Source organism: Bradysia coprophila, unplaced genomic scaffold (assembly GCF_014529535.1).
Source record: "Bradysia coprophila strain Holo2 unplaced genomic scaffold, BU_Bcop_v1 contig_138, whole genome shotgun sequence".
Classification (NCBI taxonomy): domain Eukaryota; kingdom Metazoa; phylum Arthropoda; class Insecta; order Diptera; family Sciaridae; genus Bradysia; species Bradysia coprophila.
In genome coordinates this window covers 4836196-5989628 of record NW_023503409.1, presented here as the reverse complement: position 1 = coordinate 5989628, position 1153433 = coordinate 4836196, and the positions used below count along the sequence as shown (strand labels likewise).

The 1153433-nt window shown below is 34.1% G+C and overlaps 70 protein-coding genes, 7 long non-coding RNA genes and 1 other non-coding gene across 140 annotated transcripts; 36 read left to right on the top strand and 42 right to left on the bottom strand.

Annotated features, from left to right (window-relative positions):
• Positions 1-118: 118 nt before the first annotated feature.
• On the top strand, positions 119-1101 carry LOC119073717 (trypsin 3A1-like). The gene is made up of 2 exons (XM_037179340.1): positions 119-233; positions 295-1101. Exons 1-2 carry the CDS (start codon positions 192-194, stop codon positions 946-948), a joined length of 696 nt encoding a protein of 231 aa, XP_037035235.1. The 5' UTR covers positions 119-191; the 3' UTR covers positions 949-1101.
• Positions 1058-2444, bottom strand: LOC119073713 (probable inactive serine/threonine-protein kinase fnkC). The gene is made up of 2 exons (XM_037179336.1): positions 1552-2444; positions 1058-1481 (listed from the first exon to the last, which is right to left on the bottom strand). Exons 1-2 carry the CDS (start codon positions 2401-2403, stop codon positions 1329-1331), a joined length of 1005 nt encoding a protein of 334 aa, XP_037035231.1. The 5' UTR covers positions 2404-2444; the 3' UTR covers positions 1058-1328.
• Positions 2445-6040: 3596 nt separating this feature from the next.
• On the top strand, positions 6041-6952 carry LOC119073205. The gene has a single exon (XM_037178515.1). It carries the CDS (start codon positions 6041-6043, stop codon positions 6950-6952), a length of 912 nt encoding a protein of 303 aa, XP_037034410.1.
• A 3498-nt stretch (positions 6953-10450) lies between these two features.
• On the top strand, positions 10451-12635 carry LOC119073699 (polyubiquitin-like). Its single transcript, XM_037179299.1, has 2 exons — positions 10451-10646; positions 10774-12635. The coding sequence occupies exon 2, from the start codon at positions 10780-10782 to the stop codon at positions 12568-12570; it is 1791 nt and encodes a 596-aa protein (XP_037035194.1). The 5' UTR covers positions 10451-10646; positions 10774-10779; the 3' UTR covers positions 12571-12635.
• Positions 12636-57767: 45132 nt separating this feature from the next.
• LOC119073712 lies at positions 57768-58908 on the top strand. The gene is made up of 2 exons (XM_037179334.1): positions 57768-58803; positions 58872-58908. The coding sequence occupies exon 1, from the start codon at positions 57781-57783 to the stop codon at positions 58801-58803; it is 1023 nt and encodes a 340-aa protein (XP_037035229.1). The 5' UTR covers positions 57768-57780; the 3' UTR covers positions 58872-58908.
• Positions 58909-71397: 12489 nt separating this feature from the next.
• Positions 71398-76763, bottom strand: LOC119073203. The gene is made up of 4 exons (XM_037178513.1): positions 76656-76763; positions 76561-76594; positions 76046-76487; positions 71398-74651 (listed from the first exon to the last, which is right to left on the bottom strand). The coding sequence occupies exons 1-4, from the start codon at positions 76761-76763 to the stop codon at positions 71420-71422; spliced, it is 3816 nt and encodes a 1271-aa protein (XP_037034408.1). The 3' UTR covers positions 71398-71419.
• Positions 76764-92393: 15630 nt separating this feature from the next.
• On the bottom strand, positions 92394-93237 carry LOC119073724. Its single transcript, XR_005087075.1, has 2 exons — positions 93036-93237; positions 92394-92960 (listed from the first exon to the last, which is right to left on the bottom strand). It is a non-coding gene; the product is annotated as an uncharacterized LOC119073724 (long non-coding RNA).
• Positions 93238-111392: 18155 nt separating this feature from the next.
• LOC119073703 (chorion transcription factor Cf2) lies at positions 111393-131736 on the bottom strand. The gene is made up of 3 exons (XM_037179303.1): positions 130484-131736; positions 112649-113630; positions 111393-112505 (listed from the first exon to the last, which is right to left on the bottom strand). The coding sequence occupies exons 1-3, from the start codon at positions 130740-130742 to the stop codon at positions 112142-112144; spliced, it is 1605 nt and encodes a 534-aa protein (XP_037035198.1). The 5' UTR covers positions 130743-131736; the 3' UTR covers positions 111393-112141.
• A 23212-nt stretch (positions 131737-154948) lies between these two features.
• Positions 154949-172524, top strand: LOC119073727. Its single transcript, XR_005087078.1, has 3 exons — positions 154949-154960; positions 160924-160928; positions 172399-172524. It is a non-coding gene; the product is annotated as an uncharacterized LOC119073727 (long non-coding RNA).
• A 31258-nt stretch (positions 172525-203782) lies between these two features.
• LOC119073698 (piggyBac transposable element-derived protein 2-like) lies at positions 203783-206355 on the bottom strand. The gene is made up of 3 exons (XM_037179298.1): positions 205934-206355; positions 205679-205789; positions 203783-205645 (listed from the first exon to the last, which is right to left on the bottom strand). The coding sequence occupies exons 1-3, from the start codon at positions 206107-206109 to the stop codon at positions 204073-204075; spliced, it is 1860 nt and encodes a 619-aa protein (XP_037035193.1). The 5' UTR covers positions 206110-206355; the 3' UTR covers positions 203783-204072.
• A 16295-nt stretch (positions 206356-222650) lies between these two features.
• On the top strand, positions 222651-268375 carry LOC119073701 (zinc finger protein 181). Its single transcript, XM_037179301.1, has 4 exons — positions 222651-224343; positions 264210-265031; positions 266262-266484; positions 266558-268375. Exons 1-4 carry the CDS (start codon positions 224040-224042, stop codon positions 266823-266825), a joined length of 1617 nt encoding a protein of 538 aa, XP_037035196.1. The 5' UTR covers positions 222651-224039; the 3' UTR covers positions 266826-268375.
• On the top strand, positions 229945-231992 carry LOC119073705 (SET domain-containing protein SmydA-8-like). Of its 2 annotated transcripts, XM_037179310.1 has the most exons (5): positions 229945-230372; positions 230438-230770; positions 230824-231050; positions 231121-231729; positions 231770-231992. In XM_037179310.1, the coding sequence occupies exons 1-4, from the start codon at positions 230032-230034 to the stop codon at positions 231702-231704; spliced, it is 1485 nt and encodes a 494-aa protein (XP_037035205.1). In that variant the 5' UTR covers positions 229945-230031; the 3' UTR covers positions 231705-231729; positions 231770-231992. The 2 variants fall into 2 exon arrangements, with proteins under 2 accessions (XP_037035205.1, XP_037035204.1); XM_037179309.1 differs by having other exon boundaries at positions 231121-231992.
• A 44274-nt stretch (positions 268376-312649) lies between the features above and the next one.
• On the bottom strand, positions 312650-341303 carry LOC119073697. Its single transcript, XM_037179297.1, has 5 exons — positions 340888-341303; positions 315958-316396; positions 314514-314755; positions 314222-314442; positions 312650-314165 (listed from the first exon to the last, which is right to left on the bottom strand). Exons 2-5 carry the CDS (start codon positions 316361-316363, stop codon positions 313067-313069), a joined length of 1968 nt encoding a protein of 655 aa, XP_037035192.1. The 5' UTR covers positions 316364-316396; positions 340888-341303; the 3' UTR covers positions 312650-313066.
• Positions 341304-344198: 2895 nt separating this feature from the next.
• Positions 344199-347656, top strand: LOC119073695 (CCAAT/enhancer-binding protein zeta). Its single transcript, XM_037179295.1, has 8 exons — positions 344199-344560; positions 344618-344732; positions 344792-345145; positions 345209-346408; positions 346469-346787; positions 346852-347028; positions 347112-347347; positions 347416-347656. The coding sequence occupies exons 1-8, from the start codon at positions 344315-344317 to the stop codon at positions 347646-347648; spliced, it is 2880 nt and encodes a 959-aa protein (XP_037035190.1). The 5' UTR covers positions 344199-344314; the 3' UTR covers positions 347649-347656.
• Positions 347657-347688: 32 nt separating this feature from the next.
• Positions 347689-348971, bottom strand: LOC119073715 (iodotyrosine deiodinase 1-like). The gene is made up of 3 exons (XM_037179338.1): positions 348472-348971; positions 348186-348413; positions 347689-348122 (listed from the first exon to the last, which is right to left on the bottom strand). Exons 1-3 carry the CDS (start codon positions 348854-348856, stop codon positions 347851-347853), a joined length of 885 nt encoding a protein of 294 aa, XP_037035233.1. The 5' UTR covers positions 348857-348971; the 3' UTR covers positions 347689-347850.
• A 6354-nt stretch (positions 348972-355325) lies between these two features.
• Positions 355326-357040, top strand: LOC119073714. Its single transcript, XM_037179337.1, has 2 exons — positions 355326-356244; positions 356940-357040. The coding sequence occupies exons 1-2, from the start codon at positions 355358-355360 to the stop codon at positions 356950-356952; spliced, it is 900 nt and encodes a 299-aa protein (XP_037035232.1). The 5' UTR covers positions 355326-355357; the 3' UTR covers positions 356953-357040.
• Positions 357041-359256: 2216 nt separating this feature from the next.
• Positions 359257-376928, bottom strand: LOC119073704 (calcium-binding mitochondrial carrier protein SCaMC-2-A). Of its 4 annotated transcripts, XM_037179304.1 has the most exons (8): positions 376488-376908; positions 374404-374530; positions 374255-374342; positions 374077-374188; positions 373077-373202; positions 361882-362040; positions 361252-361819; positions 359257-359942 (listed from the first exon to the last, which is right to left on the bottom strand). In XM_037179304.1, the coding sequence occupies exons 1-8, from the start codon at positions 376710-376712 to the stop codon at positions 359749-359751; spliced, it is 1599 nt and encodes a 532-aa protein (XP_037035199.1). In that variant the 5' UTR covers positions 376713-376908; the 3' UTR covers positions 359257-359748. The 4 variants fall into 4 exon arrangements, with proteins under 4 accessions (XP_037035199.1, XP_037035200.1, XP_037035201.1 ...); XM_037179305.1 differs by lacking the exon at positions 373077-373202 and having other exon boundaries at positions 376488-376928; XM_037179306.1 differs by lacking the exons at positions 373077-373202; positions 374077-374188; positions 374255-374342; positions 374404-374530; positions 376488-376908 and adding an exon at positions 369166-369631.
• A 525-nt stretch (positions 376929-377453) lies between these two features.
• LOC119073718 (adenine phosphoribosyltransferase) lies at positions 377454-378742 on the top strand. The gene is made up of 4 exons (XM_037179341.1): positions 377454-377622; positions 378032-378269; positions 378333-378411; positions 378468-378742. Exons 1-4 carry the CDS (start codon positions 377531-377533, stop codon positions 378611-378613), a joined length of 555 nt encoding a protein of 184 aa, XP_037035236.1. The 5' UTR covers positions 377454-377530; the 3' UTR covers positions 378614-378742.
• Positions 378743-380898: 2156 nt separating this feature from the next.
• Positions 380899-404673, bottom strand: LOC119073696 (LON peptidase N-terminal domain and RING finger protein 2). Its single transcript, XM_037179296.1, has 8 exons — positions 402930-404673; positions 386324-386442; positions 385261-385392; positions 384882-385197; positions 384679-384809; positions 384350-384605; positions 383806-384284; positions 380899-383732 (listed from the first exon to the last, which is right to left on the bottom strand). The coding sequence occupies exons 1-8, from the start codon at positions 403561-403563 to the stop codon at positions 383532-383534; spliced, it is 2268 nt and encodes a 755-aa protein (XP_037035191.1). The 5' UTR covers positions 403564-404673; the 3' UTR covers positions 380899-383531.
• A 12198-nt stretch (positions 404674-416871) lies between these two features.
• Positions 416872-416942, top strand: Trnag-gcc. The gene has a single exon. It is a non-coding gene; the product is annotated as a tRNA-Gly (tRNA).
• A 20243-nt stretch (positions 416943-437185) lies between these two features.
• LOC119073721 (galectin-3-like) lies at positions 437186-437928 on the bottom strand. 2 transcript variants are annotated; one of them, XM_037179344.1, is made up of 3 exons: positions 437771-437928; positions 437463-437709; positions 437186-437420 (listed from the first exon to the last, which is right to left on the bottom strand). In XM_037179344.1, exons 1-3 carry the CDS (start codon positions 437819-437821, stop codon positions 437275-437277), a joined length of 444 nt encoding a protein of 147 aa, XP_037035239.1. In that variant the 5' UTR covers positions 437822-437928; the 3' UTR covers positions 437186-437274. The 2 variants fall into 2 exon arrangements, with proteins under 2 accessions (XP_037035239.1, XP_037035238.1); XM_037179343.1 differs by having other exon boundaries at positions 437186-437709.
• Positions 437929-444446: 6518 nt separating this feature from the next.
• LOC119073723 lies at positions 444447-465613 on the top strand. The gene is made up of 5 exons (XR_005087074.1): positions 444447-444590; positions 446399-446400; positions 448135-448144; positions 455417-455421; positions 465602-465613. It is a non-coding gene; the product is annotated as an uncharacterized LOC119073723 (long non-coding RNA).
• On the bottom strand, positions 446164-487213 carry LOC119073708 (thyrotroph embryonic factor). 17 transcript variants are annotated; one of them, XM_037179328.1, is made up of 5 exons: positions 486526-487213; positions 449990-450153; positions 448270-448492; positions 446586-446827; positions 446164-446516 (listed from the first exon to the last, which is right to left on the bottom strand). In XM_037179328.1, the coding sequence occupies exons 1-5, from the start codon at positions 486623-486625 to the stop codon at positions 446430-446432; spliced, it is 816 nt and encodes a 271-aa protein (XP_037035223.1). In that variant the 5' UTR covers positions 486626-487213; the 3' UTR covers positions 446164-446429. The 17 variants fall into 17 exon arrangements, with proteins under 17 accessions (XP_037035223.1, XP_037035224.1, XP_037035211.1 ...); XM_037179329.1 differs by having other exon boundaries at positions 449990-450138; positions 486526-487210; XM_037179316.1 differs by lacking the exon at positions 486526-487213 and adding an exon at positions 471876-472540 and having other exon boundaries at positions 446164-446528; positions 446586-446845; positions 449999-450138.
• A 2718-nt stretch (positions 487214-489931) lies between these two features.
• On the bottom strand, positions 489932-522314 carry LOC119073706. Of its 2 annotated transcripts, XM_037179311.1 has the most exons (6): positions 521765-522314; positions 519211-519258; positions 495773-495916; positions 494909-494926; positions 494580-494818; positions 489932-490942 (listed from the first exon to the last, which is right to left on the bottom strand). In XM_037179311.1, exons 1-6 carry the CDS (start codon positions 522092-522094, stop codon positions 490261-490263), a joined length of 1461 nt encoding a protein of 486 aa, XP_037035206.1. In that variant the 5' UTR covers positions 522095-522314; the 3' UTR covers positions 489932-490260. The 2 variants fall into 2 exon arrangements, with proteins under 2 accessions (XP_037035206.1, XP_037035207.1); XM_037179312.1 differs by lacking the exon at positions 519211-519258.
• LOC119073722 lies at positions 499280-501837 on the top strand. The gene is made up of 5 exons (XM_037179345.1): positions 499280-499338; positions 501048-501202; positions 501265-501375; positions 501442-501504; positions 501564-501837. Exons 2-5 carry the CDS (start codon positions 501136-501138, stop codon positions 501767-501769), a joined length of 447 nt encoding a protein of 148 aa, XP_037035240.1. The 5' UTR covers positions 499280-499338; positions 501048-501135; the 3' UTR covers positions 501770-501837.
• LOC119073726 lies at positions 504029-504351 on the top strand. The gene is made up of 2 exons (XR_005087077.1): positions 504029-504153; positions 504219-504351. It is a non-coding gene; the product is annotated as an uncharacterized LOC119073726 (long non-coding RNA).
• Positions 522315-523326: 1012 nt separating the features above from the next.
• On the top strand, positions 523327-526183 carry LOC119073707 (ADP-ribosylation factor GTPase-activating protein 1). Of its 2 annotated transcripts, XM_037179313.1 has the most exons (6): positions 523327-523676; positions 523891-524429; positions 524493-524697; positions 525080-525139; positions 525490-525686; positions 525753-526183. In XM_037179313.1, the coding sequence occupies exons 1-6, from the start codon at positions 523617-523619 to the stop codon at positions 525976-525978; spliced, it is 1287 nt and encodes a 428-aa protein (XP_037035208.1). In that variant the 5' UTR covers positions 523327-523616; the 3' UTR covers positions 525979-526183. The 2 variants fall into 2 exon arrangements, with proteins under 2 accessions (XP_037035208.1, XP_037035209.1); XM_037179314.1 differs by lacking the exon at positions 525080-525139 and having other exon boundaries at positions 523430-523676.
• A 3564-nt stretch (positions 526184-529747) lies between these two features.
• LOC119073719 (U3 small nucleolar ribonucleoprotein protein IMP3) lies at positions 529748-530649 on the top strand. Its single transcript, XM_037179342.1, has 4 exons — positions 529748-529986; positions 530056-530267; positions 530332-530507; positions 530576-530649. Exons 1-4 carry the CDS (start codon positions 529850-529852, stop codon positions 530594-530596), a joined length of 546 nt encoding a protein of 181 aa, XP_037035237.1. The 5' UTR covers positions 529748-529849; the 3' UTR covers positions 530597-530649.
• A 1846-nt stretch (positions 530650-532495) lies between these two features.
• Positions 532496-533427, bottom strand: LOC119073716 (60S ribosomal protein L6). Its single transcript, XM_037179339.1, has one exon. The coding sequence runs from the start codon at positions 533372-533374 to the stop codon at positions 532580-532582; it is 795 nt and encodes a 264-aa protein (XP_037035234.1). The 5' UTR covers positions 533375-533427; the 3' UTR covers positions 532496-532579.
• A 122-nt stretch (positions 533428-533549) lies between these two features.
• LOC119073700 lies at positions 533550-552807 on the top strand. The gene is made up of 7 exons (XM_037179300.1): positions 533550-534459; positions 534523-534629; positions 551161-551344; positions 551399-551618; positions 552028-552206; positions 552270-552412; positions 552476-552807. Exons 1-7 carry the CDS (start codon positions 533836-533838, stop codon positions 552711-552713), a joined length of 1695 nt encoding a protein of 564 aa, XP_037035195.1. The 5' UTR covers positions 533550-533835; the 3' UTR covers positions 552714-552807.
• Positions 537549-549587, bottom strand: LOC119073711 (carbohydrate sulfotransferase 11). The gene is made up of 8 exons (XM_037179333.1): positions 548650-549587; positions 544138-544288; positions 544012-544078; positions 540339-540483; positions 538801-538956; positions 538681-538730; positions 538341-538619; positions 537549-538274 (listed from the first exon to the last, which is right to left on the bottom strand). The coding sequence occupies exons 1-8, from the start codon at positions 548782-548784 to the stop codon at positions 538172-538174; spliced, it is 1086 nt and encodes a 361-aa protein (XP_037035228.1). The 5' UTR covers positions 548785-549587; the 3' UTR covers positions 537549-538171.
• A 4459-nt stretch (positions 552808-557266) lies between the features above and the next one.
• Positions 557267-567366, bottom strand: LOC119073694 (transcription initiation factor TFIID subunit 4). Of its 4 annotated transcripts, none has more exons than XM_037179292.1 (12): positions 567029-567366; positions 563903-564551; positions 561966-562130; positions 561730-561906; positions 560825-560986; positions 559767-559967; positions 559590-559703; positions 559215-559514; positions 558502-559155; positions 558268-558441; positions 558011-558136; positions 557412-557942 (listed from the first exon to the last, which is right to left on the bottom strand). In XM_037179292.1, the coding sequence occupies exons 2-12, from the start codon at positions 564179-564181 to the stop codon at positions 557790-557792; spliced, it is 2505 nt and encodes an 834-aa protein (XP_037035187.1). In that variant the 5' UTR covers positions 564182-564551; positions 567029-567366; the 3' UTR covers positions 557412-557789. The 4 variants fall into 4 exon arrangements, with proteins under 4 accessions (XP_037035185.1, XP_037035187.1, XP_037035188.1 ...); XM_037179293.1 differs by having other exon boundaries at positions 560825-560983; positions 567029-567358; XM_037179290.1 differs by lacking the exon at positions 567029-567366 and having other exon boundaries at positions 557267-557942; positions 563903-564709.
• LOC119073725 lies at positions 563182-563895 on the top strand. The gene is made up of 2 exons (XR_005087076.1): positions 563182-563395; positions 563477-563895. It is a non-coding gene; the product is annotated as an uncharacterized LOC119073725 (long non-coding RNA).
• A 2558-nt stretch (positions 567367-569924) lies between the features above and the next one.
• On the bottom strand, positions 569925-580871 carry LOC119073500 (sensory neuron membrane protein 2). Its single transcript, XM_037179015.1, has 9 exons — positions 580676-580871; positions 580444-580601; positions 580235-580382; positions 578457-578723; positions 578163-578392; positions 577893-578092; positions 571123-571238; positions 570397-570522; positions 569925-570339 (listed from the first exon to the last, which is right to left on the bottom strand). The coding sequence occupies exons 1-9, from the start codon at positions 580853-580855 to the stop codon at positions 570139-570141; spliced, it is 1626 nt and encodes a 541-aa protein (XP_037034910.1). The 5' UTR covers positions 580856-580871; the 3' UTR covers positions 569925-570138.
• On the bottom strand, positions 571721-574675 carry LOC119073456. Its single transcript, XM_037178951.1, has one exon. The coding sequence runs from the start codon at positions 574579-574581 to the stop codon at positions 571987-571989; it is 2595 nt and encodes an 864-aa protein (XP_037034846.1). The 5' UTR covers positions 574582-574675; the 3' UTR covers positions 571721-571986.
• Positions 575375-576114, bottom strand: LOC119073652 (lysozyme c-1-like). The gene has a single exon (XM_037179251.1). It carries the CDS (start codon positions 576031-576033, stop codon positions 575464-575466), a length of 570 nt encoding a protein of 189 aa, XP_037035146.1. The 5' UTR covers positions 576034-576114; the 3' UTR covers positions 575375-575463.
• Positions 580872-583817: 2946 nt separating the features above from the next.
• LOC119073607 lies at positions 583818-585586 on the bottom strand. 2 transcript variants are annotated; one of them, XM_037179182.1, is made up of 3 exons: positions 585460-585586; positions 584608-584834; positions 583818-584541 (listed from the first exon to the last, which is right to left on the bottom strand). In XM_037179182.1, exons 2-3 carry the CDS (start codon positions 584827-584829, stop codon positions 583942-583944), a joined length of 822 nt encoding a protein of 273 aa, XP_037035077.1. In that variant the 5' UTR covers positions 584830-584834; positions 585460-585586; the 3' UTR covers positions 583818-583941. The 2 variants fall into 2 exon arrangements, with proteins under 2 accessions (XP_037035077.1, XP_037035076.1); XM_037179181.1 differs by having other exon boundaries at positions 583819-584541; positions 584608-584846; positions 585458-585583.
• A 2746-nt stretch (positions 585587-588332) lies between these two features.
• Positions 588333-592872, top strand: LOC119073684. Its single transcript, XR_005087064.1, has 2 exons — positions 588333-588448; positions 592728-592872. It is a non-coding gene; the product is annotated as an uncharacterized LOC119073684 (long non-coding RNA).
• A 1803-nt stretch (positions 592873-594675) lies between these two features.
• Positions 594676-598022, bottom strand: LOC119073489 (sulfite oxidase, mitochondrial). Of its 2 annotated transcripts, XM_037178995.1 has the most exons (8): positions 597924-598022; positions 597748-597853; positions 597475-597650; positions 596381-596510; positions 596138-596319; positions 595901-596057; positions 595514-595829; positions 594676-595445 (listed from the first exon to the last, which is right to left on the bottom strand). In XM_037178995.1, the coding sequence occupies exons 2-8, from the start codon at positions 597792-597794 to the stop codon at positions 594738-594740; spliced, it is 1716 nt and encodes a 571-aa protein (XP_037034890.1). In that variant the 5' UTR covers positions 597795-597853; positions 597924-598022; the 3' UTR covers positions 594676-594737. The 2 variants fall into 2 exon arrangements, with proteins under 2 accessions (XP_037034890.1, XP_037034889.1); XM_037178994.1 differs by having other exon boundaries at positions 597748-597967.
• Positions 598023-601563: 3541 nt separating this feature from the next.
• LOC119073202 (histone H3.3-like) lies at positions 601564-601974 on the top strand. The gene has a single exon (XM_037178511.1). It carries the CDS (start codon positions 601564-601566, stop codon positions 601972-601974), a length of 411 nt encoding a protein of 136 aa, XP_037034406.1.
• Positions 601975-603528: 1554 nt separating this feature from the next.
• Positions 603529-605057, top strand: LOC119073543. Of its 3 annotated transcripts, none has more exons than XM_037179094.1 (2): positions 603529-603978; positions 604063-605057. In XM_037179094.1, exons 1-2 carry the CDS (start codon positions 603688-603690, stop codon positions 605026-605028), a joined length of 1257 nt encoding a protein of 418 aa, XP_037034989.1. In that variant the 5' UTR covers positions 603529-603687; the 3' UTR covers positions 605029-605057. The 3 variants fall into 3 exon arrangements, with proteins under 3 accessions (XP_037034989.1, XP_037034988.1, XP_037034987.1); XM_037179093.1 differs by having other exon boundaries at positions 603529-603999; positions 604066-605057; XM_037179092.1 differs by having other exon boundaries at positions 603529-603999.
• Positions 605058-606286: 1229 nt separating this feature from the next.
• On the bottom strand, positions 606287-623807 carry LOC119073567 (gastrula zinc finger protein XlCGF52.1-like). 2 transcript variants are annotated; one of them, XM_037179124.1, is made up of 4 exons: positions 623642-623807; positions 623461-623516; positions 621893-623000; positions 606287-606694 (listed from the first exon to the last, which is right to left on the bottom strand). In XM_037179124.1, the coding sequence occupies exons 3-4, from the start codon at positions 622960-622962 to the stop codon at positions 606679-606681; spliced, it is 1086 nt and encodes a 361-aa protein (XP_037035019.1). In that variant the 5' UTR covers positions 622963-623000; positions 623461-623516; positions 623642-623807; the 3' UTR covers positions 606287-606678. The 2 variants fall into 2 exon arrangements, with proteins under 2 accessions (XP_037035019.1, XP_037035020.1); XM_037179125.1 differs by having other exon boundaries at positions 623456-623807.
• On the bottom strand, positions 608332-635480 carry LOC119073542 (autophagy-related protein 13 homolog). 2 transcript variants are annotated; one of them, XM_037179089.1, is made up of 7 exons: positions 635201-635480; positions 613309-613518; positions 613087-613237; positions 611757-611955; positions 609662-609800; positions 609348-609578; positions 608332-609283 (listed from the first exon to the last, which is right to left on the bottom strand). In XM_037179089.1, the coding sequence occupies exons 1-7, from the start codon at positions 635345-635347 to the stop codon at positions 609053-609055; spliced, it is 1308 nt and encodes a 435-aa protein (XP_037034984.1). In that variant the 5' UTR covers positions 635348-635480; the 3' UTR covers positions 608332-609052. The 2 variants fall into 2 exon arrangements, with proteins under 2 accessions (XP_037034984.1, XP_037034985.1); XM_037179090.1 differs by having other exon boundaries at positions 635210-635480.
• Positions 616118-642827, top strand: LOC119073691. The gene is made up of 4 exons (XR_005087071.1): positions 616118-616127; positions 619093-619098; positions 621591-621602; positions 642464-642827. It is a non-coding gene; the product is annotated as an uncharacterized LOC119073691 (long non-coding RNA).
• LOC119073555 (arrestin domain-containing protein 1-like) lies at positions 635948-638187 on the bottom strand. Its single transcript, XM_037179111.1, has 7 exons — positions 637917-638187; positions 637724-637852; positions 637072-637280; positions 636804-636998; positions 636544-636732; positions 636246-636477; positions 635948-636175 (listed from the first exon to the last, which is right to left on the bottom strand). The coding sequence occupies exons 1-7, from the start codon at positions 638029-638031 to the stop codon at positions 636051-636053; spliced, it is 1194 nt and encodes a 397-aa protein (XP_037035006.1). The 5' UTR covers positions 638032-638187; the 3' UTR covers positions 635948-636050.
• A 1678-nt stretch (positions 642828-644505) lies between the features above and the next one.
• LOC119073439 (fibrillin-1) lies at positions 644506-683808 on the top strand. Of its 5 annotated transcripts, XM_037178926.1 has the most exons (20): positions 644506-644898; positions 652755-652958; positions 660866-661028; positions 661194-661381; positions 665067-665183; positions 665229-665450; positions 667156-667281; positions 669146-669403; positions 672457-672878; positions 672938-673256; positions 673317-673517; positions 673575-673913; positions 675684-675881; positions 675942-676266; positions 676330-676466; positions 676523-676659; positions 676717-676819; positions 676880-676998; positions 683042-683126; positions 683378-683808. In XM_037178926.1, exons 1-20 carry the CDS (start codon positions 644844-644846, stop codon positions 683464-683466), a joined length of 3807 nt encoding a protein of 1268 aa, XP_037034821.1. In that variant the 5' UTR covers positions 644506-644843; the 3' UTR covers positions 683467-683808. The 5 variants fall into 5 exon arrangements, with proteins under 5 accessions (XP_037034821.1, XP_037034820.1, XP_037034819.1 ...); XM_037178925.1 differs by having other exon boundaries at positions 661194-661380; positions 665102-665450; XM_037178924.1 differs by having other exon boundaries at positions 665094-665450.
• On the bottom strand, positions 678229-730458 carry LOC119073457 (fibrillin-1). 3 transcript variants are annotated; one of them, XR_005087045.1, is made up of 14 exons: positions 730034-730458; positions 703872-703992; positions 702866-703066; positions 702528-702685; positions 699623-699878; positions 695100-695380; positions 694837-694950; positions 691971-692252; positions 691692-691817; positions 686758-686988; positions 686440-686691; positions 686241-686380; positions 684964-686114; positions 678229-678239 (listed from the first exon to the last, which is right to left on the bottom strand). XR_005087045.1 is itself a non-coding variant. In XM_037178953.1 (14 exons), the coding sequence occupies exons 1-13, from the start codon at positions 730083-730085 to the stop codon at positions 685938-685940; spliced, it is 2391 nt and encodes a 796-aa protein (XP_037034848.1). In that variant the 5' UTR covers positions 730086-730458; the 3' UTR covers positions 683826-685802; positions 685912-685937. The 3 variants fall into 3 exon arrangements, 2 of the variants coding, with proteins under 2 accessions (XP_037034848.1, XP_037034847.1); XM_037178953.1 differs by lacking the exon at positions 678229-678239 and having other exon boundaries at positions 683826-685802; positions 685912-686114; XM_037178952.1 differs by lacking the exon at positions 678229-678239 and having other exon boundaries at positions 683826-686114.
• Positions 730459-730953: 495 nt separating this feature from the next.
• On the bottom strand, positions 730954-736425 carry LOC119073536 (protein henna). 2 transcript variants are annotated; one of them, XM_037179079.1, is made up of 7 exons: positions 736356-736425; positions 732297-732730; positions 732104-732243; positions 731948-732040; positions 731627-731889; positions 731338-731567; positions 730954-731272 (listed from the first exon to the last, which is right to left on the bottom strand). In XM_037179079.1, exons 2-7 carry the CDS (start codon positions 732698-732700, stop codon positions 731110-731112), a joined length of 1293 nt encoding a protein of 430 aa, XP_037034974.1. In that variant the 5' UTR covers positions 732701-732730; positions 736356-736425; the 3' UTR covers positions 730954-731109. The 2 variants fall into 2 exon arrangements, with proteins under 2 accessions (XP_037034974.1, XP_037034973.1); XM_037179078.1 differs by lacking the exon at positions 736356-736425 and adding an exon at positions 735261-735482.
• A 10198-nt stretch (positions 736426-746623) lies between these two features.
• Positions 746624-752329, top strand: LOC119073469 (circadian locomoter output cycles protein kaput). Its single transcript, XM_037178973.1, has 10 exons — positions 746624-747570; positions 749211-749359; positions 749432-749613; positions 749669-749789; positions 749846-749941; positions 750008-750322; positions 750390-750687; positions 750747-750888; positions 750948-751172; positions 751226-752329. The coding sequence occupies exons 1-10, from the start codon at positions 747503-747505 to the stop codon at positions 751802-751804; spliced, it is 2175 nt and encodes a 724-aa protein (XP_037034868.1). The 5' UTR covers positions 746624-747502; the 3' UTR covers positions 751805-752329.
• Positions 752330-753203: 874 nt separating this feature from the next.
• On the top strand, positions 753204-765584 carry LOC119073602 (LHFPL tetraspan subfamily member 3 protein). Of its 3 annotated transcripts, none has more exons than XM_037179176.1 (7): positions 753204-753534; positions 755632-755931; positions 757025-757158; positions 757222-757348; positions 764292-764432; positions 764591-764692; positions 765137-765584. In XM_037179176.1, exons 2-7 carry the CDS (start codon positions 755790-755792, stop codon positions 765337-765339), a joined length of 849 nt encoding a protein of 282 aa, XP_037035071.1. In that variant the 5' UTR covers positions 753204-753534; positions 755632-755789; the 3' UTR covers positions 765340-765584. The 3 variants fall into 3 exon arrangements, with proteins under 3 accessions (XP_037035071.1, XP_037035070.1, XP_037035072.1); XM_037179175.1 differs by having other exon boundaries at positions 753530-753654; XM_037179177.1 differs by lacking the exon at positions 753204-753534 and adding an exon at positions 753550-753569.
• Positions 759917-764252, top strand: LOC119073498 (G-protein coupled receptor Mth2-like). The gene is made up of 2 exons (XM_037179013.1): positions 759917-760174; positions 760253-764252. The coding sequence occupies exon 2, from the start codon at positions 760576-760578 to the stop codon at positions 762220-762222; it is 1647 nt and encodes a 548-aa protein (XP_037034908.1). The 5' UTR covers positions 759917-760174; positions 760253-760575; the 3' UTR covers positions 762223-764252.
• A 1821-nt stretch (positions 765585-767405) lies between the features above and the next one.
• Positions 767406-770099, bottom strand: LOC119073529 (alpha-1,3-mannosyl-glycoprotein 2-beta-N-acetylglucosaminyltransferase). The gene is made up of 9 exons (XM_037179068.1): positions 769473-770099; positions 769173-769405; positions 768908-769106; positions 768769-768847; positions 768554-768703; positions 768356-768460; positions 768199-768289; positions 767950-768123; positions 767406-767879 (listed from the first exon to the last, which is right to left on the bottom strand). The coding sequence occupies exons 1-9, from the start codon at positions 769735-769737 to the stop codon at positions 767766-767768; spliced, it is 1410 nt and encodes a 469-aa protein (XP_037034963.1). The 5' UTR covers positions 769738-770099; the 3' UTR covers positions 767406-767765.
• A 6180-nt stretch (positions 770100-776279) lies between these two features.
• LOC119073630 (protein swallow-like) lies at positions 776280-777374 on the top strand. The gene is made up of 3 exons (XM_037179221.1): positions 776280-776438; positions 776518-776839; positions 776922-777374. The coding sequence occupies exons 1-3, from the start codon at positions 776407-776409 to the stop codon at positions 777267-777269; spliced, it is 702 nt and encodes a 233-aa protein (XP_037035116.1). The 5' UTR covers positions 776280-776406; the 3' UTR covers positions 777270-777374.
• A 1203-nt stretch (positions 777375-778577) lies between these two features.
• LOC119073467 (ubiquitin carboxyl-terminal hydrolase 38) lies at positions 778578-783033 on the bottom strand. Its single transcript, XM_037178971.1, has 7 exons — positions 782875-783033; positions 782565-782722; positions 782364-782495; positions 782105-782295; positions 780396-780686; positions 780139-780323; positions 778578-780071 (listed from the first exon to the last, which is right to left on the bottom strand). The coding sequence occupies exons 2-7, from the start codon at positions 782704-782706 to the stop codon at positions 778832-778834; spliced, it is 2181 nt and encodes a 726-aa protein (XP_037034866.1). The 5' UTR covers positions 782707-782722; positions 782875-783033; the 3' UTR covers positions 778578-778831.
• A 2823-nt stretch (positions 783034-785856) lies between these two features.
• Positions 785857-787935, top strand: LOC119073506 (parafibromin). Its single transcript, XM_037179022.1, has 5 exons — positions 785857-786084; positions 786202-786307; positions 786374-786962; positions 787020-787589; positions 787664-787935. The coding sequence occupies exons 1-5, from the start codon at positions 785954-785956 to the stop codon at positions 787840-787842; spliced, it is 1575 nt and encodes a 524-aa protein (XP_037034917.1). The 5' UTR covers positions 785857-785953; the 3' UTR covers positions 787843-787935.
• A 1887-nt stretch (positions 787936-789822) lies between these two features.
• LOC119073528 (facilitated trehalose transporter Tret1-like) lies at positions 789823-792648 on the top strand. 2 transcript variants are annotated; one of them, XM_037179067.1, is made up of 5 exons: positions 789823-789975; positions 790847-791027; positions 791084-791367; positions 791625-792465; positions 792548-792648. In XM_037179067.1, the coding sequence occupies exons 1-5, from the start codon at positions 789888-789890 to the stop codon at positions 792552-792554; spliced, it is 1401 nt and encodes a 466-aa protein (XP_037034962.1). In that variant the 5' UTR covers positions 789823-789887; the 3' UTR covers positions 792555-792648. The 2 variants fall into 2 exon arrangements, with proteins under 2 accessions (XP_037034962.1, XP_037034961.1); XM_037179066.1 differs by lacking the exon at positions 792548-792648 and having other exon boundaries at positions 791625-792527.
• A 1263-nt stretch (positions 792649-793911) lies between these two features.
• LOC119073625 (5-formyltetrahydrofolate cyclo-ligase) lies at positions 793912-799037 on the bottom strand. Of its 4 annotated transcripts, none has more exons than XM_037179212.1 (5): positions 796597-796708; positions 796403-796520; positions 795605-795718; positions 794537-794678; positions 793912-794209 (listed from the first exon to the last, which is right to left on the bottom strand). In XM_037179212.1, exons 1-5 carry the CDS (start codon positions 796683-796685, stop codon positions 793935-793937), a joined length of 738 nt encoding a protein of 245 aa, XP_037035107.1. In that variant the 5' UTR covers positions 796686-796708; the 3' UTR covers positions 793912-793934. The 4 variants fall into 4 exon arrangements, with proteins under 4 accessions (XP_037035107.1, XP_037035110.1, XP_037035109.1 ...); XM_037179215.1 differs by lacking the exon at positions 796597-796708 and adding an exon at positions 798778-799037 and having other exon boundaries at positions 793935-794209; XM_037179214.1 differs by lacking the exon at positions 796597-796708 and adding an exon at positions 798620-798648 and having other exon boundaries at positions 793935-794209.
• Positions 799038-799098: 61 nt separating this feature from the next.
• LOC119073431 (transient receptor potential cation channel trpm) lies at positions 799099-854031 on the top strand. Of its 7 annotated transcripts, none has more exons than XM_037178905.1 (37): positions 799099-799906; positions 817010-817301; positions 820504-820560; positions 827473-827555; positions 831451-831613; positions 831786-831926; positions 833242-833314; positions 836509-836668; positions 837283-837419; positions 839240-839331; positions 839788-839852; positions 841040-841187; positions 841262-841605; positions 841680-841781; positions 842104-842290; positions 843328-843397; positions 843492-843798; positions 843862-843886; positions 843944-844096; positions 844263-844328; positions 845745-845801; positions 846079-846108; positions 847571-847717; positions 847797-847872; positions 847935-848016; positions 848082-848272; positions 848337-848344; positions 848404-848541; positions 848602-848701; positions 848770-848891; positions 851046-851169; positions 851259-851491; positions 851565-851750; positions 851812-851952; positions 852013-852421; positions 852483-852769; positions 852891-854031. In XM_037178905.1, the coding sequence occupies exons 2-37, from the start codon at positions 817272-817274 to the stop codon at positions 853695-853697; spliced, it is 5541 nt and encodes a 1846-aa protein (XP_037034800.1). In that variant the 5' UTR covers positions 799099-799906; positions 817010-817271; the 3' UTR covers positions 853698-854031. The 7 variants fall into 7 exon arrangements, with proteins under 7 accessions (XP_037034800.1, XP_037034799.1, XP_037034802.1 ...); XM_037178904.1 differs by having other exon boundaries at positions 851046-851178; XM_037178907.1 differs by lacking the exon at positions 844263-844328.
• On the bottom strand, positions 812468-814447 carry LOC119073490. Its single transcript, XM_037178997.1, has 2 exons — positions 814173-814447; positions 812468-814115 (listed from the first exon to the last, which is right to left on the bottom strand). Exons 1-2 carry the CDS (start codon positions 814314-814316, stop codon positions 812568-812570), a joined length of 1692 nt encoding a protein of 563 aa, XP_037034892.1. The 5' UTR covers positions 814317-814447; the 3' UTR covers positions 812468-812567.
• Positions 854032-858209: 4178 nt separating the features above from the next.
• On the top strand, positions 858210-859248 carry LOC119073606 (diaminopimelate epimerase-like). Its single transcript, XM_037179180.1, has one exon. The coding sequence runs from the start codon at positions 858280-858282 to the stop codon at positions 859102-859104; it is 825 nt and encodes a 274-aa protein (XP_037035075.1). The 5' UTR covers positions 858210-858279; the 3' UTR covers positions 859105-859248.
• A 35-nt stretch (positions 859249-859283) lies between these two features.
• LOC119073446 (integrin alpha-PS3-like) lies at positions 859284-864175 on the bottom strand. The gene is made up of 17 exons (XM_037178939.1): positions 863852-864175; positions 863372-863609; positions 863183-863312; positions 862871-863119; positions 862319-862810; positions 862065-862253; positions 861833-862009; positions 861559-861774; positions 861370-861502; positions 860939-861307; positions 860813-860882; positions 860627-860752; positions 860370-860568; positions 859927-860244; positions 859789-859867; positions 859580-859721; positions 859284-859511 (listed from the first exon to the last, which is right to left on the bottom strand). Exons 1-17 carry the CDS (start codon positions 864025-864027, stop codon positions 859395-859397), a joined length of 3420 nt encoding a protein of 1139 aa, XP_037034834.1. The 5' UTR covers positions 864028-864175; the 3' UTR covers positions 859284-859394.
• Positions 864176-864804: 629 nt separating this feature from the next.
• Positions 864805-865919, bottom strand: LOC119073644 (FMN-dependent NADPH-azoreductase-like). Of its 2 annotated transcripts, none has more exons than XM_037179243.1 (4): positions 865798-865919; positions 865391-865538; positions 865099-865335; positions 864805-865038 (listed from the first exon to the last, which is right to left on the bottom strand). In XM_037179243.1, the coding sequence occupies exons 2-4, from the start codon at positions 865506-865508 to the stop codon at positions 864806-864808; spliced, it is 588 nt and encodes a 195-aa protein (XP_037035138.1). In that variant the 5' UTR covers positions 865509-865538; positions 865798-865919; the 3' UTR covers position 864805. The 2 variants fall into 2 exon arrangements, with proteins under 2 accessions (XP_037035138.1, XP_037035137.1); XM_037179242.1 differs by having other exon boundaries at positions 865677-865800.
• A 4210-nt stretch (positions 865920-870129) lies between these two features.
• LOC119073447 (integrin alpha-PS3) lies at positions 870130-878049 on the bottom strand. Its single transcript, XM_037178940.1, has 15 exons — positions 876901-878049; positions 874466-874703; positions 874271-874400; positions 873472-874209; positions 873158-873349; positions 872921-873097; positions 872647-872856; positions 872383-872515; positions 871798-872160; positions 871654-871723; positions 871470-871595; positions 871227-871407; positions 870768-871155; positions 870567-870708; positions 870130-870507 (listed from the first exon to the last, which is right to left on the bottom strand). The coding sequence occupies exons 1-15, from the start codon at positions 877077-877079 to the stop codon at positions 870406-870408; spliced, it is 3369 nt and encodes a 1122-aa protein (XP_037034835.1). The 5' UTR covers positions 877080-878049; the 3' UTR covers positions 870130-870405.
• A 1735-nt stretch (positions 878050-879784) lies between these two features.
• On the top strand, positions 879785-880520 carry LOC119073201. Its single transcript, XM_037178510.1, has 4 exons — positions 879785-879806; positions 880025-880126; positions 880189-880339; positions 880384-880520. Exons 1-4 carry the CDS (start codon positions 879785-879787, stop codon positions 880490-880492), a joined length of 384 nt encoding a protein of 127 aa, XP_037034405.1. The 3' UTR covers positions 880493-880520.
• Positions 880521-882784: 2264 nt separating this feature from the next.
• On the bottom strand, positions 882785-887459 carry LOC119073487 (maltase A1-like). Of its 2 annotated transcripts, XM_037178992.1 has the most exons (8): positions 887376-887459; positions 886368-886642; positions 885639-886274; positions 884999-885224; positions 884822-884929; positions 884268-884764; positions 884079-884213; positions 882785-882946 (listed from the first exon to the last, which is right to left on the bottom strand). In XM_037178992.1, exons 2-7 carry the CDS (start codon positions 886613-886615, stop codon positions 884093-884095), a joined length of 1836 nt encoding a protein of 611 aa, XP_037034887.1. In that variant the 5' UTR covers positions 886616-886642; positions 887376-887459; the 3' UTR covers positions 882785-882946; positions 884079-884092. The 2 variants fall into 2 exon arrangements, with proteins under 2 accessions (XP_037034887.1, XP_037034888.1); XM_037178993.1 differs by lacking the exon at positions 887376-887459 and having other exon boundaries at positions 886368-886661.
• Positions 887460-889277: 1818 nt separating this feature from the next.
• LOC119073485 (maltase A1-like) lies at positions 889278-892459 on the bottom strand. Its single transcript, XM_037178990.1, has 6 exons — positions 892086-892459; positions 891358-891993; positions 890360-890585; positions 890183-890290; positions 889629-890125; positions 889278-889574 (listed from the first exon to the last, which is right to left on the bottom strand). Exons 1-6 carry the CDS (start codon positions 892331-892333, stop codon positions 889379-889381), a joined length of 1911 nt encoding a protein of 636 aa, XP_037034885.1. The 5' UTR covers positions 892334-892459; the 3' UTR covers positions 889278-889378.
• Positions 892460-894722: 2263 nt separating this feature from the next.
• Positions 894723-897755, bottom strand: LOC119073571 (luciferin sulfotransferase-like). Its single transcript, XM_037179130.1, has 6 exons — positions 897201-897755; positions 896900-897134; positions 896644-896842; positions 895556-895682; positions 895390-895484; positions 894723-895125 (listed from the first exon to the last, which is right to left on the bottom strand). Exons 1-6 carry the CDS (start codon positions 897295-897297, stop codon positions 894826-894828), a joined length of 1053 nt encoding a protein of 350 aa, XP_037035025.1. The 5' UTR covers positions 897298-897755; the 3' UTR covers positions 894723-894825.
• Positions 897756-899354: 1599 nt separating this feature from the next.
• LOC119073518 (follistatin) lies at positions 899355-917144 on the bottom strand. 4 transcript variants are annotated; one of them, XM_037179048.1, is made up of 9 exons: positions 916906-917144; positions 915052-915305; positions 913980-914162; positions 913362-913906; positions 913162-913300; positions 910031-910279; positions 901077-901198; positions 899645-899816; positions 899355-899583 (listed from the first exon to the last, which is right to left on the bottom strand). In XM_037179048.1, the coding sequence occupies exons 2-9, from the start codon at positions 915107-915109 to the stop codon at positions 899549-899551; spliced, it is 1503 nt and encodes a 500-aa protein (XP_037034943.1). In that variant the 5' UTR covers positions 915110-915305; positions 916906-917144; the 3' UTR covers positions 899355-899548. The 4 variants fall into 4 exon arrangements, with proteins under 4 accessions (XP_037034943.1, XP_037034945.1, XP_037034942.1 ...); XM_037179050.1 differs by having other exon boundaries at positions 899355-899562; XM_037179047.1 differs by having other exon boundaries at positions 916584-917138.
• A 7962-nt stretch (positions 917145-925106) lies between these two features.
• On the bottom strand, positions 925107-926822 carry LOC119073527 (solute carrier family 15 member 2-like). Its single transcript, XM_037179064.1, has 4 exons — positions 926667-926822; positions 926348-926576; positions 925939-926293; positions 925107-925871 (listed from the first exon to the last, which is right to left on the bottom strand). Exons 1-4 carry the CDS (start codon positions 926773-926775, stop codon positions 925119-925121), a joined length of 1446 nt encoding a protein of 481 aa, XP_037034959.1. The 5' UTR covers positions 926776-926822; the 3' UTR covers positions 925107-925118.
• Positions 926823-931513: 4691 nt separating this feature from the next.
• Positions 931514-934155, bottom strand: LOC119073497 (angiogenic factor with G patch and FHA domains 1). Of its 2 annotated transcripts, none has more exons than XM_037179012.1 (10): positions 933943-934155; positions 933772-933871; positions 933486-933706; positions 933320-933427; positions 933139-933220; positions 932523-932683; positions 932122-932458; positions 931953-932058; positions 931793-931892; positions 931514-931724 (listed from the first exon to the last, which is right to left on the bottom strand). In XM_037179012.1, exons 1-10 carry the CDS (start codon positions 934081-934083, stop codon positions 931545-931547), a joined length of 1536 nt encoding a protein of 511 aa, XP_037034907.1. In that variant the 5' UTR covers positions 934084-934155; the 3' UTR covers positions 931514-931544. The 2 variants fall into 2 exon arrangements, with proteins under 2 accessions (XP_037034907.1, XP_037034906.1); XM_037179011.1 differs by lacking the exon at positions 933139-933220 and adding an exon at positions 932885-933083 and having other exon boundaries at positions 933943-934154.
• A 314-nt stretch (positions 934156-934469) lies between these two features.
• Positions 934470-963279, top strand: LOC119073430 (nuclear pore membrane glycoprotein 210). Of its 2 annotated transcripts, none has more exons than XM_037178902.1 (26): positions 934470-934669; positions 935000-935277; positions 935337-936003; positions 936070-936318; positions 936386-937661; positions 937720-937858; positions 937921-938024; positions 938091-938180; positions 938245-938432; positions 938498-938594; positions 942912-943044; positions 943109-943315; positions 943449-943559; positions 943623-943748; positions 943860-943972; positions 944035-944121; positions 944945-945211; positions 945403-945528; positions 945660-945765; positions 948105-948319; positions 948413-948649; positions 948804-948950; positions 949322-949604; positions 949688-949732; positions 960962-961048; positions 961111-963279. In XM_037178902.1, exons 1-26 carry the CDS (start codon positions 934506-934508, stop codon positions 961209-961211), a joined length of 5643 nt encoding a protein of 1880 aa, XP_037034797.1. In that variant the 5' UTR covers positions 934470-934505; the 3' UTR covers positions 961212-963279. The 2 variants fall into 2 exon arrangements, with proteins under 2 accessions (XP_037034797.1, XP_037034796.1); XM_037178901.1 differs by having other exon boundaries at positions 943860-943976; positions 944039-944121.
• On the bottom strand, positions 938933-941027 carry LOC119073655 (ras-like GTP-binding protein RhoL). Of its 2 annotated transcripts, none has more exons than XM_037179256.1 (3): positions 940806-941027; positions 939333-939559; positions 938933-939240 (listed from the first exon to the last, which is right to left on the bottom strand). In XM_037179256.1, the coding sequence occupies exons 1-3, from the start codon at positions 940916-940918 to the stop codon at positions 939026-939028; spliced, it is 555 nt and encodes a 184-aa protein (XP_037035151.1). In that variant the 5' UTR covers positions 940919-941027; the 3' UTR covers positions 938933-939025. The 2 variants fall into 2 exon arrangements, with proteins under 2 accessions (XP_037035151.1, XP_037035152.1); XM_037179257.1 differs by lacking the exon at positions 940806-941027 and adding an exon at positions 940689-940720.
• Positions 963280-984169: 20890 nt separating the features above from the next.
• LOC119073657 lies at positions 984170-985650 on the bottom strand. 3 transcript variants are annotated; one of them, XR_005087056.1, is made up of 4 exons: positions 985314-985626; positions 984988-985247; positions 984678-984941; positions 984170-984605 (listed from the first exon to the last, which is right to left on the bottom strand). XR_005087056.1 is itself a non-coding variant. In XM_037179258.1 (4 exons), the coding sequence occupies exons 1-4, from the start codon at positions 985314-985316 to the stop codon at positions 984580-984582; spliced, it is 555 nt and encodes a 184-aa protein (XP_037035153.1). In that variant the 5' UTR covers positions 985317-985650; the 3' UTR covers positions 984170-984579. The 3 variants fall into 3 exon arrangements, 2 of the variants coding, with proteins under 2 accessions (XP_037035153.1, XP_037035154.1); XM_037179258.1 differs by having other exon boundaries at positions 984995-985239; positions 985297-985650; XM_037179259.1 differs by having other exon boundaries at positions 984995-985247; positions 985314-985635.
• A 27571-nt stretch (positions 985651-1013221) lies between these two features.
• On the top strand, positions 1013222-1144827 carry LOC119073590 (zwei Ig domain protein zig-8). Of its 2 annotated transcripts, none has more exons than XM_037179164.1 (13): positions 1013222-1013877; positions 1032992-1033046; positions 1052078-1052129; positions 1078921-1079015; positions 1102732-1103298; positions 1109449-1109576; positions 1111088-1111162; positions 1120145-1120312; positions 1133154-1133288; positions 1133995-1134157; positions 1134224-1134274; positions 1137243-1137354; positions 1137592-1144827. In XM_037179164.1, the coding sequence occupies exons 5-13, from the start codon at positions 1103232-1103234 to the stop codon at positions 1137608-1137610; spliced, it is 918 nt and encodes a 305-aa protein (XP_037035059.1). In that variant the 5' UTR covers positions 1013222-1013877; positions 1032992-1033046; positions 1052078-1052129; positions 1078921-1079015; positions 1102732-1103231; the 3' UTR covers positions 1137611-1144827. The 2 variants fall into 2 exon arrangements, with proteins under 2 accessions (XP_037035059.1, XP_037035058.1); XM_037179163.1 differs by having other exon boundaries at positions 1111088-1111177.
• Positions 1069882-1073245, bottom strand: LOC119073451 (aminopeptidase N-like). Its single transcript, XM_037178944.1, has 6 exons — positions 1072084-1073245; positions 1071973-1072022; positions 1071270-1071911; positions 1070453-1071202; positions 1070117-1070192; positions 1069882-1070060 (listed from the first exon to the last, which is right to left on the bottom strand). The coding sequence occupies exons 1-6, from the start codon at positions 1073221-1073223 to the stop codon at positions 1069926-1069928; spliced, it is 2793 nt and encodes a 930-aa protein (XP_037034839.1). The 5' UTR covers positions 1073224-1073245; the 3' UTR covers positions 1069882-1069925.
• On the top strand, positions 1086105-1088825 carry LOC119073454 (kinesin heavy chain-like). Its single transcript, XM_037178950.1, has one exon. It carries the CDS (start codon positions 1086221-1086223, stop codon positions 1088816-1088818), a length of 2598 nt encoding a protein of 865 aa, XP_037034845.1. The 5' UTR covers positions 1086105-1086220; the 3' UTR covers positions 1088819-1088825.
• LOC119073650 lies at positions 1099540-1100279 on the top strand. Its single transcript, XM_037179249.1, has 2 exons — positions 1099540-1099718; positions 1099778-1100279. Exons 1-2 carry the CDS (start codon positions 1099625-1099627, stop codon positions 1100266-1100268), a joined length of 585 nt encoding a protein of 194 aa, XP_037035144.1. The 5' UTR covers positions 1099540-1099624; the 3' UTR covers positions 1100269-1100279.
• A 6473-nt stretch (positions 1144828-1151300) lies between the features above and the next one.
• LOC119073561 lies at positions 1151301-1152891 on the bottom strand. Its single transcript, XM_037179117.1, has 3 exons — positions 1152375-1152891; positions 1152254-1152310; positions 1151301-1152033 (listed from the first exon to the last, which is right to left on the bottom strand). The coding sequence occupies exons 1-3, from the start codon at positions 1152801-1152803 to the stop codon at positions 1151377-1151379; spliced, it is 1143 nt and encodes a 380-aa protein (XP_037035012.1). The 5' UTR covers positions 1152804-1152891; the 3' UTR covers positions 1151301-1151376.
• Positions 1152892-1153433: the final 542 nt, after the last annotated feature.

The window sequence follows — 1153433 nt, the reverse complement described above, 5'->3', positions numbered from 1 at the left end:
CAAACTTTCCACTCACCAGGTGATCTAACAACCGATACCTAATAAAGTGGTAAAATCGTTGGATTTTACTGAACTATGGAAAAAATTCCATTAAAATATTCGTCTATCCGCTGTATCCATAGATACTAATATAGACATTCGCATGTAAATTTAAGACGCTTATTTCGTTCATAATTTTTGACTTGAACAGAATGAGAGTATCTATCATATTGTCGACACTGTTGTTGAGTCAGGTATAAGTGTACATACATTGTGTGCTGAAATTCTGTAAAGTTAATTGTGGTTCCTGTTTAGGCATCAATTGCTTTTGGTACGTATACCGTACCCATTCTAAGTAATGGGGAATTTTTATGCAATGGAGCTATAATCCACAACGCATACATTGTGACGACAGCCAGATGTGTTGCTGGAGCAAAACAAAGCCAACTAATTGTTAGAGCCGGAGCGGAAGACTGCAACAAAGGCGATGGAGTAAAGACTGAAGTTTCCAAAATTATTACACACAAAAAGTTCAACGAATCAAGCCATGAATACGACATAGCCATTTTGAAGCTCAAAGGATGTCTAGCTATTTCCACTTCAAATATCGACGTGATACCCATATCAGAGAAACGTACGTCCGATGAAAAATGTTTATTAACTGGATGGATATATAGCAAGAGTGTTCCTGTCCATGGGTCATTACAGTTGAAATCAGTTAACGTTTATCGTAGATCAGAATGCGAACGAGTGGCTGAAGTAAATATAACCAAACGAATGTTCTGTGCGGCTGGAATAGCTAACGAGAAATGCATTGACTTTGCCACCGGAAGTCCATTAGTTGTTCAAGGAAAGCTCGTTGGAATTAAGTGCTTTGGTTTTCAATGCAATCAGAATCGACCAGACGTTTTCACTAATGTTGCTGTGTTTGGTAAATTCATTCGAAAAGTTATTAAACGGCTGTCTTAGTGTAGTTTGGTATTTCTTGAGCGACTTTCATTGTCGCTAACATAGTACGATCATCAAAGAGATGATTCTCCTGATTCGGTTGAATGAAAGGCAAGACTTAGTACAAAAGACTTTGGTTTTTAAATATATTTTCAACCAAATAATAATCCTTAAGAAATAAAATTTGACTTAAAAGTTAGACCTACAAAATTGTTAGAAATGAAAACATTAAGAGCTAGAACTGGACTTTCAATTTTTTTAGTTTTAATAAAATTTAAAGCATCCTTGACTTATGAATTATTTAACAAAAAAAATAATTTTCACTTGCAGCGATAACGCAACATCGTTATAAACAAAAAAACAGGAACAGTTGGACTATCAATATCTGAATTAAACGAAGCTTACGGCAAATAAATGGGAAATAGTTGAGATGGAAGTAATGGTTCTTTACAGGTCGGACAAATATTTCTGGTTGTAACGGCTCTTTCGATACAAAACTGACAAAATACATGACCACATTCGGTTGTTCTAACGGGTAGTTCCAGTAAGTTTTCCTGTAAATGGTTTGGGTATATGCAAATGGCTTTAGTATACGCAAAAAAAAATAAAAATTTCTCTTCATACCATGCAAATCGGACACTCGGTAGTTTTCTTGGTTCCAATGCCAGTCGTTTTCTCCACAATCATTTCTATGTCGAAAACAATCGAACCGTTTCGGACAAATGATTTGCCCTCGTCTAGTAGGTCGTCCCAAGTTATAAAGCTTCTGCAACCGTGCGATACAGACTTTCGAGAGAATTTGTGCTTTTTGCTGAATTGCCACTGGTGAGGGCGCTGCACTGGATCGAATGATTTCAATTGAAAACTGGCTGCGGCCTGACACGACCACCTCTTAGTATCGCTGTATGCGCAATTCAGCATAACAGCCATGACCCTCTCTTTATCAATTTTTCGCGTGTAGACTTTAATACGCCATGGTATGCCGGACATTTCGAACACCGGTGAAAGAAATCCACACGAAGCATTTATGTTGTCAATCGTTAAACGAACGAATGTCAATTTCTTGACCAAATCATCCGACAATTTCATCGGCAAGTTCGCTTTAACTTTTACTTCCAAAACAATGGAATTGTTCTCGACGTAGCTCTTCGCTGGATCAAACAAGTCTTTCAGTGAAATAAATTTTTTAAATCCATGACTGAGATGTTTAGCACTAAACTCTCTAGGCGATTTAAAGGATTTTTCGTACGCTTGCCGACACAATGAAATTAGTTGCACTCTACACGATGCCATGCACGACCAATCTGCAGATTTATCCTTATTTAGGCTTTTCAGATATACGTTTAGTGCGTCCTTACGTTTATGCACTTTAATTTGCCATTGCAGACCGCGTAATTCAAAAATTTCCGAGAAAAATAAATTTTTCTGCTTAATTTTCACGATAGTAAAGCGAAGAGTTAACTGTGGAACCTCCATTTTTGATGATCACTTTATAACTGATGCTTCTTCAACGAAATTGAATTTAGACTCGTTTGTCGAACAGAGACAAATCCGTGTGAAGCAGTTAGACTGCCGGACAAAATATATCTGTGCATGTACAAATGTGCTACAGGGTGTCTCACGTAGGACTGTACTAAATATTAATCACTGCAAGAACAACATGCTTAGGTCTTATCATCTTTCTTATATGAGGAAAGACCAACCAAACTCTTTACTTCGGCATTGACATTTTTTGTGGAATGAATTTGATTAAATTCGCTTTGAATAGCTGAATGAAATTTGTGTTACGGATCATTCATAAATTAGGTCACCCTTTTTCAGTGTTGTCATCAAAATTAAATCTTAAATAACTTGAGAGGTACACGACCTGCAAAGTTAAAACTTGGCTCTAACCTCCAATATGTGAGGATAGAGCATATAGTTTTAACTTCAGAGAGCGCGTATTTCTCGCGTTATTTAGGATTTGATTTTGATGACAGCACTGAAAAAGCGTTACGTAAAAGCCTACTTTGAAATAAGTGACGTTTTTCGTTTTTCAGCTCATATAAACAATTGTGTTTGAAGCACGTTTTCGACGCCCTCAGCATGTAATAGTATTTTACATGACTAGGGATAAAAAGATGAAAAGTAGAGTTTTCGTGTGAATTTTGTTGATCCGAGACGAAGCCAAGGTTAATAAACACACGAAAACGAGACTTTTCATTTTTATCCCGAGTTATGTAATGGATTTTACATGCTGAGGGCGTCGAAAGAGGTGCTTAAAACATGGAAAGTACGGTTTTCGACGCATGTAGCATGTAAAATACTATTACATGCTGAGGGCGTCGAAAACGTGCTTCAAACATGAAAAGTACGGTTTTCGACGTATGTAGCATGTAAAATTCATTACATAACTCGGTATAAAAATGACACGTCTCATTTTCGTGTGTTTATTGAGCTCGGCTTCGCCTCGGATCAACTAAATTCACATGAAAATAGTATTACATGACCTGGTATAAAAAGATAAAAAGTACAGTTTTCGTGTGAATGTTGTTGATCCGTGGCGTAGCCGAGGTCAGTGAACACACTAAAACGAGAATTTTTATTTTATCGCGAGCTATGTAATGGATTTTATCGCATACGCGGTGTGATTTCCCGAAAAAATTATTCACCTAGGATATGTAAACAAACATTATACTTCTGTAAATTGTCAAAGTGTCATTCGCATATCTTGTTGTCTCGTTTTCGCTTATGCGATAAAAAAGAATATGCACGTATAACAAGCCGTCTCGGCAAGCCTCGACCGCCTTGTTATACGTGCATAATATTTATTACATGCTGAGGGCGTCGAAAATAGTGCTTGAAACATGAAAAGTACGGTTTACGGTGCATGTAGCATGTAAAATGGTTTTACGTCTTTAAAGGGTGCACATTGTTTACCGTAAAAACAAGCGAATTTGTTTGAATGATTGGATCATCTGAAAAACAAATGCGCCACTCATTTGAAAGTCACCGACTGTAATTTATGAATAATCCCTTAAAGTGAGAGGATTTAAGAGAGGGAATTACAAAATTTTGGCAATCGTGAGCCACATTTAGACAATGTCTAGCCTATATAAAATGAGTTTTATTACACTCCGAAACTAATTCTCGTTATAATCTGCTAAAAGTACTCTGAGTACATGTAAAACGGTGCCTCCAAATCAATTTTTTATTTCTTTTTTTAAACATTAATAATGGCAATACAGTTGCAGAACGCCATAAGATGTTTATAGACAACAGTAATGTATTATCTATCTACACTCTACAGATATACGTAAATGTATGCAGTATGTATTATTTCTCTTTGAAACAGTCTGACTGTCAAGACGAATAAATTTTTGACATGGAATAGAGAATTTATAGGTAAGTAGAGATTATAGTCGTGGGGCGCATACACCACCTGTTCGAATAAATTTCTTTAAATGAATTTTAACTTTGCGACAAGTTTTATTTTTCTATAAATAATGCAACAGCACATTTACCTTAGCAGAAAAAAAAAGTTGTTCGTCGAGATCTTTGTGGAATATTGAAGTCAAAATTTCCGTTTCTTTTAATTTTTCTGAAATTTACCATGAATTCCATACATTTCATATTTCGTACGATCGGATTGTCAAAAGATAAGACATAAAGTTATAAAGCTGCACGTTACCAATTTATTCGAAACAAGGAAATCCAGCCTTACATTTCCTTTCACGGGGATTGGGTCTGAATGTTTTCAACTCTACGTCTATATATTTCCAATACTGACAGCACGCTCTGCCTCACTTTGTCGAATCACTCCATCCCTATTGAACGAAGACTTTGGTAACATTTCATATTTTGAATAAAAATAAAATCGAAGCTAAGTACAATGACATTCAACATTAACGTTACACTTTTTCGTTTCGACTTCAGCTGGTCAGTTTCGCTGTTTTCACAGAGATCAAGATGTGTACGAATGATCGACTGAATGAAGGAACAGAAAATACCCTTTACAGTTCCTACAATAACTAGAAAGATTAACATACTGGGACAGTTGTTATTCGCATAGCATCTGAACATGATGCTATGATATTTTTTAATAGATGCCAATGGAAGTAGGTGGGACAAAGTGTTCGCCTAGTTTCTCCTTGGAGTACTTTAATAAATAAAAAAAAATATATATTTTTGGAAGAGTGGTAACCTGGTAAAACAGTATTTTCAAAGTAATTCACTTCTTTCAAGCAAAAATTGCGAACTGTTCGGAAGAATGTATGCTGACCAATCCCTTCACAATATGTACTAGATTATTCCAATTCCAATTATGAACCGAAGTTACAGGATTTAGGTGCCATTGATAGAGTAGAAGTGCGCAACAAAATATGTAATGCGGTTACTAATTTCAAGAAAGCACCCAATAGATATGGTACAGTTGACGAAATCATCAAAGCTAACATCATTGCAACGAAACAGTTCTTATACCAACATCCAGAATTGTTAGTGCTGAATGCGGACAAAAGCAATGTTACTGTTGTAATGGAAAAAACCGAGTATAATGACAAGATGATGACTCTGTTGAATGACCGTACAACATACACAGTGCTGGAACGTGATGTCAGCAACCAGATTCAGTTCCAATGCAATGCTCTTATCACGAAGTGGGAAGACCATCAATATATTACCAACAATGAAGCAAAATGGATGAGAACATACAACAGTGTTTGTGCTAAAATTTATGGTTTGGTGAAAGTACACAAATCAGGGTACCCGATAAGACCAATTGCATCCAGCATTAATTCACCTACATACCAGCTTTCTAAGATGTACAGCAGGATTCTAAAAAAATGTGGTAGGAAAAACGTACCGGTCGATCAAGAACTCTACTGAATTGGCCAAAAAATTACGAAAAGTTAGACTTCCACGAAATCATGTCTTAATATCGTTGGATGTAGTATCTCTCTTCACCAAAATACCAAGCGAATTAATCTATGCAGCCATTCATAAAAAGTGGAGCATAATCAAGAAACACACCAACTTGCCGAAAGATGATTTTCTAGAAGGTTTGCGTATAGTAATTGAAAAGTGCTGTTTTCAATACGAAGGAACCTTTTATAAACAAATTTTTGGCGCACCAATGGGTTCACCGTCATCATCAGTTTTTGCAGATTTAATTCTTGAAATTCTGGAAGAAGTGGTCATCAATAAGCTTGGTTTCAAGCTACCTTTCTTCTGGAGATATGTTGATGATATACTCACAGCGGTTCCAGAGGACAAAGCAGATCAGATTCTGAAAGCATTTAATGACTACAACCCACATGTACAGTTCACCATTGAAAAAGAATCCAATCAAAGAATTTCGTTTCTAGAATTGGTTATCATAAGAGACGGTTGTAGTATTAAATTGGATTTGTATCATAAACCATCATGGTCAGGTAGATACATGAATTTTGAATCACACCTTCCATTGGCCTATAAGAAAAACACAGTCGCTTTGTTGACTGAAAAGATTTTGGTACTATCTGACCCAGATTTTCACGAACAAAATTTCCAATTACTAAGGAACACGTTGCAGTCTAATGGATATCCTAGCAAATTGACGGAAGACATCATTAGTAAAACGAAGTTGAAGATTGCAGAAAAAGACAGCCGTTCAACCCACGATCCACTACCAGCTCATGGACTACAACATGATAAGCCAACTGCAGCAATTCCGTATTCCAGAGGCTTGTTTGAAAGTCTGAAATCTATTTGCAAAGAACATTTTACAACAGTTGGTAGAGGTGACAACAATGTTAAAAAATATTGTTTCAGCATACTGAAAGACAAGACAGTCAAGTTGGAACAATCTAATGTTGTTTACAAAGTCACATGCTCTTGCGATGCCATTTACATTGGACAGACGAAGCAGAAGTTGAAAAGAAGAATGTACCAGCATAAATACAACGCCAAGATCAAGAACATTGATCATAGTGCCATCACCGAACATGCTGTTACATTAAATCATGAACCGAAGTGGGACGATGTAGAAATCCTCGAATTTGAATAGAACAAGAAGAAACGTTGTGTTTTAGAAATGATCCACATAAGGAAGAACCCAAATTGCATCAACAAACAGAAAGAATCAGTTTTTCTATCGACTGCATACAATAACATCATTTGAATTGTCGCACCGAATGAGAATGCCATTAAAGTTTTGTTAGTCGTACTTTTGTAAAACGGATGGCAAAGCTTTTCTAGGAAGTGGTTCTTTACGTTTTCAAAGTTACTGTTGTGATTTTGCCGGTTGTTGTGGAGGAGTTTTTTTCTGATTTTATTAATGTTTTTGAGGAAGTGTTTGTTTCTGTAAGTTGATTTTGCTAATGTAGTGCGAATAGCATTTTCTTATAATCTGTTTTATTTATGATTAATGCAGATGGAACATACACAGAACCTTTGTTGTGGGCAGTTTTTGCTATTTTGTACGAATGTAATTATACATAGGTACGCTGTGTCTCTTTATACAGCTATGATTTGTGTTGTTATCAATGAATTATTTTTGTTACAGCCCTGATGATGTTCTTGAATTAAGAACGAAATATATTGGCAAAAACTATTGTCTTTTGGTTGAGCTATTCCGACAATCTTAATATATACTAGATTATTGTTGATCCGTTTCAACAATGATCCGACAAATGTACTAGAGTATGTACAAAAACTAAACTAAAATAATTCTTGATAGCTCGACGAAAGGACCAGTGAAATAATATATATTTTTCGTAGCTTTAAAATAAAATAGGGAATGCAGATCATACTAATGTTACCTCCACACTGGGCTCTGCATTTGTTTCGACTTTATCTGAACCAGTTCGGTAATATTCGTTGATTTATGTTTGATTGATTTTCTCATTTGAAAGCTTGACAAATAGATGGACAAACAACATGATGTTATATACATTCATGCATATATCCATCCATACGTACATATCGACAATTTTTACACAACCATTTTATTTCTGATATTTTTCGAATCAAAATCCTCATCCACAATTTCAACCTCACCATACAAAATACATAACAATCCATCCTCCAGTAGATGGTCCCAGGAGATGATACGCTTCCTCCTGAAATATAATATATATCTGTATATAGCACGAGTGTAAATACACAACACGCAAAACAAAGGCTTCAATAAAAAAGCGTGAATTTAAGCGATTGCGGATAGTCCACAGAGAGATTTCGTGATGTTTGATATATGTTTAAGCAAAATTTATTTATGCGAATAAAAATGAGTTTTTTTTACGCAAATAGTCTGGGGAACGAGGAATAATATTTATATTGGGATTGGGATTGGAAAAAAATGGGAAAGGTACTGAAAACAATACGTTAGCAGAAGTGATGGAAAGTAGAGTAGAATGCTAGCTAGATCAATTTACGTCTAAAAGCATCGGCATAATCTATCTGCAAGAATTCAAAATGGAATATTAACACATTATGGAAACTTCTCATTCGAAATATATCAATGAGAATATAATGCAAAGCACATCCTTCACCCCTTTTTCTGTCCCAAATTTATATTATGCTTCATACGTACATAAAATGTACTGCCTATGCTGTATAGCACAAAAGTAGCAATCCGTGTCACAGCTAATTGCTATGTGACTTCCGATGATATCAATGATATCAACAGAATGTGTACTGGATAAGAGAATGAAATGTATTTTGTACGATTCGTTTACTTTCTCCTATACTTCACCATTTTCTGCGACAATTTACAATCAAATGCGAAGTTTTCAATTTTAAATGCGAGCTACGTTCATTGAATAACAAATTTTCATTTGAATGATGAACACAAAGGTATTGTTTGTTCTGCGTTTTCATTCCGCAGGTAATATATTAAACGAGAGCAATGATATGAATGTTTATATGGGATGTGTGTACAGTCGGGATGAGAGTTAATATTATGATCTCCTTATAGTCAGTCGGTTGTATATGTTGTACTTTACTAATTTGTATCTAGGCATGTGTACACCTTCGCTGAAATATATTCAATTCTCTGATCATTAGAGCAAAACGATACGAGAGTATTCAAAAAAAATGTTAGTCAATTTTAGCATTAGAAGCACGAATTACGTTCAGAATGTTCGACTTCAAGTGTACGACAATGAGAATAGTTGAATTTAACTGGAATAGTTCAATCGTTAATTGGTTGTTTGTGGGGTTGAGACGTTGTTTTTGAACTTGAAAGAATAATGTTGTAATATTCCCAGCAAGCAAAACGTGAAATAACTGACAAAGAAAACCAAGCTTGATGGCATCTCGTAATCCATTGTACGAAAGATTTGAGTTTTCTTTAATTTAAAACAGTGAGATCTGCAGTTGCGGTGAGATCCGTCAATTTTCAAACATAATTCATTGTATTCACTCCACAAACGCTATCAAAGTTAGTCGCATTGGTTTCTCACAACGAGCAGCCAAACTCATCTTTTGATATCTTAAAGGCCGACAAACCGCCACATCGATTGGAACGATCACCAGCGATTTCTAACGCATTATTGTGGGAGTAGCGCAAGGTTCTATAATTGGCCCGCTCCTGTTCATTATGTACAGAGCCTAATAAGTACTTCGCACTCGATGTCATAAATAACTATTACCTAGAACGATAATCTCGATGTTATCCCTCTAGGGCAAATTTGTTTACCTGTTCTCGGCAGATAATAGTAGATTATGCACCTCTGTCTAAAATGTTTATTTTGACGATTTGGAAATTATGTACCGAGCCGAAGTAGGTATATTCCATCTGTCAAAGTGACGTTTTAGACGTCAAACATAAGAAATCTTTCAAGTAATCAGTAATTTTGTTGATTTTTCTTAAATTGTTTTTCACGAACTGGATTTTTAAAAAAATAAGGAAGAATTAACGAAATTACCGACCGTTTTACAGAATACGTCAGAATTGTCAAATTCCATCCTTAGAGACATAACCTCATCAATATTTATATGAAAACCGATCTCTACGGATGAAATCGTGTTCGTTAGGCCCAAGGTTCTGAAAGAACAGGTTAAGACAGCACAGCTCTGAGTTGATCACGAAGGCGGTGCAACACAATTCACGCCGTAAGTGCGGTCGAAATTCAAAATGGAAAGTTCGGAGGTCGTTCTAACGTAGCGGCATTTTCATGGAAGCGTTGAAATAACTATTTCGGTTCACTTTTTCATCGAATCGTTCACCTAAAATTCTAATTGAGCAGACACTTTGTTGGCATCGGGGAATCTGACACATCATCAATTTGTATGGTGTGCCAGATTACCCTGAGCCACTTTGTTCACGTTTGAAACTAGAAAAAAATGTTTGAATGGTTTTCTTGTAAAATAATAAGCGCAAAAATTTCCGCCACACAAGAAACAATTATAATTTCACGTTTTATACATTGGGAATCTATAAAATTTAACGTTTTTGTTGATCCTGACCAAACATAAAATTAAACGGCGGCCCAATAATTTCAATTTCAATGTTTTTCCTGTTTTTCACAGCGTTGACAGTGTAGCTGTCAGTGTTCGTGGGCGACACTATCACTTCTCTGGCTTCATCATCTCAGTAACATTTTGCAATCCGTTTTTTGCATCACGTATAAAAAATGCGCAATTGATTGAATACGTCCATTGTTTCTATATATATTATGTGTCGGATCATTTGTGTTTAACAAATTTTAATAAGTCGTCATCAAAAACCAATTTATAATTTTCGCGAGAACTCATTCGATGTGCGTACATACCGTAAAATTTATGTTTTCATTCAATTGAATTTTAGTTGTCCATTTTATCATATGACGCTGAAATGCTCACTCCGTCTATCCCAAGTATCTAACCTAAAATATTTTTGTTTGACAGTTCATCATGAGAGCGTCGTTGAAGAAAAACACAGACTGTGTAACCTTACCCGTAGGTGGTTCAACATTCGAGATATTTTACCACAATAAGATATTGGGAAGACTGCAGAAAGCCGCACTGACATTTGGCCCAAAGCCAAATATCTTCTACGCCCTCTTCAAGGAGAACGATGTGGACTTTGAAATTCATGTAGCCAACAAGGATCAAAGCAGACCACTTTGTTATTACATGAATGTTAACAATGAGGAAAAGGGCTTCATTGTCGATGAAAATTCAAATTGGGCACTCAAAACGATGCAGTCAAATGGCAACAACTTCCGTTTCGTTCGTCAGTCTAGTGAAGCGGGAAAAGAGCTGGTCTCGACGGCAGCTACTGCGCATAAGCTGTCCTTTCGAGAAGCATCAACTCTTGTCAGTCAAATGAAGTTTCAAGTCAAATACGCAAAGCCAATTCGCAGCCTTTGCGTACAAGTCAAAGTGGTCGACGAAGTTGGAAAAACAATCTGCCGTCAATTTGATATGAAATCGTCAGACAGAGTCGGCGATTTGAACAGACTGATGACAGAAGCAATCGGAAAAAAGATTCAAGAAATCAGATGCAACGACGAATTGATTAGCAAAAATCAATTCTTGGGAGATTTTGAACAAAACATTTGTGCCGGCGTCACGTTTGACATGAAATACCACAAATCGATTTATTTGAAGACCAACCGAGGCAAGCGAATTCGTTTCGACATTTTCCCAATGGATACATCCAAGACGTTGAAAGTGAAAATCGAGCACAGAACTGGAATTTCTGTAGATCGTCAAACACTCTTTTACAATCGAGCCATTCTTGATGGTGATAGAAAATTGTTCGAATATGTTTATGGCGACGGTGACAGTATTGATCTCGTTGAAGATGGAATCACAATCACTTTGGAGTGTAAGGATCAGAACATCTGGAAGAAGCGAGAAAATACATTTTTTGTCGGCCGAACTGACCAGATCAATGTCTTAAAACGTAAAATCCAAAACGTTCTGGGAATTCGTCCAGGTCTTCAATTTCTTCAGCTGGGAAATCTAACCCTTGCCGATGAAATGACGTTCAAATGGTACACCATCGAAAACGGTGACACGATTCACCTAAGCTACGATCGGTATCCAGTTTGTGTCTTCGGAGCTCTCTACAAACGGCATCAGTTGGAGGTATCTCCTCTCGATAAGATTGTACACTTGAAACGTCAAATTGAGAAAAAGTTGGGCTTTCCTCAAGTTCAGCAAGGATTGACATTCAAATGGAAATTGTTGTCCAATGATGACGCGACGATTGAGGAGTCCGAAATCACATTTGGTGATTCGCTCTACTTGGCTGGTTTCATTAAAGGAAATGTGCCAATATTTGTGAAGACGTTGACTGGGGAAGTGATCACATTGGCAGTTAAAATCGAAGCAACGATTGAAGACATAAAGTTGATGATTCAAAACTACAAAGGAATTCCTCCAGATCAACAGAGACTCATCTTCGCTGGAAAGCAGTTAGAAGATGGACGAACTGTTTCTGATTATAGCATTCAAAGGGAGTCAATGTTGCATTTGATTCTTCGACTTAGAGGAGGTGGTGGATGCAACTGTAAAACTTGTCCTGGCTGTCTCTTTTCCTTGAACAATGAAGAGCCGCTAGTCTATCCGGTGGGTGAGAGAGGAGCAATAGGACAAGGCGCCAAATCCGAGCAACAATTCCGATACGGTTCCTTCGACGAAGATAAGTCTATTGAGATTGAAGAATTTATCATAGAAATGCGTATGATGAACTAAAATACCTTCAATGTAAAATAACAAAAATTGTCAAACTTTTTGGAGCAATAATAAATACAGATTTGTGTGGATTTTTCCGATGTTTGGTTGATGGAACGAAAAATTTACACTTGCAATGCCAATTAGAATTAGTCAGACACTCGATCAGTTTCGACGTTGAAGCGACTTCTAGCATCACCTCCGTTGCTAATGGTAGACATTCGTTTCGTCAAATCATTTCTTATAATTTTTATGCGGTAATTAGATTCGATTGACCATGTGCAGAAGATTGGTGATAAAATGGTTTCTAAAAGCATTGACAGATGTTCAATTTTTGAGTGGTAAAAGGTCCAAATAAATTCAGTTGTCTCTGTTCTTAAGAAGAAGTTGCATAAACTTACTCGATTATCGGTTATCCTTAAAGCTTATGACTTCACCAAGTTCAAGGACTGACTATTTCGTCATTGTCACTGCGGCATGGATTTCGTTGAACAACCAATTTAGTCTCATCTGACGGTAAAAATAGCTCCAGTTCATGAGAATACCATTTTGCAGTATTCGGATTCTTCGATGCGCACACTTCCAATGAACTTTACTTTTGAGGTCATCGTAAAATTGATGAAAATGGAACGTCTAGTTAAATACTTTGGCGGATTCCGTTTCGATTCAATTCACAGATGCGTGTCACTTCGGCTCCAAAAAATACTTTTTCCCTGTGATACACTTCACAGTGATCGTTAACTAATATCTTCCTTTGTAGCAGGTTCAAAATCTTTTTCACGTCTTGGGCATAAATTACGGAATTTTTCTCATAATTTAGGCCCTCAGGGCGACAAGCGAAAGTGCCTAAGGTTCACAGCAGATGCGTATACATCTCTTCATTTAAGGGGCCGAAAACCCGAGGACAAAGAATTTTCAAGAAGAAAATCCCCTGGGAATTTTCAAAGATTTTCCTTTCGTTTTCCCAGGATTTTCAGAGGTTTTCTTCTCGATTTTGGATGATTTTTAATTGTTATTAATTTACCAAGGGTGAAAATAGGACATTGCAACGGCTTGTTTACGGCTAGAGCAAAACGATGGTCTTAATTCGCTCGAGTTGAAATTTTTTATTTTTCCCCGAGGGGAACACCTAATTTTTCGTTCCTGCGTGCGGTGAATAACCGTTTTTATCGACGAAACAAACACATTAACGTGTTATATTTCACCATTTTTTCAAACCCAAAACAACAGTTGCAAAGACATAAAACTTGTTCACATGGGAAACAAGAGGTAAGAAAAATAAAAAAATTTCTCACCTGAACTGTCATCAGAGAGAGAGCGTCAACATTTGAGTGTAGAAAATTAGGTTTTTTTAAGACGCTTGGATGAAAAAAATAATTTTCTAATTTTCAAGCATTGATTTGATTTTCTTGAATATTTTAAAGCATTTTATATAATTTTGCGGATTTTCTACGAATTAGAAGATTTTCTTTCGTATAATTTTGCGGATTTTCCGACGCAGTGGAAATTCGTTGATCGGGAATAAAATATAATTTTCGGTAGTTAAGATATTTAAATGATAAACATTGTAAATTTGCGTGGCATAAATGTATTGTCGACGGTGTAGCATCCCTTCAATTTAATTTTGCTATTTATTATTCAAACCTAGTGAATTTTAGTGAAAAATATTTTCAATTTAATTGTCACGTGTCAATAATATTCCGCAATTTTGTGTGCCTAATGTAATTGATTTCAATTGGTAAATTATTGAAGTTATTCGGAAAAGAATATTTAATAATTTCTGTTTTTCAAAAACATTACCATCAATAACAACATTTAAATGCAATCTCGTTCCATTGTATCAAATCAACTTCACCAGTGTTCATATATATATAGTTGAATGTTTCAAGCTCAGTATACGCCACCCACCAGCCCCTAATTGTTTATTGGAGCTATTATACGGATACACAATTTACATGGTAACATCATCAATTCGGACCATTGCACGATTCTCTACGCTTTATGTGTAATTGGTTGATTGTGGTTCATTTAGAAAAATTTAAATTGAAAATGTATAAGCCGTGTCTGTATGAATGTACACACAGTGTGTACACACACATGTATACATTAAGTGTCAGCATATTCAAAAATTCCAATTAAATTTGTTGATTTTTTTAATTTGCGCGTGCATTTATTTGCATATATACCAGACTCTCTCGTATTTGGCCATTTTTCTCTCTGCGCACCGCTAGTAACGATTGAAATTATAATTTAATTAGAATCGACGTTTTTCTTTTCCATTCAACCAAATTTACTGACACAACAAATGGGGTTGAAATTTGGTTGGGGTATTTTTGATCTGTTTTTCAGATTTGAAGAAAAATTAACGTTTTTCGTAAATGCTATGAACAAAATCTGACATAAATTGTAGTACGTATACCGAGATAATGCATACACAATGTGTATTACACATCGTCATATTGTTTATTTAATTCACGTACAAGTTTCTTTAACTTTTCTTTTTAGAACTTTTACTTTACAACCAACGTACGTTAAAAGTTGGAAGGCTTAAAGTTCTGCAGTTGCAAAATTAAAAAAAGACGAGAAGAAGAAGAACTTAATTGAACATTAAACTTTAATGAATGTGTAGCACACATGTTGATTTATACTTTTCGTGCAAATATTTTATCTCAGAAAAGATGTTTTCAGCATCCAGCCGAAAAGAATGATTAATATTTCTCCACGTTCATTAACCCGTTCCATTACACCGTTCATTAAAGTCCGCCGAAATGGGATATCTTTTAGTAAAGACTAATTTTAACACGAATAGAATAATGTTTGCTTTTTCCAAGGTTGTCTATGAGAAGGTTACGCCAACCGCCATTTTTTCGCTGTGGCCGTATCGTAAAAAGAAAATGGCAGCTATCGGTAAATAAACTGCATTTTAAAACGAAATTCCAACTGGACAAATATTTTGTATGAAAATTACACCAAAGTTCAGCGGATGTTTTGCGATAACAGCCCCAATGATCGGCGTAACCTCCTCATATAAAACCTTCGCTTTTTTGAAAAAGTGCGAATAGAAACCCCGATCCAGGATAGTCTTTAATTGTATTGTACATTATTTGCTATTCGAATGTTTCGGTAAAATAGCACAGACTTTTTTTTGGTTCTGATCATCTGGCTATTTTTAAGAGCATCAAAGGTAACCGCGGTAAAATTACTTATAGACTTACTCACGATATCATTTAAGATTTTACTTCAAAAATGTTGAGTGTTGAACACTCGGAGAAATCGAGGGAATGTCGTTTTCAACAGATTCTACAAAATTTCTAGTCTCACAAATTCGACATCGATATTGAATGGTTTTTATTTTTTGTGTAACACAAATTTCAACTGAAAAATACCAAAAATTTCATTCAATAAAACTGTCAGATCCTTAATAAAACAACAATGTGATAATTCAATGCATTTCAAGCAAAAGTGATCATAAACGACAACTGCCAAATAGATTAGTATTTTGTATAAACGCTTGCTTTATAAGCAAGAGGTCCATGGTTAAAATCTCCTTGGGGGCTTTTTTCATATATCATTCTCATATCATCTTTTCAGTCTTCATGCACAAAAATTGATTCCGACATCTTTCGGTGAAAGTCCGAAGCAATTCAACATTCAGAATAGTTTTTACCAAGGTAAATATAGTGAGGAGGTAATGCCATTCAGACGCGCGGCCTAGCACATAAGTTCGATGCCAATGACATCTTTTTTTTAAAATCGGTCGACTACGATTTGCTTGTATTTCACACAAAAAATTTCACTATCTCACAACAGATGGCCAGACTTTCTATTTAATTTTTTTGCTTTCAACGAAGGGATGAGATGGCGTTTGTATCGAACTTTCGTGCCACCGCACACTGATTCGGTTATATATAGCAGTACCTCCTCACTATATTTACCTTGGTTTTTACAATGTTTGACAGTTGTGTGAGTCACACAGTGTGACACACTGCCAAGTTTCAGTACTCTGTTATAGAGAGAAACGAGCAATTTTCGGGTGACAACTTTCCAACCGATAAACGCACCGCATTGTAACTTTTTACGTCAAGATATTTATTTGTAAGTGTTTTTGGTCCACATATTTAACACATAGAAATGCATATGGAACGAGTGGAACAAAGGAATAAAGCGAATGAGAACGTAAAATAAAAACTTAAAATGCGATACGTTTAGAAAATCTCTAAAAAAGAATTTAACTCGAATCTTAAAAAATGAGCTGCCATCATGTTTTGAAGCAAGGTGCAAAATAAAAGTAATAAGAACATTAAAACAGGTTCAGGCTCATGACAGACTCGATATCTATAACTCCTTTATCGAACGCTTCCAATTTAAAAACAAGGACATCGTTTGTATTAATTGTTTAGACTTAGTCAACGAAACCTACGAAACATTTTTCCAAAAAATTGAAAATCAGAAAAACATGTTACGGGTTAAAATATGTGAAAAGTATTTATCGAAATAAGAAAAGAAAACTAGCATTACAACACACCACCTCAAGTAGAAGATGTAACGTAAAACGACAGCAAATTGTGCAGATAGTTTGCCATTTTGTTATATCGTTTAAATTTTTGCAGTTAGATTTTCTTCAAATATTGTGTAAAGTTATTGGATTGTTGGAATAAATTGTCATCGAAAGGAAAATATATATACGAAGGATATTTGCGAATCTACTTGCTTTCTGTAAAAAAAACATGCAAATTATACGTTTCAATGAAGATTTTTGTTACATTTTTTTCGTGTAGAGCTTTTTTTCGGATAGCTGATTGTGTTGTGCCATAGGAATGTACATTTCACCGATTTTTATTTTAATAAATGACATTTCTATTTGAGAACTATAGATGACAGTAGTGTATATATACGCATAGCAGAGAAACATCTATAAAATAAATTCGAATAAACAAAAGTCGTCTAGATTTGCATCTTCACATAAACACAAAAATAATTTACTTTAGTTCGTAATGCTTTTGAAAATAAAACATTTTCTCATCCGCCAATGCCATATGAGGAAAGGAAAAAAAAATATTTAAATAAAACGAGTCATTTCATATTTATATTACCAGCATACAAATATATATGTATCTTACACAGAGAGATTTCGTTTTCCTTTCTTTTGCGTTTTCCACTCTCCATCATATCAAAAATATTGTTATTTGAGAAAAATGATATGCCATTGGATGAGGAAGTTGTTGTTTTTGATGGTTCTTTTCAATGTTTATGGTGGTGAAAAAAACAACAACTTAATGTTTTGTATGGGGGACCATAAAATATGATGGTTGAGATAATAAAATCTGGAAAGTCATAAAAACTATGAAAGAAAAAATATAAAACACTCACTAACATGACTAATGACTTTCCATTAAACTTATGACCTAAAAATGCCTACAGGCTAATCATAAAGCAATAAAATCATATTTAAACTAAAAATATTTTATTTTCCATCTTTGCTGCAAGTCATCGTTGAATCAGGGATTCATTTTTGTGTTTTTTTTTTGCTCTGATCTATTATTTGCAAATTGTTTTTTCTTATTTACATCATCAGCAATAATTCGAATCGTTGTCTATCGTGCGAGCAATCCTGCTAAAAATTCTAATGCAGCACACGTACCCTTAGACTGCACTACATAAATACCAACAAAGTTTGCTGTTAATTTAGCTGATCATCTTGAATTTGAATACAAATATCCTAGTCATAAACTGAAACTTTCGAATGATTACGTTGATATAAAGATAGTCGAGGACATTCATCCAGAGAAACTACAACAACTCTCGCATATAAATTTGGTATTTATCTCCAAAGTAAACACTTAAATTTGTTTAAAACCAAAGGCACAAAGAGTAGCAGACACAAAAACACCCCTCAAGATGCAATTGAGATGTTTGACTTGCAAATTTGGGAAACTGAAAATTTATCTGAAATACGTTCATTTTCACGACGTGTGTACTAACTACGTACTTGCGACGGTATATATATGGTTGATATTATGTGTACGTTAACTGGGAATGTAAATATAATGCTGGCACGTAGAGAATATTCATATTAAGTATATTGTAAAGTTCCTTAAAGGTTCTGCACAAATTATTTTGGCTGAAACTAACGTCTGGAATCATCATTAGTATGTCGATTTAAGATGTTTGGCAAAAAACTATTTTATCAAGAAATTATTTATCACCCATTCAAGGAAGAATCATGTCCGGGTGCAAATAGTGTATAATGGGCTGGTCAAACCATCGATTAACGATTTCACTTGAACAAAGACATAAAATATCTGTTATCGATAACGACGACAAAAATAATGACAAGTTCTGTGTAATATGGTCCTTTATATTGTAAAATGCATGTTCAAAAAATTGAAGTACAAGATTTGAAATCAACCGATTAAAAATACTTTGATCGATGGAAGTAATAGACCCGATAGTAATACTGGTCTGTAATAGATTAACAATGGGGCAAATGATGAAAATGGTACTTCTTTTCTAATAGCTTCCCGCTGCGCGTGAGCTCTGGTGTTGCTTTTAGTACGTTGCAAAATTTCGCAACTTTAAAACGAGCTCCGTACCGTACTCGTAAACTTTGAATTTTGAACTAATTTTTCAATGCAACTTCTCCAGTCTTCGCGAGTTTGCTTAGATTTCTGAGTGATGTAGGCATACGATTCGGTTGACACTAAAAAAAGTTTTCTACGTCTTCTTCAATGAAGTGATGTGCCTGATGATATGCCGCAGTTCGCAGGCAGTCCTTTTCTTCTTCTAAGCCGTTAGTTCCCTATAATCTAACGGTAGTCGTCAAATTTGCCGAAAATAAAGCTTGATTGCATCCACACAGTGCTGACCGTAAAGCTTGATTGCATCCACACAGTGCGGGTAGAATTCCATAGCTTCAAAAAATAATTAAATTCGTTGTGAATATTATGATACAGCACTGACCAGAAACTGAATTTCGAGTTCTTGATACCTTCATAATCCATTCCTGCGACAGTTACGTAGAAACTAATACTAATTTTACAAGATCGAAGCATTGCGAAAAACTGTTAGTGGACTTGAGGAAGTACCTTTGCCTCTGCAATTTTAAATGTCATACAAACTTTCGTACATTTGAACAAATGCCTAGCTCCCCACATCTAAACTATTTTTGTAAACTCTAAAAAATACGGGTGCAAAATTTTAGCCCTCCGGACCAGTAAAACTCCATTCCAGATGAATTTTCGACTCTTACTGTAACATGAACAGGCCTATTGGCCATAGATGACTTTTAGCAAACAGGTATATCCACTGGCAATGAAAGCTTTATCTTCAATCGTCGATGTCAAAATATAAAAGGAAATGTGCTCTAACTACCAGACAAGAATGTAATGTAAAAATGAGAAAAATGTGTAACGTGGATGACGAAATACTCGCTACGCGTTAAAGCTCCGAAAATTTCATGTAAACAATATTGTTTAGATGCAACGCACAGTGCGTCGCGCACTTCAAGGATATATAAATAAACAACTTGCTTTGGAAACTCGCCTTTGGCTTGGATATCTTGGATATACAAACTCCACACTCGTCAAAAAGACATACTTGTGAGTTTGTTTTTATCACAAAGTTGTTATCTCGTCGTGTAAGGAATTACTTTCAATGAATCCTACTAGTTTCTCGATATATTTTTCACACCCTCGGATTGGTACATGTCTTCCAAATCGTCATAAGAATAAGACAGAAGTCAATAATCTACTATTGTCTGAATAATAGCGAGAAGCGACTGGTCAGGCAATGATATTTAACTACATACATGAAGTATTCTTTTGTGAACTGACTTTCACAACATTTTGTGAAAATTTACTTAATAAGCAGTATCTATTGTACGCGTTATTACCAATAGGAAACCTCTCGTCTCAGATTCATATATTTAACAACATTTATAAGAGAATAATTTACCTTTATTACTCAGAAATAATTTTGAAAATCTCTTCTACCAAGAAAAATCAGTTTTCTTGTTCAGTTATGAACATTGAAAGGCCATATAAGTTAACCGTTTAAAAGGGAAGCTACAGCATTTCCACTGAACTCATTCAAATTTATATGCACTTTCATTTCGGTTCCGTTTTCCCTTTTTTTCTCGTTCAAGGGTAATACACCCCCGCATTTTCATTAAATATAAAAAATCAAACAGATATGGGCAGACAAAATAGAATTCATTTTTTGCTGGGTACTTATACATATTTTGTATGAATAATTTTACAGCCTGTTTGGCGGAACCGGCGGAACTCACTATAACATATGATTTTTGGGTATTCGAAAAGTATGGCATAAATATTTCTTGTTTAATGCTGTACACCAATAAGATTCGTATCCCCCGACCGTATATGTAGTTTCAGTAGTAATATCATATGAAATATTTGACGACTGGTTAAAATTTGGGAACGGGAAGCGTATCAGGCTAAGTAGCATTATTTACACAATGCGAATTTTGCTTTTATTTTTCTGTATCTATTTAATAATAAAATGTACTCGCTGTCTCTATACATGTAGTACATTCACCATCAGTTAAATGAAACAGTTTATACTACTCATTCGTTGATTTTGTGAAAAGATTTCAGCATGAATAACAATTTATGAAAATTTTGTATATATTTTTAGGTCAATGACTACGATTTTTCCTCTCTTTTTTTCTGAACAGCGTACACATTATATTTCAATTACTTAATGAAATTTTTTGGTGGAAATTTGCATACATTTTATGGTTTTATTTGAATAAATATTATTAAAGTGCATTATACCATAATATGCTCTCTGTGCTACTTTATGATCTTTCATGTAAATAAATCACTCTTCTTATAGAAACTGATAACTATATGGACATTTCCGACAGCGATCCGTTGGCACGGTAATCGATTTTACAAGGCAGGAAACCTTCATTAGTAATATTTTCCATTTTATTAACTTTCTATTTTTCACATTTTTGACCATAGAGAATTAGTCCGATAAAGAAAACGTCCAAGAACTATTTGTAAGACTTCCTGGTTGCGTCTTTTTGTATTCAATTTCACTGTGTTCCTCAATTTTATGTTTGAAACACTAAATAAAGAAATCTTGTGGCCATCGTTGCATAGTTTCTACATTTGTTTTTTTGCAGTTAACATCTTTTTTTTATTGATTAAACCCTAAATTTGTATCAAAGCATGAAACAAATTCCACCCATGGAGTGGCTTCTATTCTTACCAAAAATTGCCCTATTATATTTATCCAGAACCATGGAAACTGGCCTGATTCAAGAGAAACAGGAGAAAAGTTAAAAACTTAATTAAGGAACAATTCAACAAATCATGAAATCAGAGTATATACAAAATCTCGTCCAACCGTCCGAATTCATCTTCTCTAAACGTACCCATAGCACAAGCTGCATTTGACCGCTGTAAAGCAATACCTATCCTTTGCTTCAAATAAGCCTTACATCTAGTTTCACCAGTTCTTTCAGAGATCCAATTGCAAAGAATATCCACGAACCGAACAGCTTCCTCGCACCAAGGACCTAGCGTCTCTACTGTGAATGGTAAAATGAAATAACCTTGGTCGGAAAGCTCTTTGTAACGGTTTAATAGTTTCTGCACAATTTAATTACCAGATGGAATTCGATTTAATTTTTCAGTTACAGGAATTTGACAAACTGACATCTTTCATACACTGTTTCAATAACAGGCGATTATAGTAAACGCTCCTCTGTATTCTACTGATATGCTACACTGCCATAAAAGAGTTGAAAGTGTTAACTGTTTTGAATAACTTTGTCTCAAGTTTATCTACAATGGGTGGCAGCAGCTGTAGCGTCCTATAAGAAAAATATGTTGCAGTCATTATAGATTACTCTGATTCCAGACTTGAGACAACGCACTTCAAGCAAAGGTATATTAAACAAATTTTAACTCTGTAAAAAAAACTGTAACAAATTTTCATATAAAATAGGCTCTATTTGGCAGTTGTCACTCGAAGCGCTTTTGCTTGAAGTGCGTTGTCTGAGTTAAAGTTACAAAAAACAGATCCAGGTGCTTCGGTTCGACCTGTAGCGTTCCATTATAATATCACATTTCATGATAAGAAGTTGTGAAGTAAAAGATTTTGCAACAAACAACACTACAAAATACTTGAAACACTAGAAGTAACTAGAAGAATTAACGATTATAACGTGAAACGTTTGAAAAAATTAAAATCTATTGAAATGCGATTTTGAGAGAACCCGTAAGAACCTTAAAGGAGTAAGTTGAAAAGCTTTTGTTCGTAATATAAGTAAAAGATCGGAAATTTACGTAATCGTAAATGTTTCTGTGATTTTCTTTCTTTAAAGAAAGAGACAAATTGTTAAAACCAATTCTACACATTTTTATCTTCTATAATTTTCGAGACGACCGAAGACCGCTAATCATAATTGTACGTCTAAATAACAATGTTTCTAGTAGTGTGCTTAACGTTGACTGGTTAATCCAAGTTTGAGATTAAATCTCTTCAGTTACAAGATCATCTTCTAGATACTTACTTACTTACCAATGTGCAAGAAACGTTCGTCGAATAAAAACGAAATCACAAAACCGTAAATCAATGAACCATTTGTTAAAAAAAACTCTTTTTAATCAAAGTAATACGCAAATCGATCGAAGTTGTAAGAGTTTACGGTCTCACGCTCTATTCGTATTTTCTATTTAATTATTTATTGGCGTACAAATTGAACCAATCTCTCTTTTCCATTGTATGATTTATGTTATTGTCTACAGCAATAATTAACAAATTTGGCCTCCAGCTGCGTTATAAGTTGACACTAGCCAGAAGCCATTGTGTCGGTTCTGTTGTTCTAATATTTATTTAAGCCACCACCATAGACGATTTCATAGGCGCCTCAAACCATAGGAAATTTGTGTTTTACGTTGTATTTCTGGTATTGTATGAGTAGGAGGGTACAGCACCAAAAAGAATTTATTATGAATTTCGGTATCATCTAGATTTGAGCAGGAATTCTGTGTATTTTATTGTTATGCCGTTTAATGGGGAATGCTTCGAATGCCTCAATTTCAAGAAAATTTTAAATATTTTGTCGAATTGATAATGTGTTGTTTTTAAAATGGTGGACATCTATAAAGTCATTCGATTCGAGAAAAAAAAATACTTTCCACACCATACATGGGAAAAAATGGGGTAGTAGTAAATGTAGACATTGGCATATAAAATGAAAATTGTTTTCTCGATGGTGAGGAATTTTTTTTTTTTTTGAATATTCCTTTGTTCAACAGAAATCAAACAATCGTTTCTTTTTTCATTTCAGTTTTTTTATCGGGAAAATGGGGGGTTGGATTATTTATTTTAGCTTATTCTCTCATTGATGAATATATTTTAAGGACAAAGATTCATTTTGAAATTGTTTTTGTAGAATTTTTAATTCGTCTTTTGTTTGATGAGTTCTTTCTTCCTTTCATTAGTTATTTCCATTAAAAGCGTTTTTTGTAATCGAAAATGTGCATGATGGGGATGAACGGATGTAGATTTAGAATTTTTGGGCAAAGTTTATTTAACCTAAGAAAATTTTAACATTTGTAAGAGAAAAATGGTTACGCTTTCACAGTTGAAACAATATTTGGAACTTTATTTTGACGAGAAGTGATTTTAATGAAATTATTCTGGAAAGCACCCCTTTGGCATTACTACTCATTTAAAAGAACGGCATATCCGATACAAAACAACATACATACGACAATATTTTTGACGAAAAAATGGTATCAGGGCTTTCACAAATTCGCGACGTTACACCAATTTCTTCGTATAAGCAAAAGTGTACGCAGAAGTTAAGTAATTTGTAAATGGACAATACTCAGAAAATTAAAAGTCGTTGTTTTATAGATTAGATCACAATCAAACGGCACCAAAATTGTTTAAGTTTAAGTTCATTTAGTATGTGAATTTCGGATTTATGCTGGGCTTTCAACTGTAACAATATCCATAATCTAAATCTTTGAGAAACGACCAATTATCAGTTACCAGTTATCAACACAAACAAGCAGCGGCCTACCAAAGACGTAGTCTCATATATTTAAAGAATTGTTCAAATTGATGAAGTAATAGATTTTACTACAAGCCCAATGCTATACTTTACCCAAAGTCAGTAACAGATTTAATGATTGTACTGTGATACTTTTGCTGTTTCTAAATGATTAAAAGAATATTGGACATAGGAGAGAACCTAAGAACTAATCACCTCATGTCTTCTTGGAATTTTTACACGAATAAGCATTGCATCAAGAGTCACCCGCAACTGTTGTCCACATAATATTGTTCCAAGCAACAATTCTCATTTCATTTGCATTTCGGACGCATTAGTTGTAAAACGTATAATTCATTGAACTTACTACATTTATTGCTTGCATGAAAAGCACCTCCTTATAACTTTCCTATTTAGCGGAATATAAATTCAAATTCCAACATTAAAGTGGAGAGTAACTACCTCCACACCACAGGCGTTTCTTTTGTAAACGTTAATAAAACTCCAAATAAAAACGCTTATCTCAACCATATAATGTCTTCCAGCTATCTATCATCGTAAGCGATTAAAGAATACTTTCATAACATAAAAAAAGACAAAAAAATATTTCTCTCATAATATTATACGATCAGCAATTTTTACTGCTTCTAACTTGTTGGCCATTTTTTTTATGTTGCGTTAGGTAGATTATTATACACCTTCAACGTGTGCACCTTTCATTTATGCCTCGCTTTTTGCACCCCCTATTTATCTCATCTCGTACGGGCAATAAAAACGGAAATTTATCGTTCAACATTATATTAGTTGATAATTCAAAAAGTAACTGTTATGGCCTAATTATCCTTATACCCTTCAGTTGAAAATGGTTGTATTTCCCATGTACAGAAAACCGATATTTTTTGCCGTCTGTTTTCACTGCTATGTCGTATGAATGGCGTTATATGTACGGTACCGCATCCGGAAAAGGTGAATCATAAACGGAATCTTAAAACACAGATTTTACTTTAAATGTTATGTGTGCGTGTATGGATGTATGTGTGGCGAAATGGTGATAGACAAAAACAAACACAAAACCTTTTTTTATTATTCTCCATGAAGGGGACTTTGATTCAAAGAAGTTGTTATGCTGACCAATCGAAATTTAACATGCAGCATTGACATTGCTCGCCTCATATACGCTGTGTAAATGGGAACCATTTAAGATCCATAAAAATCTGTGGGGTCATTGCCAATAAACGCACCCTTTTTTTTCCTTGCTTATAATATATATGGCTTTCAGGAGAGATGACCTCGTTTATTATACGTGAACATGAATGGATATATAATGTTACTGTTGGAGTTAGTTTTAGTTTTACGATTGTGTGTGGTTGACGTTTGGACAATTTTAACGCGACAAAAACCAACTTTGATTCTTTCATTAAAATTGCGTGCGAAAGGAAGCATTGTTTGTCACTAATTACCTACCTCATTACACTGTTTCCTAACGTAAGTTACTGCTTACAGATGGGGAACACAACTGTCGAATCTTTTACTTCTTCAGGTCGAACATTTCCATCAGATTGGTGAGAATCTTTTACTCCAATATGTGAAAACACAAATTTTGCAGTGTAAAATCAGACTAGCAAATTCCAATTGTAAATACTTATTCAATCTAACACTGCACTGGTGTCGACACTGGCATCGCCAGACGATAAAACTGCAAGGACTATTTTTGAAAAATCAATTCTCCATATTTTCCTAAATTTTCACAAAAATCGTCCCTGCATTCATGTATCCAAAAAATATGACACTCATGCAATCGTTATTCTTGATATTGTCATCGAAACTTCATCACCTATCATAATCGTATGATAAAAATCCAAAGCATCGCACAAGTTATCCCTTTTTCGTCAGTGTACGTAAATGTTTTTACAATATCAATAAAAATGACACCTTTTACTCTCAGCCTCCAATGAAAAATCTAAAATGATTCAGAACGTACCTAAACATTAAATATTTAAAGTGAGAAAATTTACTTATGCTTGTATCCGCAATTCAAATGCGGAACTCTCAAATATCATCTGGAATGTCGGGGGCAATTTTCCAAACATACATAGAAAATGGGGAGTCTGATTTGCCATTTTCGAGATGTAAATACACTTGTCTGAAGAGCTAAAGATGTACACGACGTAACGTATTTTGAAGGAAAATGTGTACAAACGAATGTGTATAGATATGTAACAGAACGCAACATTTTTGCTCCAACTTCCAACGTTGTATGTATAAATATTACACGGGAACTACATATTAAAATATGTGAATACCGAATTACACGTATACATCATGAACAAGTCTAGAACGTACCTATATGCCAAACTGAAGAAGGGTTGAATTTTAAAGGGGGGGATTGTAAATAGTAGAGTGGATACCAGGATGTGAGTGGAAAAGTTGTTGAGTGTTTTGGCATCACATTTTATTGGATATTGTTGAAATTACAGCAATTTCTTATATTACAAAAGCTTTAAAATTTGATGACTCAATGAAATGGTTTTTATTTGTGTTGGCATCAGAATAACGTGGAGTTTTTCTGTTGCGCAAATTATTCGTTGAATTTGCCATAAATATGTAGTTGAGGTCTGAAAATGTTCTGCATAAAATTTGGTTCTTGGTACGAATTGTACATTTGTTAAATTGGTAAAATAATTTATACATGAAAGCGAGGTGACTTAATGCCACCCACTTTTCAAATTGCATTAGCACCATTTATATAAATGTGCTATGGTATCTTAACATGCAGTTACGAAGTTTGAAAACTTGCATAAAGTGACAAGCAAAACGTGCCCAAAAGGCAGCCTACGTTTGCATAATGTAATACATAAAATCAACTCGTCAAGGCGGGTATTCACTCTTTTATGAGTGGTTTGTTGCAAATGTGTTGTTTTAAACTTAAGTGTCTCGTCATTGCGCGTCATTGTCTATACTATGGATTATTGCTGTAGATATACCATTGTGGTGTCATTCATTGTGAAATGTACGCGTAACACTAGAAGTTGCATAAATAAATGTTCAAACGCTGTTTCATGAGCGTCGAAACAGACACTTCTTGAAACGTTATGTTCAAAGGTACATAGGGCTGGTATCTCTTTTTTGAAGTGTACATAATGTCTGTCTTTTTTGTCTGCATACCAACACACACGCAAATCATACAATGCATTTACTTTGTCGATATTTTGAATAAAGCTTCAAAGACACTTTCTGGTATAAAGCACTTGCTATTCAGGTAGGTATTAGTTTATGTTCCAATTAATGTGGGTGCTTCTGCAGACAGACTTAATAAGACACTAAATCATCACCGCCAACAAAGGAGGATTGCAGGAAAAATCAGGGGAAGATAATCGTGTCTTTGAGGTGCAAAAAGAATTTTCAAGCATTTTCACACAATTTTTATGGGTTTAAAGGAATTTTTTGAAGTATTTTCAACGAATTTAAGGATTTTCTAAACAAAGGATATTTGGGTGAAAAGGGATTGTTAATGTTTATATACCCCTGAACAACAACAGGTACGAACATATGGACACAACTGAAGAACAACAACATTAGAGAATAACTTATTTATCTTTAACGGTTGTGAAGAATTCATGGCAATGAAGTCTCCCAAGTCTCCTTATTGTCAATGGCTAATTACAAAACACTTCGTTTGATTCACAATTTATTATTATCAATGTCCACGTTAACTATTCCCTGTTACATGATAGGATAAACCGTTAACCATCAGCCCAATGTTTATTTTGAGTTCACACTTCAATCCTCAAACAAGACACGCCGCTCCACCATAGGGCTTCATCCATCGCCAATTGAGATGGTATTCAAATGTGTAACTAACCAAAATGTGAAGTACAAGTCACACATTACCCGACTCTTTACTTGCTACCATCTGTGTTTATCTATTTGCCTTTCTGAATTTTCATGCAAAAGTAAATAGGACATACGACTTTTCACCGACTCACAGTTGTTTACAATTCGGTCTTGTTACTTACTGACCACGATAACACTTTTCAACAGTTTATTTTAGACATTGAGTCATGGTTTTATAAATCGTTGAATTCGAGTTTGCTAATTAATTGTGGTTTGTCCTATCAAAGTGCACACTGCACACGTTACGTACACATCTATCGAACTGAAAAACGAACACTAGCCGAACATCACTTAAACATAATTTATGTACGCATTTGTTATTTGAACGGTTTTATATGCAAATTACCTGTGTCCATTGATAGAATACTATATTTTAATTAAAATTTTGATAAATATTTGCAATTAACTTCAAATAATAATTCAATAGAAAATTAAATTCAGCGATTTCAGTTGATGGAAATGTTATTTTATCTACTATACGCTACAAAGGCTAATGTACGTAACGTAAATAAAATTGAGGTGAAAATTATATTTGGTTGAAAGTGACAGTGATATACGTATGATGTACAGGAATTTTAGTAAATAATTTTGATGATAATGGCATTGTGGAGTGTGGACTGTTAATTGGGTGAATCAGTGAAGCACTGAGCAAGGGTAAATCGTTGACATCTTATTTACCACCTACGTCACTGGGTAATCTAATTGGATCGTAAAAGAAATTTTGAAAAATCCAACATCCCGTAAGGCCTTGGGTACTGGGTGTTTAGTGACGAAGAAAAGAAAATCGATATATTAGGATAGTCGTACATGTATACTATTAGTGAATTATAAACGAAATGAAAGTAAAATGTTATATCGTTTATTCACTCACCAAACATGGTTGCAATGTATATGCGGAGTACTAACGTAGCTGAAAAACCAATAATATTCTACGTTCGCAGCAATTTAAAATTGGTTTTTTCAACCGGAAAAATTGTGAGTTTGTCGCTTAAATCAAATGGCGAACAAAAACGCATCAAAATTTATGTATACACCTGAGATGTAAGAATCGATATAAACGCGATGTTCGTTCAAGATTAAAAGTTTATTTGTGAGCCCGAAAGTGCTGGCGTCAATACAATATATGAAAACATCCAGTTCCACATATATTCTTAGACTCGATGAACTGCAAACACAGAATGTAGATTTACAAATAGGGCATGAAACCTATTCTATCGTTGTGCCTGTGCCAAAGCATAATGATATTGTGTGTACGACCCGTATCACATTATAAGAGTTATGCTGCAGTGCACTTTCAAAAAGTTAGATTTTATTTATTTTTCTGTGACAAAACTGTGTTGTTTTCGGAAAAAAAAGGGAAGGAAATTTCGTTCAACTTTTTGTCTTCTTTTTTTTTGCATTTCATGCGATAAAGTTAACGCAAATGACTGAAATATGGACAATTGTGTCAGTTTAATGGTTAAAGTTAGCAATTTAAAAAACGTTAATTGCTTCACATCGCCATGTGCATAGAGAGTACGTGATGTATGAAATTGGCATTATGGTACATTTTCATTGTACATTTTCCGACGAAAAACTTCTCGACTCAAAACCGTTTGTCGATTTGAAAATAAAAATTTCGGAAACAAAGTAAAACATTTTCACACTATTTTACAATGGCACAACATAAAACATTTACTTCATAAAATGGACACAAATTTGGATCGAACAACAACAAACCAGTTGTTATCGGGCAACGTATACACAAACGAACACATAATGTTATAAATACGATACTTTCTGTATGGCTAAAAGGAGTGTCTTGGGGGTTGATTTACGACTTCAGCAATAAAAATCTTTATCGAAGATAATCAAGTAGGGAATTGCGTCAATGCTTTCTGCTTGCAAACATATATTGCAGCAAATCGTCTTGGTTTTGGGGATATTTCCGAAACTTACACAACACCCGTGTTGTAGACACAATACACACAAAATGTATACATGCAAGTGAATCAATCCAAGGATCAACAATTAACATGTATCATTTAATCAACATAAAATTCATTGGTCAATATTGATGATGTATCCCCATTTTCCTTGATCCATTTTCCCCATATTACACAGAGTGTACTCTCGCTCTCTCACATACATAATCTCAATTTCAATTAAATTCAATTGCTATCATTTGTCGATCCAATGTATTTTTGTTTTAACCCCTTTTAATTCTCGGTCATCAGCTTTCTAAATAGAGTGAGATTAAGATTAAGTGACGATTTGGGGTCGTTGATGAGACATTGAGTAATGTCTTCATTGAGTTGATGTCACATTGGAAAATGTATATATGCGGAGAAGAACTTTTTTTTTGGTTGTGTTATTAAGTGGAAAATGTGCGCTGAACCGATTTTTCTCTTAATGTTGGAATGACATTTAAAAATGGAGAGAAAAGTTACAAGGTTTTGATTTTCTGGCTTTCAACGTGACGAATCTGGAAACAGTTTTAAAGTATTAACCACCAAGTATTTTGTTTAGTGTTTTGCTTCCTCAAGTCAGGTCACAGTTTTTCGGAGGACTAATTGCTATTTTAGCTTGGACCACTCGGAAATCTGAGTTATCTGTGACTGACGACGAGAAAATAAAAAAAATAGAACTTGATAATTACACACCTGACATACAGAGAGCGCTGCGACTTGCTATTTACTATAAGTGCAGAGAGTAAAAGAGAATAAGCAATCCAATTAAACAACGGTATTTGCCTTACAGTAGAGAGTTTGAGCCAATCAGGTGATATTATTTGACTCACGGGAGAGAGATTTCATGTTATTTGCACTTGTCTTATACATACTAGAAACCACTATCCTATCTTACTACCCAATAATCTACATTTTTTAGTGGATGGGTCGTCACCAGACACAGAATTTTCATCCTTCGTCCAAAAGATTATTTGACTCAATATCACGTTCAAGGGTAGTGTATAAATCGGAAATTTACTTTTCGGCAATTGAGCGAAAAAATGAAAATCAAAATTTTTGCTCTTGAAAAATGTATGAGTACTCAGCCAATGAATTTCCATTCCAGTGCTAACAATTTACACGATACCGTTATCTGTTATCGATAAGGACGACAAGCTTTGGATAATATGGACACTATTTAGTGGTCACCTTGGTCCTCTTTTGTTTATTGTTTTTGTCAATGACGCCACGTCAGTGTTTGCTTCAGCCAAGTTTCTGTTGTTTGCTGATGACTTGAAGATATTTCTTCGTGTGAGCTCTATACTCGATTGTGTGTTGCTTCAGCGTGACCTTGACGCACTCTCTCGCTGGTGTTGCCGTAACCGCCTTCCGCTAAATGTTGATAAGTGTAAGGTGATTTCCTTCCACCGATCCAGAGATACAGTGTTGTTCAACTACTGTATCGACGCTTCCATTTTGTAACGTGTAACATGTGACGCTTATTCGCGATCTTGGAGTCTTTCTGTGCACTCAATTTTAATTTTCACTTTGAATATGTTGTACCGAAAGCGTACTCGATGCTTGGATTCATGAAACGAATGTGTTACGGCTTCATCAACTTGAGAGCGCTTGTTAGTGTCTCCTGTGCACTCGTTCGCTCGCATCTAGAGTATGCCTCAGTTGTATGGTATCCCTGGCAAACCGACAGAGTAGCCATGGTCGAGTCGATACAAAAGAACTTTGTCATTTATGCCCTCCGTAGGACTGTTAGGAGAGACGCTAATTACAGGCTTCCCTCCAATGAGTCTAGGTGTAAAACTCTCGGGATGGAGACTCTGTCGAGGCGAAGGCTAAATCTGTGCGCATTTTTCGTGCATGATCTTCTCAGCGGTCTTATTGATGCTCCCGACCTCGCTTTGATGAAGTTCGTCGTTAACTGATCTTCCAGGTCCCTCCGTTTTGAGTGTTTGCACGTTCCGACTCATCGCACGTTTTACGGCTTTTTCGAACCGGTCCAGGATTTTTAACAATTTTAGTCGTTTAGTTGACCCGCGAGTCAATAGGGCCACGTGTCACCGTTTCATCAAGTCTCTGTCAATTGATTGTGAACTGAAAGTCGCTGTTGGCTCATATGTTTTCTGATACCATAGCCGTGTAGTTGGATGAAGATTGGTTTCAGTATTGCTAAGACGCGATCGTTTATTTTTCTTATTCAAGTTTTTTGTAGTGATAGTTGGTTTTCGTTCTAAGTTTCGTCAGGTTTCATTTGAGGAATTGTCTTGCTGTTTATAATTTTTAAGAGTTTGATTGTTAATCGTTGTAATCGTTCATCATCAGTTGGCAAACATGCTGACGATGATTATTCCGAATAAAATAAATAAAATTTTGTAATAACCAAGTTTCTACCATTTAAAATATGTCTTTAAACATGGTTATTGCAAAATGCTGCTGATGTGGTCCTTTATATAGTAAAATGCATGTTAAAAAATTGAAGTACAAGATTTGAAATCAACAGATTAAAAATACTTTGATCGATTGAAGTAATAGACCCAATAATAGTTGCTTGCCATTTGTAAGAAGCTAATAATAGCAACAGAAAACGGAATTTTCGCCGTATACTAATACTGACCAGCAGTATATGAGTACTCATGTAACGACACACGAAATTAACTCGGTGGTACAATTTCGAATGTATGTTCAACGTGTACATACTTCCGTACACAATCCGTAAGCGTATTGAATACCTAACCGTTGTTGTTGCTGGTTGTGTGTGTTTTGTATTCCGTATTTTGTGCATCCACAGTAACAAAGTATAAGTAACTTGTTAAACGAACCGTTAAGACAATTTGTAAACCCCCCTGCTCGTTAAGGTCTCCATCATATGTATCCGCATCCAATTCCATACAAGGGGAAAGACATTCGCTCTCCACTTTTTTTTAAACAGAGGACAAATAAAAATTACATTTTTCTGTCAACACAGCAATATTTCCCGTGTAAGTTGTGTGCTCGTTCGGATATAAGCTGCTCATTTTTCTTTCTCTCCGTCCTTTTTTTTCCATCCAACTATAGTAGCAAAAGGTACATAACAAATATGAGCCAAGAGTTTTTAAATCGCTTTATTGTTTTTAATTTTTTTTAACATTAAACAGACCAAAAAGAAACAAGAATAAGTCCTCGAATACTAAGGACACATTTCTTTTGAACAAATTTCATAAACAACAACCCTTTTCTCGAGTGTGCAATTTTCAAACACATTTTTTAAGTGAAGTGGATTTGTTTTGTTGTACAAAATATTAAACACAGCATGGAAAAATTCGCATGCAATGCATTTATAGTGACATGATTAGAATTTTTATTCACATAGTTGCATTATTATGCAAAAATCATGTTTCGGTTTTAATTATATGATCACGAATAACTACTCAAACACGTCAACGAAGTGTCGTTTGTGTCACAGTAGATATGTCACTTGGATATAATGTCTGCATATGGTAATTATAATTTGTCCGTGGGAAGTAGTTCGAAATAATTTATTATTGTTATGAGCTGTGTAATGATTGGTGTAGATTTCCATTAGATTATTGCAGGTAAATTCGATATCCATACACCGTCAGATATTATTATGCGTATGTGATTGAAATAATCAATTTGCATAAATAATGAAAACTGCAGGAACTGGTAAATGAATGTTGTGTTGAATGTCATGGATGAAATTTTTACTCGTTGTTTTTTGTTATATTCACCTTCCTATACCTTAAGAACAATTCCTTAATCTTATATTCAGCATTCACCTGTAGCTTAAAGTGGTGCAGCATTCATAGCTTCTACAGCCATAGGTGCTACTACGGTCGACATAGCTAGATAATATGTGAGAAAATTTGTTAAATTTAAATCTTTTAAAATGCGGATTTCGCTCGGAAAAAGTTTCTAATCTCACAGGAAAGTTAAATTCATCATATTTAGTTTCTGATTTAAGAATGATGCTTTGTAATTCCTCAAACATAAATTTCGTTTAACAAATGAAGATCTAGATTTTTATTTGCTGATTTTTTCCTAGAAGCGTGCCTCTACTTGTAACGAAATACAATGATACTGAATCTAGTCTTTCATTTGTTAGACTAAATTTAGTGGGACCAATTAGAAACCACAACAATTAGTCGATGTAGAACGTTATTATAAGTTATTTTCATTTGAATTATATACCAAAAAAAGTTATTTCTTTTAATCATTTTGAAAGTCACTAAAAACACGAATATTTGAATCGAAAATTTTTGTATTTTGATTCAAAATTTCGCGTTTTTCGTGATTTTCAAAATAATTTTGAAAAATTTCTGTAACTTTTTTTTGGCCTATGATATAAAACAAAGTAAATTATAATAACGTTCTCCATCCATAAAAAATATATTTTTTTTTCGTTTGGAACTTAATTCCAATGTTCAGAAAATATGTTGATGTTTATTGACCTCCCTACATAGAAACTACATAGCCCAGATCTAAAAACATGCTAGATTTCCCCTTTGGGTTTGATTATATGTAGGACGTTAATATTTACTTATAATGCCATATTTAATACCCATTCCCATCATAGGTCTTGGGTCAAGGATGCCTCTCGGGGAAGCTCCGGTCTGATCACTACGTTTATTTAGTTCTTTCGTAGCTAAAAATGTAACCAAGAATCACTATTATTTGTATCATCTCGATAATTTAAAATTTACCCATGCAGGATGCACTTGCAACTAAGAAGACGAAAACAATAATCAGACTTTTGAAAATATTGTAACAATTTGGAATGACAACTTTAGCCATGACGAAAGAACTTATGAGACTACGCTGTTACGAATCAACGAACTTTCTTTATAAACATTAACCGTTTTGCTGATATTGTAGGTAATTGAGGTTTCTATGATAATGGCTATTGAAAAAGTCAATTGAATTAATTTTGAACCGTTCAACAAGCGATAAAATTTAATATAAAACAAACAAAAAACTGAACAAAGAATTTAGGTCGACCGGGCTTGGTAACATCGCATCAATTCGGGCTACGGAGTACCTTTGAGTTAGTTCTAGAATGAAGTCAACATTGGGGATTCTGAAGTATACCTTTGAATTCTAGTGGGAAACGAGACCACAATCATTACAAACACGTCATGGCAGAGTCCCTCAAATAGTCGGTACACAGCTAATGTGAAGAATTACGATGTTTGAAAATTTTTCAAAAGATTTTCAAACATCGTAATTCTTCACATTAGCTGTGTACCGACTATTTGAGGGACTCGTTCAAAATCAGTTTATCAAAAATATCTCATTCCAAAATCTTCCAACAACACATGAGATGAATAGGTACTGGTACACACACGATTCAAAATAAAAACGTGTTCAATGGTGAACTTTTTCTTATTTTGCTACTTTTTTAACTTAATTATCATTCGTTGTATGATGTGATACCACAAAACCAACATCATCGTATTCAAACATAGTCAGAATAAGTTATGAAATTTGTTTCATACACCGAAATCTGCAACATCGCTAACATTTCTATTCGTAGAGACATTTCGCCAAGCGCCAGAGACTTTGCATAAAAACAAAATGCTTTATATCACGTCATGAGGGAGAAAGAAATGGCAAAAACCGCGCTTAAACAATTAATCTCATTTATGTTTTCCCATAATTAATTTTAATGTAAAACATACATTTTGCTTTTTAACCACCCCTTCTGCCACCCACTCACATATATTCACATGTATATTATGTTCATAATGTGATTACGTTGATTTTATAGCGTAATTCCATAACGTAACGTTTTTCATGCGTCGGAATAAAGTATTTCCTCTTTCGCATTCACATATTCACACACAAGCATGTATATATACAAACAAGATTATTAACTTTGAGAAACCACTAGCACAAACATTAAAAGTCAAAAAGTTTATTTCAAAAGATCCATTTCAATTCATGTAATGAAATTAAAAGCAACAACTTTCCGTACGAAATTTGTTATTCGAATAAATGTATTGGTATTATGGCATCTAGATGAGTAATCAAATCATCAGAGAAATCAAATTTTTAGCATCTTCTGTTTTTAATCATTTAGGATTTAGGGGTTGGTTGAAGTTATTTGCCATTAATATTTTCGTGGTGAAGTTGCTCTCGTTCTTAATTCACGTATTGACGTGTTGAACAACAATTTTAAAGAAATTTTTAAAATTGAGTGTAGCTTATCCTGATCTTGTTTCATCAAGTCTGTTCTGCCAACATAAATCATTTGATACACGAATAATCCGAGGGGGTAAAAAAACTGCCCCAACCACTCCAATTCTACTATTCAATTCCAAAAAATCAACATAAACATAGCTAACGCCGACCCGTACGAAACACCTATTCGTATCAAAAGCCTTTAATGTGAAACTCTTACTCCATTTCTCTTACTTCATTTTCTTCTCTGCTGAAAAACTATTCTTCCTTTAAAATCACTTACATTATCCACTCTTTGCCTTGTTATCATATACAACTAAATTGCCGGAGGCAATATAGACAGCCCCGTACGAAGACAAATTTCATAAATTCCTATTTAAACAGCTATATACCGCTATATTTAACTATATTTCACTGTAAATAAACATTTCACAGAGGAATATGCTATTATATAGCTCTATATGCCTGTATATAGCTCAATATAGCTGTATATAGGTATATATAGATGTCCATATATGGAATCCCTGAAACCTCTCACACTTAACACATTATTTCCATGTTAACAGAAACTCTCTAAGCATCATTTTTCCCACTTTATATCGTTTTACTAAAATCCAATATGGCCGCCGGCAGCCATTTTGTTAGAAGACCGGAAATAGTACCGACGCTTTACATTCGTTAATACCTTTCAAACAAAAAAAAATTCATGAAATTCGGTCAAAATTTACTCGAGATATTGTCAAAATACACCACGTTCACTGTACTTCCGAGTAGCCAGATAAGAGCTCACTCCAAGAGACCTAGCTCACGCTCCGGAGAACATAATTTCATAAAAAATTTTTTCCTTGATTGGTACGGTCAATACCTATCTAATAAAGCTAAAACAGACGAAATATGTTCAAATGTGGCCGACCTACAAGCAAAAACTGCTTGCCGCCCTGTGCCTGTTCCACACCAAGGGGTCTAACTCACGAGTCGGTCATCCGATTTCCATAAACTTTTTTTTTGTCGATCGGTATTGTAAATACCTTTTATTTGACGTATCACTTACAAGTTTTACGTTTAAATGTCCGGAGATATCTTCGAAAAACCGTAAAGCACTTATTGGGCCACAGCTCGGGAGGGGTCGATCCAAAATCACTCATCTTCGAACTTAGCCTGTCTTTTGACATTACCAAACGGGAAAAAAAAGAATTTTCAAAATCGGATGCGTTTTACTCAAGTTATCGTGCAGACAGACAGACGGACAGACAGACGGACAATTTTTTTTGGCGGATTTGGCATCTCTAGACAACCACAATAGGTTTCCCCTTACTCAAGGAGTCCAATTCGACGTGTTACAAACGTATGCGTAAACCTATAAGACCCCAGTACTTCGTACGGGTCTAAAAATGCAAATAAAACATTAAGAAATGAATCTAAAGCGGAGTCAAGGTAAGCCAAACACTTGTTACTCCAATATTTGCACTAAATTCAACTAGAAATTCCAATATTTCCATTAGCCTGTCCCACAAAATGATCCACACAAATAGATTTTGATTTTCACTTGTGTGGTGAAACCAAAATTAGTATTTTACTGACGGCTAATTCATCTGTTATCGTCAGATATGAAATATGAGCACTAGCTGCCGGAACATACTATATCAAAATACACTTTGAAACTGATGAAGTACAGTCTGTAAAGACTTTTCATATGCAGAGTTAGCAACAGCTGGTTTTTGATTACAAAACAATAACTCTATTTTCACAATATACAATGGGATTCAATAACAAATCTTTTCATGTATGTGTCTTCATCACCAGCTGATCAAAAACCAGCTGTTGCTAGCTCTGCATATGAAAAGTATTTACAGACTGTAGAAAACTTTGGATGAACATGTTGACAAAATATCAATCAAAGGAAGTAACAGATTCGGTAATTATACTAAAGGTGCGTTCAGTCTCAAATATTCATCCGTTTACACAAAAATGTTCATCCGTTTACTTGACAGATGTGTTTTAACAATAGAGAAAATGTGAGGCCACGCCTTTTCTAACACGTGCTCGATTGTTAAAACATATCTGTCAAGTACACGGATGAACTAAACGGACGACTCTGAATTGGGCTTAATGATATGCTTGCCGTCAGTCTACATATGTTTAGTACCGATGGGTTTGCACCACTGTTTCGATCTGTGAGATGATATGATGCTTTGCATTTAATAATGCTGCTACTAACTCATTCGATCAAAGTCAAAATAGCCTCCAAACTTCAAAGGTGTATGCGTGTACGATTGCATGTGTTGTGCGTTTTTATTCACACTAACAAATCATGAATCATGTCTTTACGAAAGAAATGTAACGCCTATTAAGATAGCATTAGCTTCCAAATATTTCTTATGTTCATGCTAGTAGCAGAGCTGTGCATCAGGTCATGACATATGTTTAGATTTAAAATTTAAGATTAATTAAAATCGATGGAATAAATTAGCTGCTTCCATTCAAGAGCAATGCTTTCTGTAATTTGCCGCTACAAGTAAGAAATTTTCGTTTACAGATGCTATCCAGGAAAGAAGTCTCAAACAGAATTAGTTTCCAGCCCACTTACCCTCACAGCGCCATTTTCATCGACACAAAATATGATCATTCATTTTGTTCATCCAATCGTATTTCCAACTCCTTATTCTGAATTATTATCAACCCTCAAAAAATTTCCTATAAGTTTTCCTCCCTGCTTGTTGAGTTAATTGAAGTTTAAGGTTGCGTACTGATTAATTAATCCGAACCTTTTTGGCACACATTTTACATATTTCGAGTTTGTTGTTAAACAATAATAATAGTGGTGTTGATGGAAAAGTTTTTTGGTGAATCTAATTTTCGATGTTAGAGAGTGTGGTATTTTATTTTGAAGGAATAAAGTGAGAGGTTAACAACGGCATTAATGGGTTTTACCTTTCGGAAAATGTTTTGGAGACCCATTATCGAACGAAAAACTTTTCAGATATTATTCAGTTGTTTAATGTAAATACTTACACAACTTTTGCAAGGAAACCGACGAGTGCGACGTTTCAAATTGACGTAAATGTTTACAAGTTGACAATTGAAACTTTGTACATTCCGGGTTTGATTTTTATACTTCCATGTAACTTGTAATTTAATTTCATAGCCCATTTCTTCAGCAGAGGGCTCATTGTGGTGTAAACGGGAAAATAACGTAATGTGATACGCGGAAGCCAATGACACCCAACAGGCAAATTTTGCTCTATATGATGTAAAACGTCCCATATATTTTTATGTAATTTATATTTTTTTTTTCGAATCAATTGATTTGCATATTTATGAGTGTGTATATATGCTTAAAGCTACACTCTCGCTCCTCTCTCTCTGCGTATATATATGACGGCATATTATTATTTTATTAAATATTGGTTTTTGAATGGTAGTTCATTCACCATTTTTGTACTTATACACATTTCATACTCATAAATATATCCACAAATCGACGACCATTATGTTATTGTTATATTTATTATTACAGAGAGGAGCAACAAAAAAAATCACATAAAATAGAATTTATTTTATATTTCCCATTTGAATTTCCATTTATGTAAATATTTTGATATACGCGAAATGAAAGCATTTGCGTCCAAATCATATTTTTGTCGTCATCACGTACATTCCAATATTTATCCATTGAAAATATCTTCTGCCATAGTGATGGTAGTTTATCGAAATACTTGGATTCTATGTCATTTTTATTGCAAAATTCTTTTATTTTGTGTATGTTACCAAATATTTTCTTGTCATGCTGTAACATTTTAATGGAAATAAAGCGAAACCAAATGAACCATTTGCAAATTTTTCGATGAAGGAAACCTAATCAGATTGATTTGATTTATCGACGAAAAAAATTCAACATTATCTGAAGATATGTTGGAGATGTGGGAGAATGCTGTACATATATTCAAAGTCCTATGTTTTGTTATATATTACGATCGAAAATTGATAAGTTAAGACGAGGTCGAAGTTACACGTTACACAAATTTACAGTTCACCAGTTCACATAATATTTTTGATATTCACCTTAAACATCTAGTTTTGACCCGAGAAAAGTTTGAGGCATACGAGGCCGAAGTTCTAGTTTCTAGCCGTACAGTCATCTACTTAACGATTTATCTTTGTGATACCACTATTCTATCCAGTTTTAAACGGATTGATCGTTATTAGAAAATCTATTACTTCCGTTGATTAACATAGTGTGTATGTGAGGTAATAGTACATTTTCTACCTTGGCGTATATTTCGAGAATAACTTCGTATGTACAATTGTATATAACGAGCGCCAGCGAGTGTATATACAATTGTACATAAGAAGTGATTCGAGAAATATACACCAAGGTAGAACAATGTTTTATCTCCTGCAAGCTGATATTTCATACATTAGCGAAATAACCACAAAAATTTGGATTTAAAATTAATTAATTAAGCATGTTGTTTTAAAACGCATTCACAACAAAAAAAACATCATACGGAGAATCCTTTATATACTTACTCACACACATATACTATCCACCTCAACATTTCGTTCAAATCACATCATTCCGACTACTCTGATTATTTGATCGATGTAGAAGTTACTAAGAACCACTACACCAATTGCATCTCGTTATGTGATTTGTTGGCGTAGTGGTCAGCATGTTTGGTTGATATGCTGCTGGTCCCGTGTTCGCTTCCGCCGTTCGGCGAATTTTTTTTTCAAATATGTAGATGGAAAGTAAATTTACCCTAGGTGGGTTATGTGTGAATTATCCAATCGTATAGGCTGTGGTTATGTATGTGTTTGTGTTTATATGCAGAAACGCGTAATGTATGAAATATCAGCTTGCAGGAGATAATAGTACATTTTCTACCTTGGTGTATATTTCGAGAATAACTTCGTATGTACAATTGTATATAACGAGCGCCAGCGAGTGTATATACAATTGTACATAAGAAGTGATTCGAGAAATATACACCAAGGTAGAACAATGTTTTATCTCCTGCAAGCTGATATTTCATACATTAGCGAAATAACCACAAAAATTTGGATTTAAAATTAATTAATTAAGCATGTTGTTTTAAAACGCATTCACAACAAAAAAAACATCATACAGAGAATCCTTTATTTACTTACTCACACACATATACTATCCACCTCAACATTTCGTTCAAATCACATCATTCCGACTACTCTGATTATTTGATCGATGTAGAAGTGACAAACGAACCACTACCGACACCAATTGCATCGCGTTATGTGATTTGTTGGCGTAGTGGTCAGCATGTTTGGTTGATATGCTGCTGGTCCCGTGTTCGCTTCCGCCGTTCGGCGATTATTTTTTTTCAAATATGTAGATGGAAAGTAAATTTACCCTAGGTGGGTTATGTGTGAATTATCCAATCGTATAGGCTGTGGTTATGTATGTGTTTGTGTTTATATGCAGAAACGCGTAATGTATGAAATATCAGCTTGCAGGAGATAAAATCTTTTATCTGTCTAGAACGATAATCTCGAGCTTATCCCTCTAGGGAGTTTTTGTTTATCTCGATATATCTGTTCTCGACAGATAAAATATGATATGCACCTATTGCCAGACTGCTATTTTGACGTGTAGGCATTATGACCCACGCCTTCGGCTAGGGCAATAATGTCCTACATGTCAAAATACCAATCTTGGCAACAGGTGCATAATATATATTATCTACCTAGGCCGTCGGTAGATAAAATAGCGTATTCACCTCTGTCCAAATGTTTATTTAGACACTTGGGGTTATAACTCCCCAAGTGTCTAAATATAGGGTGGGTCGTATTTTCATTTTGTTTTTATTTTAAAAGGCCTGGCCCTAGGCTGTACTCAAAATTGACCAAGGAATCCGAAATAGCAAAAAAAAAATTCCAAAAATTAATTTTTCCCTCTGCCTCTAGGCTGATTTTGATTTTCGGGGTACTAGCATGAAATTGCACATACTGTTGACTGATATCTCGGGCATTTGGGAGCAGAAGGCATTACTGCCAACTGTAGTTAATAGCTGAGGAGTCCAGCTATAAAATACCATAAGAACGTTGTTGACCTTCGCCTTCACTCGGGCAGAGTAACTCTGTCAGTGTTCCCGACTAAGACTTTTCGACAAAAAATTTCAACTTTATATGCAAATAAAATCGACAAATCATGACATAATACGTCGTGTGAGGTATGCCTGAACACGTAATCTCATAGAGAATCCATTGCAGAGAAGTTTGTTGAACGAAATGAAAAAACTCACAGGAGCTCTGTTTTCGAAGCCCAAAGTTGGCAATTTTTTGTTAGAATAAAAAAGTCAAATGAACAAAAATCGACGAATTTACGTTTATTTGCTCAGAAAAGTGTTACTTAGGGTGAATAGGTATAAAACTATCAATTTCACCAGATTAGAACCTTTTACTTTGCATTTTTTGTTCATTTGACTTTTTCATTCTAACAAAAAATTGCCAAATTTGGGTTTCAAAAAAAGAGCTCCTGTGAGTTTTTTCAGTTCGTTTTCAACAAACTTTTCTGCAATGGATTCTCTATGAGATTACCTGTTCAGGCATACTTCACACGACGTATTATGTCATGATTTGTCGATTTTATTTGCAAATAAATTTGAAATGTTTTGTCGAAAAGTCTTAGTCGGGGACATTGACAGAGTTACTCTGCCCGAGTGAAGGCGAAGGTCAACAACGTTCTTATGGTATGTCATAGCTGGACTCCTCAGCTATTAACTACAGTTAGCAGTAATGCCTTCTGTTCCCAAATGCCCGAGGTATCAGTCAACAATATGTGCAATTTCATGCTAGTACCCCGAAAATCAAAATCAGCCTAGAGGCAAGGGAAAAATTAATTTTTGAATTTTTTTTTTTGCTGTTTCGGATTCCTTGGTCAATTCTAAGTACAGCCTGGGGCCAGGCCTTTTAAAATAAAAACAAAATGAAAATACGACCCACCCTAATACACATGGCGACAGAGGTGAATAATCTACTATTTCTTCACATGTTTTAATCTCCATTTTACCATATGGTAGAGTATTTACCGCGTCCTTCGCTTATTTCGGCCACGTCAATAACAGATGAACAACAAGGAGGTTAGTTTGTCTATAGTTCTCATATTACGCTTGATTTCTCACTGTATCAATTTATATTTACAATTAAAAATATTCCTTTAAAAAGAAAGGGAAACCTGTTAATGTTTGTTCAATTTAGCTTACTACGAAAAAAAAACCTGAGTTCAATTTTCAAAGCGATACCATGTGTGCCGAACTGGAAAATTTGCTGGGTTACCGAATCTATACGTATATCGATTGTTGGAAACGGATATACGATAGAAGAATTATATTTTCCAAAAACCTCTTGCCGGAACTTAGGTTACAGAGCGTAACACGTTTGAACTTATGTTATGCTCATGAATATTATACAAAATAAAACGTAATAGGAAATGTTTGATGTTATCGTTTCGATTTTATTGTGAAAATGTGCTTTAAATATTAAGGAAGAAAAGACCTTTAATCGAATCAAGCGTTATAATGTAGGTCGACCCCATTTACCACTGGACTCACATAATGCTGGAAATTAAATTCATAAATTTTTGGGTGACTTTTTTTTTGTAGCACTCGTGAATTCAAATTAAATTTTCTTAGGAAATTTATCTATTTCTCATTTCCGTTAAACTCTACATATAAGTGGAAACCGTTTCTAAATACACGTTTCCAAACAAAAATATTTCTTCCGAGTAATTTATGTTTACAAAAGAAAATGCACTCATGACTTATCGCCATTAAAGTAAATTTATATCGAAACTTTGGAGAGAAAATTTTGTCAAATGAAAATTCGTTTTGCGTGTGTATGGTAGTCCAGAAACTATTCACTAAAGTTTTCGTATCTTTCTTTTCGGCGAAAAAATAGCGCTGCAATAATTTTTCGGTTAGAAAAAGTTAATTTAATTTCCGATGTGAGGTGAGACAATTTACGTTCTGTAGTACCGTTAAAACTAATGACACTATTCGAGCACGATCGGAAACTATCGAAGTTGATTAAAATTTATATCGAATTTCATTACAAATGATTTCGAAATTTACTGGAATTTTAGAAGGGTTTCATAACAGACAATGACTTTGCATGCTATATTCGCGCTTCAATACTTAATCAAAAACGAATAGGTGTCTCATATGCAAATGGTCTAACATATAAATCTAATGTGCTTTTGAAGGCATCCTTAAAACAAAAAAAAACTAAAGAATTGAACGATGAGGCAAACATGAACCATTTAAAATAGAATTTCAAAGGCCGGTGAGCAGAGGCGCCTCTAGCATACTGAGCGCCCTGGACCACTACATTCTAGCGCCTCGTCTTTTTTTTGTAAATATGTTTATATGTCAAAATTTATTTGTAAGGTTAGAGTAAAAAATTGAGATATGCGTTTTCGACTACAAGCAAGCTTTTACGAAACATTACCCTTGATCATATCTGATTCAGTCTTTCAGCATTGAACAAATACCCCGAGAAAATTTTTCTTTCCTTCATCGATGCCTCTCGATGCTTAGCTAAAATTGCAGCCAAAATTTGTGTGTATTTCATTTTTGTTAATATCTTTTCATCAGAATCTTTTTTGTAAAATGTATTCGTTTGACCTGCTTTGAGAAAAGTGAGCAGTTAAATTTAACGAAATTTGCATAAACTGTTCAGTTTTCTCAGAACTGGTCAAATTGCTACAACCAAATCTATTTTCTGTTGAAGCTAACACACTCGTGGTCGTGATTGCTTTTCTACTTTTTTGAATAAGGATTTACTCATAAGTGAGTTGGGGAGGGAAGTGCTATTCAAGTAAACAAGTTTTAGCAAAATCCCCAGAGCTGTTTCTGAGAACCAGCAACACCGCCGTTATTATGTTGTTTACTTGAATAGCACTTCCCTCTCCCAATCCACTTATGAAAAAACCGGGTTGGAAACTTACACGTTTATTTAAAATTCATTCAGCCCCACCGTGGATTCTGGTGGAAAGATACCATCAAAAGTAAACTTAATTCCAGTATTTAAAAAACGCCTAAATGTATGCTTCGTGTACCTGCAGGACATGTAAAACATTTTTTTGAGATACATGAAAAAACTAGGAATTCCAATTAAGGTTAAAAAACTTATTTTTTAGGGACTTCTTTATAGAGATTTCTGAATTTCCAAATCGTCGATTTTCGTCTTTGTTTCACTTTCTCGCTGAATTGCAGCTGTTAGAACACTCGGTTCCTTCGTCGATTAACATTTGTCTGCGCGAAAATAATAAAAAAAATAGGTTAAATGGATCTAGAGACGAGGGGAAAACCTCTGGCCAAAGGGATGGCAAATCATTTTCTATTTCCTTTCAATTCCTTCAATTACCGTATTAATTTCGTTTTGGCGGATCTGCACTTTAATTCCTATTATTTTCTATAGTTCCTATTAATTTCTAATAATTCGACGATATTTTCTGTCCAATTCACTGTCTACTTTTTAGAAACAATTTTCTAAAATTTTTCTTTACTTTTCTTTATTCTGAAAATTTTCTAAGATTTCCTTAAAATTAAAACGAACGAAAACTGTCGATAGTATACTGCAGTTTCATAGGTGCCGGAACATCCAGTAATTAATAAGAATTGAAAGAAATACTAGAAATTGAAGGAATTGATAGCAACTGATGGAATTACAAGGAATTGACTGGAAATACGAAAAATTGAAAGTAAATGAAAGGAAACAATCAGCCGTATAGCCAATACAGGAGATCTGCAGCGAGTGAGAAGATCAAGTTTATTTGGCATTCGCTTAGTTCTTTCGTTCATCCTCCTTATCCGCATTTCCTTTCATTTATATTCAATTTCTCGTATTTCCAGTAAATTTCTTGTAATTCTTTCAATTTCTAGTATTTCCTTCAATTCCTATTAACTAGCAGATGTTCCGGCAATTCCCCTTCGAGGGTGTTTAATTGATTACGCGAGTAGTTTTTCCCTCGTCCAGAGATTATGATCTAAAAAGTGTCATTAGATCAGCAAGTAAAGTGTCTTGAGTCTTGACGATTCTTATTATCATTATAGTGTTTCTTGTGTGGTGTATTTTTCCAACTGTGTTCTAGATCATTTTTCCTCAGTAAAATAAAGTAAACTTTCCTTATATGAAATATATCAGTGTTATTATAGGAAGGCCGCACAGTGTTCCAAAACGTTACTGCCACATTCATAAATCTATTTTTGACATCAGTACGTCACTTTGCGACCCTTTTATGTCCGGAATTACCCTACAGTAACAGTAGACTTTCGAAAAACCAAGAAAAAATTTTGTTGGTTTCTTATAAATACCATAAGGAGTATGCTTGAGGTGTCTCAATGCAAGTTGCAACGTCCTTAGGATTTTTATATTTAACATGGAAAATTTACAAACCCCTCACGGGGAAAATGGGCTCCAAAACCCAAGAAACCAACAAAAATTTTTCTTGGTTTTTCGAAAGTCTACTGTTACTGTAGGGTAATTCCGGACATAAAGGGGTCGCAAAGTGACGTACTGATGTCAAAAATAGATTTATGAATGTGGCAGTAACGTTTTGGAACACTGTGGGCCGCTCAGCGATTTTTTTTTTTGCTTTGAAGCAAAGTATGAAATTTCTGTTCACATATTCTAGCGCCCCATTTCCCCAGCGCCCTGGACCATGGTCCAATTGGTCTCTATGATTTCTCCCAGAGGTGATCAGAACATATTTTCGTATGAAGTTTGTTTAGAATGAAGCGGAAAACATCAATTCACCATATCATTTTAGAAAACACAAACAAAGTGACGGTCCAAGTGAGAAAAGTTCTATTTTTTCCACACGGGAGAGAAAGTGCTGCACTAATACTAGAAATGTCATTCCACCAATCGCCAATTTAAAAAAAAATCCGATGGTGTCTCCCGAGTAATAGTCACCCTTACTGAGATTTAAAATGTTGTGTGCCACTCAGTGATAAATCCTTTTCTCGGACTGCGGCCTCGAATGATAATCACAAATCTAATTCCTACAACGCATTTATTACTCGGTGGCATAATATACCTTCTTTTGGAAATATTTGCAAAAAAATGATAGCAATTCAAGGGGAAATAGGTATTAGCACATTATAGGCATTAAGATTAAACGGTTCTAGGACATAATTGATGTGTGCGGAATGGTATTCGAAAATGTGGAGTACTTTAATATAATTTTTTTTATCTCATTATTTAAACTCTTATTATTATACGCTAACATAAAATGTTCGCTTCCATGGCTTATCGTTTTATTGCACCACACACACGTCGTTTATCGTCTTAAATATTGTTATCGGTTCCCCTGGAATCCTTAAATATCTACACACACGCATTTACACAAAATAATTTTACCTTTTCGCAAATATTATGTTGGATATTTTCGAATACACATTTACGTTATTTGAAAGGAATGAGGGAGCCACAAAATCCGATGAGATATGGTTCAAGTTTTCCCCATATTTGCGTAATAATCGTATAAATGGGTCGTATAGTTTGCAATATCATGTAATATATAGCTTGGTTATTTTATGTAAGCCAACGTTTCGTTATTGTAATATGTATATGAAACATGAATTCAATTTGACTGCCAAAAATATATATAGAAAATAATCCTTGAATAAATGCATAGGCAGAAACCGAACATTTAAGTTCATAGAGTAGTCATACGCTCGTAACCGAACCATATAACATAGAAACCTTTTCACCATCAAATCTATAAATACCTCTCCACTTCTAACTGGAAAGTTGTGGATTATTTTTGTTATTTTGTGTAGTCTCCCATTTTATATATGAATTTTTGGGGTTGTGAATCCGAACTGATATTGCAGATACCTTATAAACATGTCATTTTTGAATGGTCCCATTATTATAAAATTTGGCTTTTACGAGCCTAATCGGCGTTTTATATTCAAATTGATAGTAGGAAATTGTTGGATATTTCAGATTTATGTAATTCTTGGTTATCGTTGCTGGGAAAGATGTATACCTGGCGATGGGTTATTTTGGATATGTGTGGTAATACCACACTGTGGTATAAACGGTATGTAATATAACCATCCATTCATGCACATACGTATACAAAATGCTCCAGTATTTTATGGAGCAAAAAATAATTCAACTTCATCGACAGTATACGACGTTTTGCTGAATAAGAAATCGATTTCTTTCAATACTTGTTCACGACCGTTACCATTATTAAAAAGCCTCTTCCTGATTGAGGTTTTGATTTGATAAATATGAAGTTTACAACGACTTTCTTGATGACGACAATTCCACGTCCTGCAGTACATTATCTCAGCCAAATTATCAGTGCGAAATGAAATGCAATCGCGTCTCTAATGTTCTATTGACTAAATTTGTGTCAGTTTTTCAATGTTCTACTAGCTCGAAATACCTGAAAAAGTCAACCCTACTCTGATTGTACCTATCGAATTGTATTGACATTTCGACTTTGTGATTTCGTGAACTTTGAGCACAAAGAGCCGAAACCCCATTCTCCCCCATCTCCTCTATTTTTACCAACTACTAACCGTACCTTAAAGTTAACAACGGTAGAGACTGCCGAATAAAAAAGTAATAGCTACCTCAACTCACCCTTCCAATTTAAAACTCTCAAACAGCACTCCGTTTCTATATTTAACTTCCAACCTGAATTGATATTAGGCTTCCATGCGTATACATGTCGTATCTAAGTCTGAGAGCATTTCAACCAAAAAGGAATGGTGTGCTGTGTGTAATGTTTGGATTTGCCTTTGTTGTTTCTAGGTTGAATAATGTTTGTGAATGACTGACAAGTGTCAGACATTGTCGTATACTTATTTTATAGACACAGGGCTCATAAGAGGTTGTATGCATGAAATCGAAATATGATCTACATAATTTAGGTTCAGTCTGGGATTTAAAGTTAGAAACAACAAGGTGTAGCCAAGAAATCAATTACTCTCACCGTCGGTTTGTGGATCGAATATGACGAATTCTGGACGAATTTTTGAAGTTCTTTTGCCTTTCAGCAGTGGTACAAGGCCACCCAGATATTCCAAGTAGAGAGTGTAACAGGTACCCGAGCTGAGATTATTTTCATCGTCATGCCGAATCATCGTACAGTGCAGTCTAGTCGAACAAGCTGGAGGCCTACAACCAACAAAAATTTTAAATTCAAATCCATTTGCTGTCCACAGTGAATGTGGTGACCCCCACTCACCCGAATTGTTTGAGCAAATAAATGTCCTATCAGATTCTTTATACGTGAAGGAAGTGGCAGCCTTGGAATATATAATTCAGTGCCAATACAACTCTGGATTTGTAACCGGCACAACAGTTGTAACGATGCGACTCTTCTTGAGACCCAAGCAATGTGCACCTAGATAATTGTAAAGAAAGATAAAGCCATTTTGAAAGCTCACAGCCAGTACAAACGAACGTTTAGCTGCGGAAACGTTAGTAGAAATTAGATTTCTCGATAATTAACTTAGAGACAATTTTCCTTACCAGCATTTGATACACCCGGTTCTGTGTCTTCACCTTCTTCCATTTTAAATTTCTCACAGGACCAAGCCATTGAGGTGATTCCAACATCTGAACACAATTGCACTTGTGACACCATGGCCCCGTGAACATCCATAACGATTATTTGACCTTGTGTGGTACCTCAAGCAAACTTTTGACCGTTTCCTTTGATTGCTTGTAGCTGTCAGTAACTTTAATCAAATCTTCGAGTAATGCAGACACAATTGACATTTTCTTCACTAAATTCAACAGAATCGATCAATTCTGTTTTCACAAAAAAATAAATTAATTTCTTCCATGAAGACTCGCGTGCAACGTTATGTTTACCTCCGATCAACTTTACACCACAATAACCAACCACAAACTGTCAAAATATTAAAAAAAAAAAATCAAAAAACCGACCAAATTTAGAAATCATAAAAATTATTAATCGCTACTTCTTCTCATAGAACAGCTATATAAAGGACATATAATATTTTCATACTGGCATACTTGTTCAATAAGTTCTACTGAACAGTTCATCGACTGCGGTAAGTAGAACACAAGGGTTCGAGTTGTTGAAGTGGATAGGTTGTTCGTGTAGCGGGTGTTTCTTCGGAAACATGTGCCGTAAGCTTACAGCCGCCACTATGGGAAGTGTTGTCGAGTGGATAGGTTGTTCGTGTAGCGGGTGTTTCTTCGGAAACATGTGCCGTAAGCTTACAGCCGCCACTATGGGAAGTGTTGTGGATTAGGTTCTTAGAAGACAGGTTTTGGTTCTTCGGAAACATAACCGCATTCTACCAGCCGCCACTATGGAAACTATTCTTGAAGTGGATTAGGTTATTCAAGGATTGGTTCGTTAATATTAACTGTCGCAGGAAATATTAAAATTCTTTAAATCTTAGTAATGATCTATACATTTAGATGTTAGTCCAGTCGTATTAATTTTTCAATTTTCATTAAATCTTAGTAATTATCTATACATTTAGATGTTAGTCCAGACGTATTAATTTTTCAATTTTCATTAAATCTTAGTAATTATCTATACATTTAGATGTTAATCCAGTCGTATTAATTTTTCAATTTTCAATTTTCATTAAATCTTAGTAATTATCTATACATTTAGATGTTAGTCCAGTCGTATTAATTTTTCAATTTTCATTAAATCTTAGTAATTATCTATACATTTAGATGTTAGTCCAGACGTATTAATTTTTCAATTTTCATTAAATCTTAGTAATTATCTATACATTTAGATGTTAGTCCAGTCGTATTAATTTTTCAATTTTCATTAAATCTTAGTAATTATCTATACATTTAGATGTTAGTCCAGTCGTATTAATTTTTCAATTTTCAATTTTCATTAAATCTTAGTAATTATCTATACATTTAGATGTTAGTCCAGTCGTATTAATTTTTCAATTTTCATTAAATCTTAGTAATTATCTATACATTTAGATGTTAGTCCAGACGTATTAATTTTTCAATTTTCATTAAATCTTAGTAATTATCTATACATTTAGATGTTAGTCCAGTCGTATTAATTTTTCAATTTTCAATTTTCATTAAATCTTAGTAATTATCTGTACATATGCAATGCAATATGCCGAAAAATAAATTAAAACGCACACGGAACAGGAACAAACGACGACGTATATATAACCAAAGAAAAAAAGAAAACGAACTTCGAGACAGCATTCTCAACGTAGTGCAGAAACTAGCAGCCAACGATGATGAATCTCATCAGTATCCGGATGACTATCAATGGTCAGTTGTTTCACCTACGAACAATGATGAAATGATGTCTCACAACAAAAATGCACAAAAAAAAAAATTCCAACGTCGGCTGCAAATAAAAAATATGAACAAATCTGTCAACGGTCCTACCATGGTAAACAAAAAGAAATTGTATTAGTGTGGAACACAAAGATAAGCGACTTGTATCGAGAGCCACTAGACGGGATTGAACCAATATTCAATCAACGACTCAACCAAGAAAGACATGCGACTGAAAGACTGCATACACAACACCGTTTATCATCAGGTGCATCATCTACACGAAAGAAAAAACGTTTGGGTGGAACATCTGAACGAATTGAACCATTGGCATCACAGGAAGACCCAGTCGAACCATTTGAACATCAAGATTCAGTGGAAATAATGGCGTCATCATCTACACGAAAGAAAAAACGTTTGGGTGGAACATCTAAAAAAGTCGAAACAATAACGTCACAGCAAGACCCAGTCGAACCATTTGAACTGCAAGATTCAGTGGAAATAATGGCGTCATCATCTACACGAAAGAAAAAACGTTTGGGTGGAACATCTAAAAAAGTCGAAACAATAACGTCACAGCAAGACCCAGTCGAACCATTTGAACTGCAAGATTCAGTGGAAATAATGGCGTCATCATCTACACGAAAGAAAAAACGTTTGGGTGGAACATCTAAAAAAGTCGAAACAATAACGTCACAGCAAGACCCAGTCGAACCATTTGAACTGCAAGATTCAGTGGAAATAATGGCGTCATCATCTACACGAAAGAAAAAACGTTTGGGTGGAACATCTGAACGAATTGAACCATTGGCATCACAGGAAGACCCAGTCGAACCATTTGAACTGCAAGATTCAGTGGAAATAATGGCGTCATCATCTACACGAAAGAAAAAACGTTTGGGTGGAACATCTGAACGAATTGAACCATTGGCATCACAGGAAGACCCAGTCGAACCATTTGAACTGCAAGATTCAGTGGAAATAATGGCGTCATCATCTACACGAAAGAAAAAACGTTTGGGTGGAACATCTAAAAAAGTCGAAACAATAACGTCACAGCAAGACCCAGTCGAACCATTTGAACTGCAAGATTCAGTGGAAATAATGGCGTCATCATCTACACGAAAGAAAAAACGTTTGGGTGGAACATCTAAAAAAGTCGAAACAATAACGTCACAGCAAGACCCAGTCGAACCATTTGAACTGCAAGATTCAGTGGAAATAATGGCGTCATCATCTACACGAAAGAAAAAACGTTTGGGTGGAACATCTGAACGAATTGAACCATTGGCATCACAGGAAGACCCAGTCGAACCATTTGAACATCAAGATTCAGTGGAAATAATGGCGTCATCATCTACACGAAAGAAAAAACGTTTGGGTGGAACATCTAAAAAAGTCGAAACAATAACGTCACAGCAAGACCCAGTCGAACCATTTGAACTGCAAGATTCAGTGGAAATAATGGCGTCATCATCTACACGAAAGAAAAAACGTTTGGGTGGAACATCTGAACGAATTGAACCATTGGCATCACAGGAAGACCCAGTCGAACCATTTGAACATCAAGATTCAGTGGAAATAATGGCGTCATCATCTACACGAAAGAAAAAACGTTTGGGTGGAACATCTAAAAAAGTCGAAACAATAACGTCACAGCAAGACCCAGTCGAACCATTTGAACTGCAAGATTCACTCGAAATAATGGCGTCACAAACATCGAATGCATCCGATGTAAATATAGAGGTAAAACATTTTCATTATTTCAATCTGTAGGATTTCAAGTTGTCCTGTTCAAATAGAATAACAACATGCTTGACTTAATTGAACTTCTTACTTGCATTAAACGTTTCTTATAAAACGGTCGTGTTTCTTTACTTTACTTCACTGATTCCACTGTGAGAGGAAGTCGAATGTCTACACAATCAAATTTTATTTTAATAAAATAATCCGTTTTTACAGGAACCATTGGCGTCGCAGGAAGTTCCACCAATTCCACTATATCAAATCGTGTGGATGGGTTCGCTTACATTACTTGCTAGTAAAGTCAAAGTTCAATTTCATTATCTTGTTGGCAACATAGATTTAGCAAATAACTCGTTGCCAGTCGGTAAAGATGAATCGGAACCAGAAATATTCATAACTGAATTAATCGATTTAGACAGAGATACATTTAATTTTGTAGTGGAAATATTTAACGTAATTTGCTCAAATTTGTATGGTAATATTATACTTAATAATGAAACATAATTATCTTTTACAGGATCGACAAAATTTCTGTTTGTTGTTAGCCTTCCCAACCGACGTAGACAACTATCTCTTACGACTTCAAGTGAATATATTGCAGTCAGAATTTATAAACTATCTAAACCACCACGTATCTGGTGGAGTAATCAAAATTTATGGAAGTAAAGATAACAACCCATATACAATATTTGTATTCCCATACAATCATGTTGCCCCTTTTTTAACTGCCTTACCAAAAGAAATTAAGAATAATAGCTTAGTATTGCTTATTATTCACGGATAAACTTGTTATAAAAATCACTAAATCTTGTATAAATCACTTATACACTGTTAACTATTAATACAAGAAAATTGAAATAATTAATTTGTTTTTGTTAAAAATCAAATGTGATATAGTTTACTTATACACTGTTAACTATTAATACAAGAAAATTGAAATAATAAATTTTTATTATAATAAAAGAATTCGGTAAAAAACTCTTCGTTTCTTTAACTAAATCTTAAAAAACTTAATTTTTAATTGGGTAAAAGAATTTTAATATTTTATTTCATAAGAAACTGTTTGTTCGTTTAAACATAACCGCCACTAAAACAACCGCCACTATTAGAGGAAGGTTGAGTGGATAAGTTCTTCGAGATTAGGTTGGTTCTTCAGAAGTGTAACCGCCACTAAAACAACCGCCACTATTTTTCACAATCCCTCATTGATTCTGATTCTCGAATTCTAGAAAACAATCAAACCAGTGAAGATGGGTCGCCGCAAAAAATTGGTGCCGCTGCCGGGACAAACAAAAATTACAACATTTTTCAGTAAAGGTGCAATTGAAATTTTCTTTTAAATAATTGTAATTTTTAATTTCCATTTTTACACTCATCACAGTAATCAGTATCAGTGATTCGGATTCCGAGATAGACGAAGAAACGTATTACAACAGCGAAGTAATCAGTATCAGTGATTCGGATTCCGAGACAGACGAAGAAACGTATTACAACAGCGATTGGTCGACGGAGGACAAATCAAAGTTGGAAAATTTACGACGGCAACTCAAGGCTGACTCGGATTCGGATTCCGAGACGATGCCACCATCGAAGAAACCTACGAAGTCAATTGCATTCCCAATGGGAATGACTGTTACGAGTGCTAGAACAAATCAAACACGTCAAATACAGCTGCCAGCCGAAACAAATGGTAAGAATTACTGTTCCACCAACCAGCTCATATCTGTCTAACGATTTTGTTTTTAAAATTAAGTTCCAGAATGCATTCCACACATTCCTGCCGCACAATCGCAAAGTGCCATGGGAATGGCTGTTACGAGTGCTAGAACAAATCAAACACGTCAAATACAGCTGCCAGCCGAAACAAATGGTAAGAATTACTGTTCCACCAACCAGCTCATATCTGTCTAACGATTTTGTTTTTAAAATTAAGTTCCAGAATGCATTCCACACATTCCTGCCGCACAATCGCAAAGTGCCATGGGAATGGCTGTTACGAGTGCTAGAACAAATCAAACACGTCAAATACAGCTGCCAGCCGAAACAAATGGTAAGAATTACTGTTCCACCAACCAGCTCATATCTGTCTAACGATTTTGTTTTTAAAATTAAGTTCCAGAATGCATTCCACACATTCCTGCCGCACAATCGCAAAGTGCCATGGGAATGGCTGTTACGAGTGCTAGAACAAATCAAACACGTCAAATACAGCTGCCAGCCGAAACAAATGGTAAGAATTACTGTTCCACCAACCAGCTCATATCTGTCTAACGATTTTGTTTTTAAAATTAAGTTCCAGAATGCATTCCACACATTCCTGCCGCACAATCGCAAAGTGCCATGGGAATGGCTGTTACGAGTGCTAGAACAAATCAAACACGTCAAATACAGCTGCCAGCCGAAACAAATGGTAAGAATTACTGTTCCACCAACCAGCTCATATCTGTCTAACGATTTTGTTTTTAAAATTAAGTTCCAGAATGCATTCCACACATTCCTGCCGCACAATCGCAAAGTGCCATGGGAATGGCTGTTACGAGTGCTAGAACAAATCAAACACGTCAGGCCACCACATCCAATTTTTCGAATACACCATTACGAGAATATCCAACTCGGATATTCTACAGTAAAACGAGAGTGTCGTCGATATCGTCTAAACAACAGACAAAATCACCAGAGTCTGGTCCATCGTCACTACCTGCCGATTCGATGCCATCACTGAAACGGTCAATAACAATTTCATCAGAGGATGAGGATCCGCAGCCTTCAAAGGCACAGAAAAGAGCAACTCAAAATGGAAGTCAACAATCCGGAGGAAATGATCCGCAGTCATCGAAGTCATCTCGCCCTAGCAAGAGAAAGGCACCGTCGACACCAGCAATTGAACCGTCCGAACCACCACGAAAACGAGCTGGAAGATACACAAAGAAAGCAGATAAGAGGAACGAGTCATTCACCAACGTAAAATGCTCGTTAAATTCAATCGTGCAGGCAGATGCAAGATCCAAATTGATCGTGGAAGTAATAAACGAAATGGCAATCAGAACGACGAAGATCTGCTATGTGGCTTCTTTGATGGTGTTGCATATGGTAAACACGAAATTCGATGAAGCTTGTCGAATTCGGAATTGGTCATTTTTCGGTGCAGGCGACTCAACAACATTTGTTAACGAATGCTTCAAGGCGGTAACCCAAAGTTGTCAACGAAGAACACTAGATCATCCGTTCATGACCGCAAATTTTCGATCGTTGATGACCCAAAATGGTATCGCTTTTGAGGACACAGCATTTCTAAATAATGCCCTGAAATACGTTATTCAGCTTTACGAAACCAACTTCAAAAACAACATCGTTGTCCATGCGAAAAAGCGACTGTTCGCATTAATAAAACTACAAATGATTCGAGTAAATGGTGGTATTCCAGATGCAACAATGAAAAGGACGATAAACAACACACTGAATTTCATGTTCAACCCAAAATCCAAGTGCGGCAAAGATCAAGGACTTATAGATTTTATTCTCTGGTATATACCGAATCCCAATGACATTGAACTCGGATGCACAGAAACTCGCGGTTTCATGAGCCTTTGCGTGAAAGTCCAGTGGTTTGCGTTTGTACCATTATTCATGAGAATTCAGCGAGCAATTGCAGCTTATCAACGTGACTGTCGCCTTAATGGGAAAACAATTCGAGTACGCAACTTCAAAGTGGTTCCGTTACACAGTCACAGACGGAAACATATCAAGATCGACAGTGTAAGTTTTAAACGAATAATGGAACATTTGAAAATACATCCATCCAAATTGAACCCGGCAACTGGGAGACAGAAGTTGCTATCGGATGCAGAATTCATAGATGTGCGAATTAAAGATCCAAAGGAGCCAACCAGAGAATATAATCCGTATTGGTTCAGTTTCTTGAATTGGAATAAAATCAAACACATGGAAAGAAGAAGCAAGGAATTTCATTACGAAATACTCACGGATGGAGTTTCGGTGTCAATTACATTTCGGCGAAAAAATGCCAAACCATTACCAGAATCGTTCGAACAATTAGCGGCTCAGCAGGCGCAAAAGTACCGGCAATTCGGTTGTAATTTGGAAAACAAGTCGTATGATCTAATGGTCGGTGTCGATCCGGGGTATAAACTTTACATCGCGGCGCTAATCAAGGATACACGAACGAATACGGAGAAGCACATCAAAATCTCGTCGAAGAGCTTTTATTCGATGACTCGCCAAAATTACCGTGACAAGAAGAGCAAGAAATGGACGGCTGAATACGAAACTGCAGCGAAATTGGATCGAGAAGATGTCAATGTGTACGACGAATATCCGTCATCACTCACTCCACAATATATGAATTACATCAGTCACTGCATGAAGTTTTTCCATCGAGGCCATGAAATATACACTACGAGAAAATACAGCCGTTTGCAGCTCGATCAATATATAAGGACGCAGCAGTCAATGGATTCCATCGTTCACACATTGACCGACAATGTTGGAAATGGTCGTATACTCGTTTGCATCGAAGGGAAGCCGTTCAACCCATCAAGTCCAATTAGAAAATATCGAAGGTGCCCCGGCATACGTAAACTGTTCCAATGCCTGAAAAAAGTACCAGTTTGCGATGTTATGTTTGTGGATGAGTACAATACTTCGAAAGCTTGCGGATGTTGTTACCGTAGTTTCGATCAGCCGAAACACAAACATTGGGACACAAGAAAAATTCGCCATCGAGTGTGTGACGATTGCCATCCGGATGCTGAAATTATCAGTCTGCCGAACACAATTATAGCACCAAAGTCTCAACGTCAACTGCAAACAGAGAAACGAGAAGTGCGCCATTTGATATATCAAGACAATCCGTCCATCTCCTGGAACGAATCAGCGCAGTTGGCCAACTTAAAGTTCGCATTTCTACCCGAACATAAAAAACACAATCAATTCCAGAAGGTTCCATTCAATCCAGCAATTCACAAGGCCGTACAAAAAACGGTTTGGAATCGAGACATATCGGCGGCGCGAAACATGATTGTCAAGGGAGTTTGTGCACTTAGCAATATCGCGACACCTGCATCATTGACCCGAGCCACCACTGCAACAGTTGCTGACAGTGACACGAGCGATGAAGACTATTAGGTAAATTTACAATATTTGTTATCTCGGTAGAGTCAATCAAAATTAACAATATTTTCTTGAAATTTCAGCCACATCACGCAAATCCCAACAAAATCATCGAATCCAAGTATAAATGGCCTTCTGTTGTGGTAAGTCACAAAAATTTGCATTCGCTTTCACTCCAATAGCTTCATATTTTTTCTTTCATTGCAGTGTATCTATATCATAGGATGTCCGAACAACAAAATTTCCAACATGGTCATCACATCAACATGATCATCACATGAATTTATAAATATTTTAAGCTAACCATTACACTTAGACATTATTCTACACAGTTTTAATGTTAGCAAAACAACTAGTTGTACTAGTTGTAGTACAGGATTGTAGCCAAGTTTGATGTTTTCTTATATTGTTTTTGTTTGAAGTTGATGAGTATTCGGTTACCAATAAAATGCATAAGTCAGTGATTAAAGCTTCTTTGGATAATAATCCATTACCAGATGGGTTTGTGGGTTCAGTCGAACGCTATCATTATTATCTGTGCCAATAAAGAAAGTCGCAAAACAGTTCCCTTTCCACGTGAATTGCTAAATCCATTGAAAAATGTAATATCTGGAAGTTCGCAAACAAAACTTAAAACCAACTCCAACAGATCCACAACAGTAACATCGTCACATATCGACAGAGAAAATAACAAAAAAAAATTCAAATTCGATAAATCCATAAAAATCCAAAACTGATTGTTTTATTTACATGTTCAATTCGTATGGAATTCAAAATGGCTAGATTTACTTGAATAAATTTTGTATTTTATGTCTTTATTACATCTGATATAGGAAAATATCATTTTATAGAATAAATAAAATAAAAATGGAATTTAGAATAATAAAACAAACGATGAAAAAACGGGGGACAACATTTAGGACAAGGACTTTTTACTGCGTTTATTGTTATTTTGAGAAATATTCGGAGTGAGGTGATCCAACAAGTAGTTTCTTTTCGTCGTCTTACATATAGGTATATGAAGTGGAAGCATAAGGAAAAAGGCAACAATTTTCTGTGGCATTCATTTTCTTTGTATTTTCTTCTTTTATCTGTTGATATCAATCGATTCGAATACAGTTGTTTTGCGTGATAGAATCGATTCGAGTTTTATATTTCGAGTTTACAGAACTATAATTGGCAAGTAATTTCAATGCAATTACCCGTCGGTGAATGTCGTTTCATACAGCAAAACTGAAAAGTATCATAAAACAAATGAAGTAAAAGATTCTCTGAATTTATATGAAATCAAGCCGTGTTCACACAGTAGTATCCTTAATTAGTGAAGTGAAAACTGATGTTAGAGCATTGCAGGACCTATTTTTAATTCAAAATTACTTTCAACTTAATTCATTAATTGTAACTTTTTATAAAGAGCCAACTCATCGTAAGAAACTCGTTGTTTTTCTGTTACTTCATTTGTGTGTGTATATAATCACCTAGTGGCAAAATAGTTATTTGTATCACTTGGATTGAAACAACGAAATTACAGTATACGTGTGAACTTGAATGTATAGAAGAAGAATGAGAATAAAAACGAAACCGAAAATACGCAATATAAAGCCGATGTGCATCACACTACTCGTTGATACGGAGAGTAAGCTCCGCCTTCGTATCAAATTTATCTCTTTGACGAATAACATAAACAAACTCCACCATTAAGAAAAACATCGCCTGGATCCCTAGACTTGTTTGCAAGGTCTGCTGAGAGAGAATTAAAAAAGTGTGGTTTCCGATAACTTTTGACGCGTGATATTCAGTGTTTTCATGGTTTGGCGAGTGTAAAATCTATTACTTCAATATTATTTCTCATACATTTGACTATATAAGAGAACACTAGTTCTTCGCTCATTCTTATCATCTTTGTAGATAGCAGATGACTAGCCATTAATATAAGGTTCTATGGACTATGAATCAGATTTTCGTCATTAATCTTATCTTTAGCCAAATTTTGATGTTTTTAGTGAAATTATTGAATTCAACGAATAAACCATGATCAAGAATAAAAGAACTTTCCGACAATCACAACCGATAGATGAAATAGCAGATTATTTTTGATTGATTAGTCGGCAGTTCTTAGCCTGTCGAAAGATCAAATCTCACTAGTCAGAATGTTGATGTCCAAACTGAATGGATAAGAGCCAGAGCCCGAGCATATATTTTTGAAAATGATTCTGGTGGAAAGATATCATGAAAAGTAAACTAAAATCCCAAATGTATGCTTTTCAGCAAAGCATCTATGCCTCTTAATACAATATAGTAGATTACATTGGATGCTGCGGAGGTAGTTCATTACATGAGGGAAAATACAAGTGTAGAGTTCGCATATCCGAGCCGAAGGCGAGGTATGCAACTACACGAGTCAAAATAACCGTTTCCAAAGCTTGTTGCGTATAACCACACTTGTGAGTTCGGCTCGTATCACAAAATTGATTCCGAGTGTAATAAGTGGTTGTAAGCAACAAGCTTTGGAAACGGTTATTTTGACAAGTGTAGAGTTTGCATATCCGAGCCGAAGGCGAGGTATACAACTACACGAGTCAAAATAACCGTTTCCAAAGATTGTTGCTTATAACCACACTTGTGAGTTCGGCTCGTATCACAAAATTGATTCCGAGTGTAATGAACTACCAAGCAGCATCCAATGTATGCTGTTTTATTGCCTATCCACCCGGAATATTGTTGTTACGAGTACATTTTCCCACCTGAGAGTTCAAAACCAAAAGTGTTCCTGGAACACTGTTCCACTAGACAACTGGCAGACTCTTGAATATCAAAAGATTATTCTAAATTAATGCACAATTTCACAACATTTATGTCGCGCTATTTCATTCACTGCCAGACTAATACTAAAACATAAAAACTACCGATACAACAAAACAAACAAAAATATCTGTTGTTGCATTGAAACGTTAAAAAACGAATCTAGTCTGCTGATGAAATCGGCTCACACTTCTTCATTATATTAATCTCGAAAGCATCACTGGCAACACTACTGTTTTGGTAACATGTTGACAAACTACTTCGACTGTTTTGTTTTTGTGAAGTGCTAGATTCATATTTTGCGTAATATTTGTCGATTTTGGTGGTGTTTCAATAAATTTTGCTGTGAAGTGAAGTGAATATATGATAATAAAAGTAAAGGTGTTGATTGTTTTTGAAAATAAGTGAAAATGCAAAAATAAAATTGTGCGGACATTGGTGTTCGTCGAAGTTGAAAAAATTGAAATTATGGCTATAGACAAAATGGCCGTCACTTTTATTTTTGTGTTTTTTATTTCATTTTTTTCGAAAGTTTTTAATGAATTTGCTTAGATTGGTGTGCACTAAATTCAAGTGACAAAGTTTGTGATATCAAAACTAAAATAACATCGCGAGTATTGTTTCGATTTCAGTGTTAAAGAATATTTCATGTGATACATTTTTGCTGATAAGCAATGAAAATCTCCTGGTATGTAATGAATTTTCATATGAATATTCCTTCACTTGTGATGTAATGAAAAATTTCCCATATGTAACGACCGCTTTCCGCGGGTGGGAAATGTACGTGTAACAACAATATTCCGGGTGGATAGGCAGTAAAGTCTTTTTTTTATTTGTTTCAGCAATAAAAATGGCGCATTTCCCGTATAAAATATGCATTTACTTTCATTGCTTAATCACTTTAATCACTCAAAAGCGTAAAGTGTTCTCCGTTTGTGTTTTTAAACTTTTAATTTGACGAGTGGGCGAGGAAGACTATGAGAAAAGTCAGAATCTTAACGAAATTTTCATAAACTGCTACAAACCAATAGTACATTACTATGCAAGGGAAGTAAAGTGATATCTCGTATCCAGATGAGAAAAAGTATCCGAGGGCGGCAGCCCGAGGTACTTTTACTCATCGTGATACGAGATATCACTTTATTTTCCGTGTGTAGTACGACGTTTTACTATGCGAGTGATGTAAAGGTTATTGCCTATACATGTAATAGCCTTATTACATGCACCAGCATAGTAAATTAATTTTTATTGAAACCTAACACGAATTCGTGTTTCATATTTTTGAAAATGTATTCTGTTGAAAAGACATCATAAAAACATAGCTAACGCCGACCCGTACGAAACACCTATTCGTATCAAAAGCCTTTAATGTGAAACTCTTCATTTCTCTTACTTCATTTTCTTCTCTGCTGAAAAACTATTCTCCCTTTAAAATCACTTACATTATCCACTCTTTGCCTTGTTATCATATACAACTAAATTGCCGGAGGCAATATAGACAGCCCCGTACGAAGACAAATTTCATAAATTCCTATTTAAACAGCTATATACCGCTATATTTAACTATATTTCACTATAAATAAACATTTCACAGATAAATATATGCTATTATATAGCTCTATATGCCTCTATATAGCTCAATATAGCTGTATATAGGTATATATAGATGTCCGTATATGGAATCCCTGAAACCCCACACACATAACAAATTATTTCCATGTTAACAGAAACTCTAAGTATCATTTTTCCCAAGATATTTCTATTTTACTAAAATCCAATATGGCCGCCGGCAGCCATTTTGTTAGGAGACCGGAAATAGTACCGACGCTTTACATTCGTTAATACCTTTCAAACAAAAAAAAATTCATGAAATTCGGTCAAAATTTACTCGAGATATTGTCAAAATACACCACGTTCACTGTACTTCCGAGTAGCCAGATAAGAGCTCACTCCAAGAGACCTAGCTCAAGCTCCGGAGAACATAATTTCATAAAATTTTTTTCCCTGATTGGTACGGTCAATACCTATCTAATAAAGCTAAAACAGACGAAATATGTTCAAATGTGGCCGACCTACAAGCAAAAACTGCTTGCCGCCCTGTGCCTGTTCCACACCAAGGGGTCTAACTCACGAGTCGGTCATCCGATTTCCATAAACTTTTTTTTTGTCGATCGGTATTGTAAATACCTTTTATTTGACGTATCACTTACAAGTTTAACGTTTAAATGTCCGGAGATATCTTCGAAAAACCGTAAAGCACTTATTGGGCCACAGCTCGGGAGGGGTCGATCCAAAATCACTCATCTTCGAACTTAGCCTGTCTTTTGACATTACCAAACGGGAAAAAAAAGAATTTTCAAAATCGGATGCGTTTTACTCAAGTTATCGTGCAGACAGACAGACGGACAGACGGACATTTTTTTTTCGCGGATTTGGCATCTCTAGACAACTACAATAGGTTTCCCCTTACTCAGGGAGTCCAATTCGACGTGTTACAAACGTATGCGTAAACCTATAAGACCCCAGTACTTCGTACGGGTCTAAAAATCTAAATTACAGCATTTTAAAAACGCTTAAATGTACACTTTCCATGCCCATAGTGTCATCAGATAATGACTCATTTCCTTTGTTTGCCGTAAGTAAATAAACATTACATTATATTACATCATATCTTGTTGCAACTCCTAGAATTTGCAAATTGATGCCGAAAAAAATGTAGTCCAAGCTGTAAAAAATGCCTCCGAAATAAATTATCAATCGCAACTTCTCACACAAAGAAAGAAAAAGAAAACTGATTTTGGATCACTATTTAAGTTATATGTTATTTTCTGCACACAAAACTCAATGTCCATTTATCATAAAATTGGTTTTTGTTGGTGTGTCGGTCGGTGGCACAAAATTTTGGCAAATGCTCGTTTACGCCATCGGAACTTATTCCAAAATACCCAAAATAATGTGTACAACACAATGAAGCAACATATAAACTGGGGAGTTGTTGCGGGCAACAGAGAATGGGATACACTATGTTGTATGATTGTGTATGGAAAATTATTTTTCAGAGTTCCCGCGTATGGAACGAGATGGTGGGTTTTGATATATAGGATGTTGCCAAAACAGCATAGTCGAACCAACAAAAAGCCCAGTGATTTGAAACAAGCACAAGATTTATGTTTCATTATAGCATTTTTGTATCCTTTTAATGGATAATTTATTTTATATGGTGAATCACATGGATAAATAGGATTTTTGGTTTATTGTGTTCGGTGTGTGGAGACTGTGGAAAAACAGAAGAATGGAGAATGAGCCAAAGGATTTGATTAAATTGTTCTTTTTATAGTATGTGCTGTGCAGTTGAAATTTGGTGGAAATGAAAACTAATATCGGAATGGGCAAACAATTGTGTTCGCAAAATGTACTTAAAATTTTTAATCTCGTTTATGTGATTACATCCCAGTGCCTTTTGTTGTGGAAAATATATTTTATGAATATGATATCTTTTCGCCATAGTAGACCGACATATACATGAAAGTAATCTGCATCAACAAGTTGAAATGGGAGAAATTTAAAATTGGACAACATGATGGAATTGTCTGAATTACGTATTTATGTCTGAAATACAATGTAAATGAACAGACAGATTATGTGAAGTGTAAGTTCATTATGCTTGTTGAGGATAATGCAAGATTGCACTTTGTCTATGTAAGCTGTTATATCAGAATTGTTATATGTACATAATATGCGTACGGCTTAACAGCATTCATATTATAATATACGAAATACAATTCAAAATGTTGAACAGACGACTACCACTGACGATTCTATATCGTTTTCGTTTATTGAACGAGATCTAATGACTCAAGAGAAATGTAATGTTGATATCGAACTACAGCTAGAGATAACAAGACTTATGTTTGGTCAATTGCTATTATCGACTACAACAATCAGCTGTCGAAACCAATATATGTAAACTATTTTGAATTAACATAAAATGAACATGTTTGCGAGCAATATGACATTGTGATTAGATATTAGATTGCCTGGGTTACAAGGGTTTACAATTGAAAGGTTTTGAGTTGGCACTTTGATACACATGTAATACTTCATGTGTGCATATAATGCGTTTGTACTCATTCGGTTCGACGTGCGATAAGACTGGATTAAAGTATGGTCATGTCTTTTGATTGAATTTTAAGTAGTGTCGTATTATAAGGTTTACGCTCCATGCCAATCAAAGTTAATAAACCCTTTGCCCTTTAAATTCACCTTAACAACGAGCTTATTGTATGGAAATATCAATTCATTTCAGACGTTCAGAGAACGGTTTATAGCAAGGTTTATAGGTGAAACTAGAATTCGCTCTTCACTCATCCCGGGTAAAAATAAAAGTCTCCAAAATTTCAATAGTTATTTTAATGTCTTGGGCATAAATTTCTGAATGTTTCTCGTAATTTAGGCTCTCAGCATGAAAAGTTGTATACGCTACGCATCTGTTGTGGACAGTTTATTTTAGACACTTTCGCCATCCACAACAGATACGTACATAACTATAAATAACCTAGGGTAGAAAATAGGAAAATCCAACAACTATTTTTTCCCGAGGTCAGTTCAATGATGTTCATTAGTGCAATGCATAAAAATCATCTTTTTCCACGAAAAGAACACATTAACACATGTATTCGTTACACCATTTTCGAAAACAAATGTGACAGTTCGGTGGTAGAAAATATCTATTTTATATCCTAGGAGGAAAAATGCCTATTTTCTCCACCGAAATGTCATAGGAAAACGTTTTGAGTGGTGAAAATAGGGCTTTTATACCGCTCGTATGGAAAATGCGTAGACTCATGGTCTTATCAGACAATAGATTTCAGACCATGAAACTGCGTATTTCGAATCTTTAAAACTTTTATTTTCACCAGGGTTGTTGGTAAATTCCAGTAAAATTTCGACACAACTTCTTCTCGATAACATCTGAAATCTAGGCTCTGAATGTAGCAGAAATGATACGTAATCAGGCAAAAACCTCTTAGAAGGGGAAAGGGTGACGCGAGTCCTTTACTTACAATCGTACTGATATCAGAAAGGGTCACGCTCAAAGCTCCGATACGCAAAAATTTAACTTTACAACCAATTGTTTATCTTAAAAAAATTGCGCCATTTTAGAATGTCCCGAACTACTCCAAAAATTTTATCAAAATCACTTCTGCCGTTTTCGAGAGAGAATATTGCCATAAACAAGCAAACAAAGGTTGGCAAAATTCATTATTTAAAAATGGGTCAAATTTGTCCATTTTGATACAAAAATCTAGATTTTGAAATGCAATATCTCGGCTAAACCCAAGGTATGGGCGGATGTACAACCGAATCAGATGTGCAGTGGCACGAAAGCTCGCTATAAACGCCATATCTCCCTTTCTTTAAAATCACAAAAATGCTTAGAAACCTGGCTTTCAGAGTAATTAGAGCCAACGGGCTTAGTTCCTAAAAAATTGTTTGGAATTGTTTGTAGTGTGGACTGGCGTCACGCCCGCCAGGTGAATAATAACGTGCGGGCATGATAGTACGTAGAATCAACAAGCGATTGATAAAATTTAAAAATTCTAATTTGAGAGCGATCGGAACACGTAATCCACATCCGTAATAGATAAATGGATATCGTCACTGGCGAGCTAAGGAATATTACCAATGAAAAACACGATTGATTTATTATTTTTTTTGTTTAATGCGACTGGAATCCATGCAAATATTTGAGGCTAAAAGAATGATTCAACGCGACACCAAAACACGTTGAATTCATTATGACTTTCACAGATTTTGAAAATTAATCAATTAAGTAAACACAATATAAATTGTCTGATTGACGAGCATAATAATGGATTATGTTTGTATTTAATGGTATATAATAAACCTAATTGAAGTCGAAATCATCATAGGAAAAATAACAATATTTGATGTATGGTACGCACAGTTTAATTAAATTAAAATATTTAACAATCGTATAAAAACACCCCTCAGATCCATGTTTAGACCCCCAATATAACATCAAAAACAACGTTCAGACCATGTTCCATTTTATTTTATATTATGTGTAACATTGCGAAGCGTCGACTAAATACCCCCCGCACAATATATTTATAGGAAAGTGAATTATTAGCATATGCAATTGGCAACATAAATTCAACCGGTATATTTATGTGCGTTGGGCAATTCGCTGTTTGCCTTAATTATAAGCCATAAAAATAAAAATCGAAAGCCAATTTGTATGAATTGATTTCTGGTCAAATATTATAGCTCATTTGAATTTTTCGTAATCAATTAAATTTGTTGGCAAAATATTATTGAATTTGTTTAATGTGTTGGGCGAGGGCGAAATGGAGAAAAATATCAACGAAAATGGTCCGGTCGAACACCACTGCAGAATATGAAGGTAGGTGTTAGATGTATACGTTATACACACGAAATTCACCATTACACCGTAAAATGGGTAGGTTCATCTAAAAATACAATTTACCACCTGTTAAGTCTGACAATCTAATCAATTATTAAGCCTTGGCACATTAAAATTTTAGAAGTAACAGTTTCATTCAAAGGCTCTTCCGTACAAAATAAAGACATTTTATAGGCAACCATTGGTATAGATGAGACGTTAGAGTTTATTATAACCCTGAAGAGACAAAACACTAAAACATTTAGCAAGACGAAGTCATGATAATGAGTCGTAACATAAATTTTTAATTTAATTGAAATCAGTCTTGTTTAGTACACTGTTACGTAATTATGAATAATTAAAGAGGCTGACAGATTTGCTTCTTAGCATTATTGTGTAGCATATTCTTGTAGCAGCTATACATGTACATACATTTTGCTGGGAACGACAATTTTTTCGTCTTCCATAAATAAATCTAATTGTATCGTTTAATGGGAGCAGCAACAATATTAAGATGCCATCGTACCATAAAGTTTTCGATTTTTTTTTTGTTTCTGTTTGACTTCAAATTAATGGTAAAGTTAATTCGAAACAGACAAAATTAAGTCATTGTTGATGATACGTAGACATAAGCTGTATAAAAGAATGTTGAAAGAGATTTTGCATTGATCGAAAACTCGGTTTGATTGGTATTGATTCGATGTAGTATTTTATTTCTCTTTAATCGAACAACAATTACCTCCGATTATTGCTTTGCGTTAACACTAACTAACGACTCTGTATAATATCTGTTCGGTTTCGAACTCGGAACGAGAGTTACATTATTTATAACGTTGGAATTTTAAAACTTTTCCTTACACACAAACAAATGCAACAATTTTTTCGTTTTTCCTTTTCCATCGCAAAAGTAATAAAAAGAAAATCCAACAAGCTAAAACAAAATAAAATCTTTTCAAATAAAATAACGTTCAGAACACTCGCATGTCCTACTCATACTCTTCAATGTACCCTCATTACGGGCAACTAAGAAAGACACGTACTTGCAGCGTTTCTTGCACAGAATACACACAAGACAAGTATCTCGTACAATATCCATGTATGTATAGATAGACGGGTTGTCGGATGTAACAACCATCATGAAAACTCAGCGAAGCAATAGCAAATAAAAAGACAAATTTAAGTTTCTCTTGTAATATTTTTGGTTAACGAAAAGACATTGAAAAGAAGTGCCATTGCTGCATACGAACGCTGAATACAAAATGACTTTTTCAATATACCAAACACCAATAGAAGAAAAATAGTTTTTCGTTTTGTTCCCTCTTTTTTATATCCTTGTGTATTCGCATGTGATGTCACATGTCTTGATTTGAATAATACCAAAGCTTTTAAAATGTTCCCTGCAAGTAAAATGGAACGAGAGCGAGAGAGGGTGGCAACGAAATCAACGTACACATTTTTGTTTTGACTGTGGGATCGGTATTTTTGTTTCTGGATTATTTGTATTAGATGGATAAAAAGGGTTAAAATGCAATTGAAATGGGGTGAAAATGACAGGTTGAAAGATAATTTCTTTTTAAACGAGATAATAAATTTCCTTAATGTTTTGTGCATTAATCCGTGTGGAAGCAAGTTTAAGTTGGCGAAATGCTGCTGCTGCTAGAGAAACTATTATCAGACAAATTTGTGTGGGAAAGGTCCTGATGGCGAGTTAAACAATTTCCAAAAATTTCATAAACTTTTCACTCGTTTTAGAGCCGGTCAATCGGACATTCTTACTAGCCATTGCTTGGGACTTGGATTTTCACAATTTTCAAAAAGATTTTCGGATATTTCAAGCTTTATACTTTCAACGACCTCATCATGTAAAATCAAACCCTCAGGCTGTTAAATATGAAAAGTCTTGTTTTCGTATGTTTATTGAACTCGTTTACGAATCCAATAGTTATTTGTTAGCCAAGTGAAGAAAAGTAGGAAATTTCATTTGTTGGCCACAAGTTACCCGAGAAAATTAAATTTCCTACGTTTCTTCCCGAGGTCAACACATAATTTTTCACAACAAAGGCCCCGGAGTTTCAGCGTAGTGGACGAAGTAACTATTTTCTCGCATGCGTTGTTCATATTTCCTCAAGTCAGTGACGAAAAGTGAAACTTTTTTTTTGTCGCTTTTGAAAAGAGGATGTTATGCACTTGGTGATAGATAAGATAAGAAGCTTTTTAGGCAAACGATGTGTACACATGTAGTGTCTAATAGTATTTTACATAACAAAGGATAAAAAGTTGAAAAGTAGAGTTTTCGTGTGAATTTTGTTGATCCGAGGCGAAGCCGAGGTCAATAAACACACGAAAACGAGACTTTTCATTTTTATCCCGAGTCATGTAATGGATTTTACATGCTGAGGACGTTGAAAGAAGTGCTTGAAACATGAAAAGTACGGTTTTCGACGCATGTAGCATGTAAAAAGCATTTATCGCTCTGTTACATAAATAGTCATTACATAACAAGCAACACGAAAAATGAGACTTTTCATTTTCAATTTTTCTTGTTTTCCCCAAGTAATTAATACGTAATTTTCGCCTCTACTCCTTCACGAATGCAAATTTCGATATTTTTTAATTCTTAGAACATCACAATTATTAGCTACAGATTATCGTAAAAGTCAACGCGTCTGATGTCTTGCCACAATCTTTACACCAAAAGCGAGTATATTTATTTATTCGCTATCTCTTGCGGAAAAGTTGTCATTTCATGTACTCCAACGGCATGTTTGGACCCCGCGGATTACATTTACTTGTAATAATAACTTTCCGCATATGACGAGAATAAAATACAGTGGATGCTGGAAGCAATTCATTGATTCAGGACAATTTATGACACTCACTAACTTACTTGCAACTCGCTTCGGAAATTGTTATTTTGGGGTTTCAACTCGAATATGCAAACTCTACACTTGTACAGTTTCCAAAGCTCTTTGCTTAAATACACTACCATAAGTTCAACTTGTATCACAAAATTTATTTCTCATGTAATGAATGACTTCCGCCGCATATAACGTAATATACAAGTAGTAATGAAAAGATTGACGTAGGTATCTTTGATTAGGTTTTTTTTTAAATTAATTTATATTGAAGTATATGTAACTATGAAAAGTTGTCATTTACAATTTCGAGGACAAACTAAATATTTTGACTCTTTTTTTCGATTTATAAATATTTTAAGCAATTTAAATGAGATGTTGTTGAGATTTTAGTACATACGATTTATGTGAAAATTATATGAAAATGATATTTTCAACAATATTATTCTTAAAGTACGAATGCCTTAGCTAGATTGATAGATTACAGAGACTACTGTTTACTATCAGAACCGAAAGTGTTCCTCAAACTTTGGGCCCAAAATGCTTACTACTTACTCTTTCTGTAGCAACAAAATCTCCTCAAGAGCCGATGCCACAAATTTCTCGCAACCGGGTCAAGTATTACAAAATAGAAAAATAAAACGAGTCCCTGAAATGTTGCAGTCAAACAGAATAGATATGAAAACAAAACGGAGTAACTGGACAGAAAGGCGAAAATCCACGACAGTCCCAATACGAAAAACAGAAACACTGACAATCGCAATTGAGACCATATCGCCTCATTTTTGTCGCTAACTTTACAGGCAGCACTTTTACTGGAACCTTTAACTAAACTGACAATAACTGCGATGAAGACAACCATGTTAGCAATGACAATTAAAATTATGGGTACCAGAAGGCCGAACCACAAACCAAGACCACTGGGGTAACAAAACCGAATATTTGAAGAAGGAATGTACGATGTTGGGTCGACCGCTACAACAATGAATACAGGTAGCATAGGCATGCCCCATCCGAAGATGGAGGATTTTAAAAGAAAGTTGGCAGTTGCAATCTGATTAAAAACGATCACATAGCGAATGAATTGTAAGTACGCCACGATTAGCATCCAAAAGAACATCACTAGAATCGAGTAGTGCACCAACGCTCCAATCGCTATACAACCGTACAGATTCTTCGAAATGATCGTCAGCACATCGTCGTTTGAATTTATGAAAATCAATAAAATCATTTGAACGGCAATGGCAGCTGATAATTGAAGTAGAAACTTGGAACTCGATTTACTGCGCCAGCTACGAAATATTATTGCAGTTAGAAAAATGCCGATTATTCCTGCTAATGACAATGAACATCCAATCAATGTTATTAGGTTTAAAGCCTTCTCGTCATTTTCGCTGTGCCTATTGTCAGTGTTGACCAAATTACCGAAATGCGTGAGATGTGAACATTCACACAAAATTGTATCCGTTCTTTGAAGAGAAAGATTATTGAAGAGACATCCACTGCCATCCCACTCACTGTCTGATAAGCTCCAATGTCCACAGAATTGTTCGGACGCATAGCTAGCACGACGGTAAAGTGTAGTGTTGGCTTTGTAGAAGAACGGAATTGAACTTGACAATTTCGGATTGGAATTCAAAATTGACAACGAAATGATACTGCCATCGGGATTAAACTGTTTTTCGTCCTTTTGAAATAGAATATCGTTAAAGAAAAGAGTAAAAATTATTTTCGGATTCTTCCACGTTTCAATCAATTCCTGTGGCACGAACGACGCTAAAATTACTTCTTTGTCCAGCAATATGGTCTCTAGTGACCGATTAGGTTTTAGATATTGGACAGCATAACTGAGAAAATCTTCGTCATCTGTTGTTTGATCTGCATCAAATAATGCAATGCCACTGTAACCGTTGACTGAGGGATCAATGATGTAATTGGCTATAAATGAATTTTTTATGGATAAAATTCCAATCGACGATGGATCACGGTCAGGCATATTCTGGGCTTGGTTGATAAGTATTTCGTCAAGTGACGCTAACAGACTGTTGGTGGAATTCAGTTGGCTGGATGTTGTGGCAGCAACATCTTCCGAAATTAACATGAGATCATTGAAAATATCGAAGACATTTTGCAACTCACAGCCTAACAAACCGACCTGATCCGCTGTCAGAAACTCGGAAACTTTTTCAATAATTTCACTAACTATGAAAACGTCAGCTACGTCCAATGTAACATTTTGAAGTGTCGTAGAAAGGTTGGATAAAACTTCCGGTATTTGCTGTGTGGAACGAAAGTTGTTATGTAACTCTGTCAAACTACGACTAATTGCAGTGTGTTTGTTAGGTTTGATCTGATAATCATCCCAGACCGCTCCCTTTGTGCCATTTCTCGAGCATGTGCGCGTAAACGTGAAGTCCATTTTCGACAACTCAATCGTTTCTCCAACCTTGGCAGCTTTCCAATTCAAATTCGGAGTCGCCAATGTATCGGGTAAACAGAATTCTCTAGACGCAATGAGCAGGTCATCGAATGGAAAACCATCAAGATCTGACGGTAGACCTTGCAATACTTTTAAGATATAGTACGTATAGAGTTCATCATCAGGAAGACTAATTTCATTGAATTCACTGTCGTGCGAAATTTCTTCTTCGGTCGACATCATCACATGAAACATTAACCTTACGTTTGGAGGAATGTTATCTGCGGAATCTATGTAACGTGAATCGTCGATTTTTATTGGTGCTTCGCTCAAGAATGAGCTTAGAAATTTATCAAATTTTCCCATTACGTCAAATGGCTGGACACACTCTGCTTCGCAATGATATTGAATATCAAACGCAAAGACCATTCCGAACGCAGCCACACTATTTGATTGGATTAAATCGATCGTTTGAATGAGATGGCCTGAGCACCAGTACGAACCAGCACCGACATTTGCTAACGAAAATGAACCTTGAGAAGTAGCTTCTACATGAACTTCAGCGTAATTGTTACCGATTAGAGCAAAACATAAAAATCCCAGCTGGGTATTGTCTTCTCTCCATAAATTCTCTCGACCAACCACGCGTAGTGTTAATTTAGAGTCGAGAGTGCTAAATTCTAAAATTAATTGACTCAACGTTGGAGTATCATCCATAGCACAAACTATGCATGTAGCACTTTCCTCCCAACTCCATTCGCCTTGAGAATTTACGGTCAAGAAACTATCGGATCTCGATTGAACTGTACTAAGATCCACACTTTTATCCCAATTTGTAAATTTAATCTCGTAGGGATCTGCATGACCCCAGTAATTATACGTTACAACATCACTAAACGGGGATGCCCCAAACAAACATCGCTCCTTCATTGTCAAATTGACGATAGAAGCCAACTGCCGATATATTGTAAAATATTCCACAGTGTCCATGCGGAACAATTTGTTTCCTTCGCAGTGGAACTCTGTAATTGATCCCGGACTATATCCATCAATCGTTAACGGTGTGTCAAAGATTTTTATGGAATAACTGAAAGTGTTGCTGGTTGAATATCCAACACGATAATAGTCTTTTGTAGAGCATCCCATGTCACGAACGAACGAGTTTCTTCTGCTAACACATAGCACGCTATTTATGTTATCACAAGTTTCAAGAGTCAGCTGAAATGGCATGTCAGCGGTACTTTGCGATGGATTTATCGACAAACACGTATCGAAGCACAAATTTTGATAGCCACCGCAAGTAACTTTAAACGAATTGTTGCTTAGCCTTAATATTGAGCCATATTTTGCAGGTAGTAGCCTGAAAATTAAGTGAAAATTTAAAGTTACATTTTGGCAGTGTAAATCTATCATTTGGCCATTTTTTCAACAAATTATGGACGTTTTGGTCACATATAATTTATCACATTGAAATAGTATATTCCATGAGTATCGTATTGCACAAAATCATTTTTTGTAGCACCTAGGCACCATAATAGAGGACGCCAGCTTTTTTGGACGAAAACGATAATGTCCAACAATAACAATAATTCCCAACAATAATGCCCCGTCAAAAATGGCAACCATTGTGAATGCATACACATGGACAAGTAAATTTTCTATTTATTTTTGATTTTTATTCTAAAAGTGCGTCCGGATCTACATTTTATTACTGCAATCCGTAGATCTAATTTGTAGCAAGCTAAAGTATAGTTTCCACTTAAAAAGAGCACTCCGTTTAGCCTCCGTCTACATGACAGTTGTAAAATAAAACAAAAGAACTGTCACGCAGACGGAGTGGAAATTGAATTTATTTCAATTTTTTACTCCGTTTGCGTGACAGTTCCTTTGTTCCTTTGTTGTAAATTGAAACAATTTTTTCCAGCTCAATGTCTGTGTTGCCATTTTTGATGGGACATTATTGTTGGGAATTATTGTTATTGTTGGACATTATCGTTTTCGTCCAAAAAAGCTGGCGTCCTCAAATAATTTTTAAATTAAATTGAGACTTAACTACAGTTTGTTCATTTCATTTTTACACAGTTTCTAAAGATTATCGATATGTCAGAGTTTTAAATGTACCCAGTCAATTAAGTTCTTCCCAAATGGCGCAATATTTGAATTCGCGATAGAAATTTTAAATTTTGCGCCAAAAATTCATAATTTGGGAAGAACTTAATTGACTGGGTACATTTAAAACTCTGACATATCTAAAACTGTGTAAAAATGAAATGAACAAACTGTAACACAAGTGTTATTCATTTCGACACAAGTGCGGAAAAATCATCATTTCCAAACAATTGTGGAAAGATTTCCCAGTTCATACATATATGAATATTAAATAATTTCTTCGCACATAGCACTGCTTCTAGCATTACCACTCGTATTGTCAGACGACCACAAGTCCCCAAATTTTGATACATGAATGCGTGTACACTTGCATAAATGTTGTACATTTGAACTCACACGAAGATAAAAGAATGTTTCCTGTCTGTACCAAAGAACTACAAAGACTATTCTGATTATACTCGAGGGATTGGAAATTGACACCAATTTAATGGAAATAATGATAAAAAATAAAGTTCAACCAGAGAAACCAATTCATCGTCTAGTACCATTCATTCTGATACCATCAGCCTCCAAATATTATCCATGTTAATGCTAGAAGCAGTGCTATGCCACAAAAAATCAATAAAAATGTTAGTTGTTACTAACCATCGCAGTTCAACTTTCTCTGTCGTATTGTCAATTTCGACATTAGGGATCGTATTCTTAGCTGGCAGTCCCACATTTCCCTTGGAAGCATGCGATTGTAATTCTTGTAAGATGTTGAACTGTTCGTCGAAACTTAGATCAAGAAAGGATAAAGAAGATGCACCAGTTTTCAGGCAAAGGTCGGTCCAGGACTGGGAATTTATTTTTTGATAGCACCAGTCACCTATTTTGGATTCGATGTAACCAGGCGGACAGCTGACGTAGTCGTCATATGACTCTCGGTAATACACACATTGCGTTTTAGTATCGTCAAGATTGGGATTCCAGTCCCTTAATCCGCTGTCACAGTTTCTGGCCAGCAATAGCTTCGAACTGGCGATACAGTCGGAGGCAATTTTTTTATCACTTGCAATGGTCTCTGGCCAAGTGATTGGTTTATCATCTTAAAAGTGAAACGAATTAGTTGGATGTGTTCTTTGTTGGGGTGGTCTGAACTTATAATCAAATTTTCTTACCTGGTCCCCAAGTAAGCGTTTCTTCTGGACACCACTGAAAATGACATAGTTTTAAAAATGAAAATTTTTCGGATATTCTCGATATGTTTACTAACGAAATCCGTTCCTGCTACAATTTGTTGACCGATTATAAACAGCACACTGGCAAACAAGGCAAATTCTTTGAATGTAAACCTTTTTGTTTGATCAATCGACAAAGACATTTTACGTGCGACTAAAACAGTTAAAACACCCAACTTCAATCTGCAATTTCGATTCGTGTAAAATTGGTTTGTACCTACTTAAATTGCGATAACGATGTGCAGATAACACTTATACATTCGTTAGAACAGAGATTTAATAAAATTTATACGAATTCAATCATTTGGAATAACAGCCGCTAGGGTACACTGTATATGTACGTGATATTGTACGCAGTAATTGGTATTTATGGTTTTACTATGGGTTGCTTATAATTATAGGTGACGAATGCGTTTTACGTTTACGGAGATTAGTGCCACACATGTTGACATTGACTTACGAAAATTGATCAATTTATATTATTTGCACAGCACTTGTGAAGGATATCATTTGTGTGATTTAATTTATGTCTGATTTCACTGCAGTTTATTTCTGTTGTGTGTGCTGTCGGTCCTTATAAATTGCGGTAATTTGGTCATAAAATTTGGAATATTACGAGCTGAAGTGCTCAAAGTTGTGGTTGAATTATCATTTTTTTTTATTCTGTGAAGTGTACATTAACAGGATGTTGGTTTGTTATTCACGGCAATATGATGTCATATTTTTGCAAGAAAAGAAAAAAAAAATATTTTGCCATTTTGAACTGCAAAATTTAATTTTTTTTCCATAAATTTCTTTACAATTTGTCTTCCCTTCGAATATAAATAAAATGTTCTAACGATACCAACATATATACCTACCTACTCACACACAATAACCGGCACAGCCAACGTCTGGCTTGCGCTAAATGTATAAAATTGGAAAACAGATTTATGATACAATGCAGTGAAAATAACAATTCTTATTTTCAATTCTATTTTGTCCTTTCAATATAAACTTTTCGCCATAAGCAATTCCTTCCTTTACGCATATTGCAAAACGGCAACAACACATTTGCATCCGCACTAAAATTCAAAACTTTTAATATTAAAATTAATCTGCGTCACTGAATCAGAATGTCACTTCCGTCTTTCCTAGCAAACGACATGGTTGGTTGAGTATAAATGTTATGCACATAGTCTGCTCCGGTCCGTTCGCTATTGGAGAGGTTAGTTTTCGGTGTCATCGAGGCATATGTGAGATTTAACTGGCACAATCGTATGAAAGCTGACAGCATTTTGTGCAAAACGTTTCTCTGAATGATGTTGTATGGTACTGGATGTTTATGCTCCGACAATAATTATGCATCCTTCGACACTGTACGGACGTTACTGGCTGTATTAAGAACGTAAGTAAATATTCAATTTATCTCGCAATTAATGCGAATTATATCCATTTAATTCAATCTGCATACATGGAATGTATATTTGCGTATAGTCTTGTGATATCCTCCTTGGATTACTCTCGACTCAATTGGAAAATATTGTAATCCTGATTGGTTTCGTACAGGATAGTACTTGTCATTAGTAGCATGGTTTGCGAAGGAAGTCAGAAGAGGCTAAATCTGGATCTCGCCGGTCCTGTCCGGTCTGTATAAATGGTGTAGAAAAGTATGCAAAATTGCAGTTCGAATTTAATGTTTGCATTTCCAGAGATTGCATTAGTAATGAAAATGATCGAAAAATCAATCAATCTTCATTGCGAAAGCAAATCAATAAACATTCAACACACACTGCATGTGTATATAAATGTAGTCGAGCTCAGACAGTTAATATATGCTGTATGGGTTGTTGCATTATATGAAAGTCACACATGGAAAACTTTCATTGGAACGGGAACATATTTTCGAGTCGAGGTATGTGGTGTTGCTATTAAAAATGAAAATGACTTTATGTGAGTTTATGTTTAAAAGTTTTTAGAAAGTTTTTTTTATAACGTTCTTTCTCCGGTGGCAAAAGGTATGGGTATGAGAGCGACTTTGCCAACATATAAAATAGCATTCATGCGAAAATTCATAAAGAAATGAAAAACGCTTTATAAGAAGATGAAGAAAAGCTTAACCACCCGTCGTTTTATAATATCAATCCGGTGACAGGGAAAAGTGTGTACTTTAAATGTGCGGTATAAGAAGTGCTTTTACTAACTCATCACTTTTGACTTCCGTTATTATGCCACCACAGCGAACATATTATTACTTTAGAAGTTTTCAGAATTGAAAGACTGCAGCTTTGTTCGCCATTCATTCGAAACGTAAATGTCAACATAAAATCTATAATTACTCGTTGAGAGCACAAGGTGTGATCGCTGTATATGTATATATGTACATCGCTGTATATGTATTCGCATAATTATAGTTTTCATTATTCGTTCTCTAATCGCCAAAGTTCTCGGTTTTGAAATGTGTTATTTCATTAAATGTTAAGAGTGGAATTAATGAATTTTAGAACGATTATTAAACTCTTTGCATACGCAGGCACTTTTGATTTTACTGACATGCTTATGTTATCGTTTAGTATATTTTCGGCACACCGTTAACAATAATGAACCTTAGCTTTAAGGATCCATTTCACAAAACTTAATCCATTCTGATTACAATCGTAGTAGGAAAGTTTTGGATAATTTGAAAATATTTCAATTTTTGTTAAGCAAGTGCAACCAACAAACGACTACTTGAGTAATATTAACCACTAAGTCAAAATGAAGGTTTCGATTTATTCCAGCATCTAGTGACTAGTTAAGAAATTCGCCCAGTCCTATACTGTGGTACATACAATACACACTGTCTATTGACGCTAGGCTTGGTTTGTAAAAATTGCAAGCAAATTAAATCTGAAGCTGTTGTAGGCTCTAACATGTTTAGAGCGATTCTTTTGAAAGGTCTTTGCCAGTAGACCTCAAAACAGGCCTCACACAGCCTGGTTGCTGATGGAAGATATCCGAAGGTTGAAAAAGGGTGTTTTTTACCTCATTTATTGGCCGCTATAAATGATCGTTCCGGGTGAGAGTGGGCTCGTTGGCTAAAAAATTAGGTTAAAAAACACCTTTTTTCGACCTTCGGACACCTATCAGCAGGTGTGGCTCGAGACTGTGTGAGGCCTGTTTTGAGGTCTACTGGCGAAGACCTTTCAAACCATGTATATACCCATTCCAGACGAAATTGGTCCGATTTTGATAGGTGGCTTTTCAAAAGAATTTCTCTTAGTCTTTTAATATAAATAATTTAAGCTTGTGACTTCTGTCGTCACGTAACATTGTGATACAAAATCTTCTACTTCATTTGTAGTAACAGAACTTTTACTACATAAAGCTACACTGACCGAAGATCATCGCTTATTTGTGCCGATGCTATCGATAACAGATGAGTATCCGTTTCCGAAGGCTGTTCCACGTGAACCATTAACTCTCGTTTAGAGAATGTAGTTGGTGGTGAGTTCTTATAAACAAAAGTGTGCTATCAACACATTTCCATGTACAAATTGTACGCCTCAACGAAAGTTGTTTTTTGAAAATACACTGAGGTGACACATCCTGTTGATTGAACACTTTATATTTATAAACCAAAATTATTCTTAATAGCATACTGTCACAAAAAAAAAAATAGGAAAAAAAGTAGCGCCATGTGTATTCCATCGGGGCTGGCACTTTACAAAACGGAAGTAAACGTTTTTTTTCGTCGTCGTCATATTGTAATATTAACATCAGTTGATGTTGATGTAATACATAACCATCATAGACCGATATTAGTTTTGATATCGCAATAATCTAAGGAAATCCACTCAGCCCAACCTTGTAAAAGACTTCCTATGCCAGTCCATCATATTATGGTGGAAAAATTATGTTCAAGGGAAATTTTCTTTCTTTTTCGTAATTTGATGTGCGTGGTGCGTGCGTCATTTGGTGAGTCGGCAGAAAATGCTTTCAGGAACAGGAAAAAATCCTAAGTATACATTACACAGCAACACATAACGTTTTGGGTGTATGTAGCATAGTGGAAATAATATTATATTTCAAATACACTCATTTGATGATGTCGATTTGTTTAATTTGTATAGCAGCTACTTGCTCAATTTATTGTTATGTTTCGCTGGAGTGGCAGGAATATTATATTTTATAATTTATTGAATATTTCCTCAATTTCGAATGGCTTACACGTTTTACAAATTGCAACTTAACCGTAATTAGTTGAAAATAATTCAGAAGAATTATATTTAGACGTATACGGGACTGCATGACAAATTTTCGTCATTACTTATAAAAGCTTCGTAGGTTTACAACTCTTTAAAAATGTATAGTTGTGGTGCCGATGGCTGAAATAAGAGTTGTTCTCTTAACGCGTGAAAAACGATTGAAGTAAAAGATTTTATAGTAAAAATTAGTTGATGATTTAAATAAAATCATATCCCAAGACAACTTGTGCTTAGGCTTCCCCTAGCGATTCTGAAAGTACTTTACGAGAAACGAATATTGATATAAAAAAAATCAGAAAGTCTTGTTGGGTAAGCGTGGATTGAGAAAAGAGAAATGATCCAATGATCGGACTTCACCAAATCAGTGATAAATTGAACTTTAATCGTTTTATCAATTTTTAATGGTATTTATTCAGTAGGATTGATGTATGTTATGAGACCGATAAACTAACTCGTCCATATCGTACTCTCAAGGAACAATGGCTCAAATTTTAAGATGAAATTTGCTCTGCCAAAAAAAAAATTATTAAAATTTATTAAAATCTAACTGTAATTAATAGGAGCTGTCCTTAATTACAACTTAAGACAACATTCAGCTTTTAACGATTACAACGTCTAAATAAAAAATGAGAGTTTTCGAATATTTGGTGTACGTACGTCCGTGAAGTTTGAATCCTGCGATGTCGGGCTACTCAAAAATTTAGTAAAACATAAAAAAATTAAATTTTCTGTTATATTTTTCTTCCGATGCGATGGTATAATGCAATGTCATTTCCTCGTGTAAAGCAAGGAGTATTTTTGGGAAAACATTTTCCTACTTTTTCAAAATTTTCCCAAGACTTTTCTTTTTGAAAATTAAGGGAAACATACGAAAATTCAGGAAAATATGGGAAAATGTTTTCCCAAAAAAGGAACCCCGACGAAATCTTATTATACGTAGCTTGGTAATAACTTAAGGTTTATCAGCCCACCAACACATTTTAGGTATTCAAATATGATAAGAGGACGGCAATCTAACATGACATCAGATTATTGTTTTTTCAGCATTAACTCCGATCTCATGTATATCAATGTTACGTTAGCATTCAAGGTCTAAAAACATAAAAAATTTATCAACAAATCCAAAATGAAAAAAACTAAGTTATTCGGCATCGGTACACACACTTTAAACCCTTCTAATGGAAAAAAAACAAAAACTTTTCACTGACTTAACGAAAAGTTTTTCTTTTATTTCCTAACATGGTTTCGTATCATGTATTTAATAAGCAAATACGAAAAAGGACCTTCTGTTGTTTGGTATTTTGTCAGAAAACTTTTGCTCTATGTTTCAGCTACATTTGAGTTTGTATAAGCCGTTGGTATTTCGATTTGTTGTGTCTGAAACAAGATATCTCCGAGAAACGTAAAATACTCTTTTTTTCGGTGCTCGAAAACTATAAATTTGATGTCATATAGCGGCCGGATATAGTGGCCCGGCATAACGATATCAGCTGCAACCTAATTATAGAGGTTTTATGTGCTATACACTCTCGCTCATACTAAATGAAACAAGTGGTTACTGTCGCAGATAATTTACAATCATGGTGAACCATTCAGTTACCAAAAACTGTCGGCAATTTATATTTAATAATAATACCACTAAAGCCAGGCTGAATTAACAAATAACAACACGAGCAATGGAAAGTTATTGAATCGAACATAATTTATATCTCCGAATTTTGGTATTGTTTAACAACATAAAATATAACTAGGAGGATATTTCGGAAGGGTTGTAAGGTTTCAAGGGTGTCACTAGATAATATTTTCGACATTTAAAAATGAGTTGGAACACCGTTTCGTTTATATCATGATATTACCCTATAAAATTTGATAAACTAGCTCGGTTGAACGGCTATTGATTACACACATCAAGTTATCAGAAGTTTAACCGAAAATAATGTTGGCGTCTATTAGCTCTATCGCCCTTATTAATACATAACTTTGTTTTTGAAGTGTAATTCAATTTCTCGCTTTTCTTGTAATCATGGCACAACCAATCGAATACAACAACTAATGAATATAATTCTATATGGTAAGCTAAATGCAACCCCCAACTTTTGGAAACAAAGTTTCTGGTAGTTGTGAAGTAATCTTCTGATTGCTTTATTTATCGAAGATCTCATAATTTTCACTTTAATGAAAAATAAATACTACTCTGACTAATGGGTGTTGTTTCTAGGATGCACTGTGAGTCAACCAATGTACAGCCATAAAATGTCTCTAGTAAAAAGTTAATAGTTTCGTTTTAAGGTGCGATATAGTTACGTAATAGAAGAAAATATCGTCGTAGATGCTAGCAGTGAAAATACATTTTTTTTTTCAGTTGGCAAGATAAAAACATATTTCATGGAAAGGTTAGAAATGCTAAACACCATATTGTCGTAATGTCTAAAAGGTCGAAGCTTTCATTTTTTATACATTTTTCTAGTATGGCTCTAATTCAGTTCTATGAATGTTCCGAAACAAATCGTTGGCCCTTTTGATAGCGTTCATATGGTTTTTTACAGTTTTTACCGAAAATATATTGGCGTACATTTTGAGAGTCCCTATATTCCAACCAAGATTAATAATATAAGATGTCGTGTATTGCATGAGTATAGAATCTAGTGTGTATGCTGGAGAGTATGTATATATGTATATATGCTGGTTGGTTATATTCAATTGTGCCCTTGTTTTTATAGTATCCAATGGATACTTTTTCCATTCGCTGTTGCTTGCTTCATAGTACAGTAAGATTTTGCGCCACCTGTGTCAAATAGGTCAGCATAAATCTTTTTTGTTCGTCCCTCTGCAATTTATATATGAATGAGTAGGGCAATAAAATCAAATGATATCTAATATTTGAGAAAATATCGAAAGTTTTTTTTTATATATCTCGTTGCTTGGGGGTGTGGAACTGTAATATTAATGTTGAAGCATTACAAATTTCTTAGAGCGTTGTATGTTCGCCATTTGTTAGATATTTTTGTGGCAGAGAGCGGGGGAGGCCCGGATATCTACCAAAAACCGTTGTAATTAGATAAAAACGAAATGGAGAAAAAAAACCAAACTTAATTTGTCTTAGCTCTTGGATCCCAAAAATTTCACATTATAACCGAGAACGATACCGAAAGAGACAAACATCTCACCATGCCGCTGTCTCCATGGACCATCCTATATTATTTTCAATTCAAAACCCACTCATCGTACAGTTATCACCTTCAGTTCATTACGAAATTCCTTATTTAAGTACACATTAGCAGAACAATATTCAACAAGTAAAAATGTAAATTTTAATGAAAGCTCATAACACTCTGCCGCATAGACGTAGTAACACATTAATCCTTTTTTATTTTGCACCCTCCATTTTGTTTACACTCATATGAGCATGAACTCACGACACATCAACGGTAATTAAAAAGAAATATTCTGACAAATGAATTCGTTCAGTCATGGTCGTTATATTCATATATGTGTGTATAATTATAATTAATTTAGACATCAAAAAGAAAGGTCTGATTTATGAATGCTTTGAATATAATTTTTCTGTTGTAATTGTGAGCGATGATGAGATATATTGTAAATGTATATTGTAAGCTCGGTAAATATAGCAAAAGTAAACATCAGAATGAACTGTAATTTAGATTGGAAAGAGGTGAATATTGTCTAACGATCTACATTTTACTTCATTTGGCCAAAAATATACCATCATGGTTACCATGACATGGTAGCATAGTGAATCGATTCAAAGAATGTCTTGGCCAAGAATAAGTCAATCAGTTTTACGATTTTCTCATTTGGTTCAAAGCTCCGTCACATTGTAAAAAAGTATCGAAATCTAAATGTAAAAGTGATACTTCTTTTGTTTGAAAATCTAGTACTTCGATATTTTTATCGTACTTTTTTTTTGATATACATAAATGAAAACTAGCCAGACATAAGCGGTTATTCTTATCGTCGTTGTCAATAGCAGATGACTATCCGTTTCTTTAGGATTTTGATATGAATTTAAAAAAAGGTATCTAAATCTGATCAAAAATTGTTTAAAATTGTTTGGGTAAAAAAAATCAACAAAGAACAACGTTGTTTTGCCGTTAGAATTCTAAGGGTTAAAGAGGTGTTCTGCCGTTTTTTGCCGGAATAAAAATTTGTCAAACTTTTTCAAATTTTAAAAAATTTCATCAAATTCATTGTTTATCTTCCTGGCAAAAACTGAACTTTTCAGAAACAGCTAGCATATCTGTCGACAACGACGACAAAAATATCTTGCTACTGTTCGGTCTCTCTTTACGATAAATTGAGTAAAGACGGATTTTAAGGCTGCATGGAACGTATCGTCTGCAAAGTGTAAATTTCGACTTGAAGTTTAACATCAGATTTGACCTAACCAATAGTACTTCGTTTGTTACAATGGTTATAAATTGAGATGGGAAAATCTTTTTGCGACATTCAGTCTGCGTTCTGGCATGAGTATATTTATGTCCTTGCTTCAATAATAGCTATTTTAACGAACTAAGTCCCACCTGTTGGGTGGGTCAGATCCCTTGACTGTCTGAACCTGAACTTCTTAATAGATGTTGTATTGGTAATGATTTATTGGTTGATTAAGAAGAACTACTAGAACGGTCTAAATCTCTCATTTATAATTTAATTCTGTTTAGTTTTACTGAAAATCTTTGTAAAGTCTTGAGACGTTATAAAACGATACTAATTTTTGATTCACAACTTCATTTTCTGTTACTGGCCTGGTTTTATGCTCATATTAGACTGTTATTGTCTATAAAATGATGCATGCCTTCAATAAAAATTAAACTCGTGTAAATTGCACTTCACACTTGTTAATTTTTTGTGGTTTATTCGCTTTTGTTAACAAGACAAAATAAAATAACAAGAAAGACTTATTGAAATAGATCAAAAAATTCGCAACAGCAGCTACATTTTTCTTTAAATCGGTTCAGAACACTGTAACTGGGGTTAACAAAGAGCAGAAACGGCTTTTTCTGAGAACTACTTCCAGATGGTTGAACCAATACAACCCATTTTCGAACTTGACCTGAGGATTTCAATACTTCGTCAAATAAAAAAAAGTTTTTGAAAATCGGTTGAACGTTGCTTCAGTTATCGTGTTAACAAAGAGCAGAAAAGGCTTCTTCTGAGAACTACTTCCAGATGGTTGAACCAATACAACCCATTTTCGAACTTGACTTGAGGATTTCAACACTTCGTCGAATAAAAAAGAGTTTTTGGAAATCGGTTGAACTTTGCTCCAGTTATCGTGTTAACAAAGAGCAGAAAAGGCTTCTTCTGAGAACTACTCCCAGATGGTTGAACCGATAATACCCATTTTCGAACTTGACCTGAGGATTTCAACACTTCGTCGAATAAAAAAGAGTTTTTGAAAATCGGTTGAGATTTACTCAAGTTATCGCGTTAACAACGGGCACAAAATTTTTATATTTATGTACGGTGTATTTGTTTTTGTAAAACCCATGACTTACAGTCAAGGGAATAAGTTAGTTTGACTATTCCGACAAGTCCTTTTTAATCGATTTATTCCTAAAAAATGCACCGAATTTTTATCAGTAATTCTAAACATCTTGCAGAAGGTAAAACCGATTTTTTTTAAAGCGTGAATAAAGGGGCCCTATTTACGGTATAGGAAACCCAATTTTCAATTATTTAAAATGTTTCAGAAATTATTTCTACTTCATTTAAATTCATATTTATTTTATGTGCCTATGTAGCCAATAAACATAATTTCTCAACACCGTAGGTTCATAAAAAGAAACGCAACAGTCGGCCTCTTTATGCAATAAAATAAGAAAAGAAGGAAAATCTCTTGGTGTTAAATTCGCGGTATATTAGTATGCACGAGTATATTACTCAAACTCCTTCTGGCCCCAATCAAGGCAATGGAAAATTGGCTAGGTTTTTAACACAATATGTATATACAACACATTCAATTTTGTACACACACTTTCACACACCAAAGTCTTATTTCTTAAGCAAGCAACAGATATTTTCCCTTCATTCATTACACAACTTTAAATCAAATTTGAGGGTTGGTGAATTTTGGCCTCTTCATGCCAATGTTTGTAGATAACTACACACATTTTTGTATACATATAAGAAAAACACATAACCTTATGTATATACATAACGTGTACCGCAAAGAATTTTCGTTTCGAAAATGTGTATGACTGTGTTGTGGTTCAACTTTAAAGCTCTCATCGTTTTTCTGTGAAAAGTATAGGGGGGAATAAATACTGAACCCCAAAAACTCGCACTGAAAAGATGGTACAAGTTTAATAATAAATTTTGTGGAAATTGATACTCTCTTCAGGAATTATATTTCCATGGATAAGGTAAAACGTAATCAAATTATTATACATGAAGGAATTTTTACTATGTGGAAATTTGCATTAAATATTATTTCATTCTTGTGAACCTGTTGAGAATTGTATTTGTATGCTTTCCGAATAGGCAATATAAAATGAGAAATTTAGAATTTTATAATTAATCCGACCGACGTGGTAAAATTGATGAAAGTTTATATAACCAAAAATTATTTGCGCACCGTGTCGGAATGATTTAATGCATCTGCATAATGTTACCGTGGAATTATTTTGCTAATTGTTCTCAATGGCACCTACTATACGTACAAGAGAGTCCCACTAAATCGGCTAAACATCTGCTATCGATAACGATGTGACAACTAGAATAAGTGATGAGGTCTGGATAGTGTTCTCTTCCATAACAAAATGTATGTTAATAATATTGAAGTAATAGATTTTGTTTAAAGTTCTAAGATATACATACATAGCCTAAATGATTGAATGACTTGTTTGCAATACGCTTGTCATTTCTTTAGTTTGAAGTATCTGTTACTGTTTGATACAAAATCTACTACTTCAATATTTTTATTGTACATTTTGCTATACTTATATAAATGAATACTAGCCAGAGCTCAGCGGTTATCGTCATTGTCAATAGCAGATGACTAATCGTTTCTATAAGGCCTATAAGGAAGCAGCGGCCGCATTCAGGAAATCCTTAATCGAAATCTGATCATAAATTGTTTAAAGGGGTGTACTGCAAGTTCATCCTTTATCTTTTCCTGGTAAAAAGTTAGCTTTTCAGAAAGAGCTAGCATCTGTTATCTGTCGACAACGGAATCAAAAATATCTTCACCGTTCGGTCTCTTTCTGTGTCTTCATTTGGCTATCTGGCTAACAAACAGACTGCTCAAATTATTAAACGATCTTTTCAAAAACAGAAATTACAATAAATAAAAATCGTCCACTCTGTTTCTTCCCAACGTTCCAAGAATGCATGTTGCGTTTACCTTTTGAGCAAAAAGAGATTATAAGGCTAGATGGCACGTATCGTCTGCAAATCATTTCTAAAAGAATAATTTCCAGAAATGTTTGCAACTTAAAACACACGAAAAGACATTCTAAAGCAACAAGAGGGAAATCGTTAATCGAGCGCGATTAGTATTTAACTGACTTCTAGGAGTCGCCCCTACTGAATAACTGTATGATTGATTACAACGTTACATTCGAAACACGGAAAACTCCCGCTACATTCAGACATGAATTTGCTACAGCTATTTTTAATCTGTCTCACTCATCCAAACAAACTGCTCATGCGTCTTTATACAGTTGTGCTATTGATATAAACCATCACAAGTGGACCAGTTTGTGTGAGTGGACCAGCTGATGCAAATTAATGTCTAGATTTCACTGACGTTCCCCGTAGTCTAGATCGTTCTTTGTTGTAAATTTATTTCTTTAACATAAATCGTTCGTCGTAACGTGTTATTGTTACAGAGCCACAAAAAAAATTGCTTAATCTCGCTGACTCATTATGATTACATTCACTTGAATATGGAACATCGTAATATCACAAATTTTATCATTTTTAATAATCATAAATTAAAAATTCATCTGACATTTAATTACAAAAACTGAGCCATTTTTACCATAGGCAAAAAAAAATGAATACAATTTTCCAACCGAATGCGTGCAGCATTTTTTTCGCTTTTCTGAATATTTTTTTTTCTTCATTCCCCATAAAGCCTCAGACGTGAATAATAATACACAATGTTGGTTGGAGTATTGGTGGTGAGTTGTTTTTATTGTTCGTTTACCTATGTGTTGGAATAAATTTCTAAAGAAGTACATTTTTCTGCTTAACCATAACTTCGAGTAGATCCTGCTCCCCTTTTGCTATATTATAAATGTTCATGTAAAGAACAATGCTGGAACGGTGGGGGTATCGGGGAGAATGATGAGGGTAATAATAAACGTGTGAAGTTTTTCGTTGTAATACAACAGGAGTCGCTGTTAAAGCATTTTAGAATGGTCGTGTGGATTGGCTGGTGCGAACGAAATATGAATTGAGGGGGTAATTCGAGCTGGTAGATGATAAACGTAGAGAACATTGCTAATGTTTACAGTGTGCGACTGGAATACTAAGTATGCATTTTACATTGGGGATTTATAGACTGCACTGCTATTGTTGAAACTTAGCTATTTGTTTTTAAGAAAAATTAAGAAAATCGTGTGAAGCGGTTGTGTATTTTAATAAATGTTAGTGTATAAATCTTGATAAATGCGAGGCATGAACATACCAAAATTCATTGTTTAAATTTCTTAATTGTTCTTCACATTCTATTTGCGGTGAGGGTAAATAAATCTGTGCAAATTTGGGAATTTTACTTGGATTTATTAGTCTATAACATATTATTGAATGAAAATATATTTTTGTCTCGATCGTGTTTGTGGATTAAACTATAATAAAGAACAAGCGTATCGATATGCAATCCTTAAATCTGTTACTTCTTATATTTCATGTATCTTTGTGAAATCAAATATTTTACTTCTTTAATTTAACTCCACATTGTGTTATAAAGGGAACACTGCTATGCCCAGGGCCATTCGCATATTTTTCCCATCGTTGTCGATAACAGATGAAAGTTTTATTACGTTTCGTAGAACCTCGCTTCGAACCATTCAAAAGAGTTGCACGTGAAAAAAGAGTCGGAGTTCCAAGATGAAAAAAAAAAAATTCTAATGTTTTGCAAGCGATTACCTGAACGAAGATAGCTTCAAAAGCTGCCAAAATTCGTATGATACATTGTCCAGTTGCTACTCATGCTTGAAGTGCGATGATAAAATGCTAATTAGCCCGAACGAAGTGAGGGCGACAAGCGAAAGTGACTAAAATAAACCGTCCACAACAGATGGGACGGAGAAAAATTCCGAAATTTGTGCCCAAGGCATGTAATATATATTACACACTTGTCACGAAGAAGTCGAGGCTTGCCGAGACTGATAGTGACAAGTGTGTACTCTATTTTATCACATAAGCGAAAACGAGACAACAACATAGAACTGAAATGTAATGTTTGAATTAAACTTCTATTGAAGTAATTTTGACATCCGAACATCCGACATCCGTATGTGATAAAATCTATTACTTCATCATTTTTATCATACATTTAAACAAGATCACATTAGCTATTGAGAATCTGTCACTTGTATCGCCACTGTCTATAACGGTTGGCATAGCCGCCCGAAAGATAAGCACTTTGTAATTGTGAACGACTGAACGTTCAAAGTTCGGGTTCCACCAACGCACTCCAATAACAGGCACAAGAACAGATTTTTTTAACTGTCATTTGGCCATTTATTTTGTATGGAACAATGGAACGTCCGTAACGCAGTACCAACATAAAAAAACTGAATTTATATGAGAATTTTGGACTACTGCCTCGTGTAGGCCTCCTAATCAAATTCTGTTCTCATGCCAGTTCTTGGAGTGCGTTGGTTCCACCAAACCAATTATCATTGAAGGTTGTTGGGGACATATAAGCAGAGACAATAATTGTGTTATCGACTAGACTATGTGGCCTTATTGAATTTTTTTTAGTCAGACATAATCAGTATATTCCCATAACCACTAACCCATACAACTATGCCAAGTTAGCATTTCTTTTTTTACCAGAAAAAAGACCTAATCCTCGCTTAGCATAAAAACTAGAGCGATAATATAACAAAACGAAAGATGCCTACCTATGTAAATTTGGCCAAAATTACCATTTCCCATTTGAAAAATCGCGATTTAAATTGTACAATGACACCACATAATCTATAAAAAAAACCGCCTGTATTCCGTATCGACGTACATTATGGGTCACATCTGCTCTTTTGTCAAATAATTCAGGAGCGAGACTGAAGTGTGCCATCCAGCTGTTGCTCTTTATGTATTCCAATTTTGTGTTTTTTTTTCTCGTTTTCGAAATTCCTTTAAACATTCTGGGTTCGTACACCAAATATAAATACATACACACTCACTCACATAAAAAGTGTATGATTTTTCGTATGCATTTCGTATTAGGAATGCCTTTTCTCCATCATGTAACAGAGGAATGGTATTGAGAGTATAAGTACTGTGCATATATGAACGCATATGAAATTTTCTGTATTGGACTGTTGCGCGTTGTAATAATAAGCACAACAGCAACATATGAGAAGCAGAAAATGTACCGAATGCAGCAACAAAAACGAATTCAAAATCGTAATATAAACGCGAATTTATATTAAAAAGGGGATGTTTTAATAAGGGATGAATGGGATGCTAAGGCAAAACTGTGCATTAAACATGTTTTCCATAATGCACATCGTAATGTATAACATGCATATATAGACGACTCGGTTCTATTCATATATAACACGGCTGCAGAATGTGAGGAAGGGTAGCAATAGCAATGTTTGCACATCATGCATTAAAGAAGAACTTATTTTGATATGCAGCAGTGAATATAATATAATGTGTTTACTTGAACGTCTGTCGGTCTATGCCATTTCGTCTAGCACTAGACTCTTCACGTTACATAAATAATGTGCAGATGCAATTTATTGAATTTAAATTGATTTTTATTAATGTTTGTACCACATCATCTTAACAGCTATAACATTAAGAGCATTTTGATTGATCGTTTTACGGTGTTGGTTTACTCGAGTTTTAAGGTTTCAATTTACGGAGATAATTTTCTATTTTTACGGGATATTGGAGATATTGGAGGATATTGGAGCATGTGATAGATATTTTTGTCCGTCCTAATCATAGGAGAGTTATGTCCACAATGTTCAAGATCGAAACCGTCAGATTGGTGGGAAATATACCAACTATTAGACAAAAAAAGAAAAAGCTCCATTTGTTCGAATATTCATTTTATGTTTATTGGGTGCATGTGGTCATACAGCTAAAAAAATTTATTTTTTAATATGTTTTCCAACTTGCTTTTGTGTTGGCAGTCCCTTCATTATTTTCTCGTGTAATTTTCAAGCTTTGATAATGACGAAATAAGTTATCGCTTCCACAGCGGAAACTGCATCCAGTCCATGATGTTGATGGTAACTCTCGGATATTGGCGCTGGAATGCATTCATCTCTTCTTCATTTAACTCTGTTCGATACAACTCAAAAACTTTCAGATTAGGAAGACATTCGCAAAATTTCGCCATCTGAAAAATAAATGCTTTCACGAGCACTAAATGTTCCACATTTACGAAAAATGACTTGAGTTTAGCCATATCGATATTAAATCCAAAAATTGTCAATTTTTTTAGCTTCTCGAACGGTTCGCGAACTGCAGCTTCGAAAAAATCAAAATTACAAATTATTAACTCTTCCACTGTTTGATGACACATTCTGCTAAACTGGCTGATAACGTGAGGGCGCATCGTATACTCTACAACCACTCGCTTAATCTCGTTTCGGAATGCGCCAAGCGTTTTCAAGTTAATTGTATCGGTAATTCTTCCATAACGCTCAATTCGGCTGTTAGTTGTGGGTAGGCTGTGGCTTAAATAAAAACAAGTTTCTTTGTACCGCAAACGAAATGATGTTTCGGATAAGGCCTTAAATCTGCTGCAAGTGTAGTGGATGTTTGCTAAGTCGTCTGATTGTAATCTCTCGAATATTGCCAACCAACAATCATCGTTGAGTGAGATGCGATTGGTTCGTACATTATATCGTCTTGTTAGCCGGTAACAAATTCTCTTTTGTTGTCTCAGGTTATACATCACTAAGAGTCAGCGAATAGAAAATTAAAATGAATGTGGGATGAACCAATGGATACTTTCTTGCGTCAAGCACTCACTAATTAAGCAATTTGTTTTTTAAAAAGTAAAATGCAACAGTTTTTCCTCTTTAAAATATTAATTTGACCTTTTCAGCGCACTCCAAGACTTCTTTCGATTGTTCAAGTGTTCCGGTTCGAATATTCGAACAGTTTTCGGAATACTATTATTAAGCTGTCAAAAACAAAAATAGATCAAGTCCAAGGTTATTCGAAATGTCGAAAATCACCCACATAGAACTTAAGTATAGTTTCCACTTAAAAAGAGCATTCCGTTTAGCCTCCGTTTACATGACAGTTATAAAAAAGAACAAAGGAACTGTCACGTAAACGGAGTAAAAAATTGAAATAAATTCAATTTCCATTCCGTTTGCGTGACAGTTCTTTTGTTTATTTTACAACTGTCATGTAAACGGAGGCTAAACGGAGTGCTCTTTTTAAGTGGAAACTATACTTTAACCTGAAAACTTGTACAGTGAAAATATGCAGGCACTATGTTCACGTTCGAAAATAGAAGCAAATGTTTTAATGGCTTTCATGTAAAATAATAAGCTTAAAAACTTACGTCATACAAAAAACAATTATATTTTCACCTTTTATTTATTGGAAATCTATTAAAAAAGTTTTTGTTGACCCGGATAAAACACAAAATTAACCGGCAGCTCAATAATTTCAATTTTTTTACAAAGGTTAGGTTAGGGTTCTTTATGGATGACGGTGTAGCTGTCAGTGTTCGGATTTACAGTTACTCGGATTTGATCTATTGCGAACAAAGTAAACTTTATGCTTTCAATGTTTTTCTGTTATTTCATGTCCACTCAAAAACATTAAATAACAGAAATACACTGTTTGGTTCAAGGTTCTGAAAGAACTGGTTAAGACACTTCTGAGTTGATCACGAAGGCAGTGACACGGGTGACACACAAATTTTGACAACTAGATGCTTTTTATTGAACAGCCTCATTAAAGATTGTTTGAAATGTCAACTTGATAAAAATTATATTTACTTTTCTTCAAGTTGACATTTCAAACAATTTGTAATGGGTGTGTTCAACAAAATGTATCTATTTGTCAAAATGTGCGTGTCACCCACCTTCGTAGGTGTCTTAATCTGTTCTTTAAGAACATTGGTTTGGTTTGGTTTATTTTAGTTTTTGACAGCTGCATATTATCCCGAAAATTTTTCGAAAATTCGAACTGGTACACTATACCAAGGTTCTGAAAAAACAGGTTAAGACACATCTGAGTTGATCACGAAGGCGGTGACACACAAATTTTGACAAATAGATGCTATTTATTGAACATACTCATTACAGATTTTTTGAAATGTGAACCTGATAAAAACTATTTTTTTTCTTCAAGTTGACATTTCAAACAATCTGTAATGAGTATGTTCAATAAATAGCATCTATTTGTCAAAATTTGTGTGTCAGCCGCCCTCGTGGGTGTCTTAACCTGTTCTTTCAGAACCTTGCACTATACGACAAATGAAACAAATGCCACTGTAATACATTTGTTCGATTGTTTTGTTTATGTTCTGATTTATTCTTTCTATTTGGAACTTCCTTTGGCCTACGTCACATATCTTTCAGTATTTCATGTCTCCCGCTCTTCTTTCCAGTGATATATTTAACTTCACTCTGGTAAATATCTATGAAATGTCTGACATTTAATGTCATCGCAGTGAAGTTGGTTCACAAAATTATAGAGCGCTGGCATTAGTAATTTCGAATAGAACTATACTAAAATATCATTTGAGCCTTAGCATTTCCGTACTTTCCTCTTTCGCGTGATGCAGTGTGTTTTCCCTTCAACGCACTTCAAGCATGAGTGATTGAGTGATACTCTAAATATAGTACTGAAACGTTCATTGTATCAAACAAATTTTGATACTGCAAAAAAATTGGAAACATACAAAATAGTACTCTATTTGGCGGCTGTCACTCGAAACGCTTTTGTTTGAAGTGCGTTGCTTCGATAATAAATCAATGCTATGAGACAAGTGGGTTGGCCTGACGTAGAGGCACCACATTTTTTTCAAAGTACTTCATTATCTGCGGCTTATTTTCATGTGAACCAACTTCTCATTTGTCATTACAGAACAAATGTCACCATATGAAGTTGGTTCACATGAAAAAAAGAGCGCAGTGACAGTAGTAATTTTATGACATTACTAAAATATGGGAAAACTCTATTACATTTCTTCTTTGTTTCTAGCGAAATGCTGTTTGAAACTAAAGTTCAAATGTAATCGATTTTTGTATGATTCTATTACACTTCTCGTACATACAAATCGAACCAACTTCACTGCTATGACATTTCACCGATAAACTATCAGAGTAAATTTATATCACCAGAAAATAGAGCACAGAGGATGAAGTACTGTAAAAAATTGTGGCGCTTCTTAAGGCCAACTGAGGTCTCCTACATGTGGTAAAGGAAGTAAGTTTCTTCACGAGTTAAATTTCCTATTTGTACATAGTGTATTGATATCCAGAAAACAACAAAATAAAATAAAATAAAAACACGGAGCATAATTTGATATCTCGGGCTGAAGCCCTCGGATACTTTTACTCAGGTGGATACGAGATATCAAATTAATTCCCTGGTATAGTAATCTACTATTTGTTAAGGCAACTGTTGCTACGGAAACTGTTGCTATGAAATCCGTTGCCACAGTAACCGTATGAAGTTTCTGAGAAAATCGCTGATAGCTGTTACATTTCCAGCAAAAATCTCACTAAATGGGAAATTCTAAGCGCCAATTTATTTTTAAAATATATTTTCAAATGTAAGTGTCTAGTCGAACGTTGTACGAAATGCAAACTAAGAAACAGAATGGAAACAAAAATATTCCTAACGCAAAGATCCATCAATTCCATCTAGCTCTCTTTCTCTGTTGCGAATATAAACGGGAAATCTAATATACACTTATCGTAATCCATGAGGATTAAGCTTTCTTCCAATGTGCTTCGCACTCAGCAATATATCTCCGCATACATTGTGTTTGTTCTACTTTATTTGACATTGGTTGGGGTACACCAAAATAATCGAGTAACTCTCCATGTTCGTTATTCTTGTTTCGTACTATCAACTCCATTCTATATCGCAGCAGCGCTTTATAAAACGTTCTATATACATACGGAGATATGCCACAGATGGATAGACAAAACGAATGCGGGTGTCTACTGATGGGACTTAATCTATTTATCGGCTTAGTCTGATATATGGCTATTGAGATATCAACTTAACAACCAACGATAATAAAATTGCACTTGAAATCCTTAATATAAGTTCGATGAGTTGAAAAAAAAATCCTTAGTTAGGATTTAGTGGATAATACTAACACAACACATACAAAATTCGCTTTGTGTATTTTTTTTTGTTGCTCCTGTTATTTTCGCTCGGTTACTGGAAAAGGATAATAAAAGAGGGATTTTTCTGGTAATACATTTTAAACACAAAAATCTTATACACAAATGGAAAAAGTTAATTTAAATTTAATGTACACAATCGAGTTGAAAACACTTCTTTTTTATACATTTTATTGTCCTTTGTGTCTGAATGTCAGATATATATAAATGAAAAATTTTAATTTCCCTTAAGAGCTCCAAATTTTGGGCATTAAATTTTTCCTTTTTTTTTCGAAAGGGAAATTATGGTGAAACAAATCATTTGTAAAGTTGATGCTATCGTTCATACCCTGCAGATATTAGTCAAATGAACTGTGACATGATCACCCTTTTTTTTAAGTTCTGTTAAATTTTCACTTAATAAGAATTGAGAGACGGCATTTTTTTGTTTGTACGACGTCGTTTTCTTTATTAAATTATGAGTAACGTGTACATCGTCTATATCAAATATGGTTTATTGCAAATGCAGTTATGGATCCTTCTTTATACGATTTCAATCCAACTGATTTTCCACATGTAATATCAACATTAAGTAACATTACAACGATTCACGTCATTTTGCCATAACTGAACGAAACTTGCTACTGTCGAAGAGGGAATACAGGCCCACAACTACAAAGAATAATTGGAATTTTCGGTAATTGTAAACTTTCGTTCGTTGGGTGTAACGTTTACATATATTCCAGATGGGCGACCTTTTTCAATTTCGTCAAACTAATAAATTTTTGAATTCATTCCCCGTTGTTATAATTTGTCTGTACATAACAAATTTTATTATTGTGTCAATCTTCGTAGGAAAACTGAGAGACAAAAGAATTTTATTCGAAGATTTTTCTGTTTGCGATGGAATTGTTTTTCTTTTTTATTTGCAGACAGACAAGCGATAAGGTGAGTGACCTTATTTGTAATAGAATTTCTTTGCGATAGCTCCTGTTTTTTTTATTTAAAACTTTATTAGAAGTTGAAGCTCAACTCAATTATCACTTGCGATTACCGAGCAAAATTTCGTTGAAAATGGAACACCTTAATGAATTATCATGATAGTCTTTTTTTACCTTCAGCATGACGCTACTACATTTTCCGTATATATACTCATACTTGCAAAGGTGAATCCATAAAATTTCTTTTCAAATTAATTTATTACAATTTACACAAAATTAATTTTCACTGACTTTTCGCCTGTGTGTTATAATGTCCTATCTTGATTATTCATTATTCAACACTAATTAAAATCTACTCAAAAATTTAATTTAAAATACCTAGGCCTTGTTGAAAAGTATGTAAAAAAAATGTACATGGAGTATTCTTTTTGATGGACATATCACGCTACTGTTATGTAGTTGTATGTGTGATGAAATTCCAGTTGCTTTTTTTTGTTCAGTTGAACTTTAGCGACTTGCGTATGCTTTTTTTTTACATATCCTATACATTTCGACAGTACACATTTTTGCCATGATTAATTAAAAACAAAAAAAAACTCTTGCGCACGACCTTTTTTTATTAAATTTTTTATGTGTGCACATGCATGAAGTTCACAATCATTGATTGCATTTTGTAAATTTGCCACAGGTAAAATAGTTTAAAATTAATTTCAATTACACACTCACCATTTCCATTACAATTAAACATTTAGCTCTGTACTTGAAAGCTTTTCCGCGCTAACAAAATGTGATAAATGAAAAAAGTAAATTGAAAAAAAACATTTCGACGACTAGAGAGATATAAGAGCGTTGGAGTATTGTTGGGTAGCATTTAAGAGCCCTGCTAGATTTTATGTGAAATTATATTGTCGTGATTTTACCATTTTGTTGTTTTTCTAGTCTTTTTGTCCCACTTGCCATCGGTTCAACCTCTTTGACAGAGTTTAAATCCACTGTGATGATAAAAATAAGCGAAAACTTCCGCTTTACGTAGACCTTTGTAGATAAATTTTTGTTAAAATGAATGAAGTAATAGATTTCATGCCAAACGAAATGCTATATTATGAACAAAAGAAGTACCCTTGCCGTTCCAAAAACTTTCTTTCCATTGAAAAACGATGAAAACATTCGAAGACAAAGATTTCTTTTTAATTTTTTTTCGCCTATCCCATTTTGAATGTTCATTAAAACTTCTGTATTTTAAAATTATTGGATGTCAATTCATTGTAGATCGAAGATAAAACGTTCTACGATTTTCGTTTAAGGGACCTCTGGAGTAGACTGGCGGAACAATGGAAATAAAAAGTTTTTTTGTTTTTTTTTTTCTACACTATTTATTATGAAAATATAATACAAAACTTGCTATTTTGTGTTTCTTGAATGGTTTTTCTCATCATCATAAATACAATTTTTTCTTTCACATTTTTCATCAATTTTAAAAAAAATTATTTTTCAACTAAAATTAAATTTAAATTAATTTAAAAATCTACTCTAATTGACAAGAAGAGAAAAAGTGTTAAATGAGTTAACTGAAACCAAAGTGAAGTATAATATTCCGGTTGAAGCACAGTACAATAATAAAATGCTTTTCAAAATGCTTATTGAACCGAATTTTTAACCGTATTTTATTTAAAAAAAGGATGTGAGGTTTAACGTAACACTAAACCAGGTCAGTCAGTAGAAAAGTCAGTTTGAAATAATTTTGAATTAGATTCAAGTAAATAAAAACAAAATCGGCTTTTGAATCGGATATGAATTAATTTGTGCTTCTTATTTGGTTTTATATTTCAATGAAACTGAGAACATTTTTTTCATTTCAGTTACGTTACTGAATAAACTCACGTTATTACAAAAACAAAATCTGTTAATTTTTGTTCAAAATACAAATACGAGTCGAAGGAATTCGAAAAGTTTTAATTTTTTGTTGTAATGGGTTCCAGTGTTTCAGCCATTCAATGCTGAAGAAGATAGAACCGAAAAGGACAAAAAATTGATCACTTTCGGAGAATCCTAGACTGCACCAAAAAAAATGGATTTAAAATATTTCTAATTAAGTACAGTACTTCGGTTTGAAAACTTTTAGTTCATTTAGGTAATTCGTCTTTTGTTGTTGTTGTTTTTTGTATAATTGCTTTAGTTTACGATAAATTGACACAAAACATATAATATTCAATTGAATGGGGGAATATACGTTAGGATCTTTTTTTTTGTTCTTTTACTTTAAATATATATATGTAAGGTATATATATATATTCACTATATATATAAGTATGTAAGGTATAAAGTTTATATTAGATAAATAATTAAACAATTGAAACGGATGTTTTTTTAATTGGATTTTTTATGTCTAATATATTTTTTATATTACTTTCATACGGTTTTTTTTCTTTAATGTTATTTTAATATAATTGTAATATTAACATTGAAATACATTTTCATTTTAAATTTGTTCACCAATTCGTTAATGTTTTACATTTTCACAATTAATTTTGTTTTGTCTATTTGCAATAATCGCTGCCTAATGTTTGTTTTAGTTACGTTCTTCGTCCTTTCTTACTGGTGACCTTTAAATTTTTCTTTTCTTTTTGTCTGCTTTCAATTAAATATTTTATAAAATTTTTTGTTTCTTTTTTTTCTTTTGTTTTCGTTAATATTATATTAAAATATTCATAAGAATCATTTTATTATTAGGCAACGATTCATTTTCTCTTTCCGTTCGTTTCAATCCATTCTCTTGTCTAAAATATCAAACGAAAAAGTCGAGTTTAAAGTTTATATTTTGTTTACGGCATGTTTTTAAAGCATTTTTTTCTCAAGCCTTTTTCTATTAATTTTTCAATTTCTTAATTGGTTTGCTTTTCTTTGGTCTATGACAAATTATTTTAACTAGTAAATCTTATTGAATGTTCATTTTGTTCACCTATATGTTATTGCAATTGATTGTAATAGACCTAATTGAATTTTATCTATTACTCGCTTATTTTGCCGTTTGGCTTTTTTTAGTATGCGATCAGTTCGAATTATGTTTTTTTTTATGTTGTGACCATGTCTGAAGTACTTTTTTATGATGAGATTTTCTTTCGTTATTTCGTAAAACAATGGAAATATTTTTTCTTAGAGAATTTCACTTAAATTTTTGTGTGTCTTTTTTGGCGTCAATTTAGTTTTTTTTTATCAAGTCAGTTTCGTACTATGTAAATTATCATTTTTTTCTTTGTTTCGCTGAAATTAATTTTGTTTTGTTTAATTAATGGGTCTTATCGTAAAACATGCAACTTCAAAAATATATTCCTTTGGTTTTTTTAGTTATGAATAAGTAGATTTTTGTTTTGTTCAAGAATTTTAGTTTAATTTTTAGGAGATTGTTTAACATGGTTATACTTAGCTTTTTATAATTTTCTTCTTCTTCTTCTTCGTTTCGTTCATGCATAATGCATTTATCGATTGCTTGTTGCTTTTTTTTAAATTGCTTCTTTTTTATATCGTCTTTGCACTTCAATCGAACTTTTGCAACGGTTGTTTTTAAGAGCAATCGGATCAACTTTTTTTTAGAACTTATAGTTTATTCGGTTAACAGTTATATGATACGGAACGTTTTTCGGGTGTATAAGCGGAACGGTTTGAACAACATAAAAGCCATATGTTTCGTTTGTTAGTTTTAAAGTTTTGTTTCGTTGAAAATATTTTCTTTTCTTTTTTGAACAGTAAAAAATATCAAATTCCTAAAGTTTTCTAAATAAATTAAATTTCCTTCTTCTTTGATCTTTCCTAAAAAATCTTATTTTCTTTGTTTTCGATTTGGGGGGTGTAAATATCTATACAATCTAAAATACAATGCATTGAATATATATATATTGCTTACGTGTCTACTAATTGCTACATTTTCTTTAAGTTAGTTTAATTGCTTATTAAGTTCTCAATGTGTCGACATTCCCGTGATCTAGAGTATAATATTGTACATGTCTAATTCGTTTTAATCACGGGGCCAACATAATTATTCTTACTTGTCTACATTTTATTGCTTTTGATACTCGGCTATCATTGTGTAATTTGTGGAAATTCAAATGGCTCCGGAAAATGCTCAATATATTCAAACAGAACACATTAAATCATGAGATTCGTATAAATCATCAGTCTAAAAAAATGAGAAAAAAATTATGGTCCCGATAGACGAAAGGGAGTCGGTGGATATGATACAGATTAGAAAGCTTCAAATCCTCTGCCGGTCATTTGAAAATTGTTTAAGGTTTTCACAAGAGGTCAAATTGTTTCAATTTGTGTTCTAATTATTTCAGAGCGTTTTAAAAATTAAGTAGCTCAGCAACTCTGGTCCAAGGATCAATCTAGTTTACAAACAGTTTCCACATTGTTGTTTAGTTATAATATACCCTCTACGATCAAAATTCTCATTAAGATCACCAAATACCGACTTGCATGAAAAATATCAGAATAAGAAGATTGCCATTGAAATTATAAAGCGAAATCAAAACCATTTCCCTTCTTGATTCAAACAAAACCAAGAAATCCTGTCAAACCTCACACCGAAGTCTAATAAAATTTCGTTCATTTCCAACCACTGAAATCCGACACTAATCGATGCACTTGTCGGGGAAATGTATAATTCGTAAAATAATTATTTATGAAATTTCGTTTTCAAATATGAAATCGAATATAAATACAAACGATTCTAATTCAATTGAATCAATTTGCTTATGAACGAAAATGATTTAAATATTATAAAGCATTCATTTACAGCCAGATTACCTTTCCACTAATCAACAAATTATTGCTTTGCCGACAATTTTTTATACTTTCTAAAAAATAATAATAAATTTTCATATACCATAGATGATACACTATAATATCAAATGTTAATTCAAAAAATCCATTTAAAATTTTATTTTTTAAAATTGGCTTTCATTATTGCTAAGATTTTCGATAATTTGTTATTTTGTGAATGTATTGTATTGGTTAAGAATTAGATTAATTAACAATAATTTTGTTTATCGCACCTGGGGGCTCATTCATATTTTTTAATAAAAAAAAAATCACATTCGGGTTTGTTGACCATTTACACTGTTTTTTCGTCTTTTTGTAAATATCTAAATATCACACGGCGAGACATTCTCTCATATCACATTCATACTCGTGGAAAATATATTTTTAAACAAATCGATGATTATAATTTGGATTTAAGTTTAAAATAGAAATTATTAATCAAAAATTTCCATTAATAATTGATAATTATGTGTATAAATATACCGTCGAATATTATTGATGACTGTGTTTTATACCGTTATTAAAGAATTTTTATTTTAAAAATTGACATTATCGGGAAATTGAAGTTTTCATTTTTTTTTTCGCTATAAATTCGCTTTTCAATTGCATTACACTAGAACTTAATAATGTTTCATAAAAAAATTAAATTAATTGACAATATTTTTCAATAATTTTTTTTTAAATTTATTTTATTTTCTTGTTTCAAAGGTACGAGGTGTTGGTATTGATAAAACAAATATTTTGATTCAACATAATGGGGTGACACATATTGTGTGTATACACAAAATCTCTCGTCAAATAAGTATATTAAAATGTACAATCCGATTAGTAAGAATTTTATCCAAATTCACCAAAACAGAATCCATGTACACATAAATGAATGGAATATACACCATTATTATCTGCAAAAACAATTTTGAATAACGATCTTTCACACAGTACATTATTCATCGTTTGAGATTATGCGATGAACGGTGGTATACACATTTATACATCAAAATATTTGTAAATTATCCATATATACAACGTGTATATAGATACGCGTCGCATGTACTGTATATTATACATTTTATTATACACAAAATGCCAAAATAGTTGTATTATTATAATGTTATTGCCTATATAAATCCATTTCGGATACAATCTGTAATTAAATCCAACAAGAAGTGTTTTGTTTGTACTGATTAATTAAACTGGTTGTTAGTGATTTATGTATGTTAAACGTATGACGTTATGAACAGTTTCGGGTGATCATGCAAAATATTAGACGTTAGAGCTGTTATTTGTGGGGAGGTTCAGGTTGAATGTGAACAGATTTCACGCAATGTTTGATTTTAAGTCGGTGGAATTAATCATTTTTATGATGTCGTTCGTCTCTGGGTGTTGATGGGAAAACATCGCGTCGAGATCATCACTAACCGCGTCTTCAACTAATAGAAAATAAAATTACTCTTTTGTGTAAACCGAAGGTAAATATTCTTCCGATTTGCGTTATCAATCCAAATTTATTACTTGCATGAGAAGATACGGATTTTCATTCATATTAATTCGATCATCAATCGCTCGAAAATTTCCCTTAGCCATAAACTAATTGAAAAAGTCTACACAGCAGTCTATACCATATTATTCGAACTCATGGATAGACGATTTTCCTTTAGTCTGTCTACACAGAAAAAAAAACCAGCGAAGACGAGATGGCGAAAAAAATCAATATTTTCAATCAATTCATCAATTCCATTAACAGTGAATCTGAATCGCTTAATTATATTCGATTATATCATTTCAAACAGATTATCCGCCAGCAGAAAATTACAAATCGATTTCCTTATTTCATTGCGTTCTTTGTCTCTACCATTACAATTGACATTAAATTATCAAATTCATTTCGAGAATTTAATTCACTTTTTTCATTAAATGTACACCGTTTATACATTTTATGTAGTATATATGCAGTGCAGTATCGAACAGTCTATACTATATGTATATGGCATCGGTATGGTGATACTTATTACATTCACATAATCATTGCATTTTACAATGCTTCTCTTCAATATTGCCATTTAATAATATATAATTTATATCAATGGAACGTTATACGATTCAGCGAAGTGAAAAACTTGCGTTAGAAATTGAAAAGGAAACGAGAAAGATCTTCCACCGATAATAAAATTGCAAAAAAAAGAAATAATAGAATTTTCGCTGACATTTTTAAACTAACTGCATACGATCCGCACACAATAGTTGGATGCATCTATATACTATAATACGGTGTACATACAATGCAGCAAAGTTAATTTATATGAGATCAGATAAAAGAAAATTCCTTATCTTCTGTGTTCTTGTGCCAGAAATACAATTGAGATTTCGAATATAATTTAAATCTTTAAAGTCACAAACAGCAGCTTTCGGTTCGGCATTATGTGTTTTTTTCTCTCTCTCTCGACCGAATCAATATTAATGGATGACGCGATTCTTAAAGAGGATGCACGACCGCATTGAGACTAAAAAATGTTGAGTAATTTCTCTGCATACATAAACCAAGATTGACTGTTTCGGACCCGTCATTACAGAATTTTCAATTAATTAGAGACAGTCTTTCGACTTATTAACAATAAACCAAAAATTCATGAGACGATTATCACGCTATCAACTGCTATCTGGAAAAGACTTCAGAACTTATAAATCGACCACCCTGATTTTTATTATATCAGTGTAATGACATCCATTTTACCTTCGTATCTTCGATAGCTTTGATAAAATGTTCAATTGAAAACCTCTCCTCCCGACGGCACATTTAACAGAAAAGTATTTCTTTCTTTTTTTTGCACAACATTGCCTGAATCCATTCAATTCAAACGGCAAATTAAAAGTTAGTTGCCTGCAAAAGTAGCTGTGTAATTAGAGTTGACAGAAATTCTTTTTTTCCGTTTTTTTTTCCTATTTCTCGTTTTTCCAACTATATATAACTTTAACTCGACGAGATGCTTTTATTTATTACATTCAGGAGTTGTTAAGGTATTAAATTTGGCATAGAAGCTTGTTAAAGGGAGGTTTTTAACGCGCATTCGGAATTAATTTCACAGACGGTAATGTGGAATGTGATATGCATGCAATAAAAGGTGTTTCGACGTCGAATAGATAGCACGGAAAAAAAGTTGTGCATTTTAATTCACACGAATTATTTGTTGTTAACTTCTTTTTGGAACAGACAATAAGGTGTTGTTGTTATTGTTCAGTCAGTCATGGATACTGTATCCAACTGAATAACGTTATATGTGAGCTCTGATTGAATTTCCATGTAGTTATTCAAATATCTTTGTAAATTAAGAGGAAAGTCAAGTCACTATGTTAAACTTGTAGTTCTACCAGCTCTCGAAGGGGCTAGAATCTTGTAGGGGCTAGAAAATATTTTCAATCGCGAAGCAAACCTCACTTATGTCAACGGAAGCCATTTCTCCTTATTTTACAATACTACGGTTGAAAAATATTTCTAGTTCTGAATTTCGTGTCTAAACTTCACATAACTCAGGATAAAAGCTTAAAGTCATGTTTGATTATTGATCTCGGCCTCGCCTCGAATTAACATAAAATCCATTTCACAGCTTTTTAGCCTTGCTATGTAAGATAGTAAATAACTACTGACACTCAGACTCAGAATGTGTAAACCCCTGTTGTTTGTTCATCGTATTTCGATGAACTCTTGCCGTCAAAGCAGTTGATTCGAAAGAAAATGAAATGAAATTTTTAAATGAAACAAATAAAAAAATCTTGTTGGATAAACAGATGAATTTTTAATAAATTAATAAAATCATAAATTCGTTGTATGCTTGACAATTATATTTACAGGCTAATCTTTATTGTTTTGTCTAATAATACTTAATATCAATACGTAATTAACAACTTTTTGAATTTTTTTTTTCATCATGATCATCATATATGTATTGCTTAACTTTATTGCTTATTTACATGTTGCTTGCTACCATTGCTAAATAGCCGATGTTCCGTTCTTACCAAAAGAAAAAATGAGTGGTAATATTCAAAATATTAAAAAAAAACGTTTAGCACCTATAACGGAATACTGGATGTTTTAGAAATGTTGCTAATTTTGTTGAAATTTCAGTTTTGTTTTTTATTTACAATTTGGTTGTTTTTGTGAGGCTATACATACATATGATTTTAGTGCACCTTTGTAACGATAAATTGGTTCGTTGTATTCAATGAGTTTCGTCTAAATCTAATTTTTACAATTTTTACTTCTAAATTTTGTAATTGAGTATTTAATTTCGGTACTTTTTCAAGTTACAAAATGGTGATCGACTTACTTAATTTTTGGTTTTGTTCTACACTGTATGAAATTTACAACAACAATGGTATGTACAAAGTGGATTGTTGTTGCACAAAATTATTTTCGTTTTTATATCTAAATTACAAAGTAAAAAAGAAATTATTTTCCTAATTTAAAAAAAATTAAATCATTACAAAATATGAGATCAATGTTTATAAGCCTTGGCAACGCTAGGTCTTTATAGTGACTAGATAACTCGTTTACATACTTTTCGTAAGTTTTGTTTTGGTTTTGTATTGGTTAAAGAAAAGTGTTCAAATAATAAACAAATACGTGCGTCACTCTAAGACTCTAACGTCTTCGAATTTAAATAAAAATTACTTAAAGAGGGAAAAAATTCTTCATTTATTTACGCCAGCCATCAACCCAAAATCCATCATTTATTGCACCCAATTCCCAATCCTTTTCCACAATTTTATCATCGACATTTCGAATTTGATTCCAAAACGATATGGCATTGAATAAAATTGTGAATTAAACACACACGACAAACCGGCAGAACTTAATTAGGTACAGTTCACAAACAAAATTAAAAAAAAAAACTTTTCTTCTTTTATTACTCTTTCACATCATGCCTAACAATTTATTAAAATGCAATCCATGGGTTTTCAATTATATTGGCTTTTATAAATAGAATGATCCCCACAAAATGTTATAAGATCTTGGGAAATGCGCAAATATCGAGATATTAAGGCAGCGTTTCTTTTTATAATAGTTCCGTACAATCGTAACGGGTTTCTTATTTCAGTTTTTTCTTCTTCATATAATAAAATATTCATGCAAACTCATCCCAATTAGGTTTCTCTCTTTTTCTATTTTTTTTCATCATCAAATTATCGTCATTTAGCGATACTCGTTTTAAGCGCAACAAACTTTCCATCGTATTTTGCATACACACCTTATATTCAGTGAAAAGAAAACCATCGATTTTTCAACTTATATATCTCATTCTATTCACCGTTTAAATGCGAAAATCTTTTAAATTATCCCATAAATATTTACAAAAATTGTATTATACACACTAAGGAGGGAAAAGGTTCTATACAATAAAAACTGTTAGCGAGCGAGCAGAAGAAAAAAAAAATCACTTTCGAAAAAGAAACACAATTTCCTTAAGTTGAAAGTAAAGCGAACAACGAAATGAAAATACTTGCGTGCGAAATTTTCTATCGTGAAAAATATATTTGAAGAGAAAAAAAAACGTAACAGAAAAAGAAAAATATATAATCTCTGTACACATAATTACGACAATTTTTTACTCAAACATTTGGAATGTATTATTAGATACAGAAGTAGGGATTTTTTTCGTATAATTTCTTTTTTCTCTCTTTCCATTCTATATGGATTTCTTCATATAGAAGAAGTTTTTCTCCAAGGATATATTCACTCAAAAGTATAACACGATTTTTCATTTGTTTTTCGTTTTTTTTATCATTTGCACACCCATTCGCACAACATTCTCACTGAGTACAAATATATTTTTATGTTTAATTCAAGTTTATTTACATTTTCATATTATTATTTAAATTAAATTACACCAAACTATAGAGAAAATTTGAATTGTTATTTTTTTTCGAGGGGTTGCTCACTTTGATTACGCAAAAATTGGATCTCGTCAAATCAGTGAAATTTTGTTGATTACACTTGATAAATTACAATTACTAGTTGATTTATTATGATTAGAAACTGATTTAAGACGTTTGACTTGAGTATTGAGTGGTTAATTAACAAATGGTTAATCATGTTAATCAGCTAACTGAGCAACCCCTCGATTTTTTTTTAGAAATATTTTTGGTGAAAAGTTAGACGGCAGGAAATAAAAATCAATTGGAAATGAATATGGGGAACGAAACTAAAATATCGATTTTTAGGTTTTATCATCATTTTTTTCTCGATATATGCATAGAAATAGAACGGAGATACTCGGTCTGCGGAGTTATTACCATCAGTCAGGAAGTGACAGTGACATTCGGATCAATACTTTTTATTGCATTGAAATAAATGCAGGTACAGTAAGGTATAGATTGATAGAATTGGACCACAAAGGTCGGCTTCATTTGGTTAAGTTTTGTTTCAGTTGACACGGATATTTACAAAAAAGTTTTAATTTAAAAGTAAGGCATTGCTGCCGAGGATGATATTTGATTGCGGAATAAGTTTTTCGATCTGTTACTTCGATTGTTGAGCCCAGTGTTCGTTGATGAATCTTTTACTTCATTTAGTTTAAACAAAAATGTTGCTATATCAAACAACGCTGAACGGAGGTCAGAGTTTAATTTCGTCCTCGTTTCAATGACAGATGGCTTTCAACAGACTTCGGAGAGCTCGCTTTCACTTGAAGGGTCGGACATTTGGGGTCAGGATTTTGCCCAATTCAAGTTAATGCATTTTGAGGTCGCGTGAGAATAAATAACAATCCTCGATGCAAAAGAGAAAAGAAGAGGAACAACGCTCAATAAAATGGATTGTATCAAATTGATATTACTCGCGAAAATTTATCAAAATAATGACACATCGCATTGACGGCGAAAATCAACTTTGTTTTCGATACTTTCGTTCGAAATTGAATGAAATGGTTCAAGAAAACCTTCATATCTCTGTTTACTATTTGGTATGATCGATGTTAAATTCTCCATTCTTTTTTCCATTTTTATGTTTATTTTTTTATTTTTGTTTATGGTTTAAGTTTTCATGTTAAAAAGAATGCTTTTGAAATATATTAATTTCTGGTTATTATTTAACCTTGTCTTGTAAAGATGACACAACAAAATTTATATATTTCACAAACATACGGTGCGGTGTTCATAATATTATTTATGTAAGTTTAGTTAAGCTGTAGCACGCACATAGATTTCATGGAATTGTGTTGTTGGTGGATGCGAATGCTAAAGAGCTGTGTTGAATACCAGCTGATTTAGGGTTGGCAACAGTGCCGTTTGGCAAATACATTACTGTGAGCATAATATATACCATGCCACCAAGAAGGGATATTAATGTATATTGATGTGTTGTGGAATATAATCGAACTTGTTGGATTCATATCGTCATTCATTTCGTAGACTAGAGACGGGAATTGTTACTTATCAACACATTTCCATTCGTTTAATGCTCATTATTACAGCTAGTCTCAGGACATACGTATATTTAGTAACTTTTTCATGATTTTTAAGAACCACAAAAATGATGAAAATTCGCTAGATTTGGCTTAAACTTTCACTGGTTTTTTAGCTCGATCATAATTAACTCCACAAACATTTAAGAACGGCGTTCATGCACTGCTCGTTTTGATTTTTTTGTTAATTCGTTGATCATTTGTAGTTGTCCTTGAAAATTTCTGCGGCAGACTTTCAACAGTACAAATTCGGATCATTTGGTTCGGATTAAATTTTTACTCACTTTGGTTTTCCTACATACTAAACACATTTACTAGGTGACACAACATGTTACATTTAAAAATGATGACTAGAATCGACATAGATTTTTACAAAATAATACTGACGACATTATCCGAGAGTAAAATGAAAATTTCAAGCTAAGGCTGGGCCCATGATCAAGACCCATTTCATTGACATGCTAAATGGACGTTGGGACTGAACTATATACCGTGGGCTATATTTTTTCTTTCTTTATATTTATGTAGTATTTTTCGTATGATTGAACCACACTTCTAATGTTAATTTAATTTTAGTTTTTAGTTTCATTTTTTGGTTTTTAAGTTTAAATTTAAGTTTTTTCTTCTCTAATAATTAACTGGGTCATTTTTGTGTCGTGTATAAAATTCATTCATTGACTAGATAAAAATAGAAATTTTGTTTTTCTGGTAGATCTTTCGATAATTTATGTACATTTCTAATGACTAGATGAATTCTTTTTTTAGAGTGAAATTAAACGAATTCGATTCCACGTAATTTTCTAATTGAACAATTTGCAAATTGGATACGGAGACGTTAATTGAGAGGTGTATGTGTTAACTATACAGGATATTCACGAAAAGTTTTCGTTCGATAAAATTATATTTTAATTTCACTGCGATCGATATTCGATCCGAGTGGAACAAAACAAAACGGGACGCATTTATAGGCGGAGAAAAATAATTTTTTGGCATATTCCACGATTCATGTTATTAATTCCACACGATATCTACGTTGTAATACATATCAGGGTCCCTATTTTCAATCATGGGAGTTGAATCGCTCTGGAAAGTGACGTCATTTTTCGTACAAAACTGACGTCATTTCCCATAATGGAAAATAGGGACCCAGGGGACTAATATTGAGAGATATTTCACTAAATTTCACCAAACAATTTGGTGAATTTTTTACAGAAATTTAGTAAAATAATTCTCAGTATTCTCCCCAGGGCTTATTTTAGAGAATTTTGATTCTGAAAAAGGCTGAGAATTCCGAGAAATTCCGACGCTGATATGGAACGAATTGTATTGTAATCATTGAATATGTTGAAAGGTATTTCCCTCCGAATGTAATAAAAATTTATATTTTCTTCTAAATTTTTAATCAAAAACGCGGTGAAATGGAGTTCACAATTAAAAAAAAAAATGTCGATTTGATTATAACACAAACAACGTATAAGAGTACAATAAGAAAACTGAGTTCTAAATCGGGGAAATTGAAATATTTTCTATTTTCACTTTTATTTATTTAAAAATGGATTTTATTAGGTTGGTTTTAATTGCTTATTTGTTCGAAAATTGCTTTCGTTTTAATTTTAAATGCTACAGTCTAAAGTTCTTAAGATAATAATTTTTTTCTTTTTCGTTGTATGAGAAACGTTGCGTTTATGTTCGTTGTTGAACTCGTTAATCGTTTTTTATTATTATTTTTCATTTAAAAGGAAACTGAAGAAATATACTAGCATCTAGAAGAGTTATAATTAGTTTGTTTGTTGGTAGGAGTTTTTGGTTTTTTTTTTTTGGTTTTTGCTTAGATTAGATTAATTAGATCGAAAATGGTTTTTTATCAAAGAAGAATTATTTCTGTTCAATTCTTAATTATAATGCCTTTTAAAGGGTGTCTATTTAGAGCTAGAATAAGTTTTTAGTTCAGGACTAGTATTCAATTACGAGGGGACTAGAAATTTTTATGTTAAATAAAAACAAAAAGTTTCCTTTTGTTTGAATTTTGTAAATTAATTTTTGTTTTTGGATTTTGTTCGTTGCATTCAATTTTAATAATTCGTTTAAATAAAGATGGACGTCTTGTTCAAACACTAAAATTTAAAAAAAAATCCTTTTATGTTCCGTAATCATTTAACTGTTCAGCTGTATCCGCGCACATCAAAAACGTTGACCGATCGCTCTTTTATGTGTGGCTTTTTGCACTCTAATTTTAAAACTTTTTTTTACATTTATATACAATAACTAGAATATTCAATTTTTTTGTTGTTTTTTTTTCTCATAAACTTCTTACATTTAATTTTCATTTAGTTCATAATTTTATGTATAAGAACAGTATAAGTTTAATATACCACGGCCACCTAATAAAAGCAGCTAAAATTAACACATGTCTAAGTGGTAAATTTACATTATTTCATGTTTGGAGCATTAAAGTCACAAAAAAACATAAACAGAAGAGACATAAACAAGGGGAAAAATAAAAAAATATTTCTCTAAACTCTAAAAAACATTAAAAAATGTTAAAAATCTTACTTCTGTTACCCACCGAATGAGGCCGTTATTTGTATAGTGTTCGTACTTCTGGGCAGTACAATATTCGTTGTCGGATTGCTTTTCGTTGGTAGATTATTATTGCTTATTGTTGGTATCACCACATCGATCGGAAGAGTCGGCGTTGCCGGATTGCTGTTCGACGATTCGTCGATGATGAGTGGACAGTTTTCGTCTTTGAAACAAGCTGATTCCAAGTGTTTGTTTAGGTAGGACTTTAGGGCGAATGTCTTGTGGCACCGTTGACATTCAAAGTTTTTGTCGGCCGAATGAGTTTGCATATGCGCTCGTAGATTCGATCGATCGGCGAATGCCTTGCCACAGTGGGCACAGCCATATGGTTTCTCACCACTGTGAATGAAAGATTTAGATTTAGGTGAGTCACTGAGTTTTCACAATTTGTGCAAAAGAGAACTACTGCAAAATGTGTCCCGGAGAACACAACAAAAAAGTCATCAGACTACCAAAAAATGTAAAATCAAGTTGCTGCTCACCTATGAGAACGCAAATGTCCTTGTAAAAGCCACGGTCTCGAAAATAATTTACCACACACGCTACAACTGTGCGATAGTTTGTGCGTTAAAATGTGCATAGCCAATGCGGGCATTGACACATAAGCCTTGCCACAGGTCATACATTTTTTGGCCGATTGTGAGTCCAGACTGCGATGGGTCTGTTTGTGCCGCGATAAATTGCTCGACGTGGCATATTGTTTGCCGCATTCGGTGCACGTATATTTCGATTTATTTTCAACAGCGTCCGGCGTCACTTTCCGTTTCGATCGACCATCACTGACGAAAAACGCTTCGTATGTGTACGCAACCGTAGCCGAATTGGGACTTTTTAACGGTTCGTCGGCACCTTGATCCAATAAATTGGTTAAATTATTGTTTTCATTTTGAACACAATCATTGTAGTTATTATTGTTGGCCAACCGATTCTCATCGTCAGGTACAATTATTGTTGTTACATTTTGGTGGGGCAAGTGATGATGTTGCTGTTGTTGCTGCTGCTGTTGTAAATCTTGTTGTTGTTGATTATTAGTAATAAGTTGATGCGGCTGTGGAGGAGGTAAAAATGCAGTGGACGCACTTAAATCTAATATGGCATGGGCAGCATGTAAATCTTCTTCAGCTGGTATTCGCATTTCAAACGATCGCGGTAGTATTGTTGGCCTGTCGTCCAAAGAGTATGGCCGATAGATGTCTTTCTTCTTTGGTGGCAATGATAATGCGGCTCCGGTACTTGTGAAACACATTGCAAGCGATTTGTTTCGGTGATGTGTCGGTGTTGTTTGGGGTTCCTGTTTCAGGGTTATGGGACTGTAGCGTCCAGATTCGTCGGGCGAAAGTTGAGTGATAACGTAGGATGTTGTTTGTGACGGATGCGACGGTGATGTCATTACAGTTACTTCATGATCCATTCGTGGCAGGTACGCGGTAAAGTGCATTGGTGAAACATCGTGACCACCGTATCCTGCAAAGAAAAATGGAATAAATTCCAATTAGAATGGCAGTCTGAACAAACATTCTTTGTAAAAAGAAAATTTCGATTTCGTACAATTCACAGTCAGACTGCACTCCTTCTTCTACCATCATACGAACGTATATTATATTTGACGCGAAGTCTCAGTATATTGAGAATGTACACATCTATGCGCACAGTCTATCTTCCTTCATATATTAATCTGAACTTAAAATGAATGGCAATCATCATCATTCATCCGTAAGTTTATTTTATTAATTTTCCGTTGAGTCGTCGGAATTACTATATGTTTTCTCATAACAGTTTATGTACAACCGGATTTATGTTTTCCTCGATTTTCTTTCATTTCTGTGAACTCGATTAACGAAAGAGGTTTTTCTGTTTGGTAAGTTTGTATAAGACTTTCGCTATATACGTTCAGACAACATTATCTTATTCGGAGCAAATTTCATAATTATGTTTGAGTATGAACCTGTCAGTATACATGGGTGTATGTATTCAGTGAAATGCTACCACTCTGTGTTCAGCAAATGAAAGAGATTCTTGGCAGGAAGCATAATCGCTCCCATTACACTTCCGTTAAATTGAAGGCGCAACAAAGGGTACCAGTTCATGAAGATATTTTACAACAAAATCAGTTTACACTGTCAACACATTCTAATGAAAAACTTTGCTGAGCTATATACTGGGCTATAACTTGCCAAATTGCATAATAAAGTTGAAAATACAATTTCAGAACTTGACAAATTTTCTGGTTATAATAACTGATATGATAACATTATAATCACGTAATATACCATCATCATCATCATAGATGTCACGTTAACTCAAGAGCAACAGGTTCACTCTGACCAGAACTGATGGTTTAGACAAGTTACTTACAAATAATTCATCTACCTCAATAAAACTTTCCGAAATTAATTCAACTTTATCCCTCAACCTGAAAGTAATTATATGCAACTAAAAAGCTTGCATGAAGCTATTACTACTGTGCCATACTTTTAAATACAGGGATATGGAACTTTATCGTATGTATTCCATCGTAACGGATAAATTAATTTGTTGCATGTGCTATTAGAATAAAATATGAAAAAAAAAATCCAAATTGCTGTAACCGCGTGACAGCATGTCAACTTTTATAATGTTTAACCACTTTTATGTAACGAATGAATGAGATTTCGGAAAAACGCTAATTTCAATTCTGTGCATATTCGACTGCCTCGCAACTCGCCGTTATACTTTCTATATACGTATATATAGGCTGGGGCGGTTAGACCGATATTTTTATTTCTTAATGAGCCAGAATGAAAATTGCATGTGCTGTGCATTTGGAAAATTACTGTAACAACTCAATTAAATTTTTTTTTCTCTTTGTTTCAACATTTACGACTAGAGCTGCATAAATGACGAATGTGCGTTTTGTTTCCTGGCAAAAATCAATTTAGAATTTACAAAGGGAAAGTGAAGTGGATCGTTTATGGTTGTGTCGCATCGAATAACATAAATTATGTTGTGAGATACATTTTATGCTTAGACGGACAGAATGGTATGCGGATACAAATCATAATTGATGGGAACTAATTGTAAAAGTAGCATTTGGAATAATGTGGTGTATTCAAATGTCGCGACATTCAGTCTTCTATAGTCAAATTGTTGTTTCAATTCTCTGTTATCAATTATTCCGTTGTTTCTAGGTCTATAAACTAGGTCCTAGCAGTCCCAGTGGTATAATTTTTCTGTCACACAAATAACTGTATTTTGGACAACTAGTTACGTAACAACTTAATCACAATATATTTTCTCTGCTGCACCATTGAGTACATTTTCCAATACATCAAATGACGGGAAAAAACTGTACATAAAATCATTCCACACCAATCGATATATACTTTTTATTAAGTGATATACTCACTGCTGATGTATGCCAGAAAATACCAGTGATATTATATATAGCAGTAGATAGACAGATAGGAATCCTTACCAGTATTTCGGTAAATAATATATTTGTATGTGCTTGTTCTTCTCTACGTATATGACGGTTTTTATCAAGGGCAGACTGTATATTCGTTCATACATTGGAAATGGTTAGACACAAAACGAGACGAGAAGGGTAAGTTATCCAGTTTTATACACATATAAATCATAAAAAAAGGAAGAAAAAAAAAGCACTAGTTGCGACTCCGATTGTCATGTTTTTCTATTAACTGAGCCGTAAAACCTATTTTCTGGGAAAAATGAAAGAAACAAAAATGATAAATAAATCTGATTTTCCTTGAAAATCGTTTTTATGTTCGCTGAGCACATAAGAAGATATTTGTAACGAGAGAAAGAAATGAAGAAATTGTGTAAAAGATTTGATCACTGATGTTAACTTTAATAGGATGAAATTAAATTTTAAAATGATTTAATATTTTTGTGATGTAATAAAGTTGTCGTAGTTAAGGGGTGGAAATTGACATAAACGAAATATCGTTTGTTTTCTCTGCTCGTTTTGCAATCAACTTAAAATGGATTTGTTGTGAAAGCGAACGATTTTTTTCGTTTTTTTTATTGTTCACAAAATTAGTGTTCGCTTATGGTAAGGACACTGGATATGCTGGGATGCACGAGATGAAACCTTATTTAAAATAATAAAAAAAAATCCTGACAACGCCAACTTAACATATCGATTTTGTTCAAGAAACTGTAACGTTCCACTTGGTCCACATTCTACAACGAAAGTATTTCGATTTTTTTTCTCTCTCTCGAACAAGACAAGAGCATCTTAAAGTTCATTAATTCAATTTAATCACGTTGTCGAAATGACTGAGTTTATCGAGGAAAACGGTTGGAAATTTTATCTTTTGGTATATTGCCAACTGTTCTTCTCGAAAAACTTATCATTACGATGCGATAGAAGTGCTGGCGATAAGTTGATATTCCTGTTCTTCTTCTTTTATAAGTTTTGTGTCGCACTGCAGTAGTTTTAAGTGGGAATAATAAACAATTTTTTAAGTGTCATTCTAGTTATGGACGTGATCGAGTTGTTTTAGAGAGATTACAGGAATTAAAAGGGAATTTTCTAATTGATTGGCTGATTTAACACATTCGTACCAGAAATAGCAAAAGTACAATTTTATTTGATTCCGACTGACGATAGTACAGTTTACATGTTGCATTATTGTGTTGGCGTGTGGGAAATAGAAATAGAAATTCAAAAACGAAATATGAATTCGGTGTCACATATACTGTCACGATATAATACCTGCTTCACACATAAGTTTCTCTTCTTTCTAGCTTCTTTTTAACCGAAGTCCTAAATTTCAATTTCAATTTAATTTTATTAAAAAAAGGGAATATTTAATGTCGTCCTAATATAATTTATATGAAAAAATACTGCCATCTTCGTGCGCCAAAAAAACTTTGAACCTGTGGACTGTATTTGCATAGCAAAAAATATTTTCCATTTCTTTTCACAACTTCACATAAAAATTATCAGCATCACCAGTCACATAGTTTTTTTGCCACTGAAAATAATTTCCCGTTTTTTTCGTCCTCCCTTCGAGAGGATTATATTTTCTTCTGTCCCAGGGTATTTATATGTGCATCGTTTCCGTTAAAATGAATTTAATTTTGAAAGAATTATTTTCTAGATATAATGAGAATAGTGTTGAAATGGAGGATGTAGATGAGTAGCAACAGTCTGCTTCAATATTAAAATTTTAAATTAATGTGATACTGTTCTATGCTGGTGATGCAGAAAATGATATTCTTTTATGCATTGTTGTCTATACATATATAGCAGACGTACCATACCATGTCGAAATTGACGAATGATGATGGCTATTCATAAAATATTGCATTTTATGGTCTTGTGTTCGGAAAATGTTGAGAAAACTGACGGTGACAAAAAACAAAATTTTAAATTAACCAAACCGAACACTTACTCGTTTCCGGTTAATTTTATGCACAAAAACCTCATTTCCCATTATTACTCATGTTTTAAAATGTGTCACAAAAGTGAAAATTTTTAAACTTTTCCACCGCATACATTTAAACGAGAAGTGGAACAACAACAACAAAAAATGAAATAAAAGAGGAAAGAGACTGCCATCCGAAGCACTTTAATTTATCTGGAGTGTATATAGTGGCAAAGCTTCACAAATTCTATACTGTAGTTTCTATCATTGGGATGTGTGCTCAGATAAATTGTGTGGTGTGGTTATATCAATCCATCCTTATGTGCATTTTGTGTTCGCATTTACATGTCCCCTTATAGCAAAACATAAAACAATTGTGAATGGAAAATTGTGTGGTGCTTGCTTTTCGGTTTTAAATTATACCAATGAGCATACATATATATAGGTGGGTACTGCATATAGCACAGTCTCATATATGGTTGTCTACTTAATGAAAAGCATACTCGTTTTGCATATATTCGACTTCTATAACATGGTACGGTTTGTTTTATATCAAATGCTCTGGTAAACGACATGGTTCTATGGAAACGAAAAGTACTTAGGAATGGTATCAGCTATTCTTTAATTAAACTCGGCCACATTACAAATTTTGCATTTAACATAATAAATGGGATTCTGTATGGTGAATAGATTATAGTTGATCTTTCCAAAACAATTAAAATTGGAATCATGATGCAATTCTGCAAATGTTTCCATAAAAAGCAGAATGCCAAGTGTCGAGCGATGTCAAAACGTTTATTTTCACAAATTGAAACGAAAGCCTAATTAAGCTTTCGTCGAAAAACATTTGTGTCGCTACAAACGTAACACAATCATCCGAATTGAATTTTATTCAAAGTTTACGAAATACGCTAACAGAGTAGACAATGTCGTCTTATCATAGTTAATTATAAAATGGAAACAATTATATCTGTGCGCACCGCCCATGCAAAATTCCACTGATAAATTAGCTTAAATGTCACAGTATTAAAACAATTTTTTTTAACAACTTTCAAGCATAAGACAAAAAAGAAATTCTAATTTGAATGAAAAACTCTTATCATCCCTGTGTCTAAAGATATCAATCAAGAACTTCAAACAATTAATTAGCATGTAACATTCCTCCCTTGATGTTCGCTTATTTTACTTTTTTTTCCATTTCAGTCTTTTTCTAAATCAACATTGTATACCTGTTTGCAGAGAGAAAGAAAGAAAAAAGCAGCAGCACGGATAAGCGTATATAGAAGCGCAACAGTTTTTCATTTGTTTACGTCTACAGAGGTTGAATACAAACATTGTACATAGGTAAGGTAAAATAAAACTAATAAAAAAAAACAATTTTCAACAGGCTTCGGTAGGAAAAACGATATATGAAAAGGTATCAAAATAAATTTCACTCTGTATATTACAAAGGCAGGGAAAAAAAAGTCCCTTTCGAACCGAAGGTACGTATAATATAGAAAAAAACCGGATATGAGAAAAGTATCATAACCTTGTTTTTAAAACATTTATGCATAGTACTTTGCACAAGAGAATATATTGTTTCGGTCTCATCATACATGACATTACAAACAAGATAAGAATGAGCAACAAGCTTTCCGAAACCAAATACGATACGACCAAAAAAAAAAGAAATACGAAGAAAAATTCAGAAGCAAGTTTTTCATTTGAGATATAATCTCATTCTGGTAAACTCGAATTCTGTCATATTTAAAAAAAGAGAGAGTTGAAATTGTAACTATTCGGTGAAAGACGATGAAGGTAAAATGGAAAGTGTTATGGAAAGAATATGTTTTGTTTACCATAAGATTGACTTTTTGGGGAGAGACGAGACGAGTCTTTATTTTTTCAGTATTTTAATATAAATGACAATCGGAAAACATCGTAAGAACATAATCATATTGATATGGTTGTAAGCCGTAAGACCAAAGAAAAATATTGAAAGAAAAAACAGAAGATAATTCAAACAAAAAACAGGATTAGACGTATCAGTATTATAGGTATTTTAATACTCCCAGACTTTATATTCTATATGAGATCAAAAAAAGCTTACAACCGGATTTATGTCAATTTTACCATTATATTAATGCGCATACGGTATACATCCCGTGAATGTTACAAATCGCATTCATTTTCCATATACCGAAACACACATGGAAATGTACAAAACAAATGTATTTTCCACCAGAAAACTCTTATTAAACGTCAATGTTTCTGCATATGACACGAAATGTTTTTCGTTTTCTCAATTTAGATTTTCTTTTTAAGAAAAATTTGCGTGCGGAAAACATGCGAACGACAATATTGGTTTTGCTTCTTCACGCATTTATATACGGCAAAAAAAGCACTACCACACTTTGGTATCGAGTACAAAAAAAACACACACAAAGTATAAAGGGAAATCAATTTGGAGAAGCTTGGTACAAACAAAAGAAAATCCTTAAGCGCGAAATGCTCGTCTTATTATGATTATTTTGTCTTTTCGTTTCGTATTTTTACAATTTTATGTTTTGTAACTTGAATGTGTATAAGTGTGTATATATAGATAGCGAAGCGGTAGATGGAGTTTCCCTTTTGACAAACAGTCTCTTATTTATGCCACACAGAACAACAGTCAAAAGTGTGTCGAATCAGGGTGTTGTTGTTGGTAATGAGATTACACATTAAATACTTGTGGGGTATTTAAAGAATTTATTTGGTTTTTGATTATTTAAGGGCTTTTCTTTTGTTTTTCTTCGAAAACGAATGTAATTTACTGGAAATGATTTGTATTATTTGAAAAGTAATTTTAGGCGGGAATTAGGTTTCATAATCAGGACCAGAAAAATATAATTAAATTCAAGACGAAAATATATAACTTTGGAATTGTTTTTGCCAGGTTCAACAATAATAATTTAACTTTTGTTGTACTTATACACTTGATGGTGGTGAGATTATATATTGTGAAAATCGACTAATTGCCGACCTGATGTTCATAACGATGTTAAATGTGCCAGACGGTTATTTTAACTTTAGCGAAATGAGATCGGCGAATCTACTACTTCATTTGTATATCCTAATGTTTGATAGAAAATCTATCACATCCATGTTTTTATCAGAAATTTCGCTATTTAAGAGTAGTCTAGAAAGCCATCATCTGTTATTATTGACGCCCTTTGTCGACAGCAGATCACTAGTCGTCCAGATGACTATAGATCTCTTTACACAAATTTGTTTCATATCTTTTCCCACAAAGTGGAACTTAGGCTAAAATCGTTCGAAAAGTCGACAGACTAATTTATATAAATAAAATAAGAAGTTTGTTCACCTGTCGATTCATTCTTGAAGTGAACGGTACAAATCCATATTAAATATTTAAATGGTGAACACAACGTAAATATCGAAAATCTTCGATCAATAACTGTAGAAAACGTGACAACTCTTTCGATTTAAACTTCGTAACAGTCTGAAGCTGAAAGGATTTCAATGTTTTCCACGTAACACATCTAGATTTGTATAATATATGCAGAGAATTAGAAAACATTTTTTTTTGTTTATTTCGGCAGAGTTTACCATGTACACAACGGCATTTGAATAGGTGCAGAAAATCAAAAAATTTCGATATAAATATCCATTTCTCCGCTTAAAACCTCTCGTTTTACATTAAAAACCGGTGATGATATGTGACTCTAACCGTATCTAAATGCATATGCTTTGGATTTTATCAGCTCCCACAGTGCCAATATACCAAATGCTTAAAATACATAAAAACATACATAATATCAACATCAACTTTATGCTCAGGTTTTTCTCCACATATACATGGGAGAAGTTAACCGGGGTGTAGAACGTTAAGAGTTATTTGTATAGGAAATTTGCATTTCTCGTTTCTGACTACCAAACCATCCATAGAGATAACATGCAAGCTGAAATTGATTTCTTTTTCTGAAAATACATAAACATGTGAATGCAAGAGAAAGCTGCAGCTGCTGCATCAATTCTATACGATCGTCGTACCGAAGCGTATGTACATGCACTCCTCTACACAGCCATTCATCACTTTGAATTTGAATTAAAAAAAATAATAATAAACCAAGTCTTAATTTCTACGGCATATACACTACGATTTCTATGGAATGTGATGTGGCTTCATTATACACAGTCACTGCTGCAGTCATACGAAACTCCACACAAAACTCTCTCTCACTCATGCTTTGAATCGAAATCTGACAGGTGTGAAATGTGCGACTATAATAAAGTACTATACGTAGCATATTGTGGTGTAGCATGGAGTAGGTACTCTCTCACTTCACTCTGAAATGGTTTTTAGTACTTTAGATTCTAATCTGTATTGTTTATGCTATGCCGTGCACTAATTAAATGTCGGGAGGATTTTCATTATTGTTATTATTTAATGTCATGTCGGGCTATATCTATATATACATATATGCATGCACATATAAAATATACGATAGGAAAACGCGTCTATATACGAAGCGACATAATAACAAGCATGAACCGAAATCACTTCTTCATTTTCCATCCAACATGCACGGAGCTTATATTTTATAAAGCTCATCATCATCATAATGTAGGTAAGTTTTACAATTTACCATGAGCATAATCTATGTGTGGATGATACCAAATCGCATATTGTGTGACAACATATGCATTTTATGATGAATAATTTAGAATTTTGTGTGTTTTCCGCATTCAATTTTTATGGGAAAGGAGTGTGGAAAAACGAAAGAGTAAATTTCACTTGGGTTGATGTCAGCTTTCTTTTGTTTTTACCATGGATACATTTTTGATGATAAATTTTTGTTAAGCTTGTAACTTTCGTATGAAAATTGTTGCTTTCATTTAGGGTAAAGTGATAGCTTTTGGTTTTAAGTTTTTTTTTTTTGGAAAAATGATGGTGTTCGTATAATACACACCATCGGTTTATATAGAACATAAAATATGGATGAAACTATAACGTTAGCGGTGACATGCTGGTGAGAAAATTTTATTACAAAAGTGAGAAAATTATTTAAAATGTCCACTGACATGTAACACAAAGTAATTGCTCCTGGTTGTCAATTTCACCCTTGGCTGACTTAAATCCATGGACGATAATAGTAAAATATTTGTTTAGATTGATCAAATCAATTTAGAATTACAAAAACTGTTGAAGAACTAGCAAAATGTTTAAACAATTGAAGTTAAAGATTTTGAGCAAAACTTGGAACGAAAAAAGTAACAGATTTAATGATACCGCGATACGCTTGTCATTTGTACAAACATTCAAAAAACGTTAGGCGGCTCGGGCATTCCACAATTTGTTTCAGAACAGCAAGTGTTCGGCACATTTCTTAAGATTTACAGTGTTTGCACATATGTAACATTCAACCATAAAGTACATGTACTGCAAACGTAATTTGTAAATATAACAACCCTCATTCGTGCCTACATCTGTCTACCTTGTTAAAAATATATTAACGATAGTAAGTGAATGCCGTACATATACAATATTTATAAACACACTCAACACTCATATTACTGTATAAGTCAGAAATCATCAAACATACAAAGAACCCTACCATGAAAGGGTGTTGATAAATGTGTGTTGTGCACCGTTTTTGACATACACATCTGTTGCACACTTTTTCATATAAATCCAAAATCTAAAACTCCCCCTAAGGGATGTAGAGAAGAAAAAAAAAGAAATCGAAGAAACCAGTACTTGTTTCATGTCTCGCATCACGTTAGATATTCTGTACGACTTGTTGAAAATTTCAACGAACTTTGGAAATTTATTCGTTTATACAAAATCTCTCGTCAGTACAGTGTAAACTGGTGCTCCAACATACGAGTTTGAAAAGAAAATATTCAGAAAATTGGAGTGATTAACGTTGGAAAGTAACGAAAATTTAATACGATAACGTTCGGTCATAGGGATGTTGGTAATTTAATACCTTAATTCCTTAATAAAAATGAATAAATGAGTATGGTCACTGTCTCTATTAAGTTGTTCTCGAACAACGCAAACAGAGACAGTTGTGAAACTGTTTTTATACCGAGAATTGGTATAGCAACTAACAAAACGAAAGTGGTTGACATTATAAATTTCGAATGAATCAATCAATAATGTTCAACACTCTATCAAAATGGTAGGATGATAGGAAGATAAAATTATATGTTCCAAAGGTGGATTAATTTTAGACAATGCCGGTGAATTGATAAAATATTCATCAGAAAGCCCTACCCAATTTCAGCTTAGTAAATGTTCGATATTTGCTCGTAACGGCAAGAAAGGTCTGAGATTCAATGTAATTGCTCTTGATATTTCCGTTAAAAGGGGTTTCATGTCAAATTTACTTGTTCTTAATGTTGTGTAGCATCAGAAATTAAGTAAAATAAATTTACATAAAAATGTTTGTGACGAGGGGGCGAATAGAAAGGTGGCTGTGTAAGAAATGTAAAAATGCGTGAAACATTGTCAACAGAAAGTCACACTAAATGAGATGGATCATCAATCTAAATATTTAAAATTTTCAATGTTATTTCTTTCGGCAATAGGTACGTAGGTACTTTAAGTGATGAAATGATGTGGTATTGTGAAGATGGTGAATTTTTTCTCCGTTTTGACATTCGATTAAGAACTTAAGTCTTCAACGAAGGAAAATGGTAAAATGATTTTAAGCTCAATTTTTGGGGAACGTAAGAAGCTGAAAGAAAGCGTAAAGCTGATAATATTTTCCGTTGCTATTACCGTCGCTAATACGTATCAGAATAGGGCCTTCCACCAAAATTGATGTAGATGGAGCGAAATATTATAGAATTTATTAGACAATCCCACGTCAAATCAAAATAAATTTACGAATAGAAACTTCTTTCGTAGAGTTTGAATTGAACTTCGAAATCAATAAACATTTTTGCTTCGGAGATTATTACACGGTTTCGGGATATGCTGCCTGTTATGAAGACTACAGACAGATTCTTTTACCTTGGTAGTTCGCAGAGCCAAAATGTAAAAAATTATTTGTCATAATAAATGCCCTCATTTTCCTCAATTTTTAGCAATTTCCTTTGATGTTAAAAAGGGACTATACGTTGTCCATGCAAATAATAAAATATTTTTTCTATAAAAATGTGTTGCTCTATGTAGTGTTTTACCACATAAGTGGTGTTTTGCTAGAGAGAAAAAACAAACAAAGGAAAGTTCTTTGCTACTAAGTTCTGCCTGTGATGTTTTACGTAAAAGGTCTGTGACCGCAAAATGTTACTTCTCTGAGTTATGGTTTCGTTTGATGTTCGATACAATTTTTTTTTGTTTCGTTTTAACCGTACCGTGGAGTTAGTGGTCAGTAAATTTTAATTAACAATTAAGGTTAATCATGTTCTGCATCTATTAAGAGTACAGTTGACATATCAAACGCCACAGATGTCAAGAAAAGTTTAATGCTTCAATCAACAAGTGACGAGAAGGAAAGTTGAATAAAAGAGACAAAAATGTAGGAAAGTATGAAAATAGTTAAAATTGATCGACTATCCCCTTATAGGTACATAACTGAAGGCATTGCGACGCGTTGGTTCTCGCGGAAATTATTGTTGAAGAAAGCTGTTGCTTGGAAACTGTTGCTGTATAAATGATTAAGGATTACGATTGTGCCTCAATTTTGGGAGTATCTGGCAACACTACCATGCAACACATTACAACAACGAAAGTAACATGGCTCATGATGTTTGTGTCGAGACGGCGAAGAATAATATTTGCTAAATGAAAATTTCCTCATCAGAAAATATTCCAAATAAACGAACAACAACAAAAGCAAAAGACTAGCAAATAATAAAGGAAAAACCAAAATAGTCAGAAAATCTATTTGTTGAAAATAGCTTTAACTCCGACAGCAACCCATATACGTATACGTATGTATAACGGTAGAATTTCTGGTATATAAACCTTCGATCCCACATCCAAAACTCTGAAGTCATCTGAAAACACAATACAAAGTTATGTTCAATAGAAGTTACATATGCCAGATCCCAATGCACATCCTATTCTCTTCTACAACAACACTTTGTACATAGTTCGGAAGAATAACGAAAATCCTTGATTCTATAGAAGTATTTCTTTATTATTGCGCTATCTCGTCTATGTGTATGCAAAGTCGAGTATATGACTTTAAAGCTCTATTGTGACAATCTTGACACTGTAACAAAGTATATCGTAAGCTTTTTAATAAGAAGATCCTCAACTATATGAAATGTATTTTTATACATTTTTACTTGAGCTGTGAACGAATATACAGTTTGTGATAATAGAATGTGTTTGTGGATGAGAGCTTGGGTATTTTTTTTCTTCTTCGTTCTTTCTCTTCTCTTAAACTCATACCTCCTGGTATTGTTCGTGTAAAATCATTTACATAACTCATAAGTATGCACACAAACAAAAACGATTTACATGAAAAATATCACTAAAGGCTATGAGATCATTGTCTGGAAAATAGAAGAGCATAAGATTTGCATCACTAGATGTATGTACGATTACATACATTCCATTGTTACTGGCAAAAGGGGATGCAACAAGAAATTATATGAAAAAGTTACAAGTGCAGGAGGTGACCTAGCCGACATTATATTAAAATTCAAATTAATTATCCGCATTTGATGGTGTTAAATGTACTAGTTTAGACACCGTACATTGACCTTTTTTTCCCCCGATCGTTACATTTGTTCGAACAAATTTATTGCAACGCACAATCATCCAAATGTACGCGGGCACATAAAAGATGAAACTATGATAATAAGAAACATGAAAATCTTCAGAATCTCCTTGATGCGGTTACACAGCGCTCTTTATAACTAGACAGTTTTCTTATATACTTTATTGTTGTCGTTTTCAGCTTATCATAACTAATTAGCTTGCTTTTTCCATATTTTTTTTTGCTTGCTTTCGTTCGTATAATGAAAATATTTTCACTCTGAATAGAAATAAGATATTTCCTGTCCGTTTTAGTCGTTGACGTTCACTCAGAATGAGGCAAAAAAAAAACTTTTAGTTTTATTACAAAAAAACGAGAGAAAGAGAGAGAAGTGAAATCCTTTTTTTTCGGGTAAGAAAAATTGTCTTTGCAAAATATTATTTGTTATGTAAATTATTATGAGACGGGAACACGAAACTTAGCATTTTTATAGTCTTGTTTTATTACGGTTAAAGTGATATTGTTGCTGCTATGTGTATAATATGCCTCGCTACAACAGGTATAGCACTTTACTATGCCATAACGCTATATATAAATGTTGAATTTTACAAATTTATAAGTACAAACTTCTGTTACCGTTCTATATATGTTAATGTGGAAAACAACACAATGTGTCCTTTAGTGTATTACGTAAATAGTAATACTCAAAGTACCTACTTGAAATTTGTGCACTTTTGGAAAAGTTTATCGTATTCTTCCCTTCGAAACTGCCAACCTGGGCCCTCTTTCCAGTACATATATTTGGATTATTTAAATCACTTCCCGGTTAATGGAATTTTGAATCAAACACTGTTCCGGATAATTGGCCTTGCTTTTCCATTTCCAGTCGGAAAGAAATACATATTATACACCATTTGCGCCAACAATGGGCAAACGCGAAAACGATACATTGTGTCAATACACGCAGCCCTTTAAAGAGAAGCAACAGCTTCGCAAAAAAACGAAGAAATTCACAAAACACCACACAACTTGATCTTCCTCATTTTTGATCCAATTACGTAAAATCTGCAATCAAACTGTGTATATACACACAAAAAAAGCGTCTGTAAATGTAGAGCTATTTTTCAATGCTTTTGCATTGGTTTCTGGTTAAAAGTATTAAGTCCTTATGTAAAGTGGTATACTCGGTCTGTGTGTGTAGATATGTATACATTTCCCTTCTGTAGATTTTTTGTAACTTTTCTGTGTGTAATATACCCGATACCGCATATTTCACTATAAAAAACATGATTTTTCTGAAATCACATAAGGATTTAGACTTTTTGTTATGTACACGCTTCTACCACTCGGTGGATACTTAAATGAATGTTATGTATTCGTACTCTAAATGCTGGTTCTGTATATATACAAATGAGCAGAAAGAAAGCAAGCAACCAACAAGTAAGTACATTATTTACTTAAAGCAACATATCAGAATCGTAACGGGCACATGGTAGTAAGAGTCATGAACGAAACATAAGTTTACGGATACGATCTTTAAGGTTTTCTATGCTTAGTTTAGCATTTTATAATAAATCCTCATCGTCATCCATACAATCTATGCGCTGGCTTTTTTTTATGTGGAAAACATATGTGCATACATAAGTTGAGTACATGATCTGAGAAAATATTTGCCAAGTTCCGAAAAGTACATACATCGAGAACAGCGTACATAGCCGTTTTTTTCAAAGGTTTTTCCTGCATATATTCAATTCACATATCGACCGGCTTTTTTAGGTTTACATATTTACAGATGTATAAAATTGCTATCGAGTCGCGGTTTGTCTGATGTGTTTTTGTAGAGTGAAAAAATAGCATTTTTTTTTGTGTTGTGCAACTACCGGTTCTCTTTTTTGTGGTCAGCCATACATTGCCCCTAACTGTGTAACCTCATTATGTTTGTTGTTGTTTTTTATATATATATTCCTGTATTGACAAAATTCATACTGTGGATATTTTGTCCTGTTTCCACTTCTTGTTCTTTCTACGATCCCGTGCACGTTAAAGGTGTGTGAATATTGAAATTGTCGGTGAGGAAAAGTTGGAAATTTCAACGATTGTCAGACCGATTCATTTTGAAATTAAATAATTAGTTTAATGTTGGTCTGGTCTTCACGTTTTTAATGAGTGTACAGGTTTGGTCTACAATTTAAATTTCAAATTAGTTTCAAATGCAAGACAAAATTACTGGTTGTAGTCTAATCGAATGTAACAGGAAAATTCCATGTTACGTTAAAGTAATGTTATGGTGGACAGTGAATAACCGCCGTTGATAATCAGAACCGTTGAGGGTATAATTTTGCATGAAATTTTCATTTTCATTCAAAACTTTCTGTTCAATAGAAACAGTCAATTTTAAGAATTGGAATTCATGGAATATACAAGCAAACAGGACAAGGCATTACATGAAATTTACATTCGAAATGTTAAATTTAATTGCTATTAATTGTTATTGAATTGTCTCGGATCGACATAGACATTACGCTCGAAAAAGATGAAACGAGGATTTATTCCATGGCTTAACGTCATAGCTTTGCCATGATTTAAAAAAAATGTACCGACGTCATTGTAATTTTTTAGTTCTCCACTCTTGGCGAAGAACAGAATGAAGATTTTGTTTAGTGAGCAATGCTCATTGAACATTGTTTTCCCCCAAAGACTTTTCCAACAATTAAATTCGAATTTAACGCCATTAGAGAATTTGTATATTGAACACCGACGAAATGTACCTCCTCCATATTGGCCCTTGAACGCTATAAATTGTACAATCTATCAAATATATCACTCAGAAAAGATTAAGTATAAGAAAACCATAATTCGCTCTCGGTTTAATTATCACCACCTACTGAGTCCACCCTCATAATCTCATGATCCAAATGCCTGCCAAACCGACCAAGGTAGCGAACGAAATATGTATAAAAAAAAATAACCAAAACAACTTAAAACAAACAAAACAAATAAATTTATTTTCTGTTTTAATAACAAAAATAAGATTATTTGCCATCTCCCACAAGATTTATATATTGTTCACTTTATCGCGCATTCATTTCACAATTTTCTTTCTTTTGGCTTTTTTTTCCTTCTTTTCCTTTTATTTTTCCCTATATATAATACGTAGATCTTATACCCGAATATTACACTTTTCGTCTCAAATTTTGTACAACTTTGACTTCGCACAGAGATAAAAATACCAAGAGGAAAGAAAGGAAAAAAAACTTCTTTCTGGTGAATATAAATGTAAATATTATTCGTTGTGAATATTAATTATGTTTTATTTTGTGCAAGTTTTATGTCGGGGTTTTTAAAGGAATTGTTTACTTTTGAGATAAAAAAAAAAATTGGCTAGAGAAAGTGTCAAGGATTCCTCTCTTCTGATTTCTTTAAATGTTTATTTTATGAACTCTATATTGCCACGAGAACAATTTTATTAGCTGTCGTTATTGTGGATTTTATAACCGAATCGAAAAAAAATGAAACGGTCTCAATCAATATCCCTGAACTATATGTTGTGCCTATGCACTACCACCATCGATGGACTATAAAAAGTTCTACGATCTATATAATTCGAAAAATAAACAACGAAAACAATGACTTTACAATGTCTTTAGTTAATAGTTAAATAAAAATAGCCATTGCCTATACAACTGTTACATCAAATGAAAAAAACTTCCATCAGCCGATAAAAAGCCAATAGCTAATTCAACTTTATTATTTGTGTGTGTACATTGTACATTTCTGAGTTTATCAAGAGAATCGTACACACCGTCAATCAATTTGTTCGATATGGGCACTAAACTCATAATGGAAAACTGAATAATTGATAAACTATTTGCTAATGGCCACGATATTAAATGATAATTGTTTATTCGTGAACTTCTTTAATAAGTATATAGGCCTCAGGTGGATAGATTGATATAGACTAGACGAGGGAATATAAATATTCCAGATACTGAATGGTATATGTTTTCTCGATAGAGTTAAGCTTGCATGAAATTGGTATTTCAATTTCATTTCGATATTTTCGATCATTACATTGTTTTAGTCCGAATGGTATACACGTATAGAACATGTTATGTATCGCTCGTGCAGCTCAAATTGTTACGATTAATTTTAACGATATTTTTATCGTATATTCGATATGACACGGCATATTAATTAGATTATAGTGATCACAAGGATAATAGTTACTTAATTGACTTACCATTATATAGTATAGTTGAACCACGTGTTGCTTCGGGCGAATGGGGTGGTGGTGACGGAGCGGTTTGTCCAGCTGTAGGCGATGAAGGTCCCCAACACGATGCCGTTACTACTGTCGTTTTTCCTGTTGCTACTGCAGCTGCTGGTGCATCACCGACAACATCGATTTCTTCCTCTTCATCCAAATCAAGATTTGGTTCTTCAGCACGATCCGGCCATGGATATGCCTTCCATTTCTTTGCCATCAAACATCGGGGCATTTTCACACAATATGAATTGAATTGGAAACAGTGCAAATATTTGCCACTTTTCGATTGTATTTAATGCAAGATTTCGTTGACTGTTCGTTCAATGGCAATATTATTGAGAACGTCTTAATCGTCGCCTACGTGATTTTCGATGTTTCTTCGATACTGGTACGATGGTCGAGTTACTTTTGGTTGAACTAAATAATTTCGTATTTGTCGAAAAATATTTATTATTAATGTACACCGGTTCCGTCATCCGAACACTGCGAATAAATAAAGTTTCTGAATGTTTTCCACACTTTAAAAACCGAAACTCAATTTAATTAATTTAAATGGGGAATCAGTTCGACAAGTCTATCGAGACGATAATGTAAATTTGATTCGAAAGTAATGTTTAATTCTTCTTCTCTTTTATCTTCGGTCGGCAATCAATCACAAAATGCACAATCAGCAATTTAAATTTCCTCAATCCAGATATAATCAATCATAAACCGCTTCATACAATTTTTATTCACTTTCGTTATGTAGATTCTCTTTTGCTGTTTATCCTTTTTTTATACTTTTGTTGTGTGTGCAACAATCAGTCCAACACCAAACAAAAATTATCGACGAAAAAATGTTTTTTTTTATTATTAAATCAACAACACAAAACAAATGTCTTCACACAATCAATGTTCTGCCACAAAAATATCAACAAAAAGTCGTCACAAAGTCTTTGTCGAATAAATGGAATATTAAAAGTTTGTTGGTTTCTTTTTCGGAAATATAGTGAAAGAATTGTGTGCGGTTGTGTTTTTGCGATTTGAAAAAAATTTTAATATCAAAAATATTGTAACCAAAAAAATGAAAGACTTTTTTGTTTTTTTAAATATTTTACAGTTTTTTTATATTAATGCTGAGTATGGTTTTTTTAGGGTATATAGATTTAAGTTTAAAATGTTTTGAATAATAATTATACAGAGAAAAAGTGCGAACCGAACGCTTACAACCCTTACAGGCTTTTGATTCATCCCCGACTGTGTATCGGCTTTATAAACCGATTCAACTAGTCGAATTGAGTTTTACAGTGGGGATGAAATATCATCGCACATGTCACATGTTGTTTTGTGTATGCGCCCCTTGCGTTTTTATATTTTCGACTATAATAATATTATATCCTTCGTAGTATCATGATATTCTCTCGTATTTTTCATGCTTCCTCTTTCAATGTGTACGTATAAACACAGTGTTATGTTTCATCGGTTTGTTGAATGTTGTTCCTTTACTCCTTGAAATCGTTTTATGAAATACATCGATACGTACCCCAGTTTCACCGCGTTGCTATATAGCGTGTATGGAAACATTTCTCCAGATTTCACTGAGGTTTCCCCTTGTGTTACCACTTTCAACGGAATTATATTGTTGCGAAACAGCATTAATGTGTTGAATACGCGCAACCCACCAGCTGGTGTTTGAACAGTTTTATCTTTAGTTTATGTTTTATTAAATCGTCTTTTTGTTACGTAACTTAGCGTTTAATAACCTTGCACGTTCAATTTGTTTTTTTTTTCAGAGTTGATTTGTTTAAAATTCGTTTGGCAAAAAAATGATCCTTTGAAAAACTACAACATTACCAGAATTGATAACGAATCTGCTACACCTTTTGATCTGAACAATTTCGAGACATTTACACAAAATCTTTTACTTCATTTGTTTAAACGTAAATTTTGCTATTTAAGACGACCGACATTTTATTGTTCACTTTTTGGGTCTATTACTTTCATTTCTGAATATTCAGAATTGTAGATACTCATGGTTATGTGCACCTTGGTTGCTATGAATGATTTTAGATTGAAATTCTTCAGTGAGAAGTGGAACTGAAAATAGTAAAGTTTTCCTAATTGGAAATTCATTTCAATAGTCGCGTAGTTTTGAAGATGCCATTAAATATTGGCGAAACGTCGACATTAAAAACGTGATTTATGTCTGTGACCAGCAAATTTAACAACATTCCCAGATGATCGGGTTCTCTAATTCAATTGCAGGTATCCTACTGAAAGGGAAAATCAAAACGCGATAGAAAGCTTAGGCGCTAAGAGTGGTGAAGGAGCTGTAAACAATATTCGATTTTGATTCAAGATTAGAAACTTATGTATTTTCACACTCAACTGAAATTAATTTATTGACCGTAATTTCTCTGTTCGTCTCTCATTCGATGAACAGTTGTTGAACCCAGTAAATATATAGTTCAGTTTAGAATCACATCTTACAGATTTCTCACCTCCAATGATTCAACTTGAAGCCACCCTGTTCATGTAACTGATTCAGACATTATTCGATCTAAATTAGTTAATTCCTAAACGTGTCCGACTAAGTGTTGAAAAGTTCTGGCACAACGGATCGTTATCTATCACGAGAATTGTCATAGACATCGTTGTTCATAGGAAATTGACAGAAAACGATCAAACATATTTTAACTGACAACAAGCCCATATAAACGAAGCCCAAACACGAAAAAAATCAATTCCGTAAGTGTCAATAAAAGAAACAACTATTAGTCGAGGCAAGTCAACAAATACAGCGACGGCTACATAATCACAATGTAATTGATGTTCTTTATTATACATAACGTGTAATGTAATGTGAGTTTTGCACATAAAAGGATTATCTTAATATGTAAGCATACCCATCTCTCAAGGTATAATGTGCGACACTACAACCTATAGTGAAACTTGACATCACCTTTACAAAAACCTTCGCAGCATATAACATAGGTTGTAGCATATGAGTATAAGTATATATACAAACAACACAGGGGCATACATTACATGGACGATTCAAAATTCTTCTGACGCTCCGATGTAAGTTTATACACATATTTATATTAGACGTGTGTTGCTTTTCGCTTTATTGAAAAGGTTATAACCAACGAAACTATAATACACCACCTCTTCCTATAAGAAGTAGTAGCATTGAGAACATGGATATTACTATATTACTGACATAAGTCTAAGGTGTTTGTTTTTATACGGACATTTAATACGGTGAATTATAATGTGGCTATGATATTATTGGCATTACATACTTACCACATTCTACTGGCTGCATTTCGTTGAACAATGACAAAATTGCAACTCATTTCTACCTCAAACGTTTTCCAGCAATTTAAAATACACTTTGAATTAGAGGAATTTATATTACTGCAGTGCAGACGGTAGCAAATTTTCGAAATATTCCATCTACACTTAATAACAATCTACTTTCTCACAGGTTGATGAGTAAAATAGGGTCGCGTCTAACTTCGGAGTGTTGCTAAGTCAATAGAATACCTAGACCGTGCAGCAATGTCCTAAAAGTAAAAGTTTTTCACAGATAATCAATGCATTATGTAAATCATTGTTTTCACATCTCTATGCTCCCAAAAGCACCGCTTTGTAAACTTTGGATATGGTAATGAATTGATTATGGTTGTAAAAGATATAAAGTTTTTGTTTCATCGAGAAATTGTACGCCTCAACTGAGTGCAAATTATGAATAAAGGTCGGTAATCAGTTCTAATGCCTTTGAGTGAAATAAACTACATTTTAATAGGACCGTCGCCTTCAACTCAGGTAATATGCGTCTTGCAGTTTAGACGATACATTTATTGAGATGATAAAATATTTGACGATCTTTACAATTCATCCTCAAAATACTTCCGATTCGTGTTTGATTGTTTACTCATCCTAAGTAATTACATCTAGGACTAGACATTTGCCTGGGAGATTTCACGCCATTCTTTTGTTTATTACCACAGGAAAACATTGCTGACATCTCTCCTCTCTGCTGCTATTCTTAACTGAATCTCTCTTTTGAAATGGGATGATGGAACACGCGTATACCGATTTACTATAAACAGGACCATTTTGGACTACGTGGTGTAGAAACGTAAATATAACTGTGAAATCACCTTTTCCAGTAATCGCACATAATGCGATAAGGTGTGGCTCAAAATTCCTTTATTTTATACCTTTTTAGTCGATTGAATCACTCCATACCATTTTACCTTATTATATTTTCCAATAAATATCTATTTTCCTCTGCTTTACCTATACAAAAATCGAACTGATTGTGTATAGCGAACTGTATACATAAATCGACATAAAAAATCACTAAGGAAGCCCGTCATCCACAACAGGTTGTAGATATTGCTATCTTTACTACTGTGAGTGATACGCTTAATCGCTGTATGCCATAGTAGTTATGCTTATATGCCAAGCCACAGTATATTTTATGGATTTTTACCAAGTTCAATGATTCGTTTATAATATCCTTTTTGACGTAGCCGGATACACATTAAGATATTTAATACGATTTATTATAGACTTAATTTATTTATTATTTTTTGTTTGTTTGTTTACTCTTTATATACTTTTAATGCATATTTGATCGAGCTAAATGTAAGTTTATCGTGTTTATTTCATCGCTTAATGTTGTTTACAGTTTTCATTTTTTTTATTCCTGTTTTTCCGCACATAGTTTACCAGAAGGTGATTAAAAAAAATCAATCAAAACCGGCGCGGCTGCATGAGGGTGTGTGGGTGTTGTTGATGCCATAAAATTAGAATTTATTTATTCAGTCGAGTTAAAAGATTGAACAAATCATCATCAGACGTACGACCAATCTGACTTTAATGTACTGTAAACGCTGATATCGCAGAAGCGTATATTCACTTGACAACAAAATGTACCTACACAACGAATTTGTATTTTCAACGTTGGTTGTTTATTATTTAAATGAATCGAGCGTTGTAAAGGCTACATAGAGGAGATGCTGATACCAAGAGCTACTCACAAGGTCTAATGCCACCATACTTTTTCCTGACAGTATTGGAACAAAAAGTAGCATGTTGTGGTACAAGTGTTGTTATATTGATTTTTTTCAGCACTAGACCCGAGCGGAGGGAGTATGGAAAACTGGGTTGTGTCGACGGTTGTGTGCTGAAAAAATCTCATTACAACACGTGTAACACATCGTGCTTTGCGTCAACCGAAAATTGAAATAGTTAGACGAGAAAGCACAAAATATTCTTTTGATTGATGTGATAAGTCAAACTAACGAAGTAGTAGATTTTTTATCAAACAATTAAAAATAGTTAAAACAACTGAAGTAAAAGATTCTAAAAAGGGTTGAAAAGTAGTGAAAAAGATTATTTTTGGATCAAGAATTTCGGTTTGACACCTATAGCGAGTTTGGCAAACACAAAATATGTTGTTTGCGTCATTTGTTCAATTGATTTGAAGTTTTCCAGCCGTGAAGTAAATTAAACTTCACCTTTCGTTTTTGAGTAAAATATGTCAGGTAACTGCCTCAAAATCTTGTTGTTTAACACACTAACAAAATCAGTTGAAAATCTCACCTGTAGCAGGTAAATTAGTCTCCAGGTAATCTACATTATCAGCATGTCTGTGAAGTATCTGCGAAGAAAAAATAGTTTTTACAAGAAATGATTTTCCATTTACAAAATCCTGAGAGTTTTCTTCGCAGATACCTTACACACATATTATCTGCCACAGCTGTATCTTTTGTATGGAGCCACAGCTGTTGCAGTTATTATAGATTTCGTGGAGACAAAGTTAGGATCTATAGGTGAGATTTTCAACAGCAGCAATCTTTAGTATAACTTGTCAATTAAAAAAACCCCCATACATAAATTGCGTCCACCGTACATAACAACGTTAATGATACACGTTTCGAATTTTTTCTAATTCATAGAATCTGAATCAATTTTCCGAACGTGTTTAGTCGGGCAAAAAGCAGACACCATCTCTATGCAAAAAACAGAGCGGTTTACCTTCGCTAAATTACATTCGGATAAAAGCGATGCTTTCTGTTTTAGCAATTTGTTCCATATTCCCCTCGCACATATTTATTTAAAATCATAATTGCGAAAATTTCAATTATTTCTGTTTAATTTAATTGCAAACAAAACAGTTCGTACCATGCTTATTTCTATAACCCAAACCCATTCTTGATCCATATTATGTTATATATCAGCTATACACGAAATCATTCTGTGTTATCCACATCCGAATCTATTATTTCAGAATGTAACGAGCAAAGCTACTGTTAAACAATAATACGTCTACGACTTGCATATGGATTATGAACCGTTTCGAAATCATCTAAAATTGTGAAATTAATCTCTCCAGTTGGAAAATGTCTGAAATTTAATAACATAACAAAACGTCTACATATATTTATTCCAATTTAATTAAATCCGTTATTAAACGAACGAAAAGTGGAACATATGTATTATGGATTACACATTTTGGGTGGGAGGATAACCGATCGTAAAATGTATTCTCTGCAAGGTGGGGTTAAAATATGATCGCTGAAATTAATTATCGTTACAGATTCGAGATCCAAAATTAAATATCGATCGTCAATAGAAGATTTTGATTAATTAATTTTGAACAAATGAGTCATACATCTAAATGGTTATCAATGGTAGAGATTTCACGTTACTGCAGATGATCCTTTAAAAAAAAAATTGTGAGATAATAAAGACCATTGAATACTATTTGTACTTTTAGGTAGGTGATTATATGAAGTGTATTTTTAAGAGGCATCCATTTAGTGAATTAGGATCTTAATAGAGATTTTTCATGTAGCTGTTTTTGTGTGTCAAGGGTAAAGAGGGGAGAGAGGTATCCAAAATTTCATGATATTACGTGACGTCATTTGTTGTCCGACCCTCTTAATTAAATTTATTTAAGAAATAAAACGCACACACCTTCAATGGTAACCTATCATTCCAATTTGGTATAGCTCTAGCAGATGTTTATAACGAGAATCCGAAATAAGTGCAACAGACTTTTTAATCAATCGAGACCACGAACGGAGGAACAAAAAAAAATCATAATTTTATAATGCTGCATTGTATGCAGTTCAATTCTCTTCACAAAAATCATCATCACCGCCTTCGAAAAACCACAAAAACCATCAAAAACAAAACGAAACCCAAATAACAATATAATGAAAAGCATAAATTATTTCCCATTAAACTGTTATCGATAAAATCTCTCATATTTCATTATATTCCAAAAGACCCATCAAAAGATTATATTTTTATAATATTCAAACATCCCTTTCGAAGCGAACAAAGCAAAAGCCAAATAAGGACAACAACAACAACACAGGGAGTACACACATCAGACTTTAACACACACAGAAAAAAAAAATGAAACCAGAATGTATAAACCCGATGGAATAGCATAAACCCAAAGACCGTACAACAATGCTATAAAGAAAAAAAAACTTCCTTTCAATAAATTTTTTTATTTGAACAAGAAGTCCATTTGGCTCGTGCCGCGCTCTTTATGAATTGCTTAAAGGTACGTGAAGGTTTATTTTAAAAAAAAAAAATACTTGACCGAACAGAAAGCGACAGTGACCCCAATTTTGATTGGTTCCGCTTCTGCTACCTGCGTCCATATGTTACTTAATATTTTTGATATTTGGTTTTGCAGAATATTCTTCTAGGAATAAAAAGAAGAAATTTGCTGATTTTGATTATTCGGTAAGAAGTTGGATTTTGGTTTCGTTTTTATCGTTATTGGTTTAACATAATTTTTTTATGTTTGCATCAAAATAAAATGGGAAAAAATGGGGAAGTCTGACGGTCTATGATGGGTAGATGGGATGACTAGAAAAGATACAGTTATACCGACACTCAGCCGTTATGGAATAGTGGTTATTTTAGTCATATTGTACGCTGGCATGCTCTCAATGTAATTGTTTCGTGACCAAAGACATCAATGTAGTCAAATTCGGATTTGCTTAAACTTCCCATTATATTTTGGTGGCAATCGAATTGACCAATTGAAACTTGAAACATGGAAATCTGGATTATATTCTACGCTTTTTTATATATATATTGTTCACTGTTTGGCCGTTAAAACTGCGGATTATTATGTTTTTTCATGGCAGAAAAAAACAATCCCACCCTTTAAAAAGGATTAAATCCAATATCACGTTAAACAAAACAGGAAAAAAAGAGTATAATTCAGCATTAACACCACAACATTAATAATTTATTTACATAATTTTATCATGTGGCATACAACATATACAAATCATATTAATGAGATTACTGTAATCCAGTGTGCTCAACAAGTACTTCATACAACCCAATTGCCAGGGTGCCAGGTTGCTGTTTCGAACAATGTTTTTCCATCGTTTCTAACACTCTTTGCCATAGTGTTTTGTTGTGATGTTGTATATCATAACATAAAGTATGGAAGCATGGTTTACATGAAATTTGCCTCAGTTTGTGTTATATCACGGTGTTATGTATTATGTATAATTTGATGGAACATTTTGAGGACTAGGTATGCTGGTATTTATTATATTGCTCAGCCGGTATGTCTATATGGTTGTTGAAGATGAAGCACAGCCACAATATATTCTTGGATTGCATTAGACCCCGTACTTTATTATAATATTGAGATATGCACAAAGGCTATATAGATGTGTAGGGTTGACGATCTGCTAGAGCCTATACAATTAAGTTGAACTGCAGACGATATGGCGGATTTTATATTTTCCTCAGCATTATCATTTGATCTTTATATATCTCCGTTATTTTCAATGCTTCCGTATGGAATAAAGAGGACATTCTATTTATAAAGGTTGGTCGGATCTTAGAAGAGATAATATGAAAGATTTTAATTTATCTTTTCATATCTTCCATGTATGTGTTAACGTTACCAAACAATTACATTTATACGAATTGGAATATCCTTCCGATATCAAAAAAATCGTCTGCTTCCTTTTAAAAGAATCAAAAAAAAACGTATCCCTGCTCTAACCAAACAAAAAATCTGTTATATCCGTAAAACTACCTGAGATTTGTATTCGATTCGAAAATAGGGACAGACAATAACTGTTATCCACCTTTTAAGGGTGCATAATAAACACAACAACCAAACCCTCGGCTGTAAATTACAATATTCTTGATTCGATCTTTTCACCAAAAACAGACTTTTTCTACATTGGTTCGCTTTCTGCATTGTTGAATGCACACCTAATAATATAAACTAGAAAAACTTTTATGTAATATGGTATTATATCCACACATGGTGCATATGTTCGACACGCGTTCAATGTCTCTCCAACAATCGCAAAGCGTGCGCGCAGTTCAATTTATACGGTTAGTTTTACCAATATGTGCGCGGTGAGCTGTTTTAATATAATACAACAGGAACATATGACTACGAGTACTCTTGGTGTTCTTTATAGTCGAGCGCGTCTAAGGCATTTTCGTATGGTATGGGGTATATGGCATGATAAGGATTTTTGTTGAAAAAATTTAAATATTAACCATGAATAGTGAACAAAATGAAAAATGGTTCCAGTTCGAACTATCGAGTTGGGTTATACCCTCTGTTAACTTATTCTAATTTGCGCAGTCAATGGAAATACTACAACGTAATGGCCAAAATTTAATTGGTCTGAAAGGAACGTGCGCGCGTGTGCTAATTTGACTTCAGCGGTTCACTCACGTTCGAAACGTGTGTGGAATAAATTTTTGAATCGAGATCGAGATCGACAATAAACCTAACAAAATAAAAATATTTGTTAAGGACTCAGACTGAGACTGAGACGTGTTTGAGGAATATGTGCGGATTTAATATTCTCGAAACCACATAATATCAGAAATGTTCGAACAAATCACTCAGAAAGATTCAGGACTGATTCCTTCCCATGTAGACGGGAATGGTGTCGAATGTCGTGGAGTGTGGGATGAATTTGATTTAATTTCAGTCATCATTTCGATCTCAAACAGTTTACAAAAGAACAAAATTTCTTTTTTACAACCAGGCGAGAAAATAGTCACTTTCTCACCTCAGCTGAAACAAAGGCTCTCGATTTTTGAAAAACACGATTGTGGAACTCGGGAAAAAGTAGGAAATTTTATTTGGTCGGGTGACTTTCCAACGTTTCTTCCCTCGTTGAACAAATAACTATTGTGTACGCAGACGTTTTGTCCTTACTACCCGGTAGGGATTCCAACTGTTACAAACGCAATATTAAACTTTACAGCCCTCAGTACTTCGTGCTTGATACCCATCCCATCACTTCCGTTTTTATGTGGCACAGTGTCATTTTTGTCACGATCTCACTGCACAGTATCATTTTACAAAGACGAACAAAAGGTCCTTAGTCATGATATTAATTTTACAATTTTAGAGTGCACTTAACAGGGAAAGAGCCCTCCGTTTTATTTTTTTTAAATATATTTTCATAAAATTGTGCACCTGTATTATATTCAATATTCAATATTATCCAATATCATTTAAAGTTTCAACACTCATCTCATCATATCCCGCATTCAGTTTTTTTTTCATATTTTTTCCATTTAAATTTTTTAATAAATTTTTTACTCATCGTGGAAAGCGCATTCAAAATAACTGTTGCGGTAATTAATGCATTCGTTCATATTTTTTGATAAAACATATAGTTATTTGAGCGAATTATTTCTGTATCTGTTTTTACGCCAATTTTATCAATTTACCAGCAATAACGGCAATAATTTGCACTCACTTTTGGAACAAAAACAAGCCCTTGTTTTGACTGTGTATATGGTGCAAATATTCAACCTTTGCTAAGTATGATTTTTCCCATACATTTTACTGTTTTTCATGCACATTATTCGAACGTATCACTTAATCAGATTCTGCATTGCAGTTCCATTACATTTTATCTATCATGAGAAAACTATTTTAAATAGGAGAATTGAATAAATTTAAATTTGTAAACCGCCAATTTGTCAGATAAACATGCATTCGAAGCACGTGACCCGATTGCATGAAGAGTCTCTAAAACACACTTTAATCCCATTTGTAACGGGTGCGTATGCTTATAGGTCTAGAAATGCCAATCATATTTAATTTTTGCATTGTAGAGACGGCATTATGTATGAGACTATTTGAATTCAATAAACATGGATTCAGTTTTAATTCTAATTCATTCAGAACCGCACATTTGTTTTCTGGTCGGCTTAAAATCGAGCATGCTTTTGTGCCTTACTTTTATTTTGTTAATTTATTCAGTCGGATTAAAATTTATTATTAAAAATAATTCAAAAGCAAACGGCAAACGAATGCCTGCCTGATTTAAAGATCGTTTACGAAATCACAAATTGTTCCTCTATTTTTTATTGAAGTCTCACACAGTTTTTTATATTTGTTTCTCGTTTTCACATAGTGAATTTTATGGTTAGACTTAAAGATGTGTTCTAATATATCTTGATTGTTTAAGGCAAGCACTTCGACTTATACGAAAATTTTAAAGGTAAAACATTTCACAGGTGACACAGTCTATTGTCATTAAATCTTGTAATTCACTTGTTTACATTACCGGCTAATGTTTTCCGCGGAATCTGGTACTTCATTAATTTGAATATAGATTTTGTATACAGATGTTTGGGCGGACGTATTTTCAAAGCCCGACTCAGTCTAGTCAAAGTAAATTGAAAACATTTGGAAACATCAAGGAAACATTAGAACAAACTAACTGATTAACTGACTCTTACGGCCATGTGTCAACTTTTAAGCAAGCGTTTGCACAAACGAAAATGAACATATGAAAGTTTTTCTCAAATTGCTTCACAGTCTATGATGTTTTGGCGCAAAATTTGAATACGCCTTAGCGAAATATCATTGACTGGGAACATAGAAATGATAAGTTGGTATGCCTGTGGCGAGATAGAGGGAATCTGAGGTTAAAAATTGTGTACGGTATGGGAGAGAATTACATACGAATTCTCTCAGAGAAATGATAAGTTGGTACACCTAACTGGCACCTAGGTGTACAAACTTATCATTTCTCTGACTGGGAAGCATTTATTTGAACTTGGAACTGGGAACATCGATGACTTTTAAAACTCTTGAAAAACTGTCAAATGTGTCTTTTCAGAATTATAGTAATTCCAAACATACATATGCGACTTGAGTTTTGATTCTTTTACCTATACGAAGTGCAATTGTAAATATCTATATTTGTTGAATTATTAACCATCAGATGGCTAAGCCATCTGGTTAGCTCGAATGCTAAGCATTCATCACATCAACAACTTGTCCGTGTGCCATTAAGACAGCCCTAGTGAGCAAATAAGTAAAGTGTTCTTAGAGCATTGTATTAAATACCACTGTCGTCATGGCATTATGAGAAATGGTATTTTTGACCACTGTCGACATGGCATTATGAGAAATGGTATTTTTGAACTGCCGATTTTTGAATACATCGAAAGACGTATTTAATTTTCTCTCAGCTGGAAACAATTGGCGAATGTCTTGTCATCAACTATTAGATGTCTAGTAGCTAATACTTAATAATTACTAAGTGATTAGAAAAAGCCCGGGGATCGAATCCGGTATGAGATGGCGTATGAGATGAGTGCAACGCTTTATCGATTGAGCTACCTTGCACAAATGGCTAGTTTCTAAATGTTCTGTGTTTCCAATACAAACGCTGAAAATGTTTAAATAATATCTTTTTACATAGCTTAACATAAAAGTAAAAAACCGTGTTATTTCCTAAAAATTCCTTATAATAGTAGCTTCTGATGCTCAAAAATAAGAAAATTGAAAAGTTGTAAATCTGGAACCTCTTCATGAAAATTATTTGATTTTTTATTGATTAAACTCTTATCAGGAAGTTCAAGAGACAGTTGACATATTCCGCAACGACTGCGGCGGTTACATCTACATAACAAGTATCTTGAAAGATCAAAGTGAATTCTATAATTTATATGCTGACGACCTCTAAGTTTTGCAGGGTCTATTTATTTACTGAAATCTACCAAAATTTACAGAAACGTATTGGTAAAAATCTGGTAAATTTCAGTAAATTTGGTAAATAATAGACCCTAGTTGTGATGCCTGTGCGCCATATCCCTAAGTCATCTATTACTTTTGCTTGTAGATTTCAATATGAATAAATCTGAATGAAAGGAAACTTCCATGAACTCACCATGCATTTGAGAATTTCTATTAATTTAGCCAAGATTTAACCGAGAAACAAGATTTCCATTTTGGTTTCGTCTGCAATATGTCAACGCGCGACATGTATTTCAAACTAAATAAAACAAAAGCTGCAACTTTAACTTAAATGCAACTGCTGCGACCGAAGTTATAATAAAATATGATTATTCAAAATAGGAAAATCTTTCGAATCTTAAAAAAAAACCTTTTACTGCTAACGCACAGTTTAATCGAAAATCGTATCAAAACTAATTTCCATAATATTTTTATCCTTCGTACATATTATACAAATTCATCGACCTCATACAGTAATACCGAAACGTTTTTGGTTAAATTCATTTCGAGAATGGAAAGGACGACATGTGTGTGTATTTATTTTTATTTATTTTATTGTTTTTTTCTTGATTTAGTTGCTGTTGCTGAACGCTACGAACACTGTTTTGTATCACGTGTCCGCATATATATCTGTATATTTTATACTCTGCATTAACAAGAACCACCTTTTAAAATGCATGACAGGCTATACCCTGATGTCTGTGTAATGATAAAAAAAATTTCCTCTCTTACGGTACACAACATAACGGGTGTATTATACACTATGTACATCGAGACATATATACACACATTATTGGAGCTGGCAACATCGTTATTCAGGATAGCACTAATAGGTAATCAATAACATGAAATAAAATACAAAGTTTGATGTGCTGCGCTTTATAAAATGTGACCCATACTAAGCAACTACGCTGTAACACATAAATAAAATGCTGAGCTATTCACAAAATAAGAAAATTGATTGTTCAATAAAATTTCGAATAAAAAAAGTTTTTTTTTCTCGAAAAAAAAACCATTTGTTGCTATTGAAACCAAGAGTAGTTGAACTGCAACATTTTTGAAATTTTCAACCACCACCTGGCTGGTTTGGGTTTAATTCATTACATTGTTTACATGAAGTAAAGTAAAGGTAGTCCAACTGAATGAAATTTGGTTGGCAGAGAGGATAAAAAAAATCCCTATGTTCATTACACAGCATAAAAGCAACACAGCAACAACAAAATCATTTGAAAAGAAAGCGCCCTTCTGATTGCGTGCAAAATTTTATGCTGATTTTTTTTTATTGTATCATGTGTTCAGGGGTTTTCAGCACGTGCCAATAAGTCGCTGGTAATAAAACAAGAATTTTTATATTGAACTTAAGAGAATCAACTGCAGTAAAAATGCAGTGTTTTCATACAATTTCATTAAATAAAGAGCATGGTGGATTTTGGTAACGCTGTTCGTATCCTTTGGTTATTACATTTTATATGTGAGTTCCACAGTTATAAAATTTGCAATCCAATTATTGTGTTTCCAAGTATTTTTGATTTAATTCCATTCAAATGACATACCTTAATCAGGTATACATTGTCAGTAGACACGGGATTTCGAAATAATTCCGTCTATTTATACCTATTACTAACAGTTATAGCATCTGGTAACTACAGCAACAAAGAAAAAATGATGATGAGCTGCAATGTGGCCAGTGGTCATATATAGCAAAATGTATGTTAAAACAATTGAAGTACATGATGATGAAACGTTGAACGTACCACTCTTTCGTACCTATACTTTCTTAACACAATAACTGGATGGCCGTTTACGGTCAATGTTGTTTTGGAAGCAGTGTTGTCTATTATGTGTTTCTGTGGCTCTGTGTTTCTTTTGTACAACTTGCTTTTGTTGTATGCGTTAACAATCTTAAGCACTAAAGCCTCCAAATTTGACACTTGTCAATCCAGTGTTCAGGCTAGGAGCAGTGTTGTGGTTTAACGGTCTAGGTGCTGTTGCTAAATGAATTTATTTTATAGATTTTTTCATGTTATTTGAATTTGACTCCGCTTTAAATAATAATAATAAAAAAAATGAACGAGTGTGAAATTTGCGACCAGAGCGAAGCGAGGGCCGTAGTTCACACGAGATTTTTTAATGAAGAGATACACTATTTCTTAACCGGGGGATTTTATAGACAATTAAAATTAAGTTATGAAGGTTAAATTAAGTATGTATTTGTAATATTACCGGTGTTTTGCAGAGCGTTTTGAACATTATCAGAAAAAATAAACGAAGTGAAGTTGTTAATGAGATAGTTAGTCATGTTTTTTGATAATCAAAACGTCGGAGGGAAATGACCCGCCCAACAGGTGGGACCTAGTTTCGTTTAACAAAATAAATGATTTTTGCTGGATACGCGCCTGTGACTAGATACGGAATTAGATTTAAAAGTTGTTTCATCATCTGTTTACCAGAAAATCCAAAAACGTGATGTGATAATAACTAGGGTAACTTGTCTTCTTAAAAAGCTGTATTAGACGATCAGTGGTACGACGGACGCTAATAAAAACTTTTTCTAATTTCGTACAACCGTTCAATTTATTCTATTGAACAATCAAGAAACAAATGGTCGATTATATCAGGTACAAATCTCACTATTCCAATTCGCTAGTAATTGCACACAGGCACATCATTAAAAATGTGAATGAAACGCTTTCTTTATATAGCTTTCGCACTACCAGCAAAAAAAATCATAAATAAATTTGAAAATAATTAGCTTCGTAAACATAGGGAAATTTTTATTGTACGTATACGTACGAAATCATCAAACCATTAAAATTTTAATGTTTACAGCTCGGCCTTACACATCTGTATGCATACCGTATATATATGTATGTACGGTTTATATGGGTACAATTCATACATAATTTACCACACATCTGATATGAATCCTCTACGGTCTAGGACTGACGTACATTTTTTTTTCGTACACATTCATATCATTTTGTATTTGATAAAAAATTAAAATTATGCGAAAGAGTCAAGCAAGGTAAATGCATTAAATATTAAAACACAATGAAAAGATTTTTTCGTCTCTCGCTCCTCACCATAAGGGTTGTTTGGCGAGGATGATGGAAAAGGGTTTTGTATTATTTATCATCGCATATTCATATTTATTAATACGAATTTTTATCACACATTTTTTTATAATGTATCTTTTCGACGTCAACATCAACATTAATTTGAAATAAAAATACTGCACAGCAGCAACAGCACAATGTACGTACGTACACAGGCATCAGCAGCATATATATAGAAACCAACGTAGTACCGGGGATATAATAATATAATTTTGATATATATGTCGGGTGCTTCCATCCCTCTATATAAAATGTATAAGTATTACATAGGATCTCTATACAGATGAAGATTTTCAGCTGTCTGAATTTAATGCTGAAAAGACAACAAACTGTAAAATATTATAATAAATCCGGAACGCGTGGAAAACGGGATTTCTAAAATATTTTTTGTTGTGTCAATAATCACATTTTATTTACTTTCAAAATTTTTTTAATTTCTTTTGTGCATTGCATTTATGCGCATCGAGAGGAAAAACAGGCTTTACGGAAATCTGGTATTTGGATAGTTAATTTTTCGATTCTATTTTTTCAACAATATTTGCAGATGTTTTGAAATAGTTGTACGACCGTGTTCATCACATTAAACTGGAAATATGGGTGATTTTTCCTTAGTGTGTCAATGCTCTTCATAATTTTTGAATATCACTGATATTTGATATTAATATTTAAAATGATCATATGGGTTGAAAAATGAAATCGAGTTCCTGTTTAAACGTGTAGTGCACAACTGGTCGCATTTTAACGTTTAAACAATATGCTTACCATTCTTCATTTTACAAATATTAAAAATTCAACAATTTATTGTTACTCATCCTAACGAAAAGGGGTTCTATTGTTATGCATCTTTTGTGATTGTACTGGTCAGGGAAAAAAATTCGTTTTCACCAAGGCCTAGTTACTTGAATCTTTACCGAATTTAGTAAACAGAACCAGTGATAATATGATGTGACCGTTTGTATAATTGAGGCTCTTGAGATACCATACATGCGAAATGTGATACGGAAAATTGTACGTACAGTGTTTGTATGGACGTACGTCTACACATATACTTAACATAGCCATCGTCGAAAATCCCAGTAAACCAAATTTATTTTTCTTAAAGCCAGGAAAACTTGACTCCAATCGTTTACACCGACCTTCCACCGTGCTACAAGTAAGTAAGACTATTTTTTATCAAAATAGACGACAAAAGCAAGTGCTATCCTGTGCTAACACGTGTGTCTTAAATAGCAAATTAATTGTTGAAGTTACTGAAGTAATAGATTTTGTTTCGATACACTGAAAGTTCCTAAATCAAAAGAAGTAGTAGACGAGGTAATTTTACTGATGATTGTGTTTGCCATGTGTGCAGACTAGACTAACAGTTTTTCGTTTTGTTGTTTCAAATTTGACTTCAAGCATTTAAAGGTAGTTTTCAAATTTAAACTGCATTCATTGAATGAACCAACAACCAAAAATGTTAATAATTCATGTTTAATTATTTTGCACTAAAAAGTATACAAAAATTTATTTCGTGATGAAAGGGAAAATTGTTGAATGTCAATTAACCGCCCAGCGCCCTATACTATTCAGCATAATTTTTCGTTCCCTCTAATAAAATAAAAATGAGAAACGATCGTACTGTGAGGGTATAACTGGGTTTTGTGCATATATATTACGTATCGCAATATAACATTGTTTGCTAAATCACCATTGTAATTTATATATAAATTTAATATTTTTTTTCTCCTATGCATTCATTCAAATGCACTGCTGCACATACCAATTATTTATGGACATTTGTTTATTATTAAATGAGATATATGGAAATTTTGTAACACGTCATAATTTATTTCATGCCACGAACACAACAGTTAGTACGGTTCCATTTAGTAGTTTTATGTTTATGTTTCGTTATAATAAGATACGGTGACTGATGTATATTTATAATAATTTATTTTTTTAGTTTTGAACTGAAAAAAAGGATATCCTTTGCGAGGATACTTTTTTCTGTTTTGTTCAATGTTTTAGATACGGTAGAATTTAGTACGATTGAATAATTTTTTATAATAGGGACTCGTGTGTGGCTTTTTCATAAAAAGGGCCGCTGCCACTTAGAATGTATAACACATCCATAAGTAGGTAATATTTTGATATTAGATTCACATTATGGTTTTCGAAAGAGTTCATTGACACCACATGGTTGAACGGTGGTAAAATGGTAAATATCAATTTCAATAAATTCCTATTCATCATAGATGTGAAAGGAAAACAGTTCCGCAAGTAATGCGTTTCGACAATGACCGACTCGTTTCGAAGAAAATTTCTTTCCAAATTTTTGTAAACGAATGCCGGTCAAACATAGAGAATCTATCAGAAATACTTTTTAAAAAAATTGAGTGAAAACCACAGTTCTGATTTTATGTTTTCAGATTTAGTCTAAAAGTTACCGTTTACCTCTACAGGAAACATCAGTGAAAAGGCATGACTTTGTTTCAGCTATTTTCCGTATAAACAAGTCGTCTATACGTATCATTCGATAAACATTTGTGTTTGTATGATTATATTTAAGGTAAGCGAGGTAGTAGCTGACCGTCTAAGCAATTTTTCAACTTTGGTCATCAGTATCTCAGGATGATTTCGATGAAGCTAAGTTTTTCCTTCGTCAGAATTTAATTTGATCTGTTCCCATTCCGTAGAATATCAGAAATATTGGCAATTAATTAATTTTTATTGTAAAAAACTGATTTTACTGAAGCACTGTTTTTGATGCAGTAGCTGACCACTAAAAAACGGATGTTTTTATACCTGACCAGTCCTGTTGCAGTAGTTGACCGCTACAAAATTAGGACATTTTTCACATTTTTCGCAATAATTTCGCATTATTCGACACATTTTCACTCTTAATTCACTGATACTAACCAATTTCAATGATAAAAACGCATAAAAACACAAAATATCAACGAATTTTAATCACATCATTTTGTACACAACAATGCACATGGAAGGTGAATTTGTCACACGAAGAAAAATGTACGGAATTTGGTGCGGTCAACTACACAAACATGGCATATTTTTGATGCAATGTTTTGACCACCATGTAATTAATCAAATATTAACTTTTAGACGCTATTTATGTTAATAATATTAATTGTCGAACTATTTACTACCTAAAAACACCAAAACTTTGTCCATTAATTATTCTTTTGTCAATAAAAACCTTAAATTAGACCACACCGATCTTACGATTTTCTTAAGAAATGTGCAACTTTGTACTGAGATGGTGCACTGGTTTCATTTTATGGTTTTATCAAATAAGTAAACATAATAATCGCATTATTTTCATGAAAAAATTAATCTTTAGGCTCTAAAGATTAATTATAACGTTAATTTGCGTATTTTCATTTGTAATTGTTTTCCAAAACTGATAAATAATGTAGCTGGTCAGGTACACCTGCACGGTCAGCTATACCCCCGCTTACCTTAACAGCTGAAAAACAGCTGAAGCAAAATGTCTAAGTTAGTCGAAAAAACGTGAAAAGTACAGGATGTGTAATCTAACAATAAGAGATACATCAAACAAAGAAGTAATAGATTACGAAAGGTATCATGTCTGCTCGTTATCATAGGGGTCCGACGCAGATGCAAATACAAGGGAAAAACAATTATCGTATACTACCGTACTTTAAATATTCAGCCAGTTTTTATGTGTTTCCAAATAATTTTATTTTTCTATGAAATAATTGTGAGAAGAACTAATGTAGAAAATGTTTTATTGCTATTTGGAATCAAGATCTGGAGCAAATAGTTCGAGTATCAAGCATACCCGAGAGCATACCACACCATAAGACCATTTTAAAAATCTAGCAGAAATAAACCGAGCGCCTGAAAATATATCATGATTCTGCTGTAAAGCGTACTTTTACAGGCGAGACATGTGTACCTCCTATAAAAATATAAAAATACTATTTCGAAACTAATTCCATTTGTTGCCACTGATTCTCTGTTTTTCTTCCAAGTCTCATGCACAATGAACAAACTCAACATTTATACCATTTAATTATCAAATTACCATTTGACATGTTGATTGTTTCACCACTGTTATGCATTCAAAGATCAGAAAGGTATTTTGTAAATGTTGATTTTAGGTACACGGCAACGAAGACAAATGAATTTATCTGGTTTAGCTAAACCACTTTGATGCCGAAATGCCTTGGTACATTGTGCACATAAAAGGATATAACCATCTCTCTAATGCAATATCTATGTACTTTACTTATCATACTCCACCAACGTATCGTTAAAATGTGTTCGTCATCTGCTATTATAATTATATGTCTACTGTATGTACTGACGGTATAGATGCACATTGTGTTTGAAATAAACTTCAACAAAATACAAGACTTTAATCCATGACCAAATGTGTATAAAACCTGAACTTATAGGATTTCACAAAAAGTTTATGGCACGGGACACAAATGAAATTTGATATGAGAATGGGTTCGGTTTTTTTTTTGTATGTGCATCGGAAGCAGTTTATCGAATGTATCGAATTTATTGTTCGACGGAACTAACACGCATATGAAATTACTTTCGATACTTTGGGGTTTTTATATCCTTTTTTTATAGTGTTTGCTTTGGATTTTTTTATGTTAAAACCATTTGAATTTTTGAGGAAATGTCCATAAATCGGTTTATTGTATTGCTACTACCATTGTTAACAAGTTGATAATCCTCGTCAAACGTTCTATTCATTAAAATAAAAAAACCAGCAGACAATTATATTCATCAATCGACGATACGTTTACTGCCTTATAGGTCATGCCATTTAAAGTTGAATCCGCATTTTATTGACTACGAATACATTGTTGACTGAACCAATTGAATTGCGACATTGAATGAAAGTTGTGGCTACGTGTTTACTCGTCCGGCATGTACTTTGCGTTAATCCGTTCGCTGCAGGTTTTTCAAACCCTATTCGGTAAAATGGGAAGAAAAAGTATTTGTTTTTCCAAAATTGACTATTTTAGTACAGGAAAGGGCAATCAAACTTCAGTCGGAATTTGCTTCAGCTGATTCACTCACACAAACAGCATTGGCTATGCATGCACGTTTATATGGTTCTACGACTACCAAACGCATGCGTGAACTTGTAAATCGGTATAAGCTAAACACTCAAAACCAGTTTTGTTTGTATGAGTGAACCAGCTAAAATTCAGCTGACCCAAACAGCTGAAATTTGGTTCTACATTTTGAGCGAACGGAGTCATTTTTCTGACATAGGGGTCTAGACTGTAAAGCGTCAATGGAAGAAGATTTTCGTATTACATTAGTGAACATACCGAGACCTTATCGCAATAGGCAATAACATTCATAAATCGATTCTAAATGCCCATATCGGCTCACCATGGTAAATCAACTCATTTCACCCCATTTCAAATACGTATACTCATTACTTCCTTCGAAAACAAAATCACACAGCAAATTATCAGCTACACATAATCTTCGCTCAAAGTAATTATTTTCTACAGCACACTTCTGTTCAAAAACATTTCACCGAAATAAAGCATAAAATGTAAAAATCAACCCTCCTGCAGGAAATGACTCAGAAAAACAAAAACTCATATACCAATTCGTATTGTGACCCAAAAAATAGTAACCCTAGACCAAAAAATATAAAATTTTAAAAATAAAATTGATTTCTTTTTATCAAATGCATCTGGTGTCTGCAACAGACCGTTGCACGGAACAAAGCCCTCAGAGGTCTATGAACTCGAAAAAAGGTACATCTCTTTATGTTTCTTACATGTTGTACGTTCGTATATAATATTGGTATACATATGCCATGATGTTGAAATGCTTTCGGTTCTATGGCAGATATTTGTGCCTATACGTGCACATTTTACAGCATCGAGTATCCGATTTCATAGTGTTAAAAGTCTCAATTAAAATTGGCTGTGAGCGCACGACGTGTACATATAAATTATATCCCCGAAAAAGGTGGTTCATTTCATCTGGAAATTTTGAACACATTTTTTTTCCTATTTGTGTTTATTAAATTCATTTCACAAGAAATCTGATCGTCTGGTGATTTTTTTTTTCTCTCTCTGTACTATTTTTGGTTGAGAGTCTATCACAATCAAAAATATTTGTTCAATGAATTTTTGGGAATTGCACACTCACACCATTGATCAAGTTGTACGTATAAATGTGATATACCGGCACTCCTTTGTATTTACGTATAAAGAGGATATATATGTACGTTTATATTGAACAAAACTAAATCTACCTCACAATTTCAGGAAAAAAAAGGAGAGAGACCACTTAGGCACGCTTTTTTTGTATTAGATACGAGGTGATCGTTATCGCTGAATGCACAATAAAAGTTCCCTCGTTGGTTTTGTTTTTTTGATTTCGGTTTGTACGTTTTCCTTAATTAAAATTGTATAAACAGCAAAGAACACTCCTTCACTGCACAAACAACATTTTAAAGTGCTAATAAATAGACAGCTGCACATTATATTAATCTCGTCAGCAGTATACTACTGAGTCGGTAGTTTTGCTGCTGTTACTTGCAATAAACGGTGTTGTGTCGTCGTTGTTTGATATGCTTACTACTCGAAAATCGGAATATTTTTTTTAAATTAAGTATTTTGTTATTAATTTCAACACATTGCACAACTACACTTAGTCTCGGAACTGAATTTTAGAAGAATAATTTTCATATGCTTCACATGAGATTTGTCTTCCTCACAATTACGTTTTTAACCTATTACAGACGGCATGCATATGACCAGTTTTATTATCGGGTCGATTACTTCCATTGATTAAAGTATTTTTAATCTGTTGATTTCAAATCTTGTACTTCAATGTTTCAATCTAACATGCATTTTACTATATAAAGAACCATATTACCCAGAGCTTGTCATTATTTTTGTCGTCGTTATCGATAACATATGAACAACCGTATGTGACAGGTTAATATGACATTTTGAAGCAATGATTATGATGGAGAATTGTCGCACACAAGATCAAACTATTCGATTTGTAAAGTTTGAAATAAAGCTAAAGCTTCGAAATATTATACGTTTCCATGAACTCGAAAAAAGCATTCGTCACTCAGTTACATAGATTACGATTGGAGTTTGTCACGATGTGAAGCTAGGATGCAAACATCGTTTCTGACGTGTGAAATCGGAATAACCAATAATAGTTAATAAATCATCATGTCATCACATATAGCATTAAGGAGTAACATCATCAGAAAATCGACAAACAGGAAAAGTAGACACAAGCTAGTTTGATTAATAAGGCGTATGACGATTTTATTATCAAATCTGGTAATTCGAAATGGTCATAGTTTGAAAAACATAATCTGCTACTTCATTTGACTTCAGTATGCCATAAGAAAATACTAGCCAGAGCTCAACACTCGGCTTCGTCGTCATCGTCGATTACAGTTGAGCCAATGCTCAGAAATCTAGAAAGTGAGGCATACACTGCGAAAAGCTAAATTGTAAAATTTGGATTGTAAAAGATCTCAGTATTGTGTGAGAAAATAGTCATTTTCGTAGCAAGTGTTACAAGTTTGTCCTCTTTGTCGCGTATGTACGACCTATAAAAAAATGTTGTAAGGCTGATTCGGAAACTAGAACGATCAAGACTTATTGGACATTGACATTTTATTCACATTATTTACAATGCTTCATAATAATGACACCTTGCCCTGCCAAGTTTATAGGCTCGAACACAAATGGTTGTCACGCTCCAATGAGAAAGTGAAAACTGTACAGTATCAGGGAAACAATTGTAAACCGACGAAGAAGATTAAATGGTTTGAGAGGGTGTTAAAGACTCCAGCCGCTAATCTGAGAAAATTATTTAATTGGTTCTGTGTCCATGGCAGAAGTTCTTAAGCTAATTTATCAAAAACCAGTACAATCCATATGCCTCCTCACAACCCAACCGTAAGTCAACCCACCTTCTATAATAACAATATTTTATTATAATACGAAACGTGTGCGGATTTATTGTTCGTTGACTGTTGAATGTAATATAATGAAAGGAACGTTTTTTTTTACCCTATTCACTGTGTTTTCTGAATTATACCGTCTATAATTTATCTTTATGGGACGTTATAATATCTGCACTCCATTTCATACATTATGAAAGCACATTATACGAAAATTCTCTTCCTAAATTTTTATTAATATCCACATAAGCTGCTGCAGTTCTTGTTTCTTTTATGTTGGCCAATGCAATTTTTTTTATTATATTCATGCATAGAATTTTGTGTATTTTTCAAGAAGGAAGCATATGCGAGCGAATCATGCATAAGTTTTTATAAATATAAATAATATTGGTAAGTGGGTTAAGGATGAAATGAATAGTTAAAGTACATTTAATTTTATATGTACATATAATAATCGGTTGAAGAAATTTTTATATTCAGGCAACCACCTCCACTTTATCACTGATGATACTGCTGATTAAGGTTTAAGTAAGGAAAAACCAATTTCTCGTTTTAAAAGATTTTTTTTTTAAGACAACGATGCATGCATGCACTACGATGCATCAATAGTTGTTGTGTCAGAACAGATGTTATAGGAATTATTTAAATATATGTACGACGATTATATTAACATTAATGTAGACTTGAAGATCGTAACACTTCAATTACTATATGTTGATCTTAAAACATTATATTCAAGTATACTGTGAGTTTTCAGGTGAGACTCGACGTGATTACTAAATTACTGTATTTATGTTTCATTTCAGGTTACAATTGATATAATCAGATTGAGGTATTCCAAGTAATACTCAAGGTGATACTTCAAAAATGTCTAATAATAATTTAGTGTATACGTTTCTATTCTGAGACAATATTGCATTGATATGTCAGTACACCACACAGTGATATAATAAACAGTGCCATGGTGCTATTCCAACATGGTAAAAAAAGGATAAGAAATTATTATTCTTGCAAATATATTCGCTCTGAAAAGCATTCTGGAATCGCATTTCGAATATCTGTCGAGTTGAGATATTCAAAATTCGAAAATGTAATAATAATGGAATATAGCATAAATGGATACAATGTGGCACTGACATTGTGACAGATTGAAAAAGGACAATCGAAAATGAACATAAAGAGTATATTTATTATAATGTGCGACAGTGCGACAGTTGGTCACTCGAATGTTATTTTTTATTTTTTGAAATGTAATATTTTCTGTTTATTATGTCTCTGGAGAGGTCAACGCTACGATATGGATGTGTGCGTGTATATGATATGGGTGCATTAACGTAATTGTGTACTGAATGGATTTTGAGATAGGCGGCTGCTGCATTTTATATTTTAACAATATTTTTTAACTTTATAAACTGCTCTGAGGATAGTATATAAGTTAGTGTGTCAAATTTTAGAATTATTAATTGAAGAGATATGATGCAGAAGCAGCTGAACCATTAAATGGAATGGTATAATGTGTTCCTACCTTAGATAATAATTTTAGAAATGAAAATTTACTAGTGGAATACCATCTGATTGCTTTTCGAGTCTAAAGTATTCATGCCACCACCGAACGTTCGAAACGGAGTGTAGTGTTTTTGGTATCAATAAAACATTTCAAACAGTCAGAATATTAATCGAGAGGGCAACGATGGTACTTCCAAGTCAAGTGTATGCATCAAAGTTTTAGTTCAGCTATTAATGCGGAACAATCAAATTTTGTAGTTTCCTAAATTTAATGAAGTCTTTAGTGCCGCTATCAGTTATTGGATGCTATTTTGATTGAATTCTCCTAATTTGATGAATTAAATGTTAACCAGATGACCGAGTTCAAATGGTTTTTATTAAAATAGTAATCCATTGTGTGTAAGCGAAATTGCGAAGCGTTTTATATTTTATTAAATTTTTTATTGCTATCGTGTCCATAACATTCATATTCCTTCGAAAATTAATTATCAGTAATATTTTATTTATTCCTCTTTGCAATCGATAAAATCTGCCATTTTATATACGAAAATAAATAAAACACAAAAAATAAAATAAAAATAGAATTCGCACTGCTGCAGTCAATTTTAATATCAAATCCATTTCTCCACTCGTATACATGGTTATTCCCAATAGTGATGATGACACTATAAACCATAAAGAATAAAAATAAATTTTTAATTTGTTTGATGCCACTCTCATTTCATAAAATACAAAATAAAACGAGAGCGAAAAAAAAAGAATGAACAAAAACCAATGCCACGACGAACGAACGGGAAAAAAAAATTTTTACTGCAATAAAATATAAAAATAAAAACGAAATCAAAATAATAAACAGGCATGCATCATCAGCACAAAATCATTTATTTATATTCCATTTTCGGGTAGCATTTTTGCTTTTATTATTACATGGCTGAGTATAAAATAGTTTTTTTTTTGTCTCTAATAAATAAATTTCCATTGATGTCGATGTGGCTTCAAGTATAGCGAAAATCGTATATCCAACATCTACTTGTTTGAATTTCATTTTCCGAACATAAACAATCGTCGTATATATCTATATCTCTATACATATATTTTCGGTAAAAGGATATGAGGAACGTAGCAAACAGGACGCGAATATATTGCTTTATTGTGCTTTTATTGGGTTATTACATGCGACATTAAAACATTTTATATTATTGTTTGTGTGGTGATCTTCTTAACGACGTAAATAATAAGGGGGTGCTATTTCATTTACGCATATGCATACAGCTTAATGAAATTAAATATTTTCGGTACTTTATGAATTAATCATGTTTGATGAATTTATATCTATACACGTCGGTCGGAGTCTACAGAGAATTTTTTTTATTACTTCTCTTTCATAAAATGACGTGATACATTATAGCATCAATCAAATTGAATATTCCGCCAGATATTAATGACTATATAGAGTCAGTCATCAAAATTACTTTCCATTTCAAATATTCGTCAGGTGCTCATAAAAGTTACGAAAAAAAGGATGCAAATAAAAGGTTCAACCAGCACATTACGAACAGCTTAGTTGATTCAACAACGAAAAAAAAAATGAACGGAAGGGTTTATGGCATCATTGTAAAAATTCAATTCGAAAAAAACGTCAACAATATAATGATTCGTTGAACCATCACATTTCAATGAAAACTTCAATCTAACATCCGTGTTATTTCTAACAAATTGTGTATGAAATTAATACAGGACAGTACGGGGTAGAGTTTTGTAATAATGCACGAGGTAATAAAGCAACTTTTCATTTAGGGTAACATGGATTTTAATGATTCATGTCGTACTTTCATTATTATTGAATATATAGTTCCAGAGAAATGCTCACAATAAATTGAAACAATCCAAGCGAAGTATGAAATTTATTTTGTATTTTTAATAGCAACATGAGGTAGAGTTTAATTTACTTCATGATTGACAAACTTATCCTCGGGTTTTTGTTTAGTACTTCACATTTCAATGGGAAAAATGATTAAAAAAATTGTGTCTGAAGTCATTGTTGACTTTGAAGCAAATTTCTGGCGACGAGTAGTTCGCACTAGGCCTCATCGAGGAATTGATTTATATCAACCAACCCACCAATCAATCCAAATTCTTTTCTCTGGAAGGGAATCGACATTAACGATTCAAGAACAAAGATGATCACAACTGGTTAAATTCGTCCTGTCCTGAGGTTCGGGAGGAAGAATTACATTTCAGTAATTAAAACATTTGGGATAAGACAAATCTTACACTGTTCTCACGAAGGAGTTAAAATGAAATTTATGATAAAATGAACTTCTGTCGATGAAACACAAATTGATTTTGTATGGTAATTCCAAGCATTTTTTTTAAATCGCATCTTATGCTGTTCATAATTAACGATTTACCGTTTCTAAAAGTTTCAATTTGGAACTAACTTTAAGTTTTCCTTGAAATAAATTAAATCGAACCGTTTTCGAAATGAATAAGTGTCCAGCGTGTCCAGCCCATATCTACAATGGATAATTAATGCATCGCAAAATATCGCCTCCACGAATGACAAATGATGTCAACTTACTGATTCATTGACGCCAAAAAAAAATTGTATTAAGTCATAATATTTATTGCGTTTTAATCTTATCACAATCATAGCTCAATCTAAATTAAAAATCTACCCAAAAACCAGGTCTAATATTTCAAAAAAAAATGTCAAACATTCTGACCGCAATAATTTCCCTTCAAAACATTTTTTTTTAAATAAATCATAAATGCAAATCGCTTACTCTGCGTGTTCCCATTGCAAAAGCATTTATATCATCACACATACACAATTTTATATGCATAACTTGAGAAGGGTGTCGAATGAAAAATAAAAAAGTAAGAAAATTTCGTTGTAATATCTGCCACATCACAATATATCACATAGTTGTGTGTTGTAAGGAAGAGAGAGCAGAAAAAAAAATGAGAAACGAAGATCTATCTTCAACCATTCTTATCATTCATACACTTAGTATTCACACCAGCGTTTTGGCCATATTTTGAGCACCTGTCTCTGGAGAGCGCCGCTAAATTGTCAGTCTTAAACTTAAAACCGAAGAAGAATTTATATCCGCATGTAACCTGGTAGTTGGTTGGGTTGGTATAATACGTGGCACGATAATGTGAGCCATCGTCATCTATTATTTCGTTTTGGATTTCATCTCAGGGATCTGGGGATTTTAATTTGACATTAATATAATTCATACATTTTATATATCATTGTCGGTCGGGTAGATAATCAGATTCATTTATTATATTTTCATGTGGATCCTTTTTAAACTTTTTTTTGTTTTTTTTTTTATTTTAACCAAAATTTACCGGGCAAAATGTTCCTTTTTTAAATATATATTTTAATTAAATTCATCACAAATTTATAGCCCCAATTAAATGCGTTTAATTGCATAATAAATCAATTTTTTTCCCGTGAAGTTTTATGCTAACATAAAAATTTATTTTTTGTTTAAGTTGTAATTGCTTTGGTATAAATTAATTATTATTATTTTAATGCAATTTATAACACATTTTGTGTAGATGTCGATGGTAGAATTATTTCCGTGTGAGGCTATTTGCAGACAGCCACCACATTATTACCATTTAAAATATTTCTGTGCGAGAATATTTTGCAATTTGCAAAGCTATTTGAGTTATCCATAGAAGATGACATGCTATTTTCTGAAGTTTCACTCATTTTTAGTATCATCTGCGTTATATAACCTGTTACTTCCTTTGTTCAAAACATATTGTAGTATTTAATGCAAAATATTTTACTTCATTTTAGCATACTTAACTTTCAATATATTAGTAGACACATTAACTGAAGGTCTTCCTCCAATTTTGTCTTTTCTGTCGGTAACAGATGATTAACAGTTTCTAAAATTTAACAAGGTCCTCGTTGACTCCAGTGTAAAGGTTACAAATCGTTGCCTATACTACGGATCCTTATGAGGATTTTAGTAGTGAAATTAGCTGATTATGTAATCTGGGTGTGGATACAAATAATTTGAAAAAAGCTGTATACCCATTTGTATTCAAATGAAAGATTTTACAATTTAAAGATAGAAAATTTCGCCGAGGTTTTTCGATTCAGGTATTGTACCTAATATCGAAACAACATTTCCTTTTTGTATAGCTACACTTATTCGTTGAATTAAGTAAGATGTTGAGCGCTTTTCGTTTGTTACATCGGCAATTTTACTCCCTATTTTCTTTATCAAATTGAGTGCAAGTTTTCCGAAAATTCCAGAAGTTTCAGAGGCGACCGGCACGAAAACAAATTGATTTGATAGTTCGGAATAGTGATTGATTTTGTCAACTTCTGCTTTCTTGGCTGCATGTCCTGCATGTTTTGATGTTGAGCTCAAATATGATGGAGCGAAGGTGTCTCTGCACGTATAATCCCAGAGCAATGATTTGCCCTTTGCCCAGGGTATTAAAGTTAATCCGTCTGGCTTCTTTCCATCTGGTCTAGAGCAACCAGGTGGTTCCAAAATTGCAGGTACTTCAGCTGATCGTAGCGATCGTTGAAGGATATTGTTCACCATCGCATGTCTGACTTTTGTACCTTTGGCTTTTGAACAAGATAGCCCATGTCGTCCGAATTCGGTTACTTTTTCTCCATAGATGCACTTATGAGGTTGGACAATGGTCGTACCAAGACGAAGAGACATTGCGATTCTGAATTCGTCATTAGACAAATGTGTTCCCAACTGTGGCGATGGTAATACTTGAAGCCAAGCGCCGGTTTCTGTTATAGAATTAGCTAATATGAAAAAAGCTAATCGTAATACATCGAGCATGTAGCCTATTTTTGAAACTAAATTTGCTTCAGCTGTTTTCATCTGATCCACACATAGAATCAAAACTACGCTTTCCCCGAATAACAATCAAAACTGTTTAAATACGGTTGAAGCTGTTACACAAAAACAATTTACAGTGAACGACATCTCAAATGTCTCACTGTCAAATTTTTCTGAGAATTTTATTGTGTCATTGCAAATTCACAATGACATTCTCTGAAAAAAATGACAGTGAGATATTTGAGATGTCGTTCACTGTAACTGTAAAAAATCGAAATTTTATGTTAGGAATTATGTAGGATTTTAAGAGAATTAAAAAAAAATTGTTCTAATGCCAAAATCTATTATTTCGTTTTTCTCTTCTTTTTTCTTATGAAACCAATGGATGGTCTCTTCAGAAAAAGTACGCTTCCTAAACAAAATTGTTGGCAAAAAAAACTGTTTAAATTGTCAAATCATGAACATTCGGTATGTTGAAAGGATCATCACCCTTTCGTTTATATTAATTTTCTTGTAATTTCATCATCTCTACCATTATAGCGACTTGGTGTCATTTACGGCGAGTGTTTCTGTCGCAAAACTGATAAAGTCAATCTCATTTACCAAGTCGTTCTCATGAAAATAACTACCGAATTGCATGAAATTTAATGAATTTACCAACATCCAAAAGTATTCTCTCTGTCAAATATCCCAAAATTATATTGACGAAATTCTATTTAAAAACTTTTAAACGGAAATGTCAAAATGATTTGATTTCTTCTTTCAAAATAAACAATTTTTCAGCAAAAAAAAAGTTGATTTTCTATAGCCTTCAAGCCATTCTTTTCGATTTCTCCGGTTGTTTCTGTTATTACATTGGTGTTTAGTACATTTTCCATTCTTCAGTTCGGTTGCTACATAAAAAAGTAACTGATAGAAACCGTCCCACGATTTATTGTGTGCAAGAATGTTGAATGAGAATGTTGATTATGCCAACGGTAAAATGAAATTTTACCAAAACGTAAAAAGAGTTTTGTAAGTACACCACATAGTTTAACTTATTATAGCCAAGCTAAATAACAAAATCGTAACAAATGGATGTATACAATTATGAGACTATTCATGGCAACACGAGGCATGGGTAGGCACACAGGAAAGAAAAATCATTGAAAATGAAAATCAAACGGAACGAGAAAAGTTTCGACGTGACCGAATAGTAATCAAAAATATCGTTATATGCCAAGGGCTCAAAGAAAATTGGTTCAAAATTTCATTTGAACTGTCATCAATGAACGAAAATTTCCGATATTGTTTTGTTTTCTTGATGAGAAACCAACTGATTACAGGGAAAAGTGGTTTTACAGTCGTGTGGTGGCAGAAAAACAAAAAGGGGAAGAAAATAAAATCTTTTCTTATAGGAAAAATTCACTTATTTCACGAATTTCTTCGCAAATAACAGATATATTCCGATACAGCCGTATTCGACTTATACAATACATTATGTATAGAAAAGTGATTGGTTGTGCCTGTATGACACAAATTGGCTACATTTTTCTGGGTGGCTGTTACAACAATGAAACAGATAAAATAATAATCAGAAAATACAAATGGAAAAATAAATGGGCAATTTTAGTTCAACCCTCTGAAATTTCATCTTCGTTCCTAGTCTAGTGCCATAATATTTATGATTATTGAAAATTTGTAACTCTTCCTAACACACAGAGATCGATATAATATTCTGAATTGTCGTACAATTCGATATTTCATGGGGATACGAAATGAGACATGACTTCATGCATTCTCTCATTTACATTTGTAACATGGAAATCATACTATGGAGAATATGATGCATATCCGTTAATGGTTTGGCCATTTAATTAAAACGATGCATCATCATCATCATAACTTGGTTCATAGTTGCAAATATCGTACAAGAATCTATTGCAATGGATTGAAATAACATTTTCGGTGGGTAGATGCTACATTTGGCATGGTAATGCCCAGTAATATAGTTACTATACTCCGACTGAACCAACCTGTTCCGAAATGAAACATATTCAATTATTTATGGGCCTTCTCCGGAACACTAATTAAAATCATAAGAATATTTCGTTGGAATTTCAATGATTTGTTTAAGATGTAAAGTTGCGGGCATTAAGGGCACTAAGTGAAGAATAAATCAAAATTATTGATTACAGCCAAGGACAGTCAAAAAAGTGTATTTTTATGATTTTCGTGTTTATCGATTTCAGCTGTTTTAACAATACAAATTACAATGGCAAAACAGCTGAAATCGATGAAACACGTATAGAATAAAAATTCACTTTTTTGACTGTCCCAGGCTGTACGTTCAGAATGGATCAGCTTGTTGTTTTAAACAATAATAATATTTTGGGCGGGGAAAGGGATCAGTTTTTTTTTGCAAATCTATATGTCACAGTTGATGTAATCATTTAGGTTTGAGTTGGAGACACATCAGATTGATGATTGAAGTAAACATGCGAGTAAGCTTTTCTTCTAAGAAAATTCGAATGTCTTAACATGTGACGCATCAAAGAGTGCCAAAGGATTGACTTCCTCTTAACGAAATGATTATTTTCACATCGAAACCACCAAAATGACAACAAATACTACAGTTATTTGTTTAACGAGCCGCGTAGCTCGATTTGGAATTTCCGTTTTTTTTTCCAGAAGTGAACGCAACATTATTCGTCTGTGATCCATTTGTTTCTCCACGAAACAAAAATATTTTCAATTTTCAAGACAAAAACAAGAGTGACAGTTCGGTGGAGAAAATGTCTTTGTCAAAAAATAGGGTAGAAACTAGACAATTTCTATCCCCAATTGTCATCAGGCGAAGCGTCATTAAAACATCCTTTTTTCATGGCGTTTTGAGTGGAGAAAACAAGTTTAATTACACTCATTCAGTGATAAATGCTTTTTAAGCACTAGTAGTGTATTGTCACACTGGGCCTACTGCCTCGACTAAAAATCTAGTTCCTTAATATATATTACACACTTGTCACGAAGAAGTCGAGGCTTGCCGAGACTGATAGTGACAAGTGTGTACTCTATTTTATCACATAAGCGAAAACGACACAACAACATAGACCTGAAGTGTAATTTTTGAATTAAACTTCTAGGTAAGTAATTTTGACATCCGAACACCGCGCGTATGTGATAATAGTAGATTATTCACCTCTGTGCACATGTTTATTTAGACACTTGGGGAGTTATTGCATGAGCCGAAGGCGAATGTTGTAACCCCAAGTGTCTAAATAAACATTTGGACAGAGGTGAATACGCTATTTTATCTACCGACGGCGAAATAATAGCACTTTTTCACTGCTATTATTTCACCTAGGTAGATAAAAAGCTTTTATCGTCCAGTTGTCGGTTGCATTGAAGAAACAAACAACAAATTGTGGAAAATGTGAAATATTTTCCGGATCGCGATGGAGTAAAAGGTCCGAGTGCCTAAAAATTCTATAAAATTGTGAGTTTTCACACGGGAGTGGTTAATTGTGATATCTTTGTATCTAAACAAAGTGTGCAAGACTATGTACAAGAAGACTGTTCTGTAGATTGATTGACGTCAATTGTATGTCCTCTTTTTAAACACACTCAAACTTCAATCAAACAGCACCTCTCCCAAAAACATAAATGTGATTTTTTCTGTTTTTTTTTTCTCGTTTTGAAAAATATGGTGTTAATGTTTATAATTGTTAGTACGGTTGTACCTACATACAGGATAATCGCACATTTTGGAATTGTAGAGCACTTGCGTCCAGACCATAATTACACAGTAAATTTACAAATACAACGCAGTAAGGGGTATATAAATATCCCACACACAGTATATCAAACCAATAATTTCAAACGGTTGTTTTGTTAGTTTTTCCCATGGTATATGGGCATATTTGTTGCTTTGTTTAATTCTTTTTTAAAAGTGTTTACCATCAGGTAATGTTCCAGATGTTATTGCGTGCACTTATTATAAATGAAAATTATATTTTCGATCAAACAAATTATAAATGTCGGTTTACAGTTTGAATGGTGGTTTATGATTGTGTCCTTTCCGTTTTGTTCTTCTCATCGTTAACCGTAACAGCTATGCTATATATGGTAAAACATGTTGTTTTTCTATTGAACATGTAACAATTTTCAGACAAAATGTTTTTATGGGAAAAACGATGAAGTTTCAAACCCCTCAGTGATATTGAGTGGTGAGTGCATCAGATTGTTAATTTATTATTGAAAAAATAAAAAATTCTGACAGCCTATAGCATAGCTGTTAGTGTGTCGATAAAAAGTCCTTTCACAAAATAAATCTTAAAACTATGGCACACTATCACCGCAAATTCACACTCTTCAATCGCAATATTGAAAAGGTATTAATGGTTGTTGCAAAATCAGACAAAACTCATTCATCCCACAACCATAATCGCCATTCAATTTTGATTCAAATTAACACTTCAAATAATTAGTGACCAATAGTGTCCGGGCAAGTACAGCTAGTTGATGTACAAGCCATTGTTATGCAATTTCAAATTCAACTATAATAATGTATATTATGCCGACTAAGCAATCAATTGAAACAGTCAAAACGTAATTGTTAAATGCGTTGCATTATTATTCAATATAAAATGATTTGGTGATGAGGTAGCTGTTATGCATGTGGTAAATTATCGTTATTCAACTAAAACAAAAAAATTGTTACAGGATTATCTCGAGTAGTGCAAGCATGAGTTTATAGAGTGAATCTCATTCCGGTCAATATAAGGCCTCGTCAGTTCGTACGAAATATACTTTTTAAAGTCAATGGTTGTTCTGGCAATTTATGAGAATTAAAGGATAGTTGTATGTGTTCAATGGGCATCTTATACCGATTATGTTGCACTTTGATTTCGATTTTAAACTTTGATATTCTTCTACACGGCAAGCGCATCACGGTGAAACAATGTGATATGTCATTGTTTAAATATTTTTCGACAATGCCAGAAGATCTTTTACGTCACTAGTTTTCACATACATTTTACTATATAAGGTCAGCTTAGAATAGTATCTTTCTATTCCAAGCTCACATGATATGCTTATTTATCGGTCGATGATCGACTATTATTAATCGTATGGCAAGTCCACAATACTTTTATCAAAATTAACAAAGTATTTCACTTAAAGTTCACTAAAGTTGAAGACAATGCGTCTTCACCAACTTTATTAATTATCATCACTTCACACATTAACGTCCAAGCGTCTTAACCAATCAATTGCTTCAGAGGTCGCTTCGTTTAACGGCGCGTCGATGATGGATTGCAATTCGTTTTTAAATGTTTGGTATTCAATTCTCTGCCACTTTACTCTATTTAAAAATAGCCGAAGATCGCTAAAACGGGAAAGAATTATTGAAGTTTAAGATTTCAGTTTGATGTTTCGACGTACGAAGTAGCAGGGCCTATTTTTGGAAAATTCAATTTGCTAAATTTCCCAAATTTGCTAAATTTTTCCAAACATTTGATAAAATTTGCTAAAATTTCCCAAAATTTTCCAATTTTTTTTTAGCAAATTTTGGAAAATTTTGGGAAATTTGAGCATATTTTTGGACATTTTTAGCAAATTTGGGAAATTTAGCAAATTGTATTTTCCAAAAATAGGCCCTGCCTTATAGGATTACGATGCCGTGTGTAATTGATGGAATTCGAAGCAGACGGTAAGGGCAAAGTGTTTGCATATGTTCATAGATGACGAATCTGCAATAAAAATTTTGCCTGTCCGTCTGTCCGTCACGTCGATATCTTGAGTAAATCAAATCCGATTTCAAAAAAAAAAAAATTTCCCTGAAAGATAGTCGAAATAGTGAGGCTAAGTTCGAAGATGGGCATATTTGGGTCGGTCCTTCGTGAGTTAGGGCCACCTAAGTGATTTAAGGTCTTTTGGTGATATTTATGGCAAAATAAACGATGGAAATGTAAATGACACGGCAAATGATAGGTATTGTCAATACCAATCCAGGAAAAAAAGTTTTTTTAAATCGGGTGAGTGGACCGTGAGTTAGGGCCTTAGAAGTGAAATGCTACTAGGGCCATATGTGTATTTTACATAGAACTCGAGTAAATTTCATTCGTTTTTCGTAATTTTTGTTTGATTTGGAAGGTAATCGAAGGCCGAATAGAATGTTGTTGAAAAAAAATTAAATTTGGGTCCTCGGCCTAAGGCCGCTACTAGGGCCTTATGTGTATTTCACATATAACTCGAGTAAATTTCATCCGTTTTTCGTATTTTTTGTTTCATTTGGAAGGTAATCAAAGGCCGAATAGAATGTTGTTGAAAAAAAATTAAATTTGGGTCCTCGGACTGAGGCCGATACTAGGCCCTTAAAAAAAATAAAAATTTTAGGGCGATTTGAAATTTTTGTTTTATTTGAAAGGAACGTCGTACGGGGCTTCGTAATTGCGCTATGCGCAATTTGTAAGATGCACACATTACATAATAATTTTACTTTAACTACATTAACCGGCGCAATAGGCTTACGGTCAAAGTAGGGTGACAGTGCAGGCCCGGACTGGCCATATATGGCAACTAGGCAAAGCACAAGTGCGCCTTTTGGATTTTGCGCCTTTTCAGAAATAAAATGTATGTACTATTGTATCGCTGGTCTAGATGATATTATGAAACGTAAAAGGCGCTAATTGTAATTTCTATATTTTGTCGTTGAAAAACGCGAAAATTTTCGTCTGCGACGCTAATGAAGGAAATCGTTAAACCTTCAACGGAATACAGTTTCACCTTCGATTTCTGTCGAAAGAAATGAGTTTTCTTTAGTTGCTTGACGGGTCAGATTCTTTGACTGACTGTCTGAATTTCGATTTTGGTTACCTTAATTGGAAATGAAACTCATTGAACAATCCATTTTTATTCCATACAAAGAAACACCAAGAAATGTTTTTGCTGTTGTTGGTGAAACTTTGGGATTTTTAAACGGAAAGTTCGGTTGGTCGATTTTAACATGATTATGATTTAGCCTAAATACGACTAAAATAAAAAAAAACAGTCAAGAAGAATCGCCAAAGTAAAATCGCCAAAAAAAATTTCTTGGCGGTTCTTCAGACTTCGGCGTTTCTTCACACTTTGGCGATTTTTCTTGGTGTTTCCTCGTTTTTTGTTATTTTGTTAAATCACAAGAAAAATCGGCAATGCGAGAAGAAACGCCAAAAAATGTGAGGAACGACCAATTTTCCATTCTTGGCGTTTCTTCGTCGATTCTTCTTGGTGTCTCTTCGCACTTTGGGGTTTTTTCAGGTGATTCAGCAAATCAACAAAAGATGATAAAACTCCAAAAACCTCTAAAGTTTAAAGAAGCGTCTTCACATAAGAAACGTTATTTCGTAGAAGGATAAAATGGCTAGGATCTTACGAAGCGCGTTTATGTTACATTTTGTAAAAGGTTAAAATTACTATGATCTCGCGATGTGCCTTTATATTACATTTCGTAGAAGGATAAAATTGCTAGGATCACACTAAACGCTTACGTTTCGTAAATGGATAAAATTCGCTAAAGTGTGATGAAACGTGAAGATATAAACAAATCATTTTTGTGTTTTTTCACACCTCGACGATTTTTTTTGCGTTTGGTGATTCCTCTTGTCGATTGACCATTTTTTATTTGTTACATCGCCAGAAAAAATCGCCAAATTGTGAAGAAACGCCAGAAAGACAAATTTTCTATTCGTGGCGTTTTTTCCCATTTCTTAGCTTTTCTTCCTTTTTCTGACGTTTCTTTACACTTTATGGATTTTTCTTGGCAATTTCTTTTTTGGCGATTCATCACAAGAATACTAAAAAATCAGGGAAATCGGTTTATTAGCGTTTTTCACTTTTAATGTATTTGGTAATTTTCTAATAATTCTTATTTTAATCCTAAGCAAGTTTTCAATAGAATTTCAGCTTCGAACGGTTCATAAAAAAAATTCGCTCCCTCTGCTCGCGTAGTATACTTAACAATTTAGTACTTTTATCAATTCCAACTGTAGCATAACAAACTGTATCCGAAATAATGTATAGGATTTGTGCAAGTAACAGCTGAAAGAGAGCATATGCTTATATTCTTTCTAAATAATAAGTTTTCGTTTTTTGCGCCTTTCGACTCATCGCACAAGTGCGCCTTTTGGGAGCCAGTCCGGCCCTGGGTGACAGACGCACTAGGGTCACGTACGCAATAGATATACGGGTTTGTACGGGGCTCAGTCGCAGCAAACGCTCCGACTGTTCTGATGGCTCGTTTCAATTCAAATTTTAGAGAGCAGAATCGGATTAGTTTGGAAGCTTTTCCAGCTACAGTTTGAAAACTTTAGAACAAATACCGTACAACTACTTTTTTAAGGCCTGTTCAGACGAGACTATCTCCACGTTTTTCAAAATAGCACCACCTCGAAGAAAGAAAACCAAGAACACAATAAAATAATTATCTTGTACTAAAGGAAAACACGCACATAAAACAGAAACTTAAGACGCCTGTAAAGAAAATGAGTTTTTTTTATGAAATAATTTCAGTACAATAAGCATAGTTCGACATCCGACGCAAAGTATTTTATTTTCGATGCAACGAAATAAAATAAAACTTATGTGAAGTTTAAGAGGGGTTACAAACGCTCCGAAACTACTTAAACGTTTATTATATATGAGTTTGTGTATTTTATTTAAAATTTGCATTTCATATACGTATATATCCCATCGCATTTAACCATTGAAATAGCTGCTATCCTAAAATGGTTTTAGATAAAACGAACGCCCAACAACGGAACATATGTAGTTTGTATGTAGAATGACGCTTTAAATAGTTCAGAAAGTTCACTCTTATATTTGAATTTTATTTTAATGAAAATTGTAATCACATTTATGGGAAACTTTTAGTTTTTGAGTGTGCTATTTGCATTTCGTAAAATTTGTGTTCTGTGCAGTTTGTGCTCACCCATTGCTTCGAAAATACATATTTCTGCTGTATGCTAAATTCCAGCACAAAACGATGAGGATATAATGCTATCGTAAAGCTTTTGGGAATGATTTTTTTGGTTCAGTTCTTGTTAATGGTGAAAATATTGAATTGAAATGGTAATAGTTCTTCTATTCTTTTACACTGCGATTATCCTGAGTGCACTATTTGGTTGAGGTGAGTTTCATACATATATATATATGTACGGATCGTTGTTCGTTGTGCAATTGACACAAAAGCAAAATGCAAATTTTTATTCTGTGAAAATGGCATTTATATTTGCGGTTATGATAGAACATCAGTTTTGTAAAGTACTTAATACAACGAGATATAAAGGAATGTGGAAATGCTGAACGGAATACAACGTTTGTACAGAATTCAAATTGATACAGAGGAACAAGTGAATCATTCAACATCAATAAAATACATTTCACAATTCCATTTGAAGTGGGGTGCAGTTGTCAATAGAATTAGCAGATGAGTCAAAATCACAATCAGTTTAATCATTGCGGTAATATGATAATATTATTGTCCATCATGATTCATGATGAAGACGATAAGTCAACAATGAAACTATTATGTGTCTTTCACTTTCTTATGACAATTAGTCATTATGTTCGAGCCATTTTGGGTCAGGTCTCTTGATTGATTAATTTCGATTGAGATCTCTCAAATTTTAACGATTCCAAACGGAGAAATTGTATCATTTCTGCGAGTCGAAGCGTGAGCTGCCATTATCATTTCCCTGGTCCCAAAATAACTGATTTTAATATAAGTTTTTATTTTCGGAGAAGTGATGGCGTATTTGATGTAGTATATCATCTGTTATCAACAGCAATGTCTAAATATAAGCAATAGCCTCCGGCTAATGTGGCCTTATCTAGTGAAAATTATGTTAAAACAAAAGAAGTAAAAGATTTTGCATTCGATGCTTCCAACAAAGGAAGTAAAAGATTCAATGATTATATAGCAATACGAGTGTCGTTTCTAGGAGGTTGATGCAAAAATAAAGATAAATAAAGTCAAAATTGAGGCCGCTACTGAAAGACATCAGATGCAACACATTCACCTTTTATCTTCCAACTCTCGATAGATCTTAGATCAACGTCGATTTGCTTTCTTGCACACATTTCTATAACAATTTATAAAACCGAAAATGTCACCAGAGGCCATCATACACTGACTTCCATTGCCATCATTTCAATTCAAATAATAAAGAAAAGAAAAAGGAAAATTTAAATGGACTGACTCTCCTAACAATAAAAATTGTAAAAACGAAATCGTATTCTTAGAATTGGAGCTAAGTATATAATAAAGTCATAAATCAGTAGCCGGTATCCACAATGAATTTCTCGTAGGTTAAACACGATTTCTCGAATGAATTTTCATTCATCAAATATCGCTTTCACGGCAACAAATAACAATAATCTAATCCACATGCAAGAATAAGTAAAAAAAAAAATCCAACAAATTTTCCACCACAAATTAAAGATAATCATCATTCATCATCTAAACGAAACAGCCATACTTAAAATATTTTCGTTTCCCTCCAATTATAAAATGTGAATTTAATAATAACATGAAACGATATTCAACATTCTAGTTCTATATTATGCCGAAAATCCACAATTTAAATATTTATATATGCAAAATAACACACACAAAATTATTTTCTGCAGTATTTAGTATTATATATTTTAAATTCAATTATAACGTCCAACAACAACCTATTCAGTGGAAAAAAAAAATTGTGTATTCACTACAAAAACAACAACCCGTCTGTGTTCCGGGGTTGGAATGAGTTCATCGGGATTTCGCAAAAGGGATAATACATATTCGGATATATGTTCGTATCTAGAGCTATATCCACAACGATACTCTATATATACATTTGTGATGGAGTGTAGAGATATACCTTTCGTAAAATGATAATTCCGAAAATCCGCCAGAATGCTCTGGAAGAACTCATTTAGAAAACAATGAACAGAATATTTTTGCATAGAAATGATATGCGAGAGGTAAATTAGGGATTTTGTAGAAGCGAAGTGGAAATCATTGTGGATTTACTTAAGAGGAAAAAAAGAACGGTAAAGAAAAAAATTGGGTTTCCCCTGTTTCGGTTGTAACTGTTAAATGTAGCTATTAAATTTTCGAAAATTCGTTCGACTTTACTTGTTACATATTCTTAATTATTTGAAGAATTACTTGAATTGGTCGACGAAGACAGGAAATTGCCTCAAAAAGACTTTTTTTTAAAATTATCAATAGATGTCAACACATCTCTCAGAAACTGCTAGTCATCTGTTATCGACAAAGATGACAAAAAATCGATGTATTCTAGTTTACATTGCTTTACATAGTAAAATCTATGGTAGCACTAACGAAGTAACAGATTTCTATACTTTAAACAAATGAAGTATCGTATCAGATCAGATAAATGAGTAAGTCGCCCTTTACAAAGAGGGAATCTTTTGGATTTCGACTGGCCGAAATCGGCACTATTTTTTCCGGGACTTTTTTACATATGCCTAGTTAGGCCTTGGTGCCTAGGCCCCAAAACCAGTCTCAGATAACTACTAAATATGGGTATCGCTGTAAAGCTGAGGTCCTCCACATTCATAATAAGTAATAATTTAATCAAATAATTGCATTAGTGAGGTCACAGAACTCATCAAAGTTCACCGAGGTTGCTTTGATCTCGAGAAATTTTCCGGAAGTCATATTTTCGTCCGATAATCAGCAAATTTTATTAAATTAATATTTGCCCAAGGAGTATTTGACCTCAGCTCTCCAACGAACCCACACACGCCCGTGTCCTCGTCACCTTACGGAAATGAAATCCGGACTACGAAACCCCATTTTTCGACTTTTGGCCACTTACAACCAACCAGGTATGGAAGATCAAAAATATCTGAGACTGGTTTTGGGGCCTAGGCACCAAGGCCTAACTAGGCATATGTAAAAAAGTCCCGGAAAAAATAGTGCCAATTTCGGCCAGTCGAAATTCAAAAGAATCCCTCAAAATCATTCACCGCCACATGGACACGACCTTGAACTGTTTGATTGCGTTTTACAACCATGGGAGATTGACCAGAATGAATCTTGGGGTGAGCAGACCGATTTTCTACACGACATATTCAAGTAATTTTTTTTTCTTCAAAAAAACACATTTATTGGTATGAATAGTACAATCTTAGCTTGACGTTAATTTATTACTACTGATGAAGTGTACTAATTTCTTTACGAATGCATCGAAATTAGTAAAACGTGAGCGGGTTGACGATCCATTGACCGGGCCCAAATGAAGTGTTCGGATTCCTCATTACGTTAATTCGTGTGGTTTGAGTCGGTTCAGCCTCCTTACTTCGCTTGTGATGTCGAGCAGGAGAATGGCTTCTATGTTGGTGTGGTTTAACAGCCTCGTTTCGTGCTTGATGGCATATTCTCGAATTACTTCGGCTACCCATTTTATTTCTAGATCTCTGTGTATTTCTTTGTTCGTCACAAAACGGTATGCGTTGGTGATCATTCGTAGAAATTTGTTTTGGCATGTTTGGATGACTTCGATGTTTGATTTTTTAGCGCAGCCCCAGAGTGCTGCACCGTACATCCAGATCAGTGCTAATATTGATTTGTAGATCAATCTCTTGCAATACAGGTTCAGTTGTGAGTTGTATCCAACTAGCCAGTACATTTGTCTTGATTTCAGTTTAATTTGTTGAGCTTTCTGTTTCACATGATGTTTCCAGTTTAATTTGTTGTCCAAATTTAGTCCCAGATATTTTGCTGACTCTGCCTGTGGAACTGGATTTCCATTTAGGAAGATGCGGAGATTGCTATTTATGTGACGCAATGCGAAAGTGACGTGATTAGATTTTGACTCATTGAGTTTTATTTTCCAATCGATGGTCCACTGATTTATTTTATCCAATGATTCTTGCAGTTTTTTAACAGCCTCACTATGAGATGAATCCCCGTTGCCATAATCGCTGTGTCATCAGCGAATGTGCCAATGAAAGAGTTCTCTGAGACGGGTATGTCGGCAGTGTATATCGTGTATAGGAGAGGAGCTATTCAAGTAATGCCGAACAGAATGAACCACTATAGAATGCAAGATCATCACGACAAGTACTTTTCCGGTTGTAATATCTTTGATGATTCGTTTAGATCGTTTAAGAGTTCGGTCATGAGTACCGGAATGGATATGGACTTGGATCAGTAGTGACTGGAATGGATATTGGATTTTGATTTCAATTTTTCTTAAAGAATTTATGTTTAGTATTTATAAATGATTAATATGTTATTGGGTCGAAAGGCCTGTTTATTGATCAATAAACAAATAAATAAATAAATAATGCTTTAATGATAATTTATGTTTGCCGCTTCTAAAAGGTTGCAGAGTACATTGCTTCATGACCTGATTATGTCATGTCATCCTGTTTAACAACCGCTATGACCTTTTCCGTTTTTCTATCCTGTCTTAATCCGAGTTACGAAAGTACCAATACGACAAATTGTTATCGTTTCTGATCTTATATACGGTTCCACCATAGAAATTACGTATTTAGTTTCAGAGATCCCAAAATGACAACTAAGCCGGTGATATTGGATTAACCAAAGGCAACAAAATCATGGTATTATTTCAATGTTATATTTACATTGAATATATTCATGACAACACACCAACCATACTCACGAAAATGTGTGTAATGTATGAATTTGTGTCGCGTTCAGATAGCTTCAAATTCGCGCTGATAGTATGCAGATCGTTCCTAATAAGCAAAGCACCCTTGGAACTTTTCCAATGAGCTTTATTCTATGAAATTTATTTGTTTTGAAGTTTTCCATTCAAAGTACTCCACACACACACACACTCTATTCTTCCCTTTTGTCACAACAGAATCCCAATTTCAATGTCATATTATCTACCGCCAGTGTATGCCTTTAATATTGTAATAAAACTTGATTAATTATGCCAAAACATTATTATATTGAAGATGAAAAGGTGGAAAATTTTTTGGCTTTTTAATGTCATCCATTGACATATCGTAATCATTTAATGAAATTTTCGTTTTATGGGGAGGAAATGCGGGATTATCTGTTGAAGATGTCTAACCACAAGGCCTATATAAATACGATATATAGAGGATAGACCTAACATTATACATAAGTTAAAGATACGTTGGGGAGAGTTTTTTTTCTCCATTGAACAACGTTCGATAATAATAAAAAAACGAACCATTTTGATTGAACTGACAATTTTCATTTTTGTAATTTTCGGTTTGATTGATTTGCAGTTTTTTCAGATCTTTCTCGGCATGGTCCCCCAAAAGATTTTTGTTTTCAAACTTATTATAAACGAAGGAAACACACATTTGTACTTTTATCGTTCATACATACTTACTTCGACCTCAAATTGATTGAAAAAAAAAATTGTATAAACGAGCCTCATGAAATCATAGAAACTTTATTTATCTTTACATGCGGCTATATATATTAAAATATCCCTTATGTCGGTACAGACATTTCTTTACTTACCCCATCTTTTAAGCTGATGTAAAAAAAAGTTTTATTCAAACCTGTGAGCTGTGTACACACATTTTCCACAATAAAAAAAACATCATCGTTTCAATGTTGTTGTATGAAAATACATAACACACAAATGGAAAACATTTTCCACATCATTTTTAAAAGGATATGACATATGTGTGCGATATAACCCGAGGTATCTCAATTTGTCATCACTTGTCAACAAATTTTTTTTTAATATTTTCCCCGAGTATTTGCATATTTTTCGACTTGTCTCATGTGACCGTGGTATTAACATACGTGAATTAAAATACACTTTTTCGGTACTATACTTCAGCGTAGCCAAATGATTCTGAGAAGTAATAGTGAGATACTGTATAGTGCGGCACTATCAGCACTATATTCTAAACCATTGCTGATGGTTGTCAGAACATTACTTTCGTCTATACTGTTATACTGTTGCTTTTCAACCGAAAAATTTTAATATTTGATTGGCACGTGCTCTAGCTAGTCTGAAGTAATGGCACCAACAGTTAACAGTTCTTCTTCTCTTCTTCTTTTTCAGCCCGTGTCTGTCCACTGCTGGACGTAGGCCTCGCCAATTCTATTCCATTCCGAACGATTAGTTGCCACTTGTTGCCAATTTTCGCCTGCAATTCTCTTTATACCATTATTCCATCTCTCTGGTGGTCTAATTCTAGGTCGAGTTTTAGGTGGTCTCCAGTTCATAATCTTTTGGTCCAACGTTCGTCCGTCCTTCTTGCTATATGTCCCGCCCAGCTCCACTTTAAAGAAACTATTCTTTCCATGACATCAACGACTTTGGTTTGTTGTCGAACCCATTGATTTGTCAATCTATCTCTGAGCGTAATTCCAAGCATACTTCGTTCCATGGCTCTTTGTGCCACTCTTAATTTATATGGAATGCCACACGTATCGAATACTTTACGTTTCAGACTATTGTTCATTTTGCTTTTGAAAATTAGCCTGAGTTTTCCGAACGCTGCCCATGCAACAGTTAACAGTTACCAACAGTTAATTTTGGAAGTGTTTTTGGTGAAATGAAATGGTTGAAATTAAATTATTTGGCCTTGGACACCGATTTGTATCATAGGTCTATTACAAGGTTATTTCAGCTGTCAAAATGTCATCCAAAATGTTCTCAAAGGCGTTAAGGGTATAGCTCTCGTTCATAGCACTGAACCGGAACAGATTTTTCAAGAGGGGACTGCTGTTCCGTCCTAGAGCTGCGCTTGTTTTGGGCTTGTCAAAAATCGTTTTTTCATACCTAGGACCCGAAAAGAGCGACTTCGTCGCACTTTTTCTCCGTCCAATATGAAAAAATGAAAAATACTATTCGTACCACGGACTAAAAGTCTTTTTTAGAGTATTCGATTCCAGACCTCGCCTTCGGCTCTGCCTGGAAACTTTTGACACGCTAAAAATGACTTTTAGTCCTAGGTACGAAATGTACTATTACAGTACGATGGAACAGACTTTGATTTTCTTTTAATTGAAAGAACGTTGTTGCACAATGTTAGCAGCCGTGCCAAAAGAATAACGTCTGATATGTCAACCCAACAAGTTTCACTTTAAGTGATGGATCACACGGATTTTCTCAACCTCAATGGAAACAATTGGCGCGAATATTTGTGGATTATGTGGCCGATATGTATTACAGTATTTTGGATATCGTTTGGCTTTATACCATGTTGCCTTCGGATGTCAAGGGCAGACAGAGGAGTTTATTGGCTCTTTTTCATAGTCACATCTGCTGCTTGTTGGCTGTTTTGGTTCTGCTGCTATTTATCTCAATTCAATCCGTTGTTCGGACCGAGGATGTACCAAAACACCATTCTGATTCTTGCCCGAGAATGGAGTGGTAAAGCTGTCGTCTAACTTAAAATTTTCTGTTGTATTGAATTCGTTCAAAATATATTCTGTATTGGTGAGCATAACCGTTTCATTTGTTTCATCCCTTGCATTATTTTCGTTTCAAAAATTAGTTATACAAAAAACGAACATCAAGAACAAATTTTCCGGCAAAATTCGCAAAGTAAATATTTCGTTGAAGGAAAGAAGAAAAAAAACTATTGATGACGCAAATAAAAAAAAATGTCAAATTGTCATGGCTCAAGTGAAAATGCCATAAATTTTCCGGAAAACAAAATGTTTAAGCAAGGAAAGACAGAAAAATAGAAAACTTTTTTTTGTTGTGTTGCAGCCCAAAAATACCCATTTTCGTCTCATACACAAAATAAACTCTGTCTCTCTACACCAACATATAGTTTTATTTTAATCATATCAGATTTAGACCTGTTGGAAGAGAAAATAAACGACACATCCGTTTTCGTCCTTTTTTCCTTCTGCTATATACTATGTTTTATGCTATATTTCCACCGAAATAATATATTTTTTTTACACAAAAAAAGGCGAAAAAAGTGTCTCACACTGTGTCGAGATATGTTAAAACGTTTGATTTATGATTTCTTATATTCATACTGTAGCTTGTAGCACATAAACATGTTTTTCATTTCGGAAAAACAAAATACCGAAAAAGAAGTGAAAAGAAAATGTTGCTACACGCTACATATTATTTGCTTAGAAAATCGAAAAGGTGGCTGATGTAGTGAAGGAACTTCACTGAAGCAAAACCACACCTGTCGAAAAGAGAAAACAGCCGCAACTTTCAGGTAATTGACAGCAAAATTAATTCATCTGAATTTTCCAAGGAGACGAGAGAAAACTGCTAGTCAAAGTGCTAGACAATTTACAACGTTGGATGTTGTTTCCATACATTTTTATATTTTTTGATTAAATTGCAAGGATGTATAGTATACTTTATAGGTTTTGAATTTCTTGCTCGCTGCGCTCGCAATTACATTTCTTCCACTTCTATCGTCCATATCAATGGCCTCCGTAACGTAACGTTTGCCTTGAAAAAGCAGTAATGTTCGTTATTACCACCTTAATGAATTTCAAATAGAAAAATTGGCGCTTAACCCGTTACATCTGTTATCGATAACGGCGACAAAAATAATGACAAGGTCTGTGTAAATTTAATCCTTTATATGGTGAAAACAATTTGTTAATTGAAGTACAAAATTTGAAATCAACAGATTAAAAATACTTTGATCGATAGAAGTAGTAGATCCGATAATAATACTGGTCATATGCTTGCCGTCTGTAACAGGAAAATCTGAATCCACCCCTGAGAACAGGTTAAGACCCAGCTGCTGTCACTTAGATTTGAACGGTTCAGTGGATAGTTTCGTGGTGCACGGAAACAATAACTTCGGACAAAATAACTCCGGACAGAAAAACCCCTGTACTCAAGGTACCGAAAGAACAACTAGTTGCAACACATCTGAGTTGGTCACGGAGGAGACGATGGCAGACATACACTTTTCTAATCTCCATCAAACTTAGTAGAGGCAGTGCTCGTGGCGCCCGAAGTGGAACAGAACAAAATGGCGCCCGAGGTCCTTAAAAAATTTAGCTTTACTAAATTGGCGCCTATTTTTCCAATTGCCCAATGGCGCCCAAAAGCTAAAAGCGGCACTGAGTAGAGGACGTTTTGTGTGCTCAAGACCCTATGTAAAATGGAAACTTTTGAGCCTGACCTGAACAAAAATAATTACTCCTCATGAAAAGTCCATGCTCAATGCTCACATATATAAAAATGTTTCAGTAGAGCCGTTGTTATTTTTTTTTTTGAAACGGCTGGCCGCTACTCATTTGTTATCGACAGCGACGACGAAAAATGTTCTGGCTAATATTATCTTAATAAGTTTGCTGCAACAAATAAAGTAAATGAGAAATACTTTGAACAAGAGAAGTACCAGATTTAACTACTATTATCTCGACACGCTTTATCTTTATCAGTGCAATAAAAACTTGCCAAATCACCAAAGAAACCCTCTGCACCTCTCTTCTCTTAAATTGGGGACTGTTCAATTGTTCCTACCTTATAAAGAATTACTACAAATAAGGTTGAAAAATTAAACTGTACACAGACGTATATTTCGGTTGGGTCGATGCAATCTATTGATATAAATTTACAGGAAAAAAAGAACTATCAATCTGATTACTTTTTTGTTATTTATGTACCATGCGTTTAATTTCTATCAATCTCTACGTCAATTACATATAAACAACAGCTATACACAATCGTTAACAAAAATATTTTACTCATACAAATACGTCGTACATTTAAACAACACACCAAAAGCAATAAATTAAATGTTGAACGAACAGTAATATGGAAAATCATTTGTTTTAAAAAGAGGAAAGTTTTTATCAGACAATTTTAATGAGTTTTTCCACGCACGAAATCTAACAATTTCAAGAATTACAGAAAAACGACATAGCTCACCCGTAAATGTTTTTAAAGTTCTACTTTGCTTTTGTATATAAATAGATATTCATGTGGAAGGTAAAAGCTTTAATGGAGGTGTGTGTACACCGGCATGCATCCAAATGTATATAAAATATTGTACGGAGCATTGAGGATGGGAATTGAGGATGGTTGCATTATAGTCTACGGAACGGTTCTGTACAAATTTTTAGCTAAATCGTTGATATGAGGTGGGTGTTAATTTAATAAAATATATATCACTCTCTTCTATGCTTCTATGCAGTTGCATAATAGAACGGTAATTAAGGTTGCGTAAAAACATTATAATGGATCTATTGTTAGAAGCTCATTACATTGCATAAATAGTTAGACATCGCTTCCTGGACTCGGTAAAACATGTAGTTTACGCACGAATGATATTTTAAAAATAGGTTTCAGTGTAACCAAAGCCAATGATTATTTCTGCTATAATGATCTGATAAGATGTTGGCTTTTGATTTTAATTTTAGATGGCCTCGGGTGCGTAATTTTATGCATCTTATTTCACAATTTGAAAATGTATATTTGCTTTTGCTGCATTAAGGAGTAACGATTTTGTATGCAACCATACTGCACGATTCGAAACATCATTGATATTTTGGTAGACCCTCAACTCAGCGGTTTTTTTTTTATTCATCCGAAACCCGAACCGATTTTCCAAAAATACAGAAAGTTACTTCGAATTGAGTACTATGTACTATACCTATACCAGCTACAACCATACCAACAACATTTAATCGAGATGTTCATTTTGAAATGGGATGGTGCATCAACTGCTCGAAATTGAAATGAAATTTCCAAATCAAATTAAATCATTTTTCGATTAAAATTGCTTAGCAAGTCTTCTGTCTTCTCATTTCTAATTAAAACATTTTCTCGTATTGTAGCAGCTATTTAAATTACTTTCGATTCAATATCTCGTTTTGTGTCTATTTCTTGCGCTGCAGTTACTTCAAGTGAAGGTAGTTTCAAAGAAAACGATGAATTACTTAGCATTTAAAACTTGAAATCTGCGAAAAGCGATTCAATTAAATTCAGGAAAGAAGAGAAGAAAAACCAAACTAACGTATCCCACAATACGAGTCGAATTTAGATTCGGCTTATATCATCAGTTTCATCTACTACACCTAACGAAGCTTTTCATGAGGCCACGATTTTTTAGGCGCCTCGTTTATCATCTAGTGTAATGTTTAGGTCTCATCTGAGGATCCGTTAGAGGATCAAGAATGTTAACATGGTTTTGATGTTCAGTCCACATTAATTATTTTCACTACACTCACCTCATAAAGTATGATTCCCTGTATACTCTGATGTACTGCTTACGCGCGCGTATTGTGAGGTGAGACAACTTGTGCAATGTGCATGTAGTGTATGTGTGTTACATGTTGTGGGAAGTGGAATTAATGAAACTTTTGCTAAATATTTTGAGGTGAGTGTATTAGTAAGGACAAGCTTGCGGAGCGGAGTCTACATCTGGTATATCTATATGACTACTAATTTGAAACAATAATTTAACAACTTCTATAACCGTCAAAAACTATATTCAAAATTTATATTCGTTGGACATGGTCGGTTTTCTGCTGAAACTCGACGAAACCTTCAATCTCGTCGGGTAAAAATAAAAAAAATTCAAGATTTTTTTTAGTTCTCCATTTCTCATAAATATTCATAAATTGGGAATACCCAATAAGCAATAAATCTTGTTTTTTTTCCTTCTTCCTTTTTTTAACATGATTTGATTTTTGTCGCGACTGAGATATTTTCGCCAAGCTAGCTATTTGGGGATGTGGTTTCATAATACAATAGATTACGGAGCTGTTACGGTAAAATGCTGGAGACTGAGAGATAGAAATTTGAGCCGAGAATATTATAAATAAGAATGATGGTATAATAGGGAGTTCGGAAATGGTATTGCTGGGTGTTGTTTTTGGTTATGCTCAGAGGGGTGATAAAAATTATCGAAGCTTGTCGAACATATTTCATTTTGCTGTTTGGTATGTAAGTGGAACGAAATACCCTTTGATGGTAGAGAGATCCGTTTTTGTTGTTTAATTTTCTTTCTTTTCTTCTGCAATTTTTGTATCGCAGATTTGTTATCGCATAAAATAGTAATTTTACACCAGCAGCAGCCGCCAACACTTTGATTATATTTTCCGAAGGGAAGATGTATCGGTATGCTGTGAACAGACAACGGCAGTCACAGAGAACGGACGTGTTTATGCGTTGCTCTCTAAAAGTGTTTCTTTTGTGTGGCTGTGTGTGAATTCATTTTCGATTTTGTCTAATTTCTGTGCCAACTTTTACGGCTTTGGTGTTTTTATTTTGCTGTAATGGTTAAATGGTGAAATTATTTTAAAGGTCTTATTAACGAAGTCAAAGTGTTGTTCTCGTAGGTCATTTTCTCTTTGATCAATAAAGTCGTTCTCGCCTCATTGTGCGATATCAACAATTGTGTTATTTCCTTTGTTATTTAACATGTGCTTCGTGGCGTCGGTGTACGGATTAACAATCGACTCTACCAGAAGCTAATGCTAAATTACGTGCTCGATTAATGTACGAAAATGACACATTGCCGTATGGCATCTGGCAGTCAATTTTAGTGCAGGTAAGGTACAAACGCCTCGGGTTCTCATTTGACACCCCAAAACCACATAGCAAATTTTTACAAATTTGCTGTGGTACAATCCCAAGATACAGAAACTATCTTGTACTCCAAAATGACCGCGAGGTTTAACAGATCTATTGATTGATACGTTGTATGGATGTCAAGGGATATGACGAAATACGAATCATTCAAACGCTACAACCTGCAACGCCAGAACGAGTTCAGTCACATGGTGGCATGGCGATTTATACGAAGAGGCAACTCATGGCCTATGGTGATTAGACACTTGCTATTACCTAAAACTAATAGCCGTAACCGTAACAAAGTCGGAAATATCAAAAAACCCAACATTCGCTTTCTCCATAAAAGAAACCATATCGACATAATGTCAATAGTAGAAAGAGCTACAACATGACAATGTTGATAGCGCCATCTTTGGGAAAATGTACAGGTCAATTAGTGATGGTTGTGGTATTCGCATACCACCCACGGCTTGGAGAATTCACAACGTATGGGACGTTAACACACGGTCGATTTGTGAACAATCTAAGTCGGGAGAGATATGATGTAAAATCACAGTCCATATGATCAAGAGACTTGTACAATAGCACAACAGGCCCATCTGAGGCTTAGGTGCTGGGCTTACACCCTCCCATCTAATCTAATCTAATCTAATCGGTATGCTGTCACTCCCTCGACCAATGATGTAATAATATTTCCGCTATTATTTTATTACTGACTAGTAAGCTGAAATCTTGACATCACCTTATCATCGATACAATAAAATAGTCCTGTTGTCCTGTATCACACGTACAAAGCCAACCGAATGAAAAGAAAAGTGGACATCCATTCACAAAGAAACGGAGTCAGTCATACTTTCTTGTTATCATCGATGTCGTATAAATATATATTAAGTGTCCCACATATTAAGACAGATTTTGTTTATCCTGTGGGGAGAAAATTTTCCATTTAAAAGACCTACACATAAAGCGTCGAGTCAGTGATACATTGAAAACATTTTCGATTGTATTTGATATATTCCCAAAATAACAAAAATATTTTATTGAATTAAGGCTACTGTACACATATAGTATATATGTGAAAGGGACCAAATAGCCATACAAAATGAAAGTGAAAATAGAATAACAAAAATGACAAAAATTCAGTTATTTGTCCTGCGAAGAAAAGTTGTTTTTGTGTACAAATTGTGGTATAGCAATTAAGTTCATGACATCATTGTTCCAACCCTAAAATTTCTTTTTTCCGTTCGCTTTGCTTCTGTGAAAATGAACGCCCATTCAGAGATTGATGAAAATTAGGAGGAGAAAAAGTTTTTTTTTTATATTTCGAATTATTGTTGTTGTTATATGTTGATCTTAATATAAAAAAAAAATCCACCTTACTCGTCCCATTTCTTTTTTTAGTTAATAGTCAAGTAAATGTACGATGTTAAAAATGATTGTAAATTCGCACTTATATTGTTCTAATGTCTACGGGGAAAGAAGAAAAAGTTTTTCTTTCGGTGAAAAGTGCTTGGTATTTTTTAACGACTGGCAATAAAATGTGTGCATAAAATATGGACGAAATATTGAGTTTGTTTTTTCACTTTTCGTACACACCAACCAACACAACCAAACAAAAAAATTTATTAAATCACGAAAACCACGGACATGAATCTATCGAATTCATTCTTTAATTTGTTGTTCTGGTTTTACTACTCGCATTTTATCCAAACAATACTTAATGCAAACGGCTAAGAAATATGATATCCACTCGTTCAATTGTAGGAATCCCTAGCGTTTTTTAATTGGACCATCTACAATGGCCAGACTAACCATCCACTTATCTTTTCAACTTTTCATTTCGTCAAATATGCTCCAGTGCAAATCTCTTTTACACAAATGAAAACCTATCCTACTCGGTACACAAATATTGTATGAAAATATAACGATCAGGCAAAAACAAGCTTTTCGACTACGTTGTGTATACACTTAGCGTTTTGGCTTAGTAATGGATAAATATCATTAATTATGAGCTATTGTTGAGAATTTTTTTTTTGTCGGTTGTGGTGTGGAGGTTCTTTTTTCTTATACTTGCTCTCTTCTCTGGTTTATTTTTTTCGGTCACAACAAGTTGATGTATGTATATAACGGTTTTTTTTGCTTGAAAGAAAAGTAGATCATTCATCGCTATAGATGATGAGTGATACTGAAATGGGATGAAATGGAAAATAATATATTGTGTTATGGGTTGTTGAAAGAGGCTCAAGTTTTTTTTCCTATGTGGAAATATTTCGCAACGTAATTTATAAAGACATGGAACTGCTATGAGTCTTTTATGAACAAGACAAATTAAAAAAAAAAACTTTTTCTAATTAATTATATGTTGCGTCAATTAAATTCGGAGATGGATGCTTTCAAGCATTTTTCATGATTTTCGTTTATGACATACACATATTTTGGAACAGAGTGGTCGCACAATATTTCAGGGGTGTCAGAGTTTCGAACAGATTTGCAGCTCTTAGAACAAAGTGTACGTTAAAGTTAATGAAGTAACAGATTGTACACCAACACCAAACGAAAATTTAAACAAACGATGTAAACGATTTAATATGTGGATACGTTTGCTAGCAAAACATTAAAAGTTTGACTACGAATCCACAACATCGATCTGATGACCTTGGACTTATTCCCAAAAGAATTTTTGTCTGGCTTTTTCATGGTATCATAACTTGCGAATCTGGATGATGACTTGGTTATATTCCTGAACTAATTTTCATAGTTTTTGCTTCATTAATTGAAGATACAAATTCATTAGATCTGCCTCACAGATTAACAAAATCGATCTAATGTCATCGGATGATTCGGGTTACAGCTCGCAAAATTTCTTTTGTTAGCTAAACGCACTCTATCGACGATCATTTGTGATTTCTTAAACTTAACCCTAACTCTAAACGCTCTAAACTATACGTTACACTTCTTCCAATTTTATATTTTGCACTCTAATAGTCCGCTTGTATTAAGACGACTGAAAATGAATAATAAATAATAATAATAATAATAATAAAATAAACCGTCCAAAACAGATGCGTATACAACTTTTCAATATTTCGATTGATAATTCGGCATTCTTTTCCCAAACTTTGTAAATCCACGAGTTTAGTAGTATGGCAGAAAGCGATGCAAAAAAGAAGCGGTCGAATCCGATATTTTGAATTTTATATAAAGGATTTGAGACCGTAAGACGTCTCTTTCTGACCTTTTGAGACTTTTAATTTTACTCGGGATACCACTAAACGCATGGATTAGTCATCAATTTGAGCTTATGCATTTTAAGCCATAACATCTATCCAATTCACTTCAGTAGACAGAACGCCAAAATTGTATCTTTTTCAGGAGATTTAAAAATGACGACTTTTTTTTAGATGATTTTCCACTAACTTTGGTATTATCTCCTAACTGATGCTTCCGGTTTTATTTCTTCTGTTTGCAGTCATTTCTGTCTTGTTGTAGCATTGTAACTCATTTGGCAAAAATCGACAAGACCAATGGTTTATTTGTCCGTATTCTTTGCAAAGAAACGTTGCTCGTCTCAAGTAAAAGATCTACAAATGTCAGGTATGTGGAATGTGTATTTGAATTATGATCGTTATAAGAACTATATTTTGTCCAATCCATATCAAATGTTAAAATTTATCAAAACGAGCATTGAAAGGGAATGAACTATCATTTTGTTGGCACATTATATATGCTTTATGTGTAACAATATCTTCTAAAAGACGACAGACATCAAACGTTTATTCATATTAAACACGATTACGAAACCATACAGACAGAATTATGAAATGTTCTTAGCATTATAAACACTCATGAAATGCGTATTGTATCAAACCGAATTAAAAAAAAAATTGTTAAAATAATTCAATCAGCCATCCAACGATTGATAAATGAAACCATAGAACGTACATGATCTACATATATATAAGGGCTGTTCGATTGGATATGGGCATCCATAAAAAACCATTAATATCCCTTGCTTGTGCTAGAAATAAAACGGGAAATAACATTTCCCCACGACGTATTCGAATCGGAGTTTCCCTTCTCGACTTGCTAAACCGGATGTGAATATCGATGTAACAATGGCACAATATCACATTGTCACAAACCGTACATTTTAGTTGTCGATATGTTTGTTATTATGTGAATAATTACAAATTTTTTTTTTTATTAAAAAAAATGAAAATACTTATCGGATATAAAGGATCGGTGGGTTGATTTTTTTTTATATAAAATGTACATGCTCTTATGAGAAGCCTGTATTATTCAACAAATTGTCGCTGTGGCACGACTCAAAGTATCATATTTCGATATCCGTTATGCATTTTGTAATATTTTTGTGATATGTTTGATAGACACGAGTGTTTTAAGGGTTCGATTAAATATTGAGATCAATGAACGTAAAAATTGGTGTATTTACGTTCCTTAATTGTTAAGTCTCGCTTCCACCTAATCATGGTATCATTTGAGTCGATCAATCGTGATGTTTTATTGGAATTCTTTGTCCACTTCTCTCAGCAAGGACACTGATTAGTTTTAGAATTCTACAGCCCGGCAAATATAATTATATTTTAGAGAAACAAGATTCAGAGACATGTAGCACTAGGAAAATGTATTTCCAACTTGCGACATTACTAAAATCAAAATCCAATTACTTCCATTAGCTAACTATAAAGTAGTTTTACTAAGATACTTTTCCAGATAGGTATCTGTACATGGAAATTTTCAAACATCAATATTTTCTCCGCATTCGAACAGCTGAACCACTCAGCACACACACCTGTTTCACACTATATTCCTACATTACATTACATCCTTTTCGCTGTCGTATGCATCGCTATAAGTTTACCTCTTCTAGATGATGTATCTGCGGTAAAATAAATTCAATTAAAATGATTACACAAACTTTCCATACAGAACATTAGGATGTAGTTATGAAGAGAAATGTGCAAAATCAAATTTAACACATCATCGTCGTCTTTACTGTCTTTACTGCAATGTAATTCAGCGTTAATGGATGTAATCATTGCTCTTTGAATATTATGTTGGCGACGTGTTATATGCGGCATTCTACTACCTTTGAGGAGCTCTATGGTATATAACAACAGCTATTTGGTTTTTGGTATATAAGTTGTGTGTGATATGTGCGTAACGACGAAATGTTTGCACAGAAACGTCTTCAAGAAAAATTATTACAGATCTTAATAGACGCATAATCATCTGCAATAAAATGTGTTTAGTGAATAAAGTGGAATAGGTAATATCCCAGAGAGAATACATACATTTTAAACAACTTCCTTGAAGTACAGCAAACATTTTCGTATTATAAAGTGTCTTGTGATTTATAGATGAATATACTAGTAGTTGTACAGACTTAGACACATAGACACGTAGAAATTTTGAAACTTTAAAACCGACATGTAGACTGTGTACTCCAGTAGAGTCGCAAATGTTATCACAAGGATGGCAGTTTAGAGCAATGTTCACACAAAAAATATATGATATTTTGGTTGTCCAATTTCTGCCACTAAAACGTTGTCCGTACATTGTTATACATTCATTCCGTAAATACGGGAAATCGTTGAAGATAATGATTCCTGCATTCCAAAACACTTTTGGTAAAATATCCTTTTGCAATGATTTTTTTTCAAAATTTTTTTTTAACTTTTTACAGACGGCAGCATATCAGCGGTTTACTATTGGATCTATTACTTGATTTGATCTGACTATTTTCAAGAGACAAATCTTTTACTTCATTTTTTTGAGCATAGCTTGTCGTTTCCTAATAAAATCCTAAATGATAACTGACGATAGATGTCTGTAGAAGGTTAATACTAACATTGATTAAATAAAAAAAATGTCCGGCGTATGATTTGAACCCAGGCCATCACACGTATGACACATAGATCGAACCAATTACGCCAACCAGACATATCGGTTGAGGACAGATATCTATTGATATGAAAGGCTAATGATCTACTACATGGAGTCACGAATTTTATATGCAATTGTAGTCTTACACACACACACAACGTTGTTTAAATGTATTGATTGTTGAAATCAATCACATAAACTTCAGCAAACACCATAACGACTACAAAGGTAGACAAGCATTATTCTAGTTTGGCAACATCGATGCGAGCCCCAATTACATTTTTGAATATTAATTGAATGGAGTTTTTTTTTAAACATAGACTTTCGTTGCGCTTATGGTGCACTCTACCATTAAAACATACATCACGTATCACGCCTCAAATGTCTTGACGATCCGATAGCTCAGTCAGTCGATTTTTGCCTGACGTGTTGAAGGTACCAGGTTCAAATCCAGTGTAGGTCATTTTTAGACCCGTACGAAGCACTGGGGTCTTATAGGTTTACGCATACGTTTGTAACACGTCGAATTGGACTCCCTGAGTAAGGGGAAACCTATTGTGGTTGTCTAGAGATGCCAAATCAGTGAAAAAAAAATGTCCGTCTGCACGATAACTTGAGTAAAACGCATCCGATTTTGAAAATTCTTTTTTTTCCCGTTTTGTAATGTCAAAAGATAGGCTAAGTTCGAAGATGAGTGATTTTGAATCGACCCCTCCCGAGCTGTGGCCCAATAAGTGCTTTACGGTTTTTCGAAGATATCTCCGGACATTTAAACGTTACACTTGTAAGTGATACGTCAAATAAAAGGTATTTACAATACCGATCGACAAAAAAAAAGTTTATGGAAATCGGATGACCGACTCGTGAGTTAGACCCGTTGGTGTGAATCAGGCACAGGGCGGCAAGCAGTTTTTGCTTGAAGGTCGGCCACGTTTGAACAAATTTCGTCTGTTTTAGCTTTATTAGATAGGTATTGACCGTACCAATCAGGGAAAAAAAAGTTTATGAAATTATATTCTCCGGAGCGTGAGCTAGGTCTCTTGGACGAAGCTCTTATCTGGCTACTCGGCCGTACGTACAGTGAACGTGGAGTATTTTGTCAATAGAGAACGTCAGATTTTCTTAACGCTAAATGCCACACACTAACGCTAACGCTAAATCCGTACGCTAATGGCAAATGCCGACGATAAAGGCAACATTAACGAGTTAGCCGACGCCATGTTGCTTTTAAATTTAACATCTGTGAGGCCAGCAATATCAGGCACTTTTTCATCTCTGAATATATCAGCAATCGCTGTTTGAAATTTAAAAATTAATTCATTGCCATAATTCTAAGGTCCATTAATATGAGATTCGCCTTTTATTTGCAAGAAATTTACTGAAATTAAAAATTTATTTATGAAATATGGATACATGGTCGGCCATTTTTGATTCCAATTCGAATTGATTCTATTTCATATTGCACTGCATTTGATTTCTTTAATCTAACATCAAAATGGCGGACCACGTATCCATATTTCATAAATAAATTTTTAAGTTCAGTAAATTTCTTGCAAATAAAAGGCGAATCTCATATTAATGGACCTTAGAATTATGGCAATGAATTAATTTTTAAATTTCAAACAGCGATTGCTGATATATTCAGAGATGAAAAAGTGCCTGATATTGCTGGCCTCACAGATGTTAAATTTAAAAGCAACATGGCGTCGGCTAACTCGTTAATGTTGCCTTTATCGTCGGCATTTGCCATTAGCGTACGGATTTAGCGTTAGCGTTAGTGTGTGGCATTTAACGTTAAGAAAATCTGACGTTGCCTAATATCTCGAGTAAATTTTGACCGAATTTCATGATTTTTTTTTTTGTTTGAAAGGTATTAACGAATGTAAAGCGTCGGTACTATTTCCGGTCTCCTAAAAAAATGGCTGCCGGCGGCCATATTGGATTTTATTAAAAGTGATATAAAGTGGGAAAAATGATGCTTAGAGAGTTTCTGTTAACATGGAAATAATGTGTTAAGTGTGAGGGGTTTCAGGGATTCCATATATGGGCATCTATATATACCTATATACAGCTATATTGAGCTATATGCAGGCATATAGAGCTATATAATAGCGTATTCCTCTGTGAAATGTTTATTTACAGTGAAATATAGGTAAATATAGCGGTATATAGCTGTTTAAATAGGAATTTATGAAATTTGACTTCGTACGGGGCTGTCTATATTGCCTCCGGCAATTTAATTGTATATGATAACAAGGCAAAGAGTGGATAATGTAAGTGATTTAAAAGGAAGAATAGTTTTTCAGCAGAGAAGAAAATGAAGTAAGAGAAATGAAGAGTTTCACATTAAAGGCTTATGATACGAATAGGTGTTTCGTACGGGTCGGCGTTAGCTATGTTTTTTTCGTAACATTGCATTCATAACAGAATACGATATCATATTATTGCGAATCATTCACACTCTCCTTATTTTTAACTTGTAATTGCGAATAAAACGTCATGGGAAGGGGTCATTCATAAATGACGTCCACTTTTTCATTGTTGCTATCATAATTAAATCAATAAATTAACAAATATTCGTTGCCGTAAGTCAAATGGGTGTTCTATTGGGCTTGTCTTCTACTTTTAAAATGTTTCTTTGAGTGTATGACAAAAAAAATGGGAATGCATAATAGACCCTGAAGAGTGCAGAAGAAATTGGTTGATGTACTCAACCCTGTGAGAGTTATTTCGGACTGTCTACTCAATGTGCCTGTAGATTGATTTTTCAAGGGTTAAAAGTAGGGTTGCCATTCGTCCTCTTTTTAGAGGACATGTCCTCTTTTTTCGTCTAATTCTTCTTTTTTGTAAAAATTCTAAGAACATCACTTTTTTCACACAACGTCCTCTTTTGTCCTCTTTTTTCTAAAATATTGTTAAATTTTAGCAAAACTCTGTTAAGTTTGGTGGTCAAATTTTACGGAAAAAATTTCGCTGCGCAGCTATTTCTAAAACTACATAGTTTCTACAGCATTCGAATGATATAGTTGACTAGTCCTCGCAGTCAAAAATTCGACTCCATATTTAGGAATTAAGGAAGCTTTAGCATTATGATTGGGAATTTTTATGTTTTTATATGCATAAAATAAGGAGTAAACCAGGAGTATTAAAAAAACGAAATTAAGTTGAAATCGAAACATATTCTAGCAGCAATTTAAAAATGCAACTAAATTGGTGTGAAATAGGCAGAATGTAGGAAATTCGTGAGAAACGGAAAGGTTTTAGAAAATTTTCCTACATTGGTCAGAAACAGTCAGATTTCAGAAAATGTGCCTAGAACAGGCCTAGATTTCTAAATTATTAAGAAACACGTTTCTTATTTTTTAGATTTTTACTTCTTAACAAAAATGGAGTATCGAAAAAAACTTATGAATTTCTTCTGAGATAAGTGCATGTTTGTAGCTTACAGTTCAAGAACTCCAAGTAAAGTTAGCAAAAAAAGTAAAAGAATCACTTTTCTGGAAAATAAGGAAGAATATGAAGGTTTTTATAAAAAAAGGAAAAAAAGGTCATGTTTACAAATGGTACTGAAACCTCGGATTCGCCTCAAACCAAATGAAATTTTAATTTTAACTTTTCTCACTAATTATTTGAATATCTATTGGTCCACATACAATAATAAAAGAGCTAAGACTCTATATTTGTCCTCTTTTCGTCCTCTTTTTCGAATTAAAAGGCGTCCTCTTTTTGTCCTCTTTTTTCGTACAAAATGTCCTCTTTTCGAATTTTCAAAAATGGCAACCCTAGTTAAAAGCCGCTGTCTCTGAAATAAACTGCTATCGGACACCGTTTTTGTGGCGTCGTTCAGTATGTATCCAAATGATAATAAAATGAATGAATGAACGTTTGAAACAATAGAATTTTTGACGAGTATTAAAGCGAATCAAATAGAAAAACTAATGGAAAAGAAACGACGATACCGGAGTCATTCTCCTCGAATTTTCGTATTGATTTCTTGTTATTCAATCAGCTGTTGTCTGAACGCTAGAATACGAATGAATCAATGAAATCGAAATGAAAACAAAGCTCCAAATGCAACAACTTACAAAAATAAACTTCAACCTTTTTTTGTATAACTTAATTATGCTCTCTTCATATTAAGGTACTTATTTTCACTTCTCATTCCATACGAACGAGTGAAGAAAAAAATTCTATTTTTCCTCTCATAGAAAGGAAATAAAAAAAAATCCTTCCACAAAACAGCTCACCAAACCAATTCGTTCGTCTGTAACCTACTTTTTGTATTAAACTAGGAAGATGAGAGGCCAATCAAGTCAAGCACTTTTTGGTTATGGAACTTTTGTGCGCTGCTGTATAACTTCAAGTGTCGAGAGGTTTATTTTATATTGTATTGGGGATAAGGAAAAGAATTTATTCTTCTTCGTTTTTTTACAGTTAGGAGAGAAAAATAAATTATCCGATTGGGATTATAAGATTTTTTTCTCTTTATTTATTTAGTTTTTCTTTAATTTGTGAAATGGCGAAAAGTTGCTCCGGAGACGTTGTTGAATTTGGCGGCATGGCAGCCACCAACAATGTAACTATACTATATATACCGTTCGATGGGATCTATTGCACAATTTAATTGAGTCAAAATGTATGAAAAGCTCCAGCTCGCGAATATGTCCGATCGAACTTTCTACTTATTCTATAACCTTATGCCGCATTGACTGTTCTAAGCCATGTTCTGAAAGCGGATGCGAAAATTGTTTCGCTTTACATAATAAAACATCGTTGCAGTAGATAGAAACGAATTAAATACAAACATGCATACTGTATGGGTGCAAGCTATGTGTACGTATACCCTCCAGAGGAATAATTTATTTAATCTATTTGATGTAAATCAGCAGTGAACAATAATTACTTTTTGCAGATATTTTAGGGCTAAATAAAATCGTAAAATCAAAACTGTCCACGTTTTAAAAGTTGACACCAACAAAATGAACACAAAAAAAACATCAAACTTTCATTAAGTTGATTTTTTGTTGCTCCCTTAACACAAAATGGTTTTTATTTGTGCAATTCTGTTCGTATTGGTGCGGCACACAATCAGTGAAATCATTTTAAGTTCGATCTGTGTGGCAAATGCCAGACAGGAGAAACATAAATGAATGTTTGTATCACATGCATGTACGGTCGATGTGGAACATCTATATGGTGCAACATTACTCTAACATGGTGCGGGTATTTATTTGTGAAAACTCCGTTACAAACTTTGTAAACCATCGTCGTGGAACGTTTTTCGGATATCGTTCAGTCAAAACTGTTACAAGTCTGAAAGTTTCTAATGAGAAACACACTACACGATATAAGTTGCACTTTAAGCTGTTAGTGGAGCTGAAAAATTGTCAACGTGATGGTTTTACAAAAAAAAAAAAAACAAACAAACAAAAAATTGCAACAGAACAAAACGAACACGAACCTTCAAAAGATTTATTTTCTGTTATCTACATGTTTTCCGTCTGATGTGTAACTTCCCACTTCACCATTCAATACACTTATCGCCACAGTTACCTTACTCTTCAATAAAGCCACGAAAGGACACACAATGATTCCGATTCGAATTTATGTGCGGTAAATGAAACATTTTCCATTTTGAGTTCTCTTTCCATTGCCCCTTCATATGCAGCCTCACTTCGTATTCAGTTATTGGGTGGTATAGCAATTGAGAAAATGTTACATGAAATAGGAACGTCGTAATCGAATCAAGGACAGTTGAAAAATATTGGATTGCATGACAAAATTATCGGTGCTAAATTAAGATTGGAATGAGCAGAAACAAAACCAGAATCAACTTGTTGATTTATGGCTAGTCTACAATGAACGTTAGCCATGTTTATGTGCTAATATATAAAAAAAAAATCTACAAAAAATTGCACTGCTTCGCTAATTCGTTAAGGCTTAAAATCCTTAAGGTAAATTCGATATAGTTAGTATCGATGCGATGTAAGTAGTCGAAAACGATGCAGCTTCTGAACAAATGCATTTCGGCCAGAGCATATTATTGGTAATAATTTGAATGACCGGATTTACCTGATTTACCGATGAAAATACCGAAATTACCTAATTTACTGACAGAATTACCAAAAAGTAATTTTGCAGCGCTCCTAGTATTAATATAGAAAATATTTCGAGGATGATGGCATCAGCACAGGCTTGGAATTTCTTTCGTTCAGACATGAGTCAGGCTTTCTTTCAGGAAAGTGAAACTATTGTAACGCTGAACATATGCGGCGTGCAGGTCATACCACTGTTTCCTTTTACGAAAACAAACGTTTAAGGCGTTTTCAGTACGAAGGACACATTTTCCAGGACAGTACCTTATGGAAAGGCAGGTCAATTATCGACATTAACTATTTCCTTTAGCAAAACAGACAACACATCAGCCCACATCCATGAAAATGACGGCTAATAAAGTGCATTGTGTGATTTAAATTATCAGCCTGGTTTTATTTGATTTTAACATTAATTATCGCTCACTTCTTACTATTGCACGGTGCTGTAATTCGTTATCAACATATTGTCTACATTCGCTCCTGATTTTAATTAATGAAAAAGCGGTGGGGATGAAAGTTTTCGGATTTATATCGAATAAAAAAAATGCGATTACAATGTATAAGCCGTAATACTTTAACCACTCTCTCTCTCTCTCTCTCTCTCTATCTCTCTCTTGGATGTTAGATTCATTGCAGCCCCACACTTCGTTCATAAATTATTTATGTAATATGGAAAAGAAGTAAAGGCGAGAGCTTACGTTTCGTGGATAACTTTGGCATATTTACACTTACACCATCTTCACATACAATAGCATAACTCCGAACATGATATTTTATTTCAAGAACTTTGGTGTTGAGTGTGGAACCCATATAATACAAAAAGCTTGGTTCAACCCAAACAAGAACAACTAAAGTATATCTACGATATTTACTGTGTTTATTTACAAAGTGGTTTGCACAAAAGTTTAACTTTCTACTTTTCTGTAGCTACCACCCAGGGGTATTTCCAGAGGTTATAATCCCTTAATTACACTTTAACCTCACGCCAGGAAGACTTTAGTCTAATTATGAATATTTGATAATTTTACGCAATAAATATTAATAAATCACGTAAATGAACAATTAATTACTGGTTTGGTGTTGGATATATACATTGCGGTTATACATTAAAAATCTACATTATGGAAATGACTTGTCGAAATAAAGTTAATGTGTTGATTGTGCGTACATTACTTAAGTGGGCCTCGTTCCAGAAGTGCTTGCTGTTGAATTTGTTTCGGTCAGTGTAATTTAAATCGTTTTTACGCTAACCAAATACCCTCAGAGTGACAGGGTCTTATTTGGAAACTAAAAATGTTTACACTGAACACGTTAGAATTGCAAGAGAAGTAAATTGAATAATTTAGTCCTGAGTAGAGAAACAATCATGCATCGTCGGAAAGAATCGAATTAGCCATCCCAACTGAGTGGCATAGTTTGCAAAAATAAGCGATGATGTTATAGTTGATGAAGTAAAAACGCCACATTTTCTCACCAGATATACAGCCAAAACGAAAACACTTTTTTGTCCCAGTTTCGTCAATTTTTGTTTGACATTATAACATGTTGGAGATCGAAGTCGGACATTGTAAGTCAGTCCGTTTTCTCGACCATTACTTGCGGATAAAATCGACAAATCATGACATATTAAAGTCGTGGAAGGTGTACGCTTATTCCAGAAATTCTTGAAACCTCACCTGACAGATTTCAGAAATTCAGGTTCAGGTCAGGGCAGGTAATCTTGAAAAAAATTACCTGACCTGAATTTTCAACAGGTCAGATTAAATTAGATTTTCAATTTTCCGGTCTGTGGACACTAAATACAGATTTAACAGATCACAGTTGTGTTCAAGAAAATATTATGAACAATTTGAATGAGAAAATGATGAGTCAAATGCAATTTTTTCATGTTAAAGATCATTTCTGTTAGTACCATACATGCATATATTCGTTTCAGTTGAATTAGGTGAACGAAAATATCGAAATTTTTGCAAAAGTGAAACAAAATCTTTCAAGTCACCGATCTTTATCACCGAAAAGTACGTAGCATTCAAAATGAGTTTTTTGCTTCACAATGCGCTAAAAATTGCAATTTACCCTAATAAAACCCGAAAATTGCAATTTTCTACCTTCAAACCTTTTTGTGTCTCAAAGTAAATATTTTTAACAGTAATAAAAAAAGGAAAGCAATGTTACCTGAAAAAGGTGAATTGGTCTTCGAAAATATATAGATTAAGGCGTACGAGGTAATGAGGTATGAGATTATTCAAACTAAATTCAGTCACTATTTTGCTCGGCACAGCAGAGGTTGTCCAATCGTAAGGAAAATGGACAAGTTGACATGGTCGCCTGCCAGTCATAGTTATAGTGGCTCACCACTTCCAAAAGTCATCAATTTTAAACGAAATTGGTAAGTTCTTTACGAAACAAAAGTCCGTCTACAGTCAAAGACAGTCAATTTTCAGCATAAATTAGCTTCAGCTGTTTTTCAGCTGATCCATACAAACAATCACAACAGTTTATACGTCTTTATACGGTTTTACCACTATCGTGCGCGTGCGTGTAGCAGCTTCAACCGTATGAACAAGTAAAACCTGTTTTGATTGTATGTGTGGATCAGCTGAAAAACAGCTGAAGCAAATTTATGCTGAAAATTGACTGCCTTTGACTGTATTTTGTCTAACTCTGACAAATTTTCTGTAAAGTTTAGTTTTTTTGAATTTGATTAAGGAAAGTGATCAATTAAGTGATAAATTCTATAGTTGGTCAGACCCATTTTCGTTTCTTAATGAAAGATGTTCTATCTGAAAGATCAATAGAATTTTCAGATTTCGTTAAATCTAATAGCTTACCGTACTTCTTACGGAACGTCGAATAATTTTTCTTCAAAAAAAGTGCAATTCTGTAAACAAGTTTTCTTATGTCTTCCTCTTACGAAGGTCATTTGATGAAATGAAACGTTATCCGTAAATAACTTTGAGGCAATAAGTTTTCCAAATGTCTTTCGATCACTAAAAAAACAACCGAGAACGAAATAAATTAAGATTAAGAAAAAGGAGATTACAGACGATTGTTGTTTACTCAAAACTATACATGTGTTCGTTCGATACTTGCTGATTCTGATGATTGTGAATTAAATCGTTTTTCTTGGATGACAACTAATCTCTTGCACAAAATTATCAATAGCTTAATGGACAATCTAGTCAGAGTTTGTCAATTAATTAATTAATGACACAGCGTTTTAAATATTTGAAGAATCCAGTTCAATAGATGGACAATTTAAAGATTATTTTCATTTTTTCTCTCTTCTTTCAGAGAAGCATGGAGCAGAACGATCACAATGTGCGACTAAAGAAAAAAAAGCAAAAAGTTGGTCTCGGGATTGGGGTCTAATGAGTTCATTGGTGCTAGTCCCTGTTTTGCTCCGTCTTTTTTTTTGGATTTTTTCAATTTTATATTTTTTTAACTTTTTTTGTGTCTTTTTTGAATATATATTAGGCTTTCTTTCTTATATTAATGCCTTATCATTGCAACGAAACTCTACCAGCAAATCCCTTTTCATCCAACTTCCCACGAGATTCGAACCCGCGCTCTTTGGGTGGCCTGCGCGGTTTTTGACTGTCGATCTCGTGTGCTACCACCTGTGCCACGGCGGTAGGTGATGAGGGAAAGTTTAATTGTCAACTTAAAAATCTACACACAAACACTTGTTGCATACTCTGAACACGAGACTTTCATACACAGAACAGCAGCTATCAACGATATTAATTATTAACAAGTGGACATCACATACACACACATGCACAATCCACATCCAGTTTTCAACAATTGTCCGATTAATTTGTGGATTTTTTATCTGTGTGATTAGGTAGGCAAACAGCATGTGTCTCCAGGGTGTAGTGGTCAGCGTTCCTGACTGATAACTATGGGGTTCTGGGTTCTATTCTCGATTGATCCATTTTGATTTTTTTTGTCGAAATATTTCTTTATGTTTATCAAAGCAACGTCAAGTCAAAATAAGAACCAGTATGTAGTAAAAACAAATTTATCGCAGTTGAATTACCTGAACAGCACCTTTTGCGAGAAACAAATTCTACTAGAGTTAAAAATTGATAATTTTTTTTTAAATGCGCAAAAAAAAAGACTGCTCACAATAATGACGCAGCCAGTAAAAAAAACGATCTTTTCTAAAAAATGAAAATTCAAAATCTTTTCTAATGAGTCATTAGTATTGACATGACACCAGTAATGTATGTTTCACATTTTTCGTTCTTTCGCACATTTTTTTACCTGAAAAATACCAGTCGTGCGCTGCGCACTGTTTCTGTATTTCGGTAAAAAAATCTAAGTTCGCTTAAGTTAATATTTCAAGGTTTGGGAATCTTCAACCCCTCATAGACAGTAAGCTTATCAACATTTTTACAATCGGATCTTCATTTGATCTAAGTATTCGCAAGAGATTAAGTTTAAATAAATATTTTACTTCATTTTTATTGCAAATTCGTTTTTCTCTATTGTAACACCTCGTTAGTCACAATAAAAGAACTTTAAAAAATTTAAAAAAAATAAAAATTAAAAACGAGATGTGGCTCGAACCCGCCACCATCACAAATCCAGTGTCTTAACCGCTGCACCATTCAGACCGATGCTCTTCATTCAACAGGAAATTAATATAACATTAGAGTTATGATAAAAAGTACAAAGTTCAAAGTACAAACTTCAAAGTACAAAGCATTCGTCATAGCATTGGTATGCGTGAGATTCTACACAATAGTCCCAATGTAATCTATGTCAATATGAGAGCATTTTGTCAGTGCACTCAACTAATATCACCTAATATCACAAAAAGACGCCTATTGTCTCAAGTAACTGTGTTTTAAAATTGGATGGTCAAATTATTGGTAAAGTGAGAGACGCTTATTCGGTTACATTGATCAGTTTCATTTAATGGTGTAATGATAGAGTTAATAGTTTCTGTTTTGAATATTTGCTGGTCCGAGGCGGAAGTGAGGAATCAGGCCCGTATCTAGGGGGGTGCAAGGGGGCTGAGCCCCCCCTGAGCTATGAAGAGCCCCTTCTAAAAAGCCAAGATAGATAATGCTTTTTCAATTTATTTTGTAAATGCAATATTACACTCAACACAGCTTGAAAGATTTTTTACGTGACACACTATTAATAGTTTAGAAATCGCCTCCGAATTGCCGTAACTTATATCTCCGAAATGATCGCAATAAAAAGTCTGTTCTGACGAAGTGTTCTGATGAACTTTTGCTGCAATTGACACATTGAGCAAACCTGTTTTTTGTGAAGCTTAAATTGCAATTGTACAAATTCGTAACAATTCTATTTAATATTTCATTCCAGTCGAAAAGAAAATTCTAGTAAAATTCTAAGAGAAGAACTTGCAGGCAAAATTCAGGATTTTCAGACAGCAAAAACTCATGATTCTAAAATGATCTCTTCATGAATGAAATATTTTATTTGACGATAAGTATCGATAATATTTAGAAAATAATTTTTTACTGAATTTTGTGCAACGCTATATTTTATTCGAAAAAATTCACTAAGTCACTTAATTGCAACCTTGTAAGAAAAACGAATAAATTGAAATTCGGCTTTCCAAATTTTCGCATTCCCTTATAAAAAATTTTTTGGGGCTTCAGCCCCCCCCTAATATTCGAGTCTGGCTACGGGCCTGTGAGGAATATAGTACTCAAGATATACATAGAAATGGAAATTACTTTATGTCAAGTAACCCTCTGCGAGTATTTATGTAGCCCTAGAAATGTGTTTCTCGTCCACTTACTCTCTACTTCTTAGAAATATTAAACCGGTACAAGAATGTACCTACGAGTATACCATCAACAAATTATTCCCAATAAAATTTGGATCTGAGAAATGTTCACAAATATTCGTCGATACCATCTACAAAGTATAACTTGGCAAATCTGCGGTACGAATCTAACGACAATATCAAAAATTTTCTTTGAAAAGTATTCGGGAAAACAATGCAATACAAAACCGCTACACAATCATATTATCCTCTGTATGAAGATAAGGAACTAACCGAAAATAGCGATAAGATAGAGGGAATTGTGGTTCGACGGGCTAAATTCTATACAATTCAAGCACGATATTACAACATAAAATTGAAGAAGTATAATAACGATTTAGATGTACCGTACAGAGTAACGTTGTACATTTCTGAGGCGAACCCTTTATCAATGCCTTGTCCGTTGTTATACAATAGGGAAAACAATGTGTTATTTATAAATATTTGAAAGGGGTAAGTGATGGAAGCATCTTTATCTTGAAGTATCATTAAAATTTTTGTTTCAAAATATTTTTTGGTACATTGGTTAGATTGAGGTGTTGAAAAGGAAAAGTTAATCGTGTTGGGTATCTGATGTACTTAATAGAACCTGAAGTGGTTAACTTACCCCGGCTTTTCTCTCTCAATTTTTTATTTTTTGAATCGAGTACTCAATTTGAACAGCATATTTTCAGCAATAAAATTTTACGTCACAAAGTATGGGCGAAATTCTATTAGATGAATGCCTTATTGCCTGATATAATTATTATGTTTCGTACGGTTCGTGAAGTATGAAACGTTACACTGTCGTACTGGTGTCACGCTATCACTCCTATCAATTGACAATACATTTTCAATGCGTACCACCGATCCTGAGGCTTACAGTTTCAGTTGTTAATTTAACTTGGTACGAATATAATCGGTTATCGACAACGACTTCAGTAATAAACGACAATCTCTGACTGATGACGACCTCAATACATCTTTAAAACACTTAAACCAAATGAAGTAATAGATCCGACAGTGAAGCTACTGATATGCTTGCCGGCTGTGAAAGGTTAAGTTCAGCATCAGCTACCGCAACAATTCCGAATTTCCCTTTAACAAATACCTCGAACGTGTTGAAAATGTGCACAATCCGTATATATATCCTCGAAAGCGCTAATTACCTCCGTTTAAGGGATTATCATTAATCACCGCATAATCGTTTCAATTAGAAATTTGTTTTGAAAGCCATTCAAGTTTACGATTGTATCACATTATTGCGTATAGCGTTTCCCTTGAATCGTTGTACTTTGCTCATTTTTGTATAATGTGAAATGTGGGTAACGCTCAGGGCAATGACATATTGGATAGAATGGTAAGAAACATGTAATGTAGATGTCATCATACAATGACCGTGTTGCAAAATTTGATACCAACGAAAAGTTCTATGTTTCACGTAAAGAAAGAAGACAAGATCAACGGTTAACTGGTACATACATTTAAGGAGTACATTTAATATCGAACTAAATATGTGTAGCTCCTTTCGAATTGATTTGATTTTATCTGATCATGCTAGAGCTACACAGATAAAAATTCAACCGTGTGCGACAGTTGATGCCCTCACGCCGCAGACCATTAGTTGTTTATGGTTCTTATCGAAGCTTTGATTAATTTTATATTTTGGTCTGTTACACCACAATTTGCGATAAAGAACGTATTCAATTTCAGCCCGAAAATTTTGTCTTAAAGTTCGCCAAAACCTATTTTTGTACAGACGTTAGAGAGTAGAATCACCGTCTTAAATCCAGTTCTTTGTTTCGGTTTTTTTCAGCCATTTTTCATGGTGATCCATCTAATGCTATATGCTCGTTATAAGCTGCTTTATCTGTTAAATTTTTTATCTGCAATTAGATGATTCCAGCGAAAACAAAAACGAAGAAGCGAAAGTCTACATTTGTAAATCAGCTTGTACATTTCGTTATTTACATTACAAATGTATAACCTCCGTCGGTTAAGGGATGATTGTTATACGTTACGTTCGGTGTGCGTTTTGCATATGAGGGACGAATGATATATTTTCGCTGACTGATGGCTTGTTTGCCCTTTGACTTTGTACAGTAAATGCGGTATGTACACATTGTGCAGATTTATCAAATCTCATTCCAGATTCTCGTCACGTTTTAAGAAATTTTTCATTTGAAAACTTTTACAACCCCCCCACCCCCTCCATAAAACTTCTATAATGTGTACAATCATCAGCGTGTACGGTTATAAATGTATGTATTTCGTCGGTGTGTATTGCTGGTGGAACCAAAGCCAGAGGCACCAATTTCTCTCTGCAATTGACTTGGTTCGTACCCTCATCCTTCGGCTTTATACGTTGTGTATATTAAAATTGTACATGTATACCATGTACAGCAGCAGAGCCACAGAAATGTACCGAGTCACAAGAAGTATGATTTTTTTCGTTAGTTTTTTTTTCTGGATTTGGGAAGGAGAAACAGTGTCAAGGATCGAATTTTGCGTCGAAGGAAAAAAAATCGAAAATGTTATGAAGAAGGAAGCGCAAATTTCCGACATTATTTATGCTTGTTTTTTTATAAACAACGAGAAGGAGAAAAAGTTTTTTTTTACTTTGTATTCCGCACTCTTTTTATTTGTTTTTTTGATTCGTCACTGTTTGTAATGAATTGCAATGATTAAGTAGATAAAAAATTAGAATAATTTGTCAAACAGTTTCCGTTATGGATTTTACGGTATTTTTTTATTTTCGTAAATATTTGCTCAGCATGGTCGTGATAAATTGTGTTTGAGATTTTTCTTTCGACATTTGAAAGTTGTTGTTGTTGTTGCTGCTGCCGGTTTTTGCTTGTTTAATATTTTATGCTGAGCAAGTCAATGTATATGATTGTTTGTTTGTTTACTCTTTTTTTCGCTGATGGCAACGTATAATGAAAAAACAAATTGTTGCAATTGCTGGAAATTAACCCGGCAAAGGCGAAGTTTGTTTTACATTTAAAAAATGCCTCACTTATTTCAATTGAACGAGCTTTAAACACATAATCTATATGATGAACCAGCTCAGACTTTTCTAAATTGAACACCGTTTCACTAAAATGTCAATCATATTTACATTTGGCCGTTCGGTCGGTTTGATTTTTATGTACAAATAAAAGTGTCGAAGATCTACTACTTCGCAAGTGGGATATCTGTGGGTTATCTATTTTAACATTTGTTGAGGTAAGCAGTTTCGATAAAAACACATATTTCTCGGATCTAGGTTTTATTTTTATCAATCCTCAGCATCAATGCGATTACTTCGAATGTCCGTTCCAAAAGGTCTGGTTATGTAGTTGCGGTGATATTTTTACGAGTTTTGGTTTTTTTAACGCGAAAAAACCGCCAGCAAATTTCTATTTCTGAGTTGCGGCAACATTTTTACGAGTTTTGGGTTTTTTAACGCCCATTCCGGCTTTGGATGACTCAATGAGACGGCAATATTTTTACGAGGCTCAGCAAGAGACTTACTGTAACGAAAATTTATATTTCATTGTTGACAGTCAACATTAAAGAATCGCAAGGTTTTATTTACTTTAAAATAATGGAACATCTACGTTATTCCACAAACGAACTGAACTAAATAAAAAAACACTGAGGAAATAACAAGAACGACTTTCAACTGGATCCGCTTTTAACTCCTACAACGAACTACAATAGAAGATTTGGTTTACCAAAAAATTTATTTTATTGAATGATAACAAAGGTGAGTCTGAACTGTATTCATTTTGCTCATTGTTTTGTATGATACGGAATGAAACAGTCGATGCACAAGCCACGATTACATTTTTTACATTCTGTGCGAACTGATGACTTACACCCCTCCAATGCGCATCTTCGTCGTCGTTTATTTGGGGTCGACTGCACGAGATGATTTATTTTGTCGTATCTAGTCTCAACGTTGTGTACTTGTTTCGATGAACTTGGACGGCCCGTCTGCTTAGGAGCCACACCGTAACGTTTCAAATATGTATTGGCGATATCACGTCTGAATTGTAAACTTGTTGCTTTTTTTCCGGTACACTTATACAATGTCCAAGCATTCTGAACTGCTGCATCGATAAGCCATGTAAGCAGGGGCCAGTACCACTTTTTTCCTCTAATACCAATTCGATTTCGAGCCAAATCTTGATCCATTCGATCTGTTCCTCCCATGTACTTGTTGTACATGGCAATGAGATGGGGCTGCTCAACATCAATTTTCCTCTTTTCTTCCTTCGAATACCGAAGTGTTGAGTTCAATGGTTGAACTCCATAAGTTGTTGATGCCACTGAAACGACCGCATTGTCTGTCCATCTGACAACAATTACTCCGTCTTCCTTAGAGATTTTTGAAACGAAGGCGCCTCTACCTTTTTTCTCCATAAGTTTTTTGTCAGGAAGTGGAATATCTTTCGGAATTCTATTAATGCGCATAGTTCCTGTAACTCCGTAGCCCCGTTTTCTCATATCAGTTAGTAAGTTGAAACTTGTAAATAAATTGTCGGTGAACAGCTGGTATGGCAGGTCTTTTTCAGGAAGTAAATCCAGCATATGCACCAACGGAGCTGTAGATTTACCATACTTTTGTGAATAATCATCCATGCCATTGACCGTTTTCTTTCCTTGATAAATTTCGAATTGAGCAAGATAACCGTTTGCTGCATTTAAACACCACACTTTATAGCCAAATGGGACAGGCTTTTCTTTTATACATTGCTTCATGCTGTTCATGCCATAGTATTTTACCATAGATTCATCATAGTTCATGTATTCGGTTGGGACGAAATTATTCAAAAACTTTTTCTGAAGCATAGCGACGACAGGACGAATTTTCCACAGTTTGTCTGTGTCAGATGCCTGAGAATTATCCGCCCAATGAATATACCGCATAATTTGAACGAACCGATCTCTGCGCATCGACTCAGACACTAATCGATTTCCCATATCGGCACCTTTATCCCAAAAGAATTTTTTTCCAGGTAGTCGGTTATATCCTGACAAAATTAGAATCCCAAAAAAACACTTAAGCTCAGGAATTGTAATTTTTGGATCCGGACAATTCAAAAATAGAGCGTATTTCGTGGTTTCCATCTGAATATGTTGCCAAAGTTCATCCGCAAAAAACGTTTCAAACAAGTCGGTTGGGCTCAAATTTTCATATTTGTTATATCTTTGACTAAACACTGGAAATTTAGTTGTCTTTTCGAAATCCCCGTCAATCCAGGTTACTTTCTTCTTGCTGTCTTTTTTTGATTTTGCGCGATTTGTTGCAGTTTTTCTCACAGGTTTCACAGTTTTTTGTTGAGTCCTTTTTCTCACACGCACACCATCTGCTTTCTTTACTATTTTGTTAAGCTTTAGAGTTGAGGCAATATTTTTACGAGTTTTAGTTTTTTTAACGGACACTACACCGGTTCCTCCTCTATTTCTGAGACACTTCCGCTTAGAGCTCGGTTCATCGACTAAACTTTGATCTGCTTTTTGTACGGTTTGGTTAAGCTTTAGAGTTGACGCAATATTTTTACGAGTTTTAATTTTTTTAACGGCCACTGCACTAGCTCCTTCTCTATTTCTGAGACATTTCCGCTTAGAGCTCGGTTCATCGACTAAACTTTGAGGTTTGCGTTTTGTTGATGGTTTAATTTTACGAGTTTTGGTTTTTTTAACGCTCAGCGAGAATATTTCACGATCGGCTTCTTCACCTGAAGAAGCTGCATCCACCGAAGGCAAATGCAGGCAAACATATTCGTAGTCTGTGTTTTGATCGGAATCGCTCGAGTAATCCATTACCTATTATTGAAAGTATGGAAGTCAAGTGATATTGAAACTGAATGGTTTATCGTAAAAACAAATTATATACATACGCTTCAACGACGAATATTAATTTGATTCCCAATCTCTGAACTCTATACTCAAAGTGAACGGCTCAAAAAAGTGAAGTTTAAAACTTTTTATCTAGGGTTACTATGATCAAAAAAATAATTTACTAACAAATTATGGATTGCACCCAGATGGTTGCAATTGCCTTTGCCGGGTTAAGGGGTTTCACAATCAGAATTGATTCGCAAAGCTGCTGTTTCATCGATGCTCACGTACTCATTCCATTTTTCTTAATTAATCCGCTAATTTGTAGTTTCAAAACCGCAATCGATAGAAACTTCTGAAGTGGAGAAAATATTATCCGGAAAACAAGAACATAATATTTGTGTGGAGCATTTGTAACACTCAACAAAATCATCCAACGAAAAGTAATTTTGTTTGCTTCAATTTTACAGAGAGAATCGGTTCGACTGTTTACTTATCAATACCTGGAATTTCGATAATTATTTGCGTCTGCAAAACATTTCCGAAACGCTTCTGCTCAACAAAAATTTCTATTAATTTTTATCGAACATTAAATTCTCGAATCTAAAATTTTATTTTTTTTTGTGTAAAATATGAACCTACGACGACGCTTCTGTGTGCATCGTACGATAATAATTCGCAGCGATATAAATAAAATTGACTCAAGTTATATGGCACTATATAAATTACTACACGAAATGTTAATGTTTAAGGAACCCACTTTTTCACTAGACGAAGGATTCGCTAACGCTAACAAATGAACACAGCAATTATGATTGATTGCAATCTAGAATTTATTCTGCAGAAAAAAGTTATTTTTACATGGTGCTGGATATCAGCTATATCTAGTGTAGCAATTTACTTTTCCAACTATTCACGATTCAGACGAGGATAGCGAAATATGGAGAAAAGTAGATTTAGAGTAATGTTGATGGAAATATTCACTGTTTGTATGGGGTGAAGTGTTATTACACCTGACATTTTTATAAAATGCTGTGATCGGTTTTCTGCGACATAATTGTGTCATCACAAGTGTGATATTAGAAAACTCGAAAAAAAATTGCCACGCATACCGAACAAAACAAATGATATGCAGAATTCGTAGAGCGTTTCACTCCGATAGTGGATGGTATAAATATTAATATACCAAGCAGAAAATTTGTTATAGCATTTTGGCTATGCAAAATAGGAAAACAGTCAAGAGAGGAAAAAATATTGTTTGGTGAAATTTAACTCACATACGACGACACAATACAAATTTAACGTTACTTGTAATCTGAACCATAGAATATACATTATGTGAAAACGTTCCGCGATCTGGTTTTATTGCGGGAAAAAAAAGACGAGAAGAAGAATTTGATTAAAAGAGAACGTTCCATCGTTCACTCAATTAATTCCAAAAGAAACCGAAATTCATTCACCACTTTTCCGATTTGATTATAATACGCAGACAGTGAAAATATTAAAGCAACAGTTTTACTCCATACAACATACCATCTGTTCATTTATCCCATCTGTGCGTTCCAGTTTCAGACATTTCTTCCATTTCGCAATTAGTGCCCTATAGATATAAACACTCACACACATAAGTAATATACATAAGACATAAACCATAAAATATCTGCTCGTAATCTAGCACCAAATTTATATAATTAATTGAATTTCTAACTCTACATGGTTTAATGAGTTGTGTTTTCGGTGCGCCATCATTTATAACCGAAACATTTTCTTGAAAATATAATATTATATCAAAACCAAAACTCTGTTAATTCCAATGCTTTATATATGATAATAATCGAGGTCATTTATGTATTTAAGGGAAAATTTTGAGGTGTTAAATTCGACACGATAAGTTTTCCTCGTATATTTCCTCGCTTTTCTCCGTTACCGAAAAGTAACCATGCCGAAATACTCTCCAACATCCATGAGCTTCATTTGGAATGGGAAAAGGTGGCTTTAGAGTTGTGTGGTGGATGTTTTCGGTTCGGTTTGTAAGTTTTGTTTTCAGCTGCTTGGGTTATTTCGCACACCTCAGCATAACACCATTCTACCACCAAAATTATTGGGCGAACATAGTTTCTCTGTAATCTAAAATGTATATTTTCGTTATATTTTGGAGAAATTATCAGATAATTGGATACATGCACATAAGTTTCGTCTATTTGGAAAAGAAAGTTTTGTAGCTTTGGAACTAGCTTTCGGAATTTATTACAGAAACCCCAACGTAAGATTCTGTTGTTTCATAACACTTAATTGGAATAATTTTCAATGGAATATTGCATTTACCAATCAATAGTTTTGTTATAGACGGTTCGGTAGGCAAACTTTATGCGACATACCATTGTCCTTGTTTTCGCATATTGTCTCAGCAAAATCTTTCGAAGTAAACGCGATTCAGCTTGTCTTCAAAATACTTTCGGAATGATTCAAAGACTCGTACTAATTACTGGAACTGGTGTTGCCATTGCAACTATGGACAGACATTCTACAGTTTCCTTAATATACACGTGTATATCCCTTTATCACTCAAAGAAAACCTTTCAGCGTCAAACATTCGAAATGCTGGAATGCTATAGTCATCTTTGCATGTACAGTACCCACACTTCATTAGCGGCACTCCATATACACTGAATGTTCTCCATGTACGCGAAAGGTACATGGTCGTGTGGGGTGTCATTGGAAAGGTAATTTCATGTACTTTCGGGACATGTAAGGTCCCATTGAGTTTGTTTAAATTTTATTTCCAATGAGGGGCAGTTGAAAAAGGTACAAAATTTAGGGGAACTTCTTTCAGTTGCTCTGCATCTGAAATGCGGCGGCAAACACATAAAGAATCCGAAAAAAAGATCTTTTAAGTGTAAATTATTTCTAAGATATTTGTGTGATCTATTCGGATCGTGTCGGTCCCATAGACACTTTTTATCAGTGGACTATATATACAGTATACATGTAAATTGGTTTTCAATCCTGTGCCCCAATCATTTTGACACTTTAATTTTTCCACACTATATAGGACCTAAAGAGGTTAAGAGGTTCCAAGGCTTCAGTTTTGATACAAACCATATACTATGTCGCCATCTCGTTTCATTCGAATGCAACGCCTGTGATTATTCTTAATATCATTGTGGTTATCCTTAATAGAAATTCGAACATCGCAGTCGACCACCACACCATACAAATATTGTGAAAACAAAATGTCTGTCGTGATAGAAAAATTAATTGTTTTTAATTAATTTCATCAAAATAAAACCTCATTTCAAAGAAGTAAGACCAAATCTTCATTATAAATAGTGTAGTGAGTCGTTTAAACATAGCTGCTTGTGTGACACTGTTGTTGAATTAAAAGAAAGTGAACCTATCTTAAAATATTTGTTTTACCTAGCAGAAGTAAACTAAATGTGAAAAATCATTGTTTTCATCAAGTAATTTACTAAATGTGAGACCTAATTCGTGATAATTAAAGTCCAAATTTGACATGAGATCATGTGTTCATGGCTTGGTCTGGTAGACTTATGTACCTAAATATGGCCCATTTTCTGTTTTCTGTTTTTGGTAGTATGTCTAAACTGAACGCTCAGAGCCTCTCAATGTACAGTGTTATACGTACACTTCATAAATTAAAAAATAAATCCTCAAATTCACCAACTCCGAACAAAATCCTAAAACTGACTAGAGAAAGTTGAAGAAAATTCTATAAAGGGAACCCTCTTTTTTAAAATCCTTTGTCAGTCATATGTTCGATCATTCCCAGAACAATTCGTCATTCAAATTTTCATATTTTCATATCAATTTTGACATCATTTTGAATAACCATACATCAGCAATTTAATAGAACAATTTACGAATTTATCAAAACACGGATACAGTGATATCGTTCTGAATTAATTGGCCTCCCTTTAATTCTTTTTTTCCACAAATTTTCCGTTTTTTTTTGATAAAACGAACAATGATAGTACACGCTTTCACCTAATACGAACGAAATGATTACTGCTTAATTTGAGCAGATTAATTTGTGATTTCTAAGCAACAATTTGAATATTACATTCATTCATTCAGGAACTGATTAGTAATTTGTGCAAGTTCACACAAATTTGGTTTACCTCTCAATCCAAGCTTGGATTTCTTGTAGCGTTGTACCTAATTAAAATATTATTTATCACGATTCCTTCTGGTTTTGTTGCATATAGCCGAATACAACGTTATTCACGCAATGGAATATATTTTAATATTTAATTGGAAGGTACCTGTTATACACAATAAATTTGCGCCATGCGATTAATAATATTTTGAATAGACTTGACACGCTTCTATTATATACAAATTAATGTTAGCGAGAAAATGTTACCGTACATTTTTCAAGTACTCGCGTGTACTGCATTACCATACCCTATAAAATATTTATATATTGAAAATACTCAATAAAAGTATATTTTCGGTGGTACGAAATCGTTATGTTACAACATGGCTATTTATTAAATTTTATGGTTTTTTTATTGAAATCACTTTCAAGTTAATAGGCACGATTTGTTCGTAGATAACATTTTCGTGGTTTTTCGGTTGGATTTATGATGAGGTAACAAGTTGAAATACGCTAATTTCGGCTTCCCAAGTCGAAATTCATTCCGAACAGATAAATATTCTTGATCACGATAGAGCGATTGATAAGGTAAGTTCGGTAAATTGATAAATTTTACCGATAAAATGCAAAACGACACGAATGTTTATGGGTACGAATCGAAAGTGTTTCTTTGTTCTTGTAAATGGTAATGTGCGATTTTTGTTTGTTTTGTGGTGCGACTCACACACGAATTAAAAATATTTGCTAGAATATTTATCAAGACAGAGGTCGCTATTTATCATCAAAGTAATCTATACACTTAACTCTCAGATCTATATTTTCGTGCTATAAGCTATATCCGACGATATTTATACATAGGAGTTATGAACTTCTTTTGTGTTGCGGTAATACACATTTTTCTCAAGAATTTATGAAGTGCCATTTAACTATATATTACCCTACGGTAACACAGGTCCTATAAAACTATAAAGAATTTATTCATAGATAAACTGCAGATATATTTGAATTTAATGCGCCAGAATTTATGGCTCTGATAAAAATGATATAAATTTCACTTTACAAGCAAAAATCCTGTTTGTTTTTGTGTTTTTATATTTTCTCCTTGTTTGTTTATAAGGTGGGTGGTTTGTTTCGTAATCATTTTCTCTTTTTTTTGGAAAGAATGAATAAGTTCTCGGTTGCAGTATAGATGATTAAGTACGAATAAAAATGGTTTACCAAGCTGCAGTGATGTACTATAAACTGTTATGTGTACGATCAAACTATTCATGAAAATTTTCAAAATTTTGTAACAGAAAAAAAATTGGTTACGGTGAAGGTGACTGCATAAATTGTTGAATACGTGCGATGCTTTAGTCTTTGTTGGTTTAAGCTATTTTCGTTTTTATTCCTTTTTATTTCCCATTTAACTGTAAACAATTAGAGGTTAGACTTCTGATGTGACATTAATAAATATTACGTTGGGCTGTATTGAAAAAAAAAAAAAAAACGACGACGACGACGACGACGTAGAAATCCAAACACTTTTATAAACTAACATGTTGAATGACCATAATTCTTATTTATTTAATATTTCTAATTGGAGTTTGTTGACACGAACCACAAGCCATCGCGAGCATTTAATTACATATAAAAGGGGCTTATGTATTACTTAATACTTCATTTCGCTCTGTATCGAGAAAGAATTGTTATAATTCAAATACACGTTATATGTTGCGGATTAAACAAACAGAAAGAGGATAAGCACTGTTATTATCTTTAAAGGCAATATCGAAAATTGGTATGTGAAATGTTTCGTTACCGTCACATAACGGCTAAATATCGGTTCAGTTTGCGTAATGATGTCTGATGGATATTTATGGACGGTATATGAATTGATGGGGAGTTATCAAAAATTTATTGGACATGTTGTCGTCACACAGAATTTTAATACGAATATCCATAGTTTTAGATCTACTTGGGGGCTACCGCCCTAATTCTAATCTATCTACTACCAGAATATGGTTTATGGAAGTGAGTTAAGTCTTTTTTTCTAATAAACTTGCCAATGCTGCATCCATATACTATCCCCAATTTTTAATTTCAAACTCAATTTATATTTCTGATATACGCCCAACGACTACATTACCAACAAAAAAATTTATACTGCAGAAATATATAAAAAAAAAATATTGACAGAATAGTAATCGTTTAGCTCCCCACATCTTCACCACAAAACGATAAACGATGCCAAAAGATAATACCGTGGTTCATCCAAACACACAGCTATATAAACCCGAAAATGACTTTTTCCGCATTTATATTCTGCTTCGATGCTAAGCTCTATAATGTAGCATTGAGATATTTTGTGCCACTGATTTCGTATATATGTGTGTGTGGAACAAAAAAAGTACATTGAGAGTGGCCATGCTGCAGATATTGTAGCTGAGGAATATACGATTTCCAGAACACTTAAAATAATTGATTTGAAACAAAGTGTCACATGTTATATTTGTTATGATCGTTGTAATGGTTTTGTAGGTCGTTTGTAATCAAAAGCACTGGATTTTATTTATTTTGTTCACGTGCTGTGATAGATAATTCGTTTCCAAGTATTGTATGGAACGGAACAGATAAACTATATGTACGCAACGGACTGAAACCGATCGGGAAATTTGTTATTTTAAGAAGATGCTCCCGGGAAGTTAATTGAATTGAGGTTACGCTTTTCCGCATGTTCTGCAGTGTGGTTAAATGAGATAACGAAATCGAAATGTTGTAACTTCCGATGTAAAAAAAACGATTTTGTAAAGTCAGTTTATCAACTCAACTGCAGGATCGTATGCATCGGGATCAATGTCGTTGGACCAACTGAGACCCTAGGAATCCATGTCTGGGCACGTTCTCGTCCACCTATTTTTCCAATTTTCTTTTTGATATATTCTGCAACACTCCATAATATGGGACATGCAATACTCATACTCCAAAATATATAAATGTTCAAACGAACAAGTCGAGTTAACGTTAAATTTATGGCCCAGGTGTTACGTAATTGATTTATATAGGTGCGATTTAGAATGAATGTTGAGTTTATATAGTTACAGCATTGTTTTTGTGTAATATGTTATGATCATAGTGCCGTTTTCATCCAATTGGATGTCAAATATTACACTCCACCTACACCAACGTATTGAATATTTAAGTAAAGTCGGTGGCACACAGGTGGCAGGAGAATTTCTCTGGTGGAAACAACTTTTTGTAGATGACAAAATTCCTCTATCATGTGTATTGTTACGAAGCGGTAACTTTACACACACACAGCCTCCACCCCATGCCCTATTATGTTATGTTCAAAATAACAAAATTTGGTATGAGTACCTGTTCGGTGTATAGAAGGTGATTTCATTCATTTAATTTTAGACCGAAAATTTAATGCAACTAAGGTACCATAAATTAATTCATGTGTCGTATGTCGTATACTCTCTCTCCAGCTACCCCAGAAGCCATGTAGAAAATGAATGCTCGTATAAATCTTCAATATATATATATATACATTATGTTAGCTACTGTGCACATAATGAATATTCACTAAATGGAACCATATATTCACTTTTGTGATTAAGAATTTTCATTTATTCCATTCGACATTAATAGTACTTAGCGCAAAACTACATTCATTTATGGTTATACAGGCAAACACATACTATATGTGGATAATAATTGCCAAGAATTCTATGTATGCCACAACCGCCACAACATACTTTCTTCTATTCATGAAAAGATAGTTCACATTAAGGCCAATTTGAAAAAAAACTTGTTAAAATTACATTCAAATTCTTTTATAGAGCATGATAAAAAAATAGCTGCATTAAATACTGCAATTTGTTGAGAAAAAAAAATTATTGCAAAAACAGCTATCAAAGCTAAAACGAGAAAAAAAAACACGAAGAAAAAAATATAATCAAACCGAAAAAGAAAAACCATTTTCCAATTCAAAAACATTCCAATGAATCAGACTCAAACAAAAAGCCTCCTTCAAAAGTCTCCCTTCGTACAGCAATTTTCATGCACTACAAAACATTGCATGTACTGGCGCATATAATTTAAAGTTTTTTTTTTATCGACAAAAAAAAACCTCCCGTAATGTCAAAATTATAGACAGGCCATGTAACGTGGTGCACGAAACAGTCCATACGGCAGCAACAATCAAATTGAAATTTTTACGTACCTCATGCTAGAGTTGTACCATTCCGCTTAATATGAGTACACATTGGAGGAGTATGAAAACGTTTTATTGTTTGAAAATTCCGGATTTAATATAGTTTCTTATGTTAACTATTTTGGCGTGCCTTATACGTTTTTCGGTGTAAAGCTAAGACGTCGAGCATTAAAATGCAAAAATGGTAGTAAAAATTTAAAATGCAAATAGGAAATCAAATTAAGAGTTTGTAATGAAATGTTAAATAAAAATAAAAAGTTTGACTTTGTCAGTCACATTGTTGACACAACAATGATTAGCTAACGGTTCTTTTTTGTAAAAGAATTTATTCTTTTACCAATTGTTGCTATTCAAATATAATCAAGTCCAAGAATACTTCCTATGTATTTCTTGCATTTGAATTCGGAAATGTTTCTTTCATTCATGGGCTAACATAAAATTCAATGGTTTGCTATAGCGTTCCGAATGTTTCCGTAGGAGCCGTTACTTCTTTTACATATTTCAACAGAATCTTTTAAAAATGCAATGTGGGACATATACGATTCCATTGATTCGATTAAAATGCTGCAGAAATATATCACTAAACAACAAGGATAAAAAAATCAGTTTCGAGGTTAGCAGGTCGCTTAAAAAAATGAGAAACATTTCTGGTCCGAATTTGGTTTGGTCTACTTAAGGGAGATAAGAGTTTATGAGGAATATTTGAGTTAATTCCATAGTAAAAGAGACAAATGGGTTTGCTGGACCGAATACTCGCTTCCTGTTAAAGCTATGTAAATTTGATCCAAACAATAATCTTGTTGTGCTAAAGTTGGTATCACTCGTCTCTGTAGCTTCATTCGTTCCCGAGATATAACTGAAAACCTCATGTGGGTAGACTAAGCCACTTTTTTTGAAAGATACCTTCATAGTGAAAATCTTCAAGCTACTCTACCCACCGCAGGGCATACCTTAAGGAAATTCAATGCTTAAAAATTCCTAAATTTTTCCATCATTTTTTGTTATTTTATCTAAAAAGACAACACAGTGCAGTGTTTTTCAGTTGTTTTTCATGTCTTTGGGATAAACCGATTACGTTGGAATGAGATCTAACAAAAAGCAAAATTTTTAAATTTTGGAAATTTTGAAAATTTAATTTCATAAAATAGGCCCGGACCTACCGACACCAACGCTACTATACTTCGGGTCAGAATTAATTTATTTTTGATGCCAGTAGCGACATCAATATATTTAGTGAATATACTGAATGAACCGAGACTAAAGATGAGTGCACAGTGATATTTTTCACGAACTGTGTACTAGTCTTAAAGATTTTCAATCATGGCGTCATTCATATCTGAATTCACGTTTTTCGATATCATCTGCCATTTGTTATGGTTAAGGACGATATTTCACCATAAAAAAAATCTTTTCTAATAGAGCAAGCTAGTCTCTCATTTTTAACGCTACTCAAAAACAACGGCAGCGGACTGAACCGTTTTTATATAGACAACTGTTCCCTCATATTTTAATAGTCCAACAATTGGGTACAAATTTGAAGATTAATGGTTTACTCGTTATTCGTGTTAAGATGTTTACGGAAGGGGCATTTCATCAAAGGGTTTTACATAACCAGTACCTGTAACATATCAAAAACTTATCCTTCATCCTCAAGCCACTTTTCATGGACATAATCTAATGTCAACCGAAATTCACATTTCCAGCTCGTTCTATATCTGGCATGGCATGGCATATATATATATAGTTACACATCCAAAAGTGACAACCCCGAAAAACACCTCGCATATAGCAGCACACGAAAAGTGAAATATTCGTCGCATCGTAAGACCAGAAACGGTTGGACATTCATCATAATAATGTAATCTCTTTTTGACATCATTTTCTACCTTGTCGAGAAAATTAAGTGAGCCAGAAGTGGTGTTGTGCAGAAACTGACTACATGGTGTGTCGTTTGTTGTTAGACGATGGAGCAAAGTGTAAGGATGGGTGTATTTTATATGGGCAGAGACTACATAACACTACACAGTATATAGATGATGAGGATACTCTGTACGGGTATGTTTCGTTTGTATTACAGCATACCCATCTGAAATGAGAAAATTTGAAAATGGGGCTGCATGATGGGTACACATATAATACACCTTTCATTACATGAAGAGACGTTTTATGTTATTGTTGTAACAAGAAGAAAAGTGTCGCGTTTGTTTGCTGTATATTAGTGAGGAAGAATGGTGTTTATGTCACAACGGCTTTGTCACATAGTCTGTCTTTTCTGTCGAAAATTCACGTGAATGTGTGAGTATGTGGTTGAGGGTTATTTCATATTTGAGGTATAGAAAATTTTGAATGAGAAAAATTGCTGCCTGTTAACATGGGTAGTAGGCATACATTTTATTCGTTTCGTATCTGTATTCGTATCTATAAGAAAACATATATTGTTCGTTCATATACGTAAATGTTACAATCATGGAATGAAACAATCTTGTATTACTCAACAGGAAATTTAAGATACATTTAGACGTGATGTTTCAGTAATTGAGTACCATTGTATAATAATTGTATTGATAATGACTCTCTTCATGGAATTTGTCTTTCAAATTAACTATGCAAATAATTAATTATGGAAAAATGTCGAGCGTTCAACATATACACATTTTATATATAAATTTGGGTCTTACATGTAACTTAGTCGAAATGGAATAAAGTGATGGGAATTCAACACATTGAAAGGAAAATAGGATTGACACTATGTGCGTAGGCTAAAGGATTTAAGGGGATATGATTAATGGATTGAATAGTAAGCATAATGGGTGTGATGGATTTTTTTGGGGAAAAGCCATCATGATGGTATTTGTATTATTTTGGACTTGTTGAATAAATTGAAATTTTTGTTCGTGGTGTTACCCTTTTCAAAATAATACTAAAATGAAGGGTTAAAATTAAGGTTTTTTTGTTGTTGTTTTTATTATTTCTGTTGGCATTAATTATTTCGAATTAGAATTTCGTCAGACAATCATTACGGAATTGGAGGTCTGTTACGCGTTTTGATAAAATAAAAAAGAATTTCTGCAGGTCAACACCACCTACAATCGGTTAGACGCACAATGAAAGCCATGTAATAAAAATCTATATTCAGAGTTATTGGAGAGCCTAATTGAATTGATAAAATTCACAGAATTAAAAAACAGATTCGTAATGTGTTTTTCAGAGCGATGTGCAGGGGTTTCTGATGTTAATTTTTACCGAAAGTCTTTTGTTGTAGTAAATTTTGCGATCGGCAGAACTTTGTTCATGACAACAATCAATAACCTGTTACAGACGGCTGTCATCTGTTATGGACAACGACAGCAATAATAAACGACAAACTCTGCCAAATGAGGTCTTATATAGCAAAAATCGTGTTCAAAACAAATGAAGTAAAAGATTTCTGAAATCAATATCTGAAAATCTTCGATCAAATGAAGTAATAGATTAGATATTAAAACTGTTAGTATGCTTGCCGTCTGTGACAGGATAATAGGACGTTTGCCCACTGAGAGAAAATTTAATACGTCTTTCGACGTTTTCCATTTATATGCAGTTCAAAAATACCATTCCTCATCAGGCAATGGCGACAGTGGTACTTGATACAGTGCTCTAGGAACACCATATGAATTTGCACACGAACAAGTATGGCGAATCATAATCGGAATGAAATTACAATTCATCACTATCCTTGCAAACTCGTGGCGGTCTGCGGTGAAAGCCATCACAAAAGCTAATAATTTTTTTTACATAATCGATGGTTCGGTAGATATGAATGAAATTCCTACGATATAGGAAATCTCAGTTGGCCTGTAGCACCTACAGGGTAGGTAGAGGTGGCAGATTGCTTTTCAGTACTTCATTCTTTCAATCTTAATTCACTCTATCCATAAAATGTCATAGCCGAGAGGCAAATATTTGTAAAGTTCGTTGACAAAAGATTTTCAAGGATTTTCCTATCGTTTCCCAATGATTTTCAGAGAATTTTCGACTGAATCTGGATGGATTTTCAAAGTATTTGTTTTTCGATTTTCAACGATTTCTTATGTGATTTTCTCGAGCCTTTTAGACAACAGTACAGTACTAGAGCCTTGATGATTAGACTTAGGTCGACATTCCATTATTTGTTTGATGTAAGAATAATATAAAACCTGACTAACATAAATGGTTCTGGCTATCTGATGCTTTTGTGGGAGTTCGATAACAACAAAACATATTGAAGGGAATCCTATTTGCTTTGGTTTTATCGATCTTAGCACGTTGGAGAAGCTCGTGGACTCAGTCTGCTTATAAAATGGTAGAGGTTTTTTTAAAGCTTTTTCATGTATACAAATATGGTTACCTTGTTCAACGTACGGGAGCCGTTCTCATTTCGCACAATACAGTGAGTGTATCGTTCTCATTTTAAAAATAACAGATATTTGCTTATCTTCATGATCTATTTAGCACATAAAATAACCCCCCGATTTCATTATTTATACACACAAAATTATACATCCAAGCGAATAAGCATTGTTGAATGTTGGTTGAGCTGCGAGCTCACACACCAAAAAAGTATAAATCACTGACGGACAATACTCCGTTTAAATGGTGGATGTATTATATGGATATATACCAAACCCACTCCACATCATTCATACAAAATGATCACCCTTCACGTACAGACAGCACCGAAACAACAACACAACATAAAGAATATATAAATTAATCTTGAACCATATCTTAATTAATTACCTTAGCACCGTGTGCGAGCGCGATATCAGCTAGAATGGAAATATAAGGTTTTTTGATCGGATTGAGTGTTTTACACGAATAATTTATGAAAAATAGAAATACAAATTAACGCTGTTCTCTGTATCTAATCAAATGTACCGTCTTTGGTCATTAGGTCGTGTGGATTAGTGTAATAAATTATTTGGTAAAAAATAGACAGAATGAGCTTTATATAATAAAACGAAATGAAGGGAAAATGAATGGATGGTGAAGTAACTAACGAAACACCCATAATCAATAAAATTGATATGTGGTGGATGTGTACGATTAAACTATAATAATAAGTGTGATTGTTAGGTTAAATCAATATTTACACGGTTATAAATGACCAATTCAACGTAAAATGAGGGAATCTTAAAAAGTAATTAATCTTCATGTTGGTCGATTTTGATTCATTATTCGTTGTTAGTATACGGAGAATATTTTCCCAATCATCTTCGGGTACTCCATTAAAGGCGAGCTGAAAAAAGTGCCTGGTCTGATATGTTGTTAGATCCGCTACTCGACTTCGAAGCACTCACCGGTTAAAAGACAGGTTTCAGTAGACTACCAAACGGTGAGACGGAAAATCGATTATAGTCGATGTTTCGCTTCATCTAATGTTTCCATTATCAGCCTCCAAAAGATGAAGAAAACTCTAGGTCTAAAGCCTCTCTCCGATCGGCGAATGGCGAATGCAAAGTCTGATCAACTTGATATACGATATTCTAAATCCATAGATAGGTTCAACGTCATGCGAATTTCCTATCATAATAGAAGAGACTATGTGTTAATGAAGCATTGAAGTTGTATCCGCCATCCGTAGAAAATTTTAAAAAGTTGAACATATCCTTGAAAGCAGCACCAACTTTCGTTTTAAAATAAAATGAATGACGAACGAGTAGATTGCAGGCCCACAGTGATTGTTACTTGTTGCTTAGCTACATAAGTTGAAATTTGTTTGATTGAAAATTCTTTAGTCCATCTAGCTTTGTCGGCATGGTTTTTATGCACTCGAATAGTAGATGGCATTAGATTGTTGACACGTTTTGGTGCATCGAGTACATCTCTTCGAAAACATCTCTTCTAAAACATCCCTTTAAAGTTTCTAAACACTTCTGAGCAACTGAAATGTGGAGATAGGATTGAGGAAATAAAAATATTTTTTTTTATCTGTTTGAAAAAAGACCAAAAAGAAAAAGCAATCCCTTCCTCGTTGTGCTAGTTTTTATTTTACCATACAACGTACTCAACCCTCCAAAAAAAACTCTTTTGTTACTGACGACGTTGAAAGTACTTAAAGACAAATATTAACTAAGTTCCTATTGTTTGTGATACCAGAGCATAAAACTCAATGGAAAAGATTTGGGAGATCTCAAAAGTACATTTTCCACACTTCAGCAGGAAAACATACATTAGCGATATTCCTATATATTTCGTTGATAGAATTTATATATTATACGGAACATAACAAATTCCACCCTTTGCATGTTCTGAAAACCAAATCGGGAACATCCTATTCGAAACATATTACTCTATAATGTAGTAAATAGAATATGGCAACGTGTTTCGTACAAAATATCCTTAGAACTGTACAGTGTACATATTTATCTATACATACATTAAAAAGACGGTTTCATTATACATATATGTACGTACGTACATCACCAATAGATAACATAAACATTAAACATATGCCATGCCATGTGAATACATAACCAAGTTTTACGATACTCCTAAAAGTTAGGTGTATCCTATCACTAGCTGTTAAACAATATACTGTTGAATTTGAAAGAATTCCCTTCTCTTTTTATTTGATTTCGACGTTTTAGAGGAAAATTACTTCAGTCAACCAATCTTAAATGTGTTTCTAGTGTTTATAAACGTACTATACACATAGACACCGTCGAGCAACAATCAAACCGTATACTTTGTAGTTAGTATTCCGAAAATGAAAACTGTTGCTTTTTTTTGGGAAAACACGAATTTATATTTTTGGGGTGTGCATGGAAACGGTCTATTTATGTGAATATCTATAGTGAAATCTATACGAAGTGACTAAATTCATAGAGGAAATTTCACAAATAATTAGAAAGATTTTATTGATTTTTAATTGAAAAATCAATAAACTGTGGCTGAATATAACATTCTATAGAACGTACAGTATATTTTTATGAAAATCATTAAAACTTTTGTGTAGACAGGTTCGTATATGTATAAAGGGGGGGTTAAGGATATGGAAAACTAATTTTCCCGTAAAACTTTTCGGTGTACTTATTAAATTCTGATAATTAAGTTTATTATGTTATGATGGTTCAGCCGTGAAAGAGCAAAGTGTTTTTAAAGTTTTCATAGAATTTATGACTTTGGTTTTGTTAAAGTGTATAAGTTTTCGTAAGATTTTATTTTTTATGTGGCCTGATTTTAATTAGACTGAGCTTTTGTACGTATTTATGATAGCACCAGCTATCGTCTTATATATATGCTGCATTAGTTAATTCGCTTCGTAATGAGATGCCGCTCAACGTAAATGATTTGCGGTTACATCGAATATTTTCAGAGAGACAAAAATAGAGTTTATCTCTTCAGTATTGAAAAACTACGGGTAGGTTTCGAGGGAAAGGCATTTACGAACGTCTGATAATTTACATAGACCTGAGACCTGATGTATTTAACGAAAACATTTTTAAAAAAAAAGGGAAAATTAGATGCCGTTATATCCTACCTTCTCCGTTTTTATATTCCCCCTTGGTCAGTTAGAACAAAATATTTGTAACTTAAAACTCTAGAGCTAAGTAGATTTGATGTAAGCATATACGCTACAAAATTGCATAATCACGATATATGTACGTCGTATGAATCGACAATTTTGGTGGTCAAACGATCCTTAGATAATATAATTCAGAGAAAGTAGCTTTTCCTAAATTTTCAATAAGTTTGTCGTCAAAGCCAATTTACTATGTCAAAGACACTGAATTACACAATTTTACGTAAATAAGACGACGACTACGGTCCAGTAAAACGCTGTACATTAGTTTTACGATATTTTCTTTAAGCGAATTAGGCGAATAACATGGAACATATATATACATAGTTTCTACATTCTCTCAATATATATATATAGATGTATATTCAATTCATAAAGTACATAAAAAGATATAAAAATGTTATAGGTTTGCTTCCACATCAACAGTTTTACTTTAGCATAAATTGTGCACAATCAACATGTACCTATTCGCTGCATATATATGTATAGATAGTCAAATTAAAAAGAATTCCATATGAAAAACTGAACAAACATAATAACAACCCTTAGCGAAAAATGCCGGGATGATGGAACAGGATGGCTATTGTTTGGCGCAGTCGCATTTTCAGCGAATTGTTCGTTTGTGTACGTTGAATAGTTATTGCATATAGAAGTGCGAAGCTAGTAGAAGGGAGTGGTACGTCAAAACTGACGCACATCGTATAAATATTAGTTTTAAAACGATTTTTCTATTAAAAAAACTAAATTAAGATCCAGTAAAAGTGTTAATTCAGTTCGTACATTTGATAGTTTTCCGTTGTATTCGATTAAAACACAAAAATACCGAATCAAAATATGGTAAAATTTCCATTTTCATTGGGGTTACATCAATGTGTATTCTAAAGTGTTAACGTGAACTCATTTCTTTTTTATACCCTGTGATAAGTATCTTTCGCTATACTTTGCTATATAGAAAAAAGGGAAAAAAATACAGCATGGCCGCCGGCACTCCTGGCACTGTGCACCATCAATTGGACCGTTCATCAGAATAGAAAGTATATTTTTAGAATGAAGTGCAGCAATACTTTATTTTAAACTGAAATTTATTTGCCGCATTGCCACCATTTTGTGCTACTTGACATTTATATTCAATCGGACATTTACGTTTATGTGCTTTAATAAAAGCTCGATATGGTTTAACCATTTATACAGTTATTGTGACTGGATACAACTTACAACATACCAATCTCTAACAAGTGTCAAAAACAATCCATCAACTCATAATAGCAAAAAAAAAACACTTGTTCATCAGTAAGAGAATATAATATACCTGTGGATTGACTTGTGTAGTAGTCATGTCTACCGTTTGATGGCACATTACAATCCATTCAGCTACTTGTTGCGCCATTTTTTCGGGATATTTTCATGATTGTATTTGGTATTATGAAAAGTAATTGCACGACGGCATAATATTTTCATAATTTTAATTAATTTGCAATTATACTTTCCTGTCGCTCTGTGTTTAAAAAAAAAGCAAAACAAAACAAAAAATTAATTTAACACAAACTCATAAACATTATCGATCGAACCAGAAAACATTTCAGTGTGTGTTACACGTTGTATAATATAACTGAATGTCTATAGTTGATGGGTGAGGGTATTGTGGTACAACAACCACCCTCAAATGTTAGCATAAATATATCCATGCATGTATGTATGTATATGTTACGTACCCCCTTATTATTCATATACATGAATGTTTTGATATAAGCAATTTAAATTTATATTTTTAAAATAATTTACGGGCGAGATGTGCGTGTGATGTAAATAAATAAAATAAATCAAATAAAACATAATTAATTTAAATATTTAAATCTATAAGAAAATCATATACAACGAAAGCAATAACCATCCTGTGACAAAAGAAAGACAAAGCAAAAAAGAAAGTTTTCTTCTATGCCCAAAAGATAAAAATTAAAAAAGAAAGGAACGCAAACCAAATGCAAATTTACTCCAACAAAGTGATACTACGATTAATGGTACTAATTTAAACAAAAAATTTTGGTCAACTAAAAATGCCTCAACGCATCTGCTCGAGAAAAGCTCCATTGCTAAAAGCAAATCCAAAACGTACGTCAAAGAAAAATGTGAACTTATCTTTGAACGGATCGGCAAACAGCTTGAATGGCTTGAAGCTGTCCACTCCCTCAACTATTTTTACCAAAGTGGAGCCCAGTGAAACCACTGACGGTAAATGGAAAGTACCACCCAAGAAAATGCGTAGCACAGGACATGGAAAATTCAGAGAAACGCAGCATCTGACGCGCCAGAAGAATGCGTCACAAATGTATGACGATGATAATTACGGAAATTCTGTTGGTAAGACAAAACAATATTTACTTCTATTTCTACATGTAAACATGCATGCGTAACGAACTTAGACAAAAATAGTTTTTTTTTTGTAAATTTTTAAATAGAAATTTCTGTTTATAATTGTAACAGTCTGATATTTCTCTTTGTTTTGTTTTTGTCAATTATGTCAGACTGTCCTATTCTTAAAATAACGAAAAAATTTGATTTATTTTACTTGTAAACCAAATTAGTACACAAATAATTCTTACGAAGATACTTAAGTTGATGACAAATATAATTGCTAGGGTGCCTCAAACGCCCCGCTACACATTTCATTCAGAAAATTCGTCGAAAAGTCGTTCAAATTCTGGAGTTCTAGAGGAGTTCTAGAAAATTCCAAAGTTCTGCAAAGTTGTAGACAATTGAAGGCAGGACCGCCCCTCCTCATAAAATTTCTGTCTAACTGTTTGAGTTTAACAGGGAAAAAATCATTTTTTTCGAAGAAATAGGAAAAACTGTCCGGAAAATTCGGGATATAAAAAGATTCAGAAAAAAACTCTCATCTTTCATTTGAGCAACGCACTTCAAGCAAAAGTGGTACTCTAAATAGGGTACTGAAACTTGACAGTGCTCCATACAAAATTTTACACTGTAAAAAGAGTGGGGATAAAATTTCATACAAAATAGTACTCTATTTGGCAGCTGTCATTAATAGCACTTTTGCTTGAAGTGCGTTGATTTAAGCCCTTTATCACAAATCACAAAAATTGATACATTGGTCGCCTCTTCATAAATCGCTAAAGTTACATCTACACTGAAAATATTAAATGGGATTGGGGCGAAGGAGATTTTTTTTATATCGTTTTGGTCTCTTAGAACTCCAACGAGTCTCTTTAACTTTGTAGGGAGGGAAAGGTTCGGACTCTAGTGTAAGAATTTTCTTTTGATTTAGAGTGGGAACGAAAAAGGTCTTCACTAAAGAAGTACATGGTTTGAAGTTTGCAGTGTCCCGCTCCAGTCGAACGTACCTGCTGGTCTAACACTCACACAGCCTGTTAGCATATATGAACAGATTTCCGTATACTGGATATTTACTAGACATTGTCTACTATTTCAGTGTCTAATATAAATTTAATTCAATTTTTGAATGGCGCGCAATTACACAAAGGTTTTAATTTGCATTGCACTCACGGAATAAAATTTTATTTAATAAAAGAAATCCAATAAATTTAATGTCTCTGTTATATGCCTAACATATAACGATCCGAAAAACATCGTCCGAGCATATTATAGTTCCAAGTAGCCCACATGGTTATTTTCGAAATGATTTAATCCATTTAAAAAAAATATGACACAAAATTGTGGAATAAAAAACAATTTTCAGATGGATATTTTCGTATAAACAGTTGATTACGAATTCAACGTATGTTGCGGTGCTATTTATCTTCAGTCCAATAACGTTTCAGTGTCAGACTTTAAATTTATAAAATTACGAGAGTTTCATCAAACGAAAAGGATTGTCTATAGATGTTCAAATAAAATGTTGCACTTGACTCGTTTTGGTAATTTAAACGCTAACGCGCTTCGAATGTATAAACTACAATTGCACAACACAGTGAATGATTGAAACTCCACCCGTTATTATATTTGTTACCGGTTCAAAACTGCATTGATAAAGGTTGGTATAATAGCATATTGCAACTCAGGGGATGTTATGGGATATCTCGATTGATTTACACTCTAACATCAGTTCTTTCATCTCAGTTTTAGGAAAGGTATCCCATCTTTTAAGAGTGATATCGCCAAAGCTTCAGGTGATTTTTTTAACTTTGGAAACAAGCGGTCTCCGATTTTAATGAGTGATAGCTCGTTGGATTCGTCTTTCAATTCTAGGAAACACGTGTCTTTCACTTATTCTTTAAAAAAATTGTTTTCTTTGAAAAGCGCTCAAAAGTGAAGACATGTCAGAGGGTACCGAAAACAGTTTTTCGGCAATAACTCAAGAAAAAATTATTTTAAATTGTTGTAATGTTGTACGATTGTCGGCCTTGAAAAGACCTACAGGTGGAGTACACGCACCGCTTGGTGCTAGTTGATCCACTAGAGTTATGACTAGAAATATAGTGAATGTTCGGAGAGTCCGCCTTTTCTGCAGCTTCAATGTACCACGGAGCTGAGTATGGGGTGTTGTAGCTGGCCTCACCCACTATCGTTGCACATATAAATGAACCCAGTACTTTTGGGCTGCAAGCCTACAGAAGTCTTGAAAAAAAAGTTGGTGCCAAAATGTAGATTTTTTCCTTCTGTCTGAGGGCCCAACTGCGGTGGTTCTGCAGAAATTTTCTCGAGCATTCGGCCCCTTACATGAAAATTTGTATATGCATCTGTTGTAGACGGTTTATTCTAGGCACTTTCGCTTGTCGCCCTCCGTTCGTTCGGGCTACCACTCGCGAAATTGCCTAAAATATACCGTCCACAACAGTTACGTAAATAACTATTACAATTCAGCTGCAGTGTGGTTACAACAACATTGAAATGAATAAATCTGTCAAGAGTCTGATCAAAAGAAGTAAAAGAATTGATAAATACTTCGGTAATTTGGAGCGTATAACTCCCACTAACTAGTGATTACACACGGTCTTCAAATGTTGACATGAGGTGTAAAATGTTCATGCTACTCCCGATCATGAATAAATAAATAAATAAATTGGGGTTTCATTCCACCTAAACAAAAGTTTAGTTAGAACCTGCGGCGATAGTATAGTTGAAATCTTTCTGTTACACGCAATAGCTTTGTTCAGTGATTTATAGAAATTTTAACTGAATCTTAACTTGGTTTTGACTTAAAAATTTACTGTGAGATGTTTGCTTAATTCAAGGCAATTGCAGACAAATTTGGATCGGTTAGTATTCCTGACTTCTATTTAAATCCAAAATTATACTTTCACTCTGTCTCTGATAAAGAATTTAGAGTGAGGTCAAACCATTACCTGGCGCAAAAACATTATAATGGATATAGTCCTATCCTCGAGCACTCGTTTCTTTAAAATTGTCGCTGCATTTTGTATTTCGTATGCCATTCTGTTTCGTTGTTGATTTTATTTATATTCGGTGTGCCTTCACTTATTCCGCTTATCTCGTTCCACATAAACCAAGAAATCCTCATCCAACTCCTTTTTTAATGCTATATGGTTAAATGTGGTTATATGCATACAAAAATACATAAAATCCATTGTGTCTGGAGATATTTCATGGCACACAAGGGATAAGAGGATTCTTTATTTTCCTCACACATACATACATAGTATAGATACAGGAGAGTAAAGAAATACCTAATAAAATAATCTTCTTTGCAAATGAAGTACGTAAATTTATGAGTTCCCAGATGGATACATAGTGCAGTCATGGAATGTGCTGTGCTATCCGTAACAGATAGTTGGTAGATGTATACGGTGTAATGAAGGTAAATTGTATAATAGGTATGGAGATTGCAGAGCTTATAACGAAGATCATTGCATTTAATTAAAGATATTCCCTCATCGTGCATAAAGACCGTATACACAATCTATTCTTTTCCATTTTATTTTTTTCAAATTGTACACCGCTTGTACATTCCTTTTTTTCGTTCAAATAATTATTATAAATTACCCTTCCATGGCAATATTTCCATTTTTTTTTTGTCTCTATAACCAAGCTATCCATCAATAAAATCAAGCTCTGACTATGAATAGGCTTGTGATTATTGGTAATCATTCACCATGTATAATACGTACCTTCGTCATATTGATAATAGTTTAATAATGGCCATAATTCCTCGGTGGAAGTATCCTCTAAGTCATGTCAATTGTATTATAATTTATTAATTTGCTACCGTAGCCCTTTTGTGGATCCCACAGCATAATAGTGGATATATACATACGTACAATATAAAACAAGGATGGGACGCAACAAGTCACTATGTTATTAAATTTCAAGAAGTTATGACAAAATAGTTAGTTTCATTAAATAAGTGCGGCAGGGCGGTCATTTCAAGAATAATGAAAAAAGGGTAAAAACGATGAACCTATTGTCATGCAACTACGCATTAATGATGGTATGTTTTATATGAGTTATTCTAATGCTATTTTTATGCTTGTTGTATGATTACGGTCGACTAGTTATAGAATGCGACATTACTTATGTTGGAGGCAGTTCTCGAAGACAACATTGCCATTAATTTGTGCAACGAAATTCATTCGTGTCATTCCTGTGATTTGTTTTGAATTTCCGACCAGTTAAGTGTTGACAAGTAAAATTAGCGTACAATTAATCTTCGATTTTAAACGGCTAATTCTACCAATACTCGACTCAACCAGTATAATTCTAATGTTTTAAATATAACACCAACGTGAAGCCGTAATTTATTGACATAAAGGTGATTCTCGAGGTGATTCTTTAAATATATTTTTTTATCAAAAATATGTTTTTTGCACTATTTATACCGAATTCTACCAACTATTTCAGCGCATGTATTCAGAATATTTAGAATAAAACTTCTTCTGAAGTTTATTTTTAGAATACATGTAAACTAAAAAAAATTATGGTTCGGCTTGAAATAGTACAGCGGCGAAAGATGTTTAATAGTATTTTACATAACAGTGGTTACAAAAATGAGAAGTACAGTTTTTGTGTGAGTTTTGTTGATCCGAGGCGAAGCCCGAGGTTAATAAACACACAAAAATGAGACTTTTCATTTTTATACAGAGTTTTATGTAATGTTGAAGGAGTCGAAAGAAGTGCTTGAAACATGAAAAGTACGGTTTTCGACGCTCATAACATGTAAAAGTGTTTCAATTTCGTTGGTTAGGTGGAACATGATTGTAAACGGAATCTGAAAGACCTAAACTCTTAAATGAGTTTTGGATGGATCATATATAGACGACACAGAAACTTTTATTGCTTTAAGTAGATTACGATTCCAGCAGATTAACTCAATAAAATGTGTCACTATACAGAGTGCATTTTTGTCACTAGTCTCCTGAACAACAACAAAAAAAGTTTTATTGTAATATACTCAACAGCTGACTGTTTATAGCAGAAAGACTCTAGGAGAACTATAATTAGTGGTCAGTAAAATCGAAGTTTCACTACCCCGTCCGCATTTTTTTCGTTGTAAATGTGTAACAATTTAGAGTTTAATGCTCGCAAATAAACTGTAACTTAAAGTCTGATGTCTCAGCTTTCTAATGATACCAGACTCCATGTATTTTGTCTAAGAAAAATCTTCGTTTCAACTTACAATTGCACCAAACTACTCGGATTTTGCCGAATCAGAGCTATGCACTTTTCATGTCTCAAGCACTTCTTTTGGCGCCTTCAGCAATGCTGAATCAGTATATAAAAACTGAAGTCATATTTTCTTGTGCTTATTAGCCTCGGCTTCGCCTCGAGTCAACAAAATTCACTCTAAAGCTGAACCTTTCAACCTTTTATCACTAGTTATGTAAATAAGCGACTATTAGTTATCAATGACCCAAATAGAAGAATACGATCCGAGAACTAAAAACATTAATTTCGATCAATTTAAGTCTGTAACAAGCCGCTGCACTACGTAGAATTTATAAATAAATACGACAACGGTTGAAAGTTTAACCAGATATGTTTGTAGTGCAGACAGATTAGAACGTTCTGCGTTGTTACTAATTACGATCACATACCAATTTACAAAATCGAATAATGCCGGATTATTTTGAAGTAAAACAAAGTTCTGAGTTTGGCCGTTATACCACGGCGACTAAAAATATATTGGCTGGTGACATAATATTTGAAGAATATCCGTTTGTTGTGGGTCCGAAGGCGAATGTGCCACCGGTTTGTTTGGTTTGTTGTTATACAGTCGATGGTAGTGAAAATGGACCACGGTGTCCGAAATGTCGTTGGCCATTGTGTGGAAATTGTATCGGTCATGAGTATCATCTTGAGGAATGTGACTTGTTCGTTCAAAATCATGTGAAATTTGAAGATTTCGAAAGTTACGAAGAACCATGTCTGCAATTGGATTGCATTACACCGTTGCGGTAAACAAAATATTGAATTTTTGTTATTAGAATCCAATAAGAGTTTCTTGTGTGTCGATTTGTAGACTTCTTCTAGCAAAGGATTCCGATCCAAAACGTTGGGATGAAGAAGTTTCTATAATGGAACATCATGAGATGAACCGTCGCAACACAGATCAATGGAAAATGGATCATAGGAATGTCGTTGAATTTTTGCATGGTCCTTGTAAACTGAACGATCGCTTTACGGAGGATTTGATACAGCAAGCATGCGGAATATTACAAGTAAATGCTTTCGAAGGGCGAACTTCATTCGCAGCCGGCTGCAATTTACAATGTTTATTTCCCAAATCTGCTATCACAGCTCATTCATGCGTTCCCAATGTCAACCATTCTATTTATCCCAGTGATCAGTTCAAGTTGGTTAAATTCAATAGTTGTAAAGGTCGAAATTCTAGTTTTTCTTCTATAGAATTACGGTCAGAGCCACAATCGACATTAAAAAAGGGGAGACGCTGTACACAACTTATACTAATTTGATGGTGGGGACGGAACAACGTCAGGACCATTTAAAGAGTGGAAAATATTTTACGTGCCATTGTACTCGTTGTGAAGATCCAACAGAGTTAGGAACACATTTCAGAACGTTCAAATGTAACAAATGCGAACTCGGACTAATTTTGTCCGACGATCCATACGGTAAGAAGAAATGAGATTGCGATTTACAACATCACTGAAACGCACTATGCGTCGAACGTATATTTCACAGATGATAGCAGCAAATGGAAATGTTCACATTGTGAGTTTGCTACGCCAGCCACGTCAATAAGGAAGGTGTTGTCAGTAATTCAAGCTGAAACTGACGCTCTACAAAGCATCGAATTCGGACCGGAACGCCTAGAAAAATGTGAATACGTTTTTCGAAAATACCGTGGTGTCTTCCATCCATCCCATTATCTGTTGACGGAACTACGACAAAACCTAATTGAGTTGTATGGGCGTGTTGAAGGATATGAATTGCAAGATTTGACCGATAATCTACTCGAGCATAAAATGAGCATGTGTCGATCCGTATTGAATGTTCTAAATGTTTTATATCCAGGAAAGACACGAACTCGTGCAATGTTACTGTATGATTTGCATGCTCCAATTGTGCTATCAGCAAAAATATCGTATGCAACGGGTCTGATTCAAGATGACGAACTGAAACGTAAATTACAAGAAGCTATATCCATGCTGGAAGAGAGTACCAATATATTAGAGTGGGAAGATGCGGACAGTGTTGAGTATAATGTTGCTCAAATTGGAAAACAGTCTCTGCTGCAATTAAAAGAGAGCGTCAAGTCAATTTAAAATGAAAACTAGGTACTTCTAACAATTGCGAAAACTTTTGCTAGCGCTGAAGCATTAATTGATTTTGATTTAATTCTTCATTTGCCTTATAAATACGAATATATTCAGCACGTCACACACCTCCAACGGTACTATTGTTACACTAATAACATTAAAATGTTTGTACATGATATTGTAAATAGAATTTGAGATTTGTTCTTTGTTTCATTCATCATTTGTTTCAACTACACAGGTACAAGTATTGTGTAGCAGGTTGGGGAAGTAGTAAACTTATCGATGAGTCAGAGGTCAGGGTTTCCTTACTTACTTACTTTACCGGCGCTACAGCCACTTGTGGGCCTTGGCCTGGTCGAGAATCCGGTTCCAGAGTGCCCGGTCATTCGCTGCACTTTGCCAACCTCTTATTCCCAGCGCCCGACGATCTCATTCGACGCCATCTATCCATCGCATTTTAGGGCGTCCTACTCCTCTTCGCCCTTCTGGATCATTTCGGAATAACATTGAGGGGGCTCTGTTCCTGTCCATGCGTGCTACATGTCCTGCCCACCTCAACCGTTGGACTTTCACCACTGCCACAATATCCGGCTCGCCAAAATCACGTTTCAATTCAAAGTTGTATCGTCGCCGCCACCTTTCGCCTTCACGCATCGCTCCGAAAATAGTACGAAGGACCTTACGCTCGAACGTTAGGAGCAACTGTTCATCACTTCTCTTCACCGTCCAAGATTCGCATCCATAGATCAGAACTGGACGAATGAGCGTTTTGTAAACTTGGCACTTCGTTTTCTTCGATATCAACTTTGAGCGTAAATGTTTGATTAGACCGTAATAGCATCTGCTTGCCGCCATGATTCGTCTTTGGATTTCAGGTGTATTATCGCCATCCGAACGAATCAGCGCTCCAAGGTAGATGAATTCTTCGACTACCTCGAGGTTGTACTCTCCAATGCTTATCACGTCCCCTTGTTGATTGGCAACCGTATTGGGCTCGGCCTTCATGTACTTGGTTTTCGATTCGTTGATCATCAAACCCATTCTCTCCGCTTGGATTTTCAGATTTGTGAAAAGTGTCTACCGCTGCTGCATGTGTACGACTGGCCAGATCCAAGTCATCTGCAAAGCCCAGAACTTGAACTGATCCATTCACCAGTGTTTTGTTGGTTTGGATACCAGCACGTCTCATTGCGATTTCCAAAGCCAAATTGAAGAGCAGGCAAGACAGTGCGTCGCCCTGTTTCAGCCCTTCCCTTACAGCAAAAACGTCAGACAAGTCATTTTGCACCTTGACACGACATCTGGTGCCCTCCAATGTCGCTTTCACAAGACGAATCAGTTTTGTTTCGAAGCCCAGCTCCTTCATCGCAACATACAATTCCCTACGCTTGGTCCTATCGTAGGCTTGCTTGAAGTCGATGAAAAGATGGTAAGTCCGGACTTGAAATTCCCTGCCTTTTTGCAGAATCAGACGAAGGTTGAATATTTGGTCAGTTGATGAGCGATCTCGTCTGAATCCGCCTTGATAATCTCCAATGACTGCCTCAGCCCGTGGATTTAGTCTAACGAATAGCACTCGAGCAAAAACCTTGTACGCCGTGTTAAGCAAAGCAATACCACGGTAGTTTTCGCAAATCATCCTGTCACCTTTCTTGTGAGGGTTTCAGGGTCAGGGTTTCCTACAATTATTGAATTACAACTTCCTTCGTTGTAATACAATTTCAATCAAATTCAACCCACGATGAATATGTGAATGTTGAATAAATTCATGCATGGTACGTATTAGTACGACATTTACATAAAAAGTGATTAAAAGTGGAAAAGTCCAGTTTTCTTGTAAGCCGAAGACAAGATCAGGAATTAAACGTTTACCTGAACTTTCATTTTTATTGCGAGTTACATAATGGATTTAAGATCTGTAATAAGTCCGGTAATACCAGACTCTGGTATGTAAAAGTGATGGACAAAGTCGTTACTTGTAAAACTCGTTTGCTTTAATGAAACTGCCTGCAAACATCATCAGGTAATGAATCAGCTCCGTAGGAATGTTGCGAGTAAAATTCCATAACTCTGCGTTGTCCCAAGACGTCGTCAGTAAAAAAATCTTCTGCAAAAGGAACAGATCGATTGAAATCCATAAAAAATGGAGTGGCTCGTTGGATCTCTGTATCTCTGTCATGAATTTTGATCGAAAATATTGAAATTTAATAATAATTTCTATTAAAGAAAAACACGAAACGTGAGGATTAGACAGGACATTTTTCCGACGTGAGCAAACAATGCAACAACTTAGACGGACGGAAAATGCCAAAACTACTTCAAACAAACCTGTTCTTTCACTGATTAAAGTTATTTGATAAATGGGTCCATGGAATCAACACTGCATTAGAGATTACCCGTATTGAATACATAGTGCGTTTGTACGTACTTTTATGTTTTCCCGGTCTGTGTTTTTTCCCTATTTTATCAAATCGCTGCAAAGCAGCATTTTTCATTTAACGCTTTTTTGTTTAACGTTAAATGTACGCCACAAAATACAACCCATTTATTGCTTCTACTTTAATTTTTTTTTTGATACCAACATTGAAAAATGATACTTTCGCCCCGCATATGAGGGGCGAAAGTAAAAAAATGCATCCCACGGGGAGAAAGTACTTAACGAAGAGCGAACGCAACTGAACGAACAGCGAAAGTGACTGACGTCACAGAAAATGAGAGAAATGAGTCGAGTTGTCAACAAAATCCGCTCATATTATGCAGAATACTTTGATCAAAATTGTAAAACACTGTGCGCCAGTGTTCTTATTGAAATTAGCATACAAAGTTGATACTTTTTGTTACTGAATGATTTGTTAGTTATATCTTAATTTTTGTGTGTGTTATTGTTGTGATGGCTAAATTATTAAATTTTTCATATACCAGGGGGCTGCCGCCCCCTGGACCCCCGCATTTTCTGGCTAAATGCCTTTTTATTTCAACATTTTGTTGCGATGTTTGCGATACGTATCAATTTTCAATGTTGGTATCAAAAAAAATAGTATGAACGACTCGGGCAAAAGTAAAAAAATTCAACCTGTGCGATTAGAGCCCTTGCCTTCGGCGCGGGCTCCAACTCTCGCACACGGTTGAATTTTTTTACTTTCGCCCCTTGTCATTCAATGTACTATTTCATGTGTCGGGGCCGAAAATGAGGGAGTTTCGATATTTTTCTCAGGTTTTCGACCCCTTACATGAAAATTTTTTTGAGTATCTGTTTTGGACGATTGATTTTAGGCACTTTCGCATGTAGCCCTCACTTCGTTCGGGCTACAACAAGCGAAATTGCCTAAAAACAATCGTCCAAAACAGATACACAAATAACTATTTAATTCAAATTATTTTCGCATGAAAAAGCAAATTTTCCACGCGTGAAAAAAAAAAGTTTTTTTTTCACTTTTCAATTGGTCTAGCATTTTTCTCTTTGTTGTTTCATGCCTCTATTTTTTTACATTTATGTATACTGATTTTTTAATTGAAATTAATGTTCACTTTTTCATTTCTCTCTTTTTCGCTATTCATTTCCATATAAATTGTACACTAAATGCAATGGAAGTAAATTTATAAAAAAAGTGCAATTTCCAATGATTCCAATTACCATCCCACTGTTCTATTCACGTCGCTTCTGAAAGTCATGTCATTTTTAATTTAATAAATGTTCACACGAATCACTACGCCAACCTGAAATTACTTAATCGACATCTGTTTCAAATTCACCGCAACCGTTTCTCCTACACAGAACAACATTTTGCACAACTAAAAAGACGAAACGAGAAGAGAAGAAAAAACGTGAACTTCTTCGAATTTGCTTTGATATTTAAATACCTCTCTAGAGATATGCCATGGTAGGAAAACTAAATTTCAATAAATTTATCGTTTAAAATCGTCGTCATAAGCTGTGCTTAATGCTTATAAATAAAACCAGTGAAGCGATGAATGTCTTTCCTTAAGGATTAATAAAAAGCTTGTAAAATGTTTTCATTCATTTTTCACAGAAAGTTTGATTGTAGACTTTGTGTAGAAAGTTCGCAGACGTTGTTTACAGCGAATACAGCGATGATAAAGTATATATAATTCGAACGTATAAGGAAGTGAGGTTGTCAAACGAATTAGATGCTGACGATCCGAAGGAGATTTCAAATTAGTCATGTTTTGATTTAGATTCGGATTAAAACATGCTACCATGCCAGACGTGTTATTTGGTTGAAGACCGTACCCCACAAAATACTAATTTCACTAATAAGAAGCCTAACTATGACTGGAGTGTGACGGAATAAACTAAATAAATATTATTAAGCACAGCAGTTGGTACTATCTAGCTACAATGTGTTTATTTCAACACGTTACAGTGTCATTATGATAAAACTTTGTTGATTAATCAAACGTATTCTTACAGCACTTTGCATGTTTTTGCTCGAAAAAAAAATCCAAAATAAAACTTGACAATCTGGACTCGTATATACGCAATCTGAACAGTACAATAAAGCACGAAAACATAAATCGTGGTCTTCATGTAGATACAGGGAGAGTAAAAACAAAATAAAAAGAAAATATAAAATTTTCCATAATTTGGAAATAAAAAAAGTTGAAATTACTCGTAAACGTCATTGCATAATTTACGAGCGAGCAATACACATCATAATAATTTATATCTCTCACACAGAATTGTTGGATAAAATATTGTCATTACGACTGAAATTACATTAAATTATCTTACTCGTGCAGTTATCATTGTGCGAATAACTATTCACCTTTTTAATGACACCACATTATTACGCTGGAATTAATTTTGTAAAACGCTGTGTGTCTTCCTCGTTTTTAATTAAAAATTATTTATATTCAATGGGTTCATTAATTGTACTAAGAAATCTTTTATTGACTAAATATAGACCGAGAGCCTGTGGAAAGGTCACAGTTTGGAAACCATGCCATAATTGAGGTCATTGAGAGAGTAAGTGTGTTTAAGTACCTGGGTGTCTTGCTGGACGACAAGTTGACTTGGAATTCCCAAGTTACGGAAATGTGTCGCAGGCTGTCGTCTGTCTGTGGTGTTTTGTGTAAGCTCAAAAGGCTGCTACCGAGGGCAGTGCTCATGAAGGTTTATTTTGCCCTTGCGCACCCTATAATTTGTTACCTGCCGGGAGCGTGGGGCACTGCGTGTAAGAAGTCTATCGAACAGCTACAAGTTCTGCAGAAGCGTTGTCTGAAGCATGTGAATAGACTTCCCTTGCATCATCCGACTGTCGACCTGTTTCGGAGATACTGTCCGAGAGTCCTTAATGTAGACAGTATTGTTAAGTATAGCGTTTGCAGCTTTGTGTATAAGGCCATCGGTAAACAGTCCTTCTGTAACATACCCTTCCAAGGGGCCTCACATTGCTACAATACGAGAGGAAAGCACCTGCTCAGAGCATCGGCTACTAGGACGAAGAGCGGTGAAAGGGCGATTTCTGCGTGTAGACTGTACAATTCCTTACCGAATGAGGTTAAGTTTGCTCAGCCGAATTGCTTTCAAGCTCGCCTGAAGGGTTGGCTTCTAGAGAATCAATACTGATATTTCTGTGACATTTGACTGGGATAGTGTCGATGAGTTGATGGATCATCGGGTTTTTTTTTCATTGGATGCTGGATTTTTGGTACGTGAAGGATGCCTCTGCCTCCTAGGCTTTCTCCAGCTTGTCTCCCCATTCCTTTCTGATTTATTATCGTATTAAATTTTTCATTTAATTCTATATTTTTGATTTCCATGCTTTATTTCAAGTAAATTTTTTCCATCCTTATTTTTAGGCCAGCTATTGTAAATTGCAGGTCAAGTTTCATGCTATATTTCAAGGACAATATTTTTTTTATATAATTTTAATTGGTTACTCCTTTAAAGTGTCTCACAGTGGAGAACCGCAATGCGATTTGTTATACTAATTTCATGATGTAGAAATGTTTGAATAAAAAAAAAAAAAATTATAAAAAGTACATTTTGTTCTGTGACTTTTATTTTTGACGATTGACTGAAGACTACCTTGGTACATATACCCATGATAATGAAAGAATCTTTTACTTCATGTCGGTTCTAAGCTTTGTGTATGTGGAATTGTTTATGGAAATTGGGAAAATAATTTTGTGAGACCCATATCATAGTGACCACTATGCTTGCAACATTTTGTACAATTTAAAACAATTATTTCAATTTCAAACGAAAACTTCAATTTCGTTAGCCCCAAGACCATTGAGTATAATCTAAAGTGAAATTAAATCAAACAATTCATCACAATCGTCAGAATCTTTTATCGGAAAACGTGTAACTGAAAAGGCACAAAAGAAAATCATTATTGTTATTTTCCTTCAATAGATTATCTTAACGCGATAGATTCATTAGTAGTAGGCGGAACACTTACTTTCTTTACTTAGTTTCTTTTTCATATTAATAGTAGATTGCATGTATGCGGGACAGTCGGTTGAAATGGTGCTTTAAGGGTGAAAATTATTGTTTCTGTTTTAGGCAATATTTTCACAGTTTTCATCATGCGTTCCGCTTTGACCATTATGTATTTTTCGTCAGAAACAGAATTAAAATCTTAATAATCATGAAGTGAAATATGGTCTTTACACTCTAATGATTTGCAGAATAGTATTGCCACCGATTGCCTGATACACCTGTTACACCCAACTTTATTTTCACATATTTATACAACATCGTTTCTGATCACATTTGTAGTTAGTGCAGAAGGTTTTCATGAATTTTTCTCTCGAAAATTTGCTATGATTGTCAACATGAATGGAAATAATAATTTTGTTACGGCAACAAAGTGCAACATTCAGACTTTTCAATTTTTTATATGTGGTCAATTATTCGAACGGATTCGATAGCCCTGTCGATGACTAAAATGACTGAATGCAAGCGAATAACTACGAAATATTGTGCTAACACCTCATAGTCGGCCCCTCCATTTATTCCTGCAAATGTGATGTTGATATGATTCATTCATATACGGAGTGTTACGTGAAACACGCAATACAGTTACAAAGAAGTAAAACTCGCCCAAGAACTATTCTTCATTTTTCTTTTCTTAGTTTCCCGAATGAAAATTAGTATTTAAAGACTTTAACGTTTAATGTAATTTTGTTCGAATGTATGTGAGCCATGCTCTTGATTTCATCCACGTGTAGCGGGAACTTATTCCTTCTCTGTTTTTCGATTTTATTCGTTTTCAATCTATTAAAATAATTATTTCTATTTTTATGTTTCAGGACATTAAGCTATAGTTAAGTAATGGGTTAGATATATATGTGGGTATATAGTATAAGCCCTTACATACAGAGAGTATTATATTATTATTATTATTCTACCGAAAGACGAAATAATAAAAAAAAAGTTTGATTTTAAGTAGCTTTTTATCATTGTTGTCGGTCGGTGGGTTGGTTATTTTATTGGAAACGCTGGAAAAGGGGTTTATTAATGTAATTTCATTGTAATTAAGTGAGTTATTGTGCGTGGATTTTGAATGAATGGGGGGCCTTTTATGTGATATTAAAACTTAATGACTGTTAGTCAATGTTAAAATCATGTATTAATTTTCTTGCAAGTAATTTTTAGGCATCCAAAGCCGTTTGTGGAGCAATATAATATATTGTGTTTCAGTACAGTGTAATGAGTGTTTATTTTCTAAGTTTCATTGGAAAGTTGAAAGTTTTTCCTTCGCATATTATTCGGTTATAATGGGCATATTGTATTATGTGCGTTAATTTCTGATATTATGTTCAGATTTCGATAAAAAATTACTTTCGAATATTGTACGCGTTTGGCGATATATATCTGCGGGATAATAAAGATTGATTTTCGGTGTTGATTATATTTTACGAGAAATGTTGGAATTCGAAAGCTATGTTGAGCGTTGTAATGACGAGCACATAATATTGTTGAGGTGTTAGTTTTTGCTAGCTTTCAGTCAACAGTAGGAATTACTGAAAGATCGTCTTTTGATCTTAAACGTGATGTGTGACCTATTTTTAGCTGAATGACTTTAGAGTATTAAATATCCAAAAGAAATTCAAAATTAACGGAACACATACGCAGTGTAATGCTTAACATGCTCGATGTTCGTAGCTAGAGTTTTTGCACGATTGCAGTATTGCTCAATGCTTTAAATCAAAAAAGAATATGGTGATCTCCCACCCACAATGCTATAAAAATGCACGATCTTTAGTAAAAAGTGCTCATTCCGCACTACGTTCTTGAATAAGAGCGTAGAAGATGAAGCACGTTGTACGCGCGTAAAGGCGAAATGAAATTGGTTCATAAATCTTTTTAGAGAATTACAAATTTAATGGCAATTCGCTTCGGAAAAAGTAATGAAAAACTTGTTGTACTTTTTCGCGTTCGCTTCACAAATTAAGATTTTTTTTTTTGTTATATCGACCTATCTGTATGTGGATAGGGGAATTATATTTTTTCTTCTTCTTTTTTTCCTTCTTCACCATCATATTTTACCATTGGACATTTAGCTTGTTCATATTCAAGGCATCGTTCAGGAGCTTCATTTAAGTTAATTATAATAGGGTTTTCATGTCTACATTCAAATTGGTTCCACACAAAATTAATTTTATCTTTTTTTATAATAGGACACATTGCCTGTGGCTGAAAATAGAGAATTAGTTTTTTTTTGCATAAAAGGTGGAGGTGTTTCATATTAACCTTCCGTATATATAGGGTGTTCCTGAAGTTTTAATTTAAAAGACAACTGGTCATAAAGGTGTCTAGCAACTCAAAACCATATCTCTAATCGGAAAAATCTTGCGATTGAAGCTGAGAGGAATGCAAAGAAGCTACAACATACGTGGCTTCATTATATTGCGTACCGTTGTTTATTGCAAAAATGTTACATTCGGCAATGTATATATTCAGCATAATGGGCGGAATTTTATCGGCACATTTCTGGTACACATTTAGAGATATTTTAATGCTTCAACGACTAGATATCTGACAAAAAAGACACACAGAAGTACAGCAGCGGTAGAACTTTTTTGTGTTTCCTGTTGAAAATGGAACACGTGCGTGGTATATATTTATTGGATCTACCACTCGCTTTACCATTTTTTTTTTTTGGTGAGAGTGTATACTTATGTATAGGGTGTGTGTGTGTTGGATACAAATTTTCTTTTATTTCTAGACTTGAAACAGCAATAAATTGAATATTTTTGCTGAGTAATCGAAATAATTATGCTTAGGTATTTTCAATCGAACTTAATTTGATTTTGTTTTTTAGAGTACCATTAAGCAATAAATATTTGCGATGTCGTTTGAAAATTACTTTTCGTTTTGTCTTTGAAATGTTCTTTTTTTCGGTTGCTTTCTGCTACATTTTTTTTTATTATGCTAGCTGAACCGAAGTATGTTCGTGTTAAGATTTATTTGTCGCTGTGAGTAAAGAACAATTTCGATTACCAGCACTTTTATTAAAACATGACTTTTACATTACATGGATCCAGATGCGAAAGAATTTCTGGTGCTAAGAAATGTTTTCCAATTTTCCCATGAATGTCCCATTGTAGGAATCGGTAACAATCATTTCCCGCATTCCGCAAATTAGCTATTCATTTTCCAATTTGTTGTGTCCATTGTATGGAGATGTTGATGCAACTGCAGCTGAAACTGCATGCCACAATCACAATTTCATTGCTTTAATTGCATCGCACAAAATGAATAGCTAAATTTATCACAAATTCTATTATCACTGGGTACAGTGTACCCGGTACACCTTTGTATTCTTAAGATTAAATTAAAACAAATTTCCTCGTCCTGGTGCAAAATACTAGAATATACTTTGAGTTTATTCAAATCAAATAAAAAACGTGGCTGTATTTTCTCACCAGGAAAAAACCCTATCAAACCCCGTATACGATATAACACATAGTAATTTCACAGAGAAAATAAAATAACTGTTTTTATGGGTGACACGTGAGATGGATAAATTTAAATAATAAATTGAATGAGAAGAGCAAGAGAAAAAAAGTTCATTTAAATAGAAAAAAACTTGTTGATTTTATCATTTTCTTTCTTTTTCTCCTTTTTTTTATTTTGATATTGTATATACTCCGTTCTGTGGTTTAGTGTTGTGTATAAGACAAACACTTGAACAACATGGAAATTGAGAGCGAAAAAATCTTGTTAAAACAAATTGATTTTAATGAATAATTTACATGCACGATTTAAATGAACTTAGATATGGTGTGCTCTTGGGATTACCATGGATATAACGAAGATTTTCATCTAGGTACCAAAATATGTGACAAATTGAGGGTACAATGACAATAACTGAATTTGAAGTGGGTTGACTAAACTGAGAGCTGAATATATTTTGATATTTTTATTATTAAGTCTACCCAAAAAAGTTCAAGAAACTTCATTAACATATTTCTTTTTGTTTCTTGTGAAGAAGTGAAGATTGTTACTCGGTTAGTATCGCCAGCTGCGTGGATGAACATAATATAAGTATGAAAAGATTATATCGCATAGAAGTGTGTAGGAGGTTCTATATACTTTTGTATATCATGATTAGACGAAGCAAATTAAGCTTGAACCATGTTGGAAAGCGTGACTGACTTCGAATTTCTATATTAAAATGTGACCTTCTCCCCCACTGTTAAAACCTTAGCTCTTTAAAAAGCATTCTCCCTTACTGCAGCACATAGATACACCGCAGTTCATTCAATCATTCAATATTGAGTTCCTGTGGCCATAGTTTCTGGTCGCTGATGACAAAATATTCTGTTGCATTTGCCCTATGTTGGGAGTGGTTACTTCGATTGATGTTGGTATCAGCTCACTAAATAGCGGCTCACGAGCAGCTTACAAAATATTTTAAAGCTTTTTTCATATTTAAAAGCTTTTTTTCAGATTTAAAGCTTTTTTAGGCTTCAAAGCTTTTTTCTAGTGTTTTTCGCCTTTGGTTTTTTTGATTTTTTTTTAGTTTTAACTGTATGCACTCGCAGTATAACTTATCTTTGGTTAAGATTTATTACATCTGAATGACTATTGTCCCGACATCCGTTTTATGGGGTTTATCTATTGGATCAACGCACTTCAAGCAAAAGTGCTTTGAGTGACAGCTGCCGAATAGACTGCTACTTTGTATGACAATTTCTTCCAGATCTTTTTATAGTGCCAAAATTTGATTGATACACTGTCTTGTTTCAGCAAGCTCATTAGAGCTCCGATTTCACTTCTGTTAAATTGTCTTTTGACACGTTAGAGGTCCCACCTGCTCGTTTTTATTGCATTCAAATCTTTCATTACACACAAATCAAAGGTGGATAGAATTGCATTCGAATTTCGTAGTTGATGATCGAAAATATTTGCGATTGATTGTTAGAGGGAAACCATTGGAAAATATTTTAAACTTCTCGTGACTCATGAAATCTTTGTAATTTCTTTCGTAGTATGAATGGAACACAAGTTCATTTTATATTAAGGTCTCACAGTGATTCGTTTTTCTGTGTCAGTATTAGAAACAGCACCAAGGTCCCACATCGATTATTTTCTTAGAAGTGCATGTCACCCCAGAGATACACGATTGGTGTGTAGAAAAGTTTTTGTATCGCTCAAAGTGTACATACATGTGTATATAAAAGTTACTCGCTCTGGTGGCTCATAATTCTCTGCGGGCCTTGGAAAGTAATATTAACATTGTTGTTTTCGTCGTGTTCTTTAAAATTTTACCACTATATCGTGTAAAAAGAATACAACAACTGAACTTTGTGGAGCTCAGACTCAGAACGAAATGCGAGACAATAGAAACGAATGGAAAAGGGAAACTGTATAGACGATTTTGTAATCTCAACTTTTCTTGTAAGTTATTTGTGCTTTTTCGATTTAATAATAATTCAGTAAACAGTCCAGAACACCTGCTTACTCATATACATCTATATCATGTGACTTTGTTTAAGGACATCATTTTATCCTTCTTTTTTAGTTCACTGTAAATTATTTTCTATTTACATACTTTCGTCCCGATTCAGTCTATTTCTACACTCTTTTAAATAGCAAGAATGGATAGACGTTTTGCTGTCGATACTGCTCTCGAAATAAAGCTAACTTTAAATGAAGTCTTTTTCATGTCTGCCCACATGTATAGCCAGCTGTTTAAATCAATACACCGACGAATATTTACCTAAGAAAATTTGCTATACATTTTGTGCTGCATTGTATACACATTTCTCAGTATACTCAAATAATATTATGAAATGCACCACTTGCTTGAAACTTTCATGTGTATACAGAGTGTTGATTTTGATCGATGCCATATCGAAAATTGTACACCGTATTCACTTATTGATGTTTTAAAACTATGCAAATAGCTCAGACTAAAATATATATTCGAATTAGATGTGAACATAAGTGAGGGCGTCGGGGAAATATTTACTGATTTACGTTTACAGCAAGATTTTTTACATTTGATCTTAAGTGAGATGGTATATGCTTGGTATACTATCATCGGTAAAAAACAATTTGTTTTTCGCTCAACTGGCAAATGTGTACACAGTAAATTATCTTCAATTACAGCAAATTACACGACTTACAATCTTTTTTATCGATAAAACTGGAAAACATTTTTACAACTTCTAGCACCTCACAATCCTGTTTGTATTGTTAAGCTATTATAATTCGATATACGTATAAGCTATATCGAACAAAGTCATAAAAAAACATATTTTTCCACCAAACATCACTGTTCGTTGGTGTAATATGGTAGAGAAACTTTTAAGCAATAATTTTTCTCCAGGCTACAAAATTATATTTATGACCACTACTGTGGACTCTGCTACTATATCGTTTAAGAAACATAATACGAATGTAAAAATATATGTGGGTGAAAGCATGAAAGTGGTTTTTAATCACCCAAAGAAAACATGCATTACCAACACTTGTTACAAAATATTTTTCTTCGCAAAACTTTCTTAATTCATTTTCTCTCCACACTAAAAACGTGTGCACAAGCACAACATACATTACAAACAAACAACTCTATATATCGCCATTGCTAACAAAAATCCTTCGACAACAGCACAAATAATAGTAAAACATTTTTCGGACATTTCCACTAATAAAGTAACCTGTTGTTCAACAGGGTCGTATATTAAATGTGTCTGAAACAATTTGTTTTATTGGTATTTCGTTCTCCTTTTCAAAATGAATTTTCCCAAAAATTTTTGGTTGCGCTTTAGATAACAACAGGAGTTTCAACGTATAATACATATAAAAGGATAAAAGAAGCACATCTATACACATAACCGAGACGGGGGTATTATGTACAGCTATCTGCTATCTAATGCGGCTTTTGGTGTTTTCACTATTTATTCTGCTTTTCCATTTTGTTATAAAAAAAAACTCACATTCACTCACATACGAAGGGAATTTATTTAAGGTATAATGGAACATGGAACGATAAGACCATTTTTGTTGTATTGTTGAGTGATTTATACTGTTGTGGCGGTGGCCAACTGAAAGCTACAATTTCCGTCTTTACTGGTGGAACAGTATATGCAAATTGAATTTCCTATTTTGGTGAACGAGAATAAATTAACATTGTCCAAGCTCGTTTCATTATTTTTTATTTAGTCTACAATTTAATGGTTTATTTGATAGCTTTCGGTAATTCATTCAAGTGCTTTCAATCAATGATTGTGTAAATCTGAGCTCATTGTCGTCGGAAATAAGTCACATCAAAGCGACAATTCATCGGTTGAAATGGATCTTCTCGTTGAATTTTATGTTGTTTATTTTTCGTCGTCGTCAAGAAAATTAGTTTCGGTGTTCTTCGAATGCAATCATAAGCAGACACAGATGAATTATACGTACATTCATTGTAAATCTCATGAATTACACAAACGTCTAAACCAGAACAAAAATATTTTCCGTGCAACGATCTCAAAGGCGGCAAACCGAAAGTTCAAAGTTTCAGCACCGATTGAAACTTTTAGTCTTTATATGCAAATTCCGGCATGTGAACCAACACTCAGCATACCCTCACCCTGTACGAAACATTTTACTACATATAACCATTATAAGTGCCACACCATTGACAGCCCTATGGTGGCATACAAAAAAAAAGTTTTTCCTCCATGGAAAAAGTACCAGCTCCAGAGCAAAGTTAAAAAAAATTGTTTAAAAGATGAGATCTTAAGAAGAAACGACAAAGTCTCTCCTCTTAATTCCATTATCCTCATTCTGTTGCATAATTGTATGACTAACTTTTGGCGACATCGCTTCTTATGATATAGAACATTTGCATATCGTTCTCTAGAGTTCGTTTCTTAATAACACGGAGCATATAAGTAGAAATATATAGCCCACTAACTACCTCTTCACCTATATAATACATTATTCGAAATTGCTGTGGAATGCTAGATATTCGAAGAAAACAGAACCGCATACACACACCCATCCAACATTACATCCCAATCCACCTCAATCCATTCACAGAGACTGTCGCACACCAAAAAACTTATTATTCGAATACAATGGAGTTTAAAAACATCATTTTAGCACTTCCCTATGTTCTTTTTATATGCCAGGGGAGAGAGGGTGATTTTTGTGTATATTTTTAACACAGCATAATGCGGTAGTTAAATATATAATTTTTGGAAATTTTGCCATCTTCTTCTTTAATCTCACTTGAGAACTTCTGTAATACTTGTGTGGTATAGATTAAGTATGTAGTTTTGCTCGTTAATTTTTTTCTTGTTGTTGTTGTTGTTGTTGATGTAGAATTGTAATTGCTATGGAGTGGAATGGGATAACATACTGAGTTAAGTTTAGTTTGGTAAAGAGTTTTAAAGAAGCGCAATAGAGCTTTTTTTTCCTTCTTATTTTGTTATGTTCATTTAGAATTCAACTCTTAAAAGTGTTATCTGAAATTGCCAATTTTCTATGAATGTGCAGTGGGATATACACACCAGAATAATGGTTTTGTTCTCTGAATTGGTCTACTTTTTTAAAATGTTAAAGTTGTTTTTGAATGAAATTTCATTTTATGCTGGAAGAAGTGCAGAAAATAATCGAATGAATTGATCAGGAAAACAGACGAGATAAAAGTATTTTTATTTCGACCCAGGCATTATGTGGCTGTACACTTTATTGATTAAATGTAAACGGTTTTTTGCTGTCGAGTCAAAATTATTTTTTTAATGCGATTTCTGCGATTTTAAAATTTCAGTATACACTTACGCTGACGCTAGTGCCATTAAGATAACGTTTCCTTATAAATCGTTTGCGTTAAGACATAAACTCCAAAAGTTCATTTGTTTCAATTTTCGATTCATTGTAGATTATATTGATCATTTCCTTCGATCAATATTAACCTTTTAGATAAAACTAGTTATCTGTTTACCACCAACGACGATTAAACGATGTGTGGTAAAACTGTTGAAGTACAAGATTTTCAATCACACTTTTTTGTGATTTTTGAGCAAAAGAAGTAACGGATTATGGTCCTACAATTGTTATATTTAATAACTTAGTGAAGGAAGGTACTGGCAAGCATTTTTCAGAAGACTCAAATATGTTTATCGAAATAGGCAAACTCCGTTCTACTCAGTCACACACTATAACACTATGGAAATTCGGGCGTTGGCCGAAGGACTTTTTGATTTTGGTATGACTGAAGGGCATTTTAATGTTTTTTTCCTGATATGTAGATGAGTACGTATTAAAAATCAAGCTTTATCTTTTGGAAGAACACCTTAAATTTATTGATAATTTTAGATCTTCTACCTTTTCATCTTTCGGGTAAACAATTTATAAACAATTTACCATTGTGTAATCTGATAGCTCTGCCCGGAGCCAATTTCAACAGAAAAATAAATATTTATCACTTTACGGATTTTAGTCAAATAAAATGCCATCGTATCGCACATGACCTCAATACTCCGGAACAGGAATCAGTTTTTCAATTGGAAGTGGTTTGACTAAAATCCGTCGAGTAAAAAATTAAATATTTTTCTGTGGACACAGTGTTTGTTGCAGCGACATCTTTCAGTGAAATAGTGAACCGTACTCTATCGGTTTAATTGACTTAGAATTTAGAAAAGAGAACTGATGCCGTAGTCCCTCTACAGCGTCGAAACATTTGGAAAATTACGATAAAGGTAGACGTTTCTATGTTCAAATTTTTACCGTCTTCAGTGACGTATTTCTCTTTATTTTTTAGAATCAATTTTGTTATTCAGAGAAGTACGATCGACGACAACGAATCAGGCAGCTTTCAGTTTCGCCCTTACCATAGAGATATACTCGAGAGGTTACTTGGGCTGGGCACCAAGACATGTTTAAAAATAACAGCGCCACCATGTCATCTCTCGAGTGTAACTCTATGGCCCTGACATAATTGCGGTAAATCTACTGCGGCTGATGAATAATGGAAATGTTCTGGTGGTCCGTATTTCGTAATCACACGTACATGCTAACGAGACTCGAAATGATTTAAACATTATTTTTTTTCTCCACAAAGAATCACTCTCTAAATCTGATATTTAATTACAACATTAATATTTACACTTTCAAAACCCAAACCTTCTATGCATAAAATAATTTAATATGTTCCATCTATGCACATTTCGTATGCAAAACACATCCGCATCAAAATATACTATGCATTCAAAATGCATACACAAACTTTAGGCATATATACAGTTGATTTATATTGAATAACGACATGTTGCACATACAAAATGGTATTTTACGAGTCAATTTCCAATTTATATTCTTTATTTATGGTGCAATCGCAATCTAACCATAACAACAGTGTTTATTTATTAGCGAAAACATTAAATTATGTATAATCAATAAAATGGGTATGCACACACACAGGAGAAACGTAGATGTAATTTCATTATATAAACCAAAATAATTAGATAGGATTAATCAGATTAGTGCTCCGGTTTGCCGAAATTTATATGCCAGATTGACTTGGAGACTAATAGAAAATGATATTCAACTCTATGTTTGTAAAAAAGGAAATTCGACCCAAAAACCGAGGCACAGAATTCTACGAATATTCTATTTAAAACACCACTTATGCTGTCGTACCTTTGACCTTTGTTAAAGTATATTTTTAGAGTGCTTAAAACGTCAATCCTTATTATTAAGTAAATGAAACCCACAAATAGATGCCCTTCTAACCTATGCAGGAATAAATATAAGATGAATAGGTAGGAGGCAGGACGTTTCCGAGAAGTTTAATATCGATAATAGAATGTGTCGATTACAGTGCAGATAATGACGGGAAAAAATGACATGTTTGACATACTTATTTACTCTCTATCAAATAACACTTTAATCAAATTGAAATTAATGTGATACTCGTGCATACCATAGCCTTTTACGACGACGAAACGATAAATTCCAATATTATATTTCGATGAAACATTTTTCAAGCTTACAACTGGAAAGATGGATAAATCAACAGTTCTTACATCGCTGAAATCTCTTTTAAAAAAATGATATCTTTATGTAATATCACGGGATATACGAAACGAACAAATGTTCTTTTTTCACTACCCATGTTCACTCACTCTGGAAGCAATTAAATTGTTTCTTTTGTATTCTTAATGTTATTGAAAGCAACTATGTAGAACGGTTGTGAATGGTGTAATACAATCGTGAAGATTATATGAAAATAGGAAAAGCGTAAAAAAAGGAAATACAAAAACAAGGAAAATTGTATTTGCTTCATGTCTAGAAAATAGAGTGTAACATTATATGCTGTGTAATCGGTAGTAGATGCTTTATGAAAGATACGGGCTCTATAAGAAACTGAACTAATGTTGCAAATATCAGAGTAAATAGTTAAGCTTAGTATACTGTCAATAATAATTGCTTTCTTTTCTTTATCGCTATTTTGCTGAAGCATTTTGTTAAATCGAAAAAAAGGAAAATGAATAGTTCACCGTATGTGTAGTATATAGCACGTACATGTGACGATTCCGAATCTTTAAGATAGAAACAAATCTTCTTTTTCATAGCATCGAAAATGGTTTACAATTGAAAAATAAATTAATTTGCAACGTTCGCTGGAACCTTACTGACTTATGACAATGAACTATATCACAATCGATGGTCGATTTTTATAAACAGTTGGACAATAGGTAGCCATTGGTATACACGTAGGTCATCATACACTGTATCAAGGCGTTTTAAAAATTTGGTGGTAACAATTCACAGACAGCAAACGTATCACTAATTCGTCTGCTACTTAATTTAACTATCAACAAAATCTTTTACTTCATTTGAACTAACATGAAATTTGATACATAATACTAAGTTAGTCAGAGATCATGGCTTATTTTTGTCGTTGAAGATCGATAACATATGCTACTATGATACAACCATACATGTATTGACTGTTTTTGATTTGGGGACGGGGAAACTAGCTCATAGTCCAAAAATAACACACTTTTCAACTAAAAAGGCGAAATCACACACGCTTTTTCGCCGTCAAAATTTTGTAAAAGGAGAAAATTAAGTTGATGACTGGGCCAGAGAATCTTTGTTGTATTAAATTTAAGTGTGCGAAATTGTGAAAAATTGATTTGTTAACAAGTTAGCTCAGCCCTGACCACTACAAGAGTTTATTTAATAAGTTTCCTGGTTGCTAAAGCAAGATCGAAGCAAAAAAAAAAACGTTATTATGAACAGCCCTGAAGAATTATATCTTCTTAGAAGATTTTTTACTTTCAAACGATCTATGTGCTAATCTTTAGATGGATTACTTCTCTACAAAACTGCACTATCCTATTATTCATTCGTAGCGTCGCTGAATTCATAGCTGATGTCGGGTGAAATGAAACAGATCATTTTATTCTATTCCCCTTTTCATTGATAATTCAAGCAATGTACACTGTAGAATTCTAGAATCTATAGGTAAATTCACATCAGGCAATTAACGTTGACAATCATATAATTTCTGTATCACCGTCTCATTGTGATAATGACGCACTTACTATGTGTATTTCAGACTTTGTAGTGCCAGCATTAATATTGACTAAGATAAGGCAGAACCTCTGCCTCCAAATTACTATTTTTCGATTACTTGTTTCTTGCCCTAACTTCTCCTCCTAATTAATATGCAAAGCCGATTCGAAGTGTTCAAATTAAAAGGTTTTTTTATCGTTATGCAGATACTTCCCAAAGCATTCAGAACAATTTACTACAGTTTAGAAATTGAGAGACCATAATACAATAACAGCAAAGACTTCACTGTTCTGTCCCAGTAACAGAATGAACAGCAACAGGCACATTTCTGTCGGTAAATGAAGCTAAATATTCGAAGAGTAAACCGCTCCACACACAGCCAACGTAATCAAAGGAATTGTTCGTTATTATAATGTAAACTTGTTCAGCAATAACTTTTTGTGCTTTATAAGTAAACAGCGAATCACCAGGACCTGTGTAAAAAGGAGGGTTATATCAACCCTCAAATTTTTGAATTTATTTTATGGTTTATTTGATTCTCTCATAGAATGTAAGTATATGTAACTTACATTGCACACCTCTGGTACACAATACACAAGACAATATCCTTTGAATTACTCTCAACAATTCTTATACTCACACTTGAAGGATGTATTGTTCACGTTGAGACAACGCCAAATATGAACCATAATACTATATACGAAGTAATTAATTCAGGCTTTTTGTTTGCTTGTAATTTTCATAATCTACTGGGAATTATATGTAGAGAGGCTCGTTTTGGAAAATATGTCTTCAAAATTTAACATTTTGTAAATATTTATATTGTCAAATTGATGATGTCTCCCCAACCTTGAAAATACCATTTTATAGGTATTGTATGGGTATAAGTATTATATGTATCTATGAATCAGTTCAGCTACTGTCTATAAATATGAAGCATGACTAGTCATACATTGACTGTCAGAAATTATTTATTATGAAAATGTGTTCATCATATATGCATATCGAAACGATATTTGTAAAGAAATGTGAAATGTCTGAATTATTCATTTTGGTTTTTCATTTTATAGAGCTGGAACGAAATGTATATGTTGGTTAATTGGACGATCAATTTTAATTTCTCATTTCTTACAAATTAAACAATTACTCCTTACTTGAGTTATTTCTTTAACCTTTTATAAACGCCAGGTCGATGTATCGAAATAAAATGATTAAATCTGTTACTTCTATTGTTGAACGTGTAGCTCAACGTTTGATACGAGATCTTTTACTTCATTAGCTTTAACAAAAAATTGGATAAATAAGTCAATCTTTATCAAATATTGTCGCTTATACTCGTTACCGCTGACGATAACAGATGATTAACAGAAAACAGAATACTTGCAACTTCCTAGTTTTGACAATTTGTGCTAGAATCTGTCTGCATTGTAGAAATTCTATTGTAGTACATGCCGTAGAATTTATGCTATGGTAGAGATTTGTAGCATATTTTGCAATCCATTCAACAGTTAACTATACCCAAACATTTTAGCCAATCAACAAGTTCCATTTATTTCCCCAGCAACACAGCAAATTTTTGCAGAATTATACCAAATTTCATGCAAATTTTAATAAATAACAAACCCATAACCACCGTAATTTATACAAAACAGAGCAAATTAAAAATAATAAATAAATTTTATCGAAATAATAGACAGACGTTTATTATACCAAAAACTGCCACCAAAAATACAACAGAAAAAAAATACCTTTTTCATGGTATCATCTATTTTCATATTAATACCAGAGCTTCGCACAAAGCTTAAACTTTACAATATAGCACCCATCCGCTTCTATCTGTATTGAGGAAAGAGACGGGAAAAAAACCGCAGTTAAGTACATTATTATATTATGCGAGCTCAATTCATTCACCATATTATAAATGAAATTTATTTTTGTAATAAATTTTTTTATAGTACACCTCAAAATGGTTTTCCTCGTTTGGATATCATTTTGATAGAATTATTATGGTAATATTTCGGAATATTAAAAGAAATTATCTCTATACATACACACTACATACGTTTATGTAATGCGAATGAGGTAGATTTTGCAGAAGGAATATTAATTTTTTTCGTTTCGTCTTTACTCTCTTGACTCGAATGAGGGAAGTGGAGCAGACTTAAGAAATGGCTTTATCGTTTGTCTTCTCTTTTGTTAGAATTTCGGAAACATTTTTGGTTTTTCACTGAATGTAATGTTGCTATTGACTTATTGTCTCAAATAAAAATTACTCTAAAATGGGGATAAATCTCTCGGTTGTTAATCCCTTCCGTAACAATGTCACTTCGGAAGAGCTTCTTGTGTAATAATTAATTATGCGAGTGACGACTAGACACCATGCGAGCGCAATAAGTACGTAAGCAACACATTTGTATTATAATTAATTGAAAACAAAGACAATTAATAAAGAAGCTTACAAGGCAAAGGGGGAGGGAGGATGTGACATGTTAAAATCGTATTAACATTAAGCTATTACATCATTCCATCAGCTCAGTGCTCGATGTTGAGTTTACCTTGGACTTTGTGCACATTTTAACAACCTTTTACAAGGTATGAACAATTCTGCAATAAATTCTCTACAAGACTCACTTACTTTCCTACACTCACCCCAATTACATTTGGAATATTTTCTATTTGACTGTTCCCTTCTCTCTCTATATATATTTAACCATCGGTAAAGCAATTTTTTTTCCTCTCATTTCTTTGTTATCTTTATTAGTTAAAAGAAATAGCGTCACGAACAACTCAGAAAATATTATCCTTCAGGCAACCAATTTATTTCTAACGGGAATATGGTGTTATACTTATATAGATTTACTTAGGAAATTTAATATACGACATTATATGTAGTGCCAAACAAAGCACCAACACACATATCTCCCATCGCACACAAAACACACAGCATTCCTACAACTCATCTTATGCCATCGGCGAGAAAAAGAACGAAAAAAAATATTGTGAAGTCGAACGTTGGGAAAAAGAATTGTGTACGGAAAAATTTCGGTGGCACAAACAACACAAAAATATAATCATAAAAATAAAAATTTACGAGTCCAAGCGGAATTATCTTAACTGTTGCTTTTCGGGCGTTAATGAAATGAGGCTGTTTTATTGGCAATTTCAAGTTTTTTGTTGTTGAAATGGAATGTGTGGAAGTTTGTTTTTTTATACGTGAAACGGAAATGACTATGAAGATGGCTTAATGGATATTATTGTATAATCTAATTACGCTTCAAGATGGAGGTCTATTATTTTCTATTCTTTTCGTACGATTCGACCGAAACCAAATTATAAGTGAGACAATCAAGTTGCTGAATTATAGTCCCTTTACTTTTATGGGGTAATAGAATTTTGCGCACATTGAGCCTATACATAATATTTAAGCCCGTCAGTTATGTTGAAATTTTGTATTAAACCAAATTCTTTTGAAGAACACATTGATTTTTTGAAGCAATAAGTCTCTGAATAACGTTTCTTCTGATTATGGTTTGAAGGCCAAGGTATATTCTAGGAGCTGATGTAACTAACATCGCCCCTCTACGTCTAGATCTATGTAAAACTCAACACAAAGTTACAAACAACTTCATTTGAGAAATGTTTCCACCAAAAAGTTATGACAAATTATACAAAACATTAACTCATACTTCAATTAATTCAAGCTTCCCTTCAAGAAATAACGGTGTATTACAATCAGAATAGTTATTATTCCAATTTAAGACTCTTTTTGATTGTTCAGTGTATTTCTGGCTTGGCATCATTATTTCGTTAAGGACTCGCATACAAATTGCAATATTAACCAAATGAGATTCACAAACGAAATCGTTTCTAATCAACCGTTTTCGGTACGACGACTACGGTGTAGGGTTGGTTAAATAATAATAGCCAATAGACATACATACACATTACACGTATAAGAGTGTAGAGGATGACGATAATTTTCGGTTCATTTATAGACTTATTTCACACCCCCATTTTATGTGTGTAGCAACTATATGTACGTTTGCATTGCCGCTATCTATCTAAAACGATAGAAAGAAGTTGCCGTACATGGTTCATAAATCTCATCATTTTCCCAATAGACGAACGATATACGGAGCTTGACTCTTAGACATGACAAAATACAGCGAAGTCTGTGTCACTGAATCAACTCCACATAGGTGAAGTATGTTAAACTAGTGCGATTCGTAGAATGTTGCATTCACAAGCGAAAATAATCATCACAATTAAAATTCAAACATTTGAAAAAACGTTGTTCGAAGTAGTAGTGAAGACTGATTAAAAAGTCCCATTACGTTCAGTTTTTCTTGTGTTACACTCTTCAGCCGTTTTTTCCATGGCTATGAGCAAATGGTAAAAATTTTCTTTGCCAAGAAGATTACAAAAATTGTCTAACGTTAACGTAGAGGGTGCACTGTGCAGCCATTAGAATAAACTATCATTATGCCGACATGAAAACGAGAATATTATCTTCGGTAGAAATCTTAAATTAAAATTTGTCTAAACAGGTCCGTACAGTCACTTTTGTAATTGAACAAAAGATTACAGATTGTTTACAAACAACAATCGTATTCTAACTTCATCTGCTCCCATGCCATGCAACAATGCAACCCTGCAAAGAAGAGACCGGTAATCCAGTGTAAATTTGCTTTTCGATCTGTGTACACCAAACAGGGCTTCAATTTTCCAACATAGACTCACCGAATCGATTCACGATTTGTGTCGATTGCAAAACTCTGTTACAATTTTGGAAGATACCACATCTGGGTATACGCTGTGTCATTTAAATTGAAACCGTACACATAGTCACACACGAGCACTTCAGCATAACAAAATTACATTATCCTATACCAACAATCAACATAAATTATATGATTTGTCTCCGTGATATCCCACTACACGATTTTCCCTTGTAATATACACAATACAAACCACCCTTTTCTTATATTTTGCCATATATCTCTAACACCACTCCACACCCGCAAATACTACACATTTTCAGTTGCTAACCATTTAGAACAGAGCTATTATATGTCCTACGCTTTATCAAGGTGCCACAAAATAGAAGTTTAACCAACAAACTAACGAACTGAGCTCTCCAAATCGCTGATATAAAAGTGTATTAGAAACGAGTTGGAGAAATTGTTATATATCTACCGAAAGCGATGATGATGATGATAATAAACGTTTCTACGTTACTAAATGGAAGATATTGGAATAATCATGACTTCTAATTAATTTCAATCCACAGAGATAAAGGATCATTTTAATCTCTGTTTGATTTTAATCCGAGATAGATTAGATTAGATTAGATGGGAGGGTGTAAGCCCAGCACCTAAGCCTCAGATGGGCCTGTTGTGCTATTGTACAAGTCTCTTGATCATATGGACTGTGATTTTACATCATATCTCTCCCGACTTAGATTGTTCACAAATCGACCGTGTGTTAACGTCCCATACGTTGTGAATTCTCCAAGCCGTGGGTGGTATGCGAATACCACAACCATCACTAATTGACCTGTACATTTTCCCAAAGATGGCGCTATCAACATTGTCATGTTGTAGCTCTTTCTACTATTGACATTATGTCGATATGGTTTCTTTTATGGAGAAAGCGAATGTTGGGTTTTTTGATATTTCCGACTTTGTTACGGTTACGGCTATTAGTTTTAGGTAATAGCAAGTGTCTAATCACCATAGGCCATGAGTTGCCTCTTCGTATAAATCGCCATGCCACCATGTGACTGAACTCGTTCTGGCGTTGCAGGTTGTAGCGTTTGAATGATTCGTATTTCGTCATATCCCTTGACATCCATACAACGTATCAATCAATAGATCTGTTAAACCTCGCGGTCATTTTGGAGTACAAGATAGTTTCTGTATCTTGGGATTGTACCACAGCAAATTTGTAAAAATTTGCTATGTGGTTTTGGGGTGTCAAATGAGAACCCGAAGCGTTTGTACCTTACCTGCACTAAAATTGACTGCCAGATGCCATACGGCAATGTGTCATTTTCGTACATTAATCGAGCACGTAATTTAGCATTAGCTTCTGGTAGAGTCGATTGTTAATCCGTAAACCGACGCCACGAAGCACATGTTAAATAACAAAGGAAATAACACAATTGTTGATATCGCACAATGAGGCGAGAACGACTTTATTGATCAAAGAGAAAATGACCTACGAGAACAACACTTTGACTTCGTTAATAAAACCTTTAAAATAATTTCACCATTTAAACATTACAGCAAAATAAAAACACCAAAGCCGTAAAAGTTGGCACAGAAATTAGACAAAATCGAAAATGAATTCACACACAGCCACACAAAAGAAACACTTTTAGAGAGCAACGCATAAACACGTCCGTTCTCTGTGACTGCCGTTGTCCAACCAATCTAATCCGAGATAAGTCATTGTCACATAGAATTTACACGAGCGTACATATTTTTAGTGAAGAACGCCAGTTGAAAGAGGGGAGACGAGGTGGCGGAAAGGTGAGTGGAGTGTATTTTAGGAAGGGAGATATTTCGGAATATGTTGTGGTTAAAGTGTATCGTGCTCGATTCATAAACGGTTTCAATCAGGAGACCACTCCGAAAGTGGCAATTTCCAAATATCATCTACACATTGAATGCGAAGCAATTTCGTTGCTTTGCTTTTAAAACGAATATAGCACAGACTGACATCATATTCCTTTTCCACTGTTCGAAGGTTTGCTTCTAATGGATAATATGCAAATGATCGAAATCCTCTTGTGTCACTTTATTAAGGTAAATTATGTTGCTAATTTAAAGGAGCCTCAATTCAAATGCGAATCAAAGTAAAATGTAATTATGTTTTAATTGGGACTATTTCGAGTCAATTAAACAAAGGTTTTAATGAAAGATTATGAGAGGGGTTGTCGTATTTTTCCATTTTCATGAATGTTTTTATTCATAATGTCCACTCTTCTGCTTTCGGGTATACATACATTTTCCAGAGGAGAAAGATATTAAAATACACCCTTCCGGTAAATTAATGAATATTATAGAGAGATTCGAAAGACTTTCTTGTGAACCAGAAAGGCCAGAGATCGGTCTAATTGTGTTTTTCTCGTTTTTTTTTTCTCGTCTTCCTTCTTTTTGATGTAATTAGTGCTAATTCTTTTGCAATTGTATATAGTCACAACAGTGAAAGGGTTTCTTTTCGGTAAATTTGTGAGTTATGTTTCGTTAAATGGAAAAGTTTTCTTTCTCTAATTTTCTGGTAAAATTGTCGTGTATATAAGACATAAAGCAGAAATGGAAAATTGTTTTCAATTTGTTTATATTTTCAGGAAAATGAATAAATTCTTTGTGAGATGGAATCGCTTTTACTGTTATGCGTCAATTTGTGAATTAATTGCATACCCTCCACTATTATGTGCACTATCTCGAAGTTATTGAAATGATACAACTCTCGATGAAGTTCCCCCTGAATTTTTTTGTCTTCATTTCATATAATCAACTGAAAATGTTAAAAATGTTTTAATAAGCGCGTGCCAGCTTCTGCTAAATTTTTATTATTTATGTAAGGTTATGCCTTACATGTGGCAATAAATACAGAAAATCGTCTTCATAATAAAAAATTATGAAGGGAACATTATTTTATTGAAAAAACTCCGCAGGCTACACATTTCGAAAGGAAAATGTTAAACGTTCTCTCTCTCTCTCTCTCTCTCTCTTCCCGTACAGTGTGTATTAAGCATTTAGCACCACATATTTAAATATTTCGCGCGAATTTTCCATTAAGCGAAATGAACAGAAATTTCACCCTCAACGGCATGATTGTTGAACATATTAAACTTGAACCCTCAAGTGGCCATGTATTGTATAAAAAAACATAAAAGTGAGCATAAAAGCCATAAAATAAACAAATCGCCCGAAGTGGCGGGAACGGAAACTCAACTCAAGCTAAAGAGATTTGGCGAAACCTACCCAAACTTCTTTCATGCATGAACCCCCGCATTAAAATGGCATTTTCGCTGTGAGAATATGTGAATACATTACCATATGTGTATTCCTGGTATTCCTGTAGTCTACTACACAAACCTGCAATTTATTTGTAACAATAAAAATCATCTCTCACCCCCCGAAACGCATTACCAGACATATCTTCCACCCCAGTTATACCAGTCAGTTTCGTCCCGCATAAGGAATAGCACATAAACTTGAAGCACACAACTTAAAAGATCTTTTTTGTGTTGCTGCAATATTTATGTGATGCGTTTTGGGATCTAAAAGAATAAAATAAATGCTTGGTGAATAAAGAGGTTTTCACTGTTACGTGAGTGTATTTCCAGTTTAGCATTATATTCGCGTAGATATAGACGCTCATTCTGTTCGTATTTTCGAAGACGAAAAAAAAAACAAAACAAAACAAAATAATATACCAAGCATGAAGCTTTTACTCTGTACGTACACTTACATTTGTTTTCCCAGTCTTTGAATACGATTTTAATAACATATGACGATTGGGTGTTCGTGGAGTTCGTCTACTTAAAATAGATAAATAAAAGAATTGATGAAAAGGAATGGGTTTATTTTCGATGCCATGAAAGGTTTCGACCAACAGAGCTAATATAAGAACTTCAAGCGAGGCAATGAAGGAAATTTAAATTTTAGTCGGTTCATTGCAACAAAAAGTTGAAATTGAATTTCAAAACTGTATCCCTTGATCAATCATTCCAGTGGAACAAAAACGACCACAAAAAAACCATGTGCAAATTGATTATTTTCGACTTTCTCCAAGAAACTGCTAAAACTGAAAAATATTATTTTAGTAAGCATACAGTCTGCAGTGAGCAGTGTACACTTTGTAGATTGAAATTCGGATAAAGTAAAATTTTCATAGAATTTTCAGTTTTATATTTTGTCTTAATCAACATTCCAATTCATTGTTGTAATTGAATGTAACAGGTCTTACATGCTTGGGAATGCAGCATATGTTCAATGGGTTGATTCGTTTGCAAGGAGGAAAATCAATACTCTTTTCAGAAGAAATATAGACATTAAGTGCACTAAAGAACCGAACATATACACAGTAAAAGTCTCTTCTCAACGGAAACTTCTTCTGGTTCATAATACAAATAAGTATAATATTTCTTTGCAAACATTGTATTTATAAGAAAAATACGTCTCAACATCTTTCTATCCAAAATGTAGTCAAATATCAACATGAAAATGTACTCTTTAAACATATTCAACTCATTACAACTCGAACGCTTGACAATCTTAACTAACATAATCTTCATCATCATCCAAACCCACCATCAGCTAAGGAAGTTGTTCATTTTGTCATATTGAGCTACTACTATATTTTGTATACTAATGCTACACTATTACATCGCACTGTGCGGGGAAATTTTAATTAAAATCTTTATTAAAATTTGAAAATGTTTTACTTCAAAACGAAATTAATGTTTTACGATCTAAGAAAATTGTTGTTTGCATCTTAGAAAATGAGGATATTGTCGTATATTGTTTTGACTTTGTTATAAATGGAATATTTGCTTTAAATCTGTATTTATTTTCGTTATTCAACATGAAATGGAGTTGGTGTAGTTTCTGTTCTGTTTCAAGTCTTATAATACGAATTTTTGGGTAGTAGTTCATTCATTTCTTTTGCTAATTATTGCTTTTTCTTTGAAGTTTTGTTTGTTCTTCAAAAAATGTCTTTTTCAGTTAAGTGATTTCAAAAAACCTAACCACATAGCGTATAGTCCAGGTTGCCCAGTCAGACGAGCAATGCACTCACTCCAGCTATCACAGGGTTCGACTACCGGTGTCATGAGTGTTCATAATCATAAAGCTATCACAATCATCGAATACATTCCATCTTTGCTTAAAATTGCTCTATCACGTCACAATTGCAATATAACAATTCACAGTTGTTACGCACATGTGACTCTTCATATAACTATATGTAATTCACACATATGCAACTGTAAATTGCTATGTGGATTGACAACAGGTCCGATGAATTTTATTGACATATTTCAGTCTTCACTGGGAACTTATTACAGAAAGAGCTTTTAAGCGACCAGATTGGGTACACATAGTTCACCTTATTCACTTCCAATACTTTTTTAATTTCTAATTTCTAAAAGCCATCGGCGATTTTTGGAGGGTATACAGTAATTGAATCAGGGGACCCTCGTATAAAAATTCGTCTGTACTTCGGGTGTCCAGTATGGCCAATGCGGCACTGTATCAAGTGTTTACTAGCATATGATGATCATATTTTGTACGTTGGTCACTTACCGGAAGGATTTGAAATTTTTTCACAAATTCACCAATACAAAAAATTTAACATATTTCCAAATCCTTCCGGTAAGTGGCTAACGTACAAAATATGATCATAATATGATAGTAAACACTTGATACAGTGCCGCACTGGCCATACTGGACACCCGAAGTACAGATGAATTTTTATACGACAAAATTAAATTAGTTGACTTTTTTCAAATTTTGTAGGCCCTAAACGAAATTTCCCAAAGCGGAAGTTGGCAGTAACTCCAACCCTGCCTTAAAAATGTCTAATTCGTCAGAAAAATTACAATTCAATCAAAATTGAAGCTCAACGAAAGTCGTGGCGCGGTAGGTTTATGGTGTCATGGATAGTAGAGGTCACTATCTATCCAACGACACCCATACCTTCCAAGTCTATCATTGTAATTTTTTTTAAACACTCTCCGAAAGTTGGAATTTGTTTAACCTAAAATAGCTACTGCACCACATACACGAAAATCTCGAAATTCCGAAATCTTTTAAAGGCCAACCCATCATGTGCGCCCTCAACACCAATGCGCTTCACGTATTGTTGGTGATATGCAACAAAAACTATTTTGGTCACCCCAGTGCAGACCATTTTTTCATGATTTCTGGCGTGAAAACATAATAACTTCGAGGAAATCCAGAAATCGCCGATGGCTTGTTTTCCTGTTTCATACAACTTGTTCTAAGTTTTGGCAAATTGACTCTTAAATTTCCTCAATTTTAATACTCGCCTGACTTCTTTCGCATAATTTTTACTTACCCTAACAGTTCTTATTTTATGAAAACGATTCTAGATTATTGAAGTTCAAGCCTAACAGTTCCGAATCGTAGTCAGTCCAGAACACACAGGAGAAACTCTCCGAAAAAGTTTCCTTAGTTCTGGCAGATGATCCCTGAGCTTCATTTCCCACAAAAAAAAAAAAAAACGTTTGTCGTCATTCATAATAAGTTTATCAGGTGAAACAGATGTATCAGAAGCAAATAATCATACTTTTGTAAACCTGACCTGACAATGGAAAATTGTCTTTTGCTCCCCCTGGACGCAAGATAGAAAATCCTTGTTCTGTAGTAAATTGAATTGAGAATAAAAGCTGGGAACATTTTGTCTAGCCCGAAAATTATATTTTAGAACTTACATAACCTATAAAATAGAAAAAATATTGGTCAAAAATTCTGGTCAACTTAAGGTCCTAAAAAACTTTCGTTAATCTATAGAGCTACTATTCATATTGATATTATAACTAATTATCTGGGTAATTGCGGGAAAACAAATCTCTAAAGTCTATATTACACGGAAGCAATAATTGTCTTTCCGAGTCGTTTTATTGTCAAAATATTTCATAGTAAACTTTACATTTTCTCTGGAATATTTTGTTAAAACTTCCGTAACAGAGGCTGCAGCTATTAATTTTCAATGCTGTTATTGACTATATTCACTATTTTTTCACAGTTGATTGACGGTAAAAATTTAGTTTTTCATTTATGAAATTTCCAATCAATAGTTACATGCAGTGCGGTTAAATGTGGCATGGCATGCATACGTATACGAGATTTAAATGCAAAAATAGAAATTTTGTACTTTACGTTAATCGATTAGAAAAATAGTCAACGTACACATTAATGTGGACAAGCCAATGATTTGTTGAACATAAGCAAATTAATAGCCGAGACCGATAAGTGCCCCCATTAATTTCATAATTCCGACTCATATTTTTTATGCTTTTCAAAGGTAATTTTGAATTAAAGACTAAGCTATGACTTCAAAAAGGTATACGGTAAAATGAGTAAATGGCGAAACTACTTCGTTTCGCAGATGCAAGAAGCGGAAAAACTAATTTCGTCATCCTCAGCAAGTGAAATTTAGAATTAAAAAAAAGTCATAGCCCGGAAAACTGATGTAAGTGAGTGCAGCTCTTCTTTTCGGTAAAATTTGCTTTATTTTCACCAATAAACAAATAACTATTCCGAGATACGTAAATAACTATTTTGTTCGAATGAAAAGTAGGAGGGTAAATAGGCAAAGTTTCGAACAAATCAACAGCCTTGTAATTAAATATAAATTACAGTTGAGGCTACTTGAAACACTGTCAAAAATCTACTTACATTGTTTTCTATGTACTGAACACGGGCAAGTGGTTGGGAACAGCTGAAACTGAATAGAAACAGTTTTATTGGGCTCTAACTGTAAATTCTAAGAAATGGAGACTGTCATTTTGATTTTATTGAAAAGTGTCATTATGGGTCAGATCCAAATAGCAGACACCCAACCAACAGACGTTGTGTTTCCTTCGTCTATCCTTTATAATTAAAAATTGGTGAAACCGGGTGGTAGCCTCTGCTACGCGTCCGAACTGTTACAAAGAACAAAACGGATATAAATGGATTATAAACAAATTTTAAAATAAATTATTCAAAATCCGTGAACAATACAAAATGGACGCAGCGTTCAATTATTTTTTTATAGTTAAATCGGAATTTAAATGCTTTTTAAAAGATGTTTATGGATAACGTCAATGACAAGCTATTATTACAATAACATATATTCAATTCATGACAATGCGATACATTTTATTTTATGGTCTTCAATTATTCCAAATTTTATGTAATTTATTTTGAAAAGTTTTTTTTTCCTCCCCCCCACAGAAGAATCAAAATATAGCACCGTAAATGCCAATTTAATTTTTATTAACCATTTCGAAATACAATTTTTTTTCCTTCTATTACCTGCATAATGGTTCAATTTACCACCCGAAAACCCCATATGTTTCAACCACATGCATATTGTGCACTTTGTGGTTTGACGCAAATGCATAAATATTAACTATGGGAAATAATATTACGAGCAAATATCAAACATTAATGTAGATTGTTGGCTACTTATGAAATAAATAATAATTTTGTTGTTATAAAGATTTGTGGTCGACGGGATAGTTTGTTCATGGCTGAATTGTTTAAAAGGGTTTTCTACTTAAAAGGGTATCGGGTTCATTTCAAAGAAAAATGATTTGTGCACGGTGTAGCAATTGTATTTGTGGTCCCACTTTCATATAATTTGTTCAGTTGTAGTGGCTCGATAGGTATTGAATCCAAACATTGTGTACAGATATTTTGATTACATTGCAACAAGAACTCCCCTGTACTGATAAGAAGCCTAACTTTTTTTTTGTTTAATTTCAGACGTTCCATCTGTAACTTCCAATCTAACTGATCAAAATTCAGTAGAATATGCGACAAATGGATCCAAGGACAATATAGTATTCTACACAATATCTCAGCCAAGTAAAATCAAAGACAAACAGCCGTTTTACAAACATCATGACGTCAAAACGACCATAAGTGGTCACAACGCAAACATATCAAATATTAAAGATACCAAAAGCTTCCAATCGCAGACTTCAATCAAACATTCAACTCAGTCGGGCCCACAGAATGAAGTATTTCGGGAACGAAGCATCGAAGAAACTGAAGCTGCTCACGATTTATTGTCATTATCTCAAAGTCTACCACCGCTTCCGGCACCCTGTGTTGTAACAATACTCAATCCGGACCAGAACTATGATCCTAACGTCAACGAGATATCGACCAGTTACGTTACGTACAATAATCAAAATAATACTCGTAGCACCATCGAAATTCATTACAAAATTGACAAAGTTCATGAAAGTGCATCGCATTCGAGTCATCCCCAATTAACGTATTCCAATGACAATAATCAATCACGAGAAAATGTGTCACCACTGACGCCACCAGCATCCGAATCGTCATCTGATACAGAGCAAAGTAGTTCATACATGTCCGAATCTTCCAACAGTACAAAATCGGTGAAAAGAAAATCGAAAAATACCAAATTAAACCGCAACGGCGAGGCAAAGGTATATGCAATGACAATATTCGATTCCGTTATGATAAATGATGGTCGAACAAAGAAGGGTAACGGAGAAGCCGAAATAATTCATGTTGAAGAAAAGCGGCAGGGAAGATACAAATGCCCATTGTGTGGTAAGTCTTACTTTAACTTTTCACTTTCACATCATCCGGACTGGCCATACAGGGAATTCGGGCGATTCCGAATGGTTTTTTGCATTTTTATATGAAAAAGGGTCTTTTGTGAATTTTACGGATATTATCCTGATTTCCCGAAGAACCTTTTGGTAGCCAGACCGGTACTGGGTACTGCGACATTACGCGTTCACGAGAAAAAGAATTAAAACTAATAATGACTGCTTCAATAGTCATATGTTATCGATATTGACTTCAAAAATAATGTCTGAGCAATGACTAGCCTCTTTTAATAGCAAGACGTTTGTTGAGACTAATGAAGTAAAAGATTTTGTTTTTATACGTCAAACAAATGAAACCCAAGATTTATGACAAATTGCGATGCGTTTGCTGTTTGTAGTAGTTTAAGTTACAACGATTGAACAAACATAATAGTTATTTATCTACCAAGGTAGGTGTGAAGGTATTTTTTCGCACTAGATGTCGATTGTCGACCCGAGGCGAAGTCCAGGTCGACAAAACGTCGTGTGCGAAAAAATACCGGCATACCTACCGTGGTAGATACAACGTTTTTCGCAATTTCGGGCCATAATCACCTTTCCAATGCAAAACATGTCCTACATTTTGTTCCAAAATTCTTGTGTATACAGAAATTCATTTGAACGATCAAGAAGGCTGCATTATGATACACATTGCTATGTGATGTAAAGAGACGCGTTGAATGAAATCGAGTAGTCAATGCTTAGTACAATAGTACATATGTACGCTTCAACAATACGTTCGGTATAATTGTGTGACTCTATAGCCGAATGGCTATAGTCGCTGCTTTGTGTTCAAAAACCTTTTGGTGTCGAGGGTTCGATTTCTGGTCAATGCAAGATTTTTATTTATAAAAATTTAGCCTTCGTTGAAGGTAATAGTTTCTTTAGCGTGCGAAAAAAGTAGATATCGCACTGCGTGCGAAAAAAAGTTCATATTGCACTCTGTCCCGGAATACAGTGAAATAAATACCATCAAAACGACATTAAATGGATGCATGGAAAGGTGATGATTATGGACCGGAATTGCGAAAAATATAATCGATTACAAAAAGCCTATGTCTTTTAAATATACAGAAAGCGGTCATCTACTTTGATCGACGACCAACTATGACGATCTAGCAATCTAAGAGAGTCAAGATACAATTTCAGTTGCAGCTCTTCAATAATTATCAAAAATTTCAAATTTCAGATAAACAATATGCTACGTCGAGTAACTTAAGTCGACACAAGCAAACCCATAGAAGTCTCGATTCACAATCAGCTAAAAAGTGTCACACATGTGGCAAAGCATATGTGTCCATGCCCGCCTTAGCAATGCATCTACTCACACATAAACTTACTCATAGCTGTGCTGTTTGCGGTAAACTATTCTCTCGGCCGTGGTTACTTCAAGGGCATCTTCGGTCGCATAGGTAAGTGTATCTAATATCACTACGAACCATTGTTAGAACGCGTCACAATATTTACACGGTCTTTAAATTATAGTGGCGAAAAACCGTATGGATGTGCCCATTGTGGCAAGGCATTCGCGGATCGATCGAATTTGCGTGCTCATATGCAAACCCATTCCATAAATAAACAATACGAGTGTACTAGGTGCCGGAAGTCGTTTGCATTGAAAAGTTATTTGAATAAACACTTGGAATCGTCGTGTCTACGGGATGAGTTTAAAAAATATTTTGAAGATGGTGAAGTTCAGCGCACGGACGACGATGATAATTTTGACGAAGATGAAGATATTATCGTCACGTAACTGAGATATGATTGCAGCAACAACCCATATGATGCTAAATGCAATTCGAAAAGCAATACCTTGAAGATATTTTGGATGAAATTAAGTAAGCAAATTATTGTATAGAGAGAGAGCTTAGACACACCCCCTTTTGTAGTAAAAATTAATTTAGAAATTATTTATAAATAGAGAAAACTAAATATATTTTCATAAAAATTAAATATAAAATTAACAAAAAAAAATAAATATTTAAGCTGACGTAGGATGGAGTATTGTGCAACGAATATAGTAAAGACGTTTAGACGGTCTTTTAGGAATATTTAAATTTTTAAACAGATGATTTTATTAAGAAATTATACTTTCCCATTTCCACTCGATTCAAAAATGTAAACGACATTTACTGGTCTGGTCAGTGGTGAATAAACTATATGAATGGGAATGTCGGGACTGAAAACCGAATGCTATTGTTATTATTATTGGAACCGGATCGCTTACATGTTCTGTCGAATCGACGCCTGATTTTTTTTTTTGGCTCAATCGCGATGGTGTCTGATTTTTTTCTAATAACATTTCAGACCGACAACATAAAGTGTATATCATTCCGCCAAGGGAATGGCTAAGGCTTGATTTTTATCTCAAATTATTACACAACTGATGTAGTAAAATAGTATCTTATGTTACTGCGAACAAAAAGGTTTGTTTTCGACCCAGGTGGTGAAAATTGTCGTCAAAAACAAACCTTTTTGTTCCGAGTGACATACACTACTTTTCATTCAGGCTGGTCAAAAAGTTACATTCCAGACAAAACATAACAACAACACAACAACAAATAAATACTGCGGTATATCACTCACTCATACTGGCGTGAGCAATGGAAGCAATCTACTTTAATATCCAATTTCATATTATTCATAACGTGACGTGAGTGGAAACGAAAAGGTGAGAGAAAAAGTTGTTGTTTTGGCGCTCTATCTGGTGAGAGAATGTGACGTTTTTGGTCCGCCTGAATGAAAACGTATTTTCTTTATGAGCTCTATAAGTGTCCTGAGGGTGTTAATGAGGAATGATGTTTAAGAGTCGATTCGCCAAAGATTCGAACAGTCGGGATTCAAGCCTACAGCGATCCCAACGAGCTATGGCTCAAATGAATCGTCGTTCAATTCTGATATATTATAAACTTTTTTCCCGAAAATTTTTTGTTGTGCTGACATGGCCCTTAGAAAAATCTTCTCCGGAGTTGTCGTGAAAATCGTTTTTTATCAATAGCTCCAACATGCAAAATGTGGATAATGTCAAATTGTGTACGTTTATGAAGGTCGATGAGTTGAATATTATTGACCAACAAATGCCGATGTTCGCACCCAGCCGCCACAACAAGTCAAAATTCCAAAATTTTACCTCATCAATTTTTTGAAAATAGTAAATCGAGCTCAAAGTTGTTAGACTTCACTTGTTGTGGCGGCTGGGTGGGCCGAACTTCGGCGTTTGTTGGTCAATAATATTCAGCTCATCGACCTTCATAAACGTACACAATATGACATTATTCACATCTCGCATGTTGGAGTAATTGATAAAAAACGATTTTCGCGATCACTTCGGAGAAAATTTTTCTAAGGGCCATGACAGCCCAACAAAAATTTTTCGGGAAAAAAGTTGTTTCACGATATTATCAGAATTGAACGACGATTCATTTGAGCCATAGCTCGTTTGGATCGCCGTCGGCTTGAGTCCCGATTCCATATAAGCTGTTCGAAGTTTTGGCGAATTGACTCTTAAGGACAAAACAAAACAAATTTTTTAATGTTTAAGTTGTTGTTCACGACAGGTATTACAATACAAATTGAAGTTTTCATTTGGGGCGAATAAGCAAAACTTTTTGAGCTTTTTAGAGTTGAACACAAAAGTCGTTAATTTTTTGCGTCAGGCATCAAAATCCCAGATATCTTGCTTTATCATGAGATCATTACTAAATCTAGTAATTGAATTTTCAATGTAGTAGTGTTTTATAGTGTTTAGCGCAAGATCTTTTACTTCATAAGTTTGAACCTTACGTTTGGTATAAAAGTCACCTTTCATCATTGAAAGTTCATTATTTTGGGCTGTATGTTGTTAACAGATGTTGAATTTTGTCGCAACTAAATCGTCAAATGTCTATGAAATGATGAAACTTAACATTCTGATTCAGCAAAAGAGCAGCGGTCAATTAAACCTGGCGTTGACTTTACATTCAATTGTCAATGACCGGATCTAATAAATTATTTAATTTCTCGTTGATTTGTATACGAAAATCGTTTTCAAATTAAAATCGCTTGGTTATTACTGAACATGAAAAAACATGTTGCATGCTACAACAGTTATACAAATGAAAATCAAAAACAACATCATGAATATTTCATGACAAAAATTAGCTCAAATCTGAATATTATTAGGATAAAAAACAAATTAACGTCAAATTCTCCCCAAAATAGTGTCAACAAAATTATGTAAAACTCATATGTAATATGTAAATGGCATTCGTTCATATAAAACCTATAAACCGATTACTTATTTGACATCATAAAATTACATTGAAAAGAAGAAAAAAAAAAACTCGAAAAAACAACTCCATGTCACGCAACTTCAAATTCAATCATCCTTGTTTCAAGCAAACATTCTCGTAAATAGAGGTTTGACATTAAACTTTCGGTTTGGTTTTATAATTTACAATCAACCCCATCCGCGTGTGTACACTACACGGTGTATGTTTTTTTAAATTTTCATTTTGAAAAGCCACCTTTCACATTTATACTCCCACCACTTTTCTTTTCAGGAAATTTAATCTAAAATTAAACCAAACACAAAATCAATAGTAACAATAAATTTATAGCGAAGACAATTTTGATTGTTTTTTCTTTTTTTGCTCTGTATATTTTCTGCTCTAAATAATTCCAAGCACATTTCCCGTAAATTTCATTCAGCAAGAAAACAATTTAACGAAGAAAAAAAAACGAAAGAGTGAAACAAAAACCCATTCATGAACTCGGGCTGATTCGGCAATTTTTTCTCCATGCTCTCAAGATCAGAAAACTGATTGCTCTTGTAACAATATAAATAAAAGCAATGATGTTGAAACTATGGCATTTTTAGTGGCTGTTGCACACTATACAATTCCGTTATAAATACGATAGAGAGCAGTGAAATTAACAAAAATGAAATGTGAGGACGAATAATAATTGGTTGAGAGGGTTTTTCCTGCCTGGGTCGGTAAATCATTTCGGTGTTGTTATTGATCTGCACATAGTCGAGTAAAAGAAATTGCTGTGACATGAATTTCGGAAGCAAAAACAACAAAACTCAGACATAATTCAAAATCCGATAGTAGTGACACAAAAAACCTGAAACTAAAATTGAAATCATTCGTGTTATCCTGTAAGCATTGCATTCGTTTCTTCATGATATATATATAAAGAAGCATCCAGAGGTAGAATAGAAGTTCGGTTAAAAGAAGGCTTCATGAAGCAGATCAAATGTATTGTCGAGACGGAGTCCCGCTAAAAAAAATTCAAAGACATTAATTGACAGCCGAATGCTTCTCGAAAATTTTCCACTGAACGGTGCATGGTATAACAAAACAAGCTATAAAGTTTCAGCTTGTGAACCACCATAAAATGAATTGAACTTAAAACCGCAAATTAGAATCGAATTGAAGATTGATTGATGGAACATGAAAACCGCGTCACAATGATAATGAAATTCAAAATCGTTATGTCTATCGAAGAACAGACAAGGAAAAATATTAAACTTTCCGAATCGAATGATATATTCGTTACCGCAACGTCGATGGATAGATCGCTATTTGATTGAAAACTAATAACTGCTTTCTACCTGGCATTGGGTTCGTTATGGTGCAATGTGATACGTGCAGAAATGGTTCATTCCATGAATCTTGATGGAATCGGGACGAGCTGTACAGTTCATAAGCGGTCATGAAATGCATTTTTCTTTTGAAATTTAAATCAAACATCTAGAAGTCTGAGAAAAGTTGAGATACGGGAAAGTGAATCATAAGATTTTTAAGTAGCTCCTTAGAATTGTAACACATACTGGAGCTACGCGGTGTACTTAGTTTAAGAAATTATGTTTAAAAATAAATGAAATTGAAATTGAAGTAAAAATCAAACGAGGGGCTGATGTTTGCAAATTTCGTTGACAAAGGATTTTCAAAAAGACAATCCTCTGAGGATATTCCCATCGTTTTTCAAGGATTTTTCCTGATTCTGGATGGACTTTTAAAGATTCTTCTTCAATTTTCAACAATTTTCTTCTTGTGATTTGATTTTCTTGAGCCTTTAAAATGATTTTCTATGATTTTGTGGATTATCTCTTAATTTGAGGATTTTCTTTCGTTAAATTTGGAAGGATTTTCTTTTGACTGACAAAGGATTCTCAATGAATATTTTGCCCCTCAAATGAAATTTAGATAAATGTTAAGTTAGCAAATGAGTTTCCAGTTTGCAGTTACTTGACTATATATACATCCTTCGTCAATCCATTTAATAATACGCGCCGTTACTTAAATAACCAACGTAGCAGTTTGACCGTGGATCTGACATATTTTCATCTTTTTTGTTCGGCAGCAAAAAAAAACCGAATTGAATATGGAAATAAGCTTTCAACTACTCTATCACACAATACCCCAATATCATTGCCGCATATATTTGCAATTTTTCCATTAAGTTCTCGACATTTCTCGTTTATTCTTCTTGTTATTTAAATTGTACAGGAACATGAAAATACTGATAACTTTTTTCCAAATGACTTTTACAATAATAAATTCTGCACGTTATATGGGTGCATTTTGCTGCTTTCATTTTATTTAAATGTAGAATGGTACAAAATGCAACCAGTAAACTCGGTTTGTTGTTAGATATTATATTCCAAACACATTCATTTCCATGCGCACGGTGGAAAACGAAACCCTCAACTGAAAATATTTGGAAATGGTTCGCTTTTACTTGTATGTACCGACTTACACCGTACATATATAATACTGTCTTTTCGCCGGTAGTAATTCTGTTCTATACACACTGAAGTTGATGATTTATCGAATTAATTTAAATTTTAGTAAATGAGAAGATTAGTTGTTTTTGGTGCAATTTAAATGGCAATTATTTTGTTTTATAGGACGGCGTTCGTATATAATTTCGTTTGTCTTTTGCCAAGGAAAATGTTGGATAGTTTATGGCCAAAAGTTTTGCTTGTTGCTCGAGGGTGATTATAGGGCTGTACATTTTAGCTCCAGCCACATTATAATGACTGGTGTGTGCATTAACTAGTTTTTATGTGTAGTGTAGACTTGGGAACGTTTTTGTTCATTTTCTATATTTGAAACTGAACTGAAAAGGAGAAAAGTTGTGCTATGCAGTGTTTCCAGAAATTATATGGTTTTTCTGTCTGTTAAATTTTTTTTATTGCTGGTATACTGCTAGCAGCTAGAGATTTTATTGGGATCATTGTCATTTACATATTTGTGAGAAAAGGTCATATGGTTAAAAACCACAAGGCCAGACAATGTGACTTTAATTTATGGGCGATGCGATTATTGATGGAAAACAATAAGCAATTCACGTTGATGATAATAATTTTGTTGTTGTAGAGGAGCAAACCGAAAGGCATCGTACAGAATTTTATCGACGCGACAAAATCTTTCACAAAATTAGCAGTCATGCTCTTGCACATTGCTCTATCAGGCGGGTAGAATTAATCACGTTATCCCCATAATTCAATCAGATATGTCAAAGTGAACAAATTTTTATTTTGATTAAAAATCAAATTAGTAAAATGTCGGCCACAATTTCCAACACACAAATTCAATATTCGATGATATTCAAGAAAAAAAAATGGTTCCAAAATTTCAAATTGAACTAAAATCTAGCGAATTCATCTTGTCGCACACTTCCCTCTCTTACTCGACAGAGAAGAAAAAAAATCAATTCAACGAAGAGCGATAACAAAACACTTCATTAGAAGTAATCAAATTAAATACAACCGTCACCATCATCGCCACCCTCGAAGAAGAAAAATGTTTTTTTTTTCATTCATTCAATGTCTATCACGCGAAACCAAAATAAATTTAAAAAAATTTATTTCGTTTTTTTAACTACTCTTTCAATTATAATTATATTTTCATTTCAATCATCAATCTCCTTTTTTTCCAATAATGTTTGTGTTTTCGTCCTTTTAAATTTTTGTGTATAATACCGTTGTTGTATATATTCATCGGCAGTATGGGGCATTGGGATACCACTCTCTTCTGTTCGTTCCAAGTGTAAAGTTTATTTAACCGTACACATTATAAATAAATATTTTATTTTTCTAATTTATTTTCGATGTATCAGAGGTGTATGTACCAACCAAAGTTCTGTATCGACCAGCAAATGTTTACATTTTTAATAGAAGTAGAGCATGCTTCCAGTTTCCCTTTTTCTTTTTTTTTCGCACACTGAAGAAAGTTTTTCCGTTGTGATTGAATTTTCCATATATTTTTCCTTCTCGTAGAAGTGGCCCGTGTCCAAAAGATTCTTCTGACCTATTCAATTCAATTTTCTGCATACAAGATAATTTTTAAGATTTTTTTTTCTATTTCAATAAACTCTCGTCTTATCTCTATTGTAATAGAATTTACAATGCATTCCGAGTGAATAGAGAGCGGAGTATCATCGAAGAATGATGTTGTTCGGGTTTATAAAAAGATTTTGTATTGAACGTTCCATTTCAACGTCATTGAAACTTTCATTACGGAACGATTTTTATTATGTCTTCATCGGATGGAAATTAGGTCACCGGTAGAAGCCACGTATTGTTTTGATTAACCGTATTACTTCTAGTCTCTTGTCTCAGATTTACCAATTATTTCGGATAAGCTTTGCGAGAGAAACTATTCGATTTCCCAGCAAAACAAAAATAAATATAAATTTACGTACGAAAAACCACTAGCCTTCCGTTAGTGTTAGACAAGTTTGTAGACAGTGTATAAGAGAATTCCGGTCATAAATCGATAATTTGAAATGAATGTAAAAACAATGTCGATATGTTAGAGAAGACAATGGTATATATGATGTTTTTGACGTAATTCGTAATTTAAATGTAATATTTGTTCATTGTGCAAACTAATATTTTTATAAATTTTTATGGTAATCGTATTTTATGACAAATGAAAATATGAGAAATGATAAGGAACACCAAAATTTTATACCCTTGAATGAAATTAATGATAAAAATTAAAAGAGAAAAACAAAAACAAAATTAATTGTTTCGAATTTACAAAAATACAACGATCGAAGAATAAATAAGAAGAATTAAGGCAAGATCTGCAGTAAATTTTACAATAAAAATTTCTTTTCCAAAATATATTTAAAAGATACAGAAAAGATCCTCGTACTAACCTGTCGATTTAATAAAAGCAATATCTACTCCAAGAAGAAGAAAAAAATTAAATTTAAATTTAAAAAAAGAGAGAAAACCTATTATAAAACATGTACCACAACATTCACTAAACCTTGTATCAATTATCATCACGCTCAGATAAATTTTCATAGCATGTAATGCTATGCAAAATGGAAAAAGTATCTACTTTTAATCTGCTGTTTAACATAGAAAATTAAATGAAAATTTTTTGGCATTGCATCGGCTAACATGAGACATATTAATTAGCAATTAATTAATCCAGCCAATTTGTAATTTAGAGATTCTACAACATAATTAATTTTTGCTTTGAATATGAACATTTTTTGTCAGAGTCATATGTTTAAAATAGAATTCAATCAACCATAATGTACCAAAAAAAAAATTACGTTTACTATCTATGGAATAAGTTGTTTAGCAGAAAATATTAGAAAAAATAGATAAGCGTAAGAACCGACGCACTATGGGCTTTGTGTAGTTTAGAAATGACATAAAACACTTTTATTTACATAAAGCTAATTTGTGAGGGGAAAGCATGAATAATCGCAAGAGATGCAAAGCAATAAAATTAAATTTAAATATTTTATGAAGTGCGTTTTATTCGATCCAAGTCGTATCCGTGAAACATAACAACGAATTTTATGAGTCAAAGAAAGGTGAGTGAGTATACGAGTGAGATAATGCGGTCAGAGCAGTTTTAACAAATCGATCAAGTTTTTCGACGTGACAGTTTGAAGAATGGAATGATTTTAAGGGATTCATTGTTCAGAAAACTCAGCCTTTTACTCTTTTTAGTCCCTATTCATTGTCTAATTTGATCTCTAGCCTGTCAGCCAGCGAAAAATAAATTAGATTAAATCTGTCACTTCCTATGTTAAAAATACTTACCCTGATTTTTATACATCCCCTTGTTCTAGTAATAGGGCTATGGAATTACTTTTTTTCTGAAAATCCTTAGATACCCAAGCCACAATTAGTCCCGTTTGAAAATACGTCCGCTCTGCATGCGTCACCATTTAACCTTTCAGTGACGACAAGCAGCCTGCTCTCTTCTCTCAGATGGTTTCTTGATTTTTCAAAAACGATGCCTGTACAAAATGTCTATTTAATTTTTCAAAAACGATGTCTATACAGAATGTCTGCTTAAGTATGGTTTCCACTCAACCACTCCGTGTGAGAGCCGTGAGAGATTTGTCTGTCATATGGATTACTCTTTTGGTAGGTGGAAATCAAGCCTTAGGTATATTCCATAATATGGAATCAACTGTATTCTGATCTCACTTTAAAATTTGCTTTCAGAGGGATTCTTTTGAAAAACAGCCTACCGAAATCGGACGCATTTTCCAGTGAACTTTTTTATATGTGCCTAGAAAGGACTTCGACCCTAGAACCCAAAACCACTTTCAAAAAAATTCTTCGAAGCTTTTGTGACTGGTGAAAGGTGATCAAAAACCGAAAACTTGCACTTTTCTTACCAAAATTTCTCCGGGTACACGAGCCGTACAGGTTCGTGTGGGGTGTCATTAGAAAGGTAATCACATGTACTATTGAGCCGAATAGAGACTCATTGGTTTTAAAATTAATCCACACTGAAATATGTGCAGTTGAAGTTTTCAAGCAAAAACTTTCACTTTCCTTTCCAACATTTCTCCAGTTACACGAGCCGTACATGGTGGTGTGGGGTATCATTTGAAAGGTATATTTATGTGCTTTTGGGCCAAATAGAGTCTTATGGGGGTTTGAAAGCATGTACGATTAAATATGAGAAGTTGAAATGTTTAAGTGCCCATATTTCATCGCATATGCATCCAAACCCCATAGGACCCTATTTGGCCCAAAAGCGCATAAAATTACCTTTTAACTGATACACCACACCACCATGTACGGCTCGTGTAACTAGAGAAATGTTGGTAAGGAAAGTGCAAGTTTTTGCTTGAAAACTTCAACTGCACACATTTCAGTGTGGATTAATTTTAAAACCAATGAGTCTCTATTCGGCTCAATAGTACATGTGATTACCTTTCTAATGACACCCAACACGACCCTGTACGGCTCGTGTACCTGGAGAAATTTTGGTAAGAATTTTCGCAAATTTTCGGCTTTCGATCATCTTTCACCAGCCATAAAAGCTTCGAAGAATTTTTTTGAGAGTGGTTTTGGCTTCTAGGGTCGAAGTCCTTTCTAAGTACCTATAAAAAGTTCCACTAGAAAACACGCCCGATTTCGGTAGGCTGTTTTTCAAAAGAATCCCTCTCACCATTTCGAGGAAAAATTTAACGCCAACAACCTAAGCCACCCCAAATTAATGCAACAGTTAAAGGCTCTTATCATTGTAGCGGCATAAATTGGTAGAATATAAAATGACTTCGTACGTTCATTAATAATGGCACTAACACATTTTATCGTTTCTAATTTAAGTCAGTCAACGACCCCCAATTGGTAGAATTTTTACAAAGTATGTCACGGTCAGAAATCTTTAAAACCACAATTCTGTAAATCATTGCAGAAACGCCGGTTTAATAACAAAAAGAACTCAACTTACCAATCCATCTTCATGATTTTTTATTTTTACAAAAAATCAAAGTGCAAAAAAGCGAAAATGTCTCATTTTTCTTACAGAACACTCTGTCGTCTTATTATTACACACATTGCGCTTCAATAATATTTCTATTGAAATGAAAGAAAGCCAAAAAAGGAAAATTTATCGACAAACACTTTATGTGTCTTATGCGAAATGTATTTTTCTTCATGATGGAAACATTGATGGGCTAGAGTGTCGTTTGAAATGAGAGAAATTTCCAAAATTGATAGATATTTTACGTGACGAAAATTTTCGAGTCAATAACAGAGTGATTGGTTGTTGCGGATGAGATGTGTTTCAGATGAAATAAATGCATTTTCCTCGGGCATAACACAATGAATATAAACGAAAAATCTCACAGTTTGTTTGTATCCAATATATTGTCATGTGATTGTATTAGTTTTTGCCAAAGTTTTCGAGATGATATGGGAAAATATTAAGCCGTTATTGCTGCAGATTGTTACAATAATTGAAATATTTGTTGGCTGTAAAGGGTATACATTGGATGCTGCTGTGAATGTTATGCTCCAAAGTTTCCTCCAAGAGGTTTTAAACAAAATGGATTGAATTTCCGACAGTCTGTTATCATTTGTTATGCTATGTTCACAAAAATGAAGTAAAAGATTTGAAATCATACTTTGATAAAATGAAGTTATAGATCCGGTAGTGAGACTGAATAGAATAGAATGGAATTTTCAAAACAATATTGTGATTTTCAGACTAAATACTGCTTCAGAGTCACACTTTTCCAAAAGAAATGACTTAACTTTAAATTCTTCATTTTTCCAGAACGATTTTGTTTGCCGTACAAAAATATTTTGTTACTTTCTAGAGTAAAGGGAAAACGAAAGAAATAGAAGTAAATAATGAAGAGCTGTATAATTAGATATTCATTTGTTATCGATTACAACATCAAATATTAATGGCAAGCTCTGGCTAATGTGCTCTAATATACGCTCTAAAATAAATGAAGTAAAAGATTTTTCAACAAACTTTTGAAACTGTTGTCAAATCAGGTAATAGATTCGACAATAACACTGTTACTGTTGATATGATTACCAATTGTGGCTGTGAAAGGTTTAAAAACATTTGTCTGCCATAATCAATGACGAAGCATATGATAGGTAACAAAAACGATTAAATGGATGACAGTGACCTGACAGCTCAAAGAAGGCAAATTTAACATAACACTTTACACATTTTGTCATTCGCTACATGCATCATTTCAAGAACTATCTCGCTACATTGCACTATAACCTTCGCGTAAATTGTCTCATTTTGATTTTGTGTTATTTCTGGTGAATTTCGCCAATAAACCCGAAATCTAAATTTTGGGTCCACTTAAAATTTACGGTTCCGCTGATCTATCCACTTTTTGGACCCATCGGTTGAGTAGACTATCTTCTTTTATGTACACAAACATGTTTTATGTTTTTCAGCCAAGCAATTCCCATCTAACCGCACACAAAATACTTTTAAAATACATCCTCGTTTACTTTACAACATAGTATCGGAATGAATAATGGACGGATAGTCCGATGTACTTTGTACGTAACGCTCATTTCATAATTTTGTTCTCTTTTTTTCGGTATACACATTTGGTTTCTGTACGTACAGTAGACCAGCAATGCGGTAGTTTTATAAAATACTAGATATTTCAAAGTTCAAAATCGTTATTTTGATATATATAAAACATGAAATTTGTGTGCATACATTGTATGAAATCCTACCAGCGTAGTGTAATATACGGATAGTGTAATATGCGACCACAAGGTTTATAAATCAAATTGTTTTTCGGTTTGTACATAGTTTATATGAAAATGTCTTACAATAAATATCTTTGACTACCGAATGTGGAAGGGAATCGAATGGAGAAATAAGGAAAATAAATTATTTTATTGTTTTCAATTTTGTGTGGCTTTTATAAGAAATAAATATTCCGAATTTCCATAGAATTATGATATACTTTAAGGTATAATAGGTTTTCGGTCGAGCAAAATGCCAAAAAGCTCCTGTGGTATGTTTGTGTGACATTTCTTTTATGTCACCTAGGAGAAAATAAAAATCAAATTAAATTTAAATTTTAAATTATCCACACAATTTCGAAACAAACACCCGCTCACACACATATTTTCACTATTTATTTATGCAGCACGCCAATCGTATAATATAATGCTGAGGCGAATAATTTTCTTCATTGCTCTCCGTAGTACATATAATACCGTCATACAATACATACAGAAAGGACATTTTATTAGCAATTCTAGCAACGTTCATATCAACATTGCCATGCCAGTTTTTATTATTCGACCATCAAGATTCACGGGGTATGAACGTTTCTTTAAAAAGCATTGTGAAGGAATAGAGTATGATTAGAAAAGTGGTAAGTGAAGTCATAAGTTTCTGGTTTCAATAACGAAAATTCAGTGCAACGAAAGAATTTTCTACTTTCGATGTTATTATAAACTGATGGTATAATCTGAATCGCTTAATGTCTCAACATTAAAACGACGCTTAATTGGCCATTTACAGCAAACGTGCGACGCATAGCGGAAATATATCGGACATACTTACGTTCGATATTCAAAATTTTTTCCAACATAGAAAGTGGTGTCATCTGTTGAACATGAAGTGAAAATCGCGAATTCTCAAACTTATTCCTACAAAGTAGAGAACAGACAACAGTTCTGGCGATTTTCAACTTGCCACTTTGACTGATACACGATATATTAACTACGATTTTGTGTCAGCACTTTCTTCGTAAAACGTGGCACTTTGACTGATACAATTATTTTCCGCTACTCGTCGCACTCAATGCAAATAGCCGAAAGCTCTCACTACAAAAAACAATGGTTTTGTTAGTATGGGGCCGTTCATAAATTACGTAACGCAAAAATCAACATTTTTCAGACCCCCCCCCCCGGGTCTGTAACGCTAAAAGGGTCAAGTTTGACCCAATTTTGTTAGAACCGTAACGCTTGCCTCATACCCCCCCCTCCCCCCTCTAGCGTTACGTAATTTATGAACGGCCCCTATATCGCAATGCAGGCAATGGTAGCATATTTCAACACTTCTCATTTCATCTTTTGGCTATCTTTCAAGGATGTGAAGCACCGACCTCGAACGGTACTACATTTACAAAACATCATCTTATTTATTGTTTAACATTTATTAACAGTAAAAGTGTAAAACTTAAGCAGAAAAATTTACACAGAGAGAAGTTTTTTGGGAAAATTCGTTGTGCAGAAGGTATTACATTGTGTAACAATATATGGCAATATGATTGTTGTTAAAAGAAATCGCATGCACTCTGAAATGAAAATGGTTATAAAACCAGATTAGAATGAAAAACGAAATAGGGACGTGACAGTTTTTCATTTTAAATGATTGTTGCTGAAGTGGTTCCACACAGATATGTATAGAAAATCGACGGGAGTTTGGAAATGGAATCGTACAGAAAGTGTATGTGTATGAAAGATAAATCTTTAGTGGTACACAGTGCGTTGCACTCGAGTTTTTGTAGTTAATCGAATTTTCAATTTTGCTTTTGTTGGAATTGACTTTAATTTTGTCCGTGGGTTGCACGGGTTAAATTAAAAGTTAGTTAACCTAGAATTTGTTGATTCAAGTCAACGTACTAATTCCAACACTACTCTCGACGCTCTTCCAACGTAAAATCAAATAAATTCTTATAGAAGTCGGAAAAATTGTTCATTGGTTCATTGCCATATCGTGAGGAAAACAGCCTTCATCGACAAAAAGAACGGCATAAATGGAAAGCCTTTTAAAAACATTAAGCTGCTCCAATATAATAAACAAATTGCGCATTTGTTAAATTTTTAAAATACATAAAAGAAAAATCGAATCGCACTATGTAAAACGCTGCAAAAAAAATCTGAATAAAATAAAATGTGTTATGTATAACGCAGTTATCGCAAATTTAATGTTCTAAAATGAAAAGCTTTTAAGTAAATTTTATTATATTCGCTGGCTGGGATGATGCGGTTATAAACATTTACCCATATTTGCCACATATTTATCACTTTGCGTTTGATCTGTGATAGATTTATGACACACAAATGCAATATAAAATATCAGATATTTGAATGTTTACAAAAAAGCGTTTCCCATGAAGTTATGGGACACTTTACCAGCGAAATAATAGATCCGCGAATGGGTCAATTAATGTTGCGAATCAAATAATATTTAAATTTCAGACATCATTTTATCATAAATCAGGGAGTAGCTAGAGTAGATTTTGATGCAGAGGCTTTTAAAGCATTCAGAGGGCAGGTTTTTTCAGGGGTTTTCGAATTAATAATTATCAAATTTTTTGTTTGAATATTTTCTAGAGATCGATGCAAAATCGATTATCCCCAGCCTATTTTTGGAATAAAATTCTCAAGAAATTTTTAATGGGTTTTTTTTGAATTAAAAAAAATTTATTACAAAATTATTCCAAAACTGTCCTCCTGTCATACGTGATATTATGGACGGCTTAGCATATGTTATCGCAATAAACGATAAAAAGAAGTTATAAATCCTAGCTCACGTCGCGTCGTCCTATATAATAACAAAATGAATGTTAAAACAAATGAAGTACAAGATTTTATTTCAATCTGTAGAACCGTTTTTCCATGAAATATTATTCAGTTTGATTATTTTTCCTACTCTTGCTCATCCGCAAATCGAACCAGACTTTCCCTACGAAACTGTATTCAATGCATATAAGCAATTAATGAAATAACTGAAAACCGAGATAAACACAAAGCTAAAAATTAAATTCGAAAAAAAAATGTTTCACGTTAGTCTAAAAATGTCGTATATTTTATGTCTCGCCCGGAAATAAAAGCCAATTCAATTATTCTAAAAACTATTGACTCACATACATATAATATGTACAATGGAGAGCGCAACATCAGATATTTCATTCAATTTTCTAATAGCAAAATAACATAAACGACAATCGAAAAAAAATTATTATTTATTTACAACACAAGTAAGACTGTGTTTATCATCGATATATGGCATCGTAAAAATTCAGAACAAATCCATAAATCTTTCGAAGAAATTTAATATTAAACCGAAATTCAATAAATTTTTTCCTATGTTCTGTTATTATTGGGAAAATGCATTTCCATGCCATGAGAACTTTGCATTTTATTTTGTAGATAAAAAATGACAAGATTTTCAGATGAAATTATTCTACTGTAAACAAGTTAGCTTAATGGATAGGATATGAACTAAATATAGCAAAACGGAAAAAGAAAAACAGTAAAACTTTGATATTAACTCGTATTATAGTCCATTGTCAACACAGGTCACGGACATTCATCATATATAGTTGGAAGATGAGTACCAGAATTTTTTGGTTTATTGTGTGCAATTAAATTAGTAGAGATAAAGCCCAGACGGCAGTTGCTGTAAAATAAAAATAAATGTAGAGCACAGCAAATACTTTGTTAAAAAATTGAAGAAGTTGAAGAATTAGAGTTTCGGCTTAGATGAGCCGACAAGAAAGATTCATTTTTTATTTAAGTTTTCATTCTACTCGGAAAAAGATTTTACATTTGTTGCAGATATGTAAAATACAAGACTGGTTCCAGTGCACTGCAGGAACATAGGTATACTTAAAAAATCATAGACTATCTTCTCCATAGTCAAGCTCTTCTATCTTAATTAAAAAATGCACATGTGTTTTTTATAACCGTAATTACATGATACCTCCAATAATATCTGCTATATTCACTAGAAATCCGTTGATTTTCAGAAACTTTAGTTTATTGTGCTGAGGAACATGGCGACTCATATAACTTGTTATGAATAGAAGTTAGCATAATAGTTGGGGACATTATGAACAAATTCAACGCGGTGAACGCGGCAACTCTTCAAGGATTGTGTGATTTCCTTCGATTCTTCAAATTATCTCCAAGTCTTTGACACAAAATCTTGTACTTCATTTTGTTTTAACATAATGAATGTTACGCCCACAAGTACTATGACAATATGCCATCGTTTATTCCTTTCGTTGTGATGTAAAGAAACGTTTCGAATGTTTCGAGCAAGATTTTTCGTACTTTGATCGATATAAATGCAACATTTTAAAGACAACTAGAGTAACTTGCAAATTGCACACATGCCCACCAACTATAAATAGAATGTTACCACGATGCTTCGTAAGTTTATCAATCCAAAACACCAATATGGACATTCGGACAACCGTCAACATAGCCGAGCCACAAACAACCCTGCCCAAAAAACAGCGTATAAACACAGGATATGGGATGTTTAAACAAACACAATATATATATACTTGTATGATAGCTTGGTCGCTCCAGTCATTCTCTTTTACAGATTATTTGGATTCAAATTGATAAAACTTTAATGAATTTTCGAATCAGTTTGATCACTGTCCAATGTTTTTGTTCAAATTTGTATTGTACTTTCCGAAACAGAAGTTTATTACATGTATGTAAAATCCGAGTAATTGGGAATGTTGCTAAAATTAATTTAGTTCATGTGAAAACTAACGTTAAAATCAGAATAGAATCGGGATCATAAATTCGTCGCATCGTTTTGTTGAACACATCCATTTATTCGAATTAATTGATAAAATTTATCATGGAAGGGACTCCCATTAAGGGAGTGGAAATGTGCACTTGCTGAAAATTTGTCATACATTGTGGAATATGGCTCGATAATGTTGGGTAGTCGGGTAGTGTTAATTTTCCTTTCTTTTTCTGTTTTTCTCCGATTTCAGATTCATACAAAGAGTAGGAAATTTTTTATGATCTACATATCTACTCTATTTACTGTCTTTTTTGTAGCTATGGTAGGCTGCATAAAATATTTGGATGACCATACGCACCTAATCCTTCGTTAGAGAACCGCATTACGTGCGGCTATTATATAATCTGTTATCGAAAGCAATTAGAAAAGTGAATAATAATCTCTACCTAATGTGGTCTTATTTAGCAAAATGGATGTTCAAAATAGTGAAGTAAAAGATTTTATTGCAACCTGTTGAAAATACTTAGATTAGAAGAAGTTTTAGTTATAGTCAATGCTTAATATTTGGTAACCCAAAAGGAATCAAGATTGCAGCTTCTAATGACCTTTTGAAAAGAAAGAGACGATAGGCACCGGGTGCCAATAGCATATTCGTTTTGAAAAATTACTGCAAATTAGAATCGCAATGTTTTCTTTACTCTAGTGTGACTTTGACATGTGTATTTCTCGAAAAAAAACGAACTTAAATAAGCAGAGTAGGTCTGAGTGTTGGCTTGGTATATGTACTAAGCTTTCAGTTGCAAGTTTGTAGGGGAAAATGTTCGACAAAATTAATTGGAGGAATTATTCAACAGAAAAATTATCAAAAATGTTTATGACTTTTATCAAACAAAAATTCTTTTGATCATAATATAAATGACATTATCAAAAAAAAACCTGAATTCATTCCAATATTGTGGAAATCGTTTGTGGGAAATACTCAAAAGGTCGGTAATCCGTTTAAGTTTATCCCTTGTGCGGTCACATACCTTCGAATTATTTAACAGATAGCTTTTATACCCGTATAGGGTTGACCTCCATTTATTTATTGCAAAATGAACTATTAATATTGATGTCATCTCATCCTTAAAATAAACACACAAAAAGGGTAAAATAAAGTCAATTTTCAACAAATTTACTCAGCCGAAACAATATTATTATTTTTTTTTTCGTTGCTACCAGATGGAAAAATTTAACGGATTTTACGGTGTCTGAATTCATCCCATGAGGCAATTTGTGTATATGAAAAAAAAGAGATTTTTTTGCATTCGAATAGCATACATTTGGTGTTATTTGTTGTTTTTAAAAGGATATATATTTCATTTATGCTTATTTTTTCCAGCAACTGAATCGAAATAATTTCAATTAAACAAATAACCCAAATTTAAAAATATATACGAGCAAACTAAATGGCGTAATAGGATTTAAAAATACTTTATTTTAATCGAGTTTGGTTAAATGCAAACCTGGGCCAGCAGAAACGATTTTGTCCATTTAAACGATTCCAATATCGCACATACACCGAATTAAGCGAAAAACTCTATTATAAATTTATGTCAGATTGAACATCTTTTTGGACAAATTGAATTAGTGCTAAATCAATAACAATTATAAAATGAAATTAAATCGATTGCTGTCCCGACGTTTTGTATCCGTGAACGATTGAATGGATGTTTGTTGATGTATGAATTTATCCGACTGTTTAACCTATTATAAACGGCAAGTAGGTATTATACCACCATAAAACGATTAATTCTGCTACATCATTTGTTTATAGTTGGTATTTGACATCAAATCTTTTACCTCTTCAGTTTCACTAGCCATTTGATTTATAATATTACATTACGTCCGAGGTTCCAAATTTTTATTTTGACGAATGGGGACGTCCCACTCGTCAAAATAAAAATTTTGAACCTCGGCAACGCACTGCTCCTAGCATGAACACTACTTTGACAAACGTCGAATTTGGAGGCTTTTGTGATGAGAGCTACCGCTTACGATTGATTGTATTGTGTGTTTGAACTCACACAACTAAAACAAGTCACCTATCTTCACGAAAGAGACGCAGTGCCTACTGTGACTTCATCAGCCTCCAAATATTTCTTATGTTCATGCTAGGAGCAGTGCGTTGACCTCGGACGTGCAGTGCTTTACCGACCAGAAGCACGTAAAAGAACATGACAACAGACTTTATTTGCGGCGTCATTGTTGGTAACAGGTGACTAGACATTTGCAAATTGTTGAGTTGTAGTTTCAAACTAATTTTATTATTCAGAAAAATTGTAAGGTAATTTATCTCAGTTCGTAAGTTCGTTCTAACGACAAATTCCCGTTTTCCGTGCTATACAAATTTCATAAAAAATTTGGCATAGAACGAACTTCGATTTCAAGGTACCTTGCTTCGTGCTTCCATTTTGTATGGTAGCACGAAGTGAGATTTTCTGAAATCCATACAAAAGCACGAAACGAACCGCGGTCAGCATAGCACGGAGCTGCATCTTCAATAAAATATAAGTTGCTCTTTATTATTAAATCTTTTTCAAGAAATTATTGATTTAATCGTTAATTAATTAAACGAACTTCAAGTTGACACTAAGTCTAAGCCAATTTCATCAACTATTTCCACGCTATCAATACTGAAACTCAAAATTTTGTAAAATAGCACGAACCACGCGGACCACGCTATTCCTCATTTTTTAAATGCTGCTATTCACACAGTGTCCAGCCCGTGGCACGAAATAAGGTAAATTACCTCAGATTCTATTAATTCATTGACCTACAGTAACACAAATATACTGAGCTCCGTGCCGGACATTACAGTACAGTTCGGCTCCATGTTCATTGTGAGCTATACCGACTGACCTGATGGTTTCAAGCCTAATAATACATAATAAGCATAATAAGACATGATAGAGAATTTAAGTTTGACCTGGCCTGACCTTTCAGGTTGACCTGAAACGAACTGATTATCCCAACTATCAATGTTGACCTGACAATACGTGATCTCTAATATTATTCTGCATGTAACTCTGACCAAACCATTCTTAAGAAAGTTTGAGGTTAATCCTAGGTCAGGCTATAACCATACTTCTAGCACGAACACTCATTTTAGGAACGCCAAAAAGCCTTCAAATTTTCAAACATGTATGCGTGTACGATTGCATGTATTATACACCAAGAAATCATCACTCCTATCTTTACGAGAAAATGCAACGCCTATTTTGATTGCATTAGCCTCCGAATATTTCTTATGTTCATGCTAGTAGCAGGGAGCTGTGCTATAACCCAATCTACCCTACCCTGAAATTTTTAGGTTCACCTGACCCAATAGTTACTCTTAGATAAACTCTTAAGGAACGGAGTATTCATAGCCGTTGAGAATGAGACTTTTCCTCAAAGCTTGTCTAAACAGAATCCAAATTTTTCCTTTTACACGGTGTGTTTGAATAGAGTTTTATTAAACATGTCGTCGCAAAATTTGATATTTTTGGATATTCTTAGTCTGCCTGTGACCAAGGTTCCCTAGAGTGCTCTATGGGTGCGATAGAACTGATTGGGGTTGCAATCGAAAGGTTATGGAATTCTGATCCACCTTGAATCCATGAGACACATTTTTTATAACATGACTATCATAATTCCATACCCTTTCAATTGCAACCCCAATCAGTTCTATCGTACCCACAGAGTAACTATAGCTAGTTACGGAAACGGAGAAAATAGTGATCATCTGTCTTTAGTATTAGGTTCGATTCTGAATATTAAATTCATTTACTTTCAAAATAACCTTGAACATAGTGCCTAATTCTAAAAAATAGAAGCAACGAAATTTGATACTATCTGTCGATCTGTAAATGATTCTTTTAGCTTCTTAGACGACGATTCTCGTATTTTCGTAGATCCTACTATTCGTAGTTTGACAGTTGCGTGTATAAAATCCCCATAAGAACATAAGTTACGAATTCTTATTGCGAACGCTACGAGAATCTACTATACGCCCTGTCTAATAAATTTAATATTATTTCCGTTTCTTGATGGAGAAACGGGTCTTTAAAAAAAATTGCATTTTTTGCAATTGTCTATACCGGGAAATTCCAGCGTAAGTCATGTTACCAAATCAAATTTTGTCTCTTTTTGATGTACGAATACGCACCAAAGAAGATGCGAGAAAACATACCGTAAGTCATGTTACCAAATGTGACTATGCATATTGTAGAGCGCCATCGCTACAATAGAATGGTGATGTTGTGAGAGTAAAAGAGAAAAATTTCTGTCACAAAATACGTGGATTTACCACCTATCAACTTAGATCCATCTATAAAATGACTCACTCAAAAACATAATCTCCAACACCAAAATTGGTTCCAGCTTAGCCCGTCACGTAAGGTGCAATGATAAAAAACGAAATCGACTTCAGTTGGTTTATTTCAACAAAAACAAACAAATGACAAAAAGCTTTCGGTCTTTAAATTTTTTACTCAATTTCCATCTTGACGGATGAACCAGCACCGTCTTCTTTGTCTGCATCAGCGTTATCTTCATTTTCCTGCTTCACAACGGCATCCTCACCAGCAGAATCATCGTCCGAATCCACATCAATCCAGCCATTTCCATCGCCCCGCTTTACATAATTCACCAAATCGACATACAACGGGACACCCCGAGCGGCGAATTTCTGGAATGTTGCCCAAACATCTTGGACAGAATTTCGTTCCATCATCACGTAACTGGCAACGGTCCTGCAAGCATGTTTCGTAGGAATTTTACGACCGAATTTATGATGGTTTTCATTGTATAGAACTGGATGTTCCCGAAGTACTCTGGCGAAGAGTTTTTCGAACGGATATTTTCGGTTTGTTCGGCCATCGCGTGATAGACTCCCGTTTTCCATGACGTATCGAGCACATTCTTCGTAGGAGTCGAATGATTTTATCACTTCGCATGGTTTCAGTTCCCAATTCATTTTTCAGGCGTTTCGTATCGTTAAATTCGGTCACTGGCAATTCAAATTTTCAATGCTGCTTGCTACGATGTGGTTACGACTTTTATTTGAGAAAGTTAACTTTTTATACTGGGACGAAATAATAGAGAAAAATCGGAAAAATCTTAAAGAGTAGGTCCCAGTAAAAAGTCAACTTCTTACAATTCACTGAATTTTCAAATTTGTGGAGGGATGAAAGCTCAATGTGCCGTTGGATCAGTTCTGTACCTTGCCGAACTGAAGTTCGCATTCATTTTACTCATAATATTTTGTTATATTGTTTTGTTCCTAACCGAGCGACTTATTTGGGTATTCGAAAAACGTTTTCCTATCGTTCTTTTAATCAACATTACAAAAAGTAGATTTTAGTAGTTCCCGTTTCAAAAAAAAATTGAGTTTGTTTGTCCGCACCTAACATCAATACATCAATATGCATTTTATTTATATCAATATACGTCTGGGGTTGATAGAAAAGAAAAATCGAGTTTGTTTGTCCGCAGCCCTTATGTCGTGTGATCTACTACTATGTAAAACGAAAAGAGTTATTTGTGAACCAAGGAATAGATAAGCTTCTCTCTGGCCGCAAACTTTCGCTCTTGGTAAGATTTCCTATTTCTCCCCGAGGTGAACACAACGTTTTTCATGCTAGCGTTTTGCGAAAATCCGCATTATTGTCCACTTTGAAGAAAATAAAGAAAATAAAATAAATGGCGTGTTTTGGTATTCAGTCATTTTAGGTGAGAAAATGATTATTTTCTCATCCAATATGGCTGAACCCGCCATTTTAGTGGAAAAATAGTTATTTACGTATCGATTGAGTAGGCCGAAATAGTTACGTATTAAGTTTTGTATGGTTGCTTTCGCTTTCGCCCCTTGAATTGACATTTCTTTACTTTCGGTCCTCTTAGCAAGCATACAAATAATTATTTTCTCACCTAAAATGACGCCTCTCAGAATGACAACAGTGGTTATTTGGATCACAAGGGACGAAAGTAATACAATTCAACCGTGTGCGAATTTTGCAGCCCGTGGCCTGGTAAAAATAAAAATATTAAATTAATGACAACGTTCTTTTCTATCACTGAAAGAGCAATGAAAGAGCTCAGGTGGTTGGTTCATCTCCCCACTGCCGTGTAGTTAGTCCGACCACATAGATCGTGCAACGGTGGTTGAGTTAGTTACCACAGAAAGTACTCTGTGGTATATAAGAAAATAGTAGACCTGAATGGTGTGCCCTACACTGATATCATTCAGAACACATATAAGGGTCGAAAGGTGGAAGTTGAGCAGGGAGAGTGAAGACGTTTTAATGTGTGCTTTGAATGTAATCAAGGAGAACGAAAAGGGAGGATTAGGGTCTGACTTACAATCAAATCAAACCAAAATCCTCACGTCCAATGTTCTCATGGGATCGCTCACAGGAGCACGTTTTGGTTACTCAAGTCAAGTCAAGTCAATGGCAACGTTCTTTTCTATCACAACAATCACAGCGATCACAACGACATCAGACGGAACACATGTTGTTGCTGTCATTTACTTTCGCATCCTCGTTTGAGAGCCGAAAGTACTTTCGCTCCTCTGTTGTTGCTGTCATTTACTTTCGCATCTTCGTTTGGAGGCGAAAGTACTTTCGCACCTCTTGTGATGTCGTGGCTTACTGAGAGTTGAATTTTTAAACTTTCGCATCTCATTCGGGAAGCGAAATAGTCATTTTCATGCTTCGGGGCCGAAAATGAGGGCAATTTTTCGAATTTTCTCGGGTTTCCGGCCCTCTGCATGAAAACTCACATGTGCACCTGTTTGGGACGGTTGATTTAAGGCACTTTCGCTTGTAAGCCTCACTTCGTTCGGCCTACAATCCGCGAAATTGCCTAAAATCAATCGTCCAAAACAGGTACACAAATTACAAATTTCGTAGATAGTGTAATGAAAAACGCCATTTTCACCAACGCTTCTAGGGGACAAAAGAAGGATTTTTGCATCGCTGCGCTAGCATGAAAAATTATTTGATCAATGTCACTAATATAATTGTAATGTTTACTTATTAAATTTATTTGGATTTAAAATAATTATTTAAAAAAAAATAGAGAAACGGGTGTGCCACGTTAGCCTGAATGTGGTTCAGGTTCACAGGCAGACTAAGAATATCCAAAAACATCAAATTTGTGACAACATGTTTAATTAAAATCCATTCAAACACACCGTGTCTAGGAATGAAGGTCAAGGCTGTGCACTTTGGTGAGGTCACGCAGATTATGATACGAGGAAGACTCACAACTGTGCATACTAACAATATCATTTGGATTCGATTTTGCTGAATTGCTGTGTATGAATAAGGTATGTTCTCGGCTATCTTATAAGATGGCTACCTGCGTGTCCTCCCCAAATTTTACAGCCTTGATGAATGTAACGTCTGCTATAGCAATTGGTAACATCACATATCTGTCTGTGTCTACAGAGCTTGACATGCTTGCATTCTTGCATTCTGTAAAACCGTGTGTCATGTTGTTCTTAACGTTGTTCAAATGTTGAAGTTTACATTCAATAATTAATTATTTCGAATGGGTAATTGCTCCATACTTGTAAGATTGAACAAGATTCGAGAGTGCATACAAAATGTATATTTTTAATCAAGCAAATTGTTTCCAGTTTCGTTTATGATCTTAGAGCACTTGTTTTGGATAGTTTGAAAACTGGAGACGTTATTAACGTAACGTTAAAACCATTTTCCTTTCAGAGTGCACAGTGCAGTGGTGTGATTGATTTATATATTTTTCCGGTATTACAACGTCCTACTTGGATTTCGGAAGTGAGAATACTTTCAAATTTTAAATACGGAAAATAAAACAGCCTTTAACTCTGTGACATTCTTTAAAATCTACAATGGAGAAAATGGATTTATTCTCCGTTTAAAATGTTAAATATAGAGTAATAGTTGGCAGACACGACTTTATAGAACTGTAGTGAAATAAATTCAGTTCACGAAATCTTATTTTGTGTAGAAATGGTGGAGTTTCTTGAGTTGGTAAAATTTTACGTCCACAACTTTCAGATAGTACGAACTATTCTCTCATTGGTTTCCAATTTATGGCTGTTTGCTTTATGGTTGTAGGTACGGTACACCATTTCATTATAATGATCCGCTTCATCAGATCAAAGTCTGATTTATTTTGACAACATTACAAAAGGAAAAAGTCATAAATCCATCAAAATATCTAATGCGGAAAATTAACTATAAAACAAGAAGCATAATAAACAAACATCGTGTGTGTAAGCTTATTTCTCAGTTTATCCGGTTGAAGCCCATTTCCAGTCCTACTACATACCATAATATACACACAATCCTCTCACATTGTTGTATCCACATTAAACAAATTGAACGATATTTTGTTTTTATTTCCCATAAATCGTCGTCCATGAAAAATGCAATCAAAAAAAGATTTATTTCTTGACATTTTAACTAAAATCGAAAAAAAATATAACGTGATTGTACTGATGCGCCCATATCCTTTTCATTCAATCAGTCATAATTGTGAAATATTATTGTTTATTTGTAGAATATGATGGAGTCCATCTCTCAGTTTTTCTTACAATTTTTAGTTTTGTACTATTCTTCAATGAAAGTAGATAAGTAGGTATGGCCAGTCCATACAAGTCGGAGCACATACGCCATGCAAATCCGTATGTGCTCCGGCTAGAACAAATTTGAACGTTTGGCCATACCTTTCTTTTTACTTTCATTGCTATTCTTCATGTCTCATATGCCTCGTCATTTTTTTTAAATTTTCTTCTCTCACGAAAAAGGTTTATTTTTGGGTTGAATTCTGGTCGTAGTCGTAATTCAAATATGAATTAAAAATAAAAAACTTGAAAATTCTGTACAATTTTATGTCCTTACGATGTTATTTATGTTTATGGCTGAACATGGATGACAAAACAACATCCGAAATATACTGAAAAGAAACAAGAAATGTTGCTTCTTTCATTCATGATCAATAGGGATCCTAGCCGAGCCAATCGGGTACGGGTACATAAAAATATGCGACTTGCTTTTAGACACCCTTGACAATCAATTAATTTCACACGAAAGCTTGAACAAAGAGAGTTCAATTTGAATCGAATGTGTATATTCGATCTCCAGAGTTAATTACGAAGACAGGAACTCGAAATCTCAGGCACTAAAGCACAAATTAGTACGCGATTACTTGCCGATCTTGGTGAGAAAGAATGTGATTAGCCTTGAAGTTTTGGATAATTAAATTTAACTACGTATTTGGGCAAAACCTGTTCATGCTACGAGGGCGAAAAGCTTTTCTCAAACTTTCGTCCACTTGCGTGTAAAGTTGAATACTCTCTGCACGGATGATTTTAGGCATGTAGTAGCAATATGCCCCGTAAAACCAAGGCTGCAAATTTCGGGAGGTCACGCCATTGTATTAGAGAAAAAATAGTTATTTATACAACCGAGTGATTAATGCTTTTTTAGGCACTAGATGTGTAGATTGTCAATCGAGACCGCAGGTCGAGTGTGACAATACACATCGTGTGCCTAAAAAAGCATCTATCACCGAGTTGTATACAACGTTTTTCGCAATAAAGGCAACGGAAGGTCCTAGTTTTCGTCACTTGTTGCGAAAAAATGTTTCCGTATCAGGTAATGTAACAATAAGCTGTGGCCTTATGTGAGACTCTAGACTTACAGTGTGTGCATCATATGTACATCAAAAAAATTATTTCTAATTCAAGCAGCGCCACAAGGACCGCCTCCACCAGGTTCAAACAATACAAATGCCACCAATACAAATGGTTCAATGAAATCATAAAATCAAATATATATTTTTAACCATTTATTTGGTGTTATTTGTAATAAAATTCACTGTAATAATTGAAAACAATTGATTAAAAATAAATATTAAGCTACCGCAAACGTGGTCCTTCACAGAAAAATGTCGAAAAGTGAGATCGAACTTTCTCGAATATACTTTTGTCGAGTCCAATGATTACGGTATTCGATATGTATGACCTTTCATTTACGGATGATTTTATTTAGGTTGTATATAATAATCTTTTAATTCGGCGACTGTACAAAATCATCATTTTTGTGTGCAAAATAATACAATACCGAAATCACGAGACCCAAATAGCATGTAAAACAACACTAGATGTTTTATACTCGAATAACTGAACTCCTGTAACTTTCTTCAGGGAATATCATGCTAAGGCCTAAAATACTAAATCCGTTACAGGGTAAAATCAGGTTCGCATATACACGAAGTAAAGTATGCTGAACCTCTGACCTGTTTCCTGTTTCGAATCTTAAAGTGTAACAAAAACGCTTCGTAAATTCAAAGACACATAAATAAGCTAAAAAATCAACAGATTGTTCGGAAGACAATTACTCAACAGAAACGCAATAAAATGCTAATGTATGTATATCCCCAATAATCCAATAATTTTGTGCGATTTTCCGTAAGTACGGAAAATGAATTCATTAACAAACTAGAACAAAGAGAAAACTCATTCAAATACCAAATAGAAAATACAAATTAACACCCCATTTTGCCATTTCTAATAACCACTTTATAACTTCCATATAACTACACGATAACCACCCTCCGAACTTGATGGTAAACAGTTTACAGACGAAAACGATATTGTTATCGCACCAGAAAATTACAAAATGTCAGCCAAATGAAAATGTGTTTATTCGGAAAAACTTTAATTAATTTATTATAAAATTATAAAATTGAAATTACGTTTTTCATGCCAGAAAATTGTTTGGCATTTTTTTTGTATATTCCCTCACTTCGGTCTCACTTCCTCCACCCCTGTCTCTCGACTCTCGATGCCATGCTTCGCGAGCAAATTCGGAATTAGATTAAAATTTAAACGATATTTGTTCAATGAGTATTCGAATGGTATTTTGATGTTGTTCGGAATTCGCTGCAGGGAAAATTGTTCACAAGTTGATGTAATTTTCCTTTTATGGTTTGTTTATGTTTTCGTACGTAATAATGGAGTCATTCTGTCTGGATTAAAATTGCCAATTATGTTACAACTGTTTTTTCATTAATAATATTTATGTTAGTGAATGGGTATCATAAAGCGAACGGAAACGATTCTCAGAAATGATTGTTTGCCATCACATTTACATTGGTTGTTTTGATATTGTTGTTGAGCGCGAGCGAGCATATGATACAAACTGTGACATAAAATGCAATTGAAATCGAATTTTTTAATTAATAATTCAAATTTGAAGAGCTCTTTTTCTGTGGACTTCGCGGCTGAGTATTGACTAAGCGGACAGGAAAATTGATCAATTACAATCTATTGTCTGGTATATTTTAAAAAATCACCTATCGTGTGCTACTATTGAATTTGTGTGTTTTTCTATGCAAAGTTATCGAATACTTACCACTCGCAATGGATTTATTTATTTATTCAAATGACTTTCGAATATCACATTAAAAGCTTAGTTTACCAAAGAAACATAAAATCAAGAATCAAAATTATATGACAGAGGGTTTCGTTAAACGATTCATTTGATTAATCACTTTTCGTCATACTTATGTCTACCTGCAGGTTTGTCAGCCGATTGATGCCAGTGTCCGTTGTGTTTTGAACGTCCATCAGGTCGCCTTCGAAACGGTGTATCGTGCAAGTGCACCTGATGTGTTCCATCGTTTGCACATTCGCTTCCTGCATAATTTCATTTATGTAGCATGCACGCGCAACAACCGAAACCGTTTCGATCTCTGTTCTTTGTCCTTTGATTTCGTCAGTTGGATCAGCGATGAAGCGTTTGTTGGTTATGGCGATACTCTCCCACCGTTGCTTCGATCGGCTCTTATTTCGTTCATATTTCTGATGTCTCTAAAGAATCGCCAAAATAGATTTCTGGATGTCCACCAGTGTTGGATTGGAGCTGATGCGATGTCTTTGTACAGTACAGGGCCAGTTCATTATCGTTGGCTATGTGTTGACGCTCTTTGATGGCCAACTCATCTGTGGTAATATTATGAGGCGGTATATTGTTCAACGCATAGAACCATAGCACGGGAGTTGGGTCGACTGCATCGATGACGGTTCATAAAGCGTTGTTGATTTGGATATCAACTTTTCCTGCGTGCGCACTTGCCATCCAGACCGGTGCGCAGTATTTTGCTGTAGAAATTACCGCAATGTAGGGAACTAACAAAATCAACAAATTCTTAATGAAAACCAAAACTGTTGGTTAGACACACTAAGTAGAGGATCTTTTCCTAGCTGGGGACCAATAATTCTCGTTTCAGAAATTAGTCACAAAGTTGTGGTTCTAAGGGATGCTTGGGATAGATTTCGCAACTTTTCGCCATTGACAATGTTTTAATCTTCTCTTTCTAACACTTTTTGGGTCTTTTTGTTTTAGTGTTTGCGTACAAGCGCTGAATTAGCCACCTAAAGCGATATCAGCTGTTTTGGAAGTATACACAGGGGCTTGCGTCACCTTTTACTCTTTTAAGAAGGTTCGACTGTATCAGGTACAAAAACAGTTCGTTTTGTTTATACTTTCGGAAATTCAAAACTTTTGCAGAAATTTCACAAGTGAAAAAAAAAACCTGACATAGACATCGATCTCTCGCAAAAAGAAATCTGAGCATAGTCTAATTTCGACCGATTCATATTCAGTCCGACCTATCAATTTTCATTTTTTACTAGAATACATCGCTTTATACTGGTAAGAGTATGCAAAATCATCAGTACAATCTTCGCCAAAATTCCATGTCGTCGAGAACAACGCATACCATGTGACATTCCTCTTTATGACAACTTTCGTAGCAAGAATTATCTGAATAAGCTTTGTGTGCATTGCGTATATTCGAAACAATTTCATAGAAAATTCCATCAAAAGATTTTCTGATGCCTGCTCGTTCCTTTATGATCCGAAATAAAGCAAAATAATGTTTATCACATAAATCCGATTTCATTTAACATCATGCATTTAAGCACTACAATAAAAACCAATCAAATCCGAAACCATATCTTCTCTCAAACCATTTATTGCTTGGTACATAAGCTTCATAATCCTCAATGTAAACCAAAATTGCTAACGACATGATGCTCCATGTATCCCAGCTTATTGTCCCTTTAATTGCATTTGTACAAGTTTAAACACGTGTTTCATTCAATTTTGGGCTATTTGCTCTGTATGACACAACATAATAGAGTTATGTGTAGACGAGGATATATATAAATGCGGTGCACAAAGTGTCCGAATTTAAGGATACCATCACCCAACTTTCATTATTCCATTACTAATCATCTTCATATATGTCTGCTTTATTGTACGAATTGCATATATAAATTGCACATTGAATCTCCACTACAATGTGGATGCTAATACGGTAGCAATATATGCATCGTCATCGTAAGTATTGTTGGCGTATTCCTAATGTAAATGCTGGAAGTTAATTTTGATTTAATTATGGGCTCCTACTCTTCTTCTATTAAAATAAATTGGTCGACATAGAGGTTTTGTGTTGCTTTGGTGGGTCGACTGGTGTATGTGCTTAGAAATCCTGATTCGGTTAAGCGTCGTCATATAAATTTCTATTATTGCTGACCTTTCCATAAATAAGTTTGGTAAGAATAGAATGAGATGAGTCTTTTAGGTGGTTCATATGTTGCGCCATTATAACATTTTAATAGAGGAACATGTTAAGTGGTTCGTTAAGGTCAATAATGGTAGCATAACTGTTCGTTGTATTATTCAATTTTTGATGCGAGTAAATGGGTTGGAATATTGAGTAATATCCACTTTGCTGTCTGCTCAATTAAATTAAAATTTAATTATAATTACAGATTAGAGACGTTTGACGACATTATGATTCTGTAATTATTGTCGTGCTCACAAAGTGAATTAATGGTAATGTCAGTGCACAATTGTGAAAATATTAACAGGAAGAAAGTTATTCATGGGAGAATACCTATAAAGCCAGGGTCTGTCTAGTTTATGCAGAGGTTTATGTATCATTTTATCCATTTCAAAAATGAAGGAGATCGGTAACACGAAGTAAGGTAGCTAATCGAATTACTATGGCTTAAAATGTTCCTTCTAAAATCTAAAATCCTTCTAAACCTTCGGAAGTGATAAGTATTTCCATAATCACTAAATCTGTTACTTCTTTTGTTTGAGGTATTTCCAATGGTTTTTATTGCAAAATCTTCTACTTCAAATGTTTAAACAATTTATTTTCAGTCACATTAACGAGATGTCATTGCTTATTTTAGTCATTGATGTTGATAACAGATGTGATTAGATGATCGTATAATGTTGAGAGAAAAACGATTACATAAAATACTCAAATCGAATGTAGTAACAGATTAGACGATGATCATTATGTGATTTAATTGCCGTCTTTGAGACGGGAAATTTTATTCGAACATTTTTATTTCTGCGATGACTAAACTACTGGATATCCTTCTTTTACAAATATTGTAAGGCACTCGAACATTATTTTCATAAAATTCCCTTTGGCCAAACACTTCGCAGAATTTACACAGAACTATGCGTACGCACAGGCGCAGAATCTACACAGTTTTGTACTCAGAAAATATTATATATATGCACAGAATCTATACATTATGTATGCAGAATGTACACCGTAAACTGAGTTATAAAATGTTTAGAATCTGCCAAAGAAATGAAATCAATGTTAAGGATCTCGTTTACATAACGCGACGGCTAAACCGTCAAAGCTATATGAATTAGGTAAATATAAAAAAAATGTCAAACACCAACGAAACAGCTAAGAACTACAGCAAATAAATTTTATTGTCAAACTTCCTCTCCATTACCTCAACAGTTTCTATCATTTAATAAATTAAAGGAAATCTCTATCGTTTGCGCCTCTGAACAGTTTTTGGAGCACCTTTTCGATAATTGCACCGTTTGTTACGTTCTTCGTTTATAAATTGCTTTGTTCTTCCCCAAACAACTCGTAGTGCTAAGTGTGCCTCGTCAACAGTTATACTTTTGCGAACACTTTGATAACCAGCTCTCATAACTTCTACTAGAAACAGATAAACTTGGTGGAAATTGCCGTACAGAGTTTTGTCATCTGGTTCTCTTGGATCCTTAAATGTTAGGCCCTCTCTAACATCTAATGAAATGAAGCGCCTCAAGTATGCTGTCATTACGACATTGTTGGTTTTCGTTTTACTCGGAGTGCAGAATTCTCCTTCATGACCAACCTTAAAACATTTTTCTTTTGAGAAAGACAGTTACTTTAAGGTAAAGTAAATTGTAAAATTACCAAGAAAGAATTAAATTCAGGATTTTTGAGTTTTTTGGTGAATTCTGCTAGCTCTCTCATACTCATAATTGGGAAATCAGGAACTCTGAACTCTCTTCTTGAATTATATACTCGATGGTCAGATGGCTCGGGTGTACGTCGTGTGCTGTTATTGTTCGATTGGGATATGTCACCAAGTCGTATGAATGTTTTGTTTATTGTGACCTCCATTCTTGTCAAGCGTCTGTCGTTTTGACAATTATTTTTGTAAATTGAGTTTTCCAGTTTGTCAAGTCTGGTTATTATTTCTCTGAAAACATGTTTGTTTTGAAGAGAAGGCGAGCAATTCGGTACTGTATTTTCAGTGTGTTGTTCGCGACAGGAATGAGATGGCAATCGACGATTATTGTAAGAAATTGTGTCCATTTGTTGGTTGGATTTTTGACCACCAAGATCCGATCTTACTTTCTTTGCAGTTTTTTGGCTGCCACATGACAATTGACGGTGAGTGTTCGCTCTTGGCTCTTTTCGTGTTTGGCCGATAGATGACATTCTGATCTTCTTTTTATGTGGCTGTTGTTGGCTACAGGATCGTAATTCGGTTCGAATGTTATTCGATCGCGAACTTTTATCAGTGTATCTCGCACTGAACGCTTGTGTTGACGGTCGTTTCCTGCTGTTAAAACCTGAATGATTTTTACGAGACGTATTCGATTTGGATCTGCTGTTGTTAGGTCGTGAATAACTTCTCCCAGAGGTTTTCGATTTGTATTTGCCGGTGTCTCGTGAACGTCTATGGACAGACGCTTTTGAGGTGACTCGTGTGCTACTGGATCGTGAACGTCCATGAATGGATGCTTTTGACTTGTTTCGGCTGCTATCAAAATGTGAGTGACCAGATGACCGACTTCTCCCGGAGGTTTTCGATTTGGATGTGCTGCAATGTCGTGAACGTCTACGGCCAGACGCGTTTGAGTTTCGAATGCTATTAGATCGTGAACGTCCATTGCTGGACGCTTTTGATTGTTGTCTGCTGCTGTTAGAACGTGAATGACCTTCACGAGAAGATTTTGATTTCAACCTGCAGCTGCTAGAATGTGACCGACCTCCCCCAGAGGTCTTCGAATTGGATGTGCTGTAATCTCGTGAACGTCTATGGCCAGACGCGTTTGAGCTGTCTCGAATGCTGTTACATCGTGAACGTCCAGTACTGGACGCTTTTGATTGTCGTCTGCTACTGTTAGAACGTGAATGACTTTCACTAGACGATTTTGATTGTCGTCTGCTGTTGTTAGAACGTGACCTAGTTCCACCGGATTTCTTCGATTTGGATGTGTTGTAATCTCGTGAACGTCTAGGGCCAGACGCGTGTGAGTTATCTCGACTGCCGTTAGATCGTGAACGTCCATGAATGGACGATTTTGACTTGTTTCTGCTGATATTACGTTCAACAGCGGATGAATGCCTAATGTTGGTGTCACTGGAGTTGCTTGACTGGTTTTGACTGATGGGAAAACGAGGACGTTTTCTACTTTTCGGCGAATGTGTTTGATCCGAACCGGAATGGACGGAATTAACTTTAAAACAATTGGCGGGCAAATCGTCTGAACCAGTTTTCAGTGCCGTTGGATCAATATCAGTTGCTGTCTTATCCCGTAAGTTTTGTTTTAATGTTTTTTCCTTATCCATTCCCGTACATTTCGAACCATCTGTTTTAGACGCAGTGAACACATCATCGAAGCTTTTTGGTTTTTCAAGCGAAAGCACCGGGTGTCGTCTGCGGAATTTAGCGGCAGACTTATGGTCGTCCGAACTGCTGGTGTTGTAAGACTGTTGACATTTCTCCCTCAAAATAGTTCGACCAATACTGTACGTAGCTGATAACATTAAATAAAAGAAAACTCTAAATTTTGATCAGCCCTCAATTTACATATTGTGTAACATACCAAGCTCTCCTCTGACTACTTCGCAATGATGTATTTCCCACGTATTGTCCGGAACTTCTCTTCTTATCGCTCTGGCATATAGAGGTCTTCCTTTCGGTGGAGGCCAAAAGCAATACGTTTTTGTTTCACTTGTAAACCAAATATCCGGTATGCATTCGAACAACAGTTCATTGTTTTCACGGAATTTTACAACAGAATATAGGTCATTACTCTCGATCGAACTCATTGCGTTTTTCGTTTATGGTTTCTGGATTTTACAAAAAAACTTCTCAGCTTTCGCTGTTTGATTTTTTTTACTTAAAAAATCCGTTCAGACAGCTAGTGGCTACTTTGTCTTTTAGTATAATTTGGCTGAGTTAATAGTTATTTGTGTATCTGTTTTGGACGATTGTTTTTAGGCAATTTCGCGAGTTCACTTCGTTCGGGCTACATGCGAAATCAATCGTCCAAAACATATACTCAAAAAAAATTTCATGTAAGAGGTCGAAAACCAGAGAAAAATCTCAAAACTCCCTCATTTCGGCCCCGACACAGGAAAACAATTTTTATTCTTATTTGAATCGCAACAAAGCATACGGGGCTTTTTAAGAAATTTTATTAATTTGTTTGCTTTCGTCGTCTCAAAGACATTCAAAATAAATGTCGGCCGTATATAAGAAACGATCGGCTGATAGCCTTTTGAAAGCAGCAAAAAGAATGATGAGAGAAGAAAGTGTAAACGATTCAGCGACATCTTCCGCTTCTGTTCCATCAGACCTGAACTTAAAAATCATTGAAAACAAGCGAAGTCATGAAATCGCCGAATACGTTAATATGTCACCATCTGATTTTATGGCATGGTGGATGACTACAACAGGGGCTAAAAGAAAAGCTTCAAACATTGTGCTTCATTACTTGAGACATAAATTTGGTGTCAATATTCCAACCGACTATAGAACACTCCTCGGAACGCCGAAAAAACCGATTCCAATGTTAATTTCTCCAGGATCATATATTCATATCGGTGTTAATAGAGCGTTGCATCAGTTATTGTTTGAAGCCACAGAACTAACATCGCCAACAACTATCTTAATGCAATTTTTTATCGATGGCTTGAAGATTTACCACAGTTCAAAAACTGGCCTATGGGTTATTATGATGAACATTCGTAACAAAAAACTGAAACGACGTCTAACTCCAAAAGTAATTGGAGTGTATTATGGAAGAAACAAACCTGCAGATTTCAATGATTTCTTATGGCCGTTCGTGTCCGAACTGCTAGTTCTGCTTGATGAAGGAATTGAAGTTAATGGTGTGGCATTCGTATTACGAATTTTGAATTTCGTACTAGATGCTCCTGCCCGTACATCTTGTAAATGCGTTAAACACATCAATGGATATAATGGTTGCGATATTTGTCTAGCAGAAGGTGAACACATTAATGGGAGAATGACTTTTCTGGATCAACGTATGCCACTACGCAACGACAAGGATTATCGTAATCGTAGATATGAGGAATACCACAAAATGGAGTCAGTTTTGGAAGTTCTTCCGACCGATATGATAATAGCATTTCCTCCAGATTATTTGCATTGTCTCCTCCTCGGAGTTGTTAAGTGGTTTTTGAAATATCTTCTTGGGACTTCAAAGGTATTAAGCACTAGAGATTACGAGACAATCAAACACCGAGTCCAAATTTTTGATGCGACACGACCTGTCGAATTCCAGCACAAGTTACGATCCTTTATTGAAGATCTTGGTGTGATGAAAGGAACCGAATTTCGACAGTATGTGTTGTTTGTTGCCCCACTACTATTGAAAGGGATAATTAGTGAGAAGATGATTGGAAATTTCTTGAAACTCCAAATTGCATCAATTATTTTTACTCATGGACGTTTCGCTCACTATTACAAAGAAGCAGATCTTCTTATGAAAATGTACGTTCAAGAATTTGCAGAAATTTACGATCCATGTCACGTTACCTACGTATTCCATGCATTATGTCACATGAAGATTTTTATAGAGATCTATGGACCTTGGGACAATTTCTCAACATTTGAATTCGAATCATATAATTGTACTATCAAAAATCTACTAAAAGGAAACGTTATGCCTTTGACCCAAATAACAAACAGAATTGTAGAAGTATACAATGCTCCTCGATACATTCCGGATCGATCTTCATCTGTTCAAATCAAAGATCGTCAAGATGACGGGACGTACACTCGGCTGAACTATTACGATCTTCAATTCGACACAAATCGTGAAGGACAAAATTATGTGTTATTAAAATCTGGGTTGGCAGTTAAGTTGGATAGCATATCCCATGACCTAAAAACTGGTAAGGTCATTGCTATTGGAAAACCATTTAAATACCGATCTTCAGTGTTTGATTTGGTTGATACAACTCGTTTCAACATTTTCAAGAGCAGTTGTACTTTTGAAAAGCCGATTTCTTTTGAAGCTCAAGATATTGATGGAAAGTATTGGAAACTTGACATTCCTGATTCAACTCAATCTGCATATTATCCTATTTATGTTGAGGATGGAAAGAATTGTAATAACAAATTAGTTAAATAAAAAAAAGGAATCTCAAGCAATGTTTTGGGTTTTATTGTAACAATTCTTGGTATACCATGTGTAATTGGTTTCTTACCTTCTAAAAGATTAAGTATCCAGATTTTTTATATTTTATGTAACTCAGAATCACAATGTGCAAAATTGGCCTAAATCGTTTTTTGAATCTGGGTGCAAGTACTTTACTAGGCTCGTGATGTGTATTATGACACACGGCGCGCTGCCTCCACATCTAGTTCCTAATAAACTACTTTGCACTTGATGTCATAAATAACCATTCTTACACTAAAAACAACTTCTGCGCTGGTAATGCACACCAAGTTGTAAACTTCTGTGCTTTATTTACGCATAACTCATTCATTTGATGTGCACAGTTTTTATGCAGAGATCGAGAAAATAACGTATTCTGTGTACACTTTGAACGCAATCGCAGTCATATCAGTGCATTTGCAGAGTAGCTCATGGAATTATGTTTATATTATGCGTACACAAAAAAGATTTTTGGCCTGAGGGATTGGTACCAATGGGACATTGAACTTTTGACATTTTTTGTATTTAGATTAAGTATGTTATTGTAAACAAAAAATTGTTCTACACTATTGCCGAAATTTCAAGTTTTTTACTTTTAATTTATATTTCAATTACGACTACGACCCAAATTCAACCCAAAAGCATACCTTTTTCGTGAGAGAATTAAGAAAAAATGACATGAGAAGAAAAGAGAGGCATATAGAGACGTATAGTCTTTTTTATGTTTGACTGATCTTTGAAAATCAGAAAACAATTAATCAAAAATATAAATGTTTATAATTTTACGATAGTGTAGAATAATTTTTTGCTTAGAATAATGTTGTCTATCGAAATTATTGAAACTTCAGTCCCCCATTGAACGAAAATATTGGTAAATTGAATTATTATTAAAAGCTCAAGTAAAAACTAAAATAACGTTCGTTTATTTCCATCCCTATGCAACTTTCAACGACTCAAGACATCTTTGTGAATTCATGATAGGTTACGATCGATACGCATAAATATGTGGGCAACTACAGCGAACTTCATCGAAATTTATTGGAAATATGCTTCAACCGTTTTTAAGCTAATACAAATAAAACTGCTCAAACTTCCCTATTCGGATAAAATAGCTACATTTGCGCGTGTGTAGTGGTAAGCTCGTATGGAGCAGTTTTGTTTGTACGAGTGGACAAGCTGAAAATCAACTGAAGCAAATTACTAAAGTGGAAGCAAAATAAAATGATCGATTCTGAGTGTATACAGATTTGAAATCCAGTATAGTCTTACATACCGCTCATTTGAACCGTTTATGGTGCATTTGTTAGGTTTTTTATCTGTAAACAGTTCCAATGCATACGTATAAGCTCGAGATCGAAGTATAAACGTGTGCGCGCAAGCTCAATACACCGAAAAAACATTGTGAATGTTATGCAAATCGACCAAAAGCTTGTTAATTAGATCTATACTCGTTTTCAAATCACAATACGCTAAAAATCTTAATAATCGATCATTTCAATTTACCCTGCCTTTATCTAAGTTTCATTGACGTTTTTATCTATAAAATTTATCCTTTCTTAAAGGTACTGAGCTCTATAGCGTGCGAAAAAAAATGTGAAAAAGCCCAAGTGCGAAAAAAATTAAAAACACACTGTGAAATAAATAAATAAATAAACCTTCAAAACGACATTAAATGGATGAATGGAAGATGGATGGTAATAAGGTAAAACGAATTATGTATTCAGGTTATATGGAGTGGATGTTATCACTGAGAAGGAATCGAAAAGAATATCAGGACGATTTCAGTGCATATTGTACAGAGCATTTTTGACACAAAAAAGTGCATGTACAGTCGTTGTAATTCCCATCAGAAATTCACTTTTCGTTCTCTTTTTTGAATGAAAAGGTGTCCTCTTTTTGTCCCCTTTTTTGACACCGAAATGTCCTCTTTTTCAAAATTGAAAAATTGGAACCCTATATTAAGCCGCAATCGCTTTTTTTTAAAGAAAACGGTGGTGATGTGGGTCTATTATACAAATCTATTAAACGTTGAGTCTTCTTGCTATTCGATATTTATGCGCCGTCGATAGTAAAAAGAAAACAGTTTCGATAGTTACAAGTCATCTAGAAGTAGAAATCTGAAAGACTTCAGAATGTCCAAGAAATGAATTCTAGATAGTTATATGACACCGACACGGTTCGTTCCAGTTAGATATTATCTGTAACTTTGTTTACAATACATAATGAAAAAGGAAATTGTACTCGCGGTACATCTCCTTTACTATAGTACAAATGGTTTTTTTGTGGTCGTTGTAAAACACACAAATGACTGGTTCGTGGTGTCAGACAGTTAAAAGAAATGTAATTGAAATTTCTTTACATTTTATTTTTGTTTGTAGATCCCGAGTACAGGTTAATATAACTATACATGTAAACAATATCTTTATGATTCAATTTATAATAATAATTTATGTTCATTATTTTGATTACAAACGAGAAGTTTTAGTGAATTGATTTTATTTCGGTTTTTCTTGTTATTTTTTTAATGAATTTATAATTGTAAATTGTATTGTATTGGGCTATATACCTTGTCATATTCCATCGACTCTTTTTTTAACAACAAATCCTGAATTTTATGACCGAAAAAACATTTATTATAAACGAAACAAGTCTAACAGAGAACTTTATAAACAAATTTTGTAGAGCGTTTTTAAACTACGCAATAAAGTTAAATTCAAAGATAAAAATTATTTTCGAGATGACTAACATTAAAACAGAACAAACACGAAGTAATTTTATTGTAATTTTTAGAATATTTCAATTTAGATGTTTATTGCTACTACAAGGACCAAACACACCAGCAAATATTTATCATAATGAACAACAATTATGAGCTAAACGTTTTAATTAAACTTTTGGAAACGGCAGTCGTATCACAGCAAAGTCAAAAAATCTACTACTTCATTTGGTTAGTATTTGATAGAAAATCTATCACTTCAATATTTTTATGATACATTTTGCTATATAAAAGAACGATAGCCTGAGATCATCGATTTTACTACAGTTGTTGCCGAAAGCAGATGACTACCCGTTCCTATCAAGTTATCTTCCTTCATCACGATTTTATCTATATGTAATTATAATCTTTACTTGTTTCACCTCCGTATTAGATCTTTATTTCAAGACAATCGGTATGAACAGAAAGAGTGTCAATACAGAAGCGACCAATGTTTTGTTCCTCGATATTAATATATTAGAGCACAGGTCCATTCTTATACAACTAAAAAAGCTGATTTTCTTCACCTTCGCAGCAATTTTTCCATTCCATCACACTTTCAAAATTCTTTATGCAAACAAATAACAATAAACGATGAAACTTTAGGGTGCTGACTAGTCGTCGAATGAAGATTTTGCACCAGCTAGAAAACAGTGCTACGGTAAATCGTTTCAAAACGGTTTAGATAAATATGTTGTGGTAGGGAATCGTTTATAAATATAATGTATATTATTAAAGTTAGTTCAGTTCAGCATAAACCACGGTCGTTTCTACTTCTCGTTCTCCAATAGGTTATGGGCCCAGAAACGCCTACGTAAACGAAAAATAATATCGTGAATTGTATTTTCTGTTGCTATTAATTCTTTTAGCGTTGATTGTGAAATTATTTTTCAATATGTCAACAGTGCAAAATAATTCTATTGTGAAATTGAAAGGCCGGGAGAATTTCGACCAGTGGAAAATTTCAGCACAATCATACTTGGTTATAAAAGGATTATGGAAGTTTGTTGAAACGACGTTGACAAGTACAGCTACTGAAGCGGATAAGGAATCCGACTTGAAAGCTAGATCTGAACTCATTTTGCTTATCGAACCGGATAATTATACCTACATAGCGGGCAAAAAAACGGCAAAGGATTGCTGGGATGCGTTGCATGAAGCTTTTGAAGACACTGGAACTACTCGCAAGGTGGCCTTACTTCAACAATTGGTCTCACAAAAATTGGAACAACATGACTGCATGGAAAGTTATGTCAACAAAACTTTACTTTTGTCGATAAAAGTAAAAAAGGTTGGTTTCAATTTGGACGATGAAATCCTCGGTTCACTATTATTGGGAGGACTCTCGTCAGACTACCGACCAATGATCATGGGTTTGGAAAATTCTGTAAACTCCAATAATTATGATGAAGACTGGTTTTTTGATAGCGCAGCCACCTCAAATATGACGAAAAATAAGACATGGTTGAAGAACATTTGTGCTTCTAGAAAAAGTGAAATTATTACGGCAAATGGTGGTGTCATGTCGATGACCTGTGTTGGTGACGTAATCGAAAACGTTGTTGTTAACAAAGCATCGAAACATGTTACGATCAAGAATGTTCAATTTGTACCGGATATCGTCGCGAACTTACTTTCGGTCGGACAAATTGTTAAAAATGATAACGTTGTCATTTTCCATAAGAACGGTTGCGAGGTTTATGACCCGTTGCATAAAGTCATTGCCACCGGTAGTTTGGTTAACAATATGTTTAAACTTGATAAAGCACAGTCATCAGATTTTTTGAATGAAAACGAACTTGCATGTGTTAATATTGGAACAAGTAAAGTCATTGCCACCGGTAGTTTGGTTGACAATATGTTTAAACCTGATAAAGCACAGTCATCAGATTTTTCGAATGAAAACGAACTTGCATGTGTTAATATTGGAACAAGAAAAAAAGGCATGAGGAATGCAATTTTGATGCATCGTCGGTTGGGACATGCTAGTTTCAGTAATGTTTTTCTTATGAACAATTTTGGACAACAGGTGAAAGACCTGAAGTGTGTTACGTGTGTCAAGGGAAAGCAAAGTAAATTGCCATATCTGAACAGTGATACTCGTGCTACGAGAATTCTTGAGTTGATACATAGTGACGTATGTGGTCCGATGTCAGTAAATTCATTCGGAGGGAAGAGATATTTCGTGACTTTTATCGATGATTTTTCAAGAAAATGTTTTGTTTATGTAATTGCTCAAAAGAATCAAGTTTTCAAATGTTTCAAAGATTTTAAATTGCTTGTCGAAGGACAGTTGGAACTAAAAATTAAAACATTGAGATCTGATAATAGATGTGAATACAAATGCTGAAATAATTGTCAATCGAAATAAAAGGTAACACCGAGTAACGGCGCTGGGTCAAGAGTTTATACTCAAGACGAAAATCCGTCCAGATAACTTGAGGAAATGCCAGTTATGTAACGGTTGGACAATTTAGAAGCCTATGGTATATCATGTTTTAGGAAAAAGGTTGACTGGTCACTCAAGTAAGTGAAGAACCGATGTGGTCGCTCAAGCAAGCAAAGAACCAAAGAACCAGTTTCCAGTGAAAAATGGTCAGTGACGTACCAGTGGCGGTAAGCTACAAAACGTTAGCTATGTGCCGTAAAAATAGGTTATTGACGGACCAGTGGCTGTGTGCTACAAAGACGTTGGTTTTTACGCAGTAAAAACAACTTTGAGATGGATCATTTACGTAAATTCTAAATGGCTGATCAAAAGAATGCTGAGGAAATCGTCATCAGAGTTTCGCATTAAGGTCCAGGATGGATGTTGCGTGAGAGGGATTCAACAGACAAAAGGGTTAAAATCTGGCGTGATTTTTGGAAGTTTTAGTCAAATGAATGAATCACGAGCAAGGATCAAGGATACGGCAATGCAAACGGTGAATTGGATTTCGGCCGCTCAGTTGTTCAACGTGGAGATTTGGCTGTTGGCATGGAAAACAAATTAATCAAAAATTGTCATCTATGGCCTGTGGAATGGTCAAGAAGGTTGGGACAAAAGGATAGAAAATTTGTGATGCTGAAACAGAAATTTCATTGAGGATTGCCAACCGTAATGTAGAATGCGCTGGTCAAAGTGCATGGTGTAGCATTGGAGGTGAAAAATCTGGACAGATAAAGAGAAATCTGAGGAGATATAATCACTGAGCTACAAAAGGAGTTAACTTGTCTGGACAGATACATGAAATCTGTAGAGATAGTCATCGAGGTCAATAAAAATGCTAACCTGAAGAAGTCATAGAAATGACCATGTTGCAAGTGAACGTACATGGAATGGAACTAGATCAGGACGAGCTGGACATAAACGAGATTATTGGACAATGGCTGTACAGTGGGGTCAAACGTTATCCTGAAATGGGGAATAACGTGGTAAAAAAAAAATAGCAGCGAGCTCAGGCGCTGTGTTTAAAAAAAAAAAACCTGCAACGCGACTAAAGGAAATGTTAGTTGTGAAATAGTGCTGTTCCAAAAATTGGTTGGTCGTCGGACGCAACACAAAAATTAGCAACAATGGGTTTGTATGTACAAGCAACAAATTGGTTGGCACAAGCAGCAAAATTGGTTGGTACAAGCAACAATTTAGTTGGCACATGCAAAAATTTGATGATAAAACAAGAACTGTGTGGACGTCGAGGTAATTGAAATTTATTAATTTAATACATTGGTGTATCGTTTTAGAAAGCAAGAGAATGTCTACTATATCTAGTATATGGGGCGAGAACGAACATTGAGTTTTACACCAGACACACTAGACATACAGATAACATTGGTCAAATGCAATTGATCGAATCAACAGTGGGCAGGTCAAAGACATTGGGCTGTTGTGTTGAAGCTATCCTGTTGAATGATAACTGAGGATAGTAATGTTGCATCTAATAGTGTACTGAAGATTAAATGAGTTTAATATCCATTATGGGAGACGTATTGATATGCAACATTTGTTGAGGTATTCGATTAAGGGGCAGTAAATTGATGAAAATTCGCGTAATCGAATCGATTGAAAATTGAAAGCGGGAAGTAAATTCGTAGAAATTGTATTTGATTCAGGGAAAGTGATTGCAGAATGGATCTGGGAAAAATTGAGTTTAAATTTGTGAATCTGAATCACTGGAATCTAAAGTAGTTCTAAATTCTGAATGGTATCAGATTTTCTGTGAAAATAATCAAATATGTTAGAACTGATATTTGCATTGTATAATGAAACATTTTGAAGGATTAAAATATTCATTAAGGGAAAGTGTTAAAATATCAATCGTGCAATATTTCATTGTAAGCAAAAGCTATATGAAGAGTGCCAAAGAATAGTTCTGAGTGGAAACCGGTATTGAGTCTAATGGAGTTGGTTATAATTTTATGAAAAGTTTTATGAAAAGTTTTATATTATCATTATTGTTTGTTACTCACGATTCAGGGAAAGTGTTGTGGTAGGGAATCGTTTATAAATATAATGTATATTATTAAAGTTAGTTCAGTTCAGCATAAACCACGGTCGTTTCTACTTCTCGTTCTCCAATAAAATACGTGTCCTCGTCGTGAAGAATTAGTCTGCCGCATTGTAATAAATTCAATTCTAACATTCTTAAGAGAGGTTATTCATAAATGAGATTAATATTTTAACAAATTGAATTCGATTATTCAATGTAAACAACAGAATTACAATATTTGGTCCATGTGATCGCAATTACAAAATAAGACACAATTTTCAAAGTAAACAAAATTCGGAATACAACACTTTCAGATCTGAAGATTTTCTTTTAAATTTTCTTATAACGAAAAGAAAATAATTTTTACAATCGATTGAATCACCTTGAGCAGTTTGAGTCATACATCTTCGCAGTTTTTTTTTAGTTTTTTGTATACGCAACAAGTATCTATTTCTATTGAATCCGTTCGTGTGAGCAAGCTAAAATCATAAAAACATTTCCAATGCTCTTAGTCATACCAATCATTGTTTTAAACTTTTAGAGACGGCAAGCCTTTAATCAGAGCCGGATTAATACTTAGAGCGCCACTGGGCTATTTTGTTTCCAGCGCTAAACACATTGTTTAAATTTACAGCGTCAATATTCGTGATTTTTTTTCAGCGCGATTGGGCATCGGTTCAATTAGTCTTTGATTTTACTATTGGATCTATTACTATTGATCTATGTATTTAACTAGATATAGGTTTCGAATCTTTTACTTCATTTTTCTGAACATATTTCTTGCGTTCATAACGCAAGGCAGTAATGATACTAAACTTATCACTGAATATGATGATAAAAAATAATCCTATCGCTTACAGGTTATAGTGTAGAAAGAAGCACTGGCACAACGCTTCCAGATTGCATTCGCGTCAATCTTACCATCAACGTTCTTCCAACGATTAATTTGTCCTGTCAGCTAGGTTTCAATACATAAAGTAAAGTTTTTATGCATTTACTGATGGATTGTTCGGCTACGAATGACTAGGAGTAGATTCACTCCCGAACCGGACATTTTTCTGAGTCCTTTCAGTAGCTGTTTCGAGCAACAGGGGTCGCTGATACAGGGGTCAGAAGATTAACAGATAGTCGTTCTGACTAGTGCTAAGATTGCCTTTCATAATTCAAACGTGAGGGATAGCGAAGTAACTTAACTTATTCTACACTAAAAGTTTGAGACTAAAATGACGAAACTTTATTTTGTGTAATGTTTTCTGTTCCAAATGCTTGAGTAATAGGCTATGGTATACCAGAAAGTTTAATGCGCTTCATTTGACAACATAATACAGCGTTCTATCCAATCAAATAATGAACTCAAATCTCAAAGCAAGAATATTCAACGGACATAGAAGTCAAGTTTGGATACTTTTGAAGCTTTTGTCTCAAATGATTTGGAGATCTAACTAGAACGTCTCGGCAGCAGCGAACACAATGACGTACGGGTGACGTGGTCTTATATAAATGCTAAATCAAACGAAGTACAAGAGTTTGTGTCAAATATAGTTCAAGCTTTCGAATATTTAAGATGTAGTAGTTACACAGGGATATGCTTGACGTTGTTATATTTTGAATATGTCTAGGTCTCGTTCGGGACGTACACTTGCCTTTATGATGATCTTCGGTACAACTACTATTCTTTAAGATTGACCACTTTGGTTTGTAAAAGCGACATTAGAAAATTGTTTTTTGATTATAGCCAGAAGGGCCAATTTTACCGAAATTATCTCTTTAACTTCTACAGTTGTGTTGATGTTTTATCAACTTTTTTTATCATCCATTTCTTCAAATTTTCTTTTCTCGATTCTACAAGGAGGAAGACAACAAACAATAGGTGTTGTTCATCTTTTTTGTTGAATTAATCTCGTTTTTAAGTTGGTCTATCAGTGATGATTTCGTCAAAAATTCTGTTCATTCACAAACAGCTCAAGGTGACATAATGGTCTCTTATTCACTAAATCGGTTGATCAGATTCATAATAATTTGATCGGGCGTACATGTTACTAACGACTATTTTCTTTTAAATATTTTTTTTTACTGATTTGTTATTGTGTTAGAAAGTCACACGTATAGTAGATAAAGTAAATTCTAATTGACTGATAGTCTAGTCAACAGTGTTTTAAAACTAAAAAAGAAAAATTTAGAATTTTTTTTTATCGCATGGTCCCAATGGTTCCAATGCAAAGAACACCCCGATTTGTAAAATAAAATTGACTTTTTGATTTTTGTTTTTTTGTTTTGTAAAATCATGTTCGGAGAGTGTATGCAATCTTCCGCATGCTACATGTCTAATATTATTATCCTCATAACAACGTTAACGTCGATTCGGAGAAGTTTCTTTTGTGTTCTTCGATTTCTGTTTTATTAATTATATCGCAACGCCACCGGATGCAATTAGAATTGTAAGCGTATTTCGAGAGAAAGAAAAACGTTTTATGGTCCGAATGGACATTGTCGTTGTTAGTTCTTAAAGTCTTATGCATGGTTGCCTAGGTAAATTTATAATTTTTTGTTTTTGGCTTAAATGTCGAAAGATTTTAGTGTTCCTTGTTCAATCGATCACTTTGATTCATCGAGCAAATTGTTTTCTGTTTTATTCTTTGCCGTACCATTCACTCATCCATTCATACAAGCTACATATCTCATTATGAAAACTGTAACTGCAACTTTCTACAATTGCACAGCCACTTGATAATGCGCGCATTTCGTTCTACAATCGACGGTGGCTCACTCGGTCGATACGCTTGAGTATTTTGATTAGTTTCCGTACTGTCTGGTAAACGAGTCGAATCAACTGTGCTTGCATCCGAAAAGAAAACAGGACTTGAGTGATCCGAATCGCTGTCACTTAAAGGCTGTAACTTTGGTGCAATGAATTCCTCGTATTTATCGTCGTTCATGCCGAGCCGATCAAAGAATCGTTCCAATTGTGATACGCTATCCATTTTACCTCGTTTGTCCAGCGATTTCACCTGATCACCGGCTGCATTCCGCTGCCAATATCGATCGCTTATGTCGCTTTTCGATCGTAAAATCGGCTTGCGATCGTCTTCACTGCGACTATTTCGATCATTCGGCGACGAGTAGCGTGATCTTTGTTTGATTCGAAAGCAACGCTGTCGCTTAAACGTTCCCAACGGTGGACTTAGTTCAGGCTCCTTAATTATTGGTGGAAGTGATTCGGGTGGTGTCTTTTGATTTGGACTCATTTGCGGATTCTTATAGTACGGTCTTGATCGATCTTCATAATAGCCACGTGACTTATCGTCGTAATCGTCTTGAAATGCTTCTGGGACCTCTGGTGTTGTAAAATTGAGCAGACAGTTGGCATCATTTTGAAGCTTTGCTCTGCACTCCATGCAGTCATATCGCATATTTTGGGGTAAGCCGTACGCGTAATATGAATTTCCACTATGCTGCGTGGATGAGCCACTGTCACGTCTGTAGTCGGTACTTGTATTAGCTGGGTTTTCATTCGGTTGTTGCTTACAGCACGGTTCACTTCTATGTGTGTAGTGACCTGATGATCCTCCAGAATCTCTATTAAACGAACTGCCCGATTTGTTCGAACGATTTCCTCTGCTGCAGCAACTAAGCGCTTCACTGTGCGGCGAATGGCGACTTATTTGAGAGTGTAGATCGGGTAGCGACTTATGACTGTTAATATTGTAGGATGGCGAATATTCTGCTTCATCCGATGCGACAGCTTGCGAATGCGAATAAGATCGTTGGTAACCAGCGTACCTGTCGTAAAACAAATTCATTGCATCGGACCAATGAAAACGTACAAATTAACTGACCTGTTGTTACTAGCACCGTACGGTTTCGTTGAAGTGTTCTCCGCATATTCGGCTGGCGGACTTATTGTTTGGTAATCATCTGTTAACAATAATGAATCATCGATTCCATAGGAATAAATATCGTCATCTGATGCAGGGTGCGGTGGAAGCGATTGAGGTGATAGGAATGCACTTGGGAAGAACACGGATACATCACAATTCGGGTCAGGAAGTACCGTTAACTGGAAATAGAAGAATGTTCATCAATTTCGTCACTATTACAATCGAATTCACCACACCATTCACTACATACCTCTTGATTGAGTTTCTTTGGCGACATGTACTTATTAATATCATAATTGTTAGGGCTATCGGGCTTCATAAATTTCGATATAATATCGACATCACTTGGTGTTGAGTCTTTGTTTTCCGTAGACGTATTTAACAATGAACGCAGTTTCGTTTGCAATATATCGGAATTTGCTGAACCACTTCGTCTTGTTATTGACGACGAACGCTGATGGGGCAATGGTGTTCGTGATGGTGACATCAGAGCTAAAATGTTAAGGGTACAGCATTAGTCTAAATTTGTTTCAATGTTTCCAGTCAATCGGTCTCGTCTAATACTTCTTCACTAAAAGAAGTAAGCCGCACAGAGACGCACAAATTAATCCCTCTGAGTTCCAATAAAAAAATGAGGTTTGTCTGTACGTAACGGTTACGTCCTTAATTCTCAGTTCTCATTTTCAATGTGGAGGAGCTGTACTAAGGGGTTTTCAGATCGAATCGAGTTGATAAACTCGCTGCGAGCCGAAAAACTAGTGCGATTGTTACAGGATTAGTCGAGACCGCCATTACGAACAAAACGAATAAAAATTGAAAATGTTAAACCGCAAAACTGAACTGCGACAGAAATAGCTTCTCTAGAGTCGTTTCAGATGCAAAGCACGGTAAATTTTGGTTTAGAAGCACTCTCTATTCTGCCCTTAAGTATATGGCACTCCAAGGGTTCTGGTCTCGGCTTAAAGCAGACGATCGATTGTACTGATTTTCATTAACCATTTTCCCTATTGGTTATTATGCTTACCAAGGAGGAATTCATACTAAGCTATTCCGACCAGTTATGTCGAATTCCTTGAGTTATGAACTCCTTAAACTTACGAGAAATAAGGAGAACAGTTAATAAAACAGATCGGTAGACCCTTGAGGTTCTTTTGGTCTGTCACCCGAGACTGGTGTACATATTCTTAGGGATACCAATCTTGGGCTTCGCACCTTTGGGTACTATGAACTCGAAGATAAGGATCTATACCATCATTAGGTGGCAATAGTCTTCACGTCTTCTTATCGAAAACATTAAAGAGGGAAAGTAGTAGGGTCAGGGAGGATCTTTGATCTGGGTTCCTGCTTGAAGAAGCCTCCAAAAACTGTAATCAAATCTATGCTTTTGGCATCGGGACAGAGAGTTCCATTTTCTGTTGTATAAACTGTTTTTGAGTCGACATTACCGTACGTATGCAAAACATCGTAACATCTCTCTAAATTAGAATTTTTTGACTATTTATTTGCAGCGATTTTGCTTATTTTCGAACGTGATCTCACAACCCAAAACTCCAACCAAAATGTTTTTAAAAAAATGAAACAAAAAGAAGAATCGATAAAATAGCTGCTGCATAGACTGCATCCAGTTTGCAAAGCGGAAATAAAACATCGGCATCATGAAATACCAAATATTAAATTACAAAAATTATACTTACACGATGTTGAATTACCACTACGGTAATTCAATTGCTGTTGTCGATCCAACACCGTTTCAGATTTAACGTAAAATGGTTTACTCTCTGCCAATAATTCTACAGCTGATTTACGTTTGCTCAGTCGATGGGCATTATGATGGTGCATCAGAGTATGAGCAGCGAAATGGTTCGATGATATTGTTGGTGGATTAGAGGATGAGATGTAGGATGTCGGTGGAAAGATTATGTTGGACGATTGATTTAATGTAGCTGATATAATAGGCGTAGATTGTTGTAGCGCATTCGGAAGGTGATGGTGGGTGGTGATAGTATTTGAATTTGTAACGATATTCGGTGTACCAACATTTCCACTAACCATAATGCGGCTATGATGTCGAGGACTGCCACCATATACGGCTGTCGCCATGATATTCGATAATAAATTTACGTTCGAAAACACCTGAAAAACAATGAGAAACATAAATTAGTACTTTGATGCACAAGGATCAATTTCAGCGAAATGAATCAATTAACTGGTCAACTTCTTGGCAAGAGTATCACTACAAAATCAGTACATCTGTTACTTCGTTTGTGTAAAGTGTATATTGGTTTTCGATAAAAATCTATTACTTCAATAATTTTAGCAAATATTCCTTATTATCTACCTATCTAACATTATCGATAGCAGCTCCATCTGTTTCTTGTTTCTATAAAAATCGCCAAAAAGTTGTGACTTTTACCCGGAAGGACACTCCTCGGCAGTGGTGAAGGTACTTCTTAGATCATAGGAAATACCACGACACTAAAGAACCATTTACTTCCACTTTTGCTACATCGCAACTGAGGAATTTTAGCCATACCATGTCGTTGTCGTAAGGCCAACAAGTGAGCTTGTATTGTAACCATTTGGAAGCGACAACTTCACCTGACTAACCTTCCGCTGATAATTTCATTTTGATTTTAATAAAAAACGTATTTCTAACTTAAATGCCTGCTACCGACCATCGTACAAAAAAAAGCTGGATGAATGTAACATTTTAATCTGTAATATCAGTCACGGTATTGCATTCTTTAAAAAGATTGAACTAAATGAATGATTTTTAATGAAACAATTAGACTTATAAGTGCCGCACGAGTAGAAGCCGACAGTAGTTTTTATTTTCAAACAATAAGCAAAAAGTGAAAAAAAATGGTAATGTCTTGGTTTGCTAGTTTGTGGCTTCACAGTAGTAGAAAGTTAAAATTTATGAACTATCACTCAATAATCATATTTCCTATTAAAAACACGAGTATTGTCGAAGTTCCATTGAAATTGCATAAAAACTCGATTCAATGTTCATTTAATAAAAAAAAATCGCTCGTGTACAGTAATGTGAGCTGTTTTGGTATTTTTGCTGATCAAGTAGTTCAGATCCGATTTGTCGTTTATTTGAGGAAAATGGATATTCGATCGCCATTTCCCGCTTTAGAAAATTCGATATTTATATAGTTGGAATGAATACATTCTATTGCTAAAGAATCATAATTTCTGATTATTCCCTTGACTGAAAGTCATGGGTCTTGCGGATGATAAACACCCTAAAATGTTTGTCACACTTTGATGATTCGTTGATAACACGATAACTTGAGGAATTTTCAACGGATTTTCAAAAACTTTTTTTTAATCGACGGGGAATTAAATTCCTCAGATTAAGTTCGAAGATGGACTATAACAGACGGATGATCGTAGAGATATTCTCAAGAGAATTTTTGTCTGGTCGCTTGATTCCACGATAACTCGAGTAGTTTTCGACGGATTGCCAAAAACTTTTTTTTATTTGACGGGGAATTAAATTCCTCAGGTTAAGTTCGAAGATGGGTTATAACGGACGGGTGATCTTAGAGATATTCTCAGGAGAATTTTTGTCTGGTCGCTTGATTCCACGATAACTCGAGTAGTTTTCGACGAATTTCCAAAAACTTTTTTTTAATCGACGGGGAATTAAATTGCTGAGGCTAAGTTTGAAGATGGGTCGTAACGGGCTGGTGATCTTAGAGATATTCCCAAAAGAATTTTTGTTCTGAAAAAAGTGACCAGTGTACCGAAATTTTCATAAACTGCTCAGTTTTCTCAGGGTTGGTCAAACTGCTACAACCAAATCCATTTTATGTTGAAAGCTAACACATTCGTGGTCGTTATTGCGGTCGTACATACTTGAAAAATGATAATTTTGGTGGAAATATATCACCAAAAGACTATTTAAAAATCACCCAAATGTATACTTTTCAGCAAATCATCGATGCCTCTTAAGTACTGAAAATACGTATGAGCCAGTATATGATCAAGTGCTGGAATTTCTCATATACGTGTTTTGTATCGAAAGTAGGGTACGCATACCCTGGTATACTTTTATATACTTTTAGAGTGATTTTTTTTTGCTCGGATTACAAAAATCTTCTTGAGAAAAGTAGTCAGTCAGTCAAGGGATCTGACCCATCCAAAAGATGGGGCCTAGTTTATTGGTATACAATTTACTAATCTCGCCACTATATTATCCCAAACACTTAAGACTTAAGTAATTACATTTCCTTATGGACTTTACAACTTACATTGTAACATTACATCTCAAACCGAATACAACCGGTCGTAATGAAATGTGTTAAACATAAAAATTTCATTGTAATTACTGAGTGATTTTTCAACAATTTATCAAACCATCACTGAATAAATTTTCAAGTATTTAGTCGTATGGCGAAAGTAAAGATTGTTTTGTTTATAAAAACCACTAACTACCGTCTGGTGATAGTATATATATATTGTTTAACATAAACACTTCTGAACGTACAGTAATTGCGCACATATGTGCTTGAAAGCGAAAATAAATTTTACTTAGAACATTAAAATGGAAATCAATAACTTGCATCGCATTCGATCCACAAATAAACTTATCTTTTATGTAAATATATTTTCTAATGTAAACCATAGAATGTGATAAAATAGGTAAAAAAAACTGTTAATTTTACATGATGATAAATAATCTCAAAAATAAACGTTATGGAAGAGCACGTTTAGTGTATCTGTATAACACCATACCAACAGTATATATATAGTTCAAGTTGGTTGAAGTACAAAAAAAAGAAATCCCAAATATGCGTGAGATGCCTGAGTCGTGGGAGACCGTTCAGTTATATCGAATTAAATATCTCTGCCATAAATTCGGTTCTTTTTACATACATCGCTCCATAAACGTTTTAAGAACAAAATAATTTAGTGTTTAACATCGCCGAAAATAAATATGGAAAACAAAATGTCTTTATAACGATAGGTAGAGTTTGGTACTTAAAATTATTTTTACACAACATTCCTATGTTCAAGCAACGAACGACATATGCGGATCAATTAAATAGTATTAGGCAATGTCAAATTTAGCGACAAGACTACCAAAATGAACAAAGTTTCACTGCAGTTATAATTCACGAAATAAAAACAAACAAATTCTATTTAACGTGCGGTGCACACACAGTCATCAAGCAAAAGACACATCTTGAACGGATTAAAAGTCAAATTAATGTTGACTTTAAATTGTGATGTGATGGGTGTAACATGTCATGAATATTATCGTCACCATTCACTTCTTGTTAGCTTCAAATGTTCTGCATGTAATTTTAATTAAAATGTCATTACGAAAACCATACCCAGTGCAGTGCAGTGCACTCATTTAACTTTAAACAATTTTGTAGTTTTGTGGTTTTCGTTTGGCGCCGATAGCCAGTGGTAGAATATCAATGGAAACGAAAAGGATTCACGTAACAATGTGTCGGGAATTAGCTCGCCATATTACGTCTCAACACTAACTCGCCAAGAGTAGCCAGTGAAAAGTCAGTAATTAAACCTATTTGTGTTCACTCAACCTTTTAAACCTTTCGTTTCATGTCCGTGTGTTGTGGATGGCAACATGTGAAATGTCTTTTAATATAAAATATATTTTAAGTGGTAGCTTTGCATTCAGCTAGGTGACATATGAGACAAATAAATGTACAACGACACGAACTGTGGGTTCACCCTTTATCGATTTTCTGTTACTGTATGCTAAGCTGAACAAATTATAGAACAGGTAGGCAGAGGCATGATTTACGATTAAAAGTGAAAAATGCAATGCATGGAAATGGTATGGTTCAGCTGGAAGCGTTCTTTCCCCAATAGAGTTTATAATAAATTTCCCATCAAATAAATGAAACGAAAGGTTGTATTGTCATCTCAAACCAGTTACCAGTGTAATCAAAAGGCGCTGTCCAATTACATGTTGCTCATTTTTAATTAAATAAAATTTCAAGAATTTGTAAAATGAGATAAAGTTACCACATCAATTTGTCAAAATTAACGTAATGTAATGCGGCTCTAATTGACACTAAAGCTAAAATTATAACGGATATAAGGCAACATCGTCTCATAATTTTTTTTTGTCAAGATTTAGAAGAAAAACCGAGTTTTAATGATTTATTTCGCTCAATTGAACTTGAATCATTTTAATTAGGCAAACTCAAAGCAAAACTCTTGCTTCGATTGTGTTGACTTACAAATACTGTAGTTGGTGGATAGGTAAAAGCAAAACCATTCAATATATTTACCGAAACTTACGGCCCAATAAACATTTTGGGTCACAAACAATTTCTAGCGACCATATCTAGAAGGAGTCATTCATCTGTTATCAGCAAACACGACAAGAATAAGTAGTGAGTGCTGGATAGTTTTATATAGCGAAATGTACAACAAAAATATTGAAGTAATAGATTTTGTGTCAAGCACTCCGCGATACTTTACACAAAAGAAGTAACAGATTTAACGATTCTGTTGTGATACATCTGTGGTTTTATAAACGTAGAGGAAACTAACGAATACATTTTTTTAGTGTAAGAAAAATAGACACGAAGTTTGAGATGAGAAAATGTAATCATTTAAACAAGTAGCAACAACATCTGGTGAACTGACCAACTTCAACAACGATTATTAAGACTTAACGACCGTGAAATGTAATTGCGATAAATAAATCAATCCATTAAATAGACGTGTATACTGTTTCGATACCTGGAAACCATGCTGGAAACTATAGCAATTTTGAAAGATGGCGCAGTAGAAAAAGTGTTGTGAAATGCACAAACAAACTAATGGCCATCTTCCTAAGGAAATCGGTTGAGAAATTGAATAAAGGTTGGTATATATATGAACTACGGACAAAGTAGAACATACTTCTTCTTTCGCAAAGTAAAAACAGTACCGCTGTGCTGTTTCATATATAAATCGATTTTTCTTTTTCAAATAAGCGGAATGAATCGGTCATCGATTTCTTTCCGAAGTATTAGATTCAATCCGAAACACTTTTTCTTTCCACACAAAAAAAGTCGTTCAATTCAAGTAAAACACTTTTTCAAGCGACTGTGTATATTAATGAGCCAGTCAGTCGCTTACTAACCTAACCCAATTTGTAACAAAAGAAATTCACAATTTCTAATTAACTTTGTTCTCACAAGTTCTTCTTCCTCATTGATTTAAAATCTGAAAATTGTTCACATCAAAAACACCGGTGCTACAATTTTTCTTCTTTTTTTATTTTACTTTTTTGTTTCATTACATAATGCATTCTACTACAAGTTTCTTCGTGAATATCTGCACAAAAATAATTTTATATTTTTCATCCATGCGCTTTTGTTTCAACAAGACATACGCTGTGGATGTGTGAAGGCTCATGCTCAATCATTAGACAAATCATTTCAAAAATGGACTTTCCTAACAATTTATTCTCATATTCCACTTCTGCATTTTCGAATATCATTTCATATTGTTACCGCGCGAGCATTGCAGTTGTACATTATTGCACTTATTATAGCTGTGAATGGTAGACGATCAGCAGAGAAGCTAATATTTTCAAATTAAAAACAGCAAAGCAAATTATCTATGTTGTGCATCGCTGTGCAGCAAATTATTTCATTGCAACTTAAATATGATTTAATAGCGCGACTACAAAAATTAAATTTAAAAGCGATTCCATGCGACGAGATTATGCGGCTTTATGAGTATGTATCGTTTGTTACGCACTGATATTAAATGATGTGCATGTGCAACAGGTATACAAATTCTGAAGTAATTATGAGATAGCGGAGTCATCCAATTGTAGGTACCCCGATTTTCAAGCCAACTTTTTCTGGATATTCGTTGTCTAGGTGACGTCTTAGCTGATGTAATAAATCGGAAGGAGGTAAAAATTGTAACAGTCCATAACGGAAAGACCTTATGAGGTAGATAAAACTGTAGAGCATTACGACATTGTTATGGCCACGCTCTTATACCTGGATGGAGGCTTCACTTAAGTGCAACGTTTATTTAATATAACGTTTTTATCACTCTCTGCTCTGTGATGGAATAAATGTTAACTGAATCAATTTTTTTTTTGTGAAGATTAAGGAAATTGGTTTATTGGTAACAGAGAGCATTAAAGAAGCAACAAGGTACTGTTAATTGACTGAGATAGGTTATTCATAAAATTACTTTCAGCGGGAATGCTTTTTTGGTTCTTCAATTCAGTTTGAGATACTCTAATTACTTTAAAAGGAAAAGCCAACGAACTGGAGCTACGTTCTTGTAAATTGTGTCAGTCGACAACTAAATATATTTGTGCGGTCAAACAATGATTTTTTAATGGATATCGACGCAGAGCGGACATTGCATGTAACGTTAAAATCGTTGATACGAAATTCAATTCAAAACAAATCGCCTACCAGCTCTCCGTTCATCCAATAAATTTTTCAACTTTTGTCTGTTTTTATTCAGCCGAATAAAAAGTAACCCAAAACTTATAAGATTCGGTGGGCGTTATTGAACTCTTTTAACTTTAATTAAAGAACATTAAAGATTTTGCCTAAACAATCATTGCTTTTTATTAATGTTAATATAATACCCACAGCCAACGAAATCATGTACACAATCGGAAAAAACTTTTTTTTTTGCTGTTGAACCGAAATTTGTTATATTACAAAACATGTTACGCATGTCATAATTTTCAGTTTCAAACGAATGGCTATGACGATTTGCTATAAACTTATAATTGGTATACGATGGATGACATATAACAATATTGTAGTTATACACTGGGTCCACTTTATTTTTATAGAAAAAATTTATTATTTTTGTTCATTTCATTCAACTTAAACAGAATATAAGTTGAATTTGCTTGGATAATGCTATAGATCCGGTTAATTGACTGACCTCGTCATCATTAAAATGTTAAAATAAATCACCAATCATTGTAACGCATTTGTAAACTATTAGATAATAAACGAACCACATTTTTCAAATCATAAATAGAAAAAATAATTTCCGAAAGGCATTAGGAGAATGTGTAATATCTTGGCCTGTAAGCAGTTGTTCGAATCGAAAAATAGAACAAACTCTTTATGCAGATTTTGTTCAACAACAACGTAAATGAAAAAACCTCATTCATCTTTCGTTTTGATTGTCTCAACAACATGGTGTACGAGATGGTATACGTTCTAAAAAAAAATTAGCATTCCACTCACAATGCGATAAGAAACAAAGGTACAAACAGTTCGGAAACGTTCCAAGAAGAACAAGCCACTCTATGTGAACTATCGCCGATTTAGTTGGCGAGAAAAAATTAATTGATTTTTCTCAGCTCAATGGCGAAAAGTAGAATTTTCGTTGTCTCTACTTCATTGTATGCAACTCGATGATAAACGATTTTATTGCATTGGCGCCTATAACAGGCCAATTATAGCACTCAAATCCACTGAAAATAGGACCATAATATTCCGTTTATAGTCCCTTTCTACACAGAACTTAAAGCGTTATTATTGTAGCCTCGACTATATAATCAGAGCTATTAAAGTAGAGTAGAGATATCAAAACCGACAAATTCGTTTCTTGGCTCATTGTGACGGTGTTATCTTCCTATAGCCCGAGTTCATCCCCGATTCGACAATAAAAATGGAATTCGTAAATTAACAAACGCGCTAAAAAAGTATCAAGACCGCGATCATCTTTCCGTCGATGAATACAATACATCACAGTACTGTGAGATATGCGTTTCGTGATTTGCTGCGTGGACAAAACCAGCCCGATATAAACGATCGCCCAAAACCACTTACAGTGGAGGTGTGACGCAAGTCCTGTTATCCACTGACAAAAGAACTGATATCGGTGTAGGTGACGCTTACAGATTCGACACGCAAAAAGATATGCGTCACAAATGACAGCTGATGACATATTTTCCGAGTTATGGCTGACATAGCTCGAACTTAAAACGCTGATAGCTCCCAAATGGTAGATTTTTGGTGAAAACACTGAAGCACGTGTCGACTGAAATTTGAAACTCTATAAATTTGTCTTTTAAACGAAATTTCTATCTGCCATATTTTCTGAGTTATGGGTCCTACAGTTCAATAGCTTAAAACGCTCCTAGCTCATAAGCTAGCTTATAAGCTTTCATGAAAATTCATTAAAATTGGTTTCTTAGAATTACGTTCTTGACATACCCTGAAAATTTCAGCCAAATCCACCGGTAAATTCAAAAGTTTCATAGTAACAAAGTGACAAAGGGACAAAGGTTGGTAAAATTCATCTTTTTCAAAATGTATGGAAATCAATTTCTTCATACAAATTTTCAAGTTTTGAAATTTAATATCTCGGCCAAATCTTAACCTTATGAGGCATGTGATAGCTCGTTGAACTCGTATAGACGCCTAGATTACGAATAAAATAAGTAAGGGGTAGTAGGAGCGGAGGGGGAAAAGTCAAAAAAGTTGTGTATACATGGTCCATGATGTACAAAAAATTGTCCAACTGCTGAAATGATTGTACCACAAGCACCACTAATTGATTACGCAAAACATAACTTTGTTAAAAAAATATGTAAGTCGTGGTAACGACAAAATCAGACTTTGAATTATGCGGTTCGAATGCGTCCAATGTATCAATACAACTTGCATAAAATCCAGTGTAGTTTTTTAAATGTCGTTATTATGATGTAATGTAGTTAAATTGAGCATCAATTTTAATTTCACAGCAGCCACAAATGTAGCCGGAAACGTCCGATCATTAGACCATTAGTATCAAATGAAAATTATTGTTTTAAATTTATAACGGTGTTTGAAATGATGCAGGTTTTTCTGGAGATTACTTCACCTGACAATAAAAATTTTATTAAACCACTCGTGCTGTGTGCTTACATTTAATAGCCTTAAAAGCAAGAAGAAGAAAATTTCGATAGTCAGGCCAGGTTAATTTTCGCAAAGCACATATTAAAGTTGTCTTTGGTACACAAAAATGGAGTATAGATGCAAAAAGGGGGGCTAACTTAAGGAAGGAACTGACACGTTTTGCAAATTTAACTTAAACTCCACGCATATGTTTATTAGTATTGCTTTATTTAGTTCTATAAGTGCGAAGGTCTAATTTTAACAATCAAACATTTTTAACAAATCAGTTTTAATTTTGATGAATGCTGCTTTTTGCCCAGCATTGCCAGGATTGATTCAAAATTTACAACATTTCCGAACGCAAAACCTATGGCCGATCTTTTGTATTTTTTATAGAAGGAAAGAACGATTTTTTGAGTGAAATATGGTAAACTCTGCAAAGCATGATTTCAGTTCTAACCAAACATAAAAAACAAAATTTGATTTGTGTTATAAACTTTGCCCGCCCACTTTTTTTCGGTAATATTTTCAGATAAAAACATCCACATAAACATTCAACCCTTTCCGTATAATCAACATGTAAAATTAATGGATTATAAGTACTTTATGGAAATAATCCATTAGTGCAGAACGATAAAAAAACAAAAATCTAAAATGTAAAGTGTTGTTGACCGATTGTATAACGCATGAATTATGTATTAAAACAGTATACAGATTTTCTGTGAGTTTAAAAACATTCAGATGACCCGTTAAAATTTAATTTCTTTATTTCTCGAGTCTTGTTTTTATTTCATTTTAAATTATGTTGTTTACCGACTGTTTTCGATTCCAATAAACTTATTTAGCATCATTACACTCTTGTGCATGTACCAATGGTATCAATGAACTAATATTTTGTTATAAAATTTAAAAAAAAAAGAAGAAAAAAACGATGCAACACGACTCGGTTTGTTTGCATATCAACATCGTGTTCTCGGTGAAGTTAAGAATTCAGATGAGTTTTTGTTGTATTATGTGAATAATGATTATATTACAGTGTCAGTAATAGATAAACTTATTCCGATAAAAAAACATTTGTAGAATGTAGGAATTTTGGAGTCTTAAAAATAGGGCAAAACAACTTCGAATGAAAAGAGTGGGTCTTCTTGCTTCTCACGCATAAACGGTCGAATATGTAGTTGATGTTTTGAATGAACTAGTCATTTCAGGAAATACTGCCCGAAGACAATATTATAGAAACGATGAGTTGTGGCTGGTGCAGGGGCTATTTAGTTGAATTTTCAGCGAATTTTGGCGAATTTGGAGAATTTGACGAATTTTGGCGAATTTTGACGAATTTTGGCGAATTTTGGCGAATTTTGACGAATTTTGGCGATTTTTTGTGAATTTATACATGATTTTAAGAAATTTCAAAGAATCGTAGAGCTTAGTTACATATTTTTGGCCAAGACATTCTAGAAATCTATTTTTAACCGGGAAGCCATGATGGTTTTTTTTTGGAAAAACGATGAAAAATGTCCTAATTTTGTGAATTTTACATATATATTTGTGAATTTGGTAGATTCTTGCATATTTTTGTTATGATATATCACAAAACTAGCAAAATATTTCAAAAAACATAAATTTGGAAGAAAATTTTCAAAATTTGAATTTTTTAATTTGGGAGAATCTCGGCGAATTTCGACGAATTTTGGCGAATTTCGGCAAATTAATTCAACTAAATAGCCCCTGGGCTGGTGTTCTCTCTAGTGTATAGGTAATGTATGATAAAATGATTTACTACTCGAAGATACTTTACACCTCGCCTTATACAAATGAAGTAATAGATTCAATGATTTTGTTGCGATATCGAGAAATATCGAGAAATTGTTGTAATTGATGTTCAACTCTACAATTCTCCAATTCAAACTCTATCATCTTATGTTGGATTTCAGTTAATGGCTATTTGATAACACTTGCACTTAAATCGTCATAACACGGCTTGTGGCCAAAGTTGACAACTGTATGCTTTGTACATACCAGTCGAGGCTAATGAATCGGCTGCATATACATGTTTGTCTTTGTTGCACAAAGTTATTTAAACAATAATTAGCGTATGAGACCGTTCTCGTAGAAAATCTGCAAAACAAAATGATCAGAGAGGAGAAAAAAGTTGCTGCCGCCCAAAAGAAAGTTATCAAGGGTGAAAAGCCTGTGAAAAGTAATGTTGCTGAAAAATCCAATAAAACTGCCGCTGTCAAAAAGCGAAGAAAAATGTCAATTGAAAAGGCAACAAAAATCGAAACCGGAAACGCTGAAATATCCACGGAAAGCAACGTCGTTACCCGTGTTCAGTCTACTCGTAAATTACGTTCAACTGGAACAGCATCTTCGGATAAGACTGAAGGTGTTCAATCATCGGTAAACAAGACTTTGGACCACAATAATGAAAGCTCGGTCAAGGTTGTCATTGGTGGATCGACTCGCAAACGACGCATAGGACCATCCCTGAACAGAGACAAACCTTCGTTGGATGCGGCTGGAAGAGCCTCTTCGGATAAGACTAAAGGCGTTGAACCGATCTTGGATGAACGCTCTGACATTCACCAACAGTCTGCACAAGGTGAATGCAGAAAATTTACAAGAAAACGGCGGATTGCATCAGAGAAATTGACTGTTGGGCTTACAAAGCTTTCCCGAGTAAAAATTTAGTTCTCAGTGAGACTGTAAAATGAGCATGATCAACGGTCTCATTTCAGTCTCCTTACGTATTCAGTCTCATTTCATTCTCACTTTTTCTTTTCTTTGATGATTGTTGAACAAATAGTGAACGAGACCGGCCGAGTGGTCTCTTTTTCAATATTTTACGAGACTTTTGAGACCGACCGAGTGGTCTTTCTTGGAATATTTTTCGTTGGACTTTACGAGACTGGCCGAGTGGTCTCGTTTTGAATATTTTACGAGAAAGTAAGAGACCGACCGAGTGGTCTTTCTTGGATTATTTTTTGTTGGATTTTACGAGACTGGCCGAGTGGTCTCGTTTTGAATATTTTACGAGAAAGTAAGAGACCGACCGAGTAGTCTTTCTTGGATTATTTTTTGTTGGATTTTACGAGACTGGCCGAGTGGTCTCTTTTTGAATATTTTAGGAGAATGTTAGAGACCGACCGAGTGGTCTTTCTTGGAATATTTTTCGTTGGACTTTACGAGACTGCCCGAGTGTTCTCGTTTTGAATACTTTACGAGAATGTCAGAGACCGACCGAGTGGTCTTTCTTGGAATATTTTTCGTTGGACTTTACGAGACTGACCGAGTGGTCTCGTTTTGAATATTTTAGGAGAATGTAAGAGACCGACCGAGTAGTCTTTCTTGGATTATTTTTTGTTGGATTTTACGAGACTGGCCGAGTGGTCTCTTTTTGAATATTTTAGGAGAATGTTAGAGACCGACCGAGTGCTCTTTCTTGGAATATTTTTCGTTGGACTTTACGAGACTGCCCGAGTGGTCTCGTTTTGAATATTTTACGAGAATGTAAGAGACCGACCGAGTAGTCTTTCTTGGAATATTTTTCGTTGGACTTTACGAGACTAGCCGAGTGGTCTCGTTTTGAATATTTTAGGAGAATGTTAGAGACCGACCGAGTGGTCTTTCTTGGATTATTTTTCGTTGGACTTTACGAGACTGGCCGAGTGGTCTCGTTTTGAATATTTTACGAGAATGTAAGAGACCGACCGAGTAGTCTTTCTTGGATTATTTTTTGTTGGATTTTACGAGACTGGCCGAGTGGTCTCTTTTTGAATATTTTAGGAGAATGTTAGAGACCGACCGAGTGCTCTTTCTTGGAATATTTTTCGTTGGACTTTACGAGACTGCCCGAGTGGTCTCGTTTTGAATATTTTACGAGAATGTAAGAGACCGACCGAGTAGTCTTTCTTGGAATATTTTTCGTTGGACTTTACGAGACTAGCCGAGTGGTCTCGTTTTGAATATTTTAGGAGAATGTTAGAGACCGACCGAGTGCTCTTTCTTGGAATATTTTTCGTTGGACTTTACGAGACTGCCCGAGTGGTCTCGTTTTGAATATTTTACGAGAATGTAAGAGACCGACCGAGTGGTCTTTCTTGGATTATTTTTCGTTGGACTTTACGAGACTGGCCGAGTGGTCTCGTTTTGAATATTTTACGAGAATGTAAGAGACCGACCGAGTAGTCTTTCTTGGATTATTTTTTGTTGGATTTTACGAGACTGGCCGAGTGGTCTCTTTTTGAATATTTTAGGAGAATGTAAGAGACCGACCGAGTAGTCTTTCTTGGATTATTTTTTGTTGGATTTTACGAGACTGGCCGAGTGGTCTCTTTTTGAATATTTTAGGAGAATGTTAGAGACCGACCGAGTGCTCTTTCTTGGAATATTTTTCGTTGGACTTTACGAGACTGCCCGAGTGGTCTCGTTTTGAATATTTTACGAGAATGTAAGAGACCGACCGAGTAGTCTTTCTTGGAATATTTTTCGTTGGACTTTACGAGACTAGCCGAGTGGTCTCGTTTTGAATATTTTACGAGAATGTAAGAGACCGACCGAGTAGTCTTTCTTGGAATATTTTTCGTTGGACTTTACGAGACTAGCCGAGTGGTCTCGTTTTGAATATTTTAGGAGAATGTAAGAGATCGACCGAGTGGTCTTTCTTGGATTATTTTTCGTTGGACTTTACGAGACTGACCGAGTGGTCTCGTTTTGAATATTTTAGGAGAATGTAAGAGACCGACCGAGTAGTCTTTCTTGGATTATTTTTTGTTGGATTTTACGAGACTGGCCGAGTGGTCTCTTTTTGAATATTTTAGGAGAATGTTAGAGACCGACCGAGTGCTCTTTCTTGGAATATTTTTCGTTGGACTTTACGAGACTGCCCGAGTGGTCTCGTTTTGAATATTTTACGAGAATGTAAGAGACCGACCGAGTAGTCTTTCTTGGAATATTTTTCGTTGGACTTTACGAGACTAGCCGAGTGGTCTCGTTTTGAATATTTTAGGAGAATGTTAGAGACCGACCGAGTGGTCTTTCTTGGATTATTTTTCGTTGGACTTTACGAGACTGGCCGAGTGGTCTCGTTTTGAATATTTTACGAGAATGTAAGAGACCGACCGAGTAGTCTTTCTTGGATTATTTTTTGTTGGATTTTACGAGACTGGCCGAGTGGTCTCTTTTTGAATATTTTAGGAGAATGTTAGAGACCGACCGAGTGCTCTTTCTTGGAATATTTTTCGTTGGACTTTACGAGACTGCCCGAGTGGTCTCGTTTTGAATATTTTACGAGAATGTAAGAGACCGACCGAGTAGTCTTTCTTGGAATATTTTTCGTTGGACTTTACGAGACTAGCCGAGTGGTCTCGTTTTGAATATTTTAGGAGAATGTTAGAGACCGACCGAGTGGTCTTTCTTGGATTATTTTTCGTTGGACTTTACGAGACTGGCCGAGTGGTCTCGTTTTGAATATTTTACGAGAATGTAAGAGACCGACCGAGTAGTCTTTCTTGGATTATTTTTTGTTGGATTTTACGAGACTGGCCGAGTGGTCTCTTTTTGAATATTTTAGGAGAATGTTAGAGACCGACCGAGTGGTCTTTCTTGGAATATTTTTCGTTGGACTTTACGAGACTGCCCGAGTGTTCTCGTTTTGAATACTTTACGAGAATGTCAGAGACCGACCGAGTGGTCTTTCTTGGAATATTTTTCGTTGGACTTTACGAGACTGACCGAGTGGTCTCGTTTTGAATATTTTAGGAGAATGTAAGAGACCGACCGAGTAGTCTTTCTTGGATTATTTTTTGTTGGATTTTACGAGACTGGCCGAGTGGTCTCTTTTTGAATATTTTAGGAGAATGTTAGAGACCGACCGAGTGGTCTTTCTTGGAATATTTTTCGTTGGACTTTACGAGACTGCCCGAGTGGTCTCGTTTTGAATACTTTACGAGAATGTCAGAGACCGACCGAGTGGTCTTTCTTGGAATATTTTTCGTTGGACTTTACGAGACTGACCGAGTGGTCTCGTTTTGAATATTTTAGGAGAATGTAAGAGATCGACCGAGTGGTCTTTCTTGGATTATTTTTCGTTGGACTTTACGAGACTGTCCGAGTGGTCTCGTTGTAAGAAAATATTTTTTTAGATGATGAGACCAACTGAGAGGTCTCATTTCAGAAAAATGTTTTTTTGGACTTTAGATACCGTCCGAGAAGTCTCAATGCAAGAAAATATATTTTGTAAATCATGAGACCAACTGAGAGGTCTCATTTCAGAAAAATGTTTTTTTGGAATTTAGATACCGTGAAAGAAGTCTCATTGCAAGAAAATATTTTTTTTAGATGATGAGACCAACTGAGAGGTCTCATTTCAGAAAAATGTTTTTTTGGACTTTAGATACCGTCCGATAAGTCTCAATGAAAGATTTTTTGTAAATCATGAGACCAACTGAGAGGTCTCATTCCAGAAGAGGGTAAGAGGGTGATTTTTCTCGTCTTGCAATGAGACTTCTCTCACGGTATCTAAAGTCCAAAAAAAACATTTTTCTGGAATGAGACCTCTCAGTTGGTCTCATCATTTACAAAATATATTTTCTTGCATTGAGACTTCTCGTACGGTATCTAAAGTCCAAAAAAACATTTTTCTGAAATGAGACCTCTCAGTTGGTCTCATCATCTAAAAAAATATTTTCTTGCAATGAGACTTCTCTCACGGTTTAGTAACATTTTTCTGGAATGAGACCTCTCAGTTGGTCTCATCATTTACAAAATATATTTTCTTGCATTGAGACTTCTCGTACGGTATCTAAAGTCCAAAAAAACATTTTTCTGAAATGAGACCTCTCAGTTGGTCTCATCATCTAAAAAAATATTTTCTTGCAATGAGACTTCTCTCACGGTATCTAAAGTCCAAAAAAACATTTTTCTGAAACCTCTCAGTTGGTCTCATCATCTAAAAGAAATATTTTCTTACAACGAGACCACTCGGCCAGTCTCGTAAAGTCCAACGAAAAATAATCCAAGAAAGACCACTCGGTCGGTCTCTTACATTCTCCTAAAATATTCAAAACGAGACCACTCGGCCAGTCTCGTAAAGTCCAACGAAAAATAATCCAAGAAAGACCACTCAGTTGGTCTCTTACATTCTCGTAAAATATTCAAAACGAGACCACTCGGTCAGTCTCGTAAAGTCCAACGAAAAATAATCCAAGAAAGACCACTCAGTCGGTCTCTTACATTCTTGTAAAATATTCAAAACGAGACCACTCGGTCAGTCTCGTAAAGTCCAACGAAAAATAATCCAAGAAAGACCACTCGGTCGGTCTCTTACATTCTCGTAAAATATTCAAAACGAGACCACTCGGCCAGTCTCGTAAAGTCCAACGAAAAATATTCCAAGAAAGACCACTCGGTCGGTCTCTTACATTCTCGTAAAATATTCAAAACGAGACCACTCGGCCAGTCTCGTAAAATCCAACGAAAAATAATCCAAGAAAGACCACTCGTTCGGTCTCAAAGTTTTTGTAACAACGGTTCGAAATAAGACCTACACGTAGATATATCCAATTTAGCAACACGCGTAAGGTGGCTGGCAGTCGAATCCCAAAGTTAAGCATCATTCGTCGTGGTTAGTACTTGGAGTGGTGACCGGAAAATACATCACGAAATAAAAAAAAAAGGTAAAAAAATAATCAAATAATACTCAAACTTCTATCATTTCAGCGAATTATAAGAAAAAATGAAAAACTGTGCCATCTGTGAATGCAGGAACAAACTAACAGCTTAAAGACAATGAAATATCTCACACTTGGAAAACAGAAATGAGAGTTCTCAGATGGTCATTAGAAGATGTCAAAAAGAAAGTGAGAGTTCTCAGATGGCCTCAAAAGGATATCGAAAAAAAACTACAAAGAGACTTCTCAAAGAATCTCAGAAAATATCGAAAAGAAAGTGAGAGTTCTCAGATGGCCTCAAAAAGATCTCGAAAAAGAAACTCAAAAGAGACTTCTCAAGGAGTCTCAAAAATATTTTGATAATCTAAAAGAGAGACCCCTCAGTCGGTCTCATAAATATTTTTGAAAAGAGACCACTCAGTCGGTCTCGCAAATTATTTAAAAAAGAGACCACTCGGTCAGTCTCGTAAAATACAGAAGAGAGACCACTCGGTCGGTCTCGCAAAATACAGAAGAAGAGACCACTCAGTCGGTCTCGCAAACTATTTAAAAAAGAGACCACTCGGTCAGTCTCGCAAATACAGAAGAAGAGACCACTCAGTCGGTCTCGCAAAATACAGAAGAAGAGACCACTCAGTCGGTCTCGCAAATTATTTAAAAAAGAGACCACTCGGTCAGTCTCGTAAAATACAGAAGATGAGACCACTCAGTCGGTCTTGTAAAATACAGAAGAAGAGACCACTCGGTCGTTCTCGCAAAATACAGAAGAAGAGACCACTCAGTTGGTCTCGTAAACTATGTAAAAAGAGACCACTCGCTCCGTCTCATACAGTCTATTAAATGATTTAAAACGAGACTTCTCATCGGTTTCGCAATCATCATCATCATCAATTCATCAGTATATGAGACGAAACCAGTCTCAAACGGTCGAAAAGAGACATCTCACCTCCATACAAAAAAAACGGTCTCAAAAGGGGTCTCACTTTCACTTTTTTTTTTACTCGGGTTGAGTCGCAAAAATACCAAAATAAAGAAGGCTGCAGACGAGACTTTCCACTTGAACGATCTGCTCGATGGACTATGTTTTTTGTGCGGTGAAATGTATCAAGCCGAATTACACTGCAGCAACTGTGTTCACATTGGCTGCTCTTCACAGCAGAGTATTGTTGACGAAACTTGCAGTGATTGTACGAATTAAATTCATTTTAATTGTGAGAATTATCTCATTTGAAGCTTTTGTATGATTTAATTGTACTTTTATTCTTCTGAATTTCATTAAAAATGTAAAACTTACAGAATCATGTCTTCATCTTTCTGGAGCCCTTGACTCTCCTCAAATGAAGTCTGTCAAACTACTTCAACAAACCATCATTTAACCAAGCAAAAACACTCAAATTTTCTATTTTTTTCGAAATAGAAGCTGCAAGTAAAACCGAATTTTTTCTCAAAACAATTTTTAGACTACAAAAACACGGTAACAATATTTTTGGTGATATTCGCGTAAAATAATTCGCGTACTAAATCTACTACTTCATCAATTTTAATGCCAAATAAATCAATAACAACGTAAGTCGAGTCCAAACAACTCATTTTCGCGTTTTACCTCGAGTAGAGAAGGTGGTTTCTCGCCTTTAGTCTTATTTGAAATAGTTTTTCCAGTCACTGGATGATTTTTACTGGAAGCCCGACATAGATATGGGGCTTCAAAGTCTTTTTTAATACAATGCATTAACAATGTGAGCAAAACAAACAAAGTTTTAAGTTCAAATTGTGCAGCTAATTCTACCAAAAACCTCGTTCGTAATTACCCCCGCTGACTGGGCAATTTCGATCAGAACAGGAGTACTTGAAATTAACTATAATTAATTTTACACGGTTTTATCATTGTTAATATTAGTTGAAATTAGTAACATAGCTGCAACTCTTGACGGCAAAATAGTAATTGATTAAAATATATAACTTTTACTATTTTATTTTATTCGTTTCTTAAGTGATCGTAATTCCGCCGCTCTCCCCTTTGTACACAGTCCACTTACGAAGAGTAATGAACAGCGGTTTTTGTTTCATCTGAAAGATTTTAAATTTTATTGATTGAACTCTGAACGAGTGCTGTGATTTTGGTTTTAATGTCAACACTCATGTCAACAACATCATGTTAAAGTAATTCCTGTTTTAAATCATCAATCATATCACTAGCAAACCAATAATATATAATGTGTGTACATTAGAAACATGTGGGGAAAGGCTAGTGACCCGTTTTTCATATTCATTAAATTGAAATATTAGCTATTGCCGACAATTCGGATAAGTCGTGTGTTTGTGTTTATTATGTAACGCCAAACGGTGCTGAAATGCTTATATAATTGAAGTAACAGAAAATAAACTGGCAGGGGAACATATTGTTTGGATTAGTAGACTGATGCCACTACTAATCTAATCATTAATTACAATTTTCATTTATGATAAATAAATAATGTTCTGCTGCTTCTACGAAAGCTTGAACTAACAAATTATTGTTGGTAGAACCGTAAATGGTATGCTAAAACGTGTCATATTTATTTCAACTTGTATTTTATAACATCAAAAAACCGAGACATAGATAAAACAATAGAATTTTGTAAGAAGCCACTTATATAAATATTGACATTAAGACCATATTGTTAATTTATCCGGTACGTTGCCATTCACTAGATAATTATTGTATATGGACGTACGTATGCATGCATGTCAAATAATCATATTTAAATAAAGAAGATATTGAACACATCGCATAATATTTAGAAACCATAAAAGGATATGCCACAAATAAACATTAAGTATACCGAACGACGAATCGGCCATCAAGTGGGTTTAAACTTTTTAAAATGATTTTGGCATTGGTTTTATATGCACGAAAAAAAAAGAATTATGAAATATGATAGTTTTCGTAGAAAACCGATTCCCGTTTGGCATCGACCGATCCGATAAATTTTGAAAGCAAAGTTAAACATTTTTCGATTTTAAGCATTCACATCACTTCCGCCACTAGTTTATACGTGGCCTGGAGTTATGTATTTTACCGAATTTTGTGACATGAATAGATAATAAACGACGAGACAAAATATCCCACTACAGCCGTTTTATTAGCGGAAAGGGTTATAGTATGCGCATAATGAGGTAGTTTCCAAATTATGCATAAATTTCGGTTTAACTCAATTACTTATGATGGATGATGGATTCATCTTTATGTTCGTGTTTCTGGGCATAGTCATTATGCCTTTATCACTCAAGTTTAGAGGCTGAACTATAAAACGATTTATTCGTTCAAATGAATAAGACATGCACTGGGTATAATCCGACAAGAGAATCATAAATCAACCAAGTGGACAAATCAAGCAAAGATAATTTTCGATAATTTATAATTATACGAAACGGATGAATCAGAGTTAAGTCTAAATTTATAGCAATTGAGCAATGTTCAATGAGCATCAGACTATATTTGGTTCGGTTTGACCATAATCCATTTAGAAATACATCAAAATAGCGATGTTAGATCCGGTCTGTTAGATTGAAAGAAACATTTTTTGTAATTGTTACACATTTGAAATACTTTTTCTACTCCTCAAAGATTTGCCAGCAATAATGGACTTTTTATTCTGCCAGTCACGAATGTTCCGGTCGTGACGTTTTTGTTTAACAAAATCTTTGCTAAATGTAAAATCATTTTAAAGCACAATAATTAAATGTTTTTTGTGTGCATTTGAATCATTTTTTTTATTTGGATGATGTTTCCATTAGCGTCTGTATATAATTGTGTTACATTTCCAAATTAGAAATATCAAATATCATTAAACAGCAATTTTAGTAATGTTCTGACAAGAAAACTACATGCAAATAATATTTATGGCCGTTGCCTGAATGGCGGGGGAACACATGACTAAAGTGTGTTAATATAAATGAAAATATAAAAAAAAATTCATTGAAAAGTGATCGAAGAAGAGGGAAAAAAAGTCTTTTGAATAATGGTCATTGTTAAATCTAAAAATTGTGAGTAAATAAAATTAAGAGAAAAAAAACGAACTCAATATAGCAAACTTGTAGTACACAGAGCATCGCATTTTGTTTAATTTTAGAAATTTCTCATTACCTAGCTTATGAAGCATGAATGAAAATTCATTGTCGTGGGAATATAAATCATTATTGGAAGCGACCAATTTAATACATTTTTTGTGTAAGAGACCATTCGTTAAAGTAGAATCAGCAATGTGTACGCATTAAAGAAATAGACGGTAGATTAAGCTTTAAAAATTTGGTGTGTACATCAGATACAGACACCAATTGAATGAGCCATAAATTTGCATGTAGCTACATGAGCAATCGACGTGTCTTCAAAATTAATTGACGTACTAATCGTACGATGAGATGCAATACTTATAATTTAAAAAGACAGGGTTCTTGATGTCTATAATAATATCTACTAGAGCAAATTGGAGGCAACTTCAAGCTATACTTAAAAGATGCATCGAAACAACTGGACATTTTTCAAATCGGAATTAATCTGGTAGACATTGCACAGATTTCAGAGCTATTGAAAATTAAAATTCCTTAAACTAGGCCCTGGGTAGACAGTAAAATTCAGTACATGTCCCCACATTTCTACAATGAATAAGTAAAACTACCAACTTCCTTCACGAAAGTATGCTTCAAGTTGCAGTACTTAAGTGGATCGACTCCATTATTATTCATGTCATCGTAATATGCAGATGTACCACAGACACACTGCAAATTTTCAGTCCCCATTTCAAACTAATTTTCAATTGAATATGTGCAATGATTAGCATCTTTAATGCATGCGCTTCTTCAGCACATTAAAATAAGTCATATTTCTAATAACGCGGGCGTATTCAATGTTGGAAAATAAATGGAAAAGCGCTTATTGTTTGAGCACGCTCGACACCACTTTAATTATATCAAAATCAGTAGCATGGTGTATGTCATGCCAAGGAGTGGTGAAATTTTAGAAATGAAAATGAGGACAGAAATTGTTTTTATTTACCAAGAAGCACAGTCATGTTGTCATGATGTAAAGCAAAGAGTGTTATGTACACACAAATAGAACGGGGAATATTTCAAGGCGGCAAGAGTTAAATTGTTCTCAGCGGTCTATTTAATAAATAAATTTTAAGCGACTTCAATTTGTAAATGAACATCGTTTGTTTGGTAAACGTTCCCATCGTCGTTGAACGATAGAAGTCTAAGGAAGTTCATTCAATAAATCAATAACATTGAACAAAGTACCTTTGTTGGAAAGTATTGTCTGCTAAACTATTCTTCCTGCCCATCAATTACTGTTACATTCTTGCAGTAGGAAAACGTAACACAAATGAAAAATGAGTTTGTCGAATTATGACATAAAACTATTTACGACTGTGATTCATTCATTCGGTAACAGAAACATTAATCAATAAGCATTACAAATAGCAGAACTTTCATCTTATCAGATGTATACACAAAGGTAGATTTATACATCATCTTTGACTTGAAGATCGCGGGAACCAGAAATGATAGATACATATTTTGCAGTGAGTACACGAAATGTTCATTTTTCTCCTCTCGGTTAGTGAAAAATAACAACAACAAACATTGTACATAAAATGTATATATTTATATACCGGTACAAATATGATATAACCACCTAATACGTTTATGATGCTTAATGCAAACCAGTTTCTTAAAATTATATTCTTTTATTTAATATTTTTCTTTTTACATTGTAGCTGTTTATATGCTCTTCGTAGTATAGTACTGTTTAATGAAGTGTTCAATTATTGATGCGATAAGTTGAGAAAGAGTTTCGAGTGTCTGATTTTTAATTTATTACATATGCGCAGTTTTGAGATGAATGTGCTCGATTGTAAATGGAGTTTTCTATTATTATCCGGGCGATAATTATTTTTCAGTTAAACAACTTTTAATATGCAAGATTAATTAAGATTATGAAAGTGAATTAATTTATCGGATGTGTGAAAATGAAATAAATCAAAGAAGTGCCGCTCGTTCATTGAAAATATAAATATAAAAACGAATCGAAGTTGCTAACAGAAAAATGAGTACGCGCAAAGATGCACTCTATCGAACGGAATATTCCCAAATCGTTCCAATTGTCAGCAATTTGTGAGAGCACATGTGTACAGCCAGACGATAATATTATTGTTGGGATTACTTATGACAAGCTCAAAATTGGTTTTAATGTGTAATACAAACCTTTTAGAAATGGCTAGTCATATGTTATCGATTACAACGCGACGACGAAAATAAATAAGGGATGAACCTCGGCTATAGTTCTCTTATATAGCATAACGTTTGGTGAAATTAAAGAAGTCCAAGATTCGGTATGAACACTAACCGATATTTGGAACAAAAGAAGAAGCAGATTTAATCGTAATGTTGAGTACCAGTTACCGTTTATGAGAAGTTACATTTTAACTATACTAAACTGATTCTAAAAGTAGAAGAGGGCATGGAAATAAAATGCTGGTATCCTAAACACCAAGCATTTTTTTAAAAAAACGTTTTTGGTGGTCGGGAAATGGAGTCTTTGCTGAAAAATCCACAGAAAAATGTAAGAAGATGAAACTATTTCCATTCCTCTCTACACTCTTTAATGTTGGCTCAGAGGTAAGAGGCCATTCATAAAGTCACAATGACGCACCCAAGCTCCATAATTTGGGTCATAGGTGTACACAGAAGAATGACATATAAGACGCCCCCCGTATGCGATGAATTCTGTGTACGTAATATCTGAGTCTAAAGGCGGAGATATAATTAACGCCCAATATCTGCTCTGTAGTTCGTTAGAAATATCTCATTCAGTTAGGTTTGAGTCAGTTAGGCCAAAAAAGCCCGTTGAAGGTGTTGCGTTGGTATTTAATGTTTTCAGTTAGATTTCAACTAAGAAAAATCATTGACACCGTACCCTATCTAGACTTTCTCTACTTCAATGTCAAGTTGTTTGACTTTATCGTTTTGGGCTACTTTACTGTCATATGTATTACATGCTACATGCGTCGAAAACCGTACTTTTCATGTTTGAAGCATGTTTTTCGACGCCCTCAGCATGTAAAATCCATTACATAACTCGGGATAAAAGTGAAAAGTCTCGTTTTCGTGTGTTTATTGACCTCGGCTTCGCCTCGGATCAACAAAATTCACACGAAAACTCTACTTTTCATCTTTTTATCCCTAGTCATGTAAAATACTATTTCGCTATAGGCTGTGCAAGAGGAAGACGAAACATTCTCGTGCATACTTTTCATACTTCATAAGGATTGACTGGACAGATAAGAAGTTGGTGATTATGCCGAAAAATTTGATTCTTTCCCTGTGACTTTATTTGACAACTGTCACTCAAGCTCCTAGTTTTTTTAGCTTTTTAAATCACCTCCGTAGTCAGCAATCCCTAAGGCTTTACGAAAATCAACTGTCACTAAGATTGCTATTCAAGTTCTTAAATACTCAATAAGTCAAATGCATAAGTGTGAAGTAGTATGGAGTTATGTCTTCCTGTGATTCTCACTTATCTTCGAAATCTTAAACTCTCTGTAACACATTTTCACACGTCAGAAATGAAATGTAAAGTTTTTATAAACTCCAGACGTATCGCGATGTAACCCATTAAACTGCTCTTCCCTTTGTCCAGAGAATCGTACAATATTCTACAACACAAAATCTTTTACTTTATTCGTTTCAACATAAGTTTTGCTATATAAGACCACATTAATGGTTGTTTTTTAGTCTCACTGTGACCTCAATCATCTGCATATTTATTTGTCGTGAGTTGTTATCGTTGTTATTACTTCAGTATACCAATCTCTTTTCTATATTCTATGGTTGCCCTCGACTATAGAAAAAAGTGCATTCGCTTACATTCATGGATGCATTAATGAAGTGTCTATGTGCATAGTATATGTCTGTAAAATGATAACACTATCTTTAGACAGACAACGAGTCGCCATATCGGCTTATATATTTTCTACAAATTTAACTTTGTGCTCATTTCGTCCTAGTTCATTTAACTGAAATTAAAAAATGAACAAAATATGGTCAAGCTCACCTGCAAATTATATTTTCATTATTGACCTTCCCTTCTACGTATTAACACTCAGTCACAGCATCCACCTGCGAGCACAGTTCTTTTTCACCGTACCATCACTACGTTTTTTTCCTCTGTATGATTTCGAATGAGATCCAAAATAATAAAAATCAATACAGCAGCTGTGACGAAAGACACTATTTTCACATCACATCACTGGCATTGCAACATTACAATTGAAGATATATATCATGCACTTAAGCTTTTCGTTCTTTCAATTCAGATCCATCATTATTAATTCAAAAGTTAAAAATAAAAAACATTTCAATTTTCATTTAAAAAAAAACTTATAAGTCAGCACAGACAAAAACAACGTTAAAACACGCAAATGCATATGATGTACGTACTTCTCGTATCGGGTGAGAACTAAAAAAAAATTGTGAATTAAATTGACAGTAACAGCAAACGTATGTTTTTCGGAGATGATGACAGATGGCGTTTGTCAATGAAAAACTGTTGAATTAGTTCGAAGATTTACGGTGATAAGTGCGCCACAATTTAAATATTTCAAATTTAACAATGATAAAAATGAGTAAAGAAGGATGATCGAAGGTCATGGAATTTCGTCGATCATTGGATTACTTTAAGAGAAATATTGAAGAGGCCACAATTTTTTTCAGAACTTCTTTCTTTGCGCTCTACTTTCAGGTGATATAAATTTACTATGGTAAAATTTCCAAGGAATAGTTATTTGTGAACTTGGTTTGGACGATGTATTTAAGCTATTTTCGCGAGTTGTAGCCCGAACGAAGTGAGAGGGAAAAAATCGTGAGAAAAATTTAAAAAAGTGGCCTCGATTTTGGCCCCAAGACATGCAAATGACATAGGAGTGAAGTTAATTCACAAAAAAATAGAGCGCTGACATTAGTAATTTCATGACGAAATGTACTTAGGTGTTGGCATTTTTATTGACAACTGATTCAGAAGTTATTATCAAATCTTGTAAAAGTAGTACACTTAAAAAAATTGACTTTATATCACATTTTCGTTTTCAACAGATTCTACATAATTTCCAATGAAAGTAGATAAGTAGGTATGGCCAGTCCATACAAGTCGGAGCACATACGGATTTGCATGGCGCCACCTCAAACGAACTCATTTTTAGTGGAAATTTGCACTAGAAATGAGTTCGTTTGACGTGGCGCCATGTAAATCCGTATGTGCTCCGGCTAGAACAAATTTGAACGTTTGGCCATACCTATCTATTTACTTTCATTGATAATTTCTAGATCCACAGATTTGACAGTCTTGATATTGAATGGTTTTTTGGTTTGTTTCGTCGTTTGTTTCGACTGGGAAAAAATTCAAATATTTCATTCAATATAACAGCTGTCAGAGTCTGTGGGACTAGAAATATCAGATCCCACATAAAACAAAAATGTGATATTAACTAATTTTTGATAGCTGTACTTACTTCAAGAAAGAGAGGAATTTTAAAAAAAATGGAAAAATCTCTATAACATTTTATGATCTGAGTAAATTTAGACTGAGTTCAAGTCATGACATTGTAGTATATGAGTCTTTTTGCCTGATTCATTATCAATCTTGCGAAATTCGAAAAATAGAAATAAGATTTCTTATTACAGTCGAAAAAAGAAGAAACTGGCACTACAATCCAATCAATGTTATTTATCCCACATGCATTACCAACGTTACGATATTTACGTATTTAACTTGTTTATAACTTGTAAATCGCATGTGGATTAAATAACATCGTTTGGATTGTATTCGTTGAAAAAATTGTAATCTATTTTTCTTCGACAGTAATTATTTACATAGAAGTTTTTAAGATTTTCATTCACTCGAAGTCAAAGTCGAAAAGGTGATGGAAAATTTTTATTTTTCGAATCGGTGATGTCGATGAAAATTTGGGAAATTATAGGCGTGCGTGTGGTATTTAACAATTGGTGAATTTGTTGGAGAATTGAATATCACCAGCTGGATCTGCTAACACACACTTATTGTATGATAAACAATCAAAACACATTCTTAACAATGTGTTTACTTCATTCATACGTGTTATGTGCGCGTAGATGACGTTAACGTAGAAATGCACTGTGTGTAGGTTGTCTTTGAATTGTATACAATACAAAGTGTTTTTGTTTGTACACCAGCTGGTGATATTCAGCTGGTGCTCATTCTGCATATGAGAAACATTTAGCAATTGTAATTAAATTTTTAAATAACGTTTAATCTTCCAACCTGCGAAGATAAAGTAATATCCAACCTTTTTGCGTTGCAATAAAGTTGAAGAGAATCTGTTCGAAATGAAGTGTATTGCTCTCACCAAATCTAGGTCGTAATACGTGCATATGTTAATTCATAAATTTCACCCTTCGGGTCGGGTATGATACCAGTCAAACGTAAAAGTCCGTCAAGCTTCCTTTTTCAAGCAGTTACGATGGCTCTTAACATAAAGAATTGGTATTTATTATATCCTTGATCCATTTCGAAAAGAAATTGAAAACAAAAATTTAATATTTCCGATTTAACTAAGATTTAGGACGTACACACGCAACTGAGACAATTTGCAAACTTCTGATTTTTCACATTGAAAAGACCTGCTTAGACCTATTTTTAGAACAAGAGAACAAGAATTGAATTCCTAGAATTTGGTTAAAGTGAGAGTACTTTTTGATTTTGAATCGACAAAACCAACAAAGCTTCCGTTTCATTAGACAATCTGGAAAAGTAGCAAATTACGTGAACAAAAACCCAATGAAAGTAAATAGATAGGTATGGCCAAACGTTCAAATTTGTTCTAGCCGGAGCACATACGGATTTACATGGCGCCACGTCAAACGAACTCATTTCTAGTGCAAATTTCCACTAAAAATGAGTTCGTTTGAGGTGGCGCCATGCAAATCCGTATGTGCTCCGACTTGTATGGACTGGCCATACCTACTTATCTACTTTCATTGCAAAAACCAAATAGTAATATAACCTTTTCTTTCAGAACAACATTTTCCTACATTCTTGGAGGGATAACCTCGGTTGGCCTGTATAGTTATCGGTATAGGCGCTTCAACTTTTCTTAGTACTTCATTTTTTCTGCTCTATTTTCTGGTGAAAATGCTTCACTCTGGTAAAATGTCACAAAAAGATAGATCGCTGACATTACTAATTTCATGACGAAATGTACAGAAATATATTATATTTGAGCTTCAGTCTCAGCAATGAAAGTAAATGGATCTACTTATCTACTTTCATTGAGTCTCAGAACAGCATTCTGTATGAGAATTAAAACCAAGGTAAATAGGACATGGACAACCCTTCTACCTGTCATTGCTGTATCTTCAAACGCACTAATATTTTGACATTGACAGCCGTCTGTATAACCTCAACATTTAGACACATGGTGTTTTGTTTATACATTTTGTAAGCGAAAATGAATCAAAATATCGTGAAGCAAAAGCGAAATAATTCGCAAAAATCGTCGAACACTAACCATAAAGTGTTTGGCAATAGCAAAGTGAAAATTAGCTCCAACAACGTCACGCCGACGAATTCAAAAATCATTTTTGATGACGATGGAAACCAACAGAAGTCCATCAAAAAAAAAGGCACGAAGAGGCAACATTCTTCATTCTCAGCAAACCAAACCGATGATGTTACCAGCCGATGGTACGAAGAAGTAAGTACTGGTGATGATGTACGATAAACAACATTCGTAATTGATTTATCTTCTCAGTATGCTGCGTACAACACCAATGAGGAACTACTTGAAATGAAGGAGCAAGAGGTGAATGAGCTGGCGAGCACGTGTAAAACATGTTTTGAGAACGAGCTGGCAAAAGCACAGAGCAGTAAATATTTGGTTTTGTCAACAATGACCATCGGACGTTAATCAAACTTTCTTTGATAGAAAACCCTACCGACTCTAAATGGTTGGAAATTGCCTTGCACAAGGGAACGTCGAAAGATCGAGCCAATGCTGGTGCATTGCTAGTACAGACCAATCCATTGGCAAATTTGTCGTCGCTGGAGAAATTAATTGGTCTGACGAAAATTTCGAACAAAACGAGTTCCGAAGCGACTGGAATTATTACGGAATTGTTCATTAGCGCCCTACTCAGTCCCGATCGCAAACTTTTGTCAATACCACTACGGGGTGCCGATTGGAAAGAGCTAAAGAAGAACAGCAATATTGAGAAAGGTGTTAAGGATCGCATATTGGCAGCCTGGCATTTCGAAGGCGAACTGAAAGAACAATATTATGGTACGTTGAACAGTCTGCAAGTGAAACGAACTGTGTGGAAATAGCAAAATTATTTTCTTTCAGAATTCCTGAGGAACATGCAGGCGGCTATACAAGGCAACCAGGACAACAGCAAAAACCATGCTATTGTTTGTACGGCGAAATTGCTTTGTTATTCTCCAGAAAAAGAGCAAATGTTGCTCTCGATGCTGGTGAACAAACTGGGTGATCCATCAAACGTAGTAGCTTCAAAAGCACTCCATCATCTGACAGAAGTTGCGTATAAACATCCTGCCATGTGTGAAGTAATAGCAAAGGAAACGGAAAAATTGTTGTTCCGCAACAACATCACCGAACACGCTCAACATTTTGCATTGTGCTTCCTCGCCCAAATCGCTCCCAGAGGGAACGTCCAACTGTGTACGAAGCTGGTGGATATTTGTTTTTCATTTTTCAAAGTTATGGTGCAGAAAGGAGCTGTTAACAGTAGAACAATGCACGCAATTTTGCGTTGTCTGAAACGTGCCATAGTTGACGCGACTACGGAAGGTTCCGATGGTTCCATTTTAACGAAAGACATCCAAGATACCATGTACCGATTGATTCATTTGGCCGACATTCATATAGCCCTTCAGACGTTCGCGTTACTTCTGCAAATCATGGCTGTCAAGTCCGGAAAGTACGATCGTTATTACAATGCGCTGTACAAGAAAATGCTGGACATAAATTTGGTTAACGTTGGTCCCAAAGCAGCTGCACAGTTCCTGCATATTTTCCATCGGTCAACATATATGGATGCTAATGTGCCGAGAGCGCAGGCCTTTATCAAACGTTTGTTACAAGTGGCAATGTATTTCCCTACGCAAATTTCTTGCGGATGCCTAATTGTCGTTGATAAGTTGCTGAAGTCAAGACCAGAATTATCGAAGACTGTTGAAGCAACCAAAGAGACCGGTGGAGAAACGACGTGGCCAAAGGCGAACGAGGAATCCGATGATGAAGAGCATTATAAGGATGCTGACGCAGATGAATCAGATGAAAACACTGAGGCAGATGCAGAGAAAATGGATCAGGAAAAAAGTGAGTCGTCATGGCACCACGCAAAGAATCTGGCGAAAAATGAAATTGCTGAAAAAGTCACTCAAATTGTTCCAAGCAAATACAATCCTTATCAACGAACCCCTGCATTCGCCGGAGCTGAATTTGTTCTGAAAACGGAGCTACTGAAACTTGCCGACTACTTCCATCCATCGTTGAAAGTCTTTGCTAAGAATCTTATCGATGGTAAGTCGAATTTCTGAACTGGCCACGAGTTCACTGTTGACAGCCACACTCTTATTTCAGAAAAGCCAATTAGTTTCTACGGCGATCCACTCCGAGACTTTTGTCTCACTCAATTCCTCGACCGGTTCGCATTTCGTAATCCGAAGAAACCGTCTGAAGACGTTAAATCGCAATCAATGGTTCATCTTGTGCATAATAAAAATTACACAGCCAGCGGCGGTCGTGGCTTACCAGTGAAAGAACTGACGACATCAAATTGCAGCGAAGATGAGAAGTTCATTCTGGAATATTTACAACAGAAACGAGAAAAACGGGCTGCATTCGCAACTGACGCTGAAGATGATGATGTGGATTCGGTGAACGACGACGAGTTTGATGCGTAAGTTTGCATTGTTGTTTTTTGATGCGGGAGGAGGAATTGTCACTTTTGACTTTCATTACAGGTATTTAGATGGACTCGGTGGAAAAGATGATGACTTGGATTTCATGAATGATTTGGGTAACGAATTAAAAGACGACGCAGAGAATAAGAAAGACAAGAAAAAGAAGCAAAAAGTTGACGAGGATAAAGAGGAGGAAAATGATGGTGACTGGGATGATGAGGATGTCGATGATGCGGGGTAAGTTGTGGAACTTACAACGTCCTGCAACCAACCGACTGACCTGGAATAATTTTTCTTTTCATTTAAAATATTTAAAATAGTGACGGAGCAAGCGATATCGAGAATGATGGCACTATTGATGAAGAGAACGATTCCGATGACGATGGTTCAATATCATTGGCTGACGATAGCGACGACGATGCATCCGTTTTCGATGGTGACGAAGACGATGATGAAAACATTTTCGAAGAATCAGATCCGGAAGATGAACCCAAGTCCAAAAAGCTGAAAGGAATGAGTGGCAAGGACTTCCAGAAAACATTGAAAAATACCGACAGTAAGTGAAATAGTGGTTTGGACTGTTACATTTACACACTTCTCTAACTTATCTCTTTGTTTCTGCAGATATGAACTCACTTTTCGCTGCTGCCGAAGATTTTGCTGAAATGTTGGAGGACACGGGCAAATCGAAAACGCATGGTACGCTAGGAGATATCTTCAATAAAGATAAATCGTCGGAGAAACAGCTCAACTGGGAGCAGAAACGATTCAAGTCAAACAATTATTCATCCAAAAAGCAAACCAATCGGACATTTGGTGGAAATAAGAAGAAATTTGGAAATAAAAAGAAATTTTAATCTGAGAATTTGTCACTGCGCTTTATTGAAACGTTGGGGATGGTAAGTGGACGCGATTAAACTTGTCTCTACCTTTCTTTTAAGCATTGTCAATTGTTTGATGGAAAATCTTTTACTTCATTTGTTTAAACATTTACTGTTTTCATCACTTTTTTGTCATCGTCGTTGACAACAGATTGACTACTATCCGTTCACGAGAAGGTTAATATTTTACTAAAATCTCCTCAAGTGGTTTACGTTTCAAATTCGGCACTTTACAGTCATCAGCTGCGTATCCAACTGGTAATAGAACCAATAACTTCTCGTTCGATGGTCGGTTAAGTAGTTGACGAAGTGCTGGCCCACTGTTCAGCGGGGTCGAAATTAGTGAATTTAAGCCAGCACACTGTAAGGCAGATAGAAGGATACCAGTAGCAATCGAGATGGAAATTTCATTGTAGTAGTGTTGCTGCTTTTGACCATCCGTTCGAACGCCTACGTAATAGAAAAGTCATTGTAATTTGGCTGGCATTACGAAATTGTTAGTTTTGAACGTACCGTACACTTTCTTGAACACTAAGATTAGATACGGTGCATCGGTTAGATATTCTTTGACATGATTCGTCTTCAGTGGCCTCAAATCGGTTGTCCATTTTCGTGACATCCGTTTCGTATAATTTTCCAATTCTTCTTCTTCAATAATGTTGCGAATTTGCTGTTTCAATGTCTGATCCTGGACTACGCAAAACGTCCATGGTTCTGTATGCGCACCACTCGGACCGGTACCTAAACAACTGTTGTTTATACACGCTTCAGGTGTTGATAACCATTTCAATTATCTAACCTGCTGCATGGATACACTTTTCGATGACAGAAATATCAACTTTTCTCGTACTGTACTTGCGGACACTACGACGATCATTAGCAATTTCATAAAATCTAGCCGCACCACCGTCTAATGTAACCTTTGCCCCAGGAAATGGTATGTGCTCGTCTTCTTTCAGGAACGGCGCATACTCTTCATAATTAACGGCATTCTCCTCTTGATACTCGCCAATGTATTCGGATTCGGCCAGAGAACTTACATTGTCGTTGGATGGGGTAGCGTTTTTCTGTTCGCTGCCTTTTCGATTTTCTTTCACATAGATGTAAGTCGCAATCAGCAGTACTACTGGAGCTATAAACATCCAATTTTCGAGAATTACCGACCGTTCGTTTAGATACGACATTATCGGTTGAAAGTGTGCTGGCAACTATCTTTCATTAGAGACTTTTGATGGTGATAATTTTATGAACAACAGCAACGGCGTTACGCTCGGATGGTAATTGTTAATTTGAATCAACATTCGTAAGTCTAATCATTTCAAAATCGGCTAATCATCTGTTAGGGACTGCAAGAACAAAAGTTGTGATGACCTATGGTCAATGTGGTTTTATGTAGTAAAATGAATGTTGAAACAAATGACTCAAAAGTGTTTGTATCAAATCCTAGACGATACTTTGAACAACCGAAGTAATAGATTTACTCAATATACCGCAGTACGTTTGCAGTTTCAAAACGGGTAACATTGTGGACGCGTGTTATGTAAAGCAGTCTATCGATAAGCTTTCGAACTTAAATAAGTTCGTGCGGGTCTGTGAAAGAGATTAAGAAATGTGTTAAACGAATAAAAACGAGACCTAATCTTTTTGAAACTTTCAAGGTTGTTCATGCGTAAATCTAACTTTATTTATACAAATCCATGTAAAGAAGTTTCAGTAACGAGAGCAGAAATAAGTCCAACAAATAGTAAAGTCAAACGATAATAAAAACAAACATCGTAGAAGTCATCTTACGATTGTAAATTATCGCACAAGTCCAATTTTTAATTATGGAAAAATCTGCGAAGATAGGTGTCGTTCAGTGGCACAATGAGACAAATTGCTGTGCAATTTTACTGCTTTCGATATTTATTTCATTAAAAAAACGGATGGCTAAGAGTTAATAACTTCAGTTTGGCTGAGAAAATTGTATCTAACGAATGAAATATTGAAAAATGTTCAAGTGACAGTTTGCAAATGAACGTCCTCATCTGCAGGATGATGAAAAAGTAACTTAATGAATGCTACGCGAAAGCTTCCAATAAGTTCCAGTTTTGTATTTCTGTATGAACACGTCTTATTTACACCAATTCCCTATTCGATTTACATTTGACTCGGACGATTTGTGAATGATCTCTGCAATTATCTCCTCATTATGTTATAATAGTAACAGCAACAGTTGTTGGTCTTGATAACTGGTTTTCCTAACAAAAAATACTTAGCAAAACTCGACTTTGATTATGTGCAATAAGTGAAGTAGTATGGTTGGATAAGACCTCTATGGATGAGACTCACGTTATAAAATAACTGAAGACTGTATGTATTTCTGACAGTTGCAATTATCTTTAATCAATTTTCATTTGAATCATTTGACTTTATTCTGTTCGTGTACCTTTATTAATTTCGACACTCCAACAGAGCGCAACTCTATTTATTTTCATGCTTTGGGGCCAATGAAGGTTGTCCGATGACTTGGCCTTTTTGCATGAAAAGTTGTGTACGTTGTGTGCGAGTTGTATCCCGATCGAAGGAAGTTTTGTGAGACAAACTATTTATTTGAATTTGTCCAGTTTCAGTACTCTATTTAGAGTACCACTTATGCTTGAAATGCATCGGAACAAAGTGTTATTGCTGTAAACACCTCAGTTACATCTTTTCAACCTTGTTTCGTTTTTAGATTCATGAGATTCTTTTCGTTTTTATTTAACGAAAAAGTTTTCAAAACAATTTTTGAAATTATCTAATTCTTACATTGTAGTCTTAACCTTTTAGAAACCTCTTATCGACAACAGCGATACTAATAAGTTCTATGGTTAATGTGCTGATATGCAGTGAACGCACATTTTAGGAGGGTATTACCGGATCATAAAAATAGGACAGCATAAAAGCTTATGTTAATGCTCACGGTGGTGTCGGCGTAAAGTTTAGCAACACAATGTTTATTTGGAAATTCTGGAATATGACCATATCCTCCTTACATACCATCAAAGTAGAAGCTACACGGAAATGGTTGTAATAAGAGTATTATCCCATTTATACACTGCCATGTCATACATTATAGATGGTTAAATTCGAAATCGAAATCTCGATCGAAATACAGACACATAATGAAAAAACTGAAAGTTTTCAATTAATGATTTTATACTGAAATTAACTTTTAAATTCAAACAACAATTTTATTCTAAGACCAACAATCTTCATTCCACACAGTGTCATAGTTTAACTGTTTCATAAGCTAACTCACAAAAATGACGTAAAGTAGATCTTTGTTAACTGAAGCAATCCCGAGCCGTTAGTTAGGGACTGTCCAGAGGAACAGTAGTATGGTGGTTTTCGTGTACCTCATTGAGTTACATAATATTTTTGTTAAATAAATCTGTGCTTTGCGAGCAAAAAATTAGAAAAAGTGCAGGTCAAGAGTTGATGATAAAAATAATCTTTAGACTACATAATTGCATTGCACATTTTCGGACAACAGTCAGTTTCTGAAATCTGTGCAGTGTGGAACTATAGGTCTAACTCTAAAATGAGTTTTCTGTTACATGGACTAATTTTAATCGCCATAACGCTCCAGTTAGCAACAGCAGAGGATTTAAGTGAAATAGAAGGCGCTACAACGTCGATAAGCATTGACAACGACAACAATACGACATGTCTTACTCAGCTTCAACTCGTACTATTGGAAGAGGCTTCAATCAAAGTAGCACTAACTGAAATTGAAGAAGACAACTTGGATTATCTAAGGGACTTTTTGAAGAATTTAAATACACGCGAAGGACAAATAATGGAAAAAATCATCAAGCAAAGTGTAGAGAAAAATTTCATTGAAGCATCCCGATATTATGGTCCTGATGAATTAAGCAGTTGCTTCGAAAGTGGTTTCTTGAAACTGTTAAAGTTCGTGAATCAATCATCCAATGCCAGTTGGAAACTGACAGGATATCAAACATTGTTTAATGAAATTACATTAAATTCAACAACCAGTCAGAAAACATCACTGTTTTTAAGTCTACAACATTACATTAGTCAAGACGAATTAATCAATACGGACGCAGGCTTTAAAGCGTTGCTGAATAACACAGAACGGATTATAGATGATCTGATTCAATCTTCACAAAAGCTCAATTTCAAGTATACAAGTTATAGTTGTAGACCAATAATTCATTTTGAGTATTTGATTCAACGGATCTGTTCAACGTACCCAAATAAAATAGCGCAACTGTGGCAAAACATCATATTGTATGAATATTCCTTGGAAAGACTTCTTCAGTTTGTAACGGTATTAGAGAATAACAATCGAATGAATTATACTTCAGTGGCTATATCGGCAATAAATGGTGAATTAAATGAATTAGATTATTATATGTACAACAATAGGTTACCATACAATACGACGTGCTACCTACACCGTCAATTACATGCGAAATTAAAAACTCTTCCAAAGAATGGCACTTTAAGGAAACTGTTGGGTCAGAAAGAATTTTACATTAAAAATGTGAACGATCAGCAATATTTGGATATAGCAGAAAGACGAATTTTCATGAGTTCAAGCCGGAATTCAATTTGGACAGTCCACATTTCACAGTATCCAGAGAAGGTAGAGATCTATGACAAAGATCGCAAGAAAATTGGAATGAAAAGATGTGATATCCATGAGGAGTGGTATCTAACGGGATCTGATGGATCTGACGTAACATGGATTATTGAAATTGTTGAGGCTGATAAATTCCGATTTAAAAGTTCCGCAAGTGGAAAATACTTACGTGTTGGAAGTGGAAATAAGGTTACGACTTCGAACTTGGATGAAAATGAACTTAGTAAATTTGAATGGATTCTAGAAATCATTGAAATTACAGATTTCTTCGACAAAGAGTACGAGTGCAAAGAAGATTCTCGCAACATTTATTAACATTCATTGGAATCCATAATTTTCTCGGCATTAGTGTTGCTCATAAACTTAATTGCGGCCCAAACGTCCAATATCAGTTAATGAAAAGCATTTTTATTTCATGTATGAATTTCAACTATCGTCTAAGATGTGAATTGATAAACTTTTGATTATTGTTTTTACGAAATAAAATTAACTGTACTGTTAGAAAGAAGAACAGTTTTATTCTCTTAACTCCTTTTTATTTAAGATGAAACAGATAGGATTTGAAGCGAATCTAAGTCACTGTCTCCGAAACATTATTAAATATTCGTAATTACTAGGCTAGCATTTATTCGACGTGATTAGCAATGTAATCGACCAATGGCACAACACTATATTTTCTGGAAAACATACTAATTGTAGGGGTGGCGTTATCTAATATGCAGCCGTTGAAGTCATTTATATGTGGACCAGTGCAACTCAGATTCTTCGGTCTACAGCTCAATCGTCCAAGACACATCCGTAAATAACTACTTCACACCTAAGGCAAAGGCAGTACATAGCTTGATAGGAAAAGTAAAATTAATTAAAAAAGAAACGAAAATCAAACAGAACTAAAAGAGAAGACAAGAAAACATCAATTTTAACGAAGAAGGACAAAGAAAATCGGTAAGAATTACACGGTTGATTTGAAACGATATTAAATAGGGACCGACCACCAATAATTTTTTTCCATATTTATTATGAGTGATGAACAAGAACACAGGAAAAAATTAACACAATACCCTGGGCCATTTCTGAGAACCAGTGGATGCGACTACCGCAAGCAATCAGGTACAGCCTGAGCAGATATTTAAATTGGGATTGGTAAAGGGAACAATTCTAAGATATACCGCGTAATATATCCTTGACAAAGTGACCGAGCCAGACAGTTAAGATTGATTCTAGACGCAGCTAATAAGCTCTTTCGAATAGCGACAAAATTTTTTTGAAAGTGGTCTTTTATGGTACATTTTCAGAGAAGTTACTTTTTCCGCTACCCTTTTTCCGGTGAAATTTGGACACTTCTGGACCTTTCTGGCAGCTTTATTTTAAACCGATTTTTTTGCTAATATTGTAGCCTGAAGACTAAGCTCTACAACTATAACAAACATGCAATTTTTGATCCGCATCAAGTACCGTTGATGATTCAGTTTTTCAATCGAAGTCTCTCTACTCGCAAATCTGGAGCAATCAAAAACGAAATTATAAAATTTGTCCATCAGTCATTATAAATATGAAAAAAAATTATTGGTGGTCGGCGGTCCCTATTTAACCTCGTTTCAAACAAACCGTGGATAATAAGATGGGTGATCGTTTAGGGATGAAGGCGAAAGTCACGGCCAGAGTATGATTATAGGCTCCAACAAAAACTTTTTTTTAAACATTTATAAGTCCAACGCCGCTTTTTCTCAGTCGAAGTGGGCTTAGTCTATGTTAGCCATGAGGAAAGTCCTGCACTGGTAAAAGGTGTAAAGGTGAAGTCACAAAACAATGATTTTAATTATGTTAATTAACTTGCAAAAACTTATCTTCTCTGGATTCTCAAGAATTTAAGGCAATGAGACTTAAGATAGGATAATTGTCTATCAATTTGATGATTTTTATGGAAGGCACAAACTCATTGTATTTCGATTGTGTCACCTACTACTCTTTTGAGGTTTTTGTAGGATATGCATTGATTGAAGCATGTGTAGGATAATAAAACAACTGAAGACTGTATTTTTGGCAGTTCCAATTAACTTTAATCAATTTTCATTTGAGTCGGTTACAACAAGATTTACTTCATTAAAAATACGCTTAAAAATTGGAAACATTTGAATCTTAATCAACATTTAAGAGATGTTAAAAATTTGTTCTGTTCCTACCTAAATATAATTCGAAAATAAATTCAACGCTCTATTTATATATGAAGAGTTATACACTTGGTTGCCGCAAAGTTATTTTAAATAAATTTTTAGGCTGCAGTAAAACTATGGCAAGCGAAGAATAGTTTAATTATTAAAAACAAACTTAGTTAATTCTCTTTAACCTAGTGGCATTGTTTAGTTTTTAGATTCATGCGATTTTTTCTTTTTTATTCAACGAAACTGTTTTCACAATAATTTTTGAAATTATCTAATATTTACATTACATTGTTAACCTTTTAGAAACGGCTAGTCGTTGTAGCGTTATAATAATAAGCGATAATACCTGCTTAGTGTATCTTTCTTACGCTCAACGTTTCTATAAGGTTAAATTAGAACAGAAATCGAAGTACAAATACAGCAAGCAATAACTGAAGTTATAAATGAGAAATTGAATCTGTTACGTTCTTAGGTCTCTTAAAAAAACAAAAAAGAAGTTATAAAATACAATTCTACACACGGACAAAAATATTTTACGAATTTTTTATGCAAAATGACTTGTAATTTATCTTGTTTGTTTGAAACTTTTCATTTTGCCAAGTATGGCATACACCGTGAGGGACTCATTACTTCACTAGCAACGAAAACGTTTCAAATGTGTGTGGCTTGACCACAACTTCTAAGATAATAATAAACACAATGGTCTCAAAACAGTGATTCCCGAACAGTTTAATAAAACAAATCTGTGCTTTTGTGAGCAAAAAAATTAGAGAAAGGTCAGGTCAAGTGTTGATGATAACTCAAAATAATCTCTGAACGACATAATTGCTAGTTTTCGGACAACAGTCAGTGTTTGAACTCCGTGTAGTGTGGTGCAAAAAGTCTAGCAGAAAATGAGTTTTCTACACGGACTTATTATAATCACCATAACGATCCAGTTAATAACAACTCAGGAAACGCATACAACCAATCAATTTCAACAACTGAATTCCACTGATAGTCCCTTAAATATAAATGAATTAGAAGGCACTACGTCGACAAGCATAAGTGGAGGAAACGAGAAATGTTACAAAAACAACAATACGACAAGTCTCACTCAGCTTCAACTCGTACTATTGGAAGAGGCTTCCATCAGGGTAGCACTGACTGAAATTGAAGAAGGAAACTTAGAATTTCTATGGGACTTTCTGAAGAATTTGAATCCGGCCGGTGAGCCATTAATGGAAAAAATCATCAAACGAAGTGTAGAGAAGTATTTCAGGAAAGCATCCATATTATATTATGGTACTGCCGGTATTGCTGAATTAAACAGTTGCTTTGATAGTGGTTTCTTGAAGTTGTTAAAGTTTGTGAATCAATCGCCTAATGCAAGTTGGAAACTGGTAGGATATCAAACGTTGTTTAATGAAATTACATTTAATACAACAACCAGTCAGAAAATATCACTGTTTCTAAATCTACAACACTACATTAGTCAAGACGAATCAATCATCACAGACGCAGACTTCCAAACTTTGTTGCATAACACAGAATCGTCAATAGATGATCTCATTCAATCTTTTAAGCCAAAACCCTCGTTTTTTGATTGTGGTCCACCAATGGTTCATTTTGACTATTTGATCAAACGGATTTGTTTAACCTATCCAAATAAAATAGCGCAACTGTGGAATGAGCTGTCGGAAAGATATTCGATGGAACTACTTCTTCAGTTTGTTATGGAATTAGAGACGAACAATCGAATGAACTATACCTCGCTGGCTATACCGCAAATAAAAAACGAATTGTCGGCTTTCATTTACGACGCCTCACCAAGCAATAGAACGTGTTACCTACGCCGCCAGTTGTTTGCGAAATTGAAAACACTTCCAAAGAATGGCATTTTAAGGAAACTATTGTCACAGTCACAATTTTACATTAAAAACGCGTATGATCAGCAATATTTGGATATGACAGAAAAACCAACCAATTATTATTCAACGCCGACACCTCCTCGAATTTTCATGAGTTCAAACCGAAATTCAATTTGGACAGTCGATTTTTCAAGTCGACATCATGAAAAAAGTGTAGAAATCTATGACAAAGATCGCAGGACAATTGGAACGAAATTGTGTGATGTTCACGAGGAGTGGTATGTAACGGGTTCATCAAATGCCTATTCAATGAATTCTCACACATCATGGATTATTGAAACTGTGGATACTTACAATTTTCGTATTAAAAGTTCCGCAAGTGAAGAATATTTACGCGTTGGACGTAAAAATAAGGTGACAACTTCGGACTTGGATGAAAATGAACTTAGTAAATTTGAATGGATTCTAGAAAGCCTTCAAATTGAAGATTATTTTGACAAAGAGTATGAGTGTAAAGGCGGTTTGATGACTGTAGGCCATTCCAGCTTTAGCGGCTCCACCTCCACCTCCAGTTCTGGCTCCAGTTCTGGCTCCAGTTCTGGCTCTAGTTCTGGCTCCAGTTCAGGCTCCAGTTCTAGCTACAGTTACAGCTCCAGCTCATCCAATATCAGTTAGTAATAAATTTTTTTGTTTCATAGGAATTTCAACTGTCGTCTTAGAAGTAAATTGGAAAACGTTTGATTATTGTATTTACGAAATAAAATTAGATGGGCGCCAGAAGGAAGAGGAAGTTTATTATCTTAACTTCTTTTTATTTAGGATAAGGCAATTTCACTGTAACCGGAACATTGCTGAACGCTTGTAATTATGGCACTCGGTATTTATAAAAAGATCTTTACGCAACTCAGGAAAAAGTTATTCGTCATTTCTCAAAACCTTTGCAAACACATTGTTAATTTTTTAACATAATCCTGCTGCATCCGACGATTTTATAGTCACTCTTAAAAGTTCATGGCAATGGTTAAAAAAACGTAAAATTTCTGTCCGTGCGTTCGTTCTACCTATCTAACATAAAAAAATGTAGTTTTTCTCTCTTTACCACATACCACTGTTACCATCACATTATTTCTAATTAAAATTAGTCTCAATTTTGTCTTCATTGATATGGAGTATATAAGTGAAGACCGAAGCCCGAATTATCGCCAATAAATTCCAATCAAATTTTCTGTTTTATTTTATCGATACCGTTGCATACACCTAATCTACATTTCCGACAAAATTCGTAAGTCTTTCGTACTCCAGCAAACCATGGAAGGCAATTTGTAAAAAAATAAAAGAAAAACAAAACCAAACATAAAAAGGACAAATAAAATCTGTGAGACTTAATGATGGGTGTGTGATCGTTTACGGTCTCACGGATGACAATTACTCGAGAATTTTCACTACGATTGAAAATGTGTTGCAGCCGAACAGGGTAACGACTAGTAACGATTTTAAAGAGTTTTTTTTTTAATTAAAAACAATTGACTCTGACACACAGAAAACGGGAAAATTTACTTTAAATCACTTTGAGGATGTTTTAAGTATAGTTTCCACTTAAAAAGAGCACTCCGTTTAGCCTCCGTCTACATGACAGTTGTAAAATAGAACAAAAGAACTGTCACGCAAACGGAGTGGAAATTGAATTTATTTCAATTTTTTACTTGATTAGGCAAGAAAAATTTAGAATAAATCATCCAAGCGAGTTTTTGTAAATAATTATCTTCTGTTTGTCCTCCAATGAACAAATACCAAGCGAGTTATGTTTGGCCTCCAATGAGCCACGACCGAAATGTTTCTTTATGTACAGCAGTGCGATCAAAGTAGTGCGTAAATGGATTTTCATATTTACGCACAAGTGCGTAAATTGACATTTGTAAAAAAGGAGGATCTCACTGTTGTACATAACATCTTGGTGTTAACACGTTAGTAAAAAGCTCTGTGTTCTATTTCTTATCGATGTAACTCTTCATTCGGATACGGTGTAAGAGTAAATTCTCCCAGGCCCGGACTGGCCATACGGTGAATTCGAGGGATTCCCGATGGGCCTTTTGGGTTTTTGTATGAGAATTTTTAGTTTGTGGGCCTTTTTAAATTGAGTTGCATGGAGCTTCGATGGGCTTTTTCGAGCCAATCCGGTACTGAATTCTCCTGTCAGTTTTAATATTGTTCGCTTGTGATTCCTAGAAAATAATACTGAAGGTTCGCACGTTGGCATTGAAATATTTTCAAGAAAATATCGATTTCTCGGGTCATTGAAGAAAAACAATAACAAAGAGGAACAATTTGACATCGTCGATTTTCGACTTAAGTAAAAGTGACCCGTAGTATAGGCTGGGCGCTAAAGGTAAGAATTTTTCACGTCTCGACACACACTCCCAATTAATATCTCACTCGGATAGGAATTGCTGCAGGCGGGTAAAACATAATCGGATTAAAAATGAAACAAAAACGTAAATAATTTAAATTTTATTTAAAAAAAGAAAAAAAAATCGTTTAAGTGTAAGGAGAGGAGATCTTAAATTATTTTTCCGTTCAAAACAAGAAAAAGAAAATAATTTAACAACTGTTTTGAGTGCACAATGTAGTATAGCTTAACTTATCAAAAGAATATCTCGTCTTTCTCCGTTTCCGAAATTAGAATTATTTTCTCATTACTTTTCTTTTATCACTTGAGAAAAACCATTAATTTTCCATTTTTCCATAAAAACAATAAAATTAAATGCACTGAAAAAAAAAACACCGCACCGTTCAAAGACATACCGTCAGGATTCCCTGCATAAAATAAATCCGAATTTCGTTGTCTTTTTTCTTTTCTTTTTTTCTCTCGAAATACTACAAAATGAAATGATGGAAATTCTGTCGCCCATCAATTAATGAAGAGAAAATTCTAGCTACACAAATTTGTTATATCGATCTAGGATTCCCTCTTTTCATCATTTTCTTTTTGTTTTTTGTTTCTTTTCACAACTGTGTTCACTCCTCCATTTATTCATCGTTCATGTATTGTAAACAACTAAAACAAAAATAAATTAATAATTTTTATAAATTAAATCATTTCTTCATATCGTTCTTTTGTCTAAATTGTTTCCTTTCTTTAGAATAGTATTTTTCGACAGTACATTAGCTATAATTATATCAAGATCGACAAATCAACAACAATTAAAAAATAAGGTCTGCAAAAAGTTATCGATATACGAAACAAAAGTGAAAAGAAATTTAAATAATTTTTTTTTGCTTTGCTTTTCGAATCCTCTTGTTGTTTTCTGCTTTTAAAATAAATATCAGTTTTCATTATCATATGCATGTACCCTAGCACAATGAAATTAATTTAAAAAATTTTCTTTCCTTTCAATTTAACAAAAAATTAAACATATGCCTAGAGAGCAACTGCATCATGTCATATTGACGCCAAGCGCTCGGCTTGTATACTCATAGACGACGTAGCTAATTGATACAGCCGGCAATACTTTGATGAAATTCGGCGTGATGCCTCGATATAAACCGCTGACACCTTCGGTTGCAATTATGCGACGGAATGTACCGACCATTGTATGCTGTGATTTAATGGCAGTCTCTGCAGTTATTACTGAAAGAAAAGAAACAAAGAAAAATTGAAGTTGGGAAAACATTTACGTGTACCCATAAGACGGTAGATTATTGTAAAGTTACAGATCGTATACACATGACTGGCAACTTTTTCTTTATCGAAATGATTATTTGAGGTAACCTTTAACAATCGTTACGCCGTGAGTAAATAAAAAACAAATTTTGCGAATTTATATTCTCGGAATTGTTTCACAGATAACACCGTAGAGGATTTTGCTATTGTTATCAGGGTCAACAGATTTTTTATTTTTGTTGGTTAGATAGAAATGGTACGGTGAGTGTATATTTGTGTGATAATAAACCTAGATTCAATTTAATCAACCAAAAATGTCCGACAATGAAATCTGATACCGCGAACGATAATTTTTCGCAATCAAACACGCATCGCATCAAATCGAAACTGAATAAGGGAGGGACTTATCGATTTTATTCGCGATTTCTTGTCAAATATCAATAGAAATACGAAAAATAAGAAACTCGTACATCGGGCATCCTCAAAATATTGTCTCGTTTAAAAGATTTTACAAAAAGAAAATCGATGAAAATAGCACTTCCCACTCAATTTCACACCCAAATCACATCCACCTTGAACTTAGTCAAATATGGTTTAACGAAGAAAATCATCGTAAAAGTCGTTCATCGGAACATGATTATAGTTTTTCAAACGTCAAATCGCCAACACAAAAATGTAGTGTTTGTTGTGAAAATGTCATAATTTCGGTGATTTCGGTGTGATTTAATTCAGATTTTGTGAGGAAATGTGCTTCTTGTGTTGTTTTTAACAGTTCACTTATCGGTTGACTTAAAATATTCGTCGAAGCAACCAAAATTATGAAAAAAAATTTATGACCAATCATGTAAACAAACAACAATATTGTCGTTTGGTGGGACGTGAGTTGCAGAAGAGATGACCCAGTAGAAATAAAATGACGGCGGTAATCTTAAAAATTACGTTTTAGCGGAAACGTTTTGCTTTAAATGTGTATCCGTTTCCGGTAAAATAAATTAGTGCGAAAGCAACTACTTTTCATGAGCTTTATAATAACACCTTTAGTTAGGGGTGGGTCACATCCCTTATTGGATAATTTCACATTGATGGAATGCGATACGTGATAAAGATCAGATTGCAAAATTGTGATACAAACATACGTGGTCGTCAACATCGTATCAAACAGAATGTAAATAAATTGATTATTTTAAATTGTGCGACTGGGGAGAGTTCAACGAATCTTTAAAAAGCCGGGTGAGTCATTACATTGCATGTAAACAATTCAATCTAAATTCCATACCTTGTGCTTGTAAACGTGTCCGCACCAGCGCCAGTGGATACGAGCATACTTGTCCTAATGTACTTGATACGCTACCGCAACCCAGAAGTAGCCAGAAGCTGGGCTGTTCCGTTTGATGGTGATTCAAGTATTTCTTCTTCAATGTTTCATAAACAGCCAAATCAATACCAGCATACGGGATGATACCCAACAGATTTGGAATGTAACCGCGATAAAAGCTTCTAATCCCTTCAGCGTGATAGATTTTCGCTGTTGCATCCGCAATGCCCTTATATTGGCCTGTCTTTCTTAATGCTAATCGTGTTTTTAATACTTCGAATGGATAAATAACGGTCTGACTGAAGCCGCCAGCACACGCTCCTGCCACGAATCGTTCGTAGATTGTCATCTGTCGCGATTCATTTTGTCTAATCAATCGTTTCACTTGTTCATAAGCAGCAAATTTGATAGCCGTTTCCGGTGCTATTTTAAGGACATTAATACCGTTGCCTCGCCAAAAACTTCGCACGCCGCCCTCCTTTAGCATATAAATAAAACTGTCTGAGATTCTAGCTTTTGTTGTTTGCACCTGAAAAAATGGGAAATTTTAGATTGGCAACCGATTTTGAGGGAAAATTTCGAAATTCTTACTTGTAGGAATACTTTCAGTCTATCTAAAGGAGCTGTACACGTTCGTGAAACTGCACCAGCAATTCCACCAGCTGCCAAATGTCTCCACCATTTGCCCGTTTGCATTTCGTTCGGCGTGAAATCATCGGGTATATTCATGTCCTCTCCAATGTCGAGGTACTGCAGAAGAAAAGAAAACGAAACGATTAAATATTTCCGATAAAAGAAGCGAACCACAAAGCTCATCAACTAATTCGATAATTGCAGGGCCATGAATTTGCAAAAAACAAATAAAAAAAAACAAACAAAAATCGCTTGCAAATTGCATGCAATAAATGAGACTGTCGTGGTATTCCTAATGTCATACTGAAAATAGATTATAATTGACAGACACAATTAAAGTGTGTTCGAATCGCGTTGTTCGAAGTAGATACGATCAAGTGAAGTGATATTAGCAGATACATACAGTTTCAACCAATTATACCAGGTTATATCATTGCATGTTAATACTACCGTCAAATACAATTAGGTTGATAACTGATTGAATGTGCTTAACTGTGGACTGTATCATTTAAGCCTTTAGTGTCTTTCCTTGTTTCACAACTTTTAAGTTCAGAGTTAAACAAGTTGATAATTCAGTCAGTCGATAGATTTGTTAGAACATATTGTAGCTTCAGGGTTTAATCTGATCCTTATTCTACATTGACAAAAAAACCTTGAAAATCTCAACTGCAACGGGTAACTTTGTCTCCAGGTAATCTACAATAGATGACATAGCTGTCGTAGCGCCCCACACAGAAAATACATGTGTGGTCCTGGAGACGAAGTTACCCGTTGCAGGTGAGGTTTTCAAAGCTTTTTTGTTAGTGCAAAGGAAGGATCAAATTAAACCCTGAAACTGTCGTATGTTAGATCTGGCCTTGGAAAACCACCCACAAAAGCATGTTCAAGAGGCTCCTCCGCTTTTTCATAAATTTTTAGTTTTCCGTGGAAAGCAGAATTGGTCCGAAGCTTTTTACAAGGAAATTTTTGACAATATTTTCTCTCTGTTACTTGATGTGAGTTTTAAGAGTGCTATCTAACGATCTATAAACTGTAACAAGAGTTTTCCCAAATTTCCAATATTTTCATAGCGCCAAGAGTCAAGTAAACTTTTCCCAACATTAAACTTAAAATAATTACTTATTAAAAATGTCTTACGGTAGTGTCCTTGTCTCTCATACTTGACACCGACACGTGTAGAACGATTTTTTTTTATTCGCGCTGCTGAACGACACTTCAGCTGTTTAGAACACGCGAAACTATACTAACGATTTTGTCCATTACGCTGTCTATTTCGCCGATAAAATTAGATTATAAGCAACACACTATCTACATCGATCTACGACTATCCAACCGACGACAGCCCCCCTTCGTCGTATATAATAGCAGTAATTGTCAAATAGAAAATCGATACATAATAATGCACAATGTCACGAACAAAAGAGAATCCTAAAGAATTTAAAACATTTATCAGCGCTAAACTATAATTAAATTGGTTCGGAAGCCTTTCCAGTAGCTCTGCTATTTATTCCGTCAATACGATGAACTGAACACTTGAACAGTCGAACCAATTAATTGATTATGTAGATGTGCATGCATCTCAGTCAATAAACTAAAGGTGACTGATTGCGTTTGATACGGATTTTACGTGCATACAACGAAACGAAAAAAAACTATTTTCGTTAACCTTGCTGACCTACATTTACGTATGGATTTTCTCCATTCTCTATGTCATGGAAATGCACCACAACGTTGATGCGTCATGTTGAATTTTATTGGATGGTTAACAGTTATTTTCCGGGCATTAGCAAGAACAGTTCCTTGTCAGTGAAAATCGGCTTTTTGAACAGAGCATACTAATTTGAGCATCATCATTGTTAGTATATATGAAATTGAATTGAAATTACACGTAGCAATCAACAATCAGTTTGATACGTTGTATAGTATACGCGAATTAAATTATTCATTTATACTAAACATAATGTACCAACTACCTCCTAGCTATATATACAATAAAGTAATTGGAACGAACTTTGGTCGCAACAAAGTGATGATATTCAAGTCTGTTTATTAATTTCGCGTTACAATTGACTTTTTACATGCTGATAACTGTAATCGGAATCGTTTTATAACCCAAATGTTTTACATATGTATAAAGTTACATATTCAGTAGTCTGTGTGTCTGTCTGGTGATTTTAATCAAATGTTTGACTAATAAATTTGAAAATATTGATTTTTCACGGAACTCGACCAACTTTAGCCACACTTCTATTGTCGTCGATATATTTTCTTTGTAAGTATGATTGTGCGGTATAGCAACGTTCTGAGATTTTATTTGAATGAGCGTAGTACGTTCGCTTTCGGCTTTGATTATAATCAAGTTATGTATCACCAAGCTTCAGCTGTATGATGTGTCTTTAGGACGTAATTTGTACACATCGAATCGAATTAAGTAGAGCTACGCGTTTAAAAAGCAACATCAAAGATACCGAGACTGTGGTGAGTTGCTAATATGAATTATCAATGAAATGGCACTTCGCAGAAGCGTACCATGGAAATTAGCGTGGTTTGGTGTCTGACTAGATGTTAATTATTAACCATACGAGTTTTCACTACGCAATAGTAAAGTTCATTCAATGGCAGTGGATTTGTAAAAGACGATAATAAGAACAACTTCAATGAAATGGACCTGAGTTAGTTTTTTTTACGAGCTGTGGATATGTGCGATGCTCATTATCAAATCTTAGCTTAAGTAAATGATTCCATTGCTCCGTTGAGCAACTAAACAGACAGATACAGATAATCAATGAACCATTTGATCCTTAATGATTGAAGTTAAACAATTTTTCTGTTTAAATACTCAAAAACAATAGTTTAGTCTACCGAATATTAAATAAAAATTCGGACATCAGTTGCTTATCAGTTCATTTTTAATAATTAGACTACACAAGATACAGCAGCACATATTTCTGTAATAATTTTTTATCAATAAGTATTTCAATTCTGTCTATAACTACATTAATCTAGTTAAAACTGGGCAAACCATTTGTGTATTTCCAGAAATTGAGTGAACTTTGCAACGTTTTTTTTTGTAAACATTTTCGCATTATATACAACCGGAAATTTTAGAGTTTGATTTAGAGAGAAGAAAAAAATTGCCAGAATCTTTCCATTCATAAAAAATAAATAAAAAACAAAAACGAAACAACGATATGAGTATCTACTACTAAGTCAATTAAGGAGCTGCTAATATGTGGCATGAAAGCAGAATTCTATTTACGCATGGAGCACAATTGCGATGCTGCGATGGAAATGTTTAAAGGTGAATGGAAAAAAAATGAATTTCATTGACCTTAATTGAAACGTAACATCCGAATTGAAATTGGGCCCAAAATTTGGGTTAAATTGCTTTACAATTTGGATAGTCAAAGTCGGTATCAAGCAGGAAGTCATAGGACCTGGTCACATTCTGCGATTCATACAATTTAAATTTGTAAACAGATAACATTGCGTACACAATTCTTTGTCTTTGGATTGCCATCAAAACATAAACAAAACTGAATTGTTTAACGAGTGATTCAGCTATATCAAAACCTTTGAGTACAGAAGAAGAAAAATACGAAATTTTGTTTCATTTCAAATTTTTTCTCTTCATTTTATTTGGCCCACGTTGGTCACATGCACTCGCAGACAAACAAGCAGATAATAAATCGTTGTTAATCATGTGACTGTTAATTTCGTTTCAATGGAATGTATAGAAAAGAAAAGCGAACGTTTTTATGAAGCAAAAACGGTGAATGAAGTGTGTACACGTATAAACGAATATGAATACCGGAGACGTCTAGTCAGTCATGTTGGTGTACTTTCAGCTAAATAATTACAAAGATTATAAGTGTTCACCACCATACAACTTATTAGAGCACATACGTTATTATAACACCAGCGGATAAGTGTTAAGCATTGGCGTTTTGTTTGCTTATCTGATTACAGGAAATATTTAACGATACGATAATCTCGATGAGTTCATCAATTTGTGCGATAAAATTAATGGAAACGCGCCAGTCAAAGTCATTGTTTTTTTTAGGATTGTTAAAAAAATTTGCGTAAATCTTACGATTTTGATGTTGTTTTCCAGAAAAGCTGTACAATCAGTATACAGTTCGAAAAAACATTTCTTTCTTATTTCAAATTATCTTCTCTGATTTTGACAAAATCATTTCGTAATGAGACTTTACTCATGCCGATGTTATGTGTCTCTTAAATGCAGTTATTTAATTCGTATACGAAAACCGAGCGGTCTCTTTGCAAACACATTAATTATTCAACATTGTGATCTCATATATAGTTTCTCTTGAATAAGAAATTGATTTGTCAGCACTTTGGGGAAAAACAGAATTCGAAAAAATAGTTTGTTTGTATGCAATGACTCATATTGTTTGTAATACGCTCAGATTTGTGTACCGTAAGAGATAGTACACACCAAGCACGCTCTTATCAAAATGTTAGCATGATTCGGGCATGGTGCCTCTACCTTTTAGAAAACATCACAAAATCTAGTATTGAAGTACAAAGTATAAACAAACATAAGTCTCAATTGGAAAACAGAGCAAAATATTTACAAAAAACATAGGCTAAGCATCAAACGAACGTCAGCTAGTTTCTGTGTATACTACTGGCGTCATCGGTTAATGTTTTCAAATGGAAATTTTCAATGCGACGATATATCATTTAACTATGCGAATATTGAACGTAGTTAACCCGGTAAAACGTGCAAGAAACTTTCGTTCTACGCAATACCGTCACCGGTTTACATCATACAACAAATTTGAATACGATCCGTACTGACAAGGCAAGGTTTAAGTCGCACACTTTAAATCGTGTTATTTTTGTTGTTGGCAAGATAACAAAAATTTGAAACATTTTCTTGTTGCGGTTAATTTGGTTATTATATGATCGAGTTGAATGTTAGATTTTCTGTGAAGATTATTTATTTAGTGTTTCAAGCGAACAATAGGAAACTGATGGTACATAAGTAGTTCGAAAACCTTAATCACCTCAATATGCTTACAAGTGATTATTGCTAGGTACATTATACTCGCCAATGGAGTGGGTTTTTCTTAGCATTTCTGATATAATAAACGATCTCGTCGAGATTGTCGTTTAAATCCAACGCAAATTTGCGATACACGAAGAAAAAAGTTCAATGAAATGCCAAGGTAATTTAGTGAATGTTGTTGAGGAAATCAAGTTCTGCAAATAAGAAAAATCCTTGAAGTTCGGTAATTTCCTTGCAGCACAGAAGCAAATATTGATTTTGCATTATCGAAGAGACATTTCAATTATCACGGAAATGTGCACGGAAGTATATTCTTATCAATTGGCTTGAGACAATAAAAAGAACAAAAAACAGTTAAACGTTTGCGTAAGTAACTGATACATCCTGATACCAATCAATCAGAACTAAAAAAAAACTCATTCATAGAAACGAAACGAGTACAGTGATGGTAAGTAACACGATTACGTTAACAAATATGAAATAAAAGTTTCTGTTACAGGGACACACATAAAATTCATGAATCTATTTGTTTGTCGTTGAGTTAAAACAATAAAAAAAAGTAAATTGTTAGATTGATAACGCCAACACAGCAAATGATAACACAATGTTTAAAGAAATTGTTTTGATGAAATTCAGCTATCTTCTCCATTCAAGACAACAATTTGAGTAAACGTTGATAAGGGCAAATATAAATTCTGTTTTTCCCCAAGTCTGGTTTTTTTATCGTTTCTAATTATACTGCTGTTGAAGTGCATAAATTACGAGTCGCTCTAATTGAACAACCAAATCATATGATGTGTTGTCTGTTGTCAGTATGACTTGATAACGAAAATAATTAATTTTTTTGGACACTCTATAGACTGATGTAACTCTTCGCTGAATAATAGCGAGAAAATAATTTGGTGTTGAGTAACGTAAGGCATGTCTGAGTCTGGTTTTACCACAAAAAACATCTAATGATCCTAGTTGTGATCTAATTCGAACTTATAGCTCGATATTTTATTTAAATTTAATGGCCTCATATTGTAAAACAACAGCGATCTCAACTCGTATACAGTGCTACATGTAACAAAAAAATCCGATCGAACTGTTTATCCAATTTTGCTTTTGGCTGCACTAAATTTTCAATTAATTTGTTGAGTACTTGTGCTCGCTCTAAGATATTACTTGAACCGATACGTACAAGCTTTTCCTGTTATTTTAGTAGTCATTTTAAAATAGTCTAATTATGCTTGAGGTAATCAGGTCAGTCCACTTATTCCAATGCTTGTCAACATTTCTAATTTTTATTAATATTTACTTCCAATCCATTGTTTGAAAGACCCATTTCGTTTCAATAGTTTCGAGCGCTATAAAGAGAAAATGTTTGAAATACCAAAAGCGGACATAATGATCAGAAAGTTGCAGCGAATTTTTCGCTGTAACTATTACACGAATAAGCATTTCACTTCGATATAAATAACCAACTGGCAGCGACACATTATCAAGCGCATTAAAATCAAATTCAAGTTCATCTCAAAGACAAATCTGCTGAAATAATTGGTGGAATTTCAATTCGAAATTGTTGGATAATTTTTCTTGTAAGAAATTGAGGTTCATTGGACGAACCAATTCGAGCTACAGTTTAAGCGGGAAATAAATTCTTTTTTCTTCATTCATAACCGTCTGGAAATTCCTATATGCCTATTGTAAGAAACGAAACCATAAAGAGAATGTAACAGCACATGGCTTGAAATCATATCGACTACTTACGAAGATGTGTATGTGTAACGCACACAAAGCGATATATAAGCAAAGTATAAGATTAAGTAATGCTGGCACCGCTCTACGGTTTTCTACCATAAGTGTGCGGATGGACATTTATCAGAAAACTCATACATCGACAGCATTTCGAAATAATCACATTTACGATTCACGCTCTAGACAGGTTACGTAATTCGATCAACCTTGCTGAACATGATGAATTTTTATTTAAAAAAAAAACTTTTTAAAGTTCAATGTGGTAAGTTAATATAAGTCCTATTAAGTGGGACATTAGGTAATAGAACCGAAATGCTTCAAATATCTATGCGAAATATGTAAGCGGGCTTGGCACAGCAAACCCACTTCTTATTGGTTGCATAAAATCATTTTTTTTAAATGTTCCGGATTTGTTTCGACCCTTAAGAACATACCGACAATTCGTTTATAGTTATATCATTAAATACCTTGTTCAATAGCTCCCGGAATATAATCGCAAAATCATCCAAAATATCACCCGCCAAGGGTAAATTTGTCTGTTCTAATGCCATGATTTTGGAATTCGGAGAAATCAGCGTGTAATTAAATTTAATATCACTATTGTATTCAATAGTTCGGTCACAATTGGTACGCTGAGTTTTTTTTTCTTCTCTTTTTTGGTAATGCTTTCACTGTTAGATAAAAATTCGTTTCATTCAATTCCTTTCACTTTGAAGCCGTTAAAAAATTATTTTCCAAATAAATATTCTCTTCCACTGCCAATCAAAATTATTTCAAAAAATATTTTAAGCTGAAAAACGTGAGTCACAGTTTGGTATATTTCACTTTGTATGAAATTCTATTTCAAACATAAATCAATTTAACCGATACGGTACTGCATTTGAAACACGTCTACCAGATTTGGCACTTGGAAACAGACTGAAAATTTTATTCAAAAAGCACATTGACTGTTAGCGTTTCTCCTCTTTATTCCGCTGTTCACATATATACGTATATAGTATATAGTCGGTACATATATACAACATTACGTAGCCATGCGGTTAGCTCACATATATATGTACATCGTTCTATCAGCTGGCGTGTATTACCAGTTAGCAATATGCCATTAACTTTCTTGTAACTGTGTGAGTGTGTACACTTTTCAGTGGCGGCGGAGTGATTCAGTTTGTTATATATTCATATTCGTTATACGGTGAAAGAAATGGCGAAACGACAACTTCTTGTTGTATCTCGGGGACCGCTGTCAGATTAATTGTATTATTTTTGACAGCAGACACCGAGTTGATTTCCCTTCCCATCTCTTTCTATTTAAACACTGCTTATACAATCTCTAGATCGATAGACGACCAATCCTAATTAAATGTTGTGGACGGGTGTTGTTTGTCACCAAAACACAAAGTTTAACGGATTCGGCTAAACTCGACCCAATGAACCTGAACAATTTCCAAACATTTGCTTCCACTAATTCTGTTTCATTGAGTGTGTCACACTTTTAACGACATGCTTGAAAAGGGATCTTCTAAAACAATTACCGACATCAATATAACAATACAAAGTAAGGGATCGCTACCATGTTAGTCAGATTATCTCCCATGAAATATCGAAAAAAATATTTTCGACAAACTTTCCAGGCTTTAATTACTTATGAGCTTCCGGTGCATCATTTTTTCCCGTTAGTAATGAGTGTTCTGTGCAAATCCATAAATAGATGCGGTAGCTCAACGTATTCCGTTTATTTTTAAATTTTAAAAATTCTTGGTGCTGAAATCATAAATAGAGTAATATCACCGCAACGTCATGGGTATGAAAAATCAACAAATTTTCATAGATTACACGTCAATCGGACGCGTCATCATAAAAAATGTTTTGTTTTAATTTTACAGACATTCTTTTACTGCTGGTTACAGCATCAATGTGTTACACGCGAAATCACGAGGAGAGATGGAATTCCTTAAGAAATTTATTGTCCATTCGAATTTTTTCGTTATAATGAAATGAACACATGCCTACGAATTTAACAATAACATGAACGAAATGAATGTCATAAGGAAACAATTATGAAGAGATTTAACACTAATGAACGAATGTGCATATTATACATGGCAGTATTATCGAAAGAAAAAGAGTTTTTAATTAAACTGGTTTCTTTTCACATGATTTCGGCATGATTTTCATTTGCATTTAACTGAATATGTGGGATAGCCTCCGATATCTATAGCTGAGCACTTATCGCTTTTAAGATATTTCGCACATTTCGATAAAACTCGCTAAATAGTAACACACGCCCGATATCATTTGACTAATGTTCGACGTGCAACGGCTATACCGTGAAGGTTAAACGCGAATTTTGCATAATAATCCTCCTAATTTTTGTCCTATTGTGATATGATTAAGTAAAATCTAAAAATAAATTTTTGCTTCCAAAAAAAGAAAATTTCTAACGCCGACGTTGTTGTAATTGTAGTGCAAAATGGGGTCAGATATTTTGGAATAAAAAAAAACATTTTTAATAATGAAATATCTCAATAATGAAGCTCTTAGCATGTCTTATCACGCGAATATTATTTTTTTGGTACTCGGTTCGATAAAGCGTTCATTTGCTCCAAATTACTTGAAATTAGATTAACGGTTCGCACAAACAATGTACGATTTACTAATTGCGTTTTTAGAGTAGGATGATCAGCGTATTTTCACAAGTCAGACAAGCTTTCAACGATCGACTTAATCTATTAATAGTAGAAAATGTAGGGCAGTTCAACTGAAGTGAGCCGTCTATAGATTTCTATCAATATAATTCAAGGAAATGAATAGGATTGTATCCCAAAGAAGAGATTAATTTTTATTTTCAAGTTCTTCTGAAGAGTTCAATACTAAATGCAGAGGGTCTGAGGGTCATGGAGAATCAAATCAACTTCGCCTCGGATAAATAAAACATGTAAAGTTGAATTTACAATTTATCGATACAGACAGACCCGTAAACAGGTACAGAATTCTCAAATTATGATTATGATAACAGTAAACCGAATTTTTGTTTTTGTTTACTTGTTTTGTTCAACTTGCTCGAACACTGAACATATGGATGACATTGCGTTCATATTGACGCTTTCACATTACTTACTATCACTTCTCAGAAGATCCAAACTCATACACAACTTTTGACCTAACATCAACAACATTTCGTTTCATTTTGCTGTTGTGTACGCGCCGTATCACAAATCACAGTTAATTAAATTACGCAAGCAGAGGCCTGGGAAAAATACAGCATTCTGATTGGTTTATTGCAAAAACAGACCTTGGTATTGAAACAAAAAAAAAATTCTAAAAAAAAGTCTGAAAATTAAGTCAACAATTTCAATGTATCCGCCATATCATGGTATACGAAACTTTATTGACTGATAATAATAATGAATAATGGAAGATTAATTGACGCTTGTTACTATGCCACATTGTCGTCATATTTTGTTGTATTGCTATTTGCAGTGCGTTGAAGAAAATTAAACAGACTCACAGGTTTGTCTATCTGACACGTGTGTAATCGAATTATGGGGAAAACTTTATCATCGTCGTGACTCAAGTGGGAGATAAAAGGAACGATAAAATTTTATGGTTACACCATTGCTAATTAGCGTGTTTAGGAAGTAGGTGAGTGTACAGAATATATGCCGCATTGATAACAAAAACTCTAAATTCCAATTTTGATTGATTTTCGAAATTTCTTCTGAGAAATTGACATCGAATTTGCTCATTCACCTACAGCTAATGGATTACAAATTTTAGCGCAATTGGAATCTAATTCAGTCTGTACATTGAACCAGCGTTCTTATCGCTGGAATAAGCTAACAAGCTAGTGTTGATTCTCACGCGGAATGAATAGACATCGTACACAATTCTGGAAGTTATTATTCCTCTACTGTTAGGACTAGACAAATGTTACTTTTCTCAAAGTTAAGGCAAGGTCATATCACATCAATTAGACAAACAATTACATTCGGGGAAAGAAAACGTTTAAATAATGAATAGAGGCTGCAATACAGGCGACTGTTACAGTCGAACAAAAACTTTAGAAATGATGGGAGAGGAAGAAAGTATCACAAGACCCATGCATGCATAAACCAGTACCATGCATAAACAATCAATAGATAACCTGTAAAAACTCACTTCAGTTCAAATTGAATTTTTGCAATTTATTTTTCGAATCTGGAATCAATTTTCCTCGAAACAATTTTGGTATGTGATTTTGGTGCTGAAGCGCATTTTGCGTGATTTTAAAAAAACATGTAAGATTCTAACAAAGACACGACGAATGATGGATGGTAATTTGTTCATGGATGACAGGCAAAAAGTGCATTGTTATCACTACACAAAACGTTAGCCGTACCTTTTTATTGATTTCATATAAAATTAGATAATTAACTAGCGGCACGAAGTCATTAGTTGCGATATCGCTTCGTATGAATCTCTTTGTACTCGGATTTAAGAGTACACCAAGGCCACTTCGAAAGATCTTTGAGAAGTTGCAAGAAAAATTGTTTTTTTTTAGTTAGTTCATTTAAATTGACTGTGTCTCATTGGATCAATTCTAATCGAGTCAAATGGAAACAAACAAAAACAAATTTCTAGTTGAAATTTATAAATATTTAAACACATAAAAAAATCATAAGTTGCCAGCTGTAGCACATATACCTTGAGCTACACGTTGAACTGCACATCAAAATTCATAGAAAACTTCTAAAATGAAAATACGTCGGACCACTCATACAATCACCCTTCTTACGCATGCTTATACGACTTTACCACCACAACGCGAGTGCGTGCGACTACGGAACTGGTATAACGCCAGACATAAGCAGTTTGCTTGATTGAGTAGACCAGCTGATAAAACAGCTGAGGCAAAGTTATACATAAATTTGATAGCCATTAACTGCATAATGCAAAGCTTTGACAAGAATCCATCGGCAGAATATACGCCAGTAAAGGAAGTAGTGTTGTAGTGTCGAGTGATAACTTAACAAATGTCAAAGTCCGAAAACATTTTCTTTACATACAACGTATTCAAGATGTATAGACTCTATAGTAGAGCATGGTATAGTAAGCGATAAACATTCCATTATAGTTCATCAGAGGAAGCAATAAATCGTTTCCTATGCTAGTAGAGTTAGTAGTCCCAAGCAACAACAAATTGCACAGGAACTTTTTAAAACATTCAGGACTTCGTCATTCAATAGAAATCCTGAGAAATCCTTAAAAAGTCTTTGCATAATCAGAATGCGTTCCTCTTAAAAAACAATCAATTCGATTGCAAAACTCACTCCCTACGAAATTTAAGATACCCCGCCATCATTCCCGCTTCTTAACTTACAAATAAAAATGTTACTTACAGTAGAATGCCGCCAAAATTTAATTAGGCCATGAATGTCAGTTGATGGAGCGAGTAGCAGAAAATCACGCCATTCATCATAACTGATATTGAGACTGCCGTCTTGATCCATTCTACGAGTATAGAATTTGAGATACATAAATGCGTGTGGTTTACTGATTATCTACGCTTCACCTTACCTAAGCAACAGTCGCTTAGCTTCCGTTTTATCCATTTCGATCCCCAAATCTTTGAAGGCCGATATCAACTCTTCCAAATCAACTTTTCCTGAAATATTTTTTTTTAATTAAAATTTCTGATTAATTATCGGCAGCAGCTACGATCGTACCATCTTGATTTTTATCCAAATGAGAAAATTGTAGTTTCAGATTTTTCTCATGTTCACGGACGTAGTAAACAAATTCGGCAAGACCAACATCACCGCTTGCAGTTTGGTCCGATTGCCGGAGAAATGTCTAAAATGTAAATTGAAAAAGTTGAAATTATTCGGAAACGAAACTTAATTCAAGCACTCTTTTTGCCTTTCAGTGTATTAAGCTCTTTTAAGTCAAGATGAAGTGTTTGAAATAGGGATAGTCTGGTTTTGCTATAATCATCATCTTGAATGGTACGACCAACAACATCGTTATTGAAATTTAATTTTCCGTCACATGGAAAAAAATGTGAAATTCGGTGAAATTCGACATGTTTTATAATTTGGAAGTAGTTGTGGTTTGAATTTGATTCCACAATAATTTGAACAAATGAGAATCTAGATTTATATCTTCTGAATTTTGGTATGGCACGCGCTCGCAACAAGAATGAAATACTAAAATAAAAATCTAGATTTTCATTTGATAAAAAAATGTTTTGTGCAATCATTTCCAAGTCATAAATCATAAAACATGTTGAATTAGAAACATTGTTATTTGAGCGGCTAGCTAATGTGAAAAAGAAATTCTAAAATTTTTTTGAGCAATTCTAAAATGTAAACAATCATTTTTCATTAGAATAAAGCGTTACAATTACAGCTCTCATCTAAGTAATATTTCTAAGTCGTTTGTATTTACGTTTCGATTGTTTGTTTTCTGTTCGAATAACTATGTTACTTACGACATCGCCGTTTTAAAAATGCATGACTGTCTAACAATTTATATCTCAATTATTTTAATGTTTACACAAAATGCCATGAAAACTATAGAAGCTGGAAGTAATTGCTTTGAAAGTTTGCTGTTTTTCGTTCCTTTCGAATATTTGAAATGAAGAGAATTAAAAAAAAGGTCGAAAAAGACACAAAATCCGGCTAATTAAAAGTAGAATCAATGGTCTAATGGAAGACAAATGTAAATTTTAACTAGCTGGAAAGGAACAGAGAAGAATTTTTATGAGTCTCGTTCAGTTGCATTCCCATTTTCGTGAAAATTTGCAGCTTCACAAGAAACAAAGAGAAATTGTGGAGACAACATTCTCAAGCAAATTGTCCTGTTCAAGTGAGTAAAATTGCTAGTACAATCGGAGTCCACTGAAGTTTTGAACTTCAACAAATCGTTTACAACTACTAACTTCACAACATAAACGAAGTGCTGTTGTATGGTTTCGTGCACATCTGCTTCGAAGTGTAATTCGCTTCATTACAATCATCGCAGCAACTAATTAGTGCATGAATCCCGCAAAGAATACAAAGAGAATTGTGTTAAAAATAGAAATTAAAGACGAACGCGTGCAACATATACAAAAATCAATTAAAAATAGACCACCGCGTGTTCATTCATGATTCGTTCATTTAATTGAATTTCTGATATGCAATGCGATACGCTTTCACTAACACCAAAAACAGAGACGCTAAAACCTGAATTTTATCTATCGAATTTTCAAGACCAGCATTAGGCAGACCGACGACGCTGTGCTCTATGGACAAAAAAAATTGATAATCTGCGAATTAAAATAATTAAAAAAATCCTAGCTATAGGTTCCGGATTACAGTAAAAATAAACCGTCTGGTCGGCTGATAAAATAGGAATATGCCAAATGCCATGTCAATGGGTAAACATTAAGTCTAATTTAAAAATTATTTCATGAAAATAATCGTCGATTCTGGCAAATAAAAAACCTACCTAAAACAATTCATAATTTCTAAGGTTGTTCACTGACCTTGAGCTCGTGGCACACGAGTTATATCTATCACAGAAAAAAAAATTAATGTCAAAACGTTTTTCGTTTTAATTAGACGTGTATCGCTCGTACTGCCAACACATTGATAACCAAATTTATTTGCCTTTTATGGATCTAAAAATACGATTGATTTGCAAGCAGAAATTCTCCGAAAAAAAATTAATGAAAAATTTTAACTGCATGAAACTGGGTCAAAATAGTCATAAAATTTACTTCCGATACTTATCAAATGTGACACATCCATTTCCATCATATTCATACCTCAGCATATTTATGCGATAAACCCACGTCTTTCAAAGCTGCTGACAAATCAGCAATATCAATTCTACCATTGCCATCGCGATCCAATGTCTTGAACAATTTTTCGAGTCGTTCTTCATCTTTCTGCGGTAGCTCGTGGACGTAGTGAATTGGAGCCAGTCCTTTCGTTTCACTGTGACTGACACCATCCTCAACAGTTTTGTTCTTGGTGTCCGAAGTAACCATGTTTTTGTTGATCAATTTCTATGCACACGCTGACATAAAAATGGTTTTTATTGTCACATTTTCACAGAATGATGACACAGAACGTAGAAAATCGATTCCTAAATGGCTGCTTGTAGAGAATCAGGTTGGTCGTAGGCTCACAAAATTTGCAATTTTTATGCTCAATAGGGTAAACTAAAACTGACTTTCTCAAAAATGTCAAGAACATTCCTTACACTGCTGAATCAAATTGGCCATCAAAATCAACAACGTTTATAGTGCCATCTGTCATAAAATAGAAGATGCTCAATCCTTCAATGGGAAACAATTTCTTTATGCAGCCAAGCTGATTATTAAGATTTTAAATTATGTTTTTCTGTGTTCTTACACAAAGTCTTTTTAATTATCATTAATAACGAGAACTTAACTGTTTATCATCAGAAAAACTAGAGCACAAGGCGACATCTATGTATCATTTAAATGATGACAGTCTCACATCTGTGTGCAGTGCCGCATCAACCATCTTACCGCAAGGGGCTAAGTAAAATTGAACGTCCTAAGTTTAGATGAACAAAAAGCTCAATAAAAATGTGCGTCGAAGATAAATCGACCATACCTTGTCTCTAGTTTCATTACGTGTTATAACTGCCTCCGTATAACAAAAATGGTTTCTTTTTTTTGTCAGACGGAACTACTGTAAGGTCATCATGCCTGATAGACCCGATTCGGCCCTGACTGCATTGAAACTGACTTTGACAGCTACAACGTGTTTTCATAGATGACAGTTTCCATTTATTTGTTTAATTTTTCATTTTACTTCGAGTCGTGTTTGAGTGAAAATGAGTAATTTGACCGATGGACAGAGAATTGAATTGATAAAGAAGAATATTGGAAGTTTTCCTGGTTTCCCCAAGGAAGGAATATTATTTCAGTGAGTTGGAATTTCCTATAAAAACCCCATTGAAGTGGTTGTGTATATTTGATTCATTCAAGATCGTTGTCGTAACAACCACCTTGCTATTTGAGGCTTATCTATGGATGTATTATATCCATCAAAATTATTCATATGACGAAATTCAAATAAAGTCATGAAATGAACAATTATTCTTCTAACAAAAAAGCTAATTTAAATTCAAAAAATCGGTAGTGTTGCTGCAAAGCACTGTGCGTTGGTTGCTGCTATCATCAGTTAAAGGTTATCTAATCGAAATGAACTAAACGAAGAAAAAAAAAACGTTTGAAAGAACTAATGGAACTAATAGACTCAATGCTGCCAGCGCTATAATCTATGATATTAAAATATAGGTGACATACCCTAAAACTTGTGCTTGTATTTTCAGCGACATATTCTCTGCATTAACCTCTGGCGATGTTTGTGTTGCATTGAAGGACTTGCTCGTAAATTATGTCAGAAAAAATCATCCAGACGTTGATGTCATAGTTGGTCTTGAAGCCAGAGGCTTTCTATTCAGTTTATTGCTGGCTGCCGAGATTGGAGTAGCATGCGTTCCGATTCGTAAAAAAGGAAAGTTGCCAGGCGAATGTTATTCATATTCGTACGTGCTGGAATATGGAAGTGTGAGTTCTGCTCGATTAAATTAATTTTTAAAATGTGTAAAGTTACGATTGGATTTTCTATAGGATGAGGTGGAAATTCAGAAGAGCAGTATTAAGGCCGGACAAAAAGTGATTGTTCTCGATGATTTATTGGCAACGGGAGGTAATAAATGACTCAAACTTAGTTGATTTCTCACTAACATTTATGTTCAACAATAGGAACGCTTGATGCTGCGACAAAGCTGTTGAAAATGGCAGGAGCAAATGTCGTTGAGTGCATCGTTTTGATTGAATTGAGTGACCTGAAAGGAAGGGAAAAGATTCCGGAGACCAATGTTCATTCCTTTATTCAATATCCAGTCTAAATGCACAGACTCTAATCCACAGATGACATTCCATTTGAATTAAGGATTTGTTGTTTATATGAAATGGATACATCTTACACGTGTGTTTTGTAAAGTATTATGCATTTAATAGAGATTATATTGAACCGATTCAAGTAGCTTTCTTATTTTCGGTCTTGCCATTTTCCTCCTGGGTAAGTATAATTTTACGCACTCTGCAACTGTAACCGATCGACCGACTTCTGCCTTGGTTATTTGGAACACGTAGAGAAGCGCTTCTGAACTGGTGTTATCTTTGTGGAGCGGATAGAAAATGATAAAAAAATCCGATCGACATGATTCTTCTAAAAAACACGATTCTACTATACCCGAAAAGTCCCGGTCAAAAACTGGGTCAATCCAATCCAATCCTTAGTATTTTCGGACATAAAGGCTGAGTACAAATTTACAATAAAATGTACGTACGAGTTGGTTCGCTTCACTGTCGCTTTCGCGCCGTTTCCTGTAAATCCTAGCTTCAGATTTCTTCAAGCCCAATTGCTTCCGGTTTTGCTAGTGTAGATCAATCAATTTGGTCATTTGCATTATCTCTTCGATATGACTGTTAGAGACTGTGTGGAATAAACAGCACGTAGGGAGAATTGTTTTGAAATATCTGTTGTATACAGAGTTCTGGCAAATTTATGAAGTTAATAATGATAAAGTAGTAAATTTTGCATCAAACATCATCTGCCATTTTTAGAATAATTTGGAAATGGAATGTTGGCCATCACGAAAGTAATATGTATAGATTGTTACTGGTAAAGTTCGAAACATTCAGAAAACACCTGCAACGTCATAAATGTACACTTGACTCTAGTTTCATAACTTCACAGTGAGATCGCTCTACGACGAATTTTACAAATGATAATTCTGTAGGTTTTTGGTTGTTAAATCTTTTTTAGTGAGCCAATAATGATTTAGCAACCGTTTTATATACAAAGCTTCAATAAATAATTGAATTTTAGAAGAAACCAGAACTCCCGCATAAGCCCAATAGTGACACCTACACTAAAATCAGTCATATCTGACTTCTTCGACACTCAACTGTTGTCTATTAACACGAAAAAATCATTTAAGAACAAAGGACACGAAGTAGCTGAGTTACGATTTCGAAAGTTAAATTTTTTTGTAAAATTCGTCGTAGAGCGATCTCACTACAAAAAATCTAACAAAAAGGGATACGTATCATGTTTGGTATCGTTACAAAGCTTAAGGTTAGGGCTAAGCAACTGTACAAATTTTGATTTAAAAAAATAAGTTGGAAGTGTTCCAGCAGTGCTCAAAGTTCGCCAACTGTAGCAAAGAAAAAGATGGTCAAAAATTGGCCATTAGAGACAACATCTAAAAAATAAGTTACTAGTGGTGTATAGGGCGTGTTACCCTCTATCCATATCAACAATCCGAAACTTCCACGGTACAATCCTTTCGACTACTTGGGGCTACAGCTGCCCAACCAGATGTTCCAAGGTGATTTTTTTTTTTTAAATTAAAAAGCTTAGAATTAACCGCTACACCACCGGCCATGGACGACACAGCTGCTGGTTCTCAGAAACGGCCCAGCCGTTCGGTCTGATTTTTTCCTGTGTGATGTTCTTGTCCATCACTGATTAATAATATGAAAAAAAATTATTGGTGGACCGCGTTCCCTTTTTAATCTCGTTTCAAACCAACCGAGAACATTACGCACAGCTGAAGTGGTAGATGTTATAACTTTGGTTAAGACTAAGTAACTGTTTATAGTGGCAGATTTCTTCGGACTATCGATACCTGATTAGTAAGTTTAACCGTCAGAAGTAATAGATTCGATGATTATTCCATACAACAATACACTTACCACGAAGAAGTTAATAGGAATGAAATCCTTAAAATAGTTGATGAGCCATTCTGCAGAATAGAAGGTGAGTAAAATAAAACAGCCAAGTTACATAATAAAAAGAATTTTGTTTTTATTTAAAAAAGAGAATTTAAAATGAATTTTTTTTGTATTTCTTTTGTTGATTTGTTTTAATGATTCACATCATACAAGAATATATATTATGAATAAAAAGGTAGTTTAGTTATGTGTAATCTTGGTTGGTATAATTAATGTTTTTCCTTTTTTTTTTTTAAAAATTATAATAATAAATATAATCTAATTAATTTATTCATTAACTAAGATGGTCGTATAAAAATGTATTCATCTTTAAAATGTATGTGTGTGTGAACGTTTTAATCAAACTAATTTAGTCAAAAAGGTGTACTACACAGGATCATTTTGTTGGTCATTTTTTGTATAGATGTGCTTCGACCCTTAAATTCAATTTTGAAATCATTTTAATAAGGTTTTCGTTTCCATTTTTAATGTTCACTGTTTTATGCATTCCATTAAGAATTTTTAAATGGTAATTGTTTCAAGAAAGAGTTCATACATATCACATAAATATATATTTATTAAAGAATTTTACTAATGGTCTAAAATTAAATATCTTAATTTTACAAAAATACCTCGATTTCTCATTTCATCTGTCCAATATATAGATTTCGAATGATTTACGTTAGAATAAAAGTTGTAATGATTTTCACAAATAGTTTTTTTTTTCTGTTTACAATTTATTTTTGTCGATTGGGTCAGATCTGGAAATTATTTAAAAAAAAGAAAAGAAAAACGCAAAGCAACCAGAAAGCTTTCTTCAAACATTTTCTTTTTCATTATTATCACTGGTACATAGATATAGATATAGAAGACCCCAGTACACTCACCAATTAAACTAATTGTGTTCTTAAGTGAACGAAGACCTCACAGACTCGAATCAAATGAGAATTTTACAGTTTTTTTTGATGAAAATGAAATGTGATCACACGACCGAGCTACAAGGAAGTATATTGCACCCATTACGTTCACTGTACCATTTAACAAACTGAATTGTTGATCTTTTCGTTCGATTGATTTTTTAGAATTTTGAGAACCTCAATAAATGCAAAAAACCGTACTTCCGTGAATTCTTTTATATTACACCCTTGCAACCCTTACTAATGTCATGCTAACATTTCAGAAACGGCGAGCGTATTGCGATATTAGTAGATTACGTCCTTGTTTGATTTTTATTTTGATTTTACCAAGTGTAGCGTTTGCAGGTCGAGCCGAAGCCGAGGTATGCAACCACTCAAGGCAAAATACCAAACAAGTAAGTTATTTTACTCACTAAGCTTCGACTAACTTTTAACGATCATGTCAATGAAGTAATGACTCATTTCCCAGGGCTTGCTGAGTAAAATCTGCTACTTCTTATGATTAAAGTGAAATCTCTTCTTCAATACAAAATCTTTTATTTCGTTTGCTATAACATAAATTTTGCTCGTCGTTTTCGAAAACAGAGAGAAACTTATGCTGAAAATATTTGAGAAAAAGTAAATGTGCGTGGAAAGGTGTTTGACTTAGACATGAAATCGATGATGTCAAATATCTGGCAATCGTACAACTTAAATATTTGTCATTGGAAATTTGCCGATAGAATGTTTCAAAAGTTATTGTAATTGATAGATATTCCATTTGTCAATAGAAAATGTTTAGGACTAGAAATGTTTAGGATTAAAATGTAGCTCGTATGCTAATAGATTTTTGATTAATTTATTGCAATATAGCCGGTATAAAACGTAGCTCGTATCGTACAGCATTAATAGAAAAGAAGAAGAAGAATTAACAATTATGGGAAATATTTAACAAATTTACAACATTTAGTTATTATAATTGATAAGTTAATTCTTTTAACTGGTAGATTGTCTATACGTTTCATTTATTTAGATTTTAATTTTATTGTAGGTTTATCATTTCACTTCTCATTTAGGTTTTACAAAAATTAAGATTAAAAAAACGAAATTGAAAAGAAAAGAAAAGTTACAACAGTCCAGCAAATTGGCATATCGATTGAAGTGGAAGAATTTATGTACAAATTTACAGAAAAACATGGTTGCGGTTGAAGTTGGGCTTTCCAAAGGTCGCAAGAAAATATTTTGATCTTTGGGACTTGGTGTTCCGTGAGTAGCACGCCGTAAATGCGCTTCCGAATTTAAATTTTGGGTGAATTAGTGGATGAACAAATCAATTAAAAAATTAAAAATTATGAGAATTACGTGAATCACTCATATACGACGTTTGATTTGTGTTTGACACTTCAAATTTTGAATTTTGAGCGGACTTATGGCTTGAGCATCAGCATAGTCACAGTCAAAGAAGTATCATGTAATGACATCTGAAGCACTAAACACAGCATTTGTATGGTGCAGGCGATAAATTGTTTTTTTTTTCGTTAACGAAGATTAGTTCAGTTAATCCTCCTTTCAGAAAAAACTAAATTTGAATAGGTTGTGGCGGGTATGAGAACTATCGACAACGTTTTGACTACTTTTTCAATTAACAAAATCGAAATTTCACACAAATTATGTTTTCAACCGGCTTAAGCCGAAAATGTCAAACATTCAGCTGACCATGACCGACATTTTCGAATGGAAAAATAGTTACGGATTGTACGACTAAGAGTTTAAGAGTTGGAAACGTTTACGGTACATTGATGGAATAGATGTTATTGGCAATCTCAGAGTAGATCCTACGCGTATCACTGTAAAACACAATTGACTTTTGCTATGTTAAAATCGTAGAAAATCACAGGAACGTAATGTTGCCAAACAAATAGTGTCATTTCTATGTGAATATTGATGAAAAATTGAAAGTTTATGAATGAATGAATGAATGAATGTAGATAAGACCCATTCATTGACTAGGCTAGGATTTAAAAATAATTTTTTTTTGTTTTTTGTTTTAAAGCTTTACAAGATTATAAGTTTTGTTTCGGTTTTGTAATATGATTTACGGGAGGAGAATAGGGAAGGGGGGAAATATACAAAAAAGTTTGATTGACTTTTACGTGATCTGCTGCAAATCGTCTTCTAAATGCGTTGACGATGATGCTCTCTGGCAACAGTCAATTGCTTGGCATGTTTGTACACCTTCACACATCACATCGACACTCAGGGAACGTCTCTTTTGCGCAGCTACATGTTCCAAAGTCTTATCAATCGCCAGTAGCCGTTTCTCTAATTTTGTAGTGGCTAATATGTCGACCTAATTCGCGATTTGGAGAGAGAAGTAAAAAATTGAAGACTCAGTCCGACAAAATCGAAATGTGCGTGCATACCTTCAGCGACTGGTTTAACGGTAAAATGGCAATTATGTACCACGCCCAAGCAGGACCATCGGTAATAGTTTCCCAATGTGCCTCCAATGTCGGCATGCATCCAAAACTTTTTAAAATCTCTTCTTTGGTATGTTCTGGTAGGCTGTCGTACCATTTGACGGCTTTGTAAAAAACGCTGGAGTGTAATTTTGTGACAGCTTGCAATCGATCGCGACTGATTTTCTCGTCGCAAATGTATTCAACTTTGGCCGTGTCGTAGCCGTCCTTCTCATCTCGATCCAATACTTTGAACCGACGACATCCGACCGTACTTAATATGGCACGACCGTCGCTCAATTGCACACAGTCACGTATGTCCAACATGGTACCGTAGTCTGAATAACGCTGACACACATGCGGCTGAGCATGAGCAATACCGAACTGACGATCACCGCTCTCGATAGCCCGCCGTATCATTAGTCGATACCGTGATTCGTAGACTAGAAATTTATGTGTAACGTTCGATCATCTCAACTTTAATGAATTTTCGATTTAAAAGCCTTACCGAATAGCGGGCATGGAACATATGGAAATGACACAGTACAGATGAACACTGGCACAAATTCTTCCTTTTCAATTTCTTGAAGTTTTCGCTTTTCGTATGCTACTGGAATGAAACGTTGCATTGCAATTTCTATGAATTTTGTGACATATTTGCGAGATAGTGCATTCCGAACGATGTTCATACTGTAATCATCTTCGAACGATGATTTACATAGTGGACAATGCGACGAATAGTACAAGCATCGGTCTAGACAAACCTATATTTTCGGAAATGGAATTTTGGTTAGTTTATTTGTTCGATTTGAAAAAAATTAACAAAATGCGCAATACCAAGCAATATGTATGGCCACATGGAGTAACAACCGGTTTCCACAAAGTTCGATAACACAAGACGCAATCAAAATCAGTAACTTCTACCAGTGACGGATTCACTTTGAGTACATTTGAGGTGGAATCTGTTTCTAATTAAATCAACGCACACACTCGCATTACTATCAGTTACGCCTTTGAATATCGTTCAATCTTCAACTTACTTTGAATTCTATATATTTCTTGATGTATCCTATCTATTAATCCCCTTATCCTAGTATTTGGTCTTGGAATGATGACACTGTCTGTAACGCTATAGCTGTTTGCGCTTTTCAGTCGACGCTCTGTGGAACGGCGTTGACGACATTTTGTAAAGTTAGTTTCGTCTTCTATGCAACTGGAATTTTCTTCATCACAATCACTGGACTCGGCAACGATTTTGCGGTTATAGTGCCGCCGTTTCCGACGACGTCGCATGTATGGAGTGGCCAATGGAAACGGAGAAGATTTGCGAGTTGAGGATAGCAATTGATGAAGTAACTGGAAAAGAATGTGAATTGATTATACGAACGTAAAAATAAGCTAGCTTTGATTAGGGTATACCTTTGAAACCTCTGGTAATATAGGTTGTGAAATAGTCGATATTTTATTCAGCCATGTTGAGACACAGAATGCTATTAGAGCATCTTCCGTTTGGCCCAAGCTCGATAGAGCGTATGATCTACGCAAATGTGCCTGTAAATATGGAAACAATTAATTTATTAGTGGATGGTTCAAAGAACTGTTAATGGACCTAAACGAGAAGCTGAACCTATTAACATTATTAACGTATCATGTCCGACGCAAATACCGAGGAACATTTTACTTCACAAGAACTAAATTCTCAACAACTTAGCTGTTTTCTATTCTGCAAGTATTTTCTAGCACCAATTTGATTGTTCTCCCAATTTTCATTACTTCAGAAGAAGCTGGTCATCTCCTTATCGAAGGCGGGGAGATATATATCAAAATGTATTTTTAAACAATTGAAGTAATAGATTTTCAGTCAAACACTAGGTTATATTTGACGTAAATGACGTAATAGACTTAATTAATATATTGTGATAAGTCTAACGTTTCTGAAAGGGTAAGTCTCAGCTTATGAACCGGAAGTTTCAAGTGTAACTGTATTACTTCAATATATTCAAAAGGATCGTTCTGCTTTACGCGTAAGACTTATCATGAATATCTAATACCTAATTCAATTTTAAATTTTAATCAACTGGCTGGTTCAGAATAGCAAACCAATATTTATTTCCCAATTCAATATGACAAAAATAGAACTTTAACATCCGTGATCCGTGTGCATTTACTTAATTAAAATGCTATTTTCTGAATACATTGTGGTGATGGTAAATATTTAATATTTAATAAATCTCGTACATGAATGTCTACACTACAAGCTAAAAAAAACTCGTTTGAAATGAATTTTACGGTCAAATATAGAGAATCGGACCAGCTATCACACATCGAAAGACCGTTTTTACAAAACATTTTCATTCAGTCTGCGTGCGTAATCGATATACCACAATATTTATTTACCCATGCTATAAATACTTAAAAGAGAGGAGAAGGCAAAAAAAACCACACAAAACAAAAACATTCAACACTACGAAAAATAACTGACCTTGTAGGAAGTTGGACGACTTTTAAGTGCATTGTCTGCATCCGCTAATGAACTTTTGAAATGACTGAGGCGATATAAGACTTCAGAACGTAGTATAAGTCCTTGGTAGTTGTTGGGACCTATAAGTAAAATAATTTATTCTTAAAAACACATTTTCCAAGAATGAAAAAATTTTATATTACTTCGTGTTATCGTTTGTGTTATTGCGTTTCAAAAATATTTCTTAAAATAAATGTAGAAATAAATATTACTCATTTATCATATTATCATTGTACTATATGTAGCCCAGTCCATGTATACAAATATGCAACAAATAAATTAATAACAAAATTTCGTGTGTTATTTTGAAAGATACTTTACGGTCAGAGGTGCGTTCAACTCGATAAAAATAAAGGAATAAATGTAAATAATTTTTTTCCCGAACTAATGGTTGGTTGATGACCTTACTATAGAATTAAACTTTTCTAAATTTAATAAAAACGACTTGCGGTTTATCTTCTCCATAATATGCTATACAATAAGTTCAAAATTGGGTGGGAAATTCGGAATGATTTGACATTGTAAAGTTTTGTTTGTCTGTATACAGAATCTATATTTGTAATCAAGCTTTTCATACAAACATTATTATGGTATGTAAAAGCTCCAATACAAACTCGTCGAAGTTGTGTTAGTATTACGGAGATAAATAACCGCCTTGCATGTGTTCGGACGTTTGATTGTGTGCACATGTGTTTGTTTTATTTGTATTTTGAGTAAGTTTGCGAGTGCTTGATAGGCATTTGAGAATGATATTCTAGAATATGGAGTTACATAATTTAAGGTTTATGTAACAATTTTAACAAAAAAACTTACGTCATAATTAAAAACTAACAAAATCAAATATTGATGAAGTACAACTTGACAACAGTCGAATTAAATAATAGAGATTAGAAGACCTCAATTCGATAATGAATAAACAATTAAACGAAACATTCCGGACGATAAAAACAAAACGATGATAACACACATTTCCGGTGGTATTTAAGGAACTTTCGTCGCCAAAATTAAAGAAATTCTTTCACGTTTTTTTTGTTCTCGAACGAAACGATGATGAAATAACAGAGAAATTTTGTCAATCATCTGTTAGCTGTGAGTCTAGTAAAGTCGTGTCAATATGATACACTCTACAATATAGAACGTAAAATAAACAAAAAAATTATAAGTAAAGCACCTCAAATTAAATTTGGTTGCATCTACTATGACATCTGTTATCGACAGATACGGAAAAAGACGATAAGTTTGGCTATCACAGACTCTTATAGTAAAAATATAAATATGTTGAAACCAATGAAGTAACAGATTTTGTTTTAATCATTTGCAAAAACTTCGATGAAATACACAATACTGGTGATTTTGTTCGGTAAGGAGAGACTTACAAGTCTCACTATTTAATATATATTACGTGTTACGGCATGTTTCATTTTCATTTACATTGCCTAATCACGTAAAGCATTGTACTTACGAGGTTCCAAGTTGTTATTTGACACCCCACTTATCAAATACACAACTTGGAACCTCGGAAGTAATATACTATTACATGCTGAGGGCGTTGAAACATGAAAAGTAAGGCTTTCGACGCATATAGCATGTAATTAACTATTGCACCTGGCACATGCAAATAAAATATAAAAGGAAAAATTGATGAAACCAACTATACTGAAAGTTAATTCGAATTAACTTTTTTAGGATTGCCTACATTCAACAAAAAAGTCTACAGAAGGAACAATTTGAGATACGAAAGTGCTCAACTAAAAGTCACGGAACTCCATCGTATGGTAGATAATTTAAGGAGCCGCAACGACACGAAAAAATTGTTTGAGTACACACTAATGCCGATAATAATCATCAATAACCTAGATTTAAAAAAATTTTCAGAGTCAATATACCACTTCATATAAGCCAAATTATTATCTTTATCGCTCCCAAGTTATGTAAACATTTCTTTAAATCCATGGCGAATCCAATTTTTTTTTTGTGTTATTCAAATGAAAAGTAACATAAATAAAACATTGCTTAGTGGTATTATGTGCTAGCTTACTTCTCAGTTATCTTTGACTCCCAAAAAAAGTGTATTCATATTGAGTATTACATCACCAAAATGTGTATATTTATACACAATTTTTATCAACACGAAAAATTCTTATGCGTACAAAGTTTGTTATACAACAAAAACTTGAAAATGCTTTGCGCTCTCTTTGTGTTTATGTTTATACAATTTTTTTTTGTTAATTAATTTACTATCTCTAATCATAAATAACGTGAACATACAATCAAGTATTTCTGTGTCGACTAGATTAAGAACTTAATTTTTTGTTAATCGGTAATTTACTTCGAAAGTGATTGATTGTTCGGTATTAAGCAATATGTCTGCAAACAGTATACGATATGCAATTGAGCTCTGGGATGGACTAAGAGGGATACAAGTTTTCTCAATGGAACAGTCTTTTGGCGAATACGGACACAATTAATTCTCATCGACTACATGTCGATTCGCTTGCTCAAGTACATTATTTTGTGGTGCAAGGTTTCTGCTGTTATCATAAAGAACTCATACCAAACAAACAACGACGGTATTCGAAGTTGTGTATACGTACAACCATCAAAAATACCGTTTTAAAAATCAAATATTGAAATCTGTTGCGTAGTATCGTGCTGGAAAAATCACCCGAGCGTGAATTCAATTTTCTGCGGGCAATGTATTAAAATAGCGTTTGTCATTGACCTATTTTTTTTGCAAACGTTTTTATTCCCTTGACTGAAAGTCAAGGGTCTTACGCCAGAAAATACCCTAAAATGTTAGTAACCATACAGTGTATGAAAAATTATCAAAACCTTAATTGTTTGTAAGCATTTTTTTTTGTCACGACGATAACTTGAGTAAGTCTTAACCGATTTTGATGATTTTTTTTTAATCGACGAGGAATGAAATTCTTGAGGTTAAGTTCGAAGATGAGCCATGTCGGGATAAGGTTCTGGAAACTATTCCAGAAAAACATGATTTTATTGATAATTGTAATTGATAATACAGTGCTGATAATTGATATTGTGATAATGTGATAATGATAATTTAATGAGTTGTGGTAATATTATATAAAATGTTATTAAAAACGTAGAAGAATGGGATTTCTGAGGTTAAGTTCGAGGATGGGCAATGTATAAGGTGGAAACTATTTCAGAAAAATAAGTAACTGATAATAATTGGTAATAATAATATTGTTCTCTTGACTGAAGTCAAGGGTTTTACGCCAGAAAATACCCTAAAATGTTAGTAACCATACAGTGTATGAAAAATTATCAAACAATTAAGGTGTTTGTAACCAATTTTTTGTCATGACGATAACTTGAGTGATTCTTAACCGATTTTGATGATTTTTTTTTAATCGACGAGGAATGGTATTGTTGAGGTTAAGTTCGAAGATGGGCTATGTCGGGATAAGGTTCTGGAAACTGTTCCAGAAAACAGGATTTTACTCTATTGATACTTGATAATACGTGATATTATACCGCTGATAATTGATATTGTGATAATTTATGATAATTTAATGTGTTGTGGCGATATTGTATGAAATGTTATCAAAAACGTAATTGTTTGTAACCATTTTTTTTGTCATGACGATAACTTGAGTAATAATTCTTAACCGACTTTAATAAAATTTCTTTTAATCGACGAGGAATGGAATTCCCGAGATTAAGGTCGGAAGCTATTCCATTTACTATGTTGATAATTGATAATTATTGGTAATTGATCATTGATGATTCCCTTCACTGAGAGAAGAAGGTACGTCTGTTTTGAATGAAGTCGTTGTCGTTCCTGTTGTCGAAGTTCGGATTAACAGTTAATTGGAACAAACTTTTAGGACTGTCGTATGACTTTTAAGAAAACAAAATAATTTACCGCATTAACTTAAGTATGGTTGCCACTCAACAAAAAAGTACTCCTTGAGATAGCGAACTGTCAAGTAAACAAAGCAAAAATTCATTTTTTTTTTCTTTCACACGGAGTATTTTTGTGGTAAATGGTAAATGGAGAAATAGAAATGGTTCCTAGTGGTATTATTGATATTTAGGTATTTATCTTCGCTCTGGTTACTTCATTTTCGCATTAATGCCACAGCGAAGAATTCGCCTAATTTAAAATACAATGCACTACGGCAATTATTTTTGATTTAATGCCACCACGAAAAAGGCTGTTGGCGCAAACCTCCTTATAATACAGCCTTGGAGACCACAGCGGATCATACTGATACAGAGTGTGAGCTGTGTGGATTGAGTGGAATTCATTGAAAACGTCAAATTCCTAACAAAAAAGACATTTGAAATGTTGGCCACTGTACCTGAAATTACATATACAGTGAGCATATAGTATTACAAAAGTCAAGCAATTCTAACATTAGACAACTCCGACGAGTGTGAAGTTTGCGGCTAGGCCAAACCTAATATTAGACAACTCGTACGAGTGTGAAGTTGCGGCCCGAGCGAAGCGAGGGTCGTAATTCACACGAGTTGCGGTATCATATTGCAATATTAGACAGCTCGTACGAGTGAGAGGTTTGCGGCTAGGCCAAACCTAATATTAGACAACTCGTACGAGTGTGAAGTTTGCGGCCCGAGCGAAGCGAGGGTCGTAATTCACACGAGTTGCGGTATCGTATTGCAATATTAGACAGCTCGGACGAGCGATAAGTTTGCGGCTAGAGCGAATCGAAGGACGAGTTGCGGTATCTTACTGCATTAGTTAACAACTCGGGTCTTATTGGATTATTGCACAATTTGAACTAATACAAAGTGACAACATTTCATTTTTGTAGAAGTAAATGTATCAAATTAAACGAATTGTGTTAGATTATTACATCCATACCGTGACAAAAAGGCTTGGACTTCAGGAATTGCCCATTCTCACCCAGATCAAAAAATCAGTTAAAATAAATTAAGATAATTATAATCAAGGTTCTGAAACAACCAGGTTAAGAAAACCCTGAGTTGATCACGAAGGCGGTGACACACAAAAACAAAATTCTTTCAGAACCTTGATTATAATAGTGTGTAATACAAGGTAAAAGCAAAATGAAATGATCTAGTCTGGTTTTTGACAATTGACATTGAATTGACAAAAAATGAGGCTCGACAATTTTATTTTGCTTTCACTTTAATTAATTATTTTGGAAAAATTATCAGTCAAGGGACCCGACCCGCCCAAAAGGTGGGACCTAGTATATAATATCGTCCGATAAGTATTCGTCACTTGATTCGTCATCTTAAAGGTGGTGAATTAATAAACGAAATATTAAACGATTTGACATCAATTTCCATGTTCGAAAATTCAGTGCTTTTCTTAAAAGTGAGTCCATCAGCAAACAGAATTCGTTTTGCTTTATTAGCTTTTTCCGTCAAGATGACTCATGGCAAAAGTTTTTTTTTGTTGATACAACCGACTTTTTCTCTCTCTTTGTTTTGAAATACTTTTCCAAAGAATGTTGCACACTTTTTGTGGACGAAATTAATAAAATAATATTGTGACAGCGTTGATAGATTGTAATAAAAGTGATGACGTAACATAGCTGTGCCAGGAGTTACGGTCTACATAAAACGAAAGAACAGAAATTGATTTGAAAATAAATTTTATTTCAAATGCGAAATCCAGTTAAGGAAAATCCAGTTCACAAATGGAATAATATTTTCTTAACGATGGGGATTTCACATTGATAAATGAATGAAATATGTGATAAAGAAGAGTAAATTGAGCCTATTCAGCCGTATTATAGTCTAGAACAAACAAATTGTATAATATACTCATGCCACAGAACATGCATTTGGAAATTGAAGGATGATGAAAGAATGTGAATTTATATTGAAATCACTTCAATGCTGTTAAAGTTCTGTGCGTAATGTTGTTATATAAAGGTCATCACCCTCCTAACGCAATTTACGTTTAATCATGTTTTTTGAGACGTAAATGTGCTCAAACACAGTTCGCTCCCACAGAGATTCTCTGCGCTCGTATGCTCTGTAGTATACTTCTCATAATTTCCGACTAAACTTTTGCATATTCAAGCAGATAGCACACCTAATACACATGAACAATAGTGTAGTGTACGATGAGTTGGATACCAGCCTGGCATGTGAATGAAAACGTTTTCATTGTGTACACACTATACACAAATATGTGCGGACGCATTTCAACTACATATTTATAGTTTCATGTGTGTTTACACCACCTTTTATCTGGCTTTGGAGTGGTTTGGCTTGGACACATCACTGTATACAACACATATAGATATCACGTCACTTTAATTATTTCAACTTGAGATAAATTACAAATAAGACTTTGTTTTTGCTTTGACTGACTGAATTGTATCAGTACGTAACCAATCATACCTGTACAATTATTACAGGTAATATAGTCGATTCGTTGAAACATTTGCGGAATTGCATCGATATTTACATGGTCTAGAAACTAAAGCATAGAATATCATATGGTAAATTGGTTCAACTGTAATGTAGGTTAATTTCCAATATCACTTCCCTTACTATATACAACCTTGAACTCAAATACGATTTATTGAAAATATAACGAAGACGACATTATAACATAACTGCATAATGTGATTACAAATTATTAATGTACAATTGGTTTTCAGTCGTTATTTACCTATACAATGTAAGAGCGACCACCAGACCTTCACAGAAATGTCGATAATTGAATGTTATGTGGGGTTGAATGTGTTCGGAAAAAGTAATGATAAACATATAAGACGGCCGTCGTCGAAATGCATTCTTTTAAGTAGTAGACGCACTTTGATTTGTCCAATCATAAACTGATGTTTATTTACATTTTCATTGATAAATTTCTTATCGACCTGGACTGTATTGACTCATAATAATGGTGAAATGATTGTACATGTCGACTCTCACATAAATTTTGTGTGTAATAAATGACCATACGCAGTGCTGCAATAATGCTACGTGAACCGACGATTTGGAAGCAGTTACGCTATCGAGTGGTGGACAGTCGCAGAAATCGCATACCGTGTGATACATGGATAATATGGGATCTATCGTATTCCCAATTGGCAATTGAACGTTGAGAGTAAGTTTGGTTTTTTCGTCCATAAAATATCTCAAGTACTTTGTTAAGGCACAAGCAAGACCGTTTCGTACAAAATTTAAGTCAAAAAGCATCTTCGTTGTAACACATTAAGCTCAAGTGTAACATAACAATTTCACCAGTTTCATGACCCATTCCAACCAGAACATCCAACTTTACGATTACACTGTTTTGCAGGTGTGAATTTGAAATTTTTTACAGCATTGCCAAATAAAAGTTTGCATGTAGTAAGAGATACAGTTTCGCATGTTTTAAAAGAAAAACTTTTTTTTTTGGTGCATGCTGACGTGAATTTTTATTCATATATGCACGAATAATGCAAGAAGTAGCATAAAATGCTTCAGAAAACGCTCCTATAACGTATTTAAAGTGCAATATGTGCTGAAGCTATTTTCTTTTCTCGCATAAATTTGTACGCCAGCTAAAAATGCAATTAAATAGAGAATTAAATTCATTTATTCAAACACATATAGTTCAGCAATTAAAAATGGAACATTGGGTCGGTAGAAAACTTGGTGCATACATTTCCGTTCGTTAGAACATTGTGTCTTGTTATTCATTCTTTTGCTGCACTCATGTTTAAAGCTTTATAACAATCAATGTGTTCTTTCACATGCTAAGTTGAAGTTGAAACGGAAATTTGTTAACCAGTTACGTACGGTAAACTTCTAACCTAATGACGTTTAAATAAATAAATTTGCAACAAGAACTTTTACCGGCAAACAGAAAGTACTTTAAATGGTAATTATTGTCAGATTAAATCGAAATCAATTTAGTGAGACAAAAGGGAATTGCCAAGAAGTTTCAAGAAATGGAATTTTAAAAGCAATCGCTTAATGGTTGAACTTAATTTCCATTCTTTCTACTCGCCAGGAGCGCAGACTTATAACGTACAGCGAAGGCTCGGACACCACTATTCGAAGGTTGATTGACATTGAACACTAGTTCTATTACTGAATGAAACTTTTCTCGTGGGCACCACTATTCTGCCTCACCTCAGTGGTCAAAATTAATAAAATCTTTACCAAAAATCGAATCGGTTGAACAATTCCAGCGTATCTTGTAACTCAGCGCTGGAATCTTTTTTGTAAAAAAAAATTCCTCGCGTAAAGAGCATTAGAGAAATACCACTTCAATAGTTATTTGTTCAACGAGGGAACAAAAGTTAGAATTTGCATTTAGTTAGAATTTACAACTTTTTATACCGAGTTAACTTTCGAAGTGACAGCGGAGGGGAGAAAATGATTATTTTCTAGCCTGCGTTATGAAAAAACTTTTTTGTTGACAATGTCTTACACTCAGTGCATTAAAGCCTCCAAATTTGACACTTGTCAATTCAGTGTTCATGCTAGGATTAGTGCTGTGTCTTTGATATGGTAGGACCGGCTTTCGTTCTGAAATTTTGATCACTGCGTAGCCACTGTGGCTATAGAGTAAACGTATGTAACTCTCTCACAAAATCGTGCTTTGTTTTATATGATTTGTAGGGCAATATTCATAAATACTAATCGGCTCCCTTTCCATTCAAAGCAATCACTTGTTAATACAAAGGCTTTTCTCTCTCGTTTAAATAATTGAAAATAAATTTTTACATAAGAACTGTGTAACATACCAAAAGTAATATGCTTAATCAAACATAAACAATTATTAAACCAACATAAACTATCGCAACATATTCCAATTAGCACAAAGCAAATAAATTTAAATTTTACAATACAAAATTTCATGAGTTCTTTAGCGTTGGTGCAATCGCATACACTTAAATTTTTTATAGTCTGATTTCCTAATAAAACTTTAACGTAACTAGTTGCTGCAAATAGCAACAACAAAAAACATTGACTAACGTTACCATCAACTTTCAATGAACAGTGCCATTTACCGATTTACAAACACAAATTTCAAACAAACAAAAAATCGTTAAAACGAGGTAACAGAAAATTTTGAAATGCACTATTCTGAAATCAATCTCCCGCCATACCCAAATCATTTCTACGCCATATAATGTAGTGAAACATAGCAGAAAATTCAAAATTCTTGTTCGTAGCATTATAATATCACAAGACATAATATTACACTGGTTGCGAGATTTTTCTGCTTTCAATTTACTATTATTTCACATATATAAATGTTTTAGACAATTTTTTTTTTGCTTCTCTCTGCTGTGATATTTTCAAATATGGCCAAGTTATTATATAGCCGACTCGACTAGACGACCTCAATTGCTGTAATAATGAAATGATCAAAAGATTGATTCGAATGGTGTTGCATGGGTTCATGCCTAGTATAATATGAACGTAAGCATATAATAACAACAACGACTGATGGCCGCGCGGTCGGGGAATTGTGCAAAACGCGAATAAAACGGTTGGGTGGTTAAGTAATTATGTTGAGTACCTTTGTTTCACAGATATAAAATAATAAAGAAAAAAAAATGGAACAAAGTAAAATTCATGCTATCTGTGCGCATGTAATTATTAGTAACAGTTAGTGTTATATTTACAAATTACGTATTTTAGTGATGACAGACGGGCGGAGGTGTGGAAAATCCGTCGACTAATTTATTTTTATTACAGGTCAGAGACTCGCCAATGAATTGATTTCTTTTTAGTAGTTTTTAGTCTGAAGAATAAGGAAAGACCAGAGGATCTATGTTGCTTTATCGAATACTGATCCAATGGGCAAATAGTCGTTCATATCGTTGACAGAAGATTTTCTACAAGACAATCCTCAGAGGATTTTCAAAGATTTTTCAGGATGTTCCTACCGTTTTCCATAGTTTATTTACTGATTCTGATTTTTATTTTTCAATTTCCAAGTCCTTTTTAAAGGACTTTATATGATTTTGAGTATTTTCTATGAATTTTAATAAATTTGAGTATTTTGAAGGATTGTCTAATGGTATTCTATTGACTGACAAATAATTTCTATGAATATTTGCACCCCCCTAGGTTTCTTTCAATTAAAGTCGCAACACAAGAGAACTGTAAGTTAGGAAACGTGCATAATTTTTGCTACATTTTATTTCTACGCAAAACCATCCCACTATATGAGTTTATGTACTGCCTTATGCGAAAATGTTACCATAACAAAGATCAATTTTTTTCCAAGTCATTTAACGAAATATCATATTTGAATATCAGATAAGTAAGAGCGAAGAGACATTTCTCTTATATAAAACCAACCATATTGTTTTAAAATTACTCGGAACACCTTGAGCCGAATTTTGTATTAAAAACCAATTGGGTCAAAAAATCGACCACGAAATAATTTTTTTTATTTCAATAACATCCACATAACACAATAAAGCGTAACAGTCGGCATAACATACACACACGAAATAAAAAAAAAAGATGAAAAAAAAAACGAAACACCGGCTGGTATACGGTATATTCATGGACAATGTATATTTTTGTGAAAAGTAGTATAACTTTAACAATAAGCATCTTTTTCTCAATCGAAGATTTGCAATAAATCCACAAAAATGCATATTATGTCAGTAGTGTATGTATAATAATGGACATACCATTTTCAGTTGTTTATTCACTTTGCCATTTTAAAAATTATGAAATCAAAAGTGTTGATTATAAGCACTCGTAGGTATGAATTATGTATTGAGTATAGATACAGGTTACATGGTGAGCATTGAATTTTGAAACTTCTGTAACACTTATATTGAATAATAAGTAATTTCAAGTTTCAGGTGCTAAATGTACGATTATGAACCGAAACCAGCTGGTAGTTATATTTAGCGCCTTCAGCTTCTTAAAAGCCAATTAAATTAATTGCGTTTTACAATCGGTCATAAGAGTAAAAGTTTGCTTGGAATGGGTAGCTCCATTTATTTATGACTAAAATTATTGCCGGTTACTGGCCGGGTACTAAGTTGGTCATTATTTCTCTAATTTTCTTTCCATAACGCGACAAAGCATACAACGACAATTTAGTACCCGATGGCTAAGTTCACACGAATGAGAATACTGCGTGTCATTGGGACATATTTTCGTTTGGCTTAGTTCAGAATAGTTATTTAGAGCGTGCGACTAACAGTCTATATGTACCCATCAGATTCAGTTAAATATTATTGGTTGAGAAATACACTTTAAGGTGATCGATACAAATCACTTCCGCCGACTCTGGCGGTGTAAAACATCGACCCATTCGATTTGCTTCTCCAACAGCTGCATTGATATTTGAAATTTGAATAAAATTTAGAATTACAAAGTACAAAACTTGTGTGTTTCAAATGAAATAAAATCGAGTGTGGAGTGTGTGGAAAGAACGGAATATCGAGATTGCAACTTGAGTTTGTTACAGATTGTTGAAAATAAATATTTGGATCTGAGAGTGAGATCTGAAAGGTAAGATTTATTTTCGGAAATTAATTTTCCTGCATGATATGTCGTGGGTGAAGTTTTAATTAATAAATTATTCACGCAAATTAAAGTCTAAGATTTGTGTTGCGATAATTATTTTAAGATTTAAAAAATTCATAATGCAAATACACTCCATTTGTCTTCAACTTATGAGCCAATTAACACCGACTTAACGCTCGGAAAAATTGCAACATAATGAGCGTCATTAGCATTTGTTTATATATGCTGTTTGCGTTTGCATGAAACAAAATATAAGAAGTAGTTTTTGAAAACTGTGTGCACAAGTTCAACCAACAGTGTCGTTAAGCCATTTTAAATTGGATTGAGTTCGATTTTGTTCATTAGTTTCCAGCTCCGAACAGTTCTGATATGAAGACAAATTATATGAAATATTTAAATGACACGACACCTAAAGCGTTAATTACATTTTCTGTGCTTGACGTGATCTCAACTATTTTTCCTTGTATCTTGTTCAAACGGAAATAAAATTTAAATGAAGAAGACGGTGAAAACACCACTTTCGGAAACTTTATATAAGAAAATTAGTCGTCGACGGAATGTTCTGATTTATACACACCAATCGATAAATCGACATGAAGCCTGAACACCAAGAAAAAAGTGACAAGGCTGCGCGGAATCGGAACAAATACTAGGTCCGTGCATAATTTATGACAACTTTTAATTGCGTAGAATCAAACACATGATTTACTATAAATTCATATTCACAGCGCAGACATGGAAGAAGATTAAAATGGGGAATATTTAATGAATGTTGCGTGTCACGTACGAAACGCTATAATATAGTATGACTCATCCATTCGTCGCATCATTTAACTTTAAAAATTTTCATTTAATATTCCAGGCATGTGTCATATTTTACTGTCTGATTTTATCGCAAATTTTCTTCAAATTATTTCATTCTACGAGCAAATAAAACTCCCTCATCGCATTCATATATCGAGATTTCTTTCTATATTTTCAACTGGAATGTATTATAATTTAGCAGTCAGAAACGGCGAAGCAGCAGCAACAACAAAAACATTCTTATATTCAACCATCCCCAAAGACAGTGTCATAGCACTATAAAACTGTTTTATCTTAGATTTTCCGTTGGTGTGTCTGAAGCATAAACAATTTATTTTGTTTTTGTTTGGATTAAACCAACCTTTTTTGATACAAAACATCACACAGAGAAAAAGTCCCTGTCGCTTCTTTACGTATAAATGTTTGAAAGACGTATATGAACTGTAAAGAATAGATAAACATTATGATCGTCATGATGAGACACTCCGGTTGTAAAAAGCCTTAACGAGACGAAATATAAAAAAAAGTTCTTTTCTTCAAAATATTTCTACGTATAAAATTGTATAAGAGCTAGGAAATATATACATCCAGAATGGGAAAGAAAGTTGAACAGCAAGCATAAAATGGTGAAATATAATTTAATAAATTGCTACAACTTAAAAAAACCTTGTCAACAGTATTGATCATATAATAAAATAGCATTTTAATGGCAAAGTTTTAGGCGTGCTGCAGGGGTGTCTAGTCTATAGACTCAGTATTAGTTTCATCGGAAAAATTTCAGCAGTCTGTTGAAAGCAGATGTGCATTTTATGACTATCATATAAAAATCACTCGGACAATAAATTCGCACCAACGAAATTCAATAAATCGAAGATAGATCTGCTCTAGTTTTCCACAATTTATGGCATTTTAACGTATTTTATGACGATCGAATGGATGGAATATAGTGTTAATGTAGACATTCGGACACGGGGTTCCATTAGCACCAATCAGTTTACCGATTAATTAACTATCAGACAGAAACTCCGCATAGAAATACCGAACTTCCAGAATCCGATTCGATCTGATTTTTCAAAGTGGTTACCCTGTTATACCGTAATTAAACGGAACAATTTAGAGATAAATTGGTCGGTTGCGTTGTGTTCAGTATATTGTAACTACCTACGAATGTTGTTCCGATTAATCACGCTCCTCGGATAGACATAATTTACAACCATTTTACATTAGAAAATGTAAATGAGAAACGTAACTAAAAATACGATGCGACCCCAATACCGGGAGAGAGAGAATTTAATTAAATTGTACCAAGAAATGAAATTGACGACAGCCTACGGGTTTTATGAGCGGAAAATCGACCGAGTCATAAAAGATTTCATTAAATTTTGGATATTAAAAATAGATCAAACATCGAAGTGATTGACAATGTGTTCGTGATGACCGAACCGAATACATGTCGCAAAAGTGTCAAGCGTATATGAGGCCTTATATGGCTGGATAATATTACACTGTGGTACGCATTCATGTGGAAAGGTTTTTTTCGGGGTTTTATCATCGATAATATTCCATTTGTTGGGTATACAATACTGAATACGTACCGTATCGAAATTTAAAATCAATCGGCCCTGTCCCTAATATCGTTACGTATTATGGGGAATTATCGATTTGTCCATATTGAAAATATAACATGATGAGTATGGTGTGATATATCTCTATGGAAATATCAGCTAAACGTTTCACGTACAGTGAACATTACCTAGCATATTTTAACTTTTGTTTAAAAAAAATCAACAACAACAAAACACAACCAATTTCCTCTTAGTAGGTAAAAGTCAAGAAAGTAAAAATAATAAATTCAGTTTCTATTCACTGTCAAGGTCAGACAGCGAAAATGCATGAGGTGTACATTGAACTCGAGAGTGTTTTTGTATATTTTTTTAGAGATAAATAAATGTTTACGTAAGTATTTGTTGTGTTGTGATGACTGTAAGTTGCACACAAAAGTTTATTTTGGTTAATACGAAAACACGATTATTGCAAATAGATAAAATATTTAATATTTCGCCAACGACGCAATTTATCGTTGTTGGAAGGAATTCCATGCCGCCGACAACCAATATAATAATGTTTGCTTTATCTGTTGAAGATGTTTTTGTCGGAACAATGGTTGCAGGTCTATCTTGTCGCCGGAATTTGTTGTTTTTCGAATGGGAAACTCTATAAAGAGCTTAACATAATTGGCGAAAGCAAGCAATTGCACAAACGAACGCCGCAATGTAAACGTTTATCTCAAAATGATATTTGCCCTGTGGTTGTTATCGAAAATAAAGCAAAGTAACAAGATTCGTGTCGAACAAAGAAAATGAATCAGAGAAAAATGTAAAGGAAAGTTCCATGAGCAATTTCTTTTGTGTTTTCTGAAAAGCGTAATTCATTCAACTGAACTTTATTGTCTCCAGTATTAGACTGAGCATCATCAATCAGCTACTCCGATCATTGTTAAGTTTTCGATTAAATTGACTAATTAATTACGTTCGAGAGTTCTGCCACATTCACAACGTGTAAAATGCAAATTGAACATGAAAAATCAATGTGAAACTAGAATTAACGTAGGGAACTTCACCATTCGTTCATATGTTCACTGTCTTTCATTTTAATTAAGGTTCTTTGGGCTAATTAGTAATTACATAACCAGGGATACGTGTTACGGCAATGTAAATGACGTTTTGTTCATAGGAAATATGCATTTACATTGCTTAATCACGCAAAAGTTACATGCTTTTGAAACCTAAAACACTTTTCTTGTTTTCGCTAGGTGTGTAGTAAGCCACTTTCGACTCTAGGGAAAACAAAAACAGGTAAAAACATTCACGTATAGCCTACATTCAGGTTGAGTATGTACGACTCGGTGACAAAGAAAATTTCGTTTGTTAGAAGACTCGTTAACTTTACATTATGCTACTTCTATACAACCTTTGTCACTTTTTCCCTATGCGAATTACTGAATTATTTTCTCTTTGGTAGACTCGAATAGAACGAATAATGCGCGAGCTATTCCGTGGAGTATTTTTCAAAGTTTAGAATAACAAAAATTGTAATCAAAATCGATAAAAGTCTGGGATTGTTATTGAAAAACCGTCAGCAATATTGTAAGTTTCAGTCAAAATATTCATATTTTGGTTGGATTTCAACAAAAACGTTTCCAATAAACACTGATAACATCCAAGTATATACATCCCAGTGAGTGCAACAAAGACGCTTCGAAAACGTGCCTAATTTGTTTATAAATTTAAATCAAATCTAAGTCATAAAAGGTCGATTCAGTTAATGTACAAATACGATTTCTGTAGTACTTTACCATCGTACTGGTTAAATTTAAATTCATTTAAATTGCTGTCGTCAGTGCATAATATTCCGAAAGTAGGTGAATTCGTATACAACAAAGAAATAAAAAAAAATTTGTTTAGACAAAATAATGTTGGCTGATACACGAAATTGATGTAAATGAAAACGGTTTTAAGCATAAGATTACATAACAAAGAAAAAAGTATAACGCAGATTGCATAAATTCTGCGTTTTTTTAACAGGATTATTATATGGGTATAAGTTAAATGCCGAGCCGTCTATAAACAAGAACATATGAAATATACGCATATGGTTTTGGTTTTGTATTCGTAAAATATATAAAATAAAAACTTCGGTTAAAAAAAACAGTATAACCAAGGCCACAACACAGCCAATATCATGTTATCTAACACAATTTTTTTTTGTGTGTGCTGTGGGTTCAGAGAGACCTAAAACGCTTTGAATTCATTTTTATCGTTATGGCTTAGATGATGTACTTATGTGATGTAATATGCAAAATTCACATTTAGATAATGCAATTTGCTTAAAGTTGTATTATTGGCATAACGCGATCTAATTTATACGAGATTAAATGGTTAGACTTTGAAATCAAGTCATTTGGTAACATTAATGAACATCGTCATTTTTTGTCGTATGGTGCACATGTTTCGTTTCTGTTGTGTTGACGCTTGTTCAATTAAATTTAAATCAAATTACATTTGCGCCATGTTGACTGTGTATATATTATTCAGTTCGTATTTTTATAAAAACAATTTTTTTTTGATGATATCAAAAGTCATCTGTTCTGTGTCATCGAAAACGTTAGCACTCCATATATATTGTAAATGAGTCATTCAAAATGATTCTAAGTTCTAACAGAGTTGCGTAACGAATTATTATGTGTCTCATGTTATGTAACCGTTCAATGTATCAATCAACTTACATTTTTCCAAGCTCTCGTTGCACGACTTCAATGCTTCATCCAGAGTATTGCGTTGCATGTAATTGATTGCCCGATCATTCGATTCTGGTGACCACCACTTTTCCACCAGCCTCAACACCAACACATCCTGTTTAAAACTATCACCAAACGTTGAAAACACTTTACCACAGATTTTACATTCGGTTTGGCCGTAACAACATTCACCACAAAATGTATGACCACAGACAGCGGTCACTGGACATTTAAGAATATCGTCACATAATGCACAGCACAGTGGATCACATATCACCGATCCGTTGGTAACACTAATTGATTGTTGAACATTTGAAGCACTATTTTGATGAGATCGATTTTGTTGAGATAAAACGGATGCAGTTACACTGTTTAGCATGGCCAAACTTAAATGATGTAATCGATCCAATGGCACTGAATATCCGAATTGTTGATGAATGTGTGCATATGCATCGAAACTTAATTCGATGCGACCCGTACAAGCCAACGCATCACCGTATCCCATAAACATATCCAGGGAATTGTAGGCATCGTCCTGAATGCATTGTTTGTACAGGTCGACAGCTAACGAATAATCACCTTTGGCAAACGCTTCTTTGGCTAAATCGGAGATTTTTGCCATTTTTGATGCAATTTTATTTTGTTTTGAATTTACGAACGCAAATTTCGATTACGTAAACTTGCACGATATCAACGTTTTTATATAAAACAAAAAATGAAACGAAATTTAAATTCACTTTTCACAAATTTTCTTCTCGATGAATCTCTTTAATTTACTGTGTCAATGCCACATTAAGCACAAATACGCCACAGAGAGAAGAAAAAAAAACTGTTTTATAACCACAATGATTGCATAAAAGCACTTAAATGTTTTCACCGAGGCTATTGTTTATGTACTGCAGTAATAAATCCATACAAATTAAAAAACTCTGATGTCTTATCAAAAATGAGCCAAAAAAAATATTTTCAATAAATTCTTGCGACTATAACAACACTTTATCAATTCTGTTTTGTCGACATGAAATGTGTTTCTCAAGAAAATTTACGCAAAATATCGACACTGAAAAAAAAATTCTTATGTGATCTGTTATTACATAAACATGAGGTGGTTACATATTCAATTTTCACTCTTTCAATTTTTCTGTCAAATATTTTTATTCTGACTATCGTGTCGGATTAACTTGTTGTTTATCGTTTTGATGAGTTTTCCTTTTAATTTTCTTCTTTTTTTAGCTCTCGTACGATATTGTGAATCAGTGTTTTCTACGTACAAATCGAACAAATCGCTTAAACATTACGTCGTAAGTCTTGTTACGTGCACTTAACGATTTCAATATTTACTCATTTCATAAAAGAGCACAATTATTATAAAATCGACGAATTTTTTTTTAATTTATTTTTTTCTACTACATAACATTCTTATGTAACACACGCGGCATCGAAATTTTCAGAGTTATAATGTTTTTTCGACCGAGCAGCTGGAAATTCACTTTTCATTAGAATTTCTATAGATTTTCCAGCATGAATCACTTCGCTCTCAAGCAGACGATTTTCACAAGCAAACAAAGTTCTTTTTAAAATTATTTTAGCTTCACATTAATGATGGTTGTAGATTTATTGAGTGTATTAACTCCCGACACTATATGCTATATTATGATATACTGTCAAATGTGTAACAAATAATAATAAAAAATAAAACTGAAAGATAGTTTGCACTCTAACTTCGGCCGCGTTCGAGAACCTAATGAATCAGAGAGTTTCAAACAAATATTGTTCAGACGATTTCTAGCTACACTCGTTGGCTGTGTTTGTGATTTCACGCACACATCTATCGTTCGAATCAATAATAATTACACACCATGTGTGCTGTGCTCTCGCAACTTTGAGAGTGTTTTTCATTTACAACTCACACATTCAAGAGATTGTTCAATGAGCTTACATTCACGTTCACATTGACATTCATGTTTTCATATTGTATGTATATATGCCTATAATACGAATAGATGAATGAATACGGCTTACACTCTCCGAGTTGGTGTTTGTATTCATTACAAACACATCTACCCGATGCCGATTTGTTTTTCGGTAATGCGATATCTTTTGATTATCAAAAAGAAGTTGAAGTCGAAGATATTTTGAAAAGCTTTGTTTAAGAACATACACACTAGCACAATAAAACCACTTGCAAATTGTTACAGTCAAAGTTTACAAAGTTTTCGGAAAGTCAGACAATTTGATTTTTCAATTTGCGAAATTATGTTCGAAAGATGGTCCCTGATGATACTTTGAAAAGAAAATCCTGAAGTCCATAGAATTAGGCTCGAATTAGTTCTACTGAAGGACAGGAGATCATTCACCGTGGAACGGAAGTACTCTTCGGTCTTTTAACAATATTTTCAGCCATTTCAGATGTAATCGTAATTTACGTGTTTTCCAACAAAAATTTTGGGAAAAGGACAACGATCAAGTATTTGTACGTAAACATTTCGCTGAGCGATGAAATGTTCATTGTCGCATGTTTGACAGAAGTGACAAAGTTGGGGAAAATCATCGTGTCGTCGATTTCTTGGATTGGTGGTTATCATACCCAACAAAAATCTCTTCGAGAAAAGTGTGACGCAGTCTTTGAAATACAATTTCTAAAATGAATTATATCGCTAGAGTTGACGCTTTCAGCTTCGTTACGCAAAAATTAAATTTTACACCCAATTAGTTCAAACAAGCTGGCTTAGGTTTTCTCATCATCTGCCAAATAATTTTTACAAAAAAAAATTTTGACTGGAAACAACCAAAATTTTACCAAAAAAATCTGCGTCGCATGTGGCAGATAAATTTTCTTGCTGGTCTGTTCCTGAACATCTGCCACTTTGCGACGCAGATTTTTTTGGTAAAATTTTGGTTGTTTCCAGTCAAAATTTTTTTTTGTAAAAATTATTTGGCAGATGATGAGAAAACCTAAGCCAGCTTGTTTGAACTAATTGGGTGTAAAATTTAATTTTTGCGTAACGAAGCTGAAAGCGTCAACTCTAGCGATATCATTCATTTTAGAAATTGTATTTCAAAGACTGCGTCACACTTTTCTCGAAGAGATTTTTGTTGGGATATCAGTCGTTTTAGAAGTTTTAGAACACTGCTTTTTATAACAGTTTATAACAGAAATTCAAAAATTTGACGAAATTCGAAAATTTGACGAAATTCGAAAATTTGACGAAATTTGAAAATTTGACGAAATTTGAAAATTTGACGAAATTCGAAAATTTGACGAAATTCGAAAATTTGACGAAATTCGAAAATTTGACGAAATTTGAAAATTTGACGAAATTCGAAAATTCGACGAAATTCGAAAATTTGACGAAATTTGAAAATTTGACGAAATTTGAAAATTTGACGAAATTTGAAAATTTGACGAAATTCGAAAATTTGACGAAAATCGACAATTTGACGAAAATCGAAAATTTGACGAAAATCGAAAATTTGACGAAATTCGAAAATTCGACGAAAATGAAAAAATTTGACGAAATTCGAAAATTTGACGAAATTTAACGAAAATCGAAAATTTGACGAAATTCGAAAATTTCACGAAGAAAGTAATTCTCTTTCTGCCACCATTCAAGAAATATCTCCAAAACCCCAATTGACCGACCCATTTCCAACTTTCGACATTTTTCGCAAATGCCCTTCTTTTCTACTCGTAAAACTCTGAGACTTTGCCGAAGAAAGTAACTCTCTATCTGCCACCATTCAAGAAATACCTCTAAAAACATAATTGACCCAGACCCACCCATTTCCAACTTTCGACATTTTTCACATATGCCCCTCTGTTCTACTCGTAAAACTCTGAGACTTTGCCGAAGAAAGTAACTCTCTATCTCTCATAATCGCAAAAATATTAGTCCTTTCATCCTACGCTCGAGTAGCTCAAAATTTGGTCACTCTAATCACTCTAGCTCAAACGAATCTGACCCGATTTTTTTAATTATTTTTTTGTTTGAATCGTGTTACGAATACCTTTCATTTGATGGGTCACACGCCTCTGTAGGTTTCAATACAGCTAAGCTACAGCCGAAAACGCGTTCCCGACCCTCGAAAACCACACTCAGAAACCACTTCGAGGCCAATAAAACAAAATTCCGGTTTTTCCTGGGGTAATGGCGTATCACATTTTCATTTTTATGCCCACCCTGAGGTTCCTGCAAAATTTCATAGAGATTGGCTGACTAGTTTCCGAGATCGACCGTCGATAGATAGACAGATAGACAGATAGACAGATAGACAGATAGAAACATACAGAGTAAGTTGAAAGATTTTGATTGTTTGAAAAACGTTAATTTGGTGCATTTTCTATCAAAATGACCAACTTCAAAACGATGTATCTCCGGCAATTTTAAAGTTACATAGTCGAGTGATAGCTCGTTTTGCTCGTATTTGAAGCGCGAATAAGATAGAATAGGATTTGTGGTGATACAGGCCAAAGGAAAGAAACTTAAATTCTCGCCTATATATAGTTGCCGCGTCTCAAAAAATTTTCTTCGGTCTTTTTTTGGAAGTTAGACTGCGTCAAGTCCTCCGCTATCGCTCCGGACATGATCCGGTTTTGTAAGTGCTTACACAATGGCATTAATCACATTCAAACGTTTTTATGAGATTGCTTTTCCAATGCACGAAGTGACTCAAATACGAAAAAAAACTGCCCTACATTGTTGGCGTTGGTTTGATATGGGTGTTTTCGATCAGTGTAGTTCTCTATTTTGAAGGATACCAGCAAATTGAAGAATATCACGAAACCCTGCTACTGCAACAATGCTCAACTATTCTTAGTATATAAGGATAATCCATACTTTACATTAGTCGCCTTGGTAGGCGTACCGCTCACATTCGGATTATGTTTTTCAATTATGACCATTGTCATTCTGCAACGGAGAAATTCGCTAATCGGGGATCATGCATGCAGATATGGCTAAGTTAAAGCAAAGAAGGAAAGCCAAATTAAAAGCGACTATTATAATATGATTGTCGTTATGATTTTAAGTTTTATTTCTTGGCTTCCTATATCATTTCTCCAACTCAAGTACACAGTGAATTCGACAAAAATGAAATTCTGTGATATCAACTACAATTTGTTTGCTATTTTCACTGTATTGCTGATGTCATCATTTTGGGTTAATCCGGTGATATATTGGTACATGTGCCCAGATTTCCGTCGAAGAGTTTATCGTATTTTTTGTAAGAGAACTTTGCAGCGTGGTATAGCAAATTATCAATAATAATGACCCATTACCATCATAGAATTGCAAAAATACACAGAAGATTGTGAATGTTTTTTTCGACAGAATTTCAGTGACAATAGAATTAAAAAATGTTTTCGTAAAGAATAATTGTTTCAATGAGACAGCATTCGTAACTTTCGTCGAGTTTGTATGAATGTTCGATGTCGAGTCGATTTAATTAGCAACGTTTTAATTGGGTAGCTAATGAGAACATTTAGAGTAGCATTGGCAAATTATATTATTATTGAAAGAGACAACAGACTCCATTAGACCCATTCAATCCGGTTGTAGACAAGTACTAAAACATAATGAGTTCTAGATATGGCCATCCTATATTGCAAAGTATCAATGAGACGAAAGATCTTTTTTTAACCTGCAGACCAAATCATGTAACAAACTCGATGGCTAACCTAAGTATATGCTCGCTCTCTGTGATCATTTTTGACAATTAATTAATTAATAATGGATTATACCCGAAAATTTTCTCCACTCAGCTAAGACTCCGAAAGCCTTTTTCGGAAAAAAAAGTTATAAATGGCAGTTATTGGGTGTTGTTTTTGGCCAGAACGTAGAGTCGACCAAATAACTATAAAATTAGCTGTAAAGTCGGAAAGACACGAGCAATTTTGCATCGCTGAGACCGACAAATGCACTGCGTTTTCCATTGTGTATGCTAAAAAATCGGACTTCAATGGAAAACGCAGCATTTCAACACCAAAATTGTTCGTGTGCTTCAAGATCATCCCAAGATGATCATTGATTATGGACAAATGTTAGGTAGAGACCTATTATTTATCTCATTTTTTGTCATATTTTTAAAATTAACGCACTTCAATCTGAGTGGTACTCCAAACATGGTACTGAAACTTGACAGTGTGTCACACAACTGTAAAACACTGTAAAAAACCATTTCATACAAAATAGTAGAGCTGCTGACCTCGCTGTTGACTATGATCACTTTTGCTTGAAGTGCGTTGTTAAAATACCTAATTTTGGACGAAAACAAAAAGTTTCTCAGAAATATAGAACAAGACATTAGACGTGTGAAGCCTAAAATATGTTCGATAGCTACCTTGTAATAGTTTTATCCATTCCATTTAACTTTCCGAGGTTAAGCGATGGCTGCTTGTACCTGCTTTCTGATTTATGGCAATAAGAACCCGATTTAATTTTCCAAACACAAGGTTAAGAGCCACTTTTGTTCTACATAATGCACGCTAAATAAGCATAAATATAGCTTGGGAACGAGTACGTATGCACAACAATTTCTTTGTTGTCTGCTGCTACTGGACGACAATGGTTGCGATATATAATATAATGTGATGTATGGCTGAGCACAATGTTATGAACGTATCGGTTGGCTGAGAACCACCAGTCGTTGCATTGTTCAGGGGCTAACAAATCATTCATAATTCGTTGAATATTTTCTTTGATGATCTCATTTTTTTTGTTTTATCCAACCAACCCATATTAATCATATTTTGGGAGTGATACCTGCTCTCGTCATGAATCGTTTTGGTTATATTGCATTACGTGTATTATGTATATAAATAAACTGCGGTTTCACCTATCCAGTATGACCAGTATTATTATCGGGTCTATTACTTCTATCGATCAAAGTATTTTCAATCGGTCGATTTCAAATCTTGTACTTCAATTTTTTTAAACATGCATTTTACTATATAAAGCATTACCCAGAGCTTGTCATTATTATTGTCGTCGTTATCGATAACAGATAAAAAGCCGTATGTGACAGCTTATCACTGCTGTGGTAGCATATTGAGCTTTCGTATATTTCGCTGTGTATTACTACGATTTGACAAAATTGCTTCGTTTTCCACATCAATTTAATTCAATTAGTTCTCTAAAAATAGCATGAGTCCAAATAATCATAAAAATATGTTACATATTATACTGGTGTGTGGGCACAGACGGAATGAATACTACAATTGGAGACCATTCAGTTTTGATGTTAACATAAAAACATTCAATACAAAATGACTCCGTAGCGCATTTTTTCTTAAAGGTTGTTTAATTACGTAATGCAGACTAAAAGACACAAACAAAAAAATCCAATGCAAACATGCTTAATTACTAAAACTTATTAATATCATCTCGTTATATATGTACATTTTGCACAGTCAAACTATCAAAAATTTGTAAGCCATGACCCAAATTGATGTGATGTTGGATCGATGATGTATAAAAACACTGTGTGTGATGACATTATGCTGGTGATTGAAATATTACATATAAAGTATAGATTTCGGCAATGTGATATGATTACATTACATTTCATTATATTATATCGGGTTATCCATAAAAAAAAATCCATAGAAGATGTCCACTTATGATAGTCGGGTCGGGAGGGAGATGCATTAGGAAAGCGATAAATTCGTGCTATATCCCATAGCCGAATAATCTTTTTTCTTCTGTTTATTAATAAAAGTAATTCGAGCAATATTTGCTATAGCTCTTACGTCTGCAGGAGACACAAATGTTCGTTACATTGATTAAGTGAATTATGTGAATATAAGCGTTCGGTATACAGAGATTCTATAAATACAAATAAACAGCTTCGTAATTAATGGGAAAAGTGAATGCTGATATTGTCTTCAACCGAATTAAATTTTAATAAAAAAAACGTGCTAACACACTTGATAAATTGTAAGGTATACTTTGTATGCTGCGTCTGGCAGACATTTAGGAATGATGAGTTAAATTATTTTAGTTGTCTATTTTTATCGTCACACCGCATAGCTTGGCGTCAGGTTGATAATTAACAGGTTAATTAATGCATTAAATATTTTCGGTATAACTTTGAAGCACTGTTCCGTATGAATATCCACTTTGAAATATCAATTTCAACTTAACCTTTTAGAAAATGCAAGCATATCTCCCGTATAAAACGATTACTATCTGTTCCTACGTTCGATCAAAGAGTCACGTATTGTTGAAAATCTTTTACTTCATCGGCCTGAACATACGTATAAGGCCTATTTAACCAGATCCATCGCTTATTTTTGTGGTTTCTGTCGATAACAGATTATTCCGAAACCTGAAACTATTGTTTCCGACAATTAAAACCGTTTTTAGCCCCGTACGAAGTACGAAGGGGCTTATAGGATTACGATGCCGTGTGTAATTGATGGAATTCGAAGCAGACGGTAAGGGCAAAGTGTATGCCTATGTTCATAGATGACGAATCCGCAATAAAAATTTGGGCCGTCTGTCCGTCTGTCCGTCTGTCCGTCACGTCGATATCTTGAGTAAATCAAATCCGATTTCAAAATTTTTTTTTTCCCTGAAAGATAGTCAAAATAGTGAGGCTAAGTTCGAAGATGGGCATATTCGGGTCGGCCCTTCGTGAGTTAGGGCCACCTAAGTGATTTAAGGTCTTTTGGTGATATTTATGGCAAAATAAACGATGGAAATGTAAATGACACGGCAAATGATAGGTATTGTCAATACCAATCCAGGAAAAAAAAGTTTTTTAAAATCGGGTGAGTGGACCGTGAGTTAGGGCCTTAGAAGTGAACTCGAGTAAATTTCATTCGTTTGTCGTAATTTTTGTGTCATTTGGAAGGTAATCAAAGGCCGAATAGAATGTTGTTGAAAAAAAAATTGAGTCCTCGGACTAAGGCCGCTACTAGGGCCCTATGCGTATTTTACATACAACTCGAGTAAATTTCATCCGTTTTTCGTAATTTTTGTTTCATTTGAAAGATAATCGAACACCGAATAGAATGTTGTTGAAAAAAAAATTAAATTTGGGTCCTCGGACTAAGGCCGCTACTAGGGCCCTATGTGTATTTTACATATAACTCGAGCAAATTTCATCCGTTTTCCGTATTTTTTGTTTCATTTGGAAGGTTATCAAAGGCCGAATAGAATGTAGTTGAAAAAAAAATTAAATTTGGATCCTCGGACTGAGGCCGATACTAGGCCCTATGTGTATTTATACTCAATAAATTAAAATTTTAGGGCTATTTGAAATTTTTGTTTTATTTGAAAGGAACGTCGTACGGGGCTTCGTAATTGCGCTATGCGCAATTTCTAAGATGCACACATTACATAATAATTTTACTTTAACTACTTTAACCGGCGCATAGGCTTACGGTCAAAGTAGGGTGACAGACGCACTAGGGTCACGTACGCAATAGATATACGGGTTTGTACGGGGCTCAGTCGCAGCAAACGCGCCGACTGTTCTGATGGCTCGTTTATAAGTAACAACAAGAAAAGGTTTGTAAAGCTTTGTTAAAGCAGACGCAATGTAACTTTTGATAACAACCGCATGAACAGTAAATAAATGCACTCTTATCAAACCAAATTATAAATAAAGTTAAATTAACTAACTAACAAACCCTCAATGCGATAAAACAACGGTTTTAAAAATTCAATTTCCGTTTTCATAATCAGCTTACGAATACACACGGGCACAATTGAAATAATCAGTTATTTCCTACTCAACTAGTTTCGGTTGTATTTATCGTATACACAAATAATGTTATGCCTAATTGTTTTCATTTATTATTGATATGTACCACATATGCAAATAAATGTGGTTCACATTTTGAAAGCGTAACTACATCGAAAATTATTGTGTACTTAGGATTGTATTGATTTTACTGAAGGAGTGGGAAAGAACATTATAATTTTCGATCAACGAACCAAAGTTATTTTTAGGAATTTTAATCCAAGGCGTAAGGCAATTGAATGTAGTCTGAAAAGTCATTTGATGTCTAAATACCGATGCGAATAATTGACACTACTTCGAACAAACTTCATCATTAGATGCAAGGGCTGCGAATAACTGGGAACGTAGGACCTCCGAATTATTGCAGTTTTTCCGAAGAACGTCTTATAGTTCAGATTTTTGCATCTCTTTGCTAATAATTAATCATCTACATCACTGACACTATCAGTTCCTGAATCATTCTGGCACCTTAAATACCAATTTTGCCAACATCTTTTTGGACGATCAAACATTCTAACAAAACGCGGTATTGCTTTAATTTTCAATTATCGTCTTGACTTGTGTTAACGATAGCGATGATAAAAGGAATGAACTTTGTCAAATACCGCCTTATATAAAACTTTATGTCAAAACAAATGAAGTAAAAGATTCTGTTGGAAATATTTCGATCAAAAGAACTAAACAGATCCGAATCAGAAGTTATCACAATTTTTACAAATATCGCGGCCGAAGAACTTTAAATCTGGCGACTGCTATAACCTAACCGAGTGCGTATACACACAGACGAACATTGTGTTCATGAACAAGAATGTTAATATTATCGCTGGAACTAAATGTCGTCGGATATAAAAATGCTAAAATTTTTACATTTTATTTCACTCAAACAACAATAACAAAAATTTGTTTACGACAGAGTCGTATAGTTACCGATATAAAACATTGTGCCGATATATTTAAATATAACAATAAGGAGGTCGCTTATACAACCGACATATATGCAAAGTAAATCGTTTAAATAAGTCGTAATGCTTGAAATGATATCTGATACACACAGAAAGACTCACTAAAGTAATTTTTAATTTTGCATTTGTATAATTTATTGTTAAGGAAAATGCTATTTACAGCCCTACAAAGAGTCCCATTGCAAAGACACGAATATTGCGCCTATATTTACTTCTTGATTTGTTTTTGTAATAGAACCTTCAGCTTTTGTTTGGAAATTTATTGTTTTGAGTGAGTTGTAGGTTTGTAGTCCAGGCCGAAGGTTCGCGAAAGTAAACGTAAACAATCAAGGACGACAATAAGGACACATTTACATATCTGAAGTACGTAACAAGCCTTAGACTTTAATGGGACACATGGAGTAGATGACTTATCTTCAGCATGGATCAACAAATTTCACACAAGAAGCGCTATCCTTTTATCGTCCATAGATATGGAGTGTACTGAGATCTTTTTTTAGATTTATCAGGTTGGGTCGATCCTTTGTTTCTTTCCCCCAAGTGAGATCATACGAAATTCATATTTAAAAAAAAATGGCAAGACAGACTAAGGAGAAGCGAAAACTAGAACACAGGTTTCCCTGTCCAATTATCTTGCGATTTAGCAAATCATTCCCATCCATTTTTATTTTTAATATTCATATGACGTATCTAAAGGGATTTATTATTTGCAGATCTTTATTACACACATTATGTAGTTAAAATATGGCGTGACTACAAAGTCCTGCATAAATTATCACATAAAATTCTGTTTAAGTGGTTTCTTCGTAGTCAAAATGAAAAATATGGTTTTTTTCACAACCATTTTTCATATTCCATGCAAGAATATGTGTGTCTAGGTGTCTGCGGTCTACAATATTTTAATATATAAATTTCACATAACACAATTCTTATGGTATATACACTGTTCATACACGTTCATATCGTAGAGTAGAACAAATGTTTAGTGCTGGCATGTCGAGCAATTTTAATCAACTTCTATGTTTTACTTCGTGGAATTGGTAGTATGAAATTTAAATGCACAAGTTTTAGAAAATCCCATTATATCAGTGTGGGGTTTATATTGTCTTTTGCAAACACAGAATTACCGTAAACCTCGTTAATATTTAATGCGATAAAGTTTATAAAAACAAATGTTAAACCTACATTCGTGCACCATCGAGGGGTAACCGACTCGGGAAATTGACTACACACCCTCAAAGGAATTGCCGGAGTATCCGGTAAATAATTGGAATTGATGGAATTGACCGGAATTGATCGGAATTGACCGGAATTGATCGGAATTGATAGGAATTGACTGGAAATATGTGGAATTGTAAGGAATTGAAAGTAAATGAGAGTAAATGCTGATAAGTGTGATTATCGGAAAGAAGGACCAGCGAATGCAAAACCACACTATTTCCTTTTTGTTTTAATTTTAAAAGCTCCCGCGCAATAAATAACAGTGTACAGTGTTGATCAGTTCCATTTTAGAACAGGTCCAACGTTCTTTTATGTTCAAAATATGCACACTGAAGGATTCTTCTTCAGAGGATTCTTGTGAGTCAGATGCGGAAGAGTTTGAGCCGCAACAAACAAGTGAATATTCGTCGGGGGAATGTTAGGCTGGGGCATTGCCGATGCGAAATGCTCCAGTTTCAAACCAAATTTACAAAAAAATGCATCACCGACAATATCATCTATTCCATCAACTTTTCAAAAGCCTAAAATCTTACGATGTCGATCACTTGAGCGAAACAAAAAATTGAGTGCTTTGGCTTTTGCTGACGTGTGCTGAACAAATCCATTTCCTGTCGAGGTACGAACAACGTTTTGTGCATCGGACAACTGAAATAGACAAAACACAGCAATTTACTTGAAAACATACACACTTCACATTCACCATATTAAATTTAATAAATGTATAGTCATGGAAAAGATCATGTAATTCCTTTCCCGCACCATAAATCGTAAAGAAATAAAGTTTTTTTCTTGCCTAGGACATAAATTACGGAATTTTTCTCGTAACTTAGGCCCTCAGCATGAAAAGTTGTATACGCATCTGTTGTGGACGGTTTATTTTAGGCACTCACTTCGTTCGCGCTACAATCCGCGAAATTGCCTAAAATATACCGTCCACAACATATACGTAAATAACTATTCCTGCACGATATATAGTTCGGGAAAAACTGACATTTCTTAATGAAAAATCATGGCAAAATATGTCGTATTTCAGTTGTCGGATGCACAAAAGTTTTTCGTCATTTCCTAGCTTGGTACGAAAAATACTATTTATCTAAAATAAACAGTGATGTGCGATGTGAAATCATTTTAAACAAAACTGCAGTCAATTGGACGGTTTAATCTAAATTGAAATTGAAAAATCTCTTCTAAAAGTATGACTAAAAATTAAAGATTCTAACAAAATGAGTCACAAATGTAGGACAACATAGTTGTTCCAAATTTTATCTTGATATAATCTGACGATTCTTTTTCCAAAATGCTTAAGGGTTTAACTTTGACTTTAAATTTATATCTATTTGAAAGTATCGAGCAATTATTTCGAAAATTCGTGGAATTGAAGGAATTGATTGAAATTATAGGAATTGAAGGGCGAATCCGGCAAGTAGTGGTGTTAATCCGTTAATTAAAGAAATAAAAGGAATTAAGAGCAATTAAAAGGAATTGACAGGAAGTACCTTTAGAAATTGAAAGTGAATTGAAAGGGAATTGAAAGGGAATTGAAAGAAATTGAAAGGAATTGAACGGAATTGAACGGAATTGAAAGGAAATAGAGCGAATCCGGCAATTAGACGAGTTGGTCCGGTAATTGAGGTAATTAAGCGGAATTGAAAGGAATTAGAAATTGATTTGCCACCATTTTGGCCAGTCGGTTACCCCTCGTGCACCATATTTCGGATTACTCATGTATTAGAAAAAGTACATTAGGCGGTTTTTTTCTCAGTAAACAACGACAAATTCAACGAAAAGGAGACTAAAATAATTTAAAAAAAAATTACTTGCTATGACGAAACAAAAAGCTCACTGGCAGTATCGCAGTATATGTTGTTAGGTCAATTAATACATTCCATAACACAAAAAGATAAAACATTGCCCGCTCGTTATTATTAGAATAGCAAATTTTCTATGCTCGACAGTTTCGAGAACAAAAAGTAGGTGAAAATATTTTTCGAATCATAAGAGCATCGGTGGTTCAGTGGTAGAATGCTCGCCTGCCACGCGGGCGGCCCGGGTTCGATTCCCGGCCGATGCAATAAACTTTTTTTTTCATTGGGCACAGAATGCCGATATTGAAGCTATAGCAAACAAATTTGGTGATGTACAGACCAGGCGACATTTTATAACTTTCAATCATTTCGAATTCTATGATGATTGTGTTTGGGTATATCTTTGCACCGGCACATAAAAAATGATATGAACCTATGTCCGAATGTTTATTGTGACGAGTTGTATTATGAACCGCGCCTTCGGCATAGGACCACAATCCACAACTCGTCAAAGTAAACATTTTTACACAGGTGGATTTTTTTTTTAATTGTTCGTTTAATTAAATCAAGTTTATACAGTTTGTTTACAAATAATTCTTGTTAAAAATAAATTTACAGTCTGCCAGACTTTTCCAAATTTATGTATGAAATTTCATCATTTTAAGTAATACTAGACTTAAAAATTTAAAAAAAATTGAAATTTAAGTGGAATAAATGAAATTGCAATAGGTTTATCATCTTGTAGATTGAAAAAAGCACGAAAAACAATCAATATTCTAAATTTTTTGAGTAAATACTTAACCTAGGGTTACAACAAAGTTTGTTGTGATCAAATCAAATTTGAAAGAAATCGTAATTCTCATAATCAGTTCGTATACAGTGGTCATTTTGGTGATACGAAATTACAAATAGGGATGCGGTTGTGTCTATAATGACAATAGCTTGGAATTATGGCCTCCTAACAGCGAGTGGGGAGGTTTATAGGTACAGTTAGCAATTCTTTCTGCTGAAAAGCTGCCAAATTCACTAATAACGTTGTTATCATGTGAATACGTCTTGCTAAGCATATTCATAGCCAAATCGTACAGGTGTACGTTAAGCCTCGGCACTTTCGTAACTTTGTGCAGTTCTTCAGTAGATAAATACTTAAAGTTCGTTCTCGATCTTCTGAAATTGATTGCCATACGTAGGCATCTATTTTCAAAGACTTTTAACCTCCTAATCAAGTACTTTGGCAAACTATGCCAAACCGCGACGGCATAAGTTTGAACCGGCCTCAATATGGTTACATAGCATAGGTTTTAACTTTAACTTCTTGCGAAATGCCATTATTGACTTTCATGATGGGATACAGTTTATGTAAACCGGTGTTAGCTTTCAGAAGCATCCTGTTCACATGTTCGTTGTGTTTAAGGTTTGGTTGAACGTAGTAACCCAAGAAACGAACGCTATCCTTGAAAGGGATTTTTGTGCCATTCATTTCAATGCCACAAGCTTTTTCATTTTTGGGACGCCCGCGGTTGGACCTCTGAATGAAAAGAGCTTCAGATTTTTCCACATTTACTCTAATTTTCCAAATCTGATAGTATCTGTGCAACTTGTGAAGGTGGCTTTGTACATTTGACTTAGCTCTGCTCAGGGATAATCTCGTAGAAAAAGTACTTGTATCATCTGCAAAGACGGTCAGAGTAGTGTTCATATGCGTCGGCAAATCAATCATGAAAATGATAAAGAGTAAAGGTCCTAGTATGGATCCTTGCGGTACCCCATCATTCACTGTTATTGGGTCGGAGAGCTGGTGTCCCAACTTAACTCTGTAACTACGTCCTTTGAGGTAGGAGAAAATAATTCTGATGAGATAATCAGGAAACTGCAAGTTTATCAGTTTATATATGAGTCCTTCAACCCACATAGTGTCGAAAGCTTTTTCAATGTCTAGAAAAGCGGCTATTGTAAACTTCCCATCGTTAAAACCCATTATTGCTTCTTCAAATAACCTTATGAGAGCATGAACGGTAGAGTGCTTGCTCCTAAAGCCGAATTGGCTGTTTGGCAATAAGGCATTTGTGTCGCAGTATTGTAATATTCTTACATGCAGGACTTTTTCGAGTACTTTACTCAAACTGTTCAATAGACTAATGGGTCTAAAATTTTTTGCCTCGTTAGCGGGCTTGCCTGGTTTGGGTATCGGTATAACATGGGCTTCCTTCCATGAATCAGGGTAGTATCCTATGCTCAGAATACAATTAATCAATTTAGCGAGGAATTCGAGTGCAGACCTGGGAAGCTTTTTCAAGACAATATTTGGGATAGCATCCGGTCCATTTGACTTTTTATTTTTCAAATTTTTAAGAATTATTCTAATTTCCTCAGGATCCGTCAAACGTAGCTCAAACAAATTTGACGATGACTTCTGAGAGAAGGAGATTACTTCAGACAGCACAAGCGCATCAAAATCTGGATCTCCCATAACTCTATTTTGTTTGTGGATCTCGTCGTACACTTTTGCAATAGCATTTGCCTTATCAAATGGATTACTGATAAGGGAACCATCACTTGCCTTCAGCTCAGGCACTACTTTTCTACCATCACCTAGGAGCTTGCTTATATTCTTGTACATCTTTGTATTTGGTCTAATCTGTTTCAACTTATTCATCAGAGTTTCGGAGTTTCTTTCATCAATACTATTCTTAATTGTCATGGCTAGGCTTTTGATTTCCCTCTTTATATCAGGATCGTTGAGTTTACGGCGAAAATGTGCCCTTCTCAATCTCTTCTTTTTGGCAATTAGGTCCATCAGATGTTGCGAAAAATGGTTCTTGCTCGTGAAACACTTCTTAGGGATACATTCATCCATTGCAGAACTAATTGCCTTGGTCAAGTGCTTAACACTCGAATTTATGTCATCGCAATCTACTATAGGTGTAGGATTCAGTGCATCATTCACTAGTTCTTTGAATCTCGCCCAGTTAGCTCCCTTGAACATGAACTGTTCAACAGGGGCATCGTAAGAGATTGAGTCATTGATCTTCAAGAGGTACTGAACGGGACAATGGTCTGGGTTGAGTTCGGTAACACTACTACTATCGACATGAACACCCTTAGCCAGGGCTAGATCTATAGTGCTAGGATTGAGTTTGCTTCTATAGCAAGTGTATGCATTAGGATGGATTAATTGAGCTAAGTCTTCATCAACAAGAAATTTGAATAGGGCATTGCCGTTGCTATTGTTTTCAGAATTATGCCAATAGCAATGTTTAGCATTATAATCGCCTCCCATAAAAACGTTGGAGTGTAAATTCATGAGTTTCAAAAGGTCCTTTTTCACACAGGTGGATAATATTTATTATGTGTGTGGTATGACTAACATTATGCATAAGCTCGGAGAGGGAGTTTGGGTTTATCTTTGCATCGACACATAATAAATGATATGCACCTGTGTCCAAATGTTTATTTTGACGAGTTGGATTATGAACCGCGCCTTCGGCATAGGACCACAATCACCAACTCGTCAAAATAAAACATTTGGACACAGGTGCATATCATTTATTATTTGTTCGTTTATTTATGTGTGATCAATTATTCGCAACCATAGCTTTGTCACAACTAATTTGTTTTCCAGAAAACTTTTCTTTATTCTCAAAGTAAACTAAGTAACAAGTCACCTTTCTGAAATTTCTACCTCTATGGAAATTTCTGACGATCAATAGTTATTTGTTTGACGAGGGAAGAAAAATAGAAATTGCATTTCGAGAGTGTTGTTCAAGTCATCTGAGAAAATGCAATTTCCAACTTTTTCCCGACGAAAAACCCAATGTTTTCACAACAAAGTCTTCTCAAGTTTCAGCGAAGGGGAGAAAACGACTATTTGTGAAAAATTAAAAGTAACTTCTGGTCATTTTCAATGTAAAATGAGACCTTCAAATTTTTCTACTTTTTTTTTTATTCGGATTCACAAAACCACGGCGGAGTAAAATAAACCAGGCAGAAGCGGTCAAATAAGGGACCTAATACACTGTTGAAAAATTTTATTCGCAAAAAATATAGGGCTACTAGATTATTCAGGTCCCTAGTCGAATCAGCGCTCCTGCCTGGTTAACTTTACTCTGTCGTGACAAAACGGAAGTTCTGATGGATTTAATTGGTTCAGCGAGACATCCTTAAAGTCATTATCAAACCTGCGCTATCTCTAGTTCGATATTGGGAAAGCAAAAGAATCTCTAGAAAAATTGTAAGTCATTGTCTTGATAACAAATGAAATATCACACACAGAGGCACACACAGAGCCACACACATAACTAGGCTACCTACATTTCATTGTGTAGTTCGTTTTTCTACTTTCCAATAAAAGTACATAAATGAAAAACACGTTAACCATACTAAATTGATTAAACGTGAATATTTATCACGTTTTCGCAATCTCACATCGCTAGTATTCCACGAATGAACGAATGCAAGAGTATAATGTTCCTGTGGCCCTTTTTTTTTGTTATTTGCCGTCATATTAGGTGTATTTTTGTGGGCGAAAATTTCTACATAAAAAAATGAAATTATCGGATTTCTTCAGTAAAATATTGCTTTAGTCACTCTGGCCTTGTTACTGTATTTTCATAGAACAGTTGTGATGACCTGGAGTTACTTTGCCATTAAGAAATGTAATTAACTTGCTACTTGATCCCTACTCACATTTGTTTTATGGTTGAAGTGCGTTGTCCTCCCAATGGCAATGCCACCAGAAACTGAATTGTCATTGAATGTCTGCGGGAATTTTTCAGCCCCGTACGAAGTAGAAAGGGGCTCATAGGATTACGATGCCGTTTGTAATTGATGGAATTCGAAGCAGACCGTAAGGGCTAAGTGTTTGCCTATGCTCATAGATGACAAATCCCCAATAAAAATTTTGTCTGTCCGTCACGTCGATATCTTGAGTAAATCAAATCCGATTTCAAAAATTTGCCTGAAATTAGGGCCGCCTAAGTGTTTTAAGGTCTCTTGGGTATATTTACCCCAAAATAAAAGATGGAAATGTAAATGAAAGAGCAAAAGATAGGTATTGTCGATACCGATCCAGGAAAAAATTGTTTATTCAAATCAGGTGTTGTTTTTGTTTCATTTGTAAGGTAATCGAACACCGAATAGAATGTTGTTGAATAAAAATTTAAATTTGGTTCCTTGGACTAAGGCGCCTAAGGCACCTAATTCAGCTACTCGGCAATTGTCTATTTTGCATAAAACTCGAGTAAATTTCATCCGATTTTCTTAATTTTTGTTTTATTTGGAAGGTAATTGAACACCGAATAGAATGTTGTTTACAAAATTTTAAATTTGGGTTCTTGGATTGAGGCCGCTACTAAGACCTACGTGTATTTATACTCAATAAATTAAAATTTTAGGTCAATTTGAAATTTATGTTATTTCTAAGATGTAACATATTTCAAAATAATTTTACTTTAACTATACGTTTACGGGCGCATTAGGCTTACGCTCAATGTAAGGCGACAGACGTACTAGGGTCACGTACGCAATAGATATAAGGGTTCCTACGGGGCTCAGTCGTAGCAAACGCTCCGACTGTTCTGATGGCTCGTTTATCTTCTTTATATATTTTATGCAAAACACCATCTCCATACTTTACAACCATCAATGACACAAAATTTGTTCAAACCAATCACACCGAACAACATGTTTCATTGATTCCAAATTGGGATAGACCGGTGTCCAAATTGGAGGTGTTTCGCTTCCGACATTGGTTTGGAGAAATATTTATCGAAAGTAAAATGAAAATGGATCTTCTCACCACATAAAAATTATCCAATTTGTTGCGCTGTGCGTATAAAGTTCAATTGGCATAACGATGTTGAATGTTCATTGTGGAACATATCTTATTTCATTAAATGATTCGAAAGGAGATTAGATTGATAAGGGACATTTCGTCTAACGCTCGCGTTAATGTTTTTTGCTACAATAATTTGATATTTGATGTAGTGTAAAATACTCATGAAACCACTTGAGTTATAGCGGATGTGAAGCCTAATAGTAAAATGAATATTAAAACAAATGAAGTAAAAGATTTTGAAGAATGTGTGGTATCGGTTCAACCATCTGGGAGTAGTTCTCAAAAGAAGCCTTTTCTACTCTTTGTTAACACTATAACTGGAGTAAATCTCAATGGATTATCAAAAAAAAATTGTTTGGTAGAGAATGGAATTCCTGAGGCTACGTACCAAGATGTACGTGTAACGATCTAGCTGCTGTGGATAAACGAATCTTTGTGTCTATTTCAATAGTATCTTTTTTGTTATGTGACTTGCTTTGTAAACGAACCCGAATAAATAGAACAAAAATTAACGAGTGTGATGGGTGGTAGCTTTGCTGCTGCGGTTCTGGTGCATCCTATGATACAACGAATCAGTGGACGTAGATCTGACATGCTTTTGGGTACTCGTTGAAACAACAGAATTTAATGTCGGATTAGACGAAAAAATTTCGAAAGAATCGAATTGGATTGGGAACGAAAAATTTTGTAAAGCTAGATGCCGAATGTTTTGTTAATGTAGCAGGAAAACTATTTTGGTCGGTGGTGTGTCCGAAATGTTCTAGATGTCGACGGAGATGTCCCAGGTGTTCGAGAGGTCGTTGCTCTTGTTGTTCTAGGTTGTCGTTTTCTTGCCGGTGATGGTGACGGTGTAGTCCCTGGTATGGGAAAACGGTAAGTATCATGGCCATCATCCGCACCACCTTCCTCTTCACCGAATAAAAGTTTTTCGTAGAATGTTACGAGATTCTGGTTTTCTCGACGGACCCTCAATGCCACAAATTTATAGTCTTCATTTATCAATGTTTTAACGTGTTCCATAATACGTTTACCAATACCCTTCTTTTGATGTTTCTCGGCAACTCCCAAAAGGTTGACGAACAGTTCGTTTTGACTTGGCCTCTTTTCTATCAGTACAAAGCCCATAATTTCATTTGTCGCGTGTTCAACTGCAGCATACGATGAATTTTGCCCGATTGTGTCGTCTATTGCCTTTTTTGAAAGTGACTCTTCTTCGGTAAATAAATGTTTCATCATCGTCGCAACAGGTCCGACGTCTTCTTTACGCAATAGTCGTAGTGAAAATATTTTGGATTGATTCGTGTCTGTCTTAAATTTCTTTGAAGACTCTCCAGGTTTTTCGGGGTTTGTATGAGATCTTTTCATTTTAGTTAGAATCAAAAATTATCTAAGAATGGCTCGTTACGAAGCACTTTTACAACCTTCGTCGACAATCAAATTTTTCACACTAAAAGTGACTAAAAGTGTTCTGTGGCTATGGTTCCTTAAATTCATACGAATTGACCATGCTGATGCTTCATAGGCAACAACGGACTGGATTTTGGACATGGATATTTTGCAAAATAATTTAGAACCACACAAATAACGGTCAGGAATACCAAAAAGTGAGCAACTCATATTTGAATCTTAATTCGTCGTTTTGTGTGTACTGCACTAGAAACAAAAAGGTGCCTTTTTGACCCAGCTGGTGAAATCCGAGATTGTTTCAACATTTGATTTTCATTTCTTATAATCCTAAGAGCGAAGCGAGAGCCGTAATCCACGCGATTTTCATTTTCAATCCAAAGTGTGTATATTCAGTCCGGAAGCACCTCATATAAAAATATTGTCCCCCTTTACAATAATGATCGTCGACACATACCGTTTGCACAAAAATATTCTAAATTATAATAGGCTTTGTATATTGCCCAAAGTATTCACACAATTCTATTTATAATTTTTCAATTAAAATGCTTTTGTGTCTGGCCGTCAAATTAGTGACGAGAAAAAAGAATAGTAAAGTTCTGCGATCTAAATATTTCATTACGTAATATGGTTTTCAAGCGCGGCCTTTGAAAATTAAAATATTTAGAAACGAAGCGATAAAAAAATTATTGCTACCCATCACAACGAAACAGTTAATGATGTGATTGAACTATCGTACCTAAACGTTAAGAATCTTACATCCGGTGTTGATCTATTTTTAATCTTTTGTTAACCACTGTTTAAGAAAGTTGAATTATTGTAGCAAAATAATTTTATATATTCAATCGAATAGTAAGAATTCTCTCACTGTCTGACTATCACATACCAGACACGCAATGCTAAGTACTCATAGTGTGCACATGCACATATTTCGCTTTTACATACTTTGGGGTACGTTCATGACGGACGTTTGCATTTTATTTAAATTGTTGAGTTCATTTCATCTGCACTTTACCTCTACCTCTGATGTGAACATCCTGTATGTACTATTATTGTTATAGTAGTAGTTATTGTGGATAACTCATGTTAAACAAATTATCTCGTTGATAATTTCTTGTATTAATTTGGCTTTGTGTTGTTACATTGATATCGAACCAAGATATCTTTCAAAAATGGCCAATCATTTGTTATTTAGAGCAACGATAAAAATTGGATAATGTGGTCTTATCAAGTAAAATTAATGATACAACAAATGAAGTACAAGAATTTGCATTTAGGAATGTTTCTGGATATCATTAAACCAAAGGAAGTAAATACAAGATTGAATTATTATAATGTGATACGTTTGTCGTTTCCAAAAGGTTAATATTACTATTATTTGCTAAATCTTTTTCTTCAGATTTTTTCAATAATTTCACAAAGCTTTTTCTCGCAAAAAGTTGGTCAAGTTCATTGAATTGATAATATTTTCACAAAAACAAAATCGCCAACATAACTATTGTTTACCTTAACTAATTTTGTTCGATACGTTTGTATACCACTATGCTTATGATAGCCAACTTAAAAATTAATTTGTATGAGAATTAGATTTTATTAATGCTTGTTGTTTGTTAAATGTTAGCATTTCATAAGAAATAATTCATGATAAATGTTAAAAAATCAGTTAAATTCAGAACTAAATTGAGTGTACGTAAATGATATAATGCACAATTTGTACTGAATAATGAATAATAATCTGTTATGTCATTTAAGTTTTTTGGCATTATGCCTTTGTGCAAACCATCTTCGAATTCACAAAGAACGAATATTACAGAATTCCGAGGGAGAAATTGCTCATGAACGTCCTGTCACAAGGATTTCGAAATTTTGTGTGAAATGCTCAACCAATAATTTCGTTTTATAATTCGTTTTATCCTTCATTGAAACTATGATTTCTCTTGTTCAGCTATTTTAAATGTTACATAAATAAATCGCGGAAAAACACTAAATAGTTGAAACTAAGTAGAAACAGAAGAGGTAGGTCATAACGACCTGTTGTGTCGAAATAAAGATTGAAGATACACCGGTTCGAATAGCACACTAATTGTTTTAGATCGGTTAACCTTATGTAAGGGACTAGTCATCTGCTGCGGACCACGACAAACACAATAGGCAATCGGCTTAGGTTAGTGTTTTCGTATCTAAGAGAGACTTTTCTATAAGGAACGACAAATTATCAAATCTGTTACTTCATTTGTTGTAAAAGTTAATGAGGGTACCTTTAGTAAATTGCCTTTCATACCATAGATTGCAAGCATTATAGTTCTACAATCTGAAAATTGTATTAATTTAAGTCACTCCGACTATACAGAGCAATTACGTACAATCGATTATTTAACCGATTAAACCAATAACACTTTATAATATTATACGTTTTTCTGCAATGTTCATCATAACGCCTGATGTATATAAGACTTATTCCTCTCTCTATCTTACATTGAAAGCTCTACAACTAAACTCTAAATGTTATTATTACAAAACCTAACAGATGAGAGATGTGTATGATATAAAGTCACGTAACATACTCGTATAATAGTATGAAACGCGAGCACACCAAATTCAACAGTTAACTCCAAGCAATGGCAAACCATAAGCAAGCATATAACACGCGCGATATTGAAACATATTGTCTCGTAAACTGAATAATATTTATTTCAGAACAGAAAATTATTCTTATGTAACCGAAAAACTGTTCAATTTAAAGTTTTTTTTTATTTTCATTTTGAATATATAATAATGAAATAAGGTACTCGTAACTTTTTGCTATTGCTATTGCTGAAACAGTTGTAATATATAGAGTGTATGTTAAAAGAAATTTAAGATTTTTAATCATAAAGGCTATAGTATGGCACAGTTGTCAGTCGTATTATTCAATATTTAAAGCTGTAACGTATATCTGGTGGCATTTTTTTTCTTCCTAATTTTTTAACGCCAATTGCACTTTGGATCGAATTACAGCTGCAGGAGTAATAAAGAACTGAAACAAATGTATATATTTTAAGGAATTACAACCGACATTCTTAACGTTTAGATTGCGTCGATTTCCTTATGCAATGCAGTAAATATGGAGCAAAGAACAATTGTTGTGTAGGTAAGAAAATATTCAAACGAGTGAAATAAATGCATGACCTGTGTTATGCGAATTATCGTAATAAAATTTTGCATTCTGAGAACTGAGGAAAAAAATTCGTTTCTATATTTACTTGCAATTAATTTACAAACATGTCCCTCTGTGTATCGACTGAATGTCTAGAGATACATTTAAATTGCAAAAAATCGATTGAAAAATGAGCCATCATACATAATAATCATGCTAACTTATTCGACCACCTACTCACATAACAATATTGTTCGTCGGTTTTTATGCAACACATCGAATGAACATTAAGCAGCGATATGATCGACTTATAGTGGATTTTTGTTTGTTTTTTTGTTCGACAAATATAAACAACATTTTATGATTCTTTGAATATTACGTAACTGAGTTCGACTGCATTAGAATACTGAAATGGATGCATTGACTGTAATGATACTTGTTGCAGGGACTTTAATTATATGTACAAATATGAACAGAAATAAAAATTTTATGCTCTTTGAAACATACACACTAAATCGAATCAAATGTTCATGAGTGCGACGAAAAGTAGACGACTTCTATCTACGTTTATATATCGCATTTATACATACAGCAAACATTTAGGTCAATTCTCATTTTACTTAAAATTTATGTGTTGCGTTTTGCGAAACAGATTTATAATTTTTGAGACTGAAAATTGCATAAAAATTAATTATTTTGATGAGGATGACGTAATCAGTTCGATAACATTGTAATATCTTTCGCAGCTATAATAATTGCTGATTGCAATGCTCGGTTCGGAGCTGATTGACTTATTTCAGCGCAAATGTATTTGAATTCTGCGATAACATGAAATGAATCATCGATAAATCAATAAATCGAACTCCTAATGAGGTAGTAATTATGGTTGTCCTCTTCGCAGACCGACACAAACACATTATTTTGACGTAACGATCGTTTTTAGTTATATCAGTGATAATTAGTCGAACGACTTTTTTGTTCGTTGTAGAGATAAAACATTTTGTAAGTACTGGGTCATTCCAACTTTAATCACACCATTCTCCCTCAGTACAGAATTCAGACGGTAAACATTTTGAATTGCAAATTTATTAGTAGAATGTGATGTCATCGTTACTATAAATAACGATGACGTTCAATCAAGCACGTTTTCAGTTTTTCTGAGCTCTGAACGATTTTCCTATATTGCCAACCAAATTGTTACGTTCAGGTCTCTTAAAATTTCGAATAGTTTTTTTTTCGCTTTCATTCTGTCTCGAAGCGAAGCTCAACTGTCTAAATTTTCTTATTGCTACACAATTGTCAAGTATGTACAGACACACCACAAGTTATTGTCTGTGCTATTTTTGATCTAATGCCAAAAAACGATTGAAGCTCTCGATACAATTTGTGGCGCGTGTCAGTTATAAACGTAAACAAAACACAGATCTTATTGTTTATTTATGTAAGCAATTAAAACATTTAAATATGATGCCGTCCAAGCGAAATATTTATTCGTATTCGCTTCCTCTATGAGTTCTACCTACTGCTGGCTATACGAAGATGAAAAAAAAACTCTATTCGAATCGTGCGGAAACATCTTGTATTCGAAATTTGTTCTTTGCGAACATCGTGTGATGTTAGTGAATTTTACACTTAATATTTCGTACGAGAATTCATTCGGATTATATAATAATGAATTTTATAGAATAAAATTAGCCAGACATGTCACTTACGTTTTAGCGTTGAGTGGGCTTGTCTTGATAAATTTATATTAAATACATTGGTTAAATGGGTCATTGGTCATTTTGCATGAGTCATTTGTATCCAGCAAATAGATTCGCAACCATCGAAACTTTAAACTTTTTGCGGCTGTGTCGGTTGAAACGAGGAAGATTTGAAAATGTTTAGTTCTGCTACTATTTCTAGAGGTTCTTTTGCCTTCAGAAAGTAGGAGCGGAAATAATGCAGTTTTGACAGTGACTTTAAGGACGTCTTACTGAACCAATTAAAATCTGCTCTGAAAATTAGGTTCTGTTTTGTGAACCCAAACATTTAAAAACGAGCCGTCAGAACAGTCGGAGCGTTTGCTGCGACTGAGCCCCGTACGAACCCGTACATCTATTGCGCACGGGACCCTAGTGCGTCTGTCACCCTAGTTGAAGTCAAATTATTATGAAATGTGTACATCTTACAAATTGCGCATAGCGCAATTACGAAGCCCCGTACGACGTTCCTTTCAAATGTAACACAAATTTCAAGTTGACCTAAAATTTTAATTTATTGAGAGGCCTAAGGCCTAGTTACGGCCTTAGTCCAAGGACCCAAATTTTAATTTTTTTTTCAACAACATTCTATTCGATGTTCAATTACCTTTTAAATGAAACAAAAATTAGGAAAATCGGATCAAATTTACTCGAGTTATATGCAAAATACACTTAGGGCCGAGGAGCGGCCTCAGTCCAAGGACCTAATTTTCAAACATTTTTCTATTCGGTATTCAATTACCTTTCATATAAGACAAAAACTAGCAAAATTGGATGAGATTTACTCGATTTATATGCAAAATACACTTAGGGCCGAGGAGCGGCCTCAGTCCAAGGACCCAAATTTCAAACATTTTTCTCACCACATTCTATTCGGTATTCAATTACCTTTCATATAAGACAAAAACTAGCAAAATTGGATGAGATTTACTCGATTTATATGCAAAATACACATAGGGCCGAGAAGCGGCCTCAGTCCAAGGACCCTAATTTAAAACGTTCTTCGCCACATTATATTCAGGCTTCGATTACCTTTCAAATAAAACAAAAATCACGAAAAAAGGATGAAATTTACTCGAGTTATATGCAAAATACACTTAGGGCCGAGTAGCCTTTCACTTCTAGGGCCCTAACTCACGGGCCATTCACCCGATTTTAATAACCTTTTTTTTCCTGGATCGGTATCAACATTACCTATCTTTTGCCGTCTCATTTACATTTCCAACGTTTTTTTTGCCGTAAATATCCCCAAAAGACCTTAAAGCAATTAGGCGGCCCTAACTCACGAAGGGCCGACCTAAATATGCCCATCTTCGAACTTAGCCTCACTATTTTGACTATCTTTCAGGGAAAAAAAAATTTTGAAATCAGATTTGATTTACTTAAGATATCGACGTGACGGACAAACGGACAGACGGACAGAAGGACAGACGGACAGACAAAATATTTATTGCGGATTCGTCATCTATGAACATAGGCAAACACTTTGCCCTTACCGTCTGCTTCGAATTCCATCAATTACATACGGCATCGTAATCCTATAAGCCCCTTTGTACTTCGTACGGGGCTAAAAATTGAGGGTCTCATTTCTCCTTGTACGGAGTCTGAAAATGACTTGAGGTTATTACGCTGCAACAACACTTCGATACACAATGTGACGAATGTAAGTTCTTACAAACATTAAATATTAATCAGGTTTACGGTTCGGTTACTCTGTGTTTGCAAAGGCACAATATAGAACTAAAAATGCCGCCTGGCGCGAATTGAATTACTCGTTTTATACATAGAAAGTAAATGATAATTCAAACGAAGTAAAAGATTTTTCGTCAGTCTGTAGAAAATACTTAGATCAAAAGAAGTAATAGATTCGACTCACTCATGGCGACCGAAAAAATCGAATAATACTTGCAAAAATATAGATAATGACCAGTGAGACCTTTTTCATATGGCTATGATGTGCTTGAGGCGTTGCGGAAATGATAACAATAAAATAAAACTCTTTGTAGCCACTTAAATTTGGCAAATATCCTGAACTTTCCATTGTTATTGATTAATGTTCAGTTTTAACCTCATGAACATTCGTCCTAGTTATTTTTACAGGATGTTTTGTATATTATGCCCGATGGTTGTGTTAATCTTTGGCCATTTCTCAGACTATGCTATCTCAATATCTCATGCAACAGACACTTTCAATCAGGCTGGTGTATTTTGAGCTGAGGTACAGTTTTATTCGCTTGGAAAATATATTCATTTTCCATTCTTTATTCTCCTCTTTGAATAAACTTACAAAATACGACTACGTCATATAGCGATTGTATAAATTTAGTTGAATTCAAGCTGCAGCTTCTTTTGAACGTGATGTTCAAGAAAGTTCGTTTTGATTGTACTCTGTGCTTTACTACAAAAGAAAATGTTTGACGTCAGTAATCGACATCCTTTTCATTACGTAAAATCGTTTTGTACAAAAATAAGCACAAATAAAACGAAATCCCACACGTCGTATTTCGTTAGATAACATTTCTTTTTTGCAGTGATATCAAGTAGCGCACATTATTTTGTGTACAACAACACTCATCGGTATAATAAGATGTGGAGACGGGTGGATATTTTAGATATCGGTATATTCTTATAATACGCACGTCATAGTGTTATTCTAAAAATCCGGCTCAGTTGTTACATATATATAGGGTTAACCTTTCGCAAATGGTTGTAGCATTTTTTGTTAACTTGCATAGCGAATCCACGATTAATTATGGCTGGTCTGGTCGTTATAATAGAATATAAATTAATGAAGAACAGGATTTTATTTCTGTTGTATCGAAATGCTTAATCAACAGATCTATAAATGTTCTAATTACATTTATGTCTGTCGTCTGTGAATGGTTTATGACATTTTATTGGCACTTTCACCTTTCAAAAACGAGCCCTTGGTAGCTATGGTAGGCCAATTAACTTACATTTACCCCATATTCTATGTGAAGCTTGCGTTGGCTGTAACCTGCCTCTGCTCCTTTTCGATGGGAAAAGACAAATAATTTTTGAAGCAACACCAAAAAATGCTACCTCTGCTATATAAGTAGTACGTTTTGTTGGTCAAAAACTATTGTAGTTGTGTACAATCCTCTTACGTAACATCTGGATTGGATCTCAACCTTGTTGCAAAACATAAATTTGTGCAGATTCCATGTGAGGTGCTCGATAAATAGGTAGGTAATAATTGTTATACACCACAATTTAAATTGAAACAAAACAACGTGAAAACCGAGACTATATTCCATTATTTATAGCCAAATGCCTTCATTTCCGTCATCAACCCAAATCACGTGCTGTATTGAATAAACAATTATTTTTCGCACAATATTCAGTGAATTACATAAGATTTTGTTAGGTGCTTAGCTCACCCATTGATTCGTTATGTTGGCTTATTGTCCATTGCTTTAATAATTACACCTATTGAGAGTCTGTTATACAATCAGGCATTTTCAAAGAAATAGCTAGACGCCTTTTCTCATTGAGTGTTACATTTTCCATTCTTAAAGTTGTACAAAAACCATGGAAAATAATTCTTCATCGTAATTTTCAACTTAATTTTAAATTTAAACAAAAAACGCTCGAATCTGTCTTGTTTGGGTTTGAGTTTTTATTATGTTTGATAATAAAAACGAGTTTATTTCATAAGGAGTCACGTAGCAGTGTAAGTCGGTGCGGTTGCACGTTTTGAAACAATACAAACTTCTTGAACATCTGCACAGAAGTTTGCCAGAAGTTGTTGGATTTGAAAATAATTTGCATGAAAATCAACATCTCAACATCCGAAGTGGATGGTACTCTGTTCCCCTATATTTTGAACGAAATGAACTCCAAAATTTAACAAGTTGAACTCGCCTTACCGTCTTATAAATGTCCTGCGTTTATGATCATTAAATCGGTTATGTCTTTTGTTTTGAGAGAGTATCATCGAATGTTTGGAACAAATTAGAGCTGAAAATTTAAAATGGAAAGTTCGAAGAATATACTGCCGTGTTGAACCAGCCCCATTAAGTTCACTGCAATTCATCGTTTATTATTGCCATCGTCGATAACAGATGGACAAATCGATTAATAAAAAAATTCGAATGTTGTTATCGAATTCTTGTAGATTCCTCAGAATAACGATATCGGCTTAGTAGGAAAATTCTTTGGGAAAACAACTATTTTTTGTTCATGCAACGATGCAGACAGTTCTTTCGAAGTTTTCCAATTATAAAAATTATTTTTCTATTTTCTCAGTTAATCAATATGTTTCTTGTTACTTGATCTTTTTTTAATGTAAAGCAATTACAGTATGGATACCACACCAATTGTATCTATAAATAAGAACTTACGTTTTTCATTTCTCATTCTTTCCTCTTCTTTTCTTTTAATTGATGATATATTAAACAAGCACTAATTCTATTCTGTTCTGCGTTCAGATAAATTAGCCGTAGCATTAACTTAATGTGATTTTTAAAGTCAACAAACTATTCGCTCTCTCAAAAAAATTGAAGAACAAATTTAAAGAAAAGTAGAATAATAACACATAACCATAACAATTATAATTATATCACCTAACCATTTATCTTTTGATAGTAAATTATGATTATTTTCTTAAACAAAAATATTTATACATTCTGATGTGTGAAAATGGTCGAAATTATAATTTATGTTTGGGTTTGCGTTAGCATAAAATGTATTAATATCGCCTCGGTTTCGTTTTAAAAATAATTAGTGACTCTGATACACTGACGACGATATTAAAATCGTTCAAATTAAGTTACATAATATCGTCATTGCAGTAAATATTTCAGACCAACAGTATTTACTTCGCCAAAACATTTTTTCCCCTACTCATACTGTGCTAGCTTCTCATGCGAAATCATACGATGCGATATAACATAAATAATGCTAAGTTAACGAGTACAAAATAGCAAACGAGTAAAAAAAAAACTTTCCTAAACAAACTGGAATTGATTTTCATGATTCTTGTACCGTAGCCAAGTAAATAAAATAAAATTTGGGTGAAAAGAATATTTTCTAGGTCACATAAACATGAAAACAGTCGCTGTTGTTTTTAGTTACATAATTTTTCAAATATTTTCCACTGCTCTAGATGACGGCTGCGTTTAATTGGGTCATTGTCTTTTATTGTTTGAAGTATGTATGCTCCTTACTAGTCCACATGTTCACAATCAACGCATTATTCTATATAGGTCGTTTCGTTTTAATAATTCAACAGCAGCCGTTCAACGAAATAACTCCTTTGCGAATACCAGTAAAAATCGATTGGACAGGAAGAGCATACTTTACCTATATATAGGCCAAGTCGTATTACTAAATTATTATTCCCTACAAGTACGGTTATTGCATTTGAAGCTCCATACCAGCCATAAACTTTACGAATAGAATTTTAAACAACATGTACGGATAGGCTACGTGTTCTCGAAAACATTATTTACAGTTCGCTTCCATATAAATGTTAAGCTCTGTTTTGGGAAAATGCAGAGGAAAATTCAGTCAGGAACGTATACGTTTAACCTTTTATCTAAATTTATATAGCAAATTAGTAGACAAGAAAAATAAAATGCAAAAATTGTCGCAAACAACGTCGTATGTTGCAAAAGACACTTAAGTTTTTGTATTTTATTTTTAGACGAGCCGCGTATTGTAGACTATTGATGACATTACGTTTCAACTGACTAGACGAAAACAACACAGTTACAAGTCATATTAATGTTGATATTCGTAATCTCACTTCATTTTGCAGTGGAATTGCTCGGAAACGATATTTTTCATTGAATTTATTGCCAGAATTACTTGATCATTTCCGCAAAATGGCTTGATAAATTTCAGATAGAATCGAATTCATGGCACTGTAAGTACTCTTCTGCAATTTTAATTGAAACATTTATAACATATTAGCAAGAAAATTCCAAATGCAAGTGTGGAATAAAAGCAGTTATAAAAACCGTAATGTTTATTCAATCACTGATTCAAACGGAATGAATATATTAATTATCAATTAGAATTTATGATAGCTTAGTTCAACAGTTTAAAGTATACGAATGTTTGAAATCAAATCTTTTACTTCAAGTGTTTTAGTATTTATCTCATAATGTAAGACAATGTTAACCGGAGGACATCGCTCATTTCTGTTCTTGCTGTCGATAGCAGATAGCAGATACAACAATTTTTTCCAAGCGTTTTTCCCCGTCTGATTAAAGACTCAGCCCAAACAAAATGCTAAAACAAAGGGTGTGACAATGTCTTATCGACCGGAAAATAATTTGCTTAATCTTTTGAAATATAATTTATATTGCGCCCACGCGCACATCTTGTACAGTGCTTCATAATTGCATAATTTAATTATTTTCGAAGATTGAAATAAATTTGTTTTTTCGAGGATTTAAACTCTTACAAATTTTGTACAATTGTGTCAATTTTCCAAGTTTCGATATGAGATTACAATAAATATTTTCATTGTTTGAATGATTTTTTTGAGATTTACATAATTGCAGAGCGATTACAAATAAACAATAAAATGTTCGGTCTACCAATATCTTAGTAAAGTAATGTTTAATAAAATTTTAAATGCTTACGTAATTATGAAAATGCTAATCTGTTAAAGCTCTATTGTTATCCAACAATATTACTCATTTAAACACGTTTAAGCGTTAGCTGGGGCGATGTACGTATAACACATATCAAGTGCTATAATAAAATGTTAGTTAATAGCGTTCCCCGGTGTTTTCTGCCTACAATTATGCGATTATCAATATAAAACTCCAAAAACATCGTATACACTTTACACATGATTATTGTGAAGATTAAGATTTTTAGTTTTTTTTCTTTCGCTTATTCTTCAAATTAAAATTTGCCTTACGTAACTTTTTATATTTGCACGTTTTAGTTTAGATTAAAAATAATGGAATTACAACCGGCTGCGGCTGTCGAATTAAAATGCAAATAGTTTTGATTAACCTTGAATTTAAAATCGTGTGATATTTGAACGATGAAAGAGATTTCCTTGTTGTGTGATTTTTTCTTGTTCGAGAATAAACTAAAATTACTATTAAATCACGACACTAATTTCCGCATATAGAATTTAATGATTTGTGACTAAAGTCCAAATTGTTAATTGAATGTGCCGATTAATGCATAATCCTCTCCTCAGTTTCATAATGCACATTTTTATCATATGTACTAGCTGATTACTTAAACTCGGATAATATAATCAATATGATTATTCGTCCAATCTCCATTTGTTGTGTGGTTAACAAAATCCACACCACATCACACGTGCTTTCATAAACTTGATTCGAAATAAAGTATCTCAATGTTTGCAAGCGGCATAATGAACATTTTGCCTGCATACGTCACAGAGTTCCATGATTTGAACATAATATTCTCAATGTGAGCTATTTCTTTTTAAGCTCTGAGAATAAAGAGCTAAGTGGATGTTAGAACGTGAATCTTAACTCATTGAGGTTGTGTTAGTGTTAACATTTTACTTGAGTATGTGTGGGTTACAATACTCAAGCAGAATTCCAACTTAAATACGTTTACGATTATTGAAAAGAGACATCATGTTGTGTTTGAGGTTTGAATGAATAAAACATGCAAGCAACAACACTGTTAACCTATTTCAATGAAAATCTTGTACACAAAGCTTTATCTAACTTAGTTGATAATACCGGATAAAGCTTCATTTTGAGTAGAACACATTTCGTGACATCTATGTACAGTGTCACTTAACATTGCAGATTTACTTTTTGAATTTGAGTTTCAATTGGCGGTTTACAAAATAATTATTGACAAAGACTCGAATACGACAAGTTATAGACCAACACAACTAAAAGCGTATGAAGAACTTCTTCCAAGTTTTTTACTACGACTTATCATCTGTTGACGACAACGAAGACCGAATTAACAACGGCCTCTAGCTAACGTCATTTATACATGTTCTAACGAATAAAAAAGTTCATTTTAATCTGTAAATTAAATAAAGTAATAGATTCCATAATTATCCCAGTGAAGAAAGTACTCTAGCCACTATATGCCTATCATCATCAAACAGCTATTATTAATGATAATTTAGCATTAGACGATGAATTTAGGCATATGATGTACAAGAATTGAAAAACGTAGCGTCAATGAACGTGGTAATGAACGTGGTAGTAGAAAAAATTTAAATTTTTTTATAATTGAGAAAATTTCACTGTAGTTGATTATGTATATGATGGACAAGGAGGGAAGTTGTAACACGTCACGTTATAAATTTTGATGGTACCAAATTGGAATAATGTTATATGTCCATCCATTAAGCTTTTTACGATGGAAAATAGCAGTCAAACATTTTGTTGAATCAAACGAGTGTTTAAAATCACACAGCCGAGTCGATTTATTTTTACTTTTATTCAAACTAACTAAAATTCATTGTTACACTTCAACAGAACTTGAAGAACCTATTTACCTATGCTTATAATTGGTCTAGGTGTAGTGACGGGATTGACAATAATTGGTCCTCCTGGATTAACTGGTCCGCCTGGATTAACAATGACTGGTCCTCCTGGATTAACTGGTCCGCCTGGATTAACAATGACTGGTCCTCCTGGATTAACTGGTCCGCCTGGATTAACAACGACTGGTCCACCTGGGACAACTCCGCCTGGGTAGTATGGATATTGATAGTACGGATATTGATAGTATGGATATGGGTAATACGGTGCACCATAATACATTCCCGGATAATATCCCGGATAACCTCCGATGAAACCTGGACCAAGTTGGCCTCCGAAGCCACCAAATGAGAATGGTCTAAAGAGGCTTCCAAGCAAGCCAAATAGAAAAGCTAAACATGGTTCAGCTTTGGGATCAGCAACAGGAGATTCAAATGTGACCTTAAAAAGTTTACTTTCCATTAAAACATAAACGATAATAACCAATAAATTAATCCGTTACCTTCGTCAACGCGAATAGAATAATTAAAACAACGAACGTATGACACTTCATCCTAACTAATAAATCAATTAATTGTTGTTGTCAACTTAAAGAATACAGGTAAAGTGATAAGAAAGCGAATTCCGTGGTTACTTTTATAGATTCGACAATGGCTGTTATTGTGAGTCTGCGAAAAAAATGAATGAATTAATCAAGGAAGGGTTTTAACCGTGAAGATAGAACTTCAATTATGGGTTTCATTAAAGTAAACATTTGTTTAAACAAATTGTTCGTAATTCAGTGGCATGTGCGAATTTTAATTTAAATTTTGTTTTTCCATTCGTAGCTCAAAATTATGTGCTCTACTCCAATAACGTAATTTCCCAGAAAAATAGACTTTGAGAATAACCGATTAGATGCGATGATCTGTATTCCGCATTGGTTGAATCTGCACGTTGTTGCTGCTATTCTTGTAAAGGTCGCATCAGTTTAAAGGAAGTTTTTCATATTTGTCTTTCGTGACAATGAATCATCCAAATGGCATAATTGAGGGTATAACGTGACGCAACAGTAAAGATAGTAAAGGTACATGTCACTACTCTTTCCAGCATATTATTGACAGTAAAGACAAAAATAAGCTATGACAGTAGAAGACATAGTCTTATATAACGAAATGGATTTTACGTGCTATTAGGCCCGCTCAGATTCCGGGGATTGTGGGATATTGGGCTAAATAGGCGTTTTTCTGGTCCGGAAGGCTAAAATATTGGACCCATGTTTTTATCAGAATTAAAAAAAATAGTTGGGACATGGGGAGCGAGGCTATTGTACATGCGTCGAAGACTGTACTTTTCATGTTTCAGGCACTGTACATTTCAACGCCCTCAGCATGTAAAAACTCGAAATAAAAATGAAAAGTCTCGTTTTAGTGTGTTTATTAACCTGGGCTTTTGCCACTCGTCAAAATAAAAATTTGGAACCTCGTACGCACAGTGCCTTACGTGCTTGTGGTCGGTCAAAGCACCTAGCAGGGTAATAGAGGTTTTTACACGTCAAATGGAGTAGTTTTTTGATACCAATAATACCATTAGCAGCCTTAATGGTAATTTTCCAATAACATTATGAAAGAAAAAGGTAAAAAAAGGTATGGAAATATTCGCATACTTCGATTAAAGTACTCCTCTATTTTTTTCTATTACCCTGCTAGGTGCTTTGGGTCGGTAAATGCGAAAAATGTTCTCAAAAAATTGCACGTAAAAAATTAAATATTAAAACGAATAAAGTAATAGGACATTATGTATTTGCTGGATAGTTTGTTTATCTTCGGGTGACAAATTTTAAATGGATCAAAATGTTACCTCCGATGCTACTTTCCAAGGAAACTTTTATTCACGACGACGGCTGCCATCTCTGTTTTCGACAACGACAGCAATAATAAACGACAGGCTCTAACTAATGCGGTTTTATATAGCAAAAAGCATGTCCAAAACAAATGAAGTAAAAGATTTCTGAAAACAATATCGGAAAATCTTCGATCAAATGAAGTAATAGATCCAATATTAAAACTGTTTATATGCTTGCCGTCTGTGACAGGTTCAGTATTGCAAACATTTGACGGTGCTAAAATGTAAGAGATTCATTAATTATATTGTGAAACCTCGGCGGTGGTTAAATGGTCAACTGATCTTTAAACGCGAATGATTGAAAAATGTTCGAAAAAAGACCGGACTAAGTACTCTCACTACTAATTTAATTAATTTTACAAGAAACTAGCGTCAGTATCCTCAATTAAGTAGAGTTTGCTGATTTCGTCATAATTTCGTACACGTTTTTCAAAACCTTCACGTTTGCAAGTAATTTGAATAAGCATCTTTCGAGTTTTTTTGTGTGTTCGTAGACAAGTAGTTCGCGTGGAAAATACTCGCATAAAAAACGATTGCTTTTATTGAAATAGTTATTTACGGATCTGTTGTGGACGGTAGATTTTAAGCAATTCCGCGAGTTGTAGCCTGACCGAATTTAGGGCGACAAGAGAATGTGCTCAAAATCTACCGTACACAACAGATGCGTATGCTACTTTTCATGCTGAGGTTCTAAATTGCGAGAAAAAAAAAATCCGAAATGTATGCCCAAGGCATGAAAAAGCATTTGTCGGTTATTTGTTTAACTTCTGTACCTTAACAAGAAGTGCAACTATTGATGTTCCCTTAACAAAATCTTTTACCTCATTAGGGTTAACCTACCACTATTTACGTATGATGATTCTGGTGTTTATTTTCTATGTCGATATAGGAGTATTAAATGCATCGTCTGATTTTAATAAAAAAAAACGAATTTCTATAATTTGAACGTTTATTTCCTTAACCTCATTACAACAATTTTTCAACAATTTAATTTTGTTTATTTTCTAACAAATTTTCTCTTCAAAACACAATTTTCACTTGGGTGGCCTGTTGGACAATTTTCCTTTTCAATTGTCATTCCTTCCTAAACATAATAGAAAAGCTTGAAAAGCCAATTCGACTGAGCATTCAATTTAATTAATTTGTTTTTTCATGTTTTATTCCTTTGTATGGGATTTATGTAGGTCAAAATGGTGGTGTTGATAACAAGTGAAATTTTTTATTACATTTTTCCTTTTTAAAATAAAATTTTCTCTTTTCTCGTGTCGTTTTGTTTTCATAACAGTTTAAATCCAATTTTGTAACAAATTTGTTTTTTCCATCTTCAGTTTGTTAGTAAATTGTTTCTGTATATTAGGCGTAGGCCATTTTAAAAAATTTCACACCAATAGCAATTTAATTAGTTAATTAATGGCTTCTCAAAATGTTTTCAAATTTATTTACTTCTTTTTTTGTCGCAATATATTTGTGTTGGTTTTTTTTATTATCAGGCAGGCACTTCGAAAATTATACATCCAATACAATAACATTTTTATCGTTTTTTTGGTTTTTGTTATAATGTTTCCATTTTTCCCATTTTCTTATAAATCAAAAAAATTCGAAAAATTTGGTTGTTGGTTTTGGAATATAACATCCAGTAATATGTGTGTGTTGTTGTATACTCTGTATAAATTATCAATTTATTTGTGTCTTGGTTTTGGTTTTTTAGTTAATAGCCAAAAATATTCTGGATCGTAATATTTATGTAATATGTTTAACAACAGTTTTTTATATTCAATTGTTTTTTTTGTATAAATATATTCAAATCAAAAGAAAGCGAAGGTTTGATATTCCTGTAGTATTATGTTAGGCATTGAAAATAGTTTTTATTAATCAAAAAAATAATGAAACCAAATCTAGCAGCATTTATGTCAATCAAACTGGTATGAAGGTGGTAAAATTGCAATTACAACTCCAGCAAAACAATTGCTAATCTGCAGCCATACTAATAACAAGGAACGAAATTCACTCATTTCCATGCTGGTAGTGAATCTTTGGTACACAAAGGAACAAATTCGAAAGGGAAAATAAAATAAAAAGTTCTTTGAGATTTTCTCCTTGCATCAATTTGTTGAATTTTATGGATGTCTTTTCATTCCAAAAATAGACCAAAATTTTTTGTAACAAATCAGAAGCGCTAATTTAACACGAACGGATATCATCTGATATCGAAAACGACTTCACGAATAAATGACAAGCTATGACTAATGCATAGCAAAAAAAGTGTTTAAATATTTTGATTTAATAGATTATGAAGTGAATCTCTTGAAAATATTTATATCAAATGAAATGAAGTAATAGATGCGATAGTAAAGCTTTTCTGTGAAAGGTTATTTTGGTTTTATTTAACCGGTGTCTTACTTTTAATGTGCACATGTTGATCATTACTGGCGAAATTGATCTAGCGAAAGTATTTGATTTTGATTTTAACAAATTATTATCCGCATGGCAACAGAAAATATTTCAAATTGGAATAAGATTTAAGAATTTGTTAGAAATAACTTTCGAAAATGATTTGCTTCAAGGTCACTAACAGTGTTGGTACAATACTTGCTGAATTAATCAATAGATTATGAGAGGAAACTAAAGCACTTAGCATAGTAGTACAATATCACTGTCAAATAGAGTAGTTTTTACTCTAATCGCTTGATCGTCAAACAGTGTTAACATGTAAAATTACATGGCACACTGTCATCTCTGTCATGATTTACTAATTCATCTTTTTCTATTACTATGCATGGTACTTCCGAGGAAACCTGACTCCAGTGCAAGACAACTCACATCTCAGCACCATCACCAGATGCAATCTTACACAAGATGACTCAGTTCACTAATGGATTTTAAAAATGTCAATTAGGTTGCAGTAGATACTCTAATGTCTGTCTGAGCACGGAAAAAATTCAACAAAATTTCCATAATAATTATCCGACTTTAAAAATGTTACCTTTTATTAACCATTGTATATAGACTGATGTGCCTTAAAGAGTTACGAATTCCCGTAAATTAAAAATCCTTGTTAGTCAACTCACTAGAAATAAAACTCGTCATATGAATTTATGTTAGCCTTTCCCATGCGACAATCATATCACCAGCTATCACCAATTGATCTCGAGTATAACGTTTAAAATTTGGACAGAACTGGTATATCGATGTTTGATTCAGTAATTTGATAATAATTACCAGCAAAGTGTGCTTAGATCTTGATTTTACTGATGAAATCTGTGGAGGTGATGTCTCTGAAGCTAAAGGCATTGAGCTGGATTTATAAGCATTTATTGCCAATCGAAAATGTGCCCTTTTGTAATTGAACCGGAGCGCGTGTTTGACTTCAAAGTCATCAGCTCTACCAAATTCATCTGTAAAATCAAGATCCGGCCACACTTTGATGGTAATTATTATAAAATTACTTAACCATTGAATGATATAACAGTTCTGTCAATATTTTATACTTTATATTTTATACTCGAGTATAAAAGCTTAAACTCGGGTCGGGAATTGCCTTCTTGTTTATTGCGAGCTTCTTGATTTATTCACACATTTTGCTGGAATAGAATCGACCAAAATTCTTGTCGTCAACAGATGATATGTCCGTCCGTAGAAGGTTTGTGGGATGAAGAAAATAAATAAATAAAAAGAAAACACAAGAAGAAAACATTTGATTCATAAAATTTATATTTACTAATTTCCGATTCAAGTATTTCATCATTTTAAATGATAAAAAATAAAAAATAATAATCTACAACAACAAAAAACAGGGTTCATCAATAAAATTTATAACAAAAAAAAAACTACAATTAAAATAAAGGTAACTAAGAAGAAGATGAAAAATGAAAAATAAAAATAAAAATTGGTTTGTTTTTAAGGAAAAATTTAGTTTTGTGTTTACAAAGTTTTCAATAGTAGTTGTAGCTGTGTGATAAGCTCTTTCTCCCGTCTCCCCTCCATTCTTTCTATCCGTTGTGTTAAATCAGTTTTATTTTATTTACCAAAGTCGTTCAATAAACATTTCAAATTATTTTGCTGTTACTTTTCATCTGCTTTTGTCTACATTTTTTTATAAACTTATTTCGTATTTTTATTGTGTAAAGTGGTGTGTAATTCAATGTTGTTTTTTTATCTGCTAATTACTTTCTTTCAATTTGATTAATTTGTTTGTTTTTTTTTTCAACCTTAAGACAATTATTATGCATGTGGTTTTGTTTGCTAAATATTTTTTTTGTTGTTTGTATTTTAAATTTATTTAATTGAATAAAAAGCAACCATTTTTCGTACTAAAATATTTCATTTTATTTTATGATTTTTTTTAAATATATTTTTTTCAAAAGAAACGTTTAAAAAGGAAAAAAGAAAAAAAGAATTTAAACGAAAAATCAAAAATATCTAAAAACTAATAACAACTAGAGATAATAAAATTTTTTATAAAATTTTCATGTTTTTTATTTTCAATTTTTTTTAATTATTTATTTTATTAACAATTTCGTAAATTTTCCTTAGGTCAAATTTACAATAATAAACAACACCTAACCATTAAAATGAAGAAAAATAAAAAATTAAAACAAAAAAAGAAAAATGAAAAATGATTTCAATGTAAAAACATTTAAACTTCTTTCAAAGAAATAGAGAAAACAAAAACAAAAAGTTCTGTATATCGCTTTATACGTCAATTTTTTGCATATTTAAACAACTGCTCTATGCTATGTGTGTGTGAGTGTGGTTTTCATTATTTTCAATTTAATTTAACAATATTTTTTTACTTTTTTAAATTTTTTTTTTTGTTTAATTTAATAACTTTTTTTTCATTTACTTTTTATTTCATCATGGAACTAAATTAGCGGTAACGAGTTATTTTTCATTCATTTTTTTTTCTTTGAATTATTCATTTGTTTTTCATTTATGTACTTCTTATGTTCTACTAAAACTAAACTAAACTAATCAGGCTACGTAAAACTAACTTTTTTTCAATAATTTTTCTTCTTTTTAATTTTACTATTTATAATGAATCTGCCGATTTGAAAATGAAAATTTATTGGATTTTTTTTCGTCTCCAGAAAAAAGAAAGAAGAAAATGAAGTTGTTGCTACTTGGTTTTCTTGTTGTTGCTCATTTAAGTTATTACAGCTCGATTGAATAAAATTTGTTGCGGTTGCAATGAAATGTTTTAAAGTTGAACTACGTTTCATTTACCGACTATTAACCAACTCTATTATTTCTACTAAAATGAGGATCTGCATCGATAAAATCTTAATAATTATTATCCTACTCACAGAGTGAAAATGTCGAAGAACACGGAACTATGTTTCTAGTTACAAAATTCGAACGATTAAATCTAGACATGAATAATGCTCGCAATTTAAAGTTTGGTTAAAGTTGTTGGGTTGTGAGAAGAGTGTGTAAATTATGTGGAGAACCGTGAGACTGTAGAAGATGCGACGGACTCTGCAGTACAGAGATATTGAGTCGATGGGTGAACACTGGCCGGAAATGTGTGGTTCAAAATGAAAATTCAAAAAGTTTTTTTTTCTGGATTAATTACTCAAACAATTGAATTACAGCGAAGGAAACATAACTTCTAGCGATATCAACACAGTTCATCTGTAGATCATATTCATGAGAATTCCAGATTACGACACTTGATGTAACGCTGATGTCGTATGTGGAATTAATGTAATGAATTCGGTGGAAATTGATGAATCTGATGGCTGTACGTTTCAACCTTTAGAAGAAAATTATTTAAATTGCGACTAGTACTTCAAATAATTCGGATCGTCGAAGCAATTGTTAAATTTTTGCATTGATCTGCTGCATATTTTACTAATGATTTTCTCTTCGCATTGACCTTTTGTCAGACGGTAAGCATATCAGTGATAGGTCCTAGCATAGTTTTTGAATCTATTACTTCATTTGTAACTATTTCATAAAAATTGAAATAAAATCTTGGACTTTGCTATCGATGGTAGACGATGCCGTCCATAAAAGGTTAAGGTTTATTTTGACAACGAAACTTCATTTTCTCGCAGATTTGTCTTGTGGTTTTTTTTACGTCTCTATTTTTCATCTAATTTTTTAATTTGAATTTAAATTGATTTTCATTTTGAACAATTCGGAACTCTAATAAATTGTACTAGCAAATCTAAGTATTTCTTCAATAAAATTAAGTTTTCAATTTTGTTTTATTAAATTTATCTGATTACTTTATAAGTAAACTGTCTTTATAAACACACAATCAAAAAATTAATATTTCAAAAATATTCCAAAACAAAAAGAAAACAGAATTTTCTTCATTTTTCATAAAATGGATCGAATTTATATAATTAAAATAAACTTCAACTCATTTCTCTCTCGTTTTCAATTAATATTTTAATTTAGTTTTATCGTTTTACGTTTTCATTTATTTACAAATTAAAATTTTTTTTTTTTTTTTTTAGTTTTTCATTTTGTTTTTAAATTGGTGGACTTCCGATACCCTCTCTCTGCATCGAACTAAAAAATTGTTGATTTTTTGTACAAGGTAAATATGTGCCGTGCAAACGAAATTTATCAAAAATTTACTTAAGATACAAAAATTATCTCAGAAATCCGATCAAAATGTTGTTGCGTTTCGATGACACAATTTTTTTTCCCAGAATTGATAAATAACACGAAATATGATTACACGAATATCTAATATAATAATTTCACCTAAATATTGATAAAAAAAGAGTTAATTGGCAGTGACTACGAATGTTAAAACAACAGAATAAGATGAAGTGTAAAATTGGGCGAGTTTAAATAGAAAAGAAGTAAATGAACTTAAATAAACTGAACTAGTCGACCACATTCGAATGTAGAGAGGGGATGTGCGGAAAAACGAAATACAATTATTATTTAGTGGGCGCTTAATTTAACAACGAGAACGTTGAGAAATAAAAAGCAGATTTTGCGAACATTGTGTATTAACTAATATCGGTTGCCATAATATCTTTTTTCAAAATATTTTCTTTCATTTTTTCTTATAAACAACAACAACAACTATGTGTAATAATATTCAACCGGCTTTGCATCGTTGAAACAGCACAGAAGTGATTCTTAAAATAGCAAATAATCTGATTATTTCTCCCCCTTTTTGTTAATTCTTTCTTTTGACCCAATTTTTCCTTTCCTTTTATTTTCTTCTTAAATTTTCAATAAAGCACAACGACCAAACTTAATTGAAATTGAAACATCGCAGATGTAATATGTTGATTTGAAAGAATTTTTTTTTAAACGTCCTGGTATTTGGATAAGCGTGCCCTTAATTCCATATTCTCTTGTTTCAGCTGCTCCAATTCTTGGTGTAGGGACGAGTTCTGCAATAACACCTTGTAAATCATTTTTAAAATATTTCTTAGCATTTATGAAAATTCATATAAATTAACCTCTTTTTCCAAATATCTGGCTCGCATCGCAATTTGATTTTCTTTTTGGCGACGTGCGTCACGTGATCGCTTGGCGGCAATGTTGTTCTTTCGTCGACGGGCCCAGTACTTGTCGTCCTTTAGTTCATCTGGAACAAATTGTTTTCGTGACTTTTTGATCATAGGTTGAGGTTTCAATTCTTCGTCTGAGAATGCGCGTGTACGTGGATCAAAATCTCGACCCGATGATGCAAACGAAAACGCTGTAATTGAATCAAAAGCTATAGGATTAGGTTATACAAAATGCGGATATAGTTTGGTTCGTTTTGTTTGTTTTTTCTTTGGTTGTACATAAGAGAATCTCTAATTTGTTCGTTCGCGTATCCAAAGTTGGAACGTATTGCAAAATTTCATTGTGTCCTTTACACTCTCTCAAATATTTCAAATTTATTTTCGAGAAAAACAAGCAGTTAAATTAGACCGAGAATAATCGAGTTTGATTTATGATCCAAATACATTTTTAAGCGCACGCTCTCATCGACGATGTAAATATTTGCTTTCATTAAAAACTTTAACATCTGAAATAATTTCGATTAGTTTTCTATTAAAAAGTATGATTATCATTAGAAATTCTCTTACATTTTACATTTGTAATTATTAAAAATATTTGAAGTCAAATTTTTATACTTATAGTGGTAGACGAGATTCATAGAGAATTTCTCAAGTACCTCATTAATTTAGAAAGATAGAAGTCGAAGAATAGAGCTAGTATATGACACATAAATAAAGTTCTCAGCGAGAAATGCGGAGGTACATTATAGACGAAGGAAATAAAGTCTAAAAACTTGAAATAATGTTCTAATACATTTGCACATTCTCGCTTGTTACGTGTCATATGTTTGATCAACTCGAAAAAAAATTTCAGGAAATACCCCGAGTACTCTGGGAAATTTTTTGTGTGAATCAATCTGAAATCAATTCGTTGCTAAACTAAAGTGTAGATACTTCCATGGAATTATAAGTTTAATCCAATTCGTTAAGAGGCATTGATGCTTTGCTGAAAAGTATACATTTGGGCGTTTCTTAAATACTGGATTTTAGTTTACTTTTGATGATATCTTTCCACCAGAATCTTTTTTCAAAAATATTGGACCGCAATAACGACCACGAATGTGTTAGCTTTCAGCGGAAAATAGATTTGGTTGTAGCAGTTTGACCAGCTCTGAGAAAACTGACCAGTTTATGAAAATTTCAATAAACAGCTGACTTTTCTCAGAGAGCTAGTCAAATGACTACAACTAAACTAATTTTTATTGAAAACTGACGAATTCGTGGTTTTCGAAAACGTTTCTGACGAAAAGATATAATCAAAGATGAAATACGAGACACGCAAATGTAGGCTACAATTTTAGCTAAGCATCAGTTCATTTTACATGTGATATCACCAACGTTACAGAGTTTCTGTTTGGAGAAAAGGTGGAATTGAAATGATACTCTTGTAACGTTCCCCATATAGCCAACCAACGTAAAGATAGCTCCACTTCTAACTGAAAGAGTGGAGCTAAAAAAGTGGAACTGCTGTCCGTCGGTTTTGGTATTTGTGTACTTTACCATTGATATCACATGTGGATTAAATTCGCTGACACTTAAAATTCCACAGCAGTAAATTCTTAACTAAAGAAAGAAATTATTGGAAATTACTTACTTGACTCGGCTGGAGATGGTGGATTTATTGTGTCGGGACTGACACAGTCTGACGGTGATGGTGAACGTTCACGTTTTGTTGTTATGTGACCGAGTCCCAGCAGACTAGCTGAATGACCAAGTGAATCGGACCGATGACCGAGGCCAGTTGAATGTGCCAAATGAGATCCGGGTAAACCATCTGGGATATTATTTTCGGACAGAAATTCGTCTAGGTCGGCGTACTGTACGGAAAAAAGTATGATATCATGTGGATTGTTTTTCGATTTTTTATGTTTACACAAATGTTGTTGATGTAACTAGTTTTGTTGGGGGAAAATTAGATTCGATCTATGCAGTGGACAACCCTGATAGGGCAATTGATTTTCTTTCGGGATGTTTGTAAGTGCTTTCAGGTGAAAAGTTTTACTGGCCATAAACTTTTACGAGTAAAACAGTCACAAGAAAATAAATTAAATTAACTATCCAGTCAAATTTTCAATAACAAATACCTAAATGTATGTTAAGCATTCATTTAAAAGAGCGGCTCTCAAAATATTCAACATTTTTCTTGTTTATTTATATTTTATAGTTGTAATCCTCTTTTCTCTTAATTTTGCTATTTATTATTTAATGAAAATTTATAGCCCAACAAATTGCCAAAAACACATGAATGTTTCGGACTTTTTCATTCACATCCCATGTAGTGTTTTCGTCTTGTAACATTGCTCATTAAAATTGAATAAAAAAAGAGCCAAAATATGCGCGCGCAAATTGAAAATAGTGTCTGATATTTTGAAACACACGTCAGAGTAGTGTACAGAATCACATGGGTTTCTAAATATATTATAGTGGCAGAGCGTTTAAACATCGACGTTCACAGATTTTCTAACATTTCTTTTCTTTGAGAAAATTCTATTTATAGAAAATGTGTTTTCTTCTCAATAGAATAGAAAATTACATAGAAATTTATGGGTGATCTTGAATTTGTACTAGATCAATTCGGTGAGCAGTTGCGTGCGAAAATTCACTGCATAGTGAAGAGATAATATTTGATGATGAAATAATTCTACAGATTTTACCTACGGCTATGTCGAATGTTATGCGAGAACGACGACAAAAAAAGCGATAGGTTCCGGCTGATCTAAGCTTTTATATCGAAATATAGTTCAAACTCATTAATTTATGAGATGGCACGATTTTTTTCAATTAAATCAGGAAGTAACAGAATCGGTAAATCGGTGGTATTGTGCTTGCAGAAATGTTCCGGCTGTGAGCCGCCATTTATATCGTTTTACTGTATGTCTTTATGCAAATAACAGAAAAAAAGGTTTAGGTCAAGATAAGACGGAGAGATATGAAAAGTTTTGATCGTTGCATCAAGAGTTTGAAATCGGTTATTTTAAAAATATTCGTTCTATTACAGAAACTCATCGATGCAGTTTGCAATGTAAGTCTTTCTAAACCTTTTATAAATGGAATCGAGAGGTTAGGCTGTATACCAATTAAATCTGTTACTTCTTTGGATTTGAAGTGATGAGAGGCACGTTAATTTTTATCGTTGTTGTCGACAACAAATGACTAGCCGTCTCTAAATATTATTGTCAAAACTTATTCAAAAAATTTACCGTCAGTATCCTTAAAAATTTGGAAATTCGTGCGCTTGCATTTTCTTATCGCAATTTTCAACAAAACATTTTCTACTTTATGGTTAATCAAATCAAATATGAAAGGATACTAACATGTGTTACCTTGAGATCCGTGTCGTACGGCAACGTTTTATCCCAGAGATTTGGTCCCAGAAAGGCTGCTTGTGCTTCAACATTCCATGGATCGCCATCCTCTTTGAATTTATCATCACCGCAAATGTCTTTGCTGTTCCCTGATTTGCCTGAATATAAGAAAACTGCAATTAATTATAGATAATCGATTCAATGCCGTACTTATTGGTTAGTAATGTATGGTTTAACACAGTCTATAATGTGGATGAGATAATAGAACGGTTGATTTGTTAGTAGTTTTAAATAAAGGCGGACATAAAACTGGAATTCTCAATAGTATGAAATCTAAAAAGTATTTTTCAATTTATCACAAAGATCCATCTGAATTCGATCTGGTAAAATTTTCAACAGTGAAATAAATTCCTTCCTTTCTTTCCATCTCTGGCATATTGTAAAATATAATTTAAAAAAAATATTTCTACAATTCTACCACACCTCAACATCAACATTAAAAGTAATACTCGTACAAAACCAGACCAATGATTCGAAACATTTCTGCAGCAATTGAAAGTGAAATTTCTCTTTGTATGACTTTTCGTATAATATTGAAAACTGTGCTTCCTGCTTCGTCAGGTTCTGTTGATTGAATTTTTCTGCTATTATATTACATTCAGCTGTACTGAATCAGACATGAATAAAAACTATAGCAAGACTCAAGAAGTGGTTTTGAATTAAATATATTTATCGTTCGGAGAGGTATACGATTTGCGCATTACAATAGTCTTTCACAATCATTTTTTCAACAGAAAATTGAAAAATGTTGCAGTTGGATATTTTGAGTGTTTGACTATAACTTTTTGTTGTAGGCAAATCCAATACAGTTCCTATACTGCTACACTCTTCTCCACTCCTTTTAAGTGAGAGATTGTTAAAGGAAACTATGAAATTTTACACCATCATAAAAAAGTGTCTGCAGAAATTCTAAATTAGGGGTTGTACACAAATTGCATCGGTCTTTTAGCGGTTTTTTCCACACAATTCAACTAACTGAAGTACGTACTGTACACAACTGAAACGTAATGAAGACTTGCATTTCTATTTCTAGACATGAAACTGTGTCAACGATTGAATTATGTAAAGTTCACAATAAATTAGGGGCACAATCATTAACGAACTATTCCATAAATCAATATTAAAAGACTAAAAGTTCCATAATATGCAATGCAAAAAAAAATGTAACCCACATCCAAAGGATATTAAACCAAATTGTCATCAATATAATCTAATGATACACATATAATTCAACCGCCAATGCTACAATTTTTATTGTTTTCTTTTCATCAAAATTGATGTGACCTAATAGATAAATATTGAACGAAAAAACATTCAGCATTCGCCTCATTATTTCATTGAATTGTAAATATTAAACTGCATGTGGTTAAATCATATTTTTATTTGGAATCATTTAATGAAATGATCACTGAGGCGAAACCACAGCCACATCATTAATAAAAGCCGAAAAACAGTTTTGAAAAATAAATCACCCAGCCAACATATGTAAGTACTGTAAGTGTACATGAAAATAAAACGAACATTGTATGGAATAACTTTGTGTTAATTTTTGTTTTTTTTTTCTGTACATTTCTGCATTTCCGGATAAGAAGTACTAAAGTAGAAGGCAGTAAAACAATGTATTCGTACGATCAAAGATTATTATTATTATTATTATACGAATGAATATAAACAGAAAACAGATTTAAAGAGACTTGGAAAATAACTTGTAATACTTATGTAACGATAACATTACAATAAACTGAATATAATGTGAGAAAATGGTATTCGACGTGGGAAAAGGGAGTATTTTCAATTGTAATTATTTTTCCGAATAAATATTTTCCATTGTATTGTTGGTGATAGGTAAATTCAGATATATAGAACTTTGACAGCCAAATTAACATTTTTTCTGAATTTTTAAAATGGCTTGGAACACGTGTCCAACGTTTTTCTTTTTTTTTAAATCAGTAAAACACACAGAAATGATTTAAATGAAGCACATGTTCCGAAATAAATATAAAAAAGCTTGAACACATGAAGCAATACTGTCAATTCTAAATGTGAAATATAAATATTTCAGAGATATTTATAAGCGTTAAGGTGACAATGCGATTTGCAATGAAAAAGTACGAGATTATCATTTTTGAAACATGTGAAGAAATTAAGAAATTACATCTCACTAGCACACTTCAAGCAAAAGTGCTTTTAATGACAGCTGTCAAATAGAGTACTATTTTGTATGAAAAAAATAATTGTGTCAAAATTACAGTGTCAAAATTTGTTCGATACACTGTCCAGATTCAGTACTCTTTTTAGAGTACTACTTATTGAAGTGCGTTGATCTCACTCAAACTAATTTTTATTACATTAATAAGATACGGAGGCCGTGCTTGAAATGTTAAAAAAGATGGGGAAAGCACATCGTCCAGATTTTGGTATATTTTGTCACAGTGAAAAGGAAATTGTATAGATGGAACAATGCAGGTAAAGCGAATCGAATTTTTTTCGAAAATATGAGTAGAAACCGAGTAAGTAGAGGACGCAGTAAATGGGCCATAAGACTTCAAGTATTACAGCACACTTCAGCCGTGCAACAAAGATGGATATCTTCTTCTCTTTATCAATTAACCGAAATTTACAACCTTCGCAGCATGTATTGGTGACAAATGAAGATAGCAAATGACTTCAATTATTTATGACCAGATCACAGCATGTGGGAGGAAACAGAATTGAATAATATGAAGAAAGAAAAAAAATAATCATACAAATCCTCATAAACGAGCTTGATTAGAACAAGAAGAAACGAAAAATCAGCACAGACGCTTTAATGTTTAATAAATTTACGATAAAAAATAGTCTGTGACCTTTTGGCATTTAAAACGAAAATTTTGAACGTTGTGCCATTAGAATTAGAGATGCGATTGGGGGACATACATTTTATTTAATTTTAATTGAGTCAGGATTCGTTCAATAAATCATTTATTAGTATGAATTGACACCTGATCTGATTTGTTAAGGTACTACGGGAAGAGTCGTTAGCTGAATCTACGTACATTCTGCAACAGCCATTTCAATCACAAATTGAAATTGGATGAACGTCGAACTAATTTTCTCGTAAATCAATAATTGTCTATAATGTTGTCTGAAAACCACGTATTGACAACACCAAATTGGGCTATATAATTAATACAGCCGAACTTTATCAAAATATACCCGCTCAAAAACACTCTCCTTGTGGCACGAACAAATAAATGTCGGTAATTAAATTGCAAATAAACGAAAGGCAATAAAATTTACTGAATTTTTAATGGAAAGGTTTCAGCAAACAAAGTAATATGTACCGTCCATGTACGTGTGGGCAGAAAGGAAGAAAGTGTACAAGTAAATGCTTGGAACAGAAAATTTATAACGTACAAGAAAATGTGTATACATTGAATGAAACTATAAATTAAATTAAATTGAAAAAGCGAACTGAAAATTATAATCGATCCGCAAGAACCATATTTTGGTGTGCCAATTTCATTCAGTATTCGCAATTTATTCCAATTGCATGTTTTGTTTTGGTTCCTTTCTTCACGTACCTTTTAATACGTAACACAAACAAACATCAGTTGCACTTACAATCGAGTGTATGTATGCAAATCGAATGTTATTTCATGTCTAAGACCTACTTAAAACTTACACCGAAAAATATGTGTATCAAAGAACTAGTTTTTTTTTCTTCATTTTCGAAGCAACGCTATATGACGAAGTTATCTTTGATCTTATTAGATAATTCCATTTGAATAATAACAATATAACCTCAATAAAATAACATAATCGACTCGTGTGACTGTGCAGACTAAACAAATCCAAACATGGTTAAATATATCGAGAGCGAAAGTTCCCAATAAAACTTCTTTTTTTTCGTATATTACATTTAAACTGGTTGTTTTTATCGAAAAAAAATATCAAAAGTGAGTGTTCAAAATTGACTAAACAAATGATTTTTTTTTAAAGCTTTTGGTTGTGTTGAAATATACTGAAAAACTTTCACCGAAATTTTTTGGTTAAAATACAAGTCATGGAAAAGATTTTTTGGCATTTATTTCCTCGTTATGTTTAAGTTATTACATTCAAAGGTTTTTTTGTTGTTGTTGCTGTTGCTGTTGAAAAGAGCTATTATTACGTCTTCTTCGTCTATGGACTGTGGATCCATCGCGGTGTTGAAAACATTATGCAAATAAAACTAGTTTCATGGTAAATCTTAATTCGTGGGATAAATTCTTGTTTGCATAAACATAAACCAGCCAAAAGAGAACCAAAATCAATAACCATAATTTACAGTAAAAAAAATAACAAATCAAGAATCTACCCTATGCAAATATAATCGGCTGTTAAGACTGTTACTGTTGATACAAGCTACAATATTTAAAAAAAAGTATTCGGACGGCTTGACTATTTGGAGTTCGTAAAGACACATAGAATTATGATTCTTCAAGGTTAAATTTACACAATCTGCATCAAATTCAAGCAACACAATTAATTTTTGAATAAATTTCAATTAACAAACACAAAAACCGACAGTTTAACTACTACCTTAAACCAATTTACGGCATAATCTCGCATCTGTATGGAAAAATTTAATCAAAATGACGCTCTGGGTTTTCATTCATAAAAATCATCATGACAAAGTCAAAGTCACATTAGGTTAATTCGCAACGTAGTTTTCTATGTATGCGCGACTATTGTCACTCGAAATTCACAGATCCGTTAGATAGAATTGACAAAAAAAAAAACGAATCGTATCCGCGATAAATTAATCATCAAATTGATTCTCTAATTCGTCAATAGATTGAACGTCTAAAGCCGATATTTTAATCAATCTAATCATCATACTCGTCGTCTAACATATTATTTTAAAATTCAATGCCCACACACCCTTGAGCTAGATTTAACAATTGAACATTAGACAAATGTTATATTGCAGAGAATAGAATAAAAATGCACAAAACCTACATGAAATGCAAAAATTAATTGTATAAAACAAATTTGATCCGAGAGAGCTAATATGTGTCTACCATTAAAAAAAAAATTACTTCTGAATTTATAATGCTATATTCTCGAACATTTAGTTTTGTATATCCGTAATAAATGCGCTATCGTATGCACATAGTTCGAAGCTAGTATTTTAAATCACTCGAACATAGAAATATAATTGGCGGAAATGCTTTGAAGCCAGCATCATTAGAATGCAGAACAGTATATCACATGATAATTTGTCGAAATGAAAAAAAGAAGATTAAATTGGAGTTAGATGATGAATGGCTCAAATAGGCAACATATAAACTCAGCACGTTCAAACTCATCATCATCATGTCTAGTGGCAGGAAGAAGTGCTAAGATTATACGAAGTTGTAGTACTGAGCTATTGTAGTAAGTAGCTTAGAAGAACGAAACTTAAATTATAAACCACAAAAAGATAGGAAATTTTTAATTTCTAAGATTCGCTAATTTTGCGCTGATCATTTTAATCAACAAGTAACGAGTAACTGTGTGATAATGTAATGTAAAATAGCAGTACCCCTTTCAATTAATAGTACCTTTCCTGGCACATGTCAAAGATAGGTTTCCGACGCTAGCAGATGATGAGGGATGGAATCGGAATGTTATGTTTATGTTATGCTTGAAAGCGACGAAATTGTGATATCTATGCTCTATGGTCTATGCTGGGTATGAGACTAGAGCTAGAGCTAGAGAGAGACGTCTAGACCCCGAGGGTTTATTACTTCCCTTTTCTACATTTTGTAATGAAATTGTAAATCCAAACGAAAACTAACGTAATAGCTCGGTTCAGTTTCAAGTAAACGCTACTGAGGATTGATCGTTACGATTATGAAATGTGAGTGAGATATTCGTTCATTCAATGAAATTCATCAGAGCTTGAGGTAATATATATGGGAAGCTCTTCACATGCTGATTGCCAACCTCTCACAGACACAGACAGTTTTACTATTGGATTTATTACATCATTCGATTTTGAAGTATTTTCAGTAGATTGATTTCAAATCTTTTACTTCATGATTTTCGCTATAATAGTTTGATCTTTTATACCTCTGAAGTCTCGTTATCAATAACGGATCTGTAACATGTTAATGTATCAGCTTAAAAAGTGACAAAATGAAACCAAAACACACAAAATATATGACCGTAAAAGTGAGATCATTCAAGAACGGAAACTAATAATTTTTCATTTCAATAAACCAATATTTTAACGAGCCAATTTAATTTGTTGCTGCAATTATCGTAAACGAATACGAAACGATGTTGATTTGAAAGTGTTCTTAGATGACTCAATACCTTTTAAGTCACTTAATGGTAATTTCCAAATTATTAGAAAATTAACCATCCAATTCGAAATTCATCCAAAAATTGACGATTAATTTATGACAAACACCTACATTTTGAAATTTGTTTTCATTGAATTTCCTATTTATTGGAGATCATTTTATTCTCAAATTATTAGAAAAATCATAAAAAAATCTCTTTTTTTAACCAATATGCGGGAAAAATGTAAAAATTGATTGCACTTTTGTAGGTTGATGATTTGCAGTGTTATTTTTATGAGTCAAAGATTTTATTGTCAGTTGTCGTTTTGATTGAAATAGAAAAAAAAGAGTCTCTATAGTCCACGATTGACGTGTATTTGCATAAATAATATCGATAATAATCCAATTATATCATTTTTCATTTAATTGAAAACACAATTCGTCTGTGAAGCACACACCTTCATTCAAGTATGAGAAATGGCATAGATTTTTTGTTGTATTATCTTTCTTTCCAAAAGTTAAACAAAAATATGTAAATGACAATAATTTTGATATCGACGTTAGTATAAATGTTACATCATTAAGTCCAAGACTAATATTTATCTGAAACAAATAAAATTTGTGAGATAAAAAAAAAAGTGAAAGTCCTTCTCTATTCACAAATCACACAAATTTTTTAGCGATTCAACTTATATTTAAATATATCTTCCAACATATAAATATTTAATTGATATGACAATATGTTCCGCGACTCTTTTCACTGTGTTGTTGACAAATATTTAATTATTTACCTTTTATGTAATAGACAGACGTTTAGTCAAGTTATTATATTTCGCAAGATATCACTATTATACATATCTACCGGTTGCATTCTTTTTGCCTTATATTTCCCTCTTCAGCCGTATTTTTCTCGATCTGAGTGATATGTGTTCATAACACACACATATCTACTATCTTATTAAAAACAAAACAAAAAACAATTTCAATATGTCGACAAGTACCTTAAATTGAATTTTAAATGAGTTCAGTAATAGTATGCAAAATATTATCGATATACCGTGTCCCAAAATTCCGAATTGCCAATTGGTTAAATATAAAATTCATCAACAAATTTCACTTTCTTCCAAATATTTTTGTAAGAAATTAACAACTTGACGATAGGTTCGTATGTATTTGCGGTGAATTATTGGTAAGATCTTTATATGAATATTAAAAGCTTGTAGGCTCGGTCAAATGATCAATTAGACATACCATTTTTAGCAAACTTTTTTTTTTCTTTTCACATTACTGTCACACTAAAAATTTATCATTTGATTTCACGTTTTGTTGTTTTGTGTTGTCAATTGATCTGCTGGTTATTTTTTTCTTTCTTTTGTACGAGCAACCAACGAAAAATGCTAATTTATATTACATGACTGTGTGATATTTCAATTTCTTATCATATAAAAATTCGGAAGTTTATTCAATGAATCGATTCCATTGCATAACTTGAAAATATCCAGCAGACAGTCGGTTAATTAAACTTATTTTTCTTTCATTTTGTTGTTTGGCTGAGCAAAGGAAAGTAGTTTAATTCGTTTATATAATTAAATTGTCCGCATGAACAGCTATCGAAATTGTTGACTTGATATAAAAACACGAGTAAAATACAACAAATCAACGAGATATTAATAATAGCATGTCCAGAGTTAGTTGGACTTAGGCCATAAATTAAGGAAGTGTACAGATCGCTACTCCCTTTCGACAAAATGACTCGAATAAAATTATAATTCAGAGAAATTTGTAATGTCGTGTTGAGTAGAGTAGGTCAACAGTAGAGTCGGATTACGCATATCAAACGTGCAACGATAAGCAATAAATATTAATACAATTTGTAATGTTTACGACAGATTTTACATCAATTCGTAATTTCCTGATACCATTACAAAACATTCGACAAAAGCTATGTATTTATTGACCACTCAAATACGATAACACATTTGAACTTGACTTCAGTGAAATTTTTGCTTCATAAAATTAAAAACAACCAACATGTGTTTGCTCTCATTTTTATTATATCGAAGACTATGAATGGAGCCAAGTAAATAGATGTTATATGAAAACGAAGCTTGGTAGTTTAGGAAAAATTTCCAAACGAAAAAAATTTCTTTAACTTTTCTGGTCGCTTTTTTTTATGTGCTCATCGGAAACGATATATATTTATATGAGAACAAACATGTGTCAACCTTGAATTTTTTTTTTCCGAATGATTCATCTACGTCAATCAACGTATTGAATATGTACATAAAATTGTATAGCTAAAGTATTAGCATCATAGACAGAGTACGTAGAGTATGACTACACGAAAGATTTTCTTGTGATCATATTTTAAGATTCTCAATTTTTTTTTCCAAACAATTTATTTGATCAAAGGCAAGGCACTTGTGCAAAGATTTATTGTTCGTACGATGTCCTAACATATTGTATAGATATTTTATTATTGAATTGTCGTTGTCATTATTCAATTCGTAACTAGATTTTTATTGTTATTAACAACATAAATTATGATACAGTTGCATTAAGTTGCTATTGAAAAGAGGTCTTTAATTATCCCGATTTATCGTTCGTCTAATAAATTTCAATTAAAATTTATTTTAAAATGCAATGCCGCTTTTTAAAGTTAAATCAAAGTTATAAAAATTCAATCAATAGAATAAACAAGAAGGAGCCGAAATCTTGACAGACTGATGACGATTGATCGATACGATTGTGAGAGTGGGATATTCTTTCGTTCAATGAAGATCATCAGGACTAAAGGTAATGTCAACATGAAAACCTTTACATGTTCGTTGTTAACCTTTCAAAGCCAGCAAGAATATCCGCAGTCTAATTATTGGATCTATTACTTCATTTGATCTAAGTATTTTCAAGAGATCAATTATAAATCTTTTACTTCATGTTTGTGAACCTGCTTCTAACTGTATTATGACAGAATTAGTTAGAGCTTGCTGAGAACTGAACTAGTTATCTATTGCGAATGATATTGATATATCCGTCTGTAACAGGTTAATGTTTAAGTTTGAAGAATGTCAATCAATATCGAACCCTTTCGAAAACAAATGTAAATATTGTTTGATTTTCCATATACCTAAAAACATTGTTAGTCCTTTCTAAGTCATTTTTCTAGTGAATAAAACTTCATCTTCCCCCCGGCAATATGAACACCAATTCAAATATTATTAATATTCAAATTGACAATAAAGGAGTCATCACTCATCGAAACAAGAGAAAAAAAAATGATTTGGGTGTGTATGACGAGTACAAATCAAACAAAAAAAAGGTTCATCGAATTACAAGTCAAACTCCATTAAGATGGTCCTATTTTACAATAAACCAAAAAGAAACTTCTCCCATAACTTTCGGTTCGAATAAAAACATCTTCCTCGGCAGACTATTACGGATACAATAAAATTTCCGATTTTGGATGAGTCATTCACGAATAGAAAGTTTTCCGCAAACCCAAATCAATGTAAAGTATGATTTTATTCATGAGGGTTGAATCAAGAGGATTTTTGCTTTCTTTTTCTCGAATAGTTTCAGAAGAATAAAAGTTTCTTTTTGGATATACTAAATCTAGAATGCGGCAAACACTTCCGACTATTTTTATCTGTTCATCATATCAAATACAAAAACCCTTTCAAAAAGAAGAAATATGGAAACATTTGCGGAACGATGAAATATTTCTAGTTGCAAGGTATATACCGAATCTGTTTTTCGAGAATACAGGCGTCAAATTTATTATACCCAGTTTTGTTGTAGGAGTCATATAAAAACAGTACGAAAATACAACAATTTCGTTGATTCAAAATTTTACAAAGCAAGTAACCAATGAATCAATTGCCGATCACCATAATCTTTACCAAGTTTTTCTATAAATAATTAACACGAAAAATGTTTAAAAGAAAATAAACTAAGACATCAAAATACAACCATTCCGTTCCATGTCAATCAAAATATGTCGAAAATAAATTCAAACTTTTTAACATATTACTTCAACCCGTCATACATACTTTTCGAAAGGACTAGGTATTTAGAAAAAGAAAAAGAAAAAAGTGTTAAAACTTGCATTACATCACAAATATGGCTCAACTGTCATACAAGTATTATAATTAATAAAAATAAGTATAACATCCATGTCATGTCGTCGCATCTAACCCAGCCTCAGTGTGTGTGCCTATAAACCATATCCAATAGGTAATACGCACATTATCAAACATGTCTTAACCATATCGAGTCTATTGCATCAAAGAAAGTGAGAGTGAATGACGGCACAGCATGCTCAACAGTAATATACGAACGAAAAAGAAATGATTGTGAAGACATACCGAAATGAAATGGAAGAAGAAGAGGGAAAAAAAATTGTGAAAGACACACATATAAAAATTTTCCGACTCAATGAAATGGTAAGTGTACGATATATTGGAAAGTGCATTTTATTCAGTTTGTGTGTTGCGAGGTTACATAACATCTTGATTTGGGTCTGATGGTATTTTTTTTTTCTTTCTCAACCAGTTTTCCGTGATTGCTACACATTTTTTTTCTTATTCATTTCTTTTTATGGTTTTTGTTTTATTTTTAATTTTAATTATAATTACATTGTAAGTGGTAAGTACACGGTAGATAGGTTGGAAGGCTTGTAATGTGCGTTTTTAAATTACTTTTTTTTTCATATATATAAAACAAGCACTGAGCATTACACTTTTTCTTTAATTGGCTCTGTGTATACATTCTTTATGATGTAATTAAACGCGACTCGTCGAATGGATCTGGTAATTTTACCTTATAGCAGAGTTATGCGAAGCTATTAGATTTATGATTTTTATTAATCGACAGAGAAGTAAGTTTTTGTGTCATTGGTTCATGAGGTATTAATTACACGGGTGTATTAATGGTTCGATTGATTGTAATTAATTAGAAATAATTTTCGTATTCGGAATGCACTTCCTGAACATTTCTTTCTTTCATTGAGCTGTGACTCAAGTAATGTGAATATATATAGAGACATTCCGCTTGGAAATCTAATTTATGTTGTGAAACGTACATTCCGGGTGCATGTTGTTTTTCGGAACGATTACACAAATTGATTTGTAAAGCTGTGTTGGCTTACTTATATCACAAGACCAGAAAAAGTCTTCTACCGAAAAGAATGGGTACTATTGATTTAACAGTCTCAAAAGTTCGAACAACGTATACTCACGGTCTTAAATCTATTGTCTTATGAGACGTGAGTGTACAGTTTTCGACCTTCGGGAGACCTTTGTTTTTACCAGAGAGTCAAGAGTTTTTAGAAGAAGAATTGAGATTAATTGCATTTTTCAGAGAGTTTCAGATACAGATTCGAAGTTTCAGACATCCTGCCAATAATCAAACTTCCTAAACCACCTAAAACGTATCTGTTCTATAGAAACTACTGGACGTAAACCGAATTTTTAACTACAGACATGCTGCTTGAGTCAAACATTTTTTTGGTTCCAGTTTTTGACTCGTACGCTCAATTGAACAAAATCAGAATCGTTCCACTTCGTCGAGACATGGAAATGAAATCGAAACTTGAAAATGTAGATAGACAAAACTCAATAGCGGAAGAAAAATAAAAATTTCAACAGAAGCACAAATTCCACTAAGTCAGTATGTGAATACATACAGCATACAGCAACGCTGATGGATACAATCGTTTCTTGATTGTTGGCAATATTCAAACATCGCGAAGATATACGTCAACAGCAAGAAAAAATTAACCACCAGACTAGGTAAACTTGTTTTATACTTAAAATCGACTCCTTTGTTGAATTTATCCATTTATATACGATCAACTTTGTGTATGCGTATAATATATGGCATGTCCAATGGAGAAAGTTTTCGCGCTTACCCAAGCGCTTGTGTGCTAACATAAAACGTATAGTTATTTGTTACCTATACTGCTGAAGAGAGGTGTGCACACGAATGAGATACCATGGAAGAAAATGAAGAAGAAAGAAGTTGCTTAAGTTTAGATCGATCGCGGCGACTATGGAATGACTGAATATTACAACATATAAACTTTGTTTGCAGAAAAATGTCCGGATAGTGGAAATGTAATTGGAAAAAATCGCATGAGTAATACAAGAAAGTAGGTAAACTTCTTTTGAGTAATGTGTTAAGTAATATATTTATTGGCGAGACTCTGTCAGGTATCGATGTGCATATTAAAAATGTAATGCGAAAAAGAAGAAAACTATTTTTTTTCTGTGTTCGCAATAAATGAAATTCAAACTGAGGGTTAGGCGTTAAGCTAATTGTTTGTAAAGAAAAAGTCATTTGTTTATCGAAGAAGTTATCCTGAACACAAATTCTTTTACCGACCATGCTGCAGATATATGTTGCGCTAAAAATTGTTGGTGGAAAAGTTTTGCATGACACTACCGAAAATACTTATTGAATTATTCAAATTTCCACAATAATGGACGGCAAGTTACTTGATAAAACTGGTTCTGTCCAAATTTAAGAATTTGTTAGACATTTTCAGTGGCCTTGGGTGAATGCATGGGAGACAATATTTGATTGCTTCATAGAAAATAATTTCATTTTTAACTCTTAACGAAGCAATAGAGAATATAAATGTAGAATGTCGGAAACTTCTTTCATGTGTAATTATTGTTGACTGTGATAGAATATTTGTTTAAGCAGAAAACACTTAACTAAATACAAGAAATATTTACAATCAATTGATTGATTATGATGAGTTGCAGAATTGCGAAATCAGCGCTGTGTATGCATATGCAATGCTTGAAATTTAGAGTTAAAAAACTGCTGTGACCAACAAAAAATTTTAGATAAAGAAATTGAGTGAATCAAGGGAGGAAGTTCTATTCTTATTATTATAATCCAAATTTTAATTGGAACAAAGTTCAATCGATGTCGAGATGACGTAATCTTTAACTGCACCAAACCATTAGTTAATATTTACTTCTGAAATCTGCAGGCCCGGCTTGCAAAAATAGTTTAATTTATCAAGAGATTATTTTCAGAAAATGATAATGTCTGTAGTGCCTAAACTCGTTACCAGCTAAGTGATTTGTCTTCCACTTAAAAATCTCCAACATGACACTAATGAACCTTGTAAAACTAAAAGTGTAATCAAAAGACCTTTGAGTAGACTTTTAATTGAACGGCAGCAATGTTCATTGTTCGAATGAAAATAAACAATCAAACATATGTCCGCATCATGTTAAGGTAGTTGTTTTCACAGACCTTCAAACGAAATGTTGATGAAGTTTCTTTACAAAGGTAAAAGTGTCTAAATGGCCTATTCCCCGAAAAAAAAACTCATAAAATATAAACCTTTTAATGACTACACAAAAGATATTTAATAGTCGGAATATAATGCTGCTTTTTTTGCTCAACAAACTCGAATTTTATATAACCAAAAACACTTTCCATCTCAAAATATGTATTTTTGGTATACCCGGAAAAGTGAAAGTCTAACTTACAGTCGAAAAACGAAAGTAAAAATTTCATTAATCCGCCATGGCCAACGCAAGTTTCGTTACAATATACATATATATCTTATACACCAATGCATCAGACTGTTGTCTATATAGCATATGTAGCCATACGTAAAAATTGCAAGAAAAAATTGGTTTCGATCAAGGTTTTTTTGAAGAGAAAAGTTAACATTTTTAAAGACTTTTGACTTAGGAACGAAAGTGGATTGAGAAATAGAAAAAGGATCTCTCAACCGTGCAATGCAATATGTGAACGAATCGTTTTACCGTTTAAATAAGCATGATGACGCCACAGCTGTTGAACCTGAAACTGCGTCCATCGATTCGATTCTTCCGTTGTATTGTTATTATTATTTGGAGTATTATTGTTATTATTGTTATTGTGGTGATGGAGTTGCAGGAGCTGGGACGGAGGCGGCAGATTCTGTGAATTGTGATGGTTGTTGTTTTGGGTATTATTGTTATTGCTGTTTTGATTGCTATTTCCTGTTAGATGTGGTAAATTATGAACAACACTTAGTGGTATGTTATTGTTAACAGGTACAGGAGGAGGTTGCATGGACGAGATTATTTGGACATTGTTAATGACACTGTTTTGCATTAGTTGCTGAACATGTTGATTTTGCAATCCATTGCCGATCGATAAGGTGGTTGCTGAAGGTAGTTGCTGGTAATCCATTTTTGTTTCGAATAAATTTTGAATTTTTCTTCGGTTTTTTTTGTGGAAATTGTTCACTTGTTCACTTTGTGAGTTATCAGTTGTACTACTCTGTATGTCTAAGTTTGTATATTTTATTATTTATTATCTCTTGAAATGATTAAACATTCGGCGACCAAGTCGCCTATTCATTTATAAACATAGCACTTATTTTTCTTGCAAAAATACTGATAATATGACCACTTAGAAAAACATTTATTGCAATTGTTTCTAATGTACTATACATTTGAGCATACGTTCGCATCAATAGAAGCGGAGAAAAATTGTTTCGCGACCTTGTGCATGCTATTCCATGCGTTTCAAATTAAAATTTACAAAAATTGCGTTACGGTTGATAACTAAACTATCTTTAGAATATGATTTTGTATTTAAAAAAAACAACACTCGATTGAGTTCTGTTAATCTCTGGAAAACCAGCAAATTCTTATCACGTACACATTATTTTCCTTTTAAATGCTTAATTTGCATAGTAGTCAATTTTTGTCCCGTCAATCAAAATATCGATCGATTGTCCATGGAGACTCCACTAAGGATGAACTTAGTGTTAACAAAACAAATAGCAAAAATTTATTTCAATCAAACCACTGATTTCTAAATATTTAAAATAATCAAATCGGTTATTAATAAAGTCAATTTATTGAATTAAAAATATTATTAAATATTTTTAATCACACCGCACACGCGCAACGAGACTTAATAATCGGTGTAACCTGTCCGCGATATCGAGCGAAAATGAACGAAACGAAAATTGGCGTTTAAGTCAACCGTACGACTATACTCTTAAAGTAAATAAAAACGAAAATTTTATTAAACAAAATGATATGCCGGTGTGTCGTTGTGTATATATAAATGGCATATCCTCTGTTATAAGCACATATACACATCATATTACTTCGAAGATAGAATAGGCCATAATTTTTTTTGGTATATTCACCACATTTCCAACTGTGTGTATATCACAAGAAAGAAGTGAGAGTGAATTTACTTGTTAAATAGTTGGTAAGTAAGAAAAAAACACACGTGGTGGGAGAGCTTGAAGAGAAGAGAACAAGAAATCTTTGAATGTTAACAAGCAATAACAATACTGTTAACTTATTCTTTGTTGTTATCTATCCAACTGGCTTTTATTTCTTGTATCGCATAAAAGAGAATTAACAATCGAGCCGCGTCTCTTTTTAATGGCATTATACATTTCGCAAATGAAGATTGGATTATTAGTCTTTCTTCGAAACTAAGAGAAAAAAAAATTGTCTTCCTTCCCCCGATTCAGCACAGACTTTATATGCTTGAAATGAAAACGAAAGCACTAAAAAAAATTTTTTCCTAATATCTCGCAACTTTTAAAAGTAGGTAAATAAACGATGTTAATATTTTATAAGGAACTGATTTACTTTATGTTTATTGTGTAAAAAAAGTGGATATATATGCTGGCTGACTTTGTATATAAATTAATTGTGTATGTGGTACAATACAAAGCAGTAGAATTAAAGAAATAAGAAAAAAAAGAGTTGAGATAAATATTGATTATGTTTATATTGAATTTTAAAATGGTTAATTTGTTAAAAACGGGTTTGGTATTCGGTAAAGTCCTATGATTTTTTTTTCGCTTATCTTTTATTTGGTTTAATGCTTAAATTCAGTATTTTTTGGCTATATTTGAATAATAATTTTGCATAGAGGGACTTAGACATTTGAATTTATGTTTTTTTATTTTTTTTTATTTTAAATTGCTGGATATTAATTACGGATTTTTTCTTTAAAAAAAAGTACAATTTTTGGATGAGTGGATAGCTGGTCGAATCTCATTGAATTATATTCATCAACCAAAAGACCAAAAGACAAATCCAATGAGTTCATTTTTCTAAAAAAAAATTACCAAGCGAAAAATTTTATTTTCTAGATGTAGGATGGGTAATTGCTTCTGCAGTAACCTTAAAGAATTCATACAAAGAATTAATATGTCAGAAACAGCTTTATCATCTGTTGCCGACATCCATGACAAAAATAAGCAATGACATCCTACTGTTATGTTTTATAGTTTAATATTTATGTTAAAACAAATGCAGTAGAAGATTTTACATGCTTTAAAGACAACGAGATGAGCGAACTTTATTATTTGACAAAATACAAATACGACTATAATAATAACATTTCAACTACAGCAAGAGTTTAGCCTAAGAACGACTTTTCAACTTAATTTAGTGTTAGTTATTTATATGGCGATGGGCGAGCGAGAAGGCGAAAGGAAAACTTATCAAAAACCTTTAGTAATACTAAAGGCCCGGTTCATTATAGACACTTAAATATTCCTTAAAATTACAGACACTTCGCATGTAGCCTCTACTTCGTTCAGACTACAACTAGCGATATTTCAAAAACCAATCGTCCAAAATAGATACGTAAATAACTATTGCATCAAAAACTATATGTAAAGAAAAGTAAAGTTCGACATGTATTTTGATTCGGAAGTTGTTGTGGTTTGTAATTGATTCCACAAGAATATCGTTGAATAAATGCAAATCTAGATGTGGATTCATTTCCAAATCACAGCGACTTCCAATTCTGGTTTGTCGAATTTCATTTTTCTCTACCTGTAGTGCTTTGAACAAAAGAAGTAGACAGATGTTAACGTTATAATGATGGCAATATGAGTAACGCTTCTAAAACGTTAATCAATAAAATTTTGGTCTGATTGGAAAGACACGGGTAAAACATTCGTTGTAATTTTTTGCCAGTTTTTGCCATTCAAAAGAATTAATTTAATGATTTATTTGGTTGAATAAATTATTTTTCTTCATCTTATAACATCGTTGAAACAAAATACGATAGACAACTCTGATTATAATTTTATTGAAAACAGAAACTGAGCGCCGAATTAATAATCGACAACTTGAGAAATTAATTTCGCACTACCTACACTTTTTCATTTATAAAAAAAGTTGATATTGATTCGGAACTTGTTTAGCAATTTCATCAATCACATCAATGCTCATTTAAGTCAAATTTCCTGTTCCTGTGCAATATTTTGAATGGACAACTAGTTAGCTGTGAATTGATATTTTTAGGAAGGATTTTTTTGATAACTAAGTTGGTACCAATCACTTAAAATCAATATTTCAGCCTATTTTCATGTGATGCAATGTTGGCCACATTATTATCCGCCTCTTATGAGCGGCTAGTCATTCGTTATCGAACAATTTAAATACAATGGTGGTGATATTTACTAGTATATTGTTTGACAGGCTACAACAAGCGAAATTGCCTAAAATTGTCTAAGACAGATTTACACATAAATAATGAAGCAAAGGTTAATCAAAGGAAGAGATATATTTAATGATTATATAACGATACCGTTCACGTCTCCATATTCTGTTAGATTTCACTAATCACAGGATTTTAGGGTCTTCCAAACCCAACCCAAGCACTGTATGAGAATAAAAAATCAATTACGATTGCTATGCATTTTAGTCACAACTCTTTAGTTATACCAATATTATTAACAAAACATTTCCAAGCAATACACGCACAATCACGCACAAAGCAATCAACGAAACTCAAAAAAATCGTAAAAAAAAAAGTTGTGACTTTCGTTTTCATCTAAAATTTAGACGATTGTGTCTGTAAAGTGTACTTTTGAAAAGTGAAATTATGGTTTTTTTCTCTTAATTATTTTATAAATCATTGTAAGCACTCAAGTCACACAATGGCTACATTTTGGAGGTCTGTCAATTTTATGCCTGCCTGTAAACAATATTCAGACTCGGTAAGGTTTTTTTTTCTAATTCTCTCTCTCGCTAAAGATTGAATACTTGCACGATTGTTCGGGACCAAGTGGTCAATTGAATTTGATTAACTAAACATGTCACTGTCAGTATCGGTCGTGGATAACTATCCCAGGTCACAGAAGCAAAGTTCAAATATGTTTTATGATTTCCTTTCTTGTACAGCGCCGGTATATACAGTCGGCAATTAATTAGAGAAAAAGAAATATTTACAAGTTTGTAATTTAAAAATATGCGAATCGGACCTAGACAGTCACGAAGCGCATCTTTATGTTTATGTTCGTTCTTCCCACAAAAGCTAATTTCGATAGTATTGTTCAGTGATGAGCAGTAAGATTAATTACTTACTTACTTTTGGAAGATAAAGCATGGTGATGGCGAATGGTTAATCTTAGAGGGTTTGTTACATTTATAAATAATATTTCTACACTGCGAGTAGACACGATTACGGTACGTGGCAGTGGCTTTATTGTGCAATCTTAATTATGTATTCAAAAGGAAAAACATCAGCAGCACCATTTAAGAATGATTATGCTGCTTTTTAATATTAGTTCACTTGTTTAAAGCAGTACGTGATAGGTTTTAAAATTGAAACAGCATACGTGATAGCTGTGAAAACTAAAAATTGGAAAAAGGTTTTTCTGAAAGACTGAATTAGTTCTTGTTTGGTTAGTCATGTTTCGGATATTGGTCATCTATGATCGTATTTCGTTGCTAACCTGTTACAGGCGCAAGCACCAGTATTATTATCAGGTCTATTACTTGCTTAGATCCAAATAATTTTAATCTGTTGATTTAAAAATCTTGTACTTCAATATTTTTAACTTGCATTTTACTACACAAAAGACCATATTACCCAGAGCTTGTCATTATTTTTGTCGTCGTTATAGCTAACAGATGAATAGCCGCATGTGACAGGTTAAGAATATTGACCACAATTTCAGTTCATGTATTGGTAGTAACAAAGATGTCCAAACTTTGCAGCTAATAAAACCGGTTAAAACCGGTTCGTAATTTATTGTATGAAAGTGTTAAATAATGATCTCCATCTATCTGGTTTCTTTAGGAAATACGAAAGACTCTTTTCTCATGGCTAATTAAAAGTTTTGGCAAATTTTACTAGCCACCAATGAAATAAACATTTTGAGCGAAATAAATTTTGCACATTAAACGACCATTTAACATCAGCCAAATCGCTCTGTAAAAATTTATGTGTTTCACAGTTATGATTTGAAACAACGAAACTTTATATCCGAAGAATGGCTTTTTTATTTCGAATTAAAATCTTATGATAAATCTACTTCCGCACTGTATTCCATTTACTTTTCTCATCATAAACAGACAGGGCGTGAAATTTTTCATACCGAAAAACTTGCATTTTGAACCGAAAATTACCATTACGGAATGAATAAAGAAACAATTCTTCAAATACGTTTTGTGCGTAGCATATTGTTAAATGAATTCTAAGCGCCATTGTTGTCCGCAGAGATGACTATTTTTTTTTGTCTAGAGCAAAATTATTAAAGAAAAATATCAAGACGTATGAATAACCTGCGCGCACAGATGATTCATTTCGATAAAGATGTAAATAGTTGGTTTGTGTAGCAGATTTAATCTCGTTGCGCTGCTTGAATCGCAACATCGTGTTTGAATTGGTAAAATTGTAATATAAAACGACTGAGGAAGGAAAAAAAAACTTTTGAGTGAAAGTGGTTTGAATTTTAAGTTTGATTTGGTATATATACCTATATATCTGGCTGGTGTATCTATATACCCATTATGAAGTAATCGCAACAACAACGTTTTGCTAAGTGATTATGGTTTTCGATCATGAACGTTCGTTCTGTTCTGTTACACAATAAATTCATTAATGGGCAAGCAGAATCAATTGTTGTTCAATTCGATTTGGATTACAGGAACTGAAGGGAAGTACAATATCAGTCTCCAAGAATAATAATATCTGAAGTGAATGGGACATCAAGACTCTAACCCTTTTTCTACCTTTCAAAGTCCAATTAATTTTCAACGTTTCTTTTATTTATTACGCCGCAGCAAGCCTCAACAAAGTAAGTAGATTAAAATGATTGAGACAATTGAATGCACGTAATCAGCAATGCCTTCAATTTGATATGCGACGAAGCAAACTTTGAAGAGCACGGAGGACGTTAATGCTTCGGTTACAATTTTTGATCAATCTCTCACAGTTCGTCATCATGCTAGAGTTTCTTCTCGAATTTGATTAGATAATCGATGAATATACCAAAATAAGCTGATTAGTGAAACTTGTTTACTAATCAATTACATTTTGAGTAATATATTGAATGTAGGACAGGAAACACACACACAGATCTAATAAAAAAAAACCGACCTGTGTAATAGTAACAGTGTTCTGTTATCGCTGGAAAAGTAACGAATTGTATCAATAGAGCTAGATGAAGCCTTGGGAGGAGTAATTACTTATCAATTCATGATTTAATATATAAAATTGACTCGAAAGTTATTGACGTTGACGAAGTGAAACGGTTACGATTTTAGGGTTGCCAGTTTTTTGTTTTGCCGGGAAGAAGCTTGAAATGTCGAAACCGTTTTCAAGACAGCCTTTGCTTAGTCCTTATCTATTTCGAAGCAATAAATCTTCAGTAATTGTGTTCGATATCATCAATAGTTACTAGTTTCTGAAAACAAACCACTTCTGTTTTAACATAATCTTATCGAAATTTGATGTTGGGAACGATAAACGACAACGACGAACAAAAGCGGGAGATTATAGTGTTCTCTTATATAGGAAAATAAAGAGCAAAATTAATGAAGTAAAAGATTGAAAAAATAAGAAAAAATCCTGAGACTGGTTACTCCTCGCTTAGTTGTTTGTGAAATTGATTAAACAAATTTTGACACTGAATGTCATAATTCTAACCAACTTTTACATTTTCACCAACACTAAAATGCATCGATCTTAAATACTGATGATATGAGGACGACCCACATTTTTCTATTATTACCAACATCTAAAGCAATCATTTGAGTCTTGAGTATTTCGTGTCCAATAAAGTTGACTCACTTCCGGAAATGGAATTGATTTCGTTTCAAATATGTTAGGTTTCACTTGCCAGAATTTATAAGCTTTTATGAAATATGTCAGACTATTACCATAAGAAGCGCATTCGGAAGATTTTCCAGAATGTAACATGAATAATTCGTATAGCTATCATAACAATTTTCAAAAATATCAGGCGACAGTCCCAAATGATTTGCATGTGAGCTGTCGTAATGAGAACACATTACAATTTCAAATCCCAATTTGATACATTCATTCCCGCAGCCATTTAGTTCAAACTATAGTAGATATGGAACTAAATATAAAAATTAATTCAATAAACTACAATGGAAATTAAGTGTTCATTTCAGACGAAATGGAATTCCCATTTTTAAATTTCAGACTCTGAAGATTGGAAACTAAAGCGAATTGTGTGTACACTGTACATCGAGGGTGTAACAATTGTTAAAAATAAAATTTCGAACCTGAATTGTAATACTGTTTCGACTGTTGGTGTTGATGCTGTTGCGTATTATGGTACTGATGATGATAATTTTGTGCATTTGTCGGTAAGTTAAAACTATTTTCATTATAAATCCGTTGATAACAAGCCATGTTTCCGTAATTCAAGAAATTTCTTTGATGTGATGCAAAGCTGTTAGATATATTTGACGTTGTGTTGTGTATTGGCTGCTGCTGTTGTTGTTGTTGTTCGCTTGTGTCACGTGGCGCAAGCAGATTACTCCATCGATTTCCTGAACCGTTGCCATTGGAATTGACAACTACATTTCCATTAGCCATGTTATTGCTGTTGTTGGTGCTGTTTCCATTATTGTTGTTGTTGGCGTGACTATTATTGGCATTTCCTAGCATTGATTGAACTGAATAAAAATTTTCCATTCCCATGCCATTTTCCATATAGAACGAATTTCCATTGGGCTCGGTTCCCATTTCTTAGCAGTTTATTTCTTTCTTTTTTCTTTTCTTTTTTTTAACTTTTTATCGATTAATCGGTAATATGAGTTTGAAACTGATATTGTTCTTGATGGGTGAAAGGTATTTGCCGGTAAAGGCCTTTCCCATTTTTTTAAAAAACAAAACCACCTGCGTCTGCGACAAACTGACAACTTGAAGATTTAGTAAATTTTAATAAAATTCATTCGATCGTAACAATTACACGCAAAATTTGATTTAAAGATTTTCTTTTATTGTCAGAATTGGGAGGGTTGAAATTTGTAGGCGTTGGAGTAGAAGAACCTTCGGATGAAAAAATATTGACGGAAAGTTTTCACTTGATTCCTAGTTACAAATCCGATTAAACAGAAGTGTAAAAATCACATAATTTTTAAGAAAACAACTCAGCAATTTGTATCGTATTCTCTTTCATCTGGACTTTCCGAAATAACATAAGCAAAATTAAGTGTCGAATTTTCCGTTTGATTAACGTTTTAACCTCTTTTCCGTATCTGTTGCTCTTCCTCTGTTCTCTACCGATTTTTCCGCTTAAGGAAATGCTATTTCGATGACTTCCGAAAATAAATGGCAAATCAAATTTAACTTTAGCGTATTTTGAATGTACCATCTCGTTCGAATTACCTATTAAATCACTATTCAAATATTTGCGTTTACAGCTGCAATCGGTGCAATCAACAGGTAGCAATATACGAAAGTTATTTAGAAACAAAAGGTGCGATCTGTTTTTCTGAGGATACAATAAAAGAAAATCATCAGTTTTTTATGCAAGAATATCATCAAATCTTGGTTCGTTTTAAAGAATTTTGTTTTTTCAATTAGTTGTTAGCAAAAATTACGAATTGAATAATTTAAAGAATAATACGTTTTAATGTTTGAAATTGCGGAATTTGGTGAGTTTAAGACAAAACTAATAAAATATAATGGTTCCCAAAGGTCTGACGTCACTATTTTCGACTTATTGCCATGCAGACTTTCCTACTGAGTCTTCGTTTATATAAAAAAAAAATCGAAATGCGTACCAACGTTTTGCATATCATTTATTTTTTACGCTTAGAAACTTGTTTTACTAAGCTCAATTGACTTTTTAAAATTTCTTGATCACTTCACCCACAATAAACGTGTGAATCGAGAATATTTGAAGTACAGAATATTCGACCAATAAAAGTCGATCTATACTTAACAGAAATAAGAAATAAAAATTGATTTCGAGAACACCTTGCACCTATTTAAAAATGGTTTGCCACCTGCTATCGACAAAGACGACAAACATGCAAACGCCTAACATCTATCCAGATGCTGATGTTCTCTTATATACTAAAACGTAAACTGAGATTAATGAAGTAATAGATTTTGCAACAAACACTAGGCAATATATTGAACAAAAGAAGTAGTAGATTCGATGATTATATGGAAAAGACGTCTGCAAAAAATTAAATGATTTTTTAAACTGTCTATTTGACCTAGCAAACGATTCCCACCCCTCCGACTTCGACGCCGGAGGGTTTCACTCGTCATGCCTTCGTAATCTAGCCCAACCAGGTAATTTACCACACAAGGAGCTGACCTTCAATTGTCATACACTCCGACTAACAACGATATTCAGTTTCTACACATTCAAATTATCTCCAGCAAAAAATTCTCAACCCTCAATATCATCAAATTGGAACAAGAATTTCTTGGCTACCAGGTAGTCGTAGAAAACTATTAATCAAAAAATCAAATCTTCACAACTGCGGGTCTTTTTCTTTTTAATAAGAATTGTATGAATAACACTAGTTCAACTGAAAGAACCGTTTCGTTTCGCAGATCATTCAACATTTCATTGAAAAAAGAAAAGAAAAACTTCAAAAGAAAAGTCTAATTCATGTATCAAAATCAAAAATTTTTCAATATTTTTATTTAATTATGTTCGTTATTTTTGCTAACCACTTGGACTTTGGATTTATTTTGAATTTTTTTAATTTTATTTTATGAAAACAATTAGGAAAACAAGAATTGATTTATTTTATCAGGATGACACTTGATGTTGTGATTTATTTTATTGTAATTATTTTTATGTAAAATTTATGTATAATATGTTGACAAGAAACTTAAACTTTTGGCAATTTTCTTTTTTATTTTTATAAAAATTTATCGCGAGAGTTATTATTATTTCCCGTTGGTGCAATCCAATTCTTTTTTTAAAAATATAAATTTGATCAAAAAAAAGAAAGATTTTCTTCTTCAATTATCAAGATTTTAGATAAATTCTCCTCTTTTTTCTATTAGCAAACTTAATTCAATAGAGTACAGAATGATACTGATATAGAAAATATATTTGTAACGCATACGGTATAAGGTGAAACGGTATGCTTTTGAGGGTGGAGTTCCAGTCACGCGGATAAATAAGTTTATCCATGTTTACCAGTCGTACAATATGTCCGAGCACGTGGCAAACCATGTTAAAATGTAAAAGTATCTATAGAATCACAGGTTTATATTTGCATGGTCTATTATATATTTGAATGAATAACAATTTTTTTTCTCTCTCTTTTTCGTTGAGATTATTTTTATCAGAAAGCATGCTTCAACCTATTTCCAAAAGTGTTTTGTAGAAATAGAGATTTCGCTAATTAAATGCAAGAAATAAAAAAATTTCGGTAACGAATATAACGGTTGATAACGAGACCACGTGAATAAATGTGTTTATTTGTGTGTTGAAGAGACGGAAACGCAAATCTTGTGTGGAAAAGTGAAGAAATTCGATTTAAAAGAAAATGTTTATCACGTGTCCCACCGGTATGTCTCGAATAAAGTCACACATTTTGCCGGTTGTACGTCTGTGTGCCATCGACTGAACTCTTTATTATTATTCAAATGTACCGAATAGGTATTAAAAGACAACGTTTGTTTCAATTCGAACACACAAAAACGCTATTATAAATGTGTAACTCCACCTTTCTCATTTGTAAGTTTTGTGGAAGCAGTAGTAAAATTCTATTCATGTGGTTTAAATTTAGGTTTAGATCTAAATAATAATGCAAATTAATTTGAATATAATGTCGTCGCTAACTCAACGTGTGTGGTTGCGTGGTATGTCTTGTAATGTTATTTTTTAAGTTTGCGGTGAGCGTTAAAGCTCTTAATGCAGTAACTATAAAATGTGAACAGATCGCATCAATCAGTTTCAATCTGCAAAACTGACTTATTAATGTCTATCGCATGGACATATAATCTCCTATTACAATTTGTAGAATGACGTTTTCTACATCTATTAAATGAGTCTTAAGAATTCGTTTTTTATAAGTCTATTCACTTAAAAAGAACAGCAAGAAAAAATTGCGCACCATTCCCCAATGAATGAAATTCATTCTTTCTCAAACTAGTTGATCTTGTTTTTCTTTCTTCTTATTTCATAATATTTAAGTTGCTCAAAAAAATATTGTTACATCTAACTCAACCTTGAAAATGAGAATCAACTCATTATCAGCTCCTTTTTTTTCAACAGTAATTTCATATGCGTCTATATGCAAAGGCAATCGTAATATAAAACCAAGAGTTCATTTGAAAATGTTAAGTCAGCAAGAAATTAAAAAAAAGAAAATCTTATCGCCAGTTCAGTTATCGGTGTAATATAGTAAGAAAGAGTATCATATCGCCTCCAGAGTTATGTTACTAACCTAATGCTATTTTTTTTGTAATCTTCAAAGGTGAACTTTGACTTATTTTGTCTGAATGGTTTTTTAAGTGTTCTTGTAAATTTGTTTGTTTGAAATTTCTTGATTAACTTGCTATTCAGAAAAGTCGAATGATTTTTGTTTGGAATTCAATACATTCTAGAAAAGAAGACTTTCTATACACTTCCGCATGTGATACATACAGCCAGTCAGTTTAAATGCGATTGACCCGACGGATAACGTAATTTAGAATAATTAGATTGATGACACTATGTCCAGTTAATTTAGTACAACAAAAAACGTCTTCGTCTAGCTGTCTAACATATTTATTTAGATTAATGTTTGTTTAATAAAGTATAGCAGTACGTGTTCATTAAACATAGAATTTTTAAGATTCCAAATGTACCAGCGGAAACAAAACTCTACACACCAAAAATGAGACAGAGTAATTAGTGCCGGATTTTTTTTTTTACTTTTCGGCAATAACTAAGTTATTTTTAAATCCAGAAAACTGTCGTAAATATAGAGAGTCCAACTAAATAATTGCCCGGTAATTTTTAGAAATGCAATAAATTGAACCTAATTTTGAAACAATTTTTTTTTGTTGCTCCCACCAACACGGTGATAAATAAATGAATGACTTTTATAATATGCATTACCAGTTTGCATTTGAATGAAATCATAAAAACCGAAAATTTTATTCTTAAGAATTATAGCTACTTCATTTAGTTTTATGTCTGGCATGTTATCAACATTTTTTCGCTCAACCATACTCGCAATTATATTCACGACATATGCCTTTTCTCCTCGGTTTTATTCAAATAACCATATTTTTTATTAACGAAAATAAATACAACACATTGTGTGCGCATGTGAAACGAATGTATTCAATTATTACAAGTGTAAAGTGCCCCATCCTAGCGAATTTTTTGCGCTACATTTACTTTGTACAATACGGTAAATTTAGCTTAAAATAGTTATCAAGTTTTCAATATTATTTATGGTGTACGTTTTCCTTAGCATTCGGCAACAGTTACTTTATCTCTTGCCAAGAACTCTAAATAATTTGGTTCATTCCTTATTGCACCACTGTACACTAACAGATCGTAGATATATCCTGTTAATTGAGTTAGCTAAGCTGATATTTGCGCGTAAAAGTACCACCACCTTTTTCTCGACACAACTCGAGAGCTTTCTTATAATAAAGCTCGTATAATCATATTAAGCACACCTGGCGCTTTCATATGTTATTGAATCATATTATATCAATCAGTGTGTATAATGTATTTCGCTCGTGTGTATGTGCTGTCTGACAATGTGATTCTAATGTTCCTGTCCAATTAAACATGTTCATACATGAGGTGTAATATATTAAAAACACGTGAAATTTTAACGTGATTAGATTTATATTCGATCTGAGCGATCCAAACGATATGAACGGATATAATATCTGAATATATGAACTGGTGTGTGATGCACTCGTTTTTCAAGTTAAAATACTAACATGCAGTTAAATCCGAAAGAAATAATCGGTTTACCAAAACCAAATACTTAATACCAAGAAAATGTCTTATCGCTATTTGGTTTTAATCACAGAAAAAGTCAATCCATGATAAAATGTTCATTTGATAATCGAATATCGTCGGTGCTATTTACAATTGCTTTTTTTTTTTGTTTTAATCAAGAGTAAAATACGGTTTTTAAATGTCTATAAATGGCGTAAAAGCTTCACGGAATTTACTTTTGCGTCATTGATACGTTGAATGACTAAGGGAACGTCAATAGGAAAAACTATATCAAAACTGTTTTGTTCTAACCTTATCATGTTCCGCTGAATATTCTAATTTGTAATTTTGTGAGTTTTATAATTTTGTCTATCCATAGGACTGGAGAGAACAACGAGCTACTGTAGCAATAGCAGTTCTCTTATCACAAGCGATGGAGCTGTTTTTTAGCGATTGCATTAGCATTGGCCAGAAGCTAGAAAAAAGTCCCTTTCGCATAAGTAAGAAATAATACTTTACCGAGCTGATGTCGAAAATACATACAAGTTGAAGTTACCGGCTATAGTTACTTTTTATCACATAAATGGCAAGCCGATTAAACGGGTAAACAACATTAAAGATCTGGGTCTAACGTACAAGAACAACTTTACGTTCAACATGCATTTCGAGCTCTCATCGAATAAAGGACACTCCATGTTGTCATTTATCAAGCGCCAGTGTTATGGTCGGTTTAATGTGGACACAGCTAAGATGCTATACAATTCGGTTGTCCGCTCTCATCTAGAATTTGCATCCCCGATCTGGTCATCTTACCATAATACCCATGTTCAGACACTTGAAAGTGTCCAACGACAGTTTGTACTGTATGCGAACCACGATCGTCATATCGACTCAAGCAACGAAAGTTACCGTATCCGTCCATGTGCACCGAATTAAACTTACAGTCACTGGTAAGACGGCGGGCCAACGCAGCAGTATTCTTTGTACATGATGTGTTAACCGGAAGAGTCAACTCCCAAGCCCTTTGTGACAGAATTACCTTGAATGATGGATTGATTCGAATTTATGATCACAGTCGAGAATACCTGACTTATTCGCCGTTCAACTTTGCCTGTCGTTTGTTCAACTTGGCAGCGATTCACGTAGACCCGACTCTACCTTCGCGAGAATTTCGCCGCATTGTCACGGAACTTGACGATTCGGCGTTTGGCACTTTTGCTACCTGCTAGTATTGATGATCGTTTCGGGATTTTGTTTTTGTTTTATTTTGTTTTGATTTTGAATGGTTCACGGCTTCTTTTATATTTAGACGGTGCCACCCTTGGCTTTTTTGTGATATCTTTGTGATACATTTTTGTTCCTCCGCTAGCTTGCTGGAGAAAGTGCTTTTATTGCCTTTGATGTTATCTTTTTTTACATTTAATTATTTTGTATTTGAATAATGTCGGCTAGAGAATAGTAGCGCCATTCATTCATTCATTATCATTTAGAGAAAAGTAAATTGTCTGGAAAAATATTATTTGATTGAGAAGAAGGAAAATCTGTGCAATGGAAATACCTGTCGAGGCTGAGCAACAGTAACTTTTTTTTAGTCGTGTGACACGTATTGTATGATGTACACTAACTGATTTTGAAGGAAAGAGGTAGAAGGCTGAAGGTGTTTCACTAGAAAATAATTGGTGAAACTCTCCTTAAATTATCCGATCGGAAACGACATGAGCATGGTCAATTTTTCCATTTCCAATCGTTGTTAATGTTGAAGAAATTATGATCGTTTCTTGTTATGTATATGTTAAAATAACGAGTACAAAATAGACATAGAAAAAAATAACTGACCAACATTCACAAACCATCTTCGAACCCATTATACATCGATTTTTCATACATGTGAGTATACATATCTTGCATCACATTTCTGTAATCCACTTTGGCTGCATTATTATTCGTGACGATGGATTTAGTATAACCATTATAATTAAATTTACATGACTGACTGCTATATTATGAACTTTACTATTTGCTATAGAACACAATTTTTGTTGATTTTGCTAAAAAAAAAAATGTATTTCGTTTGTGAAGAGCACACACCAACATCAGCTTCGTCCAATTTATTTCTTTTCAATTTGAACTTTTTTATTTGCAACCAAATTGAGATGCGACGTATGTTTGTCGTTATTCTGGCTTGGCAACGTAACGATTTTTTTTTTGTCATGCAGGCATTATAGATTGATTGATTTTCGACATCTACGTCATATTATATATGCATGAATCAGCTAATTAGAGATTAGATGCTGAGCTACGTGTATTTTGCCTTGTATTATATCTTACGACTGAAATCTCGGTTAACGAATCGAAGATTTTCTTTTCTTTTTTTTAATTAATTGTTAGTTTATTTACTTAAACGGTAGCCCAAAGAAATCTTACTAACACGCTTTACAGACAAATTTCTGTTTAGTCACCATACTAAAAGACTAATTTCAGACTTTAGAGTATGTCATGTTTCAGTGAGGTCGTGTGACTCTTCGAAAATAATGGAACAAACAATTAGAACCCCTTTTGTCATTATATTATTACAGAGGTAAATGTTAACCATCACTATGGTCAAAATTAGACAATCAAATCAAAAACATTGAAAAATAAAACATCATTCTCACCAAAAGCCATATTTTCCAAAAATAATAACAAATCATATGATCTTTATGAGTTCGGTACTAGACGACGGTTTTTTTTTCTATTGCCACACATCCACACATAACGCTGGTTTGAAACGCATACAACTGAGTTTCGTACAAAATTTTAATTAGGAAAATCTAACTCGTGCTATTGCGCATGATTCGTCGACTTACAAATTTATGACGTTGAACTAATTATATTGGTATGCACGTACATGTGTATGTTTGAGCGAGTGTTGAGTTTATTTTCAATTAAAAAAAAAATAGTTAAATTTACTGCGCCAATAATATTTTGATAATAAAAATGTTGAGTTTGAAATACACATCACACATCAATTATGTTGTTTTTTGTATAAAATATTTAGCTACATATTAATTGACAACGAAAATGAAACCTTTTATGAATGCTGTACAAACTAGCATTTATAATAACGTCAAAATAAAATACAATCATAATTTGTATGCTGTTCAGTACGAGAAGCTACGAAAAGAGCGATAAATTGAAGTAAACCTCAATCTGGACTTGAGTGGCTAGAGGGCTTTAAGAAGGTGAACAGCTGATATTTTATAAAATAAATTCGCCGTGAGTTATGCTACTTCCAATGACTAAAAGACGCAGTATGGTATTATTTGCGATAGTTCCTTATCTGCTTTGCTTAAGTCACCAGTACAATGTTTGCGTCTAAGCTCAACGAATCAATGCTCTTAATAGAAATCTAATTCAAAAAAATTCATATCAATCACAACTGGTACCTTGTTTCAATCATATTCATACGTATGAAAATTATACTTTAAATCTCATATTCAATGGTCACGTTGTTGCCAGTACCTTTTCGATGCTGAGTACAAAAAAAGTTAATCATTTTTATAAAGTTTTCAGAACCTATCAACTACAATTTCAGTCGTATAGGTAATCTGACTAGTGTTGGTTTGCTGTATTTTAAACTACACATTGATATCTTTCATATTATATATAGTATTATGCGCAAAAGCACAAAACAATCACATGATACGTACAATTATATTACTGCTTCTGCTTTAAAAAAAAAAGCTCTGTGAAATTCATTAAATCGGACATTCATATACATCATATATCTGGTGTATTCGTTCAACACATGCGATAAACACCAAAGCGAGTAAGAAAATGTTAAAATCGTTCACTTGTCTAGAATGAATATTTTAAATGATATAAATGTACATCGTGACATTCAAATGGTTTGTATTATGTGGTATTAGTATTTAAGAGATACACACGATCGAAATAACGAAAGAAAGAAGAAAAAAAAAACGACTTCGGACTGAAGATTTTTTTCTCCTTTTTTTTCTTAATTTAAATAAGAATGAAACAAGCAAATACGTAAAAAAAATTCTTTCAATTTTATGCATGTGATGATGAGTAGGAAAATGAATTGAATTTAGAATTTAGACAAGTTGGTAATTGTTTGCCAAAAATAGTTTGAATTTTGTATATAAAATAGAAATGAATGTGTTAAACAATACAACAATAAAATTAATTGTTTTTTAAGTTAACCATAGTAGTAAATAAAAATTAATGAAAAAAGAAGAAAAAGTAGAAGAAGAAGAAGAACGCTGAGAAAAGGAAAATTTTCTAAATTTATAACAAACACATTTCATGTTAGCTTGGTGATTCTCTTCTCGATCGTCAGATATAAATAGCCATACGGCAAGTCGATATGTAAAAAAAAGATGTCTCGAACTCAATGGTTGGAGCGTACAAATGTCTTCGAATACTTACATATGCATATACCGATTGTCCTCTGTGTGTTGTACTGAATATTTGAATTTTCAATTTGTTCAGACAAAAAATAAAAATAAAATAAAAACAAAATGCACAGCACTGCAATAATTGCAAATCTGGCATGACGATATGGACGGAATGTCATAATAGCGCATAAAACAAATGTGTTAATAATCACATTCATTAGTCAAATATAATGGTTTTCAAACCAGCACAGCAACATGTTGTGACTTAGTAATTCAAAGTTAATTGCAATGTACCTAATTTATGATCATTTTTACTTTGTTGATATTTTAACATGAAATGACAATGGTAAGTAATTTTAACATTTAAAATGTAGCAATTTCGGAAGGGATGTCAATAAGAAATAAAACTTTTAAGTTAAAAAGATAAGAAGTTGAATTGCATGCTCGGCTTTTCTAACTTTTGAAAGCTGATTTATGGTATGCCGTTTAGGAAAGCTTTCCAGAGATAAACAACGATTAATCTTTTCATGTCACTGAGAAGGATTTAAGGGTTCTTCTTTGTACGGTAAGTACATGTTCCGTCATATTACTAATGAATACGTAGTATTATTAGTAGTTTTCCGGTTAAATGGGCATTAAACACATAATAATCCATCCAATCCAGTTCAAACTGCAATTTTATTTGCTAACAACAGTGTCGAAAAAAACATTGCGCACTGGCTCATATCGTCTAATATAGTGAAATGTTAGTTTTAGCAGGAGAAGTAAAAGATTTTGCATAATTATGTCGCAACTATGTATACTTAGATCAATAGAAGTACTAGATTCGATAAGTATATTGGTGATGTGATTCAGATGTAGTGAATTAAACTTAAGCACTAAACGAACCACCGAGTCACGTATTTTCATTATTTATATTTCATTAAGTATTTCTGTGTCAGCCGTTGTGTATTCAGATAACAGCAGGTATACTGCAGTACAATAGTACAACATAGTAATTGTCGGTATATTATTTTATGGTCGAAAATGCTGAGAAAATCGACGTAATAAAGACGAAATTGATAAGCACAAGACATATCATCATCAAAAAAAAAATATCCGACTTGTGGATCGTATTAAAACTACACCTATAGAGCTACCTACACACATGCGTCACGAAAAAAAATGTGATTCAATATCAGCCGAAGAAAATAAATAAATAAAGAAATGCTGACGAATTTCACGCAACAACGAAATATTTTCCTTGCGTTGATAGATAATTTTCTATTATAATGACGGTTGACTTTTACAAACTCGTTAATATCTTTATGCTGAAATGTATGAGGACCGTGTCCACACCACATTAATGCTAGAAGAATTTTTCTAAAAATATTCATTGTATACGAAGGCTCCAAAACGATATGAAGCAGAATATTATTATTGATAAACAATAATGCCAACGCTTTGAGGATACATTTTTTTTACTTATGTATAATATGCTACTGGTCGTGTATATACCGAAATATCTTGAAATTCGAAAAAGAAAATTCTTGCCGTGCATCTGTTTTCTGTAAGATTATAATCATATTATATTGAGGAGATTGCGGTCAAGTGGTATAAGTTTTCCTTTAAAAAAAAATATTTTTTTTTATTACAAAGCTGTGCTTAATTGGTGTATAAAAAATTAACACGCAAACATTAATTGAAACTAAATGTAACAACACTGACCGTACAACAGTCGGTATATAGTTTGAAACAGTATGGCATCGTGTATTAACTACACTTTATTCTGAAGTAAATTGGTAAATAGGAAAGATTTTATTCACGGAAACATTTCATTAAGCGTACACATCACATGAGCAAAAGGAAATACAAATCATTTTACAACATCTTCAACAATGTTTACTATTTATGTCTGTAGTCTGGACAAATTCAAATGGCATACTCACTAAAAATGAAAATTTTGGTAAATGGGAGACATGGCATTTTAAAATAAACATTTTAGCGTGCCAGTTTTTGCTCGAATTACTTGTTTTTTACCCTCTATAAAATGTATGCTTTGCTTATGTTGAAAGCCACCACAGATTTAATTATTTAAATTTTAGACTCGGAAAACGCGTTTTCCAAAGATTTACCGTTGCATTAATAAAGTTATGAAGACACGAAAAACAACTAATTTATTGCCATCTGACTTATTATATTGTTAAATTTGCAATCAACAACACAGTTAAATGGTTCAATTTAAACTTTGGTTATTACAGTCGAGATCGCACAAAGTTCATGAAGGTGTACAGATATACATCGGTATCATTCTTTTAAATGTTACGAATACTAATGTGCTCAAGTGGCACTCACCACATAAAACTAGTTATGATTGGTATAAATAAAAAGTAATCAAGCTAAACTACACAACATAGATTATTATGTTAATTTGATCTTTGTTGAATTGTTTGCTCGTTGCTAAACAAAAGTACGCGATGACTATGGAAGAGGTGGATATATCCAGTGTTAGAATTAATTAAATATTCATAACATTTGGAATATTTGACCTATCTGGTATTTATTGGCTAACGCCTGATAGTCCACACACACCAAGGCTTTATATGGATTTTGATTTTATACAATCTCGTCACGATTAAGGGAAACACAGGGGATTTCTTTGAGTCCGAAGGGGCGAGTTACAATTGATGATTTAACTAGTGGATGAACTGCTGGGATCTTTTAATGAGAGAAAAGAAAATATTTGTCGAAATTCTTTTTTAGCAATTGTAGTAGCAATACCTTGTGCCTTATTTCACATTACTTTAAAACTTGATTCCTTGGAACTACAGACCAGAAATTCATTTCAATTACTTTAGTGACACCGAAACTGATGTTACTGACAGCAATGACAAAAAGAAGCGACTACCTTGAATAAATGTAGTCTTTTACAGTAAAAGTAAACCTCGAAACGAATGAAGTACAAGATTTTGTATCAAGGTAAAAAAATGAAGTAAAAGATTCTGTATCAAACAATTATCGGTGATACGTTAAACAATAGAAGCAACAGACTTAACGATCCTACAGCGAGACTTATATTTCTGGGGTTAAATGAGCCATTCTGAAACGTTCGCGGTTTCTAGAAAGCTAGCACACCAGATAGATCAAAGTTTGGATATATTCTCAAACCATAGCATTTTTCACAAATATTCGGTTCAACTTACGGTAAAGGTTACATCTACCTTTTGATTTACTTAATGATTAAGATTCTTCCCTTTAAACTGAGTATGTAATAGTTATCAATGCAAAAGCGACAGTTGCGAAGTTTTTCCACTACGACAACTCCAATTTTAATTCATAAACTTGAGATTAATCTGACTGCTATGCAAATCTATATAGTAATTGAATCCAGTAAATGAAAATTTGGCGCAAAATTTGAATTCCCTTGGGGCGTCTACATTCTTAAGTATAGTTTCCACTTAAAAAGAGCACTCCGTTTAGCCTCCGTTTAGCCTCCGTTTACATGACAGTTGTAAAATAGAACAAAAGAACTGTCACGCAAACGGAGTGGAAATTGAATTTAATTCAATTTTGTACTCCGTTTACGTGACAGTTCCTTTGTTCTATTTTACAACTGTCATGTAAACGGAGGCTAAACGGAGTGCTCTTTTTAAGTGGAAACTATACTTTATGCTGATTATGAGAAGAGCCGAAAATGTAAAAGCTTGTATGGAATTGCAATTTAAAGCAGGCGAACACATCACAGGTGAGTATATATCAAATTAGGGTGTTTATTTCAAAAGCTTTCGAAAGCTCAAATGTGGAAATTTTTCTCCGTCATATATGCAAGTATAATGCATGCAAAACTGCTTCAAAAACAGACCTGAACAAAAACATTCAGTTCTTATAAGCATAATTCAATTAAAATTTTATGGAAAAACCGATAAAACTTCCATTTAAATATAGCTGAGGAGAAGTTTGTTCTCTTCGGCCAACATTAAGCTCACAATTTTCAATAAATCCATACATTTATACGAACGCGCAATGTACAGACAACCGCTATATATACACATGCATGCAGTGTATATTATCGTACACATATGTTTCAAGCAGCGATATTCTAGTACGATTTTGCACCTATTCGTACATACCCAAATTAAATCACATGTCTTGAGTCAAAGTCTTTGAATAAATTATTTGTTTTTTTCCTGTGAAATATTTTTCATTTACAGATATCATGCAGTGGAAAAATTCTGCAAGTTTTTCATTCGATTCACATTCTGTATAATAAATCAATTAAATACTCAGCAATTCTATCATAAACTGAGTAATTATATCGGTTCTATCAGCACAACTTGTTTTTAGAACATGACCTTTAAACCGAACAATTTTTTTTTCCTTCAAATGACATGAACACTTCTTCAACGAGATTTCAATTTTCTAGCTAAAATTAAAGAAAATTTTCTGATCCGATGCATGCACTCGACAATAAAACAAATTGGAACAATTTGTGTGAGACATTTTGGCATGAATGTGAAACGATTATCAGCATAAAATTTATGAATATGAAACGTTCCCTATCATCGATTTATTTCACTTTACGGATATTGTGCACACAAATGGAACAGTAGCTGAGATACTTACCATTAATTCCGCTAATCAATGGGTAATTGCTGTCACGACCGCCAATGAGGTTCTTTAATCCAGATTCGATGAGTGTAGGGGAACGCTCCCTGTCACTCATTATTATTATCCGAAATTATGAACAATTGGACAACAAGAAGAAAATAAATTAATTTTCACCAATTTACACTCAAAAAATAAAAACAATTTTTGTATTTTGGAAAAAGTCACATCAGCACACAGCCCACTGATTTAAATTTAAAATTAAAAAAAATGATAAAATGAATTATTTTTTTTGAATCGAAGCCTTTTCACGGGTGGGCTTATGCGGAGCCTTTTTTGACAAGCCCTACATAAACTCTCTTCTGAGTTTGATACAACGAAGTCACTCGCGGGGCGACACAACCGAGTAAAAAACCATTTACTAAAAACCAATAATTTTTTTTGCCCGTGTTTAAATTGCGATATCGCGCGAGAAGTCAACCCGTTTACCGACTCGAAAGAGGGACCTTCCGAAGAAACTTGTCTTCAACTAGAGTTTAAAATAAATATATATTTAAGAACGACATAACAAACACACTAACAACACTATATCACAAGAGTCACTTATATCATATTCTCATATGAATTCATACACTGATAGATCAGAAGAAAAAAAATATTTTATTTCTAATTCTTATTCGTGTATTTTCGGCTCAACCAGCACAGCACAGCAATTAGAATTTATTTTTTTTTACTTTTTTTTTGTTTCACATATTCTCTCGCACAGTCGATTTTTTGTTCCTCTTATCTGTACAATGTATTTAATCGCACACTACGTCAATAGAGAGAAATTGTGCATTTTTTAATACTATTTTTTGGTATATTATCATATCGCTAAACATTGGAGAGAGAATATAATCGAAATGTTTTGCTTCAATGTTGGTAGAAAGCTCTTCAATTCCACATACAAATCAATGGAATATAGGTGGCGACACCATATAAAAACATCGTGCAATGCGCATGACCCTATAATAAAAATATTTTTATCAAATACTAAAATATATAAAAATGTACTCTCCAAATATATAATATACACGTGGCATAGTCTCCATCTATTGAAGAAAGTTCAAAGTAAATAAAAAAATGAAACGAACATACCCAACACTATATACCTCACCTAACCTATACACATTTGCTGGCAGTACGTGTTTCAAAGCTTTTAAAGCTTATAAATTAAGTGTAGATGGAGGTTTGTGCTTCGTATTGAATATATTAAGTTGAAAAAATATTTTGAGTTGAGAATGTTTGAATTTGAGCGCACTTTATAGTCAGATAGATCACACTCTATGAGTAGCATTGATCCGGCTCAGTGCTACTCTCTATGAGGTAGAATTTAGCTATGGAGAATTGCGCATTTATAAATCGAAGCTTGCTGATAAGCCATAGTAAGTAAAAGTATGATCTTGAACGTTCCAAAATTGAAACTCAAGAGCTATAACCTTTCATTCAAAAGACGGAATTATTAAGGCCTTCGAGTTTGTAGTCTTGTAAAGTAAATATTCTTCGAAGAGGTATAATAAATATTGACAGTGAAGTGGCGCTGTCGACATCTCGATATGCTCCCTAACATTATGTATAACAACTTCTAACAGTGACTGACAGTTTGACTACCTCATAGGGTTAAATAGGGGCTCGTGAGTATGATGATTTCGTACCACGACAGAGTAAAGTTAACCAGGTTAGGAGCGCTGATTTGACTAGGGACCTGAATAATCTAGTAGCCCTATATTTTTTGCGAATAAATTTTTTCAACTTATGTCAGTGTTCATTTGAGTTCATTTTCATACAGTGTATTAGGACCCTTATTTGACGTTTCGAAAATGAACCGCTCCTGCCTGGTTTATTTTACTCTGCCGTGTTTCGTACCCTCTTGACATAAAATATATGGGACAAATGACAAAAGTTCACGAAATTGCCATGCTTACGAACTTTACGAGTCATAATGTTTTAACCCTATGAAGAGTGGATTCGTACACTCGCGGAATTTTGAAAACCGACAAATTTTCTGTTTCGTGGTTTCTGGTTTTTTGTGAATTTTGCATGTATTTTTATATGGAGAAATCAGAAACTCAAGTAAAACACACAAACAGAAATTATGTCGGTTTTCAAAATTCCGTGTGTGTAGGAATAAATTATGTCTACGTGTTCTACGATACAAAAATAGATTCATGCTCGTGCATCCTAATATTCTAGCCTTGGACTGACAAAAGGACAAATATTCTTTTCGTTCAATAACTTCGTCTGCAGGTTATTTCTACAATATCTTCACAGCTGCAACCACTTCATACAAGTTACAAAACCTTCGGCTTTGGCACGTATAGTGTAGTAAAGTATTCCAAAGTAAAAACAACAGTGTTTGAAGTTTTCCACTCTTTTTTGCCAGTGAATAACTTATGGATCAATACCACGACAATTGATTATCCTATAGACAAGACTAGTTTTGATCGAACGTCTGGATTTTTCGGTTTTGATTGGATTGGATTGGATTGATTGATTGGATCGTTACACGTACGGAATTTTGAAAACCGATGCATTAAAAAAAAACAGTAAACAAAATAGAAAATGTGTCGGTTTTCAAAATTCTGCGAGTGTATGTTAAAAACCTTTTGACGCCACTGACGCCATGTATAGAATTATACGAATGCGTGCATACAATTCAAAATTTGAACTATGTTTCCGCTTTAGCTTTGCGTATTATCACAACCCCAGCAAACGCTACTATTATATGAAAAATTTGCCAGTTTTTTGTGTACAGTCGGTTTTTTTTAGAGATATCATCGTTTCTCTAGTTCTCTCAATAGCCATTTGAAATAACATGCGAAATGAAAGAATACAGAAAAACGTTGAAAACGATTATGTCTCTTAAAATCCAGAATTCTATATTTTCCCGACTGTAAGATTCCCAAGAACAGACGAATTTTTCCTTTAAATGATGAGAAGTGTTATAAAGGTTATGCATAACCATATACGTATGGTAGAATCGGAGAAAAAATTCTAATTGTACGCCCAAAACCCACTTGAGTGTTTCTATTTGTTGAAATGAGCACTTGATAAATTTAACCAATAACTTCAACAGGTAGATGATTGATGTTTACCTCAACAACATTTTTTATAGGTAACTATTGTCTATAGGTAACTGGACCAATTTTGTGTTGGTGAACAAAATACCAATTTTACCCAAAATGTAATAATTGCTCAATTAAGGCGATTTAATTTCGATTTTTCTTGAATTAAACTTTGTTGCACGAGCTGTTTCACGAAATTGTTACAGTCAATTCAATTCGTCATCGGTGTCGCTCTACTTAAGCCTCTCTGTGTTGGTCAGCCAATTTTCCAATGATGAGATTGACAGTGTTGCAAAAATAATGATAAATTGACACACAAATTACGTTGATTTTAAAGTTTATTTAAAAATGTTGTTTTTTTTCTCTTTATTATTGAATTCCAAGGTCAATTTGTTTACTTTTATGATACAGGATTTGGTTTTAATTAAAATCATTTCATTTCGAATAGGAATTAAGATTATCAGTAAAACTATAATACTAGGAGTGATTATACGAATTGAATCTTACGCACTATCAATGAAAATAAATACATTTCCAGTATGCATTTTTCCGGATGAAATCTACAAAGGAATCTTAGTAAATGCTTTGAGGCTTCGCGAAATTCATAACTTTGGTACCAAAACACCTTCCCGTTCGCTGGGGATAAAATTTAAACCCAAAGAACTTTCGGTGCATCATCTCCGTTGTACGTGGATAAATTTCGTTTCGGCGGTATTGGAGGCGCAGAGTCCCATCGGCGATGAACAATTGGCAGTGCATGTCTCGTCTTACCCATGTAAGATGATGGCATGATAGTGGTGTCATTTGTATCATTATCGTCTTCGGGAATCGTTTCAGGAGCACTGTCAGCCGATCTGTCAGACCCACTTAAAATGGGTGTTGGCAAGCCGATCTCCTGAAATGAATTCATCGAACTGAAGCCACTTTCGTCGTCTGCTGCCGTATTTGTCATTGATTTGATAAAATCTTTTCGATTCATATGCGATGATGGCATCATACAAAATGTAGACGATGGCGACTGATGGTTATGTGTTTCTTCATCCGTTTCGTTTCGGGATGATGACGTTGAATGTACGGAATCGTCTGTACTACTCTGTATAGACAATCGACTTTCACGTGTGTTCATTTTCCGCTGCAATGTGGACTTTTTGTTGTACTCGAAATTTTTGTAGGACTGAGTATCGGACTGGACGTCACTGAGACATGGCTCTTTTAGATTGATCAAATTCTGAGCAGTTCGTAGCAGACGAAATGCTTCTTGCGATAATTTATCCGGATTCAGTTCAATGTTGTGATCGGATGATGGTTGGGTCGGCTTCGGTGAACGACGCCTAGAAGGAGAAAAAGTTATTAGATTTTTTGCCAGGATTACTATGACAACCCTCTTAACTTTCATCAATTGCATAGGGAAATAGTATATTTTGTGACAAGAGATGAAAAGTTGATTTTTTCGTCAACTTCGCCTCGTGTACCGAAAAATTCCACTTTCATCACAAACGACGTTTTTTCATAAAAGTTATTGGATCAAACTGATACATTATCAATGGTTTTCTATCGAAGCCTATAACAGCAACCATGGTAGACAGTAAAACGATTGTTATCAATGAAACAGTCGTCACATATGAGAACAATATTTCAACGTCAGAAGGTTGATGATAAGGCATATAGGCAAGTTCTACCTCACTTTGTTCGTGACCTTAAGTAATCGTTACAGCAAACTATAATCTAGTGGGTAATTAAGTTACATAAACAAAATTTTGATGTTGAGGTAACGAGGTACAACTAGAGATAAACATTGCGAATCGTGTGTGTTTAGATGGAACATTATGTGTACCCACAAATATCTTCAAAACCGTTTCTATTTTCGATTTTCCTTGAAAAACTTTCCGAGTACCGAAGATAAGTGTAGCTAATAACAACGCAATTCGAGGTCAATCTTTTCTCTTGCTTAAATTGTCTAAATCGATATGGTTCAGGTGAAGAGCCACATGAGCTACATTGCAAAAACACAAAGCAAGATAGAATCATATTTTAATAGCGTCGAATCAGATAACCAATCATTATAGTATGAAAAACAATGAAAACAATTTGCTGTTTACATCGATATTGTGTGTTTCGTAAACTCAATCTTTGATGTTTATTGTTCTGCCTTCGTTTCGATTTTAAAGTATTACAAACAGTAAATTACACATATTTGAACAAAACGCCTTTTGCCGCGTCAAATTTTATATAAAGCTCACGCGAACATTAATCGGACGTACGGGAGAAATTAATTTATTTATCCGAGAGATGAAATTTTGTAGTAATAACTCTAATTTAAAATGTGTCTTGATGTTTTGTGCACATTTGTTTTCACACCGCTAATGTGTGTTGTGTATATGAGACACCGAACGAAAATGTTTTATTTCTGGAAACACAAGCACAAATTTGTGGAATTTCAACACATTTCACTGAACCGTCCGTTGAGACGCTGTACATGTAACAGATTAGTTTAAGGCAAAATACTCTAAATTACTTTGATTTAATTTGAGAGAAGATCATTAACCTTAATAAAAATAAAGATTTGAGAACAATAAAAAAGTCTCCGAAAATATGGAAAGTGAACCATTAGTTAAAGTATTGAAAAGAAACGAACTACTACATAGATCGGCAATGTCCTAGATTGGCCTGCAGTGGCGCCACAATTTATAAGTCGTCATTCTTTGCTCTCTACTTTCTGGTGAAGTTCACTCTGGTAAAATATCAATGAATGTCATTAGCAGTGAAGTTGGTTTACAAAAGAATAGAGCGCCGACATGAGTTTTAGGATCAAATGTACATACGAGATGAATTATACAAGAATCTATTACATTTGAGCTCTAGCTTTCCAGTATTTTACAGTAGCGCAGGACAATATATCAGTACAAAATGATTCCCCATCTGCAACGGAAATTCAATGCAAGAATTCACCGCGAGAAATTCGATGGTTAATCTTGTATTTTGGTGTTATGAAAAAAGTGTGATAGATTGAGTTTACTGCTTTCAATCAAAAAACCATTCGAGGAAAGAGATAAAATATTTATTATGAAAAACGCACACAGAATATTTTGTCTCTTTCGAAGAACATTTTATTAATAATTTGGTTAACATACGGGTCGGAATGAAACGAAGTTTACAAATGATAACAGTTTTTGAGAAGCCATCTGTTATCGAGAACGGTGACAGAAAAAGCTTTGAATGACATTCTTTTATTATACTTAAATGCATGTTATAACAAATGAAATAAAAGAGCTAGTGTCAAACGCAAAGGAATTTTTAAACAAAAGAAGTACTAGATTTAACACACTGCCTTTGTGACAAACTCAGAGGTGTCAAAACCTGTTTTTATAGAACATAGCGTCGAATGTCTTTTAAGATTGATTTTTAAAAGTATTTATGAACGCATTATTTGTTACAAGGGTTGATACTCTCATTAATAAATATTTTCTTCTGGTACAGGTCGCAGTCATCTCTAAATCTACAAAACAAATTATTCAATTAGAGTAAAACAGTAGAAATAATGAAATTAATAAAATAATCAGAAATGAAACGCTACACTTTCTGTTTCAGCTGTTTGCTCAGATGGTGCCCGTCTATGCGTAAACTGATGTGCATCTTTTCACTTAATATTTGATTGATATTTTCCCACGATGCAAAAAACGAAAATTAATTTACAAAATCAATGAAAATGTAGAAGACACTGTCTGGTATGCCATATGTGAAAATAAATTTTATCGTGTGGGAGATCTTACAAATTTTCATTTAAAGCGAAAACCATTGAAATGTTGCGTCGTCGTAATGTTCATTTAACCGTAAAAATATAAGTCAAACATTCATTAAGTTTATCATAACACATCTGACACATTGGAATAATGCGAATGGAAATTGCACCATTCCGTCTAATAATAAACCATTTTAAATATTTAAAAGTTTTCCGAAATTGTTCTATTTTTGCCTCCAGACAAGTGAGCTGTATATAATGCACAATTTGTGATCTATAAAACTTCTCGATTTTATTTTCTAAATAAATCATGAAAAGAATGTGAACATTTTGTGGAATAGCCGAAATCACGGAATGCTATAAATTTTAGGTGTTTTAAAATAAAAGTTTTGTTTAATAGTGTCCCATGACGACGGAACGTGAATGGTGTACGAAGAGGCGTTAGAATAATTGTGTTTCGTTAATGATATCCAGTGGTTTTGATTCAATATATTATCAAGAACAGAAAGGGTATCAAATCGAATACAAAAAAGGAACGGTTGTGGTCGACCAATCACAGATACAATATCCGATGAGCTTGCCCTCAAAGACGGCCCTATACATATAGTCGTATAGTCTACCGGTTTATACCAGAGTTCAATAATTCAATAAATAACGAAACGTTCCGGGTATCATTGGTTCAGCCTAATCAACGTTGTTTTAATTAAATTTAATTTTAATAACACTGATCATTGACCCTTCAAGTAAAATCTCGATTTTCTGTAAAATATCTTCTTTTGATGAACTTGGAATGTCAACTTATTTTCGGTAAAATATTTTTATCACATCTCCCTAGGTGGTATCGGATTTTAGATTTAGATGTAGACCGAGATTATATTTATATATTTGATCGTGACGGTGTTTGGATTAATTTATGTGTCGTGTGGCACTCGAATGTGTTTGCGTTGCATGTTGTGTTAATATTAAAAACATCACAGCATAGCGAAGGCATTAGGGCTCATTTATATTAAATCTTTTTAATTGATAAGATCAGGCGTTGGTTGTGAATTTGTATTCGATTTTTCGTCTACAAAAAAAGAAATCCGAAACGGTGTCATATTTCTACTTATCGTTTCGCCCACACAATTCAGTTTACAAAAGATTGGTAATATCATTGCGTTACGAACCGATTTCGGAGTTTTTATATGACCAAGACATTTTTTAGGTTTACGTTGATGCACGTTACTCACCATGTAAAATCTCGAAAATTTGAGTATGATCCAGAAAGCGATGCATTCGATTCCACATCACCGATTTCAATTGACCGATCCATCGTACTGGTTCGCATTCGACTTTTGCCATCGCAATCGTTACCGAAAACGTGATTGATGCTTTTCGATCGACCAATTTTATTGGTCTCCATAGCATTTAGGCTTTGATGGCAACGATCTAAAAATCGCACAACTTCTTCCATAACAGCGTGATACATCTTTAAATGAAGAATATGGCAATAAGAACATAATTATGATGGTTAATGATTCTGGAAATAAAATAAATTCGCTTTGTTATATACGCTTACCTGACGACTGGCTTCAACCTTAAACGAAAAAGAAAAAAAAAAGAATTTGAATTGGGGTCAAAAATGTTGAATTAATGATTACGAAACTAAGAATCATTTAAAATGAAACTGTAGAAATGAATCTTTGAACTGATCGGAACAATCAATGCCATAGGAAGTAGCTGTTTCCTTTTTAAAAATAATTCGAAAGGCGTGTAGTAAACGCATAAGTGGAAATATAAGATGCTTGTTGAACAAAGTGGTAATTTTTATGCTGAACCATCACCGAGTTCAAATTTGTATACATTTTTAATTACAAATCATAATAATTAACGAATTATCTGCTAAACATGTCATTGAATTACGCCCGCTACACCGACACGATACCCGTATTTGCACATGAAAAACATGGAAATTATTTTAACGTTATGTAAATGCTGTAACGGCGGATTCGGTGATTTTATTTCGATGTTAATGTGCGTAATGTCTGCCGAGACGGTGGCAGTCGAGCGTAAAATGCTTGCGAATTTTCTTGTTCATGGGAAAAATTAAATTAAAGTCAAGCAACATACACATGTAAGTGTTTCGTACATACTCCACCTGACCACATTTTATTTTTTAAAAGAAATTCTATTCAATTAACTCAAAATATAAACAATGGGCTCTATCAAACCGGTAACTAGTTTTTTATTTATCAAATATTTGTTCGCGAAATTAAGATTATTTGAAGAAATTGCCAGTAAATTTCCTGTTGAGTTTGTACGTTTTAGTTAATGTTGGAAAGTATTTATCAACCATTATTGCGGCAATACAGTTTTTTTTTTGTTATGTGGAAGTTTTTCTTTCGAATATTAGCTTCGCAATAATTGCTCATTGTTCTCTGACCTGCTTCAATTGCCACTGCAATGAATCAATTTGAGTTTGAAGTAGTGTTTCCTCCACACAACTGTTACTTCCATTTATTCGCTCAGAGCTTAACGTAGAGTCACCCATTAATCGCCGGTTGTTCTCGATAAGGCTTTGACACTCCTGTAAGCAGAAAGAAAGAAATGTTTAGTGTTACAAATAAGGAATATGATAAAAATACACTGAAAAAACCAAGTTTTGGGTACAAAAATATGGAAATATTGCGTGGTTATTTATGGCAATGTATCACGTTCGACAGAGTCAACGTCTAGATATGCAAAATTTCTGAAAATTCATTATTTTAAGTAAAAGATGAATCGTGATTTTCAGATCGAGGGCTGGAAAGTGGAGTTTTCGTGGAGCAGGCGATGTTAATAAACACACGACTTTTTCGAGTTATGTAATGGATCTATGACTGATGGCGTCGAAAGAAGTGCATGAATTATTACAACCTTGTCGAGGCATGAATCATGCAGAAAGCTATTTTATGCCTTGAGACAAAATTAAAAAAAAAAATTCTCGTAATTTGATCCCTTTCCATGTAAAGTTGTAACTTCATTCTGACTGCAACTCGTCCACAATCTACCGTCCACAAAAGATACGTAAATAACTATTGTTATCGGCACCGTAGGTAGTGGGATTATGTGAATTTCATTAAACTATAATCCGCGGTATTTGAATAAAGTTTGAATTCGCATTCCATGTATTGTTGAGAAGTATATGTTTCAATTACTCTTAAGGAATTTGCCAACCAAACAATTCAAAAATTAAAATTCTTTTCTTAAAATACACACCAAGTTACACAAACGGTAAATATTAGTTAAAGTCAACAACCTTTTTTTTCGTAAAAAATCAGAATTTCATTGTATTATGCTACAATATTTTTATAATGTAAACCCATAAGACAACTTCAATTCTTTTTTACTCAACTTTAAGTGCATGTCAGCTTTTTGATATAAAAAAAGTTGTTACATCGATATACACTTAAAACATCACAGGAAGCTCTAAAAAGAGACTTGAACAGACTCTTTATCAATATATCTCGCGATATTATAACGTTCCGACGAAAACGTTGAAACAGAAAAACGAAACTATGTCAATATAATGCAGTGTGAAATTTATCTAATCTCAATAAATGAATGAAGAAATAAGAAAAGAAAAAAAAGGTTTCTCGTTAGAAGACAAGACAATGACGTGAGATCCTTATGTAAGAACAATAGCGGAAGTTTTAACACAACACTTTTCGACATACTAAAAAAATGCACGAGAGCTGTTTTTCTGTTTTATGAGTACCTTTGGTACTAGTTTTTTCAATAAAATAATTTAGTGTGATGGAATGTAACGAAACCTACCGCATTTTTTATTCGAACAAAAAACGCATTAATCAATGAGCCACGGTAGCTTTTTTTATTAATATTATAATTATATTTACCAGAACAGATTTTACTGTTTCAGAATTCTTTCCATCGCATGAAATTGCTAAATTTTCTTTGATCATACAATACACTTAACAATGAATAAGTGAAAAAAAATCATGTTCTTGCAGTTCATTTCTTTCGATATTTCGCGTTGAGTCCATCATAAAAGTATTTAATCTGATTAAAATCATAATCCAATCTTGAATGAAACAAAAGATTTGAAATGATTTATTGATACAACGTCTCCATTAGTTTCATAAAACCCACATATGTTTTCAAGCAGAACAGTTTTGGAAGAAAAAAAATTCGCGTGAAAAGAATTATTGGAACAAGAAAACAATCCCATTATGCGATTAATAAGCTGAAGGTTTTTGTAGATTAATTTTTTTTCTTTCAATTTGAACTTGAAATTTCGCTGAAATTCATTATGTTGAACAAATGGACTTAATTATTTGCTGTATTCGATCCCACACCGTTTGGATTTTGCCAACAAAAGATGGTGCTAATGTGCCGACATCGCAACGAAACCAGGAAGCCCAATGAACAAAGTACAATGGTTCCGCTAAATCTATTTTCAAATATCTTTAGTTCTACCATATTTCGACACCTCTATTTTTCAATCAATTAAATCTCTTTGTGTACGTAGTGTCCCAATAATAATAAAGCGATCGAGATATAAAACGATTCACAGTTGACAGAAAAATTGCTTTAACATTAATTTAGACATCTGACAAGTCAATTGGTTACTATCGTTCGATCAAAGTAAAGTGGAGATAATTTGAAAAGCCAAAACAAGAACTAAATAAGGCACATCAAACAGCCTGGAAATATTGAAAGAATAGAATCCGGTCATTGTAATCATTTGAAGTAAAAAAACCGCCTCGCCACACATCTTAGGTATAATGAAATTCTTAAGATTCATATTATTGATCAGATCTCACTAATGTGAAACTGTACTTAAAACTCATCTTACCAGAATGCCTCGCGTATTGTCTGTACATCAAATGTCTTTATTCAATTTTTTTTTCTTCACTGCATTAATGTGAAGATTATTTCAAAATATGGAAAATTTCATAGTTCAATTCAATTCAGACTTAGCAGACCGAAACTGATTTTTTTTTTTAACCAACAAACTATACCTGTAATGTAATTATGGAGTAACATTAATTGGTTGTACACTGTGTTTCACCATCTTTTTGGAAAACGATCCGTGATCAAATCTGTTCCAAATAAAATCTGAGTAATCTTGCACATAGACGTACGAAGGCACATAACGATTTCTTAGTGTTATAGGAATAACCAACAATACGGCTAGTAAGTTAAGGCAAGCATAAAAAGTTATAATTTCACCTGAACTAAGTTTAAAACACTGATTTGTGTGTCTAGCAAACTTGATGGACAAATATTATCATAATGTTCTTTAAAAACGAATCAACATTTCGTTGTAGCGTGCATGCAACATTACAATAAATATTCATACACATTTCCGCTTATAAATTAAGGGAATTTGCGAATATATTTTTTTCTGTAATGTTGCACACGGTATATGACCAACTACATAGTATGTGTATAAGCTAAGCATATACAAACATTATATGGAATGGATTCATTATTATAAACTTCGCTTCGTTCGTCATCGTCACACAATGTCGTAGAATAGAAATACACTCATTCAACATTGCATGTGCATTTTATTTCAGTTCAGGTAAAATGGAAAATCGTGTATTTTGTAACATAAGATCCATAGTGGTATAGCCCAACCATAATGATAACGAACCACAATAATGTCAATGATAATGGGTTATGCATGCACAGTACAAACAAAATTTAATTTAAATCAAGAATTGAAACTGAATTAATTATCTCTAATCCAATTCCATTCAAATAAATATCTTTACTTTGCAACATATTTACACTATTGTGTCACACATATCCATTGTTTTGTTCCAAGGACATCTGTGTATTTAGAGGACACACATCGAAATTCGATACCTTTATATTGTGCTGTATCTGGCATTATTATTGGTGCATTCGTTTCGTCGGTGCTAGAACCATACGTAACACAAAACGACAAATGGTGAAATAACGTACTATGACGTTGCTTGGAAAAATATAGTCAAATTGAAGGTATAAAATATTCGCGATTTTGTGTATACTTTTGGATAATCCAATCAAACAGTGACACAGATAATTAAATCCAGTTGAAGATATGTCAGTAAATATTACCGTAAAATATGTCGGGTCAATCAATGAAAACATTTCCTAACTATTCACGACACAATTCGGTGCTGTTCTTCACATTTCGTGCAAAAAGAGGCATGTACGCATAAATCGAAATTACATTAGGCACCTATATCATGTAAAAAAAATTAATCCGTTAAAAACTAATAAATTTCACACTCAATGCCAGCCAGTCCATTCATATATAGTATCGCAAAACGAAAATAAATAATTTAAAATTCAAATTTACGGCCATCCCATAGCCACATTATAACAACAACATCAATAAATTTGTGAAATATGTATATCTCTTCAATTAAAATTGTACGGGAGGTTGTTGAACGTAATCTCTCTATGAGTGTAAGAACAGTGAGATATTACACTTTTTATAAATTGATTTAAAGATTATTTTTTTGGGATTTTATTCTTTCTTTGAATATCTAAGAAATTATAATGAGATTCGCATTGTTGTTTTGTACAAACAAAGATATCTTTGAATGTATTTAGTTAAGTACAGGTTGGAGTCAGTAACGTGAACACATATATGAGATAGCACCAACGTATCAGTTTCAAATTTACTTTTGAGTACTTTTTTCCTGTAATATTTCACTACTGGCCTGGGTGTGTAATTAATTATTACTAGGACAGGTGCTATTTGCTATTGATGACCCATACTGCCGTACAACTAAACGTATGAAATTCTGTCACGAAATCGTACAAAGTTTTTTATGCGTTGCGAATAGAAGGAAATAGTACCCCAATACCTGCGCCAATAGACGGCATTGGAAGTAGATGGTATAGGGACAGAGTTTGCTCGCGTAGGTTCCCCTCGAATTAAAATCATGTGCAAGATACAGTACACTGACAAATCTTAAGAGCTTTCGTTCAATTTTGGCTTATCATTTTTAGATACATCTACTGAACAGAAATGATAATGTCTAGCAACAACACTGTTCCAATTACACATCACTTCTGTCTATAATTAGGCTTACTCGACACTGCCTCTTATAATTAACCTTGAGGAACAGCTAACGTATCACAACTGAATCTATTACTTCTTTTGCTCACAGTACTAGCGTTAATATAAAATCTTTTGCATTATTCAAACCTACATTCTTATAAAACCCCATTAACCGAAGGCCATTATTTATTTTGTCATTGCTGTCGTCGATAACAGATGATTAGCAATTTCTAAAAGGTAATACGGATAAACAGATACAATGGTGAATCAATTTATTAAGTTGTGAAGGTTCTTCACAAACATGGAAAGGAAAATCTCTGTTGATTAGGGGGACTGCAAGCATTAGATTAGTGAATATGATAAAGTCACAAGTTGAACTTCGATTCGATAAAATTGTGTTTATTGCATTCAGAGATAAAAAACAATAGGCAAACCGGACGAAAATAGATTGTCCCGTCGAACACAAGTCCCCAACAAAATTTATATGGATGAAATGCTTATATAAGCGTTATAAGTCAATTGTTATCACCTTAAGAAAGTATATTATTATCAAATAAAATGCCTAATCTCTGGTTTCATTAGATAATGACCATGCGCACATTAAATTTTTGCAAAGATTTATTATCAGAAGCCGATATGGTTTCTTGACACCCGATTTCTATATATTGGCCCATTTTGTCGGCAAAAACTCAGTTGAATTTCTCGATTTCTTTTGTGCAAAGCCAAATCGAAGCTCTACCAAAATGTTTGCTTTATTACTTGTTGCCGCTGTTCTTCCATCGATGATTTTGGGACACGCCGTTATCGGATGTATGCAAAAGTTATTTGACATTTTGCTGTTGAAATTTTCAATTATCCAAAAAATTATTCAGGTGGTGGTGGATTACCTCAACCTACTTCACTTGTAATTGTTGGATGCGATGCATCTCCATGTCATGTCAACCAAGGACAATCGGTCACATATACAGTTGGATTCAATCCGAGTAAGAAAAATATTATTAAAATAGTTCGTCTATGAGGTATGGCAATGTTTTACTATTCGTTTCTAGCTGCTGCATCCGCTGGCATGACACTAGCAATATCGTCAACTGTTTTTGGTGAAACAAGAGAAAGTAATCACAGATAGTGTTGCTCACACAATGAGAAAAAATTTAATAGTTTTATATTTCAGTTCCACTCCCACCAGCACTCGCTAACGCCTGCAACACAATGACTCCATCCTGTCCAGTTGCCGCCGGTCAACCAGTAACTCAAACTGCAACTATTCCTGTGTCAACTGAATATCACGACGGTATTCCCGCTCAGCTCAGAGTCACAATGACGAATGCTCAAGGGGCTATCAATACTTGCAATTTGATTAATCTTGTTATTCACTAGTGTTACGGAATATTTGGTGAGATAAGTTTGTTTCAATTTGAAATAAAGACGGAAAATTTCGGAGAATTGTTGTGTTCTTGGCGGATGAAAGTCTATTTATTGCAAATTCTTGGACTTCTGTTTGATTTCTGCAAACAGTGAGCTAAATTTACAAATCTTCCGAGTGAAACTGATGTCGTTCTACATTTTTATGACCTGACCTTTGAATAGAATCATAAAAAACTAATACAAAAAATTCAGTAATAGTTTCAAACCTGTTCGAAAGGCAAACGAACCAGCGATAATATTTATTCTGTGCGAAAAACGTGTGGTGATCAAGCAGAATATTTGCGGTTTGAAAATTTGTTTTGACCTAATAAACCTTTGAAATATTCGTAAATTCATTCTTTTATTGCGCAGTTTCGAAATACACTGATTTTCATTACTTGAATGAATCATTTAGAGCTTGTAGAGTTGGATATTAAATGTCATAAGATTAATATCAAATTTTGGTTCATTAGAATCTGTTTCAGAAACAAATAAAATCCATTTTTTACGAGCATTTCTAAGTTTAGTCACTTGGAATTTGACACTTTTAAACCGTCTTTCCACATTTACTTAAGCAATTCAGATGCAGTTTTTTACAATTTAATCGTTTTATGGAAATGCTGCTCGTAAAAAATAAGTGAAAAGACATAAAAGTAAAAACATTTTCATGATAATTACACCTTATTCGATAGTTGTTCCATACCATTTCTAATAATTAAAATTGAGTTTAAGAAGTCTATCAGCGCGAATTGTTCAAATACACACTATTTATATAAACTAAGCACAACAAGTGTATTTAATTGCAGCAACTTTACATTACAGTACAAACTGGTTCAATTCTTTACAATATCATCACACTGCAACGCGACATAATAAATTTTAATGATTTTCGCAATTTATGGTTAAAAAGTCTGAAAAATGTTTGAAATATTTGCTACCGTTCAGCTCGTTTGAATTAGAAATCTGACAGAGAACTATTTGAAAAATTCCGGTAAAAATATTCGACATAAAAATCGAATCCTTACATCAATGAAACAACACATGAACTTCATTGTGTTGGGACGAATATAATTTTAAAGGCTTGAAGAAGCCATGGTGTGGTCCTGAAATGAAAATTATTATTGATTCTACAAGGCGAAAGAATTATCATAATTCAAGCATTGTTGTCGATACCTATAACGAAGTTTTCTTTATCCAGTAATTTACTGGACTGTACTGTACTTACCACTATGAATACAGAATACTCTTTAAAAAAGTTAGAAACTAAGAAGTAAGTGAACCGCCAGTAATAATTGTAACTCTACAAAAATGGATCTTATAAACCTCGAAGATAAGGACTTTTACAAACGGGATCGAATGCTTTATCTTGATAATGTTGACAATGTTATCGAAAAATTTCTTGAAAAAAAATTTGGCTACTGTGAATTAAAAACAGCGAAAAATGCATGTGAACTTTCCTAAGAAAAGAAAGGTTTTTGTTAACCAAAGGGAGAAAATAGGAAATTCCACCAAGAGCAAAAGTTTGCTGCTAGAGCGAAGCGAGGGCCGAAAATCGCTCAAGGTGGAATTTCGTATTTCCCCCCGAGGTGAACATGCTTGCCAACTCTTCATAGTGGACAAAATTAGGATTTTTGCATCGCTTGCATGTAAAGTATGTACCCTAAGCTGAAGGGCCGGACCTGATGGTCGAATTAAAAATGTCCAAACAAGCAAATGCGGTGTGGTGAGGTGAGAGTAAAATATTTTTTACCTCCTATGTGCTACGAACTTAAGCCGAACTTAAGAGGTAAAATAAACATAATCGGAAAATCGTTGTTTTGAAGAGTGTGGAGTTTGTATGCTGAGACGAAGGCGATCTACTATTATATGGCGGGTCGAAAATCATTGTTTTACTATACAAAGCTTAATTTTAGAAGTCACGTCGGCTTCGCCTTAGATTCACACGATAACTCGACTTTTCATTTTTTATTCAAAAACGTGAGGTAAAGTTAACTTTAATGCACGGATACAAAACTTTACCTCAAATTTTTCGTTTTTGAATAAAATGCCTTACTTGGCAATGGGGTGAATGATGGAAATGGTATTTCTTGTGCGTTTACCGACCTTGGCTACACCTCGATCGGCAAATTTCACACAAGAAGTACCATTTCCATCATTTGCCCCATGGTTAAGTAATGTACTATTATCCCTTGTTATGTTATTATCCCTTGTTATGTAAAAGGCTGTTTCACTCCCGTTAAAAGAACATTAATTGTTTGTTTTTCCATTTGAGTTCTTACAATTTACTTGAAATTTCCATGAATGAGAAAATAATTCATTCTTCAATCGTTTCCATCGAATTAATCATATCGCTTGAGGTAAGTGTGTGTTAACACCCAGTACAAAGATTTAATAATTTTTTTTTCTCATATTCATCTTAAAGCCTAGTTAATTGCAAAAAGAATGTAAAGCGAAAAAAGAACTACGAAAACAAAGGGGATTATAGCGGAAATTCAGTATACTATTGCATTGTGTTTTCTCTTCAATGGGATATCTTAATAACGATAATGGTGAAATACAAACATATAACTATCAAAATGAGATAATTTACTTATAATGTAACATTTCTCTTCTGTATATATCACACACAGGCATTGTACTGCTGTTAATCCATATATTTCAATTGTAATTTTTCAGGTTCTAATTTACTATACATTCAGCAATCAAGCTATATGTTACCTGCGAGGAGCATCTTTTACTCATATATCTGGTCGCTGTTATTCAAATTTAATAATGAAAATAAATTGGACGTGTATAATACGTAGCACCACAACAATGGATGCATAAATTTAACACGACCTTTTAATTAAAATATATTCTTGTTATTATATTAATTTCTGATGGAGAGAAAAAAAAAGTAACGACATGAGAATGTGATTCGGTTATCAATTGTTCGGTTATGTAGTCGATGTTAATAATGAACAAAGATATGTCTGACGGAGATGGTTAATATTTAAAATTAAAATTTTTTAACGAAAACCTAACGTTAAAACCTTTTTCGGTAAAACTTACGGCATCATCACGTAAGAAGTTTAAAATAATGGAAAATATTCATACGGCATACCATCGCATTAATAATTACCGCGCATGTGATGCCCTTTGAAAATAACGAAACGAAAACTAATAATTAAATTTGAAGGCGATGATGTATATCATATATAGACAATATGTTCACCTTACAGATAAGTGTTTGTCGGGTCAAACCGATCGAAATGGTGTGTATCGATTTTAAAATTTATTTAAAAACATTATCCCGCTAACACGAACGTAGCAAAATTGCATTTTTGTATCTAATTCACGTATTAACGGCACGCACACGACTCGCTTGTTACGTTTGATGCAATTTGAATACATAAACGAAGATTGTTATAATTGTTTGGTCAATCACAGCGACACCTTGCAAGTATGCACAAGTTCTAGTTTGGGAAATTAACACTATCTTCTTAACCGAGTGATCAATGAACGGAATGTTCGGATACAGAGATGCTATTTTTCCCTTGACTGAAAGTCAAGGGTCTTACGCCAGAAAATACCCTAAAATGTTAGTAACCATACAGTGTATGAAAAATTATCAAAACTTTAATTATTTGTAAGCATTTTTTTTGTCACGACGATAACTTGAGTAAGTCTTAACCGATTTTGATGATTTTTTTTTTAATCGACGAGGAATCAAATTCTAGAGGTTAAGTTCGAAGATGAGCTATGTCGGGATAAGGTTCTGGAAACTATTCCAGAAAAACATGATTTTATTGATAATTGTAATTGATAATACAATTCTGGTAATTGATATTGTGATAATGATAATTGAATGTGTTGTGGTGATATTATATAAAATGTTATTAAAAACGTAGAAGAATGGGATTTCTGAGGTTAAGTTCGAGGATGGGCAATGTATAAGGTTCTGGAAACTATTCCAGAAAAACAGGATTTTACTCTGTTGATACTTGATAATACATGATAATACACCGCTGATAATTGATATTGTGATAATGATAATTTAATGATAATTTAATGTGTTGTGGCGATATTGTATGAAATGTTATCAAAAACGTAATTGTTGGCAACAATTTTTTTTGTCATGACGATAACTTGAGTAATAATTCTTAACCGATTTTAATAAAATTTCTTTTAATCGACGAGGAATGGAATTCCCGAGATTAAGGTCGGAAGCTATTCCATTTACTATGTTGATAATTGATAATTATTATTGGTAATTGATCATTGATGATTCCCTTCACTGAGAGAAGAAGATACGTCTGTTTTGAATGAAGTCGTTGTCGTTCCTGTTGTCAAAGTTCGGATTAACAGTTAATTGGAACAAACCTTTAGGACAGTCGTATGACTTTTAAGTAAACAAAATAATTTACCGCTTTAACTTAAGTATGGTTGCCACTCAACAAAAAAGTACTCCTTGAGATAGCAAACTGTCAAGTAAACAAAGCAAAAATTCATTTTTTTTTCTTTCACACGGAATATTTTTGTGGTAAATGGTAAATGGAGAAATAGAAATGGTCCCCACAGTGGTATTATTCATATTTAAGTATTTATCTTCGCTCTGGTTACTTCATTTTCGCATTAATGCCACAGCGAAGAATTCGCCTAATTTAAAATACAATGCAGTATCGGCAATTATTTTTGATTTAATGCCACCACGAAAAAGTCTGTTGGCGCAACCTTCTAATAATACAACCTTGGAAACCACAGCGGATCATACTGATACAGAGTGTGAGCTGTGTGGATTGAGTGGAATTCATGTTGGCCACTGTACCTGAAATTACATATGCAGTGAGCATATAGTATTACAATTCTAACATTAGACAACTCCGACGAGTGTGAAGTTTTCGGCCCGAGCGAAGCGAGGGTCGTAATTCACACGAGTTGCGGTATCATATTGCAATATTAGACAGCTCGAACGAGTGAGAAGTTTGCGGCTAGGCCACACCTAATATTAGACAACTCGTACGAGTGTGAAGTTTGCGGCCCGAGCGAAGCGAGGGTCGTAATTCACACGAGTTGCGGTATCGTATTGCAATATTAGGTAGCTCGGACGAGTGATAAGTTTGCGGCTATAGCGAATCGAAGGCCGTAATTGACACGAGTTGCGGTATCTTACTACATTATTTAACAACTCGGGTCTTATTGGATTATTGCACAATTTGAACGAATACAAAGTGACAACATTTCATTTTTGTAGAAGTAAATATATCAAATTGAGAATTGTGTTAGATTATTACATCCATACCGTGACAAAAAGGTTTGGACTTCAGGAATTGTCCATTCTCACCCAGATGAAAAATCAGTTAAAATAAATTAAGATAATTATAATCAAGGTTCTGAAAGAACCAGGTTAAGACAACCCTGAGTTGATCACGAAGGCGGTGACACACAAAAACTAAATTTTTTCAGATCCTTATTATAATAGTGTGTAATACGAGGTGTAATATAAGGTAAAAGCAAAATGAAATGATCTAATCTGGTTTTTGACAATTGAAATTCAATTGACGGTAAAAGCAAAATGAAATGATCTAATCTGGTTTTTGACAATTGAAATTCAATTGACAAAAATTAGGCTCGATAATTTTATTTTGCTTTCACTTTAATTGATTAATTATTTTGGAAAAATTATCAGTCAAGGGACCCGACCCGCCCAAAAGGTGGGACCTAGTTTATTTTAACAGAAATGAGGAGTTACCAATAACATTCTTGTCGTTATCAATAGATCAGTAGCTTAAGTACCTCGACCCAAAATCACTTTCAAAATCGACTACAGCACACTATACATCTCTTTTTTTTAGATTTTACAGCGATAACTTATGTATTCGTGAACCTAATGTTAAATTAATTTATTTTACATGAATTTGTTGAAACGAACCCAATGTGTTTAACACACTCGCTAAACGATTTTATTTTTTATTTTATTTTTAATTCTATTTTGATTACATACTCTATTTAAACCATCGATACGTGGATTAATTTTAAGAAAAAAAAAGGAAATTCCATCGTGAACCAATAAAGCACAATTTTGCACACATAATGAAAATTATACTAATTTGGAAATGAGCAATTTTTTTTACTTGGCATAACAACCGAGATAACGACCCACTTTAAGCATTAGAAAATAATTATAAAGTCATTAGAAATTGTTCACACGCAAAATGTTGTGCATGCTCAATAAGGAAGTTTAGCCATATCATATTCGATAGGCATGATATATATGAGTGCATTTCTGGCGGTTAGTTTTTTTTTTGCTATTTATGAATGTGTAGCGTTTAATTCGTTTGAGAAGTTGTAGTGGTGTGTTAAGTTTGTAGTGTCATATCGGAAAAATTGCATTTACAACTTGGAACTTGATTTACTAGCAGAATATTATTCAATCTCCAGTCTGTATATTATTAATAATGAGAAGCCTGAGTCTAAATAAATATAATTCGCACTTCTTTGTTCTATAATTATGTTTTTAATGAGCAGGTTCAGAGGTTTAATGGGTTTAATGGTGAAAATGTCTAAGTTAAAATATAGAAATTTCGCAGTAATTACGTCATTTGACACATAATAATAAGAAAAGATTTATTGTTAATGAGATTATGTGATCAGAGTTTTTCGATTTTTTTTTTAATGAGATAGGTACGCTTTCGTACAGTAACACAAATATAATTTCGTGTGTCGCAACATTATTATCCAGAAGATTGCTGGCTGTTGGTATCATGCTGAATGCTAGTTTGACATTTATTGAAACAATCGTCTCACAATTCAATACAAATTCCAATAAAAATTTCATTTCATGCACGATTGTAGTATGTTAATATTTAGCACGAGCTCGTAAACAAAATCATACAAAAGCCAATAAAATATAATATTTCGTAGTTTATGTTCTGAGTCGAACTGCATTGGATGCATCATAGGGTGGCAATGCGGAATGCCATTTATCTGATTTAAATTGAAAAGATAATGATGGGCAAGGTGTAGAAAGTTTTTTCAGAGAGAACGTTGGATATTCGCTTATAAAATAGTTTTCAGTAATTTATCATGTCGAATCCCACCAAGATAAAAGAAATGTGATTGAGAGACTGTTCAAGATTGACCTTCGAGGTACTTGCAACAGACTTAAAGTAAAAAGGTAAAAATACCAATTACCAATGACGACGGCCTAGGTGCTTGATTCTGTGTTAAAAATGATAAAAATCATATTCACCATTCAAAACCTGTGCTGATGTCGTGCGTTTTTAATTGGATACTTGTTGTATTTTTAACTTGTTACAGGCGGCAAGCAAACCAGTATTATTATCGGGTCTATTACTTCCAGCGAGCAAAATATTTTTAATTGGCTGATTTCAAATCTTGTACTTCAATTTGTTTAACATACATTTTACAATATAAATGACTGCATTACCCAGAGCTTGTCATTATTTTTGTTGTCATTATTGATAGCAGTAATTTCAAAGTAACATCATCCTGAGCAAAAGAAAAACTTCTTATGAACACCCTGCAATAAAGTTATGCTTCGAATTATGCACAAATTATTGATTTTGATATTGAAAGTTGTTCCAGTAATTTAAACATTATTATTAACATGTTTCTCTATCTCTCGACTGAGGCACGAAAATGGTTTCGTAATCTTTGCATTCCCTTCTTCCATTGCTATCGTATTTAGCTCGTCTTTTACATTGCATTGAACTCTAATTCTGAGGAACGTTTGCAATCTATCGCTTTCATTCGAATCATGCTTGGTGATAATACATTCACAAAACAGAAATGAAAACGGACATCGTAAATTACGAATTACAAAGTGCACTAGAAATTAGTTTTCATTTTCGGGTGTAACGTTCATTGTCAGTCCCAACAACATAGAGCATGTTAACTTTGACAATAAAATTAAATTAATCGGAACAAAAACGTAGACGACCCATGAAATTTATGTCGTTTCAAGTGTACGAGAATCGGTGATAACAACGAAATTATGAAATATCAAATGAACTTGAAGTTTTTAACACGTTTTGAATTTTTGTTTAAATTTTTTAATCGTGTTAAATGAACATTGTTCAGGTAATAATTCTAAAATAACTACATTTTTGTTGTAATACTTGCTTCGATTCATTATAATGTGCCTACCTACCCACAAAATAACAGATTCCTGATTTATCAGCAAAGACTTCACAACGTCGAAGCCAAAATAATTAGAAAAGAGAACCCAAAAAACCATATGCAGTAAAAAGACTCTATTTAATGATTTTTATCAAATTTATAAAATGAAAAATCTAATTTGAATAAACGATTTTACTGTTGCCGTGTACTTGTGCATTTCTATTATTAATTATGTCGGTTAAAATAGAGTCAAGGAATTGTAATCAAGGGAATGCATACAGTATGTGCTCAATATGTAAGAGCGTGTTTAGAAATTGTGTAATTTGCACCATACTACCCCCAAGGAATTTGGACTTTTGAGTTACCTCGGTATGCAGCTTACAGCTCTGCATATTTTCTAAACTTATGACGAATATTTTTGACCTGTTTCTGCCAAGTTTCTAGTGTATCTTATATCAAAAATGACAGAACAAAAACTTAGTGGTACCATTATAGCCGTCGAAATAAAAATTATGTAAAGCAAAACCCTTGCTTAAATTCCCAAGACATTATAATTCTTCAGTGGAAAATTACATTTCACATCCGCAACAGGTGGCTTACTTCTTTATTTCGCAAAACATTTTCTTTCTTTTTATGACCCTCAACAGTCCGGCTAATTATTTTACGGAAATATTCTGTCAATACAATAAAATGTGTTCTAGAAATATGGGAAATAACCCGTATAAATGTTGTTTTGAACAAGTACATTTCTTTATGCTTCGGTAAATGTGTAAATGTGGTTATCCTTTTCGTACTATCTTATTGTACATGCTGTTTGAATGAGCATAGGACGTAATTGAACACAAATAAAGGAGGAAGATATAGAAATAATTTTTGAATGAAATATATTTTGAGAAACAAAAAATAGTTCATTCAATTTCACATGTTTCGGTTTATTCCAAATATAAAGAAAACATGTCTAGATGTCTAGTACTCATGTCAAAATCACAAAAAACCAACAATTACTTTCAAAATCCTTGCACATATTCGTCTCTGTAACGAACAGTTCACAGCAAGCAATTTCAAAATCAAATTTGCATACAGTAAAAATCACCCAGTCAAATCCATATCATTTTTCTTTTGACATTATATATAATGTGCAACAAATGTGCAAGCCCAAAATGTGTACAGTTTATTCTGCCCTGTCTGACATTATCCATAAACATCATATTGAAAATGTACACCACAATCACAATGTTTTCATATGTCGCAATGCGGAATTCTATTTCGAAAAATGCATATACGTACAACGAGCTGCAAAAGTCTTTTTAATTCAATTTGATTTTATGCACAGGCAAAAAGATATGTGTACGATCAATTAATTTTGTGTCAGAAACGATTAGGTTACACTGACAATTCAACGGTTATGGTAAAATCATACAATGAATATTACAGACCATTGAAAATGTACGAAGTTTCTTCGCAGGAATGCTGGTGATCAGTCCAAAACGGAAGATTAATTCAATGTACTTGTATACAGAGTCGTATAAAATGATTTATTTATATAAAAAAGTAATAAGAAAGATACGCTTTTCTTCTAATGAAAATATGCATTATAATGTATGCTGAACATGTTATGGATATTATTGAAGAGCTGAGGTGAAGAACTTGAAAAAGTAAAAAAAAAATGAAGTAAAAAAAAAAACTATTTAAAATGTGTAACGCACTGATTCATTTGGTTTACTTATTGTAAATCGAATTTTATTTAAATTTATGTTTGCCTTTTCTTCAATTTGAATAGGCCTAATGAGAGAAACACTCGTTTTTTCTGAGAGTAGAGAGGTCACCATATGGGGGCACTAAATCGTAATTTGAAGAAATCATTAATCACTTGTTGAAAATGTAATTCTATATTAAAAAACGAATCGACACATTTATTGAAATGGAAGTTTTCGCGATTGTTATTAATCACAAACAATTCATTTCAACGAAACAAAATCTTAAGAATTTTTTCTCTGAAATATAACAACGGTAAATTTATCATGAACTCACACTTGGACATTCCATAACAGTATACGGAACAGGGTATGAAATTTGGAGGACTGTAGATTTGCAATCTAATTTTAAAGTAGGTTCTTACTACAGACAGAACAGCAGGTTTCATACTTCAAAGAATACAGGAAATGTAAGTGAAATTTAGACATGAATTTTCTTCAGATGTTTTTCAGCTTGTCCACTCATCCAAATAAAACTTCTCATACACCTATAAAAATTTTGTCCAGCTCAGCTGTAGTCGTTGTACGAATGTACTGTACAAATTCGGGACAAGTACATTATGTTAACGTAGCAGTAATATTTACAGTACAGCTGTATCAATGTACAGTTGGGCGAACATTGGTTGTCTCATCAAAAAATAAAAGTTGTACAGAAAATATTATTCAGAGTTCATAAATTTTCATCTTTAAACTATTTAGTACGTTTATTTACGTCAACTTATTTAAAAAAAAAAAAAAAACCGCCGTCCGTGCGATTCGAACTCGGGACCTCCGACACTCCAGTCCTCCACCTTACCCATGTCCCAACTCAGTACTTGTGTTTGGAAGACATTATGGGAAAGCTATCTTATAACATCGTACGTCTCCACTGTACTGTCTTGCTGAACATTAATGTTCAGTTGATCAGTATTGTGAAATTGAACTTTAAAAGTTCTCGTATTTTAATACTGTTGTGTGGTAATGTAATTTCCAAATGTTCAAGAAGGAAGTTTTTTTTCTGTAAATTATTTGTTAGGAAATTGTAAGACTTAAGTCTTCTTCTCCTATTCTATAATTCTAAGAATTAATATTTTGAAATAAAAAGTTAAGTTTCCGGCAGATGGGCTTTTGTCACATATTATTTAGACACCCAACAGTCTGACAGAAGCTTATTAAAATTAAGGGTAGCAACATAGTCAATTTTACTAATACGTCATTACTGTCTCGCTCAAAAGCGGTTAAAACGCAACTAGTACTACACATGTGTACGTCAAATTTGTTATCCTTTGTTTGCAGACTTCAGTTTTTTCATTTCATGATTTTGTATGCGAATGAAAACTAAAAGTGAGAAATTTTTCTTAGGAAAAGCTGTTTATTCATTTTTTTTAGCAAACTGTTTGAAAATGTGTTAAGAATCGATTGCGTGGATTTACTTAATCAGTGCCTTTTTCTCACAAGCATCGAGGCTGAGTTCTTTCGCCGGCTACATTTATGACAAAATTCGTGGAATAACGTGTGCTCCTTAAGTGCTAACTTTCGAACAGAAGAGAAAGATTGATATTTACGAATGTCAAAAAATAGGTTTATAGTGTAACAAAATCATTTACCAAGTCATTTATTAAAAAAATTTCTTGAGCCTTCATTATTCAAATACGTTATTATTCAAAACTTGAATTTCTGAATTTAGTAGGGGGGCATTTCGTCAAAAAACGTGATTTGCCTTCCTATGGATTTTATAAAAAATGTTTTGATGGGATTATTTTGAGTATTATTTGTAGTCAAAAAAACACTAATTAGAAAAATTCAAGGTCAACAAAGTTTTTTTTAACAAACAAAATTTCACCCGCCAATATAAAATCAGCGGTACAATATAAACACTTCATTTCTTCCATTATTTTCAACGGAGATTGTGTATAAAATATAAAATTAATTAAACAACACGACATTTACGTGGAATCATCATCGAAAATTAAACTTTCGCGTACTTTGTTAACGTAGGTACTAGATTCGAAAAAACGATTCTTCTTCTTCTTCTACATATACGTCGGTTCTTTATTCGTATGTTCAAATGCACGCATGAATGAAAAACCGACGTATAGAAGAAGAAGAAGAATCGTCATTAAGTGCATCTTGTACTTACCTTAACAAAGCTCGCGAACGTTCATATTTCGGATTCCACGTAAGTGTCGCGTTATTTAATTAATTTTATATTTTATATACAATCTCTGTTGAAAATCATGGAATGTCGCCGAAGAAACGGATTGTTTTATTGTACCGCCGATTTTATATTGGCGGTCGAAATTTTGTTTGTTAAAAAAACCTTGTTGATCCGCGACCTAAAAAATTTCTAATTAGTGTTTTTTTGACTACTAATAATAATACTCAAAATAATCCCATCAAAACATTTTCGCTAATAATTTAGGATGGCTAGACACCAAATGCCCCTCTACTAATTACAAATAGTTCCTAAATTGTCTCGAAAGTTCGTGCAGTGTTTAGTCTCATTTAAAATTATGGAAGTTTTCACGACCACTACATTCAAACTGGCATTCATTCAGCTATAGTGTACATTGTCCATCTGAATGGTACTTTGAATCTGTCACAAATCATGTACTGCTCTGCTGTATAAATTCGGGACAAGTACATTTGTTAACGTAGCAGTATATTTGTTAACGTAACAGAACAGTAGTACATCTTAGCTGTACATAGTACTGTCATTACGTTCAAAATTCAGCAATTACGTACAATATACAGATATGCTGAAAACTAATGTTCAGCTGTGTAGTAAAAAGAACTGCACGGGTACCATACCCAAATATTTTTTTTTATAGGTGTACGTCCTTATACGGATTTACCACTACCATGGGCACCTTTGTTTGTATTAGTTGACCAGCTGAAGCAATTTTACGTATAAATTTCACTGACGTCGACTGTACTAAAAATCTTTCATTCTTTAGAAGGATTAGGCGAGTGGGAAACGACTTGCAGAAATTTTTCGACAGCATGTGCCTATTCATCCTAATTTTCTCTGGTATAAGTTTGTATTTACTTATCTGTTCACACTGCGAATTCCTCTAATTTCTCCAATTTAATAGCATTTACTCGATATTTTACCCACTCAAATTATAATTACTTTATCATCTTTCACAATATTTATCAGTCAAGGTGTAACGGCAAGAATATCAAAATATTTTAATTAAATCTTTTACTTCTTTTGTTTGTTTAGTGTTTTAGTCCTAGTCTTTGCTTAGTATTTATACAAAAATTTTAACTTAGTTTGGCATATTGCTCATTATTGTCATCGTGCCAGTTACCGGTAACAGATGACTAGACGTTTGACGAGGAAATGAACTTCGAAACGTCCTTTTCAGGATGTCTAATATTTGAATATGTATTAAAATCCCAACTCTTTTGGAATGTCATACAAAAAAGAATTTTTAAATAAATCCAAACGTTTTTTTTCGTTTCTTTAAAAAAATTGCATCCGATTGGTTGCAGATCAAACATTGTATGTATACTACTACCGAATTCCAGTCGATAATTAGTTGTAAATCAGTTCCATTTGTGTATACAAACTTGTATACGCAGTTTCAAGCACATGATTTTCTACATATATATTGAAAAGGTGCATGGCTAATCGTATAAAATAGCTGTAAAAAACTGCAAATTACAATCTGCATTTTGTTGAACAAGAAAATGGAAAGTTTTTTGAATGCCAAATAACCAAAGCGTTTAAAATAAAATTGAATTTTTCACGATCAAAACACGTTCATTTTTCGTAAGACAAAATATGGAGAATATACTGAGTTAAATTAGATATTTATTACCGGCGCCAAAACACACATATATGGAAGAGATTGCTCTATTGGTTGTGTATCGACATTATTATTATGTAAAAATATAAACGCATCAAACAAAAAGATCATTTTTCAAACGGAATTTGTATGCATGAAGAAACTTCTTTTGCTTATTGATAAAGAGAAGCATGTAAAAGTTTATAGCTGTGAACATAATGAAAATGAAAATGAAATTAACTACCGATTCATTATTTGAATGAAATTGAAACTTTATCAATGTTAGAGGAGTGTTACATAATTCATTTCCTTAGTTGAGTATGCTATACAGACGGGTATTTGTATAACATCGCGGTGCCGTCGATGATTATGTTATGAAGGTTTAAATTTGGAAACTTTTTGGACCGCACATTAATTTCATCGAAGATGTTATTACGGGCATGACTAGCAGATTTTGACGACTCATATCTCCTAATTGCTCCGTACGATATACATTGTCGGTGAAAAAAATATCAGAAAAACAGCGATTGGGCTGTGGTTCTAAAACCGTTTCGCTTGGATGTAAAAATGGTTCTTGGTATAATTACTATCGGTAATTAGTTAATTAGTAGGGAAAAGAACCAAGAACCAATACTATGTGTGATCGTCAGAGAGAAACCGAACAGAAGCCATGAGACAAGAAATAAGCAACAAAAAATTGTGAGGGCATTATGTTGTACACACATATTGTACAATTACAATAAAACTAATTACATCGAAACTTTATATAGAATTTACTCATATGTTCAACCTAATGGAACCGCATTACGTAGCAGTTTCTCCAACTTGGTTTCTAACAAACACAAAACACAATTAAATTTAACGCAATTTGTCACATTGTAAAGAAATTTAATTGGACTGAATCTTAAATGAAAAAAAGAGCTTGGATTATAATAAAAAGAGGTAGCATAATAGAGCCGAATATAAATATAAAATGCGACCATGTATGCATTATATGTACGACGCGATGTATGTACTTTCTAGATTTTCATTACCTTTTTTTCTTCATTCAGCGCAATTTAAGCCAGATGATATCTTAGCCATGAGTATATTTATCCATTGAATTTATTATTATTTGAAATGATATTTGAACCACCACGAATTAAATGAATGAAAAAAAAAGAACTTTCGTGTCACAGATTTACATACCATACCTAGCTGCACATAATAATATATTTTTATGACAAAAACATTTATGTTTATCTCAGTTATCGCTGAGAAAAAACCAACGAAAATGAAAGTCTTCCATGAGTACACAAATTTATATCATTTGATATGTGAAGCACAACAAAAATTGCATCGCAATGCTTCATCGTCTTTTGCAACCAATTTTTTTAATTTTATTGTTTTAATTCAATATATGGCTTACGTTGCATCAACATATCTTTTGAACATTTCAATGCAACTGCTGCATTACAGATTACCAGCAAAGATAAACATTCAGATACATATATGGACTTTTAATGTTAATTTTAGGTGTGGTACATGTAATAGCTTATGCTACATATATACGTAATTGTTAACGAATCCTTATGCCAGACGTTCAATTTCGATAGTTTTTCAACTACTCTGCAATAAGTTAAATATCCTCAAGCTATGCTTGCAAGACATGACACGCATCTCGAATAAAGTTTTAATAAAAAAAGAATTTTTGAGCATGCAGTACATTCGGTACTAGAACAATGCCACACTCAATCTGTTATTAAACCTAAAGCGGAGTACATTGCGATGTGAAATAAGTAGATAACTCTTGTCGCCCACAATATAATTATTGAATTGTGTCTGTAACCGACATAAAACGGGTTTATTAATACGAAATGTAACGGTTTGGCTATCATATTTTTATACGAATAAAATGAGATTATCCGTAGACTGGTTCAATGTCAACAGTAAGCAATATAAATTTGAATATTAATTTGACATATAAATTATCTGCAAACAGAAAAATCTTGTCCTTAGACGTTGCAATATCTTTCACATGGGCAGTTATTACATATTTTACTTAGACCGAATCAATACTGGTTTTTATCGCATCGTTAATTGTACTTGTTTTCTAAGAGCTATACGCTAAAATGTCGATCAAATGGAATCCCTGTCTATTTGTGTGGTATTGAAATCGATCGTTTCATTGATCTTCGCTTCATTTGCTTGTTTATCAGTAAGAAAAACTCAAACATTCACTCAAACAGATCCAGAAGTTACCATATATAGTCTCAGAATCACCTGTTAACAAAAGCTACAAGGAAAATAAACGGTGGCCCCTGCTGAGTGTATCCTTACATATCAAAGCCTACGTTTGAACAAATGAAGTAAAAGATTTTTATTCAAATTTTAGGCGGTACTTTAAACAAAGAAATTGACAGATTTATTGATTAAATCCCGATACGTAAATCCCGATTTAAAAAAAATCAAATGTAAAAATGTGATTGACCAAGTCACTAGGTGAACATATCGATTTCCTCCAATTTACATTAATAGAGTTGACGACTTCATGTGTGGTCATTCACATCGAATTTTAGGATCCAGAAAATGTGTAATGTCTCGTAAACTTTACATTTGATTCGATAAATTACCATAAATTAACCGTGTTGTTTCGTTCACTATTATCTCTGAGGAAAACATAAATTTCGGAACAACAACCGAAAACTAAACTAACATTAAATCTTCGACGAATCAAAGTGCATTACTTTTATTTGGACGGTTTTTTTTATCAATTTAGAGCCGTACGTATATTTTGAATAAAAGATCACAAGGTTCCTATTGTGTCTACAAAAAATATAAAACTTTTTTTTTCTGTAACGTAAAAAAGAGAATCATTATCTAATAAAAATGTAAAACATGGGACTAAAAACGAAACATGTTAGGGCCTATAAGCGGATATCAACCGTCACACTTCGCAGCTCTTGCGTGAACCGCTCTATGTGCATCGGTGTGTTGTGGAGTAGATAAAAAAAATTCAGAATTTTTTATTCCAACTATTCGTTTTATTAAGAGCAGGGATTGAATTAAATTTAATTCGTGTGTATAAAATGGTAATGGGTCTAAAAATCTACGCATGTTGTTGTTGTTGTTTTAATTGCCGAGTACTTAAGTGATTTTTCTTCTTTGTGTAGTATAATTATGTTGAACTTGTTACTGTGAATGACTTTTCATTTTTTTTTCTTCTTTTTTTCTCTTTTCAGAGAAATATTTCTAACAACCAGATTTCAGATTGTCTTTTGTTACTCATATTTTATGGCTATTAATTTGAATCAACAAAACCTAACAGTTTTATGTTCCAATTATAAAATGCAACCAAGATCCCCTTATTTACACTATGCAACATTATTGTCAATTAACCTTTCACAGGCGACAAGCATATTAACAGCTTTACTATCTGATCTATTACGTCATTCGATCGAAGATTTTCATATGTTGATTTCAGAAATCTTTTACTTCATTTGTTTTTAACATGATTTTTGCTATGTAACACGTTATTAGTCAGAACTTGTCGTTTATTATTACTGTCGTTGTCGATAACAGATGACAGCATTAGTTGCATTAGTTTATATTATGCGCCTCGTAAACAAAGGCATGAAATTCCATTCTCTTATAACACGATATGTGTATAATATTTTGCTGAAACGTTTTTGTATAGTGCAGAGATACATTCCGCCGTCTTGAACTAAATATCTTCTCGTTTCTCGTACGAATATAATAATATTTAACAAAGTTTGTTTATACTAACCTTTCTTAATCGCAAGACCTCAATCTCACTGGATTTATTCTTTGATTCCTGCAAAGAAAAATATACGAAACGAACGTTGTTAAAATGCAATGTAATTTCGAAAAGTAATAAAACATCTGTTGGACTGTTATCATTATAAGAAAAATCTTACAAATTAATTATCTCGCTGTACGTTCGAAATTTTAAAACTTTCAAATAATAGTTTACCGGAAATAGACCTATTGTTGCATCAAATCGACACATATTTAGCAATGCATTTCTACCAAAAATTTTACAAATAAAATCTATTCTAGACAAACATTTGAATGTTCGGCCCTGGTTTCGTTTATAGACAAATAATTTAAATTTTCGAAAATTGTCATTCGTTTCGACTTGATCAAAATAATTCAACATGAAGCTTCATGTAAAATCGATCAAACTGGAATATTTTTCACTAGGCCCATGCATAATAAGAAGGAGTAGGATCTGGTTCTGACACAAATTCCACAGGCTTATTTTTGGTCGGCCATTTTTTCAAAGAATCGTTAGCCCCGAGTTATAATTCTGAAAAACAGAAGACCGAAATCGGACGCATTTTCTATTGGAATTTTTTATATGTGCCCAGTAAGGTATTCGAGGTAAGGTATTGTCTTAGCACAATGGGCCCAAACGGTGGCCCCCGTGCGTGTTTTACTTAGTAAAACAGCTGCATTAAATAAAAAAAAAAGGTATTCGAACCCAGAAGCCAAAACAACTTTCAAAACAATTCTTCGAAGCTTGTGTGGCTAGTGTGAGTTGATTAACAAAAATTTCTCCAGTTACACGAGCCGTACAGGCTCGTGTGGGGTGTCATTAGGAAGGTAATTGCATGTACTCCCGGGGCAAATAGCGTCTTGCATGGCTACAAATTCATCCACACTGAGATATGTACAGTTGAAGTTTTCAACCGTAAAAGACTGAAAACTTACACTTTTCTCACAGAAATTTCTCGAGTACTAGAAACGTGCACGGTCGTGTGGGATGTCATTAGAAAGGCAATTGCATATACTTTTAGGGAAAGTAGAGCTTACGGAAGTTCGGTAGCATCTACGATGATTCAATTAACAACTTAAATATTTCAACTTCTCATAAATCGTCGTAGATGCTTCCAAACCCCAATAACCCTATTTGCCCAGAAGTACATGCAATTACCTTTCTAATGACACCCCACACGACCCTGTATGGATAACTAGCCATAAAAGCTTCGAAGATTTTTTTTGAAATTGGTTTTGGCTTCTGGGGTCGAATACCTTACTGGGCATATATAAAAAAATCCAAAAGAAAATGCGTCCGATATCGGCCTTCTGTTTTTCAGAAGAATCCCTCCCTCTACTGACTTATTTTTTGGCCAATACGTTCTCTAAAACGGCTTTTCCCCGTAACGCCATGACGGCACATTTTTGGCCAAACAAAGACAAAATGTGGTAGACAACATGATCAACATCGTCCATCATTTGGACAAAAATGTGCTATCGTGGCGTCACGGTATACCGGGAAATTGGACTAATAAGCGGGAAATGTAAGACGGCGAAACCAGTTTTCCTGTGTTTGGTTACCGGGAAGAAAACATTATTTCCTTGCACGATTAAACACATTGTTAACTGCAACAAGTGAGTATAAAGCAACTAATGTGTTGCTACCACACTCTCGTAATTCATGTGGTTCTATATATCAAACCGCTTGGAAAGGATAAATGGAAATGTCACTTCTTTTGTGAAATTTCGTGAATCCTGTTGTGTGTTTATTGCTTTCTTACTGAACTCATAAATATGTACATTACACTTCAGTGGTTAATTCTAAAGCATGGATCGCACTACACTCCGTTGGGGAATTGGTTTATCCGTTTGCATGACAATTCAGCAAAAGCCAGTGAATCAAAATGAATTTCTGAGAAACTGTATACGAAATTGAATCGTGTTCAATGTTTCATCGTAAACGGTGGCAAAACGGAGAACTTTTTCGTAAACGGATCCTGTGCGATTCGTGCTTTACAGAAAGTGAGAATGTACGTACATCTGGTAAATCTTTTTCCTAGCAAACGGAGGAAAGTTTTTTTAAACTGCATTTTGTTGAGTTGAGTGAAAGAATCTTACAAACAGACATCTAACGGAATTAAGGCCTCGATTAGTTTATGGGTTATTAAAGAAATATTAGAAAAAATTATGTAAGTTTAAATGGTTTCATCTCAATTTGAACATTTTCATCAAATTACACCAGCATAAATGGTTAGATTTGATTTTAATTTGCAATAATTCATCATTATACCTCTTCTTAAGTACAACAAAAACATTTGTTATAAACTTTGACTGATGCTTGGGTTGTGGTTAAATAATTGTTGATTATTAGGCATATTAGGTAATAATTCCTAATAACTCTCTGCTTTTCCACGAAAAGATTTAGAAATTATTACAGAATTAGCGCTCCAAATTACATAATTAGCCTAAAACATTCCACTCATAAAATAATTTGGGGGACGATTGAGAGTGCAAGAAACCCGTAAATAATGTGAAGGGATAAAATTCATTTAATTATTCACCTGTAAGCGATTGTTTGAGGTATATTTCCGTTTCGGTATGGTTGAGAATGGTTTTTGTGTAGCGGGTAACACCGTCGCTAACATCGTTGATGAATCCATATCTTCCGCAGGTGATGTATCACATTTGGATATTCGAAAACTTAATTCAAAGTCGAGTGATTGACTTTGATTGGTGTTGAATGACAAGGACCGTGCAAATGAACTTTTAAAATACTGACATGATGCAGGTGATTTAGTTGGGGACACGTTGTTTTTCGTATTGTTCGGAGAAAATTCAGAGCTATCACTTTTTGGTAATCTCACTTCACTGTTTTCGAGAAGATTTGCCATAGTTATAGCACAATATGTCTGAGAACAACACAACACAAATTACATCATTTTGTCGTTTTAATTCAAAAGAATATTTTTTACTGAAATATTATAAAAATCAAAACACTCTTAACGGGAAGCACAGAACATTAACTTGTTCGAACAAAAATCTTTTTTGTTTACAAAATCACTTGACCGCTTGAAAAAACACACAGCAGGTAAGACAGAATGCGGTAAACTGATTATTTGAATGCACATTTTCAACTCTCATTCACTGATCCCCTCTCTATTTCTCTCTTTGGCCAAATGCGCCAAGTGTCAAACAGTCATCAATTACAGCTACATCTGTGGGTATATTCTCACAATTATTAGGGACAATTTTTAAAATCAACAATCATCGAAGTACGATGTCATGATAAAATCTCCGTGAAATTGAATGCAGGGTACCAAATGTTGACAAAGAAAATGGTTGAAACTCTGATGTGAGGGCTAAATTATTTCAAGATTTGCAACCCAATTAATGATCACGAATACATCTGCATCCAGCTCTTCCTTTCAATAAAGGATTTCCGAGTCCATACGTATATTAAAAGAACAAAACAGAGAATAAGTTTGGCAATTGAAAGGTCTAACGCAACGAGAGTGATGGGAACCTTCAATGCTTCAGAGTCAATGAAAAAATTCTCATTTATATTTTGTAATTATTGTAATTACTCAACTTTGCTTTGCTTTTGACGTTATGAGTCCCTTTACTTTTGACATTAAGAGTCCCTTTTAACTCTTTGTACACGGAGATTACTACTTATACCCATAATACCCATAATACCCATCATGCATGTTCGGTTTCAAATTATTTTTTTTCCTAATTAAATGTTTTTGCAGATGAGCCACAAACCTAATAACACCCTATCTGCCTCTGAACTACATGACCTCAGCTATCCAATCATTACCATATCACTCGTTAATACAAGAAATAGTCATTTGTGTACCTGATTTGCACTATTGATTTTAGGCAATTTCGCGAGTTGTAGGCCGAACGGAGTGAGGCTTACAACTCGGCTTGCAAGCGAAAGTGCCTAAAATCAATCGTCCAAAGCAAGTACACATGTGAGTTTTCATGCAAAGTCTGAGGTAGACTTGAGCTACGAAATGCAAAATCGGTTGTCTTTGGTAAATTAATAAAATGTTGATCAGAGCAGAAGTAAATGTGGTTAGAAGTTTAAAATATCAATCAATCAGGGACAGGGACAATCAGTAAAAACACCAACTTGACAAAACATCACTTATCATCAAAAAATTTTGAGCCTTTTGAGCGTTGAAGGTTTCATACCAACATGAAGAAAACAAACATGAAATTTTGTAAATGTCAAAGTCTCTTCGCAAAAACTTTTTGTCTTGTCTAAAATATTGTTCCACGTCCTCAACCAAATAAATATGTTAAAACTTAACTTAAATTACAATTTATAACACTGAATTACATCGGATTAGTCAATTGTTTACATTTTGAATTGCTTCGTTTGGTGAATATTAACAGTGATAAGAAATGGCGAGTCCCAGAACCAGAAGAGTTTTACAAGATTTGAAGCAAACGAATGAAAATAGTGTAAGTGAAAGTGTAATTATACGCTTTACGCAATAATCTTCGCGTTTCTTTCTTTATAAAAACAAAAGTGACGGATTTCTCAATACCTAATATTAGTGTCACTAGAGACGTGGCACTAGCTGCCATTGGAATTGAGTTGTCCTTGAGCTCACAACATTATGTTTTTTGAAGTTGACTTTACGTATCTCAAGATTTCATACGTTTTTTCTGACAGAAATGCTTCGAATGTGGAACTCACAACCCCCAGTGGGTGTCTGTAACCTACGGCATCTGGATTTGCTTAGAGTGTTCGGGAAAGCATCGTGGACTTGGTGTTCACCTTTCATTTGTACGTTCTGTGACTATGGACAAGTGGAAGGACGTTGAGCTGGAAAAAATGAAAGCAGGTGGGAATCGAAATGCACGTGAATTTCTCGATGACCAGCCCGATTGGAATGATTCACTGCCGATTCAGCAACGGTATAACAGCAAAGCCGCTGCATTATATCGAGACAAAATCTCAACATTAGCCCAAGGCAAGTCCTGGAGTCCATCAAGTTCGTCTGCTCAAAATTATCAGAGTTCAAGTGTGAACGCTTACGAAACAAAGGGTGGAAATAGCGGATCATTCCAGAATAGTAATTCTTATCAAGATTTCGGTGGTTATCAGGACAGTGGTAGTGGATATCAGAATATGGTCAACACGCCCGAATTTAAAGAGCAAAAAGAGAATTATTTCTCGAAAATACAAGACCAAAACGCTATGCGCCCAGAGTAAGTTGTCACCCTCGGATGTTTCAGTTTCCAGGCTTCTAATCATAAACCGTTTCCATTCAGCAATGTACCACCGAATCAAGGGGGAAAATATTCGGGATTCGGTTATTCTCGCGAGCCACCACCGAAAAGTCAATCGCAAGAATTGATTGACTCAACGGTATCATCATTAGCATCGAGTTTTAGTTGGTTGTCGGCTGGTGCCGTGAAAATTGCTGCAACGGCGAAGGATAGTGCATCGCGATACAGCAATATAGCATCACAAAAGGTAATTTTCGTTAATTGGAGATAGTTTACCTTCAATTGGTAGCCGGGCAAGACCTCGTAAAGAGTATTGTAGTAGAAGTAGAAGATTTTAATCGCAGAATCCTGTAACAAAATGATTCATTACCTGATGGCAGGTTTGCGGAAAACTTATTGACAATTTGCGCAAAATTGTTTGGGCCTTAGTATGCTCAACGGTGGGATTAAAGCCCGAACTCGTATTCGTCAAAATAAAAATGTTCAAACAAAGACGTACTCTTCTAAGAAAGTAACAGATACCATGACTCGTTTCAGACAGGTTCAAGGCGAACTTGTTCGCTTCGGATACTTTGGCTAGGCTGCATTTTTTTCCTTTTTTTTATTTTAATTTATTATTTTCATTTAAGGTTAAAGATGGCACATTGGTAGAAGATTTAAGCTCGCAAGTAACGAATTTAGCTTCCAAGGTTTGTTTTCTTTTTATTTTATTTTGTTTTAAGTGTTACACATCATCAGCACCAACAACACCTAGCCTAATAATTCCGAAATGTTCTGTAAAAGCCACCGAATGTTGAAATATTGTTTTAAAATGTGTGCACCTTACCATTTACACTGATAAGACGATGGTTGCATTCTTAGTCATCTAAGTTTAATTTTGAGTGAAAGAAGGAACAGAAACAACACGCCAATCGTTTATTAAAGAGAAAGGAGAAATGAGTCATTCAGCTTTTCATTAGGCGACGCGGCTGATAATACGAGTCGTTTAAAAATACTTGCTATAAATAAGTCGAATTCACCAAATCTATTCCTTCAATAGGTTGGCGACTTCAGTAAAAAGGGTTGGAGTTCACTATCTGGCAGCAATGTTTCTTCACCGCAAGGAGGATATGGATCTGGTCAAAATGGTGACGCCCCCACGGAAGGATATCAATCTAATCGACATTCAAATGCATACGACGGTCTACCATCTAAAGACGATGATTTCGGCTGGGACAACAATAAATACAATTCTTAGTAGGTTCTTCAATTGTAACATTCGTTTCAAGTAGAAATCATTTTTTTTTTTGTAATTTACTCTAGTCAATCAGCATCTCCGACCACGGAAGACAATTGGAATGGATTCGAGAGCAAAGCAACGGAGAAACGAAAAGAATACAAATCGGAGAACAGTGTCAGTCGAAAATCCACTCAATCAGTTGCGTCTCCCGACTTTGATGGGTTTGATGTGAAAACGTCCAAGCCGAAAACTGTTGCTGGTAAAACGAAAAAAATTGAGGACGACGCCTGGGATTTGTTGAATAATTGAAATGTTTCGTTTAAATTGAATTGATCACTGAAAATTGCTATAGGATGAATTAAACTAAAGATATCTGTCTGTATCATCATTATAAATTATGCCCATTTTAACAACATTATATATGAAGAAGAAAAGAATTTTATTGGATTGATGGAAGTTGTAAAATCAATGTAAAAAGCTTCGGCTCATTATTAAAGTGTCAAAAAAATCCAAACATTTTACGTTTTCATTTCTACATTTCATTGTAATGCAGATGTGAATCTTTGCTGGAAAAGTATGATTCTGCTGGCCTGGAAAGCAGAATTATGAACATTTTTTGATTGGAGGTACTTTTTTTGAAAGTCGAGTGAATCTGCCAATTAGAAAACTCGTCAAAATTGTGTGAAATTATTTCTGTTGAATTTTAATCAACAATGGAACACAAAAACTTGATAACAACTGCAACTTTTGACGCGATATAAATACTGAAAAGTTCATTGATCTAAAGAGCTGTTGTAGGCAGCTGTTCAAACCCACAAACATATATTCCCGTGAAGTATCGCCAAAGTCAAATCGCCAAGAAAAAATTAAATCATTTAAAAAATTCTCAAAAACTGACGAATCGCCAAAAAAAATGCCAAAGTGTGAAGAACCGCCAAGAAAAATCGCTGAAGTGTGAAGAAACGACAAAATGTGAAGAAACGCCAACATTTTTTTTTGGCGATACTTCACGGGAGTCAAACATATCACTTATGTTTTCTATGGAGATGTGCAATATTCGATTACATCAATTGATGAACATTTCCCAAGATCACGTCTTCATGGTCTTTAAGTAGCATGCTTCCCCTTCAAAAATAAGGGAAAATAGTCGCTGGATGATGTTTCCTCGATTGTAGTGATTTATTGTAGTTGTAAGAATCTATTACTATTGATTTATGTCTTTATTTCTGTCTATAAAAACTAAGTTAGTATCATTTATGGTCTGTCTAGAGTTATAAAAACGCGTTGAGTCAAACTATACGACTATTGGTAAGACGTTAAGGCAGTAGCAATTACGTTTTCTTATTATTCTATACTCATCATCAGTCAATCAGTAGGAAAGTTTGAAAGAGCCAATACGAACGACGGCAGCCAATACGAACTCTGTGACTTCTGAAAGAAACGCAGGAGAAGGAAAAAATAATTTACTTCAGATGATGTTTCGTGTATTAACATCATCTGTTATCGATAACGACGGCAAAAATAATGACAAACTTTGAGTAGTGGTCCCTTATATAGTAAAATGCATGTTAAAAAATTGAAGTACACGATTTGAAATCAACAGATTAAAAATACTTTGATCGATTGAAGTAATAGATCCGATAATAATATTGGTGATATGCTTGCCGTCTGTAACCTGTTAACCGAGGCAACGCCAGCAATCAAACGGTAGAAATGTGAAAAATGATGGTTCGAATGGCAATGATAGCAACGATAGCGAATGAGTTTCAAAATTAAAAGATTAAAAGATGCTTCTCTCTTCATAAATTAACATCATGTCTTTGATATAATAATGAACTTTGATAAGTATTGTTAATTTGGTTAAAAAATTCAAAATATTTTTCTTGTGTTGAATTAGAGGAAAGGTCACCATAGTCGTAAGTAAGTTCATAGCCTTCTTCGATATCATCTTTAGCTAACAGCACTTAATGTGGCTTATTAAGGTTAAAAAAAAAATTGTTATGAGATTGCCCGCGATCTTTTAATGGAACAAAACGTCGGATAGACGTTGTGTTTTCGCGCCCCTTTGTTTATTACATTCGAATTCTCAATTTTTTGCGAATATAACGAAATGAAAGAAAAACCAAAAGGTCGGATCGAGGGGTGACGCACTAAGGATTAAATGGATTTAAATCCATTTAATCCCATGTATTTCTTGGATTAAATGTATTAAATGGATTAAATTTGAAGAAGTGCGTGACCCCTCGGGTCGGATAGAAGACTTCTATTGAAAGAAAACGAAAAAAAAGTCTGGTAAAACCAAGGCTGTATACTTTGGATGTCACGCAGATCGCAATTTTATTAGATACGCGGGAACACACCTTTTTACCTCTATACAAGTGGTTGAGAGAGCTTTTGCTGCGTGCGTACGGTTTGTGTTTGGAATTCGGAGACGTGGTAGTACGAGGGAATATGTAAATCGTATTTTGGGCTGCCCAATTATGGAATTTCTTAAGCACCGGTCAATAATCCTCGTCTTCAAACTACTCATCGACAAGTCACCGAGTTATCTTTTTGATAATCTACAACTATCGAGGCGCTCCAGCTTACTAATCATTCCTCGTCACACTACTAGTCAATACAATCATTCATTCTTTGTTGATGCTGTATCGGAATACAACAGGTTACCAAATGTCGTTAAACAAACAGGATCCCTACCATCTTTCAAAAGGCGTTGTCTGGAACATTTCATCAGTCGACAACGGATTATTTGAGTAATTGGAATAAATGTTTCACACCGTCCACTGGTACCATACCATACCATACCATACCATACCTTACGACCTTTACCGTTTCAGTAATAGCACACAGGCATTGTTGGTATATCTTTATCGTTATGAAAGTTATGAACTTATATGTTGTCATTGGTTTTTGATTATGTTGTTGATGCGTACAGTCCGCTATGACTCTTCTTTATTGTCTTTTATTTTTATTTTTTGTTATCTTCAGTTTTTTTTCTATTTTGATTGAGGCTCAAGTTAAATTGTACTACTTTCACTCATTTCTTTCTTGTTTTGTTTATTTAAAAAAAAACGTATACTTTGTTAACGTCGGAACATTTGTATAAGGAGTGATCCTTTTTGTTCTTTGATTACAAATAAATTGAAATTGAAATTGAAATTTTTGATACAAACAAATTCACCAAAATTGAATTGAATTGTATGGTGAATTTTTTGTATGAAATGTGGTGTGTAACCCGCGTTTCTGCATCTGCGTGACCTCCCCAAAGTATACAGCCTTGGGTAGAACTCATCAAATCTAAGAGTTCTAGGAACCGGAACGAGATACTTATCAATTCCCGGTATGAGCAATAATGCCTACGTAGTTGTTCTTTAAAAATGAAAAGTTTTTTTTTAAATTGCCACAATCATACAGATGAAAAATTTTAGAATTGTAACTAGAACTCAAATTAGGTAGGTGGGAATCCTGTCTCATGTCTTGGGAACCACTAAACGGTGCAAGCTTCGCCGGGTATAATTCGACAGAGTTTACTAATACCTTTCTAAATTTCTTCTACTCATAAAAATTAATTAAGAATTGGCCAATTTATTAGTCCACAACGTTGACGAATTTTCCGGAGCAATTTTTCCGAAAGTACCAATACCAAGGACATTTGGACTCACTCAAAAAAATGTTCCACGAAATGTCGGTTTTGGATCACCCTCTCCATAAAAAAGTATTTTACTCTGCCGTGGTATTCGTGATATTCTAGATAATCTTCGAAAATATTTGCTGCTTCACTTGAAACATTCACCTACGCTGATTCGATTTGCTACTTTGTTGAACGATAATATTCCTTTGAATATTTTTATGATAAAAGAACCAGAGAACACCATTTATTCTTGCCGTAGCAGATACATTTTTTCTCAACCTCTCGCTAATAATTTCAAAATTGTGCGCCCAAAAAATTATTCAAATACTGGCGCTCTTTTTACACTTCCAGTGCAGCAAATCGGTTTTCAAACCGATATGGGCGAAACCGATTCTACTCTATTTCAACGATTTCAACCCAGGCGCATGCGCATACATCACACACACTCTTCTCTTTCCGTACGCATACGTCATTTAAAGTGAGGTTATAATCAAAATTATTGTGATTCGCTGTTGTTGAATGTGTGTAGTGATTTGATTTGGATTCGATATGGTACGGAAACTGAAATATCATGAGCAGAAATTGCTGAAAAAGGTCGATTTTATAAATTGGAAAGTTGACAATAATCTGCATGAAGCCAAAGTGTTGAGGAAGTATCATATACGGAAACGAGAAGACTATACCAAGTAAAAAAACCATTTAATTCTGACCACACAAACATTTATTCAATGAAAGGCAATGATTCGCCTCCACAGATACAACAAATTATCCCGAAACATTCGAGAATTAGCTGAAAAAATCAGCGCATTGGATGCGAAGGACCCTTTCCGAACCGAATCGAGCGGTCAGCTGTTGGAGAAATTGTACGTTCTAGGATTGATTCCGACGAAATGGGACCTCAATAACGTCGCCAACGTATCAGCTAGTTCGTTTTGTCGAAGACGACTACCGGTGGTGATGGTTCGAAGTAAGTATTTTCGTACAGTGTTCCGTCGAACTGTTTATCATAACACGATCCAATTCATTTTTAGACAAAATGTCAGAAAACATCAAAAATGCAACAGATCTCATCGAACAAGGACATGTTCGAGTCGGTGCTGAAATGATTAAGGATCCCGCATTCCTGGTGTCACGAACGTTAGAAGATTTTGTTACATGGGTTGATGGTTCAGCGATACGGAGACATATTTTGGAATACAATAATATTGTGAGTTTGGAGTTCGCCGTTACAGCTAGGACGTTTGATTGGACTGATTTTCCTTTTTTCTATTTTAGAGAGACGATTTTGAACTGTAAGATATGGCGTGTAGCTATAAGTTGTTTACCTTTGAATAAATGTTATTAAGTCGGAAAGGTTTTTTGGGTGGCGCGAGTAACGCCTGTTAACAAACTGGGAAGTAATGGAAGCTCAGCTCAGAAGACTGGATAAAACAGAAAAGAATATTTTGATGGGACTTGGTATTAGCCGTGGTATTCTAAGACTCGATACGTGAAAATCATTTCACACATTTCCAGAAACTATTTTTGTTAAAAACAATTCTTGGATTTTTTACACATTATCCTTAATTTTCTCAAAAAATATTTCTCGGAAATTAGTAAAAATTGGGGAAATGTTTTCCCAAAAAATTGTCCCTGCAACATTTCTATGATATAAGGATTGTATACATTCGTGTTGACATTGGATCTATGAACTTATTTGCTAAGACCATTGTACAAAGAACAGATTAACATTAAAAAAAAAATTGAAGACCCCGCAACAGCAGATCTAGTAGCAACAGGGAATAGAGCAGGAAAATTTGAATAAAAGGGTTTCTCAATTCAACAATTTAATTTTGAAAAACTGTTTTTTTACGTTTTACGTAGTATATGGGTCTCTAGTTGGACCTTCAGCTGAGGGTTCAACTGGATCTTTAACTGTACCTTCAGATGAAGATTTACATTTAATTAAAGTTCGAACTCCAGTTGATGGTTTACAGGTCAACTGAAGATCGAGCTTGGGTTGAAGTTGTCGCTGAGTTCCCCCTATATGGATCTAACTAGTACTAGTAACAGGTCTTATTTGTTAAACCTAGAGAATGAAATAAAGCAACAATCTCAATCAGTAACTCCACCACATCGTCAATATCTGAACCTGGCAATGAATGACCGGAATCATCAGATGATGAAGAAGCAAGAGAAGTATTGGCCACTCCACAATGCAATTAAATTCAAAGTACGCTTTTTCTTGGCGTTTCGGACTTGGAAATGCGTCTTCAAAAATTCAATTAGGTGTGTGAAATCGAACAAAAATTTTTCTGCTCACAGGTTGCATAGTTTTCAAATATTTCGTGGTAGAAGCTAACCAAATATATTGGTAGCTACTCCTCGGTACCTCATTTGTTCGTCGACTTCATGGACAACATTATCTGCTTGGAGAAACTATGTTACACTTACAATTCGAGCGTAAAGTTTAAGATTGTAGAATGTATAAATGGATCAGTAGGTAATTTTTAGCGTCTTAGATTTTGCAGATGTTCTAGCATCTGAATAAAACAGAAGTTTCCACTTTACCTGGATGATCGCAACTCGAACGATTTCGGTATTTTATTAATTTTCCACCTTAAAGAATGTAGAGCACGGACTTTACTTTTTTAAATTTCCTGCTGACTTAGATCTAAGTCTCGAGTTCATTTTTAATCAGATTACCATTTACGGCACCGGAAATATACATCTGAACTGGCCCTATTGGAATTCGGGCAATGCCGATTTTTTGTATGAACGAAGGGCTTTTTTCAAATTTTCGATCCTGGGTTTTGATTAGCGACTAGCATGAATCAAAAGCATTATGCGAAGGAAATACTTAGAGATCCAAACTGAACTGCAAAAACGTCGACAGGGTTTAAACAACAGGACAGTCGATCACGACGCTAATTTCTAAAATAAATTTTCATTTGCATTAGATTGATTTTACTTCCGATACTTACCTTAAGGTAACAATCATCAAAATCCCAATACTTACATATCCAGGAATTAATCTTACCTTCTGCCTCAACTTCAACTTCGACGACAGGAAGATAAGAGATAAGATAGAACAGAGACGACCTCGAGCAGACGAAGTTATTGATTCCAGGAACATCTTCTCAAAATTTGAAAAATTTACTTTTCAATCAAGGGTTCGTGGGGGCGAGCTGCTTCCAAAGAATGATAAGTCGACAATTTTTTGTTTTCCTGTTTATTGACAAACCGTTACATTCATCAAATTTTCAAGTAAAAATTTTCGTGTCCAACACTCGTTGCGGCTTAGAACTTCAATCGATGAGGATACTGCGAAGAGCTAAGTGCAAAGTAGCTTCTCAAATAGTTGAACAGCAACTTCTTATCCTTGTGTTGACTCACTGCAGATTTCACAGATTTATCGACAGCTACCTGATCGGCTTTACGTTGTTCCGATGGAGCGTACTTCTCCTTCTTGGCAGCAAAGATTTCGCCTTCACCACGGTTGCGCTTCTTCTTCTGTTCTCGTTTGAAGTAAGCATCGTTGATGTGATCGGGAATGACGACTTTCTCCATATTAATGCGGGTCTGGGTGGCAATAACATAGCGTTGGGAAATGCGACGAATTGGGCAGGAGTTCAACGAGAATGGTCCGGTGATCAACAACAAACCAGATTGAAGAACCTTGAGCACAACAACACGTTTTCCCTTATGCTTTCCGGCAACCACAATAACAACACGACCGGGAATCAATGATTGACGCGTGTTTCGTTTATGTAGCTTGAAGCATCCCTTGGTTGGGCGGTCTGTAACCAATGCTTTGGTTGGGTAGTTGGCCTTGTTTTTGCGTAATTGCACGACACGTTTTCCACCATTGTGAGCGCCGCCAATTTCCTTGACGACTGTCAATGGCTTCTTCGGGACCTGAACCTTCGGTTTCAGTGTTGCTTTTTGACGCCACAATGCCTTGCGTTTATATTGTTGGTGACGCGAATATCTCATTATTCCACCGCTCAGATCGTAGTTGGTGGTTTTACGGAACTTTGATGGCTTTTTTCCCTTTACGGGAGCCTTTTTTACACTCTTTTCAACAGGAGCCATTTGGTAAACACGTGTCTTCTCGTGTCGTTCAAGTAAGAAAGAATGAAAAAATTGCAAATGGCAGAGAAGTACCGATTGTACCGATTCATCGGCGAAGTGACTTTTGTACCGAATGGAATGTGCACTGGAATGTTTTTTGGTGGCGTCACCTATCGCATGACTTCCTGAACTACACAGTCGTTTGTTCTAGTCGTTCTAGTACACAAAATCCGTCTGTCATTTTCAAATTCGAGTTGTTTTCATATTTACGCAGCTCGACCTAATGAATATTTACAATCTGGGAATGATAAAACCTACAGATCATCATATTAGTCCACATTACGCGAGACTGTAAACTGAGAAGGTTTGTTTACTTTTCAATTTTTTGTTTCATCGGATCTGGCATCATAAAAAGTGTGTTGACGAGATTGCCAAAGTTATCATATGGTTTTGTTGTTAAATTTCAAACGAAAGACTGTGCGATGAATCAAGTCGGTATTCCTGAATATTTGAACAAGAATTTAATGTTCAGCAAGTCGGTTCGAATCAGTCCCAACGAACAATGTTTCGATGTAGTCATTACACGCGGACCATGGATTTATGTGACGAAAAACGGACAAGTGCTAAGTGTATGTGATCTTACCGCAACCGTTCTCAAAGACATTGAATGCAGGCAATCCGATTTTTCGCAAGAATGTTCAAAGTTGTACGATTTCGACATTTGTTTCTCGTACGCCGGTAGAGTGAAGAACGTTTTCCTTTTGCTAAAAATGCGAGATAAGTTCATTGTAATGTCCAAACGGAACGATCAGATTACAGTTCACAAACAGTTCGAAAATGTTCGCTTGTTCAAAGTGGAAGAAAAGTTCTGCTCGGTTCATATACGAGTTGAAATGATGGATGGAATTTCTGTGTGCGAGGATTTGTACCGTTTGACTACAGATGATCCTATATTTGATGAGGAACGGTTCAGTGGAGTTGCTAATACAATTTCTAAGAGAATTGCAACGGCCAAAGCAGAACTTTCCACGACAAAGTTAGACGTTCAAAAGTACTTCCATATCCTGGCAAAAGAATTAAGATTCGGTCCGCAGAGACTACACGACGTAAGAACGTTATGGGCTGGGGTTACTGTTGTCATATGCTATCAAACAATGTTTTATTTTCAGTCAGTGGAGGAGAGAGTAATGCTTGCTAAATTCGGTGATATTTGGATTAAACGGCACAACGACATGTTAGTTTTTGGTGTTCCTGTATACAATTGCTGCTATTCGAGGTAAAATACATTTAACAATTTCGTGAGTGAGCTTAACCGTTTACTGTATGAGCAGTATACGAGCACCAAATCTGTCACTTTCATTTTTTGAAATTTTCGCCAAAGAATCTTTTACTTCATCAGTTTTCAACATACAAATTTTGAGATATAAGAGAACACCGGCTCGAGCTCATCGCTGATTTGTGTCGTTGTTGTCGTTAACAGATGAAAAGTTGGACAAACAGTTGTTTTCTTTCATTTTAATCATGTCTTCCAAACACCAATAGCCACCGATAGATTTCCACAATATCGATTGCTTATAAGCTATTTATAATGACATCCAAATGTTATGTATACGTTACGTGTGTCGGTTGCTCTATAAATGCAGAATGTGCAAAAATTTACTTATGTTACACAGTGGATTGAAAATCGTTGTTCAATGCTCTCAATATTTCAAAAATCAATAACGTTACACTCTGTACCGACCACGACGCTACAAAATAATTGTGGAATTAAATGTAGGAAGGTCTCTCTGAATCACGAAATATTGTAGAAAATAACCGAGAAATAGTAAAATTCAATGGAAAATCTACGAAGCCTTAGGCAATTCAAACCGGTCAGTTCAGGTTCAACGTAACAAGGATTTTTGATTTCTGATATAATCCGTATTTGTTGTGTTATTAAGAATTTTTTTAGTAAAATGCACCAGCAGCGAATCATTGTCTTCTTCTCGGTATCCGAAACAGAATTTCTCGGTTCAAAAGGTTGCTCCAAAAACTTCGCGGTGTCGTGAATGTCGCGGTTAGGCATAATTTTAACAAACAATCATTTATAAGTAATATTTTGACGAGTAAATAGTGAGGTTGTTAAGGCTCATTATGTCTCTACGTCCTATTTAGTAGACCAATAGTATCAGTTCACCAATTTCAAAAGAATTTGCTATCAAACACGTTAGATTTTTACATAAAATATGTCTTTCAACACGGTGCGCCAACTTTAAATATAAGTGTCTGATAACAAAAAATTTTCTTTTGTAATAGTGACGAGTGGTGAGTAAGTAATTCATTTATTTATAAATTAGCTCGAACATCTGGGAGATTTTAGAGGTCGGGATGCAATGACTCCTCATAACCACCCATGGTCCGTCGAGTCGCCTAGTGTCCCAATTTATATTGTGATTAGTAGAGGGACTAATTGCAAGATCGTTCGTATAAAAATAGTTACTCTACTCCACCTGGTTCCAGAGCAGTTGCCTTGGAAATTGAAAAAATCACAATTTTCAAAGGATGATAACAGAAAGCCGATGCGATCTGGGAAGTGCATTCGTGCATAACATGTTTGGTATAATTGAAAAGCTTAGACTTTAAGCTAAGTGACAGATATAATTGTGTTGCTCAAAAAGTCTACCGCTAGGGAACAAAGGTGCCCAAAGTTGACCGAAGTTGACTAAAATTACCCAAAATTAACTTTTGTTTAAATTTGGTAATTCCGGACTACTTTCGGAAAATGTTTTATAAGCGTTTGAAATGGCTCATCGAACCTTGCCTTTTCAGCTTCTTACTCACTTAGGTTTAGGCGCACCGTGTCAAGCTATCTAAATGAATCGACGCTATTCATTCCACATGCATTACCAACGTTTCGACATTTACGTATGTATGAATTAGCCATATAGTGTTATAATGTGTAAATCGCATGTGGAATGAATAACGTCGATTGGATTGCAATGGGGGACTGAAGTTTTGACAAGTTATTTTTAATCGACGTAAAACATTATTCTAAACAAAAAATTGTTCAACGGTATGTCTTTAAAATGCACTGATCTTTTCATAAGTTCGTCTAAACTTCGAAACGTGCAGCCGCCCGTAAGAAAATTACAAAATGGCGGCCCTAAAATTTTAATCTGCACTGTTTTTAGAAATTCTTTTGATGTAAAAAAGTCGGCTGGCGGCGGCTAAATGAACAATTTTTGTTTATTAAAAAAAAAAATTCTGGCCTCTGCTGAAAATTGTTGCGATTTTTCAGTAAGCTCAGTTGATGTTATTTTTTATGCGATATCATATTACCTTAGCGTACCTTTCTAGGACGTCGGGATCCAGAGACATTCCCGTTTTAAGTTAAATGGGAGTTGCTTTGATGCGAGCGAGACATGGTGACATATTTCGCCAATAAAAACTGCCTGTATGTTTTCGAACTCGTAACTTCTGCGTACGAGGTGGCGAGTAGTGAACCGCTTTGTTGAATATTGAGTGTGATACCTAAGCGATTGGATGTTCTTCTATCGAATTTTTCATTTATAGCACATTTTAAGGATAAAGGCACAGTATTACAAGCATTCCAAATGAAGCTGAATTTGTTAAAAAATCAACAAGAACAATAGAATCATTAAAGAAAACTTGAAATTTTTTGCGTGAAGAAAAATGAAATCAAGAAATCGAGCCTTCAAAAGGAGGTATTAAATAAAAAAAATTAGAGCTCGGGTAGTCTGTCAAGAGACTCAAGGTGCAATTTACGTTAAAAAATTGAGTTTTAAATAGATTTAATCTAACAAAATTACTCCAGCCGCCGAGTCAGCCGACCTTAACCTCCGGTGGCGGCTAACGGCGGCTAGCCGAGCTCAGCCGACTAAAATCCACGGCGGCGGCCTTTCCAGCCTTATGCGGCTCTCCAGTCTGCTTCCTGATCCTCTATTTAACGCATTTAGTTTATAAAAACAAAAAAAAAACAAAAATTACTAAATTTAATTAACAAAAAAAACTTCGGTCACAACAGCCCGTCGCTTATTTTTCTCATTGTCGTCGATAACAGATGACTAACAGGCGAACTATAAGTTTCTCAAAGGTTAACAAAAACCAGCAAACTAATTTGTAGCCAAATATAGGGCCTCGGGGTTAAACGACGATAAAAACGATTCAAAGTTAACAAAATGAAACAAAGAAATTCTTTTTATCAATTGAATTTTATTGAACTTAATTCTCGCCTTAAAACTACTTAATTTTTTAAATTTCCTTTCAATTAAATTGATATATAAAGTTATGTCATCTTACCAACAATGGGGTCGCTGTTTTAAAATTAAAAATTTTAAAATTGTCTTAAATATAGATACAGAATGAATATAAAAACGAAAGGAAGTTGACATAAAAATTTATCGAATCTATTATTGCACAGAGATCATGTAATTAATAAAAATAAATAAGTCGTAATCTAGCTGCTCTAAAAATATGTTACCCATTCAATGAAGCTTTCGACAGTTATTCAAAGTAACGTATCAATGGAATTAAAAATAAAATAATTCTTAGATCTCATTATAACTAAAATAAAATAAGTGGAAATCGGAATAGGGACATTGTTAGTAAAGACACAATGAAGAATTGGAAACTTATTTACGTTAGTTTTTAACTATTACAATTGATTGCTCTCTGCGTCTACTTCTCAATTTAAATCATAGCTAGGCCGTTTTTCTTGTTATTGTCTCACTAAAATATGTTTTCGTTTTAGATCAACAATCAGTTTTATTAATAAAGCTATCAATGTCACTATAATGTGTATTATGAGCCCAATTACATTTAATTTGTCTTGTCTTTATACTCGCTGGATGGTTCATTATTTGTAACTAATTCTAATTTGAAATATTCATCTGAGCTGTAATCGAACAACTCAAAATCGTATCTGAAAATTGTAATCGGAAGAAAATTAGTTTTAAATCGAATCCATTTTGTGGGTTAAGTAAATTACCTAAAAAATTCGAAAATTCCGTCTAATTGTTCCCTTGTCAATTGAGAATAATATTTTGCTACTAAGTCCTGCGTATTTCTACCTTTTCCGTAGTTTTTCCATTCTGGTTTGATGATGCTGTTTAGATTTGCTTTCGTTATTAAGTACCGTTGATCCTCGTCTAATGTCTCAAATTTTGCTACAATATCGAATTTTACTTGACATGGAGTGCAGAATTTTGTTATCGGAGTCCAATGCATATCGAGCGCATTTTTCTTTTTCACCTCGTCCAATATGAAACTGTATTGTTTTTTCACTCGTTAATAATCAAATTTGCAATTTATCATAATCTCAACGTTACCTAATGAACTCGGAAAATGTGGGACATTTCGGGTAGGTCACATTTTTCTTCTAAATAAGAAAATTTTTCGATTTATTTACAAAATTTTCTCATTCAACGCCAATTTGCAGATTAATTTACCTTCTTTCTGTATCTCTTTATAATTTTATGTCCCAATTTATCGTGCAATGAATGAGGAACAGCATACAAAAGTTTATCTTTATAAGCACTAAGTAAACGTTCGAACGGATGTCGGACAATTAAAAATGTTGTTGAATCATTCATTGCTTTTTCAAGCTGAAAATACAGAAATAAAATTTTTCATTGCATTTGTAAAGAAGGAAGTTTGTTCAAATCAGATTTCCCTCTTCTAAAGGATTCAGTGATAATTTTTCAAGATTAAATGGAAATGGGGGTTGATTGTTTGATAAACAGATAAAGTAAACAATAAATAAATGGAAGCGGGTTGAACAGAGTGTTGTACATCGGTGGGACATATTGAAATTATGTGTAAAACAACCTGTAAATTTCTGTGTAATTGATTTCTCACTAGCGTTACCTACAATTACATTCTACATCACGAGATAGTAGTAACTATTTTGATAAAACTAATTCATTCTTAACGAATCACTGACTTCGTAAACGGTAATTTAGTTCTGACCGTACAATATGATTCAGGCGGTTGGAATCATTACGAATCAATTAATCTAATCGATAACATTACACATAAAAAGTAAATTCGATCAGATTAAATAAATTCGTTAAACTGCCCATAGCCATAGTCACGCAATTTTGGTAAATGAGTAATCTGGTCAGTCCTCTATTTTATTGAAATGAATTTAAAATACCAGCCTTAATGCTATTGATACCATTTATCACAAATATCGAATGTTAAACGATGGTAATTAGGTGTTTCGGTTTTACAAAATATGAATTTTGCTATTGGATTTGACGTCATGAGTCCAGTCAGATTTAATAATCGATTGACTGAACTGACGCTTTGAAAACATATTTTTAATAATTTGTTTCCAATTAAGATTGATTTTGTTTTAGTATAGTGGGTGTTGCATCACGCATAGTAAGCGCAAAGTTTCGCAATTTACTATTAATTTTTAAAGAAATTCACATTGTCCCCCAAAACAACCCCCAACAAAGGGAGTACGAATCGTTTACCCTTTCAGAAATGATAGTCATTTGAATTGTGATAAATCTGTTACTTCTAATGTTCAACGCTCATTTTTCACTTCATTTGCTTAACATTCAATGACCAATAGAACTTAGTGACATATTTTTGGCCGAGACAATCTTCAACTCTTTTCTTTACCATGATGGCCCTTGTTGTCTTCGACATTTTTTTCTTCTTTACATTTGCACCAAAATAAGCTGTCGTGGCGTACTGGGAAAAAATGAATTAAGAGCGCTCACAAATTTTCGTTTTTTGAAATCTTTTTTTGGAAAAAGTAAAACCATTAAAGCATGGAAAAATGTGGTACTTCTAAGGGAAAATTTGGTTTTAAAAAAACGAATATTTTTGCGCACTAATGTAGGCTAAAAATTTGCCAAGGGGTGAGCGCTCTTGGAATATATATAGGAATGCGATTAGAAATCTTCGTTGTCGACAAGGTGTTGAAGTGTTTCCTCATTAAAATAAAATTTAAAAAAAATATTATTCGACTTACCTCACCCTGTGAAACACGTGGATACTTCTTTCTTGCTAATTCTAAAGGAACGGCATTTGATTTCTTTAAAAATTCTGGAGAATAACCAGCTAAAATATTAAAATTATACATCCAGGATGTTGATGCGCTTTTAAAGACATTGCACCTGTAATAAGTAATAATTTGTTAATTATATTCTATGTTGTGGTTTTGATGGCCTTAGTAGATTAACCAATCTACAATCTACAACTTATAATCATTTTTTTTACATTTTTTGTTATTAATATATTGACGATCATGTTATAATATTTGGCGGAAAATGTTACGAACGACGATAATGTTGATGGAAAACTACTTATCAGTTTGACTCTTTTTAATAACGGCAAAAACAAGAATTCGTTCGCGTAAAGTGATACTTATTTTGTTGATGTTTAGATACCACTCAAGCTTGCCAATCAATCGTAAAATAATAAATAATGCACAGCCGCCGCATAATAACGCATAAAACACAACAAAAGTTAACCTATATATAACAAACAACAAAACCGTATCATTAGTTTAACAAGCGGGATATTATTCTATTAAGCTCGATGTATGTTTAAGTGTATTATAACGAAATGCTTGTTTGTTTCGCAGCGATAAGGTCGGAAAACGTAAAATGTGTCCTTTTTATATCGTTTCATATTGTATATGTTCGCCATAAAACCGTTCAATAATGTTACATACACCCATTGAAAGTAATTTACGTTACGAGAAATTTTAATCTCGTACGGTGCAGCTTCAAACGTGTGAGGTAAACCAGCACATTTGAGGTTTTTAATAGAAGTGAATGAACATTAAATATTATCCTTGAATATACAGCGACGGTGATTTAGGTAAAGTGATAGCGTTACATAATTTCCGTTGTATATGGATACGACTGGTTGTTCTAGCGAACTATATAGAGTTGAAGTACACTGTAGGAATTGATCTGTTCAGACTATTAGCAACAACAAGAGCTCGTAAACGTTCTTAGTTTTCATCAGTTGTAATAACTAGCACATCTCTAATGAGAATATCGATTAGAATTCTTGACTTCTTCAATATCTTCAATTGTGAGTTTTTAACCGCTGTTGTTGATGATTAATATGTCAAATCAAAGAAATAAATGTTTCATTTAATTGGGGTAACTTGTATACAAATTGCTGTTTTATGTTTATAGCATTCTTCACATTCAACCCATTTTTCATGAGTATATAAACCATTCCAATAAAGCGATATGCAACACAACACGAATGTTTCCGAACGAAAGTTTTGCAGTCATTAAACTCACTAAAAATACAAATTCATGAAAATTGTCTATAAAATTATTATTAAACATGCCACCGCCATACCACATATATTTAGTTTTAAGAAATGCCACTAATTACGTTTTAATGAACAACTTTCTCTGAATCGCTCCATTCTGTGAATGAACTTATTGGGTCGATAATTTATTATCACCACAGGACTGTTGCAAGTGAAATCTATTTGTTTAATTTATCAACAACAGCTAGACATGTGAAAGCGATGACAAAAATAGGAGCGGAAAAAACGGTAAGGGATGTTAATTTAACATTGTTAAAGGAATTGAAGTAATAGATTTTTTTATATAGTGGAAAGAGCTAGATTACGATGTGATGGTATCGAGATAATCTTGCCGTTTATCGAAGGTTAAAAGACTGAAGTCTGCAATTCGTCGAAAGTAGATATCAGCCAATCCACATAAGACCAGGCGAAGGTGTTTATAGACCTGGAGCCCACAACATTTTGAGTCCCTCATAAAACCACGGCTTGAAACCTATGCCATTTTGCTACACTACACAATACGAAAAACATTTGTTCTACGACTTTTAGATTTGTGCCCTAGTAGAGCCCTAACGAGGATAGACATAGTGTGTATCTTGGCCATCTCACATAGTAGAAAATCCAAATTGGTGTCAAAATGAAGGTATTGGTGCCAAATGGCGAATGAAATTTTAAAATTATATTTTTTTTTAGACAAGTTGAAATTTCGAAAATGTGATGATTATGATTTGTCTGGCACGACAGGTCTTTTATTAAAAGTTTATTTTTAAAATTTCATTCGCCATTTGGCACCAATACCTTCATTTTGACACCAATTTGGATTTCCTACTGCTTGAGACGGCCGAGATACACACTAGGTCTACCCTCGTTAGGTCCCAAATCTAAAAGTCGTAGAACAAATGCGTTTCGTATTGTGTAATGTAGCAAAATGGCATAGGTTTCAAGCCGTGGCCTTATGAGGGACTGAAAGTGTCGTGGGCTCCAGGTCTATTACTATCACAAAATATATAAAAAAAACTTCACCTGGCCATAAAAACAAGTTGAACAATATTGATTTGAATTAGTGGAACAAACGAAACTATTAAAACTATCAATTGAGAAGACCAATAAAATCGTCAATGAAAACCTCAATCATTTTCAATTGATAAAATAAATGTTTCTGCAATTGGAATCACACAAACATGTAATCACTTGCTTACACCACATTCAGATTGAATAAACTGCAGAAATTGAAACAGGGCGATCAGTAAAACACAATTTTCCATCGGTCTAATGGATAATAATTGAGCTGAAGAACAGCACGTAATAACATAAAACATTTTTGGGCTATCCATCTAACTTGTGGAATTAACCATGGTCTATTATTTGCCACTTATATCGCACAGGATCGTTAAGGATTCAACTAAATTTTATGTTCAGTTGCTCAGTTGTATGGGTTTTCATGTATGTAAGATTTGTCTACACTTGATTGACTAGAATGTCGATCAACTGTAACTTTGTTCTAGTGAAAGAAAACATAAGAAAACATTATCGTGATTTAAACATGATTTTTTCGATTGAATATACACGACACCGACACGAAAGCCCCATATATACTTGACATGAATAAATTTGAATAAACGTAAAGAAGATTTATTTAGTAACGAGTGAATTGAGATGTGTAATGGCTGGCAGGATAAATATTTTTTTACCCCGTAAACACATTAAGTTCCAATAGGCGGTTTATTTAGCTGTAGGCGTATGGGGTGAACCGTTAAATATAATCCATTCCGGCAAATCTATTTGATATTGCCGATAAAGAAACTTGTTTACGTGCCTCACAACTATTCGAGGTAACCATTCATATTCATATTTTGTTATCGGTCAACATATTAATTTCCATAAATGTGGAGGGTGTGCATGGCCTGGCTATTTAGCTATGTGTAGACGTTTGGTTTATGTAAAAATTATTTTCTTTGGTACTATTTGCTTTCGAAATGAGCAAAACCAAAATATATTTTAATCTTTTCAATCTTTTAAGTGAAGTTATGAACAGACGACAACGACAAGCATGAAATTAATAGAATAGAATAGAATGTTGTAGCGTCATGACCGGCATAAAACTTTCATGACGACCCGTAATTGCTTAGATTTTAACAGGAAGATATAAAACACAAAGGAATTTTCCTCAGGCTGCGGAAAGCGCAGAAAAACAAACTCTTGAAATTATTCTGTCGTGCATACCGTTTTATGTAATACCTTTTCCCTGCCATAAAATCAAAATTTCATGTCAAGCTTAAAAGTAGTTTTCAAATTTAGTCTAAAAAATCGATTTCAGATGGTAAAAGCGAACAATAAACGAAAACATGTTGTTCCCATTAAAACTTACCAAATTATGTGATATTTTCTATTGACTAAAAATTCCCAAGGATTCGGCTGATGCCATGAATCATTTCCTGTGAATGTTTAAACGTCTGACAGAATTTAATTGCAATAGAAACGATAGAATTCATACCATGAACGTCGAGTCCAAATTCAGTACACTTTTCGGCCAAACGTTCATTACGTTGCGCCATTCGTGCTTCAATCATTTCCATTTCACTTTGTGATAGTGCTCTCTTCGGCAGCTCTTCCGCCATAAGTTGTGTACTGTTCCCATTTTCTGACTGTAAAAATAAAAAGATTTTTTTTCTGTAATTAGTTGAACATAGTTATATGTGGTACTTGTAGTTGTTTGTACCTTCTGCTGTTTTGAAACACAATATAGAATTTTGAAAAAGAGCATAGCAAATACGAAAACGATGAAAACAAATTGTGAAAGAAAAAACGATGTAAAAACAAATGGAAAGCTTTGTTTATTCCCGTGAAGCAGTAAAGCCATTGAAAATTTCTCTTTTTTTATTTAAAATACAATTCCTACAGATTCGTATTATTCAAGTTTGAGATCAACACATCTAATGTAAAGGGTTTACGGTATTATTTTTCCTCTGGCTTGTAAGAACTCTTCAGAAGAACTGTATGTTGAATACTGGGTACGAAACAAAAATTTCAGGCAATCCAAAGTTAGAAACAGACAAATATTTCAGAAATTTCGCTTGAGAGTGACTCACTTGTTTGATACTTTCAATACAACTTTTGCTGCGTTGTTTGGAGTGATTCCAACACTTTTTTTTTAGAATTATAAACATCAACATTTTAAAAACGCTATTCTTTGTGGAATTACTACGGTAGATGCGTAGGAGGCAGTGTAACTGACGAAAATGTAAATGATGCGAAAGAAACACTGGCTGATTAGGGAATACATCACTTCACATAATTAATTAAAATTGAATAAACCACCAAAATTGTGACTCATGTAAACGAGGCACTTTGTGACGAATTTGTTACGTTTGTTTAATTAACATGTAAAAAATTAAAACTTTTCCCCCAGGCTCGTCGTCATATACTTTTCGGCATTGTTGAATGGTTGGAGTTTTTAGGGAAGACACTCCTTTGAGACCCTTCCCTTCACTCTTCAACGAAGCTTATTAATTATCGCTCAATTTATCAATTCGAATAATTCATACCGCTTTTCTAAGGTATGACTTTGAACATGTTCAAACTCAAGGTACATACTTCAATCCTTCAATGAGATTTCATTATAGATATGGAAGGGAAGCAAAGAAGAAAAAAAAATCGATTTTTGTTGAAGTTTTTCATTATGACAAAATGGAAAAATGAGATTTTCGCGAAATATTTTCCATAGTCTTGTCACAAACAGAAATCCCTCCAATACAATAAACATTGTGCGTGGGGTAATATGACGTGTCGTTTGTTTGTTTATTATGCTACGCATGTTATCTTGATGAAGTCCATATCAACTGTCTCTACCATCGATAACGCTTTATTTTAAATGCTACGTTACTTGTTGAATGCCTAATGTTCCTATTTGTGATGATGATAACCTGCTGCAAAAAGTTAATTTACTAGTGAAATGATGTAGTCTCTGTGTGTATACGTTAACTGCTTTGATGAAACCACTAAAAGCATTTTCTAATCGAAAATATTTATGTCATCACCAAATTGATGTAAGGTCAACTAGAATGTATTTCATTGTCGTCCCAGAAACAGACGATATTTAATATCTAAAAGAGAGAATCTGTTTCATAGTTCTATGGTAAACTTTCCGAACTAACTAAACCTCTTTTTTTTTTAACTAAAATTCCTCACATTTTACTGGAACAAATGATGAATATACTACTTCTGGTGTTATTATTGACCTTGCCTTCGGCTTGGATCATTAAATTTACACAAGACGCATCATTACGTTCATTCGTCCCATTGATATGAAATGTACCATAACGAACATCAAATAACCTTTCAGAAACCACAGTTCTTTCTTCAAAATAAGATCTAAAGACAAACACATTGAATAATGAATACCTGAAATGCCTTAACATCTTCGTATTTTGTATGAGTAAAGAATTCTAAAGCCATACAGTGTTACATTACTTGTATAACACAAGAGATATACTCGATATATCGAACGAATATGACGCAGACTTAACAAAACACACAAGTACTTAGAACCTATCCTTAAAATTGCTATTTCATTGCTATTAAGCGACCTAACAACATTACAAATTGACATGCAATCCACCAAATAACCATTATGCTCTCCCTGTTTTAAACCGAACACAAATACTCGTTTAAGATTTCGAACGAAATAGCAAATTAATGGTAGTGTATACTATCAACAAAACTTAAGTCAAATGCTTACATTACATGGTCGCTCTTCATAATTTATTTGATTTGACAAACAAATTAATGGGTCTGGGCGCGTGTTTACAACGGAGCAATAATAGTCGAGTTTATGTTGAACTGAACATAAATTTTCTAAAATTAGTTTATTCAAATAATTTTAATTTTTAAATAGATTAAAATGGAATTTATACGAAGCGATCGCGGTTAATTTGACCCGCAACTTTGACATTTTAATTGAAATTTATCCAAAAAAAGAAATTGATAAAAATTGATAGTGAAACTCATCTCCAAATAAGCGTAATTTTATGCATCGATTCAACTTCTCTCTAAATACATCATCTGTGGTATAGTTAAATAGTTATTTCATTTCGGTTTGCGGTCCCATATTAGATTACCACATTAGATGGTTGTTTTATTAGTATTCGAAGAATTTGGTTGTACCGAATGTTTTGGCTTTGTAATGCGAATAGAAATGAATTCATCTAACACTCTTAACCATCACTGATCGCGTCACATAAATTGATATTAATTAATGGTTTACACAAGTGCCTTCTTTGTACGTAACAAAGATTTACACAAGTGCCTTTTTTGTGAGCATATTATATCGTCGACGATATATTAATATCGGCGCTTAGAATAAATTAGAACAAAAATATTGCTTGTCGATTTTCACGAACAAAATATTTTTGATGTGATAATGGGACTAACTATTCGGCGAGATTTGATGCGATAAATAAAATAGGAAAATTTATCGCTTTATTGACCAAATGAACTGAATTAATTTTCCCTCGTCGCGATAAGCAATACATTTCCCTCTTTAATATTGACAAAGTTATATCGTCAGATTATTAGTTTGAATTTTCTATTATAAAAATGACTGATTGTGCTTGCAACGCATATATTCCTTAGTCTAAAGTCAACATTTTTAACTTGTACACTGTGCAGTTCATAAACTTACGTAACATCAGTTAAAAATCCAATTATAATTTTCATATCGGTTTGCAGAAAAGAAAAACAGAAATTGATATCTATAAGCCCGTTGCTCAGTACCGCGATCACTTATAATTATATTAACTCAGAACACGTAAAAACATTAATCTGTAAGCGATTCCGCTGACTATAGTCTTTGAGCTAATATTGAACCGTTTTATTAGCGATGTTGGGATTTTTCCATAATGACATCAGTCCAATTGGAAAATTATATAAGTCCATTGAAGTGCCGATTAGGTATGTCTAACCGAAAATTCCCAAATATTTTATCACAATTTACTCATCAAACATGTATGGAATGGAAACTTTTTCCGACACATGATCGTTTACGTTTGTTTTAACCTGTAAGCGATTGTAACGATAACAAAATTTGATAAACATTATCGACACAGTTAATCAACAAACAAAAAATGCAGTCACAGCCCAGTCAAGTTGACCTGTTGTAGCTGTAACCAGGGCAGTTGTGAAATTTAGCAATTTCAGCATAATCGTTCTTTCTTTAACTAAAAACAAAATTCTCTGCTATCTATAACCATCGATTATACGACAATATATTTCAAGGCAACAGCATTATTGGCGTGATGTTTGTATAATATATGCATCACTTGACGACGTGCCATCAAGTATCAGCTTCTAATACAATAAAAAATGTTAATTGGGTATTTTGCCCTTTTTAGTGTCTGCTGCTTGTTGTGCAATTAACATGCGACTTCGCTGATAATAAATTATATATTTTGAGCTTACGTTCGGTTCCTATCGAGAATATGTAGAATTTCCGTATTCAGTAAATTTATGCCGACAAGTGCACGATTTCCATACATTGTCGCACATAATTGTTTTTATGTTCCAAATAGCTTTGCCCACGTGTGTAATTTTATTTGTAATACGTTGGTAAATATTTATGAACGTAAGTACAATATTCACTTTTCCAAACATTGGAATTCTCTATCCAAATTCACGTTATCAAAACAAGCTCACAATATTTAAGTTTGTTTACTTTTTACGAGAACACACCAATATTTCTTGCAAAAATATACCTAGTACACACGGTATAAGGTTTGACGTTCATAGTATGTATGCAGTAAACATAGTGGAACAATTGCGCAAATATATTTCGGCTTCTTATAAGTCGACTTATAAAATTGAAATTGTTTTTGGTCTTCTCGCCGTACAATCTTATATGTAGAGAATGGCTTAAAGCTTACAATTTATAAGATGACTACTGACTATACAATGAATTCGTACAATTCTTCTGATAAGAAATAAATCAAATTTTCAAATTTATTATACTTACGATTGGACTTCTGATGCGATAAAACTGATCATTGCTGGTTGCAAGGTAAACCAAGGCTAACGGTAATATAGTTATTGCCGTGAAAAAGAAAATGCATCGCTTAACTGGGCGACACTGTGATCTTTTACTTCTCATTTAATTGTAGGAGATAAGTTCATTCAATAAAATCATTTAAAAAAATTTAATTTCTATTTTTTCACTTGATTAAGTTATTGTGGGTCTGATACTTTTACTCTGTTAACTCGTTCGTGAAGAATATGTAAGTAAGTTAAAAGGTGATAGAACGTAACATATATTCTTGATAGCTTCAATTATTATCACAAATTTTATTTAAATTTCGTAAATTAAATACAATTTTACATTCTAAAAATTATTACTTCTGGAAGACGATTTTTTTCTCTATAAAGACCTTATCATGCGGTAATTCATTCCCTAATATTCAGAGTGTTACACAACATGAAAGCGCACTGAACATACACACTACTTTATTGATATTTTCCTATGCGAAAAACTCTGGTCTATTCTCTGCGAAATATTTATTTTAAAATTTTCTGCAATGTCAGTGTACCAATTATTGCCAAACATTTATTACATTTATGAATTGAAAATGCACAGACAAAGAACTTTACATTGGTTTTCTAATTTAAACACACAAATGTTCTAATTGTTCAAAAGAAATTCACTTTTCCACTAACTTTTACACAACAAAATATAAATGAAAAATCACAGACAATTTTCTTTAGTGGTGCGTCTTGTGAAAAGTTTTGTTACAGACTGATGAGTGAATGGTCAAACCACTTATGAGTTAGAGTGAGCGAACGAAAAAGAGAACGACTTTTCACATGTTCGTTTGTAGTACGCAGGGCTGGCAGCAGTGTGTTATCGGGAGCAGCGATTTCGGATGAGTTTTATTCTCTCTCTTCTCTGTTCTCACATCGAATATTATTATGTATGCAGCAAAATGAAAAGCATGCTTTTCACAGCATGTTTTTCTTATTATTTATCCTGAGTTAGATTCAATGTTCATTGATACTATAAAATAAACGAAATCAAATATTGAGTTAGACAACGGTACTTTGGTTCTTGTTTGTGCTTTCGCAGACCACTTCTATTTGGTTAATTAATTTGAAAGAACAAGTGGCATTTTGTATTCGATATATAACACAAAAATTGGTTGTAGAAAAAACTACATAATTTGCACACGTTTTATGTGTTTTGCACAATATTTGACCTTGTCGTCAACATTTTTTTCCCCGACTATAGCCATTGATAGTCTCGTTTAACGAAACGATAAATAATTGTCATTGATGAATAAAAGATGCTAAATAAGCAAAAAATCATTCATTTTAAAATATATTTCATTCTTCCCGACTGGCATTCACTCGAAATGTTGTTCAGTAATGGTGGTAAAAGATATCGTTCTTTTGTTGGCTTAGTTTTGTTGAGAATTTTTACTCAGATCGATTTAAGTTAACCTAAAGATGACTATGACATCGAAGACAATAATAAGCGACGACGTCTGAGGGATATCTAGTTATATCATAACAAAATGTGTGTTGAAAATAATGAATTAATTGATTTTGTAACCCAATCTCATTCTACTAGAGTTTGCTTTCTTAACCCACACTCAATTATTCGAGGCGCCGATTCTCGAAACATTCGTAACTTTAACAATTCGTTACGTGAAAGTTCTTATGGGATTTTATACATGAAACTGTCAAGTTACGAGTTCTTAGCGTTACAAAGGCTACGAGAATCTACGCCCTGGGCTAATGTTTCGAATTAACTAAAAACAAGAGAGAAAGCAAAGTAAAATCGTTGTCAGGAGTCGTTACAATAATTAACCTGTTACAGACGGCTGTCCTCTGTTATCGACAACGATAGCAATAATAAACGACAACATATGATGAAGTTTTATATAGCAAAAAGCATGTTCAAAACAAATGAAGTAAAAGATTTCTGAAATAAATCTCTGAAAATCTTCGATCAAATGAAGTGATAGTTTAAATAGTAAAACTGTGAATATGCTTGCCGTCTGTGACGACAAATAGATGACAGCCGTCTCTAACAGGTTAACTACAGTTTCGTGAGTAGGAGAGAATTGCCCAGTGTACAGAACTATGTAGAAATCTTTACTTAAACGGTGATTCGTTGCACTGACAAAAAACTAAAATTTACTGCTGGACTAGCAATGAAACTCGTTGTCGAATGATTTAGTAAAATCTCAAATATATCTTGAACTTACCTGTAGGGTGATGTAATCGATCAAATCGTCTGTCTTTCTGATTTTTAAATGCGCATGCAAAAGTTCAATTAGTCAGAACTATTTACTCGGGCTCTTTGAAAATTATTTGATTGACCTAATACTTATATTGTAAAAAGTCATATCCACTTGTTAACAAAAAAAATATTGCTGGCTGCGCAGATCATTATTATATATGCGCTAAATGGCTTCAATTATAACGTTTCTTCAATATTTTAATTAATTTTGTTTCTTTTTATTTGTTGCAGCAAACGGCTGGTTGAAAATGTTCACATAAATCTTCTATCTGATCAACTAAACCATTTCAACTTCACTTATAAACTGTTCAAATTTGAAGTGGACGAAACGGCTGCACCGAATTATGATGATATATTAAACAAAGACGACAGCTTCGTGTTCCCTTCCTTCGAACAGGAATGGCAGCCTAGTGAGGTGAGATAAGTCCAGACGTTTTGTATTTTTTTTTAAATTAATTTGATTCGTTAGAATAATAATTTGCCTCCGGACACTGCAGCCATTATAGTGATCACAACTTCTATTCCTGATTTCGTTGGTTTCGCTGTCTTGGAATTCGCCTGTTTTGTGGAATACGAAATTCACGACGAAGGCCGAGTTGAGAACCTTCAAAATTTCGTGGGAAAAATCAGCATTACCGGCGACATTTTCCACGATGCGAAATTTTTGGTCTCATTTGAAAGGGATAATGGTAGGTACTTTTCCGTACTTTTAAAACGCATGTTAAAAAAATTGAAGTACAAGATTTGGAATCAACCGATTAAACACACTTCGATAGATTGAAGTAATAGACCCAATAATAATACTGTTCATATGCTTACCGTATGTAACAGGTTAAATTTGATCGATTCGGTTCAATCCAAAACACGGCGGAAACCATTAACCCATCCGTGTCGTTTAGCGGGACTGCTTAAGTAGAATAATATTGTCTATCGCGAATATTCAACTCCCTCTCTCGCTTTCCGAAACGTATAAAATGTGTGTATCTATAGCTCGCATTTATTATTGTTGGATGGATAAACAGCGGATATTTATTTTTTTATGATGATGGGGATTTCGGTTTTTAATAGAAATTTTGCTTTCTTTCCATTAACTTCAAGCTTACAAAGACTTGCTGGCTGTAACATCAACATCTCAATTTGTATTCATCAAATTAGTATTCATCGAAACAGCGACGAAAGAGAGTTTTTATGACTTTCTTTTAAATCAGTTGGAATTCAGAAAAACAAGCGAATCTCCAGAAGATAATGCAAAAGACGACGACGACGACGATATGGATGTATGGATATAAAAATAACACCGAAATCAAAATATTTTCCTAATTTCTCAATTTATATTTTAGAAATTCGATTTCCTGTCTACGAACCACGTCTTAAATCACTCGACCGACATTTATTTTCTTCCCAAAGAAAGCAGCTATTGGAGAAACACTTTAATACGTACACACTCTCAAGGACTTGTCGACGAATTGAAGATATACAATCAGTAAGAGCATAATTCACTTCTTTACTGTCGTGATGCTTAAAATATCTTTGATTTTATCAACAGATGCAAGGGAAAAATTGCATCTCTGATACAAACTCTAAAGACGAAATTCAGCAAAGTTGATATTCAATTTGTCGATGCAAGATGTGATGCCGTGAAATTAAGTGTTTTAAGACACGCTTTGCAGAAGGAAGTTCAATTTGAAAACCATCATCTGCGTTCTACATCTGATCTTGTTGACGAAAGTTATGTGAACCAAAAATTGAACAGGGAATTCGAAACCGATGTTGCTTGTACATAGGACGAATAAATAGAATTGGAGAATATATTTTGTCAGACCTCCCACATGTCCGATTTCGAATAAACGATAATAAAATGAATTGGAAAATTAGTAACCAAAAAGACTTGCATTAACAAATTCAGGTAAGACACGATTGTAACTCGGGGGTCTTGGAACATGAATCCAGTGGGCTTGGAAATAGATACATAAATTTGTATCCCCTTACATCCTCATCGTGACATCATCAGTGCTATATCCCCAAATTTCTCTCTTCCTGGAAAGAATGCAAAACTAACAGAGACATTCCTTTCAAACGATTTATTTTCATTGCCTAGTACCTATTAGTTCCTAGTTTTTTTTTACCACCAAATTTCTCAATCAATTTAACTTCTTTGCCAATCATTTCCGAGTTGTTCTGTCTAACAGTAGTTATTAAGTCTTTATGTTATCGCGAACGATTTCGTTAACCCTACCGTTATGTATTATGAGGCTTTGCAATGCCTTAGTACTGCTGTTCAGACAATCGTCTGAAACACATCGGCTGTTTCGGGTGGTGCTTGCCGGCATCGTAATCCTATGAGACCCTTTGTATTTCGTACGGCGCTAAAAGTTTCATGTGCACGACATAATCAGGTATGGACATTTTTAAGCTCATCGTATTTAACAATTCACGGTGAGCTTCTATTAAATATTTTTTTAGTTGAAAGTGACTGTACCTAAAATGTTATTGCTGTTTATGGTAGAGGACTATTCCCTGATCATTTGCCAATAAAAATTAAAACCGATTGTACGGGGGGTTTCTGAGATATATAATTTTTTCAAACTGTTTTTGCTGGTTGATTTTGACTTTTTATCTTTTTCTGGTAGATTGGACATTTCTTGTAGTTAGCTGTATGTCCTTCTTGTTGGCACATTTTGGAGTTGTATTTCGCTTTTTGGTACAAATGTTTGTTGGACGCCTTCCTGCACATTTAACACAGATTGGTTTCCTAGTGCAGAAATTTTTGGGGTGGCCCAGCTGTTGGCACTTTGTGCATTGTGATATTTCTTTATTTTCTTAGGAGGTTCCACGGCAGAGATGTTAGCCGATGTTCGCTTAGATGAAATCTGTTCCTCGGTAACCTTGCAATGGAGTAGGTTTTTGACATTCTAGGAATCACTAAATGCAGAAAGGGGAAATGTCCAAATCTAAAAGTAGAATGAATAGAAAAATCTATTCATTCTGTGTTTAGATTTGGACATGTACCCTTTCTGCATTTAGTCATCCAGATGTCTTTATTGTTATATTTCTGTTTCATGTCCATGAAGAACATATGAAAAACAATATACTATTCCGAACCTGTCCAACAATTACAAAAATTCAAAATGGCTATATGAATGAGCAATCTTATCTCCGAAAAATGATCGGGCGAATGAAATTAACTTCCGGCTTCTGGAAAAATTGTCAGAACAACCGACATGTTATCGATCGATCGACACAACAGTCAAAGATGATGATGCCACCAAATATCCAGTTGAATTTTGGAACTCATTAAACTCAAATGGAATGCCGCTTTACGCTACCAACTTAAAAATTGGATGCATCGTAATATTGCTATTGAAATCAGGTCAAGTGCCGTCAAGTTCTCGGCCAGATGGAAAACTTCCAGACGGAATGACTCTAATCCCATGGGCGAGAGGGAGGTCACTGCTGTGGGATTTTTAATGCAGGGACACTTTTGCGCCTTCGTATCTGAATGGATCATCCAATCATGTCGGTTATGTAGCGAAACAAGTCGAGAGGAAAAAAATCAGTCATTCGAATTTGGCCCATCATTTCATTTTCATTCCTATTGCTACTGAAATATCAGGGGTCATATGAAAGCTTGGAATGGATTTGATAAAAAGTATTGGAAGTAAAATTACTGATGCTACTGGTGAAAAGCGAGCTACATCGTATTTGATTCAAAGAATCAGCATCGCCATTCAGAAAGGAAATGTAGCTTCAATTTTGGGAACAATCCCACCCACGAGAGATTTGAGCGAAATATTTTATTTGTAAATTAATTATCATTACAGTCAAAGGCAGTCAATTTTCAGCATAAATTAGCTTCAGCTGTTTTTCAGCTGATCCATACAAACAATCACAACCGTTTATACGTCTTTATACGGTTTTACCACTATCATGCGCGTGCGTGTAGCAGCTTCAACCGTATGAACAAGGAAAACCAGTTTTGATTGTGTGTGTGGATCAGCTGAAAAACAGCTGAAGCAAATTTATGCTGAAAATTGACTGCCTTTGACTGTATACGAAATGAATAAAAAACATAGCTAACGCCGACCCGTACGAAACACCTATTCGTATCAAAAGCCTTTAATGTGAAACTCTTCATTTTTCTTACTTCATTTTCTTCTCTGCTGAAAAACTATTCTTCCTTTTAAATCACTTACATTATCCACTCTTTGCCTTGTTATCATATACAATTAAATTGCCGGAGTCAATATAGACAGCCCCGTACGAAGTCAAATTTCATAAATTCCTATTTAAACAGCTATATACCGCTATATTTACCTATATTTCACTGCAAATAAACACTTCACAGAGGAATATGCTATTATATAGCTCTATATGCCTGTATATAGCTCAATATAGCTGTATATAGGTATATATAGATGTCCATATATGGAATCCCTGAAACCTCTCACACTTAACACATTATTTCCATGTTAACAGAAACTCTCTAAGCATCATTTTTCCCACTTTATATCACTTTTAATAAAATCCAATATGGCCGCCGGCAGCCATTTTGTTAGGAGACCGGAAATAGTACCGACGCTTTACATTTGTTAATACCTTTCAAACAAAAAAAATTCATGAAATTTGGTCAAAATTTACTCGAGATATTGACAAAATACTCCACGTTCACTGTACGGCCGAGTAGCCAGATAAGAGCTCACTCCAAGAGACCTAGCTCACGCTCCGGAGAACATAATTTCATAAACTGGTACGGTCAATACCTATCTAATAAAGCTAAAACAGACGAAATATGTTCAAATTTAACCGACCTACAAGCAAAAACTGCTTGCTGCCCTGTGCCTGTTTCACACCAAGGGGTCTAACTCACGGGTCGGTCATCCGATTTCCATAAACTTTTTTTTTGTCGATCGGTATTGTAAATACCTTTTATTTGACGTATCACTTACAAGTTTAACGTTTAAATGTCCGGAGATATCTTCGAAAAACCGTAAAGCACTTATTGGGCCACAGCTCGGGAGGGGTCGATCCAAAATCACTCATCTTCGAACTTAGCCTGTCTTTTGACATTACCAAACGGGGAAAAAAAGAATTTTAAAAATCGGATGCGTTTTAACCAAGTTATCGTGCAGACAGACAGACGGACGGACAGACGGACATTTCTTGCTGATTTGGCATCTCTGGACAACCACAATAGGTTTCCCCTTACTCAGGGAGTCCAATTCGACGTGTTACAAACGTATGCGTAAACCTATAAGACCCCAGTACTTCGTACGGGTCTAAAAAGCTAAGAAATTTGGATGGCCCAAAAATGTGTTATGTGTATCTCGGTGCAATGTACTTTATTAGGCTCACGATGTGTATTATGTCGCACGGCCTTCGACCTCGTGTCATAATTACACACCTGGAGCTTAATAAAGCACTAAAAAATACACCCGATGTCATAAATAACTATTTCTGCAACGGCGCTGCCAAAAGCGAACTTTCTCATGCCTGATTTATGATTTTGTACATCTTGCCTTTATATGATGTTCCACATTAAAACGAAAAAAGAAATTGTCTGACTTTTATCAGTAGCTGATCTGGCAAAGCATGTCTTGTAAGGCATTATTTTCTTCTCATATGAAACACCTATTTCCTTACAGAACGTTAGTCTAAAACAAGTTCTTTACTTGTGTCGTCGGATTTGTCGCTGAAAAATCAATGAGAAATCGTGACATTGAGTCAGAAGCTGAGGTTCTTGTAGCGAGGTGTCTGCCAATATTTCAATAATAAAAACAACTGACATTACGAATTGCCCAACCAATTTATCTAATAAAAAATATTTTTTCTTTTCTCTTTTTCTAAACTTCGCAATTTCTTTTTTTAATCGTAATCGTATAACTAAGGAAAAAAACAGAAACTTTTTATTTTTTATACAAATTTTTTGTTGCTTTTGCATTTGTTTTTATTCTTTTTTACTTCTCATTTTTTATTTACTTTTTTTTTCACTTACAAACAACATATAAATTATAATTCAAATCAATAAATTGTATTTTTAGTTTTTAATGTTTTTTTTCTCATTTTTTGAAACAAATTTTTTGTTTTTTTTATTTTTTAGTTAAATTAATTTTCTTTTTAAATTTGTTTTCCTTAACGTTTTCTGATTTTCATTTTTTTTTCTTTCGTCTTCCATTTTTATTTGAATACAAAATTACTCTAGTTAAACTATGTTTTAGATTTTACTTTTTTTTATTATTTTTAAAAACTATAAAAACTTCTGCATTTTCTTGTTATTTAATTATATTTTTCAATAACACTGTTCAGAATAGAAGTTGATTAGATTACATAATTGGGGGAGTTTTTTTGTAATTTTTTTTCATTTTTCTTATTTTCATCTTTTTGTTTTATTAAACCATGAAAATGGTCTAGTTGCTGTACACTCATTGTTCCTTCATTTTCAATCAATATTGTTGTCTCTTGCAATTCTTTGATTTTATTTTTATATGATTAATTCACATCATCACAGCACAGCATACATTATGCATTTTAGCGTTAATCGAAGAGGGGAGAAAAGAACAAAAACACATTTTCAATATTCATTTACGTCATATTTCGATGCGCAAAATAAACATAGTCTAGAGCTCGATAAATCAAAGCGTCCATTTTGGTCGTTGTGTTTTGTGTAACTATTTTCGTGATTCTCTTTTCAAAATTGATTTATAAAAATAAAAGGAAGTTAAACAATTAATTCGACCATAACCGTATTCGAAATCGAATTACAAACAATAATTCATTAAATCATACCCGTTCGACGGGAAACGCATAAGCAGCACTTTACCCACAATCAACATTAGTATCCCTGAAGATACCAGTACTATCAATCACTTGAGATATGCTTTGTACAACATAGAACTTCTACACGTTTCTCGTTCCTGTTCCAGGTAGAAAATCATATCTTTCAGATTGACACGCTTGATGCGCGGTCGAAGTGGAGCGGGTGGATTGCCGGTTGTGCCAGAGCCAGTTGCACCAGTCTAGTGTAGAAAGGGTAAAATTGTTACATACAGAACCTAGAGACGATCGATTGAAGAATTTTACGTACCGTTGACGTTGTGGTCGTGTCACCTTCTAATCGGGGCTTTTTTCTCGGTCCAATTGCTTGTAACGCTGTTAAATTAGCATCTCTTTGCCTCAATTCCTCCATTTCTGCTCTTTGCATTTCCTTCGCCTGAAACAACGTGAAACAGAGGTGAGCAAGACGGCAAAAGAAAAACTGCAACTGTCCCGTTGCGTCACATAACAAAATCTCAAGGAACTTCATAACCTTGACATGTCACTTCCACATAAACTAAAACTAACCTTTGCTTTCAGTTTCGCCTGTTCCGGATCTTCCGTTTTCGATCTAGATTTGGCTGCTCGCATCAGCATTTCCCGTTCTTGTTCCTCATGCCGCTTTTGCTCGGCTTTATCCAATTCTTCTAAAAATTTTATTTGCCCACGAACGTCCTTTGTTACTTCATAACGTGGGTCCACCTACGATACAAGCAATAAATTTTAGATTTGATTCGATCATTACACTAGCAACGAGCTCACCTTAATTATATCAATTCTATGTTCAGCAATCACAGCCAGTTTTTCAACGATATTTTTCAGCCTTTCTTGGGTCGCATGTGATATCAGTACATTGACTTCATTACTCGGCTCCTCCAATCCATGTTTAGCAACAATGTTACGAATTCGTTGTTGCAACGCTGGCAAATGTAAAAATACTTCGTCTTTGCAGGATCTTATTTGCGTACCAATCAATTCGGTAGAGCCTAAAATGCGTTGCGATTCTTCGGCTAGATTTACGCCACCCATAGCCGCAACATCGTTGATATCATCATCGCCATACATTGACGAAGACATTGACGACATAGAGTTCTGATAGAATGACGATGAAGCGGCTTTTTTGTCTTTATCTTTTGTGGTTGCTTTGGATGAGGCTTGAGATGTAACTGGCGTTTTTACAGTTAAGGCTTTCCCAGTAGGTGTTGGAGTAGTCGGTGTTAAACTGGCATTACTACTTGCTGGTCCACTTGAATTCGCTGTGATCTGTTTGATTTGCGTTGATCCAACTTTCATATGTGTGACGGCTGGTGCATTTTTTGGCTGGGCTACTTGTTGTCTGATTGTGGTTGCCGTTGCTTGACGTATCTGCAAACCAGCAGGCGCCCGAGCCACACCGACGATAGGAGGAGGTCGAATCTAGGAAATTTGAATCATTGAAACATGAATCGACCTGACCTTAAAACTGAACAAATTACTTGAGCGCCGCCAGGCGTAAACCCGCTGATTGGAGCACTAACTGGTTGTAAGGCCGGTATATTTTGTTGCATATTTGTAGTTTGCACAATCGTCGTCGTGCTGGGTCGAATTTGCGAAATTGTGGTTGCATTGTTGATTCGTTGATTTGTGGTTGTGTTCACAATTGGTCCGTGTATTCGAACGGGGGCTGTGTGTCGTGTTATTGTTGTTTGGCCAATTGGTCTTTGAATTTGTTGAACCATTCGGACCTGTGCCTGTCCAGTGGATGTTATCGCTTGTCCAATTGGTCGAACTTGAGCCTAATGAAACGGAAACGGCCAGTTGTCGTGACAATGTCGATCGAAACTTAAAATTCGATTCAAGATTCAACTTACTGGAATATTGGGTGTTAAAGTACCAGTAAATGCAATATGGTGAGGTGGTGGTCTGATTCCTTCGATAACTAATTCCTTCGTTACCAGCGATTGTCTCAATAGCGGCAAACTTTTCTGTAAACGAAGCGAGTGGTGTTAGCGTAAAGAAGATTCTGTTGTCCGGCGAAAAGAACGAACCTTTAAAAATCCTATTAGACATGGTTGTGGACTAGCGTTCAGCAAACGTTCAAGGCGATCGCAAAATTCTTCAGGCTCTACATTCGCATCAATCAACTCTTGTATGAGCGTTCTCACATTCTTTTCTACTGGTTTTGGTTCTCGACTCGACAGTTCCAATAAATTAGCTAAGAATTTTCTGCATTTCTCTTTGGTATTTTGCTGAAAATAGTTTTGAGTTTAAAATTACGATCAGATCGATGATTACAACGAATCAATTTTAATGTGTCTCCAATGGAAGTAATACAAAAAAAAAACGGGATAATCGTAGCAACGTTAAATAATCCGGCATACTTTTCTACCGTAACATCATTACCATTATTAGTATTCAAAATTCAAGCTACGGCGAACAAATTATTTTGTTGAATCTCATTAAAACTGCGACCTAGGCGTGAAACAATTAAACAACTTTCTTCTTCACTTTGGACATGAAACTCCAAGTCTTTGACTTTGATGACACCCCTTTACACATTCTTTTGACTGGAGTTTTTAACTGGATCACTTAGGAGGAATTTTGAAACTTGTTCACAATGTTGTTCTTTATCACAATTACCACTCTTATCCATTTCACTGTACGTGCAAGTAACTTTTATCTGACATACATTAGGCTAGAAGTCAGAGAAAAAGAAGAAGAAAGAACTGAAATCGCAATTGAATCTTTGCAGTGTACGTGTATGATGAATCTCTTTTGTCAACTGTTCATATGTATCATATAGTAAGAATAGAATTCGGTGAATTCAGAAGCTTGAGGCTATAAGCATGAAAGTTTAAATTCTTTTAAATACCAACCATGTATCATAACTGAAAGGCTCGAAAAACTTTAATCGAGCGGATTGACACAATACTATGACTATGAATAAAAGCGAAAATTTGATAGTACTTTAAACTATTTGCCTTTAAATCTTTCAATAAGATATTCAAAGTTCTGAGCTATCAAAGCTATCTCGATAATTATGTTAACATAAAGAATGATGTCCGGTCGTAAACTTAAATATCAAATTTTTTGTACACTTCCTTACTTGATTAGCTGGAGTGGCATTCGAAGGTACTGGTGCTACGGATGCGACCGGTGGCGTTGCTACACTAGGTTGTGTCGCTTGTATCGGTGCCGTATGTGTTACTGAATTTACAACTATACTGGTGGCAGCGGCTGATGACACAATCGTCTGTGATTGTTGCTGCTTTCGAGTAAGAAAAAAATAAGAAAAATTAAAAATCAAAAATCAAAAACCGTCGATGTTTTCGATTGAAAACAAAAGTCAAGAGACGCTACAATTAAATTAAAAATCTGAAAGGAAACACAGCTCGAAATAAAAGAAAAAGTCCAATTGTTCTGTAGGATGCAAAATTATCCAGGCAAAATGAAAAACAAAACTATTCGTAATACGTTCAATATGTTTATAATGTACGTGCAACTTATAGCAGAAATGAAAATCATTTTCTTAGTTTCTCAAAATCAAAATTGATTCGATTTTCGTCAACAACAAAAAGATCACAACGTCCGATACGGTTTGTGTAATGGTCGATTTAGTGCAACGGCTATGCCTTCCGAATGTGTATGTGTGTCACTAATCTGCTGTTACGAAAATCAACCATTACGAGCCTCGTATATCGCATGTACCAACCAAATAAGGATTTTAAAGTTCATGCAAATTCGTTTACTCAAAATCGGAATATTTTCACTTCAGTAAAAGAACAACCAAAAATGACATCCAACACAATGTTGAAATCGTTCCAACCGAAAATTACAATCGAAAGAAAAAAAATAATTACAAAAAAAATTGACAATGAAATTAAGGACAATATCGAGTAATTATTATTGAATTTTCAATTGATTTTCATTTACATTTGCCTTCGCTTTCACCTGTTGCTGTGTAACAATTGTTTTTCTGAGTGCTAACGGTGGTCCGGTAAATCTACTTACAGCTGGTACAGTTTGTAAACGAATCGTTTGATTCTGATTGGCTAAATTTTGTTGACCTGGCACAACGGGCGATGGACCGACACGCAACAATTGAAATTGCCCATTTTCCGTTTTGAGTAGAATCGCCTGACCGGGCGGACCAGTCGCTTGTATGTTTTGCAGTTGACTTAGTGTTATCTATAAACGAAATCGAGATGAATTAGATGGTAACAACCGTTTAGCATAGTATCTCTTACCGAATTTGCTTGTCCCGGACGTGCTCCGACCATATGTGAACTACCAATTACAACACGAGGTGATACGGTTGCAACTGTTTTTTGTTGGGTCGGTGCTGTTGGTGTTGATGGTCTCATATTCACTATTTGGACGCCAGGCATCATCGTCATATTTTGATTTGTTCCCTGAAATGATAAAAGAAAAACTGAACTAAGTCAAATGGAACAGCGAAGTAACGTTGCATTCATTCGTTAAATTTCAAAAACTGTTCCAGTAACGTCGGGAAAATAGGACATAAAACTACAATTGGGGTTCACACTTCGTGAAGCTTATCAACAAACATTAGAGTGTCGTAAGCGATTTTGTAGAGAACTGTGACAAGCCGTTAAATGTTCTAAAACAAATATCTCAGGGCGTAGATTCTTATTCCGTTCGTAACTTTAAGAATTCGTAACTTGACAGTTCTTATGGGATTGTATACACGCAACTGTCAAGGCATCAATTGTCATGCCTTCGTAACTCCAAGTATCCGTAACTTGACAGTTGCATGTATAAAATCCCGTTAGAACTGTCACGTTACGAACGTATGAGAATTGAGGCCCTGGGCGTAGATTCTCATAGCGTTCGGAACGCTAAGAATTCGAAACTTGACAGTTGCATGCATAAAGTCCCATTAGAACTGTCAAATTTTGAATTCTTAAAGTTACGAATGTTTCGAGAATCGGCGCACTGGGCTCATAAATTTAAGAATTCATAACTTGACAGTTGTTACTTTAAAAGTTATGAATCGTATGGACCACTCTCAGCATTAAGGTGGTAAGTGTCAAGTTACGAATTCTACAAAATTTGTAATGGTAAGAAAAATGGAAGTAAGCCTTTAGTAGGTGCTCAGAGCCGTATCGTTCCTTTCATCAGACAATATTCGTGTCAATAGGAGGATTATGAAATTTATTTATGACATTATTCGAAAGGTATCGAAAGGAGTCACGATCCCAATAAAATCGACCACAAAATCAATATGATCGTACGACAAGTTCTATTCTAATACAAGGAGGGGATAATTAACAATTTCGGAAATCGAAATAGAGAGCACTAACATCTGTGACAATAAAAAAAATATTTCGCGCCTTTTATATCTCTGTGACACATTCCGCTAGTTGGTGAATAACAACAATAAATGAAACGAAAACAAACAAACAAACAAAAAAAATCTAAAAGAAAGTGCATATAGCACACAACATTGACATTGACTCTACTTGCATAAACTTGTTAAGCAATTCGACAGACAAAAAGGGGTTTTTTCTATGTACTTCGGCTGATAATGTAACTATTTCGACTATGCGCGCACACTCTCTGGTTACGTTCGAATCTCAGCCACAGTCGCGACACAGCAACGGCAGAGAAAACAATAAAACATTTATATAATGACTGTGTGTGGAGTATAACATCAGTGAGCGAAAACAAAAAAAAAAAACAAAAACCGAAAACAATCTGTGGCGATTTGATTAGAATCAATTTTTTCCAATTCTAGAACGGATATCGATGATTGAGAATACAGTGGATGACAACCTCAATTCCGATTTTGGATAAAATGCTCGAATGTGATCAGAAGACGGGCTAATCACCTTTCGTCGCTAGGCCAACAGGTTGTTTACGGTTATCGGAAGTTGAAATGGAGTTGCGGTAGAAAATGTATATCGAAAATGACATCACATAACTCGAATGTTTGCATTCGACACACACTATTTCACGTTCAATTTTTGGTTCGATTGCAATTAACACACAATTTCCACAATGGAAGTCGATGATATCAACGCACAAATGTCGTTAGTTATGTACCACGAAATAAATTGACAAATTCATGTCGAGGTTATCGAATAGCTGGCACTTTTGACTCTCAGACAATTTTTTTTTATTTTCGAAATATAAAAAATGTTGCGACAAGTGTGACCCATACCTGTTTCTGAATAACCAATGTTGGTTGTTGCTGTTGTTGTTGGGGTGCTGTCGTTTTTAATCCGGATGCATTACCACCGACTGATGTCATTCCAGTTGATGATGTTTGAATTATCCCCTGTTGTTGTTGTGTCGTCAATGTTGATAGATTTATTGTTCCATTCGGTATTGATTGACTGGTGAATGTCACTCGATTGCTGTTCATATTGATGACGGCTGGCTGAGAAACACCAGTCTGACTCGGATAGACTAATTTGACGGGCTCATTATTTTTGGACATTATTGTCGATGGTGATTGGTTTGGCTGAAGCTGAGCTTGCTGCTGATGTGACGTTTGATATTGTTGAGAGGTTACGGCCACAATCGAATTAGAAGCAAATGTGTTATTATTTTGTGCACTAATTTTATTATTGCCATTTGAGGCCACTGTTGTTGTGCCAACTAGTAATGGGGCCGATGTTGGTGTTGTATCACTTAAATTATTATTATTCGGTTTAACGTCTAAACTGTTTACGACACGATTATTGTTTAAAGCACTGTACGATGATATTTCACCATTCGAAACTCCATGATGTTTTTGTGAGGAGGTCGAAATGGGGCCTCCATTTGACACTATTGCACTATTATTATTATTAAATTGTTGATTTGCACTGGTAAAATGAATTTGTTGGTGTTGCACACTTGCAGACGATGTAACTAATTGTGTTTCTAGCGAACCCACAATTGCATTAACTGTTGTTAAATCAATGTCTGTTCTGTTCAGAGCTTCATCGAACTTAGACGCCATTTTTATGAGATCCGAACGTAGACTGAATTGCGCATGCTCCCTGATTATGATATAAATCTAGTACGACGTCGGTGAGCGTATGGTAGGCTGGGGTATGACACTTCGAACACACAATTTTCTGGTATGTCGACGAGCAGATTTTTTCGTTTTTCTTAGGTTGAAATTCCATATAGAACATGTGTAATACCGTTAATACAGGTAATACCTTTCAAATCATTACCGACAATACCACAAAGTGTACCGAAATGTTTTTTTTTTCAAACCGGCAGCGGATGGTACCAATTACAGTGCTACATAATGTATAATTAACATCGAATATGCTATTTCGTTTTCAATTAAATTAATTAAAATCTGATTCCTAAAAAAAATCGTTTTATTGCAGTTCGTTCAAAGTGTCACACGCCTGTATGGTAGGGGTAAGCGTGTAGTACTGGGTGTATATGAGTTGTCAGAAAACGATAAGTTCATTCGTAAAGGTGAGTTAAGATGAATCACAACTGGAATGTGCCTCTTAATGAGAATTCGGCATTTATTGCAATTAGGTGCTCTTTGAATGTAGATTTGATTCATATTGGATATGGTATGAAGCGACTGTATGAAAAATAAATGTGACGGAGGGACAGAGAGAGAGAGAGAGAGAGAGAGACCTCCAACTTTTTACGAACAAAACCACCCAGATATGTTATAGAAAAGTTGCATTTGTCTGACAGTCAGAGAAAAAATCCAACAGGTTAGTTCCAAGTAACTGTAAACACGAATGACAATTCGTATGGCCTTGGAACAAACCTATAAAATTAACGAATTAGTGTAATCGGTTTGAAATGGTCTAATGTTAAAGCTGTCGAAGTGTAAACGGTTATGATTCAGTATTTTTTTATTTTTAAAACTGTTGAACGTGTACAGTACTATCAGTATTATGACAATTATAAAAACAAATTATCGTGAGTTTCTTATCATCTGTCGTTTTCCCTCTGTTTTTGTTATCAGCATTTTTACATTTGAATGGAGAAGTGAAACGCTCGAGAGAAATTTTAAACGATAGGGTCTTCGGTATACACGTAGCGATTTCCAATAATATTGACTGTTTTCTACCGGCTTTTCCCACACTTCCACTTACAAAGATGTGTCTAATATACGTCTACTAGATAGATGTTGTTAATTTTTAATCGCCCAAGATTTATAAAAAAAATCTAGAGAATAATACATATTGTATATGTGACCGCACAGATAATAGATTCAACAACGAATTTGTAACCGTGGACCAATGATTATTCGTTATTTATAAAAACGTCAGTCTCGGTATAACATTTGAGATGATATCGGAAAATTAATATGAAAGATTTGTTTCTCATGGTAATTAATGAGAGTACTTTTAAAAGTCAAACGAATCCTTAGAACTAACTGATTTGATTTTGGATTTCGTCTGAATATTCTTCTAAAACGTAACCAAAGTATATGAACGAGGTTACTTGTAAATACGTTTTGTGTGATTAATTGTCTCAACCGAAAAAAAAACCGTCAACACATTGCAGGCAATGATTGACTCATCAAAAGAATTCAGCGAAATTATTACCTAAATAAATTGAAAAGCTTTGGAAAATGAAGTGGAAAATTGCAATGAATGTCAACACAAGGTATGGTCGAATGTCAAACTTTGTATGCAGCGGAGGACATAGCGATTTCATATAAACAAACTCACCTTCCATGAGAGGTGAGTTTGTTTATATGAAATCGCTATGTCCTCCGGTTTGTATAAACAGACCATACCTGGTTTATACTTTCATTGAAAAATTGGACTTTCAAATAATTCAAAGCCAGGAAGACACATAAAATGTTCACATATGTATGTATACGTCAACTAGTTGAAAAATTATTCACAAAAATTCCGATGTTACGCAACCTATCGACACTCATGATCTGGTACATCACGCTACTTTAACACTGTCAAATACAATGCCAACCAAAATTAAAAAAATGTTTAACGAAAGTGCAGTTGTTACATCCTCTAAACGATTTTGTTATAATTTTCTGAATATTTTTTTAGCATGATCTTAAAGAAGGCGGTATGGTTTAACAATTAACTTGTAAAATTATTTATATTTTTACTTCTGTATGGGACACAAATTTCTTGGAAATTAATCAAATTTTCACTTGAAATTCATGCAAAGTTGTATTGTAACACTTATCGCGTTGACACCAATACTAATGCAAACATGTAGTTCGCTTGGCATACATTCATTTGTGTAACATTTTTCCAGCCAAAATGCTCTATCGACTTGATTTAACAACAATTTGATCATTGATTTTACATAAAATTTTCGTATAGAAAATCGAATTTACCACTTGATGCACAATTAGTTACGTCCAATCAATCTATAGTCCAACAATATCACAGTAAACTTCGAAATATTGAATAATACGATGAAAATTCAACAGAAACATAACACCGACGGATCGCGCTTCTACAAATTTTGGAACTATTTCGAATATTTTTCTATTAAACCGGTAAAAATATATGAACCGAAAGCATTTCGTAGCTGATATTTGTTAGAATAATGACCGCGACACACAAAAGACTTTTGTTTTCGGTATAAAACATTGAATTTCTCTCAGAAAACAAAAAAAACAGCTTTTAATGTCGAGATACAAAAAACAGCTATACTTAATGTCACAATCGTTCTTCTTCACTTAAATTAATGTGGATGTACTGTACGTACTGTACGTACACATATGCGTCTTTTTGGTGCTCTACGTACCCATGGCAGCCAACTGTAGAGAATAAATGTTAGAGGCGGCAAAATTGAAAAATAATTCTACGTTCCAGCAATCCATTTCGAAATGATGACTGATGTGTAATATGGTTTAGAGCCTTGAGTCAATATTTGTATTTGGGTTACGCTTCGAATATTGATGTGAGTAGAATGTTCACAGCGACAGGTACGTACTCGGATTTCAAGGAACATTATTATTATTTATTTCGTTTAACGTCGCAGTCTAGTACAGACAGAAAACAATAGATTAGGCGTAGTAATAAAATCATTAAAGGTATGTCATAGTCTATAGATCATTCTGTAGACCTACGTCAAATGGATTCGATTACTTCAATAACACTATCTTTATCATTTGTTCCGGCTGCTAGGAATTTCGCGCCGCGTCCGAGGCCGCGTCATTCAATTATTACAGAATGACACATTTTGTATAAGGAAAATGTCACTTTGGGGATTATTGTGAATGACGCGGCGCGAAATTCCTCAACACCTTTGTTCCATTGGTGAGTAATGTAATAATTCCCTTTACTGAGAGTCAGGGTCTTACACCTGAAAATAGGAAAAATGTGGGTAACAAAAAGGTTCACTGTGATTGGAAAAGTTCGAAATGGTATGAAAAACGTTAAATGTGGGTAACAATTCTTAGTTGAAGGCACGATAACTTGAGTAATACTCAACCAATTTGGATGAATCTTTTTTTTTCAATGTGTGGAATTAAGATTCCAAGGCTAACTTCGAAGATGGGCTATGTGGGATGAAGGATCTGGAAGCTATCCCAGAAAAACAGAATTTTCTCTGGTGATTATAGCCTCAATCAAAAAAGATTACTTTGATGAAATTTGATTTTGTTGCATAGTGTGTGTAAATCGTATAAAGTATGTTCTCGATAGAGTTTATTAAAGAGCAAGTGGAAAGAACAATTTCATCAGTTGATGTCCAGCTTTGAACTGGTAAACATCCACTGCTAGCCAACTATCAAATTGTTAGTCAACTGTCAAGTTGTATGTGAACTATCAAATTTGATAGTCAACTATCAAGTAGGTAGTTTTATATTTCCTTTACAACCAAAGATAAAAATATCAAAATTTTACGCTGTGGGTTCTTTCGAAAAACTTAGATTTAGTTCCCAGACATTGGACTAGCATGTATTTCAGTCATCCTTATTTAAAAAAAAAATCAGCAACTTGCTATCTAGAACAGAACGGCACATGAATTGGGTTGGGCAGCGAAAAAAGCAGAAGCTGATAAATTTGATCATTACACCGATTTGATGAGCCAATTGAAACTGAAAAAACACACGAAAAACGAGCGACGCGCTACTTCATTCAAATATGAGGGTTTGTCATTCAACATGGCAATGTTGCGTCCGTTTTAGGAATTTTGCCACATTCAAAGGATTTAAAAGAAATACATTATTTGTAAACTAATTTGTTAAAGAAACTACAACATGTCGATATTTAGTTCCCAAACATTGGACTAGCATGCATTTCAGTCATTCTTATTTTAAAAAAATCAGCAACTGGCCATCCATCGCTGAAGTTAATTTTATTTTGTAAAATGGATCATTACTGATAGATCTAGCTAAAAAAATCAATGGTTGGATTCTTATGTCTGTTAAATTTCCATTAACAATTTTCATCTCATATTGTACACTATTTACTATAAATTATGAACATTGTTAAAAGCTCCATTTGAATTAAAAAAATAAATAGAAATCACTCAAGACTGAGAATATTTTATTTACGTTTGATTGTACAAAGAAACAATCGGACTCGCACTATTTTTTGGTTCGACTATTACCGTGGATTTACATAGCAACGTAAAAGTGACAGATGCAATGTTTTTTAAATACTGCAACCCGAAATTTCATTCATAAAATTAAAATTATGAATGAAATTTCGAGTTGCCGTATGAGAAAATTTTTGCATCTGTCACTTTTACGTTGCTATGTAAATCCACAGTTAGTGTAACCGTAGTTTAAATACCTTTAAGCGAAAATGCCAAATTGTTTACAAACAGTTAAAAAAAACCTTTATCTACCAAGGTGAAATAATAGCAGTGAAAAGTGCTATTATTTCGCCATCGGTCGATAAAATAGCTTATTCACCTCTGTCCACTTGTTTATTTAGACACTCGCCTTCGGCTCTTGCAATAACTCCCCAAGTGTCTAAATAAACATGTGGACAGAGGTGAATAATCTACTATTATGCATTAAAACAATAAAAAATAATAATATCAGAACAAAAAAACGAAAAACAAAGTCCAACAAAGACTATAATGTGCTGATTAAACATAGTAAGTTGGCACAAAAATTAAACAGGGAATATGATGAACTCAAACAAACTATCGAAGCTTTTGGGAAAAGATAGAAAACTCTGTGAAAAAATCAACAATCCATAGCCTACGAAGTTAACGATAAAAATAATGCAGTGTAACTACACGCAGGCAAGGCCTATCCTATTCTCGATAATTTTTTTAAAATAATTTTGAGAATTTTTTACGACTGAAGAGTGATATCGCTAAAACTTGAGCCAATTTGATAACAATGGTTCGTCGATCCGGGCAAGCTATGTCTCGTTTAATTGTCGTCTTTCAATTCTAAGAAATGCTTTTCATTCCCGCCACAAAATTTCAAAATTAAAATCTACAATAAATAAAGCTAATCATATAAGACATAGAACATCAATGCACAGGCCGAACTGCAACAATTTTATCCGCATTTCGCATTCGCCTTGAAGGTCTGCTCCACAGCTGAATCAGGCAAACAAAAAATATCGTTAGGCCAGAACCTATAGCAGCATAAATTAAAATATTTGCTATGAAGAGCGGTGTAAACATTTTGTCATTTAGCAGCTTAATCATTTTGTCATTTAGCTGCGTACCCTGCGAAAAAAAAATGGTAATTTACGATTTACAATATGTAGACTCATAATATACAACCTCCTCCACCCAAACAATTGGCATCAAGACTGTCTTCAAATTTTTTGTAAAATCAACTTTGTCGACCTTTCGAACAAACATATTAAATTGGGCTCGTTTGTACCCTCTTAATGGGTAGCCGGTATTCTGTATTTGAAAGAAATATCAATAGAAATTTGAGAATCTAGATCTTCGCGTGTAATGGTTTGTGTAAAATGAATGTCCAAAGGTATGCACCGAGTCGCCGAATACTATAAAAATCAATATGATTATGTTTCTGTATCGGTGTTTTTATGGATCAAAAATATTCAATTCAATTATTATATTCAATACAGAGAGTAGTTCTATAGTAGTTTGTCCCGACCCTGCATTTTGAACAAATTTAACTCGTAGAATCGAATTCTCGGTATTTTTTGTTTGTTACATAAGATTTAGCAAAAGAGGTTTTAGGTTTTTACCAACGTATTTGTTTGTAAATAGATATTTGTCTTAAGAGGCATGACCACGGCTGAAATTATAGCCTTTTTCAAAAAAGTACAACTCAATTTTCTAGAGCTGGTCAAGCTGACACAACCAACTATATCCTTTATTGAAAGGTAACCTCGAAGGTAACACATCTCTCTTCTGAAACTTAAAGTCGTACTTTTTGGTAAAAGATATCAACGAAAATAAAATACGAAACACACAAATGTGGGCTATAATTTCAGCTAAATGGTCATGCCTCTTAACGAATAGACTCATACTTACCGGTTCTATGTCAACGTAAGTCATTGCGCGTTCTAGATCAGGCTTCAATCCTTTCACTGTCTGATATTCTGGAGCAGCCTCTGTCATATGTGGCATCGATAAAATAATTGGTGCTCCTTATGACGAATAAACAGAGAAAAATAATAGTTTTACTTTAAACGTGAAAACTGCTACCGTATATAACACATTTAGCTCATCATCATCTCATATCGGTCATAACATTTTTTTTTTTTATTTGTCTTTGGTGTAATAAATAGCGCCGAATTTTAATTCTTTAGTATCTCATTGACCTTTTAGATCATTTTCAAAGCTAATAAAAAAGAACGTAAAATGGTTATCATCGATTCATCATCTGAAAACACATGATAATTAACTGAAATCGATTCTTCACTTGTCTACAATTTTGATAAATTCAAATTTGTGTAAAATCGAGCGAAAACATCACTTTGAGGATGGACGTTTAGAATATTAATCAATCACAGCGTTGAAGCTGAGAACACACGAGCAACTGTAATGTTCGATGCTATAGCAATACACACTACATTCACTGTTCACACTCTAGTGCGAAATAGCACTTGTACTAAAATCAAACTTTTAGTACAGAAAATTTGTATGAAAATTGCTACGATCGACAATTTCAGTTGCTCGTGTGTTTTCAGATTAAAACATTGGGTATTTACGATCATGGTAAAATGACATCATGTGAACGTAAATTCTGTCTCCTAAGTGATGAAAACGATTTTATGGAAATATTTGCTGTTAGAATTTTTAACCCGTTTATTATAATTCACATAAATAAAATCTAGTCATAATATCTAGCCAAGCATCTTGCACATTTTTTTTCTCGTCTGAACACTTTCGATTTCAATGAACGAAAAGATCAAAGAGTCTATCGAATGGAGTCTTTGTTGTTGTTGATGTTGTTGATGTTCGATGGTATTGTATATGTTCTGAAGATGTTAAATTTCTGTTTGATGTTAACGATGATGGAGCTCTTGTAATTCTGTTGTTGAACATCGATACAGAATTATCGTGAGTGTTAATGGATTGATTGATTGATGGTGATTTCGTTGTTGTCGTTGTTAAACGGTTGCTGTAATATGCAGGAAGAGACTGTAATGTTGTTGAGCTTGGCCTTTGACCAAAGATTGATTGATATGTTATATTAGAATTAACTGCAGCTGTTGTAGATTGCCGTATAAATGGACTAATTGATGTTGCTTCAATTGAAGAAATGTAGACGTCAGGTTGTGTAGATGATGGCTTAGTAGTAAATTTATTCTTTTCAACTGTTTCGAATTGTGATTTCGTTGTCGATGTCAGTGAGCTCGATGAAGATATTTTATTAGTGGCAACAGAAGGTTCTTCTGATTTCCGCTTAATTGATTTAATAGGAACAAAGGAGCTAGAGATGTATGGCGTTTTTGTGGATGACGAGCTAAGTGGACGTTTTGTTGTTGTAATCAAACTTTTCAAAGTAGTTGGTGGACGTGTTCGGAATCCATTGAAATAAATATCGAATAAGCTTTGAACTCTTTCGCGTTCACTAAGTATGGTCGACGTCGAACGATGTGTCGCTTCTGTGGTAATTGATGATTTTGGTACGAATTGATTCGAAACTGTTGGAGCTCGTACAGTTGTTGGAGCTCGTACAGTTATTGGAGCTCGTACAGTTGTTGGAGCTCGTACAGTTGTTGGAGCTCGTACAGTTGTTGGAGCTCGTACAGTTGTTGGAGCTCGTACAGTTGTTGGAGCTCGTACAGTTGTTGGTGCTCGCACGGTTGTTGGAGTCGTAGTATACACTTTTGATGTAAAAGCGTTTGTTTCTGTATTATACAGCAACTTAGGCGCACCTGTACTGGTTGTCGGTTGTGTTGAATTAGTCGGTTGTGTTGAAGTTGAGTGAGTTGTAAGTGTACTCGGCTTATCACTTGCCTTTGTAGTTTCAGAATTGATGATATTCTCATGAGCCTCACTAATCTCTGGGCTATGCAATTTTGATGAGTGCTCGGGATCTTTATGAAAAAAACTTGGAGCAGTCACAGCTGGTCTATGGTTTAAAACTGCTAGTGAATTACTGACTTCATTAAAACAACCATCTACGAATGCATCAGATTGGCCTTTACAATAGGGAACATAGACAGACCATGCGTTAAAACCATCTCCAGAAAGCTGCTCATGTTCATCGTATATTTTTTTCATGCATTTTACATCATCAGTTATGTCAGAATCCTCCAATTTCGCACACGAAAGTCCACAAGCACGACCCATACCCGGCGGAGAGCACCAGTAAATATCACTAATTTGAAAGATTCCATGGTCACCACTCCCATCGATGTTCAAATGACCTACTGCTGATGTATTGTACTTCGATTCATGATATGCAATACAAACGTATGTTGGTACAAGTTCTATTGGAATTTTATGTTTCTGATGCAATTCTATTGCAAGCTCACAACGTTCAAATATCTTCGTTTCTTCCGGATAAGATTTAACTTCATGACTAGATGTTGCTCCCGATTTCAACTCAGCATCGTACGAATATGGATCAACCGAATTCAAATCACTATAATCAAAACAGCCTTCGATATATTGTTCTGATCGACCTTTGCAATAGGGCCTGTATACGGACCATGCATTGAAGCCATCTCCCGAAAGCCGTTCGTGTTCGTTGTATATTTTCTTCATACATGCAACATCGTCACTTATATCAGAGTCCTCAAGTTTTGCACATGATATTCCACACACCCAACCTCTACCGGGCGGCGAACACCAATAAATATCACTGATTTGAAAGAGTCCATGATCGCCGTATCCAATTGCCGAGGTGTTATAATTTGATTCATGCTTTGCAATGCATACCCAAGTAGCGATTTGATCTGACGGTAGTTGATGGACATACCACAATTCGCGAGCTAACTCACACCGATCGTAAATTCGATTCTGTTTAGTCGCAATCGCTTTTTTCGCAGTTGGTGTGCTACTCGGAATGTAGTCAATATCGCCGACAAAACAATCGTCAGTAAATAGCCCGTCATAAACATACTGGCATGTGTTTTTGTACGAGGTCCAAGCATTATATCCATTCCCAGAAATTCGCTGGTGTTCGTTGAATATATTCTTGATACATACGAAATCATCAGCCAAATCGTCGTCGAGTAACTGAGTGCATGAAATTTCACAACCATTTTTTTGTTCTTTAGATGAGTTACACCAGTAACGGTCACTGATTTGAAACATTCCATAGTATCCAGTACCATCACTGTCGTAGCCGATGGCTTCACTATCGAATCCTGATTGATATTGTGCTATACAAGCCCATACATTGATTTCCGACAGCGATAGCTTATGTTTGTAACGTAAAGTCCTTGCGAAATCACAACGATCGTGTATTCGCGCACCCGTTATACCGATTAACGCAATCAAACCAACTATTATATGAAGTGGAAGCACGAACATGCTTGAAAATTTCCGAAAAAATTGAAATATTTAAATAAATAGAATGAAGATGCTCATCGTTCGGAGTTCTCAACAAGACTAACCATGTTATTAAGATGCACGACCATCATTATAAATTGTTTATTTAATTTATTGATCGATCGTTTTGGTTAAAAAAAAAGTTGGTAAACGACTTCATTTTCATACGAATTGGTTTGTTAGACGTTTTTTTTTAATAGTTTGTTTATCATACATTCGTACAACGTAAACGCATCTTTTTACTATACGTCTGAGACGTTGAAGGTGGATTAATTTATCGGTAATTAAACAGTTACGTAGAAAATTATATCTGCATTCTAAACACATTCACCTTTGCTAATTAATTGTACAGTGAAAGGAACTAAATTTCCGACTAAATTTCTGTTCTGATGTTCTATTCTTTGTTGAATATATAGTCGACAAATAATCAATGAAATGGCTAATCATCTGTTATCGGCTCAGCATCAATGGCACTGGTAGTGAAATATTATGTTAAAGTGAATCAAGTAAATGATTTCGTAGCACTTTTGATACAATTTAAACAACTGAAGTAACAGATTTGCCGTTTTTTTGTAAATGATAGGTTTTCAGAGCGAGCCAGAGACGAGTTAGACGATTTGTTTATAGTTTTCCGGGTAAACAAAGTTTTTTGTGAGGAATCAAGCAGGAATCAATCAATTTGGAAATACAAAATTGAACTATAGTAGATTCAGGACTAAAATGCGATTGTAATGCTACCGGACGTATTTTATAACAAGGTAGAAATTCCGAACAATAAATTTTTCAAAAATTATTTATTTACAACTTGTCTCTACACAATCACACAATCAACTTTCAACAGCTATGAACATTCCGAACAGCACATTAATTGAAAAAAACAATGTCATCGTTATCTGCTGGTTTACTTTTGGTAGTCGAGACAATTTCATTATTTTTAGTAGTAGATCGATTGTCGTCGTCATCACCGAATCGCACATCAATACTTAATATATCACTGTTGCCCAAATAACATTCGCGCAAATAGTTCACATCCGCATTCTTACATTCTGGCATCCAGGGAATCCACGCACTAAATCCATCTCCCGTTCGTTGCTTATGTTCGTTGTAAATCTTTAACGCGCACATAATATCATCTCGAATGTCGTCGTCCATCAATTTTCTACATGATATTTCGCACATTTTTCCAGAACCTTTCGCATCGCACCAGTATTCATCACTTATCTGGAAAATTCCATATGATCCGACACCGCCTGGACTCAAATAATTTCTGGCCGTGTCTAATCCCACTTGCTGTCCAATGCAAACCCATTTGTATAAATTGTCTCCCGTTATATCTGCATTCTTTAACAGTTTCGCCAGTTCACATCGATCTAAGATTTTCGCGTTTGTTATAGTTGAACAGAGTAAAATTAAAATTGCGACTAATCGAAACATTTTATGGTTTGACTAAATAAACAAGCTAATAAAAACGATCGTTCAAGCACTAAAACGAATCGCAGACTGACAGTGTAACATCGTCGTATTAGGAATGCGAAAGTATAGGGATAGAAAATCTTCTTGTATAAGATAATGACGAACCTACAATAATAATATGGATCGTTTCATCGTTGCTCGTAGACTTTCATTTATTCAAATAAATGAACGTCGACGAATATACCGACAATGCAAAATCTTTTCCTGATTGTAACATTTTCGAGCGCTAGAAATATAAATATTGAACTTGAATTGAATGAAGAGAAACCATGAAACGGGCCTTGTTTCATCAATTTTTCAATATCAATTTTGTTTTACGATAAATACTTCGTCGATATGGTTTGCAATTCGCAAAACCAGTATTTTATTAATGATATTTGTTCAGAAACAATATTTGTACAATAAGAAATTGTCGACAAGTAGTTTTAGTTGTTCTGTTCGTTTACATTGAATCGTTTTGACTCAATCACAACAAATAAGTAAATAACGACGATAATCACTGATCTACTCACTGATCTATGGAATCGACTTTTTTAGAAGAAAGGAACGGAAATCTATGAAAATAGTTTTTGTGACTTTCAGCATAACTAGAGAACATATGAAGTGCTGCCTACACTCACAGAACCTATAGTTGTTAGCCATTCACACTCGTCATGTCAACAGTTTTAATATCGGATCTATTACTTCATTTGATATTTTTAATATTTCCAAGAAATTGATTTCAAATCTTTTACTTCATTTCTCTGAACATGTTTTTATAAATTAGTCATCAGCAAATACAGCCTGTCCTGGCGTTTATTTCTGAAGTCGTTATTGATAACAGATGACTCAACAGCTGTGATACATGGATGATATAAATGATTTTTCTTTATTTAACTTCCCATTTTACAAAGCAAAATCACCTAACATTCTATCTGTTGTGATGGTTGCACTATTTGATTTGTTTCATACGACAAGCTACAATCATCCAATATCGTCCGTTCACACTCTTTCATATCGATCAGACTATTTGACTCGTAAAAATCCTTGAATTCGGTACTCCATCGTCCATTGGCATCAAAAATTTTGCGGAGGCAATTTATGTCATTTCTCAAATGATCGTCCAACATATAATTGCAGGAAACATTGCACACGCTCTCAGATGAATCTAGCCCGCTAGACGCACACCAGGGTTCGTGAATGGCGAATAGTCCGTAGTATGTTTCATTACGCATCGTAACCAAGAACTGATTATTATATTCACTGAGTGAACTGTAACATATAGTCGTGCGAATCTCTGTCTCAAGGAAGCCATTCCCAGACAGTTTTTGTGCTAATTTACATTTTTCGAAATTTCTTCCATGACAAACCGCAATAATTACATTGAACAACAAACTGTATTTTAACAAAGAACTACACACAAAATAAGGTAACATTGTGACCGTTTGCAACGACTGACTGACTGATTGTAACTAGATGATAAAACACCTTAATCCACTGATACATTCCGATTGTCTTATTGGACACAATTATTAAACGGAAATGAGATAATAGCCAAGAAATGCATCTTGCATTCAAGATCCAGGTATATTCGAAACATTAAACTTTCATCAAATAGAATTATTTCGTTAGGAAACTTAATTTTCTAACCTTGACCGCATTCAAACAATAAACTACAATGAACAGATATGTAGAGTTTGTGGTATACATAATAAATGATAAGATGCATTGAAGACCTAGGTCAGTGACAATATTTTCAATTTAATATCGTGCGAACTCATGTGCTCAATGTGTGTTAAGGAAGGAACACTAAATTATTTATCAAAAATAAGAAGACTCACCGTGGCATAAGGATAAATCTAGAACTCCTTTGTACAAGCAGCCATCGTCGTATTTTGGAATTTCCTCTAATCTAGTAATACAGAAGCACTTTGTGGAATATTTTGATCCAATCTTATTGAGAAAGTCATCGCCTGTTTCAAAACGATAGCCGATGATTTTCTGATAAGTAATCGTTTTTCTATAATACAATTGCACGGCGCTACATCAAGTAAACGAAAATATTTTGATTCTAATAGTTGGTTTTGGTAAATTGATTTTTTTATTCTCACCGGCAAATATCAGTAACATAAACGTTCACAGAACCTTCCGGCTTTAAGTGAGGTGGAAACAACACGCCGTCGGTGGCTTTTTTAAACATATTACAACTAGAAATAGATTTCGTTTCGTTGGTCCACAGTGTTAAATGTGGTTTTCCCTCCCATGTTAATATTCTTGATGTTAGTGAGGAATCATTAAATCCTGAAAATATTTTGTATTGTCCGTCGTGTGTGTTATTTTTCTAAAAAGAAAATAATTGAAAATTAATTTGGACCAAGTTCAGGCACCAATTGTAAGTTGTTTACGTAGTAAAAAAATGCGAACTTAAAGCTTCCATCGTTGACTTTTCGAATCGCTTTTATTTGTCGGCGTTTGACAATATCTTCCACTATTTTGCACACTAAAGCTTGTATCTCATCACCTTTCAAACAAAACGATACTCCATCGAAAAAGTATTGTTTCGGTGTGGTTTGGATGTAAAGTGACGATTGATTCGGAAATATGCGGAAAATGTAATTGTTTATCAGTCCCAGTTGTGAATTAGCAATATCTTCGGAAATTTGTAAAACTGCCTGCAAAATGTTAAATTTGGTAGAGATAAAGTAGAGAATCGCTTAACCTTTGAGAAAGGATCAATAACGGGACTAATCATCTGTGCCAGCAATAACAAAAGTGAGTGTTGAACTCCGGTTAACGAAGTCTTACATAGTGTCTTGTGTTCAGCCAACGCACTTGAAGCATAAGTGATCATGGGAGTCAGCTGCAGAAAGTTATCTATTTTACATGAAAATGTTTTTACGTTTATATGATACACTGTCCAGTTTCAGTACTTTAGAGTACCACTCATGCTTGCATGTTTTAAAGATGTAAATAAAGACTGCGTGCTATCTAACAAACAAAGCAACACGACAGAAACAATAAAGTGCGAGACAAGTTATTTAACTAAGAAGAAAGGATTTGAACAAATCCGGTTTTCGTGTGAATTTTGTTGATCCGAGGCTAAGCCGAGAACAAATAACACACGGAAAAGTGACTTCATTTATATCTAACGTTATACGTATAGTAATTTGCTGAAACAGAAGCAGCACAGTTATCGACACATAAATTATTTATCAGAGTATCAACAAGCATAATCGAAAAAAAATGAATGTCAGCCTAACAAAGCAGATAAATTTAAAACGTACACAAATAGTATTCCTGACAAAATTACTTTTCGATTTCCTGACATTATTTCAATCAGACGCTTTAGATTCCCCACAATTGGTGTTCGGTCAACTCTACCATTCAATGTATTTCCTATTGTTTTTACAATTCGATTTATTTCTTCATCTTTAATTTGAAGAAGAACCTGCAATATTCACATTATCATTAGTATGTAAAATGGAAAGGAAATTAAAAGTTTAAGAGTTGGTATAATTCAATATATTTTACATATCTCCACTGTAAAGTCCAATATAACTGTAAATGTGAAGTGGTATCTTTTCAAGAACATGTGGTAAGCTACATTCTCCCCTTTGTCTGGAACTATACGCCACCTCGAACCGAAATACCACTTTACAGATCTAGCTATATAACTATAATGAGAGAGGTAATTTGATATCTCGTATCCAGATGAGTAAAAACATTCGAGGGCTTCAGCCCGAGGTACTTTTTTTCATCGCGATACGAGATATCAAATTATTTCATCATTCTTGGTTTACCAAGCGCAGAATAGTGCTTTACCTTACGAGCGAGGTAAAGAGTTTTCCCTAGGGACGGAAACTTCACTTTACCTCACTAGTAAGGTAAAATACTATTTATGAGAATGTCCTCCTTATAGTTGAGTTCTAGTCGAGATCTTACTTCTTTTTTGTAGTGCTTTTTTAAAAAATAGCCTAGGTATGAACTTTATGTGGTACTAAGACTTCACTTCAGCAGGTACAACGTCTGCTATAATACGCGATTCGCAGAGGGATTTTTAATGATCAAAAGAAAGGAATCAACAAACGTATGCTAGGCACTATAAACTGTTAGTATTCACTTATGGAACTAAACTAGAAATGCATCGATGTTTTCGAGATCTATAATTCGGAATTGTACTTACGTTCATTGCAACATTTAGGACCACAATTTTATCATTTTCTCTGCGCGGATACGACAACTGTCTGTCGAACTTATAAATCTGCTTGGAAGTGTACGTTATGTCCATTTGATCTTTCGAAATTTTTTCCACATTCTTTATTCGGTATTGCCTTTCGAGAATCGAAATGATAGTAAAATGGATAAAATGCAAACTTTTCGGGACGAAAATACTTGTAAACGTATGGACCGATTTCCTGTACAATTGGCAGTGCACCTTTGTGGACCTCATTCGCATTCGTTACATTAAAAATGAAAACTCTAAATTCCATGGGTTGGGGTAGCGTATGCCACCTTTGAAATTGTTCGGAATTTTTGTATAAAATCACATTCTGGAATATGGAGAAATATTCTATTGGCGTTGGCTTTACATCCACATTTACACACAAAAATGCACTAAAAATACCAAATCAATTAATTTATCCACTAAATATGGCATTATGATCCATCCTCCAATACCAGCAATTGCGATCGAAAAACCGCAACATGCACCAACTATTCGATATTTTTTAGGAATTTTTTTCAGAAACACCATTGTCATCCAAACACAAACTACGAATGTTCGTGTGAACGAATAATTTTGCATCGATATTTATACGGATTCGTCAATGGCTAAATGTTGAATGATTTATGTCATGACATAGGTCAGCGATTTGGACGATCACAATCTCGTGCTGTCATCAGCATGTTTTATAAATCAGGTGAGATTATGGTTTCGATAATCCATTTAATTGTTAGGCAAACGTTGGATATTCATGTCATGTTACCTACGTTTTCATGAACAGGAAAGAGTCATAAGCGACATGAAAGCGTCAACTTTTTGCTTGGCTTTTTCATGAAAATCGCAGACATATCTGGCTAGTTTCTACGTACGTTGGGCAACAGGGTCATTTCGATGACTTCGCATGATGATGATGATGAATCATTCTAACTAAATTTTCCCTCTTTTTTTTTACGCTGAAAATTAATCAAAAACTCTGCGTCGTTCAATCCTCAATTTTACGATTGATTAGGAGACTGAACAATGGCTGGCATTTAACTTCATAACTTCACCATAATTAATTATTACGTCACTATCTGAGGGGTACCAAAAATACTCACCTGGTCATTTTCACGTTATTTTTGTTCATTTTCGATCTATTTTTGTCATTTTTGGTCATTTTGTGACTTAATATGTGTACGGCCGCCAAGATCGTCAATATTGCTCCTTCGGACGACTAGCAGGGTAAACTGGTTGATATACTTGGATAAAACAAAACAAAGAGTTCAGTGTATGCAAAAATTCGTGTAATCATTACGCAAAACGAAGGTGATTTCCTTCAGTTGTTAAAACCTAAGACAATATTTCCTTCAATTTTTACCGGCCGATTTCACACCTCTAGACGGTGAGGTTTTCCTGATAACCCGGAAACAAGAAAATCAGAGCGATTTGAAAGCAACATTTGCAAATTCATTTTTGATAGATGCTATTCGCACATTGTATTGTACGAATAGTCACTTTATAATACTGCCACATTATGAAATAGAGTTACTTATTTAAATAACCAACTTTTTGAATCAGTTATTTACTTTGTCCTTATAATCTGCCATTTGTGACGCATTTTTTGCGTGTCGAAGCTGTGGTGCTGAAAACAAACGAGACATTGAAAACGTGTTTTGGGTCTAGTTTTCATTGACAGATGCAGCAATCGCAATTTTCGATAGAGAAATTTCTAACTTTGTATGCTTGCTAAGAGGACCGAAAGTAAAGCTGTCAATTCGCGGGGCGAAAGCTTTCGCTTTCGCCCCTTGAATTGACATTTCTTTACTTTCGGTCCTCTTAGCAAGCATACAAAACTTAATACGTAACTCTTTTGGCCTACTCAATCGATACGTAAATAACTATTATTTGACAGTTGCGACAATTTCGTCATGAAAACAAGGACCAAAACACGTTTTGAATGCCTCGTTTGTTTTCAGCATGAGCGTTACCCCATCGATATCAGTTCTTTTCCCAAGAGCCTTTCACACCGAAAATAATTTTTAAAAGTTCGTTCGTAAAAATTGCTATTGAAATACATAAATGTAACGTATCATTGCATATTAATTCGGTAAAGTTAGAAATAATTTTAAATGATTAAGAAATTCTTCTTACTTGTCAAAAACTTTGCAAAATTAGATCTTTACGCGTATGTTGTTGAGATCTTCCTTCTATTTCATTAAAACAAAAAATTTATTGTTGCATATCCCATTCTAAATACAGGCAACTTTATTCATTTAGTCAATATTCAGCATGCAGGTATAGTTCGATAGGACCATTTAGTCAATATTCGGCATGCAGGTATAGTTCAATAATACATCCCACACCTAATTTGAAGATATAATTCAGCACACAGCAAATATATACCTGGGAACCTCACAATATTCCTACGAGTTGTAGGAACTATATTTTGAAAATATTCATATTAAATGTTTATTGTAATACAGCAGCCGGGTACATTATTCAGTCTGCAGCAAATATGTGCAGCACACAACAAATGTCGAATTTGCCGAATTTTCCGTGTAAATAATTGGTGGTATTCAGCAATTAATTCGCGTAATAAATGAGAACAGTTTTTTTGTAGAACGATAGATTAAAGCTACCAACGTACCAATGCACGCGTGTACCAACTTGTAAAAATCAAAACCCACCGCTGACCGGTGGCGACTCGCTTGACGAACGATTAATGAGAGAACAATTTTCTTACTTTATTGAAATAACTTCTAATTCAGAACCAGTCTCAGAATTAAAATAATCCAATGACATTGCTACATTTCATAGAAAATAAATTCAATTAAATATTGTTGCATATCCCATTCTAAATGTAGACGACTTTGTTCATTTAGTCAATATTCAGCATGCAGGTATAAATATTCCTGTGTGCTGCATAAAGCAAATGTAACAATGGTTCGAAATAAGACTGTCACTATATACAAGCAGTATAGCAGCAGTGGTAAAGTCGTTGGTAGTCAGAAACTGAGGTTAAGCATCGATGTTCGCGGTCAGCACTTGGGTAGGTGACCAGAAAAAACGTAAGCAAAACTTAAAAAAAAAAATCTCCTAACAATTTAATATGAATTTAAATACAAATCTACAGCTAATAACAAATAAAAAAAAATTTAAATTAAAAAAATTGAATTTTTCTAAAGTTTTTTTTTTTAAGTTTTGTTTTGCTTTAACGCGAAAATCGAAAAATAAGGTTGTTTGTTGAATTCTAAAAAATGGCGTCATTTTATATTACAACTAAAAATTACATCCATCACCCAACAACAATATTCATCTGACGGGCATTGTATGATCCTCAGATCAATATGCAGCACACAACTAATGTGCTAGAATCATGAAGCTGTTCCCGATTTCTTCGTCTGGGGTGCATATATGAGTTTTCCGTGTGCTTGACTTTTTCATGAAAATCGCTGACATTTCTACCTATGTTAAGCAATGTGTTCATTTCGATGGTTCATTTCGATGATGATGATGATGAGTTTTAAAAAATTCTACAATTGATAAAAAGACTAAAATTTCTGGCATTTAACTTCTTAACTTCACCATATTTTATTGATTTTTATGTGGAAAAATATAAACTTCATTCATGAAATGGAAACAAAAGATAAAAATTGACGAAAAAAAAAACTGAGATCCAATACCCAACGTTAATCACCCCATTCGATTTTTATTAATTTAAACTTTGAGATAATTTCATTGTCCCACGAATTGCCAACAATTTCTTTAAACTTTTCCACTGCATCATATATTGGAGGAATGGGATGACCATAAATGTAGAGTTCCAGCTCGTCGAATTGTTTGATTCGCTTCTCGTTCGTTTCAAATTCGGACATGTAGTCCTCCAAACAATAGTCCAGCGAAATTTTCATATGCGCATCATAGTTCACCTGACCGTTTTCCGTCTTTATTGTATTGAATTTGGCCTGCTCCAGAATTTGATAGAGCAGTGCTGCCTCAATCAATTGCAATTTTCCGATCAACGGAGTCAATGGAATCAAACTGAATATGCAGCGAGTGGTCATTTGCCGCGGATAGTTTTCTTTGTGGCTTAAGCATTGCTGCGAAATAGGTCTCGGGATGTGTGTACTGCACTTCAGTAAATTGCATGTTAACGATGGAAATAAAGCTGCGATTCGTCGCAACGTGATCGATTTGTTACCGCCAATCAGATATTTATACTTTAAATATTCCACATCCTCCGATGGGAAACTTTGTGCATTTTCACAAAGATAAACTTGAAGCAGCTTCTGTAAAATTAATGGGCCAGAACTATTAGCAATGTTACAGGGCGAATGGAAGCGTTAAAGACATACTTGTAAGTCTTGAAAGAAAATTACTGCATTCGGCTCCAATATTCGCAAGCATTGCAAGAGTTCACTTTTATCAAAATTGTCCCTTGTCGGTAAGACATCGATGTCCTGTATTTCCACATTCGGTTTTGGTTCATCCTGGCATTCAGCTTCGACCAAACTCTTAATTTCGCTAAACAGGTCGTCGACCTCAGACTTTGACAATGGGCTGAGTGTGTTCGCCATTATTTCTGTAGAAGTAAATTGAAAACACAAAATTGTAATTATCTAAAAATGCAAGACATAAACAGTAGATGCCTTATCAATAAACGAATTAAGTGTAATCAAGAAGCGTCAAGTTTCGAGGCTTTAGTGATAAACGCACAACGAAAACAAGTCATCTATCATTACAGCATAAACAAAGAGGCCAACTGTGGATCCTGTGGATTCATCAGCCTCCGAATATTTTCGATGTTAATGCTAGTAGCAGTAATAGAAAAACATTAGCCAGCTGTCAGTTTAAACTTAAAAAAAATATTTTCTTTGAGCCAGTGACCAACGTTGGGTTGACCTCTAGAAAAAAGATGGAAACTTCATGTTCTCGGGTAACAACACCATCGAAATGAAAGCTCCAACTTTATGATGATTCCTAGGTCTTCCCAAAAATGATTTATTTCTACAAAATCATAAAAAACGAAATACTTCCCAGTTTATCTATCATGGTAGTTTAACGCGTGTCGTTTTTGCTCGTAAATATCGGCATGTTCTTTCCTTTATATTTTAGAATTTCTGATCTCGTGATAAACGACAATGATTTATAAAATTGCAAATTTCAGCGCCCATCTTTGCGAATTTTAACGATATACATTTACTTACCAGTTGTTTGTTTACTGATGTAAAGAGCGAAGTAATTACTGGACAGTTGGAATCGGCTTCACTTTCAACAGCTTGTTCATTTTGGTTGTTGCGTCAACTCTTTGTCTCCTATAAATACACAATTTATCATAGGCGTGCTTTTACTACAATGTTCAGTCGCCTTATAGTGTAATCAGGGAATCTGCGCTTGTCGACGCTACACTGAAAACAACTCTTGTGGCCAGTCCTACACAAACGATCTGTTTTCTTTTGTACAAGTTTCAAATTAACCTGTCACAGACGGCAAGCATATTAACAGCTTTACTGTTCAAACAATTACTTCATTTGATCGAGGATTTTCAGAGATTGATTTCAGAAATCTATTACTTTATTTGTTTTGAACATACGTTTTGCTACATAAAACTTCATTAGTCAGAGGTTGTCGTTTAGTATTGCTGTCGTTGTCGATAACAGCTGACAGCCGTCTGTAACAGGTCGTGTCGGTGTTCTGTTGTAGTGTATGTGACCTTTATCTAAGTAAATGTTGACGGGGGTACTCACTCTTGCAGCTTACAAAAATCCAAAGAATATCTATGGGAATTTTGAGATGATATTATTAGAGTACACAGATTCTACTGAAGTTTTTCAAGAAGTCAATTTGAAGATCTTTTGGCTGTTCTTCGAATTTATTTGCAGAAGAAGTTTTAGATATCGATAACATACTAGACAATGATGGAAGAAAAGTTGTATTTCGAGGGTGTTGTTAATTAAAAATTGTATAAACAAAACCAAATTTAACCTAATATCCCGAGAAAATGCAATTTTCAATTTTTCTTGCCGAGATAAACTCAACGTTTTTCAGAACAAAGGCTTCCAAAGTCTTAGCGGATGGTAGAAAATGATAATTTTCTCGCCTGCCAGTGTTATGAAATAGTTATTTGTTCAGTAAGGGAAGAAAATAGGAAATTTAACAAAGAGCAAAAATGGAATTTATTATTTCTTCTCGACGTGAACACAACATTTTATCACATACGCGTGGTGTTCGGATGTCAAAATTACTTCACTAGAAGTTTAATTCAAAAATTACACTTCAGTTCTATGTTGTTGTTTCGTTTTCGCTCATGTGATAAAATAGAGTACACACTTGTCACTATCAGTCTCGGCAAGCCTCGACTTCTTCGTGACAAGTGTGTAATATATATTTCATGCTTGCGTTTTATTTTGAGAAAATACGTATTTTTTTCCACTTTGAAGAAAATATTAGTTATTTACGTATGAAATAGTACATTACTGTCTTGCTGGACAATGTTTGTTGAGGCGTGTGGGAAGGTTGTTTTTCGAGCCGAATGCGAGAATAACATCCAACACGCCTCAACCGAAAATGTCCCAGCAAGACAATACTTTGTTGTCTAGCGACCATAAAATGCGAAAAACCGGTTTTGAGTGAGACAGTAATGAGACGCATTTTCACTGTAAGTAGTTTTTGGGCGATATTCACTACTCGACACTTACACTAATTGTATAATTAGTCTTCGACAGATTTGGGCATGAAAATCAATAACACACATCATATAGCAATGACAAAAGCGTCAGTATATTTGAGAGTGCGATGGGCGGAAAAAATTAATTGTTCGTTCTAATTGGCACTTTGAAATATTTTCTATTTAAAAGGGATTTCTTTAACATTGGATAATAGTACATTTCGTACCTAGGACTAAAAGTCTTTTTTAGCGTCTGAGAAGTTTCCAGACAGAGCCGAAGGCGAGGTCTGGAATCGAATACGCTAAAAAAGACTTTTAGTCCGTGGTACGAATAGTATTTTTTATATTGGACGGAGAACCCTTCGGGTCCTAGGTATGAAAAAAAAAACGATTTCTACCCGACTTGAACAGACTCGGGCAGATGTTGTAAGCTTAATGAATACTGATTGTGAAAATCACCAAACTCTCATTGATCATTTGGAACAAAACCAAATTGAATTCTTCGTTTGTTCGATGACAATGTACATTTACAGCAAAAACTTCGTTTTGGGTGGTTGACATGGCGAGTACGTGTTGTGACCCGTCATGTCAGACTACCAACAAGGAAATGGGGGGAAATGTTCATTTTCTTGTAAACAGATAAATTAGGTGAAAACCTTGGCGTCACACACACACATACCTTGTAAATTTGCAAACAAGCAACTGGAAAAGAAAGGAAATATTTCCTAGACTCTTTCTTTCAGAAATACAAGGTAGTTGTCACTGCGTTGGCGAATTTCTTTTGAACTAACAACTTTGAGTTTGCGGAATCTTTGACCCTTCGAACGGTGGTTTGCTATGTTTTTCTCATTAAACATATAAGTTCTCAACAAAGATATTGAAAAGGTAATGGACATACATGTAGGACTTCAGGTGAGAATATTTTTTCTCCAACAAATTATTTCATTTATTTCCATAACCCTAAATTTGTATCTGTAATAATCGGGAGGTTATTACTTAGTTTGTAACTCGTGATGAAAGTAGAACTTTTCAGGACACGTCGTCGTAACGAAATAGTACATTTCGTACCAAGGACTAAAAGTCTTTTTTAGCGTGTGAGGAGTTTCCAGAACGAGCCGAAGGCGAAAGTGAAAAATGCTATTATTGATAAAATGCTATTATGTCAAGGCCTCATATGCGTATTGATATTAATGATATTCACTATTACAAATTGATTTTCTTAATGAATATGTTCAGTGCTATGACGTAAGCCAGATCTATAATTACAGAAAACAATGAATGTTTAAGCAGCTGTCAAAAAACTTGTACGCGTCGAAGTACGGCCATCCTAGAAATGAGGTTAAGTAAATATTGTGAATGGGATTTGCAACAAACAATTTGCCTTTTCGCTATTTTATATAAAAGAGCTCCGTTAAGTTACAGTTGCAGTTCAGTCTCATCTTTTCGTAAGGCTTTAACTACTCTTTAATATGGATCTTTCGTTACAATCCATGGCAATATTTTTGTTGGAAGTTTTGCTGGCAGCTCAAGTAAGTATCTTTATGCGATAAAGAGACTCATTCTCATTCGTTTCAGTGAATAAATTCAATTAAATTCATGAAGTGTAGTAGATTACATTGGATGCTGCAAAGCGAACAATTTTGTGATTAGAACAAACTAACGAGTGTGTTTGAACAACAAGCTTCGCTAACTGTCTTTTCGACAAGTGTTGAGTTTTTAAATGCGAGCCGAAGGCGAGCTATATACTCTAATTGAAACGACAGTTAGGGAGTGTTCATAAATGACGTTCTCATTATTTTGGTGTTTTTGACACCTTTTCCCACTTTCTGCAGTTTTGAATACAAATTAATAGTTGTCTGTTATTAAGTGTCTGTTTTCACTGACACTTCCTCCCGCCAAACGCAGACGTTATTTTTGAACTATTCCTTAATCCAAGCAAGACATATTTTGCCATGGTTTTTCGTTGATTTTCTGTTTTTCGATATATCGTGCGGGAAAAAACTGCTTTTCTTTACGTTATTGGAATTACATGAATTTTTCCATGACTAATACGATGGATCAAATTCAATATGGTGAATGTTAAGTGTGTATGTTTTCAATGTCCGATGCAAAAAACGTTGAGGAAAGAGCGATTTCAAATAAAGAAACTCCCCACCTCTCAATGATTTTCATTGAAAGGTGACTTTGTCTATATTAAATCGCTATTTCCTCCGGCTTGTATGGACAGACTATACCTAGTTTGTACATTCATTGAAAAAACACCCTAGCTACAGTCGAAGAAATTTAGTTTTCGGGTTTTCCAAAGGTATTAATCTTATTTAACCCACACTTTATCCCACAACAATGGAATCCACAAATTTAAATTTAGTTAACTCAGCGGTCGCAATGACGGCGCTGCAGTCACGATTTCAAAATGTGATATAGGGTGGATAAACTAAATTTTGGTTTTGGTTACATTTTCTCTTGGTTTTTAATTATTACATCAGGCTTCTAAATTAAGAGTACCTTTATGCAATATAAACCGTTTAAGTTTGAAAAAAGATGTTTTGTATCAGTGAACGATATAGGAAAGCGTTCAGTACGTCTCAACATACAAAATAACGTAAAATATAATTGTACATTTAGCCACCCTACGTCCGTCATCGCTTCTATTGTCTTCAAAAACATATTGTGTGCTTGTCATGATATGTATCAGACGTTTGTTTATTTATGTGTCTCATCTAAAATGCTGGCCAGCAAAATTTTGATCATTAAATTCAACGGCAAAATTGATCTAAATGTTAAAGTAATTGTGAATAATAGTGAAGTTAATGTGGTTTTGTTTTCTCTTCATAAAGGAATTTGCATCAGTTCGATGTAAAGTGCGGAGCACCATTAGAAAAAAAAACTTGTCGCTGAAGAATGATCAAAAAGTTGCTGGACGCAGTAGCTACAATTAATGCTTTGCAGGATATAGAATAAAAATTAGAGAAACACCAAGATGCAACACCCATTTGAAATCTTCACAATCATCATTTCAACTAAAGGCTTTTTTTTAAACGAAACGCAGATTCGGAACATTCTTTTTCGCCAAATTACAATTTGGCATAGGAAATAAATTCAACTCTTTGTATAAGTGAAGCTCATGATTGAGCTCAATCATGAAAACAGAATCTGGTCAGGAATAAGATAAGAATATGAATATATGACGAACTTCAAAGTTCCTGATTTATAATCCTGAGATGCCTGCTCATGCAATTATGCGATTTACTGTTTCCAAAGAATTTTAATATCAACTTTTAGACAAAATAACAATTTCCAAGTCTGTTTTCTATTTGATTTATTTGATGTATTTCCGACCTCGTTCTAGGGTAATAAAATTTTCTGTGGATTATTTGTAACTTCATGAAAATATTAGATGGAAAACCTCAGAAACATTCACATAAAAATTATGCTTTCCTAACTAATGTTGAAATAGCCTTTTTGCACTCATTAGGAACTTAGGAAAATAACTACTGGGCAGTCGAGACGGTTTACTTGTAGTCCGAAATTATATTTTGGCTTCGTAGAACTCAGATAAACACAAGAGAGAGGAATTATATGATATGCAGTGCATACTGTCCCGTACAATCTTTTTCTAAATAAAAGTTATAGTCAAATCGACAATATTGTATTATTTGGCGATTTGTCATATTTTGGAGTTTCTTCACACTTTGGCGACTTTTCTTGACAATTCATCATATTTAGTTGATTTGTTAAATCATCAAGAAAAGTCTCAGAAGTGTGAAGAAACGCCATAAAGACAAATTTTCAATTCTCTATGATCCTTGGAGTTTCTTTACTCTTTGGCGATATTTCTTGGTTTTTCTTCACATTATGGCGATTTTTCTTGTTGATTTAACAAATCAACCATAATGATGAATTGCCAAGAAAAATCGATAGAGTGTGAAGAGAAGAAGAGAAAAATCGCCAGAGTGTGAGGAAACGCCAAAGTGTAAAAATACGTTTTTGAAATGTCTCTACATTATCTTTCGTAAAATGATAGTGTCCTCGGGATCTTTCGTTAAAGTATGAATTCCCTAGGATCGAACAAGATGCTGTTACCTGACGTAAAATAAGAGTTTCCTTAGGATCGAACCAGGCAGCATTTCGTAACTTTTATAAAAGGATAGATTCACTAGCTTCGAACAAATAACGCCTTTTAGATAAATTTCGTAAAAGGATAAATTTCCAAGGATTTGTTTAATCACCACGAAGAATCGCCAAAGTGTGAAGAAACGCAACAAAGACAAATTTATCATTCTTTGTTTTTGTCGGCGTTTCTTCATCCCTTGCCAATTTTTTATTTTTGGCGATTCTTCATGGGAATCATGATTAATGACGGCTACGAGCTTTAGCGAAAACGAATGAGATGTTCCGATCCGAATCTGCGAGCGAACTTCCGTTTCGTTTAAAAAAAAGCCTTTAGTTGAAATGATGATTGTGAAGATTTCAAATGGATGGCTCTTGGTGTTTTTCTAATTTTTATTCTATATCCTGCAAAGCATTAATTGTAGCTACTGCGTCCAGCAACTTTTTGATCATTCTTCAGCGACAAGTTTTTTTTTTTCTAATGGTGCTCCGCACTTTACATCGAACTGATGCAAATTCCTTTATGAAGAGAAAACAAAACCACATTAACTTCACTATTATTCACAATTATTTTAACATTTAGATCAATTTGGCCGTTGAATTTAATGATCAAAATTTTGCTGGCCAGCATTTTAGATGAGACACATAAATAAACAAACGTCTGATACATATCATGACAAGCACACAATATGTTTTTGAAGACAATAGAAGCGATGACGGACGTAGGGTGGCTAAATGTACAATTATATTTTACGTTATTTTGTATGTTGAGACGTACTGAACGCTTTCCTATATCGTTCACTGATACAAAACATCTTTATTCAAACTCAAACGGTTTACATTGCATAAATTTACTCTTAATTTAGAAGCCTGATGTAATAATTAAAAACCAAGAGAAAATGCAGCTAAAACCAAAATTTAATTAGCCACCCTATATCACATTTTGAAATCGTGACTGCAGCGCCGTCATTGTGACCGTTGTGTTAACTAAATTTAAATTTGTGGATTCCATTGTTGTGGGATAAAGTGTGGGTTAAATAAGATTAATACCTTTGGAAAACCCGAAATCTAAATTTCCTCGACTGTACCTATTACGCCAACTTCATGTTTGTTAAGTTGCTGAAATCAATGTTATGTGAACAGGTGGTAGCTATAATTTTTTCCGCTTAGTGCTATAGTGACCTGATTATGTAAGGACCTTGGAATATGTCAATATTTCGCAATCGCAATATTCTACACCAGCAAAAAAGCCATTGAAATAGTAGATTACGTTGGATCCTCAAAAGTCTCAAGTGTGTTTTTCCAGCAACAAACTCCAACCTTTTTGACAAATGTATGTTATAATTTCACCGAAGCAGCCTCGTAATATAACACTTAGTTTATTATTTTAAATCTCATTAATGATGAAGGATACAAACTGACATTATCCTTATCCTTTCTGAGTTTCTGTCTTTGGAACATTTTAACGAAAATAGGTTAGAAATATCTGAGTCTAATTTTAGGCTAATTGAACAAATATCTATAACATGATGGTTGTGTTGTATATGAACTGTTTATTGAGATATTTGAAAATAGCTTTTTGCTATATAAATGTGATTTGATCGATTAATTTCTAAAAATTACACCTATTCCTAGTACAATGAAAATGAAGAGCGAATAATTTCAATATATTAATTGTGTCAATAAAAATAATTTCAGCTTATTAACTGCGCACCGCTTGGTGGACTTCCCCTAGACGGCGCACTCAATGCTTTGAAGATAGGTTAATCACTTCAAAGTAAGAAAAATGTATTTTATCGATTATATAAGCAGAAAATAAACTTATTTGGCCTAAGCGTGAATTGTTTAACCTTCTTATTTACTTATTTATGGTAGGTATGTTGTCAACCGCATCAAATTAAAAGCAAGGAAGATTTTCTCGTTCATCATTTATAACACGGTATTCTTCCCGTCGCGTCACTTCGGACGGTTTTACCACGTAGTCTCCGAGGTAATCCGAGGTAGTCTGATTTTCAGTTCAAGGAATTCTAAGCATTGCCTTGTATGTGTATGCGCGTCTCTTCTTCTATAGTACACATGATCAATTAGGAGTCGCAATCCATTCGCAATCGCGTTGATAGTTTTGTAGATCTGGTTGGTGAATGTATCGATATGGGATCAGATTTTTGCTGAACAGAGGCTGAAGATAAAGTTGATAAATCACGCCTTAAGTGCGGTCGAAATTCAAAATCTTTCTCACGCAAGTCTTTCTAACGCAGCGTCATTTTCATACAAGGAAGCGTTGAAATGTATTTTTCGGTTAACTTTTTCATCGAATCGTTCATTTGAAATTCAAATTTTAGGAACGCTTACGGCGTGAATACTTCGCACTTATCTTTAAGTAATTCATCCATCGTAATCGATGCGGAATACTCTGAAGCAATTCACCAGTTCTGAAGATGACTTTTCCCGCAAAATTTGTTGCAACCGTTTCTTGATGTCAACATACACTCGCAATGAGAGCCAAAGACCGGTGACGACCGTTCCACCATGTTCGGTCCCTTAATACCATTAGCAAGCTCTGCTATGAAATGCAGCATATATCATTTTCGTCGCGCTTCTTACCATTCACTTTCACTTTAATAAAGTCCATCTTGAGGTAAATTGAGGTAAAAAACTATTTCGGATTTTAGTAGTTTCACTAAGGAATCACTAGAAGTAGAAGGAGAACAAGTAGTAAGTTATTAACAACGTCAATAATAGAACATTTGATTTTCAAAAATAACGAATTCTAATTTTCCGAGCTATTATTAAAAGGAAAATAACTCTGTTTTGTACAAAGGCCTAATTCCAACAAAAAAAAAACTCTTAAAAGGAAAACTACACTGATTCGAAGGAAAAGTTTATTTTTCCAAACAATTTATCCTCTAAAATGGAACTCGGATGATATATTATACCAAGACGATATTATCGTTTAACTGGACATCATTACCTTCACATGATACAAAAAAATGAAGTCGGGTCTGTATGGTATCATTGTAAAGGTAATCAATCCACTATGTGACATATTAACAAAATGGACATAAGAAACTGTTTCCGATCTCAATATACAGGAAAAACTCTTATATAGCACCTGACCTACAATTCGAAGTGCTCTAACTCGAAAAAGTCTCAAAAGATTCTGTTTAAAAAATTTGAGTTACTCACCCTTAATTAAGTCCATATCAAGCGCATCGTGTAATATTTAGAGGGATTCTTTTGAAAAACCGCCTACGAAAATCGATCGTATCAATTTGTTAAGCTGTTTTGGTATGTAACGATAGATCTTAATACCTACAATTGGCCGAAGAAAAGCGTTAGGATAATTGGCTAAATATTTCAATACATGTGTCAGGTCAAAATGTGATTCTTGACCGTTGTGTTGTAGTAGCAACGAAAAAAATTAAATTCGGAAATGACTTTCCTAACGAATTTTTTAAATTTTATATGATTTTGCACATCATGCCTTTATACATTGTTCCGCATTAAAAAGAAAATAGAAATTGTCTGACTTTTAAGAGGATAGCTGATGTGGCGAAGCATGTGTTGTAAGGCATTATCTTCAAATCTGAAGCATGTCGAAAATAGTGCCCCAGAGTTCAAACGAAAAGTCCAACACAAAAAGTGATAAAATTTATTCAATTTATTCAAAACGTTTGAAAAACAGTAAAAAATCCTCTACCTCGTCCTCTACCAATTTAATTTGACCTTAACTTTAGAGTACGCATTGCTCAACATTCCTCTCAAATTCCAAATATTTTCGAATGACTCCGGCTGCACGTTGTAGGATGAGTCCACAGCCTTCGACCAAATTTCAATATTCGAAGTACCTTTGCTAACTGGGATTTTCGCTGTCCACAATGTCCACGACCAGTGACGTCCGGTTGAAACCGTCGACAGATCATTGCTTTCTTGCTCTAATTCAGCCGTTTGCCACGTTTTCCCACCATCACCAGTGATGTCAACTCTCACGATTTTATTTCCACCGCCAGACCATGCGTAGCCCTTAACCGTAACGTAACCGTTAACCACGTTAACAGCTTCGTCATTCAATGGACTACAAATTGCGGATGTTACAGGCATGTTCTGAATGGCGGGTGATTTCTTAAAATCGACATTGTCCCAGTTCGTACTTGGACTAAAGCCTTTATAATCATCTTTCTGCCAGTGCGAGTCCGATTCTTCTGGGGAAATTATAATTCTACCCAACCATTTAACGTTCCTAGCACCTACTACGCCTGGCACAATGACTCGTAATGGATGACCATGGTCTCTGGGAAGGGGAGCCCCATTCATTTCGTAAGCTAAAATAACATCGCCTCGCGCATCCATTGCCTTTGATAATGTAATCGATGCAGAGTATTTTGTTGATGTTGGATCCTCATCTAATCCTTCGAACTAATCGGGTAAAAGCAAAAAAAAAAGGTATGACTCCCATTGCTGCAGGAATACTGGAATACACTTACATGAACATGTCGGTGGTCATCACTTTCAATTCCCAGGTCCTTCAATATTTCACAAAGTTTTGGTCCCGACCAAATGGCGTTTCCCACGGCAGCGTTACCCCACGATAATCCTTTAACCGCTTTGACTTCGTGCATCTCCGAACGACGATTTCCTCCACACATTATTGCAGCCATTATTGAATATTTTCGGTATTTCCTTATGTCGTCAAATGTGAGCGATAAATGTTTTCCAGTGACCTCATCTTCGACTTCCAGTTCATAGTCATTGACGTTTACATCCGGTACAGGGAGGTGATTTCGAACATAAAAGATTTCCCTGCAAGGAGAAGTTGTGTGGCTTTAGTTTGTGTGTCTGGATTAAACTACGTTTAAAATGGGAACACTAACGGCGGCGTTATGAACTGCTTAATAAGTAATGATTTTGGTGGTTCAGCATTATATGGTCGTTGCGATGTCGGCTGGAGTGCGGGATGCCGTTTAGGTTCATTGGTCCAAGGATCAAATAGATCTTTCGTTCCTACATCATCGTCTGGATTCAAATTACCTACAGAAACGACAGCCAAATTTTGAAAAGGAAAATCATTCAACAAAAGCAGTTGAAGTCTGCGTTATGAGACACGTTACCAATACGAAAACTCTCCAGCAGTGTCAGAATTTCCGTTGTATTGTGTTGTTGATATATATGCCAAAACGGATCGATTGCACCACCAGCCGCTAACATAATTTTATCGCTGCCCGGATGTTGAGGTATAAATTGTGTTATGTCGTACACACCGATTCCATACGTCACCCATATACCAGTTTCTCTGTAAGCATAATTACATAGATCCGACACAGCATTTTTCCATTATTGTAACTTAATCATACTTTGTGTTGTGCCGGTTAACTTCCTCTAATCGGAACGTTGGTAATTCCGATCTGACAGTCGAATGAAATAATTTCGCATCTGGCTTCGCATCTTTCGATCGTTTCCGTTCCTCACAATCCACTTGATTAGCTGAAATTAAAATTTGAATAAGTGTACTGAACCGGTCGGACTGTTATGTAGCCTGTTTTTGTTATCAGCTTAACGAGAAAACTAATGTTCATTGTTATGACGATGCTGAACTTTCAGACAGAAAATGGCAAGCGTATCGCGTTATAATCATAAACTTGTTACAGACGGCAAGCATATGACCAGTATTATTATCTGGTCTATTACTTCCATAGATCAAAGTATTTTTAGTCTGTTGAGTTTAAATCTTGTACTTCAATTGTTTTAACATGCATTTTACTATATAAGAGACCATATTACTCAGAGTTTGTCATTATTTTAGAGCATCATTTTGTATGAAAAAATGTTCAAGATTTTTTTACAGTGCCAGAATTTGTTCGATAAGCTGTCCCGTTTCAGTACTCTATTTAGAGTATCACTCATGCTTGAAGTGCGTTGTTTTTACCCAATCAGCCTACCCCAAATCAATTATACTTTTGTTGTCACTGTCTAAATAGCAAATGATTACAGCCGTGTGTGACAACCACAATATACTTGATGTCTGTGAAAGGTTAACGTGGAAATATCATGCTATGTTGTTTACAAAACGCTTTTCGTTATCAGTATCTGAAGTTAAAATTTTCGAGATTTTTACTGAATAAATTTCGTCTTCATGAAAACACTAGAGTCAATACAACTTATATCTGCGTAATCACATGCAAAGATTTTTTTTTAATTTAAACTTCGTGTAGATCATGAAAAATATTTCCAATAATCTCTTAACTTGTCACAGTCGTCATCTGTTATCGATATCGACATCATGGATAAACTACAAGCTCTGAGTTGGTTTTACATGGCGAATAACAAGAAATGCAGTAAATTATTGGGAATCAATTACGTGAAAGTCACTTAGATCAAATGAAGTAATAGATCCGTTCTGTATGTGAAAGGTTAATCGTCACAATGACAACTGAAAGATAATATTCACCTGTTGAATGTCTATATAAACCATAAGTGGCTGCAACCGATGCTCCAACGATAACCGCATACAATTTTTTGTTGTTGTAAGAGTTCCCATTAAATTGTTCATTTGTGTGGGCCTTGCGATGTGCAGTAAATACACCAGTAGCTGAAATTGTGGTTTGCGTTGATGTTAACCACAACCTTTTAGGTATGAAAGTTATCACCGATTAAACACACACATCAAATTCATATCCAGACGAACATTTTTCTTCTGAATAATCAATTTCATTGAACAAACCTATTATAAAGAAGCAATCCAACATGTCTGTTCGACATTATACGCATTGTGTACTACAACTTTAGCCGATAGTTGATTGTAAATAAATGTTCTGCTAGCGAAACATCTGAATCAAATGAAGAACAACATTTCATTTATCAATTTTTCACTTTGAAATATTGACGTAAACAACAAACCGAGTTTCGCTATAAAGCACGTTCACAAGTAAATTGTAACTAACAGATGATTAAAATTGTATTTGTAGCCGGACGCACGCGTTCGTGTTTTGAATAACGAAAAGAGATGAAAGATATCGTAAAAAAGAGACTCAAAATTCACCGTTAAAAAGAGAGTAGTCTTATATACGGAGAAAAATGTAGATGCGGTTCGCAATATGTCATGGAGATTCAAAATCTTCAAAATGGTATTATTGATAAGTAATGCATTCAGATGGATATTAGTAGATTATTCACCTCTGTCCACATGTTTATTTAGACACTTGGGGAGTTATTGCATGAGCCGAATATTATAACCCCAAGTGTCTAAATAAACATTTGGACAGAGGTGACGCTATTTTATCTACCGACGGTGAAATAATAGCACTTTTTCACTGCTATTATTTCACAGATAAAAATCATAAATAAAAGACATCAGTTTTCTTGGGTGGATCTGACTAAGTTAATTTTTCAATAGATTCTTGTAATTTTATATTTTAATAATACATTAATTTCAGTCTTAGTCAAACGGTGCATCTCAATTATTGCCTGTGCTGAATAACTGCTAGCGTTGACAGCGAGGTTTCTCGAAATTTTTTGACGCTTTTGCTTTCCTGGTCCATAGAGTCAAAAGAGTTGGCAAGGTAAATTTAGTGTGGAGGTAGGTTCGGTTATACATGACATTACCTCCACACTATTTTTACCTTGAGAGTTTGCTTTATCTATGATGTCGTACCCAAAACGTTGAAATGTAGGTTTTCTTTTGAAAATTAACCTAAAATTTGAATGTTGGTGGTTGGTTGTTTTTGTTGATTGAGTCATTTACAAAAATAAATCGTACAAAATTACCTAATTACATCCAATACCGTTAGGAATAGTAGAAACTATTAAAAGCTTGGAAAATTGAAAAAATGTAATTCCAACAAACCGTTTTCAACACTAGACCACTGAAACTAAATGTTAGTTTGAATTGGAATCTAGTTCTTCAAGACTGATTCACAGAAAATGAAAAAGCAAGGATGGAGTTGATTCTAAATTCAGAAGTTAGGAAGTACCGAAATTATTGCAGTCAATCAAAATTTATGCGCAGAACATAAACTGTCTTTATGGTATAAATGTTAAGAAGGATGGATACACGGTTTATCTTGCAACAAAAGCGGAGGATGGATTTCAGATCGTGATAATAAACTCTTTTCTCATGCATTTTCTTCTGTAGGTTTTCTGAATTTAGTACAACCTCCTAATTCATGGAAACCTGCTACAGTGACCTGCAATTCAACGCAGAAACTCTAGTTGCATTTTAGGGACTTTAGGACGTAGTACAATTGATGATTTTTTCTTATTGTAAATATTTGTTTTTGAAAAGTTCGTTTTTTTACTGGTTGCTCATAGCAGCCTTTTATCGCTTTTAAAATTGTGTTCGATATTTACAACGGTATGCCAAGTTTGAAGTCTCTAGACTCACAAACAAACAAACATTAACAAACATCTTTTGATCTAACGATTTGCAATAGAATGATCAAAAATTGTTGATTTTAACAACACTTTTGCTAATATAAAACTGCATTAGCCCCCACATCATCGCTCAAAAAAAGGTCTTCGACAATTTCTGCTCGTAACTGACTGATTCACCCTAATATAGACACGCACTTATCATACGAATTCGTTTATGTTCTGATCACTCTGATGGTATACGTTGGCCGGCTGTGAAAAGATTTAGTTTCGTGATTTGGAAAGGCACAAGTTTGATTTGAAATTGTTATTCGAAGGATCCATTTACGGTAAATTATTCTCAATTTTCTAAAAAAATGTATTTTGCATCAAAAGTTTTTGTAGTTAAATTCGAACATGAAATTATTTATCGTAAAAATGTGATTGATTTTGTTCAAAGGAAAAGAAAGTTCATTGTCAAAATGGTCGTTTTACTAGGCCACGTTTTTCCGACTATTGTTTTCGAAAAGGCCGATGCTATTCGGCACCGGTGTCGAATAGCATGCACTGTGTTGTATGGCTATTCGACACCGGATGCGAATAGACAAACAACACAGTGCATGCTATTTGACACCGGTGTCGAATAGCTAAACAACACAATGCATGCTATTTGACACCGGTGACGAATAGCCACACAACACAGTAGATGCTATTTGACACTGGTGTCGATTAGCCAGGCAACACAGTTGATGCTATTCGACACCCACCTTTGGGAGCCAGAAATAAATTTCGCGCGCGCGAAATTTATTTCTGGCTCCCAAAGGTGGGTGTCGAATAGCATCAACTGTGTTGCCTGGCTAATCTAGACTTCGGCTTGGGATACAGCCCTCCCCTCGAAGATATACAAATTTCCCCACGTTATGTAATAATTTTGCTAGTGATTTGGATTTGGTTATCACTTTGAATCGGCATCTTTTGTTTTTAAGGCCATCGGTAAGTTGTGTTCGCAGTGTATGATACCACACCTGTGGTAAGAGTCAATTTTTGTCACTGCTGTAGCTGAAACAGTGATGGTAAAGTTTTTACCGTCACTGCGAATAGTGACCGTAAAGTAGAAATTCATTTTGAAATAAAAATTGTCCCAACCGGGACTCGATAGCACATGAATCTAGGTCGCTACCAAGTACGCAACGAAGTCATATACTTGCAAATTCAATTTTGATGTTTTCAACTACCTCTCGCCAACTGCGATAAAATGTGTTACGTTCTTGGTGAAGCAAGTGAGTCGTACAATACACGTGTCTGAATGTGTGCGCTCGTATATATCCTCGTGTGAGTGTTATTCCACTCGTTCGCTGCGCTTACTCGATACATAAACAATAAACACTCACACTCTGATATATACTCTTGCACACATTCGAACGTGTAATATCATGACTCACTTACTTAACCAAGCACGTAAAATCTTGGTGACGAGACTTAATGTCCACGTCGATTTCACTCAGGCTGATAATAGCATCCTCGACGGTAAATTTTTCGGTGTTCGGCCGTTAATAACAGCCAGAGGGTGCTAATGTCACCTTCCCAGTGTTGATAAAAACCCAGAAACGTTTAATTATCCCTGTGGGTGTTATAAACGTCTTAGCCAGTATCAATATGGCCCTGGTCCCGTAACTACGTCCACAAGGCACTAATAACGTGCTCCTGGGTGTTAATAATATACAATGTCCTATGTCCTGTCACCAAATCTTTCGATTACGGTTACTGTATTCAAAATTCATGGCGCACGCGATACGTTAGTTTACACTTCTTAGCCTTCTTATACGAAATACCAAAACGGCGGAAACCACTGCCTATTCACATCAACCTTTATCCAATATTTGAATTTCCATTTAATAGGAATTTTAACCATTTCGTCCAAATAAATGACTATGTGATGGTGTCGAATAGCATACACTGTGTTGTTTAGCTATTCCACACCGGTGTCAAATAGCATGCACTGTGTTGTTTGGCTATTCGACACCAGTGTCAAATAGCATGCACTGTGTTGTTTGGCTATTCGACACCAGTGTCAAATAGCATGCACTGTGTTGCTTGTCTATTCGACACCGGTGTCGAATAGTCACTCCGTTTCGAAAAAGATGAATGGATGTCTGCCTCTTGATTAAAAAAAAACGTTTTTATTTCAGATATGGCCCGTACAAAACAAGCAGGTCCGTCAAAAGCGGTAGCTGTCCCACATCCGAAAGAAAAAGAGCAAAGAAACCCCAAGAACGCTCGAAAATCTGATCGTGGAGTGAAGAAACGTCGGTATCGCCCAGGAACCGTAGCACTGCGAGAAATTCGTCGCTATCAAAAAAGTCCGCTCACGCTGATTCCGAAATTGCCGTTTCAACGTTTAGTCAAGGAAATTGTGCAAACTCAAATTGGTGAGTATCGTTTTCAATCGGCGGCTATTGGTGCTCTACAAGAAGCCAGTGAAATGTACTTGACTGAACTTTTCGCACTCACCAATTTATGTGCAATCCATGCCAAGAGAGTTACCATTACACCCAAGGACATGCAACTGGCTCAAAGAATCCGTGGTGAGAATAAGCAATAAATCGTCATATGAAAATTGTTGATGGATCGAAATGTGTGCAACTAAGTTCAAGTGTAAATTTATATTGCGAAGTCATTTAATGGTGAAGTGTTCCCCTTTCGTTCTGATCGTTTATCTTTTTCGAATGTTATTATATTCCTGTTGTTGTTACTAGAATTTATTGTTATCGAAATGATTGTTTATTTTTTGTCAAGTTTATATTGTTATCGGTTGAAATCCTTTCTTTTTTTTTGAATTGATATATAAAAGTTACAAAAAATCACTGAAAATCGGCTCTTTGTTTTTAGACCCGTACGAAGTACTGGGGTCTTATAGGTTTACGCATACGTTTGTAACACGTCGAATTGGACTCCCTGAGTAAGGGGAAACCTATTGTGGTTGTCTAGAGATGCCAAATCCGCGAAAAAAAAAATGTCCGTCTGTCCGTCTGTCTGTCTGCACGATAACTTGAGTAAAACGCATCCGATTTTGAAAATTCTTTTTTTTCCCGTTTGGTAATGTCAAAAGACAGGCTAAGTTCGAAGATGAGTGATTTTGGATCGACCCCTCCCGAGCTGTGGCCCAATAAGTGCTTTACGGTTTTTCGAAGATATCTCCGGACATTTAAACGTTAAACTTGTAAGTGATACGTCAAATAAAAGGTATTTACAATACCGATCGACAAAAAAAAAGTTTATGGAAATCGGATGACCGACTCGTGAGTTAGACCCCTTGGTGTGGAACAGGCACAGGATGGCAAGCAGTTTTTGCTTGTAGGTCGGCCACATTTGAACATATTTCGTCTGTTTTAGCTTTATTAGATAGGTATTGACCGTACCAATCAGGGAAAAAAATTTATGAAATTATGTTCTCCGGAGCGTGAGCTAGGTCTCTTGGAGTGAGCTCTTATCTGGCTACTCGGAAGTGCAGTGAACGTGGTGTATTTTGACAATATCTCGAGTAAATTTTGACCGAATTTCATGATTTTTTTTTTGTTTGAAAGGTATTAACGAATGTAAAGCGTCGGTACTATTTCCGGTCTCCTAACAAAATGGCTGCCGGCGGCCATATTGGATTTTAGTAAAATAGAAATATCTTGGGAAAAATGATACTTAGAGAGTTTCTGTTAAGATGGAAATAATTTGTTATGTGTGTGGGGTTTCAGGGATTATATATACGGACATCTATATATACCTATATACAGCTATATTGAGCTATATACAGGCATATAGAGCTATATAATAGCATATTCCTCTGTGAAATGTTTATTTATAGTGAAATATAGGTAAATATAGCGGTATATAGCTGTTTAAATAGGAATTTATGAAATTTGTCTTCGTACGGGGCTGTCTATATTGCCTCCGGCAATTTAGTTGTATATGATAACAAGGCAAAGAGTGGATAATGTAAGTGATTTTAAAGGGAGAATAGTTTTTCAGCAGAGAAGAAAATGAAGTAAGAGAAATGAAGAGTTTCACATTAAAGGCTTTTGATACGAATAGGTGTTTCGTACGGGTCGGCGTTAGCTATGTTTATTTCTGAACACCACTACCTGGAAGTCATAATATTAACGAAATGGACGAAGTAATCCAAGCTTTATATCAAAATTTCTTTCAAAGTTTATTATGAGATTCAAATTCTGAGACGCGTAAAACTTCTTCCATTTTTACACAAAAAACCGTCCTCGCTTTTGCTCTGAAACTATCAATATCAGAAACAGTTAATCTATTAAATATGTTGTGCATAGTGTGTTCACGTCCCTTGCCAATACCGATTTACCAAGACGAAAATAAATTGTGCAAATCATGCGCATCACAAATCAAACTAAAAGACAATCTGATGAGAGATCTCTGTACGGATGCTGATTTGGAAAGTGCTCAGCGGCAGCTGATACAAGATTTAAATTTGGAGGATGATTTAGAGTACGAACAGGAGTTGAACTATTTGAGGGAAGCGAAAAAGCATCTGCTTTTAAATAAATCGTTAGAGACAAGGAATCATACTGCAGAGAGCTTGAACGAATATGTCCATAATCAATTCGAGAAGGTGACTAAAATCTGTAGACTTTTTCAAATTCATTTGCTCTTAATTACATCCCGACTGTAATAGCAGAAAGCAAGGACGGATACATTGACCAAACCATGTGTGCCCGAATCAGCGAATTTTGAAAAAAGGGAAGAGCATGTGGAGAAATCCTTTTCCAAATTCAATTTCAACGACAGACAGTCCATAACAAACGAACAAAAGCCCCAGCAAGCGTGTGGCTGTGGTCAACTGATGAAAGAGAAAGCTAATCGCCGAGTAGCTATTAACAGAGGGGCGAAATATTCAATCTTAACACTTCAAAGGCCGGATGAAATATCAACTGAATTGCCGGATAAACCGTTGTCAATCGCGTGTAGAGCTATTTTTCGACCGACCCATGCACAGGAAGAGCCAGGCCCACAATTCGAAAAGATTCGTTCCGTTCCCAGAAGTACATCCGGCAAGTGCGAATCGATACCGCTAGTCGGCAACAAAAATCCCTTCATTTGTCCAGTCACATTCTGCAAAAATATCATTCCCGTCTCCGATTTGATCAAACATTTTAAATTGAATCACATCCGGGTGCCTATAGTTTCGGCTGTTCCAGACGCTTGTACAAACCTGTTGTGGGAAGTAAAGACAGATCAATTCGGAACAGCACAATGTTTGATGTTACTCCTGAGTACGGTAAAACACAAGGAAGCCGGAGATGGACATGTGAAGGATTGCTTACCGATCGCAATAATGACGACGAAAGTAAGGCTATCTGATTTGGCAGAAGTGGACTGTCACGAAGAGAGTCATTTTCACCTCATTTGGCTGACAGCAATGAGTTCATCGGTTGAACCTGTCTATTACACAATAACAGCTTGGGATGGTAATGGGAACGTTCATATTGTTAATACGACACAATCATATTCCATTCGTTCGGATCAAAATCCAAAAATGGTTTATCGAAGCGGAATGGTGATGATGTTAACACCCGAACAAATTAGTAGACTGAGTAACAAGAGTCAAGATATGGTTAAATTACAGATTGTTGTTCATTGAATAAACCGAAAATAATTTCGTCAATTGGACACTTAACTCTCCATTATGATGTTGCTCGCTCGGCAAGCTCTTAGTAATATGGTCTTTCATATAGCAAAATGCATGTTAAAAAAATTGAAGTACATGATTTGAAATCAACCGATTAAAAATACTTTCATCGATATAAGTAATAGACCCGATAATAGTACTGGTCATACGCTTGCCGTCTGTGACAGGTTAAAGGAAGTAGATGTAGTAAGTACTATTGGAAAATGTTTTTTTAGACAAATTGGAAGTCCAGAATTGAAAGCAGAGATATAATTCCACCGGACAACAATTTCTAAACGATTATGTAATCTACTGCTAACAAATCAGACAATGGACTCTCAAAACAATTCAGATTCACCAGAAACTTGAATTGAACCTGAATTTACCTGAAACTTGAACATAGTGATCAGGTCAGACCTGAATAGAAACCTAACAGGTATACTTGAAAATTTGAAGGAAATTTCAGGACAATCATCGTCTTCGATAGTTTGCTCTCAATCAATTCTCACTTAATTTGAACCTTGAGAGTTAAGAAAAACTCCGTTAACCTGTCACATAGGGCTATTCATCTGTTGTCGATAACGACGACAAAAATAATGACAAGATGTGGGTAACATGGTAATATGGTAAAATAAATGTTAAAAAATTGAAGTACAAGATTTGAAATCAATCGATTAAAAATACTTTGATCGATGGAAGTAATAAACTTAATAATAATACTGGTCATATGCTTGCCGTCTTTTGTTGTGGAGTTGTGTCGGTGAGTTGTTCTGCCTTTTCAATACGACCGGTAAAAGATTAAGTCTCTTTATGAGATGTATCATTTCTGAACGATTCTGAGCCTTACTCTAGGCTAATTACATTAAGGATCAAAAATCCAAATATCCGACGATATTCGATATCAGCAACTTTTATTGGATAGATGGAACGATACGCTTGCCAATTTGAAAAAGGTTTTCAGTCTTTTAGTAATTGTTTGCATGACGATCTACCTCCTTTCCTATTTTGTTTGTCAGTTTGATCAGGTCAAAAATGTTGCAGCTGAAGATCTAACACGTACAGAACTGTGCAAAAATGTCTTAAGATCGTAAGTTCATTTACTCGCAAGTCAAGATATCATTAGGTAATGCTTCAGTAAGGATAGATTTTGATGTTTCGTACTAAACACTCGACGTCTCGGTTACCTAAAAGTAAATTATTTAAAATAAAAAATAAAAAAACTACGAAAACGTTTGCGTAAATAAGATTTTTTTATTTAATCTGCAAGCTTATTTTTCTCATATTGTATGGGTGGTGATTTAAGTATAGATTTAATGTAAAAAGAGACGTTTTAATGATTTAGGGTTTGTATAGCCGGTGTGTGAGGTACAAAATTTCATTTGATTATTAAATTCAATATTTCTTCTCTCTTTTTCTCTTTTCTTTGCGCAATTTTTACTATCCCAATTTATCTCAATTTATCGAATAACTGTTATCGTGCTTTATGCTTTCGATTATTACTATTTCCATTTTCTATTTCGATTTTTCGGTACAAAAAAGAACATTAAACCATTCGGCTCTATTCAGTCCTATTTAGTCACAGTTAAGAATAATACAAAACGAACGCGAAATTGTAACTGACATTCAATTCGCTTTTCGACTTTCATTTTTAACTCAATTGTGTTAATTTGTTAGAAGAGCATCAAGCTCTGAACAGTCTCTATAGTTTATTTGATGTTATTAATCTCTTAGAAACGGCCCAGCCATCTGTTACGAACATCCACGATGGGTTTTGGATCTATTCTATTATTAATAGCAGGAAAATGTAAAAGTCAATGAAGTAGAAGATTTGTTGTTTGACATTTAAAAAAAGAACAGTTTGAACAATGGAAATAACAGATTTAATTCAAGGATTTGTAATATGAGCCATATAAGCCAGATCGGTTTGCCGTTTGTAAAAGACTAATGTTTTAAGATTAATTAGAGCGTAAAAAGTTCTGTCTTCTTACTTTTAACTTAATTCTAATGAACAATGCACAATGAATGTAGAGAAAACAGTAAACATCTGGATGGAAATTGAATTGAATTTTCTTCGAATTTCTTTCATTAAAGTAGTAAGTTATCGAACCGATTGAAGTTGCATATTGGATATCACATGAAGTCCATTTTATGAAACGAACGAATATGTTTCTATTGTTTCCAAAACGGTAACTCTGAGATCATCCTATCCTTTAACATTTCCATTCAAATAATCCCATTCATTGTCCATCATTCGAATGCCATTATGATAATATGGGTAAAAACTTCAAACAAAACGTCTCGCATAAAAAGCAAATTAAAAAAATTATAAATTTTCATCTTTCAAAAAACCTTTGTATTTAATATAAAAGCCCGTAACAACTTTGCATCAATCTGTTGATTATAAACATAATATTCAGCGCTTAAACTATTTTCAACCAATACAAAAATCATTTCCAATTTCTTCTGTTCAACTGACGACGGGGTTTTATTTTTTGTTTCTTCATCGGAGGGTCTCATTTAAATTGATTTGCTAAAATTTACGCGTAGATGCATGTACATCGATCAATTTCCACTATTTGTACACATTTTTGCTCCAGCTGGTCAACAGTAATTGTTTTACGTTGACTTCATCATTAAGTTATAGACTATTAGGTGCTGGGCAATTAAAGTTTGTTAATAATGTGACAAATGACAAGATGTTTGTACTTTGGTAGTGTCTTCGTAGACCAAAACCGAACAAATTTAAGAACAGAATTCTCTGAATTCGAGATTCCAAATTTCGGTAAATTTCAGAAAACAAATAAATTTTGGGAAAGCTATGGAAATTCCGAAAAAAATCGTTTCTCCAAATGAGACCCATCGGAAGTGCGTTTTTGTCAAACATATTGCTGTATAAACATAAAAATATTTCATGGTCATACCATCAGAATCAGAATAATTAATTCTAAGCAAAATGACTAAACTCGGCCCCAGCACTCGGGCCGCACAGCTCGGCTCTCATCAAAACAAACATTTCCTACAAAATAAAAATTTGTCAAACAAAATTTTCATTTTTCCACGTAGAAAGTTTGCGGCGCGATAGTTTTTTACTAGTTTTAATGGTTTATGGTTGATATTTTTCATAAAACGAAAAATATTTTTTTTTGTGTCTGTTGTTTCGTTTTCTCTTTAACTCTCTTAAGTAATATTAACTGAAGTAATTTTAGTTTAAAAAAATATCATCGATGACAATGTGTCCGATAATAACAATATTTTAAATAGAGCAAATAAATATTCTTCTTCTGATCTAATACAACACTGTGTTCATGTGTAAATAGAGTTAATTGTTTCACATAATTCAGTTTTCTTTTATAAAAATTTAAGCTTTTAAGTTTCTCACAAACTTTTCTTTTAATTTATATTTTTCCATGTTTTTCACATTTTATAAAAATATCAAAAATTTGTATAAAAATTTGTTCTACAGAATCTCTTTTCTTCTTTCTCTCACGAACATTCAAAGAACGACAATTTGGCTTTGTCAAATCAATTAACCGAAACAAAAAAAAAAAAAAACGGAATAAATGGAAAAATTCATAAAATCAACACAAATAAATTAACATTTTTCTTTCTCTCATTGTCTATCTATCGCTGTATGTCTTCTCTACTTGCGCAAGGAACAAATTTCTCATTTCTTTCGTTTTATTAAATGAAACAGTTTTGTATTTTCGCAGACTTAGTTAAGTTAGAGAATTTATATGGCATAGTCTCTCACCATTTTACACATTTTTGCAAAATTTCTCTCACCGATTCTCTCCCTAAAGCATTTTTACAACCGAAAAAAAATTCAGTCAAAAATGAACCAACATCCCTACCACATTTTGCGCATAATTCAAAATCTAACACAAAATCGTCATCGTTTTTTCCTCTTTTTTTATGTTATTGGCATATTCACCATGCAACAGAATACGCAATCAAGACCGTATTGATCAGCAAAAAAATAACAACCAAAAAACCCATTCTAACTATTCGAATTGTTGTCAACGGATTGACTGCATATCGATGTTACTAACGCATCGTAATCGCCGAGTGATGTTTCGAACTGTTCCAGCTGCATTGTCAAATCGTCGACGGTAACTTCCTCTTCGACCGGTGTGTGAGTGAATTCTTGCAGTGGCGGCGCATTGAAACAGTCACGATAAAATTTTGCCAAATCATTCATTGGTGTGTTCGGTGTAGCAAATGGAAAATGCTGTGAAAGAATTGAAACAATGAAACTTTCGGTAAACATCACAAAAAGGTCATAGGAGACGCACCAGTTCTTTCATTAAACGTTCATCTTCTGGCGGTAACTTTTTGCCACCCCGAAACGATCGCTTGCTGTCCAGTACAGATGATGGTGGACTATTTGATTTGGCGATAGCTTCACCGGAGCCCCGTAACGGAACCGTGTTATTGTTCATCGATATGTCAGTTTTTGATGGTGAGACACCTAACTTTATTTGAGATTCGTCGTCTGATTTGGGGGATGTTCCCAGTTCCTCCTCCTACAAATGACATAAATTCGATGAGTAAATTGATAATTCTATGACATCGAACGATCTTCAATTCATCAATGTCTCAAGCTCACCTTTGTTTTCCTTAGTAGCCAGCTGAATGGAGGAGTTTCCGGGAGGATAAAATCTTCTTCAGTATATTGTTTGATCTTTGATGTATCGACGAAGGCACCAGGCTTCAATGGCTTGTCAAGATCAATCACCTTCTTTTCACTGAAAAAGAAATTCGTGTTTAGAATTCACCTTGAAGTAGTGTCACCACGGTGTAATAACTTATTCTATTGCCCTGGCTTACCCTATCTTGTAGTTAATCTTCTACTTCAATGATTTTAACCAATAACTGTCAAAATACCATCTCATTCCTTTATAGAATCATACACTGTTGACTAATTTGGAATGAGCGGGTATTGTTCTAACATGCATTCTGCTAAACAAAATCACCCTAACCAGTACGCACAGTTTATTATTGTCGCTGTTGTCGATAACAGATGTGTGTAATCGTTTACGAAAATAGCTACAACTTATCTAATGAAAAGGTCAGTCTTGAGTTTGTTACAATAGAATCTAAACACAAACAATATAATTACATCTCATCCTAACAATCAAAATGTTTTTACCAAAAAATTTGTATGGAAATTATCCACCTATTGACCTTTATGCTGTGTGTACGATAAAAACAATTGATTATACAAAATCTTTCCAGCAAACACAGAAACAAACTCGTAGCGACTATGTGACCACGTATTATAATATGAAATGACGCATTAGTTTCTGAATAAATAATAAATTGGGATGTGAGATGCATAGCACTTTTTTTCAGTCGACGATAAATATCTGTTTATGACAAAACAATGGATTTGTTGATGTTATAAGCATGAAGTGTAATGATTTCATAAGGAAAAAAATACCGGCATTATTTACATCAATGAATGAATGGGAAGAAAACCCCGATGTCACAGTGACAATCAACTATTTTATATTCTAAAGCAAAAAAGAATTGAAGAAAGAAAAGAAAATTTTCGTTACTGTATTGACGCGACTGTCAAGTACTATATTGCTCTTGAACTCACTGTCCAAGGAATTCTTTTTTTTTTCATTATTCTCTTTCTTGCTATAAATATAATGTGATTGAATGCATGAACTGCAATATTGTATACTGGACTATATACTGCAAATGAGACCCAATTAAAGGTGATAATGTATGCACGTGAATAAATAATAAAAATTTGAATTTGGCGTGGACTTTGTTGTTGCTCTTTTATTTAATTTACAGAAACAGCAACAAAGAATCTTATCGTTCTGATTATTATTGCAAGGAGAACGATAAGAAATATTGGAATTGAAATGCACGACCAAAAAAAAATCGAATAAATTTTTGTTCGATAGTGAGATACCACTTTACCCGATGATATCTAAAGTTTATCGGCACGGAATTTGCCCACTTTAATCGGACAGCAAATTGTGAAAGTATGAGATAATACGAGAAGATATTACAAATGTTGGACATCGTAACAAGAACAAGTAAGACAAGCTGTTTATCTATAGAGTATTTATGATAGAGGATCAGTGCACTAAAAGTGTTGCTAAAGTGTTTTTGTTGCAAATGTAACACGAAGATTGAGTCAGCTATCAATTCTAGGACCTAATTTCGTAGAAACGGTGTGTTTGGCATAAACCATGAGCTTTTTGTTTTACTCTACTATGTAGCAAAATGTACGTAAAAATTGATAAAGTAAAAGAATTCGTATGATTTCGAAGATAACTTAAACATAAGATGTAATAGATTCAATCTCTTAGAAGTAGTAAGGGAATCGCAACAAAATCAGTAAATCTGTTACTTTATTTGTGAAAACTATCTCCAAGTTTTTGATTGTCGAACACTTTGGCAGAGAAAAAAATGAAAAATGCTTGGTCCTCACCGATTCTCTTTAGATCGACAATTTCTTTCTCACATTGGCTTACCACCCACAACTTCCATTCAAAATCAAATACTTCTACTACGTTCAGCGTTTAATAATCTTTTAAAAGCGGTCAACGTATCACCGATAAATCTGTTACTTCTTTTGTTTACGAGATCTTTTACTTCACCACTTGTTTTCATTGGAAGCTCATCGCTTATTTTCGATAACAGATGAGCATAATTGTTGCTTAAAGGTCCGAATTACTCACTTTTTCTTATTGGCGTGATGGTAGCGAATATTCTTTGGACTTAAGTCCTTCAAAAAGTGATCACTTTTTAACATGATGGTATTGTCTCGTCCGGTCTGTGTCGGCGATATGGTCATCTTTGTGCGATATGCCACAGCCATGCTTAATGTACCAGCTGCAGTGCCTAGTTGGCCGACACGTACTTGTTTGAATCCTTCACCTGTGTACACCATTTTCGCAAAATGAAATTTATTGTTCACGCGAATTTCAATGTTAATAACGATATAATTGCACCACGAATAATATTTTAATATTTTAATTTTTTCGTTTATAAGTTCTGAATGTTGTGTGATTTACTGTTGCTTTTTTATTTTGTTATTTTTGCGGAAGCAAGGCAAACTTAATTTTATGTTTAACAATCGACGTGGTTCATTTAAAAATTCCAACTCATCACAATATGTGCAAATAGTTTATAGAATTCTTTTCTATACTGTTTTCAATACTATATACACACAGCCGATACCGACAAAAAATAAAAAATATTTTCAAAAAATTTTATGAGCAACCACTGACTGAGCTACACCGAATGATGTACTTATTCGTACTGACTACTGGCGTCAAGTAATACTGCATTGAATGTGGATATAATAATATTCACAACACGTTGAAATCGGTTTTTTGTCGTTCAACTGAAACACATCTTCGGTTATGCTAATTCGGTATGGAGTGTGCGAAGAGAAAAATGTTAAGAAAACCGAAACTTTCACTGTAACTTGATAAGAAATTTGATTTTCTTTTTTTTACTGTTGAAACGTCAACTGATAACAAGTAATGGCAAAACTTTATCCACTAAACGCTACCTACAATTCCGTTGACTAGACGCGAATTATATAATAAACGACCGACACTGTTTGCATCAAACGTTTAACTGAGCGAATGATTCTCTTTCACAACCATATACGAATACAGCATAGAACTGAGACATTATTTCCACTACTTAATTTGTTTATATTTTGGATTGAATGAATCGCATACAGACTGGTAGATTGAATGTAATATACATACAAACGTATACGTGAACAATATCACGTATGATGCACACAGTGTCGGAGTAAGTGTATTCAACGATTGAACGTGAATGGCCTCATGAATGCAGCATTGCAGCAGCTCAATCAAATATTATTATTTTTTTAAATTTAAACCCACAGACAAACGATTGCCGTCCCCGTATATTTTTGAATCGGAAACATAATGAAACCACGATCGAACAACCAAATGGTATGGATCATTTTCGATTATAATTTTATTGCACGGCGCTACGCAACACAAATCACACAAATAATGTACCCACCTAAATTATGAGTAAGTGGTTCGCCCGCATATACTCGATAAAAAATGTTATACGAATCGGGACTTTGTTTTCGGGACAATTTATAGGCTGGCGTTGCTCTCGTCACGGCTATTAATGATTTCAACAGTATGCTCATACCATTATACGTTTGCTGAGATGTAAAAGAAATTTGAATTGGTAAAGCGATTCCCATCAAAATTTATTGACATCGTCTCATCTTACCCCATAGTGAGCTCTAAATAATGGATCGTTTTGGTCAGATATTATATTCAATGACCACACTTCAAGGCTCATTTTGTCTCCTTCCACAGTTTCCAAAGTTATTTCGACACATAGTGGAAACTTTGCTATTGTCGTATCACCAGGTGTGTTATCTAGTACACGTTTCGTCTCGAGCAGAACGTCTGGCTGGTCTTGAATAGCAACGTTAAACTGAAAAGATAAAAAGGAAAATTCATCAAAATAATTTGTTCGTTAAGCATATTGGTTGGGCTAACTACAAAACTTTAACTAAAACTCAAATGAATACGGTAAATCGTGCAAATAGTAAATGTTTCGGGTTATCGTTTATATCGTACGCACTGATTTTAACATCCTAAAGAAGACTTGCTCTCACTAGCATTGGTTTTTCAAATTGAAAATATATTAAAATGAAGACAAAATCAAGGATTCCGTTGCATTATTTGACTTCTATTTTTGAATTGAGTTTAAAAAAATATTGACCAACCTACATATATACATGAATACATTGTCGCTACGAATGTGGAAGTGTTTGCAAAGACATTCCGCCTTAACAGACGAATGACTGGTTGTTTGGCCTGGATACATGACTCAATAAGCTGTTGTGAAAATTACGTTTACAGTCGAATCAGTTGTAGATCTCTTTTATGATCAGCCGTCATAAATGGAAGTGTATTACGAAAAACAATGTCATTATCTCAGCGCAATAAGACAGTAACACTTTCCCAGTTAAATGTCAGCTCTTTTGATAACTTCGGAATCATTGTGTGCCCACTTATTAAACGTCATTGAGTAAAAACCAGAGGGAATTCCATAATTTTATGAAAACATTTTGCAGAGATAAATTGAGATGATACACTCTCGAACGTTGAGTGAGTCAGTCGGAATGTAATTACATGTTACATTACATTACACATTTGTCGTTACAGTTATACAAATACGAAATTCAATAACATTATGCAAAAAATGTCTCCCGAAATGCGGAGCATTCAACAAGTAGAAGTAGAGAAATATATAAAATTACTGTTGTACTGTGGCACCGTGGGTGTTGAGAAATTAGTTTTTGCTGACGCACAAGAATTTGGAACGAAACGTGTACATCAGAGTGCCAATAAAAATGTTATGTGTTGCGATGCAGTACTCCCTATTATGGCAATATTATAGCATTGGAGTATCTGTTCAGCATGATGGGCTTATTCTCTTTAAATTGATTGATTTATTGGAGATAAATTTCTTTATTAAGTACAAATGGTGACGTTACCGGCAGACATAAAATGTCAGGTTTATTTAATGTAGATGCTAGGCACATTCAGCCATTAATTAGAATTACAAAATCTTATCTAATCTCTGCAAGAAACGTGTAAAAGACTCAGACAATGCATTTTTTTCCTTTTGTTGTCTGAAAAAATGAATTATTTCCAACAAAAGAGAAATAAAATTTCAACCAAAATTTGACTCTTTAAACATCTTCAAAAAAAAGAGCACACGTGAATGCGATACGCTCTATCGGCTTAGTAACAAAAGTGTGCAAATGAAAACAATCTCTGCCGTAATTTGGATAAAAAACATTTTCCAGTGGAAATAACAAAAGAATTTCCAGTAATTGGAAATTGTTTTTTCTTCCGAATTGCGGCAGATCTTGTCTCAGTCGTTGGTATGTTATGGATTTATGTTCTCTTACAGAATTGTCGTATGAAAGCCGGGGTCAAAAGTTACAACGGACGCGATTCATTCTTTTCCTTTTGTTCTAGGTAATGTTGTTCCTCTAAACGACGACAAAAATTTCCGAATGAGAGGAGAGAGGCAGGAGAGAGTAGGTTAAAAAGTGAAATTTCGCTTCTCACCTATGCTTTTAGTTTATCCACGCCCAACTATTGTTTAGAAATAAAGTCTAATAAAAAACCGATTTGGCTTAGCAATAAATTGTACAATTTATCGAGTAAAACAACCAACATTTACATAAATAAAACACGTTACTGCAATTTAAATTCAATAATAACAATAATCATAAAATCCCCAACAATCCAATTGTAGCCGTCATATAGAATGACTTTGAAAACAGCAAAATCCCCATTTCAAAGCCGTAATATAATATACACAAAGTGCAAAAAAGTGTAAGAAAACTTTGGACTTAGCGTAAAACATTTATTACCATTTCTACATAAAAATGTTCTGGTCGTCGTATACATTGTTTCTTGTGTTTACATCTGAGGTAAAAATATTTAAATAATTATAATACCGGTCGATGTATCTGTACTGTATACATTCGTTGTATGTGTGCGCGAATGTGGTTACATTATTATGGCTGCCTCAGACAGTGTAGCCGGCGTTTAAATACAACTCAAAATAAAATGTATTGAAATTGTAAAACGTAAATCGTTGTTGAGATATTTTTAGAAATAGAAGAAAAAAGTCATTGGCGCCCTGAATCTACGCCAAAATATTACTACGGTGAATGATTTAAATGAACTATTAGGATTCATATGACTTCGTGACTAAACACTTCGATAAAATTTATTTGAAAACGACACAAATATGTACCCCATCAGGCTGATCACTTGATTCTCTCAAACACAGATATTATTCATCAAGTCGAAGGTACATTTGTTCACATAATTAAATACCCATATATACTCAATTGTTCACAATGTTTTCGAGTGAGAAGATATTGTTTGCGTTACAGTTCATTTTCTTGCAATCAAAGAAAGTGTAACAAAAATTGTAATTACGAGAATATTATGAACATTATGGAAATGGTAATTGGAACTGATTACTAGCTCGTATTTGTGCAAATATGTACAGTAATTCAAGCTCAAGGTTGTTGTTGTTATTGTTGTCGATGTGCAAACGTGAAATTCATTCAATCTAATTGGATTACTTTTATACGAATTTAATGGTCGGGCTGGTTTAATGTCGCTCATTTTTGCATACATTTTTGTTAATGATCCAAACATCGGACTTTGATTCATGGAAAACATTACAAAAAAATAATAATTTCTGTTTCAGTGATTTTGTTTAAATAATAAACGCAGTGAATGACCTTGAAATGTCACGGCATTGTAGCTAGCTAGAATTCAGTCATTTGATAGTTCATTAAACAGAAACATTTTTGCCAAAGGTCACAGGTCTTATGATAAAAAACAACGCATTCGAAAAATGTTTTTGCAAATTCTTTTTCCATTTACAGTCGGCGACCCTCAAACAAGTGACGCATTTTGTTTCAGCTGTTTTTCAGCTGATCTACTCATACAGACAAAATTTGTTATGCTTGTTGATACGGATTGAATAGGTATTGAACACGTACGCGCATGAAAAAAAAACGTTTAAAGACGTAAGAACACTTCAATTTGTATGCATGGATCAGCCGGAAAAGAGCTGACACAAAATGCATCACATATTTGAGAGTCGCCGACTGTATTTCGACCTGAATTTATATTTTGGTCACTTAAAAATCATTTCATCTACACTTTGAACTTGAGATTTAAATAGTTTGAATTTATGAACAATACACGAAGTTTCTTCCAACATTATATAGGTTGTTTGAGATATCAGCAAACAAGAAGTAAATTCTTATCAGCAATGACGTGGAAATTTCCTATGTACTTCCCTTCGTAAGTCAGAATTCATTAATAGTTTACGTTGCGAGTAAACACGCGTAGGTGCGTTGTTAATCTGCTTTGGTCTTGAAAATCCAAATGATTTTTCATACAAGTATCTTTATCTGAATATTTTGGGAACCGTAAAACTTGGTATTATGCGCGTAATATTACACACAAAGTCAACGAACTTTGTGAAATTTATTTGTTTCGAATTAATCATTCGCATTCAGGACTTTTTATTTTATTTCGATAAATTATGATTTTATAAGACAAAAGTACTTCTACGGCATGGGTAAATATTGTTTTAATTTTTTTATAAATCAAATTGAAACTACATATTCAAAGTATTCGCGCTAATATTCACTTACTGCATAGCAAATGGTACCAACCAAAAAAAAATAAAAATTTCATAAATTCCATACATTTCAGTAGACAGCAAACTGACAAGGTGCTGACAAGGTGCGATTTCGCAGTCAGTGCAAAAATGAATTAATTGTAATTTTATTTTTATAAAACTAATTTGAACGCGTAGATTTTTTTTCAACTTAAATTTTGAATGAACATAGTGTCTTTGATCATTTAAAAATAAAAAACTTTTTGATGCGAATGATCAATTGTAAATTATAAATTACATTTCGTAGAAAGCATAAATATACTCGGCATGATCTGAGGCTTGTATTAAAATGAGGCGCCAAATTAATCAAGATTCGATTTAGTCTTATCTCCTACATTCATTTTATATTTGCCTTTGCTTTGTCACACAAAGTCACAATCGAGATTGTTTGACTTGTGCAAATTTCAACTGAAAACAGTGATAAGCTTTGTGTTTCCATGACGTCAGCACAATCGTGTTTCGATATTCATTCTAAACGTTTTTTAAATTTACATTTCTATAAATATTATACAATGGAGTCAATGGAGTCATTGAGAATTTTCTGTAACGAAAAGTGATGCGTTATCGGTTTTAATCTTTGTATCAGAGGGTTCAAGACACTTTTCTGTTTTACAAAGTCATCAAAAATGCTTGACCACGTGCACAAATGCAATGTCGATGCAAACATAGACAGTGCTATTGGTGTTATATTGCAACGATTCCCCATACAAACAATTTTTTAACAATTTTGTTCGTTTATTTGGTCTTGAGATAAGCCATTTTTTCGACCAATTTCGCCTAATTGATAAGTACACATTCAATTAAATGAGGCTACAATTTCGTAATAGCTACAATTGAATTTTTAGTACGAAAAAAAACGATACAATGTCGTTTGTATGCAAAGTTGTTAAAGCTATCAATCAAAATGAAGTGGTATTCATTATCATTTAAAAAACCAACGAGATAAGAAACCTGTAATTATTATCAGTACTTGTGACCGAAAACCACATAGGCTATTCTAAGACTAAGTTTATCATTGCGTATTTATGGTTTACTTCGTTCTTAGAACAGAAGGTGACCACATAACAATCGGAAGTCTACCTTCGGGTTCAAAGAAAAAGTTCAAAAAAGGTTTTCTTTCAAGCATACAAAGCGGAAATGGTAAAAATTTTGTTTTTTATTACTAAGTAACACCTAGCATATCAGTCGTATAGAACCTGTTGCACATAATCATAAATTCTGAGAGTGTAAGATAGTTAAGCAGGTATACACGGAATCTCCTATATAAATTAATTCGTGGTATTTCATGAAAAAAATTTGTAGGACTAAAAATACTTATGATTACGCCTCACGGGGTTTCAACATTCCATCGACATATATATTTCATACCTTATCAGTTGTAGTTCGAAAATAGATATACCACCTACCTCACTTATCAACAAGTTTTATAGATATAAACAGATAAACGAGACTCGCAAGATATTTTGTAGATAGCGAATGTCCACTGTTGGTGAATACAGACAAAATACGTTGGTCATGATTAGTTGTTATGAAGTAAACAAATTGTAGGTACTTTTATCGCAGCCAATATGTACAATTGTGATATAATATAAGTTCATTATAAATAAAGTTTGCGATTACGACTGTCAAGGACAATGACACTATTCCTATTCCAGAGTGACTAGAATTTTTTTTTAAATTTCCAAACGATTATCTTTTAGTTTTATACACTCATTAAAAAGTCAAATGACTTTGTGTCAATAGCCAGTATTATAAAAGTTGATTGCATTTGAGTAAAATGTTGTTTACTACTCCCAGTCCGTATAGTATTACTTATTAAATTGATTAAAATGTATTTATAAACAAAACCCGCATTCGAACTGGCGTCATGAATCTGTTCATTATAATTACATCAATATCAACTTACACAATGGATTCTTGTTATATGCCTATGATTATGCAATGCAGTTACAAGTTGTTGCAAATTCTTGAAAATTGTGTCCACAAAAACACATTCCGAATTTTGCCAATGCTGTAAGATTTTGTGGTATACGTGACAACAACCATTGGTTCATTTTTTTAATATATATATATATCTGTTTACTGTCACACAGCGCGGAAAATATTTTCGAATTTACATTTTTCAAAACTTGTTTCGATTGATTATTTGCGTCACAACTAATGTATGAAAAAAAATTCATTGACCCTATAACATCGAATAAAAAAGTATTTCGTTCATATTATGCACGAAACTTGATGGCATAATTTGTATTAATTTTGTTTTTATTGGTTGTTTACGCGATGCTTTAATCAACTGTATCATCAGGTTTTTGATAGCTCTATTGCGTCAAGCAATTAAATCGAAACAATGCTGAGGTAGAGCTAGATATGAGTGCGATTGCTATTACCGAGCAAGAATTGTTACAATTGATGCGAGACTTCATCGCACGACCTTACCTCACAGGAAAAAAAAAACGTGATCGCTGAATCAGCCATAGCTCTTAATTTTCATAAATTGATATTATTCAGCAGCAACATCTTGTTATCCTAACGAACAGCGGCAAGTAAGAACTAAATACGAAATAAAAAATAAATACGACATGTGAACTCTTCCGCCGGTAAACGAGTTTTATGGATTAGACCAACTGACTTTATCATTATTTAAAAATCGAGTTAATTTACCAATATTCCAAAAGAGTCGATTGATCATAATTAACTCGAATGAAAACTTCTAAATATCTCTTAAACTTCTGTACGAAAAGTACAGCCGACGTCTCACTTCGTTCGGGCTACAACTCGCGAGATTTCCTAAAATCTACCGTTTACAATAGATATACGCAAATGACTATTGTTTGTGTGACCAGCTGGAGCAAATTCTTGTCTAAATTTCACTGATGTCGACTGTACTTTTCTATTAATTAGAAGTTTTTATTTATATTTGGCATGCCAAGGGACCGAATTGTAAGAAAAATTTTGTCCTGTGGTGGCCGTGGCATGAAAATTTTCCGTTTTCATTTATAAACTTCTAATTACAGAAAAACATTAGGATTTCCAGTTCTTTTAGATTGGTGAAAATCTGAATTTTTTATTTCGCAGATATGAGCAGAGCATGACATTAACATCAACCGTCAGATAAAAAAACCAGCCTACAAAATACCACAAAGAAAGGATAAACATAGACAAATAATTGTAATTAAATCTTGTTTATTATGGGCGAAGCTACTTTACTCAGGTGGATAACACGTCGAGGGATTCTATTGAAAAGGGCATTGCTGAAAAAGGAATTGTTTCACAGTGGACTTGATAAGTTTTAATCCCTTGTGTAGCCATAGCCATTTTCAAAAGAAACACTCGTCTTAAATGAAAACCAAGAGCTATAAGTATATCCATCATTTAATAGAGAATATCAAATATTGTTGGTGCAGGAAGCAGGAACCAAGATTGTGCTCATCGTAAACAGAACAACAAACAAAAAACGAACGACATCACTTTTCTTATAAATTTCAATTAGTTTATTCAAGAATTGAAATTTCGTTGACAGTATACGTATAATAATTGCAATTGACAAGTTAAAAAAAAGTGTACAAAAAATTCCGATCTAAAAATATGTCTGAACTTCCATCAATCAGTAGCTTCTAATGGCACCTTGATCCAGACTTTTTTGCTATTACGAACGCCGTTTTCATGAGTGAATTTATGAGTTTGAAGACTTTTGCTCCTTTTAAACGTTTTGGGACAACGGTCACAGGCGAAAAGTACTTCTGAGTTATGAACAATTTTATGTGTATTCAATGCAAACGAAGTAGAACATCGATGAGGACAAATGTCACATGCGAAGGGCTTATCATCAGTGTGTTTACTACGCATATGAACAACCATGTTCGAAGAATGTTCGCATAAGTATTTACAAATGTAACATTCATAATATCTCTTAGTACCGGTGTTAGTATGGATTTTCGAGTGATCACTTAACCGCATTTTGGATTCAAATTTCTTGAAACAGATTTTGCATCCAAATGGTTTTGGTCCTTTGCATATTCGCTCGTGTGTAGTGCAATGTCCTCTACCACTGAATTTCCGTTTGCATCTAGAACATTCGAATGGTTTCAATTGCAGATGAACGGCTCGCAAATGAGACTGTAAAATTGTATTTTCTTTGAAAGACTTCTCACATAATTCACATTTATGGAGTCTCACATCTGGTTCTGTATGCGTGAATTTTTTGTGGCGCCTCAAAGCACTTTGGGATAAATATTTTTTCGGGCATTCGGTGCAGTTAAACTCAATACCAGTGACATGAGTAAGTTTATGAGAATTCAAAGTGGACTGATAAAGGAATTTCTTGAAACAGACGGTACATTCGAACTTCCGATCTCCAACGTGAGTCACTACGTGACGTTTTAAGTTCGATTTATGAGAAAAAGCCTTTGAGCATACTTCACAGACGAATGGCTTTTCCTTGGAATGGACCAGAACGTGCTTGGTAAGATATGCTTTGTTATTGAAGGACTTGGAACATAAGGTGCAGGCAAATGGTCGTTCATTACTGTGAATAGCCTGTTGATGGAACCGTAAATGATTACTCGAAGTATACTTTTTAGGACATTTGTCACAAGAATATATTTTCGAATGGTTTCGAAGGTGGACTAGCAATACATGTTTCCGTAGCATGGAAAATGTTTTCCGTTCTTTCGAACAAATGTAGCACTGAAATGTGGATCCCTTGGGTAGATGTGTGATTCGTTTACAGCTGTTAGTCTGAATATGACGACTCAAGTCACTTTTATGCAAAAATGATTTCGGACATTTTTCGCATTTAAATGGTCTATCGGTGTAGTGACTTTTCATATGTGATGCAAGAATTACCTTCCTATAATACGATTTATGACACACATTACATTCATGAATATTTTCACGCAATGAATGAGTCGCTTTGTGAGCAGTTAGGTATGCTTTAACCGCAAACGTTTTCGGACATTGTTCACAGTGGTACGGCCTCTCTGAACTGTGTCTCGATCTCATATGATTGAGGAGATGCCCGATTTTCCAAAAATGTCGTTTTTCTTTGCACACATAACACTCGTACGTTTTAGTTTTTGTCCAGAATGGCTCATGCGTTTGTTTGTGTTTTTTCAGCAACGATTCCGTTTTAAATTTCATCGGACATTCAACACATACAAATGGTTTAAGATGCGATGCACGAAAGTGTTTATTGAGATAGTTCTGCGTAATGAATTTCTTTGGACATTGGTCGCACTGAAAAATTTTCTCTTTTGTATGCATCAGCCGGTGAGTGTTGAGGTAATCTTTTCGCGCAAATGTTTTCGGACAAAAATCGCAGGAAAATGGTTTGAGAGAGTTATTAATTTTCGTTTGACCATTTGATACGTTTTTCCCCTCACTAAAAGACGTTTTGGACTTAGACTTCGCAGACAGTAGCACACGATCTGATAATTTATCTACAGCGACGTAACAAGGCCGAAGCATTGTCATTTCTCCATCAATCTGAATTTCCATTCCAAGATCATCGACAATTTCATTTTTGGTCAAAATCGTTGTTTGATACGTCGGCACTATTATTGGATCAACGATGCTAGGTGGCGGTTTATACTCAATATTAATGTCCTCATCAAGGCATTCGCGTTTTAAAATTACGTGCACCATTATTGGTTGATTTCGAGTTTCAACTTTTGTAGCAACGTCTGTGTTGGGAAAAAGGTGAAAAGTCAAGTGTAACGTGTAAAATCAAACGATATCTGAAAAGCAGAAAAGCTAAATTTTTCCGGTCGATGCAGCAGAGCAGCAATAGCATTAAATTTTAAAAAAAATGAATTTATGGCCGTAAATTTTGAAGAAAATAAAAACTTTCCCAAGATACCAAAACTGAGACAATTTTTTATTGACTAGCTGTCACTCATAAATAAGTAAAACAGCTGAGAAAAAACATTTTTAAAAAGATGCAGCGTCTATTCTCTATCTTTAAAATAATAAAACGCTGTACAAAGTTTATGGCCCACGCCAGTTTTCAGGCAAAAATCTGGTCAACAGATTGGAAAACGTTATGTTCTTATACTGCACGCACATTCAGTAATCGACCATTGAAACCTTATCCATTTATAATTTAGCTTTAATGCTGATAGAGTGAGATTGAAAATACCTTACCGCAGGCTTGGTTCGTTCTTGTAAACTTGCTGCGAATCTCCCTTTTTATTTTGTACCTTCAATGAATTTGAAGAGAATTGTCAACTTATTTCGATTACAATTTATATCGTTCAATCTAGCTTCTCGCATTCAAAACTTTCCATTTGAAAGCAATGCTACAGCCAAATGAAATATTGTTTACCTGAATGCTAATGTCGATGCGTTCGTTTACAACTTCTTCAACACTAAATTACACTAATGTTTACAATGTGATCCGTTCGAATGGTTTTCTTAGACTGAAAACACTTGCAAACAAAAGATTTATTCATTCTTTGACGCGCTCACAAATACATTGAAAAAAAAATGGTGAAAGGTCCTTTTGGTTTCGAAATATGAAGATCTCCTATGCCAATTTGTTTACACAATTTCCGGTCTTTCTGAGCATGTATAAGTGATCAGGCATAAAGATAAAAATTCGAAGAAAAATTACAAGGAAACTGTGCAATCCTTCATGAATGTAACCGGCAAAAATGATTACTAATCAATTTAGCGATATTTAGGAAAGAAGAGAATAAGACCGACGGTGTGTATGACATACACTGTATGTGCAATTAAATTCGAAACAAAGAGGGAGCATAGCGGTTTTTTATAAAATGTAAACTGATCATTGACTACGTCCGATCATTTTTTGTAAAACAAAGTTTTGCTTAAACATATCATTTAGCCTCGTGATCAATCTTTAAAATTTCGTCGTTTTTGATCTTAGTCACATAGGTTGAATTTTTACGGTCGATTAGGTTTACGTTAATACTTGCGTTAATATGGTAGTCTAATGTCTAGACATCAGAGATTATTCATCAAAAAAGATGATTTCTGAAAAATATTTTTTGAGATCGTGACTGAGTGTTAAAGCTCCCCGATTATAAGTTTGTACGTTTGCACTATACAATTTGACGAAAATGTGCGCAATTAATAACTCGAAACAAGATCCCTAAATTTCAGATTTATAGATTTACATGAAAGCACAATAGATCATTTTTATGACCTTCTAAACGTCACACAGGATCTCAGAGCTGTCAGACATGTCGAAAAATTTCGAATGAATTGAACGAACGATTTTCATGTGAAAACCAATAAATTGAACGCAGTTAACGTCCATTAATTGAGGTTAAGGACTACTTGACGAAAAATTAAGTGGGGTTACGTTGATGAGTACCGTATAATGAAAATGATCTACAGAATTTGCTTCAGCTGATTTTCAACTTTCACTCTTACAAACAAAACAGGATATAGTTTATACACGAATTTAGCAATACACGCACGCATGTGTAGTGATAGAGCCATATAAACATGCATAGCCAATTTCGTTAGTATGAGTAAATCATTTGAAAGTCAGATGTAGCAAATTTTGGCTGAAATTTGATACCCTAACCTGTACATTGAGTATTAGTTATGAAAGTCCAAGCTGAGCACTCACGAAAGTAAGAAGTTCTGTAAAAACCGATACACCCTAAAACAGGTCACTTTTGTTTAAGAAATTCTGAGTTTTTTTTCTGTCTTCTTTGGTAAAGAAATCGCAGGTTACGAGAGAAAATGTTTCTCAAAAAATCCAAATTTTATTTTCCATTTCTTGATTTCTGCATCATACTATCAACAAAGCCCTTAAACATAAAAAAGGGATAAACCTCGGTTCAAAAGAGTACACCAGCGACTATCAATTCAGACTGAAAAGACTGTGAAGGTGAAATTGATCAAAACTGCGCATCGTCCCACGAATTGCAAAATGTTTATTTTATTGTTCATTGTCTTGAAATGAAAATCAAGAATAACGTAATATTCTATAGAAATGAAACAATAAAATGTCTGCGGTGTAGCTGTAGCTATCCATCCATTGACGTTATAATAAATTAATTTGAAAGAAAAAACCTTACAAAATGTAAAATTAGTTTTTACAGATGTAACCACAGAAACACGGAATATTTTATTGAATACATCGGATTAATTAATTATGACTCACCTAAAAGTGACTTCCTAATTCCTATGTTATACAAAAAAGCTCTACACCCAAATAATAACTTCCTACGAGTAACCACAGCACGTATCAACAAAGTCGAACAACTTATAAAAGATGAAAAGAAAATGAAATTCATTCGGTAAACGTATCGTAGCTTACGTTTCATGAAATAAAAATCAATAAAATAAAATACAAAATAATATGGGAACTATAACATCAATCAAGGTTAATTTTAATACTCTTCTACGCTCAACGGAATTGACCACTAGGAAAATGACATTGTATAAACACCTGGTGGTATTTTGAGGTCATGTTTTGGAAAATTGGTTAAATAATGGAAAACTGTACGTCCCTATTTCTATATTGAATTGTGTATGAGTGATACGCCTCGCTTTTCATACTCCAGTCATAGAGTTTCAATATTGAGAAATAAGAACCTAATCAAATCTATTTTTAACAGAGTTATTAATTCATACTAACCATAAACATTATCGCGCTAATGAAACAAATATAATTGGTTGCCGAAATATAGTTCATAATTCAAAAAAAGATCTAAACGAGTTATTTGTCAGTCGTGCATCGAATTACTTGTGACGACGTCTGACTCCTAACCCATCAAGATAATTCTGGTGTGAACCAACACCCACATTAATGATACATGTAAAGCTGTAATCATTCATAAATTTGTTGTTTTCTTGAGTTTTTAAAGCGATAATAACACGCAAAATAATTTGTTCGGTTCGTCAGACACTTAGTTTGCGAGATTGTGAAATTGTATTATTATACAGGAAGTATTTGTAACAGAAAGATTCTTCTTTTTTTGTTCATTAACATGAATTCTTTTATATAAATAGTTTTACACGAGTTAAAGATAAGAATATTTGATGTTGTGATTAAGGGATTAATGCGAACTTTAACTAAGGCCATGGAATGAAAAAAAAAAAATCAAATTTTACTGAACAAAATTAGAAACATTCGGAAACATACGACCAAGAAGATAATGACAGAATTCCAATTTCGGAAGTATGTAATATGTAATATGTAAAATGAAACTGCTCTATTTCTTCATACAAGAAAATAAATTACTCTGAACCACTTTATGTATGTACACACACAGGAAATGCAGAGGTTGATTGATTTTTTTCTTTTAAATAAATTTCTTATAAAATTCAAGTCAAAACTTTAAGCAGAAACATGTGTAGGTTTTCGATATGATCCGGTCTTGTAAACGAACATGTAATGACTTGCACTGCAAATTCTTATGGTACTTGATGTAACCGTTAATAAATGTTTCGAAAAACACTCGAGGTAAACATAACGTATTATGCCGTGTGGGTAATTGCGTTTTACAGGGTGGATTATCTCGTGCAATATTTCAGTTTTAACGAGAAATTATCTAGACTCCCTAAACTGTATTTTAAGGTTTGAGTTTCTTCGCATGAAAAGTAACTTTCCAATGTCCGTGACCAAATAATATTCGAGAAGCTCGGATCGGGTCTAATTCCGGTCACACGAAATTTAATCAAACATCTCGTGGAAAGATTGATAATAAAATCAAAGGGATTACAGTCAAAGGCAGTCAATTTTCAGCATAAATTTGCATCAGCTGTCTTTCAGCTGATCCACACATACAATCAAAACTGGATTTCCTTGTTCATACGGTTGAAGCTGCTACACGCACGCGCATGATAGTGGTAAAACCGTATAAAGACGTATAAACGGTTGTGATTGTTTGTTTGGATCAGCTGTAAAACAGCTGAAGCTAATTTATGCTGAAAATTGACTGCCTTTGACTGTATGATTTATAGTAAATATTTTTGGCTTTCCATTGCACCTCCAATTCCCACAGTGAGTAAAGTATTTACGACAGAATCACTAAAAAAAGGGTCAACTTAGGATTCAACGTGACAGGTCATTTCTTAAGTTAACCTGTTTAGTGATTCTATATATACGTTACATACTAAGGGAATTGTATGTAAAATGGAAAGACCGGAATCATAAGTTGATTGATTTATTGTCGAGCTTTCTGCGAGGTGTTTAGGTCAATTTCGTATGACCCGAATTACACCCGATTCAAGCTTCATTCGAGGATGAAATAAATCAAATGAATGACTAGATCGGCCCCGGGATTAATACCGGCAAATGACGGGTATAAATGGGTAAATGGCGGATATTGACTCTCATTTCTAACGATTTGCCCCGTCCAAAAAATTAAAACATCAAAATCAACAATAATTTCCGATACGTTCTAAGCATAACCTCGGGTATGACACGTTCAACGTTATTCATCTTTTTATTGATTATTTATCTATATATTGATAGGTTGAGAATATACGTTTCGGTATAATTTTAGAAAATACACACATGCGATCGTCAAATTAAAAAAAAGTGTGCGAATAGTGTCTGTTTTAGTTGTACACTATGATAGTATCATGCGTATTTTGATTACCCACAAGTTACAAACAGATCCAGTGAATAAATAGTAATTTTCTAAAACAGTAATCTATCAAAGCAAAATATGTTTGAACAAAGTGTGGTACCTGAAAACGTTATGGTAAAATATGTAAAATGTTGACAAAAAGAATATTTAAAATTTTCGGAAAATAATCAGAAATAATCAACAAACTCATTTATTAGCAACTGTTTAATACACTAATGAGCTAAGATAGAAAAAGTTTCGATAAAAATATTTTATCTTCAAGGTTAAACATCTGCGTCGTATCATTGAACATAAAGTCCCAATCGAATGAATATAAAATATAATAAAAAAAAATTGTACGAAATTCGCAACACTTAACCTCCTGAAGATGATGTGAAACAAGTCAATAAAAGAACTTCGAAAAAAAGCACAAAAAGTTTTACAAAAAGGTGTATACAGTAAAGAATACAAATTTGTACTAACCGTACACAACCAATTCTATATTGTAATAGGTCAAGGAATTCAGTTTTGCTTTAAAGTGTATGTACGATTAAAGCGACTCCACTATATATACACGGACACCAGTGTTCGTTCCGTTCGTTGTGTAAGCGTTCTGTTTGTGTGCTTTTAATAGAGCTTTTATTATGATATTTTCATAGTTAATTATCTTGTGTTTTTGTTAACAGTTCCACAACATTGTTGCAAGATAATAATTTTTCAACTGATGGGATATTATAAGCAAACAAACAGAGCACAACCTATTTTTAAAGAAACTGTTTACGCTGACAACGTTCCGAACTAAAGAACTTATTTTTGCGAGATGTGACATTGAAGAGGATGCATCTTTTTTGGGAAATAAATTTTGTTTTAAATGAATTTGTGTATTACATTTAGCAGAAAATAAAAAATTAATTAAGGCAACATTGTGTTGGACATTACTTTGAAGACGTAAGTCGCAATACGATGGCTTGCAACAAAAGATTAATTAGACTGAACTCGAAAAGGGAAATATTTCTGTCACTAAATGAAAACTATTTCAATAATGTAGGTGGTGCGACTATTTTTGGGAAATTACATAAATTAGAACACAAAGTATGACTAAAAGTGTTAAATGCGTTGCTACTTTAAGTTAATGTGACAAGAAGACATATTTTGGTCGGTTATATTATGAGCTTAACTCTTTGGTTTATGCAATTTAAATGAACTGTTTTCTAGCTTCCTCTTTTATGCGCAGAAATCATTTCAAAGAGTTCCAAGACTTTTCAAAGGAGTCCTGAATTTACGATCGAACGTTGAATACTGGGGGATACTCGAAATAAAGGATAATTTACGACCTTGCTTAAAGCCTGAGTGAGAAATTTCAAAAACATAAAACACTCAAGCAACTCTTCCGTTGTATGTTGTAAAAAAATCAGGCGATAAATACGATCTAGGCCATCCAAAATAAATGTTCGTATTCTTACAGCGTACTATCAGTAACCAACGAAACGAAACCGGACGCAACAGAACCACTTAAATTTGGTCAATATTAAAAAGAATTATCATTTCAATCATAATCAGTTATACAATACGCCCAAAAGCGACTGAATGATAAACCGCCACAGTAAAATTTATCGCCTTATTGAATTAGAGTGGAAAGTTTTCCCTCTTAAAATCAAACCAGTAATTTGCTACGACTTGAGAATTAACCAATTTGGCAAAATTCCCAGGCTGCGTTGAAAGCGTTAAATTGGTTCTGATAAGCCGTTGTCTTTTAACATTGTAATCTGGAAGTGTTGTCTTGCACAACGTAATATTCTCCTGTCCTAATTTATTACGATAATTCGATTAGCGATTAATGACTTTAAACGTAACATATACGATGTGGTCGTATTACGAAAATCGTGTCAAAAATCTTACAGCAAGTCAAATTAGCCATTACATTGGTATGTATAAATGGCAGATATACTCAGATAAATGAACATAACATAACATCTAAGTGTCTTGAATCGTTACAAATCAACAAGATTTAGTGCTGTGTGAATACAGTTCTCAGACAAACAAAATAATTCAATGTTAAATGAACAACATTCCAACAGTTCAGAACATTTTAATGTAATCTGATAATATAAAAGGCTTGAATTGGATCCGTAACAACATACATTGTAAACCATAATATTACAAAATTATTGTGGTTTTGTATGTGAATTTGCAGTATACAAAGTGAATTCGTTTGTAATCAGTGTTCGAACAAAGTGGATATGTAAATAATAAATGAGTTGAATACACTCATACACTGCACTGGTGAGATGTATTTCGAGGATTTATTCAGAAAGATCATATTCGATGTTTAATTTATGAACCTTTTCGTATCTATTAGTATTGAGAAATAAGAAGAAAATCTATAAACCAACCTAGACTCTAATCGTCCAACGGCTAAGGGGCCGTTCATAAATTACGTAACGCTAGAGGGGGGAGGGGGGGTATGAGGCAAGCGTTACGGTTCTAACAAAATTGGGTCAAACTTGACCCTTTTAGCGTTATAGACCCGGGGGGGGGGTCTGAAAAATGTTGATTTTTGCGTTACGTAATTTATGAACGGCCCCTAAACACTTCTCCTCTCTTGGAAATAAATAAACAATTACGCAAATATTACACTATTGCAGCAAAATTGTTCTTGCTGTTAATTGATAAATAAATACTCTTATCAATACTGTAAAGAACTTGATTGCAATAGTAATGTTCACACCTTTAAGCTGTTCAACTAACAAGAGTCCATTTATTTATTCACTGTTGAAGTGGTAAAACAAAATATTATTTTTCTTATGCAATTTTATTTACTCTTCTCTGTCTTCACAACAAACCGACACGTAATAATGCTGAATGAATACTACAGAGACCAATATTCCGATAGACTCGAATAAAACGACATTCCACGTGAATACGAAAGAATTTTCCATAACAACATAGTTTCGAGAAGCATGCGCCAATTCGCACGTATACCCATAACTTCTTTTCTTTCTCCTCTCCGATTTTTAAAGTTGTTGTCGAATTGGCGGTGTGTTGTTGTTGTTTAAATTACATACAAAATCTATTGAATTAAATGTTATGGTTATGCTGTGTTTTGAGTGAGTCACCAAGGTTTTTTTCGGTATAAACAGCAATGTGTCTGTGAACCAGACAAAATTTTTTGTTGTTTATTGATTTATTGTTTCATACCACGTTTCGATGAGTACATAACCATTTTTACGGCCGAAATTGGAGCACGTTCCTTCATTAAAGAATTAGCTAACCGACCAATGAGAATTTGGTTTTTTCTTTGGAAATTTTTGGGTCACGCTTCATGAAACGAAATGCGTTACGTATTGCATAATAGATTGAAATTGTTAACGTTTCCGAAACTGCTTGTCATCTGTTGACGATAACTACGACAGAAATGTGTGATGATTTTAACGGTATATGGTAAAACTAAATTCGACAAGATATTTTCATCAAACACTGTACTTAAAGCCAAAGAAGTTAACCAATTTATCGTGATACGCTTGACAATCATAAAAAGATATGAGAAATGAAACTGATATGTGCGTAGAAATTACGCATAAGTGTTTATGCTTGACGTTGCATACATAAAGAAAACATGGAAGGAAGTACATCTTCAAGTAATTTAATGTTTTAGTGTTGTCGTCGTCATGAACACAAAGGCTTTCGATAGTGAATGTAAATTATAAACGCGTCTCATTGACTAAAAGTTATTGAACTCTATCTCGGAAATACACACCGACCAGTATAATACTTGAGTCTTATGGATGTATTAATAAATCAAATTCATTCTGCTGCATAAAATTTTTAGAATTAATAAAGCAGGGAGACTGTGCCTTTGTTATAAGTAGTAAAACTGGAAAACTAAAAAATTTCTCCACACAAAGTGGAACGAAAAGTCCACTTTATTATCCAGTTTTCACGTCCACTTAAGTCAAAATCGCACTACTTCTGATAGAGAAAAACGAACAAACAAAACAATCCAAATAAAATACAAATTATTGTTCCACTTAATATTTTGAAGCACAAAGCAACTGCTTTGTAATGAACCAAATTTATTACCGCTGGGTTTGTGCATTAGTCACAAAGACTAGATACGGTTAATGTGGTACACAAACTAGTGTAAGCAGAACCAATGTTCGCAATTTTGCCACAAAGACATTTTCATTCCGTTTTTCATATTGCACTTTCCGCTACAATACCGACTTTACTACAATGGAAAGTCATATGGAATTTTTCCATTAAATATATAAAAATGGCATAGAAATGTGTATTTTAAACAAGAAATGTAGAAAAGGTCGAAGAATGCTACTGATCAAACAGTTGGTGCGATATTTATCCTTTCAGTAATGACTCCGATTCTGACTACGATCACAAAAATTAAGCGACGAGTTCAGACTAGTGTTAACTAGTTTAACCAAATGTGTTTGAACAAATGAAGTAAAAGATTTTGCATCAACCACTTGGAAGATATCTGTATTTTGTAGGGGAGCCATAATTTACACAAAGGACCTGTTAGATTTAAGGGTGATATGGAAATACGTTTGCGGTTTCGAAAAGGTTAAAACGTTCAATCAATGTAAAAAGATGTGTAAGACATTAATTACGATTTACTTCATTCCCATAAGTTGCATAAACACTGTCGAAAGACAGATAACCTGATCATCTTTCGAACAGTGTTTTGTAAACATCAGATTACATTTCTTTTACAAATCTAACAAATTTTCCTACACTTTCTACCTTTTACTCGGCGTATCGGATGATTTTCTGTCTCCATTTTTTTTTTCGTTTACTTCAACCAATGTTTGTCTCACTCACTTACGCTTAATATGTACCAGTTAGTGATCCGTTAAATGGAATTAGTAAACTGTAAACCGTGAGTTCAACTTTACAATAAAAAGTCAACCAGTCGAGTTTACTAGTTTGATTAGCTACGGTAAAAGTAAATTTATTTTCAATTTGCGTGCGCTAGTGCGCTCTACATTGTCTTAACAATATATCAATTAAAATTCCAAACATTTAATTTAATCTCTGAAGATAAAACTCATCTACTCATAATTGAATTTCATTGAGAAATAGCATCAGCTAAATAGGGCGTATCGCCATTTACTCATTCCATACAAACGAACATCCAATAAATAATGACGTAGTGGTATAAGTTACTGCAACTATAAACGCAATATATCCAACAAAATGTTGTTGTTCAACTACCTTTTAATCCATAACATAAATTATAGCAGTTGCTGCTGGCTATACCGCACGTATGCCACATTCCATTGGTCTCTAGATGTATTTTCTTCATGTTTTTTTTTTCATTCAGAAACATGCGTACACAATGTGTGTGTGTGTGTGTGAGCATAATTGTGGTACTTTTTTTACACCATTAACATTGCACGCTATGCGAGAGTGCGATGACTCACATTGAACATAATATTCAGTTTCAATTGAATGACATTCAATGTGCAAAGATTGTATTTTGAGTGAAAACTTACAGTGTGTTTACAATATGTAACGCTGTTTCGTTTTTGTTCGTTTCTTTGACTTCCTTACTTTCAGATTCAAATTTCAAGCATTGCTCTTATAAGCTCATTAACACCTTTCAAAATCAATTTTTTTCTTGTGTGTAAACACATTGTTCCTCAGATTGAAGGCTAAATAGCTCGAATCAATGAAAAATTGCGTCAAATATTCAACGTTGTCTATGACATACGCTAGTTTACATTACTATACATATCATACATATTCAATGTGCGAATCTCAGCTCAAATAGAAAGTTTAGTCTCAAGGCGAAGCGAATATTTTTAGCCAAATTTTTTCTAAAAATAGATTATGATTGGTGTGGGTTTCCATACAGAAACAAGTGTGACAAGAGAAAGAGACGGGCCGCCCGCAAGCCAAGAAAATTGACTCGGTGAACACACATAATGTTTTAAAATGTTATTTAATATCCGTGCATGCTCTTAATTTAAATACCATCGTAAATAAGCTTTTTTAGCGAGTGTGCTGGCAATAATCCGTAATCGTGTGATACATTGTCAAGGAAAACGGAAAACGTTAAACATTCGCACGGTTCTGTGCATATTTTCTTAGAAATGAGATTTTTCTCCTCTCTTTTCGTAAACATTTCAATGACAATGGATTTTCAATTTGTAAGAATATAACAAGATCAAACTCAGTTTGTAGCGCAATCAGCTGATATGGATTCATTAAAGTTGTATAAAACTTAGGAAAAGTTTCCCGTTGAAAGTGATGCCGAGTTGAATAAGGTTAAACTCTAAATGTTTTACGAGTCAAATTTAGGTCATTCTATCGATTCGATTGTAATGCTAGTGTGGCAGCTGAAATATCGTTTTTTGATTAAATTTAGTTGAAGAAATAATTAATTGAAAAAAGGACAAATGGGTCACCTTCACAGACAAAGATTAGACTGTTATCGAATAATAGTCGTCGATAAACTCGTAACCATGCCTTGCCCAACGAATTGTATAAAAATGTGAAACTGAATTGAGATAAAAATTAGTTAAATATCTGGGAGTTCGTTCTGCTTGCTTGTTCATATAAACTTAACTAGCACGATCATAAACAGACCCACAGACATTGACGCCTTAATAACAAAAATGTTTCAGTCGAAAGCCAAAAATCCCTTTTCGATTTATGTAATAGAAATGTTATGCATTACATTGCAGAGATCCACTTAGATTTAGCATCACACTGCATATGGTAACCATTATGGTATAACTTACATACACTCAAAACGCTTATAAGTTTGTTCCGAGCAAATTTCACCACACAGAATTCATTTACTCTTCAAGGTTGCAAATGCACTTTAGCAATACTTTGCAATCAACAACAACTTGTATATAGGGGAATTTTAGTCCTTATGTATATATAGAGGTACGACATCGATAGAATCGGTTTCTCCGTATGGTCAACGAAGACATTGTATGCATACATTTTTACACGTTTCTATTTTACCATAAGGTGATTCATGTTACGACTGAATTCAAATTGAGCGCATGATTAGAGAATTACTAAGTTGTTTGCATAGATAAATTCAACTAAATTGTCATATTGCTGTACTCAAGGAATAATGCAGTTTTATGAATAGATTTCATTGTGTTTTAAGACAATGAATATATATTGACTGTCAACAGAAATGACATATCGAAAACGCGTCAGCGTCTCATTCATCTTAATAAAATGTTTACAGAATTTACAAAAATAAAGGACCCAAACTAAAGTATAACTTGTCTACTTACTACCGAAACCGATCAAACGTAAAAGAATGAAATGATGACTTTATGACTTACAACACTCACCCAGTGATTTTGGCCTATATAGCATTCTGTTCTAATCTTTTCGCCAAGTCTAGATTGAACAATAACTTGTGCTGATTTTAATACTAGAAACTTCAGGTATCTATCTAACTCCCGTTTGTCTTGGATATTTGGCAACATTTTAGCGGATATTATCGACACTTTATATGCACATTTCACGAATTACTAACCGTTCAGCAATAGTTAAAAATTGATTTATTTGTAAGGGCGTCAAAACTTTTGACTGAAATGTCAAATAATTCAGACAAAATGGCTGAGAGCCGCTAACGCAATTTTATACTTCGTCATCGTTCCGTACAGTACCATCGCGCCATGTCATCGCTGTCAGATTATAACTGCCGCGATTTTGCTTGCTGCGTACTTTGGCATATAGGTTTGAAACTGTGATAAATTTCATCGTTTTAAGTAATTTTCGCGGTTTTATAAGGTTTTTCGAGCTCAATTTATTTAAATTGATGAGTGAACTAACCGCTGTGCTCTCGATGCTTGTTTTGTCCTTTTGTTTCTCTGTGAAACGCATCGCCAGTACTAATTTGGGTAGAAAACTTCATGAAAATTGGTTCTGCGTGTGTCCCTTTGCATTTAATATGAAATTGAGTTCCGTATACGTGAAATTAGGACCCGGTCGCCGGTCGCACTAATTGGAACTAATCATCTTCTCACGACTGGTTTTCTTCACTTGAGTCACCAAAGAATCGGGAGCCGAAATTTATGCTCTGGTTCGCTCATTAAAAAATATTTGATTCATTTATTGATTACTCTACGGACGGACTACGTTACATTTAAAATAATTTACGGTAATACTTAAAACAAGCACAAATTATCAGTCCCTCCAATTATTGAAATCTTGATTAGCGTACTTAGTGCCTCTTTTGTAGGTCGGATATTTCGGAACAAAATCATCGTTCGTCGTTACAGTGCGCATGGCTTCTTCATAGGTTGGTGGATCTGTAAATCAATTCATGATCAATCAATCTGTTTACCTGTAACGGAATTTTGTCTTAATGTGTCTAAATACCTGCGTCCGGATACGGAGGAAGATCTGTTGAATTTACACTTATATTCGAAGGATAACGGCGAAGTGGCGTACGTGGGACGCTTGATTCCGCGACATCACTTCTCGATGGCTGTTCAGTGATCACACCACTAACCGAAGCTGAGTAAAGCTCGTCTGTGATCGGGTATGTTCCAATAATTATTGGCATGGTAAATTGAGGATTTTGATGACAAAATCCGGTTATGGCTGTGACCTAAATGGGAAACGAAAGAAAATGTAACAATTTGCGCATTGACAACTCCGTCTCGGAAATATTTACTCGAAGAAAATAGTTGCATCGGCAAATATTTTCGGTTGAGAAGTTTGTTGCCGGTAGTGACGGTACCACTATGTTAACCTTCGCTGATCTGATTCCAATTCGATTGGCACGACAACCTTCAGACCTCCGTTCGGCTACCACCACTCTTTCACATTTGACAACTCCACTATTCGATCGATAAATTGCTTCCTAAATCGTTATTAAGATTGTCAGACAATCCGGGTTGATTGTAATAGAATTGAGTTGATCGTGTGAGTTACCTTAACAAATTGCACTAAAACGTGCAGAACGTCCTTATCGCTTTGGTTAATCACGTCCAACTTTAAATTCATTGTTTGTCCGGGGCAATACCCACTGACGGGTAGTCTGCCGTAGACTTGTAGATTAGAAGTTTTCCAACAGAAGAAAAAACAAAATTGATTGAAGTTGGCACATACTCTCCTTTTCACTGGCATCTAAAATTTCGATTATTTATAAGAAATGGTTCAATCCTACCGACTACCTCATTAGTACACCCAAGTGACTTACTCGGAACGAGATCTGACTGTTCAAATTCAACGGCCATATGACAGTGAACGATTCCCTGAGTGGTTCGATTTTCTGAACTGAGCTCTCAATGTACAACGAAGCAACGTAACGAATGTAGCCATACGTTCCTTCGAAGGATGTTGGCAGTTTACCGGATAACTGAATCGAAAATGGAAAGTTGTTGTCTCCGGCAGGCAAAACAGTGCCGGCTGAAAAGATTGTATTTATTCAGCAATTTTAAGACAGCAAAGCACTAGAATTATTTTCAATGCGATCACAATATGGTATGGAGGTAAATTGGAATGAAATTAATCGAATTATTCCGGTCTTGATGTTTATACAAAATATGGGTAACGATATGGAATGGAATGTAGAAGGGTGAACTAACGATCAAAATAAGCAGTATGCTGCACAGCAATTAAATTAACGAGCGTAACCATAATGGTACTTCAACAAAATGAATTCATTAGACAAACATCCGAGCCTATGACATGATACACTTTAGTACGTGAATTTACCTATTGATTTCAAAGTTGAGCTCCCTCTCTATGGCTAAAATTCATTCAAAAAAAATGTCTTACAAAAACTTGTAGGCTTGTAGATTTAGTAAATATAGTTACGAGCAGGTAAAATATACGGAAAGCATACGAACCATTAGATCGGCTTATGAGGTATATCGTTTCCTTTAAGTATGTTTTGGAACCGGTTAATCTTTCCGAAGTCCTTCGCCTCCCATTGTACCATTTGCAAAATCCCTTTCCAGAGAATTTGATGTAAACGGCTTAAAGGAGATCGATTCCATTGTTACATTTATTCGCAAATTAGTGAATAACGGTAAATGTTACCTTTAACATGAGTGTCAACGGGGAAGAAAATCTTTGCTTGTCCTTGCAACAATTGTCCGCTATAGCAAACCTTAAATCTATTTTCTTCGAAATCAATTGATTGAACTACGGACATGATGGCATTCAGCGTGGGGTTTATTAAAATAAACTGGAGATTGTGATCAATTTCTCTCCATTCGAACAAAAAAATAAATAAAAACGAAAACAAAGTCGATGAATGTAAACAAACGAGTCAGTGTCTGCCAGGTGGTTATTTGAAAGTGTGATTCCTAAAGATGACGCAAATTTCTTGATGATATGCAGATGAGGCGGATGCGGCGGATGATGCAGACGATGCAGATGAAAACATATGTTAATTTTCAACTCTTGGAATCAAACTTTTTACTTTCTCTTGGCGTTTTCAGTTTGAAATTCATTGCACTGCTGACTCTATAATGTTTGGTAAATATGTATATCTGTTATTTAATTGATTTTTTGGGTAGTGAACATTATAAAAATTGAAAATTATTTCGCTCGCCTCAACCAAAAATTAATTTTTCTCGAAAATTTGCTTGAAAAGGTAGGAAAAAGAAGATTTTTTTACCCACCCAAGGAATTCACTACCTGATGACGCGGTAATTTTCATTATTGCTGGGTTTTCTGAGTTCAAAATTGAAGTGTATGTCCCAACATGTTAAAATGTCACTTTGTGGGTTATTGTAAATGACGCGGCGCGAAATTCCTCAACACCGTTAAAACCACAACATAACTTGGGATAAAAAGATGAAAAGTCTCGTTTTCGTGTGTTTATTGATCTGGGCTAAGCCTCGGATTCAGTGCCGCCACATCACACGGCCAAAACGGACATTTGCCTAGGGCGCAGCGATTTGAGGGCGCAAAATTTTGGAAAAATGTTAATGTAAAACGTGCCCTGATTTAAATTTGTTTGAATAACTTCACGCTAGTTGGCATAAATATTCTTGATGTTGGTTGCAATGAAAAAGCTATTCCATTGTAGTATACGTCAAAATTATACTATCACTTTAACACGTCTCTTTTTGATAGACAAATAAAGAAAAATGGTTAAAAAATCTGGATATCAGTTCAGATGTGAAAGAAAACGAAAATTAGACGCACAAGATGAGGTAATTAGAAAAACTATAAAAATTGACGAACATTTTTCAAAGAAAGTTCAAAGCGATGAATCAAAATCCGCAAACGTGGTTGAGGGTACGTGTGAATAGTGTCGACCTAAGTGATGGTACTAATTCTCGCTTCTTTGGTAACTTAAATTTCTAATTGTTGAATACATTCATATTTATTAGTCGAACCGATCCACCAATCGATTCCACGTCCGACGAATTAACACGTCTGCCCATTGATTCACATTCAATAACTTCCGTTGATTCCGTTTCTCTCCAAGTCGCAAGTTTTACAGAAAATTCGGTCAGCTCTGATATCAAATACATCAAGGAAGGTAGTTCACGCAAGAACATTTAAATGACTTGACCACGTATTTTATAAATAAAGACATTACGAAATTTATTGACATCAATGATGTCACACGGTGAGCTTGAAAAAAACTTTATTCGACATCTCGTGGATAAGTAATGTTTTTAGTGGTTTTTGTATAGGGCAGTACCACGAGTAAGAATAACACAACAAGAAAATATTTCGATGGGAAATTTTTTTGTTAGGTTGATTTTTCGTTTTTCTATAATGGCTATGGGAGAAACCACTGGTTTCATAACAGACAAAAGAAAAGACAACCTAGATTTGTTAATTTTTTACTCGAAATAGGGAAATTTGTTCATGTGTGAGATTTATACGTAATCCTATTTCGAGTCAAAAAGCTTCTTTCGGTCTTTATTAACTCCATAAATTATGCAAAATAAATAAAAAATACTTTTTGATAGAAAATAGAAAGCCTTAAAAATTCGCGGCGACCTAGTGGAATAATTTTTGCTTCAAAAACCTTACTATGAAAGATGTTTGTTGATAGTCATAATTGGTATCGTTGTAAAGCTTAGACCTCAGGCTAATCAGAAACTATATTGCGATCAAACAAGTGACCCAGTAGGGTTCAAACAGTCTTCGAAGCTTCCCGCAGGTTTCAAAAAAGCGAAAAATCGATCTAATTAAAAAAAATTCCCATCAAAATATTTTACTTTACTAGTGAGGGAATGTGGCCATTCCCTCACTAGTGAAAACCCTTTCCCTCGCTCGTAAAGTAAAACGCCATACTATACACGTGAAGGAATTTGATATCTCGTATCACGATGAGTAAAAGTACCTCGGGCTGACGCCCTCGGATTCTTTCACTCATCTGGATACGAGATAATCAAATTCCTTCACTTGTATAGTAATGAACTATTCTTGTTATGTTATTCTTACTCGTGGTACTGCCCTCTACAAAAACCACGAAAAACATTTCTTGTCCACGAGAGGTCAAATAAAAAAATTTTCAAGCTCACCGTGGTCATGGAAGGAATTTGCACAAGTAAAATCGAGAAAAAAATTGTAATGAAAAATATAGACTATACATGCCAGTTGAACGTTAGACTTTCACTCGAACTAGACGGGCGCAAAGTCTTTTTCGCCAAGGGCGCCAAAAACCTGGTAGCGGCACTGCTCGGATTTAAATGAAACTTGAGAAAAATCTAGTTATAATGCTGAAAAGCATACATTTGGGCGTTTTCTAAACGCTGGATTTTAGTTTACTCTTTCCACCAGAATCCTTTTTTTTTATTATAGAACCGCAATAACGATCGCGAATGTATTAACTTTCAAAAGAAAATAGATTTCGTTGAAAATTTCGTTAAATTGCTGACTTTTATTTAACGCTACTTAAATGACACATACGTATGTTATTGCGGCCATACATTTTTCAAAAATGATTCTGATGAAAAGATATTATCAAAAATGAAATACGAGACAAACAAATGTAGTCTACAATTTTAGCTAAGCATCGATGCACCTTAACCCGTCACAGACGGCAAGCATATGACCAGTATTATTATCGAGTCTACTACTTCCATCGATTAAGAGGCACCAGCCCTTTGCTGAAAAGCATACATTTGGGCGATTTTTAAATACTGGATTTTAGTTTACTTTTGATGATATCTTTCGACCAGAATCCTTTTTCAAAAATGTACGACCGCAATTCCGACCACGAATGTGTTAGCTTTCAACAGAAAATAGATTTGGTTGTAGCAGTTTGCCCAGCTCTGAGAAAACTGAGCAGTTTATGAAAATTTCGTTAAACTGCTCACTTTTCTCAGAGCTGGTCAAACGACTACAACTAAAACTAATTTTTATTTAAAGCTAACACATTCGTGGTCGGAATTGCGGTCGTACAATTTTCAAAGAGGATTCTGATGAAAAGATATCATTAAAAAGGAAATACGAAGCACACAAATGTAGGCTACAATTTTAGCTAAGTACCGGTGCCTCTTAATATATATTACACACTTGCCACGAAGAAGTCGAGGCTTGCCGAGACTGATAGTGACAAGTGTGTACTCTATTTTATCACATAAGCGAAAACGAGACAACAACATAGACCTTAAGTGTAATGTTTGAATTAAACTTCTAGTGAAGTAATTTTGACATCCGAACACCGCGCGTATGTGATAAAATATTTTATTGCCTATCCACCCGGAATATTGCTGTTACACGTACATTTCCCACCTGCGGAAAGCGATCGTTACATGTGGGAACTTTTTCATTACATCACAAGTGAAGGAATATTCATATTACATATCAGGAGATTTTCATTACATACCAGCAGAATTTCATTACTTATCAGCAAAAATGTATGACATGAAAAGTTCTTTAGCACTGAAATCGAAACAATACTCGCGATGTTATTTTAGTTTTAATAAGGTGGAAGCAAAATAAAATGATCGAGTATGGTTTTTGACAATTGAATTTTAATTGTCAAAAACCAGACTCGATCATTTTATTTTGCTTTCATTTTATCACAAACTTTGTCACTTGAATTAAGTGCACACCAATTAAGCAAATTCATTAAAAACTTTCAAAAAATAAAAAATAAAAACACAAAAATAAGTGACGGCGATTTCAATTTTTTCAACTTCGACGAACACCTATGGCCAAACAATTTTAATTTTTGCATTTTTCACTTTTTTTAAAAAACAATCAACACTTATGTCTTAATTATCATGTATTCACTTCAATTCACAGCAAAATGTAATGTAACACCACCAAAATCGACAAATATTACGCAAAATATGAATCTAGCACTTCACAAAAACAAAACAGTCGAAGTAGTTTGTCAACATGTCATCAAAACAGTAGTGTTGCCAGTGATGCTTTCGGGATTAATGTTATGAAGAAGTGTGAGCCGATTTCATGAGCAGACTAGATTCGTTTATAAACGTTCACGTTTATAAACTCGTGTAGTTGCATACATCGCCTTCGGCTCGGATATGCCAACTTGTCACTTGTCAAAATAACCATTTCCAAATCTTGTTGCTTAAAACCACACTTGTGAGTTCGGCTCGTATCACAAAATTGATCCCTCATGTAATGAACTACCTCCGCAGTAGGGTCGGTCGATTTTTGAATATTTTCCATCCGAGCTTCTGGACCTAGCTGATCCGACTCAGCGAAGTCTAAAGAAAATTTTGAGACCAAAAAAAATATTTCCAAAAATGTTCTATGCTTTGCCCAAGACGATTTTTTGAAAATCTTCTAGTTTTTCGAGGTATCAACACTCTAAAAGCTTTCTTGTCTATGCCAAAAAGTGAATTGTTGGTAGAACGGTCTTAGTATAAAATACGGGGTCTACTCTAATAAACAAACCCAAAAGACACATCCTTTTTATGACGAACATACTTTTTCCGGGTAAACAAGTTTCGCAGGTTTCCGATATTTTTATTTGAGAGAGGTTTCTTTTGCAGATTTTTCCTAAAAATGAGTTTAAATTTTGTCGCACAATAGCTTATTTTAAAGCTACGTTGATAGGGAACCAAGAAGTAAAACGATTTTGAGAAAAATATTAAATGCGGTCGAGTGATCGCCATGAGAGTGACTAAAAATTAGCCATTTTTTGACATACATGGAAAAGTGATCTTCCCTAAACAATAAATAAATCATGTTTTTCATTATGAATATTGTTTTTGGCCGTTAATAACACATTTCTAACCAAAAACAGTTGAGAACTGAGCTTTTTCACGAATATAATTCTTCCTAATAGGCCGAAAATGGCTAATTTTTAGTCACTCTCATGGCGATCACTCGACCGCATTTGATATTTTTCTCTAAATCGTTTATGTTCTTGGTTCCCTATCAACGTAGCTTTAAAATAAGCTATTGTGCGACAAAATTTAAACTCATTTTTAGGAAAAATCTGCAAAAGAAACCTCTCTCAAATAAAAATATCGGAAACCTGCGAAACTTGTTTACCCGGAAAAAGTATGTTCGTCATAAAAAGGATGTGTCTTTTGGGTTTGTTTATTAGAGTAGACCCTGTATTTTATACTAAGACCGTTTTACCAATAATTCACTTTTTGGCATAGACAATAAAGCCTTTAGATTGTCAATACCTCGAAAAACTAGAATATTTTCAAAAAATCGTCTTGGGCAAAGCATAGAACATTTTTGAAAATATTTTTTTTGGTCGTAAAATTTTCTTTAGACTTCGCTGAGTCGGATCAGCTAGGTCCAGATGCTAGGATGGAAAATATTCACAAATCGACCGACCCTACTCCGCAGCATCCAATGTAATCTACTATTTTAATCTGTTGATTTCAAATCTTGTACTTCAATTTTTTTAACATGTATTTTACAATTTAAAGGACCGTATATTACGCAGATCTTGTAATTATTTTTGTCGTCGTTATCGATAACAGACGAATAGCCGTATGTGACAGGCTTAGCGATGAATTTTCTTTCATTTGTTCATTTTTCGTTTGCATTCTGAAACGATCTACCAAAGATTTTCAACATCATCTGATGCATGCAAAAGATTGTGTAACAAACACTAGGCGATACTTTCAACAAAAGAAGTTACAGATTTCATATTTGATGATTATTTGACAATACTCTTTCCGTTAGGAATAAATTAACTTTGTGCCTCACAATCATCACATTTATGAATACAAATTTCCAACTATAACAACTAACCTATATCATGAGGAATAATCCGTTTGTCGATTAATCGCATGTTACAAATAACGACCTGTAATCAATTCAATAATTATTTTCGAAAAACATGTGCTAATCATCTATGAGAAATCATGTCAAATTAGTTTCAAATTCCATGACTTAGTATAATAGCCATGCCATAAAATTCTACACATTTTAGTAGTTGGTATTCAAACATTAATAAAATGAATATGTATTTATCTTTGCAAGTGCAATATGGTGCTAGAACGCGTAAAAACGACGATGCGCTCACTCTGTATGCTAACATGGCATAATAAATCCTAATAATGTGCGTTGATCTAATCTCTTTAACATCTTTTAACTCGATTCGTTCGAGAGTTGAGGAGGTGGATGCGTAAAACAAATATTTCTTTTTCTTTTCTTACTTTTTTGTTTTTCGTCGACTCCATTGACTTCACTTCTATGTTTCGGTTTTTCTAATTCAGTCACCGGCTGACCGTGCGCGATAGATCACATTCAAAATTCCGTTTCGAATGCATACAAACGTTTACTCACTTCAACTATTTTTTTTTCTTAAATTTCTTTTTCATTAAATTCATATTTATGCTTTAAAGATCAGTTTTTAATTACGTACAAACTTTAACGAGCTTTAAATAAAGTAAATTCCGCGGGTAAATTAAAAAAAATAAAATCAAATAAATGTGGAAACATCTGTAGAGGGATGTTTAAATGGGGTTGTGTATGAGTTCATTATTGTAATAATTGAAAATTGTGACATAGAGTGTGTTTTTGACTGAAAACGAAGTATTTTTAAACATGAAATTTAAATCGAAAAATTTAATTTGGATTATTTTACTGTCATTTGCAACATGTAAGTTTTTTTTCCCTTTATTAAACAATATGATATTAATAGTATGCAGAAACAACAACAGCAAAAAAATGCAATTCCATATTCCATCAGCCAATGACTGAAGCAATCTCATAAATTTTTCATTGTTCAACATTTATTTCATGCATAAAAAAGTTTGCAGACAAGACTGCTCTAACCGAAGAAAAATTAGCTGAGAAAATAATAAATTCTTGGCTATAGTACGCAATTTGTTTTGTTTTTGCGAAAGGATAACCAAATGCACTGCACGACCACTTTGAGCTTTTATTGCTGGAAATTCCATTAGTTTGAGACTGGAAGACTTAAGATAATAAAAATTAAAATTTTCATTTAAAATTGAAAAAGAACATAGATTCTGGTGAACTTTTTTTTCTTTTGACATAGGTTAACATTGTCTCTATCTTCAGTTTAAAATTTTATGCTTTGGAATAAGGCACAAGAATTTGTCAATTTCAGTCTCTGGAAAATCGGACAGAACTGGTCAGTTTCAGGCCTTATAATCAATTCAATTGTCTTAGGTCGCGACAGGAGATGCTTTAATAACCCAATTGTTGGTCAATGTTTTTGTAGTTGCATTCCTCATGTGTGTGTGTGTGAGGCCAAGACTCAAAACACGTAAATTTCAGGTTCAAATCGACGGGAACGGATAAACTGACATATTGTGTAAATTCAACGCACTTTTCAACTATACGTGTAAAGAAGAATTCGCACGCTTATTCTTACTGAAATTTTGTAAAAGGAGTCCTTTTAAAGGACACATTGAGTTGAAGACAGAGTGAGGGTGTTCGTAGTATTGAATTTGCGTCTGCGAGATTGTGAAATAGTATTTTTCCTAACGAGTTCTGGAATCAAATCAAAATCAAAAAAGTCCTTTAGCATAAGTTAGGAACAAAGTTTTGTTTATATTTGGCCGGAAATGAGCTACGAAGTCGTGTTATTTCAGCACTAGATAAACAATATTTATTTCGAAAGTGTGATATTTTCACTCTTCGTGTTCTAGATTTTCCGACACCAACCGGACATTATTACCTTAAATTGACCTGTTTAAGTTTTAGCTTCTGATATCGACATAGAACCATCATGTTACTGTTTTCTAAGAGGTGAGGCCTGACACTCATTTCGAGCCCCATTTTTGAACAATAGAATTTTATAAAGCGTATACAATATACATACAAATAACGAATGGATCTGCTACATCTTTTGTTACAAGTATCTCTTTGTGTTTGATACCTAATCTAGTACTTCTTTAGTTTAACATTGCATTTTGCAATATAAGGTGAGTCAAAGCTCAAATTCTGAGCTGAGCGGCAGACAAGAGTCACCAAACCATCAAAATTAGATTCAATTATCAGTTAAATATAAAGTTCTTTTTATTAAACCATTACCGAATTGGCAATGATAAATATATCAATGAGCTTATCAGAGTAATTCAGGATTCTTTTCTCAATCTATTTTGGAGCTTATAGTTCATCAAAGCGCGTAATAATACGATATCTTTCAATATTCACAGCTTATTCTTCTATGGTTACCTAATAGAAGGTAACATAATAAATTTTTCGCTGTATTACTCTAAGCTCTCCTCTTCGCCGAATTTTTAAATGTGAAACTTGTGCAAAAGTAAAACATTTTCATTCAATCTCGTCAGAAAACCTCATTTGTTTTCGTTTTTCATTTTCATAGAAAATATATGGTTGATTATTAATCTGCATAGCATTTAGTACATATGCTCAGCTCATAATAAATTAGTTGCAAGGAAGACTTAAAAACTGAATTGTAAAGTGGAATGCTTATTACATAAAATTCGGAGAAGCACCGAAAGCTATGATGTGTACCTATTCAAAAAATAGGGAATTAAAAAAGCACATTCCAATAACAGCTCTCGTATACTGAAGCAGAAAAATAATAATTTTCTCCACTCATTGTGGAAAAGTAAAATTTTCGTTTCGTTCATTGTGAAACGTTGTATGCAATTCCGAGTTTAATAATTATTTAGTCACACGATGTATCACACTCGGCCGGCGGCCTAAAGACTGCAGTGACAATTACACATGTAGTCATGCACTCGACGCTTAAAATAATTATTTTAATCCGATTGCATAAATAACTAATTTCATCTCCAACCCCAGGGTGAACGAATGCTGAAATCATATTTGAGAAAAAATAGCAAAATGGCAACGGCCGTAAATAACATAATTAGTCGTCGTTGTCAAAGGAAAAAAATACCATTTGAAGTTAAACTTTCCGACGACACTTGACAATTAGGCTCTCGCATATGAATTTATTTCAATTAGGTTCTCTCCTTATTTTATTTTTTTATTTTATTTAGATGTCGAATATTATTTTCAGCGTTTTTATATTCTAACATACATCAAAATTTTGCTTATTTGTTTTTTAATTGTAAAAAGTATTGGTAAAGTTAGCAGAATTACCAACGTTCGTCAACATGCGACCAGCGCGCCATCTTAATTATTCACAAGAAGTTGTTACAATTTACATATAAAAGTATCGGGATGTTTAGCAAAGAATCAAACCAAATATCCTTTAAATTTTAGAATTTGACCCTTTAAATTTTTTTATTTAAATTCGTCACTTTTAATCAATTGGAATTGAAATAAATGCAAGAGCCTTCTTGTGAATAATTAAGATGGCGCGCTGGTCGCATGTTGACAAACGTTGGTAATTCTGCTAACTTTACCAATACTTTTTACAATTGGGAAACAAATAAGCAAAATTTTGATGTATGATAGAATACGCTGAAAATAATTTTCGACATCCAAATAAAATACAAAATTTTTTAGGATAGAACCTATATTCAATTCATCAAATTTAAAAATTTGTAAATCAGCGAATTCTAGTTTCGCCCAACGAAAACTTTATTCAATTGATCTTCAGAATATAAAAACTCTGAACTTCTATCTAATAATATTGTAAAAAGGACATGTTTCAACTGTAACACAACCAGAAACATTATAACCGATGATAAAGTGGACAACTGAGAATTTATATTTACTTTACTTTATACTGTGTTCCATTCGCAACGTTATTGTATGTACCTTACTGACCTACACATAAATAAGCCAATTTCATTCGTAGAAACCACAAAGCGTATTTACATACATAAATATTAAATCATGGCAATATTCATAGAAAGTATGCTGAAAAAGGTACCGACATTGCTAGTTTAGCATTTATTCAGTATATTCAGCTTCCTCTTGTCCATACCGTGATGTATAATAGTTGAACGAATTCATGTTTGTCTGAAGAAAAATGTGATTTTATAAATAATGTCGACAATATATTGTATAATATTTGATTGACGACGCATTGAAACAATATACCGCGAAATAGAGCTTTTTATGCTGCAGAATAGAATAATCAATTACGAGATTAAGAGGTCGAAGTCATATTGAATGATATTTATATAAACACATTTCCGCCTCTGATTTTTTTTTGAGTAGATGAGAGATTTTGTTCTCTAAAACTGTCTGCCATAAATTATGGAACAATTTAATCCTCTTATTTTACTTAATAGTCGCTTTCTGAAAAATTATTATTCCACATTAATATCAACATCAAATTATTAAGCTTTAATTTGCTGAAATTTGTAAAATAAAAAATCAAAAAAAAAATCAGAAAATCTGAGATGACAAAAAATTTATTTTTATTAAATTGATAATAAAAAGAAATCATAGTGAACGAACGAAAATAAATTCTAAAATAAACATAACATTTCTGAACTTTCACATATATTCTGTGAAAAGAATTGAGAAAGAAAGAAAAAAAGAGTGTCTCTAGGCGAGGAAAAGTTATATATCGGAGAAAACAAAACAAAATTTATAAATATATCGTATTTACATCGCATGTATATATACGTATATCTACATATAATATTATAATGAAAAACTAAACAGAATCATTTTGTATTTCTCTTCATTTTCATTTTACATTTCCTAATGTTTGACTTGTTTTTCTCTTCGTTTTTCCATTTAAATTAAAATGCCTCAACCGAAACTGTCGTCTTTCCATTACCCTTCGATCTGTTCGGTTTTATGTGCGATAAACATGTATCGGATTCATTTTCACCGAAAACACAAAAAAAAAACCATCACAGCACAGCACATGTTTTTGTTGATATACAGCGCTCATTCCGATTTCAGACTACCTACACTAAAATCAAATGGTGAAGACCCACTTTGAGAACAGTTTGTTTTGACTATAAATCGAATTGTGCGAAGACTGATGGATTTAATCTGGTGTCACTCCTCCCGTTTCCAATAACATCCAAAAGCTTAATCGCTAATCGTAAAGTGCAACTTAAAGTTTGCTGATCCCATTACAATCATGAAATGTACGGGACAGTTTGCGCAAATGACGTATAAGTTATAAGTCAACTTATAAGTTGGAAATTATAAGTAACATTCCGGAACATCTTGTATGAAGATGTGACTTATACGTCATTTGCGCAAACCGTCCATTGTGTTACTTGTTTAAAGTATCTCCGCTCATAGTTGATAGTAAATCTGTTACTTCCATATATTTCGATATATAACATTTCGGTTTTTTTATTGACCCTTTAAATCGTCTTATACCATTATACCAAACAATCAGTTAGAATGAGAATATACTTATTTAAACGAAATCTGCAGCCATCGCCATATGAACTTGTTGCACAGACATAAACTACGCTCCAGGCGAAAAAGGTTGATTCATTCAGGCGATGAAGATGTCAGCTTCACCAGAGGCGCTTCTAGCATACTGCGCGCCCTGGACCACTACAATCTAGCGCCTCGTTTTTGATTGTTTTTATTTTGTAAATATATTTATAGGTCAAAATTTATTTGTGAGATCAGAGTAAAAAAATTGAGACATGCGTCTTCGACTTCAAGCAAGCCTTTACCAAACACTACCCTTGATCATATCTGATTCAGTCTTCCAGGATTGAACAAATACCCCGAGAAAATTTTTCTTTCTTTAGGAGGCATCAATGCTTAGCTAAAATTACAGCCATTTGTGTGTCACGTACTTCATTTTTGTTAATATCTTTTCATCAGAATCTGATTTAAAAAATGTACGACCGCAATATGTGTTACGAATGTGTAAGCTTTAAATAAAACTTAGTTTTCGTTGTATTCGTTTAACCACTGGTCAATGACCAACTCCAAGAAAAGTGAGCAGAAAAATTTAACGAAATTTCCATAAACTCAGAGCTGTTCAAACTGCTACAGCCAAATCTATTCTGTATTGAAAGCTAACAAACTCGTGGTCGTTATTGCGGTCGTCATTGGTCTACATTTTTGAAAAAGGATTCTGGTGGAAAGGTACAATCAAAAGTAAATGGAAATCCAGTGTCCAAATGTATGTTTCGTGTCCTGCAGCAGGACATGTAGGACATTTTTTTGAGATACATGAAAAAAGCAGGATTCCAATTAAGGTTCAAAAACTGCCAGTCCCTTAATCCATTCACATTATTCTGCGGTTAAGCTCGAAAATAAAAAAAATCCGTTACAGTCGAAATATAGATTTCGGGATTTTTAGAGATACCATCGTTTCTGTAATTCTCTCAAGAGCCATTTGAAATTACATGCGAAATGAGAGAATACAGAAAAACGATGAAAACGATGATGCCTCTTAAAATCCCGAAATCTATGTTTCTCCGACTGTAAATTGAACCAGAGACGAGGAGAAAAGTACATTCCGTTTTGGCGGATTTGCACTTTGATTCCTATTATTTCCTATAATTCCTAATAATTTCTAAGAATTCCACGATATTTTCTGTTACTATCCAATTCATTGTCTACTTTTTAGAAACAATTTTCTAAAATTTTTCTTTCCTTTTCTTTATTCCGATAATTTTCTAAGATTTCCTCCAAATTTAAAGAAAACGAACAAAAACCGTCGAAATTACTGCAGTGTCGTAGCTGCCGAAGTATCCGGTAAATAATAAGAATTGAAGTAAATACTAGAAATTGAAGGAGTTACAAGAATTGACTGGTAATACGAGAAATTGAAAGTAAATGAAAGGATCAATCAGTGAGTGAACTGTATTTTACAAACCGAATAGCTAGGACCGGAAACCTGCAGCGAGTGAGAAGATCAAGTTTTTTTTTTTCATTCGCTTAGTTCTTTCGTTTGTCATACTTATCCGTATTTCCTTTCATTTACGTCAAATTTCTCGTATTTCCAGTCAATTCCTTGTAACTTTTCAACTTCTAGTATTTCCTTCAATTCCTCGTTTAGAGATATGATCTAAATCAATAAAGTAAACTATCAATTTCTACACTGACGGGATGACGATAAAGACTTGAGCGGTCTGCGTAATTTCCTCATACTGTATTCGAAAGATGTCAGTGTTATGATAGGAAAGCCGCGCAGCGGACTTTTTTTTCCTTTGAGGCAACATCCCATGAATTTTCATGCAAAGTATGAAATTTTTGTTCGCATATTCCAGCGCCCCATTTTACCAGCGCCCTGGACCATGGTCCAATTGGTCTCTATGAAGAAGCGCCACTGAGCTTCACATTTTCTGCTCTTTTTGTATTTTGATTAATTTCTTAGAATTGGTTCATTCATATGCGACCATAAATTTGTCTGTACATTTGATATGTGGGAAAAACCTAATTTGAACATAAATCTTTTATCGATTTTTTCAATGTTGAATGTTTTTTCATAAAAATAATTAAATTTCAAAACGCTCACTCTCAAAAGAGAAGTATGGAATTTGAGCTTTTTGCTGAAAAAGGAAACTTAAATTACCTATACTGCAATTAGTGTTTCTTACAAGCATGCCAAAAACTCCTTTTTCCATTGGTAGAGCATATTCTCGCTAATTGAGTCATTAAATTCTCATTGAATAGCTGAAGATACACACAAAAACCGTAAACATATTGTTAAAATTTATCTTTTCAACTACTTTCTGTGTCATAATTTCATAACTTTCATCGTCATCTATGTGTATACAACAATCTTCAATCTTTTCCGTTTATTCCACAGCCCCTTGCCAAACATATATATTATGAATGAAAGAAAACATCATCTTTCTGTGGTTTTTCAGAATATACAAAACATCAAGAACCGTGTCATGTTACAAGTTTACCTAACTAATCATTTTAAAACGCTCTATTCTGTGTATGCTTTACTTGTTCGTTATGTATGCATGGAATTATGGTTTTGGTTTAGTTTATAGGTGATGTTCATATTCGTTTGATGTTTGTTTTGGCTTCGGAGAGACTTATGATTTTTACGTAACAATAAAAATATTGTTTTGTGTTTGTGTAACATTTGTCTTTTCGAGTGCACTTTATCTTTATTGCTTAAGGTTATTCACTTACATGCACAGTCGAACGGTGACATTGATGTTTACTTCAGTAGCAACCAGCTTCCCCTTTTGATTTAAACGTTATTCTTCATCAGAGTCATGTAAACTGAACTCTCTTATTGCTTCATATTTTTATTTCATTTCTTCAAAAATGGCATTTTCATCTGTTTCGAAAGCAGAGACAAAATTTTGGGATGCCATCCCATTATTGAGGTCGTATACAGAGAAATAACAGATTTTAGGTCAATCAAGCCATAACTGAGCGAAAAAGTCACAGTTTTTTTTTTTTTGATTATATCTTGATACCAAAACCAATGAATGTACAGGCCAGGTATGGTAGATTCTTAAAAATCTGTCGATTTATCTTGAAGGCGTTCATTTCAAAATAATATGAAAATGAGTGCGTTTGGATCCGTTTTTAAAATCGTTATGTGCCCTGATTGAAAAAATTAAATTCCTGCTAAGAAATGTAACATGACCATGAAAAATATGTCCACTTTATGACCAGAAAATTTAATTTCAGACGTTGCTAGTGTTCATACAAATTGTGATCGGCCGCCACACTTGGAAAATGGGTGGACCAAACCATTAGTGGAAGATGACAATGGTGATTTAGTTTCTGTAACATATGTGTGTAATGATGGATTCATCTTACAAGGCGAATCAGAACTACTTTGCAATCTGGACACAGACGAATGGCAAGGTGAACCGCCCACATGTAATTCAGGTATGTACAGTTGGGGTGTTCTATTTTTGAGTCTATAATTTGGTACTGTGTTGAAGACGGTAATTGAATACCAATCCATAAGAATAAACTTTAGCAAAAATATTTTTTCTAAATGTTTAGAACACGTTTTAGAAAACTTGCCATTTTGTCAAGTTTCAATTTTAATCCCAATATAAACTGATTCGTCTGAATCAACAGCAAGTCAAGTGAAATTAATTTCATTAAGCTCTTCAAACTACGATAAATTTCATTCAATTTTAACGTTCAGTAAATGTTTACTTCGAACATTAACTGTTAACAACGCTCTTGTCTTACAAGTACCTAAACAGTGAGGAATCTTTGCCATTCTTTCAATATTTCGAATTGAATTGAAACAACAACGGCTTCCGAAGCACTTCGAATTTACATCAACTCCAAACACATCGTCACAAAATATTAAAACCGTTTTCAGCACAAACCTAAGGTCAACAACAAAAGTTCTGATTTTATTTTTTGTGTATGTTTTGTGCCGGAAGTAGTGTGTATAAAACTATCGCCACTGCATTATCCAGATCCAGATTCAACAATGACGAAACATTTCACATAAATATTTCAAAACAAAGGAAAAAGTACATTTTCTCGATTTCAGTGTAAAAATGTTCGTTTTTCCTACGTCTTAATTCGACCAATTTTCATGCAACTTCTTTGAATGTTAATTTTGCTCTATAAAAATCAGGAAATAAATAAGAAAACTTTTACCATCTGATGCACTTCAGTAAAAAAAAAGTGGAAGAGAGAAAAAATAGTAAAGTATTTTAAGAACATTATATCGGTATAGATATTTTAACCAACTATGCCAGTCTCGTCTTTTTCCATTCCTATGAAACTTGCTGGCTCTTCAATATAATACATATTTTTAGCTTCTCTATGTATATAAAATGCACAGAATTATAACATTCTTTAATACCGCGTTTTGTTGGAAAATTTTTTATAAGAATTTCGATATGAAAAACATTGTAAGGCGGAGAAAATAGACAAAAAGTGGAAAAAAGAATCCGATACAAATTAGATGATTAAAAAATGTAGGTCCGAAAACAACTTTGTGTGGCATTGATAAAAAGATATTTTCTCCACAGAAGAATTTACTTCAATTGGGGGAATAATTAGCAGTTCCTGCTTCCCGCGGGTGATGCTCTCAAACTATGTCTTGGAGTGTCACTGTTGAGAAATTATAACATTCATCGTTTAGTGTAAAGTCAATCCAATTTATTTCATCAAATCCTAATCTTAAAAAGAGGGGAAACTGATCCGGAGCAGTCATGGTAGAGGGCCCACAAAAGTCACTATAGAAATACACGTAAAGTCAAAATCCTTAGCTCAGCTTGACATTCAGCTCCACATAAAGTCACAAAGTCATGGTACAGCGTTCTTTGAGGTATGTAGTCGGATGTCTATATCCACCGCACTTCAAGCAAAAGAAATCATAGCGACTGCTGACACTGTCAAGTTTTAGTACCCTATTTTGTGTACCACTTATGCTTGAATTGTTTGTGCTATATCGCTCATTCCAGTGGTGCCTTCAATACATCTGGCCTGAAATTCTATGTCATTTTCGGTAATTTTAGAAGAACAACCTGACCTGAATATGTAGTCATTTCACTAGTGACCTGAATTGTTCATACAAATTTTAAGGAAACCCGTCATGTTTCAGTTTCGACCTGAATACTATATTTAGATTTCAGGTCATTTTAGGTCAGGTCAAAATTTGATCATTTCAGATCTAGTCAACATAATATATATTCCATCTGAAACTAATAGTCAAAATTTCAGCAAAATAAACTGAGCTTAAATTTCCATGGCAGTAATACCAATTTACCGATTTTATTCAAAGTTTCTTAGAGTGAAATAAAACAATCGAACTATCGTTTTCACCTACCAAATGATACCTTTGTGAGCTTTTTAGCCAATTTTCTTTGTGAGACTATTAATTCAATTAAATTATTCGACTTTATGTTTCATTTATTTAAAATAGACAAAACGAATAAATCAAAAACCATATTGCTCACTACTAAAAATGCCAAAACAAACAAATCACTCGTTTGCCATATAAGTATGTACCACAGCTATGCAATGCCATAAAGTGGAATTTCTTTTTAATTATTTATTATGTTCTGGCCGCACATTATGTCATCCATACAACAATTTATTCAAAAAATCTCATAATTTAACTAAAAGTGTCATATAAATGTAAATTGTACTTCAATTATTAGATTCATGGAATCGATGTGATTTTCGTTTTGGCTTGATGCATAATTTATTGAGAAAAGTGGAAATTACCCACGCACAAAGACGCTGAATCGAAATTGTGGTTCGTTAACTAAAAAAAATGGTTCGCTTTCGTGAATTGTTTCCCGTCCAAACGATTCCAACCGATCAAAAGATTAATATTTTTATTATTTGGTTAAGCTTTGAATGACACAATGATAGAAATAAGCTCAAGTGCACAATGCCGACGATGCAGAGTAAATTTTATTGAAAAGTATTTTCAAGATGGAAAATATTGAAATTGAAAATATTTACGACTCTAAGATTCGATAATTTCCTAATAGGAAGTAGAGCTCTTTACATTTCCTGTGAGCACAATAATGTTCAACAAGAACAGGTTGCAGACACTTTAAGAAAATTTCTATTTTCCTCTCAACGGAAATTTAAACGACGACGTAAAGTCCCATCTAAAGAATCGAGTTAAATCACTTTTTACTGCTTTTGCGTGTAAACCGAAAAAAGATTCTGTATTTGATTACACACTTTGTTGTTTAATGGTTTAAAGACGAATGCTGAGTTTATGATAATTAATTGTGTGTCACGTACATCTGCAGAAAATCTTATTACGATTTGCCTTAACATCACCGTTGGTAGCGTGTGTTACTTTATATACATATGATCAAACGCCGCGGCGCTTTACGTAAAAATAAAAATGAAACATCAATTTCCTGGTGTGCGATGGAAGGCATTACATTACACTTGAAAAGCTAAAGTCATGAATAAAGTCTGCATGTTCAACATTCTTGCTGTAACCAATTTTCTTACGTAAACTGCAGTAAGAATAACTTTTATTAAGTTGACTGGAGGTTTTTACGGTCGGTAAATTTGGTCTTTTTGTATTTTTAATTAAATCTGCAGATAATGCAGAGTTACATCCGACAACTTTATTCTGTGAAAAACTTCCTGTACAAGCACTTATGACAATATGTTTACATTTACCGTGTAGAAGAATCTACGAGATTAATTACGATGCGTACAGTCCGTACATTTGTGTTATTGAAAATACTGAATATGAATTTCATTTGACTGTGTAAGAAACAAACGTTGGTCTTTTCCAAATTTTGATAACAAAAAAGATAATTGATAAGTAGGGATGGGAGGCGTTCAAAATTATCGATAACATCAATCGAAAGAAATTATCGATGATCGATTAATCATATCGTTATCGATAATTTAATAATTATCGATAATTATCAAAATATCTAAATTCGATAATTATCAAAATATCGATATTTTGATATTTATCTGAAAATTCATGATAATATACCGATATATCGGAATATATCGATAAATATCGGATTTTCGGACCGAAATATCGATATATCGAATTATCGATATCTTGATAATTATCAAAATATCAATAATTATCGATTATCGATATTTTTTTGATAATTTTCGATAAAAAAAGTCGATAATTATCGATTATCGATAATTGATAATTATCGATAATCATTTTCATTATCGCCCATGCCTATTGATAAGCTTACGATGACGCAGTTACGGAATAGACCGATGCCATGGATGTTACGGAATAAACCGATTCGCAAGTCATTCTGTGTCTTGAAGACTGATGAGTACACAAAAAATTAGCAAAATGTATGATAAATCTAATGAAGTAAAAGATTTTCGATCAATCTGTTAAAAATACATATTTAGATCAAAGGAAGTAATAGACTCGACAGTTAAACTGGTGATATGCCTTACATTATATTATTATCGTTTGTCGTTTGAGATAACTGATTTGAACACCAAATCTGTCGCATTTTTAATCACATAGGTACGAAAAACGAAGCGGCATTTTCTGTTGTGAATCGTGCTCTCAATTTGTACGAAAGAAGAATTAATCGATGATACTCCTCAATGTTTAAACCTTCAACCTGCATGTCCATTTATAGAGCCACATACAAAAAAAAAACGTTTGTGATGAATCTAAAACCAGCCTGTGAACGGTGATATTGTCAAAAGTCTCTAACCCGAAAGAATGATTGTCATGATTTCATAAGAAATATTCTTCGAACATTTTTTTTCTGCATAATCAAACGATACCATTATACATGAATTTGTATTTATAAACAATTTGATCATTTAAATTCCATTCGATAGAAAATAGTGTACCATATTTGGAGGTAATACACCTCTTCTTCGATTTGCTAGTATTTAGAGTATTGAATCTATTTAGACCATAAATTTCGTTTAATGTTGATGGGATTCGACATAATAAAATATATTTTTTAATCTTTCATTATTATTTGATACATTAAAACAGACACTTGAAATGAATATAAATATTGAATTATGAGTTTTAACATTTTTATCCCCGATAATGGAATGTGTGAACCGTAAAAAAATGTTTATGTACTCTGTTCACTTAAATAAATATCGTAAAACACGATGTTTCTTGTAAACTCTATTATTGTTCACTTGGCGCTGGGTACCGTGGGATTTTAAATTTCATAAAACTTTTTATCATCTGTTCTCGGCAACTTCGACAAAAATAAGTCATGCGAGTTGGATTAGTGTTTCTAATCTAGCGAAATATACGTGTTAACAAATAAAGTAAAAGATTTGGTTTGAAAAAAGGTTGGAAATAGTTCAAAACAGCACAAGTAACAAATTTGATGATCTAAACACGATTATTATTATTTCATTCTTGTTGCGAGCGCGTCCCTAACAAAAAATCAGAAAATAAAAATCTTAATTTTCATTCGTTCAACGAAACTCTTGTGGAATCAAGTACAAACCACAACAACCAACAACTCTGTAGTATATTGATATAGTGACATTTAGTCACCCTAACGAATATACATGTAATCAGAAACCATGTCAAATTTCACTTTTGTCTTTTGTACATTACATTAGACAGTGGTTCGTAAAATTTGGTCGAGTAAACCTTTGTAATAGGGATCGTCAGATTGTTCGAACAGAAACCGAATGTTCAACACAAAAGGAAACACAAACGATTTTTTTTTGGCAAATCTACATTGTCCCAAAGAAAAATTGTTGGTTTTTCCGTTTGTGTTGGACATTCCGTTTCTGTTCGAACAATTTGACGATCCCTAATAACGTTTTTTGGTAACCGTCTGTCCCTCGATCGGATGGAATCATTCGTTTTTAAAACGCCAAGCTGAAGAATTGACGCTGTTCGAATATCAAATATAAACTTTTTAAATATTCTGCTGCCAAAGGTTTGGCTTGAATAAGAATCGGGGTCATTAAAAGGCTAAAGTGATGTTGTAGATGGGCATATTGTATGGCTAAATTTGACGACAAAAGAAATCGAGCCAATTTTCGACCAAAATCTTTTCTCTTCATATCCGGCACGAGTAAATGTCTTAGTCGGTCCTGAAGAAAAGTAATTTTTAGCCCCGTACGAAGTACGAAGGGGCTTATAGGATTACGATGCCGTGTGATGGAATTGATGGAATTCGAAGCAGACGGTAAGGGCAAAGTGTTTGCCTATGTTCATAGATGACGAATCCGCAATAAAAATTTGGGCCGTCTGTCCGTCTGTCCGTCTGTCTGTCACGTCGATATCTTAAGTAAATCAAATCCGATTTCAATTTTTTTTTTTCCCTGAAAGATAGTCAAAATAGTGAGGCTAAGTTCGAAGATGGGCGATTTTGGGTCGACCCCTCCCGAGCTGGGGCCCCATAAGTGATTTAACGTTTTCCGAAGATATCTCTGGCCATTTAAAGGCTACACTTGTAAGTGATACGTCAAATGAAAGGTATTTACAATACCGATCAACGAAAAGTTTATGGAAATTGGATGACCGACTCATGAGTTAGACCCCTTGGTGTGAACTTGGTACAGGGCGGCAACCCGTTTTTGCTTGAACGTTGGCCAAATTTGAACGGATTTAGATAGATTTTGCTTTCTTAGATAGGTATTGACCGTACCAATCAGGGAAAAAAAAAGTTCATGAAATTCAGTTCACCGGAGCGTGAGCTAGGTCTCTTTGAGTGAGCTTATATGAGGCTACTCGGCCGTAGAGTGAAGGTGGTGTTTTTTGTTAATATCTCGAGTAAAATTTGACCAAATTTCATGATTTTTTTTTGTTTGAAAGGTACCAACGAATGTAAAGCAGCCGTACTACTTTCCACCTCCTAACAAAATGGCCGTCGGCCGCCATTTTGGATTTTTGTAAAAACAATATAAATCGGTGAAAATAATTCTTACAAAGTTATTGATCAGTGGGAAGTGATTGGTTATGTGTGTGTGGTGTTTCAAGGATCCCAAATATGGATATCTATATATAAATATATATAGTATATTGAGCTATATAACGGTATAGATCGTTATTTTGAGCTATATACTAGCATATTTATCAGTAAATTGTTTATTTATAGGTAAATATAGGTTAATATAGGACTGAGGAAATTGTAGGTCAATTTGAAATTTGTGTTACGTTTGAAAGGAACATCGTACGGGGCTTCGTAATTGCGCTATGCGCAATTTGTAAGACGTACAAATTTCATAAGAATTTTACTTTACCGACGTTTACGGGAAGAGTAGGGCTACGGACGAACTAGGGTCACGTGCGCAATAGATGTACGGGTTCGTACGGGGCTCAGTCGCAGCAAAAGCTCCGACTGTTCTGACGGCTCGTTTAAATTAGTTACTGCCTTTACTGATAGCTTAGGTAATTTGACTGAGTGAACATTGTTGAAACTAAGTAATGTGAAAGTTTCATCTTTGCCTCGTTTCAATGAAAAAGCAAATAACTTAACAACATTGATAGCATTGCAAGTGTGTAGCAGTTAATAAAAGCAACATATTAACTTCTAACACGAATATCATAAGCAAAAAGTTTCTAATAAAATCAACAAGTTTAGTGTATTCTTGTAACTGCAAAAAGTGTCCTTACAGAAAACAAGTTAAAAACATGTATCCGTTTCAAGACAGCATGTGCTGCCATTCCCAAGGATATATACGTAAATAATATCAATAAACTCCAACCTACAGCTCGTTTTAAATTTTCTGCAAAATTATTCGTCGAAGACTTGTGCACATATTAAGAATCAAAAACTCGACACCGACAAAATTCAACGGTTTCATCCTCATCTCGAAACGCGTTGTGTCATCGAGATGCTGTCCAGCAATCAATTATGAATTCAAATCAAAATACTTTGTTCGTTTGTCAAATTAAACTGTTGACACTTTTTTTTACCTAATAGTTCCATAACACATTAGCTGTGGGTGTGTTTATAAAGAAGATGAAGAAGAGAAAAAATTAACGAAAAAAAAAATTACCTCGCGCCTTGTAATTTTATTATATCTTCTGATTTCATCTAAAACAATTTCGGTCTCAATAAAAATAAAAATGAAAGAGCAAATGATGAAAAACGATATATATACTTACTCCGTAGCATATTTTGAGATATTTATGATTATGTTCCTAGTGTATGACAATTTTTATGATATATTTTATATTAGAATTTATTAATATTTTAAGGCATTTTGTAATTTTTATGACATGTTTTTCTTTTAGTAATGACATGGTAATAGGGGGAACATCATCCAAAACAAATTTATGATTTTATTAAAGAAAAATATGAAATATTATTTCGATGGTAATAAATTTCTCTGTTTCATTCAATTAGATCAAACGTCTACCGAACGGAATAGCAAAAAAATTAACATCCACGACATACCAGAAGATACATCAATCGACAGCGAATTTGCTAAATCATTGGACCGATCATGTTTCATCGAACCTCGTATCATGCCACCCGAAATTGAAAATGCTGTCGTTAGAAATTTGCGGTAAATTCTCACAATAAGTTGACGAAAGTAACACCAATCATTTAACACCTCATTAACAACACCAATATTCAAAGAGTTATCTTGATTGTCTGTTCAACCGAACCGAGATACTAATAAATATCTGTAAATGTTTTCTGATTGTGACAAAGTGCTTTATTCTAATAGACGACAAAAAGACGGCCGAATATTCCCAGTGGCTGTTTACACATGCGATGAAGATTATGAGCTCGAAAGCGTAGACAATGATCGATTGTATTGCAGTAAACGTAAATGGATTGGAATATATCCAAATTGTATGCAGTTGGAAGAAACGTACGATGAAAATGGTGAAGAGGAGGAAGAAGAAGACGAAGGTAATTTGAGATTTAGTTGGGTGGCGTATTCAATATTTCATTTCGGAATATTTTCATAGAGTCATTTTCGGCTTACAAATTGTATACACATGTACCGCCATGCCATCAGTATCATTTACATTTTTTATGTTCTTCTATAAATGTCCGCGAATAGCTTTTAGAAACGGATGTTGCTCTCGACAACAAGAATAGTTTATGATCTGTTTGGCTCAGAGCCATCCAATTTTCACGAATTTTCGTGATTTTTGAGATTCAGGAAAATCGTGAAAATATGCGAAAATCCTGAAAAACGTTCTCAAGATTACAAACATTGGTTTGGCTAGTACTGCAGTACTAATGAAGTAAAACATTTGTGGTTTTTCGGTGAGATTTTAGCCAATTTAATACTTTAACCTTGGGAGAAATTTGTGTGAGGGTCGAGCACAGTACGGCAGATAATTTTATGCAAATAATTGAATCGTTATTATTAGCACTAATTTCCATTAAAATTTAAATAGGAAAATGCATAATAAATTACCGTTCGGATTTTCTTAATGTAAAGAACACAAAAGGTACATTAAAATTTCACGCAAATTTATTTTCCCCACGGATTCATTAAGCGAATACATGTTTCATACGCCACATTGTTTTCAGCAATTTTAAAGCCCTAGAAAATTTATTGATTGTACGATGTACAATTACATCGAGTGAAACCAGAAAAACATAACGAATTTTGCTGTATATTGGGTTATACGAATTGAAACTCAGAACTCTATTAATTGACTAGATGAATACTTCATTGGGATCCATCACCCATCATTAGTTCAATATATCGAAGGAAACCAAAAATATCGCATTCAGACATTGTGATTTGACATGATTAAAACCTACCATTGCACCCATTTCATACTCAGTACACCGATCCCTATCTAACCCTTCGTCAGTGAACATTCCACAAAAGTTGTTGCCTAAGTTAATTAGATTTTCGAAATTTAGTAAAAATTGTTTTGATAGACTATCGTTGAAATGTTGCAAAATTATAGAGTATTCTATCATCTATCTAGCTGACAACGAAAATGTACGTACGGGATAAAAATTCTGCATGTCCTGTCGAACAAAAAAATCTCTCGGTATAAGTATACATAACGGTCATACTTTACATCATTTAACAATGTTTGTTCATTGATGTTTTTGTACACTCTATGCATTGTGTATCGAAGCACCTTTTCCGATAATTTTAATAGAGAACGACCGACTAAAGTACATAAGCCAACCATTTTTATTTGATTATGTATTTTAGCATATCATGTACGATTTGGTGAACATTACAGTACTCCGTACAGCTTTTAATACAATTTGAATTTGTCATGATCGTACGGTATGATTAATGTACATGTTCATAGCAAAATGATTTACATAAATTCAGATTATGACAAAAATGTTTGAAACATTGCGTTTGGACTTTTTTCCCGAGTTATTTTCAATTCATTTTTTCATTGTTCACGACTTGAGTGGTATGTGTATATAACAGAAACATTCTAGCTTTGATGATGATGTAGGGCACATGAAACGATTAACAAAATTTACTTTTTTTTGTGGCCAAAAACTCTTTTTTTAGCATCGCAAGCATACCAATTTATTGTCGTAGTCAGTGTCTTTTATTTGGCACTATTGGTCGTTTCTGGTCACTAAACAAGTTCTAGTCAAACTAGATTCCCTCAGAAAATTATCAATCAGTGCTCCACGGCACTTCGAGTACCTCATATAAGGCCAGGACTCAGTTTAGCATAGGTTATAAGCCGTGGCCTTATAATGGACTCAAAGTACCTTGGGGTGTAGTCTCCCAGGCCTATAATTTGTATCCAGACAAAGGATGTTTTAAGTGGTGATGGCTCCAGAAAGTATAGTGTATGAAGCATGTAGCATAGAGTTTTCGACATATGTATCCAAGCAAATAAACTCTGTAGAAAACTATTCGCAGAGCAAAAGGTATCCAAGTAAAACTATTTCATCCAAAACGTGTCAACGAATATCATATCCGATTTTCCTCACATTTCACAATCAAAATCCATTACCGAGTGTCATGCGAGAACTTGTCGAAATCGTAATAACATCAAAATATCAACCTTATATGTATGTACAAGAAAATTTGATTTAAAAAGATGTCAAATGTTTAAAGATTGAATCTAAATGAAAAAGTCGGCGTCTCCATTCAAATTGAAACGTTTTCCGATTTCCCAAAAATATAAAGCGAAATGAGCTGAGAAAAATGCGAAAAATGATAATTTAATTCGAATTCAATGAATTTTCGCAATAGACGGTGTGTGTAAGGGAATTAGGAAAAACGACTTTTCTATGTAAATGGCACGAATTACAATTTGAATAAGATAAAAGGCAGATAGTCCAAAGTTACAATCAGTTCTCCAATTTCTTCACAAAATCTCAATAATCTTTCATTAAATCTTATTCGCATTTTGGGTCAAAATTATATTTCAGTTAGATATATTTCTCCTACTCACTTTGCACATGTGTCTCCCGAGACATTACAGTTCAAGTTACCAAACTGAATTTTCGATTACCTGAATATCAACGAAAACCATCTGGGAATACCACTCGGTTCGGTATCTTAAGATTATCATGCTGTCGTACAAATTTATTGATAAAAATAAGAAAAATCCATACTTATTGTTTAATCCATAAATATAGCTAAGTATATACACGATGTACGGTACGGTGTAAAAGATGAGAATCTGAAAATGAAACTTTCTTCACACTGAACAAAGAAAATCCTGTTGTGAATGAATGGACACTTTACCAGCAATATCTTTCAATAAAAAAATTGTATTAAATACATAATTAATAAAATGGTCTCAGTAGGAAGGCACTTTGCCGTTCATAAATACAATTTTCAATCACTTCACCTCATCTTGCAGCCAACCCACAATCGGTGTATAAGAAAATAATGAAGTCATTATAATGAAACCGGTACTTATTCAAATTCTAATCTCGTATGGTGTGATGTGATGCTACACGATCTACGATCTGAGTACTAATTATGTAATATTACCTTTGCCTTTTATGCCATAATAGTGAATTGATCTTGAAATAAGTTCCGAAGTGTTTATGTTCTATAAAATGTGAATGAACATTTTGTCTGTATAATATCTTCAATCTTTGACATGTTTATTGGTCGATCATAAAAAGAAAACTAATTATGAAATTTCGGTAGCAAACATCAAGATATTAACGTACGGTAATAATAAATTGATTTTTTTCGATTATTTTTCGTTAATTCGAAAATGTACAAATATTTTGATGTTATACGTTCGCTGTCGTTGTGGGAAACGCAACACATGAAGCAAGCAAAGATTCTCTTTCTAGAAATGACTGATTTTATCTGTTATCGACAGCATTGACAAAAATAGGCGACGACCTAAGGTTAATGTGGTCTTTATAATGAAATGCATATATTCAATCGTATGAAGTAATAGATTTCGTGTCATATTTTGATCCAAACAAGCAATAGATTGGGTGATTATATTATGATACGCTTTCCGTTTCTGAAAGATGTACACACTGTAGATTTCAACTCACACCTCCCCATGCACAAACTGTGTACCGAATTTATTGTACTGTGCTACAAACCCGATTTGAATTGTCAAAACTTTTTGATTACATTTCTTTAGAGAACGTTCAATATTTGCAGATTACGATGATAACAACGGTGACGAAGATGATGGCGATGAAGGTGAAGAGGAAGATGCAGAAGAGGATGAAACGGAAGACGGTAATGAAGACACCGAGGACAGACCGGATGAAATTGACAATGACATCAATAACAATGAAATCGATAACAACGAAATCGATAACAATGAAATCGATAACAATGAAATCGATAACAACGAAATCAACGAAATTGAAGGAACACACAAAGATGATCGAGACAAGCCAGAAACCGATCCGTCGACAGTGACCTGTTCCGATAATCAAGGTGGATGTGATCATAAATGTAATGTAATCGACAATCGAATACAATGCGAATGTTTTGCTGGCTTCAAATTGGACGTGGATGATGGCAGAACGTGTCACGGTAATGTTTCAGTTTATTGAACCACACAAGTTAGCATTTTTCGGGTGACAGAATTTCGCTGAATTATTTTATTATTGTAAAAACAAACAATCGGTTGTGAGATTTTCTGAATTTTTTTAATTTATTTTTTTTTCACTTTCATAAAAATAGAACTTTTTCGTTTTCGATAGAAATAACTGAACCACATATCACATTAATTCAAGAGAAGCGAACACTTTACTATTATTATGTGTGTCTTATACATACAGTGCGGCGCCTGTTGATTTAAAATGAGATGATGATGACGAATTAGTGCTAGCTAATAGACCACAGTAAAAAAATATTTTTTTGTGATCTTAAGTCAAGTGAAATTTATTATCTTTTAACGGAGTTTTCTTTTATTAATCTTTTTATTTTCATTTTTGTTATAAAACAACTTAATGATTTCCGGTGCTTTTCACATTAATGATAACAGCTACACAGACCAGGATATAATATAATGGGGCAGATCAAGTGAAATTGTATTTTGCTCTTCGTAGCTAAAGTAAACGACTGCAAGGCAAACAATTCACACGGTATACGCAAAAGGGAGAGTTAAGAACAATATAATGAAAAATATGTGAAAATATATTCATCCTATTGCAAGCAGACGAAAAAAATCTCACGTTTTTTCTCATTTTTCTTTCATTTTACTTTTTAATTTCACAAAGTAGGAAACTCATCCTTGCAGCACACCCCATTGCAAATTCGATCAAGTCGTGACATACTTTCTGAAATTAAAGCTTTCCTGAAACTATTACCGTAAACGTAAAAATTGTCTTCCGGGGCTTTGCACACTCTTTGAAAGCTATCTTTCTTTTAAAATGCTACAAAATGCTAACAACTCCATGAAAATTCGTAAATCATTATGTCTCTGCGAGAAAACTTTTCCCGTTCAATACACAGTCGTAGAATATCCACTTATCCGGAAGAATGCGTTTGTATTGTTATACACATTGCACCACTCTTGTTGTGCGTGTATCTCTGCATAATTTTCACCAAACTCTACAAATAATGTTAAGCACATCAATTGCATAACGGTTTGTCTAAACACGAGTTCCCCAAAATAAAATTGCCTTTGAAATCGTACACTTAAAAAAAATGTCTTTATTCAGTTTAAATCACTTGCGCTATGTGCTATTCTATACCGTCAACGTTTGACAAACGCTCTGCATGCACATAACGTACTGCATTACAAAACAAATGGATTATAAAATGTGAGAAAGATAAACGATGTAACAAATTTCCTTTTCTCGAATTTACATTCTACGAAATTAAAAACAATTAATTTCTCGCTGCCTCGTTGACATAATTTTATTTGAAATGTTATAAAGGACTTAAGTCATTTGACTTATTTATAGGTGTACCTATGTTAACTGGATTATTTATGGGATTTTTTTTCTGATCCAACGCTCAAATTAAATTATTTTTCCACCGTTTTCTTTTAATTAATTAGCTGATCGTGAAAAAAATATAGAATTTCCTCCTACTCAACATTTAAACGTATCACTCAAAAAATTGGCTATAAGCCGAAAACCTTTTTTCTGCAAATGAAAAATGGTTTTTCCTTCTTGAATCAACAGATTTACAGCCATTAGAGAGCCAATATGACATATTATGAAATTGAACCTGCAAAAAAGAACGAAATCTCAATTATTAAAATCATGTTTTTGCTACCTTTATGCAGATATTAATGAATGCGATAACGATAATGGTGGCTGCGAATCAATCTGCATTAATCAACCCGGCTCATTCAAGTGCGATTGTGAAAAAGGTTTGCAAATTGATACAGTCGGCCGAACAAAATGTTTGGGTAAGTGGATTTGTTTACAATATTTTCGAGCTGATTGCTGTGTATTCGAAAAATTCATAATTCCATTCAACAAAATAATTCGATAAAATGTTTTTCCATTGTTTATTACCAACCGCAAGCTTTTAATTAATAAAATATGCCACAAAAAGAAATTAATGAAGCAAAACCTTCAACTTTTTTGTTGTTGTTGTTGTAAAAAATATCTTGCTACGCTGGAGTGATTGAATTGGTTCGGTCTGTATATTGCGAGGTATATTGAGTTCGACAACAATGCACTTATAATTGATATTCAATAGTATATATAGCTTTTTGTTTGACAACTTTTACTTCACCATAAAGCCAAATAGGTTTAATCATTGTTCAAGTTGTGTTTGACTTTTGAGTTATACGGGTTTCGATTTATAAATGTATTTCGAATTTGTACAAGATTTATTATGAATGTTGTTTGAGTTGTGATGCAAAAAATAATCTCCAAATTTCTTTGAACTATAAATCACCTCGGGAACTGAATTATTTAATTTCTTTTGGTCAAGACTTTCAATGGGCGACAACATTCAAGAACTCACACACCAGAGTTATTGATTTTAGGAAAATTCCTTTGCATTTTGAATTTAGATAGAAGAAGGCTCACTTTAGTATTACTGCTTTTGGAACCTTACAGAATCTTGCAATGCCTGAACAAGTTCGAATTATTATATTTTACTGAAAATAGTCATTACAGCTCTACACTCAAATCTAAAGTCTAAGGAAAGTGGTCATTCAATGCTTCAATAGTTTGATGCCCAAAAAATATTTTCATCCCATTCGTAGATAGCAGGGTTGGTAGTGGTTGGTGTAATCGATATTGTCCCACAAAAAATTTTAGTCGCCTAAGATTACCAAAAAACCAATGAGAAAGGTTACAAGTCGTTCATCTTTCGGGGTTGTGTAAAATCAAAGTTTGAAAAATTTCGAGTAGCCGTACCTTACCCTCTTCTTAAGATCACCAAGCCTTACCTTCACTTTCACTTGGACCATCGTTTTATCCTCCTATGAGGTCTTCTCTAGGAACAACAAATAGAGGATTCAGGAAATCAGTTCTAGGGATCAATTCAAATTATTTTCTGTTGCAAAGCCTAAAAATGTGGCATTTTCTCCAGTAGAGAAAATTAATTTTACATAAAACTAAAGAAGTAAAAGATTTAGTATCAAACATTACACGATACTTAAAGGCAGTATCAGATTGAATCTATTTGTATGTGGGGCGACACGCCTACCGTTTAGAAAAGGTTAAATGTAAAATATTGCTTGTACAATTTCAAAATACAATTTCATCCACCCATGCATATCGTGTACTATACGTACTTTAAATAAATTAATATTCAAAAATATTTAAATTTACTTTCGGTAAGTGTAGTAACGCTCAGCTGATTCTTAACATGATTTAACGAAATTAATAACGCTGCTATTTATACTACCAAGGATATGTAAATAACTTACCCGTTTAACGAGGTGCTATCGAGGGTGATATAATACTATTGCATAATGAATTCCAAATTTGTCTCAGAATTTCAAACAAACTTTTAAAAGTTAAATTAAGCCTTTCTAGTCTGTGTTACAAAGCTTTAACTCTGGATTTTTGCATAAAATACATAAAACTCAGGCAAAAATAGTCACCGTCACCAGTGAAATTCAACAATGAATATTTCTGCGTAAAGTTTTCTCGAAAATAACTTCGAAAGTTTTCCGAAAATAAACATGAAAATAGATCAAAAGTTCACTTGTAAACTTTCTCGTAGATTTGCTTTAAAATACTTTTTCCTTTACTTTTTCCACAAATAAAAATGCTTCTCATCATTCAACACTACACATGTGATATACTTAGACATAAATGAATGTCTTTTGCGTAACGGTCATGGTCCATGTCAAGATACTTGTGTAAATACATTTGGTGGTTATCGATGCTCGTGTGAGAATTTGCCGGGTACCAAGTTGGCAAAAAATGGTCGAAACTGTGAAGATGCTGGTAAATGTGCTATCCGAAACGGTGGATGTTCACAGGGATGTGTATCAGCTGCTGGAAGAATTTATTGCTTATGTGAAAGGGGATATTATTTAGAGAGCGATAGGAAAACATGTCAAGGTACGAATCCATTGCTGGACTTTTAACTTCTTTTTTTTTTTGTTCTTAATAGCTTATGTGTATCGTATATTGAATTCACGTAGAATAGATTTGTATCTTATTTATCTGCAATGTTAACGTTGAAACAAAAGGTTCGTAGATAATCTGCACCATTTGGCATAGAAAAATTCTTTTTATATCTACCATCGCCAACGTCGAGTTTTGTTTCAAAATTAAATGTGACTACAGGTAACCCCAACCAAAGTTGTGACTCAATTTTCATCAGCTGGTCCACTCATTTAACCTCACTGGCTTATAACGTTTTTGAACGGTTTTACCACTACCCCGCGCGCATATAACTATTCAACTCGTAAAATCATATAAATAAGGTAGTAAAGTTATATGAGTGGACCACCTGAAGAACAGTTGAAGCAAATTGCACCACAAATTTGATTGAAATTAACTGTAATTTCTGATAACTGGGACAGGATTGATTTTAGACGTAAGTTTTTTGATCTCATAGTGCTGACAGTAATTAGTTAGTTAGTTGGTGAATACAGCTCTGATTGTTGGGAACTGATGTGACCCAGTACTGCTCTGAAAAACTTATTTAGGCTAAGATTCTCAGGTTAACTTAAGGTGTTAAGGACTGATTGCTGATAAGCGATGAATGGAGGTCTATTCAAAGTAAAATGAATGAAAACCCGTTTTAGGTAGTGACAATTTTTGTGTTGAAAATTTTTTTCTGGCACAAATTATTTGGGCTATCACAAAATTTTTTGATATTCGATCAGTTTTTCGATGCAATACAAATATTTGTGCCATCACGAATATTTAGGCTGACCACACTTTTTTTTGTTTGGTTCAGTTTCATCCAAGATCTCAACTCAATTTAAATTTACAGGACCATCTTATAGACGGCAACTGAATTCGCCCTTCAATAAATTGTATTAGGTAGGTGTTTGGGTTGTCATAGAAAGATAAAAAATGGGTGGTGGATGTAAAACAAATAAAAAAGTTGAGATTATAATTTCAGAAAAGGAGATAACCTCAGAGATTATCATGATTATGTATGGCTCTAGGACAGATTCAGCTTCCTCTAAGTGACATGAAAGTCGTCGGATTATTCACAAATCAATTTTCAAATTGAGTGAACACAGATTTTTCCGACCCGCCTGAAATAATAAAGTTACAGAACTCGAAATACATGCACAAGTAGAAAATTTTGTAAGAAAATGTTTAGTAGACTTTCATGATTCTTTGGTCGGAAAAATCTGTGTTCACTCAATTTGAAAATTGATTTGTGAATAATCCGACGACTTTCATGTCACTTAAAACAGCTAAATCTGTACTAGAACCATAAATAATCAGGATAATCTCTGATGTTATCTCCTTTTCTGAAATTATTGTCTCAATTTTTTTATTTGTTTTATATCCAGCACCCATTTTTTATCTTCCTATGACAAACCAAACACCTACCTAATACAATTTATTGAAGGGCGAATTCAGTTGCCGTCTATAATTTGGTACTGTAAATTTAAATTGAGTTGAGATCTTGGATGAAACTGAACCGAACTAAAAAAAATTGTGGTCAGCCTAAATATTCGTGATGGCACAAATATTTGTATTGCATCGAAAAACTGATCGAATATCAAAAAATTTTGTGATAGCCCAAATAATTTGTGTCAGCACAAAAATTGTCAACACAAAAATTGGCACTATCTTAAACGGGGTTGAATGAAACATTTGATTTCAGTTCTCTCCACATGCCGAATTTCCCGCCATGAAAATTCTTATGCGACGATTCAGTTTTATATTTAATTTATGGGAAAATATTATTAAAAAAACAGTCAGAGTCCATAAAATTAACCAGACCACATCCACTGTTTGAGTTTGTCAGTTGTATAAGAACGATAATAGATTTCTCTTTTGATTTTTACTATAATTCAAACGACCAAAATGATAGTTATAATAAACCATTTCGTCTGAAATGTTCTTCTTCCATAAAATATGTTTTGTGAATGTGTGATATTTAACAGATATTATTATACACCAGGAGTAGTTTCGTGGTAACGCCTACGCATTATTATTTCAGATTTCGTCGTCCTCTCTTCTTTATATTCTGAATTTGGCTTGTACCGATTGTGTTAGTTTCACGTTGTTGGTAATAACAAAACATGGCATCGTTGCACCTAGGGCGCACTTGTATAATTTATGCATTTTCGACATAAACCAAAACTATTTTTGTTCTATCACCTGCGAACCTCCTTTTCACGTTCTCCTGAACCCAAGGTTTTTATTTATAAGTTCCACTGACTTAACGAGTCTCCCAAAAGATAGATAAGCGAAGAAATCACTTGCGGTTTCTCTCTTTTTTATATTCCACATATGAAAACTCTACCATCATCATAATAATCTGACTGACGGTAGAACAACATTATTATGGCAATGTTGTAAAAACATTACTACACATGAGAATTCCGATTTCTTGGCATTGTTAATGGTGTGATAAATCAATCAGTTAAAGATGATGTGAGTTGGGTTAGATGGTTACGTAATCAGGTAGCAAAAGATGAAGTTTGGATTGAATTAATTTTGTGTAAATGGTTACGACTACGGGTTTATTATGTTGGTTGTATTATGAATGAAACGGTTATTGGCATTATTAATAGCTAAGCTCTAATCAAAATTGATGGGAGAGATATGATGGCAATATCAGATGTGAATATGTTCTGTAGAGGATAATAGTGATTACAGCAGTAAATTGTCACCTATGAATTATGAACTACCCTCTAATTCAATAATATTCAGTTGAAGATTTCTGTGAACGTTGTGATATAATACGTAGGTTTGGAAATCTGATTGCGATGGAAGGATATTGTCTCCAGGTTTGTCGATTGCTGTTGCCTAATACTGTGACCTTTGTTTTTCCGTTTTACTTCAACTAATTTTTCATTAGCTTATCTAACACAACGTAAATGTTCAAACTAAATTAAATTGCTGATGCCAACGTAACTACGACAACAAATTTCGACAGAACCTTTATGAAGGTGACGATGATTCTATTTTTCCAGACATTGATGAATGTGCCGATCCCGAAATTAGCGCTCAGTGTCGACATGGATGCGAAAACACCCCAGGTTCTTATCGTTGCAAAGAAGACACGACCATAGCTCCACCAAGCAACATAATTGAGGGCGAAGAAGACAATAACGTTGAAAGTTCAAATGTACTGGAGGCAGAAGATGTACATGAAAACGAAATCAATATTTCGCTAGATGAAGACGAACGTGAAGATAATGAAGACGATGATGAAAATGAAGACGAAAATGATAGGGACGATAATAACGAACAGGACAATGAAATCTACGACCAAAATATATTGAAGACTTGCGGTGATGGATACGAACTGGACGAAAATAATCGTTGTGTGGATATTGACGAATGTGCACAAGGAAACACCGGTTGTGAGTTCTGTAAAAATGTGAACGGCGGGGTAAGTAGTTCACATATCGAAGGCAAAGGCTTATAGTTCAACGTTATCCTCACATTTAGTTTGAATGTTTCTGTCCCGACGGTTTCGATATTGCTGACGACGAACGAACTTGTCTGGATATAGATGAATGTGAAATGGAATCTGACTACGATGTTACTGACGATCAAGAAACCTATGCTCAGTCCCCATGTTCACATGAATGCGTCAATACTCATGGATCGTACTTGTGTCTATGTCCTGATAATTTCCATCTGCAGTACGATCATCGCACTTGTATTCGAGATTTCTGTGAACATTTGACCGATGAACTCAATAAAACAAAATGTTCCCATCAATGTCATGACGAAAAAGATGGCTATGTGTGTAGCTGCCCGCCAGGTTTGTAACAAGTTATTTCGTACAAGCTTCAGCAAAAATGTAATCTTTTGCTGGTTGCAGGTCTTCAGCTGGACACTGACTCAAAAACGTGTCTCGTTAATAACAACCAATGTGAACAGGAGAATCATTGTTCACCAGGGGTTTGCATCAACACAAACGACGGCTATAGATGCGAGTGTCCATCGGGATACATTGAAAAGGCGAAACGTTGCCATGACGAAAACGAATGCGAAATAGGAAATCATCACTGTTCTCATGAATGTGAGAACTAAACCAAATTAAAAACTGACCCCGAGACTAAAGATAATCGTTTTTCAGGTAGGAATTTGGACGGTTCGTACGAATGCCACTGTCCGAGTGGATACATTTTAGCAGCAGATCGAAGAACATGTCAGGATGTGGACGAGTGCGAACGCGATGATGAAGGAGACCTGTGTGGAGATATGGATTGTATTAACACCGTCGGCAGTTATAAATGTCAATGTCCTGAGGGAGAAGAGTTAATAACGGTCGAAAGTGGATCGATTTGCCGTGAAATCGATTTGTGTGATTCGGAGACCAACGGAGGATGTTCACACGGATGTAAGACGGAACAAAGCGAAGTACAGTGCTATTGCCCAGACGGAATGAAACTGCATGCCGATGGGAAACATTGTGGTAAATTAAATAAATGCGAGATCAGAAACGGTGACTGCTCCCAGGTCTGTAATTCCGAAGCGGAGGTCTGTGAATGTCATCCTGGCTTTGAGTTGAGCGATGACGAAAAGACGTGTGTAGATGTGAATGAATGTGAACGGGAAAATGGCGGATGTAGTCACATTTGTAATAATCTGTTAGGTAGCTATCAGTGCTCATGTCCGAATGAGGGCCAGTATCTTGTAAATGACGAGAAGACCTGTGAATTCGTGAATGAATGTGAAATAAACAATGGGGGATGTAGCCATAAATGTGAATACAAAAGTGGAACAACACGATGTGTCTGCCCGCCAGGATATCAACTTCAAAATGGTAGTACCAAGAGCTGCGAAGATATAAATGAGTGCCAAACGAACAACGGAGGCTGTTCCTATCAATGTAAGAACTACGAAGGACGTCATGAATGTCTATGTAAAGCTGGATATGAATTGGGACGGGACAAGAAAAATTGCATCGACGTTGACGAGTGCATCGATTTCAATGGTAATTGTACAAACATTTGTCTGAACTTAATTGGATCATACCAATGTGCGTGTGAGACAGGCTTTCAGTTATTCGATGACCAGCATACTTGCATTGATATCAACGAATGTGAAGAGTCACTGAATGACTGTTCTCACGAATGTGTCAACGTGCCGGGAACCTATGAATGCAGTTGCCCCAACGGTTATACGTTAGCAGTTGATCATTTTACGTGTGAAGATATTAATGAGTGTGATACTATCGCCGATTGTTCGCATGGATGCATAAATGAGGAAGGTTCTTATCACTGCACATGCAACGACGGTCACATGCTTCACTCGGATAATAAGACGTGTATTGACATTGACGAATGTCATGATAATTCGATATGCTCACACGGATGCGTAAATTCCATAGGTGGATTTGAATGTCATTGTCCAAATGGTCTGGAATTAGACGACGATTCAAGGACATGCAAAGACATTAACGAATGCCAGTTGGCGAATGGAAACTGTTCACACAATTGCGAAAACGTCGAGGGAAGCTACCGATGTCTGTGCCCCAGCGGCTTTCAGTTGGACTCTGATGGCGTAACTTGCGTTGACATTGATGAATGTGCCGTGAGGAATGGCGATTGTGAGCATGTTTGCACCAATTACGATGGTGGCCATAGATGTGACTGCCTGGACGGTTTTATGATAAAAGAAGATGGGCGACGCTGTGATAGTAAGGATTTGTGTATCAAAGCTAATGGGGGCTGTGAACATATATGCAAGACTGTCGATGATCTCATCCAATGCGATTGTCGCAATGGTTTCAAATTGAATGCTGCGGATAATACGAGCTGTGTTGATATCAATGAATGCGAAAGTAGTCATGGATGTCAGCATGATTGTGTTAATGTTATTGGGTCGTATAAATGTAAATGCCGATCGGGCCATCGGATGAATGATAAAGGACAATGTATTGATATTGATGAGTGCCAGTACTTTAACGGTGGATGCTCAATCATGGCCAAATGCATCAATTTAGTCGGTGGATTTCGTTGTCATTGTCCTGTTGGATACAAGTTAGGTCATGACAAGAAGACATGCGTTGGTAAGGGTTCTTTTTTCTCTACCAGTCTTATGCACGGTTACACTACTGACAATTTAATCCTTCAACTACACAATAAACTCAGCCAAATTACTCCCTTCTCGTAACACACTATCTAAAGAAATCTCTAATCAAAGAGAAGAAATATTTTAACACGTCGTTCTTCTTCCAAAGAAATCAGGGACCACTGCCAGCCATTATCGAAGCCGAAAAATGGAGAGATCAAATGCTTCCGGTCTAGACATAGGACACAACTGTTTTACAAAACGAAATGCACAATAACATGCCAGCCAGGTTTCGTATTAATTGGTGATGAGTTTCGTCAATGCAACGGAACAGGTCATTGGGACCAGGGAAGCTCAATCTGTGCTCGTAATTTTTTTTTTTTTCTTCTGATCAATTGAATCTCTCCACATTTTAAATGGTTCACAGCAAAATTATGTCCTCGCCTTCAAAGACCCAGTCATGGCACATTAACACCTGCAAATTGTATGACAGGGGACACGTTCTCCGGGCAACGCTGTGTGTTACATTGTGATCCAGGCTTTAAACCAATTGATCGACGTACAGCATTCTGTGAACCTCCGAAAAACTGGCTGCCGAATCCAAATTTAAATTGTATGCCAGCGGTAGCAAAATTGGAAATGATAAGGCCGTACATCAAATGTCCTCAAGATTCGATTATCTTATTACCGCACGGCAAGAAGACCATTCATGTTAAATTGCAACAACCAAATACAAACGTTGATTGGTGGAAGTAAGCGCAGACGGTATTTTGGTTGGAATTGAGTGAATGAAAAATGATTTTTTATTTATGAAGATATGTGGACTCACATCCTCCTTGGGGAAAGAAATTGGAAGCACATTTAACGCCTGGAATTCACACAATTTTGTTCAAAGCCAGAAGTCCGAATTCGAATTTGAATGATGTGTGTCGAACAATCATCACGGTAAAAGGTGTCTGATCCAGATCCATTAATAGTCAATTTATTATTAACTAGTTGTCTCTGTAGAAACGCATCCACCCACCGTAGTATTTTGTCCAGAATCAACAGTGGAACATCTTCAACCGAATGAAGATTCGCGCAGCATTTACTTCAAAGAGCCAGTGTTTAAGAGTGAACACATCAAAGAGGTTTACAAGTCTAAGGTAAAATTTGAGTCGAAACATGAGTGAATTGAACTCTCCAGCAATTTCCTCTTCCAGTTGCCGGGTGAAAAGTTTGGACCTGGCGAACATGTCATCAGATATGTAGCGACCGATTTGGACGATCAAAGCACGAAATGTGAATTTACGATATCAGTGAAACGTAACCGTCTCTATCGAATTGATTAACCCGTCCAAAGGAATCATTCCATTTCTTTTTTAGCTTACTATCGACGAATTATTCATCACAACGAGGTCATCAAAGCTAAACCACTAGCAAACCATGAGTCATATGTTAAGTGTCCCGGCAAACCGGCCGTTAAAATAGATACCAATTTCCCAGTAAGTAATTTTCGTGTGTTTTATCGAAATTTTCATCATAAATCGTCCAAATCATCAAACTCAGCATCCGTTAATTTACCGCCAAAGCATTATTTAACATTATTCGTTGATAAAATACATTGATAAGCTGTGTGTGAATGTGAAATTTGCATTTGGAATTTTGTTTTCTAAATCACTGGTCAGTGTGCTCTGTGTGTCGGTATGTGAATGTGAATTGATTTTGTATATGCAACGGAAATAGTTTGGATTGAAAATGAGTAATCATTAGTGGTATTGTTGGACATATTTACACTGTTTTCTGCGGAAACTAGTTAACAATTTGCTACTCGGTGAACCGGTAATACGCAAAATGAGACAGAGAACGTTTTATAATTTCATTTTCGAAATTACACCAGGTGCTGCATTAAAGCTCGGTAGAGTTCAGGTTTTGTCGCGTAGGGAAGTTGCGGGAAACTGTAATAATTTTTACAGTGGATCATCATTAACGATAGGTACAATCCCCCAATTAAAAAAATTAAAGTTGAACTTGAGAAGATTGCTCTGTTAGAATATGGCCCAATGTGAAATATGATCAAACTCGATAGTATGAACGTATTAAGTCTGCGATTTTAAAGACAATAGGTCCAAAAACAAATGTGATTCTCAGACATGCATATCATTTTTCACTAGGGTGGGTCGTTTTTTCCCAATTTGGAAATCCACAAACAGTAGGGTGTGTGGCTCGAAGAGACGAATCGATCTTCATCATTAGTTTTTGATGTCCGATTACTTTTGAATATCCCATGACAACTTTTACGAGTTCCGCGTCTTACTTAGTTTTGAGATTTTTTTTAATTTTCTTTTTTCGTTGGATTCTCTTCAAATAAGTAAGTTGAAGACTTGTAATGATAAAAAGAAACTAAGCGAAGATTTTTGAAAAAAAATGTGCGAAATTGGCAAATTTTCCACAATTTTCACATAAAAGTTCATAATTTCCACACAACTACTGGTTGTGGATTTCCAAATTGGGAAAATCGATCCACCCTATTTTTCACATTTGATTAGTAGTTGCTCATATTTAAGAAATGTGGCAAATGTGCCATATCTAGGCCAGGAACAGTCACAAATCGTTATTTTTATGAGCTGTCATTACACTTCTAGTAGTTTTCTTGCGATGGAAATAAAAACTTATTTATAATTACAGGGTAAATAGTGTTACCCTTTATATAAACGATGTAAAGAAAGTTTTACGTAAAATAATTCTGAAAAAAAGCTAAACATTAAAGTCTTTTGGATTTGTGGGATTGTACACATCGTTAATGACGAGCCACTGACTGTAAAGATTATCAACGATTCCCGCAACTCCCGGGTCTGGTTTTCAATTTTAATAATTAATGTAAGAGGGAAAATTGTTTGGAATCTGGAAGAAATAAGTCGTACAATGCCTAGTATCAGTTATTCGGGTCGAGTCGGCTTTCAAATCTTTCGGGTTCGGGGTGCCCGGGTTTCAAAGTTTTAAGTTGGGTCGGGTCGAATTTCGGAAAACCTAGATCTAGATTTGATCTGATCTCATTCCTCACCTGGGACCTCATCGATTTCCTTAAAAATTTGTATGAATATTTCAGGTTATCTGAAGCCTAACAAGTTTTTGATTACGTCAGGTACTTTTCCAAATTTACATGACCTGAATTTTGGAAGGCATTTTTTTATCAGATTATGAGAAATAAGTTCCTAATGCGAAATATGAGAAGTTTTAGTTTATATGACACATTAAACTGTTATGCGCTTTTTCAGTTGCTATTCATAGGAAAATATCCTTTTTGAGAATTTATATTTTGAATTTTCTATTATTACATGCAATCGTCAATTGTTCAATGGATATATATGGCACTCTCATGATGTTTGTGTATTCCGAACGAATTTTGTATTATTGAAATGATAATATTTTTCACATTTTGTTCCTTTGAAATGTTGATACTTTTATTTCGGATGTTGATACTGGAATGATTTGAAGTGTAGTTCTTTTTAAGCAGAAATAAATTCCATAAATTGAGCCACTTTTCACATATATTTTTGAATTGGTTCGTACGGGATTTTTTCAGTGATTTTTTTTTCGTCTTCTATCTAATTGTCAGCTCGAATATTTTGAAGTCTCTCTCTCTCTGTCTCTCTTTCGCATTTCGGAAAATGTTTTCAGTAGTTTGCAAAACACCTTCCATCGAAAATCGATTTGAAATGTCTGGGAAAGACTTATGTGCAACTCAATTACGTTCTATCAGGAACTCAACTACGTTTATTTCCCTTTGCTCAAGCCAGTTTTTGTTGTAGCAAATCTGATGTGTGTTTTACACACAATTTAAAAATTACAAAATCGATTTTTAGTCGTTTAATATTTGCTCACTGCCATAAAGCAGAATTAAAATGAGAATTTTTTTTCCCCAAAAGAAGAATGTCAACATAATTCCCATTTTAGCATACAATTAATTTTAGCTGCATGTTTACCGAGAACGTTTTTATATATCTACACAACGGTCCCATAGACAATATTCTGTTAATTGCAGCACACAGAGGGACGCTAACACAAATTTTTTTAATGTTAATTAAAAAGGGAAATCTTTTCACTATGTTTGCTGGCCATATATAAAACATTATCGTGCACTTTCATTGGTTGAATTTGCACGTTTTTAATTACATTTTCTGGTATCAAAGACGAAGGACATTACAAGTCGGAGTGATGATTACATACGACTATGTGGGATTCGTAGATTTATTTATGAAATTGCAAAGGGAATATCGTATGTGGTAAATTAATGGGTTTTTCCTCTCGAATGCATCAAAATATTATGCAGTAGATAACATTCATAACACCGAATTCAACCATCATTCGGTTATGTTAAAACAAAATAACAAGTCTCTCAGTGCCAGTAAAATTATGCTTTTTTCTAACATTTTTTTTAAGTTTTAGTATCCATAAGTGTTACCAGTTTAACATACACCAAAACCTTGTGAAGATCTAGATTTAACGAATACAAAATTCGAATCGAAAATACGGATCGCTAACCATCATGATTAGTGTTGCGACAGCAATAAATCACCACACGATCTAACATTATTCGAAAGTACGCTAGCTAACCGATTTCGTTTGGATTATGCTATTGATACTCTTGAGAGATAAACTTTGAATTTTTGTTGGGAATTCCGTTACTTTCTGGAGGAAGGCATTCATATATCAATTGGTTATTCGTTTTCCCTTGACATGGTGTCATTAGACTTTGAAACTGTAGGATTTGCAATAAAGCATCGATAAATGTATTCCATCTTTATATACCCATCCGTCATTATGTCAACAGTGAGAAAGAAAGAAGCACAAGTTATGCAACTGTTGTCATATAACGTTGATAGGGTACAGAAGCAATTATAATTATTTTACGGTAATTCTCAATTCCATGAGTGATTCACTCAGAGTGAAATAATTGAAAAATTGGGCTCGAAACAGGTAAAATTCAGGTCATGCAAAATTAACTCAATCGCAATACTTCCCGTTGCACATATCAGTCCTGGAGTAGTATTCGTAATTGTTAACAGCCTTAAATCCAGGCACCACTTCAGACCTATCTATAGCCTAAAGGCGGTTGGGTTATTTTTGCATTACATAAATTTCACCTGTTTCGAGTCATAAAAATACCTTACGTCTTTGTTCGAACATTGCACTTTCTCTGCCAAGATTACAGCACCTGCTTTGGGTACCAAGAGAAAAAAGTTCTCACACAAAAAAAAACTTTTTAGATTTTTATTACTGCAACAAACTCGACTCTATCCATTTCATAAGAACATTTTAATACAAATTTAATTGACGACCACCGCGATCAGCTTTACTTTTCAAAGCCTTTAGCCACCATCATCTATCGTCTACATAGATATTCAATAAAATGTAAATGAAGAAATCAAACACGCAGAAATCTTTCTTATTAAGTGTTAATGAATTCGTAAAAGTTTATGCAAACTTCAACAGAAGCCATACTTCGCAAAGGTACACACAGAGAATATAAAGCGAGAAATAAAGTGAAAATTCAAATTCAGTTATCTTTGGGATAAGTCTGCGGGTAAAATTGTACACTAAATGATTTTTAATTGGAATTACACCCGGTATTTTAAGATTATTTATAATTTGATGCTCATCAGTGCCGGTCTGTGAAAACGAACGATTAGAACGATTGAGCGTACAAGAAACGTCAGTGAAATTTAGACATGAATTTGCTTCAGCTGGTCCACTCATCCAAATAAAAGTGTTTATAGCTCTTCACACAGGTGAAATAACGACGTATGATCAGTTTTGTATGAGTGGACCAGCTAAAATTAAAGAAACAGCTGAAGCAAATTCTTGTCTAAATTTCACTGACATGTCCTATAGTATAACACTACAGTACAATGCAGAAAAGAATTACTCATTTTCAACATGCGATTTATTCTTAAACCCAATAAGCTTTTGAATGTCATAATATGTGAATATAGAGTTACGTACTTCAAAGAGATTCCATGACCAAACTAAGTTTAAAAACATTTTTTACATCGAAAACGTTTACCTATTTCATTGAATTAATGTGCTTTTTGTTTGATTGATTGTTTTTAATAATAAATTTTGTATTTGTGTTTGTTGCTTGTATTTATTAATGCTTTCTAATAAAACTTTTGAAAAAACCATCTTTGTTTTCAACTAAAAATCTAATTCAAGCTTAAAAAGTGTCATCGCTGAATCCGATTCATCAAAAGTGAGAGTAACAGTGATCCTATATGGAGCTCTCTAGCCCGTTATTTGAGTGGAAATAGATGCAACAATACCAAAAGAATATCATTCGTTTTGAAATGAAGTTAAGAGAAAATAATGGAATGTAGCCCTTCTTTAAATAATTGTATTTTGTCAAACTCGTCTTTATCGAATTATAAATGACATAGTCCAGCAGCATAATTAGTACACATAATACGTTTAAGACCAAGACTGACACCCAAAAATGTAAATTACCATTTATCGTACATTTTATTGTCGCCATAAGGGTTAAATCCTCCTATATTGCTGCGGGCCTGCCTAAATTATAGTGCGTTTGAATTATAGTTAGAAAATCCATTCTCATCCCGTAAACAAGTTATTTTCGTGTATTCCATGTTAGAACATATCGATTTAAAATGAGTGTTCGTCCCATAGTGAGGCATGGAATGAAAATTGAAAAACAACCTACAAAATTATTGGTCATTGAAAAGCTATCAGTGGATTTGATTATCAACAAAATTTAAAAAAAAAGTTCTCTCTGAAATTTAAAATTTATTTTACAATCTGTTCGATATTCGCACTAATATTTAACATGCATGTAGCTACGTGCTACCAATGTATAATTGAACATTCAAAAGTGCGACTTCAATGTAAATTAATAGTTGTGTACGGAATCCCATTGACCACTTACACTCGCACCGAAAACATGTTATTCGTGATGTTGACAAAATTCCAGTGATCATTATTGCCAACACACGTATGCTAATTTCAAACAGCGATGATGATGATTCCATTGCCGTTTGGTGTTTAATTTGAGTGAATTGTTCTCGAGCATAGGTATAAATTGGAATGATTAATTCAAAGGTAGGTAGGTGCTGCGATCCATCCGGAAATGATATAAAGTCACTTTGTTTAATAGCTTCATTTAACATCTAAGCATCGCATTTAAGGCAGGGACTATTTTTTGATCAACACTTTCCCATATTTTCCCACGTTTTCCTAAATTTCCCAAAAAATTATTTTTGGACAAAATTTATGAAAATGTAGAAAAACGTGAGAAAATATGGGAAAATTTTGTCTCAAAAATAGTCCCTGATTTAAACTGTAAATTTGACACGCAGAATATTAATGTTCATATGAGTTGAAGATGATAAATAGCCTACGCTTCATGGATGCATAAACAAGACGAAATATAAAAAAAAACTGACAACCCTATCGCAATAACAATCTGTGTAATGTGAAAAAACAACAAAAAAAATCCGAAAGAGAAAATAACCGCCCTGTTCATTTTATGCACAGATAAACTTATCTCGAGGCTGTTTGATTAAAAATATCAGAATTCCGGCATACAGTCACATTCGCCGACGACATCATCCATCAAGCAGTAAGTAGAACTAAAATTGAAAAAATTTTAACTTTAAAACAAAAAGAAAAACAATTCCGTAATGGATAGTACCACCTATACAATCCATATTTATTAAAACACAATGTAAATCACTGCAAAAATAATCATCTTAATTGTTTCTGAGTTCTTTCGCCGAACCAAACCATTTTTTTTTTACTCTTGATGATTATGTTGTAACATTGTCCTATCGTAATGCATATTATGTTATATCTTAACTCACTCATCTCTAGGTAATAGCGTACTACGACATTACTCATCATGGGACAATCCGGATAAACCGGCATCATTTATTCATCAGTATCGGAGAGGTTGGGATTAAAAATAAAAATTCCGTATACAATTGAGACGCAATGGCGCAACGACGATGGTAAAAGATTGATGTTTTATATATTATATACGGGTACACGTAATGTATCGTTGGATGTATACTAAATTACTAAATGAAAATGAATAAATAAATTCGGCCAGGAATCAGTGAAAGGAAAAGCCAGACACAAATTATTTTATTTTTTTATTATTTCAATTGTGTAGTTTTTATTTGAATTTCTTTTTGTAATTTTACTAAAATTATTTACATTTAATTTTCCTAATGAACTATCACTTACATTTATCTTAAATGCTACGAATGAATAAATTAATTTTTACTTAATTAAATAGCAAATATTTGGTTTTTTTAAATTTTCTTTTTAAACTTTATTGTTGTCCTTAAGCTTTATTATTTTCACCGGCGAACGACATGATCCGTTGTCGTTGTTATATCCCACCCACATTCATACATCTATATCCGAACATTTACAGTGAAAAGCATTTCCATAATAAATATTAAGCTGGTTATGATTATTGTACTTTCTTATATTCTACCCACTCCAAGTTTTGTGGGTTATTGTTTTCAATATTTGTCTCAATTTCTGCTTATTCACGTGTTAAGTATATATCGTTAAATGGAGAAATAAAGAAAAGGGCATAGACTGAGAGCTTGTGTGCTTGCATACCTTTCTCTCATCATTTGACCATCATTTGAAACCTAGTGCTTTATTGCTACACTAATCGATACGAAGAGCTTTTGTTTTACAACTTTTAGTTTTCACTACTAGAAAGAGGGAGGTATTTTTATCATAGACTTATAAGATTTCTTTCTTTCTAGCCACAAAGTATTTCCTTGTTTCAACATTTTCCGATGAATTTTACGTATACTAGAAGTCGCCGAGGTTTCCCATAAGGTCGCATCGGTTAGAGTGAATAAAAGATATCTCTATCAATATCTTAACAACACGCTATTATGCGAAACTTTGACAAGTTTCGTCGGTGTACCCACTGACTTTGAAATAAGTGAAGCATTTCATTTCAGCTGATTTTCAGCTGATCCACTCAAATATGGTTGTAAGTCTTTAAACGATTTTACCATTACCATGCTCATGCGTGTACATTGACCCATATAAGGAGGCATTAGCACATTTGTTTGTTTATAGGTAGATCAGCTGAAGAAAAGCTGAAACAAAGTGCGTCACTCATTTGAAATTCGCCAACTTTAAAATGGATCGGAAAATTTTGAAAGGAATTTGTTTGTAATCTGCTAACATAGACAAAATTCAGTCCTTACGAGGGTATGTCTAGAAAATATGAATTGGGTCAAAATTAAAGCATGGATCCCATAATTACCAATGAGATTTGGAAACAATGATTACGGGTTAAATTATTGATTTTTCTTTTGTACGGCATATGATCTGAAACCAAAACCTACAATTTTGCTATTTCACTATGTGGTACGATATGCCTACCCTCGTTAGAGCTTTAAAAAAAAGATTCGCTGCTCAACATTTTTCGTATTGCACTCAGTGTAATAATATGACATTGGCTTAAAATCACGACCGTGTGACGGACTGATATATGCACAGGCTCTACGTCTAGCAATGTACCTAAAAATACTTAAATATTTGACTGGAAACAATTAAGTTTAATGATATTTCGTCTTTGCAAGCGTTAGTTGTAGGAGTTACCTTAATGACTATTTATACGACTTTTAGCAACTTCAAGCTGCAAAATAGGAACAGGGCACGTAAGGAATGTAAATTATTTCTCTAACAAGATGACCGCAGTAATCAAAAATTAATGATTTTGCTGGCGGATTCGAAGACTATGTAAGTATCTGAACATACGGTGAAATAAACTTGCTTCACGAAGTAAGAGGCGAATGAAATGGTAAATAATTAATTTATTTATTGTATGGACATGGACGTTTAGAGATTCGAGATGGAATTTATTTCACCAATGTTGACAGGACGTTCATTAACAAAAGAAAATTTTTGCGTAATTTTGTGGTTGGTTGGAAATAAATTGAAGGTCCTTTTTGTCTTAGTTTATTGTAATGAATTCGCGACTCAAAAAAAATTCACTTTACATTCTCAGTGTATAGTATCACTTAGTTTGAGTGATCCATTTTCTTCTTCCAAAGTACTTTAAGAACAAACACGATACATTTTAACACTCGAACGATATTGTTATTATCCGCTTTGTTCCGGGAATTCAAAAAAACTTTTAACAGTTTTATTAGCTTTTATCGTGTAAACGTTGCGAAGCACTTGTTTGCCAATTGTTGGTTACAGAAAACTTTGAAACTATTCATTCAGTTGAAATGTATTTTGCTCGTAGCTTCGCCTAAGAACAATGTCGTTAGATAAACATTTCCGTTCCGAAAATATACGCTGTTACAATTACAGTCAATTCCTAAATCAAGACAAACACATCGCATTGCCACTAAACTTACAATATCGCTATCGCATTGAAATGGACTTAAAAGAAATCATAAATCGGTAGGAATGGATGATTTTTGTATTGGCGATTATTGGTGTGATGATGTTCTGGAACGTTTATCGAAACTTCAAAAACGCATTTTGTTTTGTAGCCAGCAAAATCAGTTGCTGTGTAGGTTATTTGATGGCTTCCGACACCGAAATATGTTCCCGCAATCTGTACAGTTACAAAGTTTAATCGGCCAATTATTTGATTTTGCAAATGCACACCGAACACAGAACCGATTTAATCTCGACTCGCTCATTTACTCAATCACACCATTACAGATAAAACTTCACTTACATCGGTATGAGCCACATGGGTCACATTTATGTTGTCTTTGAAGACGGGCTCTTCCCAATTCACTTTCACTCGATCCTCATGGTTGGCTAAAGTTATGCTTTGGGTAGGCGGACATGAGTGAGTTGTTGGAGGCTCACCAGCTTAAATCATAACGGAACGGTAAGTTTCATCAGTTTACTACGCCTAACAACTTTCTCACCTAACACTGTAACCGTAAAGTCACATGACAATGATATGTGCGAAATTGGATGTGTTGCCGTGTAATTTATGTGTAAAACACCTACACCCAGCTCAAATGCCCCATTTTTCACCCAAATTGGATTGGTCACAATATCACGATCCCAATTAACGTCTGTTTTCGGTTTAAGCACTTTAATTACAGCAAATGACTTATTCGGTAACGTTTCATAGATAACGTCTGATGGGCAAATTAGCCGCGGCGTAGGATATTCTTGGAATGTAAGGGTAAATTGAAAAATATTTCAACTAAGCTCTTTCGTTCATTTTCCGTACTTACTTATGCACTCTCCATCGTCTGCACCAATCCATTTACCATTCATACCACATGTCTTTGCAAAACTTCCACTCATTCTATATCCATTGGGGCATATCAAAATACATTGGCTTCCCGGACTGTTGGTTATTTGATTTTTGCCAGAAGTGTAACTAGTCGGTTGAGTACATTCTAAATATCCATGATGTGGTGGAAATAATGGGGGACATGTCACATCCGATGTTATATTAAGTGCTGGAAATTTTTTTTCGTCATTGAACATTTTAAATTCAATTCAAATGATGCAATTGCTTGAATAAGATTCTTTTTTGTTGAAGTGGGACAGTTTTTTTTTTCTCGTATGCATACAGCGCTGTGGAGCGCTTCAATTGCATTTATGGCTTTTAAGATAATTTAACGTATTTTTGAGAATTTGTGAAAACTTTGTGAATACTAAAATTATTTTGAATGTGTACCAGATGGGTGAAAATAATTGATTTAAAATGGGAAAAGTTTTAGGTCCTTGATATTATGATGTGAAGCACTTTTATAATTGAACACGCTCGTCAATGTTAGTTAAAACTTTATGCATTTATACGAGTCAGATGATGTGCATATCAATTGTGATACAGTATTGAACTCAGTTAACTCAAGATAAACTAAAGAAATTTGATCGAACTTCGTTTGTTCAACAATTATTAGAACTGTGGAATTGCAACATTCTTCGAAGGGAAAATATAAGATGAATAGAAACAGAAGTCCTGGAATCAACAACACACAATGAAATGGCATTTTGTTAGTTTTTTTCTTGTTCGATGTAAAGCAAATTACAATCTCGAAGTCAAGCAGAAACGAAAGGTAACTCACAATGCAGAAGAGAAATTCTAAAAATATCCTAGACAATTCTAGATCATGATTTGTTCAGACAGACAAAGAGCGTTAAAAGCTATCGGTGCATACAAAATCACTCGTCTACTATCCTCGGCTGTAGAGAAAAATATAGCAACTTGCTGAACATAAATCGGTCAATTTGGTTTGGGTTACAGGCTACCGTAAATTTCCAGGGAACAAAATTGCTGATACACTGGCGAATTAGTCAAATCAGTTATCGGACCTGGATCCTTCTTAAAAGTTCCACCGTCCTCTAATAAAAACCTTACCAAACTTTCCATGAAAAAGGGACCAACGTTCGTTAGCATCGATTGAACCAACAAAATTATTAAAAATTGCCTAACACCAAATTTTCGATGCATCATTCAGTCATGTTCGTGTCGTAAATGGAAATGAAAAATATTTATGAACAAAATGGACAAAATTTCCAAACGCTTTTAATCAGACTGATTAATGATTGATGAACCCATACACAAACTTTAACGTCATTTATCAAAGCAATTCCATTCTGTTACGATCTTTGTGTAATTGATTGAATAAAAATAATGTTGAACCATCTAAGCGTAAAAAAAGTTTACGTTTTTTTCTGTCCTTTTTTACTTGCTTAATCTCTACTGAAAATCTAATTAATTTGCATCAGCGGAAATTTAATGCAATCGAATCAAAATTTCAGTTTTTTCTTCTCCATTTTTCCTTTGAAAATGGAAAACGAAGTAATCAACTTAGTTCCATGTTTATTTGGTGTGTGTGCATATATAGGTAGTAGTAGCAACAGCAGTGAAAGTAAACACTATATTTCTTGGTGGTATTATATATAAATCAAGTGCGGATTTATTGGTTTCGAATGGATTAAAATTGAATTACCTATGGCGTTGGTGAAGAGAATTACGTAGTTCTACGTCTGTTCATGCCTTTGCATCTTGAAAATAAATTATTTCTTATGTTCACTGAGAGGCGAGGTAGGAGGCTGTGGATGCCGCTGCTGATGATAGCGTTGTACAGATATAAAAACGTTTATAACAACAAACACAATTCATTGTTTATTGTATAGCATTAAGTACACGCTTAATAAAAGTTTTAAGTAATTTATTGAGCTTGAATCCATTTAGGTGGATTCAATGGTTTATTTCAACAATGAGAGGAGCCTCGAACAATATTGTAGTCGGTTATGGTTATGTAGGTGGTGTTATCCGTTTAGGTATTATTTGTGGGAAAATTATTACTAAATGGTTAGTCAAATTAAAACCAATCGGTAGGACGCGAATAATTGATATTCCGAAGAATGTGCCCTTACAATTAACATTTCTGTGCTTCGAGGCACACGGGAACTAGAGAACTATGTTAACATCGCATACCACGGATTGCAAAATCTGTTATTTGAAAGCAGTCTCAAAAATTATTAGATTTTATCGGAGTTCATGTAGAGAGTATTTCATTGATAATAAGTGCAGTAGGGTAGGATTCGATCCTTTGATGGTAATTGACATAAGAGTCAGTACATTAATACAAGAATGTTTGGTAAAGATTCTTGCGTTGTGAAAAATAACCAGTTAAGTATATGAGGGACACAGGATCATGTTCAAGAGGAGACTGGATGTAAAATTTGAAACTAGAAAAATTTACATGAATAATGGCACCCGGTGCCATTAGCCAAAGTATTATAAAGAGACTATTGGCACCGCGAGAAATGTAGAAATTTTGAAACTCATACAAAATGAAAAAAAACACTTAAAATAGATCTGTTAATAAATATCCGTGGAGAAACAATGAGCGAGAAACGTCGAAATTTTTCGAAAACTCCAAAAAAAAATTCGAAATCTTCCAAATTTTACCTCAAAACGTCGAAATTTTCTAATTTAGGAGATTTAAAACTACGAAAATTAAATTTTGCCGCTTCGGAAAAATTTCGGAAGTCAAAACCCCCCCGGGAGGGATTCTTTTGAAAAGCCGCCTACCAAAATCGGACCCATTTCGCCTGGGATTGATATATACATGGTTTGAAAGGTCTTTGCCAGTAGACCTCAAAACAGGCCTCACACGGTCTCTAGTCACACCTGGTTGCTGGTTGAACATCTCCGAAGTTGGTAAAATGGTGATTTTTATCCGAATTTTTTGGCCGTTATAAACGATCGTCCCGGGCGAGAGTGGGCTCGTTGGAAAGCTGAGTTCAAGTAGTTTCGGGTCATGCCTAGTTTAATTCAATTCATTGATATATGTTTGCAGAAATCTGCAAGAAAAATTTTCAAAATCTGTGTGAACTTTAGACAGGTCTGGGCTGGTACTGATGACGCTTAATGGGAACCTAACATGCTAGTCGTAACATACATTGTCTAAGCTTTCCATTGATACCCCATTTGCAGTGCTGGTCATTGCTGGCGAGTTTTACGAGTAGCGGTTGTGCTAACATAAAATTCTGTTATGTCGGCAATCACCAGCACTGCAAATGGGGTATCAATGGAAAGCTTAGACAATGTATGTTACGACTAGCATGTTAGGTTCCCATTAAGCGTCATCAGTACCAGCCCAGACCTGTCTAAAGTTCACACAGATTTTGAAAATTTTTCTTGCAGATTTCTGCAAACATATATCAATGAATTAAATTAAACTAGGCATGATCCGAAACTACTTGAACTCAGCTTTCCAACGAGCCCACTCTCGCCCGGGACGATCGTTTATAACGGCCAAAAAATTCGGATAAAAATCACCATTTTACCAACTTTGGAGATGTTCAACCAGCAACCAGGTGTGGCTAGAGACCGTGTGAGGCCTGTTTTGAGGTCTACTGGCAAAGACCTTTCAAACCATGTATATATCAATCCCAGGCGAAATGGGTCCGATTTTGGTAGGCGGCTTTTCAAAAGAATCCCTCCAGAGGTTTCCAAAAATTTCGTTTCTATTTTTATTTTATTTTGAGATTCATTGTGATAGGCATTTCAGCTCTGGAACGAAAATGAAAGTCACCGGCTCGCTGTGGTTCACTTCAGGTTATACTCTGAGTATATAGAAGTAAAACGGACGAATTAGGCCTTTAGTCCGATCACTAATGGCTTAGTCCAGTCTCTAACGAATACTGGGAATTCATATATTTACGAAATGAAACGTTAGGGCGTTTTATAGAATACTGTGAATTGATCTTTTTGCGTAATGTAACGTAAATGTGCTTTCTAGAATCCTAGAGAATTTCCACCTTTATGTTACATTTCGTAAAAGGATAAATTTGTTAAGATCAAACCATCCGCCTTTACATTACATTTCGTAAAAGAATGAATTTCCTAGGAACATACAAAACACCTTCACGTTACATTTCGTAAAAGGACAAATTTCCTAAGATCGAACAAACTATCTTTACGTTACGTTACATTAAAAGGATACATTCCCTAAGATCGAACAATCCGCCTTTGCGTTATGCTATTTTGTACTCTGCTAAATAAAAAAAAAACCCTGAGCGACTGTGACTCCAAAATATTTCGGCAAAATTCATGAATGCAAATGTGAAATGACGACAAAAAAGATTCGGTCCCTTCACAAAGGTATTTCTATCAAAGCGCACATTTAATTCACCACAGTGATGAAGGATTCATATGTTTAATAGGTATGTTAGGCTAATGTGGTATAAAAGGACAAGAGGAAAAGAGCATGTTTCAAGCAAGAATTTGTAATTAAAATTCCGTCCATATTGAAAATGTTTTTGCTAATTTTACTTTCTTGTTGCGCGATTCCGGCACTACCATTAAAAGTTCATTCAAGTTTGCCAACGCAAACGTTCTACCTTGTATTGTGTAAATCAAGATTTTATTAGCATCTTTTGGGAATATATTCACACGTAACAAATATAAAATTGCGAGTTGCTCGCTTTTAGCAGGTATTCCGCATACGTATAAATTTTGAGCGCGAATGTATAATTCAATTTTCAAAACACACACCGACAATAAAGGTGTCACTGTAAATATTTCATCTGAAATACCGAATTCCAGCATTTATACGCGAGAAATACGTGAATTTATTGCTGAAAATGCACCGAACACAAACATGCAATTAATTACATAATTTGCTCAACATAAACTTACTTATGCACGTGTATTTGTCTTCTGCGAGGATGAAACCAACTTTGCAGTAGCAATGAAAACTACCAACCGTATTTTTGCATTGATCATAACAACCACCGTTCACCTTGCCAGCACATTCATCCACGTCTATAATACGAAAACAGAAAATTTCACCAAACATTAAATTCTTAATTGGAAACGTACATATCAGGAATAGATAGAAACAGCAGAAATTTTCTTTATTTTTTTCCTGTTTTTATTATCATTGCCATTGGCTTGTTATTGTGTATGTTATTATACCTGTACAACCTCGAGTTGTTGTATTGTATTCGAAACCATCGGGACAGAATACATTTTGTATATCTTCATCTTCTGTTGGCTCATCGTCGTCGTCGGTTAGGCGTATATCGAACTCAAAGTTTTCCAAACATTTATATGAGCCAGGTGTATTTTCACATCCATCTCGGCATTGTATATTTAATTTTTCCATTACAGTACGATCAGCACATTCATCTATATCAATACAAGTTTTCCTCGTTTCATCGAATGTCCATCCAGGTGGACATAAACAATATGACCGTCCTATTTTTGAGTAAATAAAAACATTTCAGTTACCCGAAAAAAATGTATTTGAAGCCAGTGAAAGCTTGAACTTGAGCAATGATTATCAGATTTTTGGTTTTCAATTCAAAGCGGCGAAAATCGATTGGAGAATGGACTGGAAAGATGATTCACCAAAGAATAGAGAGTCCCCGAGAGCAATTGAATAATAAATAGTTTGTTGAATTATGAACTTGTGCCTCAATTGAAACTTGAAAGTAATCCAGTTTCTGAAGAGAACAAAGACATTATGTCAAAGTCCTTTAAAACTACATTCATTTCTGTCTAATTTCGCACACGACGAACCATTGCAATCGTAATAATAACCAAACCACCTCAAAAATTATTGCATTTATTTGTCTTGACATGGACCATGTCCATTTCGCAAAACCGACATTCATTTACATCTGCAACACAACTAATGGAAATTTGTCATATTTCATGCTATATATATTTACATGCATAACATACACAGTATCGAATGCGAGATGTTGTGTGTTGTGTGAAGGGAGTGTAGTTTTACTACAATACGGACAAAGTGTATACAGTTTATACATGGAGAAATGGGTGTGAATTTCCTATTTGCCAGGGATCATTCGAACAATCTAACATATGTATATGAAGGAATGCTGTGCGAGTCACATTTAGATTAGGTTTAATTGACTGGAAATGTGATATATGTGGAATGTGGGCATGGAATGGATATCTAAATTGACGAGTAAAATTTATAATTAACACAGAAAGTGGAATTCCTGAGGTGAAGTTATGAAGTTTCATTGTAATGTATTAAGGAATGTTTTACGGCAACAGCAGATGTTGTGCATACACAGCACATATTCATATTCTATGTTTGTTTTGTGGTTTAAGTGAATTAAATAATAACTTTTTACGAATATATCTACGGTTTATTAGTTGGTTTTAGGAACAACACTAATTATGCAAATATTTTACATGAATAAATCTGACTAGATAATTTCCCCCGTTTTTCCTTGCCTTATAAAAAAACGAACAGGTTCGTTCAACTTTCTCCAATTTTTGTTTTACAAAAATCTGTAGTAAATTTAGCTAGTTTAAAAGCGTATAGATTACTTGTGACACCTAATCCTCTGGCGGGTCTGATGTGCGTCACTGCGATATAATTATGTGTATTATAGGGAGAGAAAAGTTAAATTCAACATGTTTTTTGATTTGAGGGTAGTTGTAGTTTATAAATGATTCCGCACAAAATGTCTTCAACAAATGAAAACCTAGATTTTTAATTTTAGAATTTCAATCTAATTGCGTGACTAACAAAAATTTAGAAAATAAAAATCTAGATTCTAAACTACAACAACTTCCAAATCAGAAAACATGTTGATTTTCACTTCTTTCCGTGTATATATTGAATCATATACGAATTTTGCAATGATCTGACAAGATAAAGATATAAGATGGACTGGACATTTGAACAGTAAATGGTCTGTGCCTGTGGTTTCTATATCATACAAAGATATGTAAGAATTGGTTTTGCCTTTAATGTGTGATTGCTTACATAATTTTATTGTACTTTAGGATTAAGAAAAATAGCTTAAGCGGTTCTACGTAAACGAGACATGTAATAAATTGTAGTGTCGTGATGGGTAACCAATAATTTTTTTGTCTTGACGAAGGTATCCGCTGTTAGATTTACCCTCTAAAAAAGCATTTTCACCTTTTAGTTTCAATATATTGATAAAGGCTTTTCATAGAACTAATATATACCTCCTAATGAAATGGATTAATGAAATTAATTAATTTGTTGCGATGATAAAATGCGCCCATTGACAAAGTAATGTCTTCGTTATTCGTTTTTCCGCATTTCGATTCCACTTTTTGTAGGTATATAATTCACAATAGATGCAGACTAAGAAATCACTAATTTAATGGCCAGTGTATCGCCGTATAACGATGAAATCTGTTACTTCTTTTGTTTCAAGTATAGCCAAAGTGTTTGATACGAAACCTTTGAGACCATTGTTTTGACATTATTTTACTATAAAGCTTGGTAAGGAGGAATCTCACGCCGGCGTTATTCACAATTACTCAAAAAGTGACATTTTCCATATGCAAAATTAATCATTTTGTGTACCATTGAGAATAGCGCCGGCGCGCGAAACTATTATGATTAAGATGAAATGAAAAACAAATTTGAAGCGAATACAACAGAACCTAAAACTGCATAATGGACCTATTTTATACCTTCGACTGTCTATATCTGCATCAACCCAAACTTTAGAAAGTTTGCTATGTCTTTGATCCTTCGAAATGAAATATAAACGACAAGAGGAACAAACAAAAATATTTTGCAATAAGAGGACGAATCTGGCTATACCTTTATGCGCTATGCCAGAGAAAAATGGCATAACTCCATTTTCTTTTGATTCATTTGAATAGGAAATGTGTTAGTAATCTAATTCACGTATTTCAAGTGGTAAAAATTGTACTGGGTACCTTTTATCGCTGGTGAAATATTTAATTAAAAGTTGAAAAGTTGGAAATTCGTTCACATTTACGTGAGATGAATAAAATAATATAAATTTAAACTTACCCAAACATATTTCCATTGCTCCATTTCGGAATCTTTTCGGGCACTGATAGGACCCAATGGTATTCACACAATCCAGGTCGCAAACATTATTAAATTCTTCGCACTCGTTGATGTCTGGAAATACACATATGCAAGCAACATATAAAGCAAATGGCTTTTAAAATTCAAATTGGATATATGCAAAATGCAAACTCGATTCCATTTGCCCGTTCCAATCTATGCAAATCCAATTAATCAAATTAAATAGTGAAAATCATTTTTACCTACACACCGGTCATTCCTCATGCGAAATCCCTTATAGCAGGTACAATATTCCAAGCCCGCATTATCTACATGACAAATGTGCTCACAAATTTGTGCCTGTTGGCATACTCTATTCGTATCAGCGGATCGAATACATTTCGGCAATTCTCCAAGCCATTCACCATTTCGACAAAAAACGTTTGACTTTGTTGTTCGCATTTGATTGAAATCGACAATATAGCCATCATGGCATATGTATTGTGCTTCAATAAATGCACTCTTGTTGTCTGGTGTATCGTTTCTGGAAGTTGTTGTACAAATAAACAATCAATGGAATTACAAAAAAAAGGGTTAATAAATAGCGCATTCGAACTAAATTAAAACTTTTCGGGTTATTGTCCGAAGCGAATGTATGTATAATGCTTGGCATATGTGCGCACTGTGCAAGTACGTAAAGGTTTAACTAGATTAAATTGGTATCGGAGGCAATGATGGAACCGCATTCATCAAATTGGTTTGTGTGGCTTTCATGGAATTTTGTTTATATGTGGAACGGACTTTATTAACAACAAACGGATTGCAAAATACTTTATAGAGTTATTATTAAATTGAAACAATTTTGATTTACAATTCATTCGATGAACGAACGCATGAATGGTTCATATTACCATTTTGGGAATTTTAATTTCCTCTTACATTCCAGTTTTTATTTTCGAAGCGAAAATTTGTTTCATCTTTTCGGTTTAATTTGAGCATTTTTTTCTATATGAGTCACTAAATGATGTAAATATGATATAAACGGAGTCCGAAGTAACATTGGATGGTTTCACTGGACCAGCGCTGAAAAGAAAATTCGCTCATCTCGTTGTCTTTATTAACAAACTTGACAAGTATGAAGAGCATATGGAAAAAGGCAAATGATTTCAATGTCCTCTCACTGTATCACTCATAGCAATGCTATAGGTGCCGATCTTTGGATCCCCTGTAATGAGTTTTCTCGTCGAAGTTTTATCTCTCATTTTAAGAATTACCGTCCATGAAAAGAGTGTGGAATCTATTACTATATACATTCCTAAAAAAGTTATAGCAACTGTTTTTCAATATGCTGTAAAATATAGATTCTGTTGTTTAGTCCATATTGTGCCTATTGTGCCAACGTATATAGACAAGTTCTACCATATTTTGTCAGAAAATTTCGATTTTTTTTAATCTTTTCTAATATTTTAGCGTTAAATGGTTTCTTCGAGCATTTAAACAGGACCCAATCTAAATAGTCAGTGAAAAGAATTCCGTTATCTGAACCCATCTTATCAACCCATCTTATCGACCCATCAACGAAATTCATTGTTAAATTGAAATAATTAAACCATAAAGGCAACAATTTCGACGAGAGAGTTCACCCTTCACAAAGGGTGTTTGTAATTTTTAAGCTGAAAAGTAGTTCTGATTGGCTAATACTCTACCCAGACTTCTAAGTCTGTGCTTGAGTTGAGAATGGATTTTTTTTTATATTACTGTACCCGCTTTGGAATGTGAAATTTTTCCTTTATGTTTTGTAATAAATTTTCTCGCAAAATATGAATGCTTTTATTCTAGAGTCATAATACATGAATGATTACATCACATCGACACAACAAACGGGTATAGCAATATTGTTTTCGGCGAATGATTTGCGAAAATTTTTATTACGAAGAAAACTGATTTTTTTCATAAAAGAAAAAAAAATGTCAATTGGATTCAGAAATGATACATATCATTCAATTTTCCTTGTCATGTTTTTCGTAAGAAAGATGACCTTTTGTTCGAAAACAATTTGATTGAATTTTATTTCATTCATCAATGATATCGGATTTAAAATGGAAAAGGGGGTAAGATTTATTTCTTTAAAATTGCTTACATATTTTATCAAAGGTTACGAATCTTTGAGCTGGCATGGTACATGCATACGAAAAGGTTCGTCGATACTATTGTTCCACGTCTTTCGAACTTCAATGGTGTCTCGTTACATTATGTTGTCAGTTATACACATACACGCTGATAGTTCAAAGTTCACTATGATAGAAATACCGTTTTCTATCCAGGGAACAGGCGGATCCGAACCGCACTAAAAAAATCCTGTCTTAAAGTTGGGAACAATTTCCCGTACATAATTTCATATGTTCAAATACGTGTTATGTATCGAGGCATCTTGCAGTTTTTAATGGAATAAACGTTCTAAAATATCTTACGTTTCTGCAGGAGGAAAATTCGTTTATTTTGGAGAAGGACAAGCTTACTCCTCCTCGATAAATGTTCCCGCAGATACGTAATATATATTTCTCACTGAACCCCGGGAAATCAGTCAAAACTCATATCTTAGGGGCTTAGTGAGTAAAATAACTTATGTGATTGATAGGAACTTTGTGACGTTGACGTTGACAGATCTACAAAAAATTGAATTCTTGTCTCAAAATTATAATTCATTACTTTCCGTTAACAGATCTTTCTTCAGTTCTACTCCATTAAACCCCTTCCCGCTTCGCTTTCTAGTTTAAAAAAAAAATCAGCGAAAAATGTATCAAATGACAAATTTAATACATCAACGTCTAAGCAACATATGCGAATGTGGGTGGAATTTGTGGAATGTGTTAAAAAGGAGAAACATTTCTAACTTCATAAGATTCTTCAAATTTTCAGATTTTTTTCTTTTGATTTTACGTTGCCAGTAGCACAAAAAAAGGCAAACGAAGACTCATATTTCAAGTAGTAATTTCTTGCTTACTAGCGCCAAAGTAAAAGGCTGATTAAATTTAGTGTATAATCCGACAAGCCCGTTATAAATCGTCTAATAAAAGTAGGTCTTAGTGTAAAAAGAAATGCCTGAAAGGAAGTCATCTTAATAAAAATGAAATTTAATACGGCAAAAATTATTAAAGTTAATAAAATTTCATGGCCTTAATAACGAACAAGGTTTTCATATTAGCTTTCAAATTTATTCATGATCCCATTCCAGCCGTAATACATATTATCTCTATTATATCTACCCCAACCCCATCATCAATATCATCATTGTAAAATTATCTGACATCATACAAAACAAATTGGGATTCCTTTTTTCTTCTTGCCGAAAATTTTCATATTTACTTTATTACTCATCCGAGCATAGAGTAAAGCCTATACTTTACCAGATAAGAACGATTTCCTCGACGTTTTTTTTTTTTGCTCAATGCTGAGAAAGCCCATTTTATAAACACACAAATCCGACAAATCTTCTCAAATCCATCAAAGTATTAATAATACCTATTTTATATATTATATATTATATTCGAGTAAATAACAGATAAAGTTGTTGAAATTCGTTAGTGTTTTTTGCTTTTTCCTTCTACACTTTTTGTTCTTGAAAAGTTGAAGGAGTTTATGCCATATACGTTGTTGAAATCATTTCAAAGCATTTATATCTCAATTTGCGTAAGGATACACAAAAATTGTTTCACTAAGGATATCATCTCATCTATAACATCAAAAGTCTGTGAAATGTGCATCGTACACTGGCGCTTGTATACATACAACGTTGTATGTACACGTACGGGGTACGGTTTTTTTTTCATCTCTCTGTTTCATAATATTTGAAATTTGCATAGCATTTCATTCATGTATAAAACTGAGGTTTATGAATATAAATCGTAAATTCTATTTTATGTCTGTTCACATTTACTTGGAAACGTAAAATATGAGGATAATACCCCTGAAAAAAATCTGTTTAAATAGAGGTGAGCTTGTATATTACATTTTTGTGTAAGTGAAATGTGATTTATGGTATAAGGGCTGTGTTATTTTGTCGAGAACTCAGTATTACTGTGTGTGCTTGAAAAGTTTATCTTTCTGTAGTGTTCTGCTGTGTTTTTTTCTGTGGTATTTAACTCAATGTCGGTAATGAGATTTTTAAATTGGTTTCCTTTGACAAATATTTAAGCTGACAATTTGGATATGAATGTTTTTCATATTTATCACACACACACACACACACAAAAACGCGTAAGTTTTATCAATACAAACACGGTGCTTCGTGGATATAAAATTGAAATTTGATTGACTGAAACTATATTAAACAAGCAAAATAGCGGTATGGACGGTCGGTTGTAATACAGAAAAAAAAAATAATTTCCGATATTTTTGATTTCCTTTCCATCATGTTGTAAATGTACAAAATGAGCTGTTTTCCTCGTAAAAATTCAAATTAATTAAAATTCGAGCAATGGAAACTCAGCTCATTCTGCCATTTATACTCCCAATAATCGGCATATGCCAAGATTTGTTTTCACAGCATCTACATACACAACATTCTGTGTTTGTTCAGCGTATCAAAACGATTTCATAAAATCTTTCAATTTTAAATTTATTTTCCACGTTAACATAATAACTCCGTCGTGTATTGAAATTTTCCTTCGCTAAGCACTTACATATATACTGATACTCCCGCAATTCGCTTGTAGTATCTTAGCTTTATATTAGCCATGAATTCAAAAACACACACAAAAAAATTTGAGTGAAAAAGAGTGCTCACCGAATATATTTTATGTCTGCATTTGGAATATTCGGTGCTGGTATAAAATCGTTGTCTAAGCATGATAAATCACCCACCGACATAAATTCGGTTACATCAGATCGTTCGGCTGCATTGTCAACTAATCCCATTATCGATTTTTGATTGGCATCGTCCATTGAAGTAATCAGTGGTATTTTATGAATTGAAGTAATGCTGATGTCGCTGGCGCTACCTAACCACGGTGTATTGTGCGACGGCAATGATGATGGTTTTTCTGCGTAAATGGTCGAAATTATTTATTTATGTTTGCTGATCGAATATTTGGGAAATTTGCGGAAATGTTCAGTATAATGTATACGTTAATGTTACAGTATTTCATTCAACGCATAAAAAAAAGCGAATGGAAATTGTCGCTGCCGATAATCGGTTAATTGGGTAATCAAAATGAAAACATTATGTGGGTGGAATTAATAATGTTGTAATTTTTAAAATTGCAAAATATCAAAATTTAATTTCAATTTACATGTTTCAGTCCCAACGGAATGGGGTGCAAATATTGTTTGGATTGAAATTATTGATAATTGGGCATTAGACCGATTTTACATTGCAAATAATTTTTTTGTTTTATGTTTTTAAATGATGTCATACATGAAGGGCTTGACACAGAAGGGCTTGACACGTAACACTGCAAATAAGGGGTCAAACGACAACATCAGTTACGACAACAATTCACGGACACGATTTGTTATTTTATTCTGTAATTTTTACATTTACCGTTCGGTTGAGACGATTAAAGTAGAACCAATTGTAAGTGGAAATGGCTGCAATTCCTAAAATCGCTCTTTTAAATCGAAACAAGTCAGTTTAGGATAAGTCACCAAAAAGATTATGATTCGATTATTTGAAGAACAGAAAGTCTTTGATTATTTTTTTAAAAGAAAAGGTCAATCGAACATTAACTATGTCTTTATGAAGAATGTCTATGAAAAGTTCAAGAAATTTAAAATTGAAAAATACAAAAATTAAAACCATTTTATGTAAGTCAAAAGCCAGATAAAACTTTCCTCGTACCCGAACATTCCTTGGTAATTGTTGCCAAGCAAATCATGCTGGCAATAAAAAACTAAAAATTTCTTTGTTGATACCTAGCGATGCAGACGAGATATTACTGTATACCTACAAAGTTCATTTGTTCATTATAGTTGAGAAATTAATGAAATGTTTTCGTTTTATAAATTTCTTTTTCAATTGTTTTTTTATTTGTGTGCAATGGGTATGAGTATTTCTGCTTTGCGTTGGACAGAAAATCTATTGCATTTATACACACATCCCAGATATCCAGCATTAAATGGCGATATTTGTAGCTGTTCAGTCTGCTATAAAATTGACAGTATCAGTTTACTTAAATGGTTATTTTGTTCAGATTTTGTTGTGAAACAACTGACCTATTTTTTTCTCTTTTTGTATTGAAAAAGAATGGAAACTCCATTCCATATACAAGATAGAGAGAGGTAGTTCGTTCAAGTATAACTTAAATGTAAGTGAGCTTTTCAATTTGAAAAACAAACATGTGTATCGTGCAAAAGTTTTACTATTCAATGTAGAATCTGAAAATTGTTGACACAGACGAATAACTTCATTAATCTAAAGTTTGTTAAATAGTTACACATACGAGAATTCAGTTGAAAAATACAGCGAATTTGTCGTGGAATACAATTTTTTATAGATTTCGCTATAGTTTTTTGTAATCTCTCCTCCCATCCGGTCTGGAAATTATTAAAATTTAACGGTCTTTTCAATTCCTTTGACTACTAAACGTATAAAGACAGATTCCTTTTTTTTAAATAAATATTGAACAACATCCCCATGCGTCAAATGGCTTAAATACTCTCAACACACAGCATTCAAACAAAAAACTTAAAATATTGCCAAACATAGTACTAAAGATGTAATCTCGCCAACGACATCTCTATATTACCTAGCGAAAAACAAGTGAACGAGGATGACTTACTATTGAAATTTTTTATTTAGCTGTCTAGTGGTTCTTTGTTAACGAAAAGCAACTTGTTCAACATATGAAATTATGACGAGTAAAACTTTGCCAGCATATGCAGCAGCATGATACATTATATTCATTTAAGTTACGACGTGAATGCAAGCCAATAAATAAACTCCGTTCTCTGTTTCGGTAACAGGATGACTATGAGTGTATAAAGTTACGCTACACAGACTAATTGCTTCATCCGAACACATATGTGCTCTGACGAAAAGTTTATTTATTCAAAAATTATTAACTTTCTAATTTTCTAAATTTGAATGAACAAACAAAATTCTTGGAATTTTACTTAAATTCATTAGGCACACTGGACACCGGACATATTTACGTTCGACGTGTTTTCGTGCATATTCTCGTGTAAATTACCTTTAAATAATTCATGCAACTCGCGAACAAGTTATTAATTCAACTTTAAAATGTTACCCGACTTAATAAAACGATAATTCGCCCTGCATATTAAATAGGGCGCTAAAATGGTACATTGATACAATGGCATTGAATGTGACTATACCTTAACTGCAAAGCATTCAGTTTTATAACAAAACGGTTGTGTATCCTGGAGCTCTTTTCGACTATTAATAAAACATGATAAGGTAGAGAATAAATAGCCGGGAGAAATTTTTAAAAAATTTGTATAGAAAACGCAGATTCCGCTTGGGAAATCGTTTTGTCTATGAACTTAAAATAAACAAAGAGAAGAGGAGAAAAAAAAGCATAAAATGCCAACGAACAACTTTTTCAACATTCATAATATCATTTTCTTTTTGCTGTGCATTTTGTAGGAATAAAATAGAAAATAAAAAAAAGGAAAACCGAGAGCTGAAAACTTAGAATGAGCGAACGAAAAAATACATTGAAACCTCTTACTTTTTCGATGTTTTCTTTTCCTTTTCAAAGTATCGCTTTTCTTTCCATCAAGTTTGCCTTCTTTAAGCTTGTGCTGTCGCTCCGTTAGAATAGAAATGCGATTTCTAGGTTCTTTCTTGAAAGTGATACGCTTACCATTGATGTTATTATGGTTTTTGCTTAAATTTAAGAAAAAGAAGAAGTGAAATGAATTTTACAGTTTCAATTACTCGGATTTGGAATATAATCTTCAACTTGCCACACCAAAACTGTAAAGCTTTTATTATAAATTCTCTGAGCTTATGTCGTTTCGAAACAGCAACCTATAAATTAACTGAAACTTTTCATTGTATGTATACCTGTGGTCTGCGTATGTTGTTTCGGTCTGTGCCACAATATCACCATCTGTCCCAGTCAATTGATTTAATTTCTCTGACTTTCTGTCATGATGGAATGATATATTTTCGTTATGCATCCGATTATGCAGTTTCCGTTTCAACTTGACACGTTTCGGTTTCTGTGGCATTTCTTCAAAGTTGGCGATGTATTCGTTTTCAAAGCTGTTGAATGGAAAATGTAAAAACTCGTTCCGATTTACTCGAAATTTACAGTATAGAGACACGCAGTGAATAGAAATGCGACTCAAAAAACATCATTAATTCATAATGGAAGTACAGGATTATGATAAAATAATTTAAACTTTCAAAGAAGTGATGTTGATGCCTTTCTTTTCCTTAATTATTATAGGCATACAAACATGTACTTAAACATGTCACTCCTGAGCAGCAACAACAAAAAATGAATATCAAATAGAGGGCTTGATTCTCCTGTTTATTTTTTGTTTGAAACCTAAAGCCAGCCTCTCTTTTTAACATATTCTTTTCTGTCGCTGCGTGAAAGTGCTATGACTTGAATCATAATGTATTTGTTGGTAGCGAGGGGGGTGCCATTTCTTAGAAATATGAAAAAATTTTAGGTCATATTTTCATCTTCGGATGTATGCATTTCGCAACGTAGTGGTTTTCGATCCAGCTAATATCATCGTATCTGTCCTGCTGCAATGGTGGTGACAGGTAATATTTTTTTAAAATGAAATTAACTTTACAACTTTATCCATATTTTACACTGGTGGAGTTATGGCATAGATGCTCGCTAAATTCTTTGGAAATTCCTTTGGTATTATTAAAAGTTAGGACAAAATAAACGCTCCCTTTTATAGTGCATAATGGATAATATATATCGAGAGAAAGCATGTAAAGTTTACCACAAAAAATGTGGTAAAACGTTTAGCACCTGTTTTATTTGTTCGCAAATATTCAAATGACATTTTGCAATAAAATTAAATGAATAAATCTCAAAAATTACCTATCTTTATTGGATGTGAATTCCAACGGTACATCGAAATCATTCTCGTAACCATCGTCATTCCTGGTTTCTTTTAAACGGGAAATTCTTTCAACAAGATTTGCATCCGCACATCCAATAACTGCAATAGAAAATCGATTAAATTTTACATTTTCTCTCCGTAGACAGGAATATTACAAATTTATATTGGTGCACCGTTTATGTACCACACACAATGAACTCTCTTCAATTCTTTATACATAGCATGTACATTTAAAATGAATAAAATTCCAATTTGAGTTACGTTCAAGCTGAACACCTTTTAGGAGGAAAGGATTACAATTAAAAGAAATGGGAGTCGAACATAAATCGGTTTATAAGTATTTTAGTAGATTTTAGATTTTAATTCGAGTACTTTTTCAGAAAATAAATGGTTTCATGGGGAATTGTAATTAGGGAGTGAGCACTGGTCATTTTTGAAGTTACTTTTTGTCGATGGAGAACATTTTTCCAAAGCAATAAATAATTCTTCAGTGTCTCTCGATAATTTAAAGCCAATTTTATGATGATTTTAAACACTTCTCTTGGTGGTTTGCCTCGTACTTCAAGTAAGGTTAAAGATCTTTTTATCTGGATTATTGGACAAAATTATTTATCTTCAACGTAAATCCCTAAATCTAATGAAAGTGGGACGCTTTACACCGGAAACACAAGAGCAATTTTGCGTTGATGTGATCGACAATAATGCGGGTTCCATTGTAATATTCACCACAGACTAAACTGTGGAAAACGCAGCGATACAAACAAGGGATAAAAAGTTGAAACGTAGAGTTTTCGTGTGAATTTTATTGACCCGAGTTTTCAACTTTTACCCCGAGTTATGTAATTGATTTTATCTACCTAGGTGAAATAATAGTAGTGAAAAAGTGCTATTTTGTGGCCGTCGGTAGATAAAGCAGCGTATTCACCTCTGTCCACCTCTGTTCGCCTTCGGCTCATGCAATAACTCCCCAAGTGTCTAAATAAACATGTGGACAGAGGTGAATAATCTACTATTACATGCTTTTAAAACTTAAACCAAATTTTTTGTTTCCCTAGGTGTGTGAAAAGCCACTGTCGACCATAGGGAAATTTTCATCTTGAACACCTTCAAAAGTATCTAAAAAGCCCTATTCTATCTACTCTGTTTCAAAATTGTCTGGAATTCTACACCCAGTAAGAATGCAGCATGAATACATATCGATTGAGGCAAAATATTTTACAATTGGTGGTAGATTGAATTGTGCTAAATATATTGCATATAAACACAAATCAGGAGATTAGATTAGATTACCGATAGTTAAATCCAGGATATTTAAAATTGCACAATAGTCCAGGGCTTTTTTTGGGAATTTTAATTTTTAAGAATTGAAATTTCCAAATGTAAGCCCTGCAATAGTCAGAGTTTTTCAGAGCATCATAGCGTGGAATCTCGTCCTTGCCTGTAAATTCAGTGAATCTTTCTCAAACTAAACCATTAATGTCAGAACATTGATTAGGATTGTTAATCGCAAACGAAAAACATCGTACTGCCTCAAATTACCAACATAGACCTTAAATTACATTTGAAAACTTATGTTGCTTTTAATTCCAAGATCGTTATCAGTCAGTGACTTCAAAATTACATGAGAAATCCATTGAAATTACTGGGTTTCCAAACGAGAAATTTTTATTTCTCTCGTCTTCTTCGTTCTCGTTTTTCTTATTTTTCCCGAACATTCGCCTTGTACAAATAATTTTCAATTTTCTACACCTTCGTAGAGAAATGGTTCCCATGAGATGGTGAGGTGAATAAAAGATAAATATAAAAGAAAACATTTTTGAGCTGCACATACTTTTCCATTCCCATTGGTTGTAAATAATACCAATTTAAATTTAAAGGAAAAAAATTATATTTATTCCGAACATAAAATGGTTAATTGAATTGCCATGATAAAAATTTAATTCTTTTTGTCATCATGTCTAATATCCCGTCTTTATGTGGAGAAGATGCGAAAACACACAATTTGGCTTATTGCTATAGCTCCAAATAAGTGATGAGTCTCAATGGAAGAATATTTGCTTTACCAACACTAAAACCCATCATGAATTATTGAATTTCCAGCGAAACATAGAAAAGCGTTATTAACACACAGAATACGAAATATAATACGAATTTGTAATGTCTGTGAGAGCACACACCATAGAAAACATAAAGAAAATGTAAATTCCACAAAAAAAAGGAAACCTCTCTGGCTATTCCGATTAGAATGAGTAACGGTACAAAATGGTAAGAATAATTGAATGCTGTGTATAGATACAATATTGATTTATACGTAAAGACGTAAAAAAGTCGAAATTCGAGTGTTCTGTTCAAATGTGTGAAAACGGATCAGGTATTTTCAGGTGGAAAATGTGTTGAATTATAAATATTTAAATGCGATTCAACATTTTATTTAGCATGGATTCGGAAAAGTTTTTACGAACGTTGAAAAGACGAAGGAAAAATGTAAGCAGCTTTTTGTATGTATAATGTAAATGTAATAAATTTTTATGTTTGCACAGACCCGAAGCATTGAAACGTGCATCAAGTATTGATGTTAAATGCTTTATAAATACGTATTCAATAGATTCATTTCATCTACTTCCATAAGTGTAAACATGATGTGGTTTCATATTACATTATCGTATCGTCGTTATACCGGCAACACTTCCGCCGGAAGGTTGAGGCTCGTTTTAATCACAGCCAGTGCCGTAGTTCAATGGGGACGTAAGTGACTTTACACTCTTAAAAGTCAATAGCTCACCGTTTGTAAGCTGATAGTAGCATCCTAATATAATAGTGGCGCCCACAATAGCCATGTTGGATTTAGTAGTAATAGTAAATACCTATATAGTCCATATGCTGTATATAGACCACTGTTTCAATCTGAGACACCATTTCTCATCAGGCCATGGCGACAGTGGTATTTGATACAATGCTCTAGAAACACTATAGAAATTTGCACACGAACAAGTCTAGCGAGTCATAATCGAAATGAAATTCCAATTCATCACAATGCTTGCAGACTGGTGGCGGCCTGTGGTAGGCTACCACAAAAGCTAAACAAAAGTTTTGGCTTTTGTGTCTCATCATAAGATATGAAAGTTTGAGAAAGCTTTCTTAAGCTCACGTCATATGAGACACAAAACCCAAAACTTTTAATAATATATGAGTAAAGAAAATAAGTGACGGTGGTCCAGCTCTGACGTAATGTTGGTCTGTATTCACTCGAGTACTTTGTCCAGCAGAGTAATGTTTGTCTTTTCCAAAAAAAAACCTAATTTTATTAAGACAACTGTTTAATATGCAAGACATCTGTCAGCCGTTCTTTTAGTAAACAATTTTTTTTTTATATTACCAACAACTTGAATTCATCACCTTTAAAATGAGGCACGACCCTGATCAATGTTGGATGTTGAACCAATCCTATTTTATTGACAAACATAAAGGGTATAGCACTCTCGGCTGGCAAAAAGGATAACTTATTTAAAAAACAAAATCTTTTAATCATTTCATACCTTGTATTGTTTCGCAAAGAACGGATACCGTCTTTGATAAATCGAAAGAGACAACAAAAAAAAACATAAAAAGGACACGACCGGAATGTCAAAATACCAACGAATCTTCACTCCGTTCCGGATGTTTAATTTCTGAATTGTATTGTTAATAAGGCTATCGTCTAGAATGCCTAAACTGACAACATTTTGATGTAAACGTAGAAACGATCTATTATAAATTTGCAAATTTCTGTAGAGTTTTCGAAGCTTCATTAATTTCACCATCAACTTTTTGATGGAGTGCTATAGATAGTTATACTGGCTTTATCGTACAACAACTCTTGGCGAACGAACATATAAACAGATATTTTCCTGAATATACGAATAATTTGCTGTAAATACAGTACAAGAAAAGCAGAACAATACGTTGAAGCCATCAAAAACAGCCACAACAGCCTCAATTCCGTTAAATACACAATTATACAACTGTAACAATTACTATTTCCATAAAATGCTAAAAGATTTTGAGTTGAAATGTTGAAATGGTGATGTTTGGTTTGGTAAATCCGAGCGTAAATTTCCACAGTAAAATTTGCATTTCCAGGCAATAAAAACAATTATTTATCAAACTATACGTACAGTACATCATGTCTTCATTTCAATAACGAATTTTGCAGACACATAGTCATATAAACGACCTTAAAAGCACTTTTCATTTCTAATTACTTCTTCGTTTTATCATAATTTTCCTCATTTCCATAAATTTTCTTGTAATATCAACAATTCCATTTGAATTACAAAACTTTACAAAGATAATGAAAAACAGTTGAACCAACCGCTTAAGATGCCTTTTCTATTTGTTATACATATAGATACCATACACATTATATCTTAGTCTATCCGCTGCGCACTGAATGTTTATTTATGAACTTTCCTCTCCTTAATGCTATTTATTCGGCACTTCGGTGTGTGCGGATGTTTCATTCTATACATTCCATTCTGGGTTCGTTTGGCATATTTTATCATTTGTCATAATCGTTTCGCTACAGGAATTTACAACTTCTATTGCATAAGATGCTTTCAGTTTGGGATAAAATTTATTGTTTAATGCAATGGTTTGATAAGAACTGACTTTTAGAAGCAGATAATGTTGAAGTAGATGATGGTGAAGGCGAGGGTGAACGAGAATTGCATGTAACCTCTATAGCCGACAACATCTAAGTTGTTCCATATTAATTTTCTTGTTGATTAATCTATGGTATTTAATTTAGTTATTTTGATAGTAGTCATGTAATTGAAATCTATGGACAATTATACTGTAAACAGAAGATATATTCAATGGATCAGCAACGATTTTCAGAACTTATTTTTCAATAAAAAATCAAATTTATAAAGCGGAGAACATGAGCTGAACGTACATTCTTTATGCGACAACGACAATAGTCGAACTGTATGGTATTTATGATGTTGAAAGTATGGAGTGTATTTCAATTTCGAATTGTAGAATGTCAATACAAATTTTTGAAATGCGATGGCCATAAATGACCTAAAATATGGCAGCGATTATACGTTGGTAATATTTCCAATATTAAATGCAATGGACATAAAATATGAAATTAAATTCCGATACGTTTCTGTGATTACAGTCACATTTAGCGATAACAAAAGAAACGGATTTTCTTATATAATCGCCAGGGACTATTTTGGGAAAACATTTTCACTTCTTTTGCCACTTTTTGATATTTTCCATACAGTTAGAGACAGTGAAATATCAGCATTTCAGCTGATACACACAAACAATCAAAACTGTTTATGCGGTCTTACCACTACCATTCGCGTGCGTGTAACAGCTTGAACCGTATAAGCAAGTGTAAAAAGTTTTGATTGTATGTGTGGATCAGCTGAAAAACAGCTGAAGAAATTCATGCTGATTTTTCACTGCCTCTGACTGTACATAGTTGTTGAGAAAATTATGGAAAAAATTGGAAAATTTGGGAAAATATTTTCCCAAAAACAGTCTCTGATAATAACTGAGATGAAGACTGAATTTAGGAAGCAATATCAATGGCCTTTTCAAGGCGACAAGGGTTGTAAATGACATTTAGTTGTCATAGTCGTCATCACTGACCGCAAAGATCAGATGAACCTCTAAGACTGTCTTAGCAGAATGTTTAGAGATAAGCCGATGCATAGTGCTGAGTAACAACCATACAACTCCCTTTTGAAAAATCGATCGAATTAATTTGTTACCACATTTATATGTTCCCGAGCCCCAGTTATGACTTTTTTCAAATGTCTGCATTGAAAACAAATACGATATGTGAATTGACAGGGCCTGTTGGATATTTCATTTGAAACTTAAACATTATGCATTGTTAACCATTTCCACCATTAATTAACGTTCCACTGTCTATCCGGAAAGTCTATCAAATACAAAATCAATATAATGGACGTGGGATGTTTGATTCAGTTTAAGTGAGCTGAGTATAAATTCATGCATGATTGGATTCTAAAATTACGCGTGGATACACATTTGATTCGAAATATTTGCGTAAATGGTTTCCTATAGTTTCTTGAGAGTAAAATCAAAATATTCTCGCAAATGCGAGGAATAGTTACCCTTATTCGCATTCTGTACTCAGTTCCACTTAAATCAAGTATTGTGCAGTTATGTTTACATCTTTCGTATACATATTGTTATTACCAAAATTCAACAAAACTCAACATTGTTTTGTCCCCGAAAACATTAGATGTGACCATTTTCAACCACAATCAACCCTCTTTTTGTCAAAATATTTAAAGCCTAAAATATCGACTACATAACCGAAAGTAGCTTATTACAAACAACAATAAATATAACAAGAGGAAACTCACAGCTTACAAATAACCATTTACCATTATGCGGTGTATCCCTTTGTATTTTATTAAAAAAAAGTGTTTCGATTTCGGCGGCGGTCCCTTTTCCGATTTTCTTCTTCTACATGTAAATTAATTTATGCAAAAGGGATCCGTGTATTGTAAGTACACTTTAACACCCGTCTCTTAACCTTTCGAAATTAGTTTCAAATTGGTTGATAAAACTTTCGCTGTATATTTCCCAAATTCCCTATTTCAAATGTAGATTTATGTGGATACTCGACGTCGATATACATTCCATAAAACAGTCAAGAAGTATTTTATTGTGAAATTGTTTGAAGAATGAATATTAAAGGCATTCTTGTCTGGAATACTGATTCTTTGAATTATGTACAAATTCAAACTTCAGTCGAAACATTGGGTCGTTTGATCAAGTTTATTTGAGAGAATTTATTTTCAATTTAATCGTGTACCGCTTTACCGTAGCTCATATTTTCTTCAATTTCGGATTTTAGTATTCCTTTTAGCACTTAGCTTTCTTTTGGTAAACACGATACAATTCTCATTGAAATACAAATTAAATTCATTTGTCTGGCATTGGTGAAATTTCGAAAAGTTTATTGTATTGTAATTATTAATCGTACTCGTAGAGGGTGATTTTCAGTTTCAACCATTGAACAACAACATCTCAAACGAATTTAAATTTTCAAATACTTTCTGTTGTTCACACAATTTTGACCTAAGAGGATCTAATAAGTTGCATAGCGTGTCATTTATAAAAGTTTGCAGACGACTATGCTAAATTTTTGTAATTTACTTAATAACATTGTTTTGTCCCACGGCAGAGTGAGGTAAACCAGGCAGAAACTGTCGAGGTAAATTTCATTCAAAGAAGGGACCTAGATCCCGTTGAAATGGTTTACGAATTTGTCTTATGGATTGGATATATTAGTAAGCGTTTCACAACAGCATCGAAATAGATGTCCTTAGTGGACACAACGCACCTTCACAAAATACTATATTGCGTACGACGCAGCGGCCAACACGGGAAAACTGAAATACGTAAAGAATAATCGCGACATATCGGCAGGAAGGAAAATTTTAATCAAATGAAATTTTTTGATATTAAACGAAAATGTACCGCTCAATTTACAAGGACAGAAAAAATCAGCGGCAAAAAATCAAATAGATGAAGAGGTAAATTATTACTAATATTTAGCTTATGCATAGCGTGATATGTGATAAGGACAGTCTTTCGGTTTCGACCTTTGAAAAATCACTTTCAAATTTGCATTTCCAAATATTTTCTGTTAATTCACATTCACACAATTTTTCCCTAAGAGTACCGAGTATGTTGCATAGCATGTAATTTAAAAAAAAAAGTTCGCAGACAACTATGTCGACGAAATATGTTAAATTATTGCAATTTACATAACCGAAAGTTAGTTTCAAAAATGCAGCGACACGTTTTTAATTTATGTAATTCACTGAAATGTGTTTTGAATCTGTTTGGGTGTTTTATAAGCAAATTTCTCTTAATATAAGCAAAAAGCTACTACAAATTAACGTTCCAGCCAGTCGGACTATTTATAATCTTCATTTCATTTTTCTTTTGACAATAAATTGCATTAATGTAAGTCGAGTGAATTTTTTTAAAGTTTTTGCGAGGTATTTAGGTGTAGAAGGATTGATTTTAACAAAAGTATTTCACACTTCGACTGCTACATTCAGTGAAAATCACTAAAAATTCGAAGGGCGTCCGCCCTAATGCAATTTCTTCATTAACCTGTTACAGACGGCTGTCTGTTATCGACAACGACAGCAATAATAAACGACAACCTCTGACTAATGAAGTTGTATGTAGCAAAACGCATGTTCAAAACAAATGAAGTAATAGATTTCTGAAATCAATCTCTGAAAATCTTCGATCAAATGAAGTAATATTTTGAACAGTAAGGCTGTTAATATGCTTGCCGTCTGTGACAGGTTAAAAAAAGCACAATTTTACATTCGTCAGAGTTTTGTCATCGACTCAATTAAGTAATTCTTAGTTTAAAATATTTTGCTGCAAATTTTGTACTCGCTAAGGCACTTTCAAATTTTGCGACAAAATATCTTAAACTGGAAACACTCCCAACAGTATCAGCAATCAGCATCGATTACTTTTATAACTCTAAAATATGTTTAGAACTAAAAAAAAACCACTGTAACACCATCTATATTTTTAAGAACGGCTGTCAGCTCTGACCTGCAACGCAAAAAAAAACCTAGTGCAAAAGTGATACCCGATTTTGTGTGAAAACTTCATCCTTTTACTCCTTCAAAGTCTCGCATCTCTTCTGTACAAAGTTTTTTTTTATACGTTGTAGGGCAAAGCTGAACAACTGTGACCTATTTTTTTTAACCGTCCCTGTTCCATTAACAATACTTCTTTATTATTGATTACATCGTAAGACTCATTCGTTTCTATACTCAACAACGTAAATTCATCACTTGAACCTAGAGATACGATTTTCTTACCTCAGACGCTGACATTGTTTCTATGTTTTATTCAAAATAGAATAGATGGATACATAGGTTATAGGTCAAGCGATGAGCAGTTACTCGTGTAAATGGTGTATCGCTCGTGTATTTTCATTGAAAGTAGTATAACTTAGGGCGAGTTCTTTTAATGGTTTGCCAGCTTTAAAACATTTTTAATTAGTTTTCACCAGAAAAATATTATTTTTAGAAAAGATAGTGGGTAACGTGACTTAAAACGATATTCAGGCTGGATTGCTACTCATCTCTGACACCACTTTTCAGTAGCGAAGAATCGATAGGCAACTATGGAATATTAGATGTATGATTTCGACGAATTATTTTATTAAATAAGAACTCAGAAGTTGAGCTCATTTTTCCAGATTTTATCCTTTTAATCTCAAAGTGACTCGTATTGGATATTTTATTGGCGGAAATAAAATCACAAAATGTTCATGTCCCAAACGATTTATTTTATAATAACAAAGAAGTCACTAAATTTAACGACCTCAACGGCGTATTCCGATTGGTTGCTTCAGTATATAAAAAAAGTTAAATTCGGATCATCAAATTAATTTTTACCACTAGTGTGACGATAAAATTGTGTCATAAACACCTTCGCATATAGCCGGGTCGATTTTCATCCAGTAAACTGTTTATGAATGTGGACTGGAACCCGATTTCCGTAAAATATATAATTTATGGACCTAAAAAATCGCCCTGCTTTGGTATGGAGAATCAGGACTAGAGCTTGCTCGTCTTTTTTCAATGATTATGTCGGCAACCAAGCTCATCTTAGTTTCAACAGCAATCATATCTAACTATTCAAATCTAAAATGAAAATATAAAATCCATGCGAAGCAACGAGTTACACCGAAAAAGGGCTCTTCGACAACGAAGGGACCTTCTTCGGGAAATACCGCCCATTAAGAGGCTGGGTCGAATAATTTCAATGTAACCATCTCAATGTCGAAATGGCTAATCGAGATATCGAATTTGCACAAATTAACTTGCACCATTGCAAAGCTGCCACGGCTAACCTTTGTCGCGACATAGCAATGGAGCACACAAGTGTAGTGTTTATCCAAGAACCTTGGACAAATAAATCTATGGTGATGGGCTTCGGCCATCACAGAAATAGAGTCTTCATCGCAGGCAATGGTGGGAGAACGAGGGCGGCTATCTACGTGGCCCCCAAGTTTCAAGCCATGCTAATGCGACAGTTTTCGGACGAGGACACGGCTGTAGTAAGAATATCACGAGACGTTGCTCACGCGGGTGACTTACTAGTAGGGTCGTGTTATATGCCAGGAACGGTGGATACGCCATACACCCAGCTGTTAACTAATGCCATAGAATTCTCTAAGGAAAAGGGTGTGCCAATTCTCCTAGGCTGCGATGCTAATTCGCATCATACGGTCTGGGGAAGCACAAACATAAATCCCAGAGGCTCTCTATTGCTACAGTTCATAGCTGGTGCGGACCTCGATATTTTGAATAGAGGTAATGAACCAACGTTTGTCACAAAAGACCGAAGGGAAGTCCTAGATATTACTCTCGCTTCGAAGGGCCTGGCGAATCAGATTGATTCGTGGAGGGTGTCTTCAACGCCCAGTTTCTCGGACCATAGGACGATAAAGTTCAGACTGAGAAATGGGGCAGTGAAAGTGGTGAAATATAGGAATCCTAGGCGGACAAACTGGGAACAATATAGGGGATTTTTGAGGCAACACGTAGAGGATAAACTGGAAAAAGGGATGCCGAGATCCTCGGCAGAGTTGAACGAAGCTGTGAACAGCATTACGTGGTTGCTGACGGAAGCCTATGAAAGCTCGTGCCCAGAAAGCAAAGAAGTCAGGAAAAAGGACGGCAAGCTCTGGAGCGCTGAGATTGAGAAACTCAGGGTTTCTGCGCGGAGAGCGTGGAATAGAGCAATGAGGACAAATCAGCACGTCGAATGGGCTGCGTACAAGGCGGCTCAAAAGGCTTTCAGAAAGGCTGTTCGAACGAGGGCCAGGGAGGCATGGAGGAGATTCTGTGCGAAAATGGAATATGTCCCCGACTATGCCAGAATCCACAGAATCCTCTCCAAGGATCCCAGGCTCCTCCCGAGCTCCTAGAGGAAACCCGACGGTACGTTCACGGAAAGTGGAGAAGATACGGCAGAACATCTGCTTCAAGCCCACTTCCCTGGCTGTGGAGATGATAAAGTCGAGCCCAGGCCGCAAGATCGTTTTCCTCCATCGGAAGAAGATTGGGCATTGGCTAGACGAATTGTCACTAAGGACAGGTTGAAGTGGGCGATAGGTAAATTTAAGCCGTATAAGTCAGCGGGAAACGACGGTATTTTCCCGGCTCTACTGAAGGAGAGTGGAGAAATACTGTTGGAACCGCTGTGTGATGTGTTACGGAGCTCCTTGGCACTCGGTCATATACCGGCCGAGTGGGAAATAGTGAAGGTAACATTTATTCCTAAACCGGGAAAACCATCTCACTGTGGAGCTAAAGACTTCAGACCAATCAGTCTCACATCTTTCGTCCAAAAAACGTTGGAGAGGCTGATCGATTTTTATATCAGGGATGAAGTGCTGAAGCGATACCCGCTGCACATCAACCAGCATGCCTACCAGGCAGGTAAGTCAACGGACTCTGCGTTGCACAAACTGGTAGCAAAAGTGGAACAGTCGCTCGTAATTGGCGAAGTGGCCCTGGGATGTTTCATGGACATCGAAGGGGCCTTCGACAACACGGGCTTTGACATTATCCGCCGAGCGCTGGAGGAAAGGGGAGTCGGACGTATGGTTGTGAGATGGGTCAGTAACATGCTCAGAGACAGGTCGGTGGAGGCCAATGTGTGTGGTCAGAAGACCAATCTCTGGGTAGCAAAAGGATGTCCGCAAGGCGGTATCCTTTCACCGATCCTATGGTGTATGGTAGTGGACTCTCTCATCAAAGAACTGGTCGATGAGGGAATCTACGCCCAAGGCTACTCGGATGATCTAACGATCCTAGTCAGAGGAAGCTTTGAGAGTACGCTAGGCGATCGGGTCAGAGTCGCACTGAAGATAGTGGAGCGCTGGTGTAACGCGAAAGGGCTTAGAGTTAACCCAGGAAAAACGGACCTAGTGTTGTTCAGCAGAAGGCACAAAGGATCCGACCTCGTGGGTAATACGAGGCTCTTTAATGTTGACTTAGCGCTCTCTTCTCAGGTAAAGTACCTTGGGGTCATACTTGACAGCAAACTCAACTGGATAGCGCATGTAAAGGACAAGGCGCAGAAGGCTCTAGCGGCTTTTTGGATCTGCAGGAACTCCTTTGGGAGGAACTGGGGTCTAAGGTCGCAGGCTATTCTGTGGCTATATGAGGCTGTCATTAGACCTATGGTGAGTCACGGTTCCGTGGTATGGTGGCCTAGACTCGACATCGAAAGAGCTAGGAAGGAACTGGGTGATATTCAGAGGCTAGTATGCATCTGTGTTACTGGAGCCATGAAAACCACGGCGACTGCGGCCATGGAAGTGCTACTAAATTTGCCACCTCTGGACCTGGTAATTAAGGCCAGAGCGTCTGCCACAGCAGACAGGCTAGCGCAAAATGGCTGGTGGACGCCGAATTTCCTGCAGGGGCATGGAAAAATCAGGAACGTGATTGTGAATCCTGTGTTTAGCATGCCTAGGGACAGGCTGACGCCGGTAGTTGACTTTACCAGGAACTTTGATGTTAGGTTCCCAGGCAGACAGGACTGGCTAAACGGCTGGCCCACAGATCTGCATAGGGGAGGTAAAGTCATATTTACCGACGGATCTAAAACCTCGGTAGGGACCGGAGCCGGCGTTTTCAGACCAGAAAGCGAAGAAGGCAGCTGGTTCCACCTGGGTAAGTTTGCCAGCGTCCCCCAGGCGGAAGTCTTCGCAGTGCTCAAAGGAGTTCAAGAAGCTCTGCCTTTGGGAACGCAAGGAGAGGACGTAACGGTCTGTATCGATAACGAGGGGATGATAAAAGCAATATCGTCACCCGTAACGATCTCCAAGCTAATCAAAGAATGTAAAGACTACCTAAACTCGGTGGGTCAAAATAACCGGATTTGCTTGGTTTGGGTACCCGCACACTCTGGCGTGGATGGAAACGAGAAGGCGGATGAGCTTGCCAAAGCAGGCTCTGCTGCTCTCGTAGACGGGCTTGAACCGTACCTACCTATACCCGATTCGATATGCGCAAAAGCGAGATCGAAATGGGTGGAGGGTAAACACTTGGAGCGCTGGAATGCGTACGAGGGAGGCGCTCACACGAAGCGATTCTTCCCGAGGCCGAACGCTAGATGGGCTAAAGATTTGCTCAGCATGGACCGGAAATGCATAAGGAGAGTGGTTGGTGCAATTACTGGACACTGCGGGCTGAATCGGCACCTCAATAAGCTAAGGCTCTCGGCGACTCCTTGGTGCTCCTGCGGATTAGAAGAAGAAACGGGCATACACGTCATCTGTGAATGTCCTAAATTTCTTCAACTAAGACGCAGGCTCCTTGGAGATTACGTCGTACAACCCTCCGAAGTTGTCGCCCTGGGACCTGCCACTTTGGACAGATTCCTGGCGGCGACCGGAAGGTTGTCTTGATTTAAATGATGACCGGGAAGGAAACAAAGGATCACAAGATCTGTGTTTCAAGATCACCTAGGTGATCGTCCCACCCTGATAAATCTAAAATAAATCTAACGAGTTACGTAAAACACTCTACCTCTTAATATTGTTAATTATGTCAGATATTGTGTTCATTATTCAATTACTACAAAAACGTTCAGTACCTTTTCTCCGTAGCGGATATTAGACACCGTAGTTAAGAGACACCGAAATGTAATTTAATTTCCCATGGAGATAAATCTAACTTTTATGTCGAAAACAATCGTTAAAAGCACTTTTCCATTAAAATGTACAAAAACCACAAAACACATAAACATGCTCACACAAATTCGATTATTCTTTATCACCATTCAACATATTGTGGAAAGTTCAACCTTAGAATTGGAACACCATAAATTTTCATAACGGAGAAAAAAAATTTCACATTTTCACAATAAGATTACAGATTTCCGCCAAAAGCCAATAAACACACGTATTATATAGATCTTGTAGGAATTTTTCTTTTTCAACGTCAACGGTATTTTACTGAATAACGGTATTTTTTTTATACAAACCACCCTACGGTTTCGTTTTCGTCTACCAACCCATGACCTGCACCACAAAATGTTACATTCTATTATTTGCACAGGAGAAACAAGTTAAATTAATGTTTTACGCCATATAATGGAGATATATCGGTATTTTGTTTCCGTTCATTTTATAAATGAAATTTTATTTTCAATAAAACTCAATTTTCATTATTTTCATTTATGAAGACGGATCCGCTTTTCGTTAAAAATCTCCACTTTCGTTACGAGATACAAAATATTGATGTTTCAAGAGTTTGTGTGTAAGAGAATGTAAACTGTCACGTAACCGCGTCGTCTCATTAAAATAATTTCTGTCGTTAATTACCCAACAAAAGGTGGAAAGCATATTGACGACATGTGGGTTAAAATCTAATTTCAGTTAAGATTCAACATACGTAAAACGTGAGCGTCACATATAGCAAATAATCCTTAAAAAATAAATTTTGCCGTAAACTCGTTTATAGAGTAGGAATACAACAGTGCAACGTAGTGTAGAATTTGAATTTTGTATATTGCATACGGAGCACAATTTATACAAACTATATTGTACAGGTAAGGAATAATTAACATCATCCCGAAAGTTCCAACCAATTACCTTATATATGAAGAGCATGTAGTCATAAAATAATAGATTGTAAGGGGAGAAATTTACCAGCACTAATTTATATTTGTGTTCAAAAGCGGAACTCTGACTTTATAAAATATTTAAAATTTCAAGATCAAGTTAAGTTTTGGGAAGTTATCACTGATAGTCAATAGCGCAATGTAAATTCAAATTATCTGTACAAATTCAATTAACAGAAAGCATACAATGTGTAACCGGATGGTTTTGATTCGATGTTGTATAATTACATAATGATTTAGGTTTCACAAAGGTGATCATTTTCCATTCAAAGATGTTTTGTTTTCGTATGTACTGGGTTTCTGATGCTGAGCTTCGTTTTCACACTTTTCGTTGTCGAACAATTTTCTACTAATTTTCTACTATAATTAAAATACCAATTGAGCGAATTACTGTCTGATTTCGATTTTCGAGTTTTGGAAATAATAAATTCCCTTGATCCGCTTTTAATCACTCAAAAGATTCCATATGTCAAGCGGAAAATTCATTTATCAATCGCATGGGATACAGGTATAATAACATTTTAAGTCAGATTAAATTTTCATGAAAAATATGGTAAAAAGCATTAAGCTGCTAGAGAGTTCGTCTAAAATTGTTTGTAGATAGTTTGCGCTTATGAACGCATAGTAAGTTAACATTTGTAAGGGACAATGGTTTTGGTCAGTCTTTCAATGAAGCGGCAATCACTTTAAAATAATCCCATTTAATCCAAAAAATAATCACATTCGATCCCAAATAATACCAAGAGTGGTTTTTACAAAATCATCTAGGGTCCTCTTTATTCTTAACAATCCACAATGCGACCAATGTCCAATGAAGATAAGCACCATACCATGCGACCAATTTCCAATGATAAGCTTAAACTTAAGCGCTACGGTAGCACAGTTCATCGGTGTACTTTCGTTTTAGAAGCAGTAGCGATAGACTCAACCTCCCCATTGTGTAAATATGTTGTACATATCACCCTTTCGTATTTTATTTCATTTAGATTAAATTGTAAGCTTATTCAACATGACAAAAATTCATTTCAACAATTTCGGCTGAAAGCTTTTTTTTTAAATCATATCAAAACCAGAATTATGCAATTAAAATTTTGATTTGCATAAAGTGAAAAAAAATCTTGTGATAAACAGCGTTCATTGATTTGATTGGACAACCTATTTCTGTACTGAGGGATTCTTTTGAAAATCCACCTATCAAAATCGGACCCATTTCGTCTGGCATTGATATATACATGGTTTGAAAAGTCTTTGCCAGTAGACCTTAAAACAGGCCTCACACAGTCTCGAGCCACACCTGGTTGCTGGTGGAAGATCTCCGAAGTTGGAAAAATATTTTTTTTTATCCGAATTTTTGGAAAGCTGAGCTTAAGTACTTTCGGGTCATGCCTAGTTTGATTAGATTCATTGATATATGTTTCCAAAAATTTGCAAGAAAAATTTTCAAAATCTGTGTGAACTTTAGACAGGTCTGGGCTGGTACTGATGACGCTTAATGTGAACCTAACATGCTAGTTGTAACATACATTGTCTAAGGTTTCTGTTGATACCTCATTTGTAGTGCTGGTGATTCCTGACATAACAGAACTTTATGTTAGCACAACTGCTACTCGTAAAACTCGCCAGCAATCACCAGCACTGCAAATGAGGTATCAATGAAAAGCTTAGACAATGTATGTTACGACTATCATCTTAGGTTCACATTAAGCGTCATCAGTACCAGCCCAGACTTGTCTAAAGTTCACACAGATTTTGAAAAAAATTTCTTGCATTTTTTGCAAACATATATCAATGAATCTAATCAAACTTGGCATGACCCGAAAGTACTCGAGCTCAGCTTTCCAACGAGCCCACTCTCACCCGGAACGATCATTTATAACGGCCTAAAATTTCGGATAAAGACCACTATTTTCCAACTTCGGAGATCTTCCACCAGCAACCAGGTGTGGCTCGAGACTGTGTGAGGCCTGTTTTGAGGTCTACTGGCAAAGACCTTTCAAACCATGTATATATCCATCCCAGACAAAATGGGTCCGATTTTGATAGGTGGATTTTCAAAAGAATCCCTCACTACGTTTTAAGCGAGATTGGGTGGTTTTGTATAGATTTAGATTATTAGGTAAAATTCTATAGTGAACTTGTGCATTCGTGTATCGTGTAATAGCAAATCACTCTACTTCTTCGGCTTGTTAAAGATCTTTCAATGTTAATGATTAGAACACTTGTTATAAATTAAGTTGCACTCACATGTCTTATCTAATTTCAGATTCAAGATTTCTGTTTTGCTTACTAAGTAATTAATGAAGAGAAGCACTTCTTCCGTGTAACTGCAGAATTTGCTATTACAATCAATATGTAAGGTTTTAGGTCTTATGAAATTAATTGAAGAATCTGTTCACAAATCGTAAAGGTTTGAATATGTGCCTGTTATACAAAAATATCCTATAGCAAGTAGGTTACTCGAATCCTTTCGAATCATGTTACAGAATAATCCCTTTTCTTAAGCTTTATGAAACTACATCTCCGTAAAAACTTTCTTGATTATGTTGTCATTAAAAAGTGTGAAAATGAACTCAGTTCCGATATCACAGAGAAACTTACTTTTCTTTTCGCAAAATTGAAACGAACATAAAATTAGTGTGAATAATCGAGTAACGCTTAAGAGTTTCCTACGAAGGAAAGACATTTCCACGTTGATTGCACCGCCTTTTTGTCTTTTAAAAAATGGGTCGTTGCTCTTGATATATTGTGGAAATGTAATCATAATTTTCGAACGATAACACTCTAGTTAGAATGAATGAATTGAATTTCCAAATCATTTTTTCTTTTCATTATTCTAATGGACTTGAAATTTCAAATGACATAAATTACATAATCGAAATATGTAAATCAAATTTGTGATTTTGTTTATTGAATTGTAATTATGAACCAATCTAATCGTATTGAGGGATTCTTTTGAATTTCGACTGACCGAAATCGGCGCTTTTTTCGGGACTTTTTTATATATGCATAGTTAGGCCTTGGTGCCTAGGCCCCAAAACCAGTCTCAGATATTTTTGATATTCCATACCTGGCTGGTTTTAAGTGGCCAAAAGTCGAAAAATGGGAAAGTCCTGGAATAAATAGCGCCGATTTCGGTCAGTCGAAATTCAAAAGAATCCCTCATTATGAATAGAACATATGAGTTAGTGAATTGAGGTTTTTTTTCGTGGACAGGAAATCACACTTCGCTCGTATGAAAAACTTTGTTTTAGAAATAATAGATTCCAACTCAAGCGAAATTGTGGCCCTCGCTTCGCTTTGGCTACCAAACATCGTTCTTGTTGAGATTTTCCATTTTCTCAGCTCGGTAAACAGATAAAAGAAATAGTTTTGACCCAGGACGAAGTATGTTACGCAGGTCTCCCGGAAGAGACTCGTCATCGGAGAGTGAAAGTTAGGCGAACATTATTCAATGCAAGAAATTGAACCGGAAAGTACATACAGAAATCGCACAGTTCGGGAACAAATTATCTACACCAATTCAGTCCAAAGGAATACCGTTTCGCATCCAGACATTATTGCAGCTCAGCTGATTCTATATAAAGGTAACACCTCACGTTGACAAATACAACGGTAAAGACACCCGAACCTGGTTCAGCGTTACGACGACGACGACGAGACCAAAGACGTAAACACCAGGATTATTTGGTTACATTTTCGATTGCATACATTTTCTCAGAAAATATCTCATTGAGACTCCGCTGGCTTTGAATTTGCGTCACATCTGTGTATAAATCAAGTGCACATCAAGTCGAAATTCATATCGAACTTTGGAATGTAAAATGAAACCCCACTGAATATCTGATTTCGATTCTTGACTTATTTTTAAGCATTCGTTCAGCCCTCAATTTGTACTTGACACTATAAATACAACTCTATTGACAATATAGATGCACCGCACATCGCATTATTACATTGCAATTGCATATTATGCCATCAACGTAGGGCTATGTTGAATTCAAAGATGCTCAGTCTATCGACATAATTATTGAATTTTGATTATTGTTATTGATAAAATGACTTGAAGTTTAGTTTTGTGTGTTAAATTTGGTATGTATATATTACATAAGCTGCCGATTTATTGAACATTCGCAATGTTTGCACAAAGTCTAATTGGTGTTTTGGCGAAGATAATATTTACTTCGACTCGATGTTTGTATTGTTTATTAAGCAGTCGGAAGACAATTTTAATAATAAACTTCAATTATGCTGCTACGGAGATCTATTCAGCCAATGATGCTAATTAAATTTATGTAGACACCCCCCACTGATGTAATAACATTAAGGGCTAAAAATAGTCCTATTTAGTCTTTTCAAAAAGTTTTCAGAGTGATTGTTTAGTATGCATAATAAAACTGGAATGGCAGAAGTGTTTAAAGCTCGATTAAACAAAACGAATTCCTGCAGCGTTGTTTAATCGTCATAACAAAAAAAATGAATATTCTCATAACTTTCAGTTTTTCTTTACATCCTTACTCCATAAAAATATCCATTCGCGGCATATGCTACCCACGTTTTATGTATTTTTTTGCTTTTCACTTATTCAATATAAAAACCACATTTTACATACATTATCCGGCAAACTCTTTTATGTTCACTAAATTGAAGCAACAACTAATTTTTTTTCGCATTTATTTTTTAATTTTCAGTTCCAAACAACAAAAATCGAGTAACTTCTACTCAGTTTTATGGTGAACAATTGTGCATAAAACAGAATGTGTGCCCTATTTTATTTCTGGTTTGAAGCAACATAGATAGCTCTAGAAAATGAAAACCGTAGTGCAATAGCGCTACATTTTGCATTATTTCAACTAAGTGCTTTGTAGAGTGTAATTAAACATTGAAGTGAAAATTTATGAGAATGTCGTAATTTGATGATGGTGAGAATTTTAAGAAAAATATTCTCATTATAATACAACTTGTGGGCGGAATCTGCGCGGGTTTATATACGACGAATAAATTTTCTCTTATGTTAATTTCAGTGAAGGGTAAAACGGTAAAACAGCGATTCCAGCAAAATGTACTTAATGGATTTTAACTATTTTCTGATCTAACCGAAAATTTGAATACTCTTTTCGGCAAATCGACCTTTGATGATGATTTTATATATGAACTAAAATCGGAAAGTTGATGAGGGTTCATTTAGATTTTGTCGTAAATGGTAAACATTCATTCGAAAAGTAAAAATGTCAACCACTATAACTAGTTGTATTTTGACGTTTTGATCTGATGAAAAGTTTATCAATTTGTAATTTCTGGTTTAAATTTGGTACGAAAAAACTACGTTGCTCTGATGTTATGCAAAATGAAATTCGATGTCACTGTTTATGACACAGTTATGTTACGATAATATAGTTGCAACACAAATACGGAGTTGTTTTACAGATAGACAGATCACAGGTACGTAACAAAAAGCATCGCAATCACCTCAATCAAATTATTTAGTGACATATTTCTGGCCAAGACATTCAGGCTTTCAGACATTCAGGGTTTGTACAAAAATGAGTCATTATGACTTTTAGTAAAAAAATAATTTAAAAAGAATGGTTTGGCCAAAATATGTCACTAAGGTCTATGGGTCTTTGGTGACTTTTTCCACTAACATTGACAAGCAGAGATATTATAATTTACTTTCTGTACTAGTTCTACTAAAGAAAATTAAGAAAGGAAAATCCACGCCATTAGTCGTATTAATTTATACGTCAGATTGAGCTTTTTTCTCCTTTGTCACGATCTGTCAGTTTTTCTATTATGCGATTTAGTATGGAAATGAAAACTAAAATTGAGATATATTTGCTGTTTTAAGTGGTTTTTCATATTTTATGGACCAAAATGTTTTAAAATGTGTTTGACATCGATTAACATTAACAAAATAATAAATAAAATAGAATAAAATATTTTCACACAATCTGGTAATGCCAATTGATTCAAAACACATCAATTTATAACTAAATTTTTCAAAACCACAACAAAAGTTTCAAAGAAAAGAAAAACGCTTGTGGACAAAAGTGGACGCAAAATGCAAGCATGAAATAGTATTTTACATGACTAGAGATAAAAAGATGAAAAGTAGAGTTGTCGTGTGATTTTTGTTGATCCGAGGCGAAGCCGATGTCAATAACACACGAAAACGAGACTTTTCATTTTTATCCCGAGTTATGTAATGGATTTTACATGCTGAGGGCGTCGAAAGAAGTGCTTAAAACATGAAAAGTACGGTTTTCGACGCATGTAGCATGTAAAACATTAGGTTCACCTCGGGGAGATATAAAAATTCTACATTGACCGAATAATTTCCGCTCTTGGTGAAATTTTCTATTTTCACCTCTTGGTTAACAATAGGTATTACAAGGGATAAAAAGATGAAAATGTTTAGTGTGAATTTTGTTGATCCGAGGCGAAGCCGATGTCAATAAAACGAAAACGATAGAGACTTTTCAACTTTTATCCCGAGTTATGTTATAGTATGTTACAAGTATTGTGATGTTGATTTTTTCAGCACTAGACCAAAGTTTTCCACGAGCGGAGCGAGTAAGGAAAGTTGGGTCGTGTGCTGGAAAAATCTCATTACAATACGTGTAACACATCATGCTTTGTGCCAACCGAGAATTGAAATAGTCATTTGTGTACCTGTTTTGGACGATTGATTTTAGGCAATTTCGCGGATTGTAGGCCGAACGAAGTGAGGCTTACAAGCGAAAGTGCCTTAAATCAACCGTCCCAAACAGGTGCACATGTGAGTTTTCATGCAGAGGGCCGGAAACCCGAGAAAATTCGAAAAATTGCCCTCATTTTCGGCCCCGCAGCATGAAATAGACAAATGTCCAAAAAATCATAATTTTCATTGTAAACAATCACTCTTCAAATTTGATCGATCACATTGCTTTGCATTTTATGAAACGAATGCTGTCATAACTCATACAAATTCCATAACAACACTGCTTTGAGTGTTGAAATATCCCATCAAATATATGCTGAAATAAATCACTTTACAACACTAAAACTATTTCAATTCTCAGTGGCACAAAAGATTTTACATGCTTTTGAAACCTAAACCAATTTCCTTGTTTTCCCTAGGTGTGTAGCAGGCCACTTCGGACCCAAGGGAAAACAACAGCAGGTAAATAACTATATTCTCGCCGCAAGGACGAAAAATAATATGTGATTTTTCGCTGTATTTCAAATTTAAGTCAAGTCAAAAGACAGAATCACTCCGCCATTTTCGATTTCTGAGCACTTTTAGCGGAAAAATGTTTTCCAAAAAATGACACGGAATTGAAGTTGCTACCTAACGCCTGGTTTCATTCAAATTAAAATTTTATTTCAAGTTGTGAAATACTGCTTGAGCGATGTAATTCATTTTTCATCAAAGCTTTTATATCGAAATGTTTAGGGATGATCTAAACAAAAAATATTCTTTTGATATTTTGTGTGACTTCATGACTATATTATACTACAACATTACACTTTGAACAACCACTTAGTGTTGACAGAAAAGAACTTATTTTGAAAAAAATGCACATAAAAGAAAATATTTTTCGTTGTATCTCGATTATTATTTGCTGGGTAACATCAGTAAAAATAATATCATAATATCAATAGGGCAAAGCTTTCAATAATAATTTATACGAAATTTTTTGTTCAACGTGACAAGAGTCACATATTTTATAAATTTTTCAGTAAAAATTCATATTAAATGTACACTAATGCTTTACAGAACATCATTTATTATTGAAATATAATCGATAATATATTCTCATAAATCATATATCCGATGAGAACCGTTTGCCTGATGTCAATTCATTCATATAAGCTGAACGTTCGGATTCGACAAACATTATATTGGATGGAAAGTGTTTTATAGGAATTCAACGAGATACGATGGGGTGAATAGCGAGAACTTGTGTTGTGTAGGCAATTACGTTAAATAGTTAGCTGCCAAAGAATAAAGGGGCGAAACATTTTATTTCTTTAGAAATTTTTAGTGGAAACGTTTTAGGTTCGAGTTTGGGGACTGTCATTTCCGATTTTTAATGACAAGAGATAAACAACGTCCTATACTTTGTCTTACATTATATGTATATAGAGTACGTGGCCCATTTCCCCTTGCATCCTATAATTTTAGTAGGGCGCATTTGGTTTGAAGAATGTGTCGACTTGACTAACCAGGAACTATTTTAAGGAACATTTTTGTAAAGTTTTGGAAAATTTTACATAATAAAAAAAAATTGTGAAAAATAAGAAAAAAAAATTGGAAAACTAGGAAAGTTTGGAAATATTAGGAAAATTTTGGAAAGTTAGTGAAAATTTGAAAAGCAGAAAATTTGGAAAAAGCGAGAAAATAGTGAAAAGTATGCTAATTTGGATATTTTGAAGTATGGTCACTGGACTGTGATCTGCGGATGCGAAAACCTGACCGTGATTTGCTTATGTAAATTTTACCACAAATCACAATTCTCTTGGACTTTGACTTGCGGTGTAATTTTTACGACGTTTTCGAATACCACTTCATGTGAAATACAACAAATCACGGACACCATTACGCAACTCTCGATCCAATAAAAATATTAAACTTAATAAAAGAAATTCATAAAATATTGATTAATTATTCCATTGACTGTAAGTAAGAAAATACACCCTAAGTAACACGCTAATTAATTAAAAAGCATAAAATTAACGTTCCTAGGCGTTCTAAAGCTTCACAATTTGGGTAGTTGAGGTGTTTGGTGCCTTCAACGAACTGTTCACAGAAGAATGACACTATGACGTCACCCATACACGATGAATTCTGTGCACAAGTATCTGAGTCCTGTAAGGGTACCAGGTAATTTGGCACTCGAAGCAGAAAAACGACTTTTCCCTTTTACAAAATTTTAGTAACAGGAGTTTGAGTGTGCTCCTATAAGACTTGCTAATTTGTAAGCTTGGTTCGGAACTCACATAAAGCATGTGGTCAACACTCACCAACTCACACGCCCACGTGGGGTCTCATGGCTAAATACCCCTTAACAGGAGGCCTACATTCAGAAATGGATAGTAAAAGGCTATAAATATATATAAACAGAATTAAATTATTAATGAGATATTTAGACCGTTCTTCTTATAAATATGTTTTTGTGGCCATCAAAATTATATTCGATTGAAATTAATCAAAAAATCATTACCAACAAAAATTCTATTGAGAAGTTCAGACAGTCAAGGGATCTGTCCCACCCAACAGGTGGGACCTAGTTGATTAATTACGAAGCCAAATGTTCAATCTGCATAATAAAGTTAGCCGTTACTCCTGGATATCAAAGGGTTTTAAGAAAATGACGAACAAAGTTAAAAACTGTCACGATACCACAAATCACCTTATAAATTTAGGAATGAGTACGAATTTGAGAAAAATCTCTCGCTCTTATTCAACCGTGAACTTGAGTTAGAACGTTTTCGAATAAAAAACTGAAATTCGATTTAGCTAACAATTACAAAAAATAAGGGATTATCACATTTTTGTTTTATGTGTGATCTGATATTTCTAGACCCACAGTTTACTGCGACAAAAACTAAAAAACTATTTTATATAGATTCAGATTGATGGAAGCAAGGGGTTTCGGTGGGCTTTGAAATTAGGTTTGTCTAGGTTGCCCACATTGCAATGTCAAACATTTGTCCTAGGTCTTTAATTTGTGCTAGGTGAAGTCCTTTTTCACGAAGCGGTCAGCGTAACATCCCAATAAAAATATCTTAAAATTGTCAATAACGTGTGGCAGTGGCAACGTGTAAAAAATAAAAATCAAAACACACCAGAAACCGGTGGTTATCCACTTGTTAATGTGTAATACATAAACAAATTCCTTAATCTAAGATCAAATGTATGGGTCCAGAAATTATGTAGAATCTGTTAAAAACGAAAATGTGATAATTTCTTATTTCCGTCAATTGTACTGTTTTGTGACTATTTTGAGAAATCTATTTCTCCAAAAAATTTCTAAAATTCTTTAAGTATCTGAAAAACAAAGTTTTCAAATTAAAAAAAAAATCTCAAAAAATTCCTAAATTTCTTTAACAAATCCCAGTGCACACCAATTTCGAGCTTCTATATCCTCTAAAAACCTGAATCAAGTTCCATTTCCTATTTTTACTTTTTCTGATAACACCCAAAATCGAGCTTGCACTCGTTTCCAAAATTGGAAAGATTTCAAAAAAGTTTAAGCTCGATATTTCTACCCAGAGTAGAAGTCTTGCTCGGCAAGAGACTCCGCGATACCAAAAATACTGTATTTGTAATTACACAGCATAAATAAACTAAAATAAAGAATGAAGTCAAAGCTGGTTTAATAAACATGTACTTGTACGGTCATGTACAATTTTCGTTCAAATAGTAACATCTAACGAATAAACAGACACAAATCCCTTTCGACCCACACAAACTCCCTTTCCACAAATAAACATTTGTAATTTGAATATTTTTTGGAAAGTGATATATGGTTAGTGAAATTTCTCTGCCACATTAAACGGAATCTCATAATAAAAAAGCTGCATTCGAAGCTATACAAAAAAGGTAACTGTACGAAGTGAACCTGCATTCCAGCACTACATTAATATTAATGGAGAGGAGAGATATTTCGAAGCATGTAATAAAATTTAATTAAACAAACTTTGCAAATAAAATATTAAATTGAAATTATGAAACTATACTATCCTCGCTTTAGACGTTTTATTCTGACGTAAAATCTCATAAAAACTTCTCATATCCGGATGTGCTGTTTGCTCAAACATTTAAACTCTAACTTCAGCACCAGAATCTCCGCTTAAACAAATGTGGAAATTTTACAAAATTTCAATAACCCTGTGTAAACACCAATAAACTATACACGAATAGCCATATGGCGCGCCAAACCATTTGAACCGCAAATATACGCCATTTTACCAGAGTAAAGCGAGCGAACAAACATTATATTCGACATCCTTTCTAGAAATCACGATGGAAAAAACAAATATCTCCTTTTTTCAACTTTAATCTGTTCAAAAAGTTTTTAGTTTTATTTGCCATCCTTGAGGTAATAGCATTATACCGTATAGCAGGAAAAAAAAACTTTTTCAATTGAAAGTATTTACTGCAACATGGTAACTTTTATAGTTTACCAGCGGAAATGCTATTATTAATACAAATAAAATTTAAACGACAACGGTGATTCATCTACATAATGAGCGGTTGTAAGTCCTATTGCATAAACATTTATCATTCCAGAGCGATGCTATATAGTTACACAAGAAAATAATCCTGCAGGGAAAGCACTATCTAAATAATGAGTGGTTTCAGACTAATTCGTATGTAATGTGTACCCAATTATACAATACTGTGGCTCGTTCTGTCTCTATACTATCTACTTACCATAACAAAATATTGTGATATTAATCCAAACAAGTAGCGTAAATAGATGCATGTTTTCCTTTTGAATATCTAATCCAGTTGGAATTGTTTGTTAATTTTTTTTTAAATTTACAACACTATCACTACCCAGTTGAAACATACACAACACATACTGTCTCTAAAGGGTTATTCTGTTTCAGTTAAATTTACATGCTTTCGATTACTCGAAATCAGTCCAATGAATCAAATTTGTTAAAAAAAAAACAAATTCAAACCAAAAACCCCAAAAATTTATTCCAAACGCACAACAGTATTCTCCTTTTCGAACATTTTCATCGACTTTATCACACCCCGGCTAGGTCTGAACTGAACGCGAATCAAAAGCCAACTGATCTGCATAACACAACAAACTCAGGTTTTATATTCACTTTTCATCATTGCCATATCCGTGTGCTTGTTGTTTTTACCACTGTAACAGAAATCACATCGCTCTTATCAACATTTCTACCGTCGGATGGTATAATGTTGTGTTCGTCGTCCAGTTGCATATTCGACGAGTCGGTTATTCAGGCATGCTCAGTGAGAGCTTTGATATGCAGAGCCATCTTTTGTGACAGTAAGGCAATAGATTCTGGTTTAAAAATTTTGTTCGACGGTACATCGATTTGACTGTGTAATGGTATGAAAAATCTTAATGCTTAAACGACATTCAGATGCATTGAACTTTCTGATTTAATGGGTATCAATGCTTTAATCATTCATTTCTCAGGGTGAAACGTAGTCTCGTTCTTGAATGACCTTAAGTGGAATGATATCTTGCCGCTCGTTAGTTTACGTTGCTTATTACGTGTGTGGGATTAAAAAATGCAGACCGCACACCTTTATTCAGTGATTAGTATTACCTGCAGCAAGTTCTCAGTTCAATAGTAAAGAAAAAAAAATTATTTAAAATTTTTGTTTATTTTGAGTATAACTTTTAGATGATTGATATTACACAGCATACTCATGGCGCTAATCCTAGGCATGTTCTTACAAAATATCTTTAACGTTGAACTTATCGCAACTAAAAAAAGCGTATTCATACCAAATACCAAAACTTAAACTTTAAGTTTTCTAAAGGCATTTTGTAATGTTTGAAATTCCATATTCAGATTATGCATCAAATTTTCGACTTGTGGCTTGGAATCAAGTATCTCAATGCTCTGGGTGTATGCATTGTACCGTACACCAAATGGTCTCGGAATCAGGTCAGCATATTTTCTGAAAAATAATTCAAGAAAAGTTGAAAACAAATTTCAAGTTTTTTTTTATCGAATGTAACTCACTTCAATTTTTCCTTAGCTTCGTCGAAGGAGCTGGCAACATAGTAGATGGGTTGATATTCTGTGATTGGATATTCTTGTAGTCCAGTTTTTGCTGGTTCGAATTCTCTTAATTCTGGCTTTTCAGATAAACAGTACTCAAGCTCTCCGAATGAGGAAAGCAAACCAGCTCCATAGGCTTTAAGGTCACCTTCTTGGCGACACAGACCAAATTCCACAGTGAACCAAAAGCACTTGATAAATTCAGTAGTCAGTTATGATAGAGGAAACTAATTAGAAACAAAATTCTTACGGTCGCCAATTGTTCCACATAATCATCGGGTGCTCCGAGTGATGCCAGACCAATTTCTTGGCAGAATTGGGCGAATGCCTGATCAGCAAATAAAGGTGCATGACCTAGTAGTTCATGGCACACATCTGGTTCTGGTGTGTACAATGGTTTACTTGAATGTCGAATGTATTGCGTACTGTGGAACACACGGAATGCTAGTCCAGCTAGAAAATCTCGAGATGATAGTAGTCCAGCGACTGGACGTAATGTAAAGCCAGTACAATCTGTAAAACCATTGGAAATTGATTATCAGTTTTTATTTGTTTGTTGATGAAATTGAACCTTTTAGGAAATTGGAAACGTCTTCAAGTTGTGGAATGTTGTCTGCCCTATATCCACAATTATCAATCAGCAATGGAAACACGTGATTATGTTCTGTAATTGTGATTCAATATTTAAACCGCACGCACATTTAACAACGAAAAGCTCTCTACTTACCACGACAGGCATGAGTCTTATACAATTTAGTAAGCTTATTGAAAACAATTCCCCAGGTGTCAGTTTCTTCTTTCGTATAGTCTACTCTTGGCAAAGGCTGACCATGTCTGTAGTTGAATGCTATATCCGCGAAATATTTTCTGAAATACCAATCGATTAAAAAGTGGCTAGCGATTAAGGTTTTCTAGAGTACCTTCTATTTCTGTACACCTCGTCCGTAAAGCCAGGATGGTCAGAGTCCAGTTCAGATCCGTAAGACAGAATTTGATTAGCAAATCTGTCCAAATCACGAATTCGTCGAGGAAACCATGGCACGGTACAAACGTTATCCTTGTAGTCACGAGAAATAATGTTGAAATAGTTGCAGAGTTGTTTGAGCTTTTCGATTGCCATTCCCAAATTTCCGCTCTTCGTGTCGCATTCGACAAAGAACTCGTAGCCCGGCAAACGTGTTGAGGATCTTGATTCGATGTGCATTAAGTTGACTTTGTGCTCATCGAACAATTTTAAAAAATTGGCCAAAGCACCAGCAGACTCATCTTTCATCGAAAATATTATGCAGGTATTCTGCGGATCTTCGGAGCTCGTTTTCTCCATGATATAGGAGTTTTCTTTTTTTATTACTGGCTGTTGAATAAGAATTTTTTTTTTTTTTGAAAATTGGAAACGGGCTAGGCGATGTAAACACTTCAACACAAGCGTAAGCTTAATTTAATTATACAGTCTAGATGAATGATTCGAACTCACTGATAATGCTTGCCTTCCACTTCTGCATTTTATAAGGAAACTTACAACGTAAAAAAAAGAATTTGATTACGAAAATGTATTCACTAATTACGATTTAAATGGCTGGGTTTTTTTTTCATTCAGTCTTATGTGTCGATACGATTATTATACGAGTAAAGCAGAACCGCAAGAATAATGTTAAACGGATTGAAATATTTTAAATAATTTCATCATGATAATATAACGCGACACAAGTTCAAAAACCAGTTCCGATGACCTGTTTAATATCGTGACGGACGCGATGTGACCTATCTAATCAGTGTTATGACTTTTATTTCATATTTTTCTATTAACTATTCTTGGCGGGAAATATCGTACGCATTTAAGGGAAATTTTTTACACGTGCTGATAACACGAACAAATTGTGAACAAATTGTTGACAAACAGTTTAATGCGTTTGATCGATACCTTGCCGTTAGAGCTTTTATTTTTAGGCAGTTATATATACGTTGACAACGGAACTAGCGTAATTACTTCATTCACAACTATTACACTACACTTCAAACAGATTATGATTTAGAAGACTGCCGTGGAGAAGCACATTTTCCCTCTACATTAATGATTTCTTTGAAAATATAAATTAACAAAATTAATAGGTAATTGTCAACAGTGCAGTTAGTAGCACTATAATGAGGTTGCATTATAATATTTTCTTATATAAAAGTTTTAAGAGGTGAGTCGATGTTTGTTGCTAGTTGTGTATCTTGCAATATATAATTTGTCACATTCTTTCTTTGTGATTATCTTCCTTTTTTGTTACTCCCTAACCCTTTTCATTACTACCTAACCCATCTCAATTAAATTTCATTTCATTTAAACCTCCTTTTTTATACAATGGGTTCGAACAAAATAAAGAAAAAGTTGGAAGTTAGTACATGGGAGGGAGCAAAACTACAATGACGAGTATATTGTATAGCTTACTTATAGGGTTTCAATTTTGAGCGAGAAAATAATTCTGTTTCACATAAATTTTAACCTGTTACAGACGGCAAGCATATGACCTGACCAGTATTATTATTGGTGCAATGACTTCCATCGATCAAAGTATTTTTAATCGGTTGGTTTTAAATCTTGTACTTCAATTTGTTAACATGCATTTTACTATATATAGGACCATATTACCAAGAGCTTGTCATTATTTATCGTTATCGATAACTGATGAATAGCCGCATGCGATAGATTAAAATTCTTTGTGTAATGGAGTTCAGTCTATTGAATTTTAAATTTGTTTGATTCACAGGATAGGACATTTTTGAAAACTCAGCCGAAGAATCAGCTGTTTTTATTATTAAGATCACTCGGCCTAAGTTTAGTGATAACTTTATTAGTTTATGCAATCATATCATTTAGTAGAGGCAATTTTTGTAAGTTTTTTTCGCATCGACGTAAAACAAAACTTTTTAAATATTAATCCGTGCAGCCGACTACATAAAGTATCCAAATGGCCGACCCAATATTTTTAACTCAAAATGTTTTAAGAAAATCTGCTGATTGAAAATGTGACCAAACATATTGTTCTAGCGGCCAAATAACTCAGACAAATGTTTCCATGATATAGCAGCTATGAACGACCTCAGTCACATTTTTGGAGGCTGTGCAGAATGGGTAAAAATGGGGGTCGTATTTTTTAAACAAAATATTTTTTTTGGGCGCACACCGTAGAACACATATTTTCATAATTCTAAGAATTTTGCGTTTTGCGTTTTGCGTCGATTAAAAAAAAAGGTTATAAGAAGTTGCACCGACTAATTGTCCAACAAATAGATCGGAAACGACGCAACATTTTTTTTATTGAAATAAAGAGATTAAATGCCTACCCAACGAACAAATAAAGAGATCGGACGAGTTTGTGCGTCAGTTCTTTTTAATCTCATAAACAGCCAAAGGAAAATGATAATGTAGCCGAGCAAAACACATTATTATTGTTATCTCTTTAAGGTTAAAACATCATTCATAATTTTTGCCACTCTTATGTAAAGTTTAAATTTATTATTATTATTATTATTATTGATATCTTTGCAAAAAGTTGTTCGCATTGTCTCTGATTCTTTAATATTACGTCGTATGATCGACTTCAGAACCTGTCTGTATCACGTTTCCACATTGCAACAAAATATCGCAACTTTATTTATTATTAAGTAGATATTAAAAATTACAAGAACGTTATACAATAAAAACATAAGTTCGTTATATATGGATCTTGGATCACGGATCACGCAAATGCCAACTTCCTTTAACTCAATGATAATCCCGAAAAAAATGCATCGTATTCTCATTGGTGAATTGATCGTTTAATCAATCGGTTTTGTAAATTTATTTATGAAATCACTCTTACAAACTATATTTTAGTCCATAACGCAAGCACACTTACATGATTTCCTTTCATCATCTTGGCTTCAAGAAAAACTTAAGTTTTACAAACAAAAAAAAAAAAATTGAATAGAAAAGAATAGACGTTACAAAAAAAAATGATGAAAAGTTAGCAGAAAATTACTTATGCTTCGTTGTAAATATGGCAACAAACTGAATAAATTTCAACCGAGCGATATTGCTTTTATAATTTTATTTGCATGTGCTCTGTATAAACGAAGTAAATATAAATGTGTTACATGTACTGTACTCACATCCACTCTGTAAAAGCATCGTAACATCTGTATATATTTATTAGGTTAATAACAATTTCTTCTAATCAATATGACGAGCTTTAGTTCAAAATATTTGTTTGAATTTTGTTTTGCGTATTACCAGTTTTAAGTGCACTGCTACTGCTTGGTCACTGACCAGAGACAAGCCCTTTTAGTTTTGCTATAACATGTACAATTTTTCATAGGATCGACCTTTGATTACCCACTTCTTTCATGTTCTCATGTTTTCATGTTATATAACCCTTGAGTTTCTAAGGATCCGTGAAGCTATAAGTTTGTAAATGTAAAAAAAAACTTCGAATAAAGTGAAAATGTTTGGCTTACAATTGCTTATTTAAGTCGATATAAAGGACATACTAATGGCTTCATTTTGATAAACAATACAGAAGTTGTTTCATTGTCGGTGTTGAATAATCTGCGAATAATGTTTTTTAATGAAAATATTAAAAATGAAGAACATTTATATGAAATTCATAACGAGTCCGAATTCCTGGCTGAAAAATTATGAATTTTGCATTCCTAGAAACTCAATTAAAGTTGGATTATATAATAAATTTTGATACAACGTTCGGCACACGCCAAGTATAGTTAAATGAAAGACTTCATATGTGAGAGTTATATAAGAGTTACTCTATAGAAACTATATATACATTGTTTTAATGAATCTGTGTTTTCCATTTTCCTTTTAGTTTCATCATGAAATAAGTAAAATAATTGAGAATATTTTTAAAACGGAAAAATTAAACGAATCGAAAATTGAAATGAAATTGCAACTTAGTTTAGTGAGATCGAATGTTAATAACGATTTCTGAATAGCTTACCGAAAGATCTGCAACTAAAATATCTTCTTTTAAGTTATGTTTGTTTATAGTCAAAGTTATCTCGCAAAATTTCACTAACAAACTGATATAGAAATTCGAAAAATTATTTATTATTAAATTTTTAAGGTTTACTGACGTACTGAAAGCTAATTAAAAGCAAAACAATAAATCATAAATTATTATTGCTAAAATAACTGTGCGCGATTTCAAATGGCATAAAAACTCATATAATTATAATAGTAATAAGGGTATTCCAAGTCTCAAGTTTATATTCAACAACTGTCAACCACAACAAAAATTTACTCAACGGATTTTCATCAAACGCACGATCCAGGACTACCCCAAAGTAATTATATGAATTAATGTCCAACGAGAATATCAAAAAACACGAAAAAACATTAATGTTCGAGCACTGTGGAACTTAATAATTAATTTTTAGGTATATCAGCCTTATAGTTCCGACAATTACATTTAAGACTTTCAAATGACGCGACAACCGAACGTACACGACATAAATTATACCAAATTAAAACCAAAGTAATTAGTTTTTCAATCGAACCAATATCTTCTGAGCGATATGACTTTATAAAAAAGTTTTTTCTTTTATATGTCGACCACAACGGGTTTTTGTAAGTTTTATCACCCGGCAGATATTAGTCCGATTGAAAAACTAATTATTTTACCGGACTCTTGAGGTCAATTTTTTTGTAGTTGTTGACAGTTGACTTATTGGATATGCTCGAATATAAACTCGAGACTTGGAATACCCTTACTCATTTAATCATTGTGTTTGAAAGTCAAAAAAAAAGTAAATGTCGATCAAGTTAACAAAGACAATCCGGCGTTATAATTAACTGCCGGTTGTTGATCCAAGGTAATTACTGATTTATGAGAAACTATCCGAAGTGTAGGATAATGAAAAGGGAATAAATTTTCGTTTTGCGTAAAGAACTAATTAATCGCGCGGCTTGGAATATTCCAAAGTGTGTTTTTAGGTCAATTTTATTAGCTCTATAATACAAACAAAATAAAGATAACGACATACCCCCAAAAAGGTTTTAAATGTAAACAAATTTAGAAGCGAAAATCGTTTAAAAGAACCAAGATTAGTTCGAAAAATTTTAGACCAGTAAATGTATAATTTTATGAGTGAGAAAACATTTTTAAAAGTAAACAAAAATGGAACTAATTTTACAGGTGAGGTGTGGGTCGAACTCTTTGAATGTGTGCTTTATTTAGCTTGAACTCTTCATCATTATTGTCTGCCTTTGAAACGGTACGGCGTGTCGATTCGTATTGGCTAAGCAAAGCCTATGCAATATTAACACTCCAATTATCACGCGATGTGTATGGTATCATTGGAAGTATCCCAAAGAAAATCAAAATGCAGAAAGTAATAATTATCTTCAAATTTGTCATTTCATTTGCACTGGTAATTATCTTCAATAATTACTCGTTTCATTTTAATTAATGTTCTTCTTGGTCTAACTTAAAAAAAAAATGTTTACGCAAACTTTTGCAGACTCATCCAGTCTCGTTGATAACCTTTCCGGTTACTTTTTTATGCAATTTGTAGATTTCAAAAACCTTAACAAGTAATTTTAAGGAGCTGCTAATGATTCGGTTAACGAACATGATTATAGCTTAACTGGTTTGGTTTCATTCAACAAAAACTAATAACTTACACTTTCCTATCAATGTTTTATATTTGAGACTAGATTGGTAGCTATTTTTCCATAAATTTTCTACAATAAATGTCTGTACGTACATGCACCACAATTTCTTACATGCAGGAACACTATAGCAGACAAAGTTGCATAAAATGTATCACAATCACTGTCTACTGTCTAAGGTTCGGAATTTCGTGTTTGTTGTTCTTTGAATGTTATTTTTTGTTTGCAAAAAAGTTCACCTACAAGGTAGACAAACCTCAGACTGTAATTCTTGATACTCACAAATGGCAAGCGAATGCATTTTACAAACAATTTTATATGATATAACGTTCCTACTATTTCCCACTATAAGTCATCGACTCAAAAGTCTAGTGTGACAAGCTGTGGTACCCTGTCATGTTATACTTTACTGTTGAAAATAAAACAACGATGTCAATAAGGTTATCGAACTATTTATTGCATATGTCCTCAAAAATGTTTCTTTAAAAAATAATTATTGTGCAGTTCACACATAAGCGCCTGAGAAACAGATTGAACTTTATTCACCTACTACTTTAACGCCGGCTATAATGAATAAAGTGAATAGAACTACAACGAAAAGAGAAAATGAATTCGTTTTTCCATAATCTGCTATTGATACTACTAATCTACTAATCTCACTATGATCATGACCGCTAAGACCCCAAAGGGATCCATACATTATCCATAAATGTTCTCGTGGATAGAAGGCACACCTGATGCAATAAAACTATTGTATCACATCAGGTTGGTCTGCTATATATCTACATCAAAACGAGGTCCGACCCGACATTCGAATATATTTTTCGGTTATGTTGGTTGTTCTAATTCAGAATTGTATTCCAAGCATGAGGATTACTACACTTATTCCATGAAAGGTGTCATACCTTGACCGACGGCTTCCTAATGAATGCATTACCGCATTCCCTTGGAAGGGCTGACGTTTGGGGTTTGGGAAAACGTCAGGACTCAGCCCATTACCAGTTAACACTTTAAAAAAATCTAAAACGGTACTGATAGCTAAATCAATAGAACACCATCAATCGAAGTAAATTTTGTTTATAATAGAAGTGAAGGCGTATGGAGGTGGATTACCATTTTCGTGCAGCGAGCTCTAGCAATGTGTTTCTGACGTACCAGAACGAAGGGAATTTGATGTAGAAGAGCAAGGACTGTTCTTCAAGAATGATATGGATGCTAATGTAAGTTAAAATCATCGCTTCCATCGTGCTTTGATTGTCACGTGAAAAATACCGACACTTTTAAATTTAATCATTTGAGTAATCATTCTAATCATTCTTTTGGCTTTTGGCAGCTGCTTTTTTGTATGAAATCAAGGCAGCTGCCTTGATGAAATTGTTTTTTACATGCTACATGCGTCGAAAACCGTTCTTTTCATGTTTAAAGCACTTCTTTCGACGCCCTCAGCATGTAAAATCCATTACATAACTCTGGATAAAAATCAAAAGTCTCGTTTTCGTGTGTTTATTGACCTCGGCTTCGCCTCGGATCAACAAAATTCACACGAAAACTCTACTTTTCATCTTTTTATCCCTAGTCATGTAAAATACTATTTTTGCAGTGTTTTACAGTTATTTGACACACTGTCAAGTTTCTGTACCCTAGAGTAACGCTCATGCTTTTGCTTTTGGACAAGAAAGCAGGAAATTAAATTCAATTCGTTTGGTAAGTTTTACAAGCACGAATTCATAGAATAGATATGTTAGACCAAAAATTTAAAGACTTCAGAATATTTCAGAGCCAGCGTGTCTCATAGGAGTTAGGAGTAACCGACCTATGATTGCATAGTATGCGGTGCATAGTGTTAAAAACGAATAATTAAGTCGATTACCTATTCACAGTGATTTGATCCACTCAAAATTACAGTCACTACATCTACCATGTGAATGAAAATAATACAAGAAACCATTCGAAAACAAATATAAATTCACTGTGTGGAATGACAATTTTCTTAAGGTGCTATTCATGAGAGACGACTACACATTTCTTAAACACAACTGTCTGCGCCTCTATGAAATACGACATATTTTACTCGTATTCCATCTACTTGCTACGTCAGTTACTAAGTTTTGTCCTTCAACCTTGTGTTCAACATTATATAGCCTAGTCAAATGTAACCAATGAACAGTCCCTTGCATGTTATAAATAAACGACGACTTTACAATAAATTCAATAAAAATGGCAAATTTGTCTGTAAAAGAGTTATCACAATTTCAACATACATTACCATAAAATGCATTTTATGCAAATCCCATGCAATATGTGCATTAACAACCAAATAAAACGAAAATCGTTTAGTCAATCAAACTCGTTGATAATCGTGTTATTTTGCTGTTTCTTTATCGTTCCAGCTTCACATCTATATTCAATTGTCACAAGAAATTAGTTTCGAAGTATACACATTGCCGTTCGAACCGTTAATACTTTATAGCAACGTCGACATCAATGAAAATTTGGATATTCTGATTTTAATCTTAAAAATCTAAAAAATTACATTTTGTGAAAGTGGATCTATTCAATCGAATTTATGAGCAACATGTAGTCAATAATTCGTTTATTTAATAAGTTACAATTTTCGCTATATGGCATGCAATATGCATGCTGTCATCGGAAAACTTAATGTGGAAAATCAATAGAATTTTGTGAAATGAATTGATGTGAGCAGTGAATGATTTGAAAGCCATTTTGACTTGCTATCATTAATTGTACAATATTCAAATTATGTGAATTTAAAGGGTTAACGTAAGGTGTTGTTTGATAAAATTAACCACCCAAAAGAATAGAAAATTCTGTTAATTTTTACGCCCACTACACAAATTATTCACAGAACGTCTAGTCAAAATTTAATAGATTTAAATCATTTTTAATGTTGCCAGCCAGTCTCGGTTGCAGTTCAAATGTGGTATAACAAAAGCTTAATATCCACAGTCATTTCCTCCATTTTCCATATATCTATGTTACCATTTATGTTGCGTCCAAAAGCTCCCACAATTTCTAATTCAATGTCAAATGAAAAAAATAAGTTTTGTGAATTACAACACTACAACCGAATTCAGTTCAGACATCAGTTGTTATATTGTCGCGTGTATATCTCGTGCGGTTTTTTTCCATCGATAACAGTTATCAACAAGTTGTTGGCGTTGATTCTCTTCCAGTGTTTTCGAAAAGTGGAAGTGGGTTGATGTGTGGGTGAAGCTTTCTTGGAATGCGATATTTCTTTGTGTATTGTTTCATTCGAAAATCTTTCACTTGTTAATTACTTGGTGGGCTGAGTGTACTACATTTATGTTACGTCCTTTAACAACATTTTCGAATATTAGATATCACACACATTTTGCATAACCAAATCTAAATTCAAAATCTCTTGGGGTCAATATGTATGTTGAACTACAAAAAAATATGTTTTACGGTACACCGCTCTTGAATGTTATAGCATAAAATAAAGAACAGAACATACCCATTCAATAAAAAAAAAACATATTTCCCATATCATTTATTTCCAGAGCTACCACTCGTTGTAGGTCGTCACATATACATCATCTGTTCTTCTAGCGAGGGAGAAATATCACATTCAAACATAAATTTGATTATACACTCCATTCATGTGTGGAGAGTAAGGCGAATCGATGAACTGAAAAGAAGTAAAACTTGACATAAATAAAATGCAGGATAGAATGGGGAGACTATGAAATGGTTTTGCGAAATAATTGACTGTATTGATTTATTGAAGATTTTCGGTTTAGCGAACCTAATGTATATCATCGAATTTTATTTTCCCAGACATATTTCCACATCTTTAAACGCTGAACGTTATTTTCTTCTTCATTCAATTTTCCTTTATTTTTTTTTTATTGTGAGGCTATTAGAGTCAGTACATTTCCAATCACCTGTTCGTCGACTTTTTAACGTTTTCAAGCCTATTAACACTTCACATACGACAAGTATATCATGTGGGTTGTTCGAATATATATCGAATCTAATACTTCCCCGGTGAAAAAAAAAACGTATTTGAGACCCTTTTTGAGACCGAAACTTTTGTATGGCCGTGAGACTACGTATTTCGAGCCTTTGAGAATATTTGAGACCGAGAATTTATCGAAATAGTTCATCGGAGTTCATCCAAAATTCATGAGACGTCTCTCTTTAGACTCATTTGAGGATGTTCTAGTCTGACTGAGTGGTCTGGTTTCGGATTTCCTAGACGTAGTGAGACTGACTGAGTGGTCTGATTTCGGATTTGCTAGACGTAGTGAGACTGACTGAGTGGTCTGCTTTCGGATTTGCTAGACGTAGTGAGACTGACTGAGTGGTCTGCTTTCGGATTTGCTAGACGTAGTGAGACTGGATGAGTGGTCTGCTTTCGGATTTGCTAGACGTAGTGAGACTGGATGAGTGGTCTGGTCTCGGATTTGCTAGACGTAGTGAGACTGGATGAGTGGTCTGGTTTCGGATTTGCTAGACGTAGTGAGACTGGATGAGTGGTCTGGTTTCGGATTTGCTAGACGTAGTGAGACTGGATGAGTGGTCTGGTTTCGGATATGCTAGACGTAGTGAGACTGGATGAGTGGTCTGGTTTCGGATTTGCTAGACGTAGTGAGACTGACTGAGTGGTCTCATTTTGGATTTGTTAGACCTTGTGAGACTGGATGAGTGGTCTCATTTTGGATTTGTTAGACCTTGTGAGACTGGATAAGTGGTCTCCTTTTGGGTTTGTTAGACGTTGTGAGAATGGATGAGTGGTCTCATTTTGGATTTGTTAGACCTTGTGAGACTGGATGAGGATAAATGAGTGTCATAAAAAAAAAACTTTTTCAGACTTCTAATTTTTGAGTTTTTTCTAGACCGTTTGAGACTTCTCTTTTTTCAGTTTTTTCTAGACCGTTTGAGACTTTTCATATTTGATTTCTTTTTAGAACTTTTTTCTTCGTTCGTTATTTATCGGAAGATTTTTTTGTACTTCTATGTTGAGTTCACAGATGGCCACTACCCTTTACTTTTTTTATAATTCGCTAGACCAAACTGACTGAAATTGTAGAATCGTTAGTAATATTTGAATTTTTTTATTTTACCTTTTTTTATTTGTAATGTTTTTTCCGGTCACCCATCCAAGTACTAACCGCGACGAATGATGCTTAACTTTCAATTTGGACCGCCGTCGACGTTCACGTGCTGCTAAATCAGATATATCTATTTGGAGTTCTAATTTTGAACCGTTGCTACAATTTCCGAGGTCGGATGAGCAGTCTCATTGGCAGGCGGCTTGAGACCGAGTGAGTGGTCTTTTTTGAAGAAAATAATTTCTTCAATTACTGAGACCGGTTCAGTGGTCTCATTTGAAGAAAATATTTTCTTTGATATCTGAGACCGGTTGAGTGGTCTCATTTGAAGAAAATATTTTCTTTGATATCTGAGACCGGTAGAGTGGTCTCATTTGAAGAAATCATTTTTTCGATTTCTGAGACCGGTAGAGTGGTCTCATTTGAAGAAATCATTTTTTCGATTTCTGAGACCGGTAGAGTGGTCTCATTTGAAGAAATCATTTTTTCGATTTCTGAGACCGGTTTAGTGGTCTCATTTGAAGAAAATATTATCTTCGATTACTGAGACCGGTTCAGTGGTCTCATTTGAAGAAAATATTTTCTTTGATATCTGAGATCGGTTGAGTGGTCTCATTTGAAGAAAATATTTTCTTTGATATCTGAGACCGGTTGAGTGGTCTCATTTGAAGAAAATATTTTTTCGATTTCTGAGACCGGTTTAGTGGTCTCATTTGAAGAAATAATTTTTTCGATTTCTGAGACCGGTTCAGTGGTCTCATTTGAAGAAAATATTATCTTCGATTACTGAGACCGGTTCAGTGGTCTCATTTGAAGAAAATATTTTCTTTGATATCTGAGACCGGTAGAGTGGTCTCATTTGAAGAAATCATTTTTTCGATTTCTGAGACCGGTAGAGTGGTCTCATTTGAAGAAATCATTTTTTCGATTTCTGAGACCGGTTTAGTGGTCTCATTTGAAGAAAATATTATCTTCGATTACTGAGACCGGTTCAGTGGTCTCATTTGAAGAAAATATTATCTTCGATTACTGAGACCGGTTCAGTGGTCTCATTTGAAGAAAATATTTTCTTTGATATCTGAGACCGGTTGAGTGGTCTCATTTGAAGAAAATATTTTCTTTGATATCTGAGACCGGTTGAGTGGTCTCATTTGAAGAAAATATTTTTTCGATTTCTGAGACCGGTTTAGTGGTCTCATTTGAAGAAATAATTTTTTCGATTTCTGAGACCGGTTCAGTGGTCTCATTTGAAGAAAATATTATCTTCGATTACTGAGACCGGTTCAGTGGTCTCATTTGAAGAAAATATTTTCTTCGATATCTGAGACCGGTTGAAACGTCTCTTTTGCAGAAAATATTTTCTTGCATTATGGATACTGTCTACACCCTCAAGATCAACAACACCAAAAAGAAATGAAACTCATTATAATGAACAGTGTGATATGAAAAACTAAAACAGCTGAAATTGAATTTTCGATGGAAAATGTAACACCGCTCGGTTGCCAGAGCCTTTATGTTTTAAATCTCTAAACCATCCCAACACAATCATTAAATCTGGTACATACTTTTTTCAAAATCCAAAATCTATCACTTGAATATTTTCGTCATTTATGTTTCGCTTCGCTATATAAGGAGAGAGCTGAGACACAAACACATTTATTTCGTCAATTGAAATTTCCCGTCAAACTCCGATTTGAGAAACGGTTGCGTTTTGTCATTTGTTTCCGAGCTAATACCGCTCCTTCAATCTTTTATTGTGTAAACCCAAACGCAAATATTTTTTCAAATTTTCAAGAATTTTTGAGAAATTTTGAGAAAATTTGAGAAAAAATATTCTCACTTTAGGTGATACCGTAGCACTGCTTCTAGCACGAATACATGAGTCCTTCCTTTACGAGAAAATGCAAGACCTATTTTGATTGCATAAGCTTCCGAATATTTCATATGTTCATGCTAGAAGGCAGTATACTTATCATGCGTATACAATGTATACTATATATACATCCTAAACGTTTGCTATTATCAATATTTGCTTGTGATGCAATTTTGCGATAAAATATACAAAATGCTATACATGACCAATTCAATTTCCTTTGTTAATAAAACGTTTGATTTAATTTAAAACAGTTGTCTCACTGGATCTGCAGAACGAACCAAAAGAACGCAAAACCTCAACTATTCGGTTGCATTTATTTTTAAAATTAGCATTTTCTTCGAAAGAGACCACTCGACCGGTCTCAAAGAATTGAAAAAATATTTTCTTCGAAAGAGACCACTCGACCGGTCTCAAAGAATTGAAAAAATATTTTCTTCAAAAGAGACCACTCGACCGGTCTCAAAGAATTGAAAAAATATTTTCTTCAAAAGAGACCACTCGACCGGTCTCAAAGAATTGCCAAAAATATTTTCTTCAAAAGAGACCACTCGACCGGTCTCAAAGAATTGCCAAAAATATTTTCTTCAACAGAGACCACTCGACCGGTCTCAAAGCATTGAAAAAATATTTTCTTCAAAAGAGACCACTCGACCGGTCTCAAAGAATTGAAAAAATATTTTCTTCAAATGAGAACACTCAACCGGTCTCAGAAATCGGAAAAATTATTTCTTCAAATGAGACCACTCAACCGGTCTCAGATATCAAAGAAAATATTTTCTTCAAATGAGACCACTCAACCGGTCTCAGATATCAAAGAAAATATTTTCTTCAAATGAGACCACTCAACCGGTCTCAGATATCAAAGAAAATATTTTCTTCAAATGAGACCACTCAACCGGTCTCAGATATCAAAGAAAATATTTTCTTCAAATGAGACCACTCAACCGGTCTCAGTAATTGAAGAAAATATTTTCTTCCAAAAAGACCACTCACTCGGTCTCAGATATCAAAGAAAATATTTTCTTCAAACAAGACCATTCAACCGGTCTCAGATATCGAAGAAAATATTTTCTTCAAACGAGACCACTCATCCAGTTTCGCACAGTTCACCAATAAATGTTAGCAAAGAGACTACTTGTTCCGTCTCAAGCGATCTGGACATATAACTGCAACGAGACCACTCATCCAGTCTCGCACAGTTCACCAATAAATGTTAGCAAAGAGACTACTTGTTTCGTCTCAAGCGATCTGAGTATATTACTGCAACGAGACGACTCATCCAGTCTCGCACAGTCTGGCGAAATAATATTCGAAAAGAGACTACTCGTTTGGTCTACGGTATTCTCATTTGTTCATCCGAAATGATTTTAGCAAAAACAAAAATATTTTGAGACCTAATTGAGAATTCCAGCAATTTTGAGACTGGAATTAGACCGTTGAGAATACGTATTTCATGGTCTCGTGAGACCGACATTTTCACTGGGGTTAATTCGATCAGCAGAATTAATTTAAATCTTTCACTTCATTTGTTTCAACATGTATTTAGACATGTATGTGGAAGACGTTAGCTAATATTTCTATTTATCGTCATTGTCGATAACAGATGATATAGCCGTCCGTAAAGTATTATTTGATAGCAACGTGAAATTAACAATTTTTAAGAGTTTTATTTCAAGATTTTTTTTTTTAGAAAATGAAAACAAATCCTCAGGTTGCATCTGACGAGCTGTAGTGTTTTTGATCGGATATACATGCAATTGCTCGTATTATTATTTCACTTAGTTTTACCCTTATTAAAGTCTTCCCATTCTGAGAAACCCACAAACGAAATTGTATATTTATTTTGAAACGTAACGAAACCGCATCGATACAATTGTTTAATTAAGTCCTAGCAATGCTATTATCATGTCGCTTGCAATACATAGAAATTGAAGCAAGGGTATTTTTCATAGACAGAAATGGTAAAATGGTAATTCATAATAAAATGTTGTTTATTATATCAATTTCAAATATATACTCTTTGGCATACACAAAGGTAACCATATCGATACTACGGCTGCGTTAAAACTTTGAATTATATAATTCTTCTCCTATGTAAAGGTTCTATTACGTTCAGTTTAATTCCATAAATTGAGTGAAGCATTGTAACTAACAAAGCGAAATTTGAAAAAAATGTGGAGGAAAAAAATGACTGAAGTTCGTCGTTCATAAAAAGTGTTCAACAACTAAAGTGTTCGATATAGAGACCCTATATCACAATGTGAATTATTTTGAAAATTAGGATCATAGTGGAAGAAAAACAATCTAATTAACAGTAATAGACGCTATTCGTGAAAACTACTAATTGAAACTAATTAACAATCGTCGACATAAACTCAACAGTGCAGTTTAACAAAAAAAAATCATAATAAAAATGTACACAGAGCTTTGCTTTGATTCATTAAAAACTTAATTATCGACTCGTTTCAAAGTTTTTTTTTGCAACGAAAATATTACATTTCGATGAGCATTGCATCAACAATTTTTCGCAGAATGGATGATGATAACGACGAGAAAGATGATAGCAAAAGGTAATTAATATCATATTGAATACAAAAAAACTTTTTTTTTATCCGCCGAATGATGGATTAATGATCAATTAAAAAAAAATCTCTCGATAATATCTAACAAACATAACCCTTTCCTCTTCATTGAAAAGCAACAAAAACTTGTAGTATTCTCCCGACACGGTCAGTAAAACACAAATAATTGGAGAAATATAATAAGTTTCAGTTGGCAAATGACGTCATTTTATTAAATTAAGCGAACTAGTTGGTGTTTTACTTGAGTTTACGTAATATTCATGAGACAATGTGGACATTATTTCTATAAAAAAAATTAGTGAAACGCATTAACAGTTTGAATAACATTAAGGTACCAGACGTGTGGACCAAATAAAATTATGAATTCAGAATTATACTTCGTGACCAGATGTTATCACAATCATACCTTATCGTAGATAAGAATAATTGAAGTAATAGATTTTAATAGATCGACCGGAAAATAGAGGAAAACCAAATCCTCATTCAGATAGATTTTTTATCATTTATAAGTAGTTGGTAACAGGATTGAATAGTAATGGTGGTGATTGCTGTGAAAGGTCAAGGATAACAAGAAATGTTCTAGTCGTCTTTACATTAATAATGCTGGAACACTTCAAGTATTACAGGAGAAAAATTAAGTTAGGTTCAACGAGTCGTAGGGTCAAAATTATTTTTCAGTTACTGCACATAATTTACTCTGCATTATTTGTTGTCCTTTATATGCATACAATTCGAACCATACAATACAGTGCGACTTCAACAAAAAATCCAATCAACTGGAGCTCTTGTTACAGAAAAGTTTTAAATGATGAAAATCTGAAAACTTTTTTTTTTAATGAGAGACGTAATCAAGTCTTGTTTTCAAATTTTTAACTCAATTTTTTGACTTTCAATGACTTTAAAAGAGCTGCAAATCATCTGTAAAACTTTTGTCTGCTAGCTATATTCTTTCCTTTTATTCATTCAGTTGTTATTAAGTTTCAGCTGGTAATTTTACATAGAAAACAGAAATTGTATTTTACATGCTACATGCATCGAAAACCGTACTTTTCATGTTTCAAGCACTCGACACCGTTAGCATGTAAAATCGTTTTCGTGTGAAATTTACACGAAAACTCTACTTTTCATCTTTTTATCCCTAGACATGTAATATATATTACACACTTGTCACGAAGAAGTCGAGGCTTGCCGAGACTGATAGTGACAAGTGTGTACTCTATTTTATCACATAAGCGAAAACGAGACAACAACATAGACCTAAAGTGTAATTTTTGAATTATTCTTCTAGTTAAGTAATTTTGACATCCGAACACCGCGCGTATGTGATAATAGTACATTACTTTACCAGTGAAGTAATTTGATATCTCGTATCCAGATGAGTAAAAGTATCCGAGGGCTTCAGCTGAAGCCTTCGGATACTTTTACTCATCTGGATACGAGATATCAAATTACTTCACGTGTAAAGTATGGCGTTTTACTTTGCGAGCGTGGGAAAGGGTCTTCACTAGTGAAAGAAAGGCCACATTACCTCACTAGTAAAGTAAAATACTATTACAGTTAAATGAATTGCGAACATTATTTGCTACATAAGTTTGTAGACGTTTGAAACAAATAATATTCATTTTCAGAAAATCTCGGAATCTTAGCGAGAAAAAGCGTCGGGATCAATTCAATCTGCTAATAAACGAACTAAGTCTAATGGTGTCTTCAACAAACCGCAAAATGGACAAATCTACAGTACTTAAAACAACTATAGCTTTTCTGAAACAGCACAACGGTATGAGAAATATAAGAATTCTTAAGAAAAAACGCAGAAATTGATTCAAGTAAACTTCCCTATTTTATGCAGAAATAACTGTTCGATCTAGAGTCCATGAAATACAAGAAGACTGGAAACCATCGTTTTTATCAAACGAAGAATTTACTCACTTGTTTTTAGAAGCACTGGACGGATTTATCATAGTGTTCTCCACTAATGGACGAATATTTTACGCATCGGAGAGTATAACATCGTTACTTGGACATTTGCCGGTACATCTTGATTAACATTTTCGTTTGTGCAAAATGATTAATTTGATTTTTGTAGAATGATCTTTTGAACATGACCATCTATGATTTAGCGTTTGAAGAGGACCATTCTGATATTTATAATTTGCTTTCAAGTCCATCGATAATGGTAGATCCAGCACATGATACTTTAACTTCAGGTAGAAAAAAGCAAATCTCAACATTTTCACTATTACTGTTATAATAACTTTTGCAGAGAATCAAGTCTGTTTTACATGTCATCTCAAGAGAGGTGGTCTAGATGTTAAGGAAGTGATTTCCTACGAACTCGTACAATTCGTCGGTTACTTCAGTAAGCTTAAATGTTTAAAAATTCCGAATGTCCATAAACTGTAAATGTATTTTCTATGATTAACAGGAAGTGATATTGACGTTGAAAATCTTTTACTTCCGAATGCCAACAGCATTGAGTTCTCCAGCGAAAATGATTCTAGGGTAATATTTATAGGAACAACACGGATTCAGACACCACAACTAATAAAAGAGATGTCAATCATTGGATCCAGTAAAAGTGAATTTACATCGAGACATAGTTTAGAGTGGAAATTCTTGTTCTTAGATCACAGAGCGCCACAAATAATTGGCTATCTGCCATTTGAAGTGCTGGGAACGTCTGGCTACGACTACTACCACTTTGACGATCTGGAAAAAGTTGTAACGTGTCATGAAGCTTGTTCGTTAGATCATTATTAGTTAATCTATTAAATGAAATGCGAGTCTCAATTTTTACTCCTAAATAGTGAAGCAAAAAGGAGAAGGAACATCTTGCTACTATCGCTTTTTGACTAAGGGTCAACAATGGATTTGGTTACAGACAAGATTCTACATCACGTACAACCAATGGAATGCAAAGCCTGAATTTGTGGTCTGCACTCACTTTGTCATCAGTTACGCCGATGTGATGAAACAAATTAGACATTCGGAAACTTCTACTCGAGAAGACGTGAATGATTCTGATAGTATGATGTCGGTCCAGTTGCAAACACCTATTTCAATGGACACAAATTCCCCGTGGAGTTCTCGAGACTCAAGATCTAGGTCTGAATTTGTAAACTTGTGTACGACAATATTCAATGAAGTTGCGCGGTAAATTTTAGGCACTCTGCGACAATGTCACCGGAACACAAATTTAACCGACACAGACATCGATATCACACATACCACGGAAGGGATTCCGATTCTACATCTTTATCAGACTCCCCAGCTAGTCGCTACTCATTGTCCACCCAATATCGTTCGGTAAATTTATCGAAATTTGTGGTAGTACCCTAACATTGTAATCTGATGATAATCTACAGGATAAGAAGCTCCGACCTGGTTCACAGTCGCTTCGCTCTTCACCACAACAACAGCCAACATCACAAAACAATCAACTAGAGTCAATGCATGCGATTCAAACAACCGTACCATCCCAAATTGGTATTCCAGCGTTCCTAGAACCACCACAGTATTTAGCTGCAATTCCAGTTCAGCCCGTTCTAGCGCCCGGTATAACAACAGCAGCAGTCTTGTCACCCATTCAAGTAAGACGAATGTCCACATAACACATCCATTCTGGTACATTTTGCAATTTCAGACAACCTCCGAATTAATTCATCCCAATCTTTTAATGACAACGAGTCAAACACTAATGCATGATCAGTTACAACGAAAGCACGAAGAGCTGCAGGCATTAATTGTACATCAACAAGACGAACTACGCCGCGTTTCTGAACAGCTGTTGATGACTCGATATGGATTACCCATTGTGAATGTAACACTTCCATTCACACAATCCATTACCAACACGGGCTTCGATCAAAGAACGGAGTCACAATACACCCAAAACCATTTAACTGCTGATCAGCCACATTTGCTTCAAGTCGAAACAAACAACAGTGGCCATATATCACCCAGGCACAGTGTGAATAACGATTCAGGATACAATACAATTCAAACGGTGCATTCCCCGTCAAATGATGACATGATATCGTACATGCAATTGACCCCTGTATCGACCGTGCATGTGCAACATAACCATCCGCAGATATTGCTACACGAAAGCATGGCAACGTCGAGAGCTTCTAATCAGAACGAAGTCATTTCTTATCAGATGAGTGATGAACAGGCCCATATTTTGTTTGCGTCTACGAATTCGAATTCACATTCTCAATAAAAGAAAATTGGTGGTAAAGTCAGTGGGAGAGTGTCTTGTAGAGTTTAGATTTTTCCGAGAGACAGAAGACCAATTTTTTGTCATAATGAGTACAACCTTTTAATCTATTCAATCTCTCTCTTTCTCTCTTGCATAGCCAATTTTACAGAATTGTGATAGGCCAATAACTCTTCCAGATAAAAGTAAGAATGGTGCGTGACACAATGTATGGTTTTTATTCCCATCTTCCATGTATTCTTACAGGCATCTACGCCCAGGATATTTGTTTTTTAATCGAATAAAACATGTTAGATATATATTACTACTGTATATGTCGTCATCAGTTTCATGTGCACATTTTCGAAAGGGGATGTCTACAAAATGATAACCAAAATATTATAAAGATACAGTGAATGGCGAATATGTTTCCATAGATGTGAGTATGTTTTATATCAATGTAAAAGAACAAGATCAAAATATAGAGTTGCGATAGATAAATTAAACAAAAATATTTTTAATAATAAATTTACTGATGTCACAATAAAATGGTTAGTTTGTTCTTCAACTTCCATAAAGGTTATGGACTGCGAACTACTGTTATTATGTCATGTCAATTGTTATCAATAAAGACGACGAAATAAGCGATGGGTTGGTATAGCCTCATACATATTAAGGGAGAGAAGTTCGAACCATATTTTACTCACTGCCGCGCCGCCGGAAAATTAGTCATTACTTCATTGACAATAGCGTTTAAATTCGTTTCCTTTAGGTAATTGTTCGCAACATTGTATTTTGAATCGGGTGGTTGTTTCCCTCGGGCTCGACTCGAGCTGCAGACGACACACTTGGCAAAATAAAAAGTTTTAAACAAGTGATCGAGCGAAGTCAAGGATTGATTTCCATTAAAAAAAATTCGTTGTAAGAGAACTTCGTGAAGGATTTTTATTGGTTAAAAAACGAAAGAGATGAGTCTCAACCGATAGAAAACCTTCGCGGTGTTCATTTATGGCGGACATTTTTAAGTGGAAACCAGACCTCATAAAAGAAAATTCGCTCATTGCCTCCACATCCGAACAAAAGAAATGGTTTTCGTACCTCTCTCCGTTAAAGCCAAGTATACAAACAGACGGTAAAATGAAATTTTGACACAAAATGTATGGGCATTCTGTCAAAATTTTCTGCTTGTGTGAAAAAATGAGTGAGAATTTCATTTCACCGACTGGTTGTATACTTCACTTAACATTCGAAACAGACTCAATGAAAAAGTTAGCAAAACTCTGACAACCGTGTTTAACAATATTCGGTTTTCAACGAACACACAAATGCTATGCCCGCAATATCAACAAATAAACAACCGACTACGGAACATAAAAAAGTCTTCTTAACACAAATACAATTGAAAGTAATTGAAGCATGAATTCGTTATGCTTATACAATGCTGGTTCTGACACAACAATCAACTACACTTAAACAAATATTTGAACTAATTTCAAATGATACCTCTATGAATTGAGAAGGATATAGGGAATTATCCCGGATTATTGTTTTCAGAAAAATTATTTTACTTGCCAAAGAAGTTAACACACTACCAAAGCGTAGATGTATCCATGCCAAAGCACGCACACATCAATGAGAGAAACGAAAAATGTTTCATTCACTCATACCATTATCGGTGTAAGTTGTTCATTCAACTATATTGAATCCAGCAACATTTCATCGTTTTAGTTAATCAACAAGTCGCGTACAGAAAGGTAAAAAAGAGATCATTGTTGAATCGGTCTAAAAAGTTGGTTGTAAGATGAAAGAAAGAATGCTGTGGACAATTGAAAATTTTTAGAAATGTGTTCCGCTTTGAAATTTGAATATTGATCGTAGGGTATTGGATATTGCAAATGAAATATTTATTTTTTGCAAAATTGTGTGGTTTTTAACTCATTTATAAACAATAACGGTGGAATGTAAATTTTTGTGGTATAATATACACAAAAGAGATTCTTTTTTCTTTCTACTCATCAATGATGAGAAATGTTTCAACTAAAAATTCTGTGAGAATAAAGTGTTACAATGGCCAACTATACCTGCATAGTTATCATTCGTTCGAAGCTGTAAAATTTGCTTACGCCATTCAAATGAAATGTGTTAAACGTACAACAACAACAAGTTATTGTTGTCTTAACAAATTTACCAGAAAAAAAAATATTTTGAAAAATATGTTGTGTGATGAGGTTGATGAATATCATACCTTGATGTCATCAAAACGATATTATATTAAACACCATCGTTCTTGAGTGTTAAACGAGTGGAAGCCATCTTCAACATTTTAATAAAAATATTCAAATGTGAAATTCATTTGTAGGCCATTTGTTTTGTTAACTCGAAAAATGTGGCGTAACCATACCGGTACAGAGTTTATTGTTTCCAGTCAAAAGATTCGAGATTTCTGATTACATGTGGATTCTAAACAATTGTTGTAATAAGTCAATGAGCTAATTCTTAGACAGGTGCTGAATACTCAATCCAGAATGTAGTCAATTTTTAGCAAACATTTCTCTGAGGAATCATCCATTTTTTCCTCTACAATGAGTAACTAAATAAAAAAATTGATCTTTTGGAGCTCAAAATTATAATGCGAGAGAAAACCTGCTCTCTGCAGCCGTACCTGCTGAACCCTATCTGATATTTGACCTATATTTGCGATTCTGTGTATAGCGAATGTTAGGTATGGTATGGTGTACGTGAAGTAAGATACCAGTCCAGAATTAATGTCTCAGTCCTTGAGTCTCCATTAATTTTTCTAACTTTTGATAATTTTGAAGCATAAAGTCTGTCGAAATGGATCTCATTATTCCATTATGCATTTTATAATCGAATATCTCGCAAGTATCCATTTGTGAAAGGTTGATCAATAGGTCACCCATTACGTTGCACACTTAATAACTAGTTCGATTCTGTTATTTATTTACACTTTGTGCTGTATGAATTGTGCTTTTGACTTTCCACTTTATAAAATAATTTTTTTTTTCTGAAATGGCATTTCAATGAAGAAAAAACGCCAATTTAATATGGAAATAATTTACCAACACACAGAGAACGTAGTCATGATCTAATGGATCATTGGATCGATCAGATAATGATATTTAATTTAAATTGTATTATTATACGACGTACCGGACCAGCTATTGTTGTACAGAGCATATTATTGGGAATTTTATTTCTGAGAAAATTCCGAATAATTCTGAAAGCTCTGGGAAAATTCCAAAAAAAATCAGATTTTTTTTTTTGAAATTTTACGGAAACTGTCAAAATTTTCAGAAATAAAATTCTTAATAATAAGCCCTGACTATGAATGGATTTTTGTGTAACACAAGCAATTGTGGATTCGATCTCTTTTCAAAAAGTGACTTAATTACAAATCTGTGTTGCATTATTATTTTTGGTACTGGTATTGGCGACACAGAGTAGCCAAAATAACTATAATTCAATGCTTTACCGAAATTCGAAGGTTGATGACGGTCGTTTTTTTTTTAATCTTATTAATAAATGGATACCATTGCATTATGCAGGAAATATGTAATCGTACAACAGCAGTCAATTTTCTCTGCTTACCATTTTAATACGTCGTGCATTACTATATCGTAAACAAGCAAGTTAGCATGTGCGATAATTTAAATGTGGGCAGAGATTTCTTAGAATGTAACATCCAATCGATTTCGTTCTTGCAATATTGCTGATATTAAAGAGGATGAAATATCACGATATATGGTTACAATATTATGTAACTTGAACCAACAAAAAACAAAGGCCAATAAATGAATGGATTGTATTGAATTTAAACGTTGTTGTTGCAGCAAATAAGCTTAAATATTATTTACAAAAAAAATGCCATCTTAATGGCAAATTGTTATGGTTAACATTTAACGAACTGGACAAGTGTATATATATGTGATTTGTGAATTCAGTGTAAAACGCTTAAGATAAAAGTGAAGGTAAAAACAACGATACCGTAATGGGTACAAAAATAGAATATGTGGAATCATCTCATCTCTATGCAACAAATTATATTAGAAATTCGAAGGCGATAGCTGTGTTATGGGCGATATTTACCATATGCTATGCAATAATTAGTACAGTGGCTTTCTTAACACCAGGTAAGAATTTGGTTTTTGCAATATAGGACGACAGCATTTTTAAGGGTCTAAAGTCGATCACTGAATGTGCAAAAACTAGGACACACTGCATAAAGTATATTGCTATACTGTACCCATTTAAGGCCAGTTCATACTCGCATACATTTTTGCGATATATGCGACCATGAACTGGCCTTAAGACAATAAGATCGTTTCTGGTACTTCGCGATTCAACGCTATTTTCTCTAAAATAATTTTGTTTTGTTAACAGTAGTTAGGTTAAAATTCGTTCCTCACTTTATTTGACACCAAACCTTTAATTTTGGTTCCTGTCGTCTGAATCTGAACGATGTAAGATAACAGTACGACTAACCTAGTTAGGGCACTTCTACAGCTCCAAAAATAAGTACCAGAGTTCTAGGAATATTTTGAACAATTTTAAATTACCAAATAAAATCACCAAAAATTTCTAAAATTTACCAAAAGTTGCTAAAAATTATCAAATTTACTCTCGGTAATTTCTGGTATATTTTGGTAATTTTCGGTAAGTTTGGTAATTTGAAATTCGCTAAAATAGGCCTTGACAGACCTAACATTTTTCTTTATTGGCAGTGAGGACTATGCTCTATCGGTCTCTATTTCGAATGATATCGCGGTCAAATGTGGGCATTGCTTTTTAAGCAAAAGTGATCATAGTTGACAGCTGCCAAGCAGAGTACTATTTTGAAATTGATTTGTTTTACTGTGTTTTACAGTTGTTTGATGTACTGTCCAGTTTCAGTGCCCTATTTACCACTTATGCTTGTAATCAACGCACTTTAAGCATGAGTGGTACTCTAAATAGTATAGGGTACTGAAACTTGACAGTGTGTCACACATTTGTAAAACACTGTAAAAAACTATATCATACAAAATAGTACTCAATTTGGCAGCTGTCGACTAGGATCACTTTTGCTTGATGTGGGTTTTTAATTCAGTCTTTCGTAAACTAGAGACAATTGACCCTACAGACAATGATGTTATTTCGCGTTTATTAAGATAGATTAAGACTGCTGAGCAGCAGCTTGTGGTCCATCAGCGTTTCTTATATGTATCTTTTATTCACTTGTTTCAGAATGGGTCGGTGATATGGACTCGGATAGTGCCGGGCGACTAGGCTTATGGCAAGTCTGTCAAAAAGATGACACAAGTGAAAATTGCCAAAAGCAATTTAGTGATATGTTATCTGTTCCTTCTGTGCCCTTTCAGGTGAATTGGTTTGAAATTCATAATAACAAGAAGAAACAGAACGACTTTTTTTATATTTTATAGGTGGCAACAATATTTGTTGGAATAGCCGTCATAACTGCAATTATGACGATTTGTTTATTGATCCTAATGTTTTTCATGAGATCAACAACTGTGTTTCATATCTGCGGTTGGATGCAAATATTATCAGGTGAGTTGATTTAATTGTCCGGAATATTTCGAACTAAATATGCTTCTGAACACGACAGAGTAAAGTTATTTTACACTGCCGTGCTCTGAACCATTTTTATTTTATTAATTTTGGGAATAAGTTTCCCGTTTACTTGGATGGGTAATATGTCCTTCGATTCGCCTCAAGTCATGGCGATTAACTTACCTATTTCTTTGACTTGAAAAAAAGGGCTACAAGTCTCAGACACGAAATTGGAGAAAGACTTGTCGTTGCAGACTTTGTAATATAAATGTATGTTCTATGCTACAACATTTTATACGCAGAAATTTATACCAAAGCACTTCACGCTCCATTGTTTCCGGTAAATGTCAGTGGTTCCCGATTGAAAGACAATCATAAGAAATTGGAACGAAAATATATCTGAGATTTCGTAAATATATTAAATGAACGGAGGGCTGAGTGTGACTACATGTCGCTGACAACGGGAACGATGGAGCATACAAGCAAATGTTTACCATTTGAAAAAGTGTCATTACAAAAGTGTAAAGAAAAAAGAAACGTAACGAATGGATGAACTTAAGTGACCTTCAAGTGATGCCCTTTCTCTCTCGCTCTGCAACAACTGAAGGGAAATTTGTTTTCGGTTGCACTTAATGCAAATGTGAAACATTTACATATTTCCCATAAATATATTGATGGTATCGCTGTCAAAAGATAAATTATCGCCAGAAAAAAAACACTTTCATACTAATGAACTATAATGACTGTAACAATGAAAAAAAAGTTTCACTTTTAACAGATTTGTAGCAATTATTGCATAGAATAAAGAAAGTAATTAAATCTTTTAAATGCACTTATAAATACAATATGCAATTTTTATGTTACCGCTCAGTCATTGTAAATTATTACATTACTGTAATACTTAACAATGTTTCGGGTCGCTACTTTTTCTGATGACTGTCGCATCGATGTAACTTCAAGACAATTTTTACGCATTCTCTTAAACTAATGATAGTTATAGTCACTTGATCAGTAGTCTCGCAAAATTTTTTTTTAGCAAGAAGTACGCAAAAAACAAGTCATTGTCAAACCAGATAGAAACTCTGAGAAACTAATTGTTTCTACTTTCATTAATTGAATTGTAGTTTTTAAAAATTCGGATCATTCAATCATACGTGTAGTCACTAATGGTGTAAATCATCGGTGGTCATCTAAATATTTGGTATTACCAAACAGATCTGTTTCAATTTGAAACATTTATCCGGTCTAATGCCAACTGAACTTCAAGACAATTAAATAAATTTTAAATCCGCAATGAGTACGCATAAAATACGATCATATCACATTAGACACCGTGACACAAATAAGCTATTTCTGGACCACAACATACTTACCATCAAACAAGTTTTGTTTCATTTCTGGTTTTTGTTAATTTTTCTTCACTTATATCCATAAATACGTATAATGCGAGTAAAAATCAGTCATCATCGATCCACTCATATCCAATACTTCTGCACCGTGCATTTTATATATTTATATGCGGCTTTGGCATGAGACGTGTTATAAATTGATACCTGAGCGAAACAAAAATTAGAAAGCCCGATTGACTGGAAAATAAAACATCGAGTCGAAGTATAAATATTTTGATTTTATGTGTTTTGAAGTCGTTTCGATTTTCGATATCAGCCCATGAGGTATGCCTATAGATACATTATGACATTGACTTAGAAACTGATGATGAATAAAATTATTTAGCCAGTTTTATCATCGCATAGCATCTTTGGATGAATTTATTTCAATTTGAATACAATGGGGAATCAAGCAATTATACCGTTAGATATGAATAAAATATTTTTTTTAATTGTTTTCACAATTAACCTCGAACTATCTGCAATTTTTGTGGGATACATTTATGTATGCTTCTGTTGATAGTTCTATCATAACTCTATTATGTTTTGCGGATTGATTCTGTTGGGTGTGACAATACTTGGAACTGTTTTCATCAACGCACTGTGCGTTGGTTTTCGTAATACCAAAGACAAAGAGCCTTTGGTAATACCAATCAGTCAAAAAACCCTAAGAGGGTACATGTGACGCAAGTCCTTTATCTTACTTACAAAATAACTGATATCGCTGAGGGTGACGCATTGAGCGTCGTACACAAAAAAGTTTTACCAACAAAAAATTGACTCGAAAAATTTGTGAAAGAAATTTTTATTCATTAATCGTAATACCAAAGACAAAGAGCCTTTGGTAATACCAATTTTTGAGATTCTAATTTCTAGTAGTATAGTAGTGAGATTTCAGAAAAAACAAGTATTACAAGTTTTTTTTTCCTAATTTATTACGGTTTTGGGACGTTCTCAGTTTTCCATAACTTGTTAATTGCTTTTAAACGCATTTTTTTGTCTCCTTTCTGTAAACATTTCTGTAAATCTAACGTTTCACGCACCCATAGAGGTAGGCGCACCTACCAGATCAATTTATAAAATTTGTTGCTTATCACTTCTAGTTTGTTTATTTTCTGTGTGACCTGTCAACTTTTGATCTGTCAGTCAGATGTTTTCGCTACAAATTTCGAATAAGTTCACTTTGTGTCCATGACGGTAGTTTTTATCGTTTTTATTCACATTACGACGAGTAGAGGTTTTCGATCTGTTTTTGATGAGATTGAAGAATTCCGCCGAAAACTACCGAAATTTCCAACGAAAACACCTTACTGAGAGATCAAGTTGACAAGTCACACAGAAAATAAACAAAGAAAATAAACAGAGAAGTGATCAGCAACGAGTTGCGCAATCAAATTTTATAAACTGATCTGTAATATTCGCCAATTTGGTTAGAGTAAGTTAACAAATTCGTATAGAATTCAGAAGCAGGAGTTTGTAGTTAAGGTTTCCGAAACATTTGCTTAATTTTCAGCCTGAGGATGGTTGTAATGCACAACCGAATGCAAGTGGTATAAACAAATTGAAAACAAAACAAAACTCCTTTGTGTCATTGATCAGCTCCAGTCATTACAACGGGAAAAAGAATCTTAAAGTCTCCGCTGATCATTCACAAAAATTGAAAATCAATGTAATTGTTATCGAAATGAACTTTTGAAATCCCTTCACGGTATGAAAAAAAGTGTCATCACAACGAACTGTTCAATCAAAAAAATTTGAATAAATCAGTGTGGTACGGAATAAATTACTAATATTGTACAAAGAGTGTTTCATAGGAAAAAGATACACAAAGGCAACATGACTATTCGACAACGTCACAATAAATACTTCTTCATCGCCATAGCTGTAGTAGTACTAGTCTTTGTAGTAAAATCAAATGCACATTTGGACGATTTAAATAAGCCATGCAAATATCTGGACTCAATTAACATAACTGATGGAGAGGAAAATAAGGATGATGGTAGCATAAAGTTCGAGGGAGTCTCTTATCCCAGCTACTTACACGCAGTTTATGATTACGAATTTGTAAATGAATCGTTTCGACAGCCGGTAGCTCCACATGTGCGTGGATGTACCTGTAAACTGGCACCATGTGTACGAATGTGTTGTCCCCGTGGACAGTATCTATATCGGTCTGTTAATGGGACTAATTGCTATAAAAATGATAGTGTATCTGACGCATCTACAAGTGTAACAAATGACGGACAGAACTTTGAAGACGAAAAAGTCTTTGAAATTTTCAACTATGTCGTCGGAAAACCGTGCCACAAAATCTTCCAAATGAAACCATCAAATTACCCGGAAACCAATACCTGGGTATTGTTCAAAAACGGTAGTATTCTTCTGGGCGACCCGCCATACGAAATGTTGAGCAAAAATGAATACTGTTTGAATCCTATACAACACAACGATACCATCGAAGTATCGCTGATGACTTGCTTTATACCTTATTCAGCTACCAAAGATTCTTGGCTTCCATATGGAATGTTCATCAGCGTACCGTTCCTAGTCGTCACAACACTGGTCTACACCATTCTTCCCGAGCTGAGAAACGTTCATGGTAAATCGTTGGTGTGCTATTTACTTGGATTAATTGTTGGCTATATAACACTCGGTTGGATAAAATTGAATGGGTCGGACTATTTCGAGCCGATACTGTGCCGAATATTGGGCTACGTTGTATATTTCGCCTTTATATCTGCATTCTTTTGGCTGAGTGTGATCAGCTTCGATTTGTGGTGGAATTTCCATGGCATGCAAGGTATCAACAAATTTGATGATTTGAAAAAGTTCTTGGTATATTCGACATATGCATGGGGTTCATCAATGTTTATGGTGGCACTGTGCTACCTAATGGACGCTAGTTCCAACATTTCATCGAATTTCCAGCCAGGAATGGGAGCAGGATGCTTTTTGAAGGCGGATCGGCTGTCGCAGTTCTTATATTTGTACCTGCCAATCATTCTGATAATGAGCTGCAATTCCATATTTTTCATATTGACGGCATTGAAAATACGTAAAGTGCAAATGGAAATGTCAAGAGCTACTGCCAAGGAGGATAGCAAAAGGCATCAAAACCATTCGGATAATGAAAGCGCAAAATTCGTACTCTTCTTTCGACTATTTATCATAATGGGTGTAACGTGGACAACGGAAGTGATTTCATGGATAATATCACCAGGTGGCAGGGGCTGGTATTTTTATGTAACAGATTTAACGAACGCCTTACAAGGTGTCGTTATATTCTTCTTGTTTGTGATGAAACCGAAAGTGAAAGAGCTCATCATAAAGAGATGGAACATTTGGCGTGGAATATCATCGCCACGGAAGCAAGGAACGATTTTGACCAGTGGCACAACTCGATCGACAACTCGAACATCTAATAGAACGTTGAACACGATCAAGCCGAACGAAGTAGCATTGATATCGGATGTGAAGGATTAGAGGAAGAATTGACCTTCCAAACGTCAGACACGATACCAAATATTACCAGTAAAAACAAAGGAGCTGTCAGACACGATACTAAAATCTAACCTTAATACCTTTGTTTGAATTCTTGGTTATGTGTGTTTACCGTTACGTGAAAATGATCTATTGAAGCACCAGTATTTGTATATACAGTAACATCGTTTCGTTGAAAATGGTGCATATTACGCTTTATCTAGTGTGCTTAGTGTGATTTATATGCAGGACTGGCCATATGGGCGGATTGGGATGGTCCTCCAATAACATTAGAAAAGAATATTAGAGTGTAATTGGCGATCCAACCAACCTCTCTCACCCGAACCGCCTTTGGGTATCCAGTCCAGTATATACATATTACGGTGGTTTTCTTTTTCTTTTTTGGTAAAAGTTTGTGGATTGTAAAATAAATATTTTGACAGTAAAAAAGTGTCAAAACCAGAAGAATTAATTTATTTCTTTTCGGAGCTGGCGCAAATTCATCATATAGACCAACATATGAAACTTTGATATTTTTTTTTTTCATTACCAAAAACGAACATAAATGCGTTTGAAGTATTTTTACATAGTCGTCTTGTATGATTAAGAAAATTTATAGTAACAGATAGAGTATACTATTACTGTCTTTTGATGTGGAGGTTTTATTTCGAGCCGAAGGCGAGGAATGCATCTCACACGCTCAAAAACAACAAATTTCACAGCAAGAGAGTACGTTACTTTGCTGTTTTGTGACCAGAAAATGCGAAAAACCGGTTTTGAACAAGACAGTAATGACGTATTTTCTGGCTCCAAGACAGCAAAAATAAATGACGTTGCTCCGAAGATATGACCACGGTTTTTTGCGTGCGGTTTTACTAATGAGGTAATTTGGCCTTTCCATCACTAGGTAAAAATAGCTCGCAAAGTAAAGCCCTCGGAGCCTTTCACTGTGTCAATATCTATTGAAAGTTACAATAGAAATAAATACTAAATAGAATAGTGACAAAATTCAGATCCAATTCAATTTATTCGTTCGAGCTCTTTCGTTTAGCCCAAAAAATCTATACTTCCCACAGAACATCTGAAGAAACTTGACTGTCTTCGTCTTCGTCAAACTTATAAGTTATCTCTGAATGACTACAACGTAGTTAAACATAACCGATAACGACGGCATATTCGTTCTTTTTACCAGTTTACCATAGAGACTGAAATTAGAGGCAGTTGAACATTGTCATAAGAAGAAAAAACCATTTCAACAACGAATTATGAACACAAATTACATAAAAACTCACAGAACTGTGAAAATGGTAACAAGTTCTCATAATTGACGTGTTATAATCTCGCATGGTTCGCATTAACTTTGTCTGTTTGGTAATCATCATTGTAGTTTAGAGAATCGAGCACTCTTATGTCCTAACGTTGATAGAACAATCATTTTTTGGATATTCTCTACAAACCCGTTGTATGTTTTCGATTCTTTCGAGTGAAAATGAACTATATTTTTCTTGGTTTTGGTTTTTCTTATGTAGACAACCAAAGGACATCACACAAAAATGATCTGAAAGATCCGACTACAAACAAAAAATCTCTAGATCTGGAAATGGTTTATTTTAGGTCTGATCAAATGTGATAGAAACAGTGGTTAATTTTCATTATTACGTAAATCAAAATGCAAACGCTAAATTACTAACAAAAAAACCTATGCTATCCATCTAGCCATACACACAATATGATTGTACCTACACAGTATAGTATTACTTACCATGTTGTTACGCTTCGAATATTCGGATACAAAAGAAATGTTGAAGAAATCATTAGACAAGATCGTTTAATTCTGACCATTTTCGTATTTTATATGCCCGATGATGATGGATTCGTGGTGTATGAATAATGAACAAATTGGCTTCCAATTACCACATTCGGTTGGTTGTTAAGGAAATGATTTTTTTAAGTATTTTTTTGTAAAAAAAAACTTTTTTTTATAATTATACTTCGGTTATATATTGTACTTCGGTGTTGTGTAATGTTTGTTCACTGAATTTTTATTAATAAAATAATTTTTGCATTTCCAGCCATCTGTATGATCGTCGGCTGTGTAGCCTTTCCCTTTGGTTGGAATTCAAATGAATTTCGTAAGATTTGTGGTCCTGAATCGAATCGTTTTGAATTGGGACTGTGTGGAATTCGTTGGGCTTATCCATTAGCTATTATTGGTTAGTAGAGTGAATATCTCATTAAATCTGTAAATTATTTTGCTTCAAGTTTCGTCTATCGATTTTGTGCGAAATATTTGCTTTCTAAGACAGCCCTACCTAGACATCAATTAACTTACTTTTGTCTTTTTTCACTAATTATGAACATTTATTTTAAGCTTGTATTGATGGGTGCATACTGGCTACATTGGCATTCATATTAGCCACGCGACATGTCCGTTTACAACCGGAACCGATGTATCAGAGTTCTATGTATAAAGGTAAATTATTAACAGATTTTGACAGAAAATTCGGAAAAGATTTCTTTGTCAATGTTAAACATTCATCATAAAGTATAAAGCTTAATTCGCACTTCACTCCGCTTAAGTATGGTTTCCACTCAACAAAAACAACTGTCAAGTAAACAAAGAAAAAATTTAATTTATCTCTCATATGTAATACTTTTTTGGTAAGTGGAAATCAAGCATTACTCACCGTTTACGTTACAACAATGGAAAGAGAGAGAGAGCACCCTTCATTGTTTTTTTTAAACGATGAGTAAACGGAGTGAAGTGCGCATTAAGCCTGAGTCACAAACTTAGTGAGGAGACGTTGTGACCTTTATGTGGGTGTATCGAGAAGACTTTTAGTTTTTTTTTGTTTGGACAAATCACATCTTACAAGTAGAGGCTTTTAGTGTAATAATTATCCCAAAAAAATTGCAGGTGAAATAAACAATGCTTATTTAACAACCGATGCTGCAAGCATAGCTGGATCACGGAAATCAATGAATCTACAGCCTGTACTGCTAGTGGCCTCACCACATCACAATATGCACGACGATACAATCTCGCAATTTTCCAGTCGCACAGCAACGCGCTACAATCGACCCGACTACCACAATTCCATGCATCAGTTTCAACTGTAAAAGTATTTATTTTCGAAGTTATTTATAAAATTGATAAATTAATGTTCCGAATGTTACGCGTGAAAGCTTCAGCAGAGACTGAAATTAGCAAATAATCGCAAAATAAATTGAAAAATTGTTCTTTTTCCTCTGCCTGGGACATTTGGCTATCAATTAGATTAATTTCAGTTTTATGTGTTAAGACTATAATAGTAGGATCAAATAAATGGACGTCTTTACGATCAATGTGAATTTATTATTATTGGTCAACAGCGAACGGCTAATCATCTGTTCTCGACAGAACTGAAAGCAAACTTGGACACAAATTCAGTTAAGAACAATGGAACCTTTGCGAATTTCTATCCTACATTTAGACAGAAAAATCTTCGTTTTTTGATGATTTCTCTAAATCCAAATCTTTTCCTTTACTAGGGAGGGAAAATTGACTTTTCGTCCCTAGGGAAAAGTCTTTCCCTCCTTCGTAAAGCAAAACTTCATACTACACTCGGGAAATAATTTGTTATTTCGTATCACGATGAGTAAAAGTGTTCGAGGACCTTAGCCTTAGCTCAAATTCCTTCCCTTGTATAGTAATATACTACTTTGAAAGAGTAAAAACATTCAAGCACCTATTCAAAAATTGGTTTGTGAGTCATAACTTAACCCACTTGGAGTAACCTGTGCAGATTACATTAATTCACACAATCTGCAAAGGTTTTGTCCAAGTGGTATAAGTTATCACTGACAATCCAATTTTTCGGTTAAAATTAACACATTTTTTCGTGCTTCAATGGTTTTACTTTTGCAAAAAAAAAATGGATCAGAGAAATCATAAAAAAAATGAATAATTTTGAGCCTAAATGTAGGCTACAAATTTGCAAAGATCACGTTGTTCTTAATATTAACTTTATGGTAAAACGAATGAAGTAAAAGATTTTGCATCAAACATTAGTCGATACGATACTTTGAACAAAGTAAGTCATTGATTGCCAATATAAGACACACGCACTCCTCGGCCGATTCGAAATTTCGCTTGATTTTTCAGGTGTTTTTAAGGGCTTCCAGGCGATTTCGTTTTATCAAATAAAACAGATGTATATGAGGTCGACGTCCTTTTTTGACAATACTTAAACCGAGTATGCATACAACCATGAGCTTGTGCCGAATCAGCAACAGCTGAACATCTCCAGCTGGTCGACAAACACAATACCTTTGTATAGAAAACAATTCAAAGACAAGCTACATATATTCGTTGAGATCATCTATGTGCGCACATAACACGTACGGCTGTAGCAAAATCGTTGTTCAGAATGTGTTTTGATTGTATATTATACAAGAGTAGAGTGTGTTTGTTGATCAGCTGGTGAAGTTCAGCTGTTCCTGATTCGGCATGAGATTATTTTAAGCTAAAACTTGATATTATTCGTAGGTAGACAGTGTTGTCTGTATTAAGGCTATTTATAAATAAAGCTTTACAATCTGAATACCTTAAGGTTCTCTGATAGGGTATCACTTCAGAAAATATTATGAAATTAGGTAATCGCGAGTTTATCAACCTTATTATCACTCGACCATATAAATTGATTGTTTAATGATTCACAGGCAGGCCGAAAGTTAAAAAAAAACCAGGTCATCCATTCATTGTTTTTATTCAATTCAATTATTTTTGTCAATGTACATTCAGGCATAGCTAAATATTAGTTATCACTTCATTTATTTAAAGACATTCCGTCGTGAGTTTAAATTGTTTATGCTAACGAAAATACACAAATATTTGCAAGAAAAGCCACTCCATCTTGACTGGAAATTCTAAGATTTATCGAGTCCCCATAATTCTACCATAAATTTACACCATCCCAATCCGACGAGAAAATACACAAAATTGTGTCAGATTAGGATCCTTCTACACCTGGCCCATTCGGAATGTCAGTCCATCTCTTGTTTAAACAAACTTTCACGACGAATGATTTGAGAGAAATTCACAAATAACAGCAGAACATCACAACACCGTCACCGGCGGTCTAACAAACATTTAATATAACACAGGTGAATTTCATAAATTAAAGTTTTCTTTTGAATCCCGACCCTCCTTCCATCATATATAGTACTGATTTTAATCAGACAACAAAGTGTCTGAGTGGAAAGCAGCTATATCGTAAGGGTTTGTTGAAACAAAAAAAAAATTTATTAAAAAAACTGACAATGTGACTTAGACCGACTCATCGCAATTTGTGGCACACACACATCATCATCACAATCGAATATTAATGCAAAACTTTGTAAACTTACACCGTGCCCGTTCCTCATCACACAAATTTATTTGGAAAAACTAAGAACAAACCACCGATTTTCACGCTCATGTCAACAAAGAAACCGCAAAAGAAAACTCTCAAAAACTTTGTGTTAATTTTACTGCATGCTGATGATGCACTGACAACCAAATTCTGTTAGCTCCACGATAGGTCATATCCTTTCCAATTACTATTCGGTGCAAGATACACGCGCTGATCGTTGTAAAAAAAGGAAATGATTCCATGGTATCCAGTACGCGGTACGCCACTCTAACAATTTTCAACGCAAAATTATTGTTCGACGAACTGATCAATCAAGAATGTCAATCAATCTAATCACCTTAAAGTCGTCCATTAGTCCTAGCAACTTGGCAGTTCGTTTATATTGGTCTTTGGTATTGTACTGTATTCGAACTGGTTCACCTTTTGTAACCACATTCCCTCGTCTCAGTTCCTCAAAGGTTACGACCGGATACGAATATACTTTAGACAGGAATGTTTTGTCATAGTTTTGCTGCAATTAATCGTCAACGGAATTGAGTTACACAATGGGTTAGAACGAAGAGGAAAAGTGTAACGAGAGACCTACCTTCAGCAAGTAAGACAGATCCATTTCAGTGAATGGGACGAAGACTTCGCTCAATTTGATGAATTTTAAATGTTTTTCAAAGAACATTCCACTGCAATGAGTAGAGCAGATATTAATGGAACAGTAAAGGCGACTAGGCAAAAAATTAATTCCTTACTTGCTCACGCCAACTTTTCCAAAAGTTCGAGTCCTTGATATTTCCGGTCTAATACATACTCGGTCCTTACGCTGTTGAGGCTGACGTATCCAATCATCCCAAAATCTTAAATTGATTGAATGTTCGATTAGAACAAAATCTCTTTCAGTTTTCACTCAACCACTGTACGGTCCATGCCAGCTATATCAATAAACTTACGCTTTTGGCCACTTGACAGATAATTCGGTCCACAATTCCTTCGTCAACATCCAACCCAGTCCTGGGAAGAAATCACTTCTGTACAACAGACTGGAAGCATTCTCGTCAATATTGCCAACCTTTCCGTTGTCATTCCACGCTGACACACACCTATAAAATCGATATTTATTGAAACGATTTGCTTTGGTTTAACGAAGAAGAATTGATTCGTTTACCATAGCGATGAGTCGTTTTTCAACAGCTCATGCGTTCCCAGAAAATATTCGTAAAAATCTGGTGAAACATTCAGATCATCTGAAACAATACAAGAATTGAAAATGTGTTCGAGTAACGGTCAAACGTAAATTCTTCTACCTTCGACTATGATCACATAATCAAAGCCTTCACTGAAAACTGTGTTTAACGCCCAACCATAATGACGAGAGATCTTGTAATAGCCTTTGAACTTCTTTTCCTTTGGCGGAACTAGAATATCCGTTTGGTCTGGCTGAGAAATTAAAAAGACCTCCTTGAACGACAATATGACATTTCTGGTCGGCTCGTCGTTACAATCCTGCACGGAAGATTTGATTTGTTTGAATCGTTTTTGTTTGTTTTAAATTCCAACCGAATTACTCACTTGTGACACAATTATGGGAAATTGTTCGGCATTCGGCCGATAATCAACCAAATTTTCCAGACAATTTTTAACCGAAACACGATTGCAAGCAAACACCAGAACTGGTATCACTGGACCTTTGAACTCACCGTTCCCATGTTTCTGAATCAGACTTAAATTGTGACGGTTCGGATTCGGTATGCTATTGTCCACCAGAGATATTTCCTTGACACCATTGAGTCGTTCGCGGTCATCTAGTTGGTTTGGAAAGAAATGTGCTGTAATGGGGCAGCCGAAATTTGTATCTCGTTTTACACATACTTTTTTCAGCGTTTTGAGTTGATGTTGTTGTACTACTGGTCATTTGAAACTCTGCACGACTTTTAACCACACTTACGAACTGGTGTAGTAATATATCATGTTGTTCTGCCTCCTCTTGTATACCTGCTTCCAAATAATTTAACTTATTTTCCATATGTTTGTGTTTACTATCAACTTCGAATGTTTGTCGCATAAACAGTATGTACGTTATTATCGTCCAGACACACAAAAAAGATGCTATCAAAACGGCTTTCTTCGATCTCATGATACAAAATCTTATTACAACTTTTCATCGAGCAGTTCATATCAACAAAATTGATAGCTTAGTGCCTCTTTTGCATCATTATCGAAAATGGGATAAAATAAAAGATTTACGTTTTACGTGACAGAGAAACACACTTTCGGTAACGTAAAGTCAAACACGTTGGGTGATGTATTATCGGTGATGTGGACATTTTATTCCTTGATACATGTCTGTTATCTGACGTATTTTTTTATTTTGTAAAATTAGTTTAGTATGCTAGTAATTAAATGTTATCTGATTGGCAACAGCCTGAGTTTATATAGAAAAGAAAAAGTTGATGTGTGTATGTTTCTTATTCGTTGTCACTTTGACATTTGAAAAGTGTACGCTGCGTATTGTAAACCCAACGAAAAAACCAACAAAAACAAAAGATCCGTTACATGGTTGCGTTCGTTACACTTCTGAGTTTACTTTGCGGTGTGAATAGCTATTTTCCCAACATGAGGAAATATATTGGACAGAGTATTGTAAAAATCGTCAACCAGAGGCGGAGCCGTGCTTGGTAACTCATAGTATACGTAAAATTCCAGCTAACCTACAAGATTTATCCACGAGCTAAAGTGTTGTAATCGACAATTATTAATTTAAATTTTTTTTTTTGCACTTTCAACATTGCGCTTTTTTAAATTTCCTTCGTTGGCTCTTCTCTCAAAAGGTTATCGGAAAATTGGAAGAAGCGAAGGTCGGATGAAGCATTCAGCTAATTGTTTGGTTTCCTTTCGATTATAATTTTGTTGCCTGCCCCCTGCGAAAGTTGAGCATTACATGTACATTTACCCCAATGTAAAATGATCCATTACATGTAGGGAGATTTGGGATATTTTTTTCGTTCCTGCCGCCTACGAAAGTAAAATCAATGGCCAGCCCCCTGCGAAAGTGACTACTTTACATCAAGACAGATTGAAAAGCGAAGGAAGGGGAAATCGATAAGAATAAACACGCACAGAAATTTTGTAAAATTTGAATCATTTAATGCATTTTTAGCAGAACAGCTAGCATTTTACTTGTTAATATTTATCATTAATTTGTTGCATTTATAAAATGCAAAACGCTTATCCATTTGTGCAACAAAATTTTGCGTAGACAATTGGCTGCAGACGGGATTTTGAGAATTATCAACAGTGTCCTCGCCATCGGTTTCACCGTCTGCACCATCAAAATTTTGCGTAGACAATTGGCTGTAGACGTGATTTTGGGAACTATCAACAGTGTCCTTGCCATCAATTTCACCGTCTGCACCATCAAAATCAATATCGTCAGTGCATTTCTCGCTATGCACAGAGCCAATTGAGCTGCTCGCAGTCGAACGGGACATACCAAGCAGTGGAGCATCTGATTGACGTGGATCGGTTGCAATGCGAAAATGGTTCGATTCAGATCGACCTGCTGATTCATTGCCTCGCATACCATAGCCATTTCCAGGGGACAGTAATCCACTGCCAAATGAGTTGCTGGCAATCGAACGGGACATACCAAGCAGTGGAGCATCTGATTGACGTGGATCGGTTGCAATGCGAAAATGGTTCGATTCGGATCGACCTGCTGATTCATTGCCACGCATACCATAGCCATTTCCAGGGGACAGTAATCCACTGCCAAATGAGTTGCTGGCAATCGAACGGGACATACCAAGCAGTTGAGCATCTGATTGACGTGGATCTGTTGCAATGCGAAAATGGTTCGATTCGGATCGACCTGCTGATTCATTGCCACGCATACCATAGCCATTTCCAGGGGACAGTAATCCACTGCCGAATGAGTTGCTGGCAATCGAACGGGACATACCAAGCAGTGGAGCATCTGATTGACGTGGATCGGTTGCAATGCGAAAATGGTTCGATTCGGATGGACTTTCTGATTCATTGTCATGCATAGCACCGGCAAATGAATCCATTGAAGACGAAGTTGACGAACAGTTAATTGAAGATGTAATTGCGTTCCCTGTTCTCTTCTTGTATCCCATCGAATTGTCAATATACATTTCACAAACTTTGGTGGATTTGTGTCCTGTATGCCGTTTCAATGCTTGCTCCAGTGTTTGCGTAAATGGTAGCCGATGATCGGCGAATGGAATGTCCTAAATAATTTGTGTGAAATGAGAGCACTGTTTTGGTTTACTTGTCATTTATTTTGTTAATTACCTGTGTAATTTTGAGGATCCGGCAGGTTTAAAAATTCTGAAAGTTTTTTTTTGAAAGTTTAGAAAGAACCGGTCGGATGTGGCGTGACCAGGACGCAAGCTTTCATATTTTCGCACGTAGTCCAACAAAGCTCCAGTAATGGCGAAAGAATTTTCTTTTCCAGTTTTTGTGACCGTGCGAGGAACAGTGACATAAAACATGTCATCGTAGCGTGCTGATGTCCTGCATCCGAATTATTGGTAGTTCATGTGTTCTACATGCACCGGATAAGCCAAATGCACATACGACCTACAAAATTCGTTACAAAATTCGTTACAAAATTAAAAAAATCAGAAAATCAAGTGAGGTACCTTCACATCCAGCCAAGCGACATCAGGTGCCGTATCCATGAATCGTTGCATTTCAATTTCAGTGAATGTTTTTGCTTGCTTAGGAACATAGTCTTTCGATGCCTGCTTGAGCATTGCAGTCAGCAATCCGTATGTAGATATATCAATCTGATCGTGGATAACCAATGTAGACTTTAACATCGAGTATTTTGACCACAAGGTGGATGCCGCAAACTTCTTTTCTAATTCACTGAAATATGCCATAAGCGTTCTTTCAGAGTTTGATCTCGCTCCTTTACATTATTTCCAGGTTTGAAAGCTGTCGTAAGCTTGTTGATATCGACCGCTAGATTTTTTCAGTAAGAGATTCGTCTTGGCACCGCCAGCAGCTTCAATCACTTCTGGTGGAGTCATCGGTCGATTTTCCTCTTCAAAATCCGACCCAAAATCGATAACATCGTCCAGACTTGAACAATTTTCCATTTTTTCTCCTTTTTTATTTTCTTCGCTGATTTGAACTCGTTGTTAAAAGTGGAAATAATTTTTTTTAGCCGACTACTCTGATGTTAACCGGGATCAAAATAATTATTTTGATAAATTAATTGTGTTACCAGATTTCATGAAATTCCTATGAGGTGTGAGTTGTTGCCATGTTGCCTACTACTGACAACATTTTTATGTATACATATCATTCGGCTTATGGTCACTGTACATGTTCGACAAAATTATTTTTATGATTGTAAATTCTGCATGCAATTTAGTTGATGTATTTTATTCGGTTAAGTGACACTCGAAGATTATTGGTTTGAACAAATATTCCTCTTACTCTGATACATCTCGCAACGCTGAGACTGAGTGAGCGATTGATCGATGGACAAAACTTCATTTCTTATACATACAATCCGTAAACCCCTGTGCCTCTTTCTTAAAACGACAGGTAAAAAAGTCCATTCTAATTCCGAGATTTATCAGAGCAATGTACATGTAATGCTCAACTTTCGCAGGGGGCAGTCAACAAAGCAGTATACATTGGGCCCTGCGAAAGTCATTCATTAATTCGGGATCAATTTGTGAACTCGCAAACTCACGCGTGTGTGTTCCGCTCGTATCACAAATTGATCCCTCATGTAATGAATGACTTTCGCAGGGCCCAATGTAATCTACTATTTGATGCGATCGATACTATTATCTCCAAGTGTACCTTAGGCTCTAGGGATTGCGTAACGCAAAAATTTCGATTTTGAGCAACGCATTCCAAGCACGAGTGATCATAGTGACAGCTGGCAAATGAAGTACTATTTTGGTGCGGTGCCAAAATTTGTATAATGCACTGTCCAGTTTCAGTACACTATCTGGAGTACATACCACATCAGTTCAAAGAGGCATACAGTGAACAAAACGGACCGGAAGTTATTGATTTTAGAACGAACAGATACCTCTTTACTTTGGGAATGAAATATCATTCAGCTCTATTGTGTCGACTCGGCAATGGCTTTTCAATGTTTGACTGTTCAACGGTAGTATCGCCAGTATATTTATGTAACCCCAATCTGCTACTAATTTTAGTCACCAGATTTAGCATTGTTCTCTATCCACACGTATCCCATTTATTCCTACAGTTTCGTACACATAAAAAATCCCTACGAAAGCGGGAGTTTTTACGTTGGTGACATTTGAGTTAAGTATAGTTTCCACTTAAAAAGAGCACTCCGTTTATTCCGTTTATTCAAAGCACCTAGCAGGGTAATAGAGATTTTTACACGTCAAATAGAGTAGTAGTGTGACATTAAGAAAAAAAAGGTGTGGAAATATTCGCATACTTCGATTAAAGTACTACTTTATTTTTTTCTATTACCCTGCTAGGTGCTTTGGTTTTTTTCAATTTTTTACTCCGTTTACGTGACGTTAATTCCCGGCTGATTTTCTGTTTGTGTGATAGTGCATTTTGTTCAGAAATTTCCCGCTATTTTTCTTCGCCTTTTCTCCAAATCACAAAAGGATATAGCCGACGAATTATTTGTTTATTTTATACTATGTGAATACATTGCATGCTCGGTTGGTTTTGTCTATGACTTATTTTTTTAGCATTTAATTAAGCCTTTGAAACACCGTCAGAAACGGACTTTCCAAGAAAACAATAAATTAAATTGCAATTCTCCAACTTAGCAAAATCCGCTAATTCGCCCACCACGGAACAATCTCGTCAACGGTTGCTTGGTGCTTGGACGAGGATGTTTTCACGGAAACAGTTTCACGGAAATAAAGTGCACTGAAAAGAAAAGTTTTTTTTTCGCATTTTTTTTTCGTGAGTCTGATCCCGTGTTTTTTTTAAAATTGTTTTCAAATTTGAATCTGATGGACACATAATCCGGCTACACCATTCGGGTCACAATTCGGCTACATATCAAATGCAACCGATACACCAGCAAGACCGAGAATGCTAGTGCTGCACCAATGAAACAAAACAAAAAAAATATTTCTCTTAAATGGATTATTCCATCACATGTTCTTAATTGTCATTGTGTCTCAGTTGACAAACTTAGAAGTTGTGATGAAACAAGCGTTACACTCTTTCCAACAAAAATTTATGAGCAGATTGATGCGGTCTCACAATGATGCGTTGTCTTTTCCATGCTGAGTTATTCGGTAAATGTCTTTTCGACAATTGCAGTTCTATGTCACAGAAATAAGTTTGGTCTTATAACAAAACCTCTTGTAAATGACCCAAGAAACACGATGTTAAAAAGCAAGCGAAATTTCTCACATTTGACTTGTAGTCCTAATTAGTTATAAGGTATTTTTAAATAACCTCCATACAAACTGCACACACACACTCTACACGTTTTAGTGGTTGGCACACTAATTCCATTTTTGGCACACGAATTCCAATTTTTCCTAATCCCAGACTCTCTAAATACTCTGAAAAATACTCTTCGCCACTTGGCACATACGTTTGAGAGGTTGACACACACATTCCATTTTTGACACACGAATTCTACTTTTCCTATTCCCGTACCATCGAAATACTCTGAAAAACACTTCATGCCACTTGGTACGCACGTTTTGCTGGTTGGCACACGGATTCAATTTTTGGCACACGAATTCCAATTTTTCCTATTACTAGACCCTCGAAATACTAAGAAAACCCTTTCTACTACTTGGCACACACGTTTTCGTGGTTGGCACACGGATTCCATTTTTGGCACACGAATTCCAATTTTTCCTATTCCCAGACTCTCTAAATACTCTCTGCCACTTGTCACACACGTTCTACTTTTGGCACACGAATTCCAAATGTAGCAAACCCTCTAAAAGTTGGCACACAAATTCCGTCATATGCCGAAGTATACAAAATCACTCAAAGTAGCAAATTTTGCGCGTGTGCCAAATTCACCCGTAGAAGGATAATCTGGCACATGTTGGCCCGTGTGCGAGATTATCCGATGCCTAAAAAAGTCCTTTAGCATAAGTTAGAAACAACGTTTTGTTTATAGTGGGCCGGAAATGAGCGACGAAGTCGCGATGTTTTAGCAATAGATATACAAAATAATGACTAGCTATGGTCCTTCATATAATAAATCGCATGTTAAAAAGATTGAAGTACGAGATTTCAAATGAAGCACGACAGAGTAAAGTTAACCAGGCGCTGATTTTACTAGGGACCTGAATGATTTTGTCAGTGTTCATTTGAATTCATTTTCATCCAGTGTATTAGGTCCCTTATTTGACGTTTCGAAAATGAACCGTTCCTGCCTGATTTATTTTACTCCGCCGTGAAATCAAGTGATTAAAAATACTTTGACCGATGGAAGTAATAATAATACTGGTCATGTGCTTGCCGTCTGTAACAGGTTAATGCATATGAGCAAAGGCTCTATAAGGTATAGAGCCTTTGATATGAGGTCTTCATATTATGAGGACCAAAAAAACCAAGGCTCATCTGTTTATTTGTGTTGTTGTAGACCTACAACCTATATTTGTCTACAAAAGGAAATCGAAACTTATTGAAACATCGAATTTGATCTAAGGGACTAAAGGTGGAAGGGATTGCTGGTCCGTTATATTTTTGACAGCGCGCCATTATTTTTAGAGTAAACTTCAGTATATTGTTTTACAAACTAGAAATTACCCCTATTTCTGTGATTAGTTTTAATTTTACAATGGATTGTGATAAGCGAAGTCCATCGAACAGGTATGGTGATTTAAACCATCAATATACTAAACTATATTTATGTTGTTGTATGAAAACGCTAAACTTTCTTCGTCATCAGATATGAATTGAAATATGCATCTCAAGATGCGCTCAACACAAAGAGAAGATATCAACATGTACAGAGCAAAGTCAAAGTATACATTGATAATCTTCGAAAAGAAGATGAAGAACGGCGTAGAGTGAAAATAACGCGTCATAGATCTGAACCATCCGAATTAGCGGAATGGAATAAGCCCGATCAATTGGATCAATCAAGCACCGATTGGAGATTAGTGCTGGAAAAGAAGAATGTCGAATGCAACGAAATGAAAGAGCGATTGCATGATATGAAAACGTACGGTGACACAATGCACGATTTATTAAACGCTGAACGATTGCGGGTAAATTGAAGTTTATAGAGGAACATTGAAGGAATTTTCGGGAGAGGAAACTCATAAGTCCCATATTTTTTCACCTCCACAGAGAAAAGAACTGCAAAAGAAGTTGGACGCAATTCGAAAAGACCTCAAAATTGTAAATAGTTGCACTTGGAGTGATCCAGGTTTCCGAGGTGGCGATCAAATTGCGGAAAACACTAAAATTGGTTCCAGAGGAATAAACACCACCGATGATGTTGGGATGTACATTGAAGATAAAGTTATGAACAACAGCATTGAATGGTTGGGTGAAGTCGGATCAGATGAAATAGTGGCCGATGAAAACGACAAAACAATTCTGTTGGAGCCGGTTGAAGTTCTGGCGGTGAATAAAGGTATGAAATACCGTGTGAAAAAATTATTGCGTTGTTGTACTCCGTGCGTCAAAGATTAAGTTCTAATTTACGTTTTTGATGACTAAAAATGCCTTACCAAGTATAGGAAGACATTTATGTATTTATAAGCTTTGTTCAATAAAGTAGTTTCCTGATGGAGAGAATTTCTTGTGTAATGTGTAATGTTTAACGTCTGCTACAAATCGGATTACAACGGAAATGGAAAACGCAAGGTCAGAAACGCAAAATTGTTTTCGTCTGTTTACGCCATCACCTTTTACAAACTAACAAATTCGCAAGAGGCATACAGTGAACAAAACGGACCGGAAGTTATCGATTTTAGAACGAACAGCTACCTTTTTGGGAGGGAAATATCATTCAGCTCTGTTATGTCGACTCGGCAATGGCTTTCCAATGTTTGACCGTTCCACGGCAGTATCGCCGGTATATTTATGGAACCACAATCTGCTACCTATTTCGCTCACCAGATGTAGCAAAGTCTTTCTGCACATACCCAACGTAAATTATTCATTCCTACTGTTTTGCACACGTAGAAAATCCCACTTTTGTATCGAAGCTGTTCTTGGTTTCTCTGATTTCTGTTATCTGCCATTTGCTAGAGCATACGAAATGAGAGAAATCAGAGAAGAGGAGAGGAACAACTTTAACAGCTAAGATACGAAGGTGGGATTTTTTACGTTGGCCCAGCAGTTGATGACATTTCAGTTAATTTTCATTTCCGACAGCTTTTCTCTTTGTGAGACAGTGTCTTTTGTTCAGAACTTTCCCGCATATTTCTCGTCACTTTTTCTTGAAATCACTAAAGGATACAGTCGACGACTCTGAAAAAAGTTATTCTTTTCGTTTCAGCTGGTTAACTCATACAAACAAAAGTGTTTATGGTTGCTTATTCGGCTGAAGTGGTTACACGCTGCACCGTATAGAGAGACGTAAAAGAAGTTTTTCATGCCTTGGGCATAAATTCCGGAATTTTTCTCGTAAATTAGGCCCTCAGCATGAAAAGTTGTATCCGCATCTGTTGTGGACGGTTTATTTTAGGCACTTTCGCTTGTCGCCCTCACTTCGTACGGGCTACAACTCGCGAAATTGTCTTAAATACACCGTCCACAACAGATACGTAAATAAGTATTGTTTGTATGAGTGGACCAGCTGAAACGAAATGAGAAACTAAATTCAGAGTCACCAACTGTATGCTGGAGATAATACTAGAATGTAATGAGTAAGAACAGACTTTCCTTAAAAATACCTATAGACAGACTTTCCTTGTAAATACAAATAGACAATGGTTCGAATGTTGCTTATACTTCTTCAGAACAGACATCAATGCTACATCGAGACCCCAGAAGTTGTTTTAATCCATAAAACGTTTATTTTTTTTAGAATGTAAACATAAGGAACGTCTGCTACGGTTTAACAAAACTTCACGAATTGCATTTTACAAAAGGATTCATGAGTTGGAAAACAAAAATAAATTAAATTGTAAACCTTAATAGTTATGGTGTCGATGATGGTGGATTAACTTGGATAAGAAAATTTTTCTTTTTTTTATTTAGCCGATGATGAAACAAAAATCAGATGAAAATTATAACAATGAATGGGTTCATAAGATGTAAGGACTTCCGATATCAAACGAATTTCCTCCACAAGAACTCGGCGGTGGTGGTTGATCATCGTCATTGTCCGACGAGAAATTGTTGGTGAAATTGCTTACAGCACCGAATTTCGGTTGACGTAACCGTTTCTCCATCTCGTACCGATTATTTTCGTAATCAACATATGTCCGCAATCGTGTGGGCAAGTCGTTGAGAGACGGATAGTTGTTGCTGTCATCACAATTATTTGGTGTAGTGGCAGCTGAGTGATCGCTCTCATATTCACGTTCGTAAAATAGTACGTATGGTGTGTTTGGCGATCGGAGACTTTTCAATGCCGTAATATTGCATTCGGTAACAAAACTATCGTTAAACTTATACCACCGTCCATCGCCATCGTCCGGTTGATCTGATCCGTATGTGAAATAGTGTCCCGAATCCATACTAACGCCAGAATGAACGACCGCTGCGTATAAACGGTACTGGACAAAGTGCTCGCTGAGTCCATCTTCAGACAATACCTTTACCGATATCTTCGGATTGTGATTGACGTTATGTGTTAATTTCGTGCGCATGTTGATCTTTTTGTCGTATTTGAAATATTTTAGTGTCAACACCAAGTAGCGGGGCGGATTGACAATGTTGATTGTTCGTTCGCCGTCGCATAACATTTTACAAATGTCACAAAAGTATTTATTGTCGGCGTCCAGTCGTTCCATCGAACAGTAGTAGTCCAGTAAATCCTCAATGGAATATTGATGCTTGGAATTCGTCTCAGTGTCCGGAAAAGACAGGTGCAAATCTCGAAATGAATCATTCTGTTTACTGGTCGTACCGCAATTAAGGCACTTGTAGACAATCGATATCGATCCATCGAACGTTTTCTGAACCAACGTCCGAGGTGTTTCCACCTGTAACTCATTCGGACTCAACGGTGCTGTTGAATCTGTACCAGCACTCGACCCACACACATCCGAATATTCGACATGATTCGTACGAATTTGCAATTGTTTGGTTGACGAACTCTGATATGACTTCTCTTGTGTGTGCAAGGATTCCAGTAAATGACCGAGAAATTCCGAACAGTCCTGCTGATGGCCTTCATGAAAAGCTGGTGGACAAGCCGCTTTCAGGATCATGTCCGGTGACAGTGCCGGCCGGTTGGAATGCAATAATAGGGCTAAGAGTCTTTGAATCAATTCGAATAAATTCGATTGGATTTCGATGAACAACATTTCTTGACGAAAGCTGTAACAGAAAATTTTGTTGCTTGAATAGATCAGTCGGTTTTCTCTAAATCTAATATTGAACTTACTGTTTCGTGAGCATGAGGGCCTGTAAAATGCTGTTCATGTAGCAAGTATTTCCCAAATTCTCTAAGCCAACGCGCGCGTTAGTCGTTATATATTGATAGATTGGAGACGTGTCATGCCATGGTTGTATTTCCAATTGTTGCTTATAGTTACTGGACACAGAATAGTTTTTTGATATTATGTTGTCCTGAAAAAAACACCAATGGACGAAGTTCGTTAACATTCTTTCGGCAATTCATTCAAAGCTCAAACATCTTACCAAATCAGAATAATTCTGATGATCTGGAAACGTGTTGAAATGATCAATCAATGCTTTGACTGTGTCAACCAACCGTTGTTGCAAAGCCGGATAGTTACGAAGATTCGACAGCATACAAGGGATTTTGCTTTTGAGTAAATCGAAAATGGTTGACGTGTGCTGAACTGATGTCAGAACGTTGAAAAATATCGGCTCCGCTTGACTTTGAGTAACTGGGAGCACCATACATAATGCAATGTGTTTGATGTGCTTACTCGCGACATCCAACAGGATAGAATACATTTTGTTTTCCTGGAACAAGAGAGGAACGAATTCGTATTAGAAGCTAGTAGTTTGCAGCCAAATGTGATTTACTATATGGAGTGCATACATTGCTGCTGGTACAAATGAAGTAGATTTTAACAACTTGTTGTTTGGAAAATCTTTTATCAACGGCAATTGTATAAGGGGGATTCTTTTGAAAAGCCACCTATCGAAATCGGACCCATTTTATCTGGATTGGATATGCATAGCGTTTGAAAGGTCTTGGCCTGACACAGCACAAACGCGGCATATGAGGCATCAAAGGAAGGCTTAGATAACCTACGCCCTCATGCAACTTCCATTTTATAAATTTTTCTAAAACATATTTCAGTAGAAGTTCGTCTAACTGGACATGCCCTGAAAGTACTTGACCATGACCTCAGCTTTCCATCGAAGCCAGTCACATCCAGATCGCACATATTTAACGTCCATAAAATGAGTCCAAAAAACACCTATTTATCGACCTTTGGCAGGCCTGCTGCCAGCAACCAATGGTGGCTAGAGACTATCTGAGACCTGTTTTGAATTCCTCAGACCTTTCCAACGCTATTCATATACATCCCAGATGAAATGGGCCCGATTTCGATAAGTGGTTTGTCAAAATAATTCCTCATAACGGATTCAATCCGTTGCTCTTTTGTTTTGAAACATCGCATAAGGTCTTGTACTAGATCTTGTGCTTCATTACTTTTTGTTATTTAAAAACGACAAATACATCAAAATCATTTCATTGGTGTAAAGTATGTCTCTGTTGCTTGGTGGAAAATCTATCACTTCAATAGTTTTCACCATACAATCTATACAAGAAAATAGTCGCCGAAGCTCATTGCCTATTTTTGTCGTCATTATCCGTTAGTTGCTATGACCAGCCATTCGTATTCGGTAGTCAAACTACATGACAGGCAATTTTGGAAATATGCAGAGAAGAATACACGCTCATATGAGAACGCTGTCTAATAAAATGTTCCGATTCGACTTATATATCTAAAATTGCAACGATACTACGTACACGCTACAGTGACGATACTACGGTTACGATACAGTGACGATATTACACTTTGCGCGAACAAGTCAGTTGGTCAGTATTCATTTTAAATATTTGTTTTGAGATGAAAACAGAGAATAAAGAAAACGTTTTGTCATAACAACCAAAACATTTACAGACAAAGAGTATCAATGGACTTTAGATGTTTGTAAACAAAATGTGAAATTACGTTTCAACCTTTCACAGATGACGAGCATAAAATAGGGATTACTTGATTTGATCCAAGTATTTTCGTTAAACTGAAACAAAATCTGTGGCTTCATTTGTTACAACATACATTTGCTATATAAAACGACGTGATCTGAAGCTCAATATTTTCATTGTTGTCACAATTTGGTCAATAACAGAAGCAGTCACTTACCTGTAAGTCGCTCAGTACTTTCAGTATCCATTTGTCTAGATTCCGAATGAAGAACGTGAATCGCATCCAAGAAAACAGATTGTTCAGCGCTTTTCTCATGTGCTGCTCATCGGGAAAGATGACATAGAATTTAGGCATTCTCACCATCTCCAATCGATGCAAAATAATTCCGGCAACAGCTGACGGATTATCTGTATTGGACCAATGAAAGGAAATGGTCATGGGACACTCGCACAAATCCGAATCGGTGAACATTTACCCTTTATTAGTACACCTTGAAGTCCGATGGAACATATTTTGATAATGTCAACTTGCTCGGAAATCTTGTTCAGGAATTCATCAACCACGGCAATCTGCTTAATGTGTTCCTGTTTCGGCTGATCAATGCATCCTGAAAATGTTTTACGAATATTTTCATCATTTCCGTTTGATGAGTTTAGATCGCGTAAATAGGTGTCACCTAATAGTTCCACAATCCGGAGAGCAATTTTCGAATAGTCTTGAATAATTAACGCTCTCTGTTCCTGCTCGTTGATAAAATCCAGTATTCTGCTGATGGGATATTTTTCCTCATTTTCGGTGGTAGATTGTTTCACTGCCATTTCAAAGTATAAATTCCTAATAACAACAACAAATTTTCCACTGAATGAGCGATACGTAAAATGTCAAAAATAACAAAAAGCTTTAGGTTACAAATTGTCTGGATGTGAAAAATAGACAATCGACGCCACCGACCACTTATTGATTGCGTTAAATGCACAAATGATTACCTTATTCACAGTTAAGGCCCTGCAAAATTTAGATCAGTCAAGTCTATTTCCGTCTTTTCTTATAATTGCACACAAAAACTCAATGGAAATTTCAGAAATGAAAAATGGATGATCGCAATTGTGAATTTCAAGATTTTTTCCTTGACATTCACGTCAAAAGTACTAGAACGTATAAAGGAACGATACAAGACGGTTCAAATGTCAAACCGGGACTCATGCGACACTTACATATTCATATTGGAAACACCGGCGAAAATAAGATGTGAATGCAGTTTTCCTATAAGAAATCGATTAATATTAAAGAAAACAAAAGCGGTAGGCTTAACGATTATAGACTGATTAGATTATAACTTGCCTTGTGGTTACTTATCATTTTCATATAAATGTTTGACATGACCCCAAAGACAAATTAAAATATCTTATCTAGATATGTTTCCTTCTCTCTCATCATCATAACGGTCTGTAGGTTTGTTCCAATAGAGTAGTATGATGAATAGGGTGGATTGATTTTAACAACTTGAAAATTCACAACCAGCATGTGCATGTGCAGCTCGCCAAAACTAATCAAACTGCATCATTGCTTTTTTGTTACCGAATACTTTTGAGTACCGCACAGCTGGTTGAATGGGTTTGTTAGGCTAATCGTATTTCCTTTCAAAATTTCATAGACAATTTTTTTTAAAAGCCTTGTAGAGGCTGTTATAGACTGAAACAAACATAATACAACTTAATTCGAAAAAATCGGTTCAGTCGAAATGAAAATATCTACGTTTTCTATGTAATTTTGGGAGGCTATAAGCTTTGAACCACTATTTTTACATAAAAATTCCTCAAAAATATTCCGTGTTAGAAATGTCATTTTTCGAATTAGTAGATTCTGATATTAGATTTAGTGTCACTCTACTTTAGAAATATGTGTTAATACTACTACTTCAGGAGTTAAATAAATACATTTGATATTGAAATTTCCAAAGAGCTCTTGAATAAACGTGTTCAGTCAAATTATTTAAGATAATAACACATTTTTGATTTTAATCAATTCTACAAATTTTGACATCCCTGATTTTGTGTTTTGACAACGATTTCATCCACATAGATGAACATAACCTAAGCGTCTTTGTAAATTTTTCGTTAAAATATTCATCAACCTGAAAGTTGAGGTTAAGTTGCCTTCTGTGGATGAAATTTGACATTTCGAAATGACCTTAAACAAACCTACACTTTGCCGATGCCGTAGTGTAATAAATTATTCCCTTTTCTTTTGCTACGTTTTGATCCAAGGTTTTATGTGAGGATGTTTCGCCACTGAGGCCGTTATCGGAAAAATCCTCTTATCTTGCCGTAATTTTCATACAAAATTGTAGAGCAATTCCAATTCAGTTGAAATTTTGTACTAAAATGCAGTTAGAGTTACCAACAGACGCCATGTTTCATTTTGTGATACGGTCCCAGTGGCAATCAGCGTAGCCTCCTCATATACAACCTAGGTTTTGATCAACAATAGATTGTGGGAGTTGTTCAACACTTGGCCGCAGTTTAGTACGATTTAGTACAGCGCTGTCGGTAAATCGGTCTGTATGTATACAAAATTTCATTTGAGTGTGCGTAAAATCATGACTTGTGTTGGTGCATATATCTACACAATGTACGTTCTACACCTCTGACTTGATCACTAAGGCTGTGGTACTCAAATTAAGATAATTTTCCGTGTACTAAAAATCTGTATGGAAAAAATTCACTCAACCATTCAAATCTGAATGCCGACCGCAATCGGACCTAGAACCTATGTAGAACCTCGAGAGTTATGGACGCTACTTCTGTACAAGTATATAAACACTGAAGATAATGCAGACCCTCAGCGGATCGGAGAAATTACAGATCGAAACTTTCAGGTGAATTCATTTTCGTATGTTGTCTAACTTTGTCTTGTGCAACATGACAACCCTAAATCCTTCCACTTCACCCGAGGGGTGACTCACTTCTAGATTAAATGGAATAAAATGGATTTAACGGATTAAATGGAATAAAAATTGGTTTTTTAACGAACTTTATTATTCAAAAAAATACAAATTACGAATATAATAATAATATTTCACTTGCAGTAAGTGTTTAGCCTAAGGACGGCTTTTCAACTTAATTCAGCGTTAATGTGTTAGTTATTTATATAAATGGCGAAAGGAAAACTAGACAAAAACCTTTTCTAATACTTGACTTAACGGAATAAAAATTGGATTAAATGGATTAAATAGGAAAAAAGTTCATTTTACCAAATACTGTAAGTCTTAAAAATTGTTGATTTTGATCGAACCACGTACTACAACTCATACTACAAAGTTAAAAAGCGAAAAAATCCACTTTTAGGAGTTTTTGGTGTAAAGTGGATTAAATGGATTAAATAAATTTAATACCATTTTTAACAAAAAAAATTTTCTATACCTCACGAGTACTTAACTCATTCAAAATAATTGCGGCTTGTCAACTTTCGGCACCCTGGACTTTACTTAAATAGTCGTGGAATGCCTCCAAATAAATGTCTAAAAATCTAGAATTCAGTTTTGGATTTTTATAAATTTATTTGGAGGCATTCCTCGACTATTTAAGTGAAGTCCAGGGTGCCGAAAGTTGACAAGCCGCAATTAATTTCAATGTGTTAAACGAGCTGGGGATCGTGCAAATCTATTTTTCGCAATTACTTTACAAATTTTTCAGGTGGGTAGCCTAATTATTTCGGTAAAACTAAAAATTTTTTTTTGGATTAGATGCAACTTGACGCAAACCAATTCAACATGACGGAGCTAAAATTCACCTGAAAATTTGGATCCGTGTGTAACTGTGGATTTGCATTACCTTCAGTGTTTATACACTTTGTGTACAACGACCGCTACGACAAATATTATGATTGTACTAGCTGTGATACCTACAGTCGTACCAGTCGTACGCCATGTTTCCTTTTTATCTTGGCATGCTTGGCATCCTTGTCATTGACAGTCAGTCTGTCAGTGACAGTTACGCGGTGTTGTTTTATGTTGATTGACTCTACAAGGCTTGAGAAAAGTGAATTTATTTTTGCACTGGAAAAATGGCAGATCCATTGAGTTTATTACGTCAATACAACATAAACAAAAAGGAAATCATAGAACGTGAGGGACAGATTATATTTGGCGAATTTTCTTGGCCAAAAAATGTGAAAACAAATTACCTCAAATATGGGTATGTAAATACGTAATATATGCAGTTCGAAGCCTTCGCTTGAAGTGTGGTTATGTGCTACGTAAACCTTTCTAAAGTTTGATGTTTATTGTGAAATGTCATTTAAAATTGTTACAGATCGGGAAAGAAAGGCGCTCCGCGTGAATACTACACACTTGAGTGCCTTTTATATTTGCTAAAGAATGTCCAACTGCAGCATTCAGTGTATGTTCGTCAGTGTGCTGTAAGTTTATTTGAACGGACGAACAATAACCGAGCAATCTTTTGATATTTCTTTTATGGTTTCTAGGCGGAAGACATACCTGCCGTAAATCGGCCGGATCGTAAAGAATTGTTGGCATATTTAAATGGTGATACGGCGACATGCGCGAGCATCGACAAAAGTGCCCCATTGGAAATACCAACTCAAGTTAAACGACCCATCGAGTCGGATGGGCTAGACAGCATAGCCAAAAAAGCTCGCTATGAAGACACTCAAGTGCAACAAGTTCGTGAACGATTGGCGGCTCGTTTGGATGTGAATAAAAAAGAAGCCTCTGTCAACATCGACAACATCAAGTCTCTGTCGGAAGCGATGTCTGTTGAAAAAATTGCCGCAATCAAGGCTAAGCGTTTGGCTAATAAACGTACGACTATCAAACGGAATGATAACGACGACGCAATGGGAACCGATTTACGAGCAATTTTGGACTTTGATGTCGATTCAACGAAGGATATCATCAGTCGAGAACGGCAATGGCGGACCAGAACCAGCATACTACAGAGTACTGGCAAGATGTTTGCAAAGAATATAATGGCAATTCTACAAAGTGTAAAGAATCGTGAAGAAGGAAAGGCTCGACCCGTACAGCCTCAAATTCGTCTGCCAGAGCCAACACGTAATAATCGAATCGCCTTAAGCCAGTCTCACTTTTAAACCATTTTCATTTTTACAGTTCATCGTCCCACCCCTCAACCTGCCCAGTATAATCGTTACGATCAGGAACGATTCAACAAACAGAAAGAAGAAACCGAAGGCTTCAAAATCGATACGATGGGTACTTATCACGGCATGTCACTGAAATCGGTGACTGAAGGTTCTCAGCAACAGAAAAAACAGCAAATCGCTCAGATGCCACCAGGTCGACCGAAAGAAATGTTGCCAACAGCTCAAGCTCGAGTCATTCCCCAGAATATGAACAAACGACCGTCCCGTACGCCAATCATCATCATTCCGGGAACTAATTCTAGTCTCATCACGATGTTCAATGCAAAGGACATTTTGCAAGATATGAAGTTTGTGACGACGGAAGACAAGAAGGCGCAAGGTTGTCCAAGAGAAAATGAAGTGCTGCTGCAACGGAACAAGGAAGCAAACTGCACTGTCCCATACAGAATAATCGACAATCCTGCCAAATTGACGCCACAAGAATGGACTCGTGTTGTCGCCGTTTTCGTTATGGGACCAGCTTGGCAATTTAAAGGTTGGCCATGGGATGGTAATCCAGTCGAAATATTCTCGAAAAGTAAGTCTACCGTCAATTGATCAGCGGCGAAGGCCTTGGACTGACGAAAATGTTACTTTTTTTCCCCTTTCAAGTTTGTGCATTTCACTTGCGATACGACGAAATGAAATTGGATGCGAATGTTGCACGCTGGGCTGTAACTGTTTTGAATTTGTCGCGCACTAAACGACATCTGGATCGAGCAGTGTTAATGACATTTTGGGAAAGACTGGACAAACACATTGCGAAGAATAAACCCGAACTCCGATTCTGATTCTACGAACTCATAGATTTTGCGTTAATCGTTCAGTTTTAGATTCGTTTATTTTATAGTTTTGAAGTGAATACAATATGATTAGCGAATTGTCCGGCTTGTTTTTTTGTCTCTGTTGTCCGGTTTTCTATCTTACTTTTCTTTCTCATTCTAATTTGTTCGAGACAAAGTTCGAGGATTTTTGCCAGCTGTACATTTTAGTGATGCGAAAAAAATTAGACTTAAGATGACAAAAACCGTATAAATCACAAGAGAATATCAGCACGAGTCACTGCAAAATCAATTTGTCGTCTAGGGAATGCAGTGCCGGGCCGGTTCTTTGGAACCGGTTCTCCGTACTGAAGTGGTGGAACCAGTACTCAGTATCGGTTCTAGAGTATTTTTTGAAACAACCATATTTTAGGTAGTTCCGAACAGAGTACATGCTAAAAAAAGCACGATTTTGAGAATGCTTCCGTCTATTTTTATATAATATGTGTTGAGATGCATTATTAATGGCGCCCGAACTAATATACTTTGCCAAAGCGTGGGGTAATTTGGCACACGGTGCAAAAATACGGCATTTTTAACTGCGTAAAAACTTCATTAAAATTTCGTAAAAGGGATAATTAAGTTGATGATATAGCTTTGCGTGTGCGAGATTGTCAAAAATAAACTTTAAGAATGTCTTATTTTTGCTTCGTGTGCCAGATTACCCGATACCTTCGCCAATACGGATGACACCACGTTTTCTAGACAGCTATCGACCAGGGGAAAATGTTGGTTGAAGGAACCGGTTTCATACTAAAAATATCAGTGTTACGGTTCTCAAAGAACCGGTTTTTGATACCGGTTCTGCATTCCCTAGTCGTCGTTCATTCACGTTTTATGTAAATGCAAAAGAGTGCGTGTCTCTTCGACCTGGTCATTCATGTGATGGCCATTCACAGCGGCCATTAGAAAGTCTGTGAGAGGTTCAATAATTGAAGTTCTTGAACAATCTTATGATTTCAGGATATTCTTTACGTTTTAACCCGTGTCTCCCGAGTAATTTTTGAGTAGAGCATTTTTGACGTGTCGAGGATTCTTCAAACATTTATAGCGGGGAGACCATATCCGATGGGTGCGATAACCTTGGTCATAAAATGTCGACAACAGTCCAAAGTTTGTATGAGATTTTTAGCTACGTTCGATGCTTATACCAGCCAGAATTTAACAGAGTTCTTATCTGCAAATCATAAGTTTTTCCTACCAAATACATTCAGGTTTTGAGAAAAAATTGTAGTTTCAGGTAGTTCCAGGTTGGCTTTAGCCTTTAACTGTTTTATATTTGGTAAAATATTCTAAGAGATGCCTAAGACTTGGAAATAATGTGTTATCCTGGTAACCTGGGATATCGAGCTAATCAGCGGTAAATATGTGACAGGAAATCAGTTTTCAAGTGTTTCGTTACCGGAGAGAAAATATTATTTGCATGCCCGTGCCTAACTCAGCTTATGACTCTCGAGAGATTTTCGAGATTTTGGAAATTAATCAAATGAGCAGAAGGTCTATATTATACAGCCTCACTTAGCGTTGTTATCGTTATCCCTAACGTTTCTCAAAAGCTAGATCATAATCTTACGTTGTTAATCGTATTTACATTATACAATAACTATCTATATAAGGCCTCTTTAAAGCAGAGAAACTTAAATCTTCTCCTTTTTTTTGGTTTACTTTATTTTTATTGAAAAAAGCTTTTCATCCATACAAATTACTTGTAGTGGTAAAAATCAGCACTAACTTCACATCACCTTAATAGTCGTTTTATATTGGCCATACATTTGTTAAGAAATTCTCGCACATGCATCAATCGCAAAATAATAATTCGTTATCAGGCATCCATTTGAAAGATTCAAGAGCGAGTGTTTAATCTGCCATATAATAAAACAACTCTGTTTTACTATCATCGATAAATGCGAACGCGGTGGAGTACAAAAGATGAGTATTCAGTAAAAGATACCTTTCGAATTCGGCAATCAGTTAGTAGGTAGTTAATTTTGGAACGTTAAACAGCGGCTAATAAAATGGACGATTTAGCGTATCAGAAACCTGCCAGTACACTCTCTGATGGCAAGGATCGATACCTTTTCCAATATGTGGTAGCATTTTCAGGTGATTTATAATTTGATTTATTTTCGATAGTTAAGAGTAAAAACGAATGGGAAGATAGCGTGATTTCATCGATATAATGACAGAAATTAACCTTTTGAAGACGGCTAATCATCATCTGTTATTGACATCGGCATATCGTAAAAACTAAAGAAGTGCAAGATTCGATGACAAACATTACGAGTTTAAACAAAATAAGAAACAGTCTGAAAGCTTGAGTGACGATATGCTTGCCCTTTATAAAAGGTTGATTTAATCATCTTAGTTAAGCGTCTAAACGTTTTGTGTAGAAAGCTTTTCTTGTTTGGACATTTCGATTTTTTTTTTAAAGACAAATCTCTTGTGTGGTGAGGTTGCTATTGTGAGTAAGCTATTTAAAGTGTTCTTAACACGATTTTCTGTTCATGACAAAGCTCAATTTTAAATATCAAAAGGTGAACGTTGAAAAACAAAAGACAGCAAAACATAACGCAAAAGAATGTATGAAGCCTCAATAAAATTAGAGGTTCGATTCGAAGAAAAATCATTTATCAGAAATGATTATAATGAATACCTATAAAGCTATTAAGTTGATAAGAACGCTCGTTATCTAAAAAACCCACGCGACGATATAATGTTTTTGTTACAATAATCGTGTTGCATCTCAGAGCTTCCACTCCTTTTCAACCTTTCACAGATGGCCTTCTCCTTAAATGGAAAATATAAAATTGAGAGGCAAGGTACCAGAACGACATACTTTAAACTTATTCTGCTAGATACATCCTCTATACATATTGCTAGACACCGAGAAATACTTAAGCAGAATCAACAGATTTAATGATAATAACTTTAATCGGTTGTCATATTAACTCACATTTTATCTTTACTAATTCAGCTTCCATGCTTTTGTTTTCCTCTGCTATATCGTTTGGTTGGACCAGTCCTTCACTACCATTACTCATGGATGGTGAAAGTACCTATATTCGCATTACAAGTGATGAAGGATCTTGGATTGTTGCTATCTACGTAATTGGAACGATTTCCGTACCGATACCGGCAGCATTTCTGATGGATCGGTAAGTAAATCGCGAATCATTTTATTTTTATGAAATGTAAGATTTATCCTCTGAAGATTCGGTCGTAAGAAAACTCTTCTGGTCGGTTCAGTGCCACTACTGGTTGGTTGGATATTGGTTGTCGTTTCAAAATCAATTAGTTTGATTTATGTGTCACGAGTTTTGTGTGGTTTTTCGTATGGATTGAGTTATTCCGTGTTACCTATGTATTTAGCTGAAATATCTTCGGATAAAATCAGAGGGTCTATTACGATCATTCTCACAGTCATGGCTAAATGTGGGATTTTATTCTCATACCTTGTTGGAAGTTACACATCATTATATACCGCTGCCTTGATCTGTAAGTTAATTTCACTTTTTTAACCGAGCTTTAACCTTTCATAAACGGCTAGGTGATGCGTCATTCCACGATTTAATCTGGTACTTCTTTTGTTCAATTTATCGACTTCTGTCTGGTTGAAAATCATTGAATCGCCTGAGATCATATATTACGGTTGTCGTCGTTGTAAATAACAAAGATTAACCGTTTCTGAAAGGTTAACGTGGTGTTTAAGAAACTCATCTACTATTGACTTCTACATGATTCGTTTTGTTCAGCAATGGCTCCTCCAATAATATTTGTTTCGTGCTTCATTTGGCTACCGGATTCCCCGTACTTTTTGATAGGAAAAAACAGAGGTAAGGAAGCCATTAGAAGTTTGGAAAGGCTAAGGGGCCATAGAGATGTTCAAGCTGAGTACGAACGAATGTGCATTACCGTGAGAAAATCTGAAGATAACAAAGGGGCTATCAAAGAAATAATGTCGCGGAATAATATACGTGCTGCAATTATTATCATGGGCCTGGGTGGCATCCAACAGTTCTGTGGAAGCCAGGCTGTTATATCTTATGCTCAAATTATTTTTAACGAGATTGGAAGTGAATTGGGAGCGGCAGAGAGTAGCTTTATCTTAGCGGCCGTACAGATTATTGCTTCAGCATTTTCATCTTTAATTGTGGATAGATTTGGCAGGAGGCCGTTGCTGTTGTTTTCTGTTAGTGGTGCCGCAATTTGCAATACAATCGTAGGAATATATTTCTTCTTGAACCATCAAGGAAATGATGTTCGTTCAATTTCCTGGCTTCCCATGACGGCTATAATGATCTTCATTGTATCGTACACTCTCGGACTTGCAACTGTTACATTCGTTGTGCTGGGTGAAGTTTTTCCGAAAAATTTGCGTGCAGCTGCAGGAGCTGTATTTACAATATTTGCATCTGTGTGTGGGTTTGCTGTCGCAAAAATGTTTCAATTGGTCACAGACAATGTGGGAAGTCATGCAACGTTCTGGATATTTGCGGGATTCAGTTATCTGTTCATTCCGTTCATTTGGTTTATAATACCAGAGACGAAAAATAAGTCCTTGGACACTATTCTAGAGGAATTGCGGATTAGGAAGTCAGTTAAAAGCTCAATGTGACATTGTTATCGATTACTTAAATATATTTATTTGTGCTAGACTCATCTTTGTTCCTTTTAGGCGTTAGCTTTGGGCTTCCATCAGGACTGTGCAGTTGTGATGACGAAAGTTGCTGTTTGTATAAGTAAATAAAGGAGATTGGTATGTGGGTAATTTCCTAAAAATCCAGAGATTTTTCGAATATAAGGGCCAGTAAACGTGAGTGTAGGAGTTATCCTCAACACCTTTACTGGAGTATTGAGTTTGTCATTGCAAAGACCATGGAATAGCATCGAGAGTTGAGTATTGAACTACTAAAACTAAGGTAAACAAAGGTAATACTTCGCGAAAGAAGCCCGATCGACTTCTTATCTAGGGTCAGGTTCATGATACGAAATACTGTAAATAAACACATAAACTTAATTCTCGTAAACAATGAGATAAGAAATTGAAAATTGGAGATAGAACATTTCAAGTCGAAGATAGCGAAAGAGAAAATATAAAATCTTATCTTTATGACAGTAATTATCTCTTCAAGACCTTTAAGTGGAGGCTCGTCATACTGAACAAAAACCTAATGAATTCAATGTTATCGAGAATGGTATAATGATGGCGTTGGTTTTTGTACAGAATTAACCCAATAGTCTCATAACTACGGATAAAAAGTTGAATTGTTGAGCTTTCACGTGTATTTTGTTGATCCGAGACGAACCCGAGGGCAGTTTGACAAATGTAACCATCTTGAATTATGTGAATGATTTTACATGCTACATGCGTCGAAAACCGTACTTCTCATGTTTCAAGCGCTACTTTCGACGCCCTCAGCATGTAAAGTCCATTACATAACTCGTGATATAAATAAAAGTCTCGGCTTCGCCTCGGATCAACAAAATTCACACGAAAACTCTCCTTTTCATCCCGAGTTATGTAATAGTTGAAACGTCCAGATTTCATGCGAAGTTTGTTGATCCGAGGCGAAGTGGAGGTCAATAAACATGAGCAAACGAGACTTTTCATTTTTATCCAGAGTTTTGTAATGGATTTTTCTTAACTAGTGGTAAAATATCGTGACTTCGTCGCTTATTTCCCACGTCGTTTTGGAAAAACTTTCTTCCTAGCATAGGTTAGGAACCTCTCATCTGCGAAAAAACGCATTTTATCATGCATTAGGAAAATAACTGTTACATGATGTCAACTCGTAAACTAATTCTCTTGTTTTCTACTATAGTGCTGCACTACCACTTTCGACTGGGGAAAACAAAAGCATATGAAACCTATTGCATTCTTGATCTTGACCATCTTGACTTAGACAAATTATAGATAACTTTGTTCGAAATTTCCTCTCTAGGTATAATTACTCTTAGATTCTGGAGTACTTTGAAAAACAGTGTACGAATTGAACAGTTTACGACGCATACTCAATTGATAATAATGAAACAGCTTAAATTCCTCAAAAAGAAACATTTAATCACTCACTTGTAATGACAGAATCTAGTAAAATATCTGTCTCATCTATTGGAACATTTTCGACAACTTGTTGCTTAAATGCAAGTCCTATGAGGATTGTTTTCTTTTCGTTCATTTTTCCGTTCAAATTGCCTCTCCATTCATTTGGTGCTGCACGACCAGGACAAGTGTCGAATAAACCCTGTATATATTTGTCGTAATAACCCATTCCGTGACCCATTCTACCACCACTTTTTGTAAATGCTACTCCTGGCAACAATATCAAATCTAGACCACCTGCAAAGTAAACATGTAAATACTCAGATTAGACCGAATCATATTGCAATCAATAAAACGACTCGTTAAAAAATGATTATAAAAAGTTATTTTCGAACAAATCGTAATACTCCTCCCGTTGGGAAACAGATTAAATTGGCATTGCTCAAAGCCCATGTCTTTCACAAAATAATCAATCAGCGAACACCCCTTATGAATACGCATTGAGTCATATATTATACGAAGTCATTCATTACATCCACACTACATACCAAAACCGTACGTACTTCGTACTGTCGGTAAAATTTATTGAAAAATGTTAATCTCTTAACGACATTATCATTTTACCTGTGAGATTTGCGTTTTCTCTCGAATCACCAGCTCGGGGTTGTTTAATATTCCATTTGGTTAATGGAAGACTTTCGTAGTCTTCAATGTCATTGATTTTTACCATTTTCATTGTTTTACCAGAATAGCTGGGTACGAACACCTAATTTAATGAATGAAATGGTTGTATCAAAATGCGTTCTTTGGGTTTAGTGTGTATGAGCTCGTAACATTCATATTATAAGTTAATTGTGTAGAACAGACGGAATAAATATTCTTCCAAACTTTTCTTTCGCTTTAATTAGAAATGAATGTAATTGTAGTAAAACTAAAGTTCATGTCTAGCTGTAATTATGTCGAAAATAATAATCACAAAATTATGGTAAGGCACACCATTATTATTATCTACAATTATTGTAATGCTTGAACTACGTCTCAATAGCCTACTATACCTACATAAACACACATACACCACTTTCACTTATTTCCTATTTTTGGTCGTGAGTCGTGAGTACTATTCGAGTAGTTCTCGACGTACGAAACTAAAAAGAGTCCACCGTAAATTATTGCACAGATGTATCCATTAATTCATTTCTGTTTAGTGCTGTCCATAAATTACGCCCAGACTCGCAGTTTTGATATCTTACTCGTAAAATTTTTTAAACCCAACAACTTCAATGGGCGCCCATTTTGAAGAGCACTGACGCTTTTACGGAAAATTTCTAGATGAAACAGAGCAATGTTAAATATGCTCAGTCAAATAACGAATTAATAGAAAGTTCATTTCGAATTTGTGATTCGAAATAACTTAGCATCCAGAGTAAATTGTTTTTGGGATCCCCATTCCTCTTACAATTTCGCACAGGTTCAATGACACCTTTTCCTTGTTTTATGGACGCCACGTCGTGACAACCCTGCCCCTAATTATTGTTCGACAAATCTAATCGCAAGTTTATTCAGAAATGCGTTTATGACAAACGCAGTGATTAATTTATTATTTTGTTTCACATAAATTACACGTAGACGGGTACGAAAACTGTACATGGAATAAATACAAAAAGTTATCTTAAAAAAATATGTAAAACTTACCTCCTTCTTTTCCTCAAACATTACATTCAGTAATTCTTTAGTAGACACTTCGCCATCCGTACTTAGATAGACGCTCACACGACTAGATTGTTTGAATATTTCCATCGATGTAATCTGTTAATTATAACTATTTTGTTAAAGTTTCACATGTGTATCAACCACTCGCAGGCGGCAAGCAAATTATCAATAAAATTATCTTTTAATTCTAGTAACCCCTTTTACGTGTTACGGCATGCTTCATTTTCATTTAAATTGCCTAATCACGTAAAACATTGTACTTACGAGGTTCCAAGTTGTTATTTGACAAGTGAGGAATACAACTTGGAACCTCGGAAGTAGTATACTATTAACAAGTTTGTTAAAAATCTATTACTTCATTTGTTTTAACATACATCTTGCTATATAATTATCCAGTTATTAACTCAATTCTTATAGTGCAGTTGATAAGGACCATGTATAAGGGAACGTTTACACTCGTATAAAAGCTGGGCTACCTCTCTAAAAGTTTATTTTTCTCATTGCAAAGCAGGTAAAATTATCATTAAGGAACCTACTGATAATTTTACCTACTTTACAATGAGAAAAGTTAACTTTTAGAGAGGTAGCCCAGCTTTTATACGAGTGTAAACGTTCTCGTATAAATGGTCCTTATTAACTACACTATTAGATGATATTTCAAGTAAGATTAGAGAAATGACGATTTAATCGTGATACGATTGCCGTTTGTAAAATATTGATTCGTTAAAAAATATTTCATTTTTAGGTAAAACGAAGATGTAGAATTTGGACATTTTTTACCTGATGTGTTATCGACGCAGATTGCTTAGCTTGATCCTCCTTCGTCATCGATGCAAGAACTTTTTTTATTTCTGCTCGGAGTAGTTTTTTAGCTGGATTCGAAACGGTCGACATTGTTCTGAAAGGTTAACAATGCTGTTAATGTAAACCTTTATATATGCACTTTATACAAATAATTAAAATATCTGAATTACATTGCGAAACGAACGTGATGAATTGACGAACCAAATTGTGTTATGGACACATTTTTATCATTTTCGTATTTAAGTTGTATTTGTTTCATATCAGATGACTTAATGACCTAATCTAATGTATTTTATGTACGTCTATTTACCAACGAATATTTTTCTGTAAACACTTACAATTCAGAATATGTGTCGTTCAGAATTGTTCATAAACTGCACATTCAGCATTTTCGAAATTGAATTTTTAACTTATTGTAATGCTGTTACTTACAACTTTAACTTTCAAATTTATATTTGGATTTAGATACTGTGCGCATTACTTGTTGGATTTGTTTGAAATAGCCGTTGCATGTATGTGGGTATGTACATACTACCAAGAAGAAAGGTTCATTTTCGCGTTATATGATTTAATGTCTCGCGCACAGTAGCTTCCCATTTTGGTTGATTCGAGGAAACAAAACATTGTAATGCTGTTTTGCGTTTCTATCATCTTTCTTATCTCTTTTTACATCTGATTCTCAAATGAAATCTTTCAAGTCATATGTTAAAATAGATATTTTCCTAGCTAGTGTTGAAATATCGCAAACTTCGTCGCTTGTTTCCTACATAGTTTAGGAAAAGCGTTGTTCGTATGCTAAAATGTTTTCTTAGCGAGTTCGATTCCAGTACTGCCCTCCGTCTCGAGCTGGAAACATCTTATTCGCTAAAAAAGCATTTTAGCATGCGTTAGGAAAATAATTTATTAAGTAACAAAGAAGGAAAAGGTAAAAAGTCGAGTTTTCGCGTGAAGTTTGTTGATCCGAGTTACGGACATTTTACATGTTGAGAACACAAAAAATGCTTCATTGATGAAATGAACGGTTTTCGGTGCAGAATCATGTAAAAAATACATTTTAATCAGATTTTATTAGCCAAAAAAAAAGTTGTTTGCTTAGTTCTTCGCTTGTCGTCGCTATTGATAGCAGTTGAAGCAGGTCCGTAGCATCGGGTGGGCTGGAGATTATAAAAAATCTGTTTTTCTTTTATTTCCTCAAACAAATTTATTTATTTTCTTGTACTGAGACCATGGAATGTTATAAAATCGAAGTCCAGCTACGGGCCTGAGATGAAATAATTAGAACTTCTCATACAAATATGGGATCGTAACGTTTGAGGATATTTGGATAAATATTTACTTACACGCACAATCTGCAACATAAAATTCATTTTTTTTAAACTTCGTTTCGTAACGAAGTTAATCTGAAATTCTTCCGGGTGTATATGTACGAATTTCCACAGACAATTATACCAAGAATATAACAAGCAAAATAATAACAGCCCAGCTTCTGCAATCGTTTGTTGTTGCATATCTCTCGTTACGACAAGTAGAAAGGATATGGTAATGAACATGAAAATAAAAAGAAGTAAAATCTTACGGGACCGACAATTTTCTTTTTGTATACAGTTTTGCAACAATAATATAACTCGGCGGGATTAAATTTCTGTTCAAAGTTATTCGTAACGTTTTATGCAAATAGGATTATCCTTGATCAGAAATATACATTATATCATCGCAAAAGTTATCTCTAATTTACTTAAAAATTAGTTTCGTCATGGAAATGCAATTATAATTCAATTCAAAACCAATGAATTGCAATAATAACGAATATCCTAAAGGTTCCTAGTGAACGATGTTGGTTGAAACCATTTTTCGTGAAATTGAGAATGTATGGCAACTATAGTTGAAATGGAAAAACCATTTTTCTCAAATTTCTTTCCAACTCTTGAGAGTAAATATGAAAATTAATTGACTCGTTTCATAATCTTTAAGCTCGTCTTAAATCTAATCGCTTTTTCTCATATTTTTTTTTTATTATATACACGCGCGATATGGCAAAAAATTTACTTCTATGAAGATAATTCAGCACACCTTAATACAGGCTTTATCAATGCTATCATTTTGTATAGCTTGAGATATACCCGACGAAGATCTGTTGAATTTTGTATCAAATTCACGTACTACACAACAATTTCTTACACGCAACTAACTTACAATCCATTTAACATATACCACCATCCGCTAGACACATAACATAATACACAATCAGAATCAACCCATATTCTGGGTTGACGTACACAGAACCATATGGTACATAAGCAAAAACTGATGAAAACACGTTGTTAGTTCTAAGTTGTACATATTATACGTACCTATAGTAAATAAGTACATAAGTTATGGTTGTAAAAGCATGGTTTGTAGTTGATGCAACATAGCGTTGTCACACTCGGAGAATGTAAACGAGATATTATATACTCAAAGTGTCTAGTGAATATATTCGCGCAAACGCATTGAATTACACAAATATCAGACAACAACTGATTATTCAGTGATATTTTCCACTATAAAATTACCATTTTGTTTATGATTATTAAGTGCTTAACAAGGTCAACCGTATTGTTTAATTGCTTTGCAAAATATTATCAGCTGGCATGGAAATTGATGGTAAAATTTCTTTAAAACGTGACCACTGACAAAACGACAACCGCTGCAAGACAATAATATTTTGTTCGAGAAAGAGAACACGATATATCCGTGCGAATAGAGTCGACCAGCTGATTTTTATTCGGAAAGACCGTGTTACTCACATTTTTATTCAGAAACTGGCGTTCAGTTCCTTTGTGTCTCCGCTAGATGTCGGTTCAATTTTGACATATCGTCTAAACATTTCACTGTGTGAAAATATTGTCATATCTTACTGTAGGAACTGTGTTAAAGACCTGAGATATTTCGTGGTTCTATCAAAATGTTTGTTTAAAAATTCTATTTATCAAACAAAATTTTAAAAAATTGATCGTTCTACGCGAATGATGCTCAAAAAATTGTGATTGCTGAACGGATAAATTTATTTGAAAATATTTATAGTGGAAAATTATTGAAAATTGTGTAACACAAAGTACGGTATTTGGATGGAGAAAAAAATTTTATATGGAAAATGTGAAAATTTACCTGCAATGCACTGATTGTGTTTATGTGAACGAAATTGTTCGTATTAATTTTGGTCAAACTGTTTGTTCATTTCTGTGAATTCTAATAAAAGTATTTTCGCTCTTTTTCAAACTCAGAGGGGTTGTTTGTAATTGCAAAAGCGTGATTCGTGGCTAAGTGAATTTTATGTAACGAATTAACCGTTCCATTGAAAAACAAATCAATCAATTTTTTTTTTAAATTCGTTTTATCGTAAATTCTTTGCTCCACATATGTAAATGTGAAATTCAGCCAAATGGTGAATTCATAATTCTAATTGTGATGTCTACATCTTGATTATAAATAAACAAACATGTAAGTAAAAACTATACTTTTTAGTCTTACATTTATTTTGATTAGACGAGCTAGTTCGACTTAGATTAAGTGTATTGGTATGCGAGTGTTTTAGTTTACAAATCCATCAGTTGGAGCAAGTGTATCAAAGTAAAAAAAAATTTTATCTTTTCATTAATTAATGAGAATTGGCACATTTCTATTATTCGAAATAAATTCGTTTCAAATAGAATTTGTAAATAAATTTAAGGTTTTGTGGAGTGGGCTGTAAATATTACAAAATATCATGCAATTTATGATCGAATTTTTTCGGCTTGGTGGAAACAATCCGATGGAATTGTGTTTGATTGATCAGACTTTCCATTAGAATATTTTCGCGTTTTTTTCTTCTTCTAAACAGCAAACAATTTTGATAAACTTCATGTTTATGAATAGAATTTGAATTTTATAATGTACACAAAAAATAGAGTTTCTTTAATATTGAAAATAAAAATAAATTTCATTTCGGTTTCTTTCAATGTTTTACCGTTCGATACCTATTAGGATTAGTCCAGTTAGTATCGTCAAAATTTAAATTGCAATACAGATATTGCTGCTAAGGAGCTAGTCTTGTTTGCCTAATCTGGTCCACTACTCTGTGATTAGAATAAGTAAATTGTTGTTGTAGAAACGAGAGATCTAATGATTGGATCCTTTGCCTAGAGTTTCGTAAAAATCTTTTACTTCATTTGTTTAGACATACATTTTGTTAAATAAGATGAAAATAATTAGATCTCGTCAATAGTTTTTGTTGTCGATAACAGTCTAGCTGTTTCTGAAAGGTTGAATCGAGGATTTTACCAGCGATCCCTAACGTTATAACTTTATTCAAAAAATTCCAAGTTGTTACGGTATCATCTGTCTTTTTGTTACAGTAACGTCACAAGCACAAGCCGTTCCAAAGCTGTAACGTTCCATTTTTCTTCCTTAAAAATCGTTCAGTATATGTTGATACCGTCATTTTTACAAAAAGTTCCAACTACAAATAACGTTACTGCTGTCGTTCAACCTCGGTGCTACTATGAGCTTTAAATTTGTCATTTGTTACAAATTAATCGTTACTGTAACGTTACGTCAATATACCAAAATATAACGATTGCAATAACGTTATGCCGGTCTTTACATTGCCTCTACTATAAATAAGAGAAGTTCAGAGCTCTTTTTAGTTGATTTCATCTAAAATTGTGTATTTGTCAACCAGATGTGAATTGAGTTCCAGCAAAACCGAGAGACAGAATGTTGTACCAATTAATTTATATAACATTGTGACTGAACTGACTGTTTGTCTACCCTTCGAGCAAAATAATCTACATTTCAACTTATTCACCAATGTAATGCAAATTTTGGCTCTATCTTCAAAACGAAAATTAATTATGTATCACTGCTGGCTGTGGCTAAAACGGTATGAAAATTCTTTGATAAAATATATAACAATGCCAAATTGAACGAATAAAACTTGCTCAACTTGATTTAGTTTGATTTAATAAGAATGGGTGCAAAATTAAAGTTTTATGAAGTTTTTAATGAAAGACTGCATACCCGTTCGAGGAATAATTAAAGTTAAACTAAAATTTTCAATTAATATATCTGGATGCGTTAAGTTTTGGAGTAAATGACGTGGAAATCCGCAAAGAAAGTTCAAGCAAAAGCAGTAAAACCAGTAAAACTTTACGTTTATTAATTAACAATTAATATTCCACTCTTTTTTTTGCCATTCACCCATACCAAAGTAATGGAACGAAATGATATTATTGAATCAGTTGTTGTCGGGGTAATTTAAATAAATTGCCTGAATATTACGCCTGTTTGTAAACAATATATTTATGTGCACGTAGGGTATTTTCACCATTTACAGCGACATTAAACATTTACATTTTACACTAATGCCAATTACCTTTACTCATAAAAAGTTACATTTGCAAATGTTCTCCCTTCATCGTATTGAAGGGTTCGCCAAATGTTTTGTCTGTGTTGCTGTGCGGTAAGATTAGGACAAACTTTGAATTGTAAAATTTGATGTGCTTTCTGAATAGGTTTATGTAATATTTTTTGTGGATCATATTATTGTGTTATGAACAAATGTTCGGGAAGATGCTAAGATGCCAGACAAGAAGAACAAATATTTTTCAATATGTGTCTGTCGTCACAATAAAAAAATAATATTTTTATTAGTTTGCAATTTACTATTGAATCATCACCTTGAACGCCAGTAAATTACTTTCGAAGGTGCATATTTTTCGCATTAAAAAGTTACTGTCTCCATCAGTCAGTGAGTCAGTATAATGACAGTGTACGAAAAAAAAACCGCTCTCGTTTCAATTGTTATTAATAAACGCAGATTGGTTTCATGGAATAAATAACGCCATAATATAGTCAGGTCAATCAATCATTTTCCAAACGTTTTCAATTAGTGCAATCTCAATTAATTATCGATTCACAGGCAAATAAAACCTATCCCCATTATTTTTCGTAACTCAGTTCTCGAATATATTGCAATGTGATGTGCAGCGATTTCATTTTATTTCTGAAAGGATATATAGGGCTGATATCATCGTTGTCAATCAAAGTTTGAAGAGCATAAATGTAAATAATTTCAATGTTAGCGGCATATGGTTGAATTTTGGATTCTAGGATATTACATACCTCTGAGCCGTTACTTTAATTATCACCTCACCCTTACCTTACAAGCGATGAATGTCTTCATAAAAAAATATTCATTCAGTTGGAAAATATACTTTACGTGTTACGGCGTGTTTCATTTACATTTCCTAATCACGTAAAGCATTGTACTTACGAGGTTCCAAGTTGTGTATTTGACAAGTGGGGAATACAGCCCTCCCCTTCGGGTCGGGCTGTAACACCCCACTTATCAAATACACAACTTGGAACCTCGGAAGTAATATACTATTACTGCGGCGTTTTTTTTATGTCAAAGAGTTTTCTCTGATATACCGCTCAACCCATTTGCAACTGAAACCTTAGTTCATAACTTTCAATTTTCCGATAATCCAGTGAACGTCAATGTCGATTTAGAATAGGTGCCAACGAACTCACATAATTTGAACTAATTCTTTAACTAAATTATGAGTTGCAACTATACATAGTAAGCATATAAAAACACTTCGACAACCTTGGCACCAGAAGTTTGCTAATAATGATTTTCGGTTCACGGTTAGATCTATCGAACAACGATAGTAAACATCTTGAAGATTACACCTACTGAATGGAAAACAATCGGTCTATTCCTTTAAATGTTTCCACAAACAAATAAAAATTTGTGGAAAAATAAATCGAAAAAATCTAGAAAAAATATTTTTGTTTCGTTCGGAAATGTGAATTGCGACTTTAGAGAATAATTTTTAATCCATTCGAAATGGATGTTCCAAGACATCGATCTTTATAAACAAAACTGAATGAATTCTTAGTATACAAAAAGTGTGCCTTTGATGTTGTCCGAGCTATGTACGTCGAAAAATGGATATGGATAAATAAGATCGATTCAAAATTGAGTAAATGATTTAAAATCTTATATTGTCTACTACTTGATGCTTGATGATAAATAAACAAAATATTCGTGACGTGTTTTGGTATTTAAAATCCATAAAATATATATTGACGTCCATGACATCATATTTTATTTATCGAATCTGTTATCACTTTATTATGATATTCGATTCTATCTGACTTTATCCAATCGACTAGACTATACGTTCCGAAAAAACATTCTGATAAAATCGAACATTGATATTTACTTACCATTTTACTATTTAAACATGAACGTTTACAAGTAGCAGCAATATATATTTGTGTACTTGTTTTGTTTAAAGTGTGCTGGTATCGTTTTGGTGAATATAAATTCGTATTTACAGAAAGAAAATTCTTAGTGTGTGCGTAGGTCCAGGTTTTCCCTCTTTTTCTACGATTTCTTGTTTGGTAGCCCCTATACTCCACAGACTTTCTTTTAATTCTAGTAATCGTATACATGACTGGGTTGTAATGTGTAGACAGAGCTACACTTATTTATACATAATGTAACATAAAACCGCTTTAAACATGATCCAGTCCGTACGCTTTATACACACTTGTAACTAAAACATGTTGTGAAAAATATAGACTCTAAGTACAAACAATTTCTATGTTTCTAAATAATTAACAGCCACAGCCAGTAGGTATGTACGTGAAACGTTGGAAACGTATGTGAATTTTTAAATATTATATACAATTTTGGATACAGCAAATCATTTGATGTCTAAAGTGTTATTTAACGATTCGCATTTGTCAATCTAGTGTGAGCGTATCTTTTCTTCGACTCAAATTTAGTTTTAGGAGAGAATAAAGACAGAAAATATTCATGCTAAAATCCAAATTAATTTTCAGAAATGTTTTGTCGCAGCAGGAGTCAAGATTTACCGGATAAATCTTTCATCTAAAAATTTGTTATTTTCCTCCATCATGTATAACCACGGTGTGGTTGAATGGAGTTTAATTAAACATGTCGTCGCAAATTTGATATTTTTGGATATTCTTTGTCTGCTTGTGACCCTGAACAACGTTCCACAAAAATTTTTGATTTTCATCCGTGCAGTCCGGAGCACCCGTACCTGGGCTCCCTAGAGTGCTCTGTGGGTGCGATAGAGCTGATTGGGGTTGCAATCGATAGGGTATGGAATTCTAATGGTCATAATACAAAAAATTTGTCGCATGGATGCATGTTGGACAGGTGGCGACTCATTGAAGTTGAAAAATGACGATCTTTGAAAGGTTCTACAGGCGTACATACTTGAGTGACAGAGGTGGTAATTAGATGTACAAGTAGAGGGACATTAGCTCTACCAATATCCAAAAAATATCTTTTTAAATATTCTACATAGCAACTTTATAGTGGTTCAAAATTTTTCTCTCATTTTTGGCCATAGTTGTGAAACTCAGCAAAACAAAACTAAGCAGTTTGGCTGCGAAAAATTATCATGAGTATGACTTAGGTGTTGCTGCGTTTCACAACTATGGCCAAAAATGAGAGAAAAATTTTGAACCACTATAAAGTTGCTATGTAGAATATTTTAAAAAGATATTTTTTTGGATATTGGTAGAACTAATGTCCCTCTACTTGTACATCTAATTACCACCTCTGTCACTCAAGTATCTACGCCTGTAGAACCTTTCAAAGATCGTCATTTTTCAACTTCAATGAGTCGCCACCTGTCCACCTTGCATCCATGCGATAATTTTTTTGTACTATGACTATTAGAATTCCATATCCTATCGATTGCAACCCCAATCCGTTCTATCGCACCCACAGAGCACTCTAGGGAGCCTTGGTCCGGGTGCTCCGGACTGCACGGATGAAAATCAAAAATTTTTGTGGAACGTTGTTCAGGATCACAAGCAGAACAAGAATATCCAAAAATATCAAATTTGCGACAACATGTTTAATTAAACTCCATTCAACCACACCGTGTAACGTCAAGCTGAATATTTTGCCTAGAGTGGTGTTATGCTAGTTTCGTAGTATTCCTGTCAAATCTGTCTGAAACACCTAACAACTGTTTAAGTATTCTGTGTAAGCATATGAAAGCACAAATTTGAAACTGTGATTGCTTACTCGTTAGACAAGAAAAAACATATTCATACGCCAAGTAAATGAAATCTTTTGCTTGATGTTACAGATAATTGTTTCGCTCAAGATTGTGTATAATGTAGCATGGCTCAGTAAACCATGTCTCGCTGCGAAACTTTCGAATTTAGATTTAGGCAAGTTTATTATGATAAATCTAATGAGTTTTGAAATTATTTCCTCCCACTTTTATGAATTTCAATTTGTTCCTATTGTTTTCATTGAAATTGAATTTCATGTTGACACTGTCTCATTTATCTAAACTTACTCGCCAAAAAGTGTCCATGTCGAGCAAACGAACATAAATACACCGAACTCTTCATCAAAATAATTTCCGAAAAACCATCTATCAACGGCATGAACTTTACTAAGATTTCCCACTTGATACGTAAATGGAAGAAAAGTTTCTTGCCCAAATCTAATATGTTCCATCGACGGTTTTATTTCGGTACTTAATCAATCATAATGAGACAGAAGGAAGGAAGTCAGCTTGCTTGTTTGACACGATATGTGTAATACTATAAGCTTGCTGCTTAACATTCTCTTAAACGTGTTTCCTTTAAACATTGACAGGGTTTCCAAGTTTAAGTATGTGGGGTATCATGTTATGTCATGCGTCGATTATAAATTATACCCAATTCAATTTGCAAATACTTGAAGCAAATGGTCTGATCGTTATGCGGTTTATTGTGTTGATAAATGAACTCCCTGAACGCACATTTGTGCAGATATTTACGAATACAATGAACAGAAGATCAGCACAATCACCTGTATTAACTTTTATAATTTCTGTCCAAAATACAAATTGGATTATCGGATAATGGTCGATACCATTTAATATTCAATTACTTTACTACAAGTGTAAAATCGACCGCCGATGTACGTACATTGGTATGTTCAGAATCTACAGAAAATAATTGGCTATTTTGTAGTGTGGACTAAATTATTTATTTAATAGAGCGTGTGTAGGAAATTGTTTCTTTTTTTGTTCCCTGTATCGACGACCTGTTGAAAAGTTTTGCGACTTGTGTGGCGTTTATTTTCCTTGATAGTTCCATTAGTGAGACCAGTGAAAAATAATTCATTATGCATGCTCTGTAGAATTTCACAGCAGAAAATTCTGTTCGTACATGCACTTAAGTACACGAAGGTGTTCAATTGGTCAAAAGGAAGTGGTTGTATTTACAAGAATATTACAATAATATTTTACGAACCGCATGGAATTTCACTTAAACCCAGTGTTTTCAAAAGAATGATGGAAAATCGATTACTTCATTAGTTTAAAGTACATTCGTCAAATCGTCTATAAAAGTCTGCTTCAATTGTAGAACATTTACAATAAGATTAAAATTGAATTAACAATTCACTCAACCATTCTCTGGCTACCACTAAAGCAATAATTCATTTAACAGTTCAATCCGGTATGAATTACATCAAAGCATATCTTGACACACTAACAAACTTTGCACATCGACCCGGAAAACTTTCCAGCAATTTTCAAAATTAAATTTGATATTCAATTAATTGTGGTTCCGGTATAGTTTTCAAAGCTGTACAGTGTTTCATTCGATTTATTTTTCATTTATTTTCTGTTTCCTTGTATTGAAGATACGATTGGCGAAAAATCAGCGATAAACTTGTATAGTATAAAATATACGCCGACGACCTACTAAGCACATTCTATAGTTATCAAATTGTTTAGCGCTTTATTTAATGGTGGGACACATGTAAAAGTTTCGTATAACAAAATCATAAATTATTAGGCTATATCAGCAGCATGTGTCCACAATACATTATACCTCCTTGTGAGTGACAGGGATATATCGATAAAACAACATTGTCTTATACTTTCTATCAATTTGTAAACAAAACATCCATTAAAGCAAATAAAACTGTTGAATTTTCCCATATTTAGCTTACACCAACAGGTGGTATTTTATATTGAATTTGTGTGTTGAAATGTCATACTGTTTGTGATTAAATTATTTATAAAGCCCAAATTGAGGGTAAGATTCTTGAAAAAGAAGACCAAGTGGGTTCAATGTTATTTCAGCAAGATTTTGGAGAAATTGTGTGATATTATAAATAAACACAATTTGGAGCGATGAAAGGGATTCATTTAGTGATTTCAAATACCTAGTTGATTTAGGCATTTAATTTTCAACTAATTTTCTGACGTTGATATATTGCGGAATTTGTACGGTAGACAATTATTCTTTTGAAAATGAAGATACCTCGCCTATGTGTATTTGTTTGGGTAAGTTAGAGAATATTAATGAAATTTGACTCGTGTTTCTTTGTCAGTGAGTTTGATTGGGCTTCCACTTTTTTGTGGAAAATTCACAGAAGAAAGCGGCTTATTCATACAATTGCTATTGCTACCAAAGAGGTTTGATTCTTCTCCAAAGATAAACCTGCAATCGCAGTCTCTCCGTTTAGCTCTCCACCCGTAAGGGCGCAGAGGCCTGAAATATAAACAATTTTTCTTTATGATAAAATACAGTTTCGAGGACAATTAAATTACAGGTTTCGATTAGAATACTAACTAGACTACACCCATTGAATCTGAGGATTCAATAAATTCAATCCAATTCTGTTGCTGTTGTATCATTCCACATGCCTTATCAACGTATACGTATCGTAATGTTTAACTCATGTCGTAATGCATGCTGAATGATTCATAAAATGAATGAGTTGAGTTCTGACCTGAGTCAATTTCTTTCTTGTCATACAGGCGCGCGGAATACAATATGACGATTGGGGGCGAATACAGCTAAGACCAAATTTACAATTTATCAACACTCCTGACGTTGATCTGTAACGCCCAGAGAAATCGCTTGCCCCATACGATCAAAGTAAAAGTCGGCGTGACTGCTCTAACAAATTGACAAGGTTGAGTTAGAAGGATTCCAATTTATAAGGTGTCTTGGGTCTACTAATGTGACACGGTGTGTCTAAGGTGATGTCCAAAAAATTATGTGGAGGTTTGTCGATATTAGTTCTATGAAGCGACAAGTAACACACTTCGTAGCTTCGAATAGGAACATATTCTAAATTATATTTTTGTGTTGCTGATACTGATCAGGAAGAATCATAAGAAACTTCGTTGTTTTGCTTTAAGCTTATCGATACCTTTCTTTGTTTAATTGACACATTCATTGTAAAAGGATAAGGGAAGGCATATTTGCTCACCAATAACATGAAAAGACAATAATTGAAATTGCAAAAAATAACGGAAAATTGAAATCCTTAAAGAGTTTGGCCTCCCATTTTTCATTGGATTAGAAATCATAATAAACCCGAAAAAAGACAAATAGCCCATAAAGCATAGCTACCGCTACTTAACAAATCGAAGAATTATGGCAAGACAAAAAAAAACAAATTTATCAAATATAGTATCACTTCGTCAAAGCAATAAAAGTGTCATTAACACCCTAACAAATTACACCATACGGTAATATCCGGATCCAGAAAAATAAAAATACCTCAAATGCCAGTCAAGCGTATAGAAAAGCTGTCATTGACTCTGTTTGTTCCCTTCGCAGCAGAATATTTATGAACCCAAAAAAAAATTTCCTTCGTGAAAGTTTCTCACCCAGTTATAGTCGACTCGTAATATTTCTTATACATAAATGTTTCCGATAATAAAAACCTAGAAACAGAAAAAGGTTCAACTGTTTCCTTGTCATTGCGTATATATGAATTTTATTTGGATATAAATAAGTATAATTTTGAGTATTTTGTATGTAATGCAGAGGGTTTTACGTATGGCTCAAGATGTATCCCCGCATTCCTAAAACGAAAGTATCGAAAATGTAAAAAAAGTGAAATAAACGATCTTGATTACGAATTAGGTCTCCACTCAATGCCATAATGGCAAGTGGGATTTCGCTTGGAAGAATGATGGAGTGTTTATTGATTGAATTAGTTCAGCTCATAAAATTGATGATTATAAAATTCAATTTGCTTTCGAAAATTCATGGATGAAAACAAATTTAGCGTAACTCGTAATTTCAACATAAATTCATTTTGAAACAATTACACTGGTTGATTCCTCAGGGTCCTGTATTTAAATTCGGAAAGCGTGGAAAGCGTACTCTTATCTACTTAATGAATTAGATTTATATTCCAATTTTGAATGTAATTTTTACTCTAATTTGAGTCAATATTTACAAGCACAGAAAAAAACGGTTGAAAATTTAAAAAGTTATCTTGCTGCTGGTCGTCTGAAAATTTGAAAATTCCTTCGATTTACAAGATTCCTTTACCATTCGTAAAATATTTCATCATTTAAAGATCCATGCAATCCGATGTTACATTATTTAGGTCACAGCAAAAGTTCAGCTAACATTTCGAATTTCAAATGAGTCAAAGGGAAAATAATCAATTAAAGTTAGTTCCTTAACCTGTCACAGACGGCAAGCATATTAACAGCTTTACTGTTCAAAATATTACTTCATTTGATCGAAGATTTTCAGATATAGATTTCAGAAATCTTTTACTTCATTTGTTTTGAACATTCTTTTTGCTAAATAAGACCTCTTTAGTCAGAGCTTGTCGTTTATTATTACGGTCGTGGTCGATAACAGATGACAGCCTTCTGTAACAGGTTAACGTTGGGGGTATGTTCGAATACATGTTAAAGGAATTTCCAAACAACTCCATTCAACAAAGGATAATCTTGAATATACACATTTCCCAACAAATCTTTTAGCTAAATTGTTCTTAATATCTACCAGAATCCTCCCACTTTAAGTTTCTAAAAATTTTCCGTTCAATTACTGGCTTCTTTCTGAGGCATTATTGTAATAACATAAAGTGCCCTACTTCTGGAAATTGTATTTGTAACAAAAGAAGCATGAAATACGTTATCGTGTAGCAATTTTTCCAGAGATTTAAGCCATGCATTGTGTATACCTTAATACATTTTGACAAGACCAAATAAAATACCTTTGCCGTATGACTCATGTCAATTTCGGGGTGAAATGTAAATCCTATCATCAAAGAGCTGCTTCTGAGCTTTATAAGGACGATTTATTTTGAACAGTTGTACAATAAATGTAACCCCCAATAAAACGGGTTTCCCAATTTCGAATGAAATGAGTCGAAATCGAAACATCAATTATCAACATTTTCCTGCATATTCTTCAATCGATTTATAATTAGTGAGCGAAATTTTCATTTTCTACACTATTCGCGTTCTGTGGAAATAAGTCTAAGTAGAAGTAAGAGTTTTCGTAGCAACTTTGTAAGTCATCAAAAACTGATAAAGTTTCACAATCTCTGCTATAACTGAGTACTTTTCGAGAAGCTATAAACTAAAGTTCTTCCATAGTATAAATGTAACGCCGTACACAACTTTTAGACAATTTTACGTATTTCTTTGTCGTAGGCATTGAATGCACAAATCGAATGAAAGTTTTTCACCAGGCAAACACGTGGAAAACGTTTCATCGGGTGTGTATGAAACTTCCGGAAAAGAAATAAACTTTGATTTTGCTAATGCTGCAATCTTTCTAACAAGTTTTTATGGCCTTTGTCGCTTTATGCAGCGAGTTTTGCTACCAGTAATATTCATGAGAATGAAATAATTTGTTTTGTTGCTTTTACTATTCACAATTCATAATATCCTCGCATGTATCCCAATAAGGTGGTTCAAATTTGTATGAAAACTTTTAGTTAGGGTTTATTGGGCTTAATCAGAGAACTAAAATGACCCCAAATGCAGGCTTCCGAAATCGGCTCCAAAATCGGACTTAGTTGTTTTTGTAACATTCAGGTTGTCAAGAACTACAAATTAGACGGAAGGTCCAACTTTTTTTGAAAAAAAAAAAAATTGTTTGGAAAAGAGGTATTTCATTTTTGTACCCATATTCGGGAACTTCGACCTAACCGTGACTGGCCGTTTTGTGTGGAGTTGGTCTTAATCCCATTTTAATCGAGTTCTGTGTGCCAACGACTTTCGAATGGTCCCACACACGCGATATTAGCTAGCGTACGAGACTAATGTTGCCACCATTTTCCCTCAGACGTCGATGTACTCGACAATTTTCATTGCCTAATTTTAATATTTTTCTTATCATGTAAAAATGTAAATGAAAAGGCAGTTCAAAAAACATCTTTCAAACCAACGCACTCCAAGCATTATTGATCGTAGTGACAGCTGTCAAATAGAGTACCATTTCTTTCAAACCTATTTCAGTTTCAGTATATTATTTAGAGTACCACTCACACTCATGCTTGGAGTGCGTTGCTCAATCACATTACATCAATTTCATACAAAAATAAGGCCTGTGTAAACCTTAGAGAAGGAAACAATATGGATCTGAAGTAAAACATACGTAAAATCGAGTAGTGGTCAACTTATAAGGGAAGTACTTCTACTCGTAGATCTTCAAATTTTTTTTTCGCTAATTTAATTTTAGAACCTTTGGACCGCGGATTTTCTGGGTTGTACCATTTCGTATTACAAAAAATCGACCAGTTGTGGACGAACCGACGAACACCCCTAATGAGTATGGTCTTTGTAGATATCGTACAAAGTAAAAAATTAAGATTTCGGTCAGCGTTATCTGTGTACGGATACTGAAGTTCTAGATTTGGAAAAATGTCACCTAATAGTCAGCTTATCAATCGAAATGCGTAATATTCGGATTATTTTCGCATCAATTAGCTAGAAGTGTCTTTTAAAATTTTTGTTCTACGCTTTCCCAGACGCTCTATGATGAAAAATTTTCTTGTAATGTTAGCACCCAACACCCGACACGAAAGTTAACGTCTCTGGGGAATTGCTCCAATTCATAAAGTCTCGGCCTTGCTTCGTGTGGACAACTTACCTTACAAGAGCCGTTCAAGGTTCACAAAAAGTAGACGTTGTGGTCAGGTTTTGAATCAGAGTCGCATAATTGAGAATTGAGGATCAAGGAAAAGTGTTCATTATTTTTATTTTAAAATGTGGTCGTAAAATCAATCTGAACAGTCAACAATGTCTTAAATTGAAACAAAATCAAATTCAGTATAATCTTTCGATCAGTACGGCCGGATATATTCCCAATCGGTGTTCGTCATCACATATTCCCATTCGGTTTTCATTATTCGTCTGCCAACAGCCATTTTCACTCCCAACTTTCGGTCATATTGAATGAAACCGAACTTTTTGCGAACACTTTCCTCAATCATCAACACATCGTGACCAACCAACTCCAAATCCAACAGCGCAACAAACTTCAAATTGATTCCGTGCTCGACAATTAGATTTAGGTCGTAATATCGTTTCTTGACCTCGTACAGTGACCGTAGAATGAACAGCGATTCCAATTCCTTGAAACCTTTCAGAATTCCCACGAACGGATTGTAAAATAAGCGATTCGTCGGGAAAAAGACCAGTCTTTTCAAATGTGGATAGTACGCAACCATTTTCTCTACCATTTTCAAAGAATACGCTATGGGATACGATATCCGGAGTTCGGTTAGCTTGTGGTTGTCATATCCTCGTTTCAACAGCGATTCGCAGTTACCAGTGCGATCTTTAGCATCCCAGCTGATGTCCGCTGCATCCAAATGTACAGCTTCAACGTAGTTGAAATGCTTCAAAATCGCCGAGAATGTGTTAATGCTAAAAACGCAATGGACGGCGATCCTTTTCAAATTTGGAAGCGATCTGGACATTGATGCAATCACATCATCAGGAATACCGAAGCAATGCTGAATGTTCAGTGCAGTGATTCGACTGTTGTCCAACTTAGCTAATTCTCTGAACACTTCGGTACTGTCCTCGTCGTCGCTCCATAGTGTGAGATCGGTCAAATTCTCCAATTTGGTAATTTTTTTAACGGCATCGGTGGGTAGATTGGTAATGCCAATCTCAAGTGTGTGAAGCTTACGCAACTGATCCGTTATAACATTTAGTAGGTCGACACTAATTTTCATTGCAACCAGTCTCAGACTTTCAAGGTTTTTCTGCTTTGCCAACACGGATCCAACGTTCGCGTCTTCGAATTTATCGGCCTGCCATTCCAGAAACTTCAATTGCAAGTGGTCGAAAATAGATGCATCTCTGATGATCATCGCTTTGTGATCGCATACACAATTGCATCTGCACCGCGTGATTGTAAGTTTTGTTATATTTCTCTGCTTTTGGAACAGCTCATATGATCGACTCAAGTGTGAAGCCAATAATGATAGTTCATTCAAAAGTTCATCCGGCAATCGATTGAACATTTCCACGACGTCTGAATTCAAGCATCGATCCATTTGCAATTTTCTCAATCGCAACAAATTCAGCACTTTGTTGTTTTCATCGTCATGACGTGCCTTCTTGGTCGACGGGATATAATTGCAGGAAGCCAGGGAAACCAGCTCCAAATGAATTACGTTTGGAACGAGTTCTATCGCTTCAAGATAGTCCGATCCTTTTTCCGCGCACACACTTAGGTAGTCGATGTTTTCAGTGAATTTCTTCAATACACCAAAGACCACTTCACGTTCCACTGACGCAAAGTTGACCAGAACGTTTCTTATGGGTCGCGTTGTGTTCATCACGCTACGAATGAATCTGTCGTTTTTCTCTTTCGGTTCCTGTCCAAAAACGTAAATTTTATTATAGAACTCACGAAAAGTAGAAATAGTTCGTACGTAAACGTGTAAGATAAGGCGCTCGTCTTTTGCGTCCAACGTACAAACTGCATCGTAGAATCGACGACTGACGAGTGCTACCGATTTATTGTTCGGTAGATAACCTAGGATTTTCAGCAGTAACTCATTTGGCAGTGAATTCATCTTCTTTTTGTCGTATCGGAAAAAATACACGCAACTAACAAAAACGTTGACAAACGGTTGACGGTTTGCTAAGATATATTTTTGCAAGGCAAAATGACAAACCAAAGTTAAAAATCTCCTCTTTCTTGAATGTGTGTGTGTTTGTGTGTAGTTTTCGTGACATATAACGACGTTTTCGTGGCGTAACGTAACTTAACTTAATTTTGACATAAGTTAAAGCGCGAAGTTTTTAAAAGTTGCAGTAAATGTTTGAAGTGTTTTTAATAAAATCATTTGAATTTGATGATTTGCGGTCAGAATTGGTGCATTGATTTAAGGTATATTGTATTTTCGATGTATTTTTAGACTGCAAAACATTACATTGAATTAAACATAAAATGTCACTGGATATATCAAGCAATTAGCAAGTACAATTGTCATGTTTTAATAAAAAAGAAAAAATGACATTACATTTCATGAAATACATCAGTAAGGCTTGATTTTCACTTACCAAAAAAAGTACTCCGTGTGAGAGGCAAAATTGTATTTTTTTCAATTTTTGCTTTGTTTAAGGTGCAAATGCTGTCCTCCCTTCACAAAGCAGGGCAGTCTTAGAGAAGCTCTTTTTCCTTCTACTTTCGTCTCAAGTTTGAAACCTATATCAACTAAAACTAAATCTTCCTCCTGAAGATCATCCAGAAAACCGCTCTTAAGTCACTTAAGTTAAGTGTGACCTCATTGTCACTGCCCCGGCCGCCAAATCCAATCGAGATGAAAATAATCACTTCTGTTGTGGTTGTATACCATTTTGTATCTCGATGAGTAAAACAACATGCAAATGTGTAACACAATTTACTGTGTAGTTGAATCCAATAAAAGTTGTGTTTTGACTTAAAACATTTACAATTTTAGAGAAAATAAGTTTTTTTAATTGGAAATGCAAGCTGTGCAAAATTCCAGTAATGAATGAAACTCTGTTGATGTCTGCGATATCCCTTCACAATCTTCAAGAAAGAGAAGTGAAGAGTGAAATTTTATTAGATTATTTAGTGCTGATTTCCTAGCATCGCAATCAACACAGACATTAAACAATTTTTACTTGAATCAAATGTACAATGTACACCTACCCTACACCCTGCAAGACATGTCGAGTTTCTCTTCTATACCCAGACACATGACAGCATGTTGATATAATCACTTATACTGCTAGCATGGAATAGTTCTCGTAAGCCGTAAAAATGATTAATTTCCCATCATCTTCACTTACGTCTAAGTAAATAGAATTCATAAAATTTGATTTCCCCCAATAAAACTATATAATTTCTTTGAGAAATTGTTTATATAAACCGGGGCGGGCATGATTCGAATAAATATTATCAGTTTAATCTACAAAGCAAAACCTCAATAAACAATCGGAATTTAACGATACAACCATTCACAAATTAAAGGACTCTAATGTATATATAACAAGATGATAAAATAGACAACGAAACATACACGAAACAAAAGCCGTTCCAATCGAAAGGAATAAAAACCTTTTTACGACCCGTAAATCCGCAACAACTTGAAATATTTGTATCTTCTATTCACATATCGACGGGATGAGGATTAGAATGTATCAGTGAGATAATAAAAAGAGATCTTTACTTTAGAAACAGGCATGTTCCTCATAATTTTGACGGCATAAAAACTCTCTTGTCAATAAATTCACAATACGGGCACAATACAAGGCCTATCTATATGTAAGGAAAACTTAACCTTGATAAAAGTACGAAACACAATCTATTTAATAAGAAAAAGTTTTCGTTTCATAAAATCATATTTTTTTTGGAGAGAACCATAAGGCTATTATAACAGATACACGGAATCGCATGACAAAATGTGGGTGGCATATAAAATTTTTGGAATTGAAAAAAGTTGACTTTTTTTTATAGCCTGTTCAAAAGCTCAATGGATTCACCTCTCCACCTGAGTCATAAAAACGTGTTCAACAAATGCGATGACATAGTTGAAGTCAAAGAATTTTTTTTTCTAAATTTTCTTTTGAATGAATTGTTATTGCCGTACACACAGCCCATTGAATTTTATATACATATAAAGTATCTTATGGTCACTCTCTCCAGTCAAGAGGGTTATTATTCGGTATACGATAAAATAACGTGAATGGAATAATGACAATAGTCCCTATAAAAATGAGGAATTTCTTAATTGAGTTCATTTTGCGCCACATAACAACCGCCATATAGATGGTATAGACGTTTGTATACATTGAGTTAAGGAAATTTTAACTGAAGTTTAATATTTGAGAAAATTTAATGGAGCAGACGTTCTCATTAATTTTCATCAACATCACCACAAAAACATTTTGTTATGACGGTCAATTGCAGTTATTTTTATGCTTAAGCTTAGATCTAAGTCCTTTGTTACATTATCTTGTTTAAAATTATTATTTTTATTCAAAAACGTGGGGATAGTTAACTTCAGAGAGCCAAAGCTTTACCTCAGATTTTTGAATAACTTACTTGGCAATGGGGCAAATGATGGAAATGGTACTTCTTGTGTGTTTACCGAAATTTCCTACAAGACGTACCATTTCCATCATTTGCCCCATTGGTAAGTAATGTACTATCATTGTCAAACAGCCAGAATAATTCAAATTTATCAATTGACAATGCTTACATATTAATTACCTTCAATTTCAATCTTGTTTTCAGATATATTCGTTGCGGTAATGGATTCGAAAATCATCCAATTGGAATAAAATCTTAAAATTAAAGTCATGACAATAATGGAAAAGAGAAATGTTGCTGTTGTTGTTATGTCAATATAGAGTTATAGTAATTTTTTTATCATTTCCTGTTGTAAATGTGATTTCTTAGTAAATATGTAAGAACGTTGACAATATATATGAATATATGCTCACAACAAAAGTTTAACGGAAATAACCTTAGCAAGGACCATTGCTGAATAAGGAAAATGCTTCGTCAAAAACGGCAACCAAAACCCGTAAGTTTTTACTTATATTTTATACAAAATCTTATCTACCAAAATATTTTTTTTTTATCTAATAAAACCTCGAATGAAACCAGAATGTAATTAAATAAGAGCTTTCGATGTAACTAATCTTCAAATAAAACCTTTGACTTTTCTTATCTTTCGAAAATCTCAGTATCTTTCTGGTATCCTCTCTCTCTATATATATGTACATTTAAAGCTCCTTACTGAAGTCATCAGATGTGTAATGAGAATTGAAAAAGATAAGAAGAAAAAAACAGAGAAAAGAAAAGAAAAACAATTTTTATTTTACGCTCTTTCTTATCTTCAACTTTCTACAAATGAATTAGGTTAATTAAATAAAACATTTTTCTCGTAGAAACACGCCAGCTGAGAAAGATTACCATTCTATGTGCGAATATGTAGTGTATGTAAATGTTAAACGGGCACAAACAAACAAAAAAAAAATTGTGTGTGATGTGTATACGAAGGAACGTAGAATTTTGCGTGTAGGAATCGTAGTTAGGGTAGGAGATGAGATGACTGAATAGCTTGTTGTATTATAATGTAGAATGAAATATTATTGGAAGCAAAAAGTCAACACATTTGATTTCGTATAGCTTAGAATTCCTCATTAACAGCAAATGGTAAAATAGCAGAAGTCGAAAGATAATTACCGTAAAAGTCTTTAAAATCGATTTAAAAAGTAATAAAAGAGTCGTTAGAACGGGAAATTAGGTTATTCTACAGCGCAATCGCCTAAAAATGATTATAATTGTTAATATATAATCAAATCATGAATTATTCTTATTAATTTAAAAATACATTTTTATCGAAGATTCGTTTCAAAAGTTACCTACCGCACGATGCTCTTCCGGATGATTAATGTGGTAAAATTAATCCCTCTTCAAAATGAATTTTTATTTTTTATTTCGCAGAATATTAGGTTCGTTGGAAAAGAAAAGTTTGAAACAAAATTTCATCCCGAATCATCCGAACAAAACGTTATTTTTGCAATAAGTATGTATTGTAGACTCAACCGAATGGATTCCCTTTTCTGTTGAAAACATGCACACAAAGCATTTATAAATTTCGCTTCAGTCCCATGATCATATCCAAACTTCTATTATTGTTTGTGATTATTGTTTCTACGAATTGAGTCGAATTCATACAATGTATACGTTGTACACACTATGTTACGAGATTTATTCTTCAACTAGTCTACAAAACTAATATTTCCAACATTACTATACTTTCTGAATGATCCGAAATATTGAAACTAATAACGTAAAATATTAATAGATCTGAAATGCTTTGGAATTTTTTTCCCGTATTTATTTCCTTATTTTCGGTTTTTCAATAAATTACTTCAACTATTGGGCTATTTATAACTAAGAACTCTTCGATTAAAACTTTATTCAGTTACATAATCTACTTTGTTTATTTAGTTCAAAGTTAGTTAAATTCTATCATTTTTGATGGCACATATATATTGCAAGTTCATGCAAAGAAGATGTTAAGATCAATTAAGTGAACAGCTTAGATGGAAAATTGTTTGCCTTGGAGAATTTAATTTATGATTTTAATCCGAACGAATAAAATATGACAGATAATGGGCTCCAAATTTTGTTTCTTCTATTTTAGTAGCCAAATATTTTATTTGAATTGGGTCGATTAAGTTCAATAAAAATTAAAATAATTTTTAGAATTAGACTCTGGATAGTTTATTTGAAATAGATTAGAAAAACGGTAACTGGTCAAAAAAAAAGTGGTAATAAAATTGAGTAGCGTCCATTAGTAGGATCTCTTAAATAGACGTTCACTTTGAATAACTGTAGCCAAATTAGTTATGACGATGAACTCGTGTCTGTCTCTAGTGTGTTAACAAACCCATTCATTTCATACGTAATTGTTCCCATTTTTTAGACAATACAAAATGTACACAGTTCACCATTCGTAAGTAAATAATCTGGAATTTTATTTATTGCGACTGTTGAGCTCTTTCAACTTTAAGCTCGATACTAAATCAACTTAGAGAAATCCTTATATAGTTTAGAGTTGTGACACAGTGGTAAGGTAGAAATATAGAGATTTTCTTGGATCGGTATTTTTAGTTGGAAAGTTTTACATGTTTCAGAAGTGTATTTTATACCCTCAACCAATCATGTATTTGTGTTTATTTTGCACGCAAAAAACCCAACGTAGCTGTTTGCAAAACTTTGTTTCGAGAATATAGTCTACCGGACCGAGTACATTCTGTTACTCTTTGTAACGAATGAGATTAAAAATGCCATAAAAGTTGAATATTCGAAAATAAAATTGTCTGGTACAATAGAAATGCCTTGCGGCATCAATCAAGGCGACCGTGAACCAGAACGACGGAACGCATAGTCAAATCTACGAGACTCCGAGTATGATCGTATATGAGGGACGGTTTAAAATTTAATACCGAAATGAAGGGTGGCGCCACCATTTCAGTAAATATTACCTTCATTATCGTTTTGCTCTAACAGAAATGGCGAGGCGTATTTTAGTATCGAAGCTAATGTCATTTATCTTTTATGGAACTACGAAATACAGACACACTCCTAGACTTGCGTTCATTGAGACCTGCGCCCGTTAGGGTCCATAGAGCGCTCAAAAACAAAAGTTTAGAACATAAGTTTTAAGCCCTACTCGTCGTAGGTTCATGCAAAAACCCTGGAAGTCATAGCAAATAACTTGCAACCATGTACGTACAATTTTACCGATTCAGCATAAGACTCGAAACAGGTCAGGTCGACCTGAAACCTGAATCTCACGTTATCTGAATCTGAACTGAATATTGAATTTATCTGATATCTGATAATCATTAACAGCTCAGGTAAATTCAGAACAGTTCGGATTCAAATATTTTCAGGTCGATCTGAAATTCAGGTTCAGATCGAGGAGTTCCTGACCTGTTCCGAGTCTTATTTTAGCAGAAAAACGCTTTTTATTTATATTACTTGCGCCACTATCAAGAGCTATCAACTAATATCCTTTTTCGTATTATTAAGATTCTATTTTATAAATTTTTCGAGTTTTACATTTTTTAAATTGTATTGATAAACAGATGAAATAAATTAATTTTTTTCTCGCATTTTTTTATAGGTTTTTTGCTTTTGTGTTCGTCTCTAATTTCGTTATATTTTTTTCTTTTTATCTACTTCTATGTTTTATTCTGTTACGGAAGATACGATGGGGACTTAAAAAAATCTGTTGGGGTCTGATAAATATTACCGTACCACGGGTAAGAAATGCATCAAAGTGTGATTGTGTTTTATTTTCGTTGTTCCCTTAAAACCCGTAGAGTTTGTAGAATGATGCTAAAAACGCTATGCTAAAACAGTACCGCATTTAGGACAGTTTAATCTTAGATTGCAATTAAATTAAATTTAAAATTTACAAAACTAATCATGCAACTTGTTGAATTGTTTTCAAAAATTAATTCATCTGAAAAAATATTTCTTTGTATTATCATGTAACTATGCTCAATAAACCTTTTAGAAACGGCTGGTCATCGACGTTTGTAAAAGGTGACGAAGAATCACATACATAATGTAGATCAAAATTTTGACTGGAGGAAACGTACATATCGCGCTAAATACTGAAAATATTTATTCTACGCCTTGAGTTCATAGTCAATGAACATACATACCACTCGATGGAATATTTTTTTTTGTTACGAACACCTTATTAAAAACATTTTTAGCTTTTAGAATTTTGTTACGCCTTAAATCACGAATAGGAAATTATATGTGATTTGAATTGTCCTAGATCTGACATAGGACAAAACCAAAATTAAATCATGCATTCGCTTCAAATGATAAAGATTAGTTGCATGTGGTAAATACCGAAACACTCAATAGAGTTTGACTTAACGCACGTCATATGGTGATCAACCGAAGTTTAATTAATCAGAGTCTTTACATGTGTCCAAAAATTGTTAAAATTAATCGCTGATCTACTAATAAAGATCGATGTTGTAAATTGAAATTAATTTAAATAATTTAAAAACAAAATCTCTTTTCGTACAAGTCTCGACGAAAAAATTCAAGACAAACTGTCGCTTTTCTCTTTCAAATGTTTCAATTTTAATTTTTTGATTGAACATTTTCACATCATTTCCTGCCGTAACTAACACGGAGCCTCATTCCGAACGCTCTTGGATCCTATTTCCTATAATCTATATCCTATCCATGAACGCTTTTCGTTTTCACCGCCGAGCATGATGTAGATCGACAGCATTTAATGGCATTCGGATTCGTGCATAGAAATTAATGCGGCATCCTGGTAACCGGTAAATATTTTCGCAAAATATTTGGATAGTGGAAAATTGAGCCATCGTCAAACAAAGCACCATGAAATGTATGGACCGGGAAGTCTGTTCGGATTTTATAATATGGTGTCACTGGCTTAGATGAATCTAGATTTTCAAATGTTGCCGATAAAATTCAAATTTAAACTGAACCAGGACACCTAAACCGGTAACACTTAAAGCTTAAATTTGTCGAGTTTATTTTTATCTAATTTTTCAATACTAATTTAGAATAAGATCAATTGACTCACAGACTATTTATTGATATTAATCTGAATTTATTAAAACCAACACCAATTTGGGTAGCCCTATTTCGCTTATAGATCATCACAATAGGACTCTAATTTTTATTTGTGTAAAAACAATTTTCATTTGAATATTTAATCGTAAAAGTTTAATTTGGTTGTATTTTACGAACGGTAAGCTCGAGACAATGTCGTACTTAGTAGGGATAAAAGTTTACATTAGTCCAACACTCTAACACCCCAACCTTCCTTCGACGTTTAATTTACCTCACTTTCGTATTTTACAGTCTGTGTATGCCTTCATTCGATATTCAATCGTGTATTGACAATAACAAAACGAAATTGTATACGATAATAGACTACGATAAGTATCCCGTTTCTCCATTAAATTTTCACTTTTCAAAACAAAGGGAAAAGCGTAATTATTCGTAATGTCGTATGCACATTTGCATATTTATGTAGTTGAAAGCTTTTCCAACATCATTGAAGCTGTCGTTATGTATATATATATACATTAGACGATATAAGATATTGACGGAAGAGATAGATTAAAGGAATAAATTTCAAATTCATAGACAGAACTGAATATAAAAAGTATTGGCAACCACTGACTGAATTATGTGAAAATTATGCAGGGATATTATCTGATACCAATATGGCGCAATTTGTTTTTCGATTGGAATATCTTTCTTTATAATGGCATATACTGCAATTCACTGGCATTTTGAAACTAATTGATGCTTTAAATTTATTGACACTGTAATTGTATGTTAGTGAATTATTGGATAGACTATTATAATAAATTCTATGGCCGATAGAGGTAGAACAGCAAAATTCATTACATCGATCGTAAATACAAATATGTATCTCATTTAAATTTATGTTTTATACTGGTTAAAGTTGTGGTTAACTCACCCAAATAAAATTGATTCGATTTCCATCAAAACAATCACGAAAATGATAAAATTTCTTCCATGAACACTTTTCCTTTAGAAAATTTTGGTGCATGCGAATGAAAATCTATAGAATTCACTGTCAGAAAGTTTACCAGGTATGGGAAACGTCAGTGAAATTTAGACATGAATTTGTTTCAGCCGTTTTCAGCTGATCCACTGATACCACTCATACAAGCAAAACTGCTCATAAGTCCGTTTTTACGTACGTTTGTATCGGTGGACCATCTGAAAAGCAGCTGTATCAAGTTCGTGTCCAAATTTCACTGACGCCGACTGTAGTTTTTATTTCTAAGCGCAATCATACATTCTCGTTTTGAAATTTTTAATTTGTTAGGTGTGAGGGTGGAAGTGTATATTTTCCATTGTGTGATTGGCTTCTGCTCGGGCTGCGATCACACAAGAGAAAATATAAATTTCCAATCAATTACGTAAGCTTTTTCACTTTCCTCCGGAAAATGAGTTTGAACACTCATGACAGTGAAGTATGAGTCATTTTCCGGGGGTACTATAGATAAAATAGTTTTCAGCTTTTCATTATTGCTACGCTGATTTTTGTCTCAAACTAATTTTGAATTATGTGCTCATTTAGAGAAAATTTTACTTTAGTAAGTTAAGAAGCCATGGTCATTTTCATGTTAACAATCACCCTCTCGTTATTATTTAGGTAGAAAGGAGAAACCTATTAAAAAAATTTTAAATCATCACTAAAGATCAACTTCAAAGTCAAACTTTCATTTATCCTGAAATACAATGTATCATGCACATGTATACAGTGTTGGTTGTGTTCAGCCGTAATTATGTTTGGGTTTAATTTCTTACCTTGAAATTTTAGAAGGTACTTCGCTAGGAGGCATTTTATGTATACACCGAGAGTCGAAATTATTTATTTCACATTTAGTATAAATGTCAAAGGGCAGGCTCCGGTTTCCGTTAACCGAACTCATTTTCCTTCTGTTTCTTTTTTTTCCTTCTGGTTTCGTATAATACATGCAGAGAAACAATCATTTCAATTAAATCCAAATAAAAGTTAGATTTTCTTAGATTGTAGCTGAAAAACCTTTTATTTATTTAAGAAATACAGAAAAAATAAACAGATACAAAGTGCCATCATCAAAAATATAAATATATGTGTTCTTTTCGGCAATACGTTGAGTATTTGGCTACAATCTGGAAATAGCACCGATGAGTAACAAAAATTATCAAAAAATAAACATTTCGTTTAGACTTTTATTTACAAAGTGGTAGGCAAATTATAAAGTAAAAACCGATTTGATTTTATCGAATTTAAAATACATTTTCCCATATTACGTTTAAGGTGTAGCGAAATTATGATAGTTGTAGTGTAGACTGTATTTAGTTTACTTGATGAAATACAAAGTTTTGTGGATAAAATCAACACCAAAGTTATGGGACAACAACAACGAATTGAATAAATATATTTAACAAAAAGGTCAATACACTTAGCCAAAGTCTTTTCAATTAATTTGTTTTCGAACAATAAATTCAACTGAAAACTGAACATCTTCCCGAAATTCGTAAAGTTTAGTCATTTTTAAAAGTAGGACAATGTTCTTAATGTTCAGCTGTTTTTGCTAAATTTACGCAAATTTTGATCGTCCTCTATGAACACATAAAACTTTTAGGTTTATAAACGTCTCAGACTATGTAAAGCTTTTAATTTCTCAACATAAATTGTACATCACCGAGTCATACTGTATAATTTACCGAGGCGTATAAAATTTTAATGATATTATTATGATAAAAACGGCGAGAAGATAACTCAAAGTTAATATTATTTTTTGTGGGATTTTATAATTTGTTTGATGCAGAGATTAAACGAGTAGAGATAATTATATACTATGGCCTAGTCTTTAATTATGACTCGCACGTATATGAAGAAGTCGAGATGTTCTCACTTATTGACCAGCAATTCAACGTCAAAATAATTGTTAGAAGTTTCACTCAAAAACGTGAGGTAGAGTTAACTTTACTTCACTGCGCCAAAACTTTACCTCAATTTTGTGAGGTATCGGCAACGCCTCGATCGTTAAATTAAACACATGAAGTGTAGTTTCCATTATTTGTCGAATTGGCAAGTAATGTACACTATTATCCGAAGTCATAAAATCCCTAATGTCTGGAAAACCACGTATTCCTATCCCATATCCAATCACAAAAGTTGAACTGTTTCTACTTTACTGATAGAAGGATAACAGGCTATATGATACTTTCACATATCTCCCTATGGCACATGCTTACTCCGTTTTAAAACGGTCTAAAACCTTTTTTGTGCAAATTAGATCCAAGTCTTTGTGTTCACATCCAGAACATATAATTTCGGTGGAGGTAAAGCTTTTCACTTCGCTGATTACAACTCTGGTTTTAAAAAATTGCTTACGAATCAGATAAAACAAATTAACAGGTTATTATTCAAGATTCTGTCACTGCCATGTGCGTCAGGTCGGTCCTGGACGCGTTGAGATGATAAGATATCTTCATCACGGCTATACATTTTAAACGAAATGGCCTTAATTTGAGATGTAAAATGCACGTAAATATACAAGCACTGAATTTCGAAAACCGACATATTTTCTGTTCATGTGTTTTACTTGAGTTTCTGATTTCTCCATGTAAAATACATGCAAAATTCTCAGAAAAAAACCAATAAACCACAAAACAGAAAATGTATCGGTTTTCAAAATTCCGCGAGTGTACAACATTTTCAGATTTTTTGCTAGAAATATTTACTATGATGTGAACAAAGTGACATACCTACTACCCTTTATCTAATATTAATGAGTAATTATTCCAAAACACTAGTCACAAGAGGATTTACGTGATAACTTTAGCAAAGTTTTTTTTTGCTCCATCTTATGTTCTTTACAGGCTTTTGCGAATACCTAGCATGGTTTTGTGTTCTATTTCCTCATATCTTGATGAATAATGCAATATTTTACTTGTATTGTTCAAACACAAGGTTTTATCATCGTGTCGATAAAAACTTTTCACTGAACAATTTCCTACGCTGGCTTCCGATGTTCCGATAAGAAGAAATATGGTGATCCCAGTTTTATACTTCTACCTCGACTATAAAAAAAGTAATTTTTTTTATATATCCTTGGCTTAGGTAATAATGAATCTAAATTAACGTATGAAGCGAAGATGATCACCGCGATGTCATTCTATAATGGCATATAAAACATACTAAATACAAACTTGTATTCTAGACTGAAACAATCTTAATTATTTACTACATTGTATACTGTGAGTATATACAAGTAATAAAACTTGGAATGAAAGTAAATGAAAATTAAATGTGATGAACACGCTTCTGTATAACATAAAAACAAACCGAGAAATTGTCACTTCTTTAATCTAACCGAATTCAATGAATTCACACATCATTAATTTATACATGCGACAACCGTATAACTACCTAAAACCTAATGGCATATTTTATGGTATTAAGATATTGAGTGTTTGGATTCTCTCTAATAAATTTGTTACATGAAATATGTTATGTCTTGATAATAAATTTATTGTTTCGTCAATTTAGAAGACGTAAGCTCGTTACACTCATTGTCTCATGTAGGCATAAATTTCGGATGGTTTCAAAAATGCATCCATCAACAGAAACACGAAAAATTAATCGTACTAATTACCGAAATCAATCTTTCATGACTCTTTTACGGTTCAAGTAATGCTGATTTTGGCTAGAACGTGTGATAGATTACGTTTTGACGCTATTGATTTCCATTGTGTTAAATCAAAGTGTTAAATACGATGTCATTATTGATACAGCGGAATGACTTTCAGTAAATCATTTGAATCACCTTTGAACATACTGAAAATGAAATGAAAATGAAAATGAATGATTAGTAATGATCCCGACAATAATTTCTACTCCACTTAATGTTTGTTCTTTCCTAATAAAGGGGTGTCGCAATTGAATACATTAAGAGAAAGCTAATGTAAACGTACGTTATTTACTTAAAAGGTAAACAAAATTAAACTCTAAATCGAAAACACTGTTCATACAATTCTACGTGCAGAAGTCATAGTCATCATACAATGAATCACGGCGCTTATACTGTCTTATACATATTATATATCCAATGTGGAACATTATTGAAGGTGATTTACCGATGCTGCCAATTAGTATAATAAGATGAAATTAAGTGTAAACGAAACAACGCATGACAAAATTTCCGATCATCAAACATGATTCCCAACAAGTGGAACAGTCATAGTCACAGTAAATGGTTCTATATTAGTATATATTTGAATGGTTTGATCATCATGACACATTTTCTAACACAACGTCTACCCGCAAATCACGTAGCACCCCGATATTCATCATAATCAAACTGATTATGCAAATTCGAAAATGATAAACACAAATTATGAATAAATAATTCGGTCTAAATTCGCATATTTTTTCATCCGATTTCATCCCTTTAAAATATCATCGTAAAATGTACGTAAGTACCTAGTACTCCTCAATAGGCAAGCACACATATTTATAGAATTTTAGATTGAACACAGTGGGATAGATAAGCACAACGCTACATTTTTGAACGAACAATAATTTATTTTATTTGTGAAATGCTAAAACAATTTATGTTTCCCATTGTGAATTACAGCATGCTCCCAGAAGTTGGATCGAAGCGAATTTCCAAAAGCGAGACTGCGTTAAATTTATTCCGAACCCAAAGGACGAAACAAAGTAAGTAATTTTGATTCATTAATGAAGCGTAGATGTGTGTTTGTTTTGCGAGTGCTGAGTGTGTGACTTTTAACAAAATTATACATTTTGCGTTGTTTAAACACTCTTGAATATATAATTACATTCATTTAGGTGGAGTTATTATAAGTAATTAATGTTTAAACAACCCATATGTACCCATGTAAATATTTTGTCCCTAAATTTTATGCATAATATTTCGTGTACATGGGGTTAAGACGAGACGTATTATCTAGACAGTTAAGGATACAATCATTTTTCTCGCTAAGGTTACAGCGATGTCTCGAATTAAATGGCTCTATATTTTAACTCATCTAGCATTACAGTGGTTTGGTGCAAATACTTAATAAAGTTTTAACCGTTTTAGTTCTAAATTTAATTTCATTATTCGGAGAACATAACTTTGAATGGCACAACATGATTGTTTTATTGTCAATTTCTGCAGTGTCTCTATTTCTAGCATATTGCTTGGTTATTTCGCGAGTTCATCAATATTTTGTTTCATGTGTTACTTTTACCCCATATCTATTCGACCTCAGATTTCCAATGAAGACATTGTCACCCATATTCCTATAGGAGTATAGGAGTATATTTCGAATTTTGAAGGCATGCCACTGGTCATCTAAGAGGCTGTGAAAAACCCAAGCATAGTAAACCACCTTTGGTCCGACCTCCCATAAGATTTTTCTTAACAAATAAGTGTGTAGCATAAGGATTGGAAATCAATCTGCCATTTTTTTCTTCATTTTGAGTGGCTGTATAAGTTTTGCGAACATTTTGACTTTCTTTTTAAAGGATTTATAGAACTTAGTGCCATATTTTTGGCTGCGAAATTCTTAAAATCGATTTTCTGCCATGAAGCCATGGATAACGACGACAAAAATAATGACAAGCTCTGGGTAACATGGTCATTTATACAGTAAAATTCATGAAATGAACCGATTAAAAATACTTTGATCGATGGAAGTGATAGACCCGATAATATAATACTGGTCATATACTTGCTGTCTGTAACGACCCTCGATCTGTAAATTTCACACAAGAAGTACAATTTCCATCATTTGCCCCATTGCCCAGTAAGGTTTTTTATTCAAAAACTTGAGGTAAAGTTTTGGCTCCGTGCAGTAAAGTTAACTTCACCTCACGTTTTTGAATAGATATTATTTGTTTCAAAGATAGATTGTTTTACGAAATATTATTATCGTCAAAGTTAGGCTATACATTAAACAATTATCTCACTTCCATTTGCAATTTGTTGGTTGACATAATCTTTCAAATCCTTAAAATCCTTCCTCTTCTCATACAGTCCACTCAAACGTGGGTAATCTTTAAACATCCATTTATCGCATCCTGCACACACTCTGAAAACTATCAAACTTCTATTAAACATCTACAGTTGACACAAATGTTCAATCGGGTATTCGATAGAAATGCTTTTATGTTTATCACAAAATGTAAACTAAAGATGCTTTGACCTAGATGAAAATTTCGATATTCTTATTCTATCGATTAACCGCCATGACAAATTTGTTGGCTACCACAATTTATCTTCCAGCTACAGATTCGAAATTTTCAAAGTTGAATTATAGCATGTGGAAAATTTAGACATCATTCAAATTGCTATAAAAAATATAAATTTCCAAATGACTGGCGAAAATCATAAACGAATTCCATGAATGTGAAATTCTGTTTGAGAATATGGGTGAAGAAGCTTGTTGCTTTGATCATTCGAATTCCAATTAAAATTTCATGAATTGAAAACGTTGATCGTATGCTGCAATTGAATCAACGTTTATAGCCATACAATTTGTGTCAACAAACCCAATCATCTATGAATGTGAAGGCAGCCAAAAAAATCATGTAAATTTTGGATACCAGACCTGTGAAGGGTTCTATTTGTTTTGTTAATAAGCATTACAATATTACCTTTTTTGAATACATTTTAACTAGCTGGTCATATTTCGACGCGTTTTTAATTTTGAAATAATTCCCAGAAATAAATTAAAATTGTACGTCCAAACAGCGATCAACGATGTGAATATAGGTCTAAAATTTCTCCATAAATGTTTGCTAGACACAAGCATATTCGCTTACCTACACCCTTAAGGCGTTCATAATATTATTTTTTTTCGGCAAGCAAAGTTTACTCTTCAATTTGAAACAAATTAAATTCTCAAAGACCTTTTTATATTTTCATTATATGAAGTAGTAGCGACGACAGCGAATCGCAAATAATGCGTATACCAAATCCGGTTTGGCATAACGAACATTTTATTGCCTAGGGGAGTCTGTCTCTTCGTCTTTCACAAAACGAATTGACTTTAAGCTTTTTAAAGAATCAAAAGAACGAAAGAAAAAAAATTTGTTTACTGTGAAAATTTCTCCTCGATTTCCGTTGAAAAAATATCATCACTAAACTTTGGCATTATTCGATTCAATGAACAATAAGCTTAATATTATCTAAGCCACATAAATATAAGTAAACCTTTTATAGAAGTCTTTACTGCTGAGCCACTATCTAAAATATATTTTTTTTCCTGTGCAAAGGAAAACCAACGATTTGATTTATTCATTCATTTTTTGTTCACAATACATTTTTCCGTTAGGCTGATCAATCCAAATACACGTCTAGAGAAAGTCCCTATATATTCGTTTGAAGTTAGTTCTGAAAATAAATTTCCAATAAATTGGATTCAACATATTTCCACTTACAACAGACACACAGCAATTTTGTCTTCGAATTTCGCCCAAAAATATTCTACTATACAGCCAATGGCAATAGCTACATATTAAATCCGAATACAGGAGAGATGTTCCATCCTACCAACGAAATGTAATGTGTTCGGGTGCTTCAGCTTCTGTTGATATTGTATTATTTCCGAATGGAACACAATATTTTCGTTTATATATTGTGTTTATTTCGAGGTTTATTTACCTTGAATAAGTTTCGCGCACTTTACATGTGCCATGTTGTACATAGTGTAACATATATAAAGTTCGCATTTTAAGTATTTAGCAATATAGAAAATACCAACTATCGTACACCGCAACCAGTTGATTATATCGACAGTTGTTCGGTCCAACAGACCATGGTATTCGTAATAATAAAGGACCTTGCATACGGTACTCTTGGCCGCCAGTATATTTTCTTTTGTGGTAAATTGCGTGCCGTTGTGCACTTATAGAGCAATTTCTGATATTTTTTTTTGTAAAGGCTAATTTTATGTGCGAGCCTTGGCCGAATTATACTATGTTCTATTCGAATGTAACTGGAATTTTTCCAATTACAAAAGTAATAAAAATTTGATTTTATTTATGTTTCGCATTGCTTTGGTTAAAAATGTGTGTAATGCGGTAAATTTGTCCTCTGGGGGTTAATTTATCGTGTCGAAACATATGTAAGTGAGAAAATTCAAATAAACGGCACGGTTGAGCAATTAAAATAAAGTAAAATCGGCCATAGTGAGTAAGAATGGATGTCATCCATACGCATATTTTATGGCAAAACCTTTGTTCCGAGACCAACCTTACAGTCCAATAAAGTTTTTACTTATTCTGTTTGTAGAAGTTGGATCCCATTAATTTGTTGGAATTATCATATTAATTTAAGCTTAAACGCTGACAAATCAATCACAATTCCTTTTGTTATTGGTTTTAATCGAGTTGTACTAACCAGACTTTAGCTCTATTTTCTGTCGGCTTTTTATTTTCCAGAAAAAGGTCCACCCCGCTTCCTAACATAAAGAAACATTCAATCGGTAATCCTCTTATCGATGTTATCGTTGAACCAAACATGAAAATACAATTCTTGTAATTCGACATTTTCGTCTTCTCAAAATGTTTTCCGCAATAAAATTCGTTTGTTCAATTCCCACAGATGTTGTTGTGGTCAATCACGTACAACCCATCAAACTATACCTGGCATCGAGGCTGGCACACCAGGAGATGTATGGGTACCATACAAGCATACGAGATCACATCCCACAGACGCTTACGGAACAATTGAGTTTCAAGGTGGTGCTCATCCTACCAAAGCACAAGTACGTATAAATATATGGGGGGGAAATGTATTAGTTTACAGCAAATTCCCAAGAGCACATTATATTCAATATAAGTTTCATATGGGAATTTGTCTACGTAAAATTTGAAGAGAAAACATTTTTCTTTCCCATTTAAAGTAAATTTCATTTTATTCTTTTCTTTTTTCCACAGTACGTTCGTCTATCATATGACACCCGACCAGAATTGTTAGTTCAGTTGTTTACAAAAGAATGGAATTTGGAATTACCCAAACTGCTTATAACGGTTCAAGGTGGCAAAGCTAATTTTGAACTTCAGCCGAAGTTAAAAAAGGTAATTGAATATATTGTTCCGGTAGCAAGTCATGTTCGTCCCGGCTACGACTCATTACTTTGTCTTCATTGAATGCGTGTAACTTTCTCAATTTGTTTGAACACAAAAAACCATGCTGAATACAAAGCCATGCTTAATATGAAATTAATGGTCCATCTAATCCCAACCGTTTAGTCAAATTTAAATTTTCACATTGAATATATAATTAGGTTAAGTTCGGATGAAATTAATTGAAACTCCCAACATGGTTGGGTAGTTAATTATATAAACTTAACCAATGAGGAAATTGAAGCAAACAATTATGATATTTCAGTGCTTGGGGACCATTCATTCATTCACATACCACAAAACCAAATGAATGTTTGTGACAAATTTATATATATTAAATAGAGACATATCAATCAATTTTTATGAAAGCTTATTATAATACAGGGGGTGGAGCGTATTAAAAATATCAAACAAAAAAACAAAATCTGTTCGTATGGAATTAAATACATTTTTGTATTTATGGTTTGCGTTATAAAATCGATGACTGATCCGTTTACCATATTTTTGTCACGTTTACCATTGCAACAAAACATCCCTCTTTCAGCAACAGGAAATTAATTTGCAACACTCAGACTATCACCATTGAATAATTAAGGAACAATGATATTAGTTACATCTTGTGTAGATTAACAGGACGGAAATTTGATTTGAGGTCACGTTTTTGGAGGTGGTGGATTCTATTTTAACAGAGGAAAGCGTAGGTCAACATATTATTGAATGTCCATCTGGTTGCAAGTTATGGAGATGTGAAATACAAAAAAAAGTATTTCACCTGTTCAGACTCGATGACAAAAACATATGATGAACTCAGGGTAATGTTCTTTTATATAGCAAAATCCCTGTTCAAATAAATGAAGTAAAAGATTTCGTTTGAATCTGTTTAAAATACTCTATATAGAACGAGGTGCTAGAGGCTTTTCCGTCTATGTTAAAATGTTAAAAGATCGGCTATGTAAAACAATTCCTGTAAATTTGTGATGAAAAAGTGGCTCGATTTTTTTTTCTGGATGTAAAAACTCTTGACACGATAAACACATTTTTGCTCAAACTTTAGTTTCATTTTTTTAAAAATAGAAATCATGTTCACTGCCAAATTTTCTTCGTGATGGTTAGTGGTTAGGGATATGTCACGGAGTCACAATATAATCAAAAAAAAAGTTTTTTTATTCTTTCACATGTTTCCATTACATATAGCAAAAAAAAATATGTTCAACGAAATCTGGGCTCGCTTTGATGCCGTTTTATGTACTTTTTATTATGTTTTCAGGAAATACGCAAGGGTTTGCTGAAAGCTGCAAAAACCACTGGAGCATGGATTTTTACTGGTGGCACCAATACGGGTTTGTTTCTTTTTTAATTTCATTTATCATAAAAACATTTAAGTATACAATTTTAAAACGGCTATCAGCTGTTTATCGGGTAATTGCTAATAAAATAAAAGCGATGAGATTTGCTTAGTGCCTGATTAAATCAGTGAACCTGACACATACGGGCTCATTTGTTATCAATCAACAGATTAAAAATACGTTGATAGATGGAAGTAATAGACCCGATATGCTTGCCGTCTGTAACAGACTAACAGGAAAAAGTAACATATTAACCCAGCGTCCCCAATTTACAGGCTATGTATAATGTATAACAGTGTTCATAAGGAGGAAATGTTCTCATGAAATAAATTCCAGTAATCTTTAGAAACACTTTCATCAGATATTTATTCTGCAATCTGCGAAGCTTGCTTCATAATTACTGTTGATTTCCTTTTAAATCCAAGCGATATCCCATAAGTGGGACATGTATCCTGCAGCATGTTCATTGTGCATTATGCATATGAATACGGCTTTATAGGATCGTGTATGTTGTTTCCACTTGTAGAAGAACAATAATAATTCAGGATTTTGCAAAGCATTTTTAAAACAATGCCATTGAATCACTCCCATGAAAGGCTTTGCTTATTTTTGATTTCTTTAATAAATTACATTTTGAATTATATTACATCAAAAAACAAAGCTTGAAAAATTTATTGCAATGCTCCGTTCAAATGAAATAGGATTTTGCCAACAAAACAAAGACGATTTATGTCAATGATACATTTTCTCTGGGGAATTGTTACGAAACCAGTTCATGTGATCGCATATATATAGCGGATACAAATCAGAAATTCAGTTCCATTGGGGATATACTTTTTTTTTGTTATTAGTTTGAAGAGTTGACAGAGTGCACTTGAGGGTTTCCCATTAAAGTTTCAACAGAGCGGAAAAATTGCTTTATATATTTCTACGAGAAGTTATGAAACAGTTCAGTATAATTGAAATTTAGTTTGATGGGAGAATACTGAAGATTATTTAATTTGGATGCATCTACGAAACAAGGTTCGAAAATAGAAAAGCAATACTCGACATTCAGATTTATGAATAAAATGTTTAAAATGAATATGAAATGAAAGAAATATTTTATGAATGCCACTAGTTCTACCACTTGGCTCTGTTTATTTTTCCAGTTTCTTTTATCCGTGCAATCGACATAGAATCCAGAAAAATGCACTAACAATACTAATAATTTGCGAGCTACTTCTTAGAAGTTTGAGCGTACTTTTTTATGGCAAGTAAAACTTAAATTACCTTCACAACACAATACGTCTTATTATCGTGCTTTGCGGTGGTTGAAAAACACCATGTTCAAATAAACTTTATAATTCAGACAAAAAATATATTTCCCATTTTCAAAGAATCAAAATTTCATTTAAAAAAAAAGTTTTTAATGCTCCGGATACATACCATTCTTTCAGATAGTAACATTTAAAATTCAATTAAAATTTTTTCCTACCCATAGACATTGTATTTTAATATCATCCTAAAAATGAGCCATAAACATTTTCTAATTATTAATTTCATGTTTTTTTAGCATTCATTGTCCACAATCTGATAGAAAACATTTACTGCAACACTCGAAGTGAATGGAAGTCTTTTAAGCAAAATTCAAATTCTTTTGTCAGTTCGATGAAAGCCGGCTCGTTAGTTACTTTTCCGTTCACAGCCGTACATATTTTCACTTTATTCCATTCAAAACGTTCATATTAAAATTAATTAAAATTTTATTATTATGGCTACAAATTCCAATCCGTAACCCTCTCTTATTTGATCAAAAAAGATTCGTGTAGTAATTCTACAACAGACAACGTAACGCTGCCATAATATTCTACTTAAGCAACTGATGTTTACGATGAGTATTGCGATGGGTATTATGAACTTTGAAACAAATGAACAATAATCACAGGAAAATAAGCCTTTTTCTCAGACCCAATTCCGTTTGGAAATTATATACCCAGAAATGGTTTTCCTTACTACTCAAGCAGAAAAAGTAATTTATAATTAGAAGGTGCTCTGTGTTTTAACTCAATTTTGAATTACAACCAGAATAAGTTTAACAAAACATCATGCTACACCTGGGTGGTAATTATGAACAAGGAAAATTGCGAGATTTTTTTTAACTTACACTTTTTGTTACAACACCGACAACACAATGCTCTGTATAAGATCTTGAAAAAAATGGTAGAAATTTAGAAACAGAACGTCTCTATATGAGAAAACTTGGAGTGGTTCAAAAGCACTCTCAAAAATTGTACCATAAATTACATGTTAACACTTTATCTACAGCGTAAGTGTTGCAATTTTCCTTTTTATTTATTCAGACACTCATTTCCATCTTATTTGATAGTACTGAACGTACTCTTACCGTCAGTGATAAGTGTAAAGCCTTTTCATAAGCACGTTTAAATAATTTGCGTCGTTGGAACAATTTACACTCTACTTCGGGAGAAACTCTCTCACCATTCATACTGATTCAGATTGTGTGAGTGTGTTCACAATTGTAGAATTATTTGTGGAGGTGATTCATGTACTGGTGACAAGATTTATTGTTTGATACATTTCCAGGTACATTTCCCTTTTTATGATACTGACTTGAATGGCTAATTGTAATAAGCTTCACATAATTGTGCGAGTAATTGATATGGGAATGGGAATGTAAAATATGAAAATGCACATTTTGCTGTGCTCGAAACGAAATGCTGTAAATTTTCATGGAATTTATTCCGCAAAAATGATTTAACTACTTAAATTTATTAGATTTCCTGTCTGAAATAAAAAATTGTAAATCCCTTAAGATATGAAAGCGGGAAAAATATTCTTGGCACGCAAAAGTTTTCTTTTTATTATCCAATCAAAAGTGCTATCTGTGGCATACGTATCCGTGCGAAACTTTCGTAAAAGTTACGTCCATATTTTTTTTTCTTGAATCACCTAACAACGAATTACCAACTATAACTTTATTAAAGCGAAACCACAAACCAACACAAAATATTTCGAATGCAGTTAAGTGTGCCGCTCTAGAAAAATTAGTTTTCCGAAGCAACTAACGCCAAGAAAAGTTTATCTCCCATTTTGTATGCCGCCGAATGTGCATAATATTCATTAAGATGATAATGTATGGCATGATGATGATCTGTACTAAAGTGTATTCAATTTACAATTCGCAGGTGTAACAAAGCAGGTCGGAGATGCCCTGCTTCTGGAAGGTCAACAAAGAACCGGAAGAGTGGTTAGCATTGGTATTGCACCGTGGGGCATTGTCGAACGTAATCATGAGTTACTGGGTCACAACAGAGACGTCCCGTGCCATAGCATTAGTTCGCCGAGGTTTGTTGTTTCTCATTCATTGTGATAATATTTATGTTATTCTGAGAAACTTTTCGGGTTAAAAATACAAAATTGGCCTGACTTTTCTGTATTTTAAAATATAAATTTGCTTCCGTCCAGGTGCATGAATAGAGAATGTAAAATATATACCTCCGAGAACATAGGCAAATTTAATGTACATCAGTTGCATTGTTTGAGAATTCACACAATTTTATGATGGGACATGTTGGAGCATTCTTATTTTGTCGTTATATCATATGCGACGCACGTAATATAATAGTGCAGCTATTAATCGATTGGAAATTCAGAAATTTATCTATGCCTAGAGGGCTGCTAACAAAAGGCGAACTGATGGCTTCTCTTTTGAAAGTTGTGAATGCATCAATAAGCAACTTTTTTCATTGGCAATCCTAATTGCACTCTAAAGCTTAATTACCTGTCACATAAAGGATTAAAAAAAATCGTTTATTCAACAGTGAAAATGCTTTTTCAGTGCAATTTGTCTGCATGTTCTAAATCGAGTCAATTAGTTCGTTTTTTAATGGATGAAAATGAAAATGTTCACCTGTCTTGCCTACTTCAACCAAATCTAAAAAAAAATTGTAAATTTTCAGGTCAAAATTGGAGGTGCTTAACAACCGACATGCATACTTCCTACTTGTAGATAACGGCACACAAGGACGTTATGGTGCCGAGTTGATTCTTCGACGTAAACTCGAAAAGTTTATTTCAAACTTAAAACTGCATCCATGTAAGTAGCGTTACCGGATTTTTGCTTTTAGTATAGCTCGTACGGCAAACATATCCATTCAAGCCAAAGTTTATTACACCACTATATGAAAACTTTGTATGAAGAATGCACACGGAATGGCTGGAAAATAATGGTCAATAAATAGGATACAAATTGAATTTTTTAAACTTTCTACCCACACCGATACGAATGTTTAGAAAAACAAAATTGTCTCGATAAAGTGGGAGAAAAGTTTGTGCCACCTTTAAATGATGGCATTCAGTATTCAGTCAATTTAAAGGAACGCTCCACTACTATTTCATTTTACTGCATATTACAAATATAATATGAATAGCATGCATCTGTTATAGCATACAGGAAATTGCAGGATCTGTTGGACGATGTAATACAAGCACTACATTATGTTCATAATAATGTGAACGACATATTTCTATGCACCCATAAATCGGTCATATAAACTGAAAGAGTTTTCAAAGTTTTTTTTTTATTACTAATGACTATTACCGATAGTATCGAACTAGCACTTGCAAATGGTAATGGAATTTTAATCTCATTTATTTATCATCATTACTGTTCCTTCAATGCATGTTATTTTTAAAGAACGGAATATGACTTTGTCACAATCAATGCGAGAATCGGGAGTGAGGTAATATCATGTTTAAAATATGGGTATTGTGTTGAGTATAACACTTGTTGATGTAATGATTGATAATTCAAAATGGCATTAAAAGAAGGAAACCATTACGAGTGTACCAGTAAAAATGTTTCCAAAAGGGTGTTCAAAATGACTGTACCAGTGCGAGTATAGAAATGGACTACTTATCGACACCAGTGCTAAAATGAAATCTTCTTTTCGCCACTCGTGCTATAATGAAATTTAACTTAATTAGGCTCAAGATGTGTAATTATTTTCGCACAGTTTAAACATGTTGCGAAAGTTCCATCTTTGGCTTGTGTTGACCATATCAAAGATCAACCCTATATCGTTACTTGAATCTAAAATGGTTATGCCTTAGTTTTCAAGCAAATGCACAAATTACAAACTTTTCTCTAAAAACCTGCAATTATCACATGGCTGCACCTAGTTTGGTAAATAGCCTTGTAAAGTATTTAGCAGGTACGACCGTGCGACGAAACGAACATTAGCTATTCGAACTTTTAAAATGTTAGCTTTTAGTCATGTACGAGGTTTTGCACAAATGTTGGAATTTTCATTTTTCATTTTCCCATGAATTTTTAAAGCTTTTGTGTCTGTTAAAAAAATGCTATGAAAATTGGTAATTGAGGATGTTAAAAAGCGCGTTCACAAAATAAAATTAGGTCAAAGTAAGAACCAGGTATAGCAAGCTTCACTACCTCAGCTAAACCGACAAGCACTTGAAAAGAAAAATATTCTAATGATGAAGTTAAAGCATTGCGCTGCATTTCAAAAGAAACTCATTTAACAGCAAGCAGCATAATAACTCATGCGATTTGTGCAATTCATTTGAAGAAATGTAAACAGAAAATCATCTTTTCAAAATGAATTGAGACTGAAACAAGGCCAAATTAAGAATTATAAACCACTTCGGAGTGTGTATAAATATGAGTAATTAGAATCCATTAATTCCACATTTACGGTGTTCGACATTTATATGTAAATGTGAAATTAAGGTCTTATTCATTAATTAAACACTGTCCTTGCTTCCTTTTAAAATTCATCTATAACACAAATACAAACTTTATATTACTACCTCTGCTCAGTTACCGTACCATAACTGACTATAATATGCATGCAAATGGAAAGCAGTGTTGAAATAAATTAAATTTCTTATTTGCAGTTACCCATTCTAGTACGCCGGTGGTGTGTTTAGTTATTGAAGGTGGAACTAATACTATAAGGGCTGTTTTGGAATATGTTACCGATACTCCGGTAAGCGTTGCTATAATTTACAATTTTATTGATTTTTAAATTGCTCATATTGTGTGTGTATCTACACTATGTACGGTGTGTGGTGTTAGCAAATTTGCCCGAGAGAAAAACTTCTTTGACGAGATATTTAGTTCCTGATAGTTAAATAACATGAAAGATAAATATTTGAACTAATTGCTAGCAGCCAGCACTTTATTAAAACAATTTCTTCTCATTTAATGAAGAAGTTTTACATTTCATTTAATTTTCTGAAGTAACGTTACGAGAGAATTTTGTAAATTTTGCTTTTATCATTTAAGGCTTTGCCAATTTCAATTTCAGATGGAACAAAAATGTTCATGTTTTTCCCATCAGTAGTCTTTCGTTATATTTTTTGTTGTTTGTTTCTAAACACTTAAATTGACTCGTCGTTGAAGTAGATAGATAATATTTAATGAAATTTTATTTTATTTGCAGCCGGTACCAGTTGTTGTATGTGATGGATCTGGTAGAGCAGCTGACTTAATTGCTTTTGTGCACAAGTTAGTATACAATAGATTTTAGTTCACCGTGCATACATCTACTAATCTACACGTTTAAGTTTTACTTGTTTGCCTTTGTGCATCGTGACTATGGGTTAGGTTACGTATAATGGGTTTTGGAAACAGTTCTGCTTCCATTTATGCAAAGTGGTAAAAGGCTGTTAGTTTTTGTTTGCATATCGATGGTGTAACTAATGAAAAGATGTAGATATACGTGACACTGCACCATCAGCTTAATCCACGATATGTGATTCAGATACTCACCAGACATTGCAATAATTGTGTTCGTTACATTTATGAAAGTCTTGTCGATTGTTTTGTCACTGTTCACGATTTATTGATTGTGTACTCAGAGAGTTCGTTGTTTGTGTCTTCGTCTTCAATTTAATCTGAGTCATGAGTCTTCTAGTTATTTGCGAAAATTTGTATTCTTCAAAAATTTATGGAAGCGGTACAATCGGGATGCATTGATGCAACCATATTTTGCAAATCAAAGTGAAGATTTTCTTCTAAAAACGTTTTAATGAAAAAATGGGTTGCATCAAAATCAAAGGGACCATAAATTATTCATTTCATCTCAAAGAATGTGAATATTTTCACCAAGCAAATGAATAAATGATTTGGGGATAAAGGGATAAAGGATTGACCGAGAAACAGTATAAACAATCAAGGGAAAACTGTAATAATGTTTAAATCACCGGCAACACACTCAGCATTGTTTGCCTTTTGTACGAAGCGTGTTGTTATCGTTTTATCAAATCAGAACTTGTTCATAACGTACAACAACCATGATATTATATACAAACAAGTCATTCACATGAATTTCACATTTCAATGATTATGTTCTTGTGTTAGCCGTATCAGCCTAACTCTTGTTGTAAAATAGAACTTTAGAACGAAACAACCCCAAATCACTTGTCTAGTAAAAGCAGATAAAAGTTAATTCTTCACAATCGCACTCATCCACATCACTTGTACAGTATGTAGCTGTTCTGTAGCCGTATTCAGTAAGAAGAACAACTAAGCTTAGATAAGTACCCAAATAGGATAAAAGCCACGTACTCCATGTATACATATCATACCATACACAACAAAAACGTCCTTGTGGTAGTTCGTGTCTCGTCCAAAAAAGAAATGTTTTGCAACAACAAACTTTTATCCTTTTTTTTGCGTTCTCACAAAAAAAGGTACGCTGCTGATGGTGAAGAACAAACAGTATTGGAATCGATGCGAGATTACCTGCTTAACACAATCCAAAAAACATTCGAAGTTGGAATCGATCAAGCAGAATGCTTGTACCAAGAACTGTTACAATGTACCCGAAATAAGAATTTGGTAAAAGAAAAAGAAAACGAACAAAAAAAAATGAGTCCCGGGCAAAGTTTTGATTACCGACGATTTCATTTCAGATAACTGTGTATCGAATCCAAGAAAAACCCGAGGGTGAGGTGCACGAATTGGATCAGACCATACTAACGGCACTGTTTAAGTCGCAGCATTTAAGTCCTCCCGAGCAATTGAGTTTAGCATTGACATGGAATCGCGTCGACATTGCTCGAACCGAAATTTTCGTTTACGGACAAGAATGGCCGCATGGGGCTCTCGACGAAGCTATGATGCAGGCTCTAGAACATGATCGGATCGATTTCGTTAAATTATTGTTAGAAAATGGCGTTTCAATGAAGAAATTTTTAACCATTCCAAGGCTTGAAGAGTTGTACAACACAAAACATGGTCCAGCTAATACTTTAGGGTATGTTGATATTGACAGTGAATGATCGGCCCTAGGGTATGATGGTAACGAGATAACTGTTGTTTAAATTTCAGATTTATTTTAAGAGATGTTCGTCCTCACATACCCAAAGGATACATTTATACGCTTCATGATATAGGTTTAGTAATAAATAAATTGATGGGTGGTGCATATCGGTGAGTAAAATCAAAAGCTGTTGAACTCCTAAGTGGTTTGTGCGCTAGCAATACATCAAACTTATATAAATCCATCAATTAATACTCATTGATTACATTCAAACAAAAAAACAAATAACGAAAAAAGCATCTTCGTTAACTGACCTATATAATCGCTTCCGGCATCGAGTTGATTTTATATTTCACTACTGTTGGGTAATGTTAATGTTGATGATGTGCATCTATTTCGGTTTGATGTAGTGCCATTGCCATTCACAATTTTCATCCTTCTATACATCCACTTTCAACGGTACGTTTGCATCATTATTTTGTGTACACACAGGTCTTACTACACCCGTCGAAAATTTCGTCCAATTTACGCCAAAGTTATGAATAGCTACGTGAATACATATAGAAAATCGTCAACATTTCAACGTCATCCTGGTGCTAATTCAATGAGCCTTTTAGCGGGACTTCTTCCATTTACATCCGAAATGGCTTTGTTTGAATTTCCCTTCAACGAGCTTCTGGTAATTTGATATATTTTTTCACGGAGAATTTTCAATATTTGGGAGATAAAAAGTGTATTCTTAAGAGTGACTAAACAGTTTTCCGATGGACAATAATTAATGTTGAAAATAAATTTTCATTTCTAACGCCACTTGTCAGCATTTATAACTAAAGCTTTCGACACGAAAATGACAACTGATTTATGGAAATGTCTGTGGGTGTCGTTGGGTTAATTATGTCGTTGATGGTATGTTATGAATCTGTTATCGACAACGATAGCAATAATAAACGACAGCCTCTGACTAATGGGGTCTTTTAAGTAAAAAGCATGTTCAAAACGAATGAAGTAAAAGATTTCTGAAATCAATTTAAGAAAATCTTTGATCAAATGAAATAATAGGTCAAATAGTAAAACTGTTAATATGCTTGCCGTCTGTGACAGGTTAAGAAAGTGAAGTGAAAGAAAATGCTGTCGGTTTCGACTTCGATTTGGGATTGAGTAGATTTTCTCTAGACTAACGCGAAATGTTCGACGATTTTTTTTAAAATTTGACAACGTATTTCCAACACAATATCATGACATTCTATGAATTTGTAAAAAAAGTTATCGGAATCATAAATGCTCGTCGTCCTACTATTCATAAAATTTATGGAATGAACATCGACCTCATAAATTATGGGAATGTTTTGCGTTGTCTCGCGTAGGTGGAGAATAGTTTGTACAGTAAAAAGGTTTAGCTCAGCTACAATGCATACAGGACTGGAATTGTTGCTGGCAGTATATGCGATGATAATTGTTGGCTGATTTTCTATTTTTATTAATTTTAATTATATTGATCTGCTCTCAATAGCAACAGTTCTTTTAGTTAAAATTGGGGGTTAATTTCTACCATTCGAAAACTGTTTATTCACTTCTCTGATGTCAGGGTCGGACTGGCTCAAAAAAAGTCTTCGGGCGTCAAAAAGTCTTCGGGCGTCAAAAAGTCTTCGGGCGTCAAAAAGCCTTTCGGGCATCGCCTGAATGACCATGAAAAATAATCGACTCAAATCATTCCAGATATGGGCTGTGCTAACAAAACGTCAAGAAATGGCTCTACTTATGTGGGCTCATGGTGAAGAGTCATTAGGTAATTTTTCCATCCAACGTTTTCAGAATGATAGCATTGGGTCTGCCGTTTCTCCACAATGTTAGAGTGCTACATTTTACCGATTCACTTTCAGCCAAATCACTCGTCGCTTGTAAATTGTACAAAGCCATGGCACACGAAGCAGCTGAGGATGATCTGGACACAGAAATTTACGACGAACTGAAGGCTTATGCTAAAGATTTCGAGGCGAAAGGAATAAAACTTTTAGATTTTTGTTATCGACAAGATGCAGAACGGGCACAACGATTGCTCACTTGTGAGCTGCAGTCGTGGTCAAGCCAAAGTTGTTTGTCACTAGCTGTAGCTGCTAATCATAGGCCGCTGTTAGCTCATCCGTGCAGTCAGGTTATTTTGGCCGATTTGTGGATGGGTGGATTGAGGTAAAGTGGTGATGGTGAACGTAAGATAAATTGTTGATTTAATGTTTTCTTTTACACTTCCAGGACGAGGAAAAACACTAATCTGAAGGTAAGACACCGAATTCGGAATAGTTAAATCTCAGTTTTTATGACAACAATTTTTCAGGTCATGCTCGGTTTGATATGTCCACCATTTATAACCAAATTGGATTTTAAGTCAAAGGAGGAGTTGCAATCGATGCCACAAACAGAGGAAGAACATCTGGAAAATCAAAATTTGGATTACGAAGATCTGGATAAAGCCCATCCCGATGCCGAGGTAGTTATTTTAAAGTTTTATATTTTGTTAAAATTTCATATATAATTCGTCTGGCTAATGAACAAACCGACAAGCATAACAGATAACGTCAGAGATAAAAGAAAAATGAGTTTTCCATCGAGCATCTCTACATCGCAATTATAATTTTATGATTTTTTTTTCGTAGAATCCACCTAAACGGAAAAAATCAATTTCGCTTAAATATGAAATAGGTCGTCAGACGTGTACCCAGGTATTTAGTTAAATGTTCCATGCATCTAAAACAATACGTGTTATTCTAATGTGTATTTTATCTCATTCGTTGTTTTGTATATAATTCTGTGCTGTTGTTTATTCTTTTACAATTCAAATTTTAACTCGTTTTATACTCTGGTTTATATATACTTAATATACCGACCTTATAATATCTGTGCATACCGTACGTGTAATAACTAACCCGATGCTGATGCTGTATAAAAAATAAAAAATAAAAATAAATTTATAATTCGATTAATCTTCATGTTTACAAAGAAACTTATTCGGCTACTACTTAGTCGACATTTTACATTATACAAGAAGTGTATCCCTTTGCCAATTTAATGCCTTTTTCATATTTTATTTCATCCGTTTCTTTATCCCAGAACGTTTCGTCCCTTCGACATCAATTGGAAAACGGTACAATACAAAACGATGAACGGAACCATCCTTTAGGTTTTGAAATCCGGTTTTACATTTTCATATTAAGCAGGAGGCAGATGTGAATGGGGTCTAATGTTTACGCACGACAGCTTTGTACATTTATAGTTTATATATGCTCGTCTGAATTGGCTGATATATTAGGGAGATTGTGATTTTCGCTCATAATTATTAGTCGACGAATATCTTGTGATTTAAGGGTCGACTCCACATTTTTTAACGAAAGGTTACTGATAATTTCCAGGCTTTGCGTTACCTTATGATCAAATGTCCTTGTGATAAGTGACAATCACAATCTTTCTATTAAACGAATAGGTCCATAAATCAGGGACTATAAATTATTATGACTTTGCTGGTGACCTTACGAATGGAATGAGATCATTTTTGATATTTTGTATTTAATGAAAATTCAAAATTGTTGTGTTTAACGAAGCCATATGATATCAACAAAAATAACAGGCATTTTGAAGGAATACCGAACGGTAGTCAGTTCCTAAAAATTACTGTTTACAACAATTTTCCAATTCTCCATGGAAAGTCATTTAAAATCTCTGCCCACAACGTCCATCGAAACTTTTTTTTTGCAAAATTCTGGTAAAATATATTGTGAAACTGTCTCACCCTCGGCGTTAAGCGACGTTATGCTTCATGCCGAATATAATATGACTTCATAGGACGTATTACGCTTGAAACACATAAGAAATATAAAATAGATAGCCGAGAAGGTGATACAATTTCACCATGTAAATAACGCAAAATATTGGTTCGCATTTCATCACATTTCGACTGTTTTGTGTTTATGAAACCATTCGGTCTTCTGTGTACATATACCACTCAGCACATAAATAAACGTAAGAAAAAGAAATTTTAAATGAAAATGCACCGATTTCAAACACACCAGACACAAACATTAGAACAAAACCAAACAAAAAACATTAAATATTCAAGTGAATTTAATTTTTTTGCTTTTTAGGCTCTTTTGGCCGACCCATATCCGATGAAAGACACCAAAGTTCAAGAGAACGGAAAAGTATGTGAATAAAGTTGGTTCGATTTATCTCTTTTTTTAAGTTTAATAATTTTAGAACAATTTTTCCTTCCTTTTACTTTCACATATATAATGTTCAGCATATATCCCCCCATTCAGGTGTTTTTATCATGGATCTCTTTCTCAACAAATTTTTCTACAAAAAAAAAGTTTTTCTTCTCTAGAGTAGTTTTAGTTTGCCATTTTTGTTTTATTCCCAACATTTCAATTCAATATTTTACATTTAGCAACAAAAAACATAATAAATGTTAAATTATAGGTCGGTCTTTCTGGATCGGAAGTTGCAAAAGTTAGTTTCAATTTACATTTATTGCTCGGTAGAATTTTTACATATAGTCGATGGGCACATCCGGAACCAATTGTTTGGAATATTTTTTCTTTTGTTTTTGATTTTTCGACGATATTATAGAGTAGAATGCTTGAGTTGATGGGTACGAAGTTCCTTAGTATTTTCATTTCTGTAATTTTATTCTTCATATTATGTTCATCGATCTCCTTAAAACTTACAGCCTTGAAAGCTCGAATGCAAGTCGTGTTATATTGCATGTACAATACATATTACATCCTCGGTATTTATTACATTGTAAAAGTAACGTTCACGGCCAGAAGTGCTACGTTCGACTCTACTTTGCAGGTGGCGAATAAAACACTAACTTTAGCATGCATACAAGTCGCGTAGCTTAGGTCGATGAAACTATTTTCGCTCGTGTCAATAAACCTTTAAGACTATATAAGTTACCTTTCACAAAACATTATTTCGTTATTGACACACTAATTCTTTCCCTCGAAGTCTCTCTTCTTCATTAATAAACTAAACCATTTACCGATGAGTTTGACTGCTTCTTCCTGTTCCGAAAACTATGAACACAGATTGAAATGGTTTATCGATAAGTTTTGATTCGTTAATGCATTTTTACTGTTGTCGTTCGATGTGTTAATGAATTTCCCTACACCAGATTTGAATTGAGTAACATTTTATATTACCATTCCTCAATGTTGCACGAAATTCAGTTGAATTTATTGAACGTTTGATAAATATTGTTTTCTTGCTAGCGATGCGAAAATCCTTATTTTGTCCACTGAAGCGTTATGAAAATGGCATTTTGTTGTTATTCTGATAGGCGCCATTTGAGGTGAGAAAGTGATTATTTTCTGACCTAAAATGGCTGAATATATCAAAGCACGCTGTTTATTTTATTTTCTTCAAAGTGGACAAAAATACCGATTTTCGCAAAGCGCAAGCATGAACAACGTTGTGTTCACCTCGGTGAGAAATAGGAAATTCCAACTCGAGCGAAATTGCTGCCCTCGCTTCGGTCTGGTCGCAAATTTTCGCTCTAGGTGAAATTTCTTGTTTTCTCCCCTTGGTTAACAAATAACTATTGCAGTTGAATATATTTGCATTTTAAAAATCGAGATTGCTGCATTAAATCTTTCATCATTGAATGGCTTTTATAGCTAGCGTAGACTTTATTCAATTAACCTTTTGCAGACGGATATGGCATCTCTTACAGACAAGGATGACAGAAATGGGAAAATGAAGGGAAATGTTTTGTGGCAATTTGTCGGAAATACTTAGTGCAAAGTGAAGTAATCGAATTAATGAAAATTGATTTCCGTCTGTGAAAGGTTACGCTATTTTACCCTACCTAGTCTGTAAAATGTAACAAATTTCTACTAAACATTTTAGCATTTAGCATTTTACCGTTTAAATTAATGAATTATTCCAAATATTTTCTGAATTCGGTAAGGTCTCACTGTCTGATTCTGATTGTGGTCAAAAGGAGTTCCTGCAAATATCTTATGACTACGAAATTAAGCAGCACCGACCACTTCGTCTTAAGAAGAAAATTTATGAATTTTACACAGCTCCCATAACTAAATTTTGGGCTGATTCTGTAAGTATAGAAAAATTAATGTCTTTGTAGCATCGGCAAAATTATTTTTGGAATTAAAATTGGAATTGGAATGTTCCAGATGGCATACATGATATTTTTGGTACTATTCACATACACGGTTTTGGTGAAAATGGCACCGTCACCAACATGGCAAGGTAAAGAATTATAACAACAGACGGGGGGAGGCGTCTTACTTATTTCTGTTAATCGTTTTTAGAAGTTTATTCGATTGCTTACATAACCACAATGGGCTGTGAGAAAATCCGTGAAATTATCTCTTCGGAACCAGTAGCAATATCGTACGTAAAATCCCTTTTCATGTTTTCGTTTTTTCGTATTCTCATTGACACCTGATCCGATGTAGACATAAATTTGCTGTATGGGCATGGAATATGTGGAACCCGTGCGATGCTGCAGCAATAATATTTTTTGTTATTGGTTTAACCTTAAGATTTAGGCCGAATACGATGGATGCAGGACGTGTGATCTATTGTTTGGATAGTATCTACTGGTACTTACGAATACTTAACATCCTGGGAGTTAACAAATATTTAGGTTAGTGAACCCTAATTGGTCGATATTATCCATTCTAATCGCTTTTTTCATTCCATCAAAACAGGTCCACTGGTAATTTGTCATAAATTCGACACTCTTGGTGTGCATCTTCAATTTTATATTTATTTCAGGTTACCATGATGGGTAAAATGGTTAAGAATATGATTTATTTTGTGGTTCTTTTACTTGTTGTACTGCTCAGTTTTGGCGTGAGTAGACAAGCAATTTTAGCTCCGCATAAAGAGCCCAGCTGGAGTCTGGTCAAAGGTGTAAGTAGCGCCTCGCGTTATTGAATTATTTCAAGCTATTTATCGATGGTCATTCTTTAGGTGTTATATCAGCCATACTTCATGCTTTACGGAGAAGTATTTGCCGATGATATTTACCCAGACTGTGGAGAGAGTCCTGGGCAAATACCATGTGTTACTGGTAGGTTCTTTGATTTTTTTGTGGAAAGGAAAGTGAGCGATTTTGTCTATCACAAATTTTTTTTGTAGGTAACTGGGTGACACCGATTACAATGGCCATGTACTTATTGATAGCAAACATACTGCTCATAAATCTGTTGATAGCGGTTTTCAACAACATTTTCATTGAAGTGAATGCAGTGTCGCATCAGGTAAATGAGAGAAAAAAGTATTTCTTTACGTTTCATGTACATTTTTGGTTTGTTTAGTTTACCATTTTTAATTTGGTTAATTAATTCAGTTTTTAGTTTTCCTTTATTTCTATTGAAAAGCAGCAATATTATGGTAACTTCCAACTTATAAGTAGAGTTGTAAGCCTTGAGGGATGGCTTGTAATTTCTAATTTGACAAAGTCTTGTAAAGTGTTAAGAGTGATATCGCCAATACTTCAGGTGATTTTTGTAACTTTGGGAACAAGCGGTCTCCGATTTTAATGAGTGATAGCTCGTTGGATTCGCCTTTTAATTCTAGGAAACACGTATCTTTCACTTTTTCGAACAAAAATTTACTTTCTGTGAAAAGTGTTCAAAAGTGAACACATGTCAGAGGGTACCGAAAACAGTTTTTCGACAATAACTCAAGAAAAAATTATTTTAAATTATTGTAATGTTGTACGAATGTTGGCCTTGGAAAGACCTTCAGGTAGAGTATACGCACGGCTTGGTGCGAGTAGATCCGCGAGATTTATTATTAAAAATATAGTGAATGATCAGAGAGTCCGCCTTCTCTGCAGCTTCGATGTTCCGCGGAACTGAGTATGGGGTGTTATAGCTGGCCTCACCCACTATCGTCCCACATATAAATGAACCCAGTACTTTTGTGCTGCAAACCTACCGAAGTCTTGTAAAAAAAGTTGGTGCCAAAATGCAGATTTTTTCCTTCTTTCTGTGGGCCCAACTGCTGGAACAGCGTCTGGGACGCTTCTACGGGAATAATTTCATATAGTCTACCATTCTGCTTCCTTATACGTTTCGCTATGTCGCGAACATAGATCGTTACAACATATCCAGTGTTAGTAATTCGAGTGAAAAATTATTAAATTTTTCTAAGCGGATTTTAGTCAAATAAAGTGTTAGCGTATAGCGCATGATCTTAGGACTCCGGAACAGTAATAAGTTTTTCAACCGGACCAATATTTGCTACGGGATGGAAGTTTTGAAAAACGATATGATCAACTGAGAGCAAATGGTTTTCCGAACTCCCATCCCGTAGCAAATATTGTTCCACATAAAAAACTAATTATTGTTCCGGAGTCCTGAGATCATGCCCTACACGCTAACACTTTATTTGAGTAAAATCCGCCGAGAAAAATTTAATAATTTTTCTCTTGATATTACTAACACTGGATATTTTGTAACGATCTATGTTCGCGACATAGCGAAACGTATAAGGAAGCAGAATGGTAGACTATATGAAATTATTCCCGTAGAAGCGTCCCAGACGCTGTTCCAGCAGTTGGGCCCACAGAAAGAAGGAAAAAATCTGCATTTTGGCACCAACTTTTTTTACAAGACTTCGGTAGGCTTGCAGCACAAAAGTACTGGTTTCATTTATATGTGGGACGATAGTGGGTGAGGCCAGCTACAACACCCCATACTCAGTTCCGCGGAACATAGAAGCTGCAGAGAAGGCGGACTCTCAGAACATTCACTATATTATTAGTAATAACTCTCGCGGATATACTCGCACCAAGCTGTGCGTATACTCTACCTGTAGGTCTTTCCAAGGCCGACATTCGTACATCATTACAATAATTTAAAATAATTGTTTCTTGAGTAATTGCCAAAAAACTGTTTTCGTTACCCTCTGACATGTCCTCACTTTTGAACCTTTTTCACAGAAAGTAAATTTTTTTTCAAAAAAATGGCAGATACGTGTTCGCTAGAATTAAACGACGAATCGAATGAGCTATCACTCATTAAAATCGGAGACCGCTTGTTCCCCAATCACCTGAAGTCTTGGCGATATCACTCTTAACTTGTTACAGACGGCTGACTAATTTGGTCTTATATATAGCAAAAATCATGTTCAAAACAAATGAAGTAAAAGATCTCTGAAAATCTTCTTCTGAAAAATGAAGTATTAGATCAGACAGTTAAACTGTTAATATGGTTGCCGTCTGTGACAGGTAAAGCAGATGATATCCATTTAACTCCTTCCTCTGATGAGTACCACAAGACAGACCACGTTATTACTGTTTTTTTCGGTCATCTATTGCCGTGTATTTTGTGTTAATTTCTTATTGGTTAACAAAGCTGCAATCCGGACGGCATATCCAAGCGCAAATTTTCTTTCTATAAACTTAGGTGTGGATGTTCCAACGTTTTACCGTAGTCATGGAATATCAACAAAAACCCGTACTGCCACCGCCATTGATTGCCTTCAGCCATTGCTACTCATTGCTCAAATATTTTATACGGAAAGCGAAAGGTAGAGAATGTCGGTAATACTACGAGCAAAGAAATTGTTTTAGTTATTAATTTTGGCTCTTTTTTTACATTCGTGCCACAACTGAACAGGGTTTGATTTGCCACGTGATAACGGATTGAAATTATTTTTGGAAAAAGATGATATGGAACGTCTGTACGATTTTGAAGAGGAATGTGTGGAAGGATACTTTAGAGAGCAAGAAATTGTGCTCAATCAGTCAACGGATGAACGGATTAAGGCAACCAATGATCGGGTCGAGAATATGACGCAAAAGATTGAAGACATCAATCAGAAAGAAAACATTCAATCGGCAACCGTTCAGGTAAATCGGCTAAATATTAGCGCATTGTATGTTGTGATACTCAGGCCATTGCTTTTCTCTTTCTGCTACTTAGAACATTGATTTTCGATTGCGAAAAGTCGAAGAATCGGCAGAACAAATATTATCTACTTTAGCTGTGATACATAGATTTATGTCGGCGCATACATCTATTCAAGAAAATCTACATGGTTCGTCAAGCAATATAAGCACAGACAATCGTCAAAGAGGAATTACTTACTCTGAACATCAAACACTACAGGTAAGGCAAAACGGTTTCAGTTGACAGAATTCGATTGTAGATAATCGCTTAATCGATTTAGGTAACGGGTAAACCTAAATTCAATCGATCATTAACGGAGGTGCGGCCAGACGCTTACATTTTCGATGATGGCCATCATTTTGAAGTGAGACCGGTGCAAGAAGAGGATGAAGCTGTGGATAGAACTGACATATTACGAGAGGTGACCTCACAAAACGTGCTTTTTTCCGTCTCACACTTCAAACTCTTAAACATTTTCCAGATACCCATAGCAAAAGCGCGGAAGCAGTCGATACTCTCTGAAGATTCCGACATTTTTTGTCACGAAAAACATCTCCATTCGTCTGATACAGTTAAGAAACCTCCGTTTTTGAATATCATCCGACAAGAGACCACGAGCACAGAAAGCAGAGATACGCTAACACCGCTCGAGGCTAGCGATGATCACACATTGGTCGATGATGGTTCTGCGGAAAATATAACGGACTTAAATTTCGAGGCAGCTAAGAGGAATGCAATACGACGCAGATCGATGGCTCGTAGAAATTCAGAGTGCTGTTCGAATTACAACGACATACAAAGATCACAAACTAGTCTAATTGCAGCGGGTGCAATGAGTCGACGACAAGTTAGTTTGACTCAATCGGAACCAGATAGTGGAAATGAGCAAGGTATGAGTGGATTGGGAGTCCTTATTGTTTGTCATCTAAAATCAAATTGTATCTTTTTCAGCTCCTGTTAAAGTTGTATCAGTCAAGCCTAACAGGAATCTTCTAATGAAATTCCACACTCAATACACATCCATTACCGATGAGTTAGAGAACATTTGTCAGACAATAACATCACCAACTCTTTCTATTCGTGATTCGGACAAAACGGTGCATGACATGTCAAAGGCTGAAATTGCGGCACTGATTGAACGGCAGCATTTGAAGGAATGCGAAGAAAATGATTATGTGATGCTGTCCAGATTGTTCTATAACCGCGGATCGATCGAAGAAACAGACGATAATTTTGAGGTAAGAGATTTCGCATACGTGGATCTTCCACTAAAAAGTTGACGTCGCTACTATGAACTTAGACCTTCCTTACCCAGACTATACCCGTAACTCATGCAACAATTTTTGTTTTCCAATTTAGGGATCATCACTGGATCTACCAAATCGACATCCACTTCGTCGTGAAACCGCCGTTGAACTTCCAGTGACTCCATCAAAATCGAATGACCCGGATAGTGATCCAGCTGAGTATGAACTTCGCGTCGACCGAACGTCTACAGTCAATCGCAATTTATCGGCTGATCATTCGACGATCCGAGTCATGACATCCCAAAACTATCTCATCCCCTCGATGTCAGAACCCATTCCTCATCCATTCAAATCGTCTTCAGACAGCATTCAGAAAAATTCTAGCACAGAAACCGAATATTCGCTGCAACCGTACCAAGTGATCAAACAAAGTTCAAATGAAACAAATCCTTCGTTCACTGGATCATTCAACGTAGACAATCCTCTAACACTAGAATTGTCTATCGACACAGACAATAGTCATAATGTAACTGTTATTGACGGGGATTACGTCGATGACAAGGATAATGTACCGATCATTAACTGCAATGTTAAAAAGTTCGGCGAAATTCGCCATTCGATAAATGAGGTGCGCGGTGGTCTGAAGAAACAGTTCAGCATGGATCAAGGTCAATTGTCACCAAAGATCATTGAAAGTGGCGTCCAGAAAAGTTGCTTGAAACCGTCAAACACGAATTCGAAATTGATCGGTGCGTTGAAGGAGAGTAGTTCGACTAGTACGGATGAATCGAAGGATGACAGAACCATTCCAACGATAAGCACAAATTTAGTGCAAGATGAAATTGCCAAATTGTCGTCGAATATTAAAAGTAGTACCGAAGACGATAAAGATCCACCGTATAATGAAACCATGTGCTAGTGGCGTTTATTTTAAAAGTTTTTCTCTCTTTTTTGATTTCAAATCCATTTTTGTTTTATTTTGTTATTTCGTTAGTCATTCTTAGTGATCCCGAATAGATAATGAATAGAACCAGGAGAACACTCTTAGCAAAAATAATAATTATTTTTTTTACTCAGATTTGTGGTTACCGTTCAGGCCAAGTTACTGTCTTTTTGTCATTAATATTTAAGTGAAAGATTTTTCTTTAATAATAATAATTGCCTTGCGTTGTAAATATTTATTTGATTGATTTCGTGTCAGCTAGGTACTTAAATTAGTTTTTAATTTCGTCCAATTTATTTTTATAGTCTTTTGGTTTAAAATATATTTTTTATATTTAATTTTTGGATGGCCTTTTTTGTTGTTGTTGTGGTCGGAAGAAATAAAAAAGGACAAGGCACTGATTGATCGATCCCCTTACACATCAGACAGAGAACTAACACAGCCAACATGCAGGAAGCATTCAAGCAAACCTTTATTACTCTTTACGTCATTCCATAGTTTCCTGCCGTGGCCAGCTACTTTGACATTGAGACCTTATCAACGGTTCCACTTGTGATATTACTGAAAAATTCCATAACTTGAAGACAAACCTTCTAGGAATGACGTGAACATCACGATAAAATGACAAAATCTCTTACGTTCTATAAACAAACACATTCATCAGTAGAATCTACAGTGTAGATATCAAATATGAAAAGCCTGAGACTTAGCAAACAGCTCGGGAACGTTAAACTACTCTGGTCTAAATCCATCTATGGTACACGTCCTCTTGTCCCAGTTCTTTGTTTAAAAAATTTGTCACTCCTAGTATGGCTATGCATACTCAGCACCCCTGCAGAAACTGCCCGTCGTCTGTTATCGAGAACGATGACACACATGCACTGAGCTCTCCCTTGTAGTGAATCATATAGTGAAATGCAAGCTAAGGAGGTAATGTCTTTCAGACGGGTGTCAAAATATTGTGCCTATCTCAAAATAGATAGCCTGAATTTCCATGTAATTGATTTTAATGAAAGGAGTAGATGGCGTCTGTATCGAACTTTCCTGTCACCGCACTTCTGATTTGGTATATCACATCACCTCCCACTTGGCATATTTTTAGAAATTTTAATTCTGAATATTCCGAAAAATTCTGAAAAAGATCCACAAAATTCAGAAATTATTTTTCGACGTTTTTCGGAACTTTTTCAGAATTAAAATTCCTAAAAAAAGCCGTGACCTCCGAGCCGTGAAATGCATGTTAATAACAAAGATTTGCATCGATTATTATGTGAGAGTGAAGTAATAGATTATTGAAATGGTGGTTTGAAAAATTTATTTGAACTTTGTTAATTAATGCACAAAATTTACCTAGGGGAGGCAGATTTGAGTACAGCTTCAAAATGGTAAATATTTTTTTTCCCGTTCTCAGACGACTATTTTTTGTCGTTTTGACGATAGGATAGAATAACGATGAAATTCGCTAAAATTCAAATTTTAAAAAGCAAAAAATTATTTCTATAAAATTTTCTAGCCATGCTTTTTTTTGCTAATTGGGGAACTTATTTGATATAACTACCAACGGTGAATAACGTAGTAAATTAAAATTATGTGTTCAGTATTATACTTCCATTGTTTGCTTTTGTTAATCTTTTATTGTTTTCATAATTTTACTTTGTTTCTTGCCTTCAAGCTACCGGTCTATGAAATTCACTAATTTTGTAGCTTGGGTTTAAGCTAAGACCGGCCTAAAACTGCACAGTTGAAAAAATAAATGAGTTAGTGGATTTGAGTAAAATAACTTTGGCAAAATAATAAGAAAGCTTAGTATAGCAAAACAAAAATGTATTAGAAACTATAAAAATGTAATCCACATTACTAAGTGTATTCAGCATAAAAAAAAAATTTGAAAAGCAAAAAATCAATAAAATTAAAAACGTTAATTAGTGACAATACCGCGCGAAATCTAATATTACCTAAAATTGACGAAATAAAAAATCGAAATTCAAAATTTCGAGGAGTTGGATAAAAAGTTAAAGAAGATTTATATTGATTGTTGAAATTGAGTGATTAAAACTAATGAATTCTTTACTCGCATGCTAAAGAATTATTCTAGAACCAAATAATTACTTTTAAAAAGAATGAACCCAGAATCACACTTTTAGTCGTAGAAAATACCTTCAAAATGTACCTTCTCTCAACACTAAAAGTCAACTAACTTAACAATTTTAAGTCTAAATTCTGGAAAAAAAGGCAGATCTTTTGAATCATTTTTCTTTCATTGTGCAAGTAAAGCAAAGCATCTTGCATCATTTAACACCGTTGAATACAAGACTGAATATCGTAATAATTAATAGAATGACGGGGAACGAAGTATGAAATTGTTGGAATCTTTTTTTTTGTTAAAGAAAGATCGAACCGGGAAATGGACATGCCATTCTGATGAAACTCAACTCAACTTCGAGTATTATTCTGTACAGCATGAATGAGTAATGGTCGATAAAATTGAAATCAAAAACAAAGTTAATCCACCGAAACGTAAAACAAAATAATTTATCATTTTCTTGACTGTACCAAGAATCAGGGTTTATTGCACTTTGATGAACTGCATTTAATACTGCCATTGGTGGTCAGCACAAAAGAGGAGAAGATATTTTTATAAAATATTAGTGATAGAAGTAACAACAAAGATACTTGATACGTTACTAATCCATCGAAACTGTCTGTAATACTCCGGGTTAAATTCCAACAACCTGAGCGACTAAGTTTGGCTCTCATAAGGATGTCAAAAAAGTGTGGTCGGAACAGAGTTTATTTTCAAAGTTCAATGTAGGTCAGTAGGTGACTTCATTAGTGGTATGTTAAATTCATTAAACTGCAAAATAAATCATTTTTATCAAATAAATCATACGACATGTGACACATAATCGTCAGATCATCCAAGGTTCTGAAAGAACAGGTTAAGACACTTCTGAGCTCATCACGAAGGCACACACAAATTTTGACAAATAGATGCTTTTTATTGAACAGACTCATGACAGATTGTTTGGAAATAATGTCTGAAGCATGTAAAGGATTTTAGTGAAATTTTCCGAATTTTTCATTCACAAATATTAGATCGTCAGCAATGATTCACTCTAATTACTATTATCCATGTTGTGAACGGTAAACCTATCACTACTGTATCACGGTTAAATCTGTTACTTCTTTTGTTTAAGTTATCGATCAGTGTTAGTTAACAAATCTTCTTACTACAAACATTTGGCTATTACGAGCGACTCATCGGTTAATACCTTCGTTGTTGACAATAACGGATAACTTGAGATTATAAAATCAGCAGAATTTTTTCAATCTTCACAGTACCTAATGACAGGTGAGTGGTTCACCTGTTAGTAAAAAACCCTTGATTCTATTGGTACCTTTTCAACAGACAAAAATTTTCAATTTTTAGTTTAAACTTACCGAACAACATATCTACTGTAACCACATCTTTGTCGATAATTCATTTTATGTCACTGTGCAAGAATATCAAGAATATCTTAATTAAACGTCTTTAAGACCAAAAAGAAGGTGAGAGTACTTGTTAAGCTTCAAAACTGAAAATTGTACTTAGTCTCTCAACCGAATTTCAATTAAATTTATCAATCGTTGTGTTATATCAAGCTCTTCAGTGATTCTAATTTATCTTCTTATGTGATAAAAATGATTAATCGACAAGAAAGGAATGTGAAAGTAAAATAGTTTCTAAATGGCGTAACTATCATATCCGATGATCTGATCATGTAAAACTCAATAGAGAAAGATGAACTATATACCTATAATAATATTCACAAAATGAATTATAATCTTAAAAGAAAACTGTATATTTAAGTATAATATATCTTCCCGTTGCATATTTACTATAAAACTTCATTACTATCTTTTTTAAAGAGTCTATTGTACCGTTAAAATCTCATTTAAGAGTTTAAGAAAACTTCAGAAAATTTTATTTGAAAGAAAGTATTCTTTACTATAGAGACTAATAAAAACGATGTGAAATATTAAATGGAAACCAAATTATTCTATGCAGTCACCAACAACTTGGATGTCCATTGTAAAATCAAGCCAAATTCAGAAGGAGAAGTATTCTACTGATCAGTAACTACTGCTTCGCTTATTAATTCTATTTTCCACTCTAAAGGCTTTAAACGGCAAAGACACGAACTGCATCGAACATTTTGAAAATGAATAGGTGGCGCTGTGGTCGATTTTTTTGAAAGATCTCACAAACGTTTCGGATAATCATCCGTTGTCCATTCTCGCTTTTGTACAAAATTGCTGTAAAAAGTTCACTTTCTTCAACTTTCTTCACCGTCACCACAAAAGAACGAACAGTAATTCGTTTCATATAATTGCAATATTCTTCATCGCTGCGACCTTCATTAATTGATGCTTTACCTCTTTTGTCGGCGCCTCTGCAATAGTGAGATAAAGAGCTATCTTGTTTTCAGTCACAATTGAACCATTCATATCTCAGTATGAAAGAAAATGTCGAAATTCCGTGCACCGTAAACCATTTTGTCACCAAATATTCGCAAACATGAACAATTCCATTAAGATTCCATTCATAAAAATGCATGGTACCGGCAACGATTTCGTAATCATCGACTGTCGCGAGCATATCTATCCTAACAACGACGTTATTCGTATTGCTGATCGAAAGCGTGGAATTGGCTGTGACCAGACCATTTTTATTTATTCATCTGGCACACAAACGTGTAAAATAGAAATTTTCAATCCGGATGGAAGCATGGCTGAAATGTGTGGAAATGCAGTGCGCTGTATTTTCTGGCTAATAACATCAGACAAGTCACCTCATGCATCAATACAGTTGTCCAATAGAGTCGTATATGGTGAGCGTTTATGTGATGGTCAAATTAAAGTCAATATGGGAAAACCGCTGACCCACTGGCAAGATATTCCTTTATTGGAACCACAAAATACACTCACCATCAATCTCGATATCGGCGATCTGAAATCACCAACAGCCACCAATATCGGCAATCCACATTTAACATACTTTGTCGACGATGTCAACAGCGTACCGTTTGAGAAGGTGGCACCGTTAATCGAAAATCATTCACTCTTCCCGAACCGAATCAATGTTAGCATCGCACAAGTTCTGAACGGCAATGAAATACGGGTACGCATTTGGGAACGTGGGACAGGTATTACGGAATCATGTGGTAGTGCAGCTTGTGCAACACTAATTGCGGCAATTCGGAGGGGATTAGTGCAAAACAATAAGGCGAAAATTAGATTGCCGGGAGGAGATCTCATGGTTGAATTTGATGGCGATTGCGTTTATAAGACCGGTGATGCTGTGTTAGTGTTCGAAGGGAAATATATTCAGCAGTTTAATTGAGGCGATTTGAAGTAAGTAGCAAATAGGATCCTTCAAATTAATAGAAATTTTGAAGCCGAATTTTAACATCTGGGGAAGGCAAGAATTTATTGTGTACCCCCTTTCGTTCTGAGATCCGCGAACCATCGGGCATAAACATAATAAACAACAAGAAAATTTTAAGAAAATGTCTTCATCTAATTCAACAAATTAACGATAATAATCAGTTCACTAGGTCTGCACCTACAAAATATCTTACAACAAAACGCACTTAAGAACTTAGATGCGATAAATGTCGGTCTTTCTTGCTCTTACTGCTCCGCTTGGTTTTCCGCATTATCACCTGTTTGTTCTGCCATAGGCACTCTCTGACTACGTCGAACAGCTTGCTCCAATTCCTCCTTTTTGGTTCTTTTGAAGAATCCGAACTGAAACATATATGGAAGACGAAAAGTGTGAGACGATTTTCTCGTAATCTATTGTTTCCCTCTCGTACCCGATACATCGCATACGTAATCAGCGTTAATGCTAGTAGTCCACCAAGAACCGACACAATGTAAACCCAGTACGGTGTCGAGTAAATTCGATTTTTGTAAATTATGGTATAAGGATGTGTTTGAATAACATTGATGTCGTTGCTGGAAATAATGCAATTTCGTCGAATGTTTTCGTTTTAAATCGTAAATGCGATCTTTAGAAACATACCCATCCTCATCGCCCGTTTTACTTATCTCAATCGAAGGTTTTATAACAAAAATGTCTTTGCTGTCGGTAACAATGTTTTCTGCGGATAAATAAAAGGGTAAATCCTATTCGATGTGATTAATTTGATGAACCACTCACGAATAACGCTCAGATCCAGATCAAATTTAATGTTCAACTGAACTGGTTTGTTACTGCTGACGAAATTGCTAACCACAAGTTTTGCATCCACACAAATTGCTTCGGAGTCATCGTAACAGTCAAATATGGTGGCTCGATTCAACGAAATACCGGTTAACATGTTGTCGTCCTTAAATGACATACTTCTGCGCGATCTACTTTTTGCGTCGTATTGGTACTCTTCCATCACTGACTGAGTGTACCGATTGTAAAAACGATTTGGCTTAAAGTTCGCACTTCGTCGACGACGTCGACGATATTCCTCTTGCAAAAGTTGATCTGAAAATTCGAATTTACATTAGAGGGACAGTGATGTTGACATAATATTCATAAAGAGTGTTTGAAACCCCCAACCGCCCAACTGGAACAGCAGTTGGAATGTTCAATTATTGATAACAAAGTACCTGAACTCGACATTCCACCACTTAGATCATATTCCATTCCAACCTTTGATGTATCATAATTGTTCCCATTCATGTTGTCGGATGGAACTGCTACGGGTGAGAAGAAAGTTTTCGGTAAAGGGTTGTCATCAACCAGATTTTGCGAGTGCAGATTATGTTCAAGCCATTCTACATCCACTTTTTGGTTGTTGTATGTTGACTGATCAGAAAATGTTTTGCATTAGAGTGAAGAACAGTCAAAGCCCAAGTGGCCTTACCTTCACGGTTATATTTTTTACTCCAATGATGTAAACCGGTTCGAGAGTCCATTTGTCAATCAATGCAACAGGAATCGATAAAGTTAGTTCAATTTGTTGCAAATTACTCGGACCATTGTTCCTAATCTGAGAGTCGATAAATGAAATTCTAATTGCAGTTGCTTCAAGGGTATCTTATTAACCTACCTCAAATATGTGGGTGATTGATTCATTTCGAATGCCATCCTCTAGAACAATGATTGGCAGTGATGATTGACTAAACGAAAGATTTTTTAATTTAGAATTTCAATCGCACTCAATCAAATCTGTTACCCTAATCCTTCTATTTCGCTAAATTCAGTTAAGGGAATGACATTTTCCACATAATTGTCGGTTTCATTCAGTTCGTCTCCGGTACTGAAGACGTACGCCCTAACAATGAAATCTACTAATTCCAGCTTGGTTGTGTCCAGATCTATTCTCAATTTTCCTTCATCGCCTTTGAATAGTGGACTACCATTGTTGACGTTGCACAATAATTCCTTGGTATTTAGTAGGTTTGTGCAACTTGCTGGAGTTTTTTTGAACGTAATACCATCGAATATTGTTATTCGAATTTGTGCCAAATAGGCAGTTTCACCGAAATTCTGGACTAAGTATTCGATCGATAAGGAGTTCGAACTACCAATAATGTAGGGTAGGCTGGACAATTTTTAGAAAATATTTTAGAGATAATCGGACGAAATAAAATTGAAAATTAAAACCTTTCAATAACCGAACTCGTTAGCTTTAAATCAGCCACGCATCGTTCACTTGCACATCCTACATTAAACACTATTTTGTTCGACGCCAATTTATGGTCGTCTGGATTAACAGCCAAGCAGTAATCGCAAAATGCTGAAATATGATTTCGGTTAGTTTTCTCATTCATTTTTTTCGAATTGGTTCAGTACCGCCGTCTGAGTGAGGAACTGGATTCAGAAGTTGATAGTGCATCTCAATGTCGATTGGCTCATACACATTCTCCAATATGACTTTCACAGATGCATCATACTCTAAACAAGATTCGATCGTATTGGCCGTTGTGTTTACTTCTAAAACGTTGATGCCACTTTCTGCAAAGTTTACACGACGAGAATCTGGATCCAATTTCAGTTGTAACATTATGCCTGAAATTTGATTCTGTAGTTTTATGGTCCAGGGCAACGAGAAGAGTGCTAGATCTACCTGTATCATTTTGCAACTCAAATTTAGATTCTAATGACCAGCACACTTTAAATTTAAAAGAAGTGTCGGTCACTTGAAGTTCTTTAGTGAGAGGAATAACGTTTGCAACAATTTTAACAACAGGATACGCTCTGAACACATAGACCATTTCAGCGTTTGGTGATCCAACGGCAAGATCTAAGATTGAAATCTTTAAATCTTTCAACTTTAACATACTTTCCTGCATCCTCACCTAAGTACAAGTTTCCATCAATATCGGCACCTTTTGATAGAGATTGGCCAAACGTTTGTGGAATTGGTACACTTTCAGGTGATGGTGGCGCGTAAATTATTTGACTTGGTTTATTGGCAAGTCCATCTGGTCCGCCTATGTAGATATAGACAGCCCCTTCATTTTCGTACGGAGCGCCTACAGCCAGGTCTTAGAGTAATTGATGTAAAAGAATTGATCAGTTTATTCAACTCGACTATCTGCAATAGTTTTACCATTGAAACCATCCTGATTAATGTCTCCTATTTTTGAAATGGCCATACCAAACCTTCCGCCAGCACTTTCAATATCAGATCTTAAAATTGATTTAAGAGAAAAACCAGCGCTCCACTTTCCAGATGCTGTTTCACCTAGATTTTCATAGATGTACACTGCACCATTCTCATAACTATCTTTTTTTGCATTAAATGGTGCAGCTATGGCGATATCGCAAAATTTATCGCCGTTAAAGTCTTCCGACACTAAGGCATAACCAAAATACTCTCCCATTTGTTCCGATGAGAATGTGTGATAGACTTTAATCGTTTTTTCGGTGGAAAAGACCGGTGTTCCCACTGGAACAATGTCAAAAATGTACACTTCTCCTCTTTGACCATTCGCCTGTGGAGCACTTCCAACGTATAAAATATTCTTTGAATCAACTCCCTCAAAATATCCAGACGACACGGCATAACCGAAATAGGAGTCATTGCTTTGAGACCACAGACCTGAATTGATTGCGAAATGTTAGCAAACAAAAATCGTCAAAGTGTAGCCCAAATAATAACCTGGATTGGGAACATCAGTATCATAATACATGGCATCCCTTTTGTGGATCGTTGACTTCCCAGAAACATCTCTACGGCTTAAGCCCCCACTACCATCCTGTGACTTTGATGAGAAACGAACTACGGTACCTTTCCAATTAAAAACACCTGGTGCTCCTATCAAAATTGTATTATCTTCCGTAACATGTACACTCAATCCCAGTTCGCCAAACGTATAATAAAACAAATCACCAGCAAATGTTTGTTTGCCTACAGGAGGTTACATTGTTGTAGTGTTAGTAATCTCAATATTCAGGTAGAATATTCCGGTACCTTTTTCCTTAAATGGTGCGATTTTTCTAACATCGAGAGGGCTGACATCAGTTGTGTTAGGCGACCAATAGCACAAACCATGCAACAAATTGTCGTTCGATAAATCTCTAATAAGCCTTGGTGCACAGACCTTAGGGAATAAACAAAATTTAGTTCTACGAGCTAGGAGCTATAAACTTTGGGACTCACAATGAATCGATCATCGTCCGAAGAACTACCATCCATAACCGCTCCTAGCCACTGATGGTCTTTTCGTTCACGGGTGAATTGATCACCAGTGTCCTGTGCTTCAATATTTCCAAGTTCATCGTAATGATACGGCGAACAAGCAGATGGTTCGAAAGTACAACGATAAATAGCTCCTGTTTCATTGATATTTTGTTGCGTTTCGAGCGTTGACTGTGCACGAGGAGCTCCAACTAAAACACTTCAAAGATAATGAATCTTTAGGTAGTTTTTACGACAACGCCGAGATCGCATCGTACAAACAACAGTGTCGTCTATTTCTCTAATGCTGTTACGTTTTTTTATGTTTTAATAACCTGGGTAATGGGATCAAAAGCGTAGACCATCTATGAAAAATCGACACTTCAGAAGCCTTCAGATGCCCCTAAGGAGCACTTTGAACTCGATGTCACAAACGACTATTACACTATTCCCATGACTTACCTGCTTAGCCTTAAGTTTATTGAATATCCAAAATATGAGCTGCGCGATTTTTCCTTAAACGTATAGAGACTCGGTTCGCGAAACACGTAATTAGGTTTGGGCGATAAGTTAAACGCTGTTACACAAAAAATAACCGCCGATAGAACTGCAGCTAACAATATTGTATTGAAAGCCATCTTATACTATTGCTTCCGAAACTAGCACTTTCAGAACGTTCGGAGTTTAGTCTCAGTCCTAACAAATGCAAGAAAGTGACTAATTTCGATTTTCACAAATTACTCAACCACAGCTTTGACACACCTTGACGATTTGATAAAAAAATATATTCACCGACAACACATAGCAGGTTGTTCGTCGTTTCTCTTATCGAAATGCAACTGATAAACTGATATCAACAATTGCGTAGAGTTTATGTTATGAATGGTGTGTAGTACAGGGAATTGATTATGATTACAGCTGAGTCGTTCACATACACATTCCATAATTCGCGAAAGACAGAAAGATTAATGATACGTTGTTCTGTGGTCTTTAACTTGCGTTAAAGAATCGCCTTAAAAATAAACTGTAATATTGTGTTCGTTCCTTCTTTAAATTCAGACAAATAAAAAGCGTGTCCTTCATTACATCTTTTGTTTGAAGTATTGCCTATAATTGAAAATCTTTTACTTCATTTGTTCTACCATAGCCATTTCTATATAAAATTGCATTAGTTATGCATGAGCTCTTTACTTATTTCCGTCATCGTTGTAGATAACAAATGAGCTTAGATTTTTGACAAACTTTTTATCACCTTTCGTTCACTATTTTGTGTCAGTTGTTTGACCAGCTGGTCCATGTAAGCAAACAAATTCAGTTCATTTTATAATCTGTAGTAAAACGATAAATTTTATTGGTCCAAAAAATTCAACATTTTTTGTCTTAATTTTATTATGAACATTTTTCAATTATACATAATTAAGACGGTGGTGCACACACTGCTCGTTTGTCATTTAAAGCCTCGGCATACCATTTTAATTCGTCGACTAGTTTGTCTACTCTGCGAACTATCCCCTCGTCAGTAGTTTCTCCATTCTCATTGAAACTATTTTGAACCGTTGGTATGGTTACTCCAGATGGTATATGTACTAAGCCGAGTGCTACCATAAATGGCAAAATTGCTATAGACGAAACGATTCCTCCGAAATTACCTGTAATATGTACAATTGTTGTCTCTAAGGATTTTACTGACAAATTTCTTCATGAATTACCCATGGAATAAGTAACGACTGCGGCTGGCTTATGTCGGTAAGATGATGGTGGAAAGTGGTCGATCATATTCGTTAAAGCTGGAGAAAGAGTATAGTTGTACTCTGGTGAAAGCATAAGAAAACCATCGGCTTCCTTAATCGCATCATTAGTGTCACGAAGCCACTGTGGTGCATCAGCCGGATTCGGATAAAAATGTAAAGGAGCTTTTACAATTTCAAATGGCATTTTTGCTGGATCTGAGACAATTTTCATTCATGAAAAGAGTACAACTTGACTGAAATGGTAACATACCCATAATTATCGGACACATGCCCTTCCTTTCAACTATCGTCTTTACATAAGCGCAAACTCTGTCAACCATACGATTATTTCTGGTTGACCCGAGGAATATCACGATTTTTAAAGTCATTTTGTTGATTGTGATTATTTTTAGAAAAATCTGAAAACAACGAAAAAAATGTATTTTGATCAACTGCCAACTTAAAATTCAACTTATTAACTGAATGGCAAACAAAATTTACTAAGTTTTACACTAATTCAATCGACGAAACCATCAAATTATTATCTCATATTATATCATTTCTCTGACACGATAACCGAGCTGATAAATGTCTACCAAATTTAACTGCTATCACACGATGATTTGCAGAACCGAATGTATCACAAAAACAGAAAATTCACATTCAGACAATAATTACCTGTAACCCGTTTACGTTGAACGAATTGAATGCTAACTAATTGAATGTTGTGAATGTTCCAAGTATATATAACATGGAACTCATTTTTCTCGTAAATTCGATCGTAAACAGAGAATACCCTAGCAACGAGAGAAACCACAGTTTTGCTGTGGTATAATTATTGTTTCTCTTGATAAATTTTGAATGATACACATTTACTACTTCGTCTACACATAGGAATTGATGAAATGGTAACGAGTTGTGGCTTTTGGCAAATTGCAGTGAAGAGGATGTGGATTTAATAGATTCGATAACAAATGTTTTACGATAAATGGATCATTAAAATAGTTTGGGCGTTACCGTTAACTTAGAAATGTCACCAGAGTTCTTTTTCTTTATTTAAATATGCGAAAAACTTAGTGACTCTTTTCCTTCACCTTAAAAGGATCATTTCAAAAGGATCAGTAGATTTGGAATGAATGCTTACTAAACTTTCCTCAAATCCTTTTTCCAACCAACTGATGTTTTATCGAAATAACTTTGCCAGGTGTACATCACTAACAGGTAATAATGTAAGTTTGTGTACTGACTGCTGGCCCTGCTACTATCCAGGAGTCCATAGTACTAATTCTTCCCTTCGTTGTTAATTCAAAGAGAATTCTATAAACTAGAAATACTAGAAAGTTTCACACTATCAAATGGTTTATCCTCGGGTTTATCGTTGTATACATATACATCGTTGCCTAAACAAGCATATATCACCGAGTTGCATTCAATGTTTTTCTCAAGAAAAGCAACAGAAGTTTCACATTTCGTCACTGAGTTGAGAAAACGTTTTTTTAAAGGCCAACACACACTAGCATCTAGTGTCAGTTGGGAATATGATATTTCTATTGTTAAAACCGGTTTTAACTGATTTTAGCTGATTTAAACAATAGAAATATCCTATTCCCGATGACACTAGATGCTAATGTGTGTTGGCCTTTAATCAAGTGGTGAAGGAAACATTGCATACGTAGAGTTGTCCTATTGAAAATCGTGAGTGGTATTTTGAAACCCACGTAAATGCAGTACCGGACTGGCTCGAAAAACCCATTGGGGGTTCCATGCAACTCAATTTAAAAAGGCCCACAAATTAAAAATTCTCACACAAAAGGCCCATCGGGAATCCCCCGAATTCCAGTATGGCCAGTCCGGGCCTGCGTAAATGTCGAATGTTTTTTAAATGTTATTTGCGTCTAATGTAAAAGAAATGAAGCACAAAAGCAAGTATTCTCCAATAAATCCATAATTCCACAGAAAAAGGCACAAAAATGAGATGAAACGAGTATTATTGTCATTTTACATCAAAGTGTATACTTATTGTAGGAAAACGCATAATCAGATGATTTTCAGTGAAATCTGTTTAAAAACAAATATTCTTATTATAACCAGCTTAGGACAACTCAGAGTTGGATCGGTTATCCGAAAAACCGAAAATTTCGGTTCGGATAGAACCGAACCGAGAATTTCGGTTCGGATTGAACCGAACCGAAATTTTCGGTTCGGTTTGAACCGAACCGAATACTTTGGTTTTGTCGTAAAACAATATGAAATGAAGGCAGACTTGTCAAAATTGATTGATTTCATTATGAACTAAACAAAAAGAAGTAAATGGAGCAATTGCATGCGATTTTTGTGAGAAAACGAATTTGACAAGAACTTATGAGATTTAATTCTCAATAAAAGTATCATGCAATTGCTCCATTTACTTCTTTTTGGTTAGTTCATAATGAAATCAATCAATTTTGACGAGTCTGCCTTCATTTCATATTGTTTTTCGACAAAACCAAAGTTTTCGGTTCGGTTCAATCCGAACCGAAATTCTCGGTTCGGTTCAATCCGAACCGAAATTCTCGGTTCGGTTCAATCCGAACCGAAATTCTCGGTTCGGTTCAATCCGAACCGAAGTTCTCGGTTCGGTTTAATCCGAACCGAAATTTTCGGTTTTTCGGATAACCGATCCAACTCTGGGACAACTCACAATTTTAACCATAGGACCACTCAAGATACCCCTAGGACAACTCTGTATTTTTATTAATTCAATAATTTTAATTAGTTAGACAACAAATTATTAATTAAATTTACGTTTATTAAGAAAACAAAAGACAAATCTTAGAAATGAAAGTAGAATTTCTTTATTTCTTGCCGAAATCACCGAAAAATTTGAGTTCAAAGTTGAGTTTTGCCAATTTAGGTCAACTCTCCATCATTTACCTTATAAACATTGTATACGGACAGCCGAGTAACCAATACTCCTAGATGTCCACCCCGCATTGTGCCTGTTCCGATATTGCATGTCATCGCCGAAATTCATCTATCTGTTACGAACTTGTCCAACTTTCATGTTTGAAAATCTTCTGGAAGAAGTTGATGAACTTTTTCGACAAACATTGGAAAATATTTGCAACATTAAAATGACCCCGAAAGTTTGGAGACAAACAACGTTACCTTATTCGTTGGCTGGAATTGGCATAAGAAAACTTGAAGATTTGGCGATTCCCGCATATCTTTCTTCAATTTTTCAATCAAAAAATTTATCAAATGTTTTATTAGGTCAACTGAATTTGGACATCGTTGACACCGAAATCAAAAAATTGATCGATGATCTGCCGTCCAGCCTGGTACCAGACACAGAAGCAAAACGTGAAAACCAAACAAATTGGGATTACCCGAATATGAAATTAATTTTCGAAACATTGTTGAGCAATGCTGACCAAACAGATAGAGCACGCTTACTTGCATCATCCAAAAACGAATCGTCAAAGTGGTTGCAAGTGATACCGTCGTCTGAGTTGGGCCTACTTTTGAACAACAGTACAGCTCGAATTGCGATTGCCATACGTTTGGGAGGGAAAGTATGCGAAAAACACACTTGCCGATGTGGAAAAACTGTCGAAGAAAACGGCCACCACGGTTTATCATGCATTAGGAGCGCTGGCAGAATTCCGAGACATGTAGGATTCAATAAAATAACCTTGAATGCCTTATCTAAAATCGATTTCCCGAGCATGCTAGAACCGCCTGGAATAAGCAGATCGGACGGAAAGCGCGTTGACGGTGTAACCATCACTCCATGGGAACGAGGAAAATCTTTGGTTTGGGATGCTACAGTTAGCGACAACGTTGCTCCATCATACCTGGCCCAATCAGCGAAAATCGCTGGCTCGGTCGCAGATCAATCAGAACGTCATAAACATAATCACTACATGGCATTGAAACGTGACTACATATTCACTCCTATCGCTTTCGAAACGTTCGGGCCAATGGGAGAGGACACTAAGAAATTCATAAATAAAATCGGAAAACTGTTGCAACAAAAAACTGGAGAAAAGCGCTCGACAAATTTCTTGATACAACAATATTCAATAGAAATTCAGAGAGGAAACTGTGCATCAATTTTGAAAACGTTTGAAAATGACGATGCTAATGCCGTTTCAAACATATTTGATTTGTTATAAATCTAAAAACTAATTAGAATAATTTCTTTATAAAAAAAATTTTTTAATAAAAAAACGTATTTGTTGTCAAAAGCGTGCGAAAATTTTAACGCAGGAAAATCAAGGATGAATTTTTTAAATTTCTTGTTTTATCGTTGAGCGATGTGTTGCACAACCGAGTTTCAATTTGAAATTAATTTGCAATAATTGAATTGAATGTGTAATGTATCAGTCAATTATTCTGATTTTATCGATGTAAATTCATTTGGTGTAATTAAGGGTGGCCCAAGAAATACGGCAACATTGCCATAACCCAGGTCGTCCTGTGATGCTAGGTTTTAATTGTTGCTGCTGATTCACGACTTATGACATACGTTACCCAAATCTAAGGACGTTGCTGTTTATTTACGACTTGAATTTTGAGATCAGCGGAACGAAACAGCGTCTTTAGGTACTTTATCGTGAATCGGACTATGACAAAAAAGACCTGGCTGTTACTAGTGTTGTCCATTATACGTTTTTTAGATGATAACGCGAGAGAATGGGAAGTGATTCTCTTAAAGAGCGTATCATGACTGTACTGACTTACTCGTTAAAGGTCCGAGAATATTACCAACACCCTTAGATTTGTTTAACGTTAGTCATAAGTCGTAAATCAACAGCAACGATGATAGAATTTCGATATATATAATGAAAATGGCTGCTGGACATCGCTTATTTTTGTCGTTTCTGCCGATAACAGATGATTATTGTGTAAGGTTTCACCTCCTTCTTGCTGAAACGTGAAGTGATTGATTAGCTGTGTGAGGCAGGCTAACGAAAATTCAATCTTTTTTATCGATCTTGTAGTTTTCGTCAATTAAAAATATTTTTCTTTATTGTTTAGCAAAAACATTCAGCAATTTATTCAACACAAACATTACATCAGTCTCACTTGACTTAAGATCTCTAGAGATACAAAAAAACATAAATTATTCAAAATATCACACGGCATAATAAGTTCGTAATTACATTGTAACAGCGACAGTTAATAAATATATTGAAAATGGCTACAAATAAATTGAATACAGGACGAAACTCATAACACTAATCACGATGTCGCGATCAATTTCATATCTTGGAAAAGTCTTCGTTTTATTTAACAACAATCTTAATTGGCTTCGTCAGCATCAGAAGTTTGTTCAGCCAGTGCATAACTTTGTCGTACAAGCTTCTTTAGTTCTTCTTTCTTTTCTCGTCGGAAAAAGCCAAACTGAAATCAAAAGCCATTGTGAAATTGAGAAGAAAATTTGCTTGCCAATCAACACTAACCTTATAGAGGGCATACGTGATTAATATAAGAGTCAAAATGCCTCCAATGACTGATACAACGTACACCCAGATTGGTGTTTCAAATGTCTGATACTTTGAGATGATGGTATACGCATGGGACTGTACCACATGCATTGTTTTTCTGCAAAGGAAGAAATTGAGTCAATTGACTTTTTAATTGTCTGACGCATCAATATTTACCCTTCTTCATCGTCACTTCGTAGCAGTTCAATCGAAGGACGAATGACAAAGATGTCCCGATTGTCGGTAACAATTTTATCGATTTTGTGCAGATCTACGCTGAAGTTAAGTTGAATCACAATCGGTGTGTTTCCGACTTGGAAATTATTCACCGAAAATTTGGCTTGTACACATAGACTGGCTTCGGAATCGTAACAGTCGAAGATGATCGTTCTGTTTGGCGGAAGACTGGTCAAAATAATATCGTCGTGATTCGAAACGCTTCGACGGTTAATATCGTGACCATCTAAAATCGATCGGGTGTATCGACTGTAGTATCGAGGGGATTTTTCGTACTTCGGAGCGTTTCGTCTACGGCGCGTGTGGTCCATTGACAGTAGTGCTTCGTCTGAGTGAATAGAGAGATCATAATTAGTTCTGTACTCATTATTAAGCCGTTGTAAATGACGAACGACATACCTGCAATAACGCCACCAGTCAGATCAATTTCCGATCCAATTTTCGATGGGTCGTAATCCATTCCATTCATATTTTCTGCGATATACGGCACTGACTGGGAAGAAGTTTCAATCGGATTTTGGAATAAAATTGTGTTGTTTTGCGACCACTCGATCTCGAACTGTTGATTGTTGTACTGACTCTGTGGAATGGAATTTTTAGTCAACAAAATGTTAAGCAAATGGTATCACCGCGGCCATCTACCTTCACTGTGATATTAGAGAACGAAATGACATCAGTTCGAAGCAAGGTGTAACTGTTTTGATATGATATTGGAATTGATAGGACTACGTCGATGTGCTTCAGATATGTCGGACCATTGTTTCTTATCTAAAAGTAAATGCGATTGTACACAACATGTCAGCCACAACGAAAGGTCTAACTTTACCTCGAAAGTGTGAGAAATATTTTCCAGCTTCAATCCGTCTTGCAGACTAAGAACTGGTTTGTTTGCCTTCCTACAAAATCATATCGGACGAAAGAACAGCAATGAAAATCTATCTCGGATTTGGTATTCCGACAAAAATCTTACCCCGAAATTTCAACATCACTGAATTCACCAAGTGGAATTAGACTGTCAGCATTATTATCCGACTCATTGCTCTCATCGCCTGTACTAAACGCATTCGCTTTTACAAGCAGCTGCGTTCCTTCAAGTTTGGTCGTATCCAGCGAGATTTTCAAGAATCCCAAATCGCCTTTGTACAATGGAGAACCGTTATTGATGTCGCATAGAAGCTGCTTGTTGTCCAGTTTGCAACTCGAGGGAATTTTCATGAAGGTAACGAAGTCGAAAATGGTTATGTTTATTTGAGCGAGGTACGCAGTTTCGCCGAAATTTTCAATTTTGTACTCCAGCGTTATTCCTTTCGTGCTGCCTAAGATGTATGGCACACTAATAGGAAACAAAAAAATCAAAGGTAATGGAGTTTGTATTACAACAATCAAACAAGGACGATCCATAGATCCTCTAGGCTTTGCGGGATAGGATATTTAGGGAATGTGGCACAAAGGTATGTATGGAGAAATGTTTAAAAAGTGACGATAAAGGAAGTGGACATTTTGACCTTTGCGGAAGTCTGAGGATTTGTGGATGCCGCTGAAGTTAAATACTTACGGTCCCAAAACTGTGCTCGACAATTTCAAATCAGCAACGCATTTAGCGTTTAGACAACCAGTGCTGAACACAATTTTATTGCGTGCCACTTTTGAGTCGAATGGACTCACAGCCACACAGTTCGAACAAAATACTAAAAAAAGAAGATTTAAATTTAGCATCTTTTGCACAGTGATTTTAGCTGTAGTAGTTGATAGCCTAACTAAGTAATAACCTTTCCCACATTCATTCACGCTGAAAAAGACTCAATAACAATGAACTTACCATCACTGTCCGGCACTGTGTCTAAAATACTGTGATGCATTTCTATGTCAATAGGCTTAAATATATCGGCAATCGAAAATTTAACCGATGCGTCATACTCTTGACACTGCTCTGCAGATCTTGCCGTTGTATTGAATTCAAGCAGATTTGTTTTATCGGCAAAATTTGCTCTACCGAATTGTGGATCAATTTTTATGATTATGTTCATTCCTGAAAAGACAGTCAGCTCTTAATATTGACATCCATTTGATCGAATTTAGTCGTTAAAGCTTACTGGTTGCGTCTAGCAATTGGTATTTTGATTCGAGTGACCAGCACACTTTGAAATTAAATTTTTTATCCGTCGTTTTCAGTTCTTTGCTGAGGGGATGTACATTTGCGATAACCTTAACAACTGGATAGCTTCTGTACACATACACTGCTTCAGCGTTCGGTGCTCCAATGGCTAAGTCTGTTAGGAAAACGTCATGTTTCAAATCCTAATCTGTTTGTAGTTACCGGCTTTTCTCACCTAAATAATTATTCTGATCGATGTCGGAGCCTTTCGACAGCCCATGGCCAAACATATGAGGAGAGAATGGTGCAACGTTCGCATTATACGGTGCTGAAAGCCTTTGACTAGGTTTTGTGATTAAACCATTAGGTCCGCCGAGATATATGTAAACTGCTCCATTGTCTTCATACGGAGCACCAACCGCGATATCTGTAAATTTTGTAAATTGCCATTTATATCCGAACATTATATTGTTCCACTGCATAATCAAGCAGCTAAAGTCGGATGAGTGACGAAAGCTTAAGCGACCCTAGTTTTTCATACCAACTCACCTTTATAACCGTCTTGATTTATGTCACCTAATCTAGAAATGCTGCTGCCGAATCTTCCTCCACTTTCATAGTCCGATAGTAATACACTTTGTAAAACAAAGTTTGAGCTCCACTTTCCTGGAGTGGACTCACCCAAATTTTGATAGATGTAAACGGCTCCATTTTCATAACTGTTTTCTTTGGTGTAGAACGGCGCACAAACCGCCAAATCATAAAAACCATCACCGTTAAAGTCATCGGCTGCCAGAGCATATCCAAAGTATTCACCCATTTGAAATGAGTTAAAAGTGTGGTAGATTTTGATGGTCTTTTCTGTTGTGAAGTGATCAACAATATCGAAGATGTACACTTCGCCTTGCTGGAAATTAGCCTGTGGAGCGCTAGCTACGTACAATATTTTCTGCGTATCTGCACCTTCAAAATATCCCGATGCTAAAGCATAGCCAAAGTATGAATCGTCGCCTTGATTCCAATGAGCCGGATTTGGCACATCTATATCAAAATCGAGCACATCTCTCTTTCGAATTGGGGATTTTTGCATGTTATCTCGTCGACTTAGACCGCCTAGATCGTCTAAGATTCTTGATTTATAACGAATTACTGTCCCTTTCCATGTGAAAACGCCAGGAGCACCAATGAGGATCTCTTCGTCGTTTTCCGTAATATGAACACTAATGCCCTGTTCTCCGTACATGTAGTAGTAATACCTCTGACTATCGATGGCGCGGTGTTGCTTATCTGTTTATAAACGGGTCTCGTGAGCGTAATGCAAATAATTAAAATCTGTTTGTTGCCCTACCTCTGACTCTGAGTGGAGCGATTTTTTGTAAGTTGGCAGGAGCTGATTCAGCAGTGTTTGGTGTCAGGTAGCATAAACCATGCATTAGGTAATTGTTTGTTAAATCTGCTATCATTCGTGGAGCACATACCTGCGACACAGTTCGATTAGAATAGGATATTGTAACATAACCGCTCAGGTAAGTATTTTACTCACAACAAATCGTTCATCGTCTAACATATTTCCATCCATGGATGCACCCAACCACTGATGGTCCTTCTTCTCGCTATTGAATGTGTAGATATTATTTTCGTTGTTGATATTTCCTAGATTGTCGAAAACGTATGGTTCACAGGATGCCGATTGGAATGAGCATTTGTAAATAGCACCCGTTTCATTCACTTTTCGCTGTCTTTCTAGCGTAGACTGTGCTCGTGGAGCGCCAACCATCACACTGGAAAATCGATTGAATTTAATATCATTTCATTTTTGGGTACCCTAAGCTTTAAAAGAAGTTGCGCCTGGAATTCTTATTCTTTTTCCTCAAGGTCATTAGCAACGAATAAAAATATTAAGCAGACAAGCAGAGTGAGATAACGTTAAAGTAGATAACGCAAATTTCTAAGCATTTTTTTCGGTGTTTTCGGTCTCTGAAAAAATGTAATTTCTTCATGCAAGTTACAATATTTATCGCTGAAGGTTTTCGTTTTTATAATTAGGCGCCAGAGAATGCAGTCAAGATACGAGAAGAATGTTAAAAGCGCCAATAAACGGTAAATTTCGAATCACCTTCGTTACAATAACAAATTCAAAAAGCATTTTCGTATAGTCGGATCCACTCTTCCCATTCATTATTCATTCAAATTTATATCAGCTGTCGATTTAAAGAACGACTACATCCTTTCCGATAATACAGAAGTGGTCAATGTACCAGCATTATGATACGAGAAAGTTAGTTATCGTTAGACGTATATTTCAGCAAGAACAGAATCGAATGATTTACACACATTTTCTGTGTGCAGGCTCGAGTTTAGGAACTAACTGCTAGACAATGGGTTTTTATCGTTAAAACACGACCAAATAAAGATTTAAAAAAAAACTTTATTCTGTTTTGCATGTAACATCCGGTCATAGACCGATTAATTGTAACGATAATGAAAAATATGGTTAGTGACATTCAATTTTTTAAACTCTTGCGTGATGATTGTATAATATTCTAAATATAGAAGACGAACCGACTGTTTTTAAGCATTCGTGACAACTTATACATACATACAGAAGGAATGTCGCGTCGTCACTTAATTTCCGAACCATTACAGACCTAAAGGTAAATGGGATCAACTCTGGGTAATTATCTCTTTTTAAAAATGTTTGTGTTCACTCTAAAAAGTAATTAACAAAGTAATTACATCGCGGAGAAGCTATCTACCTTTTGGTATATACAATATTTTCAAATTCAATCGAACAAGTACACAAAACAAACACATTTCTTAAAATAACAAACATGATACGAGCGTTATCTTCACTAACATTCGATACTAACGATACCCATATGTTTCAACTATATAGCCCATAGATGTATAGCTGGCCCGGTATTTGTAACAGTAGTAAATATAAATAAAATTGAAAGTTTTTGGGTTTCTTTTGGATTAACAAAAAAAAAATCGATTGCTGGCGTACGGAAGTGATGCATTTTTGTTTCGTTTAAATAAAATTAAAAAAACCTTCAACATTCAATATGTCACACACCGCATAACAATTTATGCATGAAGTGACTCATATGTTTTACACACAACACCAGATAGGTATTTTTCTCTTTCGATTCATAATACTTTTCATCAGAAAATCAGAATGGCATTTCTTTGAAATTGTCTTCAAACGATCGTGTTTTCGTTGTTGTTAAAATCTGAGACAGACATACTGCCGTACAAGATTTTGTTCTCATTTTATTCAGTCGGACATTTGTGAACTAGAGACATCCTGAGGCTATGTTAGTGGTTCAGGAGTTGTAAAAAAAGATAGAAGGATAGAAGGCATATAAGTTATGATAAAAATTTGATACCCAATACAGTGGACCCAACACTTAAAAAATTGATGGTACAGGGAGAGAAAAGTGAAATTCGACATGATTGATTGTTGTGATTATTAAGTGATTCCACACAAAATTTGTTTAACAAATGAAAGTCTAGATTTTAAATTTTAGTATTTCAATCTTATTGCAAACACGTGTCTAACAAAAACTTAGATTTCTATTTGCTCAACGAAATAATAGTGGAATCAATTACAGACCACAACAGACCCCCAAAATCTGAAAACTTGTGGAATTTCACTTTTCTCTCCCCACCCAGCAGAAATATTTTTAAAATTAGTGGAGTCAAATGACCCCACCCACCAGAAATATTTAAAAAAATTAATGGAGTTAGTGAAGAGGGTCGACGCTTTTCTGTTTTCAGTGATACAGTAAGGCAATCAAGTCAGCTCAGAGCTAAGTTAGTCTTCTAATATTTACCTTTTACCTTAGATTAGTTCAAATTTACGATATGGGTTCTACGACAATTTCAGATAAGATAATAAGACTAACTGAATTTACTTATCAAAAGCGCAAAACTGCTGAGATTTAGCTTCTACATACTTGATGATATGCGACTTACCCGCTTGTTCTTAAATTAATAGAGTATCCGAAATAGGAGCTCTGTGTCTTTGGCATAAACGTTTTCAGATCCGGTTCTTGGAACACATAGTTTGGTTTTGGCGATATATTGAATCCACGCACGCAATTACATAGAATCATGTAAATTGCAATAAGCAAAATAGTCCTTTGGTTATCCATTGTCAAACGATGTGAATTTAATTGTTATTTCCTTTCGTTTAATTATAGCACATACAGTCTCACACCATGCAATTCATTAATAAGTTAAATCTTAACAAGCTCTTATCACTCTGGGTACTCTGGGTACTCTGTATGCACAATGCGCGAATGCACGAGAATTCAATTTTCTTAAATTTATTTTAATTTGTATCAATTAGACGTTATATGCTCCTTTTTATTTTCTAGACGAACTTTTGTTTTTTTAAATAATCAAATGCACAATATAATATGCGTACGAACGACGATACATACAACTGTTGACTGACTATAGTAACACTGCAGACTTTTTGGTAATTCATTCAACAGCGAATATACGTTTCGTTCCTATATTGCCTATATATGTATACGAGATGATCAAAACCGCTATAAACTGCATATACACACTTTTTTCAACCATCAAATTACTAATAAAAATTCCACGAATATTGTCTCAAAATCGGTGAATAATGGACTTGTTCTTTTATGTAACGTATAAAATTGTATGTTATGACTCATCCACGTAAATGTTCAACAATTTTTTCGAAAACAAATAATGTTAACATGTTGTTGTTTTAAGTTATCAATAAAAGTTGTTTAGCCGCATGATTTAAATTCACTTTTCTTAAATCGCCGTTGATATTCAATCAATATACACTTTATAGAACTGATGTCATTCATTAATGTTTGAGTTTTATTATATTTTTTTCTTGTTCATTCAAAATCACGATAGCAAACAATTTCAAGTACGTATACATTGGATTTTACCTTCTTAGCGAATTTTTTTGTATAATAAATTATTATTTGTAATGTTGTCGTATCGGAATTTATTTTTTTAGTTAACTGAACACACAGCACATTGTTTATATGGTTCATATATGAGTATAATTAACAACCCAACGAATTTCTTTCACTCGTGCTCGATAGCGAGTTATAAACTCGACTGACTAAGATTTCTTGTAAAAAGCTGCGCTACCGTCTTTATACATTTCTTTAAAGTATATATATAAATTATGTTGGGTTTACAGTCCGAATTGAAGCTTACTATACAGTGGTCCGAAAGTGAATAACCGCAACTATGTTTACATTTTGATAAAAACCTTATTTTTGGTTGAATTTTCGACTAAATTTTGTACCTAAGCTAAGTTAAAAAAAAGTGCACTTTCACTGTTTTCTGACGGCAGCAACGGTAAATCGAAATTTTCGAAATGGTTGAGGTTTATTATGTCGTTGACTTTAGTGCAATACCTGCTCAGCAGGTACAGGTGCGCCGATATAATTAAATACGAATTTAATCTTGATCTCACCGGAAGTATGACAATTGTTTAAACCATAATATTAAATCGAACGAAATATCACTTTCCTAGAATGGGCGAATAAATATTTGTCTGGAATTTTATTAGCACTTCGTTTGACTATTTCAAGTACCTGGACACTGAACATGTAAAGCGTACACAGAAAACTCAATAAAACTGCAATCTTTGTCGTTATAGTACATAATGAGTTACAATAATTTTAGTTTCTTTAGTGCTTTTGATTATTAGCTTGAAAATAATGTTGTGATGTTTTGAAGGAAGAGAAGAAATTCAACCGTATGTCACGGCTAACAGGTGAATAGCAACTGGTGGCAAAAAGTACTTTTTGTAACTAGTGACGAAAACTAGCTGCGGTTAGCTGTTATCGTGTATATTTGGACACCATTTTGTAATAACCAAGTTTCTACCATTTAAAAATTGTCTTTAAACATTTTTATTGCAATAGGTAATTAATATATTTTTCTAACAAAAAAAAAGAAATCCCAACAAAGTCACTTCTATATAGTACCGGTCCATGTCTTTGTAAAGGCATAAAAATAGTGCAAATATAGTAGAATAGTGTGCTTTGGACCAGTGATTAATATAGACATGTAGATTCTAAAAACGATTACTAGCCCTTTAGAAACCCACCCTTAACCCCTCCACCCCTATTCAAAGTTTTCAGTGTAGAGACAACTTGAATGAATTATAGTGAACTGATTTCTTTACCTATCGTAGTGATATATCGCTCAAATGAAAGAGGAAGGTTCAAGCTTTTTTTCGCGATCCTAGAATTTTCCTAAATTTTCCGATTTTCCACACATTTTCCAATTTTTCTTCAGGGTAGTTATGAATTTGCAAGTTAAATTAGATATCTTCAAAAGTTTGTTTTGAAAATGAATTTTTTTTAGGATAATTGTTTTGTATTTAATTTGCCACTACTACGAAGAAACCTCTTTTGGATTTTTCCAAACGAAGCGGCCAGGTGCCATTTTTGTGTTAAATATGAGCTATTTTTAAAGAGATTTTTTTGACAAAAAATCTTTTGGTCGTTTTTTAAGCAGATTACTTGTTAAAACTACTATAAATGCCTGAAAAATAGTAAAATAGTTGGTTTTCCAATTTAGGGACAGGGTTATGGTAGCTCATTTGTGTTTGTTATGCCAATTTGTTACCCCTTATAAACTTTGACCAAAACTGTAACTCTCGCACTCAGTTCTAACAGAAAAAATTAACATCATCATAAAACTGCCGATCTCGGCTTTACGAAGAGACCAAACACTCCTCCATGTTGAAATGAAAATATTATCACCGTTGCGCAATTGTAACGTTAAAAAGCACTTCGCATATGTCAGAGTCACGGATGTTTGCAAAGTTTATACAATCAACCTTAATATGGTGAATCTGTACATGATGTGTCTGAAATATTCTTTTATTAATTGTAAATTTAATTTTTAGAAAAGATCGCTTTTTTACTGGCAAAAGAAAAAAATGAAAATATTATCAACTTTAAACGCATTAAGTGCTATGAGACACTTCTGCTCGCTAAAATTAATTGCTTGAAACTCAAAAAAAAAAAATTTGGAAACAGAACCCACCATGCAAGACATTTTGAAATGATTGGACAATGAGTAGTAGGCTCTTATAACATTGACGTCCATTCCTTATCCATTCCTCCGGGAAATGGAGGATCATCTAGACCAGCCTCGACGTCGGGAAATGGTACTTCTGACAGCGGTAAATGACTAGCATATAATAAAACTTATTTTCATTTCAAGCAAATATTTGTTTTTAATTAGGTGGATTTAAGCCAGTTGATTTGGTTGATTTGATCCCTGTTGTTGGAACAATTAAAGTGGGTGCTGATGCACTTGGAGCTTTCTGTAATGGTAACGTTGGTACGGCAAAAACTGCTTTGTGTGGTATATATGCAGTTGGAGATGTTTGCATGTAATATATTATTCTACAAAACATTTGAAACACAAAATCTGTAGGACTGGCGGTTTAGGAAAAGTAGCTGTAAAGGGTGGATCACTTGTCGTTTCAAAGACTGCAGGATATTTATCTCTTGGATTTCTCGGACGAAATTTGGGAAAAAATTAAAGAAATTTATTAGTGTTTTCCATGGTTCAGAATATTATTTTCTGAAAAATAGTTTCAATAGTTTTCGCACTTTATCATTCGGAGCTTCTTATCAATTCAAATTCGCTCTAACTATGTCAGTGGTAACTCCTAGTTACGCATAAGATGGTAAGATGCTCATTTCACCCTTTTTTTGCGTTCGACTTAAATTTTACGTATTGTAAATTGATAAATCGCTAAAGAAAACAAACAGAGCCATTGCTCTTCGCTTTCACATTTATGTTCACGTTAAGTGAAATTAAACTGAGACAAAGACGCTGTTTCGGCCTCCGAATATGGTGGCGGTCCCAACACAGCACAAAACTACTCAGCGTCAATTGCTTCCACCACACTCGTTCACAAGACAACACTGCTCTATGCTAAATAATATTCATCTTAATTTCGGCCAAGGAAACTTCATCAATGCAAAATGCCGCGCCACGGCAGAGTAAAATAAACCAGGTAGGAACGGTTCATTTTCGAAACGTCAAATAAGGGACCTAATACACTGGATGAAAATGAACTAAAATGAACACTGACATAAATTGAAAAATTTTATTCGCAAAAAATACAGGGCTACTAGATTGTTCAGGTCTCTTGTCAAACGTCCACTCCTGCCTGGTTAACTTTACTCTGCCGTGGCCGCGCTAAATCGAATAGTGCACTAAAGAAATCGAATCCAGAGGGGACCAGCGAGGTGAACTTTTAATGAAATGCTGGTATTGCAGACTCTCTGAAAAATTGAGCTTTAAATGGAATATAAGTGAATTTACATATTTCGTTTATGAATGTTGTTTTATTCTTTAAAAAATTTGTGCCAAAGAATTTATTGCCCTTTGTTGCAAAAATTGTTACGAAATAGATATGTGCACTTATCATTATCAGTAAACTTTTTAATAATAAAAGAAAAGCAGTGCCGCCTTTAACTTTATGCAATTAAGTGAGCGTGTACAATGTCGTATGAGATACGGCCTCGCCTCGGATTTGCAACCTGATCTAATGCGATACTATACATTCATATACGATTTTTGTTTCATAACTAACTATTTACTTAACATACCTGAACCTAATGCATATTGAAAATTCTTTCGTTTTAAGGCCTTAATTTTCGATTACACTTCGGTTCATCGCGAATGCTAAAATTAATTATACGACAAAAAATTCTAATATTTGCATGCATTTTATATAAAATGAGAGTTCTCGACGAGACCATTTTCATTTAATTCTGGATTTACTTTCAGTTTGCAGGGGAATTACCCGTTGCATTTTCGTTGCAATATCGAAATCACGTGAATCATGAAGTTGATTCTGTGCACTATATTTGCATTGTTTTACGGGACGGTAGGTGTCCATTCCTTATGTTGTTACGCTACACACATTGTATTTGGACTAAGTAAAGACGACGATTGCTATAGCATAGATGGAGCGTTCGAATGGGATACATATAGAGATATAATCATGTGCCACGGAAGGATTTGTAATGATGGAAAGAAACATGGTGGCGTTTATTGTGGAGTCGGCCCATGTAATATATTCGGCTGTAATTGCGATGGAAATTGCTTCGGCGGTAATGATTATCAAAATGCAAAACTAAACTTCAAGAAAATACATGGCAATCGTTTGAAATATTTAAGAAGGGGCTAATAAATTGTTAAATTATTTTGTAATTATCAATGACAGAGGCAGAGTGATCAAATAAAAATAATTCGAGTTATTTTGAATCAGAATTTGAAATTTTGTTCTAGGTTTTAGGAATAAGATGGAAATGTAACGCAAGTCCATTTACATGCAGGTTTCCATTCTACAGTTTTATTTGCTCCACATCGTGTTCCACGTGTACACGGGGAATGGAAAAAACGCAAAGATAGTGTCATGTCATGAAATACTATGCGGAATGAATATAGAACGAATGAAATAAACGAAACTTACAAAAAGTGTAAACTTAACTTGAGTTTCGTTGACAAATTGTCAATTTTAAAAATATGAAATGTACTGAATCATTGCATTTACATTGACACTTTGCACAGGGTTTTTTATTTGACCGTATAGAACAAATATTTCAAATTAATAACTGACTCCTTCAGGACTTGAACCTGGGGCCTCTGGATCGTGAGTCGATGGTCTTTCTGCAATCTTAGACCAATCATACAGCGAACGAATTCAGATTTTACACATTTTGCACATTAACACGTTTCTCACTTTCAGCTATAAAATATAAATAAAATCCGTTCGTTGTACCATCAATAATTCGTATAATATTCATATGATAAGTATAATTATAAGAAATGATATCAGAGGGCGTTGCGTCTGGTATGATCACATTTTTTCACATTTCCACATTTGATTGGTAATTTTGTTGTGGCACTCATAAAAAGTATTTCCATCCAAGAAATGTGACAAATGTGCCATGTCTAGGCCAGGAACAGTCAAAAGTGGCTAAAAAATTGGTCAAAAATATTTTTTTCTGTTTTTCATGCTAATTTAGCTGTAATTGTATTTCTCATTGTTTTCTTGCGATGGAATGAGAGACTTGTTCATAGTCACATGGTAAATAGTGACACCCCTCACTCTTTATGTATATGGTGTAAAGAAAGTTTTACGTAAAATAATTCCGAAAAAGAGCCAAACATTAATAGTATTGTTCATGCTTCGGGGCCGAAAATGCGGGCCATTTTTCGAATTTTCTCGGGTTTCCGGCCCTCTGCATGAAAACTTACATGTGCACCTGTTTGGGACGGTTGATTTAAGGCACTTTCGCTTGTAAGCCTCACTTCGTTCGGCCTACAATCCGCGAAATTGCCTAAAATCAATCGTCCAAAACAGGTACACAAATTCTTTTGAACTGGTCGTCTTTATAAATGCAGATTTAACACGTTCATTATCCAGTTTATTTATATTATCCATTTACTGAACAGAACAATCTTCGAAAGTTCAATTTTAATTTTTTCAAACGTGGGATTGCACCCATCGCTAATTACCAATGTGAAAATTGTTTCTTCGACAAGCCTTGCGAGCTATGCAGCAACACTCGTCGAAAAAAGGTACGTAAGTAAGCTGCACAAAAACGCACGAAAGAGTTTCCCAGCATCACAAAATTGTTTCCGAATGTAGTCTCGTTTTTTGCATGTTTCACATGAAACTTCACGAAGAATGTACCGACAACATTCCACCATGTAATGGATCATTTCCACTGGGGCAAATTGCTATGTTATGATCAACTTTGGCATAAGGCAGGCAATAATAGCACAAAACAGTCTTACTGGGAGATTTGTTGTTGAGGCGTGCGGTATGTCGATCCGAAGGCCAGGAATGCATCCCACACACCTCAACAAAAAATTTCCCAGCAAGACAGGCAATTACGGTATTTTCCTGCCGTGCGGCCAGAAAATGCGAAAAACTCGTTTTAAACGAGACGGTAATGAGTCGTTTTCTTTTTCCTGTGAGTCTTGGCGTGAATTTTCTGTATAAAGGGAAGATGACGTGGGCAAATGGATGGTGTATTAGCTACTAGCCATTGGCTAATCGATCGACGATTTGAGCATGCAATGTGTGAGTAGAATTTTCTTACCAAATGCAAGATTTTTATGTTCCTCGTTGTGGCGGCAACATTGTCGTACGACGTACGAAATATCTTCGTGTGTTCCCGACGAGTACAATCCCATCTTCAGGCGAAATGACGACTTCACTCGTTTCCACATCCATACTAAATTAAGTTATCGTAAATATTGTGATCGCTACACAGCTGTATCAATCTTACCCAGGTTCGAATGGTGAATGAATCGAAGTCACAACAACCTTCATTTGCTTAGGAAGACCATTGAATAGTTCACCCAAATCAATAATTTTAGAATTTCTTTCTAGGTTCAGTACAACAATCACAATATCAGCATCCGGATCATCAGTCATTTGTCTCTTATATACAAGCAACTCCTCGTCGACTGCTTTGATTTCGAGATCACCGTATTTCATAGTTGGCTGTTTTCGCAACTCCATTAAACGATTGAAAACTTTCAAATGACTTTGCGACTCTCTGAGTTGCTGTTGGACATTGCAATCAGTGAAATTGTCGGCAACGGGAAGCCATGTTTTGTCAGCTGAACTGAACCCAGAATTCTTGCTACTATCCCATTGGAATGGTGATCTAACTGGATCACGAGACCATTCGCCGTATCGATCTGGGTCGGTTCGACAAGCTCGTGGATCGACTGTTTCATTCCATGAGATCCATACGTCTGTCATTCCAATTTCTTCGCCCTGAATAAATCATAAATTTTGTCAATGCATTTTATAGTTGAAAAGGTTCTGTGTTACATAGTATGTGACTGTGATACCGGGTAGAGTTTTCAACAAAATGTTGAATAGATCAATTCGACTGGGACGGTACTTTGAGGCGATTCTTTTGTTGTCATGATTTCCCAACTGAAATGAGCCGATTCTTAAGTTTGTGGTTCAATTCAGTAAAATATTTTGTGCATTTAATGAACTTACAACCCAATTTGCTTGAATTTTATTTCCCTTCGGCATGCTGCTTATCCATTCGTCAATAATGGACTTATATTCACTGGCTTTTGTATCTAGTTGCGTACTCATTTGAAGTAAAAAATTTAATGGAACTTGAACACCATATTTTCCCTCGACGACGGCTCCATTTTCAATTTGGCCATAGTATCTCATGACGTTTGAGAGGGTTGTGTATCCTTCTGACATCAGAATTCTATGCACGATTCCATTAATTAAACAAATGGTATTTTCAAGGGGTCATTCACGAATGACTTCACGCCCAAAGGGGTGAAGAGGTGTATCGAAGACAAATTCTACAGAGAGAGAAAAGTGAAATCTGACATGTTTTCTGGTTTGGGAGTTGTTGTTGCAATGATTTCACACAAAATCTAGATTTTTCATTTTAGTAATTCATTCTTGTTGCTAGCTAGATTCTCATTTGTTCAACGAAATTCTTGTGGAATCGATTTCGAACCACAACAACTCCCAAATCAGAAAACATGTCGAATTTCACTCTTCTCTCCCTGTATCCAAAGTATATCAAATTTGACCCACAGTCAGTTCAACCACACCACTCTTGTGGTGTGACGTCATTTGTGTACGGCCTCATCGGGGCAACCATACTCACCTCGTCTGACCAGCAAATTCTTTTTCTTCCAAAATCTTTCGCCATTGATAAATCACATCGTAGGTTTCATCAAGATCCTCAGTTTGTGTGTGGTTTAAATAAAAAAAAACCAACGGATCATCCAGACATTTTCCACTTGGTGGTTCATCCGCATAATTTCCATCGGTATCGGGTTCAGCTTCGAAAATAAAGGGGACTGCATCAACTCGGAATCCGCTTACACCTTTCCGTAACCAAAATCGTATCACGTCTGCCATTTCTTCCACCACATTCGGATTTCGATAATTCAAGTCGGGTTGCACCTCTAAAAATTGATGCAAGTAGTATGCTTGCATGGTTTCAACCCATTCCCAGGCACTGCCACGGAATACACTGAGCCAATTGTTTGGTGGAACGCGAGTACCATTTTCCAGTAATTTCCCTTTGTGCCAGATGAAGAAATCTTTGTATTTGTTGTGGTCTGAGTCATGCGGATCGATAGCCTTTTTAAACCATTCGTGTTCGGACGAACAATGATTCGGAACAAAATCTAAAAGCAATTTTATGTCCAATTCTTTGCATCGGTCAATGAGCCCTCCGAAATCTTCCATTGTCCCGTATTCGGGTTGAATTACTTTAAAGTCTGAGATGTCGTACCTGATAAATACATAGATTCCATTCATTGGTTATAGAGAAAGTTTATCAATCAACATCCAAGTACAAATGAAATAATCAATTGCTACACAGTACCCGAAATCTACCATTGGCGATTTAAAAATAGGACTGAGCCACACTCCAGTAACGCCAATGAACTTGAGGTAGGCAAGTCGTGATGTGATTCCATTCAGATCGCCTATCCCATCGTTATCACTGTCTTGAAATGAACGAACATAAATGTGATAGAAATGTCCATTCTCCCACCATTCATCTTCTGCTAAAACAGCTGCACTTGATGCACACAACATCGATATACAAAACGAAATTGAGATTTTCCACATTCCGAAACAGTTATCACTGACACCAACCTATTCGATATAATCAACTATTACCAACAACATAATTCCCAAAAAAAAACAGAATGAATTCTTCGAAATTGGGTCACAAAATGCTGAATAAATCAAGCGAACGGTTATTTGTGCTAATGCTGTAATTTTGAGCTTTGTATGCTATTTCCGTTGTGGTATGCGATCTCAGTAAGGACACCCGGGTTTTATTTAGATGTGATCTTAAAATGGAAGTTGGTAAATGAAAGCAGAGTTATGCAGGGCGAGGAGGAAGCAACACCATCTGTAATCACCTCTCTGGAGTTATGCTATATGAATCGTTATTTGTGCTGATTCATATAAATAAAATCATTAACCGTGTAACCAGCGTTACAATAGTACCACTCTTTTAGTTCCAGCTTTGTTCGTAAAAGGCAAAAAGTGGAACTATTGTAACACCGCATATATGCAATCGTCGCACAGTCACACAAAACAAAGTCAGTTCGTAAGTCAATCTTTAACGATTTTGATTCCCTTTCTCATGAAGGGTAATTGAAATTATGTTTAGCCTGTGTTGAAAATAGGTGCACAATAGAAATCGCAGCATAATTGTCCAGTTCAACAACTTATAATTGTTAGTCTGTTCCCGGCCTTAGCAGGTAAGCGGCTTACATAAAGAAAAACTCCAAGTCAAAGATGTATTTCAAATTATGCGAATATAAGCAATTGTAACGGAAATATTAAACACAAAACACACTGCACCAATTTCTATTACCCTCAACTCAACATACGGTAAGCTCGACTCTAAGTTAATAAGTAGACAAGACGATGGACAAGACGATGTGCAACCTCACCGCTATCATCGACACACACACTCTGCATCATCATGTTCGAATATTTACCATTCCATTTCGTCGACTTTCAAGCGTAGTCCACCACTAGTAGCTTACTGTACTGGTCTACTAAATGCGTTATTAAACGAATGTGCTTATGTATACAAGAATACAATAAAAACAAGAATTATAATCCGAGGATTTCTAATTTTTATTTGGTTTTCCATGCGTGGTTACCGCATTTATATTCATATCATGTCATTCATATCTTGTTCTGTAATAAAAAAAATTACAGAATAATTTTGAATCTTGTTCTGTTGTATGAGTGTATTAGTGAATGATTAAAACTTCATTTAGTGTCCCAATATCTTGTTCTGAAATGAAAAAGAAAAAAATGTTTTGCCTACAAGTTAAAAAATTTCATTTTAACTAACACACTCTGAATGTTTAGACACAATAAACCAGAAAACTACGTCATCGCTTTATGGTTAACTAAGCGTTTAGCAAGATGCCACGTTATTTGAGTAAAATGCAACATGAGAAAAAAACAATTCGAAGGTGATTTCCTTTATAATTCAGTAAAAAGAGAAACGTGCTCCAAACAAGTCTCAAATTATTAGCAAAATATTTCGTTAAATGTCAATATCTATTTCGGGATATAAACATTTCGAATTTTGTTCGGATACTTTTGCTATTTATGTGATAAAGGAAATCAAGCTAGTTTCGCACTGACTCAAAGCACCTAGCAGGGTAATAGAGGTTGTACCGCGTCAAATAGAGCTGTTTTTTTATACCAATAATACCATTAGCAGTCTTACTGATAATTTTGCACTGACATTAAGAAAAAAGGGTATGGAGATATTTGCATACTAAGATTAAAGTACTACTCTATTTTCTCTATTACCTCGCTTGGTGCTTTGACTGACTCCGTGTTCCGTGTATATGACAACCACAGTCATTTACGTCTCATTGACCGCAGTTTTTGGTGACAGTAATAATGCTGGACATCTAAAGTGTAGCTATAAGTTATTTATGGTACAAGAATCGTATGAAGGTACATTATCGCAGTTGTCCACGTTGTTCAAGTTGTCCACTGGCATTCAATCCATCAGCTAAGGAAAGAACTTTAGCTACATTCCTAGAACGTATGCTATTACTAAAGACGTAAAGACTCAATATTAATGTGTTTTAGCAAAATAGAAGATACCATCAACGACTTCGGAACTTATCAAATATTCGAGAACACGAAAATGAGAATTCAAATCAAGCTCAACCAAGCAAACGGCAGTTATTCATAGCTGAACAGTTGAAATTATCATTGAAGTTTTCACATCAAAATCAAAATATTATTGTTATCATGGCTGACAAAGGCTGCAATTACAACAAAAGTTATCTCCTTTACAATGTAGTATCGTTTATTGCATGTTTTACAAGAAACCTCACGAAGAATGAACCGACAACATTCCACCATGTAATTGATCATTTCCGCTGGGGCAAATTGCTGTGTTATGATCAACTTTGGCAGGCAATAATAGCACAAAACAGTCTTACTGGGAGATTTGTTTATAAGGCGCCTCAACAAACACGCCTCAACAAAAAATTTCCCAGTAAAACAGTACGGTATGTTGTTGTCTTGCGGCCAGAAAATGCAAAAGCTAGTTTTAAACGAGACGGTAATGAGTCGTTTTCTTGCCGCAGGGTAGCAAAAAACAATCATAAAACTTACTGACATATTTCGGGCCAAGACAATCTTTAAATCGATTTTTCACCATGAAGCCATGATGGCTCATTTTTGGCCAAATGGAGAAAAATGTAGATCTGGTTGTGGCCGGAAATATGTCAGTTAGTTTTATGATTTCTTTTCCTAAGTGCACAAGTAATCTAAAGCAACTATGTTTTCCACTGATCCTCAATCACTTCACCTGTGAATCTTGACGTGAATTCTCTATAAAAGAGGAAGACGACGTGGGCAGCTGGATGGGGGATGAGCTAGTAGCCATTGGCTAGTCGAAAGACGATTTGAGCATGCAGAGGGTGGCGGTAGAGTTGTCGTACGACGTACGAAATATCTTCGTGTGTTCCCGACGAGTACAATCCCATCTTCAGGCGAAATGACGACTTCACTCGTTTCCACATCCATACTAAATTAAGTTATCGTAAATATTGTGATCGCTACACAGCTGTATCAATCTTACCCAGGTTCGAATGGTGAATGAATCGAAGTCACAACAACCTTCATTTGCTTAGGAAGACCATTGAATAGTTCACCCAAATCAATAATTTTAGAATTTCCTTCTAGGTTCAGTACAACGATCACAATATCAGCATCCGGATCATCAGTTATTTGTCTCTTATATACAAGCAACTCCTCGTCGACTGCTTTGATTTCGAGATCACCGTATTTCATAGTTGGCCGTTTTCGCAACTCCATTAAACGATTGAAAACTTTCAAATGACTTTGCGACTCTCTGAGTTGCTGTTGGACATTGCAATAAGTGAAATTGTCGGCAACGGGAAGCCATGTTTTGTCAGCTGAACTGAACCCAGAATTCTTGCTACTATCCCATTGGAATGGTGATCTAACTGGATCACGAGACCATTCACCGTATCGATCTGGGTCGGTTCGACAAGCTTGTGGATCGACTGTTTCATTCCATGAGATCCATACGTTTGTCATTCCAATTTCTTCGCCCTGAATAAATCATAAATTTTGTCAATGCATTTGATAGTTGAAAAGGTTCTGTGTTACATAGTATGTGACTGTGATACCAGGTAGAGTTTTCAACAAAATGTTGAATAGATCAATTCGACTGGGACGGTACTTTGAGGCGATTCTTTTGTTGTCATGATTTCCCAACTGAAATGAGCCGATTCTTAAGTTTGTGGTTCAATTCAGTAATATATTTTGTGCATGTAATGAACTTACAACCCAATTTGCTTGAATTTTATTTCCCTTCGGCATGCTGCTCATCCATTCGTCAATAATGAACTTATATTCACTGGCTTTTGTATCTAGTTGCGTACTCGTTTGAAGTAAAAAATTGAATGGAACTTGAACACCATATTTTCCCTCGACGACGGCTCCATTTTCAATTTGGCCATAGTATCTCATGACGTTTGAGAGTGTTGTGTATCCTTCTGACATCAGAATTCTATGCACGATTCCATTTATTAAACAAATGGTATTTTCAAGGGGTCGTTCACAAATGATTTCACGCCCAAAGGGGTGAAGAGGTGTATAGGAAAACATGGCGGTTCTTAGGGTGTGGTTGAACGGCCTTTAATTGAGTAGATGGGAAAGTTTCATATTTTTGAATAGAACTGGTCACCTTGAAGTCTTGAACAAGATTCCACAACAATGTTTCATTTTTCCACACAGTGGCTGTACCTTTGATCAGTTGTTAGCCGCTGGTGCAGACAGTTTCCAAAAATCCTTTTTTTTGTGATTGAAATGTGTTTTTCATGATTTTCAACTCAGATCTTAGAAAAATCGAGATTTTTAAATTGCGATGTGTCTTGCACCAATGGCACCAATTTTCTGTGTCATTGCATGTAGAATTTCAACCTCTACCGATTACAATTCCAATCAGTCCACTACGCACCTGCAGTCTTGGGTGCCACGATTGAAAATCAAAATTTGTTTATGGAATGTCGCTCAGGACTTCAAGTTGACAAATTCTACAGAGAGAGATAGATTCTCATTTGTTCAACGAAATTCTTGTGCAATAAATTTCAAACCACAACAACTCCCAAATCACAAAACATGTCGAATTTCACTCTTCTCTCCCTGTATCCAAAGTATATCAAATTTGACCCACAGTCAGTTCAACCACACCATGAGATCCGTCACGTTGTTCTATACATATACACCTCTTGTGGTGTGACGTCATTTGTGTACGGCCTCATCGGGGCAACCATACTCACCTCGTCTGACCAGCAAATTCTTTTTCTTCCAAAATCTTTCGCCATTGATAAATCACATCGTAGGTTTCATCAAGATCCTCAGTTTGAGTGTTGTTCAAATAACAATGAGCCAATGGATCATCCAGACATTTTCCACTTGGTGGTTCATCCGCATAATTGCCATCAGTATCGGGTTCAGCTTCGAAAATAAAGGGGACTGCATCAACTCGGAATCCGCTTACACCTTTCCGTAACCAAAATCGTATCACGTCTGCCATTTCTTCCACCACATTCGGATTTCGATAATTCAAGTCGGGTTGCACCTCTAAAAATTGATGCAAGTAGTATGCTTGCATGGTTTCAACCCATTCCCAGGTACTGCCACGGAATACACTAAGCCAATTGTTTGGTGGAACGCGAGTACCATTTTCCAGTAATTTCCCTTTGTGCCAGATGAAGAAATCTTTGTATTTGTTTTGGTCTGAGTCATGCGGATCGATAGCCTTTTTAAACCATTCGTGTTCGGACGAACAATGATTCGGAACAAAATCTAAAAGCAATTTTATGTCCAATTCTTTGCATCGGTGAATCAACACTTCCAAATCTTCCATTGTCCCATATTCGGGTTGAATTACTTTGAAGTCTGAGATGTCGTACCTGATAAATACATGGATTCCATCATTGGTTTTAGAGAAAGTTTATCAATCAACATCCAAGTACAAATGAAATAATCAATTGCTACACAGTACCCGAAATCTACCATTGGAGATTTAAAAATAGGACTGAGCCACACTCCAGTAACGCCAATGAACTTGAGGTAGGCAAGTCGTGATGTGATTCCATTCAGATCGCCTATCCCATCGTTATCACTGTCTTGAAATGAACGAGCATAAATGTGATAGAAATGTCCATTCTCCCACCATTCATCTTCTGCTAAAACAGCTGCACTTGATGCACACAACATCGATATACAAAATGAAATTGAGATTTTCCACATTCCGAAACAATTATCACTGACACCAACCTATTCGATATAATCAACGATTACCAAGAACGTCATTCTGCATCTGAAGTCTGCACTGCCACTTTACAGTAAAAGGCAAAACATTCAAGTGTCATTCAACTGCCAAAACTCAACACAAACGGCTGGTATTATTAGATCAAAAGAAGAATAAAATAATTCTTTGAAATTGTTAAATTTGGTACCGTTGGGTCACAAAATGCTATCCAGGTGAATAAATCAGGTAGCGAACGGTGATTTGCACTAACGCTGTAATTTTGAGCTTTGTATGCTATTTCCGTTGTGGTATGCGATCTAAGTAAGGACGTCTGAGTTTTGTCCTAACCTGTCACATACGACTATCCATCTGTTATCGATATCGACGAAAAAAAATGGCAAGCTCTGGTTAATATGGTCCTTTATATAGTAAAAAAAATGGAAGTACAAGATTTGTAATCAACCGATTAAAAGTAGGTACTTTGTTCCATGGAAGTAATAGACCCGATAACAGTGGTTATATGTTTGCTGTCTGAAACAGGTTAAAGATTCATCCTTTAGCTTAATGAATCAATCAAAATAATCGGATTAAATTAGGAGTTACTGAATGGGCAGAGTTATGCAGAGCTGATAACAGATAAGCAACGCATCACCTGAGTTATGCCTTAACTTATGACTGTAAAGTAATTGGTCGTGAATGTTAAGTTATAGAGTTTTATGAGTGTAATTAGATGTCTATGACGAAAGACCACACGTTGAGAACCGACGAACAATTTTCAGTTGCTGGGATCGACGATTTTGCTACGATTTCTATTGTTTCGCCTGCGTTGAAAATAGGTGCACAATAGAAATCGGAGCATAATTGTCAACCTCAACAACTTATAATTGTTCGTCTGTTCTCAGCCTTAGTAGGTAAGCGGCTTACATAAAGAAAAACTCCAATTCAAAGATGTATTTAAAATTATGCGAATATAAGCAATTGCAACGGAAATATTAAACACAATACACATTGCACCAATTCCTATTACTCTCAACCAAAGCACTGTGCGTTGTCTCAACTCAACATACGGTAAGCTCGACTCTAAGTTAATAAGTAGACAAGACGATGTGCAACCTCACCACTATTATCGACACACACACTCTGCATCATGTTCAAATATTTACCATTCCATTTCATCGACTTTGAAGCGTAGTCCCCCATTAGTAGATTACTGAACTGGTCTACTAAATGCGTTATTAAACGAATGTGTATATGTATGTATATATACAAGAAGACAAAGAAGAATTACAATCCGAGGGGACTAAATGCACTAAATATCTTGTTCTGTTGTGTGAGTGTGATAGTGCATGATTAAAACTTCATTTAGTGTCTGAATATCTTGTTCTGGAATAAAAGAGAAAAACCTTTTGCCTACAAGTTCAAAACATTATTCTTTCCCACTCTGAATGTCTAGACAATTATTTGAGTAAAACGCAACATAAAAAAATAGAAACATATCGAAGGGAATTTCCCTTTATAAAGAAATAGGAAGAGAAACGTGCTCCAAACTAGTCTCACATTATTAACAAAATATTTCGTTTAATGTGAATATCTATTTCGGGGCATAAACATATCGAATAAATAATTTGTTCCGATACATTTATGTGATATAGGAAACCAAGCGAGTTTTGCACTGACTCCGTGTTTTTGTATATGACAACCACAGAACACAGTCATTTACATCTCATTTATCACACAAAATAGTTTTTGGTGATTCTATGGCTACAATAAAGAAATTCCATGCGTTTCAATTTTTAACCCTTGAAAAATGTACATTGCATAGCAGGATTGCAGCGACAGTAATAATGCTAGACATCCAAGTTGTAGGTATTAGTTATTTAAGTAACAAGAATCGTATGGAGGTATATTACAGCACTAGATGTCAGATTTTTTTTGGGTTGGCAAGACGTCGTGCGCGATAATATACCTCCACTCCATACGATTCGTGTTGCATACCCCTTTATGCAATGAAGAAAATCTAATAAATACCGAAGATAATTTTAGTGTGACTTCAGTAACACGTGGCTTTTATCGCACTAGTGTTTTAGTAGGAGAGTTTGATTTCACCGGACCTGATGATGGTAATTATAGCTAGAATCAGAAAGGTGCGAGTGAGAGCCATCTGTACACTGTACAGTGGGAGAGCGTTAGTCAACATATTTGAAGATGTGATATTTCCACCTTGACCGTTAAGGGGATGTTACCTTATTATTATCCACGACCTGGACTTTATTTGTTTTAATGATATATACAGACAGACGATTCATTTGTTGGCAATAATATGCTGGTGTAGTTGTCTTGTCGGGTTCGGGTGCCAGGAGAAACTGAATAATAATGTATTACTCGGCGTAAAATGTAGCAAATGAAAAACATAATTTATTAACATAGTACTTAACAAGCCAGGTATAAAAAGAGATGTAACAAAATTATCGTAATACTTAACATGAGCCTATCAATATTCGGGAAATCGCATATCCGTTTCTTTCAGATTTATTTCCATCCATTTTTCCACTCGTTCAATTATTTCCGGTGTGTATTCCTTCTGCCAGCCCTTCAGGTTCGTTTTTCCTTTTCGAACGAACGCTTCCTCGTTCGGATTCAAAATACGGACCTCTTTCAATTCATTTTGATTCACCGATGTGTTGTGTTTGAAATTCTCAATGCTTAGGTACGAGGTGAGTTTGGTCACTTCTTCGTCGGTTAAGTTTTTCTTCAAGAAATTGGCTACCTTTCTGATAGTTGCCGGTAGGTCCTAAAAATGAATTTTCGATTAGATTTCTTTCATTAACGTGGTACGGACTACAAGCGAAGGTAGTGTAGTGTAAGACATTTGTGTAGATATCAAAACTGTTGCTTGATCTAAGGATTGCCACAGGGTAAAATCAGATCTTTCACTTCATTTGTTTTAACATTTATATGTTAAAACGATGTTAGCTCTCGCATTCCTTATCTTCGTCTTCATTCTCAATAACATGTTATCAAGCCGTCCGCAAAAGGTGGAAAAAACTATTCTCACCTTATTCATATCTTCATAAAACATAAAAAGCACATTCGGGTGGTTGCGATGTTCCCAGCCCTCTTTTAAATGACTCCAATAAGGCATCCAAGGATCTGATTAATAAATTCAATGAGTTAATGAGGTTGGCAAATCATATAACGTGATATCTTGTTTAAACACTCACTCAAGTTTTTCTCGAAGTAGTCCCAATATTTTTCAAACGTGTTGATGTATCCTTGGGTTCGGTAGAGTTTGTTTAAGTAATAGTATGAGACCGCAACGTCCTTTGGATTTCGAGCAACATAAATCACCTGCAAGTAGAGTGATGTTATACAATGTGTTTTTAATGTCTCTTACTCTCATATCAGTGCTCATTTGTCACTATCTTAAATGTAATTCATTTGCTGACGATGTGTTATTAGTAGGTTGTTCAACTGTTAGAATCAATATTGACCGGATATTCCAAGCAACTTTGGCCGACGACAGAAATAAACAATGAATATTAAGCTATTGAATGTATGACGATTAGCAACACATGACAAGCATATCACCAGTATCATGAGAAGAATTACGTTATGGTTTCTTTATTCTATTCTACTCTATCAAAATTACTATGAAAATATAATTTTTGTAGAGTGTAGAATAGGGAAAGCACTACGTAATTCTCCAGATGTATTACTTCTAGACGCGAAATCTTTTACTTCATTTCGTTTCATATAGTAACATCACATAAATGTCAGAGCAAATCTTTTATTGTTGTCGTTGCTGTCACTAACAGATGAATAGCCTTCTGCAAGTGATAATAACTTGTCATATTTTACATCGAAGTCTGGTTTTAAGACTTTGAGAGAGTCCCATGTCATTTCATTTTCTTGCTTAAAAATGTGCTCACGATGCTTACATTAAAATAGGTAGCTACTAGCTACAATAAATTCCGAGCTCAATTTCATAAAAATTATTTATTGTTTCTGGGCAAGTTCTTCACTCTAAATTTTTTATTCTTCAATATCTCAGGAGTACATTGTCATTGTAAATGATTTTCATTTTTTACGCTGCAGTGTAAGCTAAAAAAAACATACAACAGAGAAACGAGACCGTTGTCATTATAAACAACATGCAATTGTTGATTTTACTTTTATATGACAAGGTAAATCTAACATTGCGTAACTGACCTATATTGATGTGAAGCACAGAGTGCTTTTAAAAATTATAGCTATTCGACCGATCGAACCGTTCACTTTTTTTTATCAAATTATAACTCTTTTCACTTACCTTTGATTTACATTCCATAACGCTCGGTGGCAGCAATGAAAATGGCAAATGAGTTTTGATAAACCGTTGTTCCGTTATATCTGGCAAAAAATCATATCCAGGCGTAGACACAAGCTCAACGAAATTTTGTTTCTCTAGACTGTCCTGATTTTCCAACAAAAGCTCCTGTTTCGTTTGTTCATGCATGAACACACAGAATCTGGAATACGTGAAGCTGTTAGGTGATGATTCGAAAAGACAGTGTGTAAATGCTTACTCAAAAAATGGAAATCTTTTGGTCAATGGTTCAGCCGTAGCTTTATCATAGTTTAAATCATTAGCGATCATCCAAACGAGTTCTTGAGTCCAAGTTGTGCCAGATCGTGGAAATGTCGCAACATACACGTCCGATGGTCGAGATTGAAAATTATATAAATGATACGAAGCTTCCCGAAATTTACTGGGGAAAAAATATTTCTTTGGTCCCACCTGAACGAACCCAGTTTTTTCGCCTAAAGAATGTATTCATTATGCTCTGATATGGTAGATTATGCAGAAACTTTGTATCAAACACACACCTGTGAAATCTCTCAACAGTTCGGTATTAATTTCCGGATCAACATCAATAATATCGTAGGGAAACAGAAGTTCGCCTTTATTGTTATTAAATGCCATTATATTTTGTTTCACGATTTTCACTTTAATTTAAGCCGAAATATTTACTTTTGACTTGTATTCAGTAAGATATTCGTCGCACTTTATTATTTACCAACGATCTACATGCATTGGCATTCGCTGTAGAACTGACCGTGGTTGTGGTAATTACTTTTAACATAAGTTATTCAAGGAGAAAGTTTTAATTTTTAAGACCCGTACGAAATAATGGTCATATGGCTTTGCGGTGTTGTTAACTTGAGAAGTCTAATCGAATCGTTTTCTAGATAGTCAGCTTGTCTACTTAGGTATGGTTTAACTGAAAATTATCTGATCAGTACTGGAGCAAACCGATTAAACTACTGATCTGATTGGTTAATTAGAATCTCGAATTTCACTGAATCTTTATTGTTATATTGTAAGCTGCAGAATAATAGTCCAGTATAAGGTTTGTGGACTTGAGTCTGACTAATTCTACAAAAAAAGAAGAAGAATAAGTCACCTTGGCATTCAATTTTTTTTTGTCTAAAACTTGTTAGGGGCCATTCATAAATTACGATTGCGCATAACGGGAAAAGATAAGTTGTCGAATAGCGTACATTTTTGAATTTTCTTTATACAATTTTTTCGTATGGGATGGGTCTGAAGTTCGTCATTTTTGGCGTGTGTAGTTTGTGAATGACCCCTTTCCCACTTAAACGCACTTAAAAAATGAATTAAACTTTTGACATGAATTTTGATTCGAATTGTTTTAAAAATCGACAGTTAAATAAACAATGAAACAAGCTATATGTGCGCGACTTTAGCTTATGTAAACTGACTCTAGATTAATTCCACTCAAAACTTAAAAGTAATGTTAAATAAAGACGTTGTTACAAAGAACCATCGATCGCTGTTAAATGTGCTGTTGTTAGCTAACATTAAGCAAAGACAAATTATTTACCTTTGTCAATCAGTATCAGTTAATGTGTCTGTGATTTGTTTAATGTTATCTACACACCCAGCAGGTGCCGCTAGTACTTTTAATGTGTCCGTTTTGTATTTAAGTTAATGATATAATTTAAAGTTCTCTACTTTTGTACCACACCACGGTGACCAAAAGACCTGAACATCAATATTTTGCTAAAAGAATGTTTTTTGTACCAATAATCGACTGTGTTATCGATTCTGTAGTAGATTCAAATACTATTTTGCTCAACAATATCACTCTCGGTATTACGAACACCTGGCGCATTATGTTCACCAGAAAATAGCATCAATTGATGACAAAATAATGGAGGAACCGCCTATGTGATGATCCGTATGTATATGATTTGAATTAGAAACAGTGTGAATTAGTGTCCATAAATGGTAATATACAGAGTGTGCCCGCTTATTTAATATGTGAATAGCCATTATTATGTTAACATTTGTTGACATGATTTATAATGCAGTTTTGAGCACCTCCCCCAAATGAATATACTTACCTAGAGTTGAGTGTCGATCACATGATTTATGTGAAAACAGTCGATTGCAATAACGCATTCAGAATATTGCACTCCTAAAAGATGAAGACGCATTTTAGGCTGAATGAAGAATAATGTGGCAAACATCATGGTTAAAGGTCGATTTAAAGAATGTATTGGCGAAAAATAGCATGAAAACATGAAAATCGTTGATCAGGTCGGGATTATTCCTTATAAGTCATGTCAGGTTTCAAGTTAGCCTGCCAGATTAAAATATCTTGTCACCTGAAATCTCGCGTGACCTGACTATTTCAGGTTGACCAGGTTAAAAATAAATATAAAATTCAAGTCAATTCACCAGGTAATTTCAGAGCAGGTTCCTGATGTAATCGAGCATTGTGTCCAAAGATTGGTTAATAATGGTTAATATGTAATTTAACCATTTTAGAGTGGCTAGTTCTAAGTTATCACAGAATCTAGTACTTCTTTTGTTCAAAGTGATTTGTTACTTTGTTTGTTTCATCCGGATTAACTTATCATGATGTCTGTCTTGTCCCGTCTATTTTTGTCGTTGCAGTCGATAATAGATGATTAGCCTTTTCTGAGAACCACTACAAGCAAGTCTTCTTCAATTCATTTCCATATGTTTTATTGTGTCAGTTAAACCAGTAGCTTTCATAATTTATTAAAAGTAATTTTCTTATATTTAATAACTTAAACTCCACGCATAATTATAAAAATAATAATTTAAAAACCCCATCTCTATAGTGTTTCCAATATTATGTAAAAGATTAATTCCTTGGATAATTATGTTTCACGTTTTCCGACTATGATCCAACTCCTAAGGATAAAATGGTTGTACCTAAACGAAAATTTTCATGTATTGAAAGGCACAAACCAATTCTCTTCTCAATTATACGTACTGTTTGATGCACTGTTCCTACATTCCCCGTTATGTTCTATATCGATAAAAAGTCCAGTGCTACACGAATCTTTGATCATTTGACACCAGGAATTGTAAGTGTGATTGTTTCGTCCGCACAATTTCATCTCGGTATCACTTCCAGAAGAGGTCGGTCTACCATCTCGTTTACCCTATAACATTTGAAATATTTATTAAAAACGCCATAAGGTTTATCGCACCATCATTGCATACATATCAGGCGTATAAATTTTAAATCTTCAACTCAAACGTAACGATTTTCAAAATATTTTTTCACTATATTTTTAGGCATATCCGATTGCAACGAGTCCCATCAATGAATTTATGATATTTGGAAGAAACAAGTTTTTTTTTTAACGTTAACATTAATCAACGCCGGATACGTGAAAAGTTATTTGTTAAATTGAAGACAGTATGTAATATGCGAGAGCATATCCACAAAACATCGAAAAGAGAAACCAAAAACGTAATGTTCTGCGGAGTTCTATTCATTAATTAATCGTATATGTTGTAGTTAATCAATTAAGGAGAATTAAACAAGAAAAATGTTGAATGGCACGAGTTGAAATGTGTACATATACAATACAATATGCTCTATAATGGAATTATGTATCAGCAAAAAAGAGCACAAAAAAGAATCTGACCAACTTATAGACGTAGGTACATGATATATGTAATATACCTGTTCGTTTTTGCTGCAATTAATTACTCATCTTGAGAAATTCTTAAGAAAACAAAATTACGTGACATAAGATTTAGAGAGAGAATGCACAGCAAGAAGCTTAAATATTTCCGTAACTATGAGTTATTGCTTCAATGAAACTCAGCTTTGCTGTGTAAAGTTTTTAAATGAAATTTTGTCCTTAGCCACAACTAAAGAAATGGTGAAGTATCGCCAAATAAAATAGCCAGAGTTTTTTTTTAGAGCTACCAAATATATTCTGAATCAATCGATATGTTCATTTTTGTAAAAGGATTATGATCCTATGACTTTCTGATGCATTGCGTATAAAGAGCATTTCACTTTGTAGTTGTACAAGGAAAATATTTTTGGCGATATCTCACAAGTCGGAGAAGAATTTGTCATGTGCAGAACACAAGTATGTCGGGAAGCAAATGCCGAAAAAAATCTCCAGTATCTAGTGATAACACAAGTGCAATTTATAATAATTAAACAGATTTTACACCTACATCAAATACTCAACCATTCTAAAATACTTTTAATGAAAAATATCGTCCAATTCATCACCAAAAGGTATAACTAGTCAGGTCTACATTCACTAAATTAATTATTACCGTATGCAAATGAAACACGCTTTATCAAAACACCAAAAACCGAACAACACAAAATCTAATTCAAAATTCAATTTTTAAAATAAGAAAAATTAATGTTTACAAATTGAAAAATGTACCTGAGGTTTTCTTTTCCTTGAACATTTAAAATTGCACGAAACACATCTCGGCCTGTGGGTGATTAAATCATTCAGACAAATCTGTCTGTCTTTGCATTTGATGTTATTACAATTAGCAGTGTCTGAAATTGAAATAAAAAAAAACTTTAATTTATGTGAATGGCATTTTTTTCCCGAACGAATCTCATTTCATGTGTGAGCCATTGTGGTGAAAAAAATCGTTTAACCTTTTACGAACGGATCTCGTAAATCGTAGCGCTGTGAAGTCAGTACATTTCGTTTGTTGAAAGTATTGCGTTTTACTTAGTGTTTGATGTAAGATCAGCATTGGTGGTCAGATAAAATGCTTTATTCAACTTTTTAAAATCGACAAGCGCATCTCTTACTAAGATCAAAAGAAGCCTATGCACGACTCAATACTCAATTATATCGTTGTTTTCGATAAAAGATTACCAGAAACGTTTAAAGGGTTCATAAGAACATGTCAGTGGTTTATGTTATATTTTTGTTTATGGGAAGATGTGCTTGGATCGTTAATCGGAAAGAGAATGAATGTACGTTACAAAAAGACAATAAAAGTTAGGATTCACTAAATTCATGACTCACACCAACTCATTAATAAAAAAAAATATCTGAACGAGACGTTCATCCATTATTAAATGATATTTTATGAATGGTATCCATTCAGACACGTTTAGCCAATTTCATAATAACGTTTACGCTTGTGTTACATAATTTAGTTCGCACCTGATATACCGTGTGTATAATTTCTACAACAATTTATGTATCTTGTCTGCGTATTTTTAATAGACTCTCTATATTACCATCATTTAGTAATGAAGAGATTGGAAAATCAGCAACAGCAAAAATAAGTAATAATGTACGGCTCATGTGGTTTTGGTTTTGTTTAAACAAATGATGTAAAAGATTTTGTATCAAACACTATGCTCTAAGCAATGAAGTAACATATTTAACGATTATACTAGCGATAACTTTCCATTTCTAAGAAAGTTAAACTATTATTACAATTTGAAAATCGATGTAAAATCGATGAAATTTTTTTTCGAGTTTTGGTACACTGTGTGTACTGTTCCACAGTGTATAGAAACTCCAAAATTCTGTCTTTGATTTATTGCCACCCGAACTAAAGTTGTTCTAAACTTAAAAGTCGTTTATTCGGAGCCTATGAACCATAACAAAAAATTTTGTAGAGCGGATTCTCTCGCCGAAGCAAATCGACCAGCTCAAGTTGAAGAGTATGATTATTCAACAAAAAGAATAGAAAATCTTTTCCACTTTTCAATTGTATTCCGATTGAGTTTGTGATGCATATTCTTGCTCAAGTAACAATAACGTGTTCGCACAAGATACATATTACATATTCTACGCCACACCGTCTACCTCTGATTTAAAAATAAATCTCAATATTTTGTTGCCTGTACTCGTCAAAAGAAAAATCAATTATCCAAATTGTTCTAAAGAAAACTGACTTAGTAATTCTTTACAATTTACGACGAGTTCGTCTCTTTTTTTTATTTAGAAAACATCTGCTTACCAACACCATTCATTCAACTGGAGTCAATTCATATAAAAATACTCTTTTTTCATTTATACATATTTTCCATTGAACAATTTCAATGTTACTGAACCTTTTTCAAGGTCTGTGAAGGTCAGCTCATCATATTGACTGAATAAGACAGATCCAAAGGAAGTTAAGAAGAAGTAAAAAAAAACACACACTTTGTACACCTTTCGCATGTAACGAATCGAACTACAATATAAACCAAAGCTAAAATACTTTGGTATTATATTAAAGCGTGCTTCTTAAAGAACTTCGTTTATCTTGTGTAAGGTTACAGTAAGACCCAATACGCAAGTAAAATATATAGCACGAAAACAAAAACCAAATAAGAAAAGAAAGGTACCGAAAACCAACATCATGAGTAATCCTATCCAACAGACGATCATTTTTAACATTTAAGTTCTTTCTCCGCCATTCCGCCATACCAATGAAATTTTATTACTGTTGTTTTGTTACTTTTCCATATATATAATTTTATGTTTATAGAAGAAGTGCACCTCATATAACCTTTACAAATGCACAGCCAATGTGAGAATGCACAGCCAATTTTATATTCAATTTTAATTTGGATATAAATTTGCTGTTTATATTTGGTTTTATATTCATTGGGAATCTTTTTTTTTTATTATCAGTATGTAGAGAATAAGAAATTGTTTTCGATAAGCATGTAGGGTGGAGCAGAGACATTTCGCTTGGCTGAAAATGTTTCTTTTTCGTTTAATGTTTAATTAAAAAAAATCACCGAGTAATTAATTAATCTGAATGTTGTATACTGAAACCGTCTACAGGTGATAAATTTTACAAAAATGGGATTCGTTATTGTATAGACGAAGAAATGCTGAGACGTTAGTTGTTACAATGTTACGATCAAACGAAAGAAAATATGCAGAGGGCCATGCAAATCCACGATACATTCGTCTCGTTCAGTTGAACCATGCCTATTTTAAGGAATTAAATTCTTAAAATTCCAAAAAATTCTTAAATTTTATTTTTTGTTCAAATGTAAAAAAATATGATAAAAAGTTAGTTGGTTGGCTCGAAAACATCAAAACCAACTGAGATAGTCATAAAATGAACTTAAGAATTCCACCATATCATAGTACTATACCTCTTCTTCTGTGTAGCACTAACGAAATTTGATTGGTAATTTGAATAACCAAATGTACCTGATTTACCGATGAAATTACCTAATTCACTGACAAAATTACCAAAAGTAATTTAGGTACAGTCAGAGCCTCTGACCCAGAGGCAATGAATTTTCAGCATGAATTTATTTCAGCTGTTTTCCAATCAAAGCTGTTTATACTTCTTTTTACGGTTGAAGCATGCACGAGCGTGGTAGTGGAAAAACGGTATAAAGATAAGAAGTGTAAACAATTTTGATTCTTTGTGTGGATCAGCTGAAAAACAGTTGATGCAAATTCACTGCCTCTAACTACAATTTTTTCCTTAATTCAAATTACCAATAATTACTCCTGGTAGCACTTACGGTTTCTCTCGTTACCTTAACGTTGAAACATTTTTCCGAGCTACCGCAATCAACACAATCTCAATTTTATCTTAAAGCACTTCCCTACAACGCATAAAAAACTTAGTGTAAAAGAGTATGGATTTCTCCCACAAAATCGTGAGATAAGTTTTTGGTGCACCGGACAACTGAAATACGACATATTTTGCGATGATTTCTTGTTATAAAATGTCTATTTCCAAAGCACCTAGCAGGGTAATAGAAAAAAATAGAGTAGTACTTTAATCGAAGTATGCGAATATTTCCATACCTTTTTTTTCATAATGTCATTGCAAAATTACCATTAAGGCTGCTAATGGTATTATTGGTATCAAAAAACTACTCTATTTGACGTGTAAAAACCTCTATTACCCTGCTAGGAGCTTTGCTATTTCAGTTGTCCGGTGCACAAAACGTTGTTTGTAACTCGACAGGAAATGGATTTTTCAGCACACGTCTGGTAGACTGGTGCTGGAAAAATCGTCATTTCCTAACTTGATACGAAAGCTACTATTATGCGTTGCTTAGCAGTACGTTAAAGAAAGTATGCTCTCGAATTCAACCGAAAGTAGAGCTTCGTAATTTATGTGAATCGCTAAAGGTTTGCATTACCTTCAGCGTTTATTTTGATTACCGTCATATTTATAATGTTAAGTTCTGGTTTTCTTACCAGACTTATAACTCTCTACGTCACGTCAGAGTACACAGAATGGCATATTGATTCGACAATAAGTGCGACCGATAAAACTCATCTCGAGAAACAAGTAATTAAAATACGAGTTTAATATGAAGACATATTGCTGCACAAATTCGACCCAATCAGTGTGATGTCTGTGATTACGCATAATTTGTATGACATCGAAAGAACACATCTGTGATCAAATTATGTAGTTAACAACCACTTAACAATATTAATGACCATACAAGAAAATATTTAGAGCAGATTAATGTCTTTAAAAAACCATAAATCTTATCGATTGATTCATAAATAATTACAATAAATATCAGTCATTTTTGTGCAGTGCTGTGAATGCATTTAGCAATTTTTTTTTTGAAATTTAATTTTCCACTTAATACGCTTAAGTTAATACCAAATGGTGCTCACATAGCACAGCAGCCTCTGCAAACACCCAACCGTACAGTGTTTTTTTTAATGATATATTATTAAACATTAAATAAATATTATTAATAGCTTCTGGACATGAATTAAGTTTACTTTTTATGGGGCTTCATAATTTATTGTGATAAGTTTATTTAGCAAGATAGAAGTATCGAAGTAAAAGTGAATAAAATTTTTCGTCCATAATACTAATTGGTTTGGAATCGGTTACGATTAATCAAATTATAGTTTGATTTTTCATGGTACCGCCGGTTTGAGCTGTAAGAAAATTGTGAAGTGATTTTCGAACTAGAAATATCCGACTGTGTACTCTATTGAATTGTGAAAAGAGAACCTCCTTTTCATTTTCAACGAATTGTACCTATATTGAAACAACCGCAAAACTTGCATCAATAAATAAATCGATAGTAACGTTACAAAAATTATTGGTGTTGTGGCCTAAATATTATTTGCATTTATATTTCTGTCTGACAAGTTTGACATTAAATGTTAAATGCAATTATGCAATTGTTTTAATTGTACTTTTACAGCTGACGGTATAGACTGTGGAGAATGCAAAATTGCAATTATTTTATTCAACTTAATTGAACACAATGCACGGTTGAATGCAACAGATAAATCATTTATCCAGCTCATGAAATTCTACGGTTTCACACCTTTTCTCATGTCAAAATTAGTTTACATGTTACAGTGGCTAACATTTGTAAAGCAGTCAGTACCAAGGATTTTAAATAAATCTGAATCTCGACATGCATTATCTGTGGCAGTTGTACTATAGCTGAACATTTTAGGGGCACCTTACAAAAAAAATTGGCTTCAATTCAAGTTCAGCTGCTGTATTAATCGATTAGTTTCGACTCTTACGCACTACGTGAGAATACCAATACAGTTGAATCAAGCACACATTTGATTATCTGCTCCAATTCAGTCAACACTTTTTGTAGAAATGGCAGTTGTCAAAGATATAAAAATATATTCATATAAAAATTCAAGAGACTCTTCAGAAAAAGTCTGAATTCTAACTGATATAAATCTATATTTTTTAGTTATAGACGCAGCAATTCTCCTTCCAAATCTATAAACGAATGAAGTAATAGATTTTATATGTCTCTGTGTGGTATGACTAACATCAGATCGGATAGGGAGTTTGTGTTTATCTTTACATCGACACATAAAAAATGATATTCGCATTAGGATCACAATCATCACCTCGTCAAAATAAACATTTGGACACAGGCGCATAATATTCATTATTTATTGCAGCAAACAAGAGAAGTAAGAGCTTTAATAATGAAGGCTACCCCATCTACTGATATCGAACGTCCGCGTATTCTAATTCTTAATCCCGAACATTGTTTTTGATCTTGTTCGGGACTTCAGAAGATTATCTCTGTTTATTTTTAGATTCTTTTACCTGTGCCCTCCCCAATACTAGAATCTAAGTATTCGTTGTGCGTATATCATTAATTATGTCCATCTAATTAGCATGTTCTTGGATATGCAATAAAATTTACCTTGCTAGAATTCAATAATGCAAAAGAAGAAGAACAAACAAATTATCTTCTTGTGAGAAAATGATCCATTTCTGTTATTGTTTATTGTTGATAAATTCTTTATGTAAATATTGTCTTATGTATAAAAGCACCGTCGCGGTTATTTATTTTAATTTAAAAAAAAATATGCATACGAGAGAAATATGAAAACGTATATACACACATGCATACTGTCAGCGCATTCCCTCAAGCCCTTCGTACAAAGGAGTAATACAATGTCTTAATATGCAACAACACATTATTATTTTCTAACTGAGAAGAGCATATATTTGCTGCATGTACGAAAAACGATGCATTTTATTTTTACTTCAGGTCGATCATTATTCAAACAGGTGTTATCTTCAGAAAAGATTTAATTTTGCTTGCGCGATGTCTGGGCAATTTTTATTTATTCCGGTTAGCAAGCACAACAAATGAGTGGTTTTCGATTCGATTAATTTTTTTTTTCAATTTGAAGAGAAAAAATCTGGAAATTTTTTATTTTATTGATTTTTTTTGTGGCTTATCTGATCAATCAATCAGCCGTTTTTTGATTAGTTAACAAATTTTATTCAATTAGGTAACCAAGAATTTGTAATATTTACGTATGTACGCGAACGGTTCGAATATTTTGTCCTAATGTTCCATATTGCATTTTAATCGCGAAGAGACGCTGTATATATGCATATAATCGTACACAATCATACCTTATTATGTGTTTATTGATTTGGGTAGACACAAACGGGACGTTAGGAGTTTTATGAATCATCGTTATTGTCGGAGAATGCGAATAAATCATTTGAATGTGTTTTTGTAGACATAACTTGTTGATTCGCTTGAGAATTTTCGAAGAAAGAATAAAAAAAGATTATTTGAAGTCTTGATTTTTTGTGTGGATTTAATATTTGCTCTGTGCTATATTGTAATGAGGCCGTTGTATACGTAATAAGAAAGACGATTGTATCATATGTGTTATCGACGATTCATAAACAGTGAGTTCCAGTTAACGTAGTCTTACATATATGTAGCGGAATGTAAAGGCAAATGAAGTAATAGATTTTATGTTAATCTGTTGAAAATACTTGGCTCAAATACAAGGAATAGATTCGATAATTATTATACACATCGTCGATGTGCTTGCTGTTTCCAAATGCTTAAAATGTTCCATCGTCTAGGTCATGGCAAATTATTGCGAATTTATTTTGTGAAAAATTATGAAAATTTCTGATTTTTTTTCGGAGTTTTTCAGAACGATTTGGTAAATTATAGATGGACATTAAACAGACGACTGTCGATCTAAATGTTAATGTTGATGCGTACTGACACTGACAATTTATTACAAATTGTAGCAACAATGATTGTTCGTGAAGAACCTCATTTATTTCCAGATGTTTTAGCCGAATAATGTTGTAACAATTAAATTAAAATCATAATTGAATCTACTTCTAAATATTATTTATTTCACAGGATTCGGATTGAAAAGTCATGGAAATATACAGGTGCATTTGTTGCCACTGTATTTTAAGCAAAAAATTATTAAAAACAACACTTGTTTAGTTTACATAACATTCGCGTGTTCAGCCGTTATATAACAACAAACAAAAATATTACGGCACAATTCATCTCTCGATTTATCTCGATATTTGTTTATTTATACATCCTTTTTATAAGAGTGATAGACAGACATACCGAAATTTTTGCAGAAATATACAAAATGCATGCAATACAATCTCGATATATATGCGAATATATATGGAAGCCAGTTCAGTCTTATTGAGTACCTACCTATATTGTGATATGGACGATCATGATAAGTACATATGTGAGAGGAATAAAAACAAACAAAAATAAAGCTCTCAAGTCACAAAAAAAAACGAAACAGAGTCAAAAATCATTAAGAAGTCTAGACATTGAGTGTTATTTTTATTTAATAAATTTTTTGTTCGTTTGGAGAATTTGTCGTTGTTTAAAATATTTTTATTTTTATTTTATTGAAACCGACGGATGAAATGTTGAATAATATCTATAAGGAAGTGATCATTTGTGTAGTCGTTTAATTGTATGGAAAAATAAATTATTGTCAAAGAAGAAGATTTAAATTCGAAAGAGATTCTGCGGCTAGACACTACAAGTAGCGAATTGGTAGTGAATTCGTATCGATTGGAATCATTGGGTTGGAACTAACTGTCTGAGCAATGATTCACTTTTTCATCGGATTTCACACAATCATTCGGCTTTAGCTGAATACATCTGATCACGCACAAATTGATTGAAATCTATGCTAGAATTTGAGAAAAGCTGGAAATTGTTTCAAATCGTGAGGCTCATGCCAAATTACCATATGGTCACCTTACACAAACGACATTTTGTGATGTATACAACCAGGAAACGGCCATCGAAACGGTTCGTCATTAGTTTACCAGTTCCAATTGGTAGCTAACATAAGTCTGTTTTAAAGAAAATTGTCAGCCGGGGCGTAGTCCAAGTTGACAATAGACTGGATGTTTAAAATTTCAGTTAGGGTGTTACTGCAATAGGATGCCCATTTTCACAAACGTGATTTTTACGCACTAGCGTGTAAATGTATGAAAATCCATTTAAGACAATTTCCATTGCACTGCTGTACATGCATGTATTAATGGTCCATCGATTCTTAAATTAAAGTACCACACATTTGTATGTAATGCCACTAAAGTTTACTAACCTCTTTCACATAATCGAAACGAATAAGAAGCAGAGGGTAAACTGTATACCGGATTGGTAAACGTACGCATTCGCTTAATTGAATACGAAAGAAATTTAAAAGCTCCATGTGAAAATGGTTAACTGCACGCAAATAATTTATGATTGACATATCATATGGTAGCTATCGTAATAATATTATAATCTTTGTATTACATTGTTGCAAAATGAATATGCTCATGGCGGTTGTCTTCCGTTGTCCGTCTTTCGATGATATTAATAAGTAATAATTAATTATAAAATGAGGAGAAGAAAAAAAAACTGAGAAAGAATACGAACGGGTTTATTGTATGTATATCAATTTATGACGTGTTGACTTGAAAGAAATTTATTTTATTGATTCGAATGCTCTTTTAAATATAAGTAATTTGATATACCGTGTTACCAATTGCATGTGTGGCTGATATTATTTTAATGAGTGGCAGATTGGAGAAACATGTTAAGAATATAATAATCAAATCAGCTACTCACCGTTGCAAGCTCCTCTATAAGCCACAGGTATTGATCTGCCAACAATGCATGCTGCTCGTTTAATTTCGCAAAGATTTCGGTAGGTTTTGCCATCCACGCCGCACACCAGCCTAGATGGATTCGGAACAACCGATTTTAATGTCTTTTCGTATGGAGGACATTTCATCGAACATGATACACAATGTGGCATTAAATTTTGATCCTCTAAGCAGTGCATTGATTGCGGACATTTAACATTTTTACATGAAGCTGAAAATATGCAGAAAAGAAACTTTTCATTATAAATGTTGTAGAAATAGTTGCAAATTCGTTTTGTTCTGCTGTTATCGTAACAGTATGACTTTTGATCAAGCAGCAAAACCATAGACCATGTCTGGAAAAGAATGTCTCTACTATAAACGCTCATACGTCCGTTGGTGTAAGCGACAACTCGAGTATATATCTAACAATTTTGATAATATTTTTTCCATTTTCTATCAAGAAAAAATAACATAGAAAGTCAGTTTATCGCATAGAGCTCGGAGCTCCCAAAAATATGATAGATTTGGAAAAAGTACAGCGGATTTATTTATAACGTTTGACTTGTCGCATACGGTTATTCATCTGTTATCGATAACGACGGCAAAAATAGTGACAAGCTCTGTGTAATTTTGTCCGTAATATAGTAAAATGCATGTTAAAAAATGAAGTGCAAGATTAAAAATCAACCGATTAAAAATACTTTAGTTAATGGAAGTAATAGATCCAATAATAATACTGATCATTCTCTTGCCGTTTGTAACAGGTTAAAGTTTTCCCTTACTTTCGCTTCTTCCTTCTGTTGCAAAACAATGTTCGAAGTACTAGATTTTTCAATTTGTAACGAATGCGTATGTATTTCCTTTCAAAATTTTTACTGTTTTCCATTTAAAATTCCAACAAAAACGTGTGCAAAGAAGAGATAAAAGTTAGAAAAGAAAGTTTTCGTGTTACGTTTGTTGATAAGAGGCCAATATTCACACGAACACATGATACATGGTGGATGCTTGTAAATCAATTTTCTTGTCCTTCCATAAGACCATCGTAGAGAAAACAATAAACGAAATTCATCGGGTACTTTAGCTTGCTGAGAATGTCTATCATCTTATTATGTTCCACAATATGTACTATCTCATGTACATCCTTGACGAATGTTAACACGCTCATTTCCAAAAAACCAAAAAGGTTACCTGCCTTCAAAGGTTCAGAAAAATGGTTGCATAAAATCAAATAGTTTACTTCTAAAAAAGTTTATTTACGCTGTGCAACCAGCGGTAAATTATATTACGCGTATAATGGCATCCACATAACCATTTTATTTATATATACACAGCATATCGTGCTTGAAACACCGCTAATTCTGAAATTAAATTAAAATTTATTGAAAAGTTGCCTTTCGGTGTCGTTCATTCTGGTTATCTCAAGTGATAATTATGTGGAAGTTTATTAATGTCATCGCACATTAATTTAGACGGTGACAAATGAATTGCATTTTACTGTTGTGTTTTTTCGTTTTTCCTTTGAACATACACACAGTATTTGTTCTCTACTAATTAATTTCACTGTTAAAAATTACATACTTTTTAATAAAATCCGTGAGAAAGTTGGCGCCACTTTTGATACGATTTTTTTTCAACAATATTTTATCAACCGTATAATGCGTATGACTTCTGCTTAAGGATTTTGAATGCACTGAGTCATGGAGGTCAAAGACAAATTATGTTTATTATGTTTGTTGACAGTTGGAATTCGCGAGACAATTTATACGTTGGTGGCAGAATCCCATGCGTGTAATGGTTTAATTGGACGAAAAGAAATTTTATACAAACTTTGGCTCGCATTTTTAACTTGCAAAGTTTATTTCGGTTGAAATAAGTGAAATTAATAATTCCTTGTAATAAGAATGATTAGGCAGCCTGGTACACTTTTCGAAAAATTTGGATTACATTGGAATCGCTGTGCCCCGACTACCCCGCTGTTTTAAACTGAGGACATTGATTTAACTCAGTTTTAACCTTTTACAAACGGTATTGCAACTTGACATATACTGTTACTTCTTTCGCGGTGTCATCGAGGGTTTGATATGAAATCGTTGACCCTGAGTAGTGTTAACATAAAATCTTTTGCTATGTAAGCAGACGTCACGATGACGCGTCATTGTCGATAACAGAAGACTGACTGTCCGTTTCTCAGAGGTTAATTGGATGATTCTTTCCGTATAGTACGTTGATTCGATCATTACTAAATCTAAATGTAGAAGGCTTTCATCTCCTCATTATGCAGTCGCTCAACAAAAAAAAATAAAGAAAATAAATACACAATGCACATAAGATGTCAGATCCACCTTAAAGTAACATCTTACCTACAAGAATTTACAACACTATTAACAAGATTCTAATCTAAACTCGGCTGAGTTGTTAACATACATAAATTGTATAAACAAAACACGCGTGGGCGACAAGATTATCATAAACAAAACAATATTATACCAACCGTCCCGTGTTCACGGATCATGATATAGTTTCTTTTTTCGCATTATGGCATATCACTTTGTTGTTTCGAGTAATAGTATGTTGTGTTACAAGTATTGTAATGTTGATTTTTTCAGCACTAGACCCAAGTTTTCCTTACGAGCGGAGCGAGTAAGGAAAATTGGGTCGTGTGCTGAAAAAATCTCATTACAATACGTGTAACACATCATGCTTTGTGCCAACCGAGAATTGAAATAGACAAATGCACAAAAATTCAGAATTTTCACTGTAAACAATCACTCTTCGAATTTGATCGATCACGTTGCTTTGCATTTTTTTAAAACGAATGCTGTAATAACTCATACGAATTTCATTTCAACACTGGTTTGAGTGTTGTAATAAGCCATGAAAACGGGTGTTGTAATTTTGGACATTTCAATCTAGTTATCGATATTGAAATCCGTCGTATTTCAATTCTCGGTGGCACAAAGAATATTTACAAAACAAGTGGAATTGGCATTTAAATGAAATTCAACAGAAATAACAAACAAATGATTTAGTTTAAAGATCACGTAGAATTGCTAGATTAAAAAGGTGCGAGGGAATGATAAGTTTTTATTATGCCACAGGCTGAGTACTTACTTTGACATTGACCTTTGTATGCCACTTGCAAGGTGGATATCTCTCGTCGACAAGCCCTCTTCTTTAATTGGCATTCTGTTTTGTAGGTTCTGCCGTCCGTTCCACAAACTGGTTTGAAGTACATACTATGATCAGCGTCCTGTGGAATGCTTCAGAATAATTATGCGTTCTTACGAATACATTTATGTGAAGAACTTAACCGCGAATGTATTCGATGGAAACGGTGCATCGTAGCCATAACTTCCAGTTCTAATCATTGTGGGCCAGTTCGTTTGTTGATTGAACACATTTCTACTTCCGTGACGATGACTTTCACTCATCATAGAGCTGTAATTCCCCCTAACATATTCATTTTTAATACTTTTGTTCAAGTTTGTCCTTTTCTTATTATCACCGTGAATTCTATTCAAAACTTTACTGTCGGACAATATAACCCTCTCACTTTTTCCGAATGTTGAACTATTATTATTCGTTGATGCATCCACGAAATCAACGTCTTTATTCGCATGTATCACATGTAGTCCTTTTGAATTTCGTCTTCTTTTCTTCATCGCTCCTCCCCCTTCAACTAATCTCATTTTTTCAAGTTTGTTTTCTTTTTGGATAAAATGAAAATTTTGCTTAGTTTTGTGATTATTTCGTTGACCTTTCGACGCTTTACAATTTGGGGCGCACACACACTTGGGTTGATCGTTCCGTTGAATACATTTTTTACCAGTACCACATTTGGCTGTTTTACACGATTCTATTAGTAAAAAGTAAACATTTTAGTCTGATGGAACATAGTTTACTTTCTAAATTCAAATTGTTGCTAATACCTAGACACGATGTACAAGATGAACCGTCTCCGATTGCTGTAGCGAAAAAGTACTCAAAATCGTTTAGATCCTTTTCCGTGAAACCAACATTAGGTCCAGCTGAGCAACAGTTTTCTTTTGATATATTTCGTTGAATTGGTTCTTTACATTTTCCTTCCATGATTTTTACCCAACATACTCCACCTAATTTAAAAATACAAAGTCAAAATAACGTCCCCAAGTAAGAATAAAAGTCTCAAAGGTTCGAAAAGAGACGTCTCACGGGTCACAAATCCTTTGTGAGACGTCTCTTTTCGAACCTTTGAGGCTTTTATTTTTACTCGGGTCCAAGGGTCAATTTATTAAATCCACAGAATAATATCATTTTACATCTTACATTTTAATAAGCACATTTGAATTGAGTCATGTAAATGGGAAAACCGACAATCTGGTAACAATTTTGTAACTTATGTCTCCACATAACAATAAGTCTATTACTTCTTTTGTTTAGGAGTGTTATTTAGTATTAGACGAAAAATCTTGTACTTCATTCGTGCTACCATACGTTTTGTTACAGCACTAGCAAACTCGTTGTCGATATCAACTGACTTGGGATATAATTGCTGCGTGGTGTAGAAAGCTTTATGTGTATTCTCGTACAAGTAGGTTTTACCAGAATAGTGTTCAGTAGAACTTATGGTTAGCTGTTAAACCTAATGCGGAAAGAATCAGTATAACTTTGCAACCAATTACTATTACATTCCAAAAATGTGTTAAACCATTAAGAGTCCGCAAGGGGCAAGTTTATATCACCGATGTCAAATCTATTACTTCTATTAATGTAAGACTGTTTTAAAATCTCCTTTCCTTGGTCAATTCAGTTATAACCCCAAACCGCCTTGCTACATAAGAATGCAACGTAAGAGGATATCAGCAGATGATAATACTTTCGCTTTTTCATGGCTGTAACAGATTAATAAGCCGGTTGTGTAAGGTCACATTACGTTTCTACATTCCTTCTAAAGCCAATTTTCAACATCGATTTATTTCAGTAATTCCGTCAATCTATTTCTAATTTTTAAGCTTCACTCACCTATTGTCATTTCGATAAATCCAAATATAATCACTATTCGCATAAAATGTTTTACCATTTTAAACGTTTCCAACAAAACATTTTTCAATTTTTATTTAACTTTTGTGGTGCTTCTGTATCAACAAATGTGTCCACACACTTCCAAAAATACTTTGTTTCGTATTGATGGTAATTTTAATTACACTTTACACTGATATTAACATAAACATTTATAAATGACTCAAACAAAATCTGATGTATCCGAATTGCTGTCTCTGTAGAAATTAAAATGTTTGTTGTCATCTTGTTGAGAATATTCGGATGATATTCCATATGAATTAAATTCTGCTCAGCCGTAAAATTGAATGAACAAATAAATATTTGAGGAAAAAAAACGTCTCAAAAATAAATAAAAAAATGAAAAGAAAAACATTAATTATTTCTTAATTAGCATATTTCAAAAGCAACTTTACAATTAGCGAAGAAAATATTAAAAAAAAAAATGTTTCCTCTTTTATAGTCAAGAATATGTTACCAGCGCTCGAAAATTATTAAGAATGTGATGAATGCTTTTATGTCTTCTTCTCTGAAGTGAATTTGCATTCTCAAGAGAGAAGACTGTATTTTACAGACATGATAGTAATAATCGCAAATGTTGACTTTTAATCAAATTTGAACATAAAAAAAAATCTAGCGTTCGACGAAAATGATCCCAGTCGTTTAACCAGAATAAATGAATGTGAGAACATCGAAGAAACTGAATTATGATCAATATGTATAATATAAAGAGTTGACCAAGTTTTGCATGAGAAATTTTAATGCTTCTGGACTTAGTCTGACTAAGTTAGTCATCCAATTATTAGTCACAAATCAAAAATTTTCTTCACTACAGATCATCATTTTTCTCTCTGTATTCGAATAAAACCAGGAGACTATAATCACTTAATAATTCATTTGATAGTTGTTTTTTGTTGAAACCGTACATAAGATATCTACCATATCCAATTCTACCTACATCTGTGAATCATTTTTATTAAATCCTAGAATTTTATTTAACTCGTATCTTGTGTCTCATTTCAACCGGTCAAATTTCAATTCAATTAAAAATATCAAACGTTTCATTCGAGATATACAGACAGTAAATTCTCATAGAACACCTCTGGAACACATAATTATCTTGTGATGTAAAAATTTTAAATTTTTTGTTTTCGGATTTCCATTGAAATATATCGCAGATCGGGTCTAAGATGAATAGAGGCAGAAAAAATTGCTAAGTTTAATTGTCTAATAACAAGAGTGAAACCGGATATGAAATGTTTTTTCTTTGGTCGATGTTTAAAAGCGAAAATTATTAGATAAAATTCTATTTCATCTCGAAATGTTTCTAATATAAACGGGCATTGACCTTTTAAAAAATAGTAAAGGTGTTGTTAAATTTATTCCTGTATCTAATAGACGGAACATAATACTTCCAAATTTATGTGAAAAAAAAACTTGATCATCATTTGGAATGGACGATGAGTTAAATTATTATTAATTTTCAATGGACGAACTCTATTTTTCGAAGCACTTTGTCGTAGAAATACGTGAAGTATTTGGTACATTTTGTTATGACTACGAATCCTACGGATTCTATAAGTACACGGTTTCGTTGATATCATTTCTCGCTTCTTTCACAACGAAATGTGTCAAACATTTTCATTTCAACATGACACCAAATCAGATTTCCAAACCAATTAACTCGAATTCTATTTTTATCATTGAATTCCAAAAATAAAATTTAACGTTGCACCATGTAATCCGTTAAACAAATAAATATTCAAAATATTTTCATTCATTTCACTCTCTCGCTGCTCTTTCAACTATTTGCATTACATTTTTTTATTTTTTATTTGTTCCTTTTTTGCTTGGCACTCTTTATTTTCCAACAGATTTAATTTTCCACACTTCCGTTTTTATAACTCATTTCTCGGTTCATATAAATTTGAAATGAAAAAGAAAATAAAACCGAGACGACTCGCTACAATCCTAAAATCATTTCTTCTTTTGATTAATTTTAAATGTATTATATGCTTTTCCGATCGTGCAACGTTCTTGATCGTCGCGGTGATACTGAATATTGGTTGTACAGACATCTAAGTGTATAGTGAATGAGAATAAGTTAATGCACATGATTGTAGTGTGTGGCATAATATACTTTGAAATTAAAATGCTGTATAATATTCGATGTGTTGAGTCGCTTCGGTAGATTTTCAGTGTTTAAGGTGTTTACAAAAATTACAGATGCTTCTGTCTGGCTTCGTGTGCCGTAAAAGTTACGTATTACTTTATCCCAACAATGTTCAGACAATTGATTTCGGAAAAGTCTAGCAGACGGTCGTGTCATCTGTAATCGACAGTGTCAACTAAAATTAGCGAATCTTTAGTTCATGATGTGTTATACAGCTGAGCTTATGTAAAAGCTAACGAGCTAAAAAGAGGTGGTAACAGATTTGTTAATTACTGTGGTATAGTATGCTTAATGCCCGTTAACGGTTAAATTGAACAATAATCAATCAACCTAGTCAATAATTTAAAAAACATTTGTTTTCATCTGTTATCGATACCGATGATAAAAATAAACGACCAGCGGTGACTAATGTACTCAAATAGATTCATATTAAGAAAAATGAAGTAATAGATTTTGCATCCAATCTCTTGGAATTTGCTACATCAAACGAAGTGATAGAACCGATAAGATTTTACTACTGTTCTTGGTGAACGTAGGCTAATAGATATGACAGTAAAAGATTTGTCAGCTCGTTATACAAATTACAGTTTGATTTAAAATTGGAAATTGTTTCAATAAGTCCGCAATAAATTAAGATTGGCTCGTTCGGAATGTGTTTTGTATATAGATGGAAGCGTGGGGTTTCGGTGGGTTTTGAAATCCAGTCTCTCCACATTGCAATGTCAGACATATGACCAAGTCCTCTGTTTAAAGACAATTCGATTTTCATTAACTAGTAGCCTGACTCTAAGATGTAGTTTTTAGAAATATGTTTTTAATCAAAGTGAAAGCATAGTTTTAATGAACGGATTCTGGAACCAGTAGAAGGAAATGATTTTCAATAATTTTAAGTGTGCAATAAAAAGGAACTAATTTGTTAAAATTAAATTATTTATCAGAAACACTATCTATCTCTGAAGCGGAGCAATGTTGCTAGAATATTACTCGCTTGCATTACTCGCATTACGTTTTAAGTTGTATGGAAAGCGGCGAATATAAGAAAATAATTAACTTTGAACTGAATTACATTAATATTGAATACTGCACAAAAAAATGCAACTAACGAGAGAGAATACAATAATTATTTAATTACAGCATTGATTTCCGCCACAATGTCAGTTAAATTGAATGGTATACAAATGCCTGGAAATTTAACTTACAATTTTACCTACGGTTTTCATCTGTATCATTCAATCCAAAGTTACTTTATGTCTAAACATTCTAAGAAGATGCATTATGGATAAGATAATGAGTTCGTCACGGTCGATAGCAATGGGAGATTGAAAAATCACTGTAATTGCTAATTGTGCATGAACAAATCTGCAGAAGAAATATAACTTGAAATCACTTTCCTTATTATACCAATCGGAATTCAATTTATTTTAGAAAAAATGCAGTCGAAAACTACTTACAAAGGCCATAGATTGATCATTCTGAATGCTATAAAGTTCCGCTATAACAAAAGAAGAAGAGAAGAAAACTATTCAAAACCAGCAAAATTCTCGGCTACATTCTAACTAGATATTTGATACCGATATGCAATATATTCAGACACAGTTCATGATGCCATCAAAAACAACTACATTTGATTGATCAAAAAATGTACAGTAAAAATTGTTCAGTCTCATTCGAGCAACGGAAGACGATGGAAAATGTGTTTTTTTTTTCGCATATCGATTGTGTTCACGTACACACAACATGATTCACCCCAGAGCGTAAAAGAACTTTAAATTGTACATTTCAACAAAATTATCAGACTTGTTAGATCAAAATTACCGCACTCTGGTGTATGAACATAAGCGAATTCTCTATCTCTATGCATCTATGTAAGGAGCAGACTTTTCTGCGGTCTAAGTGCTTATTATTCTGGAATCTGTTGCAAAGTTGTTAACATTAATATTGTGTTGTTGGTACGTCGATATCGGGCGTAGTTAAGTAGTGTTTCTGTACATATTTGCAAAGATAAATATCGTTTTCGATTCTTTGAATAATTTTATTTTAAATTATGTGACGGGTACACGGTTGAGTTATGCTGTTGTTTTTATATCGAGGTAACTCAATTATATTGGCGGTAGCATAAATTATAAACCATTTTTTTTTCGAGAAAATGTCATTTTGAATTTAGTAATCACATTTCAAGTGCTGATGAAAGTTGATTTGCTGGACGCCTAAACATTTAACAGGCGGCAAGCTTATTAGCAGTGCTATAGTTGGGTCTTTAGATCTAAGAAATTTCAAAAAATTGATACGAAATCTTTTACTTCAGTTATTCATTGATTTTGCTATTATAAGTGCACATGTCATAAAATTTTTGGTGGCGGGACATTTCCACACCGTCAATATCGTCAGGAACGATATTATCGTTTTTTAGACGATACTATCGTCTAAAAAAAGATAATATCGTTTTTTAGACGATACCATCGTCCAAAAAAACGATATTATCGTCCAAAAAATTTTCATCCAGGACGATAATATCGTCTAAATTGGAAAATTCTAAAATATTGTCTGGACGATAGTATCGTTTTCTGGACGATAGTATCGTTTTCTGGACGATATTACCGTTCTAGAAAATCTAATGGATATTTTCGTTTTCTGTACGATAATATCGTCCAAAACGATAATATCGTCCTGGGCGATATTATCGTTTTCTTAAATGATAATATCGTCCAGCACGATACTATCGTTTAAAAAAACGATAATATCGCCCAGGACGATATTATCGTTTAGTTTTGGGTGGTAATATTGTCCAGGACTCAATTTTACTCAGAGGTGCAGCAAGAACCGAATTCTCTTCCAAAATATCGAAAAACGATTGTCAGAGGAAATCACCTACCAAAAAATAAAAGAAGGGCAATTTACTCACACAAAGTCGGTAACTTCCTCCATTAAAAATCATATTTTTTATTGCAGCTATTTATCAAGTCAACGTCTTTCCTCAATGTGGAATATCTTAGCTCAACTCAAGACAATCTTGAGATTAAGTTGAGTTGAGATCGTTTAAAGACAATAGTATCGTTTTTTTAAACGATAATATCGTCCAGAAAACGATAATATCGTCCAGAAAACAATAATATCGTCCTGAAAATATTTTAGAATTTATAATTTTAGACGATATTATCGTCCTGGATGAAAATTTTTGGGACGATAATATCGTCCAAAAAACGATACTATCGTTTTTTAGGCGATACTATCGTCCAAAAAACGATACTATCGTTTTTTAGACGATACTATCGTTTTTTAGACGATACTATCGTCTAGAAAACGATAATATCGTTCCTGACGATATTGACCGTGTAGTTATGTCGCCTCTCCAAATTTTTTGTTCATTGTTGTGTCCGCTATCGATAACAGATGAACAGAGATATTCAATTTGTGAATTTTGTTCATGCCTTCCTTTATAGATCATAAATCTTCACGGAAAATCTTAATATACGTGTGAGATCTATAGGTGGACTTAGCACCCCCATTTTTGGCATATAGTTGTGTAATGCATGTTGCGAAGACTGTAGTAAGAGTAAGAGCTGTGTAACTTATATTATAGCTGTGAGCCGCATATCAAATCTATCGCGAGAAATTAAAAAAAATCAAAACTTTCATGAATTTTGCGGTCACCCATCCAAGTACTAACCGCGCCGATTGATGCTTAACCCGGGAATCCGACCGTCGCGTCGTCGCCTATACTGCTGATTTGCTTACTCTGCTCGTTGTTTAACACGTTATTATTTCGAAGTGTTGCTGCCGCAATATACGTCCTGTAGCTATATTATGCGTCACACACACAGCCTAATTCAAGTGTGTAGTTTTTATATTTATCACTTTTACTTCGGTGAGTTGACACTACGAGGGTTTTTTTAGGGCCAGAAAAAAAGTGAAAGAAAAATCGCCAAATCAATTATTTTCTGTGAAATGACGATTTTGATTTTTAGGAGCAATACTTGGCGAATTACTTAATTCATTTCTAATGTAGTGAAATTTCTGATATTTTCATTCGTCTGTGTTTCTACGGGTTCTGACTATTGAGGAGACGTTACCATTAACCTGATGATGAAACCTCATTATAATCAGCTAAGCTATTTTAGAACAGTTTTTGGTGCGATTTTTCTTTATCCATTAACATTGAGCATCAGCACGGATGACTTGAATGCATGGTCCCATACATTTTCTGATATGCAGCCCACAGCTATATTTATCATACGTCAAATATGTGTTACACAGCTATGATATAGAGTACACGCCCCCCAATATGCAAATCCTAGCTATAACATGTGTTGTCGGTGCGTAATGTAGCTGTGTAATCCATAATATAGTTGTGTAACTCATATTGTACGCAAATAACCAATGTTAATGGAATATGCGTTCAGTAGCTATATTTTTATAGGTCTTTCAGCTATATTATGAAAACTACAGCCACATTATAAGTTACACAGCCTTTATCGAAATTTTCCGTGTTGCAAGTTTCTTCCGAACAAAATGGAATAAAACTTGGCCCAAATATTATATAGGTATTACACCAACTCTTTTTAAGCATGAGTGTTACTCACAACCCCGCAAAAGTAGTTGCACACAGGGTCTGACAACACTGAATGTGACTCTTTAGTGGTAAACGTCATCAGTAGTAAATGCAGGGAGCCCACTCAAAATTCGGCCTCCTTTTTAAGGAATAGAGGAGGATATTTCGATAATTTAAGGAGCACTTTAGGAGTTTTAAAATATGAGATTTTGGATTAAATTTGATTAATTCGAATTTTTTTTTACTTTCCAAAGTCATATTAAGGATATATGAAGTAGATTTTTTGGTGTTTCTCAGAGAATATTCTTTGGAAAATATTTTCCGAATTTTTCACAAATATTTTATCGAAGATTTTTCCAAAAAATGTTTACTCTAGATAAGATACCCAAAGATACCCTAAGTTCACGTAGTTAGATTTAAAAAAAAATAGCCTAGTTACTTAATTTTTTGTCTTTTTTTAAATTTTTTTTGATTTTATCTTCTTGCTACTTGTAAAGCCTGCATTGAAAATCATCTGTGCCTTGGCCACTGATGATTTATTTTATTTAATTTACGTTCGCTAACTACAGCTGACAAAGTGTAATTACTATCATCAATTAACTTTGCGGCGACTTTTAACTTTAAAGTTTCCTCTGCGATTTCAACTTCGATGCTTTGAATTTTGGCCTTTGTCTGACTCGTTTTGTTTCGATTTTGCTAATAATGTCTTTCGCTCTTTTTCTACATCTAAATGTAAAAAATATCTTTTTCGCAATTCCGGTCCATAATCATCACCTTTCCATGCATCCATTTAATGTCGTTTTGAAGGTATTTATTTCACTGCATTATTCCTGGACACAGTGCGATATTAACTTTTTTTCGCACGCAGAGCGATATCAAGTTTTTTCGCACTCTAAAGAACCTATTACCTTCAACGAAGGCCAAATTTTTATAAATAAAAATCTTGCATTGACCAGAAATCGAACCCCCGACACCAAAAGGTTTTTGAACACAAAGCAGCGACTATAGCCATTCGGCTATAGAGTCACACAATTATACCGAACGTATTATTGAAGCGTATATACTAAGCATTGACTACTCGATTTCATTCTACGCGTCTCTTTACATTACATCGCAATGTGTATTATAATGCAGCCTTCTTGATCGTTCAAATGAATTTCTGTATACACAAGAATTTTGGAACAAAATGTAGGACGACGTCTTGTCGACCTCGGCTTCGCCTCGGGTCGACAATCGACATCTAGTGCGAAAAAATACCTTCATACCTACCTTGGTACATAAATAACTATTACGGGCCGACGAGCAGAGGTCTAACAATTTTCGAATAATTGGAAAATCTTCCACTTTATCGTAGAAATACAAAGTATTCTAACTATCCGAATAGCCGCAATCGTTTCTAAGAGCTGCTCTCTGAAATTTCGGGAAACACAAATTTATTTACGCTAAATCCTCGCTCAGGATCAGCATTCCTATGATTGAGAAATAAATACGCATTGGCCAACTTAACCGGATGGCCAAACTTTTCTCAAACACGATACACACAAGACGAAGGTTAACAATTGATTGACAGTAAATGATTGAGTTGCCAGCAGCATCAACACAATCGATGAAAAGAACAATTGAAGCAATAGGGTTTTGCAAGTACCTTTTAGCACTATCGATCTCATTTGTTGAATTATTTAGGTTTCATGACCTTTTTTTGGTGAAGTGAAGCGAGGAACGGTTTTGAATATATATGGTTCCACAGTCAGAATTAAAATGTTAGATGTTCACTTTAGTTAAGTGAAACTAAAAATAAGGAGTTTGAGGAGATTAAGGAGGTTTCAGAAGGATTTTTGAAAATCAAGGAGATTTAAGGAATCAAGGAGGAGTGGGCTCCCTGTAAATGAGAGTTTAGTAAGAACTTTTGAAATTACTTCTATAATGTGATGGCTCGCATTATATGATTTATCTCAATTACATTAAACGTATCGATCTAAATCCTTTTCTATTTCTCTATTTTAACATTGAATATGCTCACGGGACAAAATCTTTGTAAATTAGGTTAAGGAAACATTATACGAACAAAGCACATTTAAATAACACATAAAACATTCAAACAACATTTAAACATCGCGCTATAACAATCACCGACATCTGTCGTATTTCATTGTATCCTTCCAGTCGCGCCATTATTGAATTTTATAATTATCCCAACACTGAATTATACTGGTCCGCCGAAACCATAAATAGATTAAACTTACATTGTTCGACCTCTTTTTACCGTCTCCCTTCATGGGATCAAAAAGAATTATAAAAGCAAACGAGCTGCACGAGCACGTTCTTCTACAATAAAGAACTTTGTTAAAATTACTCAGAAAGAAAGTTCTTTCACTCATATTGATCTATCGTTGGAATGCATTTTTGGTCGATTCTTGCCTTGGTCCAATTCCGAATCCCGCCCTTGGTCATTTAATATTGGTCAATTATTCCCCCATTCGATTACCGAACACATTTGGATCTTTGGACTCTCGACCGATCATCGTTGGCTCCCTTGGTCTCAAGCGTTTCGATTATTTTACCGTAAGTCTTTGACCTATAAATTCAACAATTTTGTGAGTCAAATACTCGCTACGAAGCTTCGATTACAATATATATAAGCACACGAAGTGCATGTGATACCCACTAACGGAGGTATTATACTTCAACGGCTGTCATCTGTTATCGACAACGACTGCAATAATAAACGACAAGCTCTGACTAATGGGGTCTTATATAGCAAAAAGCATGTCCAAAACAACTGAACTAAAAGATTTCTGAAATCAATCTCTGAATATCTTCGATCAAATATAGTAGTAGATCAGATAGTAAAACTGTTAATATGCTTGCCGTCTGTGACAGGTTATACTGAAGTAGTTACAAAGTCTCGATGTGATATGGTAATGCTGATCGTGCATTTCCGCAAACTGACGGAATGCGTTGAAAAAACAATAGTCGCTGATTCGATGATTTAAATAAACGGAAGAGAAATTCCTTTTCTAGGTGTCAATAATGAACAGAATCTACTGACTACTTTTGCACAATAGGAGAAAAACACTTTTTATGCAGGTTTAATGACAGTTGTGGATCCACCACAACATCAACGGTCTTATCGATTTTAATTTGCATATTTTATCCCAATAAACTTGTTGGCTTACATGTATTTGTAGCGTGCGAATATTCGTATCGCGTCCCAATATAATTACCGCTTCAGTTGTCCAAGCAAAATCTATATATATTTTGCAAGATTGTTTCGTTATAGACAAAATGAACGATATCTTCAGTCGTAGATTATTTATTATCTATTTTTTCATGCACATTCACATCCAAAGTTTTGTATCTCTTGGCTAACAATCCGAAAATTATCATATCAACGAACATTAGCACGGCAAAAAGTATAAATTCATACATTTGGGATTCGATTAGCTTCGATCCAGCCACAATAGTAACTATCAGATTTCCCAATCCAACCGTGAACATCCTGAGTGCTTGTAAAATTGTTTTCATGCTACTTGGCGCTTCAGCATAAGAAAAGTGCATCAACGGTATGGATATTAATGTTTCGCCCACTGCCATCAATAGATATTGTGGAATTAACCAGCCCATATGTAGAAGTTTCACATCTATTTGTGATTCGACCGCAGCGGATGTAAGGAAAGCCAAACCTGCGAATGCCATACCTAATGCTACTTTCTGCAAAGCCGTTCTGATTCCAATTTTTGTTAGTTTCGGATAAATCACATATTCAAATAATGGAATTAAGATGAGAACGAATAGCGGATTCACGACATTGAACTGATCTGGTTTGATGGTGTAAAATCCAATATCACCATTCATTCGTACAGCCTGAAATACCCATCGCGAACCTTGTTGGAAAAACAGAGCCCAGAAGATTGGAATGGGAAGGTAGAGGACAATAACGTTGATTATGACTCGTGTCTCCCAAACCAATTTTTTTCCATATTTGTCTGCAGAATAATCGAGCCAATGACGTTGCTTGATTTGCGTCGATTTCCTAGATTTGATCTTTGTAACAATTGCATGCTGAAAGGGAGCACTGAATTATTATGGTGAAAATTACGAGTTTGATCGAAAATTTATATTTTTTTACCCAAATGCATGTGAAAACATCCAGCAGCGTTGTGCCCTTTATTTGAGCAGCTACAGAATATCTATTTGCAATAGTACATATAACACCGACTAAGATCATAAAAATTCCGGGTATACCGAATGCCAATGCAAAACAGTCATCGTTTCCGAAACACTTAACATCTTGTCGAAGTATCGGACTGATGAATCGAGATGTTATGCTGCCGAAGTTATACATAAAATAGTATAATGAAAAGTACAGAGCGATGCTTTTGTTTTCAGCTGGCTTGTATTGCAATGCACCAAATGTGCTGCATAATGGTTTCAGGCAACCACCACTTACATACAGGACGACCAAACAGACTATGCTAATAGTGCTGCAATCATTTTAATGTAAAAATAAGATTTCTAATGAAACCGGAAGTTGTTACTGTATTGGAAGGTAAAGACTATCAACAACTGCTACGCCTACAATGAAAGCACCAATGGCAAAACATGTCGAAGTCAAAACTATTGTCCTCCACATTCCCAACCAACTATCCGCTATGACCCCACCGACAATTGCAAAGAAATAGGCCAAAAATTCAAATGTGTGGTAGATTGCTGTCGATGCATCTTTGTCATAGCCAAGTTTTAGATTGAGAAACAGTAATATGATTGCTGACACAAAAACATTTAAAAAAACGAACAATTTGAATTCCTTCGTTAATTATTTACACGTTTTCTTAGTCGTTAGTCGAGTAAGCTCACTTGATATTGCAGCAGTACTGTATCTGTCAAATATTTCACTGACCAAAATGATTTTCGAAGCTTTCGCGACACGTCGCTTCTCCACTACTTCTGGTTCATTTAATTTCATTTCTCAATGTCTATTGTTTCTCTTGTCTCTATAGTAAGTGGAAGCACATTTCTTTCGGCAAATAGCCCAATTCAAAAATTTTATCAGACCAAAAGCCAGACAATCTTATCGGTTGAGTTACTAAATTAGTTGTTAATTACGTATTTGAAGAAGACTGTAAAAGTTATCATCCACTTAACAGCAGTTTTAAATGGAGCTGATGAAGAGCGTCTTCTCTGGCGTAACATCGATTTTAATTCATCATTGTAACGCTCCCTTCCATGACTGTCTCAATGAGAACATTTTCTTTAGTACTAGTCAATTTGTCATGTTCAATGTTAAGAAATTTTTTGCGACGAAAGTTGTTGGTGAAGAACGAAGGCGAAACTCACAGCTGGCGATTTATAATACGTGGGGGTTTGTCTGGAAGTGAAACAGTTCCAATGTATGCAGGTGAAAATTGCCTTCCAGTCAAAGGTTTTCTGTATGACACCAACAAAATACGAATTGTCGATACGAGGCGCAAGTAAAACTAACAGTTTGAAAATTGGAACGTAACAAACTGAACTTTCGTTGAAAGTAAAGACGACTAAAGTGTAAATTCGTCATAATGTGTAGTTTCACACCAAAAACGGTATTCATATCGGCACATTAATGATTTCATGTTCCCTTATTTGTTCATCTAACGTACTTGTCTGTTAGGACCATAGAGGTAGACTACATTGAAAAATTATATCACACACACCTATAACGCGAAAACGTCAACTTTGCTTTATTTTGACGTTATGAGTCCCTTTACTTTTGACATTAAGAGTCCCTTTTTACTGTCTGTACACGAAGCTGTCACACACACATTTAAATATATGATTTTTCATTTTAATTTGTCAGTTTGTTCTATTGAGAGGGCCCTTGGTTAGGACTCAGTTAAAGATCAACTTACAGAATAATTTTAAAATATGCAAACTGATGACACAGCCTGTAGGAAGTCAGTTATAGCTGCTTTTAGCAGGCGTTAGGAAAATAACTATTTTATTTGGTAATGATGGTGATTTTCAAAATATCCTGGTGGCGTTTCTATGTGAAACTTGGCACTTTGACTGGTACAAAATATATTCACTACGATCTTGTGTCAGCAGTTTCTTCGTGAAAATTGGCAAGTTAGCTGGTAAAAATATTTTCCGCTACGCGTCGATGCAAATAGTCAATAAACAGAGAAATGATAAGAGAGGGCGTTGAGTTGTAATCACTCGTTAAAAATTATTAAAGTTACAGACAGGGTAACCAATCGCGTTTCAAAATTTTAATTAGTAGAAAAACAGGTAACATGGTAATGGGTCGTTTTCTGACTTCAAGACAATGGTACATTACTGTCTCGCTAGGACATTTGTTGTTCAGACATGTGGGAAGGTGTATTTCGAGCCGAAGGCGAAGGTCGCAAGACAACAGAAAATGTTGCAGGTCATTTGTTAACGTAGCAGTACATACAAGTTTCTACCATTTAAAAAATGTCTTTAAACATGGTTATTGCAAAATGCTGCTGAACAGTAGCACATCTTAGCTGTGCATAGTACTGTCATTACGTTCAGAAATAAACTGAAGTTTACATGATATTAGGAGGTTGTTCTTCAATGAACACGTAGAAATTCACAAAATTATTCCCTTGACTGAAAGTCATGGGTCTTACGGATGATAAACACTCTAAAATGTTTGTCACACATCGTTCACTACAATGATTGAAAATACATGGAATGTATGACCAAAAACCTTAAACACAGAAAATGTTTGTCATTTTTGTTTATCACTTTCATTTGCAGACATTATTCATCTGTTATCGATAACGGCGACAAAAATAATGACAACCTCTGGGTAATATGGTCCTTTATATATTTAAACAGTTATATACCGCTAGATTTACCTATATTTACTGTGAATAAACATTTTTCAGATAAATATGCTATTATATAGCTGAAAAGAACTCTATATGGCTGAAAATAGCTCAATATAGCTGTATATAGTTATATATAGATGCCCACATATGGGGTGCATGAAGCCCCACACACATAACCAATTACTTCTCTGTTAACAGAAACTCTATAAGTACTATTTTTCTCAAGATATTTCAATTTTACTAAAATCCAATATGGCCACCTGCAGCAATTTTGTTAGGAGACCGGAAATAGTACTGACGATTCACATTTGTAAATACCTTTCATACAAAAAAAAATTCATGAAATTCGGTCAAAGTTTACTCGAGATGTTGACAAATTCCTCCACGCTCACTGTACGGCCGAGTAGCCGGATATGAGCTCACTCCAAGAGACCTCGCTCACGCTCTGAACAACCGAATTCCATAAACTTTTTTTTCCTAATTGGTACGGTCAATACCTATCTTACAAAGCAAAAGTAGACAAAATATGTTCAAATTTGGCTTCCCTAGAAACTGCTTGGCGCCATGTACCTGGTTCACACAAATGGGACGAACTCACGAGTCGGTCATTCGATTTCCATAAACTTTTTTTTGTTGATCAATATTATAAAGGATCGCAATAAACGGCACATAAAAAATTGAAAAACGGAGATAAAAAATAGTAAAATTGGAGAAAACAATCGAAAAATGGAGATAAATAATTAAAAAAAGCCCATAAATTAACTAAAACTTGAGATTAAATAACAAGGAACGGAGATAAAAAATTAACAAATGGAGATAATTGACGCCGTAAGTGCGGTTGAAATTCAAAATGGAAAGTGCGGAGGTCTTTCTAACGTAGCGTCATTTTCATACAATGAAGTGTTGAAATGTGCTTTTCGGTTCACTTTTTCATCGAATCGTTCACTTAAAATTCAAATTTTGGGCACACTTACGGCGTGAATTTGATTGAATCTTCACTTTTTAATTTGTTTTATCTCCATTCCATACATTTGTTATCTCCATATCAAGTTATATTATCTCCAAAACTCATTTTATTATCTCCATATATATCGGAGAATGAATGAAAACTAGATCTGTGTCATCATATGTAATTTGCAAGAACTATCTCCGTGAAGAATCAACCAACTTTAAACCTACCAACTTTTTTATAGTCTTATCGTCTTTATTGCAAAAATAATCACATTCAGTGTTGAAAGACACTGTTTTTTTTCGCAACTTCTTTTTGGAACAACCTCACAAAGTTACTCTAAACAGAGTACTGAAGCTGGACAGCGTATCATACAAATTTCGGTAATTTGTAATTTGAAACATTTTTCATTCAAAATAATACTCACTCTGCAAAGTTTAAACTATGTCCATTTAGATGGGTATATTTGGTATAGAACATACTTTTAACAGAGCGCGTATTTCTCGAGTTCTTCAAGATTTAATTTGGATGACAACACTTAAAAAGCGTTACGTAATTTATGAGTGATCCCTTAATAAGTTTAAAACACTGTGCCGGTTGGCTCTGATTCCAAAACCGATACTACCAGCCGACGCAGATTTTGTTTTTCTTTGAGGAATGGGCACTATGAAAAATCGACCCGTACAATTTCATCTGTTACAAAATTTTCCCAAGTAGCATTTCAGAAAAAATAACTTATTCGTTAGAATAACGTTGTAGCAACGTTGTCACAACGGTTTTGCAACCGTTGTTGCCCGGTTATAGTTTAACCTAGGTCAATTAACCGTTGGATAACAGTTAAACAACGAAAAAGTTAAAAATTTAAGGTAGAACAACTATAATTTTTAACTTTTTCGTTGTTTAACGGTTATCCAACGGTTAATTGACGTAGGTTAAACTATAACCGGGCAACAACGGTTGCACAACCGTTGTGGCAACGTTGCTACAACGTTATTTTAACGAATAAGTTTTTTTTTCTGAAATGCTACTTGGGAATCGTCCAATCCAATATCATTTCTTCCAATATCGTTCTGTCCAATATTGTTCACGGTCTAATTTCATTCTGTCCATTATCTTTATGTCCAATATCTTTCTGTCCAATCTCGTCAACCGTCCAATTTCATTCTGTCCAACATCGTTCTATCCAATATTGTTCACGATCCAATTTCATTCTGTCCATTATCTTTCTTTCCATTATCTCTCTGTCCAATATCGTTCACGGTTCAATTTCATTCAGTCCAATATCGTTCTGTCGAATATCTTTCTGTCCGAGTTCATTCTGTCCAATTTCTTTCAGTCCAACATCGTCAAGTCGCATTTTGTTGGACTGAATAATATTGGACTGAATGATATTGAACGAAAAGATATTGGACTGAAAGATATTGGACTGTAGCAGTTAACGAAATTGGACTGGGACTAAATTGTACAATGTGTACGATATTGGACGGGTCGATTTTGCGGGTCACCCTATATTATTCATGATGCTGACGAGACGATGAGGAAATGAACTGATTTCTCTCTCATTCCAAAATTATGATGGTATATTCTTGATTAATTTAAAACATTTGGCGCCGTTGACTGATACGTGGGCAACAAATGTTTAAAGCGTTGGAAAATTCAGAGAAATCTTCTGCAGGCATTTTAATGGAAAATTCTCATTAATTTTTGATTTAAGTGTTCATTAGAAGCTTCAGCCGTCGTCCTTATCAGGTAACTGACGGTTCTGATTTTTTCGTCGATTGTGCTCTAGTTAAGAGATGTAGCGAAACATAAATCTGATGAAGTCAAAGATTTCGTAAGGACACTACTGACAGACAAAGTTAGAGATGTATCGATACGTTTGCCGCTTCGGGAGTAAAAGGGTAATCAAGAAAAACCCAAAATTCTAATTTCAAACAGAAAACCAGGTCAGATTTATTCATCGCTGCTGCTATCCCCATCGTCGAATATGTTCTTATCGACTACAAGCGTAGTATTATAACGCTGCTGCGTTATTTTCAGTAACTGTTTCTTCTTCTCCGTTTTCTTATCGGTAACAAAAATTTTCTCCTCACATCCCAAACCTTTCTTGCCTTCATTCGATTGCAATGGAATCTGGAAAAGGGAAATTCGGTTAAGTCAAAAATGCATCGCAGTACCAAAGGCTCAACTAAATCACATACAGGTTCAAGGAGCCCAGTCTGATTCTTTCCAAGTGTTTGACCTTGTGACCATCCCAGTTTGGACAGCATTTTGAATCCTTTGTTTTCCGATGGGATCGATCTGAAAATTCGATTTTTAAGTTAATTGTCATTCACCAATTCATTCGGTCTTTTCCATTACGTATCAATCGATGCCGTCATCGTTTTTTCATTAATTCCCGTGCTTCCAACTTCTTTTCGTCTTTGTGCGGCTCGATCATTTTTCATTTGTTGCGGAATCAGATAGCCTGTGGATGAAGTCAATTAGCCGTCAATGTCTCAAAATGATATCACCCTCGCTTTCAAATTACTTTCATCCGCCAGCCCGTATCGCTTTTTGATTTTCTTCAGCTCTTCTTTATGGCTCAATCCGTTGGATCGATCAACATTTTCTTCGGCAGGAGTAGCAACTTGAACTTGTATCAATCCGGGTTCACATTCCCGGCATGTAATGTGACCGTCATGAACATGGCACAGTAATTTGGTTTGCGATAATTGAATGTTACACCCGTGAATAAGGAGAACGGGGTCACTTTCTTGTTTCGCATTGGAAATACGTTTTCCGTTCATCAAGGTACCGTTTCGTGATCCCAGGTCGACACACTCGTAACCGGCTTTTTCGTCGTTGTAGGTAAATTTTAGGTGATACTGTCGGAACGAGTGAGATGGTAACATACGAGCGATCAATATTTAGTGATTTGAATGGACGAACCTTTGAAACATTAATATCTGGAATGATTACGTCGTGCGCTCCTTCCCTTCCAAGTGATCCTCCTTTGTAGGTGACGATGAAAAGCTCTCCGACTTTCAGTTTTGGCAAATTTGTTTCCAGAACCATTAGGCGCAATGATGGCGGGTATTTTTTGGCAACATCTGTAGCATGACGTCATGTAAAAATTAACGCTCAACAAACCGACTATCAAAATCAAATTTACGAACTCTTCGAAAAAAAACTAGCGAGGGCAAGCGGATCATACCGTTCGGACAAATATTATCAAACGAATTGAAGCCACTTTTTTCGTAGAGTTCGATTAGTGAAGCATGAAAAACGCGAATTTCTGCTTCAAAACTAACCTTCATAACGCATTTCTGCGATACATTCTTCACCGGCGACAACGGACTCATCGCTATGGCTACTCAATTCGCCATCCTCCTTAACATCTGGCTCGTCCTTGCGATTAGTCGCTCGTTTACTTTTCTTCTTTCTTCGTCTACGTACGTTTGTATCGTCCGAATCGCTTGAATTTTCACTAACCGATTTTCGTTTGCCAGTCTGCAAACAAAGAGAAATCCACGTTTTTCATCTACGTTCAAACAACGGCACGTACCTAATGCATTGGCTCGCAATTGATTAATATCGAGTCGCGAGAATTCATTCAATAATTGATCTAAGGATGTGCTTGGCATAGCCTAATGTTTCACATGTGAAGTTGAATGAATGGAAAAAAAAAACATTTTCGAAATTAAATATCATTCGATCGATCGATTGAGTTTGGAGCGTTGGGAAACCTGATTCGTTGGAACGGTTGTCACTTGAGAGTGGAACTCGAATTTGTTATCTTCAACATTAAATTTGTAGTAGCAACCGGTGTTGCCGTCGTAGTAAAGGCCATGTTCCTGCAATGAAAGTCATGTTACCGTTGTGTACAACAGATTAATCAGCTGATTAACTTACTGCATTGTAGTAATAACCAGTCGCTCGGTCGTAATACAATCCCGAAGTGGGTTCGTACACGAAACCGTTCTCATTTTGTATGTTTTCCGCCGCTTGACGAATCTCGTCTACGAAACTAATTGGCTGTTGTTGCTGGTCAGTTACTTCAGCTGATTCGGCTAATTTCTTCGGAGCTGGGGACGGTTTGTGTTTAGTCGGCTCTTCTTCTTTGGAACCATTGTCTGCGGAGAAAAAACGTGAAAGCTCATCCCGCCCCTTTAACTTAAATCTCTGATAAATTGCTTACGAGTTGGGGCCGTTTTTCGCTTAGACTCTTCGTCTTTAGAATCATCACTGCTTTCATGATCTCGACGTTTTTTGTCGGAATCTTTGTGGTCTTTCGCCTTCTGTAACATAATGCACGATACACACAGTGCGGTGTTATTGTTTTTAGTAGGACGTTTGAGTTAGAATTTACCAATTTCTTGTATTTGTCCTTGACTTTTCGCAGTTTCTTTTGTTGGCTTTTGACAAACTCGTGTAACTTGGTCACATACGAGATGATTTTAGTCTTTTCTAGTTTGTCCAAGTCTTCGATGGACATTAACTTGAATTTCATTTTTAGTTTTAATTTACATTTCGCGAAAGACAACACATCTGACAGAAGGAAAAAAACACACTAGCGAAAGACAACATCACGTTTCTTAACTGTCAAATTTCGTTTGTTACTTAAAAACTGAACGTATAGGTAGCGCTGCCGGCACTATGGCAGAAACATGAAAATTGAGTGGTTCATCTAGGTAATATCAGAATGTATTACTGAAACAACTAATGAAATGAAAGATGGTTTATCAACGTCTTGCGAAGGATGAAGGAGTGTCAAATATGATGTTATCGTTGTATATTGTCACCGCGTTCACTCAAAAATCACAATCCCTTTCCGATCGAATTTTTCTCCTGGGACGACACAAACACAAAAATGTCAACTTGACATTGACGTTCAGTATTTTGTTTTCATTTCATATCATTGTGGCGCGTAAGATGGACATAAAAATGAGTGAGAAATTATTTTTCTTCGTGTTATTATATTGTTATGTTGTTGATGGTGCTAAGTTCTCCCCCGGACCACGTATTCTACTGCCGTTATTTGAAAATGTATCGGTTAATTATACGTTACAAGTGATTGAAGGGGGTTGTTTCACATGGTAAGTTGCATAACCTTACTGACTCGATTACCGGTTTATTTGAATTTCTCCGTATTGTATGCAATGTTTCCAATCGGATGTGAGATATTCAAATTTGTCTAATTGAATCTTGATTTCGTTGACTTAACATTTGTATTACGAATAAATAATGAGACCGGGAATGAGCAATCAACGTTTTTAAGCGAATGACACAATAGACGCGGAATGTGTAGTGGGGGGCAAAACATCAATGTAAACAAATACAGCGTAACAATCAGTGTTTGAATGAATTTTACGATTGATTGAATGAAAAGTGATTTTTAAGTGAACTGACATCTGACTACTTTTCAGGACATCGTCCCGACCTGATCTCATATCGATAACACCGATATACGTTGATCGGTACAATGATTGTTCGCAACAAGTCGTGATAACGGCTGCGACATCATCTCGTGAGCATCGACGAAACACGGCCGTAGTTTTGGCTGAAGATACCTCAACTGGTGAAATATTACGTGCCGATGTCATCCTGGACGTTATATATGAGCTCGGCGTTCTAACTACAACAAGAGAACTGTACATTGAGGAAGTGCCAGAAGCATTCAAAATGTGGGCTTTCGATTCACAAGGTTAGTTGTTCGTAGTTTTCGCTTGATTCCAGTGCTGTTAATTTCCTGCGATTTTGCAGGCAACGCATTCTCCACACTTGAGGGCATCGAATTTACTTGGAAGATTGCATCACAGAATCACCGATCCGTTGAATCGAAAGTGAAAAACAGTTGGCAAGAGGTGCTGAGATTTTTGCGATTTTCTGAAAGCCGACACCATGAAGTCCCGAAAGAAGTTGAACACTTGGAAAGCATTGGACTAAAAGGATCGATGACGCTCTTAGAAGGTGTAAACACGGGATCCGCTTCAGTCACTGTCAGTCTACCATATCCGGAATACAGCGAGATCAAACCGTTAGTCGTCCAAATTATGGTACTGGCCAATCTTATGTTAGATCCGAGTGATGCGCATATTTTGGTCGGCGATACCATTCAGTTCAAAATCAAACAACTGAAACGAGGCAAATTGGAAGAAGTGTCAGCCCAGCAATATTACCTAGAGATTGCTGACAATAAGTACGCCACATTGGACGGAAACTATGCGTCGGGGCATACAATCGGAAGCACTACGGTGTACCTGAGAGACAGAAATATACCGAATCATGCGGACAGTGATATGCCTCCAATGCCAACAGCTGCGCTGACTATATGCGATGCGAAACAATTGACTCTAAATCTGTTGCCGCACTACAATTGGGTGACAACGGTCGGTGAACGTCACGAAATTGCTGTCGATTTAGTATCCCGGTATGTTTCCGTCAGATTTTGATTGGGTGGGTCGTGCTCTAATCACAGAATTTCCATTCTTTACAGCGATGGCAATAAAATTACGCTCGGATCAAAGTACAATATAGAGGCGTCGTTTGACGAGACAATTTTCCATTCGCTCAGTCGCACAACGAACGGAACTCGCATTTACGGTGAAGCTGTACGAAAAGGTGGGTCCACAGTATCGGCTAACTTCAAAAGTCTCACCGCTACTGCCGAGCTGTCTGTTTTTGATCGTATTGATCTGAAGCCCCGACTCGTTATACTGCCTTACGACGCGAATAGTCCTAAAGGGTGAGTAGACATGAACCATTCGAAAATGCTGATGGACTGACGTCATCGTTGACTCATTCTCTTTCAGGCAATACATCCAATTCACTGCTAGTGGTGGAACTGATTCGTTTGTCTGGTCATCGATGCATCAGCAACTAGTTTCGATAGACGGAAACGGTTTGGCCTTCACCAAACCAGAAAATCTGCAAAATTTAGTAAATTTCCAAAGTGAATATCAGCACGAGAACGTGCAAAAATTCGGACAAATCAAAGTCGCACTGGCCCAGAACGAAAAGGTTGCCCGGACGGCCGACATATTTTTCCTGCCGCCAGTTAAATTGGAAATCGTCCAATACAATTTCGAAACGGCTGTGAATGATGTGGTTGAAATTCATGTGGCCATTTATGCCAAGCATAACAAGACGTTGATGCCATTTTTCGCTTGTGAAAATTTACATTTAAAATTGGATTTCTCCAGCGAAATTTTTGTCAGTGAAAGTCTACCAAACGAAAATTCCAAATTGTCGAAAAATGCGTGCCGAATACTAACGCTGCGTGCGAACAACATCGGTACAACACAGTTGAAAGTGACGTACAACTTCATGAACGAAGTGCTCAAAGATGAGGTCACACTTGTGGTGTTCGAAAAATTTAACATTTTGAATCCGATTTTGAACGAGATCGTCCTGCCGATTGGAACCACAAGAAACGTCATTTATGAGAATGGTCCACAGAAAATGTTCACAATCGAATCGGAATTGGTCCGGAAAATTGATTACAACAACGAATTGGTCGACGTTGAGGACGTGCAAAACGAATTCAGCAAAGACTATCACATTTTCAATGTGCTCTGCAAGGTTGTGGGCGAAACTAAGCTCACCATAGACATTTACAATTCTCTGTCTGCTAAGAACTGCGTTCCCTACATCTCACAAATGGTAACAAACATTTACTGTGTCAAGCCACGGTTCCTGAATCTGTACACGACCGCAGAATTGCGTACAAGTTGTCCGATGAAGACGAAGAAATCGTTGATGTATCTGCAGGGAAACTCAAACAATCTCGAAATTGGCATCGAAGTGCTCGACGCTCAAAATCGAAAGCTCATGAATATCAGTTCGTTGGAGTTTGATTGGAAATTTGCACAAGCTGATGGTCATATCGACGACAGTATCAATCACAGACGCCAAAGTGAAGACGAGATACTGACGGGTGTCAACATTCCTGTGCGAGATTATTTAACGGTGATGGTCTCGGACTCCTCCAAAATTTCGAAAATCAAAGGCAGTGTCACTTCGTACTCGTGGAAAGTGTTGTATGGTCTATCCATTGATCCTGAAGTACCCGAATTTGGCATTCAGAAGGTAAACCGAAATACTTTGAATTAATCGAACAACTTAATGTGATTTTGTGCATCCACAGACACCGACCAGTGCACTCAAAAAGCCTCTGATCGAAAACGAATTAAACTTTCTGACGGTAAACCGAAATCTACTGCCTTTTGACTCGATATCAATTTTCATCGGTAAAAATGAACCCGAACGAATTCCAGTTTCTCAAGGTGAGGATTTAAATTCTTTCAAAGTCACGTCGTAATTCTCGGTTTTTATTACTTTGAAACAGGAAGTGGCCATTACGAATTAACGCTGAGTGATCAAGACATTGTCAGTGTTGAGTACGATCCAATTAAAAGTGAAATTGTCATCAAACCACTGCGTATTGGACGCGTAAGTATTTAGTTGAAATCGATTTTCTTCCGGGGTTTCACGGCTGACTTCTTTTGTCAATTTCAGGTGAAAGTCGAGGTCTCGGACCGCTGTTTAACTACAGAACCGTCATCACTGTTTGTTTCGGTCGTTTCGATTGGGAAAATCGAAGTGATGGTAAGAAGCCCCTCTTTCAACTACCGTGACCTATTCTTGCTATTAAGTTGATTTCTTCGAATAGGTTCCGGATCGTGTAGAAAAGTCGAAAACCATCGATGCTATCGTAAAGTTGTACGACTCAATGGACAACGTTATGGCAGTGGATTCGAATAATTTACAAATTTATGAGTTGCGTGAAGAGGTCTTCAATACCAAAATCTTGACCGTTAAATTGGGTCAACAAGAGAACCTGAATTTTGGTGAAATAAGGTGAACAGAAAAGCTAAATTTTGATCAGAAAGAGAAGATTCAATGCGGGAAATTCAATTTTGCAGATACATCGTGACCGGTTTGGAGCTCGGCGAAACAAAAATTGTGCTCAGCTCGGGAAAAGGCGAAAAACTCATCCGAAGCTCTGATGCCAATATTCAGGTGAGCCATTTATTGAATAGAAAAATGTCTCTTTCACAAACGGCTGTTGTTTTACCATATAGTCACCAAGTGTGTTAAGTCCTTTGTTGTAAGCATCGTCTAGTGTTTCTTGCATAATCTTTTACTTCGTTTATTTTTGCTCTTGTTTCTATATGAAAGGTCACTAGGCAGAGCTAATCGCATGTATTTCCATGCAATATTTTCCATGGCATTGTTCTCGATAAAAAGAAAATTTAACTCACCGCTACCGCTACTTCCTTATACAATGTTTTGTGAATAGCAATTATCACAAAATTTTGTAGCAAATAGCGTCTGGCTAATTGTAAAGAACACTCCCATATTGTAGTCATCAACGACCCCATCTCTTTTACAGATTTATTTAATTTCCTCTTTCGAAAAGTAAAACAAAATTTTCTAAACGAAAATCAATTTCAAAAACAATTGCAACACGAAAATGTACTCGAATCCTCTTCCTGAGGCGGTAATTCCTCATTTATTGCTCTGACGGCCGTGTAAATCACTTCGTTTATGTTGTGATAATCCTTAGCTGAACACATCAACAATGCACTGGCTCGAATTTTTCGTCTGAGAATTTCTGCCTCATCCACCTTAATGATATTTGGTCCTTGAATGTCACTTTTCGTTCCTGAAAATGCGTAGAATTTCGAATTTTTACATTATTAGCAGCAGGTTAAATCCTGCTGGGTTTGAATTATGTTAACCAACACCGTAACTTACCTACTAAGATAATAGGCTTGTTATAGGGCAACAATTCGGGATACCATTTGCTAAAAATATTCTCGAACGACGTACGATTGTCCATGCTGTAGCATAAAATGAATACATCAGTGTCCTTATATATTACCAGCCTCAAACGATCAAAGTCTTCCTGGCCGGCCGTGTCATGTAATTTTATGAAATATCTCTGACCGTCCAATACCAATTCAGACTCTTCTCTCTCGTATCTGAAAGAAATAATAAAATTCGGCTGCCTATATTGGAGAATACATTGATAAATTGTTCACCAGCCAACATTTAAATTGAACACGTAGGTTGTTCAAGTGTTTCTGCGTTCGGATTCACCTTTCTCACTTCAATTCACACGTTCAGACATACTTTCATAGAAATCAAGTATTCCACTTGACTTTTCCTTGCAGAGGAATATTTATTTGAAAGCTATGTTTAGAGTTCTGAGACTGAAAGTGCTTAAAAATGTGCCCTGTTGTCGTGTAATTCGAGTAATTCCGGTAATTAAAAACGTAATAATTCTTATGTCATCGACATGACCATGACCATGTTGTCCATGTGACCTTTTTATTTGTTGATTTAGATCGAATGGTGAACCTTTACGAAGCGGCAAGCGTTTATAGACTAAGGAATTTGTTGGTAGTGTCCGCCACCAGTTTTGTAAGGATTTTGAATTTTGTTTTTTATCTTTCCACAACTCCTGTCGCCAAATTCAAGGTCACGCTGATTGCTTGGTCAAAATTAAATTGACTTCACCTTGCAAGGTCTTACAGTACAAGGCGACTGTATTTGACGCCTACGTAATAAACACATACTAGGCAAGGCAATCATAATCTATTGAATCTGTTACTGTATTTGGGTAAATGTTTGATACAAAATCTATCACTTCGCATAATTTAACAATAATTTTGCCACATAAGACCACGGTTGATAATACAATTGAATGATACAAAGGCCGCTAAGTTGAAAGACTGGTGCTACAATTAGGGTGGGACAAAAATTGTAATACCCTTTGCATTCATTGATTTTCTAAGTCCCGGATCTAATTACAACACAAACTAAATGAAAATTACACCGGCGAATAGAATCCGTTTAGTTTGAGCTTACAAACCGGAGCTGAGTCAAAGCAATTGCACAGTTTATTTGTTGCGAATTTGTCGACAAAATTCAAAACGCTCTCAAACGTATCAATTTTGGCATTCTTCCTGATATTATTGCACAATACCCGTGGTGCTAGCAAAACACATTTCGAACAACGAACATCCCGCAACACTTTTGTCAAATTCGTTCTTTACATTTTGTCACATATTATGGTGATACAAAACACCAAACAGCGTTAAGACTTACGTGAAATAATATTGCATTACTCATCGAAAAAGATAAGAAAATGTCTCAGTAACTTTACTGCAATTGTTAAAATTTTCGGTTTGATGGTGTTGATGTTATTATATTGGTTGAACTTACATTGTTGGTTCGTAGAGTGAATTGAAGCCGCCCTTATTGGTATATGCAAATAGTAAACATGTTTTTCCGACTGTACTATCGCCAACAATAACAAGATTTATAATATTATTCATTCCGTGCAACTGGATACCGTTTTTCGAATGGATGTAATGTCAATTGACTTGTTCTTTACATTATTTTTCACCGAAAACTGATAATGGGAGTTTTTGTGATATAACATGGCATACGAATTCTCTGTTCTTTATCTAATCATTCAATTTGATTGTTGATGACTTTCATTAGATCCACATTATAACACCGTTCAAGTGTTCTTTTCTTTGTGTTGGATTTCTTTTAATGTATTTTTCGGTTAAAAATTGACCGTTTGTATTGAGTGAAATGCATACAGCATTGCCGTAATTAAGTTTTTACGATGAGTGCTTGAAATTGTTGTCTAACGCACATTTTATTGAGCTTCAGGTATATAGGAGGGAGATAACGAAATTACGGCTAAACTTTCCATACATTGCACTTTCAATTAACTCATTCGGATGAGTTCGTTTGTGAGATACGAAAAATGTAAAAATCAGTTCAATTTTATGTTGACTGTGCTTTGCTTTTGTAAACGCTCGTATCGTTGTTTTGATTTAGTTCCCGTAGTGAGCTTAAAGCTTTCACTTCTTCAATGGCCTATTATGCTACCATGACAGCTTTGCATTGTATTTAATATAAAGAAACTGGAAACTGGAAAAAGATATTTTATTTTTAGTAGCATCAGAGCGACGACTCTAGTATTTTCGTAACTCCAAATATTCGTAACTTGACAGTTGCGTCCCTTTAGAACTGTCAAGGTACGAATTCTGAAAGCCTGGGACATGTTTGATACTGATGCTTTTGTAGCTACCTTTTGAATTTAAACATGCTCTGCTCATGGGTGTTGAAATATATTTGTGCAACGTCTTTTCCGTACCTGTCTTCCGAGGGGTTCCTCACTAGCCAAAATGATGTGTCACCAATTCCTTATTTCCTTATTTCATTGGAAAAAAACATTTTTTATAGGGTCAATTCCTTCTAGGGTGTGTAGTCATTTATCCAAGTGAGGAACCCTTCGCTGCCTTCGTGTTAAGGCTTTTTTCTTTGTCGGAAGAAGCTATCGTTTGATAGGTGAGTCCAAGGGACTATGGCTACAATTTGATTTACTTGGACTACAGTGTAGTCACTACACTCACTGAAAAGTGAAATCCGACAAATCTGATTTAGGAGTAGTTGTGGTTTGTAATTGGTCCTTGCACCACAAAGAAAGTAGAACATTTTTCAGTCTATCATCAAATTATTCCATCATTCCATATGCTATATAAATATATCAACATCAACTTAATTGTTAATATGAGTACGATTTAAAGTAATGATTTAAATCGGGAGCATTCAAATTCCTCACAAAGTTGTTATTTGTAAGGCTGTTTGCGCTATTTTAAAGTACTTTGCTAAGGTCAAGAAACTCTAAGAAATAGATCACAAAGTTCAAAGTCCGTGCTTTCTAACCTAAAAAAATATTTAAAATTAGGGGAGATCCATCGCGGATTATATGTAGTTTCTCTATGTGAAATTAAATCACATACCGAAAGTTCGAAAATGTTTTTATCTTCCGTTCCCTCCCCTAATGTTGGTATTTAAAGAAAAGAGTTCCAAAAAAGTAACATTTTATTGTCGTTGTTAGTCATGATTTTCGTTTAACATCAACCATTATTTCCTACATTTATTTTCGTTAGCGTTGTCCATAACAGGCTGACGAAAATAAATGTTTACTTTTTTGGGCCAGTATGTTCATCGAATGAAGGAAAATATTTTTTATCAAACACTTAGTGATACATCTGAACAATAGAAGTAACAGATTTAATTGTTGTACAATGATACGTTTGTCGTTTTCAAAAGATTAAAGTCACACATCTGACTTCTTACTCCTCGAGGGAGCATAGAGAGTCTACAAATTGTCGCCATCGAAGTCGCACATGCTGGAATTCATTTCAGTTTGGAATAACTAATTACCAAATCAAATAATCCCCTCCGTATTGTTTTAAGCTCACAAAGAAAAGACAATCTTTAAAAATGCTTTCCATTATTTTGCAGGTTTTTCCTCCACTTCGATTGTATCCTCGTAACAGCACAATCATTATTGGATCTAATGTTCAAATCTACTCACAAGGCGGACCATATCCTGACGTAAACATAATATACTTCGTTCAAAATGAAAATGTTGTTTGTAAGTTTCCGCACTGAAAGCCATGTCAAGCGAAAAAAGGCTTAAATAAATACCATCATTCTAGCAATGGAATCGGCTGTGGCAACAGCACTGAAACTGGGTGAAACAAAAATTATTGGAAAATGTGTCGGCATTAATCCAGCCACTGGTCGACAAATAATATTTTCACAAGACTCTGTACACATAAATGTGGTTCCGTTGGATAAAATTAAAATAAAAACACCTCTCGTTCGCATTAAATCTGGTGCTGTGATGCCAGCAACGTTATGGGGTAAATTTCACTTCATTTTTCGTTGACATAAATTGTGCCGCTTATGAGGGTGTTTCGGTCGTCTTTACTTTTACAAATTTTTTTTCCTACTGGTAATTTTCTACCTTTTATCGATTCATTTTTTGCTGCTTAGGTGTTCCTGACATTTCACCAATGATTTTGGGAACATTACCTCGACTATCTGTGACATGGTCGACAAATCAGCCGGATGTAATCAGCATCTTTGGAATATTTTCTGAAGCAGGTGAGTGATAGTCTCGTAAATATACGCACAACAACACATTCATTGCGTTCCTTCTCCCTTAAGGCATCGATTATAACAGCAACGATATGATATCGGTTCGGATAAAGGCACTAAATCCTGGCGAAGCAAAAATTCAAGCTGTTGTCGTGACACCAACTGGCACACAAACTGTGTCTGTTCAAGTTACTGGTAATACATTTTCCAACGTAGTTTTTATTCGATTGATTTTTTATCTACAAAAGAAATTCATGTGCCGGTTCGTCAATTAATTTTCGTTTTTCTTTTGACTTTTTTCCATAGTCTTCAAAATGCTCGAATTGGTGTCGCCAATACATATCAGAGACAAGACTATCTTGATGCCTCCCAAAGCTTCTATCAATTTAAAAGCCAACCTTGTGGATGTGGCATATAAGGTGGGTTACGCTTAATTAATTGTTGATGATTGCAGTCAAGGTAATATGATGATGACTTATAGGTAGCTGATGCGGCGAATTCAATTGTAAGTGTCACAAAAGATGGAACGTTGGTATCAAAAGACACGATCGGGCGCGATTTGATCATTGTAAGTATAATGTTCGACTTTAACGGCTAATCATTTGTTATCGACAGCAGTGATAAAAATGATGTTTGAAAATGTATCTTCAAACGAATAAAGTAAAAGTCTAGCATCAGACATCAGGGCAATACTTTTAACAAAAGAAGTCGCAGATTGTCGATAGATTTCTCGTTTGGAAAAGGTTTTCTTTTTAGAGTGAGTAAGTACGTAGTGTTACGTGTGAGTGGAACCATTTGTTAATAAGTTCTCCTTTGTTCACTGGTCGTGTGTACAATACAACTGTCCATTAACAGAACTTTGTGCTACAAAAAAATCGTCTCAAATTTGACGAAAAAATATCGTTTCGATTTTCTCGAAATTTCTTGAAATTTTTTCCAATTCCGCGAAAACAAGTTCCCTGAAACGCATCGAAAATTCGAAAAAAAAAATATTTTCCATAAAAATAGGCCCTGATGTCAATTCAAGGAATGCTTCGTAGAAAATTCAAGTTACGGGGTATGATGAAGAAATAATTAAATTTCTGCATGCTTCATTTGACATTCCTCCTAAATTGTGTTCCCTATTCCTTCCCACATATTTATACGAAACGCAACTCAGTGTAATGGAGTTTCATATTTAGTTAGTAAGAACAAAATTTAATTCATAATTACATGAATTATGTCCACATATACCACACAGAGCTATTCTATATGTACGGTATACGCCCTTTTACCACATTAAAATGTTGTTGTCATTACCAGTACTGGAAATTTGTCATTTCCACCTGCATTCGATTTAAAATTTTATTTAAGAAATTAAAAAATTATTTTTTTAATTTATTTCTCCCCAGGCATCATCATTGGATCAAACGTTGTCGCTACCCATTGAGGTGAAAAACATTCATTACGTATTGGCGACACTTGACGCATCAAGTGTTAAATTTAAACACACCGAAAGGAAAATACCTTGCGGCCTGAGTATATTCTTAAAAGTAACTTTGCACGATAATTTGGGAAACGAATTTTCACATAATTTCGGGGATATAAACACTTTAAAGCATAAATTATCCAGCAAAGAAATTGCCGACATCCACATCGGAGGAAATTATACAATTGGTGTACGTATACAGGGCACATTGAAAATTAACTTTTCTTTTTCTTTTCTTCTTTTTTGATTCTTCGATTTATTTCATTTTATTTTTTCTAATTTAATTTTTCGCCATTCATTTGGTCCGCATTCAATTTTCGTATGCGAGAATGTATATGTGGACACCGAGGAAAATTCTCTAATTAAATTTAATTTATTTAGATCAACTTACCCAGAGAAGCGACTGGCATGTTGGCTGTTTCACTGAAAGATACTGCTGGTGTTAAATATGCCGAGGATTTTATTAAATTATCCGTTGCACAATCTCACCATATTTTCCCGACACAGGTAAAATATGATTTTTTTTTCCTTTTCCTCGTTACTTTAATCTCATTTCAGCCGAGATGAATATTACATTTTTTCATTCAACGAAAAAATTTTTTCCTTTTTTTCATTTTTCGTTTATTAATTTACTCCAGACTATTTTCTCCGTTGGTGATATAATTTGCTTTGACTCCCCGCTAACATATCCGGCAAATTGGATTAGCACAGATAAAGCTGTTATTGAAGTTGACAACAATTCGGGTAAGTAAACAATTTCTTATTTACGAAAAAGACATGACACACTTTCATCTTTTTTTATATTTGTGTATACATCGTACAACTGGTAATATGTATATCATATATCGACCATTTCGTATTTCCACAATGTCGCAAACAACTAACATCAAAATAAAAAAAAGTGGAGAAGAAAACCCATGTAAAATTTCAATCAAAAAATTCTTTTGTGCGTCCTCGGTTTTCGGTCGATTATTTGTTTTGCTGGGGTGGCAAAGCGGATGGTTTTTTTCTACTTCTTCTTAAAGAGATACCAAAACCGATGTATGTAAATGCGTTCAGATGATGAGTGAAGTGGGTGAGGTTCTTTTTACTTTGAATTAACTATTTTTATATCAACATAAATTGAATGGTAACGGTTGCAGAGAGAGGGAGAGAGTGTGTGTGTGGTGTGTATGTTGTTTATAGACGAGACAATGCGTACACATATTGTTTTTGGGGGGAGTTAAGGGTACGTTTTTGGAATGGGATTTCGGCACCAACCTGCTATCGAAACTTATTGGATAGCATTTTTAATGGTCCATCAAATTGGTTTCTAGTTTCTTTTTTCTCGGATTTTATCGTTGGTTAAGGGTTTTATGATTACTGTTTCATTTGATGTTCGGTTCATATATTTTAGCGTTTTCATCAAGGCATTTGTGTTGGAGTCCAAGAATCTGGGAGACAGGTTCGAGTGGAAACAACAGCTTTATAAAGAGAAATTTAATGTGTCCGAACTTGACGAATATAGAATTTTGACTAAAGTTTACTATGATTACAAATTGATGAGATTGCTATGTGAATCGCCAACACTCCTCCTCAACCAAATCAATTTGTACGTTTCACTTTTGCATATTAAACACGAAACAAATAATTTGATGAAAAATCAGTCTCCTCCTGAATTAACAATTAGTGCCGAGTCTATGAATTTATGTATTCGATTCAAACCGTTCTTCGTCATTATGTTCACTCGCACAATGCTTGGTCTTGCTGTGCCATGCAAGACTATGCATACTGCCATGCTCAGCTATGTGATTTGTATCACCATGCTCAGCTATGCAAACTGCCATGTCGTTGCTATGCAATGCTACACCAAAGCTACACGCTTCACCATCTTCATTCATCACCCGAAAAATGTCTCCAATCTTCCAAACTTCATGTGAATCTCCAACCAATATTTAGCTATGCTGCTACGCTTTGCTACGCTAAATTATGTTGGATTCATTTATTTCCACACGATTCAATGAACGTCCCTGGGCCCATAACCTGTTGGAGTCCAAGAATCTGGGAGACTGGTTCGAGTGGAAACAACAGTTTTATAAAGAGAAATTTAATGTGTCCGAACTTGACGAATATAGAATTTTGACTAAAGTTTACTATGATTACAAATTGATGAGATTGCTATGTGAATTACCAACAGTTTGAAGTAAAGTAAATCACTTCGCATTCATCTGTTATCGATAACGACGACAAAAACAATGACCAGCTCTGCGTAATATGGTCCTTTATACAGTAAAATTCATGTTTAAAAAAATGAAGTACAAGATTTGAAATCAACAGATTAACACTACTTTGATAGATGGAAGTAATAGATCCGATAATAATACTGGTCATATGCTTGCCGTCTGTAACACGTTAAAGTTTTAAAGTGTTTTAACATTCGGATTGTGTAATAACAATTCCACTGCGTTTGGTGTACAAAGGGTCACTGGGATTTGGGTATTTCAACTTGGATATTCCTATGACAGGAAAATGCTCAAAAATGTTCAACGCATCCATAAATCAGCTACCAATCTACATGTAAAACATTCATGCAAATTGCTCCCAATTTTCCGGTCGATGTTTAGGTGATAAATTTTACTTTTAAATTTAACAATCAGCGGCTTGAATGGGTATTCTTTGTCAACGGTGACACTTATAATCCACAATCTATTTTCGTATGGTCTTTCGGTGTGATGGTGTGTTTAATGAAACGGTGGAAATTATTGAGGCTGTTTGGTGTAGGAGTTTTGGTTGTGAATATTGTGAGGTGAACTAACCTGATGATGTTAGATTAATAAAATTACATTTTGTATACAATGGTCGATTTTCTATGTATGCAATGCGTATTATATAATGCATCCAGCTAGTATACATGCACACCCACATAGTAATTTTCAGGAACTATTTTTAGGGAAACATTTTCCCACATTTTCCAATGTTTTCCTTAATTTTTCTCAAAAATAATTTTTGGGAAAATTTGGAAAAATGTAGGAAAATTCTGGAAATATTGGGAAAAAATGTCACTTAAACAAACCCTTTTAATCATAATGACCAACATTTTACAGGAGTTGGTCGCGTTCTTGCTGGCGGATCGAAATTCGGTGAAAAGGTGAAAATAGTGAACGGGGATCAGACGCACGACTACTATAAATATGAACTGGAAATTCGTGAGGCTGACGTCATTGAATTTATGAAACCACAGTCGATATTCAACGGTGAAAACTTCCGCGGCTATCTGATTCTAAAAAATCACATCCAAAATGACAAAATATCAAATGTGGTGAGTGTTTTTACCTATCTATCGGAAACGTTTTATCAATTCAGACGCAAACAGCGATGTGAAAAAAAACTTTAAAAAAAACTTTTTTTTCAGTTCGGAAAGAATATCACCACATGCGGTAACAGCATATTGAGTGAAATGCCAGTTAACATTTTTACTTGCAAGTTGAAATTGGTTAATCAAGAGAACACTAAAGTTTTAGACAACTTCAAAGTGGTGTCTATTTTCGATAAGCAATTCGGTTCATATGCTTGTGAGATACAGCTCTTAACATCGATAAGTGAACTGATTTCATCATTGAAAAATCTTGAACTCAGCTTTGAACTTGAAGTGAGTATATACATTGGGTAGTTTAATCATTTCTCTTAATCGTTGCTCGTCTGAAAAGTTTTGTTTAATCGAAATTTTGGGTGGGCGTCTTGTTATGTGTTTGTTGTGGTTGAGGCGTGAATGAAAAATAATAAATTATGCATTAAAATTCCAGTCACAGCTAAAAAATGGTATAACCGACTCAATGGCGTTGAAAATGGTTCCAGCGATAAACGTAATTCCACATCAAATTTCAGTGGATCAATTATCGCAACAAACAATAACTATCAGCGGTTTGGACAAAGTTCTTCACAGTGTTGAGGTGAGACATTTAGTTTTATCGTATGCTATGGGAATCCATTTGAAACTCCACTCAGAACGGGTAGACAAATTGTGAAAGTTTTTCGACATTTAATGCAGTTGAACAACTCATCCAGATAATTGTCGTAGTTCGTAATGTTGATAATCAAGATTGAAACTAAGATTTGTGTCATTCTAAAGCAACAACATGTTGATGCTTCTGCATGTTTTTGTGACTGCTTCTTTTTTTAATTAAAATTTGCATTTTAAATGCTTATAACGTAAACTGCCATCAGCTCGGTTGTTTTATTGATCCACATTTACCATAAAATGTTGGTTTTCTGCAGCAAAACATTTAACTTCATTCATCATACATTACTTTCCTCTGTATAGGTCAAACCATCACATCCATCAATACTGGAAATCACACAGACCGCAAAATCTCACGGAATGTTACAGTACAAAGCAAAGCTATTGCAGTCATTGGATTCTGTCGCTGATGAACCAATTTCAATTAAAATTATTTCACCTCTAACACAACAGGCCGTTGATGTTTATATCCAGTCGAACAATCTAATTGGCAACCAGCAGAATTTATCATCGCACATCTTTAATTTCGTAATGCAATTCGGTTTCATAATTTCTGCATTAATTATTTTAGCGGTTACCATATGGGGTGAGTGTAATGTGAATTGTGGTTCGATTGATATATTTTGGAACGATGAAATTGATTTTTTTTTTCTATCTAAATTTTTCTAGTGGGTGTTTTCTGTTTCAACTCGAAAACTACAATGAATCCACAAGGTGAGTAGATTACTAATTTACTTTTGGGGAATTATAGTTTCCATCGTTTGACTGAAATTTTTTGTGCCAATGAATCTAATTTTCCTAACCATGCATACCTTGCATGTGATTCACGACAAAAAGTGTCGAGTCCATCAATACGTTCTTGTTGGGATAATATCTCTTTTCACCATTAAAACCAGGGTAAGGAGAGTGTAACTGAACAAAGAGAGTTCTGACAAATGATCTGTGCGTTGCACACCTCTCAATTTATTCAAATTTGAAATTCAAACGAAATTTTGTTTTCTTTGATAATTGTTAAGTCAATGGGGCTTTACTTGAACATTAGCTCTCGTGGGTGGTATAAATTAGATTCTTTTACAAAAAATTGACGTTAAACGTAAACAACTCGACAAGTTTAATTGAATAATTGTCATGTACATTATACGCGGAAGTGTTTCACATGACATAGTCAAAGTTTCGAAGTTGAAGTGGGCATGTTTAGTGTCATGTCATATGAAAATATCAAACTGAAAGTTTACGCTATTAAGGGGCACGGATGCTTTGCTGAAAAGCATAATATTTGGGTGTTTCTTAATTGTATTTTAGATTATTTTTGATGATGTCATTAATCCAGTTACCATTTTCGAAAACATACGACCGCAAAAACGACCACAAATGTGTTAGCTTTTAAAAAAGAATAGAAAAATAGATTGGGTTGTAGTGCTCTGAGAGAGACCAAAATTTTAATAAACTGCTAAGTTTCCTTTGGTCAAACTGCTACAACCAAATCTATATTTTTTGAAAAGGTAACACATTTGTGGTCGTTACTAGGGTCGTAATTTTCTTAAAAAGTGGATAAAAGATAAAATACGAAACGCACGAATGTAGGATACAATTTGAGCTAGGTATCCATGGCTCTTAAGAGGCATCGGTGCTTTACTGAAAAGCATACATTAGGGCGATTTTTAAGCACAGGATTTTAGTTTACTTTTGACGATATCTTTCCATCAGAATAATTTTTGAAAAATGTACGATCGTAATTCCGACTACGAATGTGGTAGCTTTCAACAGAAAATACACTTGGTTGTAGCATTTTGACCGGTTTTTAGAAACGTGAGCAGTTTATGAAAACCGAGCTGGTCAAACGACTACAACCAAATGTATTTTCTGTTGAAAGCTAACACATTCTTGGTTGGAATCGCGGTCGTAAATTTTTTAAAAAGGACTCTGATGGTAAGATATAGTCAAAAATGAGATATGAGGCACACAAATGTAGGCTACAATTTTAGCTAAGTACCGGTAGCCTCTTTATGTGAAATTAATTTAATTTTAAATAGGTCGGTTGAGGTTTCACTTCAGAAATAGCTGAGAGACTAGAAAGAACACATCTTTACTGTTGCCATATTACGAAAAAAAAATTAAAAAGTCAGATCAGTTCACGCTCAAAAATATCTCATCAGTTCGTCAAAGTTCTTCTTTTAATCAAATAAAAGGTCGTACTAAAAAACATAACTGAAATAAATTCACCCTTACTGACATGAAGTGTCCTTTCTATTGCAAATATTTGTCAGACTTGAATCCTCAATTCGGTTTTTATCACTCAAGATTATAGTAGCTCACACAAACCTCATATTGCAACAATCCGAATCCGGAATTACCAGAAATTAGTAAAAGTGGAAAACGACTGATTTATTAGAAGTGCTCCTCCTATTTCTCTTAATCTTTCCAATTCCTTCTGAACAACTTTTCTATTTACATTCGCCGAAATTAGAGAGCGAGAAATTAATCCTATTTTAGTATGATTGTTGTATTTATCTTCCGTAAACTTGCGTTGGAGACACCTAAAATGTATATATCAAACAAATAGTTTTTGTTATGACAACCCCCTCCCAGCTATCCAGCATGAATTCGTTATTTTAACAAAAAAAAAACAACAACGACGAATCAGCTATATTGACTCTATGTGTCAACACCCCGATTGTAAAAAAAAAATCAACAAAACACAAAGTTCTTATTCACCCACTTGACCCTATAACGTACCAGCACATAGCACGTCCTTTATATGTATATTCCAACCATGTACAGATGTGACGTATACACAAATATAACACTGTGCAAGTAACATATTTATACATATAATGCCATGCCATTTGAAAAAGCTATGCGATTTTCCTTCGTCAGCCTACGGGACTGAAAAAAACGAAGAATAAATACCTACTTTACGTCTTTATTTTGTACATTTATGTTATGTTAGGTTTTATAAGATGGATTACGATGAAGCCAGAAAAAGTCGTCTTTATCTCGGTTGGTTTTTTTATTATGAAAGCTAAACTCCTCCGCTCCGTTTGTGTCCAAAAGTCTAAAATTTTGATCAAAAATTGGGTACTGAGGAGGCAATAGAGGAATTCGTTGATGATTTTTCAATAGAAATTTTGTTCGACTTTTTCTTATAATACGGTGCTGTTGTCGGTGCTCAAACATGTGCAATTAAAGTCGTAATAGAGTAAACTCAATTTTTACCGAAATAAAATTTTTGTGTATTATAGTAAGATGCTCAGCACTCGTTATAATAATTACACACTGAAAAATCGATCAACCAGCTCCAATTACTACTTCATGCTATATAGTTTGTGAATCCATTAATTATTCAAAGCAAACGTGAACCTCCTCATCAATATTCATTATCAGCTTATATTTAAACCGAATTGTCCGAATTCCAGGAACATCCTCGTCTGTAAGGTTTTGAACTGGTCATTTATTGGAAAATAAATTCAATCGGCTTTTTAGAATAGCGCGACGGTGGATGTAAATGATAAAGTTGTTACTCGATGTCAGTGTCTTTGCGTTCAAAAAAAGTGTAGATTCAGTTGATTAGTGTATGTGCACAAAAAGGCAAGTTTATATGAGACTAGTCTTTCACCTTATTGAACCGTCTAACAATTTGCGTCTACATTGACGATAAGAATGAACGATGAGCTGTAGCACAGTAGTAACAGATTCAATGATTTTATTGCGATGGGTACACTTGTCGTTTCTAAAAGGTCAAAGCAAACATAAGGAACATAATAAGAAAAAATCGTATGTGTCAGGTAGCGAATGATCAAATTACTAATATAGTTGAGATTGTCTGGTCTTCTATACGAAAGAAAAAAATCCCGTCTAACATTCTGACTTATCCAACGAAACATTTTTTTATTGCTGGTATGAAAATGTTTCAGTTAAGTTAATTTTATCACGTATCCTTCGAAGAATAAACAGTCAAATTGTTCTATCTATACAATACGCAATGGCCGACCATACCTTTTTGTGGTTTTGTTACTGTGATGACCACATAAAAACATTATACATTTCCACAAACAAGCGAACGTAACGCATAAACCTTTTTTTCCCTATCGTTTTCCTCGTTTAGCAAGCAATCTTTCGAAATACGGGAGCCCTGTGTACCTTTAATAACATTATGCTTACATTCACAATACAATCACGCTTAAACTTATATATAAATGTAGTTGGGATGATTTATTGTGGTAATTAACTTTTACTGATTTATTAAAACAAAAGCGATTACAATTTATAAATCCATTTGTCGCTATTAATTCCGAATTCCTGTCACATCGTCCGGCACATAATACAATATGGTGTGTGAGCTAGCGTGTATTTTATGTGAGAAAATGAAAATAACTTTTATTTTCTTTGCCATCACAGCGACAAAGAGCTTAAGGTTGGCTAATTAATTAGCTCTTAATTCTTTATTATATGAGCTGCCTTCGTCTTCTATCCACAACATTTGATTCGACATTCAGTTCAGCTACAGATTTCTAAAGTCACTTCAACATTTCGTCAAAATAGCAGAAAGGACGAAATAAAAAAAAAAACTTTTCCACTAATTTGATGTTTTTGGGGGCGATATACAATATTTTTGATTAGTTTTATTGTACATGCCATCACTGACATTGAACATATTTGGCATTTTTGTGAAAGCAATTTATTTGGGCTATTCAAGATACAAAAAGACTGCGTCACCAAGTGTTATATGTGGCTAGTCATCTGCTATCGACGACAAGAATAACCGATGAGCTCTGGCTAGTGTGTGATAAATGCGGAATGTGTGATAAAAATATTGAAGTAAAAGATTTTGTGTATCAGAGAGATATTTTGTACAAATGAAGTAACAGATTCAAAGACTTTGTTGTGATAACATATTATTGACTGAACCCTTGGTTAGTTAAATAAATGTCCAAAGACCACTGGAAAATTGATCTTTCGATCATTCGGATACATAACAATATAAACCAATGAACCAATAAACCAGCTGCATACACACTGTAAACACATAAATTAACTGAGAGAATGTGTCTAGAGTTGAAACTAGAAGCATAAATATATTGAAAACAACAATAAAATAGGAAGAAATGTGCGCTTAAATGTGTTTGTCTCACGAATCTTTCTGTTGCTCACACAACGTAAACAACAAGAATGACCTTAAATGACCTAGCCATCCATCCCAATGTTTATTTTTGCATCGATTTTATTTATCTGGCGTACATTAGAACATCGCCATTATAAGACCTAGGAAAAAGAAATCGATGCTCGAACGTCTAAGATTATTTTACCGCAGATTATAACCTACATCGGCGATAAAATAATCTTCGTCGTTCCTTTGCAAACTGGAAAGAGTTAACGGGTCGTATGGATTTCGTTGAATAACGAATGGTTAACGTTGGCTGGGAAAATATTTACACAATATTTAGGATGTGTGGTGGCTGGTGGGTATACGATGTCCATCATTAAGTCAAAGCATAAATCACTTCGTATATGTATACACATTTTTCCGAATGCTTTTGTGCACACCACATGATGATATTTTACGTAACATGACGAGATATTGAACGGAAAATTGATTTTCAGTTTAGTATTTCTTAATGGCAGAGTACATTTATTCGGGATGAAATCGATATTTTTATTCGCATACTGATGAAGGTATAACATGTTTTCTATCATGTTATGCACCATATCAATTTGGAAAACCTAAAATGTTCATTATTTGTCTTAACTGAAACTTCGTTGTTAGTAAATTGCGAAATTACATATGATTACACAAATGGAGAATTCAATAAACCGTACACACAGACGATGTATACGTTAACGGAAAGACAAATAGCAAATGTAAGGGAATTTCTATTTGATCGGTTCGTGATTAGATAGATAGAAATAAACAACTAAATCGACATCGTATAATCAATGGACTGTCTGGAGCATGTACCATTGTTACGTTATTGTGTTGTTGTTATTTGACAAAGTAAAGAAAAGGTGTTTAAATCTGGCTTACTAGCTACACATTGACGAGAGCATTTTGATTAATAACGGTACGATGACATCTTATTGAAAATAATAATTATATCTCAACCGTAACGTATCATTAGTTTTCCGACGCGTTTAGTAGGTATTGATTATAGCAATTAAGCTACTCACTTCAATAAATCGAAATATTTTCCTTTTCGAGGAACTCATCAATTTCACAAATTATGTTGATGATAGTGGAATGAACAATGAACAATACACACAGAGAAATCTACATCTGCATGAAATTGGAATAGGTGTAATGTAGCGTCATTCAATAGCAAGGCGAAATAGAATTTCATTTCAAATTGTGTTTCATTTTGAACCTCGTACTCCTTTGTGTTCCTGTGGTTTCCTCTTTGGAACCCACACATACAATGTTCGTAAGATTTTTAAAATCATGTCTAATCCGAGCTCTAATCCCACTTTTAGTTTCCCATTAACTCTCCAACCTACTGGCAATGTTATCCAGTCTATTCAGACCATTTTTACGAACTAAAAAGAAGACATAATCTTATAATTCGTTCAGCTAAAAGCTTCTCACAACTACCACCACCACCACCACTCATAATTAATTCGTCAAATTAATTCTATTGTGGAAAGTGTTACATTAAATAAATTTAATTAACTTTTTCAACTTTTCAAAAGGGTCGCTCAAAAATTGCTTTTTCGCTTCCGAAAAAGAGCAATGTCAATTTTTCAAACATAAGATTCCGTGAGCAACAGCATAATCCCGAACTGTAAGTGTTTAATAGTCCCATTAAATATCACATTTTCTTCTCATATTAAAAATCTCCTCACCATATTTTTCTCGTAGAAAGATATCAATTCATGTCGGAAATGGTCTATGATGGCTGGTGTGGTTGGTTGGAAGTATAACTCGTACCGAAATATGGGAAAATACACAAATAGAATGTGTATAATGAAATGGGTCATATTCTTTCTTTATACAAGTAAAAAAGCTTTATTCCTCCCCGCAGGCGAATTAATCTTTTCCACCGAAATTATCATTCCAGACATAGATAGAAATTCATATAGCTGATTATATTATAAAAAGCGGCGAAACGTGCATTGAATTCTTAAGATTTAAATTTCTATGTAACCACTGATTACCTTTTTCATCTATTTAAACATCCTTAATCTGTCGCTGGCCTATATATAAATACATCAGCAGTATCCTGCTACTTCGTACTACGTAAAATGGATATTTTTCTGTCCTTTTTTTCCGTATACTGTCATTATACACTCCACGCGTATCATTTTGGCGGCGTAACATTTTTTTGGTAATTTTAAACGACATTACCAACGCTGTTAATCGGAAAAGATTGTCTGAGAAAGAAGTTAGGACGATTTTATGCCATTTGGTTTGTACAACTTAAATCGATAAAATATGGCGCAGCAAAGTCAGTATCAATTACGTTAAGATTGATGCGATAGTACGGCTAGATAACCAGAAAATGTTTTATAATCACAAAGAGGAAATAAATAAATTTTCATCATTTCACCTTCATACTGTAGATTATTCTGATCTCGTGCACACGAACATACATACATCATTCGGACAGAATAGTTTGATATGTAAAATCGAATGCTGTAGAATTTATATTCGAATTTATTCTGCACACTATTTTGAACCCAAAGGAAATATACTTATTTGTTACGAGGAGGGAAGGAATGAAAAATTTGTGCGATTATTGGATGATATTATTCACCTCACCGCTGTGAGCACACAACCAGTAGCTAATATAGTTTCGTTTGAACATTTTCCTAAAATATTGAACCTTTTACAAAAGACATGATGGGATGATTGACGGTGTGATCGGTAAATTTGTTCTGCCAGTTCAGCTGTTTTCTTATGAATCTTTTACTTCAATAGTTTTAATAAATGCTTTTCTATGTAGTAGAGCACAGAGCTCATCTTATGCCATCTGATGGGTAGTCGAGATCTGAAACAACAACAATACCTCCTTCAGTCCCCATTAAAAATTTCTCCCACTTGGTGGTGTACGAATTAGGTCTCGGGCTGACACTCTGCAAGTTTTCGATGGACTAAAGAAATCTCGTTGTATCGTCGGATGTCCAGCCCACTAAACACATATATCTTTCCGAAAACACTCAATAATACTGATATATCAAACATCTCCGAATATCTTACACATGCATTAGCTACATTCGACGAACCCTCGCTAGCACACACATAGATTCGATCCTTCTATAGGTCCTCGCTAATAGCTTGCGTATATTTTTAACAAGCCCCATCCTACACATATCCAAAACATCGATATATCAAAAGGCTGTATAGAAAAGAAAGGAAAAAAACGGGACATATGTCAATATATCAATTACAAAAGTACCTTTCATCTACTTTGAGAGCACAACAAAAGTTTTTCTTTTAAAACAAACTCTAGTTTTAATTAACATCCGAGCCTTTCACAAAATATCTCTCTTTTCTTATATAGACTTCAAATCCCTATGACTAATTCGCTTCTCCTCGCAGAAGATCAAAATTAATTTTGTTTTAGAAGTTTTTCATAATATTTTTTATTGAAATTTTTTCTCTAATTTTATTGTGTTTTTCTTTTTAATATCCTCAACAACTAAGTGTTATTCCACAATCGGCCTAATTTTTTTTTCTTGCTTCTTGCTTCTTTGTGTTTCGGACGAATTTGCGTTATTACATTATGATTTCCTTTTTTATGTATTTCTTCATTATATTTTGTTTACTTTGGGTTATGGCTGCGATTTTTTCTCATTCTTTTATTCGTTGTCCGCTTTATTTAGATATTAAGACAATGATTAGGTTTTGATGAGATTTTGTGCGTTTATTTTATTGAATAAGTTATCTTCTTGTACGATTTTTTTAACATTAAATTTGGCTTAAATTGTGCTTCAATAAAATGTATAATCATTGGTGATGTGGAGAAGCATGTCTCGATACAACCGAAGTACGACATTTCTTCGTGATTACATCTATTCGTCAATTTGTTAACGCATCGACGAATACAATGGTCTGTTTATATACATTTTTGTCAAATACAGATTCTGATTCAAGAGAATTTCCTGACCTACAGACCAATTGACCGAAACGAACTGAGAAAATATCCATTGTCAGTTTCGCAAAAATGCTTTTCTTCATAAAATTCAATTTAAACAACTGACATTCGAAAGAAAATACTTCCAATCACAAACCGTAGATCCATAAAATTCATGTAGCATTATACCAAGACAGAAGAATGCTTTTGCAGTTCTTTTTTATTTAGAGCTTTTTCACACTGACCTCCCGCGATACAGATTGATTTGATTTATTTGTGTTTACTTATAACTTAACAGCTGGTACTCACCCCTCTCTGCAAGAGAGCAAGTTTGTTTTTTCAACATAATTAATAATTCAAACTAGAAAATGATCGAGAAAATAGCGATTGGATTTTCCGTTGCTTTGTTCTCCGTTATAAAGACCTTATACCGTACCCTTACTCAATCACATCAGGTGTTGACAATACTTAATGAAAACATATAACGGAGACAATGAAGGTGTTTAGTAAATTAGAAACTCGAGGTACTATACATCGTTGTTTATGCATATTGTAAGTTCACTGGCGTATTAATAATGTCTTAACGAAAGCAGAAAAGCCTCAACAAAGGACTGATATAGTTGACAAAGTGCTTTGAAAACAAACTAATTAATTTACAATGTGTAATATCAGAGCGTATCCTAAAATATTCATTCAATTTTATTATCACAAACTAACAAAGAATTTCCAATGAAAATTGATTCTGTGCATGCGATGCATTTTCTCTGGAGATAAACCAGAAACTGAAACTGTAATTTTCTAAAATTAATTATTTGATTTTACCGAATTAGAGACATTTCAATAATGGTAATGATATTGTTTTGCTGTCGGAAATAGTCTGGATACAGAACCAAATGCATGTTATTATCCCCTAATATTCAATACATATATCTGTTTTATAAAATTAATTTGTTTTGCAAAACTTTAGAGCCGTTTGTTTATAGTGGCAAGTTTACCAGTAATTTAAAATAATTGCTTGCTAGGGAATAGAAATTACTTAGACATGTGGTTATTAAAATTAAATAATCTCGAGCATTAATATAACCCTCGATCGGAGCTGGCAATGAACGTATTTCCTTGGTCACAACGCATATAGAGAAGGTTTATATCCTGTTATTTACAAACACTTCGTATCTCGATACAATCATTAGATTAAAGTAAGGTGTTAAATGAAACATCTTTTACTTCATCAGTTTTAACATAGATGCAACAACACTGGTCAAAACTTATTACAGATATCTATAGCCATTATGTCTCGAATAGAATCAAAGTTATTTACATGCTACATGCGTCGAAAACCGTACTTTTCATGTTTCAAGCACTTCTTTCGACGCCCTTAGCATGTAAAATCCATTACATAACTCGGTATAAAAAGTGAAAAGTCTCGTTTTCGTGTGTTTATTTACCTCGGCTTCGCCTCGGATCAATAAAATTCACACGAAAACTCTACTTTTCATCTTTTTATCCCGAGTCATGTAAAATACTATTGATTCTCGCTTACTATATCGTTGCTAACTTTGACTGTTCGAGAATTGACTAACAGACTTGTTGTGTGTGTGTGTATTTGTGCTGTGTACTCAACTACTCAATAAGCACTCTGATGTTTGTTTTTCACGTAAATAGATTTGATATATTTCTGAGGTATAACCTTTTCTTCACGTTTCTCTTCTCTAATGGGGCTGACTTGAATTCCCAACAATTTACTTAAAAAATGTAAGTTAAAATATGGTTGGTGTATGACCAAGTCGATATATTCTGTTCAGGTAAATATTCACCAGCAGCAAAGAATTCATTCACATTTGTTGAATGTTTATTTTGTGTGGGTTCATTCTGCTGATTGCTTCAAGAGAATGAGTTTGCCGGTGTAACACATTTGAATTGTAACAAAATGGTCGAATTTCAATGAATCTCAATCCTATACAAACGGTTTAACCGGTAAAAAATTATTTAATGGAAATCCTATACAAATAAGAAAAACTTAATTTTGTTGATGTATACCATGTTTCTCCTCACCTCTACGTTTTCTCTGCTCTTACATGGATGTATATATACGAAATGATCAAAGCACAATTTGCGAATACTTAAAGCCGCACTGTGATTCAGAAACAAAATATTTTTTTAGGGGAGTTTTTCTCGTGTATCGAGGGGGGTTTCAGATGATTCAAAAAAGAAATCGGAGCGATTTCGAATATAAATCGCATATGGTATGAACTGAACACCCTAACTTTATAAGTAAAGTAACCGGAGGGTGATATCTGTGGACATGTACACACGTAGTGTAGAATTAGGGAACAATATAGCGTCGGATGAAAGTGTCAGAATTGTTTCATTATTTCATGAACTTGACACATTGAGTGCATCCAAGGTTAAAGTGTACATTGGGTAAGGTGGCAAAAAAATGTTTAATCAATGGGAGACGTGTGATGGGATATGATGTGAGATTCACAAAGCGTACATCAGATACGAGTACGATACATATGGGAGTCTGAATCAATTTTCGATAATGTCTCGAACTATGTTCTCGTAAAAAATTGTAAGTTTTATCAATAAACACTGCAGGATGGAGTTTGATTCATGCGTCTCCCTACACTACATAATATAAGTTCTTATTAATATGAGAAAGTTCTGGATTTTATTCTCATCTAAAAATCTCGTTCAACAGAGTTATTTATATTTTGTATGAATTGAATTATATTGGACTCATTCCAAGAACTTTGTCGACGCTGTAGAGGAGATATCATTTCAAAGAATCAATTGATACAGCTATCATACAGCTATGCGTATCTCATCATGCAGCTAATTATATCAAGACATTAAAATATGCGTTTTTAAATTACAGCTTTCTCGCCCCAAAAGAATGGATCGCTCAATCAGACATTATTACGACCAGCATACACTCCTCAGCCGCAGTATCCAACCTACACAAGTAAGTCTTATAGAAATTTTCCTTCTTTTTTTTTCGTTTAAATGTAAATTCTGTACGCATAGGAAATAATTCACCACAATCAAGCCCGCAGAGTTCAGGCTCAGCTGAATCACCCATATATGGAGGATCACCATTAAATAGATACAATCGACGGTATCTGTAATATTATTATTTCATTAAGTTTCATACAAAAATTTTTGTTTGTAATTCTCCCATTTTTGTTTCTTTCAAACTTAATTAAATTTCACCTGTACATAGGTGGGTTGATAATAAAAAAAAATCAATCTGCAACTCATACCTTTCATCGATTGATTATTATTGTAAAAATGAACGTAGCAGACAATTTGACATCGCTGGTGGAAAAATTGATCATCATGAAGAACCTAATTTCCAACAGCGATTCGTTTTGTATTGATATCTGAAAGATTCGACTTCGACGACAGGCCAAATTTGAATTATTAATAGTTGTGCCATGATTTAGTCCCCTTCGAAGCAGAATGTTTTGATATAGAGAGTTAAATATTGAGAAATTAAAAGAGTATTCAGTGGCGTGAAGTGTAGAAAATGTGATCTCTGCGGCATACAAATAGTCATTTACATGATACATGCGTCGAAAATCTTACTTTTGATAATTTATGAACTTCTTTCTTTATGCACATAGCTCGGACTATAAATAAAAGTCACTATTTCGGGTGTTTGTTGACCTCGGCATCGCCTCGGAGAAATCCCACGAAAACCCGATTTCAATTTTTAATTTTCGTGTTAATTTTACGCGATGTAAACCCGAGTTTTCAAAGGATTCTACGTGCCTTGGGTGTTGAAAGTGTTTAAGGGATGAAAAGTACTGCTTTAGACGCATGTAGAATGTAAAATAAATTAGATTTTGAAACCCAAACGGGATTTCAGATCAAAAATATCGAGTTGAATAACATCCGAGCTTTCCACACGACACTGAATCATCTGTCTTTGCCATTGTATGCATGTATTGACAAGTTTTAAGTTTTGCGAATGAAATCCAATGAAATGTAAAAAAGAAAATAAAAAGTTCTTTTCTAATTGATTTAAAAAGGGCTGCGGTGACTTAAAATTAAATGTTCCGAGTAACGGATTACGGGTAAATTGATAATCGAACTGTAGTAGTTGCTATTCGTTAAAGACCCCAACTAATAAGTTATTTAAGTTTAAAACAAAACAGCACAGCACAGCAACTGTTTCTGTCGATTTAGCTATTCTAAAAAAAATCTTTACGATCTCTCCGTTTTATTCCATACTGAAACTTTAAAAAACTATGTTATCGACTAGTTTCGCCACTGCTGATGCAAAATTGTCAAATATAATACGAAGCTGAACAGTTTGACAAACATTTCCGATATCCTTCGCCTCTATAAATTGGATATTTGAGAATTTTAATTGCGGTAGCGCAACCCTTCACTAACGATACCTTTGACTATGGCATATTGAAGCTCTGATTAGCAAAGTATCTCGATTAAATATTGAAATGTACTTTCTTTACATTTATATGAATGCCATTGTCTGATGTTTGTACATTAACCTCTTCTTTCAAGCTTCTAAAAGCTATGTACATTGTACACTACCGGATTGAAATCAACGATTACTAACAAATTGCGCGAATTTAATAATATAATAGGAGAATGTATCGTCGTTTCCAACAACTTACTCGATTTAATTCCTTAAATCCGACATAAAAGTTACTTACAGAATATGAATAAGAGCTTCCCATTGTAGTTTTGTTTAAAATAATTTTCGTTGTTAAATGTAACATTTATCGAGCAACTTGTGCAACGCTTTTCAGATGTAATTAAACGTACTTGCTTTGTATTCATCTTCATTTCATTTACCTTTTTAGGCATAGCTAAGAGAGATTACGACTGAAATAGTTTTGTTGGAAATGTTTATTTTAAATGCTGTGCTTAAATATATGTATGTATGTGTGTGGTAGTTGGTTATAAGTGGCTTAAAGTTTAATTTAATAATTTTTGTTTCGTACGGGATAATAAAAAAAAGAATTTTTGGATGAATGTTGTGTGCTTTTCTGTTGAAAAGATTAAAACTGTTTATTAGTCTGCTAAGCATTTTACCAAATTCAAAACCGAAATTTGTTATGAAAATGTGAAAAACTATTCATCAAAATTTAATCTGATGATGTAACTCTAAGTAAGGTTTATGTTTTTTAAAATAAAGAATTTTGTTAATAAAATGACTTCAACCAGCTTAACGTATTTCATTCTCTGGTACCCATATCCATTAACAGAGCGGCTTTTCAGTTCATATTCAATATGTAAGGAGAAATTTGACGGACGTTGCGAAATGAAATTATGGGAGACTTGTTTCGGCGTAAGTATTTTCTACGACGACACATATTTTTGCACTCTTCCAGCGACCGGCGATCAACACAAATAATTGTAATTTTTACAAAAAGTTGATAACAAGTTATCAAATGAGCGAAGCGAGGTGATGTGACGATAAACACATTGTCTGACAAAAACAGATCCATTTCTCAAGTTGTTGCATACAACGTTTTCTGCAACCAGCTGCGAAAAGTTACTGAACGAAAAATTGTATGAACGAACAAGCGTAATGCTTCTATCTACGCTTCAAAAATTGGTTCACTGTGATTATATATCTCAATAGCCGAATGGTTAGAGGCGTTGCTCGATAATAATTGGGTTTTGGTGTGGGAGTTCGAAATTTAGCCAGGGCAGCATTTGTATGTATGGCGAGGTGTATGGTGGTTTAAAAGGAGTCACAAAATGTATATATGAAAATCCATTTCGTCACTCAGCAACGAAAATTGTATATCAAAATCGGTTTCGTAACTAGTGACTAAAAGCAAAATATAAAAAAACGGAGAAAAAAAGACCGCTCGAGAATGTCTTTAGAAACTAAATGTTAAGAAATATAACTACCCGAAAAATATCTGAAATTTGCGAAGACATCTTTTTATTAATGGCTTTCATTTGGAATATTGCAAAGCGGTTGGAACATGATTACATCAATTATATCAGGCATGGACACAAGAATGCTTTTGAAGTGGAATATGAGAACTAAGAACACTGTGGCTATTTCATACGAAAATGAACTAACATTTCCGTTTATGATTCTCTGGAGATGTACAAAGGTATGACCTACTTCTTAGAGTGGTATTTTTTGAATAGCATTTTAATGCAAAATATAAGGCAAGACGTACATATTTAATACTTCTCACAGGTCGAAGCAGTGACAAAAGCCATTCGCTATTTCATTCCAACACACTCAAAATCTCAAAATCGTTTTACAACTACAGTTACAGCCGTTTTATTCCATTGGTTGCACTCTTTTGTAATCTTATGGGTATTCGTTGTTTTGGCGAGTGCGAATAGTCAAATCGAATGTGAAATGGCTATTCGCACGCGCGTGCGAATAGTCTAAGACAGTGTGGAATGGATATAAGCACGCGCGTGCGAATAAAATAAGCCAACTAAGAACTGCAGGAATTGATAAGTGGGCATCCTGATGAACTTATTGAAGATTGGAAATCGCAAGCTGGATGCTAGCTTGTATACGTATGACCCTTTACCCATCTCTTTTGTCACTTTTGCATGGACGCAGGTATACTTTTTCTATTATTGCGCATTTGTCAGTCTTTATGAATTGCCACGGTGAATCTCTCACGGGGATCGTATTATCAATAATATTTACACCAAAATGACAGTGAATCACACATAGAGATCATTAAATTTCTACTCGGGTTGTACGCCAATTGAGGGTCAGTTCCTTGTGTGATTGTCCTTCACCTGGTTGGCATAGCGTAATCTAGGAGGCAAAGCGATTGAAATACATCGCTCGCTGGGTATGGTGAAGTCGGAGTCAGATGATCAAATTTTGACGCTTACAGTTTAGCAGACCATATTTTTTAGTATACAACTGGTCGTTTAGTCGCAATGATATTTTAACAATTTTTTTCAATTTGTTCGTTTTCAAGAGGTGAATTTGAATTTGAACTCGTTCTTGTGGAAACATTGTATTACGATGTTACTGTCGGAACATCGAAAACGGCTTGGTGGGGATCAATTTATAAAATAAAGAGACTTTATATCCTCTTTACGGTTCTGAGACACATTTAAACGATGCTGCCTTAATCAAATTGTGGAATGTCATTTTACGATCTCATGGAACTGAACCTATCTACGATCAGTTTTATAGAATGCAAACAAACCTATGTCTACAAAAAATCTACGATTGATTTTTTTCCTACTTTTTATTCGCTCACGATCCGAATCGAGAACCGTTTTGGTGGTGTGACAAGAGGTGGTTTCGAGTGCAATGCAACAGATCCTGTTACTTTTTCATTTATGCCAGCATACCGGGGTTGGATTAAAAAAAAGGGACCGGAATTTAAAACTGCACAAAAAATTCCGTTTCTTTCTTTCTCCTACTGCTCGTTTCAATCGACAAATGATTCCGATGAGCAGCAAAATTGCACCGACAAGAGCCACAATAATGCATGAGACCTGAAATGGAATCGAAATGAAGAACTAAAAATTGGCTCTGCCTACCTCTGAATACTCTGCCTAGTCTTAGGAACAATGACAATTATATCGAAAATTAAGAGAATTTTTCTTATAATAGTCTTTCAGCACAACGTGATAAATACTGCTGAAATATATGCATGGCTCTGCGTGGTGATCATTAACTATTACGATCTGTAAAGAACTGAAAACAAAAACGGCAATACATTAACATAGCCTGATGGGTCACCATTTTAAATTAAATATTTAGGCAAATGATTTGAATAAAACTGTAATGACGGACTATCCAGAAAAGAAATTGTCAGTTTCCAGCCACATCGTCCGAAAATGTTACACAGACTTTGTAATAAAAATTCCAAGTTGTTAACTGAACCACAGCCACAATATATACGATTACGGTATTTTAATGTTATACACCCTAAAATAAAGAGAAGAAAGAAACCACTAAAAGCAATGTCAGTCATAATTTGTTTAATTGCACGAATAAACTTCAACTCTATTCTATGAAAAGATGCAAGATTTCCATCTAAGAGAAAAATGTTAATTTAACAAAATAAAACATGACTGATGTTATTGCGATCTGGGCAGTATAATAAAAACCACAGAGACGCGGAACGGGCACAAAAAAAAACTGAAAATAAAATGATACACAGAACATAATCATAATACACTAAAAAAAATAATTCTAACAGTATAAAAGGTCTTTTTGTCTCTTAAGCTATACCAAGACCAAAATTGTCAAGTAAAATCCTACACCCCCATTCCTCATGCCAAATAATTTGCGAGAACAATTATACGTAAATATATGTACGTAAAATTTGCATAGACGGATATTTTTCACTGAAAACGGAAAAACCAGAAAAAAGAATTAGAGCAAAATTGTATGTATACATCATGAGTACATACATTGTACAGAACGTAAAATCCAGTAGCAGCCACATTTACAAAGTGTATGTACGTATATTTACCTCATCGAGTTATCTTTTATTTAGCTTTGTATCAGAAATGAAATATTTAGGGGTAATTTCCGGTGTTAATGATAATTACAGGCCAACTCGTATCTCTGTTTTTGTTCCATGTCTTCTGCAATTAAAGTAGGGTTCCCAGATCATAAAACTAAAATAGTCGAAATATTCCTTTCAAAATGGAGTACTGGAGAGAATGGCTCTTGTGGTAATAAAAAAGAGTGTAATAAACAGTGGTGTAATTGTGTTTTGAGTTTTGACTTTAGAGGACACTATAACGAGGTCTCTAGAACCTCCAGTACCAAGGAATGAAAAAATTAGACAGAGTTGAGGTCATGACCTCAAAATAGAAATTGTCTGGAAACCCTAAATAAAGCCACCGAATTTAATATGCAGACATTTGTTACAGTGATAGAACTGTGAAATATTAGAAAATGCCGTTTATAAGATATGCGTGTTTTGTGCGATATAATGTGGCAATAATAATCAAACTCAGTAAATTATTAATAGCAAATTTCAACGTAAACAAATATACACACGAGATGTATGTGTACGTACACAAAGCTCGAATATACATATTTTTGCTTATTTTGAAATGATTTCACAATGAAACGTAAATAATATTGAAAAAAAAGTGTCCATTTCCAGTTAGTCGGTTCGGAAAACTTAATTGGCGATGAAGTGAAATTGTGAAATCAATGAATAATAAAAGTTCTCTTTTGTACTTCCCGTCTTTCTGTACAATTTCGCTTTATAAAACATCGGTTCCGGAAATGTTTGATTTAATTTTCTCTTTTTTCCTTATGAATGCACTGAACGTATTATGACGATAGCGGATACACAGATATGAATTAAAAAATAATACAATTTACCGACAGAAGAAATTAAATTTTCATTTTTTCTTAACCTTTTACTAATGGCTTAAAAACTGTTATAGACACCGACGTCGAGACTAACTAACGTCGTCATATCATAACATTTAAGTGCACTACATACCCTCAAAAACGTGAGGTAAAGCTAACTTCTTTTTTAAATTTTACCTCAAGTTTTTGAGTAAAATACCTTGGCAATGGTCAAATGCTGGAAATAACAGTTCTTGTGTGTTTACCAACCTCGGTTCCGTCTCGATCGGTAAATTTCCACAAGAAGTATCGTATCCAGCATTTGTTTCAGTTGCAGCAGTTTTGACAAATGTGAGGGTTTTGGAACGAGCCGAAGGCGAGTGAAGTATTCACGCAAGCCAAAACAATAATTTACTCAAAAACATGTGATAAACTTGACTTAACTTCACGGCGTTCAAATTTTACATCGAAGTTTTTAGTAAAATAGCTTGCTTGGCAATGATGGAAATGGTACTACTTGTGTGTTTACCAAAATTTCCATAATACATGCTAGCGGACGGTAAATGCATTTTTACACACAAAAATTGACGTAAAGTGTACTTTACTGAACGCTAGCATGTAAATGATATTGATTGCCTACTGTGAATGATTAAAAGTTAAATCTTCCAACAAAAGAGTCTTATGTAGAATTTATAAGCCTGAAAGACAAAAGTAACATTTTGTTTCAACAGTTTCACGTTTTAGTAGTATGTATAGAAAGAGGCATTCGCAGATATGTCAACAAAATCAATATTTAGGTATTTTGCGTTGGGAGCAACCGAGTCTCTGTTCTATAAACACTCACACAGTGTCAACCTGTAACAGAAAAGTCTAAATTATTTGGAACTTTGTGCAGAAATAATTTTGTAAATTAGACAACACAGTTGAGGAGTTTTAACTTTCAACATTGGATGTAACTTTACTTCAATTAATTCATTCTGAGATTTCAATAGTATGTCTCTACAATTACTATATCAGGATTAAATTTTTGCTGAGTTCTTAGGATTTATTTTTTATTTGACGCATGCAGGTACAAAAATTGTCTAATTGTACTATGGGAGTGCAGACGTGCTCTTTACTTCTAATTAAATGTTTCGAAATATTGTCTCTAAATTGTTCTTAAGTCAGAAATGTTTTTATTGTCGGAAAAAATCTTTGACAAATTAAGACGGAAGTTTGGAAATTTCTTCATGAAAATTAGTTTACTATGCTGGTGCATGTAATAAGGCTGTTACATGTATAGGCAATAACCTTTACATCACTCGCATAGTAAAACGTCGTACTACACACGGAAAATAAAGTTATATCTCGTATCACGATGAGTAAAAGTACCTCGGGCTGCCGCCCTCGGATACTTTTTCTCATCTGGATACGAGATATCACTTTACTTCCCTTGCATAGTAATGTACTATTCTTTACAATTTAACTGTGTTCGCAACTTTAGGTATTAGAATCTCAATTCGACTTTTTATTTTTATTTTGGATGGTAAAAAAATCAAATAAACCAACAAACCTACAGTCAAATCAAACGCCTCAGTTTATTTTAAAATTTACCTTGATTATCCAAAATAATTCAATTGTAATGCCTTAAGTGGAAATGCGAAAATGAGAATAATCAAGTAAATGGTTCACGTAATGTTTAGTGAAACGTATAACGCTTACAGAAACTTGAAAACAATAAAGATGGGTACGTTCTGTACTAAGCTTTAGATGGTTAAAGTTCACTTTAAAAAAAATTACATAAGTACGAAAACGTAATTGTTTTTAAGAAAAACTCTGAAGAAAAATGTTGGAAACTGATGAGGTTGCTGTTGACTGCTCTTGTATTTGTGTCCGTAAATCACTATATTTTAACAAAAATTCTTAAAAATATGTAGCGACTTTCAGGATGTATATATATATATGTGACATGGAAAGATAACTTTAAGCAAAAGTCGAGGAAGAAATTAAAAAAAAAACGTAATGGCACGTTCACTACACATATACAAAAGCAGTGTTTCATCGAAACTTAAACCGGAGGAAGTGTAAAGTGGCAAAAAAAAATTTTATGCAGGCAAAGTGTAATTTTTCTCTCTTCTGGGTAAATATTTTTTAAGTGGGTTCGTGCCTATATTGTTAAGAATGTAGAATAAGTTACACGGCTATAATCCTATAGTAACAAGGGAGTAGAAATTGAATCTATATAAAATATCTACATTATCGTATCATCCTCTATGTAGGACTTTGAATCAATAAGTGATTTATTGTAACATTAAGGAATATAAATAGGTACACTATTTGAATATTTGTTCATAGAGCTTGAAATATAATGCTTATAAAGTTTTAGTTATTTTCATGAGAAACTGAACATGTGAAAGAAAATGTTTAGAAGGAACAAGTATGGTAAATGCATTGGAGGTATGTATCGAAGTTTACAAAGGGGTCACATTGTACTTTTGATTTCAGAAGGAATGTGAGATTACGTGTTTTTCAGCATTCAACCACATTCAAAATGGATTCAGAATTTCTGAATCTAAACAGACCTGCAATTAGTTCAAATTTTCTTGTCTCTTGACAAGTTTCAATTGTTTGATTATGGCTGGTTGAGTTTTTTTAAAGTTTCTCTATTTTCATTGTAAACAGACTGAGATATACGCTAGGTCCTCGCCAAGGCTCACTGTCGTTCAAAAACTGAAATTCCACAACAAATATTATTCGTCTTGGTATTTCTAACAATATTGGAACGCGGCATGCATTTTGGGAACATTAGGAGCTAATAGAGTAGATGACTTTTATTTATTGTAAAATTTATTTTTTGAAAAGATCGATTTTTTACTGGCTGCGCCACTATGAGCAGTCTTTTTTTCGCTTGTCAATAAAGAATATTTCCTATATTGCATACCACAGGTTCTTCTGTACATTCGAGTGGAAATGATAATCTTGAACAACACATTGAATAATCGGCTTAAGCGACAGGAATTTTGACTAAATAACTTTCCAATTACTTTAAACTAAGATCAGTAAACATTTTGTTACGCCAATGAACTGACTCTATACATCAGCTTGTATACATAATATAGCGTACTTTCGACATCGGCAATATAATTATATTCTTGGGAAAATTGTTTCCGAACCGAATGCGATATACGGGTAGTGTTTAAATTATGCACATTGGATAAATTGATTTAACATCAACATGATTTTCCGAAAAATATTGATGGATAAACTGAACTGTTTGTTGTGAAAGGTACAATGTGGCAAAGCTATTACATCAACTTTATAATTTCAATTGGTTACGGACTGAAAACAAAATGTATAGATATCGTAAAGCTACTTTCAGTTGAAAGTGGACGTATGAATGAAACAATAGGAAAAGAATTATTAACCGAATATTGTGTTTTATTCAATAAAAGATTGATTGATTTCATAAATATTTATAAATTCACAATGTCCTTTGTTCGAATACTAAGATGTAATCAGAAACAGTTGTCCTATCTGTAGAAATTCAATCATTCCTAAAGCGAAAAATAAATGATTGGATTGTAAACGAAGTTATACGTAAAGTCTGTGATACAAACAACAAAGTGACGATATCGGAAGAACCTTCGAGCTGTGCTAAATCTGTGTATACCTAGAGCTCTCGGTGCCAGAAATTGATGACTAACATACTCAGGTGATGCAGACGGATGAGTTACCGAAAGTGTTAGTTAGTTAGCTTTAATTTGAATTTTAATGAGACAAAAATCTTGGAAATTCTCTACAAAACCTGAATGTGTCACGAAATATGTTTCTTGTTACATAATTTATCACACCCCACCCACATAATATAAAGCAGAATCCAAAGTGGATTTGTTCCGTATGCCTCACTTGATTTGATAATCTGTTCCGCGTTTTCAAAATTCCTATTATTTATTCATTTATTTCGCAAGAAATCGAATTTAACTTGGTAAATACGGCAACGATATAACCTTGATGCACACAATTGAAAATCAACAAAGAATTAAAAGTTTAAATTTCAATTCTGAATGTTTACCAAACAATTGAAAATTCATCACTTTATCGTCAAGACTGATTGGTTTTTCAAATCAACATTTTTATGGATCAACAATCAGCGCAAAGGAAATAGCAAAATTCGGAGGAAAAAAAAAACCGGCGAGGAAATTACAATGCAATCTGTTGGTGAGGGAAGGTAGATATTGTGCTGCTTCTACGAAATCATATTATCGATAATAAGGACTCGATTCCGAAATTTATTTGCTTTTCACCTACAGAATCCCAGATTTGTTTCGCATTATAGCATCTGTTGAGTTTAGGTAAATTTTATTTTCTTTGGACAATTTATCGGGAAGCGATCATAATTAACGGTCGGCGGCTTATGAATTTACCAAATATTTGTTTTAATCGTAAAATTTTCGATAAATTCCACAATTTGAAACCACAATCGCATTATTTAGAGTACTTTAAAGTACTAGATTTGGTATTGACCATCTTCTATCTTTAAAACCTTTTAAAATCTGTCATGCTCATGTTGTCGACAACGAACTCAAAAATGTTTTTCTTTTGAAACCAAATATTTGCTGTAGTAGCAACAACGAAGTAAAAGATTTTTGTGTAAAGCCAGATGATAATTTTAACAAATAAAGGTGAAGATTTACTAACCTCAAGCTCACCGTTTGCAAGAAGTTAAATACCTAAATAAAATGTAAAAGGAATTTCTGCTCCAAAGCTTTCATTTGCATATAATTTATTGTGTGTCATGAATAAAAAGAATTTCAAATAAAAACTCGTTGAAGAAATATGACAACTTTGAGCGCATTTAGAAAAAATAAATGGCAACTTCTTAAGTGGGTACGTTACTTTGCTTCAAGAAAACAACACTGTACGTCAGTAGTATTTCTATTAATAATTTTTTTTTAAATGACGCAACTTAAATGAATGTCCTGTGCTGTTTTTTCTCTTTTATTTATTCTTTTCCTCTCTGGTGTAGAATAACATAAATATTCTTTTAAAACTTCACAAAACAACATTCAAGACATTGCTGCTGCAAAAAAAAATGTGTCAAAGTTTGTCTTATTACCAACCATGTTGTGAACCTCTTTTCCAACAACTTTTCGCTACCAATTTTCTTTTTAGTTAAGAAATTCGTTTTTCATTATTAGGTAGTTATTCATGTGTTCCGTACCTTCATTAAAACCATTTCTTATAATTACTTTTTCCATGAATTTATAAAAAGTTTAATTAAGACTCGTTCGATGCGTGCTTCGTTCAAAACAATTTGCAATCAAATAAAGGGTTAAGCACTACATTGCGTTGGTGGTGGTGGTAGAATTAGTGTAAAAAATTATTTTAAAAAAAATCGCAACACGCAACAGCCACCTGACAAAATCATAAATTGTCAATAACGGTTTACATCAATCGATTGACTTTCGACTCGTCGTCGTTTTCAATTTTTTCCAGCCATTAGAGATGGTAATGATTGTCTAATGTCTAGACTGTTACGATTTTGATAGAAAATGATTAATGACAAAGTAATTTGTAAACAATTCGATTATTAAGGTGACTGTGAAACATATTGGGAAAACATTTCTTTGTGCTTAATATGTTGTCATTCAATTAAAACTAATTACAGTGTGTGCACCCGTCCGAGCTGCTTATTTGATCGGTAATTTAGAGTGATTCGCATTTGATTTGAAATTTATAAATGACATGGATTTAGTTGGTTCTATATTTAGTTGGTCGGAGATTTATTTATGAAATAGGAATTGCCGGAAATTTCTATTCAATGTTTAAATCATCACGTCATTTTAAATTGATTACCTGCAGGGATGAATTGACTGTACCAATCCGATGATTACGTGTCCAACACTATTGAGACATAAAATCACTAACTGGCTCGCGACTATATGACGCACTAAAACTAGGTCGGATCTCTTGTCTGGAAAAATTACGAGTTGTTCGAGTATAATCCAAATAAATATCAATGCTCGTGGTAAAAATGGCATAACAATGAAGACTGTTGGCCATCGAGCACAATTGCTAGTCCGGATCTGACTGCATGGCAATTAACAACACGTTTGATTTTGATGGCGACAAAACGACTAATGTACTAAGGTATTTATAGAGCTATTTTCATTAGGTAACGCTGACGTCTTAGAAAGAATGTAACTTAGGGACTAAATTTTTTTGAAAGGTTGTTTGTGCCAATCAAGTTTATTTTTATGAGTTTTCATTGTCATTAAGACTTATTGACTTATTTTTGGCCAACACCAAGACCAAGACCAAGACATTCTTTAAATCGACCGTTAGGCCATACTGGAACATTTTTGGGGAGATGAAGAAATATGTAGCAGTAGCCTACAGTTTTCTCCATTTGAACAAAAAAGAGCCATCATCCTCGATCGTAACTTCTAGGCGAGAAGTCGATATTATGAAAAAGGGCTTGGCCAAAAATAGGTCTGAAATCTGAAGATTATTTGATGTCTTGGCAATAATTTGGATTGCGGTGGCTAAGATCAGTCCTACCATCATTGTGACTATCCTAGGAATATCAATCACACACACACACTTGGTCTACAATTTTCAATGTATTTCCCTTAAAAAGTTTGTGACAAAGTATCTCGACTATTTTATCTCAAAAATCTTTAGAAAATAACTTTCCGTAGAAATGTATTGAATGTATTGAATGTATGTCAGACACTTTACCATTCAATGTGTATCCTGTTCTTGTTCTTTTATTTTGAAAAAAAAAACTTTTTAAGTTCAATAATGTGCTCTAAACTGTGTACCATACACATCTACAGAGGTTTTTACCTCAACGATTATGAAATCTTATCAAAATCTTTTGATGTTGCATTTGTCAACACACTGGGTTGCAATTTGGGAAAGATTATAGCAAAAAAGAAAATGTTACGACGTCCTTTTCGAAAAACTTTTTTAATTAAAGTAATGGCATCTTTGGATCCACGTTCGTTCATAAACTTAATTTTCTCGGTTTACCTTATCTGTATTGTCTGCACACACAAAACAAACATTAATATATCCCATAAGCAACGTGAATAAGTGTAAAGATCAATATAATTTTTGCCTCTAAATAACACGCTTCACCAAATAAACATAATTTATTTAAAATACTTAATAATCTCATGTTGATTACATGGTTGATGTCTTTGCGGTTGAAATGATATCGCACAACAACATTTTGACCCCAGAATTAATTATATTTTGAAATTGTTTCGAGTTTATTTTGTGTAAACATGGTTCAAATAACTGGAAAAATTAACAAGGAGAGGGATCATCAATTTAATCTGCAAAAGTTAAACAAAAATGTTTAATTAAATTTTCGGTGTCATTTTTATGGAATTTGATTGAAGTTTTTTTTTCGGTGCGAGTTTCAGGCAAACTCATGCGAAACAATAGAGACATACAATTTTAGAATTTGGAAAGTTTTACAACGATGAACGCATTAAACTTTGGTTCTTGAATTTCGTTGTTTTGGTGGTAACTTACAAAACACAATCTATCCAGTGTTGTATACTTTACGTGTTGTATATATATTTAAAACAGACGCATGTCTTCCCTCTTTGATGTTTATATATATAATATTGAAAGCGTGACATTTGCTTTTCTGATAACATTCTTTGTGTTTGTTACTTAACACCATAAGCCCAAAGGAATTTCTAGGAAGGTTAGTGCCTTCCTTAACGGGTTGCTTGGTTTCAATATTAAAAGACCGTGTTCAACGTATTCAAAACTTTTTTTTCGATCAATTGTAACAGTGAACCGAAGGGCGTACTTGGAAACGTACTTGGAGCAGCATTTCATTTACTTGATTATAATTGACCTTTTACGCTGTAAGTTATACGTAATTAATCACTAGTTTCATCACTTAAGTGAAGGACAAGTGAAAAATTACAACTCCGTGCGGCTGTTTATCTTTTATTAAGCTCTGATGAAGGATCAACAGATTTGTATTTGGTCATCCAAAAAAAAACACGTTTGACAGTGTTAGAAGAGTTTTATTAGTAATTGATGTTCCAGTCAATTACGTGTTTCCAGGAGGTCACGCAGATCGCCATTTTATTAGATACGCGGGAACACACCTTTTCCATACAAAAAAATTCACCAAAATTGAATTTGTATGGCGTGGTGAATTTTTTGTATGAAACGTGGTGACCCGCGTATCTGCGTCTGCATGACCTCCCCAAAGTTTTGTTTCCAGACTATGATATTTTGGCATAAAATTTGAATACGCCATATTGAATTCAAATTTTGCGCCAAAATATCATTAACTGTTAAGCACTTAATTAATTAATTAGTTAGTGACCTATAACACACTGTAATAAGATACACTTGCTATTAAAGTTAAATAATAAAAAAAGAACAAAAATTGCAAACTTGAACTACATGTTTTGTTGCAAATTACAACTATAAAGTCTTTGAATTGTCTCTGGTAAAGTGAAATATTTACACAATAGCAAACATTTACTGTGCTAACTAATACCGCAATACCGTATTGACTTGAAATTTGAGGGAGTCAACACGACTTAGTGAACTTCCTCTTCAATATTGACGTGACACACATTTCAAAATATCGAAACTGCGACATCAAACATAACCACCCGAAAAATCTATGTTAGAAATCATTTTCGCAAAGTCGGTTAAAGCAAATATCCGAACAACATAACAAACAATTTCGAAAGAAACTTTTCAGATCGGATGTGGTTTTTGTTGTTGTTGCCTATAATTATCGCGAAAAAAAACTATAAAAACTTGTTGTTTATTTATCTATGTTTGAAAAGAGGGTATAGAATTTGAGGGGTAACAGACTGCCTAAAATCGTGTGACACCAATTACACACGTGAATGCCATTTCTTTCTGATTTTCACCTTTAACCGTAAGGTATTTGTATGGAAAACGTGCCTTCAGATCTGCGACAATTTAGTGAAGAGCCCCTCAGCAAAGAAAAACAAGGCTGGGAAGATCATCGTGAAAAACTAGCGGAAAAGTGAGAAAGACTTTTTGTTCTTTATTTAATTTTCAAAATATTGGTCACATATTGCACAATACACTTGTTTTTCCGCTGTGAAATAAAAAAAAAGTTGATTCAAGTTTAACACAATATTTAAGTTTTCACTTCTGTGTTAGTTTCACTTCAGCATGGCGACGACGTACATAAAAAGGTTCTTATTCGGTATTTCTTTAGGCAGATGTTTGTTTATTTATGGCGACATTCAATTGTTTGACGACGATATACTATGTACCCCGTATCGATTCAGCTGCGATTTTCTAACTTTTTTTTAAAGTCAATTGAACTTCAATTAGTTTGACCTTATTGTCTAAATAACGCGAATCGATATCGACGAATCTCGTGGCTCTGTAAATAAATTAAAAGTCAGATTCTAAATATTAGATACAGCCATAAACCCCTAAAAGTTCTCACCACTTGGGTGAGTCAGGTCACTTGACTGAAATTTTTTATATTTGATTTTGAAGGGACCTTGATAGCTAACCTTGAGTTGTGTTCGTTGCACTCGCTCTATTCTCCCTACATATTCTCTCCTAAATTTTCTAAATAAGGTTCTTAATGTTTAAGGCTTCAACATAAAGGTATAAACGCTTCGCACACTAGCCGCAAACTTCACACTCGTTAATGCTTACTTAAGTTATCGTGTTGTAGAGAAAAGGAAAAAAAAACTTCTTTAGGAAAATACTCTCAGATCGTTCGGCTTCATCGAAGTTTCTTTTTTACGTCGGTTGATAAATAGATGAACTTTGTCGCGAGTCTCCGACTTATGCTTAAAGCTTTCTAGCGAATTCGATTCCAAACTCGTATTAAATCAAAAAATTTGAAAATCGTTTAAAAATTTCTCAAGTAATCTTGGTAACAAGTGTTACGGACGTTTTCTGTATTCAACGTTTTTTCCAATGTTTTAAAAAATTTCATAGTTCTATATGTAGTCATATATTTATATGTGTCATAGTTTTAAATTTCATCGTTTCAAGGGATTTTCTGTCATAAGACCCTGATTTTCAGTAAAGGGAATAAGAAACTGATAGCACGGCGGCATTTTTAGGTGTTCATGACTGTAGATTTACTTTAACGCAGTTTTGAAATTGAGCTTCATATAGTTACAGGTATATTAGAACTTATAGCAACGTACTGATTACATAGGACAATAAACTTCTGAGGAAATTCTTGCCCAATATAAAGTTGTAAAGAAAAGTGATTTTTTTTCTTCGAGGTACACGCAAAAAAATTATATTTCGGATGTACGGTCAAGCCGTACAAAATCTACATTTTAGACGTACATTCTACGTACTAGACGTAATGATTAATGATGTACATACGTCTAAGACGAAAAATGTACGGATAAAACGTTAAATGTACGGATATCGCAGCCATTGGTCTTGTCGTCGAATCGTACGTTTTAGGCGAAGATCATTGACTCAAGATCGAGAGGTCCCCAGTTCATTTCATGCCCGTGGCAACGTTTTTTTACTCGCGTTTAAGACACTCAGCACTTTGTTTTGTATGACGTAATCAATCTCACATTTTTAAAGTAAGCAAAAGACGAGAAATAGTAGTATTTCCAGAATAAAAAAAAGCGAAATACGTTTTATTTGTACATTGTAGGGATAACTCAACCATTGGTCTCATCGTCGAAATTTACGTTTTATCCGTTCGGTTTTTTTTTTACGTGTAGTTTGTTCCACCTCATTAAATCCAATGCAACAATGCCACTACTCTTAACTTAAAAAGTTCAATTTAAATGTCGAATTTTAAGTTTTTCTACATTCTACCCTTGGTTCTACCACATTTCTATTGTTATTTCAGTAAAAACTTTTTCTACTAAATAAATCTACTGCCGTGCATCGTTCACCCTCTATATAATGACGTGAAATAAAAGTTGCGTATCTAAGTCTTGAAAAGTTTTTCCACTTTACTTCTTGTGATACATCTCATAATGCATGTTGTTGTATATTTTTGTATTGCTAAAGAATTTCTAGATAAAGTTTATATGGTTGTATCGGATATCTCCTTTCATTTTTCATTTTCTCTAGTAAGAATTTGTTTTGCGTAAACTTAAAAATGAAACGGTTGACACTATGCTTATGATAAAAGAGTTATGCAGGACATCTGTGATTTCATTTGTTTGAAATTTCTCTTATTGCCTGATTTATTAGAATTTCACTTCATTCATTTTAACTTGTGCTTGAACCCGGGGTTAATGGAACATGAATCTGTCAATGAAGTGTTTTTTTTTAAATGCAATTTGAGTGTTTTTCCAAGCACTTCTAAATTGGTTAATCTTGAAAGATTGAACAAAGATTATAATTTTTCGTTCGCACCGAATAGACCGAAACTCCGCGACTTAAATTTCAGCAGTAAACTTATCGCAGAGCTAAGTGCATCAATTTTATTGTTAACGACATGTGATTTATTTGATTAGCGATCACAACGAACTTTATATTGCAGACAGTAGAGGCGATGTAAAGTAAATATTTGACTGAAAGCATACATATATAGAGAGAAAGAGGTATAGATATTGACTAATAACGGCGGCATCCATTTAATCTTATCGCAATTTCAAACAATCTGAAACATTTCCGAAGCAGCATACAATGTTTAACTTCAGCAAGTTTTTATCTTGTTACATTTTCACATTTTCATGTTCAAATCACATTAAACATTTCGTCTTTCACTGCTCAAACCTTTATATACACTGAAACAAATATCAGGAGACGAAAGTTTGTTTTTGTATGAATAAGGAGAGGAGAGGAAAAAAAAACATTTTCTTTTATCATATCTGTACCGTTCACATAAGCTTTTCACATTGTTTATATATTACAATATTTATGATGATAATAAAAAACAAATTACTTATAAAAGATTTCTTTAAAAGATCTGACATTATTTCGCTTAGTGGTTTTTGTACGTTATATTAAACCTAATGCAGATATAATATTATTAGAACATATAAAATACGCTACTTTTTTTCCTTGTACATTCATTTCGTTTCGTGTTATAATGTATATACGTTGGGCATATGAAACAAAGTAGATAATAAAATTAAATATAATATTTTGGATTGTAGCCAGCCCACACTATCAAAGCGATAGTCTGTGTGGTGCTTCCAGTAAATCGTTTTCGTACCCGCCGTACCCGCAGAAGCATTTTGGTTACAATATATTTGATTTAACCATAGTATTACCTTAGGTACGAAAAACTCGAAAGGACATCTGATAATAAGCATACCACACAAATTGTGCAATTTATTGGTTTTCTTTGTGAAAAAAAATGTTCACTTCCGAGTGACAAATTCAGGTCAAACATTTCAAAAAATTTCACCTCTCTGTGTACGCTACACAAACATAATATGCTCAATGATATATAAAACATGTCCCTATCATAAAATACGATTCACAGTAACTTTAATGAACCTCGTTTTATCTATATTCATTTGCATTCAATATGGTGTGATACATCATTAAATCAACCATTTCCGATACATGCCCTTTGCCAATACGACTATCACACCGTACATTTAATTTAACATCCTAGATCCAACAAAAAATGTATTTTATTTGACTTCAACCACTCAATTAAAAGTTTAAGTCGGCAAATTTATTGCACTGGACGCTTTGAGGTGTTTTCCAGGTCGATGCTTAGAGAATTTTTTTACCACACGCTCGATTATTGGCTGTGTTGTATAGCTTTTGAGTTTAAATCATTTAACGTTTTATATTAAAACGCTGGGAGAGTTCAATTTTAAGTGAATAAGTTTCTCATATGAAATCACAGTCGGTGAAATAAGTCACGTTATACAAACAAAAGTGCTGGTACTTGTTTATACGGGTAAAATAGTTACACACACGCGCATGGTAGTGCTACAACACTTTGTTTGTTTGAGTGGACCAGTTGAAAAACAGCTGTAACGAAGTGAGGCAGATATTTGAAAGTCGCCGACTGTATTCAACTTTTTCAAAATTAATACAAGTTGGAACACTGACTGTCGCATTAGACTAAATATAGAAAAGGAAAATGCTATCGGCTTGACTAGCTGTCATAGTGGTTCTCGTCGAGTGGAAAAGTTTGGTATTTCATATGTGTTGAAAATGCCAACGTAGGAAAGGTAAACTATGCCTTACACTAGTTTTGACAAAAAGCCACAGAAAATATGCTTTGTGGAACAGTTTCGCGTTCAGGTTATTCCGATTATAAATGTGTAAAACGTAACAAAAGGTAAATTATTATGCAGTGCTGCTGCATATGAAAGTAGTGATAAAGAAGTCATTTCAAACATTTTTTCTACGGATTACCCACTTTAATCATCTTGAACATCTTGAATGAATGTCATTGTCTGCGGCATAATTCAGGATTAATTAAAATTGGATTCTAGCTATCTCGTATGTCGTTTCACGTGTTTTTTTTTACAAATGGAAACTAACATAACCCCCAATGCCACCCTCATCCACTCTTCATACTTAGAAATTATTTTTATTATTTCAGGTAGTCTACCAAGAGATTTTATATGCACCTCTATGATACGGTTTTAAAGTCTGTTTTTTCGGTTCAAAACGGCAACTGTTTCAGTTCGTTCATTAGCTCAATTCAACTTCTAATTACACTAACATAATGAATTATGCTCCTAGTTCAACACATTATACCCGGAGATACGGACAGATGTGTATGAATCGATTCACAATCCATAACCATGTTTCAATGTTGAGTGGATGTATTTTATATCCACTCAACAGGTATAGAAGTCGTCGCAACAAAATAAAGAAGCAAAAAACGTACTGCAAATGTGAGAATTTTTTATGTGCTCCTACTTTTAAAATGCACCTTTTATTTACCCATCAAGCTAACAAAATTGTAGAGTTAGGATAAAAAGAAATCTCTTCAGTATGTACACACACACAAAAAAAACAAGCTACCGTTCGTATAACTTTTAGGTAACAATCAAAAAGTTTTATGTTCGCTCTCTTACACAAAGGTTAAAGAAATGAAGAATAAAACTCGGAATAAAACCAACAACAATGTGCTCATAAATCATGAGAATATAAAACTAAACTAAGATAAAAATCCTGCAGATACCTTTATAGTCAGGAAACGTGACCATTAAGGGTTTATCTTTTTCTCTTTTTTCATAACTATTATTATAAAATTTTCATTATTCGTGGTCAAACTAGCGTGCGCTCGTTTTAAAAAATAGAAAGAAAAAAAAATTAAAGAAAATGTATATAATATGAATCAAGTTAAAAAGGAAGAGCTTCCAGGGAAATATTCTAGCATATGGTATCGTCGCATCTGTATATCTTATATGTAATTCGTACAGTTGTGCACATCGATCGCTGATATAATGCACAATATTAATATCTTACGATTCGATATGAAATGGAGTCATTTGAAGTTGAACGAAAATATTTATTTTCTTTAAAATTTGATTTGGTCAAATATTGGTTTCAATTCCATTCAGGATGTGATGTGAAACATAAAATAACATAATATAAAAGCAATTGCAAGATTCATAGCGTTTTCAAGCATGCTTCAAATGATATACTGACAATATATATTTTAGACATACCACTTTAATATCCTTAGGACAGGACCTCATACAAGTATGTTTTAATGGAAAAGACATTACAAATAAAATGGATTTTTACAAATACAGTTATGTGTCAGAATCGTGGACATACCGAAAACGAATGGGAGCCCTCAAATAGGATGTATTTGTAATAACTCATATTAAGGAAATTTTATCATTATTTCCTGACCGAAATGTTCAAATCTGAAATCTGTTACTTCGTTTGTTAAAATTACTTCTAAATTTTCTAATCTTTTACTTCATTCGTTATGACATTGTTTTCGCCATATAATACCACATTGTTAGGCTATCACACATTTTTGTTGTCGCTGTCAATAGCAGATGATTAGTTGTTGTTGTTTCTGAAAATTGATTTCAATGGATACCAACAATTATATGCAATACAAGAATCAGTGAAGAGATGAGCGAGTAACCCGAACTCGCCGAGTTCAACTCGGTACACAAACACGGTCCCAACCCGAAAATCTAATTTGAACTTTGTTCGGGTTTCGAAAATCTTCGAACTGCTCATCTCTAGCAGCGATTATCGATATGTACGATCCTTCAAATTTATTTTATCGGTAAACAATTCAGAATGAAGTTTCTATCTACTAAGACTATAAAAAATCTTTATCAACTACATTACCGGCTAAAGTCTGTTCTATAAATTTCTTTCAAATTTAACCTTTTACAAATGTCACGTCTTATTATATTCTTAGTAATTATTAGTAATTCTTTGCCTTCATTATTTTTGGCATGCACTTACCCGAGCTCATCGCTTATTTATGCATTTCAATTCGATCATTTTGTTATTTTTGTAATTAGATCTGTCGGATATTTGCTGGGTGATTCGGCAGTCAATTGATCATATTGCTAAATTTAAATTTTAATTCAAATATTTGTATTTATATTCCAAAAAAAATAATCATAACACGATGTGGAATGGATGAAAAACGCAGTTGGGCTATTTATAAATATCCACAAACATGAAATATGTAAAAATATTTATTTTGTGCGAAGTGCCGCGTCAATGGAACATTTTGTTTTAGGTGGTTACACCCATAAAAGTAACTCCTCATTTACATTTGATACGTGGCAATGTTAAAAATTGTTCTTTTTCTTTTTTAATAATAAATTAAATTTGTATCGTGAAATGAATGAAAATTCTATGGAAAATTTACTTCTGCTTTAACATGCTGCGATGTTGTTGATGGTAATTTGATATTCGTCTTTTATTAGCGATTTCAAGACATGCTTTCATTTTTTCTTTCGTTCAAAAAAGTAGTTACGTGCTTCACCGTATTCCTAACCATGTGTAATATCGCGGTCTTGAGTCTTGATGTGTACGCTGCACAGTACATTTGTGATGTAAAATTTGATTATGGTTCGGGAAGAACAAGATTATCCTTTAAAACGTTTCGAATATGTGTATATCTGTCGCGTAACAACATTTGAAAATATAAAGTTTTGCAACCGAATAGTACGTGTGGAGGTACTTTCTTAAGTACGATTTAAATAGATTTGCTAGACGTGGTGCTGGTTGTAGATACCGACTGACATTCAAATAATGAGAAATAAATACGAAATTACTCACGAGATCTAAAATATTTGGCATGGGCACCGACACATTTTTCCCGTTTCAAACATAATAGAATATGTGTCTTAATGTCATTCACGAAAAACTTTTACTTCTGATTGGATTTTTCCGAAGTTCATATCAAACATTTTGTTATGGAATTTCTCTTAAGACATGTTGCGAGTTGCGCTCAATGCATTTTGTATTAGAGTGACGTTACATGTATTCGGAAACAGAAGATGTGTGCAATTCGATTGAACAGATGAGGCACGATTCTATTTCGGAAATCGATTTTTACTTTTATCACTTTTGTAGAAATAGCCATGCCAGCAGTTTTATTATTGGCTCTATTTGCTCTAGATCCAACAAGTTTTAAGGTACTTCATTTCTTTTAACACTCAGTATGATAATAGAGCACATTAGTCAGAACTTGTCGTTTATTTTTGTAGTTGCTATAGCATGCTAGTAGATGAAAATACAGAATAAGATACATCGCTACGGAATTGTGTCGAATGTTTCAGAATAAAATAAAATTCGTTAGATCATAGAGCACTGCTTTGAGACCATTAAGCACACACTCCTCCCCATTAAAATACTCAAACGTTAAATATTGATTAAATAATTAAATTTATTTTCAAATAGTAGTAAAAAAGCAAATGGACGCAAAATAAGGAAAACCATCAAGGGCTGTCCATGAAAGATCCCTTCATCAGTTTTCAACCGAACAGCCTCCTACCTGTGTATTGTATTCTTCCAATAAATAATCATCTTTCTTCCACTAAACTTGGATGGCTTTTATGAACAGCCCCTCAACAAAAAAAACGATATACTACAAAACAAGCGGTGGTTCCAAATAAAAAAATTAAACATACTATCAATCTTACAGCCTAACACACTCACTGCACTACACATTCATCTATTTTCAAAATAATAACTTCGGAGTCAGTTTCCGATTTCTGAGTAAATCCAATATCACAATATCACATCTATGTTGCGGCTGGTTGAATAATTCATTAATTATCAACGTCCAAAATATCTTCTACAAGTAGAGTAGACGAAAAACCAGAAATTTAGTAAAATCATAATGGTCATGAATGCAAAATGTACTAACCATATGTAGGAGCACTTGGTGCGTAAGTGTGCGTCGATCGCCTCCGATGTCCGCGCTGAGATAAAAATGGCCTACCATCACTACGTCCCCAGCCCGGATTATTACGCCCTCTACCGCGTGGAGATTCGAATGGTCTGTTGTCTATGCGTACCAAGCCAGAATAATATAATGTTCCGTCAGCGGCTTGTTGTACCTGTCCCAAATCATACCTATGTTCTACGCGATGCCCATCTTCAGGATCAAATAAATCAGAAGATGCGTGTACTGGAAATCAACATTTTTAATTTACTGTCTGTAATTGAATGACCACTACGAACCGAAGCTACTATCTCCGGTTGTATCCGGATGTTGTGATCGTGTCTGCAACGGGATTCGTCGCCCACGTCCACGTGGTGACACAAATGGTAGACCGTTGGTACGTCCCCAGCCTGGATTGTTTCGTCCACGTCCCCTAGGAGATTCGAATAATCTGTTGTCAACACATGTTAGATCTATGTTTTCTCGTCTACGTTGTTGGTATGCGCTGCTGGCACTGTTGCAGTCAGCCTCTTCTAACGTAGACCTAGAGTGCTGGTTAGGATCAGTTGTTTAACATTGTGAAATTATTCAAATCGCTTACGAAGTTTGTCTTCTCACCATTATTTCATTTTACACAACTTAACTGTAAGTCAAATATATTGTCACTGACGATGTATTTTATTTTTGTGATGTACTCAGCACAAACACAAGATATTTTTAGGATGCTCGACGAGATTATGAAACAAATGTGATAAAATAACATGCTGATTTAGGCAAATGAATTCTTCTTCGATGATTCATATCGAATTATTGAAATGGATTAGTTATACCGAAAAATTAATTATTTTTTTGTTTATTTTAAATTTGCGACCCCGGTATGTCTTGCATGTGACGCAGGTACAGTTGACTTACGAATTGATTACAAACGAAATTATTCAATTAAGTGTAGCTTGTCGTTAACATTTAAGATGATTATTCTCACAATATCATCCAATTTAAAGTCAATAATTTATGGCACATTTTATGTGTAACACAGTACGGACGATAGTAAACTATATTCACACAGAATTGAGAATGGGATCTGCGTCACATCTACAAATGCTTCAATTTTTATCTAACGTTACAATACTTATCTCTCGGTACATATGCTGTTATTTTGTTCACAATCAAATTGTTTTATCTTTCGTTTATGTGACAATATAGATTGTGTGTAACATAATTTACGCATTTTTATTTTAAACATTTTGGAAATTTATTCGGCTAAGAACTGTCAAACTATGTTTTATAATTTGTCGCATGGACAGTAAATATATTTTTATAAATTATGTGCTTCCGCTATTGATAACAACCCATTGTCAATTTGCTTAAGTTAATTGTCAGATAATTAGTTGACATAAAGTTTACATAAAAACTCTTGAACTTGACGACGAGGGAAACAATTAAGTAAACACTTCGAGTAAACACTCAAAGTGTTAATTAAACAGTAATGAGGCCAATACAATTGTGATTTCTGACGAGAGTAGCTGCAGTTTCAGTAAAATGTTTGTTTTATTTGCGTAAACATAAATGGCTAGTCCAGTGGAATGGAATTAATTATTATGTACAACAGCGAGTGTGTATTGGAATATTATTCACGTCAAAGCACCTAGCAAGGTAATAGAGGTTTTTACACGTCAAATAGAGTAGTATTTTGATACCAATACTACTATTAGCAGCCCTAATGGTAATTTTGCAATGACATTAAGAGAAAAAAAGGTATGGAAATATTCGCATACTTGAATTAAAGTACTACTCTATTTTTTTCTATTGCCCTGTTAGGTGCTTTGTTCACGTCCATGTTTAAGCGCATGTTCAAAAATTGAAGTCCAAGATTAAAAATATTCAGATCAAGTGAAGTACTAGATCCGATAGTAAATATGTAGATGTGTTTGTAATTTAAAGTTGAAACTCGGAATAGCTCAGATGTGTTTGCTTCGTCTGTTAAAGTATATAACAAGAATGAAGCCATCTTCTCTATTTAAAAACCTTGAGAAATAAGCGTCGTTTTTTCAGGTTAACCTATAATAATGGGCGGATCGTATAATATATCTTGTGCGGGCGACAAGGTCATCTGCTGTTGACAGCAACGACTAAAACAAGATGTTACTTAATTTCTCTACAAACGTTAAATTTAAAGAAGTGACAGATTTTCTATCAACATGTTTAAAATACTTAAATCAAAAGAAGTAATAGATATCTTAGACATCCAAACAATAATGTTTAGCACATTAAAAGTGTGCATTCTGCATAACGTTCAGATAAATAGATTCGTTAAGTACGCAAAGGTTAAACAAAGTTGTCTTCAAAGAATAGACAACGCAGTCAAAGAATCATCTTAGTACACTTTTCGGAAGCACAAATGCGAAATGAGAACTCTTTGCATAACTCATCTCCATTATGAACAAGACTATTCAGTATTGTGATTTGATGGATTGAAACGAACATTCATACCGTTCAGTGTTTAAACGTCATTCTTCACTCAATTTGAAAATCTGATTAATTTTATTCCGTTCTATTTCGACAATTTTGAAATAAATTTCTTGAAGATGCAATGCATTCTCTGTATTCATGTCAATTTATTTTCTAACAAAAAAATTACGTCATTCAACTCAATAACTGTTATGTTTGGTAACTGATGGCAACAAGAAAATTCAATTTAAATTTTAAAATAGATTTTGATGGTAAATAGTTTATTATGTTGCAGAGAATCAACTAGGTCCCAGCATACGGGTGGGTCTGGTCGCTTTACTGATAATTTTTGATTTAATTTTATTATACCGTATTACTAGAGTCCCGCTAACACTATACCGATCAAAATACAACATTCAAATGAAGAACTCTTTTCTAATTTCATGTGCAGTGAAATGTGGGATTATAATTACAGACTTTTCAAGATTGTTGTGTCTAGCTTGGTAGCTTCGATATAATATATTTGTAAATCTGATCACCAAACATCGAAATTACGTCGAGATTAAAACAATATATATTCTCTCTTAAAATAGAAGCGAAACCCAGAAAAACAACTGAGTTTAGTACAGTGCAGGGCATATTTTTAGGAAATCGATTTTCCACAATTTGTCAACATTTACTAAGATTTTCCAAAATTTTCCAAAATTTTCCGAAATTTGCCAAATTTGCTAATGGCAAATTCTAGTAAATATTGGAAAATTTTGGCAAATTTCCGAAAATTTTAACAAATTTAGGAAATCAATGTCCCAAAAATAGACCCTGGTACAGTGCGACTTTTAATGAAAAAGAATCATTTCGAAACAACTTGCGTAAATACTGCAGATCATTTTTTTGGATCGTAATAAACAGCAGACAAAAAATTGAAAAAAGGAGATAAAAAATAGTAAAAATGGAGATAAACAATCGAAAAATGGAGATAAATAATTAAAAAATGCCGATAAATTAACTAAAACTTGAGATTAAATAACAAGGAACGGAGATAAAAAATTAACAAATGGAGATAATTTCATTGAAAACGGAGTTATAGTATCTCCTTTTTTAAATTTGTTATCTCTGTTTTTAGTTTTTTTATCTCCACTTGGTATCTCCGCTTCGCTCCGGGGCAATGGGCCGGATCGCTCGGCGTGTTAAAACGCTTTTTATGTACCTTCTAACTTTTTGTCAAACATCCTGACCTTTTGCCAAATTGTCGTCGCAACGACCGGACTATACGAATCAGGATACATACGAACTATACAAATTATAAACGTTTACCTCTATTGTCTATCGTTAGGAAATGCAGATGAATAACTTAAAGTTGAAATAAAATTACAATCAACGGAGATCACCGTCCAGATAAATAATTGAGAAACTGAGAATTAAGAAACAGTAATGTAGATGCACTGAAACTTAAAACGGTAGATAAAGAATTGAGAAACGGAGATAGAGAAGCGGAGATAATTTGATTGAAAACGGAGTTATAGTATCTCCTTTTTTAAATTTTTTATCTCTGTTTTTAGTTTTTTTTATCTCCACTTGGTATCTACGTTTTTAAATTTTTAATCTCTGATGTCATCTCCTTTTCTGAAATTATTATCTTCACTTTTTAATTTATTTTATCTCCATTCCATACATTTCTTATCTCCATTTCTAGTTATAATATCTCCAAAACTCATTTTATTATCTCCGAAATTAGATTTTATTATCTCCAATTTTCTATGGAATTTATCTTCATTTTGGAGTTTCATATCTCCACATCACACTTTTTTATCTCCACTTATCACGGTGCGGTTGAACAACTTTTTTTCGAAAAGTTCGTAAACATGGGGTTTTCTTGTTAAAAATGATTGGGGTGATCCTAACGATTATTTTTCTCCTAAATTTAAAATGGTTTGCCCGGGCCTTCTCGTGAAAAGTTGATTTATCTTTTTAAAAAATGGTCCTTTGTGAAATGTTTTCTACTAGTAAAGCTCGTTAATGTATTTTTTTGGTTTTATAAGCACAATTTTAAGAAGTAGAGACTCAAACCTTTCCAACGGTACCTTACACACCATATTCGAACCTTTGATATATGATTGGAATCCCGTTTTCGACGAACTTTTAGGAAATTTCGATGGTTATGTGGGTTTTCCCGGTATTTTTTTTAGCTAATAGGTCCGAGCTATTTTTTTTTCAATTGTTTCGTAAAGATGACATCCATACCTTTCGATTGATACCAAACAAGACATATAAAGACTCGACTAAAAGAGCCGGAACTGATCGAATAACGATTTTTTTTAAATAATGGAACTCGGTAAAGTGTTTTACAGCAAGAAATCTCATTAATTCAATTTTTTAGGTTTCTTTCTACTTTTGCAAGAGAAAGAGACTCTAACCTTCATAACAGTACGCTATTTAAACTTTTGGACCAGGAGTGGGATCACTTTATTCGAGCAGTTTTATGGGAGTTAAACAAATAAATACCCCGAACTGACTCTAACCAAATATTTAAACAACAATTTGACCAGTACGAGATTTTATCAACAACAACAAAATCGCCAATACATTGAAGCGCAAGAACAATAGGCTACAGCGTACAGCATGTAGAGCTTTGTGTAGTTCGTCTCTTTTTCTCGTGTGAATATTGTTAACCCTTTGGTTTCATTTTTTAACATCACACATTGAAAATGGACAATAAATACTACATTTTTGTATAAAACCAACTTTGTTGCAAAATGTTTGTAACTCCCTTAAAACTGCTCGAATAAAGTGATCCTACTCCTGGTCCAAAAGTTTAAATAACGTATGTAGGGTACTGTTATGAAGGTTAGAGTCTCTTGCTCTTGCAAAAGTAATAAGAAACTTAAAAAATTGAATTAATGAGATTTCCTGCTGTAAAACACTTTACCGAGTTCCATTATTTTATAAAAAATCGTTAGTCGATCAGTTCCGGCTCCCTTAGTCGAGTCTTTATATGTCTTGTTTGGTATCAATCGAAAGGTATGGATGTCATCTTTACGAAAAAATTGAAAAAAAAAAATAGCTCGGACCTATTAGCTAAAAAAAATACCGGGAAAACCCACATAACCATCGAAATTTCCTAAAAGTTCGTCGAAAACGGGATTCCAATCATATATCAAAGGTTCGAATATGGTGTGTAAGGTACCGTTGTAAAGGTTTGAGTCTCTACTTCTTAAAATTGTGCTTATAAAACCAAAAAAATACATTAACGGGCTTTCCTAGTACAAAGGGCCATTTTTTAAAAAGATAAATCAACTTTTCACGAGAAGGCCCGGGCAAAACATTTTAAATTTAGGAGAAAAATAATCGTTAGGATCACCCCAATCCTTTTTAACAAGAAAACCCCATGTTTACGAACTTTTCGAAAAAAAGTTGTTCAACCGCACCGTGTTATATCTCCTTTTTTATATTTTTTATCAACCGAAATATTACTATCGATTTTTTTTGGAAGACATAGAACTATTGTCTCGCCTTTTATTTTTGTCTTCTTAGAAACACAGCACAAATGTATCAATTAATTCTGAGGAGATAGTCGAAACTATACGATTTTCTTTAAAAAAGAAATCAATAAATAAAACCGCCGATTTCCAAGGCGATTACCATCATCCTTCTGACCGTGTGAATCAAAAAATAACAATAATAGGAAAATTTACATGATTCGAAATTAATAGCACTTGGGAATACACCAACTATGACGTAAAATCTACGCATCGACCACTATATTCTGTTAAGTGCATGGTATCATCTGTTTTTAATTAATGTGTATCTTCTTCTTCTTTTGAAGCCTTTATTTTAAAGCCATTGCTGGATACGGTTCTCCGCATATAGAGTAATTTAGTCATTAAAACACCATGATGTTAAACGTGAATTCTAGCCACGACTACATAAGTTAGCAAGCCTTTAGGATTTCATCTTTTGCTAATTATATCTCCGCCTAAAGTTAGGCTCAGATATTAATATACATAGAATTCATTGTTAAGAGGCATCAATTTTTTGCTGAAAAGCATAGATTCGGACGTTTTTTAAATATCGTATTTTTCATTTTATTCATAAAATGAAACAAATTCCACCCATGGAGCGACCATGAACTGGCCTTAACGAAAGTTACCCTAATCTATTCATCCAGAACCATGGAAACTGGCCTGATTCAGGAGAAACAGGAGAAAAATAACTTAGCTTAGTAAACTGAAAATAAATCATCTCACAACAACCACAAAACAAAAATTATAAAATATAATAGATTTATCTAACTTCTTCAAATCGCCGTCGAATGTTCCCATACCGTATTTTAGTTTACTTTTGATTATATCTTTCCACTAGAATCCAAAATCTGTTAGCTTTCAACATAAAATAGATTTGGTTGTAGCAGTTTAACTGCTAAAATGCCTAATTTTATCAGAGCTGGTCAACCGACTACAACTAAAATAAATTTGTTTTTGAAGCCAACACATTTGCATTGCAATCGTACATTTTTCAAAAAGGATTCTGATGAAAAGATGTCATCAAAAATGAAATAAGAGACACACAAATGTAGGCTACAATTTTAGTTAGGCATCGATGTCTCTTAATGTGTCTCGAGATTCATGCCTCTCTTCTGTGTACGTTTATTCGTCGATGGCACTAAAAATCCCAACTATTATGGACCTGGGGACGCTTAGGAACTGTACTTTTATGGTATACATCGAAGAAAAGAACTACTTCTTGATAAATGCCGTTCATAAAAGGTTAACATAATTCTTGGTTTAACGGAACTGCTGACGCTTAGAGCAAAGAAGGCAAATCTTATAAAATATATTTGCGTGATTCATGAAAGAGATATGTCAAATTTTGAATTTTACGAACTAAAATAGGTTTGTTAAATCAATAAAAAGTTTTTTTTTGTTCTTCCCGATGTATGTATAAGGAAACATGTTACAACAAAAGAATAATGGTCTATCATCGAAGAGAATAGTTGAAACGACATCAAAACATTAAAATTGATTGCCATATATAATGTGATTCGCTCATTAGAAAACATCATTTATGTTCTTGATATACTCCTGATTAACCTTTTTAGCTGAAATACAACGGTATCGCACATTATGTGTTCATTGACACTGACCATCGCCCGAAACATTTCACTCTAACTTTTGTTTCACACTAACTACAATCAAAAATGCATTATTGTTACGACTATAGATAGTCTGTCTGGGTTGTGTGACCCATCGGATGGCAAAATGAAATCAAATACACTTATCTGTAAAAAGTGTAAATTTGATCACCGTGCAACACATTTTATCGATGGGATAAATGCTTATTTAACACACATAAAAACAACTTGTTTGATAAACACAAAAAGTTTTTTGGTCGAACTACATGAAACAATGCTTTAAATTCAATTCAATTAGCATAATAAACCAAGTGCGAATAAAAACTTGCAAAGTTTATGGAAAGCTACAGCCTATACAATATTCTCTATAAACATGAATATACATTTGCGATGTTCATCCACTTCGTAAAATACTAACCTACTAAGTACAGCAGAATGCTTGGATTATGATTATAGCAGCAGTTGGTGGTTACCTGTATTTGTATGTTATATGTATTGTAAGATGTTCAAGGTATTATACGATATTTCACCTACGTCTTTTCGAGTAAAATGGTTCTGCGGTTCCGAAAAGACAGGTTCACTAGGGTGTTTAGAGTGAGAAATGTAACGAATGCTGTATGTTATGGGAAAAGCATAATGGATATTTAATAGTCAATTTTAAATGTTGTGGATTATGTAACCAATTCAAAAGATGATGTCACAATGTTTTGGATAAGTTATTGACGATTCTTGCAAGAACGAAGTTTTGATTTAGTATTGCTGAGGGATGGGTGTTTTGTAACTTTCCAGAGATATTAGATATTTAACTGATATTTGGGACAAAAGCTAATTTAAGTTTTGGCAGGCTGAGTTGGAAAATCGAATTAGAGAGAACTTTGTGATGTAAATGTTTTCGTTGACGAGAGACGGGTATAGATTCTTTAGCGTATATATGCCTTTCGAGATGTTCGATAAGCTTTAATTATAATTGCCGTGCTACGTAGTAGTGGTCTTTAATGATATTTCAATATTGTAGCAACAATGGAGTCAGTTATGGTTCTAAGTAAGTATCTTGGTAAGTATTTATAGAGACTAGGTTTTGCGTAAAAGATTTTGAAAATAACTGTAATTTGAGTTGCATTCAATATTTTCAGTACGTTTCAGTGGATGGTTCGTAGATTTTCAGAGATTTGTTATTGTCCTAGAATTCTTCATACCGATTTCAAGATAAATGATTTTGTGTGGATCTAGTTTGCAGATCGAGGGAGGACTCAGTCCAGTAAATCTCCAGTAAATCACAGTAAATCATGGTAAATAAACAAAGTCAAAAATGTCGTTTGTAACAAATCAAATATGCATCAGCTTGGGTCAATTTGCGTCAAGTTGGGCTAGTATATGAATCTTATTTTGTAAGTTCTCGGGCAAAATGCTTGTAAATGATATACAGTGCATTCGTGTATCACTGATTTCTACTCATCGAGAATTAATTACTTCTTAATTGTTACCGGTACTGAATTTACAAACAATCCAAAGGGTTACCGGTACTGAAAAACCTCTGTTTTATACTCATCACTCTCGCAAAATGTGTCATAATTCGGATAAAACGAATGCAAAATCAATCACGAATGCAATTGTTAACGTCACACAGTCATAATGAATCAACTTACATTCTTGGAGTTTCCGTCATCTTTCTCATAAACAATTGAAGCTGTAATCGCACCTACGCCGGTTTGTTCTCCGTTTGCTTTTTAACAATGGGAAGTGGTAGGAGCTTTCATTGTTTGATCGGAGAGCTAAACGTCATAAGTGCACGGAGACTTTAAGTAATACCTTCAAGCAACCTTCTGTGTATTTGCATAGATCGACTTTTCTCTTTGTTTGCATTTTGCATCTAAATTCACAGGAGTGTTAAGCCACTATTTAGTTCTCAGATCAGTTTAATGAAAATGTGCTGTAAACAAATTAACTGATCGGTAAACTTTGAAATTTATTCATTGAAAGAGTAAGAAATTTTTTGTACTAATTTTGCTATTCGAAATTTTTTCAATTTTTGACAGTATGTTCCTCTTATTATGCACAATATACTCCATCAGATAATGAATTCTATTACATTTACACAGCAATTTCTGAATAAAGAACATATTCTCTTCCGTGCATATTAAGAATCCATTAGAACTGTTCAACCCAGGAAAAATTAACATAACAAAAATATTATTCAACTGAATTTTCTGTTATGTGAAAAATATAAATTTTTCAATGTGCACGCATACACTTAAACATTTTCTTTCTTTCTTTTTTTAAAAAATTGTGTGGTATATAACAATGCTAAATTACGCCGAGTGTATGGAAATTTTGTACAGTTTTTTTTTCTCTCTCTCTTGTAAACAAATTTGTACCTCATTTTATCGTTTATCGAGCGCGGTATTACGTAAAGTGTATTGTTATTATTATGCTTCAAAATATTATTAAAATGGATATTTAGATTTGAATAGAAGATGTTTATAATGGCATAGGCTTTTTCCCGATGTAAACATACAGTGGGAAATGTTTATTTTCGTTGTAGGAGATCACAATAAAATTTGATTGATATTTTGCATATATTCAAATAATGGTTGTAACGTGCTCACGATACCATTTTGCCGAAACATGAATGTGGTCGTTTTATAAAATAAGGTTTTTCATTTCGTTCTTTTTGCGCAGACATGTGTGTTTGTTCAGTCCTTATGCTTAAAGTGAAAACCATTACAGTTGAAGAGCGTGCCTAATTTTAAGATTGTGCATTGAACCATCATCACTGATTTCGCTAGGTAATGGAATCTTATTCTTTTAGTCACAGCTAATCATTTACACTAATAAAAATAAGCCATTCCAAAACTTCAACTTTAATCATTCAATTTTCCATTTATGCCACTCAGCATCATAATAAGCAAAATTTGCAAACTTTACAAACTATGCCTTCGGCCTATTGTCATAATTATCCATCTAGAGCCTAATAAAGTACTTTGCACTCAATGCCATATTTCACAACTCTGAAGAAGTTGTGTGCTCATAACTCTTTGGGAATAGCTGTGAAGGACTCAAAGCACTTAGGGAGCTTTAACTATAGAGAAAAACTGTGAAAAGGCAGATAAAGAGTCGGCTACAACATTTTCATAACCCTACGGTTACTAGAGCCAAGCTCCAAAAAGGATTCATTCAAAGATGCAACGGTATGTACCATTCGTTTTCAAAGAGATTAACTAACTTCAGATGGGATATCCAGTGGCAACAGTTTTACTTATATTTATGTTTAAATAAATGAAGTAAAATTCTTCATATCAAACATAAGCAAATAGGTGAAGCAACATAATGTAACATATTCGTTTGCCGAAAGGAGGAGGTCAATAAGTTATTAACTTTTACATAACTTATCAAACTGAGCGCAGAATAATCCAGTGCAAAAAAAACCTTTGCAAGAAACATGTTGCGTAGGTACAACGTTTTACAATGCAAATAAAGTTTTCTGTTCAATATTGTATCTTAACGAAAACTCTGGGCCTCAATTCTCATACGTTCATAACTTGGCAGTTCTTATGGGATTTTATAAACGCAACTGTCAAGCTACAAATATTATGAGTTACGAAAATACGAAATCTTAAAGTTACGAACGCTACGAGAATCTACGTCCTGAATATATGAGTCAGGTATCAAATAGAAGACTACCTAACTATATGGAATTGAATACATGCTCCGTTAGTTCGATAAAGTATGGCCATACGAAACTTGTTGCATTTATTATTGAACAGAATTCGAATAGACAATTCAGATGCATTTTCTTTTTTCGTGCAATTAGTGGTGCCAATTATTTGAAAAATCAAATTGATGATTTGCTATCGTTATCAGTAACAGCGTATATGTGTTAGATGGCATTAGTTGATTATTGGACCAAATGGCCTACCAAACTAAATATTTACAAAAAAAGTTTGAAAAGATCAAATAAATCAATCAATAGAAGCTCAAAAGGGTGATTAATCCAATTTTTAATTAAATTCCATTTCCCGTTTTTTCGCTGCATATTTTTACACATCAAATACCATCACATCATCCAATATCAATTTGAAAAATATACAATTCAATGCTTTTTTTGTTTTGTTTGGCCATTTTCAGTAATGTTAGGTCGTTTTTTTTTTCATCAATTATTCCATATTTATGGTAATTGAAATAAAATTAGTAGCAAAAAAAATCCGAAAACCATTGAAGCAAAAGTCCTCCGGTGGGATTTTCCGATTGGCTCATAATAATTCACATACTATTATGTATAAATATATGGCATAGAACAAGTATGTAGATATAATTGCTACATTATATTTGTTGGCTTCGCAACATCGGTATTTTTTGAAAATAAAACAAAAGAAATAAATTAATACGGGGAAATTCAATGTTTTTCTTGTCTACTGCATAGGAGATTTTCTTATTTTTTTTTTGTTTTTATTTTAATCTTCTACGGTCCTTATAAATGTAATAGGGAAAATTTGTTTTGGGGCTGTGTATAACTTTATATATTTGTCCGTTATACACAATTCGCAAGTAAGTTTGAGTGGTGAACATGAAATGGTGCCCATGGGATACTTATACCGTCCATGTTTCATTTTACAACTTCAGCCATTTGATGTTTTCTTGTGGTTCATATAATACTATATATTGAACTGGATAAATAGGTTTTTGAGTGCTCCGAATTGTATGTGTTTGATGCAAGATAATAGCCTTAACGTTATTTATATATACAACAAATACTTTACGTTTGTCCATCTCAAATATTGAATTTTGTCGAATGAGAAGGGAACACTTGAACATTTACAGAGTATCTTACGAATTGAAGTTATTAAAAAGAAACGAAAAAAAGAAATATTTTTCTAGCTTTTTCCTCATTTATTTTGAAATTGTTGTTATGTACAGTTACTGTAAAATTGGCACAAAAATTTCATGTACATGGGCTGCTTCGAAGCAGCTAATAGTGGTTGGGTGTGTTTGTGTCAGGGACTATTTTTCTAAATCTTCGCACATTTTCTTAGATTATACCAAAATTTCCCCAATTTCCAAAAAAAAATGCTTTTGGGACTGAATAAAAATCACTTTCTTAGAATTAAGATTAATTTAAAATAAAGCTTCACAGATAGAGAAGAAAGGGAATTTTATTCATGGTCCTTCGAGCCGGATCATCTACCCGCCAACATCAATCTCCACTCCTTATTTATTTACAATTATTTACGATAGATTGCGCACCCGACTTCTCGATTCCCAGTATAAAATATTCAAAATGATTCAACGGTGCGACAGGCGCAATATTAGACAGGGACAATTTAGAAAAATCCAGGAAATATTTTCATAAAAATAGTCTCTGGTTTGTGTTTATTCACATTTAATTGGATGTACTTGTCACCTCACACATGATTTACAATTGAATATTGACCTATCGGCCTAAAGTTCACCTGGTGATTAAGAATTTGTTGAAGAATTCCGCATTGCGAATAAATGAAAATATCGAAAAATATAATTTGGGTAATACGAGGGTTGCCTTTTATATTTCTGGTACTTCTAGCGTTTTCCTGTGCTAGTTACTGTGTAAGCAGACAACGTTGGACCCTTGTTGGGCAAACTACCACAATGACAACAAAAAGTGTCTTTCATCTAGTCACAGGAGCCTTTCTCACATAGGCCCTCGCAAATTTTCTTAAATTTTCATACAAAATGTTTTTTTTTTACTCCAGTCAAATGGGGTTGCTTGGTGGAACCAAACATAGTGCTACAGGGAGACTACGTCAATACCACTCCAAACACCAACATTCGAAGATCTACAACGATCCATGTCCAAATGGTGGCAATATGAAAATTTGACCCGAGGTTTCCATAGAAGAGGACCTATGATATCAGGGCTTTTGTGATTAGACCAAATAAAATGTTATTGTTCCCTTTTGATAGTTTCTCTTAGAAAGGTCCAACGTTATCTGCTTGATGCTAGCAAAACACTAAAAGTACCCGATGCTACACATTTATCCCAAAATTCCAAATCAAGTGAAGACCTCTGTCAGAAGGGCTCCTGTGACTAGACCGAAGAACATCTCATGGCCCTCATAGATGTAGTTCTTCCTAAAAAGGTCCACAGTTATCTGCTAGCATAGTGACAAGCATATGAAAACACTAGAAGTGCCCTAGGCCAGAAATATAAAAGGCAACCCTCGTATCCGGCTATTGATCTGTTATCGACAACGAAGAAAAAAAATAATGACAAAGTCTGGATAATGTTGTTGATTAAAAATACTTTGATCGATGGAAGTAATAGACCCGATAATAATACTGGTCATATGCTTGCCGTCAGTAACAGGTTAACTAAGAAGTAAAATTTAAGATTCAAGTTACTTGCGGATTTTTCTGTTCCATGTAGTCGAGGTTTACGATCGCAATAAAATGATTGATGATGTAATTTTGTGTAGGACACAAAACATTTATTTAATTATTTATAGTTCCAATGGACAGGCCGAAACCCAATTATACATCGAACTTAGATAAAACTAGAAATTCATGCAAAATAATTTAAAAGATTTTTAAAGAAAAAATTAAGAAAATGAAAAATTAGGAAAATGAAAAGAAAAAAGGACTCAATTGAAAAAGTCTAAAACGGGTACAGTCCCTTAATCACTAACTTATATACATTGTAATTAGTTCTTCTGTTACTCTAAGATCTCAGCCGAAGCGTTCGGTCGCCGTCTAAAATACATGTACTTCTGAAGCGTCCTAATCTTCGTGTTCGTTTGAATAGGGTTAATACGACAGAACGTATTATATGACGCCTCAATGTTCAAAACAGGGAAGTTTAAATGAATGAACCTCTACAAAGTGACAAAAGTGTTTCCCATACCTTGAGGCATAAAATGTTTTATACGCAACTCGGGTGAAAATATTTTTGTAAAATCCACACACGTCAAAAAATATAATATTCAGTTGAGTGAATAACTATTAAGACTAATACCGCGAAAACAAGGACCAATTCGAAAACAATGATTCTTTGACCCGGGCAAGCTGTGATGCGTTGGTATCGACTTTCAATTCGAGAATTCGTTTTAGCTTCCGAATGTACAACATTCAACCTTCAAAAATACTTCTATCTCGATTTATTGCTGAAAAAGTGTTTTCAGAACCCTCTGATATGCCTTCCGTTTCAATCGAAATTAGTCAACAAATTATAAAAATTGCACGGCATATCTTGGCAGGGTCGCCGAGAACTGCTTCTAAATTCTCAAAGTTGGTCGAAATTTTCGCAGTGCCCCTCTTAATATCATCGAACCAAACATATCTCGCATTCCATTCAAATTTCGAATGCAAATCAAGATCAGTGCATTCCGTCAAGCATATTCTATGAACGTTAAAGAAACATTCCAGTGCTATGTAAATACGTTCATATACATACTATTTACAAAATGCTAATGCTTTTTTCTAGTTTGCGCGTCACTATTACTTGTTTACTTTACATGTTCATGCCATGAGCGTTCCAGAAATTATATTATTTATGTATAATGTTGTGTACAAACAAATTGTCTCTTAATTTTACAATTTCTCTGTTTGTTTCAGGAAAATATGGAAAAATAATATACCCTCGACAGACGAAAAATCATTTACTTCCTTCAACTTGAAAGCTAAAGTCAACATAACAACGAATTATGCAGCCAACCAGATGGTTCTGATAGAATTGCACGGAAAATTTGTATTTCAGCTGCGGCAAAGTGAAGATTCTCCATGGTTGCGAGAGATAGGTATTTTTCTTTCTTTCTTCATAATGATGCTAGGGTAGAGAATATTTTGTGTTTAATGTTGTGTAAGGGAAACTTCAAAAATTTGTCCCGGATAATGCATATACACAGCATTGTTGTTATCGTTGGACAGATCCAGCACAAAGGGTATATACAATACATCATTTTTAAATACGTTCGAAAATACCTTCACTTCATATGTGCAAAATACATCCTTGAGGAAAAATGTTTCATATCTACTCTGTGTGTAGCATGTTGCATTGAAAGTAAGGAGCGCTTTGATATAAAATATAACATGGAAAAATGTCCTTTATAATGCTGAAATGTTATTTACATGATAGATGCAATCGATTTGATGCAGGGCGATTTTCTTTTTTTTTCAATTAAGCAATCTACCATACATCTTTCGACGGAAGTATAAAAAGTTGCAATATTACCGAAGTAACGCAAACGCGTAGTATGTCAGTGTGGCCGCAGCTAGTATAGTAGAAACACCGGAAATAGGGAAGTTCCACAGGCAATGTTATCGAAAATATTGTTGATGGTAGAGAAAGGTGCTGGAAATTTTGCTTTTTATCAGAAAAATCATTTTGCTGATATTACTTCCCGCATACACACATATTTGACCGATAAATATTTCTTTTTTTAAATTTGTGCTTCCGTGTTGGAGGAAATGCAATAGCTCAATGCAATTCATTTTTGACGTTGATTTCAGTTACTCCTGCGAAACAGGAAATTGTATTTTCAGCTGCCAACAAAGTTAATATTTTAGTCTTAACCGTAAAAATCGTTTCTCGTTTTGCTCGACGGAAATATACACGCAGTACAGTCCACCACTCTATTACGATTGCAAAACTTTTCATCGATTTACGACATTTGTTATTTACGATGTCTAACAGACATTTTTACATTCTTCATAGACGACGTTTATTACAGACGATTGAAAATAAAAAATCGAACAGTAGTTGAAAACGCACATCAGCTTTCAAAATTAATACCGAATATTTTTCTACCAGACTCAGTGTAAGATTGGTATATGACTATATTCATATTTCACATGATTGCTCACGTAGATGAATGAAATAGCTGAAATATGTCAAAGCCTCCCAAAAATACCTCCAAATTTCGAATCTTACAAAAAAAAATCCTCTTACATAAGAAGACTTTCCTCTTTGCTCTGTAAAAGGAAAATTAGTTTTCTTCTCATAAAACACGCCAGGGACACGTAAAACCTAATCCGTTTTGGCAAAGTTACGTCACAACAAATGGTAATCTTTCACAGCAAAAAATGTAATCAGACTCTTTTCAAAACGGAAACATGCTCACGAAAATGCTCGCAGAAACATAATAATGAAATTTGATTGTATGTTCGTCGTATGATGTCGTTCATCCAATCAATTAAATGAAATGTTTTATCAATCAAATATCTATTCTGTAAAGAGCTGTAAACGTAAACAGATGTTGGAATAAAAAAAAAATCGAAATCGCTCGTTCAATGACAGTTTTGTCGGTTGTATTCGATGGTATAAAAGTAGCTTGGTGAAAAACCGGAAAATTCGCAAACTCTTTGTATTACATAGTAATACAAGACGAAAATCCTATCTGCAAAACTCTATTCCATGTCATCATCGATTGCTTAACCTCACATTCTCCATTCTCATTCAAATAATAATGGAACCGTACACAGTTACACAGAATTCGAAATCACCGATTTTATGCATTTCAATAAGAACGTATTGAAGATTTTTCGAAGGAAAACAGTTATTTTCGGTAATAATCTTGTAAACTGAGAACGTAACATGCACATAAAAGTAAAATCAAATGCATCGAATATTTTCTCAGTCTTTTCTTTTATTCACAATAAAAACATTTTTCAATATTTGCTCAATGTTAGCACTCGAAAATCCGAGGGATATAACTGAACATTTCATGAATAAATAATTTTCATGAATTTGATTGAACTGTTCAAATCTGATACACTTGCAGTTTGATTTATTTTTGCTGAATCTCTCTTATCAAACTGTAAACCATTGGAAATACGAAATATGAGTTTTGATGCACTTTACGAGTACGTGAGTAGCGAAGGGTACGTTCAGCGTGTTGCACATGCACAAAAGTGACACAACTGGGGTGTTAAATTTTGATTTGAGCTTTCTGAAGCCACTTTCCGTTGACAAAATTCAAATTACTAACCGAAGTGTTTGTTGGCTTAATATTTTACGAAATCCTTTCCCACAGCATCAGTGCAGCTAATATTAAGATTTGTTAATCTCCAGATATGAAGCTCACCATTTCCACATTATTATTCTCTAACACTTCTGAACCGTACACTACGTGAATAATCCTAACTTTCAACAAGTAATTTTTTCCCATAAATTTCAGTGATCACCAAAACACACCCTCTGCAACTCTGCAATTGTGTATTATCTATGCATTCAGCTCTGGTAAACCTACAAAAGAAAGTTGCATTTATTAAATATACAAAAAATAATATTTATTCAGCTGTTGAAAAACAAGCAATGAAATAATATTCTCTGCGATTCTTCAATACAGTAATGCATACAGAATGAATCTTCCATGGGTAGAAAGTTTTTAGTTTAAATAACCCAATAATTTTCTTTGCTGCAAATTTATTCCAGCGAATATTTGCGCCCAATACATACAATACACATATATAAAGACATAATACATGTTGTACATAAAGCGTCTAGCATTCAACCATGGAAAATCTTTCTTATCTCGTAGGTTCAATGTACACTTCACAATATATTTCAAAGAGTTTCGTATACGTCGTTCTTCGTTGCATGGTTAAGATAAGAAAGAATGAAAGAGCCAAATCACATTTTCAATATTTGTCTCTAAGCTATGTTTAATCTGTTTAGCTTTTATAAATGGTAGATCTTCCTCTTCTTCGTATAAATGCCACCACCATCACCTAAAATATACGATTGTGTTGCAATATTGTATTTGAAGTTTAAATGGAGATTCGACTTAAAAACATTTTCCATTTGAGCGCTTTGACATTGTTGATATCGTTCGGTGTTCGATAATGCCATATAGCCAATAGCGATTGATTTATCGAAGTGAATTAATGATGGGAAAACAATTGTTATTCTCCAACTTCCTTTTTGGATGTCTGTTGAACTTAATTACATTCAAAGATGGGAAGATGTGAGTTAACAGTTGGTAATATTTGAGATGAAGGAATGCTATTATAGTAAGGACATAAATTATACAATAAATAATCGACCGGTGGTACAAAACTTTATTTTATCTGGAAGCAAGACTAATTCCAGGGGTGGCGTTATCTAACATGCAACAAACAAATTTTTTACTCACAAAAGGAGCCTGAGCTCAGAACTAGTAAAGTTCAATCGAACACAGCTAAACAAACAGAGCAGAATCACTCTTCCCTTTCCCATGGTACGCGTGAAGCGAATGTGGAGATAAATTGCCGTTTCGACCTCCGGATCCAGTGGCGGTCAGAAGTAAGCGTGGTCTAACCATCTTCAATCGCTTCCACTTGTCCGTTACACGATACAGCCGCAAACTTTTCGATTGAACTAGTGTCTTAAAGTTTGTTCAATCAATTTCGTGCCACCTTACGAGGGAAATACGGAAAAATTCTCGGAAGGCTGCTTCGAAAAACATCCCTTAGACGCAGCAGAACGGAGTCAATCGAAATCAAGTTAAACAAAATCAAAATAAAATTAAAAATAAAACGGAAAACAACCCGAAAAACCGGAAAAACACTCAACCACTTGACCTTAAAAACTTTTTCGAAATGAAGACCTTCGAAAAAATCAAAACTCTTGAACATCCTCAATCATTTACCTCTGCGCGCCAATCCTAAAGCTTCCATCACCGCTCGCCATTCAACTTTTCGTTCGACACTCCGTCCGATTTCCTGTTCGATCTTCCGTTTGACTTTCCATTCGATTCGAATGTCGTTTATGTACACGAGGAACATTAATGGACCGATAATAGATCCTTGCGCCACTCCGACCAAAATGCGTTTGAAACTGCTGGTATTGCTGCCAATGGTTGTTGCCGTGCTTCGGTTTTCGAGATAGCTCAGGACGAGTTAGGATGCCCGGATGCATCACGTATTGTTGGTGATATGCAACAAAAACTATTTTTCATGATTCCCGGCGTGAAAACATAATTATTTCGAGGATTCTTTTTTGTTGCAAATGACCCAGGAGGGTCACCTGAATCGATTACTGTGTACCCGCCGAAAATCGCTGATGGCTTGTTTTCATGTTTCATACAACTCTTAAGGCCCGTCATTGGGAAATGACAGGACAGTTTCCCGAAAATGTCTGGAAAATTTTTTCACAAAAATTCACCGAAAAGATTCAAAGAAACTCACCCATGATGCTTTCCATTGTATTCGTGCACCGTCTCTTTATGTCCCCAAGGGATATTTAAACACTAAAACACTTTTTACTCGATGCAAAAACAAAAAGTTTTTTTTTGTTTTGTCGCGATAAAACAGAAAATATTTCGACACAACTGTGACACTCCGCTATTATAAGGACTAGAGTGAAAGTTTGCTGTGTTCACTTCGGCGGTAAAATATTTTCATTCAAAAAAGTGTCCGACACTTCAACGATGGTAGACATTTATTAAAATTGTAACCTCTCCCACTTCTTTAGTAAGCTAACAAGACTTCGCTGAGTCTAATTATGCACCTCTTCGAACAAAAATATCGGCTGAGGTCGAATAATTCTCCCCGCTGAGCTTTAAAAAACCTCCGCTGAGCTCTAATAATTCTCCGCTGAGCTTTGACAAACCTCTAATGAGTTCTAATAATTCTCCGCTAGGCTTCAGTAAGAGTCCGTCAGACCTTTGCACGTTGTAGTAAGGCAATGAAGCTAAGCGAACACTCAATAAGCATCAGCGGATACCTAATAATTGTTGCTATGATTTAATAAGACTCCACTTAGCTTTGGCAGATCTCCGCTGAGTGTCCGATTCGCTCCATTAAGCCTTCCTGCAACTTGCTTAGGCCTAACGGTCACTTCCTGAAGCCTAGCGGAGAATTATTAGAGCTCAGCGGAGGTTTGTTGAAGCTCAGCGAAGAATTATTAGAGGTCAGCGGAGAATTATTAGAACTCAGCCGATATTTTTATTCAAAGAGGTGGCATAATTAGACTTCGCGAAGTCTTCTTAGCCTTTTAAAGAGGAACGAACATTTATTTACGCTCAGCGCAGTCTTACGAGAGGCTAAATTTTTAATAAATGCTCTCCCATCGTTGAGAGAATGTCCGCTGAGCTCTCGTAAAGCTTTAAAAAATGGTCGATGAGCATTATTAAATGCATACGCTACCCTTTGTCAACTGTTTCATGATTTATATTATACTTTTTTGAATGAAAATATTTTATCACCGAAGTGAACACAGCAAACATTCATTCTAGTACTTATAGGTAGAGGAGTGTCACAGTTGTGTCGAAATATTTTATGTGTTTTTGTCGCGACAAAACAAAAAAGAACTTTTTGTTTTTGCATCGAGTAAAAAGTGTTTAGTGTTCAAATATGCCTTGGCGACCTAAAGAGACTATGCCCGAATACAATGGAAAGCATAAGAGGTGAGTTTCTTTGAATTTTTTCGGTGAATTTTTGTGATAAAATTTTCCATACATTTTCGGGAAACTGTCCTGTCATTTCCCAATGACGGGCCTTCACCCAGCAATTTAAAATAATTATAATTTCCCTGTTTTACTTATGGAAACCCCATGTGTTATCCTCGTCAATAGCGGACTTAAATATAATTTGTATAATCTATTACTAATTGTAATATTATAAGTAAAGTAATTCTAAAATCAAATATATTTGGATCGCTACCCTATGCATGGAAAAATATGAAATCAATCAAGATTTCTGTTTTATTATGTGTTTGATATAGTTAACCACAAAATAGAAATTGTAATTTAATGGTTGTAAAATTAATAGTACACTCGCGAAAAAGTGAAATGTGTCACATTTTCTGATTTGCAGTTGTTGTGGTTTGTAATTATTTCCATAGATATTTCGTTTTTGCGCGAACTGCAACGAAATACTAAAATATAGAATCTGGACTTTCAATTGTTAGGTGACATTTATGTGGAAACATTTCACTCTTCCGCATATTGTTTCCATGAAGTTTATAAAAGACGCTCATTGAGACGAATGAATGTTAGCACAAGCCGTAGCATGTAGCATGTATATGTTGTATAATTGGAGCAGTATCGAACTTCTCAAATTTCAATTTTATTATTTTGTACAATTAATTAGAATTACAAACTATATATGTGACCTCAAAGCCTTATCTATGCCTGCTCACGGGCATTGTAAAGCCATGAAGACTTTAGGTAATTTGTAGGTGAAATCCGTGGCAACCGATTATATTTAACTGAAAAAATGAATCTCGCTTTTGACACAGTTTCAGTAACTCAATATATATAGCGCTCGAGCGCGAAAGGTGTTGTTCTTTCAGTTTTTAGTTCTAATTTCTGTATAAATTCATCAGTTGGAAACTTTTCTATTAAGTAGGTTTCCTTTAGATGTAATAGATTTCAACAATTGGCAATAGAATGTCTATTACATACATGGCCACTTCTAATTAAAGAAGGTGTAGCCCGTTGGTTTATTTAAAAATTTGTTCGCTCCAATTATTTCTTCTTACCTTTGAAATAATAAAAAAAATCTTTTCATTGAAAATTTCTCCACATTTTCTCAGAGTCAAAAAGCATTAAATGAATCAAAGGAAGTACAAGAAAGCCTTCCTTCAAACGTAAAACACTCACAGACGGCACAAGAGCCCGTTAGTGAGGTGCCTTTACTAAGAGTATTTTGCTTGACTTAATAAAACAATGACATACCATTAGTTGTCTTTTCATATGTTTGTTTTTGTTGAAAAGTGCATTAATGTTTGTGAAGTTTTTTTTTCACGTTTGAAACATACAGTGAACGACATCTCAAATGTCTCACTGTCAAATTTTTCTGAGAATTTTATTGTGTCATTGCAAATTCACAATGACATTCTCTGAAAAAAATGACAGTGAGACATTTGAGATGTCGTTCACTGTATTTAATAGATGTATGGAAATATTTTACTTAAAGGATTCAGTGTAGTTGCATGTACATATTGCGCGTTATTTGTTCACCAATGGGACCAAATTGAAAATTCGAACAAGAGCTCAATTTGGAATTGCCTTTTGTGATTGTCGATCAGGTAAACATAACGTTTGCACATGTGTATTTTGACAAAAATTCGTTTCTGGTCACTATTGACGATAATATTGACGATAATATTTCTGATGAACAAAGTGTAGACAATTGCAAATTGTCGCAATGAAAAAGGTCATTCGAGAAATTGCTAGATTTTTGCGAACTGTAGCTGTATGACGTTAATTCGGTCATTATTTACAGTCACCTAAAAATATTTAGCAATATTCGTGCGAATCACGACAGAGTTAACTAAACCAGGTTACCAGGTTAAATAAGGGACCTACTACATTGTACAAAAGTGAACTTAAATGAAGACTGTCATAAATTGAATTAATTTTATTCGCAAAATATAAGGCTACTAGAGAATTCAGGTCCCTGTCAAATGAAGCGCTCCTGCCTGGTTTACTTTACACTGACATGATGCGAATCCCTGTTTTTCTTAATCTCGTGGTCTCACCACGGTTTGCCTGAACCAAATTTAATCAAAATTTTTTGCACCTCTGGACCATCTTGCACCATCAATTTCCATACATTTTCACGGGAACGGGAAACGGACGAAAATAAGTGTCCGCATATCTGTTCATTGAATATTGTTTGTTGACATAAAACACACACTTTCTCGTATGAAGACTCCAATGGGAAGCCGATAGATTTGGTATGAAACCGACTTCAAACACGTTCGGAACATGAAAAAAAACCGGAAAAACGTTTATTTTAGCTGGGGGTATTTCGAAATCCATGCATTCCCAATTAGTGTCACCATACAAAAAAAAATATTTATTTTCTTTCCCCAAACAGATTCCATATAAGAAGATATTTTTTTTCGTAATTTTCACGCACCTCGTGAAAATGTATGGAAATCGATGAAACGAACATAATTATTTCGATTGTTGTTCGAGGAGCGCTTGCTGCGCCCAACTTACCCTTCGAACAAAAGTTGAAAAAATTGAAAAAATTGAAATACAAAGAGAAATCAGAGGTGCAAAAATATTTGATTAAATTTGGTTCAGGCACACCGTCTCACATGTTTCATAAGTTAGTAAGATTTTACGTGAGTATAATATGTTGTGAGATGAAGAACTACTAAAATTTCAAGTAAAACTATCGAGGACATGGATTTCTTGCTAAGTATTTAGAGGTATATAAATTTGAAAAGGTGAAAGTGATGCAAGTCTTTGGGTTTACTTATAAAAAAATTTATCAAGGAAAATATCAAGTTGGGATCGTTGATGAAGAGAGCATCAGGGGAGCCACGTTCCAAAGATTATCTGTTGCAGAAAATTTCTATTGCTATACAAAGAGGCAATGCGGCATGTATTCTTGGAACTTTAGGAAGTAATAGAGCGGATGATTTTTATTTTTTGTAATATTTGTTGATTGAAAAGATCGTTTTTTTACTGTATGCGAGCAGTCTTTTTTTTCGCTTTGAATAAATAAAAATAATTTGTGACCCAAAAAATGTTAGAAAAAAAAACAAATTTGCGTCACAAGTGGCAGATCCTATTGGAACCAAGGGTGAAAGTCAAAAAATTGATGTAATGCTCCACCGTCCCAAAAAAAATTAGCTTTTTTGGTAGTGGACTTGCGTCACACCCGTTTACTAATGTGTGGGCATGATTCCTGTTTTATGTCGTCACCAAAGCTATGAATAAAGTTGTTCTTAGTGCTCGTTTGTATAGCAAAACGTATGGTTAAATTTATTAGGCAAAAGTATTTGTACCAAAGCTTTGTCTTTGCTGAGGCGGCGTTACTTCTAAAAAATTCATTGAAAGAGATGAGTTTGAATAGCGTTTCCTAAAGTTCGTAAATCCTCAAATTACTAGCGTATTCTCAAGTCTCTTTGCTGTAGACGTTTGGATGACGAATTAAAACTAAGAATAAATTTCCACGAGTCTAATGGTTAGCCCAAACCAACAACTGGAAATTAAAAGTCTCTCATCTCTTGAAAAACAAAAAAAATGCAAAAAAATGTTGTATGAAGCCAAAATGTGAGCATGCTAAGCAACAAAGATGCATTGCTAATAAATTTCATGCTCTACAATTTTTATGCTTTTAATTCGAAGTGAACATAACTTTTCAATTACAAAAAATAAAAAAAAAATCTCCGTTCTATTTTCATTTTCCCTAATTTATCTTTTTTTATTCCCCTTTTTTTTCTCTTCCACATAAAGCTGTGAACATTATACCACAAATTTACGAGGTCAAACACAAAACGTTTCTGCATTTTATGATATTTCTATGAAAAAACAACTTTTTGTATAAATTCTTTTATATTTTATGTGTTTATTTATAATGTAACTTTATATATATACAAATTTCTATTTTAAAAATATATTTCGTTACAATCGCACATTTTAAAATTCCAAACAGCATGTTTGAAACATATCACTTGTAGAATATTCCCTTTGCAGAAAGCTCAGTTCTTTTTCGCTTTTGCAAAATATTATGATCATTATGTGTGTACACCATTTCGGTTCATATGTGTAGAATGTACGTACGTATGAACGCACAGGGTGTACATTTATATCTCGTTAACAAATTGATAAGCAACAAAAAAATGTCTTCCAAATTTAACGAAATACTGCCAATTGTAATGCCATTGTTCCATTTTTATATCAAAACAACGCACTTCAATCATGGGTACTCTAATTAGAGTACTGAAATGGAAATGGGACAGTGGAACAAATTTTGGCACTGTAACAAAAACTTCAAAAAAAATTCATACAAAATAGTACTCTATTTGGCAGCTGTCACTCGAAGCACTTTTGCTTGAAGTGCATTGATCAAAAGAATAGTACATTTCGTACCTAGGACTAAAAGTCTTTCTTAACGTGCGAGAGGCTTCCAGGCGAGAGCCGAAGCCAAATCATCATACATCTGTCCGCTCTAACTTGTCAATTTTTCTGTTATTTTCAATAATTTATCGTATTTTTCCAATCAAAAATTGTCACGTGCATCAAGAAATTAGTCGCAAAAACAACTCATCATCTGCATCGTCACATGAGCATCAGGTCAGTATAAAGTCGAATTGTTTTAGCCCGAAATATCGTCATGACTCGGTGGATGATTTTATGCTTTAGGCGAACAACAATTTGGTTATATGTTACCGATTGAGCTGACGAATACCACCGTAACGTATCTGCACCAGTTGAACGAGGATTGTCTTCTAGCAACGTACTTTGGATATATTAAAAATGCCCTGAAGTGGGGGGCATAGTACTCATGCCATGTACTCATACAGTGTCTAAAAGAAGAGTGTTTTATCAAAAACAGTTAAGTCCAACATTTTCGTCACTCTTCTAACATTAATAATTGAAATACATCTGTCTCACTCTCTCTCACGTTTTACATGAAAAATTGGCTTTTAAAGGCCAGACTAATATTAAATTAGGATGAAAATTTAATAATAAATCGAAGAACACCGAAACTTTGTGATTCACTGCTTTGAAAATTGTCGACAATTATGCTGCGTAATCCGATGTTCACATCATGAGCATAATTCTTGATCCCATCAACAAAAAATTGCTATCTAAATATGTGTTTCATTCAATAAAGTAATAGACTTTGCTTTCAAGGGGAAGTACATGGAAAAGTTAAATTCGAACTGATTATTTGAAAGTCCTTGTGGTGCTTGATGAAATGATTCCTCACAAAACATGTGTAGCAAATGAAAATCTAGATTTTTCATTTTAGTATTTGATTATTGTATCTTACGAGAAACTCACAAAAACTTAGAAAATAAAAATTCTAGATCTTCATTTGTTCAACGAAATTTTTGTGGAATCAATTACAAACCGCTATCAAATCAGAAAACATTTCACTTTTCCTCTCACTATATTCTGTTAAACAAATGAAGTTGCAGATTTATGGATACGATACGATTGTCGTTACTAACAGATTAGTGTTCATAATCTGACATCGAAAGCATCCTTGTTGAACTTAAACTGGCAACCTCTACACGTTCATTAGCGATATTGTGTTCCAATGCCACCGAGAAGCTACCACCCTGTGTATATTTCTATCGGACTATACGTCAATCCTTTCATGTCATACAGCACGTATCTCCTTAAGTAATACCATAAAAATTTTACGTGATATTTTGACTGTAAAAATACCAAGAAATTGTTATGAGCATTGCATAATATGCGCCGTATTCATCTAATGAAAAACCATCTCTCCGCCGAACAATATAAATTCTATTTAAAATAGATGAATAAACGTATGATGTGCAAAAATAAAAAACCACAAAGACAAATCGTTATAATATTCAGTTATTTTGAGTGAATGTGACAGAAAAATCCTTGCTAATTTTTTTCCACAGAAATAATGAGTCTACTCATAGTGTCGTATAGCGTGTCCCATACACCATGCAAGTCCATTATGCATCCGTATGTACATTCGTATAAAAATATTTTCGCGTTTACAATGAGCATATCTATGACGTCATATTATACGACGCTGGTGAGGCTTTATTAAAAGCTGGTAGTCAATAAACTTGACTTCGTGCGTTTCATATATATACGGTTTTCTCTTTCCGTCTTTGCCATTCCACAACTTCTTTCGAAAATAAACACAGTGCGCCGCCGTTGCACCACTGGTTGTTTTGTACTTGAGAGATTTTTACGTAAAAAGTGCTATGTTGTGAGATTTAACATTATGGGGTTGATGATGATAATATGCACACTCAAAACCACATTCACCTCTTGTTTATATATATGAAATTCATAACAATATCTCCCTATATTATATAAAAAGTGTAACGTGAGTACATATATTATAAATCGGCGGTGTATAGTCGACCAAACATTTTTTGTCATATGATAAATTTAAAACTAAACTCAGGGAATTTTAATTATTTATCAACCAATTTTATATTGTCTATATATGCTGTTCACACTGCCTGTAAATTAACGTGCAGTAGATGTTGAAAAAAAAACGACAAAATTTAATTTCCAACAACAGAGTGAATGAATGGTCCCTTAATACAAAAGTAATTTTTCATCATTTTCTTCATATACTAAGTAAAATCTTGGGATTAAGTTTATTAAGATTATGATTTTCTGTTTTCATTTTCTATTCGAGTTCATCAACTAGCCGAAAAGGATAGACGTGAAATGGAAACAATTAATATTTAAGAAAAAAGCCATCTCATAGCAAGTGCGTTTATTTTTTCTCCGTTGATTAATTACTTTGATTTATCCTTCGCCTTTCTATATTATCTGAACTTAAGCTATAAAAGAAGCACAAGCTTTATATATTTAATAATTAATTATAGGACAAAAGATTAGATAAAACACGGAAAAAAATCCAATCTACCCTTATTCTCTACATTCATCACCAACGAAGAGAAGAGAAGTGCATCTCTCACGATGGTTGGTTTTCGCGTCGACGCTCACAGGTCCCACGCAGATGGGTTTACTATGCTCAGTAATTTTACACTTTGATGAAAATATTTTCACATATCGACAGGAATACTTGTGCACTTTTAAAACTTTAGAACTTATAATTCTTGACAGTTTGTAATACTTGAGAATGAAACTTTGATTTACTTGCAGAGGTCGATGAATTTATTATTTGACGACTTAAAATATTCTGGCGAGTATCCTGATAAAAAAAGTGTCATCGACAGCTGTTAATGCTTTACAAGTCTAAAGTTTATTGATCTTGTTTCCCTTAAATTTGAGACAGACTCTACGATTGACTAATTTAGTGGCCTTAGCTGTAGTAATATAAAAGTCATCAGTGCTAGGACTTCGTTGCTGCAAAATAACTTCACTCTGTTCCAAACAGTTTCTGAATAGAAGTTTTCCCCTTCCTTTCAAACCTTTCAATGTTAACTCTGGAATGAATTTCACCACCACTGCGCACAATCCATAATAAAAGCTATTCTTTCCACAAAAATTCTCTCAACTCCAGTAGAATCGACATGCTGTGTAAACCCAAAATCTCGGGCGTATACCAGTCAACAGAAAATCTTTCAATACCGACAAACTATCGCGTCCTAGACGAAGGGTTTCCGCAAATTTTCACAGATTTTAATGGGAAATTTATACATAAAATTGACGAATCCGATAAAATAAAATCGAAACGATTACCGTCAGTCATTGGAACGAAAAATCGCCGTGATTCATATTTAAATACATTCGAAAATTACAATTTTTAACCGATTGTATTATGGAAATGTGAAAATTGGTGAATGTTTCGGTTAAGTACATTTCCGTGACAAGTGAATGTGCAAAGTGGTTTTTTCTTTCGTGTTATTGTCGTAACACTGTTCGAAATCGTACACATATAATTATCGTGGGTGAACACAGTGAGCACAACATTGGATTATATATAAATAACAATACTGAATTTACACGTTTATTTTTGGATTATGTGAAATTGATGAATATTTGTGCGGGAAGTATTCTTTTGATGAGTGAAAAAAAAATTGAATTTACAATTTGTGCAAATTTTGTACACAGCAATTTATGGTAAATTACGAAATCTGTAACAATTTTCGGGTGTGCAAATAATATTTAACATCAATTTTGAAAATTGATTGAACCATTTACTGAGAACATTGTTGGAAGTTTAATCAAGCACAAAAGGATTAATATTGTTGCTCGAAATTACAATTTTCTCGAGGTAAGTCATTTCAATATAGAAGATAATTTTAGACATTTCCTATATAACTTCCTATATAACCATCCCACGTATTACAGCAATTACACTGAATTTATCATAAATTATACGAATGATTTCTTTATCTATTCTTTCTGATTAATCCCGCAACAATACGAGCATGTACATGTCAAAGCCTTCCAAGTAAATCATTAAATTGTAGTACTGTTGAATATTTAATTGCTTTGCCGGCTTAACAAGCAAAAGGTAGCGGTGGGCGTTAAGTGTTTCAGGCTTGAGTGGCTATCGAAACACATTTTGAACATTTACTCCATTTAATTCAAAATTTAATTTTCTGAAGTTAACAAATAAATAAATAAAAAAAACTCGAGAAAATAACGACCGAAATGATGAAAGTTGAAATTTATTTTAAAGGGAAAAGTATCCTCTTTAAATGTATAAACAACACTCCGCTTTAACAATTTCAATACACTTCCCTGAGTAGAAAAGGTGTGTATATTCACTCACATTGCCTTTGAAACGTAAAACGAAGTATTAATCATAGGATAGTAAAGCATGTGAAACGGGTTTAATGTTTTAAAAGCTTTAAACCGCAAATTTTATTATACTTAAGTATTACGTCATATCGACGCGTAACACAATAACGAATTTATATGGAAACGAAGCATCGAAATTATTATCCCTTTTCGGAGATTGTTTTTTTAGGAAAAAGGAGAGAGCAGAAGTTAAAATTGTAACATTGTTAATATTATATTTCACCGTATTTTGGTGATATCATGGGATAATCAAAAGTTTTCATAATGAAAAACATAAAGTGAAATTATATTTTCGGAAAAATTAAAATAACATTCATCAGCATATCTGAACATAACATTTATGGGGGACACCCTTTAATTTCGATGTAATGCTCAACAATATACACATACACACAGAGAAAGAGCGAGAAAACAGAGTCTAGAGTATGCAAATTAAAATTGTTGTATATACGACACGACATCCAACGGTGAAAATTCTAATATAATTACTTTTGTTTTTTGATGGAAAATTCACTTTGAAAATTAAATTGTTACATGAATGTGTATTTGTGTGCACGATTTTTGGGGAATAAGACTCCTTTGAAAGAAAATTGAAAGTCAAGAACATAATTTATAAAATTTTCAAACAAATGAGCGAGATTTAAGAGGAGCGTTAATGAGTAATTAATATGAAATTTGTTCGCAAAGAACATTAAATAAATACGATAGCAACCAAAATTTCGGATTTCAAAAGAATAAATTATTTATTGCCATGTCGTTTTCGGTGTATGTTTGCTTGGGCTGTATAGACGATGTACGAAATCTTTTTGAAAACAGCAATTAATTATATACAACAAATTTCTTTTGTTTTCTCTTCAATGCTCATTCATGTTATCCTTTCGTCGTCTTCTAATGAACCGAACATTTTGTTTCCATAAGTTTGAACTCAACGATTTTATTTTATGTTATTGCATGTAATATTGATGATGATGAGCTTATATGTTGACAGTAAGTTGGTTATTTTCTATTTCCAATTCAACACCGAATAATTTTTGATTTGAAATGTTGTCCATGTTTGCGTCACATAAATCATTTTATCCCAGTAAGTATTATTGATTGGAAAACCGTCTTCGTACGCGATATAAGGGCGAACAAATTTTACCAAACAAATTATCATAGTTTTACCATTCGTCATTTTTAGTAGCTAGACGATCGTTTGTATTAGAAGCTATAAAGAACATTGAAGACAAAAGGTAAACTGAATATTTCGCAATTCCGGTCCATAATCATCACCTTTCCATGCATCCATTTAATGTAGTTTTGAAGGTATTTATTTCACTGTATTCCTGGACACAGTGCGATATTAACTTTTTTTCGCACGCAGTGCGATATCAACTTTTTTTCGCACGCTAAAGAACCTATTACCTTCATCGAAGGCTAAATTTTTATAAATAAAAATCTTGCATTGACCAGAAATCGAACCCCCGACACCAAAAGGTTTTTGAACACAAAGCAGCGACTATAGCCATTCGGCTGTAGAGTCACACAATTATGCCGAACGTATTGTTGAAGCGTATATACTAAGCATTGACTACTCGATTTCATTCTACGCGTCTCTTTACATCACATTGCATTGCAATGTGTATTATAATGCAGCCTTCTTGATCGTTCAAATGAATTTCTGTATACACAAGAATTTTGGAACAAAATGTAGGACATGTTTTGCATTGGAAAGGTGATTATGGCCCGAAATTGCGAAAAACGTTGTATCTACCACGGTAGGTATGCCGGTATTTTTTCGCACACGACGTCTTGTCGACCTCGGCTTCGCCTCGACATCTAGTGCGAAAAAATACCTTCATACCTACCTTGGTAAATAAATAACTAATATGTATCTCTGGTGCTCAGTTCTTTTTAATCTAAAGCTATCCTTACATCTTGAAGTAACTGGAAGAAACCAGAGGTAAAACAGACCCTAGTTCTATTTTCATTTGATTAAAATTTGAGCAACCAATTTACGAAATTGAGAATTATAAAACCCAAAATACTTTGTTGGTTCACCTATTCAACTATCCCAATCTCCAGTCATTGGCTACATTGTTGGATGACGCAGGAGGGTGTGTATAAGAATATTACTCTACTTACGGATGGCTATGTTATCTTGGATCAATTAAACGATTTTTCTAACAAGTGAAGTACTATATTTCACATCAGTCTGTTCATATTACTAACATCAAAGAATTAGTCGACTCGATAGTTATACTGATTGCTTATCAGTCAGGGAGCATGCCATTTGTGATGAGTTACTCGCTGAATCACACATCATTGTATCAATTCTGTTAAAGTAAAGGCGAACCACTCCACTTGCTAACACGAGTCACATACAAGCACAATAATACTATTTCCGTAAAAAACTTCGATTATAGACCTGACTATCATCCCTGATATTCTTAAAGAAAAGACTTTAAAATATGAGATTCTTCTGTTTGGAAGCTCAAAAACGTGACTTTTTCGAAACAAAAGCCGACACATAGAGGTCCGCCCTCTCCATTAATGCAGTAACAACACATTGCTCAACGGGCAAATCGTAAAAGTGGTGCTTCTAATACGAGGTACGTTGACTTGACGCGAATCCGAGGTCAATAACCACACAAGAAGTTATTTCCATCATTTCTCAAATTAATATGTAATGTCGTATTTCTGCGTGCACTGCTCAAAGGTCACAGTCACGTAATAAAGTTGTTTAGCATAATGGAAATTAAACAAAATTGGAAATTCTTTCGACAAGAAAAGCATTTCTTTAAATCTGTTGTGTTTCTGGCCTGTGATTTGAATATTTTATGCTGCCTGTACTTCTTCTCGTGTTTTTTCTGATGTCATCGGCTTCCATCAAAACTTTCGTCAAATGGTCATGAAATATTTAATTCAAGAAAATATAAATCTATTACGTCTAGTATTTGGTACCGAATTTTGTACTTCTTTTGTTTTAGCAAACATTTTGCTGTTTTCACAATTTTATGAATATGAATGCTGTGCCTATTCAATAAAAAATTTAATGAAATCCTAAATACAGTTGTCCTATATGTTATGTTAACGATTACATTAAACCACTTTGTTATTATGTTAAACCGTAACGTTACAAAGTTAAACGTAGCACCATTAAATAAAAACAAGTCTACTCCATTACAATCTATATTCTTAATAGCATGGCTGGAGAATTTTCATGTATCATGTCAAACGTTTTTTTTTTACATTCAATAGCATTCATACACATAACTTCCATAGTATAGCATACTATCGAAGATTCATATCGAGAATCGAAACAAAACACTAATGGCTGTATAATAATCACAATCAGTCGAAGTAATGCATAATTACATTCACGATCGGAAAAGGTTACGGAGTCAACATGACAACAACATTATAACAAGATTTGATCCGTTTCTATGTGTAAAAATAAGCTTTTGCATCGAAATAAATTGTCCACTTAATCCGATGACAGAATTTTTTATGATGAATGCATTTTCCAGTGAAAAAGCTTTTTAGCAAAGCTATGTTTTCGAATATTGTGAACTTCCCAGAATCGCTTTACATGTTACTTTTACTATGCTTCTGGCGCTAATACGATTTTTTTAAATAGCAAAAACGTTCGTTTTATGAACTTCGTAATGGGTATTTTATTTTCAAATTAAATTTTTTTTACGAACGCTATAACTACAAACAAGTCATTTATAATCTCATTGTTCATAAAAACGTAAATGGGGTTTTATCGTCTACTATCTGATTATTTGTATATACGACAACTATTTCCATATTCACTAAAAGGATTAAATGTATAAAATCGCTATTTTATTGTTCATTCATTAAATAAATTGGTTAATACGCTTGTTGTAATGTGCAGCATTTTTATTAGAAAATTCCGTATATAATACTGACTTACGAGCACGGACAGCTTTTTTTTAGAAAAAAAAACCCGTTCTACACTCAGTGTGTGCATAATTTATACATCCATCGTTGTATAAATAATATTAAGCTGAACTGAATAAATTATTACAGTCATTAATTATTGAAAAAAACCACGCAAGGGGTACGAACATGTGCTGACGTTCACTCACGTTATTTAAAGACCGATTATTTTACAAAACATTTAATCTGTTAAAAAAAGTTGGGAAATTAATTTTCTTCAAGAATTTGTTAGATGAAATTTCATGGAATAATTTCTATACTAACGGGTGGTGTATTTTAACTACTCATGCATTAGCTGAGATCTAGGAAGAGTTATGTAGCCCGACTAGCATTTAAATAAAATACGAAAGTTTGTTCCCTAGATTTTGACGTGGAATGATTCAATGACACAAAAACCATTTATTGTAAGTAAATTCGTTTTTGCTTCTTACCAAATATTCTTTATTTAGGCTTCTGAATATTTTTCCAGCAAAATTCCAGCAATACTTAGATTTTTCATCGTGACCTGACCTAAACTTTAACGTCAAGGATGCCTGTTGATATACTCTCTATTTTATACTGTTTACCTAAAAAAGTCGCTGGACAGAAACACAAAGATTTTTTGAAAATAAATATTGACAATGGGACGGACAAACATATTGTTCAAGACTGACATGTTAACATCAAAAAGAGTTGATATGAAAGAAAATGTTGTCTGGTATTTTCACTTTGAGCTGGTATTGTTAAGGCAATGACTTCTACTTACACTCACGCATTACAATATCTATAAAGTAAAAGCAAAAGTTGCTTCTTCTCTGCAACTTGTTAGTCCACGGTGGACATGAAACAAGTTCCACCATTTGTGGCATAAAAATGTAGTTGTTTAGTTAGATAGAATACACTTCAAATAAGCCCAAGACATGTTACGGTGTACAACAAATTCTTTTGTGTGCTGTGGGCTATTGAAACATATTATTCCCTAAACACGGGAGACAAATTCTGCTTTATCTTACGGATATAATTATAGATTTTGAGTAGAAAAATGAATAAGACTGTTGAAGTGTAACTGTTGGTTCCAAAGTACGTTTTTTTATCCGACCCTGAGGTGAGGACAGTATCCTTACGATAAACAATATCCATCATTTCGGTCACATTGAATTCACGCATTACAAAATATATCCGAAAAGGTCAAGTTATTGCTATTTTAGGAATTTATTGTCCCTTATTATACAGGTGGGCTTATTCAGTAAATCCCGAGAAAAGATCTCATGTAGGTGGATTAAGCATTTTTCTATGGATATCGAAGTTATTTGTTATTTGTACTAGTACATTACGTATCAATGGGACAAATGATACAAATGGCAATTCTCGTGTGAAGTGTACCGACCCGAGGTTGATAAACACACAAGAAGCCATTTTCATCATTTGTCCCATTACCAAGTGAGATATTTTTGGGTAAAGTTTTGCCGCCGTCAAGTCAAATCAACTTTTCTTCATGTTTTTTATAAGTTAAAAATTCTCCAGAAGAATAATTCCATTTTTCACTGATAGAGTGTTCCAATTATTCCAGTAAAATCAAGGATTCAAAACAACAATAACAAAAAGAACAACGTAGAAGTTCCCCAAGCGAAATAAATTAGCAAATTAATAATGTCCGTGAAAAATAATCTAATTACCATTGAGTTACAACTCAATTATGCAAATTTACCTATGGCAAATTCTAGCATTAACTCAAATTGAATTCATTACGACACAAGTTTTACTAGAAAGTAGATGTGGGCGTGTTCTGCAATGGAAAAAGTAGGTTTCCACAGCAATTGCGGGGACTCTATTCAGGAGTTAATGAATAATAAAAATGTAATTGCAACTTTTAAAGTTGTAATTTTCGGTACTTCAATTTCAGTGCTTTTAAATAAAAGAGAATTCTTTAGCGTTAAAAATTAATTCGAGAATTGTGGTGATTTCACGTTATCTGGCAGACATTTGAACGACTTTTCAAAGAAAATTATTATTGTATACGCTGGCTGTCGAGTTATATATTATGGAAATATGCGTGAAGTGCGCAAGTTCTATAAACATAATTAGGAAAGTGAACCGGAAACGATGAGTTCACAAATTATAGGAAACTTCGGTTGGCCTGCTGAGGCGCCACAATTTTTTTCAGTAAATCATAATTTACGCTCTATTGTTAGGTGGTATAACTTCATTCTGGTAAAATTTTCATGAAATGTCATATTCACTGTTATCTACAAAAAATATAGTGCTGACATTAGTAATTTTATGACGTAATGAACTAGAAATGTAATATAATTATATAAAAATCTATTACATTTAAGCTTTAGTTTGCAAACAGCATTTTACCTATAACACAAATGCTTTATTTTTCATCGAACAAGCCGAAAATCTAGTACTTTAGGTATTTTGATATCGTGAAAATTTGGTAAATGTGCTCAGCTATAGGAGAATGAAGTTTAGAAACTGAGAAGAAATGTAATAGAGTTTTCCCATATTTTAGTACATTCTGTCGTAAAATTACTGCTGTCACTGCGCTTATTTTCATGTGAACCAACTTCATATGATGACATTTGTTCTGTAATGACAAATGTGAAGTTGGTTCACATGAAAATAAGCCGCAGAGAATGAAGGACTATGAAAAAAAAATGTGGCGCCTCTACAGGACAACCGACTTGTCCCATTGTGAGTTTACTATATACAAAGCATCTTCGAAGAGCACATATGTTCCATTTTATGATGTAGCAAAAGTACATCTAAATTCGGATGGTAAACGATCATTTTTTTGGGATGACCTTAATTTCAACTTTGCTTTATCAATATTTTCATCTCATTGATACCGATTCCGAGTTTATAACGGTAAAAAGAAATGTTTTTAATGCAAAAATTTCAAATGGTAATTGGAAAAAATGAATCCCAGTTACTTTTTCCTTATTACTGTAACTGTGGGTCTTTTTTTATTTTTAGGCAGGCATGTCAAGCAACCTAGAATTTGAACGTTTCACACTATTAACGGAGCTCGTAACACAGAGAAAATACGAACTATACTTTGTCACGGTGTTATAAATCGAAATTTATTTTATGACAGGAAATATACTGCAAATAAGTTCGCTACCCTTGTGCATTAAAATATAATGCTTGTTATGAAAAATGGATGCAATTTATTCAACGAATTATATGAAAAGTCATTTTCTTATTTTTATATTTTTTACTTTTTTCGTGAAAATTTAAAAAATGATTGGATGGAGTGCGAAAACTGCTGACTTTGCTTACAATTTTGTTTTATTTGAAACTCTTTTGGCAATTGTGCTTACGACCTTCTTAAAATCCCTAGAAATTGGCGTACTTTGGTTTGGTTTGCAATGCAACCTTTACATAGTCTAATTAAAATGTATTATTATGTACAGTAGTGCGAGCAAAGTAGTGCGTAAATGGAATGTACTTTTGCGCACTAGTGACTTTAAAAAAAATGAAGATCTCCTGTACATAAAATCTTGTTGCTAACTTGTGCCTAAACTGGAATTTTACGCATACGATGTGTTGTCAACCCTCGGCTTCACCTCGGTTTGTGTGTGGTTCGAAATCCTCCTTTGTTGATTTACGCCGAAAGTATCGACGGCACAATTGACTTGTATTATATTTGATCACCGGCTCGTGGAACTCTTTATGATCAGATATTAGTTTGATTTATCAAATGAAGTAAAAGATTTTATAACAAACATTTGGCAATATTTCAAACAAATGAAGAAATAGATTTAATGATTATGATACGCTTGCCGATTACAAAAGGATAAAATATGAACCAAATGAGGTCACAAAAGAGGCTGTGATTGCAGCGTTAATAAAATTTTGGTACGATAAGTAAAGTCCTTTCGAGGACAAAATATTTTTGAACATTTTTGTTTCTTAAACATTTCATACGAAAATACATTGTCATTGTGGTATTAACCGAGATAAACAGTATTTATGATGTCATGGGTGTTTTATGCCTCTGTGCTAGTAAATTCTTTTGAAACACCACTAAAGCAAAATGCTCAGCAAAAATCAGATGCAAAGAATTTGCTAGAGAATTTCAGTGTGAAAATAGAAAATTCAACCTACTTTTCGGTATTCAATTTTTAATTTAAAAATTTAAAAACAAAAAAAAACGTAAAACATATAACCGAAATAAATGACACTAAACAGCTGAACCTTACTTTGAGGAATCCTTCACTTACTTGATCTGTTTGAAATTAAATTCCGTTTTTTCTTGATTGAAGCTCTTCCCTGCAGCATTCGATTATACGAAAGCGTTTTCAGATTCCTAGTGCCACAGTCTGACATTTTAACTAGACGTAAAAATTTTTTATTCCGAATTTAGAAAACCCATTACATGTCATTTAGAGACGATACCAGAAGCACCACACCTCTTACATTATTCGCAAAATCTCATAAAATATGCAAATGTTCGCTGGTTCGTATAGATTTGACATGGCTGTTGCTGTTATGGCATTAACAAGATAAAAATGTTTTCAAGGGAAAAAAGTAAAAGAAAATCTTTTACGAGAGAGAAAAAATCCATGTTTCCGGATAGAGGAAAAGTAATAGCCATGAAAAATTCAAAATATACAATGCCATGGAGAGACGTTTCTTTTTAAAAAGCAGCAAAAGGGTATGTATGCATAGGAGTGTACATAAAATGGATCATAACGTGTAATGCGTGTGTACAATACACATTATGCCTCCAACGCATGACTTGTTACAAATAATGTTTTATGGGATGTAGTATTTTGTTGAGTTTAATGAGAACGGTTTTTCAGTCAGTTCATAATGCTCCTGTTAAGATATTGATTTTGCATTTTCAGACAACCAATCATCAATTGTTAATGAAGGGTTGAAGGGATGAGAATATGTTATGCTATAACAGTAAAACAACGGTATTTTCAGGTCAGAGCGGAGCGAGCTATTTATTTGAATTGGAATACATTTGTTCTGAACATCGGAATCTATTTTGTAAGGACATAAATTGAACATATAAGTGGAAAGTGAAGTGTTATTACAAATGATAATCCAGAGAATAGCAAAATCTGCACACATGTATCGGTCGGGACACTTCTGTAAATTTTGTTATTTATAGCTAAACGCAATGATGCGAATGCCCTTAAAATGCGTGTACATTAAATTTCTCAGCTAGCACTTGTACCTGCTGTTATCAGAGTGGCCAAGAATGATTATATCGCTCTTCGTATTATGAAGATATAGGTTTCCCGCTGATAAATCAATACCACATTTGAGTCTCAGTAAATTGTAATTTCAATTGCTGAATATAAGGCAATGTATTTAATGAAGAAAGTTGTGTCTATCGAGAGTCGATACAGATTGTTTTGAACGTTATAATGGACTGTCAATGCCCCCAAAGCTGTCAAAAATTTTCCAACCCTCCCAGAACATGCGAAACAATTAAAATTTTACAAAAAAGCAATGATTTGTATAATTTTTCAGTTCAATTGGGGGGTAATACGAAATTGATTTAGAATTTGAAAAGAAAATTAAATTTGGCATGTCTTTTCCACCTTTTTACCTGAACGTTTATGTTCATTGAACCTCTGTCATCCCCATCCAATTTCGTCCAGTCTGAAAAAAAAAATGGTCGACAAAAATTTGCGATTTAAGGTTCGACTATAACTCAAAAACGAATAACTTTTCCCATTTCTCATTCTGAACGCAACTCTCTCTCAAGTCATTTAAGTATCAACACATACACATGATTTAAACAAATTCAAAGTCAAAACGCGAACTTTCACTTGAATTGCTTTTAGAAAACACACGTAATTGTGTTCTCGAATTCCGTGTCGATTTGACTCCGTAATACATCAGTTGTTTATGATATATTATATCCTTCTAAGCGTTGGAAAGAAAAGAAACGAAAGAAATAAAAGAAGGGAATGTAAAGATTCAGAGTATAAAAAAGCGTTTTGAATTTGTAGAGAGAACTCTGTATTTTATAGGAAATAACTTTTCGTTTTCACGTAGATCCATTGTTCATTGTTCTTTTTTAGTTTCAAAATAATAATCTAGTAGAATCTGCTTTTTTATAAACAGATTTATGGCACACATTAAAATAAAAATAAACTTTTTTGTACCTTGTGGTTATATTTGTTCATATCTTCTTTTGCAACACATGTATTTATACCACTTAAGGCAACCGAAAAAATAAATTAAAATAATTCCACAAACAAATGTTTCAACTTTTAATAAAAATCTAATTTATCCACTCCAAAGTATAATATTCCATTAATTCTAATCCTTAACATGCACCTAACCAAATGTTCATACCGAACTTTTCCATATTCATTTTGTTTTAAAGATTAAACTTTTTCCCGTTTTTTTCTTCTCTTCTTTTAATTTTAAAACGAAAAACTTGGATACCATTTCTCATGAAAAAAGACATACATACACACGAGAAAGGAACAGAAGAAAAACGTCTGATATATATATTTAAGTCCATATTGTTTGCCACAACATACGATGCTCAAACATTATGTAATGTGTAACCACAACACAGTAAGCAAAAAAATAAATAAAGTTACACCACACCCTCATATTCTATTTTTACTCCCTTTACCATCCATACACTCTGTTCAAAAATTTATCTCAAAACTTTTCCTATTGTTGAAAGAACGATTTTTTGCTTCATATGTTTTATAGCCGTATGTACAAAGCTCCGCATTTTATTCTAGTGTAATACATATCACTATCTACATTTATCCCTTTCAGTACATCTGTCTGAACAGTCAGTCAGAGCTACGACCAATGGTATTACATTTCAAAATAGAAAATATAGAAAGGAGAAAAAAATAACCACACAATCCGCACATATAAACCTTTAAATATGCAATATATTCGACTCGTGCTGTCATACAATTAACCATACTGAGCTATTAAACATTTTCATTAAACATTTTGCTGTAACGAGTTCAGTGACATGTTTTGTTGAAAGGTCATACAGAAAACATTTCCATTTAGTGTTCCGTTGATACTCGACCAGATAAATAAATTGCTATGATCGGAGACGGGGGTTCATAATGCGGCAGGTCGGTGGCAGTATTGTGTTACCTATCAAAAGAAATGGAATTCATAATGAATTTGACGTTTGTTACGGGGGGGGGGACACGTCGTCTATCAAAACATATTATTTTGTTTCATTGGCTTTGTTGCAAACGAATATCGATTCTTCATTATACAATTTCTTTAAGACGTTGAAATATTACCTGTTTATATCAAGGGTGAGGTTACCGTGCTACCCCAACTTAACTTTTCTTTGTTCCAAACCTTGTCGTTAAAGGTCAGTCGAATTGGACCTATGCCACATCATTTTCAAACGACTGATAAAGAACAGATTACCAATGAAGGCAGCCATTTACCCGTTGTAAACGGTGACACAAAGTTTAGCTACTTTTTAAGAGCAAGACAATAGATTAAAATATCCCACAGCCATCCGCTAATTATTTATAAACACCCTTAGGCATCATGGAACATTTTAAACTCTTTGTTAAGCGATTTTGGACTTGAATTTATTTCCATTCCCATCGTATCTATGTAATACTACGCACTCATCTTATCTGTTCGTTACACAATTGTGGTTATAATGGTTGTCGGAATTTTTTTATTTGACATATTTGAACGCTACGCAGCTATAATATGTACAGTTCAAATGAAATTGTGAAGGGAAGGAATGTTGTGTATTATTAATGTACACTGTCGGTGATGGCTTAGCGCTGGTAAAGGTTTATAACTGTGTGCCCTTTTCTTACTGCGGGTGAATTCGTCAATTATTTATTAGATATGCGGGATCAAAGCGAAACAAGTTTCAAGTAGATTGGCAGTTATTTGTTTGGAAAATGGTGATGTTAAAGGAGATATTTAAAATAATAATTTTACAATTTGTGTTCCCTGTTCGTCTGATTTTTTCTCGTTTCGAGTAAAATGGAGTAGTGACGAATACACTGGGGTGGAAAAACAGTAAATTTAATAGAACATGTAGTTATGGAACTGTACCTGCAATCGTTGTATGCGATTGAAATCCAATTCATTCCGCATGAGATATTAATGTACGTACGCATGATAGCGTTTGATGTCGATCGTGGAAATTCAATAGAAATTTCAATAAATCGTAACGGTTCAAAAAATCCACAACTGTTAAAAGTTGCATACGCATGGTTTTCACGGTTTTCATTTCGCTGGTGAAAGTGTCAGCGATTTTATTATAACAACGTTTGCTGTTAGCAACTAGCAGAATTATTTATGTGTTTCGTATACTTGCCATATAAATGCGAACAAAAAAACAGTTAAACATATAATTAAAGTTCTTTCCCCCCGAGCGCAGTTGTTTTTGTAACATTTGCTTATTTTCTTAGATACATTCGAGAAGAACCCATATAAAGCAGCACAAAACTATATTATGTGGTCGGTATGTAACATACATTCTAGTGACTTATAATATGAATGTCTTTGCCACACACTAGATATCTTCGTTCAACTTTGAAATGTCTAACAAGTTTTAATTTATGGAAGAATTTCGGTTCATTCGGGGACTTGTGTCGTTTCTTTTGTAATTTCATGACTAGTTCATAACATCCATGACTAGTTTGAAAATTATTAGTAGTTTGAATTGAAAGTTGTTGAACTGAATCGTCAGAAATTTATCAAATTTGAATTCAATGAGATCTATTTTCTAATGTGGTATGAATCTAAGCGAAACGATTTGAAGCATTTCTATGCCTAAGTATTTAACAACGAGAAGTTGACAAGATACAAGAACTATAATGAACAAAGTTGAAACACTTTAGCATGTTATACCATCTTCCAATGCACCCTGTTAGGAAATATTGATAAAAATTGTTCCGAATTGCGCCGAAAGAAAACAAACATATTTCTCGCTTTTATTTCTTAATAACGAACGTCTAACAAACACATTCTTACTGATTTTGAAAAGGTTTTTTTTTCAACTTTATTTTGTGAAGAAAGTTTCTCCACCTCACTCCCTTGCAATTGGAAAAAGTTAGCACATACCTTATGGTCAACTTTTTAACGATGTAACGGAATCAATGTTTTATGTTTCTTTACAATTTTGTTTCCTCTTGTTTTGTGTTCGTCCCCATAACCTCCAACCCCATCTTCCTCATCAATTGAATAAAGATAGAATATAAACTTTTTACGTAACAGAAATGTGAACAAAACGGAGTTAGAATCTTATTAACCTTTACGTCTGTGTTATATAAAATTCATTATTCTTTTAGATTTAAAAAAGAAAGAAAATAAAGTTGAATCGGTTCGACGACCTGCTTTCTTAATTGATCTGAATTAAATAACACGTCTATCTCATTTCTTTGCAAGACTAAATACGATCTTATTTAACAATTAAAGTTAGGTAGTTACTGTAATATCTCCACTGGAAGGTTTGAGAATCTGAAATAAAAGCATTTAATATTCATTTGCGAGTGAATAATTAAAGAAATGTTTTTCGTTTAGTGCAGCTGAAGGAAAAACTCATTAATTTTCTTCGTCTTTCAAAGATAGTTTATTTACACAAAGTTGGGATGATATTGACCTCAATGAATAATTGAAAATGTTTATAGATACATGTCTTTTAAAACAAACTCAATCTCAAAACGTAAATGAACAGAAATTACAAAAAAAAACTTTGTTGAGTTACGTTTTTTTCTTCTTGAAAGATTTTCTCTCGCATGCAGAATGGTGTGAGACCGTCTCGAGAATGGTTCACTGCTAAAAACTTCTTTAATTACAAAAAATCTTTTATAAAATTCTTATATAGAAATGAAAAAAATCATACCATTCTCTGGTTTGAATTATTAATGTAAATTTGCATGGGTTCTTTTTTTTGAATATTTAAACTCCTCAATTGCCAAGTGAAATCTGATTTTCTTCGGATTGTTTCAGGATTGTTTCCTTTCGTGTAACATTCAAAATCAAAACTACTATAACTATAGCACTAGCATCACCCTATCCTATATATACTCTACATATTCGATCGATGAGCGTTGATGAGACATGACGTAGATAATTTTTTTAACCTAAATCTTTTTGAATCTTTAGAATTGCAAATATTTTTGAAAAATTGAGACTACATTTTCTCTTCGTATCAGTCAATCGATTAAAGAAAGCTTAGGAAAAGTAGGGTTAAACGGAGCTAAACAAGGAAACATGAAGCAAGTACTCTTCAAATGAATACTGAACTGACACGCAGGTCATTGCAGGTTATTGTGTAATTCAAGTTCCTTACTTTGTTTCATTCTGTTTGCGGTGAAAAGTTCTGAAAAAAAAAATTCCGCAGAAAATGGAAAATTGTAATTTCACCCGGAAAAATTATATGAAAATTCTCAAACCGGCTGGAACTTTAATACAGTCTTTGAATGACAACTCATTGATGAAAAATCACGGCAGAATAAAAGTAAACCTGGCAGGAGCGGTTCATTATTGAAACGTCAAATGAGGGACCTAATACACTGTATGAAAATGAACTCAAATGAACACTGACATAAGCTGAAAAATTTAATTCGCAAAAAACATAGGGCTGCTAGATTATTCAGGTCCCTAGTCAAACAAGCGCTCCTGCCTGGGTTACTTTTACTCTGCCGTGTGAAAAATGGATTGGAAATGACCAGTGTTGTTTTTGCACCACAACTTCTCATTGCAAACGACTTGAAAGAAACAAAAATCTTAAACAACTTAAGGCGCACGGAGCCATTTATATCGACACAATGACCTGGACTATTTCATGGATTTCTTTGATATGGAAATAGGAGATTCTTTCGCACTAGTGTGATTGTCGTGTGCAAATTGACTACGTTTGCTAACTAGATTGCTGCTGAAAGTTATAAATATTTGCAACTTGCAGTAGATAAAGAAAGTTCATAATCGAGTTCGTTTGATGCTTGCATCGGAATAGTCCTGTTTCACGCACACAATGTTTTCTCACATCTAACACGTAAAAGAGCACCGTTTCGATTCATGTATGGAATTGAAAATAACTATTATAAAACCTATTTGAAACGCAGCACTGTGAAATTAAAGAAAACTTCCGTGTCTACCATCCGGTAGTGTTTCGTTTTTTCTGACGATCTCATTTGTCGAAAACCAATTTCCGTTATTTTTCACACTTTCTGACATGTCACAAAATCATATCCTCATATCTTTCAGATAATATGCACGTGCAATAAACGTCATAATTTCATAAATAACAACTTTTTCTTTAATATACGTATAGGCAAATGTGAAGTAAGTTTCAATGAATTTATATTCTACTCAAGTTTTTTTTTATCTATGACTGCATATACCTCCTTTCTCTCTCTCTATTGCCATACAATTTATTTTCAGAACGAAAAGAATGAAAAAAACTTTTTTCAACTTTTCATTTACATCATTTTTTAGTCCTTTATGTCACCGGGTATATCGTTCTGTAAACTAGGACTTTGTGTACAAATAAATTACACTTTTTTGATGGTTTTTCACACCAAATTGATGACATTTCAGATGACGCTACCGAAAATATATTATAAAACATGACGAGTATCAGAATAAGATTTATGATGAATTTATAAACACTTTTATGATTTATATGAGAAGGGTGTTTCAGAACGTTTTGTGGTTTCGGTAATAATAAATGCTCTTTCCTTTCTACCAAATCCCCTTCTCGTACGAACGAACGAACGAACGAACGAACGAGCGGTTAGAGAGAAGAAAAAAGAGGAAATAAAATATAGATAGGCTTTTATTGATGATATACACCGGAGTACCGGTTCAATAACTGCGATATAAATAAATAGGCATCTACATATATTTAGATGGTAAGTTTACGTATTTCTAAACTAGATATATATATATATATATATATATATATAAATATTTCCAGCAAAATATAAGTGAAGTTGGCATACAAAAGGAGCGAATTATGTTTGTGGCTTGGCTATAACAGTTTTAAATGACAAAGAGAGTTAATGTGGGTCAATATTATATAAATCAATAATAATGCTTGATCGAACTCCGTTGAGTATATGTTGAGTTTAGCTTATATCCACTTTTTTATCGTTTTTATCAATAGACGAGCATTTAACCGTAATAGAAGTTTGTTTCTGGGAGGAAAAGTTATGGCATTTCGTTTAGAGACTGAGATTAAACTGACAGGTTGTTTATTGTTTAAGGGAGTAATTTATAGTGAGTGGTCCGGGGCGGGTTAGAATATTGACTTTAATGATGAAAAATTACAGAACACATAGCTTCATATTTGGTGCAATCACAGAATGGATGTTTGTATCATTAATTACAGAAAGTAACGAGTAATCAAAAAAATGTGATTAGTTGGTCAGATTAGAGACACAACTACAATTTTCATCATGCGATAATTTTTGTGTGATTGTCTATTAAGAACTTAATCCTGAAAAAACGCGTTGATAGTTAAAAATTTGTATCACTGGATGGTATGCTCAGAATAAACAATGTTCTCATACAGTACGAATGTATGGTAAAACTAATGAAGTAAAAGATTTTGTAATTTAAATTAATTCTAATCAGACTCGCTGTAGATATTGGTGACATGCCGAACGTTTCAACGAACAAAAATTATTGCAAACTATGGCAAAAATATGTCTACGAAAAAAAGTCAATTTATCTGTTTCCATTATCTTTTTGCATTCCATAAAATCTTCCATAAAAATTATGGCAAGTCGTAGCACTATGCACTGTATACTACTATTATTGTGTTCGAATCTCTGATCGATCGTTTTGAAAATTTTCGTATCTTTCAGTACAATAATGACAAATTTACACCAATTTTAGAAAAAAGCTACTACCCCCACAGCGACCATAACACGGGTTACTTTATGCAGCCGTAACACGTATCGGTAAAACCTAAATTGTTCAACGGATTTTTCCATTCAAAGGACATTACCACTCACCATTCACATAATCCTTGATTTAAAAAAAAAACGTTGTGCAAGAAAAAATATTATTTTTGCTGAACAAAGACATTTAAAGCTATGCCAGACCATACGCATTAAGCATTAAGAAAAAACCGACACTTTCATTTCGCCAACAAATCAACCAGACAGAATCTATATAGACATAATATACATACAGAAAGCGTTCATTTCAGGAATTATTCCATTTAAAGTCTATGACTGTTCAATGTTCATTCAAGACGTTTCAGTGTTAATTCATTAGTTCCAGACAAAGAAGAAAATTCGCTTCATATTTTTTCAGTTCAAATATTTGCATAAAAATTTACTGTAAAACAGCAGAAAATGCTTATGTATATGAAAAAGTGTGGAGCGAAAAAAAAATATTTTGCATACTCAGGACAAGAAAGCTATATCTTACATTATCTTAGACTCTTTCAAATGGGTTGTGTACTACAACACGAGTAAGAAGAAAAAAAAAGAAAGAAAATTTGCATTGTAGAGAAAGCAGAAAAAACCCATAGAAAATCCTTGGTGAATTACCATTCACCATGCATTGAATAAGCTTATTCATAAGGAAGAAAAACTGTAAATTTCTTCAGGGTTTCAGTCAATCTGTGCTTAGCTCTCTTTATAAATTAAGACATTGTTGTGGGCAAACAAATAATAAAAACTGTAGTAAACAATTTGCATGTTGTTTGTTGGTTTGGATAATGAAGAACAGAAAAATATGAAAGAAAATAATAGAAAATTTAAATAATAGATTTATGTTGTCAGATTATATTGCAAATGGGAATAAACGAAAATTTCGTCGTCGTGTATAAATATAGAAAAAGTTTTTCTTTTATTACAAATGTTTTTTTTTCCGCAGAATTCGACAAACGTTAAATTTTAAGCAAATGAAATGATTGTAAGCTTGAAATGTTTTCTTTGCTTGTATTTACAAAATGCAACCTTAACGAAAAATTTATGAGTTTACAGTCGTCAGGTAAACTAAGGTATAGTGGCTTTGCATAGTAAATATATTTTTTTGCCTTAGCTGAGCTGAATTTATTAAATTTGCTGATCACGGTTCGTTACCAACAAATTTTTAAATTGCTTACGAGTGTGAGTCCTAAACGTTAACGGAGTTCACTAAACAAACATTTACAAGGTTACTGACTGCATCTCCAGTATTTTATTACTTACAGACGGAGACAAAAAGAGTAAAAGTGTGTTCAACTTGCCTGGTTCATTCAACCCGATTTTCTGAAGACTTTTAAAATTAGTACTTATACATTACAGATGGTCATCGATAGTGTTCAAGAATGACAATAAAAATCCTTACTCTGATCTATATAGCATATGCAGTGCTCTTATGTACATGTTTGTATACCTGTACTCGATGGAAAATGTTTTTTTTTTATTAATGAAAAGTTTGTAGACTGGATCGTAGACAAGCGCCATATAATCCCACCAGTCAAAACAATAATTTCCTAGCAATTAAGAACTATATTTCACTCGCTGCACCCCACGGAAGTTACTTTCAACGCAAATATTATGAATGAAAAACTCACTTCCGTGGGGAGCCACCATTTAGCAACTAGAAATATAAATTTACTATTGTGTACACTGTACACTGTACAGGTAGTTTGTATTTGTTGTACACAGATTTAAATTCAAATATTAATTCAATGTGTTGTTGATTTTCAGTGTCTGCATAAATCAATTGATGATTGAAATTTAGACTTGTAGCACATTGATGGCGGTGAGTACTTTTTTATGTTTGTTGACCTAGATCATTAAGTGTTTATGTGAATGTTTATTATTAACGATTATGTTGCTACTACCTATCCGTACAAGTGAGTCTAATTATGAATTATTTTCATCAATTATCATGAGAGGAAGTGCTTTGGTCATAATCCTGTTTTAAATCGGATAAAGCTTCATAACGTCGAAAAGTGAATTATCTTCTAGACATAACAAGTTATTCGTTTTTAATGAATTTTGTGAAAAACGTAAAATGATGAAATTACCATAAGTATTGGAAAGGTGGGGATACACACGCCTGAAATTTTATTTTTTCCATTTATATATAAACGTATAACAAATTGGCAATTCCAATTCTATTTGTGTTTGATTTTATTGATTATGTTTCTTTGACAAGAAAAGCGAAAAATAAAAAAAGAGAAAAAAAGGAAAAAGTTTTAATGCGATTTCCGTAATTTTTATGATGTGTTTTTTACTGGAAAATATCGAGTCTATATTTCGGTATTACGGAAAGGAAAGGCACCAAGGAAAATAAAATATGTTAGACGACTGTTGGCTGACTTTGAGCTTTTTCCGAATATATCTTTCTATATGGATTAGTTAGTTAATAAAATAATATTTTCATTTAATTTTACCTGGTAATTTTAGATTGAACATCAGTTCAGAAGATAAAAGCAGAGGTTCTAACGATAACTAATAAAAGAGGAAAGAACGTTATTTTTGTTCCCTTAACATGAACGAATGAACGTATCTTTTATAATAATTTAATTTAAATTGAGATCGGGCGCTTCTTTTCTCGTTTGAGAGTATTAAAGAAACTTTTCAAGGAGGAAGACTTGCTTTTTACTAATCAAACAAGATATTTTTTGCTCAGAGGAAATTTGTTTTTTAATCGAAATATATTCAAAATCTTATTATAACAAAAGTCTGCCTCTGTCAATTAATCACATTAATTTAATCATTTAGTAAAGTTTTAATGAGGTTTATTTTGGTTTGATAAGGCAGAATTGCGAATGAGGATAGAAGAAATAGTAGATCGGGTCAGGAGTGATACAATTTGGAGTTTTTTTTTGACTAGTCGTAATTAGATTTTCATATTACATTTCTAGGTCACTTCTCTATTTTCTGTGGAGCAACTTCACTGCTGTGACATTTCAGTGATAGTTTACTGAAGCGAAGTTATATCACCTGAAAAATGAGCGCAGATAATGAAGTACTGAAAAAAATTGTGGTGCCTCTACAGGTCAACCGAGGTTTCCTATACAAATTTGTACATTAAAATTGAACGCCTCTCACCGTATAAATAAATTGAGAACGGATATATAAGTAGTAGCGCCAACCATCAACTTTCACACAAAATCGTACTTTGTGAGTTTCTTTAGAGTAACACAATTTGCAGAATTGTTGTCTACCGTTTCGAAAAATATAAATTGAAGATTTGGGGGTGATATTGTGAGCTAGATTCTTTTTTACAAACATAAATTGTAATAAATTCTTGGAAATTTTAAGTGTTATTTACCCAGCGTTTTACTTTACTACACAAAGCTCTTTTTTATCAAGCGAAGGATTATAAAAAAAATTCAAGTCCATGCATAAAAATTGGCGAAAACTCGATTCAAGAGTGGAAGAATTGATGGAAAATTGTAATCAATTCGTCTAGTACGTACTTGATAAAAAGTAAATATTGTTTTTATTGAATTTTCATGGCTTCAAATAAGTTGTTTTTCCACGAATCCATTTATATTCATTCAATATTATAAGAGGTGAAATAATAGGACAGAAAATCGTCTTGTATTTTTGTAATACAAAACCCGTAGATGATGCTTTTCAATGCGCATAATTTTCATCGTTCTTTTTTAACGAATGAAATTCACAAAACAAATATTAAAACGGTGGAACTTTAATTTACTATTAAATAACAACCCTCTATATATTAGCAATAAAATTATCTTTTTCCCCCCCGACATTTACGAATGACACAAATAAAGAAATGGGTTGTCTGTGGTCACATCGGAATGCAATAATAACGAAAAAAAAGAAACCCAGACTAGACGATAACCATGAAAGAAAATTATCTGTGACAATAAATGGGAATAACTTTTTTTATGTTACGAGGTAATTTCGAGTGTGATTAAGATGTGTGTGTGGTAAATATAGCAGAAATTTATGATTAACTTATTGATTACTTTCGGATATACTGTCAATGGGGTAGGTTCTAATATAGTAGCAGTCAATGCCGAAGTGATATTAAATATTTTGTGCGAAAATTACGACGAATTAACGAACATTGGTCATTAAACATTTCTAGCTAACACAAGCGAGATCATTGTGTATGTAGATATTCAGCCATATATTGGATTTGCATTCCAATCCAGAAGGGGAGAGGTTCGCTCTTTCCGAAGATGGAATAAGATAATTCATATTTTATGGAGTGGGAAAGTTTGTTGCAATTAAGGCTGCAGAAGAGCATAGGTCACACATCACAAGATTTCTATACCTACCGAATCAACCGTACGAGTATAACGCTGGATTAAGGTGAATTATACATTTCCAGATGATTAAAGTCTGAAAAGTTTTAATAACTTTCATCTGTAGTTTTAATTAGAAAATGTTTTTGCAAAGGCACTATATGATGAGATTTTAGTCACATTCATGCTCATGTCGAAGGTTTTATTTTATAATAAAATCTTCGACAATTTATGTAGCGAAACGATTACCTATTTTGTCGCTCGAACGATTTATATCGACGAATTAATTCCTAGAGAGCACCTCTTAATGCCAACAACCATAAACGATAAACATATAATTCAGTTTTAGGTCGGATTATTATTTATGATGTTAAATAGAGCAAGTCACTTTTCTTTTATTCATAATTTCTTTGTGCTGTTTACATAATCAAAAAGGCCAATCACAAAAATAAAATCAGCCTTTTTTTCCTCTCTACATTTTCCGTATAATATACCTAATGTCCTGCCTGCATGTTCACTTTGTGTTCACAGAGGTTATGGTTCATTTTGAACGGGCAAAATTCACCCTTTTCAAACGTCCGCCATACAATATCGTATTATGTGTAAAAGGCAAACAAAATATAAAATAAAATAATAAAAAAAGTCCTCACAACCAAGAAAAGTCTCCTATACCACCCGTAAGGTTTTTTTGTATTGGGTATAATATGAAATTGAAACCGTAAGCATGATGGACAAGGTTAGCTTTATCTTCATTTTGGTCAAATCGCCTGTGATGCTCGATTGAATTTTGCTTTGATATACAAATTTACGGAAAGCGTTATCATTGTTTCATTTTGTGTCCACCGAATACCGAATTTATATTATCATAGAGTTCTCGGTTATCCTTATATCTTTTACAGTTATACGCTCTGCGAAAATGTATCCCACACTACAGCCCTGTATATTTTTCCAGTTGTAACATGTCTGACACATAGCATGGCAGATGGGCATAAACTTTTGGTTTTAGTTTCAATATGGAGTGAGAGTGTACGATACGTACAATATTTTGGTTTAAAAGCAAAAACAAGATCAATATCAATCAGAAAATTATGGTTCCGCTGATAAGGTTATTCCTCTATTATGGTAATGTAAAATCGTATACATATTTGTGTGTGTTCCGCAATGTTTACATAATTCGTTATCTGAAATTAGGTCGAATTGAAATTGGTAAAAACATTGGAGCCTTTTTCTGTTTGCCTACCATGTACGGACTTTTTTTTTCTGATTCCTTTTCGTGTTGTTCAAATAAACCATGGCACTAAATTCTATTTGTGTGTGTACTGGCAGATTAAATGATTTTTTTTCTCTGAAGTGGGTCTTTGCTCTTTGAAATAAAATGAAAAAAGGTCTCTGAAGAGACGATACCTTTTATCTTATCTATTTGATTTATGTGCTGTAATTTGCTCTTACTATAGCCGCACGGACAAAATATATCATAAATTGATTTCGATCATTTTAGCTCCGCTAATCATCTAAAGTAAAAAAATCGCAAGGAAAAAGGCAAGGAAATGTGTAAATATGTAACCGTCACCCTTATTTATATATTATATACAACTATGCTCGGTGTAAATAAAAGAATTAAAAGGGAAAATTTATTGCTGTCAACGTATACTACGTGAAACAATTTTCTCATCGTCTCTTTTCTTGCAATATACTATACCAGCGTCATTAACCCACACTTGCGTCGGTTCTTAATTTTAATTGTACGTTGGTAACGCAGATTAATTGCCACGCTTTCAAACCTGTATAAAGTATTGTTCGAAATTCCTGCTTTGTAAGAAAATATTCGTAAAATTTTACGTACAAGGTCTAACAAATAGAACTTCAGAACTTACTATTTGTAATATTGTTTCTGCCAAAACCAAATCCTCAAATCTACTACTTCTTTCTTGGAGTATCGATCAATATATAATACAAAATCTTTTACTTCATTAGCTTTAGCAAACACTTTGATATATAAGTCAATATTAACCAAAGATGATGGGTAATCTCTGTCGCCGCTGTAGATAAATGGTTCTTTGTTTACGAAGGGAGGAAAATATGAATTTCTTATTTCTTCTTGAATTCACTACTTTTAAAACCAAAACCAATAAAAGTGACAGTTGGAAAGTCAAAAACTATTGCTCATCCAACGATAGAAGCAAGAGTTGATAAAATAAAAATTGTCTCACCTGTCATCTCAACTGTCATCAGAGAGAACGTCAACAAAAGGCCATCTTCTCACCCAATTTGAGTGGATAAAGTAAGGTTATTCACGCCGCAGGGATGAAAAGATGATTTGTCGTTTCTAAAAGGTTTTATGGTGTATTGCTTCTCACCTATTCATATTCAATTCCTATAGACTCACTCTATGCAAATGAATTTAGCTGACTAGCATGCATTTTCAAATATTTTCAAATTTGCAAAAAACGCATTCAGTGGCAATCTATAGAAAGATCCAAAATTATTCGAGTGAAATTTGAAATCACAGAACCGGAAATGTTGCAAATTGTGTGGTGATTGTGTGAATGAGAACATATCACCATTAACGCATTGGACACAAGTTTGACTAAAATATTCTGTAATTTTGGTCGAACGTAATTCATAAAATATGAACCATAAAATGCATTTTCCATACCACTTAACTGCGTGTGTGTGTGTATGTATACCATAAATGCTGGAATGTATATAGTATCTGGGTACTAGATAACTGCATCGATGCAATCACACACAATCAAATTAATATTAAATTAGCGAAACAAAATACGATCAACTAACAAAATCGTGTGGTTAAGTTCATTTTATCCGTGGCTATTCGTGTTTTATGTAAATGAAATTTTAAAACGTTTCCACTTCGATGAAAGGTTTCGAATACCAAAAAAAATGCGACTGTATTCGGACGATGAAATATTATTCGATTTCCTCATCAATTTTGTAATTTTATCTACTTTTTAAGTTTGAAATTGTTATTCACTTATTTTTCAGCACGTTGAAAGCATCGATTGAATTTTACCTCGTCGGGCTTACGATATTTTTTTGTGGAGCATGGAAATTCCAACGTCACACTCATTAACAGTGTGGTCGTTATTTAAAATTAAAAAAAAAGAGAAATCAGATGCTGTGTACTCTAGAAAATCCGCATGAACACGACACAGTTAGAGCTTATTTGTTAAACCTCAGTTGTACACCTTTTCACGACCGAACGAAAACAAAATTGGAATTTTTTGCAATTAGCATCGAATAAGGTATGACGGAATCAGGTCATAAATGTTTGTAAGCGGAAACGCTTTCCAAATATCCATCCAATGTATTCTGTATTCAGTCTACATCAAGTTTAGTTTTACCAAATGTTTATATTGTGAAGTTTTCTGAAAACATAAATGAACATTTTCAAGCTTTCGCACCATCTGCTTTCCAATTTTCAACAAACTTAATTTTGCTTATATTCGGACAACATACTCCGAACAATATATTTTATACAGCGAATATATAGGTCAATCTGTATTTATCGATTTACTGAAAAAAGCTCAGTAGAATCTAAAATGTTTTTTTCTTCTATCTCATCTCTGGGTGTTTTCTCAGTGAAGTTCAAAAAATTATGTTAAGTTTATAGCTGCATAAATGGACCGCTGTGGGAAGAAGAAATGCCGGAAGAGTACTGTAAAAAAGTCTTATCAAACTTACCCAGAGAACATAAACTAAACGAAATGACCTTTTGCATATTTTTTATGGTACCGTTAGGTCTACGGTTTCATGTTATGATTTTTTATGTAAATAAGTCTGCATGTCACCTTTCCAGAAATTACAATTAGGTCAAGTAATTATTTTATGGTTAATGGTGTCGGTGTATACTGTTTTGTATGCTCGGCATGTCGTTTAAATTGGAATTTGTCACTGGTAATGAGAAAGCCGCCATTTCGATGAAATATTTTTTTTTCTCCTGCCAAAACACTGGAGAGAAAACATGATTAGTCCCATAAATTGGCTGTCACAGCAATGCCTGAGGCAATAAGTCACTGGTATAAAAGCAAAATTTGTTTGGATAACTAACGAAATCAGGGAAAAAAAATATTCTTGAAGGAGTTCAATTGTGAAATTTCCATTTTAAAATATTCAGACATTGACAATGGAACAATTGCAAAGAATCTCCACGAATTTTCTTTTAATGAAAAATATAAAAATTCAGAAAATTGTGTGTCGTTCCCTTGACATCTCAAAATGTAAATTTGAAGACGTCAGGAATATTTTATGGTTTAACTTCTTGCTTCACTCAAAATTTATATCCATTACTTTAAACGGACCGCTGTAATTTTAATTCGCTGCATCCATAGAGAATACTAAAACGTTTTTTCTGGCTGAGTATTTATATAGTCGAATGAAATACATTTCATTCTGGCTTTGCTGAGTCTGAATATCTGGTTTGGATGACTTTCGGTGCGGTATATCAGGGGACATTCACAAAATACCTAAGCGGACTGAATGACAAATTTTGTGACCACTTCCCCATAAATACATCAAATTGTATCGAAAAAATTCAAATTTAGAAAATGTATGAAGCGATCGCTTTAACCGCCCCTCCTTCTTCCAACTAAAAAGTGTACGTAGTTTGTGAATGACTTCTTACCAACAGAAGCAATTATTCATCTCGTTGAAATGTTGCGAGTTTATTGGGCTTAATGTCTTGATTTACAAAGATTGTTTTCCTGTTTTTCTTCTACAAAGTTTCAATTTCAATTATTTTTTCTTTTCGAACTGATCATCAATCATTATACATACATCCAGATGCGTGAGACGGTCTATACGTACGTTTCGGATCGAAAGCACAATCGACAAGCAATAAATTTTTATTGTGCTTCAATAATTTTTTGAAAATTAGTAACAATCCATCTTGCCATCGAATAATAATTCATATGTCCGTCTCCGTGCTAAATCATTTAAAATCTCTGAAGCGTACACAAACTTTTCATATTTTCCGTCGACCCCATTATAATTACAATTTGAAGTTTATAAAACAATTTTTTTTTGGTTCTCTCTCTTTGACATTAGTTACAAAAGTTATTCGTTCCTTTTTCGAAAGTTGTTCGTTTGTCATAATTGTGTTTGATTCAAAGTTGGTTTAATATTGATGAAGTTAATTATGGCGAAAATACTGGTTCACATTTCCGATGAAATACTTTGGAAATGTGAATCAGAAACAATATTTTTTGCCTTTTATTCGAATTGAGAAAATGCACCAACAAGCTGGACTCTTCAACTTTTTATCTAGAGTTATGTAAATGAATAACGTGAGGCAAAAAAAAACTATTTCGCTAGCTAGTTAGAAATGGGGTTGTTTTTAGCACTAGAAGTGAGTTTATTAAGGTATTAGTATCTACTGTTAGTGAAAATATTCTTGTATGAAGATGATAAGTTGACTTATAAAATCAGTAGATAACACGGTTTTTTGTACAAATTTTCATAATTATATATAGAGTGGTGGCACCAGTCTCCAATAATGTACCAGCAGTCGGACAGCTATTCATACAAAAGTTTATCAACGAAAGAACAATACCGGCTTCGTCACCCTACAAGTCCACATCTACTTTAATATAACGTTCGCATGTACAATGTGCCTTACAGTACGGAATTCAGATCCGCGATAAAACTATGTAAAATAATATCTCGCTGTCTCTGGAGTGGTAAACTAAATCTTTGACTTCGTCTTCATTCTACTTGGATGCGTGATACCATTTTAAAGTTGTTCTACTATTTCACTAAGGCGTTATGCATTATGTATGTGTTTCATCTAACAAATGAAGAAGTAGATTTGCCATTTTGTTCTTCTTTTGTTTGACGAAATGTGTAGACTACAGATATATAAAAAAAGATAACTTTTCAGCGAGTGTATTCTGCATAGGACTTTTTTTATGTCAAAAAGTTTAAATCTTAGGAAAAAATAATTCTCCTGTTTATAACTTACGCTGCACAAGTGCTCTTAGCTTATTAAGATTACGAGAATTATGGACGGGTTGGCTCAGTGGTAACGTACAAGCCTTTCACCAAAAATGCCGGGGTCCGAAAGCACACCCAAGTTCATAATTTGTGTAGTTGAAGTGTTTGGTGCCTTCAGCGAATTGTAGTGTACACAGAAAAATTACATTTACGGTGACTGCTGTGTTCGTAATATCTGAGTCTAACTTAAGTCATACATATAAGTACTCTGATGTACTTTGGGTTATATATGTCTATTTCGTTAGTAATGTATCAATCAGACTGTCAGTTGGATGAAAGCCCGTTGACGATGTTGTGTAGTATTTAAAATTAACACATTTTAAAGAACGATAGAATTTCTGACTTTTCGTCTGGCTACAAGTTAACGTTCTACAAACGGTAATCATCTGTTATTGACAATGACTCGATAATGAATTTATGAATAACGTGGAATGCTCTTATATATAGTCAAACATATGGTAAAGCTAAAGAAGTACAAGATCTGGTTTCAAACATTAAGTGAAACTTGATAGAAAGAAGTAAACAACAGATTGAATCTTTATTTGATGATTCGCCGCGCCTTTTACAAAAGGTTACAAAAAGTCTCATAAACGAGCAGTTGACGTTCACATCTGAAAGTCGATACTGGGAATCATTAAATTTTTCTAGAGTTTCATAGAAAATATCTTTATTCGTATCACGAGTCGTGTCTATAAACACCGATTTTAGAATTGAATTTCCGCTACAAACGCTTTAAGAACCATATTTATTCGCTTCGTACTTGATTTGAGAGTTCATTATTGTTGTCATTGTTAGGAACACTCACTTAAAAGTTCTTTTTCCCCAAATGTAAAGGGCTTAGAATGGCTTCCATTTCTAGACATATGTTGAAATACGTACAAAAAAAGTATCTCCTTCTGCGTTCAATTAAATTCGAAATAGGAAACAATTGCAAAATGTTTATTTACAACGCTCTGTATGAAACGTTTCATGTATAGCATTAATATGGCTTTCTTCATACTCATTCTTTTATATTCTTTTAGAGGAGAAAAAGCTCGGGAATATTTTCATTGTTACTTCGTCAACTCAAACAACGTACTCAGTGTAATAAACTTGGTAAAAAGTTTTCATTCGGAAATTTAAACAGAAACTTGTACTTATTTGTACTTAAATGTTGATTGTCTGTACGTGAATAACACAGAGATGTATAGATGTGACAACACAATATTTATATGTGTATACAATGGGGATCCGTACACATTTTACAATATACTGTACACTCCCTTTGTAAATTACATAAATTTATATTGTACTCAAACACATACATAATTTACAATATCAACGACCGGGAAATCATGTGCTTTGATTAATGTTTTTCATTTTTGTTTACTCTTGAATGGTATATATCTTGAAATCGATTATTCTCTCATCGTGTATTTATTTTACTTTCTTCGGATTTCTGTTGTTTTTTTTTTCCTTCTAAATGTCGTTTTTCCATTTCACCCAATGTTTATACCTCGATGTGTACTGAACGACGAGTATCTATTCATTTTGTTACAAATAAAGAAAATAATTTAATTTTGTTTCGTTTTGGTTGTTGATTTTTTTCTCTTCTCGTTCTTATATCCTACGCTAATGCCGAACTCCAAACAATGCGAATGAATTGTAAGAGAGTTTTTGTATTGGATGCAAGCAGAAAAATTTCATCGGAGAGGTTCGTTTATTTAAATTAAACATTGGCAATAGCTCACCATCAGTTGTGATTAATCAACAATTATCAAATTAAGTGAGATTTGTTCAGTGACCTTCAGCGAATTCGTGTTAATGTTGTCTTGTAAAGTAAAACTCTGGTCTGGTAAAAGTCATGAAGTAAAAGATTTCGGGAAAGTAAAGGACTTTCAAATTGAAAGTAAACACAAGAATTTCTTCTCAAACTTATCGTCGTTTATTGAATCGATGAAGTTTTAATCAACTTCAATTTCCTAGTGTAAATATAAACGCAAACATTAGGAAATAACTTAAACTAAAAAACGGAAATTTTCCGTACTTTTGTATTCCCACACGGAATCCTCAACAGCAAAACAAAGGTTAGAACCAAATCATTCCCTATACCAGTCTAAATTAGCTCTGATCGCAAAGAAACATTGATTGCAAACTTACAAGTAAAAAGGCGAAGCCTTGCATCAAAAAATCTGCTTACAAAACAGGCTGCCTGATGGAATTTACAGATCTGAAAGCGAAAACGGCAAAAATGGAAAATTCGTTCTCCGCGCAAACGTTAAACAAACAGCAAAATTACCTAGTCAAACTGACAACGAATTGCACAGAAAAATGCACAGAAAAATAACTTTGGATTGAAAAAATACTAATGTGTTGTGATTTCCGCCATTTTAAGAAGAAGAAGAATTACGATCAAGGTATATGACGCTCGGAAATAAGACATGTATTCTCGTTGTTTATGTTTTGACTCGGTAGTAGAGTTTGTATTTTTTAAGTAAAATTACAAAATTATTCCCGTTTGAGTAGAAATTACGTGTGAAATTCGAGAAAGAAAATTATAAAGTTGGCGCTGTAGTCGATTTTAGCGGCTAAATCTGTAACTTCCATCACAACCCATTGGATAAACACAAATGCGTGTGAACGATAACAACGCACATCACAAAATGAAACTAGAAAAAAGTGCATGAATGGAGCACTTCCGAGAAAGAATCTATAGTGTCATGTCATCGGGTAAGAATGTAAAAAAAGTCGATTTAATCTGGTACAGCGATAATCAGTGCTGTCAGTACTCTAAGTTTTTCTGAATTTCCTAAATTTCTTCTTGTATGAAGATATGACATATAATTTCCAACTTATAAGTTGACTTGTAAATTTGCGCAAACTGTCTCATACGAGTTGGGTAAGTGAAACATTTAGAAACATTTTTCGTGCGAATAGTTCAATCGTATTCAAAATTCAAACTGTTAAACCTTACAATAAACTTCTATGAAAATCAAGTCTTACAAACGAAAATCATCCTCCAAGCTATAATTTACCTAGAATGTTGAGAATGCAACAACAATGTTGAGAATTAGTTATCATATTATCGTATGACTAATGACCAATACGATACAATTAGAGAATTGCATAATAAAGTCCCCAGTAATCGTAAGCAACATACTATGCGTTTAACACTTCGATGCATTCCAGAAGTTATATGTGCTCACTAAATCCATTTCAATTCAATTAATTTGACAATATTAAATTTTGCTACGGCATTTGATCTTTGAAAATGTCTGAATGTAAAATAAACATCGGATTTTGCACATTGAATGACTCAGCTAATTTTCTAATTAATTTTGAATTAATTCAAATGTAAAGTATTGGGAAGTAAAAGGGAGGAAAATCTAAATGTGTAAAGCACATCAAAAGTTTTCCGTAAAGGCTTTGAGTTAAGTTATTCGCTAAAATTCATATACTCAAGAACGTTATTATAGAAGTCTCAGAATTGTTATGATATTGGAATGTAATATGGGTAACATAATATCAGATCTAACGACATAAAGTACCAGCAAAATAAGATGATCAATTTCTATTTCACTAACTTTCAAAGCAAACCTTTGAATAGTTTCTATAAAATTTACACTGATTTACGTCGCAGTTTCTAGATGCATATGTGCGCGCATACAAGACTTGTATCAAGTATGTAATACTAGCTTTGAAAGCTTTTATTGGCACTAAAGTTTCGATTAAAATCGATCAAATTAAAATGCGAACACTTTAAATACCTCAAAGTTCTCAAACTTACAAGTAATTGCAACAAATTTCAATACATTCGCTGTACGCTCGTCGTCGTCATACTTGTTCTACATATAATCGTACTAGCAATTACTGTTTAATTGAAGTGATTTTAACGACATCAGGTACTTCAATTGCTTAATATTTGTTAGATAAGTACGACGAAAGACAAGGTAGTAAACACAAGAAAATACACTGATTGAATTGTTGATCAATTAATTTCGTTTACAGCCTCAAACTATATAAAAGCAATTTATCTAGTGCTGCACAAACTTTTAAGCTAAGTAACGCGGCATTTCTCGCTAAAACTAATCTTCATTACAGTCAGAGGCAGATTTCAGCATGAATTTGCTTCAGCTGTTTTCCAGCTGATCCCTTACATACAATCAAAGCGGTTTATACTTCTTATACTTTTGAAGCTGCTACACACACTCACGTGACAGTGGTAAAACAGTATAAAGACATACAACCAGTTTTGAGTGTTTGTGTGAATCAGCTGAAAAGCAGCTAAAGCAAATTCATGCTGAAATGTCACTGGCTCTAACTGAATAACATTTTTCCGTTTTTTACCACCTTTATTATGTCAATAATTCTACGGTTGTTATCCCCTTAGTGCCTTAGTGCCACAATTTTCAGGGAGCAGTGATTTATATATTTAATTATGAAAGTTTGTTAAAGTTTCAAAGTAAATAATTGTCGAACAAAGCAAAATGACGCATGTTCTGACTCATATCACTGAACCAAGTACTAGAACCGGATCTTTTGAACGGAACATCGGCCCTTCTTCTCATATATTATATCAAATTGCGACGCAATAACATTATACCTACCTTACAAATTTATATGAGAAATTTTGACTACTGCATCGAGGAGACCTCTCTTGAGAATTCTGTTCTTGTGCTTGGTTCAGTGACGCGATAGAAGAGTGGTTATGAAGTATATTACAGTGGATAAACTTTACGAAAAATTTGTGAGTTCTTTATTTACTTTTATGTAGTTTTTACTATCACCAATTAACTCAAAATTGTATGTTGGAGCACTGTAAGCTGCAAATGTAGCAATATTACGTCATAATCATATTCTAAATAAATTAAAAAAAGAAGTTTTTTTTGGTTCTTTGGGGCCGTACATAAAGTACGTACGCGGTGTACGGGCGTTTTTTGACCCCCTCCCCCCCGTTTCGTACGTTTTTTTCCATATAAAACGGTCAAATTTTAGAAACCCCCCTCCCCCCTAAGTGAGTACGTACTTTATGTATGGCCCCTTTCTATTCCTTCCATCAAATGGCCAAACGGAAAAATTCCAAATTTTTTGTTGTACAGTGAACGACATCTCAAATGTCTCACTGTCAAATTTTTCTGAGAATTTTCTGAGAAATGATAAATCCATTACATAACTCGAATTAAAAGTTGAAAAGTCTCGTTTTCGTGTGTTTATTGACCTCGGCTTCGCCTCGGATCTCAAAATTCATACGAAAACTAAGTTTCAACTTTTTATCCCTTGTCATGTAAATAACTATTACAAGAGTTAATGGCTGGGTAATTTTTAAATTAAATGTCTTACGGGGCTCTCCATGACAACCGCATTGTTATATTTATAAGGCTCATTAATTGCTTCGATGTATTTATGAAGATGGACCGCTGTAGCTGTAGTAAATGGATACTGCTTTTAGAGGTTCTTGAAGACGGTAAGACGTTTTTTTTAATGTGAAGCGAAACATTATGGTTTAGCTCCATTTTCTAAAACAGAAAAACATTTAAATTGATTCCGATTCACATGACAATGACGACCCCTACTGAATGAAATTGTAGTTTGTTGCTTTGCATCTAACATATTTAAACTTATAATCAATATCAAATTAGTAGTAAAACCGACTCTCTAATTCGAAGTTTCCGGTGATGTTGAAGTAGTCACTAACCTATCGTCTTTTAGTTTTAGGAACTCACTCTTTTTAACTGCTGTAAGACATACAGATTTACTTACCAACTTCAACAAATTATTACAACTCACGTCGTAGCGATGAAAAATTGAAATTAATTTCAGTTGCTATTGCCGTGAATATATTTATTTTATCTTTATGAATTCAATCGTATCGATATAGTAATCACAATCATCTCGATAATCAAATCTGTACGACCAGTTTCTGGTAACAAAATCATTTCGAACGATTTTGTGGCGAAAAACTTGTCGCATTTGCAAGTACTCCGAACGCGGATTTCCTTTAGAATCCCCATCAAACAAGCATATTCCGGTCAGCTTCTTCAGTGCGCTACTGGTAGTATTAACAAGTAAATTCATAACAGCATCCGGTATGTTGTCGTCCCATTGACATTCAATAGAAAGTTCTTGAAGGTGTGGCAGCAATCGTGCCATTTTAATAAGTTGAACATTGTCCATGGCGAATGTTTGACTTTCAGCGATAATTTTTAAATGTTTCGGTGCGGCACGAACCACAAACGTTGTAATTGCTTCGTAGTCAATTTTTATATTCGGTGGAGAGTAAGAGTAACATATCCTTAATTTCATTTCAATCAGGTTGGCCAATGTCATTCGAATCGTCTTGAGGAAGTAAGAATTTGAACATTTTACATTTAATTCGATCAAACTGTCAACGGCAATCGTTGATTGCCATTCCCGTTCAAAACGATAATCCTCCAAATTCAACTTTAGTTTCTTCAGTTTCCAATTCTTGCTGATCATCGTTAACAAATTCCAATTGACGATTATGGCCTTGCTGTCGTCACTGTCCAATTCGTCGACATCGTCATGACGTATGTTTAACGTTTCCAATTGTGGATTCATTTGCAAAAAGACTTCCAAATTCAAATTAGAAAAGCTCATTTTTTCCTTTTCCACTCTTTGCCGTGAATTATTCCACACCGTCAATGATTCCAAATAGGGAAAATGTTCATGAATGCACTTGGGGTCGAAAACATACGTTTCGTTAAAATATAAATCAGCCACTTTCGGAAACCATCTTTTCAACTGTCCAAGTGTACTGCCTAAATGGCAGTTGTAAAAATTAACCACCTCAACAACTTTGAATGATTGGTCAAGTTCTTTCATCGTGTCCTTGTTGCATTTGTCAAAGCTAATATCGCTCAGTGTTTTGCTGCAATTCTCAATAATTGCATCTTCTAATGCTCTTTCATATCGACGGTTTTGGTTCTCTTCAAATGTAGTTCCATTAAATTCAAAATGACTGACTTGACAATAGACAAGCAACGACTCAATGTCTCGTCCAAAACTGCGTAACATTCTGATATCCTTTGGAGCTGATCTGGGATTAGCTCCGACACATGTTTTCCATTCGTTCATTTTTACTTTAATCTTGAATGCCTTGACAATACTTTGCTGATATAGCAGTTTTTTCCTATTCTGCTTTCCCAGCCTTTTGACAATGTTGGCTTCGACCAAATTTGCGAGGTCAATGACTTGCAAATAGTCGAACACCATTAACAAACAATCGATGCCCAAATCCATTAGGTTTGTGACTGGAGCACGGACTGGAACCAATTCGTTTGTTGTGATGATTTTTGCCATCGAATGGCTTGTTGTTTCCATGAATGTGATTGAGTCTGTTTCGTCATAGGAACAGAAATAGTACATTACTTAACAATGGGGCAAATGATGGAAATGGTACTTCTTGTGTGAAGCAGTACCATTTCCATCATTTGCCCCATTGCCAAGTAAGGTAGTTATTTTATTGAAAAACGTGAGGTAAAGTTTTGGCTCCGTGTAGTTAACTTTACCTCACGTTTTTGAATAAAAATAATAAGGAACCATTCTTCTTTACTTACTGTGAACCACTGAGCCAAATTTTTAATCGGATACGTTTCCTTTAGAGCAATCTAGCCGCAGAATTACACATTTACATCAGACAATGCATGTAATGCGTCATGAAAAGTATTTTCAAAAATGGCAATGACATTAAAGTAATCGTCAACGGTGTCTTAGTTGGTACATAGGAAACAGATTACCACTAAATACTAGCAAATGTTCAAATCGAGGTTCCAATATAAAAACATAGCTAACGCCGACCCGTACGAAACACCTATTCGTATCAAAAGCCTTTAATGTGAAACTCTTCATTTCTCTTACTTCATTTTCTTCTCTGCTGAAAAACTATTCTCCCTTTAAAATCACTTACATTATCCACTCTTTGCCTTGTTATCATATGCAACTAAATTGCCGGAGGCAATATAGACAGCCCCGTACGAAGATAAATTTCATAAATTCCTATTTAAACAGCTATATACCGCTATATTTAACTATATTTCACTATAAATAAACATTTCACAGATAAATATATGCTATTATATAGCTCTATATGCCTGTATATAGCTTAATATAGCTGTATATAGGTATATATAGATGTCCGTATATGGAATCCCTGAAATCCACACACATAACAAATTATTTCCATGTTAACAGAAACTCTCTAAGTATCATTTTTCCCAAGATATTTCTATTTTACTAAAATCCAATATGGCCGCCGGCAGCCATTTTGTTAGGAGACCGGAAATAGTATCGACGCTTTACATTCGTTAATACCTTTCAAACAAAAAAAAATTCATGAAATTCGGTCAAAATTTACTCGAGATATTGTCAAAATACACCACGTTCACTGTACTTCCGAGTAGCCAGATAAGAGCTCACTCCAAGAGACCTAGCGCACGCTCCGGAGAACATAATTTCATGAACTTTTTTTTCCCTGATTGGTACGGTCAATACCTATCTAATAAAGCTAAAACAGACGAAATATGTTCAAATGTGGCCGACCTACAAGCAAAAACTGCTTGCCGCCCTGTGCCTGTTTCACACCAAGGGGTCTAACTCACGAGTCGGTCATCCGATTTCCATAAACTTTTTTTTTGTCGATCGGTATTGTAAATACATTTTATTTGACGTATCACTTACAAGTTTAACGTTTAAATGTCCGGAGATATCTTCGAAAAACCGTAAAGCACTTATTGGGCCACAGCTCGGGAGGGGTCGATCCAAAATCACTCATCTTCGAACTTAGCCTGTCTTTTGACATTACCAAACGGGAAAAAAAAGAATTTTCAAAATCGGATGCGTTTTACTCAAGTTATCGTGCAGACAGACAGACGGATAGACGGACAGACGGACTTTTTTTTTCCGCGGATTTGGCATCTCTAGACAACCACAATAGGTTTCCCCTTACTCAGGGAGTCCAATTCGACGTGTTACAAACATTCGCATTATTCCTTCATTTCACTCATTCCATATGCATTTCTATGTGGACGTGGACCAAACAAATATTTACAAATATTTTGAACGTAAAAAGTTATAATGCGGTGCGTTAATAAAAGGTGTCCTTATTAAGGACTTCATCGATAAATATAGCTACATACATACTGTGTAGTACACAGTCCACACCGCATTAACAACTCTTCAAAATAAATACATATTACAACACAATTGCACACAGTGGACAAAACCAACAAGGTCCTAATTTTACTTCTATATGTCCAATGAAGGACATAACCTGAAGTGAATTGTGAATTCAGGCCGGAGGAATGAAAACCCTAGGACAGTCGTTAATTCGTATTGGTCGCTTAGTCAATATTTCAACGAAAATTTCGCAATCACCAAAAACAAACAAAGCGAAATTTCTCTTCCCTTACCCATGGGTCGCGTGTAGCGAAAGCGAAGATAAAATGCCGTTTCGACCTCCGGAGCCAGTGGCGGTCAGAGGTTAGCGTGGACTGTCCTAGGGCTTTCATTCCTCCGGCCTGAATTCACAATTCACTTCAGGTTATGTCCTTCATTGGACGGACATATAGAAGTAAAATTAGGACCTTGTTGGTTTTGTCCACTGTGTGCAATCTATTTGTTTTTTCAGTGTTATTTAAAAGTAGTTCTTGTCGTCTTGTGCCACAAAATAATTTAAATATTTCACTAAAAAGCTATTAGTAACCGGACAGGTAAATTTGAACTTCGATTCATTATTTTCAAAGTATCCAAATCTCGCTCACTTACAGGTATTTGAATATTCTACTGTATTGTACTGCAAAATTCTCTCAACAAAGTGGTATAATATCTAAATTGAAGCTCTGCTCTGCATATTCCTCATTTATTAGATAAATTTGAAACATCATTTGTCGCACTGGTCTCTCCGATTGTCCGAAGGCAAATCATCAGTTGCGTTATCGAAATGTTATAACTTTGTTACATATATTATGAGTACTAAATGAACGAAATACATTTTGTATCATGCCCCCAACAGAATAGGTTGATATTAGCGTTAGAATATGACGACAATGATGTTCGGTACACGTAGGTTTCGCTTAATGATGGGTAACGATATCGTAATTTGATTGAGGATAATAAATGCCATATTAGCATTTACTGGGTGCAAAGGTAAAAGCTCTGAAATTATTTATCTAATAAAAGTGTTCAGCTCATATAGTTCAGTGAAATTAAATGAAATGGTGCGAGCGTAACGAATTTTTGGACACATCGAGTTTTGGTTCAGAATTTTAATAACATTTCGGCTATAATATACCTGGAATGGCATGTTGTTTGAATTTAGCGCAGATTAGTCGTTTTTGGCGTTGAAAATTATATGATCAGGGATTTTTATTGACACCGAAAATAGCTTTCCATTAATGTTCGATGATTATTAAATTATGTGACGGAATACTCACTGGATTTTAGTAACCGAAGTCTATTTGAATTAACACACTTCCGTACCGGAGTTAAAATTATTTTCAACAATTGAAATCATAATCTGTAGAAAGAACTCACTAATTCATATTTACTTTTACAGGTAAATCTCGACATTCAGAGAAACTTCAAGAGCCTACATCGGTTAATATAATGTAAGTACCAAAATTTGAACAAATCCCAGATGAATCACTTCTTTTCTAACAACAAAAGCGAGTTATCTTGCCAAGTCCATCGCTTGATACAATCTTTCGACACAGTTTAAAAGAAACAAAGGACGAGACTTCTTCAAATTACACTTTTTCAAATAATTCAATGAAAACAAAACCATTGAAGGTGTAGGCGAAAAATCAACCAGCCTGTTGCCCAAAACAGATTTTAAATTCGCACACAAAATTGCGATACAAAATTAATTGTAGATTACGTACGTGTCTGCTTCTAAATTATGTGTAGGACGATACAACACATACTTAAGGTAACTGGAATTGTGAATATAAAGTTTTTCCGTAACACCAGCATGTCTTGACGCTCAAGGCTATTTTAAACATTCAGAACTTCTGTTTAATTTTCGATCTTGTTTCTCGAAAATGTCTGGAAGTTTGTTGAGCTAGATTAATTCCAGAAATAATTGGTTCAGTGGCGAACTAAAGTTTTCTCCTAATATTTCATTTTCTTTGCAAAAAAAATACAGATATACCATTTTATCAAGTGTCAATGAGCATAATCATCCAGACGTGAAAAAGGCAAAAAGAACCATACAAATCTGACATCCATCCTCCCCGATATTCGATGTGATGTTCCATTTCGTGATTTTTTTTCTTCTTCTTTTGATCTGATTAATTGATAATACCATTACCCCAATGCCCAACATATTGCACTGTGCTGTTTTAATTAGTGTCAACCGTTCTCAACTAAAAGCTATACGAATTTTTGAATTCAAACAACTTCGTCTTGGCCGACTTAATGCGGTTGGTTTGTATATATAAAAAAAAATTGTTTTCTAACATGAAATTAAATGAATTTGCAAAGTGTGATCGATATTTCATAAGGCGGAGAGAAAGAGAGGCATAACGTCCCATTTGTAGGAGATTTGAATAAAAAGAAAAGTCAAAGCGGTAGATTTTTGGGGTTGATTTATTGCATAATATCTAAATAAATTTGTTTCGGATATAAAAAGGGTATTAAGAAAGAGAGATTATGGTGTTTCACCTGTGCTTGGTGGATGAATGAGAAATACTTAATGGCATCTTTGCTTTACAACTCCAAATACTGTTAAGCTTTATTTATTCTCAGATTAATCAATATTGAGGAACTTTCTCAAATATATTTTTGCAAGGACTTACGGCTAATCTGCAAAATGGATTACAGGGTTATATACACTTTCGGCTTCTTTTTTTCCTTTGTGAGTCTACTAATTCAAATTAAAGTCGATATGTCGAAAAGGCTTTAATGTTATTGTTAACACATTTTTTCATTTAAAATTTTTGGGATAAAATTATCCGTTCATTCAATCAACAATAATGCATCTACACTCCAGTACCTTTCCCACTTTTTTGTCAACCAACTGTAAAATAAGATTAAAATGTGTTTGGATGCTCAGACTAATGTAGCAGGTATTATACGAATCACTTAAGAAGATTATTGAAAAGAGTTTTTTACTCAAGATATTATAATAACGGGGAGGTATGAGGTAATGAAGGAACGTAATTGAAATTCTACTAAAATGTATAATCTCTTAACCCGAGTTGTCTCGATTATAGTGTCAAAGATTTATAAATTGAAGTCAACGACTAATACATCAATGTAAAGGGTAAAATTACAGTCTAACGATCATAAATATGAACTCTGTTGTGTCTGATTAGTAAAACGTGAGGTATGAAAATCATTGTTGTGAATTATGGGCTGGCATCCAAACAATGGTTGGTCAAACGAGTATGCGTTTGAAATATTCAATACAAAATGACACATCGAATTTGGATTAACTGAATCAGATTTAAGCCAGATTATCGTAAGCTTTTTTGGGTGAATAATTAAAAGTCATTATCGGATTGGGAAGAATGAATCATTTTGATATATTGATTAAAATGGCAGCCTGAACGTTAATTTGTCAGCTAAATCTTACTACACCTTTTTGAGTCAACAAGAAGTGGCTGTTATTTAACTTTAATACTGAACATTTCAAAGTTTCGGAGTAGTTTTCAAGGTTACCTTTTATACACAGCAGATCACACATGCAGAAATCGACCTCACTGTATACGTCCACCTTTTTCACTTCGCTGCTAGTTAATATCTCACTCTTCCATACCTTAAAACTCGGAAAATAGTTTTTACTCGAAATCTACTTGTCGAGAAAGTCTGTAAATTACCGTTTTCCAAGTTGATTCTACAGAGCTTATTAATGTAAAAGCAGTCATAATATTTGTTTTAATTTAAGAGAAATTACGTCTCAGTTGTTTTGCAACAGATGTAAGTCTTAATTCAATTCAATTTCAATTTAGTTCTGTTGAAAATGAAGCAATCAACGAAACTTTCGGAATCACTTAAACGATGTCCATTTCCATTCAGCAGAGATTATTCAATTCAAAAGTTTGTTCAAATGGTTTTTTTTTTGTTGCTACAAAAACTGAGAGATGTGCAATCGAAAATTAATTTCATGAAAAAAAAATGGTTGAAGTACAGTGAAGAACCGCAAAAAGCTTTTATTTACTTACATCGTAGATTATTTAGTAAATTGCAATTCTAAATAAAATGTAACATATGAAAGTGCTACACTAGACTCTAAGCTGAATGTACTAAAATGCTTAAATATATGTATTATATTATGCCCATTCCTGTATATATATTGTTACATTATTATACGGCTGAGGTTATATGCATGCAGCAACATTCCATTTCATATAGTTTTCGCACAGAGCCCATCCATTTAGATAAAATTGTGAATTTCAAACGTCCGAATGTGGTTATTTTAGCCTTTTAGTAAATATGCTTTTGGTTTCTCGGGGGTTTCGGGGAATTGTTTTACACAAGTTAAACAAATTAGATTTTCATGAATTCATACGGCACTACACAAAATGTGTAACGGTTGTTATGATGAAGAATTCAACGTAACATTGTTTTTACAGTCTTAATGTGATTTTTGTTTGGTTTTGGCCAGATTGACGAACAATTTAGAGTGTTAAATTGATTTAATTATAATTTTCCGGGGTTAAAATACTATGGTTGATGTAATATGGATCTTATTTCAACATTATAATTTCAATGTTGTTGTGATTGGAGCAGTACCTACTTGTTATTTTTGCGAATATAACAAATAAATTCTATTGAAACGCTTGGGTCTTTCTCGACCACTAAATGGTAGCAGTATACACTCAGTATTTACGGTTCGAGATTATTCAAACGTTTCAAGGCTTACCCTCATTTCAAATTGAATTGTTGTCTGTACACATGAGAAGTAATTAAACGATGCTCTCAGGCTATTCAATTTTACAACTCTGGTTTTAACACTAGATATGCTCACTTATAAAAGAACGTCTCTTTAAAATTTAGGTGAAAGACTACAGACCGAGCGCAGATGCATGAAAATACACACTTGTGTGCATGAAATCAGCAAAATTGGTCGCAAACGGCAGAGTAAAGTTAATCAGGCAGGAGGATTTGACTAACCTGAATTATCAAGTTGCCTTATGTTTTGCGAATAAAATTAATTCAATTTATGGCAGTGATGTTCATTTGAGCTCATTTTCATACAATGTATTGGATCCCTTCTTTGACGCTCCGAAAATTAGCTTCTCCTGCCTGGTTTATGTTACTCTGCCGTGGTCACAACCTTGTTTTAAGTTTTCATTAAATACAGAACTCAATATAATTTCATATTCGATTACATTTCTTTTGTATTTATCTATAGCAATTAACTTCTAACTAAAATAGTCGCTGACGGCGTATCCAAAATATAAGCACGAAATTAGAAAAATATTCAACAATGACAATCAAAAATAACATAAGCTCACTATAGATTAAACTGTAGCTTTAATTTTGCGTGATAAAGAAAATCAGAGTGAGGTAAAAAGCTCTGCCGTCACGTCACTCACATCTATTTGATTTTTTAGTTTGACACTTTTTGGAAACTCGTTTTACCATGCTACAAAGTTTGGTTCTGCAAATCCGATAAAATTGTTATATTTCAGACATTTGATTCAGTAATTAATTACAAGTTAAAAAGTTAAATATTTGATGATCCGAACCATTTTGCGACGTGTTGCGACTTTACGGAGTCATGAATGATTCCGAATGGATCTGGATAAAATTAGAAAAAATGAATATTTCATCGATCAACAAACAAAAATCTGAAAACCATGCTCCAGATTCACAGGAATCAGGAAGTAATCAACGAATGAATCGACATCGATGCCTAACATATTAAGTCAGTCAATGTCGTCTCTGCCACCATCAAACATTTTATTAATATATATAAAAAAAAACCAGTAAAAGACACATAAAATCGTTCTGTCCATCATCTATCACACTTATTGAAATTTATTTTGATGTGTGTTACCCTCTGTGTTACCTAATATCATGTATTTTGTTTCTTGAAGATTCGAAAAGTTATCTTGTTACTCTCTCTCTTGTGATTTATACACAAAAAAATGTATACAGAGACATACACATTTTACATACCCTCCCTGCCACAATATATAGATTTCGGTGTATAGAGATGGGAATAAATAAATGAAAAGATTTCTCTGGGCTTGTTTTTTGATGGGAACGGAAATAAAATAAAATAAATTCAACTTTCACAAAATAATTCTCTGTCGAACTGTCAATACGTAGGAAAAAATAAATATTTGTTTTCATCCCTTAAAGCTGTTGGAACAGAGAAATTTGTTTATTTAGATTCGAGTCACACAGCACTTTTTTTTCCTCAATGGGAATACTGGAGATATTCGATAAGTTTTTTTTTGTGTGTGTTCGCTTGAATATTGGACTATACTCAGGAAATTTATTGTATATCTAAGCTATGAAATGAAAAGGCAACTATAACTTAGAATGTGAAAAGGGTTTAAATTTCAAATATTCTAATATTTATCGTGAAAAATTGGAAAATTTTTCTGTTCCGTTTTGCGCATCAGGAGTTTGCTACTATAATGTGCTTACGTCTAAATTTATTGAGTCAATTCGGTAACCATATAGAAAACGAAAAACAATATCATGCCATGCTAATCGTGTACCTTAACGAAAATGAAAGAAAAAAAAAGAAATAAAATATATGGCCGAACAATCATCGTTAAGGTAAACTTTTCATATTTTTACAGCTGACTATAACTGTGAAAGGAAATAAAATTCGATCGAAACAAACACACATATCCCGGACGAATTTATTGTTATTTGAGATATATTTGACAAGATTTATGTCCGATAGTAGTCATAATATATCTGTGTATATGATATTAAGAGCGGTACCACTGATCCTATCCGAATCCATGATTTTTATTTTTATTTTGCCGTATATGAAGAGTAAACACAAATCTGTACAAAATACGTGAATTGCTTTTGGTTATTTGTTGTTGGCCATAATAGTCAAGTATAAATGTTTATGAATGTGGTGCGGGGAGGTTGAATGAAAGCAGCTTAAATCGATGAACTTATTTTTATCGTTTTATACCTCTATATTTCGTACGTGTGCTACGTCTATAAAAATTGAATACTTTAAGTTATAGTCAGTACACGAAAGTTTTAGTGGAAGAACAGAGGAATCTAAATTAATATCCTAAATTTTTACGACGATAATTTGGTCTTTTTGCCGAATATTTTTTAACCGATTTGATTGCATAATTCACCAAAAATTATTTTCAAAACAAGATCTACTTTTAAAAAAATTAAGTGTCACTCATTATCACTTAGACTAAATATAAACATAGCGCTCTGCTAAACATTAAAATAGTAGTTTGTGCAACGAGTGACACTAGGTGGTACTCTCTTCGCTCGTAACTCACATCTAGTGGGCAAAACAACGCCATTTATACACTTAACATCAAAATAGTTATTGCGTCAATAATTCACACAATTTTCTTCAAATAATTTAGTCAAATAATTGTGAATTGATCACGGCTATCCTCAACGAAGATAAAGTTTTTTGAAAATGTACCCACAAAATGACTTCAGATCTTAGTTCTGGGACCTAAATAGAGATCAAAACCACTTTACTTAGTCTTCACCTAGATCCTTCCCCATAGTCGAATTCTAAGAAAACGATTTTCTCCATACATTTTCCCGATTATTCTGAAAATGACGTTTTTATATTTTTTTATCGATAAAGACCGTTATTCTGAGCAAAAAATTGTTCTACGGCAAGTCTGTAAAATGTTTCGCTTTTTTTATAAAGTTAGCCTAGGGTCCTTTTTAAGTAGAATTTGGTACATGATAGTTGCTTCATAAAAAAGCGAAAAATTTTACAGACTTGCCGTAGAACAATTTTTTGCTCAGAATAACGGTCTTCATCGATAAAAAATATAGAAACGTCAAATGTATGGAGAAAATCGTTTTCTTCGAATTCGACTATGGGGAAGAATCTAGGTGAAAACTAAGTAAAGTGGTTTTGATCTCTATTTAGGTCCCAGAACTAAGATCCGAAGTCATTTTGTGTGATGACATCAATTTGATGTTAAGCGTGTGCAATTCAAACTTTCGGTGAAACTCCAGTGAAACATTGTAAAAGAAGACGATTCACACTTCACCCAAATCATGCATGAAAAAGTTCAATTTTCGCAGCACAGCTGCAGAAATATTGCAGAATATAATGTGATTGAGCAGAATTTTATACACAACGCACCAATAATATTTGGTTCTTGTTCTTATCAATTATCTTTACACCCGAAAATTTTAGGTTAGAAACTTTTATTCCCTTTACTTACATACCACAATTTCTCAGTCCACATAAAAGACTTCGTACATGTTACGCACATTCATCCTGATACTACTGACTACTAGCTCGCATAAGTGTATGTGTAATCGAGCTATGTTTCAATGTGATTTCATATGGATTGTATTGGATTGTATTTGTGGATTAAATAAAGTTAAAAACAGAAAAAAAAAATCTAAGCTAAGTTCATCGGGTGTATGAAATAAAATTTGAAAAAAGGTTAAGTTTACAATAACAAAAAGTTATTTTATGATGATAAGAAACCTCATCCTCATGCTATACATATATTCTATTTCGCAAACAAAATATTTTTTTTGTACAAATTTTTTTAAGTTTTCAATAATTAAATTTAAATCAGTCAGAAAGTAGTGGTGAATAAAAGAAAAATCCTTAAATTCGACAATAATTTCAAAAAAGACATAAATAAAAGAGAGTGAAAATAACATTTAAAAGATGATAAAATGAAAAAAATTTCTTGTACAACTTTTGAAAGTAACAAACGTTATTGCTTTTTAATTAACCTATACATAACGAAATCAAAAGTTAAATTAGCGAGATCAACTCTTTGTGTAAGCGCAATATTCGAGAAAAAAACACCATCCCTGGCTTCAGACTTAAAACACTGTAAATCCTGCGTAAGTTGACCAAGTTACTCGGGTTACAAAAGTTTTACTTTTCATTTCTCGTTTTTATATTTTTTGTTTGTATAAGTAAATTAAGGTAAAAAAAAAATCATTGGAAATATACGCAAGACATGGACATTGTATAAAGAAATCCTGCAGAACCGAAGACAAGAAAACGTCGAACAAACCATCTCAGTTAATGGAATACCACTGGACAATTCAGTCGATTCCTGCAATGTAATCAAAGAACAATTTTGCACAGCTGGTGAGAACCTAGCTACAGAAATCATCGCAGTTCATGGGTACAATATGTCCGACATCGATTCACTGTATCCTGAACATGCCAACAATGACTGGTCGTTTCAACATGTTTCACCACAGGACGTGACATCGGCCGTCAAAAATCTGCCGAACAAAAAGACCACTGGCATCGATAAGATTCCGATTCAACTATTGAAGGCAACTGTTGTAATGATCGCTCCTCTAATCGCGATGTGCATTAACCTGGCGATCGACACTACTGTCGTCCCATTTGAATTATTGAAAGGGCGCCTGAAACTGATACATAAATCCGGAGATTCGAATATTGACAACTTCAGAGGACTCACCATACTTCCGGTCATTTCTAAAATCTTCGAGCTGCTTTTAATGAATCAACTGGTTGCGTACCTAGACGGAATTAACTTCTTCAAGGGAAACCAATTCGGCTTTCTTCGGCATTCCAATTGTGAAAGTGCGGCACTGCAGCTAGTGAACTGGATTAAGACCAATTTCAAGAAACGCTTCACTGCCTGCATTTTTGTTGATCTGAAACGTGCATTTGACACAGTTGAACCAAATAGACTTGCCAGAAAACTCAAACGTTTGGGTCTATCTGATAAAGCAACAAAACTGATGCTCAGTTATCTGCAAGGACGATCGACAGCGACCACCCTTGGAAACAACCAAAGTAAATTTCAAAAGGTCAACGTCGGAGTGGCACAAGGTTCCAAAATCGGCCCTTTGCACTTTCTGATCTACATCAACGACATGCTGGACTTGAACTTACACGGTATGCTCATTCTTTACGCTGATGATGCCGCCCTCGCTTATGCCAGTGACAATTGGCTCGAACTCCAGCTGATGATGCAACATGATGCCGATATGTGTTAAACGATTGGTTTTGTCGCAATGTTTTGACTCTGAATGTCGACAAGACTAAGTACATGACATTTGGCAAAGCCAAGAATATGCCAGACATGTCGATTCAGTTCGACCGCTCAAGAAAGTTTAAGTATTTGAGTCTGGTGCTGGATGAAGATCTTTCTTTCCACGACCACGTCAACCACGTTAAAAAACATTTGGCTCCATTCATTCCGACGATGTGGCGCAATGGAAAGTTCATCCCGCTAAGCAAAAGAAAAGAAATTTACTTCGCCTACGTTCACAGCCACATACAATATATATCATGACGTGCATGGCCGAGTAACTAGAAACTGCATGGACATCCATCTTTTCAACACATGGTCAATGAAAAATGATGGTGATGAAAATGTTTCTTCAGCCTTACTTAATGCCGTGAACGATTACAATTTATACAACAAGGAGCTTTCCGGTATTAACAGCTTCAGGACGTACAAAGACAAACTAAAAATTTTAGTTCTACAGCGCCAAAGGCACCCTGTGATTTCGCCCTTTTTGTATATCAACTGATCCCCTGTGATATTCGGTCTTGAACTATTGATATTTTCTTTTGTACAGCCGAAAATTTTTATTCTAAAAATTATTTATTTTATTTATTTTTTGAACTAATTTTTTTAGTCAATTTTCTTTGTTCTATTAATTTTTTGTGCTAATTATTTTTGTCCGAATTTTTTGAAACGAATTTACGCTTATAACGACGAATTGTGCAATTCTAAATTGTGATGAAAACTAGATTTATGTAACCCAAACTAATTCTAATTGTGTCTCACACTGATGAAATGAGATGAGAATAAAGGAAAATTTAAAAAAATTGGGACTGAGAAAATCGGTCAACTTGGTCAACATACGCAGGTTTTACAGAATATACTTTATTATACTTTATTACCATGTCATTTCAAGTTATGAATTTTGTTCCTCCTTCTTAAAAATTAGGCGACAATAATTATAGATTTATTTGTGATATAATCGGTATGTTTGTGTTGAAGTAAATAACACGCAGAATATATCAAATCAATTAATCTTTGATGTCCAATCAAGAAAAATCGTTAGGACTCGGAGAACTATGAATGTAATACAATAGATTAACAACCTTTCTGTTGAATTTTAATTGACATTCCGGGAAATTGGAACTGATAGAACCTGATAACATTTCAAACTTTCAGTTCAACTGCACAACGTGTACTGACAAAAACACAATTATAATGAACAATAACTACAGATCGTACTATTTAATAAGCAAAGCTGAAATAATATTCATAAACAAAGGCCAGTAGCAAATTGCAAAATTTCGTTGATATTTAATTTTAACCTTTTGTCTATTGATTCGTAAGTCTAATCTGCTAAACAATCGCAACAAAGTTTTAATGCCTCTGTAAGTAGCTATAAGAGACATACCATAAAGGTCAAACTTAAAGTTTTCTAAGCCTTTTATCTGATGATCTAATTTTCCAATTTCCATTATTATGTGTAATACACGTTGTGTATACACATATTACGGCCATGATATCCTGTATAACAAATCTAACTGTATACGACAGTATATGCAAATTCATTCAATTTTATTAAGAAGAGAAAAGTGTATAATACAGTGGATACAGTCGCCATGGAATTAATGTGCAATATAGCTACTTGTAAGTGAAATGTGCCACCACATATACTGCTGTGTGTTTATATATTATATTGAAAAATATAGTCCTGATGTAGACATGTATACTTCGCCAAAAGTTAAGTGTTTTTGTTGAAACTATGCCGATAACAATGAACGGAAAATTAAGTCCTTTTTGTTTGCAATTGACCTTTTTTCAGCAAAAATTTTCTTAATTGCTTCAACAGAAATCACGTCCTTTCTCATTCAACAATGAAACTTATTTCGAGGGTTTTTCATTAATACTTTTTCCGACGAACTAAAATCAATTTCTATTTTATGGATTAAATAAGAAAAAGTTCATTGAGTTTGATATCGAAAATAACGTAACGTAATGTGGATAATGGAAAATGGAAAATTTTATTGGCAAGTAGTTAATAAAAGACTTGAAAATTATTTATTGAATCAGTTTTGGATTGGGTCTCTTGGAGCGGAAAAAGTTATTTGAATTATTCATAAACTAGCTTTTAACGTGGCGTATATGATTGATTGATTGATAATATATTTATTCTAGTCAAAATTGGTTCAATCGTGCCTTTAAATAAAATCGATCGTGTGAAATATGGCACACAGCAACAATGTGGACTTACTCGTATTGAAAAATACTGACGTAATCTTCTTAATTTTGACAATGTTATGTTCTTATGTACTTAGTATGGCAACAAAAAAAAATCTTTCTTGGAAATTCATGGATTCATCATTTGGGGGTATCCATTGATAGCGTCAGAATCAGAGTGAAAAGTGAAAGTCTTGTTCTGCGAAAGAAAGGCTACTTAAAATTCAAGAAAAATGCCGACGTGATTTATGGATGTCCCCTTGTTATTAAGAAAAGCGCACATCCTTCTTAGACAGTAGATTTTTTGTTAAAATATTTTCAAGAATGTTGGTAGACTGACGCAACTTTATTAACAGAATATTTTTCTGACCTCGTACTAACACTACAATAATTTTAAACTTTCCTTCCGAAAAGTTTTTGCTTCAGTGAATATTGAAAAATGAGGATTCGATCCTTTTCAAGAAAACTTTTAGTTTGATTTGGTTTCAAATTCATTGAAAATTTATTTGATTTGCAAGTTTCTACAGTATTGATAACAATCGTCGGTTATCGAACAGGAATAAAATCAAAAGTTTTTTTTTTTTTTTTGGTACAGTCGTTATAATAACAAAAAAATCTAGGAAAGAATGGTTTCCGGTTGAAAATATGTTAAAGTAAATTACGCTGCTTCTAGACAAGTCTGTTTTGGAAACAGATTGAATTCAATGCAAAACCGAGGACTGTATTGTCAATAATTTGTTATCAAATACCTAGCAATTTTACTTACAGTAACTTCAATTTTGAACTTTTCAGTTCTGTACTCCAGCTGATCTTCAAACACAAATTGTTTATATAAATTAAACAATCAAAGCGGCAGTTACACAGTCAGTATAAGTGGGTACCTATATAGGCTGTGTTTTGAGTACCTATTTTTAAAGAATATGTAGAACTGGAGTAAAAACTGCATATTTAACTGCATACACACAGTTACAACAATGAGAGATGAGATGAAAATGAACAGATCGAAACAAAATCTATTACATCACAATGTTTGTGGCAAGAGCCATTTTTATTTGTCATACCTGTCGATAACATATGAAATAAAAATTAAGTCAGTTTGAGCATATTTTACGTGTTTGGTGTATAGCTCTATCGTCAAACAATGGCAATAATATAGGAGTTGTTCCAAAAAAACTAAAATCATTATCAGGCATGAGCGCCGCCGAAAATAAGCCGCCGATCAAGCCGCCGCCGGCTATTTTTGAGCAAGCCGCGCCGCAGCCGAGCCGGTGCCAAAAACACGGCTCAAGCCGGCTTGAAACGGCTGGAAAATGAAATAAAGATTTCGAAAGGTGAATGGGTGAAATAATTTTGAAAACCGAGATTCCTGTTGATCCTAAGTAGCTCAAGTACATTTTGATTTTTTTTTTTCAAAATTAAGAAAATTTTGAAAATTTTCTTGAATTTTCATGAATTTTCTAGAATGGTATATTACGTCCTCGCTTCTAAGTTTGTTGTTTTGGCAAGTATGACCTTTGCGGAACGAGCCGAAGGCGCACAATCAGTTAATTCACAAATTTGAGAAAACTGTATCGATCTTTGCGAATTTTCTCGCTTTTTTTTTCAATTTTTACTTGATTTTCGTGAGCTTTCGATTTCTTATCGAAAACCATTTTCTTAATGAGTTAAATGAGTGTACCGGAGCATGATTTTCCATTTAGTTCAAGTTTTGAGGCAATAAAACTTGACGTGTTAGTGAACCTTAGACTTAGAGACTTGCTTGTAACAAGACCAGTTCCACTTGCACTTTGAACAACCTAATCTACCTACATTTTCGCTTTCCGTACAATTTCATTTTCATGCTTACTAGTTCATTTTCCATGAATTTATCTAAACGTTTTTATTTTGAAAAAAAGTTAAAAGGAACCTACAGCCGAGCCGATTTAAGCCGGCTCAAGCCGATTTTTTCGCCGCCGCCGAGAAATTTTTTTCGGCTAGCCGCCGCCGAGGTTTCTTCGTCGGCGCTCATGCCTGCTCATTATAAGGTTTTACATTTTGGGTTTCGTTTCTTTGTTCGATCTACATTGCTCCACATATTGTCAACAACAGAATAGTAGAGTCGTTTCACTCACATGTGTAGAATTGAAGAAACGTGAAGACAAGGGCTACTCATCATCACACATGAATATGCACGTAGAACGAATAGAGCCAAAGAACGAAACGCACGAAAAGTGAAACCTTATGATGAGTTCAGTTTATTGCTTGAAGAAAGAGCAATGGAATAACCAATAAAGAAGCTAATAAAGTACTTGGATATCGTGAGGTATATACTGAACTATGTACGATTTATGACACCAGAGTGTCTTCCCCGGTCAAAGTAAGAACGTAGACGGTTCCAGTTTTTGCCCAACATGTTAACTAATGTAAAAACTAAGCAAAACTGAATGTGAAAACAAAGCGATCTAAAAACTATAGGTATTGCAAATCCACTTTATTGCCAATTTATGTTGAACTGAAAATTTGCAATCAATCAACTCAACTTACACTACACACATATAATATCGCAGTATAATCGTAATAACATAAACACAAATCCTGCTGTTAAGTACGTTGATAAATTACAAGTGGCATTGGAAGCTGCAGTCTAATATAAAATTTATTTATCTTTGTCATATACACAATGTTCTTTCATACTTCAAAATATCCCATTCTCAAGCTTTATCACAATGCCACTTCTACCATCATCCACAACATAAAAAAACTGAATTTATTGTTTGTTGTCCCGAGGGTACCTTTTTTGCATCATCCATTCCTTTAGTCAGATATTTTGTGTTTTGTATGCACTTTGTGTATGATAATACTGAGTTTTGTTTGAACGTGAAATGTACGTTGCATGGCAAGCAGCTCCAGAAATTGCACACAGACAACAACACATATCATTATATTTATATATACTCTATGTATGATGTAAAAAGATCTTTTATGCTTTTTTATATTTTATTTTTGCCATTCTCGAAAAGTTTCCATTTTCTAAGTCCCGAACCATATTACTGCAAGTGATTTTTGTTTAAAATTGAACGATTCCATTCAATTGCAAAGAATATTTTTCTTTTCCTCATTTTTTTTCCTCTCAACTGATGCTGTTGTTAACAGCACCGAACACAGGAACGTATTTTCATCGATAAAATGGATTTCAGTTTTCAGTTCTAGGAAGTTTCGGTTCTACAAAATTGAAAACTATAAAAGCCTACATTAAAGTAACATAACAAATTGAACATCAATGAAAAAGTAGAGAAAAAATATATTTTGTTTTGTTCAAACTTAACCCTACACAACAGTGTACCTCTATATAGCCAATAGATGCTACAGAAACAATAATGCCGAATGGAGTGGTTATTTGACATTCCTGCATTTTGTTTCGAACAGTGAATAGGTACACTATTTGCATGAATACACAAACTGTCATTTCTATTGTACGTTTGCAGAATCCTTTTTTTTGTTGTTGTTGTTTACCGTCATTATCAGCTTCCCCGCATTCGCAACGAGTACGTCCCTGAGTGGAATACGTATGCAATAACACTCTCACAGGGCTTTGTTTCGAAATTAGGTTAAACGCTTCCAGCTATATTCCATCAATGAACTTGATGATGTAAAAACGTGCATTTTCGCGTAATCGCAAAAGAGAGATGGTTTATTTGCAAACGTTCCCAGTTTTCCGGGGTGTAGAATTATTTTATCAAACAATCAATTTTTGTACAGAGTATACTGGTTTATGTACTGCGGTATAAATATTATGGCCGCTCGATAAACAAAACCAAATTAATTTGGTTCGAGTTTCAAAAAAAACCTATCAAAACCAAATGCTTTGTGGACGTCCGGCTCAGAATCCAATTTCGCCGAATATGCGAATTATTCAAATTTTGAAATTTACTTGGAGAGAAGAACGTAGACGATGGCAAGAAGTTTTTTTTTCTCTTCTTCGTTTTTTTTTTGTAAAAACTATGGAAAATGTGCTTCCATTGGCTTGTTTTAGACACTTATAACAAATGTTAGTCCTTGCCCATAAAAATTAATCGGGGAATTCTATTGAACACAGCTTGGAAAGCATAATATAGTGTGCAATGCACCAATCTCGTTGTGTCGTGCAACAATATGTAATTTTATATAACTCATCAAAATCACTATTGTGTAAACCCCAATAAACACTTGACTGAAAATAATAAAATGTCGTATCACGTTTAACCATCGCCATGGTATATATAATAAATGAAAATCATAATTTTCCATCAAATTTGCTGAAATCGAGAACTGTTTTGGTGTGCGTTTTTGCGATACGATTTTTATTAATATTAAGTTCAATTTATTTTGTCATATAAATTGATAGGAAAATATAAAAAAAAACCCAACGTTAAATAAAAATAAAACGGAATAGTGCCATTGAATTGATTAAACATTAAAATGGAAGAAGCCTTGAATTTTTCTCTGTATCCTCGACGGAAGTGTGGATTCATTTTCGCAATTTGATAAAAGCTTTTGGCCTGTTAGCAGGCATTTGAACAATAATTTTTGTGTGAAGAAAGCACAACATATTTATTCATTACGAGCATTTATCGCAGTCTTTCGAATAATTTTAAATTGTAATGCAGACGATAAAATGAATTTAATATTTTTGCAAACATTTTTTCCCCCTTTCGTTTTGTTATACCGTTGAACAGTGCAATTTAACAAAAAGTTTGTTTGTGTTACGATACAGAGATTTTTTTTTGAATTCCAAACAGTGACCCTTTCTGCATGAATAAATTCGAAAAGTGAAAAGTTTAATTAATTTGAATCAAATTATTTGATTGAGAATACTGTGCACAAATATTTTATATCTTCGGTGTTTTATTATGGAATTACATAATTTCGTTAATTTTAAATCCAATTGGTAAATTATGTTTGCATACCGTCATTTTCAAGCATTTCTTTCGACGACATTTACATAATCTAGGACTAAAAATGAAAAGTCACGTTTTTGCGTGTTAATTGACATTGACTTTGCGTCGGATCACATGATTTACTCTTAACGCTCTATCCCAATTATGATGCGTTCACATATACCTACACAGATAAAAATATGGACCTAGATCTAAATCTTTTTGGGATTAACAGTACGCGACCGAATCTTTTTTAGAATTTAAATTTAATCCCCTCAGGGATTACTTGAAGTTATCCCCAAATGAGTAATCCCTAGAGGAATTAAATTTTAATCCTTGAGGCCCTAACGTGTGACGCTTGTTTACTATGCGTTGAAACGAAAATCTCATTTTAATCTGATCAAAATGTTATTTGTAGTGCAATAAAAAAAATATTCTAACCCTTCCTACTTTTACTTCAGAAAAAAAATTAAAAAAACGATTTTTACGGATATTGTGATATTATAGTTTTTATCTAAACGTCTGATATGAGAAGAAGCTTTTTTGTGAATCTGGAATGAGAAATGTTTTTATTAAACAGATTTTTTTTTATTTACCTGACGAGATTTGATCCCGGGACCTCCTGCACATCAGTCTACGATCTTACCACTGCTGCAATTTGTTCTTAATCCCAACGTGGCTTATTGTGAACCGTGGTTTCAAAGAAACTAATTCCTCGTGGGATTAAAATTCAAATTGCCAGATGACAAGATCGTCACTTCAAACCTCAATATTTTTTCATGATTTTCATTTTTATATTCTTCTGAAGTTTTCTTACCATTTTTTATAAGTATTTAACCATTCAAATTCAAAAATGTCTGGTTTCTCATGGTAATGGGGATAGTTCGCGGCTAAAATTGGCCTCCCTGCCAATTTCGATCTAGAATTTCTCTATATCTATACTATCTTTGTAATGTTTACATTGATTTAATGATTTATTGAATCTGGTAGTATCTTTACAAACCGACTTAAAATTTTTATTCTGAGTCTGGTATCGTAAGGCAGAATAATCCATCGGTAGTCCCATTGCAACATTTTAAGACCAAATTAGTTTTTCTCACAAAACCGTATCTTGCTCGTAAATCGTGTTCAAAGTCGATTAACTCAAAAGTGTGATTTCAAGACAATCAAATTATAAACGGAAAATAATAAGCAGTAGTATCATCATTCAATCCCCAATATTATTGTTTAGACCTACTTTTAATCCCTGGTGGAATTACATTTTTTCAATTTCTGGCGAAGATTAAAAATCTAATCCCGAAAAAAATTACTTTTTTAAAGTAATCCCCATCGGACCTAACAATTCTAATCTCATATTTTTCTCTGTGTAACTTTACATTTTTAACTCATTTCAATTGATAGTTTAACCAGAATAATCCTCACCACTACTAGAAAACAAACTTCGTTTTGACGCTGTCAAAATACCACCTTATTCGCCTTGTTTGTAGAATCAATACTCTCTCTAGCAAACAAACTCTCAGCTCTCTGAGTCAAATTCACACCTTATTTCTTTGTATTCTACAAACACTATTCTACATTTTGACTGATTACGCTGTAATGTACACGTAAATTCCAAAGGCCACTTGATTCTATCATCACCTTAATAAAAGTAGTTCGGTTGCTAGAGAGGGTGTTGGTAGAATGTAAAATGCAAAGGCTTCGTTGCATTTTTACCACCTTAATAAATGCGGTTAAATTGCTAAAGGAGTTTATCACCTTTCAGTTAATCATCTCATAATAGTGAGATGAGTGTTCTAACAAGTGAAGTACGAGATTTTGTTCAAACATTAGGCGAACAATAGAAGTAAAAGATTTAATGATTAAACTATAATACGATTTCCGTTTCTAAAAGTTTAAGTAATGAAAGTGTCACCCCCACCAATATCAGTGGATAAAGAGTGACACAGGTCCACTTACACTGTAAGTGGTTTTCGGGCGATAATCTCCTCCTATATATTTTACATATTGTCAAAGCTGTCAGATACGCCGGCGCTAGAAAAAAAAACTAGCCTGCACAGTTATGAAGCGCTGTGAAGTGAATTATAACACAATTTGTACCCACTACTTTATTGCTCATTTGTTTTGTTAGTTAAATTCATCTTCGTTCGTTAAACCATTCAGTCAATGCTTCTGCATTCCTATAAATGAAATTTAAATTAGGCTGAACTATTTCGACGATCATCTCCTCGGTGACCTCGTCGTCAGAAGCGTATTGCACGAGTGACAAAACCTAAAGTAATTTTTATGAAATTCTATCTAGCATATCAATTTATCATAATAAATTACCGTTTCAGCCTGAATGTAGTTGTTGGCTACTATTGCCATTTGCAATATCAAAGTCGAAGTGGAGACGCTTGTTATACTGGAAAAGAAAATCGTATCTTAAATAGTGTTTTACATGCTACATGCGTCGAACTTTTCACGATTGAAGCACGTCTTTCAACGCCCTCAGCATGTACATTTCGTATACCTAGAACTAAAAGTCTTTTTTAGCGTGTGAGAAGTTTCCAGACAGAGCCGAAGGCGAATACTCTAAAAAAGACTTTTAGTCCGTGTTACGAATAGTATTTTTCATATTGGACAGAGAAAAAGTGCGACTAAGTATGTGCTCAAAATACTCACTCATTGATCGTCTCATGATTTTGCGTAATAAATTCCGTCATCAAATAATTCGATGCCTCACTTTGTACAGCAGCTGTAGTTAAGATTACCGCGCGTTCCGAAGCTGATAAACTGTTTGTGGTATTCAAAGCTTGGTTCAGATAGAAGCGGAGAAGTTCCTCGTTACCCGTGCATAATAAATCTTGCAAAGCAGTGGATCGATCATCGTTTGATGTTGAATCTACAGTGCTATAATAAAACTCCGTCCAAATTGCCTGGTTTGCAGCTCGTAAACCATTGCATTGGTAATCAAATTCAAAGTCTGTGCTTCCACTTTCCATTACTTCCACCAAAACGTTCAAAGCATCATCTAAGCATTCTTGTATGCCAGACCAACAACTCCAATGGTTGATGACGTCCATTGCATGACGATCTTCAAACGAACGGTCTCCATAAATTTCACTCATGATTTCTCGCACAAAGTCACTGTAGTCGTCTGCAAATTCAGTGCCACGAAGTCGAACTTCAGCAAGAGCTAGACCAAGAGCAGCGCGGGACCAAACATGCGGTTCAAATTCAAGCGGAAGAGATTCCATCATACGTAAAAAGTAGACCATGCTGACGTTGTAATCTTGAGCAATGAAACGGTGAAAATCAGCGAAAAGTGTACCGCGGTTTAGGAAGTGAATAACGTCGTGATCATTGTTAAGAGCGTCAATAATGAGATTCCATAAATTATCATCATAGTTTGTGATATAGTACGCTGTGTCGCTAAAAATGTGATACAATAATGATAAGAGATTGTGTAAACGACTTCCAGTTCATCAATTCAGCATACCGAATATTGAAAATGATCCAATCGTCATCCGTAAACGTTCTGTAGATATTCTGACGGTAAATTGTTAATTGTCCGGTTATCATCCAAAATCCTGCTGCAGTGTCACTAAAGTTCGGAACAGACGCACTCGCAAAATTGATTGGAATCGGAAATATTTCATTGTGCAACGTTTTGAAGCCTTCCTGTGATATCATGATACCTTCATCACTTCTGCTTACTGTTACAACGGGAAATCCAGCGAAATCGAACCAGGGACTCATTAAAAGAGTGAAATTGAGATTGTTTAACGGATGCGCTTCGTCGTATGATCGCTGTACGGCATTGTAAACATCTTGTGGTGATGCAGATTCCATTTGTTTCTCATTTATGTAATAAATCATGGCCTGGACCCATATGTCTCTAGAGGTAACTTCACCAAACATTCGAGCAATTATTGCACCCTTATTGTAAGTGACAAAGTCAAATTTGGCACGGATTTCTTGTGGTGATTCAACGTAATTATTTAAGGCTGGTACTAAACCAGACACATCTAACGCTATTGCGACATCAAAGTATTCCATCAAAAAGATCTGCCACTGATTATCTCCTAGGTAGATAGTGTTGAGTACAACTTCGTAGAGTGTTGCAATTCCTTCGTTTAGCCTTGATGTAAATGACCACAGCTTTAGAAAGATTGTGCGAATTAGACAGATACAAATCTTACCAAAGATATGACCACGAAGAGGGTGCAATCAAATTTGCAAAGAAAATGTGCTAAACGATAAAGCGAAAAATGAATATTTTCTGATCACTTCTTATCAATCACATCACTCACAGCATATTCATGTGCAACACGAAATTGCCGACGTCTTTGTGCGCGTGTGTCATTGCTTTGTTGAAGTATTACATCTTCTCGATGCGTGATAAGTCCCCAATTGAGAGCTCCATCGCTTGCAAAGGATGGAATAGCGACTTGATCACTTTTTGGCAATGTGTATGAAATACCAAAGAGATTTTCTATCGCTCGTAGCATTACCTCTCCAAGCCTCAGACCATCATCAGCTTGACCAGCAGCAATCGCAGACGGTCTTGCGTAGACTCGAAGGTCTACATCAGGATTATTTATTTCGACGAAATCAAAATCAGAAACAGTAAACGCCAACACAAATACCGGAATAGGTGGCGTTTCCTCAAATACGGTTGTGATGTATTCACCATTCTCAATCTGTTCGCTTACTGGCATATTTGAAATAGCATTGTAGTGTCGATTATGACGAATTTGAAGACTTATTGGTCGTCGATAGCGAACCTCGTCGTAACAGGGAAATGCTTGTCGTGCGTTGATAGGCTGAAATTGAGTGGTTGCTAGCCAAATGTCCTGGTCAGTTTCATCGTCATAGTAAGAAGTTCGAAAGAACCCCATTAACTCCGACCGTAGAAATCCTTGGTAAGAAATGTCTATGGACAACTCTTGGCCGGCGACTAATCCACTATCAACTGGAATAACTAAAAACTCCACCTCACTGTCATACGTAAACGGAACATTTCCGTGAACTAAGGTTCCATTCGGTGCAAATAGATCAATTCGCTCAATAATCGTTTGGCGAGAGTGAAGCGTTACGCTGTTTGTAGCTTCTAATGCTCGAATAACAATAGTCACTTCCCCTTGAAATCCAAAGTCACCTCGGTGAATGTCGGTACTTAAACGTATATTGTAGCTTACTGGTTCAGTGTTGTTGGGCAATCGGAAGTTACGGCTATTCAGTGATTCTGCTTTTAGTTCTGCTTCATATTCACCGGCATAATGCATCAACCCTTGATACTTTCCCAGGACTTTACTATCTCTATCAGATAACTGCAAGTTTTGAAGTAAGTTTTTCACTTTCAATTGGTTTGAACGTCTATCAGCAGACGCTGTAGCCACAGAAATTACAGCGAATACCGAAAGAAGAACCAAAACTTTTATTTTACACATTTTGATGGTCTGCAGCAAGTATACTAAATGAAACTAATCGAATTTCTTTTTATACGAGCTTTATGATGGGACTAATAAAATTATCATGATCATAAAATCGTACCATAAATTATCGTAAAATGAGCAGCAATCTTGGCACTCACTGTTACAGCTTAATTTTAGCAATGTCTGAATGTATTGAGGTAACGTGTGTTCTTGCTCCGTTTGTTGCTGACTGGAAATTCGTTAAAAAATTTCTGAATACTTTTCCTTTGCTTGAATTACATTAAATTCTGAATTTAGAAAAAAAATGTTATTCTTTGAATCGCAACTTTCCAAAAATTAGGTCGAGATTTGTGATTTGAATACGAAGCAAATTTGTAAAAATTTTATGCGTGCGAAAAGGTGGGTGGGTTCGCCTATTAAGATACAAATTTTGTCAAATTAAAATACAACACCTGTTTATCATGTGATTACATAATTGTTCGATTAACTTTCTTATTTCACTATGTCCGAAATTTTATTGACTTTTCTGTATAATTGGTGAACATAAAACTTAGATTAGAAGTGTAGACATTAAGATTAGCAAGTCAATTTGAGGTATAATTTGCACTGGTAGATGTATCAATTATAACAGTTGTGATAAAATAAGAACATGCGTTCGAAAGACAAGCTCAGAAAAAAAAATGACACTCCACTTCAAAAAGGAATGTACAGGGGTCGTCAGTAGAACTTAGACGCTGAGAAGCAGCTGAAGTAAATTCATGTCTAAATTTCAGTGGCTTCCAACACTATTTTCGAAGTGTTTTGGACAAAATGGTATTAGGGGCGTTCGTAAAGCATTTCATGCTCCTAAAAATATATGCAATTAAGTATTTGCAATTATGTTTTGACTGTTGGAGAAATTACAAACAGTTTATTCACAAACGCACAAACCTTGCATAAAAAAACAATCAAAACTCGTGAAGTTTGTAAACATTTATCAATTTTCCATTCGTCAGTAAATAAAAATGTTGAAATGTGGACGCAATCGCTAAATTAATTTTCCGACTACGTCTGCTATTTTCAGTTATCGCTTGTTTGCCGCCCATTACTGGGAGTTGCGGGAAATGTGTATTTTTCAAAGAATTTAAGTATTTTATGTCGACATTGATTTATTGTAACTAATTTACAGTCACATTTACAAATCATACACCAATTGCGAGTCGTTAAGTTTTTTGTTATATTCCCTGATATAGCCCTTAAATTCAGCATATGCGATGTTGGTGACGTCGTCCCGCTGAAGGCCTCCCTTCGACCACGAATCGATGGCTCTCTGGACACTTTTATCGGTAGACTTACCTTTATCATCGACTGTGGGCACATATCTACTCTTTACCTGACCTTTTCTAAGGATTCCTGGATGCACAAAACCTTAAGATGATGAGTAGTGATCACTTCATTCTCAAGTTCTCCGCCATTTAATAAAAAGTGGTTCAGCCACAAGTTCAAAGCAGCAGGGCTTAGATATGAAATCGGAATTTCCATTGAGGAAGCTGAAATAGTGTGGGCTGCTGGCGGTGAATGACCAGACCTTAAAATAGCAAAAGAAGCCTATTTTCATTTTGCCAAGAGCGAGATTACGCTGACCGATAAAGGATATCGCCTCACTGGAAAATTCAAACAACCATCAAATCGTCACGAAAAACGGATTTTAGCGAGACATGAAACCCTCAATGGTTGTTTGAAAGAATTCAGTATTTTGTGTCAAAGATTCAGAAGGTCATTGAAGAAGCACCCACTTATGTTTCATGCGGTGGTAAACGTTGTTCAGGTTTCAATTATGAACGGAGAAAAATTATTCGACGTGTAAATTACGATTAAATAATCTAACTATGAATTAGCATGTCTGTGATTATTTCTAAACAATTACCATTTCCCGCAACTCCCTGTATACTTTTTTCAAATTCTCATCTGATTACCTCAAATAATAATTGGTTTGTTTGCCGTTTGTAAAACAAGGAAATATACAACAACTGACCGGAATGAAATCACCCATAAATTAATTGAATATGGCCTACAGTATATTGATTATTATTGATTGTGTTTGGGAAAATTAATAATGATTGTAAAAACTTGATTATATTTATTCAATAAAAAATTAAATAAATAATAAAAAAAAAAGTTCTGAAATATTCGCAAGTATACAATTGGTTGATAAGGTTGACATTAATAAATTTTATTTATTGGATGTTACTTCCGCATCGTAAAGGTTTAATGAAATCTACAAATGATTTTTTTTCTCTCTGTATTTATTTCCGATTAATAATTGATTGCATAGTTTCCCGATCTACAGACATTTGCTTACCATTTTAATTTAGAAACCGTCTGTCTGTTTACATTTTCCATTAAAAATTTACGCTCGTACAACCATTGCACAGCATAATGTCATTTATATGCAATACATTAGATTAATAATTTACAGTGGAGAAAGTCGTATTTTAGACCCATACCTATTTACTATATAAACGACGATATCTATATAATACATGCACGTACAATAGACATATGAATACTGTTTTCTAAGTTTGTAATTACCATATAGCCACAACCCATATGTACATATTTTCCTTTATTATTCATTAGTGTAAATAAATTATGGTGTAGACCTTCTCCTTCTCCTACAAATACAATACTTAACCAACTTCTTCATTAATTTTCTGGTTTGCAACCTACGCCATGTGTTTGAAATCTAATTTAAACACAAAGCTCTAATAATAATAACAGCAAGAACAACAAAGGGAGATTGCCATTAGAGACGCTTCTATCACAGGTTTGCTGTGAATACATTTCCTTGACTACCTTCATGAAACAGACGATTTCTGTTTATATTAATCGAATGACACCGTCAAAAAATAACCGAGAATTATTTCCGTTGCGATTCAAGCCGTTAACGAAAGAATATCAAATTGCCTCCTGCTTTTCCGAAAATTGAAAAATTAATATTTCCCGATTCGATTTAAATTAATTATCGTTCGTTCGTGTTCGTTTTTTTTATACATTTTCTATTGTGTGATTTAGTGAAAAAAAAGATTTATCATTGTCAGCAGAATTTACAGTGACACTCATATTACTCGTTGACGGCAACCGGAGGGTTGAAAATTTTCTTAATTGGTATGTCTGTTCGTAAACTCCCCGCGATGGATGGCTGATTAATAATATTGTAAGTTCTTCGACATCATTAACGAATACGAAATTTCGTTTTTATGGAAAATATATTCATATTTACGCAGACAGAAAATGTTGTCATGCAAACATCAATAAAGTACGAGGAAATATCTATCAACTTAATTCGATGGCAAGTAATTAAGTCATTTCTGTGCTGAATCGTTTATTGCGTATGGCAAACAAACATCATTCATGTATAGTGGTTTATATTAGATATTTGGTTCGGTTTTGCACAACGTTCGGCATATATATACACGTATCTAATATCTAATTATGAATTTGCAACGATAGCGCAGTTTATTCATAATGATTGCTGTAATTGTTGGAGATACTTATATGATCTTATCCCTTGTTGACTAAGCAATTTAGAGATATCGACGCCATCAATATGAACAGCCAAATTTTGAGAAGAACATAGTTCAAGTGACGTTTGTTTATATAAGTGGTTACTGCTAAAGTTCCAAAAAGCTTCGCCGAGCACGATCTACATGCTTTTCATTGAACTGGATGAATATTGAACATTTTGTGTCAAATATGTAAAAATCGGACAGCGCAACTAATTGGGTTTTTCGTATAGATTACCATTATAGTCAAACGGCCTCACTTATCCAACAGGACTACACGCTCTTTTTAATTTACTTCTTTTAAACATATCTTTTACTTCATTTGTTTCTATCATCTATCATCTTGCGGTACAAGATTTTATTGGATAGAGATAATCACTTACTTTGTCGTATATACTTTAGCTGCTCCACATGGTGGAGTGCGCACGGAGCTACCATGTAAAAGCTAATCAGTATCACATATATATTCGTTACTAGAGTGTTGTACCAAGAGTTTTTGTTCTTCTAAATTACATAAACTGAGGTACCAGCTGCTACTTGCATTGAATTTAAACGATGATACACTTCAAGTCATTTTTTCCATTTTAGCTTAAACACAATTTTTCCGAAATGTCAACAAGCTTAAATTATTAAATTTGATGAACATGTTTTTTCGGCATTAACTTCCATAAATTTCCAAAAAAAATTCCCATAAATTCATAATTTCGTGAAAATAAAAGTGTGAGACGCAAGACGATGAAGCGTCGATGAAGCCAACGCTGCTGTAATAATTTTATCGATAAAATTTGTTTTCTTTACGACCTTGCAGACGGATGATTTTTTTCTTTCTTTCTTCCATCATCCACCTACAACCCAACATTTAAATACCGAGAGTAAAATTTTCCCATTCAGGTCCATTTCCTTTTTTGTACTGAAATTCAATTGAATGTTATATTTATCGCACATATACGAATTCAAAATATTTCCATAACTTCTGCATAATAAATTATCAATTCACAATACGTATACACCTAAATGTATTAACAATATCGAAGCGTGTATGGAAGATGTATAGAAAGTGAGAGGGAGAGAGAGAGAGTGAGAGAGCGAGGTATTGAATTGGGCAAATAATATTCTGTATAGATATGGAAATCATAAATAAAAACCAAATGGTTTCAAATAATCGAATTTTCTATTGAAGAGTTTTAACAAAACTGGCTGTATAGCTCGTCGAACGCATTGACCTAATAATTCAACTTGAAATCCAAAGAAAATTTTTCTATTTTCCTACAGAAACTGGTGGATATACATCATAATTGTAAAACGTGTGCGCTTATAGCGTGATTTTTTTCTATTCTAGAATTTTACGATAAATTTTTATTCAAAATAAATAAAACCGATACCAGTTTGTTGTTGCTCACGGGATAATATTATAATATATTTCACGATGGAAATACATTTATTAGAGTATTACGGTTTTATAAGTACAAATGTTTATGGAAGCCATGATCGATGCATCAGAATATTTACAGAAAATGAGCATAATATGACCGTAATGGGGTCTCCGGAGTGTGTTGCTATATATAAATATAAGAGTTGGGACATAAATTAAGATTGATCGATTTTATGACATTTAATGTGATATAGGACATTATGTTTAACTCGTAATGAGGATATTAACATTGGCTCGGGTCTGATTTCAATTAAAATCTTTTGATGAAAAGTTTTTTTTCTGCTAAATAATTTTCGAACTTTGTAAACTTTACCTTTTTCTTCGTTCGGCTCATGTTTAGTTGGAGTTCTCAGGATATCAAATTAAAATTAGGGATCAGAAAAAGCTTTGTCATTATTTCTGGTTACTGCAGCAAGAAAATTGTATTAAAATTTTAACCTAAATTAAAATTGAAAACCAACGATTTTACTTCCCAGGTTATTAGGAAAATATTTTCTTTTAATAATTTCCCGTGCAACATTTTACTTCGTTACTACAAAATTACGTCTTTCAGTTGTTGCCTTTAGAATGCATAATTCAATTAATAAAAACGTGGATCTTTATACAGTGTGTAACATACTTTCGTTCTGATGAACTTAGCTCGAAGTTGTTTTTTTTAACTTAATAAAACACCGAATGATAAAACAAAGACACCAGACTGTGGCATTATTTTTTAATTGCATTTTCCTTTTTCAGGTATAAACATTTTCTGCAGTATTATATTCGTGCCGTTTGACAAGCGAAATGTGCTCCACAATTTCTGCAAGAAAATTTTAATTTGTTTTACCAAGGTGAGTGGGGAACGTTTTTTTTTGTCTTATTTGTTTATGTCAACAAATAGAATTTTTGTCTTGATTTTACGAAGGTTTTCAATTAAGCTGAACCGAATATCTTTATTGTTCATGTATGCAAAATATCGTAAACATTTAGAAACACGTAAAACTTAATCTTGACTGTGTTCCATGAATGAAACAAAACATAAACCGTTGAGTTGTTGAAACACGATAATTAACTGCTGATGTTAGTAGTCAAAACTTTGAGTTTTCATTTCAATATTATTATTGTGTGCATTCTGTGAACGTGCTTTCGGAGAAGAACTTAGATTCAATAAGGAGTTTGCGAAGTGCAGTTGCTATCAAAAAGCTAATAAGGAGGAGAGGAGTATTTTTCTCATTCTCAGAGGTTGCAATTTTTACACACTTAAAATAAGGTTCGAAGAAGTTTTGATTTTCAGGCCAATGACCTTTGAATATATTTCTGGGAGATTTATACTGATTTGCGCCGATGAACTCTAGCTCAATTGTACGACTGATACCTACAAGTTTTTCAGGATATAATTAAATAATTAGGAAAATAGACTGGAAACGAGATGAAAAATAAGAAACTGTAGCTGTATGACTCCCTCTGTTGCATATATTTAAATTAATCGTTAAAGCTCTATGCAGTTAGACTGCGGGTTTCAGCGAAAAACTAAAAAAAAAATCATTAAGTTACTGTCGTTACACTTTAAGTAGGGATTTAATAACGACCGACGACGGTACGCTGTCGTCCAATGTAGAAATATTCAATATTGAAGTGTTACAAAAAAGACCAAGTTTTGTCGTTGCAAAGTTCATTCAATCTACAGTGAACACGAACATGTTCTTTTATTTCAATTTTTCGTCGAAATATCCGTTTTTCCATTGTGCTGACAATGTCGTTTATTCGTCTTATCACAATAATCACAAATAAAATCAATGCGGCAACTGTTTTAAGTTCATATAATACAGTACAAATAGGACACACATCCTTGGCGGAAATCTACTCTTTCTTGCCTGATTTTCATTTTACAATGTGCTCGATTATTTGGTCCAAGAAATGAATACAGGAAAAAATTTCATGTAAGTTGTTTTGATCGCAATACCCCCACAGAAACATTGTTCCACAAACTTAAATCGTTGGAACGTTGTTATTTTAGTGATCACTCACGGAGTCTTGTTAATCTCAGCTTCGCCTCGAGTTGACCACCAGTCAGATACGACTCTTGACGGTAAAATAACTATTTTCTTCAGCAAAACATTTAAGCCACCTGGAATCGTACGCTTTGTGCCTATATGTAACGTAATGCATAATAAATGAATTAATGTGGACATTGAGGGTTGGAGATGATACAACGAGTTTCGTATCCATATTCTAATTGAAAATTGTTGAAACTCGGTGCTCATAAACCTACTTCGTATACTAATGAGGACATGTAAATGTGAAGTTACCGACTCACTTCTCCTCGAGCTAACATTAAATCAATTCATTTTTATGCAATCAAAACATTAATTCCGAAAATTTGACTTTCAAAAATATTAATTACTAAAAGCGAAAAGCAAAAAAAAGAAGAAGAAAAAAGTTGCCCATAACCTACACTTGAATTTATGATTTCATTTGCATGGAGAATATGGAATTTCTCTTGCTTTTATTCACAGAAAACTTTGCTTTGTGTGGAACAATACAGAGAAAAATGTACATTTCGTACATTAAAACAAAAACTGGCCTGGTTTTCTGCTATCCTCGCATTTTATATTACGTGAATTACTTTGTGTGGTGGTATTACAGTGCTACATCAACTGGTTTTATGTGATAAAATGCTAAAACATTACATACCATAAAATTGCCCCAGATACGGAGGAAAAATTCCATTTTCATTTGATTATGTCTCCACACAATTACAACTTCAAATTCGTTCTTTTTTTCTTGTTATTTAATCTCATCGAAATATCATCTGTTTTATTCAATTCACATACAACATTACGAACATTGAACCACACACATCTACCCCTCGTTATTCTCATCTATATATAAATATAAATTCAACCACCATAATTGGTAGGTAGTTACAAATTAAACAAATTCGATTGTTACGTGAATTTTCTACTGCGAAACGTGGCAATTACTTTTTCTGGCTTCTTGTTTTAATGGATATTTAGCACGGAAATGGTTTTTAACATTTATTTTCAATGCCAATACCATCAACCTTTGGGAGTGTGGTTTGTTGTTGGCTTTGTGGGGGTCAATGTTGATATTGTTATTGTTCTTTACATCGCTTTTAAAATGCGATAAAAGAAGAAATGTCGGTACCAGGAGGTGTCGAAAAGGTTCAATTAAATAGATATAGAGTGCTGTTGTTCCGAATAGATTTCCCATCTGTGCAAATAGGGAACCGATATTATTTTTATCTATCTAATTTATTGTGAAGGAAACAAATAGGTTTTCCATGGGAAGGTAAAATTTTCATTCACAAGGTACAAAAGTATTTGAATCGGTTGAATAACATAACGTCAATAGATTCTCAATCAATTTTAAAATACATGCTATCGTCATAACCGCTATCAGATCCCTATTCGCGAACGATATCTAGGCTACAACATTTCGCTTCCTTCATTTCAAAAGTGAATCATTTATTGCGCAGACTGTGTGTAAAATTATTTATGTTTCCATCAACATGATGTAATTGTGTCCATTATTCTTTTCTGTTTCGAAGGATTTCAATGCGGGCTAATTAGCTAGACTTGCCGTTACAGTCTTTGTGAATCAAAAAGCATGCGATGTTGATGAAATTACCAGCTTCTAATCGATATTTCAACGACGAATAAAACCGACAACCAAAACCGAATATCTGAATACTGAGGTGAAGATTAGAAAATAATTTGGATTAAAATAATTGCATTTTAGACAAGTTTTCACATTTAAACCAGATAAATGAAGACAGACACTCGTCACATAGATTTCTTAGCGATTAATCAGGAGCGCATACATTTCCACTGTATAAGCAGTACACATGATTATCGCGTTTAATCCAATGTCTAGACTTAAAGCTTTGCTTTTACAAGTACATATACGTTATTACAAGATTAATTCATGGTTAATTATTGTGTTCTTGCATATAAGTTACCTCATTTCATAACCAAATATGCTGTAGCAACGACGACATGGATAATAATCGAATTTTCGTATATGTAAGTACAATCTTAAAATGTAGGACGTCGTTGAACCTTTTACGGGATAAATTATTTTAATCGTTTTCTTACCTTCTTTAACGAGGAAGGTGCTATATTTGTTCATAGACGACCTTAAATACTGTCAAGCAGAACGAAAATGTGCTTTATCTCGTTTGATTTTTCCTCATTAAAGACAAAATGGTCTATACTTACAAGGATTTATGTTTTGTCGCTTTTTACGCTCTTATACATTTGGACTTTGTTTTAGATTTAAGCTGGATTTTGACATCATTTCAAGTTAGCTTTTTAAAATGTTCGCTGTATTACGAAAAATCAATACAATTTTCAGTTGGCAAATGCACTTCACAGAATTTTAATTAATTTTATTAGATTGAAATTGTAAACGATTCAGACACAATTTGTACATGCTACCAACCATATTTTCATATGTTCAAATTCAACCACCAATTTTTGGCAATGTCACAAATATAAAACACACAAACATATTTAATAAAACAAAACAAAAAATCTATTCTCCGGGGATGTATTAATAAAATTTAATAAGTCATAAAATTTTATTATCTGTTTTATGTTGTAGATTTATGTTTTAATGTGAGACCATTAACATTTGACATGGAGTGTGTTTTTCAGGGGGGGTATGTGAATCGTGCACTCGAAAATTCAACATTGTTCCGTTTTTTTTTTCCGTTGCTCATTTAAATTGCATGAGTAGTTTAATTGTGTTCCACTGTGTTTACATTTTACTAAGATAAATTTGATTTATGGTATTTGGATACATGCTATGTCAAAGTGCTATTCACATGTGATGGCATTCTGATTGAAGAATTTAATTTGTTTTTTTTTTTTTTTTAAATTAACATTATCCACTGTGCACATTGCCGTATAAATGACAGCAAGGACGTTATGATAATTATTTATAAACCATTAAGGTCACACCTTTAAAATCATAAACTGAAAATCATAAACTGGAGGTAGTGTGGAGCCAACTTTCGAATAGCAAAGGAAACTATTGATCCTTCACACCTCATTACATGAGGTAACAGTTTTGTGATAAAAGCAAACTCTTAAATGTGTTTTTGAGCAACAAGCTCAAGCTGTCAAGTGTAGAGTTTGCGAGTATGACATAAACATTCATCAAACATTCATCCACCTGTAATCGACCATTTGCGCATGGGGCAAATTGCTACGTAATATTCAACTTTCACGTTAGGCAGGCAGTAAAACCTTTTATTTTGCAAATTTGCTGCGGAAAAATCCTATCTTGCGCTTATAGAAGGTTGAGTTGTACTAATTCGTACATTTTTATTTTGGCGAGAGCCCTCGTTGAAAGTGTATAATTCCACTGGTGAAAATACCAAGTACGCAATATACGCCAAGCACCGCAAATGTCATCACTGTACCCCAAAACAATGAGTCATTATATCATTGACATGAGCGTTAGGATTTCCCTTGGGCTTAGTGGGTAGAATAACTTACGTAATTGTTTGGAACTTTATACGCCTTTGGTTCGGGCTACAACCCTCACACTAAGCAAAATAGAAATTTCGGAATAAAAAGGTTTTATAGGGCGATGATTTATATGAATCGTTGTGTGATCATGACAAACATTGACGACGACAGAGACATTAAAATCGGTGATACTGTCATTGAACGAGTCGACAGTTATGTGTACCTAGGTCACAAATTGAAGTTGGGTCTAGACAACCAAACTGCAGAAATAAAACATAGAATTGGTCTTGCAGCGTTCGGAAAACTCAAGCTAATTTTCAAAAGCAAAATGAACAATAGTCTGAAACGTAAAGTGTTCGATACGTGTGTCCTTCCTGTGCTCACATATGGAGCGGAAACGTTAACGTTAACAAAAGCTTCCGAAAAAAAATTAAGAGTGGCACAAAGAGCCATGGAACGGAGTATGCTTGGAATTACGCTCAGAGAAAGAATGACAAATCAATGGATTCGACAACAAACAAAAGTCGTTGATGTCATGGAAAGAATAGCATCTTTAAAGTGGAGCTGGGCGGGACACATAGCAAGAAGGAGGGACGAACGTTGGAGCCAAAAAGGTCATGAACTGGAGACCACCTAAAACACGACCTAGAGGTAGACCACCAGAGAGATGGAGTAATGGTATAAAGAGAATTGCAGGCGCAAATTGGCAACAAGTGGCAACTAATCGTTCGGACTGGAAAAGAATTGGGGAGGCCTACGTCCAGCAGTGGACAGAAACAGGCTGAAAAAGAAGAAGAAGAAGTGATTATTGACCTCGTGCTCGGCAAATCACAAATGGGAATCGTAGTAATAAGAATTAAATCTGTTAATTTCTAATGGATGCTTCAAAATCCTTTTTTTGGTCTCACAAAGTGTATGCGTCGCGCCGTTGTATGACATTGAGTGTGCAAGTGATAGAAGGAAACCATGAACCAGTAACGCGCGAAGTCCTACCACTAGACGATACCAAAAGTTCAGTAAATCATTTTAGGATTGCTCTTTCGCTATCCAAGCTAGTAGCTAATGTACTAAAAATCACACAGAACATTTTGAAGAACCCCTTGACGCTCCAGCAACTGCAACTGACTGTTAAATTATTATTTATTTTTTGTATATTTTTTGTTCATCAAAATCAATTTTTGCATGCAATCAAGAAAGAATGATGGCACACATGAAAAATCTCTGTCAAGCATTTTAAAATTGATTTATTTTGAAATGGCTGATGACATGTTTTCAGAGCACATATTTTATCTCTATTCGACGTACATAGTAGATATATGTATATCAGACTATATAGCTTTATTATTACAAAATACACACGAAATTATGTACATAAGTCTTATGTATATATCCATATATGTATGTAACATATGTTGTGTAGAATGTACGAAATATTTTATGTATTAGATTCAAGTAAGTACTTTATGGCAAAATTTGAATTTGCTATATTTGAGAGACGCAAAATTCAATTTAACTTGTAAGCTTGTCATTTTTAGTGTACATAATGTACATACGTAAAACCAACATAAGCCAACGTTTTCAACTATCAACCATATATGAGGAATAATATGAAGATTCTTCCTTTTTTCATATCTTTCATATTTAACATTAAGATTGACTGCGTATTTTTTGTGTTTATTTTCTTTTTTTTTACTTTTCCTGTTATGAGAAATATTAAATTTATCAAAATCCAAACATTATGTGAGTATACATATATACCACAACGCAGTTAGAAGTCTTCCATATAAATGTGATGTAATAATATCCACGATTAAAAACATTGAATTAATAAAACATCTTCTCAAATTGCCATTCAAATTTATTCATCTCACGTTGGAAAGGTTTTTTTTATTACTTCTCACAATATAATATACTACACAACAGGAAGTTTATATACACACATCAACATGTTTTGTTTTCATTTTGAGTGTAGGTAACAGCATTTTATTAAAAATGTTTACTTCAAATCTTTTTTTTTTCGTCCTTATGGCATGGCATTAATTGTACACAATTTGTGGCTATTCATCTCAAAATAAAGCACAATTTACCTGTTGGATTTTATTCGTATGAGCTACTGTTTTGTAGCTTTGATTTAAGGACATATTTAGCTGCTGTGATAAAAATTTAGCGTCGTTTTTCTTTTTTTTATTTTTTCTTTCATTACATTTCATCTACATGATGTCCAATAAAATCTTCGTCGAAATGTTTCATACACCTGCCTTATTTGTTCCTGGAGCAGGCGATTTGACGAGTCCTGTCTGGTTTTACTATGTCGTGGTTTCTGGATAGTCAGTACTGGATAGTTAGGCACTTTAGCATGAAAAATGTAAAATCAATCGACCAACATGTATTGTTATTTCCGGTTGAAATCGTAGATAGCCACTACTTGTGTGTGAAGAAAAATGACAAATTTTCTTTAGTATCCTTTGTGTTTATGGTCAAAATTGTGATGTCCTACCTGTGTGTTAAGAGCTTTGTGTGAAATATTAGCTGAGGAAGTAGTGAAATAATCGAATAAAATGTCCACCGATCGGGAAATTCTAGCCGAAGACAATCTAAAGGTGATATGTCGTTTTCGGCCACTCAATTACAGTGAGAAGCAGACTGGCTCCAAATTTATTGTTCAATTTCCCAACAACCGAAAGGAAACTTACATTTCGATAGCGGGGAAACTTTATTCATTCGACAAAGTATTCCTTCCAAATGCGTCGCAAGAAAAGGTTTACAATGAAGCAGCCAAGTCAATTGTTGCGGATGTGCTCGCTGGTTACAATGGTACAATATTTACATATGGACAAACATCGTCGGGTAAAACACATACAATGGAAGGTGTCATAGGCGATCCCACGAAACAAGGAATAATGCCTCGCATTGTCAATGATATATTCGATAAGATTCATAACTTGGAAGTGGATCTCCAGTTTTACATAAAGGTCTCTTACTACGAGATTTATATGGAAAAAATAAGAGATTTGTTGGACGTCAATAAAAGCAATTTAACTGTTCATGAAGACAAGAATCGTGTTCCGTACGTTAAAGGAACTACTGAACTGTTTGTATCGAGTCCAGATGAGATATTTGAACTCATGAAACAGGGAAAATCAAATCGTCACGTTGCTGTCACAAACACGAACGTACGTTCTTCGCGATCACATTCAGTTTTTACGATTAATGTGAAACAGGAAAATCTAGAGAGCCAGAAAAAATTGTCGGGCAAATTGTATTTGGTGGATTTGGCCGGTTCAGAAAAGGTGTGCAAAACTGGCGCTAAAGGGTCTGTACTGGATGAAGCTAAAAATATTAACAAATCATTGTGGGCCTTAGGTAATGTCATTGCAGCACTAACTGATGGGAACAAATCGCATATTCCGTATCGTGATTCAAAACTGACCAGAATCTTACAAGAATCACTTGGTGGTAACTCGAGAACAACGATTGTGATCTGCTGTTCGCCAGCTAGTTCTAATGAATCGGAAACGAAATCAACGCTTGAGTTCGGTAAGAGGGCGAAGACCGTGAAAAATTTTGTTTGTATCAATGTAGAGCTTACAGCTGAGGAATGGAAACGACGTTATGAAAGAGAACAAGAGAAAAATGCTCGGCTTAAGGGTAAAGTGGAGAAACTGGAAGCTGAATTGACTAGATGGAGGGCTGGTGAAATTGTCAGTGTAGAAGAACAAACTAATATACAAGAGGCTAGTACACCTAAATTAGACGGCACAGTCGAATCATCAGCACCAGTGTCATCAGCACCAGTGTCATCAGCACCAGTGTCATCAGCACCAGTGTCATCAGCACCAGTGTCATCAGCACCAGTGTCATCAGCACCAGTGTCATCAGCACCAGTGTCATCAGCGCCAGCAGTATCATCTGCACCACTGTCATCAGCTCCAATGTCGTCTGCACCAATGTCATCAGCACCAATGTTATCAGCACCATCATTGTCATCAGCACCACCATTGTCATCAGCACCAATGTCATCCGCACCAATGTCATCAGCACCAATGTCATCAGCACCAATGTCATCAGCACCAATGTCATCAGCTCCAATGTCATCAGCTCCAATGTCATCAGCACCAATGTCATCAGCACCAATGTCATCAGCACCAATGTCATCAGCACCAATGTCATCAGCACCAATGTCATCAGGACCAGTGTCAGCAGCACCAGTGGCAACAGAGCAAGTACCATCTAAGGTGTCATCAGTACCGGCAACCGAGCATTTGTATCGTCGGTTAGATACGAAAGGCGAGAAAATCGACGTGGAGAGGTTGAAGGATCAAATTAGGGATCAAGAAGACCTGACAGTAAACGTTCGTCGAGATAAAAAAAAATTGCAAGCAGAATTGAACCAAATCCAACCAGAGAACAGGAGCGCTAAGGAAGATATCAATAAAGTGCTTAAAGATGTTGAAGAACTTACCGTCAATTATGACCAAAAAAGTCATGAAATCGAAATGAAAAACAGAGAGCTGGAAACGCTTAATGAAGATTGTGCTAAATTAAAGGCTGTAGAACATGTTTCTACTGTCATTTCAGATGAGACAGAACCGTCTGAGGTGCTTCGACCAACGTATGAGTTTAAAGACGTCGATCATAAATTTACACTCGCTGACCAGCCAACGACAGCCGACAACAGAAGGCTTCGTCAAGAAGATACATTCAGGTTATCGAAGTTGCAAGTGGTGGCTCAAAACGAAAAGCTCGAGCAAGTGCCTGATGATCACAAGCAATCAAAAGAGATCGTAGTTGGGGATTTGGAAACACTACACAATTTACGGAAATTGTTTGTGCAAGACCTTAAAACATGCATCAGAAAATCTACAACTTCAAAAGATAATGATTGCGGCTCGTTGGCAGAGAACGCAGAAAAGCAGACATTTTTCACAAATGACTTGGACCAGTTGACACCTCCGGTGCTCACACAGCCTGCCCGTGATATGACGGATCTATGTTGTGAATTGAGCAAATTGGAGAAACTATTGCAAACAACAATGGATCGTGTGGAAGAATTGGAAATGGCACTGAAAGACGCCAAAGACGTTGCTATGGGTGATCGTAAACCATTCCAAGTGAAGTTGATCGAATCAAGGAGGACTACAGTCAAAAGAATTTGATAAAATTGCAACCTTGGCTTTAAGTTCCACTTCAGTTGTAATAAAAACAATCTACTGAAGTAAATGGAAGCGTTTTTGTTTAACGTCTCAGCTACTATACAAGCTCCCTTAGTGACTATTTAATTAAAGTACACGCTGACTTATCAATTTTCTTCTAATTCCACCCAACAAATTGCTTTAACGTCAAGAAAACATTCAATCCTGATAAATGTAAGTAATTGAGTTCATAATCACACCCCTAAAAAACACACAAAAATATACTTCATAGCTTTTATTGTTTAGCAGCAAGGTCGATGAGCAATTTTCTTTTAAAAAAATCATTATTTACGTGGATTGCAAAAAAAGACAAATTCGTTCCTAATTCACCGTGAGAGTAGCAATTTAAACGAAGTGAAATAGCGCAAGTAATGAAAATCTATAATGAAAGCTATTTGTAAAATATGGTAGCTTTGTGGAACATTCCATATAGAAGTGGTATATACAACTAACACTTCCTAAGAATACAATATAAACAAACCATATTACCAGTCATCTCACTTTAGAAACATTGTAAAATAAATATTTTTCTGTGTCTCAATTTAGATTTTTTTTATTTCCCCGCGATTTAATCATGATAAAGAATGTGGTTATTGCTTTATAAATATGATAAAGGGTGTGTTTTATTGTTTTACCTTTTATAAAGCACGATGCTTCTGCAGTCATTTCTGGGTGATTTTTATATTTTAAACGTGCGGATGTTATTAGATTTTTGTTTTGGCTGTTGTAAGAAACATATTTTCGCTCACGTTTTTTAATAGACGATTTTGTAGGCATCAAGTTAGGGAGCGTAAAATAGTAAAAAGGTTTTATGATTTGATTATTATCGCTGAATGAGTGTGAGTGCTTTCATGTGGATCATCTGTATGGAACGGTGTTTATCATATAAGACATCAAAATCGTTTTAAAACACACACTCAAACCATAATGATGATTTACAAGTTGTTGGATGATGGAAATTATACTTCCTGTGTGAAATTTACCGATCTAAGGCGAAGTCGATTCATGCGTTCCATTGACAAGTGATGTAGTTTAAGGTAATGTTTCGCCGCCGTAAACTTCTCCAAGGTTCTGAAAGAAGAGGTTAAGACATCACTCATTACAAGTTGTGTGAAAAGTCAACTTATAGAAGTTTTTTTAAGTTGAAATCGTCATATCAACTATTCAAACCTAGTTTCAATGAACCTAGAAAGTTTGATGCCAAATCAAAACAAATCAGAAGTGCCTTAACCTGTTTTTTCAGAACCTTGAACTTATCTACACGTTTTTGAGTAAAATAGATCTTATTGCTGTGGAAATCATTTCTTTTTTATTTTTACCGTAGAAAATATCGTGGCTTTTATTAAGTAAATATAATATAACAAATTCTAAATACATACTTCCTTGATATGCAAAGTATTTGTCATTTCCATTAAAATATTTCAATTTAAATATGAAAATTTCTTGATGATGTTTCCTTCCTTCTATTACGTGCATTCGAGATTTGTTTTTAATTAAAATTCCTTGAATACCATTTTGATAGGCAAACAAAATGCTTTGCCTCTATAAGAAATGCATAAGTAAAAGATACAGATGTATGGGTAACATTTAAAATGAGCGTCGCGTCGGATGAGTGCATTAAAGCGGAAAAAGTGAAACATGAAAGCAATAACTTCAACAATTGGAAATTATATTTTTCAAATAAAAGTGAGATGCATCGTGCTTCCGTGTTTAAAAGTAGTTGCGCTTTATACATGTGTATTAGACGGTTTATTAAACAAGTCAATGTGAAGATTTGTATGGTTTGGAAGTTCACACCAATCCGCTTACACATTTTTTTACATTCTGTGAAACTCGGGAAACCCGAGGCTGTAAATGTTCCCAAAGTTTTTGAGATCATTGCACTGAACCAAGCACGACAACATAATTTTCAAGAGAAGCTTCCTCGATACAGTAGTCAAAATTTCTCATCAAATAATTTGGTAAGGTTGGTATAATGCTACTGCGTCGCAGTTTTATTTGAGAATAGAAGCAGATTTTCCGTCAAAAAAGCTGTTCTGCTTGGTTCAGAGCTATGATTAGACTTTTCACACACGACTTGTCATGCAAAAGAATTCACGTACTAGAAAGCAGTTAATTATTTTATATGGAAAGTGATGGTCGTACTATATCTGCGCGACCTCCCTAAAGTTTACAGCCTAGGGAAAACTCCATTAGAATTTCTGTGTGGAATATATTCTTAACTATCGAAAAATCGAAAGAAAGATTGGCCGTTCTTTCTAAATTACTCCTCTTAGACACGTAAAGAAAATGCGCTAAAAAGCCACAACTGCGATGAGCTAAGAGCTTCGCCACCAATCTATGCTCAGTTATATGAATGACGATACTAAAACATTTTATTAATTGTTTAATAATAAATATTCTGAATGACTAACAAGCGAACGTGATCCAAATTCGGGTTCATCCCTTTAAAACAGGGTAATCGTTTTGTTTATTGCCTTTGTATAATCTGACAAATCGTTATTTATCTTGAAGCACTTTGAAAGCCTGAAGATATTGCTGTAATTAATATCTTATCGTGTCAATTTACCTAAATCCTAAATCACAATAAATTCCTATATATTTTATGAAAGAAGAAATCGATAAAATACCCACTGACACATTACGACGGAATATAATGTCTCATTTTAATTGCAAATTTCCATAAAATAATAAATTGCCTTTATAAATTGAGGATGTAGGTCGACCAATATAGTATTCAGAGCCCATAAGAACAAATCAAAAGTATGTAATAAAATTTTGTATTTTTTATTGATCCGTAAACCTCACACTATTGTTATATACATGTGTGTAGAGTGGAGCTACATCACAATGTTAACCGGGTACTGCTAACACATTCCACTATACATGCTTTGTATAACATGAAGCTTTCAAATCCATATTTAAACCGCACATATCGAATAAAACATATCCCAAGAAAGATTTATTTCAACCGTACTGCATAAGAAACGAATTTAGCACCGAAAAAAAAAATTCAACAAAAGTACCGAACACAATCCTTGCAAATAAAAATTGCGTGCTTTTCCACTCCACTCTTCTTCTTTTTTTTCTACACAAATACATATATACATATAGGACATTGCTAAATGTGCAATAAAAATCCTTTTATAGTCTTTACGAGCACGAAAAATGGGACAGAAATAAGAACAGTTCATCCTTTAAATACGAGATTAATTTACTTGAAATCTTGTGAGTAACAAATAAAAGAAAAACTGCAATGTTTTACGCCTGAGAAAGGAAATTCATTGTTTGTATATAACTCTATTACTTGAGCGAAATGTTTGTATAATAAGAGTTGAGTGATCGTTTATGTTCATGTGATGAAATTAAGTTATTGTGATAGATAGAGACGTTTGAGATTTTTTTTTTTTTTTCGAAACGGAAATTCTAATGGTGTCATATTTTCGTGCGTTCGCTCTCGAATTTGGATGATATTTGGATCCACAAGGTCATTACGCTTGGGTGAATCCAAAACATTTTTCATCAAATTCCGTTGTAAACCAGAATCTACACAAGAAAAATTATGAAATAACCCAACCCTTTTTTGAGTCGTTTATATATTATATGGGTGAGATGGTTGTTGTTATGTTAGATGTGAGAAGGTTTTTTTTTGGAAATGATTTGTTCTGCCTGATACTGTTATTTTGTCTACCATATTTCAAATTGTAAAATTTATCTTTCATGGACAGTGATTTATGAGCTAATAAATTCCTAGTTTCATTTTTACTTTTCGGATATTGCCTGTGTCGAAACGTTACCATGTCGAATACTATCAATATTCGTTTCGAAACTCATTTCGTCAATACAATAAATATTTGATTCAGACGACGAAAGTACTCGTCCGAAGTTTATGTACAAATTCTGTAAATAATTAATTTCAATTTTCTTTAACATTAAATTTAAAATTCTTTGAATTTATTCGATAAAAATTTAATCTCTTGGGGCAATCTTTACAGGAATATTAGGAAAAAATATTTTGCGCGTAACGATAATTTAAATGTCCGTGTTTTTGTTACTATGCCCGAACCCGCAGAACATTATTTCTCTTTGAGATTACATTTTGAAGAAGGTGCTTCGCGGATTAGTATCTATACCGTTCGTTTGTCAACTAACATGAAATTTACATCCAAATGGTTTGAATAATTTGAATAAGATGCTGGTACTTTGCTAACTCCAATTTTGATGTTATTACACTCGCAACGGATATAAAATTTCCATTGAATTGATTCATTTGTAATTTAAGAATTCAACTCATTTTATCTTCTTTAAAAATTAAAGATTTTCTTCGACATCTGAAAGCTAAGACAGTGGTCACATATGAGGTTATTATAATGTCATAGTGCACACATGCCATCAGTCTATTAATCTATTAATATTTAATTTATATTCCTATCGCTATCGGCGATATACCATTCCTCAGATAGAAACCTCACTTCTACCTGAATACATACGAAGTCAATTCGGACGATTGATAGGGAAATAGATAGAACCGAATTTCTTAGAAATAACATTCATGTATTCAGGTCAAATTACTTTCAATAGAGATATCATCAAATGAATTTCAAGAATTTAATATTAGGTTCTCAGTCAATAAGCAAGCAAGCGTACTGCATCGAATTGCACAAATCTTTAACAAATGTAATTTAGTACGTTACATTAGGATCCCAAAATGGATTTAATGATAACAATTTTCTAGAGAATAAAGTTCTGAGAATAACTTAAACCAAAAGGTTTTGGATGATGTATAGCGATGGTAGATAAGTCAAATCTTTCGGAGGTGTTTTAGAGAATAATTACTAAATTTGATGATACTTCTGTTGTTAAGAAAATGGTCTTCTCTTTTATTGATCTTTTACTTCAAATGTTTTACTAGTTAAGGAAGCGTCAACCACAACCTGATACTATTGCATTGGTCGTGGATGTCGATACCAGGCACCAGGTCGTTTCCAAGTAGATTTTATGATTAATGCGGAATTTCCATATTTTGGTCTATTTTCTCAGCGGTAGTCAACCTGCCACAAACAATTCTATTTTTTTAGTACTAAGCTAACACATTAGAGGTCGTTATTGCGGTTTTACATTTTTCAGAAAAGAATTTTTGTAAAAAGATGCCATCAAAAATACAATAAAATACGCACAAATGTTGACATAACGGCGGCCTGTTGAGTTGATTGTTCATACGACCGTTTTCTTATTTCGTTATTACACTAAATAAAAACAGAAAAATATACATGAATTGACGGTAAAAAGATTTTGTGGATGAATGAGGTTAACTCATACAAAAATATTAAAAGTGGGAATTAATAACATAAATCCCAAAGACTTCCTCATGATAATACATAACGGAGACCACAGAGAACATCCACAGTTTTCGTCATTTTTTTTCCCCGCTATATTTAATTCCATAAAACCAACTTTTTCACTTCCTCCAATATATATCTTCATAACGAAAATGTTATGACCTATAGTTTGGTTTCACATGTATATACCACATTCAACCTTATATCGACCGTAGTGAGAAACATCATATACTGCATATCGCCCTAATATCAAAGAAAAATTATTTATTTTTAACTCTGTGAGCAGTAGCATTTCCTTTTATGAAAGTTTTCATCTTTACATTTTCCTCGTGATATTTATCTAAGTTTTATAGAAAAAAGTAAAATAAATTAAGCTTTTAAAAATGCTCCCCATAAGTATGATTCATATGGTTCTTATGTACACAAACTCTGAACCGACGAAAAAAGCTCAACTCGACAGCCCAACTATAATAATATTTTGCTGTAGATGGTTGCACGCCCGTATACTATCTGTCACAAAAATTAATGTTAAAAAATAAAAATGTCACGTAGATGTATGTGTGTATTTTGATATTGGCGTTGAAAAGAACATTTCGTATTAAAAAGGACACAGTCGGAATATAAATAGCCCCGAAGCATTGGATGTCCTGCTGTCCCAGAATTGTAACTTATTTTCATTTTTTGGTGTATATTATTTTGTATACGAGTTTTTTTTTTGTGGTGTTATGTTAAACACACAGTTCTGGTGTACGCTTCAACATTGTTGTACTTGCCAATATTTAGAATATCTTGACTTGTTCAAAAAAAAAAAAAAATTGAATAAATTATTTTTATTGAATTTCATTTTTGATTTTGACGTGGAACCTAGAATATAAATTCGATTATTAAATTGCTGCTTTTTCCGGGAGAAATTCTTTAACGCTATGCGGGAGAAGAGTATTATCAAAAAACATCTCGAAGCCGGGCATGAAATGTGTTTACATCCTATATGCATTTAAAAACGTTCTTTTCGTGTTTCAAGCACTACTTTCGACGAACTTAGCATTTAAAATTGGATGGTAATAATCGAACGTTATTAGTTTTGGGTTGAGCGTTAAAAATAATTCCATTTACCAATATTTCCATCTAATTGGTACCAATTTGATGATAATAACGGTAGCGAGAATTAAAATATTTGTAAAAGGAAAAATTCCAATGGTCGTCGATCAAAAAATAAAGTGGAAGCAAAATAAAATGATCGATTCTGAGTGTATACAGATTTGAAAGCCAGTATAGTCTTACATACCGCCCATTTAAACTGTTTATTGTGCATTTGTTAGGTTTTTTATTTGTTTATTTGTTTTAACAGTTCCAATGCATACGCATAAGCTCGAGGACGAAGTATAAACATGCGCGCGCAAGCTCAATACACCGAAAAAACATTGTGAATGTTATGCAAATCGACCGAAAGCTTGTTATTTAGATCTGTACTCGTTTTCAAATCACAATACGCTAAAAATCTTAATAATCGATCATATCAATTTACACTGCCTTTATTGGTCGAATATAATTTCCCTTTAAAATTCAATTACATAACTGGGGATGAAAGTTGAAAAGTCACGTTTTCGTGTTCTATTTGACATCGGCTTCGCCTCGAATCAACCAAATTCACACGAAAACTGGACTCTTCAACTTTTTCTCGATAGTCGAACCAGTCACCTTACTTTGCTACTCTCGACTAAGCAATGCGATTGTAATAATCATTATCACATAGAATTAAAGATTGAATGTATGGTATGTGTATGTATGTGGTGACATGCTATTCATCGCAATTTCATTGCTGTTTTTAGTATTTTTATTTGTGTTTAATTCCCTTTCGTATTATGAAAGTCCCAAGGTACGGACTTATCTTAAAACTAACAAAGATTTGTGTGTTCATGCATCGAAATCGGAATATGAAAGTTATTTATAGTTGCTCGGTTGACTGTTTGTGTATACTGTTCAATAATCCCAAAGACATGGAAAACCCATTGGGAAAATTTGCGACACAATATACGTATTACGTTTTTCTCCGACAACTTATTTCAAAACATTTATCTGCCATTAAACTTAATTCCGTTCTTCGTTCCATCGAACTTTCTACGCACAACACAAACGATATTGTCTGCTTCGAAAACCTAATCCGACACAGTTCAGTGTTCTTCAATCAGAAAATATATAAACCCAATTTCAATTTCGAGCATTAAAACCCCACTCACTGTACTCATCAGTACCATCATAACGTTGAAATTCACTAATCCGTAATAAAATCAGAGTAGATTAAATTGTTTAATTGTTTCTTTTATTTATTGTTTGCTATTTCAAAAACAAAAAAAAACATGGCTTATATTAGCGGATATGTCTATTATATGCAAATATATTTATGTATGAATGTCAAAATGAATTTAACAGTTAACCCTCTTTTGTCTGAAAAAATAATTAAAATTCTTCACAGCCTTTGAACCAGGAGTATAATATACCCCGGTATATTATCAAAATAACATTTTCGCGATCCATACTCGTGCGTTATTGTTTGCAGGAAGTGTACCACATAATCTTCTTAATATTCGTTGCGGAGAAATAACTGCTGTACGCGTCGCTTCATCTAAAATATTCAATAATTATTGTCGAAACTACGGTAATGTTTCCCGAAAAGGGGTAGTAAGCGGTTATTTAATAAACGATAAGCTTTCAGTTCCGAGTTAGTTGCGGGAAAAGCGTATGAAAATGATTAGATTAAAATCGAGTTGTAACTCCATTTTACTGAAAAACTTTAAGAATGCGACTTTGATCGGCGGACTTATGTTTTCTTATGTAATTTATCATGTTTGTCTGAATGAGTACGCCATGATGACATTAGTTTGTTGTTAAAGGTTTGTTCAAGATGAAAGGAGAAATGATGGCAAAGGGAACACAACTTGCTACATTTTTACAATGTAAGTTTTCGGTGTTTTTTTTACCGAATGAGGGGTTTCCAACGCGACCGAGACTTCAACACTAGTTAGGGAAAAATACTTACTGAAATTTTGTAAAGAAAAAACGAAGTGAACCGAAGACTCCAGCAAATAACTTTTTGTCTGCTTCTTCCCGCATCTCTCTAATGCTAATGCATTTCAACATGTATATCGTTCCATAGAACACTCTTTTCCTATATATAAACTTTAAGCGTCGATAAAGGTACTTTGGTGAAAACGAACTAAGCGAACGCTCTGCTAAATTTGTTATTGGAAATGATGTATTATGATATGAATACAAACATTGAAAATGTGCGTATAATAGCAATTTAATGGAATAGATAATTCCCATCATCTATCATTTATGTAGGCCGGATGAAATTGATGCATGTGAACGAAATGTAGCTTTCTGTGTTATTTTTATTTAGATTTTCTGGATAATGTTACATTATATCAATGCTTAAAAGGTGAATCAAATAACAATGACATGATACATCCACCTATCCCAGTGATATACATTGTCTAACAAATTTAAACCTCTTCAGCAATATATAATATTGACGATAACATTTTATAATACACATCGACTATATTGGATTCATGTTCAGTAATGGACATTGCAATGAATTTACTCTGCAGCAGCAGCAGTTTGCACATTTTAATGTAGATAAAAATGGAATGGATGACAGTATTTTGTATCATGTAATAATATACGGGGTTTTTGTATGATGTACAACCTATTTGGAAAGGAGATTTCACTGTCAATATAAAAATGTATTAATTTAAACCCAAACTCAAATATTGGTTCACTGCTGAACATGTAATCTCATTTTTCGTTTGTTTTATTTTGTTATTATGAAAAACAATACGACCGAGTCAGAATTGTTATGGTTTTGTAAATTTGCAGAGTCGTTGAAGTTTATTTTTTATTTCATTTCAATCGATTTTATTTATTGCGATTTTTTCGTTTTTATTTGGCATCAGATTCGCCTAATTGTTTCCAAAAAGTTAAAGAAAATAAAATTCATTTTACGAAAAAGAGAATAGCATTTCAAAACTCGACTGCACCAAAAAACAATCCTTTTTTGCTCAAAACTCAAAACAATATTTCTTGTCGATTGAATTAAAATAATAAAAAAATTGGTTCGCTTCCAATTGCTCACAATCATACATATCCTATATAGATGTGTCACTCCCTACATAACACCGGTATTTTATTACCAATATCAAATACAAAACTGGAATGGAATCGTTTAAATACAAATGTTTAAAAACACATCTCTTGTTTATCGAGTTGTGTGTGTATATATATATGTGTACTAATGGTCCATGCTGGCATTTTATAATGCTGACACAAAAAACGGAAATCCCATTGGACAGATAGACGTAATAATGCTTTTTTTATGTACCAAAATTGATAAAAAATTCAGCAAAATTTATTCGAAACTTATTCCGTTCTAATTTAAATGTGACACACCTGAGGTTGAAATCCGGTAGAAAATTAATGCTGAATTGGACACTACAGACTAAGTTCGAGTTTACAGTTTTCATTGGCTTCGTTTTTTTTGAAGTAACAAAAGTTTTTCTTAACTTTGCATCCATTTAGTTAGAAAGGTTAATAAATATTTAAGGGAACACTGTAAATAGTAGAAGAAATTTTATAAAGTTTTGCTTATGCTGTGTAATATGCTTGGGTCCACCTTTCTTTGTTTTCTTATCGGTATTAGTCTCCTTTAATCGAACTTCAAAAATTAACGACTATTGTATTCCTACCAAAATGATGTAGGCCTGACGATCTATCCGTGCACATTATACCAGTTATTTTCCAGATTTTTAATCAATAGAAAACCCCATCTCACCGTTAATCTCTATTCAGAATTAGAGAACATTTTATCAAATTTAATTTTTTATGGTGACCATTTCCGAGCTAATTTATTACCAAAAATATACTCCAAGGATGACATAGATAAAACGGCAATTATTAATTACAAATAGGAAAAACTGGCAAAAAAATATTCGGAACAAATTAATGTGAAGAGCCCGTAGAGATGGTGTACGCGTGTATAATATGCAGAGCGACTCAACGTATACGAAAAAAAAGTGGAAAACCTAAGGGATTTTCTTTTTGTAAAACATAACAATAAAAAGGACAAACGAGAAATAATAATTTTATTACTTTGCTGTATGCCAAGTTTTCTTATTGGATTAAATAGGAAAGTAGAACGAAGGAGGAAGATTTTTTTTCCTTTCTTACGTTGTTTTCATTTCAAAGTCGGAAAGGTAATAAAAGGAATGAAACAATTCGGCTAACGATGAGTCTGCCACTTGCTTATTGCCGCATAAAATGTAAGAGTTATGTTGGGATCAAAGCAATCTTCTACGCATTATATCTATGTAATGTGAATGGTTCAATCCTTTCTAAATTAATTAGTTTTGAAGACCACTTCTGTTTATCGAAAATGTTCAATGAAATAAAAATGAGCTTCAAAGAACCGAAAATCAATTCATCTCATCCTCCTAGGGACTCGTGCCTGGAAAAAACTTTAAGTGAAAGTAATTTTCAAAATATTTGAAAAAAAATCATCAACGATATCAAAGATAATGTTTCTTAGAACCGCTGATCCGTATTCAATCCATGCCACAATCCTGCGAAAAGCCTAACAATCGAGTCAAACAAACCCACGACGTACTCTCGGAAAAAGAGCGAAGTTGTACTGGCTTTCCTCAAAATAAACGACATTTTGAAATTAAATCAAATGAAGTGATACAAAGGGACTACTCATTCAATCTTAGAATTCAGACAACTTACCAACGACACTTTAATAATACGGCTGACGTGAGATTGGGATATTGTAGCAACAGACCGATTGAGGAGCGTCATCGATATTTCAAAGGATGTCAAAGGTTTCAAGATCACGCATTACAAATGATAAAGTTACGGAATGCTTCTTCCGCTGGAAAGTATAAAAGTAACAAATCACAAAGAATATCGGAATATATGGCTGAGACGAGTCACATCGGAGGTGCGATCATGAAAAGCGGTATTCATAATCATTTAAAATGTGCTAACAAGAATTGCACTCATTTTATTACTTTTCGATAAACTGGATTCGATGTCGACTACAAAATAAATATTTTCGTTCAAATGTAGAAACTAAGCATGGACTTGTGATACTCTGCTACATGTCATCATTCTAAATGACAAACCCGCTTAAAATTTCTTACAATTTTAATTAGAGTACATAAGCGTATTATGTGTCCCTCATCTGGTTTATATTTCTTGCAAAAATCTTTTTCTATATTTTTACACTCGACTGTAACTCATACATAGCAATCATAAATCATTGTGAATTTATTGCGTTAATTTTAAAGCTTTCTGTGTACTTAAAAAGTTCAAAAAATTTGTTTTATGGGAATTTACACATTCGTTACTTCCTCGGTTATTACAGATATATATTCCCGGGCGTACTGGTAAAATGCGGTGCTAGTGAACTGTGTTGTTTGGAGAAGGAAAGAAAACGATTATTTTTTTTCCTTAACATTTTTCAAATTATTTCTATTTCAAAGTTAAAGAACATTTAATTAGTTTTGTTTTAAATTCGATTCCATCTAAAGGCAAAACTATTACAACCAGAAAATCTCTTACGTCGCTTCAATCTTTATAATAATGAAATGTCACCATTCTTCGTTCGTGTTTTCTCTCTCATGAGAAAACTTTTTTTAAACGGGAAATTGCAATTTTCTTTTGTGTTGAGTAACAGATTATCTTCAAATCTGCTTTAATATTTAATTTGTATTAAAGCTCTTAGAAATCAACCGCTGATGCATAAACTTCAATTTGTGAAAACAAAACTCGCAACTACAATAAAACTGGTAGGGAAAAAAGTGGAGTTTTACTACGAGTTTGTCTACTTTGCTTTTAATAATATCAAAGGTAAACTGAATTTACTTTTTAATCGTATCGCTCTTTTTTGGAAAATGTCATAGTTTACAACGTATACACGGTACACTGAATAAACTTTTTAAAAAAATTGTAAAATGCAATTTACTTGGAAAATTTCGCCAAGCTTAATGCTCAATCAATTTTATGTAGTGTAAGCACGAAACTGATGGCTGTTCAACTTGGGAATTGATGATCAAAACTAATTGAAAAGGAAGTGATGTAAACGACATTTTCTTTTACTTTTTCTCACTAGTCAATAAATGGTTTCCTTTCAATTATGATTGAAAACTAAGTTCCACTTTCCTTATTATTAGTATATTTTTGTGAACATTATGTAAAATGTTACATCGATCCTATAGACCTCCATTTATATTGCTATATTTCGATGCATTTACGCAGTGCTTCTAATTTTACTTCCAAAGTATTTACTACGGACTGCTGCTGAATGTTAATTGGTGTAAATCTTCGAAGCAGATTGAAATTTAGACTTGAATTTGCTTCAGCTGGTTTTTATCTGGTGCACTCACAAAAAAAACTGCTTATACTTATTAATACGATTTTATCACTATCACGAGTATGCGTGTATCTATTTCAACCATGTAAACAAGTATAAGTAAGCACTTTCGTCTGTATGAGTGGACTGAAGAAAAACAGCTGAAGCAGAATCAGGTCTAAATTTCACTGACGCCCCTGTACTTGAAAAATGCAAAATATCGAACGCTTTTCGAAATTATTAGGAATAATAATTGGTTGAGTGAAAGAAATTTTTTCAACAATTTGGTCTAGTCAAAGCAATACAACATTTAGTTAGTTATTAGGAAAATATATTGTTGTAACCCGTATAGTTTTTGATATTCGTCTTTCGTTCTATAATCTACTTTCTTCCAAATATTTTATTAAAAAGTTTTAATTAAACATTTTTGAAGAGATGTATTTATAGTCCATTCTGATGCTGATCCTTTGATTCAGCAAATGTGCTCAAATAATTTTCCATCAGTGCGCCTTCCAAAGCGTTTAGATGAAGTTTAGAAAGAACCGTTTTGAGGCGAAGTAAGGACGTAAAGAATTTTTCTTAAAAAAATCTTGTTTTTTTATAGATTATAATTTGACATGATAAGCAAAACTTTCATCCTCTACATATCTTGAGAATACTATGTAAACCAATGTGGCCAACTTTATATTTTGGATGTTATTCACATATAAACTGCCTCAGACTCTCAAATGTAACCACCATTATATTTCAAATAGTCCACGCTCAAATACTTCAAATTTATTTAAATTTTGTTTGGATAGACGGATATACTCATTCATCTTAAACTCGAATAACAAAATAAAAACTATGCCAAACTTTATATGATGATGATACAAAGCATGGGTCTACAACGTCCTATACATAACATGTATATTTATACTGTAGAATCATGCAGAACATAGGAGCATAAGCAAATTTTGCATTTGCATACTATTAACCCACACCGCACATCATCAAATAATAAAGTTTGTATAAAAGTTAAGTTAAAACTTTTTGGTGTAATGAATACATTTATTTTAAGTAGAAATTAAGGAAAGATAATTTTAGTAATATTATACATGAACTAACGAGCTTCTCTCTTTCTTTTCCAGGCAATATCCGGAACATATTTTATAGGATTTGGTGTATGCAAAATAACATGCAAATGTTTCGGTTGTAAGCCAAAGAACATTGGAGTTGAGAAAGGAAAAAAACAAAAATTGTGCCCTGACAGTATAAACTCTAAAATATTGTATTAATTTGCTGAAAGTTTTAAATAATTAAAATGAGCTTAAAAAGAGTGTGTTGATTGTGCACCAAAAAAAAAGTGAAGAAGTTCGTTGATGTGGATCCACCACCATCGTTAAATATACATAAACAATAACTTTTGATCTCATACAATATTAAATAGGTCCACAGACATAATACTAACATTGAATACATTATACGTATATATGTGTTCATGGCGTAACGATGTTTAGCGTTCACAGTAAACATAAAATTTTAAAATACTTTGAAAATGTGAAATTCTGAAAGAGACAGAATTTAATGCTATCTGGGGAAATAAAACGAAGGTGAAAATTGTTTTTTACGAAAAGTGAAGTTGTTAAACATGTTCGAATTGCGTGTTATACTTCTATGTCTGCCTTCTATTCTACTTGCCACAACATTAGAACCAGGTGAGTTGGTGTTTTATGCGTCAAATATTTTTCTCCTGCTTTCTTGTTCTAACCTTTTATTATTTATGGGCAAGCATTTAATTTTCATATTTGCTGATATTGTTCGTGTATATTTTCATATAAATTGAAATTTTACATTGTAAAGAGAATGGGTACATCATGTTTTCGGAACGAAATATACAGCCATTATCCTTTCGTCTACTTTTAACGGCTTAAAATTACAAGTTTGTCGAAAAACGGAACAAAAGATAAATTCCACAACAGGGATTGTTGATAAATTATTAAACGGAGAAAAAAATGATAAAATTCGTTCGAAAGATATGGAGTGTACAGCAGGAGAAATAGAAGATTCAATACTTGGAGATGAACATTTTTGAAAAATAATTATGAAGGATACACGATACAGTGATGGGAAAAATGTATTATAGTCGTATCGTCCGGTGGTAAAAGAATCAAACTGGAACTTTACACCGACCCCTCACTATATATATATTCTCCAATTACAGCAGAAATACTTTCAAACTTTCAATTAAAGTAGTTGGTGAAAAGAGTTCCATTTTCTTTGAAAAAGTTAACATATTGAGGTATTCATCACTTACATTACTTTATGTTTTCAATGCCAAACAGGCAAACATACTAACAGTAACTCGTTAAAAGAAATTTGAAGTCGAAAGATTTTTTTTTCTGCATTGAATCGGATTTGCAATGCATTTATGTGAAAAGATAAAGCCGAGTTTTTGTTGTGAGGAGTTGAAATCACGGGAACCACTTTCAGATATTAAAAAAGAGATACAAAACAACTTCTTGCAAGTTTGTATACATCAGGAAAAAAAATATTTTCGTCATTGAAGAGATTTTTTACCAAATTAAAATTTCCATAGAAACTAAGTCGCGATTTATTTGAGGAAAAAATGTTCTTGTCAGAAGGGATTTTTGTGGGGAAAAAATTGTTTATAGAAGAAGAGTCGCTTTTTTTCGTTGAGTTCTCATCAAAGAAGAAATTTTTTATTGCAAATTTCATAGAAGAAAATTGCGGATTTTTGAGAACATTTATTTGGGAGAAAATCTGAGTTTTTTCTACGAAAAATTACTCGTGAAAAGCTAAGTCGCGCTGGGGAAGAGACAAACAGTGACGATTTAAACCTATCCCTAGCGTGTACCGGTGTGTACCCATTACGTATGCTGTTTATATTTGGAAAACTAGAGCCGTATTTTAACAAAGGCGAATGCATATAGACATTTTTTGACTATATAACTTTATGATATGCTCAAATGAACCGACTAGATAAACTAACTGTGAGCTTTGCATTTCATTCACCAAACACAGTTATAACTGACAAACCACATTTTCGTTCATTCCACAATGTGTGTGTGTACGTACTGAGCAAGCATTTTTAATCTTCTGCAATATTTCAAATAAATTGGAAAGCCTATTGAGTGTACCCATGTTTTTATTCAAATCCAAATATCCGAAATTCAAATATTTTTCCATCAGAGGCACACAATATTTATTATTCGTCTGAAAATAGACGATCCGAAATGAAATATGATCTATGGATACGTATGTGTATAGTCTGTTTAGTATATATCACATTTTCAGACAAGTAAACACCGTACATATGTAATAATATTATTTATGCGAAAAGCGATTTAATTCAGTTTTTGGGCTATTGCATTAAACTTCCGTTTCACTGGTACATAGAAAATATAAAATTTCTTGCGAAGATATATTTTATACAAAAGTTTTTGTATAAATAAGTGCCATCTTTGAAAATCGTGCCATATGGTCACCATATCCTACAAACGTATAGGACAACGTAGATATAAGTTTTTGTCATCGGTTTTACATTGCCGTAGCCCGCATATTTTACGTTAGTTGGTTAGTTGTTTATGGCGATTTTATAGTTTCTCATGTATGGACTATATCTGAGAGCGTTACATATGGATGGATTGAATTTGTTTCTTTAGAGTTTCTTTTTTCTATAATAAAATTGCTTTTAAATTAAGCAAACATCTGGAAGGAAATACAAGTTTCTGTTCGAAATTATGAGGAGAAGATTTTACTTAAAATAATTTAACATTTTCGAAGCATTAAAATTTGAAGAAAACTCTCACGGAGAATGTTGTAGATAGTCTTTACATAAACTTAAATCGTATCCTGATAATATTGAAAGTTTCCGGGTAAATAGATGCAAATTACTTTAAGAGTGAGTTTTGCATCTTTTTATAAAATAGTGAAACAGTAAATTTTTAAAATTTTGTTTCTTTTATATAACTTTCTTTCTTTCTTCCTGAGTAGAGTCTAAGAATAATAACTTTTATCTTCGAGACAGAGAATTCCATGTTTTCTTTTTCAAACAACATTAAAAGTGTTGGTAACATTCAGATTTCTCAGGGACTATTTAACCAAAATATTTTTTGTGAAAATTTGGGGAAAAGAGTTTTGACAAAAATATAGCCTGCAAATACTTTTCATATGCAGAGTTAGCAACAGCTGATTTTAGATCATCGTTGCACTGCACAGCAAGTTTACAATACCTTGGAGTACTTCTTGGAGCACCCATTCGACACCTACGAACAAGGCGTAAAGGATCTTGACTTGATGGTGACCCTATCAAAAGTCTTCGGCAAGAACGGGATTAAAAATTGCACTGCCATTTCATTTTATCACCAGCTGATCGAAAACCAGCTGTTGCTAACTATGCACATTTGCAGAATTTACCTATTGTAAGGAAAAGATTGGAAAAACCAGGAAAATATGGGGAAAATATTTTTTCCTAAAAAAGTCCCTGCCTTTTCAAAGTACTCGATAACGCTGTTCAACTTTTGTTTTTCTTTCAAGTTATGCTTTGCTTGAGAGTAACCTTGCTTGAGAGTAACCCTGTAAGTGAAACTTAAAAAAAAATTAACCAAAACATTAAATGGAAAAGCTTTTCGTTAATGGAACACCCGTCCATCAAATGAAAATGACTGATTTACCTTTTCAGATAATGAGCTGTAACCACGGTTTAATATTCTCGGAAACTCGTAAAAACTTTCTGTCCTTCCACCGGCTTAAAAGTCGATAAAATATTTTCAGCTTATGAAATATAATACAGCAGGAAGACGTTTTCGTTGACAACGACCGAGTCGACAATTTTATATCTCAAAAGCTGTTACATTTATTATTATTTAACTTGATGGTGCAGCAGCAAGGAATTTATTTGCAAATTCAAACTTAAACCTTAAGACAGTACAGCAGTGGAATTAAGTAATACCCAACAATCAATCAATTTCATGGATTTTAACTTTTTGATCTTTTAATTCCATCTCTTCAGAACATTTCTTCGCCAAAGAAAATTAATTAAAATGGAGACTCAGTCGGAATTTTCGAATCCGGTCTTAGCAGCCAAAATACGAGTTAAAATTGGACAAATGGATGTAATGTAATGTGTTAACTTGAACTGGAACATGGTAGTGTTGAATAAAAGAACAGTATGCAAGCTCATTGCTAATGGAATTTTGTATGCAACGCCACTTTGCTCGTATATGTAATCTCTCATCTACTAACTGTATCAATAAACATCGACTTACTGCTTAAATACCCAACTAACGCTCTAATTAAATAAATTATTGAAGGCAATGGAAAAGCTCTATTATCAGATTGGCTTAATTTCTTTGATTCATAAATATGAGCCAGTTCCTACTGCTATACGGTATGTTTCGAATCCTCTAATATGCACACACTCACACACCTCACAGTAATTTCAAACTCAATATTAAATCAATATGGTATGCAGAAACGTGCTGTGTAAACGTAAACATTAATCAGACCAAAGACGTGTTTGAAAATCTATATCGATAATCGATTCCCCAAAGTGAATATAAATGACGTCTGGTTACAAGTGAAACGATATGAAAATGTTGTTGGACATTTTTAGTGAATTCAGACCAAATGACACTAACGTTATTGATTATTGTTTCCGGTCCGGTGCGGATGGTTCAATCATCACATAATAAGTTTTATGTTATGCTATACTTTTGACGACTATGGAAAATGGTATCCAAATTTTTTAGTTCCGTTTCCAACGTTGTTGCTTCGTACTTTGAAGACAAGGGTAGACCATAGATTTCCCTTTTGTGTGCTTTGTGAGTTTAACGAGTTCAGCAACAGTTGCATTTTAAACTTTCTTCAATATCAGCTCACAATCAATGTAGTTCGATTATTGAAGTTACGAAATTTCCCATTTTAGATTCGTTTAATTATTGGAACAATTCTTCCCCATTTGTAGATAATAAATTTGCTTCGAATCTGGACGTTCCTTTCAAACAATCAATCGATTGTTTCCTTATTCCTTTATTTAAAGTTGAAAAGCATTTGGAAATTTTATTGAATTAAATATTTATGTTGGTAATTTTCGACGGCATTAAACTTTAATATCTTTTGCTTGAGTTTTGCAACAATGTGCCCAGTGGCTTCCGGTATGGTTTATATTCATCACCAATTCTACCCGTCGATGAAATAGTACCTATAAAAAAGCACACGCTAATCTCATTTCATTCCATGCACAGAGCCATCAGCAAATTGAACGGTAATTAAATGAAAACTGTGTCCTTTCGACTTTCCCTACAGATACACCGAATTCCAATTAGTCAATTGAATTAAAATTTCAATTCATTTTATCGTTGAAACACAATATAAATTGTCCGAAAGGTATCACAAGACGGCAATGTGGAACAGTTGCTATAACCGTCTATATGTGCCAAAGTGCTACATGAATATATTAAATCGGGTCGCTCACAGAAATGATATTATTTGATTTTAAAGTTTGAAATTTAAAGAGAAGAGATGTTTGGTTTCGGGTTAGCCACACCTTTTACTTCCTAAACATTTATTTGATATGGATATCAAGTATGTATTTGAGTCTGACATAAGGAAGCGACGAACTTTTATATTATTACTTGAATTGTGAATTCAAAAATAAGTTCATCATGTGGCGTGATGTCGTTTCGAAATCAATACATAAACTCTGCATAAAAAGCGTAATTGAAAGGATATTTTCTCATAAATGTGAAGTAAAGAGAACTTAAGTGTTTTTGGGTTCATTTAACTAGCAAGACACATAGTTAAACTAAAGAAGTACAAGATTTGATATCAAACACTAGACACTACTTACAACAAGGAAAGTCGAACTTCTTTTGACCTCTGACTGAGAGTAATACAATTATACAAATTTTATTGTCGGGGAGCAGGTGATATTGTGCGGCGGCACATTTTCGGGAATTCAGAATTTTTAAGAATTTAGGAATGGAAATTCCCTCTCGGGAAGACCTCACAGACCTACCTTTACTTCACTAAATTCAATTGTTTATTACCCCCAAAGCAAATGCGGGAATATTTCACATGAAGTAAGTTGCACAAAGTTGGAAGAGCTTTGAAACCCAAGATTCTGCTTCTTTTGAATTTGGTGATTCCATATTTTCTACCTGCTGACATTTTGTACTGAAAATTGTATTCACATTCAAGAAGGGAAAATAAATATTTGGTAGCATGCAAGGAATATTCGGAAACCTTTACCAATTGAATTCCGTTCTCTGCTCCCAATTAGCTATAGATACAAAAAAAAATCCGAGAATGCAAACGTTTGTTGAATGTAAATTACCATGTAATCAACAATGCACAATCGTCTGCTGTAAATTGACCTTTATGTAGTCGGAAAATGTATGGATCAATTTAATTTATGGAAAAAATGAAGTGCTTTCAATGTGATGTTTGAATATTGTGCAGTAGCCGACCTCAGTTATTCCGACAAATGATTTGAAAATTATTTCATAAATTATTCAATAAATTTCATTTGAATTGCAAAAGAGCTGAATTCATTTTGTAAAATAAAAACGAAAATATAATTCATCGTCCACTTGTGAATTTTTTTATTTCAACAAATTGAATGCCCTCATTGAACATTGCCGCGATGAGTACAAAAATGTATTGATAAAAAATTTTGAAATTTACTTTTTTTATTCAAAAATAAAACCCGCCGAACATAGTTTTCTCATTTCATCAATCAGTACAGCATTATTATTCTATACATGCACATCAATATACATCAGTATTTCATTATATTGATTTCAATATTTTATTTAACTTTTTCCATCTCTTTATTTTCACAGATAATAAATCAATTTTGACTGACAGTGATTGGAAGAAATTATGGATGGAGGCTGGAAATATAAATCCTAGTTCAAAAACCGATAATACTATCGACTCGAGCGATAGTCCTGTTTTCGATGATACGGAGGTAAGTTCAACCACATAAAACGTGATGATAAATTGTGATTAAATTGAATATATTTCTGATGTGTTTGTATCTTCTCACATTGATAAATAGCGAATTTTTCTGTTTTTTTTTTCATAGTCTTTAAAGATGAACGAATATTAATGCTATGTGATTCTTGCAGCTAATTGTCATAATACAACGATTCCACCTAATTCGAAGCTTTCGGCTTCACGAATAGAAGCCGTAGCAAGTTTCCCTTTTTCAGGGTTCTGTGATTTTTTATCACCACCCAAAAAAAACCTAAAACGTGCTCAGTCCCAGAAAATCTGCCATTCAAAAATTTTCGCTTCTCTACCGACTAATCTTGAACAATGAAAATTAAATATTAAATTGATGATTAAATCGACGTACCAGCACAAACAATTAGGCTCTCCACTGTGTAACGATAGTAGATATAAATAATGATTAAAAACAAAGCGAAAAGTTTTAAGTCGTGAGTGAGTAATACGGTATTCGTTTCCGTTACTTAAAGAAAAGTATTAAAAATTCGTCACTTCCCTTAGAGGAGTGTCTACCTTTGCTTTAATGTTGTACGAAAAATCCTTTTGTGCTAATTATTATTTCGAAATTGTATGCATTTTCCGGAATAGTTTGTTAATTTAATTTTAGTTTTAAATTGAAAACAAAACTTGGCCATGCAAAATGGTGTTCGTCCCCATTCACATCTACCAACTACTTATTATCATTAAACAAGACTATGAAAAAAAAGTTGTTTATGAAATAAAAGCTTAAAATGAACAGTTCTCAACATTTTCCCATTATCTGCCAGCAAATAATTTCAATTTGAAAACTCAGAGAATAAATAAACAAATTTCAACTCCATCTTTTTTTTAATCATTTAGTGTACCAGAAAAAAAAAAAGTTTTTTAAAACTCTGTTTCTGAATCAAGTACAGGAAACAGTGTAAGATAATATACAGTTGACTTTGTCGTATATATGGCAGACTCGTGCAATTCAGTTGAAAATTTAGCAAATTGAAGTCTTCAATATGTTTCAATTCAAACCAGCAATTCAGGAATTGAAGAGTAACTCGTATACAGCTGGTTTCAGCTACTCCAGTGCTCCATAAAAAACAGCTCCAGAACAAGATATGTGGTAGATTCAACTCAATGCTACCATTATGGCGAGTTTACCGTGCCTCAGTTCAATTTCATTGTTAAGTGCTCTTAGTTAATTAAATTCAAACATTTTTTTCCTTCGTTTTTCATGTTGCAACGTTCTGTTGAGTAAATTTTCATGCACCTAACTTTGTTCACGTACACGGGTAACACCAGTAAAAAAGAATCCCGATTTTTCGGCAACGTTCGTTAGATTTAAATCATTTTACATTATTTTTGCCAAGATACATGCTACTTATTGTGTAGTTTTCCCTCATAAAAGAAAACTAAATCCTCTGACAATATGAAACATCAGTTCTTTTTTTATAGAAAACCATTTTCATTTTGTTTTCTCTTTTTTTTTTCTCATTGCAGATGATGGCGCATAACACCACCGTCCAATTAGGAGGAACTGCCTTTTTAGTGTGTAAAGTCGCCGGCGTGGATAGAGTGGGTGTAAATTGGGTTTGTTTGGTGTTTCTGCATTTTTCTGTAGATTTTATTTTGAGATTTGGTTTTGTTTCGAAAAAGTTTCCGCATAGATGAGAGTAATTTCATTAATGTAGATACATTTTACATACATACATTATACCATATACCATCCATTGTTACTAAATAGTTTCATGCACTGCGGAATTATACAGAAATTAGCACTTAATGCATGTCAGCGAAAGCATTTCTGTTGAATATAGTGACTATGGTCTGGATTTCGTTATTGAGAATTATGATCTAAATGAATTTTCATTTGTAAGAATTGAATTAAAAAAACCAACATTGTCTGACCACTCACCAAAGCAATGTAATACAATATGAAAATCAAATGCTAGACGAGTGTGTACAAATATATAGCATTTGATTACCGCACTGGCATGTAGTACAATTTAATTATTTGTTTCATTACTATGTTGGTAGCAATTAGCTTAGGTTGACTTTTGACTTACAGCTTCATGTACAAAAGCATTTGAATTCCACTTTGAGGAATTAATTTGGAAGAAGCACACAGAATAGACGGAATTTCTTATTAGACACCTTTTGTGTTGACTTTGGCATTGAAGATATAGTTTAGAAAATGGTGTGTGAACAAATATGGGAGCAGCTGAAAAATACTTGCGGCTGGAGAAGATATTGTTGCGTGCAGTTTGTAGGTAGCAGCTGGAAACGAAATTGGGTGTTATTCTAAAGTCAGCCAATCTAAGAAAGTTTGTATTGCGATAATTGTGACATTTTGACAGTAGCAACTTTTAAAACTTTAGTCACTATTGATTTCGTGTCGACTTTAGATTATCAGAGTAGATTTTCAGTTTTCAGTTCGGCTTAAGCACAATGTACCATAAGTTCTAAGAGCTTTCACTTTTGCGTGTAGGTCTTAGGAGTAATTTGTAAAAGATATTTTTAAGGTCAATGAAAAATTAGGGCCCACAGGAAAAACGAAATCTTAGGAAAGTTTAGGCTAAATAGTAGGGGTGTGCGATGGTTCGGGGATCAGGATGGAAGGGGTTCACAAAAAATTCTTACCATCCCTAGATGTCAAAAGGTGATTTTAAAATTTTTTTTAAATTCATTAACAACTTGCGCAAATTCACGGAAGCTGAATTTGCGACTACTGGTAAAATCTCATATTTCGACCTCTACCAACAATATGCTGCGAGATATTTTTTGCCCTAATTAGTGTTTTTCTACTTATTAGAGTCCAATAAAACAGAAAATGTTTAAATTGGAAACATTTGGCCGAAGCGTTATGTTTGGTGTGTCGTCAAAGTTCGACAACTATGAAAAATTGACTAAATTTTAAACTTGAAAATTCTATAATCGACATAGAAAATTATTCGATTATTGCTCAAATGGGCTTAAATTGTTGGGAATGTTGCCGGCTATCCAAAAAAGAAGAGTTTTTGAAAATCGTCTGTGAATGTGTGTGGTGTGACTGTTTGTTTTGCCCAAAATTGAGGAAAAAATCCTCAACGGAGAAAATCGATTTTTTGGAAAACGTTTAAAAAATCACGGATTTTAATTTTTTCGACTCTAAAGTGCCCACAAACTTTAAATTTAATTATTTGAGGCAAAAACAATGCTTTTCACACGCTTTCAAAAAAATCGATTTTCTCCGTTGAGGATTTTTTCCTCAATTTAGAGCAAAACAAACAGTCAAACCACACACATTCACAGACGATTTTCAAAAACTCTTCTTTTTTGGATAGCCGGCAACATTCCCAACAATTTAAGCCCATTTGAGCAATAATCGAATAATTTTCTATGTCGATTATAGAATTTTCAAATTTAAAATTTAGTCAATTTTTCATAGTTGTCGAACTTTGACGACACACCAAACATAACGCTTCGGCCAAATGTTTCCAATTTAAACATTTTCTGTTTTATTGGACTCTAATAAGTAGAAAAACACTAATTAGGGCAAAAAATATCTCGCAGCATATTGTTGGTAGAGGTCGAAATATGAGATTTTACCAGTAGTCGCAAATTCAGCTTCAGTGAATTTGCGCAAGTTGTTAATGAATTTAAAAAAAAATTTAAAATCACTTTTTGACATCTAGGGATGGTAAGAATTTTTTGTGGACCGATTCCATCCTGATCCCCGAACCATCGCACACCCCTACTAAATAGAAAGCGCACAAGCTTTAAAAATGGTAACTTTCGATCCAGTTTTCGAAGTAACAGTAACACATAGAATGAATTCGATTGAATACATAAGTTGTAATTCCAAAGCTTTAAATCTTTTTATTGCATTGGCGCCTATAATAGGCCAATTATAGCACTCGAATCTACTGAAAATATGGCCGTAATATTTCGTTAATAGTCGAGTCCCTTGTATTGGCACAGTACCACAAACTCGACTATATACAGATGTGGTATTGGGTTCAGGAATGAATGTGTTAAGAGGTAGAAAAGACGAGAAGAAGACAATTGCCTCATGGATCGGCAAATTATGATTCACTTCAGGTTATACTCTTCAATGAGTATATAGAAGAGAAACGGGCAAGGTAGGTTTAGTCCCAAACACACCGAGATTGTCTCAGGGTTTTTACAGTAGAGTCGAAATATAAAAACCGACAAATTCGACATTGCCTGTAATACTGATTACTTGGGAGGGATATCACTGTCGGTATTAAAGCAAAAATATATTCTCGGTAGTTGACACTGATTGAGTGGCCGTTGGAAATATCGACAACTATTTTGTTACCAGTTTTGTGCTAAATTAGCCTATTATAGGCGCCAGCAATAAACTATCGTATAACCTCTTAATTATTGTCGTACATGAATAGACTCCGAGTTGATCACTCAGGTTATTCATGCACCCCGATACTTTAATAGACCTCGGGTTTAAGTACACCTCGATTATAGTCTACTATTTCGTTGAATTTAGTTTTATTAACTGAACATAACACTTCCTAATAATTTCCAATCGAGATAGTTAAGACAATGATTCATTTGTTTTAATAAATAATTTCACCAGAAGGCGTTCTAGTACGTCAAATGAAAATATTGACCATCGAAGCTAACTAAAAACGTTTATTTATAAACATCCTTTCTCCGTGTAACTTTGAATAATGGACCCTGTTAAAATAAATTACTATAAATGCTCTGGGTACAATTATAATTCGATCTCTTCATCCATATAATTTCAATAAAAAGTAATTGCACACCTTTCGTTTGTTTCGTAAAACAAACAATGTGAAATTATATAACGTTTGTGTTGTGTGTGTATACGCAACAACGTATACTATAAATTATTCAATATGGCAAGACGTTGGAGCTCCCTAAAACAACAATAATTCATTTATTTCATGTAAAACATAAGAAATGAACAAAAGTTGTTTCACAAAAGTTGCTACCAAAGTAACATTAATGGCCAGAAATACTTAATAAAATATATTTTATAAACGAAACAACATCAGGGCCAATTTTATCCGTATCATATTATTAGTCATGTTAAATGTCTGCTATGTTTTATATATATAAATGTATATTGAGACCAATAAATGGTAAGGGAAAAAAATTAAATAAACTCTGAAGGTCCTCATCGAATATAATTCATTATTTTCGGAATAGCACACAAACAAAAAACCCATTCTATAAATATTTGATGAATGTATATACTAAGTCAAGTCGACTGGTTTCGGAATGATATTAGCATTCTCCCGGGTATATAAATATATATTTTAAGCAGCTCATAGTTTTCATAATTTTTCTTATTCAAAATGTTGAATCGTTTTATATTTAGTGATCGATTTTCAAGACATAGCAAATATTTTATTGATAAACACGCCACCGAAAAAAAGGGTATACCGTCATTTCTACCGTTCACGTACTCAATATTATTTTCAGAGATTGTTCAACATAGAGTCCCTCATAAATATTACTCCAATAAAAAAGTGTGTATTATATAATGTAGCATTCCCTACGTGTATATTGTATGAGTAAAGCTCGGCCAGGGTAAATTTTACACAGAGTATTTCGACATCATATATAATACGAAACTTTTGCCGAAGAGAATCACAAAAAGGAAGAAAAAAAAAGATGGGAAATTTCTGTTCAGAAAATATAAACTCAATTTATTGTCTATGGTTTTCTCGGCAATAATAATATGGAAATGTATAGAAAGCGCAAAAGGTGTATAAATACGTCAGGAGGTTTTTTTTCGATTTACTTTAGGTCCTTACTCAACCAAGAAAAAATTATTTTATGGAAATTTGAATTTAAATTTCGACAAAGGTTATGCATATACAGAGACGTAAGGAAATTGGTGAACTTGTCTCGCAGCGACTATTTGTATTTATGGGATTTCACTTTCGGTATCCAACATGTACATAAAATTATACAAGAAAAGTCACACTTGAGTACAATCGTGTGCTTCCAAAGCCAACCGCACATTCTTTAATTTTAAATTATGGAATTCAGTAGCATCAACCTTTGACAACCATCTATTGTATCATCAAATTACCATTTGATTTGTCTCCTCTTTTCGAGAAACCATCGTCAAGCGCTTGATGCGAACTCTTTTACTTCAATGGTTTATATGCGAAAACTCTAGTCCGACTTTGTCGCTTATTTTTGTCTTCGTTATCGAAAACAGATGAATACAACCGTTTCCTAAAGGACCAATTGGTTTCGAAGCAACGATATATTCCATAATCCCTCTTCCGCCCACGCACAAAATCTTTCCCATTGGAATACATTGCATAATCGGTCCCTTCCAGTAATTCTTTTTCCTGTTTGTTTATTAAATTAATATAAAAATCAATCTTGGCAAATATATTCGTGCAATATTGAAATTAAATCAATTTGTAACATTTCGAAATACCCACCTTGATACAGGAGGGTTAAATTGAATGAAGTATCCTATATGTAAGGTACGTGTATTGTATACCGTCGAGTCAAAGATAAATTTGTGCCTCTTGATCTGATTCATCAATTTTTTTTTATTCTTGTAAATGATTTTTTGTCGTGCCCCCGTCATACTGAAGAGTGAGAGAGACGAAAAATGGAAGAAAAATTAAATTTAACTCAACGTGAAATTTTAATCTTATTTGCAATTTTCCTGTAATCAAATTTATGATATAAGAAATTTGAATCTTTTTACACTTCGGTAACAACATAAAGTTGAAGCAAATTAGCGTTGTTATTTAGAAAATCTTTTGTTGAAGTTTAAGAGATCAATATTGGATTACTCGTTATTTTAGAGAATAATAAGGAAAAAATAAGGGAAAATTTGTTGGAACACGATTCGAAGTTGGAATGGGATGTACCTTTTTCGCTTCGTTTTTTATGTTATGTAGCAAAAACTTTACAACAAATGATAACATCGGAGCAGAATTGTATTCCAGTTTGATTAAAATGTAATTGCGTTTTAACCTGACGGAAGATGGAAGAACAAGAGCTGTGTTTTAAGTATATTAATGGAATTCGAAAACTAAGACGCAGTTAGTTTGACTCGTTCAATATTCTGTTAGATCCTTCATTTTACTCTCACAACGCAATTAAAAAACCCTTTTTACCTCAACAAACGCATTCACTGACAAAAAAAAGCAATTTGGCTCGGCTTCCAATGTTTCGGTTTAATATACAAAAGATTTTGGGTGGAGTTCATTAACAATTTTATGATATTACCTATGGTAAAATGAACCTAATTCGGCTGTGCTCTTGTGTACTGTAGGTTTTATTGAACTAATAAATATACCCTAAAAAATAACACCCCATAATAAGCAGGAAAAGAGGAATTGTTTAATAACATGCGGACCTGCTACCACCTGTGTGTGTTAACTGATTAGTGTTTATAAAAAAAAACCGTTTCAAAAATAACAGAAAATTAGGTTGTACGTACAATATAAAATTTAATCAGTGGTAAAGAGCCTCCGTTGCCGGTTTATGTATTGTTAATATAATCACATCAGATGATTAGAGAATTTTGTTGCCACAACTGTTTACCATCCAAGCGCTTTTACACTGATACAAAAATTTCCTCAACACACGTCTATAGTATGTGTAAAATTGCTGGCAGACAGCTTTATTTCTGCCTTACTTCGGATATGTATATTCCAACGTCTGACATGTATATTGTACATGTCGGACGTTTAATCATACATACTGCTCGTAACTATTCGTGTCACTCGTATGTTTATGCACGATATACATGTCAGACGTTGAAATATGCATATCCGAAGTAAGTCAGAAATGAAGCTTAAACAAACGAGCGATGGACTCAAGCTAACAAATCTTAAAGAAGCCAAATCTTTTATTTCTTTGATCGTTTCTTTAGCATTCGGAGGAAACGTTAAAAGATTAAAATGCTGACGAAATGAGTAATTCTTTAAGACTTATTTTGCCCCTCTGTTCAAAACAAATAAGTACTTTGCACTATTTGTGGTCGGTACGTTAGTTTAATCGCATCAACGAAATGCCACCGGAAGAACAACTTTAGTTGCAAAGTCAAACGAAATATTTACTAAAGAGAGTGCGCACGTATTTTGATTACTTTCACCTATTGACTGCATGCTTCAGCACGATTTTCGAAAAAAAAGCCTCCTCTTCTAATCCGTGCGAACTATTTGAACGCTCTAGCGTTTGCAACAAAACTAATTTACTCACTGCACCCTCAGAAAATGAGGCATATCTTCATTGACTTGATTGCTAAAACTCATTTTCCGTGAGCTTGGTAAGTAAAATGTATGTCACTGTGTCTAACTTTAAATTTTGCCTTGCGAGATTGCTACACAGCCTTTGGTTCAGCTACAACCCTCACAAAATTAAAAGAAATATGAAATATGGCAAATGAAAAATGCTCGGTAATAGTAGATTATTCACCTCTGACCACATGTTTATTTAGACACTTGGGGAGTTGTTGCATGAGCCGAAGGCGAATGTTATAACCCCAAGTGTCTAAATAAATATTTGGACAGAAGTGAATACGCTATTTTATCTACCGACGGCGAAATAATAGCACTTTTTCACTGCTATTATTTCACCTAGGTAGATAAATGTATTTACCATTCTACCGCATTGAATTTATGTGCTTGTGCGCTGCAATGATATGCTCCACTAATTAATTCCATGAACATGAAGATTATAGATAACATTTAAAAAAACGTGACTATTTTGGTGCACAAAACAAATTAAATATTAGTTTCGCAAATTACTTACCAACAAATTAATGTCATCTCTTGCAAGTAATAAAATTCCATTCAGAGTCACGAAGTACAAATAACAACATTTATACAGACATTTGACAAATAGTAAAAGTTTAATTCTAAATTTTACTCATCACAATAATTCCGCAAGGAAACCCGGCAACCTCATTTCATCGTACACCAAGGATATATAACAAACATGCTCGTTATATCCCTGCACCGAACTACCAGTGTATTGACAAAATACGGTTCATTACATTGATGTATACGCTACACTTTGTATACGACTGCGTTTATCCACGTATAAAGGTCTTTCTGCATAAAACGGTTTGAAATATGATGTGCATTTACTGTAACAAATGATGTGTATCCTGCAAGACTCACACTCTCTCTATAGCTGCAGTTAGAATTTAATAAAAGTTGTGATAGATTGCAATTTTGCGGTTCAGGGCAATATATTTTATGTTTGGGTAGTAAATTAAAACAATTTGATAAATTGTGCAGTTCAAAGAATCTAACTAGTTTATCATTTGAAAAGCGTCTCTGAAAAAAAAACAAACACTAACATTTGTCAATCAATTTCGTAGAATGTAAAACTTTGAATTGAAGTGTGCACATAAAATAATCTCGGTGTTGGCTTTTCGAATCAGGCTGTTTCTTTCAACTATTTCCGCTTTTATGATGAATGAAGGCAGTTCTCAATTCAATAGGGAATGAATGCCGTTTGCATTGGAAATCCGGTTTACCCAATGTTCTGACTTATTTTTCTTTTCTGTTTTTCGTATAATGACATGCGTGTGTGCTTGCTTGAACTGATGTGATCGAAATTTGTAGATGTTGTAGATGGGCGTAGGCATGGGCTACGGTGCTACTAATCGAACAGTCATTTCATAGCTGTATATGATCAGAATCATTTTAATGGCAAGGAAATCATACCAAAATTTTGATGCGATTTTCTATTTTCCGGAGCTTTTTTTTGTTTCAAACTTTCATTTTATATCAAATCGAATCGAATAGAAACTGTGGAAACGGCTCAAGTCCGAAATCAGTGATATATCAAAACATACATATCGTATTGAAACAACGACTTGCATTTGATGTGACCTATGAAGAGCTTTTGAGAGCTTTAAGCTTCTTTTTGATTATATTCAATTTTTCCATTAAAAGAGCTCTAAAACTAACACAAAATGCAATACGTTGCTTCGGCTAATGAGTGCAATTTAATCTGTTACGGACATTACGATTGATCACACAAAATCTTGCATCTGTAACAACAATTACGACTGTCAAAAAACGTTCCTCTTTTTATAGATTTTTTGAAACGTCCATTTATTGAGTTGTCTCATACGTCAAACAGTAGATAAATGTCTTGCTTATTTTCTCTTGAAATTTCTTATAAACGTTACGTAGTTTTTTGATGTGGATGAGTAAGATGAGAAAAATATTTTCCTGGGGGTTTTTTTAAGGATATATCTCCGGATTGTAACAACATAATATAACGACACGACAGATTCCCTGGTACATTGTACAGCATATATTCTACCATCAAAATCATGTTACCTGATATGATATAAAATACATTCAACTCAGCCCACAATACTATTTTAGATGTTAAACATGAATGATCTGATCACATATATATATATATCATCCTACATCCTCTATTATGTATGTACATTCCGTTATATCAATAGAACATTGTCGTAGAAAAATGCATACGATTGCACTAAATAAAATGATGTATCTCTATCAATAACGATCCTTTAAATCAAACCTTTGTGCATATTTTCAGAATCAAATATCCTGGATTAGACGACGAGATTGGCACATTCTGTCGTCTGGAGCTCAAATGTACACAAATGATGAAAGATTTGCAATACTCCACACTCCCGGATCAAATACATGGACACTTCAAATAAAATTTGTGCAGAGACGAGACCACGGCATGTATGAGTGTCAGGTGAGGAGGGGCTTTGATATTTACTTTCTCGGTGTACAAAGAATGAAGAAAGCATTCATAAAGGCATTGCTGTTTGCTACCCGTGTCATGTACTGAATGCAATTTTTCTATGTATGTTATAAATCAGTGATATTAGTGTCGGATATATCGTTATACATTATATCACAGTTCGATGAACATGAATTTATAGCAATGGAGAACATTATTTATGGATTTTGATGTGGTAGTCATGACTGAACATCGTTTGTAGAAATCCCAAGATTCGATTTAAATTCGAGTTTCAAATGCATACACGAAAAGTGTTTTCTGGTTTTCTTCAATTAGTCATTGTACAAAGATATTAAATTCTGTTGAGATGATTCGGAATCATTGATATATGTTGATCAATGACTGGAGGTAAATTCGTTTAGTCCTGATTGTAAACATACTTCCAGAAATATGATGTTGATAGAAACATTTGCTTTCTTAGCCTATCCAAACAATGTTACCTTCGAAAACAATGACATTATGTGATCACCGGTAGAATCGAACTTACCTAATGAAAGTTGATAAACTTTGACTAGTTTTTCATCCGAATTCACTCTTCTTTGAGTGTGCCAAAGAGCAAACGACAAATGCCGATTTCCCAGCGATTGGCATGTTTTTCAGTAATGTATTGCGATAATTTATATCTTTTCGTTTGGGTAGAACGTGTGGTGTGTTCGTTGCTCCAATTCATTTGGGAAAAATTGAATCAAGGTAAAATATTGTAAAAGTGACTTTTTGAAGAGCATATTTGGTATCGTTGTATAGGCTGATCAGTCATTATTATTTTGCTGTAAACAGGGTCAGACTGTGTATTAAAGAAAACTCTAAGTTTCTTCGAGAATGGTGAAAATAAACTTTTTCAGATATTGTAAGAATCAGACGACTTTTGTAAAATCCACGCCCGTCGTTTAATGAAGCATGCAATATCACCAACTTTGCCATGCAGTGTACGCCTTGAACATTATTTGAAAATGTACAAATTTCGACTTTAACCTCCTGCCCGGAACGTCGAGAGAAGCCATTTTAACACGAATTAGCTTAGAATAAAATCCTCTACCCGTTGCAACTCAAATTAACACTTGGTTCAAGGGCGGCCATGCATGCTGATTCTCCGAAATGGCTGAGTGGATCTAGAAACTAAACGCATTTTCGTAGAGTACTCGGGTCCCTCAACCAGAATATGAAAAAAAAGTGGTGTCGCGACAATATTTAAGTTATTTTTGACGTGCGCGTATAAGCAGATTCTCTCTTCGAATTCAATCAAATAGTGTAAACAGATTCAGAGGACTCAACTAATGTGTATAGTGTACATTTGGAGTATTTACTTTCTGAGTGGCGTCAATATTTACTTTCTCTAGTGTACAAAGAATGAAGAAAGCATTCATAAAGGCATTGCTATTTGCTACCCGTGTCATGTACTGAATGCAATTTTTCTATGTATGTTATAAATCAGATATTAGTGTCGGATATATCGTTACATTATATCACAGTTCGATGAACATAGATTTATAGCAATGGAGAACATTATTTATGGATTTTGATGTGGTAGTCATGACTGAACATCGTTTGTAGAAATCCAAAGATTCGATAGAAATTATTTCGAATTCATACACAATTTAAGTTCAACAATCTCGAGAAATACAGTCCATAATTTTAGATAATTTGAAAATATTGTTTCGGTATTTGTACGTTCTCTGAGATATCGAAATAATCCTGTCTGGTTGCTACTTAGGATCATCTTTTCGACACAAAAAAGAGGAAAATACCCATATACGTTTAGGATGATTACGATTTACGTGGAAGACTCAATTTCTACTTTTCGTAGAAGGTTCATTTAGGGTAGGGCTTTAAATTTTATTCGATATAATATTTGCAAATGAATCAATCATTGTTTTTGTCGTACCTCGACGACCGAAGATCCTATCCCATCCCCCATTCACAACTAACAATAACACGATAAATAATTCTTATGTGCTGTAGGCGAAATGTTTTAATTTTTCGCCAGTACATTCCCATGCCATCACAACTTCAGTGAAATTACAAACTTTATGGAAATGTTCAAAATAACACGTCTGTCTGGCGTACAACTTCGACTCGTATTTATTTTAATTTCGGTTCCGGCAGAGGACAAAACTGCTGTTTTTAGAATTCATTTTCACCGTATTCAAATATCATTTTTTATTGAAAACGAATAATTTTAATGAGCAATTTTAGGAATACAATACGGTCTCCATAAAGCTCTCTGGGTTCAAGGAAATGGGGAAAAACTTTTTCAATTTTGTTTTTCTGATTTCTATTGGACCATATTTTGATGTTTCATCATTATCCTCTATCCTGTGTACAATTGTAAAGGTCAAGATTGCTAAAAGCTGTGCTACTAAAATGTGTTTTGTATACATCATCATTAGCTCTTGCGTACATGTATAGAAATAAGTTACATTATTCAGCCCTACTGATAGTATTCTGACTTGTTAATACACGTTGGGTGTATTATCTCCTCTATAGTCTGTACAAACAAGTTAAAATGCTAATCTATTTCGAATCTAATGAATATAAAGTTAAACGAAATGTAAAAATACTCTATCAACCATATCTACGAGCAGGTGTTCCTAGTTATGGCTGCTATATACACCGTATATTGGCTAGCTGGTTGTTTTTTGGGAGTAGGTACATGAAAAAGGACATTGAAAATGCTTTCTGAATAGTAATGTACACAAACAAAGTATCCTAAATACATATTACAAAATGTAGATAGGTAGAATGTTGACGGCATAAAAGAAGAATCGAAAATAGCGTCCCATGTAAAAGAAACATTGGAATTCCAAACAGGTAACCGAAACTAGATACATTACGGATATATTCGTACGTTATAAAAGCGAAACCCTTGACAAATATTTTAAGATCTTAAGCCTTGTGCTAGATCTGAAGGAATTTTAGTTCATATTTTGTGTATCGGTGGTAAATGTGTATGAGTAGGGAGTATCCAAACGTTCCGTAGTTTTTGTGCTAATAACCAAAATCACATAAATATACTGGAAACTTGTTTTCACTGTCACAATATTACACACGTATCAATGTTAGCATAGAGTAAAAAGCTCGCAGTAAAGGAAAGATCATACCCTATTAGCGTTTTAGGTGTATTTGTCGTCATAATAACGTTTCCTCAACTAAGGTCGGTACAACGTTGTAATTTTTTCAATGTTTATACCACAATTGTCAACGTTGCAGCAACCACTGAGCGATTGTCTTATAGATGGCGCTAAATTCGGGGGCTAGTTTCAAATCTTAAAAGGTTGTTTCGATATTTTATAGGAATTACAACAAAGATTTCCATACACAGACTAATGTAATATATATGTTCACAAACCACACATACACTACACTACACACACATTCAATCTAGCACTCTACACAACATAAAGGCATTCGAAGTAAATATCATGTGTTCATTCCCGTGTTCAGTTCAAATCCGCGGCTGAGCAAGATGATTTTTCCTACATTCGCTTTCTATGTAACACTTACTCATAGATATTCTAATAGTCCTTTGCCAATAAATGAACTCCGCTCAGAACTCCTAAAATCTAGTGTCTTCTGCATACGTGTTGCCAGAGATCAACATAAAACAATCAGTCTAGGTTTTAGTATGAGGCTTTGCAAATTACTCAATCTTTGTACTTCATATAATAAGTACGGTCAAGAGAAGACGGTTCGAAAATACAGACAATTTCTTCATTGAAAACTCAAACAATCTGTATTTCACACCAGCATTTAATTTACGTTTTAAATATGGTTTTTACAAATTTTTATTGGAGATATCGTCTTTCCACACGCGAGCAGGCATACTTAAGATGATCCTGAACATATGATTGATAATTCGCGTCAGTCAGTGTAGCATAGTGCACGCGTACGCACTCCTTTATTAAAGCATGCACTTTGTAGTCCTTGAACGGGTCTTTAGTTGATGTTCCGAACCAAGTATAATCCATTAACAAATCGTCGGAAAACAAAGCCGCCAAAATTCTTTTGGTGCATTTTTCTTCATCAGCTCCACCAATCAACTTGAGTTCATCGAACTGTGAAGATAAAACTATGTGAGTTACGACGTTCTACGACGAAACGTTTTGACGACCAAAATTATGTCCATCATAATGTATGAAATATAAACGCGCCCAATCTTTTGAATTGATTTTGAAAAGAACAAAAATCATGTACGTCACATCGCTAGAGCCTCTATTATACATGACGTTTCTTATTCTCTCAATTCTCTCAATCCAAAACAGACTCATTGTGTATTAAAACGGTAAACATCAATCAAATGCCGAAAACTAAAATATTATGTTCAATCTGGGTTCGAATCCTGGTCAAGTTTGTTTTTTTATTTAATTTTAATACCTTTTTTATTACTGGTGATTATTGAAAACCCTAAATACCCGACCTAAATACCCAAAAAATGTGTTATGTGAGTGTGATAACAACCAACCGTATTAGAAGAACATTTATCATAAACTCAAATGGGAACTGGTGGTTCAGTGGTAGAGTTGTGGACTACAAACCCATGGGTCGGGAGTTCGATCCCAGGGCCGGCCACCAGTTTTCCTAATCCTACCCAGATTAGAAGCAAAATTGGGTACTTGATTAGATCAAGGAAAATTCCTCAAAACAGTAATGTCGTAAGTGTGATTCATGTGATTAACATCGATGTTAATCATATGAGCATTAGGTCCACAAAAATTAAGACAGCAAACATCGAGGAATTTTTTACAAGGATTACCAATGCATCTTTCAAATCGATCTTATTTTTGTAAGCTTTCAGGAATTCTCCAAAGTGCGGTTTATTCTTCACTGGAAGTTCATCTACCAACTTTTGAACATCTGCGGGAATATCTTTTTTTCTTGTTGGTTGAGGTATGGCTTGATTTATGGAACCGTCGATTTTTACATGTAGTGCTGCGACTAACTTCAATAAATTTTCATTGTGTGCTTTCAAACCGCCCTGATTTGCCTCTATACGGTTTAATTGAGTTTCAGCAAGCTCTAGCCTTTTCTCAACATCAGATAATTTCCTTTCGTAATTGGTCCATACATTTTGATCTGTGTTAATGCAAACTTTAAATGGTGAAAAAGGTCAAAATATTAATTGTACTTAAGGGAGGTTGTAAATTCTGCCTTAATTCACTAAGATCAATAGCTATAAACGGGAAGTTTCTGTAAAGACCTTTAAAAAAACTTGGTTTTGTCTGAATAAGTTACCTATAGTGGAACCAACTGCGGGTGGATACAATTCAGAAAGATCTGCGTCGGTTAATGTAGGCAAGTCGTTTAAGTAATCAATTGGTAAATTCATAATATTCAGAGCAGCAGATAGAGGAATATCTATTCTCATCAATGTTTATTAGCGATCATTTCAACAAAACTTGAGAGACAAATGATATTACCATTTGTATGATATTCCTGGGAATCGCAGCCATTATTCACGATGTCGACTGACAAAATCTTCGCCTTCTTGCTTGAGTCGTTCATCGATTTAACATTTGTACCTATTTTCGTATATCTTATCATTTACAAAGCAACAGTATGGCAGTAGCAGTAGAAATTCAAAATAGTGAGAGCGTGTGGTAGAAGTAAGAAATATTCAATACGAACTGCAAAAATAATAGGTACAAACCCATCGGATTTTCTAATGAAGACGAAACGGTTTGTTTCGGAATTAAAGCACCACCATGTTTCGATGTGTGAAATTTCGTTGGAACATCTTTCCGAAAATTTCCTACATTATTAAGTGTGTCTTTAATGACTATTCAAATCAATTTGCAGTTAGTTATACATACTAGCTTCCACCACCGATGAGCTCAACAACATATTTCGGTCGTCAAAATTAGAGAGGAGATTTGGATCTTGAGGGTACGTAGCCATTGCAACAGCAGCGGCCTCAATCGGTGTGTTGTTTGACTTCGCTTGAGTACCCGGCTGAGCTGTGTGTGCAAACTGTGTTTAACTAAACATACTAGCGCGAATAGTTATTCTTAGATACCGGAAATAGATTCAAAATCAGAATTCAAATCAGGAAGACCCACTGATTCAGTCTTCGAATTGACTGGATGACTTCGCTTTTGCGCTTTTCGTTTTTTTGCCTCTGCAGCAGATTCAGAATCACTATGTTGTTCATACATTCTCTCTTTGGAAAGCATAGCCCTGAAAGTAGCTGAATGCAACACAATTACTTTAAAGTCGTGCATTGTGTCGTGTCGTCCTTACGTATTCCTTTGGCCAAAAGTTTAAAAGACGCGATTTTTTGCCAATCCTCTCCTGGTGTTTGTTTGTTTTTTCGGAATAAATTAATGTTTCTGCATCCAGATGGGGGCCATAAAAGTTCTCCATCTATCTCCCAGTTGTCAGGTGTACCATAGACACCTCTTTCTCCTTCGTTATCAAAACTCTCATATATGTTGTACATGGTGTTTTTTGATGGTCCTACTGAAGACTCGACTGAAGATTACCATTGACAACAAAAATGCATTTACTACAGATAACGCTTAACAGTTTTAATTTTCAGCACAAATACAATAATTACATATTTTATTCGTTATGGAGCAATGGAGAAAAAACCACTCCATCATCACTTTGCATTAAGAACATTTTTGTTTTTATAGACTCTAAGGGAAACATTTGAGGGGAGCCTGTGATTCCATCGGAAGCGTAAATGTCCAATAATGACGATCTTAGTGGTGTCTCGTATAAGTTACTGGTTTTTTTAATTTTTGATCCGAGAACATAAGTTTTTTCTCCGATATTTATAGCTTTCTCAAATTCAACTATTTCATTATTATTCATCAGCATCCACTTATTTTTTTCAGTTTTATTGTATCGCATCTTGTTGTGAAATAGTTCTTCATAAGAATCTTTTTCCGATTTCATTTCTTTCGCAAGCATATTTTTTTGGGTTTGGATTTTTTTCGGATGCAAAAGCTCCAATTCGGAAAGTCTATTAATAACCTGAGCTAGAGGCTTGTCGCCTTTTCTAAGCAAATTTTTCAGTGCAAATAATTTGCTTTCGAATGGAAAGCAACTATAAGAATCCAGTTTTCCAAATTTTTTGACATCGTTTACGACATGTATAATGTTATGAAAATTGTGGCTCATGCATTGCTCTCCGTATATTTCTATACATCCTTCAGCAAAAATTTTAAAAAGTTGTTTTGCTATCACTAAATGTGAATCCACCATACTACTCGAGCATATTCGGACAGCACAGTGCAGTGCAAGAAAATTGTAGTATGCTTCAGGACTTAAAATATCTTTCAAAGCTACTGGTCCAGTATACAAGAGAAATGTTCGAAGTTCTGTTCCTTTCCAGTGCTTGAGACAATCAAGAGTTCGGATTTTTCTGGCGAATTCGTTTGGTTGTGATTTCGCGAAATTGAGTAATCTCATATTAACCAATGCAATTTGAGGAGCAGAAAGTTTAGTGTTGTAGTTATTTCCCAATGTCCAAATTTTTAAAAGAGTTTTCTGAATACCTAACAAAATCAAGTGCAGGTAATCATTCGGGAAGTCAGTAACCATGTTGATAGGTAGTGCTTCTAATATCGATTTTCCTTTGTGATGCTCTTCCTGCAATTGATTGCGAAAGCTTTCATCGGTACGTAACGCACAGTTAAGCTGATTATATGACATTCTGTTATCGTCATATATTCCCTCAACACAACAAAAATTGCACCCAAAATACGAATTATGGTAAGCATTGCACTTAACGAACGATTTGGCTGGTGCATCACACAGAAAGCAGCGGCACTCTATAACAATATGTTCGCCATCGATGGCAATGCCGTTTTCAAGAAGGTCGTTCAATTCTGTGACAAAGCTTGAGAGATATTCGTCTAAGTTCTTCGGCTTTGTATAACCATGAAATATTCCGATAAAGAAAGGGCCGTATTCCGATTCGTAAACTTGGCCCATAATTGGCCAAAATTGGCTTTGAGAGCTCCTACTTATAGGCAAACCGTCCACATTGAACATCATCGAAATTTCTTTGGGCTTATTTTTGTTGCCGGAATACATCAGGGAAAGATTTTTTGATATTCCATTGTACCAATAAGTACCACCAGATATTTGTTGAATCACATGGGTTTTCGGAGTCTTTAACATTGTTCTTGCGTCTTTTGGAATGCCTCTAACGTTGTGGAAACGAAGAATACCAAGTAAGTCATTCAAAGTTTGATGATTAACTTGATTCCTAAGTGACCACTCTCTTATGTCATTGAACCAAGTTCGAACTTTTTCTTGTTCGTCCTCGGACCCATCAGAATCACTTTCAAAATCACTCCAGGGCCAGTACGAATCGTTTGAAATGCTATCACAGTAAAGACATAGTAAACTACATCTGTATTAACAGAAAATATCGTATAAATATACTTATTTGAGGCTAGGGATTTTTCTTTCATAATGTGGTTTTCGTTGAGATTTGATTGCAACACTAAGTCAACACGTTTTTGAAATACTTGTCGACTCATGGATTTGGGAACTTTGCATCGAAACATTATGAATTATTCTGAGACTTTCTGTTTCTGAAATGTGGTCAATTGAAATATTCAAACATTGTGAATGCGAAAGAGAAGAGCGGGGAATAGACATGAGATGCTCATTTGAAATATGCAATTATTGTTTTAGCGTTTTTGCTTAATGGTATTCAACTAATGATGAAAAATACAGGCTACGCGACCTTTCGAATACAACAATTAATTTCTAAAATAGTACCTGGTTGTGGTCAGTCAGTGATAAACAATTTCCAAAGCTTGAACTTCTGTGAGGGCTAGGTGGTAGTAGTTCAATAATCAAAAATTCTTCGTTTGCCTGATGGTATTGATTTATGTACCAACTACGTTTAATCGATTCACAGAATTCGCCAAAAAGTGCTTCGTTTGTTTAATATATTGAGTTGATTGATATTTGTAAATCACAAACGTAGTTTTATAACGATTCGAGCTATTTTTATATTATACGTCTGATAAGTTTGGCCAAATCAAATAGAATGAAAAATTGTATGGAGGACTGCTAGGTTAGAATCATTCCCAAAATACATTTATTTGCAGTCTACTAAAGTTCTTTATGTTACATGAACGTTGAAATAAAGTGGCTTGAATGTCTTATTTGTCCAATTGTACTAATGTTGGCGAAACGTTGTACATTGGTCGCTGAGTATCTGGACATTGTAACGTCTTTCCAACATAGGGCGAAAAATGCCAATAGGGTAGCGTTCACCGAATTACTACAGGTACACTGTGTTATATATGTATGAAGCATGTGCCTTTTTCGAGTGGGTTGAGTACAGAATGTCTGAAATTTATGACATTGTTTACATAGCCGCTGCTGTTTTATTTGTGCGTATATGTTTTATCATTTCCATTATTCGCATAACTTTCAGGCACACATTCTCCTCATACATACAAATAATTAAAGCTAAAAGCAAACAGCGCTTAAAAGTTAGAGTACACAGTTAAATTTAAATGATAAATTTATCGCACCGTGCTTCAAATCCTAACAACATTACCCTCCCGTAAAACCTTCTTTTTTACCTGTTGTAGTACTATGCTGAAGGCGAATGTCGCTAGTGTGCGTTCGTAACATATTTTTTGCGGTACGAATAAATCAAAATTTATTTGACATTTAAAGGTATACATTTACAACATGCCCCTATCTTGACTCAGTTATTAAACTAATGACGAAGAATAGTCAACAATTTCCAGTGCACAAAAAAAATGGTTTCGGTACTGACGCCTTAGATTGAATCATGAAGTAAATATTTTTCGTATGTGCGGTATTATTAAAAGAAAATGACATTTTGTCTGATGACAGTTCGGTGGAGCAAATATCTATTTTCACCCCACTTGTTTTTACAGGTTAGAGAATAGAAATTTTCTCCTCCAAACTGTCATCTTTGTTTCTGTTCCTAAAAATTGTGTAACCATTTGATGTTTTGTATCGTGGATTAAAACGGTTAATCACACGCACACCTCGCACATATTTTCTCAATTTTCTTCCCTCTATAAACAAATAACTATGCTAATCTAATGACGAGAAATTTAACTACACACGGGTAAAAAGTTAGGAATGGTTGTGTTTTCCTGCTTCTTGTTTCCGCGAAACAAAGTCAATATTTCAATATTGACTGAAGCATGTAATAAATATGTTAGTACCTTAGATAATGGAAATAGATCTTTTCATTGATGCAAAGCATCGACAAAATTTATTTCGAAGCATGCCTCAACATGAGTAAAATTTAATCGAAGCACGGAGAAAATATATTTGCCTTCAGCTAAAGCTACCCATCGAAAAAAGTCTCTTTTCCTTATTACGTAAATAGCTTTTTCATCGTATAGTTCATATCAATGGAGATATCGGCAAGGAATATGTACCCTTACATGAATGACACACATAAAAATAAATCAAAGCATTTAATAAAGGAATATATTGCGAAGGGAAACCATTTTTTTTCCTGCTTTGAAGTTGGATATTTTTAGTATTTATCCAACTATGGCACATGCCTGCTAAATAATAAATCTTATGTGACTATTGTCTATGCATGGTGGTAGGTATAAACGATCCGTATTTTCGTGGTTATGCATCATTAAAGCCACCGCGCATAATTTAGTCAATAATACAAAACAAACGAGGAATTGGAAAATTCTTGCAGATGACGTGGAATCAAGCTCCATCTTGAATTAACAATTAGCATTGATTCCGTCCTCATCTCATTTATTTTAATTAGATTAAATTCAAATCTTTCGGGTATGGATTTCATAATCTGTGTCTACGTTGGGTACCTACCGTTTCAAATTATAAATTTAAAAAACTCTGGTTGAAAATCAAGAAGCGTGAATTTTAGTTTCTGTGTTTTTTCCACGATTTCAAAGCGAACCTACAGAATTGTGTTTACGCTGCGCTTGCACCGGGATTATTCAAACACAATAAATAACATTGTTCACAACAGAACATTACACACAATCATGAATTTCAGTGACATAAATATTCATAATTATGAACCTTATAAAAACAAGAAACATTTGTGAACTTTTCGCAAATACTATCACACCCCCGAACGTTAAACATTGGAAAAGTTTCGCAAATAGTTAGTTTTAATTAAAATTAATCTATTTTGTAGAATAAATCTGTGCATTCCGTACGTTGATATTGTCGGTTTGCTTGTGTTATACTAATAATTGCACAAAATAGTTCCTCATGCAAATTTATACAACTCTCTCTCCCTGTATAATACATTTATACTAAAACTATGTTGATCATACCACAACCAACATTAGCATGTACATAAACACCTTAGTTATGCGACTACTGCGCATTTAGTTTTTTTTTTAAACTGTAAAGTACACGTTACTATTTATAGATGTTCACTGCACATACCTTTCTGTATGGCTAAATATTAGATTTTGGATCCGTCAAAGCAAAATTGCGGAATATGGTGACAATGTAAATTAATTGGAAATGAAGCTAACGAGGGAATTCGTTTTTTTTTGTCTTGTTTTCTGAACGCTTTCATGTGATAATTTCATAGAAACGATATGGGAAATTAGTATACTCTAAATGAAATCCTATACAATCCGTACCTGCATTTGACATCATTTAAATTTTAAAATTGCAAAATGTAGACACAATTATTCATCGGAAGCTGAGCTTCATTCATTGTATATGTATGCCACCATGATGGTGCCATGTGCGGAAGTAAATCAACGTAAAATCGAGTTTAATTAAAACACATAAAATTGGGGCATCCAATTTGAAGATTTGTTTATCGTTTGCAGTTTATGTATGAGCTCGTGCTGTTATCAGCAAATGTTCATCTCGACCACATGGACTACCCCGACTCTAACGATGAATATTTTGCATTATAGGTCGAATCAGTGTCAACTTTTGACAATGCTTCTTTCAAATAATTCAACGCGTTAAGAGTAACCTCGAAAAACTTCGAAAAGCTTTATTGAAAGTTCAGTAAAACGACTAGTCAACTCACCAGTAAATATTTTTGTAAGTAAAAACAGGAGACCTGTTCGGGGGAGAAAATGTCTATTTTCTCGTCTCTTGTTTTGACAAAAAGAAAATAGAAATTTTCGCTCCGCTCAGTCGCGAGGGCCTCAAAACGTCGCTTTTATTGGAAAGTCTAACGATTTTATTGAAACCTCAATTTTGAATGAAAAATTGCCCCCAAATGATTTAATTGAAATTTTCGACGTTTTCACGAAGGTACTCTTAAATAGCTTTAATATTAATGGTCTAATTTTTATAAAATTTCTAATTAAATAACTGAAGTGAAGTATCAACCCTAAACCATATTGAATCTAAAATTCCAATAATAAACCTGAAACGGGTCGACATATAATGAAATATTTAATTTCAGTAGAATGGACGTACTCTATACGCGATATAAAACGAGTACTTAACCGTTAGTTACAAATTTGTACTTTGATGTAAAATTGCCATAAAATCATGTAAAAAGATCAATATTTTCAATTAATTGAGTGGGCGGACTCGTGCTTTTATTGATTTTTTTTTGCCACATTCCACATCCGCTCCCTTCGCAATAAATAAACCTTTGCTATCCAATTATTGAAAAATAATTTGAAACTGATACAGAACATTATGTTGCATTATGTACAACTTAAGGTATTGTACGGGTGAATGCCATTCATTTACGTTTCCATTGCTTGAATTCGTAACGTCTAAACTATACACAACTGAAATGCTATTATGCATAATCTAATAAGATTGAATAGATTTACAAAATTAGTTTCAATTTGATTTCCAGGTTTCGACATCAACTGGCATCATCTCGCATTTTGTAAATCTGCAAGTCGTTGTTCCCGAAGCATTCATATTGGGTTCCGGAGAACTACATGTTGATATGGGATCTACAATCAATTTAGTTTGCATAATTGAAAAGGTATATTGAATCTTAAGAGTTTGTTAGTTAAATTGTACAATATCTTTGCATACACTTGACTTTCCAACGACATTCGGTGTACACTTGTAGTTTTCGTTTTTAGGTTTTTTTTTCTTTCTTCATATTTATAGTTCTCTTCTAAGTAGTTTGAAGTGGAATTTCGTTGAGAGCATTTAACGTTATTTAATATTTTATTTCAAATATATAAAATGTGAGACGAAAAATGAGATTAAATTGAAAGTGGCACTGAACGGGTATTTTAGTTTTTGAAAGTTTTTGGGTCAAATAAAGTTTTTCGTAGAGCAATTTCATGTTACCCTATAATCTTAAGTTTCTCAAATAAAATTACTTACATCACTTTAGCTAATTAAATATTTTCACTACCCTCGTTTCGGTAATGTTATTCCTCGACGAAATAATAAACCTATTTGACGGTTGAGAAACCTTGCGTTATTATTTCTCTTTTTTTTTGTTTAATTTTTCTTTATCAAAAAAAAAATAAAAGGAAAAACTTTGACTCGGTTTAATGAAGTGTTATTTTTCGCAACATTGCACTTATTGTGTATAAAACTTCAATTATTGATTTTCGTATTATGTTTTCCTTTTTACATTATGGTTCGTAGGCACTTCTACACATCGAAATTCTAACGGTTTCGTTGGTGTTGTTTTGTGTTATATTTAATTAAAACTGATGTCTGTTTCACAGAGTCCGACACCGCCACAGTATGTCTATTGGCAGAAGAATGATCGAATGATCAATTACGACGATTCGCGAAGAGACATTAGCATAGACACAACGCCAGGACCACGCACACAAAGCCGTCTCATTATACGAGAGCCACAGATCTCAGATTCCGGAAATTATACATGTGAGTTCATTGAGAGTAACGAAGAGTTGAGAATGGCAGCTAATGAGTGAATATTTCGATTCGTAGGTTCGGCGAGTAATACGGAACCAGCCAGCATATATGTTTTTGTATCCAAAGGTAAGTTTGATGATAACGCTTTATAATGAACTCTTAAAACTTTTGTACTCATACTGTAAACTTTTGCTGTCGTCGGCTCATCAAATTACATTTTACATCTCGTTATAAATATGAAACACAACGCTGTTCAAAAGATTAAAGTTTTTTTTTGTTTGGTTGCTGATGTTCCGTTCTGTTATATTTAATAATGGTAAGGTACATCTACAAAGGTCTGCTGGCGACAAAATCAGGAAGAAAAGTTGTCAAAAGTCGATAGCCTCAAAACTGCACGGGAATTTTTAAGCGTGTAAGCGTGTCAGTGAAAACTTTTGAATATTTTGTGTTTTACACATTTTTGTTTGAGCAAAAAAATGAGTAATTGCACATTTTACCTTCGAAAACATTTTTTTTGATCGTCGTAATCGTTATTTCCGAGGAACAACACAGAGACACCACACAATTTTCGTTAAGTAACCTTGAAATATTCATTATTCTTTGTAGTAAGTAGAAAGTTCGGGTTGGGGTTCAGTTTCAACGAACCTTATCAGGTTTTGAAAGTTTAGTTAGGGGTGGGTTCGGTTTCGCAAATCCTCGATTCGCTCATCTAGAAAACCTAAGAAATGTTTTCGATATTTTTATTAACTTTTAGTAAGGCTCGGAACGTGAAGTTAAGAAACCTGATTTAATTCAGGTCAGGTTCAGGTTTGACCTGAAATTTTCATTCAGATTCAGGTCAGGATCAGGTTTAGGTTGAGTCTTAATTCGCATTCAGGTTCAGGTCAAACCTGAAATGTGAAAATCCAATTCAGATCAAGATCAGGGTCAGGTCAACCTGAAATGAAACCTGACCCTCATCGGAGCCTTAACTTTTACATAGCTAAAAACAGTAGTGAGACCTTTTAACTCTGGTAAATAATGACACAGTTTAGTTATTGTCCCATCGGGATATAATTCCACGCCTAATTACCATCCGATTTACTTCGAAATCTATCAGTAATGCAATCAGTCATTCAATGCAACGGCTCTTCTTGCCTAGCAAACCGTCCGACTGTACCAAAACAAAACCGATCCAATGCCGTTTTTCGAACTGTAATTCATTCATTTCGTGAACCAAAAAATCTATTTACGAATTTCAGAAATAAATATTTAGTCACGTTGTGGCACGAACAACGAAGACTATATCGCTCATTCCATCTGTCTACATCAGGGAAAACAAATTTGAAAATAAGTCTTTGGAAGTATAACCACAGCTTAACGTTCATTGAAAATAAGCCGTGGAGGGACATGAATCGCCAGAGGGCTTCAACCATACTTTTGTACACATGTGATATACCTATACCGTTCTTGAAATTATTTTTAAAAAAAATTAATTCAAAACAAACCTTTCTTAATTCGGTTTTTCTGTTTCGGAAAAATTCATGGTGAACTCTTAATTAGCCATGGAATTAATCAGTTTGAACTGAAAAGGTCGAACGTTACGAATACTTCATTCGATTATCGCTATCGTTTTTAGCCTCGAGAGAAACCTATTTTCCAATTTTTTCTAACCCCGGGGTTAAATCAACATTTTGACACGTTTTAATGGATGATAACAAGTTCAATATTACGTTTGCAACACAACCCAAGTATAAATTAGTTATTTATTCGTGATGAACTACTATCATTCGGACTATGTAAAATGCACGCTATCCGTCGCGTCATGTAATTATCTAGCTCGTAATGTAATTTCAAAGTTTTTCATAGTTTTTATGAATGCTTATTATGCTGAGCTAATTGCTGGATATAATAGTAGCACCGTTTATTTTGGACATACAAAGTAAAAGGAGCAGTTAGCATTATTATTATTATTAGATCGGGTCGTAGCAAGAAAATTGGTAACAATTCTGCATTTTATCTTCTTGCATAATTGAAGCTTGCATTCATTTTTACAGCAATGAGAACACTTTAGCTAAATTGGGTTGAGATATTCAGTTTTTATGATTCCTTTTTTTATATGACAAATCCATGCAAAATGTGTCTCTGTAAAAATTTTCTATGATAACGGTCAACAGTCTAGCAAAATATTCAATTTTTCAATGGAAAGTTTTCACTGAAAACACTACCTACTGTCGTTTTTACTGTGTCTTAATCAGACATTGTCTGACCTTTTCTTATCCTTTATCGAAGGAGGTGGTCATATAAATATGAAAAAAATCTGGTCTGCATGTACTTCTTATATACTTTTTAAATAATTCAAGTGGTAGTAACGATTTTCCACTAATTCATTAGGTCGATGATCGCCTTAACTTTCAACTGTTTTCAATCGCGTTAATTCGTCTGCATTTTTTCTGCAACTTTATTGAAAGGGTTTTAAAAAATTAATTCAAATAAAAGCCAATCTATCAATACCTTCCATTTAACGGATGGAAGTAGGGAACTGCAGCAACAAAAATTTAATAAAAATAAAAGCAACGATGCTACGGGGATGGGCTTATTGATAGTCTTCATCGATAACTCGCACAGACGCCTTAATTGGTATATTGATTTGTTTGAACGAATTAATACGATATCCTATTTTGTACTTGCCCACCCCTTGTTTACTCTAATTTAAAAGTGGTTGAAGTAGAAGTCACGTTTAGGTTTGTAAGGAAAAATAGAAAACAAATTTGATCCTTAATTACAACAAAATTAATAATAATTTGAATTCAAAAATTAACTACAACTCTCGGGCACAACTTTCCATAATATTTGTGGCACAAAAGACTTTTGGTTTTTTGTAATTACGGAATCCAAAGTACATCACAGAAATTTTTTTCCTCTAATATTCAAATTCGTTTACTAATAATAATCGACCCCAAACCGATAGAAACAAAATTAATTGAAGCATTAACTATTCAATCCATGTTGTTCTAATATGCTTCTGCCTCTCCCATTCCATACCGAAAATGATTTCATTTATATTCAAATCGAATATTTTAATTAAAGCACGAAAAACTTGTACAATTTACAGGTGATAACATGGCGGCGATATCAAGAAGAAAAACATCTTCCTCCAGCCAAATTACACGTTTAATTGGAAATTTATACGTTTATAGTGTGCTAGTAAATCTATTGATTTTCAGGTAAATTTATTTTTCCCTTTTTTCCCCCTATTTTTCAAGATTTAGTCGACATTTTGATAGATATAAATACATCTATTTAGTGGTGTGTAGTGTATGTGTATATTATAAACAGGTGTATGGGCAATATATATAAAAGCATATACGAAGCACACTCATTGAAAATTAATTTCATTAGGATATCCTTGTTAAAAGGCCAGCTCCGTGAAGCGTCTAATAAATTTTATTTTCTATTTCCAGACTAGTGTTTTCCACTTAGGATTAAATTTTACCATTTATATTTTTTACATTAAATTAATTAAAGGTGAATGTGTAAATATATTATTACCACTAATGGAAAATCATAAATATAAATATCCCATAGTATGAACAAAACACTCACATAGATAATTAAAAATTCATTCTGCAGAGATCGCATATTAACCATAAACAACATCCATTAAGTAAGTGAAAAAGAAGAAGAAAAAATTAAGAAAATATTTAGCAAGACATAATAATAACATTAAACAAAGAAAAAAAATTAAAAAAAAAATTAAAAGAAAAACTAAACGAAATCGATTTATGATTAAGGTAAATTTAAAACAAAAATATTTTTAAAAATTCGAATGTCGTAAGTAATAATTGTGAACTATAAAACATGGAACCCTTCACAAAATCTATTTAAAATGGATTGTAAACACACTAATATCTAAATTTGTTGTTAAGTTTTCATTTGTAGTCGATTTTAAAATGAGAGATTACTGTTTCAAATGATTTTCCTCTATAAATCTTGTTGAACATTTTTCTGAACAAAAACTATTTTATGGCAGAAAAGAAAAATTATTCTGAAAAAAAAAGAAAATTAGAAATGAAAATGTTTATGAAAATGATTGGTCATAGCTAATTCTAATTTTGGAGTAAAAACAAAGTCCAATGTCCTCGTTAACTTAAAGAAAAAGCAAAGAAAAAAATAAAGTCTGCAAAAATCGTAGTTATTATTATATGTATGGTCTTACACCATAGACACAGGGTGAATATTAAGAGTGAAAAATAAGTGATTTTATAAGTGATTAGTAATTGTTGTTGAGAGACCGTATATAGTTTCACACGAATACTCACCACCTCAACAAGTAATTTGGTTGAAAAATAGTTATTTTCTCAACTCTGTGATGAAGTGTAGAACTTTCGTTGGTTTATTTTTTTTTAGAAAATTGATGTATGTAACTCGATGATAAATGATTTTGAGGGACACAATGTGTACTGTCACACTTGGCCTGCAGCCTTGATTGACAATTTTACCGTCTAGTACCTAAAAGAGCATTCATCACTCGATGGAAATGAGTGATAAATGCTTTTTAGGCACGAGATATGTAAATTGTCATTGGATGCCGCATGCCGAGTGTGACAATTTACATAATCTGCCTAAAAAACAATTATCAAGAGTTAATTGTAGGGATTGCATTTACCGACGTCGGTAAATGCAGGTCAGAGCATGCTAATTAACGAACTATTGCTAATACAATTGTCATCTTCTTAGGAATATCTTTCGTTGGAGTCATTGTCGTGAGGCATTGTATCATATTATTTTTACCTCTGACCTACAGGTGCTATTTACCGAAAATTTACCGAAGTCGGTAGTTGCAATTTCAAGTTAGTTGCATAAAATTGTTTTTCTCAATAAAGAGAACGAAAGTTTTAGTTTTCGTCAGTGAGTTGGGGAAAAAAGTTGTTTTTACATGCTTCGCGGACTAAAGTGTGAGGGAAGTTTTCTCTTGATCTTGTCCCTTTGCAAGTAATTTTTTTACTGTCTGATTTTGCAAATTGCATAAAATCAATTGTCAAAGGCTATGTTCAAATTATGTTTGTTCTACATTCTCGTCTTTACCAATTTTTCCTATAATTTTTTAAGGCATAAGATTACAATAGGTTTTCGATGTGTTCAGCACCCCATTTCTTTATGGAAATACTTTGTCGCCACTTTTAGGCCGAATTATAATTTTCTGTCCACCTACGTATTATTTCGGTCGTTTTTTTCTCAATTATGTCGAATTTTTATCGCAGAATATGAAATGGAATGGAAATTTCTACCATCAAACTGGCAAACAGTCAAACTATATAATTTTTTATGTATACAGTACAACCACCATGCAAAAGTTATTTACGTAAATTAGGGTAATTCAAACAAATTAACTGAAGCGTGTGTGTGTGTGTGCATTTTTTAAGGTGTAGTCTTCAACCCTTCTATATTTAAATACTAACCACTCTGTTTCCAAATTGGAAATCAACTGTTGAACTCCCGGATCGTCTAGTCGAATTGTATTTACCGAATGAGTGACTAACGATTGCAAATGAATAATAAATTCATTGATGTGACACGTGTATACAAGGTATGAACTGACGAAATATTGTAAATTAGTTTTAAATGAATCTTCGTCTCACTGAAAATACTCCACCGTCATTATTTTCGTCGGGTCATATTTCATCTAAAGATAATTTCGCCGAATAAATATCATAAAACGTAACATATCGTCTGTTGGAGCCAGTGTGCATGTAACGTACATTACCTTCAAACAATATAGCTTTTCAGACTCAAATCGGTCGTTAATCAAAACGTGTTCCATATAAAGCGTCTGCAAAAATGAGTTCAGATTTTCAAAATGTCTTATGTGGTGGAAAAATGACTGATAGCCGAGAAAAGGGATGGGGGTAGGTGATTTTGCTGTAATCGATCAAATTGTAATCGGGAGCATTCTGAATGACCAATTTAACGAAAAAATGTTGTCTAGAGACAAACATTTATGGTTGCAGAATTAACAGCATCAGAATAGTTGTCTCAAAATATTCGAGCATGTAAATGCCTCAAAGATTATGGTATCTAATGGAGTGCCAGTATTATGCTCTTAAAGTCGAATTGAAGTTCCATACATCCCAGCTATGCATGGAATTTTCTTTGTCAGAATAACGAACATCCCATGTTCCATTAAATTTTACCGAACTCTATGATAAAACGCACGATAGAGTAGAACTATATTGAGTATGCAAATTATTCCAGACAAAAATTTTGTGTTTACTTCTCAGTTTTCACACACAAAAAAAATTGCATTTTAAATGAGTCAAAGAACTCAAACAATTCAAGTGAAAAATATTTGTTTTCGGTAAATGAATGTGTTGACGAAAACAGTGTCAATTTCTATTTTTCAAAATATCAACGTAAGAGACTAGACGTTTTATTTTGTCTACCATCAAGCATAATGTGAAACATTGCGTTCGTTGTTGATATTTTGTTTATCTGGAACTGGAGCATACATAATAACCGTGGAAGTTCAGTCTTGTTCCAAGAACAATTTGTTCCAAGAACAATTTGTTCCAATCTTAAACAAATGCTGTGTGATCGCACATCACGAAGAATCGTTTTAGGTTGTTTTGAGTGTATTTATCTTGTATTGAAGAGTTGTTTTCGTACTCGTTCCAAGCGTGGCTTTATCCAAACGTAGCCCAAAAACTTCTACACCTAGTGCAATGTACAACAATATACCACATAAAATGCAAATTCCACACATAAAGGGTACGACCATAATATGGGATGAGTTAGCGAAGCATTTTCATATCACAAACTAATGCATCTTGTAAAACAGGGAAGTGTAAACTTGATTCTTAGTGTGTAAATTGTTAAAATACTAAACATCGAAGGTGGGTACTATATTGTCACGTCCATTAGTTAAAGATGTAGCTGTTTCTGCGGTGAAAACTTGTCGGTGACATGAATATTAAAGTAGAGATTTGTGCCGAACGAATATGCAGTTATCGGAATGCATATTTCACCTGGAAGTAGTCTTCATGACGACTGGAATTTTAAAAATCATAACAACATTTCAAGACAAACTTTAATCGAAATTGCTGAACAGTCTAAGTGAAAATTACAATGTTGCTCGTTACATCAAACCATTTTCGGTTCTGCTAAAAAGAAACCGCAAGCTACTCACAACTGCAGAGAAGAGGATTCAATTATGAACATAGACGTTCCACTTTCTTACTGACCCAGTAAATTCCGTGGTAAGACTGAATCCCTAGCTTTTGCAAATGCTTGTCAGTAAAAAACGAAGAAAATGTTTGGGGAACAGTCGATAATAACCTTAATTAAGAATCAGCGTCGATGAACGTGTAACTTGCGAAATAATTCGAAACTTTCCGTTCACTCATTCCATGAAATATTTCGAAAATGTTTCGCGCTGTGATGAAAAGTTGAGGAATCTGTTGAAATATGTTGCAAACATCAGTTATAATCACATTTCAGCTAGTACACGGACGGAAAGCGACCATAAACAACAAATTAGTAAAATGACATAAACCGTGCTCGAACAGTTTTCTTCTCCAACCCAGGAAGCACTTCATTTTAATAAAATTTATGAAGAAACTTTCAAAATTATTACACATAATAAACAAGTTATTCACAAGAAGCAATTTATTTGCATAATTTTAAACGGAGTCAACGTGGGCGATACTCCCGAAAAGGCACAGTCATAAATTACGAGCCAGATAAACATTGAAGCATTTCAACACGTTTTCCTCGTTTGTATTATCACACAAAAGTATTGTTATATTAATACACCGCCGTGTCATCATCCGCATGAATACGTAATGTGTAGTGAAGGCTTCAATACATATATATTCACATATTAATCTCTTGAGTCTTGTTGAGTCCAAAAAAATAAGTAATAAAAGTAAACTATGCGAAATTCGGCTTTGTTAACCGGAAGAGCAACAAAAATGTTTTCTTTCTTTACGTACAAAAGCGGCACATATAAGTGAGTGAGGATGAAAGCTTACCTTTCATTTCGTTCGTTCAAATACTTATGAAGACGATAATTCATTCCAATTCTTCGCCTGAGCACATAATTCATTTTCGGGGAACTGGCGACATTATACATTGAGTATATGAGGATACAATACCTACCAAATGAAGCGGATTACACGTAAATTGTTACAAAGCGAAGTAATTTAAAAAAAAGAAACTTTAACTTTAAAAAGTATCGAATATCGTGAAACAAGGAAGCTTGCACAGAATTTATGAATAGATGTACGGAAAGTAATAATGTGGGATAATTATTGCAGGCAGGTTGTTTTCACCGAAAATTTGTGTGCTTAAACAATAACGTTAACTACATGGTTGCTTTCAGCTGCGAATTGTGTTTATTAAAATGAAAATTTTTTTGTTGTCCCCCAATTTTGTGTGCACAACACAAACTGAATGTTTCAAAACGAAGCACACGCGTTAGTACAATAGCACTTCTCGGATATTATTTTACTAACGATGGAATGATTTTTTTTTCTCGCATATATTCGTAACGTAATATGCAAATAGCAAAGTTCTTAATTTTCCGAAAAGTTAGACGAGATCGTTATATAATGTGCTTGTGATATAGAATGCAAAACCATGTTTACCCATATGGATAGAATACTTTTCTGAATAAAATATTCGACATTAAATATACACACACACTGCTTATACGTTCTTTCGTATAAATGAAAATTATAAGCCAGAGAGTGTATGATAATACACAAAGTCTACTGTTACAACATTTTCCAGTAGCTTTTAGTTATGAGAGGATGTTTTCCCGCCTGTTTTATATTTAATTTGAACTTATGAAAATTGCCATGATGGATGGATATTCGTTTGTTGTGTTGGGCTGTGCTGTGTATCAGTTGCATTATTTAATAAATGTTGTTCCTAATGAATGTATTGGATTCAGAACAATGGTGAATGATCAATACGGTACGCAGAAGAGCATACATATGAGACCGTAACGAAATGGTAAGCATTGTATTACCTGGAGATCGTTAGAGCACAATGTACGATATGAATGGCGTTTTTGGGATTTCGAAACAAATTATTCAACAATTTCGAGAACCTTTCTTCATATTAATTTGAAGATTTGTTTGATTTGGATCTGAAGGTTCTTACGAGTAAAAGGCTCTGAACTTTTGAAACACATGCGAAACACATGCGTCACCAATTCAATATCCTGAAGTGTTTCTCGGTTCATACACAAATAAACAGAACGCAAACGGTGAACAAACTCAATGGGAAGACTGGTGTCATTGTACCGTCTCTCATAATTATATCCGAGCTAACTAATTATTTAGACAAACTGCATTGATTCACAGAATTATTTCCCAGAATATCCGACTCCAAAAGAAATCAATATCAGGCGGTACTTCTGCCTTCTTGTGTTTACAAAATGTATAACCAACAGTCTCTCGATATAATGGGTTTAACGAACGTTGCATGCTATGTTTATATCAGTATAATAATATACACATCATGTGTGGGTATGAAATTCCATAAGCACTTTATTGATTGAAGCCATCTTTAATATTTACTAATAAGCTTTCGGTTGACAAAGGAACTCCATGATCGTTTCCTGGAATTTATACTCTCATGGTATACATATGTTGAAGCTTAAATCCGACGTATAAAGGAATGAGCATTTCTGGTTGTAACAATCGAAATATTTCAAATTCCTTGTCTAATGGCACACCTATCAATCAAATACGGTAAAAATTATAAATTTATGGCTGAGCGATGGAAACGATTGAAAGTTAAATTTTCAATTCGAATTTGAGCTAAATTTTTCAGTAACAAAACTGTTCCAGTCCGACCATTATGTATGTGGGATGGGTGTGTACGTGCACAATACGTTACAGACCGAATGTGTAGACTTACTTAAATGTTAAAGCCACTTAACCAGTTTTCTGATTGAAATTGAGTGTTTTTGTTTTTGTGAGGAATCGATTTTCTATTTGATTGAAACAGTTCGGTTACGTTGAAAGGCTACGTTTAACGGCTATAATGAAGAAAACATCCGTTACGGAAGAAAATTACATGTTATTATCAAAAAATCCAGGCTATTGTCTAAAACTCGTGTATACCATAACCAATTTAAGTAGATAAAATATATATGAAAAAACCTACACATAAATGACTATTACCGTGTTATAATATTATATGATATGATATGATAACATAAAATATATATTTTTAAAAATTGTGATATAAACCTCAATATGAATGAGTATAATGAGATGGTCGTACGTAACATTATATATATTTAAAACAAATTCATCAGAAAGAAATTTAAACTAAATCCAAAACTGAAAGCACGTTTCCATAAAAAATAAATATTTGTTCAAGATATAAAAACCAAATGTCTCGTGAAAATCAAGTTGTTATTTTTCTCAAACTCCAGAAGTGTATATTAGTTCAAATCAATTTTATAGTATCTGACAATCTAACATAATTGTTATTTTTCTGTGTGAAATACTACCATATTACAGGTTAATGTTGGTCGGGTTGTTTAGTGAAATGAAGAGAAATGAATTATCTATTAACTATTAACAATGAAAAAGATGAAAACAAAAAATTATTAAAAGAAATAAAAATGAAAAATATTTAAATGAAAAATGTAAATTAATTGTAAATGGAAAAAGTATCAAAAAAAATGCAGAAAAAAAAATTAATTAATTAAAAATGAAAATTTATAGATGATGTATGTAAAATAATGTATTTATGAGTAAACACATCTCTGTAAATTAAACAGAACAGCAAATTAACGAACATTGTCTAAAATAATAAAATATTTAAATGAAAATGTTATGTTATATCGCCCCAGAACATAAAAACTAAAATAAAATTAAATTATTGAAATATTAAACTGTAAAATGTTTTTATATCCCAAACAAAAATTATAACATTTGAATTTCACATAAAGTCAGCAAAAAAAAATGGATACAAGAATATGAAAATGGAAGATTAGTGAAATGGTTGATATTCACGATAGAACGGAAAATATTTGTATTATTTCGTTAATAATTATTAATAATCGTGTACAACAGCGCAATGCAATTACGCAACCAACCATTCGGCGAAAATATGTTCAACCATTTTTATTTACACTCATTTGAAAATTATAATAAGAATGTTATGTGAAGCTCTGTATACTCACTGAAGCATTTGAATCAGTCGTGTGTACATACAACTTCTGCTCGCATTCATTTTATTCAGAATCGGTCGATGTAAAAAGAGACTTTTTTTTAGTAATATTACGTTGGGTGCTAACTGGAAAATTTTCTCGAGCACTTTTTAATAGCTATGCAAATGTAGAAAATCTAACGTCTCGTTATTTAAACTGTTTATGTCGGCATACTGTTAACAGACTAAAGACGACAACTGGCATTTAGTAAATTAATTCAACAAATTTTAACAGGCGACAAAAATGCCAGCCCAAAATTGAAAATTTTGTTGGGAAAGGGACACTTTAATAAGCCTTTATTAGCCTGAAAGGTGAACAAAAAAAATCTTTAATTTAAAAAACTGTTTAACTAAAACTTAAAAGAAAATCATTTTTATTTTAATTAAAAGTCCACACTGTGACATTCGGTATAATAATAAGTACTCTATCTAAGAACCAAATAATTTTTATTATGAAAATTTCGTTTTATTATTTTTTTTTTCACAACGACCAACTACGCGCTGCTATGTATAAAAAAGCGACATTCGAAAGATGGAAGAAGTAGAAAAAAATATGGACATAAAAATGGAAAAATTAAAAAAAAACGTTTGCACTACACACTCTTCCATGAGAAGAACAGTTTTGTTTACAGTAAGATCATTGTGTAATTGAAGGAGATAACAAATTTTTAAATTAAATATTTATTAGTGATGAAAAAACACATCTACTTATAATGAAAATTCGTAAGAAAATGAAAACAAACAAAACAGAAAAATGGAAAATGTAAGAACATTTGATGAAAAATAATATAGTTAGACCCCCAAACAAAATTCATCTTTTGATTAAAGACAATGTTATTTCTCAAATACTATGTATCTATATTATAAAATACGAGAAATTAAAATGTATTTTTTAAAAAATAATTCGCCTTTTTTAAACTAACTACTATCACTATGTCGATTCACTGTCCAATTGAGAAATTTCAACCGGAAAATTGAATAAATCACCAGCCTGTCGTTTCTCTATCATTTTGTTTAACGTAGTGGTTATATAGTTAGGATACTTGAGAAGCAAATAGATAATATGAAAAAGGAAAAAAAAACGGGAAAAGTTCGACGAATAGAGAAAAGTATCAACCTATCACAGACGGTAAGTATATAACCCTCGATATCACTACTGAGTATTGAATACAGACCTAATGGTTGAAAATTGTAGGTCCTCCTAGGAGGGACTAAAAGGAGTGGGAAGGGAACATTGATGGAAATCATTTGACAATATTTACATCTTCCACTGAAATTGGCTTTGTTTTGCCTTTTTCACTTACCTCCCAAATATTTAGAAATTTGCTTGAAATAGGGTCGCACCACATATCTCACATCATAGGTCATACATTTTTTGATCAAAAGGTTGAGTGTTTGGTATCATTTGAAAGCTGAGGGTCTTAGAGTAATCTTTTGCTGTCTGAGTCCATTATAGGTGTCGTGTTTGGTGTTTGGTGTTTGGCAAAGTTCTCCAAATATGGAAAATTTGCGTATTTCAGCAGATTTCGAAGTCTAAATATTTTTTTTAAATCCGAAAAAGTGGTTTTATTTTGTTTTTAGATCATTCTAAGCAAACCCACCAAATATCAGATAAAAAATCGGAAAAAATAATTTGGTGGAAAAAATTTGCCATGCAAAGGGGTCAAAATTTTCGATGAAAATTGAACATGGTTGCTCCATGAGCAAAACTCGAAATATGGTTTGTATGGGAAAAAGTCTGGAATTTCAATAGTAAATAATAATATCAAGAAAAAACACTTTTAGAACAAATTTTAAAAATGATTTAATTTGAACCTTAAATTTAAAATTTCAATTTTTCCGAAACTCGGAAAAACTGCAGGAAAAACGGAAAATCCTGGAAATTTTTTTACACTAAAAAACCTTGAACCTCTAGCTTTCATTTGAGCCCTATAGTCGCTTCACAGAAATTCATCAAAACTAACCTCTACATCGACAACTTTGAAGGGGGTCAGAGGAGCAAGTGGGGTGGAAATTTTGGGCACCCTATCCAAAAATGTTCAGAATTTCAATCTTTATCGATGGTAAAATTTTCGAGCCTTCGTCATCAAATGCACAAAAAAAAATCAGTTTTGAAATCCATTAATTAATTATGAGAAGAAAAAACTTCAATTCTTGGAGAGGCAAAACACTTGTGGTCAATGAAAAAGGGTATATAGACAAACCATGCGTGCTCTCCTCTGATAGGGTGAATAATTTTAATAAAAACAACAGTACGTCGAAAGGACGGATGAAAATGACTCAAAATGACTGTAAAATGGCTTATATGTGTCACCAAAACCGATTTAGATGCCGAAATAAACAAAAAAGTCCATTTGTTTTTCGTTTTCGGTCACATATTTTCGTTGAACGTGTGTACGAGTTTCAATTTTGATCGCGTTAAGTTTACTGCTTTATATGTTTCCAAACTCACCAAAGCCATTACCCTAATGAAAAATTTAATTGCTCTAATTAAAAAGGCAATTCAGCTCTCTCTAGAGCATATATGTGGCGATGTTAGGCGAACGAACCTCGAAATGGTTCAAAGTTCAAAGCTATTTTCGTCCGAGAACAAGACGAAATTATACGATAATTATAGCTGTAATTATGAATATTTCCCTGAAAACGAACTTATAATTCTAAGAAACACCCGGAAAACACCTCGAAAAACACGCCCAAAAACAGAAATCCATTTAAAATAATTTTGTTTTCGTGGTTTATATTTCCCGGTTTGTTTGTTTAAATTGTTGAGCGTTTGTATTCTAACAGAGCTGCGAAAATATCTTATGAATTTTTAACGCCTTTCGGCACGTCAACGATAACCATCGTTAAGGCTAATTGTCTCACGGATCTCACCAGAGTGTATTTATGGCATCACACTGTATACATTTTATGATATATATACATACCAAGGGCAAGCAGTTTCAAACAAATGAGTTAGTAATAAATCACTGTGATAAGAAATGCCATGTGGAAAAAAGGGTTGAAATGTAAGTATAGTACAATTAAAGGAAATAATTGGACAGGAGTGGGCTAGACATTGTTTACGTGTCTATTTAAGGAACGAATTGTCAACACATTGTATTATCTTGGTGGCACATTTCTAAACGTTATTATTTCAATTAATTTCGTGCCATTTAACCTGCTACTCTACAGACGGCAAGCATATTACCAGTATTATTATCGGGTCTATTACTTTCATCGATCAAAGTTTTAATCTGTTGATTTCAAATCTTGTACTTCAATTTTTTAAACATACAGTTTACTATATAATGGACCTTACTTCCCACAGCTTGTCATTATTTTTATCGTAGTTATCGATAACAGATGAATAGCCGTATGTGACAGGTTAATCTACTGTGACCTAGTATTGTTTATAGGTTTATCAAAAATTAAGGATTTACTGTCAGCTTACCGTCGGTATTCGATTTGATGTGTACTGTCAAAGAGAGAGTGTTTTGTGTTCATGTAGGCGAAAATGATCATTTGATACAGTTTAATGATCGGGTAGAGTAAGAGTTGTTCCGGGTCTCAGCCTGCAACAAACATAATCTCTGTGACCATTCAAAAGAAAAGTTTTTCGATTAAACTCTCAATCGATAAATCCATCACATTTTATGTAAAATCGAGAATGGAACTGAACGTACAATTATCCATTTTGAAACGAAGAGATGACTACGCTGAAGAGTTTGAACAGAACCTGAACCTATTTTTCCTTCATCCAGCATTTCTTTCTTTATGAGCTTCTCTTCAAAAGCAGCTGCAAGGTTTAATTTTGTGAAAATATTTTACGTAAAAGCAGTCGCCGTTTTTCAATTTTCAATAATTCATTTCATGAGCCATTTCTTTGAATTTGCATATTGCACCATAAATTATGTGATACTAATTATTGAGGAGGTGTATAATGTAACATGGTGATTGGCGATGTACATCAACATATTAACACTTCTTGACAGCAAATTTACATTAAAATGGATGCAACTTTAATGCAAGATAAATTGCAGTGAGATCTTGATGTACCTCGGAATGTTGACTGTGGTCTTTCTATCCAATACTCTCTCTCTCTCTCTCTGAGAGGGTATTGTTCTATATCATCAATATGATTTACTTACTAATTGATGCTAAATGTTCGCAACAAAAACAAAATCTGTTCCGAAATTCTCCCAATACGAAAATGTTTTAAGAGGATTCTTACGGCAAATAAATTTTATCGTGACATCCCAGGGAAAAGGAAACGGCCACCACTACTTTACAGGTCTTTTGAATAATTTAGATGATGCGGTCGAATTATGAACGTCATACTTAATTCAGAGCCATGAAACATGGTACTTTTTCTGCGAATTCTTAATTTATATGTCGCTCGGACCAATATACTCCATTCTATGTTTGATTTATTTGCGGTACATTTCTCATGTTTGTTAAGTATAAGAACACTGTTTTCTGCGGAAACTACGGGTATAAATTATAAAATCAGAGGGTAGTATGTTTTACCAGCGTAACATAGCAGCTTGATACGTTGTTGACAAGTTTTCCTCCGAGTGACCCAAATCTTTTCTGTTACATAATAATTCGGGTCACTTCGGGAATGTAGGATACATAAATAATAAGTGTACGAGAAAACACTATCTGAATAATATTTATACGGAACTGTTCGACCAACATGTTTTAGATGGTAACTGTGCAGTTGTAAATTGTTTATAGATGATGTCGTGTAGAGGTGAGACCACGCATACTTTCATATTGGGGAAATAATTGAAAGATTAGTGTGCGAAAAAACCTTTGTGTCGAAAAAAAGGATTTCATTTCAGGGCTTGTATAGAAGGGTAATGAACATCACTACTCAAAACCCTATAATAGTATATTACTTAACGATGGGAAGTGATGGAAATGGTACTTCATGTGTGATATTTATCGATCCGCGGCGAAACCGAGGCCGTTAAGAATACGAGAGACCATTTCCATCATTTTTCACATTGTCCATTAAGGTATTTTACTAAAAAATTGAGGTGCAGCACTATACGACTGTTAAGTTGCACTGTTTCATAGAACGATTTTAATTTGAAATTAACGAAATCTGGCATTTTTCGGCGAAAATAATTACATCTACAGTTGGTTCACTTATATAAAATTAAAAAGTATTCAATTATTCAACCATGTCACAGCAATTTATTTATTTTTAGTGAATCGAAACGAATTTTACTCTTCTGCCTCGATGAAAAGAAATATTTTTAAGTTGAAGGGAAAAATTGTCCGTAAAAAAATGTTATCTCAATGTGACATTTTTGCCCAAGTTCATTACAATTCTGTTCATCTCTAATTGCAAACCTGATATATTTCTTTCCGTGTTTGTCAGTCGTAAATGCAATCAATTTACACTGTCAATTTACTACGCTTCTGACTTTCACGGATAAATTAGTTATTTCGACTGTAGGTTGTGAATTTAACATCTATTTGAACATACTTTTTTCACCATACAATTTCCTGTTTGCATGTAATTCTCATATTCTTTATGTATATCCCATTGCACATACATACCTGTGCCATTCACGATGCAAGGTTGATTGTAGCCATTCTATTCGTTGTTCGACTGTACTCAACTCATTCTATTTTTTTTTTCCTATTCAACTCGACGTATATCCTTGTTCACACAGCTTCAAAACTTCAGTCACATTAAAAAAGAATCATTTTTGATTTTTAATAGTTGATATCTGTAATCTGGCAAACGGTACGGAAAGGAAACAGGAAATATATAGCATGTATGCTGTACGTACTTAGCACATGCTATTGTATACGTAAAACATGAAGTTAGTTAGATGTATTTTAAAATGATTTTCAGCGTTTTATGTTGGAAAATTTCGTATTCCTGCGGAATGAAAAAGTTTTGCTGAACGAATCCTATTGCAAAAGACGACAGAACATTTTGAATTTTATGTTATAAAATTAATTTATTTTTTAAAATATAAAATGCAAAACAATGATAACGTTCAAAGTCTGCTTCGTCATGGTAACAGGCTCCGATTGCCCATTCGCTTTCGTAAGTCATATTCTTTGTCCAGCACAAAAGAAGCGACTTCCAGCTTCTCGTTCAGAATCCGGTTCAACTCGAAAACGTCATGCTCGTCGTTGTACGGTCGTATTATCTGTTCGGAGTACCTTAAAACCAACAGAAAACTCAGGAATACCAAAAAGTTAACGATCATCGATATTGTCAAAATGTACGACGCATGACTTTCCATTATGCCATTCCAAAGTTGTCGCACTGCACCAACAATGAAATATGTGTACACCGAGGTAATAGCACACATTGTCAAACCTCGCGAAAACGTTTCATGCTTCAGAACAACAAGGCGGTCACATTGGGCGTGCAGGTTATTTATTTCGGTGATTAAAATGTTTGCGAGACGATCGTCAATGTCTTTTTTGTCGCGACCTTCAATTATAACATTTAGCGCCCACTTCAAACACATAAAATGACTGGAGCTTAAACGAAGCAGCTTCTTCTCGACATTTTCAATTATTCGTCGACTGTGCGCTTCTAATTGTGCTTTGATTTTGGTTTCAGATGAATAGAGTCTTTTACGTACCATTGGACTTAAGCAGCTGAACACCATAGCAATGGCGGTGCAAACGTATTTTATTATTGCCTTTTGAGTACGCTGTAAATGGAGTTGGTTTATACAAGTTCAGATTTATTTAAATATCGTCCTGCTCGTAAGACTTTCTCTCTCATCAATGTTTAATACAAAATCTATTACTTCATTCGTTTTTACATACTTGTTGCTGCATAAAAATTTCATTAACATTCGGAGATGTTGAAGAGCAAGTCTTATAGTCAGGACCTTCACGAAGAATGAGTCTTATGCTTAATTTACTTACGTGACTTTTCGAGCAAATGGACAAGAGGTTCGCTATTTTGTCTGTTGCTGGTATATTCTAAAGAGATTTGCTAGATAAGTTAATAGAATTCCATTAATGGACAGACAATAATAGTACTTACACTGCTAATATCGCTCACTTTCTTTACGGCAAACGTTACATACATGCCGAAGAAGAAGATAAGTTGCTTCCAGTCATCACAAAATGCTAAGGCTTGCAAAATGATCTGCTTTTGTTCGTTATCAAGGATGAAGTGAAACAATGGATAAAATGTTCCAAATATAATCAAATATGCCAATATGTGCCATCGTATCACATACCACATTAATTTCCAAACATTTTGACTGAACGTCACTTCTTTCACTTCAGTTTGCTCATTCGAAATTTGATTTTTTGGTTTTCTTTTCGATGGTTTTGGAATTTCAATTTCGATTCCAGTCAACGGTGTCTCAGTACCACTGTCATCAACATAACTTTCTTCCTCTGGATGTTTAACGTCATCATCGTCCAGAGGAAGAATGAATGCGTATTCCGGGCTGTACTGATGCATTTAAAAGCAAACCATTTAAGCAACGTTTTAGCTACGCGTATACCGACGAATTTAAAAATACGACTGAAGATACCTTGGTTTCGCTAATGGCATTGAAATGTTGATAAAACAATTTTATCGTAACATTATGATAAGAATTTTCGTGTTACATCTATGAGTAATATCTTTAAATGAATATTATATGTGTGTTGGGCTATAGAGTTTGTCGGAGCAACATTTCGAATGACTGTTATCTTCTCTGACAAAAGTTAAATCCAACAGTGCACATACCACTTATAAATCCTTTTGAACTGGAAATCTCTTAAACAAACGTACACAGTTCCACACATACCACACGTCCGGCACTTAAAAGCGGTTAATTAAAAAGTTATCATTGTCGTGGAGATGACGTTGAAAAGGTAAGTGTGTATGAGCTGCGTGTTATTTTGTCTCGTACGTATGAAACATACCTCATAACAATTTTTATCGCAGATATCACTTGCTTGCTATACGTATCATACCAAAGTGTAAGTTTGTTTATACACATGTCTAATATACATACTAATCATGTATGCTGATACGCACAGACGGTAAGTAGCAAACGATAAACCGTTTAAATGGAGCTTTTCGTACATCAGCAAATTAGCTACT

Excerpts from the sequence above, each read along its gene's own strand:
- LOC119073506 (XM_037179022.1), top strand. The coding sequence starts at position 785,954 with ATGGCAGATCCATTGAGTTTATTACGTCAATACAACATAAACAAAAAG. Across the intron at positions 786,963-787,019 it reads TCGTCTGCCAGAGCCAACAC|TTCATCGTCCCACCCCTCAA; the intron begins GTAATAATCGAA and ends TCATTTTTACAG. Across the intron at positions 787,590-787,663 it reads AGTCGAAATATTCTCGAAAA|TTTGTGCATTTCACTTGCGA; the intron begins GTAAGTCTACCG and ends TCCCCTTTCAAG.
- LOC119073202 (XM_037178511.1), top strand. The coding sequence starts at position 601,564 with ATGGCCCGTACAAAACAAGCAGGTCCGTCAAAAGCGGTAGCTGTCCCA.
- LOC119073205 (XM_037178515.1), top strand. The coding sequence starts at position 6,041 with ATGGGTTCACCGTCATCATCAGTTTTTGCAGATTTAATTCTTGAAATT.
- LOC119073456 (XM_037178951.1), bottom strand. The coding sequence starts at position 574,581 with ATGTTCGTGCTTCCACTTCATATAATAGTTGGTTTGATTGCGTTAATC.
- LOC119073490 (XM_037178997.1), bottom strand. The coding sequence starts at position 814,316 with ATGAATTCACTGCCAAATGAGTTACTGCTGAAAATCCTAGGTTATCTA. Across the intron at positions 814,116-814,172 it reads GCCTTATCTTACACGTTTAC|GAACCGAAAGAGAAAAACGA; the intron begins GTACGAACTATT and ends GTTTTTGGACAG.
- LOC119073707 (XM_037179313.1), top strand. The coding sequence starts at position 523,617 with ATGGCGAGTCCCAGAACCAGAAGAGTTTTACAAGATTTGAAGCAAACG. Across the intron at positions 523,677-523,890 it reads AGCAAACGAATGAAAATAGT|AAATGCTTCGAATGTGGAAC; the intron begins GTAAGTGAAAGT and ends TTTTTCTGACAG. Across the intron at positions 524,698-525,079 it reads GCAATATAGCATCACAAAAG|GTTAAAGATGGCACATTGGT; the intron begins GTAATTTTCGTT and ends TTTTCATTTAAG.
- LOC119073602 (XM_037179176.1), top strand. The coding sequence starts at position 755,790 with ATGGGTACAAAAATAGAATATGTGGAATCATCTCATCTCTATGCAACA. Across the intron at positions 757,159-757,221 it reads TTCCTTCTGTGCCCTTTCAG|GTGGCAACAATATTTGTTGG; the intron begins GTGAATTGGTTT and ends TATATTTTATAG. Across the intron at positions 764,433-764,590 it reads TTATCCATTAGCTATTATTG|CTTGTATTGATGGGTGCATA; the intron begins GTTAGTAGAGTG and ends ATTTATTTTAAG.
- LOC119073708 (XM_037179315.1), bottom strand. The coding sequence starts at position 472,341 with ATGGGAACCGAGCCCAATGGAAATTCGTTCTATATGGAAAATGGCATG. Across the intron at positions 446,846-448,269 it reads ACCATCTCCAGCCGAGTCAA|CTTTTGATTCAATTACAGCG; the intron begins GTAAGTAATTTC and ends CTAATCCTATAG. Across the intron at positions 446,529-446,585 it reads CCAGATATTTGGAAAAAGAG|GTGTTATTGCAGAACTCGTC; the intron begins GTTAATTTATAT and ends ATGATTTACAAG.
- LOC119073715 (XM_037179338.1), bottom strand. The coding sequence starts at position 348,856 with ATGTCGTATCTAAACGAACGGTCGGTAATTCTCGAAAATTGGATGTTT. Across the intron at positions 348,414-348,471 it reads AAAGTGTATCCATGCAGCAG|GTACCGGTCCGAGTGGTGCG; the intron begins GTTAGATAATTG and ends ACAGTTGTTTAG. Across the intron at positions 348,123-348,185 it reads AGTGTTCAAGAAAGTGTACG|GCGTTCGAACGGATGGTCAA; the intron begins GTACGTTCAAAA and ends TCTATTACGTAG.
- LOC119073590 (XM_037179163.1), top strand. The coding sequence starts at position 1,103,232 with ATGTTCGAATTGCGTGTTATACTTCTATGTCTGCCTTCTATTCTACTT. Across the intron at positions 1,109,577-1,111,087 it reads CTGTTTTCGATGATACGGAG|ATGATGGCGCATAACACCAC; the intron begins GTAAGTTCAACC and ends TTCTCATTGCAG. Across the intron at positions 1,133,289-1,133,994 it reads TAGTTTGCATAATTGAAAAG|AGTCCGACACCGCCACAGTA; the intron begins GTATATTGAATC and ends TCTGTTTCACAG.
- LOC119073712 (XM_037179334.1), top strand. The coding sequence starts at position 57,781 with ATGGTCGGTGTCGATCCGGGGTATAAACTTTACATCGCGGCGCTAATC.
- LOC119073706 (XM_037179311.1), bottom strand. The coding sequence starts at position 522,094 with ATGGCAAATCTTCTCGAAAACAGTGAAGTGAGATTACCAAAAAGTGAT. Across the intron at positions 519,259-521,764 it reads CCTCAAACAATCGCTTACAG|GAATCAAAGAATAAATCCAG; the intron begins GTGAATAATTAA and ends TTTTCTTTGCAG. Across the intron at positions 495,917-519,210 it reads AGGTCTTGCGATTAAGAAAG|GAGTGTCAAAGCCTTATCGA; the intron begins GTTAGTATAAAC and ends TTCTGCTTACAG.
- LOC119073697 (XM_037179297.1), bottom strand. The coding sequence starts at position 316,363 with ATGGCGACAGCCGTATATGGTGGCAGTCCTCGACATCATAGCCGCATT. Across the intron at positions 314,756-315,957 it reads TAGTGGTAATTCAACATCGT|CTCTGATGTCACCATCACGA; the intron begins GTAAGTATAATT and ends TTAACATTTTAG. Across the intron at positions 314,166-314,221 it reads TACGGTGCTAGTAACAACAG|GTACGCTGGTTACCAACGAT; the intron begins GTCAGTTAATTT and ends GTTTTACGACAG.
- LOC119073696 (XM_037179296.1), bottom strand. The coding sequence starts at position 403,563 with ATGGCAAAAATCTCCGATTTAGCCAAAGAAGCGTTTGCCAAAGGTGAT. Across the intron at positions 385,393-386,323 it reads GTCGTCCAACTTCCTACAAG|GCACATTTGCGTAGATCATA; the intron begins GTCAGTTATTTT and ends CCATATTTACAG. Across the intron at positions 384,285-384,349 it reads TGTTCCATGCCCGCTATTCG|TCTACGAATCACGGTATCGA; the intron begins GTAAGGCTTTTA and ends ATAAATTTCTAG.
- LOC119073694 (XM_037179290.1), bottom strand. The coding sequence starts at position 564,688 with ATGGCGTCTAAGTTCGATGAAGCTCTGAACAGAACAGACATTGATTTA. Across the intron at positions 559,968-560,824 it reads ATGCCACTCCAGCTAATCAA|CAAAATACCAAAGAGAAATG; the intron begins GTAAGGAAGTGT and ends AACTATTTTCAG. Across the intron at positions 559,704-559,766 it reads GTCTAATAGGATTTTTAAAG|AAAAGTTTGCCGCTATTGAG; the intron begins GTTCGTTCTTTT and ends CTTCGTTTACAG.
- LOC119073447 (XM_037178940.1), bottom strand. The coding sequence starts at position 877,079 with ATGGATAACCAAAGGACTATTTTGCTTATTGCAATTTACATGATTCTA. Across the intron at positions 874,704-876,900 it reads ATTAATTTAAGAACAAGCGG|TGTGATGGTTGGCGCTCCAC; the intron begins GTAAGTCGCATA and ends TCGATTTTCCAG. Across the intron at positions 874,401-874,465 it reads TAGACGATGAACGATTTGTT|GTATGTGCTCCACGAATGAT; the intron begins GTGAGTAAAATA and ends ACTGTGTCGCAG.
- LOC119073650 (XM_037179249.1), top strand. The coding sequence starts at position 1,099,625 with ATGTTCAATGAAATAAAAATGAGCTTCAAAGAACCGAAAATCAATTCA. Across the intron at positions 1,099,719-1,099,777 it reads GGAAAAAACTTTAAGTGAAA|AACCGCTGATCCGTATTCAA; the intron begins GTAATTTTCAAA and ends AATGTTTCTTAG.
- LOC119073652 (XM_037179251.1), bottom strand. The coding sequence starts at position 576,033 with ATGTTTCGATTAGTCGCAATTTTAATTTTACTCTGTTCAACTATAACA.
- LOC119073439 (XM_037178923.1), top strand. The coding sequence starts at position 644,844 with ATGAAATTTAAATCGAAAAATTTAATTTGGATTATTTTACTGTCATTT. Across the intron at positions 661,382-665,066 it reads GGAGGAAGAAGAAGACGAAG|ATTACGATGATAACAACGGT; the intron begins GTAATTTGAGAT and ends CAATATTTGCAG. Across the intron at positions 673,257-673,316 it reads TGTGTGTAGCTGCCCGCCAG|GTCTTCAGCTGGACACTGAC; the intron begins GTTTGTAACAAG and ends TGCTGGTTGCAG.
- LOC119073625 (XM_037179212.1), bottom strand. The coding sequence starts at position 796,685 with ATGAAACAAATACAACTTAAATACGAAAATGATAAAAATGTGTCCATA. Across the intron at positions 796,521-796,596 it reads CATCACGTTCGTTTCGCAAT|AACAATGTCGACCGTTTCGA; the intron begins GTAATTCAGATA and ends TTAACCTTTCAG. Across the intron at positions 794,679-795,604 it reads TGTTTGAGGAAAAGAAGGAG|GTGTTCGTACCCAGCTATTC; the intron begins GTAAGTTTTACA and ends TCATTAAATTAG.
- LOC119073498 (XM_037179013.1), top strand. The coding sequence starts at position 760,576 with ATGACTATTCGACAACGTCACAATAAATACTTCTTCATCGCCATAGCT.
- LOC119073701 (XM_037179301.1), top strand. The coding sequence starts at position 224,040 with ATGCCTCAACGCATCTGCTCGAGAAAAGCTCCATTGCTAAAAGCAAAT. Across the intron at positions 224,344-264,209 it reads TAATTACGGAAATTCTGTTG|ACGTTCCATCTGTAACTTCC; the intron begins GTAAGACAAAAC and ends GTTTAATTTCAG. Across the intron at positions 266,485-266,557 it reads GGGCATCTTCGGTCGCATAG|TGGCGAAAAACCGTATGGAT; the intron begins GTAAGTGTATCT and ends TTTAAATTATAG.
- LOC119073606 (XM_037179180.1), top strand. The coding sequence starts at position 858,280 with ATGAACAATTCCATTAAGATTCCATTCATAAAAATGCATGGTACCGGC.
- LOC119073451 (XM_037178944.1), bottom strand. The coding sequence starts at position 1,073,223 with ATGTGTAAAATAAAAGTTTTGGTTCTTCTTTCGGTATTCGCTGTAATT. Across the intron at positions 1,071,203-1,071,269 it reads TGGATCATTTTCAATATTCG|CGACACAGCGTACTATATCA; the intron begins GTATGCTGAATT and ends TCACATTTTTAG. Across the intron at positions 1,070,193-1,070,452 it reads AATCATGAGACGATCAATGA|TATAACAAGCGTCTCCACTT; the intron begins GTGAGTATTTTG and ends TTTCTTTTCCAG.
- LOC119073555 (XM_037179111.1), bottom strand. The coding sequence starts at position 638,031 with ATGTCCGTAGTTCAATCAATTGATTTCGAAGAAAATAGATTTAAGGTT. Across the intron at positions 636,733-636,803 it reads TTTTAGTGCAATTTGTTAAG|GAAGCAATTTATCGATCGAA; the intron begins GTAACTCACACG and ends ATAACGATTTAG. Across the intron at positions 636,176-636,245 it reads TCCTCCGTATCCGGACGCAG|ATCCACCAACCTATGAAGAA; the intron begins GTATTTAGACAC and ends ATTGATTTACAG.
- LOC119073721 (XM_037179343.1), bottom strand. The coding sequence starts at position 437,821 with ATGAAGTGTCATACGTTCGTTGTTTTAATTATTCTATTCGCGTTGACG. Across the intron at positions 437,710-437,770 it reads TTCTATTCGCGTTGACGAAG|GTCACATTTGAATCTCCTGT; the intron begins GTAACGGATTAA and ends AAACTTTTTAAG.
- LOC119073571 (XM_037179130.1), bottom strand. The coding sequence starts at position 897,297 with ATGGCATTTAATAACAATAAAGGCGAACTTCTGTTTCCCTACGATATT. Across the intron at positions 897,135-897,200 it reads ACTGTTGAGAGATTTCACAG|GCGAAAAAACTGGGTTCGTT; the intron begins GTGTGTGTTTGA and ends TACATTCTTTAG. Across the intron at positions 895,683-896,643 it reads TTATGGAATGTAAATCAAAG|GTGATTTATGTTGCTCGAAA; the intron begins GTAAGTGAAAAG and ends CTCTACTTGCAG.
- LOC119073695 (XM_037179295.1), top strand. The coding sequence starts at position 344,315 with ATGAATCAAAATATCGTGAAGCAAAAGCGAAATAATTCGCAAAAATCG. Across the intron at positions 346,409-346,468 it reads TGCTAAGAATCTTATCGATG|AAAAGCCAATTAGTTTCTAC; the intron begins GTAAGTCGAATT and ends CTCTTATTTCAG. Across the intron at positions 346,788-346,851 it reads AACGACGACGAGTTTGATGC|GTATTTAGATGGACTCGGTG; the intron begins GTAAGTTTGCAT and ends CTTTCATTACAG.
- LOC119073644 (XM_037179242.1), bottom strand. Across the intron at positions 865,336-865,390 it reads CATGTGTCCGATAATTATGG|ATCCAGCAAAAATGCCATTT; the intron begins GTATGTTACCAT and ends AAATTGTCTCAG. Across the intron at positions 865,039-865,098 it reads AGTCGTTACTTATTCCATGG|GTAATTTCGGAGGAATCGTT; the intron begins GTAATTCATGAA and ends TACATATTACAG.
- LOC119073487 (XM_037178992.1), bottom strand. The coding sequence starts at position 886,615 with ATGTGGAAAATCTCAATTTCGTTTTGTATATCGATGTTGTGTGCATCA. Across the intron at positions 884,930-884,998 it reads AAATTCAAGCAAATTGGGTT|TTGGGAAATCATGACAACAA; the intron begins GTAAGTTCATTA and ends GGCTCATTTCAG. Across the intron at positions 884,765-884,821 it reads GTATCACAGTCACATACTAT|GGCGAAGAAATTGGAATGAC; the intron begins GTAACACAGAAC and ends TGATTTATTCAG.
- LOC119073714 (XM_037179337.1), top strand. The coding sequence starts at position 355,358 with ATGAGTTTTCTACACGGACTTATTATAATCACCATAACGATCCAGTTA.
- LOC119073430 (XM_037178902.1), top strand. The coding sequence starts at position 934,506 with ATGGACATAAAAATGAGTGAGAAATTATTTTTCTTCGTGTTATTATAT. Across the intron at positions 936,319-936,385 it reads GACGCGAATAGTCCTAAAGG|GCAATACATCCAATTCACTG; the intron begins GTGAGTAGACAT and ends ATTCTCTTTCAG. Across the intron at positions 948,320-948,412 it reads ATGACAAAATATCAAATGTG|TTCGGAAAGAATATCACCAC; the intron begins GTGAGTGTTTTT and ends CTTTTTTTTCAG.
- LOC119073529 (XM_037179068.1), bottom strand. The coding sequence starts at position 769,737 with ATGAGATCGAAGAAAGCCGTTTTGATAGCATCTTTTTTGTGTGTCTGG. Across the intron at positions 769,406-769,472 it reads AACTCAAAACGCTGAAAAAA|ATGACCGCGAACGACTCAAT; the intron begins GTATGTGTAAAA and ends CAAACCAACTAG. Across the intron at positions 768,290-768,355 it reads GGAAAAGTTGGCGTGAGCAA|TGGAATGTTCTTTGAAAAAC; the intron begins GTAAGGAATTAA and ends TACTCATTGCAG.
- LOC119073655 (XM_037179256.1), bottom strand. The coding sequence starts at position 940,918 with ATGAATAATATTATAAATCTTGTTATTGTTGGCGATAGTACAGTCGGA. Across the intron at positions 939,560-940,805 it reads TCACTCTACGAACCAACAAT|ATACGAGAGAGAAGAGTCTG; the intron begins GTAAGTTCAACC and ends TATTTCTTTCAG. Across the intron at positions 939,241-939,332 it reads CAAGCCTATTATCTTAGTAG|GAACGAAAAGTGACATTCAA; the intron begins GTAAGTTACGGT and ends ACGCATTTTCAG.
- LOC119073700 (XM_037179300.1), top strand. The coding sequence starts at position 533,836 with ATGAATCAAGTCGGTATTCCTGAATATTTGAACAAGAATTTAATGTTC. Across the intron at positions 551,619-552,027 it reads CTCATTTGAAAGGGATAATG|CTTACAAAGACTTGCTGGCT; the intron begins GTAGGTACTTTT and ends ATTAACTTCAAG. Across the intron at positions 552,207-552,269 it reads ACGACGACGACGATATGGAT|AAATTCGATTTCCTGTCTAC; the intron begins GTATGGATATAA and ends TTTATATTTTAG.
- LOC119073722 (XM_037179345.1), top strand. The coding sequence starts at position 501,136 with ATGTTTGCTTTATTACTTGTTGCCGCTGTTCTTCCATCGATGATTTTG. Across the intron at positions 501,203-501,264 it reads GGGACACGCCGTTATCGGAT|GTGGTGGTGGATTACCTCAA; the intron begins GTATGCAAAAGT and ends AAAATTATTCAG. Across the intron at positions 501,505-501,563 it reads TTTTGGTGAAACAAGAGAAA|TTCCACTCCCACCAGCACTC; the intron begins GTAATCACAGAT and ends TTTATATTTCAG.
- LOC119073711 (XM_037179333.1), bottom strand. The coding sequence starts at position 548,784 with ATGAGAAGTAAAAGATCACAGTGTCGCCCAGTTAAGCGATGCATTTTC. Across the intron at positions 544,289-548,649 it reads ATCGCATCAGAAGTCCAATC|TCAGAAAATGGGAACAGTAC; the intron begins GTAAGTATAATA and ends TTATTTTTACAG. Across the intron at positions 540,484-544,011 it reads AGAAAATATCACATAATTTG|GTGCAATGTCTTTAAAAGCG; the intron begins GTAAGTTTTAAT and ends TACTTATTACAG.
- LOC119073500 (XM_037179015.1), bottom strand. The coding sequence starts at position 580,855 with ATGCAAAATTATTCGTTCACACGAACATTCGTAGTTTGTGTTTGGATG. Across the intron at positions 580,602-580,675 it reads TGGATAAATTAATTGATTTG|AATGTGATTTTATACAAAAA; the intron begins GTATTTTTAGTG and ends TCCATATTCCAG. Across the intron at positions 578,093-578,162 it reads TATGTTACTGATATTTGCCG|CGCCGTGCAATTGTATTATA; the intron begins GTGAGAATAAAA and ends TACTTGATGTAG.
- LOC119073630 (XM_037179221.1), top strand. The coding sequence starts at position 776,407 with ATGGATTGTGATAAGCGAAGTCCATCGAACAG. Across the intron at positions 776,439-776,517 it reads AAGCGAAGTCCATCGAACAG|ATATGAATTGAAATATGCAT; the intron begins GTATGGTGATTT and ends CTTCGTCATCAG. Across the intron at positions 776,840-776,921 it reads TAAACGCTGAACGATTGCGG|AGAAAAGAACTGCAAAAGAA; the intron begins GTAAATTGAAGT and ends TCACCTCCACAG.
- LOC119073446 (XM_037178939.1), bottom strand. The coding sequence starts at position 864,027 with ATGGCTTTCAATACAATATTGTTAGCTGCAGTTCTATCGGCGGTTATT. Across the intron at positions 862,811-862,870 it reads TACTGATGTTCCCAATCCAG|GTCTGTGGTCTCAAAGCAAT; the intron begins GTTATTATTTGG and ends CAATCAATTCAG. Across the intron at positions 861,308-861,369 it reads ACGAGTTCGGTTATTGAAAG|CCTACCCTACATTATTGGTA; the intron begins GTTTTAATTTTC and ends AAAATTGTCCAG.
- LOC119073469 (XM_037178973.1), top strand. The coding sequence starts at position 747,503 with ATGAGCATTGCATCAACAATTTTTCGCAGAATGGATGATGATAACGAC. Across the intron at positions 749,360-749,431 it reads TTTTCTGAAACAGCACAACG|AAATAACTGTTCGATCTAGA; the intron begins GTATGAGAAATA and ends TATTTTATGCAG. Across the intron at positions 749,790-749,845 it reads ACATGATACTTTAACTTCAG|AGAATCAAGTCTGTTTTACA; the intron begins GTAGAAAAAAGC and ends TAACTTTTGCAG.
- LOC119073607 (XM_037179182.1), bottom strand. The coding sequence starts at position 584,829 with ATGGCGAACACACTCAGCCCATTGTCAAAGTCTGAGGTCGACGACCTG. Across the intron at positions 584,542-584,607 it reads TTTTCTTTCAAGACTTACAA|AAGCTGCTTCAAGTTTATCT; the intron begins GTATGTCTTTAA and ends TTAATTTTACAG.
- LOC119073485 (XM_037178990.1), bottom strand. The coding sequence starts at position 892,333 with ATGTGGAAAATCTCAATTTCATTTTGTATATCGATGTTGTGTGCATCA. Across the intron at positions 890,291-890,359 it reads AAATTCAAGCAAATTGGGTT|TTGGGAAATCATGACAACAA; the intron begins GTAAGTTCATTA and ends GGCTCATTTCAG. Across the intron at positions 889,575-889,628 it reads CATTCACCATTCGAACCTGG|TATGGATGTGGAAACGAGTG; the intron begins GTAAGATTGATA and ends AACTTAATTTAG.
- LOC119073527 (XM_037179064.1), bottom strand. The coding sequence starts at position 926,775 with ATGAAATTAAATGAACCAGAAGTAGTGGAGAAGCGACGTGTCGCGAAA. Across the intron at positions 926,577-926,666 it reads CAGTACTGCTGCAATATCAA|CAATCATATTACTGTTTCTC; the intron begins GTGAGCTTACTC and ends TTTTTGTGTCAG. Across the intron at positions 925,872-925,938 it reads ATGTTTTCACATGCATTTGG|CATGCAATTGTTACAAAGAT; the intron begins GTAAAAAAATAT and ends GCTCCCTTTCAG.
- LOC119073718 (XM_037179341.1), top strand. The coding sequence starts at position 377,531 with ATGAGTAATTTGACCGATGGACAGAGAATTGAATTGATAAAGAAGAAT. Across the intron at positions 377,623-378,031 it reads AAGGAAGGAATATTATTTCA|CGACATATTCTCTGCATTAA; the intron begins GTGAGTTGGAAT and ends TTGTATTTTCAG. Across the intron at positions 378,412-378,467 it reads TGATTTATTGGCAACGGGAG|GAACGCTTGATGCTGCGACA; the intron begins GTAATAAATGAC and ends GTTCAACAATAG.
- LOC119073454 (XM_037178950.1), top strand. The coding sequence starts at position 1,086,221 with ATGTCCACCGATCGGGAAATTCTAGCCGAAGACAATCTAAAGGTGATA.
- LOC119073699 (XM_037179299.1), top strand. The coding sequence starts at position 10,780 with ATGAGAGCGTCGTTGAAGAAAAACACAGACTGTGTAACCTTACCCGTA.
- LOC119073657 (XM_037179258.1), bottom strand. The coding sequence starts at position 985,316 with ATGGTGAGAAGACAAACTTC. Across the intron at positions 985,240-985,296 it reads ATGGTGAGAAGACAAACTTC|GTCTACGTTAGAAGAGGCTG; the intron begins GTAAGCGATTTG and ends CCAGCACTCTAG. Across the intron at positions 984,606-984,677 it reads ACCAAGTGCTCCTACATATG|AAGATATTTTGGACGTTGAT; the intron begins GTTAGTACATTT and ends CTCTACTTGTAG.
- LOC119073467 (XM_037178971.1), bottom strand. The coding sequence starts at position 782,706 with ATGGCAGTGAAACAATCTACCACCGAAAATGAGGAAAAATATCCCATC. Across the intron at positions 782,296-782,363 it reads TCAAGGTGTACTAATAAAGG|ATAATCCGTCAGCTGTTGCC; the intron begins GTAAATGTTCAC and ends GGTCCAATACAG. Across the intron at positions 780,072-780,138 it reads GCCCTCATGCTCACGAAACA|CTTTCGTCAAGAAATGTTGT; the intron begins GTAAGTTCAATA and ends TTTCTGTTACAG.
- LOC119073457 (XM_037178952.1), bottom strand. The coding sequence starts at position 730,085 with ATGCATCTATTTACGCTACTTGTTTGGATTAATATCACAATATTTTGT. Across the intron at positions 686,692-686,757 it reads AGACGATGGAGAGTGCATAA|AATATCCTACGCCGCGGCTA; the intron begins GTAAGTACGGAA and ends TTACATTCCAAG. Across the intron at positions 686,115-686,240 it reads CCCATGTGGCTCATACCGAT|ATTGCGGGAACATATTTCGG; the intron begins GTAAGTGAAGTT and ends GTAACTGTACAG.
- LOC119073703 (XM_037179303.1), bottom strand. The coding sequence starts at position 130,742 with ATGCCCCGATGTTTGATGGCAAAGAAATGGAAGGCATATCCATGGCCG. Across the intron at positions 113,631-130,483 it reads TTCAACTATACTATATAATG|GATACGGTGGTCACGATGTT; the intron begins GTAAGTCAATTA and ends TTTTCTTTGCAG. Across the intron at positions 112,506-112,648 it reads GGACATTTGCGTTCTCATAG|TGGTGAGAAACCATATGGCT; the intron begins GTGAGCAGCAAC and ends TTTCATTCACAG.
- LOC119073561 (XM_037179117.1), bottom strand. The coding sequence starts at position 1,152,803 with ATGCATCAGTACAGCCCGGAATACGCATTCATTCTTCCTCTGGACGAT. Across the intron at positions 1,152,311-1,152,374 it reads AAGTGAGCGATATTAGCAGT|AATATACCAGCAACAGACAA; the intron begins GTAAGTACTATT and ends AAATCTCTTTAG. Across the intron at positions 1,152,034-1,152,253 it reads CCATTTGCTCGAAAAGTCAC|CGTACTCAAAAGGCAATAAT; the intron begins GTAAGTAAATTA and ends CTCCATTTACAG.
- LOC119073717 (XM_037179340.1), top strand. The coding sequence starts at position 192 with ATGAGAGTATCTATCATATTGTCGACACTGTTGTTGAGTCAG. Across the intron at positions 234-294 it reads CGACACTGTTGTTGAGTCAG|GCATCAATTGCTTTTGGTAC; the intron begins GTATAAGTGTAC and ends GTTCCTGTTTAG.
- LOC119073203 (XM_037178513.1), bottom strand. The coding sequence starts at position 76,763 with ATGTCTTTGTCGATTGATCAAACAAAAAGGTTTACATTCAAAGAATTT. Across the intron at positions 76,595-76,655 it reads TTGTAGCAGGAACGGATTTC|TGGTGTCCAGAAGAAACGCT; the intron begins GTTAGTAAACAT and ends TGTCATTTTCAG. Across the intron at positions 76,488-76,560 it reads AACGCTTACTTGGGGACCAG|ATGATAAACCAATCACTTGG; the intron begins GTAAGAAAATTT and ends TTCACTTTTAAG.
- LOC119073543 (XM_037179092.1), top strand. The coding sequence starts at position 603,688 with ATGTTGTGCATAGTGTGTTCACGTCCCTTGCCAATACCGATTTACCAA. Across the intron at positions 604,000-604,062 it reads TCCATAATCAATTCGAGAAG|CAGAAAGCAAGGACGGATAC; the intron begins GTGACTAAAATC and ends CGACTGTAATAG.
- LOC119073528 (XM_037179066.1), top strand. The coding sequence starts at position 789,888 with ATGGACGATTTAGCGTATCAGAAACCTGCCAGTACACTCTCTGATGGC. Across the intron at positions 791,028-791,083 it reads GCAGCATTTCTGATGGATCG|ATTCGGTCGTAAGAAAACTC; the intron begins GTAAGTAAATCG and ends TATCCTCTGAAG. Across the intron at positions 791,368-791,624 it reads ATATACCGCTGCCTTGATCT|CAATGGCTCCTCCAATAATA; the intron begins GTAAGTTAATTT and ends CGTTTTGTTCAG.
- LOC119073431 (XM_037178904.1), top strand. The coding sequence starts at position 817,272 with ATGCTTCGTCAAAAACGGCAACCAAAACCC. Across the intron at positions 839,853-841,039 it reads TTAATTGCTTTTGTGCACAA|GTACGCTGCTGATGGTGAAG; the intron begins GTTAGTATACAA and ends TCACAAAAAAAG. Across the intron at positions 851,953-852,012 it reads GAACTGACATATTACGAGAG|ATACCCATAGCAAAAGCGCG; the intron begins GTGACCTCACAA and ends AACATTTTCCAG.
- LOC119073489 (XM_037178995.1), bottom strand. The coding sequence starts at position 597,794 with ATGCGTATAATGTCGAACAGACATGTTGGATTGCTTCTTTATAATAG. Across the intron at positions 596,058-596,137 it reads GCTGGAGAGTTTTCGTATTG|GTAATTTGAATCCAGACGAT; the intron begins GTAACGTGTCTC and ends TCGTTTCTGTAG. Across the intron at positions 595,446-595,513 it reads ATGACCACCGACATGTTCAT|TTCGAAGGATTAGATGAGGA; the intron begins GTAAGTGTATTC and ends TTACCCGATTAG.
- LOC119073704 (XM_037179304.1), bottom strand. The coding sequence starts at position 376,712 with ATGGTTACTTCGGACACCAAGAACAAAACTGTTGAGGATGGTGTCAGT. Across the intron at positions 374,343-374,403 it reads TTTGGATAAAAATCAAGATG|GAAAAGTTGATTTGGAAGAG; the intron begins GTACGATCGTAG and ends AAAATATTTCAG. Across the intron at positions 374,189-374,254 it reads GCTAAGCGACTGTTGCTTAG|AATGGATCAAGACGGCAGTC; the intron begins GTAAGGTGAAGC and ends CTATACTCGTAG.
- LOC119073713 (XM_037179336.1), bottom strand. The coding sequence starts at position 2,403 with ATGGAGGTTCCACAGTTAACTCTTCGCTTTACTATCGTGAAAATTAAG. Across the intron at positions 1,482-1,551 it reads CCGAGTGTCCGATTTGCATG|GAAAACTTACTGGAACTACC; the intron begins GTATGAAGAGAA and ends AACCATTTACAG.
- LOC119073705 (XM_037179310.1), top strand. The coding sequence starts at position 230,032 with ATGCCGGATTATTTTGAAGTAAAACAAAGTTCTGAGTTTGGCCGTTAT. Across the intron at positions 230,373-230,437 it reads GATTGCATTACACCGTTGCG|ACTTCTTCTAGCAAAGGATT; the intron begins GTAAACAAAATA and ends GTCGATTTGTAG. Across the intron at positions 231,051-231,120 it reads TTTGTCCGACGATCCATACG|ATGATAGCAGCAAATGGAAA; the intron begins GTAAGAAGAAAT and ends TATATTTCACAG.
- LOC119073497 (XM_037179011.1), bottom strand. The coding sequence starts at position 934,083 with ATGAAATTCAAGTTAATGTCCATCGAAGACTTGGACAAACTAGAAAAG. Across the intron at positions 932,459-932,522 it reads CAGATATTAATGTTTCAAAG|TATCACCTAAAATTTACCTA; the intron begins GTTCGTCCATTC and ends TCGTTCCGACAG. Across the intron at positions 931,893-931,952 it reads ATGACGGCATCGATTGATAC|ATCGATCCCATCGGAAAACA; the intron begins GTAATGGAAAAG and ends TCGAATTTTCAG.
- LOC119073536 (XM_037179078.1), bottom strand. Across the intron at positions 732,041-732,103 it reads TAAGACTCATGCCTGTCGTG|AACATAATCACGTGTTTCCA; the intron begins GTAAGTAGAGAG and ends TCACAATTACAG. Across the intron at positions 731,273-731,337 it reads GAAGCTAAGGAAAAATTGAA|AAAATATGCTGACCTGATTC; the intron begins GTGAGTTACATT and ends ATTATTTTTCAG.
- LOC119073567 (XM_037179125.1), bottom strand. The coding sequence starts at position 622,962 with ATGGTGCACGTAATTTTAAAACGCGAATGCCTTGATGAGGACATTAAT.
- LOC119073698 (XM_037179298.1), bottom strand. The coding sequence starts at position 206,109 with ATGGATTACTCGAGCGATTCCGATCAAAACACAGACTACGAATATGTT. Across the intron at positions 205,790-205,933 it reads ACAAAACGCAAACCTCAAAG|TTTAGTCGATGAACCGAGCT; the intron begins TTTAGTCGATGA and ends AGCAGATCAAAG. Across the intron at positions 205,646-205,678 it reads AATATTGCCTCAACTCTAAA|GCGTGTGAGAAAAAGGACTC; the intron begins GCTTAACAAAAT and ends AGCAGATGGTGT.
- LOC119073518 (XM_037179048.1), bottom strand. The coding sequence starts at position 915,109 with ATGGTAAAACATTTTATGCGAATAGTGATTATATTTGGATTTATCGAA. Across the intron at positions 910,280-913,161 it reads ATACAAAGGTCAATGTCAAA|CTTCATGTAAAAATGTTAAA; the intron begins GTAAGTACTCAG and ends GCATATTTTCAG. Across the intron at positions 899,584-899,644 it reads TAGGAACAGTGCATCAAACA|GTACAACCATTTTATCCTTA; the intron begins GTACGTATAATT and ends ATTTTCGTTTAG.
- LOC119073201 (XM_037178510.1), top strand. The coding sequence starts at position 879,785 with ATGGTGAATCTGTACATGATGT. Across the intron at positions 879,807-880,024 it reads GGTGAATCTGTACATGATGT|TAGGCTCTTATAACATTGAC; the intron begins GTCTGAAATATT and ends GACAATGAGTAG. Across the intron at positions 880,127-880,188 it reads AAATGGTACTTCTGACAGCG|GTGGATTTAAGCCAGTTGAT; the intron begins GTAAATGACTAG and ends GTTTTTAATTAG.
- LOC119073719 (XM_037179342.1), top strand. The coding sequence starts at position 529,850 with ATGGTACGGAAACTGAAATATCATGAGCAGAAATTGCTGAAAAAGGTC. Across the intron at positions 530,268-530,331 it reads ACCGGTGGTGATGGTTCGAA|ACAAAATGTCAGAAAACATC; the intron begins GTAAGTATTTTC and ends ATTCATTTTTAG. Across the intron at positions 530,508-530,575 it reads TTTTGGAATACAATAATATT|AGAGACGATTTTGAACTGTA; the intron begins GTGAGTTTGGAG and ends TTTCTATTTTAG.
- LOC119073542 (XM_037179089.1), bottom strand. The coding sequence starts at position 635,347 with ATGTTGCCAAATATCCAAGACAAACGGGAGTTAGATAGATACCTGAAG. Across the intron at positions 613,238-613,308 it reads TATTTAGAGCTCACTATGGG|CAAACGTATAATGGTATGAG; the intron begins GTAAGATGAGAC and ends TTTACATCTCAG. Across the intron at positions 609,801-611,756 it reads CATCACGCCAATAAGAAAAA|TGAAAAGAAGGTGATTGATC; the intron begins GTGAGTAATTCG and ends TTTCTTTTTCAG.
- LOC119073716 (XM_037179339.1), bottom strand. The coding sequence starts at position 533,374 with ATGGCTCCTGTTGAAAAGAGTGTAAAAAAGGCTCCCGTAAAGGGAAAA.